This window comes from Trachypithecus francoisi, unplaced genomic scaffold (assembly GCF_009764315.1).
Source record: "Trachypithecus francoisi isolate TF-2019V2 unplaced genomic scaffold, Tfra_2.0 Lachesis_group3, whole genome shotgun sequence".
NCBI lineage: Eukaryota > Metazoa > Chordata > Mammalia > Primates > Cercopithecidae > Trachypithecus > Trachypithecus francoisi.
The window spans coordinates 36,415,865-37,550,105 of NW_022681468.1; the positions used below are offsets into that span (position 1 = coordinate 36,415,865).

The 1,134,241-nt window shown below is 41.9% G+C and overlaps 9 protein-coding genes, 3 long non-coding RNA genes and 3 pseudogenes across 35 annotated transcripts; 9 read left to right on the top strand and 6 right to left on the bottom strand.

Annotated features, from left to right (window-relative positions):
• Positions 1 to 24,492: 24,492 nt before the first annotated feature.
• Positions 24,493 to 702,541, bottom strand: RAD51B (RAD51 paralog B). Of its 4 annotated transcripts, XR_004431542.1 has the most exons (13): positions 702,466 to 702,541; positions 699,287 to 699,372; positions 698,082 to 698,195; positions 688,424 to 688,540; positions 654,464 to 654,600; positions 637,019 to 637,138; positions 635,795 to 635,978; positions 416,042 to 416,182; positions 228,172 to 228,268; positions 107,204 to 107,307; positions 61,221 to 61,299; positions 31,457 to 31,583; positions 24,667 to 24,801 (listed from the first exon to the last, which is right to left on the bottom strand). XR_004431542.1 is itself a non-coding variant. In XM_033187637.1 (12 exons), exons 2-12 carry the CDS (start codon positions 699,368 to 699,370, stop codon positions 31,567 to 31,569), a joined length of 1,194 nt encoding a protein of 397 aa, XP_033043528.1. In that variant the 5' UTR covers positions 699,371 to 699,372; positions 702,466 to 702,541; the 3' UTR covers positions 30,834 to 31,566. The 4 variants fall into 4 exon arrangements, 3 of the variants coding, with proteins under 3 accessions (XP_033043527.1, XP_033043528.1, XP_033043529.1); XM_033187637.1 differs by lacking the exon at positions 24,667 to 24,801 and having other exon boundaries at positions 30,834 to 31,583; XM_033187636.1 differs by lacking the exons at positions 61,221 to 61,299; positions 416,042 to 416,182 and having other exon boundaries at positions 24,493 to 24,801.
• Positions 179,937 to 181,175, bottom strand: LOC117069430. The gene is made up of 3 exons (XR_004431545.1): positions 181,161 to 181,175; positions 180,724 to 180,727; positions 179,937 to 180,332 (listed from the first exon to the last, which is right to left on the bottom strand). It is a non-coding gene; the product is annotated as an uncharacterized LOC117069430 (long non-coding RNA).
• On the top strand, positions 362,953 to 411,557 carry LOC117069429. Its single transcript, XR_004431544.1, has 3 exons — positions 362,953 to 363,038; positions 368,938 to 369,041; positions 411,298 to 411,557. It is a non-coding gene; the product is annotated as an uncharacterized LOC117069429 (long non-coding RNA).
• A 3,300-nt stretch (positions 702,542 to 705,841) lies between the features above and the next one.
• On the top strand, positions 705,842 to 780,248 carry ZFYVE26 (zinc finger FYVE-type containing 26). Of its 6 annotated transcripts, none has more exons than XM_033187639.1 (42): positions 705,842 to 705,935; positions 706,419 to 706,695; positions 708,379 to 708,457; positions 712,882 to 712,971; positions 714,247 to 714,769; positions 715,464 to 715,594; positions 716,844 to 717,008; positions 717,157 to 717,245; positions 718,199 to 718,362; positions 720,201 to 720,404; positions 722,058 to 722,666; positions 722,923 to 723,006; positions 726,598 to 726,666; positions 727,075 to 727,229; positions 736,244 to 736,445; positions 737,718 to 737,981; positions 741,105 to 741,224; positions 741,316 to 741,480; positions 742,061 to 742,279; positions 743,207 to 743,309; positions 744,129 to 744,874; positions 746,079 to 746,275; positions 747,257 to 747,361; positions 749,093 to 749,215; positions 749,606 to 749,782; positions 751,174 to 751,420; positions 752,147 to 752,263; positions 755,358 to 755,521; positions 758,155 to 758,291; positions 759,339 to 759,370; positions 760,045 to 760,181; positions 761,780 to 762,000; positions 765,442 to 765,589; positions 765,828 to 766,037; positions 766,529 to 766,747; positions 770,836 to 771,033; positions 771,740 to 771,939; positions 772,795 to 772,936; positions 773,240 to 773,299; positions 774,502 to 774,684; positions 775,629 to 775,673; positions 778,112 to 780,248. In XM_033187639.1, the coding sequence occupies exons 2-42, from the start codon at positions 706,502 to 706,504 to the stop codon at positions 778,313 to 778,315; spliced, it is 7,641 nt and encodes a 2,546-aa protein (XP_033043530.1). In that variant the 5' UTR covers positions 705,842 to 705,935; positions 706,419 to 706,501; the 3' UTR covers positions 778,316 to 780,248. The 6 variants fall into 6 exon arrangements, with proteins under 6 accessions (XP_033043530.1, XP_033043532.1, XP_033043531.1 ...); XM_033187641.1 differs by having other exon boundaries at positions 752,165 to 752,263; positions 778,112 to 778,817; XM_033187640.1 differs by having other exon boundaries at positions 727,078 to 727,229; positions 778,112 to 778,522.
• Positions 780,249 to 781,436: 1,188 nt separating this feature from the next.
• On the top strand, positions 781,437 to 781,544 carry LOC117071960 (annotated as a pseudogene).
• Positions 781,545 to 795,392: 13,848 nt separating this feature from the next.
• On the bottom strand, positions 795,393 to 807,231 carry RDH12 (retinol dehydrogenase 12). Of its 2 annotated transcripts, XM_033187645.1 has the most exons (7): positions 806,945 to 807,231; positions 805,059 to 805,177; positions 804,398 to 804,553; positions 803,497 to 803,601; positions 802,469 to 802,678; positions 800,284 to 800,473; positions 795,393 to 796,078 (listed from the first exon to the last, which is right to left on the bottom strand). In XM_033187645.1, exons 1-7 carry the CDS (start codon positions 807,010 to 807,012, stop codon positions 795,976 to 795,978), a joined length of 951 nt encoding a protein of 316 aa, XP_033043536.1. In that variant the 5' UTR covers positions 807,013 to 807,231; the 3' UTR covers positions 795,393 to 795,975. The 2 variants fall into 2 exon arrangements, with proteins under 2 accessions (XP_033043536.1, XP_033043537.1); XM_033187646.1 differs by lacking the exon at positions 802,469 to 802,678.
• A 27,433-nt stretch (positions 807,232 to 834,664) lies between these two features.
• On the top strand, positions 834,665 to 856,456 carry RDH11 (retinol dehydrogenase 11). The gene is made up of 7 exons (XM_033187647.1): positions 834,665 to 834,844; positions 837,540 to 837,658; positions 837,997 to 838,152; positions 839,314 to 839,418; positions 840,096 to 840,305; positions 845,587 to 845,776; positions 855,822 to 856,456. Exons 1-7 carry the CDS (start codon positions 834,771 to 834,773, stop codon positions 855,922 to 855,924), a joined length of 957 nt encoding a protein of 318 aa, XP_033043538.1. The 5' UTR covers positions 834,665 to 834,770; the 3' UTR covers positions 855,925 to 856,456.
• Positions 856,181 to 857,430, top strand: LOC117071015 (annotated as a pseudogene). The gene is made up of 3 exons (XR_004432142.1): positions 856,181 to 856,192; positions 856,275 to 856,456; positions 857,038 to 857,430. The product of XR_004432142.1 is annotated as an uncharacterized LOC117071015 (transcript).
• Positions 857,431 to 859,701: 2,271 nt separating this feature from the next.
• On the top strand, positions 859,702 to 886,096 carry VTI1B (vesicle transport through interaction with t-SNAREs 1B). 2 transcript variants are annotated; one of them, XM_033187649.1, is made up of 6 exons: positions 859,702 to 860,691; positions 870,635 to 870,693; positions 873,523 to 873,714; positions 876,798 to 876,971; positions 879,556 to 879,617; positions 881,593 to 886,089. In XM_033187649.1, exons 1-6 carry the CDS (start codon positions 860,577 to 860,579, stop codon positions 881,687 to 881,689), a joined length of 699 nt encoding a protein of 232 aa, XP_033043540.1. In that variant the 5' UTR covers positions 859,702 to 860,576; the 3' UTR covers positions 881,690 to 886,089. The 2 variants fall into 2 exon arrangements, with proteins under 2 accessions (XP_033043540.1, XP_033043542.1); XM_033187651.1 differs by lacking the exon at positions 879,556 to 879,617 and having other exon boundaries at positions 881,593 to 886,096.
• Positions 881,362 to 916,563, bottom strand: ARG2 (arginase 2). Its single transcript, XM_033187648.1, has 8 exons — positions 916,266 to 916,563; positions 915,398 to 915,470; positions 890,951 to 891,128; positions 887,219 to 887,378; positions 886,262 to 886,356; positions 885,975 to 886,079; positions 884,875 to 885,011; positions 881,362 to 882,357 (listed from the first exon to the last, which is right to left on the bottom strand). Exons 1-8 carry the CDS (start codon positions 916,374 to 916,376, stop codon positions 882,152 to 882,154), a joined length of 1,065 nt encoding a protein of 354 aa, XP_033043539.1. The 5' UTR covers positions 916,377 to 916,563; the 3' UTR covers positions 881,362 to 882,151.
• Positions 916,564 to 934,996: 18,433 nt separating this feature from the next.
• Positions 934,997 to 978,200, top strand: PIGH (phosphatidylinositol glycan anchor biosynthesis class H). Of its 4 annotated transcripts, none has more exons than XM_033187657.1 (4): positions 934,997 to 935,298; positions 941,453 to 941,662; positions 942,771 to 942,854; positions 978,000 to 978,200. In XM_033187657.1, exons 1-4 carry the CDS (start codon positions 935,119 to 935,121, stop codon positions 978,060 to 978,062), a joined length of 537 nt encoding a protein of 178 aa, XP_033043548.1. In that variant the 5' UTR covers positions 934,997 to 935,118; the 3' UTR covers positions 978,063 to 978,200. The 4 variants fall into 4 exon arrangements, with proteins under 4 accessions (XP_033043548.1, XP_033043546.1, XP_033043545.1 ...); XM_033187655.1 differs by lacking the exon at positions 978,000 to 978,200 and adding an exon at positions 945,320 to 946,185 and having other exon boundaries at positions 942,774 to 942,854; XM_033187654.1 differs by lacking the exon at positions 978,000 to 978,200 and adding an exon at positions 945,320 to 946,185 and having other exon boundaries at positions 934,998 to 935,298.
• Positions 947,840 to 1,002,308, bottom strand: PLEKHH1 (pleckstrin homology, MyTH4 and FERM domain containing H1). 2 transcript variants are annotated; one of them, XM_033187652.1, is made up of 29 exons: positions 1,001,977 to 1,002,308; positions 993,502 to 993,661; positions 980,590 to 980,652; positions 979,002 to 979,151; positions 976,742 to 976,825; positions 974,110 to 974,191; positions 973,251 to 974,008; positions 967,331 to 967,409; positions 966,489 to 966,580; positions 964,428 to 964,578; positions 964,053 to 964,195; positions 962,942 to 963,052; positions 962,440 to 962,526; positions 961,925 to 962,086; positions 960,473 to 960,553; positions 959,939 to 960,121; positions 959,449 to 959,557; positions 958,548 to 958,660; positions 957,751 to 957,927; positions 957,319 to 957,416; positions 956,639 to 956,816; positions 956,053 to 956,208; positions 954,893 to 954,993; positions 953,730 to 953,871; positions 951,958 to 952,100; positions 951,730 to 951,859; positions 950,210 to 950,296; positions 949,766 to 949,912; positions 947,840 to 948,461 (listed from the first exon to the last, which is right to left on the bottom strand). In XM_033187652.1, exons 2-29 carry the CDS (start codon positions 993,625 to 993,627, stop codon positions 948,300 to 948,302), a joined length of 4,095 nt encoding a protein of 1,364 aa, XP_033043543.1. In that variant the 5' UTR covers positions 993,628 to 993,661; positions 1,001,977 to 1,002,308; the 3' UTR covers positions 947,840 to 948,299. The 2 variants fall into 2 exon arrangements, with proteins under 2 accessions (XP_033043543.1, XP_033043544.1); XM_033187653.1 differs by lacking the exon at positions 980,590 to 980,652.
• A 17,535-nt stretch (positions 1,002,309 to 1,019,843) lies between these two features.
• Positions 1,019,844 to 1,067,860, top strand: TMEM229B (transmembrane protein 229B). 8 transcript variants are annotated; one of them, XM_033187661.1, is made up of 4 exons: positions 1,020,128 to 1,020,482; positions 1,051,033 to 1,051,105; positions 1,051,437 to 1,051,609; positions 1,064,674 to 1,067,860. In XM_033187661.1, the coding sequence occupies exon 4, from the start codon at positions 1,064,692 to 1,064,694 to the stop codon at positions 1,065,193 to 1,065,195; it is 504 nt and encodes a 167-aa protein (XP_033043552.1). In that variant the 5' UTR covers positions 1,020,128 to 1,020,482; positions 1,051,033 to 1,051,105; positions 1,051,437 to 1,051,609; positions 1,064,674 to 1,064,691; the 3' UTR covers positions 1,065,196 to 1,067,860. The 8 variants fall into 8 exon arrangements, with proteins under 8 accessions (XP_033043555.1, XP_033043549.1, XP_033043552.1 ...); XM_033187662.1 differs by lacking the exon at positions 1,020,128 to 1,020,482 and adding an exon at positions 1,046,105 to 1,046,601; XM_033187666.1 differs by lacking the exon at positions 1,020,128 to 1,020,482 and adding an exon at positions 1,049,911 to 1,050,072 and having other exon boundaries at positions 1,064,678 to 1,067,860.
• A 3,053-nt stretch (positions 1,067,861 to 1,070,913) lies between these two features.
• On the top strand, positions 1,070,914 to 1,076,994 carry LOC117069440. The gene is made up of 2 exons (XR_004431547.1): positions 1,070,914 to 1,071,857; positions 1,076,881 to 1,076,994. It is a non-coding gene; the product is annotated as an uncharacterized LOC117069440 (long non-coding RNA).
• A 36,158-nt stretch (positions 1,076,995 to 1,113,152) lies between these two features.
• Positions 1,113,153 to 1,114,977, bottom strand: LOC117069441 (annotated as a pseudogene). The gene has a single exon (XR_004431548.1). The product of XR_004431548.1 is annotated as an ADP-ribosylation factor 1-like (transcript).
• Between the last annotated feature and the right edge of the window lie 19,264 nt (positions 1,114,978 to 1,134,241).

Below are 1,134,241 nucleotides of genomic sequence, written 5' to 3' on the forward strand. Positions count from 1 at the left end.
TTGCAGAGAGGTTATGTAATCTGTCTAAATCACATAGAGTGAAAGGAGCAGCAAAACACAAATCTGGGCGTGTCTGCGCAGCATATTCTCTTTCTCCTACAATGTGCAACTTCTCTGAGACCCAGGCGTGCCCCTGATCTCTGCCACTTTGTTGTGACTCCTGGAAGTGGGAGTGCCAGAGTCTGACATCAGCTCAGTTGGTTCCCGTGCCTCAAATGGCCAGCCCAGAAAACAGAAGGAGCTCACTCCTCCCCTACTCTCTCTCTCCTTTTGTTCCCTTCCTCCACATGCCAGAGGTCAAGAAGCTAAACTGTCTAGGCCCCCAGGTTAGTTCAGGCAGCTGTTCAGATGGTTTTTACTTTGATAAAATATTGTAATTCAAACTTCTTTCATGGGGATTAAAGTTAAGAAAAAGTCAAGAAACCCAGTTCCATTGTTTTCAGTCCCAATAATACCAAAGAGCATGTAGGATTTTTTGTTTTGTTTTGGTTTTGTTTTGGTCATCATTATCATTGGGCTTTATAATTGAAACTTAGTGCGGATGTAACTTTTTTCTCTCCTGACGTCCCCGTTCTGCCCAGAAACTTCTCTCTTCGGCAAGTCACAGACCCAAGAGTCTTGCAGCAGTCCCAAGCAGCCATTAAGAGTCACAGATTCAGGTCGCACTGTTGTCAGGGCAGGCTGGCCGCCGCACCCAGAAGGGGCAGCCTGTTGTGAGTGGCCTCTGTCCAATGCAAGCAGTGTCCCATGTGCCAGGGGCCACTCCTGGCTGAAAATGAGCTAGTCTTCTCCTCTCCCCTTTACCACTTTCGGGGACCTAAGAACTGAATCCAGAAGAACGAAGAGGCCTGAATATCAGAGGCTCTTGGTGGGCCATGCAGTGCACTGAAATCCTCTGAGCTGAGGTCTTCCATGAAGAGAGCTCTGCAGCAGTCTAGATGAATCAGGCTGGGTTGCCAGTGGGTGTGAGTCAGCAATAAGATGCCCTCTCCCCACTACACTTGCATAACTCTAAACACAGGCTTTGTCTTCCCTAACAATCACTCATCTGGCTGTGACACACCAGAGCCTGCTTCCTGGAGGACATGTTCATGGGAAAAATATTTTTTTTTTTTTTTTTTTTTTTTTCTTTTTTTTTTGAGACGGAGTCTGGCTCTGTCGCCCGGGCTGGAGTGCAGTGGCCGGATCTCAGCTCACTGCAAGCTCCGCCTCCTGGGTTCATGCCATTCTCCTGCCTCAGCCTCCCGAGTAGCTGGGACTACAGGCGCCCACCACCTCGCCCGGCTAGTTTTTTTGTATTTTTTAGTAGAGACGGGGTTTCACCGTGTTAGCCAGGATGGTCTCGATCTCCTGACCTCGTGATCCGCCCGTCTCGGCCTCCCAAAGTGCTGGGATTACAGGCTTGAGCCACCGTGCCCGGCCGGGAAAAATATTTTAAAAGAGGGCATCTACACCTGAGCTTCAGCACTGTGTGCAACGGTAATTCATCTCAATTGTTAGAAGTATAATACAGTCACGTGTCGCTTAACGACACTTTCTGAGAAATATATCATTAGGTGGGTTTGTTGCTGTGCAAACATCATCTGGTATACTTACACAGCCTAGATGGTATAGTCTACTACACACCTAGGCTATATAGTCCTATATGTGGTCAGTTGTTGACCAAAACATTGTTATGTGGCACATGACTATATGTGGCAAACCATGAACAAGCTGGTTTTCCAAATGACTTGCCTCAAGATTTGGGACCCATTTAATAATAACAACAATAGGAACAACAGCAACAACAACAATGAACACTTTTATAGCACTGAACACGACCCAGACAGTTCACTAAGCACTTGACATGTATTAACTCATATATTTTCCCCATTCTACATATAAGAAAACGGAGGCGCAGTGATCTTAACCAACGTTCCCAATGTCACAGAGGTAGTAAGAGCCTGAACCAGAGCCCCAGGAATTCCAGTTTCTTAACCCAGCTCAGAAGCTTGACTTGGATGTTCACTTGACGGAATGGTGGAGGATGGAAGAAAATTGTAAATCACAAGTATTTCCCAGTTGATAACTTCTCAAATCCAAGGATGGCTCAGGTTGGCTTCTGGCGCTTGGCATGTCATGGTTCTATCATGCTAATTCCATATTCTGGAGCTCATAGACGTTGTGGCTGGCTATCTGGAAGGGGAGCAAAATCCCCCAGACCCTGTGCTGGCTGGAAGTGTTTGGCATTTTGGGCGAGTGAGGGTGTGAAAAGCAGCTTGTTGTAATGCTACAGGATGTCTGGACCACACTAAGGAGAGGCCCTGGCAACACTGCTAAGAAATGGAATATCACTCATCAAGAAGAGACCCCATTGCAGGGAAACACTGATGGCTGAAGTGCTCACATGTAGATGGGGCTTAGCCAGGAGAACCATGAGAATTCCCAGATAGTCAGTGGGAAGATGCTAAGGTGACCATCATGGTTTTCACTTCCCAGCTCATGGGACAATGTCTCCTCCAGGTCCTATGACCTGGGGGTTGAAAACCATGATAACTTTGAATTACTTTCTTATTGCTGTTGTAACAAGTTACTACTGATGGAATGGCTTAAAGCAAGGAAAATGTATCTTATAATTCTGGAGGCCAAAAGTCGGACATGGGTCTCACTGGCCTAAAATTAAGACATCTGGAAGGCAATGTTCCTTTCTAGAGGCTCTAGAGGAACATCCATTTGCTTCCCTTTTCCAGCTTCTAGAGGTGGCCCTCAGTCCTTGGCTTATGGCCCCTTCCATCTCCAAAGCTGGCAATGGCCCATTGAGTCTTTCTTACATGGCTTTGCTGACATTGTCTTTTCTGCCTCTCTCTTCCACATATTGGGACCTTTGTGATTACTCTGGGCCAAGGACAAACTTTCTATCCTAAAGTCAACTGATTAGCACTTTTTTGCTTCCTTAATTCTCCCTCACCATGTAACATATGCACAGGTTTAAAGGATCAGGACTTGGACATCTTTGGGAGGCCATTACTCTGCCTATCATAGGCCACAGATGGAAAGGGTGGAAACCCCTATCACGAACATTCTTGGTCCAGTTGAGGGCCTGCTAAGCAGCTGGTGGTCCCTGCCACATCCTGGAGAGAAATCGTTGGAGACCTGCCTCAGAGAAAACACTGTAAATCACATAAATGGTTTTTAAAGAACTACAGATACGTCCATCTTCTTGAGTCAAAAAACTCATTTCTGCTCCCTGTCAGAACCTAAAAAAGAACCATCTGTGGAGTCAAATCATTGACACAGGCAGCCTGGAATCCTTCTGAACAGTGACTGCAAGGGACAGTTCATAGGAGAACATGAGTGAACTCAGTTCTAAAATCTCAGAAGAACGCATCCAGAACATTCCTTCATCATGCATCTCGGATCTGTTAGGCAAAACTTCAAAGACAGCTTGAGCCTGTGGGTGTGTTTAGCCTCTGTGTGTCCCAGGGCAGCATGCGTAGAACTCACAATGTGCTTCTATTTCTTGGTCTTGAACCAACCTCTGTCAGGAGTGTGGAGGAGTAAGGCCCCTAATTTCAAGCCAGTCATGGTTTACTCTGTCCATAGATTTATCTTTCATATTCTGCTCTGGCCATCTCTCAGTTTTAGTCTGTTCAGCCTGAAATGGTTACATTTTTAAATTTTATACATCTTTTCACCTTTTTTATTTTTAAACTTTTGACATGCGTAACTCATTTGAGGATCGTGACAGCAGCTCTCTCTGTTGGTTGGTCAGAAGCAGTGAGGACGCCATGTGTGCCCTTGGGAAGGTGGCTTCACCTCTGTCTCAATGTCCTTGTCTGCAATATGAGGATAATTATAGCACCTGCCACCTAGGGCTGAAGTAAGGAGTAAGTGAACCATGTAAAGCCCTTAGAACAGTGTCTGGTACTTGGTAAAGCTGTGATACACCATAGCTGTTATTATTATCAAAAGATTAAATAAGACATGAACCTCTTTTACTGTCACAGAACTGGCCATTTTGATGCCACCAGACCATTGATATTCACCCCATTTTGAGCAAGACAGACACATTCCTAAGCAATATGCTTCTTTGTTTTGCTTTATAGGAATACAGTTGACCCTTGAGCAACATGGACTTGAACTGCCTGGGTCTACTGATATGTAGATTTTTTTTTTTCAACCAAATACAGATAGAAAATACAGCACTTGCAGGATACAAAACCTGTGTATATGGAGGACAACTTTCCCTATACCAAGGGACAGTCCCCCACATATACCAAGAGGCATTCCCACAAATGCTTTTTCTTGTAGCAGAGGGTAGACATCAAAGCCCACTGTTGAAGGGGTAAATGATAAGCAGATGGAAAGCTGGGCACTTATGCCAGGCCCAGGAGAAAGCTCCTCTATCCAGCTTGGGTTAGGGATGTAAATAAGGTATAGTGGGTTATCTTAGTGCTCTTTGGTGCTGGCTGTCTTCCTGATCCTCACCCAAACTCAAAAGGGAACCTCCCAGATAGTGCTACGTTGCCCTGACAGTCAATCAAATCCTATTAATCCAAAAGGCCATCCCAGACATCATGAACAGATCTTGGCCAAGTTCATTCTAATCCAACTTCAACCCCCTCCATGCCCCAACTCCACTTTCCACTCTGTACTTTGTGGCAGTGTTGAATGCCAGGGAACTGTCCTTGGGGACTGTAAAAAAAGCCTTCAGGCTTCCCATCCCACGGCAGAGCCACTTGCTGTCCTCTGCCCTCATGCCTGGCATCTGCTTTTCACTCTCATCACAGCCTGCCTCTGAACAGCCAGATTTTACCACCAAGCCTGGAAGAACTTCAGGGACCAAGAACCTTAACTCCAAATGGAACACAGGCCACAAATATTCCTCAAATATGTACCCCAAAACAAAAGGGTCCCCAGGGATTCACTTTATCTTACCAAGTTTCAGCTGAGGGGAAAACATTCTAACGGCAAGTAAGAAAAGCTGTCAGAGAACTGTTTTGTTCAACATCAAATGCATTCCAGGCCTTATCTAATCAGGGAGCCCTCTTCACAGCTGATGCAGAGGTTGTTCCTGCAAATTGTTCCTGAGTCAGGCAGAGGGGCCTTCATTTTAAATGCAAAATAATGTTCTTTTGACACGGGCAAAGTTGGTTGGCAGCTGGAGGTTTGGGGTGACCTCTGATCCTCTCCCACAGTTCCCCCCAAGTCCCACTGCACAAAACTAAGCCACGCTCAAATCCCAGGCTCTAATTGGCTCTGGTTTGTTTTGCTTTTCTCTTCTATCCAGAGCTTCAAAAGGCACTTCGATAATTGTTTGAGGCATGAAAAAGGCAGGTTTCAGCTTTCCTAACTGGAATGGAGGTAATTACTGTCTTCCACACACGAGCCGGTACATGCTTCAAATCAGATGGCTCTGGGTTGTTTTAGAAAGTGTAGCTGGGCCTCTGAGCCAGGAGAGGGAGGATTATGGAGCCTTCCAGTGGCTCCATGCCAGAGAGGGAGGAATTCAGACATCCCAGAAACGGTGAGGGAAACTTCCAAATTTTTTTTTTGCAGTCTCTTCAATTCTGCCCAAGAGATTTGACCTGAAAAGATTGTGCCTTCGACCTCATCCTGGAAATTCAGGTAGCAGTTTTCGGTTTTCTCTCTCAGGAGACAGAAGCTGACACCCCACATGACTCCCATCTTGTCTGTAATCAGCAACCAGGGCCTTGACCTGCGCTGTCCTCCTTTCCAGCCGCAGAAAGTTGTCAAACTGAGTCAGGTCTAGTAAGAGCTGCCTCAGAGAACCAGAACGTGGATTTGCTTTTGTTCTCTCAGGACAGCAAACCCAAGTCGGGGCAGACGCAGGCTGACATCCCACTCACGAGGCCCGGAGTGTGGTTTGGGTGCAAGATCCTGCTTCAAATTTCAGCCTGCCAGCTGTGTGTCCACAGGCAGCTAATAAACATCTCTCATCCAGCCGCAGCCTCACCCGGAGAAGAGTAACCGACCCAATCTTACAGGGTTGCTGTGAAGTCAGTGAACATAGGATTGAAGTTTGCTGTGAAGTCACAGCGACCCTATGTTACGGTGAACTTCATTTCCCATAGGGTTAACATAGGTTTAATAGGAGGGGCTAACAATTACATGTAACAATTACATATACATGTTAGCTACTGTAATTGTCAGAGGCATGGCCACTGGTGCCTAAGGAACCATTCTGAGAATTCTGGAGGTTTTCAAGACTCTGGGGATTCAGAAATGGAGGAAGAAAAGAAGCTGCTGCAGGAACAGTGCGGGGAAGCTAGAAGGGAGCAGGGTGGCAGCCCCAGCTCAAAAGGTCTCCCTCTCAAGGGCACCACGTGAAACGTCGAAGGTTGCCTGAAATTCCACAGATTAGAGATTTAGTTTTGCTTCTTTATGACAATACATCTCAAAGAGAACTGGCTGGTTAAACATTATTCATACATCTGTGTGAACTGGTTTATTTGCTCTCTTCCTAATACCTACACACTTAGAGGCTCTGGGGAGCAAAGAGCCCGGGTCTGAGTCAGGGACTAGGAAAGGAACAGAAAGTAATCACTTAGAGTCACGAAGCACTGTCCAAGACATGGCCAGCTGTTTAGACTCTGAGAGCCCCAGTTCAATTCACTGGCAGGCCTGCAGACAGCCTGCCTGGCTCATGAGAAGGGAGAATTGGGGAGTCAGGTGTGTCCTGGAGGCCCTGAGTTGCTTTTCTGATGTTGGTACTTTCACATTGTCCACTCATAAAATACCCTTTGCAAATGGCTTCTGGGACTCCCTCCTCTCTGGGAGTGCCTCCTTCGTGAGCTCTGCATATGAGTGGCCCAGAGAGCAGGCCCCAGCTGTTGCCTCTCCTTGGACATTCCATCCCTATGACCTCATCCAGGTGTGGGCTTGAGTCACCTCTCCACTACCGACTCTCTTGATTTGGATATTCAGTCACCTACTTGACCGCTCTTTCAAGTACTTCAAACGGAACGCTCCGTGTCCCCTTACCCCTACCCCATGCCACCCAAAACAATCCAAACAAACACCCCATCAGCCTGGTCTCCATGTACATGTTCTTGATGCAGTCAACCCTTCAGGACTATTGACGTTTCTCTTTGTACCTTGTACTTTTCTTGCACAGCCCTTAGGACAATGTATAATCACTTATTTATTTTTATACTGACTTGTGTAATACCTGTTTCCCAATAGACTGTAAAATTCCTGAGAATGAGACCAGGTGGTTTGTCTCCTTTCTTCCACACCCTCCCTGGCACACAGTAGGTCCTCACTATGTATTTGTTGAATGGATAGTATTAAAGTGAAGATGGGTCCTGGGGTGAGGAAGAGTTTCTGGGCACAAAGAAAGGCCGTGAAACCTGGCAAAAAATACATGAGCTCATATCTTGTTTTCCTGAAGGGCCATTTGGTTTCTTCCTCCTCCCATTTGATGAAGTTTTATGTTTAATTAAAGCCCTGAATAGTTAGAACAAATATATAGGAAATGATCACATGATCATGAACTTAGCAACTGCTACAAACTTAACCGTCTAATATGGGGAGTACCTAAATGATATGCATCAATATGGTTGACTCTCAATTATCCATTCCAGTGCATAATCTAATAGCCAATAATCTAATAGTTCATAATTTACTTGCCTATCACTCCATAAGTTTTACATGTGGCTTTGGATTATGTTTCAGAATTTGCATCAGGATATAGAGGGCTCTGATGGTTTAGGAAATCACAGTATTTTGAGTGTATATGTCCTATGTCACTACCCCAGTTGCCCATTAAGGATTCCTCTGGGTTCCAACTGCATGTTGAAAAAATACTGCATTGTGCTTGGCAGGAAAGGGCATTGGTTTTTGTTTGTTTTGCTGTAAAATTGGGTCCAAACCCCAGCTCTTGAATTTACTAACCAGCTCTGTTTTCACACTACCTGTCCCCGTCTAAACCACTCCCTCAGGCAGGTGCAAAACAAGTCGAAAGCAAAGTTAAGCTCCTTATGAACTTTCTGTTTTACATCTAGGCAAAGAAACCTTCTCTCTTCTCCTTTTCTTCTCTTTTTCTTTCTGCCTTAAAAGACCCTCTCTTCCAGCTCAGTGGGATGAAGCCAACAAGGTCTTCGCCTTACAAAATCATGCCTGATTGTGAAAGCTCCTGATAATGTCTAGGCAAATCTGAAAGAAAAATGCTGTGCTAGGCAATCTAATATGGAAAACTGACTCTGGGATTTCCCTGGCTCCACTGGCCCCACCATTGGTGCAAATGATGGTGACTTTCTCCACGTTGTACATACATCTGGGCATTTGCTCATGCTGTCTTGGGTCAAAGTCTCAAGTTGGAAAATGGGTTCATCCTGAGATCTAAGGCAGAACCAGTCGTGTTGTCAGTGGGTAGCTGAGACCCCACCTCTTTTTCCTGTCATGAAGTTTCTATCTCAAGGGAAAACAGCTGTCCGTTCTTAGGCCAACTGGGACTGAAGCCAGCTGTTCTTTCCAGATGCCAAGAGTCAGATGCACACCCACTCTTTTCTCCTATTCCCTCAGGCTGAAGTCTGAAACTTTACTGAATTTATTAATAACCTTAGGGACTTGCTAAAAAGCATTTCCCCAGGCTCTACCTCCAGAGACTCTGATTCAGTTAATTCAGGTTGGCCAGGAAATCTGCATGTTAAATAACAACCCTCCTGCCCCACCTCATTTCTGATCTCTAGGAAATTCCTATGTAATTGGTCTAAGAATCATACTTTGAGTGACAGTAGCTACAGTGGAGGCATTGGTGTGCCGGTAAATGTTTAACAACTGGCTCTGGAGGTGGAAAAGCCTGGTTTGTAGCTTGCTGATTTCTGTGGTACAAATATTCCCACCTTGGTCAACTCAAGCTACAAATATGACATCATGATTGTGAAGCTGGGCAAAGGTTTGTGCAATCAGTTCTGATGAGCCCATAGTAACGGATTTCAGCATGCCCACTGGGTGGAAGTGGTCTCCAAATGCTGGTTCCTAGGCTCTGGCATAGAAGGGCCACTGTTCGGTCTAGAATGTCACATCCCCTAATTTTTTCCCCTAAATTCTTCGTTTTTTGAACGGTTTGTTTTGGTTACCGGCTCTCAGAGACCTTGAGGGGTTCCAAACCAGAGAGCAAGGAAGGGGAAGAGAAGGAGCTCTAGGAAAGAAAATGCAATTAGTGTAGGATGTTGGCCTCAGCTACACTGCTAACCTTGTTCAACCCAGCTTTCAGCAGGGAAGGGTTTCAAACACCTGTCCCTGCCTTCATTTGATAAGCTTTCTGGTCAACTCACATTAACCTGATCCTGCTGACCTGGAGAAGGATGAAAAGGCTGAGTGTCGGGGACCTGAGGGGATGAAAGGGGATGGGGGGGCGCCTGGGGGGGCTCATATGACCCGGGGTCACCATCGGCTTAAGGCTTCCCCTTTGTCTCCCTGCTCTGGCCCCATGTTTGAAGGTTCTGGTGATTTCCTCCCGCCCCCGACTAGGCGAACAGATGTGGAAAGATCTCCAGTTCCCAGGGCTCGGGACACAACTGCCTGTTGTTTCCCGCTTGCAGACTGGGGCCTGCAGTCACAGGCAGAACAGCTACGCAATCACTCGCCAAAGAGCTGAGCCCAGTCAGGTGTGGGGCGCAAGCCTACTCTGCCTTTTGGGAGTGAGAGGATGTGTAAGCCTGACTGAACAAGAATGGAAAACAACTATGTCCCCGCCCTGTCTTGCTCTAAGTCCACTCTGTAGGAATTCAGAGGCACTTTAGTAGAGGCAATGACTTGAGCTCTTCCACGGCAGTACAGTGCTCACAGGTGCCATGGCCGTTTGAACAAACGTGGCCTTCGGGGCCGGCTGCTTCTCTTGTCCCATGCTGCAGGCACTGCCAATGTCAGAACTTTGCCCACTTCTAGACTGGAGTTGAGGGAACCCTGCTCCTCTAAAAAGGATGTTTTCCTCAGCCCCCTGAGCATTCAGGGCTCACTGGATCAAGGCGGTAGAAGAGTTACAAAGGAAGGGGTGTAAGTGTTAGCTTCCTTATGTATCTTATTTATTCAACACTGACAGTTTCAGAAATGGCTTAGAGCCTAGCTTCCTCACCACCATCCATATACCTTTGACAAGTGAGATAAATAAAACCATAAAAAATCTCCCTTAAATAAAACGCCTGTCTCGTATCTAGTCCATCTACAAGAATAAGCTGATATCTAATGATATGTTTCCTAGTTTATGCAATAAATGGTGGTGATTACAATTTTGCCCAAAGACTTGGTACATATATGTCTTAGCATGTAGCACATTTACCTGTAAATGCTACAAGGAGTAGAATGGCAGCCATCTCCCTAAAGCACTGATTCTCCAAGTGAGGTCTGCAGTCCCCGGAGATCCCTGAGACCCTATTAGGGTGTCTGCAAGCTGAAAACTATTTTCATAATAATACCAAGATGTTATTTGCCTTCTTCACTGTGTTGACATCTGGGTAAAACTGCTGGCACTGAACTATGCTGGCAATCATGGTATTCTTCACTGCTACAAACCTACAGTTGGAAAAAAATGCCAGTTTCACGGAAGAATGTCCTAAATTAGACAGTAAAAATTATTAATTTTATAAAATCTTGCCCAAAAGTGTACCTTTCCTTCCCTTCATCCCCCCCTCCCCTTCCCTTCCCTTCCCTTCTCTTTGTGTGATGACTTGGAAACAAAGTATCAAGCATTTCCGGTGCATCTCAAAGTATGACAGTCATCTGGAGGAAAAGCACTTGTGTGAGTGTCCTGAGTTGTGATCTGCACTAGCCACTTTCATGGAACACAATGTTTACTCAAAAGGACCAAGTAACCATGGTTATTCAGATTTGGTTATTTGACAGGCATTTTCTCAAAAATGAAAAAACTGAGCTCATCACTTCAAGAAAGAAAATAATTGACAGTATTTTCTGCCAAAATAGAAGTATAAAGCAAAAATTAGAATTTTAAAAAACCTGTATCTGCCATAGTGAACTTAACACCTTCCCAACACTTATAGAGGTTTTTGATGAGATCAGTGATGATATTAACAAATAAGAACTTTTAGTTTTCATCATGAAATGCATCGAACTTGAAAAATCTGCATGACTTAGTGAAGCAATATTTTCCAAATGACCCATGCATATTATTACAAAATCATGCATGAGCAAAAGATCTATTCAGAGTACAAGCCAGACAACTGAATTTTAACATAACTGAGCACAAAAAGTTCATTGATAGAGTTTCAGATTCCACATTGCAACTAACCTTAGTAATCTACTATTGGTTGGGTTTTGGTATAATGTCAAACAAGAATATTCACAATTATCTGAAAAGACTATTAAAATATTCCTCCCTTTCCAACAAAATATCTATGTGAGGCTGGGTTTCCTTCGCATGCTTCAACCAAAACAACATTATCACAGCTGATTGAATGCAGAAGCCGATGTGAGAATCCAGCTGTCTTCTATTAAGTCAGACAGTCAAGAGATTTGCAAAAATGTAAAACACTGTCATTCTTCTCAGTTGGGTTTTTTAAAAAAGTTATTTTTATAATAAAATGTTGTTATTTTTAACATTTAAATGGTTTCATGAATATATGCATTTTAATAAATTACTAAATGTTAATTTATTCATTAACAATGAATATGTATTAAATGAACAAATATTATTTTTGTTTTAGTTTTTAATATGGTAAATTATTTAATTATCTATTGCTGTATAGCAAAGTACCCTGAAACCTAGTGGCTTAAAACAACAATAATCACTTGTTATCTCTGGTTGCTGTGGTTCGGGCATTCGGGAGTGGCCTGGCTAGGCAGTTCTGGCTAGGCAGTCTCTCATGAGGTTGCAGTCATCTGAAGGCTTAACTGGGGCTGGAGGATCTGCCATCAAGATAGCTCATTTATAAGTCAGGCCAGTGTTGCTGGCTGCAGACAGGAGGCCTTGGTTCCATCCTCTCCATGTAGGTCTTCCCCTGGGGTACTCAAAACACAGGACTTGCTTTTCTCCAGAGTGAACAATAGAGGCCAAGTGGGAACAAGTAGTCCTTTTTATAACCTAGCCCCTGAAATCACCTACCATCACTTCTGCCATTTTCTACCTGTCACATAGACTAGCCCTGATTCAATCTGGGAAGAGACTACACAAGGGCATGAATACTAGGAGGTAAGATTTTTGGAGGCTATTCTAGAAACTGGCTACCACAGGATCTATCAATAGATACAATCCACATAAACCAAGGCTCCTCAAGATCATCAGTCAACAACTGTTAAGCATATAAAGGAGTACTTATAGCCAAAATATTTTAAAGTTGCCAGCCTAAAGAAATGGGTCCAGCTTCCTGGCAGGGCGCGGTGGCTCATGCCTGTAATCCCGGCACTTTGGGAGACCGAGGTGCGCGGATCTCCTGAGGTTGGGAGTTCGAGACCAGTCTGGCCAACATGGTGAAACACTGTCTCTAATAAAAATACAAAAAATTGGCCAGGCATGGTGGCAGGCGCCTGTGGTCCCAGCTACTTGGGAGGCTGAGGCAGGAGAATGGTGTGAACCCGGGAGGCAGAGCTTGCAGTGAGCCAAGATTGCACCACTGCACTCCAGCCTGGGCAACAGAGTGAGATTCCATCTCAAAAAAAAAAAAAAAAAAAAAAAAGAAAGAAAGAAAGAAAGTGGTCCAGCTGGGTGGCTCATACCTATAATCCCATCACTTTGGAAGGCTGAGGTGGGATGATCAATTGAGGCCAGGAGTTTGAAACAAGCCTGGGCAACATAGCAAGACCCCATCTCTAAAAGAAAAGAAAAAAATAGCCAGGTATGGTGGTGCACACCTGTAGTCCTAGCTACTTGAGAGGCTGAGGCTGAAAGATCGCTTAATCCCAGGAGGTTGAGGCTACAGTGAATTGTGATTGCACCACTGTACTCTAGCCTGGATGACAGAGGGAGGGAGACCCTGTCTCTCTAAAAAAAAAACAAAAGAAAGAAAGGAAGAAAAGAAGTTATTGATCCATATGTCTGAAATGTCTTTGCTGTCTATCTTTGTCCTGTTGTTCATAGTTATACCATCATTTAGGCAACTTCTTGCTCACTTACCCTCCACGAGCTTGGACACAGGTCCTTTTAGCTGTTTCTTCTGAACTTGACTTTACTGGAGATTCCATTATGAGTTTTAACACTCCCCATAACCTTTGTGTGATTTGTACATAGAAAATACCCCCAAAATTACAAATAAATTATTAAACTAAAGGAAAGGTTAGTAAGATTGCTGGGCATAAAATTAATCTTTGAAAATAAATTATATTTCAGTAAGATACACAAATGGCCAATAAGCACGTAAGAAATGTCTTTAGTATCACCTGCTCTCTGCAGCTCCCAGCCGCACCTTCCCTGGAGCAGAAGTTTTCTGGGCTAGGTCAGACCCTCCCCTTACCGCTTTATAGAAGACAGGGAAGAAAATCACTCACTGTATGTAATTTTATTTAAGAGAGTGCAAGAATGTTGTGTTTGAGCCTTTCACTCTTTTTTCTTTGTATTTCTTTTCGAAAATGAAAGAAAACAGCCAGTGAGATAGGATCTCAGGTCTAGAATTCCTAGCAGGTAATTTGGGAGTTGAAAACAAATCTCCCCTGAAATGCATTAAGCAGGTGAAGGGGATTCCAGTTTCAACCCTTAAACCACACCTTATCCTGGCCTGGCAAACAACTTCCTCCCAGCCTCAGGCAAATCCCAACTTCCACCGCCAAATGCCTGCAGTTAATAAACGTTTAAACAACAACAAAAACCCCAAGTGGAAAATGGAAGACTGATTGGAGGCTGAGATACTAGAAGGGCTGCTTGGGATGACAGCCCTGCCCACAGGAGGAACGTTTAGCCAGGGAAGCCGGGGCCTGGAGCTGGGGAACCCAAGACATGCTGTCTTTCAGAGCGTCAGAGCAGGGTAAATATCTGACTTGAGTCAAATGATTATTTTTCTTGATCAGATTTGTCCATTAGAACTCCATACCACAAGCCATGGTCAAACCCTTCAGAATGGCCAAAATCTCCAGATTGCATTATTGGGCCACAGCAGGTCCTGCTTCTTGCTAAGTGCTGCAAGACTGGAGTTTCCAAGCTCTGGTCTAGATAAGTCAGCTGAGGGTTGGTAAGGAAGTTCTCATGGGTCCAGAGAAAACTGAGAAAAACAAGGATCATGTTATGCTGTGGGAATGTCCTCCGCGGTACTTTTTATTCCCATTTTACATATCAGAAAACAGAGGCTCAGAGAGGTTGAATGACTTGCCACGTAGCTAGTCGGTAACAGAGCGAGGATGGAGATTCACATGATCAATCATAGTGACTACCATTTGCTGAGCACCTGGAGTGAGACCGGCAAAGCACCTTGTGCTTTGTGCCTGTTAACTTGTTCAGTTCTCATGGATCATTTCCTTTTTAAAGAAGTGAAACTGTTCAACAGAGCTTCCTGCCATGAGGGAAACCTTCTACATCTCACTGTCCAATAGGTAGCCACAAGCCCCATGTTGCTATTGAGCCCTTGAAATATGGTAAGTGAAACTGAGGAACCAAATTTTTAAATTTTATTTCACTTAAATTGATTTAAATGTAAACAGCCACATGTGGCTGGCAGCTACTGCACTGACCAGCACAGCTCTAAGAGGTTCAGTAGCTTTTCCAAAAGCCAGTGGAGTAATGAGGTGAGGGTTGTGTTGTGGGGTTGAGCTCCAAATCCATGTGTTTCCCCTTTTCTCTCTGCACCCCCGTGAGGTGGCCTGCCTTTTCCAAAGTAAAAGACACTGGGAAGGAAACTGACCAGACAGTATACAATCAGCCAAAAATAAAGCTGGATCCCCTAAATATGGCGTTTGTATTTGAGTCTGCTTCTTCCGAGTGTGTCTGGAAGCCCCCATGGGTGGCAAAACAATCCAGCTGGGGGCTTCAGACCCTGCACCAGTAACTTCCAGAGCTCACCATGGTCCATTTGGCTGAGGGTTCTATGACTCACAGGTTCCAACCCTACAATTTAAACAGCAGCATTTCCTTTTTCTGGGCTTAACACTAATTGGTAGAGGTAGTGAGCTCTCAGGCCCAGCCTCACCCTGTCGAGACATGTAGCTCTCAAAAGTTCCCACTGGAAGCACCACCCATGAGGTGCAGCTACCATTGCCATGTGTCTGAATGCCAATGTTTAACCCAAGCTGGCCCATTGTTGTTCCACAAGCCTCTCTATAGCCTCTGAATGTTCATCTTTGCTGCATCACTCCCCTCCAAAACCTCCAAGGACATCCTGTGAGGCTCAGAACAAAATCCAAAGTCACCACTTCCATGGCTGGCCCCTCCCCACCGCTCTGACCTGATGTACCATAGTTGTCCCCTTTGTTTGCTCTACTCCAGTCCCTGGCTTCCTTACTGTTCCCCAAACACATCACACTTGTCCCTGTCCCAGGCCTTTGCACTTGCTATTCCTTCTGCTTGAAATGTTCTTTCTGGGTTGAACATTGCTTACTCTCTGTTCATCCAATCTCTGCTCAAATGTCACCTCTTCAGAGAGGTCTTCTTGACCCCACTGTGTGTAAAATAGTCCACCCCTCATTGCCATCTCTTACCCTGCTTACGTTTTTTCAAGGCATTTATCACTAGCATGTATGTTTGTTGGTTTGTTTGCTTATTGTCACCCATACTAAGATGCAAACAAGGTAAGAAGGAACAGTGTCCTTTTTTTTTTTTAACCTTGTATCTCCAGTTTCTAGAAGAGAGTGTGCCACGTGGGTACTCACTGAATATTTGTTGAGGGAATAAATGAATGCATGGATGCATGACTGCTCACCTAGAGCGTGGGGGCCAGGGCAGAGGTGGGCTCAGGCTGTCTCACTCCACACAGACTCACACTTCCATGATTTGGATGCTGAACCATGAGAAACAAAGAGATTTGCTGGTTTAATTTCTTTTGCCCTGGGAAAGTTAAAGATCACAGATAATCCAGAACTCAGTGCCAAGTTCTCTGATTTATAATCGAGGAATTATCCACACAGAGGTAAACAAGAGCAAAGGACTGACAAGCAAACTGTAGGAGGAGAATGATGAGAAACAGACGGAGAGACCCATGCAAGCTGCAGCCTCCAGCTAGCCTGGGTTCCCGCCAGCCCTCACTCAAATTTGGATCCAGAGAATCTCTGCTGCTGTCCACTTCCAGATTCCTTTGGGCCACACTGCCAGGTGGCTGTTGGGAGTGGGGGTCACTGCAAGTGGGGGCAGCCTAGGCAAGTCACCCCTTTACCTGACAATGATATTTCGCACTCATCTGAAAGGCACACCCAAAAGGGCAGGCGTTTCCCAAAGATGCCCCAGGCTCACAAAAGTCACCAGACTTTTCCCAGACCTAGATTTTTGGGGGAAAAACTCCTTTCCTCCTTTAATGTAGTCCACAGAAATGTGTCTTTTTATTCCACTTCTAAAAACTTCAAAGAAACAAAATTAGCAGTGCCTACAAGCATCTGACACATAGGAGGTAGTCAGAACTGAATGAATGAATGAAGGACAATATCAACCCAAAAGGGGAACAGCGGCCTTGTGAAGAATGGGATAGTCAAGAAAATCCTGGACTCCCTATGCCCCCTAGATCACTTTGGATATGCCCTGAGGCCTCAATTTCCTTATCTGTAAAATGAAAGCCTGGCCTAGCTGAACTCCAATTTCCCTCCCAGCTCTGACAGCCTCTAATTCTCTGAACACGCCTTCATAGCTTCTTTATTGTAGACTAGTTCTTACATGTGTCCTGCTGAGAGCAAGGTCTGCTGGTCTGGCCTTGTTTTTAAGCAGCAGAGGTTATTTAATAGCAATTCTCCCAGAATTTTTGTCATGTTTTCCATGAAAGAAGGTTCTGGAAGGTAGCCATCATCAAAATAGGAAGTAAAGCCAGGTTAGTGTTCCACTTATCAGATAATACTGGCTTAACCAAAATTCCTTTCACCCCCTATGGTGATTCTGGGAGCTTGACCAGATTTCAGAGGTTTCATATTCAAAGCAGTGAGAAATCATCTCTGAGGCTTGTGGGATTTGGTACCTGTTTCCCTTCTTTCCACGTCTCAGGGCTGTGGGTGCCAAGTGAAGCCTCCAGTAACCCTTCCAGCCTCAGAGGAGCGTTCTGTCCTGTAGGCCATGGGAATGCCCGTGCTAGCCCGGATTGCTCCTCTGTCCACATCAGCATTTCACTTTATGCTGCCTGTAAATCTGACCATTTCTTCCACTCCCAGAGGTGTCCCAAAGCACTAGTCCAGCAGAATTCAGACTCCTCTACCTTTCCCAACTCTACGCACAGCCTCAAGTCACCAGGAAGAGAAAGAGCACCTGACCGAGAGTGGGACCAGGATTCCAGACCGGCTTTAGATGAGCATCTCTCTGGGCCTCAGTGTCCTTGGATGGGAGGGAGGTGGAGACTGGGTGTGGCTGCTTGTCCTGTCTCTTCCAGGTTGATGATTTTCCCTAGCCCAGGGCCGAAGCTGGCCCTTTTCCCACAAGGAAGCCATGGTTTATATGTTATGTAGCAGCTACAAATGCAGGGGTTTTTTTTTTCCTTTTCTTTTTAATGATCCTAGATACTCTAGGAAGAGGCAAACATTTTTATGATCCCAGGAACCAAACAACACAATGAAAATCATGGCAACCATCAGCCCAATAAAACCCATGGCAAAAGCCAACACATTCTCAAACAGGACCCTGGGAATTTAAAGCTCTCAGAAGCCTTAAGTGGCTCAGGCCTTGCTGAAGGCCCTGGGACTGCAGCTGATGGCTGATGAAAGGATTTTAACGCGCCACTGAAATTCTCTTTTCCAAAATAACCACTTTGAAACCTGTTAATTACAGACACACAACCAGCCAGAGCCCCCAACAGGACCCAGGGCTTCTACCAGGGAGAGCCGGGCTCCAGAGGCTGGCCGCTGCCTTGGCGCTCCATTCGCTTTGTGTTGGGTGACTTCGCTTCAGGAAGAGAATCCAAAGTAATGAAAACCACATGGCCACTCCCCCGCCCCCAGCCTCCTACGCTACCTCCCTTCCCTGGAGACAGAGGCCGGCTCAGTCTAATTTGGTCCAGTGTTTTTGTTTCCTAAAATCTGTCTTGGGCCCTGGACCATTAATAGGTTGCAGCTGATTTTAATCTACATGAATCAGAGACCTCGCTTCTTCAGTTTTAAGGAGATTACAAATTGTGTGTCCCACAAACTCAGGATGGAGGGAAAAGGCCCTGGGTGGCGAGTGGCAGTGTGGGAGACAGACCCTGGAAGGCACAGAAACTGCTCCCCACTCAGCAGTGGGCTTGAAGGAACCTGGGATCACTCAAAGCTGGGGGAGTGGGGCTAGGAGGAGGTGAGGGTCTTGCAGCTGTGACTCAGTGACAAGAACACAGAACCTGGTCCTGTGTAAACAGAGCTAAAACCGAGGGACAGGACTAGCAGAGGCTTCTACTCACTTATCTTCAACAAATTAATTTCCCAAGTGCTTGCTGGGCACCCCCATAAACTAAAGCAGGGGTAAGCAAACCATGGCTAACTGGTCAAATCCGGCCTGCAGCCTGAGGTAAATAAAGTCCTCCTGGAACAAGGCCATGTCTATTTGTTTATGTATTGTCCATGGCTGCCTCGCAGTTGCGGTAGAGACCCTGTGGCCTGCAAGGCCAAAAATAGTCACTCTCTGCCCCTTTACAGTAAACGTTTGCCGACTCCTGAGCTAGAGAACTATCCTAAATCTTGCTAGGCAAGAATTCCACTTACAAGCCTGTTAACAAGGAATGGATTTAGGATTTACTCCATTCCCACGCCATACCAAAGTCTAGGTTCCTTCCTTCCAAACATCATTCTTCAGGAAAGTATCTTCATGCTTATTTAAGCAATGACAATAAGAAGGAATGCCCACGACCATGCCACTCAGTGAAGGTTCCAAGGTCTTGCCCTGACAACCCGACACTCCCGTTTCACAGATGAAACACAGTCACTGAGATAAAGCAACTCACTGAAGTTCACTTAGGGAACAGCACGGCTAGGAAGAGCTGGGCCTCTGAGTCACAGCATGGTCCTCTGTCCCTGGGATGACCGTAATGAAGGGAGCTGGGGAGCTTTCACATAGCAATGCTCCCTTACGTGTGCCACACCACCACTTGACAGGCCAGTGAAGGGCTCAGGGTAGTGTGCCTTTGTTTTCAAGGTGAAAAACATAGCACTCTCAGGGAGTGGGGATGAGAATCAGATAGGCCAGACTACACTCATCCCTTGAAAACCACGTTTATCCAGGCCCAGTGGCTGGTGAGCCCAGGCCCTCTGGCCCTAGCTGGGCCCTCACTCCATCAGGACCCAGGGCCCCCTATTTTCCCAGTGTGCCTCTAAGACAGCTCTTGCCTTCAGGTGCTTCTAGGCTAGCAGGGCAGAGACACGAAGGGGAGGATTATGATTGTGTGACAGGCACAGTGATGGAGAGGCACATGTGGTGCTTCAGGAGGACAAAGCAGGGTCACCTTGCCCTTCCCTAAAAGCAAACCCCTTTGTAGGGAACCCTGGATGAAGGGCCTCCAATGGAAATGCTATTCACTAGAAATGTAAGTGGGCATCCTTCCAAGGCTTTCAGAGGTGAAATAAGTGTTGGGATCATTCTGGGGACAGGCAGGGAAGCCAGAGAAACTGGTACCCTCCCAGAGATGAGACGGGCAGGTAAACTGATGACACCAAGGAAGTGGCTGCCCTGGAGCAGTAGGAGTTCTCCCCATGGGAACCACTTCCTGCAGGACCAGGCCTGGGTGGGGACACCCTTCCAGCCAAGGTAGGACGTCACCCCAGGCTGCAATCTCAGTGGTCTGGAAGCCCGTGAAGGGCTGGTTATGTCTGTGCCTTGAACAGAATCATAGACCAGCAGGGTGCCACACTGGCTCGCATAGAATGTTGACTCTGCAAAGGTCTCTAGCTAACAGGAGCTGAAAGTTCCTACAAAGCATAGCAAGTGGCCTGTACCTCACTGTCTCTATTTCCATTGCTGTCCCCAAGTCCCCTGTCCTTGGTAAGCTTCTCCTTGAATTTTAGGCAGCACCTCAAAGCAGTTTCAGAATTCACCGAGGAGCCATGGGTCCCAGTCTTTAGAGTCCTGCTAGTGTTCAGAGGTCTCCAAGTGACTAGAGGTTGTGAATTGCCAGAGGGTGGCAGAGGACTCCAACCGAGCAGACCAAGTATAAAGCAAACTTCCATCACCATCAACAACTGGAGCCCTGCACTGGACCAGAACAAAGCCTGGGAAAAAACCCCATTAGTATCTTCGGGTCCCCTCATCATGGGGACTCCGCTCAGAAATAGTCTTCAGCAGGGTTAAGCCCTTGGCCAGATGGAGAAATAGCACAGCACCTCTGGCTTCTGCTTCCCAGGGAGCCTCCAGTGGATCCCCTGGCACCCTCTGCTTCTGACGGCACAAAGGTTGTGGGTGTAAACCTCAAAGCTCTATTTTGTCTAGACTTGGTTTCCGGGTGGGTTCAGGCTCTCTGCTCCATGGAACCCCACAGCCAGGAGATTTCTGCCACTGCTTCCTTGAGTCAAGACTGGCGGAAGAGCAGGGGCTCAGGACTATGACATGAATGTGAACCGTGGACCGAAGTGGGTGTTCAGGACAGCTGATTGGACAAGGTCCTGAGCTATGCTGAGGAGTGACGCTGGCACTTTGGTAATGCAGTGGAATGGAATATTCCATGGTTAATTAGCAGTCACTGAGTTAATTAGCAGTCACTGAGTGTCCATTGTGAGCTGGTCACCATTTGGATGAACGAACTGGCAAGTAGACTCTGAGGAGGTCATGGGCCCAGGAGTTTGTTTACAGAGTTCAGTTTCTTCCCATATCGAGGTGTGCAGAATGTTTGCTTACAGGTGTGTGATCACGGGGTGGGTCAAACTCCTCAGCTTTCCTATGGAATGCCAGTCCCAGGACCCTCTGCAGTCTGAAGCCCTCACACAAAGAACACAGTATTTATGTCAAACTCTACCCTTCTGTGCTACCAAACAAAGCCGAGCCAGAATAAAGCAAAGTGAAAAAGCTCATAAACACTTCCTGGGGCTGGGCTCGCAAACTAAAGCTCAAAGCAGAACAAGCCAGATGCATTTCAAACCCATAAACACACGAGGACACCCGAGCTGCCACCGGCCCGAGCAGACTGGGTGCTAAAACAGCACTGGAGCAACTGAAGGACGGTGTCATTCTAAAATTAGAACTCTGCTTTCTCTCCCCTCTGAACATATATGGGTGGAATTATGGATTAATGTTGAAAATTGATTTCATTTGTACTTCAAGGGGACCTGGGCAGTGATGCCCACACTCCCTCCCCACCCTCTCCACCTACACACTCTCCCTCAACTCACCCTGGAGACCTAGAGCTTTTGCTACCGATCACATCTTGCGTCCTGTATAAACAAGGGCTGGTAACTAGGACAGGAAATGAACTTCACAAGCATTGACTGTGTACCCACCTGTGGTATGGGGAGTTGCCAGATTTTTTTCTAACTGAGAATGTTCACAGAATCTCGAAACTTTCTTTCAGCTTCCCCCCCTGCACACTTGAGTGTGGGCACCTGTCATGCGTGCACACATACCCAAGCACAAAATTTCCCTCAATTTCCCCCAAGACACATCAACAGTGAGATTTGCCCATACATACATGGGCACACAGCTGTTCCCAAACTTTCTCCTTTGTCTCCCCACCTGCCTTTCCATATATAAACGAGAGTGCCTAGGCGTGCTGGTGCTGCCCCTCCCCGCCTCGGACACACGCAGAACTTTGTGCCCACTCAGCACGATCCAGCACACAGGAGCTGGGGAGCCAAGGATGTTTATATCCCCACGTGTGCACCAGCGTGCACGCACACATGCACGCGCACACACAGCCACATCCCAGCTGGCCCCAGCACAGCTGTGACAGGCCTGGGTCTGTCACATTGTTTTCCTTCGCCTTTAACAGGCGTTCATGCAACAGAGAGGAGGTCATGAGAGGTTTCCACCCTGTTTTGTAGCATTTACCCCAAGCCTGAGTGTTGGGGAGGTGGCTTTTGAGAATGAGCTATGGGTGGCAGGGTGGAAAGCAGAGACAAAGGCATTCCTTCCCATCTCCTGCCTGAGCTTCACTCGCTAATGTGCACTGCTCTGGATTGTTCGGAGATTTCTTTATGTGCCGCCCTGTCTGAAACCTGGCTGGGAGGACGGAGGCTCAGCCAAAGAATTTCTGGAAGTTCTGTCTCAAGGTCCTGCTTTGTCACCTCTTATTACTAAAATTTTTCTAGGCCCGGGCTGCCTGGGGGCACACTGTGTCGTGAAAGCCTGAGTGGCAGGCCCCAGCCACATAAGCAAAGACAAATTTAGGTAGAAACAGAAGGAGATAAAAATGGACCCCAAGTGGTCACTATCCCTCTAGGAATTTTGGCCCACAAGAAAAGCTGGTACAGAAAAAATTCCCCACCTGACCCTCAGCAGCAGTGAATGTTCTAATGATTCCCTCAGCAGTACATATGCAAAGTGGATACTGTCTTTGCATTGACAGTAAGATTGGTTAATCTGGCTGGGCGCAGTGGCTCATGCCTGTAATCCCAGCACTTTGGGAAACCGAGGCGGGCGGATCTCCTGAGGTTGGGAGTTCGAGACCAGTCTGGCCAACATGGTGAAACCCCATCTCTATTAAAAACACAAAAAAATTAGCCAGGCATGGTGGTGTGTGCCTGTAATCTCAGCTACTAGGGAGGCTGAGGCAGGGGAATTGCTTGAACCAGGGCGGTAGAGGTTGCAAAGAGCCGAGTTCATGCCACTGCCCTCCAGACTGGGCGACAGAGTGAGACTCCATCTCAGAAAAAAAAAAAAAAAAAAAAGATTGGCTAATCTACAAGCTCATTTGCTATTTCTAAGATTCAGATGGGACTTCATGCATCTAAGACACTAACAAACCCAGAGTTCTTACTGTGTGGATCTGGACAGAGGGCGACTGACAGATTTCTCACTGTGCCCCACTGAACTGTGCAAGGGACTGGCTAGAAATACATGTGCTTTGTCTGTAGCCATTGCTTGCAAACTCTACCCCACTCACTTCTGTGGCAGAGTCCTTTTTTCAAATAAAATCTTACTAGAAAGCCCAGTGTACAAAATTGATCAAAACAGTCTCTCTCTGGTTACACAGATGAGTTAGCTGTGTGTGTGCAGGGATGGGGTATCTCCATCTGCTCCTGCTCCATCCTTGCGCTCCCCCATCTATACTTCGGGGTATCTCTGAAGGGTTCCTTGGATCCCAGGTTGAAAACCGTTGTCACAATGCAGGCCCCTTCTTGTAGCAGTTGTTAAACTTTGTACCCAAGAAAACACGTAATGACAAAGCTGCTAGGAATCTGACAGCCTTTCAAATTTGCCTGAGTTTTACATATTATGGATTTCAGCTGCTGCCCACGTTTGGTGTGGTATTAAGAGTTATGGACCCCTTGCTGAAATGCCCTGGACTTTTGCTGGTCTGCAGTTCACAAATTAGGAATAACTGTGCAGAAATTAAGAACAAGAAATGAGACTGGGGTCCCAGATGGAGCCACACCATCAAGTGTGGACACTGGGCTCCAGTGTCTAGTGAAGAAATTTGTGCTTAAATAGTATTTGGCAATGGAGAGCCATTAAAAAGCCATATGCGATTACTACTATTAATTACTTTTTAAGCCAGGAAATGAATGATTGAAAATGAACTAGCAAAAAAAAAAAAAGGATTACTCCCTTGCAATTTAAGTTCCCTTTCCCATCTCTAGCTGTCTTAGCCTCTACATCCCAACCCCAGGGTCCACTGGGAGAGTTTCCCTCCTGAGCATCAAGGACAGGACCAGCCCAGACACCTTTCTCCAGGCTTCATGATCAGAGGCACTGACTGTCTGCTGTGGCATTACCTAAAGTGAGTGGTCCAGCTCAGGCTTCCGCACCCTTGTGACTGTGAGCAAACTCATTGATGTACACAAATGAACACATGCCTACATTAAAGAATGTACACATGGGTGAACAAAGAGGGGATTTATATGGTGTGCAGGCCAAAGTGGAGGCCTAATTCCTTGGTTCTGCCCACCTTCTTTCCTAGACCTTCAGATCCCTAAATATGTAAATGAAGTCCTTGGTTTCAGCTGCGGAGTGAGGAAATACAACTGGAGGTGGCATGGAATGCCGGTGTGGAGAGTCATTGCGCCCCGATCCAGCTCTGTACTCCGCTTGCCTTGGGGAGAATTGCTAAAGCTTCTGGTCCGGAATGTGTCCATGCGTAAAATGAAAGGTACTATTAACGTGCATCTACCAACTTCAGAAGGGGCCGTAGGGATGAAGATGTAATTAAAGCCTGTGAGCACTTTGTGCTTCTTGATGAAAGACAACAACACCACTGTGAAGTTTTATTATCTACCGACTCTGTTTTTAAAATGGTTCCAATTCCTTTCCGTTTTTCCTTTTGGGGTCTGAATAAACTTTATTAGCTATTAATTTCAAAAAAGTCCTCCTTGTACCTCAGAGCAGGATTTTATTTAGCGCCTCAGAGAATTTCTTTCCATACCCCAGACCCTCAAAGGAATCCTCTTGGTCAGGGTGGAAGAGGCCGGTGTGTGTTCAGCTGCTGAGTTCAGTTCAATTTAATAAATACTTATGGAACATCTACTCACATCTTCTTAGGCCTGAGAGGCAGGCAGGGCTGAAATGAGTAGGAAAGGTTGTGAACTTTGGGGCCAGGCTGCCTGAGGGTTGAATTCCAGCTGACACTTCCATAGGGGTCCTTGGAGAGCCTCTCCTCACCTCTCTGAATCTCTGTTTGTCACCTGTAAAATGGAGATAACCCCATTTATCTCCCAGGGTAAGGTAATAAAAAGATAGAAATCAAGTGAGTGGTGGGTAGGCGCTCGGTGAGGCCTTGCCGCCTTCTCTCTAGCATCAGCCTCTGGAGGAGGGGGAAGGGAGATGCCTCTTCCTCAGCTCTGTTTCTCCTCCCTGAGGCCCTCTGTCTACTCCTAAAGGCTTGTCCATCCAGAATGTCAGCCGGTTAAACCAGTGCTTCTGAAATGTTCTCATGTCAATTTCCCCTGTGCTCCTGGGCGGCTCATTTCCTCCATACACACCCTCCTCCACCAAAATACCTCCATGGCCTCCCCATCATTCCACACTCCACCCTCCCTTCAAACCCATTCCCAAGGAGGAGAGAAGAGCTTTCCTATTCTTTTGAGAGAGCACACAGTGGAAGTGGCTTTGCTTTGTTGTCTCCACTTCAGAAAAGATCAAACTGCAGTCTCCATGAAGTGTCAGTCCTCCAAAGGAGGCTTCAGGCCAGAGGGAGGAGCAGTGAGGCCAGGCAGGGTAGGCTGAGGCTGTCCCAGAGGGACCAGTCCAGGCAGAACCAACACAGCCTTCCAAGATGTCCTCGCAGGGGCCCATATCACCCTGGATCTAGCCTGAAAGATGCCCCCTAGAATGTTCCCTGGCAGATATGGCTGTCCTGTCTGAGAGAACCATGATAAAGGAGTTCACACAGGATCCTGTCCTTTTCTAAATGAGGATTCTTGTCTCCTGGGTTCCCAGGGAGGAGAGCGGATGCAAGGGAGCCCTTGAATAGGCACCGCAGAGGCCAAGACACTTTAAATTAAGCTTCCAATGCTTAGAAGGGGCCATGGCTTCCCACAAATCCCCTGGTGCACGCAGCTTTGAGGCAGAGTGTTCAGTCCGTCTGTTCTTTTAGAAGTGCGCCTTGGAAGCCAGGAGTTATTTGTTTCCGAAAGGTAGGCGCTCATCAGGTGGGTGGTCTTTGCATTTTTTGTGTGCTTTGATTCCCTCCCTTTTCTTTTCAGGACTATTGAGGGGTTTATTTTTCCCTCTCCCAGCAGTGCTCGGGGGTTTGGCTGCAATGTGCATCTATGTTGGGTTTTCCCACAGGCCCCTGCAAAGGCAGCCCCGTTGCCTTCAGAAAGTCCCGGGCGGCCCGTAGGGGGTGTCGGAGCTGCAGCTGTGCGCCCCCTCCCTTCTGCAGCAGGCTTTGATCAGTTTTCGTGGGGGCTGAGTGCAGCCTGACCTCCCATCTCCAGCATCTCTCAGGTGGAAAGTTCTGTTCAGCCTGTCTGTGGCTTCAAAGGCTCTCCCTCCTTCAGGCTGGGATGAGACTGATAATGGTTCTCATTTTGTTGTCGTGTGATCTCCCAGCAGCCCCCATCTTTCCATTGACAGGCTTTTTACTTATTTGGTTGGGCTGCTTTGGCCAAACTCAAACCACCTTTCTGGTTGAGGAAGCACATTGACGTTCTCTCCCATTGAGGCTCCTTTGATGGCTCAGACGTGGCCTTCCAGCCCAGACAAAGGTGACCAGGCTGCGGCAGCCAGGCACCTGGCAAATCAGCATCTGGGCGTTGGGCAGGGCAGATGTCCCTCCGTGAGGGCAGAGGACTGTGTGAGCCTACAAGTCTGTGAAGAGGAACACTCAGCCCCGCCTTTTCTACCTTTGAAGCCTAAGGCAAGTCGCTGCTTTCTGCTCTAGTTCCTTGCAGGAATCCAGCAGTGGTGGCCGATGTCACACCCTACCCCATGCCTGTGCCCGAACCTGGGCTGGACATAGGCAAGGCCAAAGCCCTGACATTGACAACATTTCCAAAGAACTTGAGCCATTCACTATCTGGAGAAGTGGGCACCAGGCCAGCTGAGCTTGGGGAGTTCCTGTTCTGGCCCATTATTTCCAGCAGTTGTGGCCTTACAGCCTTAGTTCTCAGTCCAAAGGGTTAACAACAGCTACCTTAGCTGCTCCAGGGCCTACTTCCGGCTCTGGCCCCAAAGTGTCGCTGACCCTGTGCTTGGGCCTTCCAGCCCCCCATGGTGTGTAAAAGGACAGGGCTGGACATTCAAGGTAGCTGTCGGTGAGTTTGCACAGGGGTTGCTGCCTCACCAAAGGTCCATGGGGCCTGGGCTGCAGCTCGTCGCTCTTCATGAGGCGGATGGGGTTAGGCTGCACGTTGCCCTTTGGTTTCCTCATATTTAAAATAAGGGTGGCCAAGGGCAACAGGAGCGGTCAGGAGAGCATCCTTCTTCCTCAGTCTGATAGCACAGTCTCTTCCTTCCTTTTGATCATACTCAAAACAACTGCAATAGAACAATAAGTCTGGGAGGAGGCCAGAGGGGGATTTATTATGCTGTTGTGCTGTGGCACAGCCTTGCCTGACTTTATCTTGCACTGAGGTCTGCATGGGAGGAAATCTGCAGGCCTGTGGATTGTCTCTCTGAAACTGAACTCCCTCCAACCTGAAATCTGGCAGGGCAGGGGAGACGCTGCCATGTTGGCCACACCCCAGCATGAACCATGGCAAGAGGGAAACCAACCCAGATCTCCCAAAACCCTGAAAACATGACTGTGAGAGGCACGGGGACCCCCAACAGTCACAGCCCACCTGGGTTTAGCCCTTTAAGAGGGGACTCCAGAAACAGAGTTTGCCCCAGGACAGGAGCTCATCAGAGCTTTTCTTAATAGCCAGTGTCCTCTCTTCCCATTCCAGCAGGAGAGGAAGTTGTGTGGGGAGGTGCCCTTTGTTTGTGGCAAAGCAGGGAAAGCTCAGCAGTGGACTGTCAGCTTCTCACACCAGAGAGACCATGTGGCAGGGGGTTCTTCTCTTTTCCCGACAGGGCTGAGAGCCAAGAAAGGACCTCAGAGCCCTGGAGCTGAGAGAAAGTTGATTCGTCCCAGTTTTGACTTTATCTCCCCCTCAATGCAAATGTTTTGACATCATCTGCTGGTAGCAGGACCCACCAGGTCATCTCAGCAACCTTCATCTCAATCAACCCATCACTCCAACCCTCACTGACAAAGAAACTCTAATGCCAGTGCTGCTATTAAAATACATACATAAATAAATACATCCTTTCTCATCCGACAGCTGGGTGCTACAGGATGCACCCGACTATCTCTGTGGTGCTTGAGTCTTTTGTAATGCTGTGGCTCAAGCACAGGCAAACCTGGGGTCAAGGTCTGGCTCCACCAGCATTTGCTAAATGACCTTGAGCAGATTACATGACCTCCCAGACCCTCAGTTTCCTCATCTGTAAGATGGGGATGAGAATAGCAACCATATAGGATTGTTCTGAGGATTAAATGAGATAAAGTATGTGACCTACCTAGCACATGTTAAGCATTCTATAGAGTGCGGTCATTATTATTGCCACTATTTCAAATAGATGTGAGGATCTGATAAAACCTCCCCAGTCCTTAGTAGTGTCCTCAGGTGAACCATGAGCCCCAATCTCTGCTATGAGAAGTTAACCTATGAGGAACGCAAGAGGAAAGAGACTCCACAGCACAATGTTTAGGAAAGTTCACCTCAGACCCCAGCAGCAAGTCTGGGGCTGAACTCAGTTTTCTAGACAACCAGATTCTCTCTCTCTCTCTCCAGTCATTTCATCTCTCTGGGCGACCCCACTGCATTAGTTTTCTAGGGCTGCAGCAACAAAGTATCACGAACAGAGTGGCCTAAAACCACAGAAATGTATTCTCTACAGTCCTGGCAGCCAGAAGCCCCACATCAAGGTGTCTGCAGGGCCAGGCTCCCTCTGAAGGCTCTCAGGGAGACCTCTTCCTCGCCTCTTCCAGCTTCCAGTGGCTCCAGGTGTTCCTTGGCTTGGGGCTGCTTAACTCCAGTCTCTGCCTCCATGGTCACACTGCCTCCTCCTCTTTGTGACTTTCCCCCTCTGTGTCTCTTATCGGGACCCTTGTTATTAGATTTAGGATCCACCTAGGTAGTCCAGGATGATCTCATCGCAACATCCTTAATTGCCTCTGCAAAAATCCTTTGTACAAATCAGGCCATATTTACATGTTCTGGGGGTAGGGACATGGATGTATGTTTTTTTGAGCCACCATTTAACCTACTGCATCCACTAACCCTGTAAAATATCTCATTGGATTATGACTAAAAAGTCAGGATAAGACCTCTCACCTGGGGTAGGTGAGGGGGCTCACTCCTCTCCATGGTAACATCACTGCTTCTCTGCGTAGCCTCAAGGAGGGGTCATGATCCACCACCTTCAAGGAAAAATCTAGCTCTTCATTCTTTACTCATTGGCAGGGAGTGAAAACAAGTTCCTTCCACTTAGTGAGAAACAGGCACCTACTGCATCCAATGGGGGACTCAAGTCTGTGCTGAGTTCCAGGGCTTCCTGTTCTTAGTTGGATATGTTGGGATTTCAAAACCCACTGTGGGCCGGGCACAGTGGCTCAAGCCTGTAATCCCAGCCCTTTGGGAGGCCGAGGCAGGTGGATCACGAGGTCAGGAGATCGAGACAATCCTGGCTAACACGGTGAAACCCCGTCTCTACTAAAAATACAAAAAATTAGCCGGGCATGGTGGCGGACGCCTGTAGTCCCAGCTACTCGGGAGGCTGAGGCAGGAGAATGGTGTGAACCCAGGAGGCGGAGCTTGCAGTGAGCCAAGATCGCGCCACTGCACTCCAGCCTGGGTGACAGACCAAGGCTCCGTGTCAAAAAAACCCACAAAAACAACAACAACAAAAAAACCCCATTGTGCCCCTTAGGCTTATGAGTGCAAAAACTCACGTGTGATAAGCCCCCTTCTGGCAAAGCCCCACCAGAAACATCATTCTCTCAGTGCTCAAAACCTTCACCTTCTCCTCTTCTTGCCAACCTCCAGAGGCCCCACACTCACTGAAAAGGGGGCATAACTCCTCTCTTTTCTCAAAGGCCTCCTCTGGCCTCGCTCTCTGACCCCTGTTGTCTATTTCCTCCTTCAGCCCCTTATTCAAACATAAACATCCATGTCTCATAGGAAAGACATTGCCCAGGGGTTCCCAGTCCCCTGTCAGGAAGGCCTTTCCTCCAAAATTTGCTGACAGTTAAGCTACCAGACTGCAAGGGAAGACAGATCATAATATAATGTGTTTTTTGTTCTTCCAATCAAATAATACTTGTATATGAATTTAGTATAGGTCTCAGCTCCTTCCAGGTGGCTTTAAGAAGAAAGCCAGCGTTATGCCCTTTCCCTCTGATGAGTCTAATTGCATGGGGCTCTGGTGGTGGCCCTGCTTTGCCCTTCAACAGCGTCTATGAATCACTTTGTGTTTGTAGGTTTCTTTTTAAAGGTGTTCCTCCTATTTCTGGCTCACAGATGTTGACAAGTAGCATGTGTAGAGTTCAGTCTGCACAAATCTGGGAGCTCTGAACACTAGATCATATAATCACAGAGTCCCCCACCACTGCAACCTGGCTAGGTGCAGGAAAGTCACCATAACCCTACAGTCCTGTGGAAAGGGTAGAGTAGTGGGGACTAACTGGAAAGAAGTGAAAATAAGACAAAGTAGCCAGTGGAATCTCCAGTCTGCCCCTTGCTTAGCTATGGAAAGTGCAGCAAGACAATGGGTGAAGCCCATTACTTCTCTGAATGATCTTTCAGCTTGTCTGCTGAGGGTCCACTTTCTCTCCTTTCTCTGCCTGCATGTTTGTGCACACTTTGTGTCTTCAAGTGGAGACTACGAGTTTTGTGTGCATGGAACAGAGCCCTCTAGAAGGGTTTTGTGCCACTTTAAAATGTGACTCCCAAAAAATCTGACCTGTGCTCCTATATTGCTGATGGAAATACAAAATGGTTCGGCCATGTGGAGAACAGAATTGCAGTTCTTCAAAAAGTTAAAAATAGAATCACCATATGACTAGTAAATCCACTCTTAGGTACATACCTTAAAAAAATTGAAAATAGGTATTCAAATAAATACATGTGTATGCAAGTTCATAGCAGCACAATATTCACAATAGTTGAAGGGTGGAACCAGCCCAAATGACCACTGATGGATGAATGAATGAGCAAAATGCAGTATATCCTGACAACGGAGTATTATTCAGTCATAAAAAGGAATGAAGTACTGATGCATGCTACACCATGGAGGAAGCTTGAAAACACACTAGTGAAAGAAGACAGACACAAAAGGTCACATACTATATGATTCCATTGATATGAAATATCCAGAATAGGTAAATCCATAGCAACATAGTAGGTTGGTGGGTTTCCAGGAGCTGGCAGAAGGGGAGATGGGAACGCTTGCATAACAATTATGGGTCTTGCTTTTGGGGTGATGAAAACATTTGGAACTAGACAGAGATGCTGGTTGCACATCATATCTAGTTGCCACGGAACTGTTTACTTTAAAACGGTTAATTTCATCTTATATAAATTTCACCTCCATAAAAATGAAATGTTTTAGAAAGAGAAAGTTAAAAAAAAAATACCTGTGTGTTCCATGAACACAACCCAACCCCTGCTCTCGTTCCCATTTCCCGTTCCCTTCCTGGTAGACCTGTGTGCCCATTGTCAGTGCCATGGTATCAAATCAGCTTGTGGTGCAGATTACTGTCGGGCTTGTTCTTGATCCCACTTCTGAGACACATCCTCTAGAATTCCATGACTAAAGCTGAGTCTACACAGTAGCAAACAAATGTTTTACCAGAGAACAATGGGTGTCTCACCACAAGACTCTTTCTCAATATTTTGTTTCTGTGGTGGTAAAGTGGATTTTTCTCGGCAAGATGAACAGGTTTGCACGTTTCTCTGTCTCTAGGAATTTCCACAGGCTGCAAGAAGAAGAAGAATACAAGTGTCAAGATACCTAGAAAAAGATGGAAGGCTTGCATAAAACCTACTGGGCTAAAACTGTTGTTTATTGAAGTTATGGGGAAAAAAGTTCATGTCCCCATTCTACTTGTTCCAACCTCATTTGAAGAGTTGAGAGAGAACCTGTAGTTTTGTGCTTCCAGAACAGAGAAGATTTGGAACTTCAAAGAGAAAACTGCCCCTAGGGAGAACTGGGGACATGTAGATACCCTGCGTTAACCAGGGCAGAAAGTTGTAGTCTGTTGATGGAACTGTCATTCACTCATGCACCTAAACCCTTGAAGTCATTCATGAGGGTGGAAATCAACTTCTTCCAAGCTCCTGTTAATGTTGATATTTTGACCTCCTCCTGTGACTCACGAATGTTCTTAATGGAATTCATTCACTCACTGCAAATGGTCCTGCCATGTGCCAGGCCACTGGCTGGAGAAGACCCCGTCCCTGCCTTGCTACATAAGCATCTCAGTGAAAAAGCCAGGCAGACACACCAGGAACATCACAGCCATACGGCAAGTGCTCAGACAGAGGTATCAGGCCATGGGAGCACCAAGGAGTCATTGCCTCTGGGTCCTGTCAGAGTTGGGGACAGTGAAGTCCAGTGTTAAAGGAAGATGGTGACAGGATACCAGCATTGCAGGCAAGTAAGCACCTCATCCACATTGGCCCAGAAGCATGGACACAGGTGGCATATCTGGGGAACACTGCTGCAGAGAGGAGAGGAGGGAACATCGCTACAAGAGGAGAGGAGGCTGTCGGGGCAAGTTGGGGCCAGATTGGAAAGGGTCTTAAATGTGACCCATTTTCTTCTGCTGACTTTTTCCTTTTCATAGGAACAACAGCCAAATATTTGTCATAAATCATTTTCCTTCATCCTATCAGTAGCCCCCTTTTACCGATGAATACACAGAGATTCAAAAAGGTTAAGTAATTCCAAAGAGGGATGCACATATCACCGGAACATACAAGAAACTGCTTGTCAATGACTGGGTGGTTACTGCTGGGGGAAGCCAGGATGGAAGGATGGGACCCAAAGAACAAAGGTGGCTTTAATTGCATCAGTAACATTTCATTTCTTAAGCTGGGTTTGGGTACACGGATGCTCTTTGTGCCTTTTGGTGTGTGAAATTTTCATAATGACTCTTAAAGCCACTGGACCTGCGTGTTAGGGCAGCATCTGGGCTTGAAAAGAGGCAGTGTCTGAGGCTGAGGGTCCCTTGAGAACACAGGGGCTGCCCTTCATTTCCAAATGCTTGATGGGTTTTTCACTGTGGTTAAGGGGGTAAATCACTATTTCCACCTAGTCAAGGCCTCAGAGCTGACACTTCTACAGAAAAAGCAGGACAGACAGGTTTGGCCCTCCTAGTTCCCTTGGGCAGGAACTGAATGTTTCCCATCTAGGGGCATATGAGCAGAGAGGAAGGGGTCTGAGCCCCACAGTGTGTCCTCAGTTACTGCTTCTACGCGGCTTGGCTGCCCGTGCTCCGAGTTCCTTGTCAAGTGCATTTCCCTTCAAGTTAACACTGTTTGCTTCCTCCGCTAGAGCATCCTGCCCCCTCCAGCATAGCCCTGAGGAGACCCAGCCCCCTGCCTTCCTGGCATGCAGAGCTTAAAACAAGAGCTCTCTGCCATCGGACATCCTTACCATTTCCAGCTATTGAGTGTAATCAGGTGTGCCAGGATCTGATTTCAAAGCCGAAAGCAAAGGGGCTCGGAGGAATCCTCTCTCTCGATTGCGCCAGTGGAAGACAAAGGGGTCTGAACAAACAGGATGCACTGAGAGCTGTGGAGAGCACTCCTCAGCAAGTGGGGCGGGCAGGATGCAGGGTTGGAATAGTTGACCTGTAAGCCTGGGCGTTGGCATGCGAGACAGTCATGCCCAAGAGAAGCAAGGCAGGGCATGAACAGATGCTGATTCATCTGACAGCCTCTCTGGATGGTTCCTGGGCCCAGGGAGTTATATCATCCCTGCCCGACTAGAAGATCCTGACTCTGGCCATTCACCTTGCAGAGAATGCTGACATTTCTAGAGATCAGAGAAAACCCACCATGCCTTGTAGGGTGGATGAGCGGTACTCAGGAATCTACAAGCAAGTCAGAACTGATGAGTTGTGGAGGTGGAGAAGACCCACTGGTTGCACCTCAATGTCTGGGTCCTGACGGATCCACTTTTTTTCTGCCTCTGTTTCTATCTCTTACCCCATACTCTGCTTGCTAGGCTTGGAAACCTACATCTAGCAAACTCTCCCAATCATTAACTGGATAAAGAGTTAAAAGTCATTCCAGAGAACACGACCCTTCTTGGGAGGCTATAGGCCGAGGAAAAATTTCAGTATTTCCTTTCTCCTTCCCATTGCCCCCATTTTTATATGGCAGGAATCAGAGATGAAAACAAATGTTGTAACAAACCCGACTTGAAGGCAAAGATCATCAAAGGCAGCAAGAATAGGAAGCAGCTTACAGTGGGAAGAACGCGCCCACCTGGACTGACCCCTCACTGATGGTGACACTTAGTGGTGTTGCCCCAGTTCACCATCTTTCAGAGATAGCCTTGCTGGTGTTTTCAACCAGGAATGCTTGGAATATTGCCCAGACATCTCTGGCTGTTACAGTGCCTCAGGGAGTGCTCCTGACATTTTCTGGATGAGGCTGGAAGTACAAATGTCCTCCAGTACACAGGATAGTCATACAACTGAAGAACTACTCCCACCCTTTTGCTAATAGAGCAGCACTGGTGAAATTGGTCATTTCTGTGTTTTTTTTTTTTTTTTTTTAAGATGGAGCCTCACTCTGTCATCCAGGCTGGAGTGCAATGGTGTGACCTCAGCTCACTACAACCTCCGCCTCCCAGGTTCAAGGGATTCTCCTGCCTCAGTCTCCCGAGTAGCTGGGAATACAGGCACGTGCCACCATGCCCAGATAATTTTTTTTTTTGTATTTTTAGTAGAGACGGGGTTTCACCATGTTGGCCAGGCTGGTCTCGAACTCCTGACCTCAAGTCATCCACCTGCCTGGGCTTCCCATAGTGTTGGGATTACAGGTGTGAGCCACCGCATCTAGTCAGAATTGGTCATTTCTGACACTCAGCTAAACCCCGAGCTCCTCTAACCTGGAGCCTTTGAACATGAAACCTATAGAGAGAGTCTCTGAAAAGAATCCAATTCTAAAGGCCACTGTTGGTTCTAGATGAAATAAAAAACACACAGAAAATGAAAACCCGCCTGACATCTATAGTTCATCAATTGCCTTTAAAGGCAACTCTTACACAAACTCAAAAGTTCCCAAGAGAAATTCTAACCTGGCATAAAGCATTGGGAGATTTATGAAGATGCTTTCTCCCAGAGCTAGAGTTCTGGGAACTGGACACTCAGAGGCTGCCTCTTGGCTTCTCTAAAATAGGTCTGGGACATACCTTAGGTTGTTTTGTCCCTATACAGTGTAAATAGCTGGTGCGTGACACTTCAGCAATGGCTAAAAAATAAAATCCGAGCTAATCATGGGTATATGGGAAGCACAACGAATGTGCAAGTTGCAAATGATTTCTATCTATGTAAAATGGCAACATAACTAGGTCTGTTCTTTAGTATGGCCAGGGTGGAAGCCGAGTATGAGGTCCTTGGGGGAATTCTAACTACATGAAATTGACTACCTAGGGCTGTTTTTTTCTTGGAGGGGGCAGGGAGAAACCAGCAGATACCATCCAGATTTTTCTTAAAAGGAGAGACTTGATGAATCCATCATTCTACTCATAAGCAAATGCCTTTCACAAAGAATTTGAATTCTAGTGAGATTTTGAGCACAAAGCTGCAGTGTCTTTGAGAACTTGATTTATGATTCAAGATGAACTGCTGGTAACTCTGGGGTCATTCAGCCAGGGGAGATGGGAAGGGCAGACCCATTAATCAAAAGGTAGCAGGAGACCCCTCCAGGTGAGCCAAATGCACAAAGGGAGGAAGTGAGTCCAGGTGGAGAAAGAGACCCCTCCCCTCATCTCTGGGGTTGCTGGGAGACAGCTCTGCTTCAGGGAAGCTCGGAGGGATGGTCTAATGTACATTCTCTCAAAGAATCAGAGAGGCTGCAGCTTATCTGAGAAGAATTTAAATCCTGGCTCTGACACTCACGAGCTGTATGACATTAAGCAAGCTACCTAAATCTGAACCTTGGGCCCTTCCAAGATGGGAATAATGGTACCTGCCTCAGAGGTTGTTAGGGAAATAAGCAGGCATTTACTGAGTACCTAATACATGCCAGGCTTGGCACGAGGTACTGGGGAGACAATGGTAGAAGGGTTGACAGTTTCATGAAATCACTTCTATAGCTCACTAGGCACAGACACTGCCTGTCATTTGGTAGCTGCTCAACAAATGTTACTTCCCTTCCCCTTATAATCTGTAACACTGGGCCCCTGCTATGTGCAAGCTATTGTGTAGGCCCTTGGACCTGACATCAAGTAGCAATTTGTAACTTCAAAACTGGTTTCACACAGGAGAACAAATATCAGCAGTTTTTGCACTTGCTCATGGAGAGATAGCAGGAGGGATTTTGAGCTCACAAATCCCTTTAGTTGTAGCAGCCCTTCTTTTACTGATGTTATATCCTGGACTCCTAAGAAAGATCCAACCTATTTATTCCAGGTCATTAATATACCTGACACTGCTCTAGGTGCTTAAGAAAAAACTCAGTGAAGAAATCAAAGATGCCTGCCCTCCGGGGCTTATATGGTAACAGAGAAGACACAGAACGAAGGGTTAACATTGTGAGCTATTGATTATTTATTACCTTGTATGGAGATAAGTGCTTTGGGAAAATATAAGAAGAGCAGGATGGGGGTAAGCAGAGCTGGCTGCAATTTTAAGTGGGTCAGTCTCACAGAGAAGGTGGTATTTTAGCAGAAATTTAAAGGTGAGGGAGCCATCCATTATGTGAGGAAAGGAGGTGAGGGAGTCAGCTATAGTACTCTGGGGAAAAGGGTTCCAGCAAAGGGTTCAGAAATGCAAAGGCCCTAAGGTGAAAGAATGCCTGTGACAGGGGTCAGCTAGGAGGCAGTGTGTCTGCAACAGGTGAGCGAGCCAGGAGCCGTGAGAGGCGGGGAAGCAGGTGCTGCTGGAATTGGTAGAGCTTTCTAAGCCTGTGGAAGGACTCTGCTTTCAGTCTGAATGAAAAAGGGTTACTTGAGAGTTTTGAGCAGAGGAATGGCATGATCTGATTTATGTCTTAAAACTGGAGAGGAGGTCATAAACTCAGGCTCAGGCCTTCCATGAAGGCTGGAAAACCATCCATTTATCTACCCTGTCATCTTCACAGGCCCCCTGGCATGAAAATTAGGCAGATTATTTCTATTCCCATTTTACAAACTGGGGAACTGGGACTCGGGAAGGCTATGGGCGTTCTCTGAGGGCCCAGAGCTGGAAGGTGGTAGGCTGAGGACTGAATTCTTACAGTGCCCCCTGACGTGGACTAAGATGGGTGTCTGGACACTAGGAGCTGTCTGCTCCACAGTGTCCATGGGGCTTTCATGCATCCTTGAGGATTGTTTTGATGCAGAGAAAAGACCAACTGGGGCTACTTTGGTTTTTGAAATTAATATTTACTAAATTTACACATTGAAAAAATTCAGTTTTCTTTTAGGCTTTAAAGTTCATCTTACAAATCTTACTACATTCTAGTTATAAATCATAGATGGTCAATGACAGTTTGTGGATGATGTCCTCACATTTCAAAAGATCCTTTCTTACCTTATGCCTCAATAATGAACACGATGCGTTGCACCTAGTACATCCCACATCATATATCTCAGAGTCAATCACAACAGAAAGGAAGAGAGGGAGCGCTGCTGGGGGCCTGAGGTGGGGGTGCAACTTGGCCAGGCACTAATCCATGACCAGGGCTGGGGCTCCAGGCCTCAGGGTCTGTGGAGTGGGCTTACTGGCAGGACTGGCTGCTGGGCAGGTGCCACAGGAAGAAGATTGGAGAGGCACCCGAATGTAGGAAGAAAGGGAATGTTTTCCCTTTCCTTATCTCCTAGTTCCCTTTTTATCCTTAACTCTGGAGAAAAAATTGTGACTACAAAGTTGTAGGCTGGTTTTGCTTCTACCATGTTGACGAACAGAGGCTCCAGGGGCAGTTTGACAGTGTAAGGCCCCTCTGAGGAGGCCTCCCATTGCTTATCTCAGTCTTTTTCTAACTCCCTGCTCTCCCCTTGGCCTCTCCATGGTCCATCTTTCTCTCTGCTGTCCTTCCTGCAGTGTTCCTCCCTACCCCTCCCTTCTTTTGGCCTTGGGAGCTCTCCACCCTTCCCCTCCCAACATTTTGCCTCCATACCCCACGCTCTTTGTTGCTGAATTCAAGGTTCTCAATACAATAAAGCTTTGATGATTTGCCCCAATTGAGAAGGAGTGTCAGCTTAAATTAATGAGGAGTCTGAATAATAGAATTTTAAAGCAAAGTTTAGTTGCTTTCATGTTGTTAAGACATCCTTTCCAGAGAGAAGAGTTAGCATTTAAATGCGGTAATAGTTGATGTTGAGAAATGGGGCAATATGTCTTAGAGAATCTTTTCAGTAATCTACCAGAAACGAATCACTTATAATTAGCATATACTTTCCTTGAATCAGAGTGTTTCTGCCTTTAAAACCTTTCATTTTTAGTGACCAATATTTTTTAAATCACTGATTTTATCAGACTTCTCTCAGATCCACAAGTTTCAACCCCTGAGTTCTTCATGGTGGAGACATTTTCACATTGAAAGTCTCTCTAGAAATTTTAAATTTTCAATGACATAAGCAATACATGAATATATCATCTTTGCAAAAAATTGATACTTTAAAAATATTAAAATCACATAAATAATAAAATCATTTCTGTTATCTCATTTATATTACTTTCTTTAAGGTGGTAACAATGTATTCTCCATAACAAACCATTCTGCCAAAAAGTCCCTTCTCCAGGGTCCTATCCAAAAGGCACAACCCTCCACACTTGATTGGATCTTACATGTTTAAAAAATAAGTGGTGGCTGAGGCAGTTACGGCTCTCAGCCTCCCAGTCTGTATCTTTATTCTGCAATTCTCCCCACTTCCCTACCACATCTCTGCATGTTCCATTCGCATATAATTGCCAGGAAAACTCACCAAGTGAAGCACATCTGCCAAATGTTAATAATTAGGAAATCTAGATACGGGCATTTGGGTGTTCATTACACTATTTTCTTTACTTTTCTGAATGTTGAAATTTTTCATAATGAAAAAAGAAAGAAAAAGAAAAACTCACCAAATGCTAAGAACAACAAAACAACAAATGAACCTGAAAAGAAGAAAGGTCTGGTTCTAGTTACTACTATTTTCCTCTTCCTACAGAGTCCCAGCCCTGCACTGGGAAAGGCTGTGCCTCATCTGTGGGAATAGGAACATAGAAATGCCTGGTGTATTTCTTACTAATGTGTCCACTTTTTCAAGCTCTTTCACACTTGTTCTTCTTTTACTTGCACAACAAGCCTTTAGGGGGTAAAAAAGGCAAATGGGTTTCCCCCATTTTACAGAAATGGTATTATTGGGAACCAAGAGGTTTCATGATACTAGCTAATAATACCAGCTCACAATTACTGCTTTCTTACTAGGCAGCAGGCATTGTTCTAGGTACTTACATGCATTGAATAATTTTAACCTTACAATAACTGTAAGAATTATGTGCATAATTGCCTGAGATCACAAAGCTAGTAAGTGGTGGATTGCAGCAGGAACCCAGGCAGTCTACTCATGGGCCCGAACTCACAAGCATCTATATCCTCATGTGATAACATTACAGATGCCTCCCAAGAGTGGAAATGTGGCAGCCTCCAGGGTGCATTCGGACTATAAAAGCATTCATTTGACTTATAGACTATTTTATAATTTTTGAATTTCAAGATGTATTTAAAGAAAAAATTAATACAAAAAAAAAAAAAAAAAAAAGGCCAGGTGTGGTGGCGTGCACCTGTAATCCCAGCTACTTGGGAGACTGAGGCAGAAGAATCACTTGAACCTGTGAGGCGGAGGTTGCAGTGAGCTGAGATTGTGCCATTGCACTCTGGCCTGGGCAACAAGAGCAAAACTCCATCTCGAAAAATAAATAAATAAAATAAAAATAAAGAAAAAATTTATCTGAAAACCCAGATTTCTGGCTTCCCTTGTAAAATCAGACGTTCTGGCAACATGAGGCCAGCATCCCACAAAATAACAATTGGCTGGAGCTGAGATTGTGAAGGAGAAATTTTTCATGACAGTTTGTTAAAGGCTTTAAGTAAGACTTTATTCAAGAAGGAACACTGCAATGGCGTTTTGCAGCCGTAGAGAGAGATGGGCTCAACCCCGAATACAACAAGGAAAAGTGGTAATTTATAGCCAAAGAGCAGGGTGGATGTCAATGGATGAAAAATTACTAAGAAGAAACACCAAGGCTAGGGGGATTCTGGCTAAACGGACATGGCAGGATTCTTACTGCAGGCAGGCAAGGGTGACAGGATATTAGAGGTGGGGGCTGAGGAATATAATTAGGTACTGAGGGTGATCAAATACCAAGGGTGGGGAATTTTCACTCAATTGACTTAGCAGGATTCTTGCTAAAACTGGACTAAGCAAGCCAAGGATAGAGCCCAAGGTTGGGGCCTAGTCAGAAAGACGACTCAGAGGAGCCTGACTCAAGTTTGATCAAAATGGGAGTCTTTGTCAGTAACTGCTGCCCATTTAAATACGGTAGGCTCTCTCTGATCTGTCAGTCCCTACAACTGCCTATTACTGCACCTGGCCTCTTTTTGCAACTCTTTTTACCTGTCTAGCATGGACATTTGAGTTTGTAACCCCTGTACTATTAAAAAAAAAAAAAAAAGACAAACCCTAAAGAAACAAAATGTAATTTCTGTCCTGGTGCCATCAATACACTGCCAAAGTCATTTGTTCATTCATTTGTCTTTCCATGTAATAACCATCCATTCATGCATCCATCCATCCACCTTTTCATTCTGTCTCATGCACCATCCCTACCTAGCTTAGCAATTCTCAAACTGCACAGTCATACTTGAATTTATTGGCCAGTATCTACTTTTTTCCCAATCAGATAAGAAGGGCAAGATCAGAGGATAAGGGATGTTCTGTGAGGAAAACTGTTATGGGAGGTGTTGAGCTGTGTCCCCTCAAAATTCATATGTGAAGTGCTAACCTCCAATGAGATTGTATTTAGAGATAGGGCCTTTAAAAGAAGGTAATTAATGGCCAGGCATGGTGGCTCACACCTGCACTTTGGGAGGCCCAGTTGGGCAGATTACCTGTGGTCAGGAGTTCAAGGCCAGCCTGGCTAACATGACAAAGCCCCGTCTCTACTAAAATTTTTAGTCTCTACTAAAAATACTAAAATTAGCCAGGTGTGGTGGCACGTGCTTGTAGTCCCAGCTACTCGGGAGGCTGAGGCAGGAGAATTGCTCGAATCTGGGAGGTGAAGACCACCGTGAATCAAGATTATGTCACTGCACTCCAGCCTGGGCAACAGAGCGAGACTTATCTCAAAAAAAAAAAAAAAAAGGTAATGAATTGTACATCATGTTCAGCAACCGAAAATAAAAAGGATGTAATTAAGGTTAAACAAGGTCATAAATATGAGGTCCTAGCCTCATGGCGACCTCAAACCAAAAAACATACAATGGACATACAGAAAATAAGAAGCAAGAAGATAAGGTTCTAATCCAATAGAACTAGTGTCTTTATAAGAAGTGGATGAGATACTAGGAGCTCACACACAGAGAACAAGCCATGTGAGGACACAGAGAGATGATGTCCACGTGCAAGCCAAGGGGAGAGGTCTCCAGAGATATCAAACCTGCTGGAGCCTGTATTATGGACTTCCAGCCTCCAGAACTGTGAGTAAATACATTTCTGATCTTTAAGCCATGCAGTCTGTGGTATCTCTATGTAGCCTGAGCAGACTAATATAGCAAGGAACTATTGTCCATGTGCCCTCTGCCTTTTCTTTTCTTTTTTTTTTTTTTGTTGAGACGGAGTCTTGCTCTGTCACCCAGGCTGGAGTGCAGTGGCCTGATCTCAGCTCACTGCAAGCTCCGCCTCCCGGGTTTACGCCATTCTCCTGCCTCAGCCTCCCGAGTAGCTGGGACTACAGGCGCCCGCCACCTCGCCCGGCTAGTTTTTTGTATTTTTAGTAGAGACGGGGTTTCACCCTGTTAGCCAGGATGGTCTCGATCTCCTGACCTCGTGATCCGCCCGTCTCGGCCTCCCAAAGTGCTGGGATTACAGGCTTGAGCCACCGCGCCCGGCCCCCTCTGCCTTTTCAATCCCTCTCACCCTCCCCACTTTCCCTGAACAGGCAGTCACCCAACATCCAAGGCCATGTGAATAGGTACTAAGAGAGGGTGTTGGTAATCCCAGTTAAGAAGGTCTATGGTTTCTCCAGTGCTGTGACCACACCATCAGGATGGGCTTTGAGGGTGGGAAAGGGATGGTGAGATGCCACTAAAAAATTCTACCAGCGAGATGAACTCAGGCCATCTCACTAAACCCTGTGTGCTTGAAATGGGGAGTTGATGCTTAAAGTTTACAGACTTTGGAGTTGAGGTGTGGGCATGAAAAATATTAGCAAAACCCAAAGTGGCTTAAGGAGCACTGAGAGGTATAGGTTCATCCAGCTAGTTGGTTGGGTTTAGCAAGCAGTTTTTGTCTGGAGATCCTGAGTCCAGCTTAAACAGTGATGGTCAGAATAATCACTGCAAAATTTGCTTCATTTTAAGCTTTCCTCCGGAGGGCTTTTCACCAGGTGTTCTAGTTAGAGAGGCTTATGTTATTGACACAAAGATAGGTAGTTGTTGATTAACTACGGAGGGGCATAGAGAACTGGGAGAAAGCCAAACTGGCTTCTGCTTCATCTTTGTATCAACTTTCAAGTTGCTAGAGTGGTAATGACTGTGGGGTTTGGACGATGGTGTTGGGATGAGAGGCTGGACAAACCCCATATAGGTTTCTGGGCCCCAGAGGACAGCCAATGGCAGTAGACTTAAACCTCCGATTCTAAATAGAATGGGCAGGGATCTGGAGGTGCTCCGGAGGAACAGAGGAACTGACTAGAATCCCACAGTAGAGATTTGCAAACACTATCATAGGCTCCTAGGGAAATGTTGCAGTTTTAGTCACTGGATAAAAGTGTCAGTCACAGGACAAACTTTGACCATGACTTAATCACCTTTGACATACTCGGAGCTCAGGAAAGAGCAAGGAAACACAGACATTTAGACTAGCCTCTCCTTCACTCCTAGACTCATGTCCACTAAAAATAATATGGGCACACTGAAATTTGAATGCAGATGGTTTGGGTTTGGCTTTTAGCCATCTGATGAGTTACAAAGGTAATGGTATCTCATGAATAAATGGTAAAGCATACTGTCACAATTCAATCTTCCCACTAATGCTCTGGTTGATGCATGAATTCATAAAAAGCACAATTTCTCTGACTCATGTGAAATAGGGCAAAACCACACATGACTAGTCTTCAAAAACCCATCAAGAAGATTTGTGAATAACTTCCAATAAAGAGCTTTGGGCACTGAGAATACAGTTGGCAAAAACTTGATCCAAACCGAGACTTTCACTTGCGTTCTAAAATCTTAGTTTGAAAGTTATTTGAGGCTTCTTAGTCAAGAATCTGGGCTTCACAAGACCTGGGGGTGGGGGCTGCAGAAAGACAAGGGTCAGGGATAGGGACAAGGGATCCTTGCAGGGGACAGAGAAGACCCTGCCCATACCTCCTGCTGCTTGGGCAGCCATGTTTTCAGTGGCTTCCTTAGCCAACAAGGGTTTGGTTAGCTAGTGACCAGTGATGTTGTCTGAGACAAAACACTAAGATAAGCCCGAGCAATCAGATTGTCTCTTCAGAATTTTAACCAAGGAAAACAGCCAATGGAAACTGAAATTGAAGGTCTAAGGGGTAGGGAGAAACGCAAGGGTGAGCCATGTGCAAACTGAAGTTTTGAGTAAATAGAACTCTAGTATGCAGGACAAATCTGCTGGGAGAGTGACAGTAGCCCTGGGCAGACATGTAGAGAAAATAGCGGAGACCCCAGGATAATGAATGCTCAGGGCTGCCTCCCCTCCAGAAGGCTTTCCAATTCTGCACCATTGATATCCTTAACAGTATGTGTCCCCTTTTACCAGAGATAATTGAGACTCTTCTTCCCAATGAAAAGAGCCCAACTGTAACTAAAAGTTTGTACAAGTTCCAAGTAGGTAGGCTGAAAACTGAACTATTATCTGAAGAGATTTGCTTTAGGGAGAGTGAGTCGGCTGGCTCTCAGCAAACATAGCCTACCACCACAGCTTACTTGGAAGCAGCCTGTGTACTTGAGATTAGGTTTTAGGCAGGAAATAGTGTGACCTAATTTCTCCTTTGTTCTTATCATGTCAGGGTACGCCAAGTCTATGTTTGAGACCTGAAGAAAGGAAGTCTTGGCATCTACAAAATATTGGTTTGGTCCAAAAAAGTTAAATCCCTGTTAAGTCACCAAAATCCAGGTCCACAAATCTCTCTGAGGAAAGCTTTAAAACCATGATTTTTTCATTGGTTGAAAGGAGCAAAGAGGTGTGGTGGTCATGTTGGTTCACCAACAAGAGCTGATGAATCATTGTTATCTCCCATTTCAAGGCTCAGGAGGGCTAAACTGGAAGGAAAACCAAAAGCAGCTCTTGTCAACATGAGACCTCCCTCATCTCTTATGTCCTCAGCTTTAGAAATGCCCCTAGGCAAGGCTGCCATCAGCACTTGACTGAAAACACATGGAGGCAGCCGATTCCGAGCAGGAATTCATTATTGAAAGAATAATAAGGGAAAGTTTCTCTCTCTTGCAGGGAGAGCTGCTTTCTGGAAAATCACAGGGCTTTGAAGCAACGTGCATCATGTCTGGTAAAAAGCGGCAGAATGGAAATGGAAGGGCACATTTCCAAAAGTCTTTTCACACAAGGCATGATGGTCTGGGGTCACTCAAAACTAGTTGTTTTTTTTTTTTTTTTGAGACGGAGTTTTGCTCTGGAGTCCAGTTTTGCACAGTTTTGCACTGGAGTCCAGTGGCCAGATCTCAGCTCACTGCAAGCTCCGCCTCCCGGGTTTTACGCCATTCTCCTGCCTCAGCCTCCGGAGTAGCTGGGACTACAGGCGCCCGCCACCTCGCCTGGCTAGGTTTTTTTTTTTTGTATTTTTAGTAGAGACGGGGTTTCACCGTGTTAGCCAGGATGGTCTCGATTTCCTGACCTTGTGATCCGCCCGTCTAGTTGTTCTATCTATCAGGCCATGGCTCCCTTGAACCCACTATCCCTTCCCAGAGTTACTTGTGTCTGAAAGTTCTAGAGGAAAACTACCAGAGTTAACTGGTCTTTCCTGGCTACCCCTCTATTTCAAAAGGTCACCTGTGGACTAAAATAGGCTGCAAAACTGGTCTTCCTTAACGCTACCCCATACATCTTTGATGTATGCCAGGTAATCTGAGGGAAAGGTACATATAAGCGTGAATATGGAAGAAGGAAACATTTGCAAGCCCACTGGGTATAGCTGTGCATGCCAAACATTACAGGTGTTCACCAATATCCAGTTCCCCTTTCCTTCAGAACATGGAGGAAGTGGTACCTTCCTGCCTCCTGGAAGTTAGGAGTGGCTGCATGGCTGCATGGCCAGGAGAGTAGAAGGAATGTATATCATTTTTTGAGGGAAGGACTTAATTATCAGTGCTCAATCTTTCTTTCTTTCTTACTTTCTTCTCTCTCCCCCCCTATCCACCTCTCCCTTCCCCTACTGTGGCAACTGTGGCAGTGCATGTTAATAATGAAGTGCAATATTCAGTCACACATGGAGGAGAGCTTGTCTGGAGAGTCTCAGACATATATGGATTTTGCAAGTCACTGAGATTTGGGGGGACTGTTTGATAGGCAACAAAACCAAATGTGTCCTGACTTATGTCTAGTGATTTATTGGTTTCCTCTCCTAGCAGATCTATTTGGAGTTTTGGAAAACATGTGTTCTATCTGAACCCTGCCCTCACTGAAATTTAGAAGTAGGCAGTGTGTTTTCTCTCACACTTAGGATGTTTGGCTGAGAAGTGTGATGAGTGCCTTCCCTCCATTTGTGCAAAAGAAGCCTCTTTGAATTCTGGAGTGGAATAAAGAAAGTCCTTTCACAGCCACAGGATAAAAGTGATGGTGATGATATTGAAAATAAAACTTGGAAAAAATGACCCTTTCAAATGTTTCCAAGACCAGTTTTTAGGCTAGAATCAGATATTTTGCACTTCTCTTTGCCTTCACTCACTTTTCTCCCATTACCTAATCCTTATCCTCTCTTTCCAGAATTCTCATTTGGCAATCCTGGTTTTGCTGGACAAACTTTTACAACCCTGTCTCTGAGCGGTCATTTTGCTTTATTCACAACCCACAACCTAAAAGACATTATGCACAGAGTTCAAGGCTCTCTGGGTTAATCCAAAATGTTCACCCTGTAGGCTGACAGGGACCACACATTTCTGAATCTTCATCAGGACTGCAATACCTTAACAGAATAGCCAGAAGGCTAGCATGATTAGGGAGACAAAGTTGAACTTTGATACACACACACACACCCCTAAAATATCTCTGAATTGCATCATTACTTTTACTTTCAGTAAAAGCAATTAATGATACAAGATGCAACACTTGCATCTCATGGGTGGTACCAGCTTGGCAGATTATCAGCCTGTGGGGAAGAATGCTACCTGTGTCCTTTCTTGTGAACATTTCCTGGGGCAACTTTCCTGTGCATGTCTTCTGATCATTAAAAATGACAGGAGAAGGCAGTGATGGAGCCTCTGCTATATTCTGAGCATCACTGCCCAGAGTAAAAGATCAAACTACTAGCATTGTTCCTGGTGATTCTTTTTTTTTTTTTTTTTTTTTTTTTTTTTTTTTTTTTGAGACGGAGTCTCACTCTGTCGCCCAGGCTGGAGTGCAGTGGCCGGATCTCAGCTCACTGCAAGCTCCGCCTCCCGGGTTCACGCCATTCTCCTGCCTCAGCCTCCGGAGTAGCTGGGACTACAGGCGCCCGCCACCGCGCCCGGCTAGTTTTTTGTATTTTTTTAGTAGAGACGGGGTTTCACCGTGTTAGCCAGGATGGTCTCGATCTCCTGACCTCGTGATCCACCCGCCTCGGCCTCCCAAAGTGCTGGGATTACAGGCTTGAGCCACCGCGCCCGGTCCCTGGTGATTCTTTTATTTAGAAAATATTCACGAGTTCTTTATTATTGTGTGTGTAGTATTGTGCTGAGTACTTCGGTGAACTGAGGATGAATAAGAGTTGTGAACAGAAATATTACATGGGCAACGGATGAGAGAGAAAAGAGAGTAGAACTGCCTGAGTTCAAATCCACATTTCATCCTTTCCAGTGACAGACTGAACCTCTCTTGCTTCAGTTCCTCATCTGTAGAGAAGGAATAATACAAAATTCTACCTTGTAAGAGTCCTAGAAGCATCAGAGAAGGTTGTGTATGTAAAGTGTGTGTCAGACACACAGCAAGTGCTCTGTATCAGAGGCAATGCTTAGGTCCTGTCCCTGCAGCATGGTTTGTGGTGAAGGCCTGCAGGGCTTTGGGCAGGAGAGTACTGTATTGATTTGTCAAGCACTGGATATAGGGCACTCTCTTAGTGTTTCTTAGGGTCAAAAAGGTAGTTTCAAGGAGGAGCCACTTAATTTTTGACATTTGGGATTAGGATATGTCTTCCTCTTGCTTTTTTTCAGACACTTGTGAGTGATCCATTTTAATGTGTGAATAGTTTAGCTTTTTTTTTTCTTGGCAGACAATGGAAGTGAAGAGAGAACAAATTAGGAGTTGCAGAGAACATACAGCATCTTGCTCAATGTAAGGGAGGAAAAGTAATATATTTTCCTCACCCATCTCAAGGCTCGTGGCTGAGAGCACTATAACAAAACACAGGTTAACAAGAGAAAAACATACACATTTACTTTTCTCTTCTTTTAAACTGAAAGTACCTACTAAGTGACTCAACCAAAACCAAAGAACCTTTTATGACTTCACCATGGATTAAGAAGGGGTTCTTAAAAGAGAATGCAGCCCTCCCAAATCCAGAACCACTCCCAAAGAGAGTCAAAAGAAAGATACAAACAAACTCCCCAAGAGCTGGCAATATTTGGCAGGATAGCCGGAAACAGGGTGCAACCCACATTTCTGTCCAGCCATATTCTTGAGTTCCCTCCCCTGAAGTTGGTTGGGGAACTCAAGACAGCTTGTATGCCCCAACAGGGAGAAAATCAAACCAAGTTATCAGGACAGAAATTGAGACAAACAAGGAAAGAGACAGCAGTCCCTGGGAGGGAAAGGATCAATATCAAATGAGTATCTTAAAGGCAGATTTAGCCAGAGAGTCACAATATAGACATGTTTTGTTTTGTTTTTTATCTCCTGCTAATCTGAATTTGGGAAGGAAGGGATAAGGAGAAATTTTTCTCTCTTGACCAAGCACTACAGACAGAGATCTGGGAGAGCTGAGTTTGATAAGAATTCTTTCTTTTCCAGCTTTTTGTCAGTTGCCCCAGAATCTCATTTGCAAGATCCAAAATGAGTGGGGTATCTCAGTCACCCCATATTGGGCACCGGAAACTGCACAGGAGAAAAAGTAGTATCTTTTCCTTACCCATTGCAAGGTTCATGGCCAAGGCCCCCATGACAAAAGACAGATTTACAAGAGAAGGCCGGGCTCACACCTGTAATCCCAGCACTTTGGGAGGCCAAGCGGGCAGATCTCCTGAGGACAGGAGTTCGAGATCAGCCTGGCCAACATGGTGAAACTCCATCTCTACTAAAAAAAGTACAAAAGTTCGCTGCGCATGGTGGCACATGCCTGTAATCCTGGCTACATGGGAGGCTGAGGCAGGAGAATTGCTTGAACCTGGGAGGCAGAGGTTACAGTAGGCCAAGATTGCGCCACTGCACTCTAACCTGGGCGACAGAGTGAGACTCCATCTCAAACAACAACAACAACAACAACAACAACAACAAGATTTACAAGAGAAAAGCATAAAGATTTATTTAATGTAAGTTTTATGTGATATGAGAACCTTTAGAAATGAAGACCTGGATGGGCATGGTGGCTCATGCCTGTAATCCCAGCACTTTGGGAGGCTGAGCTGGGAAGGTGGCTTGAGCCTGGAGGATCACTTAAGCCCAGGAGTTCAAGATCAGCCTGGGCAACACAGTAGACACCCTGTCTCTATAAAAAATAAAAAATTAGCCAGGTGTGGTGATGCCGCCCATCTGTGGTCCCAGCTACTTGGGAGGCTAAGGTTGGAGTATCGCTTGAGCCTGGGAGGTTGAGGCTGCAGTAAGCTGTGATCGCACCACTGTACTCCAGACTGGGAGACAGAGTGAGACTCTGGAAAACAAACAAACAAAAACAAAAAACAAAACAACACAAAAAAAACCACCCCCAAACCAGGGAAATCTGTGTATTTTTATGCTTAAGTTTGATGAAGAGTAGATAGTCATGCAGAAGTATGACTGGAGGACTAAAGAGTATGATCTAATGGGAATAAACTGGGGGAAATTTAGCAAGGCCTGTTTGTTCAGATTATTCTCTGTCCCCGTGTCTTCAGAGATAAGGATATTCCTTTCCTTTGGTAGAGAGTGAACACTTTAGGAATGAACATTTTACAACCTGCTTCAGGAGAGGAGGGGCGAGGGGAAGGTGAAAATGGCCTTCCTGCTTCTGCTATTTTTTGAAGGCCACGGTGCCGGATTTTGGAGTCGTGTATCCTGAACCCCACCTCCAACTTCTCAAATAATCCCTTGATGTTTGAAATTAACCAATTCATGTCATAAGAATCCATAGGAAATGTACGTTTCCTGATTAAATGCGAAAACTCACCTTGGTTTTCACCAACATTCTATTGAACATCCCAAGTTCTCAAAATGTACCTCGCTCAGAGGGAGGCACATGGTCACAGCCTGGGACATCTGCCTGCTCTGCCTCTTCCAGGCCTACCCAAATCCTTCTTGCCTTCCGATGCTCAGCACACCAATACCTTCCCTGATTCACTCCAGCTGAATAAGATGCTCTTCCTATTGCCCTTGCTGCCCTGGGCTTGGATGTGATTCTGCTTTATATTATAGTTAATAATATTGTTTGTAAATCTTTTCCCATTCCTTGGAGTACATTTTTGGAGGGCAGGCACACATTGAGCTTTGTTTTCAGGCTTTACCTGGATACTTGGTATGCGCTCAACAAATCCTGAGTGCTTAAAGGACTCAGTCATTCTTCATCATTCTTCATCAATCTGTACCTACTTGGTGCACAGAACTCTGTTGGGCACTCATAGGAGACATGAAATAGGAGGAGACTTGATTCTAGCCCTCAATGCACTAAAAATCTCTGATAGAGGAGCAGGTACAACATGATTCTACAGAGGATAGCTTGAGGTCAATAACAACCTGGGTAAGCAAGGCCAAAGGCTGGAAAGATTTAATGCCTGGCTTTGAAGGGGCTAAAGGCCCCAGACCTTGCCCTGAACCCAGCCTGATGCTTCAATCAGAGCCTCATGGCAGTAGGAACGTGTAGGCTGGGTGTTCTACTGGAAACGACTAAATTATTCTACGGGTCACCAATTGATTTATTTGCTAATTGACTGGCCCAGCTTTGGGCTTTAAATCTAAAGAAATCATTTCATCCTTTATTAAATACTGCATGAGTCTCACTCTTTGTTCTGCAGGGCTATACACAATATACCAATGAAACTTGAATTTACACTACAATAGTTATGCCACTAATGACCTTCAAATGCCACTAATACCATACATGCTCCACTTCTCGGCTGGATCTGAACCTGTCAGTGAATTCTGAGCCCATCGACCTCCCTCTGACACAGAGTCGACCCCCGTGCCCATGCCCGCCCCCAACCTCCCACATCATTCCATGATTTCATTTCTGAATTGGTTACTATTTGGAGACCCCAATTCCTTTACACCTACTCTTTTTATTTGGTAGACAATACTTTATTCGGAAATGTTCGCTCCTGTAATTACAAATCTTGTTAGTCATCCTCCTCCTCTCCCCAGGGGGATTGTGGGCTTTAATTAATTAATGTGGTTAAATCGCTTTGAGGTGCCTGGTTGAAAGGTGCTATATAAGTGCAAATTATTATTATGGCTGTTGACATCCCATGGCGGCAAAGCCCTCAGCCCTACACATCTAGAGACCTGAACAAAGGTTTCTTCATCTTCACCTTCCCTGCTAGGTCTGAAATCGCTAGCTCAATGGTTTAGGAGCAAATCTGTTACCATCTCAACAGCAATCAACTAATTAATCCCCATTATGTCAGCTTCCGTTTCCTTCTTCCAAGCAGTACGGTCCTGTTTTATTTCACAAATCACACCCCCATCAACTCTAGACAAAAGTCACAGTATCCCTATGGCCTCTGTTGGCCTAAAGGAAAAAAAAAAAAAAAAAAAAAGAGAGAAAGTAAGTTTGAAAAAAAAAAAAAAGTTATGAAATGCACTAACTTCCCACCAGCAACCTAATTGGAACTTTCCTCCAACAGCGGTCCTTTTCCATACCTATTACCCACAGAGCCACTGGCCTCACAAACCGGAGACCCAGAAACACAGCAGAAGTGTGGGTTAGGGTCCTGCAGCACTGGCTTGACTAAGGATAGCTATAGACAAAAGGGGAGTGTCGCTGCGCTGGGCGGGAAGAGGTCATCCACAGAAGCAAGCACCCCTCTTCAGCTTTCTCTATGACCCCCAAGTTTCCCCTGAGAAAGCCAGCTGCCATCTGTAGCCAGGAAGCCCTCACAAAGGCAGGGGAGCATGATTTAGATGTTTTGTGCTACACCTAACACACCACAGCCCTTAACAAATGCCCAATACTTCCACTATGATGGTAGCCATTGAAAGCAGCCCTGTAGGGGAGACTTGGCCTCGCATAGGGACGCTGCTGACCAAAACACTCCTTACAAGGTTGTGCCTCAGACCCTTTGTTTGAGTGGATGTGGGTAAGCCTCAGGGGGTCATGTCTTCATCTGCCTTCATTTATCCTCCCTATTGAAGGGCTCCTTCAGGACATTGGTCAGTCTCTGTGGGAAATGATTTGGAGAGCAACAAAAGAACTTGGGCTCTTTGGGGGGCCTTCAGAATTCAGTAAACATCTGGACATGGAAGGCCAGGTTCTCAAGCAGTCTAGCTGGGGAGATGTCAAAAGAGAAAGAGCTGTGTCTGCAATGCAAGCCCTTAGTTCTGTGGCGACATTTGTTGTAGAAAGACACAGACACCCCAGTAGGTAGATAGGAAGATTTTTCAAAAGCTCCTCTATTTGTCGGGTTTTGTGAGTTCAGTGCACTGTTTGTCAGTTCTCATGTGTGAGGAAACAGAAGTTTCGCATGGCTGGCGAGGGGCATGTGATGGGTGTTCTGACTCTGTGTGCACTATGAATAACCCAAGGTTGCATAAGCCTGTCCTGGTAGTCACTGTTAAGCTGTCTGTTATCCTTGAAGTTTCTGAAGCCCTCATGGGTCAAGATGACTTATTGGATTCTCACCCACGAACACATTTTAATTGACAAAAAAATTAAGTACTAAGTGGCGAAGTGATTTACACTTCATCGGTGAAATTCGGGATCTGAACTCTTGACTCTCAACGTTCCCTTTATTGTTGAGTCAATCCATTTAGAACACATTAGTCAGCATGATTCAACATTCACCACTGATCAGCATTAGTGATGGAACTAATCAGCATTCCCCAGTGTCCCTGAATCTATCCTCAAATAGCAAAAGAAATTGGCTTCTGTCAAGAGACAATGGAATGTGGTTTTTGTCAGCATTCACAAGCTGAAGTCCAGTCCAAGTCCCACGTACTATCAGGAACCTTCCTCAGTCATCCTAGTTGGAATGAGTCTACCTCCTTTATCCTTCTATATTCCACTGTTTGAACCTTGGTAATAGGTATCACAGTTTGCTTTTGATTAAACTTATTTAACTACATCTCTCCTAACTAGATTCTGGGCTACTAAAAGGAAGGGACCTTTTTTTTTTTTTTTTCAGCCGTATATTCCTTGACCCCTGAGCACCATGCTTTGTGAACAATAGATGCTCAACAAATATTTGCTGAACTGAACTCACTGAAATGCAGCTTAAATCATATTCCAGAAAGAACATGAAGTTCTTTGGAAGAGACTTTCAAAGAAAATCAACAACGTGAATTGATTTAACATATTTTGGTACTCTTACCTGGCCATTTTTGTAAATGCAAATTATTAACTCTGCAAAGATAGCCAAGTGGCTTCCAGGTTCTAAAAGAGGAATGTAAATCCAGTCTCACTATAGTCCAGGCCTTGGAATAAAATTTTTCTCTATAATGTTATTCCAACTGACATTTTGTTTCATATTTTTTTAAAAAGTAGAGACAGGAAAAAACATTTTGGAAAAAAAAAAGTGTTTGGTCTATGAGTTTGGATCCAAGTTCATGCCCTGCCTTGTGCTATAAGCAATAGTAGCTCTCACTGAAGTTTCTTTCTTGCATACTGCATAAAAGCAAAACACATACCAAAATTCCTTCCTGGAGGAGATTCTGTTTTGGGTGGGCAGAACAAGATTTTTGGGTGCTGACCCTTGGTGAAGTCATCCTCTTTCTCTTCTACTTTAGAGTCTGGAACCAAAGCAGGTCCTGATGGCACTTTTTAATACATACAATATTTATGCTGCATTTTAAGAGTATAACTCTATTATGCAACAAGCCCAGCCCTTAAGTCTGTACTATTGCACCTAATCTCTGCAACTGGGCTCCTCAGAAAGGGCTGTGTCACCGAATATTCATTTTCTTTTCTTTTCTCATGATAACAGAACTCCCAAAATTTAGCTGGGTATATGGCCACCCAGATTAATGGCTACATTTTTAGCCTTTCTGATCATATATTTATAGACTGGCCAACATCATATAAACAGAAATAATGTGTATAACTTCTGATTAATGTCCCAAGGGAAGGGGGATGCTTTCCCTCCCACCATCGTTCTCTATCTCATGCACATCCTGCTACTGGGATGGAGGGCATGATGCTGAACCATTCTGGACCATGTAATGGCAACATCCTAGGTGTGACAGAGCAAAAAGCCAATGGTCTGGACTCTTGGATAGACATGTAGAGCTGAGCTGCCATGCCAGCTCTGGACTGCATTTCTCCTCAGCACGACATGAGGAAGTAGTACATCTCTATCATGTATACCACTGTTAGTTTAGGTTATAGTTACATCTGGCCAAACTTATAATTGAACTGCACTCAGGGACTTTGTTGAAGGATTGTTATATCAGTATGACCAATCCCTTTTAGCTTAGAATTTCCAGATTCAAATTTCAAGACAGGCCTGAAAGTATCTCAACAGAGGCTCATGAAGCCTGAGAGATAAGTTGCCACAGGGGCTGCCATGATGGAAGATGAGAGAGCCCAAACCCACTTCCAATTTTCTAAAATCTTAGGAGCCCAGGCTGAGGGCTTAGAAAGGGCTACAAACCCAATTTTGAGGCAGTGAACATTACTTTACCTTTCTGGAACTCAGTTCCCTCAAGTGAGAACCAGGGTGATGGATGAGATTAAAAGCTCACTTTCTGGGAAGTATTCCATAGTTAACTTTAGGGAAATGAAGACTTTTTTTTAAGAGAGAGAGATGGGGTTTTGCTCTGTCACTGAAGCGAGAGTGCAGCACATCCCTAAAGAAGGTATGAGAAGACTGCCTGTGGAAAGATGACAACAAACTTATGATTATACGAGGCTGCAGAGAAATTGGTCCACTATCTCCAGAACGAGTGTACGCTGGTAAAAGTCTTTGGAGAGCAATTTGGGAAAATATAGTAAAAATGAAAACGTGCAGACACTCTGACCAGCCATTCCGTTTTTTATATATACCTAGTGAAACCCTCATAGCTAAATATCAAGAAACACGTAATAAAACTGTTAAGAATAATCAAAATGTCCATAAGTAGGGGAGTGGGTAACATGTGGTATATTCATACACTGAATAGATGTGGATATCTAAGGTGAAAGAGCAGGACCTGTGTATCACATGGCCTGTGTATCATGTGACCTGTGTATCACATGGCTATATAACAAAAACAATGTTAAGCAACAAAAGCAAGTTGTGAAATCCTGTACAACAGGCCGGGCGCGGTGGCTCAAGCCTGTAATCCCAGCACTTTGGGAGGCCGAGACGGGCGGATCACGAGGTCAGGAGATCGAGACCATCCTGGCTAACACGGTGAAACCCCGTCTCTACTAAAAATACAAAAACTAGCCGGGCGAGGTGGCGGGCGCCTGTAGTCCCAGCTACTCGGGAGGCTGAGGCAGGAGAATGGCGTAAACCCGGGAGGCGGAGCTTGCAGTGAGCTGAGATCAGGCCACTGCACTCCAGTCCGGGCGACAGAGTGAGTCTCCGCCTCAAAAAAAAAAAAAAAAAAAAAAAAAAAAGAAATCCTGTACAATAAACCGTTTATGCAAATTTCAGAATGCACTCAAAATTAATCGTTATACTATGTGTGGATTCACATATATGTAGAAACGTTTTTAAGAGTGGAGAGGAAAGATGTAGACCAAACTCTGGAGAGTTTTCACTTTTGTGGAGGAATGTGGGATAAGGAGGGAATGGACCAGGAATAGGTACAAAGGAGTCCTAAAGTTTGTCAAGTTTCATTCCTGTAATTAAAAAAAAAAAATCTGAAACAAATGGGACAAAATTTTAGTATTTATTTGGGGTGTTAGATTCACCTGTTTTCTTTTATGATTTTCTGTACTGTTCTGTATTTAAAATATTTTTTCATATATTATAAAATATTTCCAAATATTGTAAAATCTCTCTTCAAGGCTAACTGCCAGAGAAAACAAAAAGTAAACAAAGCAGACAGCCTGTATGAGAAGATGTCACGGAGGGAGGGGATGTAAAGTGAATGTGGACAGGGGAGAAGAGAACTGAGCAGATAGGAGTCCTTCCTCTCCTTTCTCATCTCCCTGGGAGGTCCCACACTAACAGGCAGGCAGAAGCAGCAAAGGTCAGCACCTTGGCCTAGACAAACTTTCTGAGGCTGCAGTGGCACCTGGCAGACTGGGGACAATGTGACAGGTCTGCTCTGACTTCTTCTCCATGACCTCTGGGAGAGGAGTTCACTCTCTTTGCTCCATTGAGTTCCAGGGCTCTTTGCCCAGGCTCCCACAAGAATGCCAGGCTGTGCCAGGTGCGGAGGTGGTATTTACCATGCAGACACCTCTGTACCTGGATGGAAATAAATTGAGAATCTTCTGGGTCACTTTGAGTCCAGCAGCATAAAACATTTTGATAGGTTACTGATTCAAACTGAAATCGGATGAACTCAGGTGGTGGTATTTGGGGGGAAATTTTTTTCAATAAATCATCCAGTTGGCTCAGTGACTGAAAAAACGGGGTGGGAAAACTTAACGCAAGTTTGTGACAAGGGAACAAACAGAAGAGATTAATGCCTTTCCTGATACGTTTCAAAAGGTGATCAAACCGTTCTTGATTGCAAAAGCAAACCAAGAAAGATGAGGCACATAGCTTTTCAGCTCTAAAAAGGATCACTGTTGCTTTGTTTTCTGTTTTCTTCTGCCACCCTATGCCAAGTGGTTGGAGATATGGGAAACTAATTTCATTTCCAGCACTTTCTCTGGACCTGTCTCACGGTGCCCTGGTCTCCCCAGCTCCCACTCCACAGTTTATGCTGCTCATTTAAACCTACACTGATAGACAACAGCGTCAGGATCCAAATTCAACCTGTCATACCTGACTTCGATTTTGCAAAAATGGTATAAAAAACACGCTTCTGTCTTACTGGGGAACTAAGCCACTATCTTCTGTCCTGTTCCAAACAACCTGGCTTTTCTTTCACAAATCCTACCCAGATCCCTGTGGAAAGGAGTAAAGGGGAGGCTGTGCTAGATCAACCCTTCATTCCCCTGGGCCTCCCCTTCCTTAGGTTCTGTTTCACCAAGTCTGCAGGTGTTTGTGCCTATGAGCCCCTGAAAACTAGGAGGGCTCCCAGAGAGCTGGGACCTGGGTTTTCCTCTAGGCCTCCTGCAGTGCCAGCGACACAGCCCAGCTGCTTTCAATGACAGAATCTTTATTCCTGGCCTCGAGTCCTAGCTGTGTTCTGGGTGGCACAACATTTGAGGCTTGCCAAGGGAACAAAGGACATGACCAGAGGAGATGTGCATCAACCTGGAGTTCACTGTAAACTCCCTTTCCTTTCTGCTGCCAGGTGCTTCTGTGGGCACACACCATTAAAGCTGATTCCCAGAACCAACTCCTGCTCTTCCCTCTCCACTAGGCCCCAGCACACCTGAGCATCACTCTAAGAGGCTAGCCAAACAGCTAAGCTTTTTCACTTGGCAGGCACGGAGACTTGCATGGTGAACTCTGGGGACCAAAGGAAAAATGGATTCATGAGATCCCCTCCTACCTCTGCCTTTCCCACTTCATTGCACAGAGAGGCTCAACTCTCTGCCTGGGATCTAGCCCCCTCTCGGAGTCCAAACCCTCAGGAAACTGGTGGCTGTGAGCTCCCTCTCCTTTGGGGCCTAAGTATTTCCAGCATCCAGGGCCCAGCATCCAGAGGCCAGGATCCCAGACAAACACTGGACAAAGAAGATGCAAACAGGATGGTATTACCATGTTAATGGCCTGAGTTGAGGCCTCCTGAAGATGCTGGGAGGAGGGGGGTTCTTTCATTTACTTTTTCTTTCTTTCTTTTTCTTCTTCTTCTTCTTTTTGCAAAAAGAGAATAGTTCCGCTTTCTATTTTACTACAACAATAGCATGGACCGGCTCCTTCAAGTGTTTCAAAAAGCAGCCTGAGAAATCTCTAACCAGCCCCTCAGTCTCTCCAGCCTGCCGCTTTATTGTCCTTCCCATCCCAGTGAACAAAGGGGAGGAAAGGGTAGAAGGCCCCCAGTTGCTGACTGTTCTCAGCATCCTAATCCTTGAGAACCGGTGAGGGAAATGGCCTGTGGAGCTGGTAAATCGAATTCTGCCGTCACCTTTTATTCCCTCCCTCTGCTTGAGCACTCAGGAGTTCTTCAGGTATTATAAAATCTCCTGGCTAGCAGGCCAGTAGGCATCTTGGGGCTCGCTAAGGGATAAAAGGCACCCAGGGATCATTCCCTACCCCCACAGGTAGCCGGTGTGGTGGGCTTGTTTCCACCATCCAGGCGGCTCTATTGAAGACTGAATGTCAGCCACAGTGGCTGGCGGTCTCCCTTCTAGTTGGCAGCACAGGAGTTGCCCTGTCTGTCTCTAAGTCCCTGGACATAGGCTGCATATCCCACCCGCAGCTCCAGGTGCCAACCTCCACACCAACTCGGGGCGCACCTGCCGGTGCAACTCCTCATGGAAGGAAAGCTACTTGGCCTTAACGGATGGTAACTTTCCAGGTTTTCCACCCAGGAACCAAGGGTTTCTTTGCTTTAAACCTGGGGAATCGTGCAGGTGTCTTTTAGTTCAGTCATCTGGTAAGAAGGGGGAAAAATTAGCTTTGATGATGCAGTATGTGGAGATCTCAAGGGTACAACTGGGCTGAGCTAAGGGAATGATGAGTACATCCTTGCCTAGGAGGATCGGACAAAGCTGATAGGACAAGGCTGTTGGAGATGCTGCAGGCTGGTTACAACAATCCATGTAAGAAAAACGTTTTATGCTGCGGCCCCCACAGAAACCCATAGTGTGCGCACATTCACAAACACACACTCACACAAGAAATATTTTATGAAATGATACAATATGTGTGATATAATCTGGTATTTTTTTTCTCTCTTTCTTCTGTCTTCTCTATCGGTTTTCAAATGCCGGTTGTGATTCATCAGTTTCACTTCATGACCCACCAATGGGTTGCGATAGTTTTCAAAGCCTTGAATCAAGGTTAATGTTTTCATTTTCCAGCTGACGAAATCAAGGCCCAGATATTTTCTCAAGATCATAACAAAGCTGAATGCAAAATCCAAAGGTTCTTTCTAATAAAGGAGGGACCTGCATTTTTTGTTTTCCCAAAGTCTTTGGGAGCACACAGCAAGAAGGCGGGGTGTGTCAAGAGGTTTGTTTTCAGGGGCATTGCTGGTAAAAGCAGAGGTGTTCCACTGCTTCTGGGAAACCTCAGAGAGGGATGTGTAGCTTGGGGGAGTGGGATAGAGAAAACAACTTAGAAAGCAACCAGGTGAGGTTCTAAGGTCTCCCAACCAAGCATTTTACTTATTGGTTGTTGTTCTTGAATCATAAGACATTTTCCTGAATTTTTATCTTTCCTAGACACAGCTCCAGGTCAGCCTCCTTTAGTGATCCACTTTCTCCCCTGTTTTCCAACTTTTTCGAAAAGTCATTCCTTGCAGTTTTTTTTTTTTTTTTTTTTTTTTTTTTTTTAGGCGGAGTCTCGCTCTGTCGCCCAGGTTGGAGTGCAGTGGCCGGATCTCAGCTCACTGCAAGCTCCGCCTCCCGGGTTTCCGCCATTCTCCTGCCTCAGCCTCCCGAGTAGCTGGGACTACAGGCGCCCGCCACCTCGCCCGGCTAGCTTTTGTATTTTTAGTAGAGACGGGGTTTCACCGTATTAGCCAGGACGGTCTCGATCTCCTGACCTCGTGATCCGCCCGTCTCGGCCTCCCAAAGTGCTGGGATTACAGGCTTGAGCCACCGCGCCCGGCCAGTTTTTTTTTAACCTCTACCAATTCATTGTATTTCCAGGCTCTACTTTCTCTAAATAACTTTCTCTTCCCTCTTAAAATCATGATCTTAGCAATGAGCATTAGAGAGGCAACTCAGTGGCTCTTGTTCTCACAAATATTATCCCAAAAGTTATCCAAATTTGACCAGGCTTAGAGATGCTATTTAACAAAATGCCTAGTGATCAGGGTACATGTATCACATCAAGGCTCTTCATACAGGTCATCTGAGCAGAACAAACTCTTTTCCTCCTGAAATTATCTGAACTTATCCTCAGATAATTCCATAGAATTTCTTGAAATCTTCATCTAAGTGTTCCATAGAATTTATTGAAATCTTCATCTAAATTTGCTACGTACTATATTTCTAATCTTTTAAGAAAGCCTCTAAAAATGAAGAGCTGAATGCCACCCTGTGTACTGGGTAAATAAAAGTCCAGCTTTCTGATTGCTTATTAGTTATACACCCTTAGAGAGTATGTAACAAAGAGGCCTGCTGTTTGCTTTGCTTAATCTGGTCTTAAAATCTCTGCTCTTTTGTCAGAAAACACTATTTGCAATTGTAAAAAAAAAATATTTACCAAGGAACTTGGATAGCATAAGTCAAAGGCTAAGAGCCAAAGGTTGTAGTTCTCACCCCAAATTTCGTAGACCTGAGAGTCCCCGCTGTGGAGCTCAGCTGCACCAAACAAACATGCTGCTTTGTGAGTCCATTAAGAAGCAGACATTTTAGAAGGGGAAGGAAAGGGAAGGCTGCAGCCTGTTCCTTGGTTAGAAGCATGAACTCCCCAGCCTGCCCCACATAATCCTTGCTAGGTCTTTGCAATGCAATGTGTCTCCATGGGGAAATTACAGGGACTGCCCTGTTTCACAAACCTGGGAAAAATACTTAACTTATAAATCCTTCAGGGCAGGCCTTCTCCCATGGACAGCAGTGACAATATGCTCCGCTAGGGTGAGGCCAGATATTCACCTAAGCATCTCTGTGGGTGGGGTCTCCTGCCCGACAGTGGGGGACAGATGTGTATCCTGAGCACTTCTGTGTGGATCCTTCCTCATCCACAAAGCAGTTTTGGACATCTGATCTTGTGGGCTGACTCTTCTAACAGTGCTTGAATTTACCCCTTTATGTTAATTATTTTCTGGAAAGACCTGCAATCCGGTGCCTTTCCTAACCACTGGCGTATCTAGCATCTAGAAATGAACCGCCGCTGTAGATCAGTGAGTTCCAGGACATGGCCTCAGGGTGCTCTACCCTAAGCAAGAACTTAGCTCCTTCTAAGTCCCGGGCTCATGTCACAAGGTGCAGGTCCTAAAGGTCTGGTCCCCAGCGGGAAGACCATGTCAGGACAGGACAGGAAAAGGAAACAGGATAACCAGAAGGAGTCAGGGAAGTAGGGCTCATGGAGTCATGCCATTGTGCCCCAGAGGCTGCCAACCCAGACGGTTCTTCAGCTTGTTAAGCAAGAGGGCTCTGGGGCAGTACTGGCTCCTCACCTCCCCACTGGTGTCAGAATAATTGCCCACATCATGCCATAGGATCTGCAAAGAGGAATGGGGTGGTAGCAATTTCAAGCTTTCTTGGTTTGATCCTCATGTTTTGATTGTCTCATTTTGTTAGGAAATTCTGTAGGTCTCCTTCAGCCCTACCTCAATCTTCTTTGTCAAATTCTTGCCACAACTGGCGATCTCTTGCTTTCATTAGGGTAAATATCACTGGCCAATGCATCTTGGCTTTTGATTCTGTCTGGAGCTAGTTTCTATCAGAACCATAGCAGCAATTACCACTAGCAATGGGCAGCACTAAGCATAATCAGCTGAAAGAAATGGCTTAATCCAAGGATCTTACCTTGAAGAACCAGGCCTTCCTCCTTGATGGTATAGACAAATGAGGTGAAGGGAGCCAGAGGGGACTTGGCAATAAGAATCTGCACATAAAGCACATTTTTCTAGGATTAGTCAAAGGATCAGGGATGGGCCTCTATTCACTCCCCTTCCCACTTTGAGACAAAGTGGTAACATAGGACTATAAGTCACAAGGCTTATTTTTTTAAAAAACCTTTTTATAACCCAATGTTTAAATGAGTGCTACCCTTTCAAAGTGGTCACCTTAAAAGGCTATACACTTATCCCAACTATTCTACCATCAAATGCCTGAATCAATTCTTCTGGAAATAAGTCTCATTATTTTATAACATCCCCTTCCCACTTTGAGACAAAGTGGTAACATAGGATTATAAGTAACAAGCCTTATTAAAAAAAAATTTTATAACCCAATATTTAAATGAGTGTTATCCTTTCAAAGTGGTCACCTTAAAAGGCTGTACATTTATTCCAACTATTCTGCCATCAAATGCCATATTCTTGAATCAATTCTTCTAGAAATAAGCCTCATTATTTTATAACACATGCTTAAATAGCTACCTTTCTGCCTAAAAATAAACCTAGCTTGATTCTCTAATTTTATTTATAAACTTAGCCATTTTACTAAAAAAATTCAAAGGTACCTTTAAAAGATTTACTATCACTGCAAATATTCAGAATAACTTGAGAAAGGCAAAGCAATTGAAGGTTTCTTTGTTGGCTCTGGTCCTTCACCAAATCCTTTACTATGTGACTACATTTTCTCTCACTTAAGGTGTACGGCATTTCCCACAGCCCTTGATTGTGGGTTTGGGCATATGACTTGCCAGGTGGCATGACACAGGTTGTGCCAGTTCCCAGCTGAGGCCTCAAAAAGCCTCAAGTATTTCTAGCTGTTCTCTTAACATTTGTGCCATCGTCAAAGAAAAGTATGTTCATGCTAGTCTGCTATCTCAGAAGGAGGGCAATAGATACCTGAAACAGAGCTGGCCAGGAAGGCTCAGGCTAAAGAGCTGACCCCCAGGAGACCTACAGATACACAAATTAAATATCGCTGCATGCCTCTGAGATTTTGGTGGTGGAGTCATGAAGCATTAGCACAGCAAGAGTTAACTGATATACCAGGCAAAATATCAAAAAATGTTTTCAGCAATGGCATTTTCCTAAGACAACACTTATTTTAAAGGAGATGGTTATCTGGTCATCTAAAAGATCAGTATTGTTAAGCCATTATCACATCTCATATGGTTTTACAGAACTTCTAATAATTGGAGGATTATTTTATTACAATATTTCTACTGAAGAAAGATTAATATCAGTTTCCTGTTTTACAAATTAAAAAAACATTATCAGAAACAGGGACAGTTTGAACCCTGAACCGTGTAGGTAATCAGGGAGGCAAGAGAGAAAGAAGAAACTATTTCAAATAATCAAAAGGCTTATATATAATACCTTGGCCTATCTCAATTCAACAAATATTTGCTGTCAAGTATGAGAAGTGGTGGAAAAATGTGATGGAAAGATCACAGGTTTTAGTCATGGGCTTGGAATCCAGCTCTTCCACTCATCGGCTAGGAGCTTATGGCAGAGCCTACAATTTTCCTCTAGCAGCCATTCCCCCTCTTCCCTTTACTAAATAATTCCCAAGTTTCCACATTTCTCTGCTTCTTTTGCAAGTAGGTGTGGCTATGTGACCAAGCCTTTACTAGCACAATGTGAGTACAAATGACAGGTAGAACTTCTGGATTATGTTTTCATAAGAAAACTGTGTGCTCTTCACTTTCCCTTTCACCCTTCCCAAGGCAGGAACCAGATCCAAGCAAACGGGTGTGGACAACACTGTGGGGATGACAAGGCAGGATGAGAGAGGGAAGCTGGGTGGCTTCAGAGAGCATCAGTGTCTCCCACTCGGGGTCACCAGTCCTCTCAGGGCAGAGCAACTTGTCTCAACCACTGTATTTTTATCTTTGTTACTATAGTGCAGCCTGAACTCTAACCAAAACTGTGACTCTGGACAACCTAAACTTGTTAAGTCTCAGTTTCCTCGCATGTAAGATGTTGATAAAAACACCTTCCCAAGTGGGATTATTATGAGGATTCAATTAAGTATGCAAAATACCTGTCACTGTGTCAAACACAAAATAAATTCATAATAAATAATAGGAACATTTCCAACTAACCTATCACACATGGATCCCTTAACCCTCACTCACCAAACAACAATATATCAGTTGACTTCTACCAGAAGAAAGTCTCCAGTTGAATCGCAGTAATTTTTACAAATGTTCTAAAGTTATCTAGATAAACAAGTTAATCATTCTCAGAACCAATGAGAAGAAAGTAAAGGTGGGCATTTATACTTTCATGTCAAAAATATCTCATTTGAAGATTAAGGTGGATCCCTTTCTGCCTGAGACAGTTTGGAGATGGTTCAATGTGAATTTATTTTATTTTTTATTGTTTATTTTTTTGAGACGGAGTCTACCTCTGTTGCCTATGCTGGAGTGCAGTGGCACAATCTTGGCTCACTGCAAGCTCTGCCTCCCAGGTTTATACCATTCTCCTGCCTCAGCCTCCCGAGTAGCTGGGACTACAGGCGCCCACCACCACACCCAGCTGATTTTTTGTGTTTTTAGTGGAGACGGGATTTCACCGTGTTAGCCAGGATGGTCTCGATCTCCTGACCTCGTGATCCACCTGCCTCGGCCTCCCAAAGTGCTGGGATTACAGGCATGAGCCATTGCGCCCGGCCTGGTTCAATGTGAATTTTAAGGATACCCCTTAGAAGGGGAATGGCATGGTAGAAGAAAAGACAGTGGTTCTCGATTTTAATGTGGGTTTGCATCACCTGTGGGTCCTGTTGACCTATACATTCTGATTCTGTACGTTTTGAGTGGAGCCTGAAAGAGTCTACATTTCTAACAGGCTCCCAAGAGATGCTGATGCTGTGGTTCACAGACCACATTTTGAGTAGCCAGGTTCTAGGCAATTAGCCTGATTGGAAAGTCTAAGATGGAGAAGCAAGAGATGGGAGATGTGAGGCCAGTTAGGAGGTGACGCCAATAAGTCAGTGATGAGATGATAAGGGCCTAAACTATAGCTGTGTCAGGAAGAGTGGTAAAAAAGGAAATGGATAAGATAAATGTAAATCCTTTAGATCCAAACAGCAGTAAAAATAAACTAAACACATAAAAAATCTCAGATCTTTGTTGTCTGTATGTAGCAACTAGACATGAAACCAAAAGGGTGCAAATAGCAATAAATAAAGACTCATGCTATATTTAAAAAAAAATACCATTTTTATATTATGCACTGCAGAAGCTGAGACCCACAAAAAAAGAATGTAATATTCCAATGCGACACAAGAATGGCATCTAAGCCGAAGCCTTCCAACTCTGTGGTGCTAACTCCACCTTCTAATAGCCAGTCTACGAACAAGCCCTGAACCCCAGCCAAAAGGATCTCACACCTGGAGGGACCTCCCTGCCGGAAATCAAAGAGTTTGGACAGGTCACTGATTAATACACTGTCCTTCTGGAGCAGGATTTAAAATGAGTCATCAAAAGGATGATCTGTGTGCAGTTAGAAAAAGGAAGTGATAAGTTATGTCAGATGAATTCCATTTCCTTTCTTTGGAAAAGAACTTCCAGATTGATAGATCAGAGGGCTACCACCAACACAAAATATCTGATTTCAGCAAAAAATGTGACAAACTCTCTTAATAGCCTTCTGGATAAAGTGAAGATAAGTTGAGCTGGGTGTTAATACCATTAAGTGGACTTATGAGTGACCAAAATGTCAGTTATAACCTGGTGAGGGGCAGCAACCTCTAGTAGATTGTACTGAATTCTAGCTTGGTCTTACTGAGTTGAATGATATTGCTGATGTATTCAAATACACCCATACAACAAATACGAAATCCAGCATGGAACAGAACTTATAAAAACTGCTCCTCTAATAGAGCTTACATTCTAAAGAAATATAAGAAGTACAAAATAAATAAATAAAAATGTTATGTTAGATGAGTATCCATGCAACGGATGAAAAGAGCAGATAAAGAATATAGGAAGTATATTGGATCGGAGGTGGGGGCATCAATTTTGGATAGAGTATCATGAGATCTCACTGAAGAGGTGACATTTGGACTTGTGAATCATGTAACTAAACCCACTGATGAGATGCTGAACTGATGGGAAGGTAACAGAAGATTTAGAGAAATATTAAGAGAAAGAGTTCATATATTAGATTAGATAATCATGATATCAAAACAAATCTCAATTTGGTTAGAATATTGGAACAAATCCTACACATTGATTGGAATGCAATTTTATTGAACTAAATGAAAGGCCTTGTCCTTGAGAACAGAGCACCAATGATTCATTATGGAACAGGCAAAATGAAATTCAGCATTCAGAAAATGGAATGTTGGTTAATTATAGTTCAATATTAGTCAGCTGTGAGATGTAATTCTCAAAAATCTAGCATGTTCTCAGGTTACATCAATGGAGATACAGTATGTGGAACAAGCGAGGTGATAGCCCTGCTCTCCTCCTCACCCAGCAAACCATGCCTGATGCAATGTGTTTGGATTGGGGCCCAAATTCCAAAAGAAAAAATGACAAACAAGAAGGTGGTTGGAGGTCCAAAGCAATCCATGACCACAAACACTTCAATGCAAACATCATGGTAAGAGGACTGGAGTGAAGATGCATATTGCTTTTACTATGAGTTTTCTAACCTGAAGATTCTGTAATATTATATGCTAGTATTATATACTAGTATAGACTATGAGATGCACATTGCTTTTGAGTTTTCTAACCTGAAGATTCTGTTTTACTATATACTAGTGACAGGAAGTGTAAATTAGCTTTCTAGCCCAATATATTTCAGGAAAAAAAGTGATGCTTGCCATGTATCTTTGTGGATACATACAGATTCCTCCCTATTTTTGATCCAAATTAATGCCCCATGACCCTTCTGCCGTTCAAACTATAAACTATCCTCTTCTAAAGCAGACAACCCCCAGCAGATAATTTAGGTTATGCTGGTTCAGATGTTCAGCCATTCTATAAATCTGGGGAGTTCTAATCATTGTCTGACTTAGGCAGTTTTCAAGTATCATTCTATCTTCTTCAATACATGATACCCTGCAGGGAGGCCTAGCTACTTAGTAAAACAACAGGGCCCTGCTGAAAAATTCTGTAGCTCAGAAAGCCTGGGGCTCCATGTGGTAGGTATATGGTATGTGGGCAGTTAATCCCATCTTCCACAAATAGCCAAATTGTTTCTTCTTGAATATTTCCTTCATATCAGACCAGCTCAGCTTTAACTGCACTGGAGCAAATACACTTTCTCCTCTCTTTACCTATCCTTGCAAGGTAAGTGATCCCCCATATTTTAAAATTCTCTGGAGGGGTCAGGCCTGTAATCTCAGCACTTTGGGAGGTTGAGGCAGGAGGACTGCTTGAGGTCAGGAGTTTGAGACCAGCCTGGGCAACATAGTGAGACTCTGTTTCGATTAATCGATCCCACTATCCACCAAGTCTTTGGAGGAACATTTAAGGTATATCAAATATGTACTAGGTGCTGGATCCCCAATCCCACTACCATCTGGAAACAATTTTGGTTATGTGTACCATCCACTCAACCCATCCATGCACTTTTTCAATCCACAAATATTTACTGGGCTCTTTTCTTTGTGCTTGGCACTGTTCTAGGTGCAGGGGATAGAGCAGGGAACAAGACAGAGAGGTCCCTGATCTTATGGAGCTGACCTTCTGGTGGCAGAAGACAGACAATACAGGGAAGTCTTTGGGCTTTTTCCACTGTGACATTCTACTATGTGCTCCTCACTCTAGGGCATTCAATCCATCCAGCAACAAACATTTATTGAGTACCACACTCTGGGCCAGGCGGATTCAATTTACACTCTGTAAATCTGCACTTATTAAAATACTGCTACCTGTTTCTCCCTCAGTTTATTTTTTAGAGGCAAGCTTTGAATTCTCAGTGGAACTCAGCAGATCTGGGCATGTTCTGTAATCTCACTCTGTTCCCTTCTCCAGAGCCCAATATGGTGCTTTTCAGCTGAGGGCTCCGAGAATGACGGGCAGGCATCTTCCTCACTGTTCTTCACTTCATCCCTATGCTGGTGTGTGGAGGTTTCAATCCAATGACAAGTGGAAACTCAGAGGCCTGTGTACTCTAAATAAAGCGTGGAAGGAAAATTGGCCACTGGGGCCCATGGGCTTCTCCCTGAAAACTCTCTCCTCTTTCTGTTATGTCCCTCCCCACAGGTTTCTATTTTGCCCTCAGTAACTAAGCTGTCAGCTAATTATCTCTACCCCTAAAGTGAGGGCTGGTAAACCTTCCTGCATTAGCCTTCTTAGGTGTGTCTGCATTGTAATATAAGACTCTCAAAAAGGAGAAACAGTCTGTAACGATAGAAAGTGCAATAGGACTGGAGTGGGTAGGGGAGGCTTCCAGGGTTCCTACAGTAATAATGCTGATGAGAACAACAACAACCAACAGACATTAATCTTCACAATAATCCTCGAAGGTAGGTAGCTTATAAGTGCTGAAGCTGGGTTCCAACCCAGGCTACCTGGTTCTGTACTACCAGGTCTGTACTTTTGACCACCACAATGGCAGCTCCCAATCTGCTACATACAACTCAATCCACTTTCTCCCAATCTGCTACATACGACTCAATCCACTTTTCTGGGATAATACATCAAATGAGGCAGGATACATAACAGCAAAGAAGGGCTTTTTTTTTTTTTCCTGCATGGATATTGCATGATTGAAGACAAAGAAGGGGGCTGGACAGGGTATCCGTGCGGGCTGCTTCAGCTGTTCACAAGCTTCCACACTGGCAATCTTCCTTCTGCCCTTCATCCCTGAAAGTCCAAATACAAATGTCACCTCTTCCAGAAGCTTCAGCCGATTTCTCCAGCCTAAAATCTTCTCTCTCTCATCCCTTCACACTTTATCTGTACTCTTTAATTATTCGTTTTCTTTACTGTTTTATGGTGAATGTTACCTCAGTTTAACATAATCTATTTGACCATTCGCGTTGTTGCTGCTGCTTCTGGTCCCACAAACCTCTAGTGTGGTGCTATACACGTAAAAGAAGCTTCATTATGAAATACAAGAATGAATGAGTGAATAAATGCACAAACTGATGACCCACAGAAGCTCAACTGATTCATACCCATTTTTAGGACTTATCTGGTTCCCTCTTCCCAAAGTTAAGGGACTCAGAAAATGCCATAGAAAACAGCAAGCTTCCCAGTCAATCACTGCCAAGATTCTCGGCTTGGCCAGGCCCAAAGTCAAGTCTTTGGTTTCAGCTTGCTATAGCATCACATGTTTTTCCTGGCCTGATCCCACTTCCAAGAGGCTCAGAAAGTGGAAAAGGAGCCACAGAACAGAAAGTGCTGGGCATAGTAACCCCAGGCCTTCTCCAGGATGGCGACACCTTCTAGGGATAGTGTCTGGGTCCCGCTTTTTAAAGTATAGGTGTGGCCCTCATCTGAGACAGCCCAGTCCAGCCCTTCTCCATGGGTGGCTAGGAAGGCCAGTGTGGGGCAGGCAGCAGAGAGACATCAGGAACCTTGGGCACAGGCTGTCCTGGAGGCTGCTTTATTTTTTCATTTTTTGAGATGGAGGCTTGCTCTTGTTGCCCAGGTTGGAGTGCAGTGGCACGATCTTGGCTCACTGCAACCTCTGCTCCCAGGTTCAGGTGATTCTCCTGCCTCAGCCTCCTGAGTAGTTGGGATTACAGGCGCCCGCCACCACACCCAGCTAATTTTTTGTATTTTTAGTTGAGACCGAATTTCACCATGTTGGCCAGGCTGGTCTCGAACTCCTGACCTCAGGTGATCCACCCGCTTCAGCCTCCCAAAATGCTGGGATTACAGGTGTGAGCCACCGCGCCTGGCCTGGAGGCTGCTTTTATAGAGTTCTGGTCCTGGCAGTTTACATGAGTTCCTGTAATATAGCCCCAACCTTAGGAAAAAGTGAGTTTTGCCTTTGTGGCCCAGGAAAGCAGACGTGAATAGGCAGCCATGAGGCTGAGGGTAAGCTGGCACTGATTCTTCTACTTTCTCTTCTCTAATTCCTGTGCCAGGAAGGCTTTCTGTACACCAGTCATGAATTCTTCCTCTTTTCTATTTCCTTCCCTTTCCCATCCCAACCCCAAATCTCACTTTAGTTGGGGGGTGAAAGGAAGAGTGGAATGAGCTGGCAGAGGAAAAGTATAAGCAGAAGAGTTTCTTCCTGTAAGGGCAGGTGGTAGGACTGGCTTTCTTTCTATCCCTACTATCTGCTAGAAGATGTGGGGCCCAGAGACTGTAATATGTTCAGCAAAGAGAAGTACAGCAAGAAGCAATTAAAGTAGATAGCTCCCAAATATGACTTTGCATCCATCCACAATTTCCTGTCCTGCTAGTTATTTAATCCTGTCTCAGTCTCCCTCATGATCAGCAAGATTATGTGGTCGTTGATAAATTCAGTGGGGATTTCCTTGTTGAATGTGTCTGATGCTTTCATCTTTATGCAAGGGTCCTGTCGAGAAATTAGGGAGGAAGTCCACTGACTGAAATGTCCTTCTACAGGGACCCTATTATCTCACTTCAACTGGAGTCCTAGGCTAATAAAACCCATTGGTAAGTTAAACAAACCTTTCCTCTAGCTATGCCAAGTGTCTGCGACAGAAATCCTTCATGCCAGGGTTTTCCTCCTTGTCCAAGACTTAGAAAAAAGTTGTTTTCTCAGCTGCTTTGAAGCTCAGGAAGAGAGCCAGGGAGGCAAACAAACCCGTTAGTCTTGCATCAGATAATTCAACAGGCTTTTGATAACCCCAAAGTCTTCTGTCCCTTCCCAGGTTGAGCTGAACTCTCCAAGCCAAAGGACAGAAGGGCCGGAAATGCTCCAGACAGGAAGATCTGTGGCTGGAATGAGGCCATAGGATCAGGGGAGCTTGAAGTGTACCCAGTGATCCTCACAGGAATTCCCCATTGTGTTGCGAGAGCTGGAGGGAAAGGTGGCAGAGGTCCAACTCCCAGTCTGTATTTGGATCTTAGACTGATTAGAATCTGCTTCATCACTTGGAAAATCACTCTGCATGGAACACTGAAGCCTCAACACCAGCAGCTTTGCAGGATTATGCAGGGAGAGCAGAGAATGAGTTTAGCGGCATCTAAACTGCCTTCTCAAAATAGAAGAGCAAGATCTGTAGAAGTAATATAGTGCTGGAAAATGGCAGGATGGAAAAATGAACTGTATTTGAGCAGGCATGAATTTATTAATTTGTCTACATGTGGCCTACTTCCCAACTCTTTCTACAGAAATTAGGGGACATAAAGTAAGCTGATCTGAATTCCTAAAAAATATAAATAATAACATACAATACAATAATATAATCTATAAATAATATAATTCTAGACTCTGGGAAGAGTCTCTTAGGAAGCTTGACCCTGAGGTTATAAGATCCTATTTCCTCATAGAATATCATTATGCTCTTGTATAACACCTCTCTGGTGATCGTTTTCAAAATGTTTACCAATAATACAACACATCAGGTTCCCAAAGTATAAGAAAGTATTGCCTAGAAAACAGCTAGGGCTCCTTAAAGAAAACATTAATTTTTTGTGATGAGTAGGATATTAACTTAGTAAATTATGGAATAGTAAATAGTTCAGGGTCAGAATGACATTTTGAATTTACTGTTTTTTCCCCAACATTTTATTATGAAACTTTTCAAACATACAACAAAAGTGAAAGAATTTTATAATGAATACCCATAAACATATCAACTGGTTCTACCATTAACATTTTATTACTTGAACCCAGGAATTTGAGGTTGTAATGAGCTATGATTAGCTCTCCAGCCTGGGTTACAGACCAAGGCCCTGTCTCAAAAAACAGAAACAAAAACCAAAATAATTTTATTACACTTGTTTTTTTATCACATATCTATCTGTCAACCCATCTTATTTTTTGTTCTGGTTGTTATTACATTTCAAACTAAATTGCAAACATCAGTACACTTTTCTCTAACTGCTTTAGCATGCATATAATTAACTATAAGCTTAATATTTATTAATACAACTTAAAAACTATGTTGGTTTTTTTTTCAGTGAACCTTACATGTGGTTTGAAAGTGTTAGTAATTCTTCTTGAATTATACCACAATCAGAAAAAATTTATCGACTACAAATATATGGTAGTATGCAAATTTATACAGTCAAAAATATGGGCCACCAATTCTTTCTACATTAATATCAGCTTTATTTAGGTATAATAGACATGTAATAAAATTATTTTTTAACATAAGCATTTAAACTGTATATTTCCCTATAACCACTGCTTTATACCACATAAGCTTTGATATGTTGCATTTTTGTTTCCATTTTCATTCATTTCTAATTTCCCTTGTGATTTATTCTTTGACCTATTGCTTATTTAGGGGTGTGTCTGTGTGTTTTTAAATTCACACACAATTGAGAATTTCCAGATTTTCTTTTTGTTACTGATTATTGATTTCACCCCAGGGCTGGGCGTGTTGGCTCGCACCTACAATCCCAGCACTTTGGGAGGCCGAGGTGGGCAGATCACTTGAGGGTAGGAGTTCAAGACCAGCCTGGCCAACATGGCAAAACCCTCTCTCTACTAAACATACAAAAATTAGTTGGGTGTGGTGGTGCATGCTTGTAATCCCAGCTACTCAGGTGGCTGAAGCACAAGAATTGCTTGAATCTGGAAGGCAGAGGTTGCAGGGAACCAAGATCGTGCTACTGCACTCCAGTCTGGGTGACAGAGTGAGACTCTGTCTCAAAAAACAAAAAAACAAAACAAAACAAAAATTCATTCCATTGTGATTGGAGAAGTTTGTATGATTTCAATCTTTTAAATTTACTGAGGCTCAATTTGTAGTGTAATTTATACTTGAGAGGAACATGTATCTGCTGTTGTTTAGAGTGTTCTACAGATGCCTTGAGGTCTAGTTGGCATAGATTGTTGAGTCTTCTATTTCTTTGTTGAACTTCTGTCTAGTTGTTCTATCCGTTATTGAAAGTGGGGTATTGAAGCCTCCAGCTATTATCATTGAATTTCTATTTCTCCCTTCAATTCTATTAGTTTTTGCTTCATGTATTTTGGGGCTCAGGTGTTAGGTACACATACATTTATAGTTATGCCTTCCTGATGGAGCAATCCTTTTATAATTATAAAATCTCTCTTTTTTTGTTTCCAGTAATGATTTTTGTCTTACAGTCTATTCTGTCTGATAGTAGCATAGCCATTTCAGCTTTCTTTACTGTTTGCATGACATATATTTTTCCATCTTTTTACTTTCAACCTATTTGTGTCTGACTCAAAGTGTGTCTCCTGTAGACAGCATATACTTGGATCATTTTTAAAAAATTTATTCTGCCAATCTCTGCCTTTTGGTTGGAGCATTTAATCAACTCACATGTAATGTAATTATTGATAAAGTAGGATATATGCCTGTCATTTCACTATTTGTTTTCTGTGTGTATCTCCTTTTTGTTCCTCTGTTTTGCCATTACTGTCTTCTGCCATTACTGCATTCTTTGTGTTAGGTATTTTTCTAGTATACAATGTTAACTCTAGATTCCTTGATGTATGTAGAAGTTTTATAAAACTCCGTGTAGCCATCTCATTCCCCCAGATTTTCCTTTTACATTTTTTGGTCAGCCTCTTGTTGACCCTACCTGGTAATGGAGCCTTGGGCAGCCATGATGGTAAGCAATTACCACTGACTGTTTTCGACAAATGCTCTGTGGGTAGTGCTGTTCACACAGAGCAAGTTCTGAGTCTAGGTCAAATAAAGACAAGCCCTGAGAATGGAGCTTTTTAGCATGCTGTTGGATACGTCAAATAACAGCAATTCTCTGGGATGGGGTTTTTGAGGTACTCCAAACCTGTTCTGTCCTCTCCAGTGGCTGTTACCATGCTGGCTTTCAAAGATGCCACAAATAAAGATTGTTGGTGTTCAAGGTTACTGTAGCACTGATGAAAGGAGAATAGAATTAGGGCAAGTTAAAATTCCACAAGTCTTGCTGTTCTTCCTGAGAGTCACTTGTTTTTTTTTTCTCAAATAAACACTCCTCAGACTGTTGTGAGCCTTTATTTAATTTCCAGAATTCTGAAGAAGTTTATTTTAACAGTTTTTGTCAATGTTATTGTTACTTTTATGGAGGTATAGAGTTTGGGAGTGCCTTATTCCACTGTGCTGAAAATTGAGTCTCCTAAGCCAAAATTTAAACATCCTGATTCAGTATCTGTCTTGGTTATCCGCCCCCTATTCAATTTTGACTCCTCCTTTCTCTGGTTTAAAAGTTTTCACAGCACTAGACAACTGATTTTTAAAATCAACTTAATGCTTACACATAATTGAAAATAGCAAATGATGCCACTTTTGTATTGTCTTTCAGCTCTTTAACTGAATCTGCCACCTATTATATTATTAATTTCCAGGTACTCTTCCTTGTCTTCTGACCAATTCTCATTCAGTGCTTCCTATTCTTGTTCTTATGTCATCTTTAACTCTCTGAGGAAATGAATTATACTTTAAGTTTTCTTCTGAATCTTACATTATCTCTATTTTCTTCTCTCCTTGATATGAGAGTCATTTTCCAAAGTCTGGTGATCCTTGGTTTTCAATCATATTTAAAAATAAAATATTTTTATGCTAAAAATAAAATTAAAAGCACCGTGTATACATACAGCATTTGTAAATGGTGGGATCCACTGTAGAGCCAATAAATGGAGATACCTTCTCAGAGGTGGACTGATATTTACAAAAATGAGTCTTTCACTCTCTTGTTTGGTTGCTACATTCTAGAAGCAGGGCAGAGAAAGGGGCTGTAGACTTACCATCTGGCAGGCATAATCCCCTGTTTTAACAAAATGCCCATTTTTGTCCTATGCTTTGTCTGGAGTCCCAAGTCTGTCTCCAAAGACAAATTTTGGCTTTTATCATGGGTTGGAGACTTGTCACTTAGCTTTCCAGGGTGAAAAAGGGGGTTCAGCTCCTTCTTATAGTGCATATACAATTTTAAACCAATCTGCTGTTTTTGTCTTTTCTGTCTTCTACAATATCTGGTTCTTCTAAGTCCTGAAGAAATCTCTCAAGTGTTCTACTGCTACACTACTTTGAAGGCACAAAAGTGTCTCTGTTCTTTCTTGCCAATCTTGTATCACTTCCTGTGATACAATCTTGTTCTATTATTTGCTGAAGCCTGTTGATATCTCAAAAAAGTTCACACTTTCTTAGTCTTTTTGGATTAACTTGATTAGTTTAACACATGGAAATAATTTCAAAAGAATCACAAGAAAGAATATACATATGTGATCAAACCTCCACATTAAAGTGGAGGCACTCTTTGTGAACTTTAGTTTTTCTATCTCCAATTAGGTTGTGACTTAGTAGCATTATCTTATTATCAGTTTGAGGGTTACACATGTGCACACTCATGTGGACACACACACCCCCATGTACACATGTATCAAATAGCTCTCCTCTTAAGGCTGCCCAATATAATTTTTTAGCTATTATCAAATCATGGTTATAAGGGGCTAAAAAAGGTGGCTTGGGGTCAAGTACAATCATCATTATTACAAAATATAACACACCTTAGATTTGGTCAAACATGGCTTCAAATCTTGGCTATATGATTTTGGGTACTCTAACCTCTTCAAGGCTTACTTTCCTCATCTCTAAAATGAACACAATAGCACTCATCTCACAGGCTTATTGTAAGGATTAAAGAGATGAAAGAAATTAGTGAAAAATGTGGCATATCACAGGAACCTGAGAAATATTAGTTTCTTTCCACTATGATGAGAGAATCTTATGAGGATAAGAAATGCAGAAAAGTGAGTAACTTGCCCCATTTTAAAGGCTAAAGATTAGTTCAATGGTCTGCCTTTCCTTACTGTCCATGTGAGAGTGCCTATGTGTATAAGGCTAATGTACAACTGCACATATTTCTAACCATTTCTAAAATTGTTAATGTTACCATTTGTTAATATTACCACTGGGGACTCTGAAGGAAGTGAGAATTGACTTTATCGTTAGTAAGTTCATCGCCATCAAATACTACATTTAAATTTTATTTTTTATTGGTTTTTTAAAAATCAAAAGTTAACATAAGTATCACCAGTTTCAATTTTCAAATAAGTATGAACTGGTTTCATCATCATCTGAATTTGGAAACGTCAATCTAGCGCCAATTAAAGCAAACAAATACTGTCACAGGGAATTTCAAGCAACAGAAATCCATTCCCTTTCTCTACCCTAAATCAGGAGTATTTAAATAACCAAAAAAACAAAATGCACAAGAGCTCTGTCCAGCTGTAAATGCTAAGCTCTGGATATCCGGTTAGGCAAGCCTGACTTCCCAGCACCATCCACAAGACCCATAAGAAACAGAGCTGGGTCCTCCTGTCCAGGCCCACTAGAAAATGCAGCCGAGGCGAGGCGGCTCTGGCCTTCAAGGGTCACAGAAGGAAGACTGTGGCTGTGTGATTATTGTAGTAAAAAGATGCCAGGAACTCAGAGGGTGTGTCTCGAATTCTGAAGCACACATCCCTGTTACATCATGCTTGGGCCACACGGGACTTTCTTTAGTCTCACAGGAACTGATTCAAGGAAGGCAACATGTTTCTATGTAAAGAGGTTGAATTCTGGGCTCGACACATCCAAAAACAGCTGGTCAAATGGGACTGGTTTGTGTAATGTACCACATCCCTGGCCTTGCTCTGATGGGTGGAGGAACCAATACTAGTGAGAAATCAACATGCTCTTTCTTCAGAGCACGGTCAAATTAATTCTCTCTGTTACCGCAGCATTCTTACTATTTCCCCAAAGTCCTCCTCCAGCAAATGCAAGGGCAAAGGACAAGAAGAAAACACAAGACAGGATTTCAGATGAGTTGAAGGGTGTAACAGAGAAACAGCAGGGCACCCTTCCCGTCTTTTCTTTTAAGCACAAACTAAATCTAGTTTCTTTCTTTTTTTTTTTTTTGAGACGGAGTCTCGCTCTGTCGCCCAGACTGGAGTGCAGTGGCCGGATCTCAGCTCACTGCAAGCTCCGCCTCCCGGGTTCAAGCCATTCTCCTGCCTCAGCCTCCTAAGTAGCTGGGACTACAGGTGCCCGCCACCTCGCCCGGCTAGTTTTTTGTATTTTATTAGTAGAGACGGGGTTTCACCGTGTTAGCTAGGATGGTCTCGATCTCCTGCCCTCGTGATCCGCCCGTCTCAGCCTCCCAAAGTGCTGGGATTACAGGCTTGAGCCACCGCGCCCGGCCTAAATCTAGTTTCAGTAAGATGGAGGAGACCTAGAACTTTATACAATAACTCTCTCCAGTCAGGTCAGGGTATAACCAGGAACCAGTTAGCTTCATCTTTTGTGTTTTCAGTATTTTTAATGTGACTGTTTCTAAATCTTACACTATATATAACCACAGAATGACTCACTTACCAACTATTATAAGGGAATTAAGGTATCTTTAATTCATAGAAATAGGCTCACAGACTGAAATAATTCAAGAAACAGGTATAGGCACCAGAAGGATCTCAGAAAGAACTTGGTAAGAAGAGCTTGATAGCAACCAGACTGGATATATAAGGAGTCTAACATTCTAAAATTCTTATTAGAATTAGAATCACTTGTTGGTGCTCAATCTGTGTCTCCAGGCAGTCTACCTACTTAACATACATTCCACCAGGCTGAGCATTCTATAGAATGAGTGAATAGGTTATCTTGCCTGAAACACAGGGCCCTGAATCTGAGAATACTGACCATCAAAGGAGGCCAAAACTGTCCAATATGAAGAATTCCCTGGGCTGAGAAGTCTGGACAGGGCCCTTGTGGGGTGCAGCATGGCCTGGCACTGAGCCCCCACAGTCAAGCTAAGAATGAACTCTGCTCAGAATCCTCAGGGGCCTTTTACAGTTTCATAATCCCATGTACCCTTCTTACTGTTAATGCTGACTTCACTACACTGTGAAACTATTTGCCAGTCCCAACAAACAATTGATTTTTCTCTCTCTTTCCCCATTGGTACACTATGAAAATGGCTTTATGTTTTTCTGATTATATAAATACCACATGTTCACCATAAACAAGTCAAGCAAAACTGAGAGTCATGAGGAATAAGGCAACCCAACCTCTTTCAGTGATTCTGAGTGAGAAAAACTATGTGAGGAACTACAGAACAGAGTGTGGGATCTAAGCTCCCTCTCTCCCCAAAGGCCCTTCAGAGGTGGAACAGGAGGCAAGTCCAGAAGATACAGTCTTTTAAAAAGTCCTGAGCAGGCATGGTGGCTTGGGAGGCCAAGGCGGGTGGATCACCTGAGGTCAGGAGTTCAAGACCAGCCTGGTCAACATGGCGAAACCCCGTCTCTACTAAAAATACAAAAATTCGCCAGGTGTTGTGGTGCACTCGGGTATTCCCAGCTACTTGACAGGCTGAGGCAAGAGAAAAGTTTGAACCTGGGAAGTGGAGGTTGCAGTGAGCAGAGATTGTGCCATTGCACTCCAGTCTGGGCAACAAGAGTGAAACTCCATCTCAAAAAAAAAAAAAAAAAAAAAGGGGGGGGGCCTAAGCGCTTTTTGGGCCTTTCTGATGTCAGCTTCATTCTGTCACCCCTCTGCTCCTATCCTACCAGGCAGGCAACTGCCTCCTGGAATGGCATACAGCAACCTTGGGCTTGGCCTAATTAGGAAGCATAACAATGGGAAAAGCCTCTCCTTTGTTCCCCTAGGGTACCCATCTTAAATAACTTTCCATTTTTTCCCCTCCTTTCCAAGGAGTTAATCATGTTTTAGAAGTAAACTAGAGCTCTGCCTAATTACTATGGGACAGAAGCTTTTATCACAAAGACAAGAGCCCACATGAGTTTTCTTCAATATTCAGACCGAGCTCTTCTAATCACAAGGAGGAAGAATAAATTAGAGATAACTACCCTAATGACACTGTGGATTCCTGTATGCACAGGCAGGCAGATTCATCCCCAGGGGAGTCAGCCAGGACTCTAGGAGAAATGAGACACCGCAGAGGAAAAAAAAAAAGGCAAGAGAAAAGAGAATGGAAACAAAACAAAAACAAAAACTAGGTTTAGCAATACAAGACCCTGGAGACCGCAGTCCTCCTCAGGCACAGCTGCAGGATCTCTGACTCTCAGGAGACACATGATGAAGGAGTGTGATCTTCGGGACAATTGCGGGGGATGGGCCTACAGGTGTCTCACTGTTCAGAACTTGATTTTTTTATTTGGTGATTTGGAGCAGTTTTCTGAGCCATCTACCCCTTTAAAATCAGGATCTTAAGAAAAAGGCTCAATTAAGGCGGGCCTTACTAAAAGACATTTAAAAACAACTAGATTTAAAGATCAATTCAGTCCAGACCAGCATCTTTAAGGAGTCTTTGTAAAATGTTTACCATGCTCTTTGGGGTCCCTAGATAGGATTAGAGAAAGTTAATGATAAAGCAAAGCACGGCTACAATATTCATGCACTAAGTTAGCAATTTCTGAAATGAAGCTATATTGCTACCTCTCTGGTTTGAATCAAAGTTTTGTTGTTTTTTAAAAAAATACTTTAGATTTTCCTGATATGAGTTTTTAAGGAACACAAAATTTCATTCATTTTTATGTTATCCTCTTAACCACATTCCTGTGTATCCATACCATGGATACTATGCTGCCCAGAAAAATGGTTAGGAATATGTATATTTACATGAAAAATTATCCAAATGTGTGGATTATTTTTAAAGTAGGTTACATAACATTATACATGGTGAGTACATAAATATTTTGATATATGCATAGAAAAAGCCTAAAAGATTACATACCATTAGAGGATTTTCCCTCCTACTATACTGCTTGATTTTTTTTTCACAACTAGTATGCATTACTTTTTTGTTTTCCATTTTAGAATAAACAAACAAAAACATCCCCTCTCTTATACATGGAAAGTCAAGTTAAAGATAGAGTGTGTGCTCTGCCATTCTCCATCAGCAATCAAGCCAGGATATGCAATTCGGTGTCGCCAGAGATTTTCTGTTGAGCAGGCAAATTCTAGCTGGGTGCCACTGAAAGCAGACTATGCCAAAATGAAAATACAGGACCTAAAAAGGGCAGACACACTTGGAAATTATATAAAACCATATTTACAACAAGTATAAACAATGACTACTCAGAACTGAATGATTTATTTAATGTTATATTAATTCAACAAATATTTACTGAGTACCTCCTACGTTCCAAGTACTGAGTTAGACATTAGGGAAAACAAAGATGAACATGATGATGTCCCTGCCCATAAGAAGCTAAATGGCCCAGGTTTGAGGTAACCCAGAAAGCCTTGGGAATCCAGGAGATGACACGTGAAAAAACACTCGCTTTCTTGCTGAGGGTGAACTGTAGTCCACAACTTTGGTGGCTTACATGCCTGTACTTCCAGCTTTCTCAGATTAACCTGATCAATATATAAAAGAGATGTCCTGGTAGACCATATGGATCATATATTCATGTAATCTTAAAGTGAGTTTTCTCTGTCAGACAACTAAGACACTTGTATATAATCCACCAACTCTCCCCAGTAGATTAGCACATTTTTCACTTCTTGAAGACCATCCTCGGCTCCCTATAGTATCTACTCTCCAAAGCCTTCAGTAGGTCCTTCTCAATATGGGCCAACTGGCTGCTCCAGGCTCAGCCCTCACCTCTGCCTCTCCTGCTCAGTCTCAATTCAGACTTGCCGATCCAGCTAGATTTTGAAAATTATGTTTTATTCATATTTGCTTTCTCCAGAGCCTAACCTAGTACACAGTAGATGTTCAGTAAATATCAGCTTGCTAAATGACCACATTTCCAAAATTACTACTAATTTCATCTTAGTTACTTATTTGATGCCACTTTTAAACTGGAAAGAATATTTTACAGCTCATCATTAATGATTAAGGAAACCCAGAAAAAGTTGTATTTTTGTCGTGGAAGCAATGACATCAAGGACTTTCATCAAGCTTAAAAGTGGTTTTTATTAAAAAAAAAAAAAAAAAGGTCATGGATAGAATGGCTAACTAAAACCCCAAAATGATTTTGTAATTGCTTTTAAGTCAATATTTTTAACTTACTCTTCATCTGAAAAAAGCCAGAAAAGCTGTTCAATGTAAGTTTCATGCTTTTTTTTTCTCTCTACTGTGGTGGAGGTGAATAATAAAAAGGCCAAAAGGAAACCAGAAAGACAAAGAGCAAATGCATAAGAGGGAAGAGGAAAAGAAAAGGAATGGAATGATACAGGAACCAGGAAAGTAGGCCTGAGTAATCAGAAATTATCTCTACTTAATGGGGGAATAAACTCTTTAACTTAACGATACAGGTTCTCATTATTAGAATTTTCTGGCCCACATTTGTATGCAACTATGAGTATCTAATATGTGTATTATTTTTATTATTATTATTATTATTATTATTATTGAGATGGAGTTTCACTCTTGTTGCCCAGGCTGGAGTGCAATGGCGCAATCCCGGCTCACCACAACCTCTGTCTCCTGGGTTCAAGTGATTCTCCTACCTCAGCCTTCCGAGTAGCTGGGATTACAGGCATGTGTCACCATGCCTAGCTAATTTTTTATTTTTAGTAGAGACAGGTTTCTCCATGTTGGTCAGGCTGGTCTTGAACTCCCGACCGCAGGTGATCTGCCTGCCTCGGCCTCCTAAAGTGTTGGGATTACAGGCGTGAGCCACTGCACCCAGCTTAATATGTGTATTATTTAGTATTCTTTTTGTTGCTAGTAACAGAGATGTGATTGAGACCAAACAAAAAAGGGAATTTACTGGCTCACTTAACTGGAATGTTCAGGAGTAACTGACCTTAGGCACAGTTGGATCCAGGGCCTCAGATGATGACCTCATAATCTCCCCTCCTTCCACCTGGAACATTCTCTCAATCTCTTCTGTTTTACTCTAGGTTGATTTATTGTCATTCTCAAGTGGGTTCCTTCATATGGTGGCAAAGACAGCCACAAGGAGCTCCAGGCTTATATCCTACCAATTTAGCAACTCTTACTGTTCAGTAAAATTCTGGGCTTACTCTATTCAGCTTAGTTTGGGTTAACCAACTATTGCAAACTAATCTCTGTAGAAAGGAAATGTGATCCTTCCATTGGTCAGACATGAACCCAGTGGATGCAATCAGCCCTAACTAGCAACATAGGCTGAAAAAAATTGAAGAGGCATGTTTCCTTACAGGAAAATCATGGTGTAGGTATGAGAGAAGGGGTAAGAGATCAAGGGCAAGCAGAAATACCAGATGTCTATCACACTGTTTATGAGGCAAGACAAACTTTGGCAAATGGTCAAGTACTTGATGAATGCTAGCTATTATTGTTACTGTTGTTGTTGTTGTTTTTAAATGAATTGGAAACCAGTAAATTAGTAATCTTATACAGAATCCTTTTTAAGTAAGAGATCTTTTCCTTCTGAAGGAAAGAAAGTTTAAGAGGTCTGGCCAATCCTACAGATTTACAGCCATGTGAAGCTAAGAAGGGAATTCTGCAGTCTTTTCCCCTAAATTTGTTGAAAGCCTTGTGGGCTAGCTCTTCAGCCTGCAAGCAGAGTGTGAATGTGGGAAGACATCCTGTAGTTCTAGTTTGCTTTTGGCATTGGGTTCCATAATGAGGGTCTCTGGACCTCATAAACAGTGCCATGAGAGGAAAAATTTGCCAAAGTTCAGTTGTATATCAAAGAAAGCCACAGAGCCAGAGAGCTCCCCGAGGACCCACACAGCTGCTTTGTCTACTGCCAAGCCATGGCTCTAATGCACGGATATGCCTGTGAGCCAAGAGCCAAAGCCACAAAGTTCCACCAGTTCATTTAGCCTTGGCATTTCAGTGTACTGAGGGATCTGTTATTTGGGTTGCTGTCTCATTGTTAAGGGGTAAAAACAGAAACATGCCCCCCATCATCAGAAAACTGGTTTACTAAAATCACCACCACTACCTCCACCCCATCCCAGCTCCTACTGTGAGAACAGTTCTACTGTCTTATGTGACAAAATACAGCAAATGCCAGTTTTTCCCACTGGTGACCCCTGATCACTTTGTGGTCATTCTTTCCCATGGAGCTGACTTGGATGGGCCAGTTTCTGCATCCCAGGGTAGGTGCAGCCCTGTGGCCAATGACACCACTGCTGAGTCTATCTTAATCCCTATCTCTCTAAAATAAAACACTCTGGATGGTTTAATTTCCGTTCCAATAGCTTTTCAAATCTTCCCTAAACCTCTTTCACCTCAAAACACACACACACACACACACACACACACACACACACACAATTCACAACTCTTTCCACCTGTGGAATTTGCTTATTTCCTCAAACAATGCCCCCTACTCCAGTGACTACAACTTTTCTTCCTGGAAGTCATGATGATTTGAGTTCTAGAAATGTCCCTGAATGGAGAGTTATGTAGAGGACTTTGCACAAGAGAATACTGAAGTTACAGATAGTGGCTTGTCATCTTTGGAGAAGTTTTATTTAAGTCAACAAATGCAAGCTGGGCATCTGCTCTGTGCCAGGCACTGTGCTGTGACTTGCAGCTGGCATAACAGGGAGGCAGTCAGCAGGTAACTGAACATAACACCATGCGCAACGAGAGTCCAGAGAACACCAGTTCTTCATGGTGGTTGACAAGAATGTAAGAGATGGAATCATGAAGGCCATGCCATGGAGAACAGACTGAAAGGTTCTAGGCACTAATACACACTTCAAAGTCATACTGGAAGCATACAAATATGAGTACATAATGCTTTATGAGTAAAGAAAAGGTACTTAGCACTACTATTTCTTATCCATGAATTCGGTTTGAATACTCAAAATTCATCCTTCACTAGAGAAGCTTTTATTCTTGAAAGCACAAATTTTTTTAACGCAAATCTATGTTTTTACATAGGAAAATGCAGTCCTTGAGAAAAAATGACTTATCCAAGGCTAGGCAAAGGTCAGTGTCCTGAAGGCTGAAGGTGGCCAAGCTGGGGCAGCTCTCAGAACTCCCACCTTCTGCATTACCATCAGACCACCCTGCCATAATAAAACCAACCCCATGTCTTGGTTTTGAGCATTTGAAAAATGGAAAGAAATGTGACATTTTCCATTTGAAAATGGGAAGAAATGTGAGAGGGAATCTTAGATTCCCTGGCTTTCTGATTACTTGCAAATCCACATAAGGCTCACATATCACCCTCCTCTCACTTTGTCAGCATCTGAATTTTTTGGTCATCATGTGAGTGATGAAAACTTAAAAGCTACGTTGATATGTACAGCATGTGGAAAACCACTCCCAGGTTCTCTCTGCCCTGGAAGAGCCAGAGGCACATGCCACATTTCTTATACACCCAAACAGACCTATTCGTCCACTCGTGAACGCATTCAACATCATCAGACACTCGTTCAAAAAACAGCATGCTATGTGCTGACTTGATGGGAAGCCACAGGCTAAGTTCTCAGACCCTGGCCAAGAAGAGATGGGATCCAACCCATCCCTAGACCACAGGAAAAATACTTTCAACCACAGAGCTGGCCGCAAAATATTCTTTTTGTAGGAAACAAAATGTTTCCAGCCCTGGGATTTTCTTTTCTTTATTTTATTTTTTTTCAGTCCTTTCACTGTTATTGAGGAGGAAAGGCAAATGCTTAGGCAAGAGGCCAAGTAAACATCGAAAGAAACCAAAACCAGGGCTCCTTTGCTGGGAGAGTGGAACACAGGGTGAATGAGCAGTGCACTGGATGAGGCCCAGGCCTTGTGAAGCTTCAGGAGGAGCAACAACCCACGCAATTCTTTAGGTGTTCACGGCCCCAGTTTCATCCCACTTCACTGCAGCTCCTCTTATTGACTAAGTGGGCTTGGACAAGTTACTTAACTTTTCATAGGCTCCACTTCCTTAAGTGTTAAGTGTGAATAATAATAATCATTATCATAATATCACAGGTTAGCATAAAGAATAAATGGAACATACATAAAAGTTGCACAGGCTGGGTGTAGTGGCTCATGCCTGTAATCCCAGCACTTTGGGAGGCTGAGGCAGGCAGATCACAAGGTCAAGAGATCAAGATCATCCTGGCCAACAGGACGAAACCCCATCTCTACTAAAAATACAAAAATTAGCTGGGCGTGGTGGCACAGACCTGTAGTCCCAACTACTCAGGAGGCTGAGATAGGAGAATCACTTGAACCCGGGAGGCAGAGCTTGCAGTGAGCTGAGATCGAGCAGCCTGGTGACAGAGTGAGACTCCGTCTCAAAAAAAAAAAAAAAAAAATGCTGCACAATGCCTACTACATAGTAGGCACTCAAGAAATTTGTTAAGGTAGTTTCAGTAACTCTCTCACAGGCTGCTAGAGAACTATTTTCATGAACTGTTAGAACACAAAACTCCTTAGAGATTAATAGTCCAGGCCCCATATTTCATAAATAAGACAGTCCTAGAGAGAGAAAGTTTGTAACCAAATCATCCAGTCAGTAGTAAGCCCTGGGCTAGGACCCTGCAGACTGGATGCAAAGAGTAAAGAGAGTTAAAGTAATTCACATCATAGAATATATTAATACTATGTGCTGTTGACTGGCCATGGATCTCAGACTTTGTGTCTTTAAGAATTGCCCAGCAATGTAGAAATGCAGATTTCTAGACCCACCCCCAAAACTGCTGATTTAGTCTGGGAAGTCCGGGAATCTGAATTTTTTTTTTTTTTTTTTTTGAGACGGAGTCTCGCTCTGTCGCCCAGGCTGGAGTGCAGTGGCCGGATCTCAGCTCACTGCAAGCTCCGCCTCCCGGGTTTATGCCATTCTCCTGCCTCAGCCTCCCGAGTAGCTGGGACTACAGGTGCCCGCCACCTCGCCCGGCTAGTTTTTTGTATTTTTTAGTAGAGACGGGGTTTCACCGTGTTAGCCAGGATGGTCTTGATCTCCTGACCTCGTACAAGCTCTGCAAGTGGATTCCAAGAGGTATTCCTCTGACCACCTGTCAAGACGTATTACAAGAGGAAGTTATCAGCCAAATAAATAACTGAGCAAAGTGTTAGGGTTATATCCTATGGTTTAGCACAAACAATGTGGCCAGCGCCCATTGATAATGAGACTTTTCCCACTGTACAAAATAGTAAGTGAGGTATAGCATGGTATTGCTTCTTCTTCGTAGAACCAGAAAGTGAAATCATGTTCTAGATCATGCAATTCTCTTATAGAAGAGAAACCTATGACTCAAAGTCATTTGTCCAAGATCACATATCTAGAGACAGAATTAGAACTTTAGTTTAGAATAACATTATCTTTTTTGCAATGGAAAAATGTTTCCAGGTACCTACATATGAAGACGGTAGTTTATGTATGTATGTTATATACTAGAATCCATAAATTAATCTTAATCTCTGAAATAATTTAAAAATCATGGTCTTCTCATGATATTTCTGGTGCCATGATTTACTTCATAGGTACCCTTGTAGGCTAATGAAGGAAACTTGGTCAGAAGAAAGAACTAACAATGTCATACAAAGCTGAACACTTCAGAGACACAGAAACTGTAGTTATATTGTTGCACAATGACCTACTTCCTTTTCATTAAAATCCTGCTTTTTTCATATAAAACATATATCTGACCCCAAGGTCTACAAAGTTCTATGAGTCATCAAACAATTACATAAGTATCCTGGTTAGTGATTACTGTGTTAAAGCATTTGCGGACTTGCAAGACACATCCCAAATAAATAAATATTGGCTTAGATTCAAGTCCAATTCTCAAAAGGATGAGGTTTTAGCTGTTCCTTGTAGTATTAGAACAGGTAATAATCTCTTGGCAATTTCTGGAGTTTGATCCCCACAGACTAGAAATGACGGTTACTTTCTTTCTTTCTTTGTTTCTTTCTTTTTTTAAGATGGATTTTCACTCTTCTTGCCCAGGCTGGAATGCAATGGCACGATCTCGCCTCACTGCAACCTCTGCCTCCCAGGTTCAAGCAATTCTCTCACCTCAGCCTTCCAAGTAGCTAGGCTTACAGGCATCTGCCACCATGCCCAACTAACTTTTGTATTTTTTTTTTTTTTTTTTGAGACGGAGTCTTGCTCTAGCCCGGGCTGGAGTGCAGTGGCCGGATCTCAGCTCACTGCAAGCTCCGTCTCCCGGGTTTACGCCATTCTCCTGCCTCAGCCTCCTGAGTAGCTGGGACTACAGGCGCCCGCCACCTCGCCCGGCTAGTTTTTTGTATTTTTTTAGTAGAGACGGGGTTTCGCCGTGTTAGCCAGGATGGTCTCGATCTCCTGACCTCGTGATCCGCCCGTCTCGGCCTCCCAAAGTGCTGGGATTACAGGCTTGAGCCACCACGCCCGGCCACTTTTGTATTTTTTAGTAGAGACGGGGATTCACCATGTTGGCCAGGCTGGTCTTGAACTCCTGACCTCAGGTGATCCACTCACCTTGGCCTCCCAAAGTGCTGGGATTACAAGCATGAGCCACTGTGCCTGTGGCTGAAATGATGGTTACTTTCTACTCTTGGCCCAATGCTGAAGAATCTGAGAAGGCACACGTATAGTTCTTCCACTTCTACTTTTCTTTGATGAATGCTTTCAGATAGCAATTATCTTCCTCCCTCAACAGAGTTTGTTCTGAAAGTTGTTGTGAAATGTGGGCAACATCGCAAAGTAAAAGCCACAGCCTGTTTGAAAAAGAATCAATAGTGTATTCCGCAGTTGGATAATGCCTATCCTCACAAAAAACTCATAATGCTCCAATTCATTAAGTCAGTAACAGCAGCCTTAGACAAGATTTATTATGATTTAGATCAATCTTACAACCATTACTACTAGCCAAATAAGGCCAAAAGAAGAGGGTTATAGAAGTCTCTTTACAGATTCTGAGGTGGAATCTGAATTAGAATCCAAATACATCACTAACTGCTTAATAATCCTTTCCCTCCTGGAGAGAGTTCTGGCCTTTGGAGCTGTTCTTCTGCTCCATGTCATTAGGGCATTCAGAGAATGCCAACTCCTCTTCTACGACATGAACCAATTAAATGGTGGGAGCCTGCCATGCTTTCAACAGGGGAGGGGCAGGGTTTGGATGTGTGCATGCAGACCCTGGAACATTTCAACACACCTCTTTTAGAGAAGGTTCTGTTGGTTTCAAACCCCCAACTCCCATGAGACATTATTTCCAGCCATTAAAATGTTTCCTGAGCTTAGATACATCTGGAAAGTTTTGGAAAATCCTACAGGAAGGAGGCTAGGCCAAAAGAGCTCCTTTTCTCATGCCATTCAGGAAGTACAGCACAAATGTTTGCCCTTCAAGGCAGTCCAGGCCGGGAGCCCAACTCTCAGGGATGGAGAAGCATGGTAGACAGAAGAGTCCTCTAGGGGAACAGGGTCAATGGAAAAGAGATTGGGGGTCTTATATTCACCATGTACCAACCAGGGAGATTATGTAGACCTGTATCTGTCAAGGTCCATCAGTAAAACAGGACTTACCCTGGTAGTTCAAGAGAGAGTATTTAATTTGGGGAATTAGTTACAAATGTATTCGAAGAGCTGAAATGAAAATAGGGGACAATGAGTCAACCCAGAGATTAGTAACAACAAGAAGCTACCGCCATCCCCAGAGCTGGAGAAAACAAGGACGAGGTGCTGTTACTAGGGCCCAGAGGCTGAAGCTGCCCAACTAGAGTTGGGACAGCAAAGGGATCGCGGAGAGGAACTAATGTACTGCCTGGGACACCACTGGAAGCAGGGCAGAGGAATGAGTGTGTGAGTGTGTGTGTGTGTGTGAGTGTGTGTGTGTATGTGTGTGTACAAAAATACATGGCTTCTCTTGTACTTCTGCCCTTCAACCTTACTCTCCAAACTAACCAGACTCAATGGAAAGGGAGACTGGGAAATGCAAATTGTAAGGGTCAGTTCTCTGTGGTATCAAGTAGAACAGGGGAAGGGCAGGGAGTGGGTCTGAGAGCAAACAGTCTACTGACTGGCATGACCCACTAAGGCGAGGATTCCTGATTCCTCATTTGTAGATGTGGGTCTTTCAGAAAACTTCGAAGCCTGAACCGGTATTTCTGCAAATTAGCTACTGATGCCACACCCCTGGACTTTACATTTGCTAGAATTCAGTGGAGAGGGAGACATAGCTCTCTATAGGGCCCTCTCCTCCCTGAGCTCAGGGGCTTTACTGAAAATAGTTTGCACCTTCCCTTTTCATTTTTCCCACATTCTGATAACTATTGTCTCTATATAGAAGCTAGGGATCCAAAATAAGGAAATGACATTGAGAGTGGAGATGGCATGATGGGCTGTAAACAGTGGTGGGAGGCAGGGGAAGAGAAAACGTTGATTAAAGATTCTGTGCAATTATAAGAAATCATTTCTGATCTCCAACCTAATTCTTGATGGCAGTCATTGAGGCTTGGATGGAAGAATGGAAGCAGCCATACATTGTCCACATAAGCAGGAAACAATGCATGTTCTAAGCAGGGCCAGCTCTTGCCTCCCTCCCAGGCCTCCTTTTCCTCCTTTACCAACCCGTTTCAGTGAGTAAAACCTCATCCACTCACTCATTTGCCTCAGGAACCACCCCCTTCCCACACCCTTCCAGATCTCCTCTTTGTGCTTAAATGCTGTGGATCCTGCCTCCTAACTATCTCATAACTCTTCCCTCTTTTTCCTTTCAATATCCACTGTCTTGGTTCAGGTCCTCATTTCTTTGCATCTTATTTCAAATCCCTCCAAATCTGTATGGAAAACTCTTGCCAAAGGGAGACTTGGAAGGTACAAATCTGATGTCACAGCCTTGTCACAGTTCCTTAGTGGGGCTTCTGAAAGCCTGCAGGACTGAGTCCAGTTTGTGTCTCCTTTCCTTACTTTATCTTTAACTACATACAGACCCCGTCCTCCCCGATCCCTACCCATTGTATAGACACATACCCTCCGCTGTAGCACTAAAGAAGGACCATTTGTAGTTCCTGCCTCAGAGCCTTTGTTCAAACATCTTCCTCGGTCTCCTACCTCATCTATCAAGCAAATACCAATGTACCTTTCAAGTTCTGTCTCCAGTATCACATCCTCTTCTGAATCCTTCTCTGGCCATCACTTCCTTGTGAGTGTTTTGACCATCCCAACGACTATGGCTACACCGTCTTCTTCCACAATTCCCTCAATTCCTTCTTGTATTTATTTGCCTGTATGCTTCCCTCTATTGACACTAGGTATTCTCCTCTACTACTATGGCTCTTCAGAGCAGGAAACTGAGCTTTATTTGACTTAATTTTCCCAGCATTTGGCACACAAATGTACCCAGAAAAGATATGAAGGATGAAAAAATGATGCAGGAATGAAGGGAAAGGGGAGGTGTTCAACATAAAGAACACTTAGTTGTCTTGTCTAGATGAAAATAGAAGAGTTACATTCTACAAAGCTAGCATCATCCTGAAATCAAAATCTGGCAAAGACAAAATGAAAAAAGAAAACATCAGGCCGTGATGAACACATATGTAAAAGTCCTCAACGAAATAGTAGGAAACCAAATCCAGTAGTACATAAAAAAGTTAATTCACCACGATAAAGTAAGCTTCATTCCTGAGGTGCAAGGTTGGTTCAACATATGCAAATCAATATTTATGATTCACCACATAAACAGAATTAAAGAGAAAAACCACATGATCATCTCAATAGATGCAGAAGAAGCTTCTGATAAAATCCATATTCCTGCCTGGAAAAATCCTCAACAAATTAGGCATAAAAGTAACATACTTCAAAAATAATTAGAGTCATCTATAACCAACCCACAGCCAACATCACACTGAATGGGCAAAAGCTAGAAGCATTCTCCTTAAAAACAGGAATAAGACAAAGATGCCCACCCACACCACTCCTATTCAACATAGTACTGGAAGTCCTAGCCAGAGCAGTCAGGCAAGAGAAAGAAATAATAGGGATCCAAGTAAGAAAACAATAAGTCAAATTATCCCTCTTCACTGACAATATGATAATATACTGAGAAAACCCTAAAGACTCCACTAAAGCCTCCTACAACTGATAAATGACTTCAGTAAGTTTCAGGATACAGAATCAATGTACAGAAAATTAGTAGCATTCCTATACATCAATAATGTTCAAGCTCAGAGCCAAATCAAGAACACAATCCCATTTACAGTAGTCACAACAACAAAAAACACCTAGGAACACATCAAACTAGGAAAGTGAAATATCTCAACAAGGAGAACTACAAGTAACTGCTAAAAGAAATTAGAGAGGATCCCCCCCAAAAACACATTCCATGTTCATGGATTAGAATAATCAATATCGTTAAAATGGCCATACTGTGCAAAGAAACCTACAGATTCAACACTATTCCTATCAAACTACCAACATCATTCTTCACAGAATTATAAAAAACTGTTCTAAAATTCACATGGAACCAAAAAACAGCCTGAACAGCCAAAGCAATCTTAAGCAGAAGTAACAAAGCCAGAGGCGTCACATTACCTGACTTTAAACTATACTATAATGCTACAGTAACCCAAACGCCATGCTATTGCTACAAAAATAGACACACAGACCAATGGAAAAGAATAGAGAACCCAGAAATAAAGCTGTACACCTACAGTCATCTGATCTTCAACAAAGTTGAGAAAAATAAGCAATGGAGAAAAGACTCCCTAGTCAATACGTGGTGCTGGGATAGCTGGCTAGCCCTATGCAGAAGAATAAAACTAGACCCCTACATTTTACCATATATAAAAATTAACTCAGGCCGGGCACGGTGGCTCAAGCCTGTAATCCCAGCACTTTGGGAGGCCGAGATGGGCGGATCACAAGGTCAGGAGATCAAGACCATCCTGGCTAACACGGTGAAACCCCGTCTCTACTAAAAAAAAAATACAAAAAACTAGCTGGGCGTGGTGGCGGGCGCCTGTAGTCCCAGCTACTCGGGAGGCTGAGGCAGGAGAATGGCATAAACTTGGGAGGTGGAGCTTGCAGTGAGCTGAGATCCGGCCACTGCACTCCATTCTGGGCGACAGAGCGAGACTCCACCTCAAAAAAAAAATTAACTCAAGGTGGATTAAATACTTAAATGTAGGCCCTCAAACTATAAGAATCCTTGAAGAAAATCTAGGAAATACCATTCTGATATTGGCCTTGAGAAAGAATTTATGACTAAGTCCTCAAAAGCAATTGGAACAAAACCAAAAAATGACAAAACCTAATAAAGAGCTTCTGCACAGCAAAAGAAACTAACAACACAGTAAACAGACAACCTACAGAATTGAAGAAAATATTTACAAACTATGCATCTGACAAAGGTCTAATATCCAGAATCTATAAGGAACTTAAAAAATTCAACAAGCAAAAAATAAATTACCCCATTAAAAAATGGACAAAATACATGAACAGACAGTTCCCAAAATAAGACATATAAGTAGTCAACAAACATATGAAAAAATGCTCAACATTACTAATCATCAGAGAAATGTAAATCAAAACCACAATGAGATACCATCTCACACCAGTCAGAATAGCTTTATCAAAAAGTTGAAAAGCAACAGATGCTGGTGAGGCTGTGGAGAAAAGAAAATGCTTATACACTAGTGGTGGGAATGTAGATAGTTTAGCCACTGTAGAAAGCAGTTTGGAGATTTTGCAAAGAACTTAAAATTTTCATTTGACTTAGCAATTCCATTGTTGGGTATATACCCAAAGGAAAATAAATTGTTCTACCAAAAAAGAAAAAAAAAAAAAACCCACATGTACTTGTCTGTTAATTGCTGCCATGACAGCTATACTAGGTGTAGAGGGGACTCTCTGTGGCAGCTGCAAGCCCACAGTTCCAGTGAGCATTGCCCTAGTTGGGGCTCTCTGCCACAGCTCTGCCCCTGTGATAAGTTTCTGCCTGGGTGCCCAGGCTATCCAATATATCCTTTGAAATCTAGGTGGAGGCTCCCATGGCCTAAGAGCTCATACATTCTGCTTGCCTGCAGAATTAGCACTATGTGGGCACCACCAAGGCTTACTACTTGTGCCCTCTAGAGTGGCAACATGAGTCACACCTGGGCCTGCTTGAGCTATGACTGGGTGGCAGAGAAATGCTCCTCTGGGATGCAGAAGGCAGAGTCCTGAGATGGCCCTGGAAAGTCAGCCTGTGGATGGTACTCTGGGTCTGTCCCTGGAAACCGGCTGCCCTCCTAGAGCTCTGGGATTGTGATGGGAGGGGAAGCCTCAAAAATCTCCAAAATCCTCTCAGGGTCATTCTCCCATTGCTGTGATGAACAGCATCTGGCTTTCTTCTATTGATACTAATCTGCTTCTCAAATGGTTGCTTAGCCACACATTGCCTCTCCCGAAAATGCTCTCTTTTTTTCTCCACCACACAACCAGGCCGAGAATCCTTCAGATCCCTTTTAATTATAGATTCCATCTTTAAATTATTTCTCTATTCTCTCATTTTACTGTATGCAGTTAAAAGAAGCCACACAGGTTCTTCAATGTTTTGTTTTAAAATTTCTTCTACCAGATGTCCTAGTTCATTGCTCTTAAATTCTGCTTTTCATAAAGCTTCAAGGCATGGATGCAATTCAACCAAGTTGTTTGTCACTTCATAACAATCATGGCCTTTACTTCAGTTTCCAATAAGATATGCATCTTTTCTAACTGATCCCTCATTACAATGGCCTTTACTGGGCCGGGTGCGTGGCTCACGCCTGTAATCCTAACACTTTGGGAGGCCAAGGTGGGCGGATCATCTGAGGTCAGGAGTTCTAAACAAGCCTGACCAACATAGAGAAACCCCTTCTCTACTAAAAAAAAAAAATACAAAATTAGCCAGGTGTGGTGGCAGGTGCCTATAATCCCAGCTACTTGGGAGGCTGAGGTGGGAGAATCACTTGAGCCTGGGAGGTGGAGGTTGTGGTGAGCCGAGATTGTGCCATTGCACTCCAGCCCAGGCAACAAGAGTGAAACTCCATCACAAAAAAAAAAGGAAAAAAAAAAAAAAAAAAAAGAGTAGCCTTTACTGTCTATATTTCTACTAACATTCTGATCACAATCATTTATGTAATCTCTAAGAAGTTTCAGATTCTCTTCTTCCGAGTCCTCCAGAATTACTGTTAATGCTCCATTTATAGCAATCTAGGCTTTAGTTAGCCTGCTACTCCAAATTCTTCCAGTCTTTACCCATCACCCAGTACCAAAGCCAATTCCATATTTTCAGGTATTTATTATAACAACCACCACACTCCTTGTACCAATTTTCTATCTTAGTCCATTTTGTCTTGCTATAACCGAATACCACAGACTAGCTAATTTACAATGAACAGCAATTTATTTTGTACAGTTCTGGAGGCTGAGAAGTCCAAAATCAAGGGGCCAGCATCTGGTGAGGGCCTTCTTGCTGCATCATTGCATGGTGGAAGGGCAAAGAGAGGGTGACAGAGAGACAAATGGGGACTGAACTTGTGTTCTTATAAAGAACCTACTCCCGCAATAACAAACTCACTTCTCTTGTTAATGGCATTAATCCATTCATGAGAGCAGGGACCTTATGGGCTGATCGCCTCTTAAAGGTCCTACCTTTTAATAGTTTACAATGGCCATTAAGTAAACTACTACTTAACATATGCTTTTCTGGGGACACATTCAAACCACAGTATATACCTTTTCTTGAGGAAAAATACTAGATTATTAGGATATGAAAAAAAGTGACCAAGGTGTCATAGTGACTGTTATGGCAGTCACTCATCCAACTTATCTCAGTGGGTTTTCTCTGAAAATAGTTGGCCTTTGAACAACCACAACATGTAACAAGATTCCCTACACAGAAGGGTCCTAGAGACTACTGTTTAATTCAAACTGAGATTATAGGTATAGGCCGGGTGCTGTGGCTCATGCCTGTAATCTCAGCCCTTTGGATGACTGAGGCAGGAGGACTGCATGAAACCAGGAGTTCAAGCCCAGTCTGGGCAACACAGCAAGACCCTGTCTCTACACAAAATTTAAAAAATAGCCAGGTGGGTGGTATGTACTTGTAGTCCCAGCTACTTGGGAGGTTAAGGTGGAAGAATTGCTTGAACTCAGGAGTTCAAGGCTGCAGTGAGCTATGATCATGCCACTGTACTCCAGCCTGGGCAACACAGCAAGACCCTGTCTCTAAGAAAAAAAAGAGATTACAGGTGGTTCCTGAGAAGGACTGGCCTCCTCAAGTCAAAGGGATCAAATGCTGACAGACTCAGCAGAGCCAGTTACAGGGATCTTGGAGTCATGGGAATCTTTGAGCAAATCTACATGAGAAAAGCAGGGAGGATGATATAAAAAGGCAAAGCTAGTGTCAGAATGGAGTCACAAGTAGGAAAGAGAGATCAGTCACAAAGAAGAGCCTAACATTCCAATGCAGGTCAGTATGGAACAGTATATCTGGAGAGAACACTGTATAAATAGTTACAAATAAGAGAGAACAGGTTGGTATGGGCACAGCTGTTGAAGGGTTAGAAGCCATGCTGGAGCCACCAAATCTTTTTATTATAAAGAGACACCAGTAAAAACAAAACAAAACAAGCAAACAAACAAAAACAAAACATAGGTACTACTAGAGGGTTTTCCCATTTTACTAGACATTGACGGAATCTTCATAAGGATGCTGGGATAATACTTTCAGAGAATAGACAACTGAGAAAGGATTTAAAGATAAACCGTGAAATGGATTACTGTGTGGAAAAATGACTTGGCAAGGAAAAAATGAAGGAATAGATATCATTTATATGTCATTCTGTATCATCCATGAGGGAAGGGAGGTATCTATGGGATGAACCACTATACCTCCTGGACCCTTAGGTTTTCACTGGAGGACAGAGATGAGCACAGGTCCGTCCCCATTGTGGGCAAGATGCCACAGAGACTTCTCTTTCTTCTTTGACAATAAATGACAGAACATTGAAGCCAAACCCAGAGCACAGAAAAGGCACTGGCTGGAAAGGCTAGTACTTGGAACAGAGAGGAAGAGCCAGAACTTCCCTTGATTGAATGGTGAGATTCAGAAGACCATGTCCTGTAGAGTTCATTCTTCCTGAAAAGTGTTCTGTTGTCACACAGAGCCACACGGTTATAAGGAAATAACTAATCATTACTAAACGGAGATTGAAAAAGCTCTCTCGAGGCAATGGATCATTCCACTCTTCGAAGGGGTATTCCACCAAGTATAAGCACTGAAGGTGACCACACCACAGGGGTTGAAAAAAAATTATTCTGCAATTAATTCCAAGTAACATGCACGAATAATCTTACATGAACATGGTACTCGATGTAGAATAAAGGTTAAGAACCTAGGGATGTAAAAGAGGGAGTGTATGTATGGATGGGGGAGGGAGAGGCAAAGGAAAAGGAAAGTTCTGGCTTTGCCCCTTAGAAGCCATGTGATTTAGAGCAAAATTTTCAAACTCTATATTCAATGTGCTCCAACTGTAAAGTATATCTAGTAATACCCACCTCACAGAGTTGTTGTGAGGCTTGAAAAACAAAATGCCCACAAAGCACTCAGCAGAATAATTGACACAAAGTAGACTCTCAATAAATGGATGAATAGACTCAGCAAAGCAACCAGAGAGCCAGGGCCGCTGGGGCTTTGGGTGGATTGTTTTCAGTCCCTCCCAGACATACCAGTGCCTCAGCTCTAATTCTCTAAGGTTTGTAAAAGATGTGCCTCTTTCTGGAGTTTGACACTCAGAGAATTCTGTTAGAGAATCACAGATCATAATTCCAGCTCAATCTTTCATTGCCAATTCTGAGTTGAGGATTCAGAAAATGGGCAGTGGGATACAACCATGGGAGCTGGGCTCTCCAAAGGTGTTCTCAAAATCATGGTCCCTTTGGTAACAATAAAATGAGAGTCCAACAGTCAAGCACACACAGTCTTTGTCTGAGATGCAAGAACTCTTACGCTCTGCCAAGGTAAAAAGAGAAACTTCCAGAAAGAGACTCACGGTAAAAAAAAAAAACCTTGGCTTCAAGCATTCTAAGACAGTTGCCAGGAGCCACTGGCTTATTTAAAAATCCAGGGAAGCTTGGGGGTAGGGAGGGAACAACAAAGTAAGGTGAAGATTAAGGGAAGGAAGGAGTAAGTGACTATGTCAACTTTGCAGTAACTGAAAACTCCAAATTATTTTCAGTGGCAGAAATCAGGAAAGCTCAATGATCTGTATTACATTTGAAATTTAATCACCCATCAGATAATGTGCAGCATATCATAAAATGTTATGGTAACATAATCAGACTAACATAAATTCAAACAGAATGCTAGAGACTTATTTGATCCATTTCTCCTCAAACCTCCACAATGTCAACCTTTCGTCTGTTTCCCATTCCTCTACCCCTATTTTTTTTTTTTTTTTGAGACGGAGTCTCGCCCTGTCACCCAGGCTATAGTGCAGTGGTGTGATCTCAGCTCACTGCAACTTCCACCTCCTAGGTTCAAGCAGTTCCCTGCCTCAGCCTCCCGAGTAGCTGGGATTACAGGCGTTTGCCACCACACCCAGCTCATTTTTGTATTTTTAGTAGAGATGGGGTTTCACCATCTTGGCCAGGCTGGGCTCGAACTCCTGACCTCATGATCTACCCATCTCAGTCTCCCAAAGTGTTGGGATTACAGGCGTGAGCCACTGCACCCAGCCTCCTCTACTCCTAATTTTATAAGCTATTAAGAATTTGGAAAGGCCTGAGGCCCCCCCACTCCACTCATGGCACCCATCAGTGACATCAAGAAAGGACTTGAAATGAAAACTAGCATTGTACCATGCTGTGCACCTCCCAGCCACAGCTGCCCCAGGAGAGAAGCAGAGGCCACAGGCAGAGGTGGAGTAGCATCTCACAGCAGGGATACTCCCCCAGCAACAGCAGCCAGAAGACCAATGCTCTAGGCTGGCCCTGCTTTGGCCACACGGGTGACAAGCTTTCAAATCTCATATACACAGGCAGAGGAAGGGGCATTTCAGAATCACAGGCATATGCCAGGAGTATTTCAAAGCCAAATAATGCCTAGAGCAAGAGAAAAAAAGCAAGAAGAAGCTCCTCATCTCCTTGCTTTCCTATTCCTGCCCCAGGGTGGGAGGTGCTATTCTAATACATAACTCAGTAAGTTTTACAGGTAAACCAAATGACATTCTAGGTCTAATCATTGTTTGGAAAAAGTCAGAGAGGAAGATAATAAAGACCATTCATTGCAACCCAGCAGAATCATCACCAAGTCAAGGCCTCCTTTTCCAGAATCTCATTTTATTCCTAAATTAAAACAGTGACAACTGTCAGAGGCGTTTGAACCAGAGCGACTCCATCTTGAAAATGAGCTGGAAAAATAAGGCTGAGACCTATGGGTCTGTATTCCCAGGAGGTTAGGCATTCCAAGTCACAGGATGAGATAGGAGGTCAGAACAAGATACAGGTCACAAAGACCTTGCTGATAAAGCAGGTTGGTGGTAAAGCAGTTGGCCAAAGCCCACCAAATCCAAGATGACAATGAACGTGATCTCTGGCGTCCTCACTGCTCATTATATGCTAATAATAATGCATTAGCATGTTAAAAGACACTCCCACCAACATAGTGACAGTTTACAAATGCCATGACAACATCAGGAAGTTACCGTATATGGTCTAAAAAGGGGAAGAACCTCAGTTCTGGGAATTGCCCACCTCTTTACAGGAAAACTCATGAATAATCCACCTCTTGTTTAGCATATAATTAAAAAAACCCATAAAAACAGCGAACCAGCAGCCCTTGGAGTTGCTCTGCCATAGAGTAGCCATACTTCATTCCTTTACTTTCTTAATAAACTTGCTTTCACTTTACTCTATGAACTCTGGCACAAAGTAGACTCTTTATGGACTCACCCCAAATTCTTTCTTGCATGAGGTCCAAGAACCCTCTCTTGGGGTCTGGATGCGGATCCCTTTCCAGTAACACAACCACCACCTTACATCTCAGAGAACATGGTACAGGAAAAAGAACTGAAGGTCTGGAACTATACAAACTTGGTTTCAAATATTGATGCTATCACTGAATACGAGTTACTTATGTTATTAGCTAAGTTCCTCTATTTGTAAAAATAGAGATGATCAGATCCATGCTGAAGGGTTATTGGAGGAATTGATGGAAATAAAACACAAAGGGTCAAAAATGATCCCTGCAAACTCATAGGTACTCAGTAAAGGCAAACTCCCTTGCATCACTAGAAAATAAAGAGGAATTTAAATTAGTATCACCTGGTGCAAAGGAACCAAGCAAGGATGCTGTCCATTACAACTATGGGACCCTGGGATGGCAGGAAATGGGTTCCCACACAGGCTGCTGCCTGCCCTCAGCCTCTCTTCCTCCCTCTATCCTGCCCTGCTTTTTCAAAATAAAGATTGATTGACTCAAAAATGTGATAACCAAAAAGCTTCTCCCATGCTTGTAAGATCAGACAAAGTTGGTTCTCCCATTGCACACCTTTAGTCTATGAAGATGGGGACTAGGAAGCCAGGATTTAAGGGGAGCCGTCCATGAGCACAAATGGCCATCTGTATGAGAGTGGTAGCATAGCTAGCCTTGTGGCAGGATGTTGTCTATAAGGAAAGTCACTTGACTGAGGAGTTCATGCTCACCGTGAAGTTTAACTTGAAAAAGTCACATATTCATATTTGGGCTCAAGAATTTAAAAGATGACTTTTATCTTGTAATTGATTGCAATGTGGGGTGAGATGGTGCTTAAATTTTTTTTTCCTGCACAGTTCTTTAGGATTTCTTTACGAACCACTGAAAGTCATGAGAGATATAAACATATCACCTGCGAACCCAATAATTTGATTGGGTTTGGGGACTTTTTTGCCTAGAATCTTTCTACTAAAAGTCGCCAGAGTAAAGTGAAAATAGCAACACATTCAGAATTGAAAGAATTGAATTTCTGTTCCATTTCTGCTACTTACTAGTTGTGTGACCCTGAATAAATCAGTTAATATCAATTGCTTACTGCCATCTGTAAAACAAAGGGGCTAGAATGGAGTATGAGACTGAAGAACACCATGTAAGAATTACCCAAAGTGCTTTTGCTACAAACCGCAGATCCCAGGCTTGCCATCACCCTCGCTGGATCCAGCACTGGGGATGGGGCCTGGGATCTTCATTGTTCACAAACACCCGGGATTTTTAAATTCACCGTACTTGAGACTCACTGGAGAAGATGTTCTCTGGACTGTATCTCAGATGGGCACTGTCATATTCTAAATGCTTTTTGTTCTAGTGAAAGTGCTGATTTATTTGTAAATCAGTTCATAATTTAGGCAGGTATTGAACCCTTTTTTCCTTTTTCCTTTCCCTAGCCAATGAGGTTGCTCATTTTCTTCTCACTCACAGCTAACCAGCTAGGGCTAAAATACAACATCCTGTCCAATCTTCATTCTCAAATGAGCCAAATAAATTTCAAGGTCCTTGACTTTCAGGGCAGCACCTTGTCCAAGAGATCTCATAGCTGTTTCCCATGTTGTTTTCCAACTGAAAATATTTTTCTTCCCAAGCCAGACAACAGGGTCTTCCATTTGGTTCCAAAGCCCTGTGTCTCTTCCACTTCCTGCAACTGCTCAGATTTCTCTAGAAATCTCTTACCCAGGTATTTGGCCTAGTTTACTTAGCAAGTAAGAGCAGGGAGGGTCATTGCACAAGGGGATTTGGTACCAGACAAACAGTATATAAAAATAAAATAAGTCAGAGCTGGAGGAGAATAACAGAGGTGATAAAATGCTAGTGAAATGAGTGGCTCATTAAAGGGTAAACCATGGACATGCTCTGTAAGAGGACCAGTCATTTGTCCCCATGATGGTCGGAGCTCATGCGCCTCAAAGAGAGAAGTAATGACATGTGCTAAAGTCTGCCATAAAAAGAAATGTTTTCAGTTTAAATATGGTTAATACATGTATTCTTTCTTCTAGATATGTCCTTTCTACTTTTTGGTGTTAAAGTGCCTTTACCTTTTTGAAATGGTGGTAACAGTTAATTTGATAACTCTATTCGATAAAAAAATGATGTTTAGAACATCATGGTGGTTCTCTCACTCTTGTTTTGTTTTTATTTTATTTGGCTCAAAATCTCCTAGGAAAGACTGACTCTCCGCCTCAGCAAAGGTACATGGTCTATCGTGGGCAAAGCATGGGAAAGGCAACCCTCCATATGTAGCGTGGGAGTCACTGTACCCGTGTATTTTCCGCTGACAATTTCCAATGGAACCCTCTTAAGAGAAAGTTCTCTCGCTGGGCGCGGTGGCTCAAGCCTGTAATCCCAGCACTTTGGGAGGCCGAGACGGGCGGATCACGAGGTCAGGAGATCGAGACCATCCTGGCTAACACGGTGAAACCCCGTCTCTACTAAAAAATACAAAAAACTAGCCAGGCGAGGTGGCAGGCGCCTGTAGTCCCAGCTACTCGGGAGGCTGAGGCAGGAGAATGGTGTAAACCCGGGAGGCGGAGCTTGCGGTGAGCTGAGATCCAGCCACTGCACTCCAGCCTGGGTGACAGAGCGAGACTCTGTCTCAAAAAAAAAAAAAAAAAAAAGAGAGAAAGTTCTCTCTACTTGAGCCCATTCAGAAATAGTGATTTCTTGGATATACTGACTTTTTTCAAAGGGATCCCCACGGTTTGCTTGTTTGTTTGTTTGCAGGTCGTAGGAAAGATACAGGTATTCTTGTCTCAAACGTGAAGATGGAAATAGGAGATGTCCACTTGGGTCCTTGAGTTTCAGGGCCCTTTCTCAGTGTGTTGCCCTTTCTCAGTCCCTGTACTGTGAGTAGCACCTCGCTGTATTCATTCACTGGGACCGCACACTTTCCGTAGGATTGCCTCTGATTTTAATACATTTGCCTAGTGCCTACTGCCAATACATTGCCTGAAAAAAGGGGATTCTTTTAACATCACCATTCTGGGTTCCCCTTTTATTCATTTCCCCAATCCACTCAATACCTGTTAGAGCACTTCTGTTGGAAGAGTGTGGGCAGGGGCTTGGATTTCACACTTGAGCAGCTCTGGAAAGGGAGGAGACATTTACACCCAAGACAATGTACCTGACTGGATTTTATGTTCCCTTTGCTATTTCTGCAGATATTTATGCTTAAAAAGAGTTTTTGCCTACCCCTGCAGCACAGCCGAACTTCTCCTCTGGCAGAATCTAGTCACACACACACATACTCACATAATTCTCCTTGCCTAGAAAGAGCAGATGAGCTGGAGTAGAAAAAAAGAGAACAAATACAATGACTGGGACCCATGCTACCAAGGGAGAGAGGTTCCTTTTGAGTTAGAGCAATTAAGCCTGAATCCTTCTTAGGAGGAATCTAGGAGTAGGGAGATACACAACTATGACTTACATCAGGTAAAACATCATCCTCAATATCTTTCTTTGGGTGAATATGAATATAAGCCTGACATGCTGCCCCAAATCTACCCTTTGGCTTATCTGGGAAAAGAATGTATCAACTTTCTTTAGTTATTCAGTCTTGCATTAAGCGTGTCCAACCACAGAGAGGAGAAGTTAAGACTTGTAGAAGATAGCAACAAAGATTTCCTAGCCTCACACTAAAGTCCTCATGCTATCTGGTCCCTGAAAGCAGCTGCAGAACCCTTCTCTCCCCCAGTCTGGGTCTGTGTTTAGGGTTCTGGCTTGCTTACACAAAGGCCATCCCATAAGATTCCAAGGGAAGCCTGACTCCCATCCTCCCATAGACTCCAGCAGGCTGGTTCTACAAAAAGTATTCCTATGTTCAGTACTCTTACAGTATTTCTATTTAGGTATGTGCTTATAATTGTCGAGGTTTGATGCTAACCTTTTAAACCAACAATTGCTAACATTTTAAAGGAATGGTTAAACTGTAAAACTCAATTTCTATACGGAAGAATGATTCTAAATAAGCAGTCCTTCGTCCTTCAGACTGGGTTCACAAGTAGCTACATGGAGCGTGTTTCTTTTTCTTGCTTTCTCTCTGTCTTTCAAAATAAATGTATCTACTGTGTAAGTGTCAAGCAGTGCCCTTACATTTGAGGGTATGTAGATAAATTCAGTCACAGACCTCAAGGGCCTCATAATTCAGGGCTCAGAAGTCTAAGAAAAGAGACAAGGGCCAGGTGCAAGTGTGGGCCAGAGGGAAGAGGGACGGATCGCAGCTGGTATCAGGGAAGTCTTCACTGCGATGATATTTGAGTCTTTGAAAATATAAAATGGACACTGCGGTGATATTTGAGTCTATCACCAGAAAGGAAACTCTGAATATTTGCAATATGCAAAGCAATACTTCCAAGATGCAATACTTCTAAGATGCAAAACTGGGACTTTGAGAAAAGCCTACAGATTCAAGTGTGGATCAGCAGCTTGAGTGATATTGGTTCTGTCAACAATTTACTAGGTATTTAGGCTTGCCCCTCAAGCGTCCCATAATTTCAGGGTGCCTCCTAAATAGAAATGAAAATATTATTAGAAAGTTCGTTTAAATTAACCTCCTATATGAAAAAAAGACCTCTTTCCAATTTGTTGAAATAAGAGAGTCATAATATTTATTTCATCAAGGGGTGTGAGGCTTAGTCAGGATTCATTGACTTCATTACTCCTTCTAGGGCACTTGAAAATTTATATAATCCCATTTGTGGTTTGTCAGACCAGACTTCATGAGGATTTGAGGAGAAATTGTATAAATGTGAATGTTTTTATCGAGTTTTTCTCTTCCTTCTTTCAAGTATAACTAGCCTTACTCTAGCTTGTCCAACCCTCCACTCCTCTCTGTATGCTCTGCCTCATTAATCACTATAGAACGTTCCTTAGTGGCAGGACCCCCCATCTCCTCTACACTTACTTCATTCACTGTGCTCTTACTGCAAGTCCAGTTTGCATGCTTATCTGTTTCCACAAGTAGACTGTGAACAACCAGAGGGTATCAACCATCTCTTACCTGGTTTTTTTTTTCTTTTTTTTTTTGAATCTCCAGCACAACTAGTTACACAGTGACTAGCAGAGAAGAGGTGATTAAATAAATGTTTGTTAAGTGAATGAACGCCCAAACCCTCTGCTCTTGTTACAAGACAAAACCCAGCCTGTGCTCTCTGACGATGCAGCCTATCCTCCTGTTCTTCAGCTGCAGCTCACTCTACCCCAGAACCTCCCCTTTCTGACTATCTGAATTTTATCTATTATTTAAGGCAGAGGTTCCCAACCTTGGCTGCACATTAGAATCACACGGGAGAGCTTTACAAATAAAATAAACACTGATGCTCAGCTCTACTGGCAGATATTTTGATTTAACTAGTCAGGGTGGGGCACTGGCATTGGTATAAATGCTCCTGTGATGAGCCTTAAGTGCAGCCAGGTTTGAGAACCACTGATTTTTTTTTTTTTTTTTTTTTGAGACAGAGTCTTGCTCTGTCACCCAGGCTTGAGTGCAGTGGTGCAATCTCTACTCACTATAACCTTTGCCTCCTGGGTTCAAGCGATTCCCTTACCTCAGCCTCCTGAGTAGCTGGGACTACAGGCATGCGCCACCACACCTGGCTATTTTTTTTTTTTGTATTTTTAGTAGAGATGGGGTTTTACCATGTTGGTCAGGCTGGTCTTGAACTCCTGATCTCAGACGATTCACCCACCTCAGCCTCCCAAAAGTGCTGGGATTACAGGCATGAGCCACTGCGTCCTGCCGAGAATCACTGATTTTAAGGTAATACTCAAGTCTCACCTTTTCCTGAAAAGACTTAGTATGTCTCTGATGATGTTACCTTCCTTTGGATTCAAAGCAGTTACTGTTTTAACCACTCATTAGACAACAAATCAAACACTGCCTTGTGACAGTACCTCAGTATTAGTTTGTTTGGACCTCGAGGGCAGGAACTAGTCTTCTACTTCTTTGTATTCCCATGCCATGCACAGGGTAGACCAAAACATATTTGATGATTTAAAACAACATCAACTACAAAAAGTAGGAGAGGCCATTTTAATTCTACTCTAAGAACATGTCTTTGGTAAGAATAAACATGTTGCAAAAAGGGTGGGGCAGGACTGAAGCAGAGTAGGAAAAGAGTAAATAAAAGTCAAATGGAAAAAAAGCTAAATTAGTCCAAAAGAAAATGTTTTCCAGCTTCTTAAGAGAGTTTTTGCAAACACTGAAGCAGAATAAGCAAGAGAATTAACTTGGCTTGTGGCCCTGATAAGGAGATTTCTTTCTTGGTTCTAAAATTTTGCAAAGTTTCCAGGGTGTAAAGAAAATAATCAGCCAGGGAGGACTCCTTCCCTCGGACGACACAATTCAGCTCTTGGGTTAATCGGCTTGAAGGTCTGCTCAGCTTGACCTGACCCCCTTCCAAGACTGGGATCTGAAACTAAGCCTCACATTCAAGAGGCCTGGTGTAGAGCTCAATGTCATAGAAACGGGATAAAACATAATCCTCATCCCATAACCTTGATCCCTGGGTGTAGTGGCCTCTGCTTGGGCACTGAAAAAAAAAAAACCTAAAAATCAAAAAACTATACCTGTTATCTTCTCTAAGTGGCTGGTGTCCCAGAGGTCTAACTACCCTAGAATGATCCAGGCACGTTCTGCTACTAAATGGTGTTATAAGAAAGTACTACTCGGTGCAATTACCTTAAATGTTAGCTTTAAAGTACTGTTTTGTGCACATATCCCAGAAAAGGCTTAGCTTCATACGGCTTCTATAGTTTTTCATAAAAAAAAAACAACACAGGAAAGACTCAGAGAATCACGAAGCACACCCTCTGCTAAGGCAAGATAAGGTCACCAGACAGAGACACGTTTTCTATATCAAACTTTATTCCAGTTATTAGGTCACAAGTTTAACAACTGGTCCCCAAAGGCATGCATATTTCTATCGATTAATGAAATGTATGTTCTTTGCCTGGGTTGGCCATTTTAACACTGGCCATGTTTTACATTAATTTCTGATTATTGTTTGAAAACATGATTCCAAGGCATCTTATTGCTTAGTAATGATAGTAACATTGTCTTTTGTAAATTAAGATAACATGACTGACCCATCTAATGGGATGTGAGTTGATGAACTGTCACTGATCCATCCACACTTTGCTCCTGGTTCTCCTTATGACCACTGGCCTGCGTTTGACCCTGTCAGCCAAAAGCCAAGAGCCACCAACATCCTCCAGTCACCAAAGAGACATAAAAAAATAGCATTTGTCCTACCAGCTACTTCCTGTTGACACTGACCGGTTAATTTATTAAAACAAAAGAAAAAGTAAAATATGGCTCTGACTTCTTTATTCACTTATAAATTCTAACTGGAATTAGTAAAACTAGGATTTGGGAGCCTTGAATTCATGATACCATATATAACAGATGAAGTCATAAACTCCGTGTGTAACAGTAAGAATGGCCTCTAAAATCTAAAATCTAAAGCAGAGACAAACTACAAGTTTTCAAGGAGTGGGATCAAGGATCCATGAAAACGAATGAGTCAACACTGATTCATGAGGAATTTTGCTTCCTCTGATAAAGTTTACATAGGCGTGTTCGACAATCCTTAATGATATCCCTGAAAGGTGCAACACAGCTATTTAACATGATTTACTACCAAAGGTCATTAGATTCTCCAGGAATATTTTGGAATGTGTTCCACTAAAAAGAGAAATAATAGCTTCAGAACCTAGGATACCGGACTCATCAGGGAAAAGGTACCATTGAGGTAATGAGTAGTCCAGGGCCTGAAAACTCAAGAATGTTTCCCTGAATAGAAACAAGCAGCTCTATCTTCTCTGGCATGGCTGACTTGATCACCAAGCTGGAATATTATTTACATAGTCCAAGGCAAATCAAGAAGAATTCTCTGGTTTATAACCAAGGGCATTTGGAAAATTATGTCTAGAACAGGCAATAGCTGATGCCTGTTTTTGATGATTCCTGCTTCCTTGAAAAAGAGCCAGTTTACCTAATGCAGGTAAAGGCAACAACACCTTTTCTGCCATTTTCTCCAGAAAGGATCACCAGTGTGACATTTCATGCCTCTGTATCTAAATAGCCTGGATTTGATATATATTTAGCAAGGTGGGTAAATCTGGCTTCTGAATTCTGTCCTATCCAAAAAATCAAAATAATCACCCATCTTCTTCTTCCTCCTGCTTTTAGGAGAAACTAGATTGAATCTGGTCACACAGCAGGATAAAATTGAGGTTAGTCTCAGGAAAATGACTTTTTTTATTGTGAAACATTTTACCAAAGCTTTACCAAAGAGGTCAGACAGTAGTGTCCTTCTCTTTGGAATGAAGAACGAAGAGAGAAGACTTAAAAGGAGGTAGAAGGTAAACTTTCTGGATGTAAGGGAAGGATTCTCACTTTTGGCCAGTACAGAAACCACAAATAGGGAACTCTGAGATGGTGATCAACCATTTGGAGGTCTTTCTAGCATCATTCAGTACTTTACACTACAGGCGTATGCATTAATGCAAAAGTACCTATTATCTGGGAAGTAGTTTATCCACTTGGCAGCATCTGCTGGCCTAAGAGTTTCAAAGTACACATACTCCAGGAAAAAGCATCATCATTATTTAATTCATATGCAAATTATCTAATCCTCAACAAATACATTCTAAGTGAAATTATCATTTAGAGATAGAGAATTGGATACCTTTAGAGACGTGGTCCTTGGTCACTTACAAATATCAGAGAAATGCTGACTTTGTGGGAATCAATTCTTACATTTTTTCCTGTGTATGACTTGTTTCCCAACTTTATTATAACTGCTGTTGGAACAAGCAGAAATGCTGGTTTCTTTATGCCCTACTAGCCAGTGCTGGCCCAGGACAGACAATGTGGCCAGCATTTTCAGAAGATGCTCAGATTGCTCAGTACATCTCATTCCCCAACCTTCATAGTCAGAGAATACTGTCAAAGCACTCACCTGTCTTCTCTCTGAATCAAGATACTGGAGGATCAGCCGGGTATTCACACTGTGACTCCAGGTATTTCCTAGTGCGGCTATCACACAGCTGGATCCAGAAGTGCCTGAAATGAAATGGTAAAAGCATGCTTTCAGATGCCCTTTCTTGAGATGGCATTTCACATGAAGTTCAGACATTACTCATTGCCCAGAGAGCACTTGGAGGCTCAGTTCATTACCACAGAACTTGAGGAATTAGTGAAGTAGGACAGGGGTTAAGGAACATGAGACAACAAACCAGCAGGGGTTTCCTTCAGCCTGGGTGAAAGTGACCACCACTGGGCCAAATAATAACAGAGTTATATATCAAAAAGAGGTTGCATTGCAAGACAGCTCAGAGCCATTGCTACTAGTAAATCTAGCCATTCAATATCAAAGGCATAATGCTACTCCACAGAATAAGAAACAGTTATGAAATAGTTTAATAGAGTTGTTAGACATTTTTAGCTTGACAAGAGTCTTAACTCAATTTTCCTCATCAATATAGAAATGGTGGCATATACATATAAAATTCCCTTGTCCTCCCACCCCTTGTATACACACACCCAAAAAAGGAATCTGGAAGATCTCAAAATTTCATCTGTTTTAGACATCCCTATTCCAATAAAAACATTCCTTTACCTTCTAAGACTTTCCTATAAGGAGGAGGGTCTGAAGTAAACTCTATCTGAGTTCCTAGCCTCCTCCAAGTTGCATCTTACATCTCCAAAGCTTTGCTGACCCTTCTTGACATCACCATGAGAAAAACCTTTCTGCTCCCTACCTCCTCCTTCCCCCTTGAAGGCAAGCCAACAAGTCCTGCTGTATAGAAGCCAGCTCCCACTATCACATCTAGCACATCCCATGGCCTCCTCTGAACCCCTGTGCTCTGTGCCCGAGGGCTCTTCTGAACCCACTTTGGCCCTGGGCCATGACAGGAATCCTAACCTTAGGAGGGCACAGTTGGACATTTAGTGTGCCTTGTAGCCTCCAGATACGATCTTTTTTCTATGAGGAGACTACATACAGGTTGAAGTCCACTGAATTAGTTAAAACAAAATGAGGTCTTGAGTGTGTCATCTGTTGCCCCCTTACTACATCATCTGATTTGTACGCCTCAGTGTGGAGTAGGAATTGATCTTTTGTTTCCAGGGCAGACACCTTCCAGGGTGGTCTACTAACTGCACATGGCCTTAAGCACCTGGGCCCAAATGCTACAATAGACAAATGTAGTTCAGTGGTTCTTGGCTGGAGGGTGGTTTAAAGTGTTCGCAGTGTTACTGGCATCTAGATGGTAGAGGCTGGTGATGCTGCTAACCATTTTATAATGCATAGGACAGCATCCTACAACAAAGAATTATCCAGCCCAAAATATAGCAGTGCTGAAGTTGAGAACCCCTGGGTCAGATAACACCAATCATATATATATATATTTCCTGGTTCAAGCAGGAACAGGAATGAATGAGATGGAAATCAATAACCAAGGTCTCAACAAGCCTGGGGATATCAGATTGAAGGAGAATTCAGTGTAAGAAAGAATAAAATTTGGGGTAACCTCAGTTCATCATGCACACAGTTCAAAATATGCACAAATTAATGTGAAAACAAATAATCTAGATTGTTTCAATCTGATCACATCATTCCCCTACTTAAAACGCCTTCAGTAGTCCTTCATGCCTGAGATTAAATACTGTCTCCTGAACAATGCACTCTGAGCACTTTGTCAGCTGCCTCTGCATCTCTCTCTGGCTTCACCTCTCTCAGCCCCCTCACTGGATGGTCTCCCATGACCTCCTGACTTCCCTGGCCTCATCCTCCTCGACCTCTTGTCAGCAGTTGATAAAGCTTCCCCCTTCCTTGGCATCCAATCTACTGGCCTCTTCTGCTTCTCCTTTTACCATGTTGATTACTCCTTTCCTTTCTCTGCCTTTGTTTTCTCTTTCTTCTTAGTTGTGGGTGGACCTTAGGGAGTGGGGCATGACCACATTTTTTCTTGTCTAATACCAAATGCTTTCAGTGTCCAGGAAAATAATGTACATTAGTAAAGAGGCCAGGTGCTTGCATATTAACATGTAGAAATTCTTTACCCACACTAAGAGATACAGTCTTTACCATTTTTCTTGAAATTCATAACCCTCTCAGTCTGACTTTTTACTTTCCCCTTTTTGATAGAAATAGACTTATAGAAAAATATGTTCTACTATAAGAAAACCAACACTGCAAGGGCAATAGCAACTACATTTGCATTTAGAAAAACAGCTCTATTGAGATAATTTGCTATCATACATCCTCCGATTTCAAGTGGCTTTTGCTATATTCACAGAGATGTTCAGCCATCACCACCATTAACTGTAGAACATTTCATCCCCCTAAAAAGAAATCCCACACCCACTGGCCACCAGTCCCCAACACCCCATTCCCTGGCTACCTCCAGCTCTTGGCAACCATTAACCTACTTTTTCTTTTTCTCTATAGATTTAGTAACTGACTTTCAGTTAAAGCCTTAGGAGATGAGGGGAAGTGGTGAGTACTGTGGTGAGTTCGAGAATTCATCCAGGATCTCAAGGGAGCAATCTCTGTTCAGCTCTAGCTGTTGTTGTCATGTGGTAATGTGAGTTCATAGTTAGTCACATCTTATTTATTTATTTATCTATTTTAAAATTGTAAAAAACTTTTACAATCACATCTTTTGATTTTTAAAAATCATAGTGGTATGATTTTTTAATTGTGCTAACATCAAAGTGTAATTTTGATTTTTAAAACGGAAGCCAGAAATCAATGCTTTAAGTATAATTTCCTGATTTTAAAATGTTGGTTTAATATGTATACTTCTAAAAACACACAAATAAACATGTTTTTGAGCCAGGTATGCCTCATTCCCATCAAGCCTGCAGTGTCTGCTCTACATGGCATGGCTCCACTTTGAAAAGGATGAGAGCCCGTTCGACAAAGTGGATGGTTTCTACGCCTTTGTCTCAACCTTTGGCTTGTCTCAACACTTGTCTTCCATTTTTAACCACAAGAACTGCAAGCCTACATCATAAATTTTAGCACTGCAAATTCAGTATCATCGAAGCAAGCTCATATTTTCCCATATAAATCTACTCCTCCAGCTCCGTTCCTTCCTTTGACCCTCCAGTTAATCTGGTTTAAAACCTCAGCTCCATTTTTAAAATGTTTCCTTCTCTCCTGCTTCTTCTCACTTGCAATGAATTGAGAGGTGTTACTGATTTAACTGTAAAATCCTACCTATATCCATCCATTCATTTCTCCTACCTCACCCTTAGATCCATTCCTAACTCTCCATTCCCCCTAACTCATCCTTAGACTCACATTAGCTTTCACCTGGTGTGACTGCTTTAGTTGCCTGTTGTCCATGCTGCTGTCACTTTCTCCCTATTCAAGCCATTCTCTATTTTACTACTTGATTAACCTCCTCCAAGCACACACCTAAGCATACCACCCTCCCAGTTACAACCATCATGCTCAAAAACTTTCAGTGGCTCCCAAGTGCCTTCAGAGAATTCTAAATTCCTAACACTGGCATTCAAGGACTTTCTACCCTGTGCCCACCTGCCCTTCCAGACTTCTTCCCCCGCTCCATTTCCCACATCTGTGTTCCTACTTAATCACTTATTTCCCATGCCCCTCCCTCATCTGGAACCCCCCTATGTTCACATGTCCCAAATCTACTCTGCCTTCAATGCTACTTTCTATGTGCCAATTTCTCTAATCTTCACAGAAATAATGTCTTCCTCCTGTAAACTTCTATAATACTTTATTTTACTGTCTCACATTATAATCATTTTCTACCTGTGGTATATTATTTGTGTGTTTTTCTTATCATCTTTAATACAGAGTCATGCTCTGCATAATCATGTTTCAGCAAATGACAGACTGCAAATATGACAGTGGCCCCATCACATTATCATGCAGCTGATAAATTCCCATCACCTAGTGATGTCACAGCACTGGTAACATCATAGCACAATGCATACTCGCATGCTTGTGGTGATGATTGGTAAATAAACCTACTGTGATGTCAGCTGTATAAAAGTATACAGCACTTACAACTATGTATAGTACATAATACTTGATCTTACTAGAGTATATGTATTTACTATACTTTTTATCAATATTTTAGAGTCTATTCTACTTATAATAACCAGTTTAGTAAATATAAAAACCAGTTATGTAGCTACTATACTTTTATGTATTTACTATATTTTTTATTGTATCTATATTTATGTATTTACTATATATACTTTTATGTAGTTTATGTATTTACTATACTTTTAATGTATTTACTATACTTTTAATCATGATTTTAGAGTATATTCTACTTATTTTTGAAAGTTAACTGTAAAACAGCTTCAGGCAGATCCTTCAAGAGGTATTGCAGAAGAAGGCATTGTTATCATAGGAGATGACAGTTTTATACTTCAGTTATTGCCCCTGAAGACTTTCCAGTGAGACAAGATGTGGGGGTGAAAGACAGTGATATTGATGATATTGATCCTGTGTAGTCCTAGGCTAATGTGTGTGTCTGTGTCTTAATTTTTACCAAAAAAAGTTTAAAAAGGTAAAAAAAAATTCTCAACAACAGAAACAAGCTTATAGAATAAGGATATAAAGAAAATGTTTTTGAACAGCTATGCAATGTTTATATTTCAGTTATGTTATTACAAGATCAAAAAGTTAAAAAAATTAAAAAATTAATGAAGTAAAAAAGTGATAGTAATCAAAGGTTATTACTAAAGAAAGAAAAATGCCTCCATCAATGAATGTAGCCTAAGGATATGGGGTTTATGAAGTCTACAGTGGTGTACAGCAGTGTCCTAGGGCTTCACGTTCGCTCATCACGAGGTGCACTCACCAACAGACCCAGAGCAACTCCAGTCCTATAAGCTCCAGTCATAGTAAGTGCCCTACACAGGTGTATCATTTTTAATCCTTTCACCATTTTTATTGTACCTTTTCTGTTTAGATGTGTTTAGATACACAAATACTTACTATTGTGTTCCGATTGCCTTTAGTATTCAGTACAGCAACATGCTGAATGGGTCTGTAGACTAGGAGCAATGGGCTATACCATATATCCTGGGTTTGTAGTAGGCTATACCATCTCAGTTTGTGTAAATACATTCTAGGATGTTCACACAATGTCAAAATTGCTTAATGATGCATTTCTCTGAACCCATCTCCATTGTTAAGTGACATATGACTATATATTACAAAGAGGCCAAACCCACGTCTGATATATGTCAGCATGCCTGAGTTAACTTAACACAAGGTCTGAGACACAGAGCATGCTTATAAACATTGACTAAGTGACTAATTAAAACGTTATTTCCACTAAATTTTGAATCATATTATATCCTTGTTTTGGCAGCAGGTTTACATCCTTAATTCTATCTTGCTTAGCTAAAATTAATAGGTTTACATTTTTCAAGTAAACTCTACAAGTTAGTTGCTTAGATGCCTGCTAAGTGATGGGATGAAGGGAGGCTGAGCTCTAAAGTGTGCAAGAAAAAGCGACATGTGAGTAATTAGGAGTTGCTAGTTAAGCGCTCAAACATTTTCTTTTTTGGTGATAAACTGTGGGAGTTTCTCAGGTCTAAAGGAAGACATAGGATGTCTTCAGAGATTGCAGCCACATTTGGGCCAGGAGCAACTATTTAAAGGACTCCACATTGCTAAACCAATAAGAATAGTATAAAAAAGTACCCATGTATTTGGTTGTTTTCTGGACAGGTAAACCCAAGTCTTAAGTAAGGGCCATGAGTACAGATGACCACAGAAAAGTTTCCAAAGGAAACCCTGAGTGAGCAAGCTTGACTGTAGTCTACTATAGACTTCAAAAATATCCATTTGTATTTTTAGGAGAGCTTACAAACATTAATCCACCATAAAAGTAATAACAGCAAGGCCTTGAAAGTTAATGATAATGAAAGGCAATTAAAAAAAAATTTTTTTTTTGACACAGGGCCTCCCTTGTTGCCCAGGCTGGAATGCAGCAGTTTGATCATAGCTCACTGTAACCTTGAATTCCCGTGCTCAAGCAATCCTCCCACCTCAGCCTACCAAGTAGCTGGGACCACAGGCACATGCCACCACGACTGGCTAACTTATTTTTATTTTTTTTTGTAGAGACAGGGTCTCACTATGTTGCCCAAAGTGGAAAGGCAATATTTTTAAAGGTACTATGTGCTAGGCATTATGTAAGCTTAAATCTTGTTGAGCTTCATATCTTAGTTACATCTTTTTTGATCCTTACAACAATTCTATGAGGTGAGTAATATTAACATCCCTATTGACAGAATGAGGCTATGAGAAACGAAGTCACTCCAGTTCACATGGTTAGTTACTGACACAGCCAGGGTTCAAAACCGAGCCAACTAAATCTTATCCACTACTCCAATTAGCTTTCTTTGGGCTTATCATGTCTCTCATGTCAAATACTGTGTTATTCTGCCAGCCCACAAGGGCCTTGAGAGCTCAAAGGCCCATCTCCGGGAGGACACTGATGGAAGTGTGTCATGAGGATCTTATCACTCATCTGAGCTCTGCATGTCACTCAGGCTCCATACTCGGCTTCCTCTGTTCTGATGTACAGTGATAACCCAGGGCAAGGGGTTTCCAGAAAGACAGCATATCCTCTAGCTCAGCAAGTTACTTAATTTCACTCAACTGGCCCAGCAGCTGGATTCACGCAAGTCGGGTGGCCTGGAACTGACCCTCTCTGGTTGTAGAATTAAAAATCTGGTAAGGATAGGAAAGATAGTTCACTTAACAGGGCCTCAAGTATAGGAAAGCAATTGAAGGGTGATAGAATTGATAGGATCACTTGAGAGAGGGAGGCAGGGAAACTGTAAGTTACTACAAAGTTGTGACCTTATTTTAAACTAGAAAACTTAGTGGTCTCTTATGTCTTTTGACTTTCAAGCATTCCTGTGAGAGGGCTGGCATAAATGATTGTTAATGCTGTTGATGGGAAATTTAAAGTAGGAGGAATCTGCCTACTGGCTTTTAAGAAAAGGTGGTTTCCTGCTAGATGACCTAATTGGTTAGGAAACAGATAAGTGAACTTTCTCTATGTTCACTTTAAGAGGAAGTTCTAAAAATTGAGGTGCTTGCTCCCTCTCTCTCCTTTTTGATGATTGTGATATTTAGACCTGCGAAAGCAGTATAACTTCATTGTCTGGAATTTGGTTAATTCCAATACAAATACAAAAATCAAATACGTGCACTGAGCTTTGAAAATATTTTCATTTTTCAGGATTTTCATTGTTATGGGATTGAGCCTGTAGAAGTCTCTGTGTAAGCTACATAGAGCAAATCTAATTTATTCACACTGAAGTCAGGGCTCTCTGTAAAAGACTGTGGGAACATTTATTCTCCACTCTCTCAGAGACTCTTTTAGGTAAGTCAAAGCATGTTCTCTTTCTGTGACTGCTAACCCATCTGTAAAATGTGAATAATAATTCTGGCCTCCAGGCAACCAGAGGTTCTTGGTGACCCTTAGATGAAGATACTTGATATGTATAAGTGACAGGAACAATGATGATCAAACACTGAAGACGAAATTCTACGGAGGAAAGAAGTTTAATCATTGTCTCCTGCATTTTTTATTCTGTTAACAATGAGGCAAGATAGTAAATCTTAGTTGTAAAGTGGTTACAACACATGATTTGGATTCTGCAATATCTTTCATGACTATCTTTTGGATCCAATTCCTTACTCATTTGGTGTGGGAGTTGGTTATGAAGACGAATTTCTCACAAGGCAAGGAGCTGTCGCTCTGCTCTGTATACATGGGGTGTAGCCCTCGTGCAGTCAGACTGGAGGAGGATAACCAGGTTGCTATGTAGCCTTGATTTCCAAAAAGGTGATGGGCTTCTGGTACCAACCCGTGTCAGTATTTAGAAGAGGCTTGTTGGAAAGCTCTTAATGAGAAAGCTCCTTCTCTGAAAACATTTCAATTTATGACTCCTGTGCTAAGCATTTCTAGGAGATCAAACTGAATCTCTAGTGCATAACAGAAAAGCATTTGCCCTGTAGCAAAAGGGTCAACTTTAAAAGAATGCTTTTCCATGTTTAAAAAAAAAAGTCAAAAAAACAAAGCAATGATTCCCAGAATAGGAACAGAGGGGAAGGAAAAGTTCATGGCCTTAGCGGACTGGATATTCTGGATATTTGGTCCCTCCAGCCCCTGCAGATGAAAAGGACCCATTTATTTAGAGTAGAAATAGGAAATTTAAAAAAAACAAAGGAACAACAATACCTACAAATGTTTTCAGGATTGAAATAAATCCAGGAAAGAAGATGGTATGTTACCACTGGAACTGCTTTCTCCTTCTTAGCTCTTGTCCTCATGTCCTGAAGCACATTCCATGTAATGCATGATAGCTTGTGGCCAGCTGCTGGCTAGGAGGCAGGACCCTGCAGTTCTATTTCTGACTCCATCTGGGCTTTTGATGAGAACAGGTGGGAGAAGGAGAGTAGTGTAACAAAGAACCTCAGAGTAGGCCTCGGTAATGAGCAGTTACCTAACCTTGGTAAGCCTCAGTTTCCTCATCCATGACAAGAAGGGGTGAATGACCTTAAAATTTCCTGCCTTATTAAAAAACTTTGAGTCTTTGATATTTTGATGATGTGGCTGAGTTCCTCACTGAGAACCTCACTTGTTCCAGGAAGTTTGAGAATGCTCCACTCCATGCGCTGTCTTTGAATCAATGTGCCCTATCCAGCACCCGTTTATGCTTGAAGACAGCACAGGCATGGGTTTTTTTGCTGATAGCAGATTTCTCTCCAGACTAGAGATTTTCTTAGTCTACCCTACTTAGTAAGACTTTATGATGGGTAAACCCGTGCTGACCAGTGGCCAGGTCCCAGCAAATACAACTTCATAGTAACAAAGCTTAAAGACGGGAGTCTGAGTGCGAGATTAGGGATCAGAAGGAGGTTATCATCTATTCAATTCAGCTTCTCCTGTTTAAAACTAGGCCCCTGGCACTTGCTGAGCATGGTTCTTTATTGGATCATCCATTTGAACTGGGGAAGGGACTGAGAATCTTGGTTACCTCTCTTGGCAGGTCATCAGTTCTTGTTCCACCCAATGCAGAATTTCAGCAACAAAAGGTGAAGAGGATGAGTAAGTGATGAAAGTAGGGAAACTGCCTATAATAGGGCTAATTTTAGAATAAAGATTCAAGATGACCTACAAGCTCTGTGAGACCACAGGACAAAGGTGTCAAAGAAAAGAGACTGGGATAGGCTCAGACATTTATCCTCCAGCAAAATTAATTTCCTTGGGGGCTTGTGGTTCACTAACTGAATCTGTGAACCAGCTGTATTTAGGGTGCATTCTACTTCCTTGGGTCTCTAAAATTGACAATGGTCTATAGGTCAGGTTCCAACGGAAGTGATATTTCTGACCTAGCTCTATAAATAGAGCACTGGAAAAAACCCATCAGCTGCAATGGCTCAGGGACCACACGCTATCTATTAAGTAAGCAACCACAGTATTTTTGCTATCATTTTAGATAAGAAAAAATATATCTTTTGTTACTTATAATCTTCTAAGCTTTGAGATTCTCAAAATACTTTAAAGCTATTAGTCGCCTTTCAGATTTATAAATACAGGATCTGAGGCATAAAACTATGTAATAACTGTTTCAACTAATACCATTTACCCACCGAGGAAGGCATTTGGCTTGTAAAGAATGGGTTGCTTCATTTTAGTAAAGCAGAAAATTTCATTTCTGATGTCTCTTGGCTGGAGGTGAAAGGAGTGAATGCAGTCCAGAGGCTTTACTTGCACAACATACCTACGCTGATCCAAGTCGCAGTAAAACTCGTTACTGAGAAAGGTAAGAAATGTGAAGCAGAAGACAGGAAGAAGTGAGGCAATCAGAACCTCTGGAATGCAAGAGTTAGGGATGGATCCTCCATAGCACAAGGTAGGGTAGAAGCGGGGGTGAGCCATCCACTAGGCTAGAGACTGGTATGCACAAATCAGTCAACAACTCCACTGGCTCATGGATAGGGAGAAAATACCTTCAGTTTCCCAGAGTCTTAACAAAATACTTTAAGTTCTCATCCAACCAGGACATTTTTGAAAATGAAATGGGGACATTTTAATAGTTATACTGGGATAACAGAGATAAACTGAGCTTGCTCTGAGAAAACCAAGACATATGTTATCCTACAGAGATACCACGTAGGAGCTGTCCAGAATCACAGTGAGAATGCTCACTTTATAAGAAGAGCTTCAGTCTGGAAGTAGGGGATGCTGTACTAGGCTTCTCTGCTGTGTCTGCAGTGTCGATCATCAAGGTCTCAAAGATGGCTAGGAAAACAATAGTAGGCATAAGAAGAACAGAACTAGATTGTCTGAATAAAAAGAAGCAATCTCCTCCCATCAGCTCAACTCCCAACATTCTCCAGGAGGCCATGCCCCTGGACCTTTTCTCCAATAATACAGCTTTCCTCTTGCTACCTTCTACTTAAGGAAAACAAACAAACAAAAAATCCTGAATCGGCCGGGCGTGGTGGCTCAAGCCTGTAATTCCAGCACTTTGGGAGGCTGAGACGGGCGGATCACAAGGTCAGGAGATCGAGACCATCCTGGCTAACCCGGTGAAACCTCGTCTCTACTAAAAAATACAAAAAACTAGCCGGGCGAGGTGGCAGGCGCCTGTAGTCCCAGCTACTCGGGAGGCTGAGGCAGGAGAATGGCGTAAACCCGGGAGGTGGAGCTTGCAGTGAGCGGAGATCCGGCCACTGCACTCCAGCCTGGGTGACAGAGCAAGACTCCGTCTCAAAAAAAAAAAAAAAAAAAAAATCCTGAATCATGACTTGTAGTTAAATCTCTTGACCCTTTGCAAATAAGTTTTTAATTAAAAATAAATTCACTCATTACAGAAAACACATATTACCCTTAAGTAAATACTAGCAAAATAAAACAAAGAAAACACAAACACAACCATTTAAAGAAATCTGTGGCACTTTCTCTTTAAATTTAGGCTTCATTCAAGACAAGCCAGGGGCCGGGCGCGGTGGCTCACGCCTGTAATCCCAGCACTTTGGGAGGCCGAGGCGGGTGGCTCATGAGGTCAGGAGATCGAGACTATCCTAGCTAACATGGTGAAACCCCATCTCCACTAAAATTACAAAAAATTAGCCGGGTGTGTTGGCAGGCACCTGTAGTCCCAGCTACTCGGGAGGCTGAGGCAGGAGAATTGCTTGAACCTGCCTCAGGTTCAAGGTTGCAGTGAGCCGAGATAGCACCACTGCACTCTAGCCTGGGTAACAGAGCAAGACTCTGTCTCAAAAAAAAAAAAAGAAAAAGAAAAAGACAAGCCAGAAAGATGCTTGCATAAAATATGATTCCCCCCCCGCCGCACAATGTGTTCTATCTGCTCACCATGAAATCCTCAGACCACACCTTTCAGCTGTCCTGGTATGAGCTTTGCTTTCCTGCCCCCATTGTAGAGTCAGAGGCAGCAGGAGGACACCAGAGTTGAATTCTAGTAAGTCTTATGTACTATACATGGTCACCATCTCATTTTTTGACCACTTGATATTTGTTTCAGGTGGCACTGGCTGAGGAAGAAGGAATACAGCTGCTGATTCTGATCTCACACTGGGTATACCCTGAGTGCTGGAAAAAACATCACCCTCGGAAGTGTGCATGCAGCCAGCTGCCTTTGGAGAGAGCTGGGAAGGGTGCAAAGTGGCCATGTCCTTTACCAGACACTCTTTCTGGGGAAGATTCAAACTATAGTGAAGTAACATTCGGTAGCTTTATATATCCAACGAAGTAGTTTGGGACAAGGAGAGTGCCAGGTGCCACCCATGTGACTGAAGCAAGGGGACACACTAGCAGTCACGTGGTTTGCCTTCAGGAAATCAGCTCACAAGGCAAACCCAGGGCTGGGAGAAGGTCCTCTGCCCAGGCCTTAGCTTGTGAAGAATCAGGCCTGGGTAAGCCTGTTCCTGCTTCAGGCCCACTTTGGATCACTGGCTCTTTCCAAGCAGTAAGAACAGAAGAGAAAAGAAATGTGATTTGTTTATTAGGAAATATGTTCTTGAAGAAAAGTTTTTCTGGGAGAATATCAATAGCTTTAAAAACCATTAATGCAAAAAGACATTTCAACTAAAATGCGATGTCTAATCCTGGACTGCATCCTGGAAAAAACTGCCATAGAGTACATTATTGGGACACCTGGCAAAGTTTGAATATTGCCAGTATATTAGATAATAGTACTGTATCAATACTAATTTCCTGGGTGAGATCATTGTGTTGTGGTTATGTAAGAGAAATTCTTGTTCTTAAGGGATAAATGCTGAAGTATTTGGGGAGGAAAGGATATGATATCTGTAACTTGCCCTCAGATGGTTCACCAAAGATAATTATAATAAGTTAACAATATTATAAAATAAATTGGTAACTAATATACAAGAGATAAAAACAAATGAGGCAAAATGTTAAAAATCAGGTAAAGAGTTGGGCGCGGTGGCTCAGGCCTGTAATCCCAGCACTTTGGGAGGCCGAGGCGGGTGGATCTCGAGGTCAGGAGATCGAGGCCATCCTGGCTAACACGGTGCAACCCCGTCTCTACCAAAACTACAAAAAACAAGCCGGGTGTGGTGGCGGGCGCCTGTCCCAGCTACTCGGGAGGCTGAGGCAGAAGAATGGTGTGAACCCCGGAGGTGGAGCTTGTAGTGAGCCGAGATCGTGCCACTGCACTCCAGCCTGGGCAACAGAGTGAGACTCCGTCTCAAAAACAAAAACAAAAACAAAAACAAAAAAATCAGGTAAAGGGTATAAGGGGAGTTCAATGTACTTTTCTTGGAACTTTTCTGTGGGTTTGAACTCTCCTTCCCCCAACAAAAAATTAGTGTGAAAATGTAGGTTGACATTCCCTGAGAGATTACTTGGTCATTGATATAAAATCAGGACATGGGATTGGATCACCAGAGAAATTACTAGGGCATTCATATGTTTCCATACATCAGAATCATCTGTTAACTTTTTAAAATGCAGAATCCTAGGCTCCATCCCAAACCTGATGAATCAGAATCTCTGGAGGTGATGCCCAAGAGTCCGTATTTTCAAAAACCTCTCTTAGATGATCCTAAAATATGCTAACATTTGAAAAAAATTATGTATTAGGCATTTGCTGTTTTGCCTGCAATTACAGACTCCTCAGATCCTGCAGACAGTCCATGTACCATTATGCATGCATTTGTATTAGAAAATCTCCACCTAGTATCTTGTGACGTGGCTCTGTGTCCTTTTAATCTTGGAAGACATCATTCTGGAGAATGCTCTTTGGCCCAGTTTTTTAAGACCGACTTAACCCCCCACCCTACTTCCCAAGAGGAATAGAGAAAAGAGATGTAAATACCCTTTAGAACTGCCATAATTCATCTGCTCGGAGCTGTTGTCTGAGGAGACACCCAAAATCCTATTTCAGAGAGGCGTGGTAGGAGGGACAGCCTGGGCATGAAACAGGCCAGGGCTGGTGACCGGGCCCAGGTCCTCACTCAGAGACCCTCATTAAGGCCCCTCCTCAGTCATGCTCCTTGACCTGCATTGCTTCAAGACACCAAACAAGGGTCAGCTTTCAGAGTTCACACTCTCCTGTGTTTCCTCAGTGACAGCAGGAATAGAGTGCAAGTAGGGGAGCAAAAAGAATCAAGTGGGACAGAAGACAGAAGCGCTGAGGTGCTTTGAAAACTCCAGAGTGCCTAAGTGCATCTGATGAATTCGACTTAAAGTGCTTCCTTTGATCCCACAACATGGATACAATCCTAATTCCCATTTCATAGGCAGAGAAGTAACCTGACCAGCAAAATCCACCTGGTCAGAGGGAGAGCTGGGCCCCGGCCCAGGCCTTCTCCAGCTTTAGCTGTCCCAGCCGCCTGCCGCTCTGGCACTGGAGAGCACGTCATGGTGGAGAATGCTTTCAATTATCACCTTGCCCAGAGTGTGAGGATTTATGGTTATGCTTTCCTCCCTCCCCATCTCCATCAGCCTCTATGGGAAGCAGAGGATCCTGATAGGAATCAGCATATGTTCTTGCGTGGGAGGGAATGGAATGCTGGCCTCACATATGTTTGCTGCCCTCGAGGCTCTGAGAAGCGGGTGGGGGAAGAAGTAAAATGTTGACATTTGGTGGAGGCAATCCCAGTGTCCTTTGCTCCCAGGGTTTTAGACAAGAACCCGAGGGTTTTCATTTCCCACACTGGTGAATTCGCTCTGGCTGCCAAGTTCCTTCAATGCAGCGTGCTTCCTTGGCCATCTGGAATCGGCTTTCTGAAGCAAGGCAGAGGGAAGCTGCCGCACTTCTCCTTTTGGCGGCCTGCACATACACAAGAGGGGTGTCCCCATGGCCACCATGCCAACACAAAGCTCACCACAAACTGGGGCCACGGAGGGAGGAAAACTCCATTTGTGAAAGGAATTCACAGCTCACAAGTTTCAAGGTTCAAACAGTGTGCAGATTACCAGGGTGTGGGGCTTAGGCAACGGAGATGACCTTGCTTTAACTTCCTCAAGTATCTCTTGACAAGCATGTCCCAAGCCCCGGGGAGTGGAGGGTAGGGCAGTCAAGTACTTTCAGGCAGTCGCCTCATGGCGGGAGAGGGAACTTATGAACAGAATGTGCTGAGGCTAGCAGGGTTATTTTAACTGGGGGAACTGGTTTTGGTGGCAGTAGTCAGTCAGTTCACATCTGCAAAATATGAATTCTTAAGTAAACCAATTTCCTTCTTCCTCGAAGGCCAATGCTTATCCAGAAATGGGCCAGAACTTTGGGTTTACTGCAAATGACCAGCATCAGCAAAGTGATCAAGATCACCACCTTTGGGTAATGTGTCCTATATCTCAGATGTCAGTTGATATAAGACATTCCAGTAAAGAATTATGAGGTAACATTTTGGGACAATTGTTGCGTTCCAGGCTAAACACCTTACATACATTGTCTCTATGAGGGCTGTACCATTATCATACCAATTTTCTAATGAAGGAAGCTGCACTACAAAGAAAGTGATTTGCCCAAGGCCACCTGGCAAGTGGCAGAGTCAGGATTTAAACCCCAGAGTCTGATTCATTATTTTTCTTTTCATTGTTTCTTTTGGCCATTTAGAAAGTATTATAAGAATGGCCATTAATCTCCCTCTCTAGGAGAGAAAACACATGGAAACCACCCCCCTCCCCCAATTTTCTGGACATCCCATTCATTTTCTTTTCCTCATTAAATTATAATATTCACTTTCTTATTCAGAGTCATCTAGGCCTTTCTAGAAACGCATATTTTAATAATGTTCTCTCCCTAGTCATATGATAGGTTTCTAGAAATTGAATCAAAAGAAAAACAAATCTCCAGATTTTCTCCAACTGAAAATATGTAAGGTGACCCCAGTTGCCAAAATCATGACTGGCTTTCCTTCTATGACTATAATCTCCACATCTGGTTCACCTTCTTTGCCAGAAGTACATGATCATATACCTTTTCGTGTCTTAGGATGTTTCTCTATTTTATGACATTTCTAAATAGAATTGCTGTGTTAATCATCATTATAATCTGATAACGACATTATTTCTTTTATCAGTGTTCACTCTACAATGAAAAAATAAAGCAGCAACAGGTGAATGTGAAAGAATAAGAAGAGCCCTGCAGACAACCCGTTAGCCCATGTTTTCATCTCTAATGTGGATGTGGGATGGGAAGAGGGACAATGACATAGTACCGGCCAGGTTCCAGAAACTATTCCAAGTGCTTTACATGAGAAAAATCTCTTAATTGTCTCAACATCCATAGGAAATATATCTCTAGTGTTGCCCCTATTTTATAGATGACAAAACCTTACCAATATCTGTATAGCTAGTCAGTAGGAGAGACAGGATTCAATCTGTCAGCCCAACTCTGGTGGCACCCGTGTCCCCACCCTGTGATCCTGACAGGCAGCCACAGCCAGGAGTCCTTGTTTTAGATGTTTTCCATGTCTGCCGCTGAACTAGACCCTAACAGTGGATCCTTAGTACATCCCTACCCAAGGATAACCCATAAGTTTTCATGACATTACCACGGACTCGTCTTGCTTGTGAAACCAAGTAATAGTACAAACAGAAGAATCATGTGTTAAGAATTTTTCGAAGCAAATGATTCTGTCATCATTATTCGTAAAGAAAGTGATGTGCCCAAGGTCACACACTTAGTCACTGGTCAGTCCTGGGACAAACACCCCTTCATGTCCAGCCCTTGAGTCAGGACAACTGCTTCATCTAGAAGGCACCATGGGCACTCTGCCTGAATCCAGGAACCTCTGGAGTTGTATATGGTGCTGTCCAAGACAAAGGAAACCGCTATGCCAGCTCCACAGAAGCCCTGGCTCTAAATTAGAAACAGCACAACAATAACATTGCAGCAACAACAAAATAGTAATAAAATAAAAGGTGAGAAAACTCAAAAGCATAAAAATTTCCTTAAACTGATCATCAAGGAAAGGAAAGGGAGGGTTCCTTCTTTAAAGAGGCAAGTGCCTGCCAGCAGGAACCTAAAACTCATTATTATTCTGTATTTTCTTTTTTCATGACTAAAAAGTTTTTCTATCCTCCCCCTTCCTATCCCTATCAAAAGAATAACCCGCCGCAAGACAATCACAAACTTTAAAAGTAGCAAGCCCTCACTTCAAACAACATGTAAAAATAAAAATTCAAAAACCCATAGTGTTTGCAAAACAGCTTTGTGTGGAGGAAGGGCAAATCTTATCTTAAGAGAGGCTAATTTCATAGGATCGGGCAAAAAGAGGAGAGGTAGAAAGGATGGGAGCACAGAAGAAGGGGAGGCGGGAGAGGAGGGGATAAAGGAGGAAGAATCGCTGGCTTTAAAAAGCAACATTGTCCAGAGAGGTGAAAGGGAACAGATGGCCGTGGAGAATGTGGCCCTCAAAGCCTGAAGAAAGGGGCGATGCCGACAGATCTTGCTGTTTCCCATTGATGCCTGAATGTTCTGGTGTGGGGAAGCCGAGGCCAGTGCAGGGGACGGACCTCTGTTCCCAGCAGCTCACTGGGGCACTGGCGCTGAGGCTCACTGAGAAAAAGAGCAGGCGGGGGTGAGGGGGGCGGGAGGCAGCTGTGGCCGCAGAGGGAAAGGACAGTGAGCAGCATCGGAGACGTGCGGCTTCCACAGCCTTCTCTTTTGGCCTAGCCCGGGGAGGTCAGCCCAGTGCTGGTCTTTGCCCTGGCAGAGGTGAAGTAAAGGACAGGAGCCAGGGCCCAAAGCCTCGGCATCCTTCCCCTCAAAACCCACTGGGGGAGGCCTGTCTGGGATAAAGTAGATACCCTGGGGGAGGGAAATGAAGAAAATATTCCAAATGCTTTCAGAGGATTGAGACATTCAAATTACAATAAACAAGAAATCTGGGTCTCTGAAAAAGGTCAGAGAATCCTGCCAAGTAAATCTTATATTATTTCATGGAGTCTCAAGGCAGATAAGTGATTTGCTGAGAAAAACAAAAATGAGTTGGTGGCAGACCCAGGAAGGAATCCAAGAGTCAGTTTCAGAGGACTGAGTCAGACCCCAAAGAGGTATAGGATTCAAGGTGGGCCGCCCGGTCATTGCTTGTAGCTGTGCCATGCTGGAGGATTGTTACTGGAGACTCACAAGTCAGTACAGGGCAGCACTAATACAGGAACCTCTGGCCAGCTGGCGAGCCCGTCCTTCCAGGAGGAAAAAGCCCAGCAGCCCCCGCAGATGGAGGTCTGAGAACTTGGGAAGGCAGGGAAGCGTTTGCGGAAGCAGCGATTACAAAGAGGCTCATAAACTTTAGGGGACAAAGATGCAATCACTGTAATTTCCTTAACTTAACTTTGATCAGAAAAATTATCGTTCCAAATGACATCTTGACCTCTCCCTACACCTGCAGAAGATGTTGATAAAATTCAGCCTTGCTCCTGCCCACTAAAGAGGAAGCCACCTTCTGCCTGGCTCACTGTTCGTTCAGCCCACAGAGACTGCACAAGTTCAAAACAAAATTCCTCCAGTTCTTCTCTTCCTCTCTCTTCTTCCCTGGCCCTAAAAATGAGAGAGATCTGAATTTGGGGGCAGACGGTCTTTCAAACAGTGGGGCAGGAATTTGCAGAAACAGATCCCTCATCAGAACAGTCTTTTGGAAACATTCCCACACATTTCAGGCCCCCATAAACATCACTCTCTGTGAGAGTAAAGGAAGTTAAAAGGGGGCCCTAAATATATGTAATGACCTGGCAAGTTCACCTTTACCTGGGGCTAGGCCTCCATTGCCATGTCAAAGAGCCACCGAGCCCCATGTTTTGCACTGTAGATGCATCTGAGTCCCTGAGAAAATTCCCATGGAGCGGCTCAATAAAAAAAGATCAACCATGATAAAGACCTTGCCTTTTATTTCCGTGCTTCATCTAAATTGCTCCCCAGGCGCTTTAGATTTAGAAGCTCTACTAATCAACCTTATAAACAGCAGCCCAGCCACTGCATAGAAAGTACTTTGTATAGCTCCTAAGCGAAATTACCCCAGGGGATAGAAGATGCCCAAGGCTTTAACAATCACAACATAACACAGCCTCAGTATGAGAATAGAAGACAAGCACACTTTGACATCCCAATTGAAACTCTGGGCTGAATCCGACATAGAAGAATGTAATTACCTTTCCTAGTTTGACGGTGCACTGAAGAAACTGGAGAAGTGGAATACCTATTAGGTCCCCACTAATCCTCCTCCTAAATTCAAAGCAGGGCTAGTCCCTGGAATTCATTTCTGAGTATCCTTACTCTCCACTATTGTTAAACAGCTCAATTGATAAGTGCTTCCAGCTAATAATGCTTTCTACGGAGCTCACCCCCTCCTCTTTCCCAGCAGCTCAAAGCACTTTACAAATATCACCTCATTATTCTTTATAACACTCAAGTGAGCCTGATAGGTGGAAAGGTTCATTATCTTCTCCTTCCCAATAGGGGAAATAGACAAAGGAAGGAGAAGTGACTCGCTGAAGCCAACAAAGCAGAGGCAGAACTGGAACTAAAACTCAGTCATTCCCCTGACTCCAAATGCACACATGTCCTATGTCAGCTTGTAAAGCTGTTCTGCTGACAGGGCAGGATTTTCTTGGCGTGGGCTGTGTTGTAATCAACAGGGCCGCAGAACTGGGGCACCAGGCTGCAAGGGAAAGGGCATGAGTTGAAATGGGGAGGCCCCACTCAAACAGCCTTCACTAGTATGGACCAGTTTCTTCACCTTCGAATCTCAGTGTCCTCCTTGGAAAAGGAGGTGTGTAGATTACAGAAATTTCAGGTTCCTCCTAGCTCTTAGGTAATTAGTGAAATGAGAGTTTCAAAAGAGGGTTCTATTTTTCACCAGCCCTTGTGACCACCTGGGCCTCATTCCTTTTGTAAGCCTGAAATAGCATCTTTGTTTATAGAGTGCTCTGTGTCATCCACTGTCCACCCACTGGGGATCTAATCATTCAGTTCAAAGTGGCAAATGGGACAGACAGTCCTATAGGGCATCAAGACCAAGCACTAAAGAGATATGGAGACATGCAGGGAGCAGGAAAACAGAAGACTGGAAGGGTCCTAAAAGGAAGACTTGGCGAACAACATCTTGAGCTGTGCCTTGGTCCTCAGCAGGGCACTCCCTACATACCAAGGAACCTATGACAAGCCTTCCAAAGCATAAGAAGGTTCCAAAGAAACAGGGTTTGCTTGGGTTTTTCTAAATACTGGATTTACTTGCCAACCCCAAAACCCAAGTGAACAATGCCCCAATGTACCCTGTAGTGGTGGTTTTCCATTTAAACAGAATTTGATTTTAATGAAATAACATTGATGTACCTTCCTCAAGTTAATTAAAACCAGATTATACAGGTGGTTCCATAGTTTGTAATTTGTATTGCTTGAGCCAGATAAACCTGAGCCTTTAGAAAACCTGCAGTATTTCATCTCTCTGATTTTCTACACTTTGTTTTCCTAAATGATGCTTTGCTACCCCTCATTCGCCACAAAGAGAGTTGGAGAGAGAGGACATTTAGTAAAATCAACATTTATTTGTAGGGGAAGCAGCCCCCGCAACCAGAATAATGATCTTGGAAACAGTTTTGTGTGATGGGGCGATTGCAGTGACTGAATATAAAGGACTGACTGTGCAGCCGCCAGAAAGAAACACATTTTTGTAATATCTGAGTTGTTTCTATTGGCCTGCTCTGCCTTGCATTCACCATGGGAACTGAGTCAACAAGTTTGCTTTCCTTTCATACAGAGCATTTTTTTTTTCCACATACAGGGTAAAAGGAATGAAGAATAGATATCCCCTGAAAGTCAAAGGCTTCATGATTTAAAAAAAAATGGGTATAATGTTATTATTTATCTCCAAGTCCAGCTGTAAAGGCAACTGGTTGTAAACTCTATTCCATCTGCTCTCTCTGAGGACCTCAGCCTGCCCTTGTGGAACCTTCTTTCTGGGAAGCTAAAGAATTTCCAGGATTAGCTCAAGTCCCGAGGCTGCCAACTGTGACAATCTACAAAGGTCTCTTAGGTAATAATTCAGATCCCATTTCTGCTCAAGGCCAAGATGGTCCCCAGTGAGTTGGAAATATTCTCATTTCCTGGACCTAGACTATAATGTGAGTTGACCTTCCAACATCTCCGAAGGGCAAGCTCAGCATCTCCGCATACTAAAGCCTCAACAACTGATACATATGTGACAACACAAACAAAACTGAACTTAAAAAGCAGGGGTTAAGCCTCATCAGAAACAATGTGGAAAAGAAATGCTACATGAAAAGAAAGAAGAAAGGAAAGAGAGAGAAAGAAAAGAAGAAAGAAAGAGAAAGGAAGGAAGGAAGGAAGGAAGGAAAGAAGGAAGGAAGGAGAGAGAGAAAAAGAAAGAAAGGAAGAGAGGAAGGAAGGAAGGAAGGAAGGAAGGCAGGCAGGCAGGCAGGCAGGCAGGCAGGCCAGCCACATAAATTTAATAATTTATCTCCCACCTAATTCTGGAGGAAAGTATCTTGTGAACATATCCTAAACTGAACTTTTGAATTCTCCAAAAGAAAGCCAAGTTTCCAATGCTGATTAGATAAAACGCCAAATTTCTCTCACCATTAAAATCCCAAGTTGGGGAAGAATGAATCAATACTCTCAGCTTGTCAGGTGTCTTGGAGACAAGTATGTCTTTAGATCCTACCAGAGACTGCATTAGTGTAATGGGGTCTAGAGGACACCCTAATCCTTCCTCTGACACTCTTTCTCTATATATCTCAGTAGTGCAGACATCTGAGTAGTTGGTGAAACATTAAAGTAAGCTTGTAACCCAGCTCTGTGACTAACTCATTCTGTGACCTCCTTAAGCCTCAGTTTCCCCAACTGAAAAACGAAGTATGACTACAGGGCCTCTAATATCCCTTCCAAATCTTAAATATCCTACTATTGTATCTCTGCATAGATTTGCTCCAGCACTTTTCCCAGCCACAGTATGTTCTCTACCTTTTAGTTTCATTCAATGCTGGTCTGTCTCCAAGGGTCCTAGACAGTCAGTGTCTGAGGAGTCTCAGGCTATAAATTCAAGCTTTACTGACTAATAGGAATATTTACTTCTCTCATCCCTGCAGTGTAAACTCAATGTCAGAACACTAGTGTTCCAGGTGACTTCACTCAGAAAAGTCCAATGGCATATGCCAATAGATACAATCCAAAATGGGTATGAAGACTCCAAATGTGAAGATTTAGCAAGTAAACCAAAATGATAACAGGCTAAGTTCACAGTATGAACATCTAGGAATAAATGAATAGCTTTTAAAATAAATGACCAGGCCGGGCGCGGTGGCTCAAGCCTGTAATCCCAGCACTTTGGGAGGCCGAGACGGGCGGATCACGAGGTCAGGAGATCGAGACCATCCTGGCTAACACAGTGAAACCCCGTCTCTACTAAAAATACAAAAAAAAAACTAGCCGGGCGAGATGGCGGGCGCCTGTAGTCCCAGCTACTTGGGAGGCTGAGGCAGGAGAATGGCGTGAACCCGGGAGGCGGAGCTTGCAGTGAGCTGAGATCCGGCCACTGCACTCCAGCCCGGGCGACAGAGCGAGACTCCGCCTCAAAAAAAAATAAAAAATAAAAAATAAATGACCAGAACTTTGAGGCGTAGATTTTTCCACTACTCAAGATTTGCAATCTAGCTATGACCTAGCTCAGCAACTATATCCACAACAATGCATTTCCACAATGTTAGTTGAGAAAATTTTAGGAACAGTCAGCAACTCCAAAAAACTTTTCATTCAAGGATTCCAAAATGTTATGTAAGTATTATTTCTTATGATCCCAAACAGATGTGGAGATGAGGCTCTTTGTCTGAGAAATAAGGAACATTTTACAGACTTGTCTCAGATTATAGAGTAAGCCAGGAGTTGAACAGAGACTCTAGCAAGCCATTCTCAGAATTATTCAGTTCCTAATCTGTTACATATTCGCAGAATACCTAGGTTTAAGACAGTAGAGAGTAATTTCAGAAGATTCATTGAGAAACAAGAGGCCCAACTTGGTCTTGATTACCAGATTTCCCCAGCAATCAGTGATCCATCTGTTTGCTACCTTTATTTGGAAGTCTTTTAGAAACCTGGCCAAGATGGATCAAATCTACATCTGACAAAATGATGAATGTAAATACTCATGTGTGTTTAAAAATAATTTTCTACTTTTCTATATTACCTATTAGTCAATTCAGAATACAGCCTCGTTACAACAGACCAACATTTAGAACATATTGGTAGATCTGATATATTAAACAACAAAGCAAATTGCAAAGTAGTATGTGCACTATGGTCTAAGTTTGGAAAGAAGTTAACATAAGTATATACATAGAAAAGGGGCTAGAAGGACAAACACTGACATATTATCTTAATGTATTAGGATTATAATTTTTATGTTTCTTCTTGGGAGATATCTATATTTTCTATTGGTTAATAAAACAACATGAATAAACTTCATAAACATAATATTGAGTAAAAGAAAACAGTACCAAAGAGAACCTACTATATGACTCCATTTATACAAAGTTCAAAAACAGGCAAAACTAATTCATGGTTGTAGAAGTCCAGATAGTAGTTAATTACCTTTGGGATGAGGGTGGAGGTGTGGGATGGGGTCATGACAGGAAGGGGGAGCTTCCATGAGTGCTATTAATGTTATGTTTCTTAATCTGGGTGCTGGTTACATGTGTGATCAGTGAGAAAGTTCATGGAGCTATACACTACGATATACACACTTTTTTGTGTACATATTATATACCTCATTTTAAAAGTTACTTAAAAAAACAAAACAACTGAATCCAGAGGCTTCCTCACACATATTGTCAGGAAGTCTAGAGGAGGGACTCTTTTTGGGGGCAGGGAGAGCCATATTTCCATAGCTCCATTTCTGAATTCTGAAACACGGCTCCATAAAAATGGGAAGATAAATACAAATTGACATCATTGAAGGCTCCCGACTTGTGAATAACAGCATCCTTTGTCATCTCCCTTGACAACACAGTATTAACAGTGACTCTGAAAATCCAAGTTTTCATTCAACTCAGACTCACTATAAGGGTTAATCATTCAGCCTGGACCAGACGCAGCCACGCTGGGAGGTGCACTTCCCACATCGGGGCTCCATTCATGAAAACAAGCTAAAAGTGGCTGAGTCTGCTAGAAAGGAAGCTCTGTGAGGGCAGGGACTTTGTATCCTCATGGCCTGTTGTAAGACCTAGCATAGAATTGGGGTTCAATAAGTATTTTTGAAGTGAGTAAATATATACATTCACTTTCAAAAAGAAGTGTATGTGTTCAGCTCATGTAGAAATTATGAGGGACATTAAAGGAGAGAGAAAAGGATGAAGTAGAATGATATTCATTTGATTGGTGACATATGTCTCTGATTGTCCCTTCAGCGTTCCTCAACTAAGTCAGGCTAACTAAGGCATGGGGAGATTTATGTTGCTGTAGATGTTTAGGAAAACCAACTAGAAGAACAACACTGTCCAGGCTGAGTGCGGTGGCTCATGCTTGTAATCCCAGCGGTTTGGGAGGCCAAGGTGGGTAGATCACTTGAGGTCAGGAGTTCGAGACCAACCTGGCCAACATGGCGAAAGAAACCCTGCCTTTAGTGAAAATACAAAAATTAGCCAGGCATGATGGTGCGCACCTGCAATCTCAGCTATTCGGGAGGCTGAGGTGGGAGAATCGCTTGAACCAGGGAGGCAGAGGTTGCAGTGAGCTGAGATTTTGCCACTGCACTCCAGCCTGGGTGACAGAGAGAGGTTGCCTCAATTAAAAAAAAAAAAAATTATATATATATGCACACACACACACACACACACATATATACACACACACATATATATAATGCAAGTCACATATGTAAGTTAAAATTTTCCAGTAGTCACATGAAAAAAATAGAAATTGGTAAAATAAATGTCAAATATATTTAGTTAGCACAATATATCCAAAACATTATCATTTCAATGTGTAATCAGTACGAAAATTAAGACATTTTATGTTTTTTCCCTCATACTGTCCTTGAAATCCAGTGCATCTTTTACACTTACAGCACCTTTCATGTGCTCGGTAGCTACATGTGGCTGGTGGCTACGTAGCAACAATACAGGTCTACGAGGACAGCTATTTGGTGGTTGCAGTGGTAGTGTGTGTGTGTAAGAGAGAGTGTGTGTGTAAGACAGTGTGAGACCAACTCACTTGATGGTATTTAACACTGGTTCCATCTCTTCTTCTAGTCAGCTGCATCCCAGTCCTTAGTTTCTATAGATACGCCAGTATCCTTGTGATAATTTTACTTTCTGCTTCAGCTACTTTGAGTATTTCTGTCGCATGCAATAAAGAGACAGATGTGCAGAAAACATGCCTGTGAGTTCATCCTGCTTTAGAAGCACAATGTCTGTCAAACAGTAAACACTAAATTAGCATTGTTGAATTTATAAATCAAGAAATATAGTTATTAACAAAAATGTGCCACCATCTTATTCTGAAGGTTTTTATGCCACTTGCTGTAGGTTGCGCAATCGATTTGTACATCCCTTTTGAGAACAAATAAACCGAAGTCTAGTTCCTACTTTAAGTATTCCAGGTGCATTTTAGCTGTAAATTCTGAATCAAACAGGAGTTTAATAAGATGCAGGCGCTACAAGTTACCTGGAGACTATCCATCTGAGACTGCTGCAATGTAAAAGAAATTAAAATAACAGCCTTTCTATCAGCCAGCATACCTCCTGCTTCATCTCAGGGTTTGTCTTTCTGCCAACACACATTTATTACTGTGTGTCTTCAGTTAAACATGGAACTGGAATTTGAGAGGAAATGGGTCGGTGGTTTAACTTTGCTGATGGAAAAGGAACAACCATCCCTGATACAAAAACCCAAATACAAAAACTTGGTGACTTAAATACATAAATAAGTTTGGTATTTCAGTATTGTGCATTCCACTCTATTAGGTCCAGACTCGTACAGGAGAGGTGATATCAATGAATGTGCAGTTTCATTTCAATTCCAATTTTTCTATGTCACAAACCAGTCTTTGGGCATCCTAAATTTCATCTGCTACCCCTGTTTCTGGGATAGCTTTGCAGGTGGTATACCATCAATAAGTTGGAAAGGAAGGATAAATGAGAGGCAGAAACAATCACCTTCCCTCTGCTTGATGGGAAACCCCTCCTGGGACTAGGAAGAAAGAGATACTGAATGCCATTAGGAGGAGTTCTTGCTTGGCTTTCAGAACCTCCAACGTTAAAAGGCACGTGCAATCCAGTGGGATTAGAGAAGAGAGGAAGGGCCACTCAGGTACTAGGCAGTATCAGGGCAGAGACAGTCAGAAAGAACCGGAGAACAAACTCTCTATCATCCCCTGCTGCTAAAATTCTTGGGTGAGCTCTGCATGTGCTAAATGTGGGAGGGCATATGCAGAATTTGCTGTAACTCCTGCTATCCAGAGAGGTGTAAGATATTCAGTGGGTGCCTTACAGCAAAGAGAGGACTGGGGAAAGGTATGTTATTGCTACATCTGTATGAGTCATTGGCTTGTAAATGCCTTTATATTCTGCATGGATCATTCAACATTTGAGTTGGAAACTTAGCCCAATTGTCTATGGAGCTGTTTCTGATTCGCCCTGGTTGAAAGGGGTAAGCAGGTCATATCTGAATTTTCTGATCATCCTAATTTTGACTGGGAGAGACATATAGCAGATGGAACCCCCAGCACAAACACTGGACTCCTGGGTTCTGCCAGTAGCTTGTATGTGGCCTGCTTTTATCTCAAAGTGCCCATTTGTAAAAAAGAGGGCAACAATAACCTCCAAAGGATACTGTCCTAAATGTTGATGAGATCACATTTGAGAACCCACAGACTTTGTGATTAAGGGACCATCTTAAGTGACCACAAGTGGCTAAGAGCACAAACTCGGGAGCCAATCTCTGGGCTGTCACTTATTACCTTTGCCTTTGAACAAACAACCTCTCAGTGCCTGAGTTTTTCATCTGCAAATCATAGATGTAATAGTGCCTACTTCCTGGGCACCAATAAATGGGTTTGTATATGTTAAATGCCCAGAGTAGTGTCTGGCAACATATAAAATTAGCAAATCATTTTCATACTTAAAGCTGAAAAGGACATCACAAATTATCTAACCATTCTCAGAAAATACCCTTTCACAGATGAGAAAACTGAAGGCCAGAGAGGTCAAAATAAATTGATAGGAACAGTTTGCATATCCCAGTCGGCTCACCAGCAGAGACAATGATGTTTATGAGCAACTATTCTCAGAAATCATTGCAAGGGTCATCACTGGATGCTCGTAATGCTAGATTAGGTCCAGAAGTAAGACTACTCTTCTGGTGTAGTCTTGGGGGACAAATTAGGCCCCATTCATTGGTTCTTAGCCGCCAGATGGGCTCTTCTTCTGAGAGACACAGAAAATGTGAGAGCATTTGGCTGGTGGTACTCAGTGCCATCAAACTTCCAAGATGGTCAGCCTGAAATTGCCAGGTGCCCTGAAGGGGTCCTGGAAGGGAAGAGAGTGCCAGGGGGTGAAAGGCGAAAAATCTATCCCACTGCCTAGAAAAGTCTTTTGGAAGAATGAGCTAAGTCCAAAGCCTTCAATTTCTGTTGCCAGGGGCTAGGGAGAAGACTTCACCCTGATGTGATGTGGCAGCGAAGGTGGCAGGCCTGGCATGCTGTCGATGCAGAGAAGCTGTGGCCCAGCTGATGGGAGGGTCCAGCTGAGCAGTCTCACTGTTCCCCCGAGACCTGGACCAAGCTCAGAACCAGGGGAAGTGGGGATTAACACAATGTGGTGTCCGAACTAATGAGTTAGCAAAAGAGGCAGATGGCAATTGAGTAACTTAACTCGCCCATCTCTGTTTGCAATGCACTTCCACAAGCTTCTTCTCTATCCTCGTGCTATGTAACTCTGCCCAGACCTTTCCATTCATCCCAGAAGGTCATGGCCACACAGTAATCATCCTACATAAAAGGAGCTATAACACTACTTTCTAAACACAACTGTCACCCACAGTTGGGGTATACTTGTGGGGAGGAGGTCTTTCAGACAGCTTTGGTGAGATACCTCTGGTTCTGGAGGGAAAGCAGTTATTTTAAATGAATTCTTGTTATTTTATATTTAAGATATAATTCCATATAACGATTGCTTAAAATGTAGACAGCTGGGTATGGGAACACTAAAAAGTGGCATAACTTGCAACTTGGAAATGAAAACAAGAAAAAGGAACCTTGATTCTGATCCCAAGACAAGTTTCCTTCTGTCAGATCTTCAGGATTGTGCAACAGTTTCCTTCACAGGCAGTGGAGAGAGGTGCTGCTACCAGAGGATGTGATAAATGATGTGAGTGTACACTTAGGCCAGACATGCTAGCCTTGCCACTCTGGGAGGCAAACGACCGCTTCGCAAATTATCTACTGCCCTGTGCCTCTCGTAAGGCTTCTTCCTGGCTTCTTTTCCAATGGTCATTGCTTCCACGTAGCATTACTGTGCCAGCTAGCAACAAGGCCAGCCAGGACATAGCCATTGTGGGAAATCCTGCCTGGTACTTTTGAGTGTTGGTTCATTTTTATAATAATGTCTGTAATAATAAAGTTCCAACCACGTAAACAACAAGATTTTCCGGAAGAAAAGAAGGTTAAAAAAATCCCTGATTCATGCATTTTGTTAAAAGGTTTACTTTTTCCCTCATTCTTTCTTGTTATTTCATTTTGAGGTCATAAGAAAAAAATTAAAATAAACTTCATTGATGCAAATGGATTTTGCTTTCACAAAGTGAAAAGCTGACTTGAGAAGAAACTTCAGTGGTTACTGAATTACTCAGCAGAACAAATAGAACATGTACCTTGACAACGAAGCCTGTGAGTGGGAAGTGTCCTCCCCACTCGCACCCCACTCCCAAGCTTCCCTACCCAGTGGCCCTCTCAGGGGCTACCTGCTCACTTCTTTCTCTCTAGAATAGGTCCTTGGGATTGACTCATAGTAGTACAGTAAAACAGGCTGTAATCAAAAGGAGAAAATCACAAGTGTTGATCAGGTGTAAGACTCCACGGCTTCCTAGCTGGCAGCATCAGGTTTGGGCCAAATGATGCCTAGGGAAATATTTATATTCCACCCTGATTCTAACTCTGATAATGCAGGGCAGCAGAATGCACAGGTAAAGAAGACCTTGAACACTGAGTGCTAAGAGCAACACTTGGAGAAAACCACAGATGACATTCTTGCCAGTAGAAATTCATTATGTTTTTTTTTTTTCCCCCCACTCACTGCTATTGGGAATAAACACACTTTCCAACCCTAAGGGTCAGCTGCCTTTCATGGGAAGTAACTAGTCACAACCTCCTTGTTAAAAGAAGAGGATATCCTGAAGGGCTGAAACTGGTAAGTGATCAGCATCTACTTCAGTGACGTTTCCCCCAGTGTGTACATCTGTGTGATACACCACATGGTTTCTCAACCTCAGCACCCTGTCCCTTTGGGCTGGATAAGTCTTGGTTGGAGGGACTATCCTGTTTATTGTTATTGCTTAGCATTGTCCCTGGGTAGACACCAGTAGCATCCCCCCAACATCTGTGACATTGTCAAAAGTCCTCTGGGGGCAATGCTGACCTGGGTTGAGAACAACTGGTACACATGGTAAATTCTGGAAAAGCTTCAGTGAGGGATGTTAGAATCTTCTATTTGATACTTTTAAAAGTTATATAATTAGCTTTTATGTTTTCATGTTAATGAGAATTCAACTCACACATATCCAAAGAGATTAAAAATACTGAAAGGAAATTTGTACTAAATTACAAGAGTTATTGGTTTCTTCTAACGGGTGGAAATTTATGAGCAAATTAGGAATTAATTAATTTTTCCAGTTGTAGTTTCTTACGTAGAAAGAGGAATCAAAATAAGCTAAATAAATACGATGAACATAAATAAGGTCATGTGTTATCAGGAAGTACAGTGGTTTGAGTCTAAAGGGGGCTGCACCTAGGGGCCAAAAAAAAGCCATGTAATACTATGCTAGTGATTTACCAAAGAGGTTTTTTTCACTTGTCCCTAAGAGTCCTTTCGGCTTTAACCATGCCCCCCTTCATATCCCAGGAAACTATCAACATACCATCAGTAGGATATATTTTTTTAAGTGATTTTTAGAGTAGCCAGGATACATTTGTGCTGGTCCAATCAGTGAAATGGTTGGTCTGAGTTAAAGTCAGATAAGGGAATACAACCTCAAAGTCTTAACTTCATTAGCACTAGTGAGCAAATCAAGTACACTGAGTAGAATTTTTAAGAGTATTAAGTTTTAAGTCTTTGCGGGGAGGTTCTGTCTTTTCACCTAGACTTGGCAGAGTGCCTGACATAGTGTCATCTGTAATAACTGTTACATGAATGAATGAATAAATAAATAATTTGTATTTGCAGTAGATAAGGAATGTCTGGAGTAGGGCCCTAACTTTTGAGGTTAAGAATTAGAAAGTCCACTCTGTCCTCTCACAAAATATCTTACGGCGCTGATGTCAAAGATAAAACCTTGAGTGAGATCAGTGATTCTCATCCAGAGACAATTCTTCCTCTCAACCTTTCCCCTCTCCAGGGTATTTGTTAATGTCTGCAGACATTTTTAGTTGTCACAAATGAAGGGATGCCATTGGCATCTACCCAGTGGGAAGAGGCAGGAATGCTACTAAAACGTACCATAATGCATAGGACAGCTCTCTACAATCAAGAATAATTTGGCACAAAATGCCAATGGTGCCCAGGTTGAGAAATGTCAGGCTAGATAAACCAACTGGCCAGAGCTAAATAAATGGACTTTGTCTCTGAATGTGTTTTCTGCCAGTCCCTGTTCTTGTTATTCCTAGGTCTTTTCTCTACATATCCATCCCCCTTGAGCCTCCTAATCTTAAATCTTACTTTATATGTATTTTGCATCCACTGGCCATTACATCTGATTGTTTCAGAGATAATCTGAAGTAAGCACAGATGGAGTGATAGAAACTGTGGACAGGGTTCCATGCAGGAGAGGTCTTGTGAGTGGACAGAAACAGAGCAGAAGTTATTTCCTCCTAAATAAGAGCAACTGGAAGGGGTTTGGGGTAGAGACCCAGTAGGTGATTTTCATTTTAACCCAATCCACTTATTGTGGCACTATTATTGACTAACAGGAAGAAGTAGTGCTAGAACCTAATTATAAAGAAACTCTATGGCTTTTTATTTATTTATTTATTTTGAGATGGAGTCTCGCTCTGTGGCCCAGGCTGGAGTGCAGTGGCATGATCTCCACTCACTGCAAGCTCTGCCTCCCAGGTTCACGCCATTCTCCTACCTCAGTCTCCTGAGTAGCTGGGACTACAGGCGCCCGCCACACACCCGGCTAATTTTTTGTATTTTTAGTAGAGATGGGGTTTCACTGTGTTATCCAGGATGGTCTCGATCTCCTGACCTCGTGATCTGCCTGCCTCGGCCTCCCTAAGTGCTGGGATTGCAGGCGTGAGCCACCGCGCCTGGCCGACTCTATGGCTTTTTAATAGAAATGCACCATGATCAGTTTAAGGGAACCAGGAAATAGACCAATATTGCTTTAAGTGACGCTCACATAAGTAAATTCTCTAAGAAATAGGTAAAAATGTATTTCCCAGGAAAGACTGTCTGGCAAAGTGGAAAGACTGGAATTCTGGTGAGTCAGATTCTAACTAGCTAACTAGCTGTGTGACTCTGAAAAGTCACTTACGGTCATTAGGACTTGGTTTCCTAATCCAAAATAAGAGATCATTTCCAGCAGTTAAATTTGACAATTGACAGGACAAGGAAAACAGGATATATGGGGAAATAGGAAAGAATGATGGATTTGTAATAAATGTGAACATGATTTCATGGCTAAGATTGATGGCTCTATATTCTGCTCTTTTAATTTAGAAACCTATCAATAGAAGACAATTAAACTGTGCTCACCCTACTGATTGATCTAACTTAAAATATTTGAAGTGCCCATCTCATTTATTTCTACAAGACTGAAGTCATCACTCTTATAAACTGAAGGTTGCCTTATGTGGGTGTACACAAATCACAGCCTTGCTGAACAGGGAATTAGAACACAGATTTCCTTTGCAATTCACATGTTCTAAGCTAATATTAAAATAGTGAGAACCTGAGATTGCAACAAAAGATTTGGGATTACATTTTCACTGAAATGACACTGAGGTGGTAGTGCCAGCCAGACTTCTGAGTTATGGCACAGGCACAGCCCAGAGACTTGGCATTTTTGTTTTTATTTTTTTCCACTGATGACTCTTGCTGAGACTGTAAAAGCCAGTGATCCTTCATCCCCCACTCCATCTCTCTGTGGGGAATTATAATATGATTAAATACTCTTAATTATACACACACACACTGACATCCTGAGGAAACTGATGAAAACTACCTGGCAGAAAACATAGGTGTATATTAACTCTAACCATCTGGGGCCTGCTGGGGCACTAACCACAACCATTGGCTTTTACTCTCCAAGTGAGATGTCATTCTGAGACCATGTGTGTGGTCAGCTAATCAGGTGTGTTTCAGTTTGGTTGGGTGAATAGGCTCTGCAATTTTACTTTGGTCCCATCAGACATTCTTAGCTTTTCAAGATGACCAACAGCCTCTGTCCGAGAGGAATAACTGGGAGGAAAAGTAAGCTCCTCATTGGCCAAGTGGAGCCAGACAATTTTACATGGTTCCCAGAAGCTACTTAGAAACACACTTTAAGCACAAGAGTATCTCCAGAACCCGGACGCTTTGAGAAAGAGGCAAATTAAAGAGAATGACAGCAAAATAAAAGCCTGGAATTTCAGGAAGTGGTTCCAGGAACAATGTGTATATAAAAATGAAGTGGAATCATTTTTTCCAGACAATCTACTTTTATACACAATGCAATCGTATGACAACAACTAGCATTTATGAGTATGTGAGTACACACTCTATGTTTATAGATACCATAGTAGCCGCCAACAGCAGAATAGGGTGAGTGGATCCCTTTGTGACTAGCAGCCTCACTCTTCACCCTGCTAACTTCACCACACCCATGGGAGCCTTGCTTACCAGCCCAGCAACAGTTGCCTTGATTAAAATGTGATGTCTCTGGTCACTAATAGTTCTCTTGGGAAGTAGAGGGAAAGTAGCCAAACCATACTATGGGAGGAATGGACAAAAATCTCTCTCCCCTTTCCATTCAGACGTATCCTGACCACAGAAATGGTCTTCCCACCAACTTTTCTGCCCTCCATCCTACCTTCCAATGTGATTACATTTGTCTGCCTTTCTACTTAATCTTCACACACCTCTGTCATTCCTCTCTTATCCCTATGGTGGGAGTAAGTATTTTGGTTAACTGCCAGCAGACAAAGTGATACCATTCTCCATGTCCACTCTGAGGCCTAGGACACTGATCATACACAGGAAAATGGATGAAGCCAGAAAGGGGATTTCCTCTACTTGTCTACCAGTGTACCCCCCTCTCCCAGCAGTCCCTCTATTTTCCCCTTAAAGAACTTGGCAGTCTCTGAGTAAATCCTATTGACTTGGAACCTGAAAAAATGTTGGCAAAAATCTGTTAGCAAAAATTATCTCCAATATGCAAATTTTAATTAATGACATAATTTATTTTAGAGTTATTCATTCACTCAATCATCCAATAAATATTTATTGAATTCCTTCATGTACCAGGAAGTGGGTGAGAGTAGCTTGGTATTTTAGTAAATAATGGCATGAGACTTATGTCAGGCTGAGCAAGGCCTGGCAATATCATTTTATCCTTGAATGAGAAGCTCCACTTATTATTTCCTGGAACAAATAACAATAAAACAGCACATATGGCAAATAACAGGTACCTAGTATATGTTTGTTGCTGTAATTGGATAAAGAAGCATTGTTGGGAAGAACAAGTAGACCAAATCAGAAGATATGAAGCAAAATTTCTGGACCTGAGTGTCTCATCTGTAAAATGGGGATCATGCTACCTACATCATTTATTAGACAAGACTACAGTGTAAATCAAAAGAGATAATGCATATGAAAGCACTCTGCAAATTATGAAAGCAGAATTCATACATAAACTACTGTGATTATTCAATCTTGAGATCACAGATAAAAGCAGTATAGTCAGCCCTCCATATCTAGGGGTTCCCCATCTGTAGATTCAACCCATGTGGATTGAAAATACTTGAAAAAAAAGCAATGAAAAATAACAATAAAAATAATACAAATTTAAAATACAGCATAATAGCTATTTAAATAACATTTTCATTGTATGAGGTATTATAAGTAATCTAGAGATTAAAGTATACGGGAGGATGTGCAAGGTTATATGCAAACATTAATGCGATTTTATATAAGGGAGTTGGGCATCTGAGGATTTGAGTATGGGGCTGAGTCCTTGAACCAATCCCTCTTGGGTACTTAGGGAATGGGCCATATATCTCTTCACTTCAACCAACAGAGAAACTTTAATAGAGGAAGGTGGTCTCAATTAACCAGGTAGGGCACTAATAAATCGAATGATCTGAGTCTTAAAGGGAAAGGGAAAGAGCTATTGGGAGAAACATGCTTTTTATAATTTAATATATAGTGATTGAAAACAGGAAATACTTCAGTTATGAAAACAAAAGGAGCCCATGTGCTAAAAGACTTAAACATATTGAAGTGGGCCAAAAGTAATTAGGTTGAGTAGGGTAAGGATAAGAAAGTTAAAGCTAATGTTTTCTCCTACCTCTAGATTCAGTTTCTGAGAAGATGAAAACAGTTCAGTGTTTCTCAAACTGGAGGGATACGTGGAGTCCTTTTAAAGGGGAAAAATTGAGACTTGCAAAACAGTTAAAAAATCTTTGGGAGACCTTAGATTAAGTTTCAGAATCACCAGCTTAAGAAACTTAAGACTCATTTTTTTAAAAAATGACTTTTAATTGCAAAGTATTGTCTTTATGATTTAAAAAAAAAACTTCATAAAAAGTTTAAAATCTCATTAAACTTGCAGACCACAAGAATCTACAGCTCCCAATTTGAGAAGTGCTGATTTTGTCTCACTCCTTCCCTTTATAGATGAAGGAACTCAGGCCTGTGAAGACAGTGACTCCCTAAGTCACACAGATGGCTATTAGCAAAAAAGAGGCAGAAGCCCAGGCTGCTTGCTTTCGAAAGCAGAGCTTTTTCCTTCTTCAGACAAGGCCTCCTCTGTTTGTGGCAGAGCTCACTATCTGCTCCAGACAGATACTGGTATTGTCCTACACCAGAGACAGGGAAGCAGATGGAGGCGTGAAGGTTTGAAGGGGAAGTGATGTGGGTGTGGCTGATGCAGACATTGCAGCTGGACACACGATTTGAAAGAAAGGTATTTCCAAGGCTGGCTTCTTTTGCTCATCATTGAAACAAAGAAACAGTGGGTGGAAAACACTGGCAGTTTTAATAGTGGGAACATTTCTCCCTAACAAGTTTGAGCAGAAAGTAAGAAGAATATGGTCCTGAGCTAAAAACTGGAGAGGAACTAGAGAAGGTATGAGGTTATAATTCAGGGTGGCCAATTTAATCAGCTCATATTCATTAAACACCCACATACACATGTGCTTTACAACAAACCCCTTCGCTCACTCTGAAGCATCCACAGGCCTGTTTTAAATGGGCCACCCTGTACATGTTGGGAATCTGGCCAGGGTGTTAAGGCAACTGCTTCCCTTCCTAAGAAAAATAGGGTGGATTTTTAGACAACCACAAGTAAAGGCTAAAGCCTCCAGTTTCACATCCCATCTGAAAGCTGGGAAAGACTTGAGGAATCTGTTTTCCAAGAATCTGTTTGCAAAACTCAATAATATAGTAAACCCTTCCATTTCAGACCTGTAACATTCTATACCATCTACATTCCCAGACTTTTACCCTGCAATTTCCCTGGGTACATTTCCTCTCTTTATTGGAGCTTAACTCAAGTACTTTATGAATATTCCCACATAATGACTGAAGCATTATGACCCTTGAGTTATGCCTAATTAGCCAATCAATGATTGTGGTCACTTCCGGCCCTTGTATAATGGACTCATTGTAACTACAAAAAAACATGTTCTTACCATTGCCTGTGTAAACTGCCAAGAATATTTTCTGTCTTACTGATTTATCAAGCAACTTTTGATTGCAATCTGAGGAGAGGACTGCCTGGGCCTGTTCCTTTGACACTCCCCAGGAGCTGGGCCCAGCAAGCTTCTGGTACTATGTGGTCTCTGAATACCAGGGAGGAATGCGGCACAAGTCACCCCACTTGGGTCTCTGCCCAACTGTGTTGGCAGGTGCTGTGACTTTTACAAGAAATCTTATACTTCCAAAGATTGAAATCCACATAGAGGGCATCAGACCATTAGGAAAGGCTGAAAAGCTTCCTTGACATCAGACCATTCATTCTTGGATAACTTTCTCATTCTTCCATGATGCCATCCACTGGGAGATTTCAGGAAGCTGAGGACAAGACTCGAAGCGTTGTAATTACAGCTTATAATACAAGGCAAACAGTAGGTGCTCAACTAAACACTGGTGGGTGGTGAGTTGTTTTCTGTTTTTAATTTGGCTTAGTTTCAATGTGTGGTTTAGCGGGCTGAGATGGGTTCAAGAGGTCGTAGATGCAAATGGGAAGGCAGGATGGTTTGTTTGAAGTGGCTCTGCATGTCTCCAAATATGTGAGCAGAGAAAAATACTTACAGTATTGTTCAAGGTAGTTAGGTGAACAATCATAAGAGCTGTAAAATAATAAACCTACTTTAATAACACCCTTACATTTTACAAAATCCTTAAGTGGCCCCAACAGCTTTGCCTTGGGTGTATGTGAAATAAATAGCAGGTGGCTTATTTGGCATGTCCCTCCATGTTCAGGAGTGAGTCTGAGGCCCCTGGGTCCCTAGGAGTCCTCCAGCTTAATAAATAGAATATTATCAATATTCTGGAAGCCTCTTGTATAATCCTTCTCCAGTAGCATCATCTTCTCTCCTGCCAAGAGTGAACCTTCATTTTAAACTTGGTGATTTTCATTCAAGCTGTTGACTACATTTCAAAAATCCTATCTAATGTACCCAAAATAAGGCTCCCCAAGCCAATATAAGGGACATACTTCTTTATATTTTTCACTAGAATTAAATCAGCTAATTCATTAATTCAACAAGTGTTTATCAAGTGCCCACTATGTATCAAGTAAAGACTTAGGCGCTAGAGAAACAGCCGTGAGCAAGACAGACATGGTCTGCATCCTTACAGCTGAAACATGCAAACAGTTACACAAATAATCAGTTAGTTACAGTTGTGAGAAGAGCTCTGTGGGTGAGGGGCAGCGTACTCTGGAAGTGTAACTGTTAGCTATAACCCATGAGGAGGCATAGGGTCTGGGAAAACAGCCCTGAGAAAGCACCATTGGAGAATGCCATGAGGCAGAGGACGCAGCATATGACACATACTAGGTGTCAATGAGAAAATAAAATCGTGATTTAACCATTACAGTTTGTTTACTGGGCTCAAGCCTTCAAAACTTGGGATCTCTAAAGAAAAATAGAATAAAAAGTAAAAAGTATGGAAACCACAGCTCCAGAGCGCCCCCACTTCGCCCACCCCAGCCACTGAAGCTGAGAGCGGGGAAGCAGGGTGTTAGGAAAATTCAACTTCACCATCACATACAAAGAGATTAAAGGACATCCTTGCACCCTGGCTCCTGAAGTGCTATTTCTTAAGACTAAGCAGTAGACCCTTCCCAAGTTTAAACAGGGTAACACTAAGTTTTGGTTGTCGAAGCAGTTCCATCTGCACTAACCTTTACAAACCACGACTGTGTCAGTTTTTCCAAGCAGGAGAAATGGATGGAAAGCCAGGCCACATCTTAATAGGGCCCTGGTGAGCTAATGGGTGTGATTATTTCATTGTCTCGGATTCACGCCAGCCGAGGCTCATCAGATACAGGCACAATCCAGGAGAAACATGACCTCACTTTCGACATGGGACTGTGCATGCAGATGCCAATAGGAATTTAGAGATCCCTCAGCGCAGGTAAAACTGAGCTCTTTACGGTTTCAGCTAATGAGAAGCATACCAAAGTTACCTAAAACAGTAAAGCTAATATTGACATGAACATACTAGATACTGTTAGGGTATGGGAAGCCAGGAAAAACTTCTGAGACCATCTGTGCTAAGTGTGTCACATCTATAATGAGGCGTGTATTTAAGATAAATTGCCATCTCTTTAAATGATTAAGTACCAGATTTATGGAAAGCTATAACCCCACCAGGACCACAGCGTTGTTAAGTGGTTAGGGCTATAAAGGTGAGAATCTCCAGATTTCAGTTGTGCCACAAATTGTCCACTGACTCGCAAAATCTTTGCCAAGGAAACTTTGCCTCAGTTTTCCCAATGAAAGAAAAGGAAGTCTATCACTAGGCTGTATAGCTGTGAGAAGAGCCAAAGTTTTGCAGTCAGGAACATGCATGCATTCACAGATTCCTTCTCAGACTCTTCTCATTTTATCATGTTGACATCCATTGGAAGACACCAGGAAGTACAACAAAAGGCTCAGTGCATTCTAGTTCAGCTTACAGCATATTTGCTCATTATTCATTCAATAATTTCTTTTCTGAGCACCTACTACGTGCCAGAGTGAGACCCTGTACTAGGCACTAGGAATATCAGAATGATCAAAAACAGACTTCCTCTCTGCTCCAACGGTGCTTAGAATCTGCTGAGGGAAAGTGCCAGAATTGACTATTTGTGAGCTGTGTGATATTGGGCAATTTACTTAAATTCTTTGTTGAGTTTCATTTCCTCATCTGTAAAATGAAGATAATATAACATGTCTGGTATGAAAGTGCCTAAAATTACATCACACACAAATATAAGGTGCCCAATAAATGTTGGTTCTTTTCTTCCTCTCTCCAGGTTACAAAGATAAGGCTTACAGAGTTTCAGCTCTTCAAATAAAAGGTGCTTCACAAATGTAAATGACCAAGCTATTATTATCAGTGATTGCATAAGAGGCAGTGTTGTATAGTGGAAAGATCCCTGCCTGGAAACAAAGACTGAACTTAGAATCTTTTTATTATTATGTCCCCTACACTTCCACTGAAACCGCTCTTGTCAAAGGTCACCATTGACTGTATCTGCCAAATCCAGAACTTTAAGTTCTGGGATACATGTGCAGAACGTGTAGGTTTGTTACATAGGTATACTTGTGCCATGGTGGTTTGCTGCACCCATCAAACTGTCATCTAGGTTTTAAGCCCTGCATGAATTAGGTATTTGTCCTAATGCTCTCCTTGCCCTTGCCCCCCACCCACCGACAGGCCCGGGTGTGTGAAGTTCCCCTCCCTGTGTCCATGTGTTCTCATCATTAAATCCCACTTATGAGTGAGAACATGCGGTTTTTGGTTTTCTGTTCCTGCGTCAGTTTGCTGAGAATGATGGTTTCCAGCTTCATCCATGTCCCTGCAAAGGACATAAACTCACTTTCTTATGGCTGCATAGTATTCCATAGTGTACATATGCCACATTTTCTTTATCCAGTCTATCACTGATGGGCATTGAACTTAGAATCTTGACTCTCCCACTTCCTAGATATGTGGCCTCAAACAAGCCATTTAAACCTCTCTGGCCTGTATGTTTTCATCTGTAAAATGGCAATGATAGAGTTTTGAGGATTAAATAAGACAATAAATGCAATATACTCAGGGTAATCAGTAAGCAGTGGGAAATAGCAAATTAGCAAACAATGGGGACACACACACAAAGCCACTCTCAAAGAAGATAGTTGGATTTAATTACTATAGTACTATTTGCACTTATATTCATTTACTTGTGAGATTCACAGAGAGAGAAAAGCTAGGCATGTCTCCCAGCTCTCCCAGAGGCAGGCTGACCCAACTTTCTGCCCCTTACTGTGTTGCTTAGAGACACCACACTAAGTAAATCATCACACTACATCCTTACTATGCTTCTTTCACATTTGTGAAAGAGCTCTTCACTCACAAATGCATGTACTACAGACCCAACAGTGAGTGCTAGGGAAGGAGAATGTTGATTAGAGAACTTCCCAGATGGTATTTATGTATTATGTTCCCTCACATATATTTGAATTCTACTCGAATGCTGTCAGTTTTCTAGGGTTAACTGAAAATCTGATATTTTAAGATCCTTGTTTGGTATTTTGGTAACTAGAAAGTTAAAAAAGTTGGGCTTATGAGTATATCTTTACTTTTCTTCTGGAGTCCCCAAAAGAGACAAATACAACTTTCTTCCCTCTTTAAGGTGGTGACATAAGTTTTTAATGACCCTCTTTTCTGTTTCTCTCTAGGAATCCTGCTGTGATGTACTCCATTCTTAGGGTAACGAATTTGCTTTTGTATCTCTTGAAGCAGTCTTGCTTCAGCCTAAGGCCAGCCCATACACTTGGACAAGCATCTCAATCCCTTTCTATACCTTTGAGGTCTTTTACCAATGGTTACCTATCCTTTTTTCTCCAGCATTACTACATGTTCTCTTTTTACTGCATTATGTTCATCAATATCAAAATGCGAAATAAAAAACACCCACCTTAAAAAAAAAAACCGGCCGGGCGCGGTGGCTCAAGCCTGTAATCCCAGCACTTTGAGGGGCCGAGACGGGCGGATCACGAGGTCAGGAGATCGAGACCATCCTGGCTAACACGGTGAAACCCCATCTCTACTAAAAAATACAAAAAAAAAAAAAAAAAAAAAACTAGCCGGGCGAGGTGGGGGGCGCCTGTAGTCTCAGCTACTCAGGAGGCTGAGGCAGGAGAATGGCATAAACCTGGGAGGCGGAGCTTGCAGTGAGCCAAGATCGCGCCACTGCACTCCAGCCTGGGTGACAAAGCGAGACTCCATCTCAAAAAAAAAAAAAAAAAAAAACAAAACCTCTGGCCGGGCACGGTGGCTCAAGCCTGTAATCCCAGCACTTTGGGAGGCCGAGACGGGCGGATCACGAGGTCAGGAGATGGAGACCATCCTGGCTAACACGGTGAAACCCCGTCTCTACTAAAAAAATACAAAAAACTAGCCGGGTGAGGTGGCGGGCGCCTGTAGTCCCAGCTACTCGGGAGGCTGAGGCAGGAGAATGGCCTAAACCCGGGAGGCGGAGTTTGCAGTGAGCTGAGATCCGGCCACTGCACTCCAGCCTGGGCGACAGAGCGAGACTCGGTCTCAAAAAAAAAAAAAACCTCCTTTGACCTCCCCAGCTACCATTCCATTTCACTGTTTCCATTCATAGTGAAAAACCTTAAATAATTGAACATGCTCTTTGTTTCTCTCTTTAACCTACCCCAGGCAGGCTTATGTCCCCTACACTCCACTGAAACCACTCTTGTCAAAGGTCACCATTGACTGTATCTGCCAAATCCAAGGGTCAATTCTCAGTCCTCATCTTATCTGACCTCTGAGCAGCACTGGACCTAACTCCTTGCTTCTTGAAATGTTTGTTTCACTTGGCTTCCAGAAAATCATACTCTCATGGATTTCTTCCCACCTTATCCTCTCCTCCCGCCAGTCTCCTTTGCAGGTTTCTCTTCTATTCTAAATGTTGACGTGCCCCAGGATCAATCTCTGCCATATTCTCACTACAGCTCAGCCCATTCTCCTGAGCGCTAGACTCAGACTCATTTATTCAGCTGCTTTGTCATTGTCCACTTGCATATCTTTCTCTTATTTATTTATTTTTTGAGACAGGGTCTCACTCTATGGCCTAGGTTGGAGTGCAGTGGCACAATCAGGGCTCACTGTAGCATTGACCTTCCAGGCCCAAGCCATCCTCCCACCTCACCCCCCCAGGTAGCTGGGACTACAGGCACACACCACTGGCCTGATTAATTTTGTTCATTTTTTGTAGAGACAGGGTCTCACTGTGTTGCCCAGGTAACTGGTCTTGAATGCCTAGGCTTAAGCAATCTTCCTGCCTCAGCTTCCCAAAGTGCTGGGAGCCACCACGCCCGGTCACTTGCATATCTCAAATGCAACTATTCTAGGACAGAACCCTTTTTTTTTTTTGTTTCCAGATGGAGTCTCGTTGCGTCGCCAGGCTGGAATGCAGTGGCATGATCTCATCTCACTGCAACCTCCACCTCCAGCGTTCAAGCAATTCTTCTGCATCAGCCTCCCAAGTAGCTAGGACTACAAGCACACACCACCATGCCCAGCTAATTTTTGGTATTTTTAGTAGAGATGGGGTTTCACCACGTTGGCCAGAATGGTCTCGATCTCTTGACCTCGTGATCCGCCCACCTCAGCCTCCCAAAGTCCTGGAATTATAGGCATAAGCCACCACATCTGGCCCTCTAGGACAGAACTCTTAATCCCCCACCCTGCACCTCCCACCCCAATCTATTCTCTTCAACATTCTAGATTTTTTGGCCTAAATAACTCTAGGAATGGAAAAAATGACACTATTCTCAGTTATTTAAGATAAACAATACACAGATAATAATTCTTTTTTTTTTTTTTAATTTTCTTTCTTTTTCTTTGTTTCTTTTTTTTTTGAGACGGAGTCTTGCTCTGTCGCCCAGGCTGGAGTGCAGCAGCACAATCTCGGCTCACTGCAGCCTCCACCTCCGGGGTTCACGTGATTCTCCAGCCTTCGCCTCCTGAGTAGCTGGGACTACAGGCGTGTGCCACCACATCCGGCTAATTTTTTTTTTTTTTTGTATTTTTAGTAGAGATGGGGTTTCACCATATTAGCCAGGCTGGTCTTGAACTCCTGACCTCGCGATCTGCTTACCTCAGCCTCCCAAAGTGCTGGGATTAAAGGCGTGAGCCACCGCGCCCAGCCAATTCTTCATTTTTTAAAATATACTTCACATTCAATCTGTTTGCAGATCTCGTAAGGAATGTCTTCATATTTATCTTGAATCTGACCACTTGCTATCCCCTATACCACACCCCCCAGTCTGAGCCACCATAATCTCTCTCCTGGATTAGTGTTATGTTTCCTGACTTGTCTCCTGGCTTTCATGTGGCCCCCTTATAGTCTATACTCCTACAGAGCAGGCCAAATAATCTTCCTAAAATGTTAATCAAGTCATGTCCATCCCTGGCTGAAAACTCTGCATTATGCTTAGGATAAAATCCAAGTTCTTTACCTAGTTTTACATACCCTAGCCCTCTCCAGTCAACTTACAGGCCTTACTAGGTTGTTGTGAATACAAAACTATATACACAAAGGAACTTTAAAATTATTAGGTGTCATAAGTAGATGCTATTGCTGTTGCCATCATTATTATTGGATCAGTTGCCTTTTGGTAAGGAGTTTTAAACATGTCTTCTAAATGTAAACTGTAATTTCTGCCAATGGCTATATGTCATTACAGACAGATATTGCAACAGGCAAATCCCTTCCTTCTTGTTAACCCATTTATGCCAGAGGTTGCAAATTTTTTTGTGTGAAAAATCAGACCTTGGTGATGACCTTGAGCAGGAGGATATAAATAACTCCCACAAGCTTAGTGTTCCAATAATGGAACACTAGGCATAAATGGGTTAATAGGTTCAGTCGTTATCCTCCTGCTATGTATTTAACTTTGTCTTTTTTCCCTTCTGGATGTGAGATGTCCCTTGCAGGAAACAGCAGCTGTGCCACTAACCCTGGACATTGTCCAAGGCCATTTCCATATCCTGTGAGAGAATCATCCTCTCAAAGTTTGTTTTTGCAGCACAAGATAGAAGAAAGATCAAGAACAAAAATATATACATATAGATATATAGTATGTAGTGCTTTTTGTCCAGAAATGACTTCTGTGTGATCAGAGAAATGACTAGGCCACGGTCTCCAACTCAGCAACCTGTCCTGAGCTAGTGATTATGATTAGTCCATTCATCACTTAAACACAAGAGGCTCTGGAATGAAACCTAGCAGCCAGGCATAACGTATGAAGTACTGATAGGGAAAGTGAAAGATGTGGCACCTATTTGAAGGAATAGGAGAAGTGTGTGAAAGAGAAATGTCACTGACTGAGTTGCGCCAAAATTCCGAAGCCAAGCAGCAAACACGTTTTTCCTTGAGAAAAGCAGAACCCCAGTTTTGCATTTTACCCAAGAAGAAACCCTGGTGTGAGACCAGGAAAGAACCTTAGAGGACACAGCAATGCTTTGTGGATCACCAGTACTACTTCCTGAGTACTCTCATTTTCTCATGGAAGGTTTCCATAGTTCAACTCAGTGGACGCAATCTGTGCAAGAGCTGGTGTGCTGAAGGGCAATATGCCCAAGCTGATACAGCACCAACAAGATCCTGATGGTGGTTTCCTAAATGGGTTTCTAAATTTTACAAATAGCCAAACCCACTGGCACTAGGCTATTTTTGCCTTAAGTCACTTTTATTTTTAAATGAAACATCAAATACATAAACAACCGCGAGACTCAAGCAATGAGCCAGGTGGGTAATGTCAATATGGAACCATGTCACATCTCCCAAGAGAGATGTATCACCAGGCCTCTTCAAGGCAAGCTTCAGGGAAAAGAGCTGGGTACTCTACAGCCAAGACACTCAGGAAGGCTGTTAGTTTTTGTGGTTGCTATCTCACTGTACACAGATGGGGGGAAACCCTAAAAAATAAAAACAACAACCATGACCAGATTCCGGCAGCTACCCTGAAAATGAGCCACAAAATGTCAACTTGATTTTGTAGTCACGCTTCAGGTGTTTGTAGTCTACTTCCTTTAGCCTTATACTTCATTTTCCCTCCTAATTATTAGACTGCAGATCTCTTGTATAATTTCACTGCTCTATTTCATTCTATAAGCAGCAGCAGAGAGTTTATTACTTTGGGAAGTAGGTATGGCTGTCTTGTGTTAGGACTTTAGACGATTTCTCTCATTCCCCACTTTAAGAGTGAAGTAAAGATACTAAAGCAGCAGCCTTGGTAGCAGGGATGCAGCACTTGTACCACCACTACCCCATCATAGAGCATATAGGAGTGGCTGCTGAGCAATTCCATTATAGCAGTGCAAGCGGCCACTATAGGCCTTCTGGAGTTGAATGGAAGATGAAATCAATTTGCCCTCTCTAGCTAGGAGCACCCAGGCATTACAGGAAAATCAGTGCGCAAAGAATGAAACACATTTACTTTATAGGAAGAAAAACATAGTCAATAACTAAAATAAAACAAACACAAGAGAATTCAAATATTCTGCCTTTACTCTGGCAGCTGAACATTAGCTTGAAGACTTAGCTATGACCGGTGGGGGAATGGAGGATGAAAGGGACTTGGGCCTTAGCCTGCACCGGCTGTGGGACTGTGAGGAATTAACTCGGTCGAGGCTGTGTGCTCATTTGTGAAAATGTAGGTAAAACGCCTGCCTCAGAGGGTTTCTGTTCATATAAAAATTAAAGGAGAAAAATGAAAATATGTACATGACTAAAACTCATTCTTTTCCCAAGTAGGTTTCTGGTGTTTTAGTTCTTAGAAGCACCTCGACCTAGCTTTAGTAATATTTTCCTAGTAATAAAATATCATATGCAAACTGATTCAGCAATATATAAACAGCAGAATTCTGCTAATTCTTTTTGGCATCCAGACAGGCCAAAAAGATAGCTATTCAGATAAGAATCAATTCTAAAATGTTCCCCACAGGCTCTCTTTTCTGTGTGATTGTCAGAGGTCTCAGGACGTCCATAGCCAGAAAAGTAGTTGTCAAAACATTTTTTTCAGAAGCTTTCTCTTGTTTCCCTTTTTCTACCACAGCTGTGACACCAGCACTTTGTGTCCATCACTAATAATCCCACTTCCTCAGGACCCAACAGAACTGCTTCTTGATCCTTCTCCTTTAAAAGAAGAACAACAGTGTTAGCCCACCTCTTTTATCTGGGCCGATTAATCACCAGGCCAGCTTTTCCGGGTAACTTTTTCAAGTGTTGCATCCTCCGCCTGGAATTCTCTTCTCTATTTTTCTGCGCTGTCGACTCATCTCTTGTTATCTCCTCTAGTCTCCTCTGGACTTTCCCCACTAATAAGAAGTAATGGCTCCCTTCCCACGTGTTCCTTCAATCCTCATGAACCTGCCTTTCAAATGTCTGTCAGCCTTGCTCTACTTTATACTTTTTTATATCCTCAAGTCCGATATGTAGTAGGCATTGAATAAATACTGAGTGAGCAAATTAATTAATCTAAATGAATTTTAAAATTCTCAGCTTTTCTAATGGTCCCTTACAATGCACATATAAATATTTAAGTCTGTCTCAAGTCTTGGAATCCTCACACTCAACTGTAAGAAATACGAAGATGGTGAACTTTCAAGTTTCCAGATACATCTAATTTAGTCTAGATCATAAAATTATGACTAAGGAAATGGATATCAAGTACAATTTCAAAACATATCATTGTCATCATCTTTTGGTCCCCAAACGGTATATTTCATGAACAGTTTTATTAAGCGGCCATTTTGCAGAGGCTTTCAGGTTGCCTGCCTGGCGGACTGGACCATGCACAATTACAAGGATTCCACAGTAGTCTGCAGTCTCTTCCTGCATTTTATAAAGAGCACTTCAAAATGCTCTGAAAAAAATCTGTTATGTCCTAAAGCTACTGAGAGTGAAATGTTACAGTTGGAAGCTGCCTGAAGCTCATTTATACACTGAAGTTATTAATCCCCTTCTTATATGTTTGATATAAGCCCTAGGGCACTTGGGAGGGTGATCCAATTACCCAATTCAGAGAATTGCCCTTTTCTTTCAACCAAGTTCAGAGCTCTGAATTTTTGTTCCACCAATGACTTTTTGTTTCAGTCAAACAAGGTCACGGAAGAGGCCAATATCTGCCAAGGCCAACAGGGGTTTCATTTACATGCCCACTAATGCGAGCAACATAAGAACCTCTTGAGAGCATTAAACTAGGGTGTGGGACAACAAGCCTGCTATTTATTTACCAGTTCCCAAAGCCACCCCTGCCAGTGTCTCGCTATTCAACATTTTTGGTTACCATTTTGGATTTAAGGGAACTCTCTTCTGTGCATCTGGAAGATGTGGTGGGATTTGTCAATAGGCAAGAAACCCCTGGGGGAATGTTCAGCTAAGCCTTCAAGGCTGCTTTAGTCCAGGGACATGAGGCACATTAAGCATAGTCTGTATTTCCTTAAAGTCAAACATTTCCAAAGTTAGCTTATTTATGACCATAGGGGGTTTCTTTTGCCATCCATCATCGGTCTCAGACCTTTATTGGTTATTTTTGTTGTTGTTTCCTTTACAAAGAATACTAAATAGATTCAGTCTTGCTTTAGCTACGACTGGTACACTTTTGCCATGGCCAGAGAGAGGATGGTTTGGCCAATGTCTTATCACTGTCACAGACATAGGTTATTTGTTAAAATTGACTATGGTATGTTTGTTACTTTAGTTGAGAATCAGTATTAACAGATGGTCCAGAGAAATAAGGCAGCATGTTAATTCATTTCTCCAAAATTCCAGTACTCCCACTTCAGAATTTGTGAACAATTAAAATTATACTAAGGTTGTTAAGAGAAGAGTTAATCTAAGGAATATTTACTAAAGTCAAGAATAACTAGTTATCAAAAAAGGTATCTTTAATTTATCAAAAAGCCACACTAGTCTTTGAATTGTTCTGTGTTTGCAATAATCAACAGGAACACCTGGAAAACACACCTTCCCGCCTAAATATTTCACAAATATATTCAGATTATCACTAAAAAAAAGTCAGGAAATGAAAAGGTAAGTGAATAAATATATTTCTTCTAGTGGCCTAATCATAAAGCCAACAGTTTTTGAGTCTGATACATGAAAGACATAACAAAATTTGTAAACAATGGAAGATATGATTTATAAAAAGCAAAAAAAGACAGGTTAAAAATATAATTTAGACAGTCATACAGTTTATACAGCTGAATTTTTCTGATACATACTTCTCAGATGAGAGAATGAAAATGTCTTGATTGCCTTAAAAATTTTGTTTTTTAGCACATGGAGAAAGAACTTGTAGATCACACTGGTAAGTTAATAATCTGAAACTAGAAGATCTAGGTTTTACTCTCAAGCTTTGAAATTAATTCATCATGTGGTTTTGAAAAAGACTTTAATCTGCCTCATCTCAGTTTCTCCAGATGAAATATCTAGATTGTATGATACAGCATGATTCATCAAATAGGAAGCCTTTACAGATAATAATGTTTACATATGTAAGTTCTAAGGTGGGATTGCCTGCAGCAGCTTGACGACTTTAAAACACAGGACAGAGCAGTAAGACAAACAGGACAGTTCTGTGTCTTCCAGTGGTGTTATCAGGCTGTGGGTAGAGATCACTTCATGTCTTTCCTCACTGGACAGTCAAATCAGACACAGAACCTGCCTCCTCTTTATTCTACTTATAGTCCTTTTTCTTTCTGCACATACCCCTGAAGCTCTGGCATTAAAGCTGATGGTCTATTACGAGGTGGCCCACAAAGTACTTCTCCCTCAGCCTCCACTGTCACTTTGCTGTGAATCCCAGCCCTAGCCACCCAGCCCTGTGCTTTCCTCAGACCCAGGATAGGATGAGAAATGTGTAGGAGCACTACATTTCTGCCACGCTAACCTTAGCTCCCTCACCAAAGCTAAGGGCAGTCAGAAGCCAGTACCCAGACATGGGCATCTTTCTGCCCCAACACCTGCCAATTCCTGCCCTAAAACTATTGAAAGAATGCTGGGGTCCAGGGAGCTTGAGCGGGAAAAGGGTAACTGGCAGAAGGGAAAACACAATCCTGGTCTCAAAGCAGCAATAAAAATAAAATTAAACCCTCACACACACACATAAGATTCTTTATGTCTTCAATTGAAGTTGCCAGAGTACTTCACACTGGAACTACGTGCAAGAGGATTTTCTGAAAAAACAAACCACACACACAACAGACCTTACTGCTCCCTTGAAGGAGCTTATTTAAGGCAAAACAAGGCCTCCCATCATTCCTGTGAGAGATCATTGTCCCCCTTGTTGCCACAGCGCCCTGTGAGGCTGTGGGAAACAAATGACCTCAGAGGCACTGCAGTATGTGTCACTGCAAAAGAAAAGAGAGTGGAAGGGGCTGGGGGAGGGGGCTGCTGGCGAGCGGAGCCCTCCACCGCGCGGCGGCCCTCCAATGATATCCCTCCAGGCACAGCGGGAAGGAGGCTTGCAGGCCCCAGGAGTCTCCCTCCAGCCTGTAACGGGATTAGGCTCCCGCTCCCTAGAAGCAAAGCGTCTTTCTAGATGTCCTGCTGCTCGCTCTGGTCAATCTGTCCTCTAAATTGGCCCTCCCCACAAAGTGCCCGCTGACTGCTAGTGTCTCCCTCTGTTTCATGGGTGTCGAGTGGAGAGAGGGCTCCCCCGAGGCCCGCGAAGAGGAGTGGGCGCAGAGGGAGGGAGGGAGAAGAGGGTGGCCGGCGATGAGAGGGATGGCTGGGGGAGGGGACACACACACAGGGGCAATGGGAGAGCAGAGAGGATGGAGGTGCGAGGAGAGAGGGTTAGGATGAGTGGATCGGGAAAGAAGATGGCGAGGCAAAGCTGGGCTCAGCAGCAGACACTTCCTTCGCCACACACTGCCCGTACTGGAGAAGGAAGCCCGTGGAGGCCTCGCTCTCATTGGGGCATGTGTGGGCAAACAAGCCTGCAGTCCAGCCAGAAGCGGCCTTTCCACCACACAGCTTCCTCCTGTGGACATCAACACTGACCGATGTGGCCCCTTCTCCGCGATCTCTGTGCAGCGGAGCTGCTGATGTGACTTCAGCCTACACAGGAGCACACAGAAGCACAGTGGTTGAGGGTAGACTCTGAGCCTCACTAGATGGGCAACTCCACCTTCACTGCACCCACACACACGTGCACGCACACACACTCCCACTCCCTGCCGGGAGAAAGACTGTGTTACAGCATCGCATGTATGCATTTTACCTTCAGAGATGATACCGGCCTGGCCCTCCTCCTTGAGCCACAGAGCTATGTTAACCACAAGGTGGCAAACACAAACGGGGAAGGAGGACAAAGAGTGGGCGCCGCCGCGGGAGAGCCCTGCACACTCGAATAAGGATGTCCCCTTCACTCAGAGCCTGCACATCTGGAGATGAGCCTGTCTCCATACTGGGGGACATTGAGAATACACAAAAACACTGAAAATAAAACATGATCTATTAACATATATATACATACATATCCAGTTTATCTGTAAAATTCCTTTTATATATGCATATATTTTCTATGGAAATGAGTATACATCACTTTTTATTGTTTAATCACCTATGTTAATTCACCAATTACTTTTTATGCACAGTACAAATTTCTGAAAATATCAGAGTTTCAAAAATTCTGTTTGTCGATGGAATTTGTTTTAGCTTCTATAAAACAAGGAGACATGGTACTTTGCAGCCTTAGGGGTAAGAAAAGTGGTATGAAAAACTACCTTGTACCCAAAATCTTTCCTCATGAAAGTCTCAAGTGTGGCAATGTAGGTTTTTGCACCAAGTTTGCAATTGGGAAGTACTGCAATTTGAAAGTAGCTGGGTTCAGTGCACAAAGTCGCTGCCTATTTTCAGTCGTTTACCAGGAACATAAATGTCTCCAGGCTGCCCTCTCTCCTCCCAGTGGTGCCCAGGACTGTGTAAGAACCCCAGAGGCATTTGCCTTTCACAAACACATTCATTAAAATGAGAGATAAGAGTGAGAAGGAGCTAAGACATTTCTTTTATGTTTCTTTTAGGCCTGGTGCTTACTCTTTTTCAGAATAGTTATGATTGTGAAAGAACATAGGCTCTAGAGCCAGAAACTTGATCCCAAGCTCCCAACTTCACCTCTCTGTCCTCGCCTCCTTACCTGTAAAATGGGGCTAATGACACTTACATCACCAGATTGCTATGAAAATTAGTTCATAATGAATTCATATATGAAAAACCCTTACAACAATGGCTTGGTGCATAGTAACAAATATTAGTTGCTGTAATAATTAACATATTTTTCTTGGCTCACTCTCATTTAGGAATTTTAGTATGCCAGTCAAGGATTAATAAAAATAATGACAAGAGCTAACATTTATATTTTTTTGAGAGCTCCCTATGTGTTAGGCACTAGAGGTCCTTTATATGTATTATATGTATTTAATTCTCACAACAATCCCATGAGGGAAGTTTGTAGGTATCTTCTTATAACCTTTAATAGACACACTGCATTAGTTGGAAACATATGCTATGGCTGATATTCAGCCACCTTAGATCTACAGAAGCAGTGACTTCTTTAGTTTAGCCTAATTTCTTTGGGGTGACTATAAAGACTTCAAGGGGCCAGGTGCAGTGGCTCATGCCTGTAATCCCAGCACTTTGGGAGGCCGACGCGGGAGGATCACTTGAGGTCAGGAGTTTGAAACCAGCTTGGCTAATGCGGTGAAACCCTGTCTCTACTAAAAATACAAAAATGAGCTGAACATGGTGGCAGGTGCCTGTAATCCCAGCTACTCGGGAGACAGAGGCAGAAGAACCTCTTGAACCTGGGATGTGGAGGTTGCAGTGAGCCGAGATCGTGCCACCGTACTCCAGCCTGGGTAACAGAGTGAGACCCTGTCTCAAAAACAAACAGACAAATAGAAGACTTCAAAGGAACAAGGACCAGGTCAAGGGAGTGAGATACATGAAACAAGCACCAGGAGACTCCCCCCTTTCTCCTTCCTTACCCCCCATAACTAAAACATAATGAGAGGATATGACTCAGGAAGAAAGCAGTCGACACGATGATATTGGGTGTAGAAGAAGAGAAACTAAAGCTCTAGGGAGCAAATTTAAGTGGCCGAGTGTAAAAGCAGTGGCTCTTGAAATTCCTGAAGAGTTCCCCAGCCTCAGAAAACAATTTCAAGGCCATTCATTCACTCAGTAGGTACTTATTGAGCATCTAATCAGAGTCCTTGAAACAGGGTGGAAATGAGTAAGACCCAGATTCTAACTTTGGTCCAGCCATTTGTTAGCTCTATGACCCTGGGTGAGTTGCTTAACCTATAAGTGCCCCCAGCTCAGAAAACAGTATTCCAAACTATGGTGCTTTGGCAGGCTGAGTATTCTGAACTAAAGGATATTGGGTAGCCTCAGAAACAAAGTCTTTCTCTGACCTTCTCCTGCCCTCCTTGTCTCCCATCTCCCCTTAAGGGAATCACAGAAACCAGAATTCCTCTTCCTCAAGACAGGCCATAGAATCTAGAACCCCTCTTCCCCAAAGCAATCCATAAAACCTAGAAAGGTTATTCTCTCCCTGCTCCCTAAAACCCTTCATTTCAGAGGGGTCCTGCCCACTACCTGGAGGAAGGAATGCTATAGGGAGGCCAAGAAGAATCTGAACAGACACGCCTTGCTGTGTCTATCCCCTCAGTCTCTCACCATTAGATAAGACTCTTTTTTGTCCAATCACATTTCTATACAGCTGCCCATTCTTCCTCAAACCAAAGCATAGAAACAGATCATCTTCCCTGGGCCTTTGGGTCTATATTTCTGAAGACTCCCCTTGTCATGTCAAACTTTGATGAAATACATTTGTTATGCTTTTCTCATCAACCTGTCTTTTGTTAAAGGGGTGTCAGCTGTGACCCTCATGATGCGTGAGGAAAGGTATCACATCTTTCCACCCCACATAAGTCCCAATTTCCTCATCTCTAAAAAGGACATAATATCATATATGATGTAGAGTTGTTGGGAGGATTAGAGATGAGTATGAAAAAGACCTAGTACATGGCACATGCCCAGTAAGAGTCATTATTGCTGCTACTGGTAATACGAAGACTACTGCTGCCACTACTGCCACAGGCATTGTGCTAGCCACCTAGGGCTAGCACTAGGGTTGGGCTCTGCTGTCACGGATGTCAGCCAATGAAAGGAAGAATTACAGAAATAACGATGATAAGATGTGCCTAGCCAGGAAGCTCAGTGCATTTAGGGCAGCCTTTTGGGGCCAGGAGGACTTCAGCCAGGGAAGGGTGGGGAGAAGGCATTCCAGGAGAGACAGCAGCATCTGCAAAGGCACAGAAGCTGCAAAGTCACATGGTGGGCTCTGAGCTGGGAAGCAGCTCAGTCTAGGAGTACGTCTGGGGGAGAGGGAGTGAAGAGGAACAAGAGAAGGCCCGGAAGAGTGGCTGGGCCACAGAATGGAGAACGTGGTCTCCCCGCCTCTACCAGGAGTTCAGAAACAAATAAGACTAGACACAGTTTTAGGAGATTCTTCTTTTAACTGCCAAATATATCATTTTGATTATTTTAAGTGTTTGTTGTTCAAGACCCAGGGAGCCCAGCCCAGGCTGACAAGGCCGTTTCCCTGCACCCTGCAAACACTGAGAAAGGTTAAAAGCAAACAAGTGAAAAGTACCCAGACGAAAGGCAAAGTAGACAAAATTTTTTTTCCTTTCTTTCTCCTTCTTTCAGTATTTGAAAACACTAGTCTCTAAAGTCTCTATTTCACACAAAAAGAACAGACAGTTCCAGCTTCTAAATCCTGGCAAAGAACCACCACCACTCTTTTTAGAGAGAGAGAAAGCACACCCCCACAACACACAACTTTCAGCAACGTTTTTGCCAGCAGCATTCCAAATGATTCCTTTGAGGTAGCCAAGAGGAGCCCTCAAAAGGTGAAAGAACTCACAGCTCTCTGCCTGGCTTCTGATAGAGGTAACGGCCATAGGAACTGTGGGCCCTGCTTAATGGCCGCTGATCTGGTCTGGCTGCCCAGCACCCCTGCGCTGTGAGTTCAGGCAGCAGCTGTTTGCGTTTACCACTCACTACCTCGAAGCAAGAAGAGAAGGGACTTTCCTAACCCCAGTGATTGCCCTCCTTTTCATTCTCCCTCGCCCGACCCCAGTGATTGTCATTCTCCTTTCCCCAGCCCTCCTCCAAAACAAAACCAAAAAAAAAAAAAATGCCCGACTTGCCTCTGAGCTAAAGGAATCCAATCACCCAGAAAGGGAGACTTTATGAGCTTTCTGGGGGCTCTGGGCGGATGGAAGGGATTAAAGCAAGGTGTGCTTTATGTCTTTTGTAGTTTACTCTCCTGTTGCCTCATGGAGTAGCCAATTCCCCACCCTCGGACAGGTCTGCTTGTTCCTCTTGGTGGGTTCTGTTTTTCTTTCCTCCCCCGTGGTTTTTCGTAAGGTGGTGGGAGGATGCAGTAAAACTCCATTTCAGATGCATCATAAAACTCAGAGAGGCTGGCCTATGGCAGCTCCAAACAGGTGGGGTGTGCCTCACTGTGGCAGCTGCTCCTCTGTAGGGTGGTATGAATTAGGAGAGGTTTCCAACAATTCTGTTATTCTGTGCTGGGACTGCAGCAGAGGGGCATGGTCCAGTCCCACCTTCTCTAGGATTACATGTCTCCAATAAGCATGGTGAATTTCTTCTTTTGTTAAGGATACTCAAACTCCATGATATAATCATAAAACAAGATATTCTTAAAATATTTTTCAAACAATTTTTAATAATTTATTTACCACAGGCCTTTATATCATACAATCCTATTGAAGAATAATTTACAGTTCAGATCCTGCATTCCATGGATCAACCAGACCATAACCTTCCTAGAGTTTTCAGACAGGACCTATTCTGTCTCACAATAGGAGAAATATTATACAAGTGGGCAATAAACATACAAAAAGATGCTTCATCTCTCTAGTAATCAAAGTAAAGCAAACATAAATGACAGGAAGATATCATTTCACTCAAGAGATTCACAAAGATTGAGAAAAAAAATTAGCTGCAGTGTAGGCAATAGTGTGGAGGACCAGTAATTCACAAACACTGCTGACGGGCATGCAAACTGATATGTTCCTGACAGGTACTTTAGCGATACACACAGAAACTGAAACATGCCCCGGACCCATCGATCATCACCATCACTTCAGGAGTACAGGCATCCCTGGTTTTATTGTGTGTCACTGTATTGCGCTTCACAGATGCTATGTTTTTCTACAAATTGAATGTCTATGGCAAGTGTGTTGACAAGTCTTTCGGCACCCTTTTTCCAACAGCATGTGCTTACTTCATGTCTGTGTCACGTTTTGGTAATTCTCGCACTATTTCAAACTTTTTCATTGTAATTATATCTGTTATGGTGATCTATGATCAGTGATCTTTTATGTTACTCTTGTAATTGTTTTGGGCACCATCAACCACACCTCTATAAGACAGCAAACTTAATAAATGTGTGTATTCTGACTTTCCACCAACCAGCCCTTCCCCATCTTTTCCTCTCCTCAGGCCTCTCTATTCCCTGAGACACAACAACATTGAAATTAGGCCAAGAACATTTAAATTAGGCCAATTAACCCTACAATGGCCTCTAAGTGTTCAAGTGAAAGGAAGAGTCATATATCTCTCACTTTAAAGCTAGAAATGATTAAGCTTAGTGAGGAAGGCATGTTGAAAATGGCTGTCTGTGCTCTAGAAATGGAACAACAAGGAATGGATGGCAGCACATCTGTTTGTAGCATGGTTTACTGAATATTTTAAGCCTACCATTGAGACCTAGTGCTCAGAAAAAAAAAAAATCTCTTTCAAAATAGTGCTACTCATTGACAATGTAGCTGGTCACCGAAGAGCTCTGATGGAGATGTACAAGGTTAGTGTTGTTTTCATGCCTGCTGCAGCCCATGGATCAAGGAGTAATTTCAACTTTTATGTCTTATTATTTAAGAAATACAATTTGTAAGGCTATAGCTGCCATAGATAGTGATTCCTCTGATGGTTCTGGGCAAAGTAAGTTGAAAATCTTCTAGAAAGGATTCAGCATTCTAGATGCCATTCAGAAGATTCGTGATTCATAGGAGGTCAAAATACCATCCTTAATAGGAGTTTGGAATAAGACTTTGACCTTCGTGAATGACTCTGAGGGGTTCAAGACTTCAGTGGAAGAAGTTACTGCAGATGTGCTGGAAATAGCAAGAGAATTAGAATTAGAAATGGAGCCAGAACATGTAACTGAATTGCTGCAATCTCATGACAAAACTTGATGAGGAGTTGCTTCTTATGCATGAGCAAAGACGGTGGTCTCTTGAGATGGAGTCTACTGGTGAGGATGCTATGAAGAATGGTGAAATGATAACAAAGGATTTAGAATATCACACAAACTTATTTGACAAAGCACTGGAAGGGTTTGAAAGGATTGACTCCAATTTTGAAAGGAGTTCTACTGTGGATAACATGTTATCAAACAGCATGACATGCTACAGAGCAATCTTTCATACAGAAGAGTAAATCCATAAGGCAAACTTCATTATTGTCATTTTTTAAGAAACTGCTACAGCCACCCCAACCTTCAGCAACCACCCCCTGATCAGTCAGTGGCCTTCAACACTAAGGCAAGACCCTTCACCCCTTCACCAGCAAGACTATAACTCACTGAAGGCTCCAATGATCCCTAGGTTTTTGTTTTTTTTTTTTTTTTAGCAATTAAGTATTTTAAATTTAGGGAACCTATACTGTTTTTAAAAGACATAATACTATTGCACATTTTTAATAGAGTATAGTGTAAACATAACTTTCATATGCATCGGGAAACCAAAAAATGTGTGTGCCTCACTTCATTGCAATATTTACTTTATTACAATGGTCTGGAACCATGTCTACAATATCCTCAAGATATGGCTATATAACCTGGGAGATAATTAGACAAATTTGGAAATCTGGACATAAAAGGATGTTTATTGCAATTTTTAAATGATAGTAAGCAATATAAAAAAACCTAAATGAATAATAATTGGAAAATGCATAAATGGATAATAGCACAGCTGTTTAATGGAATATTATATATCGTCACCATAATTAATGGTGTGATTATTTATGGACATAGAGTTGTCCATGACAAGAAAGTAGAGGATGATCTTGTTTTCTAACAATGGCTCATGGAAGTATAATATACACATTCTGAGAGTGATCTGGAGAGTTGCTCACCAAAATGTTATTTCTCTCAGCAGCAGGATTTAAATTGACTTTTCCATTTTTCCTTTGTATTTTAGTCATTTTAAAACTAGAAAACAATAATAACAATAATTCTATTTTCATTTTGGTGGGAAAAAAAAAAACCCAAACCACTGAACCAATCTCCAACTGTGACCAGCAAGTCTCAAGAATTTTATTCAGTCCGGTTCCAGGGAGGTATTTACCAGAATGACAACCATGGCCAATTGATATTCAAAAGAGTTTATTAATATCAGGAATAGATGGGCAAGATTAAATTGGATAACCTAATAGACCCACAAACCCCAGTTCCACTTTACTTTCTGTTGTTTCCAAAATCAGAATGAAGCCAGTAACAAAATGAGGAGCTAAACTTTTTAGGCAAATCTTTTTGGGTTCCAGGTAACATTAAGATGAATTCTAAAATGCTCAATCTATTTGAGGATATTGGAGCTAACCTACCACTCAATAAAATTTGTATTAATGTTTTCTTTATGAAACTCAAAGAGTTAACAAACAAATATGTCTCCAAAAGTAGGCAACATAAGAAATGAGGCACGAAAAATACATCTGTACTAGTCCCACCAAAGCAAGAGTGCCATCTCTACAGTTTGGGAGCTCCCGTTAGGCGGCTGCCTACATTCCTCCAGTGACAAGACGGAGTCCTTTTTACTGTGCATCACGGTCTCCTCTACAGCCAGAGAGCTTACTCATCAGAGTTCTTCCTAAAAAGCCTGAAGGTACTCAGGTAGTACTCTAATACTGGGATTATCTTCTCATTTCACAGAAAGAGAAATCGAGTCACAATGAGGCCAAGAGCCTTAAACGTGGCATTTCAGACCTCAGAGGTTGAAATGGGGCTCCCATGTCAAAATTCTGTCCTGAGTCCACTACTTTTTCTTTTTGTTACTTGAATCATGAGCAAGCTGAGAGGCTAGCCCAGGGCTTCCCAAGGGTTACCTTCCCCACCTAAATGTATAAACTCTTTGGATTCTTAATAATAAAAATAATAACAATAATAATACAAATCTTTTGTAGAGACAGGATCTTGCTTTGTTGCCCAGGTTGGTCTTAGACTCCCAGGCTCAAGTGATTCTCCCAACTTGGTCTCCTAAAAGTGCTGGGATTACAGGTGTGAGCCACCACACCTGGCCAACTCTTTTGATGTTTAAGCTTGTAAGCACGCAGAAGTGACAAATTTCATTTTACTCATTTAAAACATTATTGCGGCTGGGCACAGTGGCTCACGCCTGCAATCCCAACACTTTGGGAGGCCAACATGGGCGGATCACAAGGTCAAGGGATCGAGACCATCTTGGCTGATACCAAGATTTTTAGTAGATACCCCATCTCTACTAAAAATAAAAATTAGCTGGGTGTGGTGGTGTGTGCCTATAGTCCCAGCTACTCGGGAGGCTGAGGCAGGAGAATCGCTTGAACCTCAGAGGCGAAGGTTGCAGTGAGCCGAAATCACACCACTGCACTCCAGACTGGCAACAGAGCGAGACTCCATCTCAAAAAACAAAAAACAAAAAACAAAAAAAAACAAAAAACTCCAAAAAACAAAAAAACAAAAAAAATTATTGGAAGACACAAAAGTTCTTACAACAGACACACCACTTATATGGCACCACAAAAAGCAGTGACCACATGACTATAGCTCCTTTTTCTAATGTTCTTTACTACTTTACAGGTAATCTCTTTGTTGAGAAAACATTGCTGCTATCGTCAACAGTTCTAAAATATCTTTGTTTCATGGAAGTGGTGATGAGAAAGGATCATATGTTTGCTGGCCTAACATCACAGGTGGAACGTGTACATGTAATTTAGGCACAACCCCTAGAGACCCATGGGCTTGAGGGTACCCCACACAGTTCCACCACGTGGATGGCCTGAACTGCTCAGACACTTCTAATAGAAGCGTAGTTATGTGGAGGAGAAGGTCTTACTGAGCCCTTCACCCAAAGTGGCAACTTTTTAGAAAAATTCTTTTTTTTTTTTTTTTTTTTGAGACAGAGTCTTGCACTGTCTCCCAGGCTAGAGTGCAGTGGCCAGATCTCAGCTCACTGCAAGCTCTGCCTCCCGGGTTTACGCCATTCTCCTGCCTCAGCCTCCCGAGTAGCTGGGACTACAGGCGCCGGCCACCTCGCCCGGCTAGTTTTTTGTATTTTTAGTAGAGACGGGGTTTCACCACGTTAGCCAGGATGGTCTCGATCTCCTGACCTCGTGATCCACACACCTCGGCCTCCCAAAGTGCTGGGATTACAGGCTTGAGCCACCGCGCCCGGCCTAGAAAAATTCTAAATGAAAGATTGACACTTCTGTGCTCCTTTCCCCCTGCTGCGACAGCCAGACAGTAATTGCTCAGGCCCCAACCCCAACACTGCACTCTGTGCTGTTATGACTCAGATGCACCTCTGCTTCCACGTTTTTATCCTCTCTGCTGTGGACCCTACAGTGCCTGCAAATGCACCTTCCTCAGCCCCAATCTTTCATCTCATCTTGCCAAAGTGCCAGTCTGAGTCTTCCATGGTAGATCTGGTTACTGAGAAAGAGACAGGAGAAAAGATAGACATATCTCCGTGGCAATATTCTATCCCCAATATTCCAGCACTTCGCACAAGTCCTTCCCTCTGTACCCCATCCCTACACCTACACACATAGAGGCCCAGCCCGGCTGTTGGGACAAAACACCAAAGAAATCCCTCTGTGGTTCATATCCTCTTGCTAAAATGCAGATTGAGATTACTGCAGTCTTTTGTAAATCCACTATTACCACCAATGCATTACTTTATTTTTCTTGATGGGGTTAAGTAGCATGACCATAACTCAGTGTCTAAACTTTTTAAAGGTGGTACTATTGGCAGTTGCGCCAAGATGTCAGTTGCAAACCAGGACTGTCCTCAGAAATTGGGATATGTGTTCCTCCTGGGCATAAGGATTTCAACACAAAATGAGGAAAGGCTAGGGAAGAGGCCCAGAGGGGGCTGTTTTCCTTTCAACTTGCTTTCTGACATTGCTAATAATAAAAATCCTTAGAAACTTCCAATGAGCTGTGTGCTTGCTTCAGGACTGAAACACTGAGGAAAAGTTTTATGACTATACTCTGTAGGCTAAACATGGGAGGAAAAATAGTACCAGCCTCACTTTCCCCATCAAAACCCTTCCCCTGACCATACCTGAGCCCTACCTGCTGAAGGTAAAAGCAAAGGACACAGGCAGGCCAATGCTTGGGGTCCTCAGAAAAGATAAGAAGGGAATCAATGTATGAATTCAAGCACAGACCTAGAAGAACCTCAGGGAATTTATACTGGTAAGTGTCCCAGAAACCCCTGGAGCTCCCTCTCTGAAGCCATGAAGCCCTTGCCAGTGACAAGATGGAAAGTCCTGTCTCTCAGTGCCTGGCAAGTGGGATGGGAGGAGTCTGGGGAAGAGTCCAGGCCTATGCCCAGGCATCCGTGAGGAAATAGGTTCTAACACCTCAAGGTCCTATTGAACATAATGTCTCACAGAAAGGACCTTGGCTAATTAGGGTCTATGGTGGCATCTCCCTAGGAAAGTAGGAGCTTCTTTTGGGAAGAGAGTTCTACAATCCAAACAACCACCTTTTACGTGAACTCTTAAAGTCCACCTATTGGTAAAGTGGAAGAGTTAGGAGACATGTTTCTCTGTGTGCAAGGGGGTGGTCTGGTCACTTTCTAGGTTCCTGCTGGCTTTCAGAGTGTGTCCATAGGAGGCATCAGAGCGGGCCAGAGGAAAATCACTTTGTCCAGTCTCACAACTGATAAGTAATAGTTACAGAAATACAGCACCACAAAGTTGTTTAAGCCCTCTTGTTACTCTGTGCTCTTTCCTCACCCAATACCATCCATTCATTCATTCTATCATTCATTCAACTAATATTTAACTATCCACTTTTATGGCTCAATTATCACCTATAAGGAGATGACTCAATTGTTTATCTCCAGCCCAGACCTCTTCACTGAGCTCCAGTACACCTATATCTTTCTGGTATGTCTTCTTGGTGTCTCAAAGGTGCATCAAACTCAGTGTCTCCAAGGCCAAGCTCATTATCAGCTCTTAAACATATTCCCTTCTTTTCATTCCCATCCTCATTACTCCAGTGCAAAGAAACCAGAATATCCCCCATGGACAATTGCATCCGCCTCCTGGCAGGGGTCCCTCTTCACCCATCTAATTCATTCTCTACACTGCAGCTAGTGGGATCTTTCCAACTAGCAAATCTCATTACCTTATGCCCTCTTTTGCTAGAAACAGGTCAATAGCTTTTCTTTGCTTTTAGAATAAAGACCAAAAACCCCACTGTGTTCTGCTCCCTGACTGGTCAATCCCGCATATTCCCTCACTCTTGCAGCCTCTTGCACATGCTGTGTCCACACTGACTCCTCTCAATGGAGCGCTCTCCTCTAATCAATGCCTCCTCTCTCTTCAGGTTGCAGGGCATCTCTTCAGTAAAGACTTGTAAAATATGTTCCACTCTCCTGTAATGCGCCCTCTTAGTCAAGGTACCCCTTTCCTTTGAGGTAAGGGTCAGGGCTGTAATTTGTTATTTTCTTTGGGCTTCTTTGATTCATGGCTGCTCCTCCTCTAGAATGTAAGCTTTGTGTGGGCAGGAGCCATGTCTGTTTGGTTTACCATAAGCATTCATCAAATAATTATTGAATAAAGAATAAAGGGAAAAAAGGAATGAGAGAGGAATCATTCCCATTCTCCCTCAACACTTTTGGTCTTTTCTACTTTTGGTAGAAGTAGTACTTTTCTACTTCTGGTCTTTAGTTCATGCTGTTCCCTTAGTCTAGCAGGTTCTTCTTTCTCCCACCAGTTAAAACCCTATTTCTTACTCAAAATGCCACTGTCCTATGTCTGCCCTTCATTTCTAGCATTCTTTGAGTCTGGTCTGGATTAGGGTGCTTTATGTGTACAGTCACCTTATGGGCAGGGTCCAGGTCTTATTTGTCTCTGTATCCTACCACCACCACTGTCCCCAACCTCAGGGCTTAGGGCAGTACCTTCTACACGTTTATTGAAAAGAAGTGAATTCACTGGAGCTACTGACAATAAGTCCAGAGCCATGAAGAAAGGATTCCTTTCCCAGTTAGGGGATGCCATGTTAGATAGTCACACTATTGCCTGGTGCCATCCTATCTGTGATTTTTCTGAAGTTGTACTGGTAGTTCTGCTAGACTTGTTCACCAAAGAAGTCAAACAGATGTAATTTCTACCTACCAGTATCCCACTATCTAAAATAGAGAATGATATTAAGCCAAACTGAAGGCAAATGTGTTCAGTGGGTTTGATGAATAGAGGTAGAGGGAGTTAGATTTCCTGGGGCAACCACCATCTCCCCTTCACTAAATCAGGGAAACTGTCTACCTTCACTTAATTCTATTTACTTAACACTAGCCTAAAGAAAATTTATTTTCATTTATCCATCTGTCTCATTTTCAAATAAAATTTCTAAATGCAGACCACACACGATATTTCAGTGGACCTAACACTGATTTATGCTAAGACTGGGGGAAGGGAGGCACTCTGAAGAAAGATGCTTCACCAGCAATTTTCTGACTGTCAACCTTTGCTCATTCTGCTATAGTAACATGCAGACGCAGTTTAGTGTCTCAATTACTTCTGGATTTGGTCCATTTGAGAGTCATATCATTGCTGCTATACCAAGCAAGCATGAAAGTCAAAACTGTGATTTCTGACAACCATGGTGATAGAATATAAATTAAAAGGCCCTTGCTTGCTTAGCCATCATTCTGAAAACATCAGAATGCAATTTGTTGGACAGATTCTATAATCTGCAGATGAAGGCAGTTATAGGGCTCAAGTTTATCCAGCGTTAACAAGCCCTAATAGTCTAGTTCAGCTCAGACATAACAAACGGAAATGGCTTTAAATTATCCTTCCCTAGAGACATGATTTCATAAGAGAACAAACTCTATATGCGCACAGAGAGATTTCCAATGTAAACATGTGGTGGAAGCTAAAAGCTGCAGCCGAGTTTCAAGCCTGGATATGCCAATGGCAGGGTATTTGATTTCAAAGACATCGATTTCCTCCCAGTGCGATAGCGTGTATGCTTTTTTTGCTGACTACACTTTGAACTGCAGAATACACACAAGTTTGCATCTATGTGTAATTTTATAGTTTTCTTTCTAGCTAGGATATTAATAGATTTTACTTAGCCTTTACATGCATAAGCTGACTGGGATATAGATGCTTAAGGGATAAGGTTCCTCACAGAAAACACGAGGCTCCCTCATCACCTGGGCTGTCTGAAATGTAGACTAGCCTTTAAGGCTTTGGAAAACACAGGGTGAGCAACCTGGCTCCTCCATGTTCAAGCAGGATATCAACCAAATTCCCCATGAATATAAAAAAGTAGGAAGCCAGGCATGGTGGCTCATGCCTGCAATCCCAGCACTTTGGGAGGCCGGGATGGGTAGATCACTTGAGGTCTGGAGTTCAAGATCAGCCTAGCCAACATGATGAAACCCCATCTCTACTAAAAATATAGAAATTAGCTGGGCGTGGGGCACAAACCTGTAATCCCAGCTTCTAGGGAGGCTGAGGCAGGAGAATTGCTTGAACCCAGGAAGGGGAGGTTGCAGCGAGCTGAGATGGTGTCACTGCACTCCAGCCTGGGTGACACAGTAAGACTCCATCCAAAAATAAAAATAAAAATAAAAAAATAAAAGAAAACAGTAGGGAAAGGAGAATTCCTTTGCCCTGTAAGGAGAACAGAACATCCTAGTTTATTCCTTTTAGGCTAATCAGGTCTAAAAAGCCTAAGATCAAGATTTAAGCCAATCAACCAATGTCCATTTGGCCTATATGTCAAATAAGGTCTGTCTCTTGTTTTTATATGGCTCATGAGCTCAGAATAGTTTTTACAGTTTTAAATAGCTGAAAAAAAGACAAAAAAAAAATTTTTGTGACACGTAGAAATTATATCAATTTCAAATTTCGGTGTTCATAAACAAAGTTTTATTGAACACAGCCATGTTCATTTGTCCATGTATTGTCTATGGCAACTTCATACTACAGTGGCAGAGCTGTTTAGCTGCAACACAGATCATAGGACCTGCAAAACCTAAAACAAATAAAGGCCTAAAATATTCTGGCCTTTTACAGAAAAGGTTTGTTTATCCCAGATCTAAACTATGAGACAAAGTCAATATCACTCAGGCTGGAGTGCAGTGACGCAATCTCGGCTCACTGCAAGCTCTGCTTCCCGGGTTCACGCCATTCTCCTGCCTCAGCCTCCCAAGTAGCTGGGACTACAGGCACCTGCCACCATGCCCGGCTAATTTTTTTTGTATTTTTAGTAGAGATGGGGTTTCACCATGTTAGCCAGGATGGTCTCGATCTCCTGACCTCCTGATCCACCCACCTTGACCTCCCAAAGTGCTGGGATTGCAGGCATGAGCCACCGTGCCCTGCGAGACAAAGTCAGTGTTAATCTTCAATTGTTGCTTTTGTTTTTAAACAAACATATGCATTATGCCTATGAGCTCCCAAGTTAGTTAAATATCCTTTGCATTTATACCAGAATCCATTTAGCCAAAGTTAAATGCCTTTGTACAATTTTATTTCAAACCATCAAGCCTTGCATAAACCATTTTGACCTGAGAGCACAAGGAAATCACAAGTAAGAACTCTTAATTTTTATTTAAAATTTCCTGAATTTGAAAATATTGTATGACTCCAGCCCAGAGGGCACCAACCTGCAATATCTGATTTAAACCATGAATATACCATAGATTCTTCACTTTTCAGTCATTACAAACTGTTCTTGCTACCATGGCAGGCCTAAGAAAATTGTTTGTGCTTTGCAAAGTATTTTAAATTTTTACATAATTTTAAAAAACAGTCTACATTTATCATCAAACCTTGTCACAGAAGACATATTAGTTTCAGTGACATTAAAGCTTTGAACTGGTAAACTCTTTGAGGGGATGTCCTTTGCACTTCATTTTTCTCATGCCCTACCAGAGCATGGTCCATGCAATGGTCACTTGGTACCATTGGGTGCCAAGATAGGTACTTGCTGACCTTACCAGCACTTTTCATTTCTTGATTTCTCTCTTGCCCTGTTGATGTTCAGGGCCCACATGGAATATGCAGCAAATTCATTATTTCATCCCTGCCCTGGGGTAGTGTATATTTAAACTGCTCTAAAAAGATAGACTCTCTAACACTTTAAAGCCCTCTCTCAAACCACACAGACATATTCTGCCTTGGATTCCCAAGCAATCTTACTGTGTGTGGGTGTTTTAATAAAGATCAAAAGTGACCAGCAGCCCTCTGCACTCTAAGAGGAACAAAGACTGCTAGTATTAGTAGCTGAAACTGCTGATGCTGTTCATGGGCCTGCTTCTTTACTTATTATTATTATTTTGAGACAGGGTCTCACTCCATCATCCAGGCTGGAGTGCAGTGACACAATCATGGCTTACTACAGCCTTGACCTCCCAGGCTCAAGCAACCCCCCTGCCTCAGCCAATTTGGGAGGCACATGCCACCATACCTGGCTAATATATATGGTTTTTCATAGAGACTGGGTCCTGTGACATCGCTCAAGTTAGTCTCAAACTCCTGGGCTTAAGTGATCCTTCTGCCTTGGCTTCCCAATATGTTGGGATTATAAGCATGAGCTATCATACCCAGCCATCTACTTTTTTTTTTTTTTTTTTTTTGAGACGGAGTCTCACTCTGTCGCCCAGGCTGGAGTGCAGTGGTGCAATCTCGGCTCACTGCAATGTCCGCCTCCCAGGTTCAAGCGATTCTCCTGCCTTAGCCTCCCAAGTAGCTGGGACTACAGGCGCCCACCACCACGCCCAGCTAGCAGCCGCCTACTTCTTAAAGTCAAATCTTTGCAGTACAGGGGACCCCCAATCATTTTGTGGGTGCTAAATCTATTTCCCCAAACTGACAGGAAGTAAAGGAATGCAGCTAACAAAGACTCTGAAACTGTTACTCTTTCATGCATAGATAAATACGCATTTAGTCAATAAACATTTATGAAATACTGCTAACGTGTCAGGAATGATGCTAGATATTAGAGACAGCAGAAGGAGCATGACTTGGACTTTGTCCCTAAGATCTTTCAGTCTAGTGAAAGTAAACAGTGTTGCAAACAATTCATGAAAAAAAAATGTGTTGAGGATTACAGACATGGAAGGGAAGAAGAGGAAGAAGATGCTTCATTCTTCCTAAGGGTGAACTGCGGAAAAGTCTTCAGAAAGTTGGTGGCACTTCAATTGAGTTTTAAAAGCTGAGCCAGCCTTGGGGGGTAGAGGGAAGGCAAGAGGCAAAGGGATAAATTATAGGCAGAGGAACAGCAAAAGGGACCCAAAAATGTGACCTATCCTAGACCATAAGAAGGACTCTGAGAAATTCACAATGGTTCTAGTGTATGTGTTTAGTGGGAGGAGGGGTGATGGAGAAATGAGGCCAAAAGAGAAACCATTCAGAGATATACGGCTGGAGAACTGAGCAGCTGCCAGACCTTGAGGTCCCTGTGTGTATGCTAAGGAGTCTGGAATAAATCCCAGAGACAGTGAAAAAGACACTGAGGGATTTCAAGTATAAGAGTAACACAATCACATTGTTCTGCTAGAAAGAACACTTTGGACATGGTACAGAAGAGGGACTGAACAGCTACAGAGCGGGACTGCTGGACTAGTCGAGGCAGCAGAAACCCAAGGTGTGAATTTAGACCCTGGATGTAGGGCTGAAGATGAAATCGAGGAAGAAATCTTGATGATTGACTGGTTGTTTGGGGGAAGGGGCAACAGAACAGAGAGGAAGTTGATTCCCAGGTTGTTGCTTGGTGGCTGGGTAACTAGTGGAGCTATTCACCATGCAAAGAAATAGAAGAGGAGGAATAGGATCTTTTTTGCTTAAAAACAACAGTAACCGAAAGAAATCAGTGCCTTCCTGATTATATTCCAGGCTAGAAAATCATATCTAATGAAGTTGTGTTTCAGGCCGTCTTAGAAAATTCTTTCTCTGTCCTTGTGGTTTTGAATGTCATGGGTTAGATTTTCATGTCAAAGATGAAGCCACTTTAAATTTGTTTTGGAAAAAGATGGGATATAAATACGTAATATAAAAAACATCAAGATATTTATATTTTAATCTATTCTCTGCATGTATCCAAAAACAAATATAGGATCTTTCTGAAATTCTTCTGTGAGGTTTGAGGGGACTATTAAATTATATACCTTTTCCACAACTGAATTCTGAACCCATTTGTGTTAGTCTGTTCTTGCATCACTATAAAGAAATAACTGCCCAGGTGCAGTGGCTCATGCCTCACACACTTTTGGAGGCCAAGGTAGGTGAATCACTTGAGGTCAGGAGTTCGAGACCAGCCTGGCCAACATGGTGAAACCCCATCTCCACTAAAATACAAAAATTAGCTGGGCATGCTGGCACACTCCTGTAATCCCAGCTCCTTGGGTGGCTGAAGCATGAGAGTCACTCTTGAACCCGGGAGGCAGAGGTTGCAGTGAACCGAGAGCATACCACTGCACTCCAACCTGGGCAACTCTGTCTCAAAAGAAAAAAAAAAAAAGAAAAGAAAAAAGAAAAAAAGGAACACCAGAGGCTGAGTAATTTATAAAGAAAAGAGGCTTCATTGGCTCACAGTTCTGCAGGCTCTACAGAAATCATGGTGCTGGCATCTGCTCAGCTTCTGGTAAGGCCTCAGGAAGCTTACAGTCATGGTGGGAGGCAAAGGGAAGCTAGCATGTCACAAGTTGAGAGTGGGAACAAGAGTTGGGGGAGGTGCCACATTCTTTAAATAACCACATTTCATGTTGGAGAGCAAGAACTCACTCATCACCAAAGGGATGGTACTAAGTCATTCATGAAGGATCTGCCCCCATCATCAGAATACCTCCCACCAGGCCCCCTCCAACACTGGGGATTTTAACATCAGATATGGAAGGGACAAACATCTAAACTATATCATTATGCCTCTAGCTCCCCAAATCTCATGTCCTTTACACATTGCAAAATACAATCATCCTTTCTCAATAGTTCTCCAAAGTCTTAATTTGTTCCAATACCAACTCAATCAAAAGTCCCAAGTCTAAAGTCCAAAGTTTCATCCTGAGATGAATTCCTTTCACCTATGAGCCTGTAAGATCAAAAACAAGTTATTTACTTCTGAGATACAATGGTAATATGGGCATTGGGTAAATATTCCCATTCCAAAGGGAAAAACTGGCCAAAAGAAAGGGGCTACGGTTCCCATGCAGGTCTGAAACCCAGCAGGGCAGTCATTAAATCTTTTTTTTTTTTTTTTTTTTTTTTTTAGACAGAGTCTTGCACTGTTGCCCAGGCTGGAGTGCAGTGGTGCGATCTCGGCTCACTGCAAGCTCCGCCTCCTGGGTTCATGCCATTCTCCTGCCTCAGCCTCCCAAGTAGCTGGGATTACAGGTGCCCACCACCACGCCCAGCTAATTTTTTGTACTTTATAGTAGAGACAGGGTTTCACTGTGTTAGCCACGATGCTCTTGATCTCCTGACCTCGTGATCCACCCACCTCAGCTTCCCAAAGTGCTGGGATTACAGGCATGAGCCTGTAATTAAATCTTAAAGTTCCAAAACAATCTTCTTTGACTCTATGTCCCACATCCAGGTCACACTGGTGCATGTCCCTGTGGCTTTGCAGGATGCAGCCCCCATGACTGCTCTCATGGGTTGGAGTTGAGTGGCTGCAGCTTTTCCAAGCTCAGGATATGAGCTGCCCATGGCTCTACCATTCTGGGATGTGGAGGGTGGTGGCCCTTTTCCCATCACTCCACAAGGCAGTGCCCTGGTGAGGACTCTATGTGGGGGGCTCCAACTGCACATTTCCTGTCCACACTGCTCTAGTAGAGGTTATCTGTAAGGGTTCCACCTCTGCAGCCTGGGCACCCAGGATTTCCAATACATCCTCTGAAATCTGGGGGGAAACTGCGAAGTTTCCTTCACTTTTGCACTCTATGCACCTGCAGGCTTAATACCACATGGAAGCCACTAAAGCTTACAGCTTCTGCCCTCCAGAGCCAGCAGCCCAAGCTGTACCTGGGGCCCTTTGAGCTGGAGTTGGAGCTGGAGCTGCAGCTGGAGCCGGAGCTGAAGCAGCCCAGATGCAGAGAGCAGTGTCTCAAGTCTGAGCAGGGCAACAGCCCGTGCCTGGTCCCTGAAACCATTATTTCCTTATAGTGCTCTGGGTCTGATAGCAGAGTCTGTCTCCAAGATCTCTGATATGCCTTTTCCCCATTGTCTTGGAAATTAGCACTTGGCTCCCTTTTAGTCATGCTAATCTTTCTAAGCAAGTGGTTGTTCCACAGCCTGCTTGCATTCCTCTCCTAAAAATGCTTTTTCTTTCTCTGCCATATAGCCATGCTGCAAATTATCCAAAATTTCATACTCTGCTTCCCTTTTAAATGTAAGTTCCAACTTTAAATCATTTCTTTGCTCATATATCTGACTGTAGGCTGTCAAAAGTGATGGGGGAAAATGACACAACATTATTCTGGGCAATGATTTTTTAGACGTGACCCTAAAAGTTCATGCAACAAAAGCAAAAATAGAAAAAATGGGATTATATCAAAATAAAAAGCCCCTGTACTGCAAGGAAAACAACTGCATGAAATGACAACCTTTGGATTGGGAATATTTTCAAGGCATACATCTGATTAGGGTTTAATATCCAAAATATATAAGGAGCTCAAATCATGTGGTGAGTATAGTGAATAATTTTGTACTGTACATTTGAAAATTGTTAAGAGAGTAAATTTCAAATGTGTTTACCACAAAATTCGTAAGTGTTTGAGGTGATGGATATCTTAGTTTGATTTAATCATTCCATATTGTATTCATTAATTATAACATTATATTGTGCCCATAAATACATGCAACTGTATTTGTCAATTTTAAATTAAAAAATAAGTAAATAAAAAGGCAGCAGAAATGGAGACCAAGGGTTACATATACTTTAAAGATAAGGAGCAGGTAACTCCAGGATTTGTTGCCTGAGTGGATTTGGGGCCAACATCCAGAGGACAACAAAGACAGAAAACTCTGAGGACTCATTGGTATTCACCTAAAACTGAAAATTTCAAAAAAGTCTACAAATATAATTAGGTCAAACGTGGACATGTATGAATTTATAAGATGTGGAGGCCACCAATACCAACAGTTACTAAATGATCTGCTCCCCTAAGTGTCCTTCCACATGGTGACAAGTATAAACCTTTCTGTGCCTTTCTACTTGCTTTCACTTGATGGGCTTCACTTTATGGTAAGGAAATTTTTTGCTCATCAACTCCAAAGCTAAACTCTTCATTAGAAAGAAAGAGAGAGGGTGGGTGGGGGGTGGGGGGAGAGAGAGAGAGAGAGAGGAGGCATGGGTACATATCAACAGTGAGCTGCCCCAAAACTGGGTTAGGCAGTGCCCCCGTCCCGTGCCTCTATGGCTGGTGGAGGACAATATCTGAATGTGAGAAGTGCTTCCTTATCTCAGACTCAACAGTTAGATAAGCCATTCCACTTTCTCTAAGGAGGAGCAATGAAGAAGCAGAAAGGCCAAGAGTGGCTGAGGGAAAACCCTTCCTCCCAGAGAACAAAGACTTTCCCCCTAAAGCCCTTGACTAGTAGATTTTTTTTTTCTTTCCTAATATAAGCAGTAGATAGGATAGAATTTAATTCCACTCAGTAAGTATCAAGTGGCTTCTGTGTTCCAGGGACTGGACTAGGCACTGGAAATAAAGAGATAAAAGTCAAAGTTCTATCTTCAAGTGTTCACATCCTATTTCTGTCAGATAGGCCTCCAGAAGGAAGATAAACACATGGTAGAGTCAAGGGGTAAGCAAATTATATGGGGAGCAAACAGGTACTAATTATTTGTAACCTAGGGAATTACAGTGAATATGAAAAAAGCATCTAGATTTTTTTTTTCTTACACTATACACAGTATTTCGAGCCATCATTTCCTTTTCATTGGTGAAAGATTTTTGTTTGCCACAGGATGTGAAAGTGCACTATATGCAGCTGTGTGATACATGGGGGGACATATATTCTTTCCACCTCTTTTTAATAACTGAAACCTTCCTTTCCTTTGGAGAACTGCTCCAGCCCTACCTCTGGGGCCCTGTCTTCCTGTCACTGGGGTAGACAAATGATCTAATGGGCCAATAGGACTCCTTTTGAGGGTACTGACAAAGTTGAAGAGAAAAAGGACTTTATACCTTACGTGATCCTAAGTGAAAAGGACCAAAAACTGCTGCTTTGCTGCCTCCCATATGGCAAAACCTGCTGCGAATGAAACCAACAGGAGGAAAGCAGAACAGAGAGATGGAATTACAGCAGTGGTGACATTGTTGGAAACCCATTAGATCTACTCCTTAGCCTTCGCAATTACATTAGCCAATAAATTCCACTGGATCTGTCACTTGTATTTATCATAAACTTAGAAATCACTTTATTAATAAAACATTACTTATAAATTGCTTCTACCATGCCTTTGACCTAAGAAAATAAGGTTCAGACTTCCACAAAACTTTATGAAAACACTGACCAGTTTAATGCTGTAATAGATGCTCTAGGAATTGCCAGTGATTCCATGAATGACACAGTGTCATTGAATGATGAAGCTACTCTGATACAGTATCAGATCAACTATCATTTTAGTGTTAATTTTTCCTATAATATACTTGCATATAATTCAACCCTTCATATTTCTATGATGTATTTTATTCATCATGCATGTTTTGAATTATACCTTACTGAAATACAGTTACCTTGATTCTTGTCCTTTAAAGAGATTACATTCATTTTCAGTTCTAATGTAGTCATTAACATTGTGCTTTGCCTTAACATTCTCTCTGCCCAGCTCATCTCAGTGGCATCTTCAAGGTAAAATCACCTTTAATATGTGAAAATTCTTGCTTCTCACCTTCTCTGAAGGGGAAAGTATCAGGAAAATTATAATTTTAAATTGTAATGAACTCTATTTCCCTGCTTCTTAACCTAAAAGGATGAAATGGGACAAGTGAAAACATGTAGAGATCTCTGAGTGCCTAAGGCAGACTGTTCCCCATTGCTTTCATATTTTACTTCCCTAACCAGATTTCAATCTCTTAGAGAGCCAAGCATTATGGATGTCTTGGGATATCCCAAATATGCAAGATGGTATAGCAGCCTAGGGAAAACCTCCTCTTCACCCTCTGAGTGTTTACTGAAAATCAACCGACAAAAGGCAGGTTAATAGGAGAAAAGGCATACAAAAATAATAATATGCATGCATGTGCACAGTAGTCATAACAAATGAGAAAAACTCAAAGAAAGGCTCAGATAGTTGAAGTTTTCATCTTGAGGTTACAGAAGGAATAGGGGTTTGGAGTCTGGCAAGACCAGTTATGGGCAGAAGAGAAGAAAAGCATGGCTAGCAAAGGCAGTCTTGTAATGCAGATGAAACCTCACAGGTAGCAGCCCTCCAAAGGAGTATGTTTCTGTTAGATCCCCAGAGGTGTCAAACTCTCAGTCTCTCTCCCAGGAGCCCATTTGTCCTAGATCCAGACAAGTCACAGCACAGAAAGGCTGGCTGTTTATTTCAGCAATGTAGATTTTCTCTACAGATGTAAATCTCCTCCACAAAAGGCAGATTTACAGGGCTATTCCTGTCTGCAGGCTCTCTGAATAGCCATCTCAAATATGTCAAAGAAGTATATTTGAGGGCAAAATATTTTGGTTTCCTTTAATGGTAAAAAAGGAAGGAGGAAAAATTTATTTACTTTCCTTGGTAACTCATTGTATTGGTCCAAAGACACCTTAAAGTTATTTCTGATGAATATTTCTAAGTAAACACTAGTAGTAAAATACTATTGAATACTAACCATGTGCCAGGCACTATGTTACATTCCTCCTAAAAACATTTCTTCTTTTTTTAACCCTTGTGTAGACAAAGAAAAAGTAGCAGCCTTCTCTCTAAAAGATCATTATATGGTCACATCTCAGCATTGCCTATGATTAAACTACCTCAATTTCTTTAAACATTCTTTATTGTGATGATTACAATTATATACATTGTAGAAAATGACTATGCTATATTAGATTGCTATCTTATTGTACTACTTTTCAACTTTTACTACTTAGGAGAGGCAGATTTCCCAAGCCTCTAATTTTCTCAACATTTAGACTGATTCATATTTATAAGAGGAAGAACTAGGCATAGAGAGAGAACAGTACATTCAGTGTTCATCTTAGTGGCATCTGTAAGGTTAAATCACCCCTGATATATGAGACCAAGAAAGTGGTGGATCCCCTGTTTGAGAAAAGGCCTAAGAATTTTGGCACTGGACAGGACATCCAGCCCCAAAGAGCCCTTGCCCACTTTGTGAAATGGTCCCACTCTATCAGGTTGCAGCAGCAGAGAGCCATCCTCTATAAGCAGCTGAAAGTGCCTCCTGCCATTAACCAGTTCACCCAGGCCCTGGACCACCAAACAGCTACTCAGCTGCTTAAGCTGGCCCACAAGTACAGGCCAGAGACAAAGCAAGAGAAGAAGCAGAGGCTGTTGGCCCGGGCCAAGAAGAAAGCTGCTGGCAAAGGGGACGTCCCCACTAAGAGACCACTTGTCCTTCGAGCAGGAGTTAACACCATCACCACCTTGGTGGAGAACAAGAAAGCTCAGCTGGTGGTGACTGCACACGACATGGATCCCATGGAGCTCCTTGTCTTCTGCCTAGCTGCCCAGTGTTGTAAAATGGGGGTCCATTACTGCATGATCAAGGGGAAGGCAAGACTGGGACATCTAGTCTGCAGGAAGACCTGTACCACTGTTGCCTTCACACAGGTTAACTCAGAAGACAATGGAGCTTCAGCTAAGCTGGTGGAAGCTATCAGGACCAATTACAACGACAGATACGATGAGATCCGCTGTCACTGGGGAGGCAATGTCCTGGGTCTCAAGTCTGTGGCTCACATTACCAAGCTCAAAAAGGCAACGGTTAAAGAACTTGCCACTGAACTGGGTCAAATGTACACTGTTGAGTTTTCTGTGCAAAAAGAATTAAAATAATATAAAATTTTCTTCAAGAAAGAAAAAAGAAAAATATGGCAAGCATAAAGATACACTTTGAGATAGCTACATAGCCTCTGATCTTAACCTACACATGGGTGGGCCCTTGGCAGCCCTGTTTAAGTCATGTTATCTGGTTGGGTTAAGGGCAGACATATCACCTGTGCCAGACTGATCAGATCCTCTGTCAGGAATTTAGATTCATTGATGCTAGTCTACCTGGTCTGGCAAGTCAAACTAAGGACATACAAATGTGGGTACTGAGGATGCACCATGTTTGGCCATGTGCTCACCAAGCGGCGAAAGTGGCTAGCTGAGAAAGAGAAAAGAAAGAAAGCAGATGTACAGAGAGAAGCAGAGATCTGAATCCACAAGCCCCTGAAGGGAACCAGGCAGACAGAGAGCTACACCTGGGCAATAGGGACTAGTTGCCTGGGTCCTTGTAAATGCTCCTGTTCCAGGCTCTGGTCTCTTATGAAGTCCAGCTGTATTTCATGCTGTGGGTTCTGTGAGAGTCTCCTGATTCCTTATGGTAAATTGTTTTGCTGTTGTTAAGATAGTTTGAGTGAGTTTCAGTTATTTACAAATAAAAGATTTTTGGACCTGGCACAGTGGCTCATGCCTATAATCCCAGCACTTTGGGAGGGTGAGGCAGGAGGATTGCTTGAACCCAGGAGTTCAAGACCAGCCTGGGCAATATAGTGAGACCCCATCTCTTAAAAAACAAAAACAAAAACAAAACACAAAAACTAAAAAATTAGCCGAGTGTGGTGGCACATGCCTGTAGTCCCAGCTACTAAGGAGGTTGAGGTGGGAGGATTGCCTGAGCCAAGGAGGTCAAGGCTGCAGTGAGCTGTGTGTCACTGCATTCCAGCCTGGGGGACAGAGTGAGATCCTGTCAAACAAAACAAAACAAATAAAATTTCTAACCTAGGCAATAAGCAAGTGGTTAATTGAGGTTGAACATCAGAATGCCCTGAAGAGGTTTTAAAAACACAAATATCCCTGCTCTGTCCCCAGGGATTCTGAGTCAGCAGGTCTGGGATATAGCCTAGGCAAGGGAAATTTTTAAAAACCTCCACCTGAGAACTATGGCCCATGGAATGGAAATAGGTAGACAGCAGAAAGCTAGACAGCAAAGGAAAAAGGACATTCAGATCAAAACAACCCTGCCAACAGGGAAGAAAGAACCACAGGATGCAAGAGTACAGCCACTTCCACAAAGCTGCATGCTACAATGGCTAATTTTAGCATCTACTTTCACACTGAAAAACTGTGGTCAATTTTAGATATCTGTCTTGAAAAGAGATTTAAGTTCTGAGGGGGTACTTCAGGTTTAATTCATGTATCAATGAACTATCCACTGCAGCTTTAAATCTGAATCATTTTGGTACCTGAAAGCATCAAATCTTTTAAAAAAATTATTTAGCTGGACAATTATAGGTTGTGATGGGCTAGGATAGGCACCAATGAAAATAAGATGTGTGTGTGCGAAAGAGGCAATTATGTGGGAATTTGGTACACAGAAATTCTCCCCTGCACAGGAAGAAATTGAGTCCAAAAGTTGATTGTATTCATCTGACAGCAAGATTAACACTCAAATTATGGAATAAATTAGTAAGTAAACTACAAATGAAATCACCCTCTTACTAGTTTGACAAAGGGATTCATCTCAGTTAGAACATAGAACTTTTCTGAGGTCGATGAGAAAAATTACTGTAATGTTTGGTAAAAACAATTTTAAATAATCATAAAAAGGAAATGTAGAGTATTCTACCCTATATAAATGCATCTTTTAAGAACTACATTATTTGGTTAAAAGCACTGGGGACAAACAAAGAAATGGTTACCTCTCTTTCAAACCCTGGGAACGAATTCTCCACCATTGAATGGTTGGTGTCTAAAAGCCACATCAGAATTATAGCATTAGTTTCAAGAAACTGATACAGAGAAAGAAAATCTGATTTGGGTCTTAGAACCCTCCACTGTTTAATAGATGCATTGGTGGCAAGTAGAATTCTGTCATCATTTTATATTAAGGTTCAAAGCACTTTTGTCAAAATTTAGGAATTTGGAGTGTAATTTGTTAAAAAACTTGAAGAATTTGCTTGCAATTGATTGGAGTGCATCAACATAGCAATCTATGTACTGGACAGTAAGACCCCCAGGGACTCAGTCCTCTACTTCTTTCGTCAACTAGATTGCTTCACATCGTCCCATGGGTAGCCCCCATGTATACCAAAAGGAATGAATAAGTGTTGAGTGAAATATAATGAAAAGGAAATATAATCATTACCACACATTTATGACATCATTCTAGGCAAGTAAATGATCTTACCTTTTTGAAATTCTGCTTTCTTTATTGTAAAACCAAGACTCATCCAAGTTAAATACAAAGGAAGATATGACAGTTTTGAGAGATAAGTGGTTTAAAGCAAAAGATGGCAGAACCATAATTAAACATTCAGTTTCCTCAATAGTTTGTTCTCCAAATGACAGAATAACAGCTAACATTTGTTGAACACATTATATATCAGACATCATTCTCACATATTATTAACTCTTTTAACTCTCAGAATAACCTCTGAAATAGGTACTATTATTATTCTTACTTTTACAACTAAAGAAACTGTGGCACAGAAAGATTAAGTAACTTATCCAAGATAAAGCAGCTGGAAGTGGCAAAGCCAAGATATATACCAATGCAAGTGTGGCTTCCAACAAGCCTTCTCTCGGCCTTTATGCTATACCGCTTCTTAAATGTAGTGACCACACAGACTTTCAATCTTTCCTTCCAGTCTCTTAAAGTATTGCTAACCTAATGGCTACTTCCAAAATACCAAACCTATGGTGGGTGCCTGATTGGCCATGGGGAAGGCTCTGTAGAACTTTCTGCTCTTGTTACTAGAAAATCAGTAGTTACAGATTCTAGCTCTAATGAAAATTAGCCAGGTGCATCTGAACAAGCCTCTCAAGGCCACAATTTCTTCATTTAAATAAAGAAATTATATTAGATGATCCCTGAAGCTATTTTCCAACTCTGTGAAATGCTATGAAAAAAAGTAAAAGATTCCAAGTCTCTTCTACCATTCCCCACATTGTCAGACCTTATCAGCACTGCCTTCACTAAGCTTAAAACCAGATCCAGGAAGGTGAACTGGTTGCAGTGAAACCTGTTAGTATCATAGAGAAAGCCTGTTTAGGGACTGCAAAGATGCAAATCAGAAAATTACTAAGAGACTAAAGTATGCTGATTGTACTGATCAACTGAAAGAGTGGTTATCTTCTTTTTTAATGTTGAGAAAAATGTAAATGCAGAAAAGTACAGAGAAAAATATAACATATTTTCTGTTTATTTTTTCTTTTCTTTTCTTTCTTTTTTCTTTTTTGACACAGGGTCTCACTCTGTCGCCCAGGCTGGAGTGCAGTGGCACGATCTCGGCTCACTACAACCTCTGCCTCCCAGGTTCAACCGATTCTCCTGCCTCAGCCTCCCGAGTAGCTGGAATTACAGGCACCTGTCACCACGCCCAGCTAGGTTTTGTATTTTTAGTAGAGATGGGGTTTCACTATGTTGGCCAGGCTGGTCTCTAACTCCCTATCTCAAGTGATCTGCCTGCCTCGGCCCCACAAAATGCTGAGATTACAGGTGTGAGCCACTGTGCCCGGCCAACATATTTTCTATATTTTCTTCAGTTCTTGTTTGATATATATATAAAATATATACGTGTGTGTGTATATATGTGTGTGTATATATATATCATTTGATATATCAAGTAAACTATGCCAATCACATGTCTTCCTCCAGTGACAACCACTCTCAAGAATTTGGAGAGATTATCTGTGCCACCATGTTATGGAAGCACTATTCACAATGGCCAAGATATGGAATCAACTTAAAGGTTCATCAACAGATGAATGGATAAAGAAATTGTGGCCTATATGCACGATGGAATACAGCTGATGCTTGAACAACACAGGTTTGAACTGCAGGGTCCAGTTACATGTGGATTTTTTCTTTTTTTTTTTTTTTTTTTTTTGAGACGGAGTCTGGCTCTGTCGCCCAGGCTGGAGTGCAGTGGCGCGATCTCGGCTCACTGCAAGCTCCACCTCCAGGGTTCACACGCCATTCTCCTGCCTCAGCCTCCCGAGTAGCTGGGACTACAGGCGCCCGCCACCTCGCCCGGCTAGTTTTTTTGTATTTTTTAGTAGAGACAGGGTTTCACCTTGTCTGCCAGGATGGTCTCGATCTCCTGACCTCGTGATCTGCCCGTCTCGGCCTCCCAAAGTGCTGGGATTACAGGCTTGAGCCACCGCGCCCGGCCGGATTTTTTCAATAAAGTTACTCCGACCTGTCTCTCCTACCTCCCACTCCACCTCCTCCACCTCTTCCACCTCTGCCACCTCTGAAACAGCAAGACCAACCCCTCCTGTTCTTTAGCCTACTCAATGTGTAGATGATGTGGGTGAAGACTTTTACAAAGATCCAGTTACATTTAATGAACGGTAAATATGTTTTCTCTTCCTTATGATGTTCTTAATATTTTCTTTTCTGTAGCTTACTTATTGTAAGAATACAGTATATAACATATATAATATACAAAGTATGTATTGACTGTTTGTGTTATCAGTAAGGCTTCCAGTCAACAGTAGGCTAATAAAGTTTTGGAGAAGCCAAAGGTATTTGTGGATTTCTGACTGCATGAGGGTTAGCACCCTTCATCCCTGCATTTTTGTAGGGTCAACTCTACTATTCAGCCATAAAAAAGAATGAAATTCCACCATTTGTGACAATATGGATGAACCTGAAAGACATTATGTTAAATGAAATAAGCCAGGCACAGAAAACAAAATACCACATGATTTAACTTCTATGTGGAATTCAAAAAAGTTGATTACATAGAAGTAGAGAGTAGAATGGTGGTTACCAGAGGCTGGGGTATAGTGGAGAGGGGGATGGGAAGATGTTGGTCAAAGGATACACAATTGCAATGAGACAGGAGGAATAAATTTCAGAGACCTATGGTAGAGCAAGGTGTCTACAGTTAATGATATATTGCATTCTTGAAAAATGTAGAGAGTGGATGTTATATGCTCTTACCACAAAATGGTAACTATGTAAGGAATACGTTTGTTTAATTAGCTAGATTTAACCATTCTACAGTGTACGTGTACTTTAAAACATCATGTTGTATATAACATACAATGTTATCTATGAATTTTAAAAAGAAAAATTGGTGTTCATCCTTCTGGCCTTTTAAAACAATAAAAATAAATATAGGCTTTGTTGTACATAATTTTACCTGTGAAGCAAAAGGTATCTCTAAGGCTCACAGCTAGAAGTGTAGATATTGGACTGCAGTGCTTGTGCCTGTTCACATCAGACTAGAGGCTGCCAGATAGTTCTTCAAAGTGACTTTACCAATTTCCTCTCCCATTAGCAGTTGGAGTTCCTGTTTTCTTACATGCTCACCAACATTTAGGGTTTTTGTTTTTGTTTGCCAAACTGATGGCTAAGAGTAGGGTCTCATTTTTGTATTAATTTTTATTTCCTTAATGACTCGTAAAATTGAATGCCCAAGTTTCTTCTAAAAATTACCAGTTTATATCCCTTGTCTATTTTTCTATTTTTTTTCTTATTGATTTGTAGGCATTCTTTACATATGACGATATTAAGATTCCTAACTTCTTAAAGCTAGAAGGTCGTAGGTTATAGGAGTCCCAGGATGGCCCCAACTGGGTCAAGGGGACACCAATCTGCTGAGTGGCTCTGTAGCAGAGCCTACATGCAGAGGCAGAAAGGGTGAGAGCATTCTATTCAGGGACCAGCTAACTGAATCCTCAGCTGGGTGGGTGGGTTGTGGACAGTGTCCTCTGGTTCTCTTTCATCTACCTATCCATTGTCCTGGTCCCTCCACTACGATATACCTCTATTTCCCAGTCAGTAGCAAGGAGAAATACAAATCAGTCATTTCAGCATCACTGATAGAATCACAGAATGAAGGAGAAAAAGTCTGGACTCTAAAAACAGATTTCACATAGATGAGATGATTTAAAGATGTTTCTTCTCAGCTCACAAAATATTAAGGAACAGATGAAACTAAACTGAACTGGAATAAGAAAAAAATGTTTATCTTTATTTCTCTCTCCACACTTCAGTTTTTTCTTCAGGGAAATAACAGGGAATAGTTTTGTTTTCTTTGCCCTATGGCTAACTAGAGACCGCCTAGAATTAGAAATACAACAGATGCAAAATCTTCTCTTCTGTGGGGTGAGTGAATATATAGTTATAAGCTCCTTCCCCAAGAGAACTTAGATCTTTTAACATGTAGGCCAGGAGGCTGCTCCATGGTGCTGTCCCAAACTTTCTCAGTAGTTAAGAGCCATGCACCCTATAGAGGTTTACAAAGAAAACAATACTATGAAAGGGAGCTTATTCTCTTTGGCTTTTCTTGAAATAATGATCTCTGTCAAGCCTCAACTGTTAAAATGAATTGTATTTTGATTAATTACCTTTATTCTGTTAAAAAAATAAATGAGCAAAGTATGTGTTTACATATGCAGAGATGTATAATATACATATGTGTGTGTGTGTATCTCATTTGTGTTTGTGTGTATATACCAAGAGTGAAAGAGCCAGCTGTTTTAGCCATTTATATTTGGGGGATGGGTGGGTAATACAGTAAGTTCTGTTGAAAGGAAATTATGGGAGAGAATCTGATATCCTGAATCTTTCAACAAGACAGGGTTCAGAGGGCAAGTGTGGAATAAACTTAGAAACCAGCTTCTTGTTTCTAGATCGGTTTTTAAAAGTAAGCCTATAATGTGAACTCTCTTTGGAAGTCAGGTTTTTGCTGCTGATGGTTGGGGCATTTTGTTTGCTTGCTTGCTTGCTTTTGTTTCTAAGTAATTTTTCTTGCATAATTCAGTTGGAAAATGTGTGTGAATGGGATATTGTTAAGATTCCTTTCCATCAAAATCACCACATTCAGCAAACTCCAATACTTTCAATAACTAGTTTGCAGAACTGATATTCTTCTCTCTTCCCAGTTTTTCCCTGTAACTTGAAAACTACAAATATAGAAATTATCACTTGAATCTATGCAGGATAATTGATTGTGAAGTCAGACAACCTCTGTTATTAGCAGACTCACTTAAAAGCTGGAAACTCTCCTGGATAAATTACTTTTAAGTGACCATGTGGGCTCCATGAAGGGGAAATGACTGCCGGTGCAGAACACGCAGAATCTGTCTCAGCGATGTGGCCCAGGAAATTGCAGAACCCAGTTGTGGAGCTAATTAGTAGATATGTGGATGCATGAAAACTATAGTCACAGGAGCTTGTACTTACACAAAACATCCTGACTTGCCACATAGAACTCAGTGAAATGACCCAACTAGTACAGAAAGATGTGGAGCAACATATGGACTTCAGTTTTTTTTTCAAACTTTTAAGTTTTAAATAAGTATAGATCCATTGAAACCACAATAATGCCAACACTATTGTTCTATTGTTCTTTCTTTCTTTCTTTTTTTTTTTTTTTTTTTTTTTTTTTTGAGACAGAGTCTCGTTCTGTAGCCCAGGCTGGAGTGCAGTGGTGTGATCTTGGCTCACTGCAACCTCCGCCTCCTGGGTCCCGGTTCAAGCAATTCTCCTGCCTCAGCCTCCTGAGTAGCTAGGATTACAGGCATGCACCACCATGCCCAGCTAATTTTTGTATTTTTAGTAGAGATGGGGTTTCACCATGTTAGCCAGGCTGGTCTTGAACTCCTGACCTCATGATCTACCCACCTTGGCTTCCCAAAGTGCTGGGATTACAGGCTTGAGCCACAGTGCCCGGCTAGCTATTGCTCTTTAGAACAGCTTTTCCATGTATAAAACTAGAATTGTTTTTAAAACTATATTTTATATATATTTTATTTTTAAAATATAGTTTTCTGAGTCTTGGTTTGTAGTCTCTGGATCCAAAATTCTACCAATTAAGTTGCAATAGGAAATACGCCAGATACATACTAGAGCTGACATTAAATGCTCCTGACTCAATATGGAACACTTATTTCTACCCCTCCAAACACAGTCACTAATACTAAGCTGTCCCATGATTTACCTCACTTATCATATCTCGTTAATGAAGAAACTAATTGTGACTTGCTAATGGCTATACTGAAAGAGTAGAAAACAGAAATCCTGTATTATATTATTACTTTAATGTTAGTATTCCTTTGTTTTTGTTTTGATTTTTTTCTGATATGCTGTTTGTCTATATACAATATTTGCTTCTTCAAAGGCATGCTATGAATGTTGGAAGTAACTCCTGGGTAGAATGACACCTAAGGCAAACCAGCCAGTGTTTCTTCATCTTACCTTTTAAGACATACAACAAGTGGTTCCACACTCTTTTGGTAAGTACATCCTCAACCTGATAATCACAGAATCTTAGTGAAGAAAAATCTTAAAGGTCATCTAGTCCAATGCCACACCCAGTACAAGAATCCTATTTGCTTGAAAATATCCTTCCTTTGTATAAATGAAATGTCTAAGGCAATTTTCTCTTAATATACTCAGTGGAAGGGGGAAACATGTGGCCACCTTTTTCTTTATAAGAACTCTTTCTATACTTAAACACCATTTATTTTCTTCCTTCAATCTCCTTTTCTTTTAGTTAAATAGCTTACTTTCATCGCTCTTCAGAGATCTGATTTTCCATGCTTTTAATCATTTCAATTGCTTTCCACATCCTCTGAACATGCAGAAGCTCAACTTCGGCATGGCAGCTGAATGAGAGCTTTGCTAGTGCCTTATTAATGCCGAATATGGTGACTCAGTTTTTAATGCCAGGCTCTTGTTAACATAGCCTAGCATCATGTTAGATTTTGAAGTGTTTTTTCTTTAACGTAATTGATTCTTTACTTCAAACGTTTACGTTATCTATCTGTCTGTCTATCTATCTATCTATCTATCTACATATATATATTTTTGAGATGGAGTCTCGCTCTGTCGCCCAGGCTGGAGTGCAGTGGCATGATCTCGGCTCACTGCAACCTCCACCTCCTGGGTTCACACTACTCTCCTGCCTCAGCCTCCCAAGTAGCTGGGACTACAGGCGCGCAGCGCCATGCCCAGTTAATTTTTTCATGCTTTTAGTAGAGATGGGGTTTCACCATGTTGGCCAGGATGGTCTCAATCTCCTGACCTCGTGATCCACCCGCCTCAGCCTCCCAAAGTGCTGGGATTACAGGCATGAGCCACTGAGCCCGGCCCAAAAAATATTTTTAACATTAACTTATTTAAAAGAAAAATCCTCAGATTATTTAGAATGATCTTTTTAAAGGTAAAAACCAGACTCTACAGGGTTTTAGCAATATTTAATTACAGATACCACACACAGTTATCAGTCCCAAGTTTCTTCCTTTACACATACAGAATTCTGTATGTATATTATCATGCTCTCTGGAACCAAAGAAAAGGAAAGGTACCTCTATAGATTTCTGGAATTCTTAGCTGAAGCTGACATTAGTATCTTTTTAGTAGCTTGTAGCCTCCATGGGGCTGTGGATCCCAGAAGCTGAAATTCTCAGATGTGTTGGCATTTCACTCAGGAGTTTAGGTTATAAGTGACAGAGTGCACATTCAAATTGACATAATAAGCCTGGGTGTGGTAGATCATGCCTGTAATCTCAGCACTTTGGGAGGCTAAGGCAGGAGGATGGCTTGAGGCCAGGAGTTTGAGACCAGATTGGGCATCACAGTGAGACCCCATCTCTACAAAACACAAAAAATTAGCTGGATGTGGTGGCATACACCTCTTGCCCTAGCTACTTGGGAAGCTAAGGTAGGAGGATCACTTGAGCCTAGGAGTGTGAAGTTATAGTGTGCTATGATCATGCCACTGCACTCCAGCCTGGGCAACAGCAAAAGACCTTGTCTCAAAAAATATATACATAAATACAACTAAAAAGTGACATAATAAACAAAATAACTGGCAGTGCTAGGGGTAGATTTAATGGGTCGTATGACCAAGGTGGCTGAACTTGAGTGGTCACATGATGACGAGAATCAGTCTCTGTTTTTTCAACTCTTCCTTGCAGTGTGTTGGCAGTCTTAGGCAGGCTTCTCCAAAGTGGTGGCTACAGGCTTACACTGTACTAATTTAGTGACCCGAGCTTACAGAGGCTCCTCTTTCCCAGAAGGCTCGGCCAAATTCCTATGGTTGGATTCTCACATGCTCAGCTTCAGTTATGTATTCATTTCTAAACCAAGCACTGAAACTTGTTTGGTATGACCCAAGTTCAGAGCCAACTTCTAGAGGTGGAGGATGGGGTCACCTCCGTGTGAACCACATAGATGGAGAAGAAAAAATTGAAGTTCTGTTTCCAAAAGCCAGGGGAGCTGGACAGGGGAGAACACAGGGTTCTTCTATTCATAGCTCTGTCAGTGTCTCCTCGTGGCTGTCAAGGAATCCACAGATGGTATAGTCCGTGATATGGAGTACGGAATCACTAAAGGGTTGAAGAACAAATCCACGGGCTAGCTCTGTGACCACCAGCACAAGACTTCAAACACGTAAGGACAACAGAAGCACTGCCTAGCAATGCACAGGAGAAAAGTTTGTTGGGTTGAAAGGAAAGGAGAGGTGGAGAAAGGGTTAAGAAGATACAGTACTTTCTGTGTAATTTCAGGGAGCAAAACCTAAGAATTAGAGAAATTGTTCCCATAGATCTAAGAAAAAGCATATATTTAAAACCTGTAATGAGCATTTCTTTGTCCCCTGGTTCAGTAATGTTCTGATCGAAATTTTGCAGTGACTTTAAGGCAGCTTAGTAAAAGAGGCAGAGTGGCCATAGAACAAGGCTGCATAAAGGTACATGAGGTATATAGGAAGGGAAGAAGGGACAGAGGGTTCCACAGGGAAGTGAGTGCCTATGGGGCTCTAGGCAGAGGTAGGTTAGCTGTTCCAGTAAATCATCTACATTTTGACAGTGATTTAAAGGGTTTCTTGCTGAATGATAGTAAAATAAATACGTATTAGTGAATAACTAGAAGACAAAACCCTATTCTGAAACACAAATACTGTGCTGAAATGTACCAGGATCATGTTTACTAACGCACAGTGATTAAATTTTAAATTCTAGTTTGTTTTTCCTTTCATAGTCACAGATATCCCTTTGTACTTATAAGTTGACTTTAATTTATGAATTTTTTTTTTTTTTTTTTTTGAGACAGAGTCTTGCTCTGTCGCCCGGGCTGGAGTGCAGTGGCCGGTTCTCAGCTCACTGCAAGCTCCGCCTCCCGGGTTTATGCCATTCTCCTGCCTCAGCCTCCGAGTAGCTGGGACTACAGGCGCCCGCCACCTCGCCCGGCTAGTTTTTTTGTATTTTTTAGTAGAGACGGGGTTTCACCGTGTTAGCCAGGATGGTCTCGATCTCCTGACCTCGTGATCCGCCCGTCTCGGCCTCCCAAAGTGCTGGGATTACAGGCTTGAGCCACCGCGCCCGGCTAATTTATGAATATTTTATACTGTGTTTTAATAATACCTTCTCAAAGATTAATACCTACTCATAGTGGTTAGAACTTGAAATAATTCCAGTGTGTTTACCTTTGGTTCCTTGCTGAATCTTAAGTTAATTATAAAAATACTTACAAGAAATAAAAATAACCTCATTGGGTAATATGGGCATTGATATTAAAAGCAAAAGGGAACCAGGAAATTTAGTTGGATTCCCAGAGGAGTCTTTGGCTGAGAAAGGTTTGGGAAGCACCACACTAGCTAGATGCCTCCAAGTGTAATATACTCTTGGCCTAAGCGTAGAAGGAGAAAGCAGTAGACAGAAAAAGGGGAAACGGAACAACTCTTTGTTTAAAAAAAAAAATCTGAAGAATAGCATTCTTATTCTCTGCGTGCTCTGGAGGAAATTTATACACAATCCCTCATCCCTCCCCACCAAAAAAATGTGGTGGGAGGTCAAACTAATGACACTGAGAAAAATATCTGACATCATCAGACTGATGGTTTAAGAACTATGGCAGAAATACTTTAAATCTATTAAAATTTTAGTTTTCAAAAACAGATAAAATTAAGATACACACCCTTCCCTCTAAAATCAAGTGTGAAACATGTTTGCTGGATATCTTCCTGTGTGCCCCTCTAGATTTACTCACAATCATTCTTCACCTCCTCTCTGCCCTGGGACCTGGCCTGTGTGTGTCACACCAACAGGACTCTCCTGGGTTGGGCCACTGGGGTGCACCAGCAGGAGATTTGAAGGAGCAGAGTGATGTTGGGCTATGGGCTGGATGTGCCTCTTAATGGAAGGTCTCAGATCCTGCTAGGCAGTCTTTTCCACACAGCCCCGTCTATCTCCCGCTTCCAGAAACCAGCCTGTTCCCTCACCTTCTCAGTCTAGGGGCACTAATGGAGCCCCACTGTAATTAGCCTCGGAATACTAAAGTGTGCCATCTCTTTCCTGATGGCATCCTGGCTGATACAATATGTAATGTTTTAGGTTGAAAAAAATGTAGTTAGGTTATAGAAAAAGTTCTAGTGGCAACCTGTGCTCATTTTATGTCTACTCCTAACATTTACTACTATTTTTATTAGAGTTGAGTGTGGGCCAAGCCTAGGCAAAAGGAAGTTTATAATCAAAAGCCTTTAGTTCTCTGTTCATGATCTAGTCCTAGATACAGACTGGGCTGGAACAAGAACTACTTGGCTTTTATTACATTGACACAAGCCTGTGTCTCCTCTTAACTTTCCTCAAACCCCTACATGTCCTTATAACCTGTCACCCTTTCTTTTCACTGGGTAGCAGTGGGGCAAATAGCACAGTGAGTAACAGTGTCCAGGACGGTACTAAACACACAGTAAGTTTACTTGGGGAAACATGTTTTACTTAAAGAATAATAATATGCCGGGCGCAGTGGCTCAAGCCTGTAATCCCAGCACTTTGGGAGGCTGAGACGGGCGGATCACAAGGTCAGGAGATCGAGACCATCCTGGCTAACCTGGCGAAACCCCGTCTCTACTAAAAAATACAAAAAACTAGCTGGGCGATGTGGCAGGCGCCTGTAGTCCCAGCTACTCGGGAGGCTGAGGCAGGAGAATGGTGTGAACCCGGGAGGCGGAGCTTGCAGTGAGCTGAGATCCGGCCACTGTACTCTAGCCTGGGCGACAGAGCAAGACTCTGTCTCAAAAAAAAAAAAAAAAAAAAAAAGAATAATAATATGATTCAATTAGTATTTAATAAAAGATGAAAATAAATTGTTACAACTAAGCACCTCAATAGCAAGAACCATGTCTCAATCATTTTTCCATTCCCCAGATCTAGCACAGTGCATGATACTTCGTAGAGAGCCATTAAAAAACACTCAGATAAATTACAGTGTTAAATTCTAAGGTACAATAGGATGGTCAGTGCTATGGGTGGCCACAGTTGTGTATACTGAGTGTACATTTATGCTTGGGTTCCCTTTCGCTCTTCTTAATAGAACATCATTGATGTCTCCCTTGGTGTGGTTTTTAGCCTATTTTGGGTCATGGACTTCCCCTTTGAGAATGTGATGAAACAACATATCTACACACCAAAAGGTAAGTATAGGTCAAGGACTAAAGATAAAAAATACTCTTAATCAAGATGTTCTGCATAATACTGAAGCAGACATTGTCCCTGTGCAATAAAAGGGCAGGGCACAAAGTACTCTATGAAAAATCTGAAGAAGTTCATTTCAGTTCAGACTTCACAAAAATATACCCTAGAGAAACCTACTTTCTTTATCCAAACCCCCAACTTCTGATAATGGGTACCTATGATGGTGGTTGTTGATAATGACAGCTCTCACTATAGGCCAGGCATTGTGCTAAGTGTTTTACATATTTTAATGTATTTAACCCTCAAAAACATATCTTAACTCATTTAATCCTTATTAGGTAGGTACTATTATCCTCATTTTAAACACGAAGAAGTTGGACACAAGGAGGATTAGCAGATTGCTCAAGATCATAAAAGTAGTTAGTGAAGGAGCCATCATCAGACCCAGGTTGTCCCACTCAAAGGCTTGAGCTCATACCTGCTCCTAACTACCTCACTCCACTAATGGATTTTTTTTTTTTTTTGAGATGGAGTCTCGCTCTGTCGCCCAGGCTGGAGTGCAGTGGCTGGATCTCAGCTCACTGCAAGCTCCGCCTCCCAGGTTCACGCCATTCTCCTTCCTCAGCCTCCCGAGTAGCTGGGACTACAGGCGCCCGCCACCTCGCCTGGCTAGTTTTTTGTATTTTTAGTAGAGACGGGGTTTCACCTGTTAGCCAGGATGGTCTCGATCTCCTGACCTCGTGATCCACCCGTCTTGGCCTCCCAAAGTGCTGGGATTACAGGCTTGAGCCACCGTGCCCGGCCATGGAATTTATTAGAACATACTTGTTGAGTAGCTAATGGAGTGTAAGCCACTGTGTTAGTTGCTGTGGGAGACTCAGAGACATATACAACAGAGTTTTCCCTGAAGAATGCATAAATGCTAGGGGAGGGGATAGGCAGATAAAGCCTCATTTGCATTAATAATACCACATGGTACAGGTGAGGAACAACTAGGGGAGAGCATCAGCACTACCGAAGTAAAGCATGAGTAGATAAGTCAAAAGCAGTCTGGGAGGTGATATAAACCTCCAGAGAAAAGGACACGGGAACAGGAATCCAGAGACTTTGAAAAACTAATGGTAGGGATGACAATTTGAAGGAACTAGGGGAAAAAATAGTCACACCCTAGAAAAAAACTTTATATTCAACATTAATATACAACATGAAACACAAAAGTTTATATCTTAAGTATATTATTTACACAGCATAAAAGGAAACAAGTTCTAGAGAGTTCTTTCATGTCATTAGAAGATGCCACTTGAAAGCCAGAGCACGTGCCGACTGAGCCCCGGCCAGTCCTGGTTCTTGATCTTGTCATGTGCTGGGCTGTGTGCCAGGTGACAGAGATAAAGAGATACGGTACCTACCCTCAAGAAACATACAGTTTATTGAGAAAGAAAAACTACTGTGCAATTTTCTATGAAATGTTTTGGTGCCCATGACAACAGGGGATGAATAGAGTCTATGAGATGAGGCCTGGATCAAGTGTCATTCCTGCCCAGATGTGCAGGTTGTGTATAGATGTTTTGTTCAATCTACTTGGGCTCAAATGGTCCATTCTAACACTGAGTGGGCTTTAGAATGTAAAACAAGAGCTTACTTGAGAACCACCCAAACAGCACCATAAGTAAACTACGTACCATTTATTAATATGCCAGGCACTTATACAATCAATTCTAGCATATACACCTGAGAGTGTGGCTTTATTTATGATCCTCTAAGAGGTTTAACTTTTTAGAGATTGGAGGTACCTGTCCTAGCTTTTATTCTCAGCTTCTTTTCCTGCTGTTCTTGGCTGTCTTGTAGCTTCTAAGGACTCACAATGGTATGCCCTGTTTAATAGGTCCTCTGGGATCTTTCTGCATGCTCTCATGGAATCTGAATATCACGCTTGAAGGTGAAGCTTGAACTCCGGAAAAATGTCTCCACTCCCGCTTTCATCCTGTGTGTGTGAAGCATCTGTGCATCACTTTCTCTGATGCAGGGCTGGGTTTCCCCAGGAGTCTCACTCTGTCATCCAGGGTGGAGTGCAGTGGCGTGATCTCAGCTCACTGTAACCTCCGCCTCCCAGGTTCATGTGATTCTCCTGCCTCAGCGTCCTGAGTAGCTGGGATTACAGGTGCCTGCCACCATACCCAGCTAATTGCTTTTGTATTTCTAGTAGAGATGGGGTTTCACCATGTTGGTCAGGCTGGTTTTGAACTCCTGACCTCAAGTGATCCGCCTGCCTCGGCCTCCCAAAGTGCTAGGATTACAGGCCTGAGCCACCATACCTGGCCCCCAGTTCTTTCTTGTTTGTACTGTGCCTCCTGTCTGGATGGCCTCCCAGTTCCCTAAGGAACGCCACCCTTAGCTGCCAAGGCCTCAGACTGAATGCCCAGTGATGTCACAAGTGGAGGCTCAGCCCAGGATCCAGTACGTAATAAGCACTCAGTAAAGGTTTGCTGAACGATGAAGGAACAAATAAATGAATGCTCACATCTTCAGGTCTCTAAGAAACCCTGCCCTCGGCCACTAGCAGCAGTGCCTGGCTGCCACAGACTGACTGTCCAGCCTATAGCTAATATCAGTGCCATCCTGGATACTTCATCCCTACAATCTGCTCTCACTCCCAGATCCCATGGCCTCCCTGAGCGCTCCTGTTTTTTGGGTCAGGAAGGCATATTTATTTTGTCCCTGCGTTCTCCTCGGGGGAAAAACAGCTCTGGGCTGAGTGCTGCTGGGAAGGCTGCCCCTAGAAATAAGAGATGTTTTCCCTCTGTGTATGTTCTTGCTTCAGCTTTTGAAATTTTTTTTTATTTTTTTTTTTTTTATTTTTTTTTTGAGACGGAGTCTCACTCTGTCGCCCAGGCTGGAGTGCAGTGGCCGGATCTCAGCTCACTGCAAGCTCCGCCTCCTGGGTTTACCCCATTCTCCTGCCTCAGCCTCCCGAGTAGCTAGGACTACAGGCGCCCGCCACCTTGCCCGGCTAGCTTTTTGTATTTTTTTAGTAGAGACGGGGTTTCACCTGTTAGCCAGGATGGTCTCGATCTCCTGACCTCGTGATCCGCCCGTCTCGGCCTCCCAAAGTGCTGGGATTACAGGCTTGAGCCACCGTGCCCGGCCTTGAAATTCTTATAGTCACGAATCTACTGGTCAAGGTTATTAACACCACACATCTAACAAACATCTAACTGTCCCTTTTTAACCAATCATTCAAGGTGCTAGCTAAAAGCATTCCTGGTAATTACACAAAGCTAATGCCTTAAGCTTTCTGCTTGTAGGCAGCCCTCCTTTCACCTCACAGTCAAATCCCAGTAGACTCCCCAACATTCCCCTAACTTAAAGGTGGCTATCTCTACCGAGGCCCGTCTTAGCTTTTAGGTTCCTAATAGTCCAACACAAAGCAAGGAAACAATGGCCTTTCCACAGAGTGCATCTAAGAGGCCTGGAGGGCAAGATTCTCTTAGGTGCCACTTAGCTGTAGGCCAACTATTTCCTAATCTGCAAAAGCTCAAATCAGCCAATCAAAACACATGGATAGAGGACCACCTATGCACAAGGCATGGGAATGATACACAACCATCAGAAATGTAGGCCTCACTCCTCAAAAGAAGCTTATGAATGACAGAAAGGCTTTTTAAATAAAAACCCAGCATTATAGGGCCACAGATGCTGACAGTCAATATGAAGTAAAGACAGTGAAAGCAATTGATACATGTGGATGGGATGGGGAAGGAAATTTGGATGGCAGTTAAAATGGGAAATAATTGGTCAGTTTGGCCAAAATACAGGTGAGAAGAGATCCATCAAGCTGGACTAATTGTCAAAATCCATGAGTGAAATTATAGAACATGCTCTCTTGTAGGCCTTCAAACTGCCAGTCGGATTTATTTTGGACCCCTTCAAGATATCATACAGAAGTTGAACATAGTTCTTCATGCATGAATTAAAAGAAAAACACTATTATTATTTCTTCCTTCATTTTACACATTTATTTGATCTAGTGCTTACTACATGCTAAGCACTGCTCTAAGTGTATTGTACATATTAAGTCATTGTGTTGGGCGCAGTGGCTATGCCTATAATCCCAGCACTTTTGGAGGCCAAGGCAGGTGGATCCCTTGAGCTCAGGAGTTTGAGACCAGCCTGGGCAACATGGTGAAACTCCACCTTTACCAAAAATACAAAAATTAGCCAGGTGTGGTCCCAGCTACTCAGGAGGCTGAAGTGGGAGGATAACTGGAGCCTGGGAAATGGAGGCTGCAATGAGATAAGCCGTGATCGCACTACCGTACTCCAGCCTGGATGACAGAGCGAGACCCTGTCTCAAAAAAAAAATACATTAATTTTAAAAAATTAAAAATTAACTAATTGAATCCTCATAGCAACAATGTGAGGTCAGAATGATTATTTTGCCTGTTTTACAGAAAGGGTACTTTTACAGAAATGCTGCTATTTGCTAAGCCCCTAAGAGGCAACAAAATGCTAAGAGCAGAGACTCATCAATGATGTCTTCCCAGAGCTTCTTTAGAAATCTTCCAAGTCTATCACTTACTAAATTGTTTCTGAAAGCCCCTGTGGCACCAGCATTCCACACCCAAAAGGAGAGAATCAAAACCTTTGCAAGCTTGCGGAGTGTATAAATTGGCTAAATTAGACCCGAAGTGGGAAGGTGGGTTAGAAAAGGACAGGGGAATGTGAGGACGGAGAATAAAAGGAGAGTGGGCGGCTGGGCTGCCCTAGTCTTGCAGTGTGGAGCAAGATTCCTTTTTTCAGATGTGTAGGGCTAAGAGAGAAGATCATAACATTATATCTCTTATTATGGCTTTTTTCCCCCTAGTTTTACTTTTTTGGGGAGTGGGGTTTAAATTTCCTTTTAGAATTGGATAGGCTTGATTTTAAAAACCGTGAGAAGTTAGTGGTTAAAGGAAACAGGAAGTAGGAGAAATGTGGCACAATGGGGACTTGGAGACAGATGAGGAGAGTGCAGAGGAAAAGAAAAGAGGAGGTTTGCTATACTTCTGCAGGGGGGAAAGAAACACGAGAGATGTGTTGAGAGTTGGAGGAGAAAGGCTGGGAAAGCTTTTAACCAGAAAGAGGCAGTGTTCTAGTGTGATCCTATGAAAGCAACTCTTCCAGACCTTTGGATCCATAACCCACAGCATAAGAAATGCTATTGGGATACTTGGTAGACCACACCCATAGAGCTATTTCACACTTAACAACTGCGGCCAGAGCCGATGATGGGATGGAAGGGCTAACTTCATAAACTTTCCCAGTTGGACCAAGTAAAACTTCTTATTTAATGAGATCAAAATGCTGACAAATCATTTTATAGAGGGAGTGAGCCAGGAGGAATACGTGTTGGTTCTAAAAGAAAATGGGTGTTGGGCAGTATATTTTTGTTACTTCTTAACCAAGAGGAAAGCAAGGAGGAGGAAGAGAGGGGCAAGGCCTCTTGCCTTTGGCAGGCAGTAGGCTGAATACTACAGCAGCTCTGCAGAATTAGAACAGCCATCTTGGAACAATCATTTGACTCCTATGTAAGCTCATCTCAAAGCTGTTAGCTATTTACAGTCTAAGCCTTGAGAGTCTCCTCAGGCTCTTTAAAGATATTGAAATGATGACACATTTTAATATGTCAAATTTAATATTACAAAAATGTTGTAATAAAGTTTCAGGGCTTTCTTTCCCCATTGGTTTAATCATATGCATATAAAACAGGAGGCATCCAAAGTTAACATCTTCTAGTGCCCAGATTTTTGTGTCTACTGCACTGCTGTGTGATACACATGAACAAAGATTCTCTAAGGCCAGTTTCAGAACAATCCAGCCAATAAAGAACAAGGAGAGAAGGGGATGATTCCAATATCAAGCCAAACTGGGGGCTTGGGGAGGCAGAGGAGAAGTGGAGAATCCGAGTGCACCACATGCAGTAGTACAGTGATTACTGAAGGGGTTTTGGAGTCAGACTGATTTGAATGCTTATCCCACTTCTGCCTTTCAATGGCTCTGTGACCTGCAGAAAGTTACTCAACCTCTCTGGGTTTTTATTTCCTCATCTGTAAAATGGAGATAACAGTATCTGTCTCATAGGGTTGTTAGAAGGCAGTATGAACTCATGTAGGTAGTGCAGGTAAGGCACTGGCACGTATTAAGCACTCAGTAAACGATAGCTATTATTCTCAGAGCCATGTCTGGTGAGACTCCACTTCTCTGGGCTAGACAGACATTTTACAGAAGAATTCAAAAGGGTGCGCAGCTACCTTAAAGAAGCTAAGCACTTTAGATTTCAAAGGGAGCCTCAGTTCTGACCTAATCCTCTGAGTTAAAGCTGGAATACAGAAGCATCCAGGTGATCTACAAGGTGTAACTCTGAGCTACAGCAGACCTAGGTAGGCCATTCCCAACAGAATTGGATCCCCAGAGCTGGCTACAGGAAGATAAAGGAATGAGAAAGGACTCCCTTCACTTGGTATCACTGGACTTTATTCTATTTTCACAGTTTTATCTCATATATTGTTTTGTTTAGGTTTAAAATTGATAGTGATTTTAATTAATCATAAAAGCTCCCAGGCTCCTTGGACAGTTTTTTTTATTGAAGTAACAAAGCATTGCAGATTTGGCAAAAAGAAATACAGGGCTCAGTTAAATTTAAATTTCAGGTAAACAATGAATAATTTTAAAGTATGAGTAGGTCCCAGTACAATATTTTAGATGTACTTATACAAAAATTATTGTTTATCTAAAATTCTAATTTAACTGGACATCCTGGAATTTTTTGGGAACCCTAACCAGTGGCCAAGAACTTGCCCTTTCTAACATGCAGAGTGGCAAAGCAGTCACCAAAACAACAACAAAAACTCCTCCGTTTCCAGGGCTGTTACTTCTCAACAAATGCAGCACTAAATTCTCAGGCTTTTTGTTTGTTTGTTTTTTAAAGATCATTTTCCTACAGAGAAGTTTTTTTTTTAAGCATCTCACAGTCTAGAGAAAAAATAACAATGGGATGGGACTTCCCCTCTGATGGCATTTAAATAATTACTCGTTGGCTGACGTTTAAGACATGATACTTGTAAGAGTACTGACCCCTTGCTTTTTTAGCTTTTCTAGCCACGGCCAATAGGTTAAGTTATGTTCTTCCAAAAATGTCTCCTCTTTATTCTTCATGAAAAAAATACACATACAGAAAGTATGTTCCCCCAAATGAAACAGCATTTTCTTTGGCAGGTTCAATGCCACTAAATACTAGGAAATTAACCTTCAGGGCTTAAGGGGCAAGGCCCAACAGTGCTGGCTATTGTCTCTAGCTACAGCCGCAGCCTGGCTATTCACACTGACCCCAGAGAGGGAGGTACGCCATGTCGTGAACAAGGCCACACCGTGGGTAGACCATCCATACAAACAAATAAATGCAAAACTCTCTCTTTCTTAGTAATATCAGAAACAACTGAGTTCTTTCCTTCCTGATGGAAAGTCAATAATATTCCTTACTTTCCAAAATATCCCCAAACAACCCCAGGTTCAAGGTCTTAGCAACTTAAATTTAGAAATAGGTTCACCCTACAAGGCCGTAGGGATTTTAAGCAAATGGTACCATTCTTCTTTTTTTTCTTTTTTTTTCAGACCTCCTGTTCATTTCCTAAGGCTACTCAGGTGCAGTGACTACTCTTTCAAAGGTTAGCAACCAATGTTTCAAGGAGTTGTTGGATTTTTAACCTTCTTGAAAGTATTACATTAAGCTCTCGGGCCAGGTTACAGCAGCCTATGTCCAGGTTGAACTGGACAAAAATAGAATTCACTCCAGCTTACCAATCTGGCACAAAGTATGTGCTGGTCAAAAACATTTCTTAATCACAGGAATCACTAGTGAAAATCCACTGGAGTTTCTGTGGCCCAGTGGATGTGACCACCTGATGAATTCAGAAAGAAGAAACCAAAGAAGAAAACTAATCATATCACCTTGGTGTAAAGCATGCATAAGAGACAGAGTGAAATTAACTGCTTCTCTAGGAAGCCTTCCTTGATACAGGCAAAGCAGAGCCTTGTGATTCCCTTAATTCCCTTGTTTCTGACATAAGTATATAGATAGAGCTGTACTGGCCAGGCGCGGTGACTCACGCCTATAATCCCAGCACTTTGGGAGGCCGAGACGGGCAGATCACAAGGTCAGGAGATCAAGACCATCCTGGTTAACACGGTGAAACCCCATCTCTACTAAAAATACAAAAAATAAGCCATGCGTGGTGGTGGGCGCCTGTAGTCTCAGCTACTCGGGAGGCTGAGGGAGGAGAATGGCATGAACCCAGGAGGCAGAGCTTGTAGTGAGCTGAGATCACCCCACTGCACTCCAGCCTGGGCGACAGACTGACACTCCATCTCAAAAAAAAAAAAAGAAATAGCTGTACTATGTGATATACGTATCAATCCATTTTGGATTACTCACTGTTCTCAGAACACATCCCAAGTTCTCCTGTCCCTGAGCCTTTGCTCACATCTTTCTTCTGGACTGCTTCCCACTTTTACCCATGCCAGGCAAAAGCCCATCTGAATTTTTTCAAAAGTCAGCTCAAATGCAATTCTTCCCTGAAATGGTCTCTCTTTCTCTTTCAAATTCCAAGTGTTCTTTGCTTTTTCCATCTTTTCACAGATATCTAACTGGAAGGAGTGATGGACTTGTTTCTTTCATGAATGACAAAGCCCCGAGGCAGGGACCGGATCTCACAGAGCCTCATCCAAAGGAAGCAGAGGGTAGGGACTCAGTCAGTGTCAGCAGGACTAGTGAGCTTATTCACCATGTCGTTGATTTCTTAGTAACAATAACTCTAGAAAGTCACACAGCACTTCCTGATATCACACAGCATTTACCTCCACCACAGAATTTATGATATCATATTGAAATTTCATAGAAATCACTGGACTATTAGTTCTTAAGGGTAGAGACATTGTCTCACTATCCATGTGTCTGCAGTACCTAACACAGTACTTGAAAATGAGAGGGCACGTAAATAAATATATGATGAGATGTTCAAAGTGAACTATAAGCTCTTTAAGGGGAGCTTAGATTCTCATCTTCTTCTCCTTCTCGTTATAACCAAGAAACAGTAATTGATGCTGACATGAGGCAGGTTCTGCAGCAGCTTCTCATTTTTTTTCAAGTAGGTCATACCATTTGGTGAGCAAAAATATGGAAAATGTTCTGAAATGTTAGTGCTAATCTCAAGGTTTCATATATTTTGAGAAGTTTGAGACTTTTTGTCTCAAATAGCTTCCTGGGTGCCCCTCTTCCTTAATCCAAGATAGCCTCACAAATTTCTTTTTCACTTCAGCATGATCTACATTACAATTATGATCATTATTTGGTGTTCTCAAAATAACTCCAACTGAAGTTCTAAGGCTGGATTATATGATGACAAGACTTTATAAACTTATTATACTAAAATCATTGAATTGTATACTTACAACAGGTGAATTTTGTAGTATCTAAATTATTCCTCAATAAATCTGTAAAGAAAATTAACTTTGACTAGTTATCAACAGAGAATCCTCTTATTTTTCATTTTAACCTCCAAGGTCTACCATAGTAAAAGATAGCATGGCTGTTCCTCATTAGCGAAGAGGTGCGTCCACTCTGGCAGGAACGTTCAGGCAGGTCACCAAATGTAAACAGCCCTGCAAAGGTCATCACAAAGGCGCTGTTGTTCTGTCTCACAGCCGAGAAGGAAAGGAGAGTCGCCACCGAATATCTACTCTGTCTTGCATCCTAATTAGAAACATGTGGAAGAGGGCCCACCCACAGGTCAAACCAGCCAGAAAGGCCCCATTTCTTCTACCTAATGTTGCATGTTGGCTAAAGTAAGACCTCTCCCTGGGCCTGCCATGGGAATGGTTTCAAATTATAAAAGTATCTCCAAAGGCCACCATCAAAGCACCAGTGAATTTTCACTAGTGGCTCCCCATGATTTGAAAAACACTTCCTTGACCAGCACATAATTCGTGCCAGGTTGGTAAACTGGAACCAATTCCATTTGTTTGTCCACTTCAACCTGGCCAAAGGCCTGTTGTATCCTGGCCCAAATTACACACTCTCAGACTCCCATGGGTAGGTGAAATGCAGAACTTACAAAGTTTAAAAGCTCTAGGCAGTATCTTGGCAACACAGATCATACAAACGTCTGTATTCTTTCTTGTAGCCCATTTAAGTTGAACTTAATATTTTGATTCTTTCCATTTTATAGATGGAGAGTATAGCATCAATACCTAAACTGTCTCAATGAGCTATCAAGTAAATGAACGATAGGTTATATGAACTCTATGAATGCCCTAAAGAAAATGCCATATAAGTCTAAGATGATATTTATTACAAGACTATGAAAAGAGCAATGCTGTTGTTCTCATTCAGATAAGCCCTAGTTAATATTCACATTTCTTCAAACTCTGGAGGACAATGACTTGTTTTAGTAGTAGATTATTGATATAAAGTCAGTTCAAGTAAAACTAAAGTTTTAGGGGCTGGGTGCAGTGGCTCACACCTGTAATCCCAGCACGTTGGGAGGCCAAGGTGGGCAGATCATGAGATCAGGAGATCAAGACCATCCTGGCTAACATGGTGAAACCCCGTCTCTACTAAAAATACAAAAAATTAGCTGGGCGTGCTGCCGGGTGCCTGTAGTCCCAGGTACTCAGGAGGCTGAGGCAGGAGAATGGCGTGAACCTGGGAGGCGGAGCTTGCAGCGAGCCAGCCTGGGCGACAGAGTCAGACTTCATCTCAATAAACAAAAAAAAACAAAAAAACAAACAAAAAAAAAAGGAAAAAAACCTAAAGTTTTACTTTAGGCCTAGAGAGCTGCAAATGCTGGCAGACCTTATTATTTACATATACTAAAATGATGATGTTGTTGTTGTTTTTAACATAGGGAGCAATACATGCAAAGACTGTTGTGCTGGCCCAACATGGGGCCTTTTGCAAAGATCAGATAGTCCAAGAGGCCCGCTTTGATCTGACCAAAGATGGGTATTTAATCTCCTATGTGGAAGAAAACTATAGTTCTTAGATTAATTACCCAGCTACAGATCTGCTGCCAAACTGCTCCAAGTCTCTCCTCCTAATGTGAAATAAAATGGCCATTTACTTCCAATCACGTGGTAGAGCCAGCTTGTGCCAGAGAATATGCATTCCTTCTTCTCTCATTTAGATACATAAAAGATCAGTGCTTTGGGAGCTCAGTCTGTACTCTGAACTTCATTGTTTCTTCTAAGTTTGCCAGACACAGGATGAGGGACTGACAATAGGTGGTTCTTGGAAAGAAACTTTGAAAACTAGAGGGAGTTAATTTTACATGTGGAGAGTTGATCTTCTTGGTTGAGATATACAATTAAAATGAGACAAAGACTGAAAGGCCTTCTGGTGAACCCATGCAAAGTGTCACTAGCTGCCTTTTCACAGAAAACCGACTGGGTTCTGGCAACTGGATGGTAGTGGCAGTGGGTGGGGAGGGGAAGTCGTAATTAAGAACCCATGGTTCCAGTTAAATTGGTCACACGCTCTACAGGAGCTCTGTCTGTACTCTGAACCATCATTGCCTGCCATAGGGGTCAGAGGATCAAAACTTGGACTCCGTGGATGATCCTGAATGAATCTCTGAGCTTCTCTGTACTGCCTCAACTCTTAAAAAATAAATAAATAAGATCCATCCACTTTGTTGTGAAATGAAGTGGCATCACGGTTTTCGCATCATAACCAAGATATGTCTTGTTAATATTACTCTGCTCTGTAGATTCAGCTGTGTGGAAGCTTTGGGCTTCCAATGTATGAACAAATGCCAGGGGCTGAATGATCAGTAGCCAAATGTAAAATCAGATTCGCTGAAAAGAGGCAAGCATTTTAAGTCTGCCTTTCAAAGACCTGCAGCCCCACCGGACTACCGAGGTCTAAATGGAAGTGATTAACACTATTTGGCTGCATTTTCTTTGGGTAGCTCCTGCCTTGTTGACCACTGAGAGATGTTCGGGCAGGAAGAGGACTCAGAATGAGTGCAGGGGTCAGAGGGGTAAGGGGAAGGACAGGAGAAGACACAATGGAGTAGGAGTGAACTGGGCAGTGGAAGTGTCCTTTTATCAAATACTTATTATCCTTGAGGCAGGACAATGATAGTGAACCTGCTATCAGCACTCTTGGACCAATCTTTCCAGATTCTTCTCTGAAGAGAGAATGACTCTGATCAAACCCTCTGCAAGCCAGAAGTTGAGGAAGTAGGAGGAGGAATTTTAAAAGTGGGTAATGCACATAGAATTCTTAATAGGAAGCTAGATGAACTGCTCTGGCACACAGCAGTTTTCTAGACCCTAAGCTGAAGCTTCCAGGCCTAGAGAGGCTATGGCAATCAGAGGCCACAGGGGTCTTTATGCTTTTTCCTCCTAGATTTCAACATAGCCAGAGAAAAAGGAGAAAGCTAGGCACTAAGAATGCTGGTACTGAACAATCCTAGCTATTGTCACCCCATTCCAAATGCCTTCTATCAGAAAAACCATTTATATCACTCGAGACCAATGCCCAATCCCCCATCTCCCTGATTGTCACTTAACCTATGACGGTTCCAGGGGAACTGCAAGCTAGAGGTGAAGGATTCCTTTGTTTGCACCTCCATGATAGGATGACATGTGGTCCTGAGTGCCAAGGTACTAAGATAAGAGGGGTGCCCAAAATGCCCAGATGGCTGGAGAATGAAACCCAGAGAAGAGAGCCAAGTTTGCACAGCAGACAAGGGCCACTGTGGCTGGGGCTGGAAGTGGAGTCCTTGTAGTCCACAGACAGCAGCGGAACTAAAGGGAAGCCATCCCCCGACTCAGCTGGTGGGAGTTGGGCGGCTTCCCAGCTGGAAGGGGCTCTCAAACACATCCCTGTAAGCTACCCATGAAAGACAGAGATGCTGTTAAAAACAACAAACAAAAGGAGCCGCTAATCAAGAGGAACTTTAGACTTAAGAATGGGATTCAGTCATCCTTCCAGAAAGATGCATGCCTGGGCCACAGCCCAAGAGAATGACATTCAGCTGCTGTACCCCTCTTTGGGGCCTAAGTTTGGAGGCACTGAAAGGAGAAGAGATTCACAAAGGAGGCAGATGGGACGGCCCCCACAGACATGCAGTACAGTTCCCATAAAGAATATTATAATTCACCAGGTATAAGCAGTTGCAATTGTGATCAGCTGCTTGAAACCGAAATAATGTTTTGCATAAGAAGCAGCAAAAACCTCAAAATTCATATCATACCCTTTCCCCATAAACTCTGAAAGTTAAAATCATTTGGTGGTTGACGCACAGTGCTGGAAATCAGCAACCAGTCATCTTGGCCACCCCCCGTTCTAACTACTCAAGATAACCCATCAAGGGCTTTTTCTGTGGTTAGTAAAACGAAGGTATTTTGCATCAATAGCCCAAATGGCCTTAATTCTTCTTTCCCAAGCTTAATACACATAACCAGGCTATTTTGCTAACAATGGCTGCTCCCTCTATTTCTTTCCTACTATTTTCAATACTAACGAAATTGCTCTTAACAACATTTCATCTTCCACTAATTCCTCAAATAGAAAGGCTATAACAAACATCACCAGGTGAACCAAACAGAACAAGACGATGTAAGACAGAAACATTGAAAGTTTGATAATTATGCTGGCAAAATCTATAAACTGTGGAAAGAAACTGAGACAAGGCATTTTAGTTTAATTGGGCTTTGAGAACTGTTGGTGTGATTACCAGGGCTGGACTATTTTTTTTTTTTTCCTTGAAAGTCCAGCTGCCTTTGTTCAGGGGAAAAAAGGGAGGTTATACCTGTTGACCCAGCTGCCCTCAGGCAACAACAGGGTTAATACTGGAGGGAATCTGCAGGTCTATGAAGACTGATCCTTCATCCCATCCTTGTCTTAATAGCTAGATGAGTAAAGCAGTAGAATCTTCTCCCTCTGCATTTTAGCCTGCAACATGTTTTAAACTAGAAGACAGCAGGGAAGCAGAATGGTGGATCTGTTCTACATTCTGCTCCGAACATGCATGGATATCACGCAACTGAGAGACTCCAGGGAACTGCGTTTTTGCTCTTTCCACCTTTTCAGAAGTGTCAGTGCAGGCTGAGTCAATCTTCATAATCAGAAACAGCTTCTCTGTTTATAACTTACCCTTGGATACAACACCTTTCATCAGCACTAAAAAACAAAACAAAACAAAAACACATTTCTTCCTCATTGTGCTACTATTCTATATGGACTTGGGCCTTTGTGGATGAAGAACACTCAGTCATCCCCAAAAATGGACAAAATTATATTTAGTTGATTTGTACAACATGAACTGAAATAACAGTGCTGAGTTTCAATGGGTCTGTTTGCTGAATTAGAATATGTTTGGGGCCAATATCCAGTTAGAATATGTTTGGGGCCAATATCCAGTTACCTACTATTGATTGATTGATGAGATGGAGTCTCACTCTGTAGCCCAGGCTGGAGTGCAGTGGTGCAATCTTGGCTCACTGCAACCTCCACCTCCCGGGTCCTGGTTCAAGCAATTCTCCTGCCGCAGCCTCCCAAGTAGCTGGGATTACAGGCACATGCCACCATGCCCAGCTAATTTTTGTATTTTTAGTAGAGATGGGGTTTCACCATGTTGGCCAGGCTGGTCTTGAACTTCTGAACTCGTGATCCACCTGCCTTGCTCTCCCAAAGTGCTGGGATCACAGGCGTGAGCCACCGCGCCCTGCCCAGTTACCTCCTCTTTAAATCTTGTTCTCCCCACAAATGACATCAACATCTATGGGTGGAGTCTTCTTAACAGCACTAGTGCTGTTTTAAGTATGATAATAAAAGGAAAAAAGATGATCTTGAGCTGAGATAGCTTAAAGATTGCAATAGGAACAGGATACCCTTTGAAAAGAGAATGTAAGCTCTTCAGAAGAGTAAGAATTCAGGATATCCTAGGTCATTGCTGGTGGCATTGTCATTTAACAGTGGCTGCAGAAACACGGTGGCCAGATTTCCTGAAAAATTTTTAAAAGGCTTTTTTCCTGAATTTTCTCCTGATGTAAACCATTATTTATTTGCAAGAGATGAGGGGAAAAAGGCATATACATATATTAAAACTTCAAGCCTTTAAAATAGCCATTGCCTGCTTCCCAAATGGCCTATTTAGTAAGTCTCATTTTTCTTGCAATGATTTCCTCTTCAGACAAAGTTGCCTAGGGGTAGTCTATTAAAATTTATTTTATGGGTTTTTCTTTTCTTTCTTTTTTTAACTAGATTACATGTTGGACTGCAGTTAACAACGTAGACATGGCACCCACAATCTACTCTGCATCCCTCCACTCACAAAAGCATTCTGGAGAGACTGCACTTCATCCACGCAAAGATTAGGTGTATAGGGTTGAGAAAATGGGAGCTGAGGAGGTAAGAGGAGATGGATGGAAGCCCACTATCTAAACAGGTAATCTGCTTTTTAATTTTATTTAATTAATTATTTATTTTTTGAGATGGAGTCTTGCTTTGTGGCCCAGGCTGGAGTGCCGTGGCATGATCTCTGCTTACTGCAACCTCTGCCTCCTAGGTTCAAGCGATTCTCCTGCCTTAGTCTCCCGAGTAGCTGGGATTACAGGTGTGTACCACCACGCCCAACTAATTTTTATATTTTTAATAAAGACGGGGTTTCACCATGTTGGTCAGGTTGGTCTCGAACTCCTGACCTCAAGTGATCTGCCCGCCTCGGCCTCCCAAAGTGCTGGGATTACAGGCATGAGCCACCATGTCCAACTGTGACCTGCTTTTTAAAAAGACTGCCCCCTTCCCCTTCACATCCTGCATCAAGCACTCATACCTATGATGGTGATCCTGACAACAGCATGGGGTTCTCCACTAATATTGTTTTGATCATATCTACTGTGTGGTTTACAGACTTCATGGTCTTGGAAAAAACACAAGCACGGAGGAGGAAAAGGTAGAACAGTTGAAAATTCATCAGGTGATAAGAGGAAATCAGGTTTGAATGCCTGAGGGGAAAACAACCCTCAGAGCTTTGATGTGATCCCTTCCATCCTACAGTGAGCAGGGTATCTGATCTTACTTCTACCCAACACCACCCAAGAGTGAAGGTGCCAGAGTTAAGGGCCTTTTACACAGGAGAGAGGTGGGCACCCTCATAAGGCTCTCCAGTCTTCCCAGGAGTCATTTCTCAGACAACTGATTGATTCAAAACCAATTTATTATTAAGGCCTTGAATTACAGAAGACAGGAATATCAATGAAAGTATTTCCATGCCTGACAATGGTTCCAAACTAACATAAAAAACTGAATCAAATAACACCTTATAATCTTCTGTATTCCTCAAATTATGTTTCCCATGATAATTTACATGTACTATTCTAGTATGTCTAAGAATATTCCATATAGAAGGCCATCACATTCTACTGAAATTCCCTGAGTGTCACAGCTGGAATAACCACTTCCCCATGATTATTCACTTCCTTTGGCTAGAGGAACCAGCTCTGCCAGGGTCCAATACCAGCGGCTCTGTGGTGGTTCCCTCACCATGTCTTTGCAGACATCCAGCCTCTACCATTAGTTAGGATGTTTTACAGCAAACAACATTGCATTTAAAGATGCTTATTTAGAGAGATTTAATTAAAGTGATGAGCATTATCATCATTACTGTTATTATTAAAATATTATGGAAGTTCCTAAGTGCAGAATGAGCACTCCATGCCCCAGTGATTTTTATCTCCCAAAATAATCAAAGTTAAATCTAGCAGGAACTATTTGGCTTTATGATCTTGGAAGATACAGTGTTGCTTAATGTCTGCTGAATTCTTCCTTTGCCCTTCACCTTTCTCTACCTCTCTGTGATTTTTCTTTCTTCTCCACTTGAAAATAAACATTCTTTACCTTCGGGCCTCTCATTTGCTGATCCTTGAGTCGTGATGGTGATGAGTAATGATGGCTCTGTGGCTCATTTCACTGCTAATACCAGTGCCATTGACTTGGCTTTTACTTTAAAAACTGGGAAGTGGGTAACAGACACCCACACTTCATGAGGCTACTCTGTCTCAAATGCTTCCCATCAGACAGAGAGAAACAGAGCTTCCTTTCTTGGTGGAGAACATGAGCTATCTTTTATTCCTTCTTAGTTAATGAAGGGTCTTACTGTAAGAATAGCTTTTCCAGTCCATAAGCAAGATAACTCATGAAAAAAATCTGCTAACATTTCTAAGAGTTAAATACGAAACACCCATCTTTAAGTGACACAGAAACATCATCAAATAGTGTAGTGTTGCCTCAAAGATATGTTCATGGGTCTAACAGTGAAATAACTGGTGTTATGACATGACAGCGAGGATTTTTCCCTCTGTTTTATAAGAGCCTTCTCTCTCAGTTTTGTCCGTGAGTTGAGAGCCAGGGCAGCTTTTCCAATAGAAAGTACATTTGGTTTCAATTCACTTTCATAACAAGAGACACTAACTCTTAGGAAGATGGAGAACATTAAGCTCCATTGTTCAGGCTGAGGATGACTGACTTGGGTGGCAGAAAGCTAGAGTCTCTTTTCTGAAGAAGAAAATGCCTATGGGTGTAGCAAATCTCATTCCCAAACAGCCTCTTTTTTTTTTTTTTTTTTTTAAATGACACAGCTATAAGTGACAGTGAAGGAAAATTAAAGAATCATCTCAAATCACAGAACTAGGAAGGGACCTCAAGAAATCATCATCTGATTCAGCCTCCTCTAGAAAGTTTTGCTTCTTAAATACTTTTATAAACACCAAGGCATTGTTATTTAACAAAGTCTAACGGCAGAGAAAAATATTTTATAAATTATTTTAGTAAGCTGCTTGTAGGACCTTTTATTATCTTAAATAATGACTAAATGAATGAAATTATTTGAGATTTGGCAGCTTTAAGATTGCAGAGGTTGTTAAGAGGTAGAAATAGGATCCATGTTGTGTTCCTTTGGCAAAAGAAAATACTCACGCCACTGATTCATGTCCCAAATAACCAGAAACTCACTCCCCATCTTCACAATTTTTCAGAAAGAACCTGTCATGTACATTTCTTTTTCTCTCACTGACAGAAAGGAAGGCCTATTGGATAAGCAAACACAACGGAAGAATTCTGACGCACAAAATGTCCTAATAAAGTGTCCTTCAGGGTAAAAAATACTCAAGTTGGGAGTTATGTAATTCTATCCTTGATATTATTTAGAAAACAACAGGGGAAAATACCATCCACTGTACATTCCTCAAGAACCTCCAATCAAAGGCTCTAGCATGTTTCCTGGCTTCAGACTGGCTATAAATAAATTTAATAAGGACAAAAAAAAAATCACTGCATCATTTACAGTTCTCTCTCAACTCCAGCTGACAAAAATCCAGTCCAGATGTTTGTGTTGCAAGAACAACAGTAAGAGGGTGAGCCTCAATCGTGAATATGAAAGCCCAGAGAGGGTGAGTTTGAAGAGAACGGGAGAGAGCTAGGTTGGCAGGGAAGGTGTGAACAAACCTGATTTGATACTAACTTACAGAAACACAGTAATTAATTTATTTTTGTGTATAAGAAATCCAGTTTATTAGCCTTTCCTCTGCCTCATCTCCCTTTTCAAAGCCACTGGAGTTTGGCTGGTGAAGTTTGAAATGGTTGTTCCATAACCTTTGCTTTTAAATTAAACAAATGACTTCAGATTTTGGAGCAGTTGTTGACTCAGGGGAAAGCATGCCATTAAAAGTGTGCCAGAGACAGATTTAATTGGTACAAGTCCCAAAAACTGCTTGAAAGAGTACAGGCTTCCCGCATATAGATTTCAGGGAAATTACTCAAAGGCCGCACAGCTTTGTCAGAATTTGAGATGTGAAACAAGGCAGCTGAAAGACTCCATATCAAAAGGGTAAATTCAATTCAGGAGATATTAATCTGATTACCTAAGGAAGGCTGCGAATCGGATATGCTCCATTGTGCGCTTCGTTCAACCTGGACAGCTGGAGGAGCCAATAGCTTCCTTTTCTCTGACATATAATTAAGTTTTAAGAGACGATCAGGTTACGGATACAAAGTTTTAAGAAATATTTCATTCAGGAGTGGCATTTACAGTGCTCGCCTGTTGCAAGAGACATTGTTCACTTTATTTCCTTGAGCCACACTGGAGAGTGTGTGGATCGGGGCCTAGGGGCTTGGTGTTTGTGTTTCAGGCTACAATAAACGCCCTCTGTGCACCTGCCTGGAGGAAAAACCAGTCCAGCCGCCTCCCAAGACAAAAGCGCCCTGTATTAAGTGCTGAAAACCCAGACATGAACTGACCCTGTCAAATTCCAGCTAGGAAAAAAAAAATCAATATTTTCATCCAATCCAAGAGGAGCTGTCATGTAGGTTTCTGGATTTCCTTTTTCATCCGCACTAAGTCTGAACAACAATGACCTGTCAGCAGAAGTCATCTCCTTTCTCATGAGTCTCCTCGTCTTTCTAGATTCCTTCCCTGATGGCACAACCCATTGCCTAGCATGCCATAATCTGCCCTCCAGAGGTCAACACATTCTCCCACTCTTTCTCTGCCAGGTCTTTCCCACTGGAATCTCACTTCGGCCATGCCAGTTCATCTTCTGAAAGAGAACATTACTAACTCATGTGTTTTCAGCAAGTTTTCCAACACACACTTGTCACAAACTCTAGGTACATTTAGAACTGCAAGAATGTGGCTGGGTGCAGTAGCTCATGCCTGTAATCCCCGCACTTTGGGAGGCTGAGGCGGGCGGATCACAAGGTCAGGAGATTGAGACTATCTGGGCCAACATGGGGAAACCCCGTCTCTACAAAAAATACAAAAAAATTAGCCAGGTGTGGTGGCGGACGCCTCTAGTCCCAGCTACTCCAGAGGCTGAGGCAGGAGAATGGCGTGAATCCGGGAGCTGGAGCTTGCAGTGAGCCGAGATCACGCCACTGCACTCTAGCCTGGGTGACACAGCGAGACACCGTCTCAAAAAATAAATAAATAAATAAATAAAAGAATTGCAAGAATGTTTATTAGGCCAAAGGATCAAGGTTATATTTCTTCCATGCCCACTGTGGTTTCCAATGCAAATTGGTCAAAGGATACACTGGGTCACATGTACCAATTTCAGATGACTTCCTCTGAGAGAGCTGTTCAGCTTGGGCTTGTTCTAATTCATGTCTAGAATTAATCATGCTGGTCTCAGTTGACCTGCACAGTCTCATGGAGAAAAAAATTTATTTCCTACAAATATGAAACCCAGTTAGTGAAGTTTCATTTGTGAATTTCACCAGTGGCATGGGCAACGTTAGCCTAAGTCATGGGTAAATAAACTGAAAAGGACAAGGTGATTACCTGAATTTGAAAGTGCAAGTTGGTTACAGGACCAGAAAGGACTTGTGAATTGCAGTCTCCCACTTCTCTAAGCCAACACTGAATGGAGGGAGAAATTAATTAAATCATGATTTTGATAATTATTTAAAACTGCCATAGACAGTAAAGTTTTGGCTACAAACATTTTTAAATAGATTTGATGATGAATAACTAAGCTTTCAAGGTTAATGGTTTTCTCAAGGTTCTTCAATAGCTCCTCCAAACTCTAGCCCAGCAGGGAGGGATGGACGTGGGAACCAAGATGCTCAGCACAGAAAGCCAGTTCCCTAACACAGCCCTTCCACTAGGATGTGCTCAACTGTTTTTGTCTGAAGAGAGGAGAGGAACCAAGAAGCCGTTTACCTCATTTGGTGCTCATTAAACAGCTGGCCAAGGAAAACAGTCACCCACCACAGGTACTAAGCTACTTCAGCCTGTACCATGCTACGATGGCCAGCCTGGCAAGTTCTCAGTGGAACAGGGGGCTGGTTAATAGCCTGCCACCTTGTGAGTGGGTCTAACTCAATGATGGAGGTGGTCTGCTGGCTGATATCCAGGCACTGCAGATGCAGTGAGTCAGGACAGATAAACCAGGAGGCCCATCTTAGTTCTGCCCTGACATCCTAAGACAGTGGTCCAAGCCTCCATCACAAAGATCATAATGATTTCTCCTTTCTGTGAATGCCTCTGATATTAAAAATCTGCCTCTCTCATCCTGTTAATTCATTAGATGCTGTAATACAGTGTGACTTTAACTGTTTCATGTCTGTGGGCCTCATGTTCTGGATTTTCCTTATTTTCGTAACTTTTCTTGTCTTACCCACTGTAGTGCAATACATATAGCCAGTTTAGATGTGAAGTTTAGCTTCATTACAGTATGCAGGAATTCTAGGGTTCCAACCAGATAAAGCTGACAAACACTAGAATTAGCCTTTATGTTTAAGAGGAGAGGAGCCAAGCCTGATACTGTTCTTACGGCCTCCTGAAAATTCAGCAAGCATTTCACATTATAGATGCTTCATACTTAATATGTAAATGAATGAACAACTGAATGAACGGACCCAGGGCTCAAATTTTGGTTTCAGTCTCACTCTACTTGGGACAGTAAAGAGCTCTGCAGTAAAAACAAGGAAGGGAGAAATTTGAACTATACCAAGTGGTGGAAATACATGACAATGACTCAATGGGATGTGGGGAAAAAAATACTAGAACCTACCTCATATTTTAAAAATTCTATTTCTGGTGTGTTTTATATAACTTTATATAGTAGCACTACAGTTTTCAGCAGCAGTTTTCCATATTTGGGGGCAATATGCTAAAAAATGATGGATTATAGATTCAAAAGATTGCTGCTCCGGATATCTGATGTAATAACAGTGACAAAAGGAATGTGCCAAAATGCTCATAGATGGCCGGTCCAGCCTTCTTTAAGCGGTGAACAGAGAAGCCTGTTTGAGGCTTGAGAAAGAACATACCAATTTGCTCATTGAACACAGAATGTGGCAGAAGAAGCAAACTGACAGACCTGCCAGCTTCACCTCATGCAAGCTCCTAGGTGTATAGCTGAGGGAACTGAGGTCCAGAAAAGTTAAGTGCCTTGCTCAAAACAGTACAGATGATTTGTGGCAAAGCTGGTCCTGGAATACAAGTCTCCCAATTCCAAATGCAGTGCTTCAGCTTCTGTTAAAACACACTGCTTTTCTACTGACTATCAGTATAGAGATTTCAGGGCACATATAAAGAAACAGCTACAATTGTAGTAATGCATGGAAACCTCTCAACTATAACAATGACAGAAATATGTGATCGTAAGCTCTAGCTGAAGTAGTTGTATGATCATCTTGAAGAGCTGAGTATGGTATACTGGTCAAGAGCAAAGACTCTAGAGCCAGACTCTAAGACTCTAGGTTTGAATGCCAACTAATTACTAGTTATGTGATCATCAGCAAGTTATGGAAACACTTTGTACTTCAGTTTCTTTGTTTCTAAATTGAGGGTAATAATTGAACCCCACTAAGTTGTTGCATTTTTATGTGCTTAGTATAGTGCCTGACGCATAGTAGGCACTCAATATTATTATTGCAATCATTAGCAAAAGGAACATAAAACGTGTATTAATTTCCATAGTGCCTTTTATTTTTGAGACAGAGTCTTGCTCTGTCGCCCAGGCTGGAGTGCAGTGGCACCATCTCAGCTCACTGCAACCTCTGCCTCACAGGCTCAAGCGATTCTCGTGCCTCAGCCTCCTGGGTAGCTGGGATTATAGGCACGCATCACCACACCCAACTAATTTTTGTATTTTTCGTAGAGATGGTGTTTCACCATGTTGGCCAGGCTAGTCTTGAACTCCTGACCTCGAGTGATCTGCCCACCTCAGCCTCCCAAAGTGCTGGGATTACAGGCATGAGCCACCACACATGGCCCTCATAGTTCCATTTAGTACTTTAAGTCATTTGCTACTTTCTCTCACCTCCTAGCAGAGTTATAGATAGCCTGACACCATTTCTAACCATAATGCGCCTTGATAAATGGAGGGCTCACCTGATGTTATTCATAAGACTGGTATACCAAAGAAATCTCTCCCAGGTTGGTAAGGTGAGAAACTAAAACCAGACCTGGCCACCCAACATCTCAGAATTGTTAAAACTTATTATGAAGTTCTCGTTGCTTTAAGAAGTTTAGGGCTAACCCCACCCCGAAGTGATTTGCCTCAAACAGATCAAAATCCAAGTTCTGTAGTTTCATCTCCATCCCCCTAACCTGTAAATGGCTGCCTGAGAAATCGCTTCCAACTACAAAATGATTCTGTCACTTCCCTATTTCTTTTTTTTATTATTATTATACTTTATACTCTGGGATACATGTGCAGAACATGCAGGTTTGTTGCATAGGTATACACGTGCCATGGTAGTTTGCTGCACCCATCAACCTGTCATCTACATTAGGTATTTCTCCTAATGCTATCCCTCCCCTAGCCCCTCACCCGGTGTGTGATGTTCCCCTCCCTGTGTCCAAGTGTTCTCACTGTTCAGTTCCCACTTATGAGAGAGAACATGCGGTGGTTGGTTTTCTGTTCTTGGGTTAGTTTGCCGAGAATGATGGTTTCCAGCTTCATTCATGTCCCTGCAAAGGACATGAGCTCATCCTTTTTTATGGCTGTATGGTATTCCATGGTGTATATGTGCCACATTTTCTTTATATTTCCCTATTTCAATGGCTCCCTATTACCCTCAGGAAAAAATTCAAACTGATTAGCATGAGAAATAAGACCTTTCACAATCCGGCCCCTGCCTGGCTCTACACCCTGCCTCGATTCCATGACGGTGACTTTTCCCTCTGCCAGGTGCACTTTCCCCTTCTCTCTCTCCTCTTAGGAACTGCTGCTAATTCTTTTTTTTTTTTTTTTTTTTTTTTGAGACGGAGTCTCGCTCTGTCGCCCAGGCTAGAGTGCTGTGGCCAGATCTCAGCTCACTGCAAGCTCCGCCTCCCGGGTTCACGCCATTCTCCTGCCTCAGCCTCCCAAGTAGCTGGGACTACAGGCGCCCGCCACCTCGCCCGGCTAATTTTTTATATTTTTTAGTAGAGACGGGGTTTCACCGTGTTAGCCAGGATGGTCTCGATCTCCTGACCTCGTGATCCGCCCGTCTCGGCCTCCCAAAGTGCTGGGATTACAGGCTTGAGCCACCGCGCCCGGCCAACTGCTGCTAATTCTTCACGCGCCTCCTTGTTATAAAGTTCCTAGAGAGCCTCCATCCCCAAGCCAGGACTCCTATCTAACCTAGTGCCATCATGACACCAAATGTAACCTGCTTAGTCGTCTGTCACAGCCACACCCTTTCCCCTCCCCTGACTGTGAGCTTCCCAAAGAGCAGGGACTGTAGCTTTTGTCTCTGTGTCCCAAGCACCTGTCTACACATGACCTAGTAGACAGTTGGTGGCTAATAAATATCATTATAGTGTATCACACTAAGCTACTCAGTCATCATCCTTCTGTGAAGGTGGGAGATTTCTCCTTCAAAACCTGAGCTGTTCTGCTCTGTTCTTTCCTTTCTCACGTGGTTCTCTGAATTGCCTATTGCCATTCATCATATAGTATTTATTACCATTAATTATTTATTAACTATTATTGTCAAGCACTTTCTAAGATGTGGGAATCCAGCACTGAACAAGAGTGACAAAAATTCCTGCCCCCAAGAACTTACATTCTGGCCGGGCACAGTGGCTCACTCCTGTAATCCCAGCAATTTGGGAGGCTGAGGCAGGTGGATCACTTGAGGTCAGGAGTTTGAGACTAGCCTGGCTGACATGGCAAAACCCCATCTCTACTAAACATACAAAAAAATTAGCCAGGCGTGGTGGTGTGTGTCTGTAATCCCAGCTACTCAGGAGGCTGAGGCACGAGAATTACTTGAATGTGGGAGGCGGAGGTTGCAGTGAGTGGAGATCATGCCACTGCACTCCAGCCTGGGTGATAGAGTAAAACTGTGTCTCAAAACAAACAAACAAACAACAACAACAAAAAAAACACCTCACATTCTAATGACCCTAAGACAGGACTTTCTGCTGGTTTACCTTAGTTTTGTACTATCCAGTCAAAGGGCAAGCTATTTTCCTCATTTCTAGTTTGGTCCCTGATGGAGCAAGAAACTTCTTCCTGGCTGGCCTTGGATCCACCCCTTCGTCTCTGGCAGCCACTTATTGGCTGTTGTTTGTTTTCTGGGGTCTACATTTAAAGATTTCAATTGCTTATTCTATCTCTGGCCTAGAGTCATACTCAGATGGAATTTATTTTGAGACTTTTCTAGCTTCATTTACCTAAATTTTAAAACAAAAAAAACTTTTGTCTCCTTAAACTTGTCCACTGGATTTTTTTCATCCTCTACAACTGGAGATGACAGTGCCAGGAAATGTGATTATCTTAGCTGCTTTGATGAACCTATTAGATGGAAGTATGGTTAAAAAAAAATCAACATCATAACCTAAAAAGACCTTCTATTAAACACGGGAATCTCCACCTTCAACACACACACATACACTGCACATATATACATATACATTTGCATTTAACCCACAAAACTCAGACACTCCCCTGAGGGTAGAGAGTAATTCTGCTCTTGCATACTGTAAATCATGGAAAGGATGTAACTAACAGACACAGAGTTCTCCACTGCACATATTTGAGTTATCCAGCTGCCTTCTTGGCTTCTCTGGCTTCCCTTGCTCAAGCAGTGGATAGATCATGGCTGTCCATGGGGACAGCCTGTGCTAATGTGCCTCTGTTATATGTCCCTGAATATGAGGTAACTTATATATGGTTAAATTTAGGCCTCATATCTCACCAGATAATAATAGTTTAGACAGTGGATTGTGGATAAACAGAAGAGACATCTCTCCCCTCCTGAAGACAAATTCAAGGGCTGATTATTGATATAAAGACAATGGATCTAAAGAAAATCAGATCAAGGAAGAGCCAGATTATCTGGGGCTAAAAGAAAATATTTTGGGGGCTGGGTGCGGTGGCTCACGCCTTTCATCCCAGCACTTTGGGAGGCCGAGGCGGGCAGATCATGAGGTCAGGAGATCAAGACCATCCTGGCTAACATGGTGAAATCCTGTCTCTACTAAAAATACAAAAAATTAGCCGGGTGTGGTGGCAGGCGCCTGTAGTCCCAGCTACTTGGGAGGCTGAGGCAGGAGAATGGTGTGAACCCGGTAGGCAGAGCTTGCAGTGAGTCAAGATCGTGCCACTGCACCCCAGCCTGGGCAACAGAGCAAGACTCTGTCTCAAAAAAAAAAAAGAAAATATTTTTACATTTCATTTTGAAAACAGTATATTGGCTTGATGGCATGGACTAGTGATAGGTAACTTCTACCAAAATTTTGATCTGAAAGGAGAGGGCTGGGCATGGTGACTCACACCTGTAATCCCAGCACGTTGGGAGGTAGAGGCAGGAGGATTGGTTGAAGCCAGGAGTTTGAGACTAGCCTGGGCAAGATAGCAAGACTCTGTTTCTACAAAATAAAACTGAAAAAATTAGCCAGGCATGGTGGTGCATGCCTGTAGCACCAGCTACTTGGGAGGCCGAGGTGGGAGAATCACAAGAGCCTGGTTTCACCCCTAAAATCCAGCCATTCTTTTCTTCTTTATGATCTCTGACCCAGAGGCCTCTTACCCTTGGTATAGCATTCTGTGCAGTGATGGAAAACAGGGATCTCTTCTCAGAGAATCCTTCTAACTTGAAAGCCTCTGGGATCACACCACCTCCTGGCATCTCATTCTCTCAGCTGTTGGCCCTGTTGTCACCTCTCTAGTTGAGGCAACTGACAAAGATGCCTTGGTGTTTTGTCCCTCCAGCCTTCTTGACATTGAGACCTTAACAGAAACAGTACAGATTTGAGAAATTAGACAGTAAATCCTAGACAGTAAAAAGATTTGAGGGTGAGGGGAAAGTACTTTCAAAGCTAGCCCAACTCTCACACAAACTACCTAAAGGACTGCTCCCCAAAGAAACCTCTCTGGCCCTCATCTAACTTAACTGTAACGCATCTTGTGCTTCAAATGTGCCTCCTTTTGACAAACTAGCACCAGCAAAACAGAGCTCCTGACCAAGAAGCACTTCCTGGTGGTTGACTTTAATGTTCCCTTTCTCCTTTTGATCTCCCAGCTGAGGTTATATTGCCCCCTGGCCTCCAGGCTGAAAACCCTCAACACATTCCTCTCCCTTTTGGGATTTACAGCTTTTCTGACATTTGTAGGCTGTGCCCATCTCCTCTCAACTCTAGCCTCCCCTACCTCACATAATATTTAAGCTTTCTTTAGCCGAATGCCACACATGTTTTGGTGCTTTTAATCTTTTTCTATAAATCAGGCGTTTCATGGCATCTGAACAGCTGCTGGAAGACATATGCCCAGTCAAGTGCTATGGACTCCTGAATACTAGGGAAGTAGAGCACTGGCTGGCGTATGCCCTTGTGAATAGAACCATGTAAAATTGTGTGTGTTGATATAGTCTGTGGCTTTGGAAACAAAAACTGAAAGGTCACTAGGACACTTAAACATTTTTATCCAAAACTCACTCCTAAGAGGCAGCAGTAACCAAATTTAAAACTTCACGGGAGGGACTCTGACTTCTGTTCCCAGCACACCACCTCTCACTGTGTGGCCTTTTAGCAATTCTCTTCTCTCCTTCATGCTTCAGTTGCTTGAGGTAGATTAAGAAATTCATCATTTTAAGACAATTAAAAATACTAGGGAAACACTAATGTTAATAATGTTGATCATAGTTGTTAATATTAACTTTGTAGTCAGACCATAGGCTTTCAAAGTACTAATTTAGCCAACTTGCACCATACCCCCAAGGAGTGGATTTTTAAAACTTCTCCACTCATACCCGTTGGTACATGGCCCTACACAAACCAATGAACATCTAGTTTGAGATTGGGCTGCGAAGGGCCTTGCAGCTAAAGTATGTAGAGATTTCTGCTAACTTGACCAACCCACCCCAAAGTCTGTGGTTAATGGATTACAAATTTGGGTAATGCAGGACAATAAATCACAACTCTAATAATAAAGCTGAAAATACACACAATTTAAGTAGAAACATCAGTGTTTTTTATCGGAAATGAAAGAAACCATTGATCATAGCAACTGTCTGAGATTAGCAGGGAGCCACATTTTCAAACATCCTGCAGTAAATCCAGAGCAGATCCAGCTGGAAAGCAAGAGTGGAAATAAGACTTGAAAATTCATACCACGCTTTGAAGTTTGCTTCTTTCACAACCATGAGTCTCTGATTTGTCCCAACCATTCTGAGCTGCTCTTGCTTGTTGAACTTATTTTAAAAGAGAACACAAGCCACAAACTTGCATATAATCTTTCAAATGGACTCCAGCTTTTTGCAGGGATAGCTTGGTAGGGAATATGAATCCCCAAATACTTTCTCTTGCACATGAAATCAGCCATCAATTCCCCTGACTCCAACCAGAATAGAAAGCCTTCCAACAATAAAACTAGAAACCACTTTTGGCTCTAGGAAGTACTGCTGTTTCTCTTGTGTTCTTTCCTTGACCTAGCCACACATTTTACATTTTTAGTTTTCATGTGCTATGATCTATCAAAAACAAATAATGCAGAAAACAGGATACAACATGCCAGACGCTGGGAATACCAAGATGGCAGCCTAATATTGTCTTCTTTTCCATCAAGCCAGGTGGAACTCCTGAAGTGGGCCATGTCACCATAATGAAGTAACTGCTACTCTGCTAAATCATCAGAAGAAAGCAAGCCAATGGTCTACAGCTTCCATCTTGCACAGGGCTCACTGTTACCATCAGTCAAATCTCACCTACCAACTGTGTCACAGTAGGTGGGCACTCAGCCAGTCCTGCTTAAATCCCAGGTGACTTTGGAACAGGATACGGCATCTTAGGCCATTTGGACTGTTAGATCCCTTCTCTATTAATCACTCTGGGGGAAAGAGATGTTACCATTTGGACTGTTAGATCCCTTCTCTATTAATCACTCTGGGGGAAAGAGATGTTACCTATGACTGAGGTCCAACAATCCTCAGTATCTCCAATGACCATAAGGAAGAATTGGCAAGGGCTAAGAAACGTGCCCTTGGCCACAGAACAGTCACAATAACTAAGCATGGAACACTATAATAACCTGTATGTCTGAACTTCTGTCAACAAAATGAAATCTGAAGAAGAAAATACTGTGACTCAAAGTACCTAGTCTAGAACAATATAGAATATACAACCCAAAAATCCTTATTTCTGTCCCTATCTCTTCTGTTGAATGACAGATTGGATGACTAGACGATTGCTACAGTCTTTTCCAGCTCTAACAATTAAGATCATAAGGAGGGGGCCGGGCGCGGTGGCTCAAGCCTGTAATCCCAGCACTTTGGGAGGCCGAGACGGGCGGATCACGAGGTCAGGAGATCGAGACTATCCTGGCTAACACGGTGAAACCCCGTCTCTACTAAAAATACAAAAAGTAGCCGGGCGAGGTGGCGGGCGCCTGTAGTCCCAGCTACTCGGGAGGCTGAGGCAGGAGAACGGCGTAAACCCGGGAGGCAGAGCTTGCAGTGAGCTGAGATCTGGCCACTGCACTCCAGTCCGGGCCACAGAGCGAGACACTGCCTCAAAAAAAAAAAAAAGATCATAAGGAGGGTCTGAAGATTAGAAACATTCACCCAATGATAGGGTTTAATTCTGATTTACAGAGTGGGAAGAATGACTGTGTTGTTGATGTTGCCCTAAACACAATAAAAAGGACCTTCAGAAACCTTAGCATTGGTACTCTGGCATACCTGCAACAGTCTCCCCTTCCTGTATTGCTGTCTTTTTCTCACTCTGCGTATACTTCAGGTCTTGTCTCTTGCTCTCTCTGCCTGTCTCCACACAAAGGTATACAAGATCAGAAGTGTGTGCAAACCAGTGAGCATGAGAAACACTGGGATTTGGTGGGGGGACAAGGTCTATCCTGTCCTGTAATAGAATTCAGCTGCAGTGCACAGTGCACTGTTTAAACAGTGCTCCCTTGAAAACAGTCGTGGGGTGAGAACAAGCAGCCAAGAGCAGCCAGCGATCAAATGATCTGAGTGGACCTAAGAGGAGTAGTACCCAGCAGGGGCTGATTCAGGGAAATGAAGTCCCTTCTGCTCTGATGCAGAGGAGGGAATACAAGTGACCTGGCCCAACCGAGAGATCTCTTCCACCCCAACAGATCCTGGACTATTAATATCTGCCAGCTGCAGGCCCAGAGCATCCCCCTGCTGAGATCAAAAGAGCTCCTATCTTAGCTGGAACAAGGTCATCTGCACAGGGCTGTAAAAAGCGAGCCCTGGCTGGCTGCAGGGACGTCTATGGGGGAGGAGAAGTCAGGAGATGGGAGGTGCTCTCTCACGCTCCTTTAATCTCGGCTGACCAGCTGTTGCCCTCCCAGTGTTTGTAAAGTTGAGAGTTCTTTGTTTTTGTGTTGCTGGGTATCCCCGCCCCCCCAACTCTTATTAAATTTGTGGCTGAGTTGTTGGCTTGGATTAAGTAGACTCATGTTCACTGCTTGACATCATGGTATAATTCTCTTCATTGAGGTTTCATTCCACTGTTGAGTTATCCAGCTCCCAGGTGGGAGAGCCAAAGAAGGGAGAAGTACACCTCAAGGGCCAAGGACTTTCCCGGCATTGCTCCTGCCCCTGAGCTTTGTGCCTTGAGAAGGAATGAGAGGGCAAACTGAATTTTCTCTATTTACTTAAACTATCTCCACATATGTGCAGTGTGCTTGTCAATTTGCAGCCTGCCTTTCACAAACTATCCCATTCACAAACTATTGGGAGAATGGAACTTTCAGAACTTATGCAAATTGACCAGAGTTACAAAGTCACCCCATCCCGGTGTGTTTCTCATTTTCACTGGTTAGCACACACTTCTGATTTTGTATAACTTTGTGTGGAGAGAGGCAGAGAGAGCAAGAGACACACAGACAAGACCAGAAGTGTACCCAGAGTGAGAAAGAGAAAACATACAGTGAGGAAAGGCTCCTGCAGGTATGCTGAAGTATCAGTGCTAAGATTTATTAAAGATCCTCTCGACTGTGTTGAATCTAGGGCAACATGAGCAACGCAGCCATTCTTCCTACTCTGTAAGTCAGAATTAAACTCCATCCGTGGGTGAATGCTCCTGACCTTCAGACCTACCTCATGATCTTATATGCTAGAGCTGGAAAAAACTTCGGCAATCTTCTATTCATCCAACCTGTCATGTAACAGAAGAAACTGAGACCCAAAGTGACCAAAAGGGCCTGCCCAACACCACAGTTAATAACACAATGGCATAGCTGATACAACGAATGCTTGAAACAAAACAGAGCAATTTATACATGCATGTGCACAAATCATAGGAACTTAACAACCGTTGTAATATATTTGAATGGCTATAAATGTTCTAAGACATTGTCCATTTTAATCCACTAATAAAAAACCTTCATTATAGACTTTAGGAATATGTTTATATAGCCTCTTTATCTGCTCAGCTATACAAAACAAATCTAGAAAAATCAATTATTTCCATTCTTTCTTGGATTTCTGGGAAGATAAGCTGGTAACTCTTCCTTTGTTATGAACACAACGTCAGGGGTGTCTTGTGGCAGTTATACTGCAGCCCCGAAGCAATTTCTTTTCTATGTGTTTTGTTCTTCTTTCTTGCTTGAGATAAACCAGGAAGGCAGCACAAAGAAAAGTACTTACTGGTTTTCAAATAAGGAAGCAGTTTACTCGATTCTGGTCTCCGCAGAGCTGAATAAGTGTGTGTGTGTGTATCTGTGTATGTGTGTGTGTGATAATTTTAACAATTTTTTAACAATGTTCATAGGTGCTTTATATGATTCTTATGGTCACTGTTCTTCTGAAGTATTTACTGTGATATTCATTCAGCATTTATTTACTGGCTAGTATGTGTCTAGAACTTTGCTAGTCACCGGATAACAACATGGATACAAAAAGAATATGACATGGTCGTGTCTTTAAACTCTGCCAATTTAGGCAGAAAAACATGAAAAGTAAAATTAATTTTCTAGACTTTTTCCTTATATAGTTGAGCCGATAGAGTGGCCACAGAGGAAAAACAGAGAGTGAGACCATAGGCAAGCAGCTTCTGTGAAAGAGGCAGTCTTTAAATAAGCCTCGAAGGAGTGGATGTGGGACGAGAAGCAGAAGAAGTGAAAAAGAGAAGCGCTGTTCTCGAGTGAGCTGTCTCTGCACAGGCCTGGAGCTGGGCCTGGGGAGGGGCAGGCCAAGGGCTGCACGCTTGGCATAGGAGCTTCACCTAAGATACCGGCAGAAACTAAATTTGAATAGAAAGGAAATGACAGATTATGAAGGGTTAAAATCATTAACTTTATCCAGTGGTGTTTTGAAAACCTGTCTACCCAAAGGGAGGAAATAAAAAAACAAGCCACCTGATTTTTAGCATTTGCTGATTTCCATGGTATAAATACTTTCGCTATGGCTGATTTCAAGCTAACAAACCCCAAATCCCTAAATATGTTAAAATCAGCTTACTGATTTTAGGTCATTCTCAGAAAAAAAACATACAAAAAAAAATAAAAAAGAAAGAAACAGACAAAAAAACTTCTCTAAGATTTCTGAGTAGGAGAGCAACAGAGTAGAACGAGGCCAGACGGGGAAGTTCAGTTTGGTAGTGGTAGAATGTAAACTGTAGAGGCTAGAGCTGGGAAGGCCAATCTGGATGTTATTACAATAATCCAACTGGGAGTTTAGTAAATCAGCTGACCACAACACACATTACAAAAAAGAGGGGACAAAGGAATGATATATGTGGAAAGAAGTACTAAGCAGACTTGATGACAAAAGTTTCAGGGGGAGGAATACTCCATGATTCAGGTCTTCAGCCTCGCTAATGGGGGTTCTGATGATGTATCCCTGAACTCAGAAGGAAGGTACACAAAGCATTGTACAGTTTTTCATAAATAAGCCACTAGTTTTCACTCCTTAAGCCACCACTAAGAAGCAGAGGTGTGGTTCTTGCAATTTCTAAGACCATAACGCAAAGCTGATCAGCAGAAGACCATCTGGGCAGTCAGTCAGCAGCCTTGCTAGACCTAAAAGTCTCCTATATTCCATCATGAACAATTCTCAGAAAGTGGAAAGGGCGGAGGGGCCTGGAAGAGCTCTGCACGTCTACCCAGGCCCACAGCATTCTGCATGAAAGATACTAGACTACAAGGAGAACAACTCAGAATTGTCAAGTAAGCACTTTCAATAAAACTAGAAACCACCCTCTGGTTTACTGGTGTTATTTCCCCAGCTACGTAAAGCTTATTGCCATCGAAACCATAGCCAGCCTGACCTTTGCTAGCAGGGGAGGGTGGAGAAAATTTTGCAGATTTACCAGCATGGAGATTTTTTTCTTAATCTTCTGTAAAGCTGATCAGGAATGTCATATCTCTGGCACATGAAACTGATGTATGCTTTTTAGTCCAAAGGAACTCAGCACAAACAAAAGGCTAAATTGCTAGGGGACCACTGGGAAAGCCAATCTTTGAGTATCAGTCTCAAAAACAAAGTCATTTAACAATTCATCAGCCCTCATACTAAGGACCTGAAATAGCCCACAGAGGAGTGACTGGCCTCCAAATGGAGCTCACTTATAGATGCAGGGCAAGAGACTCCCCAGTATAAGACATCAGATGCCAGGAAAGGTGGTCAAACCTAAATCAACAGGCTCTGGCTGGGTTCACTGGCCAAGGCCTATTAGCCATATCTCCCAGCTCTCAACAGGAGGTGGAAAGGCAGTGGGGCTGTATGTCAGTGTCAAGTTTCAGCCTCTCCAAGACAGATTCCTTACCTTCAGACAGGGACAAATCATCAGTTGGAGACACCAGGTCTGCCTGAGAAGCCAGGGCTCCACTCAGATGGGTTGTAATCTGATTCGTCAAGATAACCTGTGAACAGACAGGGAGAAGGGAGGGGCAAGGGAGAAGAAAGACAGGGAAGACCAAATTAATTATTAGAGCTATCAAAAGGCAGACTATGGTTTAGGAGAAGACTGATAAATACACAGGTAGGAAAACCCCAGCCCTGACTTTCACCAGCTTTATCTTTAGGTCAGAATATCTGGCAAGGCCTAGCAGTTATTCAAAACCCAGAAAACTGAGGAAATAGACTGACTTTTTTCAGAGTAAAACCTCTATCAATTCATTCTAAATGCTAAGTTGGGATTGAGGGGTGTTATCATATTAGTTAAATAATAGGCAGCTAACCACAATTAAATGCACATGTACATATTTGAACAGACTTTAATTTTTAAAATTATATCCGCCAGGTGCAGTGGCTCATGCCTGCAATTCCAGCAGTTTGGGAGGCTGAGGCAGGAGGATGACCTGAGGTCAGGAGTTCGAGACCAGCCTGACCAAATGGAGAAGCCCAGTCTCTACTAAAAATACAAAATTAGTCGGGCATGGTGGCATATGCCTGTAATCCCAGTTACTCTACTCAGGAGGCTGAGGCAGGAGAACTGCTTGAACCTGAGAGGCAGAGGTTGTGGTGAGCCGAGATTGCACCACTGCACTCCAACCTGGGCAACAAGGATGACATTCTGTCTAAAAATAAATTAATTAATTAAAATAAATTAAAAATACAATAAAATAAAATAAAATTGCAACCACAACCTAAGATATTACTGGTGTTGAATAACATTAATTATTTAAAATTTGGGGCCAGGCACATGGCTCATGCCTGTAATCCCAGCACTTTGGGAGGCTGAGGTGGGCGGATCGCCTGAGGTCAGAAGTTCGAGACCAGCCTGGCCAACATGGTGAAACCCTTTCTCTACTAAAAATACAAAAATTAGCCGGGTGTCATGGCTGGCACCTGTAGTCCTAGCTACTCAGGAGGCTGTGACAGGAGAATCGCTTGAACCCAGGAGGCCAAGGTTGCAGCGGACTGAGATCGTGCCATTGTACTCCAGCCTGGGCAACAAGAGTGAAACTCCGTCTCAAACAAACAAATAAATAAAATAAAATAAAATTTGGATGCCTGTGGCTTCTTTGCTTGTTATCGTAAAAAGTCAGAGTTTTACTTGCAAATTTGTGATATAGGAATGAATGAGTTTGACTCCAAAGAAATAACACTCCTCTTTTAAATAGTTAAATTCTAACAAAAGAAGTCAAGTCTCACTATGTATTTAAGAAATAAATTAGCATAAACCTACCTATACAAAATAAAGTTCATAACATTTAAGATCCCTGGAAAGGACTTTAAAACTACCTAATTCATGTAATCGAATGTCACACAAATTTTCCAATTTGGTATAGTCAAGAAACTTCCTAACAAATCCTCATTTGTAAAGTCTACCTTATTGTTTAGAAGCCTAGAGGAAGAATAAATACAGATTCTTTTCTGGAAAATATAACATAATGAATACTACAATCATTTTCCAAGGTTTAGATGTTCTCATGGTGGGAAGAAACTATGAGCATCTTGGTCACTCAGAGGCAATGTCCCTTCTGCAAGGGGCATTAGGCATTTAGTGCACAATTCAGTGCTTGGAATATTTGTCTAGCTGGACTGTGCTGGTCTGAACCAAGGGTCAGCTATGGTTTTGTTGCCACCCCAATTTGAACAGAAAGGGAAGTTGCCCCCATTCTTTATTATCCAGCTTTTCAGCCACACCTCTGTCACTGTATCCTGAATGGACCAGTGACACATTATAAATCCTATATCAATGGCAGCTTAATTGAGGGCTGAGAGGGAGCGGGACGGCAAGGTCAGGTAAAGAAATGAAGTACTCGAATAGCAAAGACAACCTTTTAAGTTCTGTGTGCCCACTGGGCTTGTGAGTCTCCAGTCACTCTGCAGCAATAATCAGATATTACCGGATTCCACTCAGTATTTGCTAATCTTATCTCTCATATTCTTTTGTATTGCTACTTTCCATCGACCAGTGAGAATCACCTAAGATATGTCTTCAATTAAAATGGCTGGAAATGGTCAAGCAGCCTCCTTGAAACAACTGTTCAGCTATATGAGTACAAATAAGGAATTGTGTTCATCGCTGTCTTTTTTTTGAGGGGGGGACAGGGTCTCACTCTGTGGCCCAGTCTGGAGTGCAATGGCATGATCTCAGTTCACTGAAAACTCTGCCTCCCAGGTTCAAGCGATTCTCCTGCCTCAGCTTCCCAGGTAGCTGGGATTATAAGCATGAACCACCATGCCCGGTCATTTCTCTTTTATAATATAGGGTATGAGCTTTGGAGTTTAGTAAAACTGGGTTCAAATTCTGATTTTGACCTTGTGTACCTTTGAGCTTCATTTGCTCCCAGGTAAAATAATATCTATTTCATAGAATTTTTATGAGAATTAAATGAGATAATCAATGCAAGATACTTAAAATATCTGACACATAGTAAATATTCAATAAATAGAAGCAATTGTTGTTATTGTTATTATTTCCTTCAGAATTAGGATATACAGGTTAATAAATTAGTATATGACATAGGCTCCAGACAGTTGGTTCTAACAATAGAACACTAAATCACAATTTTCTATATCAGGATATACTTTGGTACCTGATCATTTCTACCTATTTTAGTCCTTCCTAAGTTTTATTTAATTGCAAAGAATTTGTGTAAAAATCTTAGTAAGAAAAATATAGTCATTATTTAAATCAAGGCCAATAAGATACTGACATTACTCTGAAAATACTATGTGCTTTATCTACCAATGAACTGAATACTGCATTTGTCTATCTTAGTAAAAAAAAAAAATGTGGAACTTCTGAGAGATCTAAATATGTCAGCTCTAATATATTTGTGTTTCTTTCTTTCTTTTTTTTTTTTTTTTGAGACGGAATCTCACTCTGTCGCCCAGGCTGGAGTGCAGTAGCACAATCTTGGCTCACTGCAAACTCCGCCTCCCGGGTTCATGCTATTCTCCTGCCTCAGCCTCCCAAGTAGCTGGGACTACAGGCGCCCGCCACCATGCTTGGCTAATTTTTTGTATTTTTATTAGAGACAGTGTTTCACCATGTTAGCCAGGATGGTCTCTATCACCCGACTTCGTGATCCACCCGCCTCAGCCTCCCAAAGTACTGGGATTACAGGTGTGATTTTGTGATTCTTTTAAATGATGGCTTGGTGAAAATGATTGGGACTCCAACGATATGGTTAATAGTAATGAGAAAAAAATTCTTACTTAACACCTACCATACAAAGCATGTCACCATATACATGGGGGAAATCAAGATATAAAGGTACTGTATGTCTCTAGAAACTTACAAATTCAGTGATAAGGCACTGACTGAAATAGGTAGACCACTTTTCCTCAACTTTATTCTCACTTCACTGGTTCTGTAATGGAAACTTGTACTGAGATGATGGTTTTATTGTACAGAACTAATGAAATGCTATCTTACAGAACCTAAAACTGAACTACAGATGTACCTCAAAAGATACCCAGCATCATTTCCACTTCTGGTGAAAGAGCAGATGGGGAAGAAAATATGCACTCCCCAATAGCGAAAGAACAAGCTCCTAACTGATTTTGCTAATCATCCTCTCCCTTTTAATTACGAATCTTAAAGCCGAATCGCCAAAGGAATACATAGCAACCAAACTCAGGGCTTTGCTAATCATGCCATCTTACTGAATTGTTGTGGTTTTCTAAATCTATTTTCAGCAAAAAGGATAGAATGAAAACATTTCCCAAAGCATTGATTACAATCCTCACAACTTGGGCAGAAGACTATAGGTATAATTTCCTCTGAGGCAATCAGGAGACTTGAAAACTATACTTTTAAAATAACATATGAAATACTATTACAGCGGCTGGGCGTGGTGGCTCAAGCCTGTAATCCCAGCACTTTGGGAGGCCGAGACAGGCGGATCACGAGGTCAGGAGATCGAGACCATCCTGGCTAACACGGTGAAACCCCGTCTCTACTAAAAAATACAAAAAACTAGCTGGGCGCGGTGGCGGGCGCCTGTAGTCCCAGCTACTCGGGAGGCTGAGGCAGGAGAATGGCGTGAACCAAGGAGGCGGAGCTTACAGTGAGCTGAGATCGCGCCACTGCACTCCAGCCTGGGTGACAGAGCGAGACTCCGTCTAAAAAAATAAAATAAAATAAAAATAAAAAAATAAAAAAAAAGAAATACTATTACAAGTTATAAACAGACTCTTAACACATACCGGTTTCTAACTGACACTTCATGGGGTTTTCCTGCTGTTTTGCTCCATGGAAAAGTCTGAGTCTTCTGATGCTCAGTACTAAATCTGTGTAAGAGCAATTTGCACAGTGTTTAGGACAAGGGCTTTGGAATCAGACCTGAACTTAGATCCTGGGCTCTACCGTTTACTCGCTGTGTGACATGGGGCAAGCTTCATAATCTCTCTGGGTATGATAATACTTAGCTCACATGGTTCTGAGGATTCAGCTGGATAATGCATAGAAAGTCCTTAGCACGGTACCTGGCCTATGGAAAATGTTACCCCATCACTCTCATTAGTTAACCTTTGCTGATTTATACCTTGCTTGTTTAGCTATAAAACCTATGCCTGATTCCCTTTTATATAGCATATAGCCCACTGCTGACAAATAACAAATATTTGCTGTCAATATGTTCAAAAGCAATAAAAATTTAATTGAAAGTAAATGTGCTATTTTTGCTATTTCCCTAAAATATGGCTTATTGAAAACACACAACACACCTCCAGTACCACCAATTACAATGCAAGACCAGAGTGGGGTTCTTGGGCAAAGGAAAAGATAGATATTTTAATGGTCATGATTAGGTCTGAAGCCAGGAATAGACAGAATCCAACTTAATCAGCTTCTCTTGAGGAAGAAGAATATCATCCACCTACTAGAAGGAAGAAGAAACCGTATAAAAAGTAACTTCTGTCTCAACTCAGCTTTATATGAGAGGATGCTTACTCCCAAGCTTCCTCACATTGCCCTCTTGACTGCAGGTTGCCTACAGAGGTGCACCTGTATAGGAAATGGCCTCTCATATAGTGTCACACAGACCTTGAGTCCCATTTTTAATGCTTTCCCACAAGGAAAAATGGGGAGAGATTGCTCCCTTCAAAAGCCATGCCCCCAGGTGCCCAGTTTTCCTTTGCATTACATAGTTTCTCTAAATGCATCTTACTCAACCCTTTTGTGTACTCCAGTCAAATATCTACACTCAGATTAAGAGAAAAATTAAGATCTTTAAAAAAGAAATACAGAGTATAGATTCATAAACCACCCAGTAGGTCCTCCTTTCACAGCCAGCAGGGTGTATAAGCTAGAGAAAAGAGGTAGAGAGGAACCAGTTAAAGATGGGATGAACTGGTAAGGCAGAAGGCTGGGAAATCCATGTCCTTTTGGTCAGAAGGCAGAGGCTCCTGGCCAGGAAAACCCAACCAACACACACACTAACAAAAATACATGACTTATTTCCACTAAGTATTTAAAAAGTAGCTTAAGGCAGCAAATACCTTGGGTTAAGAGAGAATAAGCAGAATGAGCTGGTCATCAGTCAGGGGACTAGGCCAACTGAGCCCAACTTTCTGCCAGTCTATGTGCCCAATGCAGACCCTCTTCCTTCAGCTGACTCATCTTTCTTCAGCTGGGCTATGACTAGACTATACCCAGGCTACACACCTACCCTCTGCTCAAGTTTAATGTTCCTGGCCTTTAAGGGCCAATGTATATATCAATTCTAACCTACCCTACATTGAAGGTTAGAAATATCTTTGGTGGGGTGGAAGGGGAGGGGGCTCCATGAGTAGCCATTTTGTATACTGGAGCCTTCCATGACTACTAGAATGCATAGGTGGAGAGAAAATTGGATAGCTCTGGAGACCTGAGTGGGAAATGGCCAGGCCTGAAGGCACAACCTTTGATGGAAACAGCTCATTTTACCTGACTTTTGGTGGGGGACAAAGAAGAGGGAGTTTGTGGTCAGCCAGGGACAGAATAGGTTAGAATGTGATATCTGGTCCTGTTTGGTCAGCATAAGAGATATTCATGATCAGCAAAATAATTACTTAATATTTAAAAGTCAGATTTTTTAAGGACCCAAGAATCTGACAAATGACATCACTGAGCTTTCTGTGGGGACAGCTGAGAGGCACATTTTATAATCCCCATTTTCCACCAAGTGAACTGGAGTCACCTGTCTAAGACCAATAGTACAGATCAGACGAGGGCATGCAGGCTTTCCTGCCTGCTCTCCTTCCTAAGGCAACATGGGACACAGGAGAAGAGTGAGAAACTCTCAGCTCAGACCTACTAACAGGTGACTTCTCCAGGCCTTAATGTCATGGTCTAGAGAATTCCACCTATAAAAGTAGTAAGCAAAGAAATCTAATATCCAGAAATTCACTGAAAGATGGTCAAGATGTTATACTGTAACAAGATCAATCTTGTGATAAAAGTCTTTTCAGATACTGCTAATAAATACCATAAATCAAGTAGGTCAATGGCTTCCGCTTCTATGAAAGTCAAGTATGTGAGGCAATCTTATATGAATTCTGACAAATTTTTGGTGGTTTTTAGTGGCCCTTGATAACATGTGGTTATCATTTCCGACGCCCATGGGAAGTTTTGAAACTAAAACTTTTCATGGAACTCATGTTTCTGTGCAACAGAGTTGAAGGGGTAGGCTGGGCTAGAGGATTCACGAAGCAACCTCAGGCATCTCAGGGGCATTTCTAGCCCATAAAAACACCTGCTTCCTCCTCCCACCCACTCCCTGGCAGAAACCTGCCACAATCTAACACACATCAGGAAGTTTCAAAAGCACTTTAACTGGGCCAGGATGGCGAGGTCCAGTGATAGTCCGTACTGACACTTTTAGCTCTCAAGTAAACAGCAGCCCCTGGATAATCTGGGTGGCCAGAGAGAGAGAGAGAGAGAGAGAGAGACGCAAGAAGAGAATGTGGGTGCTGAGTCTACTCACCAACCCGCCTGGCACTAAATCCAATGCTTTCAAAGTGACGAGGCTCTGCCTTTCATCAGCTCTGAAGGCATAGTTAATCTTTTTTTCCTTTTTGTACTAAAAATGGTCTCTCTGCTTAAGGCACTGCTTTAAGAATGTTACTTTTGTATGAAGTGATTCTAATTGCCATACATGACAGTGACCTAGCCTTTCTATCCAAACAGAGGCTTGGGATAAGTCAGAAATTCAAGTTTTAATCCTGGCTCTGTTAAGGGTTACTGAATGCCTTGCTTTTAAGGAGACAAAGACTGGAACTTTCCTGTGAGAAATTGTTCAGGTCCATTGAGTCCTTTCATCACCAAGGTTTGAGAGAAAGGCCTGGAGTGGTTTTCCCCATGCTGTCCTCCTGCTCCCCAACCATGACGGTGTCTGCCCCAACCTGTCTGCTGTGGTAGGAGCTGGAGGTGAGAAGGAGACAAAAGGAAGAAAGAGAATAAAGAAAGCAATGAGGGCAAGAGGCAGAAGGAAGAGAGTGAGAACAGGGTAGGTCTAGAAAGGCCACGCTCCCAGACACATGCCTCTCCCCATCCCAAACCCTTCCTGTCCACTTCCAGCTTTGTAAAGAGATACCCAATATTTGTTACAGAGTTTGAGCGTCACAAAAACAAATCTGGTTTTACTATTTGTGGCTTAGTTTTGCCATGCTCTGGAAAATCAAAAATCATTCCATGATTAAAAAAAAAACAAAAACAAAAACAAACTTTTATCTTAGCTTCAGCTCAGAAAATATCAACTGTCAGTTCTAGAGTAAAAACGGAGAAGGTTTCAATATTCCGGCCTGTCACTTCCATCTTGAAGGACTGCACAACAGTTGTTTTCTGGGAAAATCTGAAAGGCTGTGGGGAACTTTTCTTGTGAAATATTTGTAGAGAAGAGGCCAAACTTCAATTTGGCTTGAAGAAAACATGGGTGTGGGAGTCAGGCAGCCTTTTATTTCTGGCTCTGTCACTAACCTGCTGTGCAATTCTGGGAAATTCTCCTCACCTGTCTGTACCTAAAAGTGTTGAGTCCACAAAAGATATGCAGAGAATGAATGTACTACAACTGTTAACGTAGCAGCCTGCTTAGAATAAATGTTTCATATATTTCACTCACATTAGGATGAGTGCTGTACTCAGAATTCCACCTTTGCATTGCTTATCTTCAACCTTAAGAAACCCACCCTACACAGAACCAATTGGCAGTGGCCGAGGAAAAGGGGATGGAAAAAGGGATGAAGGAGCAACTTGAAATAATTTGTGCTTATGGTGAGAATACTTTCAATCTTAGTAAATTCATACCTCTTATTATCAGCCTTGAGGAAAACTCTCTTCTGTAGATTTCACTGTGAAATCCATAGGCAAAGCTAGAGAAACACTCTGCCTAGTAGGGAGCCCCTAAGGAAGAGAGTGGCTCAGTCCGAGGAAACGCAGAAGGAGGAGGTGAAAAAAATCTCCTCAGCTGTGCACAAGCACACACTCAATCACAGAGGGGCTGGCGCAAGTAGTGCTTCCGTTCTACTTTTGACCACTGAGTTCAGAAAAAATGCATTGAAGTAGAATTGTGTCTGTCATTTGGCAAAAGTAAACACACAAGATAACCATGTGGCTCCCTAAGGCAGCTTTCTCTTTGGCCTACTTCTCCTGGGGTGTATATGCAAGGGCACGCAGTGGAAACTGTGGGCCGGCAGCTACCGTGCCATAGACATAGGTGTGGAGAGCTCTGGTTCCACTGCCGGCTGCTCCACTGGCCCCAGTGGGCTGAGGTTAGCACGTGTTGGTTCCGGATCTCAGATGGGGCCGGCAGTTGTAAAGAGGCCACAAACAGCAAGCTAGTATGCTGTTTCCACCTTTAGCCCAACCCCGGCAGCATCCTGTGAGTGATCTTGGGCCCACTGCAGGAAATAACACGCACAATTGGTGAACTGTGACAGTGCAGCCACAGCGGCTTCCAATGGTGTATTTGCCAACTGTGTGCGATTTTGCAGTTAGCATGAGGCCCAAAAAGTCTCTGGCCAGCTAGAACCTGGAAGAGAACAAGGCCAGTGGTCAGATGACTCTGAGGTTCACATGGATGTGGAAGAAACTATCCTACCAGCCTTCTGCTGCACTGTACATATCCTGTGGCCAAGTTGTTTTGGCGTCTAGCTGGGTATCCTTGTCTGCTACCTGATCACTGCCCACTGAGTCCCATAGAAAGGCAGAGGAGGTGAATTTCCAGCAGCCCCCCGAGTTTCTGCTGACCTTTTTCGGTGTTTTTATTACTTGTGGTGCTTTCTATTCATGTGTACGCCTGGGCTCTGGGGATTCCCCTCCCTTTGATTTGCAAGGAGGATTAGAAAGACACAGCTTTGTGATCAGTCCCTCACAGACGGCTGGTATTAAGCGATTTCCCCTTCTTAGACTCATTTGAGACCAAGAAAACAGTTCTGTTGAGTCACTTGCTCCTTGGAGGTATGAAAATATGGCATTTGGGGATGTCCAACCTGATAAATACCAACATTGATACCCTTCAGCCTCAGTTACACTTCCAGTGGCTTACAGTAGAGCAGAGTTGAAGCAGAGGAGCCTTGGGTGCCACCCAGCCTCTGAGAAACCTCCAGTGGAGGGTGAGCAACTCTGGGCTTACTGCTTATATTGCTGTGCTGCCAGCACAAATGACATCCTAACCACCAAGGGTTCTCCAAAGTCAGTGCCTGGAGAGGTGCAACCAATTCTATCTCCAGAGTGAGTGAATCTGTAGCATAAAATGGGAGCAAAGGCCACTCACTATGTGTTCAAACAGAGGTCACAAGGTCTGCTTAGGAACAAATTTCCAAGTCAGCCACCTCATCAGATATGCTCTTGAACAAAAGTTATTTATTTGATGTCCTCAAGGAAGGGATATTGTGTAAGGTGTTATTTTTAAAAGGAGGGGTGGGGGCAGCTGAAGCAATGTTGTCTGTGTCTATACTTAAAGAAATGACATGAATATAGACACACAATAATAACCTACAATTAAACAGAGTCAACACAGGAGAGACACATAAGAAGAACAGGCCCAGAACAAATACATTGAAATGGCTAAATATTTACATGGTAAGTAGGGGCAGGCTTCCTCCCATGGTGATGCCCTTGGAGTGATCTTCCATCATGGTTACTAACATTCAAACTCCCAATCATGTGGTACAAGCCCGTTCAAAAGGATGTCCTGAGGCCGGGCATGGAGGCTTACGCCTGTAATCTCTGCACTTTGGGAAGCCAAGGTGGGTGGATCACCAGAGGTTAGGAGTTCAAGACCAGCCTGGTCAATATGGTGAAACCCTGTCTCTACTAAAAATACAAAAAATTAGGCGTGGTGGTGGGCGCCTGTAATCCCAGCTACTCAGGAGGCTGAGGCAGGAGAATCACTTGAACCCAGGAGGTGGAGGTTACAGTGAGCTAAGATCACGCCACTGTACTCCAGCCTAGGCAACAAGAGCAAAACTCCACCTCAAAAAAAAAAAAAAAAAGGAAGTCCTGGCCAAAGGCAGATCACACTTGAGGCACAAGCCCTACTTCCAGATGCCAAACAGGTTTTTAGTCTCTGATACTGGTTTGGAAATGGCCTCCTGGAACACTGTCCAAATAGGAAATGTGAGGCTTTCAGGACTCAGAGTCGCTAGAGAGGATGGTGAGGCATATATGCTGCGCATTGGCTAAACCTGTCCAGTATAACTACATGTGGGTGCTGGACTGTAGTTTTTCTCCCTTAGTTTCAGGTAGCTATTTGTCGCCTCTCATGTGACATCATTAATAAGAACAACCATGTCATTTCACACATATATAGTACTTTATACTTTTCAGGGTATGTTCACAGAATGGTCTTAGCTGATCCTCAATGCAGAGTGAGGGGAGGTGGGAAGTGACTGAAGCAGCTGTCCTGGGTTAGGAGGGTGGGCTCTGGAGTCAGATCCCCTGGGCTTCCATCTCAGCTCCACCACCTACTAGTTGTAGATTATTTACTTCACACCTACTCAGGTAGATTATTTTATCTCTCTGTGCCTCACTTTCTTCAACTGTGTAATTGGCATAGCAATCCTATCTATTTAAGGATAAATGAGTTAGCATATAAAGCACTTAAGACAGGCCGGGCGCGGTGGCTCAAGCCTGTAATCCCAGCACTTTGGGAGGCCGAGACGGGCAGATCACGAGGTCAAGACCATCCTGGCTAACACGGTGAAACCCTGTCTCTACTAAAAATACAAAAAAATTAGCCAGGCGTAGTGGTGGGCACCTGTAGTCCCAGCTACTCGGGAGGCTGAGGTGGGAGAATGGTGTGAAATCTCGGCGCCACCGCACTCCAGCCTGGGTGACAGAGCGAGACTCCATCTCAAATAAATAAATAAATAAATAGCACTTAAGACAGTGCCTAATACCTAATAGGTGCCTAACAAATATTAATATTATCCTTTTACTTATAATTCTATTGAGTTCAATTCTTTCCATAGGAAAACCAAAGTTTACAACATTCTCATTCTAATTTCTCTATTTCTCATGCTTTACCCACCCCAAATGCCCATTTGAAATAGCCTCCTTTACTCTGTAAGTTTCCATCTTTGAGGGGCCAGTTCAAATCCCACCTCTTCCATGAAACCTCTGCTAACTATTCTAGCCCTAACTTTTCTCTCACTTCTTAATACTCACACTTTATTTCTTTTTCTTATTTATTTATTTTTGAGACAGGCTCTAGCTCTGCCATCCAGACTAAAGTGCAGTAGTGAAATCACGGCTCACTGCAGCCTTGAACTCCTGAGCTCAAGCGTTCCTCCCACCTCAGACGCAAGAGGAGCCGGGAACATAGGCATGCACCACCACATCTGGCTAATGTTTTATTTTTTGTAGAGACAGAGTTTCCCTATGTTGCCTAGGCTGGTCTCAAACTCTAAAGGTCAAGTGATCCTCCTGCTGTGGCCTCCCAAAGTGCTGGGTTTACAGGTGTGAGCCACCTTGCCCTAGATAATACTCTGACTTTAGAATCAATACCAAGTAACTTAGTACAAGACTTTTTATGTCATTTGTGTTATCCTTCTCTGTCTCTGGTGCACATTTCATGAGATTTTATGTGTTTCTACATCTCTGACCCCGTTCTAAAGGGGTGAAGGAGGAAGGGAGGAAACTCATGTTCACTAAGCATTTCCTATGTGTCAGACCCCACCAATTGCTTGAGATACGTTGGCTTATTTCATCCTCACAACACAGTGAGGTCAACATTATCATCCTGGTTGTAAATGAGGAAACTGAGGTTCGAGAAGTTGAGGCATTTTCTGAGATCAAATAGCCGGCACATGGGAAAGCCAGACTCAGACCAAGTCTGCCTGGCTCTCTAGTCTATACCGCTTCTATCACATAAAAAAGTTCTCAGTATGAAAACTCATGGTCCCATGGATATTTGTGGATTAATTTCCTCAGAATAAGGCACTCACTAATATCAGATTAACGAAGTCCCATTTGTTTAATGCAAAATCATTCATAAAGAAAAAACTGTACAAAATGTTTAAGTATAAAACAAATTTTCAGTAGCAAGAAGAAACCAGTCAACTGTTAGAGTTCTGTTTGCTAGAGTTGGAAACACTGAGTCTTCAGGTGGGAGGAACCATGCTCCAGTAGGTACGGCAAGGGAAAGGACACAGACTCCTGGGTTCTATTTCTGTCTTGGCCACCAACCACTCTGCTAATATTTTCACTTCTGCTGAAATGTGATGACGAGAGTTTCAGAAGATTGGTTGTCACATAAGAACAGAAGAAGAGCAGGCAGTTAGCTGGTTAAATGAGGAAGAGCCACAAACATCACTGGGATCTGGAATAGTTCTTCACAGGTGGGAAAAATTCCATTTGGGCATTTGTCTTCTTGGTTTCACTGCAACACACAGAAAGCAGCATGGGTCTGGAACTGGTCTTAAATATAAATGATAATAGTATCTGTGTTTTCAAACGCATACCTCTAAAACTAAAGGTCTTTAGTTTAAGAAATATTTTCAGCCGGGCGCGGTGGCTCAAGCCTGTAATCCCAGCACTTTGGGAGGCCGAGACGGACAGATCACGAGGTCAGGAGATCGAGACCACCCTGGCTAACACGGTGAAACCCCGTCTCTACTAAAAAATACAGAAAACTAGCCGGGCGAGGTGGCGGGCGCCTGTAGTCCCAGCTACTCGGGAGGCTGAGGCAGGAGAATGGCGTAAACCCGGGAGGCGGAGCTTGCAGTGAGCTGAGATCCGGCCACTGCACTCCAGCCTGGGCGACAGAGCGAAACTCCGTCTCAACAAAAAAAAAAAAAAAAAAAAAAAAAAAGAAATATTTTCTTGTTTTTCCTATTTGAAATGATATTTGTATTTATTTTTCAGATGGGTTACTCTGTACAATGGTAGTGCTAAATAAGAAAAAAATAATTAATTCTTAATATATTTGGGAACCAGCTCATGAGGTGTATTAGTGCCTCTATAACCTGATAGAGGCCCTGGCCTTATGTTAAAGACACAGCTAGGATAGAGGTGGTAGGGCCAGGGGTTTGTCTTTGATCTTTGAAGTCATCTGGACAAGAGGCCAGGCTGTTTAACGACTGGTAACTGAGGAGGATTTATGGCTGTTCCTGCAGTCCTTCAAGGTATACCATGATCCCTTTATAAAAAGGGACACAGAACCTGGAAACACTGACTACCAATCCTACATACCTAAAGTCCCACTGAATTCAGAATCCTGGAGTTCTGAGCAAATCTCGTAGAAGCTGTCCTGCTTCCATGAAGGCCTGGAAAGGGATCACTGCTGAGAACAGATGCCGACATGCTTTGGAATGAGAGGACAAGCAAGCTTTTTTATGTCTGGTTACTGACAACACGGTGTTCCTTCTCACGGACTCCTCCTGCCCTCCCCAGGACCACACTGAAATGACTAAATCTGCCTGTTGGCTCCAGTGAATCCAGTCAAATAAGTCAATTCTCTTTAAGTTTGTGGTCTCAACTCCTTGTTGGTTTATTGCAAAATTAAAGGGCATACAGAGTAGAACCATCAATCAGTAACCAGCAGAGGAATAAGCTCTTTGTGGAATGTACCGAGAAGCAGGAAAGAAGAAAAAATGAAAAGAAACCTTATGAAATGGTCATTTGTTAGGAGAACAGAGAAAAAAAATCTGCATTTCACATGCAACATCATTTAGGAAAAGTCTTATTAAAGGTTTCCTATCTCACCAGGAGAGCAAGCACAGGAACGCAAACAAAAATCCCTCAAAATGACCTGCCATTTATTAGTGCTGGTTTCTTGTGGGTTTTGCTGTATTCCATAGACACAGCCTGAGATCATGTGGCCCAAGGGCTGGAACAGTGACTCAGCAGGCTTAGGACCAGGGAAAGGAGATGAGAAGCCACTGTTGTTTATTACAAAAGAAAACAAACAAATGTAACTGGCTTTTTCAGCCCTCTACCGCAGGCTGACCTTCCCTTAGCACCCCTTTATTTAAAGTACCCAGTGCCATGTCTTACTTGGAATTTTTAACAAATGCAATTTGATCAGGGTGAAAAACTGAAGAGCATTATATAGTCTAGACAAATAAAACTAACATTTACTGGGTACCCAGTGAGTATCAAACACCACGTTCAGTGCCTTAGTTACAGACCTCCTTTCATCCTCATCATAACCCCATGAGGTAAGTGACATTATTCCTCTTTTAAGGATAAAGATATTAAGTGACTTGCCTGGCTTGCAGCAAGCAGCAACATCAATGTGACTACAAAATCACTTCTTTCAAATAGATTCACCATTTCAAGCATGGCACCAGGAAAACTACTATACGGCATTCTAAATCATTCTGGAAGAAATGAAATTGGTAGTACTGGAAATAGTATAAGGATAACTCACCAGCTGTGTCTACCTTGTACATTTTTTTCTCTAGATAAGTTTCTTCTCTAGAGCAACTAGTATTGCCTATTTCACAGGAGAGAAAAGCAAGATGCCAAGAAGTGTAGGAAATTTCTGGCACTGGTAGGCAAAAGAGCCAACAGAACACCTCTGGCTGGTCGTGGTGGCTCACGCCCGTAATCCCAACATTTTGGGTGGCCGAGACGGGCAGATCACTTGAGGCCAGGAGTTCAAGACCAGCCTGGCCAACATGGCAAAACCCTGTCTCTACCAAAAATACAAAAATTAGCCAGGCATGGTGGCACACGCCTACAGTCCCAGCTATTTGGTAGACTGAGGCACATGAGAGAATTGCTTGAATCTGGGAGGCAGAGTTTGCAGTGAGCTGAGATCATGCCACTACACTTCAGCCTGGATGACAGAGCGAGACTGTCTCAAAAACAAACAAAAAAAACCACACAACATACCTCTGATTCTCACCTGTGGCAAGATGTAGCCTTTGAAATACTATGGTAATAGATAAGAATTATTTATATTGCTTTAAAATAATGAAGGGGCCATATATATAATACACACATTTATATGAATATAAAATTTCATCTGAACATCTTTATCAACATCAATAAGGTATATCTCTTTCCATATCAGAGAGAAAAAGTGACTTGCCTAAAGTTTACAGCATACAAATGGGCCTAAACCAAAGTCTGATCCTGTATCTCATGGTCTTTACACTCCTTGATCCTGAAGGGGAGGGCACCTTCCAGAAAGAGGCAGACTGACAGTAAAAGAATAACCTCCATGAGAAAGCTATGTCTTAACGGCTTTCCGAAATAAGGATGAGCTGCTTGTGAATTGTGATGTCCCATGGAACTGGATCTTGGCTTCTCTTATTTCTCTATATAGGTTTGACTATTAATGATAGCATTAGGACCCATGCTGTCTCTGAGGGTTGTTGTCCCTTACCAGTGTGAGGCTCCTTGTAAGTGATGGTTATGGTTTATGAGTAGTGATCCCTTTCATTAATTCAGCCAAAGAGCTCCCAAGAAAGGACTATGGAAGTAAGAAGTGAGAGAAACCCATACCCGAGACTATGTAGGTTCAGGGTGAGATTGCAAGGAGGTTAAAGAGTAAAGTTTATACTTAAGGTTTCCTTCCCCAACACTCACCATGTTCTCTCTGTCCTGAGTACTCCATAAGCTTTGTACACTCATCTTTCCAAGTACAGCTAAAAGTGGGACCTGCTCCCGGACATCCTTCTCCCAGTAGCCAGTACAACCTCGGAGGGCTTTGAGAGCCCAAGACCTCATCCCTGTACCATCCACCACTGCTCATAAATCCACACAGTCCTTTCTTCCCTTCCCTCTTTCTGATGAACTAAGTCTTAAATATGTCTTACAGATGACTTCTGCTACAGAGCTTGTATTTGTCAGGGATGGCCCCTGCTGACATACCAATTGCTAGTGGCTCTGAAGTGGTGGAGACGGGTTTTGAATCTAGTTCTTCTGACTCCAGTTCCATACTAATTCCCCTACACATTCTTTTCCTTCCTCTTCTGAAATAGAAAACCTGGCTCGACATGTGACCGACAGACTCCCCTGTAGATATTGGAAGCATAGTTGAAATAAAAGCTGAATATCTGAGAAAACAAAATTACTCAAGTAATTTAATTATTCAAATTAAAAATGTTATTAAAATACTTATTAAATACAAATCGTGGTTAAAACAAAGAAAAGACTGATATTTTTCTGTTAAAAAAAAGAAGTAAAATGAGTATGCAAATGAGCTAACATGAAAGGTAGCAAGTAACCCGTGAAAAGAGGGATGAATGGGAAGCTAGGAGATGGGAAGGTATGACTTCTCACTGGGAGACTCAGGGAAGGAGTCATTTGATCTGGGCCTTGAAAGAAGGGCCCAATTTGGACATTGAGAGTTATGTGGAAGGTCATTCTAAATGGCAGAAGAGGCCCCTATATTATAATAATTTGGATCTGCAGAGTATTTCAGAGGAGGAACTCCGGAATACTGGAAGTCATTAACAAGGTGACCAATCTGTCTCTTTCTATAATAACAGCACAGGTATTTATACCAGGGATTTATATGTCTCAAAAAAGGAGCTCTTTGAAAAGGATGAAAACAGGCTCCCACTGGGAGATACTGGAGAGGACTTCCTTCTCCAGTATCTCATCTGTTTACCTGCATCTCATGTCTGCATGACCCAACTTTCCAGGAAGTAGAGGCAAGATGTCTACATAATCTCCTCCTACCACTGAACTTGGTTCCTACAGGACAGGTTCTTGCAGTAAGGAGAAAAAAATAGAAATAACATGTCAGCTGAGAGTTCAAGGGTGTGTGTGTGTGTGTGTGTGTGTGTGTGTGTGTGTGTGTGGAGAGCTAAGTTTCAAACTGTATTTAGAAGCTAAATTCTGCTACAACACATCAAAGAGTATCAGGCCCCATTACAGAGGAAAGGAAAAGCCCCAATTCACAGGCAACAGGGTTTAGGAAAAATTTTTTATGAAAGACTTCTCTAAGGGGGTAAAAACTAAAACAAAACAGCAACCAAAAAGTCCTCAAATGACTGTGTGACTGTGTGTCATCCATGCGTATCCTGATAGCTTCTTGCCAATTCCCTAGCAGGCAGGAGAGACCCCACTGGACTTCAAAATTTGCCTAGCCTAGAGAAAGGAGGCATTATAAACCAAAGCAGAGTCCCCTTATTTGTTCCACTACTTTTTTTTTAAGTCCACTTTTTCTGCCAGTTACTTTTCAACATGACTGACAAGAATGCTTTCCACTTTTCCATTATGTTTTCAAAGCCAACAGCAAAGTTCAACTAGAGGTTCAAATAAAACTTAATCAATACAACTATAAGAATGTTACTTTCACATAAATTTAGTCATTTATTAGGTAGCACATGAGGGCCACAGAGAAACCCCCTGACTCTAACACAGACTTGGAAATGAGGAAAATAAGATGGCCTTCTGGAGTTAAACTACACAACCAGCACTCACTGGCTCAGGACAGAACTGCAAAATGAAAGGACAGTATATGTGTCTCATTAAACAGTGGATCCAGGCAATGACCATTGTTTGGACGAACGGAGGCAAGATGGTGCACTTCCGGGTTCTTCTTCACCAACTTTTCCCACGCACGCGAAAATGCAGCCGGCGCCTGGGAAGGTGCAGACCAACTGGGCATGCGCCAGGTGACGTCAATCCGAAGAGACCAAGATTTACCTGGTCGCACCTGCGGCCTTCCTCAGTCCTCCACTCCTGTCGGGATGTCAGGACTGCAGGAACTCCGCCCGAGAGCCCCACCGGGGGACTCTGTCGGCCTTCTTTGCCGGAGGCCGACAGACCTCTTCCCCACACCTTAGGTGACCAAAATAAACTTGCAGTTTTGCTCCTACACTTGCCTACTCGCTGGTTCTTTTGTGCCCACTCTGGTGGTCTTAGAAAAACAAATCAATCATCAATGGGTGTTAAAACCAGTAGGTAAAAAGTTGACAAAAATCTTGGTCGTGGGAAGATCAGACTGTCACTATCCCGAACCAGTGATCAACTTAATCACCATTAAAGGTGATATAGTCAGACATTATTACCTTGTGACATGATAAAATAGGAAGTACTAGCACCACCTATAGAGTGTTTTTTTTGTTGTTGTTGCCTAAAAAGAAAAAAAAAAACAAAACCCTCTAAACCCTAATCTAATCAAACCTTAGCAGCAACCACCAGTTTATAGGAAATATAAAATCTAGAAGAACAAGTTAAAAGGACATGGTGAAGAAGCCATCAGCCAAATCTAGAATGTAGGGCATTTGATAGCCAATTTCTCCAAATAATTAATGTCACAAATAAAAGGAGGGTAAGGAAGTAATTATTTCTGACATTAATTATTAATTATTTGTGACATTATTTGTGACATTTATTATTTTATTCTGGGAAGTACTCCAGAATAAAAGAAAGTAAAAGTATATAACAACCAAATGTAGCCGGGCGCGGTGGCTCAAGCCTGTAATCCCAGCACTTTGGGAGGCCGAGGCGGGCGGATCACGAGGTCAGGAGATCAAGACCATCCTGGCTAACACGGTGAAACCCCGTCTCTACTAAAAAAATACAAAAAACTAGCTGGGCGAGGTGGCGGGCGCCTGTATTCCCAGCCACTCCGGAGGCTGAGGCAGGAGAATGGCGTGAACCCAGGAGGCGGAGCTTGCAGTGAGCTGAGATCTGGCCACTGCACTCCAGCCTGGGCGGCAGAGCAAGACTCCGTCTCAAAAAAAAAAAAAACCACATGTAATTTATGGACCTTATTTAGGTCCTTATTTAAACTAATCAACTGTAAAAGGATATCTTTGAGACCATCAGGGAAATCTGATTATGGGCTGGGTATTAGATGATATTAAAGAATTGTTAATTTTGTTAGGTGTGGTGAAGGCAAGGCATTATGGTTTCATATGCCCTCATCGATTTAAAGATAGGAGATGTGGGTAAAGAAATGTGTGTTTCAGAGAGAAATTTTAAAATGCAAACAAGAAAGGAAGGAAGAAAGTAAATGTAATCGTAGTACTTTTTGTAGCTCTGCCATGAATGCTTTACATTGTCACAGTAATGTAAATATTAACTGAATATTATGATAAAATCATGCTGGAAAAAAGAAAGGGAAGAGTGAAACTGAAAAAGAGAATGGTATAAGTACCCTGTGGTCATCATCCATAGAAAACATGAGATAATGTCTAAAATAGAAAAATTAAGAAACAGCAATTCAAGCATATCAGTTAGAAATGTGGGGGTAACTAGTAGAATCAACAACAAGAGATTTGAAAGTGGCTGCTTCCGAAGCATAAGAAGCAAAGGACAGTGGGAAATTGGGGCAAGAAACTGGTTTTCAGTACAAATCTATACTATTACTAGATTTGTAAAACAATATACATGTTTTACTCTGATGAAAAATAAAATTTAAATAAAAAATAAAAAATAATATGTATAAGGCCGGGCGCGGTGGCTCAAGCCTGTAATCCCAGCACTTTGGGAGGCCGAGACGGGCGGATCACGAGGTCAGGAGATCGAGACCATCCTGGCTAACCCGGTGAAACCCCGTCTCTACTAAAAAATACAAAAAAACTAGCCGGGCGAGGTGGTGGGCGCCTGTAGTCCCAGCTACTGGGGAGGCTGAGGCAGGAGAATGGCGTTAACCCGGGAGACGGAGCTTGCAGTGAGCCAAGATCCGGCCACTGCACTCCAGCCTGGGCGACAGAGCAAGACTCCGTCTCAAAAAAAAAAAAAAAAAATATGTATAACAGGATATGGGGAGGAAGTCTGTCAGCTAAAAAATTATATATAAAGTATAGCCTGGTACAGAGGCTCACACCTGTAATCCCAACTACTCAGGATATTGATGGGAGAGGATTGCTTGAGCCCAGGAGTTTGAGGCTGCAGTGAGCTATAATTGCACCACTATACTCCAGCTCTGAATGACAGAGTGAGAGCCCATCTCTAAGAAGAAAACAGAAAAAGGATGGCAGTGCTTGTTCCAAACCTAACCAGGGTTGCCAGGGGGTCCTGTGTGCCCACCCTGACAGACAGATCTGCACTGCGGAGGTGGAACAGCAGGCTAACACGGTCTGATAACATAAACATTTGAATCACTTAACTCCCCTCAAATCAATTATGTACTTACCAAGCAACTGTCCAATAATTTGGTTTGTCATTGAATTTGCCTTAAAGGGGAACTTAGGTAAGCCTACCCAGTGCACAGAACAGCTTAATTTTGCACTGTAGGATCAATAATTTGGCATTCTGTTTTTATAGCCTGGTCCGGGAGCTTTGGGACCAAGAACAGGGCCAGGTTCACCTGAGAGTAATAGGCCTTGGGCCAAAAGCTGATCATCAGGCAAAAACCACCTTGGGAGACTTCCTGACTCTGGATAGCAGCCTCCTTCTGCTCGGGAGTTGCCCTAACCTTAGTGTCCTCATCACGTTGCCTTAAGCAAAATCATAACCACCAGTTAATCTTGGTTATTTCCCTACATTACACTAAATAATTGAGAGACAATTGTGTCTGACCACTTTTAGGAAGACAGAGTGGTCACTAGTGGCTCTTTTCGAGCAAAGATATTCTTCAGCAGGTGCTTTCAGGACCTCACAGGACATCATGGGCAGAAGCTGAAGTTCTAGAACTTTTAAAATATAGAAAGTGTTTATAAACTTAAAATATCATGGTAATAGAACATTTCAATTTTTTTATAAAGAAAACAGAATAATAAGTATTATTGAGTACTTCCAAAGTGCTCTTTACATGTAGTATCTCATTTAATCTTCACAAAGCCCTATGGTATAGGATCATTCTATTTGTCACATACATTTATTTATTTATAAAGGTGGAAAATAACATGTGGTAACACTGAATAATTTGGTCAGGGTCATACAGCAGGATGGAGCAAGGATTCACAACTGGGTCATCCACTTAGTGGGTGTGGTTCTCAGCAGCAGTGAAGTGTCTTGCTCAGACTCACAGAGCAAATGAGAAGTAGAGCCAGGAAGAGGCATCTCTTGTCTTTTACTGCAAGTCTGCAGAAGGAAGTGGAAGCCAATAAAACCCTTGAGACATTATAATCTCCCCTAACTATAGCCACTACAGCCAATTCCATTAGCTCCAAACCAGCTGAGTAAATGCCCACGTTATATTAAGCCCCCGCAGTGATCACCTGGTGAAGAAATGCCTCTTTGCAACTGCTTCCAAAAATTAGAAATTAAGCTCTGAAATCATAAAAGAACTGTTGGTGACAGGGCAAAAAGTGTGGCACATAAAAATTGCTTGCTGTTTCATTTTCGAGTTGAAACAAGTATCTCACAAAGATAACTTCAAGCATTTGCCTTACTTCCCCCTGGAGAAAGGAGAACACAAAGAAAATGGCAAATTTAGAGGAGGTTCCCAGAGTTCTAATAAAGTTGTCCTTCATTTTTTATTAAGGCTACCATTTATTGAGCAATTACTATGATGTGTGAGCAATAAAGCTAAGCACCTTTCAAACATTATCATCATCGTCATCTTCAATTAGTCCCTTGCTATGAGTTGATCAGTCTGCAAAGCACTACGCAGAGATTACCTCCTTTAATCCTGGCCACTCTCCTGTGAGGCAGGCCACAGTATTTTATATCCATTTGACACGTAAAGAAAATGAGCTTAGAGGGCTTATAAAAATTGCATAAGGTAATGGGAGAGCCATAACTTGAAGCTAAAGCCCAGAACCCATATCCATTGGACTATCAAGCCTTGCTTCTTACCTACCAGGCTGTATTGCCTATTTATCTTTTTTTTTTTTTTTGATCTTCACAACACACTTTCAAGGTGCTATAATATTCATTTTATAGATGAGAAAAATGAGTCTCAGAGAGGTTAAATCACTTTCTAAAGACACACAGCTGGTAAGCAGCAAAGCTGGGATTCAAACCCAGGCTCGTTTTACTCCAAAGCCCCAAGCTCTTCATCACTACACTACAGTGTCTGTCTTTTCACTGGGATGTGAGTTAATTTAATAAATATTTATCAAAGCCTTCCTATGCACCAAGCACTGCTGTAGGCACTAGGGATACAATGTGAATAAAACAGATAGAAATCCTTCCCTGAAGTTTACATTCTAGTGGTGAGAGGCAGAGAATAAATGTAACAAATGACAAATGATACAGTATGTTAGAAAGTGATCATTACTATGGAAAACAAACTGGCGTAAGGGAGATTTAGCTTAAGGTGTGGGAATAGGTTGCAATTTTAAACAAAGTGGGGGACAGAGGCTTCATGGGAAAAAGAAATATGAACATAGAGTTAACAAAGCGGAGGACAGCACACATATGAATATCCAGTCAGTTCTATAACTCTTCAACAGAAATCTGTAAAGAGAAATCCTTTAATATCTTTTTTTTTTTTTTTGAGACGGAGTTTCGCTCTGTCGCCCAGGCTGGAGTGCAGTGGCGCGATCTCGGCTCACTGCAAGCTCCACCTCCCAGGTTCATGCCATTCTCCTGCCTCAGCCTCCAGAGGCAGCTGGGACTACAGGCACCCACCACCGCGCCCGGCTACTTTTTTGTGTGTTTTTAGTAGAGACGGGGTTTCACCGTGTTAGCCAGGATGGTCTCGATCTCCTGACCTTGTGATCCACCCGCCTCGGCCTCCCAACGTGCTGGGATTACAGGCGTGAGCCACCATGCCTGGCCCCTTTAACATCTTATCTCATGTACAAATATCAAGGAAGCAGAAAAGTTAAAAAGCCAAGGGCCTGGGCTTTGTCCCCTAACTTGCAAAAATGCATGCTGCAAGGAGATAAAAAAAAATACACACACAGCTCATCTGCCATAAAAGATGGAAATGGTAAGGTTGGTAGCTGTGTCTAGGCAAAGAAAAAATAAACAAAGAGAGCGTGCTAAATATTTTACCTATCAAGAATTAGCTCCCAAAGTCAGTGGCCTTTCCCAGGCAATCTGGGTGATGTCTTCATCAAGCTCTCAGTCTACAGATGTTAACATTATAAAACTATTCCCATAAAATTACACTGCATAACAGCCAAAGACTGGCTGAACCCGTGACCCAAATGTGCTATCTCCAGAAAAACCAACAAGGCAAGCTATATTACACTTTCCACAAGTACACAAAGCCTAGACTATTCTGAGTAAAAGTTCATTACTTGGAGAGTTCAGCCTAAGACTGTGGGAAATTACAGAAATAATCTCTTCATCCAAATAAAAAAAGAACTCCTCTATTAGGAAAGATCCTGAAAACATATCCCTCTATTGCAGACTTTCTAATAAGGAAAAATTAAGGCTAGACACCGAATTTTGGTGCTTTGCCTCCTCTATGAATGGCCTTCAGTGAATCGTCTTCTCCTTACAGGTCACATACAAATTTTATTGGTCATATCTGAGGATACAGCAACATATATTCTATAGGGCTTCTCCTGTATTGGGCTGGATCCCAGGGCATGTAACAAGGTAAAAGAATTGAAGAAGCAGAACTGTGTAGTGAGTTTAATGGAAGTTAAGTTTGCAAAGTTAATGCAAAGTTATTCCTAGGGTTTATATTAGTAAAGTATTACAAGACTATCTAAAATTTATTCTATTTTTTATTTCCTTGTTGACCCTTTGGAAAAAGAGGGTGGTTCTATAGCAGCTATTTCCAGTTAGCAGTTGTGCATGACCAGAAGCTTCAGATCAAGTGGGTCAACCAGGACCTCAATCCAAGGCCTGTGTTCCACTACTGGACAATAGCCCTTTTCATGGTATAGATTCCACAAAAGAGAGACAAAGGAAGAGAGGGAAGGAAAAGCCAGGAGAGAGGTAAATAACTTCCAATTCAATCCCTCATTGAGTCCACATATGTTTACTGAGCAACCACTGGGGAACAGGCGTTGTTCCAGTTTCTGGGTAACAACAGAGAACAGGACTAAGATGATCTCTGTCTGCCCTTGTAGAGTGACACTCCCTAGGCAGGGTCCAACAGTAAACAAGAAAACCAGGAAATGAGGAAGACAATTTCAGATATGATGAGTGATGTGAGGAAATAAAATATTGGGTGTAGATACTGATAGGATAGTCAGGGGAGGCCTGTCTGACACAGGACATTCAGGCAGAGATCTGAGTGATGATCCTGGGGTAGCATAGAGTTCAGGGCAGAGTCCCAGGCAGGGGAGATGAGTAGAAAGGTCCTAAAGAGAAAGATGCTTAGGATGCCCTGGGAACCCAGAGTAGACCAGCATGGCTGGAGTTACTGCAAGAGGTGGTCAGAGCAGTGGGCAGGGCTGAGCCGGGCAATGCCTTGGAGGCTGGCACCCAGCCTTGGGTTTGGTTGCAAGAGTGTGACAGACCACTGGTGGCTCTGAAGCAGGAGAGTGACATGATCTGGTTTATGTTTTAAAATGTGCTGATTGTGAGGAGTCAAACACCAACATCTAATCCTCCTACGAAGGCACAGCTTTTGTGTTCTTTGTAACACACTTAAAATATTCATGAGTGTTCAATCCCTCTTGGCTGTTGGCGGAGGCGGGGGTGGGGGGAAGAAATTATATACCAAAGCTCTTCTTCTTCAGGCCACTGAGTGTTGGGAGAAGCAGAGACAGAAACACTGCGCCCCAAAGACATGCTGGCAGGGGGGCCCATCTTCTCAGGGTGGCCAAGGGTGGCACCTGAGAGGAGAAAGTGTCTGATCACACTGTGGCTGCTATAGTTGAATCTTAACAGTAGCAGTGGCACCAAAGCAGAATATTTCAAGTTGGAAACACTTTCAAATAGAATTCCAGTTCATCTAAGGCAGGATGTGGTCTCATTCTATCAGTCAGTAAGTACTTATTACATCTCTACTAAATGCAGTCTAGGAACAAACAGATGAAAAAGTGAATGCTTTGTAAATTAAAGATGCTCTGTGCCTTTGAGGATTTGAAAGTCTCATGGAGAAGATAAGACAAAAGAGGAAAAATATCCACAGTGGTACACAGAGCTATCTTCACATATATGTAGATATTTAGAGATAGAGCTAAAACCCAGATCTTTTGATTCCTAGTTCATCACTATCTCAGGTGAACAAATCCAGAAAGTCCATAGTTTATGATTCTAATTGTGAAGAGATGTGAACAGACATTTTGCGAGGAATCTGTAACTCCCACTATTACCCCCAATAAGCAAAGGTCATCCACAAACAGCCACTTGGCAGAATCCACTTCAGCAAATTCAATCTCTTCCAACCCACCATCAGTTTCACTTCCCTGTGGGGAAGATACAAAATGTACATGGGAGGAAGTGAGAGTGACGTGCTGGTGATCAGTTGTCTTTTCTGAAAAAGTACAATCTACACAGTGATATATATGTATACACAGAGGCAAATGACTGCATGATGTGTATGTATGTGTGTATGTGCACACATATATGCATTTTAATAGCTCATCCAAGAAAAATAAGCAGGACCTGGATATGTTAGCTGTCTGAAGTGATAGTTCCCAGAATGGTAGGACAAAATTGACCTGGCTTCTCTAGCCAGCAGGAAATGCAATTCTCTTCTTGCTGCTCGAGGAGAAATGTTAGAACTCCATCAGAGGCTTTATGTTAGTCTCTCCTATCCACTCAATTTCTAATAAAAATGGCATTTAGGTCACTTACTTAAAACAACAGTGATTTATAACTACAGCTGAGAACTGCATGGAAGTCTGCAGCACATTATTTGACATCTGAAAAGTTTAGTTTTATCTGTGTAAAATGAGAACCATAAAACTGACAATCCCAGAATCAGGACAGGGGAGCTTCAGCATGAAATAAATTGTTTAATTATGACAGAGCATGGTGAAAACAGCAGCCACTAACATTTTTATATATTCATATACAAAGTGATATGATTAATCTGATGTTAACTCAGATATATCAGCCCAATAGATTATAATCCTCTATTGTGAGCTAGAGAGACATAAAATTGAATTATGGGCCCATAGCAAAATATTTTTTAAATAAGTTCCCTTACAGGTTTGAAGACTCTCCTTCAAGGGTCTCTATACATACTATGGGAGCTCTGGCATAATCCCTGTACAAAACGGTCCACATCTAGAAGTACTGTTCTTTTTATTAATATTAGTGTTTGCCAAATAACCAATCAAACCTTACACACAAATTCTTTCATTTGAAAGAATTCTAGAAGACTAATTCTTTCATTTGAATCTCCCAGTGGTAAACATATTCTCTTTGACATCATCTCTTTGATGTTAAATGTAATGACATTAAAGTATGTTTCTAGATTTGCATAAAGGAATTTTTTTCATATAATACCATATGTATGTGTCTTACCCCAGTTGTGCAAATTGAGGTATGTTTTTAATATCTGTGGTTGTCACGGTTTTCCTATTATTAGGGCTACTCTGGGGATTTGAATCAGCTGGATTGTTCACCTTCAGAGCTCAAAACCAAAAGAGCAAGAATTTCCAAAGAGCAAAAAAAGTCTTGTCTTTGCGGAAAGCACAATACTCTTCCCCTTTTCAAGTTGCTTTTTACCTATCTAAAGAACACCAGGCCATCAGAGGCAATGCACTAGGTTAGACTTACAAGTCAACTTTTCAGGAGAAACAGCACCTAGAGAGAGCTCAAGGTTTGGTCTCCGACTTTAGAGCTGATTCAGAATTCTGATTCTGTTTTCTTAGAAGATGAGCCCTACATCTCTGTAACTTTTTGCATAACGTATAAACTACATAAATAATTGGTGTGCTGATGTTTTTGATAAAACAATAACATTTATATACTTTTTACAGCACTTTACAAAGTGTTTTCATATTTATTACACATCTGAGGCACAGCCTTGGAAGGCTGGTACTACTGTCACCCCTATTTTACAGAGATATCAGAGTCACCAAGAATACATGTAATTTGTCAAAAGACACTAAGCTCTTAAGTAATAGAGTCAGAATTTGATCTCATAGTCTGTCCTCTATTCATTTGTACCTCATTCCCTCTGATAACTTTGCTTAAATCAAAAAGCCATCATCCTCCCAGGGAAATGTTGGGGCTCAGAACAGGATACCCCAAAATATGGCACCCTGGCATACCAAGCATTTTAAGCTAAAGGACATTGGAAAACCACAGAAGCAGGAAGGTCATTCTCTGACCTTCTCTTGCCTTTCCCTCTGAAGCAGGCCATAAAATAATTTTCTGACCTACCTTCCCTAAAAGTGGGCCTTAAGATCTTCATTCCAGAGGGGTTCTACCCTATACTTGGAAGCTAAGAAGAATATGAACAAACAGGCCTTGCAAAGTTCTCCCTAGTTGATTACCATTAGATCATACTCTGTGGTCCTCCAGTCATACTATCCATATAAATACACAGTTTTCCCTGGGTCTTTGGGTCATTTCTAAGGGCTCCATGTCACATAAAACTCTGTTAAATAAATTTGTTATGGCTTTTTGCTTGTTACTACTCTGCCTTTGCCATAGGGTTCAGTAATGAACCTTGCAATAGGTGAGAAAAAGGCATTACTTCTTCTAACCCTACAGTTTCTGATGCCCAAACAGGAATCTAAAGCCCACCCCCAACAGCGCAAACACCAATCACAAGGCAAGGACTGCTCAGGGGTAGGGATACAAATAAAGAACAAATTTTTGGGGAACATCCATCTATAAACTCAGTGCTTGCACTTAATCCAATTTAGTGCCAATAAGATGTAGTGCTACATCTTATTAAATGTGCATTTCCAATGCTGCTACATTTATAATTCATGTTATAAATAAGCATAATTATATTTATCTCTCAAAATGCCAACCTTCTACTAGAGTGAACTGTTTTCTTCCTCTGTGCTACTTGATTCATACCACAGAATAGCATTCATCATATTATTATAGTATACAGTTAGTTATGTTATTTTTATTTTCTATTTTTTGAGACAGAGTCTCACTCTGTTGCCCAGGCAGGAGCGCAGTGGTATGTGATCTTGGCTCACTGCAAACTCTGCCTCCTGGGTTCAAGTGATTCTCCTGCGTCAGCCTCCCGAGTAGCTGGGATTACAGGTACGTGCCATCACGCCCAGCTAATTTTTGTATTTTTAGTAGAAATGGGGTTTTACCATATTGGCCAGGCTGGTCTTGAACTCCTAACCTCAAGTGTTCCACCTGCCTCAGCCTCCCAAAGTGCTAGGATTACAGATGTGAGCCATCACGCCCGGCCGACAGTTAGTTATTTTTATACCAGTCTGCTCCACTGGTCTGGGAGCATCTTAAAAACAAGAACCATGTCCCATTCATTTTGAGCATAGCACCTGGTAAGCCTTAGATCCCGAGGAAATGATTGCTGAATACTCACTAGGGGACCTAACATTTATTTGTGATATACTTAGCCATAAATGAGTAATAAATTTTTTTGAGACAGAGTCTCGCTCTGTCACCCAGGTTGGAGTGCAGTGGCGCGATCTCGGCTTACTGCAAGCTCTGCCTCCCAGGTTCAGGCCATTCTTCTGCCTCAGCCTCCCGAGTAGCTGGGACTATAGGAGCCCACCACTACGCCTGGCTAATTTTTTGTATTTTTTAGTAGAGACAGTGTTTCACCGTGTTAGCCAGGATGGTCTCGATCTCCTGACCTTGTGACCCGCCCGTCTCGGCCATGAGTAATAAATCTTAAGAGACCAAACCTTACTAAGGCCAAATTACTGTCTGAAACATATGGTAACTCTGCTATTATAATTCTAGCTCTGAATCCAGTTTAAGAATTCTGTTTGGGCCGGGCGCGGTGGCTCAAGCCTGTAATCCCAGCACTTTGGGAGGCCGAGACGGGCGGATCACGAGGTCAGGAGATCGAGACCATCTCTGGCTAACACGGTGAAACCCCATCTCTACTAAAAATACAAAAAGCTAGCCGGGCGAGGTGGCGGCGCCTGTAGTCCCAGCTACTCAGGAGGCTGAGGCAGGAGAATGGCGTGAACCCGGGAGGCGGAGCTTGCAGTGAGCTGAGATCTGGCCACTGCACTCCAGCCTGGGTGACACAGCGAGACTCCGTCTCAAAAAAAAAAAAAAAGAATTCTGTTTGAACTACCGATAAATGTTCATCATAGGTTCTTAAGGTTCTATTCACTCCAGACACCAAGGTAATAGGAAACCCTAATGGTAAAGTGAATTGGATACAGGATAGGGAGTCAAAACCTAAGATTATCCTACTCATTCCAAGACATCTGGTCACTTGACCAGTATTCTACCTAAGCCACTTGACCTAGATTATACCATTTATTTCACCCCTGTGGGAAGTATTATATGCTATTTTAGAGGTACAGTTCCATATTCCATGTTTTTCTACTACCCAGTGCAGCCTCCATGCATATCCCTTTAGTTTGGAATAGGTAATATCCAGGAAAGGCAGATGAGAAATGGTAAAGAAGGAAATTAAACACAGTGCTGACCCCTCTCTCTCACTCTCTGCCATCCACTTTTCTTGGATCCTAGAAGCTTCTAGCATCTCATTCAGCACTCTCTAATACCCCTAAACGAGTTTCTACTAATCTCTTCTCCGATTAAAAAAATCCCTGCTCAATCTCCTACTCCTTATTACTATCTCAAGGCTCCATAAAAGTCACAGGAACAAATTTGTATCTATTTTACCTTTACTACCTTTCCTAGCCCTAAAAAACTAAATACCTTAGGAGATACCTCCTGTACTTCTGGCATTCCCCCAAAATAAATGAGGTCCTGGATACTCCAAAGCATCTCTGACTGGCTTACCCCAAATCTTGTCACAAACCCCAGGCCATTCAAAACACTAGCTACTCAGAAAACTTTCTCTTCTACTCTGGTAAATTCTATCACCAAGCCTATAAACCTTGGATACTGTCAGGAGTCTGGCTCCATTCCTGCCTATAAGTCATCCCTAAGCCCAGTCACAGAATTCTTAGAAGTCTAGGAACTTTTTAGGCATTCCAATTTCCTTTAGAGTAGTCCCAAATGGGATAGGCATGTTGACCAACATGACAACCCTCCCTCTGAGTACCAGCTAGTCACAACAGTCCTACTAATTTAAAAGCCATAGTCCTAAATAAACATGATCCTCACCCCTGTTTGAAGCAATAGGAGATCCTAGAGCTCTATTGTTTTCAGTGAATTTTGAGGAAGTGGGAAGGAAGGACCACAGGTTAGAGGGTATGTTTACAGAGCCATCTCAAGAGTCTGGCAAAGTGGGATGATAGCTCACTTTTGTGTTTTGGGGGCCTTGGTTGTTCCCAGAAGAGAATAGTGTAAGACAAGCACCAAAATGGTGAAATTTATATATAAAATAAATTTGCTGTTGACTCCTCTTTGCATATTGCTTTTTGGCATCCCTTTAACCTACTATACATTGTTTGTGATTTCTGCATTCTAGTTTCTGATGATCAAGGTTGCCATTAATGCTTATTTAAACCAGATGTTTTCCACAAGAAAATGTCAGATGAGGGGGAAGGGCTAGGCCATTATGAAAGAACATAGGCCTTACAACTTTCCTCTTCCCAGAGACTGCTGATCTGACTCAAGTTTCCACATTGAAAGTCTGACATATTCATTTTTACTTATAGAAAAGTGTAGCTTTGTGTGTTCAAACAAGAACTAGTGTCAGAAAAAAAAGCATTATGAAATATACTTTACTGTATAAGGAACTAATGTTAATTACATAAATCTAAAAATGTAAAATTAGAATTAAGTATTGATAATGAATATTATTATGAAATCAGATTTAAGTTCTCAGACCTTGTTTAATTTTTTGTTGACAACATGTTGCTAACATCGCTGGGACTGCCTGTCCTGGGAGGCTTCACCTGCCTTATCCCTTATATGTGGGGATTTCCCTTTTCATTCCTCAGGTCTTCCCTGGCTTCTATAAAACAAGAAATTCTGCTTTTTACACAAACGTCTTAGAATTGAGTTTTTGTCATTTGTAACAGAGTCTTGAGTAAAATGTTGTATTAAGCATTAGAATTTTTCGTATTCAAACTCTCTTGCTGGTTTGCAGTTTGTTCACATGCCATCCGCAAAAGTTGCGGGAAAATGCTTGCAGGTACCCTGTTCCTTTCAGCCCTCACAAAGCATCAGTGTGGTAGGTATCATCTCTGATGCAAAGGAGGAAACTGAGGCTAAGAGACTTGCTCAAAAGACAAACAGCTACTGTAGGAGAGGAAAAGATTTATTTTTCCATGACTGAGCCTCTATAACAAAAGCCACATTACCAAGAGAAAAGCATAACAAATTTATTTATAAATGTTATGTGACACAGAAGGCTTCAGAAATCAAGATCCAAAGAAACAAGTAAACTTAAGTATTTTTACGCTTAGGTTTGATGAAGAGATGGATAGTTGTAGAGAAGTATGATTGGAAAAAGTGGGTGTAATCTAATGGCAATAAACAAGAGGGAATTTAGGAAGGCCTATTTGTTCAAACTCCTCTCTGAGTCCCCGTGTCTTCAGAGATAAGGACACTCCTTAGCTTCAGGAGAGAAGGGCAGGGGGAAAGTAAGAAAATTACCTTCCTGCTTCTGCAATTTTCACAAACGCCGGGTTAGGTATTGTGGGGTAGTGTGTCCTGAACCCCATCACTAGCAAGAGTTGTGGAGAGAATTCCAACCCAGGGAGATGTGACTTAGAATTCTATTAACCTCCTAAACAAACTGGGTCAGGGGGCAAGTGAAAATCCCACATCCATGAATATAAATTTCAATTGCACCTGGTAAAAACCGTAAGTGGGGCATGGGGATGTGCTGTTTGCCTTTCTTTACTACTAAATCAGAACATTTTCTGCCTCTGATTAAACAAACTGCCTTGGGGCAGTAGGGTGGGTGAGAAGAGGGGAAGGGAATGCCTCCCAAGGTAGCAGGTGACAGGGGCTACAAGGGAGACCTTCCCTCTCTCATGCCAGTATCTCAGGTCCCCTCAGCCATGGAACGATACTGCCCTAGCCACAAAACAAGAAAAGGCAGACCTTGCTCTTAAAGCTTGGATGCTAAATACTCATGCCTTCTCCTCTTTCCACACCGCTACTCTTTCCTCCTAGTCTGTCTACAACATCACAAATACACATGTGTGTGCACACACACATACACACATGCTGCAACATTCACATGGAACAATACATAGTAAACGTTCCTACAAGGTGAAGGGACTCTAGGGATAAAGGGCTATTATCCATCCAGCAGGGGTTACTCCTATGTATAAACTCTACCAACCCCACGGCTAGCATGGCTTTGAGCCCTGAATTTACTAGTGCAAACAGTCTCACCCAGGAACTCTCTCTCAGCCCCCTTCCCTGCCTGACCCGGAGTCCCCGGCCTGCTGTGTCCTGCTGCAGTTTTCCTTGCTCGTCTGTCAAACCTCACAAGTTCCTTCTGCCTCACCTCTTTTCTTCTCACAAAATCCAGTAACAACCCTATACCTCTTACTGGTTTGGGGGCAAGGGGTGAATATGAGTCCCAGTTCTGCTCACTTTGGGATAAGCAGGGATTTAAAAATACCTAATACACAGAGTTACATCTCACATGGGGATTGTATTCTAGAGTTGGCATGTAAGGCAAATTTTACATGGTCAAAATTACCCTGGAAAATCCCTTAAACCTCCCAATACAAAATATATGGTTTTGTAGTTGCAACATTGCACAGTATATGGGTATATAGTAATATGCATAGCATATAATTAAAAGTACAAGTGCAAAATACAATTCTGCAGTATTTTTAATTATATACAAGAAAGAGAGTGCATAGTTGAACTTGAATACATTAAAGGAGCGCTGATGCTACTCTTCTGTATCTTTCACCTCAACTCCCACAGTCTTTTCGCATACTTCTAAATAGGCTTAAGGGCTCCATTTACATGAAAAGACAGACAGCTCCGGGAACTTTTGAGGCCTTCTCTTAAGATACACAATCACCACAAAAGGAAAAGGGAGAGCATTCTTTCACACAGATCTCTTTTCCTGTTTTTGCCTTGTGGCAGGAACAAAAGATTTCTGAAAGAGAAAGCCGGTAAAAACTGCAGGCCAATAACTTCTATACTAGGCTGTGAAAGATGCCCAGTGTCAAAATGCTTCCTTAAGCTGCAACATCCACAGCACACAACCCTGAGGAGGTGCAAGGGTCTTCGTGACCAATTGCCCTAAAGTCTTTGAAGGATATGAGGCCTTAAGAAAAAAATTGATTCTATGAAATCATGCAGAATGAATTAAAAGGAGCATTCTAGCCCAAGTCTGAGATAAAACAAAGGTTAGATTAGGCATTACAGCACTAATGGAAGACTAACAATTGTTGTGAATGTACTTAATGTACTTACTGTTTTTTAAGACCTTATTATCTAAGTATATCTTCAAATATTGCATCAGGTAATTGTTTATGTTAGCTGTTGAATGTTCCTCTAAATGTGAGAAAATCAGCTTACAGCATGATGGAGTGCAGAAAATGCTACCCCCAAATATGGAACCTTGGCATACTGAGTATTAAGCTGGAAACTGCAGAAGCAAAAAGGTCTCTCTGATCTTCTCTCTTGAAGACCCTCATGAGACAGGTATCTTGTACTATACCCGGAGGGATGGAATGTCAAACAGAGAGGCCAAGAAGAATCTGAACAAACAGGCTTTGCTAAGATCTCCCCAGCTTATCATCATTAGGTCATACCCACTTTTTGTCCAACTATACGTCTACATGACTGTCCATTCTTTTTTTTTTTTTTGGAGACAGAGTCTCGCTCTGTCATCCAGGCTGGAGTGCAGTGGCACCATCTCTGCTCACTGCTAACTCCGCCTTCTGGGTTCAAGCGATTCTCCTGTCTCAGCTTCCCAAGTAGCTGGGAATACAGGTGCCCGCCACCATGCCTGGCTAATTTTTTTTGTATTTTTAGTACAGACACGGTTTCACCTTGTCATCCAGGATGGTCTCGATCTCCTGACCTCGTGATCCACCCACCTCGGCCTCCCAAAGTGCTGGGATTACAGGCGTGAGCCACTGCGCCCGGCATGACTGTCCATTCTTCATCAAACCTAACCATAAAAATACAGCTTTCCTTGGGTCTGGATCTTGATTTCTGAAGGCTCCTGCATCATGTAAAACTGGTTAAATAAATGTGTTATGCTTTTCTCTTGTTAATCTCCTTTGTTATGGAGGTGTCAGTCATGAAACTTGTAAGGCAAAGACATTATTCCCCTACTATCTCTACCCCCGCTATCTTACCCTCTCCCCACATATGTACACACACACACACACACACACGGTCTCTCAGCCACACTGGCCCTCTTTTTGTTCTAGGATACTCTAAGCTTGCTCCTATCCCAGAGCCTTTGCACCAGCTATTTCTTTCTATTTGAATATGTTTTCCTCACTTTGCCAAGACCTATGGGGATGTTTCTCATGACTTAGGTCTCAGCTAATGCAAGTCCTCCTCATAGAGGCCTCCTCTGACCACCCATTTTATAGCAGCCAGTCTCCACACCCCCTATTATCACTTTCTTTAATTTCCCTGATCAAATATATCATTACCCAAAAATACCTTATATATTTGTTATTTTGTATATTATCTGAATTCTTCCACTGTAATGAAAGCTCCTTAAGGACAGGACCTCTGTCTTTTTCACCACTTTCTCAATGCCTAACACACACCTGGCCCAGAGTAGATGCCCAATAAATATATAATGAGGGAATAAATGACTCTCAGGCAAACTAGTGATATAGCCATAGCCATATCGCTGCTTGGTCCACAGTATCATGGTCAAGACACCATGCTTAACTGGTGCCTGCTACCTAAGCACTAGAAAAGGGGCTAGGGAGGGAAATAAAGCATTATGAGCTCACCTTGCAGATCTGTGCTGACCCTTGATCTGCTATCTATCTTGCTTTGGGATCATATGAAATTATGGCCATTTATAACCACATGTGGCAAATTACCACTGGCTTTACATAGTTAACCTTGTCTAATTCTTCAGGCCCTAAAAAAAGCTAAATGCCATCTTGTTAAATTACACATGATAACCTAGCAAAAACTTCTGAGTGCTCTCTTTGTGCTCTGAGAGCTTTTAAATCATCCTCCTTTGCTTTGCATTTTGTGTAGGAACAGTAGCCATGACAGGGCAGAGCTTTGTGGAAGCTGGCACTGAAGGCTGGACTTCAGCAGCAGGAATTTGCAGAGCCTCATTCACTGACATGTCTTACAAATACGTCTGAGCAGCTTCTTTCAAGCCCACTCGCCACTGGCAAATTCTCCCCTTAGTTTCTGCCCTTGACTCAGTTGCTTAATTCTAGTCTAATTAATCTTGACTGGGGACAGATCACTCTGGTCTGAAAAATAACTACTCAGGCCACTGGCAGCGGAGGCTCCAGAATTTTTACACAGGAAGGCTCCTGCTCTTGATTTTTCAGAAGATTCTTCTTTCTTTGCAGTAACTATCTTGTCATCTGAGCTGGCTTGAGTGGGTGTTTATTCCTTAAGACATCAAAAGTCTAAGTTAATACCAATGTGTGACACAGGAAGAATAATGCTCTCTAGTAAACTGTCTCATGGGGATGGTCATGACCGGCCCCCAAACAACAGGCAGTCTGTGGGAAGTCCTTGAGTGGCATATGTTGGAAAAGGTGCAGTGTTCATTGTTTGATACCTTACACATACACACACACACCATTTTATTAGTCGTGAACCCAGCATCTTTAAGTTTTATTAAGATACAAAGCCCATCGCAATGTTCCAGGGTTACACTAACATATTACTAGTCAAAGAGATATGTTTCTGGAATAAGAAAAATCAACCAAAAACAATAAAAACTTGGTTTCAAATTGTGTGTGTGTGTGTGTGTGTGTACGTGTGTGTGTGTGTACAGACAGGGTCTCCCAGGCTGGAGTGCACTGGCATGTGCAATCACAGCTCACTACAACCTCGACCTTCCAGGCTCAAGTTATCTTCCTGCCTCAGCCTCTTGAGTAGCTGGGACCATCAGTGAACACTACCATGCCCAGCTAATGTTTTACTGTTTGTGGCAACAGGGTCTCACTATATTGCCCAGGCTGGTCTCAAACTCCTGACCTCAAGTCATCGTCCCACCTTGGCCTCCCAAAGTACTGGGATTATTCACCTGGTCTCAAATTTGAGTAATCATATCACCTCACAAAGCTCACTTATGTTTCTGAATCTCAGATACCTCACCATTAGAAGGTGATTAGTAATAAGTTTCTCTCGGGGTTTTATGAATATTCAAATGAAACAAACTGTACTAAACATCTAGCATAATGTCTGGCACTTAGTAAGTGCTCAAAAAATGTCAGTTCCTATGCTCCAGTTTGACTTTCTCCATAACTAATAAATTTATCCATTAATTAAAAACAATAATCTATTGTGGTTCTCTACCATTTTAAAGGCATGGGTTATGGAAGAAATAAATGACATGGACTCCACTTCTATAAAGTTTACAATTGAGTTAAGATGTCAAAAACAATCACAGAGAACAACACTATAAAATCTAACATATTTATATCGTAAACATTGGAGTTTTATAATATTGTTAAGAGAGAAATCTTTCAATTAAAGAATTTCTCAATCCTGCAATCTTAGCAAAAACTCTTTTCACTTCTTCATGTTCCCTTCTCATCTTGCTCCATATATACACATTTTAATAATTTTATATTTTGTTTTTAGTTGTTTAACATTATGTAAAAATTCTTAATATATGAAATCATCATTTAATTTTAAATTATCAGTTAAGCATAAACAGTATACTATACATGTCACAGTTTAATTCTTCCATTTTTAGACACTGAAGTTTTTTCCCTTTACAAATAATGCTGCAATTAATTTTTAATTTTTTGTTCCATTGCTTTTTTAATTATGGTAAAATATATAGCATAATGTTTATAATTTTAACCATTTATGAGTACATAATTCAGTGACATTAAAATAATTCATAACATTACATAACTATTATCATTATCTACTCAAAATGTTTTATTATTCCCAACATAAATTCTGTACTCATTAAAAAACAGCTCCCCATTCATCCTTCCCCAGGCTCCTGGAAACCTCTATTCTACTTTCTGTATCTATGAATTTGCCTATTCTAGATACCCATATAAGTGGAATCATACAACATTTATCCTTCTATGTCTGATTTACTTCACTCAGCATGTTTTCAAAGTCCATCCATGTTTTAATGCTGCAATTAATTTGATTAGTGCAGGGGACATTTTGTAATTGCCTTTTTTAAAATTACAGATTTTATTCCTTTTTTCTGGAACCTATACTCCAGCAATAAAATGTTAAAATATGAGCTTTGCTCTTGAAATATACTTATGTATGATCTCTTTAACTTTAATATTCCTTATATGAATAAATCCAGATTTTATGTTTATGATTTTAGTATTTATCTGATTCTATTTGATTGCTTCCTGTGCCAAAAGTTTTCCTTTTTGTATCAGGTGTCAAATCTGTAGAAGTTTAGGGGCAAGAGAGATTAGTGAAGTGAGTAAGACAATAGGAAAGGTTCAGGAAGGAGGTGGGATTTAACCTGGGGCCTTGGAAATACCGTAGGATAGGCCTCAGAGAAAAAGCAAAGTTTACACAGGAGGAAAACAGTTTGAGAGAAAATACTAGAGTGTCATCATCGACCAACCAAGCAGTGTGACTTCAGGCCTCTTTCGTTGAGAGCAATAGAGCTGTTCCTGGTGAACCACTGGAATGAGTCTAATGAGACAAGAAGGGACATATCATGGAAGGACTAAAAGCCAGATATAAAAATGGAAGCTTCCCCAACTGAAATTAATTCAGAGTCATCGTCATCAAAGAAGATGACACCTTTAATAGACTTTCCAGTAAGTCTTTTCTGGGTGACTACAGACACCCAAATCCACCTGGAAGGATGAAGAGAGATCCTTTAATCCTTTCTTAATAGACCACTCAGCAAACATCAGATGGTCAGGTGCATGACAGAACTGGCCAGTGAAGGGGCCACCAGCACCAGCCCTGGACAGGTGACAAAGATTTCTAAGGGCTATAACTCCAGTGACTAGTCCTCAGATTCAACACCCAAATAGGGTAAATTTGTATCCCCTTGTCAAGCTCATTGTGTTAACTGACCAAATCTAGTCAGAGGTTAAGGTGCAGCACATATTTCTCCTGCTGACCACAGTATATCCTGGATCGAGATGAACTTTTTTTTTGCACAGTATTTATTATTCTAATAAACCAAATGGAATGTTTAGAGATGCCTGGAGCAATCTGATTGGCAAACTTACAGGGCATTAATTCTTCCAAGGTGACTGGTGCATAAAAAGTGAAACTATAGCACTCATGTAAACAATCCATCTGCCTCATTTCCCTCCCCCAGGCACCTCTAATTTTCAGCTTATATTAGCTGTAAGACGAGCTAATGTTTTTAGTGTAGAAAAATGGCATCATCCCAGACATAGAAATTACTTTAAGAAGGAAAAGCTCTGTAGCAATACACATTGTATAATCAGGCATCCAGGAACAATGACTATTACATTGCAGCAGATAGGTGAGATCATGGTATGGGCAGTTGAGAAACTACTAACTTATTACCAGTATCAAAAGTTCCACTTTAGGCGAGAAAATTATGTGCTAACTTTTGTCTGTAAATATGTATACTTTCGAACTAATCCCAAAGAAATGACCGTAACTCAACAATACAGTCTAATTGTCTCATTGTCTCAAAACAAGTCCCTCCTTGTGGGACTCTGAAAATTAGTGTGAATGATTGTCTTATAAAAAGAATTAGGTAACTAAGTTATGAAAGTAGGACTTGGAATGATGGGACCAGAACCAACGTACAAGGGCTTTCCCAGGGGCCAGACCAGCACACCAGGCAGGTGACTTCTAAGGTCAATTCTTAACTATTTCTAGGTAATTATCTTACGTTTATCGTTGACAAATCTTGCTTTCAACTTCTTGTCGATATTATTAACTCTTTCCATCAACTCTTTTTGTTTATCTGTCTTTGAATTCTTTCTTAGACCAGAAAGAGAAAAAGTTTTCTGAAGATAGTTGAAACACAAACTCCGTAGATATTAATGTTTTTAGTGGAGAGAGAGGAAAAGGAAGAGGATGAAAAGGGAAAAAGAGCAAAGTCAAGGAAGAAGAGAATGAGAAAGAAAGAAAAAAAGGGAGCACGTGAAAGAAAGAAAATACTATGTGAAAAATGGGAAGAGGGGAGGATGAAAGGTGAAGGAGATGGAGAAAAAGAGAATACATAGTTCTCTTTAGGACTATAAAGAGAATTATTCCAGAAGTGAAAGAATCAAAGCACTAGAGAGGAATATATTGGACTATTTTCCAGCTCCTCCTAAATTGCCTCTTGATAAGTCAGTACCCAGTGGTAATTTATAAGGCCCAATGGTATGCCTTGCATTCAAATAGACAAGAACTCTTCACAGTGTTTATCATGGATCCCTTTGGTGATTTGGTGAAACCTATAAGCCCTTCTCAGAAAAATGTTTCTAAGTGTATAAAATATAGACACTTTTAAGTAAATAAAACATATAGGATTACAAAGAAAACCAATTTTACAGAAATATAGTTTCCAAAATAACTTTGAATATTTGAAATATTAATGAATGTGCTTCTTAATGCATTAATGGCAAAATCTAGTGGTGGATCAACTACTATATTGTCAAAGTAGTGATGCATACAAAGAATATTTAAAGGTACACGGAACAACTGAAATGCAAGATTACCTGTCTGATCTGTGGTTTGAAATCCCAGGAACAGTTAATACTACTGTGGTTTTTTGCCCACAATCAAGATTGAAGGAAATAATCAATTTTGGTTAAAGGTAGTGAAAATGGAGATGTAGCTTTCTTCTTATCCAAGTTCATGGATCTCCTGAACTTGGATGGTTGGGGGAGAGGGGCTGATGCTAGCTAGGATAAGAACTTCCTACCCTATTCTTATGTAAAGAATAAAACAACTTGAAGAGATAGTACCTCTTTTTTAAAAATAAATCTTTTAATCTAGGAGCAACATAAGATTCCACAAAATCATTCAGATCAAAGCTGCTGAGAAACCAACAATTCTGAAGAAATAAATGATTGCAGAAACAAGTAACATGAAGTGGCACTAATTACACAGGCTTCTTAGAGAAGGCAAGTCCTTTCCAAGTTCCTAAAGAAGTACCAACATACTGGGGACACTGACAAATTGAAAAATTAAATATGAGCTTCACCTCACACCACACATCAAGATAAGATCCAGACAAAATAGAGTTAATTTTAAAACTATTTGAAAAACTAGAAGAAATGATGCATATTTTTCTTGTTTTTAGTAATTGTTAAGACAGAGCAGGATAATACTTCAGGCCAATTATAACAGTAAAATATATAGCAATATATGTAGTGAGTAAGAGTACTGTCCACAACCCTGAGTGTGAATCTCATTTATGTCACTTCTATCTGTATTACTCTCTGTGCCTCAACTTCCTATCAGTGAAATAGAGCTAACATTACCCCACAGGGGGGTTACTGTAAAGCATAAATAAACATAGATTTATAGGTTGTAGTAATAATAATGGAAACTTTTCAAAATCACTTATTAGCTACCATTTTATGTGTTTTAAAGAAATGTGTTTTGCTTAAAAGAAATTATAAAGAAAAATGCGGACATATTTGATTATACAAAAAATTTAACACTTTTGCATATAAATGATCCCATAAACAAAATTAAAAAGGAAATGAGAAACTGGGAAAAATAACTGAAACAAATATGAGACAAAAGGTTAATAGTCTGACTGTATAAGCCAATACAAAAATACACATTAACATTCCAAGAGAAAAGTGAACAAAAAACAAAATTAAACAAACATTCACAAAAGACAGAACACAACATACAGAAAAATTTTTCCAAAAGAAAGGTTTAAGGATGTGAGAAAATACCTAAAGTATAATGTTAAATGAAAAAATGTGACAGATAGCATGATTATCAATTTTGTTAATATATAAACACACTGAAAAAATCTGGAAATAAATATACTACAGTAATAAAGGTATCTTTGGATAGACAATTATGACTAAGTGATTTTTATTTTCTTCTTTATATTTTTCTGCCTTTTGGAATGGAGAATTTGACCAAATTTACAATGAGGGACATTCTTTTTTTTTTAGACGGAGTCCTGCTCTGTGGCTCAGGCTAGAGTGCAGTGGCACGATCTCAGCTCACTGCAACCTCCACCGCCCAGGTTCAAGTGATTCTCCTGCCTCAGCTTCCTGTGTAGCTGAGATTACAGGCACACATCACCATGCCCAGCTAATCTTTTTGTACTTTTAGTAGAGACGGGGTTTCGCCATGTTGGTCAGGCTGGTCTCGAACTCCCGACCTCAGGTGATCTGCCCACCTTGGCCTCCCAAAGTGCTAGGATTACAGGAGTGATCCACCGCACCCGGCTACATTTCTTTTTAATAGAAAAAAAGAACGTAACACTATAACATTGCTTGGAATAGCGAAAAATTAGATGCCACTAAATATCCATCAATAACAAATGGATTTGTATGTATATATTCAGTATGAGTTAATAGGCAGCTGTTAAAAAAGAATAAAGTGTATTTTTTCCTGCAATGTTGTTATACAAAAAGAAACAAGTTGCAAAACAGTTTATATAAGTGTGACCCTATTAAAATACTGTGTACGTTTCTCCATTGTTTGGCAAAAGACATGTGTGTATGAGTGATGGACGGAAGGGTGGTGAAGGGAGTAAAGTAAGGCTTGGAGGAGGGTATTGAATTTCCAGAATATAAGCTAGACCATATTTAAATGTAATTCAAAAATACACATCCCAGCTAGATTTACATGATTTTAGATGGCTCTTACTTCTCCCTCTTCCATATAATTTCTGAAGAGGTTGGGATAAATAATAGGGAAGACCCACATTTGAGTCTCTATACTGAGAATATTTCCAAGAAAATCAGAACCAAATCATTCTCTAAAGCTCAAATTTCCACAGCTAAAATGTAATTTTAAACCTTACCACCTTGCTTTCAAAGTTTAGCTGCCTGGTTATAGGTATACTCAACTCCTGCAGGCTGTAGGATTAAAAGAGGAATGTGGGATCTTGCTCTTTTGTACAAGTTGCAAAAGACCCTTTAGAAATAAGGGACTCAAAAAGAAAGGCTATTGGCTGTGAAAGACATTCCTCTTAAATCTCAATTAAAACTAGTTCCTTCCTGCACCTTACAAGTTATGAAGGCTTCCCCAAATGGCAGACAGGTCAATCTTGATGTGCATGACTGAGATAACATGGCTGAGTGATAACTTCGTTCAGTCATAACAGACACTGGTGTTTTTCCTGTAACATTAAAAAATGGAGATTTTTTTTTTTTTTTTTGCAAAAAATGGAGAATTTTTACATAACTGTATTAGCATGTCATCTTTAAACAACACTATTGTGTCTCACCATCAAACAAATGGTATTTCATACTTTGACAAGGGCTGAGCTGGAAAAGTACAGCACTAAAGTTGGAAAAAGTTCAGTAGAGAAATGAGCAAAGATGTTGGACCTAGCAGAGCAAAGATGATGGACCCAGCAGACATGGAGGCAACTGAAATCAATCTGCACACCTAGAGGAACAGATGTGACACCTGCAGGATGCTTCAGACTAAAGCTCATCATGGGAAAGTCTCTTTTCTGAAAATTATTTCCTTTATTTTGTTTTCCTCAACATTAGAGTCAAAAGGACAACTCCTCCACATTCCTTTAAAAGCTTTAACAGGTTTCAAGTTGTTTACCAGCATTTAAAACAGAAAAAGGACTGGGACCTCTTTCCTTGTATAGCTCCACTCCCCTCTAAAAAAACACGCGCTTGGCTCTTTTCACCTCCTGCTTTTAAGAAAGAATTTTAATGGGCCGGGGCTCATGGAGGTGCATAAACTCAGGAGGGAGGAGCACAATGGTAAATTATACCTTGCAAGGAGTCAGAGCCCACTCACTGCTGCCAGTGATGTTAAGTCCATAAACAAAATCTTTTTTTTTTTTTTAATTCCTCCTTGAAAGGTGCAGCAGAAGAAGATGAATCACTTCTTTTTTTCCCCCCTGGATCTGTCACACAAGAATCAAGGACTTGTCAATGACTCCAAACAGCAGGGCCTTGACAACTAGTCAAAGACGAAGTTGTTTTGTCCAGCATCTCTCCTTTCTCTGGAAGCATTTTCCTCCCAATTAATAAAAGTTATGAGGCTGCACTGAAGAGCTCAATAAACTGACACTCAAGGACGTAAGATGGCTTTTTTATGCTGAAAACCATGGTAAGGTTATATATACAGCTTGTGTCCATGAGGGTGGAGGTGCTGGAACTTCTGGTAACCCCTGGCTGCATCACTGCTGCAGCACTGGGGCAGTCATTGCATTTTCTGATATTCTCTCCTTTCCTGGGAATGTTCTATAACCCTCAGTTCCACTCTCCCATTTTCCTCTGTTAGACCCCAGACCCTCAGGTGTCTGGTTTGAGCAGTCATTCATATGTAGGTATAAGGCCCTCAGTGAATTAATGCCGGTTGTCCTGGGGCTGTGAGCAGGCCGGATCAACACCCGTAGGCCTCTTCCCAGGGAATTTAGGGGAAGATTTTACCTATTTTGGATATGCTTTTTCTCCTCATGGATGAAAACAATAATAGCACTACCATTGTGTTGTTCATTTTGGAAACACAAATCCAAAGAATTCTATAATATTTGAAAACATCTACTTAAAGGAATTCATGAAATTGTGGTTGTTTCCCTTAAAAGTAAACTGTATAGCTTGATATCGCAGGCATTATAGTAAGAAAAGTAAGCTTCTTGACTCAGAAACAAATATAGAAACAAGCTGTGACTCATTTTTACCATCATTCTATTCCAGAAACTTAAAAGCATAGTCTGCATAGTGAAGATCCACATAAAAATGCAGTCACATTTGCTGCAGTGCTAAGAGCAGAAGATATCAATTAATTAGAGAAGTGTGAAAATAAAGACAGGACAAATGAGGGGGGCTGGTAGGGAGACAGGAAGTAGGAGTGACAAACAACAGCAAAAATATCATAAATAAATAATTCAGAATGGATGCTAAATACAAAAGTGAGAGCCAAGCCAGACTAAAGTTCAGATGCATCTAGGGTTACTTTGTGCAACATATTTATTCACTAAAGCGCCAAAGCAGCTATTAGAGGAAACAATAAAGAGGCCCTCTCCCCTGGAAATTTGAGTCCTGCTTTGGAATTTTTATGACATTTCTTCCTTAACAAACAAGAAGGTCTCACCACCTTCTCTTGGCTTCAAAGCCTCGCTATGGCGGTGGCCTGCGATTAATATCCTTGGTCTGATTTATATATGTTGTTTGAGGTATTTTCAAAAGTCATGTTGTTTATGAAAGAATTGCAGCTCTAGTAGGCAAACAAATAAACAAGACCCCCATATCCCTAACCTACAGGATTGCCCTGATTACCGTGACTCGCCTTGGTCATTTCAACAATGCCCTTTCATGTCACCAGGGCTGTGTGTGCAAAATTAGGACACTACCTGGACCTCCAGCTAAACACTAAAAATTACTCTAGGATTTCCAGTTGGAAAGCGGTGAGGGTGTGATGTAAGTATGTGTGTAAAACTATAGTCCAGTTGGTTTTTGCTTTATATAACAAGTGGGTTCCTGAAAAGTTAAGACTTAAGTACTTTTTGTTGTAGATGAAAACATTTACAATTCACATCAGAAGCTCACTATTTAATGAAATCCGATTGTGGTTCCAGTTATAAAGAATGCTTTTGTAATTAAAATAAAATCTTTTTGTTTGATCAATTTTATACATTCAGACTGCTTTTACTGGAGTTTCTTAATGTAGTTTCTTAGAGTATTACTACTAGTTGGTAAGTATTGTTTTGTTTTAATGCTATTCTTTTCTTTTTCAGCAAAAATCCAAAGAAGTATTTCCATAGCCCAAGTTCATACTCTTCATAACATGGAAGACAGAACTTACTCTGCTTTATTTAGCTTAGTGTGTCCTGTGGCAAGTGAGGCATCCAGGGTAGCAGACACCAGCAAACTGTTAGGGAGAAACTGAGAGGCAATGCCCCACCGACTGCATGGCAGTATTTCCAAGCCGGTGTGACAGAGCTGATCGAGGATCAGACTGCTCTTTAAAAACACCTGTTCTGTAAACCTGAGTTAGTGAGGGCAGCATCTTCCAGTTGACTCAGCCCAGCCACTGCTGCCCCGCTGCCAGAGGGCCTGATGCCATTCGGGCAAGGACTCAGATGCCTTACCCCCAGACCCTTCATGACCCACTGGCACACAAAGGCAAGGGTGCCAGCACCAATGGGCACATCCATCCCAATCTGCCATTTCAAAGCAGCTGCCTGCAGGCTGTGTCCACCTTCTGCTAGCAGAGTGCAATGAGGCAGAGAAATTGAAATCCAGGGGAGCTGGGGAAAAAAGAAAGATGGAAATCTTAAAGACAGTATCTTGGAAGCATATGTTTTAGAATCACTGCAGCCAGTTCCCTGTCAAGAAAATATTGGCCATGTTGGTTGGTCCAATCTCATGTAGCCACAGATGGTTTTATGCCTCACTATTCAGATTCCCACTCCCCAGAGAAGTGAGAAACAAAGGATGTTGTGCTTTGTGGTGTAGTTATTCTGCCACCTAGTGTTACATGTAAAAACAAACAAATAAATTTAGAAAAAAATACAGGCTGTGTTAGAAGAGCAAAAGTAGAATTATGAACTTCACTAAATTGCATTTTTTTTTCTTTCCAAACATGAAGATCCTTCACTTACAGTGGTGGCCTGGGGAGGCATTGCCAACAATTACAACAGCCCTTCTCATTTGAATTGAATGGAAGGCCAAAGAGCATGAGGTCTGAAGTTTCGGATGTGAAGGAGAAAAGAACATAACCTCAAAAACCCCATTTTAATGATATTTAAAAGGTCTATTCCCTGCAGGTAAGGTAACTACTATGAATACAATAATAAAAACTGGAATTGGACATGGAAAGCTACAGTTTCTGCTGTGAAGAAGAGAGGAGAAAGTAAACAGAAAAAATGTGGATTGCTTTTTAAAGTATTATTACTTCTGCAACTAACGCATTGTGAAGTAATAAAATGAGCTATGGACTTGCAGGGAAAGTCTGAGTGTGAGTCCCAGTTCAGTAGCTTCCTCGCTGTGCTGGTGAGTTGTGCAGTATCTCTGAGCTTCGATTTGGTGTTCTGGAAAACAGCTGTACACTTACACCCATTCTTCCTCCTTTTACAACACTGTCCTGAGGATCAATTAGAAACATACATGAAGACATTTTGTAACTATAAAGCACTCTGCAGCACCCTGAAGACCATTTCCTTTCCTATATTATTCTCTTTTTGCAGTTATGGCTGCCATTTATATGTATGTGGCTTTCTGTATTTAACTTGTCCTGGAGTGCTAGTGATCATTCTTAAATAAGTGCTTTCAGGGTTAAAAGAAGTATTAAAAAGGCAAATGTGCAAGTATGTCATGCAACATATATAAAAAAAAAAAAAACCCAAATAGACAAATCAAGAAATAGCATTACAGTTTAAAATTAGATTATTCCAAGTGTTTCTCCTTAAAATTATGTCCCATTGAGAATGGTAAGCCATCTTGATTAGCTGTTTCTACTAAAATTAGTATATTCACAAAAGTTCTTAAAATTACAGGGAATCTGAACTGAACTTTCCTTCCTGTGGGCAGAGTCTTCCATTGTGATAAACCAGGCATCAGGAAATAGTTTTTCATTTCCATTCCTGCACTAACTAGCAATGTAACTTTAAGCAATTTCAGTTTCCGAATGGGCAAAAAGTAAGAGGTAAACAAAATAACCATGCCTTCCAGTTCTATGATGACAAGTTGTTGTTCTGCTTTTGATAGCAAAATTTAAAGAAAATTCAAAATCAGTGATAGACTAGCTATAATGTAATTTTCAAAAATGTCCTACAAGTTATATAAATTTTCAGTCACAGGATAGAAAAGACAGCATTAGGTGAGATGGCCACTGTAGCATGGGTGTGTTTGTGTCCTTTATCAGAACTTAGAGCTGCTCAGAAACCACTGCGGGCTAAAGCAAACAGGCTGCAAGAAAGTGCTTACCCAGCCACCTACCTGGCCTTTCAAAATTGCAAAGAAAGACTTTACTTCCACTTAGCTCTGAAAACACCCTTTGCTCTTTTTAGTAATATTTTTAACAATGCCAAGAAAAGAACTCTATTTATCCAGATTTCCTCTCTCCTTAGAAATGTCAACATTGCTCCGGAGTACAGCAAAAAACAGCCTGGAGTTTTCATGATGTGAACATGAGACCAAAGTCACACTGTGGAGAGATTAAACTTGGAACATGATTGCCAGTAAAGAAGATAACTCATGCCTAGAAAAAGCCCAGCTGGTGACTTCTGTTACAGAATTCACAACCACACTGGGTTCACAAGCCCTTCTTCCCATATGGAAGCCCCCTTTTCTTAAATGTCCCAGAATCTCTCTCCTTTAGGTTGATGCCAGTGCCTCTTCTCATAAAGTGCTCAGCTTTGCTCCATCTCCCTGGTTTGTACAAACCCTGGCATATTTTGGCCTGGAAGATTTAGTCCTTTTCTTTCCCCTGTCTATTGGAACTTCTACCCTCTTTTGTCTAAAAGATTTTTTTTTCAAGTCTTTCCAATAATCTGCTGGAGGCCACAGAGACAGATCTAATCATGGTTCTCATCAATCTTTCTCCGCTGGCCAAACAGAGCCAGGAGGCTACATGGAATGATGCTGAATTCTTTTTTCTCCCTCAAAACGTACTTCTGTCCAGGGAGTTAGGGCCCACTGTGTGTTCCTGGGAGCTAACATTTCCTGGGGAATGTTTAAGGATTTCACATTTACCCTAAACAAAATAACATATAAAACTTAAAGTCTAAATTCCACAGAGCTTTTAAAAGGAGGGGCCTTGTCTCTCCTTGGCTTACAGCAGCCCTGAAGGCTTGCTGTATCTCATTCATTTTGGCCATTTTCCAGAGCAGCTGACAAACTGAAAATAAGCACACTGCTCTCTCCCCTCCTTCACTCCCCACACTACCTTCCCCTGCTCCTGACAACCACCACTCCTCATACACACAGATCCATGAGGGTCAGGCTCGTTCTCAGAGTAATGTGGAGGTGAACACTACCTCCACTTCATTGCTCAGACTTTAATACGGATCTTGAACAGTCTTGGTTTTGGATTTCAAATGTAAGTCATTCTTGGCCTAAATCAGATTGTGGGATTAGAGCCCTATTCAACTTGTGAGAGCAGGAATTCGCCTTTTAGGGATATGTGTCTAAAGTCATAAATCGCCTTGGAGACATGCCCACCTCCACTTCTAAACTGCCTCTGAGTCCTTTTAGATAAGCAACAGGAAAAGAGATATAAGGTAACTTATGTTGCATGATTTGAACCAAATATTTGAGGCAGGCCTCTCTGTTCTTGGGAAGCTCTGGTGGAAAGCTGACTTGAAAGGAGGATGTAACAAAGCATCACACAGTAGCAGATCATACCAATATTATACAAATCTAAGTGACGGGTTTCCAGTAGGAACCCAGGTCCCCAACATAAGGCACCACTTCCATGTATTACTAATACATCATGAATCTGATCAACCATAGTTGCAAGTCTATTTGACTCAGAATTTAGCAGCAGCTCCAGTTCCCCAAATTAGTGAGGAGGAGATAGGCATTCAGCTTATAAAGTTTTCCTATAAGAACCACTATCTTTGAACTACTAAATTTGAACTACTACCCACCCCAATTTGTTGGACCCCACCATGGCTGGGCCCCCTCTAGATCACAATACAAACTAGACCAGGACAGGGCCTAACTGGTCTGGAGGAGATGGAGGAGACAATGAGGACATAGATCATGGTTTTGCCTAGATGTTTTCACCTTGGTATCAATCAACACATCTGAGCTAGTTAGTGTTAGGGCATTCTTTAACCTTCCTTCCAAAAGAAACATCATGGGCCTTTTCTACCATGCCATTCATCTACCCAAATGTTAGGACATTATTTTCTTTATGAAGTATGTGATTAATTGCCAAGACAACACCTGTGTCTTGCCATTTTTGTTATGGGAAAGTCTAACAAATCCATGTACAAGACTACCCAGAGATTACCCACCCAGGGGCTTGGAATGCAGTGTGACCAAAGGCATTTCCAGAGAGCTCACAGGACACAATGGCCATGCATGGGTGGATTTGCTGGATGGATCAGATAAACTGGCCACAACTTTTCCATCTTTTGTTTCGATTCCTTCCAGTAGATTGGCCTTGTTACCAATACCAATGCCAAGACTACCAATTGCTTGCAACAAAGAATTGTTGTTAACCCCTATCCACTGTTTCATTCACTCTAATTATTTTCTAACAATACAATGGCTTCAAAAAGCCTCCAACTGTCCAGCAGACACTATGGGCCAGAGGAATCACTGAACACAAGCAGCCTATCAATAGAAGACAATACTGAAGCAGCTTCTGTCTGGATGTTTGCTCCATCTTCTCTGAAACAATGGGAGAGAGAGCTCAGGAGAATAAAAAGGAAGACCTGCCCTACAGATCTATTGTTTGTCTGCCAATGCTGTATCTGTTCCAAGTTCTTGGGCGTATCCTTTACCACTCCCAAATACAGGAAAAAGCCTCGATTTCCTAGGAAATGCAGCTTCTATGTTTTTGATGAATTCTTATTGTACCCAAATCAGACTCAGTGAGGATTCCCGTTAAGATTTTTTTTTTTTTTCACTCCTAAGGTCAAATATATCTTATATAGTAAATAGGCCATTGGACTAATTCACAGCAACAATAACAATACAAATAGATGTTTCTATAACATTTTAGATGGCAGCATAGAGCCCACTGGCATATCAGTGGTTGTTTTTGTTTGTTTGTTTTTTTAACAGATAACACTGGTTGACAGAATCACTGAATAGAAAAGTAATACACTGGAAGTAGGTCATCACGAAAAGACATCAGTTTAACAAAACTGAAATTGATACTATAATCTTGGAGGTTTCCAAACAGAGGGAATATAAAGTCAACAGAAAATTAAATGAGAGGAAGCCTCTGTTCATTACAAATCAACATATAATTAGATTGGGATGCACCCATAATGATGAAATACCAGCAGAAATGAAAGGTCAGTTGTTTCCAGTAGGGCAACGCTGTCAGAACCATGTTTAAAGGAAACAGACCAACACAGTAACCCAGAATCTCAAAGATATCCCAGAATAAAGGGGATTCATTATAGTCTATTTGAGTCATCAAGTAGTGTAAGTTCATATGTAAAGGGAACATGAGGCCTGGAATGTGTACAGTATGTCAATTACTACCAAGCAATTGAAGCAATAAAAACCAAGGCTCCAAACCATGCCCACAGCAGAGCTATAAATAAGTGAACAAAGGGAAACTGAATTGCCAAGGAAGGGAAAGCCTGGATCAAAAAAATCAGCAAGGTCTAGATCTCAGAAAATATAAAATAACATCAACCATGACAATTTAATAGTGATGCTACTCAATAATTCTTACAAGCTGGATGACTTAACCAAAAAGATAAACTATTAGAAATATTAACATGCAGAAAGTTGTTTCTGCCTAAAAGTATGCATAATATAAAAAAGTTTACAATAGGGAAAAATATGAATAATGCTTTATTTTTTAACTTTTGCAAGTTTAAAAAATTTAATCATCTTGAAAATATTTCCCTAGCTAGAAAAAAGAAAAAAATCATTAATTATCATATGTGAATCAAAGCAATGAGTAATCTGAAGGCAACAGGTATTGATTTCCTTTAAAATTTCTGTTCTAAATAGTCCCAGGTTTTAGATGTAAATTAATTCCGGAGAGCACATCTTAATAACAGTAATAAATAATACATGATGCACACACTACTTATGGTATTATTAGTAGTACAGTATATATTAAAATGTGGTACCAAGAGCCTCCTTCAAGGAAGCACTTGCTGTCCTCTTATGGGGAGTATGATCAGCAGACAGCCTCTAGCATCAGCTCCTTTAGGGTGAGCTTAAGCTTTCTAGGGCCTCCACGCCCAAGATCATGTCCAGAAGCAGACCATATCCCATAATTAAGAGGCTCTACCACTAAGTAGGTGGGTGATCTTGAGTAAGTTACTAACTTCTCTAACCTAGAGCTTACATAATAACATACTGATAATAATAATAATATCTTCCTCATGTGGTTGTCATGAATATTAAATGAGATAATGTGTGAAAAGTACTTATTTAGCATGGTTTAGCACCTAGGAAGGGCTCAGTAATTTGTAGCTATAATATTGTTCTTAACCCCAGCAATTAGCACAGTCTTGAATACTTAGCAGGTACTTGAAAAGTATATGTTGATGAAGTAAGGCAAAGTCCTGATTGCTATATACCCTACCTTCCTCTGTTTGAACGTTAGAGGAAACCATTGAATTCAAAATGAGATGAAAAGGTGAAAAAAGGAGCTTTATTATGTATTTGTTCAACAAATTTTTATTATGCACTGATATGTAAGAAAAACTAGACTTTCTACCTTCAGGGGGCCTACAACCTGCAGAGGGAAACAAGATGTGTTAGTATCTTCTATTTCCAGGCAATCTGTGATAAATGCTGTCCACGTATAGACTATCTAGGGGTTCAGAGGTTGGCAGTCACCTCCAACCACTCCCTGGGTAGGACAGCTAGGGAGGGTACCTTGAAGTGTGATGAGAAAATAATTCATTCTGGGCAAACAGGATGGACTGAATCAAGTTTAAAGTGAAGAAAGCAAATGCATCTTTACACAAATCGTACTAGTCCAGGCTGGCTGGAGGACATACATGGGTTTATACTGAAGATTAGTGAGAGACAGGTCTGGAAAGGGTAGTGTGGAGTAGCCTGGAAGGGGCTCAGATAGCAAGGCACAGGTGGTAGAAACCAGAGAAGCTTCAGAGCTGAGGTATAGCCAGCCTGAGGCAAACTGATCTGGCAGCTGTGTATAGGGTCAACATAAGCAGGGGAAGTCTAGAGACCGGGTAGTGTCATTTAATCCTCAAAACAACCCAGTAAGTATCCTCAGATGGGGCAACTGAGACAGTGTAGGCCCAAGGTCGCACAGCTCAGAAGAGATGGGAGTGGGACAGAAACTCAGTGTGGTACCAGAATTCATGAAGGGAGACATGACTGGGCAAGGGAATCATTTGATGGTCTTGAGAATGGTAGAAAAAACATACATGAGCTGGACTGCTTGAAGGGAGAGGGCAGGGAGATGGGCAGAAACTACTTTTTAACTATTTAAAAAAAATAAAATCTGAGAACTAAAAAACTGTATATTTAAATGGAATCTATATTAATTAGACTTAGCCAAAATGATGAAGCCAAATATTTTATCATGACACCATGATTGACAATTTATTATTATTTATTTATTTATTTTAAGACAGAGTCTCACTCTGTCGCCCAGGCTGGAGTGCAGTGGGCAATCTTGGCTCACTGCAAGCTCCGCCTCCCGGGTTCACACCACTCTCCTGCCTCAGCCTCCTGAGTAGCTGGGACCACAGGTGCCTGGCTAATTTTCTGTATTTTTAGTAGAGATGGTGTTTCACCATGTTAGCCAGGATGGTCTTGATCTCCTGACCTCATGATCCGCCCACCTCGACCTCCTGAAGTGCTCGGATTACAGGCGTGAGCCACCAAGTCCACCTGATTGACAACTTAAAAAGAGAATAGGTTTTTCTCATAACAAAGGAAGAAAGAAGAGAAAAAAGGAAAGAGAAGTTTTTAGATTCTAGGTTCCAACCATGTATAGCAACTTCCGATAGGAAAGAATATGCACTTTAGGTTTTTCTGCATGCCAGAACCACATTTTAAAGGGAAAGACAAGAAAAAGTCAAAGACTAGGCCCCGGTAGATATCTGGGCTGAAAGCTATGATAACACCCAAACAGCTACTGGCTAACAAATGATAAACAAGCACAGATGGCAAGCTCACTAGAATTGCTTTGCTTTGCAGACTTGCCACATTAATTTGGTTTTATTTTAGCTTAATAAGATAATATAGATAAAGTGTCCAACCTAGTACATGAGGCAAAGTATATACTAATTCCTTTCCTTTTCCTTCTCAGCTTCTTCCCTACCTACCCAACAAAAGGGTAAGATAATTTTTCTCCTTGATAACATAACTTGAAGAAATATAAAACAGTCCAATATTTCTTCAGGAAGAAAAACATCAGGCAAATTTCCTTGGCTTAATGTCCTTGAGTCTGGCATTACCTATGAGTGAGCTGGGATGACTACAGGAATAGAACCTGTTTCTTTGAGAAATAAACAAGGGCAGGGATATGAACAAATGTCAGGCCACATGAAAACAAGAGGCATTTTGTACTCTGGATGCGTTATCTTACTCCACTAGCAATTCACCATGAAAAGCAAGTTCCTGAGCCAGCTGCAACTTCAGTTGGCTTTTCTTTCCTTAGATAAATAATCATCCTTTATCACCTTTAACTGCCTGGCAATTGACTGGTAAGGCACCTCTCATGAAATATTAGGTAAGTAAAAAGTATATCTTCGTTTTCTCTCCGCTTTTCCTGAACAGACAATCCCCAGAAGTTCCTGTTTATTGTCTGTCCTTCCCTAAGTGGCTGTATAAGGAAGTGGAGTTGAAGCTGTTAAAGGTTTCCAGCTCCTGGGGTGAAAGGCGCTGTTCTAAGTCATCACACTTATTACACACACAACAGGCATGGGCTGTGGCTCCAAATAGACACAATGAGGTCTGTTCTGAGATGAAAAAAAACTAGAGATCTAAGGCAGTCTTTATCATTGTAGATATAACACCCAGGGTAATAGAGGCACCCTAAAAAGACCTCGGCTGCTGATAGAGTGGGGCTGTGGCTCCTGGACAGTGTCAGTGTCACACTTAGTGGGAAGGTCTCTCGGCTCTGATGCCTTTGTGGCTGTTCTCATGGACAGACAGTGGCCTTCTAGATGGATAGACTGTGTAAAAATAAGGTACAGTTGTGGCTCAAAACAATGTGACTAATGTAGTTCTTTCACATCCAACCTAAGACCTTTCACTTTTTAATTTAGATATTATATTACAGTTATACTGTCCAAATTTTCTCAGCTAAAAACCAGGGCCCTTGTCAGCAGTGTATACTTAAAGGGACAATGGAAAGTATCTGAAATGAGATTGTTGGAACATCTGATAGTTATATCAGAGTCTGCTAGGTAAAGAGGCCTCATATGGTTCTTTTGGCTGGTAGAGATTATAAAGGAAACTCCAGGGTCTCAGAACTGGGGCAGTACCACAAGGCTGGGCTGATGAGATAGGTGAGTGGAAGAAGACAGAGAACAATGAACAAAAGAAGAGAGCAGTGAGTTGAAGAAAACATATCAAAGTCAGGCACTAGAGTGGAGTCCTGGTGCACAGTTAAAAAAAGAAGAAAAAAAAAGATGGTGGAGAAGGACAGCTTTTTGGGAAGCAGAGGCTGAGGCTGGAGCAGGAGGACTGCTTCTCTCTCTGGAGGATCAGTGTGTGATGAGAAAGCAGTTGTGACCTCCATGTCAGGCAGAAAGCAGGGTTTAAGTGTTCTTGGGCTGACTTGACACACTTAGGATTTCTCAGTGTTTGGTAAACTCAATGCCAGCAAGCGTGGCTGTGGTGGTGTTGGTGACACCTTGAGAAAGGGAGTCAGAGAAGGGGCGAATAAGTAGGAGAAATGCTGTAGGAAGGCCAGGTGTCCACCTACACCCCCCAGGTGCCCAGAAGGGAAGTGAGGAGGGAGCAGAGGCATTTTCCTCAGACAACAGTTGTGTCTTTTCTGGGGCCCAGGAGGCGGTATTTCTACAAGGACAAGGGCCACAGCTTAGTTATCTATGCGACCTTGGTAACCAGCATAGCGCCTTATATGCTGTGACTGTCTGATAAATATTTGTCATTTTGTTGTTGTTGTTAAGGTGCCAAGATTTCTGTAGAACTAGTGTTTTCTCATAGTGGTTCCAGAATGCTACAGAACATCACAGCTGAAAAGAACAGAGATATCATCATGACCAGTTGTCTGATGTAGATCCAGAAACAGGGTAAGAGGAGAAACGCATCTTGCCCAAGGTCACACTCCCTCCCCAGATATTCTGATCCCTGGTGGAATGCAGGAATCTGAATTGTTAACAAGTATCACATCAACCCCAAATTGATGGAATTAATTGCAGGTGCTCCACAGACCACAACCCAGGGATACATTGTATTACATTAAATGGTCTGGTTTTAAGAGTTGAGACCAACCTGAGTGTCACAGTGATGAGTAAGGGTTAGCATAACCTATCAATAACTTTTCCTTGTAAAAAGCAAGAAATATGGTTGGGCACAGTGGGTCATGTCTGTAATCCCAGCATTTTGGGAGGCCAAAGCAGGGGGATTGCTTGAGGGCAGGAATTTGAGATCAGCCTGGGCAATGTAGTGAGATCTTCGTCTCTACAAAAAGTTTTTTAAAAATTAGCTGGGCACAGTGATACATACCTGTAGTCCTAGCTACTTGAGAGGCTGAGGTGAGAGAACTGCTTGAGCCCAGAAGTTCAAGGCTGTAGTGAGCTATGATTGTACCACTGTACTCCAGCTGGGGCGACAGAACAAGACCTCATCTTAAAAAAACAAAAACAAACAAAAACAACAACAAAACAAAAGGAAACAAAACTAAGGAATCCTATTTTGTGAAAAATGTTTCTGATCAAAATCACCATGAAATACCACTTTAAACTACTAGGATGTCTATAAGACTGACAATAAAAAGCGTTGGCAAGGATGTCGAGAAACTAGAACCCTCAATATATTGATAGTGGGAATGTAAAATGGTGTGGTCACTTTGTGTTTTGAGACAGAGTCTCACTCTGTCGCCCAGGCTGGAGTGCAGTGGCCGAATCTCAGCTCACGGCAAGCTCCGCCTCCCGGGTCCACGCCACTCTCCGGCCTCAGCCTACTAGCTGGGACTACAGGTGCCCGCCACCATGCCCGGCTAGCTTTTTGTATTTTTTTTTTTTTAGTAGAGACGGGGTTTCACCGTGTTAGCCAGGATGGTCTCGATCTCCTGACCTCGTGATCCGCCCGTCTCGGCCTCCCAAAGTGCTGGGATTACAGGCTTGAGCCACTGCGCCCGGCCTGGTGTGGTCACTTTGGAAAATGATTTGGCAGCTCCTCAAAATGTTAAGAAAACAGAGTTAGGCCAGGCGCGGTGGCTCAAGCCTGTAATCCCAGCACTTTGGGAGGCCGAGACGGGCAGATCACGAGGTCAGAAGTTCGAGACCATCCTGGCTAACATGGTGAAACCCATCTCTACTAAAAAATACAAAAAGCTAGCCGGGTGAGGTGGCGGGCGCCTGTAGTCCCAGCTACTCAGGAGGCTGAGGCAGGAGAATGGCGTAAACCCGGGAGGCGGAGCTTGCAGTGAGCTGAGATCCGGCCACTGCACTCCAGCCCAGGCGACAGAGCGAGACTCTGTCTCAAAAAAAAAAAAAAAAAGAAAACAGAGTTAACATATGACCCAGCAATTCTACTCATAGATATATTCATATGCTAAATGATTGGGAGGCCGAGGCACTTTGGGAGGCTGAAGTGGGCGGATCTCAAGGTCAGGAGATCGAGACCATCTTGGCCAACATGGTGAAACTCATCTCTACTAAAATACAAAAAATCAGCCAGGCATGGTGGTGCATGCCTGTAATCCCAGCTACTTGGGAGGCTGAGGCAGGGGAATCACTTGAACCCCGGAGGCAGAGGTTGCAGTGAGCTGAGATGGCGCCACTGTACTCCAGCCTGGCGACAGAGTAAGACTCTGTTTCACAAAATTTAAAAAAAAAAAAAAAAAAGAGAAATGAAAACACATGTCCATGCAAAACTCTGTATGTAAATGTTCATAGCAGCATTATTTATAATAGCTAAAAAGCAGAAAAAAATCTCAAATCCATAGAGACAGAAAGCAGTGTTTGCCTAGGGTTGGGAAGGGGAGTAAGGAGAAGAAATGCAAAGTGACTGCTAATGGGTACAAGATATCTTTTGGGAGTAAAAAGGTTCGCAAACTTGATAATGACAATAGTTACACAACTCAGGGAATACACAAAAAATACTCAATTGGACATTTTAAATAGGTGAATTTGATGGTATGTGAATTATGTTTCAATAAAACTTCTTCAAATATTTTGAAACCAAGCCTCCTAAGTTCTAGTACACTGCTAGGCCCCATCTTGTGATACTTAAAACTGGCTCTGGGCTATCTGGATTTGTTTATTTTTCACTGCTTCAGTTAACAGCAGGAAGAAATAAACTCATAGTTTCTCAATGTGCTTATGATCCTCAATTCAAGATGCAACTCATTCTTCCAGAGTCCGGAGGGAATAGACACTTGAATCCAGGTGTTCTGTAGGCTGGAAAAGATTTAAATCCCCGAGTTGGCTCCACAGCAAAAAATTTTTTTCCAATAATTCTCTTCTGTGGAAATTTCCCAGGACAGAGATTTTTGAGGCAGATACATCACGGCTCACATAATTGAAAGAGCAGGTGAATAAAGGCAGGCAGAGTGTGTCAGCTGGTTTGATGAAGGGTCATACAGGTGTCCTCAAAAATAGGCAAGTGCTGGGGAATCAATTTGTGTGCTTTCTCAGAGACTTAAGGAACACATTTGTTACAATTAGTTAAGGGGCTGCATACAAATGACACTCCTTTGTGTGGATGTCTGCAAATCTATATAGAGGAGCCAGCAGTCATTTGGAATCCAGGTCAGCCAGGGAAAGCTGAGCAGCAGCACATGCTTGTGTTTCAGAGAACAACTCCCCAACTCCTCCCCAAATAGACACAAAGATAATGGCCTAGAAGGGGTCAGTATCTTACTAGCCTTTGATTGAGGCATCGAACCTCATTAAAAAGTCTGTTAGTCATATGTAGAAGAACAGAATCCAAAGTGTGCTTTGCCATAAAAACAACAAACATGGTTGTAAAACCTTGTTAGTGAACTCCTGAAACTCTCTCCATATAACATGAATAGATTCCTTGATACACAATCAGGACAGAATACACTCTCACCAGGCATAGTGGTGGCACCTATAATCGCAGCTGCCAGAGAGGCTGAAGCACGAGGATTGCTTGAGCCCAGGAGTTCTGGGCTGTAGAGCACAATGCGGATCAGGTATCCTCACTAAATTTGACATCAATATGGTGACATTACAGTAGCTGGCCCAATTTGAAAACACAGCAGGTCAAACTCCCATGCTGATCAGTAGTGGAACTGCACCTGCAAATAGCCACTACACTCCAGCCTGGGCAACAGGGCAAGACCCCATCTCTTATCTGTTTAATTAATTAATTTTTAAACTTTTATTTTAGGCTCAGGGGTACATATACCAGTTTGTTACATAGGCAAATTGCCTGTCATGGGAGTTTGGTGCACAGATTATTTTGCCGCTCAGGTAATAAGCATAGTATCTGATAGGAAGTTTTTCTGTCATCACCCTTCTCCCTCCCTCTACCCTCAAGTAGGTCCTGGTGTCTGTTATTCCCTCCTTTTTGTCTATATGTTTAGCTCAATGTTTAGCTCTCACTTATAAGTAAGGACATATGGTTTGGTTTTCTGTCCATGTGTTAGTTCACTTAGGATAATGGCCTCCAGTTCCATCCATGTTGCTGCAAAGAACATGATCTCATTCTTTTTTTATTGTTGTGTAGTATTCTACGGTGTATATATACCACATTTCCTTTATCCAGTCTACCATTGATGAGCAATTTAGGTTGATTCCTTGTCTTTGCTATTGTGAACAGTGCTACAATGAACACACACACATGCAGGTAAGACCTCGCCTCTTAGAGGAAAAAAAACAAAACAGAATACACTCTCTACTGTCCTTGGCCCCCTCCTCTTCTGCTTGATCTAACTGGCTGTCTTGGCTTCAAGTACAGTTATGTACTATGTGGTCAACAATATAATGGAGCTGAAAAATCTCTATACTGACGCTGTAGCTGTCCTAATGACATAGTGCAAGATATTACTCACGTGGTTGTGGTAATGCTGGTGTAAACAAACCTACGGTAACGTTAGTCATATAAAAGCACAGCACATACAATAATGTACAGCACATAATACTTCATAATGATAATAAATGACTGTGTTACTGTTTTGTTTTTACTCGGCTATAGTTTTATCATTATTTTACAGTTACTCTTTCTACATATTAAAAATACTTTACTGTAAAACAGTATTCTGTGTAACACCAGCAGCAGCCCCATACATCTCCTGTTTACCTCTTGATTGTATATCATTTTCTCTTGTGCTTGATTTAAGTTTTACTACAAGAGTCAAAAAGTTAAAAATAATTAAAAGTTTATAAAGTCAAACAGTTACAGCAATTACGTTTAATTTATTGTTGAAAATGTGTAAAATAAATTTAGTGTAGCCTAAGTGTAGTTTTTACAAAATCTACAGTAGTATACAGTAATATCCTAGGCCTTTACATTTACTTACTGTGCACTCACTGACTCACCCAGAACAACCTTCAGTCCTGCAAGCTCCATTCATGGTAAGTGCCCTTACAGGTGTACCATTTTTGATCTCTTATACCATATTTTTACTGTTTAATTTCTATGTTTAGATACACAAACACTTGCCATTGTGTTCCAATTGCCTATAGTATTCAGTACAATAACATGCTTTACAGGTTTGCTGCCCAGGAACAAAAGGCTGTAACATCCAGCCAAGATGTATAGCAGGCTATACCACCTAGGTTTGTGTAAGTGCACTCGATGATGTTTGCATAATGTTGAAATCACCTAATAACTCATTTCTCAGAACACATCCCCATCATTAAGTGATGCATAACTGTAATTCAGGTACTTCTCAGCTTTCTTTCTTAACCCATACTATTGTCGTTCATTGGACTTCTCCACCTGAATGTCTCTTCTCATTAGTGCCTTAATTTAAACTCAACATGTTACAAAATGACCTCATCATTCCCCAAGGCTGCTTTTCCTCTGAATTTCTTGTTGAAGGCATCATGACCCATCCAGACATCCGAGTTCCTAACTGGAGGTCCCACTCAAACACCCACCCACCCCTGTATCACACCAGTCACTGTAGTCTGCTCATTTGACTTCTGATATGCATCTCAAATCTGTCCCTTCACCTCTCCTCTTGCTGCTACCACTTCCAGACTATACAGCAGCTTTCCCACTGATTCCTTTGTTACCCCTTTTTTCCACCCTACACTGTCATCTGAATTCTCTTCCTGAAAAAAGAAATCATATGCAGTTACTCTCTTTCTTTAAAACCTCCATAAGCCCTTCTATTACTTACAGGATAATGCCTTAGTATGCTATAAGGCCCATCACACTCTTATCTCAACTTAACCTATTTAGGCTCATTTTCTACTACAACTCATAAAACATGTACTTTTTCAGCCTGAATATACTACACTCTTTCACACCTCTTTGCATTTCCACATGCTGCTCCCTGTATTGATGGGGCTCCTCCCACCCTTGTCAGACTGGAAAATGTTGATATATTCTTGAAGTTTCAACTCAAATATTTTCTCTTCTCCTTTGCAGAAATATTTGCTGCTGCTTCTATGTTTTCTCAAGTATTTTCCTTACACCAATCACTAAGCACAAAATACAATATATAACTTCAGGTCTGGGGTGATGCCTTAGTTACAACTGTATCTCCAATGACCAGCATACTCAGGTACTTAATGAATGTTCATGAACTGAATGAATAAACCAGAAGACTAAATTATTATCAAAGCAAGAGAATGGACCTTCTAGTATAACCTAAATGTATAAACAGAAATCTAAAAATGGACATTTCCTCTAAAATAAGCTTCAGGATAAGGTATATTAGCCAGACAAAATAATGTAATGAGCATATATGCCCTTGGCTCAGACGACCAGAACTGACATTTCAGTCCTGTGAATGTGGCCTCTTAGGAAAAATATTAGTACTATGCTTAACTAATAATAAGCACTATCTGTGTGTTTACTGTTGTTCTTGTTAGGGGGTTATATTCTGGCCCATACTCCATCTAAATAGATATAAAAATAAGTGGTCACAATGAAATTCTAATGTCTAAACAACCAGCCTACAATATCTAACATTACATTAAGAAATGAACATGCCCAAGTCTCCTAATGCACACAAAAATATTCTGCTTCAAACACATGAATGAGCCAATGGCCTGTGGATATAGCCCACATCCCAGCATCTGAAGACGGTGTGCTTAAAAGTTTTTGGCAGTATCTTCTAGATTTCTCTATAGACCAACATCAAGCCAATTTATCTGACCTCCTTGATCTACAGAGCCCTTCCAGTACCTACAGCTATTTTTCTAGAGGCCTGAATGAGTCAGAACAAGAAAATGATTAATCAACTTGGAGAGATTTGAAAGCTGGAAGGGAGCCATCCTGTGAGTAAAAGCTCAGAGCTGTGGGACTACAGCAGTTGGAAAGTTAGGGGATTTCCATGGTTGAAAACATTTGGCTGGCTTGCTATGGTCCTCTGACCTTGCAATAAGACACACCAGACCGAGTTGGTGATTTACCTCTTACAATATCCTATGTCTGCTGCTTCTGGCTGTTCACTCTGACTTGACAAAGTCAAAGTTATTCCCCCTGAGCCTTGTGACTTTGGAACTGGCTCAGAAAATTTTCCTGTTTTTTCCTCCCAATGGATATCATTCTCAGACCTTGGCTTCACTTTTATGTACAGCGAGGCTTAAATTAAAAGTGTATGCAATGCACCCAGCACAGTGCTTGGCAAAGAGTTAGGTGGGTCTGCTCCTTTTTTAGGCCAGGTTGGGTTTCCCAGCACCCAGGGGATATAGCACCATCTTGCTTTTCTTTTCTTTCTTTCTTTTTTTTTTCTTTTTGCCAGTTGTTAACCTGCCAGTACCATTTAAAAGCACTTTTCCTGCTTAAGGTTTGTATCACCTGCCACTGCTCCTTATTTCATCTATTCAAATTCTTCCAATTCCCTTTACTGGGGACCTGATATCTGAAGTTGCTTATTTTAAAGATACTACTCTAGGATTATCTAACATTTATATTCCAAAAGTACTACAGACACTGTTGTTATCTTTTGTTTGCTGTTTAAAATGTAATATTTTACTGATGCCAGGAAGGCTTCTCATATTTTCCAACTATTTATCTCTACCAGTTATGCCTCTACTTCCATTTTCTTGCCCTTTTACTTTGTGTACACTGCCCTTTTTCTTCTTTCTTTTACTTGAGCATAGGAATCACTTGGATTTTACTGCCATTTATTACCATCTCTTTCTTTCCTGGGTCTGCTTTCTGTTCCATCACTGCATTTATAATACATTCCTGCGTCTACTATCAACAATAAGTTCAGCAAGATATTCTCATGTCTGATTGTTTATTGGTCTCCTGTCCCTGTTTCTCTCATTAACATCATTTATTTTCCCTGGATAACATTTTCATTAACTTAGTAAAGAAATAGGGTTAGGCAAAGTTTTCTGCTTCTCTTCTCTACTAGAAAAGATCCAAGTCCTTCTCCATTCAGTAAACATGGTCATATGTCTCATATATACATACAAATATATACATGTAAACTTTCACTGTGAGAATTCTTATCCATTGATTTGTAGATCACAAGGAACTTGTTGAGCAATGACAGCTGCTGCTTTTCAATGCACTGGCATGGTTGGGAGGGGGCTGGGGATTTTGCCTTTTGGCACACAAGTCAGTAAACACATTGGAGATTAACAGCAAAGAGATAAGAAGCTTGGGTGTGGGGTGGACTAGAATGATGGTTTGGGGAAAAGGAAAAATGAGGGAATTTCAGGAAAAGGAATAGAAATTATAGATCAAATGACCAGATAACAAAAAGAAGGGGAGAGATTCAATAAGGTTAGAGAAAAGATTTAGAGAGAAAATAAGATTGGAGGAAGGAAAGTGCAGTGGTTAAGGATAAGAAAGAAATTAGGAACAGAGGCAAAGAGAGAAGAAAAAGGTGGCAACCAGCTGGTCATCCACTTGAGAAAGAAAGCATGAAGGAAAATATTTAAGAATAAGTAAATACAGATGAGAAAACATTCCAAATCAATGTGTCATCCTCCTTTTAAAATCCCCTTTGTTATTATACTATCCACAATATGGCGTTGCTACAAATCCCTCGGTGGATAGAAGTAGAAATATCCCTCTTGCTATTTGTTTGAGGTCAAATCCTGTCAATCTACACAACTCAAAAGTGAGAAAGTAACTGGGATGTTCTTCTGACAGTTTACCTCCAATGACTGGCCCTAATTTTGACCTTCCATGTGTGATAATGATGATAGTAATTTTTCCCACATCAAAGAATTTTTAAAATTTATTCTACTCCAAGCAACTACAATGACCAAAGATGCCTCTTGCTAGTTACTGGTTTACATTTTAAAAGTACTTGGGAGACAAAAGGACTAAAATCACAGCCAAGAACTCCTAAGCCGGATAAGGATCCTTTTGGCCACTGCTAAGAAGCAGAAATCCCTGCATAGCAGTCCATTTCTTTCGCTGTAAGGCTGAATCTATTCCCTCACTGTAAATCCCATAGAACAGATTTTGTAGTAGACATCTGTTGCCTTTGAATATCTCTTTTTTTGGTAGGAACACCAAAAGTGCTTGGCTTTGGGTAACCATCTCTGACCTTTATTATGGGCAGGGCTGGTAGGACTGTCATCTAAGGTGCAGGGCCTTCCCTGGCTAAGAGGTAGGCTTATAATCCAAGCCAGTCAGATTCTCTGCTGGGAATCTGAATGATTAGTTAAACAATAAAGATGTTTAACAGAAAATGTCTGGAGTGAACTCATCCCAGTGGTGGTGCCTTGATGTGACTATTAGTTTCTGTTTCCTGTACTCCCACAGCTGTCCTATTCTGGAAATCTGTTTGTTCTACTTTTCCTTCAATTCTATGACACACTGTCTATACCTTCAAAAATTATTCCTTTTTGCTTTCAGTTAGCCAAGGTAATTTATATTGCTTACAATCAAAAAGGCTTGCCGGGCGTGGTGGCTCAAGCCTGTAATCCCAGCACTTTGGGAGGCCGAGGCGGGCGGATCACAAGGTCAGGAGATCAAGACCATCCTGGCTAACACAGTGAAACCCTGTCTCTACTAAAAAATACAAAAAACTAGCCGGGCGAGGTGGCGGGCGCCTGTAGTCCCAGCTACTTGGGAGGCTGAGGCAGGAGAATGGCGTGAACCCGGGAGGCGGAGCTTGCAGTGAGCTGAGATCTGGCCAGTGCACTCCAGCTTGGGTGACAGAGCGAGACTCCGTCTCAAAAAAAAAAAAAAAAAGGCTCAACTTATACAATCCACATTACACTGAATGAGAAAGTCACCTGTATAAGACTGTCCTACAATTCGATGCTTTTTGTAACCTCTCAACTGGCTACAGGCCTGGTCTCCTCTTTGCCTTCTCAGTGCTGGATACCTACTTGAAAAAGTATAACGGATTCTGAAGGGCAGGGGTACAATTCAGTGACATGCTAGAAATGATATGAGTTGCTTCAACCTAGTTAAAGTGAAAATTTTAGGAGGAAATGAGGAAGGTGGCCTAGCCCATGATGGCATCAGGAACTAATTAAAGAGATGAGGCAGTCTTGAGGGCTAGAGAGGGCATAAAGATATAAGAGATGTATGACACAGCTCTGATCCTGTCCCCTAAATTGGAGGCTTGCCTAACTAAAAAGACATGACAAATCCCAAACTAGAGCCAGGATCTTGTCCTGTTGTTTATAGTTTTCAGGGCCATGCCCTTTGTTTGGAAACAGGGTGACTGACCAACTGAACAGGTAGCACTGTTCAGTACACGCCAAAGGCCTTGTAGGGAATGTAGCTGAACCTAGGCCTGGAGACCAGGGTCTAGTTACTCCCAGCGCCCTGGAGACTGCCTACTCTGAAACTGACTGTGAGTAGATCAATCCAGATTTTATTGCAAATGTCTACTCCAAAGAGTCATTTCTTTCTTATTCTACAACATATAAGACATTGACAATGGCAAATTCATAATGAATTTGAAGATTCATTATGAAGATGAGTAAGCCAGAAGCATCTTCTATAATGTCACACTTTTACTTGCACTGGTTCTTAGCACATACTATTCTAAAACCCAATGTGCTGCTCATCTTATCTACAAAGAGCCCTCTAGGAAAGAGTTCTATAAGAAATTCTAATTGCCAAGAGTTCTGTGGGTGGTCCAAGAATACAATTAGGCCAATAGTGACCAGGTTTTCCAGCTCTTGGCTATCAAAAACAAGTTAGCTTGACCAGCGAGGAGATGACTACAGGTCAACACAAAAGATTAAAATACATACAATGGAAGATAGAACAATCACTTCTCAGTTGTCTAGAGAAGCTTGTTTACAAATGAACTTTCAACTTAACAAATTTTCATAGATATGAAGCTAGGTCTCAAAAGTGCCTGTTAACTTTGCCCATCAGCAAAAGATAATATCAGCTGTTTCATGAATACTGCCTTTTTAGACATGGTAAAAAGTAGACTTTTGCAATCTGTAAGTTAAGAAATTCAGTTCTAGAGAATATTAGGTTTTCTTTCCAAATCTGCCAGCTTCTAGGGTCCCAGATGAGTCACTGAGAAAATCAGACTGTATTCCCATGTTCACAGTCTATAGGAAGATGCAAAAGCTGAGACCTGGAAGGAACCTTAGCAATCATTTAGATTAAATCCTATCATTTTGCAAAGGATAAATTGCATGTGAAGGTGCATCAAGAAGTAGTGACTTGAGGTAAGTCACACAGCTGGTCAGTGCCAAGCTAAATCTAGAGTACAGATTATTTGACTTGTGTCCACAGCTCATTTCACTGTATCAAGTGCTTTAAAATAAAGCTGTTTTTAACCAGACTGAACTCTCATTCATTCATGTCATTCAACACAAATTTATAAAGCATGTCTTACACACCAAGAGCTATTTTAGGTATGGGCACAAAATGATGAATAGAACTAAGTTCTTTAAAAAAAAAAACAAAATCAAAGATGTTGGTTTCTAAAAATGACATCTCTCAATTTTTCAGCAAATTTTCACACTGTGTTAAAGGCAAGACAGTGAAATAGGTTGTATAAATCTAGTAAGAATAATGATTCAACATTGATTAAGCAGAACATGAATTATTTTGCCAGCAAGAGAAAATATTTTCATTAAGCTAACAAAAGTTTCATTAAGCTAATAAAATTTCATTAAGTTGATAAATATTTTCACTAAGTGAATCATATTTTCACTAAGCTAATCATACTAGTAAGGCCAGGAAACCATTATGATCTTTAGCTCCCAACCTAGAGGTAAGATATCTTGTCCTTACCATCTCAGATGGTAAGGAAGGAGTTATAGTGATCATGGGCTTTGGGCTTTCGAGCTACAGAAACCTGATTTTCAATCTAAATTCTGGCTCTGTCTCTTACTAGTTTGTAACCTTGGACAATTTATTTACCTTCCTTAGTCTCAATTTTTTCAGGTATAAAAGAGGGATGAAATGAGTTACTTTAGAGGGCTATTGTAAAAGTTAGATATAATATATGCAAAACATTTAGCACAGTGCTGGCACAGAGTAGGCCCTTAATACATAATGACTATCATTATTATCACTAATAATAATTAACGGCATAATAATATGCTCTGCCAAACAGTTCTAAAGGAACCGAATTAAATACACGAATGGCCAGCACATGTAGTTCAAAGCCTTTACATAGGTACACCCATCATACTTACAGGAAGATTTCCTCCAATTATATATTAGAGCAGGGATTTGAGCTTAGGATGGTCAGACTATAGAACCTGAATATGTAGGTGTCTGTATACTGTCTCCAAACAGAAATATACCCCAGTTGATGGACCCTCAAGAAGAAAGCACAATTTAAAAAGACCTGGGAGGGGTTTGGTCTCAAAACTGGGCTGAAGGGACCATTGATGAGGAGGAAAGTATTGTTGCTACATTGGAAATATTAATATAAATTGCTAAAACTTATTGAGTGCTAACACTTATTACTTCTTTAGTAAGAATCACAGCTCTGCTGGAATTGTTTCATTTCATTCCTATGACAACCCTCTGAGGTAGGTATCAGTATTACTGCCATTTTACAGAATGCATAAGTAACTAATCTAAGGCCAACAGCTGGTATGTGGGAGAGTAGGATTTAAACCCAGTGTTCAAACTGAATGACTAGCCTTGGACCCCAAGGAGGGGACAGGGGTGCAGTTCTGGGAGCTGGAAAAGTTTCATCTAAGTCATGCTGAACATCCTTATCTGGGACCTGGAGGGAGAGAAAGGGAAGAGACTATTTGAAGAAAGGCAAGAGTGCCCTTCTGCCTTCTTAGTCAAAGCCAGAAGTGACCCCAAACCTTGGAGGGTACTTATCTCAATCTCTTGTTTCTCCACCTCTGGCCACACACTTGTGACAAGGAGGCCTGATTGCATCCTTAAAGACATCTACATGCCTGGAAAGATCCAGAAGCCTCCTTCACTAACTGAAACACTTGAGTTTTGAATTTAAAATCCTGGAAGAGTCCATCAGAGTTCCATTCTGCATCTAACATAGTGCCTATCATTTAGTAGGGCACAATAAAAATTTCTGGAAGAAAAAAAGAAACGAAGTAAAGAAAAACTAGAATGGATTCTCAAAGACTGTATCAAAGGATGATTATCAAAGACCTAGCTCAGTAAAATAAATGAGTCCTGGCCTGGGAGTCAGGAGATTTGGGTTCTATCCAGGACTGAAACTAGCTATGTAAAACTGGCAAGTCACTTAGTCCCTCTGGCTCTCAGTTTGCTCACCTGTAACATGGGTTGGAGGATGTATCCATCTGTTCTCATGTGCTAATAAAGACATACCCAAGACCAGGTAATTTATAAAGAAAAAGAGGTTTAATGGGCCTGCAGTTCCACATGGCTGGGGAAGCCACACAATCATGGCAGAAGGCAAGGAGGAGCAAAGTTACGTCGTACACAGCACCAGGCAAGAGAGCTTATGTAGGGCAACTCTCCTTTACAAAACCATCAGATCTTGTGAGGCTTATTTGCCCTCACAGCACGGGACCCACCCATATGATTCAATTACATCCCACCAGGTCCCTCCCACAATACATAGAAATTATAGGAGCTACAATTCAAGATGAGATTTGAGTGGGGACACAATCAAACCATATCAGATGAGATGCTCTATAAGATAATATGTGAAGAAGTCTTGCTCAGTGGCTGGCCCGGGAGAGGCTTTTAGCTTATATTTACTGAATATTATGCTTTCTTACTTTTAAAGTAAGAAATGGCCCCTTTTTGAGCCATTTAGGTTGGCTCCCTCATTTTATAGATTAGAAAACTGAAGCACAGGGGAGTTAAGTGACAAGTATAAGAACACTCAACTAATTGCAGTACACCAGAGACAGCAATCAAGTTCCCTTGCCTCTCAGCCTGGAGCCCTTTTCTCCACATCATACTACCTATGACTTGATTGGTGTACTTGTTCCTCCCTGCCATCTATGAAGAAGCTTTTAAAAATAGTAATGTCACACAATGAATGGATTTCCAGGAAGCCATCAAGTTCAGACCAACGTCTTTCAGCAAGATACATCTTAAAACACTCAAAGGGAATAGAATATATACATTTTCAATCCTCAGAGATGGAAATTCTACCATATTTCTCAGTAGTCTACTCCAATTTTGCTTGTTAGTAGATACTTCCTTATGCCTATCCCAAATTCGGCATATTGCAGTTTAAGCCTCTTGTGTTGTCCTCAGGTGAGGCAGAAAACACTGATCACTATGTTCTGCTAAGCTTCTCCATGTACATAAAGATTGCTATTAAATTGCTCTGTATCTTCCTCTCTTTCCAAGCTAATCCCAGTTTCTTTAAATTCCTTCATAGTTCTTTCCCAATCCTTTTATCACCTTTGTGGCTGAACTCTCAGCCACCTCTAGATTCAACTCCTACCCGTGAATTACAAATTGCATACCTGAGCACAATTTCCAAGTATGGTTCTAAATGTTGACCAGCAAGCTGATTGTGTCATGGTTTCTACAGAATAGTTCCCTAAATTAGCATCCCACAATCATGCTTTGGGTTGTAAAACTACAGGCCACCTTAATTTAGACTGAAAGTAGGTTATTGGTAGCTTCTTCATAGCAAATTTAAACCTGAAGTGGCTATCTCCTAGTTCTCAGCATGTTTCTAATGATTTCTCCTCCAAGCAAGTAAGGGAGAACTAACTTTAATAAGAATCCAGATATAACACAAGTAAGAAAGTAAAGAAGCTGAACAGGAATCCTAAAATGTGTATCACATATAAATAGGTTTGTATAACAATGTTCCTCCATTAGTGCAAATAATTCAGTGGTATCTAAAAAGCAGTGAGTTGCTGAAGTACAATTTACTCATCATATGTTGTCCCTACAGTGTTTTCTGTTTTTTTGCAAAATTTTTCTAAATTTATAATATTTCAGAAAACAAGTTTCTCTGAATTGCACAATAGTATGTCTAAATTTTTTTCTTCACATTCTTTCTCTTGTATTTTTTTTTTTTTTTTTTGAGACGGAGTCTCGCTCTGTCACCCAGACTGGAGTGCAGTGGCCGGATCTCAGCTCACTGCAAGCTCCGCCTCCCGGGTTTACGCCATTCTCCTGCCTCAGCCTCCCGAGTAGCTGGGACTACAGGCGCCAGCCACCTCGCCCGGCTAGCTTTTTGTATTTTTTAGTAGAGACGGGGTTTCACCGTGTTAGCCAGGATGGTCTCGAACTCCTGACCTCGTGATCCGCCCGTCTCGGCCTCCCAAAGTGCTGGGATTACAGGCTTGAGCCACCGCGCCCGGCCTCTTGTATTTTTTAATATGTGTTGTTGAGGCTTAAAAAGAAAATAGCTTTTCGGGTCGGGTGCGGTGGCTCACACCTGTAATCCCGGCACTTTGGGAGGTGGAGGTGGGTGGATCACGAGGTCAGGAGGTCAAGACCAGCCTGGCCAAGATGGTGAAACTCCATCTCTAATAAAAATACAAAAATTAACTGGGCATGGTGGCAGATGCCTGTAATCTCAGCTACTCCGGAGGCTGAGGCAGAGTATTGCTTGAACCCAGGAGGTGGAGGCTGTAGTTAGCCGAGACTGCGCCACTGCACTCCAGCCTGGGCGATGCAGCAAGACTCTCCTTTTTTTTTTTTTGAGACGGAGTCTCGCTCTGTCACCCAGGCTGGAGTGCTGTGGCCGGATCTCAGCTCACTGCAAGCTCCGCCTCCCGGGTTCACGCCATTCTCCTGCCTCAGCCTCCCGGGTAGCTAGGACTACAGGCACCGCCACCTCGCCCGGCTAGTTTTTTGTAGTTTTTAGTAGAGACGAGGTTCCACCGTGTTAGCCAGGATGGTCTCGATCTCCTGACCTCGTGATCTGCCCGTCTCGGCCTCCCAAAGTGCTGGGATTACAGGCTTGAGCCACCGCGCCCGGCCGACTCTCCTTCTCAAAAAAAAAAAAAGAAAAAAGAAAACAGCTTTTTAAGATGTCTTTTGTTGTTTGCATAAAAAATAAAACTACTGTATTATAAAATTAGCAATTTCTTAAGCCATATGTTAATATCAACTTAATATATCAGATGCCTACTTATGCATATAATACATACTAGAGAACTGAATAAATATGAATAGATCATAATAGTATGAACCTGAAAGGCTTTTCACAGAAGGTGATATTTAAGTTGAATATTAAGAAATAAGTAAAATTTTGATTGCTGCTCAAGGTGAAAGAAGATATACCAAGCAGAAGTAATGCATGAATGAAAAAAGGCAGAGCTACATCAGTTACACAGTTAATGGGCCATTCATTGGCAAAGTAAGTGATTGGGAGAGAAGAAAACTAGATTCCAGAGAGATACTATTGTACAATAATTTTTCCAAGGTGGTTCTTGAAAAGTTATCCAAGAATTATAACAGAGTCATGCAATTTCAGTGCAATCTCAGGATGAGAAAACAAGTAACAAACAGAACAGGCTTCGTGCAGGATGGAGGCTGCATCAAAGGAGGTGGTATAAAAGATCCAGAAAACAAGGTCATTTGCTTTTTATAGTTTACATAATTTCACCCTCCATAGTTTCACCATTTTTTCTTAATTCTACACCAAGATTGTTTGGTCCCACTCAGCAAACATGGAACTTCTTTGTCTGTGCATGTGTGTTTCGCAGTAAGAAGAAGAACAAAAAAATGTGGCTGAGGCTGATTTGTAATTTTTCACTGTGGCTTTGAATTGCGGATGATACCAGCACAGCTACAAAAAGTGGGTTTGTCAGTTAAGCCTCCCTCCCTGTTGGCTAAGCAGCAGAGCATGAGACATAAACCATAAAGAAACAATAGCAGGACTCAGGGGTCATTTGTTGTTATCCAAATACATCTTAGTGACAGCACGGAAAATAGTCAACTGGGAATCTAAACTCATCAAGGCCAAGATAATTGCATAAAGTAGGATTTTCTTTTCTTTCCTTTTAAAAAATACTTTTACAATTTTGTTAACAAGGGAGTAAGAAAAGAGTTGAGAAATGTCTGAGAAGGGTTTGACAGAATGGGATATGAGGCCTAACTAGCTAGAAGGAGCTATGAGCGATCATGGCAGAATTCTCAATCCATATCCCCTTAAGATATGCCTGTAGGCTTGTGCCATACAACAATCTCACAAATAAACTGAGAGAGTTAAAGGTCTGGACAGGACTCAGTGAACTTGGACGACTTGGGTGAATACTACATGTATGTGCTTCCAGGCACACACATGTGTTTGTAAGTATGTGATTATGTGTGTCTCTCAATAGAAAATCTAAAAGCTACAAAAAATTCCCATTCATTAGACATTTATTAAAAGCATATGTATCCTAAATCAAGCCTTGGCCTAGGCAAGGTTAATAAGTAACGAGACAGAAACTATCTTGGAGGAGGTCCCAAACCAGAAGGAAAAAGAAGAATGTAAACATGTTTGATTAAAAGTGGGAGGAAAGGACAAGGGAAAGTTTCTATGACTCAAAACTGATTTAGGCAACTGCGTAGATAATGATTTTCCTATTAGCCAAGGTAGGGGAAGTGTAGGAAATGGTAATTTTGGAAAGAAATACTAATAGTTCAGACTTGGGCACTCTGAATTGGAGTTAGCCCACAACATCTAGTAGGAGATTCCCAGCAGACACTTGGACATGTGAGGCTGGAGCTCAGGAGAAGAGCCTGAGCTGGAGGTAGAGATCTGTGACTGGTCAGGGTATGTGTGCATCCACAGGAATAAATGAGAGCTCACCCACGGAAAATGTACAGTAAGAAAAGAAGTATAGATGGTATCTAAAATTCTGTAAGAGATAACGATTCAACAAATACCTTTTGGGTAACCACTCTATAGTCATTTTGTGAGGTATTTCCAGGCATAGAAAAGTGAAGAAAATGGAGTTCCAATCTCAAAGAGATTACTTATCCTATGGGTATTTGAATAACACAAACATTTATTTATTTATTTTTGTTTTTCTTACTTTTTTATTTCAATAGGGTTTTGGGGAACAGAGGTGTTTGGTTACATGAGTAAGTTCTTTGGTGGCGATTTCTGAAATTTTGGTGCACCCATTACCCAAGCAGTGTACACTGTACCTTATGTGAACTCTTTTATCCCTCGCCACCCCCAACCTTTTCCCACAAGTCCCCAAAGTCCCATGTATCATTCTTATGCCTTTGTGTCCTCATAGCTTAGCTCCCACATATGAGTAAGAACATTCAATGTTTGGTTTTCCATTCCTGAGTTACTTTACTTAGAATAATAGTCTCCAATTTCATCGAGGTTGCTGTGAATGCCATAATTTCATTCCTTTTTATGGCTGAGTAGTACTCCATGGCATATACATATACCATATTTCCTTGTATACTCATTGACTGTTGGGCATTTTAGCTGGTTCCATATTTTTGCAATTGCAAACTATGCTGCCATAAAAACAAATGTGCAAGTATCTTTTTCATATAATGACTTCTTTTCCTTGGGTAGATACCTAGTAGTGGGATTGCTGGATCAAATGGTAGATCTACTTTTAGTTCTTTAAGGAATCTCCACATTGTTTTCCCTAGTGGTTGTACTGTTTTACATTCCAACCAACAATGTAAAAGTGTTCCCTTTTCACCACATCCATGCCAACATCTATTATTTTTTGATTATGGCCATTCTTGCAGGAGTGAGGTGGTATCACATTGTGGTTTTGATTTGCATTTCCCTGATAATTAGTGATGTTGAGTATTTTTTCCATATGCTTGATGGCCATTTGTGTATCTTCTTTTCAGAGTTGTCTATTCATGTCCTTAGCCCACTTTTTGATGAAATTGTTTTTTCTTGATGATTTGTTTGAGTTCTTTTTAGATTCTGGATATTAGTCTTTTGTTGGATGCATAGATTTTGTAAAGATTTTCTCCCACTTTGTGGGTTGTTTGTTAACTCTGTTGATTATTTATTTTGCTGTGAAGAAGCTTTTTAGTTTAATTGAGTCCCATCTATTTGTCTTTGTTTTTGTTGCATTTGCTTTTGGGTTCTTGGTCATGAAGTCTTTGCCTAAGCCAGTGTCTAGAAGGGTTTTTCTGATGTTATCTTCTAGAATCTTTATGGTTTCAGATCTTTGATTTAAGTCTTTGATCCATCTTCAGTTGATTTTTGTATAAGGTTAGAGATTAGGATCCAGTTTCATTCTCCTACATGTGGCTAGCCAATTATCCCAGCACCATTTGTTGAATAGGGTGTCCTTTCCCCACTTTATGTTTTTGTTTGCTTAGTCAAAGATCAGTTGGCTGTTAAGTATCTGGCTTTATTTCTGGGTTCTCTATTCTGTTCCATTGGTCTATGTGTCTATTTTATACCGGTACCATGCTGTCTTGGTGACCATGCCCGTATAATATAGTTTGAGTCGGGTAATGTGATGCCTCCAGATTTGTCCGTTTTGCTTAGTATTACTTAGACTACACAGGCTCTTTTTTGGTTCCACATGAATTTCAGGATTGTTTTTTCTAGTTCTGTGAAGAATGTTGGTGGTATTTTAATGGGAATTTGCAATTTGCAGGGGCTTTTGGCAGTATGGTCATTTTCACATATTGAGTGCAGTGGCACGATCTTGGTTCACTACAACCTCTGCCTCCCAAGTTCAAGTGATTCTCCTGCCTCAGCTTCTCAAGTAGCTGGGACTACAGGTGTGCACCACCACATCCAGCTAATTTTTGTATTTTTAGTAGAGACGAGGTTTCACCATGTTAGCCAGGATGGTCTCGATCTCCTGACCTCATGATCCGCCCACCTCGGCCTCCCAAAGTGCTGGGATTATAGGCGTGAGCCACCATGCTTGGCCAGGGTTGAGTTCTTGATTTGATTCTCAGCTTAGCTGCTGTTGGTGTATAGCAGAGCTACTGATTTGTGTATGTTAGTTTTGTATCCTGAAACTTTGCTGAATTCATTTCTAAGAGTTTCAATCAGTTCTAAGAGTTTTCTGAATGAGTCTTTTTGGGTTTTCTAGGTATACCATTATATCATTTGCAAATAGCAACAGTTTGACTTCCTCTTTACTAATTCAGATGCCATTTATTTCTTTCTCTTGTCTAACTGCTCTGGCTAGGACTTCCAGTACTATGCTGAATAGAAGCGGTGAAAGTGGGCATCTTTGTCTTGTTCCAGTTCTCATGAGGGATGCTTTCAACTTATCCGTGTTCAGTATAATGTTGGCTGTTGGTGTGTCATAGATGGCTTATATTACGTTAAAGTATGTCCCTTCTATGCCGATTTTGCTGAGGGTATTAATCATAAAGGGATGCTGGATTTTGTCAAATGCTTTTTCTGTGTCTCTTGAGGTGATCATGTGATTTTTTAATTTTAATTCTGTTTACGTGGTATATCACATTTATTGACTGACATATGTTAAACCATCCCTGCATCCAAACCCCACTTAATCACAGTGGACTATCTTTTTGATATGCTGTTGGATTCAGTTCACTAGTATTTTGTTGAAGATTTTTGCATCTATGTTCATCAGGGATACTGCTCTGTAGTTTTCTTTTTTTGTTATGTCCTTCCCTGGTTTTGGTATTAGGGTGATATTGGCTTCATAGAATGATTTAGGGAGGATTCCCTCTTTCTCTGTCTTTTGGAATAGTGTCAAAAGACACCTTTGAAAGTGTGTACCAGTTCTCCTTTGAAAGTCTGATAGAATTCAGCTGTGAATCTGTCTGGTCCTGGAGGTTTTTTTTGTTGTTGGCAATTTTTTTTTTTAATCACCATTTCAATCTTGCTGCTTGTTACTGGTCTGTTCAGAGATTCTATATCTTCCTGGTTTAATCTAGGGAGGTGGTACATTTTTGGGAATTTATCCATCTCTTCTAGGTTTTCTAGTTTATGTGCATAAAGGTGTTCATAGTAGTCTTAAATAATCTTATGTATTTCTGTGGCATCAATTGTAATGTCTCCTGTTTCATTTCTAAGTGAGCTTATTTGGACCTTCTCTCGTTTTCTTGGTTAATGTCACTAATGTTCTGTCAACTTTATTAATATTTATCTTTTCAAATAAGCAGATTTTGTTTTATTTATCTTTTGTATTTTTTTGTTTCAATTTCATTAGTTCTGCTCTGATCTTTGTTATTTCTTTTCTTTTAATGGGTTTCAGTTTAGATCGTTCTTGTTTCTCCAGTTCTATGAGGTGTGACCTTAGATTGTCTATTTATGCTTTTTCAGATTTTTTGATGTAGGCATTTAATGTTATGAATTTTCTTCTTAGCACTGCTTTTGCTGTATCCCAGAGGTTTTGATAGGTTGTGTCATTATTGTATGGTTCAAAGAATTTTTAAATTTCCATCTTGATTTCATTGTTGACCCAATGATCATTCAGAAGCAGGTAAGTTAATTTCCACGTATATGCATAGTTTTGAGGGTTCCTTTTGGAGTTGATTTCCAGTTTTATTCCACTGTGGTCTGAGGGAGTACTTGATATAATTTTTATTTTCTTAAATGTATTAAGACTTGTTTTGTGGCCTATCATATGGTCTATCTTGGAGAAAGTTCCATGTGCTGATGAATAGATTGCATATTCTGCAGTTGTTGGGTAGAATGTTCTGGAGATACCTGTTAAGTCCATTTGTGTTAGGGTATAGTTTAAGTCCATTGTTTGTTTCTTGACTTTCTGTCCTGTTGACCCGTCCAGTGCTGCCAGTGGAGTGCTGAAGTCCCCCACTATTATTATGCTGTAGTCTATCTCATTTCTTAGGTCAAATAGTAATACTTCTATAAATTTAGGAGCTCCAATGTTAGGTGCATATATATTTAGAATTGTGATATTTGCCTGTTACACTAGTCCTTTTATCATTATATAATATCCCTCTTTGGCTTTTCTAACTGCTGTAGCTTTAATGTTTGTTTTCTCTCATATAAGAATAGCTACTTCTGCTTGTTTTTGGTGTCCACTTGCATAAAATGTCTTTTTCCACCCCTTTACCTTAAGTTTATGTGAGTCCTTATGTTAGGTGAGTATCCTGAAGACAGCAGAAACTTGGTTGGTGAATTCTTATCCATTCTGCCATTCTATATCTTTTAAGTGGAGGATTCAGGCCCTTCATATGTAATGTTAGTATAGAGATGTGAGGTACTATTCTATTCTTTGTGCTATTTGTTGCCTGAATACTTTGACCTTTTTTTTATTGTGTTGGTATATAGGTCCTGTAAGATTTATGACTTAAGGAGGTTCTATTTTGCTGTATTTTGAGGATTTGTTTTAGGATTTAGAGCTCCTTTTAGCAGTTCTTGTAGTGCTGGCTTGGTAGTGGCTAATTCTGTCAGCATTTGTTTGTCTGGAGGAGACTGTATCTTTCCTTCATTTAAGAAGCTTATTTCACTGGATACAAAATTCTTGGCTGATAATTGTTTTATTTAAGGAGGTTAAAAATAGGACCCCAATCCCTTCTAGCTTGTAGGGTTTCTGCTGAGAAATCTGCTGTTAATCTGTTTTCCTTTATAGGTTACCTGATACTTTTGCCTCACAGTTCTTAAGATTCTTTCCTTCGTTTTGACTTTAGATAACCTGATGACAATGTGCCTAGGTAATGATCTTTTTGTGATGAATTTCCCAGGTTTTCTTTGAGCTTCTTATATTTGGATGTCTAGATTTCTAGCAAGGCCAGGTAGGTTTTCCTCAATTATTCCCTCAAATATGTTTTCTAAACTTTTAGATTTCTCTTCTTTCTTGGGAACACCAATTATTCTTAGGTTTGGATGCTTAATATAGTACTAAATTTCTTGGAGGCTTTGTTCATTTTTAAAAATTCATGTTTCTTTGTCTTTGACGAATTGGGTTAATTTGAAAACCTTGTCTTTGAGCTCTGAAGTTCTTTTTTCTGCTGGTTTGATTCTATTGCTGAGACTCCATTTCTCTAAGTGTGTCCTTGATTTCCAGATGTTGTGATTGTTTTTTATTTATGTCATTTATTTCACTGAAGAATTTTCCTTTCATATGCTGTATCATGTTTTTGATTTCTTTAAGTTGGACTTCACCTTTCTCTGGTGCCTCCTTGATTAGCTTAATAATTCACTTTCTGAATTATTATAGTTATTATTCTGGCAATTCAGAGATTTCACCTTGGTTTCAATCAATTGCTGGTGAGCCAGTATGATCTTTTGGTGGTGTTAAAGAACCTCATTTTGTCATATTACCAGAATTGTTTCTCTAGTTCCTTCTCATTTGGGTAGACTATGTCAGAGGTAAGTTCTGGGATTCAAGGACTGCTGTACAGATTCTTTGGTCACATGGGGTGCTCCCTTGAGGTGGTGTTCCCCTAGGAATGGGGTTTCCTGAAAGCCAAACTCTAGTGATTGTTTTGGCTCTTCTGGGCCTAGCCATCTAGTGGAGCTCCTGGGCTCTGGGTTGGTACTGGTGAGTGTCTGCAATGCATCCTGTGATGTGATCTGTCTTCAGGTCTCGCAGTCGAGGATACCAGTACCTGCTCCAGTGGCGGTAGCAGGGAGTGAAGTGGACTCTGTGAGGGTCCTTGGTTGTGTTTTTGTTTAATGCACTGGTTTTGTGTTGGTTGGCCACTGGCTAGGAGGTGACACTTTCAAGAGTGTGTTAATCTTATAGAGAGGATGCAATTGAATGGGATAAAAGAAAAGAAATGCTATGGAATAGATGAAGTCTACCAAGTTAATGTTAAAGTAAATCACTGTAAAATAATTCCAATTTCCTAGTGGTTTCCTTCATAGAGCATCCTCATGGGAGAAAAAAATTATCAAATTCTCCTGTTCCAAAGGAACTGAGAAGCTCTGATACACAAGATTATGGTGCTCTGTCAGCTACGCTGCTCTGCCGGGAGTTTTAGCCATTTAGACCTTCCCTTTCTCTTTATTAATCTTTTCAGTCTTTTGCAGGTTTTCCCTAAATATGAAAGTATCTCTACTGTTAGACTTATATCCAACTACCCAGTTCATCAGGCTGCAGAGATTTTCCCATTGTCCTCTCACCAGACTTGGTACTTTACCAAACCATTCCTGCTCCCCTATCGCTGTCCATGACTACATTTTTGGCTGCATAATCTATTATATCTAATAGTGTCAGGTTGCAATATTGTAGCTTGATAATATATGTACACTCTCCCCTCTATCTAATACATCATACCTTCCAGTTATACTGAAAATTCCACAAATTCATCCTTTTAGATTATGTTGTAAACTGTTTTAGTTGGCTATTTTTTCAACAGAGAAGTATAAGTTTTCTGATATAAGCAAGGCAGTTTTTCACAGTTTTTAACTATATGTTTTTCATCTCTAAGGAAAGACTAATATATTGATATCATAATTATGCATTTGAAGTTTCTGTCTCTTGATTAAATAGCTATGAAATCAATGCTAATGCCATATCAATAGCACTTACATTCAGGTAATAGCAAAATTAAATTATCACATAGAGATCAGCAGGCTTTTCAACAAGCACATATTTCTCTAGTGCCCATCCTCAGAGTATCAAAAATACTACTGACAGTCACATGAACTCTTAATGAAATGTACTGCCAACTGCCAATGATACTTAACAAAAAGCAGGCATCTCGCCTTCCTGAAGCCAGAATTAAAGTTTGACCAGAAATGAGCCAGGCAATATTATATCTTTTTCCTAACCCCTGGTACTCACTTGGAAAGTGGATAAGGGTAAGGGGTTAACTTGTAATCTTTACAAGTCAGAACAGAACAGGTCTTAAAATTGTTTTTGGCTTCATTGCCTCTGGGTCAGCTGCTGAAACAGAAGTCAAGCTGTGACTTACAGGCTTACATTAATTTTCCTTATGCTGCTTAATTTTAGTAGCATAGTTTCCACATACTCTAATTTCTTGTTTTCAGTGTTGTATGACATGTCTTGTAAATAGTGTGAAGTTGATTTAACTGTACAACATTAAAGTTATATCCCCACTAGGTCTATAATCTAAAGACCTGTTACTTACAGATAAGGAATAGTTCTGACTTCTGGAAACTACTGAGAATTATGAAGAAACCCAACGAGGCCGTCTTTCTTACTTATTAGAGACCAATCTTAAACAAGAAAGCTTTGCTAAATTATACAAAGTTGTCCTTCCAAAGTTAAGTAACAAACACTTTATACTCTAGACCCTGAGTCTTCCACGACTTCCTCTGTTTTAGAAAAATATTCTACATGAGTGCCCGACTCTCTGCTCCAAATTCTTCTGGTTTCATTCCTCTACAAAGACTATGAAAATCAGGCTTATATTAAATTTAATTTGGCCCATAGCCACACAAGTGCCATCAAGAAAAAAATCTTGAGAATGCCACTCTAGGACAGGGACTGTCCATAGACCCCTGTAGGATGCTTCACACAGTGCTTCCCCCCATACCACAATTCTTGACTCTGAGTGGGTGAAGACCTCAACTCTCAGTCAGTCTGATGGGCCTGAACCCACTTCCCCTGGACTGTGCACTCTCATCATAGAGCACTGACTAATGAAAAAAGCAGTTATGTTCTTGATCAAGAGGCCGTTATCCACTTTCTTTATAAAAGAGCCATAAACTCCATATTGATTGGTCAGAAAGATATGCCTTTACATTGTGTAGGATTAAGCTCACAGAGGTCTATACATAATTGATAACATGAGATTTTAAGTGGGCGGGGAGTTGGATTTAGAGAAGGGGAGATGAAGAATGATATGAAAGCAGCAGTGGTGAACAAGAAAGAGGACACATAGCCCACCTCCAGGCCTTGTCATAGGAGACTGGGGAAGATAACATTACCACCACTTAGGAGGGCAGCAGGGGAGGCAGCATCCTTAGGTGACAGCCACAGTTCAGTTTAGAGTGGGAAGGTGAAAGGACTGTTCTGAGAAGGGGTTGAGAACACAGGAGATCTTGCCAATGACAGATTCTGAATTCCAGAGGACACAGGACTTGAGGAGAAACAGAATAGAAGAATTAGAGTTTCGGAGATAAAAGGTTTCCTGCAAGTCAGACTTCTTACTGTGACTAATCTCAACATTGATCAGGGGCCTCATGAGATGAGATTGTTTGAAGCAAACAGTGGTGATTAGGCTGAGAGAGGGGTCAGAGAGGGATTACTGTCCAGGCTCCTCTTGACCACTGTTGATGGAGGTGAGGAAGTCCAAGGAAAAGAGCCTTATCCAAGTATTTACACCCCTCTTAATCCCTGCTGATGAAGGAGGTGATATATAAATCCATAAAACAGAGGAATATTATATACACTTTGAAATACTTCTTTGTAATTCTAGATTTAATTTTATGGCAAGAAATAAAAAGATAAAGGAACCACTGGGATAGCAGAACTTAGATGGGATTCTTTAAGAAGACTTTGACAGCCTTATCTGGGAAATCTTTCAGGGAGACTTAAAGATATTTCAAGGTTTTGGAGAAACTGAAATGATATATTTGATTTGTTACAGTCTTTTCCAACACATCAAGATAGAGTTCACTTTAGAAAAGTTATCACATGTCCTTAAGATTCAATTTCCTTATCTGTCAGGAGGTGATAATAATACCTGTCTCCTAGGGCTGTCATGAGGATTAAGTGAAGCAAACACAAGCACAGCACCTACCATACAGTTCACTGACAATAAACACACTTAACAACCATTTTCATTTGTTCTCTCTAACAAAAGCAGGAGTCAAGTGTTATCTCCAGTTTAAAATGCAGAAACAGGTTTTAGAGAGCTTCAGTAACTCAAAGTCTCTCTTTTAGGAAGAGACTGAGCTGGAATTTCTAACTCTGCGCGGGCTGATGCCAAAGGCTGAGCCCTTTCCATTGAACCTCACTGACTTTCCCATTTGTTTTTCTACTACAGTTAATATGAGAACTTATTTCTCCCAAATTAGTTGAGATACACATTGCCCTTATAAATGCCAAAAGTAGTAAAATAGGTGTACCTGGCATAAGCCCACATGTGAATCACTATCAGACAAGAACCACCTGCATTTACTGGTGGTGGTGGTGAAGAATAAACAGAATATGAACAACACTGGGCACTTAAAAAAAATCCCATAAGAGCCTCAGATTATCTTTGGTACTGAGTAGGTTCCACTATGCTACAAAAGCAAAATTTAGCTCAGCTTTCATTTGTTTCCTCTTTTTGTACTGAAAAACCCCAAAGTTAATGAAAACCAGTGAAGCAGCTACAGGATCTAGAAGATGTGCTAGGCAGTCTAAAGATATAGGTTCTGGCCCTGCCTCAGCTACTAGGCAGCCAGTGGCTTTGGGCAGGTTCATAACCTCTCCAGTGGTAACAACCTAGTGATTAAGAGTATGGATTTCTGAACCAGAAAGCCTGGGTCTAATTTTAGTTCTTCTACTTACTACTGCATGACCTTGGGCAAGTAACACTTTGAGCCACAGCTTCCTCATTTCAAAATGGGGATAATAGCACCTAACTCCTGGAACTATTATAAGGATTAAGGTAGTTGGAACAGATTGGTGCTCAGAAAACATTTCTTAATTGTTCCCACTACCACTCTGTGAGTTCCATTCTCCTTATTTCTGAAATGGGTACAATAATATCTGTCTTGCTTCCTCTTCTCTACCTTCCAAACAGGAGCATTTGTGATGATTACTGTGGTAAAAGAGAAAAGAGAAAAACCAAAGAGGAAGATAAACACAACCTTAAATATTAAGATAGTTACATGATGAAAGAGAGTAGACACCATCGGTGTCTAAGAGAGTAAAACATCACTTTCTTCTCATTCCCTATTGAGAAACTTTGTAAAATATAAAAGGCCACATTAAGAATATAGGGTTATTATGATGATAACTCAGGAGAGAATTGAATATACTATCTTTGTCATTTGAGGCAATGGGGATAATTAATCTTCTTCAAGTTTTTTGAAAATGATAACTAAATCCTAAAAGTCCTAAATACCTAGTGGAGGAAAACAAATTGTTCTTCAGCTTCTCAGAACATCAAGTTCTTTTTTCCATAATATAATTAGAACCCCCAAGGATTCATTTAATTCACAGTATAAAGGCAAAACAACAAAGTTGAAATAAAGGAAGGCTGGTTTCACAGATTGCCCACAAAACTGGGAATTTTTTTTACTACAGCACAATGCAATAAAGAGGCTTACAAATTGAGTCCTGGGGGAAGGACATGAGCTATATTTGTTGCATGTGGATGTAAGAGGCCAGAAGTTGGCCTCTTCTATTCTGTGAAGTGCCATGTGCAAAATTTGTAGACTGTAATTCCCTTTAACTCAAAACACTGGTGAACAAACAGTTGGAACAAAGCCACATCCAGAACATGATGAACCATAGCACTTAGAACACTGATCATCTCTCATTGCTCAAAAAAATTAGCCTTTAAAATACTGGCGTGCTTTACTTGGAGTTTTTGTTATTTACCAATGCATGTCTTAACTGATTTCAAAAGAATCTTAGGGAGTGGGGGCCGTAGAAGTCATCTAGACATCCCTCTCCCCACCTCCCAATGTTAGAAGACTCTTTTTCGCACCATTCTGTACAGAGGCCAAACACTTCAGGGATAAGAGTGCTCCATTGGCTTGGTTGCTCCACTGAAGTTAAGGTTGATAAGTATCAGGAGTAACACAATTCCCCTGCCTAAGGTTTCCATGAATGGCCTCCTGCTAGGGTAACATTTTGATTTTTTTTTTTTTCCAGCCCTCTTCAAGGATTCCAAGAATTTTTCTGTATGAACTAGGTTCCCTCCTCTCTCTTTCACAGTCGAGAAGTCAGGTGCACCCCTGGCTTCAGGATGCACACTTTCTCCTTTTCCTTCACACAAGAACTGCCCTGCCCCTGGAAAGAACAGGTGTCCAGGGCCTTACCTGACTCTGACAGTGTGTTTAACTAGGGAAGGGTATAAAAGGCCTGACTGTAGCCACAGATCAGGACACATTCTCTAACATGGTTTTACTGGAATAAAGCTGACATTTTGTTCTCTACCAATCTGATGCCAGAGTCCATGTCTCAACAGGGAATGAGAAGAAGTGATTTTTTACTCTCTTAGACACCAATGGCATCTACTCTTTCTCATCATATAACTATGTTAATATTTGAAGGTTGTCTTCATATTCCTCTTTGGTTTTTCTCTTTTCCAGGCTGACATTTGTTCACCATTTTTCCTCTTATGATGTAAATCCAGACTTCTTATTCTCCTGATTATAATGGTCAAGGACCCCCTTAACGACTGACCTGACTTAGTACCTTGGACATGGACTCTTAGAGGAAGAACTACTGCCACCATGATCCATGATGCTATATTCTAATAACACACCCTCCTATTAGTTGTTCTTTTTTAAAAGTAGGTATGTGTTAGTATTGAATCACATTGAGTTTCCTATGAACTAATGTCCCTAAATCTTTTCCTTATTACTTGCTATCAACCCAAGCTTCCTCCTTCAAGACTTAACATACTACTTTGTTAACCTCAGCTTAGGACTTTACATTAAGCTGTGTAAAATTCTGACTCACTGGTTCTAGGAGCATAATACAGCGGTTAAGAGCATGGGCTTTGGTGGTAGACAAATGGTTCCTGTGCCATCTGTGCCTCTTATTGGCTGTGGGACTTGAGTAAATGACTTAACATATCTGTGCCTCTATATCCACCTATAGAATGGAATATTACTAGTATACACCTCAGAGGGTCATTGTGAGGATTAAATGAGAGAATTCATACAATACATTGAGCATTTTGTCTGGCACATAGTAATCAATAAATGCTATATATGGTTGTTATTAGCAAATCCACCCATCAACCTACACAGATCTTTAAAAAATCCTATCTCACTTGTTGCAAAAGCACATTATTTGTGCTTTTGTCAGAAATTTTTAATGAGAAAATTAGACAGAACAGCAAGACAAGTTCCTGAGGCTGACCCTGAAGACCCCTCTCCAAATGGACATTAGTCCATCCATCAGCTCAAAACTGCCAGTGGACATCTGTTCAACCAGCTATGAATCTACTCAACCTCAACAAGACAACAAGAGTATCATAAAAATCTTAGCCAAACTCTTCTCAGAAATAGAAATCTATCCCTTGACATTTCCAAAACCAATAAGACGAACTGTGAAACACTCTAAGGATGTTAGAAATAAGAATGTTTTGTTTTCAATGAGCTCATCTTGACTCCTAATAATCACATTTTTCTCACACGTAATCATTCAGTGATCCACTCTAAAAATTTGCTGAAGATCAATGTCCTGTGCATTCTGGAACATGTCTTCTTCTCCACTCCATTTTTTCAAAATTAGGATAGTGTCTAGTGCCATTTTCCATTACTATGACACCAAACCCCATTACAATCATTTCTCATAAATGATGTGATTACACTGGCAAATTCTGTCACTACCCAGTGCTGTGGTTCCAATGGAAAGTCCCCAGTAGTGAGCTAGGAGAGTTCTAAACCAGTCCAAATTGTTCAGCAAATTGCTGACCACCCAAAGGACACACATGATGGTATCTACCTTGCTGCTGGTGCTGCTGTTGTTGCTGCTGCTAACAGCTCTATGTAAGGCTCTGAGCCAAGTATTTTACATGGATTGTCTAATTTAATTCTTGAAACAACCCTTTGAGGTCTGTGTTATGATAATATCCTTTTTGTGGGGGGGCTTAGGTCATACAGTATGTAAGTGGCTGACCTAGTATTCAAACCCAGTTCAATCAGATTCTAAAGCCCAAACTTCCAACCAAGTGCCATATTATCTCCCTTTTTTACTAAATGGCACTATTTCGTTATATGAACTGTACAGGTTGGGTCCAGTCCCAGCCTTGCAGGCACAGAGACTTGATCTTGTCAGTATTCCAGACTTGTACAGACTTAGGCATGATGCCTCCCCCTGACGAAGTTCACAGTAAACTGGTGGAGCAAATAAGAATGCCAAAGTGTTGATTTACAACAGTTATGTATCTGTCATACAGACCATAACAATGTGACCACAGCATTTTTCCCTTTGGAGGGTTCTACTTACAGAGGCAAACTGTAAACACAAGAAATCAGAATAGGAGGCATTTGCTACAGAACTTTAAAGTTAAACTGAATTTCCAACAAAGAAGGACTGTTGTCAGTGACACTGAAACTTTGAAGACTGCCAACATTCACATTTCTATGGACAGTTACTGTGGGCAGAGGGCACAACAAGTGTTTACCTCTGGGTGCTTCTGATGTCGACCAACCCCTTTTCTGACACACTGGTGCATTACTCACATCTAGGCCAGTCTTTGGCCTACAGACAATGACTTTCCTTAGGTGACTTTCTACAACTATGCTCTGATATATATATATATATTTTAGAACAAAACCATATATATATATATATATTTTATTATACTTTAAGTTCTAGGGTACATGTGCACAATGTGCAGGTTTGTTACATATGTATACATGTGCCATGTTGGTGTGCTGCACCCATTAACTGGTCATTTACATTACGTATATTTCCTAATACTATCCCTCCCCATCCCCCTCCCCACAACAGGACCCGGTGTGTGATGATCCCCTTGCTGTGTCCAACAATTGATCTCATTGTTCAATTCCCACCTATGAGTGAGAACATGCGGTATTTGGTTTTCTGTTCTTGCGATAGTTTGCTGAGAATGATGGTTTCCAGCTGCATCCATGTCCCTACAAAGGATGCAAACTCATCCTTTTTAATGGCTGCATAGTATTCCATGGTGTATATGTGCCACATTTTCTTAATCCAGTCTGTCACAGATGGACATTTGGGTTGATTCCAAGTCTTTGCTATTGTGAATAGTGCCACAATAAACATACCTGTGCATGTGTCCTTATAGCAGCATGACTTATAATCCTTTGGGTATATCCCCAGTAATGGGATGGCTGGGTCAAATGGTATTTCTAGTTCTAGATCCTTGAGGAATAGCCACACTGTCTTCTACAATGGTTGAACAAGTTTACAGTCCCACCAACAGTGTAAAAGTGTTCCTGTTTCTCCACATCCTCTCCAGCACCTGTTGTTTCCCGATTTTTTAATGATTGCCATTCTAACTGGTGTGAGATGGTATCTCATTGTGGTTTTGATTTGCGTTTCTCTGATGGCGAGTGATGATGAGCGTTTTTTCTTGTGTCTGTTAGCTGTATGAATGTCTTCTTTTGAGAAATGTCTGTTCATATCCTTTGCCCACTTTTTGATGGGGTTGTTTGTTTTTTTCTTGTAAATTTGTTTGAGTTCTTTGTAGGTTCTGGATATCAGCCCTTTGTCAGATGAGTAGATTGCAAAAATTTTCTCCCATTCTGTAGGTTGCCTGTTCACTCTGATGGTAGTTTCTTTCGCTGTGCAGAAGTTCTTTAGTTTAATTAGATCTCATTTGTCAATTTTGGCTTTTGCTGCCGTTGCTTTTGGTGTTTTAGACATGAAGTCCTTGCCCATGCCTATGTCCTGAATGCTATTACCTAGGTTTTCTCCTAGAGTTTTTATGGTTTTAGGTCTAACATTTAAGTTTCTTATCCATCTTGAATTAATTTCCGTATAAGGAGTAAGGAAAGGAACCAGTTTCAGCTTTCTACTTATGGCTAGCCAGTTTTCCCAGCACCATTTCTTAAATAGGGAATCCTTTCCCCATTTCTTCTTTTTCTAAGGTTTGTCAAAGATCAGATGGCTGTAGATATGTGGTATTATTTCTGAGGGCTCTGTTCTGTTCCATTGTCTATATCTCTGTTTTGGTACCAGTACCATGCTGTTTTGGTTACTGTAGCCTTGTAGTATAGTTTGAAGTCAGGTAGCATGATGCCTCCAGCTTTGTTCCTTTGGCTTAGGATTGTCTTGGCAATGCGGGCTCTTTTTTGGTTCCATATGAACTTTAAAGCAGTTTTTTCCAATTCTGTGAAGAAACTCATTGGTAGCTTGATGGGGATGGCATTGAATCTATAAATTACCTTGGGCAGTATGGCCATTTTCACAATATTGATTCTTCCTATCCATGAGCATGGTATGTTCTTCCACTTGTTTGTGTTCTCTTTTATTTCACTGAGCAGTGGTTTGCAGTTCTCCTTGAAGAGGTCCTTTACATCCCTTGTAAGTTGGATTCCTAGGTATTTTATTCTCTTTGAAGCTTTTGTGAATGGGAGTTCATTCATAATTTGGCTCTTTGTTTGTCTGTTACTGGTGTATAAGAATGCTTGTGATTTTTGCACATTGATTTTGTATCCTGAGACTTTGCTGAAGTTGCTTATCAGAAGGAGATTATGGGCTGAGAAAATGGGGTTTTCTGAATATACAATCATGTCATCTGCAAACAGGGACAATTTGACTTCTTCTTTTCCTAACTGAATACGCTTTATTTCTTTCTCTTGCCTGATTGCCCTAGCCAGAACTTCCAATACTATGTTGAATAGGAGTGGTGAGAGAGGGCGTCCCTGTCTTGTGCCAGTTTTCAAAGGGAATGCTTCCAGTTTTTGCCCATTCAGTATGATACTGGCTGTGGGTTTGTCATAAATAGCTCTTATTATTTTGAGATACATTCCATCAGTACCGAATTTATTGAGCGTTTTTAGCATGAGGGGCTGTTGAATTTTGTTAAAGGCCTTTTCTGCATCTATTGAGATAATCATGTGGTTTTTGTCTTTGGTTCTGTTTATATGATGGATTATGTTTATTCATTTGCGAATGTTGAACCAGCCTTGCATCCCAGGGATGAAGCCCACTTGATCATGGTGGATAAGCTTTTTTTTTTTTTTTTTTTTTTTTTTGAGACGGAGTCTCACTCTGTCACCCAGGCTGGAGTGCAGTGGCCAGATCTCAGCTCACTGCAAGCTCCGCCTCCCGGGTTCACGCCATTCTCCTGCCTCAGCCTCCCAAGTAGCTGGGACTACAGGCGCCGCCACCTCGCCCGGCTAGTTTTTTGTATTTTTAGTAGAGACGGGGTTTCACCGTGTTAGCCAGGATGGTCTCGATCTCCTGACCTCGTGATCCGCCGTCTCGGCCAGTGCTGGGGATTACAGGCTTGAGCCACCGCGCCTGGCCGGATAAGCTTTTTGATGTGCTGCTGGATTCAGTTTGCCAGTATTTTATTGGGGATTTTTGCATCGATGTTCATCAGGGATATTGGTCTAAAATTCTCTTTTTTTGTTGTATCTCTGTCAGGCTTTGGTATCAGGATGATGTTGGCCTCGTAAAATGAGTTAGGGAGGATTCCCTCTTTTTCTATTGATTGGAATAGTTTCAGAAGGAATGGTACCAACTCCTCCTGTACCTCTGGTAGAATTCGGCTGTGAATCCATCTGGTCCTGGACTTTTTTGGTTGGTAGGCTATTAATTATTGCCTCAATTTCAGAGCCTGCTATTGGTCTACTTAGGGATTCAACTTCTTCCTAGTTTAGTCTTGGGAGAGTGTAAGTGTCCAGGAAATTATCCATTTCTTCTAGGTTTTCTAGTTTATTTGTGTAGAGGTGTTTATAGTATTCTCTGATGGTAGTTTGTATTTCTGTGGGGTCGGTGGTGATATTCCCTTTATCATTTTTTATGGCGTCTATTTGGTTCTTCTCTCTTTTCTTCTTTATTAGTCTTGCTAGCGGTCTGTCAATTTTGTTGATCTTTTCAGAAAACCAGCTCCTGGATTCATTGATTTTTTGTGTCTCTATCTCCTTCAGTTCTGCTCTGATCTTAGTTATTTCTTGCCTTCTGCTAGCTTTTGAATGTGTTTGCTCTTGCTTCTCTCATTCTTTTAATTGTGATGTTAGGGTGTCAATTTTAGACCTTTCCTGCTTTCTCTTGTGGGCATTTAGTGCTACAAATTTCCCTCTACACACTGCTTTAAATGTGTTCCAGAGATTCTGCCCCATGTTGTATCTTTGTTCTCATTGGTTTCAAAGAACATCTTTATTTCTGCCTTCATTTTGTTATGTACCCAGTAGTCATTCAGGAGCAGGTTGTTCAGTTTCCATGTAGTTGAGTGATTTTGATTGAGTTTCTTAGTCCTGAGTTCTAGTTTGATTGCACTGTGGTCTGAGAGACAGTTTGTTATAATTTCTGTTCTTTTACATTTGCTGAGGAGTGCTTTACTTCCAACTATGTGGTCAGTTTTGGAACAAGTGCGATGTGGTGCTGAGAAGAATGTATACTCTGTTGATTTGGGGTGGAGAGTTCTGTAGATATCTATTAGGTCTGCTTGGTGCAGAGTTGAGTTCAATTCCTGGATATCCTTGATAACTTTCTGTCTCGCTGATCTGTCTAATGTTGCCAGTGGGGTGTTAAAGTCTCCCATTATTATTGTATGGGAGTCTAAGTCTCTTTGTAAGTCTCTAAGGATTTGTTTTATGAATCTGGGTGCTCCTGTATTGGGTGCATATATATTTAGGATAGTTAGCTCTTCCTGATGAATCGATCCCTTTACCATTATGTAATGGCCTTCTTTGTCTCTTTTGATCTTTGATGGTTTAAAGTCTGTTTTATCAGAGACTAGGATTGCAACCCCTTCTTTTTTTTTGTTTTCCATTTGCTGGTAGATCTTCCTCCATCCCTTTATTTTGAGCCTGTGTGTGCCTCTGCATGTGAGATAGGTCTCCTGAATACAGCAAACTGATGGGTCTTGACTTTTATCCAATTTGCCAGTCTGTGTCTTTTAGTTGGACCATTTAGTCTATTTACATTTAAGGTTAATATTGTTATGTGTGAACTTGATCCTGTCGTTATGATATTAGCTAGTTATTTTGCTCGCTAGTTGATGCAGCTTCTTCCTAGCATCGATGGACTTTACATTTTGACATGTTTTTGCAATGGCTGGTACCTGTTGTTCCTTTCTGTATTTAGTATTTCCTTGAGGATCTCTTGTAGGGCAGGCCTGGTGGTGACAAAATCTCTAAGCATTTGCTTATCTGTAAAGGATTTTATTTCTCCTTCACTTATGAAACTGAGTTTGGCTGGATATGAAATTCTAGGTTGAAAATTCTTTTCTTTAAGAATGTTGAATATTGGCCCCCACTCTCTTCTGGCTTGGAGAGTTTCTGCGAAGAGATCTGCTGTTAGTCTGATGGGCTTTCCTTTGTGGGTAACCTGACTTTTCTCTCTGGCTGCCCTGAACATTTTTTCCTTCATTTCAACTTTGGTGAATCTGACAATTATGTGTCTTGGAGTTGCTCTTCTCAAGGAGTATCTTTGTGGCATTCTCTGTATTTCCTGAATTTGAATGTTGGCCTGCCTTACTAGGTTGGGGAAGTTCTCCTGGATGATATCCTGCAGTGTTTTCCAACTTGGTTCCATCTTCCCTGTCACTTTCAGGCACACCAATCAGACGTAGTAGATTTGGTCTTTTCACATAATCCCATATTTCTTGGAGGCTTTGTTCATTTCTTTTTACTCTTTTTTCTCTACACTTCTCTTCTCACTTCATTTCATTTATTTGATCTTCAATCGCTGATACTCTTTCTTCCAGTTGATCAAGTCAGTTACTGAAGCTTGTGCATTTGTCACGGAGTTCTCATGTTATGGTTTTCATCTCTATCAGTTCTATTAAGGTATTCTCTGCATTGAGTATTCTAGTTATCCATTCATCCATTCTTTTTTCAAGGTTTTTAGTTTCTTTGCACTGGTTACGTAGTTCCTCCTTTAGCTCTGAGAAGTTTGATTGACTGAAGCCTTCTTCTCTCAACTCGTCAAAGTCATTTTCCATCCAGCTTTGTTCCATTGCTGGCGATGAGCTGCGTTCCTTTGGAGGGGGAGATGTGCTCTGATTTTTTGAATTTCCAGCTTTTCTGCACTGCTTTTTCCCCATCTTTGTGGTTTTATCTGCCTTTGGTCTTTGATGATGGTGATGTACTGATGGGGTTTTGGTGTGGGTGCCCTTTCTGTTTGTTAGTTTTTCTTCTAATAGTCAGGACCCTCAGCTGTAGGTCTGTTGGAGTTTGCTTGAGGTCCACTCCAAACCCTGTTTGCCTGGGTATCAGCAGCGGAGGCTGCAGAAGATAGAATATTGCTGAACAGCAAGTGTTGCTGTCTGATTCTTGGTCTGGAAGCTTTGTCTCAGGGGTGTACCCAGCCGTGTGAGGTGTGAGGTGTTGGTCTGCACCTAGTGGGGGACGTCTCCCAGTTAGGCTACTCAGGGGTCAAGGGACCTGCTTGAGCAGGCAGTCTGTCCGTTCTCAGATCTCAACCTCTGTGCTGGAAGATTCACTGCTCTCTTCAAAGTTGTCAGACAGGGGCATTTACCTCTTCCGAGGTTTCTGCTGCTTTTTGTTTAGCTATGCCATGTCCCCAGAGGAGGCGTCTACAGAGGTAGGCCGGCCTCCTTGAGCTGTGGTGGGCTCCACCCAATTCGAGCTTCCTGGCGGCTTTGTTTACCTACTTAAACCTCAGCAATGTCAGGCACCCCTCCCCTAGTCTCACTGCCGCCTTGCAGTTAGGTCTCAGACTGCTGTGCTAGCAATGAGGGAGGCTCCATGGGCGTTGGACCCTCTGGGCCAGGTGTGGGATATAATCTCCTGGTGCGCCGTTTGCTAAGATCCTTGGTAAAGCACAGTATTAGGGTGGGAGTTACCTGATTTTCCAGGTGTTGTGTGTCTCAATTTCCTTTGGCTAGGAAAAGGAATTCCCTTCCCCCTTGCGCTTCCCAGGTGAGGCGATGCCTCGCCCTGCTTCAGCTCTCGCTGGTCGGGCTGCACTCGTGGACCAACTGTCTGACATGCCCCAGTGAGATGAACCTGGTACCTCAGTTGAAAATGCAGAAATCACCCGTCTTCTGTGTCGCTCAGGCTGGAGCTGTTCCTATTCGGCCATAGCTCTGATACATTATCTGATGGTTTTATATATATTAATTTATTTCCCAACCAAGTTGTTGAGTAACCTTCCCCCCGGTATCTAGTCTACAATCTACAATATAATTCAATCTGGCCTAAGGCCTTTAATTCATTTAAGAAAGCCAGGAGCTCTCATACTTTCTTATGTTTTATTTTTCTTTTTTCCCGCTTAAAGTCATGTGTACCATATTCAGTTGGCAATACAAAAGAGGTGCTACAATAGTAAAGGTGGTACAAAAACAGGACCTGAAATGTTCTTTTCATTCTTCTATCTTCTCCAAACATTGGTTTCAATGGGGAAAGCGGGTGGAGGGAGGGCAATGTGATTAGAGAGATTCTTGCACACAGGGAGCAAGGACCTTGAACTAAAAGTGGAGGTAGCCTTATATTCAGATAAATCAGTCACTAGGCACTGGGTGGGGAGGGGAAAGGGTCACATAGAATGTTCTGAGGTAGGCCACTTACTGATTTTAGACATGCTTACCTAGGAAATGCACCATTTAGCAATGCCTTCGTTCTGACCATAGCACATTAGTCAGAGAAACATCCTCAGAGAGAAGATCAAGGAAGACAAGGCACATGTTTGAGTGTGGGAACACAACTGACACTAAGTGAAGCTTGAGAACCTGAAAATGAAAGTGACTGGAAATGAAGTGAAACCACTCTGTTAGTAAAGAATGGAATGCGAAAATGAAATGAACATTTTAAATAGAGCACACTGCCCTTCATTTTACTTGGTGACTCAGCCTGGGAGTTTCTGTAATACATACAGAATTCTGTTTGATGAAGTGACCTACTTGCTCTTTGTGGACGACCATATCATGAACAGTTGGGGAGTAACTCACTCCATGTCACCATGATACTGATCACAAGCACATTTCCTTCCTTTTGCAGAGTGCTATGGAGATTTCAAAGCACTTTTCCAAGTATTTTCTCCTTTAATTCTCACACAAACTCTGTGAGATTGTTGTCCATTTTGTTACAGGTAAGGAAACTGTTTTAAGTTCAGTGTTTTTTCCATGATACTACAGCAGTGGCAGTTACTACTACAGCTCACCCAGAATTCACTGAAGGCCACCAAGACACAAGGGTCATTCCATTACCCTTAAGTAACCTAAGGCCTGGTCATGTATATACATAGAACAGTATGTTATCATCCCTAACATCTTTAAGATCAAACACACATGTACAAGAACATTTTTAAGGTAGTCCTATCTGTTTGGCCCCAGAGTATTTGAATACTGCAACATAAACACTGATCACCTTTATTTGTTTCAGGCACGGTGTATAAAAATTGTCATCCCATTGAATAAATCTCTTGTTACCTGGTCTCAGCGTTCCTAACTATAGTACTATTCTAAAGATATTGCTAGCTGGGTGCGGTGTGTAATCCTAGCACTTTGGGAGGCTGAGGTAGGTGGATCACCTCAGGTGAGGAGTTTGAGACCAGCCTGGCCAACATGGTGAAATCCTTTCTCTACTAAAAATACAAAAATTAGCTGGGCGTGGTGGCGTACATCTGTAGTCCCAGCTACTCCGGAGGCTGAGGCAGGAAAATCACCTGAACCTGGGTGATGGAGGTTGCAGTGAGCTCAGATGGCGCCACTGCACTCCAGCCTGGGTGACAGAGTAAGACTCTGTCTCCAAAAAAAAAAGAAAAAGAAAAAAAAGATATTCCTAGAGTGTGTTTCATTCAGATTAACGCAGCCTGATGAAATTCCAGTGCCAAATAAGGAAAAAGATCATGTGCTTGTGGAAGAATAGTACTGACTGGCAAGAAGCTTCCTTTAATACCACTTAAAAAGATTAGCAGGAGGAAGAAAATCAAGGTTACAATAAAAGAATTATCACTAAAACTTCTCAGTGTAATTCCTTTCTTTGATGCCTAAACACAGTACCTTCTATTCTAGGAAGACGGTAGTTAAGGCATGTGTATCTGAAGGGCAGGAGATCCCTAAGTGGGTACAGAATATCTTACAATCATCTTCCCAAAAGTAGATTTAAAGTGGACGGTGCATTTTTCAGATCTAAATATTCTCCTTTCTCCTTGCCCTCTCTTCTGCTCTTTTAAATATTGGAAAAAAATAAAATAAAACAAACAAGGCAACGAAGAACATTTTTAAATGCTCATGGAAAAACTCATCTTCTAGAAGGGAATCTTAGTGGGAGGGACAATTCCTCTCAGGGTTATCAGTGAAGTTGTGAAAATATGAGGCCCTGGAATCCAGAGGTGTCACCCAACAAGGCTGCAGCAGGGACCATTAGCAATGGCTGCTGTGCCCTCTGTCACTGCCTCAACTTAGAAAGGACGTCTTTGTCAGCCTCATGGTACCTAGCATGGTGCCTACCTCACAGAGAGTTCTATAAATAATTGCTGAGTGAAATCAGATGAAATGGAAACAGGTTCAACATGCTCCAAAGTATTAGATACTTGAGTGCTAGAGTGGAATTGTTCTCAATTGGAAGAAAAGAAAAAAATATACCATTTTGAGTTGCAAGTCTTCAAGTCTTGCAACGTGAAGGACGACAAAATCTTCCTGATCTCCAAACTGGGTCACATCATGAAAGAGGAAAGCACTTCTGCAAAGTGCTACACCCTAGAAAACATCTTAAACTACTCAACAAAACAAGATTTCACCTCAAGGGAAGCCTGTCAAAGATTTCCACAGATTCCATTCAATTCAGTAAAGATTTTACCTTCAGATTGCCCATAGAGGTTGCCTGTGGCTGCTGGCTACTCAACTGCTGCTGAGCACAGTGTAACTCTAGCATAAGGCAGCTTGTCATCCCACAGATATGCTCTCCACTAGGGTATAATATATAACCCCAGTGAGTTTTACTGTTGAATACAGATGCTGTAATGTATGGTGCAGCTACAGACCTGCATGGAGGGTCAGTTAACCTGAGTTCAAGGTCTATCATTTTCCAGCTGTGGGGTCATGGACACACTATTTTATCTCTCTGAGCCTTGGTGTTTTCCTGTGGAAAGGAAGGGGCTTAAAGCAGATAACCTCAAAGATCCTCTCTAGCTTCTTTTTTTTTTTTTTTTTAAGAGACGGAGTCTCGCTTTGTCGCCCAAACTGGAGTGCAGTGGCCGGATCTCGGCTCGCTGCAAGCTCCGCCTTTCGGGTTTACGCCATTCTCCTGCCTCAGCCTCCCGAGTAGCTGGGACTACAGGCGCCTGCCACCTCGCCTGGCTAGTTTTTTGTATTTTTTTAGTAGATACGGGGTTTCACCTGGTTAGCCAGGATGGTCTCGATCTCCTGACCTTGTGATCTGCCCGTCTCAGCCTCCCAAAGTGCTGGGATTACAGGCTTGAGCCACCGCGCCCGGCCATCCTCTCTAGCTTCTAACATTTGTAATACTCCACGACTCTGTGAAGAAAAGCAACTAAAATTAAACCCTTGTTGTTTATATACTGCATAGAAAACAAGTTGATACATCAACAAGGTCACACACACATGATCCTATTAGAAAAACCAGCCCTTTCTGTGGCTGAAAGGAATGAGAATATCTTGGCTTTCAAAGTGGGCAAAGATTTGGTTTGGACTTCTCTCCAAGAGACAGCATGTCTCAGCAGTCAAAATGATGCCAATAGCCACAGGCTGGGTCATTGCTTTTAGTGAGGCCCAGCAGGCACAACACAAATTTCTTAATTACCATTACTATAACCTTTACCACACGTTGTTTTTCTTGGGGACTATCTTGGTCAGGTAATCTGGGATAGATCCAACCCAATTTATAAAATTTGAGGCATTTCGCACTGTAGGTAAGATTACATGCTATTTTAAGAAACCTCTTGGGGGATGAGGAAATATGTTGTTTTTCTTTTAAATATTATACTGTATATCGATTCCAAATGCTAGCTGAACTTTTAAAGAAAAACATGAGTTCCCCTAAAAATAGCCTGTCTACAATGCCTCCTAGACTTGGGCACTTTATACACATAATATAACTTGTTTAGCATGTAATTAGAAATAAAATAATATTTAGTGAACACATTTAAAAGGTTAAGAAAAGCTAAACGTAAATGTTCCCAAAACATTAAACATTAATTAACGTGAGCTGACTTGTTTGCTTTAAAGTTATATTCTCAAAAAAAAAAAAAAAAAAAAAAAAAAATCTCAAATGAGTTCCTAAATCCAGATTTTAAAACCTTTGGTAACCAAATATCAAATCCAAAGGCCCAGTCTCGGTCTTCAGTTTTCCTTGACCACTCAGCAGTATTGGACTGCTGGAATTCTTTCTAATCCTGACCACCACGACTCTCCCTAGTACTGGCTCCCCTCCTTCTTTGACTTCATGCTCTACATCTCTTTCCCCAGGCTATTCTTATCTCCTTCTTCTCCTACTGTAACTTTTTAATGTATCACAAAATGCAGAGCCATCCTCTGCTCTTTTCTCTTTTAGTATCTTTTTCTTACAGTCGTGCCTTTGGATTTGGCAAACTCTAGATGTATTTACTCCTACTCTGTGTGGATGACTTCCTAATCTCAATCACTACGCTTCACCCTGTCATGTGAATTTCGATTTTTTATCTTCCCCCACTGCATGCTGAACATCTCTACCATTTTGCCTTATTATTTCAAATTCAGAAGCCATGTAGAACTGAATTGAGCAAGTAAGAAACTTATGGGAATGAATTAAAATTGGAGATATCAGTGAATCAATTTATGATTTCTAAAATATGCATATATGCATATGTAGGTGTATATGTGTGTGTATATATATGTATGTATGAGTGTGTGTATGTGTGTATTTTTCCCCAAGTTCACTTCACTGAAAGAGTCAAGAGCCAAGATATCTCAATAGTAATGAGCACACCTATGCCCAGAACTTGGTCTTTAATACTATTTCCACTAAAAAAGAACTGGGGTTTCTTGGGAAAATGGGTGATTTGAGAGCTTAGTCAGAATAGGCACAAGGTGTGCCTAGGATAACTTATGCCAAAAATCAAGGCAGTGTTAAAAAAAAGATGGTGGAGATATGATACAAGAACATACTGGCTAAATCTGAGACAGTTTATGTACCAAAATGATTTGTATCAACTACTGAATAGAACAGTGGATTCCATGACCAGTACAAACTGGTAAGAAATGCATATATGGATGGAGAGAAGAAAAAGCTCCTGCTTATTAGAAAATGTCTACTGTTGACAGGCGAATGTGGAAGGAATGTCAAAGATGAAAAATCATGATATTTCATTCATCTTATAAAGTTTGGACTATACAAGAATCATCAATAGATAATAAATCTGGGGGTAGTGATGAAGAGCAAGCTATTTGTTTCCCACTGATTACTCAGTGCTTTTAAAGGAAAAACAGTACCTATACAAAGGAAAAATTAGACAATGCCTTGACCTGGCGATCAAAATTTACATCATCATGAGTGGGAGATGGACATCCTGTGCCTGCAGATATGATAATTCAAGGACAAAATATCACCTGGATGACAAGGTATAACCTGATTCTAATCAGAAGGAAATATCAGACAAATTCTTAAAAAGCAAGGTCGGGGGCTTAAATTCTTCAAAACTGTCAAAGTCATAAAAGATAAAGGCTGTAGACATGTTCCAGATTAAAGGAGACTAAAGGAACATGACAACTAAAGGCAATACCTAATCCTATGCTGGATCCTGTGCTGGAGGGAAAAAGTGCTATAAACAACACTATTGTATCTTTGAGCCAACTGACAAAACTGGCATATAAATGGTAGATCAGATAGAAGTATTCAATCAAATTTACTAAAGTTGATAACTCTACTAAGGTTATATAATAGAATATCCCCTTTCTTGGAAATACCACACTGAAGTGTTTGGGGGTATAGAATCATGATAAATGTAATTTAGCCTCAAATTGCTCAAAAAATATTATACATATATATGCATATGTAGCTAGAATAAATTATAAAGCAAATGTAAAATATTAGCAACAGGTAAATATGGGTAAAGGTATTTGTTATGTGGACTCTTTTCATTCTTGCAACTTTTCTTACTTCTAAATAAAAAGTAAAAAAATAAAAATGAAAAAAACACAAAAACCAACCAAAAAAGCCTGGATTGAAACCTTTTATCCCAGCCCCTAAACAAGCTGTCTCTATCTTTTATTGGCTTTATTATCCTAAGCAGGTTGAAATATTGCACTTGTCCTGAAGAGTCTTCTCTCTCTCACCTCTCAAAGCCATTTCACCACATACTGCCTATTTATCCTTCATAATGTTTCACTTCTATCCCTTCCTTTGAATTCCTACCACTACCACCCTATTTCAAACATCTATCATTTTACAATAAATTGCTACAATTCATCACTCCTAAAATAGGCTTTGTCTATTCAAAAACATCTTATACATATTTATCATCTTTGCCTGCAACCATATTATTTTTATTCTGTCACTCATCTCAAATTTTCACTATGAACTGTATAACACCTAAAATAAATAAGTGCCTAACTTCTTAGAACTTAAAAAAACTGAATAGTGAATTAATGCATTTTATGGTAGGAAAGAATTGAAAACACCAAGAAGCACACTCGCCTCTCAAAAATCAAAATAACTCATGGTCTCAGAGTGTATATAACCACTGCTAACGACTCATTAAGTATCCTCTCTGATTTTTTTCGTTGTCATAAGTGTAAATATATTTTACAAAATGGAGACCATACTATAGATTGTTTTACAACCTACTTTTTCACTTCTTCCTATATCATGAGTATTTCCCCATTTGGATAAATATTTTTATATAATATGATTTTTAATAGCTATAGAGCAATACAGTATATACTTGAAATATAATTTTTAATTCTTATAGAGAGCACAAATAAAAATAATTTGTAAATACATACTTGTACTCATCTCTTACTGATTTATCTAGGGTAAATAGCTATCTTTTAAAAACTTAAATAACATCTTCCACCACTTAATGTATGCAAACACACTAGAGACATACCTCACTTTATTGTACTCCACTTCATCGTGCTTCACAGATACTGCAACTTTTGCAAATTGGAGGTTGTGGCAACTCTGCATTGAACAAGTCTATTGGTGCCATTTTTCCAATAGCATGTGCTCATGCATGTCTCTGTGTGATATTTGGTAATTCTCACAATATTTCTAACTTTTTCATTTATGATTATGTTATTATGGTGACCTGTGATCAGTGATCTTTGATGTTATTCTTGTAATTGTTTGTGGGTGCCATGAACTACACTTATACATGAAAGCAAATTTAATTGATAAATATGTGTATTCTTACTGCTCCACTGGCCAGCCATTTCCCCATCTTTTTCCCTCTCTATTCCCTGAGACAAGACCAATATTGAAATTAGTTCAATTAATAACTTTTCAATAACCTCTAAGCATTCAAGTGAAAGAAAGAATCACACTTCTCTCTTTTTAAATCAAAAGTTAGAGATAATTTAGCTTGGTGAGGGAGGAAAGTCAAAAGCCAAATCAGGCAGGAAGCTAGGCCTCTTGTGCCAAACAGTTGGCCAAGTTATGAATGCAAAGCAAAAGTTCATGAAGGAAATTAAAAGTGCTACTCCAATGAACACATGAATGATAAGAAGGCAAAACATCCTTATTGCTGATAGGGAGAGTTTTAGTGGTTTAGCTAGAAGACCAAACCAGCCACAACATTCCTTTAAGCCAAAGCCTAATCCAGAGCAAGGGCTTAACTCTCTTCAATTCTACAAAGGCTGAAAGAGATCAGAAAGCTATAGAAGAAAAGCTGGAAGTTAGCAGGGGTTGCTTCATGAGTTGTTTAAGGAAAGAAGCCACCTCCATAACATACAAATACAAAGTGAAGCAGCAAGTGCTGATGTAGAAGCTGCAGAAATTTATCCAGAAGATCTAGCTAAGATCATTGATGAAGGTGACTAAACTAAACAACAGATTTTCCATGTAGACAAAATAGCCTCATATTGCAAGAATATGCCATCTCAGACTGTCAAAGCTCAAGAGCAGAAGTCAATGCCTAGCTTCAGAGCTTCAAAAGACAGGCTGACTCTCTTGGTAGGGGCTAATGCAGCTGATGACTTTAATGTGAAGCCAATGCTCATTTACCATTCTGAAAACCTAGAGTCCCTAAGAATTATGCAAAAGCTACTCTGCCTGTGCTCTAGAAATGGAATGACAAAGTCTGAATGACAGCACATCTGTTTACAGTATGTCTTACTGAATATTTTAAGCCCACTGTTGAGACCTACTGCTCAGAAAAAAAGATTTCTTTCAAAATAGTACTGCTCATTGACAATGTTCCTGGTCACCCAAGAGCTCTGATGGAGATACATAACATTAAGGTTGTTTTCATGCCTGATTCTGTATCCCACAGATCGAGGGATAATTTCAAAATTCAAGTCTTATTATTTAAGAAAGAAATTTTTGTAAGGTTATAGCTGCCACAGATAGTGATTCCTCTGATGGATCTTCACAAAATACATAAATTGAAAACCTTCTGGAAAAGATTCACAATTCTAGGTGCCATTAAGAACATTCATGATTCATGGGAGGAGGTCAAAAAAGCAGCATAAACAGGAGTTTGGAAGAAGCTGATTCCAACCCTCAGGGATGACTCTGAGGGGTTTAAGACTGGATGAAGTCACTGCAGATGTGAAGGAAATAGTAAAAGAACTAGAATTAGAAGTAGAGCCTGAAGCTGTGACTGAATTGCTGCAATCTTGTGGTAAAATCTGATGAGAAGTTGATTCGTGGCCGGGCACAGTGGCTCACGCATGTAAACCCAGCACTTTGGGAGGCTGAGGCGGGTGGATCACCTGAGTTCAGGAGTTCGAGACCAGCCTGATCAACATGGAGAAACTCCATCTCTACTAAAAATACAAAATTAGCCAGGCATGGTGGCACATGCCTGTAATCCCAGCTACTCGGGAGGCTGAGGCAGGAGAATCGCTTGAACCCAGAAGGCAGAGGTTGCGGTGAGCCAAGATCATGCCATTGCACTCCAGCCTGGGCAATGAGAGCCAAAATCTGTCTCAAAAAAAAAAAAAAAAAAAAAAAAAGATGTTGCTTCATATGGATGAACAAAGAAAGTAGTTTCTTGAGATGGGATCTACTCCTGGTGAAGGTGCTGTGAACACTGTTGAAATGACAACAAAGGATTTAGAATATTATATAAATGTAATTGGTAAAGCAACAGCAGGGTTTGAGAAGACTGACACAAATTTTGAAAGTTCTACTATGTATGGGTTAAGTGCTATCAAACATTATGACATGCTATAGAGCAATCTTTCATGAAAGGAAGAGTCCATTAATGTAGTAAACTTCAATGTTGACTTGTTTTGAGAAATTGGCACACCCACTCCAACCTTCAGTAACCACCACCGTGATCAGTCAGCAGCCATTAATATCCAGGCAAGAGACTCCACCAGCAAAAAGATTACGACTCGCTGAAGGCTCAGATGATTATTAGCACTTTTTAGCAATAGATTATTTTTAATTAAAGTATATACATTTGTTTTTTAGACATAATGGTACTATACACTTAACAGTCTACAGTATAGCATTAACATAACTTTGATATGCACTAGGAAACCGAAAAAATTGTGTGAGTAGCTTTATTACAATATTCACTTTTTCTCCATATTCATTTTTTGTGGTGGTCTGAAACCAGTCCCTCAATATCTCCAAGATATGCCTGCATGCGCTTTGATACTCCTATGCTTTTACTCCCTTTCTGATGTTGTCTTCATGCCTTCTCTATGCCAATCCAAATCAGAAGCAGGCAACATATCTTAAATGTCTTTTTTATCAATAGTCTCAAAAAATGGTCATTGACTAACATCCTACATATTCTTTTAGCCTTATTCAAGTCTCTCCTCTTCCATAGAGCCTTCCCTATATCCTCTACAGGCCACAGTCATCACTATCCTTCCTCCTTACCACTGATATAGAAAAGATTGATACACAGTATTTTCTCCCGTTGACAGGTGACAAGTGCCTGCATCATCACTTGACAGGTAGGAGAAACAAGGCATGAAAAGGTGACTTACTTGCTAATGGTCTGGTTCTAGGACATAGTTCTAGAGCTGATGTCCTAAGATGAGTCATAAGAAGAGTATTCCCTGGGAAAGTTTTTGTGATACCAGACCTGTCCCTATTAGGCCTTAAATGTCTGATGAAAGCACAAGCTGATTAGACTAGCTTAAGGTTAAAACCAAATGGTTTTTAAAAATTAATTATATGCATGAGTACTTCAGGTTAATGAGTTCTCTTTCCAGAAATATCACCAAGATTCAGAACTGTTCTTTTCATTGCTTTCAGGTAGATATGTTTACTTAAAAACAAAACTATGCTAAAAATTATAACCAAGAAGGAATTTTATAGAACTTGCTCTCATAAGGTGCAGATCATTTATATTTATAAAATCAATAAATTACATACACACTTTTAAAGTATATAACAGTACTTGAGAAAAAATTTTTTTTCTTAAATAGTTTCAATATGAAACTCCTAACATGATTTGTATTTTTTAAAAAAATTCATGAGGAATTAAAACAATAATGAAACTATACTACCAAAGCAAAGCAGCCAGGACTACTTTGGATTTTGGGAGGGAAATCTTACTATTACCAGTAGCTTCTGGGGATCCAGTTGCTGCCTTTGTACAATTATAGAAAAAAACATCTGGCTTGGGCATGGTAGCTTACACCTGTAATCCCACTTTGGGAGGCCAAGGCAGGAGGACTGCTTGAGCTCAAGAGTTTGAGACCGGCCTGGGCAACATAGTGAGACCTCATTTCTACTAAAAAAAATAAAAAATAAAAAAATAAAAAAGCTAGGCGTAGTGGCACATGCCTCTGATTCCAGTTACTTGGGAGGCTGAGGTGGGAGGATCACTTGAGCCTGCAAGGTTTAGGCTACAGTGAGCGGTGATCACACCACTGCACTCCAGCCTGGTGACAGAGTGACACTCTGTCTCAAGAAGAAGAAAAAAAAATATTGATTTATTTTACCAACTTCCTTCAAGTAAAATTTTATGTGTAAATTTACTTAGTTTTGTGCAAGCCATCACTAAAGCTGTCTTTGAGGCTCATAAAAGGAAGGGTTTCTGAGGATATTAAGTTAGAAAAGAACACATTTGCAAAATTTTATTCCTCAGCATTTTTTGGTCTATTCAATAATTTTCCATAGTAAAATGTTATGCACATTTTTCCCAATTTTAAAAGGAAGTTTTAGTGGGTAATACTTTAAGTAAAAGCAATGACACAGCACTGTCCACTGCCTTCTCCAAGAATGACAAGCTCCATCTTACCAAAGAGAGGTAAGAAGGAAGTGGTTAATACTGCTGTAATAATCCCCAAATCAAAGCCACCATTTGCACTGCCTATGTTCTTGGGCTCCCCTTTGCCAAACGCTGAGATTGCCTTCATGGACAAGGAAGGTGCCACAAAAGAAATGATTAAAAACAACTAGAAGACGATTACTCCTTTGTGTCTCCTGCCTGAGAGCCTGAAATCTGAGCAGAATTCATCTCCGTTTCTCTAATGAATTCCTCTGCTGCTGTCATGCGGTTAATTCTCCGCATTTTCTACTACCCTGATTATTAAATGAAAAAAAAAAGGAAAAGGGAAAAGGAGCCAGCCAATATAAACATCAAAGGGTACTCCCACTTCTGTGGCATTCAGATATTTTCCAGAGCTCAACTGCGGGGACAAAAGAGATGATTGGGGGGTTGCTGGGGAGTTGTTTTCTGTTTCCTCTGGGAGACAATGGGCCAAACCTGCCAGACAATGCTACAGTGCAAGTAGGTGGCGTATCACCAGGCAGCAAAGGTTTTCTCAGTGAAGCTGGATGTTCCCTTGGCTTGGCCAAGACAGACCCAAGCTATTATTGAACGGTGGTGGGTGGAAGATGAGAGCCAGGCCCTCCCTAAAGGGAGACCGGCTGCAGACATCCTCCACTGGGCCTCGGACCAAAGCACTGAAGTGGGAGGACAGCATGAGATGAAGGAGGGAGGCAACTTCAGAAACTTGAAACCAGCACAACGTTTTCATTTCCTGAACCTAAAGCAAATAACTGTTTGCGGTATTCACTGGAGTCTGAGTTTTCTCTTTTGTCCAGACTATAGACCCCACAAAAGACTGACTAGAAGATTGGTCTGAAGCTCATGAGACTGAATGGGAGTAAATGTAAACTCTATTACATGAATACAAGAAAAAAAACTATTACAGGCCTAAGTTCAGGATGAAAGAATGACCAGGCTGAATAAGAGTTCATGTGTAAAAGATCTAGGGGTTTTAGTTGACAGTGAACATTACATGAGCCAACAGTGTGACTTGGCTGCTGAAAACCCTGATGATATTTAAGGCCAGATTAGCAGAAGTAGAGTGTTCAGAGTAAGGAAAAAAAAAATAGTCTCTCTGTGCTCTACACTGGTCTGGACACAGTTGGAGTGCTGCCTCTATTCTGGATGCCAAGAGTTAAAGAAAATACAGAAAACTGGAGCATGTCAAAAGAGTCACGGAAAGAGAAAAGATACAAAAATCATGTCATGTGACAAATAAGTAGAGAAACTAGAATTGTTTCAACAAGAAAAAAGAATTCATTGAGCAAATTAGCTATCTACGAATAGCTTGAGGGTATTCTGTAGGAGAGAGGGCAAACTTATCTCCATGATTCCAAAGGGCAGAAAACTAGCTCAATATAAAAAGAACGTTTCCAACAATTCAAACTGTCCCCAGATGGAATAGAATGTTTTGTGTAACAGTTATTTCTCCAGCATTGGAAGAGTTCAAAGTCTAATGAACATCTGCCAGGGATGTTGTAATTGAGCATTCCAGCATTAAGTGGGAGACTGGTATCAATGTCTTATTAAATTCTTTCAAACTTCGAGGCTGAGAACTGCATAAAAATATAGAAATAATAATAAAAATCAAAGGTATCTATTATTGGCTTAATATATCAGCCAAAAATTTATTCATAGTCATTCAAAATACCATTGCAATCCTCTGCACTGAGAACCCTAAGATATTTCAGAGTGAAATTAAAGGAGACCTAATAAATTGGGAGAGAAAACATGATCATGGTCATGGAAAACTCCACATTGCTAAAGATGTCAATTCACCCTGAGTTCAACACAGATTCATTACAATCCCAGTGAAAACCTCAACAGTTTTTTCTCAAAAATTTCAGACTGATTCTAAAATTTATATGAAGTGCAAAGAATTTATACAAACAAAAAACAGATTTAAAAATCTCACAAAGTCAGAGAACTCTCACTACTTGATATTAAGACTTAGTATAAAGCCTCAGAGCCTAAGCAACATAGGAGTGGTGTAAAGATAGCAAATCCTGCTGTGGAACAAAATGGAGAGTCCAGTTAGATTAAAGCATATGCAGTAAATTGATAATTTTTACAAAGGCTCCAAGAAAAATTAATAAAAAGAGAAAACCCTTCAAAAGATAGTTAGAGAACAGATGGAAAAAGATATGGGAAAAAAATGAACCTTGACAGCTATACCTCATGACACATACAGATAAATCCAGGACTGATTATAAACACAAGAGATGAAACAATAAAGCTTCTAGAAAAAAGGGTAGAAGAAGATTGCTGCAACCATGGAATTGACAAAGATTTCTAAAAAAGGATATAAAAAGAACTAACCATTTTAATTAAAACTTGCTCAATAGGAAAGACACCAGTAAGAATGTAAAAAGACAAGCCACAGACTGAGAGGACATAGTTATAGTACATATATCTGAAAAAGGACTTATATCCAGAATATATATATATATTTAAAAACCTCCAAAACCAACAATAAAAAGACAAACAGTCAATAAAACTGATCAAAAGATTGAAGAAACACTTCATAAAATAATAGGTTAGTGCTTAATAAGAACATGAAAAGGTACTCAATATCATTAGTCCTCAGTGAAATCAAAACTAAAATCACAATGCAAGACTGTTTCAAGCTTACTGCAATGTCTAAAATTAAAGAAAAAAGCTCTTAAACTGTAGAACAAACATAATTATTTTATATTTCTATTGGTAATGTAAAATTTGTATAACCTACTTTGGAAACAGTTTGGCACTTTCTTTTAGAGTTAAACATTCATCTACCCTATGACCCACCAATTTCAAAAACAGACCTTGTATAAGCATATTCATAATGACATTATTCATAATAACCCTAAAGTGAAAATTACCTACATAGCTTATCCCTAAGAGAATGGCTAAAAAGTAATTGGTCTTATATTTTTACAATGGCATACTACTCAGTACTAAAAAGGAATTAACAAAAAATACATGCAAAACATGGGTAAATCTAAAAAGCAATGCTGTCTGAAAGAAGCCAGATATCAGTGCTTGATTTCTACATAGGTGAGTTTCAAGCACAGGAAAAACTAATCTATAGTGATAGAAATCAGAAGAGTGATTGCCTAAGGAGGCTGGAGATTGACTGGAAGGCAACACAAGAAAATATTTTTTTCAAAGCTCATTGAATTGTCCACTCAATATCTGTGCATTTCACTCTCTAGAAATTTTACCTCAACAAAAAAATAATATCTCTGCTTCCTTAAAAAAAAATCATTGCAGTTCCTTGAGTTAGCATCATGAATAAATAAGGAAAACTTCCCTCCAGTTAGTCTTAAACTAAAGAAACTATTGTTTATAGGATTTCCAGCATTCTAATACCCTTTCTAAGATGTTTATTAACCTGTTTTGTCTTTTAAATACCTGTCTTCAAACAAGGCATACTCCATGTCAAAAGGGTAGAACTCCTTGAGAGTGAAGTCTATGTCTTATTCACCTTTGTGGGGCAAGCATAGCATTTGACCCAAACTTCATACCAAGAATATTTGCTGTCCAGGCACGGTGGCTCACGCCTGTAATCCCAGCACTTTGGGAGGCCGAGACGGGAGGATCACGAGGTCAGGAGATGGAGACCATCCTGGCTAACACGGTGAAACCCCGTCTCTGCTAAAAATACAAAAAAAAAAAAAAAAAAAATTTGCCGGGCGTAGCTGTGCGCGCCTGTAGTCCGAGCTACTCAGGAGGCTGAGGTAGGAGAATGGCGTGAACCCAGGAGGCGGAGCTTGCAGTGAGCCAAGATTGCTCTACTGCACCCCGGCCTGGGCGACAGAGTGACACTCCGTTTCAAAAAAAAAACAAGAATATTTGCTGACTATGCTAGGATTATACTAGGTACTGTAGATATGGCAATAAACAAAACAGACCTGGTCTTAGATATCAGGGAACCTGTAATCTACTGCAGGCCACTAATATTCAATTTAAAAAGTCATACAAATAAATATAGAATTATAGAATTATAATAAATACAGTGAATAAAAAGAGGAGGAAGAGGAATTATAAGGGGAGATCTAATTTTCTTAAAGGAGCGATTTTTACACAGAGACCCATAGGACAATAGCAATTGGCCAGGTGAAGACTGGGGAAGGAAGACTATTATTCTGTGGAGAGGAAAGAACCTGTATGAAGATGCGGAGAAGTAGGAAAAAGTGAAAAGGAGGCAGAGTGGGGCCATGCAGGACTTTGTAGGCCATGAAATGATTTCTATGTTGAATTCTGAAAGTACCACCAGAACCCAATGAAACATTTTAAGCAGGGAAATAATATCAACCTATCACCCTGGCTGCTATGTTTAAAAGGATTAGAACAGTACATTTCAAATCATTAATGGCTCATAAAGTGAATTTAATTAATCATGCCCGGCAAGAAAACGACAAAGAAATATAATTATAATTATTATTATTATTTTTTGAGATAGAGTCTCACTCTGTCTCCCAGGCTGGAGTGCAGTGGCGCGATCTGTGCTCACTGCAAGCTCTGCCTTATGGGTTCAAGCGATTCTCCTGCCTCAGCCTCCCTGCCTCAGCCTCCCGAGTAGCTGGGACTACAGGTACCCGCCACTATGTCCAGCTAATTTTTTTTTTTGTATTTTTAGTAGAGACAGGGTTTCACCTTGTCAGCCAGGATGGTCTCGATCTCCTGACCTCGTGATCTGCCTGCCTCAGACTCCCAAAGTGCTGGCATTACAGGTGTGAGCCACCATGTGCGGCCCCTAATTTTTTTTTTTTTTTTTTTTTGAAACGGAGGTTTGCTCTTTTTGCCCAGGCTGGAGTGCAGTGGTGTGATCTCGGCTCACCACAACCTCTGCCTCCTGGGTTCAAGGGATTCTCCTGCCTCAGCCTCCTGAGTAGCTGGGATTACAGACATGCGCCATCATGCCTAGCTAATTTTGTATTTTTAGTAGGGACAGAGTTTCTCCATGTTGGTCAGGCTGGTCTTGAACTCCTGACCTCAGGTGATCCGTCCCCTTGGCCTCCCAAAGTGCTGGGATTACGAGTGTGAGCCACCACGCCCAGCCAGGAATATAATTTTTTAAAATATCAAAATGCATTATACAGAGAAAAGATACGTATTATTTTGTGAATTTTTGATTTTGGATTTACTTATAGATACATAGCAACACAAGTATGTGTACTGGGAATATCATGAATGTATTTTCCACTGTGGGTCATCCTCAAAAAAGTCTGACAGCTGTTAATTACAGGGAAGCAAGAGTGGAAACTGGGAGAGCAGTTAGGAGGTGGCTGGAGAAGTCGAGATGGTAAATATGTTGACAGATTTAATGCTCATTCTGGAGACAGACATTTGAAAGGACTGAAACAACAGGTGGTTGTTTGCATTTGGAGGGCAAATGAAAGGGACATGTCAAGGATGACTCAGGTTTCCAGCACCCATTAACTTGAAAAATGAATGAATAGGAGTGAAGAAATGAGTAAAGATGGCATAGTAAATCTAACTAAAATTGTAGTCTTCTTCAAATTTAACTACAAAATAAAATCTATTCTAATTATTTAAAATAGTAGAAACTTTTTTCCCCCTTGGTTTCCCTTCACAAGGTTTTTAGAGATATGGCCAGGTCTTCTTCAACTTCATATCCCTAGGTCCTACCACAGGGCTTGCCACCAAGTACATACTTCGTTATTATGTGCTGAGTGAATTAATAAATGGAGTAAAATAAAAATAAAGAAGTAGTCTTAAGAGAAAATAAAGTGTTCTATAGTTCTTAAAGTCAAGGAAGAGCAAATCAACTTAGGATAGACTTTTCTTGTAAATGGCCACTTGCTGATCAAAAGTTACATTTTAGAAAACTAAAGGAAGATTATCTTTAACATTATAATCATAGTATAAAAATATTCTTCCCCCTTTTACTTCTGAATATTAGTAAATCTCAAAAGTCCTCTTTTACACTGTCATATCTCATTCTCACTCTATGTTTACAGATTAGCAAAAGACTAAAAAAGTTCTCAGTTGACAGTTATAAACATTACTCAGATTATTCCTGTGTATTTGGTAGAGGGCAGATACAATTCTCTGTTTAAAACAAAATAAATGGGTCATGGATAATATTCAAGAAACCCAAAGCTACATAGCAGCAGAGTTCACAGTAATCCATCCCTGGTCTTCTGGTTTGTAGTTAGCCCTGTGGCACTTTTATTACCCCCTAACTAACACCATTCTTTTGTTGATCCTGATAGTTAAGAGTTGTCTATTCGATTTTCACTCCCTCAAGGGCAGACACCATGTCTTCTACTATTACTGTATTGTCCATAATGTTTAGCAGTCCTGAACACAGCAGACACTTAATATTTCTTGCCTGGACTAGCAGTAAAATTAAAACAAACATCTCCTAATTTAGAGGTTAAACTAGACTCTGCTCCCTTCATCAAGCTGTATTGGTCTTGCATCCAAGTTTTATCTCCAGCGGTCCTTGCCTTCCATTACAAAATAGCAACTACCTCTTTTCAAAATGAAAAACATTTTCCATTGTAAGTTATACTTGCAACTATGATGTTGAAATTTCCTCAAGTGACAATTTTCATCTATGCTGCAGAGGAAAAAAGTGTAACTCATAAGCTTAATTCTTAAAACAAACCCAATACCTGTCATTGGTCCTAGACAGCCCTCTTAGCTGGTTTGTTTCTTTTAATGTCCCAGGCCATTTCTCCCAGAGTTTGTGGTAGTAAACAGTCCAATGAGTGTGATCACAGAGAGACTACTGCTAGTATAATGAGTGTGATCCCTATTATTTCTAACAGATGACATGCCATCTTGCACTAAAAAAAGCACTGAAAGATGGTAGAGGGGAAGCCATTGATTAAGAAGTTTGAAGGAGGCCTAAATTAACACGTTCAATCAGAAAAGCTTGTTCCCAGCATTCTAGCCTCAACTTGACTTGGTCAAAAGAGACTGGTGAATGAGATTAGGTATATCATCTTTTATCCTGGCTCACTGTTCATCTTAAGTTTTGAGTATCTTTGAAAATCACAAATTGTTACAACACTTCAGTCACTAAAAGTTTGATGTAATTGTTTTGAGAACAATACTGACTACTTTAAAGAGAATTTTGAATTTTACCAAGTGTGTTTCTATCCCTTTAGCCCTTTGCAGCAGTTCTGATAAATCTAAGTATCATCATTTCCATCCATTTATGATAAAACAAGAGATGTATGCAACTTTGTGCCAAGCCAATTATCTGGAGGCTGCTTGAAGATATGGTCCCAGATCTCAGTAAGTTTGCCTCTTGTCGAGGGAAAAAAACATGTACAAAATCAATTAAAACACAAGGTACAGTGAACTAAGTGCTTCAGCAACAGGTCAAATAAAGTGGTACAAAGAGCAACATTTAAGTCCAAGTAGAAATCAGGGAGGAAATTTAAATGATAGAAGTAGCATTTGAGTGTTGTCTTGAAGGATGTCAAGTATTGTAATGGAGATGAGGAAAGAATTCTAGTCTGGGGTAACAACACTGTCCAAGCTATAAAGGGTGCTAAGTACATGCTGTATTCAGGGAACAACATGCAACCTGTGTGGTTAGAGCAGAGCGGTCACATGGGATCAACAAGTGAAGAACAAAAGTTTACCTGAATGAGATCCACAAAAATGTTATCAGTAAAAAGTAAGTATGAATTTAAAGTTTGGAAAAATTTTGAGTGTCTCAAAGAAAAGAGCTGTGTACCAGCTTTTGTGTTACATATGCAATTTAGGATGAAGCTGACAATCAACACATTTGAAAATATAACCTATCTCACTAAATTCTTTGATCAGAAAAATCCATTTATATAATTATTCCAAAATTCATTCAGAAAATGATCCTATTCACACTCCTGAATATGCCAATATTTTAAAAAGGGTAACAACTCACAAGATGAATTCTCATAAAATAAGGGAGGATATAAAACCAAAAATTTTAAAAAGGAAAGAGAGATTGACTTACATTTAAGATCTCATCCATCGGGTTCAGGACCAGTAAAAAGGGCTGCAAAAAAAGCTCTGGTCTGTTTACCTTAACATCAGCAGAGACACACAGTTACAAATAGAAAACCTGAATTCTGGATAGGAAAGTCTGTTTTTAGAGAGCCAATACATAACTTTTGATGGCTGACTTTGAGATTCAATCAAGCTTGGCACCAATTAAAAGACATTGTTTGGAGAGCACAGACTTAGTGTTTCTATTGTCATCAGCTGAAATATAAAGATTATAATTTGATCTTTCATATTTGGAATAGAAAAATCTGTTTTCGGAGAAGCCAACATACACTATTTAATACCTTTTGCAAGTCAATATAAACTTCTCTTCTTTTCACAATGAAAGAGGAAGGAGCACCCAAAGAGAAGACCTCATGAAAGGCTCCTTTCAAACAGTGGCTCTTGCTGTGTCCTCTTGATTAAGGGCTCATAAATAAAAGGACACAACAGCTGCAACTTATGATTAACCATGGTATAGTATTTCAACCAGTGAATAACATTACAGTTATTAGAACCAACAAAACTCCTTACATTCATTCAATACATGACCTTGGCTTTGTCTGGCCTGTAGGTGACCCGAATTGAAGAGAGATGTCTGGGTTAAAATTTAACTCAGAGTCTGAAAAGCTATGTCACATGGCTGGGAAGTCAGTAATGTTGCAATTTCAGGAACCGCCCTCCTTTCAATGTGATTGGATGGTATAAAGGTGAATCTGAGTGCATCATAAAGCTAATTGGTCAGTCTTGGACAGCCCTTGAATGATGTCCAAACATTTGTGAACAGTCTGAGTAAACCACTCAGGTTATTCTTACACAACCAAGGTAACTTTACTGCCTGCCATGGGCAAGTAAGTGCTCTCTAGATTATAGCTGTAAACAATTCTCAAGTGATTAATGACACATACTCTTTCTCTGCCCTCTACTGAAGGCAGAACTCTCTTCGGGAAAACAGAAAAAGGCTTCACCCTTTGATATACAGGCTAAGACCAAAGCAATCTGAGTTTCTTCTAAGTATGAGAACCTATTCTGAGTAAGACCTGGGCTCTCAAGAGAGACGACAGAAGACAGGAAGAAAGGGTCTTCCATTATCTCCTTCCCTAGAAAGTATGCACTGAGAAGCTGCTAATGCCCCCCAAGTCTCAGATGGGTTCAGGACCGAATTCTAAGAACTATTTTCCCCATGACCACAACAGATGAAAACTAAAAGAGTATGACTTTTCTCATTTTAATTGTTAAGTAACCATATCACTTAGTTCTTAGACACTTTCTTATCATGGGGCCTCAAGTTACCTTTTATTGGGTTGTCCTACTAAATGACCTGATCATGTAATGGTTTCAGACTGTTATACAGAAGCCCAAGTTTCCATAAAGCAAATCTATGGCCTCCACAGAAACCATGATCCAAACACATATGCTTAATTTTTGTCAGTTTATCACCAGTTCATATGTTAACACTGCAATAGAAGTTGGGTTTCCAAGCACGAATACTTAATTATTTAAGCAATTACATTTCTTCTCCCAACTCTGCCAAGAAAACACTCAATTTCTCTAAAAATGAACAATAACATTTACTTAACACAAGCACTTTTTTATATTTATAACATTCTTTTAAGAAAGGATATTGTCTTTAAAAAAAAAAAAAAGCCTGTAGTAATATAGTATTAACTGATAGCATTTAGATAATTAATATTGCGAAATAAGGAGATGCATATTTCTCAGGATGAAGGAGTTTGTGTGAATCTTCCATTTCATTATTACTCATAAAATGTAAAACACTAACCACATGAAGAACTTAAAATTCATTAGACATTATTTAAATCAATGGGATAAAATGCTGACTTCTGGAGAGATTATGAATTATGATGTTCAACAGCTCTGAGCATAGATTAGATCCTAAATGGACACTTGTTAAATTGAGCCAATTAACCATAAAAAGTAAAAACTACGTTTTTAAAAATAGTCAAGAAAAATTTTAATCTGAGCTTTTCATCTTGATGTCTCCAGAATATAGAATACATAGAATATAAAGCATATAGAATATAGAGTGCTTGGATATAACAGGCATCAACAATGACTGATTATGTGAATGAATGAGTTGATTGATTAATCAATGGAAGAAGGGTAGTTGTATACTAAAATTAAGATAAGCTGAGAAGGGATAGGGTCATTTAGGTTACTGAATATATTAGGAAAAAAATGTCCATTTGGTGGACATGTTTTTTTAAATCTTTTTTTATACATTTAAAAATCTGCTTATACATGTTTTATCTATTTATACATTTAAAAAATCTGTTTCCATATATACTTTTCAAAGAATAATTTAAAATCTGAATCCATAAAAAGTAAAGATATTTCAGCCTTGATTTTCTAGCACAAAAAAAGTACCTGGATCAGTCTTTTAAGTAGGGAAATGTGTTTATTTTCTTTGAGTGCCCAATGTAAATTAAAGGTATTGATTTCAGGATTATCTTTCAAGGAAAACTATTAAACTCTTTTGTTGAATCAAATTACTCTGAGCAAGCTTTCTGACATCTAGCTTTTAGAAAACATGCATAAATATCATTTCCTTTAATATGTCAGCAACTTTTAGTGGGAGAAGTAATTTTGAAATTAAACATCATTCCACTTCCTTAGCAACTGTAAAAAGCATCTTTCAAAAGAAATATTTAAGGGAATTTAAATTTAAAGGAGGCCAGGTGTAGTGGCTCATGCCTGTAATCCCAGAACTTTGGGAGGCCAAGGCAGGTGGATCATCTAAGGTCAGGAGTTCGAGGCCAGCCTGATCAACATGGCAAAATCTAGTCTCCACTAAAAATGTGGTGGGTGCCTGTAATCCCAGTTACTCAGGAGGCTGAGACAGGAGAATCACTTGAACCCTGAGGCAGACATTGTAATGAGCCAGGATCACGTCACTATACTCCAGCCTGGGTGACAGAGTGAAACTCCATCACAAAAAATAATAAGAATAATAAATTTAAGGAAAGGGGTAGTTGCTTTTTTGTGTAAGGAATAGTGAGGAAAAGGAAGTTTGATCCTAACCATATCTCTCTGCTGTTAATACCTCAAGTCTTAAGATTTATAGTTTCTAATAAAACATTATCAAGTGAGCAGAAAAACTGATGAAATTTGTTTTTAGTCACTGATCTATAATTGCCACTAGGAAATCAATACTTTAGGTTGAATCTCTCAACTTTTGAGATTAGTGGCAAGACAGTGAACAAATATTACTTGGTTTGAAACTTCTACAAAAAAATACTTGTTAATGTCCCCTTTCCATAAAGAAATATACACTAGGTGAACTGAGGAAATTATACAGTGGCCATTCATATTCATTCAAGTACTTATTGAGTACCTCTGGTGACATAAGAATGACTAAAATATTGTTCCTACCCTCCGGAGGCTCACAGTCCACGTACAAATTCAGACCTGACAAATCCATCAACTGTATACTTAAGATTTGTGTACTTTATGGTATGTAAATTTATAGTAACAAATATATAATATTAATTATTGTAAAATATACATATGCAACAATAAATTACACAATAAAAAATTAAAAGAAAGATTAGGACTTGTAAGGTAAGTTAAACTATAGCAGCAGAACCACCACAATAGAAGTCTAGAACAAGGAGGAGGAGTTGTGCCTAGGGGGAGGAGCAAAGCCTTATTGAAGAGCTATAAACATATGAGTTTCACCAAGCAGAGAAGCTGGCAAAAAGCATGCTAGTGGAAGAAAAGTCGATGAAAGACACAAAGGTGAGGAACAGCAAGAAATCAGTGTGTCTGAAGCACATACACGGCTAGAGAGGTGACCCAAGAAAATCTTACAAACTAAGAGAATACATTTGGATTCTGTTCTTTAGAGAAGAAGTCAAAAGAGGTCTCTAAATAGGAGAGTGACTAAATCAGATTTGTTTCTAGGTGAATAACTCATTCCATCTTTCCAAAACAGAGGAGCATCACCTCTAAATTCCATTTGATTTCACAAGTTCATTGCTAGAAAGAATGTCAGTGTGGAAAAAAATTGTTTTGACGAAGTATCAATTCACGATTCCCACCATCAGTACAACAATCACAAGAAACAGATTGGCTAATACCAAAGTAGAGCCATAGACAAACCTAATACTAGAGTCTATAACAACTGCTTCTGAATGATCATTCTAAAAAGCTCTTTCTTACCTAAAAGAAGAAGAAGAAAGAAGAGAAGAAAGAAGGAAGATGGGAGAAACAAGGAGGGAAGAGGAGAGAGGAGGAGGGGGGAGGAGGAAGAGAAGGGAAGAGATAATGAAGTGAGAAGGAAGAAAAAAGGAAGAAAAAAGGAAGAAAGGAAGAAGGAAAAAGAAAAAAGAAGAACAACAAAGAAAAACAAAAAAGAAAGAAATCAGCCAGACGCAGTGGCTCACACCTGTAATCCCAGCACTTTTGGAGGCCTAGGCGGGCAGATCACGAGGTCAGGAGATCGAGACCATCCTGACTAACATGGTGAAACCCCGTCTCTACTAAAAATACAAAAATTAGCCAGGCGTGGTGGTGCATGCCTGTAGTCCCAGCTACTTGGAGGCTGAGGCAGGAGAATGGCGTGAACCCAGGAGGCGGAGCTTGCAGTGAGCCGAGATGGTGCCACTGCACTCCAGCCTGGATGACAAAGTGAGACTCCGTCTCAAAAAAAAAAAAAAAAAAGCAATTAAGACAACTGGTATTACAAAGCGTAATATGCCCAAGCTGGGAGTGGTGGCTCAGGCCTGTAATCCCAGCACGTTGGGAGGACGAGGCAAGTGGATCACTTGAGGTCAGGAGTTCGAGACCAGCTTGGCTAACATGGTGAAACCCCACCTCTACTAAAAATACAAAAATCAGCTGCCCATGGTGGTGTGCACCTGTAATACCAGCTACTCAGGAGGCTGAGGCAGGAGAATAGCTTTGACACAGGAGGCAGAGGTTGTGGGTGGGCTGAGATTGTGCCACTGCACTCCAGCCTAGGTGACAGAGCAAGACTCCACCTCAAAAAACAAAGAAAAATAAACAAATAAAATAAAAATATGTCCAAGATATAGTAAGAGAAAAAGATGCAAAGCAGTATGTAATATATAAACACATTCTTTGTGAAGAAAATGAATACTAAATATGTTAAAATATGCATTGAAAAAATTTGAAGGACTGTATACAAACATGCTAACATCAGTTAAGTCTAAGATTATGGGGAACTTTTTCCCTTCCTCCATAATATATCTCTGAAAGGTCTGAATTTTATGAGTATGTATTACTTTTACAAACATAAAAGCATATGAAGGATAAATTTAATGTAAATGAGATCTCTTGATGGTGGCCCATAATCGCAAAGGTTGTGGGAAGTTGGATAAGTAAAATAAGCACTTCCATGTGGGTGTCACCACTAACAAGCAGGTTTCCCATATTTCTATGTGGTCAACATAACATTCCAAAGGGAGATATCTTTTTTTTCCTTTTGCAACTTTTATTTTAGTTTCAGGGGATACATGTGCAAGTTTGTTACCTGGATATATTGTGTGATGCTGGGGTTTGGGGTATGAATGATCCCGTTATTCAGGTACTGAGAACAGTACTCAATAGTTAGTTTTTCAACCCTTCTCCCCACTTCCTCCCTCCCTTCTCTAGTAGTTCCCAGTGTCAACTGTTGCCATCTTTATGTTCTTGAGTACTTAATGTTTAGCTTCCACTTATAAGTGAGAATGTGTGGTATTTGGTTTCCTGTTCCTGCCTTAATTCACTCAGGATAATGGTCTCCAGCTGTATCCATGCTGCTGCAAAGGACATGACTTCATTCTTTTTATGGCTGCATAGTATTCCATGGTCCATATGTACCATATTTTCTTTCTCAGGTGGGCACCTAGGTTGATTCCATGTCTTTGCTATTGTGAATAGTGCTGCAATGAATATGTGAGTATGCATATGTGTCTTTTTGGTAGAAAAAATTGTTTTCTATTGGATATACACCCAGTAATGGAATGCTGGATCAAATGATAATTCTGTTTTAGATTTTTTGAGAAATCTCCAAACTGCTTTCCACAGTGGCTGAAATAATTTACATTCCCACCAACAGTGTACATGCATTCCCTTTTCTCTGCAGTCTTGCCAACATGTTGTTTTTTGGCTTTTTAATAGCAGCCATTCTGACTGATGTAAGATGGTATCTCATTGTGGTTTTGATTTGCATTTCCCTGATAATTACTGACAATAAGTATTTTTTTATATGTTTGTTGGTTGCTTGTATGTCTTCTTTTGAGAAGTGTCTTCTCATGTCTTTTGCCCATTTTTTAATAGGGTTATTTGGGTTTTGCTGCTCAATTGTTCAAGTTCCTAATAGAATTTGGATATTACACCTTTGTCAGATGCATAGTTTGTGAATATTTTCTTCCTATCTGCATGTTGTCTGTTTATTCTATTGATAGTTTCTTTTGCTGTGCAGAAGCTTTTTAGTTTAATTAGGTCCCACCTGTCAATTTTTGTTTTTGTTCCAACTGCCTTTGAGGACTTAGTCACAAATTCTTTACCAAAGCCCATGTCCAGAATGGTATTTCCTAGGTTTTCTTCTAGGATTCTTATATTTTGAGGTCTTACATTTAAATCTTTAATCCATCTTGAGTCAATTTTTGCATATGGTGAAAGGTAGGCATCTGGTTTCTTTCTTCTGCATATGGCTAGCCAACTACCCCAGCAGTATTTATTGACCAGGGAGTCCTTTCCCCATTGCTTATTTTTGTCAGCTTGGTTGAAGATTAGACATCTGTACGTGTGTGGCTTTATTTCGGGATTCTCTGTTCTGTTCCATTGGTTAATGTGACCGTTTCTGTACCAGTACCATGCTGTTTTGGTTACTGTAGCCTTATACTACAGTTTCCAGTTGGGTAATGTGATGCTTCAAAGGGAGAGTTTTTAGATTTGTGCAGGGGTACCCCAGGTCATGTACCAACACCAGTCTGTGGCCTGTTAGGAACTGGGCCACACAGCAGGAGGTGAGCTTCACCTCCTATCAGATCAGTGGCAGAGTTAGATTCTCATAGGAGCACGAATCCTATTGTGAACTGCACATTCAAGGGATCTAGGTTGGGTGTTCTTTATGAGAATTTAATGCCTGATAATCTGAAGTGGAAGAGTTTCATCCTGAAACAGCCACCCCGCCCCCATCCACGGAAAAATTGTCTTCCACAAAACTGGTCCCTGGTGTCAAAAAAGGTTGGAGACTGTAGGCAAGCCTCATCTGCCTGACTTCTATTCTTTCTCCCTAATCTACTCAAGAACATTATATAATTCGTTGCTATGATCATGTTTTTCCTGTAGCCTTTAAAATAATTATTTCAATGCTGATAAATCTGCTATCACTCTGTAGTAGCAGCAAATCATCTTAACTTATTGTCTTTGTGACAAATAGATATGCATTTTGCATCGGTGGAATTCCTTCCTCTTGCAGGAACAGCAAACTGAAATGATGAATTCAAGAGATTCAAGAATCTGCATGCCATTCCATTTGCCCTATACCTAAACTGAATTTCTTTAAGGCTAAATCTAACATGTTGGCAATACTTTATTATGTAGTTATTATTTATTTTTCAATAAATAGTGCACTCTTACATTGCTTCATCTGATTTTCATAGAAACCCTATGAGGGAGTAGGGCTGAAAATCATCCCTATCCTTTTATTTTTCATGATTTTACATTTTAAGACAATTTGGCCGGTGGGGGTGAAGTAGTAAATACAAAAGGAGTGTATTCCCAGTGCATAAAATTTGGAAATAAAAACAGAACTAAACCAAACAAAGAATCATTCCTAGTCCCACTACTAGATACAACATTATAACCACTTAGGTTTCCAATATTTTCAATTATTCTTTGTATTTAAGCCTGTTTAAAGATGAGAAAATTTTCACATGTGTAATGAGAGTCAAAGCTAGGGCTAAAACTCATGAACACTTCCCCTCATACTAGGAAGCCTCCTCCTTCTTATTAATCTGTCTCTCTTTCAAAATGCTCAAGCATCAGAAATAATAAATCTCCAGAAACACAGATTTTGGGATTGTTCGTATTTTGTTTCCATTTACAGATAAACTTACTAATGGTCTTTGGAGAGAAGCACCTGCAGCATAAAAATTGCTATCAAACACAATGATTTTTAAGATTATTTTTAACTCTGAAACAATCCTTCTCCTTCTCCTTCTTTTTTTTTTTTTTTTTTTGAGACAGGGTCTTGCTCACTCTATCACCCTGGCAGGAGTGGTGCAGTAGCAACCTCACTATAAGCAGTAAGGTGCAGTGGCTCACGTCTGTAATCCCAGCACTTTGGGAGGATGAGGCAGGCGGATCGCTTGAGTCCAGGAGTTTAAGACCAGCCTGAGTAACATGGCGAAACCCTGTCTCTACAAAAGAAAAAAGAATACAAAAAATTAGGCAGGCATGGTGGTATATACCTGTAGTCCCAGCTACTTAAGAGGCTGAGATGGAAGGATTGCTTGAGCCCAGGAGGCAGAGGTTGTAGTGAGCTGTGATTACACCACTGCACTCCAGCCTGGATGAGACAGTGAGATCTTGTCTCAAAAAATAATTTTTTTTTAAAGCTCAATATAACCTTGCAAGTGATCCTCCCACATCAGCCTCCCAAGTAGCTGGGACTACAGGTGCATCCCACCATACCCAGGTAATTTTTAAAATTTTCTGTAGCGATGGGGTCTCACTATATTGCCCAGGCTGGTCTCAATCTCCTGAGCTCAAGCAATCCTCCCAGCCTTGGGCTTTCAACGTGCTGGGATTACAGGTGTGAACCACCGTGCCTAGCCCAACTCTGAAACAATTCTAATCTTCTCTGAATGGAACTGTGGGCTAGAGCTCAAGCATCAGGATCAATAGGATAACAGATGTGCGACTGTTATAATACAGAGTGCCAACTTGATTGGATTGAAGGATGCAAAGTATTACTCCTGGGTGTCTGTGAGGGTGTTGCCAAAAAGTTAAACATTTGAGTCAGTGGACTGGGAGAAGCAGACCCACCCTAAATCTTGGTGGGCACTGTCTAATTAGCTGCCAGTGTGGCTAGAAAGAAGCAGGTAGAAGTTGGAAGGACTTGACTTGCTGAGTCTTTGGGACTTCATCTTTCTCCTGTGCTGGATGCTTCCTGCCCTTGAAGATCAGACTCCAGGTTCCTCAGCTTTTAGACTCTTGGACTTACACCAGTGATTTGCCAGGGGTTCTTGGGCCTTTGGACACAGACTGAAAGCTGCACTGTTGGTTTCCCTACTTTTGAGGTCTTAGGACTTGGACTGGCTTCCTTGCTCCTCTGCTTGCAGACTGCCTATTGTGGGACCTCATCTTGTGATGGTGTGAGTTAATACTACTTAATAAACTCCCCTTCATATATTCATCTATCCTGTCAGTTCTGCCCCTCTAGAGAACCCTAATACAAGATGAGAACAAATTAAGTCAGCCAAAATCCCCCAAATAAGAAGTTAACCAAACTAAAATTAAAATCATAAACCAGCATCATAAGTTGGAACAAGTGTCAACCAAGGAAAGGAAAGGAATACGGGTCCAGTAATCAACCTAAAGTTATACATCTAAAAAGTGGTGAGACCAGATTAAGCCCTAGTCTAGGTGGCTCAAAGCTTATGTTCTTTTCCATGTCTTACCTTTCTAGGTACAGTCACTGACAGTCTATGCCCCTTAAATCTCTAAGAAACCAGGCATGTTTGCAAATGCCTTAACATTTTCCCCGGAAGGTGAAACCTGAAAATGTTGTTAGCAAAGGTATCTCAGAATTTGTTTCTGCAGTACATGTCTCTTCCAGTTTCTGCAATGTGGTGAGGAAATTGAACATCTCTCTGCCTCTGCTTTACCACATGAACACCCATGTGTACGTGGATGTATGCACACACACACACACACATATGCGTGTGCAAACACAATTTAACCATCTTCACTTCAGATGGTCTGATCTTCAGTCATGTCACCCATAATCAGAAACTGGAATATATAAAAAGGACATATGAAAAAATTTACATTGAATTGAATATTAAAAGTTACAGAACTCACATATTCTCTGTTCAAGCAAATCCTGCTGCCCTTAACTGTGCAAACACATTTGTCTATAATATGTGAAATCATTACATTTGGAGATAAAGTTAAAACCAACATGTTGATCCAAACTAGTGGGAAACAAACTGAAAGGCTTACCGCAGTCAAAATTGGAAAAAGTAAATCACAGTTACTCAGTACACTGCATAGCTGTTAATTTAGCTTTGGGAAACTCTCTCTTAAAGGAGAACTTCTAAATTGAAGCACAAGATGGCTTGAATAGAGGCAGTGGTTTGCAAGGGAGGAGGAGATTCCACAGGAGTACTGAGACCACACATTAGACACCAAGGCTTCTCAAGCACCTCTTCACCTAACCCACTGTATTCTCATGACAAAACACCTCATGATGCTCTAGGGCATGGAAACCATAATCTATATAATACATACATCATTATATTCTTTAGGTGGCAATGGATCTAAATGAAAAAATACATAAATGTACTGTTTTAAAGCCAGTTGAAATTATTAGCCATATAAGATTGGAAAACAGGATGCCTGATTTTACTCAGAGTTTTTCCGGTGACTCACCATGTAATTCTGAGGACATAACCCTTTGATCCTTAGCCTACAACCCAGAGAATTTTAAATTGTGCTCCTCCAAACCCCCACCTTTGGAGGCACCCTTTCCAGCATCTTTTGCCCTCAGATAAAAGGATCTATAGACGTGGAAAATTGTTGTTTGGTGATTTCCCATAACCTCCTTTCTAGTATTTCAGTCATTCTCCTTTTACATTTGAGGGATACTGCAGAGAAATCACTGCTTTGCACAATCAAAGCCACAGGCTTAAAATTTCACTATTGGAGGCAGCAGGCTGAGAAGGAACAAGTCCGGCTTTAACACCACAAATATCTCCAATTACCAAATGTAGGCAGAAAAACGACAAAAAATCAAGGAGAGATAGAAAGGCCCTTGGTATTCTTCAAGGCTTCCCTTTGGGATGAAAGTTCCTTGAGCCTTCCAAGGCAGAAAGCCTGGGCAGTCTGCACACCTGGGGTGCATTAGTGAGCCCTGAACTCGAGGTGAAACAGGCTGAATTTCATCTAGATGCTTCCCACAATCCGCTCTCATAAAACTCAGAGTAATTTACTAGCTTAGGAATGTGGCATGGTATTCATGGAGCACTGAATCTGGGGATTACCTTCCAGAGTCACTGGATAAATCCCACTGCTCATCTTTGTAAATACACCTTCATCTTGATTACCTTTAGCTCAAGGGGAGTTTCATTTTGTTTGCTGTGGCACACGGTCAAGACTAAAACCCAATTTCAAATCATTCTCACACCTCTCCTGAGAAGTCTTTCAAAGAGCATCCAAACGTTGATGTAACGTTTGAGTTTTAGCATTAGGTTATGTGCTCTTCTAAATACAAAACACCAACGCCTCTGCTGTTGCTTCCCTTCCCTCACCTGCTATGTGGAGGTGATGATAGCTTGTCTTGCAGTTCCCCCAATCTGTATGAAAAGGAAGTTTCACTGTAGTTGCCTGGCAGGCTCCAACCTTGCCACAGCAGTCAGTATGGCTGTTCCTGCCCAGAAAAGCCCTTGGTCTTCTCACATTTCCCTGACTCTGTCCTGTACACCTTGAAGCATAACTCAGCACAGAGCTCACCCAGCCACCCTGATCAGTGCATTCTATACATCTGCTCGCTGTCTTTCTCCCCTTCCAGCTACTTAGAGAAGTAGATCATAAGGCAGTAGCTTTTGCATTCTGGCTCTGCAATTTGCTGCCTGTGAGACCTTGGCAAAGTTACTTAGCCTCTTTGCCTGGGTTTCCATATTTATAAAGTGGCGATAATGACAGGTGCCTCATAAGATTGTAAGTATTAAATATATAACCTTATAGCGCCAGAAATATAGTAAAGCACTCAACAGCATGATGATAATCATGATGATACTTTTTCATTATCAAAGTCAACTACTTTCCTTAGAAAGAGTACTCCTCTATCCCGGCCCTCTCTAACATTTACAACCCCCTCATCTAACAATGGGCAGAGTGGCCTCCTACTGCCAAACCACAACTAGCTAGAGCAAACTGAGCCATTAGTAAGCAAGCTATACGATAAGCAGGTTTGGACAAAATAATACATGAAGGCAAAGTAAAGATGAATGATAGCACTCCCCAAACCGTCTGTGTTCCATCAAACTAGACATTCTAAACACATAGGCTATGGTTCAGAAGTTGGGGTATTTTAAGGTGACAGGTGGCAAAACTTTAACCATTAGGGTGACTTACGCAATTAGGCAATGCTGTAGCCTATACATATTATTCAGGACTGAGGAATTGTCGGTGCCATAGGCCAAGCTCTAGTCTCAGAATGCAAGGTGGGAATAAAAGGTGGAATACAGGGCACCCTCCCCGCCAACACACAAACATACATTCTACCATCTGTTTCTACCATCTGTGCAAGACCCAGCTGTCTTGAAGTCAGACCTGAACTGGCTGGCGTCCTAGTGTTTGGGGCTCCTTATAAGCCATTTACATCTCCCATGTGATGTAAGGCATACCACTCCTATGGTGTGATGCCCTGAAAGATGTAACATCTGTTTATCCATGTCATGGCCTAGCATTCTAATGCATGCTTTCTATGGTAGTCTTACCCCTAATAGTTACAATAACAACATAGAAGAGCATTTTTCAACTTGTATCCCTCTCTATATTATGTTATTACTAGAGATGTTCTTTGAAAAAAATTCCATATGACATATAAGTATGATCAATTTCTATGTGTATTATGACATAAGAAAGGCTGTGAAGCACTGTTCTAGACTAAGATCAGAAAGAAACCTGCAATTCATAAGTTCCAAACATTTACTGAGTATCTACTAAGTACAAGTCATGTTATAACACATGCTTTTAATATTCCGTATTTAGATTTTCTACCTGTAGCTCAGAAATAAAATAATAAATACATTTGTATCAGAGGAACGGCCTCAGAGTAATAATAGCTACAAGTACTTTGTGAACTTTTTAGATAAAAAATAAAAGGTAACCCCATTGTCTCAGCCCAAAATCTCCTTAAGCTGATAAGCAACTTCAGCAAAGTCTCAGGATACAAAATTAATGTGCAAAAATCACAAGCATTCTTATACACCAGTAACACACAAACAGAGAGCCAAATCATGAATGAACTTCCATTCACAATTGCTTCAAAGAGAATAAAATACCTAGGAATCCAGCTTACAAGGGATGTAAAGGACCTCTTCAAGGAGAACTACAAACCACTGCTCAGTGAAATCAAAGAGGACACAAACAAATGGAAGAACGTACCATGCTCATGGATAGGAAGAATCAATATCGTGAAAATGGCCATACTGCCCAAGGTTATTTATAGATTCAATGCCATCCCCATCAAGCTACCAATGACTTTCTTCACAGAATTGGAAAAAACGGCTTTAAAGTTCATATGGAACCAAAAAAGAGCCCGCATTGCCAAGACAATCCTAAGTCAAAAGGACAAAGCTGGAGGCGTCACGCTACCTGACTTCAAACTATACTACAAGGCTACAGTAACCAAAACAGCATGGTACTGGTACCACAACACAGATATAGACCAATGGAACAGAACAGAGTCCTCAGAAATAATACCACACATCTACAGCCATCTGATCTTTGACAAACCTGAGAGAAACAAGAAATGGGGAAAGGATTCCCTATTTAATAAATGGTGCTGGGAAAATTGGCTAGCCATAAGTAGAAAGCTGAAACTGGATCCTTTCCTTACCCCTTATACGAAAATTAATTCAAGATGGATTAGAGACTTAAATGTTAGACCTAATACCATAAAAACCCTAGAAGAAAATCTAGGTAGTACCATTCAGGACATAGGCATGGGCAAGGACTTCATGTCTAAAACACCAAAAGCAACGGCAGCAAAAGCAAAAATTGACACATGGGATCTAATTAAACTAAAGAGCTTTTGCACAGCTAAAGAAACTACCATCAGAGTGAACAGGCAACCTACAGAATGGGAAAAAATTTTTGCAACCTACTCATCTGACAAAGGGCTAATATCCAGAATCTACAAAGAACTCAAACAAATATACAAGAAAAAAACAAACAACCCCATCAAAAAGTGGGGAAAGGATATGAACAGACATTTCTCAAAAGAAGACATCCATACAGCCAACAGACACATGAAAAAATGCTCATCATCACTCGTCATCAGAGAAATGCAAATCAAAACCACAATGAGATACCATCTCACACCAGTTAGAATGGCAATCATTAAGAAGTCAGGAAACAACAGGTGTTGGAGAGGATGTGGAGAAATAGGAACACTTTTACACTGTTGGTGGGATTGTAAACTAGTTCAACCATTATGGAAAACAGTATGGCGATTCCTCAAGGATCTAGAACTAGATGTACCATATGACCCAGCCATCCCACTACTGGGTATATACCCAAAGGATTATAAATTACTCTACTACAAAGACACATGCACACGTATGTTTATTGCGGCACTATTCACAATAGCAAAGACTTGGAATCAACCCAAATGTCCATCTGTGACAGACTGGATTAAGAAAATGTGGCACATATACACCATGGAATACTATGCAGCCATAAAAAGGATGAGTTTGCGTCCTTTGTAGGGACATGGATGCAGCTGGAAACCATCATTCTTAGCAAACTATCACAAGAAGAGAAAACCAAACACCGCATGTTCTCACTCATAGGTGGGAACTGAACAATGAGATCACTTGGACTCGGGAAGGGGAACATCACACACTGGGGCCTATCATGGGGAGGGGGGAGGAGGGAGGGATTGCATTGGGGAGTTATACATGATATAAACGTCATGCACATGTACCCTAGAACTTAAAGTATAATAATAAAAATAAATAAATAAATAAAAGGTAAATTTAAATATGTATTTTTAATTTGCTGCATAAAATGTGTTCTATCCCCAATCAGATTCTTGCCAAGAAAGAAAAAAAAGAAAAGGCAACAGAGCCTCATCCTGAAAAGAAAAAGCCTGAAAACCTAGGGATACATGAGAAACATCTGCCGCATACTAGCACAGCAAGGAAACCACGCACCAATAAACAGTAATTTAACTGCAAAAGGAATGCTTCACACACACTGAAAGCAGTTCCTTTATCTTCAAAGGAAAAATATTAATGAAGGAAGAAGAGGCTTGAGAGTACTTTGCAGGAAGGTGGCATTGCTCTTACCTGCCTCCATATCAAAATGCCAATACAGAAACACACTCTCACAATCATGTTATAACACTTGGCATCCATTGTGACCAGAGCAGAAATTTTATCTACACTTTAAAGTGTTTCCTATTTCAGCCTCTTCAATATAACCAAAAAAGGATTCTGTCTTCAGTCTGCCTAAAAAGTAGGGAAAGATGATTTTTTTGTTTTTCAGATTTTTTACAATATCTGTTTACCCATGTCACAGCCAAACAACATCAGTTGCTAGCCACACTAAACAGAGGCAATGGAATGAATGTGTTAAACTGTGGGAGAATTCTAATGGTGCTTTACTGAGAACTCCCTTCTCTCTTGACCCCACATTCTGCCAATTTCCAGTATGCCAGGTATTGGACAGCACTGGGGAGAAGTTACAACCCTCCAGAAACAGCCTAAAAATTCCTTTGCGGACTTAAAGGGATAAGAGAAATTTGAAAGGCCTGGGCTTCAAACTTTTAACAAAGAAGGATTTGAGAAGGAATGTGATTCAACAGGATACGCATAGCCAAATTACTTAGATGACTGATGATCGAAGTCTTAATCCAGTCTCCAATGTCAACTCCTCATGTGGTTACTGTCAAGTAGGGAACCCTGTTTCTTTATTCATGAGACTGGAGAGTAGAGACATGGAGGAAAGATGACAGAAAAAAAGAAAAGGCAACAGAGCCTCATCCTGAAAAGAAAAAGCCTGAAAACCTAGGGATACATGAGAAACATCTGCCGCATACTAGCACAGCAAGGAAACCACGCACCAATAAACAGTAATTTAACTGCAAAAGGAATGCTTCACACACACTGAAAGCAGTTCCTTTATCTTCAAAGGAAAAATATTAATGAAGGAAGAAGAGGCTTGAGAGTACTTTGCAGGAAGGTGGCATTGCTCTTACCTGCCTCCATATCAAAATGCCAATACAGAAACACACTCTCACAATCATGTTATAACACTTGGCATCCATTGTGACCAGAGCAGAAATTTTATCTACACTTTAAAGTGTTTCCTATTTCAGCCTCTTCAATATAACCAAAAAAGGATTCTGTCTTCAGTCTGCCTAAAAAGTAGGGAAAGATGATTTTTTTGTTTTTCAGATTTTTTACAATATCTGTTTACCCATGTCACAGCCAAACAACATCAGTTGCTAGCCACACTAAACAGAGGCAATGGAATGAATGTGTTAAACTGTGGGAGAATTCTAATGGTGCTTTACTGAGAACTCCCTTCTCTCTTGACCCCACATTCTGCCAATTTCCAGTATGCCAGGTATTGGACAGCACTGGGGAGAAGTTACAACCCTCCAGAAACAGCCTAAAAATTCCTTTGCGGACTTAAAGGGATAAGAGAAATTTGAAAGGCCTGGGCTTCAAACTTTTAACAAAGAAGGATTTGAGAAGGAATGTGATTCAACAGGATACGCATAGCCAAATTACTTAGATGACTGATGATCGAAGTCTTAATCCAGTCTCCAATGTCAACTCCTCATGTGGTTACTGTCAAGTAGGGAACCCTGTTTCTTTATTCATGAGACTGGAGAGTAGAGACATGGAGGAAAGATGACAGAAAAAAAGAAAGTATGCATAACACACTGTAAAGTGGGAAGTGATACCTAACTAAACAAATGATAAAATCATATAAAACAATAATAATAGTCTTTTTCCCATAGCTTCAGAAAGAATATTTCAATTAACTGGGTCACTGGAAAACAATAATTTTATATAGCATTTTGATAAATAGGTTCACAGGCTAAATATATATTTTTTAAAGTTACTTATCAATGTATTCAAGCTGTGTGTTTGATCCGCAAAGAGATAAGGTTTCAGTTTATACTTGCTGTTTGTTGAAGCAGCCTCAGGCAGGAAAGGGATATGAGAAAAGAAGACAACCCTGATTACTGCAAAATGAAGAAGGCAACATGGTCACCAGCTCAATGGTAGAAAAAGGGCATTATAAAAGCAGTGCTGAGAGACCAGGTATTCTGCCTACTTGGATGAGCTGCCACCTTTGAAGCAATGCCAAGGTCATGTGCATTGAGCTGTTAAAGAAATCTGAGTAGGAAAATGTTTTCAGGCAAGGTAACTTCCTTTCAAGTATGCTTAGCAACTGGTCATCTGGTCATCTCAACAGTGGCTCAATGATCGATAGACAAGAGAGCATAAAAGGTTAGTCAAATGCCAGAAAGTCTGAACATCTCGGCTGGAGAGTTAAATTCTTTTGACTTTTGGAAGACTTTCTTAAATTTATTTACAGGTGTTTCCAGGAGCTTAAGCTAATCATTTTTTTAAAAAACTTAACTGCTTCTTATTTTCATTTTTTCCCTTTCTCTCTCTCCCCACTGCCCCCCTCCATTGCCCTCATCAATTTAGAGTTGCTTTTATATATTTTCTCCTTATAAGTGGACTTGAGCTCTAGCCCAGTGAGAGAAAAGATAAGCACATGTGATTGCATGTTTTTATTTTTTTATTTTTTATTTTATTTATTTATTTATTTATTTATTTTGAGACGGAGTCTCGCTCTGTTGCCCGGGCTGGAGTGCAGTGGCCGGATCTCAGCTCACTGCAAGCTCTGCCTCCTGGGTTTATGCCATTCTCCTGCCTCAGCCTCTCGAGTAGCTGGGACTACAGGCGCCCGCCACCTCGCCTGGCTAGTTTTTTTTTTTTTTTTTTTTTTTACTTTTTAGTAGAGATGGGGTTTCACCATGTTAGCCAGGATGGTCTCGATCTCCTGACCTCGTGATCCGCCTGTCTCAGCCTCCCAAAGTGCTGGGATTACAGGCTGGAGCCACCGCGCCCGGCCACGATTGCATGTTTTTAAGGAAACATCTACTGAGGATATCTAGTTAAACTTGAAACATGACTTTTGGTAGATGGAAATCAGTAAAGCATGTATAATTAGATCACTCTGGTACTGGCCAGCAACAAAGATCATTCTAAAAATTGAGATCAAAATACCTAGGTGCCTACCTGTGTAAACACACACACACGCACACACACCCAAGTGCATGCACACACGTGTGTTTGAGCAGTCACAGACATATACTGTTGGGCCGAGTGCCTTTCTGGCACCCAGAAAAAGATGGTGCTTTTAAAAGTTTTAAAGGAAAACATCACCAAGTGTTGGTGTACAGAATTATGTGCTGTTTGCAATTGGAAGTCAATGTGGCATCGTACACTCAGTGTCAGTCTCGAATCTGGAAGAAAAACTTTTCTCAGAAACAAGTCTTATTCCAATATTACCTTTCTTGGCCCATTCTGGTAGTTACACTCTAGAGAAAAGGACTCCTTTGCTAATTTTGTGACATGCGTCAATTGAGGATGGCAAACTTGATGACAATATTATGAACACAGTGATTTAGAACAGATCTCTAGTAAAAAACAGAACTCCATCTTGGCATAGTGCAGTTGATTAATATGCCCCAGGCCCATGAAATACATACTCTTGCTGCTAAATGAAACAATCCAGAAGCCTTCTGTATAAGATACCTGGGCAATATTGTTCCATAATCCTATCCTCTTTTGGTACTGCTATAACAATTTAATTTCAAGGTTGGTTACCTTTAATTTCTAGAATCAGGGAACACATGATGCAAAGTTTACCTTTTTTGTGTTCAAAATGGACCTGCTCAGAAGTCTTCAATATAAAATATTAACACTGTAAATTCATGCAATGTTCATCAACTCTGGAGACCAAAGGGCTTTTACAGAGGCTATTGTTTTAGTTTTTAGTGTTCATTCTATCCCTGAGTGACACACATCATGATCCTCATTTCCTTGTAGAGAAATAATCTAATGATGATTGAGTTGCCTGAGGTGAAGTCACTGAAAAAGCTGAGAAGCCAACTCTAAATTTCCTGATCCACTATTTCAGCACTAGAATGTATTATCTTATTTTGAGCAATGACTAAGGATTTAAGAGCTAAGTCTTTGAGAACAGCATACCGATTAAGAGTACAGGTTTTGGAATTAGTTGGACCTGGGTTTGAATCCCAGTTCTATTATTTACTATTGTGAATCTTGGATAAGTTTCTTAACCTCTCTGTGCCTCACTTGCTACCCATCCATACAAAGCCCCAGAAAACTAGATACATGTTATTTGGTATGTTTTCCAAGATGTATGCCTAAGAGATAAAATCTGCCTCCTCATCATCTCCTAGGGATAGTTAAGGATTAGTTAGATTGGTGAGTTGGCACATACGCTGAGACTCCAACTAACGAACACAGCATCCAAATAGAGTACAGGCTAAGCAGGAGGATCCTTGCCTATTATAGCACATGTCTGGCAATTTATTTATGAGTGCAGCAAGCAGGCTTCTATATCACTTACTGTGATGGAAGAGAAAGAGAAGGAAAGAGAGGCAACATCTTGATGAAATATATAGCAATTTTAAATGCAACTATTCTAGGAAGTGCATATGTAGTAGAGAAATCATTAAGCCATTGGCTTGGAACTGTCAGACTTTACTGATGAGGAAATGGAGGCTGAGAGAGGTTCACTTGATGGAATTCATGTAATAAGAGGTAGTAGAGTGATTCGAACCCAAGTCAGACTGAGTCACACATTTTCTACCAGTACTCTGTACTTACTAGGAGATGGTGATCTCATGTATAAATGTTAACTGATAACTTATCTCAGACACCTGCAGTTAAACAGATACCATAATTCAACTTGAATTTGGCTGGGGAACCATAAAAGAACCCAAGACCAGTGAGACATCGGCATGCTGAGTATTATGCCCCAGCACTCATTTAGAAAGAAATGAATCATAAAATATGTCAGCAATAGCTCATTTTATACAACCAAAAATAGGTGTTTCTTAGCTATTTTCCACCTAAAGACTATCCCCAGCCAGCTATGCTTGTGAGGTAGCACATCCCAAACACAGGTGGGAGAACCATGAACAAGTGCACCTAGCCATCTTTATAAACCTGCCTACAATGAATAAAACGGAAATGGTCACTATGAAGCATTCAGTACTTAAATTGCTCTGCTTAACTGATGAAACTCAAATACTGTTCCTCTTTAGTATGCTTTATTTCTTTTATAAACTTACCAACTTTCTTTAAGGCCAGTAAATGCACCATGATTTCTTTTTTCCTTCTTCATGCCAGCAAAAGGATGGAAAATGGAGTTTGAAGTTGTAAGTCTCGGATGGAAAAATAGAAATGCAAAAGCCGTGGGAAAGAATGTGGTATGTCAGTATTATAAAAAGATCATCAATGGAATCAATCCGTTGCTTTGTCATCGATAGTTTGATCTTTCTGGGAAATGCTGATTCCCCAGGATTCAAAGTATGGCTGGAGAAAGGTAGAGAACATTCTGTTTCTTTCTCATGGGCAAATATTATTAATATTTACACTAACTCAATACCATTATTTGCAAGGAGGATAAAGCTAAAAACTTAGATGTGGATTGTGCCACTGAGCTCACCATTAATAGAATTAAGTTTTCTTATATAATGCAGTTCAGTCCTTGAAAAGAGTATTAATCAACATGAGGCTTCCATTAATTCATTCAATTAATTCCAAGCTTAAATAGGTAGGTCGGTATAGGTTTGCAGACCCATTGAGAAGATAACATTTTAGCAAAGGCTTGAAGTGAGTAAGGGAGTTAGTCATGTATATTAGAAGCAGAGCATTTTAGTCATTAACCTTGATCCAATCCAGTGCCCCCCATCTTGGCCCCAATGGAAGGTCTTATCCGCATACTGTTGGCTTTCCTCCAGCATTGTTCAGTATTTCCAATGTATCCTATCCTACAGTTATATACTTTTTAAATAGCAATCATTGAAAGGCTCAAGGTACTATATCTGAGTTGCTCTTATCTTAGCCTGGAGGCACTGAGATCTGTAAAGGTTATATCTTTGTCTTAGTCCGAATGATGTTGTTCTCTTTCCTATGGTTCTTATAACCATTTTTGTTTTTATTAGAGACAGGGTCTCACTTTTTTGCCCAAGCTAGAGTGCAGTGATGCTGTCATAGCTCCACTACACCCTGGAACTCCTGGGCTCCAGGGATCCTCCCACCTGAGTAGCTGGCACTATAGGCTTAAACCACCACAGCCTGCCTTAGCACCATCCTTATTCCCTTGACTATCCTGTACTCTAAATAATCTACCAGAAAGTGGAACTTACTAGCACCTACACTAGAGTCTGAACATGCAGAGTAAGAACTAGTACATGGAGAGTAAGAAAAGATAACAAAATGTATAAGAGTCATTAAGAAGATAAGACAGGAAGAAGGAATTAATAGGCAAACGCCAATCACATATACAGTTGATGCTACACTGGAAACATCACAGTGAAATAATCTAAGACTTGGGCTAGTCAGTGCCATAATTACAAAGATGCCCTGCAGAATAAGTTTCTGATGGTTAAGATTTCAGTGGCTAGAAGTATCCCTTTCATGGACCAATATGTGGCCACAGATATCAATATAACAACCTACATAGGAGTCAGTCTGTATATTTTACTGATCTTAAGACTTTTACTCATCTTAAGACTGTTACAAAGTTATGCATTCTTTCTTGAGTAAATATTTATCTGTGCAGTTGAATGGTTCCAGCCCAAGGAAAGAAGCCAGGAACATGGGTACTCCCTAATAGTCTGCTGCTGCTTCAATATGACAACAAGGGAGTCATTTCTCGTCTAAGTTCTCTCTACTGAGGAATCGAGATAGTCTACGAACCAGGACCAAGACCTAGAGACCTTTCCACAAAATTACTCACATTGCATGTGATTCTTATGCAACAGAAGGTGCCGAGACCCAGGAATCCAAATCAATGAGTAGTCACTCGTTCTAGTCACCTCTCAGATCCTGAGTAGGACTTCTCATTCAAAATCTACAGCCCAAAAGTTAATTCCCCACTTAGGTCTCACTGTACTTACTGGCTGCTGTCTTGGAGAATAAAATCTTGGATTCTAAGGCCAGAGTGTTCCCACAGACAGTATAGCAAGATGGCAATCAGTTCTTTGCAAAGAATATAAAGAATATAATTCTATCTTGAAGTCTGACCTTAAGTGGAAAAAGATCAAAGACCAAAATGTATTAACTACAAATGGCTCTAGCCAGTCCTACTTGGCTTTATATTATAAATAAGAAACAAAACAATACCTCCATGAGTTAAACACTGAGCTAAGTATACATGAGTATACACTCATTTGAATTTGCCACTGACTTTCTGTGGAACTTTTGGCAAGTAAAACTCTGAGTTCTATTTCTTCACCTGTAAAATTTAAAAATGATACTTTACTAAGTAGGTTTTCGCAAGCAATAAACTTTAAAATGCCTTTAAAAATGCAAATGCCTGGAGCTGTATAATTAATCACATCTTCTTCAGACTAAAACAAAGGCCTAATTCCCTGTAATCCAGGTGTCCCTACACTCAATAATAAGAGACCTTGGAGATTTGTCTCAGAAATGAGTAAACAGACTACAATACAGGAAGGGCAAACTACTGGGAAGGGAGGCCAATACTAGTTAATCATTCACAGGATTAAGTGTCTTATTTCTCTTTCATAACATAGGCTTGACTAGCTAGAAACTTACCCAGCCAAGCACAAAAAGCCATCAGTGGTTAAAAGAAAATAATTGAATGAGAAAGGAACCATGGTTCGGGTCACATCATTTTAATTCTCGTAAGTTCTTTCTTTAAAGGCTTTTTTTTTTTTCCACTTGAAGTTTGGGAGGTATCAGTCAATCTAAATATATAGAAATTCAATTATTCTCCTTGCCTTTATAACCTCTTATATATTGTATAAATGAGCTCCCACAAGCTTATGGGATTTTATGGAGGAGTTTGGCAAGAGTTCACAATCGTGTTCTTAGCTACTTGCAAATGGTTATGTGACTTAGGAAAGCCTCTTAATCTAGCTAAGCTTCTTATTCTCCAAAATTAGAAAATAGAAATTATGAATTGGGCCCTGGCTAATGAAGGGACAAACGCATCAGTAACTGGCTCTGTTTGCATTTTGCAGTGTGGTCAGAGGTTAAGTCAGTAAGGATGGGACAAATACACATGTAATAGATTAAGAATGTAATGACAGAAAATCATACAGGATCCACATCCTCCTCTTAACTACTGACAAAGGATTTCCTCATCTTTTCAAAATGAGAACTAGGCAATTTAAGGGAGGAGGGAAGGTACAAATTGACATTGAGGGAGATACAGTTGAACTGAAGACCTAACAGAATGTAATGGAAAGGAACGTATTAAAATTGACTGGTGGATATGCATATTTAAACATGGCTATGATACAGAGGTGTCGAAATATTAAATATTTTCATCAGCCTAAAATAAGAATGAGAAATATGGCTGGGTGTGGTGGCTCACACCTGTAATCCTAGCACTTTGGGAGGCTGAGGTGGGTGGATCACTTGAGGTCAGGAGTTCAAAACCAGGCTGGCCAACATGGTGAAACCTTGTCTCTACTAAAAATACAAAAAAATTAGCTGGGCATGGTGGTGGGCAACTGCAATCCCAGCTACTTGGGAGGCTGAGGCAGAAGAATCGCTTGAACCCCAGAGGCAGAGGTTACAGTGACCCAAGATCGCACAATTGCACTCCAGCCTGGGCAACAGAGCGAGACTCCATCACACACACACACACACACACACACACACACACACACAAAAGAATGAGAAATATGACAAACAAGATGAAAGGTAATCACTGCCTACAAAACACTGCATTTAATGTTTTCTTTAGAAACTAATAAAATTACAATTTCTAGTAAAAGACACTGTAGGCCGGGTGCAGCTGATCATGCCTGTAATCCCAGCACTTTGGGAGGCTGCGGTGAGTGGATCACCTGAGGTCAGGAGTTTGAGACGAGCCTGGCCAACATGGTGAAACCTCGTCTCTACTAAAAATACAAAAATTAGGGGGGCGTGGTGGTGGGTGCCTGTAAACCCAGCTACTTGGGAGGCTGAGACAGGAGAATTGCTTGAACACAGGAGGCAGAGGTTGCAGTGAGCTGAGATTGCTGCCATTGCACTTCAGACTGGGCAACAGGAGCGAAACTCTGTCCCCTCCCCGCCCAAAAAAGGACACTGTAGTCTTGAATCCTTTTCTCCAAATAAGATTCTGCTACAGAAATGCCTTATTTCTTTTTTGTTCTGTCAGGCTCTAAAGTTACAAATATGAGACAAAAGTTACAAATATGATGACGGATCAACTAAGTTAGAAATTCTTCAAGAAAAAGAGAACCTCTTCTATAAATACATGAACTCGATCAGGCTGAGAACCTGTGTACCTGTTTACACAGAAAAGGAAGACTTTCGCCACTTGCTGGGTTATGGAGGCGGAGCCTGAAACCCTTGGCCAGCAGGGCCTTCCCTTTCAAGGACTCCTGGTAGGCCAGGCGCGGTGGCTCATGCCTGTAATCCCAGCACTTTGGGAGGCCAAGGCGGGCGGATCACGAGTTCAGGAGATCCAGACCACGGTGAAACCCCGTCTCTACTAAAAATACAAAAAACTAGCCGGGCGCGGTGGCGGGCGCCTGTAGTCCCAGCTACTCGGGAGGCTGAGGCAGGAGAATGGCGTGAACCTGGGAGGCGGAGCTTGCAGTGAGCCAAGATCGCGCCACTGCACTCCAGCCAGAGCGAGACTCCGTCTCAAAAAAATAAAAAATAAAAAATAAAGGACTCCTGGTAAAAACTTACTTTTTTCTACCCAAAGGCCAAAACCAAGACATGAAGCTTTTACTTCTGGAAACCCTTGTCTAAAACTCAGTGAAGTCATCATTCCCAATACATTTTTTTCATCAACATTTTATACTCAGAAATGAGAATAAAAAGTTGTATAGTCTTTCCAAAAGGCAACTTGCTATTTATAATCATGAAAAAATAGATCCAGCCTGAATGTCCAACATCTAGAATGGTTATAGAACTCATGTTACAGTCGTGAGATAAACCATTCTGCTGCCACTAAAATTCTTTTGACAAAAAAGTTTTTAATAGGATGAGATAAAATGATAAGTAAAAAAATACTATATAAAAACTGTAAAATATAAGCTAAATTATGTAAAAACTTTAAATGTGTATAAAATAAGACTAGTAAGAAATATGACAAAATGTTAACAGTAGTCATTTCAGGGTGTGGTTTTAGAACACTAATTTTTTAAATGATAGCTTTCTTAAAGAAGGAAAATAGAGTACTTTTATTATTGGAAAAAAATAGTAATAAAAAGGATATCCTCTGATTTTAATTCTCCTGTGTGCCAGTACTTCCCCTGCCCAATCTTTCATTCTCTCCTAAACCTGAGCCAGACATTTTGTAGTTAATTAACTAAAATGTTTTTAATGAATGCTTACTCTGAAATGGACCCTGTACTAGGCAAATTAAAGGATATGAAAGAAATAGGAAATGAGGTCTTTGCTTTCAAGGAAAGGATGCTGCTAAACTCTAGAGAGAATGCTTGGGAGGGAAAACCACCACCATTAACCTAGGAAATAAAGAAATATAGCAAATTCAAGCAGAGTAGGTTCCCTCCTACATTAGAGAGTGAATCACTCCATTATTCAATTTAAAACCAAGGAGTTCTCTTATTCCTTAATGGAGAAGTCAGAAAACTGAACTTCACAATCATTACAGCTCTCGGTAAGAAAGGCATCTTCCTAATGAAGAACCTAAAGCCGAGAGAGTTTAAATGGTTCTTTCCACCACAGCTAAGAGTCCATAGAACAGTATTCTTTGCTGTTTTTTATGAGCACACACACAAAACATATAAACAAGACTCGTTTAATTCAGAAAAGGCTTTGTTGTAAGGGCAGTGCAAACAAGCAGAGAAATGACACTACTGTAAGGTGAACAAGAAGGTCATCTAGAACCTCTAATTCAAAATGCGCCCATCAGATCAACATATATCCATCAATTCAAATATTCCCATCATGGCTACCTTACAAGAACCCACCCTTCCATGAATGTGCATCACTAACTGCCTCTCAGACCATCTGGTCACAGGAAAATTCAAGCCAGTGGAACTCAGCAACATCTACGTAGAGAGTTATTTGTGATACAAGATATCAGACTGGGGGAGGGGGTTAACTTTTCTAAATGTATATGTTATTTAAAATATATTTAAAAGTTCCAAAGAATAACAAATGCCCATGTACTCAACTTACGATGTAAAACGTTAAGGGGTTATATGTTAAGGAACAGATGAAGGGGAAAATCAAATTATGCAAAATTAGTGACCAATAATAGAATAAGAAGGTTATAATCATCAATAAGAAACCTAAGAGTAGATAAAATGCTTTGGGAGCAGAAAATTTGAAACAGGCAATAAACAACAACAACAACAAATGAAAGCAGGCTACTTGAGGAGAATATAACCAGAATATGACTCAGGTCTGGGTACTCCTTTGCCCTTTTATACAATCTGAAACCATGCTTCTCCCAGGCTAGCAAATGAATCATCCATCTGTTAGAAAAATGAAGAAAGCCTCAGATTAAAAGAAAAAGAGAACAAAATTCATTGAGCTTACTATGAAAGCTGGAGTCTTCAGGGATCAGGAGCTATATAAAGTGCTGTTATAGTGATTAGGAAAACAACGACAGCTAGAATAATCCCTCCTAAAAACTGAAATGGGAGAGGGCCAGGAACAAACTGCTCTGATGGAGGTGTATGCTTATATCCTAGGACCTGGAATAAAAGAGGATTTTAAAGGGCAAGTCTGAAATGTACTTGCTGAACATGACCTGCCTTGCTAAGCCTGGTTCTTGTCATGGCTATTAGGCCCTCAATTTCATGAACATCATGTTCACTTGGAAAGAAAAAAAAAAAAAAAAAACTGTTTTAGTAGTAATTGCACATCAATATGAGAGACCTATTATTTCTATTAAGTTAATTAACCTATTTTTGAAAAGTATACAAAATAGGTCACTTAAGTGGGTGTGACCTTATCCAGTGAACTATGCTTTTAAACTGTCTCCAGCTATTAAGATTTATAGACCCCTTTATCAACATCTCGGTTTGAAAAGGCTGCCTGAGTGAAAGGCATGCAACACCAGGCCAAAACAACTTTGGTCCCTATCAATCAGCCTATTATTACTTAATGATATTTAGATGATATGATTAGATTTTCAAATTGAATGCTGTTTAATCTAAATTCCAGAGTGCTTGTGTAATCGTGCTACATTTTAAGGTTCAGGCAAACAGTCTGAAGGAGATAATTTATATCTAAGATCTATAAAAATAATGCTCCTCATAGATCGTTGGTAAAGGAGAAAACTGCTTTACCATGGTATATGTATATGGGCAAAAACTGCTTCTAAATCATCACCACCATCAGTATCAGAGACATAAAAGGCCTTTGCAGAACTGAGCACCATGCTAGGCAGTGTACAAAAGTTTTGTTTTGTACTTTTGTCCTGAGTAAAAGAAGTAAAATTCTAGAGATCCATTTCTATTAAATTTCACACAATTCCATATACAAAGAGAAAATGTCCTTTAGAGCCTCTTCCTATCTGAGTGTCTGTGGGTCCATGACTATGTGGCCCACCCCAAGGAGTGATATTTGTATTGTACCCAATAAAATCTAGTGTCAAAATTATGGGAGACACTTCCAAACTCTCACAGCCTAGCAAAACAGTGTCACTATCAGAGTAGTACAAATCACAAAAAAGAATAGCAAGCTATTCTTCAAAGCAATTCACAGATCTGCCTAAGGTTGCAAATACTTTAGAGATAAAGTATATACAATAAAATCCATCTCATAAGGTTTTAAAAATTAAATAAGATAATGTTTATGGGAGGACTTTGTACCTATAAAATACTAAAGAGGGCAGGGAGTATAAGTAGAATATCAGAACTCTAATAAATGACTTTTCATGGGGAAATGTCAGACTGTCTATGAAATCTTTGGGTAGGTATAGTGGTTACAGGAGTATTCCTGTTGTCTCATCAATCATACCAATTAAGTAAAGACCTCATCTACCCATCAAATCTTAACCTGAATACTTTAAAAAGCCATTTCCATGTAACACTGAAAAGGGAGTAGAACTTGAGGAGGAAAATATGGTCATAGAATTTTACTCCACTCATTTATCTAATCAATCTACCAAGTGCTACCTCTGTACCAGCCACTGAGCTGGACATTGAAAGGCAAAAATAAACAAGACATAATCTCTCATACAATAAAGCAGGAAGGGAAGGATATATACAAAATATATGCTATAGGTTTTATAGGAACTATGTAAGAAGTATATACAGGGTATGATGGGATACAAGGAGGGAGTTACAAAAGAATTCACACTGGAATTAGGTTTTCAAATATAAAACAGGTGTTGGCAATTAAAGAAGTGGGTGGAGAGAATGTAGAATGTCCAACGACATGGCATGTTTTGGAACCCACAAACCTTCAGTGTGGCTAGAACAGAGGTCATAAGAGGATTCAAGACTAGTAACAAGGTAAAGATCATTAAGACCTCAATAACCAATATAAAGAGTGTAAACCTTGTCTTATAGCACACAAGAAACCACTAAATATTTTTAAAATGAGACAGTAATATTTTATGATTTGCATTTTGGAAAGGTTAATCTGGAAATGGTATGGAGAGCAGACTGTAATGAGACCAGACTGGTGGCAGAAAGACAATCGCAGCTGCCCGAGGACAGAAGAGCAAGAGCTGAATTAAGGTAGTAATCGGGGGATGGAGATAAGTGGCATAAAGTATTACGGCAGTCAGATCTACAGATGTTGAGGAAATGGGGTGAGGGATTTTCAGCTTGAGAGATGAGGTGGATAGCTATTCCATTCACAGAGAGAGCAAATTCAGGAACAGAATATTAAGTTTTATGTATGTTATGCTACACATCATTACGGGGCATCCAGGTAAAGAAGTTGACTAGTTACTGGATTAATAAGTCTGGGGATCAGGAAAAATATCTGAGCCTAGAAATACAGGTTTGGGAATCTGTAGATGGGTGCTAATGGGAATGATGAATTCAACAGCACTTTTCTAACACTCTCTTCCCTGCTACGTTAGTCTACACCACCAGGTAAGTATTCTCAGATTATTTAAAATTGAAGACACTTTGAAGATGAAACTTGATTCACAGCTAAAAATGTTTATTTGAAAAGTTGGTAGAGACAACAAAATAACTCTTTCTGAAAGCCAAACCATCAATTTTTTACTATACTCTGGGTCTAATTAAAAGAGAAAAAGAGTTAAATTTGGCAAATAAATGTTAAAGGAAAGACTAGTAAATATAATAGAAAAAATTTACTCCAAAGGTTCACTATTCTGAACTGTAAAAATAATAATTAGTATTTTGTACCTATTGGTTATAGCACCTTTTATCCTTCAAACTATAAGAACTTTATACTTTCATTAGTTTTCACAACATGCCCATCAGGTTGGCGAGTGGACTAGGACTTTTTTCTTCATGTATAGCTGGAGAAACTAAAAAAAAAAAAGAGCAGAAATAATGTACCTGGTCTCCCAGTAGGCCATTAAAATGAAGCTGAAAACTGAACACAGATCTCTAAACTTTTGGTTTTCAGTCTCTCCCCTACACTATCATCACCATCATTTCCATAACAGTCACTGGTAGGTTACCACTGGGTATCGGGCACTATATTCATGGTACTGTGCCAGGCCACCCTCTTATGACATAAGATATTAATGCCGAGATTATTGTAAAGGGGGAGGTGTGAGTAGGGAACTTTCTCTAAAGCCTTTCAGCTATTTCTTTTATGTACGATGCTTACCAAATTAGGTGGATTATTATACAGCATGCAAAACTAAAAATAATTTTATAAAGTACTTGCAACTTCGAGTATAAAGCCAATGAGAAAATATATTGCAGTAAAGAGGGTTGTTTTTAATCATTACTAAAACAGGAAGTTTAATGGGGGAGACAAGAGCTGGCATGAGACTTGGAGCCCCGCACCACCAGATTACCAATACAAATCCAGTCCAGGCTTGGACTGACTAGAAGTTACTTTCATATAATACTGTTTTGTTGGCTAGTGTGAAATAATGAGTCTGTTTCATGCCAGTTCTCACAAGACAAGAATCTACCTCACAAAAATAAATACTACTTCTGACCCTAATAGAACTCTTTACCCAAGAGGAAAGAAAAAATGCATATGAATAAAGTGAATTTCTGCCTACCAGCCACTGTCTTCCCCATAAAAGCCCCTTTTTCACTGTTCCACCCAAATCAGTAATCTCTAGATGGCCATTATCTCTGTCTGGCAAAGCTCGCATGCCACTATGTAGTCCTGTTTCTCTTCTGAGATGAACCATAGAGGTTTCCAGGTTTTTAAACATAATGTTAACTAGTACAAAGTTCCCAAGAAGTTACAAATGGGACAAAAGAATAAATTTCATTTTAAAGTGATTTTAAAATCTCTGTACAGAAGGACATCTGAAAGTACTTAAGAAATATACTTAAGTCCCTGTTGGTTGAAAGAAAAAAACAACCCTCTGTTTTACTCCATAAAGATTATTGAAAATACCATGCGATTAATGCTATTTATATGGCATTGAGTTCAACTCCAAAGGTAACACTTAACCACACTCTATTTACCAAGTTAATCTACCAGATTTGTTTACTCTGTCTGATTTACTAAGACAAATACGTGAGTGTCTAAAATGTTTTATCTGGCCCTGGGAAAGGAAAACTAAAGGAGTGTTGTGCTTTTATTAATAGATAAGTGCAAACAGGCCTATCCTATCAAATGAACAGCTAGGACCTTTGGCCACTGTTTACTGAAAATAAAATTAGGCTTGGCTGGCAGGTATTTATCAGATCTTAGAATAATTAACTACCCACATCTGGTACATGTTACTGAAAATGCTAGTGGGAACCATTACCTTTGGTAAGGGTTATTTTTCCTGAACAGCTAACATCCCCCCACAAATTACTGGAATGCACTCCCAAACACACTCAGAGCAACACCAAAAGCAGTTCCAAAAGAAGTTTCCCCACTTCAACCCAACAGAAAAACAGTTTTAGAAATTTAAAAGAAATCACCAAAACATGGCTGGTTCCCACCACACTCCCCAGTGCTCACCAAGGGGATCACTAGCCCCAGAAAACCCTCAAAGCTTTGCAAACACACAGGGTCACTTTAACTTAACAATAACATTTTGCACTTTAAATCTTGTTTCATTTATTTATTTATTTATTTACTTATTTATTTATGAGACAGAGTCTCGCTCTGTCGCCCAGGCTGAAGTGCAATGGCACCATCTCGGCTCACTACAAGCTCTGCCTCCTGGGTTCATGCCATTCTCCTGCCTCAGACTCCTGAGTAGCTGGGACTACAGGCGCCCACCACCACGCCTGGCTAATTTTTTGTATTGTTAGTAGAGACGGGGTTTCACCGTGTTAGCCAGGATGGTCTCGATCTCCTGACCTTGTGATGCGCCCACCTGAGCCTCCCAAAGTGCTGGGATTACAGGCGTGAGCCACCGCGCCCCGCCAAATCTTGTTTGTTTTTTAAGGACTTCTGGGAACTTCACCAATGTAGGATAAAACAAGTATAGTTTTCACAATTCAGAAGGAGAGCCTATGAGCCCACAGCCCCCATTATTAGACAGTTGAAAAAGCGATAATCAAATTCAGGTACACTGTTCCTAGTTCATTTCTCTCCTAGCCTAACAATTTCATTACCAGGTGATAGTCCTTATGATTTTATTAAAGGAAAGCAAATGCTCTGAGGCATTTATATAAACAAGCAATGCAAAGCAAATTGTTTTGTATTTATATCATAGAAGTAAGAGACAGGAAATTCGAGGGCTCTGTAATTACTTTCCTGTGAAATTCTAGATAAGTCACTTGTTTAGTCAAGAGACCTCTCATCTCTGCTCTGTAAAATTTGGAATACCAAACTCTATCACAAAGCAGTAAAGAGGAATGAACTCCTGATGGTACCAGCAACATGTCTGTAAACATAAGAAATTTCAAATCTTCAAGAACATTTCTCAAGAAAAATAGTAGGTCTATATTAATAATATATTAATTAACCCAGCACCATTTATTACAGTATTTTTCTAACTTTTTCATAAATATTACTGTCCTTCCTAATGTGACAAAGGAACCTGCATTCCAACGAGTAAGAACTTGGGTGATCTGAAGATCAGCAATTGCCTTATTTCCAAGGAAACTGCAAATTGAATTATATTAACAATGAATAGGTGACCTGTCTGTACACACATGCCTTACTAAAATATGCTAGGTGGGTGGCCATTACACACCTTAGTAGATGAGGATATGAATTAAGAAACAAGTAAGTCTAAGGATATAGAGCCAGTAAATAGGGTTTGGGAAACAGAAGAAAGTAGGCGTTACAGCCAAGGAGGAAATTTAATACGGGAGAGGAAAGAGAGGCCAAAGAAAAATAGAAGAAATAGAAAAAGCAATGAGTATTCCTGAGATGAGGTAAAGAAGTGAGGCCAAAAAAAAAAAAAAAAGGCACGACAGGCATGAGCTGGAGGACCATCGGGGGGTAGGAAAGATGGGAAGAAAGTCATCCATGTGCGATATCAAGGCAAGTTGGAATTATTCAGTTGAAATCAGAGGAATGTTAATTGATCTGGACTGGGTCTGATAAGGTTAAAAAGAACCAGAGAAAGGAATGGACTTGTAATTCCATGCTGCACATAGTCATGAGAATGTGGAAAACAAGAAGAATTATTTGTATAAAACTGGCAAAATGAGAAAATGCTAAGCCCCAAATCTTCCAACTCCAACAATAAATTTGACTTGCTGGATTGTAAAAGATTTCTTATATGAAAGCCATCTGTAGTATCACTCTACTCATTCAGCTCTTCTACTAGAATATTGTCTGTGGTTTGACTACAGAAGCACAGCTTTCCTTGGATTCATTCAGATATGCACAATTCAGAAACGACTTGCAAGTCTCAAGGAGTCAGACAGTACAAACTATTTTCATGTCATTTAACAAGAAGGTTGATTTCTCTGAAGGGTGAAACCCAATAACTAGCAGCTATAATTCATTTAATGTATTCTTCTGCTTTCATTATTCTTTCACAAAGCACTTGCCTACAGGAAGAAAATTTCTGTATGCTTTTTAGTACATTAAATCTCTTATTATCAACCAAAGTTTTAGAAATGCTTTGGCTCAGTTTTTTTTTTTTTTTCTTTTTTTTTTGCAATGGATTCTTGCTCTGTCCACCAGGTTGGAGTGCAGTGGCACACTCTCGGCTCACTGCAACCTCTGCCTCCCGGGTTCATGCCACTCTCCTGCCTCAGTGTCCTGAGTAGCTGGGACTACAGGCACCCGCCACCATACCTGGCTAATTTTTTATATTTTTAGTAGAGATGGTATTTCACCGTGTCAGCCAGGATGGTCTCGATCTCCTGACCTCATTATCCGCTTGCCTCCACCTCCCAAAGTGCTGGGATTACAGGCGTAAACCACCATGCCCGGCAGCTCAGATTTTAAAAAATAATTATTTCCCCTGGAATAGAATCTATAAATATTAAAAGGCATTTGAGATAAACTTACGTATTTCCTTTAAAAGCATTCAGTATTCAATTTAAAATATCCCTAGATTATATTTTAAGAAAAAAATTATAGGATTTATTTTAGAATGAAAAATTATGTCTGGGAAGTTAGCTTAAACTTGCATAAAACAGTATTTTAGAAAGGAATTTACATTCTATTGCAATTTACCCACTCACCAAGATAATTCAATATTCTGAAGTTAGCTGCTATGGAAATTAAAGGAAATTTCCCTGAATTAAGAGACAACTTAATTATACCTACATGTTTATTTCAATCCTGCTCGCTATTACTTATTTCTCTCAAAACTGATGTTAATAGTAATAGCCTAGAAATTGAACCTAAAAAGCAGGGTTTCTTAACCTTACCACTACCGACATTTTAGGCTGGGTAATTCTTTGTTCTGAGGAATTGTTCTGTGCACTATAGATGTATAGGCATCCTAGCCTCTATGCAGTAGCACCACACTCACCTCTGTGCACAGTTGTGACAATAAAAAAAAAGTCTCCAGAAATTACCAAATTTCCTCTGGGTGCAAAATCACTCATTTTTGAAGAATACTGCTGTAAAGTGATGGCAATCATCATGGTTTCACATTAAGGAGAAGAAGGAAGGAGCATGGTGTTCGAGGGATACAAGGTGTGGAGAAAAGAGAATGGGCTTTAGAGTTAGGCAGATTTGGGTCAAAGTTAAGACCCTATCACTCATTAGCTATGCAGCCTCATGAAATTCACTTAATTAAGCATCAACAACCTCATAAAGGAAGTGAGAATGGTAACATTTTAGTTGACATTTGTCTCTGCCTGTCCAGAATCCCTTCTGGGGGGAAAAGAGTTAAAAAGTCATCTCTTCTTTTAGAGGAAACACATCTCTTTTACTCTCAATCCAGTCACTGACCCAGGGTTGAGCACATGAACCAGGTTCAGACAGTGATTTAATTGCATTCCCCAGGCCTTAACGCCTAGTGCAGGGATGTGCATGTGACCTATGCTGGCCAATTATACTCAATTCTGAGACTCTGGCTCAAGCAATCAGGAAAGATTCATTCCCTTTCAACTAAGGTTGCTAAGCTAGTAGAGTATACGCCCGGTGCTACTATGTAGGAAAAATCTGAATAATAATAAAGCCAACCCATAGAAAACAAGACAGAGAAAGCCCTGACAAAATGATGTGTAATACCTGAAGTCATACCTACTCCTTTTCAATTTTCAATTATGTTTTTCAATTATGTTAGCTAGTGAATTCTCTTTTAAGTCAGTGTGAGTTGGGTTTTAGTTCTAGCCTATAAAATACCTATCTCAAACAGGTGTTGAGAGGACCAAGTAAAATGAAAATAATAGGCCTATAAAGAGCTTCCTTCCCTTGAGTCCCAATTTATAGAAATCAAAACAAACACAATGATCCAAGAGCCTAAAACACAATACTGTGAAGGATCAAACAAAAGAACTCACATCTTGGCTTTGAGCTCTTTTCAATAAACTGCTAGACATTCCAAGAGAGTTTAAATTCATGGAGCCAAAAATTACTATATAATTACTATGTAATGTTACCAACAATCAAGCCAATGAATAGCACTTGCAGATTCTGGTTTGTTTTGTTTGCCACCATTGTTTGTAAGTGGCCAATAATATGGGTTTGCTTGTAAAGGTTTCATAGGTTGATTTTATTTTATTGCCAGAAGGCTGAAAAAGGGATTTCTAGAGTAAAAAGATTAAAGTAAAAATAATAGAGTTGGGACTAGGGTGAATCAAGCGAGGCACCCACTTCAAATGCAAAATTTTAGGAGCTACTAAAAAACTCAGTAGTCAAAATACATTTTAATGCAATATTTTAAAAAATCAAAATTAATCCCACAAATCCATAGTGAAGAAAATATCAGAATTTTAAATAAAGACAGGATCAGTGTCATTGGTCTTTCATTTTGCCTCAGGCTCCAATATGACTTGGCAGGGTGTTGCAAAATAGAGTAAGATTTGTAAATTGTAAGAAGCAGAGACATATTTAGTGTTCACAAATAGCATCAAAAACCTGAATGCACTTGAGTGGCAACCAAGTTAAGAACTCTGAATTGAAAGCTAGGGAACTCAGGTTCAAGTTCCAGCTCTGTCATACTAAGGTATGTAACACTGAGCAAATTACTTGGCCTTTCTAATTTTAGGTTCTGGCATAAATAAATGGAAAGGTCTATACCAGATGATTATTAAGATCTTTCTTAGCTCTAAAGTTATATGATTCCATTGTAAACTGGATTTCTTTTGATGTCTAAAAACAAATCACAGTGAGTATGCTGCATTTCACAGCATTTGCCTCATCTGGGAGCTCATGAAATAACAAGTTTTAACCATGCAAGTCTATCAGTGAAAAAAACCCAGGTTGAGGGTGATTTTTTTAAATAACAGAAGTGTTCTCACATGTTTCAAATGCCGTTTGATTGTAAGTTCCTGCAATGGGGAAGTCAGCAGCTTTCTGTTGTGGGTACAGGGTAGCAGGTTGATCTGTGTCTCTAAAAGCTGAAATAATTCACATGGCTACCCACTGACAAGCTCATTGAAGTATAAAGTAATTGGGTTAATAACTGACTGCTTATAATTCCCAAAAATAGGAAAATGAAAATCTAAAATTGACAATGACAAAGCACGTGACAAACATCTGGAACAGGAATAAGAAAAAAATGTAATATATTAACTCTACAGAAATAGCATATGTTAAAAGTAGCAAATGGTTAGAAAGCATTGGAAATAGAATGTAAAAACTGAGTATGAAAAACTAAAATGTCTGTGTTCAGGGTCCAAGCATATACTTTGTTTTTGTGTGTGTGTGTGTGTGTTTTTTTTTTTTTTAGCTGAACCCTAAGAAGTAAAGAAGTCTCCATGCCTGAGAGATAGACTCAACAGCATTTTTTGTGTGTGTGTGCTCCAGGCTGGAGCGCAGTAGCATGATCTCAGCTCACTGCAACCTCCGCCTTCCATGTTCAAGCTATTCTCCTGCCTCAGCCTCCCGAGTAGCTGGGACTACAGGCATGTTCCATCACGGCTGGTTAATTTTTGTATTTTTAGTAGAGACGGGGTTTCACCATGTTGGTCAGGCTGGTCTCGAACTCCTGACCTCATGATCTGCCCATCTTGGCCTCCCAAAGTGCTGGGACTACAGGCGTGAGCCACTGCGACAGGCCTCAATAGCATTTTTAAAAGAACCTTGCAAATGAAAATGAGCTACTTTTAATCAATTTTTTTAACTTTGTTATACAAAATTTCAAACAAAGACAAGGTAGATATGATAGCATTCATGATAACATACCCCGTAAACAGACACACCCATTACCAGCTTTAATAATTATCAACTCGTGGCCGATGTTATTACATCTATCTACACCCACCAATTTCCCCTATTCTCATAAAGGGCTACTCATTTTAAATCCCAAAACAAACCTTTTGGGGGCATTAGTTTCCCTGTTCATAAAATGAAGGCGATTATATTAACCTTCTCACCTACAATAAAAGTTGCAAAAAAAAAAAAAAACAAATCTGTTGAGGCTCTTCCAACACTTACTGTGGTGTCTGCATGTAAGAAATAACAAGATAGAAAATAGAATCAACTTTTGTTTAAGTAAGTCTTTCTTCTAGGCAGTTCAAAGTGTTTTGGGAGAATTTATCTTTCATTCTCCCAGCACCTCTATGTGGCCAGTGAAAGTATTATTATTCACCTTCAGCAGATACGGAAATCAAAGAAAAGGAAATTATTCACGCCGGATGAAATGAAGAATCAATAAGAGAGGCAAAAATAAATCTAGGTTTTCTGACTTCCCATGTTCTTTCATTACAATATGCCACTTCTAATCCTATTGTAACATATGTGGTTGAAAACAATTGTTTTCTCTAAATGAAATGGACTTATTCTCCATCAAAAAGTTTTATACATTTAAAAGTGCTATATAGAGCAGTGTTATATAACATGTGAGTACTGAAGTATATTAACTGAGTGTCGTTAAAGTTCACCTTATAGATTCACATAAGGCCACTCTTTAGTTGGTTCAGCTTACCTAAAGAAGACAGCAAAAAGTAAAGGAAGGAAATTAAACACACCTGTGGTTCACAAGATTTGCACAATTACAGTTTGGCATTTCATAGGTTTGAAATCTAAACCATACTTGGCAGGTGCAAAAATTACTTCAGTGTTACACTGAAGAATTATACCATTTGGGTCCAGTCCATAGTGCCACAGGCATGGATGATGCAACTTCCAACTAAGTTACAGAATATTTTTACAGCATTTACCAACTCATAACTTCATATATTTAAGACATTTTCCTTCCGATTCATACAATGGTTCCTGTTCACTGAGTTTAGTCAAGGCAGGTTGGGATGGTGGCTTGGGATGGGAGAAGAAAAAAGAGGGCTGTGTGAAGGGTGTGGTGAGAATAGTCTGCCATGAGCTAGGTCTCCCTGAATGTGGCCTATTGTTCATTTTAAGGATAAATCAGGGCAAAAGCTCTTTCTCTTTCCATAGTCTCAATAATAGCCAGCTGTGGCTTGAGCAACATCTTCTAGGATTATCACAGCAGAGATCCCAGTTTCCTAAATGCTCAAATGAATAGTTTAAAAGTTTATATTAGAAGGGGATTCTTCTCCAGTGATTTCTCTCTGACTTTGAAAATAATACTAATGGCCATAAGCTACCCAGCGCCTGACTCCTATGGCTTTCTGACAAACTACACATAAATAAACAAACAAACCAAATAAATAAAAACAAATAGGTTTAACTCATTTTTTCATTAAAAATAATAGTTTGTTATTGCCATTATTATTGTTTTTATTCAGGATATAGAGCTCATGTGGATTGCTGCTTCTAACATAAGACAGAAAACAGAATTACAATATAATAGAAAGGACAGTGAACTGGTAGTTAAGCAACCTAGATTCTTCTATCTGCACTAACTAGCTCTGTTGGGCAAGGCTGATACACTGCAGGACAGAAATTTTCTATCTATCAAAAGAAATCCATGTTCCAAATGATTTCTAAGACTATTTTAGTTCTGAAATTCTTACACTACCTAATTCCATACCTTTTTATTACTTCTGTATAGTATCCTCATCTTTCACAATGTCATCCCTTTCATATAACATGCTTAAGTATGCTAATCATCTTTCTATTGATTAGCTTACAGAAAACCTGTTTAAATCCAAAGCAGAGAAGAGGAAGCCCTTGTATTAAGTGAACTTTTAACAGCACTCTTTTATGGGTGTCGGTTAATATGAATAATAATATTTTCTAATTCTCCAAATCCCAAAAGTAAGTGCCTTTTGTTTATTTTGTTTTTGAGATAGGGTCTTGCTCTGTCACCCAGGCTGGAGTGCAGTGGTATAATCATGGTTCACTGCTGACTCAAACACCCAGGTTCAAGCAGTCTTCCCATCTCAGTCTCCCAGGGAGCTTGGACCACAGGTGCATGCCACCACACCTGGTATTTTTGTATTTTTTGTAGAGACAGGGTTTCGCCATGTTGCTCAGGCTGGTCTCGAACTCCTGAGCTCAATCTGCCTACCTCAGCCTCCCAAAATGCTGGGATTATAGGCCTGAGGCACCATGCCTAGCTGTGAGTCCTTTTTAAATGGATGATACCCTCTTTAAATCAAAGAGATGCTACGGAAGCAGGTGACTCATAATACCAAACAAAGGTTTACACTTTTATGTAAAAAAGTTCAAAATTCTGCCAAAAGAAAAAAAAATGTACCAAGATTTCTGTTTTCAAACTTTCAAGAATAGCATTGGGTGTATTATCATTAATAAAAGGAAAATAAAATCATCATAATTCATTACAGTTCAAACATATTATATTTTCCTGAATATTTCATGAATAAATATCACAGTGTGCATGACCCCATTAGAATGAAGTTAAATATGAATAAACATATAAATTTTTAAAAACTGAGCCTTCTGGGCATACGGCATGCACAACTTAATTCCAAACTAAGACCCATAATAGCAAGATACGCTACTGTCAGTTTCATAAAAGCAGAGAGAGAGAGAGAGAGAGGAGAGAGAGAGAGAGAGAGAGAGAAATTTTCTAAAGTGCTTTTTTTTTTTTTTTTTTTTTTTTTGAGACGGAGTCTGGCTCTGTCGCCCAGGCTGGAGTGCGGTGGCCAGATCTCAGCTCACTGCAAGCTCCGCCTCCCGGGTTCACGCCATTCTCCTGCCTCCGCCTCCCAAGTAGCTGGGACTACAGGCGCCCGCCTCGTCGCCCGGCTAGTTTTTTGTATTCTTTAGTAGAGACGGGGGTTTCACCGTATTAGCCAGGATGGTCTCGATCTCCTGACCTTGTGATCCTCCCGTCTTGGCCTCCCAAAGTGCTGGGATTACAGGCTTGAGCCACCGCACCCAGCCTAAAGTGCTTCCTTGACTTAAAAAGGGATTCCCCTAAAAGCTGGTAACTAGATAGATAAAGGGGAAACCAACCATCCACACAAAAAAGCATAAAAAACTAGAAATAACAATGTTATAGCAAACTATTTTGGTTTTTTTTTTTTTTTTTTTTTTTTGAGATGGAGTCTTGCTCTGTCACCCAGGCTGGAGTGCAGTGACACAGTCTTGGCTCACTGTAAGCTCCACCTCCCGGGTTCACACCATTCTCCTGCCTCAGCCTCCTGAGTAGCTGGGACTACAGGTGCCTGCCACCATGCCCGACTAAGTTTTTGTATTTTTAGTAGAGATGGGGCTTCACCATGTTAGCCCGGATAGTCTCGATCTCCTGACCTGTGATCCGCCTGCCTTGGCCTCCCAAAGTGCTGGGATTACAGGCGTGAGCCACCACGCTCAGCCATATTTTGGAATTTTAAAACTTGAAATACAAAGCCTTTCCCTGTGGAGATGAACTTCCATTCTGCAAGGACTCTGTTAACATTATCAACCTCAAACACTTGGCGCGTGCACACACACACACACACACACACACACACACACAAAGTGATGGCAGGAAATTGTCCGGAAACAAACAAATAAACAAAACGAGTATTCCCTCTCCCTGGAACAAGTGCTGCTCTGACAGAGCAGGCAAAGCAACCAGCATGTCAGGACTTCATTTTACAGTCTGTTTAATTGTTCCATTCCAATTCAACAGTCTGAGCCCCTCTTCGAAGTGCAAGACAGAAGAAACAAAAAGATCTTCCAAGATATTATCTAGTTCTTACTTCACTAGCTTCTATTGAAGAAACTCTAAATGCTAATTAGCCACATAAACTGGGCAGATGAACACCACGTCTCTGTGTGTTACTAATCTCACACATAGACAGAGGGTCTCTTTTTGCTCTGAGGGGCCTTGTCAATCAGAAACTCACACTTGCTGAAAACTGCAAAAACCTTTGTATATTGCATCCTGGATTCACATTTGCATCCTAGCTACTGTTCTTTACCCATGAACTTTTCTACTTTTCAAACTGACTATTTAAAAAAGGATAAAGCAGTTGCAGTAACTACCCTATCGCAATCTAGTTGAATTTTGCAACCATTTATTGACTTGGTTGCCATTATAGGAACCATAAGAAGAGAGTTTTCTGTATTTTTTGTGCTTCTTCTCTTGCCAAAAATCACTTAGTTCCCCAGTGAAGCCCAAATAACAAAGCAAAACAAGTAAAAACAAAAATCTCACACCAATTTTACCACTATAAAGAAATATTACTATACTATGATACCAACCCAGCTCCCCTCGCATAATGTTCAATAAAACTTATCATTCGAGTAGCTTATGCATGTCTTTCCCCCTAAAATTCAGTAATCTACCCACTGATATGGTCAACAGTGGTACAAAAAATTGTGTTATACAAATGTTTGTGAAGAATATGAGTGGGAGGAAGACTACATAATGGTCGTTCTGAGATTAATTCTCTTTCCTACCTCTCTATGATGAAATATCATGGATCTTTCAAGTAGAGATTCCCTGTTTTGTGATTGGTCATTTCTAAACTTAAAGGAAGATCTCTAAGCACTTTTGCTTTTGACAAAGATGAAGTAACAGGGACCAGATTTACCCTACCACCTAAAACAACCAACAATACTTTTCAAGAAACAAAACACATGGAACAAGGTTTTTTTTAAGACACTGGACATCTGGCAAGAGATGGGGGGGAAAAAGGGAAAGTTCTACAATCTCCTCAGGCCACTACCTTAAGAGAATTTCTATATTGTGTTGCATGAAGAGGGAACACAGGTGGAATCCAACGGGCTCCCTGAAGTGAGGAGAAGAAGCTGAAAATCCAGAGAAAAGACAGCTAAAGTTCACAGAAGAGATCGTAGAGGGTTCCCCTCAAATATTCATCAGAGTACTGATTAGTGCATGCATGTAAAGTAACTACCTGAGGCTAGAGAAAGAATGATCTGAGAGGAGTAGAGGGTAGAGTGCGTGGCACTCATACAGGACCAAGAATAATGCCTTTTTTTTTTACCAATAAGAATGGAAAATTTCATAACGCATGAAGCATTGGGTAGAATACCCAGAAGGGTCTTGCCTTGATGGTGGGGAATGATTAGCTTTAAATTAAATGGTTCTGCCTAAACAAATTCTGAAAGCAAGATCCAAAAGGATGTGTTTCCAAGTAACTTAACTGCATCCCAAAACAAAGTTTAAAATTTATAGGAATACAAATATCTAGCACCCAAAAAGGTTAAATTCACAAGGTCTGGTATCTAATCAAAGATAACCACGCATGCAAAAGAAGCAAGAAAATATGACTCATAGTGAGGAGAAAAATTAACCAATTGAAATTAACTCAGAACTGACACAGATACTAGAATTAGCAGACAAGATGCTTTGTATAGTTAAAATAAGAAGATGATTGCTGGGTGCGGTGGCTCATGCCTGTAATTCCAGCACTTTGGGAGGCCGAGGCAGGCAGATCATGAGGTCAGGAGATCGAGACCATCCTGGCTAACACGGTGAAACACCGTCTCTACTAAAAATACAAAAAATTAGTCAGGCATGGTGGCGGGCACCTGTAGTCCCAGCTACTCAGGATGCTGAGGCAGGAGAATGCGTGAACCCGGGAGGCGGCGCTTGCAGTGAGCTGAGACTGACACTGCACTCCAGCCTGGGCAACAAAGCGAGACGCCATCTCAAAAAAAAAAAGGAGAAGATGATTAAAATATGACTCATGGATCACATGGCTTACTAACAAAGAGATTCTTTTTCTCCCCACAACGCTTAAACAGGTGGAGAATAATGAGAACAACCTTCTTGAGGAATACACTCAATAAATGAGATACACTAACCTCATAGTGTGTGAGTTTCCATTTCATTTAGAGTCTAATTATTAAAGTCTAGTTGCCCTATTAGGGTGGAAGTAGGCCTTCATGAATGCAAAGTCTAGTCAAAGTTTGAGGCATAAAACTATGCATCTGACAAATGTCTAATATCCAGCATATATAAGAAATGTAAATGAATTTACAAGAAAAAAATAACCCCATTAAAAAGGACGTGAATAGACACTTTTCAAAAAAAGACATATATATGGCCAACATACATGTGATAAAAGCTCAATATCACTGACCATTAGAGAAATGCAAATCAAAACCACAATGAGATATATTTCACACCAGTCAGAATGGCTATTATTATAAAGTCAAAAATAACAGATGCTGGAGAGGTTGAGAAGAACAGGGAACACTTATACACTGCTGGTGGGAATGTAAATTAGTTCAATCATTGTGGAAAGAAGTGTGAAAATTCCTCAAAGAGCTAAAAATAGCACTACCATTCAGTAAATCAATGTGTACAAAGGAAAGATCACTGGAAAGGATAACCACTGGATAATTCAAATTTATTTGTTATATTTATTTTCTTATTATCAAAATATATTTTACAGATAATTGACTAAAACAAAATTGAGCGTGGGATTTGTAACTAATGTATATTTATGTGTAAGTAAAATGTATGACAAGTACTGTAAGATTATTGTAAGGTTCTTATACATAAAGTGGTACAGTAACACTTAAAGATATTGACCCAGCAATACTACTGCTGGCTATATACCCAAAGGAATATAAATCATTCTACCATAAAGACATAGCACATGTATGTTCATTGCAGCACTATGCATAATAGCAAAGACATGGAATCAACCTAAATGCCCATAAATGGCAGACTGGAAAAAGAAAATGGGGTATATATACACTATGGAATACTATGCAGCCATAAAAAGGAATCAACTCATATCTTTTGTGGGACCATGGATGGAGCTGGAGGCCATTATCCTTAGCGAACTAACACAGAAAAAAAAAATCAAACCACATGTTCTCACTTAGCAGTAGGAGCTAAATGATGGAAACTGATGGACACAAAGAGGAGAAAGACAGACACCGGAGCCTACTTAAAGGAAGAGGGTGGAAGGACGGAAAAGCTGAAAAAAAAAAAAAAAAGATTGGGTACTAGGCTTAGTACCTGGGTGATGAAATAATCTGTACAACCAACCCTGTGACATGAATTTCCGTGTATTACAAATCTGTACATGTACCCCGAACCTAAAATACAAGTTAAAACAATTACCAATTTGGTAAGTTAAAAAAGCAAAAACAAAAAAAAAAAAACACAATGTTTGAGGCATATCTTTTTACAAGAGATTCTAGGGAGTGATGGTTTGACCAACACAATGGGGATCCACAACAACATGAAAAGTCCCTCAGCACTAGCAAGTGGTGCTGGTGTTGGCTGGCCAGGCTCAAGAGAATAGCTCAAAGGCTAACAGAGAGTAACCCTGCCTCAGCCTATGCTCTCAACATATCTGTCAAAATCTTGGGTTTATATGTGTTTTAGAGTCCAGTAGCTGAGGACAACTACCCATATATGAGTTCATATATGTGGTCTGATAAGGTATGATATAACATTTCCATGGGGAGGAAGATTATACTCTGTGTTCTTACCACAGCAAAACTTTTATCACTCATGCAGCAAATTATGTGTCTGGAATCATTTCAAAGCTACATAACACGAGAACATTAAAATAGTCTTTATGGCTGGGTACAGTGGTTCACACCTGTAATCCCAGCACTTTGGGAGGCCGAGGTGGGTGGATCACCTGAGGTCTGAAGTTCGAGACCAGCCTGACCAACATGGAGAAACGCCCTCTCTACTAAAAATACAAAAAATTAGCCACGCATGGTGGTGCATGCCTGTAATCCCAGCTACTCAGGAGGCTGGGGCAGGAGAATCACTTGAACCCGGAAGGTGGAGGTTGTGATGAGCCGAGATCATGCCATTGCACTCCCGCCTGTGCAACAAGAGTGAAACTCTGTCTCAAAAAATAAATAAATAAATAAAAAGTCTTTATAACTATAGTCCATGTTTGAAAAGTCAACAAAAAAATACTAAAAATACCCAAATCAAATTTCTAGTGGTAAACACTACAATGTCTGAGGTGAAAAACACACTGGATAGAATTAATGGTAGATTAACCATTGCAAAAGAAATGATTAGAGAACTTGAAGGCATAACAATAGAAACTATGCAAACTGAAACACACACACATAAAAAAACCAACAAAAATGAACGGACCTGTGGGACATCAGTGAGCTGTGGGACAATTTCAATTAGCTTAATACATGTGTAGTAGGAGACCCCAAAGACGAGAAGGTAGACAAAGAAGAAAAATATTTGAAAACATAGTGGCCAAGATTTTTCCAAATTTGATGAAAATGCTAAACAAATATATCAAAAAAAGCTAAAGAAAACCCCAAGCATAAAAAGCAAAGAAAATGACACAAAGGCACATCAGAATCAATTACTTAAAACTGAAGAGAAAAGAAAATCTCAAAAACAACAAGATTTAAAAAAAAGAAATTATATACATATGCAGAGGAAGAAAGATAAGGATAATCAGTTTCTAGTCAGAAACAAAAAAAGCCAAAATACAATAAAGCAATAACTACAAAAAGCTAAAAGAAAAAAAAAAATCTATCAACTTAGAATTCTATACCCAACAAAGATATCTTTCAAAAACACAGGTAAAATAAAGACCTCTCAGATAAACAAAAGCTAAAATAATTCATCACAAGAAGACCTACACTACAAGAACTGATAGAGCAAATTCTTCAGGTAAATCTCATTCAGTAAATCAGTCTATACAAAGGAAAGATCACAGGAAATGGTAACCACTGGGTAATATATATTTATTAGATTTATTTTCTTATTATCAAAATATATTTTACAGATAATTGACTAAAATAAAACTCAGTGTGGGATTTATAACTAAAGTATATTTATGTGTAAGTAAAATGTATGACAACTACTTTAAGACTATTGTAAGGTTTTTATACTGTATGTAAAGTGGTATAATATCACTTCAAGATAGACTGCGATGAGTTAAAGATACATACTGTCAATCCTACAGCCATCATTAAAATAACTACACAGAGTCACAGCTAATAGGACAATAGTAGAGGTAAATGGAATCATAAAAACACTAATCCAAAAACAAATAAGATATAAGGTTAATGTACATAAGTCAACTGCTTATTTATATACCAGCAATGAGCAATTGGAATTTAAAATTAAAAACACAATACCATTTAGACTAGCATCAACAAAAGGGAAATACTTAGGTATAAACCAAACAAAATATGTACAAGATCTATGTAAGAAAATTATAAAACTTTCATGAAAAAAATCAAAGAAGATCTAAATAAGTGGAGAGATATTCTATGTTCATGGATAAGAAGACTCAATATTGTTAAGAAGTCAGTTCTTCCCAACTTAATCCATAAATTTGTTGCAATCTGAATAAAAAATCCCAACAAGTTACTTTATAGATATGGACAAATTCTAAAGTTTATGTAGAAAGGAAACAAACTAATAACCAACATAATACTGACAAAGAAAAGCAAAGGTGGAGAAATAAAAGTTTTCAGGCTGGGCACAGTGGCTCAAGCCAGTAATCCCAACACTTTGTGAAGCCAAGGTGGGTAGGTCACCTGAATCAGGAGTTCGAGACCAGCCTGACCAACATGGTGAAACCCTGTCTATTAAAAATACAAAAGTAGCCGGGCGTGGTGGCACATGCCTGTAATCCCAACTACTCGGGAGGCTGAGGCAGGAGAATCGCTTGAACCTGGGAGGTGGAGGTTGCAGTGAGCCGAGATTGCACCATTGCACTCCAGCATGGACAACAAGAGTGAAACTGTCTCAAAAAAAAAAAAAAACTTCAACTTCAAGACTTACTATAAAGCTATAGTAATCTGCCAGACATGGTGGCATGCACTTGTAGTCCCAGCTATTGGGAGGCTAAAGCAGAAAGATTGCTTGAGTACAGGAGTTCTGGGTTGTGTGCTACGCCAACTGGGGGTCCACATTCAGGTCAGCATCAATATGCTGAAAGCAGGGAAGCAACCAGGTTGCTTAAGGAGGAATAAACTGGCCTAGATTGGAACTGGAGCACTCCAAAACTCCCATGCTGATCAGAAGTGGGATCATGCCCATGAATAGCCACTTGCACTCTATCCTGAGCCACATAGTGGGACCTCATCTCTTAAATGAATACATGCATATATTCACAAAGCTACAGTAATCAAGACAATGTGATATTGGTGAAAATATAGATAACTAGATCAATAGAACAAAATAGAGCCGAGAAATAGACTCACATAAATATAGTTAACTGAACCTTGACAAAGAAGCAAAGTCAATTCAATGCAGAAGGATAGTCTTTTCAACAAATGGTGCTGGACCAAATAGTCATCCACATCAATCTAAACACTGACCTTACACCTTTCACAAAAATTAACTCAAAATGGATCATAGAAGTAAATATACATTGCAAACTATAAAAATTCCAGATGATAACATAGAAAAAAATCTAGGTGATCTTGGGCTTGGTGATGAGTTTGAATGTAACACCTAAAGCACAATTCATGAAAAAAAAAAATTGATGTTAGGCTTCATTAAAATTAAAAGCTTCGCTCTGACAAAGACACTGTTAAGATAATGAATAGACACACCAAACATTGGGAGAAAACTTTTACAAAACACCTATCTGATAAAGGACTTGCATCCACAGGACTCTTAAAACAGCAATAAGAAAACAAACAATCTGATTTTAAAAATGGGTAAAAGATCTGAACAGACACTTCTTCAAAGAAGATACGCAGATACCACTACACACCTACAGATCCTCCTCAACTTACAGTGGGGTTATGACTCAATAAATTCATTGTAAATTGAAAATTCATAAGTCAAAAATGCATTTAATATACCTAACCTACAGAACATCATATCTTACTTAGCTTAGCCAATCTTAAACATGTTCAGAACACTTCCATTAGCCTATAGTTGGACAAAATCATCTAACACAAAGCCTATGTTATAATAAAGTGCCAAATATCTCATACAATTTATTGAAGAGTACACTGCACAGTACTGATGGTTTACCCTTTGACCACATGGCTGACTGGGACTTGTGGCTTACTGTTACTGCACAGTATCATGAGAGTATTGTAACACATATCACTAGCCCAGGAAAAGATCAACATTCAAGATTTAAAGTATAGTTTCTGCTGCATATATATCGCTTTTGCACCATTGAAAAATCAAAAAAGTGTAAGTCAAGCCATTGTAAGTTGGGGAATATCTGTATCAGAATGACTAAAATCCAAAGCAATGACATCATCAAATGCTGGCAAGGATGTGAAGCAACAGGAACTTTCATTGCTGGTGAGAAAGCAAAATGGTACAGATAGTTTGGCAGTTTCTTACAAAGTTGAACATACAGCAATCCTATAATCTAGCTATTCCACTCCTAGGTATTTGCCCAAGAGAAAAGAAAGCATACCTCTGTTCAACAATTTGTAGTCAAATGTTCATAGTAGATTTATTTGTAATAGCCATAAACTAGAAAGAACCTAAAATGTCCATCAAGAGGGTTGATGCTGTTGTGGATAAGCAAATGTGGCTATATATACAGTGGAAAAATACTTTGCAATAAAGAGTAATGAAGTACTGATACATGCAACAACACGGATGGATCTCAAAATAAATTGGAGTAAAAAGGCAAGACCCAAATGAGTTTATACTGTATGATCCACTAATAAGGAACTCTAGAAAATGTAATATAATCTATTGTGACAAAAACAGACCGGTGTTTTGCTTATGAGGGTAAGGCAGGGAAGGGCAAGAGACATGGATTGCAAAGGTCATGTAGAAACATTTAAGGATAAAAGACATGGTCATTATCATGAGTGTGGTGATGATCTAATGGGTATGTAAATATGTTAAAACATCAGATTGGACTAAATAAGTGCTGTTTATTGGATTCAGTTATAACTCAATAAAGCTCTTTATTATTTTTTTAATTTCCCTTGCTTTATCTTTTTTGGTTCCATGTTTCACTCTCACAATAATTCCTTCCAGCTGTGTTGTAATCTCCTTCCATAACAGTTGTTTAAAATATAAAGAACAACTTCTTCATTTACCATTATATAAAAATATTTATTGAAAACCTAATGTATATAAGCCAATGAAGTGGGCACTTGAAGGGGATACAATTGGGCATTATATAGATAGATATCAGATTACAAGGGATAAATAATACAGATGGTGATGAAATCTAGTGACAGACATAGTTTACTAGAGTATAAAAAGGCTCAGGGAATGATTAAACAGTAAAGCAAATATTAGGTCCATGAAGAGCTCTTGCCAGAAAGTTTTTGGAAATGGCCAGGTTAATGTGTCAGAATTTCAAGCAGAACATACAAGTTCCCATAGACAGGTCCTTAAAGTTAAATTATTTTATATGTTCTCATTTACTAAACTGCAATACATTAAATCTCAATGTGAGGACATGAGATGAGCATAGAGCTAATTTTTAAAAGTAGATTCCAGGACACATTTACTCACAGTATATCTTCTGTAAGAAAAGTACAGAAACACATAGTCCTAGTGTCATCCAATTCAACTATTTCTCCTAAGTTTATAGATCTCAGTTGATGTTTTTAAAATACATCAACTTTGGCACTCTCCCCTCAAAGACCAGGAATCTCTGGCTGTTATGCCTCAAGTGGAATAAGACTCCCGGAGAAATTCTTTTGCCACCACAGCTATTTCAGTGTGGTTCTAAGTGGCGAGTCTCAATGCTTGCCAAATTCCTCTGGTCTGATCCCGTCTGGATGAACCCAAAATACAGCAAAATAGGACCTTCTATTTCCTGGTCATATTTGATTATCCAATATCGCTCCAGAATCATGCCTGCTTTTTATCTTTAAGCAAACATTGGCCTAAGGCTCTTAATCTAATATAAGACATTGTGTACAAATAGGTGCAAGGAACACCCCCTCCCATCACTGCTATACTTTCACCCTACTGAAAAAGCAATTTAAAAAAACTCTAAGAGTGTTCACAGCTTTTACTTATCTAGCCATAGTTATGGGCCAAATTATATGAGCCTGAAAGTCCCCTGACAATTAATGGTTTCATATGAAGGATCCACTATGTGTTAGGCACATAGTGCCTCTTTCTAATTGCACTTAACTTCTGTTTAAAACCTAAGCCAGGGCTTTCTAATAGAGAAGCAAAATTCTGTCTAGTTCCTTATGGTTTTTCCCTCTAATTCAAACTTAAGGCATTCCAGTAAGCCAACAACACCCAAGCAATCTGAGAGGCCCTTAACTGAAATCCCCCTGAATCACCTCCTGTGAAGATTGTAAACTTTTTTGGGGGGGTGGGGATGGGGAGAGACAGAGTCTCCCTCTGTCGCCCAGGCTGGAGTGCAGTGGCGCCATCTTGGTTTGAGCAATTCTCCTGCCTCAGCCTCCTGAGTAGCTGGGACTACAGGTGCGCGTCATCGTATCCACTAATTGTTTGTATTTTAGTAGAGATGGGGTTTCACCATGTTGCCTAAGCTGGTCTCAAACTCCTGAGCTCAGGCATTCCACCCAACAAGCCCTCCCAAAGTGCTAGGATTATAGGCGTGTGCCACCACGCCCAGCCTAAACTTTCTTTTCTTGCTCTGGCCTTTGCTAAATCCATCTTAGTTTTTGTTTCCTAACTCATTGCTTCTCCCCACACTACTAGTTAAATAATGTAGTCCTTATAACTTTTAACAGAACAGTCCTGGGCCCCTTTATATTGAACATAACTTCCATCTATACTCAGACCAAGTACATATAATTTCACATTGAAGCTGCTCATCACATAGTTCAGTAAGTTTCAGAAAAACACTAAATATCCCAAGTTTCTAAAAATGTAAACATAATATTCTACACAGATTATATATTCTAGATTTATCTAATAGTGTTTAGCCAGATGAAAGGCAGAGGCCAAACTCAAGTATTCTCCAAATGTCTTCTTTGGGTGAGTTCAACTTGTACAAAAGTTCTTGGATAGGATACAGATGCACTGCAGCTAAGTACAGAGGAAAGCCATAAAGAAAAGGGAAATGTATGAATCACAATCATGATATAAATAACTTTCAGTAATTCATTTGCAGACAATTCACTCAATTCACATATTAATACTGACTAAGAAAATACTACTGAACAAGAGAAGCTCAGAATACCCAATTATGAAATACCTATTTTAAGTTATTGTTTACACATATCACATTTCTCTGTGAACAGCAGATTTTTATAATAACTTATTAAACATAATATGTGTAACAGGTACTTTGATGTAGGTTATATAATTTAATACACACAGTAATCGTAAAGTATTCTTACCACTTTTGCCACATAACAGAGGAAAAAACAAGTCCCCAAAAGCTTTGGTTTCTTGCCTAATTTACCCTGCCAGTAGGTGGCAGAACAAGATATTCAAACCCAGATCTACCCAGCTCCAAAGCCTGTGCCCTTTCCAGTAGGATGCAGTTCTGATGGAGTTCTCACTAGTGCTTTGGAAAATTCCTGACACATGGAGCACAGGTGTTATAATGGAAAACGACTAGACAATGGGTCAGAAGGTTTGTGAGCCTGGTTGTGGCATGTGTGTGACCTTGGTCTAATCATGTTCCTTCTGCAGGCTTTTTCTCATCTATTAATACAAAATAGGGAGTTTGGATAGTTAATATTTAATGGCTCTTCCAGCTCCAATGTTTTACCATACTGATACTACAAATTATAGACAATGCAAAAGCATGTAATAAGGAAATGAGTAATAAAAAGGTTAACTGGGTATTTGAAACAATATAGCCAAACAAGTCAAAGATTGAGGAAATTACACAGGCAGAAATGGGGGAAAAAATGGCTTTATAGTGTTATCTTCTGTATATGAATAAAAAAGACTTTATATAGTATATAAAAAGGTAAAAAAGATCCTATCAAAAAAAGAATTTTAACAAACAAATTCACCTGTTTGAATTTAAAATCAATTAACATTTTAATTATTTTAAATAAAACACAAAATACAGACATGAGAAAACAGACAAGCCCTAATACAGATATGCTTTGAGGTTTTTTTGTTTACTAGCTTCTGAAGAGGATATGGAGTTCCTTTTATATAAACAGATATGTGGGTTGGCACTGTCAGGTGTAGGGCAAGATAGTTAATGAAGTTTCCAGAAAGAGCAGCAGAGAACAACTCATTGTATCTCAAAAAGCTCTACTCATCAACAAAAGACAATGCTCTACTACAAAAGACAATGACTGTGTGAGATTTTAATCTTGTTTCGCTTTCCATATTCAGGCCACAAAGTCAGTTGGTGCACAGTGCAACAATTGAAAACCTTCATAGTACATGGTGTGTTTCCCCATATTGAGCCAAGATTCTTCAATCAGTCTTCCTCAAGTGCCTCTTTGCTCAGCCGCCATCACTAAGAGCCAATATGAGACACATGCAGACAAGCTCTGTGGGGAAACAACGCAGGCCAGAGGTGAAAGTACACTGAAACTAGTTCTCTAACAGCTGGGGCTAGACAGACAGCAAATGACCAAGAGCTCTCTGGGCCTTAGGAGGCCAATGGTTTGGGATGAACTGTCAGAATTGAGAAAGGGTCAAATTTCTAGGCTTGTGAGAGAGTACAGAGGCTCTGGTTATCCATCTTAATTTCTCTCGTTAGGTAAATATGTTTTATGTGGACAAAAAAGATGATAAATAGCCTGGCAAAAGAACCTAAGACAAATGAAATCTTCCATAGGATGTTCACAGACAAAAGGCTGAGTAATGTAGAGGAGAAAAGAAAAATTCCCAAAGATGAAGGGAGGGAGAAAAAATTAAAGCCATCAGTTCTAACATTTGCCAAGGAAGGAGAGTGAGAACACTGGACTGTCCATAAACCAGGTAAAAGTGACTGTTGGTTCTCATAGAGTCCACACACACTTACAATACCCTTCCACCAATGCCAACTACCCTGCGCTTCCTCTGAAAGTTGCAGCTGCTTTTCAAAGCCCCCAGAAAGCAATAGGCAGAATATAGTGACAGCTGGAAGGAAGGAGATTAGGCAAGGACTTGGCATAAATAGAAGTGTAGCCCAAAGGCACAAATATAAAGGGAGAGAGACAATTTTCCTGTGTGGTTTGTGTGTGTGGTGTGGGGGGAGCTCAAAATAAGAGCTAGCCAAAGTTCTGGCCTTGACGGCCTGAAGGGTTTGGCAAGCGCAGCCTTTCTCATGGCAGGCGGGCCAGGAAATGAAGCTTTCAGCTGTCTGCTTCAATGTTTTGCTCACTGTCACCATTTTCATGTTTGGCCGCTGGCCCATTTGTATTTTCTTCTTCTTTGGGGATTAGCACGTAAGTGTGGACAAAGTCCATTTTGGTCATTCAGGACTCTGCCACATATCATTTCCTTCCACAACATTATCTGTCAACTAGGGACTTCAAGAATAAGAAATCCTGACAGAGGACTAAACAAGCTATAGAATTAGATGATTTGTAAAAGACCTTGGAGATCATCTAACTCAGCCTCATTTTACAGATTGGGACACTAATAGCAGCTAAGAGAAGTAAGGTGACACGCTAAAAACACACTAAAACATAGAGAGTGGGAAAGTTGGGACAAATACCCAGCTCTCCCATCCCCATCCAGCCAGTCACCTGTTCACAGAAATCATAGTGTTCCTTTAGGACTCCATCTCAGACAGCATAATTCTTCCCCAACCCCCCCCATTAAAAAAATTTTTTTTGAGACGGAGTCTTGCTCTGTCGCCCAGGCTGGAGTGCAGTGGCGCAATCTCAGCTCACTGCAAGCTCCCAACCCCTTTTTTAGGGGAGACTTGATAAAAACTGTGATGTGTTCTGACTTTGATCAATAATTTGCATATAAGTTTGGTAAGTAATTATCCAAAATGTGTGGTCTTCAAAAAGAGAAACAAATGTGGAGGCATAGAACTAACAGCACTCAGAGAAAAGACCCAAACTAAAACCAAGCAAAACACGTAGCATCAAAAACTATCTTCATAAAATTTAGATTCCTACTTTTACTTATTATAATTTTCACTATTATTAAATCATGATGATAATGCTGCTTCCCAAATAAACTATGGCCTCTGTTTAACCTGTCATGTTGATTTACAAAATAGTAAGTCAATTTTAAACCTTGGAGATGTCTTCTAAGTTAAATTAAGCATGGATTTAAAATATTGTATTTCTAACTCAAGGAACAAATTTAAATATAGAAGATAATATTTTCATTTGAAAGAAAGAAAAACACAAAGAATGAAAAGTTACTTGCAACAAAAGTAAACCTATATTATAAAAATCATTTCATAATTTTTTTTGCCAATGGAAATAATTTCTGATGTTGACAGAAATCACACACTCAGAAATATATAACCCTTAAAGGGCTTAAAAGAGTCTAACTCTGAAAAGGAGTTTGAGAGTGGAGGGGTAGGTAGATATAAATCAATCTGCATGTAAGGTCATAACAAAGAAATCTATCTTCTTTCCTCAAACTGTGGTTTCATTTACTCTAAAAAATTTTTTTCTTCTAGTACTAGAGAAATCATGTTATATGACATTTTTTTTAAAAAACCACTTCATTGATCACACCACTGCACTCCAGCCTGGTGACAGACTCCAAAAAAAACCAAAACCAAAACCAAAACCAAAACAAAACAAACAAACAAAAAGCACTTCATTAACTAGTAAAAGTTAAATTAACTAGTTTTTCCTTCTTTATATTCATTTCAATGTCACAGATAGTCTTCAATAGTTTTACCAAGCATCATTTAATTCTGGGAATAAGGAGATTAAAGTATGCTTCTGTCATAAAAGCACTCAAAATTAACTGGGGAACCAACATATGAATGGAATGACCCTGAGTCGTAAGTCTTGTGATAAAAGGTACTCTGAAAGCATATGGGAGGGGCCGCAGACCAGCCTGGGAAGGTCTAGGAAGGCCAAATGAAGAAGGTGACACCTGAGATAAAGGATAAACATGAGTTAAGCAGGTTAAAAGAAAAGAGTCCTACTTCTATTATGCTTTACGTTTTCTTATTTAACATACTCATTTCATAGGAAATTTGATCTATCCCATAAAACTTTCAAAGAAAAAATGACATCATCATTGTTGTGTCGAAATAAGATTAACAAAGAGTACCAAACATACTGAATATCAAAACAGCAAAGACTTAAACCAAATAATAATGTTAATGTAATACCCAAACATCAGAAAACAGCAACTTTTCAGAGTTGTCACACGAGCTTTGTCTACTCATATTAATGTATTATAGAATACTAACTATATGCAAGACATTTTGCTAGTGCTGCAGCAGATGCAATCATGATTAAGCTGGTTTCTCTTACAAGAGAATTTATCATTTTGCTTTAGTAGCATATTCTTTCCCATGCAGAGAAAAAGCAGCAATTCTCAAAATTTTTAGTCTTGGGATCCCTTTAAGAATATAAAAATTTTTGAAGACCTATAGATCTTTTACTTGGGAGGGTTATATTTACCATATTAGAAATTAAAATAGATGAATTTTAAAGCATTTATTTAATTAATTTAAAACTAACACTAATAAACTCAAACATCTTATCATAAATGACATTTTTATGAGAATGACTAGATTTTCTAAAACAAAAAAATGTTCATGAGAAGAGTGGTACTCTTTTGCATTCTTGCAAGTTTCTTCAATGTCTGACTTAATAAATGACAGCTAGATGGTGACTCTTGGCACAGTAACAAGGGTGACCCTATCTATGCTCAACTTGCTTCAACAGTCCCAGTTTATTGCTGTTATATCAGAGTAGTTAGTAATAGAGCCCCTTTACTCTCAAAAATATCCTAGTTTTGATGATAAATTATACGGTCACCTTGACAATGCCTTTTAAATGCAATGCTAGCATTTCACTTCTTCCCATCATGTGAACAGTTCTAAATGAAGTCATGCTGGGTTTGGTTTACATAATATTCCAGGCCAGGTGTGGTGGCTCATGCCTATAATCCCAGCACTTTGAGAGGCCAAGGCAGGTGAATCATGGTGTCAGGAGTTCGAGACCAGCCTGGCCAACATGGTGAAACATCATCTTTACTAAAAATACAAAAACTTAGCTGGACGTAGTGGCGGGCACCTGTAATCCCAGCTACTCGGGAGGCTGAGGTGGAAGAATCGCTTGAACCCAGAAGGCGGAGGTTGCAGTGAGCCGAGATTGCACCACTGCACTCCAGCCCAGGCAACAGAGTGAGACTCCATCTCAAAAACAAACAAACAAACAAAAACAAAAAACAAAAAAAAACCCCCAAAAACCATAATAACATTCCACCAACCTCTTCTAAAAACCAGCCAGCCCTAGGTGAAAATTCCTCTCAAACTCTTGATTTCTCTGTTTGTTTTGCCTTCTATGGTCTGAATATGTTCCCCAAAGTTCATGTGTTGAAAATTTGATCCCCAGTGTGGTGATGTTGGGAGGTGGGACCTTGAAGAGGTGATTAGGCAGAGCCCTCATTAATATATTAATGCCATTATCTCAGGAGTGGGTTCCTTATAAAAAGAGAAGTTCAGCCTCCTTCTCTCTCTCTCTCTCTCTCTCTCTCTCTCTCTCTCTCTCTCTCTCTCTCTCTCTCTCCCCCTCTCTCTCTCTCTCTCTTTCTCTCAGCCTCTCTTGCCCTTCTACCTTCTGCCATGGAATGCAAAGTAAGAAGGTCCTCGATCTTGGGCTTCCCAGCATCCAGTATTGAGAGCCAAATACATTTCTGTTCATTATAAATTACTCAGTCTTAGGTATCTTCTCATAGCAGCACAAAATGGACTAAGATACCTTCTTAAACTATTGACAAAACCCATTTTTGATAGTTCTATGTGACAGTACATGCTGCTAGTTTTCTTGCTACATACCTAGTTCAGAGTTTAAACTATAGAATGCCACTTTGCCTGGTTGTTTCGAATTGATTCAAATGCCACTTTGCCTGGTTGTTTCAAATCTATAACCTGTAGATTGAGTGCTATCAATTAACCAGATGTGCTTAACCTCTAGACTAATAAAACACCAGTCAAAACCTAGCACATTAATTCACACCATCACCAGAAATTGAGACAACTCAGTAAGACAAGAGGCTTCTTTGAAAAAGTATGAAATCTACCAGACCTAACTCTGTGAGCATGGCAGGGGGTATGAAAAGGACTGCAAAAGAAATGCTGTAAATTCTGATTAGTGAACCTTGAAAGTGACGTGAATTTGGCTTTGCATCCCAAGTGGCAGAGAAACCTCAGCAGTTATCCAGCACTTTTAGAGAGTAGGGTAAAATTATAAGAACATTTTTATGAGTTGTGGCTGGCAAGCCCTGGCCTGTTAAAACGCTTTAAAAACCAATGCCTTGGTGGAGGTAACATTTACTGTTTACTGTAGCTCTGGTTGTTAGGGGTTATTGCTAAGGTCCTGGTTTTCCATGACATCAGCAGCATTCCAAGGGAAGTGTGTGTCAGTGACTTTCAGTAATGACTCCCTTTTCCAAACGTTCAAAGCTTCTGCCAAGCTGCCCTACACCTGCACACCAGCTGAGTTGGAGGAAAAGGAAAAGCAAGATGGATTAAGTGGGATTTTTGTCTGGGCTCCTTAATGAGACTAAAGGCTTTTCTTCCTTCAGTGTTTGGTCTTGTGTAATAAATTGATCCCAACTCCTTTAGGAGTGACATGACTCATCCTTAACTTTTTATAAACCGATCTGATTATCCATCATGACCTCTCTCTGTCATATTCTGGAATCGCCTTTTGAGAGTTTTCTTCTGGAGGAAAAGTTTAGGGCTTAATGAGGCGATCTGCATGGCATGCCAACCCTCTGGCAGGATTTCTGGGGAGGCATCTGCTGCTCCCCAAATTAGCAGGAAGCAGAAGCAATGAGGAAACATTACTGTGTGGCTGCTTCAAGGGTCACCTGGCTTTCAACATTTCAAACCAGATGTGTTCTCTCAAGATGGCAGCAGCAGACCTCATTCTAGAGCCTGTTCTCGCCAAAAACAGGGATCTGGTTAACCTTATCTGAGGGTGCCTACTGCCCACTCAAGAAGCCTGTAACTGCTATCAGGGCCAGTGCCAATTGCACACTTTTATAAGACTTTTCTTCCAAAGGCTTAAAGTGTTTTACCAATATTAACTCATCAGTAGTCATGAAACCCTCTGAGTAGAAAACTGGCAAATATTGGTCCAGGTGGGAGAAATTCTGGGATGGGATTGAGAAGAATCAAGTACTCTACTAAGAGTGAGGCAGTGGGAAAGCTCATAGAGTCCCATGCCCCACACTGCCACCCCTTAGCTAATTTATCCCTTTCAGGGCTTCCTCCAGTTCTGCCTAGGCTAGATGAACCTGCTTTTTTTGTCTCAAAGGGTTTTCAAAAATAAGCACTGCTGTTAATAAGGCAAAGCGTGAAGCTGTCAAAGGAAAACAAGAACAATTTTACACAAAGACACAAAGAACTGTCCTCTTAAGAGTTTTGATAAAAGAACGATTTATGCATTCGGTATCTGCTTCTATGACGGACACAAAGTATAAGGTTCAATCTTTCTGTACCTCAACTTTCTCATCTATACAAGCCAAAACAAAAAAACAAAAAAACAAAAAAAAAAAAACCACTTAGAATATCTCCAGAGATGTTTTGAGATTTTAGAAATAAATGTTTCGAATTGCACAGAGATTTTTGAAGGGAGATCTTTGAAGTGTTAAAAAGTGCCCTCTCTTATAGTATATTATAGTTCTAGAGGAAAGTCCGTTAATTATTGGTATATATGTTAGGAAATAAGGATAAATTCATGTGGTTTCAAGTGATTTTTGAAAATAAAAGCTGCTATAATTACAAAAAAATCATCTTTATCTTGCGAAAACAATTTTTTTTTAAAGTGGTAGAGGCAGGTTCTTCCATAGTATATGGCAGCCACAGATAACACACTAATAAAGATGGCTACTTTTCCCAATTTCTCTTTGACTTCATCAAAAAGGAATCAAACATGAAAAAACACTAAAAGAACCATTCTCATTCAATCATAGATTGAATGAAGATAGAAAAGCACAGCTCTTAGGTTCAACTACTGGGTTAAGCTATAAAAGCCTGTTCAGTGTAGGCTCACATTGAGTTTTGAGCCTTAATTTCCTTGAATATTTTTTAAAAAGATAATTTTACAATTATACCTTGTTAGCAAACGATTGAGCCAATTAGAAAACAAGTCTTTCAATAGACTTCCTGGTACGCAGAATTAACAAAGTTATCCCTGACTAAATTCCACAAATCGTTTTCATAAATAAATACATAAATTAGGAAGCAGAGAGAGAGACACAGAGACAGAAAAGTTTTTATCCAAAATGCTTAAAACCTAAGAAAAGAGAATTTTTTGTTAAGTTTCTTTTCTCCTTGAAGAGAAAAGATTTAATGAGTTACTAATCCCCTCAGTAAAGTTCTTTGGTAATTGCCCTATTTTAAGCCACACTCATTTTGCTAGGAGCCTTTGCTGTTAAAAGATGTTGTTTTATTATGTGAAACTACACACAAAAGCAATGTAACAAAACGGTAAAATATGCTTCCGATTTTGTTATGCTACCAACCTATACTTACCCAGAAATTTTAACTGCCAAATGTCTTTTATCTAATGCAGACTTGATCTTTCACCACCCACCCTTTACCACATGAAGCAACAACGTCATTAGGAGTGGAAAACTCTGGGAATGAAAACCTGAGCCCTGGAAAAAAAAATACTAAATGGGAATCTGCCTGCAGATCTGCAGATTTTCAAGCTTGTCCTGGCTTCTTGGGTCTGTAAGCTAGACTTCTGTGCCCAGACTATGGCTGGATGAGCAAGGCAAGCTCAAATCACACCCTGAGGGCTAGGAACAGAACACACAGTCTACAATCCTCTAAAGAGTTTTGAGAGCTTGCTACAGAGAATCCTTTCTCATTGGCCCTTGGTGATGTCATGCCCATGTCTCCAGGGCCCAGGAAATGCACCATGACTAATGGAGCGCCTCATCTGTGAATACACATTCCTTCTCAGAGAAGCAGCAACAGGCAGTGTCAGGGCAACGAAGAAGGCCCAGTTAGGGAATGCCAGTCAATCATGCACAAAAGGCTTCAGTAGTTTTGAAATAGACTGCTCTTGTTCACCTTCTCAGAAAACCCTCAGCAACTGCATGGACACCTGCGGACTATAGCACTGTAGGACAGTAACCCTTAAACTGGTTTGTTGGCTTGTTTTTCATTATTCTCTTTAAGGAAAGAAAAGTGGTCATTGTAATAAGACACACATCCTTCCAGGTTTCTAATGTATTAAGGCAGGGATCAGCAAACTTTTTCTGCAAAAGACCAGATAATAAAAATTTTAGGCTTTGTGTGCCACGTGGTATCTGAGCTGGTTTTGGTCCATGAACCATAGTTTGCTGATCTCTACACTAAAGACTGGACTACCTCTTCCTCTGCTATATACCTGGGCCAAAGTACCCTTAAATAAGAATGCAGTTACAGAAAAAAAGGAGTTTCTACAGTATATCTGTGATGACTATCCCATCTAGAACCTAAAGATAGTTACAGAGAGGTGGTCTAGCCCATGGTTTCAAAATCTAGGCTCAGTCAAATGGGTGAGTATAAACTCTAACTCTGCCATCTCTGAATTTAAGTTCTTGGAAGTTACTTTATTCCTCTGAGCCTTGGTTTCTTCATCTGCAAAACCAGGTTCCAAACTGTTCCTACTCAGTGAAGTTAATATGAAATTTCAATGAGATAACATATGAACAAAGCTTAGGCATAGTGCCTTGGGCACCACAGTGCTCAATAGGCTATTCATCCTAGATTTTTAAGAAGTGATTATAATTACCACACCTGGCTGTAGTAGCCCAAAATAAAGAGACACAGATCACTACAAAAGCTAATACACTGTTAACTTCTTTCCAATTCTATTAATACCATCATTATCTTTAATAGTTGCACAGAACTCCACATGGAATGCACCATAAATGAATCAAAATCTTATGTTGAACATTTGTTTACTGTCTTTTGCCAGTATAAACAGTATTATGATGAACGTCCCTAAATATGTGCCTTTGAATACTTGTTCAATTTTATTCATTGGGGCAAAAAGGTATGCACATTTTAAAGAACTTACAGTTGTTCCGCCAATTGGCTCTCCAGGAAGGTTATACCAATTTCTATTTCTACCATCACTGAAAGAGAAGATCTTTTCCTAATCTTCTTGACAACAGTACAACTACTGTAACACTGAAAAATTTCAGGCCCAGAGAGGTTAAATGACCTGCCTAATTTTAATAAAAAATATTTTAGTGTTCCCTTTGGCCTACAACTTTGTAGGCCATTTTATAATTATTTTGATTAATGGCAAATCTTTTGGGAACCCAATTGACTTGTGATTAGTATTAATAATTCCATTTTACGGTTGAGAAAGCTGGAGTCCAGAAGTTTACTTTAGATAGCCAAAGTTCTCCAGATAAGGCAAAGGACATAGATAAACACAATCAAACTAGAAATAAATTTCATCCTATTGTTGGACTATGCAAGGCTTGCCACAGTATCACAGGCAAAATATAATTTTCGAGTGGCAGAAAAATATATTGCTAACTCAGGGACTAATTTAACTTTTCTTTCTTTTGGCAAATAGCAAATCTAAACAGAGCCATTTTATTTTTTTGGCTGTGAATCTAAATAAGCCTATAAACTAAATGTCTTCTTCGCCAAGGAAAAAATCACCTGAGCATTTGACAAGAAAGTCACAGATCTAGGCATTTGTTAAGGTTTACTTCATTCACTCTATTCTGTTACCTGGCTTTATTTTCTTCTGAACATTTATCTCAATTTGAAATTGTATTATTTATTTGCTTGTAACAATTCTAAGTTCCATGAGGACAGGGACTTTGTCTTGTTTACTATCTTTACAGTTCCTAGAACAGTACCTGGCTCATAGCAAGTGATTTGTAAATATTAACTGCATGAATAAATCCTACCAGATGCCAGCTGTGAATTTCCCTAGCTCTATGACCTCCAAGTCAGGCAGGCTTTGGAGGTGTCATTCCCTGTCTACAATACTGCAAAACAAACCAGCTTCCTAATGGAAATGAACAGACTCTCACTTACCAACAGGGTCCCTAGCTAATAAAATCCCAATCAAACCTCCACTATTAGTTTAGCCATGCCACATGCTAGCACATGTTGACATGTCATCATCTCCCACCCTATCCCTTCACTTAGGAGATGTTGCCATTGTTATTCCTTGTAAGCATGCACGTTGGTTTTACCCATGTGGTTGGTTGGTTGGTACATCCCCAAAAGAACCTCCCAGGTAAGTCAGTAATTAGAATGAAGTTCTAAAGACAAATGCATCACCTATTCACTGTTTTATTTAAAGATGTAATAAATACGGTAGTTGATCACCCAACATCCATTCTGTCCCAGATGATTTACCTAGTCCTACGTGATCTAATATGGTAGCTACTAGCTATACATGGTTATATAAATTTAAATTAATTTAAAAAATGCAGTTCCTCAATTGCACTAGCTATATTTCAATTGTTCCATAATTGCCACATGGAGCTAATGGCTACTGTATTGGACAGCATGGATATAGAACATTTCCATCACTACAAAAAGTTACAGTGTAAGATCCACTAAAAAAATGGTAATTCCATTCTCCTTACCTGAAATTGATTTTAAAATGGGCATGTAGCAGAACGTGGCTCAATAGAACATGGGGAAGTCTGTGAAGTAGCTTCTGGGCAAGGTTTCCTTATGCCTAAAAATGTCATAGAGCAGATGGTCTCTCTTCTGCCTTTGGATAATGTTAGTTCAGGATGTGATGGAAATGTTGCAGCCATCTTGCAAACATGAGGAGACCCAGTCTAACAGCAGAGCCTACCCACTAAAAAGGGCAGAGCAGAGTAATGGATGGGATATGAGCTCTTAAAGAAATCACTGAGCTGCTGAACTGTTACCAGCCCTGTATCCTCATTATGTGAGATAACAAGATGATAAATTTCCCTATTGTTTAAGCCATTGGAGTTGAAGTTTTTATAATTCATAGCCAGATGCAAACTAATAATAGAGCTTTATTTATACTTCTCTATTTCTCTTTAACAGAAGAGTTCTAAATCAGTCAATGTACTGCTAAAAACCCAAAATGATTCTCCACTTTAATGCAGGTCCCAAAGTTTGGCTACAACAAAACCTCTTTCATTTAAACCTCAGCTAAAGAGTATTGTCTCTCATAGATGTGAGCATCTTAGTTTTTTCCCCTGTTATTAATTTCTGTTTATTCTGCCACTTTTTGTCTGAGAAATTTAAGTTTAAAATACAATATGAAAAAATATTTTGCAAATAGGATTTCAATAGCAAAAGCTTTTTTTTCCTTTTGATAAAAGCGAGAAGAATTCAAAGGTAAGATTGGAAGTTTCAGAGTTCTTAGAATTGGAAGGATCTTCAAAGATTGTCTACTTAGCCCCTTCACTTTGCAGTTGAGGAAACTGAGGTCCAAAGGGATAAAGTAACTGTGGTAAAAGAACAGTCCTTCAAAGATGTTAATGCCCTAATCTCTAACCTGTGAATATATTGTCTTACATGGAGAAAGGAACTTTGTGGGTGTGATGAAATTAAACATTTTGTGATAAGGAGATTATCTTGGACTTTCCAGATAGACTCAATGTAATTACAAGGGACCTTATAAAAGAGAGGCAAGAGTGTCAAAAACAAAAAAGAAATGTAGCAATGGAATCAGATATTAGAGTGATATATTCTAAAGATGGAACAGGAAGCTGTGAGCCAAGGAATGCAGGTGGCCTCTGGAAGCTGGAAAGGCAAGAAAATGGATTCTCCCCTGAAGCTTCCAGAAGGATCATAGCCCTCCCAACACTTTGACTTTAAAATTCTCATCTCAAGAACTGTAAAATAATAAATTTGGGTTGTTTTATGTAACTTAAATCTATGGTAATTTCTTACTGTAGCAATAGGAAACTGAAACTAATGTATCGTAATTGCCTTCCCCAAAGTTACACACAGCTTGTACTAGTAATGTCAAAACTCAAATCCTCTAGGTCCAGTTTTCCTTCTATCAGGAGTACAGTGGCATGGTCTCGGCTCACTGCAACCTCTGCCTTCCAGGTTCATGTGATTCTCTTGCCTCAGCCTCCTGACTAGCTGGGATTACAGGCATGCGCCACCACACCAGGCCAATTTTTGTATTTTTAGTAGAGACAGTTTTACCATGTTGGCTAGGCTGGTCTCAAACTCCTGACCTCAAGTGATCCACCCTCCTCAGCCTCCCAAAGTGCTGGGATTACAGATGTGAACCACCATGCCCAGCCTATCAAAAACTTCTATACCTCCATCTGTTCTTTCCATACTGTTTTCTCAAATATAGGAAAATCCCAGTTCAATGCTTTTATTACGTTATATGGAAAAATACCTGATTAACCACAATATGGGACCATTGTATAGTGGTTAACAGCATAGCCTCTGGACTGGTTTTGAACCCCTGGTTCTGCCACTTGTTAATTGTATGACTTTGGTCATGTTATCTAGTCTCCCTCTGCCTCAATTTCACCATCTGTAAAATGAGGTTAATAATATCTATCTTATATAGGTTTACTGTCAGGATTTAATTAGTTAACATTTGCAAAGAACATAAAACACACCAGCATGGAATGAGCAGTATGTGTTTGTTACAATAAACTTTTAAAAGTATGGCTGGTCTACTTTTTTTTTTTTTTTTGAGACAGAGTCTCACTCTGTTGCCAGGCTAGAGTGCAGTGGTGTGATCTCAGCTCACTGCAACCTCTGCCTCCCAGGTTCAAGCGATTCTCCTGCCTCAGCCTCCCGAGTAGCTGGGACTACAGGTGTGTGCCACCATGCCCAGCCAATTTTTGTATTTTTAGTAGAGATGGGGTTTCACCATGTTGGACAGGATGGTCTCGATCTCTTGACCTCATGATCTGCCCGCCCACCTCAGCCTCTCAACGTGCTAGGTTTACAGGTGTGAGCCACCACGCCCGGCCTGGTCCACCTTTAATTTGTCATATGTGACCCTGCTCACAGCAAAACAAAATATTAAAGACCACTGGATAGCAAATAATTTAACTAAAAATTAAATTTTCAATTCAGACGTTTGATTCTTAACTAATTTTGATTTCTAAATTACACAGTCTAGATCCTGTTTTGGAAGTTTTTCTATGTTTGGGCAAGTCACATTTTAAGCCAGACTACAAATAGGTCAGGTAGTTTACAGATAGGAAAAGTGTCTCATTTATACCTTAAAACTAACATAGAGTCACATTTTCTATAAATAATATAAGAGGACCAAGATTTTTAAAAATATGAACTATGAAGAGGGCATTTTATTAGCTAACTTGTTCAAATGGCTGAGTTTCTTTTTATAGAGTATGGTGAATGGTGGGCTTTGGAATCTCATATTTAGAATCTTCAACCACCCCTGAGGTAACTTAAGGCTCTACTGAAAATTTCCCTACTTGGCAAGAAATTAACTAAGTATGAGGATTTCTCTCCTCATCCCATATCCTCCTGTGCATGCTTGTAAGTATTACTTGCTTGGCTTGGTTTTAATCTTATTGGAATGTAACCACTCCCAAAGCACTGAAAGCATTCACTAAGATTTGCACACACTGCATTTTGGATGAATGAGGAAGATTCTGTGACAGAAGATGGGAAGTAAGGATATTCAATCAAATCCATGAAATACTGACAGGCAACACAAGCTTATCATAATAAGAAATGAGATCAAATTGTAAGCTCCATGAGGGCAGAACCTATGTCTATGTGTATACTATTCCCCATTATAACCCTGAACCCAGCAGAATCTTGACAAAGCTAGTAGGTGTGCAGTATTTCTGGAATGAACAAATGGACTGCCAAAAGGAAAAGCTAACAGCTAAATTTAAATAAACAAAGCAACATGGGATGTTGCTGCGCCATCTAATACGGTTGGGATTGTGTAAAAAGGAAAATATTAGTAATATGAAGTGTTTATTTACAATAATCCACTGTACAAGTAGAATCACATGTCCTCTTTCCAGTCTGTAATTAAATCTTGCTGAAACTCAACAGGAAACTACCTCAGAAAGTGAGATTTTCCTTTGCTACATTAATTAAAACACCAGGGAAAAGGTAGTAGAATAAAGTAAAACACACAGACATTCCACTGCACTTAAACGCTACGTACTGAATGGTTTTACTCATCCTAAAATCTAACTGCATCTGCATTGGTAACACATCTGAGCTGAAAAAGAAGGTAGAGCAGGTAATTTGGCAATTTAAAATTCTTAAGATCAATAAAAAGTATGCAAAATGTATGCTTCATTCCTTAAAATATTAATCATAAAAATAACATAAAATCATCTTCATCAAAATGTAAAACTTTTGCTCTGCAAAAACCCTGTTAACAAGATAAAAAGGCAGTTTATACAGAATGGGAGAAAATATTTGTAAACCATATATCAAACAAAGAACTTGTATCTAAAATACGAAGAGCATTACCAAAATTCAACATTAAAAAATCAAATAATCCAATTAGAAAATTAGCAAAAAATATACACAGACATCTTTCACTCAAGCGAGATATACAGATGGGAAGTAAGCATATGAAAATATGTTTAACGTCAATTAGTCACTAGAAAAATGTAAATTAAAATCACAATATTATTATCACCTATTAAAAATGGCCTTTAAAAATTAATGATAACACTAAATGATTTTGGATCACTCACACACTGCTGATGGAAATGTAAAATGGAATTGCCATTCTGGAAAACAGTCTGATAGTTCCTTTTAAAACTAAAAATAGATTTACTATACAACCCAGGATTGTACTCTTTGATACACATCCCAGAGAAATGAAAACTTTTCTCATAGAAATTTGTACATGAAGGTTTGTAGCAGCTTTATTCATAATAGTCCCAAGCTGAAAACTATCCAAATATCCTTGAAAGGGTGAATAAAGAAACTATGGTACATCCATACAACAAAATACTACTCAGCAATAAAAATAAATGAATTCTATATACATGTAACAACTTGGATGAACCATAAGAAAAGTGGAAAAAGCCAATCACAAAAGGCTACATACTGTATAATCATTTATATAGTATTTGTGAAATAACGTGATTACAGAGATGGAGAATGGATTCATGGTTACCAGTGGTTAGGGAATATAAGATGTGGTGGGTGTGGCTAGCAGGATGTGGCACGAGAGGCTTCTGATAATACAGTGAGGCATTTTGATGGATGCTACTGGTTATTCAAAGCTATGCATTATGACACACACAAATGAATGCATGCATTACTGGTGAAATAAGTTTTATGGGTTTTACCCATATTGGTTTCCTGGTTTTGATACTGTACTTGAGCCATGAAATATGTCAACACTGGGGAAGACTGGGTGAAGGATATATATGACCTCACTGTACATTTCTTTGTATCTTGCTATGAATATATAATTAGTTCAAAAAAATAATGTTTTTTTAACAAGCCAAAATAATCTTTAAAAAAATCATTCAGATTTGGCCAGGCATGGTGGCTCATGCCTGTAATCCCAGCACTTTGGGAGGCTGAGGTGGGAGGATCATGAGGTCAGGAGTTCAAGACCAGCCTGGTCAAATATGGTGAAACTCCATCTCTACTAAAAACATACAAAAATTAGCTGGGCATAGTGGTGCGTGCCTGTAGTTCCAGCTACTCAGGAGGCTGAGGCAGGAGAATCACTTGAACTTGGGAAGCAGAGGTTGCAGTGAGCTGAGATCACGTCACTGCACTTCAGCTTGGGCGACAGAGTGAGACTTTGTCTCAAAAAAAAAAAAAATCATTAGGTAAGAGCACTGTCTTTGAAGGTAATGTGACTTTAAATCCACAGGTTCCATTTTTTAAAAAGCATACGTGACTTCTCTTCTACCAGACATTCATTTTTAGAAAATAATATCCTCAAATTCAAAAATAGCTGAATAAATATTCCTCAGTTTCCAAACAGAGTAATCCTTGAGTTGAAATACACGGAAAAAGAAAATTCCAAATATAAACCAATATGTGCCTGCCTTACCTGGAAAACAGCTAGAATCGCATCATCTCTGAGTTGGAAAGAACTTCAAGTTCTTCCAGTTCAAATTCCCACCAACATAAGATTCATTTCTCTAATATTTCTGATTGAGCTAACCTTTTGAATACATGCAGTTACTATATTGCCTGCCCACCATATTCTTTTCTGGAAAAAGCATCCCTCTTTTTTCTGTGAACTGATCTTCTCAATTATGGTTCTCCTAAGAGCCAATTTTTTCCATCCTGAGATCAGTCCAGAGAAGGCACTGGAGCCAAACTAGGGATCCTACCCCTTGGCCTTGTTTGATTTGCTCAGAATTGGGCACTTGGCCCAACCTGGACCAAAGAATTTTTCCAAGGTTTTTCTCACTAAATGTGCTAGAGAGAGTTTCTCTTCATTGTTGGGAGATGTATAACCCAGGCATGCTTAGCAATCAGGTTTCACATAATGTGCATAAGAGAGAGAGTCTGCAGAGGAAAAATGAGCTAATACTCTGAGAGAAGCAGAGATGAAAGAAAGAGAAATAAGGAAAGCTGCATTTGAGTCTCTGGTTCTAGTTGTTTCTGGGGCCCAGTGGGATGTCTGCCTTCTCCACAGTTTGGCTGTTCAATCCTTTCTTTGTTCACATGAGACATTCCTAATATTTTTCCAATAATTTCCTCTTTTTACCAAGCTAGTTCAAGTCACGTTTCTACCACATGCAATGAAAAGACTATCCTACTATGAATAAGAAGTCCATAACTCACAATACAGCCTGTTAAGAGCTCTAATTGTTAGAATGTTCTTCCTGATGTTGAAACACATAAGCCTCCATGGATATTCCAACCATTGCCCTACATCCTTACCAAGGCTCATCCTCCTCTTCCCAATATTCAAAGATTATGATCACATAACCTTTGTGGACATTTGTTACCTTTTTGTCTGTACGGCATATATTTCCTTACTATTTTGATAACAGTACCCCATTCTTCGTGGGAAATTACCTCTACCCAACTGAATGCAGTCTAGTAGGATTATAAGTCAAGATTCCCTGCCATTCTTTAGCCAAAGAGTGAACATATGACCCAAGCCAGATGCCCTAGCTTTGAATCTTAACAAAAACACTGAAGGTTGCTGGAGTGTCATAACTTTGGCAGGGAAGCCAGAAGAATGTGACTGCCAGGTTTACTGAGCCCTCTTAAGCTGTTCTTTCCCTGTCCTTTCTGAGCCTGATTCTTCCTCCTTCTCTTTGACTCTGTAAACTCTTTAATATCTTTCCAATAAGAAATGCCATTAAATAGTTAGTTTATATAATTAAACAAGTCTATCTTAAACATATCCCAAAAGTTTTCTCTTTTTTGAGCTAAGTAATCTCAGCTTATTGAATTGTACTTCAGGTGACTTGATTTCCAATCTATAATCTGATTGGTTCCCTCAACATTTATCAAAACTCTTTGTGAACACATGGCAGTCAGGTCTGATCAGAACAGAGAGAGATAGGAAGAATATGCCAATCTTCACCCAGGCTGAAGTAAAGTGGTACAATCTTGGCTCACTGCAACCTCCGCTCACTGGGTTCAAGCGATTTTCCTGCCTCAGCCTCCCAAGTGGCTGGGATTATAGACGCATGACACCACGCTTGGCTAATTTTTGTATTTTTAGTGGAGGCAGGGTTTCACCATGTTGGTCAGGCTGGTCTTGAACTCCCGACCTCAGGTGATCCGCCCACCTTGGCCTCCCAAAGTGTAGGGATTACAGGCGTGAGACACCGCGCCTGGCAAATACATCCATCTTTGATCTTGACACGTACTTCTGTTAATGCAGCTCCAAAGCCTACATCATGAACACATGACACTGAGGCAGATTTTGAGTTTACAGACAACTAAAATCTTCAGTCATTTTATATTAACTTCTATAAAATTAAATATTTTCAGTCATATAGTATAGAGTTTACTTTCAAAATTCTAAGTGACATTGCAGCCTTTTAGGCTTGATGTAGTTTCAGTTAAGTCTACAAAAGTTTACCAATGTAATGATATGGTTGTCACTGACTTTAGGAATACAGATTGAGTTTTATTCTCCAACAATGTGACAAGGGAATAAAATAACAACAATCCTGTTTATCACTCTTCTCTAAAGGAATTCAATAATTCTAAATTTGGATATTTGAGTCACATAGAGTAATTAGCTAAATGCATTTGTATAAAAGAACCTCTGAGCCACTGATACTCAAACGAATAGAGCCAGACTTTTCCTAAGAGATGAAAAAACTAAATTTGGTAAATAGAAGACACACACACACACACAAACACACACACATACACACACACAAAATCAACCATAACATCTGCCATATAGATCAGGCATTAAGAACCAGTAGATTATGGAGGCTGACTTGACAACTCTCAACAATTTGTGACTGCCAAGCACTTTTGTCTGATGTTTACAGGAATTCCCATAGGAAGTGAAGTTGCCACCATTTCACCTTTAACATTTTATTTTCAGGATTCTTACTTTAGTTCAGAAAGTTTATAATGCTCAGAGATCCCAAGGCTTCAGCAAAAGAATCAATTTCTACAAAAAAAGAGTTAGATGAGTTTGGCTAAAGAAAAATTATTAGATATTTTGTTTGAATTTCTGAGATCTTTTCCATTTTAATTTTAACCATGGCTTTAATCCAAGATATGCTATACAATGAGAAGTTTGAAGAACAAATACAGTTGTAAAGCAATAGAGAGATGATTCCTAAAAGGGAGGGCTGGCTGCCCAGTCTGTTCCCCAACATTGGTTTTCATCTTGGTGAATTTATCTTCATTCCAGGATCTAAATCTCAACTAATCAGTTTGAAAACCCAATCTTATAAACACAGCAAGAGGAGACCCACATTAAACAGATTCACAGAGGCTGATGTATATAATCAGAATGTTGATTTATTAATCTCCTCAGAGAAAATCAATTGCTACATAGACCAGGAACACCTGAGTCAGCCACACTAATGTATTTTCTCTTCTGAAGGCACCCTCTATAGACCAGACAACAACCTCTAGGAGTTGAGAGCAGTCCCTGGCTGATACCAAGAAAACAAGACTTCAGTTCTATAGCTGCAAAGGAATGAAACCTGCCAATAACAGGAATGATCTTGGAAGAGGACCATGAGCTCCAGATAAGAACACTGCCAACAAACACCTTGATTTCATTTCAGCCTGAATAGAAAACTCAGCCATACTGTCCTGGATTTCTATCTACAGAAATGCGAGCTAATAAATGGATGTTGTTTTAAGCTGCTAAGTTTGTGGTTACACTGCAATAGAAAACTAACACACCTATAGACCAATGATTCTCAAAATGTTGTTCCCCAGCTAGCATCACTATCATCTAGGAACTTGTTAGAAATGCAAATTCTTGGGCCATAAGAATCTGGGGATAGGGCCTAGCAATCAGTACTTTAACAAGGCCTCCAGTTAATTCTAAAGTATATACTAAAGTTTGAGAACCACTGAAGTACACTCTGTTTGTAGGCACAGGCAACCCTTACCTTGTGGTTTGATCTTGTCCATGCTTCTATAGATGACCAACATCTTTTCTGACTAGTATCTGCTATTTAGTTTTGCAGTCAAGTCTTTTATTCTTTCAAGATCATAGTATTTAAGAAAATTGTGTAAATTTCCACTGTGATCCTGTGCTTATCGATTTCTAGTTTAACTCTAGGGAGAAACCTAATTTCCCCCTTTAAGTGACAGGCACCTCATTGCTGTTCTCCTGTGGTATCTACATTGAACCAGACACTAGGCACAATGTAGTAGTTTTAGTTAAACTACCAAATTGATGTTAAACTACATTATTCTCTAGTTAAAGAATAATGTGACATATGTAAGTCTTTAAGTTTTAGCTGTGTTGTCACCCCAAACTCTATAAACTCATAGAGTTCTCAGTTTCAGCAATCAGTGTTTGCCTGGAAGTGAGCATCCTACCTCAGTACACAAGGAAAACTCATAAGGTATAGTAGAAAGAGGCTTGAACAAGCAGCCAAGAGACCTAGGTTCTAGTTTAGGCTATACTATGGACTTGCTGTGTAACCTTAAACAAGTAAGTTAACATCTCAGAGCCGATTTCCTCATCTGTAAAATAAAAGCCTCTAAGTAAAGTATCTCCTACAGCTAAATCCTTCTGTGGCTTTCTCATTCACAGTGCATTCTTCCAGAAGCAAGACCAGTGCCCTTGATGACAAAAAAGAGCAAGATACAAAGTAGTAAATGATACAGCAACTGGCTTAGTTTGTGTCTCCTAAGAAGAGGAAAAGCCTAGATATCTTCTCATCTCTAGGAAATTACCTTTCGAAGTAAAGAAAAGTTTCAATGAAAAACTACATATTAACTCTTTTAAAATAGAGAGCTACCAAAACTAGCTTGAGAGTTTAAATTAAAATTATGAATGCTAACTTAGTAAGAGCTGTGTATTTGTTACCAAGTTCATTTCATTTGAGAACAGAGATACAGAGCAATACCTGTAAGCCCCCCCCATCTATAAGGTTTTTTTGAGATAGGGTCTCACTCTGTCCCCTAGGCTGAAGTGCAGCAGCATGATTTTGGCTCACTGCAACCTCTGCCTCCCGGGTTCAAGTGGTTCTCCCACCTCAGCCTCCCAAGTAGCTGGGGCTACAGGCGTGTAACACCACGCCCAGCTATTTTTTGTATTTTTTGTATTTTTTGGTAGAGATGGGGTTTCACCATGTTGGCCAGGCTAGTCTCGAACTCCTGACCTCAAGTGATCCATCCACCTCGGCCTCCCAAAGTGCTGGGATTATAGGAGTGAGCCACTGTGCCTGGACTATAAGCCCCTTTTTAATGAAACCTACACTGTGTCAGGTTTGACCTGAAAATTACAGGTAATTTGATTGCAAAGAAACTTTACTCTTGTGATCTAATTGATTTCTCTTCACATTAACTTTTCTGAAGGTCTATTTCTCTGGGTGAGAATCTAAGCTAAAGATAGAGACACAAAAAGGATTAAGCTTCTAAAGGAATGAAGTTTGATCTTCCAAAGGAAGAACTTGGAACAATCAAAACCAAACCCATATTCTAGCCTCTAAATACCACCATGTTCAGAAGGTTTCTACATTTCTCTTAAAAGTCATTTGGTCCCAGTAACTCTTCCCAAGCGGTAAAAAGAATTTTCACTTTAAAGTTAATGAATTTTTATGGGTTTTTCTAATTGTATCATACATTCATTTTTATATTCCATTCAATAGATATTCGTTGATCATCTACCATGCTCTCCAGGCCCTCTGCTAGGAACCTGGGCATAAAAGGTATAGCGCCTACTCACAGGGAACTTACATTCCTGGGGTACACAAACTAACAGGCAATTCCATCAAGAGATACAATGAAAACTCTAAAATTTAATTCTATCTGATAACAGATCAATTCTACTTAACCTTCTAAGAAATGACAGAATATCATCTCTGGGTTTTAAAGTAAGAGTGAATAAGCAACATATCCTTCCTACCATGATGATAGCAACTAATAAAGCAGAATACTTCATTGTTACTTGTGGTTCTCCAGGGACAAAAAGCATTATTGTGCGTGTGTGTGTGTGTGTTACAATGTACAATTGTTATTTATGACTTATTACTACACAGTACAGCTAACTTTTGGAAAATGAGCCCCTATATTTCCCATTCATATACTCAAGGCCACCATTCACTGGATAAATCCAACATTCATTCAATACAAATTAATGAGTACTCTTGTGTTGCAGCACTATGCTAGGCCCTGGGCTAATACAGATGGAGGACTTAGTCCTATCCCCGTGGAATTTGCAGTCTAATAGAAGAGACAGCTATATAAACAAATCATTGAAACAGTATGTGAATAGTGCTTTTAAGAGCACATAATCCTAGCAGAGCACAGGGAGTGAACAGACCACTCAGGAGGAAACCAGGTGGGTTGGGGTAGCTGCCTGATCTATAGCTACATTCAATGGTCTGGGTGGAGTAGTCTGGGAAATACAAAAATAAATAAGACAAAGTCTCCATCCTGATTTCCATGGTAAATAGGGTGAGAGATGAAAAAATACAATTTGGGGCAAATATATGAGATAAGCCCTTTTACAGAGGGTCAAAGTGCTTTGGAAAAGCAGAACAGAGGATGACTACTTTCTTTTAAGGGCGCTGGAGAAGGCTTCACAAAGGAGGTGGTATCTGAGGTGGCTCATTAGCTTATACTGTGGAAGGTTCTATTTATACCAGCAGACATAAATTATTTCAGTTCTGAAGAGGTGCTTTTAGATTTTCCCTTAGCTACTTTAAAGTCTTTATTGAGAAACTGCAATAAGCAAATATATTCTCTGTAGAAAGAATCCGCCCAAACACCTTGAGATTCTCATTCCATGTATTTCACACATGATATCTTTTAAGTCTGGGAAAGTAGACTAGGAAATGTTTCAAATACTCAAGGGCCTCAAAACATATATGTTGGAAAGTGTACCTAATTTCCAAAAAAGGTCGAATTGCAGAAGAATCCATTTTGATTGGAAAACAAGCTGCTCACTTCTGGTATGGAACAAATGCTGCAGTTTTAGCACTAAGGAAGTAAAAAGCACCTCTGCCGTCAAGAAAGTCATGGCACAGTCTCTTCTTCAGCTCAGCAGCAATCTCATACTTATCAATGTGTCACACATTAAAACCCATTTTCTTTAGTGAGGGGCTATGGTTTTATGCAGTTATTCAAAGGAGTAGAACACTTCTGACTGCTGCTTCCAATCGTTGCTGACAACGACTTAGGACTAGAAGACTTGAATATAAAATAATCCATAAAGAAGGAAAGTAATTTTGTAACTGCTGAGTATGAGACGTTTTTTGGCATACACAAAACCTAAATGGTTCCCCCAGAACAACAGCATGCACAACAATAGAATCAAGGCAGCAAACATGTTCACGAAACAAGGCTACATAAACTAAGGAAAGTGCTAAGTATGAATATGAATATCTAAAAGCTGATAAATGAATGACTTTTGTTGTTACTATGGTAAAAAATTATTAGCACAAAAAAAAGTATGGCTATAAAACAAAAAACAAAGATGTGTATAATTCAATCTCCCTTATATTATAATTATTGCAACCAAGTTATTCATATCAGATCTAGCACCAGAGAAATTATGGGAAAACACCAGGATTAATGAAGAGTGCCCATCTAACATAAGTGTTGATAGTCATTACGAAGATCAGGTATGGGATGACTTGCTTCAACTTCTTAGGTATCAATCTGATAACTCCTTTATAGACTCTGTTTTCATGTGATCCTATGGGATGTTGGTGCTTTCTAAATGACACCATGAAAATGAGTTTCAGTGGAGCTACAGTTCTAAAAACAGAGCCTTCCATCAATTTTCATGGCAGATTACATGACATTTAAGATCAACTGACTAATAATCCAAAAAGGGATTTATCTTTTAAAAAATCTCTTAAATACCTACATGGTTACAATGGCTCCAGAAGTGAGACACTTTTTTCCTTTTCCCAGGAATATCCAATTCTCCTGACAACTAAACTGACCACAGTCAAACTGCACAGATTTTTTTTTCCTACAAACCTGAATATGTACACATTAACCAAAGTGCTCTGCCACTGCTCACAAATATTAAAGTTCAGCTTGCAAGCACAGTCATTTGCATTGATGAAGCCCCAGTTCTAAGTAATATCAGATTAAGTTCACATTCAGATGAACATAGGGCACTGAGAATTACACAGCCAGTTACTTACGAACGACTGCGTGTGCTTTTCCATTGCAGTTTTTCTTCCAGCTCTCATGGAAACAAGCACTGCCACAGCCCCTTGATGAGCCAGCAGAGCCCAGTCATCTGGCAACAATGACGGGTATCTGGCGTCTGAGAGGAATATCAACTAAAGATAATGAGAGAATTAAAAAGAAGTAAACACAAGACAATTCTTTTCTCACCCCCTTAGATTCTGCATTTCCACTTGCTTGATTCAGTAATTGCTTTGTTTTGAATGTTGTGTAAATGAATGCTACAGCCCTATGTAATTTTTAAACCACTTTGCTGTGTGTCTCATATGGAGCTCAATAATGTTACTGCTGGCATGAGTGCACCATAAAGCATATGACTCCCTGATGTAACATTTTAAATAAGGATACACTTCTTATCCAATGTGACATTACGCAGGAAAATTTCACTTTGTCACCTGTTTGTCATGAGAACTTGAGAAAACTATATAATCTTTTTTTTTTTTTTTTTTTTTTCAGTCAGAGTCTTGCTCTGTCACCCAGACTGGAGTGCAATGGCACAATCTTGGCTCACTGCAACCTCCAGCTCCCAGGTTCAAGTGATTCTCCTGCCTCAGCCTCCCAAGTAACGGGATTACAGGTGCCTGCCATCACGCCCAACTAATTTTTGTATTTTTGGTAGAGATGGGGTTTCACCATGTTGGCCAGGCTGGTCTCAAACTCCTGGCCTCATGATCCGCCCACCTCAGCCTCCCAAAGTACTGAGATTACAGGCGTGAGCCACCACACCCAGCCTTACATAATTTCTTTCAACTGTATATATCTCATCATTAAAATAAGAATATGAAAACCTGTCTTTTTTCTCCTTAATGGCTTGTGAGCCCTATGTATTAATCAAAAATGAACGAAAATAATTCACAAACTCAGTGACATCAAGGAGCTAGTTCGCTGTTTTACTTAACAAAGAATTATTCTATGGCTTCAAAAAATAGAGCCATCACATGAAATATCTAAGTACAAAAACACACTATATTGTACAGATTTTTGTGTGTGTATGGTTGCTAGAAGTTAGAAATCACCCAAAGTCTTCTGAATCTGCCACTCTCTGAATAAGACAGGTACCAATACTACTGCACCTCTATTAGGAATGCAAAGGCTTACAGTAAAATTGGATGAAACTGCTTACTCAGAGTCACTCAGCAGCTCTGTGGTAGGAATGCAAAATAGGCTGAACCCACACTGTTGGATGGTACTATGAGTCTACCATTTCCTTCTTCCATTTAAGGACATTTCCAAAATGATAGCTCTAATCTTCATATGTGCTTATTATACAATGTGCCACCATTACAAAATTTAATTTTTTAAAAAACGGGGGAAGAGTTCCATTCCCCTACACATCCATTTGCCAGATGATTTAAATAGCACATCATAGGTCTCTGACGCACAGAGAGTCCAGAGAGCTAATGCATCATTCTGGAATACTTAGAGCCTGAAGAAACACAGAGTCAAATCATAGCAGGACCAACAAGGCTTTTTATCCAAGATGGATAAATGAAATTCCATGCAGTTGCTTGTGCACAAAGTCTTTTCAATTAGATTTTTGAAATGCAACCAATAGTTTTTTTATTTGCTTGGTTTTTTTTTTTTTTTTTGAGATGGAGTCTCGCTCTGTTGCCCAGGCTGGAGTGCAATGGCGCCATCTCAGCTCACTGCAACCTCTGCCTCCCAGGTTGAAGCAATTCTCCCACCTCAAACGCCCGAGTAGCTGGGACTACAGGCGTGTACCACCACGCCCAGCTAATTTTTGTATTTTTAGTAGAGATGGGGTTTCACCACGTTGGCCAGACTGCTCTTGAACTCCTGACCTCAAGTGATCCACCTGTCTCGGCCTCCCAAAGTGCTGGGATTACAGGCATGAGCCACTATGCCCGGCCAATATCATCTAACTTTTTAAAAGACTAAGTTCCTGTCCAGGAACTGTCCTGTCTCATGCCTGCAATCTCAACACTTGGGAGGCCAAGGTGGGAGGATTGCTTGAGCCCAGGAATTCAAGACCAGCTTGGGCAACATAGTGAGATCCTGACTCTACTAAAAATCAAGAAGAAAATTAGTCAGATGTGGTGGTACATGCCTGTGATCCCAGTTACTCAGGAGGCTGAGGTGGAAGGATCACGTGAGCCTGAAAGGTTGAGGCTGCAGTAAGCCATGATCATGCCACTATACTCCAGCAGCCCTGGAGGAGACAGCAAGACTCTGTCTCAAAAAAAAAGAAAAAGAAAAAGAAAAGAAAAGATCATTCCTGACGTTTATATGGTTAATTTTATTTTTATGGAACAGGCACAGCAAATCCCCTCCCTGGAAACAACCTTACAACAAAGATAAGCTATGCATTTATTTGTGTGTGTGTGTGTGTGTGTGTGTGTGTGTGTGTGTGTGTGATTTATACAAAGGAGAGCATATTACACATACCATTCTCATTTTGCTTTATTTAATAAAGCATCTTGATTTTGTTCCATTACCACTTCTACCAGAACTTCCTCATTCTTTTAACAAGTTGCACAGTATATTCCGTAATATACTGATTCAGTCCCCTATTGATGACAATTAAGTTGTATCCAGTCCTCTGCTATTACAAGTATTGATGCAATAACTATACTTATGTCAGTCATTTTGTTCAAATGAAAAATACAAATGTAGGAAAATTCCTTAAGTGGAATTGCTTAGTCAAAGGATACATGCATTTAAGTTTTGTTTTGTTTTTTAATAGATTGGCCTTTACAGAAGTTATATCTATCAGTTTATCATTCCACCAAAAAGTATAAAACCAACTGCTTTCTCAAACCCTTTATAGTCAGTTTTGATCAAGCTTCTTTATCTTCAATAATATGATATATCATGTTTTCCATTTAATTTTCATCATGAGTGAAGTTTGATATCTTTTTCTTAAATTTTAAAAGCACTTGTGCTTACTTTTCTGTGATCTGTTCTTATCCTTTACCCACCGCTGGTCATTGTTTTCTTGTGTATTTGCAGATGCTCTGTATTCAATAGGGAAAATAGTCTTGGTCTGTGATGCATGTGAAATATCTTCTCCAGATTTTCATTTGTCATTTGACTTTGCTTATAATGGATTTTCTTGTTATGCATAAATTTTGTTTCTTAGTATTTAAAGTTAGTTATTTTATGGCTTCTGGGCTTTATATTATACTTGAAAAGACTTTCTAATGTAGAAATTATCTTAAATAATCTTAGATGTTCTTCCAATACTTTTTAAATTTTATTTTTCACATTTAAATCATTGTTCCACCCAAGGATTTATTTTTAGCTAAGGCTTAAGATATAAATTCAACTCCATTTCTTTGCCTAATGGTAAGATTTATTGAATGCTCCAATGTTTATTGTGATGTGCAATGCCAACATTATCTTATGGGAAATACATATATGTATACATATCTTATACTCCTTCCACATTTATTTTTGGATGTCCCATTTTTTTCCATTTAACTATCTATGCCAGCACCACAGTCTTTAAGTTATTGTGGCTTAATAGTTTTTACAAAAATTGGTCTAGTCCCACCTCAATGCTCTTCTTTCTCAGAATCTGTCATTATGAATTCTTTTATTTTTGTAAAGTTTTTAGTTGAATCACTTGGTTTTTCCAAATATACAATCATATTACTTAGAAGGTATGGTTAATATGCCTCCTTTCTAGTTTTTTTTTTTAATTTCTAATTTCTTTTTGTTATAAGACTCATTTGTCTAGTGCTACTATAACAACACTAAATGATAGGAATAAAGGTGATCATTGGCATAATAAGTTTATGGAAATGTTCCGGAAGTCACTATAAAGCAAGGTGTTGACTTTTTCATTTTTAGGTTAGTAAGGGGGCACTTACCAAGCTAAGAATTGTGGATCCTTAGATCACTTGACTAGGAGATAGAGATGCAGTCATATGGTACAAACCAGGGCTGTTACTCCTCAGCAAGGAGGAATAACACCTCTTAGAAGCGTGGTAAGCAGGTGCCATAAAACAGGTCTACTACAATTTCTCACTGCCTGGAATCATTGGAAAAGTTTCATAAACGCTCTGGCTTTCAGGTTCTTCACTTTTACAATAAAGCTGCTAAAGCCTGGTTGCAAAGCTGTTATAATGATTAGAAATAATATACGTAAAATGCCTGATGCACAACAGTCACTCAATAAGTGACAGCAGTGTGATTAGTCTATGAGATAATAAAAAGTTCTAACTTGAACACACAAGAGAAAAAAATAACTTCCAGGGTGTAAAGACACAATGTCATGAACTCAGGGACACTAACTTCCCTATAACCCATTCCTCCATATTAATTTTTACTTTACATTATACCTCCTCTAAAGAAATTGTTACAGAGAATCACACTCCTAGCAATATGATAGAAGACTAGTACATCACACCTAAAATATAAAATGTCTTTTTAAGCACAGTTCAGCCGGAGAGTAACAGAAATAAATGTAAGCCAGAAACAACTGAAAAAAAAATAACATTTCTCAGAAGGAAAAAAACTTGGGAGGATTCTTTCCTGAGAGCAGTGACAATCCTTAATGAACTAGAGCCTGGGTTCTAAATGGGCACATGGCAAGAGAGTTGGGAGGACAGCAGACAGAGCCCAGGCCCAAGCAGGATAAGAGATTAAATGAGGACCTTTACTTAAAGCTGAGACTCCCAGACTCCCAAAGGGTGACCCCCTCAGTGGGCAAACTAAGAAAAAAACCCACCTTGAAGCAGGAGACCTGCCCTTCTCAGATGTGGCTCTGGATAGATCAGGAAAAAAAAGGGCAGGGAGCAAGGGTCTCCTCCATTCATTCATTTTTTCATTCAGTGAATATGTATCGAGGGCCTGTTTTTGCCAGGCACCTTTCCAGGCACTGGGTAACAAATATCTCTGCCCTAATGAGAATTTCTATCTAAAACCTGGCTAATGTGATTTAGGGCTAGAAACTTAAACCACTTATATGGCCTAAAAACCTGCAGCTTAGAAATTAACATCAAGAACCGCAGCCTGGACAACATGGTGAGACCCTGTCTCTACAAAAAAACTGGAAAAATTAGTTGAGTATGGTGGCACCTGCCTACAGTCTCAGCTACGTGGACAACATGGTGAGACCGTCTCTACAAAAAAATTAGAAAAATTAGTCGAGTATGGTGGCACGTGCCTGCACTTGGGAGACTGAGATGGAAGGATTACCTGAGCCCAGGGAGGTCAGGCTGCAGTGAGCCATGATCGCATAACTGCACTCCAGCCTGGGTGACAGAGTGAGACCCCGTCTCAAAAAAAAAAAAAAGAACTGGTTTGGTGGTTCCCCTGCATCTGAAGTGTTCACAAGCATCCGATGGGAGCAAATAGGAATCTTCCCTTGAAGAACATACTTTAAACACTGGCCTCAAAGAATTTTAAAAGATAAAGTTCCTGAAATGAACGAACACACACATATACACACACACATGCAAATAACACACACATGAGCTATTGTAAATGAGGATCAAGTCAAATGAGAAATCATAATGAAAATTTTTAAATATTTTGAACCAAATGTGAAAGCATTATAAAAATATCCACAGAGCTCAGAATACACCTGCACCATGGCTATGGACAGATGTGTTATCCTCACAACTCCTCTGTGCCCAAGCATATTTTACCCTTCTTCTCATTGCTGCAATCTGCATAAATTTGGTACACAGGTTACAAAAAATCCAATAAATAAAAGAAATATTTGACAAGACAGTGACGGAGACAAAGATATTTTTGGAATTACATTCAGAGTCTATGGCTCTTTCTTCCTTTTTGTTGGGGAGGGGGCAGGCACACTTCCTTTAAATGTCCTCATTAGGAACTGTCACAGGTTGGAAGAGCATAAGGAGTCATGACAACTAAATGCAATGTGGGATGCTGGGTTAGATCCTGAAGCAGAAAAAGGATATTAGTGGGGAAAATTGGAGAAATTTAAATGATGTCTACAGATTACCAAATAGTATTTTTTGGTATTAATTTCCTGATTTTGGTAACTGCACTATACTTATGTTAGATATTAACATTAGAGGGAGCTGGCTGAAGGATATATGGAAACTACTATTTTGTCTACTGTTTTGTGATACAGATTTTTTATAACTTTTTTTCAAAATAAAAAGGAAATAAATATCCTTGTTCATGGCAAATTGTTATTTTTTAAATTATAGAACTGATTTTGAAAAGAAAAACATGCAGAATAAAGGTTAGTGAAAAGGTCAGTAATCTATTTGGGTAATAAATTTCTTTGCAGAGGAGGGGTTGATTTAAAAAATATGGTGTGACTTTAAGTCAATGTGAGACTGTTTTCTTTTACAGTCCATAAATGGCTTCTAACAGCAATTCAAAAGGACGAGTTCTAAAAATATTTCTTGCAATGACAGCATCGTTGGATTGGTGTAAAGAGTGGCTACATTGAAGAATAGCACTCATTTAAACAGTGTACCTTATGGTATATTTATTTTTTAAAATCACTCCTCATTACCTTATGGTCACACCTCAGGGTGTTAAAGCAATTTCTGGGCACTCAGTAAGTAAAAGAAAAGTTAATTGAATGCAATAATTTGTCATGTCTCCCTCTGCTTTCTAATGCAAGAGTCTAGGTTATTTTTAATCTCTTTTACTATGGAAGATATTCTAATTGTACCTTTTTGATATTTTGAGCAAATTTACTACTTTTTAGCAGAAATTTGCTATTCTATGAGAGGGAAAGGAAAGTCCTCCCAAAACACAGAGTGGCAGAGAACAAACAGCCTATAGGCAGTGTATGGCCACCAAAGTGAGCTCTCCAGGGTCATATCTTTTCGGTCCCATGGTATATTCTATCTAGACCGATACTGAGCAGCCACCAGACATATTCACCAATCTGTTGATCATGATAAGTGCAACATTTAATTGAGAATTTATAATCCAGGATCTTGTCCTTCAGTTATTAAGTTGAGATATTCATACATTGAAATTTGTGCTGGAAGGCCTTTGTGTCTCATAATCAAAAAATAAAAAAAAATAAAATTATACGAATATATATAAACAATTACCCAAATAGGCACCATGATCAAGTCTATAACAAAACAGAAGTATTTTATTTCTTTATTTCCCTAACGCAGCAGCATGCCCTAGGATATAGGCCCAAGTCATAGAATAAATGTTTTAATGTCTCTTCCTTTCTGCCACTTAATTTGCCTATATTTTACCTGTCTTGCTTAATAAAACACATGTAATAACATTGTTACCTTCCAAGGGACTTATGTAAATTAATGAATATGGCTGTAAAACATTTTGTAAACATGAAGTGTTACATAAATACTTAAGAATTCTTTGAATGTGCTCATTATATTGCTCATTTTGAACCTTAATATTTACTTATAACTCTACATTTGAGATTTCCCCAAGGAAGAAATTCCAACTTTTCTTGCCTGTAGCTTTATATACTTTTCTTTATATAAGCAAAGTCCAATTCAATAGGACATAGAACTAGGAATAAACATGACTAACCAAAAACCGGCACTCTAAGCCTGCAAATATAGCTAATCACATTCATTCAGCATTTACACTGCGAAATTACAACAGAAATGTAGTAATTTACAGATAATTAAGCAGTAAAACTTAAAAGTTAACAATATAATGTCATGACTGTCAAATTCTCTGCTTCAACAGAAGACCATATTTTCTCAATAATCAAAGGGCAGAATCCTATGAAAGCTGAAAAAAATTTTATATCTGAGCAAGATTTGAGTAATTTAGCTTCTATTGCTCTGATTTTATACATTTTTTGAATTAATCACTTCAAATCATGCTACTCATGCTTTACATAGCCAGTCTGAAACCATTACCAACTTGAAAACCTAGTTTCATACTAAAAATTACTAAGATGATTAAATGAGATGGTACATAAAATATTCTTCACAGTATGTTATGTATAAACACTGAAGAAATAATACTTACACAAATAATATGAAATTAATAATTAACTCTGGCAGATGATCTCACATCCAATAAAAATGAAATATTAACAACTTGGGAAATACTATTAATAATACCTCTATGTGTACATTAAACCCATGACAATGAAACACAACTTGATAACTATTTGGGCCATTTTTGATAATAAGAAACATCACAATGAGAGTAACAAGATTAAGAAAACAAATATTCTTGCTGTAACAATTTTAGTGAGTTTTATATATTATAAAATATAACACAGAAACCATCATATGTAACTGCACAAATTTAATGACAAAATGCTGCATATATCCCTCAAAAACTTCAATTGAAAGACAATCACACAAGACAATAAAAACGCCATTCAATGGTAAAATATCAGATAATGGGTCAGTATAAAACAAATGATTTTCTAATAATGTAATGTGGAACCATTTCAATTATGTGCCAGAAAATAATCCAACTTCACGTTAATCCATTCAGATACAAAACAAAAAATATATATAATCTGGTACCAATCACATTGTTCAGTGAGGCTGAAGGGTTGGCTATGGCTCAGGACTAGAAGGCTGTCACTAGCAATGATTACGTATTTAGAATAAAATAAGAAAACAAGCAGGATACCACAACTCCTCGGGCACTGTTGAGTTCACACAGGAGAAAAACCATATATATGTATTCAGTGTGGAAAATTCTCACCAAAAGATTAAGTCTTCTTTCATCCCAGAAAATATTCATACTAGAGAGAAACTCTGTTTGTACTGAATGTTGGTGGGCCTTCTGACAGATATCAGAGTTGCCTACTCATCAGAAGATTCATAGTTCAGAGAAACCTCATGAATGCAGCATCTGTGAGAAGCCTTTTGCTAAGAAATCACATCTTCAACTACATCACTAAATTCATACAGGAGAGAAACCTAGTTCATATATGAACTAACTGTGAGGAAGCCTTCAAATGTCAAATATGAAGAAACCCAGAATGCTCATACTTAAGATAAAGTCTGTCAATGCAGTGACTGTGATAAGGGCTCCATTCAGTTACCCTGGTATCCAGATAATCAGTTCTGAGTATGCATCAGAGCATTCATATATGGAAAAAAAAAACTTATTTGTTTCCTGAAAGTCATAAAGCCTTCTCACAGTAACTGGATCTAATCATAAAGCAGAGAATTCATGTTGCAGAGATCATATGAATATGCTGCATATGGGAAAGCCTTCAACCAGATTGTACTGTGAGAACTCATTCCCAAGAGAACTTGTAGGAATGCCTGGTATGAGGGAACCTTTCCTTATTTGCACCAGCCTCATTAAGTATCACATTTACATTGAGAGTTTAATGCATGAGGAAGAGCCTTCTTGTAGAACATACTAAAATTTTTGTGCATTTCTTTAAATATTAGTGACTTTATGATTTCCAATTTATAATTCTTCATCTATGAACTACTTGTTCAAAACTCTTAGCTATTTTTCTTATGAGTTGTTTTCTTTAATGGGTAAAATTTTTAATAATTATGGATATTAGACACTGTTACTATGCATGGTGAAAATTATATTATAGCTTTCATTATAGTGTCTTTTACAATAGGGATAATATTGATTAAGCTGCAAGAATTCTTTTCCTGCAGGAAAGCCAAGAGCATCTGATGTAAATTCTAGTAAGAATTAATTTTAAAAAATCAATAAACCAACTTAGCATTTTTAAACATAAATATGCTATTGTACTCAGCATCTATAAAATATTTTCAGGCAAAAAGTAGACATGATAGGTCAAAATCTTACAAGTTCAGAGAACTTTAAGACAGCCAAATTTAAGAGCATGTTTTTGTAATTTAGGGAAAACACTGTCTAATTATATAAAGTAAATTTTCTATGTAGCAAGTTTATTTAATTTGTAAAGAAACAATGATGACATGTCCACTACACGTGGACTATATTCTTAATACCCTTATAGTGAAGCCTCACTAACTGGGTGTTAATTGCACTAGCTCAAAAAGCATCTAGCAAGTATTGCTTTGTATGACCAAAGAAGACTATCTTCTGGAGCTGGTGAGCTTGCTGCCACTTTTCCCTCTGAATTCAGCTCAGATAAAACCAGCTGGGGGCACAGCTGCAGCCCAGCTGCCAACTTTGATTTCCTATGGCTGCACTAAAAACAATCACCCCAGAGTGATCACATGATAATTAAATCTGAATTACTGCAGCTGAGGCTCACAATATTAAAAATTAAAATTTGCTAAGAATTCTGAAAGACTATCTGCATAAAGAATTAGATTTGTGACTGTGTCATCATGTATCTCTATGCACATTCTGTCATCTATCTTAGTCCAGGGAGCTAGGCACCCTATGAATCAAGTGATTCCTAACTTCAGCCATAGGAGAGACTGTAAATTTGTATTCTAAATCATGACAAAATAAAGAAGATGTGGAGAAGATGGCAAGCAAGATCTCAAAGGAGGACAGTTGAAATTGAACCTCAATGAATTATGGAAGACCATTGTTAAATAGGGCTGAAAACATAAAAATTCAATGGAAGGAGAGACTCCAGAGACGAAATCTCAACGAGTGCAATGTTATACTAGGACTCCTAATTCTGAACGCTAACTGAATTTCCTATATGAGGTTATACTGTGACTAAGTTATGCTTCCATAGTAAAGCTCCAAGGGCTTTTAAAAATTCCTTTAAAGGCAATTCCATGTAATAACACCATACCTACTGCTGGAGGGCCTGGCAGAGATCCTACTATGAGCTAGCCTCTTGCACGAGAGTTAGAAGATTGCAGAGTAAAGCTTTTTGGAGGATAAGCCATGGGAACACATGGCCAAACAACAAGCAATGAGGTCTAGGGGAGCAGAGAGGAACATCGCACAAGTAACGTAACTTCAGTGCCTGGAAAGCACAAAGTACAATCACAAATCAAAGGCTTAATAATGTAATACTTATCACCGCAGGTGACCATCTGCTTTGAGTCTGTTACAGGATGTAATTGCTCCCTTCTTGCTGACAGCCATTTCAGGAGACCCAGGTGGCACTTCTGGCAACCTGCCCAAGATGGTCCTTTTCCTTTGTATTTTGGCAGGAACAGAGAGGTACTGGACAAAGGAAGTAGTTTGGTAAACATTACTGGATTTTCAGTTTACCAAAACCAAAGTACTAGGATGGTATTGTAGTGGGGTTGTGTTGTATTTACTTCTCAGGAAAGAAAGAACTGCCACACATTCAATATGTGAAAGAAAGCCTTGAAAGCAGACACCTACTCATCAAAAGCAAATAATGTAAGATGGATGAACTGAAAAGACACGTAACAGCACAACCACATGAGAGCTTTTGTGTGTATAAATTTGCTTGCTTTTAAAACCACTGATATCCTGTTTCTGAAAACTTACTCCTAGCCTCTATTCTCCTCTAATAGAACCCAATCAGTTTCTGACAGCTCGTTCCCAAACAGCTGTCTTTCATTTAATTTCATTTAGTGTGCAAACCGTTTCAAGTTGCATGCACAAGCATACTGTGAAGAATTCATTTTCTCTAGTTTCCTGGTGACAATAAAAGAATTTAATAATAAAAAAAAAAAGTTGAACTTTGGCCTGAAATGTTGCTGTCCTGCCGAAATGGTGAATTATACAAGTGGAAGTGATCCAAAGGTTACTTGGTCCACCCCCTACAATGCAGAAGGAGCCTAAACAGATCCTTTCATGTAATTATCTTACTTGTCATTTTAAAATCTTGTAAGAAAAATTCCACATTCTCACTAAATACATTTGGTCCAGACTTTGATAATCTGAAGAATGAACTTCCTCAGGGATAAGTGCAGGGGGAGTAAAAGGATTTAGGACTCACAACCTGGAATTAGTCAAAATATAGAATTGAAAAACAGGTACGATTCTAAATGCACATACAGGAGAATATCAGGGAAGATTTTTGTAAAGGAAGCTGAGTTCTTAAAGAAGAGAGCCACAATGTCGCATAATAGATCGTGGGCTTTAGAGTTTAATAATCATGGATTAAAATTCTACCAATGCTAAGGTATAGTTCTCTTATCTCCAAAATGGGTATTAACAACATTTAATGGGCTCTTATTCTAAGTGCTTTACATGTATTAACTTATAGATAAATGCTTATGCAATAAAGTTGCATGGATTAAATAATGTTATTAGGGTGTTTAGTACAGTTCTTATGTTCAATAAATAGTAATAATTATTTTTCCCATTTCTGCTTATGAAACCAGATATTCTCACCAATAAGACTTTTGGAAGCCAAATATCTAAAAAGAGAGACCAAAGTAAGTAATGCGACTTTGCTCCCTCTCTCTTTTCCTTTCATTCAAGGCAGGAAACAATCTTGAGACAGACGGAGAAAGGGAGGCGATTCAGTTTTGTCTCTTTACCTAAGTAATAATGGTAAGAAGAGGGGATTGTGGAACAGTATGAACACCTTTCAGTTTCTTTCGACACAGATAACCACTTCATCCTCCACTTTTTTCCACCCCTCTTATGTTCACGGTACCATTCTCTGAGTTTCAAATCCCCTAGGATCTTGAATGCCACAGAGTGCCTCAAAGAACAAGCCTACTGTCCCTTGCAGACAGCTTTGTCCCTATCTTAAATTTCCACCTTTCACAAAAGACATGGTAAACTTACTTTCCAATTTCCTAGTATATTAGCTCCTGAGTATTATGGTCCTTGAAATTAGCAGACATTTATGAACTTCAGTGAAATTTGGACCTAGAGTCTCCAATCTATTGACAGTACTTACACCTCATCATCTTTCCAAGTAATAAAACCAGGGCTCTCTGTGTGATCTTTCTATGTGCAGTTGAACTGAAGTTTATACTATATTCCTCTTTGAGTTTAAGTTTTGGCTGAAGTAAGTATGACAAAGATTTGGAAGGCACTGATTGTAGGGATACTTAGCATTCAATCTGACAAGAGGCTAAAATATAATCCATTTTAAATGGGAAGACCAGACATGAAGTTGGTATTACCAATGCCTCATGTTATCAAGTACTGCTGCCCACTCTTTCCTGTCCAGCCCTGTATTTCCACCACTAGCAAGAATGCCTGGGCCAGTCACCACATTCAGAACCATGGCTTCTTGCTATCTATATACTCCAGGCCCCAAATAACTGGTTTCTTTCTCCAATCACCCTGAAAAAGAGGGAATATTATCTAGCAACTACAGCAGAGGATTCCTAGGCACACTTCTGGAGAATTGCACTGGGAATGCTAATGGAAAAGAACCATACCCCAGCAAAGATTTTATCTTCTCTTTCTAGCAAGCTTCTTTTTTCCCTCAGAAAACTTTGCTTCCTGTTATATAATGCTTTGGGTAGGACACGCACACATCTCATTAGCACCAGGCCAGAGCACTCAAGAAATAAAACCTACTTCGATACCATGTTTACAAAAGAGAGATACATGTATGAATTCATACCATAAGCTCGTCTCACAGCCACATTGTAAAAATCATATTCAACTTGCCTGCATTTTATCAAACCATTAATCATTTCGACACTGACCCCACCCCCAAGACTCTTATGCTCTGGCCAGGGAGCATTTCAAGTGTGTGGCCATCAAGTGCTATGAATAACAGAGAATGCAGGAAAAGCAGTTTCTAAATCAAATCCATACTCTTGAAAATAAACACATTTTTTAATGACATAATTACAACAATATGCCACTCTTGGTTTGAAAAGTAATATAACATTAAGTTTTTTAAAAAAGGAATCAAGAAGAAAATATATCATATTGCTCTGTATCAGTTTTTGCCTGTATGTAGTAAGGCTAGCTAGTATAAAGTAAGGCAATAGACAATCAGATTGATAAAATAATGAAAACTGAAGATCCTCATGGACAATAAAGGTTGAGACTATATTGTACTTGAATTGCAATAACCCAGACACAAACAGATAATTGAAGTGGTGGACTAAATCCAAACCACCAAAGCCAAAGTAATAGGTTTAAAAAATATATACGTACAAATTTTATTGAGATATTACTCACATATCATAAAATTCGCCCTTTTAAAGTATGTAATTCAGTGTTTTTAATGTACTCACAGAGTTTTATAACCATCACCAATATCTAATCCCAGAAAATTTTCATTACTCTGAAAAGAAATCCAATACTCATTAGTAGTCACTCCCCCCTCCCATTCCTCCCTCTCTCTAGATCCTGGCAACTGCTTGTCTCTCTTCTGTCTCTATGAATTTGCCTATTCTGAACATTTTGTATAAAAGGAATTATACAACATCTAGCTATTTGTTATTAGCCTCTGTCACTTAACAGAATGTTCATCCATGTTGACATACGTATCACTACTTTATTCCTCTCACCACTAAATAATATTTCACTGTACAAATATACCACATTTTGTTTATCCGTTCATCAGTTGAGAGACATTTAGGTTGTTTCCACTTTTTGACTATTATGAATAATGCTGCTATGGATATTTATGTACAAAGTTTTGTGTAAACACATTTTTAGTTCTCTTGGGTATATGCCTAGATGTGGAATTGCCGGGTCCTATGGTAACTCTATGTTTAACTTTTTGAGGAATGTGAGTTCCAATTTTTTTATATCCTCACCAACACTTGTTATTGTCTATGTTTTTTAACATAGCCATCCTAGTGGTATAAAGTGGTATCTTATTATGGTTTTGATTTGTATTCCATCAATGACTAATGCTGTTGAGCATCTTTTCATGGGCTTATTGGCCATTTGCACATCATCTTTTGAAAAATTCTATTAAAATTATTTATCTACTTTTAATTATTTGTCTTTTTATTGGTGTATTATAAGAGTTCTCCATATTTTCTGGATACTAGACCCTTATCATATGTAAGATTTGCAATTACTTTCTTCTTTTCTGTGGACTGTCTTTCAAGGTCACAAAGATTGTGCTTTATGCCTCTTTCTAAGAGTACTGTAGTTTTAGATCACACAATTAGGTGTCTGATCCATTTGATACGTTGTGTAAAGCACCAATTCAACTTCATTCTTTTGTATGTGGCTGTCAAATTGTCCCAGTATTATGTGTAGAAGAGACTCCTCCCCAGTGAATTGTCTTGGCACCCTTGTAAAAATTCAATTAATCAAAAATGAAAGAGTTGACTTCTCAACTCTCATTTATAATTCATGGATCTGTATTTTTATCCTATGCTAGGACCACACTGTTTGGATTACTATAGTTTTATAGTGAGTATTAAAACTGGAAAATGTGAGTCTTCCAACTTTCTTCTTCTTTAAAAGATTGTTTTAAGATTGTTATGGCTATTCTGGATCCCAGTGAATTTTAGTATTGATTAAGGTTTTGATAAGAATTTTGTTGAATATGTAGATCCATGTAGAGAGTATTTCCATCTTAACAATATTAAGTCTCCTGATTCATGAATATAGGACATCTTTCCATTTATTTAGGCTTCTTTAATTTCTTTCAATAATGTTTTATAATTTCAGTGTGCAAATCTTATACTTTTGGGGGTTCAATTTATTCCTTAGTATTTTATGTTTTTTGATGTTCAAAGTACTAGGTTTTAGCATCTCTTCTAGCTCTCATGAAGCACTAAGGTTAAAAAGGAATAACTGTTTATAGATTTCACAACCTATGCTATATCCCTGTCAGCTTAACTATGTCATAGCCAAGCATGTTTATACCAATCCTGAATGTTTATAAACATCTTAATGAAGAGGGAAATAATACTGATCTATCTTGAGGCAGGAGAACAGAGCAAAGTACAGACTGGAATCAAATAGATTGGTCACTCACGGGCTATAAAATGCTGAAAAATGTGTTTTCCTTCTGTAGCCTCAGTTATCTCATCTATAAAATTAAGACAATATCTGCCTTGCAAGGTTTTATGTGAATTAGAAACAATATATTTATGGGCCAGGACTTTGTCTTATTAACTATTATTTCTTTGGCTCCTAAATCAATGCCTGGGGCATAAAAGGTGCTCAATTAATACCTGTTAAATGAGTTTTTTAAGTCTAATGTAGTACCTACCAAAAATAAGGGCTCAATAAGTGACAGCAATGGTTATCATCATCTTCATCACCATGAGATTATTGACTTTTTCATAAATAACCCAATGTCCCAATGAAGTACTAAGTAAGCTGAATCACAGTGCTACCATACCCTGCATGGAATGGAAATACAAATAAATTTAGTCAGAGGCAATGCAAACTTGGTAAGAACAAAGGAGAACTTTAACAACTCCAATGTGACACAAACACTACAGTTCATTTAAAATTAACTTATACTTACTTAATATTGTTGAATACGGAAAAGGCTAGAAAACATTTTGCCAGATAGGGCAAAATGTTCAAGGTTTCACAGAACAACTGGAAATAAAAAAAACCCACCATATCTACTTTATATTGATTATAATGATATATTAACCAGGCTAGAAAGTACTCTAATTTTTTTTAAATGAAATGATTGTTGAGTTATTTTTCTGTATATTTCCTTAAGTTCATTTTTTAAAGTAAGAAACAAAAGTAGAAATGATAAAAATAAAAATAAACCCACAAATATGCCAAGCTAGAAACATCTAGTTTCTGGGTTCTTATAGTTTCTCAAAACTTAATAGAAATATTTGTAAAAATAGGAAAATAGAACAAAATGAATGCTCAAACCAAAATTCAAGTTCAGTTACTATATGCAGCCTCTAAAATGCCTTCTGCTGTTTCAACTGACCGCTTTTTCATTTCCTGCAGTTTTATCTTCTAAAAAGATTAAGAGGGAGCTACTGTTTTGCATTTAAAACATGGCAATAAGACTCTGAAACACTTTAAACTTGGCACTAGTCATTACTAACTAATTGGTTTAAAAGCTAATTTTTCCCACTTCTGTTTCATTCCCATAGTTGCAAATCAAAGGAAGATGATCTTTTAGAGGACCCAATAAATAGAAGGCATATAATCCTGTCACTAATATTGCTAAACCTTGTTTCTGTGCTTGTAAATGCTGCTTGTTTCACCAAACAAAAGTGGTTGCTTTCATTGAAGGAGAGAATTTAAAAGACCTTTCTTACTATACTAAAAGCAAAAGTCTACTTATAATTACAAATACGTTAAACTTGGAGTCTGAAATGAAATTCCAATTATTGTTATCCTGGTATGCACTTTGCAAAAATTTGAAATTCTTCCTTTCATCCTTTTAAAATAATGACAAAACCAATCTATTTTTAAAATCTTTAAATAATGCATACTTAGTAAAAAACAAGAAAACAAAAGGTATAAAATAATGTAAAATTCTCCCATCCTGACCCCCAGGCCCATAGTCCTTCTCCCCAAAAGAAACGAGTTTATTATTAACAACCTGAAATTTTCCATACATAGGCAAGTATAATTCAATCATACATATATAACACATACATACATAAAATCATGCACCCACATCAATCTTTAAATTATCATTTTATGACTATAACAAAGTAACTAGAGAACCTAGGAGCTTGAAGCAATGTTGCAGAGCATTTACCAATCCTCTTGTTTTACATAGGTCACAAAACTGAAGCCCAATTAGGTAAATTGTCTGAAGCTATTCCTAACCACTTAGAAGCTCCAAAATTTTGTTTCTTGCATGATTTTAAAGATACTGCTATCTCCTAATAGACCTGATAATATCTTTCTCACACAGGAAAAAAAAAAAAAAAAGATTCCTGGAGTTCAAAGTAAATATGTTTCAAACCAAATTTTCTCCAACAGTTTCAGTATCCATTGGGGTGGGAGGGTGTGGTCATTAAGTTTCATCTGACACAACAGTTCTGCCTGGGCAGACTCAACAGCCTATTTACATCTGTATTCTTAAGAACACTAGTAAAAATAAAGTGTAAACTTTATGAATTTCTCCAACTCCTGTGCAGGCAGAGTAAAATCATGGATTTGATTTTCTCAGTTGAGTGCTTAAGAATTCAGAGAGCTAACAAGTCCCAACCTGTACCTTACATAATACACAAATAACAATATCTCATTAAGTAGCTCAAGAGGGAAAGTTCTTGGTTTCATCAAAAGTGAATGAAGTCTATCGTGGATTTCTTGTAATCCACTTACAAGAATCATGTGGGCCAATATTCACCCAATTGGTATGTGAGCAGAGACATGATATCAACAGTGTCTGGAGATAACCCTATTCCAAAGCCACTGTGTTCAGAGAGACTCCTGCAGTGATGAAAGGTACTTTACTGAATGACTGCTAGTAGAATATGCAATGAAGTGGGGAGATTAGATAACTGAATTTTAAGACACAGAATTCAGTTTTGGTCTCACCATGTCAACCCTAGGTGTAAGTACTTTGTTTCTCAGTTTACTTGCTCTTTTAATTGGTAATAATATTATTTATTGGTTTGGGAGCTTCAGAAACTTTTGACAATGAAGACCTTGCTCAAAGAATCTACCATGCTTTTCTAAGCTCTTAAAAAGAAAACAAAACAAAACATGTAGAAGCAGTTGTTTGCCCTCCCTCACATCTTTGCAAGCTTCCACAGAAGCCAGAATCTTTATTCGCTATTATCTATTACATAATAATTTGCTGATTCTTTAAACCTTTCTAAATCACACAGAAATAGAAACTGCCCCTTAAGCCTGACCTGGCACTAAATACTAAAACTTCTGTAGATTGTTAGCAGTAAAAATGCCAAATAAAAATCTCCCGCATACACTCTCTCACTCTGTGTACGTTGTTACCTTGAGTTTCTGGGATTTGTCTCCAACATAAACAGTACTCATGTCACACTGAAGAAGGTTACCTCAGCTCTTCTGAAACCTGTGACTGGGTAAGTTCTATTCCCTAAAACAAACACAGCAGGAGGATGGGCCTGGCAAGTCACAACCCTAATACTGAAAAATGCAAACTAGTGCTTCTAATAGAAGACAAAATATATTGAACATGCAAAATTCCCTATATTTTTACAGGAATAATTACATTTCTCATCCATAGAACACCTTTCTTTGGAGGGGTTATTTGATCCTAATTTTTTTTTTTTAACTAATTTTTTAAATTGTCTTTTCCTTATCTGAAGTGGTCTGAAACAGTCAAGAATATATTTTCTTCTCCTTTGTCCTTGCGGGTAGGACGTGTTCTTATTCAGTCTATCCTCTAATGAAATCTGGAGAGACTTCCCTTCCTCAATCTGTACTAATATTTTAAATTAACTTTGTACACTAGAAAAAAGAAATGAGAAATGGGTGCAGACATAAACATTATAATGAAATAGTCACAGCAACCTACACTATATTCATAACAGCAATAATTTAGAATCTTAGTTACTGGCATCTAATAATCTATTTCTTTTGTTTTTGTTCCTCACCTTCTGGTTGCCTGCCTTTGGGCCACTTCATTTTATGTTTTTTATCATCATACTCTTCATGGAAAGAAAATAAACATGAACTGAAACTCAATGTGGTAATTTATTTCCTAGTTTCTCATAAGAGGTGTGATAGAAAAAGAGATTGAAACTATTATGATAACTCCTGAGGTTTTGAATTATACAGGGAATACATTTAATGATTTTATTCATTATGTTTTATAAGTCGGTAAAGTAAACTGCTATAGTCCACTTATGCAATACTGAGCTCTAAGCAGCTCAAAAGACATGCATTGGTGTAGGGGTTGATATGGTTTGGCTATGTGCCCACCCAAATCTTTTCTTGTACTTTGCATAATCCCCATGTGTCATGGGAGGGACTCAGTGAGAGGTAATTGCATCATGGGAGTGGTTACCCCCATGCTGTTCTTGTGATAGTGAGTGAGTTCTCACGTGATCTGATGGTTTTATGAGGGACTTTTCCCCCCTTTTGTTCATTCTTGTCTCTCCTGCTGCCATGTGAAGAAGGACATGTTTGCTTCCCCTTCTGTCACGATTTCCTGAAGCCTCCACAGCCCTGTGGAACTGTGAGTCAACTAAACCTCTTTCCTTCATAAATTACCCACTATTGGGTATGTCTTTATTAGCAGCATAAAAACAGACTATTACAGTAAACTGGTACCAGTAGAGTGGGGTGCTGCTATAAGGATACCCAAAAATGTGGAAGCAACTTTGGAAGTGGTAACAGGCAGGGTTTGGAACAATTTGGAGAGCTCAGAAGAAGATAGAAAAATGTGGGATATTTTGGAACTTCCTAGAGACTTAGAGGGCTCAGAAGACAGGAAGATGTGGGAAAGTTTGAAACTTCCTAGAGACTTGTTGAATAGCTTTGACCAAAATGCTGACAGTGATATGGACAATGAAGTCCAGGTAGAGGTGGTCTCAAACAAAGATGAGGAACTTTTAGGAAATGGAGCAAAGTTCACTCTTGTTATGCTTTAGAAAATAGACTGGCGGAATTTTGCCCCTGCCCTAGAGATCTGGGGACCACCAAACTTGAGAGAGATGGTTTGGAATTGGAATTTATGTTTAAAAGGGAAGCAGAGCATAAAAGTTTTAAAAATTGCAGCCTGACTATGCAATAGAAAAGAAAAACCCATTTTCTGAGAAGAAATTCAAGTGGACTGCAGAAATTTGCATTAGTAACAAGGAGTCAAATGTTACTTGCCAAGACAATGAGGAAAATGTCTCCAGGGCATGTCAGAGGTCTTCATGGCAGCCCCTCTCATCACAGGCCCAGAGGCCTAGGAGGGAAAAATGGTTTTGTGGGCCAAACCCAGGGTTTCCTTGCTCTATGCAGCCTTGGGACATGGTGCCCTGTGTCCCAGCTGCTTCACTCCAGCCATGGTTAAAATGGGCCAAGGTACAGTTCAGTCCATTGCTTCAGAGAGTGCAAGTCCCAGGCTTTGGCAGCTTCCATGTGGTGTTGGTCCTATGGATGCACAGAAGACAAAAATTGGGGTTTGGGAACCTCCACCTAGATTTCAGAGGATGTATGGAAACACTTGGATGTCCAGGCAGAAGTCTAATGTAGGGGTGGAGCCCTCATAAAGAACCTCTGCTAGGGCAGTGCAGAAGGGAAATGTGGGATTGGAGCCCCTGCACAGAGTCCCTACTGGGGCACTGCCTGCTGTGAGAAGAGGGCCACTGTCCTCCAGACCTGAGAATGGTAGATCCACTGACAGCTTCCAACATGTGCCTGGAAAAGCCAAAGACACTCAACGCCAGCCTGTGAAAACACCCGGGAGGGAGGCTGTACCCTGTAAAGCCATGGGGTGGAGCTGCCCACGGCCATGGAAGCCCATCTCTTGCATCAGTGTGACCTAGACGTGAGATATGGAGTCAAAGGAGATCATTTCAGAACTTCAAGATTTGACTGCCTCACTGGATTTCGGACTTGCATGGGGCCTGTAGCCCCTTTATATTGGCCAATTTCTCCCATCTGGAATGGGTGTATTTACCCAATGCCTGTACCCCCATTGTATCTAGGAAGCAACTAATTTGTTTTTGATTTTACAGGTTCAGGCAGAAGGGACTTACTTTGTCTCGGATGAGACTTTGGACTTAGACTTTTGAGTTAATGCTGGAATGAGTTAAGATTTTGTGGGACTTTTGGAAAGGCATAATTGTGTTTTGAAGTGTGAAGACATGAGATTTGGGAAGGGCCAGGGGTGGAATGATATAGTTTTGGCTGTGCCCCACCCAAATCTTATTTTGAATTGTAGTTCCCCTTATCCCCATGTGTCGTGAAAGGGACCTGGTGGGAAGTAACTGAATCTTGGAGGTGGTTACCCCAGGCTGCTGTTCTTGTGATACTGAGTGAGTTGTCACAAGATGTGATGGTTTTATAAGGGGCTTTTCCCCCTTTAGCTCATTTTTATCTCTCCTGCCACCATGTGAAGAAGGACATATTTGTTTCCCCTTCCGCCATGATTGTAAGTTTCCTGAGGCTGCCATAGCCCTGCAGAAATGTGAGTCAATTAAACTTCTTTCCTTTATAAATTACCCAGTCTCAGGTATGTCTTTATTAGCTGGTGAGAACAGACTAATAGAGTGGTCAGGATCTGGGTGAAGTTCCTGCATTCATATTTGCTAGCTAAATGCCCCTAAGCCAGCAGCAATTTAACCCTTTTGGACTTTTCTCTTTATTTACTCTTTGCAAAATGGCGAAGAGGGAAATTATCTTTACGGCTCCATATATCTAGACTCTTATGATTTATTTTTAGACAATTCAATATTCATAGCCCCTTTGAGGTAAGTCAAGCTCAAGTAAAACTTATTCACAGACAAAAAAAGAGTAAAGCACAATGGAAAGGTGAGAGACCAGGGTCCATACCCAGTAAATAAGAGGTGTCAAGTACCACCTGACCTTGAGGCAACTCACTGCACACTAGACAGGGCCATAATGAAAGTCCATCAATCTTTACTGAAAAAATTACTTTGGGCCAGGTGCAGTGGCTCATGCCTGTAATCTCAGCACTTTGGGAGGCTGAGACAGGAAGACTGCTTTAGGTCAGGAGTTCAAGAGCCTGGGCAACACAGTGAGACCCTGTCTCTAAAAAAATTTAAATAAATAAAATTAGACAATTTCAAAATTAAACCTCTGTGCAACAGGCCAGAGTTTTTGCATGTTCCACAGGCACATGAGTATCCAATATGACTTATAAAATAATTTTTAAAGTCATTTTTTTCCTAATAAAGAAATTCATATTTGATGAGTTTCCTTCTATAGTTGAGGTCTTTGAAAATACACTTCTATCTTCTTCCTTTCCCATCAAGCTTACCCATGTTGACAGGGGCAAACTCTAATCTGTACATGAACAAAGTTATGAGACAAGAGTCTAATCAGGAGAAAAGTCAAAAAGAACTTCCCCCTCCCTTTGAAATTTTAACTGTTATCCAAGCACTCCCTCTCACCGCATACTCCTCTCATAAAATGTGTTTATTTATCTTTGATTCTCCTCAAAGGTGCCTGGAGAAGCCTGTCGAGTGACCTGCCACCTTCCAGATTTAATCGGTTTTCCTCAGTTGTTTGGCAGTTCTAAATGCAGAAACCAAAAACTCTTCTGCTCGACTGGGCTTTCTCAATACAGGCGTTGGCACAGGCCCACACAATTCCATCTAAGCAGAACAACCACAGCATTAAGTTCCCTCCTATCACAAGGGCCCAGTGTTACTTGGTTAGGTTGTCATTCCACCTGTCAGCTGCCACCAGAGGAAAACGAATTTGCAAATTTACACAGTTTTCTTAGGAATGCTCTTTCCTTTTTTTCCTCTTTGGACTCTACATTCCTGTAGCTCCTATTCTTCAAGGGCACAGGGGCTTATTTAAACATAAATTTTTACAACTTAACTGGAAGGGTGCCCTGCTTGCAAATGGAAAACTGCCATAGAGCAGACTTAACTGCAACAAGCAGGTGATAGAGCAAGGAACAGAATCCAAAATTATGAATTTTTGTGTGCTACTGAAGTAAAAGAATTTAAGAAGGTTTTACTCAGGGTCATAGGCTGGGTTGGAAGGCTGGGAAAAGGAAATCAGTAGTATCTATATCTAATTATGGTGACAGAATTTCACAGAAATCTATAACCTAGGTCAAATGTCAAAGACATGAAAACCTAAGACACTTTCACACATCCCTGAGCATCATGATTAAAATCAGATAGTTGGGGATCTGTCCCCAGGACCAGGATCCTATTGTGTTAGGGGCCTCTAAAGAATAAGACTTTATGGGTTCTCGTCCACAACAAAGAGTAGGAAGTGATTAAAAGCTGGGGAGAACAAAGGGACTTTCCCAAGTTAGGGTTTTTCTACTTCATTACATCTAGCAATTAAAGAAAGGAAGAGTTTTGAATTATGACATAATATTGAAAAAGAACAGACTGTATGGTTAAATAATAAACAATGCTGATGTTTAACAACCTTGTCCATTGCTGTCTCCAGAACCCCTAGAACAGAGCCTGGTACATAATAGGAGCACAGAAATGCTGTTCTCTCTGCCCAGAACCACCTCCCCAGCAACACCACCATGGACACAACTCCTCTCTCATTGCATTCAGGTCTCTGCTCAAAGGCTCCCTCTTTCAATATACCTTGCTTGAGCATATGCTCTAGAATTTCCTTATCCCTCTTCATTTTATTTCTAACACTGTGATATGATTTAGCTCTGTGTCCCCACCCAAATCTCATCTTGAATTGTACTCCCACAATTCCCATGTGTTGTGGGAGGAACCTGGTGGGAGGTAATTTGAATCCATGGGGGTAGTTTCCCCCATACTGTTCTCATGGTAGTGAATAAGTCTCACGAGATCTGATCGGTTTATTGGGGGTTTCCGCTTTGGCATCATCCTCATTCTTCCTATTGCCACTGCCATGTAAGAAGTCCCTTTCACCTCCTGCCATGATTCTGAGGCCTCCCCAGCCATGTGGAACTGTAAGTCCAATTAAAGCTCTTTTTCTACCCAGTCTCAGGTATGTCTTTATCAGCAGACTGAAATTGGACTAATATACACATAATGCTACCCAACACTGCATGTCTATTTGCTTACTTTTTCATTGCCTGGGCAGGTACTGTTTTGTTCACCATAGTATTGCCAATCTCTTAAACAAAAGCTGGCACATAATAAGTACCCAATAAAAGTTATGAAAAGAATGAGTGGTTAGAATGAACTATAAGCTACATACTTATTCTATTCTGTATTCAAACAGCCAATAAACAATCACTGGTTATTCATAGAATGTTGGATACCATCTAGGAGTAAAGAACCTGTGTTAAGAGAAAGCCCCTAGATAAATAAGTCAGTCATGATAATAGTTTAATATGAAAAGAGTCATGAGACTGTGCATACATGGCTATGAGAATAAGGAGGAAAGACATCTGAATCTGACTGGCAAAGTAAGAAGAGTTATCCAGGTGAAGCTTCAGTGAGATGCTCTGCAGAATGAACAGCACATGGGAGGAAATGGAACATGCAGCCACATGATGATGCAACAAGGTCAGTAGCGAGACATGGTGGGAGGTAAGACCAGAAAGATGCAGGGAACTTAGCATGAAAGGCCTTGGTGCTAAACTAAACGAATCCTGGAATGATGTGTGTTTATATTATCATTTTAAGAATGATTTGCATTTTAAGAATAACATTTTGATAACTTTGTAGAACATGAATTAGAAGAGGTCAGAATAAAGGAGTATACATTTTTCCAGTGGTCTAGACAGAAGCAATGAAATGAAGAAAATCCATCCCTGTATTCATTCATTTCTTCATTGAAAAATTCTTAGTGCCTCCTTAGGCAAAGTTGTGCGAGACACTTGGAATAAGTAACAGCAGTGGAAATGGAAAAGAACCTGCTTTAAAGCTGTGAGCAAATGAGTCTGACTGTCATGTATATGGTTTGGGTGACTAGTTTACTTGGGAGGGAAATAAAATGTGAAGTTTCAGATGGTCTAAAGTACCATTTGAATATCCAGTTAGAGACATCTACTAGGCAATGGACAGAAGAACAAGCAGAAAAGGTCATTCCATTCTATATAAACGTTTAAAAACTTCTACATGGCATTCCTTAGAGACTCCAAATTTCCCTACTCCTATTCTCAGATAAAAAACAAAAACAAACAAACAAACAAAAACAAATTACTTAAATTTCTTTAGAGAGGCAAATGTTTTCATAAAAATTATGAAATTTACACTTTTACTAAAAAATGTGAACTTAAAAAAATACAAATTATAAGGAGACTACTTTTCAGAAAAAAGTAGCTCTTTATATTGATACTCAACAATTCTAAAATTGTATTAATGCATTCATCAAGAGAGATATCCATAATAAACAATAGAAAATGTGTATCAGGTAAAATAAAGGAGGACGATGGATGTATACATGCGATACTCCTAGAAGGAATGTGATTTAACTATCAAGTCAGGAAAGCTTAATTGTCCTTATACGTGTTGTTTGTATATTTGCAACCATCACCAGCATAATGATTTGTGGCAGTTTATGACAATTCATTCATTACTGACAAAATAAATAACTAAGAAACATGAAATCAAACAGGAACATAGATAAGAAAACAATGCCAGGAGTAAGACTGGTACACATACACACATATCATTTATTACTTTGCAGCTATTAGAGATGATCTTGCAATTTGGCTCTAACCTTCCTAGCAACCAAAGTAAAGAGGGAAACACAATCAAATATAAGATTCATAATAAGCATTTTAAAAACATGAATAATTGTTTCCTGACCTTGAGATCTAAGAAGAATTTCATCCTCTCAAAGACGATGGGATGTGGTGTACTAGGTGGGCTCCTCAATGAAAGCTCAATCACAGAAAGAATACTGAATTTTATTCAGCTGTTTGCTATAATGTCCATCATTGAAGGCCAGTGATTTAATGTCAAAAAGAAGTAGGAGGAAGGAAGAAAGTACCTCTGCAAGAGGTAAAAGCAGCTGAGTTAAGCACACAGCTCTTGGGTGGTACGAGTTGGCCTGAAACTAAAATGCAGACAATCCAGATAAATGGATGGAGAATAAGCCATTCACACAATCTTCTATAAATACATCTTGGAAACAGACTTTTGAACAATTGGACAGCAAAGAGTTCAAAGTACTCATCTCTAAAAGGAGTGTGAAAACAAATTTTCTATGGTGCAGCTTAAAGGTGTCCATATTCAGCAATAATTGAACCAAAGGGCAGGGCTAAAATCCTCTTCAAAGGTTAAGGAGCCTAATGAAGACATCATACTCTACAAAAATACGGATTTTGTATAGCTCAAGTAGGAAAAAGATAGGCTTTAGAGTTAGGCTTGGCTTCAAATTCTGGTTCTGTTACTTATTACTCTGTGACCCTGGAAAAATCACTTAACCTTTCTGAGTCTGTTTCTTTTTTTGTTTTTTGTTTTTTTTTTTTTTTTTTTTTGAGACGGAGTCTCGCTCTGCCGCCCAGGCTGGAGTGCAGTGGCGCGATCTTGGCTCACTGCAAGCTCCGCCTCCCCGTTCACGCCATTCTTCTGCCTCCACCTCCGGGACTACAGGCTCCCGCCACCACGCCTGGCTAATTTTTTTTGTATTTTTAGTAGAGATGGGGTTTCACCATGCTAGCAGCCAGGATGGTCTTTATCTCCTGACCTTGTGATCCGCCCGCCTGGGCCTCCCAGAGTGTTGGGATTACACGTGTGAGCCACCGCGCCAGGCCGAGTCTGTTTCTTTTATCTATAATATGCAGGTTGTAATTAGGAGTAAACAAAGTAAATATAAAGTGCTACTATGGTGTTTGGGTATGTGAATACCAAAATGAATGGGGATGGGGCAGGGCAGATACCAACGGAACTAATCAGAAAAATAAAAACAAAAAACAGTATACAGGAAATTGAAGGAGGGAAGTACAGAATCCACATCTGGCAAAGAAAGACTTCTTTTTTTTCATCCCCATAAATACCAATGAGAAAGACTTCTTTATATTGTAACACAATTAAGTATGATCTCAAGAAGGACAACTATTAATCTGACTGCATCATACTCTTCAAGGGCACTGGTGGGTTGAAAATAAGTTGAGAACACAGTTCTCAACCAAGACTTTTTTTTAACCTTCTTTCAGTTGCAGGTAATTAGTGTTCAACGTTTGTTATAAATAGCAAAAACCTACACATCAAATGATAAATGTCAATGAAATAACTCATTCATCTAATTTCTAAGTAACCACCCACATATTGCTTCTGTATATCATCAAACTTCTGATATAGGTAAAAGAACTCTTATGATAAATTACTTAATTATAAACCTATACTTGCCAGGAAAAGAACTTTAATCTCACAAGCAACAGAAAAAATAACTGGAACCTGCCCTCCATAGGAACTACTCAATCTGCCTTGTGGCAGGTGTACACAAGCACTTGAAAAGAAACATCTGCTTTCCTTCTTATAGATAGCTTCACTTCAGGAAAAAAACATAAATTTCTGTTTATCACAAAATGCTTTAAAAACTAAGAAAGCATGGCCAGATGTAGTCATTTAGGAGCATTTTTCTTCCTTATAGGCATCTTACTCATGAATCAGAACAATTGAAATATCTGGTTTCTACTTTTTTTCAATTAACTTTTTCCAGCTTTGCTCATCACTAACCTATTTTCTGGTCATCTCTCAAAATTATAATCACCCTGACTGTGGGGATAATCATACTCCTCAATCCAGGGTATACTATTATTATCCGTCTGTCCAAGGCCTCTGTTGGCTTGTTTTATTTTTTACCCCCTTTATCACTACTCCCCCATTTTCTCCTAAGACTTAATAAGCAAAAACTTAATTGTATGGCATCTCTCTTTGGATATGGAGTGCTTCTTTGAAAAATATTAAGTGTTGTTTTACGTGTGTGTGTGTGTGTGTTTTAAATTTTCATAAATGGCAATATGCTACGAATAGCCTTCTTTTATATTTTTCATTAAATACTCTTTCAAAATGTATCCATGATACAGTATAGCCCTCCAGTTCATACCAAACTATCACACTGTATTTGAGAGTCTGAATATGCTACCTCAAACAATGCTGCTATAACCAAAGGTGACCTCAAGATGAATCAAGCCTGAATGTAAATGTGACTAACAGAAAAAAAAAGTCAGAAAATAACTCTGTGGCCCTAGACCCTAAAATTATAAAGTATAAGATTTTAGGCCAGGCGCAGTGGCTCATGCCTGTAATCCCAGCACTTTGGGAGGCTGAGGTGGGTGGATCACAAGGTCAGGAGATCGAGACCATGGTGAAACCCCGTCTCTACTACAAATACAAAAAATTAGCCAGGCGCTGGGGCGGGGGCCTGTAGTCCCAGCTAGTCGGGAGGCTGAGGCAGGAGAATAGCATGAACCCGAGAGGCGGAGCTTGCAGTGAGCCAAGATCATGCCACTGCACTCCAGCCTGGGCGACAGTGCGAGACTCCGTCTCAAAAAAAAACAACAACAAAAAAAAAAGATTTTAAAAAGTGGTATGTTTGACCAACTCAAAATTAAGATCTACCTCAACATGAAATCTTAAATCAAGTCACAATAATAATAAGCCAAATAACTAACTAGTAATATAAAGAGGTACTCAATTTCATTAGTAATCAGAGAAATGCAACTTAAAATTAAATACCACTTTACACCTACTAGTTTGGAAAAAAGAGAAAGTCTAAACATATAAAATGTTGGCAAAGAAGTAGGGCAGCAGGAGTGTTCTTACACAACTGGTGGGCTGTAGACTGGTACAGCCATTCCAGAAAGCAATCTGGCAGGATTTAGTGACCTTCAGAATGTGTATGCTTGATGACCCTACAACCCTGCCCCACAGTACATACCCTGCAGAGTACCAGGATGTTCCTCACATCATTGTTTGCAGTAGCAAGGAGGAAGAGACAATCTACTTTTTTTGTAAATGTAGTATAAAATTATATAGACTCAGACTATGAAAAAATATATATCTTATTTCCATAAACATTTTTTAAAAAGTAAAAAACTAGGGCATGTTTGCAAACCTGAAGTACAAACCAAAAATAACATCATACATTTACACATGTATATTATTTTACTATAGAATCAAAGGGTTACTATAGAATCAAAGGGAACTTTTCTTAAATAACTGAATATTCTCTACAAACGAAGGCCCTAAGTCTCATACAGTCTTAAAAGTATTATTTAAATGTCATGGCAATAAGTTTTGAAACTTAAAGAAATTTAGTACAATCTATTAAAAGCTAATCTTAACCTGTTACTGTAACTATGATATAAAAATGAAGGATAAGAGAGTTGGATTTTCTAAAGTTATGCTGGTCATTCAACACCAAAAGATCCCTATTTTTATTTGCCCAAGTTGCTTTAAAATAAGCATAATAATCTGTTCCCAAGAACTAAAGCACATCAGTGCTGGAAGATTAACGAGATACAATGCTCTGAGTACTCCAAAGTCTTGATATAAAGGTCTGATGAACCCTATGTTCATGTTAGCGTCTCACTTTAGTAGAGTTCACGTGCACACACATGGCTCTAGAGTGACTGGGTTTTAAATAAGAAAATAATTTGGCCACTCTGGAAAACCAGAAAAAATAACTTGAATTTTAAATATGTAACTCAGTTTTTTATAGCACCTCTAGTTTCCACTTACTTTCCTAAACTTTATATATAAATCTAAAATAATATCATTTACAGCATAAAAGCCCACATACATAAATCTAAAATGATATCATTTAGGGCATGAAAGCCCACAAATACCTGCTGTCTATATCTCTTACAAGAAACTACTATCTTGAAGTGTAATTTAAATACAAAAGGTCTTTGCCAAAGTCCGCATTTTCACACACACACAAACATTTACCTGACACAGAGGCTACCAAAAGAACCACATTCAGAGGAGGGGGGAAAGGGGATGGGAGGGCATGTGCAAAATGTAAATCTGGTACTTGGCATGGTCTCAATTTGAGAGGCCCAGGCAGATTGGGATGTATGGCTTTGTTCCATCAAAAGGTCGTTTGAAGCACACTATTTTATTTTTATAGAAGGGTATTGAGTTCTGAGGTCTCTGATACACCCCAGGGAGCCAGCAAAAGCTAGTCTCAACCCTGTGCCAGCCCCCTGCTGGGTCACTAATGAAGATGGAGAACTGTGAGTGCACCCAAATAAAACACAGGAAAAGGCGAAAAAGGACTCCAAGCTGGGTCCGTTCCTTTTATTCCAGAGGAGCAACCTTTTCTGTACTTAGGGACTAATGAGTCGTGAACAGGAGAGGGGAACAAATCACACAGTACATTACCAGGAGGGACAACACCGTCAGCCTTTGTGTTCAGTAGCTGGTTCAGTTTTCAGAGCATTTCCCAGCAAGGACCAAAAGCAACTTGAACAAAGGAAACAGCAGTTAGATACTTGAACTGTCTCCATTAATACTCCAGAGAATTGGGTGCTTCAAAGTTGGAGTGACTAGTGAGAGTGGGGAGAGGATATAGGTAAGGGGGCCCAGGGAAAAAAAATGATGGCTTTATATGAAAAGTTCATGAAAAAGAGAAAATGAGAAATATTTTTAAAACTTGTTTTTCAGAGTTGTTATTTTGAAAGTTCTGTCCTTTCTAAGGACATGAGCTCTGATCCCTCCACAGACTTTTAAAGGGAGAACAGTAATGAAGCATAAGAAGGTATTTTATTTTCCATCCTCACCACTTAATTAGGAAGGGCATTTAAGGTGTTCAAAGTTTTAATTGCCTTCTCCCCCACCCCAGCCTCCTTCTTCAGTTACGCCATACAGCAACTGAGCCAGAGCCCAGACAGACATCTGAAGCTTCTCTCAAGCAGGAAAAAACACCAGCACAATTACCCCAGACACCATTTATTTCTCTCCCCCACTTCCTTCATCCTCCGCCTTTCCATCTCAATCTCCCCCCACCTCTCTCTCTCTCTCTCACTGTCACACACACACACACACACACACACACACATACACACACACACAATCCCATAACACTGCTAGTACACAGAAAGCTTTCCCGGCATAATTGATAGCAGCAAATGCTGCAACATGAGAATGTTTCTAATAATCTGAAAGAAAAGAAGAAGAAGAAAAAAGAGGGAGAAAAAAATTAGGAGTTATTAGACAAAAGAGAAGTCGAAACAGCTCTCAAAAAAAAAACAAAAACAAAAAACACCTTCTAACTGAGACACATTCATGGAAAATGAAGCGATCCAAATTGGTCATGGTAAAAGAGTAAATTTGATTTATTTCCACATACCTTAAAAAGTCTAGAATTTTACCTCTTTTCTCTGTATTTACTATGATGGCATGTAGGTCAGTAAAAGATGTTTTAGTAGGGCCAGGATTGTAACAAAACCTTTGTCCTTACAAAAACTTATACCAAAGACATCACCAATAATTGCCCTTAGATTCATGGAGAAATGAGACCCTTGATTTTGATCTGGAATTCTAACAATAAATTCTAACAGTAAGTGCTCATTTAGGTCCCTAGAGTAGTAAATAATAGTTTAATTATTTTAAGTCAATAAAAATAGTATCAGTTCTTATTTATTTAATATCAACAATGTAATGGTACATATACATGACCTTCAGTTCTAACCATGATGCACGTTAGACATTAGCAGGTAATGTCACAGAGAGTAAATGACTCTGTAACATCCTTACAGGATGTTCAAGGCCCCATAGCTCAATCAGTGATAGAGCCAGATTTTTTTTCTGATTCCATAGCCTACTTTCTTTCTGTTAAACCACAGAAGAAAGTGAGCTGTAGTCAGCCCTTTAACATTTGAACAGAATAGTTTTCTAAGTATAATACTATAATAACCCAGAGTTTTCTATAATCAGTAATCCATCATATAGACCAATCATGATAAATCATAATGGGAATGATATCTTTGCTAATTAAGGCAGACTGGCTACAGGTGATCTCCAGATTGTACTTTGACAATTGGAAAAGTCTCCAGAGGGTCTCAGAACACCATGCTACTTTGATTATTAGACTAGAATTAGGCCCCAAACCCTAACCTAATCCATACGCTCAGGGTCCAATTCTAGTACATGCCTGCTACCCAAAATAAAGAGCATTATCAAATTAATGGAATCTCTGGGGATCAGTGGATCCTAGGGAATCAGAAATATCAGAAATGGGCTGTCACAGGCATCTCTTTTGTTTTTTTTTTTTTTGAGATGGAGTTTCGCTCTTGTTGCCCAAGCTGGAATGCAATGGTGCAATCTCGGCTCACTGCAACCTCCACCCCCTGGGTTCAAGTGATTCGCAGCTCAGCCTCCCAAGTAGCTGAGATTACAGGCATGCGCCACCACACCCGGCTAATTTTGTATTTTTAGTAGAGATAGGGTTTCACCATGTTAGTCAGGCTGGTCTCAAACTCCTGACCTCAGGTGATCCACCCATCTCGACTCCCAAAGTGATGGAATTACACGCGTAAGCCACCACGCCTGACCCCAGGCATCTTTTAATGCCTGTCATTCTGAACTTTCAGGAAGCCCCAGAAGCATTATTCCCTCAAGAAGCCCCCAATATTAGAAGTTAATCCTAATAGAATATACCTTTCTCATCACCAGTAACATCCCTTGACTTTGGAGGGTATCCATCCTAAGATTAATTCTCCCTGTGCTTTGGATTCATCCCATCTCAAGTTGCCCCATTTCTCCATTCTCATATCAACCTCTACGTCTCCTTGACTCCTTATCAGCATTTAAATATGCTCAGGCCCACATGCCCTCCCCCCTCCCCATACGGAAGGGGGGCAAGGAAGTGCTGGGAAGGGGAGGGCGTGGTCCCTGGCGAGGGCTCTACCCCCAGGTCTGTGCCCACGGGCATAGGTGATGTTAGGCACTTCTGCCTTGGCACCCAAATGTTGTATTTCCCAATACCTCCCTGGCCCATCATGCCCCCATCCTGTGCCTATAAAAACCCTGAGACTCTAGCAAGCGGACACACACATGGCTGGATGTTGAGAGGAGCACACGAGCCGAGGAACACACGGGCAGCTGAACTGCAAGAGGAACGCACCAACAGGCACCGGCACACCAGCAAGCCAACAACGCTGAGTTTGGCTGGGACAGTCGTTGGAAAGCCTGGGCCTCTAGGCGGCCCAACTCCAGGAGAAAACCTTCCCACTCCATCTCCCTTCTGGCTTCCCCCATCTGCTGAGCGCTACCTCCACTCAATAAAACCTTGCACTCATTCTCCAAGCCCACGAGTGATTCAATTCTTCCATTACACCAAGGCAAGAAGCCTGGGATACAGAAAGCCCTCTGTCCTTGAGATAAGGAAGGGAGTCAAATTGAGCTAACATAAGCCACCTACAGACGGCAAAAGCTAAAAGAGCACTCTGTGACACAAACCCACTGGGGCTTCAGCTGTAAACATTCACCCCTAGACACTGACATGGGGTCAGAGCCCCCACAGCCTGCCCATCTAAGCTCCCCTAGAGGTTTGAGCAGCAGGAAGAAGCGAGCCACTCCCCACTGTGGCAGGCCCTGCAAGGGGGACAAGGGAACTTTTCCCATTTCAATACCACCTTCACATACCATCTTCAGTCTCTTCTTTATAGCCAGAATGCATGAAAGCATGACCTCCCACCTCCCATGATCTTATCCAGTCACCTCCCACTTACTCTTTAACCAAATTTACGGAACTCTTGAAACTACCAGACTACCAAAAAGGCTTTAAAAGGCCACTGACGCTTTCTAGTTACAAAATCCAATGGTTTTTTTTTTTTTTTTGAAACAATCTTTTTGTATTTTACTTGAACTCTTAGCTGAATTCAAAACCATAAAACACTCCCTTCTTTTGGAAACTCTCTTCCTTTGGCTTCCTTAACTATACACTCCTGATTTTCCTCATATTTCTCCAGTCCCTCCTCTCTTCAGTTCCTTGAATAAGCTGCTCATAAGGTTGCTATGCCAGGCCCTCCTCTTATTCATTCTCCTTGGACAATGTTATCTACTTCCTTGATTTCAATTAAACCAGCTATAGATCCTGAAGAATACATAATCTATACATCCAGCCTAAATCTGTGTCTCTAGAAATGCAGACACTGTCAAAAGAACAGGGGGTACAAAAAGGAATAAAACAGACACGATCCCTTTATTTCCCAAGTTCACTGTCTAACCCTTCCTTGTGGATGTCTTGAAGGCACCTCCAATTGGAAATGTCAAAAGCTGAAGTCAATTATCTGCTCCTATTCCAAAAGAAAGGACAAGTTTTCCTAGTCTAGTCCTCATCTTAATGAAAGCAAGCATTATTCACCTGGAAATTATTCTTGACTCCTTCCTTTCTCCAATTAATCACCAAATCCTAATGTTTCACCTTCTAAAAATCTCTGCATAAAATTTCTTATAATTCCACTGTCACTACCAAAACCCAAGCAACCATCATTTCTCACCAGTGGTACAGCTAGCAGCTTCTTAACTGGTCTACCATCAGACTTATTATTCACTGATTTTTTTTTTTTTTTGACATACTGCCATAAGAAACATATAGCAGCGTACAAGTCATCAGTATTGACGCAGACATACATATAGCAGGGGTTCAATATATTTTTGTTGAATGAATGAATCAATCAACCAACCAACCAATCAATCCAGACCCCAAGGGTTACCTTTGCTGTTTCTTCAAAAATGTCCCCCAAATTGAGCAGTGGTCTTTGGAAAACAAAATATTACCCCCACATTTATGCTTTTGTTTTGCTCTGCACCTCATGATTACAAATATTGTGGAAGTGCATCAGACTGATGAATGCTGTTCTGGACCCACATTTAAACTCCAGTTGTGTAGGACCACTATGTATGTCCACAGCAGTTGTTCTGAACTGGGGACAATTTTTGTCCCCCAAGGGAGTGTTGCTACTGGCATCTAGTAGGTAGAAGTCAGAGATGCTGCTAAATATCCTACAATGTACAGAACAGCCCCCAGTGACAAGGAATTATCTAGTACAAAATGTCAATAGTGCCCAGGTCTATAGTTTCAAAAACAAGGCACTACCAAAAGCACTACTTCAAAATATCACCAGATTAGGAGGTTACAACAAGACAATAAACCTGTTAACTTCCTCTGTAAAATGAGATACGACACTTTCCATTTTCTAGGGTAAAAGTTAATGGGTTTCTCAGATTAAAAAAAAAATAGGATAAAGTTTAAATAATGCCTTAGTGTTCCAACTTCAGGAATTTTAAAAATATTTACAATAAGTTCTAATAAGATGTATTAATTTCTTTACTGAAGGCTTCATTCTTTTTCTGCTCACTCCCAGCAAAAATAAACACAATAACAAAATACCCCAACATGCACACATGTACACACACAATGTCTTATCATTGCTTCTTACAGCTTTGGGAAACAAAAGGATTGTTTCTTTCTCATGTTCCCTCTCTATCTTTTTCAGTCTCTCTATTTAACCAACCATGATGTTGGTTATGGAGTTGTAGAGTAAGTTAATACAGTTCATAAAGTACTCATGGAGTAAGTTGTATTGTCTGTTGTACGTGTTAATGTGCTCCCATTCTCAAGATAAAAAATAAATAAGCAGAATTCTTCATGTTTCTCTCAGAAAAGAAAACAAAAAGCGCCAAAACCCTAAATTAATATGCTTTACTTGCATGAATGGCAACTGATTTTTTTTCTGACAATCAAGAAATATGAAATATTCTTCATTTTTATCTTTAATAAATAACCATCAAACCAATGCTAATATATATTAGTTCTAATGACTTTTTTCTACTAACTTTCTTTCCTAGATATCACGTTTTTAAGTATTGTACAATTTTCTGCACAACATCAGAGTAGGCTAAGAAACCAGCAGTTATGATACAACGAGTGAGAAATTTAGGGGAAAAGAATACTCCAGTGATTATCAAAACCTCCATTGCTTGCAGTGATAATATTCCTTTTTTGTGCTTCACGCAATATTATCAAGATTTAGAGTAATCTGACATAAGTCAACAAACCTACTCAATGACTTTGTTGTCTGATTACTGCATCCAGTTACTACCTTCAGAGTTTTTGATCATTAAATGTACCAGCTGTGTCCTAAACAGAATGATCTGATACAGGCTGAAATTATATAGAAAGACCTTAAAATCAAAAAGTAAACTGCTTTCCTAATATCTACTACTCTCACTCTAAGATCTTAGGTGGTTCCCATTTTTTTAACCTCGCTTTATTAAAGACAGAGTTTTCATTAACACTATTTGAATCTCACCAAATAAAGGTTGTCTTTTCTAATTGAAACACAGGATATGTCACAATAACTGAAATCACAGGTTAAAAGTTGAAACTCTCTCATCTGCCAATAAGAGTTGTGATCCAGCATATGTACAGCATAAGAATTCCAATAAATAGGTTTTACCTTAGGAAAGTGTCCTGGGGAAAGAGACTAGTATTAGACAGTTCAGCAGTGTGCATATGTACCCATACAAATACCTCAGATGTGTCATAACACAATAAATACCTCAGTTCTTTGCACTAATATGTAGGCTCAGACTAAACTAGGAAATGAATTGAAAAGTGAAAGCTAAGCAGAAAACATAGTCATTGTAATGAAAAGATTGGCAACAACATAAATGTCCATCAGTAGGGGCCTAGTTTAAAAAATTATAATATAGCTATATAATAGATACCACAAAACCACAAGAAAGAAAAAAGAAGCATTTTATGTACTAACATGGAATGAATTCCAAGATATAGTGTTAAGTGAAATTATGCAAGGTATAGAACAGCAGGTATGGTAAGCAAGTAACTGTATGAAAGAGGAAAGTTTATCCATTCATTCTCATATACATATACTTATATACATACATATATATATGTCTTTCTTCTATGCATATCAAATATTTATGGAAGGAAATAAACTAGTAACTTGAGCTGCCTTCAAGGGGGCTATCAGATGGCTTGGGGAATTGGGAGAAAACAAAATTTCTTCCTACATACAGCTCTGTAACCTCTGAAATTCTGAACTAGGTGGATGTACTTCCTATTTAAAAATAAATGCAACTGAAATTAAGAAATATTATTTGCAGCCGGGTGCAGTGGCTCACGTCTGTAATCCCAGGACTTTGGGAGGCCGAGGCGGGCAGATCACGAGGTCAGGAGATCCAGACCATCCTGGCTAACAGGGTGAAACCCCATTTCTACTAAAATACAAAAAATTAGCCAGGCATGGTGGCGGGTGCCTATAGTCCCAGCTACTCGGGAGGCTGAGGCAGGAGAATCACTTGAATCCAGGAGGTGGAGGTTGCAGTGAGCTGAGATTGCGTCACTGCACTCCAGCCTGGGCAACACAGCAAGACTCTGTCTCAGAAAAAAAACAAAAAAGAAAAAAAAGAAAGAAATATTATTTGCCAAAACATCGCATAATTGTTTCTTAGGAAAAAAAATAATTATTTATCACTCTGTAACTCAGTAAATTCTGTCAATATGTAGGTCAAAGCGTATGCCTCAACATTCACTGGGGCTTCAGCTGTAAACATTTACCCCTAGACGCTGCCATAGGGTCAGAGCCCCATAGCCTGCCCATCTATGTGCTCCCCTAGAGGTTTGAGCAGTGGGGCACTGAAGAAGCAAGCCACCCCCCTTGTCGCATGCCCTGGGACTGGGACAAGGGAACTTTTCCTGTTTCACTGATTTCCTTCAGAGCTCTCATTCAATGTCACCATAGCCTCTGAGTAGCCTCCAATAGAATTTTGAAGTAACATTCTCCTTCATAATTCAACATGCTTATTATAAATAAATTAGGAAGTACATATAAACAGAGAAATAAGTTTTGACACAAGTGGTTCCAAACTTAAATGCCATAAAATAGGACCCCGCCCTCACTCTTCTCCTTTTAAATAATACCTATGTTACTTAATGATGTGATCCAGTGAACCGAACACATGCCACAGCTGGAGGAAAGCTGAGAGGCTCCTGTGGGCCGTGACCACAGTCCTGCTTGCACATGCTAGGAGGAGGCTCAAGAGGCATTTGAATCTCTGGCCACTTCAGACAGAAAAACAAAAAACAACTCAGTATCAGTTATGGTAACTCAAAACCTATGCTCTCTGGAAGACATTCTATAGTACTTAAATATTACTAAACAATTATATCCTTTAGGTACCTCATTATAGGACAAAATTCTTTAATTCTTTCAGAGCCATATCAAAATGATAGACGCTTTTTTTTTTTTTTTTTTTTTTGGAGACGGAGTCTCGCTCTGTCACCCAGGCTGGAGTGCAGTGGTCAGATCTCAGCTCACTGCAAGCTCCGCCTCCCGGGTTCACGCCATTCTCCTGTCTCAGCCTCCCAAGTAGCTGGGACTACAGGCGCCCGCCACCTCGCCCAGCTAGTTTTTTGTATTTTTAGTAGAGACGGGGTTTCACCGTGTTAGCCAGGATGGTCTCGGCCTCCCAAAGTGCTGGGATTACAGGCTTGAGCCACCGCGCCCGGCCGATAGACGCTTATAATTGTTAACTCCTAACTTCAAAATCTTCTAGGACAAACTAATTTCTTCCAGGTCATGCTACAGAACTTTGACTCTCCAACTAAGTGCTTGCTCTCATTGGACTCCCTACACCAGATCAGGACCAGTTTCCTTCCCCTGCACAGCCTTACAAATGGTTAGGCATTACTTTGGCTCTGATTTTCAGTGAAATTCTATCACTGAGTGGTTTGTTTCAAAGTCCCAATGCCCTCTACTTTTTCTTATGTTGAAATTTAACTGTTAATAGTTTATTTGGAGCTGATGAAAACACCAGATATTGACTCCTAAACTGTTTTTCTTTTTCTCAATCAATATCAGAGAGGCCAGGCACATACATGTTGAGGATCATGGTAAAACATCTGTTTTTCAGATGAGAAAGTAGACTTTTCAGTTAATGCTCCTGAAGAGACCCCCGCACTGATCAAACTCAACTGTCCATCATGGACTTGGTTCATAACTGCTCATCTAGGTTAAAAGAAAAGAAGGCATCTGAGCAGACCAGAGTGAGGCTTTCAGAAAAAATTTTTAACACCTTGGAAACTGATCTGCATCACAGGCTGGGGACACCCCTCATATTACATGCTTTGATGGTCTGGGGCCTGGGTTTTGATAGACACTCAAAAGCAAATAGAGCTATTCAAACAGCCCATATCTGAAGAGTATCTTGGGTACTCAAGGGCACTATGAAATGTGATTAACATGCTTTGATTTTGAAGAATCCCAGAAAAGGAAAAGAATGTAAATAAAAGAATAAAAAACATATATACAATTGGACATTATGGAATCAGAAGTATGGACAGAAAATAAATAAGATTAACTTGATACATCTGGGGAAGGAAACACTAGCCCATTCATCCTTAAATTCCCCATCAAATAAACAGGAAGCAACTGTTTCCATCCTTATTTTGCAAATGGGAAAATCAAGACATGAAGCAGAAAAGGAACAGCATGGGAAAAAATGTTACAGGTTTACAAAAGCAACCAGTAAGAACACTAAGGCTAAGTCTCCTGATGTCATACTCCACTGTTCTCATCTTTCTTCATCACAGAAGGCCCCGTTTTTTTCCTCCAGGAAATTTGTGAACTACCTGATAACTACCAGGTAATATATAATTATCATTTTCATGCATACAGAATATAATTTTAGCCAGATGTAAAAGATGGAGGAGAAAGAAGAAAAGATGTGACCTTTGACTTCCAGGAGATTTATGTGTTAGAGAGACAGAGCCTGTGAGACCAAGTACGAGAGCACACATACGGCACCTAAAATCTTTCTAGAAAACAGATGGTGAAAGGTAAGAAAGGTCCTTGGGTTTGTTAGTTCAAACAACTCCCTATCAGGAATTTCTTTGACAACCTCCCTAAGTGACTCACACTGATTACTATTTGAACAGAAGAAACCAGTTCTAATTTATTGGTCCTTTTTTACATAGAACTAAAAATGTGCCTTCCTGTAACTTTGATCCACTGGTCCTACTTCTGTCTTCTACAGAAATTTAAATAAGTTTCTTTTATTTTCCATGTGCTAATCTTTTAGCCTTTTGAAGGAGGTATCCTATCACCTTCTTATATTCACCCTTTTCCCAATTAAACTTTCTAAGCTCATTCATTCTTACCTGGACTTGAAAAATTAACTTGATAAGGTATATATTAAGATATTTGATTTCTGCACATGGTTACGCAGATGTGATTACTAAAGAAAACTCTACTTACAGCTCCTCCATCTGTGAAGACAAGGCATTCATGCATTGCTGGTGAGGATGTAAGATGTTACCACTGCTTTGGAAACTGATTAACAGTTCCTCAAAAATTTAAACAAAAAATTAACATATGACCTAGAAAGTACACACCCAGCTATACACCAAGAGAACTGAAAACATGTCCATATAAAACTTTTAAACAAATATCCAGAGCAGTATTATTCGTAACAGCCAAAAAGTTGAAATACCCCAAATTTCTATCAATTGATGATAAAGGAAACAAATAGGTGTGGTATATCCATCCATATTGTGGAATATTATTTGGCAGTGAAGTCATAAAAATAAAGTGCTGATAAATACTAAAACATGAGTGAACATTCTACAAAGAGAAAAGAGGCTAGTCACAAAAGGCCACATTTTGTATGATACAGTTCTATGAAATGTCAAGAACAGGAAAATCCACAGGGAAATAAAATGGCTTTGTGGTTGCCAGGGGTGAGAGACAAGAAGAAATGCAGAGTGACTATTAATGGTACAGAGTTCTTTTTAAAGTGATGAAAATATTCTAAAATTAGGTATTGGTGATGGTTGCACAACTGTTTAAATATACTAAAAAACCACTAAATTGTACATTGAAAGTATTATTTAAAACCTCATTTTTTAAAAAGTTTTCATTGATCTAAAAATTGCTCCCATACCTTGTCACCATTGTTTCTCTGATCATATCTTTCCTCTACCTGGAATTCACATCCTTTTCATGAAAAACTGTTGAAATCAGACCCATTCTCTAAGAGTCCATTCAAATACAACTCTTTCCATAGTGCCCTTTTTTTTTTCTTTTTTGAGCTGGAGTCTCACTCTGTCAGCCAGACTGGAGGGCAGTGGCCTGATCTCGACTCACTGCAACCTCTGCCTCCCGGGTTCAAGGGATTCTCCTGCCTCAGTCTCCTTAGTAGCTAGGACCTGTAGGTGCATACCTCCAAGCCTGGCTAATTTTTTTGTATTTTTTGTAAAGATGGGATCTTGCTGTGTTGCCTATGATGGTCTCAAACTCTTGGCCTCAAGCAATCCTTGGCCACCCAAATATGTCACTTTAAATACATTAATTTTATTAGTTCTTTGTGAATACCTTTTATCTTCCATCCTGAATAGTAAGAACCTTGAGAACAAGGATCATGCCTTCTTTGTGCATAATCAAATGTGACTTCAAAATTCTCTAGTATCAGTGTGCTTTTCAATACTTTTCCTTGAATTAAAACATGATGTATTTCTGGGTTTTTTTTTTTTTCTTTTTCTTTTTTTGTTCTCAAGGTTCTTAGCCAGGCTTGGTGGTAAGAACCAAACAGAAAACTTGCAGCTAAAGAATTCAGTGGATGAAATACAATATGTCAATAACAGATTAGATAAAGCAGAAGAAAGAATCCTTGACTTTCAAAACAAGTTTTTGAAATAACTCAGACCAAAGAATAAAAGAGAAAAAACAGAAAGAAAAGAAAAGGGAATAAAAAAGAACAAAGAAAGCCTACAAGACTTTGGGACACCATTAAGTGAACAAATACTCATATTATGAGAATCCCAGAAAAAGAAAACATGGAAAAGGGCCTAGAAAAACTGTTTAATAAAATAATAGCTGAAAACTACCCTAGTCTTGGGAGAGATATGGACATCTAAATCCAGGAAGCTCAAAAATCCAGAAAATTTCAAACCAATAAGGTCCTCTCTGAGGCACATTATAGTCAAACTGTCAAAAGTCAAAGACAAAGAATTGTAAAACAGCATAGGAAAAGCATCACGTCACATATTAGGGAATCCTCATTAGAATAAGAAGAGATTTCTCAGCAGAAATCTTACAGGCCAGGAGAGAATAAAATCATATATTTACAGCACTGAAAGAAAAAAAAAATGTTAGCCATGAATACTATACCCATCAAAGCTATTCTTTAGAAATAAGGAAGAAATAAAGTCTTTCCTAGGAAAGCAAACACTGAGAGAATTCATCACCACTAGGCTGGCATTACAAGAATACATTAAGGGAGTCGTACATCTGTAAGCAAAAGAATGATAACTACCATCATGAAAACATGGGGAAGCTTATAAAACACTGACAGTGCAGATACAAAAATGAGAAAGGAAAAGGAATCAAACCGTATCACTTCAAAACACCACCAAACTGCAAGATAAACAATTAAGAAAAAGGAAAAAACCACAAAGGACATAGAAAACAGCAGAAAACAAATAACAAAATGACAAGAGTAAGTTCTCACCTGTAAATAATAACCTTGAATGTAAAAGGATTAAATTCCCCATCTAAAAGATATGAACTGGTGGAATGGATAATAAAACAAGACCCAACTATATGCTTCCTACAAGAGGAGGTGTCCGACACCTTTTTGTTTATTTATTTATTTATTTGTTTGAGATGGAGTCTCATTCTGTCACCAGGCTGGAGTGCCGTGGCATGATCTTGGCTCACTGCAACTTCCACCTCCTGGGTTCAAGTGATTCTCTTGCCTCAGCCTCCTGAGTAGCTGGGACTACAGGTGTGCATCACCATGCCCAGCTAATTTTTGTATTTTTAGTAGAGACAGGGTTTCACCATGTTGGCCAGGATAGTCTCAATCTCTTGACCTCGTGATCGCCTGCTTCAGCCTCCCAAAGTGCTGGGATTACAGGCGTGAGCCACTGCGCCCAGCCACCATACACTTTTAAGTGACCAGATCTCACAAAAATTCACTCACTGTCATGAGAACACCAACAAAGGGATGATACTAAACCATTCATGAGAAATTCACCCCCATTATCGAATCACCTTCCAGTGGGCCCTACCTCTAACATAGGGGATTACAATTCAACATGAGATTTGGCCAAGAACAAATACAAAAATCATATCAGAAAGAAATAATAAAGATTAGAGCAAAAATAAGCAAAATAGAGACTTAAAAAACCAAAAGACCAAGAAAATGGAAATTTGCATTTTCAAAAATCAACAAACCATTTAGCTATTCAAAAAAGAAAGAAAGAAAACCTCCCAAAATAAAATAAAAAATGAAGGAGACATTACAACTAATATAGAAGAAAGTTAAAGGATTACTAGAGACAATCATGAACAACTATATACCAACAAATTAAAAACCTAGAAGAAATGGATCAACTTCTGGACACATACAATCTACCAAGATTGAACCAGAAAGACATGGAAAACATGAACAGACCAATGACAAGTAATAAAATTGAATCAGCAATAAAAAGTCTCCCAACAAAGAAAAGCCCAGGATCAGATGGCTTCACTGCTGAATTCTTTTTTTTTTGGACACAGAGTCTCACTCTGTCGCCCAGGCTGGAGTGCAGTGGTGCAATCTCAGTTCACTGCAACCTCTGCCCCCTGGGTTCAAGCGATTCTCATGTCTCAGTCTCTTGAGTAGCTGGGATTACAGGTGCCCTTCGCCACAACCGGCTAATTTTTTTGTTTTTGTTTTTGTTTAGCAGAGACGGGATTTCACCATATTGGCCAGGCTGATCTCCAACTCCTGACCTCAAATGATCCGCCTGCCTCACCCTCCCAAAGTGCTGGGATTACAGGCATGAGCCACCGCACGTAGCCTCCACTGCTGAATTCTACCAAACTTTTAACGATGAACTAACACCAATTCTTCTGAAACTACTCGAAGAAATTGAAGGGAAGAGAATTCTTTAAAACTCATTCTATAAGTCCAGCATTACCCTAATACCAAAACCAGACAAGGACACAACAAAAAGAGAAAACTACAGGCCAACAGTCCCGATAAACACAGATTTAAAAATCCTCAACAAAATACTAACAAATTAAATCCAGCAGTTCATCAAAAAGGTTATGTATCATGGTCAACTGGGATTTATTCCATGGATGCAAGGATGGTTCAATATATGCAAATCAATAAACATGACACCTCATATCAACAGAACAAATAACAAAAAAAGATCATTTCAATAGATGCAGAAAAAGCATTTGATAAAATTCAACATCCCTTCATAGTAGAAACTGTCAATGAATTCAGTATAGAAAGAATGTACCTAAGCAAAATAAAGGCCATATCTGACAAATCCACAGCCAACATCATACCTTAGGTGAAAAAGTTGAATGTTCTCCCTCTAAGAACTAGAACAAGACAAAGATGCTCACATTCACCACTTTTATTCAATTTAGTACCAGAAGTCCTAGCCAGAGCAATCAGTCAAAAGAAAGAAATAAATGGCATCCAAATCAAAAAGGAGAAAGTCAAATTGTCCCTGTTTGCAAAAGACATAATTTAACATATAGAAAAACCTAAATACTCCATCAAAAAGCCTCTTAGAATGAATAGACAAATTCAGTAAAGTTGCAGTATACAAAATCAACATACAAAACTCAGAGCGTTTCTCTACACCAATAACAAACTAGCTGAAAAAGAAATCAAGAATGCTATCCCATTTACAGTAGCTACAAAATAAAATAAAGTAAAATAAAATACCTAGGAATAAAGTTAACAAAGGAGGTGAAAACAATCTCAACAATGGAAACTATAAAACACTGATGAAAGAAATTGAAGAGAACACAAAAAAATGAAAAGGCAGCCCATATTCATGAATTGGCAGAATAAAAAATATTAAAATGACAGTATTACCCAAAGCAATCTACAGAGTCAGTGTGATCCCCCTCAAAATACTAATGATATTTTTCACAAAATTAGACAAAAACAATCCTCAAATTTGTATGGAACCTCAAAAGATCTCAAATAGCTGGGTATGGTGGCTCACACCTGTAAGCACAGCACTTTGGGAGGCCCAGGTAGGTGGATCATTTGAGACCAGGAGTTTGAGACCAGCCTGGCCAACATAGTGAAACCCCATCTATACTAAAAATACAAAAAATTAGCTAGGTGTGGTGCTGCATGTCTGTAATCCCAGCTACTGGGGAGGCTGGGGCACGAGAATCACTCAAACCCGGGAGGTGGAGGTTGCAGTGAGCCGAGATTGAGAGACTGCATTCCAGCCTGGGCAACAGAGCAAGACTGTGTCTCAAAAGAAAAAAAAAAAACAAACCTCAAATACCTAAAGCAATTCTGAGCAGAAAGAACAAAGCTTGAGGCATCATGCTACCCGACTTCAAAATATAGCTGTAGTAACCAAGACAGCACGGTACTGACAGAAAAACACACTCAGAACAATGGAAGAGAATAGAGAACCCAGAAATAAATCCACATATTTATAGCCAATTAATTTTTGACAAAGACACCAAAAACACACATTGGGGAAAGAACAGTCTTCTCAATAAATGGTGCTGGGAAAACTATTTAGTATTTAACCTTCAATAGGAAATGCTAATTAGACATCCAATTACTTTAACTGAAAGCATTTTTCCCCCTATTACGTTACCATAAGCCCAGGTCAAAAAGAACTGCTGAAAACTTTCAATGTCTTCTTATTTCCAACTATACTTTGGAAAGAGAATAAACAATCAGAATTGGAAAGTTGGAAGAAAATTTCAAGATCTTCTTGTTCAGCAGCTCATAACAATGTAACAAGATCAGGAGCCAAGATCAACTGTAAGAAGTAATTTATTCCTATAAATAATTAAAATACTATGAGTGTTTTGATTAATGTCTGCATAACTTAGATTACATTCAAAGTTATTCCTATAAGAACCTCACTCTAACCGCTTGCATTCTGAGAAAGTAGTTGCAGCTCACTGGGAAGCAAGAGAGAGGCTCACATATAACCAGCAACCTATCTTTCCTGTGCTGCATTCTGAAGTCAGCCACTTACTGCTATACCAAGTATAGCAGAAATAGTTGTAGTAATTACAAAATCCAATTAAAATTCAAACATTTTAATTATTTTATCTTCTATCAAAATCTAAGTATGCTGATGGGAACATGTGCACACATATAATCTGGCATATGCTTTATAACAGAAATTTGTTAAGAAACACTGACCTACTCCAGTCACCTCATTGTAAAGACAAGGAAAAAGGCTCAGGTTTTTATATAATCATAGCTAAAAAGTGGTCATGGCACTGGGACTCTTGCCTAAACATACACGACTTCCAAGACCTTATTCTTCTTCTGGCATCACACTGCCTTTCTGGCACTGAATCTGAAAGATATTTCAAGTTTTAATTCAGACAGTCTTCTCTGCACATACTAAACTTTTAAATCTTCTAAAAACTGTAACAAAGAGGAAAACTCTAAAATCACTATAAAATAAATAATTTTAAATACAGCATTTATAATTCAGTTTACTAGAAACATATATTATGTGTGGGATAGAGAAGTATACCAAAATGGATATGATATTGTCACTGCTCTCAAAGTGGTTGTGATCTCCTGAGAGAAAAAGACGTGTACAACTAAAATACATAATAAAATATGTTTGATACTAATAATATCTCAAAATACATTATTATGACACATATGGAAAAGACTACTTTTGGCCAGAGAAACAGGATATCATGGAAGGGGTTGTATATGACCTAAGTTTTTTTTTTTTTTTTTTTTTTTTGAGATGGAGTCTCGCTCTGTCGCCCAGGCTGGAGTGCAGTGGCCAAATCTCAGCTCACTGCAAGCTCCGTCTCCTGGGTTTACGCCATTCTCCTGCCTCAGCCTCCCGAGTAGCTGGGACTACAGGCGCCCGCCACCTCACCCGGCTAGTTTTTTGTATTTTTTTAGTAGAGACGGGGTTTCACCATGTTAGCCAGGATGGTCTCGATCTCCTGACCTCGTGATCCGCCCGCCTCGGCCTCCCAAAGTGCTGGGATTACAGGCTTGAGCCACCGCGCCCGGCCGACCTAAGTTTTAAAAACTAGAATTTCACCTAACAGAATGGGCATATGTTACAAGTAACAGAAGCAAAGGGATTACACAGGAAAATGGAGGGTTATCCAGGAAATGATGAAAAATCCAGAATAATTGCAGCTATGTGTGCATGCAAGGAAGACATGAGAGAGAGCAGTGGGAAATAAAATTGAAAAGGAAAGGTAAGGCCAGGCCATTGTGTCTTGAAGGTCAAAGTGAAAACTCTAGGCATGGGTAAGAAATAGTTAAAAAGTAATGCAGTTACATAATCAGATCTTGTGAAGATAACTACAGCACTTGGGAGAAGGAATTATAGCAGGGAGAATTTTTTTAATGGAAGATTAGTTTTGTAATAATCCAAAGATGTTATAAGTAGGCCAGAATGAGGGCAGTGGCAGTGGAAATGGAAATGTACTACATGCAGAGGTGAAATCCAATTGGGATCATGGATAAGTGATGTGGATGACAAAAGAAAAGGGACAAAGGGACTGCTTTGGGGGCTTAAGCTTGCTGGAAGAGGACACTGGCCATGAATAACCCATGAAAGAATAAAAAGATAGGAGGGTGGAGGCTTAGAGGGGTTATCAATAGTTTTCTTTGGGATAGAACGCTGTATTTTTCACTAAGTGGTATATTTGATGTCTCTTGTATGACATTAATGCTGGCACTTGAACTATCTTCGATTGGCAGGTGTTGGGAAAAGAATATGCCTATATATTATTGGTAGAAATATAAATTGGTTCAACTTCTTGGGAGGCAATTTCTTAAAATCTATCAAAATTTTAAATGTACACTGTTCTTTGACTAGAAATTATGTTTTTCAGAATTAATCTCACAGATAATCTCACATATATACACTAAGAATTTAAAAGGATATACATACTGCATTGTTCATTAACAATCAAAACATAACTTAAATGTCCAGCAATAATGTTTGGTTAAAGAAATGATACCAAAGAGATATGATGGTATACTATACAACCTTAAAAATGAGTCCAAGTTATAAGTAAAAAAAGAGAGGTGCTAAAGAGTATGTATGATATGCAACTAACAGTGTAAAAGAAAAATAGATATGCCATTACATGCTTGTTTGTGCACAGATTATCTTTGGAAGTGTAATTCTGAGACTGATAACGGTGTGTAAAGACGGAGCTAGGGGATTGGAAATGTCATGGCAGAGAGACTTTTAAAAAACAAACAAAAAATGTACATGTATTGCCTACTCTACTAATTAAATTGGAAGGCAACTGATGAATTGGATTTTTTCTCCATCTATAATTGCCCTCTACTGGAAATGCCAAAAAGGGTCAAAGGTATGTGACCAAAAATGCAAAGGGACAGAAGCATCAGGAAACTGGTAAACCAATTGTGAATAAATTAACAGATTATACTTGAAAGTCCCTCTCCAAAACCTGGTATACATTAATAAAGAAGCCTTTGCTAAAATACAATAAAGATAAAATTGAGTATTATATACTCAATTTTTTAATTATATCATAATAAAAATTAGGCAAAAATTTGATTAATTCTGTGCCAGATTTTCTTTAGCACAAAGTTAGAGGATAGAGATAGAGGAAAGACAGATTCTTTCCTCTGTCAATTAAAAATGTATATTAAAATATAAAAGAAAAATACAATCATAAAGCAACTTAATTTGATAAGAACTAAAAGGTCTCTGATTTTCTTCTCTTGCTGTCTCTAATCTTTTTATATACATCAATAAAAGCCAACCAAACACAAACACACACACACACACACACACACACACACACAAGAACTAAAAGGTTATAGTAAAATTGAAGTTGATAGGATGGCGATTTTATTTTCATCATTTAAATTTTCTTTACTGTTAGTACAATGATTGTATAATAAATTAAAAAGTTAAGAGGAAAAGAAAAAATACAGAAATCAGTAATTTTTCTAGTAAGTGACAAAAAAAGCTAAGAGATTCTGAAAGCATTTTTGCATGAAATGAACAATAATTTTCCAATTCTGTTATCTTTCAAATGTTTACAAATGCATTTTTATATATTTTGTATATTAAATAATAATTCTAAGACTATTGAGTTTATAATATGATCCTGTTTTCAAATCCTACCTCCTATATCTAAATTAACTTGCAAAAGAGTTTTCAGAAAGTTCCATGCAACTTTGAACTTCATTATAGATATATTTTAATGTCAGCAATTGGCATTTAAAAGCACATTTATTAAAGTTTACATTGTACATTAATACAACACATTCTAGAAACCATCAAAGATAATTCTGATGACTATGGTAAAAAATATAAAGCTCATTGGAATTATTACATTTTCTCTTTAAAGGCTTTATTTTTATTATTTTTATTTATTTATTTATTTATTTTACCAGTAATCACCTCTTTTGCCATAAAATAGGAAGCTGGGACTGGGATCCAATTTTAAGATCATTTGGAGCATTAATGGCTCTGAGCCTACTCCACCCAACCCGATATATTTTTCTTTTTTTTTTCTTTTTTTTTTTTGAGACGGAGTTTCACTCTTGTTGCCCAGGCTCGAGTGCAATGGCGCAGCCTCAGCTCACTGCAACCTCTGCCTCCCAGGTTCAAGCAATTCTCCTGCCTCAGACTCCTGAGTAGCTCTGATTATAGGCGTCTGCCACCATGCTGAGCTAATTTTTTGTAATTTTAGGAGAGACGGGGTTTCACGATGGTGACCATGTTGGCTAGGCTGGTCTCGAACTCCTGACCTCAGGTGATCCACCAGCCTCGGCTTCCCAAAGTGTTGGGGTTACAGGTGTGAGCCACTGCACCTAGCCATAAATATTTCTTTCTTTCTTTCTTTTTTTTTTTTTGAGATGGAGTCTCGGTCTGTCGCCAAGGAGGCTGGAGTGCAGTGGTGTGATCTCAGCTCACTGCAACCCCCGCCTCTCGGGTTCAAGATATTCTCCTGCCTCAGCCTCCCGAATAGCTGGGACTACAGGCACATGGCACCACGCCCAGCTAATTTTTTGTATTTTAGTAGAGATGGGGTTTCACCGTGTTGCCCAGGCTGGTCTCGAACTCCTGAGCTCAGGCAATCCACCTGCCTCAGCCTCCCAAAGTGCTGGGATTACAGGCGTGAGCCACCATGCCCAGCCCCATAAATATTTCTTTAAGTCCTGGTGCAGTGGCTCACACCTGTAATTCCAGCATTTTGAGAGGCTGAGGCGGGTGGATCACCTGAGCTCAGGAGTTCAAGACCAGCCTGACCAACATGACAAAAACCCATCTCTACTAAATACAAAAAATTAGCCAGGCATGGTGGCATGCATCTGTCATCCTTGCTACTTGGGAGGCTGAGGTGGGAGGATCACTTGAGCCTGGGAGGCAGAGGCTACAGTGAGTCACAATCATGCCACTATACTCCAACCTGGGTGACAAAGCAAGACCCTGTCTCAAAAACAAAACAAAACAAAGCTTTTCTTTAGCAAGTAACACTGAGCTCTAGTACTAAGCAGAAAAAAGAAAAAAAAGAAAAAGAAAAAAAATGTACCATTATCTGTGCAAAAGGATTATATCTCATTGAGGAACACTTTAGCAATTATTTTAAGGGCACTAAACGTCATTTCTTCTACTGAAAACAAAAGCAAGGAGAGACACTAAAACCCAGTTGGTCAGTGTGACTAATGGAATATAAAACTTACATTATGTGACTTCTAACAGTAGGTCTCTTTGCTCACCGTGTAGAGATAGCATTAAGAATAAGCATCAACATGCCAGTCTACGAGTGACCAACACAGAAGATCTTCCATGCTCAGTCAAGTTGTCAGATGCGTGTTGCATTAACCTATATCTAACTGAAACCTCGTGAAAGATCCAATGCTAGAAGAACCCAGCCAGAAACTATGAGTGCTCATACATATTACTGTTTTTAGTCACTATGTTTTGAGTTCATTTGTTTCATGGCAAAAGAAAACTAATATAAGGACCAAAATTAAGATATATTTTAAAGATACAAGAAGATTTCTATATCTAGCATTGCATATGGATCTTTTGCTGCTGCTATCACATGATTGCTCTCACTTAATCTCTGAAAGGTTATTGATTTGCATATGACATGAGAATTCAGAACCCTGTTGTACTTGCTGATTTGTAGATAAATATAATTTTACAACGTTTACTACGTACATTAAGGGAAAAACTCTCTATCATTAAAGGCAAACATTCTCCCCAAAAGTGGTTCTGAAAATAGGTTTAAAATACGCTTATTTAGTCAAAATTAGCTATACTGAACATGTCACAGATATTTTTTAAAAAATATTAAGGATGGAAAGGACATTACAGCTCACCTGGACCAATGCCTTCATTTTTATGAATGTGAAAACTAAAGCCCAAATGATTACATGTTTAGGTAAGTTATTTTTGCTTGTCAGGAACATCAGTTTATTCCTAAATTGTTAAGGGGGATTATCATAATACACTGAGTGGAAAAAACACAAACTGTTTTTCTTCTGTTTTCACACCACAATCAACACAGAACACTTCTGTGACCAAATGTGTGGGGATTTTTCCCCCTGCAGGGTCACATCCCATAGGTTGAGGGCTCAGTCCCCAAGATCAATCGCCCTCGCCAAACTTCTGACGATCAATCACAAGCCCCAAGTTGTTTTGCCTATGCTTCCAGCTGACAGAGTTAGGGGTAGAACAGAGAACAAAAAACTAACCCAAGTAACTTTATTTAAAGATAGTATTTACACTATATGTCCTCAGACTAAAACCAAAAAGCACCCTAAACAAATACTGAATACTAGTTAACAGGATTCCTTTTTAAAGATGTATGGGTTAGCAATTCTGAGGTTGCTTTTTCATATCTAGGATTGAGTAAATAATAAATTTATTGAGGGTAATGGAACCAGGCTTCTTACGGTTGAAGAAGGAAGCTAAAAACATGGAAGGGAGGAATGACAGAATGAACAGTGTGGTGCTGAATGGAAATTGTAGTTATCAATATGAATCTCATGGTTTTACATAAGAACAGATAAAAACAAAATAACGATTCTGTGGTATTACTTCCCCAAATTCATAACCTGAATCTAATCAAAAGAAATCATTAGAGAAAATCAAATGAAGAGTTTTTTATAAAATAAAAAGCCTATGCTTATCAAGAATGTCAAACTGTAGGGGACAAAGAATAAATTGTTCCAGACTAAAGATTAAGAGGCATGACAAGTGAATGCAATACATGTTCAGGGATTTTACTTGTTATAAAGACCATTACTGGAACAACTGGAAAAACCTGAATACGGTCTGCAGGTTAGGTAATAGTATTATATCAATGTTAATTTCCTGATTTTAATAATTACATCATGGTTGTATAAGAGACAGTCCTTGTTTTCAGGAAACATGCATGGAAACATTTAAGGATAAAGGGGTATCATGTCTTCAATTCCAAAAATTCAGGGGGAAAAAGTATATATTTCTGTATGCTTGTGTGTATTATAATATGTGCATATGTGAACAGTCTATCAGCCTAAATACTGATTATTACCTACCACACGTATACATCAGCCTGATCTCAGAGAAAAGTGAGATCAATATTTACCAACAGAATTGTATCAGGATATTTGTGAGATACAGTGAACTCTTGGAGGAAACAAAGAATTTCAAGTAACATGAGGAATCTAAGGACCTGAATTGGAGTTATTCAAGATAATACATTCGGGTACTTACAGGAAAATTAAGAATAAAAGAAACTTTATCAAGAACATAAAAAGTTCTTCTTGACCAGAAAAGTCTGACTTCAGTATGCAAGGACTACTGATGGTACAGCCCAGAGTTAAAGACTTAGCTGGAGAAAAGCAATCACTTCCAGAACAACCATTCTATCTTCTCATTCTCAGTCTCTATCATTAAGTCACTCATTAATTCAGTTATTCACCTAGGCAATTTATATTTATTGAGCATTTTCTAAAAGCCAGGTCCTATGCTGATATGCTCACAACCCAAAAACATGGAGGTCAGTGTCTGGATACTAAAGCTATTCCAAACGGATGGGTTCTGTTTGACCCATACATTTTTTCATTCCAAAGAATAAAGCAAAGACACCTGTATAACTTATGTCAAAGATTCACTTCGGCATTCCCAATAAAGTGATCTAAGTTCCAAAATAAATTTCTAGAGCCCATTCTTTCGTACAAAACTTAACCTGTCAGAACCGCTTACAGAAAAACAGCCTTTAATTCAAAACTATACTCTAAATGTCTAAAATAAAAGCAGTCCTCCAACTTCCAGTTCCTGAAAGAACTGTTCTATTGGAGAACTAATCAGTATTTAAAAGGCAGAGCCCACAGCTAGATTAAGCATCAAGGTAAATAAATATTCTTTCCAATGAAATGAGCAGTAAATTTGATTGCCCCCCTCCCTTTTTTTTTTTTTTTTTTTGAGACGGAGTCTCGCTCTGTTGCCCACGCTGGAGTGCAGTGGCTTAATCTCGGCTCACTGTAAACTCTGCCTCCCAGGTTCACACTATTCTCCTGCCTCAGCCCCCCGAGTAGCTGGGACAACAGGCGCTCGCCACCACGCCCGCTACTTTTTTGGTTTTTTAGTAGAGACGGTGTTTCACCATGTTAGTCAGAATGGTCTCGATCTCCTGCCCTCGTGATCCACCCGCCTTGGTCTCCCAAAGTGCTGGGATTACAGGTGTGAGCCACCGCATCCGGCCTGATTTGATTCCCTTTTTCTGCAGATGAAGATCAAGTTTGTGTAGGCTAAATATAAGTATGGCTCAATGTAAAACTAATGGGTGATAAGGCATAGAACTAAAAGAGGCAGAATAAGGTACAGTTTGGTATCCATACAAGAAATTGGCCGGACACAGTGGCTCATGTTTGTAATCCCAGCGTTTTGGGAGGCCAAGGCAGGCAGATAGCTTGAGCTCAGGAGTTTCAGACCAGGCTGGTCAATGCCGTGAAACGTGTCACTACAATAAAACAAAAACAACAACAACAACAAAAACACAAAAAAAAGCCGAGCATACTGGCACACACCCGTAGTCCCAGCTACTCTGGAGGCTGAGGTGGGAGGATCACTGGGGCCTGGGGGACAGAGGTTGCAGTGAGCTATGACAGCTCCACTGCACTCCAGCCTGGGCAATAGAGTGAGACCCCGTCTCAAAAAAAAAAAAAAAAAGAAGTCATGGAAGTGAGACAGACAAAAGGAAGACATCAAGAGTTTAAGAATAAAGATATCTAGAAATGACTAGAGATGATGAAGGAAAACTTTGGAGTAAGGAAAGAATGACTAGAGGAAGTGATTATAGTGGTAATGGTACCAACTCCAGGGCTCTAGCCTCACTTGCTGACTTGGCAAATTAGTTAAATGCTCTTAAGGGTAAGTTTCCTCATCAGTTAAAAAAAGAAAAAAAAAATTAAATATACCACCTCAGTTACAGTGCACAGTGCCTGACACAGCATTTGTTGGATATATTAAATGTTAGTTATTATTACTATTATTGTTGATTATAGCAGAAGCTAAAGAAATACACTTTGATGATGTTACTCATGCTGGACCGAAGAAAAAATTGTAATTTAAGAGATTTCTGGTACAGAATGCTCCAAATGTCAAAGTGTTGTTTGTAAGTTATTTCAAGATGTGATAGTCAATGTCCTCATTGCCCTAGTGGCCGAAGCAGACTGAGATAAAGAGAAACCAGAGCTTTCAGTCATGTTCAACAAAATTAAGAGTCTATAGTTTGGTTACTACATGTAATTTGCCTATCTATTTGTGTACCATTTATACATCAAAATGCCTTAACCCTCAAGGGAGTGTTCTTCTTAGTTTTGAAAGCTAGTAAGTTGACCTCTATATTTTTCCTAAAAACACTGCTGCATTATATATATATACACATATATACACACACACACACATACATACACACATACACATATATATGTGGGAGGATATATACGTGTATGGGAGGATCGCTTGAGGCCAGGAGTTCAAGACCAGCCTGGACAATACAGTGAGACCCCGTCTCTACAAAATTACATGAAAAAAATTAGCCAGGCATGGTCACGTAAACCTGTAGTCCTAGCTACTGGGAAGGCTGAAGGGGAAGGATTGCTTGAGCCCAGGAGTTTGAGGTTACAGTGAGCTATGATCATGCTTATACTATACTCCAGCCTGGACAACAAAGCAAGACCTTGACTCTTAAAAAAATAAATAAATTAGATTAACAAACTCTATTATTAGCAAAGTGCAATAATGAGCACTCCTGTGGCAAAAGTTTTAAAAATGTGAAAATTCACCTAGCAATTTCACTTCTAGGTTTTTATTTTATAAAACCAACCAGGGTTGTATATAAGAATTTGTCCATAAGGCTATTCCCTACAGCATATTTATATAGCAAAAATATATACATTGAAAACAAAGAAACAACCTAAATTTCAAAAGTAAACTAGTAAAACAAATGAGAGTACATTCTGATGTGGAAGCACTCTGCAGTCATTAAAAGTCATGTTGTAGAATAATTTGGTAGTGCCAAGAAAACATGCAATATATGTTTTTATTTAAATGTAAGAAGTAGATAATCTTTTTCATGAACTTGTTGGTTCTTTTCAAACATTAATTTTTCTATATAAATTTTAACATTATTTTATCCAGTTTTTAAGAAAATCAGGATTCTAGAAATCTGGTAACTTTCCCTTTTAATTTATTCTTAAGCATTTTAAAGATTTTTGACACTGCTATGAATAGAACAATTATTCTTTTTTTTTTTTTTGAGACGGAGTCTGGCTCTGTCGCCCAGGCTGGAGTGCAGTGGCCGGATCTCAGCTCACTGCAAGCTCCTCCTCCCGGGTTTACGCCATTCTCCTGCCTCAGCCTCCCAAGTAGCTGGGACTACAGGCGCCCGCCTCGTCGCCCGGCTAGTTTTTTGTATTCTTTAGTAGAGACGGGGTTTCACCGTATTAGCCAGGGTGGTCTCGATCTCCTGACCTTGTGATCCGCCCGTCTCGGCCTCCCAAAGTGCTGGGATTACAGGCTTGAGCCACCGCGCCCGGCAGAACAATTATTCTTTATTTTTTTAAGTTGGTTATTTAATGGTACAGATAAAATCTTATTGATATATGTATATTTAATATCTGCTCATCCAATTAAATTTTTCCCTTTTTAATATTTCTCCTGGAGTTGGATATAAAATGTTTTCTTAGGAGGATTTTCTTAACATACAGTTATAAATAAAAAAAGAAAGCAAGATCCAAATAACTCTATATAAGGTGATCCCATTTTGGCAAAGAGACTCCCCCTCCCCATTTATACCATTATATATAATGTATTTGTATACAATAAAATGGGTTTGATGAATGCATAAACACACAGCGTGTTAACATAAATACATTAAGAGACGGTGGGGAGCGGGAGGAGAAGAGGGTAGGTAAACTTCCTTCTCCAAAAAAATCTGCATTTTAAAAAAGATATTCATGAGAAAGCCATATGGTACTCATGTTGATGTGTGAGCACACACACGTGTGTGTAAATAGAGATGCCTAAAAAGACAGTTATCAAAATTTTGATGGTGGACTACTCACAGTGATGGCTCTTCAGGTATTTTTATTTCTTCATATTTTTCTGTAGAATTCACAACTGTATTACATGAAAATATATTATGCAATACTATGAAGAAAAAAATAAAATCTTTTTGTTGTAGACTAAAAAAGGATACACCCTATGGTATGCTGGTATATTGATGAGTCAGAAGAAAATGAAAGATGATGGGAGGAAAAGGATATATAGTGCAATGATGTTAATTATCAAGGGGGTGATGAGGAAGAGGACAGAGGAAAAGAAAAGAAAAAAGAAAGAAAAGAAAAGAAAAGAGAAAAGAGAAATAAGCTTTTGAAGGGTACCAGCTTTACCATCGCAGTTACAATCTCGTTGGGGAAAAACGGCTTCCATAAAAACATGACTTCATCTTTATGATACTGCCTGTAAGAAAAGTACAGAGAAAGAAAAGACCTAGGTAGACTGAATCAGGGAATACTTCATAGAAAAAATAGGACTTAAGATTAGAAAGATTTAAATAAATTGTAAAGTAAGGATTTTCTACTTAGGACCTGTGAAAAACACAATCAAGGTATACAAGTTGAAATCCACACCACTGGACTGCAAAGGAAGCTTTACGTTGGAGCAGGAAATAAAAGTAAGGTTATGTACAGCCAGATTACAGAAGACCTCAAAGGACAAGCTGAAAAACAGGTTTGACATTCAAGGCCTTCTTTCAGCAGAGGAATGACACAAGAGAAATGTTTTAGAAATACAGACCTGGAGATGGCATGGGTATGTAAGGTGGTGAGCAGCAAAGGAAGTATCAAAAAGGCTGGCAAGGAGGCTGTGGGAGTAACGAAGGCCTGGATAAACAAGGACAAACCCAACAGATACTGTGAAGAATTGTTTGGAAACTCTTACTACAAAATCTCAAAGTCTTAATAGTAATTCCAAGGAGACCAGGAGCCCTGGGGAATCTAGAAGGTAAAGGACAGGGTGATGAGCAACGCTGAGAAAAACAGGTGGAGAGGCCTTGGTTGTTAGCAGAGGAGCTGGGGCCCTTGGATAGGTTTGCAATCAGTGCAATCTCTATGCTCTCTGATGTGCTCTGGCACCTTTAGGAAGTGTTGGTCTGGCCCAGGGTCTCGAACAGCTAACAAAACATCCAAGTTACTGATTCCTGGACTCATTTCTATTATATAAACTTTAGGCAGGCCGATCTTAACCTCTTATTAAATACTTAAAGAATGTTTTGATTGCTCACTGTGTAGCTATCTAAATACTGCAAAATTCAGTAACTCCCCAGTATATTTCATTTAGACGTTGGAGGAGTGAACACCCAACAAATATTTCCATATCATTTTCAAAGCAGCCTTTCTTCTGATAAGACTTTTCCACAATTTAGAATTTGTTGACACACTAAACACTACAGATAAGATTTCAGTTAAAAATATTTCATTTTTTAAAAGAGAACCGGTTCCTCTTCCTTCTCTCCAAAATAAAACCTAAAAAAAGAAAAAGAAAGAAAGATGCATCCATGAAAAACATCTAGCTTTCTTTTCTGTTGTCTGCATTTTCTTCATACAGTGAAGCCTACTTAAAGCAGTAGACAACTGTAGACATTCCCTGAAATATAAGCTCAAGGCATAACTATACCCACCCTCATAGTGCTGAAAGGGGATAATATTAATATTTGTAAAATGTTTAACACAGTGCCTGGCACATTATAATTACTCAAAATGAGAGTACAAAATTGTAGTCCATGAAAACAATACCAGGCCAAGAAACTGTTTATTCCGTATGATTTCAATTATGTTAAATTACACAGAAAAGATTAGAAAGAAATGCACTAGAAAGCTGTCATGATTTCTGGGTGGTGTTAGAGGTGATTGCCTTTCTTTATTTTTCCTCATTCTTTTCAAATTTCCCACAAAAGGTGCACATTTCTTTTATCATCATAATTTTAAAATATCTAATATTAACAGGATTTCACACAGAACAGGGGCAGATAGAAGGCTTTAATGCCCCAGCAAGTAGAGACTGAACAAATGTTCTCTTCCCACTCTGTTTAGCAGCTTGGCTCCCTCAAATAACAAGACCACTTTTCTTCTCATAAACTTTATTTTCCTTCTACGTGTTACCTCTACTTCTTTAGAGCTGTTCACCTGCTATTCTTTCTTTTGCTTTCTGGTCTTAAAGAAGTTTAAAATGTACAAAAATCAAAAATAGGCTCTTAAGAGGCTTCCTTCTAAGTAGAAACCTTATTTATGTAGCTACAAATAAATAAAACCTTATTTAGATAAATATATATTAGAGTAAAAGTCTCCAGCAGTGAGACTGTGATGTGAAATGGTCTCTTAATATTGTGGGAACATAGGAAATGTTAGAATTTTTTTTTTTTTTTTAAACAGGATCCTAGAATCCTTTTTAAGAAAGTATTTTTAAAGTAGACTTCTTATAAACACTACACTGAAATGCAATATCCTTCATCTAATGAGCTTAAACTGGACTTCAATATAATTTTATCTGATTTATAAAGAAATGTCAATAGTCCATTTTATAGAGAAAACCACAGCATTTTTGGGGGGCAGGGTGGTTTTGAGACAAGGTCTTGCTCTGTCGCCCAGGTTGGAGTGCAGTGGCATGATCACAGCTCACTGCAGCCTCCGTCTGCTGGGCTCAAATGATCCTCCCACCTCAGCCTCCAGAGTAGCTGGGACTATAGGCTGTGCCACCATGCCCAACTATTTTAAATTGTTTGCAGAGACAGGGTTTCACCACGTTGCCCAGGCTGGCCTTGAACTCCTGGGCTCAAGCAATCCACCAGCCTTGGCCTCCCAAAGTGCTGGGATTGCGGGCATGAGCCACCACGTCCAGCTAGACAGTCACAACATTTGAAGATGGCTCTAAAAGTTTTAGGGCCAAGGATGGTGGCTCACATCTATAATCCTAGAACTTTCATAGACCAAAGCAGGAGGATCACTTAAGCCCAGGAGTTCAAGATCAACTTGGGCAACAAAGTGATACCTCGTCTCTACAAAAAGAATTAGCTGGCATAGTGGCATGTGCCTGTAGTCCCAGCTACTTGGGAGGCTGAGGTGAGAGGATTGCTTGAGCCCAAAAGGTCAAGGCTGCAGTGAGCCATGATTGCGTCTCTGCACTCCAGCCTGGGTGACAGAGTGAGACCTCGTCTTAAAAAAAAAAAGTCTTTTACAGCAATGGTCTAAAAAGTCTACAAGATGAACTATTTACTTCATAGAATCTTCCTCACTAGAATGAGATAGGGTCTTCTGCAATTTCCCGAGGTGGAGCCAGGGCGGGGGCGGCAGCGGCTGCTACTGCTCTTGCCGCTGTTGCTGCTGCCGTTGCTGTTGCTGCCATGTCAAAGGAGAGAAAGACTGAGGAATGCTTCTGCTTCCAGACTTCAGGAAAAAACTCAAACATTTATATATTTTTAAATATAATAATTGTAAACTCTAAGAAAAACTATAAAGCTTAACTGCCATGAAGCAGTTAAATCATCATCCCCAAAGGCTTGCATATCTTGCTCCCTTTTCTCCTACCCCATAGCCACCTTGTCCTTTCCCAAGTCACTAATATCTACTGTAGAACAGTAATAAATACTGAGTTTTGGTATTTTCAAATTATTGTTTCATATTCTTACTCATGAGAATGTTTTGCTTCTTGATTTCATTTTCAAATGTGGAGGTACAGAACATTTTATGCTTTTCTCTAAAAAAAAAAAACTTATGAAATCTAAATTAAGTTATTTTTACTTCTATGATCCTCACTGGGTTTTGTTTCCTGTAAGGTTAATGGATTTTTGGCAGGAAGTATTATTCACCAGTCCTGGATTATATATTAAGATACAGAATTAAATGATCTGCCCCCACATTCAAAAATTAACTGAAATAAAATTGGTCACAATTTTATTCAGCCCTTATTATGTAAAAGGCACTGTGTATGAGATAAGAAGTATGAAACAAGAGCTGCTCTTAAAATGTTTACCTACATTCTTTATTATCCGAAGCTAAGATATACTCTCAATAATGTAGTAAGTCATTTCGATTTTCAATTTTTTTTTTTTTTTTTGAGATAGAGTTTTGCTCTTGTTGCCCAGGCTAGAGTGCAATGCTGCGATCTTGGCTCTCCGCAACCTCCGCCTCCCAGGTTCAAGCAATTCCCCTGCCTCAGCCTCCTAAGTAGCTGGGATTACAGGCGTGCACCACCACGCCCAGCTAATTTTGTATTTTTAGTAGAGACAGGGTTTCTCCATGTTGAGGCTGGTCTGGAACACCTGACCTCAGGTGATCTGCCTGTCTTGGCCTCCCAAAGTGCTGGGATTACAGGCGTGAGCCACAGCGCCCAGCCAGTCATTTCAATTTTCTAAAACGTAATAGCATCAGACTCATGGGATGACACACTTTCCTTTCAACCTCACAAAAATCCTGCTTTCTGCAACAGAGATTACAGTTAGGTAACAAGCAAAATGTAAAATGAGACAATGTTCTCATTGGTCATTGATAAGCAAGCACTAATTAGATTATAGCCAGTAAGAAAGGGACATGGTTGGGGGCGGGGGCAAGCAAAGAGGGGTATAGAGAGAGAGAGAAAAATGAGAAATAAAAGAAAAAGTTATCTTTACTAAGTTGTCTATTTTAAAGTAACAAGGACAAGGACAAGGAGAAGGACCAAAGTTTAAGAAGAAGAAAAACATAGATTTTTATTGTACTGATGGAATACTTACAGTTATTTAAAGAAAGATAGAGAAAGTTGACCAAAATCTAAAAAAATTTAGACGGAAACCAGTGTGGATCTCTGTAGACAACCTAATATTCTGACAAGCTAAGTCAGGGCCAAGATAAGGTAAAGAACTCAAAACAGATCTTGTGTTTTGGCTTTGAAGCAGTTTGAAGAACACAGGGAACAAGAGAGAAAACAAAATCATCAACACTGGCCCAATGATACCCTTATAACTTCTTCACCCCACTATTTGAAGCAAATAAAAGAGTCTCTATCACACTGTCCTTCTCCTTACACTGGTTTATAGAATTCAGAACTAGAATTCCCAACACTTCATATCCTTTGGTTTCAAAATAATTTGAACCTAAAGATAGCCATGTAAATTTGTTTAAAATGCTTCTTTCTTTTCCTGATGGATGCTTGCTTGCACTGCTGTTTTCTCAAGAAGACACTGACAGCAGTCATTTGAGTTGCTGGCACTGCTTTTCCTGGGCCAGTTACAAATGATAGGAAGCTGACAGTAGACAAGAAAAAATCTGTTTTTGTCATCATGCTTTGTTGCAGCCTGATGGCCAATAATGTTGGGTGCCATATTTAGCCATGTGCTTTCCCTGTTCTTTAAAAAGTTTATGGTTTGGTACTCATTTGTAAAGTTTCAGCACAGTTCCTTCTTTTACAACTTTTTCTGCAAACAGTAATGGAAAAGCTACCTCATGGCACTTCATACAACTTTAGCCCTCTAGGGATTTTGCTATCTTTGGCAATTTGGCTTTCAAACCTAAGATCTAACTTATGCTTAGTCTTAGTTTGCTTTTTAATTCCAATTTATTTCTTCAGAAGAGGATTACTCTCCCTACTTAATTATAGGAAAGCCTTTTTAACATTAGTTTTCAAATTAAATACCGGCCCAAGGTTGCATATCAGCTCTGTAACTTTTCTAAAGATTTGCAGATCAAGCCAGGGAAGTAGCCTGGTTTACTTTTGTAGAGAAAGTGATACAGATACATTTGGAAACTACTACTTAGTTCAAGATTCCAAGTTCCAAATCTCACTGAAAATAATTGGGGCTTGAATTCCATTTTTCTTCCTGTCTAAGAAAAAGTTGGTACTTACAAATTGTAAATCTCCTAATATTTCTCAGTCATCAGATACCTTTTCCAAAACAGCATTCTGAGTAGTATAATGCAAATGAATCACCAATTAAATTCCACCCAAGATATTCCTGTACTAAAATTCAAAGGAAAGTGCTTGGCAAAATGCATCTTAGGATCTGCCAAACCCCAAACATGTAAAAACAAATAATAATTCTAGGATGTTTTGCCAACAAAAAAGCCGATGGCCACCCCTCTTTGAGAATGTCTTCATGTTTCTGAATGCCTTCTATTTAGGCTTCATAGTCTAAGTCCTTGGGTGTCAAAGGTCAAGAACCACCAACCAGAGAATTAATAAAACTGAAGCTCTAGGTAAATAAACTTCAAACTCCTAAGCTCTGTTAGAAAGTTTCACACATAGTTCATCTGTTGAGAGAAGATTTTTTTTCCCCATTCAAAGAGCATTTAGCCTTAGGATTGCTTTCATTCAGCAAGGATCACCTACATTCTGATTCTTGTGGTTATTAGAGCAAATCATGGGGTGTTGAGAACTTGGCTTCCTCCATCTTAATAAAACAGTTCAAGTCAGAGAGGCAGTTAATCCCTGGAAGCCTTTGTGATCCCATCCTCTGACATGTTTGATAAATATGGAAATTGTAAAATGTTCTGACTTGTTAAAATTTTTTAAGCCTGCTTAACATGCTCTTTGGCCTCAACATGCACAAAGTGCTGACTTGGCATGCCTCAGAGCCTCCATCACCTTTTCTATTGTATATACACTGACAACCCCTGAAGCATAAATAAGTCATACTTCACAAAGAATGTTTATTCTATGCTCTAAGAGGGACTCTCCTTTTCTCAAGGAAACAAAGCATGGCAAAGGGGAGGGAGAAAGGGTGTGTACAAAAATATGTGGCAGAAAGGAAAAAAAAACCCTTCAATTCTAAATAATTACAAAATTGAAGACCATAAAAAAATCTGGGTTAGGGATAGGTGTGTCTACATTTGGCTTATAAACAGATCTTTCAGAGTCTGAAATTACCATGGTAGGAAACAACTATTCCTTTTTGTTTCTTGCATTACAAAATGTAATGAATAATATAGTTTTCTTTCAGTACCTCCTGTAATTCAAATGAGTCCACTCCCCTTTAACGCTATTCAAAGTTAAGAAAATAAAATACTATTATGACCTGTATCTGGCCACCAATGAGCAAGAAAACAAGTTCTGATTACACGAATAGATGCAACTTCTACTCATCTCAAATAACTAATCATCTTGGAGATTGAATAAACAACTATATAAATACCGAGAAAGAAGGCTTGTAACTGTATGAGCCAGGTGCAGTGTTTAGAAACTCTGCAGACACAAAATTCAAAAGGAAACTCTGTGGGAAAAAAAACACACACACAAAGACAGCATGCTCACGAAATGCTGATGACGCACTGGAGTACATCAGAATCTACAGCCAGCTACATTCATCAGTTGTAGACATTATTGAGATCCCCAGATCCAACCATCGAATTCCCAGCACTTTGACTGTTTCCAGAAGATTGCTTTCATGGGGTCTCCTGAGGCTGCTGCTTATACTAAACTTAAAAGTGAGAAGCAGATGGCTGCAAGGTAGACTGGAAACAAAGGCCTCATGGATGCAGAGATAGGCACATCTTAGTAAAAAGAAAAGCAGCAGTAAAATAGCTGAGTGGCAGAGAACTGGCGGGAGAAGGAAAAGAAGCTAAGAGTCAGGATGACATCCATACTATTAAAACTATCCAGGAAAAACTGAGAATTAGCTATAGTCCTAATTCTCAGTTCTCAGGGCCTGCTGGTTTCAGGCAGACAGGAAAAGAAATGACCAGACCATTACAAGGGGCAAGAACTTGACCTATGGCTGCTGGGGAAGAAAACAAGAATTAAAAAAAAAAAAAAAGAGTATAAATGTCGACCCTCAGGCTGGTCCTGGTACCCCAATTAAGGAAGGAAGGAAGGAAAGTAGACAAATTATGACTTTAGGACAGAAAAATAATCAGAAGGATTGAGAATATTATCTTCTACCTTAGCATCAATACCACATTGCTCAAAAATAGTTGCAGCTCAGAATAGCATGGCATGAATAAAATAACACTACCGAGAGAAAAGGAGACTGTATTAATTAGTGCATTCTCACTCTGCTATAAAGAACTACCTGAGACTGGATAATTTATAAAGAAAGAGGTTTAATTGGTTTATGGTTCCACAGGCTGTTAAGGAAGCATGCTGAAGAGGCCTCAGGAAACTTACAATCATGGAAGGAGGTGAAGAGGATGCTTGCCTATCTTCACATGGCAGAGCAGAAGAGAGATCAAAGGGGGAAAGGGCTACACACTTTTAAACAACCAGATCTCATGAGAACTCACTCACTATCACAAGAACAGCAAAAGGGAAATTCACCCCCATGATCCAATCACTTCCTACTAGGTCCCTCCCACAACACTGGAAATGACAATTCAACATGAGATTTGGGTGGGCACACAGAGCCAAACAAGATCACAGAACAACCAAACTAATGACTCAGTCACCCATCTTCTCCTATGGGAGGCAGAATACCCAAATGTTAAGCTCAGTGCTTCTCAAACTTTAATGTGCACGAGAATCGCCTGCAGGATCTTATTCAGATGCAGATTCTGATTCAGGAGGTCTGGAGTGAGGCCAGAGATTTTGCAAATTTTGTATTTTCTTTCTTTTTTTTTTTTGAGACGGAGTCTCGCTCTGTCGCCCAGGCTGGAGTGCAGTGGCCGGATCTCAGCTCACTGCAAGCTCCGCCTCCCAGGTTTACGCCATTCTCCTGCCTCAGCCTCCCTAGTAGCTGGGACGACAGGCGCCCGCCACCACGCCCGGCTAGTTTTTTGCATTTTTTTAGTAGAGACGGGGTTTCACCGTGTTAGCCAGGATGGTCTCGATCTCCTGACCTCGTGATCCGCCCGTCTCAGCCTCCCAAAGTGCTGGGATTACAGGCTTGAGCCACCGCAACCGGCAACAAATTTTGCATTTTCAAAAAGCTCCCAGGTGATGCTCTAGGGCTGCTGTGAGGACCAAGGGTTCATATGGACCTTACCCAGGTAATTTCTGGCTTACCTCATGAGCCTGGACAAGTTGTTGAACTTCTCTGATTTTTTGGTGTCTTCATTTATTGAATGGAGAGAGCAAGGTTATCACATTGATATGAGGAACAAACAAAACAATTTAACTTAATGCCTAGCTATTATCATCACTAGCGCAATAGTTTCCAAAGCATAATAGACATACCATTGGTGGTAAAAGGAAAAACTTTTTAAAATTGTAATTGCTAGGCAATATTTTGATATTAGAAAAAACATAACTATTACCTTAAACCCAAGATTTCATGAGTATTATCACTTAGGATAAAGCTAAGTTTAAAAGAAAAAGTTAATTTTAAAAATTGCAAAGTAAATAAAAGTACAAGCGGTAAGAGAAAGAACAAATATGGTGAAGATGATACTCAGTTGACTAAAGTTTGGGAAACATCAATTAACACCAGGATTAGCAAGCTCCTTGAAGTCAAGGGCTTGACCAGATTATCCTATTATAAGGAGTAGGTGTGTGGTAGAGTTTTAAATGCATTTCAATTCTTTCTGGTCATTTAAGTCTTAAAAGCTGTACTTTAATCAAATGATACTCATCTTCATACTTATTCATATATATTGCATAACTGTGCTATCATTAATTGTGAAGCTATCCATAAGATTAAGGGAAACAAATTCTGTTGAATATGGCCATGTTCCCCCTTGATACTTAAATTAACCTATCTAAACTACCTCCCGACAGTGGGTAGATAAGAGAATTATTCCCCCAAGGAAAGGAAAAGCTATGATTTCATGTATCCAGTATTATGATGTTTCTCTTTTCCCACAAAAGTAGCGTAACAACATTTTTAGGTAATTTGTGATCAAAGAGATGGATGTGGATAACTGAACACTTTACAACTGAATTTGTCATACCTTTAACAGCAACCATTAGAGCAAACAGGAAGTCTGGGGTCATAGATGAGTAGGAAACAGTCAGCATATTATGAGTAGTACAGTTTTCAAAACACAACTATAAAAGGCTTCCTGATGTATGTAGCATCTAATGTCTGATGTACTTGAAGCAACATCTCATTCTTATAATTTTGCTGTAGAAGGCTGATGGTTTTTAGTCAATAAATAAAAGGTAAACACAAGCATATGTCCAAACTTCAGTCATTCATTTGTCCGTCAGTCGTTCATTTGTCCGTAATGTGAACCACTTCTCCAATGAATTAGATAATAGTTTTCAAATATTGTCCTGAAAGAATATTTTCTCAAGTTTTTGGTGCTATTCATAGTATAATAGTTATAGATATATAACACACTTTTTTGGGGGGGAATGGAGTCTCGGTCTGTCGCCAGGCTGGAGTGCAATGGCGCGATATTGGCTCACAGCAACCTCTGCCTCTCGGGTTCAAGTGATTCTCCTGCCTCAGCCTCCTGAGTAGCTGGGATTACAGGCATGCGCCACCACATCTGGCTAATTTTTTATTTTTAGTACAGATGGGGTTTCACCATGTTGACCAGGATGGTCTCGATCTCCTGACATCGTGATCTGCCTGCCTCGGCCTCCCAAAGTGCTGGGATTACAGGAATGAGCCACTGCACCCGGCCAGATATAACACACTTTTAAGTTTAATATGTGTTATTAACATTTTTCTATCACTTTATTAAGTCTAGACAATCAGCAAAACAATAAATCAGCCCCTGATTGATTGTGTTTGCTGATTTTCATGGTGTTAATACTTCTACCATGGCTGATCTGAAGCTATCAACATGATGTTAATGAACATGAAGTTGTGAAGAGATGTACAATAGTATACACCACTATATAGTATTTCCAATACAGATACAAGAGATACAAATAACCTCAAGAGCATAGATAATAAAATGTAGTAAAACACAATTACTGACTTTTTAGTATTATTTTTGGTTTTAATTAATTTACTTAATTGTAAGTTTATATAGTTTAATTTTTACTGATAACTGGCTCACAAAATTTCTGAAAATTTAATCACTAGATCTCGGGAGCTGGTGGGCCTGCCTCCAACACATCACTGGCCACGTACCACATCCCACACATTGCTGCCACCACCCAATTTACATATCAATTTTGAGCTTTCTAAGTTAAAAAATTCTTGCATAAATGTAATAAATTTTGTGTGTTAAAGAAATGACAATAAAAATAACCATACAGATAATATGATTTGTATATTTTATGTAGCTAAGTTTGTAGTTAACAATGGAAAAATTAAGAAATATTTCTGCCCTTCAGGCTCTACAAAATCAAATAATAAAAGCAACACTGCATCTTGGGGGAGAAAGGTAGGAAACAGATATTCATTTGAGTAAGAAAAAAAAAGGACATCAAGCTATGAATAAAAATATCTGCACTGATTTTTCAAAAATAAAACTGGTCAGAAAAACTTGATTTGCTAATGGAAGGAGGCTGCTTATAATTGAATCCTAAAGAATGTTTTCTATGAGACAACCACTACAACATAAATGTTTTAGATGCTATCATTACATGCCAATACCAACTTTTTAATTTGTAAAAGATAAAAGAGGAAATTATAAGCAAATCTAAAGCTATTTCACTAATCTCTTTAGCTGAAGTAAACCACTCAGAGAATTAGAGAGCTTATTCCACAAAATGGTCATTTATGATGTCAACTAGTACTTTTAAAAGATTTTCAAACACTGGTCTGCATTGCCCTGGTTGAAAAGCTAAAAGCAGTTAAGTTGTGCTTGTTCCCTTGGAAAAGTTCAATTAACCAGTTCATATCAAAAGGATGAACATTCAACTACCTTCCCTTTCATGGAGAATAGTTTGTGTGAATAATGTACCAAAGCCTCCTATAAAATCCTATGGAATTGTTTATTTGAAAAATTAAGTCTTCAAAGCTCAGGGAAATACACAGCACATACATTGTTTATCTCTACAAAAGGGAACATACGGAAAAATTTACAACTGTCAAATGTTATTATGCTGCAAAACAAACATGTGGAAGAACACAACAGGGATAAATATGGTGAGATTTGTTCACCAACTGGAGATGCTGGAAGCACATGGAAGATTTTACAAAAACTGCAACGTTTAAGACATTGGCAGGACATTTGTGCTAACCTGCGCTTTATGATAAGATGGCACACAATAGTTCAACTGTTCCTTCTGAATTATAATTCAAGTTTAGTCATGTAGGTCAATATGAAAAGCAGCCCTTTAAAAAAAAGAAAGAGGCAGCCCAGGCTGGCACGGTGGCTCACACCTGTAATTCCAGCACTTTGGGAGGCTGAGGCAGGCAGATCACCAGGTCAGAAGATTGAGACCATCCTGGCCAACATGGTAAAACCCTGTCTCTACTAAAAATACAAAAATTAGCTGGGTGTGGCAGCACATGCCTGTAATCCCAACTACTCAGGAGGCTGAGGCACAAGAATTGCTTGAATCCAGGAGGCAGAGGTTGCAGTGAGCCAAGATGGCCCCAGCGCACCCAACCTGGTGACGCAGCGAGACAAAGAAAGGAAAAAAAGAAAAGAAAGAGAAGAAAAAAGGAAAGGAAAGGAGAAAGGAAGGAAGAAAGGAAGGAAGAAAGGAAGGGGGGGAAGGAGGGGGGAGGGAGGGACGGAGGGAGGGAGGGAAATAATTACTGTCTTGTGTTAAAAATTCCCAAGCAGCAATTATGGATACTAAAGAAAAAAAAAGTGAAACAGCTAAAATCATAAAATAAAATAAAATCATAAAATAAAATAAAATAATGGAATGATAAATATTGAAATAAAAATGTAGTTGAAAATTTTTAAAAATATTTGTCATAGGGCAAACAGGTTGTAAGTTTTTTAAAAACTTCATAGCGATACACATTGAAGAATTAAGTCAATTTTAAAATTTAATCCACTTTTGCAATGACTTTCAGGTTTAAAAAAGGCACTAAACCTACATTTTAAAATGTAAAACTTTGCAGTCATCTCCCCAAATCCTCTCAATGTGGTCTAGTATTGGAATATATGTTTTCACACATAAAACTTGAATGAAAAAAATAACAATGTCTCCCAAATTCTCAACATCAGCAGTGCCCCAAAGAAAAATTCCTTCTAAGTATAAAGAGAGAAAAGTAATTCCCAGGAAATAAAGGCACTCTCTGTCCAAAGCTCACATACACTAAATGCAGAGGCTGAAATAAGACTTGGATGTTCTTTCTGCTTTCTCCAGTCTTCTAGTCATTATTTTAACAGGCAAAGAATAACTAAACAGCGAAACTCTGACGGAAGCGCATACTTTCCACACACCCTAAATGTCAAAGGCCTGTTTAGAGAAAGGCCAAACAGTCTACTGCATCTTAGATGTAAGGGCCAGAATTAGGAGATGTTTCTGACTAAGGAGTTTATTTCTGCCTCTACCACTGCTTCATTTTGTAACATTAGCAAAGAGATTTATCTGTTCCTCACTTGGCTTTAAAAATAAAGATAGAGACACATAACCTCTACTTTGCTCTCAGACTATTGTGAGGCCACAATAAATAATGCCCATAAAAGCTTTGATTTTGTAAGGGGAAAAAAATGGCACAGACAGGAGAGATTTTAGCAATTTCTGGAAGACCTGTAGGGGTCAAGATGAAACACAAGGAACAGATAAACCACGGATCACAGGGAAAAGCCTGATAAGCTTTCTTATTTATTTTCCAGGTAAAATTGTCTTTGAAACTAAACCAATAAACTGCCATCTAGATCATATCCAATTTCCACTTCTTTAACATTCACTTATGCCATCACTACACATTATGACTTCTGAACAGGTAAGAGACAACTAGAATAACCACAGTAACGATTAGAAAATCAGAGGAAAATTCAGTTGCTTGATTTCTAAGGCCTGGTCTCTGACATTAAAAAAAAAATGAGGAATTAGAAAATTAGTATTAAAAAATAGTCTTCAGGCCTCTTTATAGTCCCATTTGCCTCTTTGATGAGAAGTCATCAATATAACTGCCAAGACTTCTTGGTGGGAAAATAGTTTGTAAGATGAAACAACTACAGCTAATCCAACCTTAGTTTCTGGATATACACCAGTATTTGTATTTAAGTTATTAAGGACTGGAACACAGTGTTTTTTACTGAATCTTCTCTCTGAAAGAGAACTAGCACTGAGAATCAACGTTCTGGAGCATTAAAGTTGTGAAACAGTAATGAGGAAAGCCTTTCCTTGCATATTAGCACTCAAAACTGGGGGGATTAATGTTATATGTTTAAACTCTCATATCCCACTCAAGAATGTAACTCAGGATATGTTAATTTGTTAAAAAAACTAATTATTCACTTTGTAAAGATAGGAATTAATTTTCCTTTTATCAGTTTATGTTTTCACAGAGTATTTGGGCATATACATAAAACACAAACAACTCATTTTTGAACACTGTAAAACGAACATCATGCCACTCTTCCAAACAAACATCTTAGGTTATTTTTAAAAAGAGAAACAAAAGAAAAGTCAGACTCTGCAAATAAGATAAAACAATAAAATCCATGAGTATAATCCACAGAAATAATCCACAGTTTAATTTCTATAAGGGAAAAAAATTGGGTAAATTAAGTTAGTAAGAGTCAAAAGAACCAAAGATTATACTGTAACCAGGAAGATCTTTCCACAGTATAGATCTGGTATATATTTAAGTTTGGCAAACCAAAGTTAATTCCCTTCAGTCAAATCCTCCTCTTACTTCTGCTTGAAATCCAAGGTGCATGATGATAAATGTGCACAATTTGCCTAATTTGCAATATTAGACATCCCAATCCCTTCAGATAAGCCCTCCAGAAATTGAGAAACTGAAATGGCTTACTATTTTTCCCTAAAGAATGTTTGCTTTAGGAATGTCATTACCCTAACTGTCTGTATAATCTTTGTCTGGGGAACTTAAAACAAGAGATTTACCTTTTTTGCTAAAAGTGGTGTCTGTATCTGCCTGAAATGATGAACAAGGGACATCCGTTATTTAATTAACTCTATTTGATGTGAATTTTGTATCAAATGGGGTTATATAAATAAACTATCTTTTCAATATTCTTATTGTAGGCTTAAGAAGACAAATAGGCTGGGCACGATGGCTCACACTTGCAATCCTTGCACTTTGGGAGGCCAAAGCATGAGGATCACTTGAGCCCAAGAGTTCGAGACCAGCCTTGGAAACACAGTGAGACTCTGACTCCACAAAATACAAAATTAACTGGGCACAGTGGCAAGCACTTGTAGTCCCAGATACTCGGGAGCCTGAAGTAGGAGGATTGCTTAAACCCAGGAGGCAGAGGCTGCAGTGATCTGTGAGTGTACCACTGCACTCCAACCTGGGTAATAGAGTAAGACCATGTTCCCCCACACCCCCCCCCAAAAAAAACAGATAATTCTTACTGATCTTAAAACATGTCTAATCTATTCTGAGTCAGATAAGAACTCTGACAAATCCTATATTCCAGTGGTATGAAAAGTCAGTAATTGCAAAATGAGAAGTATTTCCAATTATTTTTTATCCAAGGTACACCAAAAAAAAAAAAAAAAAAATGAACAAAATCCCCCCAAAGCTATATTAACAACTAGTAAAATATAGTCAGTGGTCACCTAAGAAGGGCAAGGAAAATTAACATACAGTGATCTGTTTGTATCTCAGATTTTGTTTTTTAAAAAAGACTTCTTTCTTAGGAACAACAATAAAATGACTGTGATTGTTCCTAAGAAACAATCAAATTTAGTCAACATCAACACCTTCCATCATCTTTAACAAATAAACTTGAAGAAAATGCATCTTAACTGACAGTTTATGTTCACTCAGGTCTTTTCAGAGCCTTCATTCAACCCTCTCTGGGATGATTCAGCCCCATAGCCTACTTCGGCTCAATGGTGACTGGGAAAAAAGAGGATCATTAATTTATCAACAGGTTCCACTTGAGCCATGGCCAAGCAGTCTGTGGGAAGGGCTGTTAAGTGGTCAAAACAGCGGAAGCCATAGCCTTCTGCCCTCCTGGTGCTTTCTATGTAGCTTGTTGGAAAACCAGGCAGTTCGGTGAGTTTCGTTATCTTTCAGGATGCACTGAATTGAAAACTGCATGATTTATCTCAACTTCTAGTTAAAAATTTCACAAAATTATCCATGTAAATGTCATCCAAATATAACTGGAAAAATGAATGAGAGGTGGCAGAAGTGCTGATACTAACTGACACTTTATACTTAAAAGCATCCAAATAGAAAAAAAAAAACTGATGTTTGTAGTCTGGAATAAAAACAAACATTAAGAGATTTTAAAATTAGGGAATGTGTGAAGATAGAAAAATAAGAGCATGTGTTGAAAAGCAGCATTATTATTTTCCACATTTACTTATGTTTAAATAAATATTCAAAGTTAAATACAGGAATACCATATGTAGCTCTAAACCCTAACATGTTATATAGGATGATTTTTCTCTTGCTTTAATTATTTAACAACATTTAACAAAATTTTAATGGTTGTCTACTATAGGCCAGGTATTGTGGTAGAGAATGAAAAAGACATGGCCACTGCCTTCTGGAATCTTGGGGGGAGATAAGGAACTGTAAAGTGTAACGAGCACTATGATGATGCAGTAATAAAGAACAGACCACAGAAGTACCTAGCCTAAGCGAAGGTCACTTGAGGAAGTCAAGTTTAGGTTGAAACCAGAGGCCAAGTAGCAATGATCCCCAAGAAGGCAGCAGAGGAACACTATGTGGAAAAGCTGAAATAAGAGAGATCTGAATGAAACTGAAAGAAACTCACTAGAGCTAGGGCATGCACAGGGTAATAGTGGTGTAAGATAGAGCTGAAAGAAGCGATAAATAAGACCTGATCAAGAAGGGCTCTCCCCTAAGAGCAATAAAACTCACTAGAATGTTTATAAAGGGAAATAACATTATCCTGTTATCACTCTGTCTACAGTGTGGAGTATGGAATAGTGTGGCAAAGCGGAGAATAGTAGAAGGCTATTGTCACAGTATTGTGTGAGATGATAGTGCCTTGGACTGAAATGGAAGCACCCAAAGAAGAAATGTAGAAAAATTTAGGAACTATTTAGGCAGTAGAATTATCAGCACTCTGTTTGATGATGAAATGTAGAGAGGGCAAAAGAACAAGGGCATCTCCCATTTTTCTGATTGGAGCCATGGTAGATGAACTCATTGGAAGCAGAGCAAATCTGGAGAGAAAGGGGTGGAAAAGAAATAAGATTAAAAATAAAATTTGAAATGCTTGGGAAGCCAGGCTGATGTGAGTGCCAAAATAAATAGGAGATAAAAAGTGGAGAATAGCTGTGATGGTGAAGAGAGAGACAGAGTGCTAAATACTGAAGTAGTAGAAAAATTTCTTAAAACAAGAGACTCTTAAGGTTAGGAGCCACTAGAAAGGGAGGTAAAAATAATACAAGAAACTTTATTTTGCATGCTTACTGTGTACCTGCTATGCTTAGCACTTTAAAGATATTATCACTTTTGATCTTCACAACAACTCTATGACCTAGGTATTATCTTCAACACCCAAGAAAACTGAGGCTGAGAGATATATAATTTGCCCAAGATTTCACAGTGACAGACACAAATTTGAATCAAAGTATGCCTGATTGTAAAGTCCATGCTCATAATCACTAGGCTACATACAGAATTTGAGAAAAAGATAGAATCAGAGAAAAATCAAAATCCTTCTAAGGCGAATATGGATGGAACCTAGGACTTTAGGAAAAGAAAAAAAATTACATCATTCAGAGCAGAAGCAACAGAGGAAAAGAATCATGGGAAAATATTTATAGTTTTGATGGTAAATGAGGAAGACATTTTCCATCTCAGATTTCTATTCTTACCATTGACTTGAAAATAGTCGGCCGGGCGCGGTGGCTCAAGCCTGTAATCCCAGCACTTTGGGAGGCCGAGACGGGTGGATCACGAGGTCAGGAGATCGAGACCATCCTGGCTAACACGGTGAAACCCCGTCTCTACTAAAAATACAAAATCTAGCCGGGCGAGGTGGCAGGCGCCTGTAGTCCCAGCTACTCGGGAGGCTGAGGCAGGAGAATGGTGTAAACCCGGGAGGCAGAGCTTGCAGTGAGCTGAGATCCAGCCACTGCACTCCAGTCCCGGCGACAGAGCGAGACTCCGCCTCAAAAAAAAAAAAAAAAGAAAATAGTCATTTGCTGAGGATCAAGACAGAACTGACCTGTAAGATGTTTGAGAAGAGTGGAAAATATCTGAAACTGCCATTCATTCATTCATTCACTGAACAATTTTTTTTTTTAAGATACCAGGGTTTTAAGATACCAGGTTTTTAAGAAACCAGGGTTTCTCTATGTTTCTCAGGCTGGTCTTAAACTCCTAACCTCAAGCGATCTTCCCACCTCAGCCTCCCTGGTATTTTAACAAATTGAAGGTTTGTGGCAATGCTGAATGTAGCAACTCTGTTGCCACCATGTTTCCAACAGCATGTGCTCACTTCATGTGTTTTTGTTACATTTTGGTAATTTTCACAATATTTCAAATTTTTCATTATTTTATCTGTTATGGTGATTTAAGAACAGTGATCTTTGATGTTGATATGGTTTGGCTCTGTGTCCCCACCCAAATATTGAATTGTAATCATCCCCACATATCAAGGGCAGGGCCAGGTGGAGACAATTGAATCATGGGGGTGGTTTCTCCTATACTGTTCTCATGGTAGTGAATAAGATCTGATGGTCTGATAAGGGGAAACCCATTTCACTTGATTCTCATTCTCTTTTTGCCTGCTTGCCATCCATGTAAGACATGACTTGCTCCTCCTTGCCTTCCACCATGATTTTGAGGCTTCCCTAGCCACGTGGAACTGTAAGTCCAATAAACCCCTTTCTTTTGTAAATTGCCCAGTCTCAGGTACGTCTTTATCAGCAGCGTGAAAATGGACTAATACAGATGTTAATCTTGTAATTGTTTGGGGGCACTATCAAACACACCTTATAACACAGTAGACTTAATTGATAAACGTTGTGTGAGTTCTGACTGCTTTACCAACTGGCCATTCCTTCATCTCTCTCCCTCTCCTCAGGCCTCCCTATTCCTTGAGACACAACAATATTGGAATTAGGCCAATTAATAACCCTACAGTGGCCTTTAAGTGTTCACATTAAAGGAAGAGTTACACGTCTCTCACTTTAAATTAAGCTTAGTGAGGAAAGCATGTTGAAAGCCAAGACAGGTCAAACAGTTAACCAAGCTGTGAATGCAAATGAAAAGTTCTTGAGGGAAATTAAATCTGCTACTCCAGTGAACAAATAAATAACACAAAGTGAAACAGCTGTATTGCTGATATGGAGAGTTTTGGTGATCTGATAGAGGATCAAACCAGCCACAACACTACCTTAAACCAAAGCCTAATTCAGAGCAAGTCCATAACTGTCTTCAATTCTATGAAGGCTGAGAGAGGTGAGGAAGCTGCAGAAGAAATGTACGGAGCCAGCAGAGGTTGCTTCATGAGGTTTAAGGAAAGAAGTTATTCCATTCCATAACATATTATAGAAGTGCAAGGTGGAGCAGCAAGTACTGATATAAAAGCTGCAGAAAGTTATCCAGAAAATCTAGCTAAGATCATTAATGAATGTGGCTACACTAAACAACAGAGTTTTCATGTAAATAAAACAGCCTTCTGTTGGAAGAAGATGTCATCTCAGACTTTCATGGCTTGAGAGGAAAAGTCAGTGCCTGGCTACAAAGCTACAAAAGAGAGGCTGACTTTTTTTTTTTTTTTTTTTTAACAGGCTAATGCAGCTGGTGACTTTAAGTTGAAACCAATGCTCATTTGTCATTCCAAACATCCTAGGTTCCTAAGAATTATGCTAAATCTACTCTGCCTATGCTCCGGAAATAGAACAACAAAGCCTAGATCACAGTACCTCTGGTTACAGTGTGGTTCACTGAATATTTTAAGTCCAGTGTTGAGACCTACTGAAAACCTATTATCAGCATCCTTAAAGAAAAGAAATTCCAACCAAGAATTTCATATCCCACCAAACTAAGCTTCATAAATTAAGGAAAAATAAAATCCTTCTCAGATAAGCAAATGCTGAGGGAATCCACTTCAACTAGAGAAGCCTTTTAAGAGGTCTATAAGGGAGTGCTAAACAGGGAATCAAGAGAATGACACCTGTTACCACAAAACACCTTTAAGCATGGCACCAACATACACTACAAAGCAAGTACACAATCAAGTCTTACACGACAACCAGGCAACAACATGATGACAGCATCAAAATCTCACATATCAATACTAACCCTGAATGTAAATGGGCTGAACGTCCCACATAAAAGACACAGAGCAGAAAGCTGACTATAAAAACAAGACTCAACCATCTGCTGCTAAGAGATTCATTTCACATGTAATGAAACCCACAGGCTCCAAGTAAAGAGATAAAGAAAGACCTAGCATGCAAATGTAAAATAAAAGCAAGCAGACAGAACAGACTTCAAACCAATAACAAAGAAGGGCATTATATAATGATAAAGGGTACAAATCAACAAGAAGACTTAACTATCCTAAATATATACCCACCCAACACTGGAGCACTGAGATTCATAAAACAAGTTCTTCTTGACCTATGAAGAACTTAAGACAGCTACACAAAAATAGAGGGGGACTTCAATGCCCCACTGACAGCATTGGAAAGATCACTGAGGCTTTCCAATGATCTTTCTAACAAAGAAAACTAACAAAGAAACTCTAGACTTAGATTCAGCACTTGACCAATTAGACCTAATAGACATCTATAGAACAGTCTACCCAATGACCACAGAATATATATTCTTCTCATCTCCACATGGAGTATATTCTAAGATCAACCATATGTTTGATCATAAAGTAGGTATCAATAAATTCAAAAAATTCAAAATCATATCAAGCATACTCTTAGACCACAGTGCAATAAAAACAGAAATCAGTATCAATAAGATCTCTCAAAATTACACAAATACATGGAAATTACACAACTTGCTCCTGAATAAGTCCTGGGTGAACATCAAAATTAACGCAGAAATAAAAAAAAAAAGATAACAATGAAAATAGAAACATAACTTCCAAAAATCTCTGGGATACAGCTAAAACAACATTAAGAGGAAAGCTTATAACACGAAATTCCTTCATCAAGAAGTAAGAGCTATCTCAAATTAACAATCCAACTTTATACTTAACAGAATTAGAAAAAACACACCCTCAAAGCTAGCAGAAAAAAAGAACCAAAATTAGAGAAAAATTGAATGAAATTGAGATATAAAAATCCATACAAAAGATCAATAAAACCAACAGCTGGTTCTTTGAAAGAATCAACAAGACTGATAAACTGCTAGCTAAATTAACAAAAAAGAGAGAGATCAAATTAGTACACAAATAACAAAGATGACATTACAACTGATCCCACGAAAAACCACAGATCCTCAGAGACTACTTTGAACAACTCTATGCATACTAATTAGAAGATCTAGACAAAGTAGATAAATTCCTGGAAACACGGTCTCCCAAGATTGAATCAGGAAGAGATTGAAACCCTTAGTAGACCAATAATGAGTTCAGAAATTAAATCAAATAATAGTAACAACAACAAAAAAAAAACCCTACCCCCAAAAAAAAAAAAAAAAAAAAAGGCCTAGACTATATGGATTCACAGCCAAATTCTACCAGACATACAGAGAAGAACTGGTACCGATCCTACTAAAACTGTTCCAGAAAATTGAGGAAGAGTGGCTCCTCCGTAACTCATTCTATGAAGCCAGCACTACCTGATACCAGAATCTGGCAGAGACATAATAAACATAGAAAACTTCAGGCCAATATCCCTGATAAACATACGTGTAAAAATCCTCAACAAAATACTAGCAAACTGAATTCAGCAGCATATCAAAAATTTAATACACCACAATCAAGTAGGTTTCATTCCTGAGATGCAAGGCTGGCTCAACATATGCAAATCAATCAATGTGATTCACAACATAAACAGAATTAAAAGCAAAAAATATGATCATAATAGATGCAGAAAAAGCTTTCAATAAAATCCAACATCCCTCTGTGATTTAAAAAAACAAAAAAAACAAACAAAAAAAAAACCCTCAACAGACTAGGCACCAAAGGAATATACTTCAAAATAATAAGAGCTATGACAAACCCAGAGCCAATGTCATACTGAATGAGCAAGAATTGAAGCAATTCCCCTTGAGAACTGGAACAAGAAAAAGGTGCCTAATCTCGCCACTACTATTCAACATACTACTGGAAATCCTAGCCACAGCAATCAGGCAAAAGAAAAAAACAAAAAGGCACCCAAATAGGAAAAGAAGAAGTCAAACTATCTCTCTTCACTGACAATATGATTTCATACCTACAAAACCCTGAAGACTCTGCCAAAAGCCTCCTAGAACAGCTAAATAGTTTTAGTAAAGTTTCAGGATTAAAAAAAAAAATCAATGTAAAAAATCAGTAGCATTTCTACATACTCCTAACATCCAGGCTGAAAATCAAATCAAGAACACAATCCCATTTACAATAGCCACAAAGTAAATAAAATACCTAAGAATACATCAAACCAAGGAGAGGAAAGATCTCTATAAGGACAACTACAAAACACTGCTGAAAAAATCAGAGATGACACAAATAAATGAAGAAACATTATTCCATGCTCATGAATTGGAGGAAACAATATTAAAATGGCCATACTGCCCAAAGCAATCTGCAGATTCAATGCTATTCCTATCAAACTACCAACGTCATTTTCAAAGAATTAGGAAAAAACAATTCTAAAATTCACATAGAATTTTAGAGCCCAAATAGCCAAAGCAATACCAAGCAAAAAGAACAAAGCTGGAAGCATTACACTAATTGACTTCAAACTATACTATATGGCTACAGTAACCAAAACAGCATGGTACTGGTACAAAAACACATAGATCAATACAGTAGAATAGAAAACTCAGAAATAAAGCCACACATTCAATCATCTGATCTTTGACAAGGCTGACAACAAGCAATAGGAAAAGAACTCCCTGTTCAATAAATGGTGCTGGGATAGCTGGCTAGCCATATGGAGAAAAAATGAAACTGAACTCCTAATTTTCCCCATATACAAAAATTAACTCAGGGTAAATTAAATATTTAAGTGTAAGACCTCAAACTATAAATGTCTTAGAAGAAAACCCAGGAAATAACCTTCTTGATATCAGCCTGGGCAAAGAAGTTTTAGCTAAGTCCCCAAAAGCAACTGCAACAACAACAACAATTGACAAGTGGGACCTAATTAAAGTAAAGAACTTCTGCACAGCAAAAGACACTATCAACAGAGTAAACAGAAAACCCATAGAATGGGAGAGAGTATTCACAAACTATGCATCCAACAGAGGTCTAATATCCAGAATCTATAAGGAACTTAAACAATTCAACAAGCAAAAAACAACCCCATTAAAAAAATGGGCAAAGGACGTGAACAAACACTTCTCAAAAGAAAACATACCAAAAAATAGGTCGGACGTGGTGACTCACACCAGTAATCCTAGCACTTTGTGAGACAGAGGTAGGTGGATCACTTGAGGTCAGGAGTTCAGGACCAGCCTGGCTGACATGGTGAAACTCCAACTCTACTAAAAATACAAAAATTAGCCAGGTATCATGGTGCACACCTGTAATCACAGCTAAACAGGAGGCAAGGCAGGAGAACCGATTCAATCCAGGAGGCGGAGGTTGCAGTGAGCCAGGACTGTACTCCAGCCTGGATGACAGAGGGAGACTGTCTCAAAAAAAAAAGAAGATGACATACCAAAAATAGATGTTCGTGAGATCGTGGATTGTGGAGAAAAGGGAATGTTTATACACCACTGGTGGGACTGCAAATTAGCCCAGTCATTGTAGAAAGTAGTTTGAAGGTTTCTCAAAGAATCTGCAACAGAGCTGTCAATTGGCCCAGTAATCCCATTACTGGGTATATATCCAAAGGAATATAAATCATTCTACCATAAAGACAAATGCACATGTATGTTCACAGCAGCACTATTCACAATAGCAAAGACATGGAATCAACCTATTATAGCTGCCCATCAACAATGCACTGGATAAAGAAAATGGGGTACATATATACCACAGAATACTACACAGCCATAAAAAAAGAATGAGATCATGTCCTTTGTAGCAACATGGATGGAGCTGGAGGCCATTATCCTAAACAAATTAATGCAGAAACAAAAACCCAAATACCACAAGTTCTCACGTATAAGTAGGAGTTAAATATTGAGTACACCAGGACATGAAGAAGAAAACAAGAGACAATAGAGCCCACTTGAGGGTGGAGGGTGGGAGAAGGGTGAGGACTGAAAATCTACCTATTAGGTACTATGCTGATTACCTGGGTGACAAAATCATCTGGACACCAAACCCCCACAACAAGCAATTTACTCATGTAACAAACCTGCACATGTACCACTTGAACCTAAAATAAGAGTTGGAAGGAAAAGAAAAAAAAAAAGACAAGTAGTCAACAAACATGAAAAAATGCTCATCAACACTAAAAGTCAGAGAAATGTAAATCAAAACCACAATGAGATACTATCTCACACCAGTCAGAATGGCTATTAAAAGTCAAAAAACAACAGATGGATATTTCTCAAACAACTTAAAACAGAGCTACCATTTGACCCATCCATCCCAATACTGGGGATATACCCGAAAGAAAATAAATCATTCTACCAAAAAGACACAGGCACTCGTATGTTCATCACCAGGATATTCACAATAGCAAAGACATAGTATCAACCTAGGTGCCCATGAATAATGGATCGGATAAAGAAAATGGTACATATATACCATGGAATACTACACAGCCCTGTAAAAAACAAAATCATGTCCTTTGCAGCAATATGGAGAAAGCTGGAGGCCATAATCCCAAGCAAATTAATGCAGGAACAGAAAACCAAATAATACATGTTCTTACTTATAAATGGGAGCTAAACATTGACTACACATGAACATAAACATGGGAACAATAGACACTGTGAACTACTAGAGGTGGGAGGAATGGAGAGGAGTATAGGTTGAAAAACTATCTATTGGGTACTATTCTTACTACCAAGCAAATACACTGATTCAAGAGTCAATCAACAAACTTCACTGTTGTCTCATTTTAAGAAATTGCCACAGCCACCCAACCTTCAGCAACCACCAGCCTGTTTAGTCAGAAGCCATCAACATCAAGGCAAGACCCTTCACCAGCAAAAAGATTACAACTCATTGAAGGCTCAGATGATTGTTAGCATTTTTAAACCATATTTTAAAAACAAGGCTTGTACATTTCTTAGACATGATGCTATGGTACACTTAGTAGACTACAGTACAGTGCAAACATAAGTTTTATATGCACTAGGAAACAAAAAATTTTGTGTCGCCCACTTTACTGCTATAACTGCTTTATTGCAGCAGTCTGGAACTGAACCCACAATATCTCCAAGGTATGCCTGTAAATAAGATGAAGAGTGAAGCGGAGGGGAGTTGGGGGACAAATGTCAGTAACAGCACAGAAAAGAACACTTAGTTTAGCTAGGTAGCAATTTGTTTACCCATGTAACAAAGAGGCAGAGTATTTTATAGTAGGTGAAAAAATGATGGTCTAAAAGTGGCAGGGAAGACTTAGAAGGACAGTGACCCTGTGACAGTGAAGATATGGGAAAATGACAAACATCCTGGCTGTAAGAGAAACAGCATCCCACAGGAGAGCCCGACCTCCAATCAGGAAAAATCTTCCTGAGAGTGGCTTAGCAATATCGAAATTTCAGACATTGCTGCCATCACTGGCATCTGATCCTCGTGTGACAGCACCATTTCTCAGGGGGCAATGTTCTCCCTTTATCCCTCTCTTTTGCCCTGACTCTTCTAACAGAACATTAACTTAGTTGGCACATTCTTTTAGACAAATTAAAAGAAAAAATTATATGTGAAAAAAACAAAAAGGTACTATATTGTCCTCAGAGCAGTAAAGTTGTTTATTTAGAGAGTCACCTGAACAAAGCAGACACAGTGTAAGGTCCCAGGGGGGTATTCAGTTTCCATCATCTGGTTATTTCCCCAGGTCCTCTGTCACGCATCACAAAGCTCTCTGTGAATCCACTTAACAAGGAAAGAGCTAACACTCCTGTTTATTTGCTTCAACACTCCTGTCAATAAAAGGTAGTACATCTAAAGGATAAAATAAATATTCAGTCACAAAATTCATGCTGCAAATATATATATGTGTGTGTATATATCTATATGTGTGTGTGTATATATATATATTTACATGGAAAGGTATTCTCTTACCTCTAAAAAGCAGATTAGAAAATAATATGCTGAGTTTGATCTCCTTTTTGTAAATAATCAATGTTTTTTAAATTGCAGTAAAGTATACATAAAATTCACCATTTAAACCATTTTCAAGCATATAGTTCAGTAGCATTACCTATATTCCCAGTCTTATGCAACCATCAACATCCATCTCCAGAACCTTTTCATCATCCCAAACTGAAACTCTATACACATATGTAATATGAATATTTACATATCAACAGAAAAAGTCTGAACAGATATACACCAAAAATGTTAACAGTGGACAATTTTAGGTAGTTTTTTCCTACTTTTTAGTCTTCTATATTTCCTAATTTTTTCTGAAAGGAAGTGTATTTCTAGTGTAATTTTAAAGTAACTTTAAATGACATTTTTAAAAGACAGAGTTAAAACATTAAAAAAGCAAAGAGGCTGGTGCAATGGCTCACCCCTGTAATCCTAGCATGCTGGGAGGCTGAGGTGGCCAGATTGCTTGAGCTCAGGAGTTCGAGACCAGCCTGGGCAAATAGCGAAACCCTGTCTCTATCAAAAATATAAAAAATTAGCCAGGCATGGTGGCACGTGCCTGTGGTCCCAGCTACTCGGGAGGCTGAGCTGGGAGGATTGCTTGAGCCCGGGAGACAGAGGTTGCAGTGGGCTGAGATGGCACCATTGTACTCCAGTCTAGGTGAGATAGTGAGACCCCATTTCAAGAACAAGTAAGAAAAGAAAAGCAGGATTAGAGGCCACTCTCATCACCTTGTTATGATCTGATAACTTTCCCCTGCTTCCTAAAAATAAGAACCCCAAAGCTTAGCTGGGTACATTGATGCTCAGCCAAAAGGCAGTATTTCTGGTTGTCATTCTTGCAGTTAGTTGTGGCCATGGAACTAAATTTTAGCCAAAGAGAAAGTACAATGTGTAACTTCTCAGAAGTGTCCTTAAAGGGAACAGCACATTCTTCTTGGTCTTTTCTTCTCCTGCCAGCTGTAATACTGATCCAATGGCTGAATCTCTAGCAGCCATATTGGACAATGTGGCAATACAGTAAGAATGAAGAAGAAATAAGATAGATGTCTCTTTTTTTGTTATATGCAGTCATCCTAATCTTAACTGATAAAATTACAGTCATCCCTTGGCATATACTGGAAATTGGATCCAGAGCCACCCCTGCACCACATATATTAAAATCCACACACACTCAAGTTCCACAGTCCACCCTCTGGAACCCACATACATGAAAAGTCAGACCTCCATACATGCAGGTTTTGCATCTCATAAATACTGTATTTTCCATGGAAATTTGCTTGAAAAAATCTACATATAATTGGACCCATGTAGCTAAACCCATGATTTTCAAGAATCAACTGTACCTTCTAAATCATTTTCCTTCCTAGCATGTCTTATGTTCAGTGCTTTACTTTTGTCAACCATGATCATAAAAAGTATACTACAGAAACTGGTAAATAACAAAGGTGACCAAATCCAAAGATGACAAATTATTGACCTTCTTGTTTGAATTCACTATAGAATTTGCCACTGCCACCATTCCAGCATTCTGAAACTCTTTTCTCCACTAAAGCAGTACTCTGTAGGTTTTGTTCCATCTATTTAACCTTTTCAGCCTCCTTGCAAGGCTTCTTTATAAACTGACTATCAGTTTCTCTAAACTGTTCTGACTAAAAGTCAGTTTTGGTGTGTTTTTTTCATATGTGTTTACTGGGTGTTTCAGTAAATCAGCCACCAAATTTTCCCTGAAGTAGTCATCCACTCAATTATTACTGAATGCCTAATAACTAACCATGTATTGAATGCTTACTACATGCAAGGAACCTTACATATCTTATCTCTAATCCTCTCAGCAACTCCACAAGCTAGAGATTATTATATTCATTTCAGAGATGGGTCTGAGGCCCAAAGAATAATTACCCAAGTTTTCATAGTAGTAAGTGGAAGAATCAGACTTTGAACTTAGGCTTATTTACTCCAAAGTCTATTACACATTCATTATACCCCATGGCACACACAAGTCTATGACTCAAAATCCAGACACACAAAAGGCTGAATAATTTAAAAGGTTTTGCTACTTAACTCAGTACATGTTTATGATACATTTTTTATGAGTACTGTGTTGAGTGGCTGTCAGTGATACAGAAATGTTTAAGTCTTCAATTAAAATGAATAAGAAACAAATTAATGGTTTAACAAGGTAGAAAAGGAATACTAAGAAGTTCCGGGAATTCCTACAATGGAGAGATCACTGAGTTCAAAAGATAATGGAATGCTTCAATTTCTCCCCCATAAATATATAGAGAATTAATTTTAAAAATCTAATCCTTGTTGAAACTCATCCACACCAAGTAGATAGAGTGGTAACAGGTATTACAACCTTAAAATAGAAGTAAAACCTTAACAGAACTTGCTTTGACATTTAAATTAGTACCTTTAAAAAGTAATTAGCAGAGCATTTTCCTTCTACAATGTACACTATAGATGATTTATTTCATCACATCTTAATCTTCAGGGAGAAAAATTACACAGAAGCTTAGCTTGTCTAAATTGTCTATTAAAGTTAACCAATTACAGATTAAAAAGGGACAGGAAAAATATTTTTAACTATTTTTCTAAAAGTGTTTAAAATTAGATTATCTGCTTATATTTGAACGTATTTTGAAAAGGTCTGAAAATTCCTTCAAAAAGTGAGACGAGCTATAAATGGTCAAATAAAATTTTAACAATGCATAGGTTAGACAGGAATGTGGGACACACAGACCCAGACTCAATTTTAGAACAATATAACTATCAGTTTTTTTAAAGGGACAATTTGCTACTTAACTACTAAGCAGATTTTTAAATAGGTAATTCTGCAGTTTAAAATTATTTATTTATTTATTTATTTTGAGATGGAGTCTTGTTCTGTCACTAGGCTGGAGTGCAGTGGCACAATCTTGGGTTACTGCAACCTCCGCCTCCCAGGTTCAAGCGATTCTCCTGCCTCAGTCTCCCTAGTAGCTGGGACTACAGGTGCGTGCCACCACACTCAGCTAATTTTTGTATTTTTAGTAGAGACGGGGTTTCACCAAGTTGGCCAGGATGGTCTCGATCTCTTGACCTCGTGATCCGCCCACCTTGGCCTCCCAAAGTGCTGGAATTACAGGCATGAGCCACCACACCCAGCCTAAAATTTATTTTGTAATGTAGGATACTTTTGAAAAATTCAAAATCCTCCATGAAAATCTATGATAGACTGTAAATAAAATCTAGGGTCAAAAATGAATTCAGCATTGATCTCTAAAAAACAAATTCAATTGGTATATATTCTATTGGTTGTTAGAGGAAAATATTTAATTTCTAAAATAAAAAAGATAGGCCGGGTGTGGTGGCTCAGGTCTGTAATCCTAGCACTTTGGGTGGCCAAGGTGGGCAGACTGCCTGAGCTCTGGAGTTCAAGACCACCCCGGGCAACATGGTGAAACCCTACTAAAATACAAAAATTTAGCTGGGTATGGTGGCATGTGCCTGTAGTCCCAGCTAGTCAGGAGGCTGAGGCAGGAGAATAGTTTGAACCTAGGAGGTGGAGGATGCAGTGAGCCGAGATTACCCCATTGCATTCCAGCCTGGGTGACAGAATGAGATTCCATCTCAAAAAAATAAAATAAAAATAAAATAAAATTAAAAAGATTTATTTTGATAATGCCTTGCAATTCAGTAAAAAACTAGAGCTATAAATTAGAATTTGGTTTTGTGACAAAAAAATGTATGTTTTCATTATAATTATAAAATATACTCATTGTTAGAAATCTGGGAAATGAAGAAAGGGTTAAAGAAAATAGTCATGTCCTTATCAGCTCCAAACACTGACATTTCCTTCTTCCATTAGCATATTTCTATATTTTTAGTTCTGATCATTCTTTGTAAATTAGATATTTAGCATTCTTTGTTTTTTCTTTTTTCATTTAACTTAATAGCATTTTCTCTTCTTGTTATGAACTCTTCAAAGAAGTCACTCAATTCCAGAAAACATTCCAATGAATTTACTTAACCACAGCTCGCTTTAAACAATTAGGTTGCTGCCAACTTTTTGCTATTACTACTAATGCTATGATAAACATCTTTGTGCTTTTTCCAATTCACAGATAATTTCCTTAGCATAGATTCTAGGTGTGAAATTACTAGCAAAAGTTACACAGTCAGTAGAGCCTGGGTAAAAGTGTATGTGAGTTGGTTTATACTCTTTCACAAGAGCTGACTACTAAATTTTTAGGAATTTTCTAAGCTAGTTGTTAAACACAGCCATCATTTAAAGCTAAATGTTATAAATGTACGAATAAATAAAAATTGTGTTAAAACAAAGATAATAAATACTCAAAACACCTCATTTGTTAAATATGTTGGACATTTTACTATTATCTGTGCTCTTGGGGTTGCTTACACTATTGTATCCAGTTGGCAGGATTACTATATGATGGTGTTCCAGTGCACACCTCTTCCAAACTCCACATCTAGCTGTACTCTGTTGGTGGCCTGACTGAGGCCATGGTGGGAGTTGTAAAATGGAACAAATTGGGGCTTTTTACCCCCAGAGACTCCCGGAGAATTATCCTGATCAGTTGGTGAGTTATATATGTATGTTGTTTATTTTACCCTCAAACTGCCAATGTTTTTCTACCCATATTTGCTTATAAAAAGCCCTTAAAAAATAGAGCATAGGCTCATGGCTAAGAATTTTAATCAGTTTTGTTACCTGACTCACTCAGTAGATATTTTTGAAGCATTTTTGATAAGTACTGTGTTGAGTGACTGTGAAATGTCTTCAAGTAAAATGGACAAGATAGGAACAAATAATGATTTAACAAAATAGAAAATGATTACTATCAACAGCTGCCAAAAGAAAGCTAGAAAATAATAACTGCCATAAGGCAAAACAATATAGGGATGCCAATAAAGGAGAGATTATTTCCTGCTGAAGAACTGTAAAAGTTCCATAAAAGATGAGGCATTTATAAATGAATAAATGGTATCAGAGAAAAGTGAAATGATTGTTTAAGGCTATCAAAAATTTTGTCCTCCTCTTTTCATGGTACTTTGACATATTTGTTTTATAACATATATCACTCCCCATCTGATATGGTCTGGCTGTGTCCCCACCCAAATCTCATCTTGAATTGTAGCTCCCATAATTCCCATGTGTCGTGGGAGGGACCCAGTGGGAGGTAACTGAATCACGGGGACAGGTTTTTTCCCATGCTGTTCTCATGATAGTGAGTAAGTCTCACAAGATCTGATAGTTTTATAAAGGGCAGCTCTCCTGTACACGCCCTCTTCCCTGCAGCCATGTAAGAGGTGCCTTTGCTCCTCCTTCGCTTCGGAAATTTAAAAATAATGCAAATTACTAACCTTACAAAAAATCAGTCCTGATTTCAATGCTGATGAAGGAAAACATAGCCATTAGGTAATATTATCACACCAAGACCAAGATACTGTATCTTTATTTATTTATTCTTATAAAAAGACACAGAACTAATTTATTTATTTATTTCCTTTATAAATTACTGGTAATTTATAAAGGAAAGAGGTTTAATGGACTCACAGTTATGAGTATGTCTTTATTAGCAGCATGAGAACAGACTAATACACCATCGTATGTTGTAATGACTATAATATACCTCTGCCTCCTCCCATTATACTATTCATATCTCCTGAGTATTCACCTTCGTATCCCCATCATAGTAAGTGTTAAATAAATGTCATGCTTTTAATAAGTGAATGAATGATTTAATGAATAGAAGCTCACATTTATGAGCTTATAATGTGCTAAGCACTACCCTAAGCACTTTACATATATTTAATCATTTAATGTTCATAACACCATGAGGTAGATGCCATTTCTACCAATGAGAAAACGCAGTCATTTTACAGAAAAGCAGACTGAGTCACAGAGTGTTTAAGTAACTGGACCAAGATTGTACAGATGGCAGGAGGGTTGGATTTAAAACCCAGTCAGCCTAATTCTGGAGCTCTTGCTCTTCGCTATGCCTTCAAACCCCCTTTCAAATAAACAAAGCATCCTGGGTAGCCTTAGTGGGTAGGGTTTGGCACTCTCAAATAAATGATTGAACAGTAGACAAGATAGCAATGAATCCACATGCTCTTTTTTTTTTTTTTTTTGCTTTCATCCTTATATTGTTTCCAAGTCAAAAAGTAACAATGAATGCTTCTAAATTACGTATTCCAATCAATGTAATTAGTTCATTCACATTCAGAATAGTACAGGTCTCTATCTTAGATTCCTGTTTATTTATTTATTTTTAACTGATCCCTAAATTTAAACAAATAAAGTAAGTGAGTCTCAAATTTGGCAAGTTTTGACCATACAAATTTCTCCATGTTCTCCTAATCAAATGTTGTTTTTAAAAAATACTACAAATTTGCCAATTAGAAAGAAAAACACTATTTAAATATTCAAAAAGGATGTTAAACACTCCACCTGAGTTTTGATAATCCAACTAGAATATGCTTCTATCTGGTAACTTGTACTTGCTATACAGTGATGAGTAGAGACTAGGAGATATGGTGTAACTATGTCACAAATGTACCAGGGTAAAAGTCACTCTGGCACATCCTGAAGCTAGCACTACTGGATTCTGAGAGAAAAAGAAGACTGAAATGCTTTAAAGCAACTTGCTCAGAGACTGATAAATCTCCAAAGCAGAATCAACAAATGTAAAAAATCAGTAATCACTCATACAAAGTTACATTCCTCCATCAGCTGTTAATGGAAAAAAAAAAAAAAGAAAAGAAAAGAAAAGGAGAGGGGGAGAGAAAAAGCACTCTTTGTCCCTGATAAAATATCTTAATAATAATGGAAATTTAAAAATAATGCAAATTACTAACCTTACAAAAAATCAGTCCTGATTTCAATGCTGATGAAGGAAAACATAGCCATTAGGTAATATTATCACACCAAGACCAAGATACTGTATCTTTATTTATTTATTCTTATAAAAAGACACAGAACTAATTTATAAATCAAGTTTGGCCAGTCAGTCCTGAATTATTATCAAATAAAATATTTGATAACTTATGTACTCATCTGCGCACTGCTTCATGAAAAAATTCTGACTTATTTACCACATCCCAGTTCTAAGAATACAGAAGGATGAATTCTTGGATGTCTGACCTTTTCACCCATTTAAGATATTACTTAATAGAAACTGCACCTCTCAAGGCCGGGCACGGTGGCTCATGCCTGTAATCCCAGTACTTTGGGAAGCCAAGGCGGGCGGATCACGAGGTCAGGAGTTCAAGATCAGCCTGGCCAAGATGGTAAAACCCTGTCTCTACTAAAAATACAAAAAATTAGCCAGTCGCGGTGGCAGGTGCCTGTAATCCCACTACTCGGAAGACTGAGGCAGGAGAATCTCTTGAACTCAGAGGGCAGAGGTTGCAGTGAGCTGAGATTGCACCACTGCACTCCAGCCTGGGCGACAGAGTGGGACTCCGTCTCAGAAAAAACAAAACAAAACAAAAACAAAAAAAAACTGCACCTCTCAAGTCTATTCTAATATGATGCATGCAGGAAATACAAATATGCATCTGAAATATTTAATGTTTAAATAATACTAGACAAGTTTTTAAAATCATAGTATATTATTTGTTGTCCATCTAGAGCATAGAAAGTTGTATTCTAGGTAATACAATATTCTGCTTTAGTTTCCTTATCTGTAAAATAAGACTGTTATGGATTAAATGAATTAATATTTGTTTAGTATTTATAGTAGTCCCTAGCATATAGATTAAATGCTACATAAGCAATTATTATTATTATTATTATTTTTTTTTTTTTTTTTTTTTTTTTTTTTTTTGAGACGGAGTCTCGCTCTGCCGCCCAGGCTGGAGTGCAGTGGCCGGATCTCAGCTCACTGCAAGCTCCGCCTCCCGGGTTCACGCCATTCTCCTGCCTCAGCCTCCCGAGTAGCTGGGATACAGGCGCCCGCCACGTCGCCCGGCTAGTTTTTTGTATTTTTAGTAGAGACGGGGTTTCACCGTGTTAGCCAGGATGGTCTCGATCTCCTGACCTGGTGATCCGCCCGTCTCGGCCTCCCAAAGTGCTGGGATTACAGGCTTGAGCCACCGCGCCCGGCCCAGCAATTATTAAATAAAGTAATACATTGTGGTAGATCATATTTCCAAAAATGGCTTCAGCCGTATTTCTGGTCCAGCATGCTCTTCCAGAACCTTGCCACCCCTACCCATCACATGGTAGAGTCTATTTTTCTCCTGTTGAACCTAGGGGGATTCCTAATTATTCTGACCAACAGAGCAAAATAGAAGTAATGTTCTGTGACTTCCAAGGCTACGTCGTAAAAAGGATATAGCTTCTGCCTACCTTTTTCTTTTTGAAATATTTGCTCTGAGGAACCCAGACACTCTACTTAAGGAAGCCCAAACTAGTTCATTTGAAGAAATCACATGGAAAAACCCATGTGGAGAGGAACTGGGGCCAACAGCCAGTGACATCTGCCAGACATATAAACGAATGAATTATTATAGCTCCTAGCCTTTGAGCTATAGGTTCCAGCCTCAAACACTGTGGAACTAAGAGAAGCCATTCCTGCTGTGCCCTGTCCGAATTCCTGACCCACAGAATCTGTGAGCACAATAACTGATTGTTTTGTGCCACTAAGTTCTGGGGTAATCTGTTACACAGCCACAGGAATGGGAACAATAAAATTGCTATACTTTTGAAATTTGCATTGCAACAAAAATCAAAAAGATTTTTAAAAGACTTACAAAATTAAATATAATGCAAATAGAGCGAGAATAAACAGAAGATACACAAAACAAAGTTGAAAGAACTGTCAGGCATCTGACATATAATTATAACAACAGCAACAGCTAACACAATAGTTATTGTCCTCCATGTGTAAGAAGCACCACCAGAAGTCATGATTTAATGCTCCTAATAACCCTGTAAGGATACTGTTATATTTTTATTTTATATACCACATGCAAATAGGAAATAAAATATCCTAACACTAAATAAGAAATAAAATACCCTAACACTAAAACTATAATTTCATCCTGCTTTGTTGCTGGCACTTTTTGAATTCTTGTAGTAAACTATTACTACTAATATAGACCAGGGTTTGGCAAACTTTATGTTAAAGGGCCAGATAATAAATATTTTAGACTTTGAGGACTCTCTCTCTCTTCTCTCTCTCTCTAGATAAATATATACATATACATATGTAATTCTTTGTTTTATGTTTGTTACAATCACTTAAAACTGTAAAAACCATTCTTAACTTGCAAGTGCTACAATAACATGCTGTGGACCAGTCGTGAGCCATAATTTGCCTGACCGTGGTAGAGAAATGTTAATACTGTAAGTTTAAATTAATAAACCCATCTTTATTATAATACTCATAATAGCATCTACAGTTATATGAAATTAAGAAAACACACTTTCTTGCTCCAGCTTATTATTATCCACTAAAAGTACAAGCTTCCCTGAACTATGTCAGTAAATGAAAATCTAGACCTAAGCATCCATTATTTCCATTACAATAAATGTCTCTTCATAATTGACATTTATCTACTTTGAAAAGGTCTAGAATACTGTCTGAACGAAATTATTTTTCTAGGGTCTAACTGCTTCTCCAGGCATCCACAGAGATATCTCTGTGTTTGTTTACTGAGATTCATGACAGCCCAGTGTGATTGATAAAACACTGAACACTTCTAACCTTTAGTGTCGATGCTTTGCAAGAAAATGTTTATTATTCTTGGCAGGAAATGATGGAAACTGGTGAGAAACAGCCAAACTAACTTCATATGTAAGTGAACTGGAATTTTTAGGGAACAGTTCCCTCTAGTAAATTTGTCTACACACAGCTTAATCAAGCAAATTTACAGCTGTTAACAGGTTGTGCCTCTGTATTCCTTAACATATAAATAAACTTCTTAATCAGAACAAAAACAGGTTCAGAGTCCAGTTGTTTAAACTGGAATTAGTACAGCCAGTACCTAACTGTAGTTAAAGTGACTGTCAAAAAGAATCATAATCAAAGTAGACAAAAGTTGTTTTTCTGTTTCCTCAAAGCTACGAAGATGCTGCTCAGTGAACACTTCTGTGATCATCTAAACTCAAAGCAACAAGACCTCATTTGAAGATGCCCAAACTAATGAAAAATCAAACACATGTGTTTTCAAACCAAGGTTCCAAATTAGGAAGAAGCTAATGACTTAAATTGAAATTGGAAGGGAAAAGATTTTTGGGAACCTGTAAATCAGAAGGCTCTTAGAACCTGGAATGGATATGGGAGTGAGGAAATGAACTCATGTGTATAAAACATGTTTATTCACTTTGATCAGGAATGTAAAAGTAAATAAATTTAAGTAAGTGAAAAATAACAAGTAAAGGTTCATATATACCCCTCTTTACAGACTGAGAGTAGATATGAGTTGATTACTGGTAAATAAGGTGTTGGACACACTATGTTGATAGAAATGGGTTGCCCTGCAGAATTAGTTAAAACAGTTATCCGAACACCAATCCAATCATTAAAAATTCAAACTAAAAATTTACATCCTCTGTTTTGGTAAATCCTTGGAAAATTAGAAGTATTATTTCAAAATATCTGATTCTTTTCCCTATTTTGTATGAATCACTACCTTTCTTTCATCCAAAAGATTATCCAAACTACAAAGAAACTTATATCCTTTGTAAAATACAAACACAAATATAAGTACAGACAAAACAGCTAAACATACAGAAAACCCACAAAATAGCACTTTGGAACCTACATTACTATATAATTGAAAAGCTCTATTATAAATTGGCTTTAAAAATGCCATGCCCTATATAAAACCTAAATTTTACAATAGATACCTAAATCCTAAAATATCTGCTAAGTTCTACCTTTATCCAAATTATTCCAATATGACTTCAAACTAAGCGTTCATAGTATAAGCTGATCAGAAGAAACAGCTCAGCTTAAGTATATATTTTCAAAGTAATGGAATAAGACCCAATCTCATTAAAAATAATAACATTTTACAAGAATATCTATAAGCATCTGAATTTTTCTGACACAAGAAATATTTTTATATTAACAAAACAGAACCCATTACTCTAAAATCTTATATATTTGTATTAGGAAAACAGGGAGCAATTGGGTCTGAATAAATAAAATGAATAAATAATACAGGACCCCAAACAACAATCAGTTTGTCTAATGAAGTTCTCTCTGATGAGGCAAAGTTTCAACGATCATTTTATCTGAATTTTCATAAATCTATGGACTAAATCACATATAACCAGTTGATTGTATATTGATTTGCATTAAAGTCATTTCTTATTTTTCTCTGTATTTTAAAAATCTTTTTAATCTCATAGCAAGCTAACTGCATGTATAAGCAATTTTTACAGCAAGTACTCATCTCCTTACAACTCTTCTTAGTACTATGGAAAGGTAGATTCCAATTAGATATAAAGAGACTTGAATATCATTTAATTCAATGGACTATGGCAAGCCATTGAAAAAGAATGAAATGATAATAGCATATTTGAAGACCAGTAAGCTAGACGTTTGTGCAGATTGAGGAACTGGAGGAAAACAAAATAAAATTGAGAAGCTACTCAATTGTTCACAAAACAGGTGGCAGTTAACTGAATTAATATAGTGAAAAAAGAAGTGGAAATAAGCATAGAAACAAATGAATAGGTTGAAGGAGCCTAGAAATAAACAGTCACAAGCTGGTAATTTATTACATATGAGAATAAGATAGAACAGACTAAGATAATTAATTTCAGTTAAACAAACATTTATGAAGACCCTAATTTTTGCAAGGCACTCAAAAATATAAAAATAAATCAGTGTTACTACTTAACAGTTAGTAAAGTATTAGGAAGAAAAACAAAGCAGGAAAAAATAGAGAAAACTAAAGGATGCTATTTTATAGAAGAGGTTGTCTAGCAAGGTCTCTCTAGTGAGGGAGAGTGCTTGAGCAGGGAACTAAATAAAGCATAGGGATAAGCTATATGGATATTTATGTTGGAAGAAGTTCCCAGAAGAAGGAACAAATATTAGGAGCTATTATGTAGCAAACCCTACACTAGATGCTAAAAATACATGAGTGAACCAAAAAGTACATGTCTTCCAGGATTTTACATTATTGTAAATAAATGAACAAAAACAATGTCTTGGAAGTGAAAACTTCAATGAAGAAAAGGCAAAAATATAAGGAAATAGAAAGTGATGGATGATAGTGCTGTTATTTCTACTTTACAGATAAGGATACTGAAAAGTTAAATACAAACTGATAAATTAGAGAGCAGATATTTAAACCCATAAAGTCTCACTTCTAAGCTCATTCTTTTATTTACTATGCCATTCTCTCCCTCTGTACTATAAAATCTCCAGTGAGAACCACAAAATGGCAAAGATCACAGTCCATTCTTTGTTACACCCCAATCAGTATGATAGCATACAGGGGATGCAAAATAAGATTGAATGGATTCTGATTTCCATGGTAGATATAATATTAAAACTCCACTAAAATTAAAGAAGCCACGATCCTGAAACTAGGGAGATGGCTCTTCTTATTTAGGGAAATCCCATTCAACGACAACAATAGTTTTTTTAAAATGTATCATTTAAAGGTAAAAGTGATAGGTTTCTAAGGAGATCAGAGTGAGAGAGAACTACTCAAATGGGCCTGGTGCTTATCTCTACAACAGCAAACTATTTACATGGCCTTGGCAAATGGTGGGATGAGAGACTGTAATCAATGAGGGAGGAAAAAACAAAGTTATCACTACACAGATGTAAAGTGAACTAGTGACAAGTTAGCAATACATATCAGGACTCATTGACACTATTTGCCCAAGTATTTTCTTCCTCATAAATCTTCAGGATTTAAAGTACTTCATTTCAACACTGCTTCCTATCACTTAGCAAACTAGTTCACAACTGTCAACACTTTAAACTCATAAACCAAAGGAAGAAAATCCCAGGGCCAATGGGAAAAGGTCTCACCATGCCATAATAATCCATTTAATCTATCTTATTCATAATTATTTTACTTTTTCGCTAATTAGAGAGCAATATATATTTAATCTTAAAAATCTGGGAAATTCAGAACTACATAAAGGAGAAAATAAATATCAACCTTAATTACAACACCCAAACACAATCACTGTCAATATGATGAAATGTTTCTTTCCACTCTTATTTCTGTATGTGTGTGATGGTGGTGGTTTTTGTGTGGGCGAATGTTGCTTTTTATGAATTGTTATCATACATTTTACACAGCTTTGTATCTTACTACTTTTCACTTAACATTATATGAAGATCAATTTGTCTATATTTTAAAATATAAACTTTAACAATGGTAAATTATTCTACTATATGTAATTAACCATCCTCTTGCTGTTTATAAATTTATGCCATTAAAGATGATACTGGCATGAGTATCACTGTATGCAATCTATATGCAAAATAATGATTATTTTGTCAGAATAAATTCCAAGAAGTAAAACTACTGATTCAAATTATATAAACATATTCTATAAAATTTTATAATGTTGCCAAATGTCCTCTACAAAGGTAATCAATTTACATTTCCACTGTTACCTGAGAGTTTCACCCCATACTCACCCACAAAAAAATCATATTTTTAAAAATATAATAGGCAAAAAAGTCATCATTCCAATTTTCACTTATTTCATTAATGCAATTTGCTTTTTCTTTATTTTTTTACTATTAGCTACTTGTTTTTCTTCTGTTAATTCTTTTTTATATTGTTTGGCCATTTTTCTATTTGAAAGTTAGCATTTTTTTCTCTCATTAACATAAAGGGACATTTCATATGGAGATATTTGCCCTTTATCAACACACATAATACACGTATCTCTATAAAGAATCTTACAACTCAACACTAAAAAGACAAATTACCCAATTAAACAAGGGGCAAAGGCTCTGAAAAGACAGTTTGCCAAAGAAGAGATGTAAATACCCAATTAGCACATGAAAATCTGCTCAAAATCATTAGACATTGGGAAAATGAAAATCAAAACCATGAGATACCACTTCATACTCATTCGAAGAGCAGGTATAATTTTTTAAATTTTAAGGAAAATAAAAAGGGTTAAAAAAATGTGAAGAATTGGAACCTCACACAGTGCTAATGGTGCAGCTACTGAGAAAAACAGTTTGGCAGTCCCTCAAATAGTTAAACATAGAATTACTACAGAACCCAGCAATTCTACTCCCAGATATAGAGTCAAGAGAATTAAAAGCACATGTCCAAACAAAACGTTGATATAAGTATTCATAGCAGCATTATTGATAATAGACAAAAAGTAAAAATGAGTCAAATAACCATCAAATAAAATGTGGTATATCCATATACTGGAATATTATTTGACCATTCATAAAAGAAATTAAGCATAAATACATGTTATAATATAGATAAGCCTTGAAAACATTATACTAAGTAAAAGAAACCAAACACAAAATATCACATTTGTATGACTACATTTATATGAAATGTCCAGAACAGATGAATACACAGTGACAGAAAACTAATAGATTAGAGGTTGCCAGGAGGTGGGGGAAGGTAGGAATCTGGAGTAACTGCTAAGGGTTTTTTTCTGGGATGATGAAAATGTTCTGGAGTTATATACTGGTAGTGGTTGCACAACTCCATGAATAAAGTAAAAACCACTGAATCGTACACTTTAAAATGGTGGATTTTATTGCATGTCATTTATATCCCAATTTCTAAAAGACTTAAAACATTAAAAATGGAACATAAACATAAAAGTTAATACTCTATCATCAGCCCAGGAGTTTATGAGACCAGAAATTCCACTTTACGTATTTATCCGAATTTCAGCTTTGCTTGGTACAGCAAAAGACTAGCAGTTATTCAAATTCCTATCAATACAAAATTGGGTAAATATATTATCACATAACATTATTAAATACTATGAAAGTATTTTTTAAATGATGCACTCCTTATATAATGAAATGCAAGGATTTCCAAGAAATATTAAGTGAAGAAAATAAGGTACAAAACAATATGTAAAGCATGCTACCAGTTATATTAAAAATACACACACATACTCATATATACCTGTATATGCAATATTTAAAGCGATAGTGACTAATAATTTTCTAGAATAATTGAAAAGATACCAAAAATAGATTAAACAACTCTTTATCAGTAGGTTAAAAAATTTAGATAAATTAACAACTTTCTAGAAAAATGTTATTAAAAAGATCTCAAAACGAAATAGAAAGTTTGGATAACTATTTAAAAACTGAGTAACTAATAAAAATATACCCACAGAGAAGCTATTTGTAGTATACAAAATCAACAAAGAACTGGTATTTATAATATATAAAGAAATTCTGCATATCATTAAGAAAAAGGCAGACAACCCAAATGGACAAAAACTTGAATAGGCACTTGGTATGGTTTAGATCTGTGTCCCACCCAAATCTTATGTTCAAGTACAATCCCCAGTGTTGGAGGTGGGGCCTAGTGGGAGGTGTTTGAATCATGGAGGTGGATCTTTCATAAATGGTTTAGCACCATCACTTTGGTGCTGTTCTCCTCATGGAGTTCTCACGAGACCTGGATGTTTAAAAGTGCTATCACCCCCTTCCTCTCTCTCTTCTTCCTGCTAAAAGTGTATAGCACATACCCCCTCTCTCTCTCTTCCACCTGCCACGTAAGATGAACCTGCTTCCCCTTTGTCTTTTGCCATGATTCGAAGTTTTCTGAGGCCACCCTAGAAGTCGTAATGCTTCCTGTACGGCCTGTGGAACCATGAGCCCATTAAACTTCTTCTCTTTATAAATTATCCAGTATTAGGTATTTCTTTATAGCATATTGAGAAAGCAATACCTCACTTCACCAAAATTATACAAATGACCAATAAGTATATGAAAAAGGTGTTTAATATGCATAATCATCAAAGAAAGGCAAGTTAACAGCATAGTATGTGTTATTCAACATACTCACTAGAGTAGCTAAAATATAGTAGTTAAATTCCAAGCCCAACAAGAATGTGGAGCAACCAGTACTCAAACACTGCTGGTAAGACTATAAATTAGTTCAACAACTTAACTGTTTGGCAACATCACTAAAGCTAAATACATGCATAACCTATGACCCAATAATTCAACTCCTAGGTTGAAAAAAAAGTGTAAATAAGTCCACCAAAATGTCTGTAACAGCCCTATTTACACTAGGCTAAAACTAGAATGCACGCAAAACTCCATTAACAGTAGAATGGGCCAGGCATGGTGGCTCATGCCTGTAATCCCAGCACTTTGGGAAGCCAAGGCGGGCAGATCACGAGGTCAGGAGTTCGAGACCAGCCTGACTAATATAGTGAAACCTCGCCTCAATTAAAAATACAAAAGTTAGCCAGGTGGGGTGGTGTGTACCTGTAATCCCAGCTGCCCAGGAGGCTGAGGCAGGAGAATTGCTTGAATCTGGGAGGCGGAGGTTGCAGTGAACTGAGATCGTGCCATTGCACACCAGCCTGGGCAACAGAGCAAGACGTTGTCTCAAAAAAAAAAAAAAAAAAACACAGTAGAATGGTAGAACGGATACATAAATATGTAATATATTCTGTTGTATGAACAATCACAAAATAGAATACTACACAGCAAACAGAATGAACCACAACTACACAATACAATATGATAAATCTCACAAATATACTACTGAGTGAAAAAGGCCATATACCAAAAAAAAATCATTCTGTATAATTTCATCTGTATACAGTTCAAAAACAAACAAAAACCCCCTAAAATATATGGTTTATAAACTGGAGTAGTGGTCACCCTCAGAAAAGGCAGTGGCTGAAAGGGTACACAGTGGGGGCTTCTGGGACATTGGTAATTTTTTGTTTCTTGGTCTTAATTCTGGTTACACAAGATTGTTCAGTTTGTGAAAATTCATTGAGCTGTACATTTATGACTTATGCAATTTTCCCATAGATACGTTATATTTCAATTTATAAATTATTTTTAAAAGTCCTGCTACCTAGAAATTCCACCAAGTATGGAGGATATGGAAATAAGTTTTACCATATCTTCATGATGAGAAAATCCTATGTTATAAAAATTTTTCCAGAGAATAGAAAATGAAGAAAGCTACTGAGCTTCTTCTACAATCTAGAAAGAAAAATCGGTACTACAAACAAAAATTACAAGGAATTCTTAAACAAAATAGTAACAAAAAAATCCACCAATATATTCTTTTTTTTTAGATGGAATCTCGCTCTGTTGCCCAGGCTGGAGTGCAGTGGTGCGATCTTGGCTCACTGCAACCGCCACCTCCCGGGTTCACGCCATTTTCCTGCCTCAGCCTCCTGAGTAGCTGGGACCACAGGTGCCCGCCACCACGCCCGGCTAATTTCTTTTTGTATTTTTAGTAGAGACAGGGTTTCACCATGTTAGCCAGGATGGTCTGGATCTCCTGACCTTGTGATCCACCCGATTCGGCCTCCCAAAGTGCTGGGATTATAGCAATATATTCTTTTTAAATAACTAAGTATAGTTTATTTGACAATGCAAGGATGATTTAACACTACAAAAGCCATTAACATAATTTACCACATTAACAAGATAAAAGAAAAAAGCCATATTATTTATCTCAGTAGTTATAAAAAATTATAAAATTTTACTGGCAAACTGAATCCAGCAGCACATCAAAAAGCTTATCCACCACAATCATGTAGGCTTCATCTGTGGGATGCACAGTTGGTTCAACATATGCAAATCAGTAATGTAATTCATCACATAAATAGAACTAGACAAAAATCACATGATTATCTCAACAGATGCAGAAAAGGCCTTCAATAAAATTCAACATCCTTTCATGTTAAAACTCTCAATAAACTAAGTATTACAGAAACATACCTCAAAATAATAAAAGTCATATATGACAAACCCACAGGCAATACCATACTGAATGGGCAAAAGCTGGAAGCATTCCCCTTGAAAACCGCCACAAGACAAGGATGCCCTATCTCACCTTTCCTATTCAACGTAGTACTGGAAGTTCTGGCCAGGGAATCAGGCAAGAGAAAGAAATAAAGGATATTCAAATAGGAAGAGAGGAAGTCAAACTATCTTTGTTTGCAAATGGCATGATCCTATATCTAGAAAACACCATCGTCTCTACCCAAAAGCTTCTTATGCTGATAAGCAACTTCAGCAAAGTCTCAGGACATAAAAATCAATTGCAAAAAAAAAAAAAAAAAAAAGCAAAAATTGCTAGCATTCCTATACACCAACAACAGGCAATCCAAGAGCCAAATCATGAATGAACTCCCATTCACAATTGCTACAAAGAAAATAAAATATCTAGGCTAACAACGGAAGTGAAGAACCTCTGCAAGGAGAACTATAAACCACTGCTCAAAGAAATCACAGATGGGCCGGGCGCGGTGGCTCAAGCCTGTAATCCCAGCACTTTGGGAGGCCGAGACGGGCGGATCACGAGGTCAGGAGATCGCGACCATCCTGGCTAACACGGTGAAACCCCGTCTCTACTAAAAATACAAAAAACTAGCAGGGCGAGGTGGCGGCGCCTGTAGTCCCAGCTACTGGGGAGGCTGAGGCAGGAGAATGGCGTGAACCCGGGAGGCGGAGCTTGCAGTGAGCTGAGATCTGGCCACTGCACTCCAGCCTGGGTGACAGAACGAGACTCCGTCTCAAAAAAAAAAAAGTTGAAAATCAGCCAGGCGCGGTGGCTCAAGCCTGTAATCCCAGCACTTTGGGAGGCCGAGACGGGCGGATCACGAGGTCAGGAGATCGAGACCATCCTGGCTGGCTAACCTGGTGAAACCCCGTCTCTACTAAAAAACACAAAAAACTAGCCGGGCGTGGTGGTGGGCGCCTGTAGTCCCAGCTACTTGGGAGGCTGAGGCAGGAGAATGGCGTAAACCCGGGAGGCGGAGCTTGCAGTGAGCTGAGATCCGGCCACTGCACTCCAGCCTGGGTGACAAAGCGAGACTCCGTCTCAAAAAAAAAAAAAAAGTTGAAAATCAAATAAATAAATAAATAAAATTCACTGCCTTTTTGAGTCTTTACCGCCTTGTCCATTAAAAGAGGATCCTAATAAACTAGAAATTTCCAAAATAAAAAAGTATAAAATTTTACATTGATTCATCACTTAAGAAAAAAGCTTCCACCAATATAGCAAGAAAAAGAAACTTTCTAAAATGAAAAATGGTATATATTAGGAGTCTCTGGAAATCAGGAACAAGAAAAAATCCCACTATGACACTTGTATTCAAGAATAAAGAAGTATGAAGTTTGGAATAGAAGAAAAACTGCTACTGCACGTATTGTTCCATAGAAAATATAAGATAGTTTGCAAGCTATTTTAATAAACATGCAAAGCAGGTTTGCTGGACTTTAAAGACAAAAATCAATTTTCTGATCCAAGAACTGATTTTATTACATAATAAAAATAGATCCCATTTTAAAAAAACTATTAAAAACCCTTGAATAAATCTAACCAAAGTATAATTTGTAAGATCTTTAAGGACGAAACTCCATAATATTATAGAATACTTAAATAGAGAAATAAGCCATTTTCATAAATGAAAAGATTCAATATTATAAATATGTAAATTCTCCCCAATTTATGAATTCAGTGTAATTCTAATAAAAACACAAGAGGATCTTTGGTGAGAACTTATCACAGAGAAGCAGAGAAACAGACTTCCAAATTATGGGTCTCAGTGACAGAAGATAAAGACTTTTAAAAAACTGAAATCCACAGGTCAAGGGTGATATGATTTTTGCTTTTCTCATTTCTCGTCTCATCATTTTCAGGGATAACAGTCCTTCTCTATGAGGCTTATTTTTTCCAAAACATTCCATAGCTTCAGAAAAGAAACCAAACAATTATAGACCTAAAGGTCAGATAAAAGTTACCCACTGGAAAAGTGAAGTAAATTCAATCCAAGAAGCCAGCTGATTTTTAACGATGCAAAACACCAATAATTTAAGAGAAAAAAATCTTAACAGGACATATTTTAACCTCAATGAAATAAAATACTTAAGTTTAGAATTCCCTACTAAAAGATATGTAGAAGGTATATTAGTTATACACTTTACAAAACCCTTGACAGTATTTGTACTAAATGCGAACATACCAGAGTCTAAGAAAAAGTCTTTATAGTACTGTCACATTATCAATCACTTGGAAAATCTAGGAAATCAATTTTTACAGGGCAGGAAAGAAAAATATGGAAGCTACTCAAAAAAGCAGATAACAGAGAAAAGCAATTCAGCAAATTCTTGGAAACTCGGGAATGAGCTCTGGAGTTTAATATTAATGAAATGATTGGCTTAGACTATCAACGTAAAGCAGTCTTGAATAGTGGTTAAGAAAAGATCAGCCCACAGGAATTTTCCACAGGCCTTCCCAAATTTATTAGTCATGGCAATAAATAGGAATGGCCTAAGGAAGTATACTTTTACTATGGGGTTAGACTTTCTGTTTGTTCGTTTATTCTTCATTTTTACATTCCTACTACCAGTTTTTTGCTGCTTTTGTTTGTTTGTTTGATTTTAAGATCTAAACTGCTTTTCCTAAGGTTCTGGACTATGCTGACATTCACAAGTGTATTTACATGCTTCCCCACCTTTTACACCTTTGAGCCCTTGTTCATTCAGTTCCTTAAAAATAGAATGTCCTTGGAACCCATCTAACACATATCAAAATGCTACTCAACCTTGAAGGCACAATTTAAATATCATTTCCTCCCTGAAGAATTCTATAGTAATAATAAAAATTAACTGCTCCTCTATCCTATGTTTATTCTAAGGGGAAATAAACCCAATACTTAATGAACCTCTATGATATGCCAAGTGCTTTATAAAAGAATTTTAATTTAACCTTTTAATAGTCCTATAATGTACTATTATCTCCATTCTGCAGATGGAAAACTAAAGATGTGAGAGGTTGCATAATACAATAGTAAGTCATGGAGTTGGGATTTAACCAAAGCCTATCTGATTTCAAAGTCTATGGCCTTTATATAATTCATGCTGCCTTTTATCACAAACTGACTTGGAATGTGTTGTTTTACACCAGTCCACTCTTACAGGTTATGAGACCTCTGAAGACAAAGCCATTATCCCATTTGGGTTTTAATCCTCCTATCCTAGCACAGTGCCTAATATGTATCATATAGCACTCTAGTGCTGCCTGAAATCATGTGAAGAAATTAATACAGCACTCATTTTCTTCATATAACTAGCTTCTATGTAGCCTCATGACCATAAAAAATAAGTACCTGGACTTCCAGCTATAACAGAGTAACTGGTACCAGATCTGTCCTACTGTAAACACTGAAAAAACTGGAAAAATATGCAAAAGAGTTACCGTCATGCCTCAAACAAAAGTTAGTATAAGACTGTGATCCCTGAGAAAAGGAAAATGAACAAGGTTGCCCTGACGTCTGTCTGGAAGCACTTTCTGGAATGCACCACAAGGAATGATAAACCCAAGCAGAGTACAGAGGTCTTACTAAGTTAGGTTGACAGAGTTCAGAGTTTAAAGAAGAGGAAAGAGATGGACTCTTCAGGACAGAGTGCTAAAGAGAAAGAGCTATGCAGAGAAGAGCTCAAGAAATCTACACAGGGTTCCCCATGAGACTATGACTGAAAATTAAGCTGCACATATATAAATTTCATAAGAACGAACAAAGTACCACAAACGTTAATCTAAATAATTTCCAGAACTCATATAAGGCTGTGAGATATTTTAACAAGGTAAAAGAGAGAGACCTCATTGAATATCTAGAGCACTGCACAGAGACTCTAGAAGGGTTACAACCTAGTAGTAAAGCTGAACTAGCTCCAGAGTAATGATTCTTGATCCTTTTCCCATTTGCCCGGAGAATACTCACCAGTGGCACTTGTGGCTGCAGCTAAGTTTACCCTGAGGTAACTTTGCCATGCAATATCTCGTCTTAATTATTATTTTCACATTGCTCTAGTATATCAACTTTGGAAACAAAATATATCATTCTATTTATACCATTCTGTTTTTAGTAGTGATATATCCACTTACAAAATGTAGTAATTCTCGATCACTAAAAATGTCAAATCCTAGAAAACATAGCATTCCTACACATGATGTAATACAGTTCTCAAACAGTTACTGGCTGAAGATTCATTTGATGACTCTGATTTTTCCAAAATAGACAATTCCAATGATTCAGGTGATTCTAACGTTAGTCCAGTTTAAAAATAACTCTAAGAACAGTTTTTATGTTTTATTTTCACATTGAAAATCAGTCAGATCTGCTTCAGCCTCAAAGACCATGTTTGTGTAAAGTTAAAAAAAAAAAGCACTGGCAGTAAGCTGCACTTTTTTTTTCTAAAGGGGAAAAAGGTTAAAAGTTAAGAGTACATCACAATAACTTAGAGATGTATTTTATGTATGTTATGTTTTAATAACACAGACTGCTAAGCATCCCTCCAAGGTGACATTGATACTGTTGTTCCAGGTACGATACTTTGAAAGCCACTGCCCTAGAGTAAAAACAACTCTGGACAAACTATAACAAGCGTCAAAAGGGTTGTACTGATCCACAATTCACTCAAACTACTTCCTAGAAGAAAGCCCAACATTCTTTATAGAAAGACAATAGAGTTCTGCATTCATCAGCATCACATTCACAATTTCCATATTAATATTAATAGTAGGATTAATAGCAGATTTGGCGCGATAAAGATAATGAACTTGAAGCACAACAATAATAGCCACACTGAGGCACAGAAAGAAAAAATACAAATAAAATTAGCAAAGATTCACTGATTTGTGGAACAGTATTAACTGGTTGAACCTACATGTAAATACAGTACCATGGGTAGGGTGAGAGGGGCAGGACAGTATGTGAAAAAATAATGGCCAAAAATTTACCATATTTGACAAAATATCAAAAAACAGGTAAAAGCATCTCAACAAATGACAAACAGGATAAATATAAAGAAAACCACACAAAGACACATCATAATCAAAATGCTAAAAACAAACAGCTATAAAGAAAAATGAAAAAGTATAAAAGCAGTAGAAGAAAAAATGGCATTATATAGAATAGAACATAGCTAAGAATATCACGACTTCTCATCAGAAACAATGCAAACCAGAATACAATGGAATGACAACCTTAAAGTAAAAAAGAAAAAAATGCTGCCAACCTAGAATTCTATTTCTAGCAAATATGTGCTCAAAAATAAAGGTTAAATAAAAACTTTCAGAAAACCAAAGGCTGAAAGAATTCACTACGAGCACATCTGCAACATAAGAAATATAAAAAATGTTCTCCAAGATGAAGTTAAATGATACCAGATGAAAGCCTGGATCCACATAAAGTAATGAAAATACCAGAATGGTAAATATGTGGCATTTAACATTGATATTTAGTTTAAATATTTAATATTTATCTATGAATATCATTTATAAATTATTTTATTTATATTTAATATCATATTAAATATTTTGAAATTAATTTTAATTTAATAAATGTAACTTAAATTGAAATATTAATACTTGGTATTAAATTAAATATCAAAGATTTTTTTCCTCATTTATTTAATTCCTTTAAAGATAACAGTTTAGCTGGGCATGGCAGAACACGTGTGTAGTCCCAGCAACTCAGATGCTCAGGAGGGAAGACAGCTTGAGCCCAGGAAGCTGAGTTCAGCCTGGACAACAAAAAATCTTTTAACAAGCATTTGTTTGGTAAAGTTTGAGTAGTCCTTATCTGAAATGCTTGGAATTAGAAGTATTTTGGATTTTGAACTTTTGATTTTGAAAATTTTGCATATATACAGTAAGATCTCTCTGGGATGAGATCCAAGTCTAAACAAAAAATTCATTTATGTTTCATACATACCCTATATACATAGGCTAAAGGTAGTTATATACAATAGTTTAAATAATTTTGTGCATAAAACAAAGTGTGTGTACATTCAATCTCAGCCACTGATGTGGACAATCTGTGGTTATGTGCCATCATCGTCATTCCTGATTGAATTTATATGCAACCAATAAGGGAATCATTTCCTTATACTTACTCACACATAAATACTTAACAGTAAAAAATGTGATATACATTGAAAAATAATGTGTTCAGAGCAACTAAGCAGCACAGTAGCAGCACCAGAATACTTGTATAACTGTTGAGCAACAGCAACAACAAATGATGGTAGGATTTTGGTCTCCACATAGGATATTGTGTTCTGATTAAAACACAATTACTGTACACTGTCTTTTATTTTTTTTAGGTGAGAAGAAACATCAGAAGCAGTTAAGGGACCAGGGAGTGTTCCTCACAGGCAGCAGAGAGTATTCTGTTGCATGGCTTTTAAAAATATTTCCTCCAAAGTCATATGACTCATTAACAATGGTTTTTGTCTAGAAGTCTCTCTTTGATTTTATAAACATTTTGGATTTTAGGTTTCCAGATTAAGGATGTACAACCTGTACATATGTTGCTGGGACTACACATGTGTTCTACCATGCCCAGCTAAACTGTTATCTTTAAAGGAATTAAATGAGGAAAAAAGTCTTTGATATTTAATTTGATACCAAGTATTAATATTTCAATTTAAGTTACACTTATTAAATTACAACTATGCTTCACATATTGTGCAGGGATATAGAAATGAACTAGGAATAATACTTGCCTTCAAAAAACTTATGAGGGATACAGACAGGTAAATAATATCAAACACAATTTCAGAAGGAGAGAAGAGGCATGAAATAGTATGAGAGTCAGTAAATATTTCAATAAGGTGGAAGCAGAAGATAGAAAGGAACGAGAAAGAGACTAGAAAAACAGAGATGGTAAATCATGAAGATCTACATCATTAAAAACAATATGGATTTCATAGATAACTGGGAGTACTTGACAAATTTTTAATTGCAGAATTACATTTTCTATGTGTTTTTGTGCCTTGTGTGTTCGTTTAGTTTTAAAGAACATTTTGACCACAGACAATAGGAAAAAGATGAGGTTGGAGGCAGCTAGAGGCAGAAAGACCAAAGTAAACTGTCATAATTTAGGAAGTAACTGTGACTAAGACCAAAACTAAGGCAGTAATGCATCACTCTCTCCCCCTTCATACTCTTCATTCACTTGGCTTCCAGAATACTATACTTTTGATTTCTCCCTTATCTCACTGGTTGCTTCTTCTCAGTCTCCTTTGTTGTTCCCTCTTTTCCCCTACTCTGCCTGAATCCATATTTCTTAATGTTGAAATGCCCCGGGCTAAGTTCTTGTTCCTTTTCTCTGTCTATTCATTCTCTTGGGTATTTTATCTTTTTGTTTCAAATGTATTTTGAATACATTTGAATGTATATTTTGAATACATTGTATGTATTTTCATACGACTCCCAAATGTACTTCCAATGAAATTCTGAACTCATATATCTGACTACCTACTCAATACCTCCACTTAGATACCTAACATACATCTCAAAGTTAACAAGTCCTGTTCTTCCCTTCTAAACCGGTTCTACCCACAGCCTTCCTTCCCATCTAAGTTGATGTAAAATGCACTTACCCAGGAAAAAACAAACAAACAAACAAACATAGATTTATCTTAACTCTTTCTATCTTACATCTAATCTATTTGAAACTCATGCTGGGTCTATCTTCCAAATTCTAGAATCCACAGCTCACTGCTTCCACTGCCACTGACCACTCTGTCTAAGCTACCTTCACCTCTTGATTGAAATATTCCAACAACCTCCTAGCTTCTGTAATTCATCCCTTGCTCATACAACCTAGTATCAACCTGCAGCCAGTGATTTTTTTTTTTTTTTTTTTTTTTGAGACGGAGTCTCGTTCTGTCGCCCAGGCCGTAGTGCAGTGGCGCGCCTCCAGGGTTCACGCCATTCTCCTGCCTCAGCCTCCTGAGTAGCTGGGACTACAGGCACCTCCCACCACGTCCGGCTAATTTTTTGTATTTTTAGTAGAGACTGGGTTTCACTCGTGTTAGCCAAGATGGTCTCCATCTCCTGACCTCGTGATCCGCCTGCCTCAGCCTCCCAAAGTGCTGGGATTACAGGCGTAAGCCACCGCGCCCAGCCAGTGATCTTTTAAAAATATAAATTAGGAGGCCGGGCACAATGGCTCACCTCTGTAATCTCAGCACTTTGGGAGGCGGAGGGTGGATCGCCTGAGGTCAGGAGTTTGAGACCAGCCTGGCCAACATGGTGAAACCCCGTTTCTACCAAAAATACAAAAATTGGTCGGGTGTGGTGGCACGCGCCTGTAATCCCAGCTACTTGGGAGGCTGAGGCAGGAGAATCGCTTGAACCCAGGAGCTAAAGGTTGCAATGAGCTGAGGTTGCACCATTGCACTCCAGCCTGAGTAACAGAGTGAGACTCCATCTCAAAAATATATATATATATATATATATATAAATAAATAAATAAATAAATTAGGTGTCTCTCCTCTGCCCAATGTATCCATCCATTCAGTGCCTCACGAAAGCCCTACATGAGGAGGCCATTGTTACCTCTAAGACCTCATTTCCCATGGCTCTTCCTCTTGCTCTCTCCACTTCAGATCTATTGGCTTCCTTGGAGTTCCTTGAATTCACCAAGCATGCTCTCATCTTGCAGCCTTTGCACTGACAATTCTCTTTATTTGGAAAGCCTTTTTTCCAAATATTCTCATGGCTTACTTCCTTCAGATTTTTGCTGAGATTTCATCGCTATGGACCACACCTTTTTCTTTTTTTTTTCTTTTTTTTGAGAAAGAATCTCACTCTGTCAACACAGGCTGCGGTGCAGTGTCACGATCTTGGCTCACTGCAGCCTCGACCTCCTAGTCTCAAACAATCTTTCTGCCTCAGGCTCCCACGTAGCTGGGACCAAAGGCACACACACTACCACACCCAGCTGATTTTTAAATTTTGTGTGGAGGCCAGGTCTCACTTTGTTGCCCAGGCTGGACTTGAGCTCCTGGGCTCAAGTGATCCTCCCACCTCGGCTTCTCAAAGTGCTGGGATTACAGGCATGAATGACTGCACCAAGCCTGGACCACCATTACCACCATTTTTTAAAATTGCAACACTCTCCCCACCTCTCACACTCCCAAAGCCCCATCCCACCCTACTTTTTCTTTTTTCACAGAACTGACACCATCTGGAATACTATATAATTAAGTACTCCTTGAATGAATAAATTGTACCAGTAATGTAGAGAAGGCAGTTTTTTTTTTTTTTGAGGGGGAGTCTCGCTCTGTCACCCGGACTGGAGTGCAGTGGCCAGATCTCAGCTCACTGCAGAGAAGGTAGTTTTTTTAAAAAAAATGAAGAATATAGGCCAGGCACAGTGGCTCACGCCTGTAATCCCAGCACTTTGGGAGGCCAAGGCAGGCAGATCACGAGGTCAGGAGATCAAGATCATCCTGGCTGACATGGTGAAACCCTATCTCTACTAAAAATACAAAAAATTAGCCAGGCCTGGTGGCGGGTGCCTGTAGTCCCAGCTACTCGGGAGACTGAGGCAGGAGAATGGTGTGAACCCAGGAGGCGGAAGTTGCAGTGAGCTGAGATCACACCACTGCACTCCATCCAGCTTGGGCGACAGAGAGAGACTCCGTCTCAAAAAACAACAACAACAACAAAAAAAAAAAAACAAGAATATAAAATCAGCAGGGCTTGGTCTCCAATAGTATTCAGACGGGGAAAAAAGAACTATGGGTTGACATCCATATTTCTAACTTGGGATGGAAGGAGCAAGGATAAATGTGTGAGAAAAAGATCCTAAGTTCACAGTTTTGGACATGTGGAGTAGATGACTTAGTTATATTCTATTGTTTGTTCTGTTGTTGTTGTTGTTGTTGTTTTTGAGACGGAGTCTCGCTCTGTTGCCAGACTGGAGTGCAGTGGCGTGATCTCGGCTCACTGCAATCTCTGCCTCCTGGGTTCAAGCAATTCTCCTGCCTCAGCCTCCCGAGTAGCTGGGACTACAGGTGCACGCCACCACATACAGCTAATTTTTGTATTTTTAATAGAGATGGGGTTTCACCGTGTTGGCCAGGATGGTCTCAATCTCTTGACCTCATGATCCACCTGCCTCGGCCTCCCAAAGTGCTGGGATTACAGGTGTGAGCAACCATGCCTGGTTGAGTGTGTCTTATACTCCAAATCCTGAAGATCCCTTAATCTGCTAATCTGCTAAGCAGTCTAGGTACCACATACAAATGGAATCATACATTATCGGTCTTTTTGTGACTGGCTTATTTCACTTAGCATAATGTCCTCAAGGTCATCATGTTGTATATGCGTCAGAATTTTTTTCCTTTTAAAAGCTGAATATTCAATTATATTTATATACCACATTTTGTTTATCCATTCATCTACTGACGACATTTGGTTTGCTTCCACCTTTCGGTTACTGTGTCTAACACTGCTATAAACATGAGTGTAGCAATATCTCTTCTATTTCCCTGCAATCTTGAGATGATTATGGGAAATGCTAGAGAAAATCATGAGTTGCAAATGGGAAGATTGATGAAAAGGAGCTGACATTTTGCCAAAGAATCCTAGAAAACCAAAGAAAGACAAATGGCAGCAGCAACAGTCTTAGACATGATAAGATTTGAAGATCAACCAGTGCAGACCCCTTCCTGCCTTAAATCCTGCTTGAGTTTAGTCATACAAAAGAGCACTGACTTCTCATTTCATATTTCTAATTGTAAAACTAGATACTTCTAACTTACCCTACCTGGGCTTAATAATTATTTACAAGGTACTGTTAAAAGGGTATACTCTTAATATGAAACACAGTAACCATCTTATATTAAAATAAGTTAAAGATAAAACTTGACCATGTAACCAGTGAATATGTTCAACTATTCACTTATCCTGCAGGCAATGTCTTTGTTGGCTTAATATTACAAAAGCTTTCTTTTTCAAGATCATTCTTGCCTACCTAGCAATGATGCACATTAAAATTAAAACCAGCTAAAAAATATTTATCCAAGAGAACAAAAATGGTTTTTTCTTGAAAAAAAAAACAGTGGTTAGTGTGTATTCTTGAGCCCCTTATCTGATTTCTCCTTTCAAAAAGCCATATGGAAATTAACAACAGTCCAAAAAAGGAAAAGGAAGAAAATATAGAAAACTCTAACAGTAAATGAACAGAAACCTGAAAAAACAAAATTCTACCTCAGCATTCAGTTTCAAAGCAACGTTAACATTAAAGTACATGAAGGCATGATATTTTTATGGACACCTAATAGTTATAATATAGCTCTTATTATATATACACTAATAGTTAAATATTAAGTTATTAACATATAGTTGTTAGAATAGTTAGCATGCAGTGTTAAAAATCAGGATTTTCCAGGGTTTCTTTTATACTTGTCTTTAGAGGTTACATCATAAAAAACAAAGTAATAATTGTTTACAGGAGAACCCTCATACACTGTTGACAGAATGTAAATTATTACCACCACTACGGAGAACAGTTTAGAGGGTCCTAAAAACAGTAAAAATAGACTTACAATATGATCCGGCAATCCCACTGCTAGGTATACATCTACAAAAAGGAAATCAGTATATCAAAGAGATATCTGCACTCCCATGTTTATTGGAGACCTAGTCACAATAGCCGAGATTTGGAAGCAACATAAGCGTCCATCAACACATGAATGGACAAAGAAAATGTGGTACATACACAAAATGGAGTACTATTCAGCCATAAAAAACAATGAGATGCTGTCATTTGTGACAACATAAATGGAACTGGTGGTCATTATGTTAAGTGAAATAAGCCAGATGCAGAAAGACAAATTTCCCATGTTATCACTTGTTTGTGGGAACTAAAAATTAAAATAATTGAACTCATGGAAATAGAGAGTAGAATGATGGTGAGCAGAGGCTGGGGAGGGTAGCGGGATGGAAGGAGGGGGGAATAGTTAGTGGCTACAAAAATATAATTAGATAGAATTAATAAAATACAGGGTTAAATTGCACAACAGGGTGAGTATAGTTTACAATAATTTTTTGCACATTTTAAAATAACTAAAAGACAGGGTATCCATTCCCTCAAGCATGATTACCCTGATGTGATTATTATATATTGTATATCTGTACCAAAATATCTCATATACTCCATAAATATATAGACCTACTATGTACCACAAAAATTAAAGTTTTTAAAAAATGTTTCTTGGAAGATTAGAAGAAAGAGCCTATTAACAGATTTTTAGGTAAATGGTCAGAGAAGCTGTAGTATATATCAACTTCCTAGTACCCAGCAGAGTGACCAGCACTTACCAGGTATCCAAAAAATTATTTATAAATTAATGAATGAGTAAAAAAACAAATTAGTAAACAAACCAATGAATCTGGTTACTCTGATATATCTGCACATATTCATTTCATAGCACTATCTTCTTAGAGCTGCAGGGTGATCACCTTGTTTTTGACACTTATAAAAAAGTGTCAAATATAAATAATGCTTCCTAGAAAAACAAAAACATTTTTCCTTCTAAATACGTATGTTAAGTCCTTTTAACTTCATAAAGATTTTTTAGGAGTAGATAAGAATAAAGCTTCTTGGAAAAGTAACAGGCATGTTTTGATAATAACATATACAGATGAATCTTGTTTATCAATTTGTGGTCAAAGACATTCTCTGCCTCTTAGCCAAATGACAGAGAGTAAATTGGTATAAACAAGTAAGAAACACACCACCAAAAAGAGTAGACTGAATCTAAACATCAACTAGTTTTACCCCCTTTCTGATGAATAAATTTCTTCTATTACTACATACCCAGAAGGTAGTCTGGCAACACCCTGGAAAATTCACTACTTAACTCCCAGCACAGTCTATTTCATTTTTTGGACAACTTTAAGGACCAGACTATTCTTTTTTTTTTTTTTGAGACAGAGTCTTGCTCTTTCGTCCGGGCTGGAGTGCGGTGGCCGGATCTCAGCTCACTGCAAGCTCCGCCTCCCGGGTTTTACGCCATTCTCCTGCCTCAGCCTCCGGAGTAGCTGGGACTACAGGCGCCCACCACCTCGCCGGGCTAGTTTTTTGTATTTTTAGTAGAGACGGGGTTTCACCGTGTTAGCCAGGATGGTCTCGATCTCCTGACCTCGTGATCCGCCCGTCTCGGCCTCCCAAAGTGCTGGGATTACAGGCTTGAGCCACCGCGCCCGGCCCAGACTATTCTTTATATGGAGTCAAAATCCATCTTCATGTAACAATTTGTTGTCATTTTACCCTCTGGAGCTTCACAGTCTCATTCTAACCTTCCTTCCAAAGGGTTGCCCATCAAATATTAGGAGATAGCTATTATGACTCCTTACAGGCTTCTGTTAGTAACTTCATAATGCGAAAAATTTTACCATTTTCTTCTGGATGTGCTTGAAGCTTATCACTCTTAGACTCTGATAATCAGAACAAAATAGTCTGATGCATAGAATAAAGCAGGACTACTACTAATTTTATTCTAGACATTCTATTAATGTTCTAGACATTCCTAAGATCACAATGCATTTTTTGAAACAAACACGACAAAGTTGCCCATATTAAATTTTCAGTTAACTTAGGAATGTTAAGCCTTTTTTTCTACCCCTACATCTAAGCCATTTCTCCCCTATTCTGTATTACATAGCATCATATATTATATTATAAACTTGTTCTCAGTAAATTTTATCTTGCTGGTTAAGCCTATCATCCTGATATTTTTAGAGCTTTTTTGACTCCTATATATATCAAAGAGATATCTGCACTCCCATGTTTATTGGGACAGTCTATATCACCCAATAATTTAGCCATCCTTCCTCAACTGTGTATTATCTACAAATTTAATTAGTATGCTAGCTATATTTTCTTTTAACTCTTTGTTGATACATATAATGAAGCTGAAGACAGATTACTATGGTATCCCAGAGTTCTCCTTCCAAGTTAACACAGATCATTAAATATCACTCTTTCAGATGGCTGTTCAGCCAGCTGCATGACAACATAACCATATTATTATATCATATCACTGTCACCCATCCTGCCCACAGTGATATCGTGATGGACCATGTCAAAAAGCTTCATGAAATTCAGACCCCTGTCTGCTGTGATCAACAGTCTAAGCCTTCCTAAGAAGAAGGAAATTAGGTTAATCTCAATAAAGTTTTTTCATAAAATCAGGCTAATTCTTAGAGATCATCATTTTCCTTAACTACCATCTACTAAATCACCTAATATGAAACTACTAAGGATTCAATTCAGATTCACCAGCTGTAGGGAACAAGAAAGAGACAGAATCTGCAGATGCTTAGGGTCTGTGATCTGCTTTCTCTCCTCCATCTTCCTGCCTGAAGGCTATGTCTCTAGGGATCCTGCCCAAGCTGCTGAAGCAGTGGGAAAAAAAGGCCAAAAATGAGTTTCCCAGATTTAAGTGCCTGGATCCTATTCCCAACTGCTCTTCCCCATGTTTTTTTAAAGCAATAAAGAGCAATCATTATCTAATGTTTTAACTTATCTGTATTACTCTTCTTCTCCATTAGTATGTAGTCTGGAGTTAACTACTCTGAAATGGTTTCTAGTAAGGCTTCACCCTTCCACCCTCTCTAAAAAGAAACAAATGCTATAATAAAATCTTAACACAGCAATAGTCTGTGAGAAAAAAAGTATAGCTTGATATGCAGCTGTAGGATCATAGCTTTCCAGTTTTGCTTTTCACGCTATCACCTACTTACCACAAACTATATATATTTGTATATTTTTAGTTCAAAAAAATTCCCAAGTACTTACAGATAAAACATACTATGCCTCTCTAGTAAACAAACTCAAATCAAAGCACCACTGTTTAGTTCTTGGGCAATAAATAGTCATAACCAATAATTGTATTTGTATATTTTTAGTTCAAAAAAAATCCCAAAGTACTTACAGATAAAACATACTCTGCCTCTCAAGTAAACAAACTCAAGTCAAAGCACCACTGTTTAGTTCTTAGGCGATAAATAGTCATAACCAATAATTATGTGGGGCAGATCTTTTTTTACAATAAAAGTCCTCCCTAGAAAGTAAGGACCTGGTTGTATGGCAAAAAGAAACAAAATTCAGGATAAAAACACATGGAATATTATGCTTCCTAATAATAATGTATAATTAGCCACTTTTCTTATAGAATTTTGTTGGTTTGTTTTTGCTTTTGTTTTTGCCTGACTATCCCATTAAGGACATTGACAAAATTAATAGCCAGGCGTGGTGGCTCACGCCTGTAATTCCAGCACTTTCAGAGGCTGAGGCGGGTGGATTATGAGGTCAAGAGATGGAGACCATACTGGCCAACATGGTGAAACCCCATCTCTACTAAAAATACAACAATTAGCTGGATATGGTGGTGCACACCTGTAGTCCCAGTTACTCAGGAGGCTGAGGCAGGAAAATAGCTTGAACACAGGAGGTAGAGTTTGCAGTGAGCCGAGATTGTGCCACTGCACTCCAGCCTGGTGACAGAAGGGGACTCTGTCTCCAAAAAAAAAAAAAAAACGTTAAAAGTAAAATCACTATATATGCCTACCATTTGAAAAGAAAGAAACATTTGTAATTTCCCCTAGAGAATTAGGATCAGGTTCAAACTCTTAAGCACCCTCACTGCCGGAGAATAAAACTGCCTAAATTGGGAAAAATCCAGGGTTGAGCATGTAAATGCAAGCAAAGCAGACAATTTCAAAGAAAGACTCATACCCTCAAGGCTAAGGTACTGGCATAATACAGGAAATTCCAAATGAAAGTTCTCTCTACAATTGTGGCCTATAGGGGCATTGCCCCCCAACCCACTGCCCTTCCCACAAGATGAAAAAGCCATAGTGCATTTTTAAAATATTTCTTTTTTTTTTTTTTTTTTGAGATGGAGTTTCTCTCTTGTTGCCCAGCCTAGAATGCAATGGTGTGATCTTGGCTCACCACAACCACCACCTCCCAGGTTCAAGTGATTTCTCCTGCCTCAGCCTCCTGAGTAGCTGGGATTACTGGCATATGCCACCAGGCCCAGCTAATTTTTTTGTATTTTTAGTAGAGACGGGTTTCTCCATGTTGGTCAGGCTGGTCTCGAACTCCGGACCTCAGATGATCCACCCACCTTGGTCAGGCTGGTCTCGAACTCCCGACCTCAGGTGAACCACCCCACCTTGGTTTCCCAAAGTGCTAGGACTCCAGGCCTGAGCCACTGTTTCTGGTTCGGCCTTTACTTTTCAAAGCTGTCCATGTCACAAAAGACAAGGAAAAGCTAAAAAGCTGCTGTATTAAAGGAAACTAAATAGACATGGCAAGAAAATTCCTATTCCCCCAATCCTTAGTAGTTAATCCCACCCAAAGTGCTGGGATTACAGGCATGAGCCACCATGCCCAGCCTCATTTTCATATTTAAATGCAAGGTCAAAACCCATTAATTCATGCAATATTTTAAAAATATCTTTATTTTAGAAAATGTGTCAGCAATTTCTATGGGATTCTATATTATGTCCATCAAAGACATCACAGCATAGTAGATTCAAAGAATTTCAGAATTGAAATCTTGAGTATCAGGTAGTCTAAGGCTTTCATTTTTCAAAGGCTCAGAGAACTTAAGTGATTTACCTGTAGTAAAGCAGCCAGTAGTGGACAGATCAGGAAACCACCACATAGAATTCTATTGCCTCTATTAAAATAAGGCACTGAGTCCCACAGGGTGCAATCCTAATACTTATTGTATAGGAATCATACTTTGTCTGACTACTAAATATTTATGTTTTAAATATCTGTTAATTCAGAAGTCTAACAGTTTCCTCTTAAACAAAACTAAAACATGACTGTAAATTCATATCTACAGAAAAATCAGTGTTGAAGTTACTATACACTACAAACAATATTTTACAAACCACATTATAGTAGTCTAAGTGTATAGTAATCAAATGTCATCACATATAATTAAAGATAAATTCAATGTGTCAAAACAGAAGATCAAAGCACTTTTAATACTGCAGGGCCATCATTTTCAATGGCCTGTTCCTTGATCATGCCTTTAATTCACACAATTCAGTGAATCACAGTGCCTCTTCCTGCTGCAGTGGAAATAAGCTCCCAAAGAATCCTATTTTTAAAAAATTGACTAGCATATAAAATAGAAAATATTCTCAAGCCATGTCTGTGAAAAACTTAGTGCATCACCAGTTTCCAATTAAACCTGATCCTGGAAAACATAGACAAGATGTTGTTTTTCATTTCTTTTTTTTTCATTTTTTATTTATTTATTTTTTGAGATGGAGTGTTGCTCTGTCGCCTAAGCTGCAGTGCAGTGGCGCAATCTTAGCTCACTGCAACTTCCGCTTCCTGTGTTCAAGCAATTCTCCTGCCTCAGCCTCCCAAGTAGGTGGGAGTACAGGCGCCCGCCACCACATCTGGCTAATTTTTGTATTTTTAGTAGAGACAGGCTTTCACTACGTTGGCCAGGCTGTTCTGGAACTCCTGACCTCATGATCTGCTCGCCTCGACCTCCTAAAGTGCTGGGATCACAGGTGTGAGCCAACGCACCCGGCCTTGTTTTTCATTTCTAAATGAGATTCTGACCTAAGCATACATTTATTTTTGAGTTACAGGAAGAGTTCTTGGGTTCATACTATGGCACATAACTAGATAATCTGAATTACCTGGTATTTCCTGTTTGTTGGTTGTTATTGGGTTTTTACAGTTTGTTTGTTTGCTTGGTTTGGTTTTAATACCTATCATGGCACATACTACCTGAGCAATTCAATAAGAAAGAACCAAGAATAAAATCACTCGGCATTACATAAAAACCTCCCACTTCAGTTATTTTATTCCTCTAAACTTTGGCTGAACCACACTGGCTGTTATTTCACTGAGGAAGTGATTGCCAAGTTATCCACAGGCACATACACACAGACAAACCACAATATGGTGAATGTCAGCCGTTACTCCTAAGAATCTCTTCACTAAAATATGTGCTGAGTAATGAAGAGTTATTCAGTTAAGTTCAGATAAATGTAGAGTTAAAATAGGCCTTCAGAGATAATCAACTGAGATAGTAATTGCCCCAGATAATACTTATGAAAGTCAATACCAAGAAAACCTGTATGTTAAATGTTCTTCATTAAAATAGGAAAAAAAAAAAAAAAAGATCTTCTAAGAGTTTTTGAAGCTACCAATTTAAAATTCTAAATAAGTTCAATCTTACTATGGACCTTTAAAAATAAGTGACAGGCTTCAAGGAAATTAGCCTCTAAAGGCTACAATGTATCTTTTCAGATGATGACTTTAAAATAAAAAAACTTCTTACTTGTACTAACCATTAAAATCAAAACAATTGAACTCATGGACATAGAGAGTAGAATGGTGGTTACCAGAGGCTGGGAAGGGTAGTGGGGACTTAGTGGGAGGTGGAAATGGTTAATGGGTACAAAAATAATAATAATTAGAAATGAATAAGACCTACTACTTGATAGCAAAACAGGGTAACTATAGTCAATAATAACTTAATTGTACATTTCAAAATAAGAGTGTAATTGTATTGTTTGTAATACAAAGGATAAATGCTTGAGGGGATAGATACCCCATTCTCCATGATGTGATTATTACACACTGTATGCCTATATCAAAATATATCATGTATCCCATAAATATATACACTGACTATGTACCCATAAAAATAAGAAACAGATTGAAGGGGACCAGGCATGATGGCTCACACCTGTAATCCCGGAGCCCAAGGCGGGTGGATCACCTGAGGTCAGGAGTTTGAGACCAGCCTGGCCAACATGGTGAAATCCCATCTCTACTAAAAATACAAAAATTAGCTGGGCATGGTGGTGCATGCCCATAGTCACAGCTACTCAGGAGGCTGAGGCATGAGAATCACTTGAACCTGGGAGGCAGAGGTTGCACTGAGTCAAGATCATGCCACTGACTCCAGCCTGGGCAACAGAGCAAAACTCCGTCTCAAAAAAATAATAATAATAATAGACAGAAGGAGCCATAACAAATCTTTGGATGAGTCACTTTCTTACAGCTATGCTTATTTAATAATAAAAGGATAATAAGAGACCTTTTCCTGACAACCTAAGATACTTCCAATCTTGAGAAACATATTTTTAAAAGACAAAGATCTTTCATGCTAACTACCCCCTAAAATACATATGTCAGATGAAAATACTATTTGGGGACTCTGCATCTGGAAAAGAGGTCAAACATTATTGCAAAGGGTTTCCACAGAGAAATGATGAAAAGAAATTACACATGTCAATTAGTACACTATTCACAGTGCATGATCCATGTTATATTATACTTTGAAGTATCCAATTTCCTTCAAGATTCAGTAAAATAAAACATAATGCTTCTATTGTTACCATGGTATTCTTTGACATCCTTAATTACTAAGAGTTAATTAATCTGATATGTTCTTCTCTGTATGTATTAAATCATCTCATTAACCCATGGGATATGTAAGAACTTTTGACTTATGAATATTTTTAATTTGAATCATAGGCTAAGTATTATATGTGCTTAGAAATGTGGGGAATAAAAATTACCAAGATAAATCATCTCTGTCTATAAGGAATTTACAATCTATTTTGGAAAAGAGGACTCAACATACGCACACAGCACCATAGCACATAGGTGCACACCGTGTGCACCCAAATGCACATATACACACAGAATTAAACTACAAAAAAAAAAAAATTCAAGGTACAATGGAAACAGTTATGAAAACCCAAATGAGCCATTATACAAAATTAAGGGTCTTTTCTTTATTTATTTCTTATTACTTATTTATTTATTTATTTAAGATAAGTTCTGGCTCTACTGCCCAGGCTGGAGTGCAGCGGCACGATCTAGGCTCACTGCAACCTCCGCCTCCTGAGCTCAAGCCATCCTCCTGCCTCACCCTAACAAGTAGCTGGGACTACAAGGACGCACCACTACACCTAGCTAATTTTTGAATTTTTTTTTTTTTTTTTTTTTTGTAGAGACAGGATTTCCTTATGTTGCCCAGGCTGGTCTGGAACTCAAGTGATCCACCCCGCCTTGGTTTCCCAAAGTGCTAGAACTCCAGGCGTCAGTCTGGTTTGGCCTTTACAGCTTTACAAAGCTGTCCATGTTACAAAAGACAAGGAAAAGCTAAAAAGCTGCTGTATTAAAGGAAACTAAATAGACATGGCAAGAAAATTCCTATTCCCCCAATCCTTAGAATAGTGAAAAAACTACTATAAAGGTCATACATGGACAATAGGCAAAATTTGAATGTGGACTCTACGTTAGATTATGATATTGAACTTGATCAATTACTGTTATTCTCTTCATACAGGTTATATATGCCTCTTTTGTGCTGAGTCTCTTACATAACATCTTATAAGAGAATGTCTTTGTTCTTAAGGGACACATACTAAACTATTTAGCTTAAAGGGTTGCAACCTCTGCAATTTACTAGCAAATGGTTCAGAACAAAGTATAGCAATATGTATACATGTGTATTAGAAGACAAGGAGGAAATATGGCAAAATGTTAACAGTGGATAAAACTATATGAATGGCTTATGGGACTGTACTATACTGGCAACTTTTCTGTTATACTTAAAATTGTTCAAAATAATTTTTTTAACTCCATGAACATTTAAGCTTAAAAAAGACCTTGGAAATTATCTAGTCCAATCCTCGACCTAACTTTACAAATGTGGAAACAGACCTGACAATTAGATCGGTGGTTTCTTAACTTTTTGTTCTATACCCCATCAGTAAAACATTTTGGGCATGCACTCCCTCAACATATGTATTTTAATTATTTTACGCTTTCTATTTGGGTATCAATTTATTGTGTACATTATAAGATGTACACAAAAAGTAAAATGTATATAGGATGAGATGAAAATATTTGTAAATTTATAATTTTTCCTCTTGCATCAGAGTGGAGTACCATGGAGCATCCTTTTCTCCTGTCCTTCCTTGGTGATCACTGACAGCTCAACACAAAAGAGGCATTTATAACATGTATGAATAGAATGTCATGGAAGGTTTTATGCTGATGTGGTTTATGTGGTACCTGAAGCATTCTAGGACTTAGAAGAGTAGGTAGAGATGAGAGAAAGGCAGAGAGTCCAGATTGAACAAAGATGAACAAAAGGCAAATAAACAGAAAAATCATAGAAACTTTGGCAATTCACACTGAAAAGCAGTGACACAGAGGATTAAAGGATAGCTCAGTGATCAACTGTGAAAGGTCTTGAATATAAAAACCAAGGAGGAATAACTTAAACCGTAAGTAATGAGGAATCTTTGAAGGGTTAGGAGGGTTAAATTAAGAAAGTGTCTTGAAACCAACAATGTTTATGATAATCAGTATGTGGCAGTGTTTTGCAGAATTAATTCAGAAAGATGGATTAAGTTATTACTAGATTACTCATCAGAAATTGACATAACTTCTAAGAACCAAACTAAATCTTTAATAAAAACCCAGCCCTAGCCAGGCATGGTGGCTCACACCTGTAATCCCAGCACTTTGGGAGGCAGAGGCGGGCAGATCACGAGGTCGACTGAAACCAGCCTGGTCAGGATGGTGAAACCCCCGTCTCTACTAACAATACAAATATTAGCTGGGTGTGGTGGTGCGCACCTGTAGTCCCAGCTACTCGGGAGGCTGAGGCAGGAAAACCACTCGAACCCGGGAGGCAGAGGTTGCAGTGAGCCAAGATTGCACCACTGCACTCCAGCCTGGCAACAGAGCAAGAAGCTGTCAAAAAAGAAAAAGAAAAAGAAAAAGAACCAGCGCTGTCTCCCTGTCTGATTTTTCTACTTGCCTAAATTATGTAACTATAGACCTGGGTGGTTTTATATCACCAAAGTAGCTTTCCATAAAGAGATATACCTAACAATTTTCAGCACAGGTCATTTATTTGCCATTATTATTTCAAATCCAAACTGCCACGTAGTCACAACTTTCTCCCAAAATATAAGAAAATCAAATGATTGATGTGCTTGTTGCTACAAATGAGAAGAAAAAAAAAAAAAAACTAGACTATTAACTCTTCAGTTTAAGTACCTCTTAAACATACTTATATATAGTAAAAACCATTCCTAGTGTCTGCTATTTTCTAATTTGATAATATTTTGCAGTGAGAAAATGCTAACAAATTTGTATAATTTTGTACACTGTTACATGTTAATATAAAGCTGTCCAAATGGTATCTTCGTACCTCAGCATAAATTCATTATTTGCTTTTACTCAGACTGATATTGACATAAGAAGGCCTCCATAGGACTACATAGGCCTTCTTATGTCAATAGCAGCAAAACAGAAACAGCAAAATATGGGGCCTTATCTTTTTTGTTCTTTTTCCTTTTTTTCCTTTTTATATAAAGAGACCAATGAGATTTGAGCTTACTTACATAATAGATAAATTAAGTACAATACATTAAATACCAATAAAATTCTAACCCTCTAGTTGGCTGAGGGTTTTATTTTAGCCATTATATCACTTGGTTCTGAGTGATATCAATTGTGATAAAATCCAAGAATTTCCTTTCCCAAATTATGATGTAAATGAGTCACTTAACCAATACAGTAGCAACAGTATTAGACAGTTTTTACAGATTAAGAGACAGGGACTCTCTCCCTCTATCACCCAGGCTAGAGTGCAGTGATGTGGTAATAATAGCTCATTGCAACCTCAAATTTCTGGCCTCAAGCAATTTTCACCTGTGCCTCGAAAGTGCTGAGACTATAGGCTCATGCCACCATGCCTGGCTAATTTTTAAAATTTTTGTAGATATGGTATCTCACTATGTTGCCTGGGCTGGTCTCAAACTCCTGGGCTCAAGTGATCCTCCTTGCCTCAGCCTCCCAAAGAGTTGCAATTAAAAGCATAAGCCACCACACCTGGACCTCCACTCCCTGTTTAGTAATCATTTGGTTTAAAAAAAAAAAAAAAAACAGAAGCAGAAGCAAAATATGGGACTTTATCAAGAAAGTGAAAGAAGGAAAATATTGATAGATAAAGATCGAGATGGTCTATGATAGTTTTTTAAAAAACGAAGATTGCTGTTATTTTCTTAAAATGACTATTGTAGCTGACACAGAACCTCTATGCAATATGAAAGACTGAAGTATCGGATGGTCAAGGTGTAATAATTTCCTTTATGAAATGGTCTTCTCCTTTGATAAAATTTTAGTAACTCTATACAACCCAAGATGGAAGGTGACATATGGGACTCTTCAATAATGTATATGTTCATTGTTATATTTATGTTTATAAATACATAAATTATATTTACATTTATTATACTTATAATATGCTAGTGCCTATGTTAAATAATACTGCTTTTGATGGTGAACTGCATGTTTAACACCTCTTTACAATTTTTTTTTCAAATTGAGGTACAATTTTGTTAAGCTATAAAAAGCTGCACATATTTAAAGTGCACAGTTGGGGCCGGGCATGGTGGCTCATGCCTGTAATACCAGCACTTTTTGGAGGCCAAGGCAGGCGGATCACCTGAGGTCAGGAGTTCAAGACCAGTCTGGCCAACATGGTGAAACCCTATCTCTACTAAAAATATAAAACTTAGCCAGGCACGGTGGTACATACCTGTAATCCCAGCTACTTGGGAGGCTGAGTCAGGAGAATTGCTTGAACTTGGGAGCCAGAGGCTGCAGTGAACCGAGACTGCGCCACTGCATTATAGCCTGGGTGACAGTGCAAGACTCCATCTCAAAAATAAATAAATAAATAAATAAATAAATAAGGTGTACAATTACATAACCTTTGAATTATGTACATAACTGCAAAACTATTGTCACAGTTAAGATAGTAAAAACCTCTTTAACCTCCTAAAGTTTCCTTGTGCCTCTTTATAATTCCTTTCTCCTCCTCTGCTCCCCATCTCTAAGTAACTACTCATCTGCTATCACTATGAATTATTTTTCATTTTTCAGAATATTATACAAGTGAAATCAAACAGCATGTAGTCTTTTTTGACTGACTTATTCCTCTCACCCTGATTATTTTAAGTGCCATCCATGTTGTTACATGTACCAATAATTAACTCATTTTTATTGTAAATAGTATTCCATTATATGGATATACTATAGTTTGTTTATCCATTCACTTGTTGATGGACATGTGGGTAACTTCACTTTTGGCTACTATAAATAAGGCTGCTAGGACATTTATGTACAAGCTTGGGTAAAAAGCTAACTGAAATGGCTGAAGAATATGGTGGGTATATGGTTAACATTTTAAGAAGGTGCCAAACTATTTTTTAAAGTGGTTGCACCATTTTACATTCCCACCCACAGGGTATAAGAGTTAGCTCCTCCACATATTCACCAACATTTCATACGATCAGTCTTCTTAATTTTATTTTTTTCCTTTTATTTTTAGTTGACATATAATAACTGTACCTATTTATAGAATAAGAAGTAATATTTGGTGTGGTATTACAATATACTTTTCATTTCCCTAACAATTAATGACATTGAGCTTTTCATGTGCTTATGGTCTCAAACTTCTGGGCTCAGGCAATCCTCTCACCTTGACTTCCCAAAGTGCTGGGATTACAGGTGTAATCCACCATGCTCTGTCTGATGTCTATTTTTTGTTGTTGTTGGCTTGTTTGATTTTTTACTGTATTTTGAGAGTTCCCTATATATTTTGAATATAAGTCCTTTATCATAATATGTTTTGCAAATACCATCTCCACAAATCTGTGGCTTGCCTTCTCATTCTCTTTTCAAGAGCAGAAATTTTAAACTTTGATGATGTTCAACTTATCAGTTTGTTCCTTTATGGGTTGTGCTTTCAGAGGCATATAGAAGAAATCTTTTCCTATCTGAAGATAACGAAGATTTTCTCCCTATGTGTTCCTTAAGGAGTTTCATAGTTTTAGGTTTTACATTTTAGTCTATTATCTGTTTTTAGTTAGTTTTTATATGGTATGTGATATAAATAATTTTTTCACATGAATATCCAATTTAGCACCATCTGTTAAAAAGTGTGGCCCTTCACCCATGAATTGCCTTTATACCTTTGTGAAAACTCAGTTGCCCATGTACGTATGAATCTGTTTCTGGACTCTCCATTCTTTCCCACTGATCGGTTTCTCTATCTTTATGCCAATACCCTGCCTTGATTGTTCTAGCTTTGTAAGTCTTAAAAATCAGGTAATTTTAGTCCTCTAACTTTTTCTTCCTTTTTTTGTATTTTTTTTTTCTTTTGAGACGGAGTTTCATTCTTGTTGCCTAGAATGGAGGGCAATGGCACAATTTCGGCTCACTGCAACCTCCAACTCCAGGGTCCAAGAGACTCTCCTGCCTCAGACTTCCCATAACTGGGATTATAGGCACCCGGCCACCACGCCCAGCCAATTTTTGTACTTTTAGTAGAGATGGGGTTTTGCCATGTTGGTAAGGCTGGTCTCAAACTCCTGACCTCAGGTGATCCACCTGCCTCGGCCTCCCAAAGTACTGGTATTACAGGCATTAGCCACCACGCCTGGCCACTTCTTCCTCTTTACAATATTTTTCTGGCATAAGATGCCATAGTAATAGAAACAAAATTAAGGAATTTTTATTTATAACTGCATAAAGCCCAGACCTGTTTCTCTATTTCAAAGACAAAACCATTAATTATAAAAGCTAAGCAATAAATCTTTTAAAAACACAAAGTACAGGAGGGCAGAGCAAGATGGCCGAATAGGAACAGCTCCAGTCTCCAACACCCGGCGCGAGCGACACAGAAGACTGGTGATTTCTGCATTTTCAACTGAGGTACTGAGGTCATCTCACTGGGGAGTGCCGGACAATTGGTGCTGGTCAGCTGCAGCAGCCCGACCAGCGAGAGCTGAAGCAGGGCGAGGCATTGCCTCACCTGGGAAGCGCAAGGGGAAAGGGAATCCCTTTTCCTAGCCAGGCGAACTGAGACACACAACACCTGGAAAATCGGGTAATTCCCACCCCGATACTGCGCTTTAAGCAAACGGGCACACCAAGAGATTATACCCACACCTGGCTGGGAGGGTCCCACGGCCACGGAGCCTCCCTCATTGCTAGCACAGCAGTCTACGATCTAACCGCAAGGCAGCAGCGAGGCTGGGGGAGGGGCGCCCGCCATTCCTGAGGCTTAAGTAGGTGAACAAAGCCGCTGGGAAGCTCGAACTGGGTGGAGCTCACAGCAGCTCAAGGAAACCTGCCTGTCTCTGTAGACTCCACCTCTGGGGACAGGGCACAGCTAAAACACAACAGGGGAAGCAGCAGAGGCCTGTGCAGACCCAAACGACTCTGTCTGACAGCTTTGAAGAGAGCAGTAGATCTCCCAACACGGAGGTTGAGATCTGAGAAGGGACAGACTGCCTGCTCAAGTGGGTCCCTGACTCCTGAGTAGCCTAACTGGGAGACATCCCCCACTAGGGGCAGTCTGATACCCCACACCTCACAGGGTGGAGTACACCCCTGAGAGGAAGCTTCCAAAGTAAGAATCAGACAGGTACACTCGCTGTTCAGCAATATTCTATCTTCTGCAACCTCTGCTGCTGATACCCAGGCAAACAGCCTCTGGAATGGACCTCAAGCAATCTCCAACAGACCTAGAGCTGGGGGTCCTGACTATTAGAAGGAAAACTATCAAACAGGAAGAACACCTATACCAAAACCCCATCAGTATGTCACCATCATCAAAGACCTGAGGCAGATAAAACCACAAAGATGGGGAAGAAGCAGGGCAGAAAAGCTGGAAATTCAAAAAATAAGAGCGCATCTCCCCCTGCAAAGGAGCGCAGCTCATCGCCAGCAACGGATCAAAGCTGGTCAGAGAATGACTTTGACGAGATGAGAGAAGAAGGCTTCAGTCCGTCAAACTTCGCAGAGCTAAAGGAGGAATTACGTACCCAGCGCAAAGAAACTAAAAATCTTGAAAAAAGAGTCAAAGAATTGATAGCTAGAATAATTAATGCAGAGAAGGTCATAAATGAAATGACAGAGATGAAAACCATGACACGAGAAATACGTGACAAATGCACAAGCTTCAGTAACTGACTTGATCAATTGGAAAAAAGAGTATCAGCGATTGAGGATCAAATGAATGAAATGAAGCAAGAAGAGAAACCAAAAGAAAAAAGAAGAAAAAGAAATGAACAAAGCCTGCAAGAAGTATGGGATTATGTAAAAAGACCAATCTACGTCTGATTGGGGTGCCTGAAAGTGAGGGGGAAAATGGAACCAAGCTGGAAAACACTCTTCAGGATATCATCCAGGAGAACTTCCCCAACCTAGTAGGGCAGGCCAACATTCAAATTCAGGAACTACAGAGAACGCCACAAAGATACTCCTCCAGAAGAGCAACTCCAAGACACATAATTGCCAGATTCACCAAAGTTGAAATGAAGGAAAAAATCTTAAGGGCAGCCAGAGAGAAAGGTCGGGTTACCCACAAAGGGAAGCCCATCAGACTAACAGCAGATCTCTCGGCAGAAACTCTACAAGCCAGAAGAGAGTGGGGGCCAATATTCAACATTCTTAAAGAAAAGAATTTTCAACCCAGAATTTCATATCCAGCCAAACTAAGCTTCATCAGTGAAGGAGAAATAAAATCCTTTACAGATAAGCAAATGCTTAGAGATTTTGTCACCACCAGGCCTGCCTTACAAGAGACCCTGAAGGAAGCCCTAAACATGGAAAGGAACAACCAGTACCAGCCATTGCAAAAGCATGCCAAAATGTAAAGACCATCGAGGCTAGGAAGAAACTGCATCAAATAACGAACAAAATAACCAGTTAATATCATAATGACAGGATCAAGTTCACACATATTAACCTTAAATGTAAATGGACTAAATGCTCCAATTAAAAGACACTGGCAAACTGGATAAAGAGTCAAGACCCATCAGTCTGCTGTATTCAGGAGACCCATCTCACATGCAGAGACATACATAGGCTCAAAATAAAGGGATGGAGGAAGATCTACCAAGCAAATGGAGAACAAAAAAAAGCAGGGGTTGCAATACTAGTCTCTGATAAAACAGACTTTAAACCATCAAAGATCAAAAGAGACAAAGAAGGCCATTACATAATGGTAAAGGGATCAATTCAACAGGAAGAGCTAACTATCCTAAATATATATGTACCCAATACAGGAGCACCCAGATTCATAAAGCAAGTCCTTAGAGACTTACAAAGAGACTTAGACTCCCATACAATAATAATGGGAGACTTCAACACTCCACTGTCAACATTAGACAGATCAACGAGACAGAAAGTTAACAAGGATATCCAGGAATTGAACTCATCTCTGCACCAAGCGGACCTAATAGACATCTATAGAACTCTCCACCCCAAATCAACAGAATATACATTCTTCTCAGCACCATGTCACACTTATTCCAAAATTGACCACATAATTGGAAGTAAAGCACTCCTTAGCAAATGTAAAAGAACAGAAATTATAACAAACTGTCTCTCAGACCACAGTGCAATCAAACTAGAACTCAGGACGAAGAAACTCAATAAAAACACTCAACTACATGGAAACTGAACAACTGCTCCTGAATGACTACTGGGTACATAACGAAATGAAGGCAGAAATTAGATGTTCTTTGAAACCAATGAGAACAAAGATACAACATACCAGAATCTCTGGGACACATTTAAAGCAGTGTGTACAAGGAAATTTATAGCACTAAATGCCCACAAGAGAAAGCTGGAAAGATCTAAAATTGACACTCTAACATCACAATTAAAAGAACTGGAGAAGCAAGAGCAAACACATTCAAAAGCTAGCAGAAGGCAAGAAATAACTAAGATCAGAGCAGAACTGAAGGAGATAGAGACACAAAAAAACCTCCAAAAATCAATGAATCCAGGAGTTGGTTTTTTGAAAAGATCAACAAAATTGACAGACCGCTAGCAAGACTAATAAAGAAGAAAAGAGAGAAGAATCAAATAGACGCAATAAAAAATGATAAAGGGGATATCACCACGGACCCCACAGAAATACAAACTACCATCAGAGAATACTATAAACACCTCTACGCAAATAAACTAGAAAATCTAGAAGAAATGGATAATTTCCTGGACACTTACACTCTTCCAAGACTAAACCAGGAAGAAGTGAATCCCTAATAGACCAATAGCAGGCTCTGAAATTGAGGCAATAATTAATAGCCTACCAATCAAAAAAGTCCAGGACCAGATGGATTCACAGCTGAATTCTACCAGAGATACAAAGAGGAGCTGGTACCATTCCTTCTGAAACTATTCCAATCAATAGAAAAAGAGGGAATCCTCCCTAACTCATTTTATGAGGCCAACATCATCCTGATACCAAAGCCTGGCAGAGACACAACGAAAAAAGAAAATTTTAGACCAATATCCCTGATGAACATCGATGCAAAAATCCTCAATAAAATACTGGCAAAACGGATTCAGCAGCACATCAAAAAGCTTATCCACCATGATCAAGTGGGCTTCATCCCTGGGATGCAAGGCTGGTTCAACATTCGCAAATCAATAAACGTAATCCAGCATATAAACAGAACCAAAGACAAGAACCACATGATTATCTCAATAGATGCAGAAAAGGCTTTTGACAAAATTCAACAGCCCTTCATGCTAAAAACGCTCAATAAATTCGGTATTGATGGAACGTACCTCAAAATAATAAAGCTATTTATGACAAACCACAGCCAATATCATACTGAATGGGCAAAAACTGGAAAAATTCCCTTTGAAAACTGGCACAAGACAAGGATGCCCTCTCTCAGCACTCCTATTCAACATAGTGTTGGAAGTTCTGGCTAGGGCAATCAGGCAAGAGAAAGAAATCAAGGGTTTTCAGTTAGGAAAAGAAGAAGTCAAATTGTCCCTATTTGCAGATGACATGATTGTATATTTAGAGAACCCCATTGTCTCAGCCCAAAATCTCCTTAAGCTGATAAGCAACTTCAGCAAAGTCTCAGGATACAAAATTAATGTGCAAAAATCACAAGCATTCTTATACACAGTAACAGACAAACAGAGAGCCAAATCATGAATGAACTTCCATTCACAATTGCTTCAAAGAGAATAAAATACCTAGGAATCCAACTTACAAGAGATGTAAAGGACCTCTTCAAGGAGAACTACAAACCACTGCTCAGTGAAATAAAAGAGGACACAAACAAATGGAAGAACATACCATGCTCATGGATAGGAACAATCAATATCGTGAAAATGGCCATACTGCCCAAGGTGATTTATAGATTCAATGCCATCCCCATCAAGCTACCAATGAGTTTCTTCACAGAATTGGAAAAAATGGCTTTAAAGTTCATATGGAACCAAAAAAGAGCCCACATTGCCAAGACAATCCTAAGTCAAAAGAACAAAGCTGGAGGCATCACGCTACCTGACTTCAAACTATACTACACGGCTGCAGTAACCAAAACAGCATGGTACTGGTACCAAAACAGAGATATAGACCAATGGAACAGAACAGAGTCCTCAGAAATAATACCACACATCTACAGCCATCTGATCTTTGACAAACTGAGAGAAACAAGAAATGGGGAAAGGACTCCCTATTTAATAAATGGTGCTGGGAAAATTGGCTAGCCATAAGTAGAAAGCTGAAACTGGATCCTTTCCTTACCCCTTATACGAAAATTAATTCAAGATGGATTAGAGACTTAAATGTTAGACCTAATACCATAAAAACCCTAGAAGAAAACCTAGGTAGTACCATTCAGGACATAGGCATGGGCAAGGACTTCATGTCTAAAACACCAATAGCAACGGCAACAAAAGCCAAAATTGACAAATGGGATATGATTAAACTAAAGAGCTTCTGCACAGCAAAAAAAACTACCATCAGAGTGAACAGGCAACCTACAGAATGGGAGAAAAATTTTGCAATCTACTCATCTGACAAAGGGCTAATATCCAGAATCTACAAAGAACTCAAACAAATTTACAAGAAAAAAACAAACAACCCCATCAAAAAGTGGGGAAAGGATATGAACAGACATTTCTCAAAAGAAGACATTCATACAGCCAACAGACACATGAAAAAATGCTCATCATCACTTGCCATCAGAGAAATGCAAATCAAAACCACAATGAGATACCATCTCACACCAGTTAGAATGGCAATCATTAAAAAGTCAGGCAACAACAGGTGCTGTTTGGAGAGGATGTGGAGAAACAGGAACACTTTTACACTGTTGGTGGGATTGTAAACTAGTTCAACCATTATGGAAAACAGTATGGCGATTCCTCAAGGATCTAGATCTAGATGTACCATATGACCCAGCCATCCCACTACTGAGTATATACCCAAAGGAGTATAAATCATGCTGCTATAAAGACACATGCACACGTAAGTTTATTGCGGCACTATTCACAATAGCAAAGACTTGGAATCAACCCAAATGTCCATCTGTGAAAGACTGGATTAAGAAAATGTGGCACATATACACCATGGAATATTATGCAGCCATAAAAAAGGATGAGTTAGCATCCTTTGTAGGGACATGGATGCAGCTGGAAACCATCATTCTTAGCAAACTATCACAAGAATAGAAAACCAAACACCGCATGTTCTCACTCATAGGTGGGAACTGAACAATGAGATCACTTGGACTCAGGAAGGGGAACATCACACACTGGGGCCTATCATGGGGAGGGGAGAGGGGGGAGGGATTGCATTCGGAGTTATACCTGATATAAATGATGAATTGATGGGTGCCGACGAGTTGATGGGTGCAGCACACCAACATGGCACAAGTATACATATGTAACAAACCTGCACGTTATGCACATGTACCCTAGAACTTAAAGTATAATTAAAAAAAAAAAAAAGCCTACAGGTGATAAAAAATAAATAAATAAATAAATAAAATATTTCTCTTCTAAAAAAAAAACACAAAGTACAGACTTCAGTAGAATTTATTTTATCATCTCTACTATATATTAAGCATTGTGCAGGTACCATCACTTAGCTCTTTTGTTTGATAATTTATGTGACTTAAACAGCAACCATTTTAAACTTGCTAATACGTATTAACAGAGTATATATTTAACATCTATTATGTACTCAGAAGTATAAAAGACTCCAGTCAAAAGAAACAGAAGATAGTGTTTCTATCACACTGATACCTACTTGGGAAAAAAAGAACACACATAATACAATTTTTAAAACAACTTTAATAAATCAACATGAAAATAATAATAGTAGAAGCTTGGTTCAAAAGTACTGTGGAAAAATGGGGCTAGATGGGATTGCCACGAAGACTCCTTAAAGAAAATTATAAATCAGATTTAGGAGAAATATTGGTGAGATCAGTGTAAATGAGATCAGTTGACAGGAAAAGGCATGTTATTTAAGAAAGATTATCCTAGTAGCACCAAGTAGCACAGTGCTAAAAGGGAGAATGACTAATATTAGGAAAATCAGGGAGAAAACTATTGCTATAATCCATGCATTAGAGGTTGGGGGCCCATCACCCAGAGTAGTGGCTATTAAAATGTCTTGAGATAGACAAAGAATCTGAAAGCAAAAGTATTTCTTCACTTAAAATGTTCAAATCTATTAGAAATCAAAGTTTAATACTATATTTTAACTGCATTTAGATATTTTAAAACCATATGCACATTACAATTGCATTTTTAAAAATTTACTTTTGTGGGGCAAAAACAACTTTTCTACATTCATCTTGAACAGTAGTGAGGCCTGGGGGTTGCAGAGTTGTTTACAGTGAACTCTGAGGGGCTCCCATTGCTAAATCTGCCCACACTGTAGCTTCATGTTTAGAAAATGGCTAGCCATACTTTCTTTTTTTCTCCTTCAGTAAAATTAGTAGACTAGCTTTTAGCATATGGAAGCATTTTCACATTGCAAGTTCTGGTGGTGGGGGGAAGGAACAATTTGCAAATGTCATCAAATGAAATGTGCACTTTCAAATGAGGCTGATTAGACAGTTTCATGTGGCAAAAGTTGTATTCAATAAGTCTTTTCCTTTTTTCAAGAAGGAAATGCTCAGCTTTGCATAAAATACAGCAGGGTGATCAAAGAAGGTGTCTTAAAAACATCATTGTAGATTTTCAGAAAAGCACTTATATTTGAGTGTTCAAGACTGAAATTCAAATGGATTTCATTTTTATTTTAAACTCCTTTTAGAAATATTAAAGTAGTGGCGACAGGAACAAAGTAGAATAGGGCAGTGGCCACAGAAAGCAATCGTCTTTTAAGGGCTACATTCAGACTTCTTCCTGACACTTTTTCATGTCTGCCTCTGCACCTCCTTCACACTGTCTCTCCTCCCACTGCTTTACTTCTTTTACATTTAAACACACCAGGGAAGGGAAATGGGATATGTATGGGAAGTGTGGGATGAGTAAAGAAGAAAACCAAAAGATGCAACAAAACTAACATCACCACACTGGCTTTAACGAGTAGGCCCTTACAGGTCATCTACAGGAAAAAACGCAGAGGCTGGAGGGATTAACTGAGGGGATAGTCAATTGATACTCTTTATTTTCCCAAAGAAATATATTTATAAGTCATTACCTGTAAGGATAAAAGGTAAGAATCAAGAACTTTCGCCTTTTTCACTTTCTTAATTTCTCTAATTCAAATATTCCCGTACTAAAGACAGGAATCTTGGCTGAAACCCCTTCATGCATAAATAAAAAGAAAAAATCTTTTTTGTATAAACACCAGTAATTTAGTCACAGGAAAGCCAAAAATGTGCAAATAATAGCCCAAATCATAGAATGATATTATAAATCATCCTAAAACATAAACTTAATGAAATTTGAGATGGCTGTAAGGAAAAGTCAAATACTCCTCTTATAAAACTCCATGACCAAACATTCTACCTATGGCTTTAGGCGGAAAATAAGGAAGAGGAACAAAAAGGCACAGAAAAAGAAAAGCCATAAAAGAAGACACAAGGGAATGTTGGTAGAAACTAACAATGTAAATACAATGGTATCTTATCAAGATCACAGAACTAAATTTAAAGTGGCCGAAAGAACTGGAGCTTTATTTCCCATGGGCTCTCAGGCTTTGTTCTCCAGGGCTTGTACAAAGTATGCCAAGAATATTATGGAACACAATTAACCACAATGTTATTTTTAGGCAGTATGTGTACTTATATTTTGATTGATATCATTACCTGACTTTAACTTTTCTTGTTGAATAACAAGAAGCAGCTAACACAAAATTTCAATTATTGCCCTTTCTTTGTGAATCAAATCCATAAAACTTCCAAGAGGGAGAAGATAAAAGTAAATTCCGTATTCAACTTATCTTTGCCAAAGGGCTTGGCTAGGCCCACAGCTGAAGTAGGCTAGGGATCAGAGACCTTGAATTGCTTGCTACTTAATACCTATTCTGCTCTAGGCAACACTGAAAGTTTTGCTTTGATAGTTCAAGGCTAAAAGCCAATTCTGATAGTTGGCCAGAGGGAACTTTTTAAAGTTAATCTCTTCATACAGCAATGTTTCTTCAGGAAAATAATAAAATGTAGTTCCAAACTGTCCTGCAGTCCCAGCTCATCCTCATGAATGTCTCTGGCAGTTAAAATTCACTGGAAAAGAATTTTTTACAGCTGAATCAAGATTTCTAGTTTTTCAATCAACCAGCATACAGTCATAGCACACTATAATAAAGATGCAAGATGTAAAAGGATAAAAGGAATTTACTATCAGAAAACTGGAGTTCTAGTTGGAAAGACATATTCACCCACTTAAACTAATTAAAAATAAAGAAAGGCACTGTTTGGTACTGAATGTTAATGCAACGAGAATTCAAAGATTAAAAACTAGAGTTGAGTCAAGTGGAGTGGCTCACACCTGTAATTCCAGCACGTTGGGAGGAACATGGGAGGATCGCTTGAGCCCAGGAGCTCAAGACCAGCCTAGGCAACATAGGGAGACCCTATCACTACAAAAAATTTTTAAAATTATCTGGGCAAGGTGGCATGCATCTGTGGTCCCAGCTACTCAGGAGGCTAAGGCAGGAGGATTGCTTGAGCCCAGGAGGTCCAGGCTGCAGTGAGCCATAATCACACCACTGCACTCCAGCCTGGGCAGCAGAGTGAGACCTTGTCTCAAAACACAAACAACAACCACCAAAAAAAAAAATCAAGCGAAAACAAAAACTGGAGTGGGCCAGAAAGTCCAAACTGGGTTTATGAAAGAGGTAGAAGGAACATAAAGAGATTTGACTGGAGAACAAGAATCAATAAGATTTGAAAAAGCAAGGAATATAAACCTTACAGATGACGGAATAAAGCATTAATAAAGGTAAGAAAGTAAAACTGAACATGGGATTAGGGATAGGGATAAGGTTTGGTCTGTTAAATCAAGTTTACCCTAAAGCTGCCTCCTTACATATTTTAAGTTCAGCCTAAAGGTTTCTCTATACAGTATGAACTATAATCTAAAAGGACATGTAAACAGACTGTAACCTGCTCTTGTGACAATCACTGAGTTTTGGCCAAAGGGGGCCAACTGTTCAAACAACGCTCAAATAAGGCAAATGCAGAGCTGTAACCAATCCAGCTGTTTCTGTACCTCTATTCTGTTTTCTGTACGTTGCTTTCCTTTCTCTGTCCATAAATCTTCCAGCATGTGGCTGCAATGGAGTTTCTCTGAAACTACTCTGGTTCAAGAAGCTGCCCAATTTACTCAATTAAACTCTGTTAAATTTAATTTGGTTAAGGATTGTCTTTTAACAGGTCTAAAGTGTAAACAACCAGTTTAAGTAAAATATAGGTATATCTGTTAAGGTTTATGGTTGAATAAATATGATGAGGCTGGTTTATGGAAGGCTTTGAATTCCAAGGAGACCAACAGAAATTTGATTAGGTCAATGAGAGTCACAACTGGTTATTAATAAGGGAAGCAGTAGCATAAATTTCTTTTGAAAGGGTGGTTTTACAAACACCATGGGGGTAAGGATTGGAAGTCAGCAAAGAAGATGGTGGAGCACTTTAAGTGCTAAGTGGTAAGAACCTCACCTTGCATAACAGCATTCATTTGTGCACCATTCAATAATATTTATTGGATGCCTGAATGTTCATTATTCACATGTGAATAAGACAGATATGATATTACTAGCCCACAGAAACCATTAGGTAATAAATGTTCATTGTTTAAAGCTGCTAAGTTTTAGGGTAATGTGTTATGGCAATTGATAACTAATACAGATGTGAAGCCAGCAAAGGAGATACCAAATCTCCAAAAGCAGGAGAGAAATCAAAAAAAGCACACTACCACTGAAGACCAAAAATAAAAAACTTACAAAAATAAATAGTAGATTGGTAGTCAGTATCAGATATAAAAGAGGAATATAGGATGAGGAACATTTTTTAAAATGTTATTAAAATTGATACAGTTCACAACTAATTAAAAATTACAAGAGATATACAAGAAAATACATACCATAATTGATTACCAAATTGTTTTTTCCTTAAAAAGAGAATGAGTAGGGAAAAAGTGTACACAACTGATAAACACCTCAAATTTAAACAATTTATATTCCTAAGTCTATGGGTCAACCATTAACTGATTAAATATCTAGTGAAGTATAAGTCTCATGTACTATAGTAAGTTCAAACAAAAAATTCACTTCTGTTTTGATCTAATACCCTAACTTTAGGCCTATACCCTCCTTATAACAAAAGAAAAAGCTTTGAATTTATTCAAACCTTTATCATATCACCTACCATATGGTGCTATAAATTATTTACATGTTCCCCATTCTAACTACAGTATAAGTTCCTCCAAAGTAGGAACCTTTAGTTTATTCATCTTTGAAGTCTCAGTACATAGATCAATATCTAGTCCATAAAAGATATTCAGTTGCTAACTGAAAGTTACTGAATTTAGTAGAAAAACAATGGCCTTCTAAACATATTCATGTACCATCTATCATTTTTTAAGTATTAGGAGTTTTCTTTCATTTCTGTCTCTGCTGGATAGTATCTCCTCATTGTAATTCCCTAACATTTAGCCTGGTCCCATTTGTCTACCTTAGAACACCAGTCAAGGTCCTTCCGCAAGACTTTCATGAGTTCAAGGTCTTCGTTTCTTCTGTATTTAATATTCAATCCTAACCTAGTTGTAACACAAACCTCTATTTCAATTATATTTAACTGAACAATCCCGAACTCATATTCTTTCATGTTTTTCTTCCCAGATCATCTCAAATTTTGACTTGGAATGTCAAAATATTTATTTGAATCTAAAATTCCATATTCCCTTGTGTAGGCAAGTTGATAATTGCCTGAATAAAGTAATTAAGTGGCTATGTTTAGAAGAAACATAAGAAATTAACATTTAAAATAAACATTGGATGCTTGCTTTTTAAATGTCTATTTGTGAAACAACTAAATGTTCAATTTTTAAAATGGTCCTGATACACCAAATTAATCTAAAACTTTGCCACTTAAAATATAAATAGGCTACTACTGATCTTAAAGAGCTGTAATCAGGACAAATTCTTACATTGAAAATATTTGTGGGCATTTACTCAGAACAGCTGCCACCCAGGATGACTGAAATAACACAAATTAGATGTAATTGAGTTAAGGGACCACACCAGGTTTGTAATTCAATTTGTCCTATGTGGTTTGCATTTGGGTTTTCTTTTTCCCCTCCAGCAAACCACAGTTTGAAAACTTCATCAAATGGGAAGTACAAAGGAATAGGAATATATAATGCAAATGTTTATCATGAACAATTTACATAAAATCCACTTTAACAGTTTAGACGATGTTTTGTGTGTGTGTGTTTTAAGTCTGATGGCAGCAAACACTTGTTGAAGTTTCCTTTGAGGGTCCTATTCACTAAAACTTCTTGCTGCCAACTTCTCATTTTATCACAATTTAGCCTAGCTGTAAAGTAAATTTTATTTTGTCCTAATTTCCTAACTCTGCACCCTATCTACCTACAAGTACAAAGCAGATTCCAGGTTGAATTCAAGCTCACTTACAGACTTTAGTCCAAAATCCTTAGGGTTATTAATGAAAGTCAAAAGTAGAGCCAGAATTTTTACTAGGGTGTACCTTTCAGCAGCCTTAGTTATGGCTGATTATAAGTTGCTGATAGATATGGCTAGTTGCATTGTCATCACTGTGTTGATAATTTTGTTTTCTACATGTCTAACCAGCATAGACCTGCCCCTAGAAGAATGTTTAGATAAGATGTCCTGAAACTAACCAATCCCTACCCTGGCTGGCATCTACTCATACAAGAGAATGATCACTGAGGGATGTTTAGGAAAAGAGTTCAGCTTAGAAATTTAGTGTTGCCTCTCACCATGCCCTTTCCACTAGATGTCATGGGTTTTAAGCAAAATTTGAGATAAAGAGTTTTCCAAATGAGTATTTTGTTCAAACAACTCCCAATTCATGACATGATAATAGTTCCACATAAAACCAAAGGATCTGATATAATTAACAGGCTTCATTTCAGAAAATCTTGTTTGACAAGATTTCTCTGATAATTACAGGTTAAGCAGACCACAGCAATAGGACTGTATATCAACTTGATAACCAATCAAAAACAAACTTACTCTCTTTTGATATTGATTACATAGAAAGTATTTGAATTCTTGCCAGTATTAAAAAGTCACTTTTCTCTGTGTAGATAATGTACGAAACTATTACTGAGACAAACTCTTGCCTTGCATTTTTTACTTTAGCAGATATAGACATGAAAGGCACCTGGCCCTAATAATTCTTCCTTGTGTAACACTCCAGGACACACCATAAGCCTGTCCCCTCTAAAGTTTAGGCCCTTCCCAGCTTTCCTAAGACTCTAAAACCACACCTAAGAAACTTAAACGTCTTAGGTTGTTCAGATAGTACAGCTGCCAATCATCCAATCATGTCAAATAAACACGGAAAATGGCTTTTTAGAAATCATATCTTATTTAACAATATTGGTGTCAAGGAGACAGAATTTTTTTCTAAATAAATAGAACTAGTTACTCATCTGTCTTCTGCCTGCTATCTGACACCACCTGAGGTATACCATAAATCTTCCTAAAAGACAAGACGGAGAAGTACTACTGGTTAATTATAGGGGATCTCATGAATAAACCAGATGCTGAGTACAAGGGTTAGGATTATTGCCAGCCAGAACACGTACAAGGCACTCAAATGATCTTGTATGCCAAATCCTTGTTTTTGTGCCCCCCCCAAAAATGTGGTTAACATATGTGTTAAAGGTAGAAAAATGCACTATTATGGTAATGCTATCTTCTATCTTAAATTCATTCACAGTCAAAGCCATTTCTGTACTTTAAAGGTTTGCCTCCATTGAACTCGATAAATCTAAAAGTGTATAGCCATTATCATTTTACAGATGGAGAAATTAAGGCAAAGCAGAGTGATGTGACTCATCCAAGGGCAAATATTAAGATCATGCTTACATAGTAGATGGAGAATAAACATCCAACTATTCCCCCCGAGGAAGGATGACCTAAGCAGTCATATAACACGCAACAGTCACAAAGAATAAAAAATGTCTAAGGGGAAGTCTGGAATACATCAAGAACTATGTATTCTTCAAGACTCAGCTCAAATTCTGTCTTTTATAGTTCATTCCCATCTTTCCATTTTCCAAATTTTCTAAAATACTATTAAATTGTCTTTATTTTCATAGTTATTTACTTCTAAGTACAAAGCTGCAATTCAGTTTACCTTTGCAGACAAGGAAAGAAAAAACAACAGATACAAGGCAAGTCAATGGTATCCTCTCTAATTTCTCTTCTTGGTTACTTGACTGATTTGAATTATAAAGTTTAAGAGGAATTTTAAAAGTAACCTTTTTTAAATCTGAAAAGCCATATTCCAAGACCAACTCTCAAATCTGCAGATAGAAAACATTCTACTAGTATAAGTAGTGTAACGAATTTAAATTTAGAACTAACCAAACACAAGTAATCTTTTCAAATTCATATGTAACTGTTGAATAAGGAGACAAACTTTTCCTTACAATATCAATTCAAAATGCTTTGCTTCAGCTGAGCCTGGTCTGAAGTACTCCAGAGCGATTTACCTACTGAGGCATAAACATGAACAGTTCATTTCAGCACAGGTTATACTTAGAACAAGTTATAAATACTTAGTGAAATACATAGTTTAAAAATTGAAATCTTCAATAGTTTTTACATTGTAACAGAATAGTCCACAGATGTAGAAAATATACAGCAAACACTGCTGAACTTGAGGCAATCAAGTGTTAGTTTTGTTCACCAGTTGGACGCTAAGCTTTGAAAGAATTATAACACTTGGGGTGACATCATTTTGAAAAGAAGTACACTGAGAAAACAGTAAATTTCCTTAAACTCTTTTCTCAAGTATATCCATTATCTCAATTGTTTTTCCTTTAAAGAGAAAAAATTACTGCTGTTCCGCATCAACAAAAAGAACAACAGTGATTTTTCACAGAGGGTAAGAATCTGTTACATGTTTTCCTAACAAACAGAAACCAATCACAAGAAGGAGAGAAGTGGAATTTAGAATGAGAATCTAACAGGCTTACATCATAGTGTTAGAATTCAAATAAAGTGGCAAATTTTACATTTGACTTTCTATTCCAACGTTTATCAAGATGACAGAACTCATAGAGAATATTTGAATAAACATAAAAATAAAAATATACCTTAGAAAAAAAAACTAAAGGGTAGACCACTCACTTTTATAAAAGCAGATAACTAAAAACATTAGAGTTGGAAAGAACTAGATCCACGATGGACTGGCTCCTACAACTTACAAACCTTTGCTTTTATGTATTTTTTAGCACTGTTCTACCTAACATATAACACTTTTTGCTGGCCTCAAAGAAATAATAAACAGAAATTCCAAATGACCTATGCTGGGTAGTTCTCTCATTTTGAAAAACTGTCTTAAATCATGAAATAACCACTCTACTGCTACCATTAATTTGTGTAGAATCTTTACTGAGCAGCACAAAATAACCGACAGTGCTTATCTTTATTATTTCACAAAACATCCCCGGGTAAGTTAAGAGTCAGAAATAATCTACTACATGCTAAAGATGGGAAAATTTAAGAGCAAAGCATGACCTGCAATCACAAAGTGAGACAGTGATGATCTGGGACTAATTCCCTGATTCCTGACTCCCAACATTTTGTTCCTGGTATATGATGGTACCTCTTAAATATCTGAACATTCAAAAGCAGACAGTAAGTGCAAACTTCTTACCAATATTTTATCCAAAGGTCCCATTCACTTTGATTCAGTCCTACGTTTCTTAGTTTGATATAGTAAAAGAAAAAAAATTCAAATACTAGTGGTCTAATTGATTAGTCTATAGTTTGGTGGTAATATTTGGCAGTTATCAAGTCCTTTTTGAGGCTTACTTTGAACATTAAGCAATCATTATAAATATGCTTCAAGGAAAAGTGACAAATAGCATAAGTTTTATCTATTTAAATATTATTTAGTTATCTATATTCCTAATTAAGTATAACCTACATCAAGCACAGAAAACTTCTTAATCAGAATGTATCCTCTGGAAATAAATTATTAATAACCTAACAGAATCCTAGAGCTGTAAAAGCCCTCAAAGATCACCAAATGCCCTCATTTTATGTATTTCAAATTTTCTTCTTGAATTAATTTGGAAATTTAAATTAAATGCTAAACAGAATCAATGGAGGGAGGACTTAGGCATACAGAACGGGGAAAACCAGATGTATATATAAAAAAAGAGTCCTGGTTATATTTAATTCCCATCAATGTCAGTAATTGGTTAGAAGTGGGTTAAGGAGAAAGAAAGGAGAGAGAGTGTTAATGCTAGCGAAGTCCTTTGAACTGGGTCCAACAAGTGTTTCTAAGACAGTCTAATTTTTAAGGATAACACTCCTCCTGAAACCAACAATTGCAACATTTTTTGCATTTAATCAGAACCAGTACTTGCTTACTGATATGGTTTGGTTCTGTGTCCCCACCCAAATCTCATCTTGAATTGTACTCCCATAATTCCTACATGCTGTGGCAGGGAACCAGTGGGAGATGATTTGAATCATTGGGGCATTTTCCCCCATACTGTTCTTGCGATAGTGAATAAGTCTCACAAGATCTGATGGTTTTATCAGGGATTTCAGCTTTTGCATTCTCTCATTTTTTTCTCTAGCCACCACCATGTAAGAAGTGCCTTTCGGCCGGGCGCGGTGGCTCAAGCCTGTAATCCCAGCACTTTGGGAGGCCGAGACGGGCAGATCACGAGGTCAGGAGATGGAGACTATCCTGGCTAACACGGTGAAACCCCGTCTCTACTAAAAAATACAAAAAACTAGCCGGGCGAGGTGGTGGGCGCCTGTAGTCCCAGCTACTTGGGAGGCTGAGGCAGGAGAATGGCGTAAACCGGGAGGCAGAGCATGCAGTGAGCTGAGATCCGGCCACTGCACTCCAGCCTGGGTGACAGAGTAAGACTCCGTCTCAAAAAAAAAAAAAAAAAAAGTGCCTTTCACCTCCCACCATGATTCTGAGGCCTCCCCAGTCAAATGGAACTGTAGGTCCAATTAAACCTCTTTTTCTTCCCAGTCTCAGGTATGTCTTTATCAGTTGCGTGAAAACAGACTAATACAGTAAATTGGTACCAGTAGAGTGGGGCATTGCTGCAAAGATACCTGAAAACATGGAAGCAACTTTGGAAGTCGGTATCAGGCAGAGGTTGGAACAGTTTGAAGGGCTCAGAAGAAGACAAGAAAATTTGGGAAGATTTGGAACCTCCTGGAGACTTGTTGAATGGCTGACAAAAATGCTGATCGTGATATAAACAATAAAGTCCAAGATGAGGTGATCTCAGATGGAGATGAGGAACTTGTTGGAACTGAAGCAAAGGTAATTCTTGTTATGTTTTAGCAGAGACTGGCAGCATTTTGTCCCTGCCCTTGAGATTTGTGGAAATCTGAACTTGAGAGAGATGGTTTAGGATACCTGGTGGAAGAAATTTCTAAGCAACAAAGCATTCAAAAGGTGACTTGGGTGCTGTTAAAAGCATTCCATTTTTAAAAAGAAACAGAGCATACAACCTCAGAAAATTTGCAGCCTAACGATGCAGTAGAAAAGAAAAACCCATTTTTTGAGAAGTTCAAGCCGGCTGCAGAAATTTGCACAAGAAGTAGCTGAATGCTAATCCCCAAGACAATGGGGAAAATGTCTCCAGAGCATGGCATAGGTCTTCATGGGAGCCCCTCCCATCACAAACCCAGAAGCCTAGGAGGAAAAAATGGTTTCATGGGCTGGGCCCAGGGTCCCCATGCTATGTGCAGCCTAGGGACTTGGTGCCCTGCATCTCTGCTGCTCCAGCCATTGCTAAAAGGGGTCAAGGTACAGCTCAGCCCATGGTTTCAGAGGGTACAAGCTCCAAACCTTGGCAGTTTCTATGTGGTGTTGAGCCTGCAAGTGCACAGAAGTCAAGAATTGAGGTTTGGGAACCTCAGAAGATTTCAGTAGATTTCAGAAGAAGTATGGAAACACCTGGATGCCCAGGCAAAAGTTTGCTGCAGGGGCAGAGCCCTCATGGAGAATCTCTGCTAGGGCAGTGTGGAAGGGAAATGTGGGTTTGGAGCTCCCACACAGAGTCCCTACTGGGGCACTGCCTAGTGGAGCTGTGAGAAGAGGGTCACTGTCCTCCAGACCCTAGAATGGTAGATCCACCGATAGCTTGCACCTTGCGCCTGGAAAAGCTGTAGACACTCAACACCAGCCTGTGAAAGCAGCCAGGAGTGGGGCTATACCCTGCAAAGCCACAGGCGCAGAGCTGCCCAAGACTGCGGGAACCTACCTCTTGCATCAGTGTGACTTGGATGTGAGACACTGAGTCAAAAGAGATCATTTTGGAGCTTTAGAATTTGCCCTACTGGATTCTGTACTTGCATGGGTCCTGTAGCCCCTTTGTTTTGGCCAATTTCTCCCATCTGGAATGGCTGCATTTACCCAAAGCCAGTACCCTTATTGTATCTAGGAAGTAACTAGCTTGCTTTTGATTTTGCAGTCTCACAGACGAAAGGGACTTGCCTTGTCTCGGATAGCACTTTGGACTGTGGACTTTTGAGTTAATACTGAAATTAGTTAAGACTTTGGGGGGCTGTAAGGAAGGCATGATTGGTTTTGAAATGTGAGGACATGAGATTTGAGGGGGCCAGAGGCTGAATGATAAGGTTTGGCTCTGTGTCCCCACCCAAATCTCATCTTGAATTGTACTCCCACAGTTCCCATGTGTTGTGGGAGGGACCTGGTGGAAGACAGTTTGACTCATGGGGCCAGTATTTCCCATACTATTTTCGTGGTAGTGAATAAGTCTCATAAGATCTGATGGTTTTATCAGGGGTTTCCACTTTTGTATCCTCCTCATTTTACCTCTTGCTGGCACCATGGAAGAAGTGCCTTTTGCCTCCCACAATGATTCTGAGGCCTCCCCAGCCAAGTGGAACTGTAAGTCCAATTAAACCTCTTTTTTCTTCCCAGTCTCAGGTATGTCTTTATCGGCTACATGAAAACGAACAAATACAGTTACTAAAATTTTTTTCTCTTCTAATTGTCCGTATCAAATTGCTATGAGAAGAGGAAAGGGTTAAGCTAGCCCTAAAGATAATACTGTATGTAAGAAGTTGAAAAAACTGTGATAAATTATCTCTACATACTAATAGGAAAAGATATCCAAGATCTACTAGCAGAGTTAAAAAATCAAGTTTGCAAACTGAGAGGCAGAGTAAGTATGATACTGATTCTGTGAGGAAAGCAAGCACACACATACGCACACAAACACACACACAGCAATACTGTATTTCATAAGCCTATTTTTATCTATCTATAACATGTATCTCTAAGTCAATGCATAGAAAAACGTCTGAAGCAACAGAAAACCAAACTGAAAATAGTTGTCATTTTCTGGCATTGGTGGGTAGGCAGCTGGGAATGTGGAGATGGTGGTGGTGAGGGAATGTCAGAGCAGCCTTTACAAACATTCCACATGTTTTGAAGACAATATGTCAATATATTACTTATAAAATAAGAACTAATTTTTAAAAAGAATCATATGTGGATAAAAAGGACAAAGGTTGAGCAGAAAGATGCAATGGTTAGGGAGAAGCATGACTAGGCAGAGCATGAGAAAGGCCTCTACTTCCTCAGTAACTTGAGGTAAAGAGCTGCTATTTCCCTCATGCAATTTACTCCTTAAACCCATCATCTCTGGCTCTATCCTGGTGATTTTTAAAAAGCACCAATGTGAATGTGAAGGCTCATAGTCCTGTGAGTTCCTAACCATTCTTTACTCCTTGGGAACATGAGATAAAGTAGGAGTAGTAGGTAGATGAGGATAATGAGTTTTCTTTTAATTCTTGAAATTAACTACTATGCCAGAGATCTACTGTGGCTATTTTCCTCTATCCTTTAGCTATAAAAGTCAATGCTAACTCTTGGCTGTATAAATAGGGAGGAGGCATTCATTTAATACTATTACAAACCAGTTTCATCACGGCTATAATGCCAGTACCTTCTGGGATCAAGTCTTTCTTCCTGGTTTGCCCAAGAGAAACTAGTCAGCAGCTACTACTCTGAACTCTGCTCTAATGGTGGCCCTACTGCTTGGTCTATGCACATGGTTTATTTCTTTTGTCAAGAGTACTCTTTGTAAAATCTTGGCTTCCTCAGTTCCTCCATACAAGCAGGAGTTTGTCAGGCAAGAGTGTTCTGTGTGTATGGGGCAAGGAAAGGCATGATCAAAAGCAAAATTACATAGCAAGCTCAGGGAATTATGAGGAAGCTTGTGGGACTGGAGTAAATGTATATGTGTGTCTGGCAACAGGGAGTAGGGGAAGGGGGAAACTACGGCAGGTAATGAGATGACAATAAGTAGATCAGAGCCAGACTCTGAAACCCTGGCATGACAAGCTAAGGAGTTTAGACTTTATCCCCTGTATGTTAATGGGGACCCATCAGAGGTTTTTAAACCAGAAAGTGATATGATTAGAGCTGTCTTTAAAGAAAGAGATTTGACAGAGTAGTATTGAGGATGGATTAGAAAATGGAAAGGTTAAAAGTAGATAAGCAGCTCTCCAAAGAACCAAAATGGAAGATGAAAAGGGTCTAAACAGGGCAATGGCTAGGAGAATGGACAGAAGAGTACCAACAAAGTCAAAAAGCAATTTTAGTGATAGAAGAGACAGGAGTTGTTGCTAGATTGGTTGTGAAGACCAAGGGAACATAAAGACTCAAGATGAATGTGAGGTTTCCAGCTGAGAGGATAGAGGCCATTAATGAAGATACAGAATATAGGAAGGGAGGGAGGGTGTTTGGAGTGTGTCCAGAAAAATGAGTTTGGAATTGGTTGAACCACTTACTAGGATAGCAACCCTTACTGAGCTCCAAAAGGATAAGGATCTTGTTTGCTAATTTTCCCTGTGCTGCACCTACTGCAATACCATGTGTATTTAATTCAAGTTTATGAGAATGGTGATAATGCTAACGTGTGCCAGGATAATTGAGACTTGACAATATTTAAGATATCTCTTCAAAGTGCCTGTGTAGAAAGGAAATAGGAGACAAGGTGGTTTGTTTTACTTTTCTGTCAAATTTCTTCTTTAGTAGTTTCCAAAATAAATTTCTAATAATAACAGGACTTTTAACAAGAAGGTCCATTACTAACAGCAACCTGTGGTAGACCATTGTTATGTCTCACAACTTTACATTCTACACATTCCAATAATCAAGTCACATCACCTCTAATTCTCTTTCTTGTTCAGGAACCTGTACTACCACTTAACATTCTAAAACCTGCCACACCCAATAGTCAAACATAATCAGAGCCATTTTAACAATATGGGGAAAAAAATAAAAAGAAAAAAACCTCACTGCTGTTAAAAAATCTTAGGGGGAGGTACAGGAAAAAAAGCACCATTTGTTCCAGTTAATGCTGTTGTGCAATGTTTTCTGGGGTTAGCCCTGTAGGCATGTTGAAATCATAACTAAATAAATCAGCTCCGGCAACACAAAGAAACAATATTCCCTTCCCCTTTGGCTGCCTGAAGGAATAATGGCATCTTCTCCATGATGTGCACACACTTTGGAGTAGCTTTGTTTTTAATCTTCTGCCAAGTCAAGTTTTAGTTTTATTTTAATCTTGGTAACCACAGTAAATTCCAAATCTTTGACAAGTAAATGCTTTCTTTCTCACCAGAATCCCACTCACTTTCCTTTCTAACTCCTAGAGCTTAGGAGTTCAATAATGGCTGCAATACTGATCTCTTTTCATGAACAAGAAAATAAAGACACTATAAATTAAGCGTATTTCCTGACATTTACATGATGGTTTAAATGTGAAATGGGTACAATAAAATTGTCATCTTCTCTGCCCATCCATTATCTATGTGTATATGTGAATAGTTGTGAATATATATACATATATATTTATATATTTATGTGTACTGTAGGGAAAAGAACAGCATAGAAAGTCAGGAGATGTGCACTCAAGTCTCATTCCAGTTGGCTGTATGACGTTAGTTTAAAAACTTAAATTTGGTTTCCCTACGTATATAAGTTAGGTAAATATACTAGATGGTTTTCAAAGTCCCTTTCACTTTAAAATTCTGATTCATAAGATTATGTCTATTACCAATTTTTTTAAAACACATGAAAAAGTCACTTAAAAAAATCCTAAAAAAAAAGAAAAATCCTAATTTTTGGTGGTAAAACAAAATAAGCCTCAGAAATTATCTAATCTGTACAGCTTTGAAACTACATTCTACGGGAAATGCCTACGCCAAGAGTTATAAACTGTTTATTTCTTGGAAGGATTCCATAGTTTAAAGAGAAAGATTGCAACTGGCTAATCTAGTTCAGCTCTGTCTTTACAGATGAAGAAACTGAGATCAGGAATGAAAGAAGAAATATAACACATCCATAAAATACTGTGCACCTATTTAAAATGATGGTATGAGAAAAGGGCTCAAGATAAGTTAAAAAAGAAATGAAGTTATAAAACTGCGTAAGTACATATTCATTTTTCAGAGTAATAAATTCATTGTATCACTTTAAAATATTCTCATTACATAAATTCAAATACTACAAAAAAATACAAACAAAAGATGCATTAACTCATCCAAAATCTCAGCACTGGGAAATATTCAGTATTAGCATTTAGTGACCATTATTCCAGACAACTATGCACATATACACATAGATAATGGATGGACAGCAATAAATGTATTCTTTCTGGGATGAGATTACAGTCACGGTTAAAAATAAAAAATATCAATTCTAATTGTACCTGCAATTAACAGAAGCCGAAATGAAACTGAAGAAATTTGAAATCTTAGACAAATGCTTCTTCACTCAAGAAACATTAATTGTGAAAAAAATCCCTCTAACTTGAAGAAAAATGATAAAAACCACAAAGAATAGATTAACATGACATTTGAGGCAGTTCTGATTGAATTGCTGCCACGAATGATAAGATTAATAATCTCTTATTCCCATTTCCCTTCTACCTACCTTCCAATTTTATCATATATATTTGTTTTACTTTGCCATGATATAGAGTGTTTACAGTCTGTTGTACTGCCACACTTTCTACAGTGTCTAAATCTTACATATATATATGAAGGTATTTAATATCACAACCAGTTTTTGGTTTGATTCTTCTCTTGGTTGGCTAAATTTTAACAAGTAGTTCTTTTTCAGAAAAGTCTCACAGATGCTATATTCTCTGGGTTCTTTCACATTTGAGAGCATACGCCTGTGGCCTTTATACCTCAACAATTACTTGGCTGGGTACACTGTTCTTGGGCCATAATTTCTTTTATCAGAACTGTGTTGACATAGCTCCTGTAGTATTGCACATTGCTGTGAAGTCTGAGGCCAGTCTAAACTTCTTCCTTGTAGACAACTTTTGCTTTTGCTTCCACGACTGAAGAACTCTTTCTTTTGTTTGGCAACAATCAGGGTATGACTTGATATTGAACCTTCTCTACCAATTTTTAGGATTCAATGTATCTTTTCATCTGCAGGTTCAGTTCTTCATTTCAGTGAAGTTTTGCTATATCACTTCTCCTAATACTTTTTTAGTTTGATTTGTTGTGTCCACTTCCTTATAGACACCAGTAATCCTTTCAACTTCGTATCAGATCATTGTTAACCAAACTGCCTTCATCTTTGTGTCTTACTCCTGTGTTTAATGTGATTATTCCAAAGTTTCACTCCAAACCATTAAATTTTTAGTCACCTCTATTCTATTCCATACTAGTTCTACATTATCTGTTAGTTTTGCAGTAGAGGTGTTCTCGTCCTCAAATGTGCTTCCTTAGCTCTACAAACTCACTTTTTAACAATATGAACTCATTTTAAGATGTTATTTGTGAGTACATGTATGTGTGTGGGTCTATGTGTATGTGTGCATATACATGTACTTAAAAAGCCCAAAAGGCTTTTATCTACTTTATCAAAATGTTATAGTTTTCTGCTGTAGTCAGTGATTTCCTTTTTGCCTATCTCAATTTCCTAATTTTTTTCATAGTGAACACAGTATGTTCACACACTGATGTTGATAGACACACACACACGCAAATGTAAATGTTGTATATACATTTCTAGAAAAATAGTAGATTTCCAGAAAAAAAAATATTGAGAAGAGAAGAGGTGAAATGATTTGTCTAAGCAAGTCAGTTGGTAGGACTGTTTCCTTCAACTATACTATACTGTTTCCAAGACGTTTGCTTCTCACAGGATAGCTACACATTTTCAGAGAACTGAAATATCCAGCCAAGGACTAAACATCTTTATGTCAGTCATGTAAAATGTATAACATCCCAAGAATAATATCCTTCCTCAAGCTATGCGTACGGGTGTTGTCTTTGAAAAATAGGAAAGTAAGCTGTGTCAGCATTCTGATAGCCAGCATATAATCTTTGTCTGAGACACAGATACACAGTGGATATGAATGAAAACCTCTCCTACTTTCTTAGTGACCAATTTTGTTCTTCTGTTTTAAGCTTGAGCAAGTATAGCCCTCAGAAAATTTATTCATCAAAACGGTATCGAAAAAAGGAAATTCCAGCTGGGCATGGTGGCTTATGTCTGAATCCCAACAGTTTGGGATTGTCGTATTATTGGCAGGAATAAGCAAATATATAATCAATAAAGAACCTATTTCATTGTCAAAATATAGATATGCTAAAAAGAGGACAGCATGGTAAATTTTGACTGTTTTATCCACTTTAACTGTATCACGTAGTAACACTTACAGATCAGCATATTTATACCTGGCTTATCATTATTTTTCAAGGCTAACGTAAATTTCAAAAGAAAGTATTGGCTGGGTGCGGTGGCTCATGCCTGTAATCCCAGTACTTTGGGAGGCCGAGGCGGGCGGATCACGAGGTCAGGAGATCGAGACCATCCTGGCTAACATGGTAAAACCCTGTCTCTACTAAAAATACAAAAAAATTAGCCAGGCATGGTGGTGGGCACCTATAGTACCAGCTACTGGGGAGGCTGAAGCAGGAGAATGGCATGAACCTGGGAGGTGGAGCTTGCAGTGAGCCGAGATCACACCACTGCACTCCAGCCTGGGCGAAAGAGCAAGACTCCGTCTCAAAAAAAAAAAAAAAAAGAAAGTATTGACCAAAGGAATACAGGAGAATCAAACACAAACATTCTAAAAATTCAAAAATCATAATCTGAATTTCAGCACTGGTAACACTAGCAGGTGATTATTATTTTACATGTATAAACCTCAATAGGCTATAGAATAAAATATAAAAATGAACATAGAAATCAAATAATACAAGAAGTAGTATCCTTTATAATGGGTTAATACAAAAAAATGTGATGTGAAAAATGGACTAGAACAGAAGATGTGGCAAGTAAGCCCTAAAGATTCTTTGAAATATAATAGAAAAATTCATGATCAATCTAGAGAAAGGGCAGTAGAGGTAAGGTGAAAGAGGAAAGAAAGGTTTTCAATGAAATATTTAAAAACTTCCTTATCAGTCTAGTATCTGGAACATTCTAACAAATAAAACTAAATTTAATAGTTGTGTCCACATGAATGACTTTGGATGCCCAGTTTTATAATTCAGTGATGCAACTTTACAAAGACAAATGTTTTACAGGGAGGATACAATAGTAAAATTTGTTTAGAGCTAGAGCATCTTTAAAAAGCTGAGACCTTATTCACTTGGCTACAGTTTCACCTCATCAAATTTACATTCATTCATCCCACACTATTCAAAAGGTTGTCCCAAATAAGAATAGGAATGAAAATAAAGAGAAATATTATTTTTTACTATAGCTTTTATCTGAGTTTTTTGTTTACTGTATTCAGTCTTGACTTCAAACCAAGTTTATTTGACAAGCACTTGGTGGTAAGACTAGACACCAAACTTTTCCTTGATGAAAACCAATGTGGGTGGCTTCTCTGTATTTTTCATCTTTTTTCAAGAGGGTGCCTCTTTGTGGTGGCATAAGATCTCATATAGCTGTGTTTGAGAAAGCCTGCTGCCTAGCCAAGCCAAGCACTCAAAAGTAAATTCCACTTCTGAGTTCTACTGGATTAATAGTGATCAGAAGATTCAATCAATCTGAAGCCAGGAAAGAAATTCATACAGAAAATCATTGCCATCATCATCATCATCATCAAATAAAAATAAAGCTTCGTATATAAAGCTCTATGTTACTATCACACAAAATAAACAGACATGGTTCCTGTCTTCCACGAAGCCTCCATGCTAGAGCAGATGATGTGACACAGACATATAAACAGACATTCCCAACACAGACCAGAGACGTGACGGCTGCCACTAGCTCAGAAATAAATCAACAACAGCTAAATATTTACAAAATGTGAGAGATTTATTATGTGCAATGTATTTTGTATAATACATATAATAGTCTCTGTAATTGGTGAGGACTGCTTGAAGGTACAATTCTTTTGTTTCCTGATCCTACTCTCTCTCTGACTTCTCATGTAAGTTTTAACCTGACAGTGACTATTTTATATTATATAAAAACAAAATAATAGCATTTAAATTTCTTCCATATTACATACACTACAAAAGTATAGATTCATGAAAATACAGTAAGGCAAATTCTACTATGATTTCTGCTGAAAAGAACTAGGGCAGAAATTCAATTTTTAAATCCCTTATCAAAAAATATTCTCACATAATATACTTCACATACCAAGTAAACTATTTGGGGGCACTAGCTTTTGGAATGGCTGGTGTTAACTTCTGATCAGAGACAGGGATCTGAGCATTATAAATGGTACTATCATTCTCCATCAAATGTTACCTGTTTCATTTCTCTAAAACTTCCTCTGGCCATCTTCATCTCTGTGGTCCTTCTTTTTCAAATTTATTTGGTTTTCACTTTCTCTCACCCTCCTTTGACTGTAGGATTCACAGATATAAAAATAAGAAGCTCCCCAAATAGATGGACGGTGCATGGGGATCTTTGTCCCTTTGGTTTTGAAAAAGGAAGGAGTCTGTTTTTTAAATAGCTTAGAAGTATCCTAATAATGACTGTGAATTAAGAGACCTTAGAGATTATCTGGGCTCCAGATACAGTCAACAACTTTCAGTACCTCAAATGTGCCATGTTCTTTCACATCCAAGCATTTCCTGTAGTTGGATTCTGCTTTATCTCCACCTTAACCACGCCAACACCTATTCACCTTTCTACAAAGGGAAACCTTAAGTGTTGCTTCTGTACTTTTCCTTGTGTATTTTCACAGCCTCTTGTATTTCTCCTCTTACAGTGATGCTTATCACATTCTATCTTATTCACCCATTCACTGACTTGATGTCCCACAAGACTGAAAGGTTTGTGTGAGGAGGAAGTAGGACTTTATCATCTCGCTCTATCACAACACCTAGCATATGGTAGGCATTTAATGAAGGCCTGTTGAAGAGATGAAGGACAAGCCTGACCAAAACAATTAAAATATGTTCTATAGCTCTGGAGCTGCACTACCCAACAGAACTTTCTAGAATAATGGAAATGCTATCTATGCTGTCCACTACACTAGCCAGTAGTCACATGTAGCTACTGAATGCTTGAAATGTAACTAGTGAAACTAAATTTTCCATTTTATTTATTTTTCATTCATTTTAATAACCACATACAGTTAGTGGTTAACATATTGGACAGTGCAACTCTACAGTTACAACAGGAATATAAGATATTATGCATGACTTGGTTTGATTATATTGTTTAATACATTGATCACCCTTTAAAGTATAGTTTACTGAACTAATTCAAGTTTCCTATGTGAAATGTCTCTTAACAGATCACATACTTTTCGAGAACAGGAATTTTATCTTGCTCATTATCATCTTATATGTGGTAGATACATAAAATTTTTTATTCTATTCTATTCTATGACGGACTCTTGCTCTGTCGCCCAGGCTGGGATGCAGTGGCACATCTTGGCTCACCGCAATCTCTACCTCCCAGGTTCAAGCGATTCTCCTGCCTCAGCCGCTCAAGTAGCTGGAATTACAGGTGCCTACCACCACACTTGGCTAATTTTTGTCTTTTTAGTATAGATGTTGGCCAGGCTGGCTTCAAACTTCTGACCTCAAGTGATTCACCCACCTCAGTCTCCCAAAGTGCTGGGATTACACTTCTGCTCCATCTTTGCCCATGCTATTTTCTTTATCAAAAGCCTACCTTCTACTCCAATCCCATCTGAATCTATCCAAATTCAACACATACCATAATATCCAGTTCACATCCACCTCCTTCATGAAGCACTTACGTTAATAAAAGGATTTGATCTGTCTTGTCTACACAGTCCTCTTAGACAGCTGATTCTGCTTTTTCTGTAGATGTTTGAATATTTATATTCTACCTCTTCCTAGATAAGTTCTCTGAAAACAGAAGTAATATCTTATCCATTTTGCTCTTTCTGCAATGCTTAGCTTAGTGTTCTATACTAGACAGGACTAGAATATATATAAGTCTTACAAAACAGCTAATGTAATTACAGGCATTCAGTTTAAGATGCCAAAGAATGTCTGATTCAGAAGTAGTAAGCATTTATAAAACACACACACACACACACTTTTTTCCTTTGCTTTTAGAATCCTCTAAGAGTTCTGAAATTGCACTCTGCCAATAATCTCTTATATGTCGTGTTCCTGACAATATTAGATACTAACATTTTCAATTATTTCTATTTCTTAAAGAGGTTCTTTCCCTCTTCCTTCTCCTTTTCCTCCCCTTCCTACTACTCCTACTTTTGGCCAGTTTTTCAGAAGACATCCTTACTTCACCTCACTAAGTTTAAAACAAGGTGTGATGTCACTTAATTTTTTTTTTCCTTGAAGAAAGCAGCTATAACATCTGTCCTTCCTCAAAAGATGTTTTTGGACAGGCCAAACTTCAAGATGTCATTTAGGAACAAGTTTAGACCACAGGATGCACATCTTATTGCAACGATATGTTACTAATCTTTATAAGCAATCTGCCTCTGTTCATGTACATTTTCAGAATGTATGGCAAGGTTTAATATCACTTCTTCCCATATATCTGTCCATTCATTAATATTGCCAAAACACTTCATTTACTCGTCTACACATAGATTTTATTACTGCTTAAAACCTCACACTGGTCTGTACTTTGTATTGACAATGATACTTCAAAATAGCTTATTATAGTTCAAAGGTTTGGACAATTGTTTTTAACTTCCATTTAATTTCTATAAATGAAGTCAGGGAGCATTTTCTACATATGGTTTGTGTAACAGTCGGTTACCTGGGGAGATGACTCTTGAATCTTTTGTGACAATACTGTTGCTAACATAAGCAACAAAAATTAAAGAAATTCTGGAATTAGAGTGGAAAGAGTGACTAATCTTCACTGGAAACAGTGACTTAGACTTCATTCTGGTCTTCATCTGTCCCAATGAAGAATTTTTTGTTCAATACCTGTAGATATATTAGTTTGATGGTTCTAATAGCATTTGGAAATATCTATTGCTTTTTCAACATTTGTGAGTCACATGGAGTTATTTACGTAAAAGAACAGGAGGTCCAGAAATGTTTCCATATGCTAGAAAATGATTTCATCAGTTTAATAAGGCAGAAGAAAAAATGTGATTGATTTTGCAAATAAACACTAAGCTATAGGAGGTTTCTTCAAGGTTAACAACTTTGCAGCCACATCAGATCACCTCATAAAATAACAGAATAGTATGAAATCAATTATGATTTATATGTTATAAAAACATGCAGTATGGTTAAAGTACAATTTAATATTCTAAATTCAGATAAACCTGAATTTTCACCTATTGATAAAGTTGTGATCTTTCTGCCTACTCTCTTGTGACTCTTGGGATCATATAATCAAGAAAAGGCAAGTTCCAACTTTCTAACTTCAAAACTTTTAACCATACTGTTACTCTTCTGCTTAAGCCTTTTAAACTGGGAAGATGATAAGCTGTAGGAAAAAATGGGTACTACATTAAAGTCTAAAGGCAGTTGCCTTATTTTGGTTAATAAACCATTTAATGTTCAATTTCTGCTCTGAAAAAGCTCATAAAAATTTAACCTGACAATGGCAAACTATCACAGATGAAAGAGGAAGACTCAAAGCCCGTTAACAACCAGATGATATTATTATTATACCCAATTGCAGACCCAATGAGTGACAGTATATTTCAATGGATACAAAACCACAGGCGCCAGCTACATACAGGCACACCTCACTTGTACTTCACATATATTGTGGTCTTTTACACATTGAGGGTTTGTGGCAACCATGCACTGAGCAAGTTTATCAGTGCCATTTTTCTAATCGCGTTTGCTCATTTCGTGTCTGTGTCACATTTTGCTTATTCTCACGACATTTCGAACTTTTTCATTATTATCATACCTGTTATGATGATCTGTGATCAGCAATCTTTGATATTGCTATTGCTATTGATACCACAAACCGCACTCCTATAAGGTGTCAAACCTAATAGATAAGTCTATGTGTTCTGACTGTTCCACCAGGACAGCCATTCCCCTGTCTTTCTGTCTTTGGGCTCCCTATTTCCTGAGACATAAAAATATGAAAATTAGGCCACTTCATAACTCTACATTTCTCTGAATCAGGTTAGACAAAAAAGTAGGGAAAAAAAATGAAAAAACCATACAATGGCCTCTAAGTGTTCAAGAAAGAGGAACAGTCACACATCTCTCATTTTAAATCAAAAGCTAGAAATAATTACGATTAATGAGGAAGACGTATCAAAAGCTGAATCAGGCCAAAAATTAGGCCTCTTGCACCAAATAGCCAAGCTGTGAATACAAATAAAAAATTCTTGAAGGAAATTAAATGTGCTACCCCAGTGAACACACAAATGCTAACAAAGCAAAACAGTCTTATTGCTGATAAGGAGACCAAACGTCTGGATAGAACACCAAACCAGCCACAACATTACCTTAAGGCCAAAGCCCAATCCAGAGCAAGGCCCTAACTCTCTTCAATTCTGTGAAGGCTGAGAGAGGAGAGAAAGTTGTAGAAGAAAAGTTGGAAGCTAGCAAAGGTTGCTTCGTGAGGTATAAGGAAAGAAGCCATTCCATAAAAGTGCAAGCGAAGCAGCAAGTGAATGTAGATGCTGCAGCAGTTATCCAGAAGATCTACCTAAGCTCACTGATGAAGGTGGCTACCCTGAACAACAGATTTTCCATACAGAAAAAACAGGCTCACACTGGGTGGGGGGAAAATGCCACCTCAGATTTTCATAGCTAGAGAGCAGAAGTAAGTGCCTGGTTTCAGAACGTCAAAGGACAGGCTGACTCTCTTGGTAGGGGCTAATGCAGTTGGCAACTTTCTAAGTTGAAGCCAATATTCAATGACCATTCTGAAAATCCTAGAGCCCTCAAAAGTTGTGCTAAATCTACTCTGTCTGTGGTCTAGAAATGGAACAACAATGTCTGGATGACAGCACATCTGTTTATAGCATGGTTTACTGAATATTTTAAGCCCACTGTTAAGACCTACTGCTCAGAAGAAAAGATGCTTTTCAAAATATTACTGTTCATTGACAATGCCCCTGGCCACCCAAGAGCTCTGGTGGAGATGTACAAGGAGATTAATGTTGTTTTCATGCCTATTAACACAGCATCCATTCTGCAGTCCATGGATCAAGGAATAATTTCAACTTTCAAGTTTCACTATTTAAGAAATACATTTCGGCCGGGCGCGGTGGCTCAAGCCTGTAATCCCAGCACTTTGGGAGGCCGAGACGGGCGGATCAGGAGGTCAGGGGATCGAGACCATCCTGGCTAATATGGTGAAACCCCGTCTCTACTAAAAATACAAAAAACTAGCCGGGCGAGGTGGCGGGCGCCTGTAGTCCCAGCTACTCGGGAGGCTGAGGCAGGAGAATGGCGTGAACCCGGGAGGCGGAGCTTACAGTGAGCTGAGATCCGGTCACTGCACTCCAGCCCGGGCGACAGAGCGAGACTCCGTCTCAAAAAAAAAAAAAAAAAAGAAATACATTTCATAAGGCTGTTTCTGCCATAGATTGTGATTCATCTGATGGATCTGGATAAAGAAAATTGAAATCCTTCTGGAAAGAATTTACCATTCTAGATGCCATTTAGAGTATTTCTGACTCATGGCAGGAGGTCAAAATATCAACACTGACAGGAGTGAGGAAGATTCCAAAGCTCATGGACTACTTTGAAGGTTTTAAGACTTCAGTGGAGGAAGTAACTGTAGATGTGACACAAATAGCAAGAGAACTATAATTAGAAGTGGAGCCTAAAGATGTGACTGAATTGTTACAATCTCATGACCAAACTGGAACAGAGGAAGGATAAGGTATGAGCAAAGAGATTATTTTCTTGAGATGGAAACTCTTCTGGGTGACGATGCCAAGAACATTGTTGAAATGACAACAAAGGATTTAGAATATTTCATAAACTTAGTTGATAAAACAGTGGCAGGGTTTCAGAGGACTGATTCCAATTTTAAAAGAAGTTCTCCTGTGAGTAAAAGGCTATCAAGTAGCATGATATGCTACAGAGAAATCTTTCATGAAAGGAAGAGTCGATTGATTCAAGCGTCATTCAATGAACTTTATTGTTGTCTTATTTTAACAAATTGATATAGCCACCCCAACTTTTAGCAACCACCTCCCAGTCAGCAGCTATCAACACTGAGGACCCTCCACCAACGAAAAGCTTTTGACTCACTGAAGGCTCAGATGATCATTAGCATTTTTAGCAACAAAAACTTTTAAATTAAGGTATGTACGTTGCTTTTTTGTTTTTGAGACAGTCTCGCTCTGTCACCCAGGCTGGAATGCAGTGGTGTGATCTCAGCTCACTGCAAGCTCCACCTCCCAGGTTCACGCCATTCTCCTGCCTCAGCCTCCCGAGTAGCTGGGACTACAGGCGCCCGCCACCACACCCAGCTAATTTTTTTGTATTTTTAGTAGAGATGGGGTTTCACCGTGTTAGCCAGGATGGTCTCGATCTCCTGACCTCGTGATCTGCCCGCCTTGGCCTCCCAAAGTGCTGGGATTACAGGAGTGAGCCACTATGCCCAGTCTGTACATTGCTTTTTTAGACATAATATTATTGCACACTTAATAGACTATAGTGTAGTATAAACATAACTTTTATATGAATTGGGAAACCAAAAAAAGTATGACTCACATTATTGCAATAGTTACTTTATTGTGATGGTCTGACACCAAACCCACGATATCTCCAAGGTATGGCTGTATACTGTAAGGAAATTTGCTACCAAAACCAAAATATTTCTAACAGTGCTGCTGGGTTGCATATATCTCCAGACCCCAATGTCTGTTGCAAGAGGTCCGCTCTACTTCTACTCTGTCCCAGAAGACATCCAGAGTTCACTGTGTATTTGTAGGAAATAGGAAGGCAGCATTTCTACGACCAGAGAAGTTCAAAATGTCTCCTATCTGAACTTAATCATATCTGATTCTACAACCAAGCAAGCCACTGGTTGTAGGATCACCTCTCACTCTTAGGAGAGTCCACCTTAAAATATATATTCCTGTGGACCATAACAAATTACTCTGAGCCTATGTACATCCAGACTCTAGTATGCAATAGGAACACTAACATATAACTATATATTCAATTTAATACTTTATAGAACTATTTACCTAATTTTGCCACAGTAGCTATACTTCTTTTTATCATCATTCATTTCTAAAAAACATCATCTTTCCTATAGTTGTAAATGTTTTGCTGGCTCAAGAAGACATGAAGATGAATGGGCTATGTGAAGTTTTCCTCTAAAATAGGAGAGTAGAAAGTGTTTCTTAAATATCTAATTGAAAACACTGCCTTTTAGGCTGCAGATTTTCCCGTTATGATATGTACATAACACAAAGCAACTTAAGTGTTAAACATTAGGAATTTTCTGACATATACACAAATGAAGATAAGTTTTTTTGTGTTTTAGGACCAAATACCAGTCTTTCACAAAAACACCTTAAGCCTGAATGTTCTTAAGTCATCTCCCAAGTCATTTGCTTCAAACAAAACAGTCTCCTTCCAAGAAAGATCTGTATTTTAACCAATACTTCTAGGGGAGTCACACTACTGGGTGATGAAATAAGAAATTATGAATACAAAAACAACTCTTTTTGGAAGCTAAAGAAAGACAAAGAAGAAAACATAGAAAAATGACAACAAATATTTAATGGAAAGCCTTCCATGGGCCAGACATCAAAATGGGAGCTACGGACACAAGGTAAACCAAACACAGTCGCTACCCTCATGAAATTTATAATTGATGCAATGCCATTATTAGATTTTTCTCACATCGAAAGAGCTATTTATGTTGCCATCAATCCATGAATGAAAGCTAAACATGCCTTACAGGAAACTATTTCCTAACCCCTGGAATAATCTGCTCCTCTAAACAAGAGGCTAATCAACGGGACCTTCCCATTCCTCTTTGTCTTTGGGTAATTTTACTATTTATGCTTTATGCTGTACATTAAGTCACGGGTATATAAAATATAGATGTTTATTAATGATGATGATAATGGTAATAGCAATAGTTAATGTTTAATAAACACGTGTTAAGTTCAGGGCACAGCACTAGATACGTTACATTTATTATTGGTCTAATCCTCACCACAACCCTATTTGATAGGTATTATTATTATGTGTAACAGGGCTACTATTAAAAGATTACTGTTTTATGAAATATATTAGATCAAAATAAGGGACTTAAATATATCAAATTCAGAAATCTAATTTTACTTTTTTACTCTTCTATCTAGGACTACAGTTAACAACTTAATCAGAAATATATAAATGCAAGTTTAAGTTATAACTATCCTGTTCCTCAGAAAATATACGCAAAACTTAGAATATGGCAGAAGATAGGGAAGACAGAAGTAGTATATCCATCCCTTCCCTCCTTAAACTTGTGTGTGTTTTTAAAAAAAAAAAAAAAAAAGCACAATATCCATTTGTATGATCATATTGCTTATATCAAAGACTTTTGTTTTCTCTAAAAGAACTCTTTTGGCCTGGCGTGGTGGCTCACACCTATAATCCCAGGACTTTGGGAGGCCGAGACGGGTGGATCACGAGGTCAGGAGTTCAAGACCAGCCTGGCCAAGATGGTGAAACCATGTCTCTACCAAATTACAAAAATTAGCTGGGCATGGTGGTGAGTGCCTGTAATCCCAGCTACTTGAGAGGCTGAGGCAGAGAACTGCTTGAACCTGGGAGACGGAGGTTGCAGTGAGCCGAGACTGCACCACTGCACTCCAGCCTGGGTGACAGAGCGAGACTCCAACTCACAAAAAAAAAAACTCTTTTAACCAGGGATGAAATTTAAAATTTAGAAATTAATTTCTTTAGTTGTTTATTCCATGAAGAGACATTAACGACTTTCCTCCCTTTCCTATTCCTTTCTACATCATTTTTCAAAAATAATTATCTGATTAAAGGTTGAATTAGAAAAAAGTATTTTCAAATTCCCCAAAAAGTATCCCTCAATTCAAAATAGGATATATCACTAAGAGCTGAGAGTTCCAAAACTCTATTTTGGGATTTTCAAATCCCAAATTCACTCCACATCTAAAGATTACAGTTCTTAAAAGGAACCCAAACAGCCCTTCCTCTAAGATGCCTATTTGAGAAGACAGTTACCTTTCCACAATCCTGAACTGGAGTGACTTTTGAATACCCCTTTCAATAAAGTCTAATTACAACCACTTTTAACCTTTTAAGGGTTATGAAACTCACTGAGAAACTTGTACAGGCTATGGACTTTCATCCCAGAATAATTCTAAGTACATACACATAAAATTTTATATAATTTTAGGCATTCCATACACTTACTGAAACCCAATCACGGACCTCAATTTAAAACTCTTGGTCTGGGCCAGGCACAGTGGCTCATGCCTGTAATCCCAGCACTTTGGGAGACTGAGGCGGGTGGATCACCTGGGGTCAGGAGTTCGAAACCAGCCTGGCCAACATGGCGAAACCCCATCTCTACTAAAAATACAAAAATTAGCTGGGCGTGGTGGCATGTGCCTGTAATTCCAGCTACTTGGGAGGCTGAGGCACGAGAATCGCATGAACCCGGGAGGAGAGATCACGCCACTGCACTCCAGGCTAGGCAACAAAGCGACATTCTGTCACAAAAAACAAACAAATAAAAAACAACTCTTGGTCTGTTTCCTCACCAATGACATACCCTTCAATATCACGAGAGCTTGGTATCATGTGTGAAAACAATAAAGTGAAACTTTCTGAAGAAAAATCAATTGAAAGAAAAATGCTTAATGTCCCAAGATGAAAGGGGTACTTGGCAATTTGGGGCATCACTAAGCTGACTGTACTCTAAAAGATCTCATCAAATGGCACTAGAGAAGCCATCTAGAAGTTAATATGGTCTTAGGCTGTGCACAAACCACATTAATCTCTCAGACTTCCGCTACTAACTAATACCTTCTTGCTTTAGATATTTTAATACCATTTAATCAGTGGAAAATTTTGACATTATAATATAACCAGATTTTCCTTACTCTTCCTGATTCTTATCTAGAGGACAGTTTAGTTACTCATTGTAGCTAAGGGAGGTCTTGCCTTTCCCTTGGCTACAGGGAGTACAACTAGAAAAAAATATTTTAATATAATAATACATTCAAGGTAGGTATGATTCTTTCTTTTTGGTGAAAGGGCTCTCTGGCTTATCCAACAATCACAATGATTCAAATTCAGCTTCTTGATCCACTCTCAGTCCAGCAGGTTTCAAGAAATGTCTATTGGGTATCTAATAACTATAAGATCCATAAGGGCAGGGTCCAGGTCAGCTTTGGTCACTATAGTATTCCCAGTGGTTAGCTTGCCTGGCACACAGTAAGTGCTCAAAAACTACAACTTTAATATGCTGGCAAAACTCTTGCAGCAACTACTAGTTCAACCGCTAGGTATGTGAGCTTGGCAAGTTACTAAGTATCTCTGAGATAGTTTATTTACCTAGAAAAGAGAATAATAATATTAATACAATTAGTACTAAGATTAAATAAGATCAAATACATAAACACACTACAGTAGTATCAAAAACACTACGTTACTCTTTAATGTAAACCTGTTTTTAAGGCCTATTAAAATATAGCTGAATTTTAAAATATGACATTATAGTCATACTGATATGGTTCAAATTAACTTTACAACCACATTTTTATGAAACAACAAAGGGTCAAGAAAGCGAAGAGCAAAAATATTAAAATACAGAGACAAAGACAGCTAAAACAAACAAACATAAAACCCTCATAAATAAGGCAATGTTTTGAAAGAAAATAACTTCCTTATATATTTGTGGCTTAAAACACAACTAATACTTTCCAAGTGACAAAGCTGGCACAAACATAGCAACTGGGAGATTTAGTTTTCCTAAAATTATTCTCCAGCTCTGTCAAAAAAAAGAAATCTTTACTTCTTAGAGGCACGTACTCTAAGATGAAATTGTCTTGGTGGTACAAAAGAGCCCATTAAAATGGGCTTTAGTTTTCTTCCCCCTCCATGCCCGGACTCCCGCTGCCTGTACTGTTTTCTTTTAAAACTAAGTCCTATAGCGCCATCTACTGTGTCTGTTCAGATTGTATCATTTTTGCTGGTTTTATCCCAGAGTGCTGAAGAAATGAAAAATGTAGCAAATTTAGAATCTGTCACTTTATACAATATACTTAGATGTAAATACCTACACTATCTATATCTACACCTATATCTATATCTCCACCCACATGCTAGTATCTGAGCAACAATTTTACCCGCTTTCTTTCCACTTTCTTCATAAGAAGGCCCTAATTCATTATAACCCACGTATCACAATAGGAATCAAAACGTTTACCTCTATACATTAGAGGGAAGAGGTACAGTAATAATAATAATAACAAACTTTCATTGAGGGCTTACCATATGTCAAATAGTGTTCTAAGTACTTAATCAATATGCCATCATGCAAATAAAAGCAAGCATCTTGAGGAAAAGAGCCGTGATTCACTGTTCTTTTAAAATAAATGAATGTTGACTCCATAGCCAACTGTTAAAAATAATTAAGCCGGGCGCGGTGGCTCACGCCTCTAATCCCAACACTTTGGGAGGCCGAGAAGGACAGATCACAAGGTCAGGAGATCCAGACCATCCTGGCTAACACGGTGAAACCCGTCTCTACTAAAAATACAAAAAATTAGCCAGGCGTGGTGGCGGGTGCCTGAGGCAGGAGAATTGCGCGAACCCGGGAGGCGGAGCTTGCAGTGAGCCGAGATCACGCCACTGCACACCAGCCTGGGCAAGAGTACGAGACTCCGTCTCAAAAATAAGAATAATAATAATAATTTAATTAAATAAATGGATGGATGGAGGGATGGGTGGAATAATAGACAGACGGGTGGATATAGATGGCCAGCCCACAGCTCCTGTGATAGTGCCTATCATGGTTTTTTTTTTACCACACAGGGTCTTTTTCAAAGATGTAGGCTTTAGCCAGAAAATTCAACACATTAGGGAAATCTCCAGTTAATTCAAAACCTCCTTCTTCCTCCCTAAATGTGTATTTAGGGAGTATAAAGAAAAAATTTTTAAAAGGTCACTTATAAACATGGTTTGTCTCTAATATAATAAAATGTGTATGAGTACAAGCCCCATAACTTACATAGCTAAATAAGTGATGTTTGTGAAACGTATCAACCAATAACTTAATCTAATACTACTAGTACACAAACATTTTTGCAATTTCTCATTGGTAATTTCCTTTAGAATCACTTTTGAAAGCAATAGAAGAAAATAAGTTTTACTACTTTATATTTCATTTAATATATTTAAATCTATTACTTAGTTTGACCACCCATCTTATTTATCACACTTGGCTTTAAATGACAGTTGCCTGTTTCAAAATTCAAAACAGTCTGCAAAATAAAGACCTGCCACCACAGAAAACTGACAAAAGAACGTACTAAGAAAGGAGCATGCATAAAATGGGTACATAATCTTCTATGATCATTTCGAGAGAAACAACACCTATATAGACATACTACTGCTGACATTTAAAAAGAAACTCAGACATCATATTTTTAAGTCACTGAACTTTATAATTGCAAGTATTCCCATAGTAGTTTTCATTTGGTACACATATAAATGTTCTTTGTCTTAAGTCTTCCTTTCATGAAACTACAGAGACTCCGTAATCTTTTTGGAAGATTTGGCAGGCTTTGTAATTTCAACGTATTGACATTACTCCTGCTACTTCACATAAACCTTCACTTTAAGTTCAGTGTGTCCGCCACCATATTGCTCAATTCTTCTACTATTCCAAATACTCTGAAGAAGCTTCCCAGAAATCCTTGTTTGGATCAGCAAAAACAATTTGGTGTCATCAGCAGATTTCACCATTTCCTTCTGGAGTCATTAAAACACTAAACAAGCATGATCGTGGTATCAATCCTTGGGGTTCCTATCATTAACCTCTCTCCAGCTGAAGTCAAGCTATTCTCTGCTACATTGTGATTTCCATAATAGGACTAGGAGGTGTTTATTTGCCAGAAGTTTAAATGTTGATAGATTTTTTTAATGAAAGTTGCAAAATGCATTACGAAAGTAAAGGGGAAAAATCCCAAAGGAAAGGCCAGAGAAATCAGCAAAGAGAAGCAGCTCCTAGTTGAGTTGTCTCATCCAAGCACACTGTCTCATATTTAACTGATTCTTAAACCTCTACAGGATTTTAACCTTTCCCCTCCAATTACTTATTTCTGTTATAATTATATGAGAGACTTTACTAAACACATTTGAAAATTCTCTATGAATTATAACCAGCAGGTCCAACTACTTTATTAGCTTTTCCTCTCTTTACTACATTTAAAGAGAGAAAAGCAAACAGTCCTTACGCAGAAAGTAAAAAAGCAAACAGTTTTCTACCCAAACTGGTCTGTACTCTGAACAAGAGAAATCACTCTTTCTTTTATTCAAGTGCAAATCTGTTTGAAGCTTTCATTCTGCTTTCCCAGCCCGCTCTCTGCAGCTGCATAAAAGATGAGACACGGGAATGAAAGAAAACTAGGCTGGGGCCAAAAAGCAATACTGTCCATATGCAAACTCACTCAAAGAGCAAGAGTTTCTGTACATCCTTTCCCACCTTTTCCATTTTAGCAGACCCTTAGCCAAAAGGTGGAGGTACTGTGCTATACCTGTATGTCCAATACTGTTTAAAACAACTTCTCATGTGAAATCAGGGGAAGGATAAGGTTACTAAACCTCCAGTCCTGACACAGAGCCCGAGGCATTCTCAAAGTCAACTTTAGCTCTAAGCTGGCTATAATTACTCAAGTTTAAGAGAGAAATAGGGAGAGTCTCACAGGTCTCTTAGAATGCTTGTGGCAGAGGCATAGCAGCAGTGAGGAGAATTCACTTTACCTATTTTACCCCATGCAAAATTAAGGCAAAATCCTCCCCCTAAGCCAAAAGGCAAAATCTTCCCCCTATGCCAAATCTGCAATAGACTTTCAGAATGTCTGGAAACCCATTAGTCTACATGCAAGGGTGTCAGGTAACCTTATAATCCCAGCATTCTCCTCAGGCCAGCAGTGAACCACACAAAATTGAAAAAGTTCACCACCTCAAAAACAAACTCTGCTGGGATCAGGAGGGTATTCTCAAGGGTTTTGACTCAGATGTCATTATAACTCCATGTTATTTTTAATACTGTTCTTTGGATTTTGCCTCACACAGAATTCCCAAGTTACAGAAGGACCATGAACAATATCCAGATGTATAAAATGCAAAAATACTTCCCTCCTACTTGTGGGTTCCAAGATAAACACCACAAGAAGCACATGTGACTAAACTTAGAGCTCATTCCAAATTAAATACTGCATCATGTGCACAGTTTAGGGCTTAAAAAACAAACCCCACAAATATTCTGCACGGTTCATAAGCCAGGCTTGGCCAAGCATATGACTACGTTGTAAGAAGGAAACGTGAATTGGAGAGTAGAGGTAAAGGGTGAAAAAAGTCTGAGTCAAAACCTTTCCCAGAAAATTGGTGCTGTTTTCAGCGAACATTTGTATAATATGGGACATAGATGAAAGAGGAAATTGTATTTTTCTGTGCTTTTTTTTTTTCCTATTGATACCCTCATTTCTAAAACTGCCCAGCAAATTGGGAAACCCTGCAAAGATTTCAAAATCCCCAGCCTAAGCCAAGCACAAACATCATTAAACACAGACACAAACACACACACTGAGGTAATAAGAACTTATATCTCTGACTGACCAGTCCAGACAGAAGAATCCTTTGACATATAAGCTGAGTTCTGGACACAGTACATGGAACCTTATGAGACACAAACAGGAGAGACAGGCAATATGAAAAGACTTCTACACTATTGTTATTGTGTTTCAAAAAAAAAAAGCAAAAAATAGATGGATAAAGTAAAAAGTAAAAAGACAGCAGATAGTTTGGCTAGCTGAGTTCAGTTTTTCTCTCACAACTTAACCTAAGCAAAAGCTTTTAAGAAATTCAGACTGGGAAGGCCGGGTGTGGTGGCTCACTCCTGTAATCCCAGCACTTTTGGGAGGCTAAGGCAGGTGGTAGATCACCTGATGTCAGGAGTTCGAGACCAATCTGACCAATATGGCAAAACCCCATCTCCACTAAAAATACAAAAATTAACCAGGTGCAGTGGTGGGCGCCTGTGATCCCAGCTACTTGGGACGAGAAGTCCCTGCTGTTTGACAGCAAGGAGTTTCACAACCACCTTAACGTATCTTTACATCATGTACTGAACACAATTCTCTTGGGGGCTATGTTCTAAAGGATAGGCCTATGCCCTCAATGTAAAATAGATATATGCATCTATCAAATGCTACAGTTTTATATATATAATTTTTATTTTATATATATATAATTTGTTATGAGGCATAATTACAGAATATACATCTAATGAACCCAGCACCTAATTTATAAATTAAAATATTTCCAATCTGCTATTGACTAAATGTTTGTGTCCTCCCAAAATTAATTTATTAAAACCCTAATCCCCAATGTAATGGTACTTAGACCTAGGGCCTTTAGCGAGGTAATTAGGGTTAGATTAAGTCTTGAAGTTGGAGTCCCTATGGTGGGAACAGCCATGTGAGGACATAATCAGGAAGAGGGTACCTAACCATGCTTCCACCCTGATCTCAGACTTCCAGCCTTCAGAACTGTGAGAAATAAATGTTTGTTATTTGAGCTACCTAATCTACGGTACAGCAGCCCAAGCTAACTAAAGCACAGTCCCAGTGAAGCTCCACGTGGCCCTACCGAAAGCCATCTTCCTGCCTCCCTGCAATGATCACCACTATTCTGAATTGTGCATTTTTTCACTCTTGCCTTTTTTTAAAGAAGTTCTTAACATAACTGTTGAAGTTTTCTTTCTTAAAAGGAATTAAGTATTTCACTTCCTACTGTCAAATTTATATATACTATCTAGTTTATGGAAGGATCTTTACAAAAGCATGCACAATTTGGCTTCTACCTTTTTAAAGTTCACATCCTAGAGTAAGATGACACATATTACAAACTGGGTACATACGTGTATTTAAAATGAATTTCGTATTCCCTTTTTTGTTCCTGTTTGTGTGTGTTTCCACATTGTGTGGGGGGGAGGGGATGGAGAAGAGTAAAGCCTTTATCTAATATATCAGAAAAAAGTATCTGCCCGTATGTCTCTCTTCCCCCTAATATAAGTACCTCAAGATATGAAATTATTTCTTATGTGCTCTAATTTCCAGGTACCTCGCAGAGTGCTAAATGTCAAAGGATTATTTTTCAACTAGTCTCTCCAATTAGAGACCAGATGCTTTAAATGTTTCACAGTCAGAGCTGGTCAACAACAACAACAACAATAAATATTGTTCTTTTGATCAGTATTTTTCTTACATAACAGATCTCTTCCTTTCTCAGGCCCAAGTTTACCAATTATCTCTCTAGATGGCAAATCAGTATAAGTCACTACTTCACTTCCTCAGCTGCTAAGTAAAAATCTTAGGTGGCAATGAAATTGTTAAGTGAGACCATTTTCTCAAGAGTCATACAGTGCTAAGGAGTCCGTCTGGGTAAGAACACTATCACACATGCAAGTTCAATTTAATAGTATTTGAGCTATTCTCAACCACAGATGCCAATATGACATTGACACATCAACTGTTTTCTACTGAAAGACAGCATCATCTACGAAGCAAACTATACACAAAATGACCGAGAAGCCCCTACTATTTGACAGTAAGGAGTTTCACAACCACCTTAACATATCTTTATATTATGTACTAAACACAATTCTCTTAGGGGCTATGTTCTAAAGGATAGGCCTATGCCCTCAATTATGTCACCATTATGCAATATGCTCATGATTACAAATTTGTCCATCCACTTGAAGGAGCAAAACTGACAGTTACTGTCACTTCAGAATCGAAATCATGTTGTATGGCCTCCGTCAAAAGTATTATTTGTTAGAAAACTTTCCTGACTCATCTCTTGATTCTGCTCAATGCACAAGATTATCTAAAACTCTCTCTGGGTGTGGAGAGGAACCAGGAGAGAAAGTGCCTGAAGAATTTAAACCTGTCACAAAGACATCAATATAAAGAATCTTTCTTAAGGGACAACTGCATTGTTATTCCAGAAGGCTTAACAGTTACACTTTAAGAAGTAAAGCTTAGAGAACTATTCATATAAATGTTTAATTAGTCTGGAATTAGTTCTCACACTGTAAAAAATGAAAATTTAAAAACTGAAACACACTGGAGCACATGCCAGGCCTCTTTACAAAACCCACACCTTTTCACATAATCCAGCTGAACAGCTTCAGTCAAGAATCCATATGGATTTTGATAAGTCATTCTACAGAAAAACTTTGAGAAGGTGGACATCTTCCTCAGAAGGCCATCAGTGCACTATTTCAAACCCCTAATGCAAAAAAAGAAAAAAATTACTTATCTGTGGCTGTAACTTGCCAGATATGCCCATTTCTTAACATAACTCAGCTTTAAAGTCCACTTTTAAAATACCCTCACTATTACCATTGTATTTCAATATCAACCTGAAGCTGTGGTAAGGGGCTGAAGAAGGATCTCAAATGGAATACTGGGAGAGACGGACCAATGAGACAGGCAAGTGGCCACAACCATCCCAGTGTGTTACTCCATGTCCATCAACACAGTCTACCTGCTCCGTTCCTAATGGGGAGCACCTCCATTCATACTGTGTCAAAGACACACTTCATTTTCTCTACCTACCTTCCCCTCACCACCTAAATATGAGTTTTTCTTGCCAATGGGTTACTCCCACTATACCTGAAGTAAAAGAAAGAGAACAGCTTGCAGCACGAGATGTTAATCAACGTGATTAACAGAGAGGAGATTTCTCTGTTGGTGATTTGAAAAAAGTAGAATTACTGTCATCTCTGCTAGAACCAGTTGGTTTTATTTTTAACTATATCTCTAACAGTATATCTTACCTGAGACAACAAAGGCAACAACTATTCTTTTCTCACTACCCCAATCCCTATCATTTCCCTAATTAGCTTGTAACTAGGATATCACAAAGACAGGAAGAAGAAGGTGTGTTATGTGTGGTAGAACATTATGTTTCACTCTTAGCAGCTTCTGTTCTTTTTTCGGCTTCTCATAATTGTATTACATATGGATTTAGGGCTCAGCATTGAATTTCAATAAAAGACAACTGTTATCCCCTTCATGGCAACCTACTGCAAATACTTCTAAACTACTTTACTTCATCATGCTAAAATATTACATTTACATATATGTGTATACAACATATTTCTGCTTCAAGGAAGACCATTAAGAAAGTAAAAGGACAGAATGGGAGAAAATATTTGAAAATCAAATATCTATTAAGGGTCTTGTATCCAACATATAAAATTAGCTCTTTAAAACACAATAATAAAAAGACAACCCAATTACAACTGGGCAAGAGATTTAAATAGACATTTCTCCAAAAGAGATATACAAATGGTCACTAAGCACTTGAAAATTCTCAACATCATTAGCCATTAGAAAATGCAAATAAAAACCACAATGACATAACCACTTCACAAGCACTACAAGGATTATTGTAATTTTTAAGAAAAAGATGACAAGTATTAGTGAGGATATGGAGAAACTGGAACCCTAGCTCACTGCTGGTAGGACTTTGGAAAAGTGGCTTCACAGTTCCTCAAAATATTAAACACAGAGTTGCCATATGATCCAGCAATTCTACTCCTGGGGATATAACCAAGAGAAATGAAAACATACGTCCAAACAAAAGCTTGTACGTGGATGCTTATTACTGCATTGTTCATAATACCCAAAATGTGAAGATAAACCAAATGTCCATCAACTGATAAATGGATAAACAAAATGAGTTATGTTTATACAACAGTATATTACTTGGCAATGAAAAGGAATGAAGAATACTGATAACATGCTGCAACACTAATTTTGAAAACGTAACGCTATATGAAAGAAGTCAGTCACAAAAGAACACATGACTCCACTTTTATGAAATGTCCAGAACAGGCAAATCTATAGAGATAGAAAACAGTGATTCCGGAGGGCTGGCGGAAGATGGAAATGCAGAGTGAGAGAGTGGCTGCTCCTGGGTACAGGGTTTCTTCTTGGGATGGTGAAATGTTTTGGAATTAGACTGTGGTGATTGTTGCACAATCTGTGAATATGCTAAAAAAAAAAAAAAAAAGAACCCCAAATTGTGTACTTTAAAAGGGTGAATTGTATAGTATGTAAATTATATCTCAAAAAGTTGTTAAAATTTTTGTTTTTTGAAGGCGTGTCCTTTTTATAATGTGTCCTTTATAAAAGAGACCTTTACAAAAAGGTCTGTTTAAAAAATGACATCTGTTTTCTAATATGTATTCTTGAATATGAAAGTTCTGGCATTCAACAAATAGATGTTGGCCTACTGACATTATCCTCTGGTGTAGTAGAATTCTGCCATAGTGAAATCCCTCTCTGCCCATCTTTTACTACTCTACTTGACCTTGTCTTAGTTCTCATGCTCATCTTTATAAGATGAAGTCCTCAGCAGGTCCTAGATCCTGAAGGAGCAAATAATAGATGTCATCAGTGCCTATTATTTTAGAAATAAGAAATAAGAAGACTGCAGCTGGGCTATTTATCTAAGACAATGCAACAGAATCCACTTTAAAATTTAAGAGTTGGCCAGGAGCAGTGGCTCACACCTATAATCCCAACACTGGGAGGCCAAAGCAGGAGGATCCCTTGAGGCCAGGAATTTACAACTAGCCTGGGCAACACAGCAAGACCCCCATCTCTACAAAAAAATTTTAAAATTAGCATGGCATGATGGTATGTGCCTGTAGTCCTAGCTACATGGGACACTGAGGCAGGAAGATCACCCAACCGCAGGAGTTGAAAGCTGCAGTGAGATATAATCGAGTCATTGCACTGCCATTTGGGCAAGAGAGCAAGACTGTCTCCGAAAAAAAAAAAAAAAAAAAAAATTTTAAGAGTTGCATTTGTAGAATTGGCACTACAAATCCATCTCTAGCATACAACTGGTATATCTTCTGGTTATCTTTGAAAGTACACCATATCTTACACTCAAAGTAATTGCCTAATCATCCTCACATATGTAAAAAAAAGTTAAAGGATGGTCTTCCTGGCATATCCAAAAATTAACTCTCTCCGAAAGGATTCCTATACAAATCTATCTTATACCAAGTACACTATAGTCAGATTTATTCATTCATTTAACCAAAATTTATTGAGCACTCACCACCTACTAAACACTGAAACTACATAGATAAATTAAATTAGAAAAGACCCTACCATAAAAGAATTCATCACTATGGAGAAACACAAATGCCTTGTAAACAGGCAATATGATGGTGTGCTATATAGCAGAAGAGAGTATGCTGCTGTCAGGTAAGCATTTAAAGTCAGAAGCCTAAATTCTACAAAGAGCCAGGAAGGTTGTAGACTATAACCAGGAGACACCTTGCTGAGGTTTCTCATCTGATCCTACCATTCATTCAATGTATGGACATTCCCCCCACCAACAAGAGTCAGGGATTGAACAACATGCTCCAGATTCCTCAATAATATACACTCCCTGCCCTCAAGGGGCTAATTTTCAAATTATCTCAACTAGAATACTCCAGAAACTCTTTTCTCAAACTCTTTTCTCTGATAGGGGAATGAAACAGAGAATATGAAACAAATAAAACTAAAAATAAAAGGTATTCTTCCACATATTATTTAACATACTCTACAGGAAGGAGGTCAAGATTTTAAGTTCAGATATTTTAAACTCCCTTTAGCTATCAACTCTTTGAGGGTAGAAACAGCACCTCGTATCCTCAGCCAGAATTCCTAATTCCCATTAAATAGGTGTCAAATAAATAAAGAAATGAAACAATGGTAAGCAACAAATGCCATAAATACCACTTTCCTGAGCTAATTATTGATGGCATTTTACTACTTCCTTCACAATATGCCTGTTTACTTTCTCCTTTTCTCTTCTCTTGCCCTCCCACTTCTTTCCTCTCTTTTTATCTTTATCTCTTCCTTTCTCTCCTATTTGAAATCTGCATCTTAAAGACTGCCACCAGCTGTTCTCACAGGCAATTGCTTTGCTAAGTAGGCCACAAGGATCCTAGTGAGCAATGAAGTATTCAGTTTTCTAATTAAAAAGCGCCACCTAGTGGTTACAGTTCCCTTCATCCTGATTGTACCAGGAAACCTGAAAGTTAAGCAGTATTAACAAATTCCAGGTCTTCTATGGAACCAGCTTGGTCTAATGGCAGCATCAGATACAATGAACCCATTTCCTTTCACATCTACAAGCAAGCTGTCAGAAGTAACTGATGCTGATAGTCTAGGAAGCTTTGTAGTCAGGTGTATATTGACTTTACTTATTACCCTAAAGTAGACAAATTATGTTACTTCAATTCTGGTAGAATTAAAGGTATAGGCATTGCCTGACTCGGCAGGAGCACAGAGGTAGCTCCTGCTCTTCCTGAACTCCTCAGCAAAGATGTATTCAAGGTGGCTGACTAGAGAGATTGGACACTCACCCTCTCCAGAAAGAAGAACCAAAATTACTAATAGGTAATCAAAATAATCACACCTCAAATAGAACATCTAGAAGAGAACACTAGTGTCCAACAGGCTCTAGTCACAGGAAACACCTGAGGCAAAGAAGGAGAAGGAAGCAATTGACCAACTCAGCCAAGATCAGCTATGAGCCCCAAGGGACTCACTAACACAGGGAAAGGGTAAGTGAGAGAACCTCAACAATCCATGTCCCCACTGTGGACTGCTGCAATCCAAACCATGGGAGAGCTCCTCTACCCACACAAACCCTGACACTAGCAAGGGTGGTCATCTGGAGACACACAAGGGCATTGTACCAGACAAGGAACTCATGCTGGGTCAGTCACATCCCCAAGGCCTAAGCTGCTACCGCAGAGCACCACTGTGAGAGCACAGCTGTCATAGGACTGCATCCTGACCCGGAAATCAGAGGCCCCGTATCTCCACATTCTGGGATCTCCCACTAACAACCCTATTGTTGACCCAAATGGCTACAGCAGTATAGCACCGGCTGGATTCAAAGGTGCTCCAGGGTCCCCAGTATTCTAGTCCACAGAAAACACTGCTCCTCAGGGAATGGTGCAGTGTGCCAAAAAGTTACAGTGTACCAAAAGTGCATTCTACCGGAAAGGCAGCACAAATTCTGCGCTCAAGCTCACCAGTAGAAAGATCTCCTCCCCTTCTCTGCACGTTGCCATAGCAGTAGCTGTCACTAGGAGCCCAGATGGGTAAGCATGATAGCTGTCTGGAGCTGGAAGCTGTGACCCTGCCTGCACCAATGAGTGGCCTCTGTGCTCAGCTTTACACATATACAGCAGGAGCCTCTCTCCTCCTCTGCATACCACTACAGCCACTGCCACTGCTGCTATTGCCAGGGGCTGGGGGTGGACAAGCCGGAGGGCTGTCTGTTTGGGGCTGTAAGTAGTAACTGTGCCCCCGCTGGTGGTGTGGCCTCCATGCTTAGACTCATACATGAACACGAGGTCCCTCCCCTCCTCAGCATAGCAGTACAGTACTGTTGCCACCAAGAGTGGACAAGTCTAAGAGCTGTGTGTCTGGGGCTGTGGATGGTGACCCTGCAACACAGCCACCATCAACATTAACGCATACTACTTGGGGCCCAGAGGGTCTTCTCATCACAGCTGCTGCCACTGCCCACACCATACCAAATTCCCAGGGACCTGAGAACTTGCTCACCTGCCCACCCCACCTCTGCCACCACCACCTCAACATCTGAGCAAGCCACGGGGGAGCCAAAAATTGAATCTCTTGGTCCCGCTAAAACTAGTGCCACTGCACACTGTCCTAGGGCCTAAGAATAGGTATGCTCAGCCCACCACTGCCACCAATAAGGCCCAAAGAATGACCTGCCTAGCATTCCTGTCCCACCAAACTTCACTGTATGCTCCACTAATAACCACACCATAAACCATGGAGGAAATCACAAATAACACAGATATTGTGTATAGCTAAAGAAATCATACAGAGACTATACAACTGAATGCACCCAGAATCAAAGCCAAAGAGCCCACCCAACGAGCACCATTGATACATCTCCTATGAAAGAAAATCCAAAAGCAGGAGCTAAACATTGGGTATACATGGACATAAAGAGGGGAACAACAGACGCTGGAAAATACATGAAGTAGGAGGGAGGAGGGAGACAAAGACTGAAAACTACTTATTGAACACTGTGCTCACTTCCTGGGTGACATGTTCAATTGTACTCCAAACTCCAGCATCACATAATATAACTTTGTAACAAACTTGAACATGTACCCCTAGAATCTAAAACAAAAGTTGAAGAAAAATTAAAAAAATAAAAAATTAGAAGAAGCAACTATTATACCAGGTGTGCAGATGTCGACACAACAACATAGAAAACATGAAAAAGCAAAGAACTATGACACCTCCAAAGGAACATAATAATTCTCCAGTAACATATCTCAATAAAAAGAAATTCCAGAAATGCTGGGCCGAGCACTATGATTCACGCCTGTAATCCCAGCACTTTGGGAGGCCAAGGCAGGTGGATCACCTGAGGTCAAGAGTTTGAGACCAGCCTGGCCAACATGGTGAAACCCCATCTCTACTAAAAATACAAAAAATTAGCCAGGCGTGGTGGTGGGCACCTGTAAACGCAGCTACTCAGGAGGCTGAGGCAGGTGAACTGCTTGAACCCAGAAGTGGAGGTTGCAGTGAGCCAAAGTTGTGCCATTGCCCTCCAGCCTGGGCAACAAGAGCAAAACTCTGTCTCAAAAAAAAAGAAAAAAAAAGAAATCCCAGAAAAAGAATTCAAAATTATAATACTAAAGAAGCCCAATGAGATACAAGATAATTTCAAAAAACAATACAAAGAAATCAGAAAAACAATTCAGGAAATAAAGGAGCAGTTTACCACAGTGATAGAATAAAAAAGAAACAAACCAAAATTCTGGAACTGAAGAAGTCCTTGAAAAAAATACAAAGTACATTCAAAAGCATCAACAATAGACTAAACCAAGCAAAAGAAAGAGTCTCAGAACTTGAAGATGGGCCTTTTGAAATAACCCAGCCAGACCCAGACAAAAAAAAAAAAAAAATGAATAAAGAATAAAAAAGAATGAACAAAGTCTCCATAATATATGGGAAACCATAAAGCAACCAAATATATAAATTATCAGTATCCTCAAAAGGAAAAAGAGAACAAAAAGGCTCAAAAACCTATTTAATGAAATAATAGATGAAATTTTCCCAAGTCTACCAAGAGATTTAGACATCCAGGTACAGGAAGACCAGTGATCCAGTGTGAAAGGTCTTCTCCATGACACATTGTATTCAAGCTGTATAAAGTCAATGACAAGGAGAAAAGTCTTAAAGCAGCAAGAGGAAAATGTCTAGTCACCTATAAAGGAGCCCATATCAACAGCAGACTTCTCAGCAAAAACCTTACAGGCTAGGAGAGAATAGGATTATATATTCAAAGTGCTGAGAAAAAAAAAAAATGCCACCCAAGGATACTATATCCAGCAAAAGTATCCTTCATAAATAAAGAAAAAATAAAGTATATTCTAAGCAAGCAAAAGCAGATGAAATTCATCACCACTAGACTAGCTCTTCAAGAAATGCTCAAGGGAGTGAAAACACACATACACACACACACACACAAATATACACACAAAAATATAACACTAATTGGTAAAGCAATACACAAATGAAAAAGACAAAAAAATTCTAATGATACCACCATAGAAAACCAGCAAACATTAACAATACAAAGGAACAAAACCTCAATAACATTGAATATAAACGGATTAAATTCTCCACTTAAAAGATACAGACTCTCTGAATTGATTTTTTTACAAAAATGATCTAACTATATGCTGCCTATAATCAGTGCACTTTACCTGTGAAGACACATATAGACTCAAAGTAAATAAATGAAAAAAGATATTCCACACAAATGGAAACCAAAAGTGAGCAGAAATTCCTTCACTTATATCAGATAAAACAGACATCAAGTCAAAAACAGTAATAAAAGACAAAGAGGCTGGGCACAATGCCTGTAATCCCAGCTACTCAGAAGGCAGAGGTGGGAGGATCACTTGAGGCCAGGAGTTCGAGACTACCCTAGAAAACATACTGAGACCCCATCTCTTTAAAAAAAAAAAAACACACACACACACACACACAGAAAGACAAGGTCATTATATAATGATAAAGGAATCAATCCAGCAAGAGGATATGCATAAATCAAGTATTACTAGATCTAAAGAAAAAGATAGGCTCTAATACAATAATAGTGGGGGACTTCAACATCCCAATCTCAGCATTAAAGAGATCATCTAGAGAGAAAATAAAGAAACACTGGACTTAAACAGGACTTTAGACCAAATGCACCTAACAGACATGTACAGAAAATGTTACCCAACATCTGTAGAATATAAATTTTTCTCATCTGCACATAGAAAATTCTCCAGGATTTACCATATGTTAGGCTATAAAACTAATCTTTACAAAGCTGAAATCATATCAAGTATCTATAAAACTAATCTTTACAAAGCTGAAATCATATCAAGTATCTTAGATCACAATGGAATAAAACTAGAAATCAATGCCAAGAGGAACTCTGAAAACTATACAAATACCTGGAAATTAAACAACATGCTCCTGAGCGACCATTGGGTCAATGAAAGAAACAAGATACATTTTTTTTTAATTTCTTGAAACAAAGAAAATAGAAACACAACATACCAAAACCTGTGGGACATAGCAAAATTATGTTAAGAGGGGAGTTTATAGCAATAAACACCCACATCAGAAAAACTGAAAAATTTCAAATGAACAATCTAAACATGCACCTCCAAAAACTAAAAAAGCAAGAACAAAGCAAACCCAAAATTAGCGGAAGAAAAGAAATAATAAAGATCAGAGCAGAACTAAATGAAATAGAGACTAAAAATACAATACAAAATGGTCACTGGAAAAGATAAACAAAATTGATAAACCACTAACCTGATTAACCAAAAAAAGAAGAGAGACGTCCCAAATAAACAAAATCAGAAATGAAAAAGGAGACATTGCAGCTGACACCAGAGAAGTACAAAAGATCATCAGAGACTATTATGAACTACATGCTAGGAAAGTAAAAAGCCTAGAGAAAATGGAGAAATTCCTGGAAACACATTAATACAGGAGTTACTAAGAAACAATTTTTAGGCAGGTAGAAAAGGGTAAAGGTTCTCAATGGAAATTTTCCTGTAAGTAGCAACCCCCAAACCATTTCTTTTCTAACAGAAAAGGCATCTTAAAGAGCCAGGATGGCAAGTTTCGATATTCAAATTCTGACGATTAGAAACTAGGTACACCTAACGTGGCCAACATGGCGATTCTCACCCTCTTCTCCTTGTCACCACAAGTACCAAGTGTCATGGCCGCCTCCAGATAACTCACATGTGTTGAAGACATAGTGGTGACCCCCATTTGCATATTAAAGGACTAAGGTGGGAGGGCCAGGTTTTTCAGGGGCTGCATGAATGACACACCTGGTAAGACCAATCCCTGAGTTGTATGCAAATCAGACACCGCCCCCTCCAGCCTGCTAATATAACTACTTCACCACCGCACACATGGTTTCTCTCTCAGAGACTCCCTCCCTCTGTCTCTGTATGGGGGAGCATCTTCCTTCTTTCTTGCCTATTAAACTCTCCGCTCCTTAAAACCACTCCACATGTGTCCATGTCATTTTATCTAAATCAGCTGGAGACCAAGGACCGCGGTGTTCCTCCATTCACTGGAGCCATATCAATACAATCCAACAAGATTGCATCAGGAAAAATAGAAAATCTGAACATAATGAGTATCAAGATTGAGCCAGGAACAAAAAGTCTCCTCAGTAAAAAAAAGCCCAGTACTGAATAAATTCACTGCTGAATTCTACCAAATGTATAAAGAAAAACTCATATCAGTCCTCCTCAAGCTATTCCAAAAAGTTAAAAGAGAAGGAAATTCTCCCTAACTCATTCTGTGAGGCCAGCATTACCCTGATACCAAAACCAGACAAAGCTACAACAAAAAAATATATAGACCAATAACCCTGTTGAAGGTAAATGGAAAAGTCTTCAATGAAATACTACCAAACTAGATCCAACAGCACATCCAAAAGATAACACACCATGATCAAGTGCAATTCCTCCAAAGGATATAAGGTGGTTCAATATACACAAATAGGCCAAGCATGGTGGCTCACACCAATAATCCCAGCACTTTGGGAGGTCAGGGCCAGAGGATTGCTGGGGCCCAAGATTCAAGACCAGCCTGAGTAACACAGGGAGACTCTGTCTCTACAGAAAAATTTTAAAATTAGCTGGGCACAGTGCCACACACCTGTGGTCCCAGCTACTCAGGAGCCTCAGGTGGGAGGGTTGCTTGAGGCCAGGAAGTTGAGGCTGCAGTGAGACATGATCACACCACTGCACTGCAGCTTGGGCAACAGAGCAAGATCCTGCCTCAAGGAAAAAAAAAAAAAAGCTATATATATGCAAATCAATAAACATGATACATCACATCAACAGAATGAAGCACAAAAATCATATAACCATCTCAATAAATGCAGAAAAAGCATTTGACAATATTCAATACCTCTTCATGACAAAAAGTCTCAACAAACCAGGCATAAAAGAACCATACCTCAAAACAATGAAGGCTATATATGACAAATCCACAGTTAACGTCACACTGAATGGGGAAAAGTTGAAAGTCTTTCCTCTATGAACCAGAATGAGATAAGATGCCCACTTTAACCACTCCTATTCACCATAGTACTGAAAATCCTAGACAGAGGAATAGGCAAGTGAAAGAAATAAAAGGCATCCAAATTGGAAAAGAGGAAATCAAATTGTCCCTCTTTGCAGATGACATGGTCTTATATACTAGGAAAACCAAAAGACTCCACCAAAAACTCATAGAATGGATAAATTCTATAAAGTTACAGAATACAAAATAAACACATAAAAATCAGTAGCATTTCTAGACACCAATAATGAAATAGTCAAAAAAGAAAGGAAGAAGGCAATCACATTTACAAAAAGTACAAAAATACATATAATACCTACAAATAAATTTAACCATGGAGGTGAAAGATCTCCTAAAAAAATCAAACTACTGAACACTGATGAAAGAAACTGAAGAGGACGCAAACAAATGGAAAGACAACCCACGCTCATGGATCAGAAGAATTAATATTGTTAAAATGACCATACTGCCCAAAGCAATGTAAAGATTCAATGCAATCTCTACCAAAATGCCAATGTCATTTTTCCCAGAAATAGAAAAAACAATCCTAAAATTTGTATGGAACCACAAAAGACCCTGAATAGCCAAAGCAATCCTGAGCCAAAAGAACAAAGCTGGAGGTATCACACCATCTGACTTCAAAACATATTACAAGCCTATAGTAACCCAAATTCCATAGCATTAGTATAAAAACAGACACATAGACCAATGAGAAAGAATAGAGAACCCAGAAATAAATCCACATATTACAGCCAATTGATCTTTGACAAAGTCCCCAAGAACATACATTGGGGAAAGGACACCCTCTTCAATAAATGATGCTGGGAAAACTGAATATATTATATATATATTTATTCAGAAGAATGAAACTAGACCCCCATCTCTCACCACATACAAAAGCTAACTCAAGATGGATTAAGGACTTAAACATAAGATCCAAAAATATAAAGCTACTAGAAGAAAGCATAGAGAAAACTTTTCAGGACATTTGTCTGGGCAAAGATTTTACAACTAAGATCTCAAAAGCACAGGCAGCAAAAACAAAAATAGACAAATGAGACTATCTTAAACTAAGAAACTTCTGCATAGCAAAAGAATAGATAGAGTGAAGAGACAATGTCATGACTGGGAGAATATATTTGCAAATTACTCATCTGACAGGGGACTAATATCCAGAATATACAAGGAACTCAAACAACTCAACAGTAAAAATATAATATCATTTAAAAATGAGCAAAGGGGCTGGCCTCAGTGGCTTACGCCTATAATTCCAGTGCTTTGGGAGGCCAAGAAAGGAGTATCACTTGAGGTCAGGAGTTTGAGACCAGCTAGGCAACACAGAAAGAACCCATCTGTACAAAAGGAAAAATTAAAAAATGATCTGGGCATGGAAGCATGCACCTGTAGTCCCAGCTACTTAGGAGGCTTAAGCAGGGGGAATCACTTAAGTCCAGAAGTTCGAGGTTGTAATGAGCTATGAACATGTCACAGCACTCCAGCCAGCCTGGCTGACAGAGCAGGATCTTGTCTCAAAAAAAAGCCAGTGGGGTGGAGGGGCAAAGGATATGAATAGACACTTCTCAAAAATATATGAATACATACAAATGGCCAATAGGAACAAAAATGCTCAACATCACTATCCATCAGGGAAATGCAAATTAAACCACAATGAGATATCAAAGCACCCCATTAGACTGGATATTATTGAAAATATAAAAAACAACAGATGCTGATGAGGATTCAGAGAAAAGAGAACTCTTATACACTGTTGGTGGAAATGCAAATTAGGAACTGCTATGGAAAAACAGTATGAAGATTTCTCAGAAAACTAAAACTACCATACAACCCAACAATATCAATACTGGGAATCTATCCAAAGGAAAAGAAATCAGCATATCAAAGGGATTCCTGAATTCACATGTTTATCACAACACTGTTCACAACACCCAAGGTATGGAATCAATGTAAGTGCTCACCAATGGATGAGTGGATAAAGAAAATGTGATATATATACAATGAAATACAATGTGTATATGTGTGTGTATTTCATTGTGCGTGTGTATTTCATTGTGTGTGTGTGTGTATATATATATATGAATCATGTCATCTGAAGTAACATGGATGGAACTGGAGGTCATTATGTTAAGCAAAATAAGCCCAGCACAGAAAGACAAATATCACATGTTCTCATTCACATGTGGGAGCTAAAAAACTTCATCTCATGGACATAGAGAAGAGATCAACAGATAACCAGAGACTCGGAAGGGTGGTTCAAGGGGAGAGGACAGAAGTTGGTTATGGGTACAAATACATAGTTAGATAGAAGAAACAAGATCTAATGTTTATAGCAGACCAGAGTGACTATGCTTAGTTAACAATATTATGTATATGTCAGAATAACTAGAAGAAAGGACTTGAAATGATACCACATAAAAATGATAAGCACTCATGATGATGGAGACTTGATCATTACACATTCTATGCATGCAGCAAACTCTCGCATGAACCCCATAAATATATAAAATATGACGAAGAGAAAAAAACAAATATTCATGTCCAAGGTATATAAGGTATCCTATTTAAATGAGCAGCTTTCATTTAAAGTCAACAGTATATCTTATAAATAAGATTTAAGAATTATTCTACCCTGAAATACACTCATGGATATGAACCATAGTGATCTTGAGCACTGCTTAAATAACAGGAATGGGATTACTCATAGGAAATAATATTACAGTATTATTTACTGTAAATAATATAAAATACTTCATAACAGTATAAAATACTTTGTAACATGTCATTGGCTAAAATCTATGAGTTACTGAAGGTTTTCACAATCCATACTTACTATTATCCCTGACCTCAGGATCTGTAAATTGTCCAGTGAGCTATATAAACTGACATTCTTTGCCCAGTGTTAAGAAAACATATCTCAGCCAGGCGTGGTGGCTCACGTCTGTAATTCCAGCACTTTGGGAGGCCGATGTGGGCAGATCACAAAGTTGGGAGTTCGAGACCAGCTTGGCCAACATGGTGAAACCCCATCCCTACTAAAAACACAAAAATTAGCTGGGTGTGGTGGCACACGCCTGTTGTCCCAGCTACTTGGGAGGCTGAGGCAGGAGAATTGCTTGAACCCGGGAGGCGGAGGTTGCAGTGAGCCAAGATCACACCACTGCACTTCAGTGTGGCAACAGAGCGAGACTCAGTCTCAAAAAAAAAAAAAGAGAGAAAGAAAAAAAAGAAAAAAGGAAACATATCCCTTCAACACTGGCATGATCTGTCTATTTTAAAAGAGAAAAAGGGACGTATTAAATGGCTTTGACAAAAATGCTGACAGTGACATGAACAATAAGGTCCAGGCTGAGGTGGTCTCAGATAAAGATGAGGAACTTGTTAACTGGAGTAAAGGTGACTCTTGCTATGTTTTAGCAAACAGACTGGCAGCATTTTGCCCCTGCCCTAGAGACTTGTAGAGCTTTGAACTTGAGAGAGATGATTTAGGGTATCTGGTGTAAAAAATTTCTAAGCAACAAAGCATTCAAGAGGTGACTTAGGTGCTGTTAAAGGCATTCAGTTTTATGAGGGAAGCAGACTTCTGAAAGCAAAGCCTATCCTGGTAGTCAGAGCACACGGCAGGAACTGAGCAGGGAGGGGATGCCATCCCATCTCAGAGCACACTAACACACACACACACCAATAAACACTCAAACGGGGACCATGTAGACATGCTAAGTCACCCAGTGCACACATCTTTGGGACAGGGGAGGAAACTGAAGTACCAGGAGAAAACGCATGCAGACATGGGGAGAATGTGCAAATTCCACAGAGAGAGTGGCACCAGTTGGGAACCAGGATTTTTTGTTTTTCGGTTTTTTTTTTTTTTTGGTCATCAACATTATACCAAAACAACATTATTTGAGGACCTGCTGTAATTCCCTAAATTTTATCCTAGCCTAGCCTGTTTAGTAACAAAATATACGTGTATGTGTGTGTATGATGTGCACACACACATATGCACATGCACATAGGAAAGTTGTGGGTTATATCCTTGCTTTCATTAATAGATGCCAAAGGAAAGTCTCACATCAACTAGAACGTTTGAGGGAAAAATACTTGCTTATACCCTAATAGGTGGTACTTGTTCAATACATTCGTTACAATAATAATTACCAGAGCTCTTGTTAAAAATATAGATTCCACCAGGCACAGTGGCTCATGCCTGTAATCTCAGCTACTCTGGAGGCTGAGGCAGGAGGATCGTTTGAGCCCAGGAGTTCAGGGCTGCAGTGAGCTATGACTGTACCACTGAACTCCAGCCTGGACAACAGAGAGACCCTGTCTGACATGACATAACATAACAAAATACAGATTCCTAGCCCTCCTCTAAGGACTCTGATTTCCCAGGTCTGGGGTGAAATTCAGGAATCTGTTGGGTTTTTTTGGTTTTGTTTGTTTGTTTACAAACTTTCTCAGTGACTCATATGATCACACATATTTGAGAAATACTGTTCCAGAAGAAACTGACTAAACTCCAGCATGTAGCATGCCTGCTCTATGAGATCGTTCTCAATGTTTCCCCTGTCTTCCCCATGACTCTATGCTACAACCAAATACAAATAAATGTCTGCCATTTCCTCAAATGTTCTGTATCTCCATTTCTTTCTTCTTACTACATACTTAAGATGACCTTCTCTCTTTATTCATTGGTAAATATCATCTATAGCACCTTTAATCTTCTGTTTTACCACCTCTACTTGTTTATATGTCAATTTTTTTTTCTGGGGACTAAGCATTATTGGAGGATGGGAATGATACCCTAACTTGTCCTATATTCCTAAGACCAAGCACAGAGCCTATCATACAGCACACATGCCATTAATGTTTGTTCACTGGATTAACTAATGTTCTCAGACCCCTGGGTGACCACATATTATAGAAACTTATCTTCATAAAATCATACACAGTATTAGAACTTTAAAATAATAATAAGCATTTAGATTAGTTTTTTCTCCTCTTGAAGGTTTTCTTTATGGGCCATTTATCTGTGCATATATTAACTGGCCAAATGAGAAATGAGATTAGACATAACCATAAACCATATTTATACGAGAGAAATACTGATGTGATACAAACTGCTACATTTTATATGAGTATATAAAAGAAAAATGCAAAGATGAAATAGATTTATAACTAATTTGGCAACATTCTTTAAACAGTAAGATTTGTATTTTTTAATCAATCTCCAACAACGAAATAATGTTAGAGTTGAAAAAAAATCCACAAGAAAAAAGTACATTTTTAAATTGGAAGAACATTACTTTATTGGCATAAGTCAATGGAGTATAGAAAACATATCTTGGGAGGGTAAAATAATTATTACATAAGAAATTCAGTTGCCTTTCATATCTAAAATTAACAACTAAAGTTTTTTCCTTTGTACTGCTCTAGTCATTTTAAAAACAAAATATTATTATAAACATGATAGCACCATAAATACTAAAATAAAAACTGATAAACGCTTATAAATATATAGATGAACTTTAAATTCTTTAAACCAAAATAATGGCTCCCCCCACTCATTCCCTGGAGAAAAAGAAAAAGAAAAAAAAAGCTTTCTTTTCTAGAATAAGGCAGAAACTACTCTTCAGCTAATCCAACAGCCCCAAGCTCTTGGTTTGCCAGTTCAATTACAGATGCTCAAAGGAGCTAAATACTAGGTTTCTGAGCCTCCATTCCAACTATGGGTGATCTAGTAGCAGAGAACTGAAGGGGAGAAAAAAGCATTTTTTCCTCAACCCTCATAAGTATGTCCTTAGCACAGACTTTTATAACAGAAGGCAGATTAACAAGAGAAAAACAGACAGGTTTATTAACGTGTGCAGTGCATATCACACAGGAAAAGCCCTCAGTGAAAAGTAACGCAAGGCAGTAGTTTATGAGTCTGGCTTATATAGTATATCCAACAAAGAACAATAAATTTTAGAGAAGTGACAAGGCAAAGGAAAGCAGTCCCAGACTTCCAGAGGTGGGAAACCGTGGAAAGGTAAATATATGGAAGGCACTAATGGAGTAAAGTCAGCTTGCAGATTCCTCTGGCGCCGTCTCTGAGATGATAAAGGGTTTTTTTCCAGTAAAGAATTTACATCCTGTATTTAGGGGAGAAAGGGAGGAGGGAGGACAGCAAGACTTTTTTCTCTGTAAATCTGTAAATCTGTGTCCTGCTTTTAGGCAGAGAGCTCTACTGCATCTTTTTTTTCTTTTCTTTTCTTTTCTTTATTATACTTTAAGTTCTAGGGTACATGTGCATAACGTGCAGGTTTGTTACATATGTATACTTGTGCCATGTTGGTGTGCTGCACCCATCAACTCGTCAGCACCCATCAACTCGTCGTTTACATCTGTTTTCAGCTCGAGAATCCTTCATATTTTGGGAAGGCATATTCTGGTTTCCCACAGTACTAAACTTTACAAAACTTCACAGAATACTATAATTGCCTGCCTACTTGCATGTACCCCTTATTACAGTGTAAGCTCCCTTAAGTTAGGGACAGTTTATTCCCTAACTCTCTGAACAAACTATGAAACTCTTTCAGAATAATCAAACACATGCATCAGTTTAATTCGGTTTGTACAGTTATCTTCCCTGGAGTTTCCACCTTCTTGCTCCAATCTGTACTAGTCATCTCTAGGCTTGCTACTCAGCTGTCATCCTGGACTTTTGTTCACCATCATCTTGCAAATTTCCACTCTCTCTCCAGTATTACATTCCCCATTTTCCTAGATTTCATGCCTTCTTTCATATACTTCAATAGCTTCCTGTGGGGAGATGTGTAGGAGATAAATTTTTTTGGCACCTTGCATGCTAAAAAAAATCTTTAGGCTATTCTCATAATTGATTGACTATTTGGTTGGAATTAGAAATCTATGTTTGTCATAATTTTCCCTTAGCACTTTGAAGGTATTGCTTCCTTGTCCACTAGCTTCCATTGTTACTTTTGAGTTAAGTCTGACACTCCACTAATCCCTGTTCCTTTCCTTGTGACTTGTTTTTACTCTCTGGCACTCTGAAATGTCCTGGTAATATGTCTTTTTCCCCCTCATTAATGGTGCTGAGCGCTTTCAATTTAGAAACAGATGTCCTTCAATTCTGGAAATTTTTCTTGCATTATTTCACTGATAATTATTTCCCTTGGCTGGGCACAGTGGCTCACACCTACAATCCCAGCATTTTGGGAGGCCGAGGCAGACAAATCACCTGAGGTCTTGAGTTCGAGACCAGCCTGGCCAACATGGTGAAACCCCATCTCTATTAAAAATACAAAAATTAGCCAGGTATGGTGGTGCATGCCCGTAATCCCAGCTACTCGGGAGGCTGAGGCAGAAGAACTGCTTGAACCCGGGAGGCGGAGGTTGCAGTGAGCCAGGATCATGCCACAGGACTCCAGCCTAGGCAACAGAGTGAGACTCCATCTCAAAAAAAAAAAAAATCCCTTTCCGTTTTCTTTGATCTCTCTCTCTCTGAAAGTCTTTTTAGAAAGGAGATGGGCCTCCTGAGTAGATTCTCCATTATTTTTAATATTTCTGTAATATTTTTACATTTCTTTGGCTTTTATATTCTGGGAGATTTCTTCAATCTTATCTTCCCATTCATCTTTTTAAAATTTTTTCCTATCACATTCTGTGAGCTCTTTTTCCCTAAGTATCTCCCTTTTGCAATCTCTTATTCTTGTGTCATATAGCAATATATTATCTGATCTCACAGAGATAATTATGTCAGATTCTGTGCTCAGTGATTTACATTCACCATATTTAATCATCACAACCAACCTATTGGTAGATGTCATTATCTCTGCAAGAATGCCTAAGAGACATCTCAAACTCAATATATATATATATAGAAATGAACTCCTGATCCTCCCCCTAAAATCTGCTCTGTCCAGTGTTCCTCTTGTCAGCTGATAACAGTTCCATCCATTCAGTTCCTGAGCCAAAAACATAGGCTTCTTTTTGTTTCACATAACACACTCAAATCATCAGGAAATCCTGTTGTCTCAATCTCAAAAATATATACAAAATTCAATCATTCCTCACCATCTTCACTGATAATACTCGTTAAGTTATCTCATCTGTGATATGGTTTAAATATTCTCCCACCCAAATCTCATGTTGAATGTTAATCCCCACCATAGAAAATGGGGCCTAGTGGAAGGTGTTTGGGTCACAGGGGCAGATCCCTCATGGCTTGCTGCTGTCTTCACGCTAGTGAGTTCTCAAGAGATCTGGTGGTTTAAAAGTGTTGGGCACCTCACCCTCTACTCTCTCTCTTGCTCTTGCTTTTGTCATGTGATGGGCCTGCTCCCCCTTTGCCATCTACCATAAGTAAAAGCTCCCCTGAGGCCTCCGTGGAAGTTGAGTAGATGCTGGTACCATGCTTCCTGTACAGCCTGCAGAATCATGAGCCAATGAAACCTCTTTTCTTTATAAATTACCCAGTCTCAGGTATTCCTTTATAGCAATGCAAGAACAGCCTAACAAAATCTGTTGCCTAGGTTACTAGGAAAACCTCCTAATGATTCTCCCTTCTTTTATCCTTAATGCCTTACAGTCTATTCTCAACTCAGCAATATCAGAGCAAGCCTTTTAAAACTTCATTCAAGTCTTTGCTCAAATGTCACTGGCTCAATGATGCCAACCCTGACTATCCTAATTCTGCACCTCCTTTCTTCCATATTCAGTATCTCCTTACCCTGCTCTACTTTTCTCTGCTTACAGCAATTATTATTTTTAACATACAATTCCTTTTTATTGCCTCCCCCATCCCCCCTCCCCTACCATTAAAATGGAAACTGCATAAAGGGAAAGACTGTCATTATTTTATTCACTGGAATACCCCAACACATAGAAGAGTAACTAATAATATTTGTTGAATTAATTAATAATAACACCTTTATACATGAGGGAAGTAAGGCCTAGAAAGATTAACTTGTCACACATCTAAAACATGAAAAATTTGGTTAGAACCCAGGTTGGCCTGGTACCAAAGTGCATACATTTAACTTTAGACTGCCTCTTATCCATGTCTGTGGCTAAAATGAATAAAGCCTCCATAGACTTCCAAGCCCAAGCTTTGAGGTGGGTTCTTATGTTTCTAATAAAAAAATATATTACTGCCAGGCACTGTGGCTCACATCTGCAATTCCAGCACTTTGGAAGGCCAAGGGAAGGAGGATCACTTGAGGCCAGGAGTTCGAGATCAGCCTGGGCAACATGGTGAAATCCCATCTCTACAAATAATACAAAAATTAGCCAGGAGTGGTGGCATGCACCTGTAGTCCCAGGTACTCAGGAGGCTGAAGTGAACTGTGAGCTCCACTACACGGCAACCTGGGAGACAAAATGAGACCAGTCTCAAAAAAAAAAAAAACAAAAACAAAACAAGACAAAACAAAAATCCTTTGTGTAAATTTAAAGGGAAAGTGTTAATGTAAATGTATGAAGCAGTAAAATATGACGACATTTAACTCAACACAAAGCCAGCAGATGGAAATTTCTAGCAAGCTTGGAAATTTCTTTAAGCCTTCAGCTATCCATATGGGAATCAGATTGCCAGAAAAACTTCTATTTAAAGATCTCTGACCCTCTAATAGAATATGTACTGCTTCCTCCCACTTTTACTTAGCAGGGCATGCTTTTGTGGCACATGATATATTATCTTATCCAGGATCTTCCAATCTTTCTTCCAAAGATTTACTTCAAACATGTGTTATTGTGTATTTTAACTGGACTATTGAAAAGTGTTTGGCTACTTCCTCTATTCCTATTCAAACATTTAAATTATATATTCTCCCTAAATAAGAGCTAGGGAGGAAAAAACCTTCAGGCTCTAATAGGAAATATTAATTTTTTTGTACTAGCAGGCTTAGAAAGTAAGGACAGAGACTATTTACATGTTGTAACTTTAGACAATACTAACAGAAAATTCAACTCTTGTGTATGTAATTTGATATACAATCTTATAAATCCAACTCTTATAAAGAATGACATACTTTTGCCCCCTAAAACTCAAGAGGAAAGCTGGGGCAAGGCCTTTCAAGTGTCTTTAAAGGGCAGTAGGTCTAGCAGGCAGGACTAAAGCTGCAGGCAAACAAGATCCTCATGCTATCTTCCTTCACACTCAATACTTAACCCAACGTCATTTCCCTCCAGCAAAGATGATAAAAGCCAATAAAGCTAGAGGAATCAGTTCTGAAAAAATGGGAAGCTATTGCTGGTACTTCTGAGAAAAGAAAAGGCCTATTCTGAAAGAACTCATTCAAGCCCTTTCCTTTCTCCAAGACCCAATTTATTCATTCACCAACTCAAATCTATCCAATAAAAGCTTACTCAGGTATTACAATAAACAGTTGTTTCTGACTGACATGTAATCCCCCTCCTCTTCTGATAAACATACCCCATTTCTTTTATAAAACATAATTTCAACTTTTGTTTTAGATTCGGGGGTATATACGCACAGGTTTGTTACAAGGGTATATTGTGTGATGCTGAGGTTTAGAATACGAATAATCCCATCATGCAGATAGTGAGCATGGTACCCAGTAGTTAGTTTTTCAACCCTTGCCCACCCTCTAACTTCCCCCTGTAGTGGTCCCCAGTGTCTACTGTTCCCATCTTTATGTCCACGAATACTCAATGTTTAGCTCTCACTTAGAAGTGAGAACATATAGTATTTGATATATCCTATTTCTTTTGGAAAACTATTCTTCCACACTCTCAGACCATGTGTTTTGGGAGGGGTGGCATCCCCGACAAAAAGAAAACTTGTTTACAACATGACAGGTGAAACAAGAAGGTAGATATCACCTTATTCAGCCTCAGATGGGAACGTGCACATTGGTGAATCCATTTTTTACTGCTCTGCACATGTCTGCAAATGACCCATAAAAGCAACAAGATCATTAATTTGGGTGTTACAAAAAAAAAACTCTGACAAAGAGGCAAATATACAAACACCAAGTCTACAAGAAATGAGGATCAACTGTATATGCATAATTGCAGAAAACATGAGTGTCTTCCTCTCTAACCTCAGTGCAATGAAAGCCTCTTCAACTATGACTCAAAATCTAGACATAATAAAAGAAAATATAAATATATTTTACTACATAAAAATTTATGCATGGCAAAAAAGTGCAAAAAGATCTTAAAAGCAACAAGAGCAAAGAAACAACCTAAGTATCCATCAACAGATGAATGGATAAAGAAATGTGGTACATATACTCAATGCAATGCTACTCATCCATAAGAAAACAATGAGAACTTGCAACAACATGGATGGAACTGAAGGTCATTTGCAACAACATGGATGGAACTGAAGGTCACTGTGTTGTGTAAAATAAGTCGGATACAGAAAGACAAACTTCACGTGTTCTCACTTATTTATGGGAGCTAAAAATTAAACACTTGGCCGGGCACAGTGGCTCACGCCTATATCCTAACACTTTGGGAGGGCAAGGTGGGTGGATCACTTGAGGTCAGGAGTTCAAGACCAGCCTGGCTAATATGGTAAAACCTCATCTTTACTAAAAATACAAAAATTAGCCGAGTGTGGTGGTACATACCTATAATCCCAGCTACTCTGGAGGCTGAGGCAAGAGAATCGCTTGAACGTGTGAGGCAGAGGTTGCAGTAAGCCGAGATTGTGCCACTGCCCTCCAGCCTGGGTGAAAGAGCGAGACCCCATCTCAAAAAAAAAAAAAAGAATTGAACTCATAGAGATAGAGTAGAATGATGGTTACCAGAGATTGGGAAGAGTAGTGGAGAGTGGGGCAGAGAAGTGGGGATAGTTTATGGGGGCAAAAAAATAGAAACAGTGATACAGCATAACAGGTGACTCTAGTCAATAATAATTTAATTGTACTTTAAAAATAACTAAAAGAGTATAACTGGATTGTTTGTAACACAAAGGATAAATGCCTGAGGTGACAGACACCTGACTTACCTTCATGTGATTATTACACACTGTATGCCTGTATCAAAATATCCCATATGCCCCACAAATATGCATACCTACGTACCAACAAAAATTAAAAATAAAAAAAATTTTAATAATTTTAAGTGATTCATTTAAGACATTATTAAGCAAAAAAACTGGTATGTGGCAGTGAAGAATGCATTGATTACTAATTTGATTTGAAACCACTGTCTTAACTTGAACTAAGGCACTACAAGTTTTATTCATCACTATTTTCTTCACCATCAGTGCGAATCTCAACACAATGAAAAAGGTAAATGACATCTTAGTTTAACCATGAAAATAGTTTTAACTTTGCAGATCCCTGATAGAGTCCCAGAGACACCCAGCAGTCCCAAGATCACATTTTGAAGATCACGGCCCTAGATAAGTATTTCTCAACTTTGATGAATCACCCATAACCTTAAACTAATAAGTCAAAATCTCTTTATACCTTGACAAAGCACCATTAGATGATTCTTAGGGCCACCAAATATTGATAATCACTGGCCTAGATGATACAGTGATAGGTAAAACTAGGGTGACAGCAGTGAAAATAGACAGCAGGGTATAACTAACAAGAAACTGCATTCGGTAAGAACTAAAAGGCATTACAGATTGATGAAATGTAAGAATACGAAGACAGTTAAACAGTCAAAGATTTAAATCTTCATTACTGAAAAACTTATGATACCATTAAAAGATTAAGAAGTCAGGAGGAGCTTAAAAACCTAGAGAAATAAGGCTGGGTGTGGTGACTCACATCTGTAATCCCAGCACTTTGGGAGGCTGAGTTGGGCAGATTACAAGGTCAGGAGTTCAAGACCAGCCTGGCCAATATAGTGAAACCCAGTCTCTACTAAAAATACAAAAATTAGCCAGGCGTGGTGGCAGACACCTGTAGTCCCAGCTATTTGGGAGTCTGAGGCAAGAGAATCACTTGAACCTGGGAGGCAGAGGTTGCAGTGAGCCGAGATCGCACCACTGCACTCTAGCCTGGGCAACAGAGCGAGACTCCATCTCAAAAAAAAACCCTAGAGAAGTAGGAGGGAAGATAAATTATTTTTTCCCGATCCTCCTAATCACAATTAATCCCTTCTTCCTCTGTGTTCTCACTAAATTGTTTGTATCTCTACTTTTATAATTTACTTCATTTAAAATTTTTACTACATTTTGCATTCTATTACAGTGAGCTCTTTCTCTCCCAATCAGTAGAATCTGAACTCCTCAAGGGGATGAATGAGCTTTGGGAGCACCAGCCATGGGTTCTTATAACTATACAATTTTCTGCATGTTACATAATCTCTCTAGCCTCAATGTTATCATGTCTAAAACAGGGATTAGAGACATATTTTCATATTACCTAGCATAATGCCTAGCATACAGTAAATACTCAAAGGATAACAATAACAAAATCAATCAGCATAGTTACATTTCCTTTAAAAGTACTGCTTTTAAAGCTAAGACCTTTCTGAGTGAATACAGACCTTTGGTAATTCTCACTATAAAGTACACCACAGAGAGATCATTCTCAGTTAATTACAGAATGATAATCTATTTTGTTAATTGAATTATCCAAAATATCTGACTGCAGACTCATTAAGCCCTCTAAATAAATGGACAAACAAGAAGTACAATTTTAAAATATGTTTTGCTTTTATGGAATGTGGCATCTGGCTTTGTATAAAGAGTAGAAAAAATAAATTTTCTCAAAATTCCTAGATTGTTGGTGGATTTAATTTTTTCATGCTATCACATTTACAGATATAGCAGGGGGATGACATTCTTTTCTCTATTCACGTAACTGAAACACACACAAAGGCAGCAGTTTATAAGAGTCGCTCCCCAGACAGTAATGGTTCTGGAATACAGGTACACTACAAAACTATCTAGTTGAAATAGGAACAGAGCTGAGGAAAGAATGGGAAGGAGTAACTCTAAGGGAAGTAAAATGCAACTCTCAAAGCTGGCTTTTAACCTTCACAGCTAAGGTTACATCTCCTGACTTGCCAAAAATAACAGTAGGGTCTTTTTTACCACAAGTAGTAAAGAGTACAGTTTTAGGTTTCATCTAAAAATAACTATTTTAAAAAATGAAAAAAATTATATCAAAGTATAATGAGAACTATTTAAACTGTATCATGACTCAACAAATGCTGTTTCTATTATAATCAGAAATGGTTTCCCTCCAATATTCACAATAGCATGCCTGGAGAAGGTTGTACCTCTTCAGGAAAAACAAACAAACAAGAAAACAAACAACAACTCTAGAATGTCACATCAGGATGAATCCAGTTGCAAGTAAATAAAAATCCAACTCAAAGTGGCTTAAAATAATACTTCTCCAGCTTTTGTGTGCATATGACTCATCTGGGGATCCTATTAAAATGGATTTTGATTCAATTGAACTAGGGTACAGTCTAAAATTCCTCATTTCCAATAAACTCATAGGTAATGCTAATGCTGCTAGTCCATGCACCACCATTTCAATGCAAGAGACTTAATAAGAAAATACATATATTAATACATCTGGAAACCCACGGATAACACTGTTCAATAACGTCACCAAGGGCTAACAGTTTTCCATCTGTCTCTGCTGTGTCCAAAACGAGACTGGTACTGGGCACGGTGGCTCACGTCTGTAATCCCAGAACTTTGGGAGGCACAGGTGGGTGGATCACTTGAGGCCAGGAGTTTGAGACCAGCCTGGCCAACATGGTGACACCCCATCTTTACTAAAAATATATATACAAAAATTAGCCTGGTGTGGTGGAGCATGCCTGTGGTCCCAGCTACTCAGGAGGCTGAGGCAAGAGAAATGCTTGCACCTGGGAGGCGGAGGTTGCAGTGAGCCAAGCTTGCGCCACCGCACTACAGTCTGGGCAACAGAGCAAGACTCTGACTCAAAAAAAAAAAAAAAAAAAATGACATTGGGCTCACTATTTCACAAGGATTCTATCTTTTATTCAGCACTAACGTTGTAAAGGAAGAATTATTATTTCAAAATCAGAATGACGCACAATATAAATTGTACTAGGCTATCTTCAGATGTAGGTTTATGCTTTTCAACCTGAATTCAATTGGTACCTAATCAAAGTCACTGCACAAATACAGTACGATACAAATCCAGTAAAATTTAAAAAAAAAAAAAGTTAAAAGGCATCAACACTGACTTTAGGAGTTGAAAAATAAGCAATATCAAACTGCAAAGCGGAAGAGCAGTAATTTAGTTTCCTAGATTATTTTTAACATATAGTTCATTTTTACAATTTCTTCAGTGAAACATTATTTTTATTTAAATATTTATAAATTAAAGCAGAAACAAGAAAACGATGTTCAAAAGAACAGTAAATATCCTTTCTGAAACAGCATTATTGCAAGGGACCTCTTAATGTCAGCTATATTCCTATATGCAGCTGCACAATGCCCACTGTGTATGCCTTGGCCTACATATAATTTGAAACAGGCCAAAGGTTAAAATGTTTAAGAAAAAAATTTCCAAAAAATTATACATATTGATAGATCTTAAATTTTACAGAAATAAGTACTTATAACCATAAACCTTAAACCAAACCCTGTTGTGTAAGTTGATAACGGAGAAAACACTACGCAACTGAGGTATTTATAAAAAGTATTTTTTGGCCGGGTGTGGTGGCTTATGCCTGTAATCCCAATACTTTGGAAGGCCAAGATGGGAGGATGGCTTGAGTCCAAGAGTTCAAAACTAGTCTGGGCAATATGGTGAGACTGCATCTTTAAAAAAAAACTTTTTTAAAAAAGTTAGCCAGGCATGGTGGTGTTTGCCTGTAGTCCCTGGCTTAAGCCCAGGAGGTCAAGGCTGCAGCAAGCCATGTTCGTGCTACGCTACGCCAGCCTGTGCAACAGAGTGAGACCGTCTCTCAAAAATTCCAAAACAAAACAACAAAAAAGTATATTTTTTTACATTAAATATTCACTGACATCATTATTTTTACTGACTACACAGTATTTTATTGAATGGATGTAATAATTTATTTAACCAAACTCCTCTGATAAATACTTAGGCTTCTTATAAATTTTTACTGATACTACAAACAAAACCACAAAGATATATTCTTATTTATTTCCTTATAATAAGTACAGAATAAGTCACAGGAAAGATTCATTTTTAGAGTCTCTAATAAGTTTTGTCAAATTGTTCCTCCAAAAGGCTGGTACTAATTTACATGTTCACTAGCAGTATCCATTTTCCCACATCATAATTTACACTGGGTATTACCCATTTTTCCACTCTTCAGTGTCTACCAAATGTCTCTTCCTCCCCTTTTCATTCGTTATAACTCTAGTTTAAGCTCTTACTACCTCACATCTAGATTATTGTTAGTCTTTTGTTTTTCATGTGTTTTCTCCTCCAACCTATTCTCTGAAACAGCAATTTTCAAACTTTTTGGCTTCAGGACTCTACCTCTTAAAAAAATTACTGAAGATTCCAAAGAGCTTTTGTTTAGGGGTTATGTCTATCAGTATTTACCAAGTTATAATTAAGAAATTAAAACAAAAGTTTTAATACACAAGCATGTATTCCATTAGCTATATGAGCAATGATGACATCCTATGTTACAAAGCCTCTGAAAATCTTGTACACTAATGAAAGAGAATGACAAAAAGTAAACAGTGTCTCAGAATTCTTAGAATTACTAAAAGTATTATTACAAAAATACTTTTAACCTTTTCTCCTTGAAAAGGTTTCAGGGACCTCCAGGGGTCCTTTACCCACACTCTGAGAATTTCTGCACTAGACCTTGCTCTTTGATGACAGGATCCATGTCTTATTCACCTTTGTATTCCCAGTTCATAGAACTGAGTCCAAGACATCACAAATGCTCAAGAACCATTTGTTAAAATTTGTTTAATAACTAAATGCATTCCACTACCACCACCAAACATAGGTATCCACCTAACATACTGCTCTGGCCACATTACTCTCTGTGAAAACTTCTAACAGTTCCTAACTAGCTACAAAATTTTTAAAAAATGTCTCTCTGGCTTCCAAGGACCTTAATCCAGTCCTTATTTTCCCTTTAACCTAATCTCACATCCTCAGTAAAAAAAAAAAAAAAAAACAAACAAACAAACAAAAAACTCCCGCTCCAAGTAAGCTAATTTACTCACAGAAATCCTAAAAAACAAAAAAAGTATACTTTTTCTGCTTTCATGTTATTTGTTGATACCATTTGTAATACTTGGAACTGCTTCCCTAATCCTGTCTACATCTCATCTATTTATCCCAAGTTCCACCTTTCCATTAAGGTCAGCCCTAGCCACCCACTCTTCTCTGAAGTCTCAAAGCCCATACTTCAGTCCCAAGACCATAGAATCAACAACACCAGAGAGCTTGTTACAAATCCAACTTCTTGAGCCCTATGCCAGACCTAGTGAATCAGAAACTCTAAGATGGGGCCAAGCAATCTGTATTTTAACAAGTCCTACAGGTGATTCCTATGTATGCTCAAAGTTGACAACCATGACATTTGGGAATTATGATTGGTTATAAAAAAAAAATCCTTAATATATTAATTTAAACAAATAGGTATTTCTTCCCACATAAGAAAAAAAGAAGCCTGGAAACGGATCATCCAGGACTGACTTCCAATGATGTCAAAATCCTTAGTAGGTTGGTTTATCACCTTATGGGCACAAGACGGTTGCTGCTCCTTTCAGGCATGAAGAAGGAAAAAGCAACAAAGGATCATGCCTAAAACCTCACTGCCCAACAGCCCCACAGCCCCCCAACAATAAACCTTCCTTTAAATGCTGCAGTAAGCTGTATTTTCTAAAGATGGCCACCTCAATATATTTATTCTGTTTAACAGTTTCTTTTTTTTTTTTTTTTTTTTTTTTTTTGAGACGGAGTCTTGCTCTGCCACCCAGGCTGGAGTGCAGTGACCGGATCTCAGCTCACTGCAAGCTCTGCCTCCCGGGTTTACGCCATTCTCCTGCCTCAGCCTCCCGAGTAGCTGGGACTACAGGCGCCTGCCTCGTCGCCCGGCTGGTTTTTTTTTTTTTGTATTTTTACGTAGAGACAGGGTTTCACCGTATTAGCCAGGATGGTCTCGATCTCCTGACCTCGTGATCCGCCCGTCTCGGCCTCCCAAAGTGCTGGGATTACAGGCTTGAGCCACCGCGCACGGCCTAATAGTTTCTTTTTACAACATGATAGATGCACCTCCAAATGACGGAAGGGGACATATTCTCTCCCTGTAAGTCTAGGAGATTTTTAACAGTCTTGTCTAACAGAGTACAGCACAGATGATGCTAAATAACTCTGGAGGCAGGGTCATAAAAAAACCCAATGATAATATTAAAACCACATGTGAATATTTCAGCTGGACCCCCAGCAGGCACAAGCATTAACTAAAAAATAGCATGAACAAGCTTTCATATGATTCCAGCCTCGGTCTTTGAGTCTTCTAGCTGAGGCCTAAAACATCATGGAGCAGAAACAAGTCCTCATCTGAATTACTCACCCACACAAACCATGAGAGATAATAAATTATAATTGTTGCTTTAAGGTACTATATTTTATAACAAAATATTAAGTAGCAATAGAGAACTAAAACATAGAAAAATCTCAAATTAACAACCTAACATTACAACTAGAGGAACCAAAAAAACGAGAGCAAACCAACTCCTAAGTGAGCAGAAGACAAGAAATAACCAAAATCAGAGCTGAACTGAATGAAATTTAGTCACAAAAAACCATACAAAAAATCAACAAAACCAAAAGTTGGTCCTTTGAAAAAAATGAGTAAGACTGATGGACCACTAGGTAGACTAATAAAGTAAAAGAGAGAAGATCCAGGGCCGGGCATGGTGGCTCACGCCTGTAATCCCAGAACTTTGGGAGGCCAAGACGGGCGGATCACCTCAGGTCGGGACTTCAAGACCAGCCTGAACAACATGAAGAAACCCTGTCTCTACTAAAAATATAAAATTAGCCGGGCATGATAGCGCATGCCTGTAATCCCAGCTACTCAGGAGGCTGAGGCAGGAGAATTGCTTGAACCCGATGAGCTGAGATGGTGCCATTGCACTCCAGCCTGGGCAACAAGAGCGAAACTTTGAAAAAGAAAAAAGAAAAGAAAAGAAAAGAGAAGAGAAGAGAAAATTCAAATAAACACAATCACAACAGACAAAGGGGACATTACCAGCAACCCCACAGAAATACAAAAAACCCTCAGAGATTATTACAAATATCACTATGCACACAAACTAAAAAACCTAGAAGAAATGGATAATTTCCTGGAAATATAAAACAACCCAAGATTGAACCAGGAAGAAATTGAAACCCTAAACAGACAAATAACAAACTGTGACATTGAATCAGTAATAAAAAGTCTACCAACCAGAAAAAAACCCTGGATCAGACTGATTCAAATCCAAAACTCACCTGATGTATAAAAAATGAGCTGATACCAATCCTACTGAAACTATTCCCAAAAAATACAGAAGGAAGGACTCCCTCCTAACTCACCGTATGAGGCCAACATCATGCTGATACCAATACTTGGCAGAGACACAATGAAAAAAGAAAGCTTCAGGCCAATATCCCTGAAAACATAGATGCAAAAATCCTCAACAAAATACAAGCAAACTGAATCCAGCAGTAAATCAAAAAGCTCATCTACCTAATCAATCAGGCTTTAGTCCTGAGATGCAAGGTTGGCTCAACACATGCAAATCAATAAATGTGTTCATCACATAAACGAAACTAAAAAAAAAACCACATGATCAACTCAATAGACGCAGAAAAGGCTTTCAATAAAATTCAACATTCTTTTGCGTTAAAAACCCTCAATAAACTAGGCACTGAAGAAACATACCTCAGAATAATAAGACTCATCTATGACAAACCCACAGCTAACATCCTACCCAATAATCAAAAGCCTGAAGCATTCCCCTTGAGACCCAGAACAACGCAAGGATGACCACACTTACCATTCCTATACTGGAAGTTCTAGCCAGAGCAATTAGACAAGATAAAGAAATAAATAGCATCCAAATAGGAAGAGAGGAAATCTCTCTTTGCAGATGATAGATTTTATACCCAGAAAGCCTTATCATCTCTGCCGAAATGTTCCTAGATCTGATAAATGACTTGAGCAAAGTTTCAGAATACAAAATCAATGTACAAAAATCAGTAGCATGTCTATACACCAACAACAGCCAAGCTGAGAGTCAAATCAAGAATGCAATCCTATTCACAATAGCCACAAAAAAATTAAGTACCTAGGAACACAGCTAACCAGGGAGGTAAAAGAGCTCTACAATAAGAACTGCAAAACACTGCTGAAAGAAATCAGAGATGACACAAACAAATGGAAAAACATTCCATGCTCATGGATTGAAAGAATCAATATTGTTAAAATGGCTATACTGCCCAAAGCAATTTACAGATTCAATGCTATTTCTATCAAACTACCAACATTTTTTACAGAATTAGAAAAAAAAAAAAAAACCTATTCTAAAATTCATATAGAACCTGAAAAGCCAAAGCAATCCTAAGCAAAAAATATTATAACATAGCCAGAAGCATCACACCACCCAACTTCAAAGTATATTACAAGACTACAGTAATCAAAACAGCATGGTACTGGTACAAAGCAGACACACAGAACAATAGAACAGGTTAGAAAACCCAGAAATAAAGCCACATACCTACAACCATCTGACCTTTGATAAAGTTGATGAAAACAAGCAATCCCTGCAGCATTTACTGAATTCCCTATTAAATAAATGGCGCTGGGATAACTGGCTAGCCATATGCAGAAGACTGAAATTGGATTCCTTCCTTTTACCATATACAGAAACCAACTGAAGATGGACTAAAGCCTTAAATATAAAACGTAAAACTACAAAAACTCTAGAAGAAAACTTAGGAAACGCTATTCTGGATATAGGTGATGGCAAAGATTTCATGACAGAGGCTCCAAAAGCAAGTGAAAAAAAAAAAGACAAATAGGATCTAGTTAAACGAAAGAGATCTGTTACAACAAAAGAAACTATAAACAGAATAAACAGATAACCTAAAGAAAGGAAGAAAATATTTGCAAACTATGTATCTAACAGAGGTCTAATATCCAGAATCTATAAAGAATTTGAAGAAATTAACAAGTAAAAACAAACATATCCATTAAAAATGGGCAAAGGACATGAACAAACACCTCTCAAAAGAAGATAAACACACAGCCAAAAAGCATATGAAAAAAATACAAAAATTAGCTGGGTGTGGTGGCATGCTTCTGTAATCCCAGCTACTTGGGAGCCTGAGGCAGGAGAATCACTTGAACCTGGGAGGCAGAGATTGCAGTGAGCCGAGATCGCACCACTGCACTCCAGCCTGGCAACAGAGCAAGACTCCATTTCAAAAACAAACAAACAAACAAACAAGTCAACATCTTTAATCATTAGATAAATGTATACTAAAACCATAATAAGATACCATCTCACACCAGTCAGAATAGCTATTATTAAAAACTCAAAAAATAATAGATGCTGGCGAGGCTGCAGAGAAAAGGGAACACTTATACACTGTTGGTAGGAATGTTAATAAATTTAGCCATTGTGGGAAGTAGTTTGGCAATTTTTCAAAGACCTTAGAGTTCTATCATTCAACCTAGCAATCCTATTACTAGGTATACAAGCAAAGGAATATAAAGTTCTACCTTAAAGACACAAGCATGCATATGTCCATCACAGCACTATTCACAATAGCAAAGACATGGAATCAACCTAAATGCCCACTAATGGTGGACAAGATAAAGAAAATGTGGTGTATGTATATACAATGAAATACTACGCAACCATTAAAAAAGAATAAATCATGTCCTTTGCAACAACGTGGATGGAGCTGGAGGCCATTATCCTAGGCTAATTAATGCAGGAACAGAAAACCAAATACTGCATGTCCTCACTTGTAAATAGAAGCTTAACACTGAGTCCTCATGAATACAAAGGAAACAATAGGTATGGGGGCCTATTTGAGGGTGGCTGGTGGGAGGAGGGTATGAACTGAAAAACTACCTACTGGATACTATGCTTATTACCTGGGCAATGAAATAATCTGAACACCAACCCCCCACAACATGCAATTTACCCACATAACAAACCTGCACATGTACCCCCTGACCTAAAATAAAAGTTGGAAAGAAAAAAAAATGGAGAGCTAAACAGGTATCACTGTCCAGAACTCGGTCACATGGCTATCCTCAGTTGTAGAAGTTGGGAAATCAGGAACACGACTGTCATGAACTGAGGCTGGGCACACAGCTACCAAAGCACAATTAGGATTCTATTAACAAGGTGAAGATGGAAATAAGTTTAGGGTAGGCAACTAACAGTATCTGCCACAAACACCTAATTAGTACTTACTATCTACTACCTTATAATGTTGATCTTTTTAAAAAAATGTTTTATATCCATAATAGAAAGAAGAGTCTTGAAAGCAGACCAGTTCATTTTTTTAAATGTCTTAAATGGTGGTTACACGAATAATGTTAGTTATTTAACTTCTGAAGGGAAACATTTAGGTTACACTTTAGAAAGAAGTTCTAGGTCCTAAAAGTGGTGAGATTCTGAAACAAATGCACAGAAAAGGTTTTTATCATTCTGAGAGAGAGTATTTTTCAGAATAACTTCTCAGGGAAAATGCTGGTACAAACAAACAATCAAATAAGCTTTGCAGATTCCTGACCGTATACAGGCAAACCAACTAAACCCAGAGTTGAAGTTTTCTCAGGCCAGGCACAATGGCTCACACCTGTAATCCCAACACTTTGGGAGGCTAAGGCAGGCAGATCATTTGAGGTCAGGAGTTTGAAACCAGCCTGGCCAAGATGGTGAAACCCCGTCTCTCCTAAAAATACAAAAATTAGCTGGGCACGGTGGTGGGTGCCTGTAATCCCAGCTACTCGGGAGGCTTAGGCAGGAGAATCGCTTGAACCCAGGAGGTGGAAGTTGCAGTGAGCCAAGATTGCACCATTGCACTCCAGCCTGGGTGAAAGAGCAAGACTCAGTCTTCAAAAAAAAACAAAAGAAGAAGTTTTCTCAAAGGTGCCTGTAAATTTCTCAAAATTGGCCATTATAGGCCCAGTCCTTTATATAGCAATAAATATTGGTATAAGCTAACTAATAATTGCAGGGTCCTCTGTAAACATAAAGTACTAAATATTTATTTTAAAATAACTACACTGATTCATCACTAAATTTAGTGGACAGAGTACCTCACTGTAACTCCTAAAAATGACCCTAGCCCCCAACTACTAACCACTCATGAGTTTTACTGCGTCACCATTTCTACATCTTTAAATAATAATAATATAAAAGCCAGATGTCATTACAATCTAATTTTACAACAAATCTTAACACTAGTTTAAAAACATTCCAAAACTTTTATTTTAGCTAAACAAATTGAGTTAAGTGCATTCTCTGAGCTTAGAAAACTCTGATTGACTGTTCAAATAACTAGGGATAAAAACAGTCACTAAATCAGATTTAGACAGTTATGGAACTATCAACTAATAGTCACATAGTGCTTCAGAATTTACAAAGTCCTTTCAGAAATATAGATAAATATATATCCCTATAAAATTATTACATACAAAAGTACTTATAAATTATAAAAACCTCTATAAAGTTTAATAATCAGAAACATATTACTATTCATCTATTAATATTATTAGTAATAATAATATTAAGCCTTATGAGGTAGCAACTTTTAGCCACTTTCTACAGATAAGGATACTGAGGCTCAGAAATGAGAACCGATTGGTCCAAGATTACACAGCTAGTTGTAACACATCTGGTACTAAAAACTCCTATCTTCTTTCATTTTTCATTTTATTTATGTAAATGTAAGGGATACAGTGTAATTTTGTTACATGAATATATTGCATAGTGATGAAGTCAGGACTTTCCGTGTATCATCACTGGAATAACATACATTGTACCAATTAAGCAATTTCTCATCATCCAACCCCCTCCCACCCTTCCCAGTCTTCACTGTCTATCATTCCACACTCTACATCCATGAGTACACATTATTTCACTCCCACTTATATGTGGTATTTGTCTTTTTGTATCTGGCTTATTTCACATAAGATAATGGTCTCCAGTTTGATCCATGTTGCTGCAAAAGACATTATGTCAGTCTTTTTATGGTTGAATAGTATTCCATTATGTATATATACTACATTTTCTTCATCTAATCATCCACTCTGGTTGATTCCATATCTTTGTAATTGTGAACTGTATTGTGATTCTGGGTACCTTCCACTGCATCATGCCGTCTCAATGAAATGTTTAATCTTCAGAGTGTAATTCCCAAAGACTGGAAGAGAAAAGCATAAGGAGAGGTCTATTGTTCGACAGTAAACTGCCATTTCCAAGTGACAGAGGAGGCAGTTTAGGCAGATAGAAAGGGAGGGTCTTGGGAGTAGAAAAATACCCACAGGACTGTACCTGCACTGTCCCTGTAGGAAACGAGAAGAAATATGGTTAAGAACTTCCCCTTATGCCAGGATGTTGCTCAGAAGGGACCATCCCAACTTAGGCACAGGTGCAATAAGTCAACTAAATGTCTTTAACTTGGCCCAACTCATTATAATGCCATTAACATGACATTAGCATTGTGGTTTTAGTACCCCTGTGGCTTTCACTTAGGCACTCATGGGTAATAACCAAGATGGAGTCACTCTGGCCAACCCCAGGCATGCACAGATGCAACATCCTTAAGAGGGAACTTTAGCCTTCCCATCTGGGGCAAAACCCACAGAAGACTTCCTTGCTCTCGCCACATAAAAGACCCAGAACTTAGCCCCATTTCTGGCAACCTGCTTTCAGGTTCCCTCTCTTTGCTGAGAGCTTTCCTTTTGCTTAATAAATTCTACTCTATTCACTCTCCAGGGTCTGCAAGCCTTATTCTTCTTGGTCATGGGACAAAAACTTGGACCTAGCTGAACTAGGGACTAAGCAGACTCAAACACAAGGTTAGCAGGCAGGCCAATCCCATGTTATTGGGCAACCAATAACTAAAGATCATAGCAACCAATAACTAAAGATCATACAGAACAAAAAAGTAAATTCATGACAATATGGTGTCAGAAATAAAACTAACTTTAGTGGCTGTAAGCTAGGGGCACTAAGAAACTTCATATTATAACAATTTCAACATTTCTTTAAAATACTGCACTTCGGTACTTATAACTATAGGCACTGCTTTATTCCAGTTTAGTTTAGAATTGTCTCACCCTCAAATATATATATTTATATATAAATATATTTATATATGTGGCAACATTTATATAACATTAAATACATAAATATATATTTGTGTATATAAATATATATTATATGTATACACATACATATATACACACACACACATAACTGAAAGATCCTTTGAGTCATGAGTCTATAATACCTACTTTAAGTTTTAAGTTCCTAAGAAGTTTTAATTAAATTCATGAACAGTAAATTGTATGAAATACATTTAGCAATGTCATGAAACTAAAATGTCTTCTGTCCAGTTACAGCATGTATTGTGTCTTCATAAAACCTCAAAGCAGAATATTAGGAGGCAGTCTTACTTCATGTGTTCCCCAAGAGAGGTCTAAAGTGCAAGTATTTTGAAATTATTTTCCTAAGACAACATCCTTACTACAAGACGTAAGATGCAAGTTTGCCAATTCTGAGAATATCGTTCAGAAAACTTACAAATCTTCAGTATATTCACTGGCACATAGAAAGTATTAATTATACTCTGAACATTACATGTGTGATTTACATGTTTGTGAAAAAGCAATCAAAGCTTCAAGTATTCAAATATTTCTCTTACTTGAAATACTTATACCACTAATATAGAAGCAACACTGTGGTTACATTTACAAGCAGCAATCAAAGCATAAAGCAAAATTGAGACTTTCCATTGAAAAAGGCTTAGAGGAAACAGTAAGTACTGAAATGTTTTTAGTATGATAAGCAGCAAGGGAATAGAATAATTTTGACTACCGCGTTAGGAGCAGTGTTCCATTAGGAATAAGAACACATGCATTGGAATCAGACATATCTAGGTTCAAACTCGAGCCCTTCCCCTTACTAGCCATGTGACTCTGGTAAAGTTATTTAACCTTTGTAAGCCTCAATTTCTTCAACTATAAAAAGGCAATAATATAACATACCTTACAAAGTTATGTAGAATATTAAATGGAAAATGTTTGAAATGTACTGACTACAGAACCTGAAACAAAAAAAGTAGTACTCAATAAGGTGTAGCTATTTCTTATTAACAGCAAGCATTTCAAACCTGTAGAAATTTTTTCAGTGTCAATGACTACTTGTTTTTTCCAGTAAAACAATTAACACAAACTCTGAGACAATAGATAAGGACCCTGATCTTAAAAGGGACTTCAAAGCCCAAATGTTTATAATCAAATTTTAATTTTAAAAGGATCTTAGGAACAAACCATTAATAGTAATACAATAAGAACCACTGCTCTCTGTCTAGTCATACATATTTTTCTCTCCTATGACCATCAAAATAGCCTTAAGGTTAAAGAAGCTATAATCTAATGCAAATGTTTCACTTTTAAGAAGATACTTCCCAGCAGAGACTGAGTCAACATTAAAAGAACCTAGGCCAGGCACCGTGGCTCACGCCTGTAATCCCAGCACTTTGGGAGGCTGAGGCGGTCAGATCACAAGGTCAGGAGATGGAGGCCATCCTGGCTAACACGGTGAAACCCCATCTCTACTAAAAATACAAAAAAAAAAAAAAAAAATTAGCCGTGCATGGTGGCAGGCATCTATAGTCCCAGCTACTTGGGAGGCTGAGGCAGAATGGCGTGAACCGGCGAGGTGGGGATTGCACTGAGCGGAGATCATGCCACTGCACTCCGCCCTGAGCGACAGAACAAAACTCCGTCCCAAAAAAAAAAAAAAAATCTAAATAGGCTGGGCGCTGTGGCTCACACCTGTAAATCCCAGCACTTTGGGAGGCCAAGGCGGGCAGATCACAAGGTCAGGAGTTCCAGACCAGCCTGGCCAATATGGTGAAACCCCATCTCTACTAAAAATACAAAAATTAGTCGGGCGTCGTGGCGGGCGCCTGTAGTCCTAGCTACTGGGGAAGCTGAGGCAGAAGAATCACTTGAACCTGGGGGGTGGAGGTTGCAGTGAGCCGAGATTGTGCCACTGCACTCCAGCCTGGGCGACAGAGCGAGACTCCATCTCAAAAAAAAAAAAGAAAAATATCTAAATAAATAGACATGTAAAATCAACAAGATTATTTCTCTTTCAATATCAAGGATAAACAGAAGTCAAAAAAGGGGTAAGGAACAAACTGTTCAAGTGAAAAATACATAATTTTTAATATCCTCTAATTTACATTATGTTACTTGTATTGGAAGATAATAAAACTTTTAAACCACAGCTGTTACATTTTTACATAGATTCCATAGCAGGTAGCCACACCAATTTACATTCCCACCAAAAGTGAACAAAGTGCTGGGCGCGGTGATCCCAGCCTAGGCGGAAACTTTTAGAGGTAATGGATGTGTTTATGGCATTGACCGTAGTAATGGTTTCACAGTGTACATTCTCCAAGTTGTATATATTAAATATACACAGTTTTGTATATTTCAAACAAAAAGCCAGAAAACAACTTTACTTTTCCTAGTTAGAATGTTTTCCCTTTATTGAATGTAATAATTCAAGAGGTACTTAATTAACTTTGTAAGATTAAAAATATTTCCCAAACATTTAAGAATCTACGGAAAACAGTATGGAGGTTACCCAAAACATTAAAGATAGAACTACCATATGATCCAGCAGTCTTACTTCTGGCTAATACCCCCATTTCCTCCTCCTCCCAGCCCCTGGCAATCACCATTCTACTCTTTGCTCTATGAGTTTGACTATTTTAGATTCCATATACTAGTAAAAGTGGGATCACCTGTCTGGCTTATCTCATTTAGCATAATGTCCTCCAGGTTCATCCATGTTGTCACAGATAGTAGTATTTCCTTCTTTTTTTTTTAAGGCTAAATAGTATATCATTGTATGTATATATGACATTTCCTTTTTCCATTCATCCATGGATGACATTTGGATTGCTTCCATGGCTTAGCTATTGGGAATAATCCTACAATGAACATAGGAATTCAGATAGTTATTTGAGATCCTGATTTTAATTCCTTTGGATATATGTTCTTATGCATCCTCCTTAGCTGCCTGTATTGAATAGTGTCATATACTGAGGATTGAAAAATATACAGTTTTCCCAACACCATTTATTGAAGAGGCTGTCTTTTCTCCATTGTGTATTCTTGACACATGTGTGTCCATTTCTGCACAGAAGAGAAATGACAACATGGGAGGAGCAGGTTGGAGCCAGAAGGAAGAGAACTTTAAATATTATATCATATCCTAAACTGAGACTTAATCATTCAACAAATATTAATTAGAGCATATATTATGTGCCACACTGTCCTAGCTGCAAAGGATACAACTGTGGACAAACAAAAGTTTCTCTGCCCTCATAGTACTATTACCGATACAGAAAAGAGAGAAGCAGACCCATTAAGATACTACAATAACAACTCAGGATAGAAGTGGCAAGTGATATTATTCGATTATCCAAATGACTCCTTAAGTAATCTTAGATAAATCACCTCATTCTCTGCATCCCTATACTAATTAGAAAACAAGACTGCCACTCAGCTACAACCTTAAGATCTTCAATTAGAAAATTCTACAACAAATCAAGGCACTGTGTAACCCATATAAAGAATACTAAAGACTAAGAGCTACAGCTGGCCTTCATTTCCAACCTTTTCTTAGCAATACAACTTTAAAATTATGCGTTTGCTTTATGAATTTAACCACTACCCATCAGTCTCCAAAACACCACTCACTTTCTAAATAAGAATGGAACCCTGGCCAGGCACGGTGGCTCATGCCTATAATCCTAGCATTTTGGGAGGCCACAGTGGGCAGACTGCTTGAGTCCAGGAGTTCGAGACCAGCCTGGGCAACATAGCAAGACCCTATCTCTACTAAAAATCAAAAAATTCAGCTAGGCATGGTGGTACATGCCTGTAGTCCCAGCTATTTGGGAGGTTGAGGCAGAAGGATCACTAGAACTTGGCATAGCTGCAGTAAGCTATGACCATGCCATTGCACTCCTGCCTGGACAACAGAGAGAGATTTTGTCTCAAAACATAAAAATAAAAAAGAATGGGACATTTCCAAAGCTAGACATGATGAAGGGTTTACCGAGAGACTATAAAGGTCTCTGCTACCTCCCTTTAATTCCCTCTGTGTAATCTATAATTCCAAACGAAGGACAGACAGAGAAGTACCAAGCTACTTACATATTTGTAAGAAATAGAAAAGGAACAGTAGACAAGACACTTACTTTATTCTCCATTATATCACAGAGAGCGATTTGTCTCTACAATTACCTTATTTGCAGAAGCCTTAAGGGCAAAGACCTTACTCATCTTTATTATCCCATTGTTCCTAGCATGGAGTTTTGGACACAAGTACTGAAGGTGGAATTAAAAAGGAAAGACAAAAAGAGTCTGAGATCCAAAAAATAAGTATAAGTTAACCAGATAGAGGAGGGTTCAGGCAGTAACAGCATCCATCAATAAGACAGAGGGGGATACAATAGTGAATAAGACTTGATTTTTCCTTCTGAGGCCCTTGCAGCCTTTAAAAAAAAATATTTTAGGAGAAGAGAGATAAAACACCAGGCATCGGGAATGAGGTAACTAGTAAAATTAATAATTAAAGGCTACTTTTTACTGAATGTGCCAAACATTGTGAAGAACATTACAGACATTATCTCATTTAATACTCACAGCCCTATGAGTCAGATATTATTAACCTCATTTTTCTTTTTTTTTTTTTTTTTGAGGCGGAGTCTCGCTCTGTCACCCAGGCTGGAGTGCAGTGGCCGGATCTCGGCTCACTGCAAGCTCCGCCTCCCGGATTTACGCCATTCTCCTGCCTCAGCCTCCGAGTAGCTGGGACTACAGGCGCCCGCCACCTCGCCCGGCTAGTTTTTTTTTTTTTGTATTTTTAGTAGAGACGGGGTTTCACCGTGTTAGCCAGGATGGTCTGGATCTCCTCACCTCGTGATCCACCCGTCTCGGCCTCCCAAAGTGCTGGGATTACAGGCTTGAGCCACCGCGCCCGGCCAACCTCATTTTTCAAACATGGACACTAAAGGTTAGAGCTGGGATAAATACTTATTCAAGGTCACAAAATTAGTAAATAGTGGAGCTAAGATTCAAACCAACGTCTAACTCCAAAACCAGTACTTTTAACCTCCAGGAACCAAGATGATAGCAATGAAGGCGATAGAAAGTAATCAGGTACTGAATGTATTTTGAAAGTCGAGCCAAGAGGATGTGCTGAAAGATTAAGGGCAGGGTTTAAATTGAAGAGGTATTAGATAATATCTATGGGACTAGATGACTAAATGGAAGAGAACCAGTGCATAAAAATCAAGTCCCATTCTCCAAATACTGTCAGTGCCGTTTCTTTATAAGTACCCAGAGCCAACTTCTACTCATAAAACCCACCCTACTCTTTTATTTATTTATTTATTTATTTATTGACTGAATTATTTTTTTGAGACAGGGTCTTGCTCTGTCACCCAGGCTGGAATGCAGTGGCATGTTCACAGCTCATTGCAGTCCTGAACTCCTGGGCTCAAGCCATCCTCCTGCCCCAGCCTCCCAAGTAGCTGTGACTACAGGTGTGCACCACTATATCCAGCTAATTGTTTTGTGTGTGTGTTTATGTGGTGTGTGTTTATGTGGTGTGTGTGTGAGAGAGAGAGAGAGAGAGAGAGAGAGAAGATGAGGTCTTGCTATGTTGCACAGGATGGTCTCTAGCTCCTGGCCAAGTGACCCTCCCGCCTTAGCTTCCCAAATGCTGGGATTTCAGGTATGACCCACCACACCTGACCTCCTTTTCTTTTTTAACTTTTTATTTGGAAACAATTTTAGATTTACCACAAAGTTGTGGAAAGGGTACAGAGTTCTCAAATGCCCTTCTCCCAGCTTCTCCTAATATCACCATCTTACATACTATAGTACAATTATCAAAACCAATGTATTAAGATTGATGCAATACTATCAACTACAATACATCTTGCCAGTTTTGAGCAATTACAAATTAAGTTGCCATAGATACCCTTGTACGTATCTATTAGTGCCCCTGCATGTCAAGGTTCCCCATGATTACCTTCTGGCTCAATGATTTACTAGAAGGACTCACAGGACTCAGAAAAGCTGTTATATTGACACTTATGGCTTACTACAGCAAAAGGATACAGATCAAAATGAGCAAACAGAAAAGGTACATGAGCAAAGTCCAGGAGAAACCAGGTGCAAGATTCCAGGTGTCCTCTCCCAGTAGAGTTGCATGCATGTGCTTAATTGCTCTAGCAACAATATGTGACAACACATGCAAAGTAATGTCAACCAGGAAAGTTCACTGAAGCCTTAATGTCCAGCATTTTTATTGAGGGTCAGTCACTAGGCATGCAATGCCTGCACGTGAATGACCTCAGCTCTTTAGATTGTAGTCCCCAGATCCCCAGAGAAAAATAGGCTTCACCATAAATCATACTGTTTGCATAAACTATCTGATCAAACCAGTACCTGTGGCTCAAGTCCTCAGGCATAAAGCTCTCTTACTAGGCAGAATATTCCCAGGGCCCAGTGCTCATCTCCCAGGAGCCAATCAAGGGCAGTCCTGAAAAGAGGCCTTTTTTGGGAATGGCTGGATGTGAGTAACCCATGCAGCTGAATTAACCCTGCCTGCATAACCTATGAATCCATTTCTGGGCTACCTCATTCATTGTAACAGTGGCACAATATAATATTGTGTGGATATATTAACATTAATTTAGCCAATCACCTACTTATTAACTTTTAAGTTATTTCTAGCTTTTTGCTAGAAACAAGAAAAACAAAGTTTCAGAAGTCATAAAGAGCTACACAAAAGAAAGATACACTTTTTCTAGAATTATTTTCACTAAATGATAAAGGCTTAGTCTAGACTGTGAGTTTCAGGGACCTGAATGAACACAGGATAGCTTTAAGAACAATCTGATTTCAAATGTGTGTGAGCCAACAGTAGACATTTATGGAAAAGAAAAACACTGTAAAGGACTTTTCTTACCTCAGAAGTCCTATGGTGCTTGTTTTCAGTAACACATATGAAAGTAGTAAGAGTAAACCAAAAATTACATGATTTTTAGAAGTCATACAACAATGCTACACATAGCAAAATACGACTGCAGAGCTTTAATGGCATACCTATGTCTATATCTAGGGTCTAGGACTCCTACTTTACAATCAGAGTAACTTCATCAGGCTTTCACATAGTGACAGTTCTGAATATATATGTTTAAGATAAAAATAAATGTCAAATTTGGGTACATACATTCTTTTTCCTCTTATCTCGCAGTTATAAAGACAATATTCCCAATTTATAATTAATAAAACCTTAATTATTTTAAATGAAGTGGCCTAGTTTCTTATTTTTCTATTTTCAATATTTATTAGTATCTAAGACAAGGTATAATCCTACAAAAATTAAACCCACTTGGCATGATGGGATAGGTCATGGTGTAAAATAAATAAATAAATAAATAAATAAAATCCTGGCCCACATGAAGTTCACCACTAAAAAGAGAAAAAAAATTTATGCTTGTGTCAAATAATAATAAAAAGTTTAACGTTGTTATATGTCCACTTTAAAACAAGAACAAATTCTTTCCATTTTTTAATGATTTAAAACTGTCTTTAAAATAGCAAAATTAAAAATTTACGTATTTTGATTCATTTTTCTAAGCAGCTTTAAACAAAAATAATCATTAAAATTCCAAAAACCTTGATAAGCAATAAATTAGAGCAATGGATATTCTCAAAAGGTGTGTAATCAAGAACACAGATGGCAACAGAAAAACTAATTATAAGCACATCTTAGTAAAATAATTTGGATATTAACAACTTTCAATGGAAATAAGGCATTTCCCTCTTAGAATATTTAATAATATATCCAAATTTATCTCCATTTACCTCTTTTGTAAATTGTGTTAACTGGTACTCGTCCCCTTATACCAGAAAACATTTGTACAATATCAAGAAATGAAGGAAGTAGAAGATTAAGGGGAGACAAAAAAGTTCAATATTATTCATATAACAACTGAAATTGATTTGTTGAATTCTCTGAAAAAGTAAAAATGTAGATCTTGGAAATACAAGTAAAAAAGCATTTCCAAAGAATTTTCAAAAGGTCAAAGTCCTGTTATCTAAGCAATGTATTTTCATTCTCTTTAATTCTAACAACTTATACAACTCTGGAATTGAAAATAAATAAAAAGAATACAACTAACATGGCATACTACAAAGGTCAATTTAAAGACAAAAACATAACAAGAATTCCAGCAGTAAGCATAAAAAAATTCAAATTATGTTTTAAAAGAAAAATATTCCAATGAATGTAAATATGACATACATATGGTAAGACTATTTTCATAAACCTTAGTTGTACTTTCATTAGCTGTTACCTCCTAAATATTAGTTATCCACAGTGCTAGGTCCTGGAAATCAGAGAAACAGAAGATATAATTCTGTCATTAATAAGTTTACAGTCCACCATAATTCTGTATGTCTCAGAAAAAAAGAAAATTCTGCTGTGGAAAAAAAAAAAAATTCCCAAACTGGCATCTAAAAGATCTCTCATTCTACCCACTGCTTGTCCTTTCCTATGCTGAGTGTCCTGAAGCAAGTCAGGTCACTTTTCGGCCTCACTGTCATCTGTAAAATGAAGGGGCCAAACTAAATTTTAAGGTCCTTTCTGGCAAAAACATCCTATTATTTTAATCTGATACATAATTTACAATATGTATAATAACCATTCTGTAAGTGGTAATTAGAAGTCAATGATAAACAGTCAACATAAACAGCCATAACCACAATTTAGTTTATAAAGCAATATTTAAATTTTTTTCGGTTATTTTTATCAAGTATCTCTAAACAGCTTCAGAGCCACTGTTTTTCCAATACTAGTGTGAACACGCTTTAAAAAGACAAAGGTTCTGCATCTTCCATCCCAGTGGCAGAGTATCACTTACACTACCTCCATAAACTTCAGGAAAAAAGATTCTACCAGACTTCTACAACTGTTTCTCAAAACTGCAGTCTGAACATATTCAAAAGTCTATAAAATTCTCTGTGAAAATTTTTTAATTTTATGTTTTCATTTCAGTGATACCCTCAAAATATTAGTAAGGCCATCTTATAATTGAAAACTTCTGAAATATATTAATGCATCTGTTTTCAATCAAGTGATACCAATTAATTCCTCTTTAATTCTCAGGGACTAACATAGAAAAGAGCAACAGCATACTTAAAACTTAAATGCATTCATGCCCACATGAGGTCCAAATGATGTCACCCTTCCCAAACAGATGAAGGTTTTTCAGTACTAGTTCAAACAGAGAAAGAGGGGGGAAAAGCTGAATCATCACTATATATATATATTTAAAGCAGTCTGTGAGATAAGCTTATAATATATAGCAAGCGATAATTTAATTTAGCAAATTATCAAAAATAGCATATTAAATTGACATAATTAATTTGAACAGTACTATGGTGCCTATAGATGCAATCCACCTTTATGGTTTTATAAGCATGACTTAATGTTAAGAATTATTAGCTAGTCTTATAATTCTGTACATTTCTGTGATATTGTAATAAAAATGAAGTCAGCAGTGGGGTTTTGTGAGAATATTATTTGCATTTAAAAGGGGTCAGTGCCTTAACCTAGTTTGAGAAAACACTGCTCTTATAAGCAGACTTCTCTCTTACCCTTCTTCCTAATTCCTTAAGTTACTGGGTTTATGGTGGTACCAGCCCTGGGTCCTGAGCCTACAGAGAAGAGAGAATGGTTCAGATCAGGGTTTTTTGAGCCATTCTAATAGATGTGTAGTGGTACAGCATTGGGATTTTAATTTGCATGTCCCTAATGACAGGATTTTTACTATCTTTTTTTTTTTTTTTTGAGACGGAGTCTCGCTCTGTCGCCCAGGCTGGAGTGCAGTGGCGCGATCTCGGCTCACTGCAAGCTCCGCCTCCCGGGTTCAGGCCATTCTCCTGCCTCAGCCTCCTGAGTAGCTGGGACTACAGGCGCCTGCCACCGCGCCCGGCTAATTTTTTGTATTTTTAGTAGAGATGGGGTTTCACCGTGGTCTCGATCTCCTGACCTTGTGATCCGCCCGCCTCGGCCTCCCAAAGTGCTGGGATTACAGGTGTGAGCCACCGCGCCCAGCCAGGATTTTGACTATCTTTTCATGTGTTTATCAGCAGGTAACTGCCATCTATATATCTAGAATGCATGGCTTTTGCTCAGAGGCCATCAGACATTCACCTGTCATAATTCTACTAGACTGAGATAAAAATCTTTTCTCCTACTGCCTGGCTCTCTGATACTATCTAAATCTCTAAAGCCTTTTCCAAATTTAAGAATCTGAAGAATTATTTTTCTTCCTATAAGATGCCAATGTAATTTGAGTACAGCTCCAAAATAAGACATTCTGCCACTGAAAATTATATTTTATTACTGTTAAAATAAAAGATAATATAACAATAGGGTTAAAAGCAAATATTAAAATTTAAGTTCAGTACCAATAGAGATAAGATTAAGTAAAGACCAAGATGAGAAGCAATATCTACAATTCATACATTCAAAAATATTTGTTGAGTGTCTACTATATGTTAGGCACTATTGCTGGTACTGAGAATAAGGCAGGCCAGGAGCAGTGGCTCATGCCTGTAATCCCAGAACTTTGGGAGGCCAAAATGGGAGAATTGCTTGAGCACAGGAGTTTGAGACCAGACTGGGCAACATAGTGAGATCGTGTCTCTACAAAACATAAAAAATTAGCCAGGTGTGGTGGTGTTGCATGCCTGTAGTCCCAGCTACTTGGGAGAATGAGGTGGGAGGATTGCTTGAGCCTGGGAGATTGGGGCTACAGTGAGCCATGATTGTGCCTGCACTCCAGCCTGGGTGACAGAGTGAGACCCTGTCTCAAAACATAAATAAATAGAGAGAGAGAGAGAATGAGGCAGTAGAAGGAACACACAAATATTAGATCATAACATTCTAAGGTGTGAAAACTGTGATGGAGAAGAAACAAACTATAGTAAGAGGACAGTGGGGGTATGGTTAATACTTATATGGTTTGGGAGGTCCTCACTGATAAGATGACAGGATAGAATAAGCCATGTGGATATTTAGAGGAGGAAGGTTCCAGGCTGAGGAACAGTAAATACTCCTCGAACAGGAGTATCTGTTGGCATGTAAAAGGAACTACGAAAAGGCTCGGGTTTACTAATTTGTAAAGCAAATGAACCAGACAATAATATATTGCAATATATAATATAATATATTGCAACTACTTTTGCATCAACCTAATTAAACCACCTATTCAAGTATAGTATAAATGTGTAAAACTTCATGATTTCCTTTTATTTTTTTTTTTTTAATTAAATCTTGGACCTGCGTGAGAGATTTTCCATTTAAATGCATCAATTTAGCTAGGAAAATTCCAACATTTTCTAAAGGAAATATTTTTCAAAATCCTTTTAAAACCAATCTTACAACCTTACTTGTCACAAAAAACAGATATCACAGTTATATAAGTACATAGTATAAACTGCATTTATCTCTAAATAGATAAACAAAGCCAGAAGCAGAGAAATGGGATATTTAGTACCTATTTTTTCAGAGGGTTCTATTAAAAACAAAGAAAAGCAGTGCCCCTTTCTCACTTGGGAAAATAAATCACCTTAGGAAAAACTGAAAAGCATTAGCCTACAATTACTACTTAACATCAAACAAACACAACTTTTAAAAAGTGAATTTTATTTTGCATGGGATTAAGTCAAGCAACAGTATGAATTAACAATAAAATAAGAATATATAGTCATCCTCCTGTATCCATGGGGGATTGGTTCCAGGACTACTCTGCAGGTACCATAATCCATGGATGCTCAAGTCCCTCATATAAAATGGTGCAGTGTTTGCATATAATCTATGTACATTCTCCTATATACTTTAAATCAACTTTACATTACTTATAATACCCAATACAACATACATGCTATGTAGATCTCTGCTAAACTGTAGGGAATCATGACAAGAAAAAAGTCTGTACATGTTCAGTACAAAGACAACAATCCTTTTCTTTTTTTTTCAAATATATACATATTTTTAGAGAGAGGGTCTCACTCTGTCTCCCAGGCTGGAGTACAGTGGCATGAACATGGCTCAATGCAACCTCAACCTCCTGGGCCCAAGTGATCTTCCCACGTCAGCCTCTTGAGTAGCTGAGACTGCAGGGGCACACTACCATATCCATTGTTTTTTCAAATATCTTCTAACCTTAGTTGGTTGAATCCATGGATGCAGAACCCACAGATACAGAGGGCCGACTATATAGGACATAAATTTCTATTCAATCAAGTATCTTTATACAATATTTCAAAGTTCCCTTATTCTCCTTGACCAGGAAAAATATAAATTTGAATTTATCATTTTAACCAACTACACAGTAAGATGTAAAAGATGAACATCATCCAAGATAAACTTAACAGCACTTGACTTTAATTCAAAACACAAACTAAAAAGCCATTAAAGTATGTAGAATTTTTTGAATGCCGTATTTTCTCCCTTGACTTCTTCCTTGGTTTTATAAATCTCAAAGGCTGTGTGGTAGTTTGTATTACTTATACATATTCTTTATGTTGCAAAGATCCAAGATTTTAATTTTCCAAAAACAAATCTAAAAATTATAAAATCATAACCAAATTTTATCTCCGTTTAAGGAACTATCTTTTCTTGAGATGAAGCATGACTAAAATTGAGGAGCCTGAATGTTGATGAGGCTGTGGAACAACTGAAACTCTCTGACACACTGCAGATGGGAGTGTAACTTAGTACACACTTATGTCTTGCAAGTTACACATCACAAGCCCTTGCAATATCCTGTCATCTTCAGATTTCTGATCACAATGCCCACTACAAAAAGCCATGCCACAAGTAATCTTTCAAGGTTTTCTTACTGACACTTTTCACTACTATCATTCCAACATCCCTTAATGGTTGACCTCTGACCATTTGAGGCAAACCAAATCCTATTGTACACAAAACAGCACTGAACACAATAACACAGTATCTAAACCTAAAATACTTACAACAAAACTAACAACAACTGCAGTATTTTTTTTAATTACATAGAAATGGACCTAGGCAATTTCATGAAGTTTTACTACAATATGAGAAATGTGATATAAAGCATATACAAAGAGTAAACAATGAGAAGGAAGAAAAGAAAGGACTACAGGAACTTTTAAAAACATCATTGAAATCTACTCCAGGCTCAAATTATTAAAAGGATAAAACAATCTCAGCAGATGAGCTAATTTAAGATGATGGTAATGTTTGCTATAGGAATTAGACTGTACTACCTTTAAAAAGTCATCTGTTTTACATTTTCCTCTAATTTTATTATTTGATACTATAAGTCGGTGAATGTAATATAAAAGAAAGAAAAGAAAGGAAAAGATATAAGAGAAAAAAAAGAAAAACTTACTGGGATTGAAAACTCCTCAGCCAAATACTTCAAGGAGGATGCTTCTCTTGCCAAGAACTTGTTTCTTTCTTTGAGATTGCCTTGAAGTTGTGTATCAAACTCCTTTCTCACCACAGAAGCAACAGAGTCAATAATCACAAGTTTAATTCCTTTTGAGATAATTTCTTCTTCCAAAGATTCAATCCTATAAAAGAAGAATTTATAAAATAGTCAATAAATTTAAGATAAAGTAAATAAATAAGGGTATTGCAAAGGCTAAGCAAATTAAAAACAATAACAAACTATTCTTTCCTAAGTTACAGTAATGATTTGCAGGAATTCAGTAAACCTAACTTATTTTCAGCTCTTCTAGACATATAACACTTTTCTGGAAACAGAGCAAACTGTTTCTGTGTAGTTTCAGAATTCCTTGATTCTCCTAAGATAATGCTAATGCTCCAATTCTGGGGTAAAACGACTTGTGGTAGCCAGTCTGTAAAATGGGCCGCACTTACTCCCTCCTCTTGGTATTTCACATCCTGTATAGGTCCCTTCCACAGTGCGCCAGACTTGATCTGTGTGACCACAAACAGATGACAAAATCATGGTACCTTATTTCTGAGTGTAGGTCATAAAAGACTACAGTTTCCATCTGGGTACTCTTTCACTTGCCCAGTCTCTCAGGTCACTTACTCTGAAGGAAGCAAGTTGCTATGTTGTGATTTATGGAGAGGCCCAGATGGTAAGGAACAAAGGCCTCTTGCCCACTGCCAGCAAGAAACAGAGGCCTTCCAACAACTACATTAGGGAGCTTGGAAGCAGATACTCCAGCTCCAGTCAAGCCTTGAGATAACTGCAGCCCTGGCCACCAGCTTGACTATAACCTCTTGAGCGCCACTGAGCCAGAAACACCCAGCTAAGCTACTCCCAGACACTTAACCCTCAGAAACTATGTGAAATAATATGTATTTGCTGTTTTAAGCTACTAAACTGTGAGACAATTTGTTAATGGAACAATAAATAAGTAATACACCACTTAATTAAATCTAAAACATTTTATTCATTTAATTTTTTCATTTTTAAAGAAAGACTTCAACCAAAAGGCTATAACAAAGAAGAACACTGAAAAAGTTATTCCACATAATTCTAACCTGTAAAGACTTTTTCACTCAGAAGCTGAAACATAAAAGATAAAACATAAACCTTCAATGCATTACTAAAAAATAAAAATCTAAAGCATTATACCTTTGTAGAACTTCATCACAGGTGAGTTCCCGATAAAGATGAACTTTACTGCTTGTCAAAAGTAATTTTTCTTCAGTGTTAAAATATCTGGGAAAACGGGATCCTGCTATCTCAACCAGTCTGTGGGTAAAAAAAAAACAGCACAAACAAAAATAGCTAATTCTATTTAAAGTCACATTGCTGAATCTCTAAATAATTTTACTTGAGAAACTTCTAAGCCTTATCAATAGAGCAAGTATAAGCAAAATGGCTTAATATACAGGTTTAGAATGTAAGCTCTCCTTTGTAAGCAGTAACAGAGGTTAGCAGTCATAGCATGAAACCAGCAAGGGCTGTTGGATCTCATCTAATCTTGAGCAAACAACAATGTCTCTGAGATTTATCTTTCTGGGATCAAATATGTTTTTTGTAAATGATATTCAGAGTAGCAGCTATAAGGTATGTTTACTAAATAAGAACGCTTTCATTTTCTTGAATGAAATAAGTATATTTGAACAAATATGGTATATTGTATTATAATAGATATCAGTAAGTCTTCATGTCTCATTCCAGAAAAATATGCTTTCTCAATTGAAACAATTTAGGCAAATTAATGCTATGCAATAATTCCTTGGCAAACAGAAAATTATGGCCCAAACAAATTAATGTTCCAATATTTTCTTAGTAAACAAAAAGTGATTTTCTAAACACTGATTTCTGGCCTCAAAGCCAGTTTAATATATGCAGTAGGCCAAACACAACAGAGTGACAAGTTAAAACGCCATCATTCATATTATAAGATATGGAAAGCATTACTAGAAATTTCTCATATTTATGGTTTAAAATGTTAAAAATATAAGTCTTTGAGTTTAACCATCTCATTTCATTTTAAATGTTTTGAGTTTAACCGTCACATTTCATTTTAAATGAAATGACATTTTATCAGCCCTAGTACTTAGCCATCCCAGGGGAACTGGGAGGAGAGGCTGTAAACTCGAAAACCATCCTATATTTTATGTTCCATTTAGAGACTCAAAAGTACAAAAGAACAGTGTTTTCATTTCGAAATAGTTAGAGTTCTGAGAAGAGGCTGGGAACTTTGAAAAGATAAACAAAACAAGTCCTTACATTTGCTCTGATTAGAAATAAAAGAGAAAAACCTAAAACAGGAAAAGAGAAGAGAGAACTTCAACAACTGTTTTTAAGTATATTTTTGAACAATTTGAAAAGAAAAATATATATAGCTAAGTTGAACAAGAACAGGAAAAAATACTTCATGAGTAAGGAATAGTACCAAAAGAGGTGTGAAGAGTGAGAATAAAATGGATCAAATAACCATCCAGGAAAAGAGCTTAAGAGAGGCACAGAGATTGAAATGGAAGAAGGAAATGAGGTAAGTGAGGAAATCAAGAAATGAGATGGCACTGGCACAGGCAGAGCAGCCAAATCCTGAGGGTTTGGGGAGAAAGTATAAATTTTTTGATTAGAGAAACTATTTGCTGAGTTTAGTGCTGGTCAGAGAAGTCAGCTAAAAATCCCTGGCACTTAGAACCTACCAGTTTTTAACAGAATAGGTCTGGCAACATCTTCTAGAAACATGGAATTTTTTCAAAATTTGAATGCCCAGTTGATTAGGAACCAGATTGAGAGTACCTAGCTCATTAGCAACAAGAACTCAACAGCTGACAATTTTCTGCCCTCTAGCAATAGGCTGGATTTCCACTAGTGACTTGAGTAGTGAAAGGCTCTGGAACTTATTGCTGCTTTCCCATTGCTGAAGGCCTCGCAAAAGGAATGGTAGTCAAAAGATAGACATGAACAACCTTTGTTCACAGTTACCATGCTAAATAACTGTATTAAATGGACCATTTACACAGCAATATGCTGTAATTTTCTCTGTTTCTCCAAATGTTTATTTTATAAAAAACATCTAAAAAATATAAATCAAAAACCAAATATAAATGCAGTATTTGACATGTCTCGCATTCATCTCAGTAACTTCTTGTGACAATCTTCATCACAAAGATCTTTTTTGTTTAGGGCAAAAAACAGAAAAGAACCTATCGTTTGCTCCCAGACATGAATTATATAAAGTTTGAAAATAATGCCATCTAGTGGATATCTTTTTATAAAAAGTATTCTTTTCAAAATGAGCACTTAAGATACATTCATTCAACAAATATTTATTGAGGACCTACTATATGCCAGGCACTGTTCTAGGTGCTGAGAATATGGCATTGAACAACCACCACCACCAAAAGAAAAAGAAAAACCCTTCCTTCATGGGGTTTACATTCTACTGAGGAAGACAAATAAATATATATTATATATCAAGTAATAAGGCTCTAGAGGAAAATGAAGCAGGATGAGAGAATAGAATGTGACAGATGGGGCTAGTGCTATTTTATATTTTATGTAAGGTGAACTGACAAAGCCTCATTAATAAGGTGACATTTGAGCAAAAGCTTAAAAGAGGTAAGAAAATGAACCATGTGGATATCCAGTGAAATAGCACACAAGAATAGGGAATTATAACAAGTGCAAAAGCTTACATGTGGAAAGATGCCTGGTGTGTCTGAGAAACAACAAAGAGACTAAAGTATCTGGAACACAGGGAGTAAGAGGGAGAATAATAGAAAACAAAGAGCTAGCCAAGGCCAAGATCACATAAGACCTTTAGGTCTGTGGTATTTTTTTAGCTTTTATTTAGCAAAATGGGAAGCCTAGAAGCAGGAACAACATGATCTGACTTTTTTTTTTTTTTAAGGACTGCTCTAACTGCCAAACGGAGAAGAGGCTTGGGCAAGAGTGAAAGCAAGGAGATCAGCTAGCACAGATAAGAGCTGGTAGTGACCAGTTAAGAGCTGGTAGTGATCTCACCCAGGGAAGTAACAGGTCAAGTGATGAGAAGTAACTGGACTCAAGATATAGTTCAAAAGAGGAGCTAAAAGAATTTCTTGGCTGGGCGCAGTGGCTCACGCCTGTAATCCCAACACTGTGGAAGGCCGAGGCAGGCAGATCACCTGAGGTCAGGAGTTCAAGACCAGCCTGGCAAAACCCCGTCTCTACTAAAACGACTAAAATAAGCCAGGTGTGGTGGCACACGCCCGTAATCCCAGCTACTCAGGAGGTTGAAGCAAGAGAATCACTTGAATCTGGGAGATGGAGGTTGCAGTGAGCCAAGATCATGGCACTGCACTCAGCCTGGGCGACAGAGTGAGCCTCCATCTCAAAAAAAAGAAAGAAAGAAAGAAAGAAGTCTTGACTAATTAGATGAGTGTCTAGAAGAATGGAATCACAACTTTATTGAAGCAGAAAAGACAAGATTCAGATAAAGGTTTTGGTTATTGGTGCTATTTGCATGTTTTATTTCCTTTATGGGGGAATCAAAAATGCAGTTTTTGACATATCAGGAAATCCATGTATGTAAACCTATCCAAGTTCCATGTCATTATGCAAACGAATATGATCTGAAGTTCATGGGAAAGCTCAGAATTCAGGTATCAATCCAGGAGTTATAGCCCATAAAAGATCTTCAAGATCATAAGACCAGATGATATTAGGGATTGAGTACAGATGCAGAAGAGAAAAGGTCCTACGACTGAATTCTGGGATTCCCCAAAGCCTAGAAGTTAAAATAATGAGGAGGATCCAGCAAAAGAGACTGACAGGAGGAGGTGATCAAGAAGGTAGGTGTAAAATAAGAGAGAGTGGCTCCAAAAAGCCAAGTGGGCTGGGCATGGTGGCTCACGCCTATAATCCCAACACTTTAGGAGGCCAAAGCAGGAGGATCTCTTGAGCCCAGAAGTTTAAGACCAACCAGGGCAACACACCAAAACCTTATCTGTACTAAAAATTTAAAAATTAGCTGGGCATGGTGGCATGTGCCTGTGGTCCCAGTTACTCAAGAGGCTGAGGTGAGAGGATTGCTTGAGCCTGGGGAGTCAAAGTTGCAGTGAGCCATGATAGCACCACTGTACTCCAGCCTGGGTGACAGAGTTAGGTGAGACCCTGTCTAAAAAAATAAAAAGAAGTCAAGGGAAGAAAGCTTTTCAAGAAAAAGAGAGTGATCAACTCTTTCAAATGCTGCTATTGGGTTAGATAAAATTTTTTTAATCAGTTGCATTATAGAGCTGGGAACTAAAGCCTGGATAGAGTGAACTCAAGAGAGAATGAAAGAAAGGATTTCCACTTCTGCCCACAAAGGATTAACTGGTACAAGAAATGCACTAAAATAATAAGTAGAAAATCAGACAGAATACATGAAATAACAGCTTTCAGGTACTGAACAATAGAAAGCTTGAGACTGTAATCCTTGAGAGAAAGGAAACAAACCCAATGAACTTACAATCGCCTCAGCTTGCTCCAGAGGCAGTTTCCAGGCTGCAAAACAAGAAAGGCAAAGCAAACAGAGCCTGGCAGACAATCTGAGTTGAGGAGACGGGGATCAGAGTTTGGGTAAGCTAAGGTGGCTAGAACTTAGGGGGCAGAGTACCAGAGAGGAAGCAGGTGTGCAGAGTGAGCACTGCAGAGATCTGCAAGAAAGGTCCACTTGAGAACTAATCCGCACATGTGTGAAGGGAAACTACCTGAGGCTGAGGAAAGGACCACCAGAAAGTATCAGACTGAACAATTCCTTGTGTCCACACAGAGTGGGAACATTCGGGTTTACACAAGATGAAGAATAAAGAGACCTTATTATACACTGGGCATTGGGCAGAATTTTCAGAAGCGTTTTACCTTAGTAGTGGAGCTAAATAAGTTTCAGAATAAAAACCACAGTCACGCACTGCATAACGACATTTCAGTCAATGATGCATCACTTATACAACAGTGGTCCCATAAGCTTATATAGTATATTTTGACTATACCTTTCCTTTGTTTAGATACACAAATACTTACCATTGTGTTGTAATTGCCTATTCAATACAGTAACATACTGTACAGGTTTATAGCCTAGAAGCAATAGGCTATACCATATAGTCTAGGTGTGCCATAGGCTATACCATCTAGGTTTATGTAAGTACACTGTATGGTGTTCATACAACAACGAAATTGCCTAACAATGCATTTCTCAGAACATATCCCCATTGTTAAGCAAAGCATGACTGTACCTGGGATTTTTCTACAACAAAATTCAAAAGCAACCTTCAAAAGGATCAAACTAATACTAAACTGTACCTTAAAACAAAACCTAACACTCTTTAAAGACATATGTTAAAATCCAGCACCCAACAATGTAAAATTTACAACGTCTAACATAGAATTAAAAAATTACCAGACAAGTAAAGGAAGAGGAAAAGATCCATAACCAGGAGAAAAATCAGTCAAAAAAAACAGATTTAAAAATATATATATGTGATGGCATTCATAGATAAAAATCTTAAAACGGCTATTACTAATCTTCTCCATTTGCTCAAGAAAGTAAATGAAGCAGGGGTTGTCAAACTGTGCACTATGGCCCATGCCTGGCCCATTGCCTGTTTTTGTCAATAGAGTTTTATTAGAACACAGACATATTTTTAATATTTTGTTTGACAAAATAGAAGCACTTCTACTACATTCTGAAGTATAACCGTTGTCTCAAGTAAAAACACCTGTATAATTGGGTTCTAAGATTAAGAAGTCACTTTTTCCATGGGAGACCATTTTTACTTGAAAGAATGATTGACAAGCTATGCTTTTTCTGACTTAAGTATTTGGTAGACATTTTCTCAAAATGAGCAAAATAAGCCTGACACTTCAAGAAAAACAAGTGGCAATATTTACTGCCAATGATAAAATTCAAGCTTTTAATGAAAAATCAAAACTCTAAAAAACTTACATCTTACATAAACATGAGTTTGACTGCATCCCCATACTTAAATACTTTTTGTTCAGATCAGTGAAGATACTAATGAAATTTTTTTATATTGAGTAATAAAATGTGTCAACATTTAGAAGAACTCCATAAGATAGTGAACCAATATTTTCTGAGTGACAAATGCATAATATTACAAAATCATGCATGGGTAAATATCCATTAAGAGCCTAAGACAGATGAATAGATTTTAATGTAACTATGGAAAAAATGCAATAATATGGTTTCAGATTCTATATCACAACTAACCTCTAGGCAACTACTACTCAATTCCTGGTGTAGTACCAAAGAAGCATATCTTTAATTATCTGAAGAGAATATTAAAATATTCCTCCCTTTCCAGCTATAACCAGTATAAGGCCAGATCTTCATATCTCAACCAAAACAACAGATTGCAAAAGACTGAATGCAGAAGTAGATATTCGAATCCAGCTGTCTTCTGTTAAGTCAGACGCTAAAGAGATTTGCAAAAATGTAAAACAACGCCACTCTTTTCTCACCTTTTTTAGTCAAAAATATATTTATTTCCCATAAAAAATACATGTAAAGGCCAGGTGCAGTGGCTCACATCTGTAGTCCCCACCACTCAGGAGGCTGAGGCAGGAGGCTCTCTTAAGTCCAGGAGTTGGAGGTTACAGTGAACTATGATCATGCCACTGCACTCCAGCCTGGGTGACAGAGCGAGACCCTGTCTCTTAAAAAAAAAAAAAAATGTATGACGGGCAGTTTTGTGTCAACTTGGCTAGGCCATAGTCTCTTGTTATTCTATCAAATGCTAATCTATGCATTGTTGTGAAAGGATTTTGTAGATGTCATTAATGTCCATAAACAGATGACTTTAAGTACAAGAGATTATCCTACATAATCTGGGTGGGCTAATTCCATCATTTGAAAAGCCTTAAGAGCAGAACTGAGGCTTCCTTTAAAAAGATGAAATTCCACCTAAGGACAACAGCTTAGGCCCTTGCCTAGGAGTTCTAGCCTGCCCTTTCCAACAGCCTGCCTTGTGGATTTCAGATAACTCCACATCTGCATATGCCAGTTCTTTGCAATAACTTTCTTAATATATGTGTTCTACTGGTTCTATTTTTCTAATGGAGCCATGTTTTGGTACAATATGCTAATATGTAATGGCCGGGCACGGTGGCTCACGTCTGTAATCCCAGGACTTTGGGAGGCTGAGATGAACAGATCACTTGAGGTCAGGAGTTCGAGACCAGCCTGGCCAACATGGCAACACCCTGTCTTTAATTTAAAAATTCAAAAATTAGCCCAGCGTGGTGGCAGGCGCAATGGTGAGCACCTGTAATCGCAACTACTCGGGAGACTGAGGAAGGAGAATTGCTTGAACCTGAGAAGCGGAGGTTATAGTGAACCAAGATCACACCACTGCACTCAAGTCCAGGCAACAGTGAGACTCCATTTCAAAAACAAAAACAAACAAAAACACACCATGTAATGGACTTACTGCATAATAGATAATAGTTAAATATTCTTTAAATTTTCCAGTTTAAATTTCTAATATGATAAATATCAATTGAAGTAATCCACCTAAAGAGTTTAAGGGCCCTGAAAATTAAAACTTTAAAAACTACAGCCATAAAGCAAAATCTGAAAGGTCAACCACCAAAAAAATCATAGATAACAAAAGATAGCATAACCAAAGTTAAAAGGCAAATTATAGAATTATAGCCTAGGAAAAAAATCATATAAACATAAATATCCATAATACACAAAGCATTTATATATATCAATAAGAAAAAATGGACAAAGTGTATTTCTAGGCAATTTGCCAAAGAAATATAAATGGACAATGAATATATGTTGGCTCACAATAGTTAAAACAATGAGCTATCACTTTTTTCCCATAAGTATGACAAAATTAAAGAAACTAAAAACAGTGATGAAGGCTCTCAAAGTCCTGTTGGTTGAGATACAATTATATACAATATTTCTAGCGGAGAATGTGGCAGTTTATACAAAAATTTAAAATATATCCTTAATGGATTTCTGATGGATTAAAGATATTGACATAAAAGATAAAACTATAACTATATGAGGAAAAAACTGTAAGACAGTATCTTTGATACCTAATAGTGGGGGAAAACTTGTTAATTAAGATCTGAAAACCAATACCATTAGGCAACAACTTCAAATTTACAAATTTCTGGCCAGCCACGGTGGCTCATGCTTAGAATCCAAGCACTTTGGGAGGCAGAAGCAGGAGGGCTGCTTGAGTCCAGGAGTTCGAGATCAGCTTGGGCAAGTTGGTGAGACCCAGCTCTACAAAAACATTTGTTTAATTAGCCAGGCATGGTAGCACACGCCTATAGTCCCAGCTATTCGGGAGGCTAAAGCAAGGGGATCCCTTGAGCCCAGTAAGTCAAGACAGCAGTGAGCTATGATTGTGCCACTGTACTCTAGCCTAAGTCAGACCTCATCTCCACTAAACTTTTTTAAATTATAAATTTCTCTTCAACAAAGGACACTATAAAGATGACAGATAACAGAGCAGGAGGAGATATTTTCAATGTGTAAAACTGACAATTAATATTTAGAAGACACACAAAAAGCTTCTGCAAATCAAGAATCAAAAGACTGGAAGCCCAATGGGAAATGGGATAAAGAGATTCATAGACAGAAAGCCCAAATGTCAAACAGGTATTACTGAATGAATGAATGAAAACACTACTTGGATCCTTTCTCAGAGTCAATCATTTTTTCCAACCACAGTTCGTGGAAAGAGGACATGAGTTCACCTCTCAGCTATCTTACTAGCCATATGATCTTGGGCAAATCACATGGTTTCTGAGTCCCATTTTCCTTATTTCTAAAATGAAGATCATAATACCCCCCTCCTCACCTGACAGTGCTGCTGTATGCATCAACTGAGATGAATGTCAATTACATCATGCTGCAATATGCTCTAATTTATAAAATATTATTTATAGCATTATCAGTCTTAATGACCATCACATTACAGAATGGCTAGCATTCCTAGACCACATCTATTTATTACTGTAAAAAAAAACACTTATTCTTGCACCCCCCTACAAATTTCCAAAGTACCTACTAAAGGGGAAACTATCTGCCTTACTCCCCCAACTAAGAACTACTAATTTATAAAATGGAAGTAGCGCCATTCTAAAGGGCCATGCTGTCAGAAAAGCTACCTTTATACTCTTAGTCCATCAAACCCCAAAACATCCCTGAAAACCTATTAAGAGCTTTATTTCAAAAATCTCCTTCCTCCCTGGATGAATCATTTGCATATCAATTGCTAGTGGAGATGTCCTGAGGTAAAACACCACTGCCTTCCCAACTTCCCCTTCCATATCATCTAACTTAGCCTAATCCTACATCTACTCTCAATGTCCCACTGCCCAGAACCATTCATTTCTGATATACAAATAATGCTAACTATCAATCCCACAATCAAAGGATTTACTGTGGTAGAACGCCTCAGAAAATGGTTAGAAGTGTTCCTCTTTTAAAAGAAAAAGAAGTTCTAGGCCACATTTTAGTTTTTCTTTTGCCATCAAATCTCACCTTGCAAGTGACTATCTATACCTTTATTTGGACCTGATAGCTACAATGCACTTTAAAGATTCCAATTCTGGAAAGAGTTAACTGCTCATGGATACAGATAGACTTCTTTCCTAATCAGTTCCAGAATCAAAAGGCATATGTCAATTAAGGAGCAAAACCCTGTTCAGAATTATTAGTTCCCTATGTGACTTCATAGCTCTTATATAAAAGGAAAAATAAAAGCTTTTCATTAGTGACCACATGCCAACTTGAAATAAAACATATGCTTAATGTAAAAAGTTTTCCAAAATCCTAGTTAAAATATAGCATCATAGGCCGGGCGCGGTGGCTCAAGCCTGTAATCCCAGCACTTTGGGAGGCCGAGGCGGGTGGATCACGAGGTCAGGAGATCGAGATCCTCCTGGCTAACACGGTGAAACCCCGTCTCTACTAAAAATACAAAAAACTAGCCGGGCGCGGTGGCGGGCGCCTGTAGTCCCAGCTACTCGGAGGCTGAGGCGGGAGAATGGCGGGAACCCGGGAGGCGGAGCTTGCAGTGAGCCGAGATCGCGCCACTGCACTCCAGCCTGGGCGACACAGCGAGACTCCGTCTCAAAAAAAAAAAAAAAAAAAAAAAATAGCATCATAAATGTGCTAAAATGTAGGCTTACTGCTTCTCAAAGCTGCTTGTACATATGCACTATTTCTCTGTTCATTCATTCAATATGTATTACTGAATATAATGATATGAATCTATTAATTTCTTACAGATTCCAGAATATTCCAAAGCTTTGTTACAGTAATAAGTACTTATGACTAATTCTACTGTATATCCTAGAAACTTTTCAGGATCTCCCTCCCACTAATTCACCTAGATTCACAAATGATAAGGCAGCAAAAACTGAACTGAGGAAAACCTACCCAGTGTCATGAAACCATCTCAAAAAAATGATTAAGAGGGAATTTATCTCCCCTATTGTTTCTTTCTGGGTCAAAGATTCCCAATTTATACCAACAAGCAAAAACATCAACAGTCGTAAGACCACACTGGTATTACCTTCAGAATCAGCCCGAGTTATGGCTGGTCACTATCACTCCCTGCCTCCAATTTTATATACAAATTCAGAAAGAATGATACTCTAAATACAGCTATATGGCACATAACAATGGGGATATGTACTGAGAAATGTGTCATTAGGCAATTTCACTGTTGTGCGAACATCATAAAGTGTAATTCTACAAACCTAGATAGTATAGCCTACTACACACCTAGGCTTTATGGTATAGCCTACTGCTCCTAGGCTACAAACCTGTGCAGGGTGTTACTATACTGAATATTGTAGGCAATTGTAACACAGTGACAAATATCTTTGTATCTAAACTTTAACAAGATACAGGAAAATTATGGTATTATAATCTTATGCAACCACCATCTTATATGCAGTCCATCCTTGACTGAAATGTTGTTATGTGGCTCATGACTGTAGTTTGTTAGGTATTAAAGATAACTATCTATGGGGAACTTGGCACCCTGAGAGGTGACATGCACACCAAATACAGCAGCTCCCTCAGATCTAAGCTTAGCCATTGCTCCCAAACACTACCAATACAAGTACCTCTCCTTTGTATACTAAGTTATAATATTTACAATTTCACATTTTAGTGATTGTTTGACTGTCTTCCTCCCTTGCTGGACTAATTGTCTTCCCAATTTTCAAAGCTTTTCTGATTTCATTACAACTCAGGAATATTCACTTCTACCTCCTAAAATTCCAGTCCTATATCCTATCTCCTCAGGCCCCCACCTTCCAGAGTACTGGCTCTCATCTCTTACTTCCCTATATCCCTCAGTTTTTCTCACATACTTATTGATCCCCTTCAATTTGCAGTTCTAAAACCAAACCTTTATTTTCCTTTACCCATTTTATTTCTCCAAAAGCGTTATTTCAATGCGTCTATTACTATTTGCCATCCATATTACCTTCATTTTTTATTCTTAACCCACAGTTCCATCTTTTTATGATTGTCTCTAATATGGACAATATATTGTTAATTCAATTCATGTATACTGGAATTCTCATGTTTGCCAAAATTTTCATAGACTAGAATGTGGGGATGGGTCACTGGATTAATCTATTTATCTACATTCTCAAGGTATGTACAAGCATATGCTACCTAAGACTATATCATATCTTAAGCAAAAGTCCAGTGGGTTAAACAAAACAAGTAAAAAAACAGCAGATCTTCTCTGGATCAATCAGAAGAGGATCCGGATCTTTGCCTGAATAGCATTCCCCTCTCCCCAAGGCAGTCCCTGTAACTCAGTCTGGTTAGCGCCAGACTACACAATTATCTAATTCAGGGGTGTCCAACTTTGACATCCTTGGGCCCTGGAGGAAGAAAAAGAATTGTCTAGGGCCATACATAAAATACACTGACACTAATGATAACTGATGGGCTTTAAAAAAAAAAAAAAATCACAAAAAAAGTCCTAACGTTTTAAGAAAGTTTATGAATTTGTTGGGCCACATGCAAAGCCATCCTGGGCTGCATGCAGCTCACGGGCTGTGGGTTGGACAAACCTGTTCTAATTGTTAAATAGTCTGGAGATACAATTGTGGTCTATGATGAACAAGTATGATTAACAACTATTTAGATTACTATCTTCTAAAAGACAATAAACTACTTAGTGCATTGCTTCTAAAAATAGAACTGACTTTTCAAAGTGCTTTTAAGTATATCATCTGCAGGGTTTTCTTTTTGTTTCCTTTAATACAATTTTTTTTTTTTTTTTTTGAGACGGAGTCTTGCTCTGTCGCCCAGGCTGGAGTGCAGTGGCCAGATCTCAGCTTACTGCAAGCTTCACCTCCCAGGTTCACGCCATTCTCCTGCCTCAGCCTCCCGAGTAGCTGGGACTACAGGCGCCCGCCACTGCGCCCGGCTAGTTTTTTGTATTTTTTAGTAGAGACGGGGTTTCACCAGGTTAGCCAGCCAGGATGGTCTCGATCTCCTGACCTCGTGATCCGCCCGTCTCGGCCTCCCAAAGTGCTGGGATTACAGGCTTGAGCCACCGCGCCCGGCCTCCTTTAATACATTTTAAACTTAAGTAATTTTTATTTATTCCTCCTTTGATTTCTCCCTCCTTCTTAGTAAAAAGATATCTAGATACGTATAGGAAGAAATTATTTTCTACTTTTTCTCACTTACCCTAAATTTTATATATGTGAATCCTTTAATCCTTCGTCATATTAATCCTTTAAACATGTTCTCATTTGTGCTGAAGAGCTGGCTAGCTTTGTAAGCACAAAGTGGAGACAATGCTAAAACGTACAGAGCTACAACAGAGTCCTTTTTGAGTCTCATATTTCCCTAGCTTGCCTCTTCTCTAAGTCCAGAAACAGCTGGGGCTGGGACAGAAACTGTTAATTACCAATCCAATACCCATTTCCACTTCTTCCTTGCTATGAGAGCCCCAGTTTTATTCAGGCAGCAATATTAACCAGACAACTCATCATGATTGTTATGACGATCTTCTCCCCTCACTTTCCCAGCCGCTTTTCACATATAGAGGTGACTCAGTGAGAAATCTGCAAGAGGACTACAAGCAGCAAAAAGGAAATCCACAGAAGGGAGGAGGCAGATATTCTGAATAAAAGTACACTTTCCTGATAAAAGATATAGTTGGCACTTTTCCTTCCTGTTGACTTGAGCACAGAATGAATCCAATGTCTGAAAATGTACATGCCCTAGGTCTCCCTGTCATCACTGAAACCTGAGTGACCCAGTGCCAGCAACCACCTACTCAGGTCTTGTTATAAGAGAGAAATAAACCTGTTTTTGTTTAAGCCACTGTTCTCTGGATAGTCAGTTATCTGCAGCAGTAAGCTTTCCTAACCGATTGACCAACCTTTCCTGATAATTCCAAATAGGGGTTAAGCTGTCCTGTAACAGAATGAAGGAAATGTGATCAGACACTACAGGGCCAGCTCCATTCTATGACTCACCATGACAAACTAGAAGGTGATATAAGAATGCCAAGTCTGGCATATATATCAAAGAGCATTCCTATTTTTATTCTACCTGGCCCTATCACCAGACCTCAAAATCCATTCCATGTGGGAGCCAGATGATCATTCATTTTTTTTTTTCACATGGTTACCATTTTATTTTTGGTATGGTGAGAACACTTAAGATCTGATCTCTTAGCAAATTTCAAGTATATAATACAGTGTTATTAACTATAGTTGCCGTGCTGTACACCAGAACTGACAAAGAACTCAAACAAATTTACAAGAAAAAAACAAAGAACCCCATCAAAAAGTGGGCAAAGGATATGAACAGACGCTTCTCAAAAGAAGACATTTATGCAGCCAACAGACACATGAAAAAATGCTCATCATCACTGGTCATTATAGAAATGCAAATCAAAACCACAATGAGATACCATCTCACACCAGTTAGAATGGCGATCATTAAAAAGTCAGGAAACAACAGGTGCTGGAGAAGATGTGGAGAAATAAGAACACTTTTACACTGTTGGTGGGACTGTAAACTAGTTCAACCATTGTGGAAGACAGTGTGGCAATTCCTCAAGGATCTAGAACTAGAAATACTATTTGACCCAGCCATGCCATTACTAGGTATATACCCAAAGGATTATAAATTATGCTGCTATAAAGATACACGCACATGTATGTTTACTACGGCACTATTCACAATAGCAAAGACTTGGAACCAACCCAAATGTCCATCGATCACTCATTTTAAGCCTTGTGGAGAATGGAATAAAAAACCAAATACAATATAAAGTTCAACACCTATTCTCAAATGAGCTTCATAAAGGCTCCTTGTGAACTATGCCACATAATTCCAACAAAGGAGCTAAAATCTTACCTCTTCATTTTCCAACCTGCCTCTGATGTAAATACCAACATGCACATAGGCAGAAAAAGATATGAAGGAGAAATAAGTAAATATGGAGGATGCAAAAAGTAAATAATTAAGGCTCTATGCAAAGACAAAAAACATAAGACTCTCCATAAATTCATTTGGAAAATGCAGACAAGTCACCTGTTACTCTTCTGCTACTGTATGTATGCAGATATCACCCAATTCATTGATAAGGTTTTTACACTGCTCTGAACTGTAATACTAGATCTGATTGATCCAGAGAAGATCTGCTGGTTTTTTGTTTGTTTTGTTTAACCCACTGGACTTCTGCTTAAGATATGACATAGTCTTAGGTAGCATATGCTTGTATATACCTTGGGAATGTAGATAAATAGATTAAGCCAGTGACCCATCCCCACATTCTAGTCTATGAAAATTTTGGCAACCATGAGAATTCCAGTATACATGAACTGAATTAACAATATATTGTCCATATTAGAGACAATCACAAATTACAAATGCAACAGTTTACTCCTTAAGAAGACATCCTAAACTCAGTTTTGTATGTAGTGCACAGAAAGCAGAAATCCATTACAGTGAACTGAACTGCTGTTATAAAAAAATCTTAATCTTTGAATTATTTACCCAAATTCCCCAGGACCTTTGTAAGAGCTATTTGCACATTAGCTATTTATGACATAACTGGCTATTTAATACCTACTTGGCTTGTTAGTTGAAGACTAGTCATTGGCATTTTAAAGAGTATTTGGACAATTTGAGTGAACCACTGTCTTTACCAGCTTTAATCTCAAATATATTTTCATGTTCAAATTTCCAGTGGTCTCAATGTTTATTCTTCGATTCTTTTTTTTTTTTTAGCCACTTATTTAAGTCAAGATGCAAATAAGCTCATCACACAGCAATTGATCAATAAGGTTTTTAAATCTGTTTTAATCCAAAGGTTTCCCTTCCAACTATTTTTTAATCTTACAATTTATTTGTTATGGTAACCAAGTTATTTGTTCTGTTATTTCCCACAGTTTGGATTCTGCTAATTGCATTTTCTAGAGTAGTTTGACGTGTTCCTCTCTTCTCTAGCTATGTTGTAAATTGGTGGCTGGATCTGAAGCCTTGATCACATTCAAATTTGATTGTTCTTCCATCAGAAAGTACCCCAGTGACTCGTCATCTTTTCGTGATGTTAAATGCCTAGATCCATTAGATTGTCAAGAGTCTGTAATTTGGTAATATTCTAACATTCCTTATTCATTTACTACTGGGATACATTCATAAAAAGACCAATTTAAGGTGGGAACTGAACAATGAGATCACTTGGACTCGGGAAGGGGAACATCACACACTGGGGCCTATCATGGGGAGGGGGGAGGAGGGAGGGATTGCATTGGGGAGTTATACATGATATAAACGTTATGCACATGTACCCTAGAACTTAAAGTATAATAAAAATATATATATATATATAAAAAAAAAAAAAGACCAATTTAGGCCCAGGCGCAGTGGCTCACACCTGTAATCCCAACACTTTGGGAGGCCAAGGCAAGCAGATTATCTGAGGTCAGGAGTTCAAGACTAGCCTGGCCAACATGGTGAAACCCCATCTCTACTAAAAATACAAAAATTAGCTGGTGTGGTGGCGCACGCTTGGGAGCCACTCAGAGGTTGAGACACAAGAATCACTTGAACCCAGGAAGCGGAGGTTGCAGTGAATGGAGATCGTGCCACTGAACTCCAGCCTGAGCAACAAAACCAAAACTCCGTCTCAAAAAAAAAAGATCAGTTTATTACTCAGTAACATAGTTCATATAAAAACAGAAAAATAGATGCTTGACTTCTCTTTTTGCCCATTTTCACAATAATGAGTTGCTTCTTCAGAACCCTCCAATGATAATCAATTGGTTCCTTTTCATCTCTTAAGGTCATTATGGACTCATTTAATTATTTCATGTTTTAATCCACTGCTATTATTATTCACATTGATCTGCAATTTGTTCGGTCTCTGGCCAGTGGGAGCCTCATCTGAGTCTGTTGGACACCCCCGAATAGCCTTTGTAGCTTCCTCGCTAACTAATATGATGTTTCACACTCAACTTTAAAATTTCCTACCCCAGAATTGAGTTAGCCATTTCCCCAAGGAACCCTTGTTCCTTTTATTAAGAAATGGTATCTGGATTTCATAATCAGAGTCCCATTGTAAGTTGAGAAACATCTGTCCTTATAAAGCAGCTAACCTGCTGTTTTTCTTTTTAGTTTACCCTTTGTCCCATTTTCTACTTAAATTCCTCCTTATTTTTTCAACTTATATCTTCCTGACTTTCTGCAAAAGACAGTTTAGCCAAGATCCCCACTTATATCAATAAGGAATACAAAAGACAAAAAGAAACTGTTTCCTGTGTGAATTTTAAAAGAAAATTTTATTTAAAACAGCATTCTGTGCTCTTAAAAAGCGGGGGTGGGGGGGGCGGGTAGCCCAGCATGGTGGCTCATGCCTGTAATCCCACACTTTGGGAGGCCGAGGTGGGTGGATCACAAGGTCAGGAGTTCGAGACCAGTCTGGCCAATATGGTGAAACCCCATCTCTATGAAAAATACAAGAATTAGCCAGGCCTGGTGGCAGGCATCTGTAATCCCAGCTACTCGGGAGGCTGAGGCAGGAGAATTGCTTGAACCTGGGAGGCAGAGGTTGCAGTGAGCCGAGATCACGCCACTGCACTCCAGTCTAGGCGACAGAGAGAGACTCCATCTCAAAAAAGAAAAAAAAAAAAAAAAAAGCCAGGCACAGTGGCTCACACCTGTAATCCTAGCACTTTGGGAAGCCGAGGCGGGCAGATCACTTGAGGTCAGGAGTTCAAGACCAGCTTGGCCAATATGGTGAAACTCTGTCTCTACTAAAAATACAAATATTAGCTGGGCATGGTGGCGCACACCTGTAGTCCCAGCTACTCAGGAGGCTGAGGCAGAAGAATTGCTTGAACCCAGGAGGTGGAGACTGCCATGAGCCCAGATCGCGCCACTGCACTCCAGCCTGGCGACAGAGCAAGACTCCATCTCAGAAAAAAAAAAGGGGGGGTGGAGAGGGGATATTAACCTATGTGTAAATCTTTCATGCTGTATATAAGTTACAAAAGTAAAACATTATAATATAATCTCATTATAATATAATCTCATACCTTTCAGCACTAAATGCAGACTCTGTGTCAATGTACACCACAGCTCCTTCTAATCCTCCCATGTTGGTGGGTAATGTAGCCAAAATGCTCATCATTATACAAAACTGAGTTTTTCCACAACCTGGTGGACCTGTAACCTTAAAAAAAAAAAAAAAAAATGTTATTTGGATAAACATCACAAGCCAGTCAAAGCAAAATCCTTTTAAGACCTTGCCATATATGCAGTCCAAATAACCTGGGTTCCCAGGAGAGAATTAAGCCCAAGACATCCATTGTATGTAATGAATTAACTTCTCCCCTCTGCATCTGAATTGGCACTAGTTATGTACTATCCTTGGAGGAACTGAGAAAATAGTCACTCAAATCATCCACTGTAATTTGTAGTTAAGATGAGAAACTTTTAGTTGAGAAAGGCTGAAACATTCACTCATTTATACCATCATAACTTGACATTCTACACCTTTCCCTCATAAAGATACTTACACTAGGACCATAAAAATATTTAAGAGTCTTTAATAAATGGCTGAGCATTTGTTACAAATTAGCATTTCAAAACAATGTTGTACTAGTCCCATTAAGGGCTACTTTAATCCATATTTTTAAGAGTATTTAGGGGTGAAGTGTACTGATGTATACAATTTACTTTCAAACAGTTCAGCGAATAAAAATGTGTATGTGTATGCATATATGTATGTAGAAAGAGAAATAAAGCAAATTCATTGTTTTACAAACAACTGTTGAGTTTAGGTGACTCCTACTTTGAAATGTCTGTTTTGAAATCTTCATTGGCAGAAAACTATTTTGAGATTATAGAAGTTGAAACCAAAAGAGTATAGGCAGGAAATAATAGGAAATTAATTATATTCAAGTGTAACTAGAAGTAGTTCGGCTCTGTGTCCCCATCCAAATCTCATATTGAATTCTAATCCCCAGTACTGGAGGAGGGGCTGGTGGGAGGTGATTAGATCATGGTGGCAGTTTCCGTCTTGCTGTTCTCATGACAGTGAGTTCTCACAAGATTTGATGGTTTAAAAGTGTGTGGCACTTTCTCTTTCTCTCTCTCTCCTGTTCTGCTTTAGTAAGATCTCTCTCTCTCTTTCTCTCTCTCTCTCTCTCTCTCTCTCTCTCCAGTTCTGCCATAGTAAGATGTGCTTGCTTCCCCTGTAAGTTTCCTGAGGCCTCCCAACCATGCCTCCTGTTAAGTCTGCAGAACTGTGAGTCAATTACACCTCTCTTCTTCATAAATTACCCAGTCTCAGGCAGTTCTTTATAGCAATGTGAGAACAAACTAATACAGTAGTTAACAAAATTAATTTGAAAATGTTTAGAAATATCTCCTTTAAACATATGCTATTTGTCACATTAGTTGTGGCACCCAAATTTTTAGAACCAATGCACTATTTCTTTGTGAAAATAACACTAAAGAACATTTTTTTTAACATTGAGAGGAAGGGAAGAGGAGAGGAAGGGAAAAGAAAAAAAAAATCTAAGAGAGGAAAAAAAGTCTGGGCTAAAACTGAGACATACAATAAAGAAACTGTCTCAGATACATTATAAAGTAGGAAGAAATAAGTAGGAATGATCCATGAATCTAAATCATCTAGATCTGTGGTTCTCAGATTTGAGTGAGCATTAGATTCACCTAGAAGGCTTGTTAACCAGCATTTCTGGTTCAGTAGGTCTGGGTTATCGCCTGAGAATTTACATTGCTAGTAAGTTCCCAGGTAATGCTGATGTTATTATATACTTTGAGAACCACCATTTCAGAATTTAGTCTAAAGACAAACTTCATTTATCAATGTTCAACTTCAAAACACAAATGTTTAGCACACGCCTGTCTACTCCAGAGGCTGAGGCAAGAGAATCACTTGAGCCCAGGAGTTCTAGACCAGCCAGGGCAACTAAGCAAGACCGTGTCTCAAAAAAAAAAAAAAATTCCCATATTTAAAACTACATGCTGGTTTATAATCTTTACAATGATCATTTAGACTTTAAGAGTAAATAATTACTCCTGTCAATAATAGCTTGCCAGATTATGAGTGATCAGTAAAGAGAGTTCTCCAAACTTCTTTGACCACATACCCCAACAAACCAGCCAAAAAAAGCAATCTAAACAAAATTTAGTAAACTCTCCAATATATGCATATTTATTATATACATACTATTTTACTAATATATCCTGTACAGTATAAAACACACACGAAGTATAAATTAAAAATCACAAACATTAAAAATCATTTTATAATATTTATTAGGTATATAAAAGATCTTTTTGCTCTCATAAAAGCTTACTATTTTTAGTAGAGCAATGATAATAATGAAAATAATAAGAAACCAAATTGCATTTTAAAAAAAATAATAACGTAAACATTTTGTGATTCGGTGATTGAAATGTCAGGTCCTAAGTTCCACTTTTTTCAGTACTTAACTGTAATGGCTGCATAGCTGAAAGGGGATAATTACAAAGATGCAAGGATTGACATTAAAGAAATACATCATTTGTTGGACTTAACTAAATTACTACTTGCATTTTTCAATACCTTCCATCAAATATGCAAACGTTTTTATTGATCTTTGGTTAAGAAAGTTCCATCTTCCTTCAAGTCGATTGATCTTGCAGACTAAGCAAAACATGCCACATTTTAACACTTTTAACAACTGGTTTAAAAACCCACTGAAACTTTTTTGTGTGTGCTTACATTTATTTATTTTTACTGAAGTATGACAATCAGCCAGAAAAGTACACGAATCACATCTGAGCAGTTTGATGAATTTCTACCACAATACTCATTTGTCACCAGATATGTATCATGGGTTTTGCTTGTTTTAATATTTTTTAACTGATAAATAATAATATATATTAATGGAGTTCAATACGATATTTTGAAATATGTTTACAGTATATTGTAGAATGGTTAAATCAAGCTAATTAACATACCTATCACTTCATATACTTATCTTTTTTTTGGTGAGAACACTTAAAATCTACTCTTAGCAATTTGAAATATACAACATTATTACTAACTACAGTTACCATGCTGTACAATAAATCACCAACATTTATTCCTACTGTCTAACAAACTTGAGACCCTTTTACCAACATCTCTCCTTCACCTATTCCCTCTTCCCCCCCACCGACTGAACCTCTATTGGGAACATATTTGAAGAGTATATAAAATATTTTTCCAAGTATTTTTTAAGAGTGCAGGTAAGTTTTCATAAGACACACATATCTTTGACAACAAAAATCACATGATAAAAGAAATATTCCAAACAGTGATTTTAAAAACATGGATGTGTTTTTATCCCAACCTTCATAAAAGGCAGTTACATTTTCACTCCTTGTTAAAACATTACCTTTACCTTGAAGAAATGAAGTAAGAGTGTTACATTGATTGGTTGGTTGTTTGGTGTTTAATCTGCAATGCAGATTACATAGTCACTTGTCACACAAAAAGGGTCAGCAAATTTGACATCTCTTGTCTTTTAAAAAAACATGCTTCACTCTTTTTTTTTTTTTTTTTAAAGACAGGGTCTCACTCTGTTACCCAGACTGGAGTGCAGTGGCATGAACATAACATACTGCAAGTGGCCTCAAATTCACACATGCCCAGCTTTTTTTTCATAGAGACTGGGTTTCACCATGTTGCCCAGGCTGGTCTTGAACTCCAGGACTCAAGCCATCCACCCACCTCAGCCTCTCAAAGTGCTGAGATTACAGGCATGAGCCACCATGCCTAGCCAACCCATCTTTTAAGTTCAATGATTCTGTTACAATCTTTGCTGTAAGATAATCAGAAATGCTCTTGTGATTCAAATGATTCTCATAGTCACTCCTCATCTACAATAGGGATTCTATATAATGGTCAGGATTTTTTGTTTTTTTGTTTTGTTTTGTGACAGGGTCTCGCTCTGTCACCCAGGCTGGAGTGCAGTGGCACGATCACAGCTCACTGCAGCCTCTGCCGTCAGGGCTCAAGCAATCCTCCCACCTCCACCACTCAAGCAGCTGGAACTACAGGCACACATCACCATACACAGCTGTTTTAATTTTTTATAGTGGCAAGGTCTCACTATGTTGCCCAGGATGGTCTTGAACTCCTGAGCTCAAGAAATCCTCTGGCCTTGGCCTCCCAAAGTACTAGGGTTACAGGCATGAGCCAACATGCCCAGCCTAACAGTCAGATTTTAAGAAAAATTAACAACATTGATACCATATTGAAATACTAACTTTGCACATCTGACATCAACCTATGTGTTGCTATATATTATCTAAGGATGATGCAACAGAAAAGTTGAAAGACTTTTACAGGGACCATCCATATACCCACCACTTGCACTCTGCATTTACAATTTTTACTGTATTTCTTATACTATACTATGACTATACTGTATGCTTTCTGTATGATTAATCCATTCACCAATCCATCTTAGGGTTTTTTTAATGCATTTCAAAGTAAGTCAAACACATTAATATAGTTTCCCTCTAATAGTCCAGCATGCATAGTATTAACTAGAATTTATTATGTATTATTCCTTTTTTCTTTTGCAATTTTACATGCACTGAAATGTGCAAATTATAAGTCTACCATTTCATAAATTTGAACAAGTGCATACATGTATGCAACCTAAACTCTAATAAAGTCAAAACACTATCATTATCCCAGGAAATTCTCTAATATACATTGTTTTGTATTCACAAAGTCACTTATTTTCAAGAATATATCTTCCCTGATACATCTTTATTTTAATGGCACAAAATGAAATTAGTTCTTCATGTATTTCATTATTGAAACAAAATATAGCTACTATGATAATCTGAGCCTTGTTAGAAATATCTGTACTTCAAATATATAGCTTCCTCTCACATTAAATAATTTAAGTTCTCAATGATTCAAATCATCTTCAAAGATTTGTACGCATCTTCTGAAAGTATTTGTTCACGAAAGAATTCATTTAAGGCCGGGCGTGGTGACTCACGTTTGTAATTCCAGCACTTTGGGAGGCCGAGGTGGGCGGATCATCTGAGGTCGGGAGTTCGAGACCAGCCTGACCAACATGGAGAAACCTCGTCTCTACTAAAAAAACAAAAAATTAGCCAGGCGTGGTGGCACATGCCTGTAATCCCAGCTACTCGGGAGGCTGAGGCAGGAGAATCGCTTGAACCCAGGAGGTGGAAGTTGCAGTTAGCTGAGATCGCACCATTGCATTCCAGCCTGGGCAACAAGAGCAAAACTCCGTCTTAAAAAAAAAAAAATCGTTTAAATTGTTGCCATATTGTTTTCTGTTTTATTTCATCCATTTTATGAACAAGTGTGTCCCTAATGTTACTAATAATGTACTGTATTTGGTCTTTTGCTATTAACAAAACACAAAAGAGGCTTTTAAATATCTATCATTAATTTTAATGACATTTTTCTAGATACTGAGTTATGTATCACATAACTTTAAATGTCATGGAAAAACTTTTGTCAGTTTATCTTCCTGTCCCACATGTTCATTAATTATGATGGCTTCCTACTATCGTTAGCCAGTATTTCAAGGGAATCAAATATCAGAAAGTATTTCTTTGTTAACAATAATGAATATAATTCCATCTATCAAATTGTCTCGCTTATAATTTCATTTTTTCTGGACATTAGATTGTGGTTGATTTTTACTTCATGAGTATCATAGGAGAAGCATCTGCTCTGACCTATACATGTGTGTGGCTCACTTCCACTCTCATTATTAGTATTGTATACAATTTACAGTTTTTTTGCAGGAATCTTTCTTGCCATTTATCTGTTTTGCAAGCTTTGATTTCGTTAAATCCATACATCCACCTAACTAGATATATGCAGACTTATAATTCATCCCAGTATGTTGAAAATAAAGGTAGCAGCAAGGGACCTCTGTCAACCCCTGCATGCTTTCCTCGTGCACTATAACTGATACCTAACAACCTGACACACAGACCAAGTGAGGATGTCAGTGTTAATCCACTGATTAAATGTTAATGAAGTTAAATTTCATTTGTTAGATTGAAATAATAAAAGTTTTAATATTTTCTTCCCACAACCTAATGAAACATTTTACATACCCTGCTTTGGAGAATGCTAGTCTAAATTCAGAGCTCTAAACATTTTTTATGGAACTTTCTTCATTTTCAAAAACAACATGGATCAAATTAGTCACCAGATATCAGAGCAAGGGAAACTTCTGTCAGTAAAAGTTGAAAGTAGATCCTGAAACAAAGAAATGCTTATGCTTACTAATGATAGCAACAGGAGGCAGTCAAATGCCTAGGCAGATAGGGTAGGGCCAGGTACCTGGTGAAATCCCACCTCCAAGCCAGATACAGTTCAAAGTCTGAAAGCCAAGCTACAGGTTAAATCCCCTGACCAGAGTGAGAACTCATCTTCCTGTTTGGCACGCTTTCCTCTGGACTGATCCTCTCACCCTTCACCTATTTTATATACACCCACCCTTTCCTAATTGGTTTTCTACACTGTCATGCCCACCTTTGAGTGGTGTCCTTGCTTTAAACTTTTTTGTATAATTACAAACCAATCAGCATGCACTCCCCATTCTGTACCTATAAAGAACCCAAACTCAATCAGTACAGGAGGAGACAGCCGGACTTAAGGGAGATGGCCAGACTTTGGGGAAGACAGCTGCACTTTGAGGAAGAGATGACTCGACTTTGGGGAAGATGACCTGCCCTTCTGGTCCCCTCTCTAGCTATATCCTCTCCACTGAGAGTCATTTTCATTGTTCAATAAAATTATCCACCTTCACTATCCTTCAATTGTCCAATTGACCTCATTCTTCTTGGATGCCAGACAGGGGCCCACCAAGTGCGGGTACCCAGAATGCTGTCATGCTGGCCCTTTGCCCTCGCCAGCAGAGGGCAACTGCCCCACATAATGAGGCAAGGGGCCAACTGAGCTGCTAACACACCACCATCCGCAGAGGGCAGAACTAAGAGAGCACTGTAACACCCACTCTGGGGATTTGGGGTCACAGGCACCCTCACCTGGGTTCCTCCACGGGCCCTTCATGGAGGTTCCTTCTGGAAGCTCCCAGAGTGGCTGGCCGGATCCCACACTCACTAGCTCATGCCTAGTCTGGCCACAGACCCCACACAGAGCTTGCTCCTGCTGGCACTCGGAGCCGTGCTGGCCACTCGCTCACTCACACCTGGGCATGAAGCTTGCTCCTGCCGGCACCTGGAGCAGCCAGCCAGATCCCACACTTGCTCACTCACGTGCTCCCTCCTACAAGGGGTTGAGCATGGCAGGCCAAGTAAATGGGGTACCCCTGTCACAAGTCCAGCAAAGGGGCTGAGAAAAATCTTCCATCATTAATATCATTAGAGTGCTAACTAGCATAAGAACAAAGGACTAGCCTTTCTATACATACTATCCATATGCCAGGTTTTAGATATGTTCTCAGATTTAATGAGCTTAAAACTGTTAAATACTTTGTGATTTTTAAAAGGGTGAAACAAGCCATTATTTTAATTAAGATGATATATATGGAAATATTCAGTAAAGTATCAAGTACCTTGAAAATGTAAAGTATTACTTTACTATTCCATCTTCAAAGAAAACATGTAAAAAAACAGCTGAAAAGTTAAACAAGGGCAACTGGTATTTTCCCTACTTCATTATTTTTATGTACTGATTCAGTATAGTCTTGAAGAAAATAAAACATCTTGTGAATAACAGTAAGAGATTTCTGGATTTGTTTGTTTGTTGAGTTTGAATTCGAGTTTGGATAGTAGCATTTACTTTAAACTATAATAAACAATTTCTAATTTTTTTTAGCAATCTCAGATCCTGTTCACAAATTTTTTTCCTCTCTTCCTAGACTCAAAAAAATTATACCATATGTGATTTTATGGGCTGCCTGGAGTTAAATTTCATTGTTTTTTCAGGTTTATTTAGTGGGTAAAAATATTCCAACATTAATAATTTTTAGCTTCAGATAGTCTAGCTCTGAATTCTAGCACCCAAACCACAAAATTTCAAGTTGTGTTCAGTTCCCAGCTTCTACCCCAATGGTGGTTAGAAAGAGAAAACATGCCAAACCAGAATAGGCTAAGTTATTTGCTTCTTGGAAACTCAGACTGAATACAATATTTACACACCAAAAACACCAGTAAAAAAAGCAATTCACTTCATATAGTTAGAGCCAAAGTTTCAACAACCTGCTTGAGAAATGTAAAAGAACTGGAAAAAAGTCAGTAGTGAACATCACTCAAATATCAGCAAAGGATCAAATGTTAATAATTGGTTTGAAGAGGAAAGAGAATTATTCCCAAGAAAAAGTCTAATTGTACTAAAGTAAAAATGAAGCCTCCTCATCTTAAAATTTACATGGCTGAGAGGAATGTAAAATCTGGACCAGTTAGGACCTAAAATCTTATCAAGTTAACTCTCCTCACATTCAAGATGAGGGCAACTGGACAGTGTAATCTGCCAAGCCAATACCTGGCAGAAGACAATTTAAGGATGCCTGGCTCTGATCTGAAACCAGTGAGCATGTTTTTAATGACCTCCAGCATCTAACTACTTGTCTCCATTTGCTCAACAATTATATAGAAATATGAGTAGGTCTTCAGACCTACATAACTCATTTTTAAAATAACTAACATTCTAAATCCTAAAGCCAAAACCACAAAAAGAAAAAAAAAGAAAGAATATCAGAAAGGCCAAGTTGCATTTTGCCTTGTGAAAGAAACCTTGATCTTAAATTACTTTACACCAACATGTGGAAGAGTTTATGTCTTGGATTCTCTCTGCCACTCCCTCCTTTTTCATATTGATCACTGCTGTTTTGGAAGTAAATGGGAAGGCAGGGAAGAAGAGTAGGGATGGGAAAAGAGCAGAAAAAGCAGAAGGGAATGGAAATGACAAGTACCTCAAGTTCCACCATTAACAAAAATCAAACAGTATTAAAGGATATAATCATTCATTTAACAACAGTTACTGAACATGTGCACAGACCCCAGTAAACCATTATAAAGCAGAATGTTTATTTCTAAATTACAGAGTAAGTGAAGAATTGGGAACAATGGTCCAATCAACCACATATGCTAAACACCTGTATTAGAACAGAGGCCTGGTTATCCGCCTTTCAAAACATAGGGCAGAATAAACGAATGTCAGCAGACTGTACTCAAAGAACATCCATTTGAAATCTCTCTCTGGTTTTCTTGCTGCTGTTACAACTTGTGGGGCACATCTGAACCTGACTGCAGCCTGAAGAAGATAGGATCCACCTTTGCAGACCTGGAGACCCATGAGCAAAAAAATAAATGTTTGCTGCTGTTGTCAGCAGCCGAAATCAACTAATAAAGTATCTATGTCTTACACTTAACTGTTTCATGTACTTCTATTACATGGCTCGTGCTTATAGGCATTTGAGTTTACAATCCCTGCCTTATTATTTCCTGTGGTCATGTAGGCCACAGCGAATCCTGCCAATTATAAAAATAACTTTAATACAAATTGTTCCAAGAAAAAAATTAAGATGCTGGCCAGGTGCGGAGGCTCACGCCTGTAATCCCAGCACTTTGGGAGGCTGAGGCAGGCAGATCACAAGGTCAGGATATCGAGACCATCCTGGCTAACATGGTGAAATCCTGTTTCTACTAAAAATACAAAAAATGTGCTGAGTGTGGTGGCAGGCGCCTGTCCCAGCTACTCAGGAGGCTGAGGCGGGAGAATGGCGTGAACCCGGGAGGCAGAGCTTGCAGTGAGCCAAGATTGTGCCACTGCCTGGGTGACAAAGCGAGACTCTGTCTCAAAAAAAAAAAAAAAGAAAAAACTAAGATGCTAAAATAGAACTCTGTCATCCTGTCTCTATCTCTAACATTTGGGAATAGTAGGGGAGTCACTTCCAAAACCAAACTGCTCCACTAAAAGCAGATACCTCACTTCCCAAAGTCATGAACAAAGTATAGAAATGACTCCAGAAATACAAATAATGCAGAAATGTGCTATGTCACTTCTCATTACTCACAGCAAGGATCCAGATGTAATCATCATTCTTAGCATTGCACAGATTTAGCAGTGCTTCTGTTTTACTATCCTAGAGGTACACATGAGTTGAACTACGCAGATATTACATCTCTCTGTGTTGAACTGAGTTCTCTGGTCCTGTATTCTAGATTATATTACAGTATGAAAATAACATTTGTTTAAGATACAGGATCTCACCCCAGGCCAAAGTACAGTGGTGCAATCATAGTCCACTGCAGGTTTGAACTCAAGTGATCCTCCTGCTTCAGTCTCCCAAGTAGCTGGGACTACAGGCATGCACCACCACACCTAACTAATTTTTTTTATTTTACTTTTTGTAGAGCTAGGGTCTTGCTATGTTACTCAGGCTGGTCTCAAACTCCTGGTCTCAAGCGATCCTCCTGCTTCAGCTTCCCAAAGTGCTGGGATTATAGGCATGAGCCACCACACCTGGCTGAAAATATCTTTTTTGATGATATCTTCGAATTCTTTTTTTTTTTTTTTTTTGAAACGGAGCTTTACTCTGTTGCCCAGATTGGAGTGCAGTGGCGCAATTTCAACTCACTGTAACTTCTGCCTCCTGGGTTCAAGCGATTCTCCTGCCTCAGACTTCCAAGTAGCTGGGACAACAGGTGCATGCTACCACACCCAGCTAATTTTTGTATTTTTGGTAAAGGTGGGGTTTTACCATGTTTGGCAGGCTGGTCTCGAACTCCGGGCCTCAAGTGATCTGCCCATCTTGGCCTCCCAAAGTACCGGGATTACAGGCGTGAGCCACTGCGCCTCACCTGTATCTTTAAGTACAACTTTAATTTTACCTGTTCACAATAGCACCTATCTCATGCACTCTTAGCATGGGTGATATTAACCCCAAGGGTAAAAGTTGGTTTTGGAGGAGGGGGAAGATTTTACTCTTTATGTATAAAGCACAGGTATTTATACAGTACAAAAACAGATACACAGTATATGTGTGGTAGAAAAATTTCACTGGAGGGTGTGGTTAAGAAAAAATTGTTAAAAAGGCTTCTTAGGAGACAATAATGAAAAAATGAATGAGGAACACTGATCTATATTATCTCATATGAGAAGGCTACCAAACTGATTTGATCTCCACATAATACAAACTTTGAGGAGTTTGCTCTTCTCAGGGAATGGAACAATGCCCTGTAGTTCACCTCCTTCAGCAGTTCAGCAGAGTTGGTGTCTCTGATTTCTCCTCTGCTGCTTCTGCTTTAGGAATGAATAGTACTTCTCTACTTCCACTTTTCATCTTGGTGTTGTAACTGAATATGTAAGTATACCTAGGTGACATTCACGTAAGTCAAAACTGATGATAAATACCTAGGAAATTTTGAAGTTAAAGTCAGGAAAGAGCAACTATAAAAATGACAGCAAAATATTTCCAGATTGATTCTTACTCTCTCAATCTCCAGATCCACTGTAATTTCACTCGATCAGTTGCCTTACCCCACCCACCCACCAGATCTATCTGACATCTATCTAGGACACTCGGCTTGACCTTTTAACCAGAAACAAAGATTGTGCAATGCAGTTAATTAGGCACCTTCATTGACACCTGTATACTGCTTCATAACAAATTACCACAAACTTGGCAACTTAAACAGTATCCATTTATTATGTTACAGTTCTATAGGTCAGAAGTCCAGATAGGGTTGGCTACGTTCTCTGCTCAAGGTCTTACAAGGTTGAAATCAAGATCTCAAGTTGAGAGTAAGTATCAACTTCCAAGTTCATTCAGGCTGTTGGCAAAATCTATTTCTCTGCAGTTCTAGGTCTGAGGTCCCTTTCTTGCTCTCATCTCAGGGCCATTCACTGCTTCTAGAGGCTGCCTACATTCCTTCAATCATGGCCACTCCATTTTCAAGGCAGCAATGGCATCCTGAGTCCTTCTTGGGTTTTAAACTTTTCTTCCTTCCCCTTTTTAACAGCCAGAGAAAGCTCACTACTTCTCACTACTTCTCACTACTCATATGATTAGATCCAAATAATCTCCCCATCTTAAAGTCAACTATGCCATATAACATATAATAATCATGGGAGTGATATCTCATCATATTCAAAGGTTCCAGGGATTAGGGCAGAACATCTTTGAGAGGCCATTTAAGAAACTCTGCCTACTACAACATTTCTGAGAATAGAATGGTCATAAATTTTTTTTTAATTATACACATACACACACGCATACATATACATGTATACACACATGCATATATTAGTGGTAGGCAACCTCTAAGACTCAATGGCACTCACCTTTGTTATTCATGCCTTTCTGTAGTCTCCTCCCACACTGTATCAGGTTTGTCTGTGACTAACAGAATACAGCAGAAATGATGGTATGTAACTTCCAAGGCTTTGTCTTAAAAGAAATTGTCATTTCTACCCTGTACTCTTGGATCACGTACTCCACAGAAAGTCAGCTGTTGTGTCATGAAGACACTCAAGCAGTCCTGTGGAGAAGTTCACACTGCAAAGAACTGCCTACAGCCAGGACAAACTTCTCAGCCATGTAAGCCATGTAAGGAAGCCATCTTGGAAGCTCAACCCCACATGGAGTCAGGGATCCCCACTGACCTTGGATCCCTCAGTTCCCTGGTGCCAGCTGTCATAGCCCCACCAAGGGAGGCCAAGCTCTTTCGCATAACTCTAGGACAGAAGCCACATCCACAGAGCTTAGGAGCAGTCAGACTGCAGGCCCTGCCTCTGCTATTCCTTGCCAGGCAAGGCCACTGGCCTGGGCCCCCAGCATACCCGCTCCACCACCACCTGAGCACTCCGGTCAGTCGGTCATGGCTCTGGCTCTGTATTTCACTGGGTCAGAGCTCCCAGCAGTAACTGACAGGCTCACTGCAACTGCCTCTCCCAGGTCCTTGCTCCTGCTGCCCTCAGGCTGGGGAGAGAGTGAAGAGCCTGAGAGCAAGTAGACCTCCAGGAGGATGCAGCTGCCTTCAGGAAAGGTGCCCAGACTCTTTTCTCTCAGAGGCCCAGCCCCATGCTGCTCCTCACAGGGCAGGGCCTCCTGACTTGGGCCCCCAGCACAGCCACCCCTACCCCTACATGTGAGTAGTGGCTCTGCTTCTCTGGGTGGAGCTTCCAAAGGCAACTGACAGGCCCTCTGCCACTGCAGCTGCTGCAGTACCCACCCTTGCTACTTCTAGGCTAGGGAGGGAACAAAGAGCCTGATTGCTTTCAAGCACCTCCATCAGCAGAGAGAAGTACCCAACCTGCTCCCCATTCCCTCTTCCCAGGTGCACCTGCCACCACCATCACTCCCAAAGGCAACGGAACAGGTCCTCTGCCGTGGGCACCCCTGCTGCCACCAGGCTAGGGAGAGAAACTCCAGTGCCAGCAGCTACCCTTCAGAGAGGTGGCCAGACTGCTTTCCACATGACCCCCTTCCTCCACTGCCCCCTCCCAAACCAGGGCTGCTGCCTTCTGGCATCCACTGCACCTACCCCACCCCCACATAAGCATTTCAGTCATGGCCCAGAGCCCTATCAAAAACCTTACCCCCACAGACCTGTGATCTTCCCTGGGGCTCCCACCACATAAGTGCCCTGCCTGAGAGTTCAGCCCCTCACCCAGGTATCAGCCCTCACCCCTTCCCATCACAGTCAGGACCTGAGGCTCCCCAACAATCCAACCCCATCAAGATTCATACAGGAGGTCCAGCTGGCCATCTAGGGGCTAGGGAGTTACAGATCTCCCTAACCTATTCCAATTTTGCTAGTGCTTTACCACATCTCCCATTGCCTGAGGTTGGATGGACAGACACAACCAGCCAACACCACCACAACCAACACACCGCTGCAGAAGCCCAAAGATGGAGTCCCCCAACCCCGCTCTTAAATGAAGAAGAATCATAACATTGGAGAGCAGAGGACCACACAGCTACCTATACCAAGCTAAGTGATGAAGTTCTGCCCCAAAAACCACTCCCCTGGAGAGTCAAAAATTAGACATTTCCTAAGGCTCTCAACCATATGGTGGTCTGGAGATAGGCTGCAGTGTGTGTCTGATTCAGGAGTCAAGAGCTCTAGAACAAGGGTGTGACTGGGCAACAATCTACATTCCAGCCTATCTAGAAGGGGCTCATGTAGCACCCTAAACTCCCGCAGAGACTGTGGCACAATTCACTAGGAGCTTTTCCTTGCCACCCTCATCAGGGTTGGGGACTACACCTGACATAGGGGTATTTGTGGACAAGCCAGGAGATCCAGTCTACCCAGCTATGTCCCCAGCACTCCCAGAAAATGGGAAGTACATGGTATGAAGCACTCCACAGTCTAGCCTAACAGCTGAAACAACAGAGAATTCTTCACAGTAAACAAATATCAAGTACATAACTGTCTGCTTCCACCACCCCTGACTCTCACCCATAAGCATCATCTACCGGTCCATAGGATGAACTCCACAGTCCAATATACAACCTGCTGACAGAACATAAGGCCATGGAAACAAAGACAAAAGACCCTACTCGACATACTCTTAAGTCACACCCTTTAGTGAGTGGGGAAAGGAAAGGGGAAAACAACAATATTAATACAAGAAAAGAAAGGGAAAGAAAACCCTACCTGCATGAAAATATCTCCAAAAATTTGAAGTGCCAGCCAGGCACAGTGGTTCATGTCTATAATCCACCCCAGCACTCCAACCCTGGAGGCCAAAGCAGAAGGATTACTTGAGCCCAGGAGTTCAAGACCATGGTGGGACACTGTCTATACAAAGAATTAAAAAATTAGGCGGCCTTCCTCAGTCCTCCACTCCTGTCGGGATGTCAGGACTGCAGGAACTCCGTCCGAGAGCCCCACCGGGGGACTCTGTCGGCCTTCTTTGCCGGAGGCCGACAGACCTCTTCCCCACACCTTAGGGGACCAAAATAAACTTGCAGTTTTGCTCCTACACTTGCCTACTCGCTGGTTCTTTTGTGCCCGCTCTGGTGGTCTTAGAAAAACAAATCAGTTGGTGCCGAAGACCCGGGAGGAGACCCCTCCTCAGGCCTCTAAGGGTTGAGGAACCTCCTCCTGCTCCCACGCGGCAGACGGACCAGGACCTGGGACCCGCTTCCCTCACTCTCACGGCCTCTCTGGGGTAAGTGCCCTTGTCTCCTCTTACCTCCCTCAGCCAGAAATCCTGCGCAGGTCCGAGGCCCACTTTTGAGCCACCAAGTGGCTTGGGAGACCCGTTCAGGACGGAGAAGTCCGCCTGAAGGTAATCTCCCCTTTGGCTCCATGAGCCTCCAGTCTGTCTCTGCTGGTTCCAAAGGACGCTTTGAAGCCAGGCAGAGATCCACTTCCATTTCCATTGTGTCCATTGTGTAAGTAAAGAGGAAACAAACAGGAAACCCCCAGTCCAAATTCCAAAGAGCACCGCCTCTCTGGGGTAAGTGCCCTTGTCTCCTCTTTACCTCCCTTGGCCAAAAATCCTGCGCAGGTCCGAGGTCCATTTTGAGCCACCAAGTGGCTCGGGAGACCCGTTCAGGACGGAGACGTCCGCCTGAAGGTAATCTCCACTTTGGCTCCATGAGCCTCCAGTCTGTCTCTGCTGGTTCCAAAGGACGCTTTGAAGCCAGGCAGAGATCCACTTCCATTTCCATTGTGTCCATTGTGTAAGTAAAGAGGAAACAAACGGGAAACCACCCAGTCCAAATTTCCAAAGAGCACCCCCTTAGGGTGCCTCCTAGCCAATTTAAAAACCTTACAGCTTGAACAAGACCTTAGGAGGAAGCGGTTAATTTTCCTTTCCACTGTGGCGTGATCGACCTCAGCAATTTCTGCCAGCGGCTGGGCAAGTGGTCCGAAATTAATTACGTACAAGTCTTCTGGGCCTTAAGCTCTCGTCCCTATACTCCTCCGTCTCACCCCGCTCTCTCCACCCCCCTCCCTTCCTGCCCAGACTCCTCCTCCTCCCCCCATCCAGACTCCTCCTTCCTCCTCCTTATCTACTAGTAATCCACTCGGTCCCGTGCCTCCTTTGGGGCCCCCAACTGGCTGTCTTGAGTCCCCTATCTCTGCCCACACCCTCCTACAGTGTTAGCACCTTTGCGAGAGGTGGCTGGGGCGGAGGGGGTAGTCAGAGTACATGTCCCTTTTTCACTGGCCGATCTTTCCAAAATTGAGAAGCGTTTAGGTGATTTCTCAGCTAATCCTACCACATACATAAAGGAATTTAGATGCCTTTGTCAGGCCTATGACTTAACTTGGCATGACCTCCAGGTTATCCTAACCTCCACCCTAAACCCTGAGGAGCAAGAGCGCATCCTAGCTGCCGCCAGGCAGCACGCCAACCAACTACATTTAACTGACGCCGCCATCCCACTAGGGGAGCAAGCAGTCCCCTCGGCAGACCCAGACTGGAACTACCAAGCAAACCAGCCTGGGCGCCGTAGGCGAGACATAATGGTTCAGTGTTTGTTGGCTGGTATGCAAGCAGCCTCAAACAAAACTGTGAATTTTAACAAATTAAAAGAAATTATTCAAAATCCAGAAGAAAATCCAGCCGCATTCTTAAATAGGCTGACTGAGGTTCTAACCCAGTACACCCGGTTAGATCCGGCCTCCCCCACAGGGGCCACCATTTTGGCGTCTTATTTCATTTCTCAATCAGCTCCTGACATTCGTAAAAAACTTCAAAAGGTAGAGGATGGTCCTCAAACACCAATACAAGACCTGGTTAAATTAGCCTTTAAGGTCTATAACTCCAGAGAGGAGACGGCTGAGGCAGTGCGACAGACACGCCTCAAACAGAAGGCCCAGCTCCTAGCAGCGGCTTTACAGCCTAGTCATAACCCCAGGCCAGAGAGCACACACCCCACAGACTCCAAGGCCACGAAAGGAGCCTGCTGTAAGTGCGGCAAGGCAGGACACTATGCCAACAGGTGTCCGCAAGGTCCCCGAGTCCCAACGCAGCCTTGCTATAAGTGCAAGCCGTCAGGACATTGGGCCAGTGAATGTCCTAACCCTCGTCCACCAGCAGCCCCCTGCCCTGCTTGCCAGCAGGGAGGACACTGGAAGTCTGATTGCCCCACCCTGAGAACAGGTGCTGCGTCTCCACGTGACCCCCTTTCCCAGGATCCTGGGAGCTCCTTCAAGCTCCTACATCTGGACGACAACTACAACTGAAGGTGCCGAGACTCGGGGACCCCCATCACCCTCGCCGAGCCGCGGGTAACTCTCCTGGTAGCGGGTAAGACAATCAATTTTTTAATCAACAGCGAGGCTACCTATTCTGTTTTGCCGTCCTTCTCTGGACCTAGCCTTCCATCCAATATCTCTGTAGTAGGAGTAAGCGGAAAGCCATCCACTCCACAAAAACTCCACTCCTTAATTGCTGCCTGGCCAACAACTACTCTGCGCACTCGTTCCTCATTCCCAGCTAAAAAGGGCCCCTACCGAAAGCAATCAGTGGAAATCAGTTTGGCTCTCCCCTACTCGCCTCAAACTTACTAAATTTTCTTAACTATCTCATACTCTTCAGCCTTGCCGGGACCTTCCTTCTGGGTTTTGCCCCTATTCCAACAAATGCTTCCATTCCTCATTCCTATACTAATACTGTGCCTTATTTTATTCTTTATCCGTACGTCCAAATGCCAACCATAGGCCCCGACCTTAACGACGCCCCTTAACAGCAGGAAGTAGCCAGACAGACCACGGCGCCCCTTATCACTATTACCAATAAAAGGTTGGACTGTTTGGACGAACGGAGGCAAGATGGTGCACTTCCGGGTTCTTCTTCACCAACTTTTCCCACGCACCGAAAATGCAGCCAGCGCCCAGGGAGGGTGCAGACCAACCGGGCATGCGCCAGGTGACGTCAATCCGAAGAGACCAAGATTTACCTGGTCGCACCTGCGGAACGCCCCCCCGACACGCCCGTGCCCCGCCTATTGCCCTCCCACTCCTAGAAAAGCGGCTCAGGAGGGACGCCACGTGCGGCCTTCTCAGTCCTCCACTCCTGTCGGGTGTCAGGACTGCAGGAACTCCGTCTGAGAGCCCCACCGGGGGAGTCTGTCGGCCTTCTTTGCCGGAGGCCGACAGACCTCTTCCCCACACCTTAGGTGACCAAAATAAACTTGCAGTTTTGCTCCAAAAAAAAAAAAAAAAAAAATTAGCCAGGCATGATGGCACACGCCTACAGTCCCAGCTACTTGGAAGGCTGAGGCAGGAGGATTGCTTCAGCCTGGGAGGTCAAGGCTGCAGTGGGACATGGTTCATGCACTTCAGCCTGTGAAGTGAAAGAGTGTGTTGTGAAAGAGTAAGAACCTGTCTCAAAAAACAAAAATTTACCAAAAGTGCCAACACCTACAAATGAGAAGGAAGCAACATAAGAATTTTGACACCAGAAAAATCCATTTTGTGTAACACCACTGAAGAATCACAGTAGCTCTCTAGGAATGGTCCCCAACCAAAATGGCAACTCAGAAATGTCAGATAAATAATTCAAAGCATGGATTGAAAGAAACTCAAAGATATAAAAGAAAAGACTGAAAATCAGCACAAAGAAACTATTAAAACAATCCAGGAAATGAAAAAAGAGATAAACATCTTAAAAAAGAATCAATTGGAGCTTCTGGAACTAAAAACTTCACTTTATGATTGTCAGGCTATTGAAAGATTTATCAATAGACTAGACCAAGCAGAATATTTCAAACTAACCCATACAGACAAAAGTAAAGAAAAAGAATTTTAGGCCAGGCACAGTGGCTCACGCCTGTAATCCCAGTACTTTGGGAGGCTGAGGTGGGCAGATCACCTGAGGTCAGGAGTTTGAGATCAGCCTGACCAACATGGTGAAAACCCGCCTCTACTAAAAAGGTACAAAATTAGCTGGGTGTGATGGTGCATGCCTGTAATCCCAGTTACTCGGGAGGCTGAGGCAGGAGAATCACTTTAACTCAGGACATGAAGGTTGCAGTGAGCTGAGTTTGCGCCATTGCACTCCAGCCAGGGCAACAAGAGCAAAACTCCATCTCAAAAAAAAAAAGAATAAAGAATTTTATTTTATAAAATGAACAAGGTCTTTGATAAGTGTGGGATTACATAAAGCAGCAACCAAACCTATGAATTACTGGCATTCCTGAGAGAGAAGGAGAAAAAGTTGACAACCTGGAAAACATACTTGATGGAATAATTTAAGAAAATTTCCCTAATCTTGCTAGAGATATAGATATCCAGATACAGAAATTCAGACAACATAACGACCATCCCAAAGGTATGCAGACATTCACCAAGGTCAACACAAAAGAAAAAAGTCTTAAAGGCAGCAAGAGAAAATGGTAATGCACGGGCAGAAGGAACCCCATCGGGCTTGCACCAGACATCTCAGCAGAAACCTTGCAAGTCAGAAGAGAGTGGGGACCTATTTCCAGTGTCTTTAAAGAAAAGAAATACCAACAGAGAATTTCATTTCCTACAAACTAAGCTTCATAAGTGAAAAATAAATAAATCCCTTCTCAGACAAGAAAACACTGAGGGAATTTGTTTCAACTAGAACAACCTTTTAAGAAAAGGTCCTTAAAAGGTTTTCTCTTTTTAGGACCTTTTAAGGTCCTTAAAAACCATTTTCTCTTGCTGCCTTTAAGACTTTTTTCTTTTGTGTTGACCTTGGAAAGGTCCTGGCCAGGCGCGGTGGCTCAAGCCTGTAATCCCAGCACTTTGGGAGGCCGAGACGGGCGGATCACGAGGTCAGGAGATCGAGACCATCCTGGCTAATACGGTGAAACCCCGTCTCTACTAAAAAAAATACAAAAACTAGCCGGGCGAGGTGGCGGGCGCCTGTAGTCCCAGCTACTTGGGAGGCTGAGGCAGGAGAATGGCGGAAACCCAGGAGGCGGAGCTTGCAGTGAGCTGAGATCTGGCCACTGCACTCCAGTCCGGGCGACAGAGCAAGACTCCGCCTCAAAAAAAAAAAAAAAAAAAAAAAAAAAAAAAAAAAAGAAAAGGTCCTTAAGGAAGTGCTAAAAATGGAATGGTAAGAACAACATCAGCTACCACAAAAACACACTTACGTACATAGCCCACAGGCACTATAAAGTAACTACGCAATCAAGTCTACATAATAACCAGCCAACAACACAATGACAGGATCAAAGTACCATATATCATTACTAAACTTCAATGTAAATGGGCTAAACACCCCACTTAAAAGACACAAAATGGTAAGCTTGAAAAAAAGACAAGACTCAACCACCTGTTGTCTTCAAGAGACCCATCTGACATGTAAGTAAGTAAGGCTCAAAGTAAAAAGGGATAAGAAAGAGCTAGCAGGCAAATGGATAACAAGTAGAAGTCACTATTCTTATACCAGATAAAACAGACTTTAAATCATAACTAAGAAAGACACAGAAGGGTATTACATAATGATAAAGGGTACAATCCAGCCAGGAACAGTGGCTCATGCCTATAATCCCAGCACTTTGGGAGGCCGAAGCAGGCAGATCATGAAGTCAGGAGATTGAGACCATCCTAGCCAACACTGTGAAACCCCATCTCTACTAAAAAGACAAAAATTAGCTGGATGTGGTGGCACGTGCCTGTAATCTCAGCTACTCGGGAGGCTGAGGCAAGAGAATCACTTGAACCAGGGAGTCGGAGGTTGGAGTGAGCAGAGATCATGCCACTGCACTCTAGCCTGGCGACAGAGCGAGACTCCATCTTAACAACAACAACAAAAAGTGTACAATCCAACAGGAAGACTTAACTATCCTAAATATATACCCATCCGAGATTGGAGAACCCAGATTCATAAAACAAGTTCTTCTTGACTGATAAAAAGACTTAGTCACAAAAAACTATGGGGGCGAGGGCTTCAACACTCCACTGACAGTGACAGAAAGATCATCAAGGCAGAAAAATAACAGAGAAACTCTGGACTTAAACTTGACACTTGACCAATTAAACCTAACAGGTATCTATAGAATGACCCACACACCAACCACAGAATATACATTCTTCTCATCTATACAAGGAACATATTCTAAGAGCAACCACATGTTTGGTCATAAAATAAGTGTCAATAATTTTTTTAAAAAATTGAAATCATACCAAGCACACTATCAGACCACAGTGCCAAAAAAATAAAAATGAATATCATGAAGATCTCTCAAAACTGCACAGATATGGAAAGGACACAACTTGCTCCTGAATAACTCCCAGGTGAATATTAAATTAAGGCAGAAATCAAAAAATATTCTTTGATATGAATGAAAATAGGAACACAACTTCCCAAAATCTCTGGGAGGCAGCTAAAGCAGTATTAAGAGGAAGGTTTATAACACTAAATTTCTCCATCAAGAAGTTAGAAAGACTTCAAATTAACATTTTAACTTTGCACCTAATGGAATTAGAAAAAATAAAATAAAATAAACCAACCCCAAAACTACCAGAAGAAAATAAATGCCTAAAATTAGAGAAAAGACTCTGGGGCAAGATGGCCAACTAGATGCAGCCAGGAGGAACACATGCCACCGAATGACAAGGACTTTGGGAAGACTGGCGCATTCCGAGATCTTTGGAGGGAAGGCAATGAGAATTGACAGAGAGAGGATACAGATGCTGGGCTGAAGAAAGAAGCAGCTGCAAACCCTGCACTGGGCTATCCCACTCTGCCACAGCTGCAGTGTGAGTGTAACCCCACCACTGCATAGCTACTGCCAGTGCAAACGTGCATACAGAGGACACCAAGACTTACTTCTGGCCCCCAAGGACTCCTGAGGAAGGGGTGAGTTAAAGAGATGAAAAACAAACCCCTCTCACCACAGACCTCTGAAATCCTAGCAGCAGGAGACCCCATGACCACTCCAGGGCGTGGACACTTGAGCTGGCTGGGAGAGGTGCTTAGAGAGGTGGTAGGGGTAGGACTTTAGTACAGAACCCAGAGGGTTTGGTGCAGTAATGTCTGCAGTGGAGCAAACCAGGGTTGTCCATCACTCAAGGCTCACCATGCTCTCCTAGGAGACTTTAGCCTTAGAGGAATTGTCAAATCTGAACAGATCATGGTGGTCTTGCATATGAAATGGAGCCAGTCCAATCGAAGTACCCCTTGTCTGCTGGCCTCTCCCAGGGTCCCAACCTGGTAGAGCACACTTGCAGTGTACCCTCAGATGTCCAACCGAGGTGCCTCCAGGGGGCCCACATCATAGGTCCTTCACTGGCAGTTAGTGCCTGACTGTCAAGAGCTCCAGCAGAGAAGCCTCCGCTGAGGCACACCAGACCACCCACACCGTCCACTGACTGCAGCCACCTCTGTGCTGCTTTGCCAGCGGAACACACAGACGCCCGCCCCCACCCCCCACCCTACCGTTTTGCTGGCACACGTGTGAGTAGACCTCAACTCCCCTCCACCGCCGGCACCCATGTGCACATGCATCCCACTGTGCCACAGCTGCAACGTGAGTGTAACCCCATCACTATGTGGCCATTGCCAGTGCAGAAGCACCTACGGAGGACAGTGACCCACACACCACCCCACACTGCCACCAGCACAAACACACACATGGAGACTGGCAGCCCTGTACCTGCCAGCACCACACTACCCCCGTGCCAACACAGCCACTAGTGTGAATATGCACACAAAGGCTGGCAGCCCTGTACCCACCAGCACCCCATCCAAGCCAAGGAGCATGCATCCCACCATAATGCAGCTGCTTTTGGCACATGTGAACAAGCACAGATCCCACTGCCACCACCCCAGCAATGCATTTTGGCTGGCACCATCCATCAGTGTTGTGGCCAGAGATCCAAAAACACCTGGGCCCCTCTAACACAGAAGGTTCCTAACCTGAAGGGCCCAGAGAACAAAGCTGGGGGCCTGAATTCAAATTCAAGAAACGCAGAGAACCTCTGTGAGATACTACTCAAGATGATCATCCCCAAGACACAGTCATCAGATTCATCAAAGTCAAAATGAAGGAAAAAAATGTTAAAGGCAGCTAAAGAGAAGGGGCAAGTCGCCTACAAAGGGAACTCCATCAGGCTCACAGTGAACCTTTCAGTAGAAACTCTACAAGCCGGAAGAGATTGGAGGACTATATTCAACATTCTTAAGGAAAAGAAATTCCAATCATGAATTGTGTGTGTGTGTGTGTGTGTGTGTGTGGTGTGTGTGTGACAGGGTTTCACTCTGTCACCCAGGCTGGAGTGCAGTGGCATGATTACAGGTCACTGCAGGAATGACCTGCTGGGCCCAAGCAGTCCTCCCACCTCAGCCTCCCGAGTAGCTGGGACTACAGGCACATGCCACCATGCCCGGCTAATTTATGCATTTTTTGTAGAGACGGGGTTTCACCATGTTGCCTAGGCTGGTCTCAAACTCCCAGGCTCAAACAATCCACCTGCCTCAGCCTCCCAAAGTGCTAGGATTACAGGCGTGAGCCACCACACCCAGCCCCAACCAAGAATTTCATACGCAGCCAAACTAAGCAAAGGAGAAATAAGATCATTTTCAGATAAACAAATGCTAAGGGAATTTGTTACCATTAGACCTGCCTTACGAGAGGTCCTGAAGGGAGTGTTAAATATAAAAAAGAAAGACCATCACCAGCCACCACAAAAACACACTTAAGTACATAGACCATTGCCACTATAAAACAACAACACAAACAAGTATGCATAATAACCAGCTAACAACACAATGACAATATCAAATCCACACGTCAATATTAATGTTGAATGTAAACGGGCTAAATGCCCCAATTAAAAGGCACAGAGTGGCAAGTTGGACGAAGTGGCAAGACTCAATGTTGTGCTATCTTCAAGAGACCCATCTCACATGCAATGACACCCATAAGCTCAAAATAAAGGGATAGAGAAAAATCTACCAAGCAAATAGAAAAGAGAAAAAGTAAGGGTTGCTATTATAACAGACAAAGCCAACTTTAAACCAGTAAAAATAAAAAAAAAGACAAAGAAGGGCACTATATAATAGTAAAGCATTCAATTCAACAAAAAGACCTAATTATCCTATATATGCAGCAAACATAGGAGCACCCAGGTTCATAAAGCAAGTTCTTAGAGACTTATGAAGAGACTACATAATAATAGTGTGAGACTTCAACACCCCACTGACATTATAAGACAGACCATTAAGACAGAAAACCAATAAAGAAATTCAAGATCTGAACTCAACACTTGACCAAATGAACCTAATACACATCTACAGAACTCTCCACCCAAAAACAACAGAATATATATTCTTTTCATCTGTACAGGGCACATGCTGTAACACTGACCACACAATCAACCATAAAACAATTGTCCACAAATTTTTTAAAAAAAACTGCAATCATACCAATCACACTCTTGGACCACAGCACAATAAAAATAGAAATCAATACTAAGAAAATCACTTAAAAACCATACAATTACATGGAAAATAAACAACCTGCTCTGGAATGACCTCTGGGTAAACAAAGGAATTAAGGCAGAAATCAAGAAATTCTTTGAAACTAATGAGAATAAAGGTACAACATACCAGAATCTCTGGGACACAGCTACAGCAGTGTTAAGAGGGAAGTTTATAGTGTTAAATGCCCATATCAGAAAGTTCAAAAGTTCTCAAGCGAATAACCTAACATCTCACCTAGAGGAAACAGAGAAGCAAGAGCAAACCAATCCCAAAGTTAGCAGAAGGTAAGAAATAACCAAAATCAAAGCTGAACTAAACAAAATTGAGATGCAATAATAATAATAATAATAAGATCAAAAAATCAAGGAGTTTGTTCTTTGAAAGAATATATAAGATAAACTGCTAGCTAGACTAATAAGAAAAAAAAAGATCCAAACAAACAATCAGAAATGACAAAGGTGACATTGCATCAACCCCACAGAAATACAAAAAACCCTCAGAGAACTACTACAAACATCTTTAGGTACACAAACTAGAAAACCTAGAAGAAATGCATAAATTCCGAGAAACATGCAACCTCCCAAGATTGAACCAGAAAGAAATTAAACTAATGAAAAGACCAATAATGAGGTCCGAAATTGAATGAGTAATAAGAAGCCTACCAAGTAGAAAAATCCCAGGACCAGACATGTTCACAGCCTAATTCTACCAGATGTATAAACAAGCGCTTATACCATTCCTACTAACAATGTTCCAAGAAACTGAGGAAGAGGGACTCCTCCATAACTCATTCTATAAGACCAGTATCAGCCTGACACCAAAATCTGGCAGAGACACAATGTAAAAGAAAGCATCAGGTCAATATCCCTGATGAATATGGATGCAAAACATCTGCAAGAAAGTATGAGCAAACTGAATCCAGCAACACATCAAAAAGTTAATAGATCATGATTAAGCAAGCTTTATTCCTGGGATGCAGGGCTAGTTCAACATATGCAAATCAATAAATGTTATTCACAACATAAACAGATTTAAAGCAAAAACCATATGATCATCTCCATAGACACAGAAAAAGCTGTCAGCATAATCCAACACCCCTTCATGGTAAAAACCCTCAACAGACTAGGCATCAAAATGAACATACCTCAAAATACTAAGACCCATTTATGACAAACCCAAGCCAACATCATTCTAAACAGGCAAAATTTGGGAGAACTAGAACAAGACAAGGATGTCCAGTCTTGCCACTCCTATTCAACACAGTACAGGAAGTCCTAGCCAGAGCAATCAGGCAAGAGAAATAATGCTGGGCACGGTGGCACATGCCTGTAATCCCAGAATTTTGGGAGGCCTAGACGGGCAGATCACTTGAGGTCAGGAGTTCAAGACCAGATTGGCCAATATGGTGAAACCCCATCTCTACTAAAAATATTAAAAATTAGCTGGGAGTGGTGGTGCACACCTAAGTCCCAGCTATTTGAGAGGCTGAGGCAAGAGAATCACTTGAACCCAGGAGGTTAAGGTTGCAGTGAACCAAAGATCGTGCCATTGCACTCCAGCCTAGGCGACAGAGTAAGACTCCATCTCACAAAGGAAAAAAAACAAGAAATAAAAGGCATCAAAACAGAAAAAAAGTAAAATCATCTTTCTTCACTGACAATATGATTTTATACTAGAAAACCCTAAAGACTGCGCCAAAAGGCTCCCAGAACTGATAAATGACTTTAGTAAAGTTTCAGGCTACGAAATCAATGCACAAAAGTCAGTAGCTTTTCTATACACAAATAACACTCCAGCTGAGAGCCAAGTCAAGAATACAATCCCATTTACAATAGCTACACAAAAAATAAAATAAAATATCTAGGAATACATCTAATCAAGGAGGTGAACAATCTCTGGAAGAAGAACTATAAAACACTGCTGCAAGAAATCATAGATGATACAAACAAATGAACAAACATTCCATATTCATAGATGTAAAGAGTCAGCGCCGTTAAAATGGCGTATTTCTCAAAGCAATGTACAGGTTCAAATTACCAATGTCATTTTTCATAGAATTAGAAAAATCTATTCTAACATTCACATGGGAAGTTAGAGTCTGAAAAGCCAAAGCAATCCTAAGCAAAAAGAACAAAGCCAGAGGCATCACACTACATGACTTTAAACTATAGTACCCAAAATGGCATGGTACCGGTACAAAAACAGACACCTTGATCAATGGAACAGAACAGAGAACCCAGAAATGAAACCACACACTTACAACCTCTGATCTTTGACAAAGTTAACAAAAATAAAAAATGAGGAAAGGACTCCCTATTCAATAAATGCTGCTGGGATTATCTGCTAGCCATATGCAGAAGAATTAAACTGGACCCCTACCTTTTACCATACACAAAAATTAACTCAAAGATGGGTCAGCAATTTAAATGTGAGACCCAACCCATAAAAATCCTAGAAGAAAACCAAGGAAAATCTATTCTGGACATCAGCCTTGGCAAAGAATTAATGGCTAAGACCTCAAAAACAATTGTAACAAAAATAAAAATTGACAAGTGGGACCTAACTAAAGAGCTTCTGCACAGCAAAAGAAACTATCAACAGAGTAAACAGACACCCTACAGAATAGGAGAAAATATTCACAAACTAGGCATGTGACAAAGTTCTAATATCCAGATTCTATAAGGAATTTAAATCAACAAGAAAAAAATGACCCCATTAAAAGTGGGCAAAGGACATGAACAGACACTTCTCAAAAGAAGACATACATGTGGCCATGAAATATATGAAAAAATGTTCAACATCCCTAAACATTAGAGAAATGCAAATAAAAACCACAATGAGATACTATCTCACACCAGCCAGAATGGTTATCATTAAAAAGTCAAAATGGCCAGGCACAATGGCTCATGCCTATAATCTCAGCAATCTGGGAGGCTGAGGTGGACAAATCACTTGAGGCCAGGAGTTTGAGACCAGTCTGGCCAACATGGTGAAACCCCATCTCTACTAAAAAATATAAAACAATTAGCTGGGCGTGGTGGCACACACCTATAATCTCAGCTACTCAGGAGGTTGAGGCACGAGAATCGCTTGAACCCGGGAGGCAGAGGTTGCAGTGAGCCGAAAGTGCCACTGCCCTCTAGCCTGGGCAACAGAATGAGACTCTGTCTCAAAAACAAACAAACAAACAAAAAAAGTCAAAAAATAATAGATGCTGGCCAGGCTGCAGAGAAAGAGAAAAGGGAATGCTTATACACTGTAGGTGGAAATATAAATTAGTTCAACCACTGTGCAAATGAGTTTAGAGATTTCCCAAATAACTTAAAACAGAGCTACCATTTGACACAGCAATCTCATTGCTGGACATATACACAAAGGAAAACAAATCACTCTACCAAAAAGACATACGCACTTGTATGTTCACTGCTACACTATTCACAATAGCAAAGACATGGATCAACCTAAGTGTCCATCCATGGTAGAGTAGATAAAGAAAATGTGGTAAATATATACCATGGAATACTACACAGCCATAAAAAGAACAAAATCATGTCCTTTGCAGCAACACGGATGCAGCTCTTGGTCATTATCCTAAGTGAATTAACACAGGAACAGAAAACCAAAGACTGCATGTTCTCACTTATAAGTGGGAGCTAAACAATGGGTATACATGGGCATAAAGATGGGAACAATCAACACTGGAGATTATTAGAAGGAGGAAGAAGGGAGGGGATAAAAGGCTAAAAAAACTACCTATGGGGGACTATGTTCAGTACCTGAGAGATGGTATAAATCGTACTCCAAACCTCAGCATCACGCAATATACCAATGTAACAAACCTGTACATATACCACCTGAACCTAAAATAAAATAGGGCACCCAATTATTAGAGAATAATCATTCTTTTCAAGCACACATGCAACACTTATCAAAGTTGATCACAAACTTAACCTTAAAAGATGTCTCAGGGAACTTCAAAGAATCAATATCATGCAAAGTTATCTGACAAAAATGCAATTACATTAATAATTTAATTAAAAGAAATTTTTAAAATTAAATAATTTAGATATTTTAAAATTCCAAATGATTCATGCGTCAAAGAAGCAATTGTGATGGGAATGTTTCAATACTTTTAGAACAGAATAAAAATGGAAATACTACATATCAGAATAGAATGCTTCAAGAAAAATTCAGTCTTAAAAGGTCAGAGTAAAAAGAAAAACTGAAAATTAATAGATTAAATGTGTAATTTAAGAAGTTAGATAAAAAAAAAAACTCACCAAAAAATTAAATAAAAGGAGATAATAAAAAAATGGCAGAAATAAAGGAGGTAGAAGACGAACAAATAATAGAGAGGACCAACAAAGAACAACAACAAAATGCAGAGTTCTTTAAAATGACGACAAAAATACTCAAACCTCTGACAAGATTTTTTTTAAAAGAGAGGGAGAAATAAAACAAAGTAAGTAATATCAGAAATAGAAAGGGGGACAAAAACCACATGTAAAACCAGATTTAAGAGCTGGAAGATTATAATGAATAACTTTATTATAATAAATTTGAAAATATAAAGAAAATGGACAAATTCCTAAAAATCTCATTCACTGAAACTAATCAAGAAGAAATAGAAAACGTGAGTAGTCCTATAATCATTAAAGGAATTGAATTTTTTTAAAAATCTTCTAAGAAGGAAAAAGATCAAGATCAGATAATTTTTCAGACAAGTTCTACCAAATCTTCAAGGAACAAATAATTCCTATCATATGCAAAATATTGCAGAATATTAAAAAAAGAGATATTCCATAATCCATTCTACCAAACTAGTATAAGATAAATACTAATTCAGACAAAGACACTACTAAAAGGAAAATTACAGCTCACTATCTATCCTAAATATTGAAAAATCTTAAATATTAGCAAATTGAATTCAACAGTTTATAAAAAAAGATAATATATCATGACCAAGTTGAACTTGTCCCAAAAATGCAATAGTAGTTTAACGTCAGAAAAATCTATTAAATGTTTCTCACCAAAGAAAAATAATATAATCATTTCAATCAATGCAGAAAAAAAAGCTTTTGATAAAATATAACACCAAATTAGTATTTTAGCTAGGAAATGAAGGAAAGTTCCTTATTTCTGATCAAGAATATCTACTTACAGCAAACATCACAGGTTTTTTTTTTTTTTTAATCTAGAAATAATTTTAAATTTACAGGAAAAGAGTGTTAATAAAAACAGAAGGCCAGGCTCAGTAGCTCACACCTGTAATCCCAACACTTTGGGAGGCCAAGGCAGAAGGGATCACTTGAGGTCAGGAGTTCAAGACCAGTCTGGGCAACATAGCAAGCTCTCATCTCTACAAAAGATTTTAAAAATTAGCCAGGCATGGTGGTACACACCTGTAGTCCTAGCTACTTGGGAGGTTGAGGAAGGAGGATCACTTCACTCAAAGAGTTTGAAGCTGCAGTAAGCTATGGCTGTGCCACTACACTCCAGCCTAGGTGACACAGCTAGACTATGTATTTTTTTTATTTAAAATAAAGATAAATTAAAAATAAATAAAAACAGAATACAGAATATATATGTATTCTTTTCCCACATCCACCCACTGTTAACATTTTGCCCAATTTGCTTTATCATTTTGCTTGCTCTCTTACCTCCACATGTGTGTATGTGCATGTGCATGTATGATACACAGTATGAAATCAGTATGTCAAGTTACACTCCCATTTTTATTGCAGCACTATTCACAGTACCCAAGAGATGGAATCAACCTAAGTGTCCATCCACAGACAAATGGATAAAGAATATGTGGTACATACACACAATGGAGTACTATTCAGCCATAAAAAAGAATAAGATTCTGTCATCTGCAACAACATGGATGGAACTGAAGGTCATTAGGTTAAGTAAAATGTCAGACACAAAAAGACAAACATTGTATGTTCTCATTCATACGGAGAAGCTAAAAAAATTGATCTCATAGAAATAGAGAGTAGAATAGTGGTTACTAGAGGCTGAGATGGTTAGAGGGAAACAGCCCAAGATTGGTTAGCAGTTACAAAATTATAGCAAGATAGGAGGAATAAGTCTTAGTTTTCTATAGCACTTTAGGAGAACTATAATTTACAATTTATTGTATGTTTTCAAATAGCTAGAAGAGGGGCTTTTGGATGTTCCCAACACACACAAAAAAAGATAAATGTTTGAAGCAACGGATATGCCAATTACCCTGACTTGATCATTATACATTGTACACACATATCAAAATATCATTGTACCCCATAAATATATACAACTATTGTATCAATTAAAAATTGTAATAAAAGCAAAAAAAAAAATCTTTGTTTGAAGATAAATTGATATACTCTCTGTACTCAGTTGAAAAACAAAAAACAAAAAAGATTGAAGAGGCTACCTGTAGCTAGAAGAGAAAGGAGAGAATTTGCCCCTACTAAGGATCAAAGTACTTATATTCCTATTCCAAGTCAGCCAATTAGATAACAACAAAACACCTAAAAGGCTTATAACTTCTGTTTGGATTTTTATTTTTATTTTTATTTTTATTTTTATTTTATTATTTTTTTTTTTTTGAGACGGAGTCTTGCTCTGTCGCCCGGGCTGGAGTGCAGTGGCCGGATCTCAGCTCACTGCAAGCTCCGCCTCCCGGTTCACGCCATTCTCCTGCCTCAGCCTCCGGAGTAGCTGGGACTACAGGCGCCCGCCACCTCGCCCGGCTAGTTTTTTGTATTTTTAGTAGAGACGGGGTTTCACCGTGTTAGCCAGGATGGTCTCGATCTCCTGACCTCGTGATCCACCCGTCTCGGCCTCCCAAAGTGCTGGGATTACAGGCTTGAGCCACCGCGCCCGGCCCTGTTTGGATTTTTAAAAATCATTAATAAAAGCTAAGTGAAAAAGTATTAAAAATTATTCCAAAACTTAAAAAGTAAAAAGAATTTCCCAGCTAATCTTCTTTAAGTTCAATGTTTTTGCTATTTAAATAAGCAAGTTTATGACTGTGGATCACTAGTGTAATAAACCTTATTTAAGCAAGTGGAACTTCAGCCCAAAAAGTTTATGTAAAATCGTACGATTCTGGCACCACCTGGTGGCAGTATATTCCAAAAGCAGAGGGGGTGTGTATGTGTGTGCATTTTTATTAATAACTAATTCATTCATTTATTACCAACTATTTAACAGGCATTTGCTAGGCGTAGTTCATATAAATCTTTAAATCTCTCTTGGAAGACAGGAAATAAAATAAAGTATAGTATCTAAAACAGGGTCCCTATCTCCAAGGAAAAAAAAATCGACAGTTAAATTATGACTGTCAGAATGTAAGAAAAGAATCTGTTCTTGTTTAGAAGTTTCCTGAAAGTATTTATGCCCCTAGAACTTTCAAGCAAGAAGTCCTTAGGAGTGTATTGATAAACATAGTCTATCAAATCACCAGTTTGATAAGGAAAATAACTTTTTCCTTATCAAACTGCTTATAAAGTAAGCAGTTTTCAAGGAAAATAACTGTAGTGGTTTTAAAATGTCCTCAAATTCCTGACACTTCTTCCTTTAAAAGGTTGGCCAGGTGTAGTGGCTCACGCCTGTAATCCCAGCACTTTGGGAGGCCCAGGTGGGTGGATCACCTGAGGTCACGAGTTCGAGACCAGCTTGGACAACATGGTGAAACCCCATCTCTAGTAAAAATGCAAATATTACCCAGGTGTGGTGATGCGTGCCTGCAATCTCAGCTACTCACTTGAACCTGGGAGGCAGAGGTTGCAACGAGCCAAGATTGTGCCACTGCACTCCAGCCTAGGCAACAGAGCAAGACTCTGTCTCAAAAAAAAAAAAAAAAAAGGCAAATTTCCCTTTCCCTAAATGTAGGTTTGACTTAATAACTCACTTCTAATGACGAAAAGTGGCAGAAGTAGGGGCGTGTAACTTCCAAAGCTAGGTTGCCAAAGATATCACCACTTCCATCTTGCCTTCTTCGAAACCACTCACCTGGGGGAAGTTAGCCATCATGTCATAAGACTCAAGAAGCCTGTGGAGAGCCTACCTGGGGAGGTACTGTGGCCTTCTGCCAACCACCAGCACCCATTTTCTAGTCATGTAAATGGGCCCCCTCAGAAACAGATCCTACAGCCCCGACCAAGCTTCAGATGATGGTCTCGATCTCCTGACCTTGTGATCCACCCGTCTCGGCCTCCCAAAGTGCTGGGATTACAGGCTTGAGCCACCGTGCCCGGCCAATAATTTATGTTTTTAACTAAACTTTTTCCCTTAGCAATCAACATTGCTAAGCTAAGCCACTCACAAAGAAACTAAGAAATAACCAATGTTTATTGTTTTAAGCCACTTAGTTTTTGGAATAATTTGTTATGCAACAGTATTAACTAATCCAATAACCTATCACTTCCTAGAAGACATTTGATCTACAACAGAAAGTAAAAATAGCTCACTCTAGTTTAGTACTATAATTTTTCCATATGTTAATAAAATTTCAAATTGTCCTTCCTAATTTATAAGGAGTGATCCTTTTTTAATTCCCCCAATTGTTTCACAATATTATTTCATAATATTTACTACCTTCTTTTTTCTGAGACAGGGTCTTGCTCTGTCTCCCAGGCTGGAGTGCAGTGGTGCGATCATGGCTCACTCTAGCCTTGAACTCCCTGGCTCAAGGTCAGCCTCCTGAGTAGCTCGTACCATAAGCATGCACCACCACATATGGCTAAATGGTGGTTTTTTTTTTTTGGTAAAGATAGGGTCTTGCCTTGTTGCTCAAAGTGCTGGGATTACAGGCATGATATAATCATATATATATAATATATAATGTTATTTATGTGCATACACATTACATATATGACGTGCGTGTATATATTACATGTATGTGACATGTGTGTATATGTGTGTACATATAATATAAATATATGTATGCAGGTATATATATAACATATGTGTATGTGTTATATATAAAAAACACATATATAAACACACCCAGCAATATTTATCATTTTCTAAGTTAAGTCAATGAAACAGCAACCTAAGTAGATTTTAATCAGTCAGCAAGGATTTTGTTTTTAACCCCTGTGTTTGCAGAGCAACCACACTAAGCACTGTGTGGAGAACCATATCCTTGAAGTACTTATAATTTAAATCAGATTACTGTTCAAGAAATAATTTATGTTTTTTTTTTTTTTTTTTTTTTTTTTTTTGAGGCAGAGTCTCGCTCTGTCTCCCGGACTGGAGTGCAGTGGCCGGATCTCAGCTCACTGCAAGCTCCGCCTCCCGGGTTTACGCCATTCTCCTGCCTCAGCCTCCCGAGTAGCTGGGACTACAGGCGCCCGCCACCTCGCCCGGCTAGTTTTTGTATTTTTTTTTAGTAGAGACGGGGTTTCACCGTGTTAGCCAGGATGGTCTCGATCTCCTGACCTTGTGATCCACCCGTCTCGGCCTCCCAAAGTGCTGGGATTACAGGCTTGAGCCACCGTGCCCGGCCAATAATTTATGTTTTTTAACTAAACTTTTTCCCTGGCTCTGAAGATTATAGGTCAATGGAAAAAGGTATGAAAAATTTTTCCTTTACCTCTGTGAGGGATCCACAAGCCACACCACCATGCAGGGCTTCGTCCAAAGCAGAAAGGGTAGTAGATAAGAATGCTGGTGAGAAATCAGCAGACCTTTGTGCTTTTATTCCATAAGCCTGAACAAGAAAATGATTTTTTTTTCAACCTTTATATATACTCAAAAACATAAACCAACTCTAATTTTCTAAATTTTAGCAACTTTAACCCTAACCCATCCTTTTCACTTCTATTATTTATTTGTTCAACAAATATTTACTCTGTGCCAGGGTCTGTGCTAGATTATGGGGATATGACAAAACAGAGAGAGACGTTGCCCTCACAGTCTTATGAAGTCAACCACAGACTATGAAATTAGGACTAGAAACCAGGCAATTACAACACAATTAATAAGAGATAATGTAATAGGGACAGTATAACTGATACAGATTTTGGAAACTTAATGGAATTGCTGGATGCCTGCGCTAGTATCTGAAAGAGCTGTTAGGTGAGCAAGGGAAATGTGACTATTCCTGCCAAAGAAGGCAGAATGTACAAAGAAAGGTCAAGAAGCAAGAGAGGAAACAGGGACTAACACAAACTGTAAAATATACAGTTCATTTAGAATGGCTAAAAGATGGAGTGTGGGTGCAGTACAGCAAGCAATGAGGCTAGAGAAGTAAGCAGGGGTCTAACCATGAACAGCTCTGTTGAAGATGCAAAAAGAAGTGACATGATCAAGTCATCATTTCACACTCGGGTTCATTTGTGAAGAACAGTGTGAAGGAAGCTGTGGAAGGCTGAGAAATGACCCGCCACCCCAACCCCTGGATATCCAAATCAAACCTCCAGAACCTTATTTGCAAAATGGGTGTTTGCAGATTTGATTAAGTTAAAGACCTTGAGATGAAGGGATAATCATGGATTATCCAGATGGACCCTAAATACCCTCACTCATAAGAGAGGCAGAGGGAATTCAATACACACAGGACAAGGTTATATGAAGATGGAATAGAGAGAGAAGCAGCCACAAGCCAAGGAATGCTAATGGCCACCAAAAGCTGAAAGAGGCAAGGAACTGATAATCCCCTAGAACCTCTGGAGAGAACGCAGCTTTGCCTACACCTTAATTTTGAACCTCTGAACTCCAAAACTGTAAGAGGATAAATTTCTGTTGTCCGAAGCCACCCAGGGTATGATTTGTATTAGAACTGCCACAGGAAACTAATACAACAAATTATAATTTCAAAGACATACTCAGATTAGTTTGTGAAGAACAGCTTGAAACTGGGAGATGTGTCAGGAAGATATTACAATCATTGCAAAGAAAAATAATGGTAGCTAGAAGAAGGTAATAGTAGTGGGGATAAAAACTTTTGGTACTAGCAACTTTATTGAAAGCCAAGTACACAGTACGACAGTACCGCTTATCCACGGTCTCACTTCCCGTGTTTCAGTTACCCATGGTCAACATTGATCTGAAAATATTAAATGGATAATTCCAGAAATAATTCATAAGTTTTAAATTGCACACAGCTCTGAGTAGCATGCTGAAATCTCACATGATCCCGCCTGGATGTGAATCATCCCTTTGCCAAGTGTATACGCACTGTAGACACTCCCTGCCTGTTAGTCAGTAGCCATCTCAGTGATCAGATCCAAAAAACGTAGTATACATATAGTTTGGTACTATCCAAATGTTCAAACATCCACTGAGGGTCTTGAAACATATTCCCTGCGAACAACGGGAGAAACACTACTTATCTGAAGTTTTTCCAATATTATAAAATTCTGAAATTCTCCTTTTTTTCTGTTCAAGACAGAGTCTCACTCTGTCACCCGGGCTGGAGTACAGTGATGCGATCTCAGCTCACTACAACCCCACTTTCTGGGTTCAAGCAATTCTCCTGCCTCAGCCTCCCAAGTAGCTGGGATTACAGGTGCCTGCCACCACACCCAGATAATTTTTTTTATTTTTAGCAGAGACTGGGTTTTGCCATGTTGACCAGGCTGGCCTCGAACTCCCACCCTCAAGTGGCCTGCCCACCTCGGCTTCCCAAAGTGCTGGAATTACAGGTGTGAGCCACTGTACCTGGCCCAAAATTCTCCTTTATTATCCTTGGTGTTTGTCCACAAGAAATTATACAAAGAATTCTGGTGATTTTATGTGTTGGTTTTGATCATACGGATGTATTTAGGGCTACAAAAGTTAATACTCTACAAGGAAAATTGTTTTTTAAATTACTTTTATTAATATTCCGAGATATTAAAATTTTACCTGATTTTTAAAAGATGTTCATTTTCTAATGTTCCTTTTATTCTTTTTTTTTTTTTTTTTTTTTTTTTTTTTTTTGAGACGGAGTCTCGCGCTGTCACCCAGGCTGGAGTGCTGTGGCCGGATCTCAGCTCACTGCAAGCTCCGCCTCCCGGGTTCACGCCATTCTCCTGCCTCAGCCTCCCGAGTAGCTGGGACTACAGGCGCCGCCACCTCGCCCGGCTAGTTTTTTGTAGTTTTTAGTAGAGACGGGGTTTCACCGTGTTAGTCAGGATGGTCTCGATCTCCTGACCTCGTGATCCGCCTGTCTCGGCCTCCCAAAGTGCTAGGATTACAGGCTTGAGCCACCGTTATTCTTTTAAAGGCTTTTGACAACCTACGTTTGTTAATGGTCTGCTTTACATTTCAATTTAGCTTTGCCTGCTCCAGGGCACTGTCCAGTCGCTATGCTAGGATATCGAGCAAATAACATCAGCTCCTCTTAGATACTGCTGTGATTCAGGAATCATGAACAGTAAGGAAAAGGCAAGGATAGGCAGATAAATAGCATTTGTTGCACATCTACTATGTGCTGTATTAAGTACTATACGTACATTATTTCATTTACACACAGGTATAATTATCTCTATTTCACAAAGGGTAAAAAAACTGAGACTAAGAGATTTGCCAGATATTACCACAAGGGGACAAACAAGAACCATTGCTGCTTTTTTCCTAATTAAAGAACGTAACTTACCTAAAGCAAATTTGGAAAGAAGAAAAAAGTTAAAGAAAACAGAAGTCAGTAAAAAATTCCACAATCCTAAGATAACCATTATTAACAATATATGCCAAATACCTTTATAACGTTCATTTTTATAAAATTGGCATGTATACTATATACAATTTCATAGCCTGCTTTTTTCACTAAGCATTTATATCCTGGGCATTTCTCCTGTTATTACAAATTCTTGGCTGGTCATGGTCACTCATGCCTGTAATCCCAGCACTTTGGGAGGCTAAGGCAGGAGGATCACTTGAAGCCAGGATTTCAAGATCAGCCTGGGCATCATAGCAAGACCCTATCTCTATAAAAATAAATAAATAAATAAAAATTTTTCAAAGATTTTAGTGCCCACATAATATTCCCTAATATAAATGTAATATAATTTATCTCCTTCCTTATTATTATTATTTTTCCAATGTTTTGATATAAAAAATATTTCAGTAGGCATCCTTACGTACACATTTTTGTCTATAATCTATCATCAGGCAACGTGGATGCATGCGAGGATACTTTCTCAAACATGCAAAGGCAGCCCAATCTGTCCAAATTAAAGCACTTCATTTGCAATTTTAAGTATAATTTCTAGAATAATAGATTTGGTAAGTCAAAAAAATAATAATTGGCTGGGTGCGGTGGCTCACACCTGTAATCCCAGCACTTTGGGAGGCCAAGGTGGGTGGATCGCCTGAGGTCCGGAGTTTGAGACCAGCCTGACCAACATGGAGAAACCCCATTTCTACTAAAAATACAAAAGAAAAAATTAGCTGGGCGTGGTAGCACATGCCTGTAATCCCAGCTACTCAGGAGGCTGAGGCAGGAGAATCCCTTGAACCTGGGAGGCGGAGGTTGCGGTGAGCCAAGATTGTGCCATTGCACTCCAACCTGGGCAACAAGAGCAAAACTTCGTCTCAAAAAAAAGAATAAAATGAACTAACAGAACAAAACTTCAGAGAAGTAGTATGTATATAAATGAGATAAAGACGAGTTTTGTGATATGACACTACCAGTTTTTCTTCTACTTTGGTGGCTGCTTCTTCTCAGACTCATTATCGTCTAATCTGACCTGTAACTGTTGGCATCACTCAGGTTTCAGGCTTAAGTACACTTATCATCTTACTGTATGCACTTAATAGGCAATCACTCATCCATTCTGATAGCTTCAACTATCATATTTACACCAATGACTCCCACGTGCATGCCTCGCCTTCAAGGTCCAGGTCCATATATTTAACTGCCTACTTCCCATCTTCACGCAATGTTTTATAAGCATCTTAAATCAGACAAGTACTGGCCAGTGCGGTGGTTCACGCCTGTAATCGCGGCACTTTGGGAGGCTGAGGCAGGTGGATCACCTGAGGTCACGAGTTCGAGACCAGCCTGGCCACCATGCTGAAACTTTGTCTCTACTAAAAATATAAAAAATTAACCAGGCATGGTGTTGGGTGCCTGTAATCCCAGCTACTGAGGAGGCTAAGGCAGGAGAATCGCTTGAACCTGGGAGCCTGAGTCGAGATCTTGCCATTGCACTCCAGCCTGGGCGACAAGAGCAAAACTCCATCTCAAAAAAAAAAAAAAGTTACACAAGTACTAAATTGAATGTATGATCTGCCTCCCTCAAACCTGCTCCTCTTCCAGTATTCCTGATCTCAGGAAATGGTACCACTCAGTTTCTCAAAGCAAAAGTCAAGGAATCATCTCTGACACTTTTCTGTACGTCACTACCACCTCAGCCAAACAATTACCAAATCTCATTAATATTCTCTCCTAGGCTGAGCACAGTGGCTCATGTCTGTAATCCCAGCATATTGGAAGGCTGAGGCAGGTGGATTGCTTGAGGCCAGAAGTTCAAGACCCACCTAGCCAACAGCAAAACCCCATCTCTACTAAAAATACAAAAATTAGCCATGTGTGATGGTGCATGTCTGTAGTCCCAGCTACTGAGGAGGCTTAGGCACAAGAATTGCCAGAACCAGAAGGCAGAGGTTGGAGTGAGCCAAGATTGCACCACTGCACTCCAGCCTGGACAACAGAGTGAGACTCTGTCTCAAAAAAAAAAAAAAAAAAATTATCCCTCCTAAATATCTCTGATATTAATCAACACTATAACCTCTGCATTAATAATACAAGTCACTATCACTTTTGGTCTGGAATACAGTAATAGGTACCTAACTAATCTTCATGAATATTTTCTTCCTCCTTTTCAATCACTTGTCCACATCCAAGACTGATCTTTTTAAGACATATATTACAGTATACCCTTCTTATGAGTTTCCATTGCTCTCAGAATAAAGTCCAAAATCCTTAACTTGGCATGCAAAGCCCTAATAATCTGACTCCTGCTTACTTCTCTGGCCTCATCTCCTACCACTCTCTTCTTTGCTGTTATGTCCCACTCGTGCAAGCCCCATTCTCCTTCTCTTCCCAGGGCCTTTGCATCTGTTATACCCAGTGTACAATAACTCTTCCCTGCCCATCTCCCTTCCCAACTCCTTTGCCTATCTCTCACCTATTTATCTTCCACATTTTAGCTAAAGTATTGCTTCCTTGGAAGGGCCCTCCTGACCCCCAAACTAAGTAGTGTCCCTTATTATAAAGTTTCAAAGCCCCTATGCCTTTCCTTCATAGGATTTAGCACTATTATAATTAACTAATTATTTCTGAATTAATATTTTAATGTCTGGCTTCCCCCACTAGACTGCAAACTACAAGAGGGCTGGAACTGTATAAACTTATTCACCATGACATCCCCAGTGCCTGACAAAGTACCTAATACATACTTGACATTTAGTAAATACAGGTCAAAAGAATAAATGATTGAATAAATGAGCAAAAATATTTCCTGAAGAAATGAACTAAAACTAAGCCAATGGACGAACAACAGGCAAGCAGAGAGCCAAATTATGAATGAACTCCCATTCACAATTGCTACAAAGAAAATAAAATACCTAGCAATACAGCTAACAAGGGACGTGAAGGACCTCTTCAAGGAGAACTACAAACCACTGCTCCAAGAAATCAGAGAGGACACAAACTAACAGAAAAACATTCCATGCTCATGGATCTCATGGATAGGAAGAATCAATATCATGAAAATGGCCATATTGCCCAAAGTAATTTATAGATTCAATGCTATTCCCATTAAACTACTATTGACATTCTTTGCAGAATTTTTAAAAACTATTTTAAAATTCACATGAAACCAAAAAGGAGCCTGTATAGCCAAGACAATCCGAAGCAAAAAGAATGAAGTTGCAGGCATCACGCTACCCAACTTCAAACTATACTACAAGGCTCTAGTAATCAAAACAGCTTGGTACTGATACAAAAACAGACACATAGACCAATGCAACAGAATAAAGAACTCAGAAATAAGACCGCACACCTACAACCATCTGATCTTCAACAAACCTGACAAAAACAAGCAATGGGGAAAGGATTCCCTATTTAACAAATGATGCTGGGAGAACCAGTTAGCCATATGCAGGAAACTGAAACTGGACCCCTTCCTTACACTTTACACAAAAATTGACTCAAGATGGATTAAAGACTTAAATGTAAAACCCAAAACTACAGAAAGAACCCAAAACCTAGAAGAAAATCTAGGCAATACCATTCAGAACATAGACACAAGCAAAGATTTCATGATGAAAATGCCAAAAGCAATTGGAACAAAAGCAAAATTGACAAATGGGATCTAACTAAACTAAAGAACTTCTGCATAGCAAAAGAAACTACCATGGTAGAAAATGGGAGAAAATTTTTTCAATCTATCCATCCTACAAAGATCTAATATCCAGACTCTACAAGGAACTTAAACAAATTTACAAGAAAAAACAAAAAACCCATTAAAAAGTGCACTAAGGACATGAACAGATACTTCTCAAAAGAAGACATTCATGCGGCCAACAAACATATAAAAAAAAGCTCAACATCACTGATCATTAGAGAAATGCACAACAAAACCACAATGAGATACCATCTCACACCAATCAGAATGGCAATTACTACAAAGTCAAGAAACAACAAATGCTGGCGAGCTTGCAGAGAAATAGGAATGCTTTTACACTATTGGTGGGAGTGTAAATTAAGTCAACCATCGTGGAAGACAGTGTGGCAATTCCTCAAAGACCTAGAGGCAGAAATACCATTTGACCCAGCAATGCCATTACTGGGTATATACCCAAAGGAATATAAATCATTCTATTATAAATATACATGCACACATATGTTCATTGCAGCACTATTCACAATAGCAAAGACATGAAATCAACCCAAATGCCCATCAATGATAGACTGAATAAAGAAAATGTGATACACATACACAAAGGAATACTATGCAGCCATAAAAAGGAATGAGATTATGTCCTTTGCAGGGACATGGATGGAGCTGGAAGTCATCATCCTCAGCAAACTAATGCAGGAAAAGAAAACCAAACACTGTGTGTTCTCACTTATAAGCGGGAGTTGAACAATGAGAACACACGGACACATGGAAGGGAACAACACACACTGGGGCCTGTTGGAGGTTGTTGGGGAGAGGGAGAGCTTCAGGAAGAATAGCTAATGGATGCTGAACTTAATACCTAGGTGATAGGATGATTTGTACAGCAAACCACCATGGCACACGTTTACCTATGTAACAAACCTGCACATCCTGCACATGTACCCCAGAACTTACAATAAAAGTTGGAAAAAAAAAAAAAAAACTAAGTCAATGTTTAAGGCAGTGCTGAAATATAAGGAATGGTACAAGAATGAATGTAAACCATAGGAGAAAGATGGCTTCTTGAACTGTATTTGGAATTGTATTAAGATGGCAGCTGAAGGTAGTGATGGAAGTAGAAATTAAAGTTGAATTTTGGGACCATGCTCTCTTGTTTAATTATTAACTGGAAATATGCCACGGATATTGACCAATTAGAATGACAGATGACAAATTAAAGGTTTTCTGGTGCTTTACAACCTTCAAAATAGTAACAAGTTAACTTGAATCTAGTCACAGAATCATTGCACAGTATTTTAACTTCTGTTTTCTCCCATAAAACAAAGAAAGCTGTTCAAAGCAATGAAATCAATGATAAAGCTAAGACTAACATCAATTTCTCACTCCAATTCTGATTCTCCTTCTGACTACCCTGCCTTTAAAATATTTTCCTCAGATCACAAGCTAAATCTGAACAAAAGAAAATATCTGTTGTTCAGCCGGGCATGGTGGCTGATGCCTGTAATCCCAGCACTTGGGGAGGCTAAGGCAGGAGGATCACTTGAGCTCATAAGTTCAAGAACAATCTAGGCTATGTGGCAAAACCACATCTCTACAAAAAACACAAAACTTAGTCGGGCGTGATGGTGTGCACCTGTATTCCCAGCCACTCAGGAGGCTGAGGTGGGAGGATGGCTTGAGCCCAGGAGGTGGAGGTTGCAATGAGCCAAGATCACACCACTAGACTCCAGCCAGAGCAATAGAGCCAGACCTCATCTCAAAAATAAAAAAAAAAGGAAAAACAAAAGAAAGAAAGAAAGAAAAAAAGAAAATATCTGTTGTTCAAATATCTGTTCATTGTTTTTAGAAGTTTCAAATGACACTAACATTCCTTCCTTCTCCCCTTCTTCAGAGAATTGTACTTCATTGTTCAGTGTTCAGTAAATTTCAATATAAGGTAGTGAGGTAAGTAACTTACAGTCCACATAAATAAATACATTTGCAAAGCACTGAACAGAATTTTAGGAAACTCTTACTGTGGGAAAACAAGATATTTCTATCATGTTTCAAATCTACGATTTGAAAAGCTAAGCTACAGTCATGACACAAAAAGTCTGAAAAAATGTACAATTTGATGAGGGCTTTTGTAAAGGACTTCAAATTTTCTTAAGAGTAAAGGATAAATTTTTAATTACCTGTTATTCAATCAATAAGCAAGTATAAGTACAATTATGTGTACTTTATGATCTAGAGCAAGTGATGATGGTAAAGGTCAGTATATCAAAGAAAGCGGCATTCTAAAATTAAGATTATAATTTAACTACGAGGCCCTCAAATACTACCTAATCAATCAGAGAAAGATGACCTTTGGAACTACCGCTACTGGCTACAGAAAAAAAGTAAAAACTTTCTGTTGCTCCCTAATTCCCTTATTCGGAAATTGTTTCCCATGAGTTTATAAACTACATAAATTTTTCACATATAGGCCAGGCACAATGGCTCACGCCTGTAATTCCAGCACTTTGGGAGGCCAAGGTGAGCAGATACTTGAGGTCAGAAGTTTGAGACCAGCCTGGCCAACAAGGTGAAAACCCATCTCTACTAAAAATACAAAAATTAGCTGGCATGGTAGTACCGTGCCTGTAATCCCAGCTACTCAGAAGGCTGAGGCAGGAGAATCGCTTGAACCCAGAAAGCAAAGGCTGGAGAGAGCCAAGATTGTGCAACTGCACTCCAGCCTGGGCAACAGAGTGTCTCAAAAAAGAAAAAAATATTTGCTTCACATGTGTTTTCCTTAGAGAACTAACTTCTATGGTAGAAAACTCAATATTTTTGAGGTGGTCATCTCTATTTCTACACGTGCCTCATCCCTAAAAAAGCATGTTTAATGAGATGAGGAATCACTCATAATCAAATCATAATAAAATATAAATATACCGTTTGCATCTTTGGGGCACAGGCCCTGCTGACCATACATAGAAGTTCATGGACACCTCGATAACTCAGACCAGTCATCTTCATAAGCTCCAGTGGGGAAAGACATAAAAAGTTCTAAAGAAACATAAAGAGAGTATTTTAAACATATATATGTAACAAAGATATTAGAGTTAAAAGGAAACCTTCAATTGATACTGTTTATGTAGACAAAAGTATAATTTATTACAGATCAAAGATTTATACATTCATTATAGTAAGATAAAACCTTAAATCTAGCCAGGCACAGTGGTGTGTGCCTGTAATCCCAGCTACCTGGGAGTTGAGGCTGGAGGATTGCTTAAGTCCAGGAGTTCAAGACCAGCTGGGGCAACATGAGAACCTAGTCTTTTTTTTTTTTTTTTTTAATTTTTTTTTTTTGAGATGGAGTCTTGCTATGTCGCCCAGACTGGAGTGCAGTGGCGCCATCTCGGCTCACTACAAGCTCCGCCTCCCGGGTTCACGCCATTCTCCTGCCTCAGCCTCCCCAGTAGCTGGGACTACAGGCGCCCGCCACCACGCCCGGCTAATTTTTTGTATTTTTTTTTTCAGTAGAGACGGGGTTTCACTGTGTTAGCCAGGATGGTCTCGATCTCCTGACCTCCTGATCCGCCCGCCTCGGCCTCCCAAAGTGCTGGGATTACAGGCGTGAACCACCGTGCCCGGCCGAGAACCTAGTCTTAAAAACAAAGAACAAAAACAATCAACCAAAACCTTTAAATCTTATTTACCCTGCTAAGGAGGATTTGCTTCACTACCTTGCTTAAAAATGCAAGATCTGCTCTATATATTTCGCATGCTCCATCAATAAGAAAATGGTCTATTAATTTATTTTGCTTTTAAGAGAAATTATACATTTTGAATAGTATCTCCTCATTTGAGTCCTATTTCTCATGTAACTACAAATAAATAGCAAAGCTGTTACTTCACCTTATGCCATGACCACTCTCCCCTCAAAATGCAAAAATACTAAATTTGGGTAAATGAAATCGCAATTGGAAATGCACCCAAGGAAGCTTGATATTTACAATTAGCCTATGGAAAAGCACCATCATTTATCTTTTTTATTTTGTAAGCCTACATTTTCATATTTCAAGTTTAAGAAGTATTAAGGTATAAAGTTAACTTGTGCATAAAACTTCTCATTAAAAATTTTTTTAAAAATTTACCTGACAGGTAAGGATCTGATGTCTACTCAGACGGTCACACAGCTCTTGTGATAAACCCACTCGTTTTAGTTTCTTGCTACCCATGCCTCCAGATCCAGCAAAGAAAAGAAGAACCATGAAAAAAAATAGAATATAACATAAGTAATAGTGAATAGGCTATCCAAAACAAAATTAAAAATTCCTTAGGTTTCTCCATATGCAAAATGAAACATACTGTGTTAAAAATATTACTGATAAAGAAATGCTATAGAAACTTTTTAAATGTTTCAAATATGAGAGACAATTGTTCATCAAACAGGCACACAGAAAAACAAGGCAACCTCAAATATAATTTCACACAATTATCTGATATTTACTACATGAATACAGTACCACTTCACATTTGTAGAGCATCTTAAAATGTTCAATGCATGTATAAATTTTTTTTGGATATGGCTAATGTTTGTGTTTTTTGTAGAGACAAGGTTGCCACCATGCCCGCCCAATTTTTGTATTTTTTGTAGAGACAGGGTTTTGCCATGTTGTCCAAGCTAGTCTCAAACTCCTGGGCTCAAGTGATCCTCCCATGCTGACCTCCTAAAGTGCTGAGATTACAGGCATAAGCGAACAGGCCTGGTTCAAAATGTTCTTTATTAACACTTGCTGCTTATATTCTCACATGCAGTTAAATTTCACTATTGTACCTTGCTAGGGGTAAATGAGGCTTATGAAAGATTTATCTTCAGAGAATTAAAAAAGAATTACTGTGAGTCTCTTAATGCATACAAAGGAGAAGCTGTATATCTCATTGAGATGGTAGATATACATTTTTCAGTTCTTTCCAGAGGAAAGGAATAAACCCAAGGAATAAAGCAATATAGTTATCAGAAAAGAAGTAACATTTTGGAATGAAAATATATGTATACTGAGAATGTACATGTACTGAGAATGTACATGTTTGTTTATTTCCAATACCATGGCCCAAATTTCTATTTAACACCTAAATTATCTAAATCAGATTGAATCAATCTCTCTCTCTCTCTCACACACACACACACACACACACACACAAAATACATACATACACATTTCTCACAAACACAAAATACATCCTCCTCATTTCTCTCTATGGGAATTTGTTAGCATTGACTTGTTTCCCCCAGTAGAAAACCAAGTGATACCTGCTATAACATTGCCTAGTGTCTTTTCAGATCAGGTAGTTTCAGGTAATCACACCATTTAGACTGATCAATTCAATTTAAAAAAAGGAAAGAAAGAAAAGAACTATGGGCCACACAAGGCGGCTCACGCCTATAATCCCAGCACTTTGGGAGGACAAGACAGGCAAACTGATTGAGCCCAGGAGTTTGAGACCAGCCTGGGCAACATAGAGAGAACCTGTCTCTACAAAAAATACAAAAATTAGCTGGGCGTTGTGCCGCACACCTGTAGTAGTCCTAGCTACTCAGGAGACTGAGATGAGAGGACCATCTGAGCCCAGGAGGTCGAGGCTGCTTTGATCACGCCACTGCACTCTAGCATGGGGAACAGACTGAGACCCTATCAAATACAAAAAACAAACAAACAAACAAAAAACTATAAATTCTAAACTACAGGGACTTTAACAACAACCAATTCTGCTATCTCTGCCTTAATAGGGCCACTCCCATCACTTGCCTGGACTATTGCATATTGTTTCTGGCCACTCCATTCATTTGTTCCTTAATTGGCTCCTTCCACAGGCATTTAAATACACACCCTGCTGAGCTCTGGGGTACAAGAATCATTTAAGCATATCACCTCCCCTTTGAATACTCATAGTTAAGAGATGAAAAGAGAGGTACAACCAAATAACTACAGTCATGCAGTATCGCAATTGCTATTTAAAAGTGCTATGGGAGCAGACAGGAAGAAGCCCGAAATTCGCCTGCAAAAGTCCTATGAGTGTCACAATCCTGCCCTGAGTAGCTTCCTAAAAAGTCACACTATCCTTTAACACTTCCCATGGGATTGGTAGACCACCGGATATATTCCTAACTTCTTAGGATCGCATAGAAAAACATCAAAAATTGGTCCCTCACTTCCTTCTCACTCATACATCACATTGCAAGGTTCAGTTCCTGTCCTTCCCGGCAGTTACTTCACCTCTCAGTGTCTTAATTTCCTTAAAACCGTTGTTTTACACTCATATGAATTTACCACTGCATATGACTGTAGTGGAGGTTAAAGCACTCCTGGCACATAGTACTTAAGGTCAGCAATCATCATAATGACTCTCACATGATCTGCCCTCCAGGCATATGGTATGTGTATTGGCAGGTCACGCAATTGTCATCCTGTCTCCCTGACTTCCCTCCACAAAACCTTCCCCAGGGTCAAGTCCTTTCCTCTCCAATGTTCTCATCAACTTCGTACACACCTATTCGATAATCTTATCAAAGTATTATAATGGCTTGCAAGTTTGTTTCCTCCACCGGAGCACGTAAATTCCTGCGGTGTATGTGTGCGCGAACGCACGTATGCGTATTGCACTTGAGGGGAGATGGTCAACCCTGGAGAATGAACCCTGTCCTCCTCATCACCAAGAAAAGAAAATTCTTCATGTTAGATGTTCAACGACAACTGTTGAGGAACAATATTAGCTAATATTTATTAAGCCCTTATTATGTGCCACACTGTTCCAAAGGCTTCGGATATTTTATCTTACTTTACAGAAAAGGATACTGAGACACCGAGTTGAGAAACTTGGGCAAAGTTAAACAGCTGACAATTGGTGTGAAGCTCGCATTCGAATCCAGGGACCGGACTCCAGATTCCACGGTCTCCAACACCACCTGAAGTGGGACAGTCCCTCAACTTCCCCTAATGACAGGCTATCTGAAGCGGGAAGGGGCTGGGGAGGAAGACGGGCATCAACAGGCGGAAACATCACCCGGAATCCCCTAAAAAGAGCTTTTTCCAACAATGAGCAGCTTCCAAGCATTACCCACCAAAAGAAGGCCCGAAGCCGCCCCCACCCCCGGAATTCACTGCGGGGTTCTTAGTGAAGATCCCGACAGTCTTAAGGGGGCATGACCAGCACCCAAGAGAAAAATCTCCGCTCCCCCAATATCGACACCCACGGGCCTAGGGAAGGAGCAGGAAATAATGAGCGAACCCCACTTCCCCACAACGGCACCCCACATGAAACTTTCCAGTACCGGGTCTGCAGCATCCAACTTTCAAGTTTCCCCACCCTTTACAGTTTCCCCGCGGAAAGCGCTGCAAAGCAGCAACCGAAGTACTGATTGGGTCGTCATCCTGGCTATTGTATCCAATCAGAGGCCGGCAGAAGCCCAGGTTGGGTCCGCGGCTTGCTGGGAATTGTAGTTAATACTGTGATCAGCCTAACAGATCGAATTTGAAGCAGTTCCTCAAAACAGTGATTATCAAAATCTGTTGGCGGACCATCACCAAAGAGAATGTGAGACAAGGGAACACCCTGTTTGGAAATTTTTCTTTTTTTTTTCTTTTCCAGACGGGGTCTGTCTCTGTCTCCCAGGCTGGAGTGCAGTGGCGTGATCTCCGCTCACTGCAAGCTCCGCCTCCTGGGTTCGCGCCATTCTCCTGCCTCAACCTCCCGAGTAGCTGGGACTACAGGCGCCCGCCACAACGCCCGGCTAATTTTTTGTATTTTTACAAAATACAAAATACACACGGGGTTTCACCGTGTTAGGCAGGATGATCTCGATTTCCTGACCTCGTGATCCGCCCTTTGGAAGGCCGAGGCGGGAGGATCACTTGAGCCCAGAAGTTCGAGACCAGCCTGGGCAACATAGTGAGACACCCTCCCTCACCCCTCCACCTCTACAAAAAATACAAAAAACAGGCCGGGCGCGGTGGCTCATGCCTGTAATCCCAGCACTTTTGAAACCGCCAATGGGTTCACCTTGCCGGCTGCCTAGACGGAGCTGATTTATCAGGACAGGGGAATTGCGATGGAGAAAGAGTAATTCACGCAGGGCCAGCTGTGCGGAAGACTGGAGTTTTATTATTACTCAAATCAGTTGTCCCGAGCATATGGGGATCGGAGTTTTTACCACTAATTTGGCTGGTGGGGGCTTAGGAAGTGGGGAGTGCTAATTGGTCAGGTTGGAGATGGAATCACAAGGGGTCGGAAGTGAGGTTTTCTTAATGTCTTCTGTTCCTGGATGAGATGGCAAAACTGGTTGGGCCAGATTACTGGTCTGAGTGGTGCCAGTTGATCCATCGAGTGCAGAGTCTGCAGAATATCTCAAGCACTGATCTCAGGGCTTACAATAGTGACGTCACCCCCAGGAGCAATTTGGGGAGGTTCAGACTCTTGGAGCCAGAGGCTGCATGACCCCTAAACTGTAATTTCTAAACTTGTAGCTAATGTGTTAGTCCCGCAAAGGCAGACTGGTCCCCAGGCAAGAAGTGGGTCTTTTCGGAAAGGGATGTTATCAATTTTGTTTCAGAGTCAAACCGTGAACTGAATTCCTTACCAAAGTTAGTTCAGTCTACACCCAGGAATGAACAAGGACAGCTTAATGGTTAGAAGCAAGATAGAGTTGGTTAGGTCTGATTTATTTCACTGTCATAATTTCCTCAGTGATAATTTTGCAAAGGTGGTTTCACTTTGGGATGCCGAGGCGGGCAGATCACTTGAACTCAGAATTTCAAAACCAGCCTGGCCAACATGGCGAAACCCCGTCTCTACTAAACATACAAAAATTAGCCGGATGTGGTGGCAGGCACCTGTGATTCCAGCCACTTGGGAGGCTGAGGTGGGAGGAGCCAGACCTTGCCTCAGAAAAAAAAAAAAAAGAAGAAGAAGAAACTTAATGGGCCAGAGAGGCATGTTAGTTTTCTCAAGAATCGAGGACAATCCACCAATCCCAGAAGAGTTTTTGGAAGAAAACGTTCTGTTTGTTTTAATTTGCTCTTTTCACCACCCTTTGATGATTAAATAGTTTGGGAAATGCTGAATGAAATTACTAAACCTGAAACACACACACTGAGGAAAGCTGAGTCTGTGATTAAAGCACACCAAGGAAACCAAACAAAAGGCTTGGTGTAAGGCAGCTGTGGTGAGGAAACCTAGTAAGCCGTTACTTTAATAGTTGGTTTCAGGCCGGGGACGGTGGCTCACGCCTGTAATCCCAGCACTTTGGGAGGCCGAGGTGGGTGGATCACCTGAGGTCAGGAGCTCGAGACTAGCCTGGCCAACATGGTGAAACCCCATCTCTATTAAAAATACAAAAATTATCTGGGCGTGGTGGTGGGAGCCTATAATCCCAGCTACTCGGGAGTCTGAGGGCAGGAGAATCGCTTAAACCCGGGAGGCGGAGGTTGCAGTGAGCCGAGATCGCGCCGCTGAACTCCAGCCTGGGCAACAGAGAGAGACTCCATCTCAAAAAAAAGACTTGGTTTCAGATTATTATGTTTGCGAAAAAGCCTTTGCTCATTCTTTGCTCTCTGATCTCTTATGCATACTTCTGTCTTATAATTTAGCCCACTGTATCCTAATTTTTGGCCTGCATCTCCCTTGAGAAGAGGGACCTCCATTTTTTTTTTTTTTTTTTTTTTTTTTTTTTTGAGGCGGAGTCTCGCTCTGCCACCCAGGCTGGAGTGCAGTGGCCGGATCTCAGCTCACTGCAAGCTCCGCCTCCCGGGTTCACGCCATTCTCCTGCCTCAGCCTCCCAAGTAGCTGGGACTACAGGCGCCCACCACCTCGCCCGGCTAGTTTTTTGTATTTTTTAGTAGAGACGGGGTTTCACTGTGTTCGCCAGGATGGTCTCGATCTCCTGACCTTGTGATCCGCCCGTCTCGGCCTCCCAAAGTGCTGGGATTACAGGCTTGAGCCACCGCGCCCGGCCGAGGGACCTCCATTTACTCAACTTAGAGAATAAGGACTAAGCCCGGTGTAGTGTCGCACGCCTGTAGTTCCAGCTACTACAGGAAGGCTGAGGCTGAAGGATTACTTGATCCAGGAAGTTCGAGGTTGCAATGAGCCGAGATCACACCACCGCACTCCAGCGACAGAGAGAGACTCTGTCTCTAAAAAAATAAAATAAAGCCTAGCACACCGTTCAATTAACAGTTGTAGGGTAAATGTGCAAATAAATGAATGGAGTGAAGCAGAAGAATATGGAAATTCAGACCGCAGAGTTCCGGAACAAAAGAGCCCAGTAGACAGAATAATAATAGAGGAGAACCCAGTTCTCCTAGCTCCAGGTATCCCCGCGCCTGGCAAAACACCATCACTGGCTGGCGTTCACTAAATGTTGACTTCACATGTTAGGGAGATAAGCGAGTGGAAGAAAAAAAAAATCCAGGGTCACAGTTCTTCCTGCCACCTGCTCGGCCAAAGCAGAACTGAAAGTATTGAGCGCCGAGGCTGTCACAATTGAGGGAGATGGTCCGCAGCCAGGTAGCTGATTTCCTCTTTCCGAGCTTTCTAGCTTTCCCTACTCCCGGAGAGGTGGCGTCACGTGACTCAAACAAATATGGCACTTAATTATCATCTTCCCTGCCTTGAGCCAATAGGAGTGGGGCTTTCAGACTTTGTCACCACCCCCACCACCGCTGTTCGGACGGGTTGTGTCACCTGACTCGGCTCAAACATGGCTGCGCTGAGAGCTCTCTTGCTTTGGGCGCCGGGAGCAGGTGAGTATAAGACACCCCTGAGAAGGAGGGGCCCCTCTCCACGACCCTCGCAGAGAGCGTCCCTGCGGCCCACCCCCGCACTGCTTTCCACTTATGACACAGATTTGTCTCCTGATCGTCAATCCTCTGCCTTAACAGAGGGCTCAAACTAGAGAGGTTCCTGCTGAATTTCTCATCTTTGAGGAGGCGACCACCTGGGGATTTGGAGTGACTGGACATAAAGTTCAGTAGGGAATACGGACGTAGAGTTATGGGTCTGCGCCCGGGGCACATATGACTATTAATATTATAAATATAGGAATCTGCGTAAAGAGATGGGATCCGCCCCTTGGAGAAAGTGTTTTCAAAAAGTAACGTGGGAAATTAAACTTAAAACGATACTTAAGGCAAGTAAGTCTCGCCTTTCCCAGGCGGACCAGTAGTTGCTGCTTTGTCTTAATACAGCGCCTTCTGTTTCTTCTCACTGGCGTGTGTTGTTTCTAGGAGGTACTCCGCGAATGAGAACATTGAGAATGTGTTCGGCATAACTTATTTCTTTGTATCTCCCTGCACTCTGTGCTGGGAAAATGAATCATCCATTTGGAAAAGAGGAAGCTGCTTCGCAGAAGCAGCTTTTTGGATTTTTCTGTGAATGCCTGCGGAGGGGAGAATGGGAGCTGGCACAGGCATGTGTACCTCAGCTACAGGAGGGACAAGGGGATATCCCAAAGAGGGTGGAAGACATACTTCAGGCATTGGTGGTGTGTCCAAATCTGCTGAGGTAAGAGATCTCTTTTCCTACCATACAGTCCCAGGGTGAGAGACACGTGGTTCAATATTTGGGCATTGGTCAATGTGTCCCCACTCAACTACCCTCTGAAGAATAAGCAGAGACACAGAGTATTTCCTGTGCTCTGAAATTTTACCTCTATAGTATACAGCCGTTACTTAGTCAATATTGGCTTTAGATTATCATCTGCAACTGAATGTAAGCCTGGCCACCAAAGTGTGCCTGAAACTGCCATTTCTTATTTATCCTCGTTAATATAGGTGGTGGAACTGCAATGGAAAGTATTTTATTTGCCTCCAAAAAAGCAAACCCTGCTCTCTTCTTGCTTATGAGATTGAAGATATTGTTGGCACTTTACTTAAAACTTTTTATTTCAAAATAATTATAGTCTCACAAGAAGCTGCAGAAATAATAGAGTCCAGTGTATCCTTTTCCCAGTTTCCCCCAATTGCGACATCTCATACAGCTGTAGTACAATATCAAAACCATGAAATTGACATTGGCACATTACTGTTAATGACACGTACTTTATTTGGTTTTCAGCATTTTCTTAACCTGCCTTCATTTTTTCATTTGTAGTTTTATGCAGTTTTATCCATATATAGATTCATGTAATCTCACTGTAATAAGGATCAGAACTGTTCCATCACCACAAAATAACTCCCTCACTCCTTGGTGCTACCTCTTTGTATTTATACAACAACCCCTCCTTGTTCCCTGGCAACCACAGTTCTCCATCCTAGATTTTCAGTGAAGTTCCTCCCTGTGAAGCTAATAATCACTGGTGATAGAGGATTCAAATGTACTGTTTTAAGTCTTTCCTTGGGTTTTCCTTCCTTTGACTGTTATGCTATACTGTTTACATATTGTATTAGCACATATACAATGGAGAAACTTAAGTGATCCCTTCTTTTTCTTTTTCTCCTTTAATTTGAGATCTAGTCAGTTATCGTCTAAATTCCTAACTTCAGAGAAAGGCTTATGAATTCCTAAAGTCCTGTTTTTAGCATGTAGTTAAAAATAAATTTGTATGAAGTTCCTTTTAAGACTATCTGATTCACTTTCTGTATTAAAAAATATGCTTTAGCTATTATGGTTTTCTCTGTAATATTATTTTGTTTTAAACTAAGATAGGGAGGTGGAGGTGAGATTAAGGCTTTTTGTGAAAGCTGCTAGCTCTGTTCTGTTTCTATTTTTTTGTTTGTTTGTTTTTTTGTTTTGGAGACAGAGTCTTGCTCCGTCGCCCAGGCTGTAGTGCAGTGGCACAATCTAGGCTCACTGCAACCTCCCCCTCCCGGGTTCAAGTGATTCTCCTGCCTCAGCCTCCTGAGTAGGTGGGAGTACAGGCGCCTGCCACCACACTTGGCTAATTTTTGTATTTTTAGTAGAGATGGGGTTTCATCATGTTGGCCAGGCTGGTCTTGATCTCATGACCACAGGTGATCCCCCACCTTAGCCTCCCAAAGTGCTGAGATTACTGGTGTGAGCCACCTTGCCCAGCCTGGTTCCATTGTTTTATTGAACTGTCATATACATTTAAAAATATCTCATTACGGCAGTGTCTTGCCTGTTCAGGTTTAAAACAGAATGAGCAATAAAATCTGTCTTGGATGACAAAAGATGAAAGATCAGTAGAAACTCTTTTTTACAAGTCTTTCTTTTCACCTTTTTCAGATGTGGGCAGGACATCAACCCTCAAAGGTTAGCCTGGGTCTGGCTTCTTGTACTGGAGAAATGGTTGGCCCGGGAAAAGGTAAGTAGGTTTATATTAAATTTTCCCCTGAGGCCAGGACTGAGAACTTGAAAGTAGTTGTGGGATTTCCCTTCTGTCTGTTACTTCCTTTATGTTTAAATTCATCATACTCATTCTCAGAGAATGGCTTAAATTTTTATTGCTGTCTCCTTACCAAATTCATTCATTAATGCACTAACATACATTGGCATATAGTACAGTTTGTTAAATACCACCATGAGTCTTGTGTCTAAAGAGAACTTTTGGAAACTCAGTGAAAGTAACAAAATAGCAAATAAAATATGAATCTGTAACATTTGGATCTATTCAACATTTAAGTAATAGAGAATGGGCTGAGCTGAAACTTGGTTTTTCTTCCAAAAATCCTATTTTAACTAGCCTAATTCCATGACGTCTCATAGATTCAAATTCCATTAATTTGTAGTTTACTAATTCACATGAATTGAAAATAAAATGACCAAATATAAAAACAAGTAAGCAAATTAATATTGGAAAAAAACGGGTAAGGAATTACTTTTTTTAAAGATAAACTTCTATTAAAAGCCCTTTTAGAAGTATGTGTTAATTATCAGAAATTGATATCTATGAAAGAATTTCTCTGAGACATTTTCATATTGAACCTCAGACTTTGAGATTTAAGTGAAGAACCTCTAACTTAGAAATGACTGGCCCAAGGACCCACTGTAAAGTTATTTGATAGAACTGGTGCTGAAGCCAAGATCTTCTGACCTCAATCCTCTGCGTTTTCCACCTTAACACTACTTTTTTTAGCCCAGATGGACTTAAAACTAAGAAACCACAAATTCTACTTTTAAAATGTCTATCATTTTGCCAGTTTTTTAAATTTTTGCTCCTCTCGGTCACCAGAATTAATTTTGTCTTTAGTTACACTTTTGTGTAACATTTGTCATTCTTCACATAGCTGTCAAAAAGTAACAGAAATTGCTAATCTGAATGTATCTCTTATCCAGGATTTAGCCAGCTGTTTAGGAAAGAAAAATGACAGAAAGACTAGTAGGAGGGAGAAGAAAGAAAAACAAGATTGAAAAATAATGAAACCCAGCATAATTAAGAGTTGGCTATGGTTTCAGATTTAAAAGAGAAAACTTGAGCTAAAATAGTGACACCATAGTTACAATAGTATCTTCAAAGAGAAAAAGAACTATTGTTACTGATTAAGGATCTCCCTAGTACAAACATAAACTATTAACTTTCACCTCAGTAGAGGCTATTTGCTTACTTTATGTCTGAATGGTTGCTTATTTTCTAGACAGTTGCTCAACTATGTCAGGAGATGGAGTCTACTTCCCGTTCTCGTTTTTCCCAGCTTCACAGATAGATTATATGGTCTTCAAAGCTTCAATGACTTGCTTATTTAAACAGTTGTGGGACTATTTTAGTTCCTCATAGAATTTTAAAACTATATAAGGCCCATGGCGTCCAGTGAATTCTTGGGGTAGTTTTCCAAGTCCAGTCATTATCCTGAAGGTGCCTTCATCATCTAGGAATTTACTGGCTGCCTGTCCTTTCCCAGGCTCCCACCTTTTGCCAAAAGCTTCCCTTTTAATTATTAGATGAAATAGTAATTCTATTTTCCCTTTCCTCCATTCATTTTTGCCTTCTGCCTTTTAATCTTGCAGGGATTTATCTCTACATGTGTAAGCATTTATACAAAGATTTAGCTGCAGAAATGTTCACATCTATGCTACTTCTATTAGAGGAAAACTGGAAACAGCTTTCATGTCCACAGTATAGGACAGGTTAATAAATGGAAGTATATCTATATGTAAAATACCATACCACTGTTCAAAAGTATTTTGCAAATGAGTTTTCACAAACATAGAGTGCTCATGGTCTGCTGTATAGGAAAAAAGGCAGTTTAGAAAAAAGTACATTTGGTATACATGCACAGAGATGTGCATAGCAAATGATCTGAATGAATGGCCTTAGACTACAGTTTTAATAATTGTTCTCCTTCAGTGAGAATATATATAACATATATTTCATATGAGATATATATTTTTATATATTATTCATATATATGTTATATATATTTCATATGTGTTATATATTTCATATATAATACATGTTATATATCATATTTCATATATGTCATATATAAATGTCATGTCATATATTATATATTTCATATGTAACTAAATATACAATTAAATTTGTAAAATTACAAAATTAAATATACAAATAAGCAAACATATATGTTATATATATTATATTGCACTCTAAAATATAACATATGTTATATATCTCTCTCTAAGATAAAACATTTTATCTTAGAGAAATAGCAGAAATAAGACTAACTGGACATATATATGTTTTATAGATATATAACATATTTTAGTTTACTTATATAGTTTGTATATTTAATTTTCTACATTGAACATGCCTTGCTCTTACAGTAAGAAAATCTTGCTTAGAAATGCTGAGCAAATTCTTGCCTCTTTTAAGAAGGTAAATGTTAATCAGTTATGATCCTGAATATGTTTAAAGTAGTTTCAGCAGTAAAATAGGTATGAAATACTCAGTCTTTAGGATTCTAAATAAAATCTTAGCCAGACTATTAAGGGTCTGCTATCCTAGACATCTTATCTATTCTTTTCTGTTAGTCTTCAGAAGCACTAATCCTCAGCTTCCCAGCATGAATTTTATCCACCAGCTTCCAATCACAGGCATTATATAAGCTTTCACATGGCCTTGATGCACATATTAGGGAAGTACATGGTTAGAAGAAATAAGATTTTGGACCAAGAACATATTAGATCATGTTACCCTCTGATGTGATGAATGGTACATGAATGGAGATAGTTAGGTCTTGTGCTCTAAACTCTCCTCACGCACGTACACACACACACCTGCAGGTGTACACACACACACACCCTTGCAGGTGTTCCTTGCCTTCCAATAAAACTCATCTTTGGGAAGCTTTAACGAGAGGCAAGATGGACAGATGTCTCATATTTAAGGTAGTGTTTCTCAGAATGAGTCTCAGACTCTTGTTATTTTTATTTGTGTCTGGAAAAGGGGAGACTCCAATTTGAGTGTTAGGGACCAGGTGAAGGTAAATTATTGTGAAACAAGCAGGCGCAGGAAGAGTCAGAGCCTTTCTCTCTATACATTAGACCTCTCTGATGGCATGTCTCATTAACACTGGGATCACCTTTTCCTTTTCGTTTGAAAAAACTGGGAAAAATGCTTCCTAATCATTTTACCTCTAGTAAAGATTATTTATAAAAAATTTATAAATATGTGCCACAGTTTTGTTTGATTTGGAAATTAAATGTGTTAAGAATAAAATATGGCACACAGTACCTGCGAGGTACTGGCATATAGTAACTGTTCAATAAGCATCGGATTTCTCCCCCTTTACTGTTCTTCTTTCACTGCTATGCAAAGGATAGTGAATGACAAAAACAGGGGTTTGGACCAAAAGAGGATCATGTGGGCCATACCCTCTCAGGCTTACCCACAACTGGGTATTTTGAACACAGCAAGAGAGATTCTTGGGGAAAGGCCTCAAGTGACAAAAAAGGTCAATGAAATGAACAAACCTTGGAACTTAAGGCTGATCAGTGTGGGCTTTAACTATTAGTTTTTAAGAGAGGTGTATGTCCAAGTTTAGCTATTTTTGTTTATAAAGGATAGTATCTGTGCCGGGCACAGTGGCTCACGCCTGTAATCCCAGCACTTTGGAAGGCCGAGGCAGGCAGATCACAAGGTCAGGAGATCAAGATCATCCTGGCTAACACGGTGAAACCCCATCTCTACTAAAAATACACAAAATTAGCCAGGTGTGTTGGCACACGCCTGTGGTCCCAACTACTCCAGAGCCTGAGGCAGGCGAATTGCTTGAACCCAGGAGGCGGAGGTTGCAGTGAGCCAAGATCACACTCCAGCCTGGGTGACAGAGCAAGACTCTATCTCGAAAAAAAAAAAAAAAATCTGAAAACATATCCAAGACTGTTGTGTTTAAAAATACTTTATCTTAGAGAGGCCAGGCATTGTGGCTCACATCTGTAATCCCAGCACTTTGGGAGGCCGAAGTGAGTGGATCACTTGAGGTCAGGAGTTCCAGACCAGCTTGGCCAACATGGTGACACCCTGTCTCTACTAAAAATATAAAAATTAGCTGGATGTGGTGGTGCACACCTGTAATCCCAGCTACTTGGGAGACTGAGGCATGAAAATTGCTTGAACCTGGGAGGTGGAGGTTTCAGTAAGCTAAAATCATGCCATGGTACTCCAGCCTGGGCAACAGAGAAAGACTCTGTCTCAAAAAAAAAAAGTGCTTTATCTTAGAGAAATAGTAGAAATAAGACTAACTGGATAACTGGACAGAAATATTTAACTAAATTTGTTAACTAAAACATATATCTCATCTCTATGCTTCCTTCTTATGATTCTTCTAGAAGTTACTCCCAGTTGTTTTCCGGAGAAAGCTTGAGTTTCTTTTACTGTCAGAAGACCTCCAAGGTGACATTCCAGAGAACATCCTCGAGGTGAGAGAGGGCCCTGGTGCCATCTGCCCAGGGCTGACAGTCACTCAAGCAGCTTAGCTTCCAGGGATCCAGAAGAGACAGGTCTCCAAGATGTTGCCTATACTTTGTTCTCAGGCAAGGCAACACTGAAGCTCCTTTGAGGAGAGTTTAGAGTTAGGGTAAACTTATATGATTTTAGAATTTTTGAGGTGGTTGTCCAGAAGTACCAAGTATAACTGGGAATTAAAGATTTATTAATAGATAGCAGGGAATATGGAGGGGACAAGGAACTAGTATTCATTGACTATCTTTTCTATAACAGGTTCACTGAATGTGTTAGAGTTAATTCTCATCACAACCTTCTGGGGGTAGATTCACATCAAGTCTTAATTATATCATTATAACATGTATCAGTTATTACTTTAGTGCCTGAGATATGCTCTGAGGCCCAATACTTATTTTCTTAATGACCCTGCCACCAGTTAATTAAAGACATAGTTACAGTAGGATTTAAGAGAGGGACTTTCACTTGTATTAGGTAAAGGACTCATGGTCTTCCAGTCCATCTCTGAGGTGGTGAGTGAAGAGGCATCATTGAGCACCATCTGTAGGCATGGTGCTCACGTGTGGGAAATAACCTACTTCTCACCCCCTTCTCTCCCTGTACCTTCACCCTGCAAGCAGAGGATAGGCTCGAGAGGTTCTTGCTTTTAGGTGACTGAGGAAGAAGGACTAAAACACACACTATCATGTATTAAATCATATTGTACTAATTTTAAGTACATTGAAGCTATATGGGTTAGAGGTATTGGAGAAGGTTTTATGGAAGGATAAAGAATGGACTGAAAGCATGGCTAGGATTTAGATCAAGGGTTAAAAACTGACGTTCTTTTAAAAATTGAATGTAAATGCCTTTAGATGGGCATAATATCTTACCTGGTCTGTGAGTTGGCAAACCTTGATTCATATCACCAGTACACATTTTGGAGACAGTGAGGTGGGACTAGCTTGAGCATGGAGGCCCTGGGCAATTGAGTTCATCTCTCCCAGCCTCCAACTCATTTATAAAATAGGAGTAAAAGTAGTATCTTCCTCTGAAGACTATTGTAAGGATTAATTTGATTTTTCTGTGTAAAGGGCCTTAGAACAGTATCTGACACATAGTAACTACTACCTAAGTGTTTGCTACTGCTACTGTTATCTAAGTAAACTGAAAAAGAGGAAAGCATGAAGGCACACAAGTGATACCATTCCAGGCATGCCCACCACCCATCCCTCTCTTCATCCTCTATTTAGGAGCTGTATGAGACCTTAACACAGGGTGCAGTAGGCCCCGTGCCTGACGGAAATCCGAGGAGGGAGAGCTGTACTCCTCATCTCAGCTCCGAAGCTATCTCTGTGCTCTGGGATCTCCTGAGGCAGTCTCCCCAGCCAGCACAGGCCCTGCTGGAGCTCCTGCTTGGGGAGGATGACGGCACTGGCCTCTGTCACTGGCCTCTGCAGAATGCACTGGTGGACCTCATTCGAAAGGCATTGCGGGCTTTGCAGGGCCCTGATTCAGTGCCCCCTGGGGTAGTCGATGCCATCTATGGAGCTCTGCGTACTCTGCGTTGCCCTGCAGAACCACTTGGGGTTGAGTTGCGTCTCCTGTGTGAGGAACTACTAGAGGCCTGCATGACTGAGGGGAGTCCCCTGCGGGAGGAGCGGCTGCTCAGCTGCCTGTTGCACAAGGCCAGCCGGGGCCTGGTGTCCCTGTATGGCCATACCTATGCAGAGAAGGTCACAGAAAAGCCACCGAGGGCTACAGCCTCGGGAAAAGGTGTGTTCCCTTTGCTGCTGTTCCTTTAGTTTCAGTAATTCCAGTATGCCCAGCCTTGCTGGAGGCTCTAGACTGGTGCCTTCCACGTGGCTCAGGACATCTAATGGGGGAGGCTAAGCAAAAATGGGTACGATGCTCTTTTGTAAAAGTACAGGCCTGGCATGGTGGCTCGGGCCTGTAATCCTAGTACTTTGGGAGGCCAAGGCAAGGAGGATCATGTGAGGCTAGAAGTTCAAGACAAGCCTCTGCAACATAGTGAGTTCCCATCTCTACAAAAAAATTTTAGAAATTAGCTAGGCATGGTGGCCCACACCTGTGGTCTAAGCTACTCAGGAGGCTGAGGCAGGAAGATCACTGAGCCCAGGAGGTCGAGGCTGCAGTGAGCCGTGTTTGCACCACTGTATTCCAGCCTGCATGACAGAGTGAGACCCTATCTAAATAAATAAATAAATAAAGTACAGGTTTTCTAGTGTAAGATGGAGGTGTTGGGAGGAAAAAAATAAAGTAATAGCAATAGCAGGAAAGAGCTTTTCAGAAGCTCTCAAGAGAAGTAAAGATTCTTTAAGATAAAGTATGGAAAACCCAGCCTGTTTTTAAAAGAGCAAACTCTCACATCACTTGGTTGTTCAAATGGGCTCTAGCTTAGAAAAGAAGAGCTCTTGGTTTCCTGATAACCGTCTTATTTGATATTCAGTCTCACCGGATCATCTAGATCCTGAGCGGGCAATGCTAGCCCTGTTCTCCAATCCCAACCCAGCCCAGGCTTGGAAAGTGGCCTATTTCTACTGCCTGAGCAACAACAAACACTTCCTCGAGCAGATTCTGGTAAGTCAAGCTTCATTGTTCATCACAGAAGTACCCAGGGGTTCTCCCCAGACTTTTTCATTCCTCATTTCTCTCCCACTCATTTGGCCAACATAAAGCAGTCTAATTAGTGTTGAGTCGTTTGGTTTTGTCCCTCCCACAGCCCCATGGGAAAGGAGACTCTGAGAATCAGTACCATTCATACTCACAGTTGCAGTCACTTTATGTCAGTCCTTTGGCAAAAACTAAAATGTATATGTGTGTGCTTTCTGGAGGATGCAAGAAAGAAAAGGCAGTGGCAACAATATGTTGCCTAGCTGACAGGAGAATTTAATTACTTTAATCTTTTCCTTCCAGATTGCAACTGAGCTTCAGTTTAACTCAGCAGATACTTATTAATCTCATCCTGTGTGCCATGTACTGTAATAGGAGCTGGAGTTACAGCAGAAGTCAGTGTCTGCCTTCAAGAACCTCACAGTCTAGTGTTTTCATAAACATTTATCTTACTCAATTCACCACTTCTGTTTTTTTTGTTTTTGAGACAGAGTTTCCCTCTTCTCACCCAGGCTGGAGTGGAGTGGCGCAATCTCGACTCATTGCAACCTCTGCCTCCTGGGTTCAAGTGATTCTCCTGCCTCAGCCTCCCGAGTATCTGGGATTACAGGCCTGTGCCACCATGCTGGCTAATTTTCTATTTTTATTTTTTTTATTATTTTTTTTTTTTTGAGACGGAGTCTCGCTCTGTCGCCCAGGCTGGAGTGCAGTGGCCGGATCTCAGCTCACTGCAAGCTCCGCCTCCCGGGTTTACGCCATTCTCCTGCCTCAGCCTCCTGAGTAGCTGGGACTACAGGCGCCCGCCACTACGCCCGGCTAGTTTTTTGTATTTTTTTAGTAGAGACGGGGTTTCACTGTGTTAGCCAGGATGGTCTCGACCTCCTGACCTCGTGATCCGCCCATCTCGGCCTCCCACAGTGCTGGGATTACAGGCTTGAGCCACCGTGCCCGGCCAATTTTCTATTTTTAGTAGAGATGGGGTTTCACCATGTTGGCCAGGCTGGTCTCGAACTCCTGACCTCAAGTGATCCACCTGCTTTGGCCTCCCAAAATGCTGGGATTACAGGCATGAGCCACTGCACCCAGCCAACCACTCCTGTTATTTTCAGAAATCTCCCTGCTGTACTAAAATACTTCTTTCTCTAATGAGCAGTAAGCTGGAACCCATTCTGTCTCATCCACAGAGCTGCCCATAACAGCTTTCTTTGACTTACAGGTAACAGCACTAACATTGTTGAAAGAAGAAGACTTCCCAAATCTTGGCTGCCTACTTGATAGAGAATTCAGGCCCCTCAGTTGCCTGCTCGTGCTCCTGGGCTGGACATACTGCCAGAGCCTAGAGTCAGCCAAGAGGCTGCTCCAGACCCTGCACAGGACCCAGGTAACTCTCACTCAGCACCCCAGGCTGCTCTGGAAGTAAGAACCTTGGGACTTTGGGCTTGGGCCGAATGCACAGCCCTAAAGTCAGTCATAATCTCTAACCCCAGGTGCCTGAGTCAACATCTCTTTCTTCTCCCATATCAACATAGGACCCAGGCTGTGATGAGCTCCTCGGGGATGCCTGTGATGGATTGTGGGCTCACCTGGAGGTTCTGGAGTGGTGCATACAGCAGAGCAGGTATGGTCCTGTGCAGGCAGCGCCTGCCCACCACAGGGCACAGTTGACCCTGTACTCTGCATGTGTGGTCATTTCAAGGCGTTTTCCACATAAAGGGTTTTGAGTTGGCAGTGTTGACCAGCTACTAATAATTGTTCCAGCTATTAAACCAAGAAAGAAACACAAGTAATTATTACCTTCACCATGACCATCAGGTCATAACTAGAGGATAATTTTAGGATGACGATAATAAAAAGAACAATAGCTCACATTTCCAGTGCACTTACCATAAGCCAGGCATTGCTCTAAGCCCTTTACATGGATGGTTTCAATTATGCCTTACAATAATCCTATGGGTAGATACCAGTATTATCTTCATTATAAAAGTCGGGCAACTGAAGCCCATACGTATAAAATAACTTGTCCAAAATCACACAGCTCATAATGTCATCCACATTCTTAGTCTTTTGTTATCCAGGATCACACTTTTATTCAACTAATGCTTATTGAACTGTGCGTGAGGCCCTGTGTTTCTCTGGTAACTTAGCCTGGACCTAGGTTTCTATCTTGTTCTTCACCCACTTCACCAGCACTTTCTGAAGTACAGTGGGCAGAGGGGGAAGTAGCAAGGGGCTCTTACTCAAAATAAAGCCAGAGAAACTTGTGTTCATTTGAAGCTAGAGAGGGTGTAGAAATTAGAAAATTCAATCTGTAGGACCTTCCTAGACCCTACTGACCTGAAAGGCCCATTCTAGGCCCTTTCTAGACAACTAGAGCTGGTTTGATAGATGTACCTCCCTGAGGGTAAATAAATGTTATGCTCCATCCCAAACCAACAAAAATTTAGTTTGTAGGGAAGTGAAACCTGTGGCGTTATGGTCCAGAGAGGAAAAGCAAGAGGGAATGGAGATTGATCTTTCTTCGGGCAATAATATAAACTGCCTCTCTTCCATCCTTCCAACTTTCCCATTCAGCAACCCCATACCAAAGAGAGATCTGTTGTGTCATTTACACGGTGGAGACAGCCACTCAGTGCTCTACACTCTCCATCACCTTACAAACCTTCCAGCCCTCAGGGAGGAAGATGTTCTCAAGCTCTTACAGAAAGTGCCAGCCAAGGACCCCCAGCAAGAGCCTGGTGAGTTGGAATGGAATGACCTGGCCAGGATTTCCTCTTAGGACATTCTTGCACATTTCTTCCCGCATTAGATTTGTCCAGATGTGATTGCTGAGATCTTTCAAGAGGGTGGTGAGCAAGTCTCCTCTAAATGAGCACTGTTTGTCCTAATCAGATTATGGGATATAGGGCATTCCTCTTCTTTCTTGGTGAAGTGTAGGGAATCCTGTGAGCATGGTCCTGTATTCGTTGTCCTTGTGGAACCATCACAGGACTACAGCCTCATTCCAGTGAAACAGAATTAGAAATTGCCCTCTGAATATACAGCATTGTCAGACATTGTTTATGCAAATTCTTAGTGGGTGGCTTCATGTCTTATAAGCTTTCTGATAGCATATTTTGTGCCTTTTCTCCCATGTCCTCTTCATACTCCATGTAACAGATCAGGAGGTTTAGAAGAAAGACTTGCCTGGGCCGAGCGCAGTGGCTCACACCTGTAATCCCAGCAGTTTGGGAGGCTGAGGCTGGTGGATCACTTGAGGTCAGGAGTTCAAGACCAGCCTGGCGAACATGATGAAACCCTGTCTCTACCAAAAATATAAAAAATTAGCCAGGTGTGGTGGTGTGCGCCTGTAATCCCAACTACTCAGGAGTCTGAGGCAGGAGAATTGCTTGAACCAGGGAGGTGGAGGTTGCAGTGAGCCAAAATGGCGTCACTGCACTCCAGCCTGGGGGACAGAGGGAGATTCCATCTCAAAAAAAAAAAAAACGAAAAGAAGAAAGAAGAAGAAGGACTTCTTCTTGTCTGAAACAGGAACAAAGCCTTTTTTTAACCTAAGATCTTTGCTTAAATTCAAGACCCCATTAAAAAGCTCTCTCTTTTTCTTTAAGTTTTATCTTATTTCCCTCCCCTCTCAAATGAATTCTCACCATGGTTTTTTGTTCATTTGCTTTTGAGAAAGGGTCTTGCTATGTTGCCCAGGCTAGTCTCGAACTCTTGGGCTCAAGTGATCCTCCTGTCTCAGCCTCCCCGATAGGTGGGACTACAGGCACTTATCACTACACCCCATATAATTTTACCCTATTTTTAATTGACTAATAATAATTGTATCTATTTTGGGAATATATCTTGATGCATGTATACATTGTGGAATGTATACATTTCTTTTTGTTCTTAAGAAATGTATCATTGTGTAGTCACAATCTGCCACACAGGTCAGAGACACTTACCTTTGAAAGACACAAACTTTCTTATATGGCAGTTGAGGTTTCGCAGCCTGGATGTTGCTTTACTTTTCAAAAGGACCTTCTGCTAATTGAAGAACCAGTATTATTACATTCCCTGTTTTTTTTTTTTTTTCTGTAAAGATAGGCAGCTTGCTTAGCAGATTTCCTATAGGAATAGGAACTCTGCTCCTACATGTAAGTATACAGGCCTTCCAAAGAAATGCAATATTTTAAATCTGATCCCCAGACCCACAGGGCACACTTGGAAAAGGCAAAAAAGGGCAGTAATAAGGCTGCAACTAGGGTGAGGCAAGAGAGACCTTTAAGGTGCAAAATTTAAGGAGGCACTCACTGTCAGGTGTAAGACCTGGCCCTGGGCAATAATGCCATGTAGAAGTCATGAGATATGTAGAAGAGAGGTGAGTGGGGGAAAGGAAGTGCAGGAAACTGAAAATTGATACTGACTAGAGGGAAAGCCCTAGAAGTGATACAGATCAGACTGACAGAAAGGAGAGAGGGTAAGAACCTACAAGTGGACCTGTAAGTACGGCACAGCATCTCTTTGCTTCACCCATACTTGCAGCCTGAATGAATTAACTCTCAAGTTCAGCCTGTTTCTCTCTTTAATTCAGATGCAGTTGATGCTCCAGTCCCTGAGCACCTGAGCCAGTGTCAGAACCTGACACTCTACCAGGGCTTCTGTGCCATGAAGTATGCCATCTATGCCCTCTGTGTAAACTCACACCAGCACTCCCAGTGCCAGGACTGCAAAGACAGCCTCTCTGAGGACCTGACCTCAGCTGCAGAGCCAGCGAATGACTCTCTTTCCTCCCCAGGTACGGCACTTCCCTCCATCTCTGACGTAAGCTGGTAACAACCTACGCTAGTGCGTGCTTTGTGTGTTTACCCTCTCCCATCAAGATTGGGAGTGAGGTGATGGCCTTGGTTTTATTTCACCCAGAGATAGAGTTTCATCCATCTGTCAGCCTCTGAATCGAAGAGACATGGAAAAAGCAAGTGATTGCCTATTTTAACAGAGTCTGATCACCCAGTGTGGTGTTTTCCAAATGCTTTTTTTAAAAACTATATTTCACGGTAGGAATGGCATTTTACATCCTACTCCAGTTTGCACCTAGGTATATAATTTGTGTGTTTACATATGTATGTGTATATATGTGATCTACAAACCAAGTTTTAAAAACAATGCTTACTTCGCAGAGCACACCGCTGATTATTTTTGTTTCCTATTTCATCTTTTTAAATGTAGCCTTCTAAGGTGATTTCATAGGTCATAGCCTACAGTGTGAAAAGTACCAACCTAATGGTCCTATCCTCTCTCATTTTTCTTAATAATTTACAATTCCTTAACTTGCCTTCTGTGACTAGTGGTCAGTTTTCCCTCTCTCCTAGCTTTGGAATAGACCTTTACCTCTTAGCATGGTCATTTTTGCCTACTAAGGATTTCTTAAGAGATCTAGGTAGCCATGATCATCTCTTTTTTTTTTTTTTTTTTTTGGAATGGAGTCTCGCCCTGTTGCCCAGGCTGGAGTGCAGTGGCACGATCTCGGCTCACTGCAAGCAAGCTCCACCTCCCAGGTTCAAGCCATTCTCCTGCCTCAGCCTCCTGAGTAGATAGCACTACAGGTGCCCACCATCACACCTGGCTAATTTTTTGTATTTTTAGTAGAGATGGGGTTTCACTATGTTAGCCAGGATGGTCTTGATCTCCTGACCTTGTGATCCACCCTCCTCGGCCTCCCAAAGTGCTGGGATTACAGGTGTGAGCCACCGCACCCGGCCCACCATGATCATCTTTAGTGTAAAAATAAGTGGAAATAGAATTGAGGAGTAAAGTGTCTGCATGTTACCTTCATTCCAGGAACTGAAATATGGAGTCCTTATCAGGGATGAAGAACAATGTAATATTCACAAAGCAGATACAAAATAATGAGTTTTCAGTAAGCTGTACCTTTTTTTTTTTTCCTTTGAGACAGAGTCTCACTCTGTCGCCCAGGCTGGAGTGCAGTGGCGTGATCTCGGCTCACTGCAACCTCCGCCTCCTGGGTTCAAGTGATTCTCCTGTCTCAGCCTCTTGAGTAGCTGGGATTATAGGCTCCCACCACCATGCCTGGCTAATTTTTATATTTTAGTAGAGATGGTGTTTCACCAGTTGGCCAGGCTGGTGTCGAACTCCTGACTTCAGGTGATCCGCCCGCCTCGGCCTCCCAAAGTGCTAGGATTACAGGCATGAGCCACTGCCCATGGCGAGCTGTACTTTTGAAATAGCAAAATCTTTCAGCAAATCATGACGAGACATCCTAAGAAGTCTCTCTTATTCTTCTCACTGTAACCTCGGTTCCCTTATAATTAAAAAATAAATAAATGAGCTAAAGTTGTGAGAATGTTTGACTCTGGGAGGTAATGTTTCTAATGTTTGCATTCTCTGTCTTCTCTTTCTCTGGACTCTTCTCTTGTACATGTTTTTGTAGGTGCTGTAAATCTCTTCTCAACTTACCTGGCCAGGTGTCAACAGTATCTGTGCAGTATTCCTGACTCTTTGTGCCTGGAGCTTCTGGAAAACATCTTCTCATTGCTTCTTATCACCTCTGCTGATCTTCACCCAGAGCCTCACTTGCCTGAGGACTATGCTGAGGATGATGACATTGAGGGGAAGAGCCTCTCAGGTTTGAGGTCCCCATCAGAGAGCCCTCAGCACATAGCACATCCTGAAAGGAAGTCAGAGCAGGGTTCCCTGGGAGTCCCAAAGACCCTTGCTTATACAGTGCCAAGCTGTGTGAAGGCAGAGCCAAAAGACAGTTACCCAGGGCCTCATAGGCACAGCTTTTTGGACTTAAAACACTTTACTAGTGGTATCAGTGGATTTCTGGCTGATGAATTTGCAATAGGGGCCTTCCTCAGGCTTCTCCAAGAACAACTGGATGAGATCAGTAGCCACATTCCCCCTGAGAAGCCAAAGCAAGAAGGTCAGAGCTGCTCAGGAAGCAGAGATGGACTGCAGAGCCGCCTGCATCGACTTTCCAAGGTTCTCTCTGAGGCCCAGTGGAGATACAAAGTGGTAACAAGCAACCATCGTTCAGGTGAGAGGAGGGTGGAACTGGTGGGACCAGAAGGTGGGGAGGGAGAAAGATCCTGGGAATATGGGAGAGAGCTAGGAGTACATGGGAGTCACCCCATAACTCAGGGCATATCATCACCATGGCAACCAGTGTAGAACACTGGGTTATGCTCCGTGTCTCAGAGCCCAATGCAAACCTTCCCCCACCTATTATGCCAAGAGGGGCCAAATCAAAGCTGATCACTCTCCTGTGTGTCCTATTGGGTTTGCTCTTTCAGAGGAGCAACCTTCCCGAAGATACCGGCCTGCCACACGGCACCCCAGTGTCCGCCGGGGTCGTCGGACAAGAAGGAGCCAGGCAGGTAATCTGAAGAGCTCATTCCCATGCACTAGGCAAGTGGTGTAATGCTACTTGTCTAATAATACTCTTTAAGAAACAGCACATGGTCAAAGACAACAAAAGTGTTGTAAAATTATCCTATTCCCACTCCCTCAAGGTAACCCTTGTTAATAGTTTCCTGTGTATCCTTCCAGAAATTTTCCATGCAATATAAACTTGTATATCCTTTTATATATACACATGCATTATACATGTATATTTATATATACACATGCATATATATTGAGAACTGCAGCTTGCTTTTTTCGTTTATATCCTTTTATATATACACATGCATTATACATGTATATTTATATATACACATGCATATATATTGAGAACTGCAGCTTGCTTTTTTCGTTTATATCCTTTTATATATACAGATGTATTGTACTATAAATTGAAAACTTTTTTCACTTATCATTTTAAATACTGCTTAGTATTCCATTGTCAAAAACACCCTGTTCATGTACGTTTAAGTCTCCAATTGTTTACTATTATAAACAGTGCTGTAGTAAACAACCTTATATATGTCTGTGCATACTTGTGTAAATATAGGATAAGCTCCTAGCAGCAGAATTACTAGGTTAGATGTATGTGGATATAAAGTATAGATAGATATTACCCAGTTGCCTTAAAAATAAGGTAGACCAATATGTATTTCTTTTTTTCTGTAAGAGTTAATATTAAGTATTCATTGTATGCCAGATGCTGCTCTACATTCCTTATATTTGTAATTGTTCACTTATTTAATCCTCACAATACTATGAAGTAGGTCTTATTATTTTTCCCCTTTTATTTTTATTTCCTGTTTTTTTTGTTCTGTTTTGTTTTTTGTTTTGTTTTTTGAGATGGAGTCTCACTCTGTTGCCCAGGCTAGAGTGCAGTGGTGTGATCTCAGCTCAATGCAACCTCCACCTCCTGGGTTCAAGCGATTCTTGTGCCTCAACCTCCTGAGCAACTGGGATTACAGGTGCGCGCTGCCACAGCCGGCTAATGTTTGTATTTTCAGTAGAGACAGAATTTTGCCATGTTGGCCAGGCTGATCTTGAACTCCTGACCTGAAGTGATCTGCCCGTCTAGGCCTCCCAAAGTGCTGTAATTACAGGCGTGAGTCACTGGGCCCGGCCTCCCTTTTATTTTTAGTTGGCATATAATAATTGTACATGTTTAAGGGATACACAGTGATATTTCAATATGTTTATAAAATGTGTAATGATCAAATTGGAGTAATATCTTATCTATCACCTCAAACATTTGTCATTTCTTTGTATTGTGAGCATTCAAAATCCTTTCTTCGGCAGAGCATGGTGGCTCACACCTGTAATCCCAGCATTCTGGGAGGCTGAGGCAAATGGATCACTTGAGGCAAGGAGTTCAAGACCAGCCTGGCTAACATAGCGAAACCCTGTCTCTACTAAAAATATGAAAGTTAGCTGGGTGTGGTGGTGGGCGCCCAGCTCGGGAGGCTGAGGCATGAGAATCACTTAAACCTGGGAGGTAGAGTTTGCAGTGAGCTGAGATTGTGCCACGGCACTCCAGCCTGGGTGACGGAGTGAGACTCCATCTCAAAAAAAAAAAATTTTTTTTCTTCTAGCTTTTTGAGAATATATAATAGATTATAGTTAACCATATTCATCCTGCAGTGCTACAGAACAGCAGAACTGATCCCTCCTGTCTAGCTCTGATTTTATATTCATTAATCACCCTCTCCCTATCCTTCTCTCCCTCCTATTATTTATAGTTCTACAAGCTATATGTGATTGCCTATTTGCACATACTCTCATCAGTCAGTAGTATTAGATTTTTTAAAACCTTCACCAGTATACTTAATATCATAATGATGTTTCATTGCTTTAGCAGTATTTTTTTAGTTTTGAGATTGAATATCTTTTCATATATTTATTGGCTGTTTATATTTTTCTGTAAACTGCCTAATGTCTAAGGTCCATTTTTCTCTTAGGAATCTCTTTCATGTTGAATTGTAGAAAGCTCTTTATACATTAAGGAAAATATTTTCTCATGATGTGCTATTATTTTTTCTTTATTTTGCCTTTTGATTCCACTTATGGACTTTTCTTAGAGAAGTTAATACAGGCATATTATGCAGGAGTATTAAATTTTTAGAGAATCAAGTTTTCATTATGGCTTTTGGTGTTGATCTTTTAAAAATTAAAAGGAATTCATGAGGATTTCCCATGGGCTAAACAGTACTAGGTGTCTTGAGGGAGGTAAATGAGGCACAAGCTAGGCTTTTGACTTCAAACAATTTGTAATGTACCTGCTTAGACAGTATACATGGAAAGTTTAAAGTGACCTAAGGCCCTGCTTGAAAACAGAAGAAATGTCTTAAAACAGGATATCAGCATGACCTGCAGATGTAAGGGCAACAGATTTCATAAAGGAGTTGACTCTTGAACCAAGCTCCAGAGAATGAGTAGGCTCTAGCTAAGTGGCAACACGAAAGGTGAGCATACTGAGTGGGGTGGAGGATGCCATGAGAGAAACCTTCAAGGTTGAGTTGCTAAGTCCCTTAAGCTGCTACATTAATTGGTTTGGGTCAGAAGGCAGAGTTTGCATCCACTTGACCCATTCAGTACAAGAATGCACAATCCATCATCTCTTTTCTACAGCTGTTCCTTCCAAAGGGCTTCCAAACAGTGAACTGAGGGGCCTTCCTTGCATGAGGCTGAGACAGCCACTCGAATGAGCACGCTAAGAAATAGTGAGCCTCTGTTAGAAAGCTCTAGCACGTTAGGAAGCCTGGTGTTGAGAAGAGAAGAAGCTTTTTCTCTGAGACTTTGAATATCATGGTCCGTGGCCAGCCAGGTCTTAGACTTTGGTTCCCTACATTTTTTTAAAAAATAGAGATAGGGTCTTGCTCTGTTGCCCAGGCTGAATTGCAGTGGCACAATCATAGCTCACTGTGACCTTGAACTCCTGGGCTCACACAATCCTTCCTGCCGCAGCCCCATGAGTAGCTGGGACTACAGGTGCATGGCCCCTTGCCCAACTAATTTGTTTCTAATTTTTTTGTAGACAGGGTCTTGCAGTGTCGCCCAGGCTGGTCTCAAACTCCTGACCCCAAGCTATCCTGCTACAATGGCCTCCCAGAGTGCTGGGATTACAGGTGTAAGCCACCACACCCAGCCAGTTGTCTGCCTTTTCAAGTGTGAAGATACTTTTTCTATGTGAGGAAATATTGTGTCCCTACTACTTCCTGGTCATAACAGTTGTGCTTTTATTTTTTCAGAATACTGCCAGTGCTTACTGAGCAGGTGCTGATCACTGACCCCTAAAAATAACTTGAAAGTTCGTAGGGCTCTGAGACCCACAGGTTGGGAACCACTGGTATAGGCTACTGCCCAGGTGAACCCTGTTGTCATATTCAGCCCACCCTTTGCCTTTGGTCTGTAGGAGCTTGTGTTTTGCTGTAGAAGGAGCAGCAGGTGTCATAGTTACTCATTGTCCTCTGTCTGTAACTACACAGATCTTGGCTGTCAAGCCAACTTCACACTTCTTACTCTGTAAGGAGCTGATGATTGACTTTCTATCTTCTTCCCAATACCCGTAGATGGCCAAGACAGAGGTTCCAACCCATCCCTGGAAAGTACAAGTAGTGAGCCGAGCACAAGTACATCAGGTATGCAGATTTCTACCAGTTGCCAACTTTGAGCAGCTTTGCCCTGGTATAGAATTGCCACACACCATGGTGTAAAGCTGGGATTGAGCAGTCAAGGTTGTTATTCAAGGTTGGCAGATGGCCAGATTTTAACTGGGAGAAGGGAAAGGATTGTTTCATTCTCAATTTAGTTATCCAGCAACAGGGAGAAATAGAGGTAAATACTCAAAGAAGGTAGTTGGCACTTAACATCTTGTATTCAAAGATGGTAGCATAGGTTTGCCCTTCATTTGAGGAAAAATTAAGACCTATTTACAGACCTTTTACAGAAGGACATTGAGGAGATAAAAGTTTGGTGGTAGGTGTCAGCAATATAGCATTTCCTCAATTCCTCTTGCTTCTCTGGCCCCACACATTCTTGTGTCCCAACAGAGGGAAGTCTGAGTGCCGTGTCTGGGCAGAATGAGCTGGACAGCAGATTGCACCCACATCCTCAAAGTTCACTCCTCCCCATGATGTTCTCCCCACCTGAGTCACTGCTGGCATCCTGCATCCTTCGCGGAAACTTTGCAGAAGCCCATCAGGTAAGGGGAGCCTAGGCCATACCTTTTCAGCCCCTGAACAACTTAGCATCAGGTAAGGCTCGGAGCATGTGCAACCAGAGCCACCTGGGAGCACTCAGGGGTCCTCATCAAGCAGAAGCAGCAGAAGCAGCAGAAGCAGGAGGGGGTTTCCATGTGCCCAGGCCCAGTCTTCAGCAGGGCGGATTGAAAGATACTGAATTGTTTGTGGTTCTTAACATAGCAGTGTTTTTAAAAGGTAAAAGAAAATATTCAGCCACATTCCCACCACTTAAAAACATGGAAATGTTTGTTTCTCTCCTTGACTCCTTCTCTGAACATATACGTGGGTTTTTGTTTGTTTGTTTTTTTGTTTGTTTGAGATGGAGTCTTGCTCTGTTGCCCAGTCTGGAGTATACTGCCACAATTTCTGCTCACTGCAACCTCCACCTCCCAGGTTCAAATGATTCTCCTGCCTAAGCCTCCCAAGCAGCTGGGATTACAGGTGCCCACCACACCAGGCTAATTTTTATATTTTTAGTAGAGACAGGGTTTTGCCATGTTGGCCAGGATGGTCTTGAACTCCTGACCTTAAGTGATCTACCTGCCTCAGCCTCCCAAACTGCTGGGATTACAGTCATGAGCTGCCGCACCCAGGCCATGTTTTTATCTAGTTTAAAATTTTAATACAATTTCCTTTTCCTGTCTTTTTTTTTAATTTTTGACACAGAGATTTGCTCTTGTCGCCCAGGCTGCTGGAGTGCAGTGGCGCGATCTCAGCTCACTGCAACCTCTACCTCCCATGTTCAACTGATTCTCCTGCCTCAGCCTCCCAAGTAATTAGGATTACAGGCATGCACCACCATGTCTGGCTAATTTTTGTATTTTTAGTAGAGATAAGGTTTTGCAATGTTGGTCAGGCTGGTCTCAAACTCCTGACCTCAGGAGATCCACCCACCTTGACATCCCAAAATGCTGGGATTACAGACATGAGCCATTATGCCCAGTCTCAATAATAAATAGAATGCCAGTTCAATATACAAGAAGTATGGAGAGCTGGCAGACTAGAATATTTGTATTGTAGAGAGAAAATAGCACTGGAATGGTAATCAGAAAGACTCTGAACCTCTCTGAGCTTTGGTTTCCTCATTTGAAAACTGGAGTTAAATACAATACCTGGTTTTTCTACCTCATAGGAATGTTAAGAGGATTACGTTTTAGCTGTGAGGAATATGAAATCCTCTACTGTTGATTAAACTTAATAGCATAAAACAGTACTCTTCTAATGTTTAAAACCCTCTTGGCATATTAATGATACTTTTACTGGTAGTAAAGTATTTGGTAGTTTAGCTACTTAACATGTAGATCAGAATTGTTCTTTCACGTGAGTTCAGTTGCTGAGGAATAAATCTAGGGAACTCTAGGTGATAGGACAATTTTTACTTAACCTTCTCTGATCATTTTAGATCTTACACTTTAATGATAATTATGATCCTTGGAGGAGGATAGGACCCTCCCCAGCCCCAGCCTTTCTCTTTCTTTTTTTTTTTTTTTTATTATTATTATTATACTTTAAGTTCTAGGGTACATGTGCATAACGTGCTGGTTTGTTACATATGTATACTTGTGCCATGTTGGTGTGCTGCACCCATCAACTCGTCAGCACCCATCAATTCGTCATTTATATCAGGTATAACTCCCAATGCAATCCCTCCCCCCTCCCCCCTCCCCATGATAGGCCCTGGTGTGTGATGTTCCCCTTCCTGAGTCCAAGTGATCTCATTGTTCAGTTCCCACCTATGAGTGAGAACATGCGGTGTTTGGTTTTCTGTTCTTGTGATAGTTTGCTAAGAATGACGGTTTCCAGCTGCATCCATGTCCCTACAAAGAATGCAAACTTATCCTTTTTTATGGCTGCATAGTATTCCATGGTGTATATGTGCCACATTTTCTTAATCCAGTCTGTCACTGATGGACATTTGGGTTGATTCCAAGTCTTTGCTATTGTGAATAGTGCCACAATGAACATACGTGTGCATGTGTCTTTATAGCAGCATGATTTATAATCCTTTGGGTATATACCCAGTAGTAGGATGGCTGGGTCATATGATACATCTAGTTCTAGATCCTTGAGGAATTGCCATACTCTTTTCCATAATGGTTGAACTAGTTTACAATCCCACCAACAGTGTAAAAGTGTTCCTGTTTCTCCACATCCTCTCCAGCACCTGTTGTTTCCTGACGTTTTAATGATTGCCATTCTAACTGGTGTGAGATGGTATCTCATTGTGGTTTTGATTTGCATTTCTCTGATGGCAAGTGATGATGAGCATTTTTTCATGTGTCTGTTGGCTGTATGAATGTCTTCTTTTGAGAAATGTCTGTTCATATCCTTTGCCCACTTTTTGATGGGGTTGGTTGTTTTTTTCTTGTAAATTTGTTTGAGTTCTTTGTAGGTTCTGGATATCAGCCCTTTGTCAGATGAGTAGATTGCAAAAATTTTCTCCCATTCTGTAGGTTGCCTGTTCACTCTGATGGTAGTTTCTTTTGCTGTGCAGAAGCTCTTTAGTTTAATTAGATCCCATTTGTCAATTTTGGCTTTTGTTGCTGTTGCTTTTGGTGTTTTAGACATGAAGTCCTTGCCCATGCCTATGTCCTGAATGGTACTACCTAGGTTTTCTTCTAGGGTTTTTATGGTATTAAGTCTACAATTTAAGTCTCTAATCCATCTTGAATTAATTTTCGTATAAGGAGTAAGGAAAGGATCCAGTCTCAGCTTTCTACTTATGGCTAGCCAATTTTCCCAGCACCATTTATTAAATAGGGAATCCTTTCCCCATTTCTTGTTTCTCTCAGGTTTGTCAAAGATCAGATGGCTGTAGATGTGTGGTATTATTTCTGAGGACTCTGTTCTGTTCCATTGGTCTATATCTCTGTTTTGGTACGAGTACCATGCTGTTTTGGTTACTGTAGCCTGGTAGTATAGTTTGAAGTCAGGTAGCGTGATGCCTCCAGCTTTGTTCTTTTGACTTAGGATTGTCTTGGCAATGCGGGCTCTTTTTTGGTTCCATATGAACTTTAAAGCAGTTTTTTCCAATTCTGTGAAGAAACTCATTGGTAGCTTGGTGGGGATGGCATTGAATCTATAAATAACCTTGGGCAGTATGGCCATTTTCACGATATTGATTGTTCCTATCCAGGAGCATGGTATGTTCTTCCATTTGTTTGTGTCCTCTTTTATTTCACTGAGCAGTGGTTTGTAGTTCTCCTTGAAGAGGTCCTTGACATCCCTTGTAAGTTGGATTCCTAGGTATTTTATTCTCTTGGAGCAATTGTGAATGGAAGTTCATTCATGATTTGGCTCTCTGTTTGTCTGTTACTGGTGTATAAGAATGCTTGTGATTTTTGCACATTAATTTTGTATCCTGAGACTTTGCTGAAGTTGCTTATCAGCTTAAGGAGATTTTGGGCTGAGACAATGGGGTTTTCTAAATATACAATCATGTCATCTGCAAACAGGGACAATTTGACTTCTTCTTTTCCTAACTGAATACCCTTGATTTCTTTCTCTTGCCTGATTGCCCTAGCCAGAACTTCCAACACTATGTTGAATAGGAGTGGTGAGAGAGGGCATCCCTGTCTTGTGCCAGTTTTCAAAGGAATTTTTCCAGTTTTTGCCCATTCAGTATGATATTGGCTGTGGGTTTGTCATAAATAGCTTTTATTATTTTGAGGTACGTTCCATCAATACCGAATTTATTGAGCGTTTTTAGCATGAAGGGCTGTTGAATTTTGTCAAAAGCCTTTTCTGCATCTATTGAGATAATCATGTGGTTCTTGTCTTTGGTTCTGTTTATATGCTGGATTACGTTTATTGATTTGCGAATGTTGAACCAGCCTTGCATCCCAGGGATGAAGCCCACTTGATCATGGTGGATAAGCTTTTTGATGTGCTGCTGAATCCGGTTTGCCAGTATTTTATTGAGGATTTTTGCATCGATGTTCATCAGGGATATTGGTCTAAAATTCTCTTTTTTCATTGTCTCTCTGCCAGACTTTGGTATCAGGATGATGTTGGCCTCATAAAATGAGTTAGGGAGGATTCCCTCTTTTTCTATTGATTGGAATAGTTTCAGAAGGAATGGTACCAGCTCCTCCTTGTACCTCTGGTAGAATTCAGCTGTGAATCCATCTGGTCCTGGACTTTTTTTGGTGGGTAGGCTATTAATTATTGCCTCAATTTCAGAGCCTGCCATTGGTCTATTTAGGGATTCAACTTCTTCCTGGTTTAGTCTTGGAAGAGTGTAAGTGTCCAGGAAATTATCCATTTCTTCTAGATTTTCTAGTTTATTTGCGTAGAGGTGTTTATAGTATTCTCTGATGGTAGTTTGTATTTCTGTGGGGTCGGTGGTGATATCCCCTTTATCATTTTTTATTGCGTCTATTTGGTTCTTCTCTCTTTTCTTCTTTATTAGTCTTGCTAGCGGTCTGTCAATTTTGTTGATCTTTTCAAAAAACCAACTCCTGGATTCATTGATTTTTTGGAGGTTTTTTTGTGTCTCTATCTCGTTCAGTTCTGCTCTGATCTTAGTTATTTCTTGCCTTCTGCTAGCTTTTGAATGTGTTTGCTCTTGCCTCTCTAGTTCTTTTAATTGTGATGTTAGAGTGTCAATTTTAGATCTTTCCAGCTTTCTCTTGTGGGCATTTAGTGCTATAAATTTCCTTGTACACACTGCTTTAAATGTGTCCCAGAGATTCTGGTATGTTGTATCTTTGTTCTCATTGGTTTCAAAGAACATCTTAATTTCTGCCTTCATTTCGTTATGTACCCAGTAGTCATTCAGGAGCAGGTTGTTCAGTTTCCATGTAGTTGAGCGGTTTTGATTGAGTTTCTTCGTCCTGAGTTCTAGTTTGATTGCACTGTGGTCTGAGAGACAGTTTGTCATAATTTCTATTCTTTTACATTTACTGAGGAGTGCTTTACTTCCAATTATGTGGTCAATTTTGGAATAAGTGTGATGTGGTGCTGAGAAGAATATATATTCTGTTGATTTGGGGTGGAGAGTTCTATAGATGTCTATTAGGTCCGCTTGGTGCAGAGATGAGTTCAATTCCTGGATATCCTTGTTAACTTTCTGTCTCGTTGATCTGTCTAATGTTGACAGTGGAGTGTTGAAGTCTCCCATTATTATTGTATGGGAGTCTAAGTCTCTTTGTAAGTCTCTAAGGACTTGCTTTATGAATCTGGGTGCTCCTGTATTGGGTACATATATATTTAGGATAGTTAGCTCTTCCTGTTGAATTGATCCCTTTACCATTATGTAATGGCCTTCTTTGTCTCTTTTGATCTTTGATGGTTTAAAGTCTGTTTTATCAGAGACTAGTATTGCAACCCCTGCTTTTTTTTGTTCTCCATTTGCTTGGTAGATCTTCCTTCATCCCTTTATTTTGAGCCTATGTATGTCTCTGCATGTGAGATGGGTCTCCTGAATACAGCAGACTGATGGGTCTTGACTCTTTATCCAGTTTGCCAGTCTGTGTCTTTTAATTGGAGCATTTAGTCCATTTACATTTAAGGTTAATATGTGTGAACTTGATCCTGTCATTATGATATTAACTGGTTATTTTGCTCATTATTTGATGCAGTTTCTTCCTAGCCTCGATGGTCTTTACATTTTGGCATGCTTTTGCAATGGCTGGTACCGGCTGTTCCTTTCCATGTTTAGGGCTTCCTTCAGGGTCTCTTGTAAGGCAGGCCTGGTGGTGACAAAATCTCTAAGCATTTGCTTATCTGTAAAGGATTTTATTTCTCCTTCACTGATGAAACTTAGTTTGGCTGGATATGAAATTCTGGGTTGAAAATTCTTTTCTTTAAGAATGTTGAATATTGGCCCCCACTCTCTTCTGGCTTGTAGAGTTTCTGCCGAGAGATCTGCTGTTAGTCTGATGGGCTTCCCTTTGTGGGTAACCCGACCTTTCTCTCTGGCTGCCCTTAAGATTTTTTCCTTCATTTCAACTTTGGTGAATCTGGCAATTATGTGTCTTGGAGTTGCTCTTCTGGAGGAGTATCTTTGTGGCGTTCTCTGTATTTCCTGAATTTGAATGTTGGCCCGCCCTACTAGGTTGGGGAAGTTCTCCTGGATGATATCCTGAAGAGTGTTTTCCAGCTTGGTTCCATTTTCCCCCTCACTTTCAGGCACCCCAATCAGACGTAGATTTGGTCTTTTTACATAATCCCATACTTCTTGCAGGCTTTGTTCATTTCTTTTTCTTCTTTTTTCTTTTGGTTTCTCTTCTCCCTTCGTTTCATTCATTTGATCCTCAATCGCTGATACTCTTTCTTCCATTTGATCGAGTCGGTTACTGAAGCTTGTGCATTTGTCACGTATTTCTCGTGTCATGGTTTTATCTCTGTCATTTCGTTTATGACCTTCTCTGCATTAATTATTCTAGCTGTCAATTCTTCCACTTTTTTTCAAGATTTTTAGTTTCTTTGCACTGGGTACGTAATTCCTCCTTTAGCTCTGCGAAGTTTGACGGACTGAAGCCTTCTTCTCTCATCTCGTCAAAGTCATTCTCTGACCAGCTTCGATCCATTGCTGGTGATGAGCTGCGCTCCTTTGCAGGGGGAGATGCGCTCTTATTTTTTGAATTTCCAGCTTTTCTGCCCTGCTTTTTCCCCATCTTTGTGGTTTTATCTGCCTCTGGTCTTTGATGATGGTGACGTACTGATGGGGTTTTGGTATAGGTGTCCTTCCTGTTTGATAGTTTTCCTTCTGACAGTCAGGACCCTCAGCTGCAGGTCTGTTGGAGATTGCTTGAGGTCCACTCCAGACCCTGTTTGCCTGGGTATCAGCAGCAGAGGTTGCAGAAGATAGAATATTGCTGAACAGCGAGTGTACCTGTCTGATTCTTACTTTGGAAGCTTCCTCTCAGGGGTGTACTCCACCCTGTGAGGTGTGGGGTATCAGACTGCCCCTAGTGGGGGATGTCTCCCAGTTAGGGTACTCAGGGGTCAGGGACCCACTTGAGCAGGCAGTCTGTCCCTTCTCAGATCTCAACCTCTGTGTGGGGAGATCCACTGCTCTCTTCAAAGCTATCAGACAGAGTCGTTTGCATCTGCAAAGGTTCCTGCTGCTTTTTTTGTTGTTGTTGTTTAGCTGTGCCCTGTCCCCAGAGGTGGAGTCTACAGAGACAGGCAGGTTTCCTTGAGCTGCTGTGAGCTCCACCCAGTTCGAGCTTCCCAGCAGCTTTGTTTACCTACTTAAGCCTCAGGAATGGCGGGCGCCCCTCCCCCAGGCTTGCTGCTGCCTTGCGGTTAGATCGCAGACTGCTGGGCTAGCAATGAGGGAGGCTCCGTGGCAGTGGGACCCTCCCGGCCAGGTGTGGGATACAATCTCCTGGTGTGCCCGTTTGCTCAAAGCGCAGTATTGGGGTGGGAGTCACCCGATTTTCTGGGTGTTGTGTGTCTCAGTTCCCCTGGCTAGGAAAAGGGAGTACCTTCCCCCTTGTGCTTCCCAGGTGAGGCAATGCCTCGCCCTGCTTCAGCTCTCGCTGGTCGGGCTGCAGCAGCTGACCAGCACCGATGGTCCGGCACTCCCTAGTGAGATGACCCCAGTACCTCAGTTGAAAATGCAGAAATCACCAGTGTTCTGTGTCACTCACGCTGGGAGTTGGAGACTGGAGCTGTTCCTATTCGGCCATCTTGCTCCGCCCTGTTCCACCTTTCTCTTTCTTTTCTTTTTTTTTTTTTTTTTGTTTTTTGAGGCAGAGACTTACTCTCTCACCCAGGCTGGAGTGCAGTGGCTCAATCTTGGCTCACTGCAATCTTCGCCGCCTCCTGGGATCAAGCGATTCTCCTGCGTCAGCCTCCTGAGTAGCTGGGACTACAGGTGCACACCACCACTCCTGGCTAATTTTTACATTTTTAGTAGAGACAGGGTTTCACCATGTTGGCCAGGCTGGTTTCGAACTCCTGACCTCAAATGATCTGCCCTCCTTGGCCTCATGAAGTGCTGAGATTACAGACACAAGTCACCATGCCAGCCAGCCCCTCCCCAGCCTTTCTAATGCTCAAATCCAAAGGAATTAACTAGGAGTCCCATGATATTTTACCCCTAAAGTCCTCCACTTCTCCTCCTTTTCTTGAGCCATGGTCTTTTTTTTTTTTTTCAATAAAACTTTTATTTTTTGACCTGGATACAGACAGAATAAGTTGTACATATAAGAAAATGCCAGGAAGTATTAACAAGAAAATAAAATTACTTTTAACCCTATAGTATGGAACAACCAATATTAAAAATTTACTTTTTTGGCCAATATTTCTCCAAAATATGTATGACTTTTATATAGCTGAGATTATTTCCAATCTAAAACTTTATATCATGCATTTTTACATTTTAATATTAGCATTTGTCTTTTAACCTTGATTTTAGTGACCTTAAAATAGTCTGATCAAGTAGCTGCATTTAACCCTGTTGCTCAAGATTTAGATTATTTTTAACCTTGTAATAGTTGTAATATATAGTGCCAAGGTGATTACGTTTAGGCATTAAGCCTTTTGAATTATTTTTTTAAGAAAGTTCCTCATAAAAACTGCTGAGTCAAAAGATGTAAACATTTTTAAAGCTTTATGGATTGCCAAACTGCTTTTCAAAAAAATTGTGATACTTAATGTTACACTACCTCCTGAGGATTTATTTTTGCACTCTTTTATTGTGATAGATGCCAAATGGTATTGTTACTTAAATTCCGAGATTACTGACAAGGGAAAAAATATTTTCCCATTTATATATTAGTCATATATATTTCCTCTGAAATTGTCCACATCTTTTGCCTATTTTCTACTGAGGCTTCAGTGGTTTTCTTACTTTTATGAATTATTTTTTATAGTTGACCTGCTCTTCTAACATTCAGTGCCCTTCTGACCCTACAAAGCACAAAGACATCTTAGGGCCACAGTCTAATGGTTGGCAAGATCTCCTACCTGTGGACATTCCCTACATCAGTGAGACCACACTCTCCCTCTCCCATGACAGGTGCTGTTCACGTTCAACCTGAAGTCCTCACCCAGTTCAGGGGAACTGATGTTCATGGAGCGCTACCAGGAAGTGATCCAAGAACTGGCCCAAGTAGAGCACAAGATTGAAAACCAGAACTCAGATGGGGGTAGCAACACCATTCGGAGAACTGGCAGTGGCCGCTCAACTCTACAGGCCATTGGCAGTGCTGCGGCAGCAGGTCAGGCTTCCCTGCTAACACCATAAGTGGTGAGGTGGCTGGGATAGGGGGTAAAAGGGGAGAAACCACCAAAATCCTACGCTCCTCATGAGGGTGAGCAGAAATTCAATATAGGACACCTGCCTTGAAAAATAGCAAACCTGATACATCCAGTTTTCCAGCTGTGCCCATCCTCCTTGCCCAGGCTGTTCACATACCACCACTCGACCTTCTGCATTAAGCTTATCCTGTGTGATTTCATCGAAGACTGTGAATGCTCTTTTTAACATGTGTTTTGATGGCCACTGTCTCTGGCTTCAGGAAATGATTAGGAGTTTATTTCCTTCCCATGTAATTACTCAGGGATAAAGCATATTGTTTTACTGTTCTATAAAGTGAAGTTGAATATTAAAATGAAGGGCTGCCGGGCACGGTGGCTCACGCCTGTAATCCCAGCACTATGGGAGGCCGAGGCAGGTGGATCACGAGGTCAGGAGATCGAGACCACAGTGAAACCCCATCCCTACTAAAAATTACAAAAAGAAAATTAGCCCGGCGCGGTGGCGGGCGCCTGTAGTCCCAGCTACTTGGGAGGCTGAGGCAGGAGAATGGCATGAACCCAGGAGGTGGAGCTTGCAGTGAGCCGAGATCGCACCACTGCACTCCAACCTGGGCGACAGAGCGAGACTCCATCTAAAAAAAAAAAAAAAAAAATCAGGCCCTAGAATTCACAGGTCTCGATTTCCCAACCTTGGATGCACTGCAAAAGAGCCCATCTTTTCATTATTTCTCGAAGTTGGACTCTTGTTCCACATTTTCACAACTCTTACTGACCTAGGCTCTACATACCATGGTACCATCACATATTGCTCCCTACATATTATCCCAGAAATTTTCTATGCCAATTCACAAGAACATACACACATCATTTATGTTTGTAATATAAGTAGGCTGTTAGGACAATACTACAGTCTACCTTGCTTTGTAGCAATGTGTTCTAGAGATCTTTTCTGATGAGCACACACAGGTCTATGTCATTCTTTCTGAACTTACTTTGAGACCCCATTTGGAAGAATCCCTCCCTCATCTGGACCACTGAGTTTCTCTTGGTCTTCCTTTCATGCCACTGTTTTGAAGCTATAAGAAGGGACCATAATGACAGTGCTAATATACATAGAGGATACCCTGTGCAGATGAACCTCAAACAATTTTAAAGTAACTACTTTACCTAATAAAAGTTGTAGTGAGAATCCTTTTCACCCCTTGCTTTTTATTCCACTGCTGGGCGGCCAGGAATGGTGTTTTACTCTATCTCTGACGTGACCGACAAGCTGCTCAGCACCTCTGGAGACCCCATCCCCACGCTCCAGGAGGACTTTTGGATAAGCACGACTCTAGTGGAGCCCACTGCTCCCCTGAGAGAGGTTCTGGAAGACCTCAGTCCCCCTGCCATGGCTGCATTTGACCTAGCTTGCTCTCAGTGCCAGCTCTGGAAAACCTGCAAGCAGCTTTTGGAGACGGCTGAACGGCGTTTGAATAGTAGCCTTGAAAGGCGGGGTGAGTGTGCTGTGTTAGCTGTATCCCTTCTTTCTTAAATGAGATGGGTTTCTGAGAGTCTTGATAAATTGTCAAGGAAGAAAGCAGTTATTGGAGGAGGCAGATGGTCAATGGATTATGAAATTTTGTCACATACAATCTGATGGCATAAATACAGTCTGTTGAGAGACAAAATAGACATAACAATTTGGGGAAATTCTTTATTGAATTATAGGTGAATTCAAAGAAGAAATACACATTTTAAAATGGTGTCAATGGAATTTGAGCCTTAAGACTGTATGCCATCTCTTTGGTGAACTTCACTTAACCTAAAACCTGAGACCATCTTGAATTTGTAATCCAGGTGTAAGGGAAAACTGAATGAGTCACAGTTGGAGGGAAATCATACATTGAGGTCAATAATAGTGCAGAATATGCATACGGCATTCTTAGAGAAATCAGATATGTGAAGGCATAGGTATATGAAGGTAGAATTAGGCAACGTTCTACTCCCCATACCTGTCCTTGCTACTTGCACCAAACATTGGAAGGACTGAGTAGTGGAGGAGAAAGGAACCTGTTCTGCCTTAGTAATATAGAGGGAGAAGTGGTGAATAGGTTATGATATGAGTAGCCCCTTGTGTCTGGGGTCCCCAAGCCCACCCCCAGGTTCAGTGATTCTCTAGAAGAACTCTCAACAATCAGCCTATCATTATAGAGCAAAGATTTATTTCAGCAAGTGGATACAAAGAAAAATCAGCAAAGTAAAAAGGCTCATAGGATAAAATCTGGAGGAAACGAGGTGCAAGCTTACGAGAGTCCTCTGCCTGTGGAGTCACCCAGGGCATGCCTATGTCTATTTCTCCAGCAATGAGTTGTGCCAGCAGTTGCAAGGTGTTGTATATAGGGAAGCTCATTAGAGACTCAAGGCCTGAGGTTTGTTTTTGTTGTTGTTGTTTATTTTTTTATTGTTGTTGTTGTTTTTTGAGATGGAATCTCGCTCTGTCCCCCAGGCTGGAGTGCAGTGGCTCAATCTCGGTTCACTGCTTACTGCAACTTCCACATGCTGGGTTCAAGCGATTCTCCTGCCTCAGCCTCCCGAGTAGTTGGGATTACGGGCACGTGCCACCACACCCGGCTAATTTTTGTGTATTTAGTAGAGACAGGGTTTCACCATGTTGGTCAGGCTGGTCTCAAACTCCTAACCTCGTGATCCGCCTGCCATAGCCTCCCAAAGTGCTGGGATTACAGGCGTGAGCCACTGCGCCCAGCCACCCAGGTTTTTTTTTTTTGAGGACTGGTGACAAAAACACCCTCTGTGTAGCATGTAGCAAATTCCAGGTTCCCAAAAGGCAAGCAGGTGTTCAGCATAAACCACATTGTACAAAAAGTTTAGGGCCAGTGAGCCACTGTCATTATTTAAGGAAAGTTTTATATCAGCATAGGAAACTTCTTACCAGTCAAGTCCACAGTGCCAGCCAAGGGCCAGCCTTGCAAGCAGATGTTCTAAGGATAGCAGTGTCGAGCCTGCTGTTTAACTCTTTACAGCCCTCCAAATCACCTCTGAGCTGTTGGTTAAAATGTCCTTTAATGTTTACATAGTCCTTCAAAGAAAGTACACAGTGGCTTATACAATGCTGTTTTTGTCCAGTGATCTGCCCTTCCCCTCATCTAATACTTGTATCTAAAATAAAATATTATTCAAGCTCGTAATCACTGAAACCGTTCACGTCAATCAATAAGGAATTTTTTTTTATTTTTTGTGGTGCATAGTCTGTGTGTATATTTATGGAGTATATGAGATTTTTTGGTACAGGCACGCAATGCTTAACAATCACATCATGGAAAATTGAGTATCCATCCCCTCAAGCATTTAGCCTTTGTGTTACAAACAAGCTAGTTAGACTCTTTTAGTCATTTTTAAATGTGCAATTGAATTATTATTCACTATAGCCCCCATGTTGTGGTGTTAAATACTGGGTCTTACTCATTGTTTCTAACTTTATTTATTTATTTATTTTTGAGACAGAGTCTCACTCTGCCACCCAGGCTGGAGTGCAGTAGCACCATCTCGGCTCACTGCAGCCTCTGCCTCCTGGGTTCGGGTGATTCTCCTGTCTCAGCCCTCCACCCCGCCCTCCAGTAACTAGAACGACAGGGTGTGCCACCATGCCTACCTAATTTTTGTATCTTTAGTAGAGAAGGGGTTTCACCATCTACCCACCTCGGCCTCCCAAAGTGCTGGGATTACAGGTGTGAGCCACCATACCCAGCCTCTAACTATTTTTTATACTCATTAACCATCTCCATCTTCCCCCACCCATTACTACCTTCCCAGCCTCTGGTAACCATCCTTCTATTCTCTATCTCCATGAATTCAGTTATTTTGATTTTTGGATCCCACACATAAGTGAGAACATGTGGTGTTTGTCCTTCTGTGCCTGGCTTATTTCACTGAACACAATGATCTTCAGTTCTATCCATGTTGTTGCTAATGACAGGATCTGATTCTTTTCTATGGCTGAATAGTACTCCATTGTGTAAATGTACCACATTTTCTTTATCCATTCATCTGCTGATGGACACTGAGGTTGCTTCAAACTCTTGGCTATTGTGAACAGTGCTGCAAGAAACATGGGAGTGCAAATATCTCTTCAATATACTGATTTAGGAATTAATTTAGTGACTACTGTGTTTCCAGATTATCCTGAGCATATGGGAGTATAGGAGAGATGTAAGGAATAATCTGTGTCCATTAAGTTGTTTATAGTGTGGTTGGAGTGTCAAGATACCACTTAAAGCAATTAAAGAAGACATGTGATCCCCACTCAAATTCACAGCTAAGGGCAGTACCAAGACAAATCCACTTGGCTTGGGACAGCAATTCCATAGGAGTGCCAGAGATTCTGAATCTTCTGATGTTGTTGACAGCTGAGGCATCTTGCCAGCAGCAGTTCTAGAATCTCAGGCATGAAATAAGCCAAGTATACTGGTTGTCACCCAAAATAGCACAGCATATATTTCCTCCTTAATATTGGAGAGGATAAAATTTCACAGGTAAATACAGGACTAAGTGCCAATCTCTGAAAACATTTCTTTTTTTTTTTTTTTTGGGGCATTACCTCTTCCTTCATGTATTTCCAGGTCGACGGATAGACCACGTACTCCTAAATGCTGATGGCATTCGAGGTTTTCCAGTTGTTCTTCAGCAAATCAGTAAGATTCTCAATTATCTGCTTATGTCAGCCAGTCAAACCAAATCAGGTGAGTTGCTTTTTTCTCTTTTCTTCTTCTGGACTTGGAACATTAGGTCAGCAGCAGACTTTACTTTTTCTTTCTCATTTGCTTTCCATAGAGAGTGTGGAAGAAAAGGGAGGAGGCCCTCCACGGTGCAGCATCACTGAACTGCTTCAGATGTGCTGGCCCAGCCTAACCGAGGACTGTGTTGCCAGCCACACCACCCTCTCCCAGCAGCAAGATCAGGTCCTTCAGTCACTGAGAGAGGCACTAGAGCTGCCAGGTATAAGGCTGTCTGCTTGGGAACAAATAAAAGCCAAACTGGGGAAAGGAAACAGCTGAGAGTAATGAAGCACTTTGGAGCAGAGGCTTGGACTCCAGAACTGGGCTCTATCATTCCTTTAGTTAGCCAGGGCATGTCTCAATGTCTCATAACTTAACTTCACCTGTTTTCCCACCTCTCAATTGAAAGAATGGTGAACACTCCATTAGCTGATACATTTTTCTCATGATGAATGAGAAATATAGCCAGCAGATGCTCAGTTAATACTGATGAACCCTTCCGCAACAGATTGCTGTGTTCTTCATAAAGTTGTTCCACCCCAGAGACAAGGATAAAAACAGAACTATATACACCAGAGTAATTTTATACACTCCAGACCCAAAGCTCTTCCTGGCTGAGAATCACTTGTCCAAGTGACTGACTTGGGATTTTATATTTGCCTTGTAAGTGTAGTGCCCAGGCCATCAGATGCCCCAGGCAGTGCATAGGAGGCCCAGTTCACATATCCAGTCAGAAATTGACCCAAAGCTGGACTCACAGACTAAAGCCTGTGTCCTTTCTCCTGCCATCCTCCTCTTAGAGCCCAGGACTCCTCCACTCTCTTCCCTGGTGGAGCAGGCAGCCCAGAAAGCTCCAGAGGCAGAGGCCCACCCTGTGCAGATCCAGACTCAGCTCCTCCAGAAGAACCTGGGCAAACAGATCCCAGCAGGCAGCAGACAGATGGACTACTTGGGCACCTTCTTCAGTTACTGCAGCACCCTTGCTGCAGTTCTCCTTCAAAGTTTGAGCTCTGAGCCTGGTAGGTAGCAAGAAAGAGGCAATAGATTCATGGCAGCTGCAAGTGTTCAGGGTAAGGAAGAGAAAAGACGCACGATTAAAAGACTCTGGATACAGCAGTAGCCAAAAACAGTAGATTTGTGAGGTCCTCCTCTCTTATTCATCTCTGGCTATTTTACTCATCTTTTTTTTTTTTTTTTTTTTGAGACGGAGTCTCGCTCTGCCGCCCAGGCTGGAGTGCAGTGGCCGGGTCTCAGCTCACTGCAAGCTCCGCCTCCTGGGTTCACGCCATTCTCCTGCCTCAGCCTCCCAAGCAGCTGGGACTACAGGCGCCCGCCATGTCGCCCGGCTAGTTTTTTGTATTTTTTAGTAGAGACGGGGTTTCACAATGTTAGCCAGGATGGTCTCGATCTCCTGACCTCGTGATCCGCCCGTCTCGGCCTCCCAAAGTGCTGGGATTACAGGCTTGAGCCACCGCGCCCGGCCTATTTTACTCATCTTTATGCTAGTATAGCTGTATGAGAGTACTCAATTTTCTTGGAATTAGTGACTCAAAAATATCTCTGTCAGACCTGTGGTCCACTGTGGATTTGAGGGGCCAGCAGAGGAATCAAGTCTCTGATATGAGTACCAGATTCTTTCTTAAGTTCACAGATTAAGTACTACATGCCCTTCAGTTGGGTTGAAGAGAGCAGGAGTTAGCTGTCTGTGCCTAGACGTGCCCACTGAAGTTCATCTGGGATTGAAAGTCTTTAGAGCAGTGGTAAGATATAGATAAACTTGTGGTCAGGTTCATGTTGAGAATACCCTTTACCTAGAATGAATTAACGGAAGGATCTCAATACTATCTTCATCTTGACACTGTACTTTTTTCTCGATTCTGGGAAACAGGGCTCTGAACTCTTGCAGTCAGTGGTGCAAACAAATATCATGTTCTTTACCTTTGCAGATCATGTGGAGGTCAAGGTAGGAAATCCCTTTGTTCTGCTGCAACAGAGCTCTTCCCAACTGGTGTCACATCTCCTGTTTGAAAGACAAGTTCCCCCAGAGAGGTAGGAGCCACCTCCATGCAAGTCAGTCAGCCATGGGCCTTCCTAATGATTTCCTCAAGATACCTAAGGGCTCAGTGTGGTGGTGCTTGGGGTTAGTACAGAGAGTGGGGATTTCTTCCAGACTGAATCTTTTATTCTTACACAACTCTGTGAAAACGTAATGTGCCTTGTTTCCTGCTTTCTCTCTCAATACCTCTAGCATGTATATTGTTAAGTATGAAATCAATTAAGTGACTCTGCACTTTATAAACAGGCAAAAATCCAAAAATTCGATAACATGATAGTTGATTAGACTGTAGGAAAACAGCATTCTCAGAGAATGCAAGTGGGACATAAATTTGTACAGCCTCTATAGGAAGGCCGTTTGTCAATATTTATTAAAATTGCAAATTCATATGCCCTTTGATTTAGCAATCCAGTTTGGACAATTTATCCTACAGCTTTATTATACATAAGTGATTTATGTGCAAAATCATTTCATTGCAATCTTGTATATAGTACCAACAGATTAGAAAATTCATTGTCCACTAACAGGAGCCTAGTTATGGTTCATCTGTATAATGGAATACTGTGTAACTGCAAAAACTAAAGAGGGTCCTCTCTGTAGAGGAATATGGATAGATCTCGCACATGTGCTCAGTGAAAACACAAAGGGCAGAGCAGTATGTCTAATAGGCTACTTTTTGTGTTTTAAAATAAGAGTGTAATGATTAGGAACTTTTATTTACATTTGCTCGTATAAGCATAAATAAATTGTAAGACTGGGTAATGGTGCCTGTGTATTCAAGCCTTGTATGCCCTCTGCTTCTCTCCTTCCAGACTGGCAGCCCTTCTGGCCCAAGAGAATCTCAGCCTAAGTGTGCCGCAGGTCATCGTCAGCTGCTGCTGTGAGCCCCTTGCTCTTTGCTCATCCCGGCAAAGCCAACAGACCGCCTCCCTCCTGACTCGTCTGGGTACTCTGGCCCAGCTACATGCCTCCCACTGCCTAGATGACCTCCCACTTTCTACACCGAGTTCCCCGAGGCCAACTGAGAACCCCACATTGGAAAGAAAGCCCTATTCCTCCCCAAGGGACTCATCACTCCCAGCCCTCACCTCCTCTGCCTTGGCCTTTCTTAAGTCTCGCTCAAAGCTCCTAGCTACGGTGGCCTGCCTGGGGGCTTCCCCAAGGTTAAAGGTCAGCAAGCCCAGCTTGTCATGGAAGGAACTTCGTGGCCGCAGGGAGGTGCCTCTGGCTGCAGAGCAGGTAGCCCAGGAGTGTGAGCACCTTCTGGAACAATTCCCTCTGCTTGAGGCCTTCCTTCTGGCTGCCTGGGAGCCCCTGCGGGAGTCCTCGCAGCAGGGGCAGAGTCTGGCAGTGAATCTCTGTGGTTGGGCCAGTCTTTCTACCGTTCTCCTGGGCCTACATTCTCCCATTGCCCTAGATGTACTGACTGAGGCTTTCGAGGAATCCTTGGTGGCCAGAGATTGGTCCCGGGCCCTTCAGCTCACTGAAGTGTACGGGCGAGATGTGGACGATTTGAGCAGCATAAAGGATGCAGTCCTGAGCTGTGCTGTGGCATGTGGTGAGCAGAATGCTATGCCTCCCTTTTTCACTAGTGGTAATACTTGGTATTCACTGGGTATATTATCACCTTTAAACCTCATGGTAACTAGAGAGAAGCCCCACTATAATCTCATGTTATTAAGAGGAGACCAGGGCTCAGAGGGGTTAGGAAATTTACCCAGGGTGGTAAGTGGTAGAGTAGAGCTTAGAACCCAAGTCCATCTGACTTTAAACAGGCACTCATAACCAGTATTCTCAACACTGTATATCATAATTCTTGTGAAATTCTATAGACTACAAATGTTTGGGCCCCATCCCCAGAGGCCCAGGACTTTGTAAGCCACAGTCTTGCACATAACTACCCAGCCCTTCCAGTACAGCATGAAAGCAGCCAGCGTCAATATATAAAGAAATGAACATGGCTATAGTGTAATACAACTTTATTATAAAAGCAGATTGTGGGTCTGTTTAATGACCACTGCTTTGAAAGCTCACCAGGAAATTTTGACATGTGACCAGAGTGGAAAGCCAATGAGCTGTAACACTACTAGGATTTCCTAGCAGTGTTGTAGCAAGAGTTGGGTGTGATGTAGGGAATGATTTTCGGGTAGGAGGTTTGGCTCCCTTTGGAAAGGAGAAAATCCATCCTTGAAAAGGTGGAGAAATCCACTGACTGGTTGTGTGGTGTTAATTGCTTGGAGTCTGTTTTTTGTATCTCCAAGATCAGATCTGTGAAATGGGTGTGGAAGAGAGAGATCTAAGTCATGATGACAGAATATCCAGGGAGTGAAACTAGTCTATCTGGAATAACTTTCAAGTGGTTATGTATGGCACAGGGTGGAAATTACAAGGAAAAGGAAAGTTTCACTGACAAAGTGAGTCTGAAACAGTCTTATATGTTCAGCATGCCAAGACGTGGAGAGCTTCGTCTCTTCTGTCCTTCCTTTATTCCTTCCTTCCTTTCTCTTTCCTTCTCTTCCTCCTGAAAGTCTCATGACTATTATCAGGTTTACCTAAAGATGAACATAGGGAGAGATACAGCATTTTCCTTGTCATATAATGGTTCCAAGTGTAAAAACTAGTTAAGATCACATGCATCTTAAGGATCCTCCAAGCTCCTGTTTTGTGAAATTGAAGAAAGCCCTTTCTCAAGAAGTAACATGGACTCTTGAGCTCTTCAGGTCCCACGCTTGCTGCCTCTGAGCATCTTTTTTGTCTTATAGACAAAGAAGGTTGGCAATACCTGTTTCCTGTGAAGGATGCATCTCTGAGAAGTCGGCTGGCCCTACAGTTTGTGGACAGGTGGCCCCTGGAGTCATGTCTGGAGATTCTGGCCTACTGCATTTCAGACACGGCTGTCCAAGAAGGACTAAAATGTGAGCTACAGAGGAAGCTGGCGGAGCTGCAGGTGTATCAGAAGGTATGGGCCCTCGCATCAAGAGAAAGGAAATGGGCTTCTCACTCTATGATCAACCCCAACCTATTCTCGTATGATGGGGGACTTTAAGACTTAAACAGAAAACATAGGCCTGGGTTTTGCTTTGCATCTGGCTTCAGTTCTTAGGTGGACAGCAGGGAGGCCTCCTAGCTGGTTCCTGTGTTACTTATTTCTGTAATTTTAAATAAATTTGTATGAAGTGAGGGTAAAAAAAACAAAATTAACATTGGAATGGTGTATTACGGTCCAAAAAGGCTTTTTCACATGTCTTTTTGACCTTTGTGTATGTTTTTTTATATTATATCTTCTATAAAATTTGTTTTAAATTTCAGCAAAATTTCAAGAGCTATTTTGAAAAGATGCATGAAGGTGACAATTTCAAAAGTGAAAGATTCTTGTGGCATGTTTGTTATGTTAAAGCTCAAGAGGCTTAGGGAGACAAATTTAGGAAGCATGGCTACATAACAAGTACAAAATAGATGCTAATTTTCCAACATATCCTTGGAGCAGACAGAGTCCAGGAACCCTACCAGAGACAGTGAAAATGGCAGGTGAAAAAAGGTTTATTTGTATTCTTCCTTGGCAGTTTTCATGCAGAGCTAAAATGTTGTACGAAAGGCTATTCCACAGAGCATTCAAGCCAGAAGACTATCTTGGGTGGAGTTTGAGGTGGAGGAGCATGGGACAGGTGAAACCCAGAACAATCTGGGAAGCATGAGAGCACTGTCTTCACTAGTGAAAGGCCTCAGTCCTGGCCTCCATATTCAGCCTTCACTTCCTGCTTGTTCTTCCCGGATAGGTTCACTCTGCTCTCTAAATAATCTTTGCCCAATTTGCTCTCTTTTCTGGCAAGTTCTGACAGCCTGACTTTGGGCCAGAGATCTAGGGATGGGCATGCCAGTGACTTGTTCATGGAAGGAGAAGCTGTAGTGTGGTTTGATGGATTTTCCTGTCTTTCCTTAGATTCTGGGTTTGCAGTCTCCCCCCGTGTGGTGTGACTGGCAGACCTTGAGGAGCTGTTGTGCTGAGGACCCATCAACTGTCATGAACATGATTCTAGAAGCACAGGTACCATTTTCCTGGGTGCTGTTCCCCTTCATCCTCCTTTCAGAGTTGCAACCCCTTAGCTGGCTGTATAAGCCCCTTTCTGCATGTCAGTGTTCATTTTTTAAAAAAATAACTATACCACATTCTTTTTTATTGTGAAATTTGCCAAAATCCAGATAAGTATAGAGAATAATACAATTGAGTCTTTTGTATCATCACCCTGTGTTCATACCTGAAATTTTCTACATTGTGTATATTAGGTAGAGAACGTATTTCTCAAACTGGAATTGCTGGGTCATCAGTCACGAGCATCCTCACCTTTGCTAGGATATTATCAACACACTCTCCAAAACACTTACCCCAGTTACACTCCCACTTGCAGTTCCTGCTATTCCATAAGCATGTCACCTTTTTATTTATCTTTATTTTTATTATTATTTTTGAAATGGAATCTCGCTTTTTCACCCAGGCTGGAATGCAGTGGTGCAATCTTGGCTCACTGCAACCTCCACCTCCCATGTTCAAGTGATTCTTCTGCCTCAGGCTCCTAAGTAGCTTGGATTACAGGCAGCCACCACCACGCCCAGCTAATTTTTTTGTATTTTTAATAGGGACAGGGTTTCGCCATGTTGGCCAGGCTGGTTTTGAACTCCTGATCTCAAGTGATCCACCCACCTTGGCCTCCCAAGGTGCTAGGATTACAGGCATCAGCTACCACGCCCAGCCCCTTGTTACCTTTTTATATTGTCCAACTTTTCAGTGTTTGCAATAAGATGGTATCTCATTGTTGTTTTAATTTACATGATTACTAATAAATTTGAATATCTGTTCATGTTTATTAGACTTCCGAGTGCTAAGTAGGATTTTGTCTACCTTTTAAGAAGTTGACTGTAGGTGCTCATTCAAATGTTCGTTCATTCAAGAAATACTTATTGCATGCCTATTGCCAGTCACTGTGCTAAATGATGGTGAAACAAAAATAGTTAAGCTGTCCTTGCCCTGGAGTGGCTTACATTTTGGGAAGAGGGGTGATGTAAGATGCATCCCTAGGTGACTGCAATATAATATACAAATGACAGAAGTAAGCTCAGATTGTGGGAGCACAGACAGGGCACCTAACATAGCCTGAGAAACAAGGAAGCATCCTGAAGAAGGCAGTCCTAGGCAGGGTTGTGGGGAGGACATTCCAGACACCCCTATGTGGGAATATTTGAACAAAGCCCTAGGAATTCTATTCTCTGAAACTTCATCTACAGTTTACAAATTGGGGTTGGGGGGTAGCGAGGGGGAACATGAGTAGAATCCAACCACCAATATGTGTATTTGGCCTTTATAGTATTGGTCTGCAGAATTTTTATTTTTTCATACTGACTTTATTGCCAAAATTTTAAAATACAGAAATTTTATGATTTTAAAAGAGTTTTGTAACTTAAAAGTCTGACAACTTTGGGCCTACCCATTCTTATAGCATGGGTGCTATGTCCTTTAAACAGAGTCTTTTCAGTCTTTCCCACTTCCTTAGGATCTCCCCAGGGTTGACACCAAGTGTCTGTTGCCACATATCATCTGCTATTTTTTCATAGTAGAGCTAAGAGGAAAGTGATATGAACAGTAAGCCTGCTCAATCATTTTCATCATAGTGAAGTTCCCATCAGCACTTACAAACATTCCTGGGGCTTTGTAGACTCAAGACTGCTAAGAAGAATCAGGCAGTCATGTAAAGGGATTGAAGGTGTGTGTGTTTCCTTCCAGGAGTATGAGCTGTGTGAAGAGTGGGGCTGCCTGTACCCCATTCCAAGAGAACATTTAATCAACCTTCATCAAAAGCATCTTCTCCACCTTCTAGAAAGAAGAGATCATGACAAGGCTCTGCAAGTAAGCCCCCAGTTCTTTCCATTTTTCTTCTGGGGTGGGACAAGAAGATTAGTCAAATCAGATGGCTTTGTTTTCATGTTGAATCCCATGCAATCTCAGATATGCCTCTTCAGGTCCTTCAGGAGCTGGTTATAGTCATCTTGAGAAGAAGGGGCCTAGCCTTGCATTAGGTGCCAGATGGGGCAGCTGAGTCCAGAATTCTGCTGAATTCTGGTCCTGTCAAAGCCATGGCATTTGTGAAACTACACAGGTGGTTTTAAAAAAAAGCGAGTATAGAGAAAGGATTAGTCCAAAATGCGTAAACCTAAACATTCCTTTCTCAAACAAAACAAGGCTGATCTAAGAGCTCTCCTGCATGCCTCACCTTCCTCTTCTACCCTTCAACAATAGCTCCTGCAAAGAATCCCTGACCCCACCATGTGCCTTGAAGTGACAGAGCAATCCCTTGACCAGCACACTAGCTTGGCCACTTCTCACTTCTTGGCCAACTACCTCACCACCCACTTCTATGGACAACTGACTGCTGTCCGGCACCGTGAAATCCAGGCGCTGTATGTGGGATCCAAGGTAAGGAGGAAAAGGAGGTGTTGGGAAGACATACCTGAGGGAGAGATTGCGAGCCTAGCTCTTCTTCAGAACTTGCCTTTTCAATGGCTCTTTTGCCAGGCACCTGCCATCCCTGGCCTGTGCTATATGAAATCCGTAGCCCACTGTATCCTAGATGAGTCTCCTAGACTTGTCATTCTCTTCCTGTCCTGCCTCTGTAGTGAATTCTACCTGGTCCTCTTAAGTTGCCTTTATGATTTCTATGGCATCTGCTATATCAATGCTTCTCAATTCTGACAATATATCAGAATCACCTGGACTTAAAAAAAAAAAATTACCAGGTTATTCACCTCAACCCCAGATCAATTAAAACTGGTCTTGGGATAGGGACTGGACATCTTCCAAAGGGCTTCTGATATGAGGATTTAAAACAACTGCTTGATAAACTTGTCTATGCTAGTGGAAGAGGGTTAGTTGTCTATGTAATTAGATGAGATAAGCTCTTACCTTTGATGTATAACCTTGGAGACATTAATAGAAGAAACCACCAGCTAGAAATAGTAATCCAGTGAAGCAGAGTTTGAGGAGAGCTAGGGCCCTCTGGCATTCTTCTAATTATGCTGCCTGGCAGTCCTATATACTACCCCACAAATAGAACGAGTGCTAGGAGAACCATAAATATAACCACTGACCCACTTACTAAGAATTAAACTACCTAACATGTTCCTTAAGAAGACACACCCAATGCACCGTAGCTGAATAGGGGAACCCTTAAAAACCGTCAGTGAACATATTTCAAGCCTAGTGACCGTGACTTCTAAGGAGAACTTAGATTCATTGTTTACCTGTAGGACATAGGAGGTACCAGGTTTCATCAGACCACTAACACCACCTTGTATTTCTCATTCTGAGTAAAGCCTCAAACAAACAGAATGGTGGCATTAAGGGTCAGGGAGACCTCAACCATACCTGGAGGTCCAGGTCAGACATCAGCAGGCCACCACCTATGGGCCAAATCCAGTCCCCAGCCTGCTTTTGTAAAGCAAGTGTTATTGGAACACACATGCGACTATCATTTTACCTATGGCTGCTTTCAAGGTACATGTGCAGAGCTGAATGTTTGAGACAGACATTATGGACCATAAAGCTTAAAATATTTACTCTCTGATCCTTTATAGAAAAAGTTTACTAACCTCTTATCTGGTGAAGGTACTTGGGGTACTTCTCAATTACCATCTGCAGAATTTAGTGGGGAGCTCAACTTTCCTTCCTAAAAAACTGCGAGTCCGTTTCAGTAGCTGGCTATGCGCCTTTTGTTCTCATACACCCTTCTCCTTCCCAGTAAGAATCTTGAGTTTTTTCTGAAATTTGTGTACTATTTTCTTTACTCTATGGATCTACCCCACAAACAGATTCTGCTGACCCTGCCTGAACAGCACCGGGCCAGCTATTCCCACTTGTCCTCTAACCCCCTGCTCATGCTGGAGCAGCTGCTTATGAACATGAAGGTGGATTGGGCCACTGTGGCTGTGCAGACTCTGCAGCAGCTGATGGTTGGACAGGAGATCGGCTTCACTATGGATGAGGTGGACTCACTGCTTTCCAGATACGCAGAGAAAGCCCTGGACTTCCCATACCCTCAGAGGGAGAAACAATCAGGTAACTGTTAGCATCCTAAACGGGGATTCTACATGGAGGGAAGAAATGACATGCTGCATTCTTAGTTTTAATTTGCACCCCTTTTAATATTTTGGGTTGATCTAGAGTGAACGAATACACTTCAGGAGAGATAGCTCTTTATTATATAGGAGCGATCTTGGTCTTGGAGGAAGTAGAGTAATGACCAGAATTAAAAGGTGGTAGGTAACCACTGCATGCATAATAACATAAAGGTGTGGAAAACAAAATATGCTGGAAATGGTGTCTGTCTGGCCTTGATATAGCAGGCTCTTCAGTGCCATCATTTGGTATTGAGAATATGCCTTATTCCCAGGATCACATCAGATATCACTTGTATGTGAGCTGACTCAGCCTATTCTACAATGAAAACACTGAAATAAGTATGGACTGATGTTCCCAGCTAGCTCTTTTTTCTTACTCCCTACCCTCCAGGGGCATCGTTTCAACATCTTCCACTTCCCTCTGGGCATTTTTAGTTTTATTTTGTAGAATCCTAGTGTCCATTTCATTATCTCATATGCCTAAATATGGTTTGTTTTTCGAGGCATTTAAGAAACATGCATGCTATGGGCTTAGAGGTACCTTCTCCATTCTCTTAATACCTAGTAGAGTCATGGAATGACAATCAGAGAAGCCAACAGAGCTTTGTTCTAAATGCCTAGGATGATGAATCAAGATACGTATTATCGAACCATATTTTGTCAGCATTTTCCCTCTCTACAGATTCTGTGATTCACCTCCAAGAAATTGTCCACCAGGCTGCAGATCCCGAGACCCTCCCTAGATCACCATCGGCAGAGTTCTCTCCTGCTGCTCCTCCTGGTAAGAGCTGGCTCTGATTATTCACTAAAATGTTTCAGTTTAGTCTTGCCTTATTCTGTCCTTCAGAAGTTTTTTTTTTTTTTGCTTCTTTTTTTCATTGCCAGTTATAACATTATTAATTGTTTATCTTGGTTCATTCCAGATTTACATATATCTCAAAAGATTCAACATACAGTCAATTATTGTTATTTGTGGCAGTGTATCTATAAAGTCTCCACACTGAACTAGAAAATCCAGAACTCTTGCTCCTAAGGGAAATATGTACACGTATACACGTATCTCACATAGATGGTCATCTTAAATCCTAAAAACAGCTCATACTAGATGATTCTATTTCCTTTTTTCTACAAAGGAGGTTCAGAAGTGTTAAGTGACTTGCCTGAGGCCACCCCCACTAACAGGTCCCAGAACTGGAGTTCAAATCCCATTCAACTAGCCCCAGCACTGAGCTTCTTGTACTACCCTGTACTGTCCACTACCACCTCCATCTTCTGGTCACTGTTTTTTTTTTGTTTTTCTTTTTTTTGAGATGGAGTCTTGCTCTGGCACAGTTACGGCTCACTGCAACCTCCCCCTCCTGGGTTCAAACAATTCTTCTGCCTCAGCCTCCCGAGTAGCTGGGATTAAAGGCGTGTGCCACCATACCCAGCTAATTTTTGTGTTTTTAGTAGAGATGGGGTTTCACCTTGTTGGCTAACCTGGTCTCAAACCGCAGGTGATCCGCCTCCCTCGGCCTCCCAAAGTGCTGGGATTATAGGTGTGAGCCACCACACCCAGCCAGGTCACTGTTGTATAGAGGCTGAAACAACCGCTGCTGGGAATCTGAGTATTGAGTGTTAGGTGACTCAAAACTTTCACGACCGCACGTGTTTGCAAATGACCACAAAAGCAAGATGAATATTGTTTTTGAGGTTACAAATGTTAACAAGCAGCTTCACAAATATGCAGTCTGGTATTAATGAGGATTGACTGTAGTTAGCCCTCAAGTTCATACTGTCACACACAAAGCACAAGCTCCTTGAAGGCCTCAACCATGTCTTAGTCGCCCTTTTCACCACCCCTCTAGTGCCCTGGTCTCCAGCCCCCACACAATGGCCTACTCCCAAAAGAAGCTCAGCCAAGTGTTTTGTTTTGCCAAATGGTCAAAGGAGCAGGATTCTAAGGTCTCTTCTTCTGGGTGCTACTAAGTGCACCGTGTTTTACAGCTCTCATTTTCTGTGACCAGCCAATGCTGCTCTGCTAAATGAGAAGAAATCTCTTTATGTATCATAAAACAAACTGTGGCATTTTTCTGGCCATACTTTGAGAATTAGTCATGCGTCATGGTAACCAGCCAAGCGCTGAGGGGAGGGCTCAGCCTTGCAAGTATATTAGCAGCTTCATGCATCTGTATAGATGGCAGCCAGAGCTTTGATGGGTGTGTGTGTGTGTGTGTGTGTGTATGTGTGTGTGTGAGTGTATGAGCTTTTTTTTTTTTTTTGGAGACAGGATCTCACTCTATTGCCCAGGCTAGAGTGCAGGGGGTGCCATCAGAGCTCACTGCAGGTCAGTTCCTCCTGCCCCTGCTTCCCAAGTAGCTAGGACTACAGGCACACACCACCATTGCCTGGTTAATTGTTTTATTTTTTATAGAGACAGGATCTTGCTTTGTTGCCTAGGCTGGTCTCAAACTCTTGAACTCAAGTCATCCTCCCACCTTGGCCTCCCAAAGTGCTGGGATTACAGGCATAATCTACACCCAGCCTATATGAGCTTTTTATTATGGAAATTTTGCAAATCCCAAATATCATATCATTTCATTTATAAATATTTCAGTATAAATCTCTGAAAGGTAAGGACTTTCATGAAACAAAACCATAATACCATTATCACATCTAGAAACAAATTAATAATAATTCCTTATTATTCTCAAATATCAAGTCAGTATTCAAATTTCTCCAGCTGTCTCATCAAGGTTTTTTTATAGTTGGTTTTTCTAGACTCAAGATCTAAATAATGTCCATACACGGCTTGGCATTTGGAGAAATATCTCTTAAATCTTTTTTTTTTTTTTTTTTTTTGAGGTGGAGTCTCACTCTGTCGCCCGGGCTGGAGTGCAGTGGCCGGATCTCAGCTCACTGCAAGCTCCGCCTCCCAGATTTACGCCATTCTCCTGCCTCAGCCTCCCGAGTAGCTGGGACTACAGGCGCCTGCCACCTCGCCCGGCTAGTTTTTTTGTATTTTTAGTAGAGACGAGGTTTCACCGTGTTAGCCAGGATGGTCTCGATCTCCTGACCTCGTGATCCACCCGTCTCGGCCTCCCAAAGTGCTGGGATTACAGGCTTGAGCCACCGCGCCCGGCCCAAATCTTTTTTTAATTTTTATTTTTTAAGAGAGTCTCCCTCTGTCATCCAGGCCAGAGTGCAGTAGTCTGATCATGACTCACTGTAATCTTGAACTCCTGGACTCAAGCAATCCTCTCACCTCAGCCTCCCTAGTAGCTGGGACTACAGGCACACACCACCATGTCTGGCTAACTTTTGTAATTTTTTCTTTTGTATAGATAGAGTCTGGCTATGTCACCCAGGCTGGTTTTGAACTCCTGGCCTCAAGTGATTCTCCTGCCTCAGCCTCCCAAAGTGCTGGGATTACTGGCATGAGCCACCGCACTGGCCTCTTAAAGCGCCTTTAATTAATAGGTTCCCTGTCTCTTTTCTTGTTTATCCCCCCTACCTCTTTTTCATTTGTGGAGACTAGTCATTTGTCCCCCGGAGCTTCCCACATGTTGGATTTTGCTGACTGCCTTCCTGTGGCAATCTGCCTCTTCATCCCCAGAATTTGCAGGACACTAGTAATTAGATCTAGAAGCTGGACTTGATTCAGGCTTGTTATTTTTTCATAAGTATACTTGATAGCAGGTGGTGTACACGTCCATCAGGAGACACACAATGTTCAGTTGTCTCTCTTTTATGACACAAACAGCAACTGATGATCATTAACTGGATCTATTATTTCAATAAGGGTTTGTAAAATGGTGAGATTCTATCATTGCCTCTTCATCTGTATGCTGGCATCTTGATTACCTTTTACTCTGACCTCTGGCTCTGCCTCCCAGGTATCTCCAGTGTACATTCGCCTAGCCTAAGGGAAAGGAGTTTTCCACCAACCCAGCCCCCACAGGAATTTGTGCCCCCAGCGACACCCCCTGCCAGGCACCAGTGGGTACCAGATGAGACTGAAAGTATCTGCATGGTCTGCTGCAGGGAACACTTCACCATGGTAAGCAGCATCGGTCTCCACTGTCACCCTCAGGAGAAGGTAAAGGAGAGTTCTAGTTCATGAGCCTGAGTTTACAGTCAACGCCTGTCCCCAAGAGAATATTGGTATTTTCAGAACTGCCAAATCTAAGACTTTGGGTTTACTTTTGACCTGATCAGAATGTATTTTCTGGATTCAGACAGGTAGTAGACACCCTCAAATAGCAGTGAATTCTAAAATCTTTGCCATTGTCATGAGATAATAAAAAAGAGGCAAGAGGAGTCACCAGGTGTCAGTGGATCTTGTTTCCGGCTCCATGTCTTTAACAGTAAGACCGGTGACCTAGCAGTGGTTATATGCACTGACTCCAGAGACAGAGGACCTGGGTTCTAATCCTGGCTCTGCCTCTTAATGACAGTGTGACTATACACTATTTTGGCCTCATGTGCCCACTTGTAAACTAAGGATGATACATTCTTAGGCTCATAGAGCTGTTAGGATTAAATATGATAATACATGTCACCATACTTAACAGAGTACCTGCCCAGTATGCCACATCAGCTCAATGCTGATGAAAACAAGTTGATGTAATTGCCCTGTGTCTGTTTCCTCCTCATCTATAAAAGAGGTGTAACATTTCTATATTTCTATTAGAATGAAATGAAGCAGTACTTTCAAGTCACTTTGATGCCCATCCACTGTAGACTGGATAAAGAAAAGTGGTACATATACACCATGGAATACTATGTAGCCATAAAAAAGAACAAGATCATGTCTTTTGCAGGAACATGGATGGAACCAGAGGTCATTATCCTTAGCAAACTAACATAGGAACGGAAAACCAAATACCACGTGTTCTCAGTCATAAGTGGGAGTTAAATACTGAGAACACATGGACAGAAAAAGGGGAACAACAGACACGGGGGCTACTTGAGAGAGAGGAGAGTGGAAGGAGGAAGAGGCTCAGGGAAGAAAAACCGCTACGTACCATGTTTAGTACCCAGGTGACAAAATAAGCTGTACACTAAACCCCTGAGTTACAAATTTACCCATACAATAAACCTGCACATGTACCCCTGAACCTAAAATAAAAATTAAGATTTAAAAATATATATATATAAGGAAAGCAAAGTCAGATATTTTCCTTATTTAAACTTACAAATCTTCAAGAGGACAATTGGTTGTGACTTTTGAGACATATGACAAGCCACTGAAAGGAGTTTTGCATGACAAGCTGCTCTCTAGCTTTAAGACCACCATATAGAAGGTTTACTTACATACAGGGTAGATTATAGAAAGAGTTTCTAATCATGACAACAGTGGGCCTTTATTGACTGCCTACTCTATATGTTCCAGGCATGATACTAAGTGCTTTGCTTAAGTTATCGCTCTTAAATTTTACAATACCCTGATGAACTTGATAATATTAATACTGTATTACACATACCAGAATATGGATGTATAGAGAAGGTATGTAATTTGGAAAAGACTGATGAGAAATTCTGAATTGACTGATACAAATTAAGAATTTTTGTATAAAATTAAATTATACCTAAGTGTTTGTATTTTTAAAGTCTTTTTTTTTCTTTTTCTTTTTCTTTTTTTTTTTTTTTGAGACAGAGTCTTGCTCTGTCACCCAGAGGAGTGCAGTGGTGCGATCTCTGCTTGCTGTAACCTCTGCCTCCTGGATTCAAGCAATTCTCCTGCCTCAGCCTCCTGAGTAGCTGGGAGTACAGTCTCCTGCCGCCACATCTGGCTAATTTTTTTTTTTTTTTTTTTTTTGAGACGGAGTCTTGCTCTTTCGCCCGGGCTGGAGTGCAGTGGCCGGATCTCAGCTCACTGCAAGCTCCGCCTCCCGGGTTTTACGCCATTCTCCTGCCTCAGCCTCTGGAGTAGCTGGGACTACAGGCGCCCGCCACCTCGCCCGGCTAGTTTTTTGTATTTTTAGTAGAGACGGGGTTTCACCGTGTTAGCCAGGATGGTCTCGATCTCCTGACCTCGTGATCCGCCCGTCTCGGCCTCCCAAAGTGCTGGGATTACAGGCTTGAGCCACCGCGCCCGGCCTAATTTTTGTATTTTTAGTAGCAATGGGGTTTCGTCATGTCGGCAAGGCTGGTTTGGAACTCCTGACCTCAGGTGATCCGCTCACCTCTGCCTCCCAAAGTGCTGGAATTACAGGCATGAACCACCACGCCCAGCCTAAAAGTCTTGCTTCATGTTTATCATGTGTTACAAATGGCACCTGCTAAAGTAACCTTGGGGAAAACAAATAAATAAAGGCATTTTGAAAAGGGATACTTTTTAATCATTGACATCAATACCGTGTAGAAATGTGATCTGCACTGGCTCAGAAAGTGACTTCTTCCCCACTACTTTTTCCTGTTTCTTCACATGTTGCCTCCATACACAAGTAGAACTTGTCAGGAGCTATTGCAAAACTCCATAACTTGGCACCTTTGCCCATCAGCTGACAGATATTTTTAAATGTTCAATTTTTGAGGGCAAGGACTGGTGTGTCCTTTTTCAATAGAGACCCAAGCACTTGGTGTTCTTAATAAGTAAGCCACTGGCAGCTAATACCACGTGTAGATGGATTGATGACAATCTCCCCTTCTCTCCTCCCTCTGTCTTCTCTTCCTGATGGCATTCCTCAGTTTAACAGGCGTCATCATTGTCGCCGCTGTGGCCGGCTAGTATGCAGCTCCTGCTCCACTAAGAAAATGGTGGTGGAAGGCTGCAGAGAGAACCCTGCTCGTGTGTGTGATCAGTGCTATAGTTACTGCAACAAAGAGTGAGTGTCCTACAACAGGGCTGTTGCTATTATTAACTGCTGCACCTTCCCCCAGGTCCCTATACTTCTAGGAGTCTCATTATGGAGATCATTTCAAATCCAGAAATGTTTAACATCCACACTGAAATGCCATTAATTCTATACTGAAGTGTTTGTACACTGACCTTGGTCAGAGAAACTACTAAGAGAGAAAGTAGGGTGAGAGGAAGCGGTGTTCAAGGCTCTTACATGATGTTCTCTCTGAAATCAGAACATTGGTTCCTTAGCCCTTCCCCAGACAGAGGCCATTGAGCTTAGTTCATGAGCTCACCTGTTTTCCAGCCTCTCTTGCTTCAGCTGGTCTCAGCTGGACTCAAATGGACACGTTCACACCTGCTGAGTGGTTGGGCATCGCTTGCATCAACTCTGATCTAGGTAGTCATTCTTGCTTGTAATCCGTAATTAGAAGAGCCTCCGTACTTGCCTACACAGAATTCACCTGGTAACAAATTTAAGAACCTGCTCGTACCTCCAGTGAGACAGATCAAGACTTTGTTGGCTCAGGGTTGCTCAATTGTTTCCACTACTTCTAGTAGCAAAGGAGCATGAACCGAAGACTCCTAGAGCATCTAGGAATATGGGCCAAAACAACCATCCAAAACAAGTTACTTTGAATTATGCATGTTTTATTTACAAACTTAAATAGATTTTATGTTCTCCTTCATAGCATTATTGTGTTTGTCCTGATATGAACATTATTGGTCATTATTTAGCATAATGATTACTGATCTCATAGGAAGGAGGACATACCATATTTATTCTACACTTTCTGTGACCCTAGCATACCACTGCCTCCCTCCCTCAGGGAGGAATTACCCACACACCATACTGCTGAGATTTGAAATGGGCAGTTAGTATTGATGGGGGGGACTCTTTCATTCAACAATTCTACCCTCAAAGAGCCCTCCATTGTCCCAGGGAGACACTGTGAGTTGATGCATCTACTAAGCTCAAAACAAAGAAGTGACTCAGGCATTCATTTAATAATTTTTCTTTATCTCTTTTCAGTGTACCAGGGGAGCCTTCAGGAAAACCAGAAGGTAAGGCCAAATCCCATTCTCTGTGACTCTTCATTTGTGTACTTAAATTGACTCTATCTTCAGCATGTCAGCTGCGACTGATATACTTGTCCAGCTAATGCACTCCATCCAACTTATTTGCCAAAGCAAATTCTTGGCATTTCTATCAGCCTGTTTCCTCTGAAGCTCATCATATTAACCTATTATACTGGCCCATTAGCTTCTAGCATTGAGAAGGCCAGCAACCAAATAATTTGGTTCTTAACTTTTAGTATGTGATTTTATTTTAGTTTTTCTTAAGTTTCCCTTTACCATCCTACCTCCCCATGATCCCTCCTTACCCCTAGGTAATCCCTGTTAACAGTTTGGCCTGTATCTGTCCACAACAGGTTAGTTTTTAGAGTATCCAGTGGCTCAGCCATTTATTTGAGAAACACACCCCTTTTAAGGTTTCTTGTGTGAAGCAAGAAGGTTATGTGACAAATGCTGTAACACTCACGCCAGGTCTATGCCTGGGGAAGACAGTTTGAGGTGCTTAGTAGGGTGTCCTAAAGCAAACAAAAGGAACTAAGGAGAGAGAAAGGGCCCTGAGATAGCAGGCAAGTGCCTACCTGCAACTCATGCCAGCTCACAGGACTGGGTTAGACTGAACTGCCAGCCAGTGAATGACACGTGAATGGTATTTCTCTTCTCAGCTCTAGACAGCTCCAAGAGTGAAAGCCCTCCATACTCGTTTGTGGTGAGAGTCCCCAGAGCAGATGAGGTAGAATGGATTTTGGATCTCAAAGAGGAGGAAAATGAGCTGGTGCGGACTGAATTTTACTATGAGCAGGTAATAGCAATAAAATGCAATGGTCACTTAAGTTTCTTTATGATGTGTAGTAGTATGACGAGAAATACAGAGGCAGGTGAACACACCTGGCCTTTACTTGTTTATAGTGCAATAATATGGGAGCTAAACTAGTAAATCCATTAACGCAGAAAATAATGAACATCTTGGGAATTGCACAAGGGGAGACCAGGAAAGGCTTCGTGGAAGAGGTAGCATTTAAGATGAGCTTTGGAAGAATGGTAGGAGTGTGACAAGCAGAAAGCTGGGGGTCGTGAGGAAAGTGGGGATGGGGAAGGACAAAGAATACAAAATTAAAACATCTGAGCAAAGACACCATGCCCAAAATTGCAGGGCACGATTGGAGAAGTGGAAGTTGTTTAATTTGAAGGGAACATAGAATGAATAGGGTTAATAGAGAGCTCATAAAAGGTAGGCTTGAAAAGGATTATTTAGGCCGGGCGCGGTAGCTCAAGCCTGTAATCCCAGCACTTTGGGAGGCCGAGACTGGCGGATCATGAGGTCAGGAGATCGAGACCATCCTGGCTAATACGGTGAAACCCTGTCTCTACTTAAAAATACAAAAAACTAGCCGGGCGACGAGGCGGGCGCCTGTAGTCCCAGCTACTCGGGAGGCTGAGGCAGGAGAATGGCGTAAACCCGGGAGGCGGAGCTTGCAGTGAGCTGAGATCCGGCCACTGCACTCCAGCCTGGGTGGCAGAGCAAGACTCTGTCTCAAAAAAAAAAAAAAAAAAAAGAAAAAAAAAAGAAAAGGATTATTTATATATAGGGCTTGCAGAATGCAGTAAGGACTGTCTACTTGATAGGTATCAGGGACCTACGAAAGGTTTCCGAGTGTGCTGTGGGAATACTCATTTGGCAGCAGTGTGTCCATGGCTTAAAGTAGCAACTCCTCTAGGTGGTCAGACAAGTGAGCTGACCGTTGTTGTCCAAGTCAGCAATAAGGACTTGCACTAGTGGACCCGAAAAAGGAGGGGACCTATGGACATTGTCAAGAAGTAGGTAACAAGGCCAGGCACAGTGGTGCCCACCTGTAATCCCAGCACTTTGAGAGTCTGGTGAGAGGTGGGTGGATTGCTTGAGCTCAGGAGTTGCTGACCAGCCTGGGCAACATGGTGAAATCCCTATCGCTACAAAAAAAAGAAAAATACAAAAATTAGCTGGGCATGGTGGCGCACAATTGTGGTCCCCACTACTTGGGAGGCTTAGGTGGGAGGATTGCTTGAGCCTGGGAGGCAGAGGTTGCAGTGAGCTGAGATTGCACCACTGCACTCTAGCCTGGGCAACAGAGTGAGACCCTGTTTCAAGAAAACAAAATAAAGAAGTAGGTAACAGGTGGACACAGTGCCCTTCTTCCCAGTAAAATGACAAAACCTAAAAGCCAGAGCTTTGGCAGTGCTACTTAGAACATCTGAAATTTGTTTAGTTCCACTTCTGTTTTCTTGTGGAATTTGGTTCCTTCTTCCAGGGTCTTTCAGCCTTTTGAAAGGGGAAGGATAATTTCTGCCACCCAGCTGCCTTTGGAGAATGCTCTGGCCCCTGGACTCACTGTGTGTTCTCCCTTCTTCCACCCCGGCCAGGCCCCCAGTGCCTCCTTGTGCATTGCCATCCTGAATCTGCATCGGGACAGCATTGCCTGTGGTCACCAGCTGATTGAGCACTGCTGCAGGCTCTCCAAGGGCCTCACCAACCCGGAGGTGGATGCTGGGCTGCTCATGGACATCATGAAGCAGCTGCTGTTCAGTGCCAAGATGATGTTCGTCAAAGCCGGCCAGAGCCAAGACTTGGCTCTTTGTGACAGGTAGAGGGCAATGAGTCTCTATTCTTGTACGTAGGAGCAGTTTCTAGCCAGCTGCTTTTTCTGACCTCACTATGATTTTTTTATCTCATCATGCTCTCTGACAAGACATGCTGAAAGATTTTTCATCTCTGTAATGTCGACGAAATGGTGTTGCCAGATCACAAGTGTTCTTCCCCATACTACCTGACATCCTTTTCTTTTTCAGAGCAGATCCTCAAAGCAGAATTACTCTACCTACACCCAGTCAGAAAGAAAGTAAAGACTTTCATTGGTTAATTTGTCATTAAAGTTAATGTAGGGAAGCACCTTTAGTCTCTGTGGGACTTTCAGGGGTTTAAAGAAAATGTGTCCTCCTTGAACGTCCAGTGATTAGCCTTGAACAAAACTCTACTCCAGTCCTGACCAGATTCAAACTGTGACTTCAGTGAGTTCTGGATAATAGATTTTTAAAAACACTCTGGGAATTGATCTATTCCTGTGTCACAGGTAGGAACCTGGGTCATAAAGTAGAAGTGTATATGGAAAAGGTATGATTAGACCTCCCTCCGGTTCCTGTACAACCTGCTTTGACTCCATCCATTAACCTGACAATGAAAACTCCTGATTCCCTGCTTATCCACTCAGATGTGTGACTCATATTGTGTGTTCCCAGCACTCAGTCCTAACCAGATTTGGGAGAAGGGAGCATAATTTCTTTGCAGTATCATTGCCTCCCACAGACATTTGCTCGGAATACTTGTCTACAAACTCAGCAGCCCGCATAGAGCATGGCAAATCCCAGCTTCACGACTTCCTAGCTCTGTTAACCCCTCTAGGCCTCAGTCTCCTCCTCTATAAAATGAGGTGGTAATACTGATCTCATGGGGCTGTTACAAGGGTAAGATGACATCATCCATGTAGATGGTGAAGAACTAAGCCTGGTATATACTGTGTATCCCGAAAATGTTAGTAATTTGTATTATTTTTAGTAACAAAAACTAGAAGGTCGAGAAAAGCAGGAGGAGGTGAAACAGAAAGTAGAAGGAAGTGAAAAGGAACTAATCTGATTCCTTTATATCAAGAGGCAATAGATTCTACATCATTTTTCAAGTTGATAAATGAAGAAAAGATATGTATTAAATTTTTGAAATAACCATGAAAAGAATCAAAAATCTACCTAATTATGAGAAAAGTATAGGAGGAAAAAAACAGAAACCTTTCCACATACCAAAAGGTGGAAAACAAAGGAAACATGAAAAACACTTAAGGCAAAAATAAAAATATATTCAAATATATCTCAAATATATTTGAAATATTCAAAAATACCTCAGTAAGGTAAATGAAAAAAGAAAAAGATACTTAGACTGGGGGAAAACAAACTTCACATCAAGTCTTGTATTTCCTTTAAAATGTAATATAGATAGAGGAAATATCCATTTTTAGGCTGAGGGCAGCAGAAAGTAAGAAGTCCTCACTTTAATCGGATTCTCACTCACCCCAACGTGTCATGCGCTTCTTTGACAGTTTACAGCAATGGTTTCTATTTAAACAGCCTTTTCTCTGACCCTGCATTCAGACATGCCCACTCTAAGAATCTTTCCCTTTGTGCCAGTTTGCTGATGGGAGTGAATTCATTCCTCATATGTGTTGCCTTGCAAATCAGTTACAAACTCTTGGTTTTCAGAGTATTTTTCTAATGTTTTTAACTCATACCCCCTTCTGATAGACAAACAAATAAATAAATATAGGTTTAAAAACAAAACTCAGCTGGGTGCAGTGGCTCTTGTCTGTAATTCCAGCTACTCAAGAGGCTGAGGGAAGAGGATCCCGAGGCCAGGAGTTCAAGACCAGCCTGGGCAATGTAGTGAGACCTAGTCTCTAAAAACATAAAAATAAACTCACTACCTACTTCAAATGTTTTCATTTCCCAAATATGCAAAAATATTATGAGTACCGATGCTTTTATACACTATGCTTTTCTCTCCCCTATCTCTACATTGCTAAGAATCACCGATGTACAGAATCCCTTTCTAGGTAATTGGTGGATAACTCAGGATCCACAGAGGTTTTTGCTGCAGTTATGAGACAGATTCAGGAACCTTGAGTGTAGGCTTGTCTCAGCAGTACTAGACAGTATAATCCAACCCTGTGGGCTTTCTGTCCTTATAAGGTTTTTACAAGCATTAGGTGAGACCACAGAAGGCAGCCCTACTAGGCTATAATGAGGGCCCGTCCTTAGCCCAGAGTGAAGATGTCAAGTCTAAAATAAGAGTGAAGGACCAGGATGCCTCCACCCAGCAGCATCTCCAGGGAATGGTAGTGATGTGGCCTGTGTACTGACGAGGAGTACAGGCCATTGACACTGAACCTATGCTCTCTTACTCACCAAAGAGGGTTCAAAAGGACCAAAAAGCAGATGGGTCACTTGTAAGCCCCCAACGTTCAGTGTAAAGGCCTTGCCTCAAATACGCTTGAGCATCCCCACTCCAAACATTAATATCTAACATTTATTAAGTGCCAGAAAAGTTCCAGACATTATCCTAAGCCCTTTTACTTGCGTTATTTCATTTTATCCTTAAAACTCCACTGTCACAGTCATGCATTGCTTAACGACAGGAATATGTTCTGAGAAATGCATTGTCAGGTGATTTTGTCATTGTGCAAACACCATGGAGTGCACTTGCACAAACCCAGAGGGTATAGCTTTCTACCCACCTAGGTTATGACCTATTGTTCCTAGGCTACAAACCTGTACAACATGTTACTGTACTGAATACTGTGGGCAATTGTAACACTATGGTATTTGTGTATCTAAATATAGAACAAGTATAGTAAAAACATGGTATTATGATTCTATGTGGCCACCATTGTATATGCAGTTCATTGCTAACTGAAACGTCATTATGTGGCTTATGACTGTATATCCATTTTACAGTTGAGTAAATTAAGGCAGAGAAAGGTTAACTAACATGCCCCAGGTCATAGAGCTACTAAGTGATAGAGCCAGAATTCAGTGTGACTCCAGAGCTTTTACTCATGGCAACTATGCTATGCATCTCTTAATTCTCATGATCACTTTCATATTGAAAATGGAGCAGGCCTGTAATCCCAACACTTTGGGAGACCGAGGTGGGCGAATCACCTGAGGTCAGGAGTTCAAGACCAGCCTGGCCAACATGGTGAAACCCTGTCTCTATTTAAAAAATACAAAAACTAGCTGGGCAAGGTGGCAGGTGCCTGTAATCCCAGATACTGGAGAGGCTGAGACAGAAGAATCATTTGAACCCAGAAGGCAGTTGTTGCAGTGAGCCAAGATTGGATCACTGCACTCCAGCCTGGGTGACAGAGCAAGACTCTGTCTCAAAACAAACAAAAAAAAGAAAATGGATAGGAAACCTTTAAACGGCTACTCTAAGTAAGATTCTAGGGAGCCTCATGGCCTTGCCCTTTTCCTCCTTGTAGCTACATCAGCAAGGTAGACGTGCTGAATATTTTAGTTGCTGCTGCCTATCGCCACGTGCCATCTTTGAGTCAGATCTTGCAGCCAGCTGCGGTAACCAGACTAAGGAACCAGCTTTTGGAAGCCGAGTACTACCAACTGGGCGTTGAGGTGAGACAAAGACAAAGCTTACTTCCACCCCACTGTAGCAAGTTGCTTTTGCTTAGCCTTGCAAACAGATATTGCCGTCTCTCAGTTGTCCTGCCCGTGGGGAAGAATCGGGGGCATGACTAGTTTGCCAGCAAAGGAGTAATGGCAGATAGTGGGGATGAGGTGGTTGGCAACTTGGGAATAGAATAGGTCTTTGGGACATTTAGGCCCTCACTAAAAGGGGCAATTTTTCTCCCAGGTCTCCACAAAGACTGGACTTGATACCACCGGGGCGTGGCATGCTTGGGGCATGGCCTGCCTCAGAGCCGGGAACCTCACTGCTGCGCGGGAGAAGTTCAGTCGCTGTCTGAAGCCTCCGTTTGACCTCAATCAGCTGAATCATGGCTCAAGATTGGTGCAGGATGTAGTCGAGTACCTGGAGTCCACAGTGAGGCCCCTCGTATCCTTGGTAAGAACAAAGCAGGAAGAGTGCCTGGCTCAGGGAGGGAGGCCCAGGAATAGCAATGACCTGGGAAGAGAATCAGCAGAAAGTCGGCTAACAGTGTCAGTCCTGGCTTAGCGTCGACCAAGTTAAACATTTTTTTTTTCCATCACATATAGTTAGATAAGTAATTATATGTGGTTAGATAAGTAATAGATGCATTTTTTAAAAAAAGGAAACAATGTTTAAAAAGATAAAAATGACATGTGACATATAATCCCATACACAGACTAATTAGTGTTAAGATTCTGGTGAATTTTCTATGTTACGTTTTTTAATGAAATCGTGGTTGTACCATATCATAATATGTAGAATTGTGTATCCTGCCTGTTCTACCTTTGACACTGCATTGTGAACATTTTTCCACATTGTTAAACATTCTTTGTAAGCAATATTTTCAGTGCCTGCCGAGAACTTTTTGAGTTTCATTTTTCTCTCTCGCTCTCCTGTGCTGTCAGCAAGATGACGATTACTTTGCCACCCTGAGGGAGCTGGAAGCTACCCTTCGGACGCAGAGCCTTTCTCTGGCAGTGATTCCTGAAGGGAAAATCATGAACAACACCTACTACCAGGAATGCCTCTTCTACCTGCACAACTATAGCACCAACCTGGCTATCATCAGCTTCTACGTGAGGCACAGCTGCCTGCGGGAAGCTCTTCTGCACCTTCTCAACAAGGTGGGATACGGACACAGCTCAAAAAGGCAGTGCCTGCCTTGCTCCTCTGGCTTGGACCACTCAGCCTTAAGGGGGACAATAACCCCCTGACACTTAACCCTGTGTTGAGCTATGGGGCCATCTCTAGCAGAGCCAGGTCAAAACAGAGGACTCTGCACAACTGTTATTCAGGGAGTGTGAAAAGTCTTAGCCTGGATCCCAAATCTGCCCTCACCAGCAAAGGCACTTTCCTTCTCCCAAAACATGCAGCAGAATCGGATCGTGGTTAACAGCATGGTCTCTGGAATGAGGTGTTCAGTGTGAGTCTTGCATGACCTTGGGCATATTGCTTAGAGTCTGCTTCCACATGCCTCCCGAGCTGGCCTGGGATAGTGTCCAGCTTCTGACCCAGCTGCTGGTCCGTTCAGAGTTGTTACTACAAGGGCCAGGAAGCACCATGGCACCAATCCTATAGTTAAACCCCAAATAGATGATGAAAGGAGAATATGCCCTACTTTTTTTCCTCTCTGATCCTCTGCTCCCCTCCCACTGGAAGCAAAGGCACCACTGAAGAATATTATGTCTTTGGAGCCCTTGATAAGCAATCAGGACTTCGTTTTACCATAACCCATTTTTTTGTTTTTGTTTTTTTGAGATGGGGACTCACTATGTTGCCCAGGCTAGAATGCAGTGACATGATCACAGCTCACTGCACCCTTGACCTCCTAGGCTCAAGAAATCCTCCAACCTTATCCTACTGAGTAGCTGGGACTACAGGCACATGCACCGCACCCAGCTACATTCCTTTTTTTATCTGAATGTTCCATAATAACTTTCGGAGAAATTGGCTGAGATGTACCAAATTTTATAGGAAATTTAATGAGCTCAAGGCAGACTTCAATTTCATTCTGCCACCCTAATTCAAAACAGCAGCCAATGCAAATGTACAGATAGACGTATTTTCTAAGATTGATCCAAGTGAAATCAGCAGTTCACAAAATTATTGTCACTATACCCCTACAGGACAGTTAAGAGAGGGTGTTTTTACCAGTGCTGAGCTACTGACTATTCTTAGCTACTAACCAGGTCTCAAGAATAATGTAGAAGTCATGTTATATGGAGTTGAATTGCTAACTTTTTTCCTTTTCCTCAGTTTCCAAACAAGTTTAGCAGTAAAGCTGTTTCTCCCAGGCACAAATTGAGAATGGAAATCACCTAGTTCTGTTTCCTCTGACAGCTGTGATCCAGAGAGCTAAGCTGCCTACTTCATTAGCTTAGTATAAGCTGATGACAGCAGTGCCCTTGCTTTATATTTGTCAGAGCTAGGAAAGAAACCTTCTTTTTATCTCCTGTAATCATAGTTACCCTTGAACTGAAATATCTTACCTTTATTCTCAAGCAGGTAGGGAGAGGAGGAAAAGACATTGTGAAAATTACACCTGAATGCCTGGAGCATGGAAGACGTTCTCTTCCCAGCCTTTTCCCTGTGTGTTTTGTCCCTTTGCCCACACTGTCCCCAGACTGAGCTTTCTAAAGCATAAATAGACTCATGTTATTCCCTGCCTAAAAGGCCTTCAGAAGATCTCCATGGCCACAGTAAAAACTCCAGATTCCTTAGCATGCTACAGAACTCACCAGGATCAGGCCTCCTTATTTCTCTAATTTATTTTCACCACAGATCCTATCTGCACCTTATATTCCAGACTCATCAAATTACTTTTAATCAAATTTTCCTGATTTACCATGCACTGTCTTATTTCCATGAGTCTTTATATGCTGTTTCCTCTACCTAGAATGCCCTGCTCCTCCTTGTTTTCTTAAAAAAAACTCATATTTGCCAGGCATGGTGACTCACACCTATAATCCCAGCACATTGGGAGGCCGAGGCGGGTGGATCACTAGGTCAGGAGTTAAGCCCAGCCTGATGAAGATGGTGAAACCCCATCTTTACTAAAAACTACAAAAAGTAGCTGGGTGCAGTGGCAGGTGCCTGTAATCCCGGCTACTCGGGAGGCTGAGGCAGGAGAATTTTTTGAACCGGAGTGGCAGAGGTTGCAGTGAGCCAAGATCGCGCCACTGTACTCCAGCCTGGGTAACCGTATGATTCCGTCTCAAAAAAAAAAAAAAAAATTCTATTTATCCTTTTAGTATTCTTTCAGGCCCTCTCTGTTGAGCATTCACAGAACACTCAAGCAGCATTAGCCTCCATTGCCCTAGCACTGCATTTATCTTACTGGATTGCAACTGTTTGTTTACAATTGAGTCTTTCCATCTGGACCAACAAGGCCTATGTTTTACTTATCTGTATATTCAGGCACCTGACCTAGTACCAATTATGAATGAGTGAGTGGACAGATGAATGGATGGCATGGAAGTTCTTGAGGTGCTGCCCTTCTGAGGTGTTCCATCTCTCCTACAGAGCTAATGCCCCTGCTTCTTAAAATGTGGCCTACAACTTTTAGATTAGGTCTGGTTTTCTCTGAGGCAGGAGAATCGCTTGAACCCAGGAGGCAGAGGTTGTAGTGAGCTGAGATCGTGCCATTGCACTCCAGCCTGGGTTACAGAGTGAGATTCTGTCTTTAAAAAAAAAAAAAGACAAAAATATCTGCCGCCATAGTAGAAAGAGAGATAGTAAACATGAGAAATAAAATAGTGTAGATTATGAATAAGAAGAAGAAAAATAAAACAGGGGTGAGGAAGGGGTGGCTTGTATAATTTTAGACTGGGTACCCAGGGAAGGTGACATCTGAGTAAAGCGCCAAAGAACACGAGGAGTGAATCATGCAGATCTATGGGGAAGGCATGGTCCAGGCAGAGGGTGTGATGAGGGCAAAGGCCAGGGTGGCTAGAGCAGAGTCCGCTGGGACAGGGTACTATCAGATAAGGTCAGAAAGGTCACAGGCCAAATCATGCAGGACCTTGTGGACATTGTGAGGGATGAGAAGGGAAACTGCTGGGAGACTGTGAGCAGAGGAATAACATGATCTGGCTTAGGTTTCAACAGAGTCACTTGGGCTCATTTGTGGGCATTAGACTGACAAGAGGTAAGAATGGAAGCTGATAGACCAGGGAGGAATATGTTGCAATAATCCAGACAAACGATGATGGGATCCAGTGTGGTCCAAGGGAGATGGTGGGAAGTGGCCGGATTCTGTGTGCTGTAATGGTGGTGGTGGAGCCAATAGTATTTGCTGATGGATTTGATGAAGGAGTGTGACGGAAAAAATGACTAAGGTTTTTGACTTGAACAACTACAAGAATGGAGATACAGTCTGAGAAAGGGAAGACTGTGGAAAGAGCAGGTTTCAAGGAAGAAGCAGGAATGTAGTTGTAGATGCATTCAGTTAGATCTCGAAGTGGACGTGTTGAGTGGACAGTTGGATGTAAGTTAGATGTACAGTTCTGGAGTTCAGGGGGAATGAACAATCTGGAGATGGGATTTAGGCATCATCAGCAAATCAACAGTATATTAAGCAATGAGCCTGGATGAAATCACCAGGAGAATGGGTATAAATAGAAAAGAGTGTAGGCTCCTCCTAAGTCCTGGGGAGATTGTGAGGGATCAGCTAAGAAAATTGAGAGGAGCAGCCAGAGACGTAGACAGAAAATCTGGAGAGGACAGTGTGCTGGAGGCCAAGTGAGGAGAGTTTTTCTCAATTAAAGTAAAAATTTATTTTTTAAAAAGGCTTTTCAAGGAGGAAGAAGCCATCTCTGTCAAAAGCTGCTGATCGATCAGGTAGAAAATGAGGATCAAGAATTAACTGTTAGATTTAGAGTTTAGTGGTCACTGGTGACCTAAGGGGCAGTTTCAGTGGAAGTTATGGGTGCAGAGCTAGATTAGAGTGGGTTCAAGAGAAAAATCACAGGAGGGAATTGGAGACAGTGAGGGTGGATAACCCTGTCAAGGGGCTTCTCTGTAAAAGGAAGGAGAGAAGTGAAGCAGTTGCTAGAGTGAGATTCTCAAAGGTATCTGTGACACATAAAAGATTAAGAAGCAGTGCATCGGGAGGATGCTGAAGGTCCATCAATAGAAGGAAATTCACAGTGGATCCCAGACAGTGCCAAAACCAGTCTCAAGACTTCTGACTTCTCGCCCTGCCCTGCTCCAGGAGAGTCCTCCAGAAGTTTTTATAGAAGGCATTTTCCAGCCAAGCTATAAAAGTGGGAAGCTACACACTTTGGAGAACTTGCTAGAATCCATTGATCCAACCTTGGAGAGCTGGGGAAAGTATTTGATTGCTGCCTGCCAACATTTACAGAAGAAGAACTATTACCACATTCTGTACGAGCTGCAGCAGTTTATGAAGGTAATGGCAGCCCCTTCCTGCCTTCTACCTCTGTCGCTGATACCCTACCCTGCAGGGGAGGCAGTGCATGATGAGGGAATGAGATTGTCATTGGTCCCTGGCCTTGCTATTTGGCTGACCCTAGAGCAAATCCATGTTGCTCTCCAGCATTGTTAAATAATATTAGGATTTCCATCCTAAGTTTGGAAGTAGACTTTAATCCTGTCAATAATGGCATTCTTCAGAAAGCAAGAAATTGACAGGTTAAAAAAAAGAAATGAATGTTAGTTTCAAGATAAGCGTGAGACATGAATGTAGAATTCATAAGGAATGATGGAAAAGTTAGTGTTTTTAGAGGAAATATGTGAAGGGAGAAGGAACATGTTTCTCCCAATCTTCCTGAGGATTGTCAGCACTAAATGACAGAGAAATTGAATTATTTAATGCCAAAGTACAAGTAAAGCCTATTTGGGTGGAGAATCAGAAATATCTTCTTTTAGCATCTCTTTGGTGGTGGAATAATGTCCTACCGAAGAGCTCCACCAGTCAGTGCACTTCGGGATCTCTTGGACCTTTGGGTAACGGGTTCAAAATAGCCGCTCAGCTGCTGGTGGGAGTGGGTGCTGGAAACGAGGTCTCTTAGTGGAAATCAGATGAGAATTCTCATCACACCTCACCCCTAAACCCCTGATCTACTTTGACCTGAACATTTATTTTCCTCTTCTAGGACCAAGTTCGGGCTGCCATGACCTGTATTCGGTTCTTCAGTCACAAAGCAAAGTCATATACAGAACTGGGAGAGAAGCTGTCATGGCTACTTAAGGCCAAGGACCACCTGAAGATCTACCTCCAAGAAACATCCCGCAGCTCTGGAAGGAAGAAAACCACGTTCTTCAGAAAGAAGATGACTGCAGCTGATGTGTCAAGGTAGCTGGAGGTTCAGGGGACCATTGATGTGGGGCAGGAAGGGTGGGAGCAGGATTCTGTTGGTGATGAAGCTACTCTTGTCCATTCCCCCAAATCCTGAAAAAAAAAAATCTAAAAGGAATCATCCCTGGATGACAGTGTCTAGTACAAGCCTGGAAAGCCTACAGAGGAGCTGGTAGGCAGAGTGGGAGTGGAGGGAGGTTTAGCATCACAGGCTACAATCGGACTACACTCCAAACTCATTACAGTAAGCAAAAAGGGTCCTGTACATTCTGGCCCCTGCTGATATCACCATCTTTATCTCCTGCTACTCTCTTGTTGCTAAGAATCAATCCCTGGCCTCCTCAGGGCTCCTCAACACACCAAGTCCTTAATTCCTCTCAGCTTTAATACTTGCCAGTCCCTCTACGTAGAACATAACATCTGAGGTAAACGCTCTACCACTACCATTTATCGCCTCCAGAGGCTTAATTGCTAACTATTTTATGTGTTTGTTTACTATTCATTTCTCTTCTAGCCTATAAACTCTGAGGGCAGGGCTCATCTCTCTTGACCAGTGTTACTGTACCTAGCACATAGGTGCTCAGTAAATACTTGTTGATTCAATGACTGGACCACTGGACCCTATCTGGTTCCACAGTGCACCGTAATATTGCAAGTCTGTGCAGGACACGAGATCACCATTTTTTTTGGTCTTGTCATAACTGCTCACAAGGTATTTGGGGTCTCTTTTCCCTCTGCATCATTTTTTTCCCTTTTCCATCACCATGTTATTCGACTTCTCAGTCTCCTGGCCTCAGTCACCTCACTCCTGGGCCCTCATGAGGCTGGACTGTGCGTATTCTGTCATCACAGGCATATGAACACACTTCAGCTGCAGATGGAAGTGACCAGGTTTTTGCATCGGTGCGAAAGTGCTGGGACCTCTCAAATCACCACTTTGCCTCTGCCAACCCTGTTTGGAAATAACCACATGAAAATGGATGTTGCCTGCAAGGTACATGCAGCGTTTCAGACCTCTGGCAGACTATTGTCATCTTTTAGAACACTTATCATAATTGCAGTTGTCTAGTGTTATTTCACTTGTTTGTTTGATGGCTGCCTCCCTACTAGAATATGAGCCACCGAAGACTGGTGATCAAGTCCATTTTGATCATTCTTATATCCCTAGTGCCTGGCACTTAGCAGGGTCTCAACGAATATTTGTTGAATAATTGAATAAATAGGGGTCTTCATTCTTGGTCAAGAGGATACTCTAGTAATTGTTATGTTTTTAAGCATGATTCCCTTTTCTTTTCAGGTCATGCTGGGAGGGAAAAATGTAGAGGATGGTTTTGGAATTGCATTCCGTGTTCTGCAGGTATGACTTGGATTACTCAAATCATACTGAGGACAATCAGCACCTGACCACAGTTCCGGGAGAGATTATTCTTTAGGAAATTCTTATCCCAAGGAAAGTAGATTTACACGCACATTAGGGATGAAATCAAGGAGGTGACTATTATAGAACTGGGTCAAATTCAAGACTCTAGGCCACTTTGCCAGAAGCCAAGTAACCCATGACAAATTCATCAAAAGCTACCAAATAAATACCAGGAGCCAAGTCTCAGACAGTTCCCCATAGCTGTTTCCCTGAGAAACACTGCTCGTTCTCACAGGGAGCATGGCTGGAGGGCTAGCCAGGGACTTTCCACTGGCCACAAGGGCTGTTCCCCTTCCTCAGTCTGTACAGGAGTTGGCTGGAGGAATACGTTTTCTATTGCTTGTGATAAAAGGACATAGGTCCGGCTGTGGCACTGGAGCAAGGGCTGGAGCAGGGCACTGAGACCATGAGGGGCAGAGTCTCTACAGACCTGCCTACCACCACACAGCTCCATGCAGATACCCCAGGAGCTGACAGCAGGCAGCTTAGGGCAGGCAGGGTATTCATGCATTGTGCATGTGTCAGTGATCAATGGCTTCATACATGATTAGTCAGGTGTTTTTCTTCCCATCTGTTTTCAATGTTGGACAGAGCTCACCACACACAGATACCCTGGTAGGCAGGCAAAAGGGCAGCTCCACCCAGGCCCTGTGGCATAAGGGTTCTCCTAGACCAGATTTAGGGTGTTTATCTGGCAGTTTTCAGCAAATGAGTCGTTCAGTGAATGGGTCTGTTTCTAAACACTAAGTCGCCTACCTCTTAACAGAGCACCAGGTGTCCAGGGTAGCAAATACCAACCCCCAATGCCCATTTCTCAAGAAAAAGCAGACTTATTAGAGAGAAAATGAACTAGTCTAAGGATTTTGATAAGAATATTTTCAGTGAGTGCCACCACAGCAAGCTAAATGTACCATTTTAGATACTTGGCTGCAGTTTTTTGGGGTTGCTTCCTAAAGTTCTACCTAACTCCAAAGAGGAATTGATGCTTACTTTTCGTTTGGTCTATTTATGTTTTCTACTGTGACCACAATCAATATGGCTTATCTACACCAAGCATAGTGAGAGCTTTTAAATGCTGCCTCCCTCCCCACTGTTAACGTTTCCTGCTCCTAAGCCCATCATCTCATGTTCTGTTCTAGGACTTCCAGCTGGATGCTGCCATGACTTACTGCAGAGCTGCCCGCCAGTTAGTGGAAAAGGAGAAATACAGTGAGATCCGGCAACTGCTCAAGTGTGTCAGTGAGTCAGGCATGGCAGCCAAAAGTGACGGGGACACCATCCTCCTCAACTGCCTGGAAGCGTTCAAGAGAATTCCACCCCAGGCACGCTCCCTCCAGTACCTCTTGGCTCCTCCATCAATTTCAGCGTCTTCACATCCCCGTCTTTATTGTTCTGTTTCCCATACTGTGCCTGAAACTCTACAAGATCCTTTTATCATTCTGAACCCCTCTGCAATAATGGCCTCACCCTAATTGACCCTTCCCTGAAAATTTATGGAGATGATGTCTATACCCAGGGTGGCCCTCAACATCCCACTGTGTAAATTTGTTTGCACCTGGAAGTGTCTATGGAGTTGAGCTTCTTCCTACAATTGTAGAGGAGGTCAGGGTCGGCCAGCAGATGACCTTTGAAGCCTGTTACCTGCGGAATTGTCCTCCCATGGTGGCTTTTTGGAGCGAACAGAACCACATCCATTTGTGAAGGCCGTGGACAGGCCTCTTGGGAACTGTTCCTTCTCCCCAAATTCTGAAGCTTAGTGTTATGGTTAAATTTTCTTTCTTGTTCTTAAAGCAGGAGTTGAGTTTACAAAGAAGAGTCAGCCAGGTGTGGCAGCACATGTCTGTAATCCCAGCTGTTTTAGAGGCTGAGGCGGGAGGATCACTTGAGCCCAGGAGTTTTGTACTATAGTTTATTATGCCGATACATACTTACTGTTAGAACTTAGTGCCTGCACTAAGTTCATGATCAATATGGTGACCTCTCAGGAGCAGGGAACCACCAGGTTGCCTAAGGAGGGGTGAACTGGCCCAGACTGGAAATGAAGCAGATTAAAATTCCTGTGCTATCAATAGTGGGATCATGCCTGTGAAAAGCCACTGCACTCCAGCCTGGGCAACATAGTGAGACCCCATATCTTTGAGAGAAAAAAGTCAGGCAGGCATTTTCATTCTGAAGTCAGAATGGCTGGGCTGAGGCTGGGTTGGGCCCTGGCTCCCAGACTGTGGGACTCTTCTCCCTCTCACATTGCTGTTTCTGTTTTGTACAGGAGCTCGAGGGCCTGATCCAGGCAATACACAATGATGACAACAAGGTGAGCTGAATTGTCTCCAAACCCTGGTGATGCTAATGAATAGTGTCTCAGGATTGCCTTGTCACCTTTATCCCTTGCTCCCTACAATAGCTCCATACAACCCATATCTCAGTTTCTTTATTATCAGAGGTGGAACCGAGGCTTGGATAGGGGTGTAGAAAGGAGGGAATAGATGGGGAGTAGGTGAACATGGACTGCATGAGTCTTTGCCTTCCCAAGTCTTTATCCCCAAGACGAATGTGTCCTAGGCTGCTCTTGAATCTCCATTTTAAACTGATGTCTTCTCTCAGAGATCCCTAGGAAATCCTTCACCGTACCTCCATCTTTGGGTGGACTGATGGAATGAGGTTCCCAGAGTAGGCAGGTATCTCTTTATCCTAGAGGGAAAAAGGTACAGTAAGAAAAAAGCCCCACCCCACGCTTTGACCAACAATGTCCACCAGTGTCTCAGTTTCCAGAATGAACCTCTCCTCAGGGGCCAAAGAACTCGTCCCTGTTTGGGAAATTGGTGAACCTTTGCTTCCCGTTGCCTTTGGGAGGAGTGCCAGTAAGAATAAAAATCTTCCCAGATGCCCCCATTTGTGGCTGACCACTGGATTGATCCTTCTGCCATCTGCAGGAAGGGCTCCAAGCCAGGAGGGGCATGAGAAAGCCAAGCCAGTCTGAGCTGCCCTGGCCAGCGGCAGGAAAAATGTCTGACAGCTGAGTCCCCTGTGATGAAAATTGACGTCAGGCAAAGAGCTTCTTACATGCTTCCCATGGCCGTATTGCTAATCCCAGGACTGAATTTACTGGGCATTTTTCAGTCTCCAGGGTTAAGGAGAACAATTTCTGAACACTTCTTCATTTATTTCTGTAACATCATGATGCGCTCCTTGGAAAGGATGAAATTCTGACGTCCTGAAATGTAGAGAATTACTTTTCTAGAGTCAGATTGAGGCCCCAACAGCCAGGACAGATGCTCAGATCCTCTGATTCCCAGACTGCAGTTCTTTCTCAAGCCTTCACTGAGCCTCCCACTCAGCAGGACAGAGACTCTATTCCTGGGAAAGACATGCACTAAAATAGAGATAGTCCTTATTACTTTTTCAGGTATTTTTCTCTCAGCAGCTGTCTAACGCAGTTAAATGATCTGAGGCCCTGAGGGCTTGCCAAAAAAACAGCTTCATTCAACTCCATTCCAGACTCTCTGGCAAAATGTCCCTCTTCTCTTGGTAGGAATTTTGCCTGCCAACTTGTGATATGTATTTAGCTTAGCGTACGTAGATGCTAAGGGGAGCTCAAGGCCTGGGAAAGCTAACATCCTAGGGCAGCAAGTGGATACCCAAGCAGCACAGGACTGGATCACTTTAGTGACCTCAGAACATGCCAGACATCATCTAACTGTAGGAGATTATCTGTAATTCAGCTTAGAGAGGAAAGAAAGACTTTAGTGACCAAAACAAATAACAGATGGAGCACTGATACAGGAAGCAAGGCGAGTCCCCTTCACTAACCAACAGGGATTATTGCGACAGAAAGGCAACTGCTGGCAGAAGCTCTGTGGCAGCATATGAAGGCGTCTCTGCTCACCAGCCTAGAACACTGTTTAACCAGGGGGTGCTGGGGAGACCAGGGTCAGGAAGGAAGGGACTCTCGTCTCCACCAAGCTGGGGATTCATGAGATAGCAATTCTGGGAGATACATACACACATACGCACATCCTGAAACAGCTGCCTTTGGTCCAAACAGGCAGAGTCAAATCAGATCTAAGTGGGGTTAGAATTTAATTTGACTTTTTCCAATTGCACGTGTGTGTCTTTCTCCTCAAATTTCCTGTAATTATAAAAAAAAACTTTAGATTCAACAGGCTGAAAACAAAAAAATAGAGGAGGATCTATGTGTTCATTCTAGGAGGATTCTGATGGTTTATTCATCCCTGTAATACATATTCATTGAACACCTACTACCTGCCAGGCCCCGTGCTATGCACCAGGAATACTACAGGAGTAGAAAAAACAGACACTACTCTTGCCCCTTAAAGTCTGGTCAAGGAGACAGGCATCAATCAAATAATCACCCAAGTAACTACAAAATCACAACTCTGGGTGAGAGCAGTGCTGATCCTGTAGCCCAGAAGATGCTGGAGAGCCTGGGAGAGTGAAGAGGAGAGTGTCAGAGGGAGTGAAAAGAGACCAGACTGCCTGCTGGCCTGCCTTCCTTTTTAAATTCTTAGCTTATTTGTCATAACTTTTTATACTATAAAATAGCACAGTGTTATAGCATATGTCCAGAATATTGAAAGAGCTGTCATAATACCATAAAATGCACGAATCCTGTTATGAGTGTAGCAGGTGAGACGTGACGTCTGTCTGCCTGAGCTTTCTGCTGCAGCTCTGTATACTTGATTTGTCAGTGATGGATGCCTTTCCGCTGTCTCTTTTATAACTGGCTGCCAGGTTCGGGCCTACCTGATATGTTGCAAGCTGCGTTCTGCCTACTTGATTGCTGTGAAGCAAGAACACTCACGGGCCACAGCCCTCGTCCAGCAGGTGCAGCAGGCCGCCAAGAGCAGCGGGGACGCAGTAGTGCAAGACATCTGTGCCCAGTGGCTTCTGACAAGCCACCCCCGGGGTGCCCATAGCTCAGGCTCCAGGAAGTGACCTTGGGCAGCGGGGCCAGGAACACGTAACCTGAGAGCTGGGCAATAGCAGTGATGGCGATGCCCTCCACCTCTTTCCTCCTGTGGAGTGGAACTTCTCTGGCTCTGCCCTAGGTTGGAAAGAGCTGGATTGAACCCTACTTGTCTTCCCAGGCAAGTATAGGACTTTTCACGCAAGTGCCATGTTTCTCTACAATTGTGGAATCTATGTGTGTTTGTCTGGAGATGGCCAGTTCTTTCTACCTCAGAGTGAGTGAGTGTGTGTTCACACACGCGTGCATGTTCCTGTGCACTAATGTTTACGCCCAAGCATTTCTGAACAAATGAAACTCTTCTCCATTGAAAAGAGGCACTTTACTTTAGACTTGCCACTCTGAAAACCTTCCCTGCGTTTTGGTTCTTGACCCGGGTTGTCCTGTTTGTACAGTCCCCTCCCTGTGGACGTGCTTTAGTAGCTCCTCTTACCTAGAGGACTTTTACAGAGAATTAGAGCAACACCAAAAGGATTGCCTCTTTTCCTTCCTTCCCATTCCAAAATTCAGAGATGGCTTTGGGGCAAGTGCTACCTGTGGAATAAACCTGTTTTCCAGGTGTCTCTTCTCCCAAGCACAAGAAGTCCTGGAGTCTTTGGAAGGTAGTCTGAATAGAAGGGTTTTCAGGTGCAGGCATCTGAAAGCTGTGGGTACATGTATAAATGATCAGATCTGTGAGGCTAACACGGGCAAGAGGGTCTCCATCACCTTCATCCAGAGGGGAAAGAAAGGCCACCATCCAAACAGGGATACAGGGGAGGCAGGTGGGGGGAGCGGTGGGGAGCGGATGCTCACAGGTACAGAGCTGCCTCTTGTCAATGTCCCTCCTGCAAAGTTGGTGGGTGAGAGAACGTGACTTTCTCTTTGAGGGGCTGGGGAGAGAAATGGTGGCCAGGATCGTAGGACTGAATGATTCGATTTTACCTATTTGAGCTGCAGTCCTATTCGTGCTGCTTGAATTGGTTAGGAAGCTGCTTCCTTTTCCCTCCTGCTTCCATTCAGTCTCTTTAGGACCACGGGATGGATATGCAGACACGTGGGGTCATTGGGAAGGGAATGCGCTTCTTTTCTCTGTCTTAGAAGAGGGAGTCAAGGGTTGGCTTGGAATTGGGCCTCTGGACAGAGTCAGAATGAGAGCATAATGAATAGGTCACATCCAGTTGGTGGAAAACTAGGTGAAGTGCTTCTTTAATATGCACTGGCTTGTCTTCCCACCCAAGATGTGACAATGTTTGAGAAAAGGTGTGTCATACTCAGTGACTTCAATTTGCAAATGAGGGGCCTAAAGAAAGCTCTGCAGCTCTGAACCTCTCACTGGCCAGAGCTCAGCCTATTGGTCCCACCCATGATGCTAAGACAAACAGAAACTGGAAGCTGAAGTCAATGTCTCTGGTGCTTAGAAACCCTGTGGATTTCCCTCTGAACCAAGATTTTTAGTAGTAAAATAAACAACTCATGGACATCTGTCAGATGAGAAGTTTTGGTCCTGTTAGAGAGGAAAAAGACCATAAGGAAACTACTAGATCCATTTGGGCTAAAGTTTGGCTTTTCCTTCCTTGAGTCATAGAACGTATCTATCTCCCAGGAAATGTCCTTCTCTGGCATCTGCTTGCCCTTCTGAGTCTGCCTTTTTTGCACTGAACATAAGCACTTTATACTAATGGGTCACAAATCTTGCAGCCCTTAATTCGGGATAAGACCAGATTTTCCTGACATTTTCCGCTAACTCATTGAACTATCAAATTATAAGTAACCACTGACTAGACTGATATGAGATGAGGCTAAAAGCCTTTGAACACCACGCTGTAGTCTGCAACAGAAAAACCACCAAAACAGATATCCATGTTGAGGGGTTGAATGTTTTACTACAAACAAGCCACAATAAAGTGTCTGTCAACGTGTTTCTTGGCTTCGTAACTTCTTTGTGCTGTCTTGCGCCTACCCTTCCTGTCCTTTTTCCTTATGGAGAGAAAAGGTGGGTGGGGAAGATCAGATGGCCTTCAATTCAGACTTACTCTACATAATCCCCATAATGACTAATGACTCTGCTTTGGATTTATCTCGTTTCCTGTGTGTTAAAAACTATTAGTGCACCCTCTACCACCAGAAAACTTTTTTTTTTTTGCTTTAGTTGGGGGATGGGTAGAGATAGGTAATACATTTATAAAGTACAAAAGGTAAGTGAAAAGTCCCTTCCACCCTGTCCACCCAGCCTAGTCCCCTCCCAGAGGCCACCATTGTTATCAGTGTCTAGCATATAGTTCCAGAGCTACTTATGCATAAACAAATATTAATGACTAAAGTGTTCCACTGTGAAGATATACCACAATTATTTAACCAGTTTCTAATGATGTACATTTTATGTTGTTGCCATCTTTCGCCACTACAGATTATGCTGCATTGAATTATCTTGTCCAGAATTGGTGGGTCAGAGAATAAGTGCATTTAACAAATATTGCCAGTTACCTTCCAAAGAGGTTGTAGCAATTAACTCTCCCACCAGCACTGTAGAGAGTACCTGTTTTCCCATACCCTTGCCCCAACTCTTACCAAATTTTCTGGATCTTTGCTAGTCCAATGGGTGAAAGGTTTCTTCTTTAGTGAATTTTGTTGTTGTTGTTGCTGTTGTTGTTGTTGAGACAGGCTCTAGCTCTGTCACCCAGGCTGGAGTGCAGTGGCCTGGCTAATTTTTTTATTTTTTGTAGAGACAGTATCTCACTGTGTTGCCCAGGCTGGTCTTGAACTTCTGGGCTTAAGCAATCCTTCGGCCTCATCCTCCCAAAGTGCTAGAATTATAGGGCCACTTCCCCTGGCCCTGTGCCCCAGCCTCTAAAACTCTTTAAAAAGCTCTTTGTCATTTTAAAAGGTCTATATATCTTTTCAATATCGACCAAATTGTCAATCTTTGAAACCAGGTGTAGGGTCTTTGGGGAAAGCAGAACTCAAACTTAGCTTAAACTGTTCTCTTGCCACCCACTTCAGGCATATGTTTACTGTATGATACTTGAGCCATGGACAGTGTCATCACTGTTCATTATCTCCTTTCCCCAGAAACGTGACCTCATCCAATTTCTCATGTAAAAAAAAAAAAAGACTATACTTTCAGGGATCATTTCTATAGTTCGCTAGTAGAGAAGTTTCTCTGAATGTGTAGAGTACTGACTAAAGAGCTTCTGCACAGCAAAAGACACTATCAGAGTGAACAGGCAACCTACAGAATGGGAGAAAATTTTTTAAATCTCTTCATCTGACAAAGGTCTAATATCCAGAATCTACAAGGAACTTAAATACATTTCCAAGAAAAAAACAACCCCATCAAAAAGTGGCAAAGGATATGAACAGATACTTCTCAAAAGAAGACATTTATGCAGCCAACAAACATACGAAAAAAGTTCATCATCACTGGTCATTAGAGAAATGCAAATCAAAACCACAATGAGATGCCATCTCATGCCAGTTAGAATGGCAATTATTAAAAAGTCAGGAAACAACAGATGCTGGCGAGGCTGTGGAGAAATAGGAATGGTTTTACACTGTTGGTGGGAGTGTAAATTAGTTCAACCATTGTGGAAGACAGTGTGGCTATTCCTTAAGGACCTAGAACCAGAAATGCCATTTGACCAAGCAATCTCATTACTGGGTATATACCCAAAGGATTATGAATCATTCTACTGTAAAGAGACATGCACACATGTATTTACTGCAGCATTATTCATAATAGCAAAGCCTTGAAACCAACCCAAATGCCCATCAGTGATAGACTGGATAAAGAAAATGTGGCACATATACACCATGGAATACTATGCACCCATAAAAAAGAATCATGTCCTTTGCAGATACATGGATGAAGCTGGAAGCCAACATTCTCAGCAAACTAACACAGGAACAGAAAACCAAACATCGCATGTTCTCACTCATAAGTGGAAGTTGAACAATGAGAACACATGGAGACAGAGAGGGAAACATCACACACTGGGGCCTGCCGTAGGGAGGTGGGAAAGGAAAGGGAGAGCATTAAGACAAATACCTAATGTGTGCAGGGCTTAAAACCTAGTTGATGGGTTGATAGGTGCAGCAAACCACCATGGCACATGTATACCTATGTAACAAACCTACACGTTCTGCATATGTATCTCAGAACTTAAAATACATAATAAATTTAAAAATTAAAAAAACAGCTCTAAAAACAAGCAACAGTAATGATTTAAGTAGACCTGAAAACCACCTGGTAGTGGACATAGCACAAAGATATGTCACAACAGAGAAAATTGGAACACCCACTCTAAACCGAGGATAGATGACCGCTATGTTTAGAAACCTGAGACACTCCAAGGTTACCAGATATCTTTGGCTGGAGCTTAAGCAAAGTAGATCAAAGGCTATTAGACTCTTTTAATACCCAAGCAACCAAATATCGATAGTCACAGTAACCCCAGAGGAAACAGCCTTTTCCTGGCCTTCCTCTCTTCTTCCACAGTGACCATGTTAATGACCTATCCCTGAAATTTTCAGTTCTTCCACAACAAATTCATTCAATGTCTGGTTACTGAATGGCTTCTTTGGTGGAATGCTTTCCTGCTCACTAATTCTGCATGTTGTTATTTCTGCCTGGAGCCCTTCCTTCAGCACCTCCTCTACCCTGCCCTCCAGTCTACCATTGTCAAACCTCTTCCCTCAGTCCTGCATCAAGTGCCTTCTCCTGTACAGATTATTGGCTTCTCTGCCTATGCTTTCTTTTCATCCCACTTAAAGACAAATTCCTCAAGGTTCTAGCCACTCCTTCTTGACACTCATATTCTCCCATACAATCCCATAGCTTTAGCAGTTGTGTTGACTGCTGCCTTTAACTCTTTCCCACACAAGATCTGCCTTTTGACTACCTCCTGGAACTTACCACAAGGCTGACCTGCACCTAAAATTATTAGCATGTCCAAAATGGAATGCATTCAATTCTACCCACAAACCTGAACTTCCTTCTTCAGTGAATACATAGTTTTGTTTTATTTTATTTTATTTTATTTTATTTTATTTTATTTTATTTTATTTTACTGAGACAGGGTCTGGCTCTGTCACTCAGGCTGGAGTGCCGTGGTGTGATCACAGCTCACTGCAACCTCTGCCTCCTGGGCTCAAGCCATCCTCCCACCTCAGCCTGCTAAGTAGCTGAGGCTACAAGTGTGCACCACCAGGCCGGGCTAGTTTTTGTATTTTTTGTAGAGATAGGGTTCATTCGCCATGTTGCTCAGGCTGGTCTCAAACTCCTGAGCTCAAGCAGTCTGCCCACCTTGGCCTCCCAAGGTGCTGGGATTACAGCTGTGAGCCACCACATCCAGCTGTGAATATATAGTATTACGAAATGTTATTATTACTATCGTGTATGCTGCCTGGTTAGAAACCTCTGTGCCAGCCAGGTGCAGTGGCTCATGCCTGTAACCCAACACTTTGGAAAGCTGAGGTAGAAGAATCACTTAAGCCCAGGAGTTCAAGACCAGCCTGGCCAACATAACGAGACCCTCACTACAAAAAATAAGAAAATTAGCCAGGCATAGTGGTGGGCACCTGTAGTTCCAGCTACTAGGGAGGCTGAGGTGGGAGGATCGCTTGAGCCCAGGAGTTAGAGGCTGCTATGATCCAAGATTGTGCCAGTGCATTCCAGCCTGGGAAACAGAGTAAGACGGTGAAAAAAAAGAGAGAGAGGGAGACAGAAGGAAGGAAGGAAGGAAGGAAGGAAGGAAGGAAGGAAGGAAAGAAAAGAAAGAAAAAGAGAGAAAGAAAGAAAGAAAAAAGGAAAGAAGAAAGGAAGGAAGGAAGAAAGAAAAAAAAGGAAAGAAGAAAGGAAGGAAGGAAAGAAAGGAAGAAAGACAAGGAAGGAAGGAAGGAAGGAAGGAAGGAAGGAAGGAAGGAAGGAAAGAAGGAAGGAACTCTGTGCTGACTGTGTCTTCCCCCATCTCCTCATTTGAAAACATTCAAGTACCTGCCATGCATCAAGCTGTGTCCAAGCTATGTCCAAAGTCAAATCCTATTATCCTACCTTTCCAGCCAGAAGAAACTGTTCCTTCTACTTCATCACTGTAGTTCAGATCCTTATCACCTCCTCCCCTGACTGTTGCAGAAGCCTCTTCGTCTCAAACATTCATCCTAGAGTTGCACCTTCTACCAACTCCATATGAACAAATAATAATTCTAGAAGAATCAAAGGACTTCTCTATAATATTGAGGTATGGAGAGGCTAAGCAGATACAGAACCTAGGATCCTTGAAAGACTTGATGTTTTTAGCCCGGGCTCTGTGGCTCAAGCCTGTAATCCCAGCACTTTGGGAGGCCGAGACGGGCGGATCACGAGGTCAGGAGATCGAGACCATCCTGGCTAACACGGTGAAACCCCGTCTCTACTAAAAAATACAAAAAACTAGCCGGGCAAGGTGGCGGGCGCCTGTAATCCCAGCTACTCGGGAGGCTGAGGCAGGAGAATGGCGTAAACCCGGGAGGCGGAGCTTGCAGTGAGCTGAGATCCGGCCACTGCACTCCAGCCCGGGCAACAGAGCAAGACTCCGTCTCAAAAAAAAAAAAAGACTTGATGTTTTTTATTGTGCTAAAATGTACATAACATAAAATTTACCATTTTAACCACTTTTAAGTGTACACTTCAGTGGCATTAAGTACATTTACACTGTTGTGCAACCATCACCACCATCCATCTCCAGAACTTTTTCATCCTCCAGCTGAAACTCTGCACCCATTGAACACTAATTCCCCATTTACCCCTCCTCACAGCCCCTCGTAACCTCTACTATACTTTTTGTCAGTGAATTTGACTACTCTAGGTGCTCAGGCAAGTGGAATCATACAGTATTTGTCCTTTTGTGTCTGGTTTATTTCACTTAGCATAATGGAAACCCCAGTTGATGTTGGTGACCAGTGATTCATGGTAGCTCCAATCTGTGAGACTGAGTGATTTTCTCCAGCTGTACTCTTGGTATATAGAAATCAGAGAGATGGACCACTCCATGGGTGCTTGGCCTTCACTAGACAGGAGTGATAATGGGGCAAGTGAATCAGCCAGGAAGAAAGTTGGAGGAGTAGGAGGTTGTGGCTAGAGTGGGATGTTAAAAGTTATCTGGAGAGCAGAGAGTTCGTGTGATGGCAAGATGTGCGGGTGTAGTCTTTGTCATGGGAATTGAGGACTGAAGAAGAGTAGAAGTCAGTGATTAGGAGTCAGTGATTAGGAGAAGGTCAGAGAACTGAATCTCAGTGAATATTCATCACGTTTTCAAATAGTAGTGCTTTGGGCAACCCATGTATATCACAGTTATCACACCATTCACTCGGTCTTCCTTCAGTACTATGTTGTTATTTGAGGTGAGTTATTTACTGTTTAATCATACTTTCTCAGATACTTTGTAAGGCAAAATTCTCATATGTTCAATAAATACTTGATCTTTTACTTCAGATTGACATTAAACCTCTATGGTAGATGCTAGTTAGGGTCTGGCATCTACCATATTTCTATCTGGCACATCAAAGGGCCCTCTTCTCTGAGAATTCCTAGGGTTGGGCCCCCAGTGGACATGTCAGGACTACATGAATATGAACTACATGGATAGTATTGCCCTTAGACCCAGGCAAGAAGGGCTCCTTCCCTTGGTCAGCCACTTTGAAAGCCTTATATTTCACCAGAATGCACAAGAAAATAATAAGTGTATTTACAAACACATGAGGCTCCGGAACTCAGTGCTGACATAACCTGATACCCTAAACATTTACTCTCACGATTCACACTGTTCAGCGGCCAGGGAAACCCTTAACTGCACCCAAAGGCTTTGAATGTGTGCAGATTGTGCTTCTGCTTCTGAGCATAGGGAGGCTCAGAATAAAGGAAGCAGTTGGGGAAGAGAAAAGACAAATTCATTAACTTGTCAAATTCTTCCCCAGCATGAGTATAATAAATACTTGCATTAAAACGGGTATCATTTTCAGTAGTCGAAGGGTCTAGATTTTTGTCCTTCTTCATATTCCAATGTGCATTTGCAACACTTGTCTATGGAGTCTTTAAAAATTTGCAATATTAAACAATTCATATTACTTTTTTTTTTTTTTTTGAGATGGAGTCTTACTCTGTCACCCAGGCTGGAGTGCAGTGGTGCCATCTCGGCTCACTGCAACTTCCACCCCGCCGGGTTCAAATGAATCTCCTGCCTCAGCCTCCTGAGTAGCAGGGATTACAGGCGCCTGCCACCGTGCCCGGCTAATTTTTGTATTTTTAGTAGACATGAGGTTTCACCATCTTGGCCAGGCTGGTCTCGAACTCCTGATCTCATGATCCACCTGACTTGGCCTCCCAAAGTCCTGGGATTACAGACATGAGCCACTGCGCCTGGCCCACATAATTTTGAATTGGTAGGCATATAGGTATAAAGGAAACATGCATGAAGTATGATATCCATTGTTTATATTAGCAACTAAATGGACAATGAACTTCAGAATTGTAAATTGTTTTATTTTACAAAAATCATAGAATTAACTAAATTTTCAAAAAATAAAAATATTCAGCATTATTTAAATAATTTGAATTTAAAATGTTGATACTCAATACTATAATTTGTCTTTTAATTTTAATAGATAATTTAAATATTTTAAAAGAAAAATAGCCTAAAACATTTAAAAAATAATTTTTATTTTTGCATTTCTTTGATTTCCATTTTTATGAGAATATATTAAATTGTGTATACTTTCAATACAGTTATATTCGTTTAATCCTTTAAGTAACTGCTGTCATTGGAACATAAATTATTAGATGACTATAACAGCATGGTGATTTTATTAAGATGAAAACAGGAAAAACAATTTGTATAGGCTTTTATTACTGTACATCCCTGACCCAGAAATGGAATAGCTGGATATAGCTGGATGCTCTCTTTTGCATCATCTGGCAGCTGGCTACAAGGGATCCAATAGAGAACACTGAGCCCTGGGGGATAATGGAACCATTGATTTTTTTCTTGGCCATGGGGAGCAGAACCACCCTCCCACCCTCATCCCTGCATTGGAATGTGACATGAGCGAGAAATAAACTTTTATTATATTGTACCACTAACGTTAACATTGTTTGTTAGAGCAGTTAATCTCCTATCGGAGCAAGTTGTACCTCATCTCCTGTGATTTTCTTAGCTGATCATTTTGGCTAATATAGATTATATATCCATATGTAGATAAAATAGATTGTACATATAGATTAAAACTTGGGTGAACCCCTGTGAGGGTGTGCCAGGACTATTAGGATTCTCTGTGCTAGGATATTAGGTCACTTACCTCCATGGATATCTGTCTATGCAGAAATCAATGGAAGATGACAGATCTTGGGGGTGGAGCAAAATGTAACGAAAAAGTTGTCAAATATTCACTTGGCAGATGAGGAAATTGAAGGTGATAAAAGTAGGTCAGGAAGATATCTGCCTTGGACTAGCAGTGATGGTAAGAAAAAAAAAGTAAAAAAAAAATGAAAAAATAGCTTAAAAATGGTAGAATGTCAACAACTTTATAGGGTTCAACATAATATGATAGTATCAGTAGGACACAGACTTAATAAGGTCAATTTATTATGTTGTGTAATAAGAAGTCCCAAGGGAGCACAGCTCCAGTCTTGGTTAATTCAGTGACTCACTACCACGTCATCAGCAACCCAGATTCTCTCTCTCTTTCCTTTCACCACCCTCAGCATGTGAGCTAGTTTTTGGGCCAGCCAGCTTCACTCATGGACTCAAGATGATGGTTTTAATCATCTTGTGAATGATTTATCCATGACACATTTAGCCATGACAACATCTAACAGGAGACAGAAAATTTCTTCCTGTGCCTCATGTTTTAATCAATGAGGAAGCCTTTCCTAGAAGCTACCGAAGAGGCTCCTTCCACATCCCACCAGCCATGGTTGAGCCACATGACTTTTCCATCACCCCATCACCGTCACTTGCAAGGGAATGTGATCCACACGGTTGCCTTGGGCCAGTGGCTCACAGTCCCGACAGCCCATCAGAATCACCTGGGTCGCTTTCAAAAACATTTTCCCAAGGTGAGAACAATGAAATATGGATCTCTGTGGTGAGGCCTGGGCTTTGGCATCTTAAATACTTAAAAATACACAGCCAGAGTTGAGAACAACTGCGATCGGTTAATCATTCACAGAAAGCAGAAGTAGACACTGGAACAAAGTCAGAGTAGGAATGACTACTGGGTGACAACTAACTGTCTGCTGAAGTTATTAATGTTTAATTTTCAAGGAAGATATAAGAATATTCTGCTTTTAAAAAATTGAAAAATCATTTCCCATTAATCCTTCCCCAGGATAACCTCTCTTACACATTCATTATATATTGTTTTCGATCTTTTTCCGTGCTTTTACATACCTATATATGTACTCATAGAAAATATATATTATATGTGTGTAATTTCAAAATGTAAGTCTTACTACACAGAACACATCATTCTGAAATGCGGTGTGATTTAACCAAGTATATACATGTATAATTATTTTTTAAATATAATGATTTTTGGAATAATTACTCCAAAATAATTATTTCATTGTATAATCATACAGAGATTAGTATATAATTGTTTATAAGTATATTATAAGTATATTTTTATAAGTATATATTTTATAAGTATATGTTTATAAGTATATTAGTATATATAAGTATATTAGTATGTAATCATTAATCATGTCAGATTGTATAATCATACCAGAGATTAGTTTTCCCCAACTGATGGACTTTTAGGCTATTTCCATTTTTTTGCTAATATGAACAATGCCTCCTCTTTACATACATAAGCTAATGTTACTGCAGATATTAAGAGGCTGAATTGCTGATAGAAATGGCTTCACCATTTCTTCCACTCATAACGGCAGTGTATAAAAATATCTATTTTTCTATATTTTTGCCAATATTTGCTAAATTTTCAAATTTTTGACAATCTGATGATTTAAAATGGTACAATGGCATCTTGTTTTAATTTGCAGTTCTCTGATCACTAGTCACGTTAAATATCTTGACTTAGGTATATTGGCCATTTGCATTTCTTCTGAAAATGTCCTATTTATAACTTTTGCAAAGTTCTCTGTTGGGTTCTGTGTCTTGTTCTTACTGAGAAGTAGAAGTTCTTTAGATGATAACTGACTGAGAGTGGTGGCTCACACCTGTAATCCCAGCACTTTGGGAGGCCAAGGTGGGAGGATCACTTGAGTCCAGGAGTTCGAGATCAGCCTGGGCAATAAAGCGAGACCCCGAGTCTACAGAAAAATGAATAAAAAATGGGTACTACTCTTGTGTGTGATACATATTAGCTATATAAATATAAGATCGGTCTTATATACATATACATCTGCAGCAGATGCTGTGGTGCACCATCCGGATTCCCTCCTATGGTTTGGTTCTGTGTCCCCACCCAAATCTCATCTGAAATTGTAATCCCCATGTGTTGAGGGAGGGACCTGGTGGGAAGTGATTGAATCATGGGGGGTGGTTTCCCCCATTCTCTTCCCGTGATAGTGAGGGAGTTCTCATGAGACCTGATGATTTTAAAAGTGGCAGTTTCCCCTGCACTCTCTCTCTCTCCTGCCACCTTATGAAGATGTGCCTTGCTTCCCTTTCACCTTCCACCATGATTGTAAGTCTCCTGAGGCCTCCCTGGCCATGTGGAAGTATGAGTCAATTAAACCTCTTTTCTTTATAAACTACCCAGTCTCAGGTAGGATCTTTATAGCAGTGTGAGAATGGACTAATATATTCCCTTTAGAAATGAAGCACACAGCTAGGCCTAGTGGTTCATGCTTGTAATCACAGCACTTTGAGAGGCCAAGACAGGAAGACTGCTTGAGCCCAGGAATTTAAGGCCAGCATGGGCAACAGAAAGAGACCCTATCTCTACCAAAAAAAAAGAAAAGAAAAGAAGAAGAAATGAAGCACTCATTCTCCCAGATGCTGGAAATGTACACAGCTGCCAACTCTCAGCTGAGTTTTTATCTAGAACTTGCCCTCACCCAGGTCATGCCCCCTCCCTGGAAGCTGCCCACACCCAATTACTGGTCACTGCGGGTGTTTAAAGACCACCTCCTTTCCTCAATTCAAGACAGCTCAGCTCCAGAGCTCCATGTGGAACAGGATCACCTAATCCTTTAGTGTGACTGTATTGCAGTTCAACTTCACCCTCTGCCCTGTACCACTTCTCTCACTCCCCTATAGATGCCAATCCCAAGAGTCCACCTAATAAATTTGCTGTGTTCAAATGTCTGTATCTCAAAGTCCGTTTTCCCTAGAATATCTAACCTAAAACCATTTCAAATATGTTCACCAATATCACTTGACTTTGAACTTTATTTGTGGTATGCTTTTTAGATGTATTCCTCTTTTCCCATATGCTTTTTGCTTTTCATGTCTTAAGAATGCTATCCCTCTTCCAAGGGCATAAAGGTATTCTTCTATATTTTTTTCTAATACTTTCACAACTTCTTTTGCCTTTTAATCCACATACTACTCATTTGTATGAATGGTGTGACGCAAAGAATCTAACTTTATATTTCATTTGGATAGTTATTTGTCCAGCACCACTTATGACATTGTCTATGTTTTTCTGACTGATTTGAAATGCCTATTCTACAATATGAGAATATGATAGCGATATCAAAATAACATATATGAGAATATCATAGCTGTAGAAGAGGCTTTTCAATACCCAACTACAGTTAAATGCTTCACAGTGAGCATTTGAACCAAGCCAAACCTGGAATTTTTTAAATTCTAAAAATAAGAAATGGCTGCAGGAACTCTTCAATGGTAGAGGGAGAGAAGTCTAGTGTTGCTTGGTGCTTGAGTTCTAGTTATTTCTGAGATAACATCTCTGCCCATTCCCACTTTCCAGTTTCAACCCTTCCTTGAGTTTAAGAGCGAAATATTCCATAGTTTGGGACTTAAGCTTGCACAAAGTGAGTGTCCATTTTATAACTAAAAGAGACCAAATACACAAGGTATATCCTCCTGGGCTTGGGACGCGTGGCGACATTGTATATGGAGTTGAGTTGGACAAGGGCCAAGTGCCAACCAAGGTAATCTATGGCAGCTAGTCACCACCTAGGAAACTGGTCCTCTGAAACTGTTTGCTTCTTGAGTTTCATATGGCTCTTTGATTTCCTTTTCCTTTAGTTTCCCATTGAAGTGTTATTTTTAGGGTATTAAGACAGTCTCGGCCAAGCCAAAGAAAAAAGATTTTCCACCCCAGTCTACATTAGCTAAGGGTTTGAGGCTAAGAGAAGCCAGGAATAGTGAAGGCAGTGGAACTGGGGCAGTTAGAGAAGCACCTAGGAGGGAAGTCTGGAACAACTGAAATCCCTGAGCCCTTCTCATCTGGGATCTTGTTTCCTGTACGTTAAGGGGCACTCTGTCAAGGCAGGAAGCCATATCCATATCCAAACACAAGTCAATAGCAGAAAAACAGCCCCGATGGTTGCAGGGGAATTCAGGGAGCCAAGATGGGAAGGTTGAACCGTGTCTCAGCCACCAATCCCCAGCATTGTTTGAGCAGAGTCAAGGCCTTTCACTTGCTCAGATGTTAACTTGGGGCAAGTCTTTTCTGGAAACTTGACAAGAGGCTAAGACTGGCACATGTTCCTTGCCCAGGCTGAGCAGACTAGACGGTCCTTTTGGTGTTGGGCAAGACACTACAGAGAGGTGAGATGTAGTCTGAGAACGAGGCGATTCTGAAGGAGTAGTGCTGAGGGAGGCTGTGTCTTATAGGAGCGCCTGAACACTAGAAATGATGGAGTCTGGAATCTGAACAAGGGGAACAACTATCACTTAATATTTCTGAAAATGCTGACAACATGTCGAATCAATACCCGTGCCTACCTTTGTTTTCTTTTGCATTCTTTGCTGCTCAGCTTCCCGATATTTGGTGTCACTTGCTGTTGGTTGTAAGTGCATCTAATAATTTGGGATAGGATGGAAACTTTCAGATTTAAAATATGTTCTCTAGCCAGATACTTAACAAAATGCCTTTAAATGAGAGGCAGTACAGCATTGTGGTTAGGAGTATCCACTCCCAGCCCTGTACCACTGTGAGCTGGCCAAGCTGTGATCCTTGCTAAGGATGGCAGGAAATGATGCATTCTGCAAGTGGAGCCTCATTCAGGAAGGAAGGAGATGGGCATAATGCAGAGAATAGCACTCCTTTCCTAAAACTCAAGGGGAAGAGTGTCTCTGTCAGCACTCAAATTTCTAAGGCCATTAGGCCATGGTGGAGTAAAATCCTTTCCCTTTGGGTGCCAGATTCTCACTGAAACTGCTTTTGTCTGTCTGCCTAACTCAGATGGATTCCTCCCAGCAGCTACAGACTCTGAGCATCCTACATTCCAGCTGCTGTCTTTGCCCTGAGTTCTAGGCCTAGGCCTGCTCCTTGCTATTCCCCAGCTCTTGTAGCCCAGGTTTAGGCTACTAGTCCCTCACCCTCAGCAATTGACCTCAAGGTTACTGAGTATCTTAGAGAATATCCAAAGAGGTTTCTCAAATGTTCAGGTTTCAAATATTTGACACAAATCAAGAATAGGATGACCTTAATTAAGCCAATCATACTAGCCAGTAGTGTGGCAAGCTTGAAAAGTTTATAAAATAGAATAGCCCAAAAGATTCCAAACACACATAATACAAGGACTCTGTCTATATTAAGGAACACTCTTTTGAAGGTGTTATTCTGTTCTCTCAGAAAAAAAGATGTCTTATAGAAAGATGATTCTAGTGAAATAAAAATGGCTATATTTGAATGTATGGAAATGGAGGAACTCAGCCTTGTGAGCAGGTTTGCTCAAGAACCCTGTGTCACCGACACCAATACCAGCGTGATGCCCCAGATGTGGCAGCTGGGGTCAGCACCTTGCAGCCCATACATGACTTGGTTCCTTCTGCTTACAGCCAACCTCCTCTGGTATGCATAATGAGCCCCACTCCAGGCCTGCCCCCTTGCATCACTGTTTACAATGATTGTCTCTTAGATCTGGAATGAACGCCTGGCACACATGTGTGAATCCTTGCTCTCACACCCATGGTTTGTTTGCTACACAGAGAGCAGCCCGGCATGCTTGCCTTTCATACTCCATGCTCCTGGTTTTCTGTTTGTTCAGCCCAGGGAAGATATCCAGGATCATCATCATCATCGCCCTGCATGCTCTGTCTCCCACCCTTGCATTGCCTTTTCCTTGCTTTTCCCCTCCTCCATCTTCCCTTCATTCTTTTCCAAGCTTTCCAGTGGACCCAGCAGTGTATAAGGCACAGGTCATAGGTCCCTGTAGTAAACATATAAGGTTGCTTCCCCAGTATTAGTTCCTCCCTTGGCCTATTCATGGTCTTGGATTTTTCCTTGCAGTGATTTGCAACTTCCTCCACTATGGGAAGCAGTAGGGAATGGTTGTTAAGAGTGCAGGTTCTGGAGTCAGGCTATCTGGCTCTACTCTACGACTTAGCAGGTGTGTGAACTTTGAGAAGCTATTTAATTTCTCTGTGCCTCGTTGGCCCCATCTGTAAAATGGAGTTAATGAAACCTATCCCAAAAGATTCTTGTGAGGAATTCTAAACTAATTACTAAAAGTGCGTTACATTAGCTATATTCTTCCCCCACTGGGTGAGGTGAGAGGGACAGACCCCAGCTCTAGGTGGGGGTAGTGATTGGCTTAAGCCAATTACCATAGCCCATTCCCAGCCTCAGTGATTGGTTCAGAAGGGAGCCCAAGATTCACTTCATGCTAATGAGCCACAAGGAGATTTGCTAGGGCTTATGAAAAGAAAAGCTTCCTCTTCTTTCAGAAGGACCATTCTCTTTCCCTGATTTGTTAGACAAATGGGGAAACATGAACTCCAAGTATGAAATGATATTCAAGGAGTATTAATGTTGTTAGGAGTGATAATGTTATTGTGGTTTTGTAAAAAGCAAAGGTTCTTATTAGAAACACATACCAAAGTATTTATGAGTGAATAACATGATACCTGCAATGTGCTTTAAAATATTCCATGCCCACCTCCCCCCAAAAATGTCAGAAACAAGATTGACAAAATGTTAATAATGTTGATACTGGATGATGAGTACATGAGAATTCCTTATACTCTTTGCTCTACTTTTGTCTATTTGAGAATTTCCATAATAAAGGTTTTTAAAAGTCCACTTGCTATTGAAGAAAAGAACATTTTTGTCACCTGCTGCCCTTTGGATGCCTTAAAAATGGAGCCAATAGCCGGGCACGGTGGCTCAAGCCTGTAATCCCAGCACTTTGGGAGGCTGAGACAGGCGGATCATGAGGTCGGGAGATCGAGACCATCCTGGCTAATACGGTGAAACTCTGTCTCTACTTAAAAATACAAAAAACTAGCCGGGCGACGAGGCGGGTGCCTGTAGTCCCAGCTACTCGGGAGGCTGAGGCAGGAGAATGGCGTAAACCCGGGAGGCAGAGCTTGCAGTGAGCTGAGATCCGGCCACTGCACTCCAGCCTGGGTGGCAGAGAAAGACTCCGTCTCAAAAAAAAAAAAAAAAAAAAAATGGCGCCAATAAACATGACTTATTTTGTCGATCAGCTGAAAGATTAGGCACATCTCTCTGCCTATTCATGGTGACCATCAGCCCTTGAGGCAAGAAGCAGGTCACCTGGGCCACAGCAAAGGACAGCAGAGAGGCCAGAAGTGGGAGAAGCTATGAATTTAGGACAAGAGATTATCAAGGCTTGGTTTTCCTGCGTCTGTGGATCAAATGAAGTCCTACCTCTGGCCTTAATCTGTGGTGGAGCTCGGCATATCTGTAATTGAAGACATTCTTCTCTTTTAGATACTAAAATGTTACTGCTGGAAGAAAACTGACAAACGACTCAACTGGACCATCTTATTTTGCCCCCAGATGCCATACTCTAAGAAGGTATGGGTGGCTGGGTAGAGTGAAATGCTAGTCACTAAACTAGCAGGCCGGTTTCCCTGCTTTGTTCCATTTCTCTTCCTTGCTGCCCTGAGAAAATAAATAAGACAATAAGATGAATGCAGTCTTTATTTTCTCTAAAATTTGAAAGGTAAAGGGAACTCTTTACAAAAAGAAACCATCTGCATGATTGAAATGGGAAGGTCCAGGTGAGAGGAAGGAATCTAACTTGGCCAGGGTTAGCCAGGATCTTTGTGTGGTGGCAAATATTTTTAAAAAGAAAGAGGTCAACCAAGAGCTGGAGTGTATAGCCCCTGGAAATAGGCAGTGATGATGCTCTTCTTGCCTCAGCTGAGCATCTGGTGCTGATGAAGGAATTGACCCAATTTCTCAGGCTCTTCAGCCACCCACATGCCCAGCCTGGGATCTACCCAGTCCTGCTGCCCCCAGAGGGTTGCTGACTCTCCAGGTCTTAGAGAAGAATGCTCTGTATGTATCCACATCTCAAGCCATAAGCCAGTCTCACAAGAGTGTGAAGTTTGCAAACATTCCCAAAAGGGTCAAGAGGATCAGAGCAGGCAGGATTCACAGCACCAGCCAGCCAAGAGGACAATCCTTTAGGGTTGGCCTTCTCCTTGGTCCCCATTCATTATGGCATAGATTGGGCCTGATAAAGCTGCAGCTCTTCCACCAGCTACTCCCACCGGATTCCTAGAAGCTCACAGCTGACATTCCATAGGCGCTCAGCTGTTTTGTTATTTCGGGCCCTTGGAGACACCCAGGTCCTCTTGCAGTCACTGGAGGGCAGAAGAAGACGGTAAATTCCAGGACTGAGAATTAGCAGTCTGGAAATCTTTATGGTCCCTTTCTCAGAATGTTTCTAAATGTATAAAATACAATATATGCCAGACTCAAAGAAACTAATTATATAAAATGCACTCTAAGAATATTTTAAAAACAAATTTGTGATATAGTAATACACAGGCTTATTTATTAATGTATTCTATAACAAGATCTAGTACCAGGTCTAATTATCAAAGGATTTCAAAGTAGTGGCGAGCAGAAGTGACATTCTAGGATATCTGCAACAACTGCAATGTGATATGAAAATATTTATAATTCTATTGGTGACAACGTCACAGGTATCACTACTACTACTACAGTTCACTGCCTACATTCATAATTGAAGAAAATGCCAAATCTCAACTGGAGGTTAAACTAAAGATGAAGTTATTTTCCCATCCAAGTTCACAGGCCCCTTGAATTCTGTTGACAGGCCCACTTGCATCATGAACCCCAGACCAAGCCCTCCAGATTTGCTTTGGAATGAGCAGGGGGCCTGAGGACCAGAGGGATAGGGGGTGGGAACAGAACACAGTTCTCATCATGTTTTTTTTGTTTGTTTATTTGTTTTTAATGTTCCTTTTCTCTAATTATAAAAGCCTTGTAAAACAGTTGGAACATGCAGTGCTGATAAAAGAAGAAAAGCCTATCATGGCTGGGCACGGTGGCTCACACCTGTAATCCCAGTACTTTGGGAGGTTGAGGTGGGCGAATCACCTGAGGTCAGGAGTTCAAGACCAGCCCGGCCAATATGGCGAAACCCTGCCTCAAATGCAAAAAACAATTAGCTGTGTGTGGTGTTGGGAGCCTGTAATCCCAGCTACTCAGGAGGCTGAAGTAGGAGAATGGCTTGCACCCAGGAGGCAGAGGTTGCAGTGAGCGGAGATCATGCCACTGCACTTCAGCCTGGGCAACAAGAGCGAAACTCCGTCTCAAAAAAAAGAAAAGTCTATCATTCAGTTGCTTTCTGTACAGTCTTTTTTGCTTTGTTTGGATATAAATAGAGATGTAGTCTCTCTCTGTCTCTCTCTGTCTCTCTCTCTCTCTCTCTCTCTCTCTCTCTCTCTCTCACATAAAACCGGGATCATACTGTGTCTAGTTTGAGGAGGGTTTTTTTTTTTTTTTGAGATAGGGTCTCACTTTGTCACCCAGGCTGGAATCCAGTGGTACTATCATGCTTCACTGCAGCCCTGACCTCCCAGGCTCAAGCCATCCTCCAACCTCAGCCTCCCGAGTAGCTGCAACTACAGGCATGCACCACAATGTTGGGCTAATTTTTTGATTTTTAGTAGAGATGGGGGTCTCACCTTGTTGCCGAGGCTGGTGTGGAATTCCTGAGTTCAAGCAATCCTCCTTTCTTGGCCTCCCAAACTACTGGGACTACAGGCGTGAGCCGCCGCACCCAGCCTTAATTTTTTTTTTTTTTTTTTTTTTTTTTGAGACATAGTCTCATTCTGTTGCCGAGGCTGGAGTGCAGTGGACCGATCTCAGCCTACTGCAGCCTCTGCCTCCCAGGTTCAAGTGACTCTCCTGCCTCAGCCTCCTGAGTGGCTGGGATTACAGGCATACACCACCACAACCAGCTAATTTTTTGTATTTTTAGTAGACATAGGGTTTCACCATGTTGGCCAGGCTGGTCTCTAACTCCTGACCTCAAGTGACCCACCCACCTCAGCCTCCCAAAGTGCTGGGATTACATGCATGAGCCACTGCACCTGGCAAAATTTTTAAATAATAAAAAAACACCTAGAATAAAAAGATAAAAATCCTCTTTCACACTCTGCTTGGCTCTCCCTAAAACTCCCTGGAAGTAACCACTACTGCCCAGTGGCTGGGTGTCCCTCCAGACTGTTCTCTATGTGTAAATAATCATATAATTTTGTATTCCAGTTTTTTCCTTACAACATTATGTCACTAACGTTTTTCTATTAATTACGTATTATATAAAAATATGATATTTAATGACTGTGTATTTTATCACATATTTAAGGCAGCAATGTTAAACACTCAGACTCTAGAGGAGCAACTGTCCAATAGAAATATGATGGGAAGGCCAGGTGCAGTAGCTCACGCCTGTAATCCCAGCACTTTGGGAGGCTGAGGTGGGCAGATCACTTGAGGTCAGGAGTTCGAGACCAGCCTGGTCAACATGGCAAAATTCCATATCTACTAGAAATACAAAAACTAGCTGGGCGTGGTGGCATGCACCTGTAATCCCAGCTACTCAGGAGGCCGAGGCAGGAGGATTCCTTGAACCCAGGAGGTGGATGTTGCTATGAGTCAAGATCATGCCATTGCACTCTAACCTGGGTGACAGAGTCAGACTGTGTCTCAACATAAAGAAATATGATGAGAAACACAAATGTGAGCCACATATGTCATTTTGAATTTTCTAGCAGCTATATTTAAAATGTAAAAATAAATTGGTGAAATTTATTTAGTAACCTTTAATTATACATTATTGAGTTTTAAATACATACTTTATTTAACCCCAAAATAGCAAAATCATTTTAGCATGCAATCATAAAAAATGAGATATCTTTTATCTCATTTAAAAATGTAAAATGAGATAATTTAGACTTCTTTTTTATACTATAGGTTGAGCATCCCTTATAAGAAATGTTTGGGGCTGGGCACGGTGGCTCACACCTGTAATCCCAGCACTTTAGGAGGCCAAGGCAGGTGGATCACCTGAGGTCAGGAGTTCAAGACCAGCCTGGCCAACAGGGTGAAACCCCATCTCGACTAAAAATACAAAAATTAGTCAGACGTGGTGGCAGGCACCTGTAATCCCAGCTACTCAGGAGGCTGAGGCAGGAGAATTGCTTGAACCCATGAGGCAGAAGTTGTGGTGAGCCAAGATCATGCCATTGCCCTCCAGCCTGGGTGACAAGATTGAAAATCCATCTCAAAAAAAAAAAAAAAATGCTTGGATCAGAAGTATTTAGGAGTTTACATTTATTTGAATTATGAAATATTTGCATTATACTTACCAGCTGAGCATCTCAAACCCCAAAAATCTAAAACCTGAAATACTCTGAAATCCAAAACATTTTTAGCACCAACATACAACTCAAAGGAAATGCTTACTGAAATATTCCAGACTCCGAATTTTCAGATTTGGGATGCTCAACCTGTACGTCTTCAAAAATCTGGTATTACACTGCATCTCAATCTGGACTAGCCGTATTTCCGGTGCTCAATAGCAACATGTGGCTAGTGGCTACCACATTGAATGGCACAGCTCTAGAGCCAGATTGCCAGGGTGTAAATCCCAGATCTACCACTTACAAGCTATATGACCTTGAGCACGTTTCTTAATTATCTTGTGCCTCAGTTTCATGTGAAAACTTGGGGTAATATTACCTGCCTCGCAGGGTTGTGATGATTATATGAATTAATACACATTACACACTCAGAACTGAGTACCAAACACATTATAAAAACTCAAGCAACATTAGCTATTATCACTTATCCATTCTCGTCTCATCAGACACTAAGATTATTTCCAATGCTTCACAGAATAAATACTGCACTGATGAAAAGCCTTGAACAAAGAGGGACAACAGAGCAGACAGGGCTGGATTCTGACATGGAATGGGAAAGAGATTTCACCCTGGGCTTCCCTTTATTCCCAGAGTCTAGTTGCTCATTGAGTTCATGATAAGATTCAGCACTAAAATTTCTACTTCTATATTTCAACAGATAGTGTCAATCTTGGCAGCATTGAGGGACAGAGTTCACACCGAAGAGAGAGGACATTCCCCCAGCACTTTGTGCTAATTGGTATTTAAAAATTCATGAATCAAGTGAGCCAAAAGCTTAAAGAAGGAGAAAAAGGATCCAGAGGGCCTGCTAACATTCTCTCCATGGCATAACCAACAGCAACAGTCTTCTTTAAAAGCTTTCAGAAAGCTGCAAAGTTTACATGGAAAAGTGGCACACAGGTATAAAATAGAGCCAGAAAAGCAACTCTTCCCAACACATAAGTTTGTAATGTAAGTTTCCTTAACAAAGCAACACTTTCTGTTTGCAGGCCTAACCCAAACCTGGATTGCATCATCAGGAACAAACTCAGCTGCTCAGGATGCACAGCCCAATGAGTCCTGCACCGCCCAGGCACACAGGTGGTGGAGAGAACCGCGCTGCCTTCACACACCTGAAGTACTTGCCACTCAGGGGCTCCAGGCCCTCAGCCAGGGCACAATGCAGGCTGGTCTGCGCCCCCTCCCGCGCCGTCTTGACAAAGGGGGAGAAGAGCCGCCAGAGCAGGCAGAGCAGGGAGGAGTGCCGGACCAGCTCTGAGCGGACAACACCTGGGTGCACTGCGTAGGTGGTGACCCCGGTGCCTAGGACAAAGAGGGCACAATTAGATCAGGGACACACTCTGAGCCCAGGAAAACAGCTTATCTCCTCAGCAAAATACACAAGTGAGAAAGAGGGACTCAGGAAACATAACCCCAGGATTCAGCAGGTACCACTCCTGGCCAGGCAGAATTTGAACAGGAATGAATTGATCTCTTTCAGAAAGATCTATAGCCTTCTCAGCCTTCTGTGTTCCAAAAGGAGTGCCTGGTTCAAGGTCTTTCTATTTCAATGTCATTTTTATACTGTGGCTTTAGTACTACTAATAAACATGACAACATGTAGTGAGTAGTATCAATTATTGACAGTGGTATCTTTATCATTTCTACAGGAGGAGTTTAGGGGTAGCAGTCTGATTGGAAGGTGGTGGGTAGGACTTTATTTTGAGCTGCATTTGCCTGGCAAGCACATTTTATGATGTATAGATTGAGGGATGGTATGCAGATTATGGGGGTTAACACCCCCCCAAGATATCCCTGGTGCCATCACTATTTTTCAGTACCAATTACATGCCAGGGCTATACAACATGCTTTAAATGTATTATTTCATTTAATTCTTAAAGAGGCTTGTGAAATAGAATATTTCACAATATTATGATGCCCATTTACAGCAAAGAAAACTAAGTCACAGAAAGTTTAAGTAAATTGCCTAAGGTTATACCTGGCAGAGTGCAGGGCCAAGATCTGAACCCTGATGTAAAGTTAAAAACATGGAATGGACTATCTGCATTTGAATACTGACTCAGCTAGGAATCTTCCTTGGGTAAATTTCCTAATCTGTCAGTGCCTGTCTTTTCATATTTAGAGTGGGGGAAAATAATAGCACCCACCTCACAGGAAAGTTGCAAGTATTAAGTTAAGATGTGTACTGCATGGCACACATAAACCTCTCAATTATTATTGTAATTGTTATTGTTTATTTTTATGATTACTGTCTTCTTGTTCTATAAGCATTCTGGAAGTAAAGACCATTGTTCCCAAACTCTGGTTTATTCAGTGTAACAAATGGTCCCCTAGATCTGCAGATGTCAGAGCCAGCAGCTCACCCAATGCTCCAGGGGGACACAGAATCATTAAGGAATAAGAACCGGCCTGACCTGATTTTACAGCTGAGAAGATGAAGTCAGGGGAGGTTAAAGGGGCACATCCACATCCACATCCACATGGGGCTATCATGTGGTAAAGCAAGAGCTTGGACCCAGGGGTCTGAAATCTGGTGCTAACTCCCTGAGTCCAGGCAGTGGCAGCTCTGTAGCTCAGATCACCATGTGGACCTCAGCAAATGGCACCCAGAAGGAAGCACCCTAGGTTTAAAGCCGAGCACCCACATTTCAGTTCTGACGCCCTCACCTGCCATATACTCTTTAGTTGACCATTTCCTTGGACCTCAGTTCTGCTCTATAAACCTGTTACAAAAGGCCTCTGCCACCACGTCACCTGAGGTCAGGAGTTTGAGACCAACCTGGACAACACGGTGAAAGCTCGTCTCTACTAAAAATACAAAATTAGCCGGGCGTGGTATTGCGTGCCTGTAATCCCAGCTTACTCAAGAGGCTGATGCAGGAGAATCACTCAAACCCAGGAGGCAGAAGTTGCAGTGAGCCAAGATTGCACTACTGCACTCCAGCCTGGGAAATAAGAGCGAAACTCAAGTCTCAAAAAAAAAAAAAAAAAACAAAACAAACAAAAAGCCTCTGCCTGTTGCAAAAAGCTATTGTGAAAATCAAATGAGATAAGAGATAAGATACGACATAAATATAAGGTAACTTTATGAGGTTCTTAACCCCTATTTGATTTTAAGCTCCCTGGGGGCAAGGACTCTGTTTTTACTTCATTCATAACCTCATTCTCCTTAGTGCACAGAGCTATTACTGACACGTGCATGTTTGACAGCCTGACTTCCCAAGTTTTTGTGGACCTCTAATCTGGTCTGAGGACCGTTTTTGCTATTTTAATCCTGATCCTTTCTCCAGACTTACCTTGGAGCCTCTTCGCCAGCTCACGAGTAAAAAGTATATTGGCCAGCTTGCTGTGGCAATAGGCAAAACCCCTGCTGTAGCGCTTCTCGCTCTGGAGGTCGTGGAAGCGAATCTTGCCAATGTGGTGAACCACCGAGGACACGTTAACCACCCGTGCAGGGGCAGACACCTTTAGCCGCTCCAGGAGCAGGTAGGTGAGGAGGAAGTGGCCTGTGAGGAGAGCCAGTTGAAGGTGGAATGGCAGCTCAGGCTCAGCATGTGCGAGCCGAGAGGACTTCAGTGTTAGCTCCCTATCTTCTGGGTATGAACCAATTTTGATGCCATGAGTAACACTAATGGTCAGTTTGGTCTGAGTTTGTGGATTCCTCAAAGCAAGAGCCAGAGCTGGACTACAAGTAAGGCAATCATACTTAATCTATATTACTTTGTACCTCTGCCCTTGACCCACCTGCTGGCTTCCTACTCCCACTCTGTCCATGATTGCATAACTAGGGACCCAGGTACACTTGTGTATAGACAGAAGGATAGAATAGTCAGGGAAGATAACATCTGCTTAGGATCAGAAGACATGTTCCATGCTCTCCTCCCTAAAGTCTTCGCCTTGAACGCTGAACCCCAGCCTGCCTCGTACCTCAAGTTCTCAAAGATTTCCTACCTCCATGGACCAACCTATGGCTTGGTTGGCCCTCATGTAGATGTGACCCCTCCAGCCAAGCCCAGATTCCTGCATACCCACTCGCCTGGCCCTGCCTGGCAAGTCTTGTACTGCCACTGCCCCATCTAAGAATGACATTCTTCTCCCTGGTATTTCCTGAAATTTGGGGCTTCTTAATGGTATGGGTAGGAGGATTTCACTTTTTTAGACTGAGCAGGAGAGGTACAGCGAACAACAAGCCAATGGGTCCAGTCTATTGGAATTCCTAGGCTCTATGAAGGCCCCTGGACATTCTCCACATTTACACAGGGTCATCTTCCTAAAGAAAAAATAGTGGGTGTACCTCATTTTTTAGTCACCCAAAGATACTTACCCAGGTGGTTGACTCCCAGGTGGGTTTCAAAGCCATCAGCTGTCTTGGAATATGGACACATCATTACTCCCGCATTGTTGATCAGGATATGGAGCTGCTTTTCCTCTATAGGGCACAACCAAGGAGATCCTGTGGTTAGCAAGGAGTCCCCTGGCTGCCTGTCACAGACCTGCATAATTGCCCCTTCCCTTTGTTAATTAGTTGTCTTTGTTGGGGTAAGATTTAGACAGGAGTCACTTGCTCTGCCCCTTCCTTTTAAAACAAGGTATTGCCTCAGCAGTCAATAACTATCCTTCATTTGGATCTATCTCAGTGACATCCAATAAGCACTGTCACTGGGTTTCTAATGAGTAATTTTAGTTACTCATATCTTCCTGGACATTGTTCATTCATTTATTCAGCAAATGTGTACTAACTACAGACTCTGGACCAGGTGCACTCTGCTGGGCACTAGGAATCCAGTGGTAACACAAGCCAGACATGGTCCCAGGATGTCCCTCATGGATTTCATCGTCCTTGGTAGAAGCTGGTCATTTTCCAAGATCCAGAAGAACTTGCCAGCAGCACAACTTCATCTCATGCCTATGGCCACAGAAGGTTGATTCTCAGGATGAAAGAAGAGAGTGGCATTGTGGCCACACCTTGATGCCAAGGTGCAAGCCCAGACAGGGAACTGACACCTCTGACATTCCCACTGCTGAGGCAAAAAGATGATAAGGATCCTGCCCAGTCTGTCTACCTACCATCCTCTTGCCAATTCCCTGTCCTGCTGGTTCATGTGGCAGAACCTGTCTAGTGGCGTGGATCATGGTTCTGATGTAAAGACCATAGATGGTCCAGGATGGAGCAGCCACTCCCATACCTGATTTCCTGCTTTTCTAGTTACTCATCAGGACCTCACCTGCCAGAAAGGCCTCAGCAAAGGCTCGGATAGATTTGGTGTCTGATAGGTCCAATTTCCGCACCAGCACCTGGGAGTTCTTTGTATCCACTCGGATTTCACTGGCAGCAGACTCCCCCTTCAGTACATCTCTGCAGGCAATATAGACTCGGGCTCCTGGGTCCAAGACAAAAAGAGAGCAGTATGTTCATATCCTAGGCTATAAAAGAGGTACAGTAAGTGAGCTTGGGACTGATGGACAGAGCATTCATTCTCCCAGCCCTCCCTCAATGGTAGAGTGGCCGTATTGCCACTTTGGGCTTTTCACAGTAGTTCAGTCTTCTTGCTGTCAGTTTAATCCCAGGCTGGGAATCTGGTTCCCAGGTTTTACATTCTGATATTTAATGTCGCTTAGTATCTCCTTTTAGAATAACTGACTTGGCTATACACAGACATCATTATTTTCCTTATTTTATTTAATAGAGAAGGAGTAGGGAAGAAGCAGTTTATTGAAGGCCACAGTGTAAGTTGGTGTCACAGTTGGACTTGAATCCCAGGTTTCTTGAATTTCTAGTCAGAGTCCCCAAGCCTAGGAGGAAACATAAAGAAATATGGACAGAGGCCCCAGTGGAAAGAAGGGTGGGAGACATGGCCCTTTGAAGACTAAAGGGGAAACACTTACCTCGGCTAGCGAGCTCTCTAGCCGTCTCCTTGCCAATGCCTGTGTTGGCGCCAGTGATCACCACTACCTTCCCAGGAAGCTGCACATTTGTTCTACACACTCCACCAGCAAAGAACTTCCTATCGGCAAGGGAAACAAGAGCGTCACGTACCATCCTTCACTAGCTCACACTAAGATACGTTAAAAAATAAATAATAAATAAATAAATAAGCTATCCAGTCTCAAAGAAGGATATCTTTAAGTTGCAGTCAGGAGACTCATAAAAGCTAATCTTCATGGCACAACATTTTTTCATGGGGCAAGGTAGTCGCCTGTTCATCAGTGCAGGTGGGTAGGTCACTTGCCCAGAAGCCACAAATAATCATATTAGCAAACAGAGTAAACTCTCAGTCAGGGCCAATGAAGACTTTCCCTGTTAGATAATAAATACATCTAGCTCTTATCTCTAGAGGTTCCAGAGGAAAGCTTTCCCCTCTAACTTACATTCAAAACATACGCATGATAAACATTAGCGGAGTCAATATTCAGTAACTGTCATCATGAGTAACTGATGAACAGCACTCTGTGGGGGGTGACACACAGGTACTGCTCTTAGCACTCTGGGGAATGGCATACATGGGTGCTGATCTTAGGCTGCCTCTCCAGTTTTAGGGAGTGGGGCATTTCCGAGGCTTTCAGCCATTGTATTAGAGATTTCATTCTGGCCAATGGCAAACAGAAATAAAATCTCCTTTTTTCAGACCTCTGGGCAGAGAGCACTCTTTTACATGAAATTTACTTCACAGGTCCCAAAACAGAATACAGAGGAGCAGAACTAACATTTCCTATACAACATCTGACTGCTAATTACTAGGCTAGGCACTTTCCATATGTAATTTATTTTAATCCTCTCAACTTCTCCAGTATTATTTCCACATTACAGTAGAGAAAACTGAGGCTCAGGGAGGTTCATGTCACATAGTGGTGGCAGAAGTGGGACTTGAACCCAGATCTCTATGGAGAACCTAGAATAACACTGTCCTTGGTAGGTCCATTTAACCTCCTTTATCAGAAATTTTTTAGGCTAAGCCCAGTGGCTCATGCCTGTAATCCCAACATCTTGGGAGGCCAACGTGGAGGAGGGTTGCTTGAGCCCAGGAGTTTGAGAGCAGCCTGGGCAACATAGTGAGACCCTCATCTCCACAAAAAATTTAAAAAGTAGCTGGGTGTAGTGGCACATGCCTATATTCCCTATATTCGGGAGGCTGAGGCAGGAGGAATGCTTGAGCCCAAGAGTTCAAGGCTGCAGTGAGCTATGATCACACCAATGCACTCCACCCTGGGGTGACAGAGCAAAAACAAAAAAGGAGAAATTAAAAAATTCTCCACTTAGAACGCACATTTATTTGACACCTCTAGAAATCCCACAGCAAAAGAGTCATCCCAAAACATTAATTGAGGGTGGTCTCAAAGGGAAGAGAGTTTGTTTCTTTCCCAAGCTACCTGGTACTTAACAGCATGACAAGCCAGCAGGGCCACCTTGAATAGGGACAGAGTCTCTGAATTCTTCAGAGACACCCAAAGGAATAAAATGAAAAAGCAAGGACTCCCACCTAAGGTGTCTGTTGAGCTACTTGACAGAGTCATCCACGCAGCCTTCCGCTGGCAAATAGAACTCTCCCCAGAGCTCAGGTGGGGCCAGAACTCAGCCCCACCTCTACCCAGCTGCAGATGCTTCCTTCTGGTTTTCCACCATGGTATCCACAGCACCCCCTTCCTTCCTGCTTTTCCTGCCCTGACTTTCTCTCCGTCAGCCTCTTTCCCTTTCTCTTCTTTCAGCAGCTGAGAACCGGCTTCCAGTGCAGGTCTTTGTAAACGATTATTTGAGTTGCTGAATTAAGACAAACCTGATGGATGGAGCTACCACATACAGGAACGAGAAGAAAGAGGTGAGCAGTCCCAAGGTGACCAGCATCTTTCCAACTTCTGTAGCTGCTGTTGCTTTTGCTGCTGCTCCAGCTTCAACCCCAGCTCTGGCTCAGGCTCCTGATCTGGCTCCAGCTCTTGGCTGCTTCTGCTGCTTCTCTGCTCCTCTCCGACCTGAGTGCTCAGCAGCAGCCTGACTCTGAGCAGAGCCCAGAATCCTATTTAAATCCGAGAGCTGTCAGAGCACAGCCTGCTGGGAGATGTAGTCCTGGCGGGGAGGGGACGGAAGCAAGGTTAGAAGCTTACTTAGGTTTACTGGCAAAGAGAATGTGGGGAAACTAAAGCAAGTACCCCCTAAATCCCCCATCCTCAATTGTTTCTCTTCTCTAGGAAATGTGTTCTCCCAACCACTGCCACCCCTACTGTAAGATGGGATATATAGAATATTTCTAACTTTAGCCACAAACCCCATGATGCTTAAAATACGAGTGGATTAAAATAGGACAGGAAGGAAACTCCCAGAAGAATGGCGAGAGAAGTCAGAAGAGCGATTAACCTTAGGGAGGAGGGGGCAGTGACTCGGGGGGAGAGGTGACTGGAACCCCTGGAGGGTTGAGAGTGTTCTGTTACTTCATCCGGGTGATAGTACCCAGGTGTGCTCACTTTGTGAAAATCTGCTGAGTCGTATGCTTTTGACTTGTGCAGTTTTCTGCATTTTATAGTATACTTCAATGAAGTTAACACACGCACATGCGTATTACAAGGGAAGGGTATTGTGTTTAAGTGCATGGACTCTAGCACTGAATCTATTTAAAAGCTCCATGGCCCTGGGCAAGTTACTAAACCTCTCTGTTAACTCAGTTTTCTCACTTCTACAATGGGCATGATTATATATATATTTACATATATATAGTTTATATATATAGTTTACATATATATAAAACCATATATGAGATACATATATATATATCTCCCCACTTGTTTTAAGTGTTCAATTATTACATTGGTGGAAAATGAAACTAGCATATGCTGAACAATGTATAATAGTCAGCAGTTATGGTTAGCTGTTCTGATTCCTATCTCCCTTGCTTTACTCAAGGCCATGGTGTAGAAAAGGGAGAGACGATGAACGTGGGTGATGTTTCAATTGAATGCTATTGAAGATGAGGGGAAATACAAGAAAATGCTGGTAGAGAGCTCAAGGTAGGGGGATCACTTGAGGCCAGGAGTTCAAGACCCAGGTTAGGCAACAAGGTGAGACCCTGTCTGTACAAAAAATTAGCTGGGCGTGCTGGTGCTTGCCTGTAATCCTAGCTACTTGGAAGAGTGAGTAAGGAGGATCACTTGAGCTCAGAGGTCAAGGTTGAAGGGAGCTAGGATCGTGCCTCTGGATGTGTGTGAGACGGGAGGAGGATAAATGGGATTCATTGCCCTTCCTCGCTCTGTGTTCCTCTCTTGGACAGGAGAATAGGCAAAGAGCTGGGACAGGACCCCAGGAATAATTTCCCAGTTCTTTCCCTTCCTGTGAAGCCAGAGGAGCCTTCAGGAATACCCATGCATGAAAGAAGACTTCTGTGGCAGGCAGGTGTTCATGTCCTTATTCATCAATTCATCCTCAACTCACACTTACTGAGTGTTTCTCTGCACCAGGAATTGTGCAACATACTAGGAATACACAGTTTCTGCCCCTGGGGAAACCCATGCACCTGACCAACAGAACAAGGAGTGATCAGATCATTCCCAGCAGACACTTCTGGACTCAAATCTAAAATCTTGCATTTATGAAGATGATACTCACCTTATCTTTAGCTTGTCCAGGAAGCAGAGAGTCCTTAAGAACAGCATGCAGTCCTCTGGAGAGAAGATATTAGAAGCACCATAAGGCATCTAGAATTACGAAAATACACAAATACTTTGCTAAAATAAAATGTTAAATATTACAATCTAAAGACCACCATCAGATCATTGATAAGTTGTACCAAAATGTTAAACCATACTATTAAGGTTACCATTATAGCATTGTATATAATAGCAAAAGTTTGGAAACCTCCTAAATGTCCATCAATAGTAAAGCCACATAATAGATAGTATACAGCTGTATAAAAAGAATAAATAATTAAGAAACAGAATAAATAAATAATTTACATAAATAAACATTACATTTTGGTTGGGCACTGTGGCTTACATCTGTAATTCCTGCACTTTGGGAGACTGAGGCAGGAGGATCATGTGAGACCAGAAGTTCAAGACCAGCCTGGGCAACATAGTGAGATCCCCATCTCTACAAAAAAGAAAACTGAAAATTAGCTGGCCTGGTGGCACACACTGTGGTCCCAGCTACTTGGGAGGCTGAGGCAGAAGGATCACTTGAGCCCAGAAGGTTGAGGCTGCAGTGAGCCATGATCATGCCACTACACTCCAGCCTGGGCAACAGAGCAAGACCCTGTCTCTAAAAAAAAAAGAAAAGAAAAAACAAATAATGTTTTCAGCAAAAAGACCCTGATAACCTACAGGACACATTTCACAGGCTTCCAAATGAACTGCTTGGAAAAGGTCTTAAGACTGATGGCTTACATCCTGTCTCTGAGTAAAGAATTTTATTGTGAGTCACTCAAATTCTATCGCGAGTTCCTCAAACTATGTATTGATTAATTATCAGGTTACTGATTAATACTGACATTGAAAAGAACACTGTTTTGTGTCCTTTTCAAAAGGACTAAATCATAAAGCTCTGCTGATTTGCTTTTACTGATTGTCTTGTGCATAAAACATTTTAGCCTGTATGCTGTCATCCACAGGCAATGATTGTAACCTCTATATTGTACCCTCCAATGGAAAAGGATAACTCCGATATGAGGAGTCCCCCTTCCTTCTCCTAAATGGTCTTATAAAAGCATTTCAACTTGTAAAAGATGTTGGAACATGCCCAACTTTGTTGGTGCATCTCACTGGATAGATTCTCACATTTGGCTTCCAATAAACTTTTATCAATTTATCTCTGCCCCAATGGCCTTAATTTCTCTCAAAAACCATATCACTTTGCGACAACTGACATGTTTATCTTTGTTAAATTAATTACTGCAATATCACAAATAAAGCTATTTCTCAAACTGGTATTGAGACATTCTTAAACACACTTTGGCACATAAGCAAAGCCATAATCATCACCCACTTCATTGTAATCAACATCAAAAAAGCCAGGGACCAATAGGATACCTGCTCTTCAGGGATTTTCAATCTGAGACAGATATAGATATAAGTCACAGAGAGAAAGAGACGAAAACACCAGAGGAACCAGTGCAGGAATGGGCCTGAAATTCAGTGATGACAAAGCACTCATCACTTACAACACCTTTGAGAAGGATCCTCTTCTAGTCTCACCATGAGTGAATCACAGGTCAAGTTCCCAGATCAGCCATCCTCCCAGGGCTGACACTGAGGCAGGGATGTGTGGAGATCACATGCTATGAAGCAGAGCTGGGAAGCTGCTTGCTGATTTGACCTTTGGTCATAAATCATCTAGCAGCTCATACTGTACTGGTCTCCTGGTTATCCCTGTCATAGATACCCTGCTAAGAAAGGAGCCTTTTACAAACTAGAGCAAGAGGGCAAACGATAAGCCTCTCTTTCTCTTCCTCCCTTCCTCCTTCTCCTCTTCCCGATTTTTCAAATCACATATTTTGGAAGCCAGATGAGACAGGTGGAAGATGACAGATTCCATCTTTCTACTGCAACCCCTGCCCGACTTCCCTAAGGAGTTTGTACAGCACCACAGTTATTTCCATTTCCAGCCATGAGGAACTTGCTGCCTGTTCGCATGCCCTGACCCCAAACAGCAAACCAAAATGGAAGCACTTTTTTCTGTATTTTTTTTAACCAATAATAATGGCTTATTGTTCCTTTTTCTTGATTTTATTTTATTTTATTTTTTATTTTTGAGACGGAGTCTCGCTCTGTCACCCAGGCTGGAGTGCAGTGGCCAGATCTCAGCTCACTGCAAGCTCTGCCTCCTGGGTTCACGCCATTCTCCTGCCTCAGCCTCCCGAGTAGCTGGAACCACAGGCACCTGCCACCTCGCCCGGCTAGTTTTTTGTATTTTTTAGTAGAGACTGGGTTTCACCGTGTTAGCCAGGATGGTCTCGATCTCCTGACCTCGTGATCCGCCCGTCTTGGCCTCCCAAAGTGCTGGGATTTCAGGCTTGAGCCACTGCGCCCGGCCCTTTTTCTTGATTTTAAAAGCTGAAATAAACACACTGTCTTTCTCAAAGAAAAATAATTTTTGCAGCTAGTATGTAACTTCCATTGATTTTTCCCCCTATGGATCAGCAACCCTTATTCTTAACTCACAGCAGGCACTATTGACATTAAAAAATTATATATAGAGAGACATGGTCTCACTATGATGCCCATGCTGGTCTTGAACTCCTGGGCTCATGTGATCCTTCCACCTTGGTCTCTCAAAGTGCTGGGATTACAGGCATGAACCACCATGCCCAGTCTATTGATTTTGAGCCTGATAATTCTTTCCCGTGAGTGGCTGTTCTGTGTAAAGGAGGATGTTTAGCAGCATCCCTGGCCTCTACCCACTAAGATGCCTGGAGCACTACTATCCCCTTGTGACAATCAAAAATGTCTCCAGGCATTGCCAACTGTCCACTATGGGGCAAAATCACCCCCGTTTGGGAACCACTGCCCTCCAGAACGTAAGCCTACAGGATAACCCTGTTGTATGTAGTATTGAAAAGGATTAAAGCACAATAACGTTTTACTTAGTATCCCATGCCTTTCACTCAGCTGTAGCCAAGCTAACCTGCTTACTGTCCACAGCAAGTTATTAATATCCTCTCAGGGCCTGGGATGCTGGCCATCTACTAATCCTTTTGTCCTTCGAAACTTTACCTTCTCCCAGCTTAATTCTGTTTACTTCTAATCACTCCATTAGTCTACAATGCCTGCGATCTGTGTCCACATGTACTTCAAAAACACACCTCCACTGAGTGGCTTTCTGAGGCAATGGAAATGTTCTATCTCTCAACAGTAGTTTGGGTTACATGAGTCTATGCCTTTGTCAAAACAGCAAATACATACCGAAGACTTGTGCATCTCACTGTATATAAATTTTACATCCAAAGGAAAAAAAGCTAAATATATATTGAACTCTAGTTAATGAGTAATATATATACATGCTGAATTTTTTAAAGGGGAAGGGTACTGATGTCTGTAATTTACTTTGAAGTACAGTAATAAAATGGATAGAAGGAAGTAAAGCAGGTGTTTCACTATGTTTTATATATGTGATAAAACTGGTATAGTAAAATGTTAATATAGAATCTAGATAATGGATATATGGATGCTTATTGTAAAACTTTTTTTTTTTTTTTTTTTTGAGATGGAGTCTCACTCTGTCACCAAGGCTGAGAGTGCAGTGGTGTGATATCGGCTCGCTGCAAACTCCGCCTCCCGGGCTTAAGCAATTCTCCTGCCTCAGCCTCCTGAATAGCTGAACCCACAGGTGCCCACCACCACACCTGGCTAATTTTTGTATTTTCAGTAGAGATGGGGTTTCACCATGTTAACCAGGCTGGTCTCGAATTCCTGGCCTCAAGTGATACGCTGGCCTTGGCCTCCCGAAGTGCTAAGATTACAAGTGTGAGCCACCACGCTCAGCCTGTAAAATTCTTGAAACTATTATACATGTTTGAAAATGTTCAGATTAAAATGTAATGGACGTACACATACAGACACACACACACACGTGTGCACACGCTTTCTGTCATGGAAAATCAAGAAGCATAACATTTCAAAATGAAAACATGTTATAAATTGCCATATTCACTTTTTAAAAAACTTTCTAACATAAATGGAATTTGTTTTCAGGTGAAGAAATCTTTTATTGTGTTTAAGGTCCAACTTAAATGTCTCCTCTCTGCAGTTTTCACCCATCCTAATCAATCATCCACTTCTCTTGCTCCCATACACCATATTTGCCTTTTCTGTACAGCAGTCACAACGGTTTTACTTATAACTTAGTTAGGCAACTTCTTTTTTCCTGTTTTTTTTTTTTTTTTTTGAGACAGAGTCTCGCTCTGTCGCCCAGGCTGGAGTGCTGTAGCATGATCTCAGCTCACTGCAAGCTCTGCCTCCCGGGTTCACGCCGTTCTCCTGCCTCAGTCTGCAGAGTAGCTGGGACTACAGGCACCCGCCACCATACCCGGCTAATTTTTTTTGTATTTTTAGTAGAGACGAGGTTTCACCGTGTTAGCCAGGATGGTCTCGATCTCCTGACCTCGTGATCTGCCTGCCTGGCCTCCCTAAGTGCTGGGATTACAGGCGTGAGCCATTGCGCCTGGCCTCTAGGCAACTTCTTATCTCACCAGCTCAGGGACAGAAATAAGGTCTACGTTTGTGTTCCCCCAGCACACGGAACCAAGGTTTGCATGAAGCAGATATGCAATAAATAGTGGTGAATATGGTTGAGTTTACAGTAATCTCTCCCTGGTTATGAGATTCTAAGATATCCTAATTTAATTATTTGCAACTTTGTGAATATTGCAAAATTTGGATTCCAATAGAAGTGAATGGTGAGTCCCTCCTTCAGAAGATACTTAGAAAAAGAACAAACTTGGCATTGGGAACTGAAATAAAGTAGAAATGAAGCTAAGGGACTTTTGCAATTAAACGTTGGGAAATTTTTTTAAATAAAAGAGGGCCGATAAGCCCAGGCCTTACACCTGTACTGTGGTGAGGTGCTCAGGATGGCAGAAGCAAAGCTGTGCAAAGCTTCTGCCAACTCAAAGGCTTACAGCAATCAGTGAAGTCATAGGCATCCAACATCAGGACTAGGACAGATAAAGAAAACAAAACCTCTTAGACAAAATATTTTACTAGTTTGTGTTTGGAGTAAACCAAATAATATAGAGAATCATTTAAAGAATACTCACCATGACTTATTGCCCAGCTTATGAAATAAAACATCATCAGAAGTAGATCTGGATATTGTAGGGCCTGAAGTCTATCCGATTTAGGGGGCTCTTTTGTTTTTTGTTTGTTTGTTTGTTTACTGCTATTATGCTATGAATTCATAGGGAATAGGTTCCAGCAACTTAGGCTTCTTTCCATTGGTTCTCACAAAGTGAGCTTCACAAAGTAGAGAAGGCTGGCACTTCAGGTACTTTTCTCTTTTGCTTCCTTCTTTTTCTGATCCTTTTCCTTTCCATGTTTTGTGATACCCTACCTTGTTTTGACCTGAATTGACTCTCCCTTAACTAAGAGAGCCAGACAGACTGCATCTTGGCTCCTTCACTCGCAGCCCCTTGCCCACCCTCCTTCCTCTAGGACTTAATTTGTGCGAGCTGACTTCCAGCACATCCAAGAATGCAATTAACTGATAAGATACTGTGGCAAGCTATATCCGCAGTTCCCAGGAATTCGCCTGTTTGATAGTACCCAAAGCCCCCGCATTTGTGTCCGGTTGATAGCACCCAAAGCCCCGCGTCTATCACCTTGTGATAGATTTAAAGCCACTGCACCTGGAACTGTTTGCTTACCTGTAACCATTTATCCTTTTAACTTTTTGCCTACTTTACTTCTGTAAGATTGTTTTAACTAGACTCCCCCCCTCCCCTTTCTAAACCAAAGTATAAAAGAAAATCTAGCCCCTTCTTCGGGGCCGAGAGAATTTTGAGCACTAGCCGTCTCTCGGTCGCCGGCTAATAGAGGACTCCTGAATTCGTCTCAGAGTGTGATGTTTCTCTGTAACTTGCTTGGTTACAATAGTTTCAGGAAGCTATCTTGGCTCTTAGACTGCTTAATATGCTCAATAAAACATTAATTCTCTCAGCAAGAATCTTGCCTTTAACTTGTTTGTGTCCAACAATGCCAACAGCATGCTGGGGAGCACTGTTGATAGGCTCTTCCAGTTTTGCCATGGTAACATGTGTGGGGCATTTTTGAACAATTCCCATTCCCTTGATGTCTACAACATAACCTTTCTTGTAGATTTGCATGGATGTGGCCAAAGGAACAACTCCATGTTTTCTAAAAGGCCTAGAGAACATATATTGGTGTCCCTCCTCTTTCCCTTAGTGTTCCTTGTTTTGGAGAATTAACGGAAGATGGCAGTTCCTTTTGAAAGGCTAGGGAGCTCTTTTTAATAAAAAGAATATAAAACTATGAATAAATATTAGGTACAAAAACAAAACAAGGCTGGGCACAGAGGCTCACACCTGTAATCCCAGCATTTTGGGAGACCGAGGCAGGAGGACTGATTGAGGCAAAGAGTTTGAGACCAAGAGCAACATAATCAGATCTCATCTCTACTGAAAAAAAATGAAAAAAAAAATTAGTTGGGGGTGGTGTGAACTCCTACAGTCCCTGCTACTTGAGAGGCTGAGGTAGGAGGAGAGCTTGAGCTCTGAAGGTGGAGACTGCAGAGAGCTGTGATCACACCACTGCACTCCAGCCTGGGAGATGGAGCGAGACCCTGTTTCAAAGTAAAGCAAGAAGTTAATTACAAGAGAAAAGCAAATAGGAAATTACGATTTTAAAAAATCTAATAGTTGCTAGTGTGGAAGGAAAACATTTTGGGCTCCCCAAATCACCAAACTAAAGGGAAAATTCAAGCTAGGAACTGTTTAGGGCAAACCTGCTTCCCATTCTATTCAAAGTCATCCCTCTGCTCACTAAGATAAATGCATATCTGATTGCCTCTTTGAAAATGCTAAACAGAAACTCAAAATAATGCAGCTGATTTTCTCTCACCTACCTGTGACTTGGAAGCCCCCTCCCTGCTTTGAGTTGTCCCGCCTTTCCAGACCAAACCGATGTTCATTTTACATATATTGATTGATGTCTCATGTCTCCCTAGAATGTATAAAACCAAACTGTGCTCTGACCACCTTGGACACATGTCGTCAGGACCTCCCAAGGCTGTATCTTGGGTATGCACCCTCACCCTTGGCAAAATAAACTTTCCAAATTAACTGAAACCTTTCTCAAATTTTCTGGGTTTACATTTAGGTAACCACAAAGGGATTCTGAATGGAGATGCCTCTGACCTTTGACAAATGTCCTATGGGTGCCTGGTACCAGCACGAGCTAACTTTGTGTCTCAAACCAACAGGACAATTTGCTGAGGTCTGGGAATATCCCCTCCAGAGAATCCCTGATGTCCCAAAATTTGGTCAAGATCTAAAGTCTATTTTGCTGTACAACTCCTCTTTTTTTTTTTTTTTTTTTGGAGTTTTACTTGCTTTCAACAAGAAAGGCAAGTTTTTCTGCTTCCATGATGATGGAAGGCAGGTAATCCCTTCATGGAGTTTGAGCTCACTTCCAATAAGGAAGAGGAGGTTTGTTGTTTGTTTTTTTTTTCTGCTTCTAGGATGATAGACAGCCATCTTCAGCCTGAGACCCACCTCTAGGTAAGTAGCTGAAATGGGGTTTTGTCTTGGCTAAAGTTAACAATCAGCTGGTCTTAATTTCTCCTTACCATTAGAGCGCTCAGTAATCATATAAGTTGTGCGATCTTTTGTTTTGCTTAACTGGTTTTTGTTGTTTGTTTCTGTTTTTGTTGTTATTTCAGTCTTTTTCCCCTTGGGTTTGATCAACTCTACCCAACTCGATCAAATCCAAAGGAAAGTTCCAAATTATGGGGAATAAGGCCTCTGAAGTGGTTAAATTCCCACACACACAAAAAGGTGGTGTGGTATGGGAGAAAAATGGCCAGCAAAAGGAAAAAAAAAAGAGAGAGAAGGGAACATTTTTTATTTTGACTACTAAAGGGTCTTTATTTACATAACAAGGCCACCTTTTTGCTAACCAGGCCAAATGAAAGCAACAGCTGTCACCCCACCCTGAAGTTCAATAGCTAAAGTTCTGCCTTCTTTTTTCCCTACCACACAACAGCCTGGGTTTGGTTCCTAAATCAAACCCTTTCTGGTTTGATACTTGGTACTTCTGAAATAGCAGCAATTTGTCCTAGATGAAATGTAGTAATGAGATTTTAAAAGATTTTTTTAAAAGGAGCTCAATGGTTAAAAGTCAGCTTAATTAAAAGTTAACATCCGGCCGGGCGCGGTGGCTCAAGCCTGTAATCCCAGCACTTTGGGAGGCCGAGACGGGCGGATCACGAGGTCAGGAGATCGAGACCATCCTGGCTAACATGGTGAAACCCCGTCTCTACTAAAAAAATACAAAAAACTAGCCGGGCGCGGTGGCGGGCGCCTGTAGTCCCAGCTACTCCGGAGGCTGAGGCAGGAGAATGGCGTGAACCCGGGAGGCGGAGCTTGCAGTGAGCTGAGATCCGGCCACTGCACTCCAGCCTGGGCGACAGAGCGAGACTCCGTCTCAAAAAAAAAAAAAAAAAAAAAAAAAAAAGATTTTTTTAAAAGGAGCTCAATGTTAAAAGTCAGCTTAATTAAAAGTTAACATCCGGCCGGGCGCGGTGGCTCAAGCCTGTAATCCCAGCACTTTGGGAGGCCGAGACGGGTGGATCACAAGGTCAGGAGATCGAGACCATCCCGGCTAACACGGTGAAACCCCGTCTCTACTAAAAAATATAAAAAACTAGCCGGGCGAGGTGGCGGGTGCTTGTAGTCCCAGCTACTTGGGAGGCTGAGGCAGGAGAACGGCGTAAACCCGGGAGGTGGAGCTTGCAGTGAGCTGAGATCCAGCCACTACACTCCAGCCTGGGCGACAGAGCAAGACTCCGTCTCAAAAAAAAAAAAAAAAAAAGTTAACATCCAAGATGTGTTTGCATTTAAAAAGTCTTTATGTTTTTGTTTATGTTTTCTTTTCTCTCCCAGGACTTTGTCCTTCTTTTTTTTTTTTTTTTTTTTTTTTTTTTGCAAAAGTTTTTTTCTTCTCAGTTGGCTGAATTCTGTTTTCTTCATTAACAGCTATTGCAACAGAGGGCACTCTGGAATTTTTAAGGAAGACTGTAGTTTAGACACTTAGAAATGTCTTTATTAAAAAACAAAAACAAAGCAAACAAACAAACAAAAAAACCATTTTAAGTGCACTACAAAAGCATCACATGATTTAACCTCAAAATAATTCTCCCTTTTTGGAGACCCAGGATTCAGTGTGGGCTCCTCCCAGAGCTCAGAGATCCAGTTAAAAGACAGGTAGTCCCAGGCCGGGTGCGGTGGTTCATGCCTGTAATCCCAGCACTTTGGGAGGCCAAGGTGTATGGATCACATGAGGTTAGGAGTTCAAGACCAGCCTGGCCAACATGATGAAACCCTGTCTCTACTAAAAATACAAAAATTAGCTGGGCATGGTGGCACATGTCTGTAATCCCAGCTACTCAGGAGGCTGAGGCATGACAATCACTTGAACCTGGGAGAAGGAGGTTGCAGTGAGCCTAGATCGCAGCATTGCACTCCAGCCTGGGCAACAAGAGCAAAACTCCATCTCAAAAAAAGAAAAAGATAGGTAGTCCTTATCTAAATAAAATGTATCTCTGTATATAATCTTATGATAGTTTTCTATATTTTTATGTTTGATTTGACATCCATCTTTAATATCCCTCTAGCACCATCAGACTTTTTCTCTTTGTACCTAATGGTGTAAATTTTGTTATTTGATTTTTCACCTGAGTTGTTTCCTTTAATATGAAAATTTAAGGCTATTTAGCTGACAACTGCCAAGGGTTGTGAAACAGGTTATCAAGAATCTTCTAAGACAGGAAAGAGAAAATGTATTTATGAATCTATAAGATGTACTTCTATCGGCATGACTAATGTATCAATGCATTTATGTGTTGTGTACACAATGTTTCACTACTGAAAATGTATAAAAGAGTTCTAATTAGCTGGCTTAAAGAAAAATAAAAGCACTTAAATAATCAAATACTTTATCAGAAAAAGGAAGACTAGTCAAAAGCTTTTTCAAGTTTATGTAACTTAAGTAAAATATTTAATATACAAGCTAGCTTTAAAATTATTGGTAAAGTAATATTAGAAATGTCTTAAGAATTGCCAGCATACATTTTTGTTTGCATTTATTAATCAAGCAATTTCATACTTATCCCTGCCAAATACTATAAGATGTCAAAATTTGGCACAGGGATTAGAAAACTATAAACCCAGACCAAAACAGAATGATCTCTGCTTGTGTAATCTTTAATAAATAAGACATTGATATTAGTTTAATAAAAATAGCTACAACTTAAATTTAGTAAGATTACCATAACTTTAATTTTGTGGCTTTAGGCGGTCTAGTCCACAAGAAGTAAGGTTTGTTATTATCTTTGTTTCAAAGCTAAACTATAAATTAAGTTCCTTCCAAAGTTTACTTGGCCTATGCCCAGGAATGAACAAGGACAGCTTGAAAGTTAAAAGCAAGATGGGGTCAGTTAAGTTAAATCTTTTTCACTGTCTCAGTTATAATTTTGCAATGGTGGTTCCATAACTTTAAATGATGACTATCACAGTTTTCATAAATAATCTAGGTAAACAATTAAAATAATTAGGTAAATGTAATAGAATAAATACTTGTAGACACATTCATCATAATTTAGAATCTAAAGTTATATTAAATAATAGATATTAAATATACTAAATAATAGATATTTCATTATTTGGGTATTTTCCAATCAAAATATATTTGTAGGAAAACATTCTTTCTAAAAAAAAGTGTGTCCTGGCCGGGCGCGGTGGCTCAAGCCTGTAATCCCAGCACTTTGGGAGGCCGAGACGGGCGGATCACAAGGTCAGGAGATCGAGACCACCCTGGCTAATACGGTGAAACCCCGTCTCTACTAAAGAATACAGAAAACTAGCCGGGCGACGAGGCGGGCGCCTGTAGTCCCAGCTACTTGGGAGGTGGAGGCAGGAGAATGGCGTAAACCCGGGAGGCGGAGCTTGCAGTGAGCTGAGATCCGGCCACCGCACTCCAGCCTGGGCGACAGAGCCAGACTCCGTCTAAAAAAAAAAACAAAAAAACAAAACAAAACAAAACAAAAAAAAAGTGTGTCCTTTAAAAAAAAGTGAAGAATTTTTGTCTAATTCAAAGCTTATCTAAAGACCATGTATAAAACAAGGTAAAAGGAACCAGAAAATAAAAGAAATGTAAAGAAAGTTATAGAAATAAAGAGGTTTTTTTTGGTAAGAAAGCTTAAAGAGAAATAATTTCATATGAAAAAGAATATTGTATGGTAAATTTAGTCCTAGAGTAAAATGACTGGTTATTTAAGAAGGAGGGATGTTCAGGACAAACTGAAAAGTCCAAGCATGTCACAAACGGTCTATGTAAGTCACCATAAGAGGATTTATAAAACAAACAAAACCAAAAACTTTTTTATATGATCAAGTTGTCATATTAAGTTTGGTTTGCTTAGAAAAAAGATTAAAACTTTTTTTTAAATTAAGTTTATTACATCCGTGTATCTCTCTTGTGAACCCAGAAAAATCTCAGATAGGTCTCAGTTAATTTAGAAAGTTTATTTTGCCAAGGTTGAGGACACACCTGTGACACAGCCTCAGGAAGTCCTGATGACATGTGCCCAAAGTGGTCAGGGCACTGCTTGGTTTTATACATTTAGGGAGACATGAGACATCTATCAATATACGTAAGAAGTACATTGGTTCACTCTGGAAAGGTGGAACAATTTAAAACAAAGGCAGGAAGACTCAAAGTGGGGAGTGAGCATCCAGGTCACAAATAAGTGATAAACAAACGATTACATTCTTTTGAGTTTCTGATTAGCCTTTCCAAAGGAGGCAAATCAGATATGTATCTATCTCAGTGAGTGACTTTGAACAGAATGCAAGGCAGGTTTGCCCTAAGCAGTTTCCAGCTTGAGATTTCCTTAGTGATTTTGGGGGCCCAAGGTATTTTCCTTTCATACTCTTTATGCTCTTTTAAAGTACTTGTGACACTGAGTTACAGGGCTTTGACACCTTGGCCTAAAAAAGACCCCCAAGTCCTGCTAATTTTTTAAACACTGACAGCCATTAAAGCCCAATCTTCGGGCCCGGTAGAAGATGCCAATCAAAATAAACTGCATTCCTGAAACACAGGACCAGAAATTAAAGCTATTAAACTCCTCAAGGCCCAAGGACTATCATGGAAGAGATGGGCATGTGAGATTGTGAGGGCCAATTTTAAGAGATAAAATAAGTTATGTTTCTCTACATGTTAGTCATTAATGTCAAAGGCATACTGATGCAAGACCAGCATACGGGCCTCTATGTCAGATTAACAAGGTTTTCTTGAAGCATTAACCAACTCCTAAAGGTTATAAAGGTTATGAAAGGCTTATGAAAGTTATATCTTATGGTCAAGATTTAAATGTTATAGATTGTTTATAAAATTTTGAAAAATGAATTTAATTGACTTCATGCTGTTCTAATTAGGGCTTATTGTTTGGAAAATTAAGTCTCCTCTCTCAAAGAATGAAAGTTTTCACCTTTTATTTTTTTGAAAATCCTTGAGTTATCACTTCGGTTAAATGAATAACTTATTTCACAGTGGCCTATGAATTCTATTTTGTTATTTCAAGTGTTTTAAACCTTTGATATTTGACAAACTTTCCAAAATCAAATGATAAATTATGTCTTTTTCTGACCTAATTAATCCTTTAAGATATTGTTGGACCTGGCACAGTGGCTCACGCCTGTAATCCCAGCACTTTGGGAGGCCAAAGCCAGGGATCACAAGGTCAAAAGATTGAGACCATCCTGGCCAACATGGTGAAACTCAGTCTTTATTAAAAATACAAAAATTAGGCCGGGCGCGGTGGCTCATGCCTGTAATCCCAGCACTTTGGGAGGCTGAGATGGGCGGATCATGAGGTCAGGAGATCGAGACCATCCTGGCTAACACTGTGAAACCCCGTCTCTACTAAAAAATACAAAAATCTAGCCGGGCGAGGTGGCGGGCGCCTGTAGTCCCAGCTACTCAGGAGGCTGAGGCAGGTGAATGGCATGAACCCGGGAGGCGGAGCTTGCAGTGAGCTGAGATCTGGCCACTGCACTACAGCCTGGGCGACAGAGCGAGACTCTGTCTCAAAAAAAAAAAAAATACAAAAATTAGCTGGGTGTAGTGGCGTGTGCCTGTAGTCCCAGCTACTTGTGAGGCTGAGGCAGGAGAATCACTTGAACCCAAGGGGAAGAGGTTGCTGTGAGCCAAGATTGCACCACTGCACTCCAGCCTGGTGACAGAATGAGATTCCACCTCAAAAAAAAAAAAATACAAAAATTAGCTGGGTGTAGTGGCGTGTGCCTGTAGTCCCAGCTACTTGTGAGGCTGAGGCAGGAGAATCACTTGAACCCAAGGGGAAGAGGTTGCTGTGAGCCAAGATTGCACCACTGCACTCCAGCCTGGTGACAGAATGAGATTCCACCTCAAAAAAAAAAAAAATATATATATATGTATATATATATATACATATATATATATATAATAGATTCCCTAGAGTCCAAAAATGACATATTTGGCTTATTTGGTATAAAAATTATACAGGAAGCAGAGTAAAATATGAAATGGTGTTTGGTTTTCTTTGGGTTGTATTTGTATAAATATGTTATACTGGTATGTGTTCCAAAATCATGGGAAACTCCTATAATTCTGATATGACTTAGTGTACATTATCAGTAATAATTATAATTGTTATGTTAAATTATCATATGCCACAGAGATAACAAATTTCCTTGTCAATTGTTTCTTTATGGCTGCCCTAAAACCTTTCATCATCCACAGACAACTGTCTTGTTTTGGTCCTCATTAGAAGGTGGTTTTATAATCAGCTATAGAACTCTAACAGGTGTTCTTAAATGCTGGTTTCTGATAACTTTGGAGATTGTGACCTTAGAATAGAGGAAAAAACTTTCAGGACTCTCATGGAGAGCTGAAGTGTTCAAAAATATCAAGCAGAACAGGAGTTAACTGTGTAAACTAAACTGATAGAAGACTAAAGTAATCTTTTTAACTTTTTGCTTAAAACGTTGCTGATGCTTTGTTTTTCAGAGTCAAGAAAACTTTTCTTTTAAGCTATTTACAGCTTTTAGCAATTGAGTAAAGTATACTCCCATGAACAAAACTTGGAGCATATTTATTTATTTATTTATTTATTTATTTATTTTTTTTTTTTGAGGCGGAGTCTCGCTCTGTCTCCCGGACTGGAGTGCAGTGGCCGGATCTCAGCTCACTGCAAGCTCCGCCTCCCGGGTTTACGCCATTCTCCTGCCTCAGCCTCCCGAGTAGCTGGGACTACAGGCGCCCGCCACCTCGCCCAGCTAGTTTTTGTATTTTTAGTAGAGACGGGGTTTCACCGTGTTAGCCAGGATGGTCTCGATCTCCTGACCTCGTGATCCACCCGTCTCGGCCTCCCAAAGTGCTGGGATTACAGGCTTGAGCCACCGCGCCCGGCCGACCATATTTATTTCTCTCCGCATAATTTCCCCAGAATTTGGAAACTATTTTTGAATATTTTTACTTATAACAATACAGTTATTTACATAAGTGCAGTAAGAATTTGTTTTCATTTGTCATAGGACAAAATTGGAGAAACTGGTTATTTTATTAAGACTTTGACTGGAATGGTGTGATTTCCCTTGGAATCAAACTTGACTTAGGGAGCCAAGATACCCCTTGGAAAAACTGACCTCTTCACCTTTATCTACACAGCCCCTGTACATGGTTCCTGACCTGTGGTAGGTAAAGAATGTCATTTTCTGACAGGCCCAGAAGCCCCAAGTTTACCTTGGAACCTCAAGAGGAGAGGTTAACTCAATTCATAGGTATTTGATGGCACAAATCAACGGCTGGGCTCAGCTTTAAAGAAGTCTTATCTGAGATTCTTTCTACAGAACACAGTTTCATCAAAGCCAAATTTAAAAGCCTATGTAAAAAATAATCATTCTTACCAGCCTGGCCAACATGGTGAAATCCCATCTCTACTAAAAATACAAAAATTAGCTGGATGTGAAAGCACATACCTGTAATCCCAGCTACTTGGGAGTCTGAGGCAGGAGAATCACTTGAACTTAGGAGGTAGAAGTTGCAGTGAGATGATATCACGCCACAGCAGTCCAGCCTGGGCATCAGAGTGAGACTCCATCTCAAAAAAAAAAAAAAAAAAAAAAAAAAATATATATATATATATATATATATATTCTTGCTTCACTGTATACAAATAATTAGGCCAAGTATAATAAAGCAAAAAAGACATACCATAATTTGTCTTTAGTAAAAATGGGAAACTGGAGAGAGAAAAAATTGTTTCAAAACGTATAGTACACCTATTGTTAGATTTTAGTCTTGCCTAATGTTTTGCAATTTTTATTGTTTTCTACAGTTTGGACTGAATTCTAATTTTACTTGGCAACTAGTCTTCAAAATAATGTTTTCAATTTTTTTCCTTCTTTTTTCCCCATGTTTCCTATTTTGGAGTCACTAACAATTAAGTTGTGCTTTTGTAAAGCTCTGCAAACTGAAGCTAGACAACTTAAACTTCAGAAGAAAATAACAGCAACCTATTTACACACATAAACCACTTTCATACCTGACTACTGATGTATGGACTACAGAGTAATGGCCTATATCAATTTTCCAGGATTTTTCTTTTGTTTACTGTTGTTTTTATCCCTTCCTCCCCCTAATTTCTCTTCACAGGACATAAGACTTCACAACCTTCTAACAATGAGCTTTCCTAATAACTTAGAACCTACCTGTCTAGGAAAAAACCATCCTAACCATGAGAGATCAGACAAAAGCTGGGACCAGAGACTCATTTTCTTCTAAAATGCTTTCTCCAGAAAATTTTTTTAAAGCATGGAGAAAATGTAAAAGGAAAAGATCTTGGGCCCCCAAAATCACTAAGCTAAAGGGAAATTCAAGCTAGGAACTGTTTAGGGCAAACCTGCTTCACATTCTATTCAAAGTCGTCCCTCTGCTCACTGAGATAAATGCATATCTGATTGCCTCCTTTGAAAAGGCTAAACAGAAACTCAAAAGAATGCAGCTGTTTGTGTCTCACCTTCCTGCGACCTGGAAGCCCCCTCCCTGCTTTGAGTTGTCCCGCCTTTCCAGACCAAACCGATGTTCATTTTACATATGTTGATTGATGTCTCATGTCTCCCTAGAATGTATAAAACCAAACTTGCTCTGACTACCTTGGACATATGTTGTCAGGACCTCTGAAGGTTGTGTCATGGGGGCACATCCTCAACCTTGGCAAAATAAACTTTGTAAATTAACTGAGACCTGTCACAAATTTTCTGGGTTCACACTACAAATATCACAAAATTCAGAAAATGACATCATATTTTTATTTTGTTTTTAAAATTAGAGACATGTATTGCTGTGTTGCCCATGCTGGAGTGCAGTGGTTGTTCATAGGCACTATCTTGCGACTGATCAGCACCTGTATTTTGACCTGCTCTGTTTCTGACCTGGGCCAGTTCTCTCCTCCTTAGGTAACCTGGTGGTCCCCTGCTCCCAGGAAGTCACTATATTGATACTGAACTTAATGTGAACAGCTGATTGGCACAACACACTACAAGCCCAGAGGGTCTAGGCTAAAGGGATCCTTCCACCTCATCCTCCCAAGTTACTGGAACTATAGGCACAAGCCACTGCACCTGGCTATATCTTTATTAATTAACTGCTTGACACACTTAATGATATTTTTTCTTATATTTTTGGCTGCATAGTTTTTGAGGGCCTCTTCCTATAAAAATTATTTTGTAAATATCATTTTCTGTAGTGAAAATAAAAAAGATAAAAAGATAATTCAGTCTTTCCTCTATCATGGCTGATCAAATGTGTTTTTAAAAACATCTTATTTTGAAATATTACAAAAAGCTGCAAAAATAATACAAAAAATTCCCGCATACTTTTCACTCAGCTTCCCCAAATGTCAACATTTTAAATAACCTTAGAACAATGATCAAAACCAGGAAATTAACATTGGTACAACACCACTAACTAAACTAATGGCTTTATTCTAATTTCACCAGTTTTCTCACTAATGTCCTATTTCTGGTCCAAGATTGAATTCAGGACCCCACATTGCATTTAACTGTGATAACCTGCAGGTCACGTTTGGCAGTCTTCCAAATTAGCCCACCTGGGGCAAGTCTTATGATTCATGGCTTACATCCCATTTCTGAGTAAAGAATCTTATGATGAGTCTCTCAAATTTTATTAAGAGTTCCTCAAACTGTTGATGTACACATTAATATGTAACCTACGGACACTGAAAAGGACACTTACTTGTTTCTGAATCATGAAGTGTTACTGATTGTCTTAAACATGGACATTTGAACTTGTATGTTGTCATCTGTAGCCAATGATTGTAACCTCTGTATTGTGCCCTTCAATGAAAAAGGACAACTCCAGTATGAAGAGTCCCCCTCCCTTCTCCTAAACTTTCTTATAAAATCATTCCAACTTGTAACAACAGACTTTGGAATACACCCAGCTTTATTAGTGTGTCTTTCCACATTGATCCTCACATTTGGCTTCCAATAAACCTTTATCAATTTATTTCTGCCTCAGCAGCCTTAATTTCCATCAACAAAATGGCACAGCTGACAGGATTTCAGAGTGACCTCCCTGGACTACCTAGACCTGCTTCCAACCTTCGTGCATGTGCCGGCACAAAATGCGTTGTGTTGCTGGACTTCGACGCCCCGATTTATTAAAGCTGGTTTCCTCCTTGGCTACGTGGTACAATGACTGTCTCAGAATGAGAGCTGCTGCTATGAATTCAAGATAAGGGTTTTTGTTAAATTCTAGGGCAGGGTAAAATAGAAGCTCTGTAAATTGTTTCCCTGGTGATTTGGGGTGAGACCTTTCCTTAGCTTTTTCCTCTTCCAGTCTCATGAGGGCACTCTTACTCCACTTCAAAACTTGACTCACACCAAGCTTAGATGGGAAGTGCCCTCTAAGACACCTGCTGAGTTTTATGTATAATACTTACCATCCTTCCACTTGCGAGTGCCTAGATAAGTAGTAGATCCACCTAATCCAGGATGGTTATAAGCAGCAGTAGCCAAAATGGAGATGTTCCGAAAATGCCTCAGATAATTTGTTTGCACACACAATTGAAAAAAAAGTTGGTTTTAGATCCAGACAAATTGAATGGAAGATTTACTTCCAATAACACCTACAAGCTTCTAAAAAAAATTATTTTAAAAATGCCTCAATTCAAGAGGTAAAAACAATATGTGAAACGATTTGTAAATTTTAATGATTTAGGAGGCTTTCTCCTTTTTGCCTCCAGCTCCTCCTCCTCCTTCAACCCCTGTGATCTGAACTCAGCGCTTCTTGTTTGTTCTCCTGGCTCCCATACACCTCTTAGGCAGAGATTTTTAAAATTTCACAATACACACGTTTCCTTCCCTCAAAAGGGAGAAATATATTTAAATTTAAAACAAGGGGAACAATCAAAACAACTGCAGAATGAGAAAAGAGCTACTGAGATCATAAAAATACAAATCCAACAATTTTTTTCTAAACTGACAGATTAATATTTAAAAAATGAGATTCTCAAACATTAAGACATGCCAGGCCAAGCACAGTGTCTCACGCCTGTAATCCCAGCACTTTGGAAAGCCGAGGTGGGAAGAATGCTTGAGTCTAGGAGTTCGAGACCAGCCTGGGCAACATGGCAAAACCCCATCTCTACCCAAAAAATGCAAAAATTAGCCAGGCACGGTGGTACGCACCTGTAGTCCCAGCTATTAGGGAGGCTCAGGTGGGAGGATCACTTGAGACCAGGAGGGAGAGGTTGCAATGAGCTGCGATCATGCCACTGCACTCCAGCCTGGGCAACAGGGTGAGACTCTGTCTCAGAAAAATAAAAAAAGACATACTGGGTTTTCTGAGACTCCAGCTAGATATATATTATGGCCCATTGTTGTGCACATCTTAATAGACAGATTAGAACTCAAGTGGTCCACCCAGAACTATACAGCTAACATGTAGGATCTTCTAAGTTCTTTGTCTACCTCGATATATTTTTTCTGCCTACTTTGAAACTACTGACTTTCCTACTTGTGTTGAGATAAAGCTCACTGTTTGTAGTATTACTAACTTAAGAAGACTTAGAAATTTTGTTTTTCTTATGCAATTCAGCCAGTTCAAGCTAAAATGTTAACATTAAAAATCTAACTCTAAACTTATCTGAAACTGAATAAAAGGATAAAAGATTTTTAAAATAAAACTGCCATCAAACTACCCAAAACCTTTGGCTCACAGCCTTCATTAGATTACCTATTGGGACAAATAAAATTTAGCCATGTGAACTAATAGGTCCCAATTTTTTCCAGAAATACTTCAGATCCAACCATCTTTTATAAACTGGTGAGTTTGTATTACTATCTCATGACTAAAATTCTAAAATGAAAGCTATAAGGGCCAGGTGAGGTGACTCATGCCAGCAGTCCCAGCACTTTGGGAGGCCAAGGTAGGAGGATCAAGACCAACCCTGGCAATACAGTGAGACTCTGACTCTACAAAAAAAAAAATTTTTTTTAAAGTTAGCTGGGCTTGGTGGCATGCACGTGTAGTCTCAGGCACTCAGGAGGCTGTGGTGGGAGGATCACTTGAGCCTGGGAGGTCAAGGCTGCAGTGAGCCATGGTCACACCACTGCTCTCTACCTTGGGCAACAGAGTGTGACCCTGTTTCAAAAAGCAAATAAAAAATAAAGGTATAGGATTTCTATTTGTGCATATATATATGTGTATTTATATGTGTTTTCATATATACATGTAGTATGTTATATGTTGTATCTATACGATACCCAATTGACTTATAAATAAATGAGCACTCATAAATTAGCCCAAAGGTTTTCCAAATTCACATGACTTAAGTAATTCTTTAGTAAATAAACTGGCTTTAAAATTATTAGTAAAATAAATATTAAAATGTCTTCAAAATTGTCAACATACATATTTGCCTAGATTTACGATCAGATTTATACTTGTCTTATTAAATATTTTACAGTGCCAGGATTTGGCACAAAGGTATAAAACTATGAACCCAGCCAAACCAAAATAATCTTTGTGTGATTTTTGATAAGTAAGACTAATTTAATATTGTTGGTTTAAGAAATACAGCTAAACCTTCTGAGTTATCCATAAAATACCTATATATTTAACTTTAAAGTTCTTGCTTAGGTAAATATCTGACATTCACAGGCTATAAAAATGGTTAAGAGAAAAAAACTTTAAAAACTGAGCACAGGCCAGGCATGGTGGCTCACATGTGTAATCCTAGCACTTTGGGAGGCTAAGGTGGGAGAATCACTTGAGCTCAGGAGTTTGAGACCAGCCTGGGCAACATAATGAGATCTCATCTCCATTTAAAAAAATATATATATATATATATATTAAATTTTTTAAAAAGCTGAGCACAGTTGTTCATGCCTGTTATCCTAATGCTTTGGGAGGCCAAGGCAGGTGGATCATTTGAGACCAGGAGTTCAAAACCAGCCTAAGCAACATAGTGAGACACTGTCTCTACAAAAAATCTGAAAACTAGTCTGGCATGGTGGCACTTGCCTGTAGTCTAGCCACTCAGGAAGCTGAGGAGGGAGGATTGCTTGTGCCCAGGAGTTGAGGTTATGATGAGCTGATCATGCCACTGCATGATAATAATTTATTGCATGGTAAATTATTTTCCTAAAGCAAAATGACTGGTTAATTATAAAAGAAAAAGTGTAGGACAAAACAAAAGTTCAAACACATCATAAATAGTCTATAGAAATCATAATAGGCCTGGCGCAGTGGCTCATGCCTATAATCCCAGCACTTTGGGAGGCTGAGACGGGTGGATCACAAGGCCAGGAGTTCAAGAACAGCATGACCAAAATGGTGAAACCTTATCTCTACTAAAAATACAAAAAGTAGCCGGGCATGGTGGCACATACCCGTAGTCCCAGCTACTCAGGACGCTGAGGCAGGAGAATCGCTTCAACCCAGAAGGTGGAGGTTGCAGTGAGCCAAGATAGTACCACTGCACTCCAGCCTGGGCAACAGAGACTCTGTCTCAAATACTAATACTAATACTAATACTAATAATAAATAATAAGAATAATAATAAAGTTCTTTAACATTTATATGTGAATAAGTTGGCTATAATCAAAAAGAAGTTACAAGTGTTTCTAAAGATTGAGATTTTGGTTCTCCATGTTAAAATAACACTGTCTTAAAGTATAAATTTGCTCCTAGTGAATTATAAGAGCTTTTGATTTTATATTCTACAACCTATTTCTTTTCTAAAACTTCTCAAATTTATATCTCAAAAAATCCTACTTGTGCTATACCTCGCTGCACATCATTCCCAAGTCATGAGTCATTGTTGTTCGTTCTTTATACCCCTAAAAAGATACATCTTTTTCTTGGTTGAAATGATAGTCCTCTCCTTCAACCTTTTTGTCAACTTCTGTAATCTTTGGGTTTTTCTTTTTTTTTTTTTTTGAGATGAAATTTTGCTTTTGTCACCCAGGCTGGAGTGCAGTGGCATGATCTCGGCTCACTGCAACCTCTGCCTCCCAGGTCTGGAACAAAACCATTTTCCTCTAATATAACTTGATTCTGTAGTCTTGGCTTTTCTCAATACATCTAAATGATTCCCTATAACCAGGGGACTTTTGATGCTGTTACTAAGACATATTTATTGTCCTGCTTAAGATACAAGTTTCCTTGTTTACTTTCCTCAAAAATAAAGTGTACATTCACAACCCTGGACACATTCTTCCTGTATTTTAATTAAATCCAAGTATTCTTTTTTTTTTCTTGCTCTCTCTTCAGGCTGGAGTACAGTGGCACCATCTCAGCTCACTGCGACCTCCACCTCCCGGGTTCAAGCGATTCTCCTGCCTCAGCCTCCCAAGTAGCTGGGACTACAGGTGCGTGCCACCAGCCCAGCTTTTTGTACTTTTAGTAGAGACAGGGTTTCACCACGTTGGCCAAGATAGTCTCGATCTCTTGATCTCATGATCTGCTCACCTTAGCCTCCCAAAGTGCTGGGATTACAGGCATGAGTCACTGTGCCCAGCCTAAATCCAAGTATTCTTTTCATTGAGTTTATCTTCCAGGTTATCTAAATAGAGTTCCAATAAAGCAAAACAATCATATTACAAAATTTTTTCTTTACTTTTTAGTAACTAGCCTAAAATTTTTCTAAATGTTTTATGAAGGTAATTCCTGTGACTTACTGTTTTTTGATTACTTTTTTTAAAAAAAAGCTTTAAAAAAGTGAAGATTTTTTACATACACATAACTTTCTTTCTCTCTCTCTCTCTCTTTTTTTTTTTTTTTCTTTTTTTTGAGATAGGGTCTTGCTCTGTCTTCCAGGCAGGAGTGCAGTGGCACAATCACCGCTCACTGCAGCCTCAACCTGGTGGGCTCAAGAAATCCTCCCACCTGAGCTTCCAGAGTAGCTGGGATCAAAGGCACACACCAGTACACTGCCTATTTTTTTAAAATTTCTTTTGTTAATTTATTTATTTTTTAAATTTTTGGTCGAGACAGGGTCTCATTAGGTTGCCTAGGGTGGTCTCGAACTTCTGGGCTCAGGTGATCCTCCCACCTTGGCCTTCCAGTGTTGGGATTACAGGGATGAGCCACCACATCCAGCCTTCTATCTTTTTTTTTTTTTTCCCTGAGATGGAATCTCGCTCTTGTTGCCCAGGCTGTAGTGAAATGGCACGATCTTGGCTCACTGAAACCTCCGCCTCCCAGGTTCAAGCGATTCTCCTGCCTCAGCCTCCCAAGTAGCTGGGATTACAGGTGTCTGTCACCATGCCCAGCTAATTTTTTTGTATTTTCAGTAGAGATGGGGTTTTACCATGTTGGGCAGGCTGGTCTCCAACTCCTGACCTCAAGTGATCCATCCACCTAGGCCTCCCAAAGTGCTGGGGTTACACGTGTGAGCCACCGTGCCTGGCCCTTTTTATCTTTTTAAGAGTTCTCTTTTCTTCTCACTAGCACATAGGTTGGCAAACCATGACCCACAGACCAAATCCAGCCTACTGTTTGTTTTTGTAAATAGAGTGTCATTGGAACAGAGTAACATTTGAACAGTAAACACAATAACATTTGAACACATTTGTTCAAATATTATCTATGGCTGCTTTCGCATTTACAACAGCAGGGTTGAGTAGCTGCAAATCCTCCTCAGAGCATAAAATATTTGTTTTTCTTTTCCGGAGAAGTATACCAACACCTATACTATCCAGTCCCTCATTATTCCAATCCCATTATAGTTAATAATTTTTTTATGTTAAACTTTCCCTGTTCAAATTATTATGTAGTTTCTCTCTTCCAATTGAACCCTGTCTGATACATCTCCAACCTCTCTGGCTGTTTTCTTAATGTTGGGGCTCCCCTCCCTCTACCCATTTCATAATGTTAGGGTTCCTCAAGGCTCTCCTCTGCTTTTAGACAGGTTTTTGCTCTGCCACCCAGGCTGGAGTGCATTGGCTCCACTCCAGCTGGAGCCATTGCGCACCATTCTAGCTCACTGCAGCCTCCAACTCGTGGCTCAAACAATCCTCCCACCTCAGCCTCCGAAAGAGCTGGGACTACAGATGCGTACCACCATGCCCGGCTAATTTTTTAGTAAAGATAATCAATGGTTTTTAATCTGGGTTCCATTAATGGCTCCAATGTGTCTATAAATTAGCTGAAATTATATGCAAATTTTATGTGCCTATGCAAATACACATAAGTATGGGGAGAAATTTCCAGCTTCATCTTTTGGCAGAATAGCTCAATAGTTAAGGGCACAATAGACCCTGCATACAACTTGGGGGACAAAAGTGACTGCATCTGGGATGCTAATCTGCAATGTTGACTTCTGATTAGCCCCAGTCCTGTGAATATCTCCTGATTCCTACTTTATTTACTGTCCCTAGTGTAAGAATAGGTCAACCTTGATGTTACTGCACAGCTTATTATCTATTACACATGTAGCATTCTTGCCTGTTCTGGAGGGCTACCTTTAATTGTCTCGCACAGAGCAGTTTGACTCTTTCCCTACAGTATATAAGCTCTGAGTGTGGAACTTACGTGTACAGAAATCTGCCACCCAAGACCACACTTTTGTCTGTAAATTCCCCCAGTAAAACACCCTTATGAAGAAACTGGATTTGTCTGCCTCATCCTTTGGTGTCTTGGCTCCTCTGGCATTTGGGGGCCACTCTGCATACAGGGCCCTCTCATGGAACACTACCTGCTTCAGTCTGAATCCCAGCTCTGCCTCTTTGACCTAGGCTAGCTTACATAGCCTCATTGTGCCTCAGTTTTTTTGTTCATAAAAAGGGAAAATTATAGTACCTACCTCATAGAATTGTTATGGGAATTAAGACAGTTAATATATATAAAGCATTGGGAGAGGGCCTGGCCATAATAAACACTATGTAAGCGCTGGCTATTATTGCCATTTCTGGCACTCTCCCTTCTCCCTAGACGGTTTTCTGTTGCTCTAGTGCACCCTGCTGTCTCTGTGAGCCCTCAGGTGGGTTCTTTCCTCTGCACAGCACACTCTTGTCTGTGTTGCTTGCCTACTAACTTCCCTCTGGCCTCCGCTCAAATGTTATTTCCTCAAATAAGCCTTTCCTGATCTAGAGCTCCTCTCCCTGCTAGAAGCTCCCAGAGCTTTCTCTAATTCCCCTCATAACCCTCACCACGATTTATATATAGTGATCACCTATTTAAGGTCTGCCCTGACAGTCCATGAACTCTGGGCAGGCAGAGATTATGTGTTCCTTGCTCCCTGCTGGACCTCAGCACAGTGCCTAGTACACTATAGGAATGCCATAAATGTTTGTCAATTGCAAGAATGAATGAATAAGGAACAAAACAAATGAAAGGCGTTTATAAAGTTATAAAACCCAATACAAATATTAGGTAACACAATAATGAGAATGTGTGACAAAATGTGATGATTGCTAGATAATCAAATGTTAAATTGGTAAGAATCAGTATTGTGAAGGAAACCCTCTTCTCTCCAATTTGCTATAAAATATATTAGTTCATTGGAACATGTGTCTTTTAACCAAATGGAAATAATGCAAAAGGACCAGAAAATATTACTGGGTACAATTAAGGAATCCCAGACAGATATTGATTGGTTAAAACACCCTCCACATTCACCCCGAGGAAATAGGCCTCAGATGAAAGAAACAGTTGAACAGGGAACCTATTTATTCACAGAGAACATATTCATAGCCTTAATTAAAGACAGGATTAAATACTTTCACGAGTTGGCAAAAACAACTGTGCCAATGAAGACACAATAAAGTGATTCTCCTGGGAATGTCTTCAAGGACTTATTGCTTCCTCTCTACTGGAAAAAGGAATCCTCGAGGAGGAAGGGTTTACATTCCCCCACCTTCCCAACTGTCAGAATCCGGACCACTCCTCTCCTGTCTAATCCGCCTTTCATTTCCCAGACGTCCATATCTGATCTCCAGGAGAAACAGTGCGGTAACTGCCTAACCAGGATTGGGGAAAACCGAACCAGGGACTGGACTTGGGTCTGGGGAGATAGAGGACTGCAGAGATTTCACAAACACCGCGGGTGGCCACAAGGGAGAGCTGGGTGAATGATCCCACAGGCCCTAGGCCCTAGATGGTTGGGGATTAGCGATGTATAATTCAACTTCTGCCAGCATCGGCCGCAGCGCTCCCCCGTAGCCCGCCTGAGGCTGCCGAGCTCTGGACTACATTTCCCAGAAGGTCTGCTCCCCGGGCTGTCGCAATTTGAATTGGGGCGTGTCTAGAAAGAGAAACCACAGTCGGCGAGCGCCGCTGGGGCATCCTGTTCTGGTGCCGCTGCAGCCGGCAGAGATGGTTGAGCTCCTGTTCCTGCTGTTGCTCCTCCTTCTGCCCTTCCTTCTGTATATGGCTGCGCCCCAAATCAGGTCTGTGCAAATGTATTGCCTTCTCGCGAATTATTGTTGGGGGCGGCAGGGAAACATAGAATCCCCACCAAAGCTTTCTTGGAAAACGCCCCTGGGGGGGCTCCAAGATGGCGGGGCCCAGAGTTCGGTGGGTTTTGGCGAGGTCCAGCTGTCCTGGATGCCAGGAGGAGACCCGAGAGCCCAGACGGTGAAAAGGGGCGGCACTCCGGGGCACCCTGCTTTTCCCTGGCCCGTTTTTCTTTTGTCTAAGCACCCCCTGATTCTGGCTCCAGGGAATCCCGAGGGTAAGGCTACCTCAAACTCTCGAGTTTCGGACCCTTCAATGGGATATGGCCCCACGCTGTTTTCCCCTTAATTCCCACGCCTTGAACCAGCCTTCGAGGTACAAAGGAGCGATTCCATATTTCGCCCTCTGAAACTGATAGCAATCGTTAACATCTGCGGCCCATCCTTGCTCTCTCGTTGCTGTTAGAATCGCTCGTTCTGTGGGCGGATTTTGTAAAGGAGAAAAGTGAAAAGGAAGAGGGTTTGGTTATGAGCTCTTATCCTGCCTTGCGAGTAGGAGCACGGGGGATCTGAGTTAGGAGCTAGGGTACTGCGGCGGTGAGGGCTGGGAGAATGGTGGAAAGGTATTGACCAGGTGATAGATCAGTCAGCCCAAGGCTGGCCAAGTGCCCCAGTGAATCAGCAGCGGGCTGTAATACCGGCAGCCTGCTTATTGGTTCTAAGTAAGTCACCAGTGGTGACGGACCAGTTACTGAATAGACACACTCCTTCCCCAGGTGGGGCGGTCTTCGTCCCAGTGGAACTTGAAGCCAGGCCAGATCACAGTCATTTCTTACCACGGTCACCTACTTTCCTTCTTTTATTTTTATTTTCTCTTCCCTCTCTGGCGCCCCTCTTCCAGTTACATATTTTCTCCCTTCTGAACACTCAGTTCTCCCACCTCTAGGCACACATGGTTGCTCACACGCAGATGAAATCACTGCTTTTTATCTTTTTTTCACTACAAGATCCTCTTATCCATATAGAATCTCAATGAAAAGTTGAACCAGAATTGAAAATAGTGCTCATACCCCAGTGGGATTTTTCTGAAAAAAAACAAAAAAACATTATACTCCAGGAGCTGTATTCCCAACTCAGCAGGGTTATAGAAATCGGGCCAGAGCCGGACTTTTATAGTTGTCTCTTTCATTCCTGCTGGTTAAGGAGAAGAAAGAGCTAAGTACAGGTCCTACTAAGTTGTCACTCCTGGAACTACAGTAAGGGGATGTGGGAAACAGCCTGGAGGCTTGTTCTCTGAGGAGAGAGGTGATGGATTGTGGAGACCATGAATTAATCTGCCTCCCTGTGGCATTTTGCACTAAGCAGGTAACTTCAGTGGCTAAGAGTATGTACCTTGCAATTCCAAGTTCAATGAAAAAGGCTGAGATGCTCTTTGTTTTTGAGATGGAGTCTTGCTCTATCACCCAGGCTGGAGTGCAGTGGCGCGGTCTTGGCTCACTGCAAGCTGCTCCTCCCAGGTTCAAGCCATTCTCGTGCCTCAGCCTCCCCAGCAGCTGGGACTACAGGCGCATGCTGCCACGCCCAGCTAATTTTTTTGTACTTTTTTTTTTTTTAGTAGAGACTGGGTTTCACCGTGTTAGCCAGGATGGTCTCGATCTCCTGACCTCGTGATCTGCCCGCCTCGGCCTCCAAAATGCCCTTTAAGAATGCATCTCTTGGTCAACAGATTGTTTTAACCAGAGTCGCAACATTGCCAAGAAGAGAATAGGCCAGTCTGAGAACCGCCAATCCATGTTTGTGCATTCATTCATTTGGAAAAGGCGGTATAGTATAGTGCTTAGAAGCAAGGACTCTAGGCCGGGCTCAGCACTTTGGGAGGCTGAGGCGGGCGGATCACCTGAAGTCAGAAGTTCGAGACCAGCCTGACCAGCGTGGTGAAACCCCGTCTCTACTAAAAATACAAAAATTAGCTGGATGTAGTGGCTCCTGGGGGCCGGGGAGCAGGGGTGAGGCATGAGAATCGCTTGAACCTGGGAAGTGGAGGTTGCAGTGAGCCAAGATCATGCCATTGCCCAGCCTGGGCAACAAGAGCAAAACTCTGTCTCAAAAAAAAAAAAAAGGAAGAAACAAGGACTCTGATTAGACAAAGCAAGACTTGAATCCCAACTCCCCTTTGTACGTACATAATCTTCTCTTTAAGTGTGTGTGTGTGCATGTGTGGGTGTTTTTTTTTTTTTCTTGTTTATTTTGTACCAGAGTCACAAGCTTTCATAGTTTTAACTTTTTGTATTGGATTAGCCATTTCTCAAGGCCATAAAATGCCAGTTGTGGACAGATTGACCTACAGAAACTAGCTATTTCTTCATCTGGGCTGAATCTTGTGATTTTCTAAGTCACAAGTGCCTTAGGGAGAGCTCAGACCAAAGGTGCCTGGCTAATCAGATATTCATCCAGTTCTTGTGCTGCAGGGAACAGCTGTAAGCTTTGCCCTTGTAATAGGATCACTTTTGTCTTTGAGCAAAAGCAGAAAACTTTTGTCATCTTTCCTCCAAGTTTCCTTAAACCTTTAAAAGGACAACAGTGGAAAGAACTAAAGCAAACCTCAGCCAGAAGACACAGGGAGTTGCAGGAACCTACTGGCTGAGACAGGAGAATGAAGAATTGATGAGCTCTCCTTCTCTGTCTGCAGGAAAATGCTGTCCAGTGGGGTGTGTACATCAACTGTTCAGCTTCCTGGGAAAGTAGTTGTGGTCACTGGAGCTAATACAGGTATCGGGAAGGAGACAGCCAAAGAGCTGGCTCAGAGAGGCAAGTTCACCTACTTTCAATTCCCTCCTATTACTGCTGTTTTACCCCTCACAGTAATGATGATTCATTCTCATTGTTTCTTCCCAGTTTTGGAATTCAAGAATACCTAAGAGTTCCACTGATTTGCTGATCTGAAACTAGTACTATGCTCTACATATAATGGATCCTTAATGAATATTATTAATTTATTTTTCTTTACCTATTTGCTAATTAGATACCTCTGTTGTGAAGAAAGGGTAAAAATGTGTATTTTAAGAAAATATTGGAAATAACATCAGATTTATAATGCCAGCTCAAAAACAGAGCTGACTGTTTCTCTTTCATATGTTGGCTGACAGGAGCTCGAGTATATTTAGCTTGCCGGGATGTGGAAAAGGGGGAGTTGGTGGCCAAAGAGATCCAGACCACGACAGGGAACCAGCAGGTGTTGGTGCGGAAACTGGACCTGTCTGATACTAAGTCTATTCGAGCTTTTGCTAAGGGCTTCTTAGCCGGTAAGTGTAGAACTAGAGAGACTATGTTGTGGGTCTTGAGATCAACATGGCAGATTTAACTAAAAGGAAAAGGTCCCTCTCCCTCATAGAAATAGTGGATAAAATATAGCCAAAAACTTTTGTAGCTGAACTCATAGTCACTGGGACACGATTTATGTCAAAGGGCTATCTTCCAGAGGCAGAAACAGAAAAGGAATTCAAAACGTCATAGCAGTGAGCAAGCGCTGAAGCCAGAAATCTCATGGGAGTCTCAGCATTCAGTATGGGCTTTTTAGGGTCTGAGGTCTAAATACCTATACAGGCTTTTGAGAGCTGGAGCTGTATTTGAGGTTCTACACAAGGTTGAGATTCACAAAGGGCCATCTGGTCCATAGTATAGAGGCTAATAAAAACCCTGGCCACCGGCTCAGGGACATGACATCTCTTTAGGACATAGACGGATAAAGAGTCATCGGCAAAAAATTAGAACCCCAAGCTGGCATCATCTGTGGGGTCTGAATTCATACCAGCAAGTGATATGAGGATATTTATGGGTTTGATCTGTGTGTGTGTATGTGTGTAATAATCTATGGGAAATTAACATAAAAACCTGTAATGTGTCATCAAAAGCAAATCCAAGAGCACTCTATAGGCATATCCCCTCATAGACCAGGGATCTAGGCCTCCAAGGAAAAAACTTTCACTGATGTGAACTCATAAATTACAAACCATATGAGGAGATGAACCATGAGAGAGAATTGGAAGATGCAATAAAGAGGTGAAGCCAGTATTTATTTCTTTGGGGACCTGAATACCAGGGCAGAGGTACACAGAGAACATTCATTTATCTCTTGCTTTGGAATCTTTCCATTCAGCTTGGGAAGTCTTTTTATTGGGAGAGGTGGATGAAACAATTCCCAAAAGCAGTGAGTAACTAGCTCCTGAACTACAAAGATCGGGAAGGTCATTTGGTAGTATAAAATGGAATTTTGCCCCATAGTAAAAGCAGGTGGGATTCAACTAGTCTTAAAATGAAAAACAATAGAAAATAAGTATGAAGGGAAAATGGAGGGAAGATTGAAGTCCTGCATCCTCACTTTCAAAGCCTGAGCATGAGGCAGCTTTCTAAGATGTAGTAGCTTTGGCTAACCACTTCCACGCACCATTGTCTTGTCCCTGCAGAGGAAAAGCACCTCCACATTTTGATCAACAATGCAGGGGTGATGATGTGTCCCTACTCGAAGACAGCAGATGGCTTTGAGATGCACATAGGAGTCAACCACTTGGGTAAGAAATCTGGCCTTATCACAAAGCTAGAGAGAACCAAAATTCTCTTTGGGAAACTGAGGGGTCAGACTGAGCCTTCTTGTGGTGTGACTAAACCTACCTGACAGCTGAGGAATACCTGAGGGCTGCTCCAGGTTCTGCCCACTTTTTAATCTGTGATTTAGATTCAGTTTGCCTTGGCGCATTTTTTAACAGCCTAATTGGTTTAGGGTACTGTCTTGCTTTCTTAGTAGTGATCCTTGTGGCCAGCATCAGGTATAGGTCATCTGCTCTTTTTTTGTAGAGACAGGGTCTTGCTATGTTGCCCAGGCTGGTCTTAAACTCCTTGCCTCAGGCACCTTCCTGCCTCAGCCTCCTTAGGTGCTGAGATTGCAGGCGTGAGCCACTGCACCCAGCCGACCAGCTCTTAAGAATGAGATTAACCAAAGTAGGAATGAACTGGGATTTCATATTCACATAGTCTAGACCTATCTCGCTCATATAAGGATGCCTCATGTCTTTGGCTGTTGTTATTTCCCTAAACCTTCATTGAACTTGTTTTCTAGTTGATAATGAAAAGTTGGAGGGAAAGATCTTATTTCTGAATTATCTGCCTCCCATAGCTGAGGCCTGCTTACCACAACTCCTGTCATTCCCACATGGCCCCGAACTTCATTAATTCTAGTATTTCTCAACAGGTCACTTCCTCCTGACCCATCTGCTGCTAGAGAAACTAAAGGAATCAGCCCCATCAAGAATAGTAAATGTGTCTTCCCTCGCACATCACCTGGGAAGGATCCACTTCCATAACCTACAGGGCGAGAAATTCTACAATGCAGGCCTGGCTTACTGTCACAGCAAGCTAGCCAACATCCTATTCACCCAGGAACTGGCCCGGAGGCTAAAAGGTGGGCCTGGAGGAAATGAATGTGGAGACATGGGTCAGAGAGAGGCAGGTAAAACCCACAGGAACGGAAACTGTTTCCAGAGCCCATCACTTGGAGAGGACCTGCTTCTGTGGCTATAATTGGGTATAGTTTTAGTAAGTAGTCTACAACTGAATATTGGAGGTGGCTAGCTGGGACAGTGAGACTCTGAGTTTGAGTCTGAAGACCTGGCTTTACCACTTATTAGCTGTGTGATCTATAGCAAGTTACTTAACTTTTTTTTTTTTTTTGAGACGGTGTCTTGCTCTGTCACCCAGGCTGGAGTGCAATGGAGTGATCTCGGCTTACTGCAAACTCTGCCTCCCAGGCTCACACCATTCTCCTGCCTCAGCCTCCCAAGCAGCTGGGACTACAGGCTCCCACCACCACGCCTGGCTAATTTTTTGTATTTTTAGTAGAGATGGGGTTTCGCTGTGTTAGCCAGGATGATCTCGATCTCCTGACCTCGTGGTCGGCTCGCCTCGGTCTCCGAAAGTGCTGGGATTATAGGCATGAGCCACCACGCCTGGCCTTTTTTTTTTTTGAGACAGAGTCTTGCTCTGTCACCCATGCTGGAGTGCAATGGCGCAATCTCGGCTCACTGCCAACCTCTGCCTCCCAGGTTCAAGCGATTCTCCTGCCTCAGCCTCCTGAGTAGCTGAGACTATAGGTGCATGCCACCACGCCTGGCTAATCTTTGTATTTTTAGTAGAGACAGGGTTTCACCATGTTGGTCAGGCTAGTGTTGAACTCCTGACCTCGGGTGATCCACCCACCTCAGCCTCCCAAAGTGCTGGGATTACAGGTGTGAGCCACCACACCTGGCCATTACTTAACTTTTAGGACTTCCTTCTTCATATGTAAATGGGACTACTTCACAGTTTATTGTCGTAATTAATCCAGGCTTCATAAGCAAGTCAAGATTTTTTACTCATAGTGAGACTGAGTAGGAGGGAAGGACCTGAACTGGCACTAGATAAAGGCAGTAGACTAAAACAGGTACTGGAAATATGGAGGAGGAGGGTCTTCCTTGCAAAGGGTCAAATAAGAGGGAAATACATGCTTGAGAAGGGGAGTTTCCAGTAACAAATACACAGAGGTCCTTAGCACTGTCTACTCTGGATTTCTAATAAAGAGAAGGGAAATCGAGGGTAAACTGTGCTAGGAATTGAGGCAGGCAGAATACAGGCTCAAGGAATCAGGCACAGTTGCCCTATAGTTGGAACAGGATCATCCTACCAAATGAACATCTGTGAGATGGAAGCTGGTGGTTAGCTCAGTCCTTATGCCCAGTCTGTGCCCAGGGCATGACATCTTTTATCAATTTATGATAGATGAGGGTAACTGGATGGTGAAAACTATCCAAAGAGTTGATCAGGGAGCCTCAGTGACCTGGAGGTGTAAAGATGGGTCCAGTGGTGAGAATTCACAATATGTGAATGAGGTAACTCTGATCGTTGTGAGGATTCAGTGGAAAATCTTTATGGTGCAGTAAAAGAACCCGATTTGACAGAAGATTCATTCATTTAGCCATTCAGCAGACATGTATTCAGTGCCCATGCTGTTCCATGCACTGGGTTAGGGGACAGGGGATGAGTTGGTGAACAAGATAGGTATAGTCTCTTCCTTGGTTTGGTTTACATCTAACGGGGGAGAAAGACAGTTAGCAAGTCTTTATACAAACTGTTAAATGTAGAATCAGCCTAGTAATGCATGAATAATTCTCATTGTAAAAAGTTCAAATAAGGCCAGGCACAGTGGCTCACACCTTTAATCTCAGGCACTTTAGGAGGCCAAAACCGGAGGATTACTTGAGGCCAGGAGTTCAAGATCAGCCTGGGCAAAATAGTGAGACCTCATCTCTACCAAAAAAAAAAAAAAAGGTTCAAAGCATATGGAAGTATGTAGAATTAAAGGTGAAAAACCTCCTTCATTTATTCCCCTCTTCCCCCTGCTCTTCTCCCTTCACGTGACCATTATCAACAGCTTGTATGCCCCTTTCCAATAATTATCCTATGCATTTACATATGTATGTATCATGCACAAGGAACTGAAACTCCAACACAGTATTTTGGAGATCTTTCCATTTAGTACATATGGATTTACCCCATTCATTGTATTGGCTGTGTTGTATTTCGTAGTATAGATGTGCCTTAGTGTATTTATGCATTTCTTTAACAACATCTGGATTGTTTCCTTTTTATTGTGGCTGTTTAATTATAATTGTGATAAATGTTATAAAAGAGAAGTACCAGGACTTATAATGGATTTTAGTGGGGGCCGGGGGGGGACCTTATTCAGTCTGAGGGTTCAGGGAAGACTTTTCTGAAGAAGTGAGTTGCATGCTGAGCCCCAAAGGGTGATTAGAAATTAAAGGGATTAGAGGTACTGATAGAATGTGGAGGCTGAGGCCGGGCGTGGTGGTTCATGCCTGTAATCCTAGCACTTTGGGAGGCTGAGGCAGGTGGATCACCTGAGCTCAGGAGTTCGAGACAAGCCTGGCCAACTTGGTGAAACCCCCATCTCTACTAAAAATACAAAGATTAGCCGGGTGTGGTGGCAGGCACCCGTAATCCTAGCCACTGGAGAGGCTGAGGCAGGAGAATCGCCTGAACCTGGGACAGAGTTTGCAGTGAGCCAAGATCATGCCACTGCACTCCAGCCTGGGCAGCAAGAGTAAAACTCTGTCTCAAAAAAAAAAGGGGGGGCCAGACACCAGACGCGGTGGCTCACACTTGTAATCCCAGCATTTTGGGAGGCTGAGGTGGGCAGATCACCTGAGGTCAGGAGTTCAAGAGCAGCCTGACCAACATGGAGAACCCCGTCTCTACTAAAAATACAAAATTAGCCAGGCATGGTGGCACATGCCTGTAGTCCCAGCTACTCAGGAGGCTGAGGCAGGGGAATCTCTTGAACCTGAGAGGCGGAGGTTGCGGTGAGCCAAGATCGCGTCATTGCACTCCAACCTGGGCAACAAGAGTGAAACTCCATCTGAAAAAAAAAAAAAGACTGTGGAGGCTGAGAAACGTTCCAGGCAGAAGGAACAGAATGTACAAAGGTCCAGGCTCAGTTTGAGAAACAGTGAAGGTTACCATCGGTAGGTTGTAGAAAGCAAGAGTAATAAAGATCTGAGCTGAGACTGGTGAGATAGGTAGAGGCCAAACCCTTAGAGGCCACGGTAAGGATTTTCATGTTTATTCTAAGAGCAATGGGAAACCTTTAAAATTAAAGCCTTTTCAAAATGGGGGCAAGAGGGGTTGCAGCCGTTGATTTCATCAGCAGAGGCGAGAAATGAGGGTAGTGTGGACTAGGTGGTGGAGATGGAGGGTAGTAGAAACTTCTGAGAGATATTTGGGGTGGGAGAGCTTGTTGACTGGAGATGCATGCTTTAGGCGAGCATTCATCAAGAACCCTTTTGCCTGACTGGGCATGTCAGGAACACTGCAAGAACCGGGTTTGGCTTTAAAAGTAGAAATCTGGGACCTCTGAGTCTGCATTACTATGGGTCATCTAGGGAGATGTCGAGTAGGCAGTTGGGAATAGTGCACGTCCACAGGGCTGTGTCTGCAGCTGTCAGCCCACAAAGACCTGAAAAATTCTGTTTCTTTGTAAGCTTTACACCAAAACTCATTTGGCAGCAAAACATTTCCTGTACTAGGGAGATTAGATAATAGGCAGTGTATGTATACATTTTATATTACCTTTCTACAATCAGAAAAAAATTGAAGTATGTCTGGCCCCAGCATTTTCAATAAAGGATTGGGGGCCTGAAATAGCATGTCATTTAGCACTTACCATGCATCAGGCACTTTTTTTTTTTTTTTTTTTTGCGACGGAGTCTCACTCTGTCGCCCAGGCTGGAAGGGCAATGGCATGACCTCGGCTCACTGCAACCTCTGCCTCCTCGGTTCAAGTCATTCTGCTGCCTCAGCTCCCTGAGTAGCTGGGATTACAGGTGCACGCCACCATGCCTGGCTAATTTTTTGTATTTTAGTAGAGACGGGGTTTCACTGTGTTGCCCAGGCTGGTCTATAACTCCTGAGCTCAGGCAATACACCTGCCTTGGCCTCCCAAAATGCTAGGCTTATAGGCGTGAGCCACCACACCCAGCTGCATCAGACACTCTTCTAAGATCTTTAACATATACAAACTCATTTAACCCTCAGAACAACCCTGTAAGGTGTAGGTATTATGATTATTCCCATTTTAGAGATGAAGAAATGAGTCACAAAAGGGAACTTGCCCAATAGCTAATGAGTGGAGCCAGGATTTGAAACTGGGCAGTCTGTCTACGAAGTCCATGCCCATAACCACCACATTGTGTTGACTCCCAGTATGTCTGCAGTTCAGAGGAGCAGTTTGAACTGTGGACAATATGTGAGCATCATAGAATTATGGAGAGTGGTGAGCCACAAGAACTGCAACATTTAATGTTTGCATAGAAGATGATGAACAGGTCCAAAAAACTGAGACAGAGCAGCCAGAAAGGTTAGGAAAACCAGAAGTGGTGTAGGCTTATGGAAGCCAATGAAAAAGAAGACTCGAAGAAGGGGATTGGCGCCTGTAATCCCAGCATTTTGGGAGGCCGAGGTGGGTAGATCACTTAAAGTCAGGAGTTTGAGACCAGCCTGGCCAACATGATGAAATCCTGCCTCCACTAAAAATACAAAAATTAGCCTGGCATGGTGGCGCACGCCTGTAGTCCCAGCTACTCGGGAGGCTGAGGCAGGAGAATCACTTGAAACTGGAAGGCAGAGGTTGCAGAGCTAAGATCGTGCCACTGCACTCCAGGCTGGGCAACAGAGCGAGACTGTCCCAAAAAAAAGAAGGGGATGGGGTGGGCATGGTGGCTTATGCCTGTGATCCTAATACTTTGGGAAGCCAAGGTGGGAAGATTGTTTGAGGCCAGGAGTTCAAGACCAGACTGGTCAACATAGGGAGACCCCATATCTAAAAAAGAAGGGGAAAAAAAAGAAGGGGGTGGTCAACAATGTTAAGTGCTGCTGAGAGGATGAGTCTTGGCTTTGCTGATTCCTGACGGGAGTTTCCAGTCACAAATACACAGAGGTCCTTAGCACTGTCTACAGCCTTCTTAAATCTGTGAGATGGAAGTATAAATTACTGTGAGCAATACTTCTGATGTCACCATGGGCAAAAGAGTCCATATGTGGAAGTCACATGTTTATTTACATCCTTTTCTGTTTGGGGCCATTATGCAAAATCAAGTCCTGTCTTCCTCTCTCTTCTTGACACCCCCAACCAGGCTCTGGCGTTACGACGTATTCTGTACACCCTGGCACAGTCCAATCTGAACTGGTTCGGCACTCATCTTTCATGAGATGGATGTGGTGGCTTTTCTCCTTTTTCATCAAGACTCCTCAGCAGGGAGCCCAGACTAGCCTGCACTGTGCCTTAACAGAAGGTCTTGAGATTCTAAGTGGGAATCATTTCAGGTATGCATGTTATCTCTTTGTGAAGATGAGATTTTATTGCTCAAAGGAGATATTTGGGTTTGTCTGGGTATACCCTTTTTTAAAAGTACATTGTCTAATATAGCTTTTGTCTTTTAACTGTAGAGTTTTTACCTTTTAATAGGGGAATCTGACTCCTTTTTTTGTAATAATTGCTACATTAGATTTTACTTATGCCGTCGTTTATACTGATAATTATACATTCTGTTTGTTTTCTTCCTGTCTTTGTTATGTCAGTCCAGTAATCTTCATTCTTTTTTGGATTCCTAATTCTATTGTTTTACATTAAAAAGAATTTAAAAAAAATTGAGGCCGGGCACAGTGGCTCACGCCTGTAATCCCAGCACTTTGGGAGGCCAAGGTGGGCGGATCACCTGAGGTGGGGCGAAACTCTGCCTCAAAAAAAAAAAAAAAAAAGGATTTGAATATGTATTTCTCTATTGTCTTCAGGATTGAAATACTACCTATGGACTCCTCTCTCAAATAAGCAAAGACATTTAAAATGATTTAAATGTAGAGAATTTTGAATATAACACGGGGTAGATAAAATAGTGCACTGAACCTGCATATAATGGAGACTCAGCTACCATTAACCCATGACCAATTCTGCCCTATCCCCATTCTCTACCCCTTTCCTTATTTTTCTTCTCCTCATATTATTTTGAAGCAAATCCCAGGCTCACACAAGATCAAAATTTTAACATGTTTTTACCTCTACTTCAGGTTATTGTTGAAATGACCTGAAATTTTAGGGAAGTAGCTGAAAGTAGCTTTAAGATTGGGAAGAAAGGTAGACAGATGATGAGGGGCCTATAATGCCAGCCTTGTGGAGGGGCCGCACAGTTGTTTCAGTAGAGACATAATCTCGTCTGTGCTTTAGAAACTTTGTTTCATGAATGAATAATTAACCTAGTGAGAGAGAGAGTTCCAGAAAGTTGGGATGAAAGGAATGGTAATGTGAAAGAGGCCCTGAAGCAGCAGAATTTTTATCACTGGATGATTAATAAATGAGGGGATGAGAGAGGCTTTGCTAACCTGGATTTCAAGCCTGACTGAGGTTGATGATGACATTAACTAAGACAGCAGACATGGAAAAGTAATGTGAGGAACTTCTGGTTCCTGGATTCCAAAGCAGTGGAAAGGGACTTTGTCTAGCTTAAGCAAGAAGGAAATTTATTAAACTATTAGTAGGGAGAGGAGGGACCCCTAGGTTGAAAGGGAAGACTGAAGAGCCAGGCTAAGAAGAGTCAGAGTGGCAGTCAGCTAGCCAGGGCATTGCTGCTAGGGTGAGTGAATGCCAGCTATCTTTAGTCTTTAGGTTTTATTGCTTATCATCCACTCTCTAGGGAGGAAGCATTGGCTCTCCTTCCTCCCATCCCTTCATTTTTATTCTTTTGATTAGACGCAGACAGGGACTTTATTAATGCTCTTTTCAAACTATTTTGAGGGGAAAAGGTAATTCTGCAGAAGGAAATGAGGTTGCTATTGCCAAAAGAAAGTAGAATGTTCAGCCAAAGAGTAACAATTGTCCACTGTGTAATAAACCTGGCTCTGTACATGTTGTGTGTGTGTTATCTATAAGGCATGCAAGTAGAAATGTATAGCAGATAGTTGGAAATGTGGTTCTGAAGTATAAGAAGATAGATTTATATAGTACACTGGATTGATTTTCCAAGAGTGACTGGATTCTTCTTCCCTGGAGATTTTAAGAAAAAAAAAAAATAATAACCCTTTATCTTGGCTTTGACTGAGTGGTTTAAAGAAAGTCAGCTCTAAATCCATAACTTACTATTGAACTGACTTTTGAAGAACCTTTCCTTTGCTATGAATTCTTAATTCATTTTGAAGATCCAACATCAGCCATGTAGACCACCATCAAGAAATGAACATAAAAGTCTGTTTTGATTGAAGCCTTAAGATTTTTGCACTGGCTGTTCTTTCTGCCTGCAACCGCTAGTCTGCTTTATGTCTCTAAGAATTTGCCTTTACTGGACATTTCATATAAATGGAATCATATGATATGTGGCCTTTTGTGACTGACTTCTTTTACTTAGCTTAATATTATCAAGGTTCACCCATGCCAAAGCATGTCAGTAGTTCATTTCTTTTTATTGCTGCGTAACATTTCATTGTATAGATTTGCCACATCTTATTTATTCATTCATCAGGTGATGGGCATTAGGTTTGCACCTTTTAGCTATTTGAATACTGCTGTGACAATTTGTGTAGAAATTTTTGTGTGGACATTTCTCTTGGGTACATAGAAGTGGAGTTTCTGGGCCGGGCGCGGTGGCTCAAGCCTGTAATCCCAGCACTTTGGGAGGCCGAGACGGGCGGATCACGAGGTCAGGAGATCAAGACCATCCTGGCTAACACGGTGAAACCCTGTCTCTACGAAAAAAATACAAAAAACTAGCCGGGCGAGGTAGCGGGCGCCTGTAGTCCCAGCTACTCGGGAGGCTGAGGCGGGAGAATGGCGTAAACCCGGGAGGCGGAGCTTGCAGTGAGCTGAGATCCGGCCACTGCACTCCAGCCTGGGCTACAGAGTGAGACTCCGTCTCAAAAAAAAAAAAAAAAAAAAAGAAGTGGAGTTTCTGGGTTATATGGTAACTCTGTGTTTAACTGCTGAGGAACTGCCAAACTTTTCCAAAGTGACTGCCCCATTTTACATTCCCACCAGCAGTGTATGAGTGTTCTAATTTCTTCACATCCTTAACAACACTTGTTATTGTCTCTCCTTTTGAGTTTAGCCATCCTAGTATGAAGGAATATCTTGTTTTTATTTTCATTTCATTTTCCTACTAATGATGTTGAACATTTTTTCATGCACTTTTTGGTTCATTTGTTTCTTTGTTGGGGAAATGTCTATTCAAGTCCTTTGCCCGTTTTTAAGTTTGATAATTGTCTTTTTATTGCTGAGTTGCAAGAGTTCTTAATAGTTTAGATACAAGTTCCTTGTCAGATATATAATTTGCAAATATTCTTTCATTCTGTGGGTTGTCTTTTAACTTTCTTAATGGTGTCTTTTGAAATGTAAAACTTGTAAATTTTGATGAAGTCCAGTTTATCTATTTTTTGTCACTTGTGTAGTCGTAGCTAAGAAATCATTGCCTTACCCAAGGCCACAAAGATTTACTACTGTCTTTAGTAAAGACAGTTTTCTGTTACCATAACAGAATACCACAGACTGGGTAATTTCTTTTTTTTTTTTTAATTTTATTTTTTGATTTTATTATTTTTTTACTTTTATTTTTTATTATACTTTAAGTTCTAGGGTACATGTGCACAACGTGCAGGTTTGTTACATATCTATACATGTGCCATGCTGGTGTGCTGCACCCATTAACTCGTCATTTATATTAGTTATCTCTCCCGATGCTATCCCTCCCCCCTCCCCCCTTCCCACAATAGGCCCTGGTGTGTGATGTTCCCCTTCCTGTGTCCAAGTGATCTCATCGTTTAATTCCCACCTATGAGTGAGAACATGCAGTGTTTGGTTTTCTGTTCTTGCGATAGTTTGCGCAGAATGATGGTTTCCAGCTGCATCCACGTCCCTACAAAGGACACGAACTCATCCTTTTTTATGGCTGCATAGTATTCCATGGTGTATATGTGCCACATTTTCTTAATCCAGTCTGTCACTGATGGACATTTGGGTTGATTCCAAGTCTTTGCTATTGTGAATAGTGCCGCAATAAACATACGTCTGCATGTGTCTTTATAGCAGCATGATTTATAATCCTTTGGGTATATCCCCAGTAATGGGATGACTGGGTCAAATGGTATTTCTAGTTCTAAATCCTTGAGGAATCGCCACACTGTTTTCCACAATGGTTGAACTATTTAACAGTCCCACCAACAGTGTAAAAGTGTTCTTATTTCTCTACATCCTCTCCAGCACCTGTTGTTTCCTGACTTTTTAATGATTGCCATTCTAACTGGTGTGAGATGGTATCTCATTGTGGTTTTGATTTGCATTTCTCTGATAGCGAGTGATGATGAGCATTTTTTCATGTGCTGTTGTCTGTATAAATGTTTTCTCTTGAGAAGTGTCTGTTCATATCCTTTGCCCACTTTTTGATGGGGTTGTTTGTTTTTTTCTTGTAAATTTGTTTGAGTTCTTTGTAGGTTCTGGATATCAGCCCTTTGTCAGATGAGTAGATTGCAAAAATTTTCTCCCATTCTGTAGGTTGCCTGTTCACTCTGATGGTAGTTTCTTTTGCTGTGCAGAAGCTCTTTAGTTTAATTAGATCCCATTTGTCAATTTTGGCTTTTGTTGCCGTTGCTTTTGGTGTTTTAGACATGAAGTCCTTGCCCATGCCTGTGTCCTGAATGGTATTACCTAGGTTTTCTTCTAGAGTTTTTATGGTTTTAGGTCTAACATTTAAGTCTCTAATCCATCTTGAATTAATTTTTGTATAGGAAGTAAGGAAAGGATCCAGTTTCAGCTTTCTACTTATGACTAGCCAATTTTCCCAGCACCATTTATTAAATAGGGAATCCTTTCCCCATTTCTTGTTTCTCTCAGGTTTGTCAAAGATCAGATGGCTGTAGATATGTGGTATTATTTCTGAGGACTCTGTTCTGTTCCATTGGTCTATAGCTCTGTTTTGGTACGAGTACCATGCTGTTTTGGTTACTGTAGCCTTGCAGTATAGTTTGAAGTCAGGTAGCGTGATGCCTCCAGCTTTGTTCTTTTGACTTAGGATTGTCTTGGCAGTGCGGACTCTTTTTTGGTTCCATATGAACTTTAAAGCAGTTTTTTCCAATTCTGTGAAAAAAGTCATTGGTAGCTTAATGGGGATGGCAGTGAATCTATAAATTACTTTGGGCAGTATGGTCATTTTCACGATATTGATTCTTCCTATCCATGAGCATGGTATGTTCTTCCATTTGTTTGTGTCCTCTTTCATTTCACTGAGCAGTGGTTTGTAGTTCTCCTTGAAGAGGTCCTTCACATCCCTTGTAAGTTGGATTCCTAGGTATTTTATTCTCTTTGAAGCAATTGTGAATAGGAGTTCATTCATGATTTGGCTCTCTGTTTGTCTGTTATTGGTGTATAAGAACGCTTGTGATTTTTGCACATTGATTTTGTATCCTGAGACTTTGCTGAAGTTGCTTATCAGCTTAAGGAGATTTTGGGCTGAGACAATGGGGTTTTCTAAATATACAATCATGTCATCTGCAAACAGGGACAATTTGACTTCTTTTTCCTAATTGAATACCCTTGATTTCTTTCTGTTGCCTGATTGCCCTAGCCAGAACTTCCAACACTGTGTTGAATAGGAGTGGTGAGAGAGGGCATCCCTGTCTTGTGCCAGTTTTCAAAGGGAATTTTTCCAGTTTTTGCCCATTCAGTATGATATTGGCTGTGGGTTTGTCATAAATAGCTCTTATTATTTTGAGGTACGTTCCATCAATACCGAATTTATTGAGCGTTTTTAGCATGAAGGGCTGTTGAATTTTGTCAAAAGCCTTTTCTGCATCTATTGAGATAATCATGTGGTTCTTGTCTTTGATTCTGTTTATATGCTGGATTATGTTTATTGATTTGCGAATGTTGAACCAGCCTTGCATCCCAGGGATGAAGCCCACTTGATCATGGTGGATAAGCTTTTTGATGTGCTTCTGGATTCAGTTTGCCAGTATTTTATTGAGGATTTTTGCATCGATGTTCATCAGGGATATTGGTCTAAAATTCTCCTTTTTTGTTGTGTCTCTGCCAGGCTTTGGTATCAGGATGATGTTGGCCTCATAAAATTAGTTAGGGAGGATTCCCTCTTTTTCTATTGATTGAGATAATTTCAGAAGGAATGGTACCAGCTCCTCCTTGTACCTCTGGTAGAATTTGGCTGTGAATCCATCTGGTCCTGGACTTTTTTTGGTTGATAGGCTATTAATTATTGCCTCAATTTCAGAGCCTGCTATTAGTCTATTTAGGGATTCAACTTCTTCCTGGTTTAGTCTCGGGAGAGTACGTGTGCCCAGGAATTTATTCATTTCTTCTAGGTTTTCTAGTTTATTTGCGTAGAGGTGTTTATAGTATTCTCTGATGGTAGTTTGTATTTCTATGGGGTCGGTGGTGATACCCCCTTTATCATTTTTTATCGTGTCTATTTGGTTCTTCTCTCTTTTCTTCTTTATTAGTCTTGCTAGCAGTCTATCAATTTTCTTGATCTTTTCAAAAAACCGGCTCCTGGATTCATTGATTTTTTTTGAAGAGTTTTTTGTGTCTCTATCTCCTTCAGTTCTTCTCTGATCTTAGTATTTCTTGCCTTCTGCTAGCTTTTGAATATAGACTGGGTAATTTCTAAAGAAATTTACTTAGCTCATGGTTCAGGAGGCTGAGAAGTCTAAGAACATGGTGCCTGGCATTTGGTTGGGGCCTTCTTGCTGTGTCATAATATGGCAGAGGGCATCACATGGTGAGAGGGCATGCAAGAACAAACCCACTCCCATGATAGTGACATTAATCCATGTATGAGGGCAGAGCCTTTATTAATTAATTAATCTGCTCATGAAGGCAGAGGGATTAAGTTTCCAACATGTGATTTTTTTAAGGGATACACTCAAACCATAGCAACCCCTATGTTTCCTTCTAATAGTTTTATAGTTGTAGCATTACATAGGTCTGTGATCTATTTTGAACTATTTTTATTTTATTTTATCTTATTTTTTTGTTTTTGAGACGGAGTCTTGCTCTGTCACCCAGGCTGCTCACTGCAACCTCCACCTCCCGGGTTCAAGCAATTCTCCTGTCTCAGCCTCCCAAGTAGCTGGGACTACAGGCGCATACCACCATGCCTGGCTAATTTTTGTATTTTTAGTAGAGATGGGGTTTTGCCATGTTGGTCAGGCTGGTCTCCAACTGCTGACCTCAAGTGATCTACCTGCCTCGGCCTTCCAAAGTGCTGAGATTATAGGTGTGAGCCACTACACCCAGCCTTGAACTAATTTTTATATGTGATATGAGGTAGGGATCAATCTTCATTCTTTTGCATGTGGCTATCCAGTGCCTTAGCACCATTTGATGAAAAGACAGTTTTCTACCCAATGAATTGTCTTGGTAGCTATATTAGTCTGCTCAGGCTGCCATAGCAGCATCCCACAGACTGGGTGGCTTAAACAACATAAATTTATTTTCTCCCACTTCTGGAGACTGAAAGTCCAAGATCAAGGTGCTGGCCTGGTTGGTCTCTGGTGAGGGCTGCCTTCCTGACTTCCAAATTCCAAATGGATGCCTTCTGTCTGAGCCCTCACATGGCCTTTCCTCTATGTACACACACTCCTGGTGTCTCTTCCTCTTTTTATAAGGACGCTAGTCCTGTTGGATTAGGGCCCCGCCCTGATGACCCCATTTAACCTTAGTTACCTCCTTAAAGGCCCTATCTCTAAATACAGTCACATTGCGGCTTAGAGCTTCAACATATTAATTTTGGGGGAACACAATTCGAGTATAACAGTAAGCTTGTCAAAAATCAATTGACCATAAATATAAGGGTTTATGTTTGCACTTTTAATTCTGTTCCATTCATTTGTATGTCTGTTCTTATGCCAGTGTCACATTATCTTGGTTTCTATAGCATTGTAGTAAGTTTTGAAATTAGTTTATCTTTTACCTATACTAATTCTTAGCAAAATCCCCCTGGAAATGTCAATACCGTGACCATGCCAATGCCATAGGCACACTTAAATAGCTCTTACTTGGCTGGGTGTGGTGGCTCACACTTGTAATCCCAGCACTTTGGGAGGCTGAGGTGGACAAATTGCTTGAGCCCAGGAGTTCAAGACCAGCCTAGGCAATATAATGAGACCCCATCTCTATAAAAAATGCAAAAATTAGCCAGGCATGGTGGTGTGTACTTGTGGTCCTGGCTACTTGGGAGGCTGAGGTAGGAGGATCACGTGAGCCTGAGGAGGTTGTAGTGAGCTGCGATTGCACCACTGCACTCCAGCCTGGGCAACAGTGAGACCCTGTCTAAGAAAAACAACCAGAAAGCTCTTGCTGTAGTATTTGATTACTTTTTATCGTCTACAAGGAACCTTCATGTGAACTGTGTTCTTTGCTCTTCACTGTAACCTTATGAAGAGTATAAGGCACAGTGCAGTGGAGGATGCCGAGGCTTACAACGGCCGAGTCATTTCCCGAGAGACACAGAGCCTTGTGGTTCTCACTGATGATCTTTTCACTAAGAAATGGCAAGTTGTACTCGTCATACTGGTGAGTCTTCTTAAACAGAAGTCCTGATAAGACTTGTTTTGTAAATGATGATATTTTGAAATGGTGTTTCTCAAACTTTAGTGTGTTCAAGAATCATCTGGAAAACTGGTTGAAAACAGATTCCTGAACCGCAACCCTAGAGGTTCTCATTCAGTATGTCTGGAGTAGGGCTGGAGAATTTCTAACAAGCTCCCAGTTGGTGCTCCTGCTGCTGGTTTGTGGTGCACACTTTGAATCCCACTGTCTTACTGGATATAGTGTTAAGAGTTTGCATATATAGTTAATTCAGACTTGTCAGCTCTTTCACCTTCAGTATGTGCTTAGAATACTAAGGAAGCAATTTTCTTGAAATAGTATACTTTTAAAAGTTGCTTCCTTACATGACTTTAAAGATTGTAATCCATTCACTCAATCATTTTTTTTAAACTTTGATTGAATGCTTACCAGATGTATACCAGATCCAGAGAATACAAAAATGAGTAAGAATTGTCCTTAAGAAGATTTTCTGCATCAGAATTATAGGCTGGGCACGGTGGCTCACACCTGTAATCCCAGCACTTTGGGAGGCCGAGGAAGGTGGATCACTTGAGGTCAGGAGTTTGAGACAAGCCTGGCCAACACGGCAAAACCCTGTCTCTATTAAACATACAAAAATTATCAGGTCATGGTGGCAGGCGCCTATAATCCTGGCTACTCTGGAGGCTAAGGCAGGAGAATCACTCAGACCTGGGAGGCAGAGGTTGCAGTGAGCTGAGATCACACCACTGCACTTCCAGCCTGGGTAACAGAGTGAGACTCTGTCTCCAAAAAAAAAAAAAAAGAAAAACAAACTTGGAATTAATTACAGCAATGAAGAGAGGGTATATATATGAAACACTTTGCTATGATTTGAATGTGTCCCTCAAGGTTCATATGTTGGAAACTTAAGCCTCAATACAACAGTGTAGAGAGGCAGGGCCTTTAAGAGGTAAATTAGGTCACAAGGGCAGACCTCATGAATGGATTAATGCCATTCTCTCTGGAATGGGTTCATTATTGTGGGAGTGGTTCCTTACTAAAGGATGACTTGGGTCCCCTTCCCTCTCTTGCCCATGTGATGCCTTCCATCTTGTTATGACACAGCAAGAAGGCCTTCATCAGATGCCAGCCCCTTGATCTTGGTCTCAGCTTCCATAATCATAAGCCAGTTTCTGTAAGCTCATTATAGTTCCCCAGTCTGTCATACTCTGTTACAGCACCACAAAAGGGACCCAGACACCTGGTACCTTGGTTTTACCATTTCTTTTCTGCTGTTGCGTTTTCCTTTTGTTGTTTTCAAAGCTGGCTTTACTTCTCATATGAGTTTACAAAGAGTATAACTTCCGGTAGTCCAGAAATCAGCTTTTTTTTTTAACTACTCCAAGCATCTCTGACCAATGTGAATAGCAGGATCTCAGCTATATGACATTGTCCAAGGCCCTGTAGAATGGGCCCTGTGGAGTTACTTGAAGAAGATGGATATACATGGGTATCAGGCGGGCACTGGTATTAAATTATATAAATAGAGGAATATAAAGACTAAATATATGCATTATATATCAAACAAAGCATTCTGATGAGAGGTGGTCTAGCGAGGAGATCAGAAATGGGAATTACATTTTTTCTGGCTAAGGACTGGAGAATGAAGAGATAGGACCAACACTGGCCCTGTGAAGTACGTGGATTACATGTGATCCCTGGTTGTTTTTATGTCATATTCCTTATCCCTGGCAGATGGCAGACTTCATTCTTAACACTGTGCTTCATACCTCTCTCTTTACCTTCCAGTGACTGTCATGTGACATGGGTCTCTGCCCAAGCTCGTAATGAGACAATAGCAAGGCGGCTGTGGGACGTCAGTTGTGACCTGCTGGGCCTCCCAATGGACTAACAGGCAGTGGCAGTTGGACCCAAGAGAAGACTGCGGCAGACTACACAGTACTTCTTGTCAAAGTGATTCTCCTTCAAGGTTTCCAAAACCTTTAGCACAAAGAGAGCAAAACCTTCCAGCCTTGCCTGCTTGGTGTCCAGTTAAAACTCAGTGTACTGCCAGATTCATCTAAATGTCTATCATGTCCAGATTTACTTTGCTTCTGTTACTGCCAGAGTTACTAGAGCTATCGTTAATAGGATAAGAAGACCCTCATATGACCTGCATAGCTCATATTTTCCTTCTGAAAGAAACTACTACCTAGGAGAATCTAAACTATAGCAGGGATGATTTATACGAATTTGAACTAGCTTTTCTATTCACAATTCAGTTTCTCCCAACCAACCAGTCTTCACTTCAAAAGGGCCACACTGCAACCTCAGCTAAACTCCATGAGCTCAGGAGCAGGGCTTGACCAGGCGTGGTGGATCACCGGAGGTCAGTAGTTCAAGACCAGCCCGGCCAACATGGTGAAACCCCACCTCTGCTAAAAATACAAAATTAGCCGGGCATGGTGGCACACACCTGCAATCCCAGCTACTCGGGGGGCTGAGGCAGGAGAATCGCTCAAACCCGAAGGGTGTAAAGTAAGCTGAGATTGCATCACTGCACCGCAGCCTGGGCAGCAGAGCAAGACTTTGTCTCAGGAAAAAAAAAAAAAAAAAAAAAGAGAGAGCAGGGCTTGACCCTCACCTCTTTAACTGTCATGCACCAGCTTCTGGATTCTTTCAGGAGATTCTTAACCGAAGCTGGATTATGGCATGGTCTTATCTCTGACAACCTAAAGCCACTGCTGTTAAGATGCTTTCTCATGTCTAAACCGCAGAACAGCTTCCTTTTCTAAGAAGTTTGTGAGGTTTGGGGAATGGCAGAAATGTAGAGGAAGGCAGAAATTATAATCAAGTTCAAACTGTCGTTTTCCTGTTTCTTGGACCAGGAAGTAGATAAGGAAAGGAGCACTCTGAAAAGTCAGGCCACTGGACTCCAGTTAGTGACCCCAGACCCATGGAAGACTCCTTTTTTGTGCCTTCGTTTCTCTTAGAAAATGAGAAGAAAGGCTTTTTGGTCATCATCATTGTGTGTGTCTTTGTGTGTCTTCTTGTTTATGTATGCCAAGGGAGTATTTTCACAAAGTTCAAAACAGCCACAATAATCAGAGATGGAGCAAACCAATGCCATCCAGTCTTTATGCAAATGAAACACTGCAAAGGGAAGCAGATTCTGTATATGTAACTACCCACCAAGAGCACATGGGTAGCAGGGAAGAAGTAAAAATAGAGGAGGAGAATACTGGAAGATAATGCATGAAATGAAGGGACTAGTTAAGGATTAAGAAAATAGCAAAAAACATTAAATATACTAACATAGCTATGGAGGAATTGAGGGTGAGCATCCAAGACTGATGAGGTCTTAACAAAAACCAGTGTGGAAAAAAAAAAAAAAATCCTAAAAACAAAAAGAAAAAACCCAATTCTTTTATTCAGAAAAATTATCTTAGGGACTGATATTGGTAATTATGGTCAATTTAATAATCTTTTGGGGGCATTTCCTTACATTGTCTTGACAAGATTAAAATGTTTATGTGCCAAAATTCTGTATTTTATTTGGAGACTCTTTTTTTTTTTTTTTTTTTTTTTTGAGATAGAGTCTCGCTCTGTCGCCCAGGCTGGAGTGCAGTGGCATGATCTCGGCTCACTGCAAGCTCCACCTCCTGGGTTTAGGCCATTCTCCTGCCTCAGCCTCCCGAGTAGCTGGGACTACAGGTGCCCGCCACCTCGCCCGGCTAGTTTTTTTGTATTTTTTAGTAGAGACGGGGTTTCACCGTGTTAGGATGGTCTCGATCTCCTGACCTCGTGATCCGCCCGTCTCAGCCTCCCAAAGTGCTGGGATTACAGGCTTGAGCCACCGTGCCTGGCTGGAGACTCTTTATCAAAAGTAATGCCAGAGGAAGTCTGAGGAATTAGTAGTGTTCCCATCACTTGTTTAGAGTGTGCTATTCTAAAATATTTTGATTTCCTGGAATGACAATTACATTTTAACTTTGGTAGGGGAAAGAATTATAGGACCACAGTCTTCACTTCTGATATTTGTAAATTAATATTTTATTGAACTTGTTTTGACCATTAAGCTATATGTTTAGAAATGGTCACTTTATGAAAAAATTAGAAAAATTCTGATAATAGTGCAGAATAAATGAATTAATGTTTTACTTAATTTATATTGAACTGTCAATGACAAATAAAAATTCTTTTTGATTATTTTTTGTTTTCATTTACCAGAATAAAAACTAAGAATTAAAAGTTTAATTACAGTCAAAAGAAGAAAACACTGTTCATTATTATGGTTATGCATTTATTTTTCATTCTAAAGAATAATTTGTCCCAGAGTCTAGCTACAGTGCAATCTCAATCCACATGCTATTAATTTAGGTTGTGTGATAATCTGATTATTTATTCACCATTTCCTACTTAACATTTTTTGACACTCTTCACAGATACATTTTCCACATTTCTTGATCATCCCGGGCCATTTTTTTTTTCTTTTTTCTTTTCTTTTTTATTAGAGACAGGGTCTTGCTTTGTTGTCCAGACTGGCCTCAAACTCTGAGCTGAAACAATCGTCCCGCCTCGGCCTCCTAAAGTGCTGGGATACAGGTGTGAGCCACGGCACCTGGCCCCAGGCTATTAATCTTTTTTTTGCACCTGCCCCTTATTTCTGTACTGTGACAAGTCCCAGCATTGTGTTGTGGAACTTACACAGTATACTGACAGTTACTTCAGACTTGGTCATGTCTGTGCTCAGTGCATATTAAGAGCTCAACCAAAGTGTGTTGAATCAACAGCCAATGAACTTGATCTAATAAAAATGAGGGCCCAGGAGATATAAATTAGCAAAGCATTTTTCCTGAGCATTCATACATCTTTTAATATTTGTAGGCAGTTTAAAATTGAGCTCCCAAGCAAACATTTGAGAACAGACACCTTGAGCAAACCGTAAAATCGGTGAAAATAAGAATTTAATTTTTTTGAGGTAGGGTCTTGCTTTGTCGCCCAGGCTGGAGTGCAGTGGCGCTCACTGCAACCACTGCCTCCTGGGTTCACATGATTCTCCTGCCTCAGCCTCCCAGTAGCTGGGATTACAGGCGCCCACCACCACGCTCGGCTAATTTTTGTGTTTTTAGCAGAGATGGGGGTTTCACCATGTTGGCTAGGCTGGTCTCGAACTCCTGACTTCAAGTGATCCGCCCGCCTCGGCCTCCCAAAGTGCTGGGATGATGCGTGAACCGCCATGCCCGACCTGAAGACAGGCATTTATACCCATGGAGTGCAGGAAAGGACCTTGTAATTGTTAACAAGTGACACTTAGTGGCAGATGAGACCTAATGAAGCCAGACCCACCTTCCACACCAGATTATAAATTCCCCCGGAGCAGAGAGTAAATGTTTTATTCACCAACATGCCCAGATCCCTCGCAATGCCTACGCTTGACAAAACACCTGTTGTGAACAAGTGCACGAGGCAGCCTAGTGCACTAGTCGGGCCTAGCAGCTAGAGTATTTCGAGGTCATCCTAACTGGGTTCCACTTTTGAATTTTTGTTTTTTGGGTTCGTTTTTTTGGAGACAAGGTCACTCTCCACTTGGGAGCAAGGTCTCCCAAGCTGGAGTGCAGTGGTGGCAACTCCGCAGTCTCAACCTTGTGGACTCAAGTAATCCTCCTGCTTCAGCCTACCGGGTAGCTGGGGCCAAAAGTGCGCGCCACCATGCCCGGCTCCTATTTTGGGTTTCCGGTAGTGCTCTCGCTATTGTGACCAGGCTGGTCTCGAACTACTGGGTTCAAGCAATCCTCCCACCTCGGCCTCCCAAAGTACTGGGATTACAGGCGCGAGCCACTCGCCCGGCCGGGTTCCACTTCTGAAAGCTTGAGGAGCCGCTGGGCCTTCCAGGAAAAGTGCTACACCTCCCGACTGCAGGCAGAGCCCCCGGCCCGGCTATCTTTCCAGGGCTGAAAGCTAACATTCAGTCAAGACGCGAAATGAGGAATTCGGGTCAGGGTGGCAAAGCAAAGCGCGATGACAGTGAGGACGACGTCTAGACGCAAACACACATCAAATCGGGCACCGGGCTAAACCTGGCACCCCGGGCAACGCGCGACTCCGGGACCAGACGCTCTCCGAGTCAAACTACAAACCCCGGCGTGCACTGCAGCGCCCGTCCCTGGCCGGCCGGCGGGGCCCGGGAGGAAGGCGGCCGAGCTGCCCGTCCCGCAGGTCCCCAGGGCCCTTTCTTTGCGGCCTTTCTCCACCCCGGATCGGGCACTTCTCGGCCTCTGCGACTGCCGTTAGTCCCGCTCGCTCCCTCAGGAGTCGCCTAAGCCGCTCTGTCTCCCGCCTTCCCGTCAGGCTTTCGCGCCGGCGCTCCCGCAATCACGGGCTGGAGAGGGTGGGCGTTCCGGCTCGGGAGGACCCTGCCGCGGCCCCGGAAGAGCCTCGTCCTGGGCAGCGGTGGTGCGGCGGTCGCCGTTATGGCCACGGGGCTGGGTGGCTGACCGCCGGGCTAGGAGAGGGCCCAGAGCCCCTAATCTGGGTGGCCGCTGCTCCAGCGCGTCCTGCGCCATGGCCGCCTCCGCCGCCTCCTCGGAGCATTTCGAGAAGCTGCACGAGATCTTCCGCGGCCTCCATGAAGACCTACAAGGGGTGCCCGAGCGGCTGCTGGGGACTGCTGGGACCGGTGAGGCGCGGGTGGGCCACGCCGCGGAGAGCGCGGCCCCGCGCGCTTTGGAATTTTCCCCCACCTTCCTCCCAGACCCGGGCCCGCGTCTCCTCCCTCCGCGTCCTCAGACCTCAGACACGCCCCCTAGTGCTGGCTGGGTCGCAGCCCCAGGTCTCCCTGCCACTGAGAGTGAATTGGGGACGCGCCCGGGGACGCGGGGTTCAGTTCCCTGGGATCCTTCTATGGCCTTCCACATTTTCTCGTTTTTTTTCACTGCGGCAAACAGAGCAGAGGGGCTTTTACATATGCGGTCCTGTAATGTAGCGTGGGTTTCTTTCGTAGCTGTTTTTGTTTGTTTTATGCATTTGGAAGCACTAGTCTTAAGACAGGTCTAGTTTTCACCAGACTGACAGAGGATCTGTAGCACAGAAAAAGGGTTAAAAACCCGAAGGAGTCATAATTTGGGGTGTTGGTATATACCTGTTATTGAAGGGTAGAGAGCTGGCCTTTAAAACCTTATTGTGGCATTTAGATGTGGTCTTGTTTTGAACGTTTTTACTGCTGAGACTATTTACTACCCCTTAATTTCATGGTTCAGGTTGCTACAAGTTTTGTCTGGAGGAGCTAGAGTTTTCCGGCCCTAGATCCATAGGAAGACTTGCTATATATAGTTCTTGGCCTCTGGATATATAGAACTTGATGGCAAGGACAAAACTTTGTTTTATTGCTTTTATTTAAGGATCAGAGCTTGAGTGTTTGCTCAACGAATTACTCAAGGTCATAGGAATTGAATGACTCTGGTGAGAATGAAATGCATGTATTTAATATATATTTATTGTGAGGCTGCTGTGTGCCAGGCACTGTTCTAGGTGCTGGTGAATATTGCAAATTACAGTGAAAAAGACATGCACATCCCCATTCTAGTGGGTAGGTGATAAACAATATATAACTATTAAGCGGCAGTGTTAAAGAATACAGGAAAATAAATCAGAGTAAAGGAACAAGGGATGGGACTTAAGTTTTATTTTATTATTATTTTTGAGACCGAGTCTTACTCTGTCATCTAGTCTGGAGTGCAGTGAGTGGTACGATCGCGGCTCACTGCAACCTCCACTTCCCAGATTGAAGCAATTCTCCTGCCTCAGCCTCTGGAGTAACTGGGATTGCAGTTGCGCCACCACCCCTGGCTAATTTTTTTTGTATTTTTAGTAGAGACGGGGTTTCACCATGTTGGCCAGGCTGGTCTCGAACTCCTGACCTCAAGCGATCTGCTTTCCTTGGGACTTCAGTTTTAAATAGGGCGGTTGTGAAAGTCCTCTCTGAGGAGATGGCATTTGAACTGAGACTTGAATGAAGAGAGGGAGTAAACCAGAAATCTGGGAGAAGTAAGTGTCAGAAGGAGGGAATAGCACTGCAAATGCCCTTAAGCAGAAATGAGCTTGGTGTGTTCAAGGAGGAGCAGGAAGTTCCATGTGTTTGGGATGAAGTGAGCAAAGGAGAGAAGTAGGCAGGGCCAGACCATGTAGGGCCTTGTGGACCATGGTGAAAGACTTGTGCCTTTTTCTAAATATGATGGGATGCAGTTAAACTATATTGTGCAGAAGCATTGTGGGATCTGATTTATGTGATTGAAAAGTTGACTGCAGGCAGGGCACGGTGACTCACACCTGTAATTCCAGTGCTTGGGGAAGCAGAGGCGGGCAGATCACTTGAGGTCAGGATCAGGAGTTCAAGACCAGCCTGGCCAACATAGTGAAACCCTATCTCTACTAAAAATACAAAAATTAGCCAGGCATGGTGTCAGTTGCCTGTAATCCCAGCTACTCAGGAAGCTGAGGCAGGAGAATTGCTTGAACCCAGGAGGCAGAGGTTGCAGTGAGCCGAGATCGTGCCGCTGCACTCTAGTCTGGGCAACAGAGTAAGACTCTGTCTCAAAAAAAAAAAGAAAAGAAAAGAAAAAGTAGACTGCAGGCTAGGCGTGGTGGCTCACACCTGTAATCCCAGCACTTGGGGAAGCTGAGTTAGGAGTATTGCTGTGTTGAAGGATTTTGAGACTAGCCTGGGCAACGTGGTGAAACCTCATCTTTACAAAAAATACAAAAATTAACCAGGCATTGTGGTGCGTGCCTGTAGTCCCACCTCCTGGGGAGGCTGAGGTGGGAGGATCATTTGCGCCCTGGAGCTGGAGGTTGCAGTGAGCCAAGATCGCACCACTGCACTCTAACCTGGATGACAGAGCAAGACTCTGTCTAAAAAAAAAAAAGAAAAAGTAGACTGCATTTTCAACCTGGCACTGAATTAATTTTTGCAATGCCCATTTCTATAAGGCTAAATAATGCAAAAGAACATTGCTTGAAAAATGGAAAATTGAATTCATTATTACTATGGTTTGAATGTCCCCTCTAAAACTTATGTTGAAATTTATTTGCCATTTTAATCGTGTTAAGAGGTGGGACCCGTAAGAAATGATTAGACCATGAGGGCTCCATCCTCAGGGATTGGATTGTTATCCTGAGAGTGGGCTGGTTGCTGAGAGAGTGGGTTAGTTCAGCCCTCTCTTGCTTGCCTGCTCTCTTGATCTGTTGCTCTTCCACCTTCTGCCATAGGGTGACCCATGGGTAGTAAGAAGGCCCTTGAAAGAATCAGGCCCCTCAGCCTTGGGCTTCCCAGCCTCCGGAACTCTGAGAAATACGTTTCTTTTCTTTATAAATTACCCAGACTCAGCTATTCTGTTATAGCAACATAAAGCTTAGATAGTTACATTCACGTTTGTTATCTCCCCAGCCTTTTTCTCCATCCTGCAAAGAGGACAGTCGGAAATACGTGAATTTTTTTTTTTTTTTTGAGACAGAGTCTTGCTCTGTCACCCAGGCAGTGATACAATCTCAGCTCACTGCAACCTCCACCTCCTGGGTTCAAGCGATTGTCATGCCTCAGCCTCCCAAGTAGCTGGGATTACAGGCGCATGCTACCACACCCAGCTAATTTTTGTATTTTTAGTAGACACGGGGTTTCACCATGTTGGCCAGGCTGGTCTCAAACTCCTGACCTCAAGTGATCCATCTGCCTCGGCCTCCCAAAGTGCTGAGATTACAGGCGTGAGCCGCTGTGCTCGGCAGAAATAGGTGAATATCTACCCAACCACAAAATATTCTAAGTTGCTGGCAACAGACATAGTTGTAAATAAAGTATATACATATCCCTAGAATTGTAATAAGAAGTCCAACAACTTTACCTCTTATTCACTACCTCGTTCACACTGCTCAATAAATATTTGTTGAATAAATTGAATTTATCTAAGCAAACACATGGTGCCTCATCTGAATCCCTCTTTTTCTAGTTCAGAGACCACATCATAAAGTTTTCAGCACTTTAATGCCCATCATGAATTATTAGGCGCAGCATAATGTACATAATACAGCCCTTGCATGTAACTTATGCTGTGTAATTGAATTAAGTTATTTTTCAATAAACACTGAGAATTATTATGTATCAGCCACTGTCTGGGCCCTGAGGACTTCCAGAGTGCTTATCTGAAAAAGAAACAAACAGCTGGGCACAGTGGCTCATGCCTGGAATCCCATCACTTTGGGAGGCCTAGGCGGGCGGATCACAAGGTCAAGAGATAGAGACCATCCTGGCAAACATGGTGAAACCTTGTCTCTACTCAAAATACAAAAATTAGCTAGGTGTGGTGACATGCGCCTGTAGTCCCAGCTACTCAGGAGGCTGAGGCAGGAGAATCAACTGAACCCAGGATGTGGAGATTGCAGGCAACAGAGCGAGACTCCATCTCAAAAAAAAAAAAAAGTAAACAAACTTACAATAAAGTGTGTGATTAATCCGAAAATAAAGTTCTCAGAGACCATAAAAAAGGCTGAACTTGAGCATGGGGAAGAGAGGGAAGCTTCAAAAAACTTCAAACTGAAATATAAGGGGTTGAATGGGAGTTTGCTAAACAGGGGAAATGCAAAGAGACAACAAAGGAGTTAAAAAAAATGGAATACCCCCAACTCTGAAGCTTAGAATGTATATGGGAAAGTAGTAGTAGATGGGGCAGGTGAAACAGCCAGATTGTGAGGGGATCTTAGTGTGACATCGAGACATTTGGACTTGATATGGAAAGTCAGTAAAGGACTTAAAGCAGTTGACTGATGTGGATTTTCTTTTAGAAGGAGGGCATTAATGGCTAGACAGAGGACGAGAGAGAGCACAAGAATCTGCGTATAGGGGACTGTGTTAAGAGCCTTTTGGGCAGTTGCCTTGGTAACACAGGAATTCGTTTGACACAGGGTCTCACTCCTGCCTCCTGTCATCCAGGCTGGAGTGCACTGGCACCATCACTGCTCACTGCAGCCTTGGCTTCCCAAGCTCAAGTGATCCTCCTACCTCGGCCTCCAGGGTAGCTGGGGCTGCAGGCACATGCCCCTAGGCCTGGCTTATTTTTTGTATTTTTAGTAAGGGTCTCCCATGTTGTCCAGGCTGTTGTCGAATTCCTGGGCTTAATTAAGATCCACCCACCTCAGCGTCTTAAAGTGCTGGGGTTACAGGTGTGAGCTACAGTGCCCGGCCCAAGAGGTGGTTTTGAAGCGGAAATTAACCAGCTTCAGTGGATATGAGGAGTGAGGGAGAAAGATTCCAGGGTGTCTGCATTTTTTCACTTGGTCAACTGGGTGAATGATGAACTTAAATAAGAACCATAAGAAGAGAAGCAGAGTTTGGGTTGTGGATGAGAATATCAAAGGTACTTGGAGAACAGAGATCATGACATCATATATGTCCATTCTAGCCTCACAGAGTATTTCTTCATGGGTGCATCACACCAACATGGCACATGTATACATACGTAACAAACCTGCACGTTGTGCACATGTACCCTAGAACTTAAAGTATAATAAAAATAAATAAATTAATTAATTAATTAAATTAAATATGGGGGCCAGGTGTGGTGGTTCATGCCTGTAATCCCAATATTCTGGTGTGGTGGCTCATGCCTGTAATCCCAATATTTTGGGAGGCTGAGGCAGGAGGATTGCATGACGCCAAGAGTTGGAGACCAGCCTTGGCAACATGGTGAGACCTATCTCTACAAAAATATATATATATATTAGCTGAGCGTGGTGCTGCTCACCTATAGTCCCAGCTGCTCAGGAGGCTGAGGCAGGAGGATCACTTGAGTCTAAGAGTTTGAAGTTTTAGTGAGCTGTCATCATATCATTGCACTCTAGCCTGGGTGACAGAGCAAGACTTTGTCTCTAAAATTAACAATAAAACATTTATGAAGAAATATGTGAATTGAGAGGCCATATAGTATAATATTTAACAGCAAGAATTAAAGAGCCAGATTGCCTGAGTTTAAATCCACCTTTTAGTAGCAGTGTGACCTTGGACAGGTTACTTTAACCCAATTAGTTTTCCCTGCAAAATGGGGATAAATCTTAGTGTCTACTTCATAGGGTTTTTGTGAGGAGTAAATGAGTTAATATATGTAAAGTCCTTAGAATACGGCTAATATAGATAATAGAACTACTAGCTGTGTTATTTAAATGAAAACTAAGAATACCAGCCCTGTATACAACTACTCTTACCTTTTTCTTTTTTTTTCCAGAGCACTTGTTTTCTGACATATTAGACACTTAGTACATTTATGATATTTACAGTATATTGTCTTCCTTTCACTAGGACAGTGGTTTCATTGTGGTCCATGAACCAGCAGCATCAGCATCATCTGGGAACTTGTTAGAAATGCAAATCGTTGGGCCCAACCCCAGACTTACTGAATCAGAAACTTTTGACAAGCAGTGTGTTTTCACAGCCCTCCAGGGGGTTTCTGATGAAGGCCAAGTGTGAAAGCCACTGAGCTAGAATATAAGCTCAATATTATGTCTTTTTTTCACTGTGTTTCCTAAGCACCAGAACAGTGCCTAGCACAGACTAGGTGCTCCATAGATATCTGTTGGATGATGGAATATGTGAATAATGTGAATTGTTGGAAAGAAAATATTACTATATGATTGTGATTTGTTTCTATTCTACTGTTGTCCGCATTTTCATTACTTTAAAAATGGGTATATTCTACCTATTAAAACAACAAAAACAGTATTTCTCCAAAGTACAGTCTCCATTCACTTTCTGCCTTTGAAGGATATTAGAGACAATGTGTCCTATTTTAGGAAGTTTTTGTGGCAGTGACTGTCCATTACCACATACAATAATTATTAATCCATTTAATATCTCATTAAGTACCTATGGCCATAATTTCTTGTCTTGGTTTTACAACCTCTGAAGAGGTCTCTCCAATTACTTTGGAGTACTATAATGTGCTGTAATTTCTTAATCTAATCAATAATGTTAAATGCCTGTGGTCATGGTTTCTAGTTTTGTTTTTGTCATACCTGAAGACGTCTCTCCATATGTCTTAATGGGTATCGTAAAAATATTCAAAGTTTTCCATTTTAAATCATTTAGATCAGTATGTATAACACAAGACCCTATTATTTTCGGAGCCAGAAAAAATAATCACTATGGAGTACTGTAGTCAGCTGGCCGATAAACACCAATTACTTACAGACTGTAGAATTTCAACTATTCTAACTCCTCATATTTTCTACTGAATTTTGTGTTTGCTCTTAGGTTTTCGTAAGTATTTACTTTCAGAAACAATGGTGGTTCCTATTTATTGAGCCTTTATATTTGGCACTTGCTAAGTGAATGTTATGTGTATTATTTCTTTTAACCCTTTCAAACAACCCTTATGAGGTCAGTAGTTTTATAGTCCCTATTTGCAGATGAGGAAACAGGTTGGTTGAGAGGAATCTGTTGCTTTTAACTCCTGCATGGTGTGGGATCTAGTCAACTGTTACGGTATAGAAATAAAGGGTGTAAGTCCTCCATTTTGCCACAATGAGGCGCCAAAAGCAAAGTAACCACATATTTATGAACTGGTGAAACTGAAGTTATTTCCACAACTTTAAAGGGCCAAGAGTAGGCATTCTTGGACTGGAAATTCAAACCCCCATAAGGAAGAGAGGCTGCTCACCTTGGTCAGACATTAAGGTAGGCTTTCTGTAGTTCTGTTTTTCAGAGCTGTTTCCATTTTACTCCATGTCAGCATCCACTCAGTTTCCCAAAGGAGACAGAGTTGGTCCCAGAGAGTCCCTCACATGTGACTGATTTGGGCAGGCTTGTGGGGTGGGGGATAATGGTATTTGAAGTGGTTCATTCTTGCTCATGGTGCGCATTCTCCCCAGGATGCCACCTTGCTGTTTGTAGTTGATTGTGACATCAATTCTAACTCCCTAAAAAGAGGAAGAGGTTTTTTGTTTTTTAAGCAAATTTTTTCCAGTTGTTAAAGGCTATACCCTGGGCGCACAAAAATGCCCCTCAGTTGTGTACAGTATACAGTTGTTTACTGTACAGAAAAGACTTGGACTGGGAGTCTGCAGACTTGCACTCCAGAACTAGTGCTGCCATACATTTGCTGTTCCGATGACTGGGGAGGCACTCAGTTTCTCCAGGGTCTAGCGTCCTCAGCGGTAAAGGCAGGAAGTTAGACTAGATGATTGCTGAGGTACATCCTAGCTCTAGCATTCATTGGTTTCATAATTCTGAGCCTGAAGAATTTTTGAAAAGCGGCTGTCTATCCCTCTCAGTTGGGTAGAGATCAGCTTCTTGAATTATCTGCCTCCCTGGCTTTATTATCACAAGAAGTGATTTCAAAGGCTTCTGTTTTGTTTGTTTTAAATCTTAGAAGTCCAGAAAGGATCTCATAAATGTAGTGAAGTTCTTTAAAAGTATGTTAAGTTATAGAGCACTCATAAGAGGAAATGTGTTTTATGAAATCAGGTAGGAAATTGAATATTCCAGCACACAGAAGTTAGTGAAAGGAGAGAGGTTCTGTGGTCTTCTTCTCCCCCTTTCATTTATGTAGTTACTTTCCTGGAATCATTCTAGAATTTGCCTCTTGAGAATGCAGATTTTCATACCCATTAACAAAGGAAGAATAAAGGAGGAGACTTTATGACTAAACAGTTGTAGAAAAATCTAGGAAAGGAACGAGCTAGGAAGGGAATGTACATATGTGTACAGTACTGCTTCCTACTGTCTGGCTTGGATCAGGAGTGAGCATGCCTGAATTTGGAGATGTGCGGACTCAGAGCAGTGATGATGCTCAGCACTTTTGGGACAGCTTATTACAAAGTGATACAATACTGCTCCATGGAAGTAGCCATTTTTGACTGTAGGTATTATTTCAGTACTGGTAGCTAAGAACACAGCCCCCTCACAGATAGTAATAGCTGCTTTGGTGCTCATTTCAGTTACATCATAGATGGTCAAGAGTCATACCGTTTGCCATGGTGAACCTTCCCCTACTTTTTTTTTTTAAACAACAAACAGAGCCATGGGTTTTGTGAGTAATATGGAGGAAAATGTCTGGAGTATCTTGTGTATATTAAGGGGGTGTCACACAACAATGAATGAGACGTAGTAAAGAGTGTGTTGTCATTTGCGCTTTCAGGCAGTAGCCACATCTAAGGAGGTTTATAGTTCTAGGATCTATGGCATAGTAAAAATGACAAAATAAATTTATGTGTTTCAGAGGAACTTGGTCTCAAGTTGAGATTATAGAACATATGCATCCAAAATGATTTATGGTCACTTAAAAAGTAGGATACATGGACAGGTGTGGTAGCTCACACCTGTAATCCCAATACTTTGGGAGGCTGAGGTTGAGGATTGCCTGAGTCCAGGAGTCAAGACCAGCTTCAGCAACTTATGAGGTTGCCATGAGATAGTAAGGCCCCATCTCTATCAAAAAAAAATTAGCTGGATGTGGTGACTTGCACCTGTAGTCTCAGTTACTTGGGAGGATGAGGCAGGAGAATTGCTTGAGCAGGTGGGAGGATTGCTTCAGTCTGGGAGGTCGAGGCTGCAGTAAGCCGTAATCATGCCACTGCACTCCAGCCTGAGTGAAACTCTGTCTCAAAAAAAAAAAAAAAAAGATACAACTGACATTAGATGCTGTTGTGGTTAACAAAATGTAAATCCATATAAAGCATTACAGTGACATTACATCTTATGTAGGATTGGATTCAAAAGTCAGGGCTTGGCCGGGTGCAGTAGCTCACGCCTGTTATCCCAGCACTTTGGGAGGCTGAGGTGGGTGGACTACATGAGGCCAGACTGGCCAACATGGTGGAACCCCCTCTCTACCAAAAAAATAGAAAAATTAGCTGGGTGTGGTGGCACACTCCTGTAATCCCACCACTTAGAAGGCTGAGGCACGAGAATCACTTGAACCCGGGAGTTGGAGGTTGCAGTGAGCTGAGATGATGCCACTGCTGTCCAGCCTGGGCAACAGAGTGAGGCACAGTCTCAAAAACAAGTCAGGTCTTAAGATGAAAATCAGAGTAGACAAATCATCTAAGAAAATCTCAGGACAGCAACTGAATACCCACAGGCCATTTCTTCATAAGCCCAGCTCATCTGTTCTCTTTTGCAGTAGAATGGCTGAGGTGGATGGATCACTTGAGGTCAGGAGTTTGAGATCAACCTGGCTAACATGGCGAAACCCTGTCTTTACTAAAAATACAAAAAAATTAGCTGGGCATGGTGGTGGGCGCCTATAACCCCAGCTGCTCGGGAGGCTGAGGCAAGAGAATTGCTTGAACCTGGGAGGCGGGGGTTGCAGTGAACCGAGACCGAGCCACTGCATTCCTGTCTGGGCGACAGAGTGAGACTCTGTCTCCAAAAAAAAAAAGATTGCTCTTTAGTTGGTGGAAGTGCTGCTGGCTTGTGTTTAGGAGTCACATTGAAAAATACGTAGCTATAAAAGACCATATCCCCATACATGCTACAGCATAGATGAACCTTGACTTTATGCTAAGTGAAATAAGCTAAACACAAAGGACAAATGTGTGGAAATAGTAATAAGCATTTGAAACTTATCTATCTTTTCTAGAAGAGAAGAAGAAGTTGATCAGGGATTTTGATGAAAAGCAACAGGAAGCAAATGAAACGGTGAGAACAAGGAACAAATTTTGTTTCTTCTACCTAGTGTTGGTCTTTTCCAGAAGTAATGCTATGAACTGATCACAGATTAACTGTTCCTGTCCATTGATCTTGATTTTGACTATTTCTTACTAAATGAAGCCAGTTGATGGGGATGGTTGTTGAGGGGGTTTGACAAACACAAATGGGTAAAGCCTGAAGACGCTCGTGAAATATGACTCTTTGGTAATATATTGCTGATGTGAGTAGTGAGGGCATTCTCATACTTTTACCCAAGCAGTCTTTTAAAATCTGTTGTTTCTTTTGCTTGTTTGTGTTTTTGAGATGGAGTCTTGCTATGTCGCCCAGGCAACAGATTGCAGTGGCGCAATCTTGGCTTACTGCAAGCTCCACCTCCTGGGTTCACGCCGTTCTCCTGCCTCTGCCTCCCGAGTAGCTGGGACTACAGGTGGGCACCACCACACCTGACTGATTTTTTGTATTTTTAGTAGAGACGGGGTTTCACCGTGTTACCCAGGATGGTCTCGATCTCCTACCTCATGATCTGCCCACCTCGGCCTCCCAGAGTGCTGGGATTACAAGGCATGACCCACTGCGCCCGGCCTAAAATCTGTTTTTAAGAGCTGGCCATTAAGATAGGTTACTGGTCAGTGCAGTGACTCATGCTTGTAATTCCAACACTTTGAAATGCCAAGGTGGGAGGATCACTTGAGGCCAGAAGTTCAAGACCAGCTCGGGCAACCTAGGGAGACCCCCCCATCTCTACCAGAAAAAAAAAAAATTACCGAGGTGTGGTGGTGCATGCCTCCGGACCCAGCTACTCAGGAGGCTGAGGTGGGAGGATCCCTTCAGCCTGGTAGGTCAAGCATGTGGTTAGCCACAATTGCACCACCGCACTCCAGTCTGGGTGACAGAGCAAGACCCTGCCTCAAAAAAAAAAAAAAAAAAAAAAGTTACTGTTCTTTGTTAAACTTACTGTCACAGAAAATGTAGTTTAGAGGTAATTCTAACCATGTCCCTTTCTGCCTTAAAAGACAATGTAGGCCGGGCGCGGTGGCTCAAGCCTGTAATCCCAGCACTTTGGGAGGCCGAGACGGGCGGATCACAAGGTCAGGAGATCGAGACCATCCTGGCGAACACGGTGAAACCCCGTCTCTACTAAAAAAATACAAAAAACTAGCCGGGCGAGGTGGCGGGCGCCTGTAGTCCCAGCCACTCGGGAGGCTGAGTCAGGAGAATGGCGTAAACCCGGGAGGCGGAGCTTGCAGTGAGCTGAGATCCGGCCACTGCACTCCAGCCTGGGCGACAGAGCGAGACTCCGTCTCAAAAAAAAAAAAAAAAAAGACAACGTAGTAGCTGGACTTGGTATCTCAGGCAAGACATGCATGAGTGTCAGTTGGCACCCAAAGTTTGTCAGAAGTTGGTTCAGTTTACTGAACAGTTTAACAACTGCTTCTCTTCACCTGTGGCTTTTCTTTTTTTTTCGCTCCAGCCCTATGGAAGCAAGAGTTCTTTGACTCCATCTCATTATACTCTAGCTTCAGCAAACCCATTAAGATTGGGGCCAAAATTCTGGTCCCTGCTAGTACTCTGCAGAAATAATTGCCCCTGTATTTGCTACCCCAGAGCAGACAGAGAAAAAATTCTCTTTTGGCCAGCGAACTTCCTTCTTGCTTGTTCAGTTTCCCAGTTATCACAGTGAAGTTCTGAGAAGGAAGCACATCTGCATCCTTTTCTCTGTTTTGCATCTGTTTTAAGAAAGACCAGGCCACCAGACTGTGGAAACTATTTTCTTCCTAATGGTGGGGGTACTGGGAGCTTTTCTTAATACCTGTGTGCAGCTGGGCATATCCATGATACCTGTTTGTAGCCATTCTCCTGTTTTAGTTAATACCTTGGTAGCATTTTTAAAATCTTCTAGCTACTACTGATTTGTTTGATGCTCAGATACTTGTTTTCTCCAAACTCAACAAAAGTAATAATCCTATTCTGACCATTCCAGGCAGATGGAAACAATTCAGGGCCGCTTGTGAACATGTCCAGGTGTTACATTTTACTTATCCCAGAAAAATAGAAGTCTGATTCCCCTAAAGCACCCTACTCTAGGGTAGGCCCCTGGTTGTCTCTGACCTAGAGACAAACTTAATTGATTTTCAGAAAGAGGAGCAGGAGAAGGGAAGAACCCTGATGCCAGATCCCTATCACTTTTAGTACGGTAGACTTCAAAGCACTTTTTGATGGCAGTGTTCAATCATACCAGGCTAAAAACTTGGTATATTAAAGAGAGCTGAGAGAATTTGAAGATTTTGAATGCTGACTCCTTTTCTGTTTAATTTTTTTTTTTTTAATAGAGATGAGGTCTTGCTATGTTGCCCAGGCTATGCTCAGATGATCCTACTGCCTTGGCTTCCCAAAGTGCTGGGATTACAGGTGTGAGCCACTGTGCCTGGCCCGGACTCCTTCTTTTTGTGTAATCTTGAGCAGGTTTCTTTAAGTTTTTTATATGAAATGGAGCATTTCCTACCTTATTGACTTGTTGTGAGGATTAAATGGAGAATGTATATAAAAATGTTTAGTAAGCTATAAAGTACTTCCTGTTTTTCCATTCATTCATTCAGTTCATATGTTTTGAAGGCCTGCTCTGTGCTTGCTAGGCAGTACGCCAGGCATTCAGAATGAGAGGAACATGCCAGACATGGTCCCTGCCTCGTGGAGCATATGGTTATTTGCTTGGTGTAGTCCAAATAAATAAGTGGTTTGATTAGTCCAAACTAGGCATATTTCCAAATGAGTGAGGGAAGAACCAGGCTATCCACTCACTACTTTCTGCCTTCCCAGCTGGCAGAGATGGAGGAGGAACTACGTTATGCACCCCTGTCTTTCCGTAACCCCATGATGTCTAAGCTTCGAAATTACCGGAAGGACCTTGCTAAACTCCATCGGGAGGTGAGAAGCACACCTTTGACAGCCACACCTGGAGGCCGAGGAGACATGAAATATGGCATATATGCTCTAGAGAATGAGCATATGGTAAGTTTTAGCTGTTCTTGTTTTTTTTTTTTTCCTTAAGGGCCTATGTTGTTGGGGTATTTCATGTTATCAATGTATACTAGACTCTTGTTTCATTTTTTTCACCCTTATCCTCTTTTCTGCATCCAGGTCCTGTTATCCCCTTGGTATCTGCCCTATTTAATGCAGGCCTTTTGAACCATATGCATATTTAGATTTCTTTTTATCCTTAATATAATACAGTCTTACAATAAAAAAAAACAGTGCTTTATATGTAGTAGTATATAAGTGTTACCTATTCTTATTATCTGGATTCTGTATTCTGACCCATTGATCTAATTTCTTTTCTCCTTGATCTTTTTTATTCTTTCATATAAATTTTAGAATCACTTTCTCAGGTATGCCTGGAAAATTCAGTTAGGTTTCTAATTTATCAGAATATTGTTACACAATCAATCCAAGCTTTCCTTTACCTTAATGTCAAGATGGCCCAACAACTGAGATACAGTAACCAATGCAGGGTGCTTCTCGAGAAGGAACTTTCTATCTTTTTATTCTGTGGTAATGGAAAGTGAGCCAGACTGCCTGTCTGGCTTTCAGGATTCTGATTTATAAAATTGGACTAATTGAACATCTGTATTCTGAAACCATCTAGAGCAGCTAGATTGTTAAAGGAATAAAATGTCTGAAAGATTAAATGTGCTGCATTTGGTCTGTCTTCCACAAACACAGCACAAAGTAGAAATTCTCTGGCAAGTAGCATGGCAGAGAAATAAAAAGGGGCCCACCAGTCCAGACTGAACAGAGGTAGAAAGGCTCATACTCCAATTTTAAACAAATCCTGTTTCATGATGCATCCTGATTGTAGTTTAAGAGACATTCAGAATGATACTGGCTTGACATGGCTGATGCCAAAACTAGACCCCTTGAGAATGAAGTAGTTAAAATTTTCAAATAGATGCACGAGGAATCACCACAGATTAGAAGCTGACAGAAGATCACTTAAAGGGAGACTGAAAAAAGGCAGGCAGGTGGAGCTGGTTAAAGTGGGAGTTGTAAAAGTGACTTTAGTCATGTTGCCAAAGTTGGGGAGGAAGTCCAAACAATTTTGCTTTAAAATTATGAGTTTCAGAAATTATTAAAACATAATTTAGGTATCCATACCTTCAGTAAAATTATTGTTCCAAATCTGTCTGAAGTTCATTTATGTGATCTGATCTTTTCTTGGTCATTTTTTAGCCTACTCAGTTGAAAATCTGCATCTTTTATTTTGAAAACCTTTTTCCTTCTTCCTTTGTGCTAACGTAACTGATTTTATTTGAACCTCATTCAGTGGTTTCCTCATCTGCTGGTCTGTATGCCATTTATTAAGTCAAAATGCTACAGAGCGTCGGGCACGGTGGCTTGTACCTGTAATCCTAGCACTTTGGGAGGCCAAGGCCGGTGGATCACCTGAGGTCAGGAGTTCAAGACCAGCCTGGCCAACATGGTGAAACCCTGTCTCTACTAAAAATACAAAAATTAGCTGGGCGGGCCGGGCGCAGTGGCTCAAGCCTGTAATCCCAGCACTTTGGGAGGCCGAGACGGGCAGATCACGAGGTCAGGAGATCGAGACCATCCTGGCTAACACGGTGAAACCCCGTCTCTACTAAAAATACAAAAACTAGCCGGGTGAGGTGGCGGGCACCTGTAGTCCCAGCTACTCGGGAGGCTGAGGCAGGAGAATGGCGTAAACCCGGGAGGCGGAGCTTGCAGTGAGCTGAGATCCGGCCACTGCACTCCAGTCCGGGCGACAGAGCGAGACTCTGCCTCAAAAAAAAAAAAAAAAAAAATTAGCTGGGCGTGGTGGCAGCTGCCTGTAATTCCAGCTACTCGGGAGGCTGAGGCAGCAGAATTGCTTGTGCCGAGGAGGCAGAGGCTGCAGTGAGCTGAGGTCGTGCCACTGTACTCTAGCCCAGGCAACAGAGCGAGACTCTGTCTCAAAAAAAAAAAAGGAAGAAAAGAAAATGCTTCTTGCTACTTCTGCTCTGGGAGCCAATCTTTTGGCTTCTTGATGGTCCTGCCAGTAGTCACCTGCTCTGTAATAGGCCTCTGTGAGCTGGGTTCCTTTTGAATGTGTGCGTGTGTGTGCGTGCACGCGCGCTTTGAACAGCTAAGAACTTGGAGCTGCCTCCATTTCTGTCAGTGGTTGTTAATTCTGGCCTGACAAGGCTACTTTTGTCTTCATGCTGTCTGTGTTTAGGATTACAGGTGGAGTAAAACTTCGGTGGGGATTTAGAAAATTAGGGCAGGTGGGGAAGCTTGCTCAAGCCCCAGATACTAATTTCCCTGAGACCAAATCACCCTCAGTGTGGCAGCCTCAAGGCTTTTTGTTTGACCTTAGGTGAAGTTCTTTTTGGGGCTCACCAAGAGGGTAACCACATACGTTTTTTCCAGAATGTGGTAGTGTCTCAGACTTTTACAAAATTTCTTTAGATGCTGAAAAGAAGAATTTAGTCATCTAGGCAATACCACCCTGAACCTGCCTGATCTCAGAAGCTAAGCGAGTCAGGCCTGGTTAGTACTTGGAAATACCAGGTGCTGGAGGCTTAAAACGAAGAGCAGAATAGCTTGTTCATGGTCCTTCAGTCCTCAGTACCAGTCAAGTGGGAATCTTCAGTGAATTAACCTTTTTCTAGGGCTGCGGAGTTTAGTTGGTTTGCTCATAGCACTATCGAAGTTACAGGCTATATGCATTAATCAGGTAGCTCCCACATCTGGGCTGCCACCTTTCAGAATTTGATAGTCCAGGAGACACATGAACCAGTTCAGATTCATCACAAACACAGGGAAAGTGCTCCAGTATTTTTAATCCCTCTTTCCTCGCCTCATGTAAATGTAAAAGACAATGGAGTGGGGGTATTGTGATCCTATTGATTCATTTCAGGTTCTGCTTTAGTCTGTGACCTTGAAAAAGAATCATTAGCTTCTTTGGTTCTGTCTTAAAAGGAATGAAAATTATTGCTCACTGTATTCCTTCTAACATGGGAAAGGTCATGAGGAATATGCTGGCAATGAATTTATAATGGAAAAAGTCTAACATTTCTCTTCCATACTCCTTTCAGAATCGGCTACAGTCTCAAAGGGCAATGCTTCTGCAAGGCACTGAAAGCCTGAACCGGGCCACCCAAAGTATTGAACGTTCTCATCGGATTGCCACAGAGACTGACCAGATTGGCTCAGAAATCATAGAAGAGCTGGGGGAACAACGAGACCAGTTAGAACGCACCAAGAGTAGAGTAAGTCTGGGCAGACGGAAAGGGGCAAGTATGGGGAAATTAGGAGGCCACTGCACCGGGAAACCATACTGAGACCAAAAGCTACAGCAGTTCTGTATTTAGGGAATAGTCTTTTTTAAGTTCTTATGCTTTTCTCAATTTTTATTTATTAATTTTTTTATTATTTATTTATTTATTTTTGAGATAGCGTCTCACTGTGTCACCCAGATTGGAGTGCAGTGGCGTGATCTCCACTCACTGCAACCTCCGCATCCTGGGTTCAAGCGATTCTCTTGCCTCAGCCTCCTGAGTAGCTGGGATTGCAGGCATGTGCCACCACACGTAGCTAATTTTTGTATTTTTAGTAGAGACGGGGTTTCGCCATGTTGGCCAGGCTGATCTCGAACTCCTAACCTCAGGTGATCCATCCACTCCGGCCTCCCAAAGTGCTAGGATTACAGGCATGAGCCACTGTGCCTGGCCGCTTTGCTCAATTTTTAGTTTGCTTGGCCGAGAGATCTCCCTTAGAAGCAATTTTACCCCTAAGAATTAGACATCATTGGAAATTTTTGCTTCAGTGAAGGGAAAAAAAGATGGAAGAAACCTGATTTCTACACTTATAAGATTACAGGAATTAATAAGGATAAAGTGGCTGTATTCTCTCTTTGGCAAGAGAAATAATATGTCAAAAGGCACTTAAGGATTCAAAGCTTCCTATCTGAGATTTTAATTTTTCACACATGTAATAGAGTATTCTGCTATTCTTACAAAAACATCATCTACTTATACCCTGTCATTTAGAGCCAAGGCTATTTTCCAGATTTCATAAAATAGTACCACAGTTTGTAGATTTATAAATTATGCTTCAATCTTGTACTATAACCCTTTACTATTATCTAAGTAAAAGTAAAAAAAAAAAAAAAGTAATAGGGAAAAAAAATCTCTAAGGATTATCCAGTAAGGTAAGCTGGATCACTGTGGAAAGAAAACAAATATTTAAACCAAATGATGACTATATCAGGGACCTCTAGTCTACTGTCACTCTGAGAGCCTCAGAAAAATAACTCATTTATTTTTTCCTTTCCATAAATGAGTTAACCTACGTAGGAATTTTTTAGTTTTTTAGAGACGGGGTCTTGCTCTGTCACCCAGGCTGAAGTGCAGCAGTGCAATTAGAACTTACTGTAGCTTCAAACTCCCGGGCTCAAGTGATCCTCATGTGTAGCTGGGACTACAGGCATGTGCTACTGTGCCTGGCTAATTGTTTTAATTTTTTGTAAAAACGGGGTCTCACTATGTTGCCAAAGTTGCTCTCAAACTCCTGGGCTCGAGCAATCATTCCACCTTGGCCTCCCAAAGTGCTAGGATTACAGGCATGAGCCACTGTGCCTGGCTGGAATTTTTTAATTAATACAATTTGCCAATTGAATGCTGTATTCTTAATAGCCGAAGGCAAATCAATTTGAAAAACATACTGTGGCCAAGATTTGGACAGGAAAATACTAGCTCAGTGTGAAGATTTGAGTAGATTTTCTTAGTAGCTACAATTCTCCATTAAGTCAGAGTAATGCCTGCCCTCTTCAGTGAAAATTCACAATAAAGTACTACATTCAAGGAAAGCTATGGAGAATGTAACTTGCTTTCAGATTGTGTGGGTTTTGGTTTTTGAACATACCAGGTAGATTGGTTGAATTTAAAAGCCCAAGAGGCCAGGCTCACACCTTAATTTTAGCACTTTGGGAGGCTGAGGTGAGAGGATGGCTTGAGCCTAGGAGTTTGAAACCAGCCTGGGCAACATAGCGAGATCTCATCTCTACTAAAAATCAAAAAAAGTAGCAGGGTATGGTGGCATGCACCTGTGATCCCAGCTTACTTGGGGACAGGTGGGGGTATTGCTTGAGCATGGGAGGTCAAGGCTGTAGTGAGCTACGATTGCAGCACTGTACTCCAGCCTGAGTGACGGAGCGAGACCCTGTTTCAAAGAAATAAAAGCCAAGGAATGAGCTGAGAGGTCAGCTTACCAAGGCCACTGGGGAATGGGAACAGATGGCAGGTAGCCATCTGCTGGAGGTGAAATATCCTCCAGCTGTCCAGATTAGTAGCAGGCAACTGAAAGTTCCATGGAGGTTCTTTTCACAATCCGACGCAACTGTCTCTTAAGAGGGTAAAGAAAAAAGATAACCAGATCCCAAAAGTAGTAACAGGCCAGCCTACAAAAACAAATGCCAACTCAAGAGGCTGTCCTGGAATTTGGCTGAGGAAATTCAAATCTTTAGTTGCTCTATAGTCACTGGCTGTCCAGTCTGCTGGCTACACTTGAAGCCTTCCCTTTTGGAGTAGCCATGGTAGAAGATTAGCTCAGTCTCAGGAGTCCATCCCCAGTAGCAACCTAGGAAGATGATTCCTAAGCCTACTTGATGAGTACTAAAATACCTTGTCCTTTCTAGGTTCTTCTACTTACACTCGAAGGCCATCATTTAAATTGGCTTGATTTCTTGGAATTTTTCAACATATATCCCTTAATGCCTAGTGTTAATCTAGGGATATTCAATTGTACAGAGTATACTTTTTAAAGAGGGAAATAATCACTATTTTCTCTTCTCAGCTGGTAAACACAAGTGAAAACTTGAGCAAAAGTCGAAAGATTCTCCGTTCAATGTCCAGAAAGTAAGTTTTATTAAAGTCATGAAATTTCTCTTAACTCAGTGGCTTTCAACCAAAAAGCTTAAAATAGTGACTTACAAAGGTCCTAATAAAGCACCTCAGCAGTTGACACATAGTCCCCATATACTCAGTACCACCCAGCAGACCAGAATAAATACACTAAGGAATATGGTCTTGGATAATTAAATAGCTCAGGATAAAATCATTTGTTAAAAGTATATACTGCTTTGACTTGGAGCAGTGAAAAATTTCTCCACTGAAAAGATTTAATCACAGCTGATGTTCTTTAGAGAAGGCAACACATAGGAATAACAGCTTCCTATTCCTTGAAATATATTTGTATAATCTCGGCCGGGTGCGGTGGTTCACACCTGTAATCCCAGAACCTTGGGAGGCCGAATCGGGCAGATCACAAGGTCAGGAGTTCAAGACCAGCCTGGCCAAGATTGTGAAACCCATCTCTATTAAAAATACAAAAAAATTAGCTGGGCATGGTGACAGGCACCTGTAATCCCAGCTACTCAGGAGGCTGAGACAGAGAATTGCTTGAACCCAGGAGGCGGAGGTTGCAGTGATGGCGCCACTGCATCCAAGATGGCGCCACTGCACTCCAGCCTGGGGGACAAAGTGAGACTCCGTCTCAAACAAAGAAAAAAAAAAAAAAAAAAGAAATATATTTGTAAAATCTTGATTAGAAAGCAGTTTTCACCTGCATAGTACTTGCTTTTGGCTCTGCTTGCCCTTCATGGGAGTCAGCTCCTTTTCTGGAAGTTCTGTCTTATAGGGAAGAAGTAGACTTTTAAAAGTAAAACCCTGGGGAGTTGTCAGGATTGGTGGGCAGTAACTGAGCTAAGATGCTGCAGAATCTGCTGGCACTGTCAGGTTGCCCAGAGGACCATGAGCATTGCTTCACGCAGGCATTTTGAAAATAAAGGTCCAGAAAACACAAGCTGTTTCAGGAGAAGAACAGAATTCCAGTGCATCTAAAGGGTGGTGGAGCTGATGACCTCCTGTATAGAGCCACCGTGATTCTCAGTGAAACAGCATATGCCATGCATCAGCTGGCTGTGGTTTCATTTCTCAAGAAACAGGATTGACTTCAGTCATCACAGCAGTGACTTGATTCAGTTTCATTCAGCTCTCTATGGACTCCTAGTCTGATAAATAACTAAGTCCTTCTTTGAGGATCAAAATTTGAATTGTACTAACTGCCACCAATAAAGTAGTCTTTATCAAAAATAAAAACCAAAATCCTTGAGTGCTAACAGACAAATCCAGGGCAGAAATATTGCCACTGAGGTTGAAGTTGGGGGTGAGAGGGTATTGTACGTGACCTTGGGCACAGATGGCCTAGCGTGAAACAAAACTACAACCCACTCATGGAACTAGCAGGAGGGTGGGATTTTCCTACAGTGGCAAATTCCTTGTGGAATAGGGAGAAACCTAGAGTGAACATGAGAACTAGAGGTTGGATTCTTTGTGTAAACAACAGATAGTAAAATTTTTAAGCTCCTATACTACCTTTATAACATATCCATTTGGGTTGGTAGGAGAGCAAAGGGAAAAACAGGGCAGAGGGAAGAAGTTTCCAAGGGATTGAAAGGTATTACCCAGGCTTCTAGTTACTTATCCTAGGGCCGGATCCATCCTGAGCTGGATGTATATATGATTACTTTTTCTAGCTAACCCCTCTTTCTAGAAAAGCTATTTTTAAAGGAAGTAACTACCATTTGGACACATTTCAGAATCCATTTTTATGCTTTGGTTTTTATTGTCTCAGTTTAACATTTCTGTGAGGTAGACAGTATTATCCCTAAATGACAGCTAAAGAACCTCGTGAGTACTTCCTGGTAAGTGGCTGTGTGATCAAACAAACAGCCTCAGAGTATCCAGCCGTGGTTCCAGGTCTAACCCCAAAATGTTTAGAAGGAAGGTTACCCAAACTTCTGACTACTCCCCACTTTGCTTCTCTTTGTAGAGTGACAACCAACAAGCTGCTGCTTTCCATTATCATCTTACTGGAGCTCGCCATCCTGGGAGGCCTGGTTTACTACAAATTCTTTCGCAACCATTGAACTTCTATAGGGAAGGGTTTGTGGACAGAACTTTGACCTTGTGAATGCATGATGTTAGGGATGTGGATGGAATAAGCATATTGCTGCTGTGGGCTAACAGTTCAGGGATGCACTGTGTAGCCCAACTGTGGGAGGAGGGAGGAAAGATGGAAAACCACTTAAATGTGAAAGAACAGCAACAAGACCAGTATGATATATACCAAGGTAATAAATGCTGTTTATGACTTCTTTAAATTTACATAGTACTGTAGCATATTAATACCCTGTGAACTGCAAAAAGCCAAATACATTTACAGTAGTATTGGTCACCAAAATAGAGGGGAAACTTTACAATTGTGAGAATGTGTAAATGTTCTCGTTAAGGCAGTATTGACCCAGACAACCATTTTGTATCTATCTGTCCCCTCAATTCCTCATAATTCTGGAATGCCCGTTGTGAAACATGTCAGTGCACAGTATATCCTAAATTCTCACACGTGCTTGATTTTCTGATTCATCTGGTGAACTGGGAGTAGGAAGTTGGCCATAGACAATATGCCCTCCTTCTCTTGTCTGACCAAAACTTGAAGCAATCACATCCACTGCTAGGTTAGCTGTAGTCTTCGCCTCTTCCTCTGAGGTGGCCAACTGAGGATTGACTTCAACAAGATCCAGTGCTGACAGCAACCCTGGAAGAACAAAGTGTGACAAAACCTCAAATTACTCTCCGTGAGGGTCATCCCACTGGGACAGGGAGAACAAGCCAAGGTAAAAACAAGAGTCCATTTTGTAGTAGAAAATACCTATTTTCAGGAAGCCCCTTGCACCTCATCCTCTTGGCCATGAATTTAAGTTAAAACACTGTTATGCTCCAGTAGATTAAAAGAAACCTTTAAGATAACTAAATAAACCATCCTTGTTCAACTAACATAATAGGCATAATTGTCAGGCCTTCTGGAAAAGGAAAAGGCTTGGTGTTGGGTGGGGGAGGTTTTCATCCTGCTTGCTGGCAAAATGTAGGTTCCTAGTATGACTAGGAACCTTCCAGATGCCTGCCTGGAAATGAATCAAGTATGAAGGCAGAGGCAATCTCCCACTTTCACTAGCTAAACTCCATTCCCACTTTTGAACTCTAATGTGTTATCTGTATCTGTTAGAGCACCACACCATATGGGCTGAAATGTATTTATTACTGCAAGCTTCATTCTCACCCCTGCAGGCCTGAGCTCTGGAGGCAGGTTCCACATCTAACAAACACATCTTTTGTCTCCCAGCAGACTGACCCAGTATCTTGTACTTGATCAAGAGACGATTCAGCCATATGTTAGTTATTTTATTTGGACTCCAGTTACCTTCTGTTAAGGTTTGAGAACTTCTGTCAAAGTTCTCAGTACTGTTCCTTTGGCCTGGAGCAAGTGGAAGGGAAGCTTAAACCAGAAGAACCTATCCAGACCTGCTAACATGCTCACCCCTCTAACTGCCCCATTGCTCTGTGGAATTTAACTTTTTAGTTGGTTATTCTGGATGAAGCGTGATCTGAACAAGCTAGTATTCAGGAATACAAGTATCTGAGAATATTTAGGGTGGCCATAAAGTCTGGAAACACAGGCGAATGTACCTAATGGTTAATTGATATTACACTATAGTACATGATGTGCTCAATGCCATATGTCCATTCAGCATCTTCCCTTATTAGCAATGTGTAGTTGAGTGTATGGTGCCAAACTGCAACCAACAGGTGTATTACTGTAGCATTTCCATCACTTCCTGCACAGGGACCTGTGTTCCTGATTTGTCTCTTGATTTCCACTGACTAAACCTGCACCTTTAGCATATCCCAGAAGTGGTAATCAAGGTTTGCAGTATTAGAAATACATACATGACTTATGTTTCCAGACTATTGCCACCCTTTAAATTAAGCAAACTGCTTTAGGTATCCAGTTGACAGCATTATAACAGTGCAGTGGCACAGTCATGGCTCACTGCAAACTCAACCTCCCAAGTAGTTGGGACACCTGGCTAATTATTGTTTGTAGAAACAGGGTCTCACTATGTTGCCCAGGCTGGTCTTGAACCCCTGGGGTCAAGTAATCCTCCTGCCTTGGCCTCCCAGAGTACTGGGATTATAGGTATGAACCACTGTGCCTAGCCCCATGAGTGTCTTTTGGAATAAAATATTGTAGCATGGGAACAAAGAGACAAGCCATGGCCGCTGCCACATATAAGTGCTAGAGGTTATAACCCCTGCTCTAAAGTGGTGTTTTTAGGAAGCAAAGCAGAGAATTGAACTCCCAGGTTCTCTGACCAATAACCTGAGGACCACTGGCAACATCTAAGATTGCAGATCTGAGAATTAGACCAGTACTGCCTGCCTTTCTGTACTGCCTAAGGTTCATAGCAGGCTGTGGCGCTAAGGAGACCATTTCTCAATGTCAGTTTCTATCCCATCTAGTCAGGGGTTCTCTATAGCCCTGAACCTTTCAATCTGGGGTCTCTATCCATACCTTAGTTCCATCAGATGGTTACTGAAGCAGTATGATTTGGTAGTTCTTTAAATTTTGGAATGAAAGGTCATTTGAAGTAGCTTTAAAACCAGAAGCTTTCTGACAGAAATGGAAACTGTTTGCAAACAAGTATGAGTTTTGGAAAAGTAGCCAGTCTTGATAACGTAGAATTCATCTTAGTACCCTTTCCATCAGTCATTCTCATCTAACTGTATCCCCCTTATTAGAGATCCTATCAGGCTCTAGTACAAGACCTACCCTACATAAAGGACCCAAGATATTGTCCAATTTGCAGATTTCTTGAAGAGATCAGCTTTAACTACAAATTCACAACTCCCAATGAACCAACCTCTTACAGTGCAAATTACAGTCTTGGTCTTGCCTTCTTATCTTAATCTGCCTTTAGATAACTCAGACACAAAGAACTGCATCAGTTTGACAATTTATTCTTGTATTTAATTGTTTACATATACAATTTTTTACTCATTATTGCCTTAGTGTAATTTGGCAAGAGCCATGTCCAAGCATGACTCTAAAGTAGTCCTTTTTTTTTTTAGCATAGCCATATAATTTTTCGCTACAAAAATTCAAGCAAAAACAAACTGCAATGATGTAGAATATCAGAAAAGATCCTTTGCAGGCAAGAGACTCTAGCATATTTACCTATTTTGTTAACAGGCTGCAGACCTGGTTGCTACATACCTGTATTGTGTATTTCCTCAGCAATATACATGCCTTCTCGATAGGTTAGTCCCCCTACAACAGGAGTTCCTGTGGCTGGAGCTAGTGTAGGGTCAAATGCATCAATATCAAAACTCAGATGGATTGGTCTTTGTCTCCTAGAAAGGAAGAGGATAAAATAATACTTAACTGGTTGTGCTTGGACACTCATCCTTCTCATGGTTGCAACTCCTTGATTTTGTTGCTATTAGTCCTGGTACTTTGTTAATAAAGCTGTTAATACATTTCCAGGCTTTCTATTCTTGGAAGTTACTGAGATTGGCAATATTAACTTCCTACCTACCACTTCATGATACTGCCATTTGTTCTGCATGCCTCAGACAGACTAACTCTAATGTATATTTCTGCCTTACCCTGGGTATTAGAACCTCTTACACTAATAACTGTCAATAGAGGGATTTCTTCATTTCTAGATGAGATTGGGCTCTGATACAGTCTGATTTAAATTGGCTTGATGTTATTCTCTGAACCTAACAGCAGCTGAAGTGAACTCTAATTTTAGGTCTGCAGTTTTAACATCTTCCATTTCTAACTTCATTATAGCCCCAGTGTCCAAAGACTGAAGCTAACAACTAAGTTTCTTAACAGCTTACGAAATGACATACTACCAGATAACAATTCCGACATTAATCACCCAGAAGTAAATACTTGGTATTGGGAAAATGCTCTTAAAACTACCGTTTGATTAGTATTCATCTGCCATCTTTCTACACTGCCAAGATTTGCTTAACATAAAATTCATATGAAACAATCGTGAGACTGGGAAGAATGGGACAGTTGAAACAATAAATCCTTGTCATCTCAGAAGATAAGCATTAAAGATGGAGATCAAGAAAAATTCATGAGACAGAAGATCTAAGCAATGATTTAGAGGAAGCCTCCTCCCAAAAACCCCAGAAGAAGAATATGACCTGTGTTTCATACTTTGCCTTTCTGAACTATTTAAAATTATGTGTATGTTTTTGCTTTTTATTTTAAAAGTAAAGCTGCTGTCCTTAAGAAACAGGCTAAAGTGTGTTGCCCACTGGGGGTTTGCCCTGACATCAGTTACAGTTACTTACTTGCCAATCAGCAGATCAAATGTTTGTTCCATGACCTTCTGGATACCAAGTCGATCAATATCTCTCATGGAAAAATACTGGATATCGTAGTTCTTTAAAATAAAACTGTGATGAGATATAAAGGAAGGAGTCCTTAGTTTAAAGAGCATTTTTAATAAATGCATATTTGGGGGAGGGGGTGGGTTTGTTGTAGTGACCTACAATAGACCAAGTTGAGCATCAGCCTTTCAAATGGAACATAATTGGCTAGGATGGGCCCTAAACTTCAGCCAAATGCATCAACTTACTGTTCAGGAGGGTCCACGTCTCTTAGACCAATATACACAATACTTGGGGAAGAGATACAAGGTTTGATCCAGGAAAATCCTGGTAGTTGTGGTACCTATGAAAGGGAGGAATGGACAGGATTAATCAAGAATTCTTGGTCTCATCAAGATCATCACCATGTGCCTCCCTGGGTATGCAATCTACTTTCTTCTGCCACCCACAGGGTAAGTTTAGAGCAACACAGGACACACGCCTCGGGGAAGGAGAAGTGATACAAGGTGGAAATGTTTCAGAAGGGCAGCTGAGGAACAGTAGTGCTTTCTCACGAAGAATAAAATCTCTAAGGTTGTCTTGGTTTCTCATTAACTTACCTAGTAGCAGGAATATTGCTGATTAGCCCTTTTCTATCCCATTGCACATTACTGACTTGTTTACAGATTGGTTCTTGAAGCATAACCTGGTTGCCATCTCAAGTTGGCCAACAGCTGACACAGGACTTCTGCCCAATGAATAATCTTTGTAGTGTCCTGGTTTGACTTGGTCTCTCACTGAGGGGAGGGATATACAGATTCTAGTCTATGCCTAACAGGGACTCCCATATCTTCTGAGCTGCTCAGGAAAATGTTACCCAGAGGTCATCATGGTTTTATTTGTCTTCTAGATCAGTGTGTCTGAGAATATGGCCTGGGAGCCTCTAACCAAGAAGTCCTCAGGCTGTGGGTATACCAGTCGCTATAGTTACTACCCCTCCTTGCTTTCTTACAAGGTTATGAGCCCCGCCCCCCTGCAAAGAACAGGGACCATGTCCTAGTCTTTATACCCCTAGCATCTGGCAGACTGCCTGGTCCATAATAGTGATGAACAAATGAAGGAGTGGTAATCCACACTCAACCCCACCCTTCACCACAATCTTACTGAACTAGACGAACCCCAGCAAAACCCTGCAAGCATTCACCTTCTCATTTCGGCCCACTGACCTTGTCCTGTAGTTCTCTGAGGAGAAATGAAACTGGCTGTCCATGGAGATTTCCTGATGAAGTGGTAAGGGGTGTGTTGATGTCAGCATGGGCATCAACCCAGACAACGCAAAGGTCTGGGCAGTGTCGGGCATGGCCGCTAATGGTACCAATTGCCAGGCTGCAAAGAACAAATATAATCTTGAAGGCCCTCTGCTTGGCAAACATGACCAATAACAAATGTCCTCAGACAAAACAACTTACACTCTCTCCACAGGGCAAACCAGGGCCTAGACAGAGGCTGGGTTTGGGTGAAGCAAGACCTGCAGTTGTAGTTCCCAAAGATTAACCTTGAGTGATTTAGACAGGAAGAAAAAATATAAAGTCCTAGAGATTCCAAGCTGGTGACTGGCTACCCTGCAGTGTGACAGATGTCACTGCTGTCCGCAAATCCACGTAATTTTATCCATTAGCCCTGGCTCAAAAAAGAACCTCAAATATTTGTTCAATGAATGAAATCAAGTTAAGCCAGACAAGATGGTGTACACCTGTAATCCTAGCTGAGGTGAGAGGATCACATGAGCCCAGAGTTCAAGACCAGCCTGGGCAACATAGTGACACCCTGTCTCCAAAAGTGAAAAAAAAGAAAATAAATCTTGGTAAATGATATAGTCTATAGGTAACAACTCACCAAACTCTGAAAGAAAAGCTCTTGGAGACATTAACAGGGTAAACAAATTAAAGACCTCATTTAGACCACTAAGTAAAAAGATTTATTGCATGTTACCTTATATATATTAGCATGGCATTCAATTTTTTTTTTTTTTTTTTGAGACAGAGTCTCGCTGTGTTGCCCAGGCTGGAGTGCAGTGGCGCAATCTCATCTCACTACAACCTCCACCTCCTGGGTTCAAGCTATTTTCCTGCCTCAGTCTCCTGAGTAACTGGGATTACAGGCACATGCCACCACACCTGGCTAATTTTTTGTATTTTTAGTAGAGATGGGGTTTCAACATGTTGGCCAGGCTGGTCTTGAACTCCTGACCTCAAGTGATCCACCCAGCTCAGCCTCCCAAAGTGCTAGGATTACAGGCTTGAACCACCATGCCCGGCCTCAAATATTCTTAAAGTGTTTTTCTGTGTTTGCCTTTCCTTGTCCTTGGGCTCTGCTTAAATTAGCCAACTGTCCTGTCTCAATTCTAAGAATACACCTGATGAAATAAATGTGGGATAACTTCCCAGTAACCAAGGAATTTGACATACATGGGAAATGCAGCTTAAGCATCTTAGGACTGCAACCATCCTTCTTGGTCAATATAGCATGAGACAGCTATTCTAGGCTCCATGTCCCACACTGGTTGGGTCTTTTGAGGAATAGCATGGTCTAGTGAAAAGGCAGTGGATTAAGTCAGAATACTAGAGTTTTAGTCCAGGAAGAGCTGTGTGACTGAAGACAAAGCATCTAATTTCTTCAGACTTCAGTTTGCTTTTCTATGAGATAGGGATAATAATAATACTTGACCTGTGTAAATCAGAGTTGCTTTGATGATTAAGGTAGTAATATATGTTATACCACATAAAAGGAGCAGTGACCTAAAAATGCCTCTTCTTGAAAATGTTCAACAGCTATTCAAGTTATGCACTTACCTCTTCCTCTCTAGAATTTCAGATTGCCTAGGTTTTAACATTGAGCCGGTAATCAGTAACATGGCTGCAATACAGATAGCCACAAGAAAACAAGATCTCTGGTAATCACATTGATCAGTGGTCCCCAAACAGTGAGACTTGACCAGAAGGCAGACCAGAAGGCAGACTAAATTTCCAGAGACCACACTGAGAAAGGAGGCAGGAGACTTGCCCACTCGTTACTTTAATTGAATGGCCTTGTCATCTCAGTAGAGAACCTGGGTGTGACCATTTTCTTCAACCTGAGTCTTTTTGTTTCCTCCCAAGGAGGAATCTACCTGCATCTCCAGATGTAACAAAGATTTCTTTTCAGTGATCTGAAAAGCTCTCTCAGCACCTCAGGGAAAATAATCACCAGAAGAGTCACACTGGATTTGAATTCCAGCTCTCTTTCCTGGTTCTAGACCTTGCATAAGTGTTCTTTCTTTCTTATTTATTTATTTCTAAGAGAACTGATCTCACTGTGTTGCCCAAACTGGCCTCAAACTCCTGGGCTCAAGCGATCCTCCCACCTCAGCCTCCTGAGTAGCTGGGCCTGCAGGCATGCACCACTGTGCCCACCTTGGATAAGTTCTCATATGTCTGTCCCTACATGCTTCCAGCAGTAAATGATAAAACCATATCTACCACATAGCATTGTTAGCAGGATGAACTGAGAATACGTATGGCGTGCTCAATACTCCTAGTACTTCAGTGCCTTTTTCCTACCAAAGACCTTCATTGCTTAGTTCAAATCATATTCCCTTGTGAAATCTATTTTAGTCCAGATTGATCTCTTTCTCCTTTGAAATTCTGTAGAATTCAATATTGTTGTTTTATTCCATGTATATTTATTTCATCTAGGCCTTAATATATCACAAATTTCCTACAATCTGTAGCACTGCTGAGAAAATATCAGAACAGTGCTCAATCAAGTACATGCTAATTCAGGAGGAGACAGGATCAAAGGACTGATTGCATGAGTCACTAGGGTCCATATTGTGGAGGCAGAAAATGTATTCATGGCTGGGCACAATGGCTCACGTCTGTAATCCCAGAACTTTGGAAGGCCTTGGTGGAAGGATCGCTTGAGCTCAGGAGTCCAAGACCAGTTTGGGCAACATGGCCAAACCCCCTCTCCACAAGAAATACAAAAATGAGCCAGGCATGGTGGTGTACACCTGTAGTCCCAGCTACTTGGGAGGCTGAGGTAGGAAGATGGCTTGAGCCCAGGAGGTGGAGGTTGCAGTGAGCCGAGATCATGCCACTGTACTCCAGCCTGGGAGACAGAGCCAGACCCTGTCTCAAAAAGAAAGAAAGAAAGAAAATGTAATAACATGCCAAAGGGGATTTCTTTTTTTTTTTTTTTTTTTTTTTGAGACGGAGTCTCGCTCTGTCTCCCGGGCTGGAGTGCAGTGGCCGGATCTCAGCTCACTGCAAGCTCCGCCTCCCGGGTTTACGCCATTCTCCTGCCTCAGCCTCCCGAGTAGCTGGGACTACAGGCGCCCGCCACCTCGCCCGGCTAGATTTTTTTTTTTTTTTTTTTTTTTTTTTTAGTAGAGACGGAGTTTCACCATGTTAGCCAGGATGGTCTCGATCTCCTGACCTCGTGATCCGCCCGTCTCGGCCTCCCAAAGTGCTGGGATTACAGGCTTGAGCCACCGCGCCCGGCCGCCAAAGGGGATTTCTAACAGTTCTGTTAGCAGAAATGCTAACAAAAACTCTCAAATTCAGCCTATCAATGGATCTTTCTAATTCTCCAAAGTCAAAAGATAGTGTCTCAAGAAAGCTTCCCAGGAGACAAACATGTAACACAGTGCCTAAGAACCTTGCCTAGGCACATGAACCTCTGAACTTGCTGTGTCTGAATGTACATGTTCTTACTGTACAATGTGTCATACAAAGAAAGCCACGGTGCACCTTCAGCAGCTCAGGATCTTAGACATTTAAATGCTGTTTATTTTAATATCTACCCTAAAAATTATGTAGAGTATTTTTCTCCAGATGAGGAAACAGGTAAAGAAGCTAAGTGATGAGTCCAAAGCACCATGTAATCCAGCCCCTCACCACCCCTGGCTCCCAGCTTACCTGTGGTCTCCTCCCAGTGTGACACAGCTATAGCCATCTGACACAGCTCTGCTAACCACCTCAGCCAGTTCCTGGTTGGCAAGACCCACTGATCGCGGATTCACTATCAGGTTGTTGTAGAGATCATCTTTGGGGACTGGAGTAAAACTCAAATCTCCAAAGTCTTTTAGGTGGCAGCCTGGAAACAAATGAGGGATGGCAAGATGAATTTTCTGTGCTATCTCCAACTCTTATTAGCCTAGGCCACAATGATAATATGTGACAAAGTACACATATAATCATTTTGTCACAGCAAAATTTAAAATGTCAAATGATTGTGGGAAGATTATCTTGATCCTATTATGAATAGTTTTGCAGATGTTGGGAACTGGAACTAAGAGATATCAATTGACTTAACCCAACAATAAAAAATGGTGAACAATTAGACCTCAGATATCCCAGAGTGATAGTGTAGAAGTAAAATATCAAAAAGAACCAACAATTTTAAAGAAAATTAAGAACCAACAATTTTAAAGGAAATTAAGTACTATTAATTTAGCAAAAATACAGAGATTCTCTTTTTTTTTTAACTTTCTTTTTGTAGAAATGAGGTCTTGCTATGTTGCCCAAGCTGGTCTCGAACTTCTGACCTCAACTGATCCTCCCACCTCATCCTCCCAAAGTGCTGGGATTATGGGCATGAGCCACCATGCCTGTCCAAGAAATTCACATATTACAATCTTTTATAAATAAAAAGCCAATCTGAAACATTCTAAAAGAAATATCTAACATTTATTGATTATCTACAAGATCCCAGGCATTGTTCTAACTGCTTAACATAAATTCTTATTTAAGACTCAGAACAATTCTGTGAGGCAACTAAAATGTGCCTATTCTGTGGATGAGGAAACTGAAGCCAAAGAGAAGTAAGCACCCAAGTTACACAGCTGTTAAGTGCCAGAATCAGGATCCGAATCTAGGCCATCTGGCTCCAAAGTTTGTATAGGTTGAGTACCTGTTATCCAAAGGCTTGGGACCAGAAGTGTTTTAGACTTTTTGTTTTATTTTTTCAGATTTTGGAATATTTGCATTATGTATATTGAGAAATCTTAGGGATGGAACTCAAGTCTAAACACAAAACTTGTGTTTCATACACACTTTATACACATAACCTGAAGGTAATTTTATATAATATTTTAAATCATTTTGCGCATGAAACAAAGTTTGTGCACACTGAACCATCAGAAAACAAAGGTGTCACTATCACAGCCACCCATGTGGACAATCTGATTGTTTGGCATCACCATCTTCCTGACTCTGAATTTATATGCTACTGATAGGCAGTAATTTTCTTGCTTTTTCACACATAGGTACTTAATAGCAGAAAATATGACATACCATTAATACAGTGTGTTCAGGGTAACTTGTAATGTCATATTGGTGCTCAAAAAGTCTCAGATTTTGGAAGACTTCCGATTTTGGATTTCTGTATTAGGGATGCTCAACCTCTATCCTTTACTATGCAATTTGTCTCCCAAGGAATTCCTCATGAGTCCAGCACTTTAAGAACTAGTGCTATACTCTCACAGCTTTGAATATTTTCCCACCTAAGTTGGATGCTACATTTAGGGTGAGGACTAAATAATCTGACTCCATCAAACAGGGATCTGAACTATCAGAGAACAGAACATTGACATAGATTGTATTCTTAGGGTCCCGGTATTGGTGGGGAAGGGGCAGTAACAAGGTAGACATGGCATATCTTAATATTGGCAGAGATTTGTGTTAAAGGTTTGGATTAAGAGCAGCATAGACTCATCATGAATTTAAATTATAATTTTGAGCTTTACCTCTTGAACTCAAACTCGATCCAAAGCCAAAATTCTGAGGAAATATAAAAATAAAAAATGACCCTAACAAATACCCATGAGGCCAACCAAGGAATTGCTACCAAGAGATATTGGAAACAAGACAGAAAACTTTATCCTATTCTTTTTTCCCTCCCCAGCCCTTGTGTCACCCAGACCTATTCTTAAAGGTAAGATACACCTACAGCAAGAATTCTGTATTTATCTTTTGGCCATTACACTTTAAGGAATAGTCATATAAAAGGCCCTGACCTGGAGAAGATCCAGACAACTAGATAAAAAGGTAGCGGGGGCAGGGGTAGGAGGAGAAAAATATGACAACAGGCCAAAGACATTGTGAACCAAGAGAAAAATGTGAACCAAATAAAACATCTATAAAAATCTTTTATTAAAAAAAGACAAAAAAGGTATGAGTAAAGTCATTATGGACTTCAAATCTCAAAATATGGAGAGGATACTTTAGACTTAAGAGAATGAAAGTTTTAATTAACCTTCAAGTCAATATCAAGTCTTTACTCTGTTGACAACTCAATCCTGGACTTTACAGACTTTTTTTTTTGGTTTTGTTTTTGAGACAAAGTCTTGCACTGTCATTCAGGCTGGAGTGCAGTGGCACAATCTTGGCTCACTGCAACCTCCACCTCCTGGGTTCAAGCAATTCTCCTGCCTCAGCCTCCTGAGTAGCTGGGATTACAGGTGTGTGCCACCATGCCTAGTAAATTTGTTTTTGTATTTTTAGTAGAGACAGGGTTTTGCCATGTTGGCTAGACTAGTCTCGAAGTTCTGACCTCAAGTGATCCGCCTGCCTCAGCCTCCCAAAGTGCTGGGATTATAGGCATGAGCCACCACGCCCAGCCTACTGCACAGATCTTGGACAATTCCTGGATGTTTCTACTTTTTTTTTTTTTTTTCTGAGACAGAGTCTTGCTCTGTCGCCCTGGCTGGAGTGCAGTGGCCGGATCTCAGCTCACTGCAAGCTCCGCCTCCCGGGTTTACGCCATTCTCCTGACTCAGCCTCCCGAGTAGCTTGGGACTACAGGCGCCCTTGTTTTTTGTATTTTTTTAGTAGAGACTGAGTTTCACCATGTTAGCCAGGATAGTCTGGATCTCCTGACCTCATGATCCGCCCGTCGCGGCCTCCCAAAGTGCTGGGATTACAGGCTTGAGCCACCGCGCCCGGCCTTCTACTTTCACCTCCATGTTTATCTCAGCACTCTCCTTAAATCACATCAATCATTAGGTTCTTATTAGATGTAAGACACCAGGGTATGCCTGCTGATTTATAATATTAGGTGTACGATTATAACAGATTTATACTCTTTATAAATTTATATTTTGGTCATTGCACTTTAAGGAATAGTCATAAAAAGGCCCCAAACTGGAGTTAAATAATATTAACTAACTTTTCAGAACTATCTGCCAAGCGCTTTCATTCAATCCTCATATGACCAAGAAGAAATACAGGGGAATTAAAGTGCTCAATCCAGTGGATAAGTCACAGAACTTGGGGACTACCCAAGTCCAATCATGCAAACCAGGATGTGGACTCAGATAAACGTGAGAGAAAACAGTACTCACTTGTATTAGAAAAAAGCTGCACAAAGCCTAAAAAATGAACCTAAAGAGAATTTGGCAATCTTACAGCAACATTCCCCAGGAAGAGAGATTGAATTTCATAGGATTTTGGTCACGAATTCAGGCCATCACTCTGCTCTCGTTACAGGTGCTGGAAGGGTACTAACTTCTGTCGGGGGTTCATTAGATTAATTCCCAACCTGGGTGGTGGATTCTGTCAACATTGTCCAACTCCATTTACTCCAATGCCATCTCACCAAACAGCCTTCTGGCTACTCAGTTGGTTTCCCACATGCCTTAATATGGGCAAGAGCTTCTAGACAGTGGACGCTGGAAGGACTACTGCTTAACATAATTATGCATGGGCACTTAGGTTGATCCAGCACCATTAGCATGAGTCTGTGGGTCTGAAAGCCTGATGAGCTATGCACTCAGCAACCTTGTGTTTCTGTATCCACAAAGCTAAGGGCCAGCCCCCTCTAAAGGGATTAATACCTTGAAAGGCCCTGCCTGAGTGGCCTACCTTCCTGTTCCCAACTCTGCTCTTTTTTTGCCCCCCTAGAATATTCAGGAAGAACCAACTCTGCTGTATAATTTGCACAGTTTCAGTGCCACGTAAGGACTTGTGACAATGAGTCCTAAAGGAGTCAAAGGAAGTTCACTGAGGATCAGGGGCATCAAAGAAGAACTCCTATGACAAATAGTTTGTACTTGCACTGTTTTGCTTTCTTCCCCCTCTTTCCTTACTGGCAATTGAAATTCTCTGTAAAATTGGATGATAACGTGTATAACAGAGGTCCCAAACCTACTCCCCAGGTTTTACTACTGTATCCTTTCAGACTTTAATCATTTTTCCCCCCTGTTTTTTGGATTATTAGTAGAGACAGGGTCTCACTGTGTTTTCCAGGCTGGTCTCCAACCCTGGGCTCAAGTAATTCTCCCATCATGACCTTCCAAAGAGCTAGGATTACAGGTGTGAACCACCATGCCTGGCCTAGTTATAAGCATAATACGTAATATTATTTTAAGTAAGGTTATTAGAGTAAATTAACTGCCATAGCAACTCCCCCCAAATAATGGCTGAAACACAGTTTATTTCTTGTTCGTTTAACATCCAGGGTAGGTATTCCAGGTCAGCAGGAGGCTTTCCTTTATGCAGTAATTCAGAGACCTGGCTTGTGGCTCCCATACCTAGGACTTTGCCATCTGTGTCGCTAAGTCTAGGTCTCTCCAGGTTCAAGGCAGCAGGAGAGAAAGAAAGCATTGAGAAAGCGCACCTCCTCTTTTCAAGACTCTGGCCTGAAAGTGGCACATTACTCCTGCTCACTTTTGGTACTGCTCAGCAAATGCAGGTCTAGCTTATGTCCAGAAGAGAATGAGAATAGATTTTGGTGGATAGCTAGCAATCTATGCCACAGTGAGTACTTTTTTATTCTACTGCCATAACCTTTAAGAACAAAATATGAAAGTTGCTCTAGGATTACAAATTTATGTTAGACTATTCTAATTACATAACTGAATCAACAAATATATGCCAACCTGATGTCACCTCTTAAGAGCTTTCTCCTCTAATGCCTACTGTGCCAATAGTATTGAGGTACCCAAAGGACTGGTAGAACAGAACCCTAGTTCTAGGATTATCTGAATCCTGGTTCTAGTATATTGTTGTAGAAAACATGAATTGTAACCCATCTGCTACAGTTTTTTTTTAAGAGGAGTGAGGAGGCTGATGGGATGTTAACATTTTGTAAGAGCAGGATGAACTGGGTAATATTAAAGCCATTCCCTTTTTTTTTTTTTTTTTTGAGACAGAGTCTTGATTTGTCACTCAGGCTGGAGTGCAATGGCGCGATCTCAGCTCACTACACCCTCCGTCTCCCAGATTCAAGGGGTTCTCCTGCCTCAGCCTCCCAAGTAGCTGGGATTACAGGCATGCACCACCATGCCCAGCTAATTTTTGTATTTTTAGTAGAGACAAGGTTTCGCCATGTTGGTCAGGCTGGTCTTGAACTCCTGACCTCAAGTGATCCTCCCACCTCAGCCTCCCAAAGTGCCAGGATTACAGGCATGAGCCACCATGCCCAGCCTTAAAGCTATTTCTTTATCAGAGTGCTGTGGCAAATTCTTCTGGTTCAAAGGTCATAAGAAATGGTCTCGCTAATTTTTCATGAAGCTTAGGGTAATGATGAAAAATGCGAACATTGTAATGTGTAAGGAATATGTGTCTGGCTGTTATGCCTGAGGGAACTTTCCCTTTCTCTAACTGTGCATCAAGTCAACTCATCTGTAAGTCCAGGTCAGGTGAGACCTAGTGTTTAATTGCTGCTCTTTCTTCTCTTTTAAGAGGACATTGTAGGACAAGAGGAGCCTGAAACTTCAAGAAGTTCTCATGTCAAACAGATTTGGAAGCAATGTGAAAGGCTCTCATTTTTCACTTACTGTTTATACACTGGCACAGCCTTGTAGGTTCTCTCCTGAGTGCTGGTAATAATATACACCGAGTACTACTCTGATCTTTCAGGCCCCAGATGTTACCTTTGGCCTTGATAAACCTCTCCAGGCTCTATCAGAGTGGAACAAGAACACAAGTGCATCAACAGAATGATGCAACCAGGCGGTAAGGAAGAAATCAAAACAGCCTTACCTGACCTTAGCAATATCTGTGAACAGCACTTCTATTTCAGGGCTAGTGAGTAAATCCCTGAAAGAAGCCAGAGACAGGAAATGGATAATAATTGTCTGCCTCTACACACCACATTGTGCTACACATTCTACAGATAGGTGCACATTCTCGCATCCTCTGCTGGTATCGCTATCCACACATTGCAGAGGAAGAATTTCAGCAAGGCTAAATAGCTCCAACTGTTTAACAGCAACTGAATCACCCTTTGGTTAGAGACTCATGTATAATTACTTGATGACTGAGGTTTATTTTTTATTTTATTTTATTTGACAGCATAAGACTATCCCATTCTCCCTACTGCTGTGACCCCTGTTGCTACCAGGGCTCTTAGCAAGTCAAGAGAGATGGGTTTCAAAGTGGGCTGACACACAGGAGGGTCTGCTGAGCCACAGGCAGCCCACTGGTAGAATAACAGACATGGAGAAAAGCTAGGGGCCTCTTAGAGTGCAGTTTTTCCAAATTGTTTCTACATACGAATAGGATAGAAATGTTTGTGACTTGTCAGGAATAACAAATCAGTGAAATCAGGAGAAAAACAAAGACTCTGCATCCTCACTTGGTGCTGAGAGGGTACTAATGGCTTTTCAAGTTACAGACTCAAATATTATACATGGCAGATTTAGCCCCATGCAAAAGGAATTCTTGGAAATTAATTTAAAAATTATTTTAAATTGTTTGTTTTAGATGGAGTTTTGCTCTTTCACCCATGCTGGAGTGAACTGGCACGATCTTGGCTCACTGCAACCTCCACCCAACGGATCAAGCAATTCTCCTGCCTCAGCTTCCCGAGTAGCTGGGATTACAGGTGCCTGCCACCATGCCTGGCTAAGTTTTGTATTTTCAGTAGAGACAGGTTTCACCATGTTGGCCAGGCTGGTCTGGAACTCCTGACCTCAGGTGATCCACCCACCTCGGCGTCCCAAAGTGCAAGGATTATAGGTGTGAGCTGCCACGCCCAGCCAAATTCCTGGAATTTTAAAGGGATGCGACTGCTACTTGTTAGAACAAGGTTGTACCTGAAATACTAGTTTATTAAAAATGAAGTTGCAATGTTACTAGAAGTCCAAACTAGAGGGTGGGGAATGGGGGATGCCGGGGTTAATTCAGGCCATTTGAAGTAAGTAGAATTTCTCTTATCCATAAAATGTAATTTGGGCAATAACCTTTGGAGAGACTGTTATTTAGGTAAACTCATTTGGTTACTACCAATACAATGCAGAGATCTGAATTTTATTTGGTGCATTTAACTCCCAAAGACTATACAACCTCAAGAACCTTGTCTCTTTTTTTTTGACATGATCTTACTCTGTCACCCAGGCTGGAGTGCAGTGGCACAAACATGGCTCATTGCAGCCTCAACCTCTCAGGCTCAAGCAATTCTCACATATCAGCCTCCAGAGTAGCTGGGACTACAGGCATGCGCCACCACACCTGGCTAATTTGTATTTTTTTGTAGCGACAAGGTTTCTCCATGTTGCCCAGGCTGGTCTCAAACCCCTGGCCTCAGGCAATCCACCAGCCTCAGCCTCCCAAAGTGCTGGATTACAGGTGTGAGCCACTGTGTGCCCAGCCAAAGAACCATGTGTCTTGAGATATCTGTCCCAGTTCATTTCTTCAGAGTTCCAGAGGAGACAGCTCCAACCAGCCCTTGTAACATCTCCTTCCTCCCCACACTGCTCTCATATTGCCTCCGTGACAGGTAGGTTTTCTCAGAGGCAGTGAGGACCATGACTGAGAAAGACAGGGGCACAGATAGTGGCACTGGGGACTCAAGGAAAGTGACTGTGGGGATCCAGGCCAGTCACTTCGGAACATATCCATCTAACATACACCAGCGTTAACCTCGAGAGCAAATGATACAAATACGGTGTTAATAGATGCCTTTGCGTGAATGTGATCCTTGAGTTAAAATATATATATGAATACAAAATACACTTGAAAATTTAGTTCAAGATAGTAACTGAGATGATTTACAACATCAGTTATGTTTCCTGCTAATTGGTTCTCCAGTTACATCTGTCCTTCTTGCCTAAGGAGAACAGATGCTGTCATCTTCTAAAGATAGGCTTTGGAATATACACCTCTCTGAACCAAACTCATGTCAACCCTCTGAGCACCTGTAGACCATGATGAGCCAGCTCAGGCTTTCTCAGACAGACTGTCAGCTGATGGCACCCTAGAACCTGGTTCCAGCACAGGCAGGGGTGGAGGTAAGAAGAGGATTGCTCTGGCTTCATGAAGTCACATAACCATATCCATTCAGAACAAGACTGTTGAGCTCCTCTGAGAAGACAAGACCTGCTATTGTTAACATGTTGACAAAACTTCAATCTTTCCAGTAGCTAATGAGAAGAAGAAATAGCAACAGTCCCCAGGAATAAAATACTGTTCTTTAGAGCATGTGATGTTTGAAAATTGTTTACACCTTGGTGCAGTGCTCTACACCTGTAATCCCAGCACTTTGGGAGGCCGACGTGGGTGGATCACTTGAGGTCAGGAGTTCGAGACCAGCCTGGCCAACATGGTGAAACCCTGTCTCTACTAAAAATACAAAAATTAGCTGGACATGGTAGCACATGCCTGTAGTCCCAGCTACTCGGGTGGCTAAGGTAGGAGAATCGCTTGAACCCGGGAGGCAGAGGTTGCAGCGAGGTGAGATCGCACCACTGCATTCCAGCCAGGGAGACAAAGTGAGACCGCATCTCAAAAAGAAAAAAAAAATGGTTACACTCTGCCTTGTTCCAGAAAGAATTTTTAAAAAGACACATCAGGCTGGTGACTACAGCTTTGCAAATTACCAGTTTTGATGGGTAGCTCCCTGCCCCAGGCCCTGGGCTAGCATCCTGGTGAGTCTGCCCAAGAAACCTCAAACCAGCAGACTGCATTCCCTACTACTTTGGGCTGAAAGCACAGAATACTTAGACAGCCTCAGTTAGCCAAATGCTACACTGGATGCAAAGAAAAGAAGCCCTGCCATCTGCCCACTAACTTCCTAGGACAGTCCAGATCTCTAGTCAGGTTCAGTTTCTAAACCTGTCCTACCTCACATAGTGGTTTCAATGAGGTAACAAGGGAAGACCTGACGACATGCTAGAGATTACAGATTAGTTCAACTGGATGAGGCATCTTTGTGGTTTTTCTCCCCACCCTATCCTTTTCCTTTTCCTTGAAACTGATGGTGTAACCTAAGACTTCCCGAAATCTGTAATATTGCTATGTCATTTTAATAAAACAGTTTCTGGTGAGAAGTAGCAAACAGGCTGGCCGTAGTGGTTCACACCTGTAATTCCAGCACTTTGGGGTCTAAGGCAGGAGGATTGCTTGAGGGCAGAGTTCAAGACCAGCCTGGGCAACATAGCAAGACCCCATCCCTACTAGAAAAAAGAAGAAGTGGCAAACAAATGCAGACCCACTGATTTCTCACTGGAACGGCTCTTAAAGAGTCCTGCTCTCACTCATAGTTTGAATTTCCTACATTCCCTATAAAAGAATATAAAGGCAAGGCCAAGTAAATCTTAGAACACCACTTCTCTGAAATCCCTAACCACAATGCCACAACCTGCAGTGACTCAACTCTTGGGTCACACAGGAAGGTGTTTTCTACTTCTTTTTCTAGGCTGTGGTTCTCTTCTCTTGGCATAGAGGAGGGAGCCAGAAAGGGTCCATTTTTCTTCCCTTCAAAGCTGAGCATTACCACATATATTTATTCTCAATACTGGATTACAGGTGTGAGCCACCGTGCACCCAGCCAAAGAACCATGTGTCTTGAGATATCTATCCCAGTTCATTTCTTCAGAGTTCCAGAGGAGACAGCTCCAACCAGCCCTTGTAACATCTCCTTTCTTCAAGGTTTGGTCATTAGTAGAGAGGGATAAGTAAATGTATTCAAAGATTAAATTATTTAAGCCAACCACTGTAATCTCTTAGGTTCTGCCTCTGAATTGTACTATTTTGGATATTAAAATAACAATGCTGCATCTGTCTAAAGTAACTAGAGGTCAGCCTCAGCCTTACTTGAAGAAAGCAGTCATTATCTACTGATGTCCCGGTTTAAAAATGTATCTCAAAAAAGGGAGCAATAACTCATCATTACTAACTATTAGCGTTTTTTTTTTTGTTTGTTTGTTTGTTTGTTTGAGACAGGGTCTGGTTATGTTGCCCAAGCTGGAGTGCAGTGGTGTGAACTCAGCTCACTGCAACCTCCATCTCCTGGGCTCAAGCCATCTTCCCACTTCAGCCTCCCAAGTAGCTGGGACTACAGAAGCGGACTACCACACCCAGCTAATTTTTTTTTTTTTTTTTGGTAGAGATAGGGTTTTGCCATGCTACCCAGGCTGGTCTTAAACTCCTGGGCTTAAGTGATCCCCCTACCTTGGCCTCCCAAAGTGCTGAGGTTACAGGTGTGAGCCATCACATCCGGCCCCTACTAGTATTTAGCTTGCAAGAGTTAAAGTTTGATATATGGCAGTTATCCTTTGAGTCATACATTTTTAAAAATCTGGGAGACCAGGTGGCTTCTAAGTAGCAGATCATTTTCAGAGAAACAAAATACTGGTTTGGGAAGACTCATCAAGGGTTGTGATGTGAATGAAGTTACAGGAGAAAGCTAAAATGCTTTGCTCCCTCTTTTCCTTCAACAAAAGTATACTGTGTGCCTAGCACTCCACCAAATCCTAGGAATGCAGAAATAAGGTATGGTGCAGACTTCAAGGAGCTCACAGGCTGGTGAGATGTCAGGCAGAGAAAGTGGCAGCCCAGCCCAGTGCTAACTGCTATGAACCAGCTGTGCAAAGGGTGTGGCGGGAACAGAGATCCAGGAAGAGAAGGGTCAGGAGAACTTCTCAGAAGCAGCAATATCTGAGTCTGGAAGACATTAGCCAGGAATAAGACAGGAGGAGGAAATGCTTACTGCAGAGGAGAGAATACCTTCAGCCCTATAGAAAAACGCACAATTCCTCTGAACCCAGAGTGCACCTACAGGACTGCAAAGAGATGCGGCAGCAGGAGGGGACAAGGCCCAGATCCTAAATATGGTGGGGAACAACTATGGTTTCTAACAGGAAGATAAATCAAATCTGCATTTTGGATCTAGTGCTCAGACAGCAGTGTAGAAAATGACCTGGAGAAGCAAAGTGCCACAGGAAGCTAAAGAAAGAAATGAGAGGGAACAGAAAGTACAGCAATAGAGGGGCATGGGAAGGGAGGGAGAAGATGATAAGTTCAGTCTGGGATATGTTGACATTGACATGTTAGAGACTATCCTGTTGAAAGTACATGGAGACAGGTTAATGGATAATTCTAGGCAATAGTCAGTGGCTGACAGTATCACTGAAATGTCACCTCTGATGAAGTATACCTCACCATAGAACATGCCATAGAACACAGGGATCTAAACAGAGAAATTCTGCAGACAAATGACCTAGATTCTTCTACAAATAAACTGCAAAGAACAAAAAAAAAAAAAAAAAGAGAACCTATAAAGATTTTAAAATATAAAGCAATATGGACCTTACTTGAATTCAACTCAAACTTAAACACAAAAAAAAAACAAAAGAAACCTAAAAAGTGTAACTTAATCAGGCAATGTGAATAATACTAATTAAAAATTAAGAGGCTTAATTCTCCCTGTTGAAAATAAAGAGACTTCTCTTCCTCCCTTTTATTTCATGATTTCTCTATGCTTTTCAAACTTATGTGAATCTTCACAATGACTAAATAGGCCTCTCACAAGTCTCACAACGCAGGAATGTTTCTTCAAGGACCTAGGGAGCCATCTCCTGGAGATGCACACATTTAGGGAGATAGTGCCTCAACCTCTCAGTTCCTACAGAAGGGTAAGAGCCTAACTCTCATGGGTACAGATGGTGAGCACCTTGCTCCAATCTGCAAAACCACCTCCTGTGTTAAGATACAAGAAGTCTGTTTCCCCTCTGGGTGGCCATAATAAAGTTAGGATACACTGTGTGTGATAAAAGATGCTGTCCAGTCCATGAAACAAGATGTCTGATTTACTCCAAAATGGTCTGGAGGTGGTGTAAAAAACATTGCCTCATATTGGTGATGATGCTGGCTGATGGATATATCAAGTCAGTTATGTTACCATCTCTACTTTCATTATGTTTGAACACTTCCATAACAAAAAGTTAAAAAGATGAGCTACATGGAAGACATCTGTATACAGGTTTGCAGTTAGGAGGAAAAATAAGTATTAGAGATAAAGTTGTTGCTGGGCATAGTGGCTTATGCCTGTAATCCCAACACTTTGGGAGGCTGAGGCGGGAAGATTGCTTGCATCCAGGAGTTTGAGACCAACCTGGGGCAACACAGTGAGACCTCATCTCTAAAACAAAAAGAGAAAAAGAAACAAAATTAGCTAGGCATGGAGGCACAAGCCTGTGGTCCAAGCTACCTGGGACACTGAGGTGGGAGAATTACTTGAGCCCACAAGGTAGAGGCTGCAATGAGCCAAGATTACACCACTGCACTCTGGCCTGGGTGACAGAGCAAGACCCTGTCTCAAAAAAATTTTTAAAAGATAGAGCTTTGGGTGGCATGAGCATACATGTGACAGTAAAGCCATGGAAACAGACTGCCAACCAAGACAGGATAAAGCAGGAGAATCAAGGACAGAATCCTGAGAACACCGACATGTAAGGAGTAGGTAGAAAAAGAGTATGTAGGCCAGATGCAGTGGCTCACACCTGTAATCCCAACGCTTTGGAAGGACCGAGGCAGGAGGATCACATGAGGTCAGGAGTTCAACACCAGCCTGGGCAACATAGTGAGACCCTGTCTCTAAAAAAAGTGGTGGCGTGTGCCTGTAGTTCCAGCTACTTGGGAGGCTAAAGTGGGAGGATCACTTGAGCCTGGGAGGTCGAGGCTGTAGTGAGCTGAGATTGTACCACTGTACTCCAGCGTGGGTGACAGAGTGAGACCCTTTCTCAAAAAAAAAAAGGATTTACTAGAGGAATTTGAAAAGTTGAAGCCAAGAGAGAATAGTGTTGGTTTCAATAAAGAAAGCAAGATTAGTGGTGTAAATAAAGTGAATATTATACTGTTCATCTGTTCACTGTATTAGGAAGTAGGTCAGATACTGCAGCAATACTAGGTTTACTGCAATGATGGCCTATGAAGCCACATTATAATAAGCTGAAATGTGAAAGGGCAATGAGAAAGCCAGGAAGTCGGCTCTGAAGAAAAACAGAATAACTGGACAACAGCTAGAGGGCTACCTAAGGTCAAGGGGGATGGTGGAGGGTAAGGGTTGCACAATTAATTACCGAAAGGACAGGTTAGGAGAGAAGAGCCATGACGCGAGGTGAGAGGAGGGATAATGCTGGAGCAAGGACTGTCGGAGGGGAGGGGGTCTAGAGTATAGGTAGAGGGCACTGCTGAGTGTTAGTTACCCAAAATTCATTATTCCCTTTTTCCAGAGAGAAAAGGCTTTTAGCTGGGAGCATAACCTCTTAGAATAGACTACATTCTACATGCTACATGGGCCGGGTGTAGAGGCTCACACTTGAGGCTGAGGAAGGTGGATCACAAGGTCAGGAGTTCAAAACCAGATCAGCCTGGCCAAGATAGTGAAACCCCATCTCTACTAAAAGTACAAAAAATTAGCTGGGTGCAGTGGCAGGTGCCTGTAATCCCAGCTACTATGGAGGCTGAGGCAGAGAATTGCTTGAACCTGGGAGGTGGAGGTTGCAGTGAGCCGAGATCATGCCACTGCACTCCAGCCTGGGTGACAGTGAGACTCCGTCTAAAATAAATAAATCAATAAACAAACAAACAAACTACATTTACTAACCTCGCTTGTAACTGGATGTGGTCATGTGAACTAGTTCTGGACAATAGGATAAGCAGAAGTGTCCCGGAGCAACTTCTTGGGAGGGGAAGAGAACTGCTGTTGCCCCTTTCTTTGTTCATTCTTCCATCCTGCTGCTGAGGCTACAGCCATCTGGCACCATTAGGCAGAGGCCTTGCCAGTAGCACCAGATAAGAATCTAGGTCTGAACTTAAAGGAACAGAACCACTAAGCCAGCTCTGGACTACTTTCCAAACTGAGAGTCAAATGAACTATTTTTCTTTCCATTCTTACTGTCGAGCCCTTACCATGGGCACTCTTATCTATGGTATCCATTTCAATGGCAAAAACTGCAATTATTACAGGCTGGCCGCGGTGGCTCACGCCTGTAATCCCAGCCCTTTGGGAGGCCGAGACAGGCGGATCACGAGGTCAGGAGATTGAGACCATCCTGGCTAACACGGTGAAACCCCGTCTCTATCAAATACAAAAAAAAAAAAATTAGCCGGGCCTGGTGGCGGGCGCCTGTAGTCCCAGCTACTTGGGAGGCTGAGGCAGGAGAATGGCGTGAACCCGGGGGGCAGAGCTTGCAGTGAGCCGAGATCGCGCCACTGCACTCCAGGCTGGGTGACAGAGCGAAACTCCATCTCAAAAAAACAAAAAAACAAAAAAAAAAAAGCTGCAATTATTTTTGCACCAACCTAAGACAGGAACTAGACTCTCATCCTCTAAGGAGGGTGTTAAAAAAGGTTCTTTGTCAATACAACTGATTTGGGTGATGACAGGGAGAAAATTGAGAGAGTCCCTACCCAAGTTGGAAAAGCATGAGCTTGAGGATCATGAGATGGCTGTGGTGGGAAATGAGGGAAGGAAGACACTGAGAATGAGGGCTCTTCAGAAGCTGGAGGTGAAGATCATGCATTTAGGATGATTTTTTAAAGATTTTTGAAACTATTTATATTTTTGTTTTTCAAATGATCACTGTTAAGTGGACTTTCTATAACAATGTACAACTCAAAAATTTGCCAAGTATCTATCTGATCCACCCAAATCCTTAGAAAGGTTTTCTGTGTAGTCTTCATTAACACAAATCTTTGCTAATGTTTCACTTTTACTGTAGGATCTTGAATACATTTCACAATAATGAAGCTATAAAGTTTTTATGCAGTGCATTCATTATAAACTATAAATAACACTTCTATTAAAAAGAAAGCTGGGTAGTTTAGTTTCTTTCTTTGTAATAAGAGCCGAGAAGGCTGAGAAGTTGATTGGACAATCCAAAATTCGGGTTGCATATGGCATATGGCAAGAAATGAGGTTCTTAACTCCTTCTCAACTCTACTACTGACCTTGGGAAAGTTTCTGAATCTCCTCAGGTCATACTTTGTGGTTTTTTTTTTTTTTTTCTCTTTTTGAGACAGGAGTACAGTGGTGCCATCTTGGCTCACTGCAACCTCTGCTCCTGGACTCAAGCAATTCTCCTGCCTCAGCCTCCAGAGTAGCTGGGATTACAGGCACCCGCCACCATGCCCGGTTAATTTTTGTATTTTTAGTAGACATAGGGTTTCACCATGTTGGCCAGGTTGGTCTCGAACTCCTGACCTCAGGTGATCCACCCACCTCGGCCTCCCTAAGTGCTGGGATTACAGGCCTCATGAGTCACCACGCCCTGCCCCCATAGTGTCCTTTTTAAAAAAAAATTATCAGCATTTATTTACAGATCAAAACAATGTGCTGAATAACAAATTGAAGAGTTTTCAGATATACTGCATTATGTTCATATACAGCATTATGTTCCTAAGAAGCCAGAACTTCAAGTGACCTTCCTCGTTCTTAATATACATTCTATATTTAAATGTTTCTTCTTAAATTGTGATAATATACATAAAATTAAGTTCAGTAGCATTAAGTACCATTCATATCATTGTGTAACTAACCATCACTACCATCATCCATCTCCAGAACTCATCTTGCAAAACAAACTCTGTACTCATTAAGCAATGATTAACTCCCCATTTCCTTCTCCCACCAAGTCCTAGTAACTGCTATTCCACTTTGTTTTTATAAATTGGACTACTCTAAAAACTTCATATAAATGGAATCATGCTGTATTTGTTCTTTTGTACATGGCTTATTTCACTTAGCATAATGTCCTCAAAGTTCACCCATATTGCAGCGTATGTCAGGTTTCTTTGTTTTGTTTCTTAAACAGAGATGAGGCTTTATTCTGTTGTCCATGCTGCTGGACTAGAATGCAGTGGTATGATCACAGCTCACTGCAGCCTCAGCCTCCTGGGCTCAAGCAATATTCCTGCCTCAGCCACCAGAGTAGCTAGGACTACATGGATGCACCAGCACACCTGGCTATTTTTTTTTTTTTTCTGGAGATGAGGTCTCGCTAAGTTGCCCAGGCTGGTCTCAAACTCCTGGACTCAAGCAATCCTCCTGCTTCAGCCTCCCAAAGTGCTGGGATTACAGGCATGAGCCACCCCACCCAGCCCTGCTTTTTAAAGACTGAATAATAGTCCATTATATGTATGTACCACATTTTGTTTCTCCATTCATCCATCAATGAACACTTGGGTTACTTCCACCTTTCGGCTATTGTTAATACTGCTGTGAACATGGGTACGCAACTACTTCAAGATCCTGCTTTCAATCCTTTTGGGTACATACCCAGAAGTGGAATTGCTAAATCATATAGTAATTATATTTTTAATTTTTGGAGGAGTTGCCATACTGTTTTCCATAGCAGCCCCATTTTATGTTCCTACCAATAGTGTACAAGAGTTTCAATTTCTCCACATCTTCATCAACACTTCTTATTTTCTGTTTTGATAGTAGCCATCCTAATGGCTGAGGTGGTCAAAATTTGCTTTTTATAAATTTTGAAAATGGGATAATAGCAAATGCCTAGCACAGTGTCTAGAAGATGGTAAATGTTAAGTATCAAAAAACTTTTGATGAGAGGTATTAAGTTAAATAAAAGGTATTAAGTTAAAATCTTTTCTGTCATAAATGGGAAATACATGACTACATTGAAATTTGCCAAATCCCAATAGTGTCTATTATAGATTTCCCTCTATGCAGGCACATCACTAAGTTTTTACTAAGGCATTAGCAAATTACTGATTACGTATTCACCTCCTAAAAGGAATCTGCAGCCGAGCACAGTGGTGCACATCTGCAATCCCAGCTACCCAGAAAGCTGAGGCAGGAGGCTTGCTTGAGCCCAGAAGTTTGAGGCAGTAGTGTACTATGATTATGTCTGTGAATAGCCCCCGCACTCCAGCCTGGGCAACATAGTGAGACCTATCTATAAAATAAAATAATCTGCAATATAAAGGAGGCCCAGAAAATGAAAAGCTTGAACCCAAAGAAACAGGTCACTATTAGTGACATTCCACGTGGGATTGGAGTGGGCCCTAAAGTGATGCCACTTCAGCTCATGCCTCAGCTCCTATTCTTCTGCTACAGGTGGCCCATCCCCCAAGGGGACTGTGGCACAGATGAGGTCCAAAGCAGGTTTGGTCTTTGCTAGATCTCTAAAGGAAATATAAAGCCAATTTGCTAGACATTTACTTTTCCAAATACATATCAGAATGACTTTAGAAATCGAAGAAGCCAGCACTTTACTAACCTTAAACAAACAAGCTCATTCCAATAATTTAGCTTCCAGTCACATATGCAGACCCTAGGCAAAGACTTTTTTGCAGGGAGTGGGACAGATGCTATACTTTCATTTCTTCCTTGCTATGGAAATAGACTCTTAAAAAATGTAGAGATGGGGTCTTGCTACATTGTCCAGGCTGATCTTAAACTCCTGGCCTCAAGTAATCTTTCCACCTTGGCCTCCCTAAGTGCTGGACTGACAGGCATGAGCTACTATGCCTTGATAATTGTTTAATAGAAGAGTGTGAATGGCAGAGGCAGAAGGTTTGGTGGATCATACAGCCCTACACTCTCTTCAGAAACATCATTGATATTTGCTGTTGAGTCAACCTAGCAACCAATTCTCGTCCCAAAGATATAACACTGTTCAAAAGGCAACTCAGAGATGCCAGTTTTATCTCTTTTCAATGCCCAAAATTAAAGCTTAAAAAGATTCATATCTATCAACAGACATGATGTGGTGTGTCTTTATTGTATATTTCATAAAATATAAACACACAAAACTTACATACCAGATAGTTGTAAACACACTGTAGTTACTACCCAAGTCACAAAATAGATCAATATTAACAATTCAGAAGTTTCATATATATATCTCCTTACTGATCACAATTGCCTATATAGTTTTTTAATTATTGAGATATGATTCACATACCATAAAATTCATCCTTTTAGAATTTATAATTCAGTGCTTTCTAATATATTCAAGAAGTTGTGCAGCCATCGACACTATGTAATTCCACAACAGTTTCATCACCCTTCAAAAAGAAACCCATGCCCTTTAGCAGTCATTCCCAGCTCCTGGGAACCACTAATCTCCTGTCTCTATGGCTTTGCCTATTCTAGACAGTTCATATAAATGGAATCATATAATAGGTGGCCTTCTGTGTCTGCCTTCTTTCACTTAGCATGTTTTCTAGGTTCATCCATGTTGTAGCATAAATTAGTACTTCATTCCATTTATGGCTGAATAATACTCCATTGCATGGATATGTCAAATTTTCCTCACCTATTCAATTAATGTACATTTGAGTTACCACATGTTGACCATTATGAATAATGCTATGAATATTTGTACATAAGTTTTTGTGTAGCCAGGTGCAGTGGCTCATGCCTATAATCCCAGCACTTTGGGAAGCTGAGGCAGGTGGATCACTTGAGGCTAGGAGTTCGAGACCAACCTGGCCAGCATGGCAAAATTAAAAATACAAAAGTTAGCTGGGCATGGTGGCACTCGCCTGTGGTCCCAGGTACTCAGAAGGCTGAGGCCGAGATTGCACCTCTATACTCCAGCCTGGGTGAAAGAGGGAGAATTTGTTTTAAAAAAAGTTTGTGTGAATATGTGTTTTGAATTCTGTGAGGTATATACATAGGAATGGAATTGCAGTAACTATACATTTAACTTTGAGGGTCTGCCAAACTGTTTTCCAAAGTGGCTGCACAGTTTTACATTCACACCAGTAGTATATGACAGGTCCAATCTTTTTACACCCTCACCAATACTTGGTATTGTCTGTCTTGAGACGGAGTCTTGCTCTGTGGCCCAGGCTGGAGTGCAGTGGCCGGATCTCAGCTCACTGCAAGCTCCGCCTCCCGGGTTTAAGCCATTCTCCTGCCTCAGCCTCCCGAGTAGCTGGGGCTACAGGCGCCCGCCACCTCGCCCGGCTAGTTTTTTGTATTTTTTAGTAGAGACGGGGTTTCACTGTGTTAGCCAGGAGGGTCTCAATCTCCTGACCTCGTGATCCGCCCGTCTCGGCCTCCCAAAGTGCTGGGATTACAGCTTGAGCCACCGCGCCTGGCCGTCTGTCTTTTTTATCATAGCCATCCTAGTGGGTGTGAAATGGTATTTCATCCCCTCCCCCACCGCCCCCAGCGAGACAGAGTCTCACTCTGTTGCCCAGGCTGGAATGCAGTGGTACGATCTCTGCTCACTGCAACCTCCACCTCTCAGGTTCAAGTGATTCTCCCACCTCAGCCTCCTGAGTAGCTGGGACTACAGGCGTGTGCCACCACATCCGGCTAATTTTTGTATTTTTTAGTAGAGATGGAGTTTCACCATGTTGATCAGGCTGGTCTCAAACTCCTGACCTCAAATGATCTGCCCACCTCACCCTCCCAAAGTACTGGGATTACAGGTATGAGGTGCCACGCCAGGCCATTGTAGTTTTTAATTTGCATTTCTGTAATGACTAATGTGTTTATTGCCCATTTGTATAAATTATTTGGAGAAGTGGCTAATTAAATCTGTTGCTAATTTTTAAATTGGGTTGTCTTTTTACAGTTGGTATTTTATTTATGTTTGCTGAACACTACAATCCTACCAGGTATACGATTTGGAAATATTTTGCCCATTCTGTGGGCAGTCTTTTTACTTTTTCTTTTTTTGTTTTCCATTACATTGATGAAGTCCTTCCACTTTCTTGATAGTGCTCTTTGAAACATAGATATATTTAATTTAGTTAAGTCCAATTTAATTTTTGTCATTTGTGATTTTGGTAGGATATCTAAGAAACCAACACCTAACCCAAGGTCACAAAAATCCAGTCCTATGTTCTCTAACAGTTATATGGTTTCAGCACTACATTTAGGACTTTGGTCCATTTTGAGTTAATTTTCATATATGGTGTGAGATAGGGATTTTTTTTTTTTTTGGTATGTGGATATCCAGTTATCCCAGCATCATTTACTGAAGACTATTCTTTCCTTACTGATTTGTGTTGGTCAAATAAAGACAACCTTATGAGTAGACAATTTTAGGAAACCACCAGACCAGTCAAATGGCAATTTTCTGGGGATGGTCTATGAGGAGTATTAACTCTGTTCTCCTTTTTCCAGTAACTGCCAGCCTCCTGGTTTCACTGTGATTGCAGGCTATTGGTTGTCCAGGCTACAGCTGATCTGGGAAAAGGCAGCATGGGAACAGGGCAAGTTAAAATGCCACAAATCTTAATGTTCTTATGGAGATTCAACATTTTTACTGAATAAATGCTCCCCAGATTGCTGCAAGCCTTTGGTTAATTTCCAGAGTTCTGAAAAAGCTGATTCTGATCATTTTTGCCAGTGTTCTTGATATAATTTGGCTCTGTGTTCCCACTCAAATCTCATGTTGAATTGAATCCCCAATGTTGGAGGTCTGGCCTGGTGGGAGGTGATTGGATCATGGGGGTTGTTTCTAATGGTTTAGCACCATCTCCCTAGTGCTGTCTCATGATAGAGTTCTCGTGAGATCTGGTTAAAAGCGTGTAGCACCTCCCTCTTCACTCTCTTCCTCCTGGTCCCGCCATATAAGACGTGCTTGCTTCCCCTTCACCTTCCGCCATGATTATAATTCTCCTAGGGACTCCCCAGAAGCAGAAGCCTGTACAGCCTGCAGAACCATGGTCAATTAAACCTCTTTTCTTTTTAAATTACCCAGTCTCAGGTATGTCTTTACAGAAGTGCAAGAACAGACTAATACAGTTCTCAATCCTTTTTTGGAGGTCCTACACCACCATTTTCAACGGTGTCATTATATAGTATTTTAAAACAACACAGATTTCCCATTAAAATGCAAATTTCTGACTTTTCTTGAAAAACTGGAGAAAAGAGTACAAGGCCTACTCCTTCTCACATGGTAACAGGTGGCTAGAGTTCACAAATTACCATGGTTCTCAGAGCTAACCAAAATCAGTTAGAGACATACTGCTCCTCAGCCTTGCCAGAGCAATGCCTTTTCATTTCTCTTCAGGCCCTCTTAAGCCCAGGAATTCGGGACCAGTCTGGGCAACATAGTGAGACCCTGGCTCTACGAAAGAAAAAAAAAAAATTATCCAGGCATACTCGCCTGTGTCTGTAGTCCCAGATACTCAAGAGGCTAAAGTTGGAGGATCGCTTGAGTCCAGGAGGTTGAGACTGCAGTAGGCTGTGACTATGCCACTGCAGTCCAGCCTGAGTGAGAGTGAGACCCTCTCTCAAAGAAAAATAAAAGGTGGCTGGGAGCAGTGGCTCACTCCTGTAATCCCAGCACTTTGGGAAGCCTATATGGGCAGATCACCTGAGGTCAGGAATTCGAGACCAGCCTGGCCAACATGGTGAAACCCCGTCTCTACTAAAAATACAAAAATTAGCCGGGCACAGTGGCAGGCACCTGTAATCCCAGCTACTCGGGAGGTTGAGGCAGGAGAATTGCTTGAACCCGGGAGGCGGAGGTTGCAGTGAGCCAAGATCGAACCACTGCACTCCAGCCTGGTGACACAGCGAGACTCCGACTCAAAAAAAAAAAAAAAAAAAAAAAAAGGAACGGTTACCTGAGAGAACTATTGAGTGTCCTTAGTAAGCCCAAGGAAATAAAACAAGCCCAGGCACTAAGTCAAATACATTCATTCGAGAGAAAACAGGAAGTTTAACTCATGCATGCTATGTTAACACCGGCAGCCTGTGACATCAGAGCAAAGGCAAGGAACAAAGGGATTGTGAAAGTTACCTTTCCATGAGTCTCTCCTTCGAAATTTGACCCATGCTGTTTATTTGAAAGTGTTCAAAACACTCAAGTTATTTTGGTACTGTTTAGGAATAGAGCAATTGAAATGTCTCTTGGTACTTTTCTCCAACATATTCCAGGAGATTAGCCAAAACCACATGCTAGAAATCTGCTGAGAGCCACAGTTTTATTTAATAGGCTATGAGATTCTATTTCAGACTGCTGGTGATACTGAGCTACCAATCAGCTACACAGTAAGGATATAATTGTACAATTAAATGTATCTGAGAAAAAAGTCAAAGGAAAGGCCACATAAACTGAAACTTCACCACTACTTTAGGTTGGAGTTTAGAGAGGAAGCAGTAGAAGGAGTAGTATTTGCAGGAGAATGGCTTCCCCTGCACTGGAGTGGAAAAATACCAAGAGCTGTGACGGGAAAGGAAGTCTACAAAGCATGAGTAAGAGAAGCTGCTACAAATGTGCCCTTCCCCCTCATTCAGCAGCCTCAGCTGATTATTATAGAGGTCTCCTCCAGAAGAGACGGAAACCGCTTCTTGTCAGGAGTTTCTCGTGGCAGAACCTACAGATGGTAGAGCAATTTGAGCAATGCTTGGCCAAGTTCAGATGGACTGCAGAGATATCTCCAGGATTTAAAAATAGTGATAACCAGAGATTGTCGTCTTCAGTGTAAAATGATTCTTTTAAAAAGGCAATGTGTACAAGCTATTTTAAGAGACAGTATGTTCATTTATAGGCGGGAATAAAAACCTCCTTCCATTAGGTAACTTGCGACACATTAAAAGAAGACTAAATCTTAGCAGTTTGTCTTTAATCTTCGGTGGTGAACTTGGAGAGTTATTAAAACGACTAAGAGAGGCCTTAAGTAAAGAAGAAACTGCAAGTGTTTAATAAAGAAACAAGGTCTGAGTATTGAATCCAAGTCACCATATCCATGTGTAGGCGGAGGTAAATGAAGGACACCTCAACTCAAGGTGGTCTCAGTGACTTCATTATTCCTGTCTTTTGGAAGGAGATGACTTCACTTGGACTGGACTTATGACCAGCAGATAAGATTTCAGAGCAACAGTCGGGAGTTAACTTAGATTCTGTGTTATTGTCTCCATAATCTCCGTGCTGCCTCACATTTTGCTCTTATAGCACCGGAAAAGATATGTGAATGATCCAAACATGAACAGAGCAAATGGCCTTAAACAGAGGCTAGAAACATTTAGATTGGATATAAAGAAGAACCTTCCTGCCATAAATATATTTATTTATTTGAGATAAAGTCTTACTCTGTCGCCCAGGCTGGAGTGCAGTGGCACAATTTTGGCTCACTGCAACCTTTGCCTCCCAGGTTCAAGCAATTCTTCTGTCTCAGGCTCCTGAGTAGCTGGGACTACAGGTGCATGCTACTATGCCTAATTTTTGTATTTTTAGTAGAGAAGGAATTTCACCATATTGATCAGGCTGGTCTCAAACTCCTGACCTCAGGTGATCCACCCACCTCAGCCTCCCTAAGTGCTGGGATTACAGGCATGAACCACTGCGCCCTGCTTATAAAGGTATTCAAATTTGGTGCTGTTACTAAGAGAAGGGTTCTCCCTTACTATAGAAATGGCATTTATAGCCGAACACAGTGGCTCACACCTATAATCCTAGCACTTTGGGAAGCTGAGGTGGGTGGATCACCTGAGATCAGGAGTTCAAGACCAGCCTGACCAACATGGTGAAACCCTGTGTCTACTAAAAATACAAAAATTAGCCAGGTCTAGTGGCACACACCTGTAATTCCAGCTACTTGGGAGGAGAATCGCTTGAACCCAGAAGGTGGAGGTTGCAGTGAGCCAGGATTGCACCATTGCACTCCAGCCTGGGTGATGGAACAAGACTCCATGTCAAAAAAAGACAAAAAAGAACTCGGAAAACACAGATCTAAGCCTATTAGTTCTATAAGATCTATGAGTCTATAAGACCTATATTACTGCTTCCAGTAATAAAGATATTAACCTTAGAGAGGAAATAATTTGAAGACAGGAAACTGGCGAGACTGACAAATCATAAGCATCTCAAGATTGAGTTAGGAAAATGGAATTTTAAGGGGAAAGGTTGACTATGCAGTTGAAGCTGGAGTTAGTGTTCTTAGCATCACTTGCATTCACTGGCAGCTGTTCAGACTTTTCCTCACTCTACCGCCTTGCCTTCCAACACACTGTTTATTGCAAGAGGACTTTCCCTGATGACTCCTTGATAGATCTTAAGCTGTAGATGGAATCCAAAGGAGGATGCGGCATGTGGCAGACTGTTCCCAGACACAAAGCTGTGTGGTCCCTGGATGTCAGAGAAAAAGATTCTGAAGTGCTCTATTACTAGTCCTGCACTGGTATCTAAAAATCTAACCACTTACCCAAACTGGAGAGCCTTTTCATCAAGCCAGCTTCTCTTATGGCAGCAGGACCATGCTCCACTCCTTTTCTTTTCTGTCAATCACAAAAATTACAGTTAGAGGTAGAGAAGATGACTGAAAAAAACCACTTTGGTACACTTAGTTCCCAGCAGGTTCCTCTGAAAACCTGTGACAGCATCAGCCCTTCCATCTATGACTGTCCTTCTAACTCCATTGTTGGAATCACATCAGCTGCCCAAGCCAAGACGGGAGAGGCTGAGCCAGGTTAGGATCCGGGAACTAGGTGTGTGGGGGGCTGGCTAGGGCCAGAGACCGGGCTTCTAGAAGACTGAGCGCTCCCGACTGCAGGTTTCCTTCATTGAAGAGAACAAAACAGCTCCTCCCGGCCTCCCGCGCTGGAGAGGCCAGCTCCAATTTCCCTCCCAGTCAAATAAAGCTCATTCTGAGTGAATGGATCCAGAAGACTTAAATCCTCGGTCGCTCCCTTTACCCTCCTCCATCGATTCTCCACTGGGGATTCTGGCCAGTTTCGCCTCCTCCAGCCCCTCCAAGGAATCCTCTTCCTCATTCACTCCCCTCCATCACCCCAAGCTGCATCCACTGTTTTCTCGGTCTTTCTGGGGAAGCCGCAGAAACTCGCCTTCATCCCAAACAGGGTGGCCTCCACCCCTCCCTCCCTCTCCATCCTCTGTCGGGGAAAGTCCCACACGCTCCCACGGTGCCCAATCGCGGGAACCCGCCAGCTCTTCCCCTCGCCTTTTCTCCCCATCCTGTCCTCACCTCCCAGTCCCCCGCACCCCACCGCCGCCTTCTCCAGGTTCTGGGGGGCGGAGGATCCTGCCCGGCGGTGCCAGGTGCCAGTTCTCACCTGCCCTTGTGAGAACGGGGCTCCTATCACAGCCACAGAGTGGACGGATTTCTTCAGGATGGAATGCACTCGCTTCTGGAGGAGACGCGAGAGGCTGCCCCTTAGGGACATGATCCGTGGCACTGAGAATCTCCAAGGCAGAGGCTCAAGGCGGCTGGAAGCCGGGAGTGAGCGCCACCGCCGGTCGCTGCACCTACCTACTCGCTCCAGCCTCCGCCCCGCCCCGTGACGTCACCACCACATTGTCCCCGCCCCGACCCCGCCGCCCGCGCCTCCAACCAGCCCCCGGCACACCTTCGCAGGCCCCGCCCACCGCTCTGCAGGGCTGGGACATGCCTTCGATGACGTCACCCCACGCTGGCCTGGGCTCTCCGGCCAGGGACATGCCCCTGCCTCTGATGCCAGAAGGCCAATATCCAGGTCTGGCCAGTAAGAGCGGTCACCAACAGGGGTGTCCCTTCGCGGGAGGCGGCCGGCCCCTGCCAGGTTCCTGAACTTGGCGGAAAGCAGGAATCAACACGAATCTTCACGCCTGGCTGATGCTGACTCTACCGATGGGCTGGCTCGGTCGGGTCTGGTCTGACCAGACCCCACGTGAGTGCCCTGCCTAGTCAAAACCAGCATCCATCTTCTTCGTTCTGTCTCAAAGCTCAAAGCCCAGGAAACACTCTTAGACTTTGTGCATCAGTGAAATTTAGATTCGGAGATATAATATAGATGAGAGCTCTCCGAGCCGGGCACGTTTATAAAGAGTCATCTACCTTAGGTATTTTGAATGAAAGAGGTTAGGATTTACAAAGCAATTGCCTTCTAAATGTTTTTAATTCTTTACCTGACTAACGGGAGCGCTGGTTATTAAAAAGCAAATATAGCAACGTATTTAGACTATTTCTAAGTTTGGGGTAGGCTAAAGAGCTGAAAGTACTAAGTAACCACTTAGAGTTTTAACAACTAATAATTTAATAATACTCAGCATTCCAAGAACTTTACCCCTCCAATTCTATACCACAGGTTACTTTTTAAAGCAAAGAAGACAAGATCAAAGGCATAAGTAATTTTCCCAGAGCCACATAGCTTGTAAGTGGCAGAGCTGACTCCACATTCCAAGTTCTTAACCAACACACCATGGCATGCACGAATCTAGACATTATTTCTACCAAATTAATTTTTTACATAAACACCTGAAATTTATTTCACCTGATGTCAATTTACACACTGCTTTCCAAAATAGTTCAGAGGTCTCCATGGCAACACCATAACTCCAAAGGAGCTTTAGTACCTTAAGGCATTTTATTTTTAGAGGCTCTGTTGTGTACTGTGTCCCCCTCCTGGTTTAACAATGCTGTCTTTAAGGCCTTAGCAAAATAACTGCTGTAAGTCAGTGGTTCTGAAAGTGTGGTCCCAGACCAGCAGCATCAGCATCACCTGGATACAGCATCAAGAAGAAACCGGCTGCACACGGTGACTCACCTCTGTAATTCGAGCACTTTGGAAGGCCAAGACAGAGGATCTCCTGAGCCCAGGAGTTTGAGACCAGCCTGGGCAGCATAGTGAGATGCTGACTGTACCAGAGATTTAAAAAAAAAAAAAAAAAAAAAAAAAAGCTGAGTGTCGTGGCATGTGCCTATGGCCCCAGCTACTCGGGAGGCTAAAGTGGGAGGATTTCTTGAGCCCAGGAAGTCGAGGCACCAGTAACCTATGTTTTAACAAGCCCTCCAAGGAATGGGAGGGGGCGTGGTCAGGGATTCAGTCACAGATACGTCATACTTGTTCAGTTCACTGAAATTATGTTGATACTTTTGTATTTCTTGCCCATCACCACATTCAATTTTTTCCCCTTTACTATGTTTTCTGAAGTTGATACTGGCACAGGTTGCCTCAGGGCTTCCTGTGCTACTACAAAAACCTCTTGCTTCCACTGGGTGATGTGGCTCATGCCTGTAATCCCAGCACTTTGGGAAGCCAAGGCGGGTGGATCACCTGAGGTCAGGAGTTTGAGACCAGCCTGGCTAGCATGGAGAAACCCATCTCTACTAAAAATACAAAAAGCTGGGTGTGGTGGCAGGTGCCTGTAATCCCAACTACTCAGGAGGCTGAGGCAGGAGAATCGCTTGAACCTGGGAGGCGGAGGTTGCGGTGAGCTGAGATTCTGCCATTGCACTCCAGCCTGGGCAATAAGAGCGAAACTCTGTCTCAAAAACGAACGAACAACAACAACAACAAAAAACAAAAGCCTCTTGCTTTTTGAGCATTTACTCTGGATCACCAGACTGACCTTTCCAAAGTGCTACTTTAATCCTGCATGTCATTTTCAGTGGTTTTCCACAACCTATAGTTTAGTCAGAGATAAATTACTAGTTCCACTTTATTATGTGCTGGGAAAGTGAACAGGAGATTGTTATACAGGTTGAGCATTCTTAATCCAAAAATCTAAAATCCCAATCCAAATTTTCAGCACCTACATGATGACACAAGTGGAAAATCCCATACTGGACCTCATGTGACCAGTCCCAGTCAAAATGCAGTCAGTTTGGTCTGAAGGTAGTGAGTTACCTTAATAGATTGTTCACAGTCAGTTACAGATGGAAAACCTTGTTCTATTTTTTCTCCCCTTCTCACTACTGCACTTGACTAGTCTAAAAAAAAGAAAGAAAGAAAGAAAAAAGAAAGAAAGAAAGAAAGAAAGAAAGAAAAGAAAAAAAGAAAGAAAAACAGAAAAGAAAAAAAAAGGCTGCGTGCAGTGGCTCATGCCTATGAGCCATGATTGCATCATTGCACTACAGCCTGGGTGACAGAGCCAGACCCTGTCTCTAAAGAAAATAAAAACAAGACCTGGCGTGGTGGTCACACCTGTAATCCCAGCACTTTGGGAGGCCGAGGTGGGTGGATTGCTTGAGGTCAGGAGTTCGAGACCAGTCTGGCCAACATGGTGAAACCCCATCTTTACTAAAAACACAATAAAATTAGCCAGGCGTGGTGGCATGCGCCTGTAATCCCAGCTACTTGGGAGGCTGAAGCAGGTCAATTGTTTGAACCAGGGAGGTAGATGTTGCAGTGAGCCAAGATAGCACCACTGCACTTCAGCCTGGGTGACAGAGTGAGGACTCTGTCTCAAAAGATAAATAAATAAAAATAAAAATAGAAACAATGCAGTCAAAACTTTGTTTCATGAACAAAATTATTTAAAATATTTTATAAAATCACCTTCAGGATATGTGTATAAGGTGTATATGAACATAAGTAAGTTTCATGTTTAAAGTTGCATCCCATCCTATGATACCTCATTATGTATATGCAAATATTCAAATAAAAATCCAAATCGTTTTTTGGGCCATATGCAGAACAGAACAAGAAAAAGGCTGAAGGAGACCTCTTGGGTGCATTGGGATCCTTGAACTTTTTTTGTCTCCCCTTTAGGATGGATATATGTTTTAATTTCTCTTTCATAGCGGGCCTTGTCCGCCCTTGCCATAGCTTCAAATTGTCCTTTCTCTTTAGCAGACATGGTCTTCCACCTCTCTGAGCACTTCTTAGAAAACTCTGAGAAGTCGACTGAAGCATCTAGGTGCTTCTTCTTATGCTCCTCCGGACAAGTTTGCACACAAAACACATATGATGGCATTTTGCCTCTTGGCTTCTTAAGATCTCCTTTGCCCATGTTTAGTCATTTTTCCTCAGCGAGGCACAGAGTCGCTCAGTGCCCATCTGGCTCTCACTTGCCCCAGCACTGTCTTTATGGAGCTCAACGTACTGCTTATAATTCATTTTTAAAACCCCAAAGTTCATAAAACAGAAACTCAAAGCAAAACAAAAAACAAACCCCAAAGTTCAAAATGAATACCTGCTTTTATTTTCAAAACAGGCATTTAAGAATCTGTTTTTAAAAATAAAATTCTAAAGTCATAAAGAATGAGTTACATTTTTAAAATTTACTTTAAAACTTGTACCCTGTTAGCGCATTGCTCTAGGATCCCTCCTCAGGTTCAAACCAGTTTGCTCCATTTTTCTTCTTCCTCTGTAGGAAAATCTAGAGATTTGGCCACTTTCCTTTAATTGCGTGGCTGCCAACACACACTCTATCCCTTAATAGGTTGCTGGGAGTTGTGGGGTGGGGAACTGTGAGGGAGTAGGAATAAGTAAGATGCAATGGTCAGGTTTGCTGATTTCTGTGGTGTAAATACTTCTTATTTATGAGCTCCCATTGTGATGTCACTGAACATGGAGTTGGGAAGAGGTGCTCCTTATACAATATTTCTACCACACAGATACAATCAACACAAAGAACCTCAAGGACATAAATAATAGGAAGACATAGTAAAATAATTAGGCAGTGATAAGTCTGGAGTCTATATTATCTTTGGTTTTAATATAATTTATGTAATTAAATTATTACAGGCTGGAGTACAGTGGCACAATCACAGCTCACAGCAACCTTGACCTCCTGGACTCACGCAATCCTCCCACCTCAGTCTCTTGAGTAGCTGGGACTACAGGTGCACACCACAATACCCAGCTAATTTCTTTCTTTCTTTTTTTTTTTTTTTTGGAGAGATGGGGTTCTCATTATGCTGCCTAGACTGGTCTTAAACTCGTGGACTCAAGCGATCCTCCTTGCCTCAGCCTCCCAAAGCTGAGATTACAGGCATGAGCCACCATACAGTTGTGTTTGACAACTGGCTCACAAAATTCTAAAAATTGCAAGCTGCTAAGAGCAGGCTGTAGCACACCATTGTTTACTGCAAATCCAAGGGGACTCACAGAAGGGTAAACTGCAAATTCTCAAAGGCAGTGTAGTGGCAGAAAAGTGTGATAACTTTCCTCATCCATCGTAAGGAACAGCCACCCCTCCTATAGCAAACGACAGATTAACAAGAGAAAAGAACCAGGTGCAGTGGCTCATGCCTATAATGCTAGCACTTCGAGAGGCCAAGGCAGGAAGATTGCTTGAGCCCAGGAATTCAGGACCAGCCTGGACAACACAACAAGACCCTGTCTCTACAAAAAAATAAACAAAATTAGCTGGGTGTGGTGGTGTACACCTGTAGACCCAGCTACTCAGGAAACAGGAGCCAGAAGGATCACTTGAGCCCAAGAGGTCGAGGCTGCAGTGAACTGTGATCATGCCACTGCACTCTAGTCTGGGTGACAGAGTGAGACCCTGTCTCAAAAAAAGAAAACAGGCCGGGTGCAGTGGCTCAAGCCTGTAATCCCAGCACTTTGGGAGGCTGAGACGGGCAGATCACGAGGTCAGGAGATCGAGACCATCCTGGTGAACACGGTGAAACCCCGTCTCTACTAAAAAATACAAAAAAAATTAGCCGGGTGAGGTGGTGGGCGCCTGTAGTCCCAGCTACTCGGGAGGCTGAGGCAGGAGAATGGCGTGAACCCGGGAGGCGGAGCTTGCAGTGAGCTGAGATCTGGCCACTGCACTCCAGCCTGGGCAGCAAAGCGAGACTCTGTCTCAAAAAAAAAAAAAAAAAAAAAGAAAACAAAACCAAAAGAAAATTATAACAAACTTATTTCATCAAAGTTTTACATGACACTAGAGCCTTCAGAAATGAACACCCATTATCCCCCAAAAGCAGGGCACCACAGTGATTGAAAAGTGGTAGTGATTTGTAGTTGTGGATGCTGAACTTGTGTGAGATGTTGATTCTGAACCTCTGTTTGGCAGTCTTTGAATCTTCTTGGTTAATATTGTTTTGGCAAATACAGACGGTAATGGTTACATGATGGCAGTGTTTATGGGCAACACAGGTGCACACCTGGCATTGATAACCCTGTTTCCCAAATACTCCCCAGATAAACTTCCTGCAGTAAGAGCAGTAGGTGGGCTGCCTCAGGTATGTGAGAATAATCTTGTTTCCATTGATCTGTTTTATTGGTGGGGAGGGGTTGGGTTTGGAGACAGGGTCTCATTCTGTCACTCAAGCTGGAGTGCAGTGGTACGATCATAGCTCACTGCAGCCTTGAACTCCTGGCTCAAGAAATCCTCCACCTCAGCCTTCCAAGTAGCTGGAACCACAAGCGTGCACCACCACTCCTGGCTAATTTTTATTTTAGAGACAGGATCTCACCATGTTGCTCAGGCTGGTCTTGAACTCCTGGTCTCAGATAATCCTCTCACCTCAGCCTCGTAAGTACCTGGGATTACAGGCTTGAGCCACCATGTCCTGCCCTATCAGGGTTATGACCACAGATACTTTCCCCACTGGCTGCAGATTCACCAAGCCTTGTAAGGTGTTCAACGTGTTGGCCATGCTGGCCGTGCACAGCCGCTCCCAGTGAAAAGAAAAAAAAAAAAAAGCTCAGAGCAATCTTTTGAATCTGTGCTCCTGTATTGCAATCCTCAAGCTTGGTCCAAATAAATTCTCTAGTTATATTAATTTTGCCTCAGCTTCTTCCTTTTAGTCCACACTGGAATTGTTACCAGGGCAGCCCTAGAAATATAGCTGGGAAAGCTCATTATTTTCTTTCTTTTTTGAGACAGAGTCTCCCTCTGTCACCCAGGCGTGCAGTGGTGCGATCTCGGCTCCCTGTAACCTCCACCTCCTGGGTTCAAGAGATTCTTGTGCCTCAGCCTCCCGAGTAGCTGAGATTACAGGTGCACACCACCACGGCTGGCTAATTTTTTGTATGTGTTTTTAGTAAGATGGTGGAGGGGGTGGTCTCACCACACTGGCCAGGCTGGTCTTGAACTCCTGGCCTCCAGTGATCTGCCTGCCTGGGCCTCCCAAAGTGCTGTGATTACAGGTGTGAACCACTGCACCCAGCCTATTTTCTTAAACCATAAACAGCTGTGAAAGCTCATTATTTGTTCCTTAACAGTGTTTTTCTAGTCTTTTTATCTGAAGGTACTTTGCTTAAAAGAACTCCAGATGGCCCGAGAAGCCACAGGAGCTTCAGAACTCTTCATCAATTACCAGAGGAAGATAAGGCTGGTGCAAAACTGGTGCCAATCGGAACTGGAAGCTCCTTGTTACCTTTAGATCATTAAGATATCATTATAATATCAAAATCCCACCCATAGAAGAAAATCCCCACCATTTTCTGAACATGCATTGTATAAAGATGCATGTTTATGATCTTGGGCTCCCAGCACATGTTTACATACCTCCCCTTCCCACATCTAACTCCATAAAATTCCCCAATTTCCCATGGCCCTGGGAGAAGGTGTCTTTAGAGCAGAGGTACCCAACCCCCGGGCCATTGACTGGTACTGGCCTGTGGCCTGTTAGGAACCAAGTTGCACAGCAGGAGGTGAGTAGCAGGTGGGTAAGCAAGCGAGTGAAGCTTCATCTGTATTTACAGCCACTCCCCATTGCTGGCATTACTGCCTGAGCTCCGCATCCTGTCAGATCAGCAGCGGCATTAGATTCTCCTGGGAGCGTGGACCCTATTGTGAACTATGCATGTGAGGGATCTAGGTTGCACATTCCTTATGAGAATTTAATGCCTGATGATCTGTTACTGTCCCATCACCCACAGATGGGACCATTTAGTTGCAGGAAAACAAGCTCAGGGCTCCCACTGATTCTACATTATGGTGAGTTGTATAATTATTTCATTATATATTGCAATGTAATAATAAAAGCAATAAAGTGCACAATAAATGTAATGCACTTAAATCATCCCAAAACCATCCCCTGCACCCTGGTCTGTGGAAAAATTGTCTTCCATGAAACTGGTTCCTGCTGTCAAAAAGGTTGGAGAACATTGCTTTAGAGCAAGAGCTCTCTATTCATGGCCAGAAATAAAACCTGCTTGCCTTTTGTTTTTCCAATTGGTTGTTCTTTCTTTGCAACTAACACAAAGTAGGGAAAGAACTCAGTTTACCAGTGATAGAATTACAGGGTACATGTGGCCAGGCGCGGTGGCTCACGCCTGTATTCCCAGTACTTTGGGAGGCTGAGGCAGGCGGATCACCTGAGCTCAGGAGTTCGAGACCAGCCTGGCCAATATGGTGAAACCCCGTCTCTACTTTAAAAAAAAAAAAAAAAAAAATTAGCCAGATGTGGTGGCGCATGCCTGTAGTCCCAGCTACTTGTGAGGCTGAGGCTGGAGAATCACTTGAACCTGGCTGGGAGGTGGAGGTTGCAATGAGCCAAGATGGCACCACTGCACTCCAGCCTGGGCGACAGTGTGAAACTCCATCTCAATAAATAAATAAATAAATAAATAAATAAATAATTACAGGGTACATGTTTACATGAAGTGGTCATAGCCCGGGGCATCTCATGGACGATGGCTGCCACCAGTGGCATTAGTGTAGAGCTCCTCATTGTACATGGGTTTATTGGTCCTCCATTGGTGCTGGTGTGGCCCACATTCACCTCGTCCACACTCACCATCAGGTACGGCTCCAGCAGCTGGTGGCCCTTCATGAGCAAGTGGTATTACAGTCTGATGGGTTCTTCTTGCCTGCTGCCCTGAAAAAAAATCATTGAGAACAGCAGAAGTTGTGGCAAAGAAAGAGTTTAATAATTTCAGGGTCAAGCCAAGTGAGGAGAACAGGGAGAAATTTCTCAAATCCGTCTCTCCAAGAATTTGGAGGCGAGGGTTTTTTAAGGGTACTTTGGGAGGCAGGGAGCTGGGGAACTGAAACAATTGATTGGCTGGGGATAGAATCACAGGGGCCTCTAAAACTGTCTTTGCACAGCTGAGTCAGTTCCCAGGAAGTGTGGGTGGTCTCAGGACCAGGCGGCCTCTCTTGAGCTACCGAAATGCTAAACCTGAAAAGGATCTCCAAGGCCAAGTCTTTAGGTTTCACAATAGTGAGGTCATCTATAGGAGTAGTTGAGGAAGTTATCAATATTGAGACCCTCATTATGTGACTTTGGGGCAGTAAGCAACTTACAGAAAACAGAGGGAGCAATAGCAGCTCATTCTTTAACTATGTTCAAGCCACTACCACAATTCTTCAGCAAAGTTCAAACCCCCACCATAATTGTAACCATGTCATATGAATGTGGCTTCAATCTCCAAACAAGGAGGGGGGTCAGTTCTCCTTGCCTCAAAGTTTAGCTATAAATTAAATTCCTCTTATAGTTATCCTAGTCTCTGCATTAGAATATACAAAAACAAAGACAAAAACAAAACAACAACAAAAACCCCAAAACAATTTAGCTTGCAAGACTAGAAGCAAAAGGGGGTCAGTCATGTTATATTTCATCACTTAAAATTCTGCAAAGGTGGTTTCTCAGGGAATGTGGATCCTTGAATAGCCATTCAACAGCATGGTGCTGGACCATAGGCTGGCGCCTCTGCCCCCGGCTGGCAACCCTTGAAGCAACCACAGGAGTGGAGGCAGCCCTGGGGAAAAGTGGCACCCAAGCGGCCCTTGACTAGCCATTCTGCCTTCTCCGTTGGCCCTTCTCCTCCCCTCATTCCCTTCATCCCTCCCAAGGTGGAAAGGAAGGGACCTGGCTCACTAGGGAAGCCTGTCCCCCTCAATCTCACAGCGCTTCCAGGGGCCTTGTTGGGACTCGCCCTTTCTCCAGGGCCAAGAAACTCCTCTACTCTGAAAGCTGGAGCTACCAGTCCCGTTAGTGCCAGCCCCTAGCGGATCCCCATCCCCTTCCCCTTTTCCTCCTCAAGAATATGTTGTGTTAAAATATTTGGCCTTTTGTCTTTGGTTCCTGAAACAACTCTACAGCAATAAAGGTGAAAGGCTCTTGTTATTTATAATGAGCCCCTTTCAACCACACCTAAATTTATGTTAAGGCAGTGAGTTTTGTAAAGTCCCTAGGTAACCACAGGATTAGGGGCTGGTTACCAGGAGAAGCAACCATGTGCTCAGGGGCTTGAAATTCATACCCCCGCCCCGCCCCGCCCCCAACACACACACACCTACAGGAAGGGGAAGAGGGGCTGAAGGTTGAGTTGGCCACCAATGACCAGTGATTTAATCAATCAGACCTACACAATGAAGCCTTCATATATAAACCCAAAAGGACTGAGTTCCCGGACATCTACATATGGGGTACAGGGAAGGCAGTGCACCCCAACTCCATGGGACAAAAGCGTCTGAGCTCAGGACCTTCCCAGACCTCCCTCTATGTATCTCTTCATCTGGCTATTCATTTGTATCCTTTAAAATATGCATTATAATAAACCAGTAAGCATAAGTAAAGTGTTTCCCTGAGTTCTGTGAGCCTTCATGAGCAGTGGCACAGGTGTCACAGCCTGACCGGTTCTTCTTGCCTGCTGCCCTGAAAAAAACCACTGAGAACAGCGGGAGTTGCAGCAAAGACAGAGTTTATAGGAAATTAACTGAACCCAAAAGGAGCGTTGTGGGAATGCCAATTAATAGCTGGTTGGTGGGAAGTTCCAGAAGCTTGGGCTTGCGATTGATGTCTCAAGTCGGGGTCGCTTTTGTGGGACTGAGCTGTTGACAAGTTCTGTAGGATCTGACGTGACTTCCAAGTGGACAGTGTCAGAATTGCTTACTTGGTGTATGGGGAAAACCCTCCACACACTTGGTCACAGAAGTTTTCTGTGTTGTAAGAAACAACAGGAGAATGAAACTGTTTGTGTTTTGTTTTGTTGTTTTCTATTCCGTGCTCTTGTAAAAAAGTGCCCAGAGAGCTGCCTTGCCCCTTGTATCATGTGAGGACACAGCAAGAATGTGTCATCTGTGAAACGGGCTATCACCAGACACCAAATCTGCAGGCAACATGATCCTGGACTTCCCAGCCTCCAGGACTGTGACAAATAAATTTCTGAGGTTTCCTGTGAGGAAGTTTCCTGATTGGGAAAAGACTGAGACTTAGCACCAGAAAGTCCTAATTCAGCGTCATTCGGTATCAAAAAACCCAATAGAACCTTCCATACATTCTCATTGAAGCCCTAAACCTCCCTCCTTTTGTTTAAGGTGGTATATACAGTTGTCCCTCTATATTAGTTGGGGATTGGTTCCAGAACCTCCCTCAGATACCAAAATCTACAGACGCTTAAGTTCCCAATATAAAATGGCATCGTGTTTGCCTATAGCCTATGCAATCCTCCTGTATACTTTAAATCATCTCTAGTCTACTTCTTATACCTAATACAATGTACATTATATGTAAATAGCCATTATCCTGTATTGTTCAGGGAATGATGGCAAGAAAAAAGTCTACGCAAGTTCAGTACAGACATTTTTTTTCCCTCTTTTTCTTTTTTTTTCGACACAGGGTCTCACCCAGGCTGGAGTGCATTGGCATGAACATGGCTCACTGCAGTCTTGTCATCCTGGGCTCAAGGGATCCTGCTGCCTCAGCCTTCTGTGTAGCTAGGACAGTAGGCACGTGCCACAACACCTGGCTAATTTTTTTGATTTTTTTGTAGAGACAGGGGTTTCACTTTGTTGCCCAGGCTGGTCTCAAACTCCTGGGCTCAAGCAATCCTCCTGTCTCAGCCTCCCAAAATGCTGAGATTACAGGCGTGAGCCACCAAACCAGCTCTCTGAATATTTTCCACCCTTGGTTGGTTGAATTCATGGATGCAGAATCGAGAAATACAAAGGCCCTACCGGATACCTTTATCTCTGACTATTCAGAGTTACATTGTACTACGCAACACCCCAGTAGGTAAAGTAACATTTTCTCCTATTAAAGTCTATTGTCAGTTAATTCACAGGCCTCTAACATTAGAGCCTAGGATGGCAGAGGGAAAGATTTCCTCCCAAGAGTGCTTAACTCTGGCCGCTCCCTAAAAATAACTTGGGAGCTTTTTAAAAATACTCACGTCCAGGTCGGGCGTGGTGGCTCACACCTGTAATTCCAGCACTTTGGGAGGCAGAGGTGGGTGGATCACGAGGTCAAAAGATTAAGACTATCCTGGCCAACATGGTGAAACTCCATTTCTACTAAAAATACAAACATTACCTGGCCCTGGTGGCGGGCGCCTGTAGTCCTGGCTTCTTGGGAGGCTGAGGCAGGAGAATCTCTGGAACCTGGGAGGCGGAGGTTGCAGTGAGCTGATATCGTGCCACTGCACTCCAGCCTGGTGACAGAGTGAGACTCCGTCTCAAAAAAACAAAAACAAAAACAAACAAAACTCATGTTCATGTTCTCCTTCCCTCACTGCCCATTCTGATTTAATTACCTGGGATGGACCCAGGTGTAGTAGTTTTTAAGAGCTCCCCAGCTGATTGTACTATGCAGCAGGGTAGAGAATCCAGTATTAAGAGTTACATCTTTCAGTACTTCTCAAATTTTAATGTCTAAGAGTTTCACCTGAGAATTTTGCTAAAACTCAGATTGAGTCTTTAGGTTTGGTGTGAGACCCAAGAATCTGCATTTTGAACAAGCACCGAGCCACTGCTGCTGGTTTACCGCCCACACTTTCAATATATCAGGCTTTTTAAAACTCAGAGCTCTTGGCCAGGCAGGGTGGCTCACGCCTGTCTGTAATCCCAGCACTTTGGGAGGCCGAGGTGGGCAGATCACGAGGTCAAGAGATCGAGACCATCCTGGCAAAGATGGTGAAACCTCCGTCTCTACCAAAAAATACAACAAATTAGCTGGGTGTGGTGGCGTGTGTCTGTAGTCCCAGCTACTCGGGAGGCTGAGGCAGGACAATAGCTTGAAACCGGAAGGCGGAGGTTGCAGTGAGCTGAGATCGCACCACTGCACTCCAGCCTGAGCAACAAGAGCGAAACTCCATGTCAAAAACAACAACAACAAAAAACCAACAAAAACCAGGGTACCTTTCCTTTGAAATCTTCATTAAAAAATAGTTACATAAAGGTAACTTATTTCCAAGCCTACACAGTTGTGGCTTGATCAAAATCATGAAACTGAGCTGAAGGTGTTATAGTCTAATTGAACCTATTTGTAAAACCTATGCCCATCAAATTAGATCCATCTTTTATCTAAACTTTCTCACAAGCTTGGTTTAAGTACATTCAAAAACCTTTAGTGCACAAGAACAAAAAGTATCCTGATATTACAAGGGAAGAGAAACAGTCCACATAAAAGCCAGGTGTGTTCCTAAAGTTGAAAATACTAAGCTCTACTGTTTTAGAATGCCACAAGATGGAGATGTGACTTCATGGAAAACAAACAAACAAACAAAAAAAACACTACTTTCTGCACTATATCAGATTCTGCCAATAGATTTCTTTCTATGTTTCCTTTCTTCTATTTTTTTCCCACTGTCATTCTTCCTTACTTGTAACAATTACTAGCCATTTACCCTGGCTATGAGAACAACAGGGTGACAGTAAGCAAACTATGGTAGATTAATGTCGGGGAAAAATAAGTATTTTTTCTTTCCATTGCCAGGTTAATGGCTGACAACAAAGCACACATCAACACGAGAAAAAGTATACAAGAAAACATATTAATCAGCTAGGTACAGTGGCTGACACCTGCAATCCCAGCACTTTAGGAGGCTGAGGCAGGCAGGTTGCTTGAGACTGGCCTGGGTAACATAGAGAAACCTTGCCTCTATTAAAAATACAAAAATTTGATGGCCAGGCGCGGTGGCTCAAGCCTGTAATCCCAGCACTTTGGGAGGCCAAGACGGGTGGATCACGAGGTCAGGAGATCGAGACTATCCTGGCTAACACGGTGAAACCCCGTCTCTACTAAAAAATACAAAAAACTAGCCAGGCGAGGTGGCGGGCGCCTGTAGTCCCAGCTACTCGGGAGGCTGAGGCAGGAGAATGGTGTAAACCCGGGAGGCGGAGCTTGCAGTGAGCTGAGATCCGGCCACTGCACTCCAGCCCAGGCGACAGAGCGAGACTCTGTCTCAAAAAAAAAAAAAAAAAATACAAAAATTAGCAGGACATGGTGGTGCGCACCTGTAGGCCCAACTACTGGGGAGGCTGAGGCAGGAGGATTGCTTGAGCCCAGGAGGTGGAGGTTGCAGTGAGCCAAGATTGGGCCACTGCACTCCAGCCTGGGTAACACAGTGAGACTATGTATAAAAAAAAATTAATATGAGAGAAGCATATAAATGTATTTAATATAAATTTTATATGACATAGGAGCTTTTGTAAAGAAGAAATACTTAGGTGGCAGGATTATGGATGTATTTTGTTTTATAAAATTTCAATTTAATGTTAGGTAAATACCAAACATACCTTACTAAAAACAGAGTGGCAAAGCTGGGCACAATGGCTCATGTCTGTAAGCCCAGCGCTTTGGGAGGCCAAGGTGGGAGAATACTTTGAGCCCAGGAATTTGAAGGTATAGTGAGCTGATATTTGTGCCAATGGACTCTAGCCTGGGTGACAGAGTGAGATGCTGTCTCTAAAAATAAATAAATAAAAAGGGAGAGGTAATACAATTTTTAATGTACATCATTTATAAGACTATCAGAAAACATCGAATACCTACAAATGAAGTCTAACGAAAGATGTGCAAATAATTGTTAAGCATTGCTAAAAGAAATTAGAGAAGACTTCAATAAATGGAGAGATGCCAGGTTCATGGATTGGAACATGTGGCATAGTTAAGATGTCAATTCTCCCTTAAATTGACTAATAGATTCCGTACAATCCAAGCAAAATTTTTGGTGAAAATACAGAAACCCTATAATAGCCAATACAATTTTGAAGAAAAGGTACAAAATGGAAAGACTTAACAGAATGAGAAATCAAGACCTACTGTAGAGCTACAGTAATTGAGACAGGTTGCTATTAGCGTAAGGGAAGACAAAATAGAACAACAGAACATAATAGTGTGGAAATAGACCGACAAATATGTGGTTGCCTATTTACAACAAAGGCACCATCACAATTGGGGGGAAAGGGTAGTCTTTTCAACACATGATGCTGGGAAGAAAAATTACCCTTAACCTCTACAAACAAAAATTAGTTCAAAATGGATCATTGGCTTAAATATGTAAGGTAAAATAATTACGCTTCTAGGAAAAGAAATGTAGGCAAAGTTTTTTTTGTTGTTTTTTTTTCTTTGACACAGGCTCTTACTCTGTCACCCCGCTGGAATGCAGTGGCTTGATCATAGCTTACTGTAGCCTCAACCCCCTAGGCTCAAGCAGCCCTTCTGCCTGAGCCTCCTTAGTACCTAGTAGCTGTGCCACCATGCGCAGCTTTTTTTTTTTTTTTTTTTTTTTTGGTAAAGTCAGAGTCTCGCTATGTTGCCCAGCATGGTCTGAAACTCCTGAGCTCAAACGATCTTCCTTGCTCAGCCTCTCAAAGTGCTGGGATTACAGGCATGAGCCACCATGCCGGCAAGACAGGCAAAGCTTCCTTCCTAAACCAGACAAAATATTGTACAACACTAGCCATAAAAGACAAGATTGATAAATTGGACTTTATGAAAATTAAAACCTCTGTTCATCAAAAGACACCATTAGAGTATGGAAAAGTAAGTCACAGACTGTGTTTTACTGCTTGGAGGATATACCTCAATTTAAAAAATTTCCTTAAATGGACAGATGAGGAGACTTCCACTTCTGAAAGGTGGAACAGACATACCTTTGCCTATCCATCCCAGTAAGAAAGCTAAAACCCTTGCGCCTGTAATCCCAGCTACTTGGGAGGCTGAGGCACAAGAATGGCTTGAACCCAGGAGGTGGAGGTTGGAGTGAGTAGAGATTGTGCTACTGCACTCCAGCCTAGGCGACAGAGCAAGACTGTCTCAAAAGAACAAAATAACAAGGGCCAGGCGCGGTGGCTCACGCCTGTAATCCCAGCACTTTGAGAGGTTGAGGTGGGCAGATCACCTGAGGTCAGGAGTTTGAGACCAGCCAGACCAACACGGAGAAACCCTGTCCCTACTAAAAACAGAAAATTAGCCGGGCATGGTGGCGCATGCCTATAATCCCAGCTACTTGGGAGGCTGAGCTCAGCAGGAGAATCGCTTGAACCTGAGATGCGGAGGTTGTGGTGAGCCGAGATTGTGCCATTGCACTCCAGCCTGGGCAACAAGAGCAAAACTCCATCTCAAACAAACAAACAAACAAGAAAACCCACAAAGTAGTAATAAGGATTTTAGTGACTGGGCACAGTGGTTCATGCCTGCAATCCCAGCATTTTAGGAGGCCAAGGCAAGAGGAATGCTTGAACCCAGGCATTCAAGGTTACAATGAGTTACGATTATACCACTACACTTCAGCCTGAGTAACAGAGCAAGACCCTCTCTCTAAAGAGAAAAAGAATTTTAGAGATCTTATATTACCACAGTATTTATTCCTAATAATTGAATTTTTTTTTTTTAAATTAAGTACATTTGGCCTTTTTCTTTCTATGACTCTATAATTGTGAAACTTCTTGGCCTGCTGGGCATGGTGACTCATTCCTGTAATCCCAACTCTTTGGGAGGCTGAGGCCGAAGGATCAACTGAGCCCAGAAGTTTGAAAATAGCCTGGGAAACATAGTAAGATGCCATCTCTACAAAATATGCAAAAATTAGCCTGATGTGGTAAAGTGTGCCTATAGCCCTAGATACTTGGGGGGCTGAGATGGGAGGATCTCTTGAGCCCAGGAAGTTGAGACTGTAGTGAGCTGTGACTGTACCACTGCAGCACTCAACTTTGGGTGACAGAGAAAGACCTTGTCTCAAAAAAAAAAAAAAAAAAGAAAAGAAAAAAAGGAAAAAAAGGAAGAAAGAAAAAGAAAAGAAACTTCTTAGCCTGTACAGGTACCTTTCGTATTGTAGACCCTCTGGAATTTAGGTGAAACGAATGGACCCTTTATTATAATAATACTTTAAAATGTATAACTACATAGGGCTTCTAAGAAAATCAACTATATTAAAATATGGTTATCAAAATATTTTAAAAACGTGTTACAGTGATGTTTCTCTTTATTGACACATTAAATAGTAATAGCTAGTGATGCGTTTAATAATTACTGCAATTCTGAAGTAGCAATGACTAGAAATGACATTTTGAAACAATTATTGTGAAAAGAAAATATCTGTGATTTCTGTCAGTGACAAAAATCACAAGCTCTAATACTAGTTTGTTGCCTATATTAATAATCAAAAGAAATGTTAAATTTTAATTAGAAGTTAATGAAACTAAAAATGACACACTGATTCTATCCATGGAGCCCAACCAAGTTAAGAACTCCAGGACTACTGACTTCCCCAAAACATTAACAGTACTTACATCTGAGTGATGGAAATACGGGTGGTTTACATTTTTTTCTTTTCTGTATTTTTCAAATTTTCCACAATAAGCAAATATCACTTTTTAAATTATAAAACACATGATATATGCAATAGTAAAAGGGGTGATGTGGTTTGGCTCTGTATGCCTACCCAAATCTCATGTCAAACTGTAATCTCCATTTGTTAGGGGAGGGACGCTCCACCATGCCCAGCTAATTTTTTTGTATTTTTAGTAGAGATGGGGTTTCACCATGTTGGCTAGGCTGATCTTGAACTCCTGACCCAAGTGATCTGCCCTCCTCAGCCTCCCAAAGTGCTGAGATTACAGTCATGAGCCACTACGCGCAGCCCACCACCAGTGTTTTGACAGTCCACACAGCCAATCCTGGGTCACATCAGAAGTAAAAATGGAACCCATACACCACTATTACTCACGAGTTCAGTAATTTTATTATCAATTCCATCTGCATCTCCCGCTCCTACTTAATTCCCAGCCAGGTCTTGCCTGTCTACCACGGTCCAAGCAGTCATTTGGGAGAGAACTCCCAGGCAGTGAAATCCAAACTCCCTACCAGACCCTACAAGACCCTCTTGGATCTGACCCCTACCTACCTCCCCAATTTCCAACTGTTTTCCTCACAAATCAACCTTTCTGGCCTTTTGATTATTTCATTAAGCCAAGTTTGTTCCAACTTCGAGGGTTTTGTCTTTCCTGGTCTTCCTTTCTGGCAAATTCCTCCTCCAGAGCTCCTCCAGTCCTTTCTGGTTCCTCACCCTTGTAACTCCAGTGTCCTCTTAGAGACTTCCCATGAGTGCCCTATGTAAAGTCAATCGCTGCCAGTCAGCATAGTATTGCCAACAATACTTTCTTATTTCCATATTGTCTCCTACTAGAAAGGAAGCTACTTGAGGGCAGAGACTGTCATCAACATCGTTCACTGCTGCCTCCTTAGCACCTCAAACTACCAGGCACAGGAAAAAAGTGGAATGAATACCGGTGGACTCTCCTTGTGTCTCACTCCAGCGTAGAGAAATCGTCTTGCCAAGCAAAAGCATGATTAAAACTGTGGGTTTGGGCTGGGTGCGGTGGCTCACGCCTGTAATCCCAGCACTTTGGGAGGCCGAGGCGGGCGGATCACCTGAGGTCAGGAGTTCGAGACCAACCTGGCCAACATGGTGAAACCCGTCTCTACTAAAAACCCAAAAATCAGCCGGGCGTGGTGGCGCACGCCTGTAATCCCAGCTACTCAGAAGGCTGAGGCAGGATAATCGCTTGAACCCGGGGGACGGAGGTTGCAGTGAGCCGAGTTCGCGCCATTCCATCGCAAAACAAAAACAAAAAACAAACTGTGGATTTGCTTGTTTTTAGACAGGGTCTTGCTCTGCCGCACAGGTTAGAGAGCAGGGGCATGATCTCGGCTCACTGCAACCTCGACCTCCCAGGCTCAAGCGATCCTCCCACCTTGGCCTCTCAAAGTGTTGGACTACAGACGGGAGCCAACGCGCCCGGTCTAAAAACGGTTTTAATCCGTCCGCTGAGCTATTGCCCCCGACGGGCTTTGTTCGAAGACAATCATAGAAGCTGGGTCAAGGCGGGCCCGGACGAACGCACAGTCACCAGCCCCACGCAGGGCTCTCGGCGCGCAACTGAGGCTGCGCAGGCTTAGGGCGGGGCGTGGTGACGCGGCTGCCGGAAGCGGGTCTGGAGCGGGCGGGACGCCTAGGGTGGGCGATCGCCGTGGAGCGCCGCGCGGTGCGGTGCGGGCGGCCGAGTGGGGGCGTCATGGAGGATGAGCGGAGCTTTTCGGATATCTGCGGCGGCCGCCTGGCCCTGCAGCGCCGCTACTACTCCCCGTCCTGCCGGGAATTCTGCCTCAGGTGCCCTCGGCTCTCGCTGCGTTCGCTCACCGCTGTCACCTGCACGGTGTGGCTGGCGGCCTACGGACTCTTCACCCTCTGCGAGGTAAGGGCAAGTCGGCCCCTCCCCGCGCTCGAAGGAGGGGGTTCGGCTTTGGGAGTGTCTTTGGGGTCTTTGGTCGAGCCCAGACCTCTGCTCGGCCCCTCCTACAATGATAGAAGGGCGGGAACTCACGGGTTCTGGGGACGACATTCCGCTGCTGGACAGCTCTTTAAATGACGTTTAGTGAAGTGTGTGCTCCTGGACAGTACCTTCCCCCTCCGTGGCTGTGCTCTGCTCGGTGGGTTCACTCAGCATACATCTAGTTCTTGCACGACGGTATAAAACTTTAACTTCCATGTGTTCTATGTAGTGTAGGCGCGCAGTAATTTAATTCCAAGAGTTCAGGGAACTCTTAAGTGGGTCTTCCTTGTCCATCACTTCTGCTCCTCAAAGTAGTACTGCTAACAATACTTTATGTAGACTTCCACAAACTGTCTTTGCCTCCACAAGTGTGTGTGTTTATCCTTGTGTATAGATAATGTTAGCGTTCTTCCTAATCTCTGTTTTTCAAGGCAGTTTTTTAACCCTCTGTCCTCCCAAACCCTTCCCCAATTTCAAGTACTTTCTAAAGGATTATGAAATTTTGGACGTGTGTGGTATCTGTGCTCAATTTCCAGATTCATTCCTGTTTTCTTTGAGCCTCAATTTTCTACATCTCTAAAATAGAATTCATGCCTGCCATACCAGCTTCATGATATTGTGAGGGTTAAATGCAGTAACTTTGTGACAGCTCTCAAATAAAAAGAATTATCCCAATTGCCCTTTCAGGATGAGTTCTAGTTTCATATGTAGTGCCTGAATTGAATGTATTATCCCGGAATTGATCTAATCAGAGCTAAGTACAGCAGGGCTATTTATTTCTGTAACTTGGATATTGTTTCTATTACTGCATCCATTAGCTTTTTTGCTGTCAAAGCATGTTTCAGAGCATGGTAATTTAGCGTAGAAATATGCCGAATTAAGACTGCCCTAATTGTAAGAAACTATATCTAACTGTATCTAAACTGTATGTTTGTTCAGGCAAAGGGCTGTACCTCACGCCTGTAATCCCAGCACTTTGGGAGGCTGAGGCAGGTGGATCACTTGAGGTCAGGAGTTGGATACCAGCCTGGCCAACATGGTGAAACCACGTCTTTACGAAAAATACAAAAATTAGCTGGGCATGGTGGCTCACGCTTGCGGTGCCAGCTACTCGGGAGGCTGAGGCGGGAGAATTGCTTGAATCCGGTAGGCGGAGGTAGCAGTGAGCCGAGATCACGCCACTGCACTCCACCTGGGCAACAGAGGGAGACTCTGTCTCAAAAAAAAAAAAAAGAAAAAAGTTTATTCGTAAGTCCGTTAAAATGATGATTAAGTTGATAGCCCCCTAAAATTTAATTTACAGTGTAGTTGAATTTTAGTACTAGCCTGAGTTCTTTTTTTTTTTTTTTTTTTGTGACAGAGTCTCGCTTTGTTGCCCAGGCTGGAATGCAGTAGCGCGATTTCGGTTCACTGCAAGCTCCGCCTCCTGGGTTCACTGCCATTCTCCTGCCTGGGCCTCCTGAATAGCTGGGACTACAGGCACCCGCCACCACACCCGGCTAATTTTTTTGTATTTTTAATAGAGACGGGGTTTCACTGTGTTAGCCGGGGTTTCAATGTGTTAGCCAGGATGGTCTCGATCTCCTGACCTTGTGATCCTCCCGCCTCGGCCTCCCAAAGTGCTGGGATTACAGGCGTGAGCCACCGCGCCCGGCCTAGCCTGAGTTCTTATAGCCTATGTGTGTGGTCATGTGAGGAGGAGGAAATAGATATTTATTAAATGCCCACTGAGTGCCAGATGCTTTACTGAATTCCTTACTTTAGCCCTAGAACGAAGAAAACCAAAGCTCACAAAGAGGGGTGACTTATCCAAAGTCTCAAAGCAGTAAATGGCAGATCTGGGCTTCAAACCCAGGGCTTTCTGACTCTGAGACCCTTTCTTTTCCTTTATACCATTGTATAGCTATCTTAGGCAAAATTTAAAAACAAAAATCTGTTTTTGTGCCAGGTCCCTTCTGTACTTATCTCTTTGATCCTGGTGTACTCTGCTTACCCCATCAAGTACCCCAGGACTCAGTGACCGCATCTTCCTTTAAACTCTACTGCAACACTTTCTAAGGGCTCAGTGTGCCAAAATTTCTTACCTTTCCTATTCAAAACTGCTTATGAGAGTAATGAATATCTGGAATGAGAAGAAATCTGATTGAAGGAATTCATTCAAATATACAGCTTAACCCCAACCCAAATGAATATTGAATTGTTTCAATTCTACACAGTGAAATGAAGTTGAAAAAAATGCAGATAGTAGGGCATGGATTGCTCTTATTGGAAAGCTGACATGATCAAATCCTTAAGGATTTACTGTTCTTCATCCCTTCATTCCTTCTTGTTTTTAAGTTCACAGTTCTATTACAGTTCCAGGTTGTTCCCTTGTTTATTCCAACCTGGAATGTTCTTCCCCCTTCCCTTTCAACTAATTATATTGGTCACTAACCACCACCTCCCCTGCACCAATTAAATCCTAGTTCCTTGGATGTGATGGGATATATTCTTGTGTGCTTTAATGTCTTTTTCTTTTTTTTTTTTTTTAATTTTTCCTTGGCACTTATAGTCAGTATCAGAGTATCCTCCAGAATATTTTCTGTGTATTATTTCTGTGATTTATTATTTCTGTGATTTATTTCTGTAGGCTAATAAATCTATAAGGGTCAGGGCTGAATTGTATTCCTCTCCATTTTTCATAATGCTTATTCAGTACAATTAATTAACTCCAAATTAGATCTTTCTGGATCATCAGAGACCCAGTACTGAATCCTCCATTCATCAATGAACAAATATCTAGCACAGAGATAAGCAAACTTTTTCTTTCTTTCCTTTTTTTGAGACAAGTTCTCACTCTGTTGCTCAAGCTGGAGTGTAGTGGTACGAATACCCCTCACTGCAGCCTCAGTTTCCTGGACTCAAGCGATCCTCTTATCTCAGCCCCCTGAGTAGCTGGGACTACAGACATGTGCCACCACACCTGGGTAATTTTTGTATTTTTTGTAGAGACAGGGTCTCACTAGGTTGCCCAGGCTGGTCTTGAACTTCTGGCCTCAAGCGATTCCCCAGCTTTGGCCTCCCAAAGTGTTGGGATTATAGGCGTGAGCCACAATGCCTGGCCCAAACATTTTCATTAAAAGACTAGATAGTAAATATAGCAGGTTCTGTGGGGTCTGTCTCATAATATTCTTTTCTTTCTTTCTACAACCCTGTGAAAACTTAAAAATCATTCTTTGCTTGAGATGGGCCAGACAAAACCAGACCACAGGCCCAAATAATTTGCAGATCCCTGATCTAACACTATGGTTTAAGTATAAAGAAGTAGAAAGAGACCATCAAAGAAAACCAGAGCTAGTGAGTGGTTGAAGTGGTAAAAAACCAGGTTTTATTCAGGAACTACTACAGTAGGGGAAAAGAGACTTCAGTATAGAATTCCAAATTTCCTCAGTTCCAAATACAGCATGGAAAACTGGAGATTTATATATAGCCAAGGAGCAGGGTGGGAGTCAGTGGATAGAAAATTACCCAAAGGAAACATCAGGGGCAAGATGGGATTCTGGCTACATTGACTTGACAGGATTCTTGCTGAAGGCAGGCCAGGCTGATCAAATACCAAGGGTGGGAGTTGTTTCTAAACTGATTCAGCAAGATTCTTGCTACAACTGGGTGGGTAGTGCAGGCCCAACAGAGATGTCAAGGTCAGGGCCTAGAGAGCTTAGAGGAACCTGACCAGAGGTAGATAAAGGAGAGTGTCTTGTTAGTGCAAAGAATAATAAGACACTTCCTGCCCTCAAGGAATGCAGTCCAAAATTACAAAATTTCTTTGATTCTAGGTCATCAATATTTTTTTTTCCCGCGCCAGCCTTCTAAATCAGCTTTGCCGGGTGCAATGGCTCACGCCTGTAATCCCAGCACTTTGGGAGGTTGAGGCGGTTGGATCACCTGAGGTCAGGAGTTCGAGACCAGCTGGGCCAACATAGTGAAACCCCGTCTCTACTAAAAATACAAAAAAAAATTAGCTGGGCATGGTGGCGGGTGCCTGTAATCCCAGTTACTAGGGAGGCTGAGGCTGGAGAATCGCTTGAACCCGAGAGGTGAAGGTTGCAATGAGGCAAGATCACACCACTGCACTCCAGTCAGGGAAACATGAGCGAAACTCGGTCTTGAATGAATGAATGAATGAATGAATGCAAGCTTCTGGGAAAAAAGATAAAACAATCCCACATGAAAGAAACACACACCAATAGGATAACACATTTTAACTTCAGAAATGTTAAAGATTGTACATTTGTCTTAGAATCAAGGGAATAAATAATATATACCATTTTTTGAGTCCTTAACACATCACTTAGTCAACTGTAAGTAACACAGAACAAATAAAATAGCCTTAAGAGATCAGGACCTTTTCTGTTAACAAGAAGTCATAAGGTAGGAGGGCTCCAGAGTTCATATACAGACTCATTTGATTCTGGCTCTTGTCATCTTACTGCTGACACACTTAGTGTGCCCTACTTGTCCTCCACCTGGTCCTCCAAGTGCAGAAACTGCACTTCCACCCTTAGCGTCCTCTAGTTGTCCTCTACTAGCTCTCCACTGGGTCTTGTAGAGGCCGTAGTAGTTCCAGGTATCTAAACCTCATGATGAAGGGAACATCTCTTCTGTAGAGTTTTAAAGATGAATTCATGTTTTCCGGAAGCCCCTCCAGCAGATCTCCCCTCACATCTCATTGGCCAGAGTTGTGTCACATGCCCATTTTAAAACCAGTCATTGGCAGAAGGGGTGGGAACTAATCATGATTCACTCACAGTTCAACTGGGGCTGGTGGGTGGCTGTTTATTAGGCAAGCCGTAGTATCTGCTACACTGTGCTAAGCACTTTATAATTGTTCAGTCTATGGTTTTGCACTGTATACACAGATGGTTCCCAACTTATGATGGTTTGACTTAGGATTTTTTTGACTTTAGGATGATGCAGAAACAATACACACGGTACTTCAAGTACCCATACAAACATTGTTTTTCACTTTCAAGTATAGCATTTAATAAATTAGGTGAGATTTTCCACACGTTACTATAAAATCAGGTTTTGTGTTACATGATTTGCCCAACTGTAGGCTAATATAAGTGTTCTGAGCACGTTTAACATAGGCTAGGCTAAGCTCTGATGCTTGATAGGTGTATTAAGTACATTTTTTAATTTTAATTTTTCATTTGAGTGCTAGAACTCAATATTAAATGCATTTTCATGGGTTTATCAGGACATAGCTCCCTCCTGTATTCTGCTGAGGGAGTGTGAAAGGAAAAGATTTGGGGTCCTTTTTTTTTTTTTTTTTGAGTCTCACTCTGTCATCAGGCTGGAGTGCAGTGATGCGATCTCGGCTCACTGCAACCTCCACCTCCCTGGTTCAAGTAATCCTGCTGCCTCAGCCTCCGGAGTAGCTGGGACTAGAGGCGCATGCCACATATCCAGCTAATTTTTGTAATTTTAGTTGAGACGGGGTTTCACCATGTTGGCCAGGATGGTCTCAGTCTCTTGACCTTGTGATCCGCCTGCCTTGGCCTCCAGAAGTGCTAGGGTTACAGGCGTGAGCCACTACGCCTGGCTGGGTCCTTTCTTTTTTTAAAGATACAGTGTCTTATTCTGGTACCCAAGCTAGAGTGCAGTTGTATGATCATAGCTCACTGCAGCCTTGAATTCCTGGGCTCAAGTGATCCTCCTGCCTCAGTCTCCCTAGTAGCTGGAATTACAAGTGCAAGCTACTGCATTCAGTTGATTTGGGCCCTTAATTTGGAATTTTGGAAAAAAAAGTTTCTGAGATTGCTGTGATGATGGACAGCATCACACAGCATCACAGCATTGCTGTGATGGTGGACATTTTGCTGATGGAGGTTTTCCCCAGACCTATCCATTTGTTGTGTGGATCTGTTTCACTGTATACTTTTGTAGCACCTCAGAACCCAAATAAAAGCAATTTCCTTTTCCTCCATGCATGTTCCCCTCATCTGACAAGAGAAGAAAGGCTTTTTTCCTCTTTGCCTGGAGTTGACTGGTACCACTTGGTAATCTTACTGCCTGTGTCTGGCTCTCTCTTCAGAACAGCATGATCCTCTCTGCTGCCATCTTCATCACCCTCTTAGGTCTGCTTGGTTATCTCCATTTTGTGAAGATTGATCAGGAGACTCTGTTAATCATTGATTCCCTTGGCATTCAGATGACTTCATCTTATGCTTCAGGCAAAGAAAGCACTACCTTCATAGAAATGGGCAAGGTCAAGGATATTGTCATCAATGAGGCTATTTACATGGTAAGTATTTAAAAGGTAGTATTACAGTCCTCTCTGGAGGAGGTAGCCAGCCCATACGGTGTTCCCAGATCTATACCGAGCCTTAATACCTAAAGTACTTGATGTCACAGAATTAAACATGAGGATCCTCTGCTCTAGTACTTATAGTACTAGAGTTTTCTTTTTGGCTGGCATGTCTATAAACCATAAAAGTGAGACTTATATGTAAAAGGTAAATCTCCTTATTTTTAAAGAGATGCAGCAGGTTTTCATGGATAGAGAATTAGCATTTCAACTTTATCTTCAAGACCAACTCCAAAATTATTACTGGCATTTTTTCCTTCTCTTTCTTTCTTTTTTCTTTTTTTGTGAGACCCTGTCTGTTACCCAGGCTGGAGTGTAGCGGCTCAATCACAGCTCACTGCAGCCTCAACTTCCCAGGCTCAAGCCATCCTCCCACCTCAGCCTCCTGAGTAGCTGGGACTACAGGCACGCACCACCATGCTTAGCTCGTTTTTTCTATTTTTTATAGAGATGGAGTCTCACTATGTTGCCTAGGCTGGTCTTGAATTCCTGGGCTCAAGCCCTCCTCCTGCTGTGGCCTCCCCAAGTGTTCAGTTTAGAGGCTTGAGCCGCTACGCCTGGCCCTGTCTTTTTTCATTTAAAGAACGAGAATATACTTTTCTCCCACTTCAAAAGCTATCAAGTGTTCTACTACTTAACCATTTGTGAAAAAGCGTTGAGCCTTCCCTTAGAAAAAAAGAATGTGGCCAGGCGCAGTGGCTCACGCCTGTAATCCCAGCACTTTGGGAGGCCAAGGCGGGCGGATCACCTGAGGTCGGGAGTTCCAGACCAGCCTGGCCAACGTGGTGAAACCCCATCTCTACTGAAAACACAAAAAATTAGCCAGGCATGGTGGCAAGCACCTGTAATCCCAGCTACTTGGGAGGCTGAGGCAGGAGAATTGCTTGAACCCGGGAGGTGGAGGTTGCAGTGAGCCAAGAGTGTGCCACTGTACTCCAGCTTGGGCAACAGAGTGAGACTGTCTCAAAAAAAGAAAAAGAAAAAGAAAAAAAGAATGCAAAATGAGTTTCACTTAGAGTTTGCTATTTGATGTATTTTCTTACAGCAGAAGGTGATTTACTACCTCTGCATCTTATTGAAGGATCCAGTGGAACCACATGGGATATCCCAAGTAGTACCCGTCTTCCAGGTGAGCATAGAACACTTTTACTGTTCTCCAATTAATCCTCAACCTTTTCAGTAGGAATGTAAATTCCTTTTTTCAGAGTAGTGGAAGACAACTGACAGCTGTTTTGAGTGATAATTAGGATTTCAGTTATTTGAGAAGTTCCTCTCTGAGGCAAATATAGTCCTTAAAAATATTATTCATGCATATTTTATTATTTTATTTTATTTTATGAGACAGAGTCTTACTTTGTCACCTAGGCTGGAGTGCAGTGGTGTGATCGTCACTCATTGCAGCCCCCGCCTCCTAGGCTCAAGAAATCCTCCTGCCTCAGTCTCCTGAGTACTTGGGACTACAGGTGTGCACCACCACACCTGGCTAACTTTTTTTTTTCTTTTTAGTAGCGATGAGGTCTTGCCATGTTGCCTAGGCTGATCTTGAACTCCTGAGTTCAAGCAATTCTCCTGCCTCAGTCTCCCAAAGTGTAGGGATTACAAACATGAGCCAGCACACCTCGCCTCATGCACATTTTAAAGAGCACAATCAAATATATAGCAACCTCTGCCTACAAATCACTATTCCTCTACTTTGATTCTGTCAGTCTACTAATGTACAGTTTTTTAGATAGAGGTCATTGATCTCACATTGTACGCTATTGTGTGTCTTACTTTGTAAATAATATGTATGTGTCCTACAAAGGCCATTATATTTATTATTTTAAATAACTATATTGTATAATATATTGAAATGTCAGTTTATTTAGCCACTCTTGCCACCTTTTAAAATCCTGCCCGGAGTTTTTTTTTTTTGCTCTTACAAAAAAAAACCACTTATCAGCTGGTGCAGTGGCTCACGCCTGTAATCCCAACACTTTGGGAGGCTGAGGCAGGCAGATCGCTTGAGCTCAGGAGTTCGAGACCAGCCTGGGCAACATGGTAAAACCCCCATCTCTACAAAAAATACCAAAATTAGCTGAGCGTGGTGGCACACATCTGTGGTCCCAGCTACTCAGGAAGCTGAGGTGGGAGGATTGCTTGAGCCCAGGAGGTCAAGGCTGCAGTGAGCTGTGATCATGCCACTATACTCAGCCTGGGTGACAGAGATCCACTCAAAGAACAAGACAAAAATTATACAAACATAATAAATTACGAAGTAAATTATCTTAGAGGTAGGTATTTATGCACGTATTTATGTATACAGTTAACCCTGCCTCACTGACCTTTTTCACAAAGGATTTAAGATAGCTAAGCTAAAATATTATTTTGCATTATAATTAAAAATTATTTTATTAAAGCTTATGAATAGTTTTATAGATTTCTAGTGTTTAAGATGGGGCTCTGGAGATTGGACAACATTACCATACTTTGGGGCTTTTGTACTTCTTTTTCTACCATCCTGGCTAATAGTGGATTTAGCTTTTTTAGCTTAATATATAGGTAAAGGCATTTTAAATAGGTAAATTTGTATCTCTTTAAATGATAGGCTTTTCATATTTCCTTGTATTACCTATCAGTATTTCCTCTTGTTTTAAACTACCTATCTTCTCTGTTAGTCAAGAAGAATCTGAATATTATGTATTGTACCTGTTTTTATATATTTTTAACAGTCTTTATGTATTTTACGTAGTATACTTTTATTAAACATACTTTCACATATATTTTTCCCATTCTGTGGTTTTTCTTTTAATTTTGGTAATTATTACATTTCATTGTACAAAACATTTTTCAATATTTACATATTAAACTGCCCTTCTTGTCTTTGAGGACTATTTTACGTGTGACATTTCTCAAGGGTCCATTTTGTTTTTCCTCTTTGCTTACTCTTAGAGATGGAGTTCATGAAACTTAGATTAAAAAGCTATCATTTGATCTCCCACCTCACACAATTCACAAGCTGGGCTGTGAGCCTAGCTGGGACTCTTCCCAGCAAGGTGTGCTGAGGCCTAAACTTAACTCCCTGAGCTCAGTGCTGTGCCATTTATACCCCTTAATGTGGGTGAGAGATTGAAGTTGCATGTGGGCCCAGCACCGTGGCTCAAGCCTGTAATCCCAGCACTTTAGGAGGCCGAGGTGGGCGGATCACTTAAGGCCAGGAGTTTAAGAGCAGCCTGGCCAACATGGTGAAACCCTGTCTCTACTAAAAATACAAAAATTAGCTGGGCATGGTGGTTCGTGCCTGTAATCCCAGCTACTCAGGAGGCTGAGACACAAGAATCATTTGAACCCAGGATGCAGAGGTTGCAGTGAGCCGAGATTGTGCCACTGGATGTGGTGGCGAGCACCTGTAATCCCAGCTACTCAGGAGGATGAAGCAGGAGAACTGCTTGAACCTGGGAGGCGGAGGTTGCAGTGAGCCGAGATTGTACCACTGCACTCCAGCCTGGGCGACAGAACGAAACTCTGTCTCAAAAAAAAGTTGCAAGTTGATGCATCTCTACTGTACTCCCTTATGTTCACTTTGACTCTGCATTTCTCCCCTTTGGAATTCAGAGTGCTAAGCCCCGGCTGGACTGCTTGATTGAAGTATACAGGAGCTGCCAGGAGATCCTGGCACACCAGAAAGCCACATCAACAAGCCCATGAGCCTCAGCGTTCAGAAGGCCAGCATTGTCTTCCATGGGAGATGACTCTTAAACCATAGGGGCTGGTTTTCTGTACTCTAAACCATCAGGTGGACACAGTCCTAGGAACCATTATCGGTGTAGTGCATCTCAGAGCCATAGAGCAGGTGACTGGAAATCTAACTCAGTGTATTTCCATGTACTGTAGTGTTTTCCTTGTAAGGTTTTGCCTACTTTACCAAAGGAGGGGAGACCTTAAGAATTTTGACACAGTATGTCAAAAGTAATGTCAGCAAAGAACATTTTGTGAAATTGCTAACCATGTTCAGGTTTACTTTGTTGATGATTGTGAAGCAAAACAATGGGAATCTGACGTCAGATGTCTTGAGAAAGGTGTATTTTCCAATATTACCCCTTGTGTAAAGTTACAAAAAAAACAAGCCCGCCACGTACTGGTTAGCAGGAAGAAATGTCCTACAAAAGGTGAGTCTGTCAACCTAGCGCCGTGTTCTGTACAGGGCTTATTTACTCTTAATAAACAGATCTTCTTCCAAAACACACAGTTACCTGGTTCACAGATAGCTGCTTTTTATTGACAAACAAGATCATGGTATTTCAGTCATGGTGTCAAGCACATTAATACTTTTCTGTTACTTAGCAATTTTTTAAAATCTGTTCAAAAGCTACTTTTGCCAAGAGGGATGAGACAAAAGGCCACACAGAAATTTGACTTTGGTTTTCAGACACGGGACTCTCATGTTAACAAAGAATAAATAAGCAAATTATTGAATCCTTTGTTTCTAAGGCAGTTTCTTCTGTATAAAATTAATAAACTAAAGGAGGATTCCTGAAGGGTTGGGGAGGAGAGAGGGTGGGGGAAATAGATTGACCCCAAATTCAGTGTGAACACAGCTCCATTCTTGTTTTCCCTTCCTTCGGACTCCTACTTCTCTTTTAAACTCTCTGGGTAGATAATGTTATTCTTATTGGCCTTAGAGACACCCAAGATATTATAAAACCAGAGCTGTTACGTCTGTCACCAGCCCTGCAGGAATTATTCAGGAACCTGTGGTATATGTGACTTGTTCGAGGTAGAAATGTCTCAGCTAGATCCCCAAATCCTGGGGTGAAAGGTGTGAACAGAAATGGCTGTAAAACTACTTGCCTTGCACAGTCAAGTACATTTAAGAGAGGCAGAGACTTGGATGTGCTCCTTTTTTCCTCATGCTTGTCAGTTTACAGGGTGAAAGAGGAGAAGCTTATAGCAGCTGAGGTCTTCAGATAAACTAGTTCCAGCCTCACAGTTTTTGCTATGCACAATATACACACATTGTTGGGATTAAGGGCTTGGTTTTGGGTGCTACTGGTAAATATACAGTTTTCAGCACCTTATTGACAGATAGTAAGGCTGCCTTAGAGCTAGGAAACAAAACTCAGTTTCTTAGATGTTGGAAAATCAGTGTATGAACTCTTTCATTTTGTTTTTGTTAGGGGAGGGTGTGTCTACACCCTGTCTAGAGGAGACTGTCTAGTCTCCTCTGCACTCAATTAGAAGGTCTGAATTGAGGGGGATTATGGTATTATCAGTAAGGCAAAGGATGCAAGAAACTTTCTTTTAGCTGCTACTCGTAGGCTAGGGCAAGTGTCACATACGTACCCTCACCCTCAAACTAATTCCCAGCAGAAGTTTGCCAGAAGTCTTAAGGAGCATATCCAGGCCCACATGCCTGAAATAGTCTTCTGTGTTTCTGACTCATTTTTGGTAGTCTTATAGCAGCAAAAAGCAGAGTGCATTTGCTTAGTCTTTTACAAGAACAAGGAAACAAATGATGGCCCATTATAGTGAACACAGCCTTCACCGAGCCCTGTCCAGTCGTTAAAATGAGACAGGGAGGGGTCAGATTGGACCTACCCCCTGCCCTTGCTTGCACATTGTGTGGTACTGGGTTTGGCCTACAGTCCAGCGTGAGGAAAACAGCTTGAATCTTAGCAGGGATAGCATGTTACCCTGCAAAGACTGCCACAGAAGGGGCTGTACCAATGCGTACATACCAATAATGGGGAAAAGTGAGTCTATTCTTTTTTCTCCAGCTCTGCCAGCACCTTTCCCATTTGGGCAAGGCAGCCCAGTTTAGTGAGTTCTAGGCTTCTGACAGTGTAGGAGAATTAGAAATTTTAGTCCTATCCTGTTTAGTGACGTTCAGAAAACTTCAAGTATAAATAAGACCATATACAATATTAAAAAATTAGCTTCCGGGCTGGGCACGTTGGCTCATGTCTGTAATCCCAGCGCTTTGAGAGGCCAAGGTGGGTGGGTCACCTGAGGTCAGGAGTTTGAGACCAGCCTGGCCAACATGGTGAAACCCCGTCTCTACTAAAAATACAAAAATTAGTTGGGCATGGTGGCACACACCTGTAATCCCAGCTACTGAGGAGGCTGAGGCAGGACAATTGCTTGAACCCAGGAGGCAGAGGTTGCAGTGAGCCGAAATCATGCCTTTGCACTCCAGCCTGGGCAACATAGTGAGACTGTGTCCCCCACCCCACCAAAAAGAAAATTCGCTTCCTTGAGAGTATTAGTGCAGAAAGCCTTAACTTACAGCACTGATGCCCTCAGTAAGAGTGGATCATCCCTGTCTGTGTCAAGAATCGGGTAGCATCCAGAGTCGTTCTTCTTATGAAAAAAGGAATAAGTGGTTTTAACACTGCCTCTAGATTTTTAAAAGTTGAGCCCTGAAACCTTGTAAGGCACCTAGAGAATAAAGGCTTCACAGACACTAAAATACACATTTCACAGAACAACAGTGGTGGGGGGCTGTTAGACCCATCACAGTAGTATCATACCCTAGGATATATATCTCTAAATCCAGAGGCACTAGTGGTGGTGGAGAATCGGGTAGGAGAAATATTCACAGCAACGCTGGCCCCTTGGTAGCACAGGAAACAGAAGAAAAGAACTGTTGTCCATCCAGTTCCCACAGCTGGCAGGCTCCGGGTGGGTTGGTGGGTGGGTTCACAGTTGTAGAGCAATGGTTCATATAGCTGGCTATGATGAAGGTAGCTTCTGCAATCTAAGAGGAGGACAGAGATGTGAAGGAATTGAACTAGCCTTGGCTTGAATCCTGGTTTTCTCACTTACTAGTCTCTTACACTGAGTTCTGGGGCCTCAGTTTATTTAATCTCTTAAAATACCCACCTGGGGCCGGGCGCAGTGGCTCAAGCCTGTAATCCCAGCACTTTGGGAGGCCGAGACGGGCGGATCACGAGGTCAGGAGATCAAGACCACCCTGGCTAACACGGTGAAACCCCGTCTCTACTAAAAAAATACCAAAAAACAAGCTGGGTGAGGTGGTGGGCGCCTGTAGTCCCAGCTACTCGGGAGGCTGAGTCAGGAGAATGGCGTAAACCTGGGAGGCGGAGCTTGCAGTGAGCTGAGATCCGGCCACTGCACTCCAGCCTGGGCCACAGAGCGAGACTCCGTCTCAAAAAAAAAAAAAAAAAAAAAAACCCACCTGGGAGAAAAGATCCAAAGAGAACCATTACTGTGTGGTTCAGAGGCCCAGTGGTGTGGGCCCCTGTTGGTCTGGCGATCCTCTGAGATGCACAGTGCCTTTCTGAGAAAATGAGGCCCAGTGTTCTGCTCTGGTTAGCTCTACAATCAGGGAAGGGGCCTTCTTAAGAAAGGGATCTGGAGATCCTCCCCTTTGGCAGGGGTGGTATTAAAGCAGGAGTAGGTTTGGCAAACTCTAACTTTAGGATTAAAAAGTGGAGAACAACAGGGTTTCCAGTTAATCACAGGGGAGTCAGGAACAATAAACCAGAACTTAGGTTCCTGAGCCTTTGTAATTGTTATTTTTGCTGGTCAACACTTCCTGTATTGAGTAGGAACAAAGTCACTAAAGCAAAAGAGGTCTTTTTGTGGTCTTCCCCACAACAAGGAAGAGGGAGCACTGTGGGACTGTCCCACTTTTCAGCTAGTGTTGGGTCAGCAGAACCTAGGGGTAACATGAGAGCACCTTAAAGAGGAATCTGCCCTGCCTCGAGGCCTGCTGCAAGGAAGAGAAGAGCACGTAAACACCCAACTGAGGACTGCGTGATGCTGGGGCTTGAGAGAATAAAAAAGAATAAGTGAAGAGCATAATAGTAGCTAGGCCAGAGTTAGTTCCCTCCGAATATGCCCCTTTACCTACTAGCTGAACATTGCTACTGAGATGCTATACCACCTGAACCTTCAGAATACTAATTACAGACAAGACCAACAATTTTATCTGGGCAGGGCTCTTGTAGAGCACTAGCATAACCCCAGTTTCCTTTCTAAGCTCCAAGCCCACCACATCTGGCCAGAGTAGAACGTTTTAGCAGCTGTCAGACCTACCTTGGGAGCAGCCATCCGGAAGATCAACTTCTCAATGTGGCTTTTTCCAGAGGTCTTGTCTGGGATAGCTCTAATCACAAGCATGAAGTCATCCCTGCAGCCACCAAAGGTTGTCACTGAAGAGTAGGGGTAAGTGACGTGCACTTGCTGTGGAAAGGAACCAGTCATTTCTGGGGAAACTTTCCACCTGTCCCCTGAGCTAGGAACCAGCATCCCCTGTTTCTTCTAGGCACAGGAAAAGAGAACTCCCAAGTGGTCATAATTTGGAGATCTCCATCTTGAATGTCTACAAGCACTGTCTAGACTAGATGACAGTGGTGCTTGGGCAGGAGTGGGGGTAGAGCAGCCATGGTCACTTGGTTCAGGCTTTTGAGTCCACAGAGGAGAAGAAAGACCATGTTGAGGAAGAAGAGGGGTCAGGGAGCAGCCTGCATCCTTTCATACCATAGTGTTGTGGTCCAGGATGCTGACACCATCCTCATTCACAGCAATCCACACCAGAGCGTTCTCCTTGGAAGACAGCTGGGCAGGCTGGGGTAACAGAAACAACCCATCAGATAGATCCATAGTTACAGATTTTGAACTATAAGAACTTTCTGAGAAAGAAGGCACATCCAGGGATCTGCTAAGCAGTAATTTCCAGCCACTTCATCTTGGAAAACAAAGATGGTATTTGTACAGCGTATGCAGAAAATAGACAAGGCGGCTTGTGACAGGAGACCCTTGGCCTTGGGGCTCTGGTCACCTACTAACCATCTCAAAGGCAGAGGCGATCATTCTTTTGGTGTCCCTAGCACCCATGTTGCCACAGCACACTGGATGGAAAGCTCTGTGCTACAGAATAGAGGCCAGCCTTGGCCACTCTATTAGGTGAATGGGGAACAGGTGGTTTTCTCCTAGTCTTGGAAACACGGCATTCCCCCTATAGTCTCCAAGCTGAAGTGCTTCTGACTTCAGCCAATCTCCTAGGTGCTGTAAAAGAAATAGGAAAGCAAGAATGCAGTCCCGTGGCTTTAGGCCCCATCAGTAAGGAAGTGACTATTTAGTGGACATTCCTGTAATGACTGATTTTCACTGCCAGGAACAGTAGGGTAATCCAGAAAACCTCTCTCTTAATCCAAAGAGAGGCAGATAGACATTGGACATGTCGCCTTTTTCAGAAGCTTTTCCCAAGCTCCCATACCAAGTGGGTCCCCGTTTCATGCCTTTATAACATTTCTGTACATCTCCTTCATAGCACTTGCGATGGCTTATAAATATATATTAAATATATAGAGAAAAAAATGAATATGATTATTTGATGAATATATATCTCCTGCACTAGATGGGAAACTCCAGGAAGGCAAGGACCGTGTCTGATTTTCTCACCTCCTATAACCTCAAACAACCAGCACTGGACATAGTAGGAGCTCAACTATTTGTTGAATGAATGAATGGCCATTTTCCAATCTGTGGCTTCAGTAAACAGGATCACTGCCCAGCTTTGAGCTGTAATTATCTACAATGTTTATGCACAACAGACACCCAGTGAAGAAAAGTTCCTTCTGAAATTACTGTTGGCCACCTGGCCTTCATACAGAGGTGAAATTAACTGCTGCCTAAGTAATTTGATTCCCCTGTATGCCATGTCAAGCTAGTGGAGATGTATTTCTTTAGGTTATACATTGTTCTTTCAAACTTGAAAACAAATGAAAGCACTCTTGAGAGGGCTGTTATATCAAGTCTGAATCTGTGTGTGTGAATTAGTTGATCACATCTTTTGGGGCAGTCAACAAAGGACAGATGAAGATAAGCAATCACAGTTCTGCTCTGGACTGGAAATCCAGTAGGCCAGAAATGGTGGAGGGATAGTGACCCCTGGTGGTTACTGGTATGGAGGCAGGGGCTGCAAACTGGTATGGCTCAAACATGAGCAGATGGGGACACACCTAGGGGTGTGGGCAGCTCCTTCCACGGGCACTTACCTGGGCAGCAAAAAGCTTAGCACCAAAGAAAGGCCATTTCCTGGCCACGGTCAGGTAGATGCGGATGCACTCAGGAGGGGAGCAGCCTTGCAATGTTGCCCACTTTGTGGTCAACGTATCTGCCAGGTGCCTGGTGTGGGCAGATGGAGAGAAATAGTGCCAATGAAGTGCCAACATGTCTTCATTCCAGCCCTGAGGCCTCCCCACAGTGGCTGCAAGCCTGCCTACCTCAGCTGTTCAGGGGGAGCCCCATGTCTGTAGCGCCTGGGGTAGAACCTGTCTAGGACCTGCTGGAGAAGATGCTGAGCCTTGGCAGGGGATGTGCCTCCAGGGCCTGGCAGGGCAGGCTTCTCCAAGTCCCCATATTCTACCTGTGGTAGAAGCACATGAAGAGACTAGTCAAAATCTGACGGTGGATGGGCCGGGGGGCGCTGTTGAGAGGTGAAATAAACCATTACTTTATTACCCTCTTGGTGGGGTGCTAGTGGATGTGAAAAATACTTTAGAAAAACACTTCATCTCAAGTTTTATAGACACTAGAGAAACAAACTTAGGGCCCTAGAATATTAGAGATCACTGACAAACTTTGATTTTGCAGCTGAGGTGAAGTGCCTTTTCCAAAGACACAGTTAATTGGTAGCACACAAGGGAAAACAGTGTGGAAATTCTGGCTTCCAGTCCAAAAATATGGGCTATAGAATTGAAGATGCTACAGATCCTAGAGTACAGCAGAGTGTTCCAAATGTGGCCTTTGGAGTTGGATACCTGGCACAAATCCCAGCTTTGTGTACCTGATCAAGTTACTTAAACTCTCTGAGCTTCAATTTCCTCATCTATTAGGTGCGAATAAAAACTACAATGGAGGATGCATATATGCTTAGTTCAGGGCCTCCCAGAGAGTATTCTTATCTTTATAATTATAAACATCAACTATTATTGTTTCCTCTTCCTTTCCAGCATGTAAATCCAGATTCTTATTCTTTTTTTACAATATTTTTAATTTGTAATTTTTGTGGGTATATAGTAGGTGTCAGACTCTCTTATATGCCCCTTTACCTACTAGCTGAACATTGCTACTGAGATGCAACACCACCTGAACCTTTGGAATACTAATTACAGACAAGACCAACAATTTTATCATGGCTCTTATGGGAGCCATGAAGGTATCCCAGATACCTTTGACAAGATGGCCTTCTAAATATAACAGGAAGGAGAGTCCAAATCTGAATGTGTGTTCCTCTTCCTAATTCTACTTAGAAGGTCTGATGGTTTATAAAGTTTACCACATCTATTACATGACACACATTATCCAGGTATCATACTCAGTACAACCCTGTGGAGGCTGGCAGAGGTGTTGTTGTTGTTGTTGTTTTGTTTTGTTTTGAGACCGAGTTTTGCTCTTGTTGCGTAGGCTGTAGTGTAATGGCACGATCTTGGCTCACTGCAACCTCCGCCTCCCGGGTACAAGCGATTCTCTGACCTCAGCCTGCTGATTAGCTGGGATTACAAGCGTCCACCACCACACCCAGCTAATTTTAATTTTTATTACATTTTATTTTATTTTTTTCAGTAGAGACAGGGTTTCACTGCTCAGGCTGCTCTCGAACTCCTGACCTCAGGTGATCTGCCCACCTCAGCCTCCCAAAGTGCTGGGATTACAGGCATGAGCCACTGCACCCGGCCAAGTATTTTTGGTTTTGGTATACTGAGAAGGAAACTAAAGCATAGAGAAGTGAAGTGACTTGGCTAAGACCTCACAGTCGGAAGGACTCAAACCCAGTCTCTGGATTCCAAGTCCAGCCATCTGCACGCATCCTGTATCTGTGGTGAGTGAGGAGCTCTGCTCTGTAGGAGTCAGCTGCTGTCCATCCCAGAGACGGCAAAGCTGCCCTCTCCTGAGCACCACAGGATCTGCAGAATCTTTCCTGTGTTTTGGGTTGCATGGTGCATTCATTCTAAGCTGGCAACCCCACTCTCCTGCTTCCTGAACAAAACCTTACCTGGGCCATCAGGGCAGCCATCTCAAGAGCCAATTCCTTGTTGACAGGAAACCTCCCTGCCACTATCTCTCTACTAGTTTGAGAGGCAAGGAGCAGCCGTTCTCGGTCCGTCTCCCCTTTGACTTGACTGCGAAAGTACAGCCTGCAGAGCAGAGAATAAAAAGCCAGGACTCAGCAGGGATCCCAAACAGAGATGAGGCTTTCTCTGGGTCTGTTACCTTTATTTCCAAAAGGAGAAACTACTCTTTTCCCACTATTTATGAGCCTATTTTGTATTGCCTCCAGAAACATATAACCAAGTATGACACAGAGCAGATGAAGGTCATGCTCATCTCATACCAACAGGAGGGCATGGTTCATTCTGAAGACACCATTAAACTTACTGGATTTAGTAAGGGAAATCTGGTACCTGGAGTTACAGATTAAGGGACTGGATGAGATAAGAGTCCAAGAGACTATTGGAAACTATTTGCCTGGAGATATACTGAGATGGAGGGATGGGATTTTCTTACTCAAATTGATAGAAAGTCAGGATGTCTACTTCTGTTATTTCCTGGAATTGGTATAGGAGGTACTTACTCTTTAGCTTTAATTAGCTGGAGCTTATACAAAATTTCACTCTCATAAAATAACACACTTAGCCATCCCATGAGGTTGGTCTATTTTCTTTTCTTTTCTTTTTTTTGAGGCAGGGTCTCACTCTGTCGCCCAGGCTGGAGTGCAGTGGCGCGATCTCAGCTCACTGCAGCCTCGACCTCCCGGGCTTAAGTGATCCTCCCACCTCAGCCCCCCTGAGTAGCTGGGACTACAGGTGCATGCCACCATGCCCAGCTAATTTTTGTATTTTTTATAGAGGCGGGGTTTTGCCATGTTGCCCAGGCTGGTCTGGTCTGTTTTCTTGGCAAATGTGTGTGTGTGTGCATGCGCGCATATACACACACGCACAAGCAGTACAGAGAAGGCTGACAGAAGGCCTGAGCTGCCCAGGGTTTCACAGAGTATCAGCAGCAGAGCCAGCCTGCACCCCAGCTAGTGACTGCCAGGCAGTGTTATATCTGTAGGCCCCTCCCCCATCTGGATAGGGTGTCTAGTCCAGGAGGCGATGGGCTGGCACCCAGTGGCAGCCCTCCTGTTTGGCCCCACCCTCGTGCAGTGCTGAGGACCTGTTCTTGTACATCAGCTTCACAACGCGTGTCCCACCCTCAGACTTTCCGGGGTGCAGCTCCTTCATGGCTTGTTCCCACTTGGAGATGGCATCGCAGATCTTGAAAAGGCAAAAGAAGAAAGTCAGAAAATTTCCTGATAAGGAGAGAAGGGATCAAGGTCCAGCCAGGGCTGGACTCAGAGCAAAAGAGCAAAGAAAACAAAGGAAAGGTCCTCCCACCAGGAGGCTGACCTGCGGAGCTTCATGCTTCCTGGACCCAAGGTGGCAGCGGCTCCCTCACAAACAGAGGGAACCCTGGACAGGGTGAACAATAAAGCAAGAAATCTGCCCTGCTGGCCTCACCAGCTGAGGGGCCTCCCCAGAGGCTAGGCAGCCCCATGGCCTTTGATCACCAGCTCCATTTCCATTCCACTGACTGCTATTCTCCTTTTCAACAAATATGCCCAGAGGCCTACCATGTAACAAAGCCTCACAGACACCCAGACATTGGCAAAGAAGGTATGTGGCACAGTTTTTCCAGGCAACGTTAAAAGACCATAGAAGCCTTTGTCCTGTTAAAGACAAGCACAAACTGGAGACAAATATGCATCAAAGTGCTAGAGCACATTCTCACAAACACTTATCCCCTAGGGCAGTAAGCCCAGACCACAATACAAGATTGACCTTAAATCCCATTCAATGGCCTTTACTTATAGGGGCACCATAAGGACCTGCCTCTTTAAAAGTGTGGTTCAACCTATAAGCATGGCATAGACCCTGGTAGAAAGCGTAAAAGTGAGGTGCTGGGTACCACATGACATCCGGGGGGTCCAGGCATACAGCTGGGAGCCTCAGTAGGTGCATGTAGGCAGCGGCTTCATGGGGCCTCGCTGTCCCTACACTAAGCCAAGAAGAGGCTTTTCTTCTGGATGCTGCACAGCCACTCGAGGGAAGTAGGAGTGTAGCGATCTTGTCTCCAGAGACAAGGGCACACAACAGCTTTTTTCTCCCTCTCCAGGTACATTTTAGGATGGCACAGAAATGCTGACTAGGGCAGCACCTTGGGCTCAGCACCAAATGAGCTACCAAACAGTCAGGCACCCATCAAATGGGCTCTTTCCCCACCACCAATATCCCTGAGCAGGGAGGGGCTCAGCTGGCTCAGTGGGAGGCTGTCACCTTGACACTTCCCTGCAGGCAGTGCTCCAGGTCCCTGCCCGAGGGATCGTCCGTGAAGAGGGCAAAGCCAGAGTGGGATGGCTTTCTCATGCCTATCTCCTGGTTCAGCCGCTGGAGGAACTCATCAACCGTGGAGGAGCCGTCAAAACCAACCACCTGAGGCGGGAGAAGGGTTCCACCCCTGAGTGAACTTCCCAAGAGGAGCTCACTAGGGCTGGTGGAGGGGACTGGGTACAGCAGGTGGAAAGGAGCAAGGACAAACACAAGAGGCCAAAGCAAGTTGGTTTCTGTGTTCATAGGCAAAGGGCCAGTGCATGAGGGATGTGAGCCCATCCACTGTAAATTTTACTGGGCATACCTGGGTCCCTCCTTTACCAACAATCTTTTGGAGGCCCTTTCTTATGCCACTTTCTTGGTCAGCATCTCAGCTTCCCTGTTCATGCAATGAGTTCATAAGATCTACTTCTGGGGCACCAGTGAAGAATCTGCCAAGCCTAAGGAGCCTTAGCATCCACCTGGCCCAGAGGTATTCTCTGGATGATGACGTGAGAAGACTCGGGACAAAGGAGCACGCCCAGCTCCTCACCTGATAAGTCCCGTTGGTAAAGTGCACGGGGATGCTGAAGGGCAAGGAGTGGTGGAAGGGGTTACGCAGCAGGATGGACACCACTTCCATGCGTGACGGCCTGGCTTCCCGCTCCCCAGTCTGCAGGGTCCGGTCCACTGCCCGCTGGCAGTAGGTGGCATACTGGCCAGTTTCACTTCTAAAAAGACAGAAGAAGGGAGTATTATGGACTCTGCTCATCCCTGCTACTTTGGCACCCCGGGTCCCTATCCGGATTCAGCCAAGACCAAAACTGTAGCTGGGGCAGGTTGTGAGAAAAGCCCTGAAGACTCTGGTCTGGGGCGTTAATTTGTCATTCAGGACCTTTATATAGCAGGTTGCTGGCATGGATATTTTCTTCCAGAACCCAGAGAACATAACAACAGAATAGCGTTTGCGGACAGTTTGGGGGCAGTGTGGCTTTGTGCGAGAGTTGCCACAGTACCTCCATGGATGCACGGATTGGCAAGCAGAGAAGCTTAAGCATGCCCAGACCCCCACGTGCCCATTTGTGCACATGGCAATGGGTGAAGTCTCCACCACCACTGAGCGGTTTCAGAGGACAGGAGTGATCTGGTCTGTCCTAGACTCCTCTCATCCCTCTTATTCATGCTGCAGTTGGCAATGCTCAAGTGGCAGAGGAAACGGCCAGGTTCACTCACCTGGGATCTGCATGGCGTTGGAGCTGCTGCTTGACATACCAGAGGAAGTGATGCTGAGGCAGGAAAAGTGGAGCACACAGAGCGAGGAGCTGCCAGCACTGCCAGGGACACAGACAGCGTTGGGTGAGTGCTGGGCCTACAGCACCACCTGTCCTCATAGCCCTGAGTTACAAAGCCTTCAGCACTCTTTCCCCAAACCAGAGCCCCCAATTTGCTGTGGGTGCTGGGACAGCCAGCTTGGTCAGGCTGTGTCCAGAATGCAATCAACCGTCTGTGCACAGACAGCTCAGCTGTACTGATGCAGCTTGGAATACGGAGGCTGGCCACTGGCTGGGCTCACAGTATGCCTGTCCAGTCACCTCCTCCCACCTTTCCCACCTGGCAGCCCTTGCCAATGGCTTCTGTCAGCTGCTCTACCCCTGGCATACCTACCTGCATGAGGGAGTACTTCTGAGGCGGGCGGCAGCTGGTCTGCTTCATGAGTTGGCAATAGATCTCACTCTGCAGCTCGGGGTGAACCAGGCAGACCTGCAGTGCGGTCTGAGCCAAGGACACGTGGTAGTCCACCGAGGCAGCTTCCACCGGCACGTTGATGAAGAGCTGGCAGGACTGGGAGGGAATGGCAGTGAGCACAGCAGACCAGCCTCCCCTGGGTTCGGAGAACTCAGTGGCTTGGCCATTTTCCAAGGGCTCCAGGGAGGTTCAAGTTTACTGACAGCCCTTTCTAAGAGGGAGCACTGCTATTGTTGGAGGGCATCTCTGTTTACTAAAAGGGGCTATGGGCTACTTTGGGGCAGAAGCTTTCCTTTTTAAAATGTTCTCATTACATAAACAAGACAAATTCATTAAAAACAAAAACAAACAAACAAAAAAACAACAAAAACAGAAAACTCAGACATTCACAAAGAACATGCTAAAATAGATCCGAATCTCTCAGGTCCAGAAGCAACATAAACCTGGCCTTTCCTGCTTAACTACAGGAGGAGGGGAGCTCCTCCAGAGAGAGTTTTCATTGGCATTTCCCAAGGACTTGTGCATGACGTTCCAGAGCTGCTTCCCTCCCAGTGACAGGATTACATTCCTGCCATCCAGGAAGTGATAGGGACCCCGGGAAGTTTCCTTCCTTTCCTCTCCAGATCCCTCTGTGGGTTGTCCCCAACGGCACAGTTCTTCTCCACCCAAGTATTGCAAGTATCCCAGTGGTGGGCCTGGCCGCCACCCCACTTTACCTTGAAGAGCTTGAGGGCCTCCGTCTGCAAGGCCTCAGAGGGCAGGGTGGTGAGGGAGGCATAGAGGCCGTCTTTGCTGTAGCACAGCATGGGGTGCCTCCAGAGCGGCGAATCTGCCCAAAGCACAGAACCAGAGAGCAGGGACAGTTACTACTGAGAGGGGACTCACCTCCCATTCACTGCCATCTTTAATTTATGGGGAAGAGAGTGGTTTATCTGTGACACGGGTTGTGCTGGGTTTATCCTCCATAGAGTGTGGGGAGTACAGGTGGGCACTGCAATGAGCACCCTCATATAAGCATGGCCTTCCTCATGGAATGGCAGTAGGGATGAGTGTGCAAGGTTATGGGTGTCTGAGTGCAAGTGGATGTGTACAGGGGAGGCCTCTTTCTTACTGTGTCAGGTCTGGATGGAGGAGCACATGAATTGGTCAGAAACAAGCCTCAGAGCAGTAGTAAAGGGGTGTGTGTGGTATATGCCATTAATTAGTTCCTCAGGGCCCTGAGAATCAGTAGCAAAACAAAGACTCCAAACAGGTTAGTCCGATCCCAATTTAGGCTTCACTCATTGATTTACAAACTCTAACTATAGATTAACCAGCTACCTTCTTTCCTCAACCCTCTGCCCAGCCAGCAATGCAGCAGGTTGATCCAAGTAAAACATTTACCCAGGTCCCTGGAAAGCCTGCTTCCCAGATAAACTCCCCCAGATGCAGAGTGGTCACCTCAGTATCTCAGCCGGAGACAGAGGGGCCCTGGAGCTTGGATGGGAACTTCCTCTCTGTGGCTTAGATGTTTTAAAAACAGCTTCAGAGTACAACGCTGCTTTCTTTGGAATCTGGACCAATAGTCACCAAGCCACTACCCTCCGACGCAAGCAGTGGTGGCCACCCTTGCCTTACCTGGGTCTCCTTCACTATCCATCAGTTTTCCAATGAGCTGCTCATAGGCAGTGCCCACCTTGGCACTGCTGCCACCCGCAGCCACTGTGAGGTGGTAGAGCCACGTATCCTGGAAGAGGGCAGAAAGCCATCGGATGGGGACGGGGTGGGAAGAGTGGAGGCAAGAGCTCCAAGGAGGACTCCTTGAAGGGGCCAAGCCCATGTGGGGTTCAGCTAGTTTGGTTGGCATGAGTCAGGGCTACCTGGAAAGACTGAGGATCAGGTGAACATGAACCGAAGTTTCCAAATTTCCGATTCTATCACATGGCCTCAGTGAAGCAATGTTGGTCACTGGGAATAAATTCAGTATAAAGGAGTATTCCCATTCAGAGAATATTAGTTGCCCAAGTGACCAAAAGGAATAAACTTGAATTTTGAGAAGCTCAGGGGAAAGAGAAGATCAGAATCACAGGTCTGAGCTTGGCCCTGGAGGCCCAGCCCTCTTCCTTACCTTTTCATGCTTGGTGCCAATGAGGAGGTAGGTGGGGCTGTGCTCTGCGGGGTGGATCACCAGGGTGCAGTGGGAGGAAAGCAACTGTCTGGTTCCTCCAGCCTCATAGTCCTCGTCTGAGTCACAGGATCGATCTACTTCCTCTATGCACGCATCCCGCACAGGCAGGCAGCCCAGGGGTCGCTGTGGACGGGAGATTTCCATGAATGGGAGAGCCCGTGGGGGACAAGGGAGTCTCCTTTCTCTGAATACATAGGCTCCGTGGAGCTGGGAATGGTGGATATGGACAGACGACAGGATGGGGAGGTGGAGACTATAGCATCCCAGCCAGGCTGGCAGCAGAATGAGGCTTGCTTGGAGAAGCACCAGAAACCCAGACAGGCAGAATCTCACACTCTGGAGGGATCCAGCCAACTGGTTTTGTATTTATCATGGGGTTACATGGGGTAGGGACTTTCACCAGGACATGCAGCAGCAGTCATATGCTTCAGGGGAAGCAGGAGAGTGGGTATTGTGAGGAGGCTGAGGAAGTACCTTGTCCTCATGGCTCCGATAGTAGTAGAAGGTTTTCCCAACAAGAGCGCACCAGACCAGCTTGGAGTGGCCATGTTTTACCTGTAAGACAGAAATGAACTGGCATTATGAGAAGTAGGTGACTCTAGAAGTAAATCCAGCACTGGCAAAGAGAACTAGGTGACTCCAGAAATAAATCCAGGACTGGCAAAGAGAAGCCACAGAGACAGATTTGACCTGTGGTAGAGATGGAGATGCCATTCGGGCTCCCTACTAATGGAACCACCCCTTTCACAGCGAGGGTGCCATGGCGCCCTGTGGCACCCCAGCCATCATGCGCTATTCAGTGACCTATGACCTGCCATGAAATGATTAGCCAGGCCAATCAGATGTCCTCTCCAGGCATATGAAAATGGGAAGAACTTGCTAGGTGGCAGAGGCCACAGTTGTCAGGGTGCTGGGAGGGAGGGAGGGAAAACAGCAGGCTGAAGCCCTTGGGCAACCATGCATCATGAGGGAACAGAAGCTGCACACGGGTGGAGGAGAATGACATAAACAGACTGAACGAGAAGCAGAGGCACAGAGCGAGCCTGCCAGCCCTGAGCTTGCTAAGTGCAAGTTGCTTTGGTTCCTGCTGGTGTTCTGGTCTAGCTAATGTACTTCCTTGTTAACTTCCATTTTCTTGGGTTTAACAACTGCTTCTCTGCTCTTTTCTTTTTTTTTTTTTTTTTTTTTTTGTTTTTGTTTTGTTTTTTTGAGGCGGAGTCTCGCTCTGTCGCCCAGGCTGGAGTGCAGTGGCCGGATCTCAGCTCATTGCAAGCTCCGCCTCCCGGGTTTACGCCATTCTCCTGCCTCAGCCTCCCGAGTAGCTGGGACTACAGGCGCCCGCCACGTCGCCCGGCTAGTTTTTTTTTGTATTTTTAGTAGAGACGGGGTTTCACAGTGTTCGCCAGGATGGTCTCGATCTCCTGACCTCGTGATCCGCCCGTCTCGGCCTCCCAAAGTGCTGGGATTACAGGCTTGAGCCACCGCGCCCAGCCTTCTCTGCTCTTTTCAACCAGAAGAGCCCTAATAAAAATGTCTTTCAGGCAGGCCTGGGATACTTTAAGCTTTAAGTCTTTGAGGGGCCATACGTACCTCACCCAGGTCTCTTCCTCCCATTATTAACACTGAGGCGGGTACAAGGTGTGGGTGACAGCCCTTAATGACCTCAAAATGGATACAAGATAATCCCTTCCCTTCTCTGTCTTGAGAACAGTTGTTCCAACAACCCTGATTTGTTTCCAGGGAATCACTCGCCATCACCTTGTGTGGCCAGACCACGTTTGAGGGCTGGCCAGCGAGTCACTGTGAGGAGGCTCCCAGAGAAAGGAACCCCGTATAAGGGGGACCCCACCAACCTCAGCACCCCAATCCTCGCTCCCCTGACTCGCAGGAGGCACACGTTCCTGCCCTATCAGCCCCACCCTGTACCTTGGTCAGCCAGCCCTTCACGGTGGGCTTGGTGCCACCCTGAGGCAGAGCTGGAGGCCCGGTGGCCTGCACCTTCAGCAGGCTCTGGAGTACCCGGATCCACTCCTCCAGCAGGCTGGGTGAATCGGCTGTCAGGTAGTAGGTTTTCTTCTCAGAGATGAGCTGTGGAGGGCAAGATGTGGGGGCGGGGCAGCACGCTGGGAGAATGGAGTAACCGGGACCTGGCTCTGAGGTGGCACCTGTCCCTGAACCCAAGGGACCGGCCTTCTGCCTGCCCTAGTGCTCCCTCCTTTCTTTTCCTCCTCATCTTTTCCTCCCTGTCTCTCCTTCCTTCACTCCATCTCTCATATTCTGTATCCTCTTCCTTTCTTGTACTCACAAGTTAGGATCACATCCAAATGTTGATCTGAAGTCTTTCATTCATGCTCATTTGGCCCCATCTTTGTCTCACTCATAGCCATATCCAAACCCAGCACCTCTCTGTCTAAAATACTAGCAGCTAGGAGCATGCTCACCTGAAACGTCTGTGAACCCTCCCCTCGAACAATTTGGCAGCGGGAGTTCAGATCCACTTGGCCTTGAGGTTTCCGGATGACATCACTCTGTACAGAAAGTATTGGGGAGGAGAGCCACTGAATGTGGAGCCTTTCCGGAGCACCTCATTTACCCTCAGCTCTTCCTCCAGGTCCGAAGCAAAGGGAAACACGACTCCCAGCATTCCGGCTGTGTTATGATGGGTGACTTATTCTAGATTCTGGTTATAGCTAAATGGAACCTTAATCAGGAACATGGGTCCTTCTGAGAACCTCCCCATTTCATTCTGAGAACTCATGGCCAGGCTTAGGTCCCCAAGTGTGGCTCAAAGCTTCAGGTGTCCAGTGAGGTTGCCTCTCCCCACCTGCCAGACCTTTGCTCTCTGGCCTTGGGCCACATTCCCCCTCCTCCATCCCATCTGACATAGTCCAGGGTGTGACGTGGAGTCCTTTCGACTGCAGTGCTGGGCAGGGAGATTCTCACCGGGGACTTGTAGTACATAATCTGTCCCTGTCTCAGGACAAACCAGCGCCTCTTCCACGTCTTCACCCGGCTCCCCATTTTCAGCAGGTAGCCCGACTTCTCCAGTGACTCCTGAGGGGTGGAAGGGTGTAGGGGGAAGATGAAGAAAGGGGAAATCACTCAGGGCTCCCAGACATCACACAGGTCCAAATGGTCCAGCTGCCTCACTACTCTGTCATCAATGAAATACAAAATTATTGAGTACCTACTCAGTGTATTTTCAGAATACCATACCCTGCTACGGTTCAGGGAGGACTAAATAAAACATGGGTGGTCCTGCCAAGGAAGGGCTCCCGTGCTAGCTGGGGAAGACCTCACTATGAGAAGGTAGCAGAGCAGGGGCTGCTAGAGGGAGAGGCTGGCCAGCGAGAGCTTCAGGAGAGAGCCGGCCCTGAGCTGGCCTTGTTAGGACAGGTCAGCCACTCCCTCAAAGACTGAGACGAGGAAGAAGACCATTCCAGGCAGCACAGAGCAGGGAGAGGGCAAGGCAGGTCTGGGCAACCATGGACACATCAGCCAGGCAGGACTGGAGGGTCATGGAGCCAGGGAGATGATGGGGCAGTAGAGAGGTGTGAGTAAGGGATGGGGAATTACATCTGGATGGATGCTAGCCCTGGCATATAGTAGCACAGCTTGGAGCCTCAGGCTTCTCATCTATAAAATGGGCTAATGACCCCAAGAGGATTGTGAGGGCAAATGAGACAATGCCTGGAAACTGAGCACAGTGCCTGGTGCCCTCTAAGAGTTCAATAAATGTTAGCTTGTGTTAGCATTCCAGGTGATAAAACAGTCATATATGGAAAACTCATGGGGCCTGGTGGGCCACAGCATACTCTCAGTAACTAGCCATTGCTGGTATTCCAGGAGCTCTCTGGGCTCCCTCCTTCCTTCCTCATGGGGTCTGTGTCTGACTCCATAACTGTACACCCCCAGCCCACGCTCCCTGCCCCCATCCCCCAGCTCTAGGGACCCCTCACGTCAGGCGGCTACTGCCTGTGTCTTGTGCCGAGGGTCCCAGCAGCCTCTGCTGACATTCTGCTCCCACCCTGCCGCTGCCCGTTTCCCGGCTCACCCCGCCCAGGCCCAGCCCGTCGGTGGAGTAGGATGAGGTGCGCTGCAGTTTGTGCTCAGGCTCTGAGTAGTCACTGTCCAGCGAGCAGGCGTCTGGGGGGATGGCGTAGTCACCCTCCGAGCTCAGTGAGGACATGGAGACACCTTGCCGAGGGAGGAGGAGTCAAGGCCTGGGTCCCACACCTCCCCAACTCACGCAGTCCAGGAGCTGCTGAGCCTTGACCACCCACCCGGGACCCGCTCTCTGGGGCTGGGGGTGGAGCTGCTGGGGGGTTACGAGCTCAGATCAAGTGGGGATCCCCATGTTCAAGTGCCCATGGGAAGAGGTGAGGGGCTCCTTGCTGCTGCACCCTACCCCTGCTCCCCTTCGCTGTACCTCTCTTGATGGCCCGGGGGCTGCCTAGTCCACTGGTCTTCCTGGACTCAGAGCAGGGGACTGAGATTCGGAAACTCGCCTGAGAGCTGCAGTCATCGTCGGACCCAGAGGACTCGTCCATAAAGGGCATGTTGCTGATCTGCGTGGCTCTCTGCAAGACAGGCCCCTCCCTCACTGCAGCTCAGGCTGCAAAACAGTCCTTTCCCACCCTGCAGCTTGCACTCCTGCTCCAAGCGCCCATGGTGTGGCCAACCCCCAGCCGGGACTCTGAACAGACAACTGTCCAGTGTAAGGTCCCTCCTGGCCTCACTCCTGTGTCATGACCTCCATGTTTCTCAGGCCTCCCTTCCCACACACCATCTTCTGTGGTCCCCAAAGCAGCTGCCCATCATGACTGAACGCCTGCCCACTGTAACCCTCACTCCTTGCCACTAGGGGGCCCAAAAGCTACACCACAGAGCAAGTGTGCCATGCAAGCTTTAAAAACGTGTGGGGTCGCAACAATCAATGATTGCATCTCCATTGGCAAACATTTAAAGTGAGTAAGTGTTGGTGAGAGTATGGGGAGAAGATGAGGAAAACGAAACTCTAGTGTGTAAGGCATTTTTAGAAGGTAATTTGGCAGTACCTGTCAAAAATTAAAACATGCATATAATTTGCCCAGAAATCCCACCTCCAGAACTCTGTCCTACAGAAATATGTAGATGTAAGTTCACAAAGACATATGTGCACAGTGATGTTCATGGCAACATTCATATTAGAGAAAAATAGGGACACAGCCTAAATTATCATTGGAGGAAAGCTTTAGGTATTAATAGTTACGGTGCTTCGATACCAAGGGTACTGGACACCTACAGAAGGCGCGGTGGCTCATGCCTGTAATCCCAGCACTTTGGGAGGCCAAAGCAGGTGGATCACGATGTCAAGAGATCAAGACCATCCTGGCTAACATGGTGAAACCCGTCTCTACTAACAATACAAAAATTAGCTGTGCGTGGTGGTGCGTGCCTGTAGTTCCAGCTACTCGGGAGGCTGAGGCAAGAGAATTGCTTGAACTTGGGAGGTGGAGGTTGCAGTGAGCCAAGGTCGCACTACTGCACTCCAGCCTGGTGACAGAGCCAGACTCCGTCTCAGAAAAAAAAAAGGAGGAGGTAGGGAAGGAAAACCTGACATGTGGTTATTCACATGGTTAGGTGAACAAGCAAGGCATAGAATGACATGTATATGAGCACCTTTTGTGTGCACACAGGAGACAGTGAGAATGTGCTGCATATTTATAAATGCATCAAAAGGCCTTACTGAATAAACACTAAACCATTCATGATAGCTTCCTCTGGGCTTACGAATTAGGGAAAAGCCATGTGAGAGGAAATTTCACTTTTGGTTTTTTATTCTTCTGTAAAAAATTTTATCAAGTATTACTATTATGATTCACAAACCAATAACAGAGACAAAAATATGTATGAAAATATTGCAATTATATCTGATTTTTGTTTTTAAAATGTAGTGACGTTATGGGAATATAAGTTGGAATATACCTAAATAATTCTAGAAGGAGCCCTGCTGCCCTCTGGGACCTGGGGAGTGGGGCAGACATGAGAAGAGGGGGAGGCCCATACAGCGGGCATAGGCTTAACCTTCTTACCTTGTCCACATTCATACTGATTCAAATTTTTGTAAATGTGGAATTTTTATAATCACAACATAATAAACAATAAAACAAAATGACACATGTGGGCTGAGCTCCCTGGCCAGGGTAACCATGTGTAGAAGCCTGGCTCTAGCGGGCAGGGGGGAGGGATTGCATTGGGAGTTATATCTGATGTAAATGACGAGTTGATGGGTGCTGGTGAGTTGATGGGTGCAGCACACCAACATGGCACAAGTATACATATGTAACAAACCTGCACGTTATGCACATGTACCCTAGAACTTAAAGTATAATTAAAAAAAAAAAAAAAAAAAAAAAGCCTGGCCCTAGAGCCCCGCCCCAGTCATTGGATGATGAGGCCAGGGGCCTTTGCTGATGAGACACCCCCTATTTGTGCAGCAGTTTCTTACCCCCTTCAGTGCTGTGTAGACAGGCACAGTGACATTCTTGTAGACCAGGCCAGAGAAAGACCCAGGGGAAGCAAGGGCAGGAGGGCTTGAAGCTGAGCAGGGAAGAGAGGAATGAGATTACTCAAGGGCATAACCCAGGAAGAGGTGTGGGAGAAGCAGAGAACTGGGCAGATGGCATTGCCTCCAGGAGCAAGCCGGTGACAGATCTCAAGAGGGGGGCCAGGGCTCTGTTCATCTTCTTCACCTTGACTCACTTTGGGGACCATGATCTCCATGTGGTAAAGGATCCCTCACCATAGAATCCAAAAGCCTTACCCTTTAACCATTTTCTCCTTCATGACGTTTGCACAGTGTTCCACTATTGCAGATGTGAGTTACAAATCATGCGGCTATGGGACCATCCCACAGCCCCCCTTGTGGAGATTTGGTGGCTGGCTGGAGAGAAGCCAGTGAGTGGGGTCCATGTAAATCAGAACACTTGGGACTCCTCCCACCCACGGCCCTGGCACTGCAGAAGGGAAGGCTGTGCAGGTGGGAGGCTGGGCTGGAGGCCCCCTCTCAGATCCCTTTCAGCTCTGTGACTGGCTACTTCTTTGTGATGGGCTGAACCTGTACGACTTCCCTTTCCCTCCTAGGTGGGCCTTGCTGTGATTTCACCTGAACTTCACCTGCTGGGGAAGGGAACAGGGTGCCAGGCAACATTGGCCCTGGGTGTTGCTTGGAGTCTTCTCCTCCCTGCTTGCCCACCCTCCCCACCCTGGGTGTTTGGTGCCTCCAAGCCTCATGTGGGGACTCACTGTAGGGGAAAAAATGTGCACTAAGTTCCTACATATGGAACTCACCGCAGCAGGCAGTATTACTTCTGGGAGACACGTCTGAGAGCCGCATGCCCGATGTGGCCACAGCATAGATCCGGCTCTCCTGAAACAAGAGGTCCTAGGAGGGTCAGGGCCCAGCATCATGCCCACCCCACCCCCTCCAGGCATGTGCAGGAAAAAGCATGGCTTTGGGGGTGGGCAGACCTGTGGGGGGGGCAGTGACTGGCTAATAAATCTTGAGCAAGTTACTTCATTTCTGAGACTCATTTTCCTCTGCTCTAAATGGGGGTAATAATACTTACCTTTCAGGCTGCTGTGAGAATCAATGAAATACTTAATGTAAGCATTTAACACCTGGAATATAATCAGTGCCCAACAGTTCCCTGGCTTGCCTCCACCCTTCACCTTTGGGGCAAAGGAGGTTCAAGAGAAGATGGGTCAGTAACCTGTTGCTCTGAATCCTACCTGTTTTAGAAACCGTTGGGTCTCAAGATCTCACTCCCAGAAGTTAGGGATACTGATAATGAAGAAGCCACTGGGGCCACACGACAAGGGCTCTTTTGTAAGCCAGTTGTTTGGAACTTAGGGCACATTTTTAAAAAATTCTCTATTGTTTCTTTTTTTAAAAAATTATTTATTTGTTTTTTAAGTTCCAGGGTATGTATGCAAGATGTGCAGGTTTTTATATAGGTAAGCGTGTGTCATGGTGGTCAGCTGCACCTAACAACCCATCACCTACGTATTAATCCCAGCATGCACTAGCTCTTTTCCCTAATACTCTCCTGCCACTGCCCTTCCCTGCCAGTCCCGCTAAGTGTTGTTCCCCTCCCTGTGTCCATGTGTTCTCATCGTCCAGCTCCCACTTGTAAGTAAGAACATGCAGTGTTTGGTTTTCTGTTCCTATGTTTGCTGAAGATAATGGCTTCCAGCTCCATTCATGTCCCTGCAAAGGACATGACCTCATTCCTGTTTATGGCTGCATTGTATTCCATGGTGTATATATACCACATTTTCTTTATCCAGTCTACCATTGACGGGCATTTGGGTTGATTCCATGTCTTTACTATTGTGAACAGTGCTGTGATGAACATATGTGGGAACTTAGGGCACATTTTTCCCCTACAGGAATAATGTCGTATCATGGCCAGGCTTCAGGGCCAATCTACAAAGCCTATTTTGCCCAACAGTTCTCCAGCATCCCCATGCAGAAGACCCTGGGAGAATGCCTGTCCTGGGTCTGAAGTAGGCCACAGGCCAAAGGCCAAAGGAGCTTTTCCTAATGGCCCCGATTGCTCATAAACAACCCACATGGCTCCCTGCACCTTCTGTATCTGTTTGCTCCACTGAGCCTTTGGTCAGCCTTTGGAGGAATGCCCTGCTGGCTCAGGGAGGCAGCTAGATGTGCTGTCACCTGGTGGGGTCAGATGGGCTAGGAGATGGTGTTGGAAGGGAGGTGGGTGCCTATTGGGGTGTCATCCCAGAGGGGAGCAGCAGCCCTGGGGCACCTGGGAGGAGAGAGGGCAGAGCTGATGAGTGCTGCCATGAGACGCTGAGATCACTGGAGGGGCGGCAAGGCAGGAGACAGAGAGGCAGTGAGGAAGGAGGCCAAGGAGGGTCCTGCAGCAGGGCAGGGAGTTTTTGTGCTCGTGTAGGGCAGATACACCAGGCCCAAGAAAAATTAGGCATAAAAAGGATTATTTCTGCCCACAGCGGTGGTGGAATTTAACCAAGGACAGGCCTCTAACTTTGCAGAGGAAATGAAACTGAAGTTTGAAGGATTTAGGTGAAACAAAGCCTAGAACTGTTTGACAAAAGGTTATCTAATGCCTAACTCACAAGGTTGTTTTAAGGATTAACTGAAAAAAGGGCTTTCCAAACTCTAAGGTACATAAGTATTTCTCACACCCTCAGATTGAGAAATGTCCTCTGACATTTCTTCCCCCTGCCCCCCCACAGATGGTTACTGCCCTATTTTTTCCCCCCCAGATGGTTACTGCCTGGGAGAGAGAGAGGCTGGGCTGTTTGGCCACTGTGATTTCTTAACCCTCCCTGGAACAGGAGTGATCACGCCTCAGGGGCCTGGGAAGGAGCTAGCATTGTGTCTTGTTTTCCCCAGGAGCAAGTTACAAAGGGGATAGCACAACAGGATGAGATCTCCTTACATTCTTTTGGCTGATTCTTGGGTCCTCGGGGCCTAGCTGGGGGCAGGGAGGGTCTATGGGAAGACCTGCCCCTGCCCCTTAATGCTTCATCCCAGAGTTCAGCTGAGGTTCCTGGGGAGAATGTCATCTGATATGCTTTCTATACAGAACAAGAGGAGAGAATAACTCCTCGTCTTCCCATTCCTCCTTTCCTCCTCCACCCTCTCTCTTGCACACACACACTTAACCTGTTCAGATAGAGAAGATCCACTCTTTTTTTTTTTTTCTTTTTTCTTTTTAAGACAGGGTCTGGCTCTGTTGCCCAGGCTGTAGCACAGTGGCAAGATCTTGACTCATGGCAACCTTCACCTCCCTGGACTCAAACCTAACTTCCACTTAAGCCTCCTGAGTAGCTGGGACTACCAGCATGTGCCACCATGCTCAGTTAATTTTTGTATCTTTTTTGGTAGAGATGGAGTTTTGCCGTGTTGCCCAGGTTGTCTTGAACTTCTGGGCTCAAGCAATCTACCTGCTTCTGTCTCCCAAAGTGCTGGGATTATAGGTGTGAGGCACTGCATCTGACCCAAGACCCACTCTTAAGCTATCACAGTGAATGGCTGTATTTTGGCAAAATGGCAAAGGGAGCAACGCTTCTTTCTGGTAGCAGCTGCACATTCCTTGCCTGACTGCTCCCCGCTCCCAACCTCTGCGTTTGGACGCCAGAGCAAGAAGAGGGCCAGCAGCCCAGGGGACCAGTGCTCTTCCACCTCCTAGTCTTCCTGATGTGCCCCACTCTTGGCTCAAATGGGTCTCCAGTCTTCCAGGTGTCCTTGTAACAACCAGAAGCTGGTCAACAGTCACTGACAAGGATATAGCCCAAAAGTCTAGGGCTGTGCGCCTCCCGAACCAGCATTTATTTGTTTTGTTTTGTTTTGCTTTTTTTGTTTTGTTTTGTTTTTGAGACAGTCTCCTCTGTCGCCCAGGCTGGAGTACAGTGGTGCAATCTCAGCTTACTGCAACCTCTGCCTCCCGGGTTCAAGCGATTCTCCTGACTCAGGCTCCCAAGTAGCCAGGACTAGAGGTGCGCACCACCGTGCCCAAATAATTTTTGTATTTTTAATAGAGATGGGGTTTCGCCATGTTGGCCAGGCTGGTCTCGAACTCCTGACCTCAAGTGATCTGCCTGCCTCAGCCTCCCAAAGTGCTGGGATTACAGGCATGAGCCACCATGCCTGGCTTAGAACCAGCATTTCAAAAGGAGGCCCTGGGAGGTACTGCTGAAAATACAGGTCTCCGAAGCAGTGGTGTGGGGTGAGTCCACCCTGATGCTATCCCCTCTCCCAAGTGACCTCATTCCTCCTGCTGCCAGGAGCCAACGCTTAGATGTCCCCCATGGTATTGCTGCACGCCCCAGCAGCATATGTGGAGGGGATGTCTGCCCATGAATAAGACTGACATTTGCTGTGGCAATGTCCCTTAAGAGGAAGTACAGCTGGAGTGTGAGAGCTGGGCTTCAGAGCAGCTGGAACTACATTTAAAGCCTGGCTCTCAGACCAGGTGAGGTGGCTCTCGTAGCTGACGAAGGAGGATCACTTGAGGCCAGGAGTTTCAGACCAGCTTGGGCAACATAGGGATACTCCATCCCTATGAAAAATTTAAAACATTAGCCAGGTGTGGTGGCGTGCCTCTGTAGTCCCGGTTACTCAGGAGGCTGGGGCGGAAAGATCCCTTGAATCCAGGAGTACAAGGCTGCAGTGGGCTGTGACTGTGCCACTGCACTCCAGCCTGAGTGACAGAGCAAGACACTGTCTCTCAAGTAAATAAATAAATAAAGCCTGGCTCCCTCACTAACTATTACATGACCTTGGGCAAGTACCTAAGTCTGTGGGGAACAGTGGTTTCCTGACCTGTAAAAGGGAGAAACCACACCTTACTCCTTGTAAGGAAAGGAGCCTTCCCACAGGCTCTGTGTGAAGCCCTTAATACCCGCATGCCATTTTCACTAGTGACCTGTGAAATGTCATTTTTATAGCCTGTCTCATTTTTATTTTAACTTTTTTATCATGGAAAATGTCAGACACAGGGCCAGACACAGTGGCTCACACCCGTAATCCCAGCACTTTGGAGGTCAAGGTGGGAGGACCACTTGAGCCTAGGAGTTCGAGACTAGCCAGAGCAACACAATGAGAGCCCATCTCCACAAAAAATTTAAAAATAGCTGGGCATGGTGGTACATGCCTGTAGTCCCAGCTACTGGGAAGGCTGAGGTGGGGTAATTGCTTGAGCCCGGGAAGTTGAGGCTGCAGTGAGCCATGATTGCACCATTGCACTGCAGCCTGGGCAAGAGAGCAAGACTCTGTCTCAAAAAAAAAAAGGGAAAAGAAAAAAAAATGTCAGCCTGGGCAATATGGTGAAACCCTGTCTCTACTAAAAATACAAAAATTACCCAGGCAAGGTGGTGCATGCCTATAGTCCCAGCTACTTAGGAGGCTGAAGTAGGAGGATTGCTTGAGCCCAGGAGGCAGAGGTTGCAGTGAGCCAAGACTCCACCACTGCATTCCAGCCTGGGCAACAGAGTAAGACCCTGTCTCACTTAAAAAAAGAATGATCTCATGTGCCCATCGCCCAGCTCAGCAAAGATTAATGATGTGTGGTCAGTTATGCTTCATCTGTGTCCCCACCCCTGGCCACCAACCAGATCATTGCTTCTGAAGTATTTCTACCAGACAGACATCAAGACATTTTATCCAATGTTCCGAGTAAGGAAGCTGGCCTGGTGCAGTTGCCTGTAATCCCAGCACTTTGGGAGGCCTAGGCAGGTGAATCACTTGAGGTCAGAAGTTTGAGACTAGCCTGGCCAACATGGTGAAACCCCGTCTCTACTAAAATTATAAAAAGTACACTTTGGGAGGCTGAGGCGGGCAGCTCAAAGGTCAGGAGATCAAGACCATCCTGGCTAACATGGTGAAACCCCATCTCTACTAAAAATACAAAGAATTGACTGTGCATGGTGGTGGGCACCTGTGGTGCCAGCTACTCGGGAGGCTAAGGCAGGAGAACCCAGGAGGCAGAGCTTGCAGTGAGCCAAGATCGTGCCACTGCACTCCAGCCTGGGCAACAGAGCAAGACTCCGTCTCAAAAAGAAAAAATAATTAGCCGGGCATGGTGGCACACACCTGTAATTCCAGCTACTTGGGAGACTGAGGCAGGAAAATTGCCTGAACCCAGGAGGCAGAGGTTGCAGTGAGCCAGGATCGTGCCATTGCACTCCAGTCTGGGCAAGAAGGGAAGGGGAGGGGAGGGGGCCAACACTTACCTACCACCTACTGTGAACCACTACTGTAAGTACTTTCATAACAGCCCTATAAAGTAGGTACTATTATCCCCATTTTATAGATAGGGAAGCTGAGGCACAGAGGTTCAGTAACATGCCCAAGGTCACATAGTAAACAGTTCAACCCTAGTGGTTTGCTTCTGGGGCCTATGCTCTTGACCATTATACCAGACCATCTGAAAGACTCACAAAGATTAAATGGGAAAAGGTATGCAAGGCACCCAGCTCGATGTATGGTGCACGGTGAGCACTCAGGAAATGACAGTCAACCGCCATTCACATCATTCTGAATTCTAGCTCTGACCCTCACTGGTTGGGTGGTCTGCACAGGCTCCATGGTACCTGCCTGCCACGGCCACCATGAGGATGCCAGCAGCCTCCTCTCCTGCTCAGTGCATGGCTGTGCTCAGCCAGCAGTGTTCTTGTCATTAGCTCTGCTCTTCTGCCCAGCCCGGAGCTTGCCTCTTACCCAGGATGAAAACTGGTGCAGCGGGGGTGTAGGTGGCTTGTTACCCAGCTCCACTTCCTTCAGCTCAGCTCCAAAGGCCTTCGGGCTCTCTCTTTCCTCATTCTTCCCTGCTGGGGGTGGCTCCTCCATCTCCATCTTCTCTGGTTCCTCCAGGTACCTAGCTCGGGACTCCAGCTCAGGAAGGCCAGAGGGGTGGAGGGCTGAGAAGGCCCCAATCTCAATGCTCACCACACGGTCAAAGTGCCCACGGCCCACCTGGGGCTGGCTGTGGTGCCTTTTGGCCAACTGGATGCTGTCCTGCGGGGTGCCAGGAGCCCGCACCTTTGGTAGGGTCAGACTGCTGCCAGGGCCACCTTCCCTGGCAGAGGTCTTTGTCCCAGGGAGCATCCCTCTCTGGGCAGTAACCAGACCCTCACCCCAGGAAGCTGAACCACATCTGAAGGTACGAAGCTTCATGCATGGCTGGTGTGGAGGGCCGTCTCTTCCCAGATGAGGTTGAAGGGGCTTGGCCTCCACCATTTCCCCAGAATGGACCGTGCTGGAACTAGAATCCTCCAAGGGGCTTGCTGCTTCAGAAACAGAGTCCTTGCTCTGCAGGGCATCTGGGGAAGGTGCAAGCACAGCTGCCTTCAGACCCTGGGCCTGGGAGCCACTGTTCTGGCCCATAGGCTGGATTCCCAGCTCTGAAGGGACCGAATCCTGCTCTGCAGCTCCGTGGGGGGGCACCAGCAGCTTCCGCGAAGGAGCTATCTGAATAGCTGTGGTTGGGGTAAAAACAGTCACATTGAGAGCTCCCGTAGCTCAGCCCCATATCCACCACACACACCTACCGCACACCTGCACACCTTGGCCTGCCTACCTTCTAGTGCATCTTGAAGGGCTCCCACCTGCTCCACTAGGTGCTGATTATGGCTTTTCAGATGCTGATTCTCCATCTCAAGCTGAGCAAAAAGAAAAATGAAGATTTAGGACACCCAGCCTACAGGTTTAGACGTATTTTTTCAATTCTTTTTTTTAGACAGGGTCTCGTTCTGTTGGCCAGACTGAAGTGCAGTGGAGCAATCTTGGCTCACTGCAGCCTTGACCTCCCAGGCCCAAGTGATCCTCCCACCTCAGCCTCCTGAGTAGCTGGAATCATAAACGCACACCACCAGGCCCAGCCAATTTCGTTTATTTTTTGTAGAGACAAGCTCTCGCTATGTTGCCCAGGCTGGTCTCAAACTCCTGGACTCAAACGATCTGCCCACCTCAGCCTCCCAAAGTGCTGGGATTACAGGCATGTGCCACTGCGCCTGGCTGCTGCATTTTCTTTTCTTTTCTTTTTTGAGACAAGATCTGGCTCTATCACCTAGGCTGGAGTACAGTGGTGCAATCTTGGCTCACTGCAACCTCTGCTTCCAGGGCTCAAGCCATCCTCCCACCTTAGCCTCCCACTTCAGCCTCCCGAGTAGCTGGGACTACAGGTGCATGCCACTATGCCCAGCTAATTTTTGTATTTTTTGTAGAGACAGGGTTTTGCCATGTTGGCCAGGCGGGTCTCAAACTCCTAGCGTCGAGCAATCCACCTGCCTAGGCCTCCCACAGTGCTGCTGGGACTGTAGGTATGGGTTACCGCCCCCAGCCTGCATTTTCTTTTATTTGTTTTTTTTTGTTTTTTTTTTTTTTTGAGACGGAGTCTCGCTCTGTCGCCCAGGCTGGAGTGCAGTGGCTGGATCTCAGCTCACTGCAAGCTCCGCCTCCCGGGTTTACACCATTCTCCTGCCTCAGCCTCCCGAGTAGCTGGGACTACAGGCGCCCGCCACCTTGCCTGGCTAGTTTTTTGTATTTTTTAGTAGAGATGGGGTTTCACCAGGTTAGCCAGGATGGTCTTGATCTCCTGACCTCTTGATCTGCCCGTCTCGGCCTCCCAAAGTGCTGGGATTACAGGCTTGAGCCACCACGCCTGGCCTGCATTTTCTTTTAAATTAAGTCCAACACACTTTTATTGAGTATCTTTTAGCAAGGGTTGGGACTGTGAGAATATGCAGGTAAGCCACGCATCAGTTCTGTCCCCAAGAACTTGCAGCCTAGCAGGTGACCTGAGATACGCATCCAAAGAAGGGGATAGAAAGCAAAATGAGCCGATACCCTCCTGCAGGTGTGAACCACTTGTGTGGGGAGCACAGAAGAAAAGATGTATGTTCGTCAGCCACGCGTGATGGCTCACGCCTGTAATCCCAGCACTTTGGGAGGCTGAGGTGGGTGGATCACCTGAGGTCAGGAGTTCAAGACCAGCTTAGCCAACATAATGAAACCTGTCTCAACTAAAAGTACAAAAATTAGCCAGGCATGGTGGCTAGTAATCCCAGCTGTAATCCCAGCTACTCAGGAGGCTGAGGCAGGAGAATTGCTTGAACCCAGGAGGCAGAGGTTGCAGTGAACTGATATTGCACCACTGCACTCCAGCCTGGGCGACAAGAGCGAGACTCTGTCTCAAAAATAAAAAAAAAAAAAAGTAGGTTTGACCTTTTCCAAACTGCAATTCCCACTCCTTTTATTTAGAAGGAGGTTGTTTTCTGTTTGTTTGCTATAGCACTGTAGCTTCAAGTCCTGAGTTTCCTAAACAAAGGTACAGCATGTGATAAACTACAAAAATGGAAGATAGAAAAGGAAGGTGGAATAGAGGTTACCAGGGGCTGGGGGAAGAGAGAATGGGAAGTTAGTGTTTAGCAGGTACAGAGTTTCTGTTTGGGGTGATGAAAAGTTTTAGACATAGATAGCAGTGATGGCTGCACAACACTGTGAATGTACTTAATGTCACTGAATTGTACACTTAAATGGTACATTTTATGTATATTTTACCACACACATACAAATAGTTAAAAAGAACTAAGAGGATGAAAGAGAAAGTAGTGCAGTGCGATGGTTCACGCCTATAACCCCAGCATTTTGGGAGGCCGAGGTGGGCGAATCACCTGATGTCAGGAGTTTGGGACCAGCCTGGCCAACACGGTGAAACCTATCTCTACTAAAAATACAAAAATTAGCTGGGCGTGGTACATGCCTGTAACCCCAGATACTTAGGGAGGCTGAGGCACAAGGGTCCCTTGAACCCAGGAGGTGGAGATTGCGGTGAGCTGAGATTGCACCACTACACTCCAGCCTGGGCGAGAGAGCGAGACTCTATCTCATAAATAAATAAATAATACAAGAGAAAGTGGAGAGAGTGGATGATGGCCTGTGTGGGCTTCCTAGAGAGAAACTGAGGGGGCTTTTCAGAAGTAAGACACATTCCTTCTCCCAAACTTAAATCCAGCACCAAGCTAGTCAGGAGCTCCAGGGAGACCCAACCAAGACAAAAGGAAAGGGGAAGTAAACCACAGTGTCTCAGCATGGAGGCTGAATGCAGAATAAGTGCTGGACAGAACAAAGGTCAGCTGAGGCACCCCAGACAGAAGGGGGTAGGAAACTCCGGGGTCAGGGAAGGCCGCCAAGGTAAGTTTCCAACCCACCTCTGCCAACTTGAGTGTCACCCATTCCTTGATCTTTGCAGCTTTTTCTTGAACAGTTTTTGCTTCCTCTGCTCTCATCTGCTTCTGCAAGAAAGAGAGGGCCTTCTGTTAATCCCAACAGTCACCAGGAGAGTGATTGACTGGAGGTGGGAGACTCCGAGAAGAAATGTCAAGTGTGCGTGCCACTGACCTCGCAAAGCCAGTGAGCAGAAATCGTTTGTTGCAATATTATTTGATGAGGTAACACAAAATTTAAAAACTCAAAACGAAATAGTCTAAGTGTTCACCACTAAGGGGTTGGCTGAATAAACACGGCACATCCCTGACATGGAAGGAGAACGCTGTGATTCCATATGCAAGCAACATTAACAGTGAGGAGTGGAAATCAAGGATTGGGGAGGGAGAGAGAGGTGACTTGTCATTTTATAGTCCTCTGGCTGTTTTTGTATTTTTTACTATAAGCTTGTATGTATTACCTTTATAGTTAAAAAATAAGGCGAAATTGCAGATAGCTGAGGTATTTCCATCAAAATAGTCAAAAGAGGAGATGATTGAAAAGGTTTGCATCTAAAGAGGAGCAGCCTGGCCGGGCACGGTGGCTCACGCCTGTAATCCCAGCGTCAGATGTCAGACTCTCAGTATTTCAGAGCTGGAAGGACCTTAAAGGTCATCTAGTTTAAGGTGTGGCAAACAATGGCTTTCAGGCCAAATCCAGTCCTCCATCTGCTTGCCCCCAACCAGACGTGTTTTTGTCAATAAAGTTGCACTGTAATACAGCTATGCTCATTCATTTATGTATTATCTGTGGCTGCTTCCATGTTACAACAGCAGCTTTGACCAGTTGCAACAGAGAGCTGTGGCCCACAAAGCCTAAAATAGTTACTACCTGGACCTTTACAGAAAAAGTTGGCCGACCCTGACCTGGTTTGATACTGTCTTTGTACTTCTGTGGCAACTAAGGCTATGGCAACAAATGACTTGCTTTTGTCCATTCATGGCACAGCTGGGACTAAAACCAGGTCTCTTGACTCACAAAACAGTGCCCTTTCTTTTATGATCTTGACCTACTGATTCCAATTGTAAAAGGACTTTTTTTCTGACCTAAGGAGCTTTAGCAAGAGTCATTTTGTCCACCAACCCCCAGGATGCTGCCACTTCTAACTATGAGCTACTCAGAAGAGAAGGTATGTCTAAAATCAACGGAAGAATTGGTCAGAGATTCCATGTGTCAAAATTCTATTTTTCCATCATTTTTCAGGAACACACGGTACCCACAGCATACAAAGTCACCTCCATTAAGGGCCTATTCGATGAATGCTGATGGATAAACATGAATCTGCCCATGATGGTTGGAAGGCACCATCAGGATCCTACATGGAGAAGGCATGTGTAGGAAATTAAAAGTCATCTGTCCAGACTGTGGCGTGTTTAGTTGGAAATGACGGCACTCTGGCACCAGGGGAAAGCTGGGTAGGTAAGGTCAGTGGCAGAGGAAAGGGACAGAACTGGGATGGAGTTGGTGAGATTGTGAAGGGGAGAAGGCAGGACACAGGAACTGGCAGGGGGATGTTCCAGAAGTCCTCTCAGGAGCAAAGGTGCCGAGTGGAGCTGAAATGCTGTGCAGTGGCCTCTCCTGGGTTCCCATGTGCTCAGGAGGGAAGACCCTTGGTTTTCTGAGGAGGCAACAACTTTGGTCTCTGCCTCTTCAGCTTCATTGAGAAACTTTGGGCAACCAGCTGGCCATGACTGACCATCCAGTTCTGCGCAGCTCTGATCATACTACAGCCAAGTATCAAGTGTCTCATCTTGGCAGGGCACGACAAGGCCAGAATGGAGAGAGAAAAGCTCTCCTTACCAAGTACTGACCACGTGCCTGACGCTAGGCACAGGTCACACAGGATGCTTCTCCCAACAGCCCTATGAAGTGTTTCCACCCTTCTTTTATAAATGTGTAAAATAAGAATCAGTGGCTTAAAAGCTTTGCCCACTGTCAGAAGCAGCAGGTGCTAGAGGTGGGCTTCACACCCAGATCAGTCTGCCTCCAAGCTCCTTGTTCTACTCTATCCCCTGCTTGGCTTCTAATGAGCAGATGTGGGAGGAACAGCCCTTCCTATAATGAAATTTCCACATAAAAGAACAGGCTCAGGAGGGAGCCAGTTCCCCAGCACTCGAGGGCTTGAGCAGACCAGCTCAGGAAGCTGGGGGCCAGCGGGACAGATGTGGAAGAGGGCATGGTGCTCCCTTGCGCACGAGCCCTTACCTGCTTCTCCAGCTGAGCCTCCAGCTGGCTGATGAGCTCATCTTTGCCTTTTATGGCTTTCAGCAATTCTTGGTATTTCCGGTGCAGGCTCCCCGCAGAGTCCACATTCTTCAGATTGGACAGTTTTACTTTCTCTTCCATGACACCCACCTGAAAAGTACAACGATCTCATAGTATCTCCCATCATTCACATGGGGTGTGCAGTGGCCAGTAACGTGGGATGGGACACCCTCTGATGCCCCAGACTGTGACTCCCAGGCACAGCCCTTACCCAGGGCTGTCTGAGCCAATTAATCCAACTATCATTTATAAAGCTCCAATCTGAGCAAAAGAAGGACTAACAAAGAAGAAACTCATTTTGGCTACTCTAGGTCATAGTAATGGAGAGATAGGTAGGAGGAGGGCAGAGGAGATGGTAAGTGGAAAAAGCAGCTGGTCTTGTGTCATTGACCTCTGTGGATCCCAGTAGGAATGAATTGAGCAGGACAAACAGCCTAGAAGAGCAACTGTCCCAACCCCACCATGGTAGAGATATTTACTGTTCACTGGACAGCCATGTGCTGTCTCATATTTCTCAATCCTCCTGCAGCTAGATGGAGCCATGTCATTGATCCAACCGACGGGGTCCAAGTGGAAATGGTGCATCATTTCTGGACTCAAGTATGTATGTATGTATGTATATATTTATTTATTTAAAAATTTTTTAAAACAGACAGGATCTTGCTATATTGCCCAGGCTAGATTCAAACTCCTGAGCTCAAGGGATCCTCTAGCCTCAGCCTCCCAAGTAGCTGGGACCATAGGGGCATACTGCTGCACCTGGCTGGGCTGAAGTATTTAAAAGCTGGTGCAGGGTGAGTGTGGTGGCTCACACCTGTAATCCCAGAACTTTGGGAGGTTGATGCAGTAGGATTGCTTGAACCCAGGAGTTCCGACCAGCCTGGGCAAATAGTGAGACCCTGTCTCTAGAAATAACTAACTAACTAACTAAATAAATAAGGTCAGGTGAATGGCTCACACCTGTAATCCCAGCACTTTGGGAGGCTGAGGTGGGTGGATAGCTTGAGCCCAGCAGTTTGAGACCAGCCTGGGCAACACAGCAAGACCCCATCTCTAATAAAAAATAAAAATACATAAATTTTAAAAATAAGTAAAAGCTAGTACACAAACATCCAGCTTTCTTTCTTTGCCATGGCAACCAAGAAGGCTGTGTATTCCAAGTGTCCAGCTGTAAGATAGGCGAGCTTCCTTTAACCTGGATTCCTGAGTGACTGTGGAAGCGGAATCACTGGCTAACCCTCAATGGACAGGTTCCATGAGTGAGAACTAAATGTGATAAACCACTGAGACTTCAGACTTAATTTGTTACCATAGCATAGTCTAGCCTATTTGGAATACTATACCCAGTTGCTATATGGATCTTTACCCAAAGACTCCATTCCCACAGAAAGCTCCATGCACACTCATTTGTTCAGGTATAACACAGCACTGCTGGTGATATGTGTGTCCACCTGTGTCCATGGGAAGGGCCTGGAAGGGCCGACAGTCAATCCCCTGCATATTCCCACCAATCCCCTCCCCTGGTTACCTGGGTCTCAGCATTCTCTGCTCTCTGCTCTGCCTCCAGCAGCCTCTGCTCCAGCTCCTGCATCTGCTCAGCCGGAGAGAAAGGGGAGATGTAGGTGCCATGTCCCTACTATGAACATGGCATCAAGGCCACTTGTGCACTTAGAGAATTGTGCACACACTGCACACAGGCCAGGCCAGGCTTCAAGTGCCCATCTCAAGTGGCTCAAGAGTATCAGGGTAAAGATTTTCAAGGCAACTCTCAGCTCCCTAATCCTGAGTTCATGGGGCAGGTGAAGAGCCCATGGCTGCTGTCCTCTCTGCTGAGGGAGTGGAGGCCCAGCTCTTTTGTCCTGATGGAGGGTGTCCGAGGAGGGCAGCAGCTCCACTGTCATTCTTTCTGAGCATCCCGCCCTGTCCTGGCTTCAGTCTCCCCTTCCCGAGGCCCCTTTCATCTCAGCACTGGGTCGAAGGCGGGGCCGTGCCACTGCTCCCATAGGGCCCACCCTGTGTCATCAATAGAGAACGTTTCTCCCCACTGAGAATATCTCTGGCTGGGGACGAATACCTCCTCACCCACAGTCAAGGACACCTCTGCCTGTAAGGGCTTCAGGGCTATCACCTTATTTGATTTCTTTAATCTTAAAGAACTAGAAAGAGAAAGAGAGGCTCAAGATACACTTTTCAAAATTCTATCTTGTGAGCTGGGCATAGTAGCTCACGCCTGTAATCCCAGCACTTTGGGGGCCTAAGGCGGGAGGATCACTTGAGCCCTGGAGTTTGAGATCAGCCTAGGCAACATAGCAAAACCTCGTCTCTACTAAAATTTTTCTTTTCTAATTAGCTGGGTGTGGTGGCATGCACCTGTAGTCCCAGCTACTCGGGAGGCTGAGGCAGGCAGATCACTTGAGCCCGGGAGGTTGAGGCTGTAGTGAGCTGAGATGGCACACTGCACTCCAGCCTGGGCGACAGAGTAAGGTCATGTCTCAAAAAAAAAAAAATTTAAAAACATAAAAATTCTGTCTTGCTGCCAGTAGAGGTGTGTCACTCAGGCCTGAGGAGCATGGAAATTCTGGAAATTACACCAAGTGAGCCAAGCAAAGGGACCGAAGTTCTTGTACATGGAGGCTCTTCAGGTACCAGATCTAAGCTGAAGACTAAAGAGCCGCTCACGAGCCCACAACCTACACGGCATCTCTTTGCAGCTTCTCAAGCTCATGGCTTGGTAAGTGAAGTGTGCGTTGGATGTCAGCTCCCATTCTCCTCCTGCCAGGGCACCACTGTCTGTTGCCATCACCACAGGCAGGGCACCACTGTCTGTACACCATCACACGGAGGACCCACAGAAGCAGAGCAAATTCATGCATCCCGCTCTCATGTCTAACACCATGTGCCACAGCCTAGCTGGGACCGCTACTTCCTTCCCCAGCCTGCCTTGCCCCAGAGTAACACATATGCTTCATACATGTCCCAGAAACATTGCATCCCAGCCGCGCCTTCCACGAGGCTGGACAGGCCCAGTGCCCCTCATTTCCCAAGCTCCAGCCCAACCTCCTCTCTAAGGATTTGGCCTCTTCTCTGGCTATTCAACCTTCTCCCCTCAGCCTGGACCCTAGCTGATATTTACCAGTGAACTGATCAATCCTTCTCTCTTTCCCAGTCTCTCAGCTGAAATTCTGCTTTCCTTAATTAAAAGGTAGATGAGCAGGATCCCTCAGCCTGCTGCTAGACAGTGAGAGAAAAGTTACACGGGAGCAGGAGTTCGTGTTTGGGAACCAGGGGGACTTCTTTGCTCAGGGTGGCCTTCCCTCATCCATTGTTTTCTTCTTCCTGGGACTGGGGAGACACTGATGCTTTCAGGGCACATTCCCTTGGACAGAGAGTTAGAGTTATGCTCATCTGAAGATCCCAAGTAAAACTCAAGACTTAAACCCATGGGACAAAAATGCCCCAGTGCTCCCATGGATAGGGCCCCTTCTGACAGGCACTGATGTGTTCAAGCCAAGGATGCCCACACCCCTTCTTTCCTTCCTCTCTTGGGGTTAGTAACACTACTCAAACCTCTCGATGGAAGCTGAGTGAGTGGGTTGGTTCTGGTCAGTTTCAGGCATCGATGTGAGCCAGATGGACTGTCTTAAGTCAAACAGTCCTCAGGCTTGTCCCAGAGGAGTTCCTTGACCTTCACACAGTTACCATGCAGCCACGGGGCAGATAACAGCACAGCATAAATCAATATTATGGTTATAATGGTGGTTGTCCAGTGCAAAAGGAATTCTACTTGGTGGTGGGGGGTTGGTTGATACATAGTGGTGGCCCCCAGTGTTGGTACTGCATAACCCTTCCCTCTTCGACACCAGACCTAACTGGCCAGCCAGGTTCTCTCTCTCCAGGAATCTGGAATCAAGAGATCAGAGGCTGGAGCCAGGGAGCTGCCCTGGAGAAGGGGCACAAACCTCACCAAGTCATGGTTGCTGGATAGTTCCTTCGGTTTTGTGAGCTGCCCCAGGATCCTTCTAATAAATCTCATTTGCTTAAGCTAGCCAGAGTTGGGTTTTTGGGTTTGTTTTTTTTTTTTTTTTCACCAGAAATAATCTAGTGAATGCAATGATTAGGAGCATTTTCTTTTCTTTTTCAAGAATAAAATGAAATACTAAATGGGAAGGCCCTGGACCCTCAATAAGTTTCCTAGGTTGAACTTCAGCAGGATACTGAGACCACTGAGACCTAACTAGTCTGCTCTGTAGCTTAGAAGAAAGCATAGGCTTTCCATTGGAAATGATAATTCATATTTGTGACATTCTGCAACGACTGGCTGATATTTTCTAACTTCATCTGATGGAAAAACTTGTCTTGCTCTTTTGCAAATGGAGACCAAGGTGGAGTAAAGGATAAACTTGGGTCTTACCTCCCATGGAGGCATTTCCATTTGGGTCAAGAGTGATAAGTCAGTGACATTGGTCAGAACCAGAAATCGCTCTGTTATTGACAACACAGCGAGCATTTTTTCCCCTCCAGATTTTATTATCTATCCCATGCGCATGCTATTACTGAAGTAGATGGAATGGCAAGGTACCTTTCAGAGCCTGGGGTCCCCCTTGGGGTATCCCCCCAGCCCTTGGTCACCCTCTCTCACTGCCAGGTGGTCCTCATTACTACCAACCCTCCCAGTCCTTGTTATCCACCTGGCAAGGACACTTGACACTCAAAGCATTTCATATTCACTTTTATGCTGGAGTATTCTTTTTTCTCTAAAACTACTGTCTGAACACTTCAGCCCCCAGCATCAACACTTTTCATGAGCACAGATCTTTCTTCTTCACCCTTGCTTAAAGGGCCACACCTGGAGCTCTGCAAAGCTGGTGCTATAGGTGGGCACCCTTATTTGGCTGTTCCAGGGTTCTCTAGGACCATGTCCTCAGCTGTCCTTTCAGTGTGTGGGTCTGGGGTAACACACCAGCCAAGGAGGTGTCTGACAGGGATCTACTTTCACCAGCTGCACATAAGACTCATAAGCTGCCCTAGAACTGGCTGCAGCAACCTGATGAAGTGCACTTGGCACCAATCTGGTATTTAACCCCCAAGTGTGCAGCTCCTTGTCACACGCTGTGAGGTGCTGTGAAATATCAGACCACTGTGGCAGGAGCACCTGGGACTCTCCTGTACTCCCAGCACAGTCCTGCCGTGCCAAGCAGTGGCCTGAGCCAAGAGCCACACCATCCTGGTCTCAATGATCCCTTTGAGAAAAGGGTTCAACATTCTTTATTTTTTAGACAGAATCTCGTTGTGTAGCCCAGGCTGGAGTGGCCGATCTCAGCTCACTGTAACCTCCGCCTCCCAGGTTCAAGTGATTCTCGTGCCTCAGCCTCCCAAGTAGCTGGGATTACAGACGTGCACCACCATGCCTGGCTAACTTTTGTATTTTTAGTAGAGATGGGGTTTCTCCATGCTGGTCAGGCTGGTCTTGAACTCCTGGCCTCATGTGATTCGCCTGCCTCAGCCTCCCCAAGTGCTGGGATTACAGGCATGAGAGGTTCAACATTATTACCGCTGCTTTGCACCCACGGGAGAGAACGGCACACCTAAGAGGTAAGGCTCTGGAACTTGACTGACTCTACCACAGTGTGGCTTTAGAAAATTCCTTAACCTCTCTGTGCCTCAGTTTCCTCATCAGTAAAATAATAATAATATGAATAATAACACCTCCTAGGATCGCTGTGAAGATTTCACACACCGCCCCACGTAAAGCACATGTGTATGGCCTGGCATTCAGAAGTTTATTGGTAAAAGCTACTTGTTGGTTTTTTCCTGTACAAAGATGGCACTTAGGAGCAGGGAGACCAGTTTGGCCGGGACAGTGTGATGCTCACCTGTTGTCTCAGCATGACTAGTAATAGAGCCCCCTTTCACTTTCTCTCCAGAGTGATAGATTTAGGTGATAGATTGTATGATCGGACTACTTAGGTTCACCTACAGAAAGAATGGGTTTAAGCCAGAGGTTGCCCACTATTAATTTAAAGAGTGTCCTATAAGACCTACACTGTGTTGTGGGCATTTATTTTATATGTATATAGCTAAACAGGGCCACTTGGTCTGTGTAGGGCTGTGTGTATATACATGTAGGACATTTAGGCTACACTTATGTAGCTAAACAGGGCCACTGTCATAAGCACTGTACATGTATTAATTCATTTATATTTCATAACAACCCCAGAAGGCAGGGACTATTAGTATCCCTATTGTGTGGATCAGGAAGCTAAAACAGAGAGGTAAGGTAACTTGCCTAAGGTCACACAGCTTCTAAGATTCAAAGCCAGAATTCAAACGCAAGTAGACTGGCTCCAGAGTCCATGCTGTCAGCCACGACACTACACTGCCTCTCACATCCAAATCTCACATGTCACATAAAAATCCAGATTCTGGCCAGGCGTGGTGGCTCAAGCCTGTAATCCCAGCACTTTGGGAGGCCAAGACGGGTGGATCACGAGGTCAGGAGATCGAGACCATCCTGGCGAACACGGTGAAACCCCGTCTCTACTAAAAAAAAAATACAAAAAACTAGCCGGGCAAGGTGGCGGGCGCCTGTAGTCCCAGCTACTCGGGAGGCTGAGGCAGGAGAATGGCGTGAACCTGGGAGGTGGAGCTTGCAGTGAGCTGAGATCTGGCCACTGCACTCCAGCCTGGGTGACAGAGCGAGACTCCGTCTCAAAAAAAAAAAAAAAAAAATCCAGAGTCCATATACATCTTGATTTCCACCTTCTCTTAAAAAATCAAAAGATCTGGCCACACTAGCATTATATTTTCTATTTTCTATAGCAGTAAGTGGCTTCAGCCCTTCCCCTCACGTTTTCCCAGAACCTCTCGCTCTCTTCATTGTCTCATCTATCTAAATTAACTGCAAACATTTGAATTTGCAACCCCCAGTTTAGCCATTACATTGTTCTAACTCTGTTGTTATCAAAGACAATTGTTTTGGCCAGGCGCCGCACGTCTGTAATCCAAGTACTTTAGGAGGCCGAGGAGGGTGGTTCACTTGAGCTCAGGACTTCAAGACCAGCCTGGACAACATGTTGAAACCCTGTCTCTACTAAAAACACAAAAATCAGTCAGGCATGGTGGTGTGCACCTGTGGTCCCACCTACTTGGGAGGCTAAGGTGGGAGGATTGCTTGAGCCTCAGGGGCAGAGGTAGCAGTGAGCAGAGATGGCGCCACTGCACTCCAGCCTGGACAACAGTGAGACTTTATCTCAAAAAATAAAAAAATATAAAGACAATGGTTTTCATTTTTGTTTTTTAAGCAACAGATCTTTTGTTCAATTAAAATCATATGCTTATTCCCAATACATAAAATACATGAATGTGGGGCTGGGAAGAGAAAGGGCTCCAAGTCTTGTCTATGGGCTCCACTATACCCCACAACCCCAGAACCTCTCTGGGCCACATGGGGCTCCAGGGATCCACTGGAAAGACAGCTGAATGGGGCCTGAGGTAAGGCCATGGCAGAGGTTAGTTGCAGGAGAGACTTTCAAGGGCATAAGAATTACACGTGGGCTTTATCACCATGCAGATTCCTGGGCTCTGCTCACAGAGCTTTTCTTTAGCAAGTCAGAGACATAGCTCCAGAAAGTGCTTGTAAAGGGAGTGCTTGTGGATGAAGGAGGTGGTCCACAGACCACACTGTAAGAAACAGTAGCCTGGCCACAGAATGCAAAACAAAGCTGAGTCTTTTAGGGATGTAGCCTGGAGCCATAGCCCCATCAGCACCTCTTCTCAAACGGTTCACCAGCACTACAGAACTCATCCATACCATGGTTCCTGAGAAATACTATGACGAGCAGGAGGGCAGGCTTATAAAAAAAATAGGGGGTTAGAAAAATAATTTAAGGTTGGGCACAGTGGCTCACACCTGTAATCCCAGCACTTTGGGAGGCTGAGGCGGGTGGACCACTTGAGGTCAGGAGTTCAAGACCAGCCGGGCCAACATGGTGAAACCCCGTCTCTACTAAAAATACAAACATTAGCGGGGTGTGGTGGCGTGTGCCTGTAATCCTAGCTACTTGGGAGGCTGAGGCAGGAGAATCTCTTGGACCTGGGAGGTGGAGGTTGCAGTGAGCTGAGATCACACCATTGCACTCCAGCCTGGGTGACAAAGTCAGACTCTGTCTCAAAAAAAAAAAAAAGAAAAGAAAAAAAATTAAAAATCTCTCTTTTACACACACACACACACACACACACACACACACACACCCCACAGAATAAAAGCCCTAGAAGGCATCTTCTCCCAAAACAAACCAGGTTTGTGAGCACAGAGACCTGCTAAGACCCATTCCATGATGATTTTATGCAAATTTCAGCATGCTTCCAACTCATCCTTGTATTCTCCTTTATGGTACCTGGCCTTGTCACAAAGTATGAGATATTTTAGGATATGTTTTTCTGGGCTACCCATATGTTGTGAGACTGGCACTTAAGCTGAACTGCTGCCTCTGTATAATCCATCTGAGGTGGGAGGAGCAACATCCATTGTTCTCTTGCTTAAGAGGAGTGAATGGAACCATTTATCCACTCAGAAAAATTTCTGAACTACAAATTTTTGGTAGGTAGATCAAAAACTGAGTTATACTCCAAAACCTTGGTTGGTAAAACTGGCGAGCAATTGGGATACAGCGAAAGTACACATGGTTGCACTGGAACTGGACTTGGTAAACACTGCTTCATTTAGAAGTTTTTAAGCTACAAACAGAATATGTTTTGTCACATTATTTCTTCCCTCTCTCTTTTTTTTTTTTTGAGATGGAGTTTTGCTCTTGTCGCCCAAGTTGGAGTGCAATGGTACAATCTCTGCTCACCACAACCTCCGCCTCCCGGTTTCAAGCGATTCTCCTGCCTCAGCCTCCCGAGTAGCTGGGATTACAGGCGTGCGCCACCACACCTGACTAATTTTGTATTTTTAGTAGAGACGAGGTTTCTCCATGTTGGTCAGGCTGGTCTCAAACTCCCGATCTCAGGTGATCCGCCTGTCTCAGCCTCCCAAAGTGCTGGGATTACAGGCATGAGCCAACACTCCTGGCCTATTTCTTCTTGTATTAATACACTCAAAGCCCTTTTGGCATAAAGAAGCAGATAGGGAGTAAAGAAAAACCTTGTATTCTAATATTGATGCCATGAATTCATAATGATAATTCCTACAATGCTCTTTTGTGGATAGATACTATACTCCCACTTTTCTGATAGGATAACTGAGAAACAGGTTTAGCAAGAATGAAAAAGTCCAAGGAAGAATCACATTTTCATACCCATTTATGTGGCCTCTCAGAACAGTATCAATTTTTAAATTGATCTGAATCGCCTTTGTGGCTTCTCCAGCAGGCCAAGAAAGACAGCAAGGGAAAATGATGAGCAGAGCAGGGCAAGATGTGAATCTCAAGTCATTAACCACTCCCTCAGCCTCCTCTACTGGAAGGAAAGGGAACCCACGGCTAACCTGGCTCCAGAATGGGGTGGCTCGGGCAGGCTGGGTAACCATGGCAATAGCACACCAGAGCCAGAGGTGTAACAGCAAAGGCACAGTCTCGACTCTCCTCTCCCTTCATCCGGCTCTCTCTCCTTTAGGTGAGCGATTTTCTAAGAGCCTTGGTGTTTCTGCTTTTTAAAAAAAATTCTTTTTAGCACAAATTATTCCCTGACTACAAAGACAATTTTGTACGAAGGAGTCAGGTGCAACTAGGCTGTGTCAAGGTAGGAAGAAGGGCATTCTTCCAAGCCTCCGCAGACCACAGGCAGGTCTGATCCTAAGCAGAGACCGGCCCCCAGAGAAGCACCCAGGCTTTGCTCACCCTGCAGGACAGCCAGCAGTGAGCAGCCTGCAGTCATCTGCCCATGCAATGTCCCAGGGCAGCTGTGTAGAGAGGTAGGGGAGCAGGTAGGTGAGAGGGCTGGCCAGAGACTCAACTGACATGGCTTCTCCCAGTGCAGGTGGGAACTGGCATGATTCTTGGCCCCAGCAGGAGCTCTCCTAAGAAACCCAAGGCATCTCTTCCTGGGATCTATAACTTGTCTTGGCTCTGCTAGGGAAAGCATCTCATGAATTGCTGGACCTGTCTTACTGGTTTAGGGATGATTGCAGAGGACAGACACAATCCTGACATTGACCAACATGGTGTTTGTGGCCTTAAGATTTCCTGCCAAGGGATCCAGTGTCGGACTAAGGTCCCAGTCCTTTTCTTTACTTAAGTCTCCCACCCCATGGTCCCTAGTCCAGATCTGTGTCTCTCCCCTCTTCCTTCCCACATGCCCAGTTGTTCCTGCCGTGTCTATGCCTTTCCCCTTTCTTGACTCATCACACTATGCACCCCTAACATTTCTATGTGAGGGCATTCTGGTTACATGAGGATCAGAGACAGATTTGAAGACAAGAAGGTGTCAATATTATGAAAGTTCAGTTTACCCAGACTCCAGGGGCTATAGAGAAAGAAGGTATGGTGTTTATAATGTGGCTAAGGCTTTCCAGTCACTCTGTTGGCCCCTGAGGAATACGGTAGAGAGGCACTCTAAAACATTTATTATGAAATATTTTAGGCAAACAGAAATATGTAGAGTGTATATATATATATATATATATATCCTTTGAGACAGGATTTTGCTGTGTCACCCAGGCTGGAGTGTAGTGTGGTCACAGCTCACTGCAGCATCAACGTCCTTGGTTCAAGCGATCCTCGCACCTTGGCCTCTGAGTCACTAGGACTACAGGCACGCACCACCATGCCTGAGGAGAATAATTTTTTAAAACAAGTATCTGCCGGCTGGGCGTGGTGGCTCACACCTGTAATCCCAGCACTTTGGGAGGCCGAGGTGGGCAGATCACCTGAGGCTGGAGTTCAAGACCAGCCTGACCAAAATGGAGAAACCCCGTCTCTACTAAAAATACAAAATTAGCCGGGTGTGGTGGCGCATGCCTATAATCCCAGCTACTCAGGAGGCTGAGGCAGGAGAATCACTTGAACCTGGGATGGAGAGGTTGCAGTGAGCCAAGATGATGCCATTGCACTCCAGCCTGGGCAACAAGAGAGAAACTCTGTTTCAAAACAAACAAACAAACAAAAAACATGTATCTACCTGTCACTTGTCACTTTATCTAAAAACATCCCAAAAAACCATATATCCACCATTCAGCTTTGTCAACCCTTAATTTTTGTCACATCTGCTTCTGATGTTTGTCTTTAAGAAATGGACCATGACAGACACAGTTGAAGCCCTGCGTACTTCTCTCCAATTTTATCCCCTTCCCCCTGGCATTGACCCTACACTTGGCTGTTTTTATATTTTTACCTCATTTGTATATGGTAAAAAAAACCCGAGGTTACATTTTCTTATGGCAATAAGTGGCTTCAGCATGTACCTTCACGTTCTCCCAGGACCCACCTGGCTCTCTTCACTTATCTAGCTGACCTGTAAACATTTGACTTTGCAACCCCCAGGTTAGCCATTAAATGGTTCTAACTGTTGTAATCTAAGACAGTGTTTTCAACTTTTTTTTTTTTTTTTAGCAGCAGAGCTTTTGTTCTGTTTAAATCATATGCTTATTCCCAAATATATAAAATCCATGAGCATGGATCTGGGATGAGAAACAATAAACAGTACTGTCTTTGAGGTTTTTAGAAGTACATAAACTGTATGATGCTGTATATATCCTTCAGATGTTTTTTGTTCAGTGCTGATTTTTGAGATTTACTGATCTTACAAATGTAGTTCTACTCGATTCATTTTTAATTGCAATGTAGTATTCCACTGTACAAATACACTGAATATGTTTATCCGTCTCTCTGTTGATGGACATTTAGTATGTTTCCAATTTTTCATACATCAATGCTGTAATATATATGTCACCTTGTGACTAACATATTTGGATTTATTTCTGCCACTTCATTTGTCCCTTCTGTTTACTCCTTTTTTCGATATATTATTTTCTTGTCCCTATCTGGATTTAATAGACTTTCCTTTTTTCATTTCCTCACTCTACTGGTTTGAGGTATGTATACTCTGTTTCTGTCCCTACCAGGCTCCCCAGCGTTATCAGTGGCCCAGAGCTTGAGTTTCCTAAACCACACAGGTAGTGTAAATCCTAACATTAAACCAGGATTATCCTCAGGTTCTCAGGGGAGACTCTACTCTTGTTTTTCTACCCAGAACCTTAACTAAGTCGGAGAAGCTGTTGTCATCTCCTGTGCCAGTGAATGATTTTCCTTTTCTTGTCTACCCTGTTATTTAGGGTAAGTCCTTTAATATTCCTGACCATTTTTTATTTTTAAATTTTGTTCATACTGACACTAATCAAAAGAAATAATAGTCCTGACTTTATGCAGAAGTCTGTTTCAGCTCCAGCCTCCAGCTGGCCAGTCCTCGTTTCTATCCCCACAGATGTTAAAACTCTTAACTTCAAACCTTACATTACTCTAGGGAGGCCAGCCACACGCCGCCTGCCCCTCAATCAGCTGTCAGAGTCCAGTACCACTGTGGCTTTCCCCTCTTCATTTTGTTACCTGAGGACGTTTCTTACTTTTTTCAGTGCTCAGTTCTTCATTTACACGAATATTTTAAATATTTAACCCAGTATTTCCAGGTGATTCATAGCGGGGTTTTTTTGTTTGTTTGTTATTTTGCTGTCCATATTACTAGAAACAGAAGTCTCTTCCCTCTGAGGTATATCTCAGACTGCCTGGCTGAGTCAATCCCTACTTATCCTTTCCTTCCCTCACATCCCTCCCCCATACCATAGCCTAAGGCAGGATTCTCAAACTTCTTAATGTACAGAATCATTTTCTGGGAGCTTGTTAAACATGCAGATTATTAGCAACCCCCCAGGAGACTTCAATTGAGAGGACTGGGGTGGGACCCAGGAGTATGCATGCTTAACAAGCACTCTAGGTGGTTCTGGCCAAACGGTTCTGACCACACTTTGAGAATCACTGTCTAAGGTCTGCTGTGCTTTCCTGATGTATATCCATCCCCCTCTATTGGCAGTACCTGGCAGGAGCCCTGCACATCTCTGTTTTGCAAAGTCTGAGTTAGGAGACAACAATGCCAACAGACCCAAGGTTCAAGAGTTCTAGTCCAGACAAGTCCAGGACCACTCCCCTTAGCCATGGTGATGCCACTGATTTGTCCTGCTGGACTCCAGCTATCAATAAAACAGGTCATCCATTCAGGCTTTACTAATTGAGACTTTGACATTATTTGGAGAGGGGCGAGCTGAATTTTCCCTTTGTACTTATGAAAGAAGGGTTTGCTAAGCAGATGGATACTATAAACAAAACTGTACACATAATGATTGATTCATTTAAATTTAAATGCAGGTCTTCACTCTCTAGATGGGTTATGCTCCAGAATGCCTCTGAAAGTTAGCAGTTTAGAATGTATCTTCCAGCCGAGTGCAGTGGCTCATGTCTGTAATCCCAGCACTTTGAGAGGCCGAGGTGATCACCTCAGGTGAGGATCACTTGAGGTTGGGAGTTCGAGACCAGCCTGACCAACATGGAGAAACCACATCTCTACTAATAACACAAAATTAGCCAGGCATGGTGGCGCATGCCTGTAGTCCCAGCTACTTGGGAGGCTGAGGCAGGAGAATCACTTGAACCTAGGAGGCGGAAGTTGCAGTGAGCTGAGATGGCACCATTGCACTCCAGCCTGGGTAACAAGAGCGAAACTCCATCTCAATAAATAAATACATTAATTAAATAAAATAAAATAGAATGTTGTCTTCCCACAGAAACATTAGGAAAGGTGGTCAGTTTCCCAGACCAGCCCACCCAAACCTGTAAATAAAATAATTATTCTCATTTAAGACCTATTCTATGTCAGGACCTTTACATATGTGATCTGATCTAATTCTCAAAATAACTCTTAGAAGTAGACATTTGTGTTTCTGTCTTAGAGGTGAAGGTAAGGCCCTGTCTTCCCCGGGGTCATATACCAGTAAGTGGCAGAGCCAAGTTAGGTCTGGCTCCAAAGCCTGTGTCCTTGTTACCAGGAAAGCAGACCACCTCCTGTAGCTCATTTATTTAACAAAGGGTGAGAGGAAGGATAGAGATTTCTGTTTCCTCCTGAAACACCATCCTTCCCCACACTGAGAAGGAAATGTTAAGGGAATAATAGAACCTCTCCGCTGCAGCCACAGGTGACTCCGGAAGTGATGGGGGACCGAGAAGATCGGCAGCAAGTCTTTGGTGTGCCTTATGAGCAAGCAAAGACGCAAGCAAGATAATAGCTTAGTAAACTGCTCAGAGTTTGGTCTTAAACTGCCTTGGGTTTCATTTTGCATGTGGGGAAAAGCATCTTACTGAAAGTTGACTTTCCCCAACTCTCTCTCTCTCACACGGCCCTCCCTGCCATAAACCTCTGTGTGCGGAGAGGCAGCTCCCCGCTCTGAGGGACTCACCTTGTCAGCCAGCAGCTCCCTTATCTTGCTGGCCTGTAGGCGGAACCGGAAAAGCTGGGTTTCCAGAGTCAGGCAGCGTTTCTGCCAGTCTACGCTGGCCCGCGCGTCCACCTTGAGTTCTGCCATGATGGAATCGACTTCTGGATTATTCCGGGGAGCCCTAAGAATGCAGAAAGAGGAAAAGATAAATAAGTGTGTGAGGAAGAGTTCTGTGGGGAAAGAACGGGAGGGGACCAAAGGACAGACAAAACAGGGCTGGGGAAGAGAATCGGTCACTGATCCGCAGGGCCCCTTCCTGCCTTCCTCAGCTCAGTATGTCCCGCTCCATTGTAAGTTAGCTGAGAGCCTCAGGAAACTGCGAAACCTGAGAAACTGTAAGGAGAACCTAGTCTCATTTGGACAGAAGTGAAAAGTAGGGCTCATTTGTTTTTCAATTATCCACACAACAAACTTATCCATTAAATAGCTATTTATGTGCCTGACCCTGTGCTCTGCACTGGAGATGCAAACAGAACTAAGAGAAATTCCTTGTCTTTGGGTTTTTCAAGGAACTCTTATGAAAATCTAATTACAGTGTAGTCATAGTTGCCAAGTGACATGCAGATAAATGGGAATGGGAGCTGGGAAAAGTGGGAGGGATGTGTTTAGGGAAGGCTTAAAGTGGGTAACAGATGCATCCAAGGTCACATCGCTAATTAGAGGCAGAACCCTGGTTCCCAGTTTATTTCTTATTCTATTTCATTTATATAAGATGTTAGATGAGAAAAAAATGGAAATAAAATATAATGCTTTGAATGTCCTTGACAATTGTGTTCATTGTTATCATCGAATCATCCATCCCACTTTGGAACAGATTCTCACCATTTCCTTCAGGTTCTAAGATGCAAACCAGAAAACTGCTAGATATTTTGCTGCAATCTCAGGAGAAAGCCACAAGTCTTTGGGAAAAAAATTTGTACAAATTCAGAACAAATCAAGTAGACACCTATAGTATGTCCAGCCAGGGGAATTCACCCAGATGCCTCCAGGACATATTTAGAGAAAAAATACTGGATGGAGGATGAGAAAAGGAAGAAGGATGCATGAGTGTGCATGAGAGAGGGATACAGGCAGGGCGAGAAAAGAATGCCTGGGAGACACATCCATCATCAGGATTTTTCAAATCCCCCTTCTAGGGCATTATGATGAATGATGCTTGCCACAAAGTATAAATTCAGTCTGTCCCAAACCATGACACATGGTCACCCTAGTAGTCAACGATTTTAAGGAATAATTGTTAATTTTTTAGGTTTTTTTTTCCTTTCTTTCTTTCTTTTTTTTTTTTTTAGGGAGAGTCTCACTCTGTCAGCCATGCTGGAGTGCAGTGGCACAATCTTGGCTCACTACAACCTCTGCCTCCTGGCTTCAAGTGATTATCATGACTCAATCTCCTGAGTAGCTGGATTACAGACGTGCACCACCAAGCCTGGCTAATTTTTTATATTTCTAGTAGAGATGGGGATTCACTATGTTGGCCAGGCTGGTCTTGAACTCCTGGCCTCAAGTAATCCTCCTGCCTCAGCCTCTCAAAGTGCTGGGATTACAGGTGTTAGCCACTGCACCCGGCCGATTTTTAAATGTCATCTGCTAGAAATTTTATGATATACAGGTGAAATAATATAATATCTGGGATTTGTGTTAAAATACTTCATGGTAAGAGGTAAGTAGGGGAGGAGATATACGAAACAGGATTAGTAAAATGTTGATAATTTTTGAAGCTGGTTGATGGGTATATGGAAGTTCTTTATATGATCTCTCTACTTTAATATATGCCTGGAATTTTCCATAATAAAAATTTGTTGCTTTTCAAAAATCCCCTTTTCCTTCTTCAGGAGCCACATGGCCTCAGAAAATCCAGCCACATCCTGTACTGTTGCCAGATACTACCACAGTGCAAAGTTAGCCTCTCTTTGGTGGGCTAATCACCAATAGTGCGTCTCCCCTCGCATGTGACCTTTATTTGTATCTTTCTCCCATCATACACTACAAGTAGCTATTGTTTATTGAGTCTTTATTGTACGCCAGGCATGTGTGGCCTCTTTAATCCTTACAACAACCTGTGAAACAATAGGTAAGGACCGTGTGTCCTCCACACACACGAGGACATTGAGGAACAGAGAAGCTAAGTAATTTACAGATAATTGTACAGCTAGTTAGTGGAGGAGCTGGGATTCTGGTTCCAAATTCCTTGATCATTGCCACTCTGTGCTCTTTATCCATCCAAAAAATAAAAAGAATTCCAATTTCACAGAGTGTGGTAGACTTGGTAATGGCAGAAATCATTTCCAGGATCTTTCAGAAGTCTTAGCACAAGGATGAACCTATATCCCAGATTTTCTAAGACATCTTGGGCTCAAATATTCTGACACCATAATCTCCCCAAGCACTGACACTTACCATGTATCCTGACTTTTCATCTAAAAAATAAGACCTGCAGAGAAGGACCCAACAATTAAACCACTGATGGACCAAGTGAGCTCGGTTCTTGGCTCCTCAGAACACATGACTTCAGCGCTGCTCTCCCAGCCCTGTCATCTAAACAATCCCTACATTGTGACCTCCCAGCAATCCCCATCTCAAAAGACTAGGACCAACTGGAACGGCAGGAAGACAAAAGACAAAAACAAAACATGACCTTCTCTGAGCTAAGATCACAGCTGAAAAGACAAAACAGAACCTTGTAAGGCTCTCAGAGAAGGCTGGGAGGCTTCATGTTTGATTTTTCCTTGTCCTTTACTGGGATTTTGCTTTTTCTTGTATAAATAGGAAAAATAGCAGATCTGAGACTAGGACCTGGGAGTCTTGCAACTCAGTTCAGGGCTAAGAAATAACAGTGGGCAAGGGAAACGTAATCCTTTTGTGTAGTTGAAAGAGTGTGAATAATATTGATTCCCTCTTACTGATTGTCAAAGCTGCTGCTTAGATTCTATTGGGAGAGTGAAAACCCAAATTATCAAAATCTCCAAGTATTTTGGAAATATGTCACTGGTGTCTGCCTAGCCCTGATATCTGAGATTATAGCTAGTTTAGGGAATGCTTTCCCCAATCAAGCATCTCTGTGACATCATCGTTCTGAACTGATCAAGTGGTGTGGTTAATCCTCTCCCTGGCAAGTTGCTGAGGAGGTTGGGACTCGTGCTTGGCTTGCCTCGGCATGTGAGGAGAGCAGAGAGGTTTTGAGATAGATCAGGAGCAAGGTGCCTGCTGCCAAACCCAAGGCCCAGAGGCTCTTCCGACAGAAGCAGGTGGTTTGAGCAACAGCTATAAAATAAGGGAGATACCAGTAAGCTGAGCCTCACCTGCTAAGTCACCTTGCACTTATACCTCCCATAAAAATGCACAAGGATGAGCAAAAATGAATACCTTACATTTGCAGTAGAGTTTGTAACTTGTCAAAGCATTGCGATGCATGTGTTATTTCTCTCTTTATCCCGGAGATGGAGGACAAGCACAATTAGTCACAATGAACAGATGAGAAAACTCATCACATCTGTGACTTGCTTAGAGCCTTGCATAGAGCTAAAGAGTAGCAGAACTGGGCCAAGAATCCTGATCTCCCAACATCTACAACTGTCCTCTTCCCATGATGATGCTTCAGTAGTGGTAGCAGATATCTCATACTAACAGGCTAGTCTAACATAAATACATTAATGGCAAAAATAAATGGGGAAATGAGAGAGGAGAAGTGAGCTGGGAACAAAACTCAGCTCAATTTTTTTTTCTATTTTTATTCTGGAATGCTCTATCACACATTAGAAATAGGGAGAATAGTACAATAAGTCCCTATGTCCCCAATACCCAGCTAAAATTATGACCAGCTCTTGGCCAGTCTTGTGAAACTCATAGTTTTCTTGATTCTGCTGGCACCCAGCCTGCTAAACTGCTTGGCACGTGAGTCAGAAAACTGCCATAGTCTTGATACCTGCTTTGGCATACCCTGAATCCTCCAATACCCGGGACTGAAATGCCACAGCAGTCAGTGGGGATCTGCCTCAGAGGCAGAGGCTGGGAGTAGAATGGGTGGGAAGGTGGCACAGGGAGTCATTAGGTGACTCCAGACTCAGAGCCTATATCAGAGAAAACACAAATTTGACCTGGGATCTCTCTGGCAAGTTTGAGGATTTGACCAGAAACTGATAAAATGCAAAGATTACTTTTTTTTTCCTCTTTTTCTTTTGAGACAGGGTCTCACTCTGTTGCCCAGGCTGGAGTGCAGTGGCACAATCATGGTTCACTGAAGCCGCAACTTTCCCAAGCTCAGGTGACCTTCCCACCTCAGCATCCCAAGTAGCTGGAACTATAGGCGTGCACCACCATGCTTGGCTAATTTTCATATTTTTTGTAAAGACAGGGTTTCACCATGGTGCCCAGGCTGGTCTCGAACTCCTGGGCTCAAGTGATCCACCTGCCTCATCCTTCTAAAGTGCGTTAAGCCACTGCGCCTGGCCTAAGATTAAGTTTATTTTATTTTATTTATCTATTTTTTGAGACGGAGTCTCGCTCTGTCACCCAGGCAGATTGTGCAGTGGTGCAATCTCGGCTCACTGCAACCTCCGCCTCCTGGGTTCAAGCAATTCCCCTGCCTCAGCCTCCTGAGTAGCTGGGATTACAGGCAGATGCCACCACACTGGCTAATTTTTGTATTTTTAGTAGAGACGGGGTTTTGCCATGTTGGCCAGTCTGGTCAAACTCCTGACCTCAGGTGATCCACCTGCCTTGGCCTCCCAAAGTGCTGAGATTACAGGCGAAAGCCACCGCTCCCAACCCCAAGATTAAGTTTAATTCAAACAACTTTTAAGTGATTCCTGTGTGCAAGATTGGGGATATAAAGATGAATAAAGATATTGTGGCTTTTGAGGCTCAAGTCTACAGCCTGAATATCCTGGTAGCTCCCTGCAAAGGTAGCTAATCAATACAGGAGCCTAAAAGAAAGAGGTCAGAGGTCACCACAGGCCTCAAAATAGCTCGTTGCCTCTATCTTGTGGAGGACGCAGGAGGCATTGGAAGGCAACGGAGGTCCTGTTATATGCACAATTTCTACCGGGCTCTCTCATGTTACCTCACTATGGTTCATTCCCTGAGTGTGAGTATCTGTATGACTTCCACTTGCTAGTGACAGGCTACCACTGTCTCCTAAAAGTGCTCTGCCAGACTAGGCTGACTACCTGTCAATTGTGGGAAAGAAACAGTTTTGTGTCCCCTTTCTGGGGATGAGGCTGGGAGAAGGGCATGAGCAGACACAGGGACAACTTCCTCTGATCTCAGCATTGTCATGTGATCAAGCTAACAACATCCATTTGGCCACTGCTGGGTGCCTACATGACATTCCACACAACATCTGGGGAGACAGAAAAGGTGAGCATGTCCTAGGCTGCAGGAACCTCGATACCAAAAGAAAGGGTCAGGACAACCAGGTCCAACATTCCTTGAGAACAAAAACAGCAAAGAGAAACAGCTTAGTACCTAAGATCCCATGCTCTGGCACTGACAGGCCTGGGTTTGAATATGAGCTCAGGCACTAAATAATCCTGAGGCCTTAAGCCATTTGCTTAACTTCTTTGAGACTCAGTTCCATTTTGAAATTGAGGGCAGGAGGACAATAATATTTGGTTGAACCATATGAAACCATCAACATTTAACCATTTTCCGGCCTTCAAAATGGCCATTTCATATATCACATCATGAAGGGCTTTTTTTTTTTTTTGAGACGGAGTCTCGCTCTGTCGCCCAGGCCGGAGTGCAGTGGCACAATCTCGGCTCACTACAAGCTCCGCCTCCCAAGTTCTCCTGCCTGGGAGGCCATTATCCTGCCTCAGGCTCCTGAGTAGCTGAGACTACAGGTGCCCACCACCATGCCAGCTAATTTTTTGTATTTTTAGTACAGACAGGGCTTCACCGTGTTAGCCAGGATGGTCTCAATCTCCTGACCTCGTGATCTGCCCGCCTCGGCCTCCCAAAGTGCTGGGATTACAGGCATGAGCCACCGTGCCCAGCCAGGGCTTTTTGAGAATTAAAGGAGATATTACAAAAGCCCGGTGCACACTAAGTCCTCAATAAATGACTGTTATTGTTATCTGCAAACAAAAGGCAAACCAACCTAAGAGGTTGATGTGACCTAAGCATCTAGAACCTAAGAGGAGATGTGACCCAAAGATGTGCTCACTGGGCTGGGCGTGGTGGCTCACACCTGTAATCCCAGCACTTTGGGAGGCTGAGGCAGGCAGCTCACCTGAGGTCAGGAGTTCGACCAGACTGGCCAACATGGTGAAACCCTGTCTCTATTAAAAATACAAAAATTAGTGGCGCATGCCTGTAATCCCAGCTACTTGGGAGGCTGATGCAGGAGAACTGCTTGAACCTGGGAGGCAGAGGTTATAGGGAGCTGAGATTGCACCACTGCACTCCAGCCTGGGCGACAGAGCAAGACTCCAGCTCAAAAAAAAAAAAAAAAAATGTGCTCACTACCAGATCTAACTCTGGAGATCTGGAGAGGAGGTCACATGATTTTTTAAAGTTATTTTAGAACATTGAACAAAAGGGTATATAGTGCAAAGTAAGGCTTCTTCCCATGCCTGTACTTCAGCCATAGTTCTCCCCAGAGGCAACCACTGTTACGGGTTTCTGTGTGTTCTCTCAGAGATATTCAGAGCATCTACAAGCATTCATACGTATGTGGCATACACACACCCACACAAAAATAGTGGCCCACCACACACACTGTACTCAACAATATAACTTAGAGATATTCCTACATCAAAATACACATCTGCCACGTTTTCTCTCCATGCTTTGTAACAGCTTTAATGTATCCTATCGTGTGACTTTTACATGATCTTATTGAAGATCATCTAGATCTTCAATAAGATGACATCTGATGGACATCTAGATTGTTTCCAACCTTTTGCTAAAGTAAACAATGCTGCAATGAATATTCAATGATGTACACCATTTCATATACATCAGAGTATATTTGAAGGATAAAGTCCCAGAAAATGGAATTTAGGGGTAAGTGATATATACACTTTAAATTGCCAGACATTTCTTCAGATTTTTTTTTTCTATCAGGAATGGGAGGAACATGCTCTTCCCTACAGCTGATGACTTCTGAAGAGGGCGGAAGAGGCTCCACATTTTTTCAGCTTAGTTGTTAGTTTCAGTGAGTTTGGGGTCACAGGCTGCACCTCACCATTGCCCAACTCGGAGTAGGCGCCCTCAGCAGCCTGTGGGAAGGCGGCAGAAGTGGACTGAACCGTATGTTAGGAATTTAGGAGGCTTAGGTTTCAGTTATGCCTCTTCCTTTTTAGCTATGTGACCGTGGCAAATCACAAACATTTTTTTTTTTTTACGAGACAGAATCATCAGCCTCCCAAGTAGGGGGGACTATAGGCCCACACCACCACACCCAGCTAATTTTTAAATTTTTATTTATTTGTAGACACAGGGTATCCCTATGTTGCCCAGTCTGGTCTTGAACTCCTGGCATCAAGCTCTCCTCTTGCCTTGGCTTCCCAAAGTGCTGGGATTACAGGCATGAGCCACTGCAACTGGCCTAAATCACAACTTTTCAGAGTCCCAGTTTCCTCCTTTGGAAAATGGGGCTAATAATATGCAGAAACACTAATACCGATGTTCTATAAAGTGTTAAGTGATGGTACCAGCCCTACACACAGTATCTGTCACATAGAAGACAGTCCAAAAAGTTTGATGAAGGAACTGATAACTCTCCTACTTAAGTTTTTAAATGGTCTTTCAAGTGTTTTATCTGAACCAAGGCTCTGTCTTGGAAGAGTTTTATGAGGTGGATTCATAGTAAAAGCTATAGAGGAGATATCCTAGCAGGCAGAAATCCCAGTTTCCTTCCAGATGAGGGTCTTTACTGCTTCTGCCACTCCCACTAGGTCCCCTGGTTCCTGGCGACCCAGTCCTCGCTAAGACTCCTAGGACACAATGCTCTGTGTCATTCGGCGCCCAACCTGTTTTCTTTTCTGCTTGGCTGACCTGCTCCTAAGAGTCGAGCCTGAGCCATAAGGTCCCTAAGAGAACACTCAGAAATCACAGAAGAAATAACCTAAGGTGAGGTGGGGAGGGGTGCGGGAAGGGTTGAAAGGGAGCGAGCACCGATAGCAAGGTGGCAGCCTGCACGTCCGCTCCAAGGGTCCTTCCCGGGAGCGACTGAATCTGGCCGATCCCCAACTCCAGGTCCTCCCGGGGGACGCTCCTCCTGGCCTCACGGCGCGAGTCCACAGGGGCGCCCGGGTCGCCAAGCCGGACGCGAGCTCCAGCGCTACCCGCCGCTGGGAGCTCGCTTCCAGGTAGGGAGGCACCTGCTCAAGAACGTCCTCCCGGCCGAAGGGGCCGTCCCCCGCGCGCAGCCTGACGCCCTCCCCCGCGGCACAGCTCCAGCCTACCACAGCTGCGAGAGCGCGGGTCGCTCACCTCCAGCGAGCTAGCGGCCGTCCCTGCCTCGCACCGGGCACACGGGCGCCCTCGGGCCGCCGCCGCCGCCGACCTTGCGTCGCTCTAGCCGGAGTCCCAGGCGGCCGCCGGCTCTCCGCTCTGCGGCAGCAGGGGTCGCGGGGGGCGGGGCGGGGCGAGACTGGAGCGGGAGGGGCGCCCGCGGGCTCGCTGCACAAAGCCCGGCCGTGCCTTGCAGCGTCCCATTCAACGCTCCGCCGGGCGCCCTCCTCCCCTCGGCTCCCCGCCCGCTCCTTAAAGGCAGAGCGCTGGGCTGGGCTCTCCAGGCAGCTCGCGGAGAGGCACAGGAAATGACCTCAGCAGGCTCCAGCCTCCCACCTCTCCGCACCGCTGGGCTAGTCCCTGGGGCGGCGGTGGGGGGGGCGGCGGGGTGTCCCGGACGGCGGCCCCGAGCTCTCTGAGGAGGCCGCACCAGCTGCCGCAAGGGGCGGCCAGAGCGCCCCGGGGATCTGCTTGGCCCCAAATAGAGGGGACCCTCGCGGGATGCGGGACAAGACCAGACCCTCTCCGCCAAAGGTTCCAGCATTTGCCTGGCCACCTGTGGGAAGTGTAACGTCTGGATATTTGGAACAGAAGCCCTTATTTCAGTCTGGCAGACCAAATGTTCTGAGTTGCAATTTGCAGGAGAAAGAAAAAGAAAAAGAAAAAAGAAGTTACGACAGCCCGGAGAGTAACTTACTTGCTTATGTATATTTACTTATTCTCTGGTCTCGCTATGTTGCCCAGGCTGGACTTGAACTCCTGAGCTCAAGTGATCGTCCCGCCTGGGCCTCCGGGCCAGCTTATGTATATATTATTTTAAAGGAGAGCCCAGGAGGACCCTGCCTGCCAGGCAGTTTGCAGGGCAGTCATCAGTGTGCCCCTGTGCCCCTCGTTCTCAGACATTTGCAAATCTCAGATCGCCCAAAGCAATCTCATACCCAGAGAGGCTGGAAAACTCAACATTTGGTTAGGTGAACATGGAGTAAAGAGGAGGCAAATAGAGACAATTGCAGGGAGGGATCCACCTTTCAAAACAGAGCCTTCTTCCTCAACCCTGCAGGCTCTCTGTCAGTCAAGGCCTGAACGGAAGCAAAATACCAGCAGGGCCTGTTTCTCCAAATGGTCCTTGGAAGATTCATCTCAGGAACCATGAAGAACAACCCCACCCTGGGTTTGAATCTGAATTTCTAACTAAAGTTCCCCAGGCAATTCTCACGGAGAAGTTTTGAGAGCCCAGACACTAAGGAAAGCTGGTAGTGCAGGAGGCCAAAAGTGAACGTTTAACTGGGCCAATAGGACTTCAACAGCTGAACTTGGCAAACGACTTTATAGCTCACGGGGATTGGGATAGATTAGCCCCATTTTGTGGGACAATGCTCAGGCTACCCACTTCAACATTCCAGAAGTTGCCTAAGGAAGCCCAAAAGCAAGTTCGTTGGATTTTGCTAAGAAGACATTCATTCATTCATTCGTTCATTCACTTTTTCTTTTCTTTTCTTTTCTTTTCTTTTTTTTTTTTTTTGGACATAGGTTCTTGTTCTGTTCTCCAGGCTGGATTGCAGTGGCACAATCATAGCTCACTGTAACTTGAACTCCTGGGCTCCAGCAATCCTCCCATCTCAGCCTGGTGAACAGCTGGGACTATAGGCACATGCCACTACACCCAGCAAAAAAAAAATTTTTTTTGGTACAGATGGGGTCTCATTTATGAGACCAGCTCAGGCGGGTCTCGAACTCCTGGACTCAAGCAATCCTCCTGCCTCAGCCTCCCAAAGTGCTGAGATTACAGGGATGAGCCACCGCACCTCGGCCCAGAACTCATTTAATATAACTTTGTTATATAGTAAAAAAGGACACACCATGGAGAGTGGAATGGGAGGAACATGCTCTCCCCTATAGCTGGTGACTTCTGAGAGGCTCCACATTTTTTTCAGCTCAGTTGTTGGTTTCAATGAGTTTGGGCCCATAGAGTGCAGCATCTCACCGTTGCCCAACTCTGAGCAGGTCCCCTTGGCAGTCTGTGAGAGGGTGGTAGAGGTGCACTGAACCTTACATTAGGAATTTAGGAGGCTTGGGTTTCAGTTACGTCTCTTCCACTGTTTAGCTATGTGACTTGGGCAAGTTACAACTTTTATTGTTGTTGTTATTGTTATTTCTTTTAAAAGATAGGATCTTGCTCTGTTGCCTAAGCTAGAATGCAGTGGCAATCATAGCTTATTGCAGCCTAGAACTCCTAGACTCAAGTAGTCCTTCTGCCTCAGCCTTCCAGGTAGCTGGGACTGTAATACCCACCATCACCCCTAGAGCCCCTTTCTTTGGATGTCAGCTTATTATTACAAGTGGCCTGACAAAGGAGAATGGAGGATGGAGCAGAGAGATGGGAAGAAAAGCCATCGTGTGCCTCAGTTGAAGGATATGTCAGGGCACTCCTGTGAAAGAAGATGAGGCCAGGATGGGGACTTGTCAACTGGTCTGAGCCAATTTAGTCCTTCCATGATTGTATTAGCTGCCATAGGACGTGAGAGGTAAGGGGAGGCTTCTTTTCTGTAATCTCCTGCAGGTGGGATATTAAAAATAGTTAAGGCCAAATTCTGCCAAATATGCATGTATTGGCAAGCTGGCACAAAACAGTCACACAGCCTGCTTCAAGAAAGTTGGGCAGTTGGCCTGCTCTGGCTCTCACACTCCATTCATGCAAGGGCAAATAATCTTCCTGGCCAACTCCATGTTTTGAAAACTGTTTATTTCACCAATAAAAGATTATTCCTAGCATCCCTTAAACACATTAAGCCCTTGAGTGTATATGTTGATGTTGTTTGAAGTGCTTATGTAACCCATTTTCTGGAGTGCAGATTCCTGATTAGGGCACTTCAGATGCTAACTAACCACTCTTGGGGTTACAGGAGAGTCACTTTATATACACACACCACAGGGTTTAGGCTGGAATGTTTAAAAAATAAATTCCTACAGAGTCAATATAACAGCATCTTAGTCTGGGCCTTGTTCCTTGGACAGCACCATGGGAGGGAAAGGGGAACTTGGAACTGGCCAGAGCTCAGTTCAAGCTTTATCACTTCAGTGGTGGTGAGACCTTGGGGCAGTTGCTTAAGTTTTCTGAATTAATTCCACGTTTGTAAAGTAATGATGGTAATAATTCTGGCCTCTTAGGGTTGTTGAAATGATTAAATGAGATAATATGTTGTTTGGCATGCAGCAAATGATCTATAAATGGAAGCTTTTGTTATTTATTCTTTGAACAAATATTGGCTGGAGGTCTAGGAGCTCTCTGTTACAAGATTGCAGTGGATAAAAAGATGGCTTGAGAGACAGGAATAACTCTAGGAGAGCTGGTGAAATGGTTGACAATTCATCTTCCCATGTACGAGCCTTCTAGAAACCCCACTTCCCATCCCCACCTGCTTTCTCTGAGCAGGGCTCTGAGCTCCAAAGAGACCTCCTCCTATTCACCAAAAAACCCTCAAATCAAGGGATCTCCTCCTCCTGCCTTCAGGACCTGGTTCTCAGTTGCTGTTGGAAGGGGAAGAGAGGGGAGAAGAAGGAGAAGGGAGTCTCAGACTCTCAGGAAACTTAGGGCCAGTCCTAATCCAGGCTTCTGCTCTCTGCCTTGGGTCACAGAGAAGTCAGGAGGTTACTTCTACGGCTGAATCTTTGGGAGCAATTTGGCTCTTCGGTGATTGTCAGGATTAGCCACCATGGGACATGAGAGGTAAAGTAACCATGGGTTGGAGCAGAGTGTCAATAGTCACCATCCAAGTGGGGCTAGGAAGGCAGTACTGCACATGCAGAGAAGGTCCAAGTAGGAAGGAAAGGAAATGGCCCAGAGGCTAAATCCTCAGTGTGTGTGTGTGTGTGTGTGTGTGAGTGTGTATGTGTGTGCATGTGAGATGGGTATGGAAAGATAGGAGGAAGTGTTCTAACTGTAAGTATGGACTCTTCTTTCATTTATTCATTCAGTTACTCACTAACAAATATTTATTGAGTACTTGCTATTTTCCAGCCACTGTGCCAGGAAGGAAAGTGTGGCAAGTGTGACCCATGAACTCTGGGCACAGGCTTTAGAACTAGACATGCCTGTCCTTGAATCCTGGCTCTTCCGCCCAGGGGACACAGGGTGGAAGTGATGCAGTTACCACAGACATCACTGCAAATGATCTGTTCCATGCAACTGTGGGTATGGGAGCCAGAGAGAGCCAGGCAGAGGATGGGGAGGGGAGGGAGGGCGTTTTTCGTTTGTAAATCAGGAATCCGAATTCCTTCCTTAGAGGGTTATTATAAAGATGGAGATAAAGGGCCTGCCTCAGTGTCTGGCATATTATTGGCATCTAGTAAATATTATGAAATGAGGAGGGAAGTTGAAGGTGTGAAGGTGTAAAGGACTAGCAAGGTGCCCAAAGACTAGGGAGCTGGAAGGTACCCAGGAGGAGCAGCATGGAAGGAGGGCCTGGTGGAGAAGGATTCCAATGAGGAGGTGAGCAGTGATTCCAAATCTAACCTCATGTCATAAAATGCTGATGTGAAAATATAGATTCCAGGCCACCCCTAGTTATTCAGATCAGTGGGCCCAGGAGTCTGCATTGTCACGCACCTGTCTGGGGTCTATATTGACTGGTAGGCTCTTGAGTGATTTTCTCAGAGAGCAGCTGCCAGGGCAGAACTGATGTAATTACAACATATATCAATGCAAAATGCTCTGTCCACTGCAGCTGCAGGTTCTTCGGGCAAGAGAGAGCCAGGTGGATGCAGGCTCAATGGGATAGGGACAGTAGAGGGAGGGAGAAAGAGCAACTGAGTTGGGAGCTCAGGGAACGAGGATCAGGTAAATCCAGCCATCTGACTGCAATTCTAGATCATTTTAGAGTTTGCAACATCCTAGTTTTAAACCAGCTGTCTTATTTTTCCAACAGTTTTCATCAAAGATAAGAAAAACGGCTGCTCGCATCAACTGGGGGAGGGAGGAACTGGGCACAGACCAGCTTTAAGTAAGTGGCAGGTTCTCCAACAGCCCAGGGAGCCTGTGTGGGGAGAGACTAGGGCTCTAAGAAGCCAAGGAAACCCAGGCCTATCAGGGAGCTGGCAGTGACCCTTTTCTTTTCTGGGACACATGTGTGGCCGCTGTAGACAATGGGTTCTCAAGCTGACAGTGGGGTTCAACTTCCAGATTCAAATTCCAGCTTTCCGGCACCTAGCTCAGTTCTTGGCACTCAGTAAGTACTCAATAGATGCTTGTTGTTATTATTATCCCCTCAGCAGAAGACAGACCCAAGCCAAGATAAAGGAGTCTCCCAGCCCTGCCTTATCCTCCTACTCCATCCTATCTGAGTCCCCACCAGCCCATCTCAGAGCTGAACTACGAGAGGTCTGGTGAGCTAGGGTCCTGTGTTCATACATTCATCATGTGCTTGCCGAGTGTCCACAGTGGGCCACTGTAGGAGAGGGAGAGCGTGGAGGAGTAGGTGGCTCAGTACAGGGCAACTGGACTTTGGAGGGCCTCTTCCTGCTCCTTGACCTCCCCTCCTCAAAGCCACTATTTTCGCTGATAGAAAGAGGCCAGAGGTCTAGGGTGGGGTCCTGCATGCAGGGCTGTGAGTGAGTTCTTGCTCAGCCACTACTTTGCTCTGCAACCTGAGGACATCTCAGCAACTCTTTGTGCCTCTGCCTAACTGTAAAATAGAAGCAGGACCTTCATGGCTGCTATCCTCAGCCTGGAGATAAGGAATTAATGAACAGTTCACCAGGGCCATGATGGGGAATGAAGGGGCTGCTGCGGTACCAAACACATCATCGGTTCATCTGAGAATTGCTGAATGGGAATAGAAGCAACTTCACCAGAACACACTGGGGACACAGCAGCCATTCCAGGGCACTGCAAACGAATGAAATCTTTCTTTCTAATCTCCTAATTAAAAATCAAAACATTTAAAGCCAATATTTATTGAGGGCTAACTTTGTTCCTGACCCACTAAACATTTTAGGATGAATCATCTTTTTTTTTTTTTTTTTTTTGAGATGGAGTTTCACTCTTGTTGCCCAGGCTGGAGTACAATGGCACGATCTCGGCTCACTGAAACCTCCAGCTGCTGGGCTGAAGGGAAGGAATCATCTTAATTCTCACAATTCTCTGGAGCTGAAGCGGTTTTTATCTCCATTTTATAGATGTGCAGACTGAGGCTCAGGAAGACCAAGTGACTAAGCTCAGGTAGCAAGCAAGTGGCCAAGCCAGGACACAAACCCTGCCCTGCCTGACTCTAAAGACCACACCTTTAGCAACTCGAGGTTTGCCTCTGCTCAGGGATGTGTGGGTTCCCCTGCAGGGCACCTTCCAGGCTGAAAGGTTGCAATGAGTGAGCCACAAGTACCCTGGGATTCACAGAAAAGGAAATAAGTGAAACCCATGGACAAAATGAGCAGACCTAGCCATTGCAGATCCCTCTGCCCTGCCCCTAGTGATTTAGCCTGAACCAATGGGTCTATTATCCCCTTGATGGTCAGGACTTCTCCTTGTTGTGCTCAGTGTTTTTGATGGTGTGTCAGGGCTCATACCGTCCAGGAAGCTCTCTGTGCGCTCTCCTCTTTGTAAAAGGGGTTGAGTTCTGATGACAAATCTGCCTTCAGTATGGAAGCCCTGGACGTGACTGCCAGCAATTGGAGACTATCTCTCAGCACCACCTAGTGGCCAGGATGGCTTGTTTATTTTCTTTAAGGACCCTGAGCCCCAGCATTCTGGCTCCCAGTTAGGTGTAGAGCCAGATCCGTTCCCTTCTGATCTGACCACTGCATGCTTTGGTCACCTATAAATATGGTGATTAATGGGGATTTAAGCTGTTCTTAAAGTGGAGACTTTAAACTAGGCATATTTTGATCCTGTTCAGTTTTGCATAGTTTCAGGGAAGTGGGGTAGAACACTTAGTTGTATAAAAGACTAGGAAAAGATGGAAAGAATATTCTCCCCTTTCCTAGTTCCAGGCACCTGGCACCAAGCAATGTGTACCTCTTCCTACTGTGCAAAGCATAAGACTGAAAGCAGCATGCACAGAATGACCGTCAGCTTGGCACTCATTCCAAGCAGGCGTCTTACCTAGCCATGTTACACAGGCAGGGGACAGGAAGAGACGCCTCTGCACAAAGTCCAAGCTGCGAGTCAAGGATTCACTTTGCTCTGCTACAGATAAAGTGATGGGATACAGAGCTGGCACTAGACCGACTCCCAATTGTATTAGGAGCTTTGCTTATGCAGAAGTGAGCTCTGGGGTTTTCAGAGTGGTGGTGTGGAGAGTGCACATTTCTTTTTTTTCTTTTTTTTTTTTTTTGAGACGAAGTCTCCCTGTGTCGCCCAGGCTGGAGTGCAGTGGCTGGATCTCAGCTCACTGCAAGCTCCGCCTCCCGGGTTCACGCCATTCTCCCGCCTCAGCCTCCGAGTAGCTGAGACTACACGCGCCCGCCACCTCACCCGGCTAATTTTTTGTATTTTTAGTAGAGACGGGGTTTCACCATGTTAGCCAGGATGGTCTTGATCTCCTGACCTCGTGATCCACCCACCTCGGCCTCCCAAAGTGCTGGGATTACAGGCTTGAGCCACCGTGCCCGGCGAGAATGCACATTTCTAAGAAGGAATTCTGCATTTCCAGGTTCTGGATTTCCTAGTCCAGATCCAGAAGAGGAAACACTAAAGTGGACCCACCCAAAGGAAATAGGTGGAGCTGACAGACAGGTCTCATGTATAAGGTTGGTGACGGAGCAGAGCAGGCAGATTCCTAGGATGGAAAGCCAATAGGCATTGCTCTGGGGCTGACACGCGGCTGCTGTTGCTTCCAGACACTGCACATTGCCTCACTGGCCATTGGGGAAACTCCCAGATGGCTTCTGGAATGGCTTGATCTTGAAAGCAGAAATTTCCTGGGCACAGGGCATCATGCTTGTGTGGATCCAGGATCTCTAAAACAAAAGACACTCCTGAGAAGAACATGCTTCTTTTGGGAGGCAAAATTGTTAGTGTTGAAATAAATCCACTGGAATACTCAAAGTAACTTTCTGTAAATATATTTTCCTGTCATGCGTAATAAAGTGCATGTGTAGTAATGTTCATCAGATTGGAAGCCATTTATAGAGGGGAGAATCACTAAAATGTTACTAGGACCTTTCCCACTCTAAATCTCCTTTCACTGACATGGCATGTTGTGATTCTTGTGTCCTTTTTTGAGCTACATCACTATTTGTCACAATTTATGTTAGAAGAGTGAGGGTTGCCCCTAATATTTATAGCAGCAATAACAGCAAAATAAAAGGGGGGAAAAGGATCCAACTGAAATGTCCAACAGTTAGGACCAGTAAGTAAAGTATTAAAATTATGATTCATCTAGAAAATGAAATACTATGCAACCATCAAAATGTATGATGAAGAATTATATTTATTGACAAGGAAAGATATTCATTGCTTAATGTCAAGTGAAACAATGTCTAGAAAAGCATGTAAAATATTTGTTTTATGTAAAACTGTATACATATAACTATATGTATATTTATGTATATAAATATGGGTAGAATTCTTTTTCCCAGAGGTTAATGGTGATTATCTTTGAGTGGAGAAATTTGACATAATTTTGTTAGTTTCTGCTTTGTTCTTTTCTATATTATGTAAGCATTTTACAAGGAGTATGAATCATTTTTCTAATAAAGCTATTAAAATGTTTCAAAAGTATTGATCCTCATGAGTAAGTAGAAAGCCGAGATTCAGGGAAGTTGATATCTAACTCAATAAAGCCACAACCTGCCAGTCCAAGAGCCAGAATGTGCACCCATAGCCACCCATTCCTCAAGTTTAATGCCAGCACTTTGAGTTCTGCCTCCTTTCTCCTCATTAAAAAACTGGGGAGGGATATGGTAATGGGGACCTGGGGAAGTTGGGGATCAATGTTCAGATCAGAGTGGCCTCACATCTTTTAATATTATCTGGATCCCTATTATCTCTTCAAAGCAATTACACTATGACCACAACAGCATTACTGGATTCCTATTATACAGTATGTTCTTGTGGTTTGGCAGTTGTCCAAGACTTGAAGGGGCAGACACAAGTCTGGGGACAGAGTTAACTTGGGTCCCTACTTCTAATTCAAGCCCATTTCACAACCTTCAAGAGAAATGATGTATTCAGCCATTTTCTCCATTTGAGGAAAGAAGGAAAGTGAAGCTAGCTGGGTGTGGTCCATTGGCCGGACTGCAGGAGGTTCTGGGTAGGAGTGGCATAACTTCAAGGAGAAAATCCTGAGCCTGTGTTCCTTCATCTACCCCTTCTCACTCCTCCACAGCCACCCATGTTTTTCCACACTCCTAATTGCAGCACAAGAGACCCTCATGACCTGACCTTTGGCATTCTTAGAGTTCTGGGCACCAGCCAGCTCAATTCAGCCTGGTGAAAAATTAGCAGTTATGACATGGATTGGGGTCCAGTGGGCCCAGTGTCTTCCTAGAACATGAATTTGGATGCAAATAGTAAAAACAGAACCAGGTTTGGTGGCATGCACCTGTAATCCCAGCTGCTCACTAGGCTGAGGTGGGAAGATTGAGCCCAGGAACTAGGGGAATATATGAGATTTCACTTATTAAAAAAATAAATAGCAACAGCCCAAGGTTGTGAGAGAGTATTAATCTCCCATTAAACAACTACAGGACATTTACAAGGTCAAAATGGGTCTCTGAGCAGCCAGTTCCTTTCTTAGCCTATCCACTCAGAACACAGACATGCAGTTCCAGAACAAAGGATTCATCCCCTCTGTGTTCTTGCTTTGTGTCACTGGAAACCCTCTTTGTGTCACTGTTCTTCCCTCCCTGTTCTCAGATCCCTCTACTGTATTCCCTAGAGAGATCACAGCTCTATACCTGACATTACTGCCCATGGATATGAAGGAAAAAAAAAAAAAATTCCTCCAAAGATGTTGTTTCCCCTTCCCACGTCTGTTCTTTGCTGAGGGAACTAAGAGAAAGCAGACCTTGACCTAAGCTGTGCGCAAGAAAGAAAGGCAGAGTCTTTTAACAAAAAGAAGTGTGTATTTACAAATACTGGTTAATCTTGAGCCAAAGCCAAAGTTTAACCTACAAATAAGATATGGTAGAGATACAGCATGGCCACAGAAACAGCCCCATTGTAGAACACAAATAATCGCACACCTTCCTCTGTGTGGAGGTGTAGAATCTAAAGCAATTACTTGGAGCACAGGGTAATGCTTTGTTATAGACCATCTTGTATTGCTCTCATCTTCCAAATGCCTAGGTTTCATTCTTTGCTACCTGTATAACTCTACCTGTATAATCCTTAGCATGGTGCATAGAACGTTAATGGTTGTTGAATTGAATAACAAGTTGAATGACTTTTTTTCCTAGCACTGTGCTGTTTTGAGGACAGGACTCCTCTTTTTTCTTTTCTTTTCTTTTCATTTCTTTTCTTTCTTTCTTTCTTTTTTTTTTTTTGAGATGGAGTCTTACTCTGTTGCCCAGGTAGAGTGCAGTGGTGCCATCTCTGCTCACTGTAGCCTCTGCCTCCTGGGTTCAAGCAATTCTCCCTACCTCAGCTTCCCGAGTAGCTGGGATTACAGGCATCCGCCACCACACCCAGCTAATTTTTGTATTTTTAATAGAGATGGGGTTTCATCATGTTGGCCAGGCTGGTCTTGAACTCCTGACATCGTGATCCACCTGCCTTGGCCTCCCAAAGTGCTGGAATTACAGGCATGAGCCACCGCGCCCAGCCTGGGCTCCTCATGAAGTCAGAAGCGCAGTTCTCAAAACAGCACAGTGCTAGGCAAGAGAAGACACTCAATACACATGTGTTAATTAATTGGCATCTGAGACTAATTGAACTAATTCCTCGGACAAGATAGTCTCTGGGATCATCAACCCTTTGAGCTTCTGCAGCCTTTCCTGAAGGTGGCAGAGTTCTAGCAGGTCCAGGACAAGGAGGGTAAAAAGAATAGAGATGGGGTTTGCCCCACCCTCTACAAGGCAGTGGGCACACGGCCTCACCGCCCACCCCAGGCTTAGCTGTCTCTCAGCTGGCTCTTATGGGAGAAACCTTTTGACTCAGATCTACAAAAAGAAAGATTTTCCCATTCTACCCCATCCCAGGACCTAGCTGTGACTTGGATGAGAATGCTGTGATACAAATTCTTAACCTATTAATGTTGCCAAGTCCCAAGATATCCTCCTGCAATCACTGTGTCTGGCTGAAATTTCTCTTTGAACTGATATAGTGAAGTTGGGACAGGCACACAGTGTCCCCCCAGGCAGAGTGGCTTAGATAGCAGCATAAAAGCTTTTAGTTGCAAAGCCTTCTCATAACCAGGCTCGCCTCAACAATACTCCTTTGTCCCCCCTCAGACGACTAAGCTTCTTGTATCCTGGCAAAGGGAGGCACAGAGGGGAGGTGACAAGCTTGGAGTTTGGATTTTAATCTCTAGGGCAGAAATTCTTTTAAATTTGCCCAGCATCTGGGCTGACTGCTGAGAAGGAAATGAGAGCAGTAGAGTGGGAGAGGAGGGGGTACGGGGATATGTGTGGAACTGGGCTCTCCCGCACAATCCTCAACTTTCTTTCTTTCTTTTTTTTTTTTTTTTTTTTTGAGATGGAGTCTCAATCTGTTTGCCCAGGCTGGAGTGCAGTGGCACGATCTCGGCTCACTGCAACCTCTGCCTCCCAGGCTCAAGCAATTCTCCTGCCTCAGCCTCCAAACAGCTGGGATTACAGGCGCGCTGCACCACGTCCAGCTAACTTTTGTATTTTTAGTAGAGACGGAGTTTCACTATGTTGGTCAGGCTGGTCTTGAACTCTTGACCTCGTGACCCACCCACCTCGGCCTCCCAAAATGCTGAGATTACAGACGTGAGCGACTGCGCCCGGCCTAATCCCCAACTTTCGTAGTCAACTCTGTCCTCCAAAAGATTTACGACCTTCACAGTTAAACCCATACTTAAAAGTATGAGGTGATGTGATTTCAATGTGTGTTCTTATTCTCACTTTGATTTATTTTAGCTTTGGCCTTTTCCTGTCTTACGGCCTTTTCCTAACTTACTGTGCTCTTCATTTTCAGGCTCAAGGTGTTCATGAATACCATATAGTACTTATCCACTGGATTTTCTTTTTGATGATGAAAAAAGGAGAGAGGACAGGGCCTTTAATATCCCCAAAGTAGCAAGACACTTTATTTTGAGTCTTCTATGAAAGTACCTACATACCCCTTTCCCACATGGACATATGGATACCAAAATCTTCTGATAAACCCACAAGACTTAATCATTTCCCCTGGGCCTAATGCCTCTTCTCCCTCCACTGGTACCCCTTTCCATCCCTCTGTGACATTTTATAAATATTCAAAGGTATCCTTAGTAAACTTTTGCATTTGCTTCCCCTATCACAATGCACTCATTCCTGAGCATAGCTCTCAGCTGTGCAGAAGTCTGACTTTGTAATGTAATTTATGAAGTTACCTAAAGGTAAATTATGGACTTTGGGTGATAATGATGTGTCACCCAGCTCTATACCAACCCCAGCATAAGAAGTGATATTATTCAACAATCTACATCTTCCTGTCCTGGTACTTTTCAGAGCCTCTTGCTGCTTTCCTGAGGCTTACCTGTTTCTCCATTCACCTTCTCTCACAGCCAAGAACTTTACAGAGAACAACGATGAGATACAATTACACACCAATTATAATGACCCAAATGTGGAAATACTGACAAGATGAGGATGTGAAGCAACAGGAACTCCCATTCATTGCTTGTGGGAACGCAAAATTGCTACATCTGCTTTGGAAGACAGTTTGGAAATTTCTCATAAAGCTAAACATACTCTCACTACACAATCCAGCAATTGTGCTCCTTGGTATTTGCCCAAAGGAGTTAGAAATTTATGTCCACACAAAAACCTGCATACAGTTTATGGCAGCTTTATTCTTAACTACCATAACTTGCAAGCAACCAAGATGTCCTTCAGTAGGTGATGGGTAAATAAACTGTGGTACATCCAGACAGTGGAATATTATTCAATGCTAAAAAGAAAAAGCTATCAAGCCATGAAACGGCATAGAGGCAACTTAAATGCATATTACTAAATGAAAGAAGTTAATTTGAAAAGGCCATAAATGGTATGATTTCACCTATATGACATTCTGGAAAAGGCAAAACCGTAGCGCAGGTGAAAAGATCAGTGGTTCCAGGGTTTAAGGTGGAGGGAAAGATGAATCAGCAAAGCACGGAGGACTTTTATGGCAGTGAAAATATTCCATATGATATCATAATGATGGATATATGTCAATATGCATTCATCCAAACTCATAAAAAGAACAACACCAAGAGTGAACCCTAATGTAAACTCTGGACTTTGGGTTATAATGATATGTCAAGGCAGCTTCATCAGTTGTAACAAATATATGACTGTGGTGGGGGATTCTGATAATGGGAAGTCTATGCATGTGTGGAGCAGGGGGCTATGGGAAATCTCCATACTTTCTTCTCAATTTTGCTGTGAACCTAAAACCACTCTAAAAAATAAAGTCTAGGTCAGGCATGATGGCTCACGCCTATGATCCCAGCACTTTGGGGGGCCGAGGTGGGAGGACCACTTGAGGCTAGGAGTTCAAAATCAGCCTGAGCAACATACGGAGATCCAGTCTCTACAAAAAATAAAAGAATTAGCCAGGCATGGTGGTATATGCCTTTAGTCCCAGCTACTTGGGAGGCTGAAGCAGGAGAATCGCTTGAGCCTAGGAGTCCAAGGCTGCAGTAAGCCATGATTGTGCCACTGCACTCCATGCTGGGTGACAGAATGAGAACCTGTCTCAAAGAAAAGTTAAAAAAAACTTACAGGGCCACTGAGTCAGGTACAAATTCTCTGTGCTGCTTGCTTCCCCCTTGTCCTGGACATTCACTGTTGGGGGGCTACTCGGCAGCCTTTCCCTTCTTGTAGTAACAGCCCCTTAATTCTTTCACTGTTTGCCTCTACTCAGGACGATGTGCAGTGCCTAGTAGGGCTTACACCAGAGTATCCAGGTGGACCCTTCCCTGCCCAAGAGGGAAGGTGAATGCAAGACTCAACTTAGGCAAATTTGACTCTTTATGCTTGAGCAGAAGTGATGAAAAGATTGGCGTCTAGTTGCTCTGGCAGCACAGCCCCGAGGAGACCCTTGATTACTTCCCATTACCTGGATTCCCAAAGCTGGCCTTGTGCTGTGCTAGTCCTTTCGAGCTTGTTTTGCCAGCATTCCCTTTAAATATGTGAGCCATCTGATCATATTCTTTTCCAATGAAATTTTTTTTTTAGACTTAAGATAGCTAAAGTCGGTTTCTATTGCTTGCAGTCAAAGAATCCTGCGTGATCTGGGTTCACACTCCTTAGCCTCTTTATGCCGCTTTCCTTCCTATTTCAAGAAGGGGCAGTTGCAAAGAAACTCACCCTGTTTTCAAATGCTGGCATTCTCACCAAGACCATATCCATACATCCCATCTCCCAGTTCTTTCCTGCCCAGTTTGTTTTCCTGTAAAGCTGATCCAAGCAATTACAAATTCAAGATTGGCTTCGACTTCAATGCTTCCTCTGCTTCTACCTCACTTCTTGCTTTCTTATCATAGCATCTGCAACAGACTGCATGTGATCTTCTCTTGATGTCCCATTTCCCTGCTCTGTCTCCCTCCCAGACTCTTTCTGATCGGGCTGCAGGTTAGTTCCTCCACTGGAATCACCCTCTTGAGCCATATCTCTCCTGACTTGTGGTCAGAGGGCAGCCCCCTGGAACCAGTCCTCTCTAACAAGCATAAAGAAATTTTTCTGATTCCCTTTGAAAGTAATCAAGAAAATTACTTATGGGGGACAAGAACAACCCCTTTATGGCTGGTTTGCTTTGGGGGAAGGGCAGAAAAGTTCTTGCCTTTCAGAATATATGTCTAAGGACCTAACATGTTCGAGGAACTTTAGAGATATAAAGATACTTTAAAGACTCTTCTTGTCCTTGCTGGGTGGTGGAAGAGAGATGTGAAGGGAGCTACCACTCACTGCCTACCATGGCAGGGCCTTTACATGACAGGGTGGAGCTACTGCCACTTATTACCTATGTATTATACTATGTGCCTGGCACTATGCTAAGTACCTTATATGCATTCTCCTACTTACTATTACAACTGGCCTGGACTTGGATATTATTGCCATTTCCATTTTGCAGATGAGAAAAATAGGCTGAGAAAAGTTAAATGAACTGCCTTAAGACATCCAACTAAGATGGAGAGTCTGAACTCAAACCCAGGTTTGCTTGAGCAAAGCCTGTCTATTCCTGGCTCATGCCACCGCACTGCTCCTCTTGCTTTGACAAGACACGAAGGCAAAGCAGGGGCTGGTATCCTTTGGTGTGTGTTAGTGCAGCAGGGGTGGTTTGTCCCAGGCCCCTCCGTCTTCATCCTGTACTTGAATCACTAGAACCATGATTACTGTGCCTCCTGCACCCAGGGTCACCCTCCCCACCCCTTCCCACAATTCTGTATGTAAGTTTCAGCATTCCTTGGGTGAAAAGCCAGGGAGGGCCCTCACTGTTACAGATGCTATTTTAAAGTCCATTTCTACAGCAGATTGCTCCACCCTGTGCACGCCTGATCTTATGTCAAATGTTCTTGATCTAAATAGAAAGGAGCTTGGAAGTGGTAGCGGAAGACCCGAGTTTGAACTGCATTCTGCCTTTACTAGCAATCTAACCTTGACCAAACCATACAACCTCTCTGAGCCTTAATTTCCTCATTTATAAAATGGTGATAAAAATAGCTGTCCTACCCAGAGAGAGAAAATATGGCAATTGTAAGGCACTACTATCTAAACTTTTTTGGGAAGAAATGATCCCTAAAGTAAAGAATAAGGAAAACCCAGGTCATGGATTTAAGTTCATGGGAGATCTGGAGAAAGTAGAGGCTGGATGATGCCATGCATTGCGCCTTAGTTCCTAACCCTTCTTTCTGATTCTCTAACTGATATCTTGGCTTCTACAATAGAGCTTCTCTGCTAAAGGATGAAAATATTAATATTATATATTAAAATATTTTTCTTTGACTTCAATGTTTATTTTTTGCTTCCGGGTTTAAAAGAAATTCAAACATTTTTGCGGGTCCCTAAAAATATTGTGAGCACTGAGCCCCACGCCTACTGTGCCTCATGCATAAGGTGCCAGGAGTTCAGATCTTCCAAAGCCTTTCCAGCCCATTGTGCTTTCCTCTGCGCAATGCTGCCTCCCAGAGCCTCGGGGAGAGCCAGTTGCCAGCTGCTGGCCACAGCTAGAGAAGGAGATTAGGCGTACTATGCCTCCGTGGCAAGGGGGCTCAGGGGATGACCTTTTTCATCAGGTAGACCTTGCTGCTAGACTAGCTGCTTCTCGCCAACATGTCCCTGAGACACTGTCTCCTGCATCTCTGACAGTGTACTAGGGACAGCCCACATGCCTGCCTGTGGCCCTGACTCTCTCCCTTCTCCTGCCTTATCTCCAGCAAAAAAACAAATTTTTCTGTTATCCAAAGCCTACTGTGTGCTGAGAATATTATATGCGTGATGTCCTTCGGTCATTATACTATACTTACAATGAGGCAATATCTCCATTTTACAGAAAAGGAAGCAAACTCAGGGGGAAGTCTAGAGTTCCTGCCACTGGTAGCACATGGCTGTCTACTTCTTGTACTTGTTTGAGGAACCCAACATGACTCCCTCTGCCCCCATCAGAAACCCACTGCTTTCCTTCTGAGAAGAATGGCTTGACCAGCCCAAGAACAGGATATGTATGGGGATGGACTTAGAAATTCCTTGTCCACATTTCCTACTCCCAGCTTTGAGAGGCACGTTGGTTGATCTTTGAGTATTCTGGCCAGGGACAGGAGGTTGGTGGAAGACCTACGGCCCCATCAGGCAATTAGAGGAAGACACAGGATCAGATTAGGGTTACGTATTAGGTTCAGACAGGAGGAAAGCAGCCTAGTTTCTCGCCCAGAATGGGGCAAGAGCAGCTGGATGAACCATAGGATCTTTTTCTTAGAAGACTCTGTGCTGCCTTGGACTTCTGAGAGCTCTTTGTCACTGGTGCATGTTACAAAAAGGGGAAAGAGCTTCAGCCTCTCTTGTCATCCCTCTCCTCATTTCCCCCTCCCGCTAGGTTGAAAAGCAGCCATTAGACCCCTCAGATCAGGCCTAGGCATGCAAAGCGTTTGCAAGAGAATTAGAAAGGGTACTCTCTCCGGCTGGGTTAGTGACAAAAGGACACCCCCAGAGGGTGTTATAAATTTTCAAAATGCCCTTTCCTCTTGGCTGAGGCACCCAGTGCCAGGACCTAGGCTTGGCGTGGGAATGGGGGCTGGATGTCATTCCCTCTCCCTGCTCAGCCTTTCTGCAGGACCCAGGACCAGTCCGAGGGGCCTGTCTCAAGTCAGGGCCCTCAGCTGCTGATTTCCTGTGTTCAGTATCGTGGAATTTCCAGACTTTCCAGATGACATTCATTATTTTCCACCTCCCAATAAAAGAATCTAGATTGACTTCTGAAATAACATATTCTCTGTAATCTTTATGGTATAAAGCAAATCATGAGCCTTAGAGGTTCGAGCTTTGCCTTAGGCAAATTCCTTAACTTCCATAGGCCTCAGTTTCTCCTTCTTGGAAATGGGGATAAACAAACGACCTTACATGGCTGTTTGCATGAACTGACGGCAGGGTCCACAGTGCTGGCACAAGGTGGGTGGGTCTGCCATACCACGTGGTCCGTGGCCCTCAGGTAGCCCAGGCCTGCAATGATACCCACAGTGGATGTTGCACGCCTGGTCCCAGCTACAAGCTCCGGGCCTGACAGACACTCAAATGCAGGTGGGTTGGTTAGGACAGGGAGGGCCGAAGAGCCCTGCACTGCAGCCACCTGCACCGCGGCCCAGGCAGGGGGCGTGCTCCTAGACGCCCGTGGCGGGGCCGACCCCGGGCTGTGGGAGGCTGCGGGGTCGGAGGGGACAGCGGGCCGGGCCGGCGAGCGGGCGAGCAAGGAGTTAAGCCGGGCGGCAGGGCGAGCGCCTGTCAGACGCGAGCATGTGCAGTTTGCAGCGCATCCGTACTATGGGTGAGTGCCGCCGCCGCCGCCGGGGGCTCCATTCCTCCAGGGCAGCGGCGGCTGCGGCCCCCTGCCCCCGCGCCGCCGCGGCGGACGCCGACACACAATGCGGGACTAGGCGCGGTGCGGGAGTGCCAGGCGGCGTGGGGGTGCCAGGCGGCGTGGGGGAGGCACGGCCCGCAACTCCGCGCGGGGGGAGCTGGAGCGCCGGGTTTGGGGGCGGGGAGCAGGCGGCGCAGGAGAGCGCCCCGGGTCCCAGCGCTGGAGGAGGAGCGGGAGCCAGCCCTGGAGACTGCGCTCCTGGCCGCACCTGCTCCCGGCAGGCGGCCGGCCCTGCCCTGCCCCTGCCCACGGCCCCTGCCCCGCACCGGTAGGTACCCCAATGCCCGCAGACAGGCCTTTCCACCGCCGGGAGAGGTGGCCGCGCGGGGCCGGCAGCCCCGAGCGCAGGGGGCGCGGGCGATGGGGACGGTGATGGGGAAGACCGGGCGACCGGACTTGGGGCTCTGGCTGATCCCGCTTCCTCTTTGCTTTCGGTTTCGAGGCTGCTGCCCCGGTTCGAGAGCGAGCCGCAGATTAGATAGATGGTGCGCCCGGGCTTGGATTCCCTGCGGGGGATGGGCGCACAGGGGGGCGTGTTGAGGAAGGGGGTGCGCGTTGGCAACTTTCCCCGCCTGAAACAAAGGGGTGTCGGGGGAAGCGAGGGGCAGCGGAAGGTTGACACCCCCTCTTCTTCCGGGCGGAGAGCACCCAGGAGGCCACATCGGGAGGTTGGAAGGGGGTGACAGTCTGGGTGGAAGCTGGGGAGCCAGGGCTTTGGAGTGGGAACCACGGACCCTCCTAGTTAGAAGCTGAGGACTTTGCTGAAGGGAAGGGAACGCTGCCAAAAGGACCCCGCAGCCTTCTCCCCAGGGTGCATGGAAAAACTGGGTGATGGTGGACCCCACACCTAGACGCCCTCGACTCCCCAGGTCCGTGTCCTGGGGCCCAGCCCAGCCCCCTGGCTGCCAGCTCTTCACCTGCCCTCCCTGATCTCTGGTCCTCCGTAAAAGATGCCTAGCTGAGATGGCAAGTGTTACAGCCCGGTTCCTGGCAAGGGTAGGGAGACATTGGCCTCTTTCCCAGGTGTCTTCCTTTCCCTCTTTCTATGCTCAGTCAGAAACCGACCCCCTTCCCTTCCTTCCCAGGACTGTCTCCTTTCTTTCCCCAGGGTTTCCCTGGGGGTGTTTGGCTGCCTTAGGTACAGAGCTTGGAGGTAGGAGGGCAGGGTGTTCGGGCACTGCTCAAGGCTCTCCCTGGAGGGAAAGAGCAGGACCCCAGGGAGCTGTCTGCTGGTGTAACCTTGGGGCTCTGCTCACCAATTCTCGTGTGTTCTCAGCACCCTAGTAATAAGTGAGCTGTTGCCGTGGCTATCAGCCTTGGGTAATGGAGAGGCCTGGGTTTCTCTCTGCTGTACCAGGAAGAGGGGTCAAGGGAGGGCCAAGCAACCTGCCTTGGGGGTGTTACAGTGTCTTTCTCTCTAGAAAACAAATGGGCCAGGTTCCAGGTCCCCGGTCCTTGGCCTTGTGTCTCCAGGAACAAGGTGCCTCCAGTTCTGAGCTGGCTTACATGTGACCACCAGCTCCTATCCTGTGGCAGGACAGCCCTTTGGGAGCTCAGATTTTTTCCCTGGTTGGAAGACAGATACATCTGCTTGCCTGTGAGACAGAAGGCACTGGAGGGCCGGGGACTAGTGGAGGACTCTCCCGCCTGCTCGTGTGAATGAACTAATGATACAAGTAGCTTGGGCCAGGGTGGGCCTGCCAGAACACTTTGCTCTAGAGACACCTTGCTCAGGGGTGCGCTGAGATGACTCTTAGCCCCCATCCCTCAGTTTTGTGTTTGGAGACAGATATAGGCAACTGGAGAGAGAGCGTGGCAGGCGTTGGGTGGGGACGACAGGCTTTCTTTAGTGTTGATTTTGGTCACTTATAGGTACAGGAGCAAGGGAGGTTCCAGGACCAATAAGGAGTAGCAGGAGAAAACTGAGTCCCCTGAGCTATAGATTTGTGGCCCTGCAATTTGTGGCTAATGTCGGATGCAGGTACTAGACCAGAGAAGCACAGCTAGGCCCACTCCTATGGACCTTCCCACTCTAACAGGGCAGGCAGGGTTGATTATCACTCAAGGCCCCATAGGAGGGGCTTTATTGGTTTATCCCAAGCTGTTTATTCGGAGCTGAGAGTGATGATATGGAGGCCCGACCTCCGAGCCTCCAGTGGTGAGAGGATGGACTTTTCTGTGGCATGTTCCTCAAATATACTGACCTTAAGATGGGAAACTGATACTCTCCTAACTTCCTGTTTTGAAGTGATGAGGCACGAATTATTACATTTATAAGTGAGTTAAGACCCTCAAGTCCTTGAATGAAAGATATTAAATGAGTTAGTGAGCATTATACTGTGTTTATTTTCGTTGTATCAGATTTACATATTGTTTCTAAAGGGAAAGGTGTCATTTTACAGGAAGGGACCAAATTACAGCTTTTGTGGTAGGCAAAGCTCAGTGTTGGTTTTAAAAGTGTAGTTTTTATCAGAAAAGCTCTTGCTGCAGCACTTAAGCAGCAAGTGTTTTTTTCTGCCTACCTCCCAGGAGCTCCTTCCTGGTGGACTTTTTCCTGGTAGACAGTTTCCAGCTAGAATGTTAGTGACTGTCAGCCTCTAGTTTCTGAGGAGGGTCTCCAATGATGTTGGGGACTCTGATGTCATAAGGAGAGACCTGGGTAAGGGCAGTAGAGTGAGGCAGCTTGATCTTATCGGCAACTATATCAGATCTGGCTGTCCTTGAGGGGAGGGAAGGGATAGCTAACCCTCCCAGAGCCTGGCTGTTTTCAAGTTTGTATCCTTTTACTCTTCTCCTCCCTCCTCTCCCCACCTCCCATGTACAGACAAGGTGGTTTGGGTGTGTTTTTCAATTGCAGAAACCTTCCTTTTAAGGCGAGGATAATTTCTGACCTGGCAAAGTCTTATCTCCCTTTGTGGCAACACCTGGCTAAGGAGGGAATATCAGACGGGATTCTCATGTTCTGAGCTGAGGAATTTCAGCCTCTGTTGGCCAGATCTTCTTCTTACTCTACATCACTTCTCAGAAATCAGGCTTTGTCTTTGAAAAGTAAAGTGAAAGCTGATTTCTAGGGAAGGGGTATGAGGGGGGCACTTTTGGTTTGCTCCCCTTAGGGAAACTGAGTCCCACTGAGAGTTGGCACGCTGGCTGTGGTGTGTGAGAATGCATGTGTTGGGGAAGTTTTCCTTTCCTGGGATTTAAGGGCATTTAAAATCAAGTACCCGAGTAGATCCATAGGTCATACTTTTCTGCTATAAGATAAAGATGCACTCGTAGAATTTACATACCAGGGTGTTTGGTTCAAGATGTATATTTGCCTCAGACTTTGAGCTGTGGGATGCCCCATGCTGCTGTGATTCAAGGAAAAGGCAGTGGTTTGCACCCTGAGACACACATCCATAGATAGAACTGAGGCTAAGTCAACCATCACATTTCCAGGCTAGAAAAGAAGGTTTGCTCCTTTCCCTGTTCTCACATTCATCAGGCTGCATTTATACGTAGTGTGGACTTCGGCTCTTCTCCCCTGTGAGGCTATACTTCATGTTCATTTTAACATCAGTTCCCCTATGTATAAATGTAGTGGAGTTGAGGTGACAGAGTGATGCTGGCCCCCTGCTCCTTCAAAGGATGGTTCTAAAAGGTGACTTTCCACCCTCCTCTGATTTTGGTGCTTGCACTTACCTTTGGATCACAATCCAGTCTGGCAGTTTGAGGAGCAACCAAAGTCATTGACAATTCGCGTTTTTGAACATCCAGCTTTTCACCGTCCTTTACTCTGCTGGCTCCCCAGTAGGGAGTTTAATATTTTTTTCAGGATTCTTGCCTCCCAGTGTGGCTGGTATTGTAGAAAAGACAGCATCTTTGAAATGAGGGCAAACCGTCTACACGGACAGGTCTCGGGTCCTCAGATTGCTCCTTCCAGTTGCTCCATCTTCTAGAAGCATGACAGTTTTTTTTTTTGTTTTTTGTTTTTTTCAATAAGACTTCAGCTTTCAATTAATGTAGGGAGAGCTAATAAATATGAAAAGATGAGGGGAGAGATCACTTTCTGCCACTCCTTTGCTTCCCAAAAGCCCCTCATTCAAAACATACTGGATTATCCACTTCTGACTGCTTTTGCAGTTAGACTTGAATGACGAATGCCATCTAGCTGGCCCATTCATTCATTGTTTCCTTTCAGTTATTAAGAGGCACCCCTGTCACATGAGCTTCTGGAATGATCTGTTTCCATTGGAAAGGTCACTCACCCTGAGTTTTAGTAAGGCCTTGACATCAGCCCTGAGGAGCTAGGGATGCCAGCCAAGGAGATTGAAGGGCCACAAAGAGAGGATTCTTTTCTAGACTTCTGAGGGGTGATTCATGCTTCAAGATAAAATGTGCTTCCTGGGGCTCCATGGTTTCATTGCTTGCACAGTCAGTGGAGGGACAGGCCCTGGTGCAGCGAGAAGCCCACCTTGCTGACAATAACTGCCATTCTTCAGAGCACCGACAGGGACTTGTTTTTAGCCCACTGACAACCCCCATCTCCTTTTTCATTGCTGTCCTTGGCCAAACCCCATTTTAGTCCCTAAGTCCTTAGGATCTCTCTCCTCCTTGTTCCCAATCAAAAAGGCCTTTTCGAAGTCAGGAATAAGGTGGCCAGAGCATTGGTCTTACTTTCATCTACTTTCTTAAAGAAAATATGGACAAGAAATACCATTACCACTGGGCAAAACACAAGCAGAGGTTCCAGATTTTTGTCTTGTTTTCTTTTTTTTGTCTTGGCATAAGCAATGAGATGACCTTCTTACACTGACCTATAGATGCTGTAAAGCTTTCATATAGCCTGCACACATGGTGAGAGCTTATTAAATCACCAGCTGTGGTACTTGGATGTGATCAGATACCCTGATTTCTAGGTCATTGGGCAATGATTCGTTTGTGTGTGAGCTGATGGTTGGCAAAGGCTTCAGGAATCAGGAAATCTGGGATCCCTCCCTGACTCACTCACTTGTGTGACCTTGGACAGCCCATTTCAGCCCTTTGAGACTTAATTCCACAAATAGAGCTTCAGCTGGCTTCAGTGATCATGGCAATAACAATGACAGCCACCATTTATTAGGCTAAGCATTTACATATGTTGTTTTCTCACAGCAATGAGATAGCTACTATTAATTATACCCATCTAACAGCTGGAAACACTGAGGCTCTGTAAGATAAAGTGATCACACATATCATACTGCTAGTAAGTGTCTAAACTGGGACTTGAACTGAGATCTATCTGATTCATTTTTTTTTAATAAAAAAAAAATTTCTAGAGATGGGGTCTCTCTCTGTCACCCAGGCTTTAGTGCAGTGGCACAGTCATAGCTCACTGCAGCCTTGAAATCCTGGGTTCAAGCGATCCTCCCGTCTCAGCCTCCCTAGAACTACAGGCATGTGCCACCACACCTGGCTACTTTTTAAATTGTTTATGTGGAGACAGAGTCTCTATAACTCCCTTTGTTGCACAGACTGACCTCAAACTCCTGGCCTCAAGCAATCCTCCTGCCTCAGCCTCCCAAAGTGCTAGGATTACAGGGATGAGCCACATTTCCCAGCCAGTCTGAATCTATTATGTTTTATAAGCTTGGATCAGATGATAGAACAAATGTTTGGGAGAGGGTAAAAGTGGAGGCAGTATAGGTTAACATATAAAAAGGAGAATTGACCGGGCGTGGTGGCTCACGCCTGTAATCCCAGCACTTTGGGAGGCCAAGGCGGTTGGATCACCTGAGGTCAGGAGTTCAAGACCAGGCTGAGCAACATGGTGAAACCCCGTCTCTACTAAAAATACAAAAATTAGCTGTGCATAGCAGCTAGTGCTTGTAGTCCCAGATACTTGGGAGACTGAGGCAGGAGAATCACTTGAACTTGGGAGGCGGAGGTTGCAGTGAGCTGAGATTGTGCCATTGCACTCCAGCCTGGACAAGAGCAAAATTCCGTTTCAAAAAAAAAGAGAGAGAGTTGATGTGGATTAAACACAACTAGTTAAAAGGAGACAGAAGTACAGATTCTTATTTGAAAAACATCATCTCAATGAATGTTCAGTAAGGAGAGGTCTGTACCAGTAGACCAGATGGCCTGGGAGTTACTGTAAAGGGAACATGCTTTCTGCTTGGCATAGGAATATATCTCATAAACCCCATTTAATTTTGATGCCAAAATTTTCCTCTTGCTTAACGGTCTGTTTGGGCAACATTTTTCTTTCTGTTATCCTACTGTCACTAGTCATAGAAGCTTATCTTTACAGATTCTTGACCCCAATCCTCATCCTCCAACCTAGTTTCTGGGCCTTTCCCTGCCTATCATAATTCAGCTGTGGAGACCTGAGTATGACTCTGGGGTCCCAGCTACACTGAGCAAAGTACAGCAAGCATTAGAATATCCTGTTCTTCTGAGAAAGTATAGCCACTGATTTCTGCATTCAAAGGTGACCAGCTAGTGGATTGGGATCCATTCTTATTTGTTCCAAGCAAGTTGTCTTCTGCCTTTTTTTTTTTTTTTGACAAGGTTTTGCTCTGTCACCCAGATTGGAGTGCAGTGGCACAATCCTAGTTCAATGAAGCCTCTATCTCCTGGGCTCAAGGGATCCTCTAGCCTCAGCCTTCCAAGTAGCTGGGACTACAGGTGCACCACCACACCTGGCCTCTTCCATCATTTTGAAGTATTCATGGAAGAGGCATGAGGGTTGAGGTGGTGGTCCAAGGAAGGTGAGCTGACGTCTCTTGGAGAGCTAGCATGGTGCCATATGATGGATCAGTGTGCAAGGGGTCAGGAGACTTGGGTTCTTCTCGTACCTCAGTGACTCTGGGCATGTGATGTAAGTTTTTTGGCTTTTAGTTTTCTTATCCTTTGGACAAGATATTCTATAACATCTCTTCAGGTAATAATACCAGATGATCCAGGCTTTCCTGAGAAAGGTTGAGGTTCTAGCCTTTCTCAGGAAATAACTCAGCTGGTCTGGAACTGTCAGAAGTCAGAGCTGGGAGGGAAGAGATGGTGTTAAAGGAGAAGGAGGCCAAATTGGAAGCTAAGGGACAAAGTCAGAGCTGGAGGAAGTCCCTTCTCAAGAAGGGGGACTAGGTCTGGTCACTGCTCTTTTTGTTTGTTTGTTTGTTTTTTGAGATAGAGTTTGGCTCTTGTTGTCCAGGCTGGAGTGCAATGGCGTGACTTCGGCTCACTGCAAACTCCACCTCCCGGATTCAAGCGATTCTCCTGCCTCAGCCTCCCGAGTAGCTGGGATTAGAGGCATGTGCCACCACACCTGGCTAATTTTGTGTTTTTAGTAGAGACGGGATTTCTCCACGTTGGTCAGGCTGGTCTGGAACTCCCAACCTCAGGCCCGCCTCAGCCTCCCAAAGTGCTGGGATCACAGGCTTGAGCCACCATGCCCAGCCCAGTCATTACTCTTTTAACCACTTCAGTGGGGCACCAGAGAGGTGGTGTCTGTACACCCTTATACTCACCATTCCAATGTCATGGAGAGAAACCCTCATGTCTTGTCTTAAAACGTAAACTGAGCCAGGCAGAGTGGCTCATGCCTGTAATCCTAGCACTTTGGGAGACGGAAACAAGAGAATCCCTTGCCAGTTCAAGACTAGCCTAAGCAACACAGTGAGACCTTATCTCTACACAAAATTGGCTAGGCATGGTGGCGCATGTCTGTACTCCCAGTTCCTTGGGAGGTTGAGGTGGGAGGATCACTTAAGCCCGGGAAGTCAAGGCTGCAGTGAGCTGTGACCGCACCACTGCACTCCAGCTTGGGCAAAAGACTGAGACCCTGGGGACTCCAGGGCCTGCTTCAGTCCAGGATTCTTCCCCCATCCCTGCTCCTCTGCCACTTGGGTCTCCAGAACTTGAGGTCTCTGGTTGGTATTTTTTTGTTTTTGTTTTTTAGAGACAGCATGTTGTTCTGTCACCCAGGCTGGAGTGCAGTGGCACAATCATAGCTCACTGTAGCCTTGAACTCCTGGGGTCAAGCAGTCCTCCCACTTCAGCCTCCTGAGTAGCTAGGACTATAGGTGCACCACCTATATTAGCACCTGGCTAATGTAGCTGATGCTTTCTGGGCAACTCAATGTTAGTGAGAATATACCCCCTCTGTTGCCCTAACTACCTGAAAGGGCAAGGCTAAGCCATATACTCAGCCCAGGAACTCAGGGGACACGTCTTCTTTGTTCATGGAATTGGGCTAGGGCTAGGCTGTCTTCAGTTCCCTTTGAACAAGTCTTTTTCTTTCTTTATTTCTTTTTTAAATGGAATCTGGCTCTGTTGCCAAGCTGGAGTGCAGTGGTGCAATCTCGACTCACTGCAACCTCTGCCTCCTGGGTTCAGGAGGTTCTCCTGCCTCAGCCTCCTGAGTAGCTGGGACTACAGGTGCACGCCACCACCCCCAGCTAAGTTTTGTATTTTTAGTAGAGATGGGATTTCACCATGTTGGCCAGGATGGTCTCGATCTCTTGACCTCATGATCTGCCTGCCTTGGCCTTCCAAAGTGCTGGGATTACAGGCATGAGCCACCACACCTGGTCCAAACAAAGCCATTTTCTAAGGACCCTTGGATTATTTCATTCCTTGGTACATCTTCTATTTTCATTTCATCATATTCAAGGTTGAGGAGCAAATGAGTTCCCATTGAATCCACCAAACCAATATTTTCCATCCCTGCCTATCTTATGTTCTCCTCAGCTCTTATTTCCCTATCTCCATTATTTCTAATGGTGGTACCATGCTACCGGGGGGATGAGAGATGATTTCATTTGGTACAGGGACAAACATTTCATTTTAATAGCTATGTTTCTAATGAGTATAAAGAAACATGACTCATTGGAATGTACTCATCAAGCAACTTAATTTTGCCTCCCACTGTCTCTTTATGTTTATCCAGTGGGATTAGTTCTTTCCCTGGTCTAGGGTGAAAACTTGGGCCCTGTAACTTTTCTGGTTATTCATAGGAGAAGGTTCTGTGATCACTTTAAGTCTTACAAGCATAGTCTCAACTAAGTACATAATATACCCAATCTATGAAGAAGAGTCTCATGGAAAAAACTAAAAAATAAAATAAAATAAAAATACATCTACTCCTTTGTCACTGGACTGGGAGGGGCAGGAAAGTGCTCACTGGGTACATTGTCTGCTGGTTTCCAGCTTCATGGTGCATATTTTTATCAGATTCTCAGAGAACCCTCCCTACCCTCCCAATTGCTGGGATATCTCACTTCTATTGTCTTGAAAAGAGCAAATTATCAGCCAGGTGAGGTGACTCACACCTGTAATCCCAGCACTTTGGGAGGCTGAGACGGGGCGATCACCCGAAGTCAGAGTTCGAGACCAGCCTGGCCAACATGGCGGAAACCCTGTCGCTACTAAAAATACAAAAATTAGGCCGGGCGCGGTGGCTCAAGCCTGTAATCCCAGCACTTTGGGAGGCCGAGGCGGGCGGATCACGAGGTCAAGAGATCGAGACCATCCTGGCTAACACTGTGAAACCCCGTCTCTACTAAAAAATACAAAAAACTAGCCGGGCGAGGTGGCGGGCGCCTGTAGTCCCAGCTACTCGGAGGCTGAGGCAGGAGAATGGCGTGAACCCGGGAGGCGGAGCTTGCAGTGAGCTGAGATCCAGCCACTGCACTCCAGCCTGGGCGACAGAGCGAGACTCCGTCTCAAAAAAAAAAAAAAAAAAAAATACAAAAATTAGATAGGCGTGGTGGCAGGTGCCTGTAATTCCAGGGAGGCTGATGCAGAAGAATTGCTTGAACCCTGGAGGCGGAGGTTGCAGTGAGCTGAGATTGCACCACTGCATACCAGCCTGGGAGACAGAGCAAGACTCTGTCTCAAAAAAAAAAAAAAAAAAAAAAAAGAGCAAATTATCCTCTATTCTAGATCATTGCTCCTTCCTCAGCCCCTGAAATCCAGTGGTTCACCTCTCTAGCCTCTTTCAGCTAAGGTCCTTCAGTCTGCCCAAGGGGCCATCTCAGAGAAGACCTGCTCTGACCTCAAGCCAGCCCACATTAGTGCATGTGGCCCACATTGGTCCAAGAAAACAATGATACATCCCTGGGCGCAGTGAACCTGGGAAGGCAGGCTGACCCCAGCTCAGCAGTCTCCCTTGGCTCCTCCAACAGCAGATGGCCAACTTGTGTCCCATCCTTTGGATGTCTCAATAGGTGGTCAGGTGCAAGTCCACCATGTCCTCCCAGTTGCAGGGGACAGACATCAAGTTTCCTGAGCGGTCCTGGTGAATCCCCCTCTCACCAACTTGATAGGAGGGCCAGTTCTCTATGGGGATAGGATGAGATATCACAGCACACTAACAGCAACCCCAAAGTTCCTCCACAAAGATTCTTCCCCATTCTCTGCCCATTCTAACCCTCTATACCCTCAGCTTGAGAGAGGGGCCCTTGCGCACCTCTTTTGAAAATGGGCGTCCTTCTCTGGTGTCACACTTACGCGCATTATACCTGTTGCATCTTGCTGCCTTAGTTAAGACTTTTTGATTTAACATCTTGTTATATGTGTATCATCAAAACCATCATTGTCACAATAAGCCTGTGATTTCGTGGATATTATTGCTTAGAATAAGGCTACAGTACATATTTAACTGAAAAAAAAACTGACTTAAGTGAAAAGGTTAATGACAACAACTGACATTTATTGATAACTTATAATGCCAGATTGCTGTTTGTAGTACAGTAAACATGATTTCTCACTTAATCCTCATGAGGAAGGTACTTATATTTTCTCTCTATTTTACAAAGAAATAAACTGAGCCTGGGCACAGTGGCTCACGCCTGCAACCCCAGCACTTTGGCAGGCTGAGGCAAGTGGGTCACTTGAGGTCAGAAGTCTGAGACCAACCTGGCCAACATAGTGAAACCCCAAATCGACTAAAAGTACAAAAATTATCCGGGCATGGTGGTGGGCGCCTGTAATCCCAGCTACTCAGGAGGCTGAGGCAGGAGAATCACTTGAAGCCAGGAGGCAGAGGCTGCAGTGAGCCGAGATTGCACCACTGCACTCCAGCCTGGGTGACAGAGCAAGATCCTGTCTTAAATAAATAAATAAATAAATAAATAAATAAATAAATAAATAAAAAATAGGCCGGGCGCAGTAGCTTACGCCTGTAATCCTAGCACTTTGGGAAGCTGAGGCAGGTGAGAAGATCACTTAAAGGCAGGAATTCGAGACCAGCCTGGCCAACATGGTGAAACCCTGTCTTTACTAAAAATACAAAAATTAGCTAGGTGTGGTGGAGGGCGTCTATAATCCCAGCTACTCGGGAGGCTGAGGCAGGAGAATTGCTTGAACCCGGGAGGCGGAGGTTGCAGTGAGCCAAGATCGCACCACTGCACTCCAACCTGGGCGACAGAGCTAGACTCTGTCTCAATGAATGAATGAATAAATAAATAAATAAATAAATAAAGTGAGGCAGAGAGGTGAAGCAGCATGTCCAAGTCACATAATTGGTGTCAAAGCCGGGATTCGAATGGAAAGAATCTGACTCCAGATTACTAATCTGACTCCAGAGTACTCCAGAGTACTACCCTCTGTCATTTCCCGTAGGGCAATGGGCAGCCATGCCGAGTCATGAAGGTGGCATGCAGGGATGGGAAATGCTACCTTAGGAGATAATTGACATCCTTCGCCCTGGCATTCAAGCTCTCCATAGCCTTTACATTCTTTTCCAAACGTATCTCCCCAGCGCCCCCAGGAACTCCTTCTATGCCCTTTCCCAGAGCCTAATCCACTTGAACAACTAATCTGGCATACACACACCCACCCCTGCTTCAGTTGTTCCAATGCCTGAAGGGCACTCACCTGCCTTGCTGCCTACCCAAATTGTAGTCCTTTTAGAAGCCAGAGACCATTTCTGCTGCAAAAGTGCGTTTAAACAAAACCACTTCTGTTAGGATCTTTTAACTACTCTTATCATTTATCACCAGGTCACAATTATTATGTGCGTTTATGCAAAGGGCAGTGAACAAGAGTTGGCAAACACAGATCCTGATCTCTTCGTGCAGTGCCACTATCTGCTTGTTAGCATGCGGTTATCTGCTTGTCTGCTAACTTATGCAAGGCTCTCAACTTCTCTGAACGTTGGTTTCGTCTTTAAGGGGTGGGTCCAGATGATATTCCTTCAGTTTTTTAATATTCCATGGTTGTTTTGCTTGCCATATTGTCTCCACTGATTTTTAAGCTCCCGAAGGCTAGAACTCTGTTTTGTGTACCTTAATACATTTCAGGACCCTGTACAAGGTTTTACACACAGAAGGTATTTAATAAGGTTAGTTGGTTGGCTGCTGGGAAATAAGGCCTGTGATCACTCTGTTTTGGCCTTGACTGACCTTTAGAAATCACCTTCTGGGGCCGGGCACGGTGGCTCATGCCTGTAATCCCAGCACTTTGGGAGGCGATGGTGGGCGGATCACCTGAGGTCAGGAGTTTGAGACCAGCCTGACGAGCATGGAGAAACACCGTCTCTACTAAAAGTACAAAATTAGCCAGGCGTGGTGGCGCATGGCTGTAATCCCAGCTATTTGGGAGGCTGAGGCAGGAGAATTGCTTGAACCTGGGAGGCAGGGGTTGCAGTGAGCCGAGATCATGCCATCATGCCATTGCACTCCAGCCTGGACAACAAGAGCAAAACTCAGTCTCAAAAAAAAAAAAAAAAAAAAGAAGAAGAAGAAGAAATCACCTTCTGGGTGATCACCAGCAAGGACTTTGCAGTTCTCTTTTTAGCACACATTTATAACAAAAGTTTGGGTCCTATCTGTTGCATTTTTTTCTTTCTTTCTTTCTTTTTTTTTTTTTTGAGACGGAGTCTCGCTCTGTTGCCTAGGCTGGAGTGCAATGGCACGATCTCGGCTCACTGCAACCTCCACCTCCCAGGTTCAAGTGATTCTCCTGCCTCAGCCTCCTGAGTAGCTGGGACTACAGGCGCATGCTAACACACCCGGCTAATTTTTGTATTTTTAGTAGAGATGGTGATTCTCCATGTTGGTCAGGTTGATCTCAAACTCCTGACCTCAGGTGATCTGCCCACCTCAGCCTCCCAAAGTGCTGGGATTACAGGCATGAGCCACAGCGCCCAGCCTGTTGCCTTTTTCCTTTGGGAGACCTAACGTCATGCTGTTAAGGCCCACAGTCCTTTCTCTGCAATTTTGAAATCTGAAGCACTATAAAACCAAAAGCTTTTCTTTCACTCAAGTGACGGCAAAATCTGACTTGGTCTAACAGAGGCTCACACCACACAGTATGAATATTCATAGATGTCACCATAGAAACATGAATGTGCTTGATTAGTGGGTGCTGCCCCAGACCCTGCTGTGAGGATTATGTAATTTATGATATGTGCTCCACATTACCTTTTTTAAAATCTTTAAAATTCTGAATTCCAGGGGTTTTAGATAGGGGACTTTGGTGCTATATGACCTTCCTCAACAGAGATGCCATTGGCACTGGAGTGGGGCAGGTCTTTGGGCTCTTCAAACATTACAGAACCTCACCTGGGACCCTGCCTCATTGGCCTGTCCCTAATCTCAGCCCTGGCTCCAATGTAACTATAGCCTGTGGCCATGGCTTACCAACTTGATTTTTAAAAATATTATTTATCTTGGCTGGGTGGAATAGTTCATGCTTATAATCCCAGCACCTTGGGAGGCTGAGGTGGGAGGATCACTTGAGTCCAGGAGGTCAAGGCTGCAGTGACCTATGATCATGCCACTGCACTCCAGCCTGGCCAACAGAGCAAGACCCTGTCTCAAAAATAAATAAACGAAAATAATAAAATGTCATTTATCTTGATTAGTAAATATTTTGGCACTCCCTTAAATTTTGTGCCTGAGCTGAGTGCCTATCTTGTCTCACCCTAGTTCTAGCCTGTGGGTCAATCCCTCCATTTCTCCTAACCCCACTGCCATGACTCTGGGATGAACTGGTGTGTCCTCAGGGCGGGGGGGACTTGCTGGAGGTTTGCACTTCAGTTCAAGCTAGTTGGGACCTGTTGCCCCTAGGCCAAGTTAGCTCATGCGGAGAAGCTGGTTCCTAGAGGCATTTTCTTTGTTATTATTATTATTATTTTTAACCTCCAAGCATACCTGGAGGCATTTCCTATACCTGGATGTTTCTTTGGATACCAAATGAACATTGTTCCTCTACTTTCATCTGGAAGGTGATGCAGCTACTCATTTGAGTCAATTTGCTGGTTAATTCCTATAGCTGCTTTGACTGGATGTTTTAAAACTTTAAAAAATATCCAAATGCACATGAAAAATCATAAAAGCAACACAGAAATGCACAATAATGGAATCTAAGGTGTTCTGTTGTGTTTTTGATTTTGTTTTGTTTTGTTTTGTTTTTTTCATCTTCTGCCTTTTTTTTTTTCTTTTTTTCTTTTTTATTATACTTTAAGTTCTAGGGTACATGTGCATAACGTGCAGGTTTGTTACATATGTATACTTGTGCCATGCTGGTGTGCTGCACCCATCAACTCGTCAGCACCCATCAATTCATCATTTATATCAGGTATAACTCCCAATGCAATCCCTCCGCCCTCCCCCCTCCCCATGATAGGCCCGGGTGTGTGATGTTCTCCTTCCCGAGTCTGAGTGATTTCATTGTTCAGTTCCCACCTATGAGTGAGAACATGCGGTGTTTGGTTTTCTGTTCTTGTGATAGTTTGCTGAGAATGATGGTTTCCAGCTGCATCCATGTCCCTACAAAGCACGCAAACTCATCCTTTTTTATGACTGCATAGTATTCCATGGTGTATATGTGCCACATTTTCTTAATCCAGTCTGTCACTGATGGACATTTGGGTTGATTCCAAGTCTTTGCTATTGTGAATAGTGCCACAATAAACATACGTGTGCATGTGTCTTTATAGCAGCACGATTTATAATCCTTTGGGTATATACCCAGTAGTGGGATGGCTGGGTCATATGGTACATCTAGTTCTAGATCCTTGAGGAATTGCCATACTGTTTTCCATAATGGTTGAACTAGTTTACAATCCCACCAACAGTGTAAAAGTGTTCCTATTTCTCCACATCCTCTCCAACACCTGTTGTTTCCTGACTTTTTAATGATTGCCATTCTAACTGGTGTGAGATGGTATCTCATTGTGGTTTTGATTTGCATTTCTCTGATGGCGAGTGATGATGAGCATTTTTTCATGTGTCTGTGGCTGTATGAATGTCTTCTTTTGAGAAATGTCTGTTCATATCGTTTGCCCACTTTTTGATGGGGTTTGTTGTTTTTTCTTGTATATTTGTTTGAGTTCTTTGTAGATTCTGGATATTAGCCCTTTGTCAGATGAGTAGGTTGCAAAAATTTTCTCCCATTCTGTAGGTTGCCTGTTCACTCTGATGGTAGTTTCTTTTGCTGTGCGGAAGCTCTTTAGTTTAATTAGATCCCATTTGTCAATTTTTGCTTTTGCTGCCGTTGCTTTTGGTGTTTTAGACATGAAATCCTTGCCCATGCCTATGTCCTGAATGGTACTACCTAGGTTTTCTTCTAGGGTTTTTATGGTATTAGGTCTAACATTTAAGTCTCTAATCCATCTTGAAGTAATCTTCGTATAAGGAGTAGGGAAAGGATCCAGTTTCAGCTTTCTACTTATGGCTAGCCAATTTTCCCAGCACCATTTATTAAATAGGGAATCCTTTCCCCATTTCTTGTTTCTCTCAGGTTTGTCAAAGATCAGATGGCTGTAGATGTGTGGTACTATTTCTGAGGACTCTGTTCTGTTCCATTGGTCTATATCTCTGTTTTGGTACCAGTACCATGCTGTTTTGTTTTGTTTGAGACAGAGTGTTGCTCTTGTTGCCCTGATTGGAGTGCAGTGGTGAGATCTCAGCTCACCTGCAACCTCTGCCTCTTGGGTTCAAGCGATTCTCCTGTCTCAGCCTCCTGAGTAGCTAGGATTACAGGCATACACCACCACGCCCAGTTAATTTTTGTATTTTTAGTAGAGACAGGGTTTCACCTTGTTGGCCAGGCTGGTCTTGAACTCCTGACCTCGTGATTCACCCACCTTGGCCTCCCAAAGTGCTGGGATTACAGGTGTGAGCCACCGCACACGGCCTCTTGTTTTTTATTTATTTGTTCTTTTTTAAGAGACAGGGTCTCACTCTGTTGCCCAGGCTGGAGTGCAGTGGTGTGATCATAGCTCAAGGGATCCTCCCACGTGAGTAGCTGGGACTAGAGGCAGAGACTGTACCCTTATTTACTTTTTTGATGCAGAAACTGTACAGGAGCTATGACTGAGAGTTACAAGTGTCAATGGAAGAGCCAGGCCTAAAAAGTCCTGTTTCTGGACCTTCCACTGGCCAGGAGACCACTCCCCTCCTTAATCCCCAGTCCCCAGGTGTCCTCAGATGGTGGAGGACCCATGAATCAGCTATCCCCTCAACTGAAGGGCATATATATATATATATTATATATATATATTATATATGTTTACCCTTTGTTCCTGTTTAGCAGTGGTGGTCATACTTGTGGGAATTGAGGCTGCCTATCCCCCACCATTAAATAACCAGCCCTTCTCAGAGTCTGAGCCGTAAGTATTTCTGACACTGCCTTTTTAACCTATTGGAGGTCTTCTGGGATCATCACTTCTCTACCCCTATTCCTGTCCATGCTTCCTCACAATATAGCATTTTCCATAAATATACTAAAGCATCCTCTTACATACTGTTTACTCATCTTCTTGTCCATTAAGGAAGATATTCCACAGACCAAGCCTGGCACCTATTTATTTGACTTCATCTGAACAATCTTTGCCTCCAGACATTGAAACATTTATGATTTCCCTGGCCTCTTCAGATAACTTGTGGTCTTCTACCTATTGTCATTACGCTGGAAAATGCTGAGATGTAATGTAATTTGAATTAGTCAGGGAAATGAAATTTCCCAAAGGTGCCAAACTGAATAGTTTTCTTAAGCTCCATAGGTTGACTACATTGTCTGTGTACCCAGCTGATATCAATAAAAGACCTTTAGTGGGGCACAGTGGCCACTGCCTATAATCCCAGTGCTTTGGGAGGCCAAGGCAGGAGGATCACCTGAGGCCAGGAGTTTGAGACCAGCCTGAGCAACATAGCAGGACCCCATAGCTACAAAAAAATTAAGAAATTACCTGGGTGTTGGCCATGTGCCTGTAGTCCTAACTACTTGGGAGGCTAAGGCAGGAAGATTGCTTGAACCCAGGAGTTTGAGTTTATGGTGACCTGTGATCACATCGCTCAACTCCAGCCTGGGCAACAGAGCAAGACCTTGTTTCTAAAATTAAATAACTAATACAATAAATAAAGCCATTGCCTTGGCTGGGCTCAGTGGCTCCTGCCTGTAATCCCAGCACTTTGGGAGGCCAAGGTGGGTGGATCACCTGAGGTCAGGAGTTCAAGACCAGCCTGACCAACATGGTGAAACCCCGTCTCTACTAAAAATACAAAAAAGATCAAGCATGGTGGTGTGCACCTGTAATCCCAGCTACTCGAGAGACTGAGACAGGACAATCGCTTGAACCCAGGAGATGGAAGCTGCAGTGAGCCAAGATCGCCCCACTGCACTTCAGCCTGGGCGACAGAGGGAGACTCCGTCTTAAAAAAGAAAAACCAACAACAACAAAACACATTGCCTTTATTCTGAGAGATTGATCACTTGAAGCCACCTTAATTCTGCTCACTCCTTCGTCTTTCTTGGCATTGCAGTTTCCCTTGCTTTTAGGGCACATTATCTGAAATGGTAGCCTTGTCTTTTATTTAGTAAATATTTGTAAATATAAGTTTTTAAGAGTCAGTATAATGCCTCAACCATACTCTAAAGGAGAAAGAAATAACAGAAAGTTAGTTATAATACTGTAGGGGTCAAAGCAAAGTCTCCCCTTTGCCTTCTGAAGGTTTGCTGAAAAATCAACTCACAAAACTCAGATTAATTGGAGAAAAAGCATATAAACTCTACTAATGTGTGTACAGGGAGAACCACAGAGTGATTGCCCACCCTCCATCGTGGCTCAGAAGCTTACAGAACGTCTTGGCAAACCAGGTATGGGAGAGGGGCAATGAGGAATTCTGTTGACGGGTAATAAAAGATTACGAGGGAGGAACGAATGGATCGGGAACAGACATTAACTTGTAAAGGGTCTGTTCAGGTGTGGTTTTCAGATGTGGTTACATTCTTGGTCTTACAGAGGAGAAGAAAAAACAATTGTTCTCTTTGGTGGATCTGCATCTTAGGCAGATAAAGGAACTTCAGAGAACTTCATCCTCCTTTGGGAGAGTTGATGGGTAGTGGGGAGAAGGTCAGAGAGACCTGGAGGTATTGGTTTCTGAGCCCCAGCAATACATCATTATGTATTCTAATATGTGCTTGCTTGGGCACAACCATACAGAAGGCAGCAGGATGCAGTCAGATGCTTGAACCTTTGCATAGACTCACCAAGAATGTAACATCCACAAACACCCACAAGATACAGGTGTATTGTATGAGTGACTCAAATACCAGGAGAGGTGCTCCTGGGGTTGACATGACTTTCCAAAATGCTGAGCCATTCCTGGTAAAGCTCCAAAGAACACAGAGTACAGTATCCCCTCCATTTTGCATGCTAGTGGTGTTCCTAGACAACTCAGCATGTGTTAAAATCGTGCAAAACCCCGCTGTGTTTATTTTAGAAAGGGAGTTCGAATCTTGATATAGATCATTATAAATGGACATTTTACCTCTGTGATGTCCAGTAGAACGTTACAAAGTCATGTGGGAGAGTTATTTTGTTGGCCGTGTGGGAATTGCATTCCAGGTGTCCACTTGTAAGTACCTGTGGCATTCCCCACCTACCATGGTGCTGGCAGAGCTGCCCTTCAGCTCTTTCTCAGCCCGGCACTGGAAGGAGGGCCCAGAACTGGGATACCTGCGTTCTCGGCCTGGGCTATCGTGTCTCAGTATTTGTATGACCTTAGGTAGGTTACACTTAACTCCACGTGCCTGGGTCTCCTCTCTGTAAAAGGGATGACCATGACACATGCTTCTGGCCTAACCTCGGGACGGATGCCCACTGTGCTGCCCTCCCGCGACCCCAGACAATCCAGGGCATTCGTGTGTGCCCACAGCATATACCCTATCCACGAGGTCTCCCTCGCTGTGATTTCTCCTTACTATTTAAACATCCTTAGGTCTCTCTTATCTTGAAAGAGAGAGATAGAGAGAAAGAAAGGCACGGTGGCTTACGCCTGTAATCCCAGCACTTTGGGAGGCCAAGGCAGGTGGATCACCTGAAGTCAGGAGTTTGAGACCAGCCTGGCCAACATGGTGCAACTCCATCTCTACTAAAAATACAAAAATTAGCCAGGCTTGGTGGCAGGCACCTGTAATCCTAGCTACTTGGGAGGCTGAAGCAGGAGAATCGCTTGAACCTGGGAGGCTGAGGTTGCAGTGAGCCGAGACTGTGCCATTGCACTCTAGTCTGGGCAACAAGAATGAAACTCTGGCTCAAAAAAAAAAAAAAAGACAACAACAACAACAAAAAACAAAAAGAAAGAAGGAAAGAAAAATAAAAGAAAGAAAGAAAGAAGAAAGAAAGAAAGAAAGAAAGAAAGAAAGAAAAGGGGAAGGGAAGAGAATAGGAAGAAAGGAGGGAGGGAGAGCGAGGACACCTGTCTCACCTCTGCTTCTCTTCCAGCAGCTTTTCTCTCTCTTTTTCTTCACAAACTAATTTCTCAAGAGTCATCGCACACACTATCTTAGTTAGCTCCCCTCACAGTTCTCCTCCATCTTTTCTTTCTGTAGCGATGGGGTCTCACTATATTACTCAGGCTGATTTTGAACTCCTGAGCTCAAGTGATCCACCTCAGCCTCCCAAAGTGCTGGGATTACAGGTGTGTGCCACCACGCCTGGCCTAAAGGAAGCATTTTTCTTTCTTCTTAAAAAAAAAAAAATTCTAGACAGGGTCTCACTCTGTTGCCCAGGATGGAGTGCAGTGGCATAATCACAGCTCACTGCAGCCACGACCTCCTGGGCTCAAGGATCCTCCCACCTCAGCCTCCCAAATGGCTTGGACCACAGGCCTGCACCACCATGCCTGGCTACCTTTTAAATTTTTTGTAGAGATGGGATCTTGCTATGTTACCCAGGCTGGTCTCAAACTCCTGAGCTCAAGCCATCCTCTCACCTCAGCCTGCCAAAGGGCTGAGAGTACAAGCGTGAGCCACTGTGCTGACCTACACTCCTCCATCTCACATGGTCTTCAGTGTGCTGCTTAGCTTTCTCTGTCCCTGGCCAGCTTACATCTGTAGTTAATCACGGCCTCCAGCACTCTCCTGCTTCTGCTTCCCTGGGTGTCCTCCTGCCTCTCTGGCCCCTTCAAAGCACCTCATCCTCCACCAGCCCCAGATGTCACCCCATGTACCTTCTCCACAGTGTGCTCCTCCTCTGCAGTGCTTCATCCAGCTGGGGTCCCAAACTGACTGTTCCCACATGTCCTGCAGCACCTCAGACTTAGAGCACCTAAAAGGCAGCCCATTGTGGGTCCCCAGATTTGTGCCTCTTCCTGTAGCTCTTCTCTTGGGTGCCATTGTGCAAGTCAGAAGTCTGAATGTTAGGCCGCGCACAGTTGCTTACACCTGTAATCCCAGCACTTTGGGAGGCCGAGGTGGGCAGATCACTTGAGGTCATGAGTTCGAGGCCAGCCTGGTCAATATAGTGAACCCCATTTCTACTAAAAATACAAAAAATTAGCCCCCTGGTGGGGACTAAGATTATGAGTGTGGTGGTGCATGCCCATAATCTTAGCTACTCAGGACGCTGAGGCAGGATAATCGCTTGAACCCAGGAGATAGAGTTTGCAGTGAGCTGAGATTCTGCCACTGCACTCACAGTCTGGGTGACAGTGTATGAGACCCTGTCTCAAAAAAAAGAAAAAAAAAGTCTAAGTGTCATCCTCGACTCCTCCCTCTCAATCTCCCTCCCAATAAATCACTCACCGAGTCCTGTCAGTCTTGGCTTCTTAATAGGCTTCACTAATTTTTGTCATGTTTCTTTTCTTTTCTTTTCTTTCTTTTTTTTTGGACAGGGTCTCACTCTGTTGCCCAGGCTGGAGTGCAGTGGCACGATCTCAGCTTGCTGCAACCTCTGCCTCCCTGGTTCAAGCGATTGTCCTGCCTCAGCCTCGCGAGTAGCTGGGGTTGCAGGTGCACGCTACCATGCCTGGCTCTCAACCCCAGTGTCCAATAGAGATGGGGTTTCGCCATGTTGGCCGGATTGGTGTGTTGTGTTTCTTAATAGCCTTCACTAATTTGTGGTAGCTGCTTGACCCTTGTTAGCATTTAGGATTGTTAGCATTTAGGATTGTAATCCCTGATTTACTGTTTGGACTGAGTTAGAGGCCCTCAACACTGATGATATTAGGGTCCCATAAGCAATTAAAAATAAATTAATATAGTTCTAAATTATAATATAAAACATAGACAATTTATATGTGTGCTGAAGCCAAATGACTTCTTTTTTATTCTCTCTCATTTTTTCTTCTTTAAAATAATTGTCTTGGTGCCCCATGGTGGCAGGTGCCCTAAGCATGTGTGTAGTGTGCAGATGGGTAATCCGGTACCACATAGAATGTCAGCTTCTTTTGGCCCTGGGCTGGGGTCTTTGACTTTGTGGTCTTTGAATGTACCTGGTGGCACAAAATAGATATTGAGTAAATGTTTAATGAATGTGTGAGTTGAATGCATGAATGCTGAGATGAATTTGAAATGTCTCGCTTAAGTAAAAAGCACTGTAAGAATGTAAGTTATTATTAGTTTTCTGATGTTGGATGTTACTGTAGAATTTCCAAGCTCTTATATTGCCAGTGTTTTAAAAAACAACCAGCCCTGCTGTTGTGCTTCAGCATTCATACCCCAGCCTACATTGCATTCAGTGGTCTGGACATAAAATGTGCATGTAAAGATTCCCAAATTAATAAGCTAGTGAATGTGTACAATAGCATGGTTTGTTTGGGTCCCTTTAGTCCTAAGTGGGTCTCTCTTTTTTTTGAGACAGGATCTCTGCCGGCCACATGGCTCACATCTGTAATCCCAACACTTTGGGAGGCTGAGGTGAGCAAACTGCTTGAGCTCAGGAGTTTGAGACCAGCCTGGGCAACATGGCAAAATTTCGTCTCTACCAAAAATACAAAAAACTAGCCGGGTGTAATGGAGTGTGCCTGTGGTCCCAGCTACTTGGGAGGCTGAGGTGAGAGGATCACTTGAACCTGGGTAGCAGAGGCTGCAGTGAGCAGAGATCGTGCCACTGCACTGCAGCCTGGGTGACAGAGCCAGACCCTGTCTCAAAAAAAAAAAAAAAAAGCCGGGAGCAGTGGCTCACACCTGTAATCCCAGCACTTTGGGAGGCCTAGGTGGGTGGATCACTTGAACCCAGGAACTTGAGATCAGCCTGGGCAACATGACAAAACCCTGTTTCTACCAAAAATAAAAAAATTAGCCAGTCTCATAACCTGGTCTCAAAATAAATAGATACAAACTTTTTAAAAATAATATTAAGAGACAGGGTCACACTCTGTCACCCAGGCTGGAGTGCAGTGGCACCATCTCGGCTCACTGCAGCCTTGCCCTCCTGGCCTCAAGTAATCCTCCCACCTCGGAGTCCTGAATAGCTGGGACTACAGTGGGTAAAGACTCTTTCAGCTGTCTGGCTGTGCATTACCACACACAGCTGTGACAGTGAACCTGAGAAGGAGGCTGTGCCTATGTCTGAGGGCTTTGCTTTGGAATTAGGTGGTTGTGATGGTGCTGAGGTGTTGAAATGGGGCATCTACCCCAGAAAGCCTGCGTGAGAGCTCAGAAGGGAGGAACATGGCCTGAAGGCCTAAGTCAGGCAGTGTGACTCGGAATAGCACAGAACTTTGGGGGAAATAAAATATAAAATCCAGAAGGCTGGCCGGGCATGTTGGCTCACGCCTGTAATCCCAGCACTTTGGGAGGCCAGGGTGAGTGGATCACCTGAGATCAGGAATTCAAGACCAGCCTGGCCAACACACAGTGAAACCCCATCTCTACTAAAAATACAAAAATTAGCTGGGCATGGTGGCAGGCACCTGTAATCCCAGCTACTCAGGAGGCTGAGGCAGGAGAATCGCTTGAACCCGGGAGGCGGAGGTTACGTGAGCCAAGACTGTGCCGTTGCACTCCAGCCTGGGCAACAAGAGTGAAACTCCATCTCAAAAAAAAAAAAAAAAATCTAGAAGGCTGTGGTTTAACAAATGTAACCTGACTCATTATTATGGGCTGTGGACAAAACGGGTGTGAAAACATCTCCAGAAGATATTAACTACATATATGAATAGACTCCAAAGTTTAACCCTGTCTTCTGGCATTAGGATGGATGCCTTCTGCAAGATTGCTGATCCTGGGAGGAGGAGGGAGTAACTCAGTGGAGAAGCAAGAAAAAGGAGGGCCAAATTAGAAGAGGAAATGTTTCCAAGAGGGATTTGGCAGGCAGAAACCCCAGAGCCGGAATTTTTGTGCCCAGTGGAGACCTCTGATGACCAGTGTGGTTCTCCCTGGATTTGCCTCCATGTCTGTTTCTGGGCCCCACCCCCTGTCCTAACAAGAGGGTCCCTGATGTTTTTGCCTCCAAACTTTTTATTTAGAAATAATTTCAAACGTACAGAAAAGTTGCCAGAACAGTACAAAACACTCATATACTCTCTACCCAGATTCACCTGTGATTCACATTTTGCCCCATTTGCTTTATTTAATTTTAAAATTTTTATGTAGAGACAAAGTCTCACTATGTTGCCCAGACTGGTCTCAAACTCCTGGTTTCAAGCAGTCTTCCTGCCTCAGTCTCTCAAAGCACTGGGATTACAGGCATGAGTCACTGCATCTGGCCACTTCTGTTTTTAAATTTGGTGCTTCTTCTGTAGCCTTGGTTCTTGTCAAATGTTGGATGAGCCTTTGTTCTGTGTTCCTCTGTTGGATCTTGAGGTCTTTAGGTCACCTCTCTGTGAACGCTGATTCTGTGCACCAGAGCCAGCCACCACTGGCTGTGGACAGGAGGGTGGGATGTACCTGCTGGGCACTGGCAAGAACTGGTCTAGACATCCCCTACCTCTCAACCCTAGTGTCCAGAGTATAAGCATGGTGGGCAGGGGCAGGGCCAACTGGCCTGGCTACTCCAAATTCAATAACCACCAATTCAGGGCCCTTCCTGTGCCTAGATTTGCTGGCTGAAACCTTGTAGCCCCCATAGCTGCTTCTCTGATAGAGCACAGAACCCATAGGCACACTGCCTGGCTTCAAATCCTACCCCTGCCCTTACTAGCACTGTGACCTTGAGAAAGCTGCATAACCTCTTTGGGTCTCATTTCTAAATTCTCTTCTTGCCTTTCTCAGGCTGGTTTGAGGCTGTCCTAATGAATGTAATGGGTCCTCTTATCCTTTGTCAAAAGAAATGTTAATTATTTTCAGCAGTCTAATTACGTGGCTAATGAGAGACTGACTGAGATAACATTCCCTTTAATTACTCTTGCCTAAGTGCTGTTTGAAGCCATATTTTGAGCATTAGCAAGACTGGGTGCTTTCTCAGTATATGGAGCTGTCCAGCAAGGGGCTGAGCGAAGGGCAGGGGTTGTTGGGCTTAAGGCTTATGGTGGAGGTGCCTGGTGTGGCTGGGGTCAGTGTCCAGCTGAGTGCATGCTGGCCTTTCCTGTGGGCTGCTACTTAAGGAAAGGAACGGTCCCGATTTGTTCAGATGGAGAGCAGACAGCAACTGTCACAGATTCCCCAGAACAATTCTCATCCTTCAATTTAAAAAAAAAAAGATCTATTTTTAATAAATAAATAAATTTATTACACATGTGAGCCACTGTCCCTGGCCTTACCTTGTCATTTTCAGACTGACATCCTTATAGTTCCAAGTCCAAAAAAAAAGATGCCTCTTTTGTGGTCTTTGTGGCCATTCCAACAAGAATCTCAGGATTGGCTCTGACTGGAGCATGTATCCATCCCTGAACCAATCACAGAACCAGGGGAATGTGGTGCTGTGATTGACCAAGCTGGGGCCTGATGCTCACCCCAACAGGCAGGGTATTGACAGCATCCAAAGCACACTGACACCCAGTGTTGGAAATAAAGCTCGGTGTAGCAAAGTGAAACCAGCACTCAGGCAAAAAGTTTTCTCAGCAAGGCAATTTACTTCTGCAGAAGGGTGCTGCCTTTGTCAGTTACGATCACAAGAGCACACCAAACAAAGGAGAGCAGGGGTTTTTATCCCTAACGCAGACCCTGTTCCTGTGTCCTCCCCGTGTTGGCTGGGTTTGGACCGCACAATCTAAACTAATTCCGATAGGCTACTGTTGACATCATCAAAGGAGGCAAGAGTGGGCACTTGACGGGAAAGACGAGTACATAGGTGATGGGACATGCTTGGGTGTGTTTGGGTGCAACAGAGATGGGGAGGGCTGATGGATGGGTAAGATTACTTTCAGAATAGAACAAAGAACCAGGTACTGAAACCTTTGAAGAGAAACTGTGCCTAACACCAGCTACTCTGGCCTTGCTGTTTCTCAAACTTTGTCTAACTTTCTCCTACTTCAGGGTCTTTTCACTAACTGTCCTCTCTGCCTGGAATGCTTTTCCCAAAGTTCTTTGCATGGCTTCTTCTCATCTTTCTGACCTATGCCCACATGCTACCTCCTTAACATTTAAGACTCACCCTCCAGCATCTGGTTTCTTTCTTTCCTCCACCTGGCCTTCCCCATCTTCATGGCATAATATTAGAAATTATAGTATGTTTGGGACTGCTTAGTTATTGTTGATCTCCCACCTGCCTGTGAGCTCCAAGGGGGCAGGACCATTGTCTTGTTCACACATAGTACAGTACCTGGCCTTCACTGGGTCTCTATAAATATTTGTTGACTACTGGAATACAACACCTTGAATAAACAAACCAGTTACCACAGGACTTCTTGGACTAAGTTCCTTAGTTGTTTAGAAATCTCTGGGTGGCTTGGCTGTACAGGCTGTGAAAAGCAGAGTCCTAGTGTCACACCATAGGAGCAGTCCAGGCTTGTCTTCTGAAAGCCCTGCTGGGCTTCGTTCTGCATCCCTGGTGAGGCAACAAAGGGGCAGGGTCCCCGTCGCTTCTGAAGGTGCAGTGTGGTGGAGTAACCTCCAGGACACCCTCAGGACATGGGCAGTAATGGGGAGAACCCAGATAAAATCCTGGTCACTTTGCCAGTGAGTCTGTGAGGCCACTGCCTCTTTTTTCTGGCTGACAGGAGAGGGCTTCCTGGTCTTACGTGCAGAGTATTCTAGGGCCTCTCAGCCACTGCCTGATGGGATCTGCATAGGGGATTATTGATGAAAGCAAGGTGAGGCAGCTCTTTACAGTAACACATGCCTCGCTCTGGGACGGTGGCCAGGCAGCTAATTAGAGAGCCCAGCAGCTGTCCAGCCTTTCAGGCAGCGAGCAGCAGCTACTGAGTGCTGGAGGTGGGAATGGGAGGAAAGGGACATGGGACCAGAGACCACCCTCCAAGGTGGTGGAGTTGGGTGTTCAGGGTTTGCTCAGAAGGGGATTTTGAGAGGGGCATGTGAGATAGAGTGGGCTAGATAGGGAGGAGGAAGGGGGAGAGGAAAGGGACAAGACAGGTGGTCTCCAAGTGAGACAGAAGAGATGTCAGGCAGGCAATGCAGCTTCCAAGCTCAGAGCAAGGGGCACAGAGGGGAAGGACAGGGCCCGGTGGGGTTGGGGCCTGGCTCCCATCTCCACACACCTTCCCCATGCCAGACAGGCCCCCACGGCCTGGGCCTCTCCTTGCTTCCCTGGGGAGCTGGACAGATGGAGGCTTTCCCCTCAGGCGATCAGGAATACTGATTGCTTTTGTAGTTGAGCTTGGCCCCTCCTCGGTGTAGGAAGTTACCAGATCCATTTGTGCTCAGGGCTTTTCTTACTCTAGGATAAGTAAAAGTGGCTGTTCTGAGTCACGTGGGAAGAACTGGGGGCTTTGAGTAACCAGAGGGTTCCCCAGTGGGCCTTTAGGCATCGTCTCTACTTTGTGGGCACCTGGGTCAGAGTGTGGTGTAATAAGAAATGTATTCGGTCTTTGCCCCAGGTCCTGGTCATAGAGCTCCTAAAACCCTTGACATTTCCTGAGTGAAAGGAATGCCTTTTGTTACTCATAATAAGCACCTTTGATAACACCCGAGTTTGTGCTAATGAAGTTACTGGGGAAGTGGTGGGGTGGTGGAGGGGCTATACAGCCTCAGGATGGAGCCAGTCACCAGAAAGACCAAATGCTTAGAGGATTGAGGATTAGAACATTTGACCCCACCATCCAACCTCCAAGAAAGGTGTGGGAGGATGGAGATCAAGCTACATAAAAACTCTTGAACAAGATGTGATAGGTTTCTGGGTGGCTGAACATGTGGCGGTGCTGGTGGGTGACCGCCAATACGTCACCCTATCCATCTCTGCATCTGACTGTTCATCTGCACCCTTTATAATAAATCAGTAAAGGTAAGTATTTCCCCGGGTTCTGTGAGCCATCCTAGCAAATTAATAGAACTCACGGAGGGGGTCATGGGAACCCTGGTTTGTAGCCAGTTGGTCAGAAGTGTAGGTGATGATCTACTGTTTGTGACTGGCATCTGAAGTGGGGGCAATCTTGTTGGACTGAGCCCTCAAAATGTGGGATCCACTGCTATCTCGGGATAGATAGCATCAGAGTTTAAATGAACTGTAGGAGACCCAGTTGGTGTCCGCTGGAGAACTGTTTGGGGTGGGGGACCCCCTCCATGCCCACCCCATATCTGGTCACAGAAGTGTTCTGCTTTGAGTGTGAGAGCAGAAGGAAAAACACTTTTTTCGCTTTACAGGGAGATTTGGGGAGGGTTAAGGAAAAGGAGAGTGGGGGTAGGAAAACAGAGGTAGTGTTTGCCTGCATACTTTCTGTCTCCAGTGTTAGGTTCCAGGCCAAGGGGCCGGGGAGAGAGATCTGGTTTTTAGGTTCCAGTCAGAGAAGCAGAGACTCAATCCTGCAAGCCCAGCTTACCTTAAATAGTTATAGGAAAGGAGAGAAAATGATGCAAAGGGAATTTCCTGCCAGTAGACTCTTTGGGAAGTGAATCCTACGTGCATGAAAACTGATGTGGGTTTTGAGAGTGCCAGCACATTGTAGAACTAACAGAATAGGAGTTGTTATTCTCTGACCTGAACCTGCGCTTGGCCCCTTGCCCATGTAGGAGGCTGCAGTATCTCCCCTGATGCCTGGGACGGTCTGTTCCTGCCCCAGTCTTCCTTGCGTGATGTTGGACATGTCTTCTGTATTGTGCAAACCCAGGCTGCCCACTCTGCCTCTCTTCGTTCTCTGGTGGTGCAATGACTCCTGGAGATGGGAGAAAGGAGAGTGAGCACCCTCCTTGCTTCCTTCACCTGCAGAGACAGCCTTGCCTGTAGTAAACCGATGTGTATGGCGCTTTGTGGGAGACAACCCATCTGTGATGGTGGCCCAGAAATTAGAGAAAAACACAAGACATTGCTATGTTTGATTAGTAACACCAGATGTTTCAGTTGCCCAAGAATTTAATGTAGCTGGGCCCTTCTTTACCTTGCCTTTCCATCCATCCAGCAGAAATGTTATGATCTCAAGGAATTCATAGTGTGGTGGGGGAAATAGACACAAAGAAATAATTTTAAGATGGGACGACATGTTTCAGTTGAAGGAACGTCAGATCCCTCTGGGAACATCAGTGATGGAATGACCTGGAGGCTGTGGGATGGCATCGCAAAGGAGTGAGGAGGGAGCAGGGTCTGGAAGAAGGAGTCAGAATGGTGGCTGCAGAGGAGGGCAGGAGAGATGACAGGGCTTGAAACAGGCCGGTGATCTCTGCTTCTTCATGCTCCCAGCAGCATCTCAGGCATATTTACGAGAAGCTGCATGGACAAACTCAGCTATAAGTTTGCAAAATAAGCAGCTTATTTGGAATGGACTGAGTAGATTACACTGACTTGAAGACCCTTGCGTGCAGACATGTGCCTTAAGGATGAGATTTGGGTGGGAAGCCGTTTGAAGGCACATCGTATGGGGACAGGGTGATTCTGGAGGCTGAGGACTGGGATTTGAATCAAATGTTTGGATTTGGCCAAATCTCTTACTGTCCTGAACCCTCTGTGTTTTCATTTCTAAAATAGAGGTGACCATTTCTGCCCTCCCTGCCCCACAGGAGCCTGAGAAAATCATGAGAGAGGATCTAAGTTCCATCTATATGTTAGTTCCTATAAAGGCTCATCATTCATTCATATGCTCCAAGAACCTCTGGTTCAGGTCCTGCAGTCCTCAAAGGAGCCTCATGTCCTCTGTCCCCTGGGACCTACTCTTGGGGGATAGGGAGTGTCAGTGAGGCCTAGGGACAGCTTAGGCACTTGGAGGAAGAGGTGCGACCCCTGCAGCACCATCATCTCTTCCTCCCTGCAACTAAGTTTTTTCTGGGGAAAAAGCCTGCCAATCAGGAAGCGGGAGGTGTCTGGTGGGACGCTGCCACCAAAAGGAGCCTGTTCTGAGTGCTGGGGCTTCATGTACCAGGGCTGCACCCCAGCAGGCAGTGGGCTTCCAGAGCTGGCTGCAGTAACCCTCAGGCTGTGCCGGCAGGATGTGGTCTTTGGTTTCTGTTTCTGTTTTAGTTCTGACTTGTGCCGTGGATGTGGCTGAGGGCCTAGAGTAGGGGAAGTCTCCACAGGTGGGATTGAACTCCCCAGGCGCATGGTCCTTGTGGTGCTGGTGGAGAGAGAGTCCCAGAGGGTTCGGATATGCCCCGTTAAAGCCTTTTCCTCAAGGTGATAGGTACGTGCCAAGGTGACCCCTGTCCGCCATCCGGCAGGCTGGGAGAAGCGGGAAAGATGGACAGGTCGGGGAGGGTTGGAGAGTCCCGTTTGTGAAGGAGCTAGGGAGGGGGAGGCAAGGCTGAGTACAGCAGCCCACTGTGACGCTCTCAGTGCAGAGGCCCCGAGGGGAGACCCAGGGGAGGCACCCCCCGAAACCACACCATACAGTGAGTTTCAGGTCCCCCATTCCTGCCCTTTCACTTCTCCCCGGCTGCCTGGCTGCCTCACAGGTTGTCAGCTTGAGCAAGGGCCCAAGTGGCTTCTACTCAGAGAGCCTGGGGGTGAGAGGGGAGGGAGGAAGGTGGACATGGGCATCAGCACAGGCCAGCACCTGTGGTCCATCCTGCCTAGTCATCCACGGGGGAGTGCCAGCTCCCATCCGTAGCCACATACTGTTCTCAATTTCTGAGCGGCTGGCCTGTCCCAGAGGGCCATGCTGGGCCTGAGTGCTGTCCTTGGGCATATGCAGATGGTGCTATATCCAGGGGGTTTTCAGGGAAGCTTTAGCACTTTCATATTAAAACAAAAAATGTTGGAATCTCCATTAAATAGTCAAGTCTTAGGGATAGTATTAAAAATGTGTACATGGCTGGCCAGGTACAGTGGCTCATGCCTATAATCCTAGCACTTTGGGAGACTGAGGTGGGAGGGTTGGCCAAGAGTTTGAGACCAGCCTGGTCAACATAGCAAGACCTGTCTCTATTTGATTTTTTTTTTTAACTACATGGCAAAGGGCATTATAAAGTAAGATTTGTATTAGCTTATAGCCGACTACTGATGTTCATAGGAAGGGCCTCAACCAAAATAATAAAATGAGATGAATAAATATTGGAGAGGTAGAATTGTACATAGAAAGATTTAGCACACATTTTGTTTTTCTGCATGTGCGTTGTTCTCTGCTTTCAAAATGCTGAAACAGATGTCCTACATTGTCTGCCTTCCATGAGGTTCTGACCGCCCTTGAGAACAGATGTACCCACTACAGGGTGAAGGTGAGAATGTAATTTGAAGCTGAATGAGGATGTAACTGGATTCTAAAATTATATCTCCTCTCAGATTCACAAGTGTGCACACATTCAGGCAAGAAGCCCTAAGTCCTAACCCCTGACGTGTGGATTGTCCAGGACCATCCCAGACTCTTGTGGCTGGATTAATCAGACCTGAGCAAACTGGATGCAGAGAGGAGGGGGCAGGAGGGGGCCTTGGTGGCCAAGGTGGAGATGAGTGTCTGGTGCTGAGCCCAGAGCCCAGGCCCTTGCAGTGTTTGCCTTGGATCTGCTGGGGGCAGTTTGAGCTGATAAAGGCCTCCTCTTTTATTCCCAGGGACACATGGAAGCTGCCAGCCCCCCAGCCAAGGATCATCTGAGTCCTAGGGCTGATGCTTGCCTACGTTGCTGAGAATGGCACTGAGGCCCAGCCAACAAAGGTTATCCTGGGACACTCCTGGACAAAGATCCTGATGTCTGTTGTGAGCTGCACACTCAAGGGTGTGATAAGTGAGTATGTTACAAGCACCCAGGGGATCACCAGCCCAGCGATCCTGCCTGCTCAGCACCTCATCAGCATGGGCACAAGTCTGGAGGTTCTAGTTCTGAGTCTGTTCCCCATCCAAGGTCCTGTCGCAGGGCTGCAGTTCTGCAATGGGAGGGGAATGTCAAGCAATATTGGGCTATCACATGCTGGAGCCGTCTTATGGCCACATGGCCTCTAAAAGCCAGGCCAGACCCAGTGTGTTAGTTTGTTTTCATGCTGCTGATAAAGATATACCTAAGGCTGGAAAATTTATACAGAAAAAGAGGGTTAATTCCAAGTGTCTGGGGAAGCCTGACAATCATGGTGGAAGGCAAGGGGAAGCAAGTCACATCTTATATGGATGGTGGCAGGCAAAGAGAGAGAGCTTGTGCAGGGAAACTCCCTCTTATAAAACCATCAGATTGGCTGGGCACGGTGGCTCATGCCTGTAATCCCAGCACTTTGAGAGGCCAAGGTGGGCAGATCACAAGGTCAAGAGATTGAGACCATCCTGGCCAACATAGTGAAACCCCATCTCTACTAAAAATACAAAAATTAGCTGGGCGTGGTGGCATGCACCTGTGGTCCCAGCTGCTCAGGAGGCTGAGGCAGGAGAATGGCTTGAACCTTGGAGGCGGAGGTTGCAGTGAGCCGAGATCATGCCATTGCACCCCAGCCTGGCAACAGAGCAAGACTCTGTCTCAAAACAAAACAAAAACCCATCAGATCTCGTGAGACTTATTCACTATCACGAGAACAGCATGAGAAAGACCTGGCCCCATGATTCAATTACCTCCCACCCAGTTCCTCCCACAACATGTGGGAATTCAAGATGAGATTTGGGGTGGGGACACAGCCAAACCATATCATTCAGATTTGCTGGCATGAGTGAAGCGAGCACCCACACCTGGGAAACAGCATCTACTTTGGCCATCAGGCTTCAGATCTGTGCAGTGAGGACCGTGCATCACCTGGGACTGGACTCTGCCCAGAAGCCATGAGCAATGCATGTGGTGCTGGTCTAGGAGGCCTGGAGTAGGGCATCCAGGGCCCTGGGAGGTGGGGAGATTTGTGAGCCTTAGTTGCCATAAGAGTGACCACCAGGGGATCTGGAGGAGCAGGTCCTCTTGTTTTTGCCACATGTCAGCAGCAGCATCTCCTCCTCAGCAAGACAAGCTCGAGGTAGGACAAGAGGCTTCTAACTGCACAGCCCTGCCTGTCCTTACAGGCCTTTCTTTCCAGCCTCAGCCCCCGGCTTTTCCTTAATTATGATGCCTTAAAAAATGACAATTGGCTGCTTTCCCAACCCCCAGAGGCCTGTTTGGCGTGAAGGCTGTTATGTCTGTGCAGGGCCTGTAGCCTGGTGGGATCAGAGACCTGCAGGAAGGAAGTTCCCCAGAAGGCATGGCAGGCAGAGCTGGGCTTTTGCAACCTTGAAGAGACAAGCTTTTTTAGGAGTTCCTAGGTTGGTCCATGGGAGCCTAGAGCTTCAGATTCCATGCAGGAATTTGCAGGGAGTAGAAAAGGAGTAATCAGGTCTTTCTCCACTTTAGGTAGATCTTGACTCTCCTAGTTGAGAGTTTATAATTCAGGGCCAGAATCTGTTTTCCACTCAGCCTGGGCTTGCAAAGTCAGTTTGACTGGAGTGTTTTTCAGGAAGTGTGTTCTTGAGTTGATTTGTAGCCAGGGTGGTATGAGCAAGCCTAGACTGTAGGAAGGGGGTTGGAGGTAGAGAGATGGCCATGGATGCCTCTGTGGGAGCATGGTGACTCAGATGGGAGACACATCTCCCCAGAGCAATTTATGCCATCGTTATATCATCTGCAGTAGTAGAAATGGGAAACAGTTGTTTCCTTTGGACATCTAGGTTAAGTAAATTACAGTTTTCCACTTGCTGGAATATTACACAGCCATTATAATCATGAGCACAGAGGCTATATAACAACTTGGAAAAATAATTATGACAAGTAAAAATGGCAGGTTGCAGAATAAGTGTATTATGGTGACTTGTAAAATACATACATAGGAAAATATTGCAAAGGAGAAATGATAATCTCTGTTAGCCTGGAATTATGACTGCTTTTTCTTTATTAGAAATGAGGTCTCACTATGTTGCCCAGGATGGTCTCAAACTCCTGGGCTCAAGTAGTCCTCCCGCCTCAGCCTCCCAAAATGCTGGGATTACAGGTTTGAGCCACCATGCCTGGCCTATGAATGAATGCTTTTTCTATGATGCATGGATTGGCTTTTTAAAAAATAAAATTGAATCTGGATGACTACACAACATACCATTAATAGCGACTTTCTCTAAGATGTGTGATTACAGGGAACTTTTGCTTTCTATGTCATTCTGTAATGTTTAAATTTCAGCACATGTTGCTTTAATCAGAAAAAAATTAAATGCTAGAATTAAACATTTTATAAGGCTGTATTTCTCAAGAAAGGAGGGAAGAGAGACTGAGGCGTTTATACCTGCCCTCATCAGTGTTTAAGGGCCTGGGCCTGTTTGGGCCCATTCATCCATCCGTTCATTCCACAAGTATTATTAGGTATTATTGCCAGGCACTACTCTAGGCACTGATTACACAGCAGTGAACACGACAGTGCCCCTGCCTTCATGAAGCGTTCATTCTAGTTGAGGAGAGACAGACCATAAATAAGAAGCAACATATCAGAAAGTGAAAGTGCTATGCAGAAAATAAAGTGGAATGATGTGAGTGACAGAGAGGCTATTTTGGACTGGGGAATCAAAAGTCCCTAAGATGTGACAGCTGAGCTGAGATCTGAATGGTAGCAGCAAGGCAGCCACATACAGGTCTGGGATGTCAGCCTGCCGCCCCTCCCCCGTGCAGGGCGCCCTTTGCTTCCTGAGCCCCAGGGACCTCTGTGCCAGAACTGACTCCATCCCCCAAGCCCACTCACCCTGCCCTGCCTCCTGCTGGGGTTTGCTTGGATCTGAGCCCCCCTAAAATCCTCTGTGTTTGGACCGTTGCTCCTGACATGCTGACTGTTGCTCCTCTGGGCAGCTGGCCCTGCTCTTGGCTGGTGAGATGCTCTTAGTGAGCAGGGCTCTGAAAGCCAGCTCCCGTTCCCCTTCCCCATCACCTGTTCGCTTGGAGGGGTAGTTCTCCATGGCAGGGCTGGGCCATCTGAGACTCCCAGGAGCACTGGGGTGGGCTGGCAGTCAGGGGGCCTCCGGGTTGTGTGTCCTGGTGAGGGGCCTTTGAGTGGCGCATGCCTTGAGGCCTGAGGGTTGGTTGCTGTCACGGTCCTGTGACTGTCAGCTTTGACCCTAGAGGGCCTCTATGTGGATCCTGAGGAACAGGCTGGGAGCCTTTAGGAGCTCTGACGCTCGGTTGGGATGTTTGTTAATGATCCACCTAGAAGTTCACAGCCTTCTCCTTACTTCCTGTTGTCTCTCCACATACCATCCCAGCCTTCCAGAATCAGGAACTCAGAAAATGGTAGTGCCCTCAGAGGAGCCTGTAGTCAGCCTCGGGGGCAGGGCAGTGTGCTGATTAGGAGCAAAGACTCTGGAGCCAGATTTGTGGGGTTTGAATCCCAGACTTGCCTTTTATAGTTATTAGAATGTAGGCTCAGCCAGGCGTGGTGGCTCATGCCTATAATCCCAGCAGTTTGGGAGGCCGAGGCAGGCAGATCACTTGAGGTCAGGAGTTGGAGACCAGCCTGGTCAACGTGGTGAAACCCCATCTCTACTAAAAATTCAAAAATTAGCTGTGTGTGGTGGCGGGCACCTGTAATCCCAGCTACTCGGGAGGCCGAGGCATGGGAATCACTTGAACCTGAGTGACAGAGGTTGCAGTGAGCCAAGTTCGTGCCACTGCACTCCAGCCTGGGTAACGGAGTGAGACTCCATCTAAAAAAAAAATGTAGTCTCTTTCTGCCTCACTTTCCCCATCTGTAAAATGGGCTTGATGATTTTTTTCAGTTAATACATGGAAATACTTAGAAGAGTACCTGGTTATTATTATCACTGTGACTTGGGAGGTGGAGGGAGGACTTTGTCAAGGCCTGCAGTATCACTGATCCCAGGGGCTTTCCTGGGTGGGTGCCCACAGCAAGAGGGTGGAAGTCTGCGGCATGTGCACCAGCCAGTGGCTATAGGAGTTTCCCTCCGCTTGCTTCCCTTCTGGCCCTGAGCAAGCCCGGTTTTCCTCCCTGCTAACTTGATGACCACAGGGGATGTTCAGGGAAGTTTCTGCCCTTTCCTCATTGAAGCCACTCATCTTCAGTACAGAGCCACCCAGGGGTTCCTGAAGCTGTCCCCCACTGCCTTGCCCTCAGGGGCCTCCTAGAAGGGCTGTGGGTCTCCCCAGAACATGGAACTGTAGTGATGGGCATCCCTGGGGCTAGGGAGTGAAGCTTGGGAAGTGAGTGGGGTGAAAGCGGAAGGCCGTCTCAGCCCGGTTGCATGGAAGGGGAATCCCGATGTTCTGGCCAGATGCTTCCCTGGACAAAATTCCCAGAGTCATTGTGTTGTGGCACCTGAGCCCCCTGAAACAAGATGGGAGTTTCTGACAAAACCAAGGGCAGTTATTCCATCTGGTTTTGCCTTCAGCCTGTCTTAGACTTTTATGGCAGCCTCTCTACCCCTCTCAACTGCTGGCCGTGTCCCCTGCCACCCTGTGGAACAGCAGGCTCGGAGAGCCCCCGGTGAGATGCTCTTAGTGAGCAGAGCTCTGAAAGCCAGCTCCCCTTCTTCTTCCCCATCACCTGTTCCCTTGGAGGGGTAGTTCCCAGCCCTCACAAGTCACCTTGAGTCCTGGCCCTTCGCTGGGACTCTGTTTGCCCAGGCTCTTTCATCAGGTATGAGGACTCTTGGATTTGAGTGTTGTTCAGTCAAACCCTGCTTGTGAAGCTGTCCTTTGCTCTCCAGACACTGTCCTCCTGCATTCAACCTTGCTCACACTCTCCTCCACTTCAATTGACTCTGAATTTCTGTTCCTGGGCTGTCCTATCTTCATGTCACAGGTCTCAGGACAGTTTTGTTTGTCACCAGGAGAAAGAAGCCAAGGTCCCCTGAGCTGCCAGTTCTTCCTGCTGCAGGCTTCACCAGGACTCTGATCCCAGGGCTGAGCAAGGAGCTAGTGGAAGGGGCCCAGGGGTACAGTGAGTCAGGTGGGTGGAGGCCAGGGCAGGGAATAGAGGCCTGTCTAGGCCCTGTATGGGGTGGGTGAGCCTGTCCTAGTTCAAAGTTAAGCACAGCTCCTGTGCTGATTAGAAATGGGTTTGGAGGGTGGGGTTCTGAAAACGCATCCAGGTCAATGCCCAGCCTCTAATATTATCATCTCCCTCACCACACTGGGAGCTGCCACCTTAGCCAATGACACTGTCTCCTATTCCTTTGTCTTCAACCCCATCTTCTGCCCTGACCCAGGTCTTTCATTTCCCCTGTGGTCTTGCATGGCCCAGCTATGTTCTCCTAGCTTCACCCTCGGACACTGTCTGATATTGCCGTGGTGTGCTTCCCCTCCATCTACTACCCATGGCTTCCTGCTGCCCAGAAACAGAATCTGGGCTTGGGGCACACCCTGTTTCTCCTCCCCCATCTTGCTTCTTCATTGTTCGTTCTTTCTTTCTTTCTTTCTTTCTTTCTTTCTTTCTTTCTTTCTTTCTTTTCTTTAAGAGACAGGGTCTTGTCCATGCTGGAGTGCAGTGGCACAGTCATGGCCTACTGTAGCCTCGAACTCTTGAACTCAGTGGTCCTCCTGCCTTAGCATCTGGGACTACAGGCACACCACATCAAACCAGGCTACTTTTTTTCTTTTTATAGAGATGGTGGTCTCGCTATGTTATCCAGGCTGGTCTCAAACTCCTGGCCTCAAGCTATTCTCCCACCTCAGCCTCCAAAAGTGCTGGGACTATAGGCGTGAACTCCAGTCTCTCTTCTGTTCAGCAACTTGCTGTCTCTCACCCTAGGTTTCTCTGTCCCTTTGACAGCTATCCATTTCATCTTGCTTCTGCTCCCAGGGTTTTGGGGTCTAACTCTCCCAAGTTATCTGCTGGGGTTGGGGAAGAGACTGGACCCTCCCATCTGTTACAGTTGGGAAACCATTCTGGACCATCCCAGAGAGATCAGAGGGAAGAAGAGCAAGGTGTAAAGTCAGCCTCAAGGCCCGGGATCTGGCGCAAGTGATGAGATCCATGCAGTCATGTCAGGCTGCTGCAGGAGAGTCCCTGTGAGGTTCCCCTTCCCTCAGCCCAGGTCCTGGGGGCTGGGAGCATCAGGGGCATTCGTGCAGGTCCTGGGGCCTAAGTCGGGGTAGGAGGTCCAGAGGTCTTCACATCCCTGTGCTGTGCCATCTGTCTCAGGCCCTCAGTCCTCCTCAGTGTGTTCGCCTGGAGCCTGGATTTGTTCTCTCCTGCCTGGGGTTGGGAGGTATAGGATAAAATGAGGGGGTGAGAGGCTGTGCCCCTTTCATTCTACCGTCTTTTCAAGCCTGCCCCTCGGGCTGGCTGTGACACCCTTCCTTTTCCATTCATCCCTCGGTAGCCACAAGACAGCTGGAGGCTCACCTTCACTCTCCTGGGATGTTTGTGGGAGTTTTGTTTTCCTGAGGGCCATATGTGGGGTTATTATTGCCACCGGATTTCTTGGCTCGCTAGCTTGGTGCTCAGGGTTGCAATGAAGACCTAACCTGCTTGACAGGAAGGGCTACCTGGAGGCTGCCGAGAGCAGGGGCACAGTGTCCCTGCATCGGGTAGGAGGTGGCGTAAAAGCAGGAGGGGGCTGTCCAGAAGCCCGGCTCTGTGCCAGAAATGACAGCTGCCCTTTCTGGAGCCTTAGCTGTATTTTAAGTAGAGTATATGTACTAGTTCATTCATCCTCACAACAGCCTTCTGTGGCTATTACTTCCATTACCCTTACTTTACCTACAAGGACCCTGAGGCACAGGATGGTTGGGTAGCGTCCATTAGGTCCCACAGGTGGAAAGTATCAGCCAGGATTCCAACCCAGGCAGTTAGGATCATCTGGGGCCCCTGAACTTGACCAGCTGGCCATATTCAGACCTGTGATGCATGGTTTGTTGTTGGATGACCCATGAGGGAAGAGCCTGCATTAATTTTATGTGACTTCAGGTTTCTTTGAAGTGAATTCTTAGCAAATTCATTGAACACCTTCTATATATGATGTATGAATACAATGAATATGTATTCATTCCACAAGGATATTTATTTATTTATTTTTGAGATGGAGTCTCACTCTGTCACCCAGGCTAGAGTACAGTGGTGCTATCTCGGCTCACCGCAACCTCTGCCTCCCAGGTTCAAGCGATTCTCCTGCCTCAGCCTCCCGAGTAGCTGGGATTACAGGCACATGCCACCACACCTGGCTAATTTTTGTATTTTTAGTAGGGACATGGTTTTACCATGTTGGCCAGGCTGGTGTCGAACTCCAGACCTCAGGTGATCTACCCACCTTGGCCTCCCAAAGTGCTGGGATTATAGGCGTGAGCCACCGCACCCAGCCTCCACAAGCATTTTTTTTTTGAGATAGAATCTTGCTCTGTAGCCCAGGTTGGAGTGCAGTGGCACAATCCTGCTCACTGCTACCTCCACCTCCCGGGTCCCAGTTCAAGCAATTCTTCTGCCTCAGCCTCCTGAGTAGCTGGGATTACAGGCACGCGCCACCATGCCCAGCTAATTTTTGTACTTTTTGTAGAGACAGGGTTTCACCGTGTTGGCCAGGCTGGTCTTGAACTCTTGACCTCATGGTCCACCCACCTCGGCCTCCAAAAGTGCTGGTTTTACAGGCGTGAGCCACCGCATCCAGGCTCCTTAAGCATTTTTAAGATGAAATTTTAGTTTTATAAAAGTTATACATGCTTGTTAGGAAAAAAAAGTATGCAGAAAAATATAAAGAAAAACATCACATGTGATATCACCATCCAAAGATGATTGTTGTTTAATTTTTTTGTATATGTGCACATATGCATGCCTTTGCAGAATCAGAGTTAGGTTGAATCCTGCTTTTTTCTCTTACCACTATCTTAAACAAGCATTCCTCAGGAGGCTGCTGGTGCTGGCCTTCAGATGAATCCAGCAAAGCAGAATGCTCTCTATCACTACAGAGAAGGGAGGGTGCAGAAGTGGGCAGACAGTCTGGAGTCAGGGTGCTTAGGAAAGTCCTCACAGAGGAGGAGCTGGGTCTTTAAGGAGGGTTCACCGGCCCTGGGAGAGGCCAAGGTAGCAAAAACAGCAAGGTAGAGATCTGGAGGACAGGATCAGAGGCAGGGACAGTTGTGAAGGGCTTTGCCAGCAGTCCCCAGGGGTTTGAGCTTTATTTACTCTGTAGATGTTGAAGATTCACTCATGGGCTTTAAGTGGTGGGAAACATCGGATTTGCATTTCAGAAAGGTTGCGTTTTTTTTACACACTCTTTCGTCCTGTGATGAGTGAATTAGAAGGAAGAAGGCAAAGCTGGGAGACCTTTGGAGTCATCCAGGTGAGACATGATGAGGGCGTGAACCAGAGCAGTGGCAGCAATGAGAAGAATAATGAAGAGGAGGGGATGGATCCCAAAGATACTTAAGAGATAGAAAGGGTGGGAGTTGGTAGCTGACTTGGTGGCTTTCCCTTGGCCAGTGGGCTGTTGGTGGGCATGGCTTAACCAGGGTCTTGAACCACACTTGTGCTGCTGGGCTTGCTCACCTTTGTGCCTCTGCCCTTGTCATGAGAAGAATATGGCCAGGCAAGTCCACTGGGCCCCAGAGGAGGATGAGAGACAGGGGAAGCGGAGCTACACTGCCCCAGCCGTCTGCCAACCACAGACATGTGAGCTGTAATAGTAGACAATAATTGTTTTAGGCCAGGTTTTTTGGGATGATTTGTTATATGGCAATTGCTAACTAAGAGATGTCTTTATTCTTTTCTCGAATGCTTACTGTGTGCTGGGCTTTGTGCCAGGGACCGGGTATACTGTGCTGAACCAGGCAGGCAAGGCCCTCACTCTCAGGAACTCATGTTAGGGTGGGGATGTGGCAGAGGAAGCCAGAGAGACTTCGAGACCTCTGGTTCTAATGAGGTGCATGGTGGTGCCATTAATTGGGGTGGGGGTCTTAGGAGAGAAATAGGTTTTGGGGAAAAGATAATGGGTTTGATTTTATTTATTGATTTTTTAGAGACAGGGTCTCACTGCATTGCCTAGGTTGGTCTTGAACTCAAGAGTTCTGGGCTCGAGCAATCCTTCTGCCTCAGCCTCCCAAAGTGCTAGGATTACAGGCATGAGCCACCACACCTGCCCATGTGTTTGATTTAGGAAAGGGGTTTGGGATGCCTGTGGGATATTACGGGGAACTGCCTAGAGAAGAGCAGGAGCTACAGGTGCAGCACACAGGAAAGAGGTCTGGCCGGGGACTGAAATTCTCAACATAATAGAAAATAACCTGTACCAAAGGGAGTGAGACAGAGTAAGTGCTGTAGAAATTCAGAAGAGGAAGAGAGGACTTGGGACCTGAGGGGATGAAAGAGATTTTGTTCTGAAGGTAACCTGTAACCTGGTTTATACTCACGGAAGTAAGAGGAGAAAGGCAGGCCTAATAGAATGAATAGGACCTGCAAAGGCATGGAAATGAAAGACAGGAAGAGCTGGATTGTGAGGAAAAGGCTGAAGATGTCAATTGGGGTAAGGTCATGAAGAATCTTGAATGGCAGGCCAAGGATGCTGTTGTGTTTCGTTAGGAAATAGGGAGCTATCGAACATTGCTTTTTTTGTTTTGTTTTGTGTTTTGAGACAGTTTCGCTCTTGTTGTCCAGGCTGGAGTGCAATAGTGCGATCCCTACTCACTGCAACCTCCACCTCCCACGTTCAAGCAGTTCTCCTGTCTCAGCCTCCCAAGTAGCTGTGATTACAGATAAATGCCACCACACTTCAGCTGAAGCAGGCCTGGTCTCATTAATACCTACCCATCCTTTTTTTTTTTTTTTTTGTATTTTTAGTAGAGACAGGGTTTCATCATATTGGTCAGGCTGGTCTTGAACTCCTGATTTCAGGTGATCTGCCCATCTCCGCCTCCCAAAGTGCTGGGATTATAGGCGTGAGCCACTGTGCCTGGCTGCTATCGAGCATTTTTGAGCAGGGGAGTGACATTCGGTACGTATGTCTAAGAGATGGGTAGTCGTGTGCAGGGGATGAGTTTTGAAGTAGAAAGCAAGAGATATTGGTTCTAGTCTCAGCTCTTCCATTTACTGGCCCTGAGATATAGGACAAATGATGTCCCCTCTCTGACCTCTAACTGTCTCACTGCAAAAAAATGGGAGTAAAATTATCTGACCTTCACTTGAATCTTTTTTATTTTATTTTATTTTTTAATTAATTTATTTATTTTGGAGACAAAGTCTTGCTCTGTTGCCCAGGCTGGAGTGCAGTGGCACGATCTTGGCTCACTGCAACCTCCACTTCCCGGGTTCAAGCAATTCTCTTGCCTCAGCCTCCCAAGTAGCTGGGATTACAGGCACTTGCCACCACCCTGGCTAATTTTTGTATTTTTAGTAGAGACAGCGTTTCACCATGTTGGCTAGGTTGGTCTCAAACTCCTGATCTCAGGTGATTCACCCTCCTTGGCCTCCCAAAGTTCTGGGATTACAGGCGTGAGCCACTGCACCCAGCCTGAATCTTAATTATGTAAGATCCATGACAAAGTGTGAATGAAGTGCTTGGAAAACCACAGAGCAATGCACAAGGATGGGTAGGTATTAATGTGACCAGGCCTGCCTCAGCTGAAATGTGAGGTTGGGATTCCCAGACAGGTGTGCATACTGCAGATGTCATATCTTTAACCTCTGTCTCTTCTCCCATCTTGGAGAGGGGATCAACAGAGATGTGAAGCCACTGGCAGCTGGCAGAGCTGGGATTTATGTTCTCAAGCCCCACCTTCCCATTCTTGATGCAGTCCCACGCCACCCTCCACATGAACAGGACATGTCATTAGAGAGGGCCTGCCCAGGAGAGGCCTGTGTCAAGGCCACAAAGGTATGGGGAATGGGAGTTTGTATTTAATGGATACAGTGCAACAGTCACTGTCTTCAAGAAGTTCACAGGCTAGTTGGATCATGAGAGTACGTTCCTCAAAAAGACATTGGGGTGGCACCTGATAAGGGACAAGATAAGTGGTGGAGACAGTCACTGGTGGAGGGCAAGGAGAAAGTAGAGAGAAGCAGCATGGGAGCCGGGCCTTGAAGACTGGTGGGGTTTAAAAGAGGGAAGGGGAAGGGAGCCAGAAGGACAGGGGAGGACTTTCCTGTGTCAATCCATCGGTTTCCCCTCAACACTGAAACCAAACACCAAAACCCCATTTAATGGAGCAAAGACAAATGTGACCACAATGAGAGAACCACCTCACACCCATTAGGATGGCCATTATAAAAACAAAACAGAAAATAACAAGTGTTTGGGGCAGATGTGGAGAAATTGGAACCCTTGTACATTGCTGATAGGGAATGTAAAATGGTGTGACCACCGTGGAAAACAGCACAGTGGTTCCTCAGAAAGTTAACTATAGAATTACCATATGATCCAGTATTTCCACTTCTGCATATGTACTTGAAAGAGTTGAGAGCGGGGACTCAAACAGACCTTTGTACACCCATGTACATAGCAGCTTTATTCACAGCAGCCAAAAGGTAGAAGCAACCTAGGTGTCCATCAATGGATGAATGGATAAACAACATATGGTGATATATACAATGCAATATGATTCCGCCTTTAAAAGGAAGGAAATTCTGGCCAGGCACAGTGGCTCATGCCTGTAATCCCAGCATGTTGGGAGGCCAAGGCAGGCAGATTGCCTGAGCTCAGGAGTTTGCAACCATCCTGGGCAACATGGTGAAATCCCGTCTCTATTAAAATACAAAAATTAGCCGGGTGTGGTGGCGTGCACCTGTAGTCCCAGCTACTCAGGCGTCTGAGGCAGGAGAATTGCTTGAACCTGGGAGGCGGACATTGCAGTGAGCCGAGATCGCACCACTGCACTCCAACCTGGATGAGAGAGTGAGACCCTGTCTCAAAAAAAAAAAAAAAAAAAAAAAAAAAAAGGAAGGAAATTCTGACATGTGCTGCAAAATGGATGAACCTTAAAGACATTAGGCTAAGTGAAAACTAAGCCGGTTATGCTAAGCCAGTCACAAAGGACAGTGTTTGTATGATTCCACTTATATGAGGCACCCAGAGTAGTTGAATTCATAGAGACAGAAAATAGAATAGTGGTTGCCAGGGCTGAAGGTATGGGGAATGGGAGTTTGTATTTAATGGATACAAAGTTTCTGTTTGGGACAATGAAAAAGTTCTGGAGATGGTTGGTGGTGATCGTCGCGCAACAATGTGAATGTACTTAAGGCCACTGAATTGCACACTTAAACATGGTTAAAAAATGGCATGCACACACACAAGGACAAATGTGATGGGTCACTTACATCTCAGAAATATGAGTGACATGGAACTGTTTGAGAAGTAGAGCAAGAAATGGGGTCGCCAGTGGATAGGCCTGCTGAGAAATCAGCAAGTAGTCTAGAAATGGGGTTGATTGGTGGACCAGGCCAGCCGACTCTTCAACTGACCACAGATAATCCAAAAAAGCTGTAGGGAGTACAGACACCTCCCTCTAAGTAGCATTTGGATAGAGTTGCAGAGAAGTCAGTGGGGTGGGTGGGTTATTCTGTTCTTTGCTTTGCTTTTTTTTTTGTTGTTGTTGTTGTGTTGTTTGTTTGTTTGTTTTTTGGAGACAGAGTCTCTCTCTGTCGCCCAGGCTGGAGTGCAGTGGAGCAATCTTGGCTCACTGCAACCTCTGACTTGCGGGATCAAGTGATTCTCCTACCTCAGCTTCCTGAGTAGCTGGGATTACAGGAGCAGACCACCACGCCTGGCTAATTTTTGTATTTTTAGTAGAGACGGGGTTTCACCATGATGGCCAGGCTGGTCTTGAACTCCTAACCTCAAGTGATCCGCCCGCCTCAGCCTCCCAAAGTGCTGAGATTACAGGTGTGAGCCACCGCGCCCGGCCCTCACTTGTCTCTCTTGTGCCCCCCGCAGCCAGCCCCAGTCGGCGCCATGGCCTCTGCGGAGCCCCTGACGGCGCTGTCCCGCTGGTACCTGTACGCCATCCACGGCTACTTCTGCGAGGTGATGTTCACGGCGGCCTGGGAGTTCGTGGTGAACTTGAACTGGAAGTTCCCAGGGGTCACCAGCGTGTGGGCCCTCTTCATCTACGGCACCTCCATCCTCATCGTGGAGCGCATGTACCTGCGGCTGCGCGGCCGCTGCCCGCTGCTCCTGCGCTGCCTCATCTACACGCTCTGGACCTACCTGTGGGAGTTCACCACCGGCTTCATCCTGCGCCAGTTCAACGCCTGCCCCTGGGACTACTCCCAGTTCGACTTTGACTTCATGGGCCTCATCACCCTGGAGTACGCCGTGCCCTGGTTCTGCGGGGCCCTCATCATGGAGCAGTTCATCATCCGCAACACCCTCCGCCTCCGCTTCGACAAGGACGCTGAGCCCGGGGAGCCCAGCGGCGCCCTGGCCCTGGCCAACGGCCACGTCAAGACTGACTGAGTAGGAAGCGGGTGGGGGGCCTGGGGATCTCTCATGGAACTCAAGGACAAAGAGACCAAGCTGGTGAGGTTTCCCCATCCATGCAGCAAAAGCCCTGCCCCGGCCAAGTCTCAGCCCTGCAGGGCACACAGAGCCCCCTAACCTCCGCGGGGGCCAGTGTTGGGGGGCCGTGGTCAGGTGTTGGGGGATGGGGTGTGGAGGCAGCAGAGGGACACTGGGAAGGGTCCATGGGTCCTGGCCCAGCTCAGGGGTTGGTGCCAGAAGGCCTGTGGCTGAGCAGCGATGGACTATGTAGTTGACTTTGGAAGCAGCAGGCCCTGTCCTGGCTAAGGGACAATGAGAATGGGGCCGCAGGTGGGAGGCAAGGCCTGACCTCCCTCCCTCTGATCTGGATTTAGTTAAGCTTTGGCTGGTTCCATTAGGCAATATTCAGGTGCTTGCTTGCAACCAATACCTCCCCAGGGGCCTGCTGAGCTGCAGCCGAGGAGAGACTGGGCAGCCAGGAGGCTGCATGGCAGCAACGCTGGTCTGCAAGGGCTGGGAGACCCTCCCTTGGCTCCTCTCCCCTCCCCCAGGGCCCTGCGCTGCTCCCTTGGCCTTCTGGGGACCCCGTGGTGCTGGATTCCCACCAACCTTGGGCTTTTGGAGGTTTCAATCCCCGTGTGTTCGGTGGCGTTTCCCCCTTTTCTGTCTTGTTTTCGAGGCCTTTACCACTAGCAGCTCTTTATCCACGTGGTTCACCACATCTGCCCCACCCCAGCTCCCTAGCCAGCACAGGAGCTGCCGGAGATGGAGCCCTGAGACACCCTCAACCCCCACCCCCTTGCAGCCCTTCCCTCCACTGTTCCTGCTGGCCTGATGCCTGAGGAGTTCCTGAGTTACACCTCCCTACCCCCAGTCTAGTGGGCTGTGGCAGTGCTCCCTTCTCAGTGGCTTAGCTGAGAACAAATGATGCCCTCCAATGCACAGGCAGGCTGGGATAGGCGCTGTGGATCCCCAATGGTGACCTAGAGGCAAGTCAGTTTGGTGGGGAAAAGGCAGAGTTCTAGGTCCTCTATTCCCTGCCTGGTTTATTTTCAAGCCAAAACTGAGCAGTTTAGCTTTCTATGGGATGGAGAAGCCAGGTATCCAGTGTTGGAGACCGATGGAGAATGACAGGAAGAAAGAGAGGAGGACCTTGCAGCTGTAGAAGGCTCCTTGGAGCCTCCTTTGTGGGAGGGTATCAGTTCTGGTTCTGCCGTAGCCCCAGCCCTGTAGCAGAACCTCAGGGCTGCCCCTCTCCCCAAACTCCTCCCAGCAAGGCTGACCCTTTGAGCTTACTCCTTAAACAGTATTAACCCTGCCACACTCATGGGCATTGGCACCTTGGTTCCCCTGCCCCACTTTGCCCTGTGACAGGTCCATTGCTGGCAGTGGACAGGTGAAATACTTACTCCAGCCTACTGGCTCTGACTCTCACTCCTCAAGGGGAAGGGTCCATTAGAAAGTGCCCCATCCCATGGTACATGGTCTCTTCTTGACCACAGTAGGACTCTTAGGTAGAAATTAGCCTTCCCGTTTTTATGAATCATTACAAAGTGACGGTATCACCTGTGGAGAGAATGTCCTCTTCCCTGCTGGCTGCCCTGTCCATACTGTGCCGATAGCACAATCCAGGGTGCAGGGTGTGGTGGGGTGGGCCACAGTTGTGTTCTAGGTCTGAAGAAAAGCTTGCAGACTCTGCCTTTGGCAGGATTTTTTGCAGTTAGCCCTGTCCAGACCAGAACGAAGGGTATTTCCTAGCCTATTTATTGGGCAGGCTCCTCAAATCCAGGGATGAACTACTTTCTGCAGGGGCCAGCCCTCCTTTTGATTTTATTGTGGCCCCAACTCCAGGGCTTTGGGGGTTACAGAGAATCAGGCTTCTGGTGGGAGTAGATCGTTTTCCATCTATAGATGGAGAAAATTCCAGGAGGAGAATATTGTCTGGCTTCTCTGTTCTCTCTGAGCAATTGTTTCCTTGGTTCTCTCCCCAACTCCATGTTGTCTTAGTCTCCCAGCACCCCTTCAGGCCTTCCATGTGGGCCCCTAGACCACACTACCCACCTTCACACTTGCATTCTACAACTGAGTCCAGTGGCCAGCTTGTTGATGCCTCCATAATTCTCAGCCAGAGCAAGTCCTTGGTTGGCCCACCAGGTCGTGCTGCTCCAGATGTTGCCTTGTGGGCATTCCCTGGCACCACTTACTCTCTGGGTCCTATAAGTTCCCAAGTGCAGGAGGTCCTGGGGGTATGCCTGTGTGCCTGGCAACATCCAGCATTGTGTTTCTGCTCCATCTAGGTGTCCCATTTCTCCAATTGCCCCTCATAAGGCATCAAACCTCCAACAAAGGAAGGCAACAACCCATGGCCTGACCACGGGATCTACAGGTTCAGATCTCACCAGGAATAGCCCAGACTTCACCTCTTGCTTTTTTGAGTATCAGGGCCCCAACCTGTTAGTGCCCAGGGACTCAAAGTTTGGAAAAAACCCAGCCCTACCAAGCATTAAGGGTGCTGGCGGGGGCCGGGCGTGGTGGCTCAAGCCTGTAATCCCAGCACTTTGGGAGGCCGAGGTGAGCGGATCACGAGGTCAGGAGATCGAGACCATCCTGGCTAACACGGTGAAACCCCGTCTCTACTAAAAAATACAAAAAACTAGCCGGGCGAGGTGGCAGGTGCCTGTAGTCCCAGCTACATGGAAGGCTGAGGCAGGAGAATGGTGTAAACCCCAGAGGCGGAGCTTACAGTGAGCTGAGATCCGGCCACTGCACTCCAGCCTGGGCGACAGAGCGAGATTCTGTCTCAAAAAAAAAAAAAAAGGGGTGCTGGTGGGGAGTGTTGTTTGCTGGCTGTTCATGAACCTCTGGTGTCCTGGGCGTCTCTCCACTGGACATGGCAGCATCTCTGAGTTACAGATTGCAATGTGCTGCCCTGCATGGTTGAACTGCTTCTGACATCTGCTAGGCATCCCATGTGCCCTGTCCCCTCTTCAATGCCAGTGAGTCACAATGGCCTATGCTTATTCACAGCAATAATACCTAGGGAGTCCCCGTGAAGCCCTTTTGTCCTGGTCCCTTGCTCTGCATGGGTCTCCTGGGGAGGCAGCTGCTGAGTGGGTCAGTTCATGAGAACCTGCATTTATGAAGCCCTGGGGTGTGTAGGCATCACCCTGGGATCCAGACAGGTGAGAGGCCCAGCCCTTAGGGGAGCCATGGCAGGGAGAGTGCCTTCCACCCTGAGGCCACCCAGACCTGGAGAAGCTGCAGGCCCCAGCTCTGCTAAAGGGCCTTTGAGGTGGGTGGGACTGTCTCCCAGTTGGGCAGCTTTTGAGAAGGACGCACGACCAGTTTGTGAGCCCATTGCCTGCTCTGTGTCTCCGTTGGTCCCTCTGTCTCTTCCTTTTCACATTTGTGCACATAAAATATACTGGTGTTTGTGTTCCAGGACTGGCTCTGGCCCATCTGTTTTTCCTCTTTGGGAACCACTTTCCCAGGGGCTCCTGGAGGCCAGGCCCTTTGCACCCTGGCATCATGCCCTCCTGAACCAAGAGGGCTATTGGGTGGGGCTGCCCCGTGGAGGGGGCAGGTGACACTCCCTGCCAATCCTTCTTACTGTCTCTGCTCTGACACTCTCTGGTAACCTGAATTCACACCCTGACCCCAATTCTCAGGTGGCATAATGTGATCCAGGCCTTACTTTGGTGCCATGCACCCAGGCAGAGGGGGATCCCAGGCAGTATCCAGGTAGACTGCAGGTTGGCTGCAGCTGCCCATGAGGCAAGTTCCTCCTGGAAACACCAGCCATGACCTAGGACATCTCATGAGGCAGGAGGGACCAAGCAGGGTGGCTGAGGGTACCCCCAAAGACATAGAAGGCCAGAGCCCTTTACTTTGAAAGTGATGTGACATTGAAAGTCATGCTTTGAAAAAATAGCTCTGTACTCCTCTCTGGCAGCCCTGTGTTTTCAGAGAAGTGCATTTGGAGGGAGTAATCTCTCCCCCTTTGTGTACCTCTGCTCCATTGAGCTTCCCTGTCCTCCCACCACCACCACCACCACCACCACCAGGCCTCTGCCCACTTTCCTACTTCCAGGAAGAGGATGGAGGGTTCAGAAGTTGCTCAGTCAGGCTGGGCATGGTGGCTCACACCTGTAATCCCAGCACTTCGAGAGGCTGAGGCAGGAGGATTACTTTAGCCCAGGAGTTTGAGACCAGCCTGGGCAACATACAGAGACCACCATCTCTACAACAACAACAACAAAAAAAACCCAGGCATGGTGGCACACACCTATAATTCCAGATACTCAGGAGCCTGAATCAGGTGGATGACATGAGCCCGAATCAGGTGGATGACATGAGCCCAGGAGTTAGAGGTTGCAGTGAGCTATGATTGCACCACTGTACTCTAGGTGACAGTGAGACCCTGTCTTGAAGTTGCTCAGTCGTTTTAGCTAAGCGCAAATGGCATGGCCCCCTGTCACAGCTGGGTTATAGAACACCCGCTGCTTTTCTGGATGGAGTAGACAGTGTGCTTTCTAAATCATTAGGAGGGCCCTCTGCCTCCCTCACTTGAAAATTTTCATTTCTTTGACTGAAAGCTTTTTCCCTTATGAAAATGAGCTAGCATAAATCCCCAGGAGTCATTTACATGTTAGCATAAACAAATGTACAAGGTAGTTCTCTCAGAACAAGATTTTATAGAAGAAAGAGGCAAGCAAAGTGAAATAGGGTCTCCTTTATGGAGCTTCAGAGAAGAGGCAAGAGGCAGGTCCCCGAGCGAGAAGACCGAGAGGGCCCAAGACCCTTTTAAAAAAATTATTATTATTATTATTATTATTTGAGATAGAATCTCGCTCTATCACCCAGACTAGAGTGCAGTGGTGCAATCCCAGCTCACTGCAACCTCCACCTCCCAGGTTTGAGTGATTCTCCTGCCTCAGCCTCCCAAGTAGCTGGGATTACAGGTGCATACCACCAGGCCTGGCTAATCTTTGTATTTTTTAGTAGAGATAGGGTTTTGCCGCATTAGTCAGGCTGCTCTCGAACCCCTGACTTCAGGTGATCCACCTGCCTCGGCCTCCCAAAGTGCTGGCTAACTTCGCTACTCTACTCAGTGGGCTCCTGCCTTTCTTGACACTTCCCTTCCTCACCTCCTCCACCCCCCCTCACGCAGTCCAAAGGGCACTAACAACACCGTGTTGAGAGAAATGCCTCAGGAGAGCTAACACTAAGGACTTCAGCCACATCTTCTGAAGTCTGCCCGGACTTTGTGAAAGCCTAATGTTTACTGACAGTGAGTACATGACCGTAGTCTTGCCTGGTCTTCCTGGGTGCCTATCTCAGAAGGCTGCAATGTTTACACTGCCCTGGTACAACCAAAGGAGGGAAACAGAGGAAAAGGGGGTGACTGATTCCTCATACAGCAGGTTAGAGGAGCCAGGTCTTTAAAATTGAAACGCTGGCCAGGTGCGGTGGCTCACGCCTGTAATCCCAGCACTTTGGGAGGCCGAGGTGGGTGGATCACCTGAGGTCAGGAGTTAGAGACAAGCCTGGCCAACATGGTGAAACCCCATCTCTACTAAAAATCCAGAAATTAGCTGGGTGTGGTAGCGTATGCCTGTAATTCCAGCTACTTGGGAGGCTGAGGCAGGAGAATTGCTTTAACCTAGGAAGCAGAGGTTGCAGTGAGCTGAGATTGCACCATTGCGCTCCAGCCTGGGTTACAGAGCAGGACTCCACCTAAAAAAAAAAAAAAAAAAAAAAAATGGAAATAGCAGCTGTGGTTCCCAGGCTAACCTCAAAACTGCCAGTACCGTGACCGCGGCCAGGCACAGAACTTCGGGCCCTACATGCATGCTCTCATTTCTTCCCATTTCAGATGGCCACCATTATTTCTCTGTTTTACGGGGGAAGTCTGTTGGCAAAGAGTTGGCCACCCAGATTTACCACATTCCTCTGCAAAACACTCTTTTGTTCAATATAAGCAGAGACCTTCCACCGGGGGGCAGGATTTGTGGTAAGTCCAATGCCCCTTTGTACTTGATGAGTTTCTGGATGCCTTTTGAGTCCAGCTCATGTAGGTGCTATTTGCAGTTAAATTAAAATGTTTGAGAATGGGAGGGAAGGGAGAGAGAGGGAGTTATAAGAAAGGAGGTGTAGAATGCCATCTTAGCCAAGACTTCAGACAATTGGCACAAAGATCCCACCTCGTGGAGGAGAGCTGTGAAATTGTGGCCTCCACCAATGCTGAGTTTAGCTTTGATACCCTTTCCCCTCCCTCCCTCCTACCCACCCACAGCCTTCTTTTTGCCCTGGGCCTTTTCTCTTTGATCCTATTTCCTTGTCTTGGCATGAAACCTGGGCCCCTGGCTGTCAGTGCCCTCAGAGTGTTTGAAACTAACAGCTGAAACCTTTCTTCTAACAAGATAAGAACCTTCTGCCAGTGCCTTCTGAAAACCCAGATGGAACTGAGAACTCACCTGTTTAACTCATCAACTCTTTATTAGATACCCACAGTGAGCCAAGGACCAGGCTAGTTCCTGTGATGCTGAAGATATTGAAGGGAAGCCCCTAACATTACAATGTTGACCATCCTCCAAAACAGAAGCTCTGACAGAGGACCCTGGCTGTCTACAGGTTGGGTAAGGATTCTTCCAGGAAGAGACACTTATTACACACTCAAAGGTTGATAGGTTGATTACTGATACTTTCAGAGATAGGCTGGAATCTTTTTTTTTTTTTTTTTTTGAGATGGGGTCCTGCTCTGTCACCCAGGCTGGAGTGCAGTGGTACAATCTCGGCTCACTGCAACCTCCACCTCCTGGGTTCAGGTGATTCTCCTGCCTCAGCCTCCTGAGTAGCTGGGATTACAGGCCCGTGCCACCATGCTTGTCTAATTTTTTTGTATTTTTAGTAGAGAAGGGGTTTTGCCATGTTGACCAGGCTAGTCTTGAACTCCTGACCTCAGGTGATCCACCCGCCTTGGCCTCCCAAAGTGTTGGGATTACAGAGGTGAGCCACTGTGCCCAGCTCACACTGGAATCTTACTGTCCAGAAATGCAGACATTTACTGTGCCCTGCCAGTTGCCTAGCTGGGTACAGCGCCGAACACAGCAAGCACATAGTGGGTGCTTTAAGAAACTCTTGACAAGTGGAGTCTTAGTGAACCCATCCTAAAGGCCAGGCTCAGTGTTCTGGAATACCAGTTCCCAGGCTCTTTTGGGAACTTGAAGCTAGGAATCTATTTAGACAACAACCATCCATGCCATTTCTGTACCCACCACCATAAAGCAACTCACTGTCCTCCTCCCTGTTTCCAACCATTAATCCCTGCAGAGCCCTGCCGGCATGTCCCTCTTAGAGTCTTCCAGCCTTGACCAAAGATCCAGCTCCACTGATCCGTCCATTGTTTCATTCTGGTAATACACTTTCTTGGTTTGGGCAAAGGTAGCTTTTTAGTGCCAGACAATACAGAGAAGGAGATCCACAGATGATATGGCCTGGCTGTTTGCCTCTGTCACAATTACAGCTTCTAAACAGAAGGAAAGTTTTCTGGTTTAGAAGGGTCCACCAGATGGTGAAGGGTCCTGAGGCTGAAGCTTCTTAGAGTATGGGGTTGTATTAGTGTCCTAGGACTGCTGTAATGAATGACCACAAAATGAGTAGCTCGAAACAATGGAACTGTGTTCTGTCACACTTCTGGAAAACAGAAGTCAAATCAAGGCATCAGCAGGCTGCATCTCCTCTGAGGCTTTAGGGGAGGATCTGGCCTTGCCTCTTCCAGCCTCTGGTGGCTACCGGCAATCCTTGGCTTCCTAGGCTTTTGGCAGCATCACTCCCATTTCTGCCACCGTGGTCACATGGTCTCCTCCTCTTCTGTCTCTTAAAAAGACACCTACCATTGCATGTAGGGCCCACCCAGGTAATCCAGGATGATCTCATCTTAAGATCCTTAATGACATCTGCAAAGACCCCTTTTCAAAATAAGGTAACATTCACAGCTTCAGGGGGCTTGGGCATGGCTACACCTTTTGGATGGGCCACCATTCACCCCAGTATAGGGGTCGAGGAGTATAGGCAACTGGCAGGGCACAGTAAATGTCTGCATTTCTGGACAGCAAGATTCCAGCCTGGGCCGGGCACAGTGGCTGAAGCCCTTGCATTTTGTACCCACTTAGGAATTCCATGAGGAGTGAGAGCTGGAAGCACAGTGTGTGGTCATCTGGGAGGGAACGCAAGGATTTACGCACCCCAAGATATACCTGTAGCTGTTGTGAAGTTTCTGTTTAGATGCAGATCTGACCATTTCACTCCCTACTTCAGACTCTTTAATGATTTCCCATTACCCTGACGATCAAGCTCGACACCTTACAAACCCTTTGTGGTTTGGCCTCATTTCTTGCCTCTGCCCCAGCCCTGTGCCATCCAGGGAGACTGACTTGTAGTTCTCCCTGCAGCTCCCGTTCACTGCCTCTGGGCCTTCAGCCCCTATGTTACCTCTTCCTGGAACACTCTTTCTCCTGTTAGCCCATCTGGAGACTGATGAGCTCACTTAAAGCCGGCAACATTGGTTTCTGTCTCCGTGGAGCTTCCCCTCGCTCTGCCTTCAGTTTACAAACCCAGTCCTGGCACCTGGAAGCCCTCTGTGTGCCGGTCACCAGCAGAGTGGCTACGTTCTTCCAGTGTTGTCAACGCAGCTGACTTTGTTCACCTATTCACCTACTGTGCACCAGGGCCTCCCTGCACTAGGCCTGCGGCACAACAGGGAGCAAGACAGACTCCTGTGTCCTCACTGTAGGATGCCTTCAATGGAATTACAGGGTGCCGACAACTCTGATGGCTCACTGTTAGGGAAAGAGGGATTAACCCAGATCTAGGAGGGGAGATCAGGAAATATTTCTGTGTCTGATTTAGCCAGGACAGGGGTGAAGCAGGAGGTGAGGTGAAGAGCAGGCACTCCAGGTTGAAAGCACAGCATGTGTGAAAGCTGAGAACACACAGAGAGTAGAACTTGTGAAAATAACAGATCGTGATACATTAAAACAGGGTGGTGTGCAAATGAATAGGGAGCTTCTCTAGACTGGGTAGCCCCACAAGGTCTGCCGGAAGAGATGTGATTTAGTCTGAAGCCTGGATCGTGATGAGAGTCCCCCTGTGAAGGTGTGGGGAGAGGGTTTTGTGCAGAGGAAACAGCTGGTACAAGAGCCAAAGATGGGAATGAACTTGAAGAGTTTGAGGTACAGATAAAAGGCTGGTGTGGCTGGAGCATGGTGAGGGAGAGGGTGAGGAGGAGTACAGGATGCGGGTGAGAGAAGCAGGCAGGGGTCTGGAGGGTGGGCGCAGAGGGACAGAGGGTAATGGATGTGAGTGCTTTTAAGGAAGACCTGTGGGGCCTCACCCAGCCCCTTCCAGGAAACGCCATTCTGAGGAGGAGGGCACAGGCCAGGGGAGGCTGCAGGGAGAGCCTGGGGTCCCAGGCACCCTTAGCCTCCATCCTGTTCTCTCAGAGGCCATGGATTAGGGTCAGTGGGACTGGAAATATGGATCTGTTTTGTTCTGGCAAAACTTTCTCTGTACCTGCTACATAAGCACTCCTACCCTGGAGTAGATTGCACCAGGCCGGGTGGTGCAGGGCTGCTCTCTCTCTCTCTTTTTCTCTCTCTCTCTCTCTTTCTCTCTCTCTCTCTCACACACACACACACCCTGTGCCACCTCATGCACCCGAACTTCTGTGAGCTGGGCCGGCTGAGGTCCTCCTGAAGCTACGTGAGAGCTCAAGTCCCATAGACCCTTGGAGTCTCAAGGTTGTTGGCAGTATTGGACCTTCCCAGAGTAGGGAAGGGAAGTAGCAAAGGTAGGGAAGAGGTATCAGAGGTATTGACTCAGACAGACTTTAGTTGTAACCCTGTCTCTACCACTTACTGTCTATATAACTTTGGACAAGAGACTGAGCCTCTCTGAGACTTAGGTCAGTGTATTTAGCTCAGATGTAGTTAGTTGAGTTGAGTTCACTGGGAGCACATTCTAGCCTCCCCCTAGGCTGAGTGCAAAAGTTGACTATGCTGATGGTCTAGAGCAGCCGGTGGGGCACTAGATCCCAGCTTGGCACAGCAAGCATCTTAAAATGGAATATTAGACATCCATGTTATTAGGTCTTCTGGGCATTGCCTTTGGTTTTTAATATATTTGAAAAAAATTTAAATTAAAAGTAGAGATGAGGTCTCACTATGTTTCCCAGGCTGGTCTCAAACTCCTGAGCTCAACTGATCCTCCCACCTCGGCCTCCCAAAGTGCTGGGATTACAGGTGTGAGCCACCATGTCCAGTCGGGCATTGCCTCTGGGGGATTTTTCACAGCCAACTCAGGATCACCACCCTGTTGGTTATAGGATGACCAGCTGACTTGGTTTGCTTGGGACTGAGGGATTTCCCAGGACATGGAACTTTCAGTGGCAAAACCAGGCAAATCAGGAAGAATTAGTAATGCTAGCTAGTGGAAGCTTACAACATCCTTACTAAGTGCAATACAGTTATTTCCTGCTTTGTAGAATGACCCCTCTCCCATTGGCTATGGTATTGGTGGGTCCTCTTCTCCCCAGGCCGAGGATGGACTTCTAACCCAAACCAGAACACTCAACCTCTTTCCCTTGATTTGAATCTCAACACAAAACCTAAACAGACAGTTCAATAACTCCTGCTACCTGGATCCTTGGAGGTATTTGGCTTTCTATTGCCCTCTCAGTTTGTTCTTCAGCCTTTCCTTTGACTTCACAAGGTGCCCCTCACAGCTTTCCAATAAATTTCTTTGTTGGCCGGGCGTGGTGGCTCACGCCTGCAATCCCAGAGCTTTGGGAGGCTGAGGTGGGAGGATTGCTTGAGCTCAGGAGTTTGAGACTAGCTTGGGCAAGATAGCAAGACTCTGTCTCTGCTTTTTTGAAGAAATTACCCAGGTGTGGTGGCTTATGGCTGTAGGCCTAGCTGCTTGGGAGGCTGAGGCAGGAGGATTGTTTGAGCCCAGTAGTACGAGGCTGCAGTGAGCTATGATCACTGCACTCCAGCCTGAGTGATAGAGTAAGAAGCTGGCTCTCTAAAAATAAAAAAAAAAGAAAAAGAAAATTACTTCAGTTAGTTGCAACCAGTCCCTTTCCCCATTCTGTATACAGCAGTGAGAACTTTCCGAATGGGAACAATCCAGATCCCTGCCACATGTCTGACTTCTTTGTAAACATCTGACCATCACCTGTGATCATATCTTTAACCCTCACACTCCCCCATCCTAACCTTCATGAAATGTTGCTCATGCTCTGAGCTAGTATCTCTCGTCTAACCCGTACCCCACCTCCAGGAGACATCACCTGTTACAGTCTATGCCTGATTTAGCTGTTGTCCTTTTCTGCAGTAGAGTCCCCAGGAGTTCTTTAGGGACAGGCAGTCAAGGACAGCTGGTGCCCAGAGCCTCCCTGTCTTGCCCGCTGGGCAGCTCCAGGGACAACCTGACCTGCCCAATCAAAGCCAAAGGTCAGAACAGGAGGCAGAACCTTGCCTGGCCCCTCTTCAACCTCCAAGGGCAAGCCTGTTCCTTGGATTCCTTCAGAAATAAAAACAAAATGACATCAGGTGTTATTTAGTGTTATTTTGCTGACTTTCACTCAATCTGTTCTCCCAGGATCTCAGACTTGCTGACCAGCAGGACCAGATGGCACCTTTTGCAGGAATACCTCATTGTTTCTGCCTTTGCATGTGCCCTGAGCAGCCTAAGAAACAATTTTTCTTCTTCTGACTGTGCGTTGTTTCTAGTTTTTTTTTTTTTTTCTTCCTATGACTCTGCTGAGGGCACGTGACACCCAATCCTGGCTTACGTTTCATATCCTTGAGATGACAGCTGACTTTGTTGTCCAGAAGGAGGAAGAGTGAGGATAAGGGAGGGGGAGGGAAGGGAAAGCACCAGAAAATGGAGGGGACTAGGTTGCTCCATGTTCATAACTCTGATTACAACCACCCTCTTTCTCAGCCTTTCTGGAATGTGGCTCTTTATGCTCCATGTACCCCTGGGAACTTCCTGATTGCCCAACAAAGATTCAGTACCCCAGGCTTTAGAGTCATTAGACTGGAGTTTGAATCCCAGGTTCCTGACTCACGTGAGCATGTTATGTAACCTGTCTGAGACTCAGTTTCCTTATCTGAAAATGGGGCCAATAATAGTCTAGACCTCCCAGAGTGGTGGAGATTAAAAGAGGCAATGATTGTCGAGTGCTTAGCACCCAATCAATGTCAGCTATTAGGAGAGACATTCTCCTTCATTCATTTCACAAGGAAAATGTAAGAAGATGCCACTCCAACAAGCATTTCTGGAATCCTGCTGGTGAGGTCATAATGACCAAAATTATGGGCTTTAGAATGGTCCTCATCTAGCCTGTACTATTTATAATGAATAGGAAGGCAAATTACTTAACCTCTCTACACACAAGTTTTCTCATCTGTAAAATGGAGATGGTAAAACCTACTCTGTAGGATTATTGTGAAGGTTGAGTTAAATAAAAAAATGTCTAATATGCTTTATACAGGACCGTGATCCCTTACCCCAAACCCATGGAATTTTGTGAGACTTTTTGGATTCTGGAAAGGTAAAACATTTATATGCTATATAAGCTAAGTGTCAGTCAGCACCCCATAGTCAAATACATCATTATTTCTACACAGAAACCTATGAATATCCAACTACATGGGGTAAAGACTTTTTTTTTTTTTTTTTTTGAGACGGAGTCTCACTGTTGCCCAGGCTGTAATACAGTGGCACAATCTCAGCTCACCACAGCCTCTGCCTCCCGGGTTCAAGCAATTCTCCTGCCTCAGTCTCCCGAGTAGCTGGGACTACAGGTGTGCGCCATCATGCCTGGCTAATTTTTGTACTTTTAGTAGAGATGGGGTTTCACTGTGTTGGCCAGGCTCATCTCGAACTCCTGACCTCCTGATTCACCTGCCTCAGCCTCCCAAAGTGCTGGGATTACAGGTGTGAGCCACTGCACTTGGCCGATAAAGACTCTTAATTTCCTTACAGCCTTACCTGGCAAGACAGGCAAGGCAAGTGTTATAATTCACACCTCACAGATAACAAACTGAGGACAGGGAGAGTAGGTTGTTCATAATTAGCAGCACCAGGATCCCTGGGTCATCTGGTGATGTGGTCCAGGGACTCCTCCCATGACACCACACAGTATGAGATACATGACCCTGTTATAACCATCCCTTTTGCTGAATGAACTTTACCAAAAAAGGGAGGGGTGGGGGGATGGGGAGCTACTACATGGTCACCTTTTCTTCTCATCTTTCTAAGTGTATGTTTATTTCTACATACTTTTCAGATTCTGCTTGTCCCATTTTGGTACCTGATACACATTTCTCTGTATTAAAATAGACAACATACTTGCTTTTTAAAATAACTGTAGAGTCTTCCAGAATCTTAATATAACCCAGTTAGCTTAGCTATCCCCCTATCGCTGGCTATTTGCATGTTTGCAATTTTGCACTGTTCTAAAAGAATGCTTCAGTCATCCGTTTTAAACTTTGCCTTGGGGATGAGCAAGCACATTGATTTGAAATCACTTGTCCCTTGAGCCCCCAGCTGGCTGGCAGCCCTGGGAGATTGTCTTCCCAGGCACTTCAACTATATAATTGTTGTTCCCAATCAACGAATCAATTAGGGTTTATTGAGCGCCTATGTGAAGAACAGCGTGTGTGTTCTTTGGTACTGGGAGGCACAGAAGCCCAAGCATGTCTCTGACCCTCAAGAAGCTTATGTGTAACCAGGGAGCCCTTTCAGCTTCAAATGAAGCTGTGTTTGCATCCAGCCAGTAAGACCTTCTAAGCAGGGCTTTTCAAGATGGGTATCAGGGTGTGACATGCATGATGAAAGCAAGAACTTTAAATAGGTCTCTAATCTATCCTCTTGCCTGTGAAGGGTGTCGGTTTCATTCAACAAGTAGGTGCCAAAAATGAAATCGTGAATAGAGAAAACAAGCTCAGAAGTTCCATGAAGCCTTCCCTAATTCATCAGATTTTGCTATCAGACTCTAATGATTAGGGTGAATCATTAAAAACCAATAGTATAGGCCAGGTGCAGTGGCTCATACCTGTAATCCTAGCACTTTGGGAGGCTGAGGCAGGCGAATCATGAGGTCAGGAGTTCAAGACCAGCCTGGCCAAAATGGTGAAACCCCATCTCTACTAAAAATACAAAAAAATTAGCCTGGCACAGTGGCAGGCGCCTGTAATCCCAGCTACTCAAGAAACTGAGGCAGGAGAATCACTTGAACCCAGCAGGAGGAGGTTTCAGTGAGCCGAGATCATGCCATTGCACTCCAGCCTGGGTGACAAGAGCAAGACTCCATCTTAAAAAAAAAAAATTAGCCAGGCATGGTGGTACACTTTGGTAGTCCCAGCTACATAGGAGGCTGAGGTGAGAGGCTTGAGCCCAGGAGATCGAGGCTGCAATGAGCTGAGATCAGGCCACTACACTCTAGCCTGGGTGACAGAGCGAGACCCTGCCTCAAACCAAACAAACAAACAAACAAACAAAACAAGTAAGGAAAAAAATAGCGTATAAAATATCAGTTCCCTGACTCCCCTTGGTAGGGGGTCAGTGAAAAGACTACACAGGACCTGGTTCTACCTAGCTTCCCTTAAGCAAGTCCTCCCTCTCTCTCCCCTCTCCCATCCTTCAAATGGGAACAACAGTAATGCTCTATGGGATTCACAGGCTTTTGACTAGTATCAATTGAGATCCTGACAAATGCTTAGAAAGAACAATATGTTACCCAAATGGGGATAACTGTTACCCACTGGGGATGCTGGGGACCACATCATCTTTGTGGTATCCTGAGCACGTGGCACGCTGTGAGTCTGGCACATAGTAGGAACTCAATAAATATTTGTTGAACGAACCAGAGAGTTGGCAGGGGTTATTATGAGTCCATAAAGGACAGTGTACCGCACACCAATTCATCAAATCTGAGGAGGAGGCTCCTCACCCACCACTCCAGCTCCACTCCACAAATCCGTCTTCCACAGGGCAGTCTCAGCCTTTCCCTGTCACCCTGTATCCACTCTAATGGGTCCCCCATTCAGTACAGCAAAGATCCAAAGCTGAAAGTTCACCCTGGGACGGGTGAGCAAGGCAAAGGCTCAGCTCTCCTCAGGTTTCAAGGGCTGCAGCACTCCCTGTCACAACAGATTGGCTAGCTCCATCTTCATTTCCCGCTCCCGGCTGCTGAAGCAGGGGAATGTCAGGCCACAGGGATCCTTAGCCAACAGCAGCACTCTGACCAGCTAAGAAGGACACCTGGCACCAGAGAGCAGCCCTGCCCTCATCCCCCGCCAGCTGGGGCCTCAGGTGTTCTGTCACCTCAGAGGCCAGCCAGCCCGCTGCTCCTGGAGCATCTGGTTACCAATAAGAGACAACAGCCTACAGCAGGGAAGTCACTTCACAGAGGCTAGAGCCCAGTCCACTGGCTGGACTTTTCCAAAGAGATTTCCTGTTTTTCTAGAGCCAACGTCATCCTCATTGAGAGCTCCTAGTGAGCCCCTAGTGGGACTTGAGAAATAAAGTCCTGTAGCTGGGGGGCCGTGACAAGCGGCTGCTTCCCAAAGTCTGTGGCTTCCTTCTTTAGGCATTTGTTTGTTTTGTTTGGTTTTAGAGACAAGGTCTCTCTCTGTTGCCCAGCCAGGAGTGCAGTGGTGCCATCCTAGCTCACTGCAACCTCCAAACTCCTGGGCTCAAATGATCCTCCTGCCTCAGCCTCCCAAGTAGCTGGGACCACAGGCACATGTCACCACACCTGGCTACATTTTTAAAACATTTGTTGCAGAGATAGAGTCTCACTTTGTTGCCCAAGACGATCTCTAACTCCCAAATCCTGGCCTCAAGCCATCCTCCCACTTCAGCCTCCCAAGCTGCTGGGATTACAGGCATGAACTACCATGCCCTGTTGTTTGTTTCTTTTTTCTTTTCTTTCTGACTTTTCAAACTGTTTAAGAGTATATGTGCAGGTTTCTTATACAGGTAAATTGAGTGTCTGAGGGTTTGGTGTACAGATTATTTTGTCACCCAGCTAATAAGCATAGTACCCTATAGGTAGTTTTTCAATCCTGACCCTCCTCCTCCCCTCCACCCTCAAGTAGGCCCCAGTGTCTATTGTTCTCATATTTATGTCCATGTATACTCACTATTTAGCTCCCACTTATAAACGAGAAGATGCTGTATTTGTTTTTCTGTTCCTGCATTAATTCACTCAGGATAATGGCCTCCAGCTTCATCCATGTTGCTAAAAGGACATGATCTCATTCTTTTTCATGGCTGTGTAGTATCCTATGGTGTATATGTACCACATTTTCTTTATCCACTCTACCGTAGATGAGCATTTAGGTTGATTCCATGTCTTTTCTATTGGGAATAGTGCTGTAATGAACATACATATGCATGTCTCTTTAGGGTAGAACAATGTATGTGCTTTTGGGTATATAACCCAAAGGCACATAAATTGGTAGGTCAAATGGTAGTTCTGTTTCAAGTTCTTTGAGAAATCATCAGTGTTTTCCACAGTGACTAAACTGATTTGCATTTCCATCAGCAGTGTGTAAGCATTCCTTTTCCCGCAGCCTTACAGCATATGTTAATTTTTGACTTTTTTTTTTTTTTTTGAAATGGAGTTTCGCTCTTCTTGCCCAGGCTGGAGTGCAATGGCGCGATCTCGGCTCACTGCAACCTCCGCCTCCCGGGTTCAAGCGATTCTCCTGCCTCAGCCTCCCAAGTAGCTGGAATTACAGGCACCCACCACCATGCCTGGCTAATTTTGTATTTCTAGTAGAGACAGGGTTTCACCATATTGGCCAGGCCGGTCTTGAACTCCTGACCTCAGGTGATCCACCTGCCTTGGCCTCCCAAAGTGCTGGGATTACAGGTGTGAGCCACTGCGCCTGGCCTTATTTTTTGACTTTTTAATAATAGCCATTCTGACTGGTATGTGATGACATCTCACTGGTTTTGATTTGTATTTCTCTTATGATTAGTGATGTTGAGCATTTTTTCTTATGCTTGTTGGTCACATGGATGTCGTCTTTTGAGAAGTGTCTCTTCATGTCTTTTGCCCACTTTTTCATGGGGTTGTTTGGTTTTTTTGTTTGTTAATTTGTTTAAGTTCCTTATAGATTCTGGATATTAGACCTTTGTCAGATGCAGAGTTTGCAAATACTTTCTCCCATTCTGTAGATTGTCTGTTTACTCTGTTGAGAGCTTCTTTTGCTGTGTAGAAGCTCTTCAGTTTAATTAGGTCCCATGTGTCAATTCGTGATTGTTGCCATTGCTTTGCATGAAGTCTTTGCCAGGGCCTATGTCCAAAATGGTATTTGTCTCTTTATTCTGTCTTCTCTACCCAAATGTAAGCTCAAGAGGGTAGAGATCACATCTTTCACTGTTTTCTCCTCCTAGTGCTGGGAACTGCACCTGACCCAAAGCAGATGCTTAATTAATATTTGTGGAATGATTGAATAAAGAAACAAATGAACCCATATATAATTTATTATATATGATAAATAATAGTTATAAATAATTATAAATAAGTGATTATTCTAAATGACTTTAAAGGGAAGCAGAAATTTCCATAGTGTCTCAGAATTAACATGCACATGGTCCTAGCTTTTCATTTATTATTTATTAATTCTGTGATTTTTTTAATCCTGTGTTTGATCCATAGGAGAAGTGAGAATTAGATAATCTCATGATGTGTATGTCAGAACTACAAGATAGGAGCACATAGTTTTAGGAGCATCTGTAGTGGGGGATTTGACCTAGTCAGGGTAGTCAGGGAAGGCTCCCTGGAGGAAGTCACAATTACATCAAGATCTAAAAGAACAGGTCATTAACTGCGAGCCACAGAGGGGAAGGAAGAACACTGCAGACAGAGGGGATGGCACAGGAAAGGCTTGGGGGTGGGAGGGGATGAGAAACTGAGGGGCAGCCAAGTGTGAAGAGGGTGAGAAAGACAGTGAGCAGTGGGGCTACAGCCAGACCTGGCCAGCACCTTGGCGAGGCTGGGCAGCAGCAGACAGGGTGGCAGCGTCTCACCGTGCTCAATAAGAAAGCTGCCCTGCATGGTGGCTCGTGCCTATAATCCCAGCACTTTGGTAGGCCAAGGCGGTTGGATCACTTGAGGTCAGGAGTTCAAGACCAGCCTGGTCAACATGGTGAAACCCCGTCTCTACTAAAAATCCAAAAATTAGCCAGCCATAGTAGCACATGCCTGTAATCCCAGTTACTTGGAAGGCTGAGGCACAAGAATCACTCAAACCCAGGAGGCAGAGGTTGCACCCAGCCTAGGCAACAGAGTGAGACTCCGTCTCAAAAAAGAAAAAAAAAAAAAAAAAGAGAGAGAGAAAGAATGCTGCCCTGGCTGGGACAGGACGCCCCTCAGGGGATGTCCTCTTCCAGAGGACTCTTCCCAACTCCCTAGCCTAGGTTAGGGCCCTGCCTTTGTGTTCCCATGGGACCCAGGGTATTCCCCCTTATTATATAACTTATTAAAGTCCACTTTAATGATATATTTTCTTACTTTTTAGTTTCCATCTCTCCATTTGTGAGTTCCTCGAAGGCAGAGAACACTTGGCTTTTTTTACTATGCCTCCAGTCCCTAATGCAAGGACATGAGAGATGCCCATTCGTGTTTGATGAATGAATGAGTGAATACATGAATGAATGAGTGCCTGAAGATCAGAGTACATGGGATGAGTGTTTGGAGTTCTACATACTCAGGAAGCCCCAGCTGATATTTGAAGGAGAAGGAGACACAAAGGTGAGGGGATGCCATACAGTTAGCGTCACATGAAGAACAAAATTTAAGGTGTCATCCTTAGAAGATGGAGGGATGACAGTTTCAAGGAGGATTTGTTCATCAGATGCTGGGAAGGAATTTCAACAGGTAAAGCTGCATAGGTTTATAAGGATGAACAAGCATGTCAGCTATGTATTTAGCAAGCGCTCATGATTTGTGTCAAGCATTGTTCGAAGTGCTCTGTAAGCATTAAGCCATTTAAATTCTTATAACCATTGCATGAAGCATTTAACCATTACTATGTCTATTTTACAGATGAGGAAACTGAGGAGCAGAGAGGTTAAGTACACTCCTACTCTGCCCCCCAGGGGACACAACCAGTAAGTGACACCACGAGGCTTTTAACCCAAGGAGTTTGGTTCCAGAAGTCTGGCTTGCTGCCCTGAAGCCAGCCCTTGCTCTGCTGCTGGTGCTAATCTAAGGACTTGATACCTTTTTTAAGGCCCTCCTGAGAGAGAGGTATGATTCTCCTCCATTTTCAGGTGAGAAAGCTGAGGTTCAAAGAGGTTGCCAAAGTTCAGCTAGCTGACAAGTGGCGGAGCCAGAATCAACAATCACAGCCACACTCACTGGGTCCTGTGTCTTCCTGACGCTCACGGCTGAGCTCTAAGCCTGGGTCACCTCCTCTGCCCCTCCCTCCACAGCTCTGGAACCTCAGCCAAGGCCCAGCAGATGGTGGCTCCCCATGTGCATTTCTGACTCAGCCGCCCCCTCTCCACCTGCTGCTTCTCATCCCAGCTCTGAACCTGTAACCCACCATAGTGTCTGAGACAGGGACACCACCCTGACCTGGCATGAGATTAAGAACAGCTCAGGCCATCAGCATCTTTTGGGGGCAAAAATAGGTGCAGCTAAAATCTATTGATACATCCCCGATGGGCAGGAAGGCGACAGCCAGACCTGAGGAAAGGTCGTTCAAGGATTCGGTGCGTCAGCATCCCAGCTACCTGAACAGGCTGGTGGGAGGTGTGTGCAGGATGGGAGCGCCAGGCAGGCCCTCCATCTCAGCTGGGAGGGCAGGATACTTCTCCTGGCTCTCCTTCACCTCGGCTGTCCTGCTCCCTCCCTCAGGGACTTCCTTTGCACAATGGCTGGCTGGCTCAGGATGCCTCTGACGCCAGGAAAAGGGGCACTTTGACTGGTCAACCTAGCCTCCTTGACAGAGCCCTAGGCCCAAGCTGATTCCCCGGGGGGTAATTGGAGCAGCTTTTGAGCACACTATTTGGTTACTTTCATCTCAAGAGCTTGACACAAAAGACGTCTGGCACAGGCTCAGCTACTCAATACCCCTTCCTGGGGTGACAGGTCACTGTGACCGTACTGTGCCTCCATGTCCCCATGTGTGAAGACAGAAGATTCACAAGTGTCTAGCACACACAGGCTTGAACAGGGGAGACCCCTATGCCCCAGATAATATCAGAAAAAAATTTCCTGGTGTGGGCTAAGGGAGGTCGCATGGCTAGGGTGGGGGGCAGGAAAAGCTCAGGTTTCAGGATCCAGCAGATTTGGATTCCATTTCTGGATCTGCCTCTTCCTGCCTATGTGGTCTTGGGCAAATACTTACCATATCTGAGCCCTGGAAATAATAACCATTCCAATCCTTAAAACAGGCCTCTGAGGTAGATGCTGTCTCTAGCCACATCTTATAATCGAGAAACTGGGCACAGAGAGAGAAATTAACTTGCTCCAGGTTACACAGCTGATAAGTAACAAGAGTCAGGATTCAAACCTAGATGGCCTGGCTCTCCTCTTTGCTCCTAACCACTACCCCACACTGCCTTGCTTCCTATAAAACCTGGAAGAGGAGAGTTCTTATCCTAGTCCTGCCAGTAAGTTAAGGCACAGGGCCACTTGGACCTTGTATTAGTCCGTTTTCATGCTGCTGATAAAGACATAGTAGAGACTGGGCAATTTACAAAAGAAAGAGGATTAATGACTTACAGTTCCATATGGCTGGGAACATCTCACAATCCTGACAGAAGGCAAGGAGAAGCAAGTCACAACTTACATGGATGGTGACAGGCAAAAAAAAAAGCTTGTACAGAGAAACTCCCATTTCTTTTTTTGTTTGTTTTTGAGACATAGTCTCACTCTGTCACCTAGCAGGCTGGAGTGCACTGGTGTAATCTCCGCTCACTACAACCTCTGCCTCCCGGGTTCAAGTGATTCTCTTGCCTCAGCCTCCCAAGTAGCTGGTGTGCACCATCACACCTGGCAAATTTTTGTATTTTTAGTAGAGACAGGGTTTCACCATATTGGCCAGGCTGGTCTCAAACTCCTGACCTCAGGTGATTCACCTGCCTCGGCCTCCCAAAGTGCTGGGATTACAGGCTGGAGCCAGCGTACCCAGCTGAAATTCCTGTTTCTTAAAACCATCAGATCTCGTGAGACCCATTCACTATCATGAGAACAGCATGGGAAAGACCCGCCCCCATGATTCAATCATCTCTCACCAGGTTCCTCCCACAACATGTGGAAATTATAGGAGCTACCAGATGAGATTTGGATGGAGACACAGAGCCAAACCATATCATTCCACCCCAGTCCCTCCTAAATCTCATATCTTCGCATTTCAAAATCAATCATGCCTTCCCAACAGTCCCTCAAAGTCTCAACTCATTTCAGCATTAACTCAAAAGTCCACAGTCCAAAGTCTCATCCAAGACAAGACAAGCCCCTTCTGCCTATGAGCCTGTAAAATAAAAAACAAGTTAGTTACTTCCTAGATACAATGGGGGTACAGGCATTGGGTAAATACAGCCATTCCAAATGGGAGAAATTGGCCAAAACAAAGGGGCTACAGGCCCCATGCAAGTCTGAAATCCAGCAGGGCAGTCAAAGCTTAAAGCTCCAAAATGATCTCTTTTGATTCCATGTCTCACATCCGGATCACACGGATGCAAGAGGTAGGTTCCCATAGTCTTGAGCAGCTCTGCCCTTGTGGCTTTGCAGGGTATAGCCCCTCTCCTGGCTGCTTTCATAGGCTGGCACTGAGTAGCTTTTCCAGGTGATTGGTGTAAGCTGTTGGTGGATCTACTATTCTGGGGCCTGGAAGATGGTGGCCCTCTTGTCACAGCTCCACTAGGCAATACCCCAGTAGGGACTCTCTGTGGAGGCTCTGACCCCACATTTCCCTTCCATGCTGCCCTAGCAGAGGTTCTCCATGAGGGCCCCTCCCCTGCAGCAAACTTCTGTCTGTGCATCCAGGCATTTCCATACATCTTCTGAAATCTAGGAGGAGGTTCCCAAACCCCAGTTCTTGACTTATGTGCACTCACAGGCTCAACACCATGTGGAAGCTGCCAAGGCTTGAGGCTTGCACCCTCTGAAGCCACCGCCCGAGCTCTACATCAGTCCCTTTCAGACATGGCTAGAGCAGTTGGGATGCAAGGCACCAAGTCCCTAGGCTGCACACAGCACGGAGGACCCTAGGCCTGGCTCACAAAACCACTTTTTCCTCCTAGGCTTCTGGGCCTGTGATGGGAGCAGCTGCCATGAAGACCTCTGACATGCCCTGGAGACATTTTCCCCATTGTCTTGGGGATTAGCATTCCATTTTTCGTTACTTATGCAAATTTCTGCAGCCAGCTTGAATTTCTCCTCAGAGAATGGGATTTTCTTTTCTATCGCATTGTTAGTCTGCAAATTTTCTGAACTTTTATGCTCTGCTTCCCTTATAAAACTGAATGCCTTTAACAGCACCCAAGTCACCTCTTGAATGCTTTGCTACTTAGAAATTTCTTCTGCCACACATCCTAAATCAACTCTCTCAAGTTCAAAGTTCCACAAATCTCTAGGGCAGAGGCAAAATGCCACCATTCTCTTTGCTAAGACATAAGAAAAGTCACGTTTGTTCCAATTCCCTACAAGTTCCTCATTTCCCTCTGAGACCACCTCAGCCTGACTTTATTGTCCATATCGCTATCATCATTTTAGGCAAAGCCATTCAACAAATCTCTAGGAAGTTCCAAACTTTCCCACATTTTCCTGTCTTCTTGTGAGCCCTCCAAACTGTTCCAACCTCTGCCTGTTACCTAGTTCCAAAGTTGCTTCCACATTTTTGGGTATCTTTTCAGCAGTGCCCCACTCTGCTGGTACCAATTTACTGCATTAGTCCATTTTCATGCTGCTGATAAAGACATACCTGAGACTGGGCAATTTGCAAAAGAAAGAGGTTTAATGACTTACAGTTCCATATGACTGGGAATGCCTCATAATCATGACGGAAGGCAAGGGGAAGCAAGTCACATCTTACATGGATGGCAGCAGGCAAAAAAAAAAAAAGGTATTTTGCAGAGCAACTCCCATTTTTTGTTTGTTTGTTTTGTTGTCTGTTTGTTTGTGACAGAGTTTTGCTCTTGTTGCCCAGGCTGGAGTGCAATGGCACGATCTCAGCTCACTGCAACCTCCACCTCCTGGGTTCAAGCAATTCTCGTGCCTCAGCCTCCCAAGTAGCTGGGATTACAGGCATGCGCCTCCACACGGGGTTTCTCCATATTGGTCAGGCTGGTCACGAATTCCTGAACTCAGGTGATCTGCCTGCCTCCCAAAGTGCTGGAATTACAGGCTTGAGCCACCGCGCTAGGCCAAAACTCCCATTTTTTAAAACCATCAGATCTCATGAGACCCATTCACTATCATGAGAACAGCATGAGAAAGACCCGTCCCCATGATTCAATCATCTCCCACTGGGTTCCTCCCACAACATGTGGGAATTATGGGAGCTACAAGATGAGATTTGGGCAGGAACACAGAGCCAAACCATATTAGGCCTCAACTGGAAAATGAGGGGAGAAGGCCTTTATACTACACCACATAGCACTATCTGAGCCTCTGCATTGTTTCTGAGTATGTTGTCCCTGCCTGTCAGCCTACAAGGTACAGGGGACCATTGTCAGAAGACTCCCTCCTCCTTGCTGCCCCACTTCCCCATGCCCTGCCTTCTAGCCTTGGGTTCAAGGATCAGTGACAAGAGTGCCATGAAAGAGCATCTTTCGCAGGCCCTCCCGAGTGCCTACCACAACCCTCTTTTAAAGCTTCTGGGCTATGAGAGGGCAGAGGCTGGCTTCTGGACAAGTGGCACTTATCCAATGCAGCCTGTATCCTCCTTCACAGTAGAGCTCATTTGGCCTGGGCTGTAGTTAGCACCTCCTGGATCCTCTTGGCCAGACTGAATGAACAATTTAAGTTAATTTTCAGACTCTTAGTATTGGAAAGGAATGTGCAGATAGAATAAGCAGTCCAAAATGCAGGAATCCCGTCTTCAGCATTCTGAACAGAATTGGCTGGTGTGTCCTCATGATGCCAGCTTCTCCCCTCCTAAAAGAGTCTGGGCCCTTCCTGGTTGGCTATTATGGACAGACGCTCCTCCTGAAATTGGGCTACAGTCTGACTTTTCTGTCGTGACACCTTCCACGCCTAGTTTGGCCCTTTGGAGTGTCACAGTATTCCTCTCATGGGATGGTCTTTCACAGCCATGAAGAGCATCACTGTGTTCCTGCCAAGGCTTCTATTTTCAAGATTAAATAGCCCCACTTCCTCCAATTCTACCTCTTAGGTCAAGGTTCTTTAAGGCTTCTTAAGGCCTCTTCCTCATTGCCCTACTCCCTCTGTTTCCAGTCTGTTCTAATGAATTTGTCAGGAATCCTGACTCAGGATTCCATTTAAAATACTATGCTGAGAGCGTGACACTGAAGTGTTTGTGATCAGCAGGGCAGCATTATTGCCTGTCATCTTCCTTTGCTGTCTCTCCCCTCCACAGCCCCCCACCACCCCTCCAGGCTTCCTTCTGGAAACTGCAAATCATCCCCCTTCCCCAAACTTCATCCATGAAGTCCTTGTAGGGGCTGCCACACTCACCTATGATTCTGCTCTCATGGCCAGCTGGTTGGCTAAGAGGTTGGCACCAAATTTAAGCTGCTCCAATCAATTCATTTATAGGGATGTTTGCTTTTGAATACGTCTCTGGTGACTGAAATGGTAAAATATAAAATTCAACAGCAATTGGTAGCTACATTGATCAATATAGAATGGGCTATGATATCCATCCTGGCTAACACAGTGAAACCCCATCTCTACTAAAAATAGAAAAAAAAATTAGCCCAGCATGGTGGCACACACCTGTAATCCCAGCTACTTGGGAAGCTGAGGCAGGAGAATTGCTCGAACCCAGGAGGCGGAGCTTGCCGTAAGCTGAGATCGCACCATTGCACTCCAGCCTGGGTGACAGAGCGAGACCCCATCTCAAAAAAAAAAAAAAAAAAAAAAGATGGGCTATGATAAGAAATGAATCAAACCTGAAGTGTTAGTGGCTTAATCCAACAAAAATGTATTTCTTTCTCATGCAAAGTTCAATGGGGTTGGGCAGGTTTCCTGGGAAGCTCTCCTCCAAGTGGTAATTCAGGGGTCTGAGATCCCACTCTTCTGAGGCTCTCTCTGTCATCTTAGTCTTTCACTTCCAGATGCAGGAAAGAAAGTGGAAGGAATGAAGGGGTGTCCAAGGGCATGAAGAAGGCTCCCCAGCTCTAAAGGCCGCTGCCTGAAAGTGACGCAGCTCACTTCCACCCACGTTAGCCAGATTTCGATCCATAGCCTCACTTAACTGTAGGGCAGGCTAGGACATATCATCTTTCCATGTGCTGAGAAAAAATAGAAAAGAGCAAGTTTGTTGAAAACTAGCAAACTAGTGACGAGAACCTTACCGTAGTCATGTTTTTTGCCACTCACAGGAGCCAGTCTGCACCAAGCGAGAAGTGGCTATAGGAGAAGGGGTCCTGAGGCTCACCTGCCTTCTCCTGGTCACCCTCCCAATACACCCCTCCTGTGCTGAGCTAGTTTCCTATTACTTTTCATCATTTACATCGAAAAGAGACCTGCCTATCTAACACAATCTTTGTCTTAATATCAGAATGCTATTAAAGAGGGCTAAGTAGTAATCTTTCATCTTCTTTTTTTCTTTATCTTTATCACTTGAATTGCTTTAAATTCAAATCTTCCTGCTATAGTGTGAATGTTTGTGTTTCCCCAAAATTTATGTTTAAACTTTAACCTCCAAGCTGATGGTATTAGGAAGTGGGGCTTGGGGAGGTGATTAGGTCATGAGGGTGGAACATTTAAGAATGAGATTAGTGCCCTTGTGAATTAGGCCTGAGAGAGATCCCCTCATCTCACCATGTAAGGACACAGAAAAAGGTGCTATCTTTGAACCAGGAAGTGAGCCCTCGCCAGACACTGAACCTGCTGACACCTCGATCTTGTCCTTCCCAGTCTCCAGAACTGTGAGAAATACATTTCTGTTGTTTATAAGCCACCTAGTTTGTGGTATTTCATTAAAACAGCATAAACAGACTAAGATACACCCTATATGGACTTCCTTGTCTAGTTTAGGGGTCAGCCAGGTAGTAAATATTTTAGACTCTGTAGTCCCTGTGTGACTACCCAACTCTGCCACTGCAGCGTAAAAGCAGCCACAGAGAGCCTACAAACAAATGGACGTGGCTGTGATCCAAAAAAACTTTATTTTACAAAGACAGGCAGCAGGCTGGAGCTGGTAGTTTGCCAAACCCTGGTCTAGTTGATCTTTCTGGATCTGAGCTTAGGATCCTCATTTCTCCCTATTAAACATAACCCTGTTAGCTTCAGCCCATCTTTCAAGTCAGCAGCCTATTTTTGAATCCTTATTCTGTCACCTAGCACAGCAGCTCTCCCTCCCTGCCCTGCACCATGTCATGTTGAATGGGCTTCAGTGTCCTAATAATGGCTCATCAGATGGGTAGGTGGTGACTGTGCCACCCCTCCTGGGAAAGGACATTCTGGGGAGAAGCTAGGACTGCAGTGGGTGGTGTGCTGGGCAGGACACCCTTCTAACTATCAGGAGCATATCCTCTGCTGACCTGGAGGTCAGTACCCCATCACTCTATGTTTCTCTGATTTTGGTTTCATGGAATGCATCTGGCTCAGGGGCAGGGCAGGAGTAACTTGGAGGCTGTTGGCTTCCCTGAAGAATTCCTTTATTCAACGCTCATAGTTATTCAATGAGATGAACTTTGTGTCCAGCTATTTACTGAGTCTCCTAACCTAACAGTCTCTGGGGACACTCTCCCTCAGTTTAGAGCCACAGAATTCTGCTCTTGGGGTGGGTGGACCTAAGTGCTGTTTATTTTACAGATGAGAAAACTGAAGCCCAGGAGGGGAGCAATTTGCCCAAAGGCGCTGAGGGCATCAGGGAAAAAGCCAAGGTAAAACTGATCCTGCCTCTTCTTTTTCACACCCTCCCAGAGAATCTGCCTCCCATGAGAGCTGGGAGAGCTTGTATATTCCAGATCCTCTATCTGGGCCTCCCAGTTTGCCATTAAAATGAACAAAAGATCTAGTTTTTCTGGGAAGGGCTATTTTTTGAACTGTTTCTTATAGGCTTAACTCCAAAGCCAAAGGACTTGACGTTGGCCATAAGCAAACTGTGAAGTACATGAACTGCTGTGTGAATTGCCTCCCTTAGGCTGAGCAGGGAGGCTCATGCCTCTAATGCCAGCACTTTGGGAGGCCAAGGACGATGGATCACTTGAGTTCAGGAGTTCAAGACCAGTCTGGGCAACATGGCAAAAATCCCATCTCTACAAAAAAAAAAAAAATACAAAAATTAGCCAGGTGTAGTGGTGCTCGTCTGTAGTACCAGCTACTTGGGGGGATTGAGGTGGAAGGATCACTTGAGCCTGGAAGTCAAGGCTGCAGTGAGCCATGATCATGTCACTGCACTCCAGCCTGGGTGACAGAGCGAGACCCTATCTCAAAAAAAGAAATAGAATTGCCTCTCTTAAACCAGGTTGAGACTTTCTTGTGAATTATCATTTCTCTCTGCACATTTTTCCTAACACTGCTTCTGAACCAAATGTGTGCTTTTTTACTGACACCAAATATGTGTCAGTTTTCCACATCAATTCTCCAGTTCTCCAACATGAACTGGGTGTCTCCAGTTCAGTTCCATTCTGACGCTATCTCCCCGGAGTTAGTATCAGATTCCACAAGTTGAAGGGCTCAGTCCCACAAGACTACCACCACTTCAGATGCCAGCTGTAATGGGTCCCCAGGTGACCCACACTTTAGCCTGGCTGACTACAAATTTGGGTGTTCCCATGACCCTCTTCTCAGGTTTGATAATCTATAGAAGACAACTCAAGAAATTCCTCTACTTATGATCATGGATTCATTATAAAGGATACAAGTCAGGACAGCCAAGGAGGGATGCCAAGGGCAAGACATGGGTTCAGCAACCCAGAGGTTCTTGGAAACTCATTGTACAAGAATTTGTGTAACTTGGCCAGGCATGGTAGCTCATGCCTGTAATCTTAGCACTTTGGGAGGCCGAGGTGGGCAGATCACTTGAGGTCAGGAGTTCGAGAGAAACTTGGCTAACATGGTGGAATCACCAACTCTACTAAAAATACACAAATTAGCCAGGCATGGTGGCACCTGCCTGTAGTCCCAACTAGTTAGGAGGCTGAGGCAGGAGAATCACTTGAACCCAGGAGGCAGAGGTTGCAGTGAGCCAAGATCGTGCCACTGCACTCCAGCCTGGGTGACAGAGCGATACTGTCTCAAAAAAAAAAAAAAAAGAGTTTGTGTGATTCAGTCTCTAGCCTGGCTTCCCTCCCTGGAGGTCAGGACAGAGGACTGAAAGTTCCCACCTGCTAATCACGTATTTGGTCTTTCTGGTGACCAGCCTGCATCCTGATGCTATCTAGGGGTTCTACCCTGAGTCACCTCTTTAGCATAAACTCAGGTGTGTAAGGAAGGGGCTTATTATGAATAACAAAAGACACTCCTATCGCTCAGGAAATTCCAAGGGTCTTAGGAGCTCTGAGTCAGGAATCAAGAACAAAGTCCCAACATATATTTTTCCTCTATAATACTGTATGGTTCCTAAACTGGCTGGGATGATTATAGCTCAGAGGCTGAAAAACACGCTCTGAATACATACTTCATCACACTTACCAGAAAGGGGCCACTTTCCTCCTTTGAAAAGCAAGAATCCTCCTTTCTGTGAACTCCAAAAATCTGAGCAGGTCTCAGTTAGTTTAGAAAGTTTATTTTGCCAACAAACCTTAGCAAAAAGTTGAGGATGCGTGCCCGTGACACAACCTCAGGAGGTCCTGACCATATATGCCCAAGGTGGTCGGGGCACAGCTTGGTTTTATACATTTTAGGGAGACATAAGACATCAATCCATATGTGTAAGATGTACATTAGTTCAGTCCGGAAAGCTGGGACAACTCAAGAAGAAGGGGAAGCAGGGAATGGGCTTCTAGATCATAGGTGGATAAGAGACAAATGGTTGCATTCTTTTGAGTTTCTGATCAGCCTCTCCAAAGAAGGCAATCAGATATGCACTTACCTCAGTGAGCAGAGGGGTGACTTTGAATAGAATGGGAGGGAGATTTGCCCTGAGCAGTTCCCAGGTTGACTTTTCCCTTTAGTTTAGTGATTTGAGGACCCCAAGATTTACTTTCCTTTCACATTTCTCTGTACCTGTTTCCTCGTCCAGGACGAGAGGCTTCACTGGGGGCATGCTATTCCTGCATCTATTTTTTTCTTTTTCTTTTTTAGTGATAGTATCTCACTACGTTGCTCAGGCTGGGGTGCAGTGGCTATTCACAGACATGATCATAGCCCACTGTAGCCTTGAACCTCTGGCCTCCAGAGAATCGTCCCATCTCAGCCTCCTGAGTACCTGGGACTGGAGGTGTGCACCACTGTGTCTGGCACCTACATTTCTATGTCTATTTTCTTTCTTTTTTTCTAAATGTCTATCCTATGCCTGTCCCTCCACTGTACTTTGGAATGGATCCCTCCTTCTGACTGTACAGGACTACCTGCCATTCCCAGAACACTGGCCCTCCTCCCCTTTGTGCCATGCCATCGGTTTGAAATGCTTTCTTTCCTTTTTTTCCTGTCAAAATTGCAGGTGATTAAAGAGGTTGTGGGCAAACATACTTTGTGGTAGTGGTAGGTGTTCTGTAACATGGCGCTCTTAATTTACACTTGTTTCTACTTCTTAGCTGAAAGAAATGGTCTTATGCTGTCATAAAACAAATAGATTCGTAATTTGGGGGTCACAATGTACAGAACTCATTTTTTTTTCTTTCTTTCTTTTGAGACAGGATCTGGCTCTGTTGTCCAGGCTGGAGTGCAGTGGTGCAATCATAGCTCACCGTATCCTCTGCCTCCTGAGCTCAAGCAATCCTCCCGCCTCAGCCTCCCAAGTAGCTGGGACTATAAGCATGTGCCATCATGCCTGGATCATTTCTGCATTTTTTGTAGAGATAGGGTTTTGCCATTGTTGCCCAGACTGGTCTTGAGCCCCGGACTCAAGCAATCCTCCTTCTTCAGCCTCCCAAAGTGCTAGGATTATAGGGATGAGCTACCTCACCCAGCCCAGAACTCATTTAATATAACTTTGCTGGTTTTATTACATTTCTGACATTCCTCACACACAATAAAATCTTCCCCTTGGGAGGCTGGAAGGGTACACCTGCCCATTTTCCCTAAGGTCACATGTTCGTCGTTCCATACCCTGCTCAAGTGCTACCTCTTCTGCGAAGCCTTCGCAGGGTATCCAGGCAGAATTAAGCTGTATCTTCCCACAGCACTTTGTACTCAGCTCTGACTGCTTGTTTACAAGACTGTTTGCCTCTGAAAGCCGCAGGTGTCCTGTTGTTTATCTTTGCGCTCCCTAAACGGTATCTAACACATCATTTATGCTCACTGAATACTTGGTCCTGGTCTACAGGAGAGAGAGGTCAACCTAATTAGACAAGAACCAGGACAGGACACAGAGGAAAACTGGTTGTGGATGCAGGGACAAGTGCTCCTTGCTAGTCACCTTCTTTGGAAGGAGAAGCTGTTCCTTATCTTAGGCCTGCTTCTGGTTCACTCTGTCTTCTGCACCGCTAGGCAGAAGTACACACACACACACACCCACACACACACACACAATTTTTTCTATTAATAGATAAAACTCAAAGACAATAGCTCCAAAAATAACCTCTTCTTCAAGGTCAGTGGAAGGCAGTAGAAACACCATTCTGGCCAACCCACTGAACCAACCGGTGCACATAGGTGCCCAGGTACAAGGAGGCAATGTGTGCCCTTTGGTTCAGTGGGTTGACCTCCTAACCCTCAAGGATGGGGTGCTGCAGAGTGTCAGCAGAGCCACATCATGGCCTTCATGGCGCTTAGACACGTATGCCTCCGTAGGCCCATTCTTCCATAAAAATATGTTAAAAGTTATATTTTATGACTACATTGGCATAAAGACAAATTGAATACAACCTTGATTCATTTGTATGTATTCATTACTATTATAGTCATCTTCTTCTAATTTTAAAAGAAATTAAAATTAAAACATTTTCATGGTCCCCTAAAAGTAGAGGGCCTATATTGGTCTGGAATTTCCGGAGAGACAGAACCAATAGGAAGGAGATAGGTATTTATAGCCAACTGCAGATCATGGGACTGTCTCAGCCCCATATGTATATGAAGGCTGAGAAGTCCCATGATCCGCCCTTGGCAAGCTGGAGACTCAGGAGAGCCAATGCTGTGAGTTCCAGTCCGAGTCCGAAGGCAGGAGAAGGCCGACCTCCCGCTCAAGGACCGTCAGGTAGAAACAGCCTGATTTTCCCCTTACTCCACTTTTTCCGTTCTATTTGGGCTTCCAACAGATTGGATGAGGCCCGCCCACCATGGGGAAGGCAGTCTGCTTCACTCAGTCTATTGATTCAAATAGTAATCTCAGCCAGAAACACCCTCGAGGATACCCCAAATAATGTTTAGCCAAGCACCTGGGCAGTGAAATTGACTCATAAAATTAACCACCACAGGGCCCTGTGTCTACTGAAGCCACTGGAGAAGTCAGCCTGAGTTTTAGGGAGTAGATGACATAGGGTCCTTTTCTTGGAGTTACCCTTTGTAAGTGACTGCCCACACAGTGGTTCACTGGGCTCACAGCAAAGGGTCTTGAGCTTGGAGACCAGTGCCCAGTGCATTTTTATCTCTGGAGGGGGTAAATGGGAAAGGAAGAGTGCCAGGGCCTTGGAGGACTGACTTTTCCTCTGCTGTCTGTCACAAATCATCTTCATCCCTGACCAAATGTCTCTGGCCTGTGCTGAGCCCCCAGGAGATGACATTTGCCTCACAGGACTTGGAGGATCACAGCATCCTCTAAGCCAAAGAAGCATGAACTTGGACCCCAAGTTGGTTACCTTGATCTAGAGCAGCAGCCACAGCTGGGAAATCTCTTTTCAGTTGAATTTTTCATTTAAAAAAGTTCATCAAAATGTTGCGTTCTACTCCGTATTATATTCATATTTATTTCTCTCCAAAATATTTAAGGAAAAGTTGATGCTCCATTTTTATCCCGTGGCTTTACTATTCCTGGAATATTGGCCCTCTGCTTGGAGAAAAGTGGATTTAGAGACAAGCCGAGCTCTGAGGCCCTTTGTCAAGGATTAATGACACTACAACAGTTAGGATCAATATTTAGCCTTCTTTCCCTTCCTTCTCTTCCTCCTGCCCATTTGCCAGATGGAGAAAGTAGGCCGTAGGGAAGGGAGCCCATTTACCCAGTGTGTCAAGGCTGGAGGTGAAATAGAATCAGGGCAGCATCAGGGCAAACTGGGAGTGTCTTTTTTTTCCCCCCGAGACAGGAAAATACCACTTTGTTGCCCAGGCTGGAGTGCAGTGGCACGATCTCAACTCACTGCAACCTTTGGCTCCCAGGTTCAAGTGATTCTCGTGCCTCAGTCACCCAAGTAGCCGAGACTGCAGACGTGCACCACCATGCCCAGTTGATTTTTGTATGTTTAGTAGAGATGGATTTTCACCCTGTTGGCCAGGCTGGTCTCAAACTCCTGGCTTCAAGTGATCTGCCCACCTCAGTCTTCTAAGGTGCCGGGCTTACCAGTGTGAGCCACACGCCCAGTACGGAGTGTCTTTTATGCCCTGGCCATGATCCAGCAGTGGATCAAGGTGAGTGGGACAGAAATTTTTTTTTCCCAGGGGACAATAATTTTACAGCTAACAGTTTCAGTGTAAATCCTGACCACCTGTATATTCGAGCCATAGACACAGTCTGCAGACCTAAGGCACATTGAATGTAACTTTACATCCGTATAAAGGAGGTTCGATCTTTGGGAAAATAAATATTTACCCAGCTTCAAAGAAGTCAGACTTCCTGCCATTTATTTTTAGTTCTTTGGAAATGTGCAGATCATCACCAACACAATAAAGAAAATGCAGATGCTTCTCATAATTACCCAGCTAAGGCCGGGAGTGGTAGCTCACGCCTGTAATCCCAGCACTTGGGAGGCTGAGGCAGGTGGATCACTCAAGGCCAGGAGTTCAAGACCAGCCTGGCCAACATGGTGAAACCCTGTCTCTACCAAAAAATACAAAAATTAGCTGAGACTGGCACACACCTGTGGTCCCAGCTACTCGGGAGGCTGAGGTAGGAGGATCGGTTGAGCCTGGGAAGTTGAGGCTGCAGCAAGCCAAGATCACGCCACTGCACCTCAGCCTGGGTGGACAGAGTGAGACCCTGTCTCAAAAGAAAAGAAAAGAAGAGAAGAGAGGACATTTTAACACTAAAAGCACAAAGAACAAAACCTCAAAATCTCAAAATGGAACAAATTTGAATTTAAGAAAAATCTACTACATTGTGTATGTTGTTTTTCTATATTGCTCTAGACTGGAGAAAACATCACTGTAGATAGGTACTGCTCTGATGTCTGGAGTTTAGAACCTATTGAAACTTTCACGAGAAATTCTGATGCAAAAAAAAAAAAAAGAAAGAAAGAAACTATTGAATTTCATGAAACTCCTAGGTTCATTTTCAAGCTCTAATATGCTAGGATGAATCTTTCAACCTTGCACCTTTTCCCCAAATTGTCAGTTTGTAAATTGTAATTAGCCCAGTGCTTATCCATTCTTCCCTCCTTCTGCAGCTGAGAGAACAGAAGTATCTACTGCACTAAAGAAAAGTTTCCTTCTAGAGGACACATACTGATGAAAACCTACAACTACTACAAGAGGAACATGAGCCCATTCCTGATACTATTCTAAACACCTTACATATTTAGCAATTAAAAAGCTAGCTCACTGAAGCTTCATAACAACCTATGAGCTAGGCACAAGTATTGTCCCCATTTCACAGATGGGGACACTGAGGAACAGAGACAAAATAATGAAGTAACAAAACAATATCCAGTGTGCTTTGGACTTTCCTAGCTCTGCAGAGGCCAGCCTGAAGTCTGTGTGTGTGTTGGCTTGTGACATGTAGACTAAGGTTCATGGTCCCACATCCTATCATTTCCCACTTGCTTTAGGAACTGATGCCTGTTGCCTGTCTCCTTACGGATGGATGGTCTTCTTAAATGTGCAAGAATAATAGCGCTAGCTGCCATGTATCTTGACCCTCTAGGTGTGAGCATCCAAAATTGCATAATCTTGCTTTATTTTATTTTATTTTATTTTATTTATTTTTTTAGAGACAATCTCACTCTGTCATCTAGGCTGGAGTGCAGTGGCACCACCTCAGCTCACTGCAACCTCCGCCTCCGGGTTCAAGCAATTCTCCTGCTTCAGCCTCCCGAGTAGCTGGGATTACAGGCGTGTGCTTCCATGCCCCACTACTTTTTTTATTTTTAGTAGAGATGGGGTTTCGCCATGTTGGCCAGGCTGATCTCAAACTCCTGACTTCAAGCGATCCACCCACCTCGACCTCCCAAAGTGCTGGGATTACAGGCGTGAGCCACGCGCCAGGCCATAATCTTACTTTATACTCACCAGAGTCCTCTAGGAAGCAGGTTATTATTCCTGTTTCTCAGGTGATATAACTGTAGTTTAGAGAGGTGACCTGCCCAAGGTCACATAGCTGGCTAGGATTTGAACTGAGATCTTCCTGACTCCAAAGCTCCTACCCCATAAAGAAAGGAAGGATTGTGTCCATTTTGCAGTCAGAAATCTGCAGTTCTCAGAGACGGGAACTTATGAGCCCACACTAGCTGGGAGCTGAAACCAGCATCTGATGAGCCCCCACTAGCTGGGAGCTGAAACCAGCATCAGGCTGAAATCTCCCTGCTTGCCAGGTTCCTGGTCCAGCCTCTGATCGCCCCACCTTCTAGATGCTGACCCAAGCCAGGGCACTGGAAAAGGCATTTTGAGAAAAGGAGGGAGGCTCAGGGGAGATTAGGGATGAGACAAAACATCTTGGGGCCAGAGCATCCTGTTCTGGGAACTTTGCCAACATGGCTTGAAAGACCTTGGGGAGATGTCTGGGAGGGGGATGACAGCTGGGGAGTAAGGGCACTAGACTTGGGAGCCCTTTGTCCCGGGAGCAGAGGGCCCCAAATAGCAAACTGGCTCCTTGGTACTATCTCTCAGCCCTCTTGACTCACTGGGCTCAACCACAGTTTAACCACATATAAAAATGAGGTCTAATAGGCTGATAGGAAAGGCACATAAATAATGACTTTCTTGACTTTGGAATCCAGACAAGCCTAAAGACCAACAAAACCTCCTCCCAACACCCGTTCTTTGTCTGCCTCCCTCCCACCAGTCTCCTCCACCGTGGTTAATGGTACCACCTGTCTTTGGGTTGCTCAAGCCGGAAATCTGGTATTCAGCCCTGTTTCCTCTTCCTCATTCCAGCCCATCAGTAAGTCCTCTAGGTACAACCTCCCAAATACATCTCAATTCCTCCCACCTCTCTCTCCCCACTCCTCCAGCAAGTCCCAGCCAGCATCCTCTTTCCCCTGGACGCTACAGAGGTGCCTGTCTGCTCTCCTTCCTCCCACTGCTGCCCGCACAGCTTATTCTCAGACGTACAGCTGCCGTGAGGCTTGGACATTGAAGTCAGACTGTGTCACTTGCTTAGAGCCCTCCAATCTCTTCCCATTAGACTCACACAAAAATGGAAATCTCCTAACTTGATCTGCGTGATCTGGCTCCTGCCCACCCCTCCAACCAGGCTCAGCTCAGCCTTCCCTAACCATCTTATCTGAAGCAGAAGCCCGCTTATTTCCTATCACTGCACCTGTGTATTTCCTTCTGCGTACTCACTACAGTTTCACATGATTTTGTGACTTTGCTCATTTGTTTATTTTTTGCCTCCCCTCATGGACTGCAAGTTCCATGAAGGCAGACTCATGTCTGTGTGTTCATGATTGCAGCTTCCCAGCACAGCATTTGGCACATAGGTAGGCACTCAAGAAGTACTTTGGGGTTAAAGATGAAAGAAAGGTCCATTATATAAGTCACAACAGGACGCCAGCCATCTGCTATGTGTCTTTTTTTTTTTTTTTTGAGACAGGGTCTGGCTCTGTTATCCAGGCTGGAGTGCAGTGGTGCAATCATGGCTCACTGCAGCCATGACCTCTGGGTTCAAGTGATTCTCCCACCTCAGCCTCCCATGTAGCTGGGACTACAGGTGTGTGCCACCAAGCCTGGCTAATATTTTTAATTTTTTGTAGAGATGAGGTCTCACTCTATCGCCCAGGCTGGTCTGAAATTCCTGGGCTCATGCGATCCTCCCACCTCAGCCTCCCAAAGAGCTGGGATGGCAAGCATGAACCACCACGCCTGGCCTGCCTGGTGTCTTCTCTGCCGTTTCTCTCCTCTCCTCTCTCCCTCCAGAGGGCAGCTCACTGCACAGAGGTCTGGGAACCTGCTCCCTGGGCTGGTTTCTGACCCTGTGGGAGGAACTTGTGGAAGGACTGGGGGTGGCAGTGAGATTCTTGGGTGCCAGATGGAGGCTGGGAGCAGACTGACAGTTTCCTAATGCCCACTCTGGTGTCCTGAAGAAACTCTCCCCAGCCTGGTCTCCCTATGGAAAGGGGCTCCCTCTGCTGGACCATGCAAGGCTGCAGAAGACTGGGTACCACCTAGAGGGGGCAGCTGTGAGAGAGCCAGGAAGGGATGAGAGCGGTATTGCAGGGCCAGGGAACAGATGTGCTAGCTTGAAAGGAGGAGTTGTATTCTCCCTTACGGCTGCAGAAAGCAATGAATAAAACCTTGATATGTTGCTGGGCTAGGCCTGGCTACCCCAATATCCCCCAGCTACTCCGTGGTAGAGTGAACTCTCCCCTCCCACACAGGCGCCTACTGGCCTGGCATCCTGGGCATTTGCCCAGCCTTCTTAGAGGAGGTTGGCCAACCTTGGCTGGACAGTAGTATCTTGTGACATTCACAGATACTGGCAAGAAGCCCCAAGACTCCGGGCAAGAATGGATCGGTAGGTTCCAGTAAAGAGGCTTATGTGGGAAGTAGAGCTACGGTGGTATTTCTGTGCCTCGGGAATCAGCCCTTAGGGAAGTAAGCCCTCTGGGAGCCAGAGAAGCTCACAACTGCTTTAGCAACATATCCCGTCAGACCTGCCTCGCCTCCCCATCCTCAAAAGGAAATACTTAACCATCTGCAGTCTCCAGTGGACTGCCTGCTAAGCTCTTTTTGCCCCTTATTTGATGCAAACATGTGTGGTCAGTGAACTGTCCTAATGAGAGAACAACACCTCCACCTGCTGGCACCATCAGGGGACGTGGCCAAGGACACGGCGGGGTGCTGCCTATGGGATGGGAGGCCTTGGGCAGAGTCGAAGGCAGAAAGGGCCTGTTAGTCACCCAGGGACTGGGAGTGCAAGACAGAGAAAGGGAAGGGGTGACACCCAGAAAAGAATGGCTTGAGGCAAGGGTCCTGGAGATTCTTTGTAGGTGTTCTGTTATTGCTTCCAGTGACCTCCCTGGGACTTTGATAAATAAATGAAAACTCGTATGACCATAATTAGTTTTTAAACAAAGCACAGTGTTGCAAAACTCCGAAGACTTTAGCCACTATACCCTCTTGTGGCCACTGCCCTGTGGGCATCTCAGACAGGTGCTGTTGCTGCCTGCTATGGTTCGAATGTCCCCTCCAAAACTCATATTGAAACTTAATCCCCAATGTGGCAGTATTGAGAGGAGGGGCTTTTAAAAGGTGATTGGATCATGAGAGCTCTGCCTTCATGAATGGGTTAATCCATTCATAAATTAATGGGTTAATGGATTAATGGGCTATCATGGGAGTGGAGCTGGTAGCTTTATAAGAAGAGGAAGAGGCTGGGTGCGGTGGTTCATGCCTATAATCCCAGCACTTTGGGAGGCCGAGGCGAGTGGATCACCTGAGGTCAGGAGTTTGAGACCAGCCTGGCCAACCTGGTAAAACCCCATCTCTACTAAAAATACAAAAATTAGCCAGGCATGGTAGCAGGTGCCTGTAATCCCAGCTACTCGGGAGGCTGAGGCAGGAGAATTGCTTGAACCCAGGAGGAGGAAGTTGCAGTAAGCCCAGATGGCGCTATTGCACTCCAGCCTGGGTGACAGAGTGAGACTCCATCTCACCAAAAAGAAAAAAAAAAAGAGAGAGAGAGAAGAGGAAGAGAGGCCTGAGCTAGCATATTAGCATGCCCAGCCCCTCAGCATGTGATGCCCTGCACCACCTCAGGACTCTGCAGAGAGTTCCCACCAGCAAGAAGGCCCTCACCAGATGCAGCCCCTGGACCTTGGACTTCTCAACTCCATAACAGCACAAAATAAATCCCTTTTCTGGCCGGGCGCGGTGGCTCAAGCCTGTAATCCCAGCACTTGGGAGGCCGAGGCGGGTGGATCACGAGGTCAGGAGATCGAGACCATCCTGGCTAACACGGTGAAACCCTGTCTCTACTAAAAAATACAAAAAAATACAAAAAAAACTAGCTGGGCGAGGTGGCAGGCACCTGTAGTCCCAGCTACTCGGAGGCTGAGGCAGGAGAATTGCTTGAACCCAGGAGGAGGAAGTTGCAGTAAGCCCAGATGGCGCTATTGCACTCCAGCCTGGGTGACAGAGTGAGACTCCATCTCACCAAAAAAAAAAAAAAAAAAAAAAAAAAAAAAAAAAAAAGAGAGAGAGAGAAGAGGAAGAGAGGCCTGAGCTAGCATATTAGCATGCCCAGCCCCTCAGCATGTGATGCCCTGCACCACCTCAGGACTCTGCAGAGAGTTCCCACCAGCAAGAAGGCCCTCACCAGATGCAGCCCCTGGACCTTGGACTTCTCAACTCCATAACAGCACAAAATAAATCCCTTTTCTTTATAAATTACCCAGTTTCAGATATTCTGTTATAAGCAACAAAACACGGGCCAAGACACTGCCTGTAGGGTTTGGTGTTCTCTCTGCTGTCATCATTATTCCTTCTTCTCACTTCTATGCATGAACAGGTCTGTTACTTGAAACATTCTTTAGTCCTCCAAATGTTCTCATGGTCTGTGGTTTGCTTAGAGTCTAGTGGCTCTCGAACTTTTAGTGGGGTTTCATAAACTGACTTTCTTGATAAAATGAATATTCTCAGGCTTCCATCAGCGATTCTTCTCTGATATAGACAGTCCTTAGGCCCCGTTTTAAGAAACACTGATTTAGAAATCACTGTGCAAGTGGTTAGTTTCTATTTTTTTCTATTTGAATAATACTGCAACGAACACTTTGTAGAAATGACTTTGTTCTGTTTTCTTTAGCTACTTCCTTTGAATTAGGATGTGGAATCAAAGGATAGGAACTGTTTCGTAGATTTTGCCAAATGAGTATCCAGGGAATTTGAACAATCAAACATTGTTTTATCATTTATATTAATTTTTTAAAACATTATGAAATTCACTCAAATTGCAAATTCAAGATGCATGGTGGGGTTGCCTATTTTTCTAAGTATTGTGTGTAAACTCTGCTCACTTCCTTCGAGTACTTATCAAAAAGGAGCAGGATACTGGCCTTTTATAGTTAGATCAGTTCTTTAGCTATTTTGGACAGAAAGCTTAATTTGCCACATATATTTCTCCCCCATCTGTGGCTTTCATTTTTGTGTTTGCTTTATTACATTCTGTGGCACAAAAGGCTTTTAAAAACACATTTAGATCCGTCCATCCTGTCTCCGATATCTAATTTCGTCAATAGTCAAAATGTTTTCTTCTCAACACAGTCGAAACACATTTGCTTTTCCATTTCCTCTGGCTTTTTATGATCCACTTAGACGATATTTGTTAAACAGTGATTCTTTCTTGTAGCATTGTGTTGAAGCTTATTCATCTTATATCAAGTCCTTAAACAGCTTGAATCTGTTTCTGTAGAGTATGTCTATTCTATTACCCTGGCCAACTTTTCTTGTCTTTACCCCAATGAAATACAGTGATGACTGCTTTTTTTAAGTTCACCCTCCTCCTTCTTTTTCCCCCACAAATTTTTTTTGATATTTTGTCCATTCATACTCCAGATGAGTTTTAATGGGTTTTCTGTTGTTGTTGTTGTTAAATTATAGGATGCATCTCATTTGTCTTTAATTTATATTCCATTTTAGTTTTAACTATTTAGACTTCACAATTAGGATCAAAGCACATCTCTGTATTCACTCATGTTTTCCTTTATACCTCCAACTTTAAAATTTTCTTTGAAAAAAATCATTTATTCCAAGTTAAATTGATGCTGAACCACTTACTTTTTGTGTGTGATTGAGCCATCTTTCTCCTTCCCTTTTCTCTTCAACCTCTATCCTACTCTTACTCTCATTCTCATGCTCACTAAAATACAAGTATTTTGATCCCAAACCATGCAGCTACCATGGTATATACTTCCACCCTCCAGGCCCAGCACCTGTTTCTGGGTGTCTGCCAGCAGCCATCCATCAGTTCTGAGGATACCTCCACGTGCCTTGTTCCCTTTTTCTGGCCCTCCTTGTAAGATGGGCATCAACTTCCTGAGTTGGGAAAGGGCTGGTTAAGGAAAAATCAGAATGTTCTAATAGTGCCATCCCTATTTATTGAATAAAACAGAAAAATAGAGAGGACTAGGTTGAATGGTGTCTCCTTAACATTCAAGCTCACCAAGAAGCTCAGAATGTGACCTTATGTGGAAACAGCGTCTCTGCAGACCTAATTACTTAAAATGAGGTCATACCTAGATGAGGGTGGGGGGCCCTAAATCGAATGACTGGGAACTTTATAAAAGAGAAAACAAAGACACGCAGACAGGGAAAATACCACGCAACCACAAAGACAGAGATTGGAGTGATGCCCCTACAAACCCAGGAACACCCAGGTTTGCCGGCGACCACCACAAGGCAGCAGAGAAGCCCGAGATTCTCCCTCAGAGCTTCCAGAAGGAACCAACTCTGCCAACACCTTGGTTTTGGACTTCTGTCCTCCTGAACTGTGAGAGAATACATTTCTGTTGATTTCAGCCTTGCAGTTTGTGGCAATTTGTCATGGCAGCCCTAGAACACTAGGCTCTTCACATAGTCTCTCCTGAGAGCTTGCCCGCTGCTGACTTTTAAAGGTACGATGCTCTAAAACAGAGAAGAGAGGTGTCCTTGTAAACGTGTCTCAGAGCAGAGAATGAACAGTCCATTCTGGAATGTAAATACTCAAAGATATTTTTCTCTTTCCTGACCAACCACAAGTCTCTCTTTGTAGAAGGCCAACTATTTATGGCACATTCCAGGTTCTAAGAACCAGGGCTCTTTTGCCAAGGAAGGCAGTGTGGTGTAATTCGAAGGCTTCAGAAGTTGGGCTCTGACCACCAGGGTCTAAATCTTGGTTCTGCCATTCTTTAGATGCCTAACTCTGGGCAGGTCATTTAACCTCTTGGAGCTGGACTTCCCATCTGTAAATAGAGACAATAATGATTCAGGGCCAACATATCTTAGGGAGCTGTTGCTGGGATCCGACAAGATAATTTATGAGCACACATTCTTTTTTGTTGTTGTTGTTGTTGTTGTTGTTGTTGTTGAGACCGAGTCTCGCTGTCGCCCGGGCTGGAGTGCAGTGGCCGGATCTCAGCTCACTGCAAGCTCCGCCTCCCGGGTTTACGCCATTCTCCTGCCTCAGCCTCCTGAGTAGCTGGGACTACAGGCGCCCACCACCTCGCCCGGCTAGCTTTTTGTATTTTTTAGTAGAGACAGGGTTTCACCGTGTTAGCCAGGATGGTCTCGATCTCCTGACCTTGTGATCCGCCTGTCTCGACCTCCCAAAGTGCTGGAATTACAGGCTTGAGCCACTGCGCCCGGCCAAGCACACATTCTTTAAGCTGGAAAGCACTGGGCAGATGTTACCAATCCATAGTGGCTGCCTGTGGGGTGGGAGAGACACACTTCTCACTATATTCCATTTTGTTCCATGTGACATTTTCATGTACATATTGAAAAGAGGACGTTAAAAAAATTTAAGGGTAATCACTGTGAGCACCACATGAACACATTAAATAAAGGTGTACGCTTTTTCTCCTATTAAAAAATTTTAATATACAAAATGAAGAGGAAAAAGTAGATAAAATTGTGCTCCAGTTCCAAGCTCACCCAAAGATGACATCTAGAGTACGGGCACTGACTGCCCCCTGCAGAAACCTCTGTTCCCTTTCCCCACCCCAGTTCCTGTGTGGGAGCTTCTGGGACACAACCCAGCTCACATTTCCCCAACCTTTTTGCTGCTGTTTTGGTCTGCTGCTGCTGCTGCTGCTGCTATTATTGTTGACATGGGGTCTCACTCTGTCACTCCAGCTGGAGTGCAATGGTGGCATCTCGGCTCACTGCAGCCTCGACCTCTTGGGCTCAAGTGATCCTCCCACCTCAGCCTCCAGAGTAGCTGGGACCACAGATGTGAGCCACAACACTGGGCTAATTTTTAAAATGTTTTGGACATTGCCCAGGCAGGTCTCAAACCCCTGGGCTCAAGCGATTCTCCTACTTTGGCCTCCCAAAATGCTGGGATTACACTGAACTTTTTTTTTTTTGAGACAGAGTCTCACTCTGTTGCCCAGGCTGGAGTGCAGTGGCATGATCTCGGCTCACTGCAATCTCTGCCTCCCAGGTTCAAGCAGTTCTCCTGCCTCAGCCTCCCAAGTAGCTGGGATCACAGGCGCGCGCCACCACGCCCGGTCAATTTTTGTATTTTTAGTAGAGATGAGGTTTCACTATGTTGTCAGGCTGGTCTCTAACTCCTGACCTGGTGATCCACTCACCTTGGCCTCCCAAAGTGCTGGGATTACAGGCATGAACCACCACGTCTTGCCTACACTGAACCTTTTTTTTTTTTTTTTGAGATGGAGTCTCGCTCTGTCGCCCAGGCTGGAGTTCTGTGGCGATCTCGGCTCACTGCAAGCTCCACCTCCCAGCACGGAACCTTTTTAATCTGCTTTTGTTAGCCCAGATTTGGTGAACTAGAATTAGCTGTTCATGCCTGCCATGGATTTCCCATGGTTTGATTTATCTTTCTGAAATCTAGAGAGAATAGGGACCCTCTTGCCAGGTTGCTGGGGCACCTATAGGATTGTATGTAAACACAAAGGCATATTTGGGAAGGTGGTGCCCCCACCCCCAGCCCTGCATGCTTTGAGGCCTTATGCTCATACCAAAGGCACAGCAAGAAGGGACTGCTTTGATCACAGAATCCTCAGGGAATCAGAATGGGACGTTAAGCTTTGTAGTCCACTTAAGGAGGCGCTCTCTGCCCCTCAGTGATGAGCAGACCCTCCAAAGTCCTGAGGTCTCTGGGCCTTTCATCAAGTCAATGTCCTGGGGCGGTGCCTGATATTGAATCAGTCACTCACTGCCCAGCCCCTCCTCCAAGACTCCATTCCACAGTCCCCGTTGCCACCTGCCTCCTCCAAATCTTATCCCCGTGATGCCATTGACACCAGTTGATGTGACAGCCCACTCGGTCACCACTCTGCCAGTCGAGAAAGCCTCCTGCTTCTTCTTTCCTTGGGATGGAGGGCTTATAGCAAAGTCTCTTCTGCTTTACCATACAGCCCTCCCCTTGAGAGCACCCAGGCATTCCAGGGGATCAGGCATGGATTCGGCACAGGCTTGCACAGGAACCAGAGCCACCTTGTCCACTAGGCCTGGATCCTTCCTCACTTACAGTGGGTGATTTTCCTCCCTGGGCCCGTATGTTATTCCCTATAATCTGCCCTTCCCAGCACAACTCTCTATAGACGAACCTGAATTATATACAGGGTTCAAGCTCTGTCCTAGGGAAATCTGGGTCCATGTCATCCAAGCTCTGTGGTTTTGTGGAGGGGACTGGAATGTATGATTGTGGCCTGTCTCCATGTCCCATCGTACCTGTGCCTCAGTTCCAACCAAATCATAGCCAGGTTCGGGCTCCTTTCACAGGAGTTTTATCAGAGTGCTTGCGATTCCCTTGTGTGCCTTAATCATTAAGAGCAGCGACTTTGGAGTCAAAGACAAACCTGGGTACCATCCTGCTCCACAGTTTATGAGCCATGTGATCCTGAGGAAGTTACTTAATCTCTTGGAATCTCAGTTTCTTCATTTGTAAAATGAAGAAAGTAACAGAGCTTTTAAAGCTGTTACTTATAGTGCTGTTGAAAAAATTAATCGAGATAATGCATCTAAGTACCAGCTTGGTGCTGGTACTGTATCTGGCATGTGGTAAAACCTTAAGGAATGTTAGTCATAATTTTTGTTGTTGTTGTTGTTTGTTTGTCTGTTTTGAGACGCAGTCTTGCTCTGTCACCCAGGCTGGAGTGCAATGGTGCATTCTCAACTCACTGCAAACTATGTTGGCCAGGCTGGTCTCAAACTCCTGACCTCAAATGATCCACTTGCGACAGGGCACAGTGGCTCACGCCATGAGCCACTTTGGGAGACTGAGGCAGGCGAATCACGAGGTCAGGAGTTCGAGATGAGCCTAGCCAACATGGTGAAACCCTGTCTCTACTAAAAATACAAAAATTGGCCGGGCATGGTGGTGGGCGCCTGTAATCCCAGCTACTCGGGAGGCTAAGGCAGAAGAATCACTTGAACCCAGGAGGCAGAGGTTGCAGTGAGCCAAGATCACGCCACTGCACTCCAGCCTGGGCGACAGTGCGAGACTGTCTCAGGAAAAAAAAAAAAAAAAATTGTCCACTTGCCTCAGCCTCCCGAAGTGCTGGGATTACAGGCATGAGCCACCACACTGGGCCTCATCATTGTTATTGTTGTTATTAACACAATGACCCCTTTTTAGTCATGGCTTCAGTCCAACTGAGCTTTGTGAATTTGAGCAAGTTATTTCATCTCTGTGGGCTCTTATTTTGTATAAAACAAGAGAATATAGGTCTTGAGGATTCACATTCCTTCTGACTCTGCCAGGATCCTGCTCTCATTTAACTCTAATGGGAAAATTCCACCTGCAATGGGGACCAACACCAGCTAATCAGATGAAGTGACTGGCTGCTTACAGAGAGTGATAAGAGAGGCTGCAGAAAGTCCACCTGGCTCCTCCAAACCAACGCCTGCCTCTCTCTCCAGCAAGCCCCCTACAGCCCGAAGCAGCAGTGGGGAGAGCTTCAGGAGCAGCCGGCAGATGATAACTAATACTAAAGGAAGGAGGCCAGGCCCTCAAGTCTGAGGTTGCAAGGAAGGGGCAGTGTTGAGTAGGGTGACGGTCTGGTCTTGAGTTCTGGTGAGGGAAGAGCTGGTGAGGACAGACTGACAATGCAGTTTCACCCGCTCTGTGCAGAGGCAGTGCGTGTGCTGATGAGAAACCTGGCCGAGGAGTCAGATGGCCTGAGTTTGAATCTTGGTTCTTCCACGTACCAGCTGTGTGACTTGTACAAGTACTTAACTTTCTGGGCCTCAAATTCCTCCTTTGTGAAACAAGGTAATGCAACAGTAATAGTTCTCCCCTACTGTATAGTTAAGATTAAATGTGTATAAGCACTTGGAAAAGTACTAGGCATATAAGTGCTGTAAGTGTTAGCTGTGAATACTATTCCAATCTTGGGGAGCAGGATAGAGCTCTGGGCTGGTGCACCAAGAGCGTCCTTGCGTGTGGGCGTGGGTGGGTCCTCTGATGCTGCATTGGAAGCAGTCAGAGGTGTGCCCAGCTGAACATGGGGGTCTGGGGCATAGGTGGAGGCTAAAAAGGCATTGTCAGCCGGGCATGGTGGCTCATTCATGTAATTCCAGCACTTTGGGAGGTTGAGGCAGGTGGATTGCTTGAGGTCAGGTGTTCGACACCAGCCTGGCTAACATGGCAAAATCCCGTCTCTAAAATACAAAAATTAACTGGGTGTGGTGGCGGGTGCCTGTAATCCAGCTACTCAGGAGGCTGAGGCAGGAGAATCACTTGAACCCGGGAGGTGGAGGTTGCAGTGAGCCAGGATCGCACCACTGTGCTCCAGCCTGGGCTGCAGAGTGAGACTCTATTTCAAAAAAAAGAAAAAAAGAAAAAAAAAAAAGACATTGTCGAGCTCCGGTAAAACATCCCTGGCTGTCTCCGAAATGAGTGAGAGCGGCTTTTGGGAATGGTCTCATGACAGTGCCAGAACATGCTAGAAAAACACACTGCCTTACAGTTGCTATCACCACCGGTGCAGGGGGGCCTGAGGAGACTCTTACACATCCTTAAAAGAAACCAGATCTCCTAAGTGTAAGTGTCCTCGAAAGGGCTAAAAGCTAAACTGTTGTCTGCCATTATTAGCTCCTTAGCGTAAATGAGTTTCTCAGAGTAGGTGGTATTTTAGCGGAGCCCAGGGAATAAGAACTGAAAATGAATGGCGACGTTAAATCTTAAGGCGGAGAAGCGGGAAGGTAGAGCCCTGGGAAGGGCTCGTGGGAAGCGGGTGGGTAGAGCCCTGGGCCGCAGACCTGGGGTTCCACCTGAGTGTGTTTGCGGCAGGGTGTAGGGATTCCAGAGAACAACGAGGGAAGCCCTTGACAAAGGTAGCCTGCTTCAACTTCGCTCTGGAACCCAGGGCCCGCCGATGACCACATGTCCGTGGCCACAGCCAGCCAGGGCTGCCCTCTCATACCCTCTCCCTTTGTAAACCTAGGACCCTTCCCTGCCCGGGACCTTTTCAACTATGCGAGATTCGGCCGCCCTCTAGTGGCAACTGGGCAGAAGTTTTTCTCTTAAAACTGTCGACAACAGGATGATTTTATAACGGCATTTGGATAGTGCTTTACAGTTAACGGGACTGTCACAAACATTACAGTGTTTTCTACTGGAGTACGCCACCCACATCCCCATAGTCATCAGCTGCCTGAAGCATCCCTCCCTCTCACGCACGACACAATACACCCTGGCTACCTCCAACACTCGAGTTTTCCCACTGCTTTGGCTCATCTAGTTTCTCCCAGTGGGCAGAGGAAAGAGTCCTGGAGCCTACAGAAGCCTGGGGAGGACTGGGTGACTTCTGACTCCTCTGCTCCCGATCTATAAGCCCTAGGAATCTGCAGACGTTGTCTCTTAAAACTGGACATTAGGCCAGGCACGGTGGCTCATGCCTGTAATCCCAGCACTTTGCAAGGCCGAGTTGGGTGGATTACCTGAGGTCAGGAGTTCGAGACCAGCCTGCCCAACATGGAGAAACCCTGTCTCTACTAAAAATACAAAAATTGGCCGGGCGTGGTGGTGGGCGCCTGTAATCCCAGCTACTCGGGAGCCTGAGGCAGGAGACTCACTTGAATCCAGGAGGCAGAGGTTGCGGTGAGCCAAGATCATGCCATTGCATTCCAGCCCGGGCAACAAGAGTGAAACTCTGTCTCAAAAACAAAACAAAACAAAACAAAACAAGGCCGGGCACAGTGGCTCATGCCTGTAATCCCAGCACTTTGGGAGGCCGAGGTGGGCGGATCACGAGGTCAGGAGATCGAGACCATCCTGGCTAACATGATGAAACCCCATCTCTACTAAAAAAAAACACAAAAAATTATCCAGGCTTAGTGGCAGGCGCCTGTAGTCCCAGCTACTCAGGAGGCTGAGGCAGGAGAATGGCGTGAACCCGGGAGGCAGAGCTTGCAGTGAGCCGAGATCGTGCCACTGCACTCCAGCCTGGGCAACAGAGCCAGACTCTGTCTCGAAAAAAAAAAAACAGACTTTATCCACACTGTCTCCCGAACCCGGCAGCCTACTGTTTCACAGTCTGCTGCTGCTGAAGGCAATCGCACCGGCCACTTGTGTGTTTTTTTTTTTTATTTATTTTTTCTTTTCTTTAATTTTTTTTTGAAATAGTTAAGAGATTTTATTCTTATAGCTATAATTACAGTGCTTGTCTGTCGAAATGAAAACTGAAAACAAGTATACAAAACAGTTGATTACTAATCATGTATTGAAAGCAGTAAGAGGTTCCATGACACCAAATAGACCAGTTCTGAGGTTTCCTCAAGATAAATTTTACAGCTCCAGCTTCTTCAGTGTTTATCAAAATACAAAAGAAAAAAGTAGAGGTTGCCTTTTTCTATGGCAAATCGGACCCTTGCAGGTGGAGGGAGAGAAAGCTACATCACATACAGAGGTGGGGTGCTCCCGAGGGGCTGTGGGTCTAGGTGGACCACCTGCCCAGCTTGCACATGCTCCTGCTGGTGAGGCCCCAGACATCCTGCCAAAGTGTCTGAGCGAGCACGAGTGTTGGGGACGACGGGCCCACTGTGGCCACACGGTGACCGAGGGATAGATGGGGCCCTGGGTCCCTTAGGCTGCCTGAAGGTGGGTGGGGCAGCCTGCGAGAGAGTGGGGTGGCTGTGGGCTCCCAGCCTGGCCCCTGGGAACTGTGGAAGCATAGAGACAAGCACATGGCTATGGAAAGCAGGGTGACCCAAGGACGAGCGAGTTGTGGGGATCTCTACTGTGACCATGCAGAATTGATCGCCGTCTGCTGCGCCACCACCACCTCATGTTCCCGAGGGGAACCGCTGGGCTGGCGACCAGCATCCAGGCCATAACTGCAAATCTATGCTAGGCGGGGTCTCCCTTCTGTGTGTTCAAGTGTTCTCGACTTGGATTCTTAACTATTTTTAAAAATGCACTGAGTTTGGGTTTAAAACTAACCACCAAAATGGATTTCAACACAGCTCTAAAGCCAAGGGCGTGCCCGGCTCTCCCAACACAGCGACTCCTGGAGGCCAGGTGCCCATGGGCCTACATCCCCCTCTCAGCACTGAACAGTGAGTTGATTTTTCTTTCTACAATAAAAAAAGCTGAGTAATATTGCATAGGAGTACCAGAAACTGCCTCATTGGAAACAAAAGCTATTTACATTAAATAAAAAGCCTGGCTGCAGCCTGCATCTGCCACATTTACAGCATGGTGCAATGCACACGGTGACCAAACCACGGAGGCAGCTTCTGGCACTCACACCACGAGCTGCACGTTTGCCACATGAGAGTAAAGCAGAGGGCAAGAGGAGTGAGTGGGAGGGGGGTTGCATTCACTTCTGGTTCCAGAGCTGATTGGACAGCCAGTCAGGTCCTTCATAGAGCCCATCGCTGCTGGTGGTGCAGGTGGCCTGAATATACCAGTTCCTGTGGCATAGGGAGTGCAGCCCCAGCTTGTCTGTGATCTCAGCCGCATTCATGGCATTGGGGAGGTCCTGCTTGTTGGCGAACACCAGGAGGACAGCATCCCAGAGCTTGTCCTCGGCCAGCATCCTCATGAGCTCCTCACGGGCCTCGTTCACACGTTCTCTGTCGTTGCTGTCCACCACGAAGATTAGGCCTTGTGTGTTCTGGAAGTAGTGGTGCCACAGGGGCCAGATCTTGTCCTGGCCACCCACGTCCCACACAGTGAAGCTGATGTTCTTGTACTCCACGGTTTCCACGTTGAAGCCTGTGGTGGGAATGGTGGTCACGATCTCACCCAGCTTAAGCTTGTACAGGATCGTGGTCTTGCCCACAGCATCCAGACTCGCCATGAGGATGCATTTCTTTTTTGCCAAAAAGGCCCGTGAAGAGGTTGGCGAAGATGTTCCCCATGCTTGTGGACCGGTGGAAGGACACTGGCCAGGGACACCTCAGAGGCTGCTGCTCTGAGCCAGGCATTGGTTTCGCTCCCACAAGATCTGTGTTTTAAGAGGCACACTGACAGTGAAGAGGCAGCAGACAGTGAAACTCCCACAGGACACATGACAGTGGTTCTCCTACTTTCAAAGGTTTCACAGCCATGGCCCCAGGGCTTTGATTCTTAACTCCCTTGCTGAGATCACCGTTGAAAACCCCAAGGGAGAAGCTCAAATCCTCTACCCTCCTCAGCAACTGCCCAACTCAGCCCAGAGATCCTGTCGGACCACTCGATAGTCTCCTTTGTGTGGGGAGTCTTTTCGAGACTGTTGTTCTACTTGTCTCTCCACAGGAAAAGGTAATCTGAGAGTTATACTGAATATTTTAAATGTTAGATACTGGGTGTGTTTTGGATTTTGATGTGTTTAGTAAACTCCTTAGAGATGTTTTGTTTCAGGCAGGATAAGCCGGTTATTAAATTTTTTCATTGGCTAGTCATGGTGGCTCATGCCTGTAATCTCAGCACTTTGGGAGGCTGAGGCAGGAGGATCACTTGAGCCCAAGAGTTTGAGACCAATAAGCAACATACCAAGATCCCGTCTCCACCAAAAAAAAAACAAAATTTCTCAGACAAGATGTGGGGTGTGGGGCAGGGAGGGAGCCCACAGGATCAGGCTGGCTCTCAGGACCCCATCAGATGAGCAGAGACATGCCCACCGCTGTGGTTCTACCCTGTGTCTGGAAGTGGATTCTCTCGTGGTCCTATTCCAGCTCCTGTCCATCAGAGCAGGTCCGGTTCCTCTCTGTTCCTTCCTCTCTGAGGATGGTGCCTGGGAGGCAGGGCTCCCCTGTCATTGCCTTAATTCTTCCCAATCCCCTTTGGAAGGGAAGGACATCATCCCAACTGGTTCACCTGCTTTGTCTTGCCAGGAGAAATAGTTTAGCTCATACTAGGAATGAAAACTTTTTGTGTGTTTGTTTATTTTTTGGTTTGGTTTTAGAGACTGTGTTGCCCAGGCTGGAATGCAGTGGTGCTATCTCAGCTCACTGCAACCTCCATCTTCTGGGCTCAAGCAATCCTCCTACCTCAGCCTCCGGAGTAGCTGGGACTATAGGCATGTGCCACCACACCTGGCTAATTTTTTATACAGATGGAATTTCATCATGTTGCCCAGACTGGTCTTGAACTCCTGAGCTCAAGCGATTCTCCCACCTTGGCCTCCCAAAATGTTGGGATTATAGGCGTGAGCCACTGTCCCTGGCCTACAAGAATTTTTTAAAATTAGGCAGGCATGGTGGTGTGTGCCTGTAGTCCTAGCTGCTCAGGAGGCTGAGGCAGGAGGATCACTTGAGCCCAGGAGTTTGAGGCTGTAGTGAGCTGTGATCACACCACTGCATTCTAGCCTAGGCAACAGAGTGAGACCCTGGCTCTAAAAACAAACCAAAACAAAGCAAACAAACAAAAAATTTTCATTCCTAGTATGAGCTAAACTTTGTTTCTCCAGGCAGGACAAAGCAGGTGAACCAGTTGGAATGATGTCCTTCCTTTCCAAAGGGGGCTGGGAAGAATTAAGACAAAGAGAAGGGAGCCCTGCCTCCCAGGCACCAGCCTTGGGGAGGAAGGAACTGAGGGGAACTGGCTGCTCTGATTGACAAGAGCCGGAATAGGACCACAAGAGCACCCACTTCCAGACACAGGGTAGAGCCACAGCCATGGGCTGATCTGATGGGGTCCTGGGGGCCAGCGAAATCCTGTGGGCTCCCTCCCCACCCCACACCCAGTGGCAGTCTAAGCAGGACCCTGCTCAGACAGGTCATGACCGAAGGCCAGGGAGAATGCCGGATGCTGAGACTTGGACCACAGGAAGGAAGACTGGGGGTAGGCAGGGGCTTGGATCCGCTTCCTTTTTTTTTTTTTTTTTTTTGAAATCGGGTCTTTTTCTGTCATTCAGGCTGGAGTGCAGTGGCACAATCTCGGCTCACTGCAGCCTCAACCTCCCAGACTCAAGCGCTCCCCCGCCCTCAGCCTTCCAAGTAGCTGGGACTACAGGCACACACCTGTATTTTTTTGTAGAGATGGAGTTTCATCATGTTGTCCAGCCTGGTCTTGAACTCTTGGGTTCAAGTGATCTGCCTGCCTCAGTTTCCCAGATTGCTAGGACTACAGGCTTGAGCCACTGTCCCTGGCACACTTCCTTCTTTCTTAATCATCCCTAATATTTTAGCTTTTCCTCCCATCTCTTTAAAAAAGTGCCTGGTGTTGAGCATTCAATTCCATTAGACCATATGGGTGGGAAGAAGGAAGTGCATTTAAAAGCCTTTCATTCCTCCAACTATTGCAGGAGCCATCAGTGACACCCATCCCAGGGCTCACTTGCATTTGGACACTTCTGGATAGGGTGACAGCCACACATTCACTTTGCTGGGAGGAAACAATGCCCAGTGAGATGGGAGAAATATTATGAAGCCTAAAGGAAGAAGCCGTGTTGGCATAAACCTCAGGCTCTACACCCTTCCTTTCCTCTCTGTAGTTCTTTCCAGACCGTGCCAAGGTTTGCCACAACCCTCTCCAACCTTTTTTCAGACTTACTACTTCCTCTTTCCTATGCTATGAGCACCCTGATGCCCACTTTCCCTTTGGGTTCTTGCTTTTAGCAAAGGACTCCTCCCCTCCCTCACCTGTGGCCCCTCCCCACCTTTCACTCTTGGCCCCCTTCAGAGCCCCCTCTTCTGTCAGCAGTGTGGGTGCCTAGACTGTGCCAGGGGCTGGGGAAGCAGAGTCCTAAAATACAGTCTCTATCACGAAGAAGCTGCTTGCAGAGGTTGGAGGGGAGGTGTGGCCACAGGTAAAAAAAATAATTACAAAACTATGGCATGAATACTCTCTTAGAGATTACTACAGACAGCCACTTAATTTTCAAAATTCAATCTTGCAAACAAATGCCCTCCCCCAGCCCCTTTTTGGCCCTTTCTTTCTGCTTGAGACAGTTTTGAGAGAATGTTTGTTGCTGTAGCAGAAGATGCTGATGATGACAGGGCAGAAAGCTGGGGAAAGCCGGCCGGGCATGGTGGCTCATGCCTGTAATCCCAGCACTTTGGGAGGCCGAGGCAGGAGGATCACCTGAGGTCGGGAGTTCGAAACCAGCATGAACAACATGGTAAAACCCCGTCTCTACTAAAAAAAAAAAATACAAAATTAGCTGGGCATGGTGGTGCATGCGTGTAATCCCAGCTATTCGGGAGGCCGAGGCAGGAGGATCACCTGAGGTCGGGAGTTCGAAACCAGCATGAACAACATGGTAAAACCCCGTCTCTACTAAAAAAAAAAAAATACAAAATTAGCTGGGCATGGTGGTGCATGCGTGTAATCCCAGCTATTCGGGAGGCCGAGGCAGGAGGATCACCTGAGGTCGGGAGTTCGAAACCAGCATGAACAACATGGTAAAACCCCATCTCTACTAAAAAAAAAAAAATACAAAATTAGCTGGGCATGGTGGTGCATGCGTGTAATCCCAGCTATTCGGGAGGCCGAGGCAGGAGGATCACCTGAGGTCGGGAGTTCAAGACCAGCCTGAACAACATGGTAAAACCCCGTCTCTACTAAAAAAAAAAAAATACAAAATTAGCTGGGCATGGTGGTGCATGCGTGTAATCCCAGCTATTCGGGAGGCCGAGGCAGGAGGATCACCTGAGGTTGGGAGTTCGAGACCAGCCTGAACAACATGGTAAAACCCCATCTCTACTAAAAAAAAAAAAATACAAAATTAGCTGGGCATGGTGGTGCATGCGTGTAATCCCAGCTATTCAGGAGGCTGAGGCAGGAGAATCGTTTGAACCTGGAGGTGGAGGTTGCAGTGAGCCAAGATAGCTCCTTTGTACTGTAGCCTGGGCAACAAAAGCAAAACTCCATCTGAAAAAAAAAAAAAAAAGAGATGGGGAAAGCGTAGGTTTTGATGGCAGCACTGAGCCATTGAATCTACTCTGGAATCACCTACCTTTAGTCTTCTCATTAAGTAACTAACATCTGTGTTGGGTTTAAGCCACTGCTGATTGACTTTTCAGTTACTTGCAGCCCAAAGCATTCTAACTGACATGCATTTTCTTCCATGTATGAGAGAAGAAGTTAGGGGTGAACTTGGGATGCACAAATTATAGTTCTACTGATCAGCTGGGGCAGGCCGAACTTCTTTGTGGAAAGGAATAGAAAGACCTGTGGTGGATAGACCTCCTCTACCTTTACTCATTTAACTTATTCAGCCCGTGTTTATGGCATCGCACCCATGTGCCAGGCGTCACAGTGAGTTGCATGGCTAAAATCAAGAGCAAATTCACACATGGTCCCAGTTCTCATGAAGCTTAAAGAGTCCAGTGAGGGAATAAGACATTAATCAAATAGCAATTCTAACAAGTGTAGTATTTGAAGCAGAACTAAACATGTGGAGGACAGGGGCAGATGCTGTGAGAATATCCAACACATATGATACAAAACCTGGGGGCCAGAAAGGCCTCCCTGAGAGCTGGGTGATGGAGGAGGACGCGGAAGGGGGGTGAATTCCGCAGAAACTCCTGAGGGCTGGGAGCAGAGGCTGGAGCAGTGCAGGCAGAGGCCCTGGGGCAGGAGAGAACCAAGCCAGCTGAAGACACCTTTCCCCACCCAGAGAAGCAGACTGGAGTTTGAACTGGTTGAAAAGTTTGCCTTCCGTGCCTCCTAAAATCTGGTCTTCCAATGCCTCCCACCCTCTCCCCTGCTTCTTTGCTCATCCCACACTGCCCACAGGAATTCTGGGGTTCTTTGACTGAAACTCCCTACTTTTGAGGTTCTAGCCAGACTTACCTGCCACCCTCCTCCACCCCTCTAATGACCCTCACTCCTTTCCTCGGAGGAACTAGAGAACTGCATTTTTTAAAATGAACAAAACCCAGCCTGTAATTGGCGGGACTCAGACAGCAAGCCGAGAATTTTAGGCAAAAAGAGAGCCCTGGACATCATGTCTCCCATGCAGCGGACTCCTCACCTCCTCGTAGCAGCCTGTGGGGGTCTGTGTGGGAGGCGTCTGGGGCGCAGATCAGGCTCTGTGGATGGACCAATCACTCTCTTTCTCTCCCAGAGACACCAGCAGCTTCTCCTCAAGTCGTCAATCCCAGAGGTCTCTTTACCCCAGTTTCTCACAGAAGTAGAGACATGACTGGTGGGGGTGGGGGCTGGACCGCCCTCCCATGAACTGACTTAAAAAGGTCTAAGGCTGGGCATGGTGGCTCAGGCCTGTGATTTCCTGAGGTCAGGAGTCCAAGACCAGACTGCCCAACATGGTGAAACCCTATCTTTACTAAAAATACAAAAAAAATTAGCCGGGTGTGGTGGTGGGCACCTGTAATCCCAGCTACTCGGGAGGCTGAGGCAGGAGAATCGCTTAAACCCCGGGGGGTGGAGTTTGCCTTGAGCAGAGATCACTCCACTGCACCCCAGCCTGCGGGGACCAATGGGAGAGCCCAGGTTTTGACCCAGACAGCCCTAGGGGTGAGGCCAAACCATGGCTTGCTGCGTGACCTGGGGTCATCACTTAGCTTTGATGAGCCCCAGTTGCCTCATCTGCAAAATGAGAGTGAGATTATCTTCTTTACAGAGTTGCTTTTTTCCTTTTTCTTTTTTTTTTTTCTGAGATAGGGTCTCACTCTGTCACCCAGGCTGAATTGCAGTGGTGCAACCTCAGCTCACTGCAGACTCAATGTCCCAGGCTCAAGTGATCCTCCCAACTCAACCTCCTGAGTAGCTGGAGCTACAGGCACATGCCACGACACCTGGCTAATTTTTGTATATATTGTAGAGACAGGGGTCTCGCCATGTTGCCCAGGCTGGTCTCCAATTCCTGAGCTCAAGTGATCTGCCCACCTTGGCCTCCCAAACTCAAAGTGCTGGGATTACAGGTATGAGCCACCGTGCCCGGCCAAGTGAGGTTTTTAAACCTGAGCTAGGGTTCAAGCACGGATCTAGCACCCAGGAATTATCAGTCCAGTCCCAATTTCAAATATTTTGCCCTATACATCTATTCCCATTTATCAGGCTGTGGGTCCTGATTTTTGATTTGGAAAGCATCATGGTCCCTATCCATCTAAATCTACATTGTCCAATTTGCTAGCCACTGGCCACAGGTAGCTAGTTAAACTTTATTTATTTTCTTAATTTTTATTATTATTATTTTTTATTTTATTATTGAGACAGAGTCTTACTCTGTCACCCAGGCTGGAGTGCAGTGGCACAATCTCGGCTCGCTGCAACCTCTGCCTCCTGGGTTCAAGCGATTCTCCCGCCTCAGCCTCCCAAGTAGCTGGGATTACAGGCACCCACCACCATGCCTGGCTAATTTTTTTGTATTTTTAGTAGAGACGGGGTTTCACCATGTTGGCCAGGCTGGTTTCAAACTCCCGACCTCAAGTGATCCACCCTCCTTGGCCTCCCAAAGTGCTAGGATTACAGGTGTGAACCACCGCACCCGGCCTAAATTTTAATTAAAATAAAATAACAATTTACACTTCAGTTCCTCACACTAGCCACATTTTAGTGCTCAGTAGCCACAGTGGTATTGGACAGAGTAGATATACAACATTTCCATAAGCAAAGAAAGTTCTACTGGCTTAGGGAAACAGGAGATCTGTTTATTTTACTTGTCATCCCACTCCCGGATAAAGATACAGATTGGGAGCAGCTGGCAGTTAGAGAAGCCCTGGAAAGTTGGCCTGTGTGTTTATATGTGTGTGCATGCATGTGTGTGCCTGTGCACATGTGGACAGGCCAGGAGTCCAGCATTCACGCCTTCCAGATGAACTCAGTCACATTCACCACCTGCAGAGCTGGACCCGGTGGGTAAAAATCACAGAATGAGAGCCCACAGAGGTCCTAAACCTGCCCTATCTGAGAGAGAGCAAGGCTGGGGACAAGGAGGAGGCCCAAACTCCCAAAATCCAACCCTGACTCAGGAACCCAAGAGGAAAGGACCTCTTGGTGTTACTTCTGGGGCAGAAGGGGAAGACAGTGTGAGGCTACAAGATACAAGGGTGCAAGCTCTTGGGGCAGAGAGAAGGACATGCAATGCTGACTCGCTACCTTGATTCAGGGGCTAAGACAAGGACTCAGTGGGTGCTATGGACTGAATGTGCCCCCCTGAAATTCATATATTGAGGCCCTAATCCCCAATGTGATGGTATTTAGGAGTGGGGCCTGCTAGAGGTAATGGGGTCTTCAGTGTGGAACCCTCACATATGAGATTAGTACCTGTCAGTCTGTTTTCTGTTGCTATAACTGAATACCTGAGACTGGGTAAATTATAAAGAAAAGAGGTTTATTTGGTTCATGATTCTTGAGGCTGGGAATTCCAATGTCTGACTGCCCAGCTGGCAAGGGCTTCATGCTGCCTCAACTCAACGGTGGAAAGCAGAAGGGGACATGGTGCATGCAAAGAGACCAAACACTAGAGGCAGGCTCACTTTATAACAGCCTGGTATATAACAACCCTCACTGTAACTAACCCAGTCCCACAAGAGTGATAACTCACTCACTCCCTCAACACTGTATTAATCCCTTCATGAGTGTGGATCCTTCATGATTCAAACGCCCCTTAAAGGTACCACCTTCCAACACCGCTATATTGGGGACCAAGCCTCAATATGGGTTTTGGTGGGACGAGGCCAAATTCAAACCATAGCAGTCTGAGAGGTGAGATATGAGAGAGGTGATCTCTCTCTCCATCATGTGAGGACACAGTGAGCAAGTGTCCATCCACAAACCAGGAAGAAGCCCTCACTAGGAACTGAACTGGACAAAACCTTGATCTTGGACTTCCCAATCTCTGGAACTGTGAGAAATCAATTTCTGTTGTTTAAGCCACCTAGTCTGTGGTATTTTGTTGAAGCAGTCCAAGCAGACTAAGACAGCAGGCAAAACAAGTGGGCCTCCCAGGGAGTTTGCCCCACAAAAGATTTGCAAGGAGGGGACTATGCAGCTCAGGGTCTGGGCTGAGCTGCACCACACCAGGTCCACCCTCACCGAGCAACTCTGTGTCTCTCACTCACAGGAATTTCTTTCTCTCAAGTCATTCCTGGTCATGGGGGAAATGTGGATTGTTCTCCACCAGGCCTGCTTCCTAGAGACCCAGGCATGGCAGGCGATAGACTTCTTCCCCACGTTCACTTCCAGAAACCAGCAGTGTCCCAGGCAGGCCACAGCCACAAGGAGAAGCACCCCCAGGGAACCCCACAGCATTTCAGCCCTGCAGCCCCAGGTGACCCCTGGAATTCCACTGCCCTCTGAAATGCCTCCGTCTCCTCCACACATTCATTCAGTTAGTCCTTCCGTCCACTCAGAAGTCAGTGAAGCACCAGGCCTCTATGCAGGTCTGCTCCTTGGAAGGTCATCTCCATGGAATATGATACACTATGTCGGTGCACCTTGGAGGTGAAGAGCCCAGAATTTGGAATCAGACCTACACAACCTTGGTAAGCCACTCTACCTGTTTCTCTACCTGCAAGTATGAAGAATAACAGCATCTACCTCACACGGCTGTAGGGATTAATGGATGACAGCACAGTGCCCCAAATATGGCAGTATTCATTGTTATTATTATTATTATTATTGTTATTACCACTGAGCTGTGGTGACACAGAGGGCTGAGCCTCACTCTGTCTAAGAGTGCTGCAGAGGGCTTCGGAAGAGGTGCCCTTGAGTGACTGCGAGGGGCAAGCAGGATCATGCTGGGAGGGAAGTGGGGAGGGCCATTCTGGACGGTTACCATACTCAGCCCTTGGGGCTGCTTACCTGGGCTGGACAGCCTGAGCCTTACCCATTCATTTCTCTCTTCCTAAGCCAATCATGAGATACCTTGAGGGGTAAGAGGGAGACAAGGAAGAGGGTCGCTCCGCTCTGGTCTCTGGTTTGGGGTGGCTACAGATCTGAAGGTTGGATAGCTCACCTCCCAATCTTCACATCCCTGGCCATCGTGCCTCCCCCAGTCGCTGGAAAAATGCAGTTAGAGATCAAGGGCAAAGCGTTGTCCTCAATCTAAGCTGACTGATGGTGGCCACTAGAAAGAGAAGGCACAGTCACCACTGTAGCCTGGAGTACCCCCACTTGAGATAGGAAGAGATAGGAAGATTCTGATTCTCAGAATAACCTCAGAGATTTACTGCCAATCTTTTTATCCTAATAACGACAACTAAAATAGTAACAGTGGCAATGATTTTTAACACTTGCAGTTTTTCTGTTATCAATTTTCTTACTCCTACAGTAATAACTCATTCATTCAAAATTCAATATCTGGCAACCTCACTCACCTGCAAAACAAAGCACAGAATCAGAAAACAGATGACTGAGAAGACTCCTGAAGAAACTGTGTTTTGTATTCTTTTATGCAATGGTTGGTCAGGCAATGTGTTGGTCAGTCTGTCCACAAGCAGAGACAAAGGAGAGGCCCAGGAAAACAGAGTGTATTACACTCACAGGTCCTAGAGACAGGAGACATGGCATACCACACAGCGGGAAGACACCAGGGTGGACAGGGGGCAGAAGGCAGGGGCCAGGGGAAAGCGTCAGAGCCTTTACTGGGGCTTTCAAGGGGAAGGCAAGGCAGGATAAGGTGAACAGTTTTGGATTGGCTAGTTTGAATTTTATGGAGGGTGCTCTAAGCTATAGGGGTGGTCCTTATAGCTTAGCTTAAGGACCTTAGCTAGGTGATACATGGCCCTGGTATGATTAAGACGAGGAATATTGTCTCCCTGGGTGTATAGGCCAGATAGTGAAGGATTGGTTAGTTTGTACATCAAAAGCATGCTCTCAGCTGAGCCCTTGCTATTTCTAGGAATTGGCTAGGCCCTGGGAGAGGCAGTCTCTCCCCAGCTGGAAGGTATTTTAAGATGCCAAAACATTATAACATTCCTGACTGACCAGATACCAGTCAGATGCCATTTATCCTTATTTTAAGCACCATCCTAATAACTCGGGTTATTTGTCTATCAGACTGCCAGCAATTTATGGAGTAGCTGCTGGAGATGGACAGCCTAACAGCAATGAAAAGTGGCATTGGAGATAAGGGCAGAGATAGCAAAACCAGGGAAAGCAGACCAAGAACCTGCAAAGCGCAATAGCCTGGGTCCATTTCAGAGGCAAAGTGTTTGAGGGCCCTTCTGCAGTTTCCACGTAATTCCATGCTCTTACCAATGGCTCCGAATGCACATCTCTAGAAGCCCAACAGATGAGTTAATGGTTAGGATCATTCCGACAGGCTAACCTTCGTTCATCCATCCAGCCAGGCTCACTCTCTTCAATATTTCTGAGCGATGGTGGTGGTGTTACGTCACTGCCGTCATCGCCTTTTCTTTTTGTCCATTGAGGAGACAGCCCTGAAGGAGGAGCCCTGGCCTGGGTGTCTGGTGGCCTGAGCTTGGCCTCCACAATCACCCCATTCACCCACCCTTTTTTCTTCAAACTCCTGCTGTGGGCCTCAGCTTCCTCCCCTGTGAAGTGGAGGTCAGTCCACATAAGCTCAGTCTGACAGTCCCGATGTTCAAGGAGAGGCTGTTCTGGGCTGGGCAATCATGATCAGGGACATTTTCATGGATTTGCCATGCCCAGGTGCTTTCTAAGTGCTTTACATGGTTAACTTTGTTGAGTCTTCCAACCCTCTGAGGCTTAGGCAGTTGCTTAGGGTCCCCTGCAATTTGAAAGGCCCTGTGCCTGTTTCAATTCTCTACTGTCGAGGTCTTAAAATTCACACTAATTTTGAACCAGGGGCCTGGCATTTTCATTTTGCACCAGGATGGAAAATTATGTGATCAATCCTGGGTTCAAGGTTTCCCTTTTAGAGGAATTGTGTAACTTGCCCAAGGTCAACTAACTCCCTGACACTCAAGATGTGGTCCCAACCAACTGCATCCTCATCTCAGAGCTTGTTAGAAATGCAGATTCCCAGGCCTGACAGAGTCAGATCTGTACTTTACCAAGATCAGATCCCGAGTCTGCTCTCTCAATCATTGTTTGCTATTTTCCTCCATTTCTGCATTTATTGGAAACATATTCTCAACTGCACAGGAAAAGACCTCAATTTCAGATCTTCAATTAGAGATGATTCGCCTTCACCCTACTGTGGAAGGTGAGTTTCTAAGGGCCCCAAATTGCAGGACAGTGTGGGTGAGTGCCCCACAGGCAGTCAGAAGTGCCAGCTAATGGAGACATTCTACCCTTCTGAAATGTTGCACCTTAGGTTCCTCGCATGAGAGTCTCGGTGCTCAATTAGCTGGCTCTTCTGACCGCCTATGGCGTGTCTGTCCACACTGTCTTGAGATTTAGGGCCTTTAGAAGCACCAGGCTTCCAGTCTTGGGAATTTCTGATTAGGGCAGTTTCTCTACAGGGAACTCCAGGAAGGAGCATAATTGCTCAAAATCAGAATTCAATCCTCCCACCATCTCTTCCCATCGTTAACCTCAGGAAGTCTGCAGTCACCTGCTACCCATCACACGTCCCTTTGTTCACAGCTCTGCCTTGGATATTGTTAGGGCTGGCATCACCCTTCTTTTAATCTCCCTAGTAAACTGCTCCAGCTAGCGGTAGGCAGCATCTCCCAGAGGCAGAGCTGGGTATATGGAGACAGGGGTATGCCAGCTTCAGAGGACAGGTGGCAGGCCAGGATGGAGCCTGGCCAGTCACATCACCTGGGAGTGGCAGAGACTTTCTGGGCAGTGCCTGCCTGGCCCTTGGCTTCAGCTGGGAGCTGACTTTCAGTGGGCATGCCATGGTTGTTGGCACTGAGAGGGCCCTTCCCTAAGGAGGGCTGAGTGGTTCCAGGATTTTCCATGGCCCTGGTTCCCAGAGCCAATTCACCTTCAGAACCACCCGGAAGTGAGAGATTTCTTAACATGAAGATTTTCCAACCCAAGAATCAGAGTCTTCTGGGTATGGACATGATTCCTGCTACTTTTCCATGAAGTAGAAAAAAGTATCCGCTCTGCGGAGATGCGGACCCACTGCCATGTCGCTTAGTGAATGGATGCAGCCTTTATGAGATGAGAACCTCCTTGCTTTCTTTGGGGAAGGCAGCCCTGCGTGGAGACGTGACTTTGGTAGCCGAATGCAACTGCACCTCCGGCCTCCATTTCCCTTCTTAGCCAGGTCCCTTTTGTGCAGTAAACACCCTGCATTGTTGTAAATGGTGGCCCTTAGGTAGGGCTGGGAAAAACCGTGCAGGTGATTTTGGTGATCAGCCAGGTGGGAGCCCCTGAGGCCTGGAGAGCAACTGTAACTCAAGAGGCTACCAGGGGTGAGCATAACACCACGGCTACTCCCTTCCTGTGCTGGGGGGTCCTCAGACATCCCTAGGCCAAGATTCTGCCCCTCTCTTGTTTACCCACTCAAAATAAGCAAAACAAAAGCCTAGCCTCCAGGAATAACATTTAGGGAAGGCAGTGACAGAAGAAAGGAGAGGAAAGGAGAATGGAAGGAGGGGAGGGGAGAGGCTCTTATCTATATCCAGCAGGTCCAGCCCTGCCTGTGCACACAGCTGAGTCACACCTCACGTCCTGCTCCACCCCAGCCCTGCCAGCCCTGAGATATCTGCCAAGGGGTATTTCTTCTTCTAGGCTGAGTTTGGGGGGGTGGCAAGTTGGATAGCACTGGTGGGGAAGCAATGTGTCTGGACTCTCATCCCCAGTGAAGCCTTGCAGAGCACCCTGGGGAGAGTGACTGACCTCTCAAAGCATTTCAGCTTTTTCAGTGGAACAGGGAGGTAGGTTTCAGGGTGTTAATGAGAGGCAGAAGGCACCCACCCCTCCATGGCAGGGAAAGGCTCCAAGCCACGTAGTCCCTCTGGCATTGCTTTGTAGTATCACGGTGTGACAAGTGTGTCAGTCAGCTTTGACTAACTTCCATGGTGGTGACAGTGTCCTCTACTCCCTCACCCCACCCCAGATCTCAGTGTTTACAACAACAGAGGCTGACTTCGCACTCACATTGGCTGCAGCTCTCTCTCCAAGTTACCTTCATTCCTGGACCCAGGTAGGAGCAGCTCCTATCTGGGCCATGCGGGGCTTGTGGCACCAAGCAGTGGTGCTCAAAGCTTTTGCTGAGATATGCATCTGAGGTTGCATTGTCCAAATCTAGTCACAGGACCAAACCTGCGTCAATGGGGCAGGGATGTATAATTCTATCACAGGGGATAGGGGAATGAATAATTGGGAATAGAAATGCAATCTACTGCCATGGACCCCTGACTTAGGCTGAAAGGATTTCGTCACAGGAAGAGAGAACATAATTTAGCCAAAGAAGACTGTGTGGAGTAGTGGAAAGAGCAAGGCTTGGACCTGGACAGGCCTGGATTTCAACCAGGACTCAGCTAGCTGTGTAATGTTGGCCAAGTTATTTAACTTCTCCAAATGTTCATTTCCATCTACAGAATGGGAATAATACCTAATTCAAAGGGCGATTTTGAGAATCAATTACATAGTAGATGTTAAGTCTTTGGTACATAGGAGGAACACAGTAAATATGACCACTCTACTCCACCCACTCCCCAGCTTTAACATTTTATCCAGGCCAGGCGTGGTCGCTCACTCCTATACACCCAGCACTTTGGGAAGCCAAGACAGGAAGATCACTTGCACCCAGGAGTTCAAGTCCAGCCTGGGCAACACAGGGAGACCTCCGTCTCTACAAAAACATTAAATAATTAGCTAGGCATGGTGGTGCATGCCTGTAGTCCCAGCTACCCAAGAATTTGAAGTGGGAAGATTGCATAAGCCTGGGAGGTTGAGGCTGCAGTGAGCCGTGATTGCGGCACTGCACCACAGCCTGGGCAACAGAGTGAAACACCGTCTCAAAAAACAAAACAAAACAAACCAACAAAAACATCCAAAAAACAACAAAATAAAAATGTGGCTCATGCCTGTAATACCAACACTTTGGGAGGCCAAGTCAGGAGGCTCACTTGAGCCCACGAGTTCAAAACCAGCCTGAGCAACATAGGCCAGCTCTACAAAAAAATTTTTTTTTTAATTAACCAAGTGTGGTGGTGCATGCATATAGTCTCAGCTACTCAGGAGGCTGAGGTGGGAGGATTGCCTATGCCTGGGAGGTAGAGGCTGCAGTAAGCTATGATGACACCATTGCAACAGAGTAAGAACCTGTCTCAAAAATAAAAACATTTTATCTATAACTCTTGAGGTGTTAATTACCAGTGCTCACTCCTTCTACCAACCTCACAACGTGGGATCAAATGGAAATGAAAAAACCTATTTTGTGTTTACTGTGTTCCAGACACCGCACTACACAATTTACTGTCATAATCTCATTTATTTTCCCCAAACTACTCTTTGTATGTTATTACCCCATATTAGAGATGAGGAACTTGAGGATCAGAGAGGATAAGTAACTTGCCATCAGTAACATGGGTGGCATAGGAAGAATTTGAACCCATGCTATAGATTCCAGAACCCATGCTCAAGAGCAGTGCTGTTCAAGAGTGATCTGGTACTGCTCTATGATGAAAGAACAGGAACTGAGAGTAAATGCTTGGAAACTTTCATAGCAGCTGGGCATTACCACAACATACAGGCACATGGTCCATGGCCTTGATTCACTAAACAGAATATAGACCAGTTCGGGTGACGTGGACGTCTCCAATAAGTCACTTGTGGCAGAGGCTGTTTTCTGGTCATGCACAGTAGGACCACCCAGTGGTCAGAGCTCAGAAGTCCAGTCTTCACCACAAATAGTGTGAGAAGCCTCACCTTTACAGTGGAGCATCTGCCCCGTGAACTGCACTGTCTCTAGAATTAGTACAAAAGATGCTGTTAATCGATGATGTTGCTGTTCATTGAAAAGACAACTTGTTTACACTGACATATGAGGCCCCAGGGCAGGTCTATGGGTCGCCCATGGCTCTGTCTATGCTTTGTACACAGGACATACTCAGTATACGTCTCCTGCTTCAGTGAATGAATGAATGAATTGACAGATGAATGAATATACATTTCAGATGTAGCAGAGCAACTTGCTGGACGGCCTTGGGCATGGCCATGAATTAGCAAAATTTCTCGTTAGTCTTTTTTTTTTTTTTTTTTTTTTTTTGAGGCGGAGTCTCGCTCTGTCGCCCGGCTGGAGTGCAGTGGCCGGATCTCAGCTCACTGCAAGCTCCGCCTCCGGGTTTACGCCATTCTCCTGCCTCAGCCTCCCGAGTAGCTGGGACTACAGGCGCCCGCCACCTCGCCCGGCTAGTTTTTGTATTTTTAGTAGAGACGGGGTTTCACTGTGTTAGCCAGGATGGTCTCGATCTCTTGACCTCGTGATCCGCCCGTCTCGGCCTCCTGCCTGTACTTCTAGCTGCTTTCTCCTCTGGCTTTTTGCCTCTGCCCAAGCTTTTCAGTGCCTTCAGGGTGCTCTCCTGGCTGCCCGGGACCCCACAGGCCCCACTTTTCCTACAAGTGATGCCCTCCTCTGGGACTTCACTGCCTAGTTCCCCAGCAGTTTTCCAGCAACTTCTGAGTTCTGAGTCTCTTCTGGGGGTGTCCCTCTAGCTGGCTGTCCCCCAGGTAGCAGGGCTCAGCCTTGACTGAGATAACGCACAACGTATGCAAGTGGGGGTTGTCCCTGCTGGTTCTGAGAAAATCAGCGAAGATTTCAACTCAAAGCATGATGTGGGCTGATAAAAAATAAATAAGCAAATCCATTTTAAAAATCAGCAAAGCTTCTTTTTTAATTATTTTAAGTTTCAGGGTACATGTGCAGGATGTGCAGGTTTGTTACACAGGTAAATATGTGCCACAGTGGTTTGCTGCACCTATCAACCCATCACCTCGGTATTAAGCCCAGGGTGCACTAGCTATTTTTCCTGATGCTCTCCCTCCCGCCATATCCCCTGACAGGCCCCAGTGTGTGCTGTTCCCCTCCCTGTGTCCATGTGATCTCAATGTTCAGTTCCCACTTATAAGTGAGACCAAGCGATATTTGGTTTTCTGTTCCTATGTTAGTTTGCTGAGGATAATGGCTTCCAGCTTCATCCAAGTCCCTGCAAAGGACATGATCTCCTTCCTGTTTTTGGCTGCATAGTATTCTGTGGTATACATGTACCACATTTTCTTTATCTAATCTATCATTGATGGGCATTTGGGTTGATTCCATGTCTTTGCTATTGTGAATAGTGCTGCAGTGAACATATACATACATGTATTGCTATAACAGAATGATTTATATTCCTTAAAATACTATACTGAATGCTGGTGTAGATGCTGTGACACTGGCATTGTCATGCACTGCTGGTGAGGAGAGCATGTGGTACATTTCTAGAAAGCAATTTTGTGATATGTTTCAAGAATTTTAAAAATTTACACTCTTTAACCTAAAATTATACCTTAGATGTTTATCTGAAATGATCAGAGATCTGGCAAAATGTGTATGTACAGAGATATTCATCATAACATTATTTACACAGTGAAAAAGGAAATTCAACTTACATGGGAATGATTAAATTCAGTCACCATGAAATTTTATGCAGTTATTTAAATTATGTTTTTGAATTACTTTTAATGACCTGGTAAGATGCTTATTAGTTATTATAAGTGAAAAAAAGGCAGGGTTCAAAAATTTTGAATAAAATTTAATTAAAAAGCATGTGCATATAAACATACTGATCATCTGTCTGAGTGATAGATTCTGGGTGGTTTTATCCCTTTTGGTATTTTCTAAATGTTCTATCATGTGCACAAATGTATTTTTATGTTCAGCAAAACATGTAGAAGCATTTTTTGAAGTCTTTTCCAGTTTTGCAGACAGAGCCCTTCCAGGCCTACAGCCATCCCTCTCACTGCAGGATGCTTTGATGCAGGTCGTTGCTGGGGGCAGTGACCTGTATTTGCCAGGTGCCAGCCTTGAGCTCCGTTAGCCTGTATTCTGGCCCTGGTTTTACCACTAACTGGCCACAAGACCTTGAATGAGTAATTTTATTTCCCTGGGTTCTGAGGGTCCTCATTTATGAAACGAAGCATCTGGATTTGATGATCTTTAGGGGTTAGATTCTGATTCTGTGATTCTGATAAACTCACGAAGGACAGGCATTTATTGTGAATAAGTTTCGACGATGTATCCTTTTCCACTCTATGTATCTTAAACAGGGGATTCTTATCTGAAGCTAAAGGAATGAATCTCTAATGATAGAATCTCATATCAGGTTGTGAGTCACCTATACCCAAACACAGACTTAATAGTTTTCTACAACTCAGCACCCTAGGCGTTATCTGTCTCTTCCTCTTCGGGACAAAAAGGGGAGGAGCTGAGAGGGCCAGGGACCCTTCCACATCAGCCTCCAGGCCTAAGAGGGAGAGGAGGGGTGTCTCTCTGAAAGCTTCTTTCTCGTCCCTGCCCCCTCCCCCAGCTGTTTACTGCTGTCTGCTTCCTTCTGTCTCCATCCTCTTCCCTATGGGTAAGTTGGGCTTATGTCATCATGGTTCCCTGGTGGGCTGGTGGCTCAGCCACCACAGCCTGGGGAAGGAATGGGTATGACTCATACCCCAAATCCAGTGATTCAGATAGGGTGGGCTGGACCTGGGGTTTCCTAGGACAGGAAGCAGGTTCTAGGTGTGCCTTAACTTCTTCCTAGCAGGGGCCCTGCTAGGAGAGGGTATCCATCTTTCTCCCATTCCCATTTCTGTGAATTCATTCAAGAACCCCTCCTGCCAAAGAAAATGCCACCTCTTCTAAGCCTCAGAAGATTGTGTTTGGGTGGGGCCAAGACAGCCTCTTTGAGGAAGGAGATGGACAGACCACAGTTAGAGTCGAAGAGGATGAGAACTTTCCAGCTCAACCTGTCAAGTCCTGGCTTTCAGCCCAGCTAGGTTTCAGAGCTGGGACAATTCCTAAGAGACAAGAGTATTTGCAGTGCCCTGGAGCTGTGTAACCTTGGGCAAGTTACTTAACTGCTTGGAGCTTCAGTTTCCTTGACTGGAAAATGACATAATAAACACCTCATGGGGTTGTGCATTAGATAAAACTTAGCACCTACTACTACAGGCCTGGCTTCAGAAGGTGACAAGCCGATGCTCATTCTGAATCAGAATGGAAGCCCCACTGCTTTGGGTCTTCCTGGGAAGTCTGAAGGCCAGTCAGTGCAGAAGGCTAGAGTGGGCTGTTGGGCTGGCATGCAGTGACCCAGACCCTGCGAGCTTTCCTTGGGGCTTGCAGGTGGGAGTGGGGTTGTGGGTAAGTACTATGTCTACTACAGACACGTAAAAGCAGCACTGTGTCCAGAGCTCCAGGGCAGGGACTGGCCTGGGAGCGACTTCAGTCTGGTTCTGAAAGGCAGCCCCCACCTTCCACAAGCTGGTTCACCTTCCTCTCTACGCCTTCTCTTCCCTTACAGGCATCTGAGGGCCTTTCCCATGGCTGCTGAAGAGTCCTGACAGGGCCCTTCAAACTGGAGCATGAATAATGTGGGCTGGCCCCATGACTCACGCCCACAGTCCCAGCACTTTGGGAGGCTGAGGCAGGAGGACTGCTTGAGCCCAGGAGTTCGAGACCAGCCTGGGCAATACAGTGAGACCCTGTCTCTATAATTACCAATAAATGTAAAAAACAAAAGTGTGACTGTGTTCCAAGGATTGCTGGACAGAATCAGTACTACTGTACTGATGTTTCCTTTTGTTCCAGGCTCCAATATGACCTGATAGAACATTGTTGTTGATCCTATTTAAAATGTTAGCATTTTGTTCATCGTGGATTTTCTGACATTAATTTTGATTTTTAAAAAATGCATTAAAGGCTGGGCACGGTGGCTCAAACCTGTAATCCCAGCACTTTGGGAAGCCGAGACGGGCGGATCACGAGGTCAGGAGATCGAGACCATCCTGGCTAATACGGTGAAACCCCGTCTCTACTAAAAAATACAAAAAACTAGCTGGGCGAGGTGGCAGGCGCCTGTAGTCTCAGCTACTCGGGAGGCTGAGGCAGGAGAATGGCGTAAACCCGGGAGGCGGAGCTTGCAGTGAGCTGAGATCCGGCCACTGCACTCCACCCTGGGCGACAGAGTGAGACTCCATCTCAAAAAAAAAAAAAAAAGTGCATTAAAATATTATTTTTTCTAGGTCTTACATGGTGGCTCTTGCCTGTAATCCCAGCACTTTGGGAAGCCCAGACAGGAGGATTGCTTGAGGCCAGGAGTTAAGACCAGCCTGGGCAACATAGCAACACCCCATCTCTACAAAAAATAAAAATAAACCAGCCAGGCTTGGTGGTGCACTCTTGTAGTCCTAGCTACTTGGGGAGCTGAGGCGGGAGCCCAGAGATTAAGCCC

What these genes read in the sequence shown, in the direction of transcription:
- RDH11 (XM_033187647.1), top strand. Translation starts at nt 834,771, where the DNA reads ATGGTTGAGCTCCTGTTCCTGCTGTTGCTCCTCCTTCTGCCCTTCCTT. An exon ending in CAAAGAGCTGGCTCAGAGAG is followed by an intron (nt 837,659 to 837,996) that starts GCAAGTTCACCT and finishes GTTGGCTGACAG; the next exon opens with GAGCTCGAGTATATTTAGCT. An exon ending in ACTGGCCCGGAGGCTAAAAG is followed by an intron (nt 840,306 to 845,586) that starts GTGGGCCTGGAG and finishes ACCCCCAACCAG; the next exon opens with GCTCTGGCGTTACGACGTAT.
- RDH12 (XM_033187645.1), bottom strand. Translation starts at nt 807,012, where the DNA reads ATGCTGGTCACCTTGGGACTGCTCACCTCTTTCTTCTCGTTCCTGTAT. An exon ending in TGCTGAGGCCTTTCTGGCAG is followed by an intron (nt 803,602 to 804,397) that starts GTGAGGTCCTGA and finishes TGTGCCCTATAG; the next exon opens with AGGAAAAGCAGCTCCATATC. An exon ending in GCTGGCGAAGAGGCTCCAAG is followed by an intron (nt 800,474 to 802,468) that starts GTAAGTCTGGAG and finishes TCTTTGTCCTAG; the next exon opens with GCACCGGGGTCACCACCTAC.
- PLEKHH1 (XM_033187652.1), bottom strand. Translation starts at nt 993,627, where the DNA reads ATGGCAGAACTCAAGGTGGACGCGCGGGCCAGCGTAGACTGGCAGAAA. An exon ending in GGGAGCTGCTGGCTGACAAG is followed by an intron (nt 980,653 to 993,501) that starts GTGAGTCCCTCA and finishes CCGGCTGAGCAG; the next exon opens with ATGCAGGAGCTGGAGCAGAG. An exon ending in GGATAGTGAAGGAGACCCAG is followed by an intron (nt 958,661 to 959,448) that starts GTAAGGCAAGGG and finishes TGCTTTGGGCAG; the next exon opens with ATTCGCCGCTCTGGAGGCAC.
- TMEM229B (XM_033187666.1), top strand. Translation starts at nt 1,051,492, where the DNA reads ATGCTTGCCTACGTTGCTGAGAATGGCACTGAGGCCCAGCCAACAAAG. An exon ending in CACACTCAAGGGTGTGATAA is followed by an intron (nt 1,051,610 to 1,064,677) that starts GTGAGTATGTTA and finishes CCCCGCAGCCAG; the next exon opens with CCCCAGTCGGCGCCATGGCC.
- ARG2 (XM_033187648.1), bottom strand. Translation starts at nt 916,376, where the DNA reads ATGTCCCTAAGGGGCAGCCTCTCGCGTCTCCTCCAGAAGCGAGTGCAT. An exon ending in TCAGAGAACTACAGGACAAG is followed by an intron (nt 886,357 to 887,218) that starts GTCAGTGGGCCG and finishes TCCCTTTCATAG; the next exon opens with GTACCACAACTACCAGGATT. An exon ending in GACGTGGACCCTCCTGAACA is followed by an intron (nt 886,080 to 886,261) that starts GTAAGTTGATGC and finishes ATCTCATCACAG; the next exon opens with TTTTATTTTAAAGAACTACG.
- PIGH (XM_033187654.1), top strand. Translation starts at nt 935,119, where the DNA reads ATGGAGGATGAGCGGAGCTTTTCGGATATCTGCGGCGGCCGCCTGGCC. An exon ending in GACTCTTCACCCTCTGCGAG is followed by an intron (nt 935,299 to 941,452) that starts GTAAGGGCAAGT and finishes CTCTCTCTTCAG; the next exon opens with AACAGCATGATCCTCTCTGC. An exon ending in AAGTAGTACCCGTCTTCCAG is followed by an intron (nt 942,855 to 945,319) that starts GTGAGCATAGAA and finishes TTTGGAATTCAG; the next exon opens with AGTGCTAAGCCCCGGCTGGA.
- RAD51B (XM_033187636.1), bottom strand. Translation starts at nt 699,370, where the DNA reads ATGGGTAGCAAGAAACTAAAACGAGTGGGTTTATCACAAGAGCTGTGT. An exon ending in TGTGATGAAGTTCTACAAAG is followed by an intron (nt 635,979 to 637,018) that starts GTATAATGCTTT and finishes CTTCTTTTATAG; the next exon opens with GATTGAATCTTTGGAAGAAG. An exon ending in TTGATTCAGAGAGAAGACAG is followed by an intron (nt 31,584 to 107,203) that starts GTGAGTGCTTTG and finishes TTCTTCTTGCAG; the next exon opens with CCTGTGGAAATTCCTAGAGA.
- VTI1B (XM_033187649.1), top strand. Translation starts at nt 860,577, where the DNA reads ATGGCCGCCTCCGCCGCCTCCTCGGAGCATTTCGAGAAGCTGCACGAG. An exon ending in CTCTAGAGAATGAGCATATG is followed by an intron (nt 873,715 to 876,797) that starts GTAAGTTTTAGC and finishes TACTCCTTTCAG; the next exon opens with AATCGGCTACAGTCTCAAAG. An exon ending in TAGAACGCACCAAGAGTAGA is followed by an intron (nt 876,972 to 879,555) that starts GTAAGTCTGGGC and finishes TTCTCTTCTCAG; the next exon opens with CTGGTAAACACAAGTGAAAA.
- ZFYVE26 (XM_033187639.1), top strand. Translation starts at nt 706,502, where the DNA reads ATGAATCATCCATTTGGAAAAGAGGAAGCTGCTTCGCAGAAGCAGCTT. An exon ending in AATGGTTGGCCCGGGAAAAG is followed by an intron (nt 708,458 to 712,881) that starts GTAAGTAGGTTT and finishes TGATTCTTCTAG; the next exon opens with AAGTTACTCCCAGTTGTTTT. An exon ending in CTCTCCTGCTGCTCCTCCTG is followed by an intron (nt 752,264 to 755,357) that starts GTAAGAGCTGGC and finishes TCTGCCTCCCAG; the next exon opens with GTATCTCCAGTGTACATTCG.